The sequence below is a fragment of the Larus michahellis genome, chromosome 3, assembly GCF_964199755.1.
Source record: "Larus michahellis chromosome 3, bLarMic1.1, whole genome shotgun sequence".
NCBI classification, from domain to species: domain Eukaryota; kingdom Metazoa; phylum Chordata; class Aves; order Charadriiformes; family Laridae; genus Larus; species Larus michahellis.
Window position 1 is genome coordinate 34,501,266 of NC_133898.1, and position 1,012,310 is coordinate 35,513,575.

At 40.3% G+C, this 1,012,310-nt stretch overlaps 8 protein-coding genes and 1 long non-coding RNA gene across 28 annotated transcripts; 5 read left to right on the forward strand and 4 right to left on the reverse strand.

The window, feature by feature from the left end:
- Positions 1 to 86,921: 86,921 nt before the first annotated feature.
- On the reverse strand, positions 86,922 to 219,834 carry SRBD1 (S1 RNA binding domain 1). Of its 5 annotated transcripts, none has more exons than XM_074579636.1 (23): positions 219,660 to 219,834; positions 218,282 to 218,392; positions 213,456 to 213,647; positions 212,322 to 212,404; positions 211,724 to 211,889; positions 210,344 to 210,697; positions 208,697 to 208,863; positions 207,455 to 207,572; positions 207,174 to 207,312; positions 204,241 to 204,337; positions 202,679 to 202,814; positions 196,851 to 196,954; positions 192,218 to 192,325; positions 185,805 to 185,962; positions 184,518 to 184,608; positions 183,344 to 183,451; positions 154,934 to 155,025; positions 140,666 to 140,748; positions 107,694 to 107,800; positions 105,125 to 105,301; positions 102,229 to 102,378; positions 90,341 to 90,525; positions 86,922 to 87,921 (listed from the first exon to the last, which is right to left on the reverse strand). In XM_074579636.1, the coding sequence occupies exons 4-23, from the start codon at positions 212,402 to 212,404 to the stop codon at positions 87,632 to 87,634; spliced, it is 2,913 nt and encodes a 970-aa protein (XP_074435737.1). In that variant the 5' UTR covers positions 213,456 to 213,647; positions 218,282 to 218,392; positions 219,660 to 219,834; the 3' UTR covers positions 86,922 to 87,631. The 5 variants fall into 5 exon arrangements, with proteins under 5 accessions (XP_074435737.1, XP_074435733.1, XP_074435735.1 ...); XM_074579632.1 differs by having other exon boundaries at positions 102,229 to 102,381; XM_074579634.1 differs by having other exon boundaries at positions 102,229 to 102,381; positions 219,601 to 219,783.
- A 22,194-nt stretch (positions 219,835 to 242,028) lies between these two features.
- Positions 242,029 to 540,347, forward strand: PRKCE (protein kinase C epsilon). Of its 2 annotated transcripts, XM_074579639.1 has the most exons (16): positions 242,029 to 243,190; positions 344,627 to 344,690; positions 424,539 to 424,698; positions 425,719 to 425,753; positions 427,146 to 427,231; positions 429,418 to 429,550; positions 432,363 to 432,505; positions 433,695 to 433,791; positions 435,457 to 435,671; positions 437,557 to 437,730; positions 485,430 to 485,584; positions 509,424 to 509,562; positions 511,688 to 511,876; positions 516,947 to 517,093; positions 525,036 to 525,065; positions 537,121 to 537,248. In XM_074579639.1, the coding sequence occupies exons 1-15, from the start codon at positions 242,843 to 242,845 to the stop codon at positions 525,048 to 525,050; spliced, it is 2,100 nt and encodes a 699-aa protein (XP_074435740.1). In that variant the 5' UTR covers positions 242,029 to 242,842; the 3' UTR covers positions 525,051 to 525,065; positions 537,121 to 537,248. The 2 variants fall into 2 exon arrangements, with proteins under 2 accessions (XP_074435740.1, XP_074435738.1); XM_074579637.1 differs by lacking the exon at positions 525,036 to 525,065 and having other exon boundaries at positions 537,121 to 540,347.
- A 12,879-nt stretch (positions 540,348 to 553,226) lies between these two features.
- On the forward strand, positions 553,227 to 672,743 carry EPAS1 (endothelial PAS domain protein 1). Of its 4 annotated transcripts, none has more exons than XM_074579640.1 (17): positions 553,227 to 553,332; positions 635,507 to 635,697; positions 646,927 to 647,078; positions 647,674 to 647,758; positions 648,089 to 648,151; positions 648,263 to 648,381; positions 648,488 to 648,690; positions 657,532 to 657,638; positions 662,758 to 662,905; positions 663,637 to 663,845; positions 664,172 to 664,359; positions 665,256 to 665,366; positions 667,088 to 667,572; positions 668,699 to 668,822; positions 668,912 to 669,029; positions 669,502 to 669,678; positions 670,428 to 672,743. In XM_074579640.1, exons 1-17 carry the CDS (start codon positions 553,274 to 553,276, stop codon positions 670,577 to 670,579), a joined length of 2,691 nt encoding a protein of 896 aa, XP_074435741.1. In that variant the 5' UTR covers positions 553,227 to 553,273; the 3' UTR covers positions 670,580 to 672,743. The 4 variants fall into 4 exon arrangements, with proteins under 4 accessions (XP_074435741.1, XP_074435743.1, XP_074435742.1 ...); XM_074579641.1 differs by lacking the exon at positions 553,227 to 553,332 and adding an exon at positions 591,797 to 592,168; XM_074579642.1 differs by lacking the exon at positions 648,089 to 648,151 and having other exon boundaries at positions 553,228 to 553,332.
- TMEM247 (transmembrane protein 247) lies at positions 635,726 to 774,725 on the reverse strand. 5 transcript variants are annotated; one of them, XM_074579649.1, is made up of 9 exons: positions 721,949 to 722,076; positions 721,717 to 721,828; positions 721,377 to 721,526; positions 718,089 to 718,247; positions 717,268 to 717,582; positions 715,664 to 715,704; positions 711,925 to 712,399; positions 672,877 to 673,076; positions 662,087 to 664,369 (listed from the first exon to the last, which is right to left on the reverse strand). In XM_074579649.1, the coding sequence occupies exons 3-7, from the start codon at positions 721,392 to 721,394 to the stop codon at positions 712,339 to 712,341; spliced, it is 594 nt and encodes a 197-aa protein (XP_074435750.1). In that variant the 5' UTR covers positions 721,395 to 721,526; positions 721,717 to 721,828; positions 721,949 to 722,076; the 3' UTR covers positions 662,087 to 664,369; positions 672,877 to 673,076; positions 711,925 to 712,338. The 5 variants fall into 5 exon arrangements, with proteins under 5 accessions (XP_074435748.1, XP_074435747.1, XP_074435750.1 ...); XM_074579647.1 differs by lacking the exons at positions 662,087 to 664,369; positions 715,664 to 715,704 and adding an exon at positions 635,726 to 635,782; XM_074579646.1 differs by lacking the exons at positions 662,087 to 664,369; positions 715,664 to 715,704 and adding an exon at positions 659,992 to 660,758.
- A 233-nt stretch (positions 774,726 to 774,958) lies between these two features.
- On the forward strand, positions 774,959 to 800,013 carry RHOQ (ras homolog family member Q). Its single transcript, XM_074579659.1, has 5 exons — positions 774,959 to 775,237; positions 775,410 to 775,468; positions 791,136 to 791,300; positions 792,050 to 792,145; positions 792,855 to 800,013. Exons 1-5 carry the CDS (start codon positions 775,093 to 775,095, stop codon positions 793,008 to 793,010), a joined length of 621 nt encoding a protein of 206 aa, XP_074435760.1. The 5' UTR covers positions 774,959 to 775,092; the 3' UTR covers positions 793,011 to 800,013.
- Positions 793,192 to 817,542, reverse strand: PIGF (phosphatidylinositol glycan anchor biosynthesis class F). Of its 8 annotated transcripts, none has more exons than XM_074579654.1 (6): positions 816,883 to 817,542; positions 813,303 to 813,553; positions 811,552 to 811,643; positions 810,580 to 810,696; positions 805,321 to 805,429; positions 793,192 to 793,573 (listed from the first exon to the last, which is right to left on the reverse strand). In XM_074579654.1, the coding sequence occupies exons 2-6, from the start codon at positions 813,528 to 813,530 to the stop codon at positions 793,460 to 793,462; spliced, it is 660 nt and encodes a 219-aa protein (XP_074435755.1). In that variant the 5' UTR covers positions 813,531 to 813,553; positions 816,883 to 817,542; the 3' UTR covers positions 793,192 to 793,459. The 8 variants fall into 8 exon arrangements, with proteins under 8 accessions (XP_074435755.1, XP_074435757.1, XP_074435752.1 ...); XM_074579656.1 differs by lacking the exon at positions 816,883 to 817,542 and adding an exon at positions 813,990 to 814,042 and having other exon boundaries at positions 793,192 to 800,211; XM_074579651.1 differs by lacking the exon at positions 816,883 to 817,542 and adding an exon at positions 813,990 to 814,039.
- CRIPT (CXXC repeat containing interactor of PDZ3 domain) lies at positions 813,977 to 819,336 on the forward strand. Its single transcript, XM_074579660.1, has 5 exons — positions 813,977 to 814,119; positions 814,397 to 814,462; positions 814,866 to 814,920; positions 815,583 to 815,686; positions 818,583 to 819,336. The coding sequence occupies exons 1-5, from the start codon at positions 814,104 to 814,106 to the stop codon at positions 818,645 to 818,647; spliced, it is 306 nt and encodes a 101-aa protein (XP_074435761.1). The 5' UTR covers positions 813,977 to 814,103; the 3' UTR covers positions 818,648 to 819,336.
- A 56,197-nt stretch (positions 819,337 to 875,533) lies between these two features.
- On the forward strand, positions 875,534 to 906,423 carry SOCS5 (suppressor of cytokine signaling 5). The gene is made up of 3 exons (XM_074579661.1): positions 875,534 to 875,711; positions 900,919 to 901,010; positions 903,430 to 906,423. The coding sequence occupies exon 3, from the start codon at positions 903,442 to 903,444 to the stop codon at positions 905,050 to 905,052; it is 1,611 nt and encodes a 536-aa protein (XP_074435762.1). The 5' UTR covers positions 875,534 to 875,711; positions 900,919 to 901,010; positions 903,430 to 903,441; the 3' UTR covers positions 905,053 to 906,423.
- Positions 906,424 to 997,736: 91,313 nt separating this feature from the next.
- On the reverse strand, positions 997,737 to 1,005,597 carry LOC141740650 (uncharacterized). The gene is made up of 3 exons (XR_012586104.1): positions 1,005,332 to 1,005,597; positions 1,003,695 to 1,003,739; positions 997,737 to 998,085 (listed from the first exon to the last, which is right to left on the reverse strand). It is a non-coding gene; the product is annotated as an uncharacterized LOC141740650 (long non-coding RNA).
- Between the last annotated feature and the right edge of the window lie 6,713 nt (positions 1,005,598 to 1,012,310).

Genomic DNA, 1,012,310 nt, shown 5'->3' on the forward strand with positions numbered 1-1,012,310 from the left:
TCAGTTTCATCTGTTGGATCGGCAGAAGTTTCTTAAAAGTATTTATTTCCTTTGCTAGCCCAGAAAAGGGCTGTCACAGCACATTGGATTACAGCAGCAAACAGGCCGGCGGGAGCAGCAAGATGGCTTGGCTCCCCCCAGCCTCCCACACCCTGGTGGAGTCCTGTGGAGGGCTGCATGGCTGCCTCACCTAGAGGAGGTCTGGGAAGGTGTGGTACCACTTTCCATGGCACGTGTAGGCTTCATCTCTCCCCTCTGGCAAACCACTGCTGCCAGGGACAGTGCCCATTCTTCAGGGATGGCAAAGACACGGCCTGAGGGCAAATAATTTGCTGCTGCACTGTACCAGGCTGCGGCAGACAGCAGGTAGGTCAGCAATATTTTTCCCAGAGGAGGATGACTTCATTGCCTTGTAAAAAAAAAATTGAACTCTTCCTCCCTACACTTTGTGCTACAAAAAAATGGCAAGAGCAGACCAAAGGGACCCCGCAAACTCTGTATGAGGTTGGGGAAGCCGTTTCCCTCACTGCTGCAGTAGAGAATAGCAGACAACCCACTTGCAGAGTGCCAGCAGAGACAGCTGGACCTGGTTTGGGAAGAGCAGGCTGCAAAGTCTGGGTTACATCTGCTGAGACCTGGGGCAACCACTGCTATGGATGGGGCTGCCTGGGCCAGCGGGGCTGCTGGTGCTGGGGAGCATCTGCCCCACCAGCCTTGCCGGCGTGCTCGCCTCCTCCCCCTCAGAATCTGCACCCTTTGCTGCTGCCAGAAGGTGCTCTGCTGCCACCAACCTCTACGCTGCCCACGTCTGGGACGCAGGCTGGGTTAATAAGAGCATAGCTCCCTTCCCACCGAGGATCTTGCCTATAGGCACCAGGCAAGACTAATGATGATTTTGCACTCGCAGCAAATTGTTCCGCTAGACAAATTTCTAAGCGAAATCAAGGCCTTGGGAAGGGGCATTGCAAGTCATTACAAGGATCTCCCTAAAACTGAGAAAAAATCTTGGGGTCAAGAGGCCACCTCCCCTCTGCTTAAGCAGTGCTACACTTCAAGGGTGTCCCCCAAGGTCCCCATCCTTATCTCTCCCACCAGGCACAGAACAAATCGCCCTGACGTGGCTCCTGGCACAGAAGACCTCAGCAGGCAACGAGAAACTTTTTACGTTTCCAAGAGCTCCTGCACACAGCACTTCAAAGAAGGTCAGAAACTCTTTGTCTCACCGTTTCAGACTGATGGCTGTCACCACCGCATGCTCTCCATGTAGAATCAATTAGTAATAGCCAAAGTCTCTGGTGACTCTGCAGTAGATGGATTTTCTTCCTCTTCTGAAATACCGTCAAGGTTTTCTCATCAAAGGATTATGCCTACGACAAGAAAGCAATGTAATTTAATATAAGCTAGAGGGGAATGAGAAACTCCCCCACCTGAGGCTAAAGCTGGGGCTGTTGTATCTGGAAACAGAGTCGTATAATCTCCAAAATGATTTCTCACCTCTGCCTTAAAAAAAAAACAAAACCACAACCTTTCAAAACAGTCTTTTCCAGAGCGTACAATGTGTAAGAGGGAGAAAATTAGCTTAGGTGAATCCATGCCCTCTAGCATAGGTAATTCTCTATTTCAGATACAGTTTTTTGTCCTGTATAGAAAGACGAAAAACATTACAAACAGAAGTAAGGTTTTCAAACCCTGCTTGGACTCCTCCTAGACCCTGTTTTCAGTTGGTATAAATTAGAAGTCAATGGATCTGTGCAGTTTACAGCAGTGAATTTCTGACCCACTGAGTCTAAAACAGGAAACAGGTTTATAAGATAAATGGCCACAAATTCCCTATTACTTGGTATATTTTTTTAGAGTATGCATTCTTTTGGCAGCATACCACATTTTTTATGGGCGCCCACACATTTCTGTCACAAATATTTTAGTGAAGTGGCCTTTTTAAAATACAGTATCATTTGTGGATGGCCGTGGACGCGTTGGTGGGTGTCCATTCCTTAAATTAGTCTGCCTGATGGCTGTATCCCTTTTCCCTTTTTTTTTTTTCTTTCCCTTTTGCGGTCACATATTTTATTTACCAAACTAGTTTGTGAGAGTTGGAGGAAAGGTACTGTCTGTGCTTTCCTCACACAGAATGGATTCCAGAGACATTTTAGTACTATTTAGAAAGAGAGCTTGGCAGGCCTTCCCCGTCACGGTAATTCACATAAGCTTAAGGCTACCACTCAGACAGAAAGAGAAAAACAAATATAAGTGGAGGAACAATTTTCCTAATTGCTTACACTTTCTGTGTGAACTTATTCATGAAACTTGTGGCTCTATATTTTTTTTTTATATGCTCTCACAGAATAAAGCATGTCAGTAAAGAAAATAGGCATGGTGGTTGTTTCCACTTGGGTGCTGCTTTCTCACGATGCCCACGCTTTCGCAGACAAAGTGGCCGTCTTTGCTGTCCTTGCTGACCCTGCACGGCGGGCAAAGCGGCTCAGTGTTCAGCAATCTGGATTCGCATGAGTTTTGGGGTGGCAAAAGCAACAAATAAGCAAAAAGCAACTAGAAAATAATCAGCATTAAAAATCTAGCCGCCATCATCATAGCTCTGCCAGGGTAGTTAAGGAGAAATGAGCCAGAGCTAGCAAGAGGAGAGCAGGTAACTGGGTGCTTTGCCCCCATCAGGCAGAGAAGCAGAGGAGGAGGTGCCATCCCATGTTGCACCAGGGCAGCCTTGGACCTCCATGGATGCAATTTTAGCTGGTAAACTGCTGAATCAGGGTTTAAAAGCCTCGCTGTTCTGAGGTACTTTGTGTCAGCCATTTTTTTTTAATGAAGAAAAATGATTGCCAGTAATTTGGTTTTCAAAGAGAGACTTCAAATTCACCAAAGACTGAGGGTATTCAGATCTGGATTTCAAATTCATCCAAAACTTGCATAAATCCTGAACTGAGCCTAACTGAGCCTTTATAGAGTTGTGTTAATTTTTTCCTCTATTACAAGTGGCTCCAGATGAGAGCACCAAAATGTCACCAAGGAAATTCTCTTAGCATTATTTCCACCTTAACTGTAAGAATAAAATATCAGAAAAGCCTAAATAGGAAGACTGAGAAAAGGATTTTTATTTTTTTAATTCAATTTGTTCTGTCGCTGTTTCTCGTTTCCACACCAAAATAACACCTGAGAGTAGAGAGCTCTTTCCCAGTGTGTTCCCAGAGGAATGATAGGCTTGCCTATGGTAAGGGCAAACTTTCTTGGATAAGAGACACAATTTCCTTTGCAGCCTCTCCAGAACTACAAAAAGGCTCTGCTGGATGCAGGAGCCACCAGCCTTATTGGCTTTCCACTCCAGGAGTAAGATATATTCCTTCAATCATACGTTTATGTAAAAAATAATAAAACAGCAGAAAAATCACATAATGCGGCAGATATAAAACAGTCCTGGGGAGAAGGATAGAAACTTCAGTACAGCAGACTTGATTTAGTGCCTGTGGGATTTGTAGAAGTGACCAGTCCTTAGAAAATGTATGACTGAAGAGGGCATTAAGGCCTGGTCTAAGGGATGATCCTAATTCAGGAACAGCACAGAAAGGAGGAGGTGGAAGTGAGAAAAAAAGAAACAAAAGGGGTTACAAGACTAGCTCCATTTGAGGGCAATATGTTATTCCCATCAGACTGTTTCCACTCTGGGTTTTCATACTTGAGAGGTTGGATAAGCCTTGGACAAGCCTCTGAACTTTTAAATGCTTAGCTGAAGCTGGAATTCCAAACCTTTTGAAGCTGGCCCATCACAAACACTAACATACAAACAGCTTCCACATAAATATTAAATGCAAAAGACATAATTTTTAAAAAAGTCAGTGTGCCAAAGAATACTACTGACCCTATCCAAAGATGTTTTTTTACATGCGCCACACACTGCAAAGTAGCTAGACTAGCTCAAGGCTGCTTTTTGAAGTGTTTCACTACAGCTATCATTGCTTCATTGGAGCCACACAGTTACTTGAGAAGTAGTGTACAAAACTCAGCTGTTTCACCTTGCATCAGATTGTATTGGCATCTCCTTCAAACTTCAGATCCTGAGATGGTAGCAGAATTTCCCCGAGGTCCAGCTATTCATATCTATTATTTGTATTCAGAAGCTCAGCTATGCTGTCTTTGTGACAGACGCATTACAAGAAAACAATTTGCCTTGGATAATGTATATTTTTGCATTCCACTTGAGCTAAGACAGCTACAAGAGTTCAAGGTTACTTACTAGGTCCAAGTGTAATATTCATAAGGCTTCTCTTTTTTCATGATACCATCATACTTGTAAATTGCATCTCAGATGTTCTTTAAACCACCCAAAATCCACATTCCATGGAAGCACCAGCAAATACAAGTTTATAGGTACACCTTCATTTAAAAGCAACTACAACAACTATTGTTATCATTCAATAGAAAGATGCAAACCACACATTCTGCATTCTTATATTATAGCAATCTCGCTAGAAAAAGCCAACATAATGGTCTGCCTTTTTATGCATATGTCTTTAAGTTCAAACACTTCACATGGACTTTCTGACACCAAGGATTAGAATCACAAAATCTTAGAATGGTTAGAGTTGGAGGGGATCTTAAAGATCACTTAGTTCCAAACCCCCTGCCATGGGCAGAGACATCTTCCACTAGATCAGGCTGCTCAAAGCCCCATCCAGCCTGGCCTTGAACTCTTCAGGATTGGGGCATCCACAGCTTCTCTGAGCAACCTGTTCCACTGTATCACAACCATCACAGTAAAGAATTTCTTCCCAACATCTAATCTAAATCTGCCCTCTTTCAGCTTAAAACCATTACCCCCTGTCCTATCACTACACTCCCTGATAAAGAGTCACTCCCCATCTTTCTTGTAGCTCTCCTTTAGGTACTGGAAGGCTGCTATAAGGTCTCCCTGGAGCCTTCTTTTCTCCAGCCTGAACGACACCAACTCTCTCAGCTTGTCTTCACAGAAGAGATGCTCCAGACCGCTGGTTGTCTTCATGGCCTTCTGCTGGACTCAATCCTACAGGTCCATGTCCTACCACCACACGGTACTCCAGGTGGTGTCTCACCAGAACGGAGTAGAGGGGCAGAATCACTTCCCTCGACCTGCTGGACATGCTGCTTTTGATGCAGTCCAGGATACAGTTGGCTTTCTGGGCTGTGAGCACACGTTGCCGGCTCATGTTGAGCTTCTCATCCACCAACACCCCCAAGTCCTTCTCCTCAGGGCTGCTCTCAAGCCATTCTCCACCCAGCCTGTATTTGTACTTAGGATTGCCCTGACCCACCTGCAGGACCTTGCACTTGGGCTTGTTGAATTTCATGAGGTTTGCACAAGCCCAACTCTTAAGCTTGTACAAGTCCCTCTGGATGGTATCCCTTCCCTCCAGTGTGTTGACTGTGCCACACAGTGTGGTGTCATCGGCAAACTTGCTGAGGGTGCACTCAATCCCACTTTCCATGTTGCCAACAAAGTTGTTAAAATGCATCATTCCCATTACCAACCCCTGAGGAATGTCACTCATCACAGGTCGCCACTTGGACATCAAGCCGTGGACTGCAATTCACTGAGTACGGCCATCCAGCCAATTTCTTATCCACCAAGTGGTCCATCTGTCAAATCCATGTCTCTCCAATTTAAAGACAAGGATGTCATGCAGGACAGTGTCAAATGCTTTGCATGAGTCTGGGCATATGACATCTGTTGCTCTTCCCTTATCCACTAACACTGTAATGTCATCATAGAAGGCCACAATATTTTTCAGGCACTACTTTCTCCTAGTGACTAGTCACATTGTTGACAGTCATTTATCAGTTCAGTTACTCTAAAATTCAAGAGATTCTTCAACACACATCAGTCATCCACTTGGAAATGCAGTCCAGGAAACGACTGTGCTTTGGGCAGCAGAAGTAATGTGGTTACTGGGAAAAAGTTTGGGGAAATGTATTGGCAAGATTAGCAGAAGACTACTTCCTATAATTTACTGACCACCAAATTAAAGACTATTATAAAATATTGTTAAAGCTGACTTGTAGTCTGTTTGCAACGCTTTGTACATGTAGTTACGAAAACTGAGCTCGAAAAAACTGGGCACCCTCAGTGACAGTGTGTCTTTTTCCTAGAAAAGTATGGTTGAGTGAACAAGATTCATGAAATTCAGATATATGCTTTCCAGAACAACTATAACTATCCCATCTGTGCCTCTGCAGTACTCAAAAACTATTTTTATTTTTCTTAAATCTTTTGATGGTATTTCTGAGCAACAGTCATTTGTAGCACCATAACATAGGCATTATCAACCTTTAAAAGCTTCAGCCATGTAACATTCAAATACATTCAGATTATCATCTGTTTGTTTGAAGGCAAAGAACTATAGCTGATTTCACCTCAAAACAAGTTACTGGTTATTTTAGCTAAATAAATGTAAGATGTTTTCTAATCATGTCTTTCTCTTAATCTTCCAAAAAATAAGGCTCACATGCTGGAATAATGCATGACACAATGCAAGTTTGGCATCTATATCTCTGACCTTGTAACAATCAAATGTGGCTTCTCATGGGGAACCAATAAAGCCCGTATGACTTGTATTTCTTTCAAGGAAATGTCAATAAATTCATATGTCTGACCTGCTAGCCAGAATGCTACTCATATTTTTCTCCAACTTGACCCCTCCTTCAAGGGGACAAAGGGTAACTTGGATGTCACTCACGTTCCTTCCTCCCAAAACCAAGCTCTACATTTGAGTTCTTTCACCAAGTCCTTGTGGATGCTAAAAAACCAGAGGGAAGTCACAAGTGCACGGCAGTAGCAGGAATAAATCACAAATGGAGAGGGACCCAAAAGAATGTCTTTGTTAGGGCAACCATTAAGCAAGGCTCCTCTCAAGCACGTATTGCAAATGCATATGAGGCTCCAGACTTCAGTAAATGGTTGAACAAGTTTACTGACATGACTCATTCTATTGCTATGTCTAAACCAAATCAATTTTAGCTATTCAGCTTTGATGAATGTTAAGGTCATAACAAGCATAAAAAATAAGAAAGGCACCTGAAAACATTAACAACCTGGGAAAAATATGGGGTTTAGTTGAAAATAAACAGAAGAAATCTCAAAACAAAGAGCAAGTTTATTTGCTCTTTCCCAGAAAGATTACCTTCTCTCATAAAAGGAGCTTGTTATTAAAGTTCCTTCGCTTCCCCAGCAATGGTACCGTGGTTCTGTAACACTGTTAGTCTGGTCAAAGCCTATGTGGGCTACAGAAACCAAGGCAATGACAGTGTTTATGAGAGCTGGAAGCAGGAAGAGGGTGAGAAAGATGAGGAGAGACAATATTAGTCATCTACAAAATAAAGAGTTAGGCAAGAGGGCAAAATTGCTGAAGGGTAGATAGAGCTAGTAGTGCAGAAACACAGTCAATTTCTTTTTAATAAAAGTGAAAAGAAAATTGCACATGCTCAAAGAAAAGTCCTTGAAAGTACCTGACAGCCAACTCTGACTGAAGGGGAAATAGAGATTAATTTGGAGCAACTTGGATCCAGCAAAATCTTGCTCCATTAACCCTTTTTGTTTAGTAAATTCAGTTCAAAATGCTTTTGCTGATACGGAATTTTAGGGCCCAGTCACACAGGATCTTGTAGGACGATTTTATCTTGTGGGCTCTGCTGCCAAGTGTTTTAGCTGGCTGAAGCCATAGTAGTTGAAACCGCTGAAGCACATCTATGCGTACACTTTATATTTTCTCCTATTCTTAGTTTTAAGTCATTGCTGGAGTTCCACACAGGAGGTCATAATTTGGGCATCAAATGCGATATTTTCCATCCACCAGCTAGAACCTAACAAACATTGCCTTAAATAAATTTGTGTCCATGCCAAATTCAAAATTAACTTCCCAAGCCAAGCTAGGGTTGGCGGGATGGGGCCAAGGGGCCCACAACTCTGCTGTTGAGCTAATGGAGCAGCCTCAAGCTGCCAATCCAACAAGGGAGACTTTTTTATTTAACATATACATTACACAACGTGTGCAATATTTTCCACATTCAATGAGAAGACTTTATTTATAAGCTGCCTGTGTTGAAATGGTCTCTTATTACAAGGAAGCAGCAAGCCAGGTTGAGTTGAGCCTGGAAATGTATTCTCATTTTCTCCTTCACTGCAACGTTCAGTGACATGTTGCTCATTCCCTCCAAAAATATTTTGCAGACGGTTTTGGCCATTTACTGTACTTACAGGCTCTAGAATAATGACATTTATTCCCAAATCTCTTCATCTCATTCAGCCTTCATTATTTATTGGAAGAGTGAGTGAGATATTGAATTTAAGGAATCGCATCTACCTCCAGGAAGAATACCTATGATGAAGATACACAGTTTCGTTTTCACCCAGAAATGTGTCTTTCATCATCACCAACAGTTTCAAATGGCTTGACATTTAGCAGATAGGTTTCACGTATCATTTTGTATCTTTTCTGTGATGCAAAATTGAGTTAGATATTTCAGAGTTTGAAAGAACAGGCCAAATCTTCACATCTACGCTGACTGCAATATGAATTGATGCTTACACAAAGGAAAAAAAAATAAAAATTGTCCATAGTTCTACCATGGGCCCAGGATGCTTTCTCTGAAAATCTTCCAGGTTCACCTGTGATGTCAGTCAAATTTCTTAACACATAGGACGCTATTCAATATTTAAAAAAGTCAGAGCATATACAAAGTTCTTTTTATGCCATGTAATAATAATTTATTATGCAAGTCTTTGGGATATCCTACGAGTGCGTATATATAATGAAAAATATCATTCCATTTCTACGTCCTTGATCTCATGTCAAGTACTTTTCCTACATCTGAGACATCCAAAATATGGTCTTGGGTAGCAAACCCCAGAGGAATATTCTGAATTGCGAATCCTGATCCCACAGACCCCACAGGCACCATCTACCAGCTTTGAGTTAAACATATATGTCTCACTGAGAAACATATTTCCCAACTTCTCAGTGTCTTCTCAGTGTTTCCTATTGTTTAGCTTAAATTACTTGCTGCTTGGAGAGTACTCCTCGAACGACTGGTGGCTGTGAAACCCATTTTGGATATCTGCCTTTACTCATGTACTCTGTAAGGAATTCATGGTGTGATTATATAAAACAGTGCACTGTCCAATGGAGATAAGAGATATCTCTGAACGAGGCAGTTGTGCTGCAAGCAACATGACTAATTCAGGCTGATAGCCCTAACTCGAGCTCTGGTGCAACCCCTTCCACTCCAGGAGAGACCAGATTCCACCCTACTAGTTGCGACAGATGTTTGATTAATAGATGTGCATTAACCTAGGCAACCAGTACATAACTATTCAAATGCCCTATAAATTAGCACTTTGGTTAACTGCGCTCTTTCTCTCTCTCTCTCTGATCAGGGAAGAGGGACTAATTAGAAAAGAGGATTAATTAGGAAGCAAGGACACTTTTGAAATAGGCCTACAGAGGAAAGACAGTCTCTGTCTACACCAAAAAACCCCACAATGTAGGCACTTAAAGTTACAAAGGTGTCAGGGGAGTTTTAAAATGAAAGGCTGTGGAAAGAGCACAAAGATTGGAATGACTCATCCTCTCCTGGGAAAGTCATAAAACCTCTCCATCCTTTGAAAAAACACAAACTAGGTCAGAAATCAATAAAATTCTGATAGGAAACAATGACATCTCAATAGCAGTCTCAACAATAAAGTCCCGTTTACGTAGTGCACACCAAAATAGACAAGACCACAAGTAAATACTTATTTCCATACAAATGCTAGAAGCCTTAACAGCATGCAAAGGTTGACCTAGAATGTCTGGGTTTAAACATTGGCAGGAAGGGTTTTAGGCTCTCTTGGTGCTTGGTAAAAGACAGTATGACAACCATATCAACCTGTCAGTGATGACATGCTGAGTGAGACCAGAGCCACTGGAGAGACAGAAAACACAAAGAAGTGAGGCAATTTGATGGTATCAAATAGATGGACAATTGCCATTTCCTGCAGTAACTGTGTTCTTGAAGCAACTGGTCAGACAACTTCCAAAAAAAGAAACAGTTGATTGATTAATTTCTGAACGCAGCAGAGGTTCTGATTCAAAATGCTACTTTTGAAAATTTGGACCACAGTGTACACGTAATCTACCTCCTTGGAGAACTTAAAAAGCCAAATCCAAAAACCTCACCCAGGAATAATTAACTGTTAGGTTAGACAAAAAGAGGTAAAAAGAATCAACAAAAGTTACTTACAAGTGGTACAGAGTCGTTTACAGACTATATTGTAAAAATATATGGCTGGCTGGAGATTTTGAAGGAAGTGAAATAAAAGATGGTAGAGCTAAGCACCAGAGTAAAGAGGAATATTAGAAACAAGGCGGCATACTTCAAAATGTGGAGATCATATACAACAGAGAAAACCAGAAAACAGTATAAATTAAAGCGCATCAAAAGTAAAACCAGAGTAAGAAAGGACAAAAGTGACTTTGAAAAAGAACTTTCTAAGGGAGTAAAAACTAACAATAAAAATCTTTCTCAAAAACATCACAAGCAGAAAGCTGCCAGAGAGCCTTTAGGGCTGATAGATGATCACGGCCTAATAGGAGCACTTGCAGAAGATATAGTTATAGCAAAAGAGCTACTTCTCTCTGATTCATTACTGAGAAACTTATAGAGGATCCCTTCTTTTCAGGGGAATGACCTGGAGGAACTGTCTCAAATTGAAAAGTCAGGAGAAATGGTCTTAGAATAAATCCGTAAAACAGTAACAAAATGGCCGGAGGAGGTGACATTCGCTCAGGAGTCCTAAAGAAACTCAGCTATGAAATTCTTAAACTATTAGCTAGTACAATTTGCTGCTTGAATGTCTGCCAGTACCGCAGCGAGGGAAGATGGCAAACATGACACTGCTTTTCAGAGTAGGCAGATGAGCAGCTTGGGAAAGTACAGATCACGAAGTCTGACTTGTTTATCGGGCAACTTGGTAGGAACCAATTTGGAATGCTGGTAAACAGTTGCGCATATATATGTGTATATATATGTATATATATGTATATATTTATGTGTCATTTACTCTTTTTCTTATTCTATAAATTCTATAAATTTTTATATTTATTTATCTGTTTGTTTATTTATATTGTTTAACCAGGAGGTCAATCTAGGTCCCTTTGGCAGAGGGAAGCAACGCAGCACTGATCTGTCCAGATTGCTTGAAAGAGTAAATGAGCTGCAATCTGTGTTATCTGACTTATCTATAAAAATGATTTGGAAAAGGAAGTAAACAATGAAGTTATAAAGTTTGTTGATGGTAAAGACTGGTTGATTGCAAGATTGCAAAGAATTGCAAAAGAACTGGGTAATAAAATGACAGATAACAGTCAAAATTAGTATGTGCAAATAAATCCATGCAGAGGGAAAAACATCCACATTTATGGGCTGTTAAGTACTCACCACAACACAGGAAAGAGATTCTGGAGCTTTTGTGGATATGTCCATTGGATGGTGGTGCTCAGTAAAGGCAAAAGAAGTAAATGGAATTTTAGGAAGTACTAGGGAAGCAAAAGAGAACAAAGCAGCGACACAACACTATGCCATGGTTCAACCCCTTAACCCCCTTTACCTTCTGTGTAGTGCACACTGTTAGATCTCAAAAATCATGTGGCAGAGCAGAAAATGGACAGAGAAAAGCAAGAAGGATAAAATGACTTCCAGAAGAGAAGAGGCGCAATGGATTGTGATTCTTCAGCTTGGAAAAGAAACAACTGATGGAAGATATGACTGGAATAGAAAGGTTAATATGGGCCAATTATTTGTTATTTCTCCTGACACAAGACCTAGGGGATGCCAAAGCAAACTCTCAGGCAGCAGCTGTAAAGCAAATAAAAGGAAGCATTTTTTCCCCACAGGATTTATAGTAAATTAATTGCCATCCAAAGCTGTGGAAGGTAAAAGCCCCCAACTATAAATATGTTCAAAAACCAATTTGACAAATTAATAAGGTTCACCAAAGGTTATTACACCTATGGATACAGACTTTAGCTCAGGAAGTCCTTGGGAGTACACTAAAGACTGCTGGGGTGTAGAAATTTAGAGTAGAAATGCTAAGACTGGATGAATGGAAAATGAAAAGGTGTATCTGTGTGTGGAAGCACCAGAGAGAAGAGCAGGAAAAGGTACATAAGAATTGCAGGCACTGGTGGCACCCAGATAGCCGGTCCTCAAGTTCCCAGCACATCTACATGCAGCTTTCCAGGACATCCAGAATGAGAAATCAGGGAAGATTTGAGAACAAGGGACAGTCTCCACCCAGATTAGGCAAAGGTGCACATCACTGAGAGATAATGGCAGGGGACTAAAGGGCTGGAGCTTTAAGACATCAGGTAAGGCAGACAGTGGGTAAGTACTCAGAAAGGTGAGATAGGATGGAGAGACAGAAGATCACAATCACAGTCATCTCCTGAAGGGTACAACAGGACATCCAAAACCGGCTCATAGTTGCTAACCTAAGGATAACATGAAATGTGATAAGAACTCAATATCCAGATTTACTTGTCCTCTTTTACCTCAAGGCATCCTGGCCAGACACACATCTTAGTGCTTGCATGCTGGCAAGAATATCTGGACACGTGCTTCTGAGTATGTGAGTATGAGGTTGGGGTTATGAGTGAATGCAGTCAGTTTTGTTTTAAAATAAACTTGCACAATCACAGCACAGTTGGGGTGGGAAGGCACCTTGGGAAACCATCTAGTCCAGCCCCCTGCTCAAAACAGGGTCAGCTAGAGCAGGTTGCTCAGGGCTACGGCCAGTTGGGTTTTGCATGTCTCCAAAGATGAAGACTCCACAACCTCACTATGCGACCTGTTCCAGTGTTCGGTCACCATCACAGTAAAACAGTGTTTTCTTACATTTAAATCTAATCTCCTGTGTTTCAACTAGTGCCCGTTGCTTCTTGTCCTCACTGGGTACTACTGAGAAGAGTCTTGCTCCACCTTCTTTACTACACACCCCGCCACACACATTTATAAGACCCCCTGAGCCTTATTCAGGCTGAACTGTCCCAGCTCCCTCAGCTTATCCTATGTCAGGTGCTCCAATCATCTGTGTGGCACTAATCAACTCTCCTCTGACAAGGTTTTGGATTAAGCTTTGCTGTATCATTCCTGCAATGGTGCAACAGCATACATCAGAGGTGAGTTATCTCTGGATTTGCCTTATTCAGAACATTAGGCTTTGGCCAGATCCAGTACAGCTGGTTTTAGGTGCCTCCATCATCCTGTCTGGTTAGGCTCCTTCTCTGCTAGCGTGCAGACAGTCACTCTACCAGCCAAATGGGCATCTTAAATACAATGGCCTCAGTGTATCAGAGCTTCCCACTTGCCTGAGGGCAAATATAGTTGAATACAATACTAATACAATTAGAAAGAAAAGGCTTACAGACCTTTTGTTGAAATGGTTCTGAAATGTCGGTGCTGCCTCCCAAGACACAATGCTACATTCCAACAGTGGAAGCCAGGGGAGCTCAGCTAACAAAAGCAGAAAGGTCTAGTTGTGTTATATTTATTGCAGCCCACACAAGAGCAGCAAATAAAAGACCCAGCAAAGTAATGGGGAACTATAACTGAACTTCAAGTTCCAGTGACATAGCTGGGTAATTGGTTCCCTGCTTTTATATGTACCTCTCTTTATACATCCTTCATTTGGATACCAGAGGTTTCTCAAAATGGTTTACATTTTTATAAGGAGCCGTTAAGCTAAGAACACAGAATGAATTATTTGCAACATCATGAAATGAACTTTTTTACACTTGGACAATAGAGGGTTTTAACTGCGCTTCAAGCATGAGTTATTTACACTGGAGAAAATCTTTTCAAACTTCAGACAAAAAAGTGAGATTCATTATATATCGTGCAAAAGCTACCAACTCATATACATGACATCAAGTCATATATTACAGACGTGAAGCCTTTCACATTTTACCGAATGTCATAAGGTTTGCAGTTCCCACATTGTGTTTTAGTATTTCTGCCAAAATTGCCAACAAAGAACGTGTCTTTAACTTCTCTGACCCTATTGTGTCAAAAACATCTCTCATGCACCCCATACTGTATCTTTTAGACCTACTCAGTGTTCATTTCTGAAATTTCAGAAATGCTCAATAGGAAAACCTCAAAACATACAATACAGCTTCCTTACTCACATCTGGAACCATACATCAAAAATCATGCCTATGAACAAATGTTCTGCAATTTTTTTCTTACAAAACTAATGAAAGGACTACTAATATTTCCACCAAAGTAAGCTGGAGCTTGTAAATGGCTAAAAAAGAAGTAACTGAGCTGATAAAAATTAAATTACTTTTGCCATTTAACTCTTTGGCACGTCTTAAATCTGTACCAAGAAGAAAAGACAGAGCTCATTCGTTCCAGCAGTGAAATTGTAACTTCATATTGATTAGTGTATCATTCACTGCATAAAATTATTTTCTATTTAGATCCTGATTTGCAGCTTCCATTACACATTTTTCTCCTTATTTATTAGGCATAATTAAAAATAAATGATTATTCCAAAGTAAGCATGTAAAAGTTCACTAATTCTTAACCTGAATCTCAGCTCAACAAAATCAAATATTGAACAAGTGCCTCCTTCACCAGTTAATTAGTGCTGTGTATTCCTATTCCTATTTTCTTTTACCAACGTTGTGGCTGCTTGAGGAAGAAGCACGATTCCTAAAGCAGAATTGTGCTTGATTATGATCAGAGACATAATCAAGCACAATTCTGCTTGAGGAAGAATTGATTCTGATTCTTCTGATTCTTTGATTATGATCCAGAAAAGAGACACTGGATTTTCCTTTACGCAGAGTCTTCCACCGTGATGGATTCTCCAAAGGTGGCTTCTTCTCAATAAAAGTGTGTATTGACACAAAGTCTCCTCTGAGAAGATATATGCTTTCCTCTAACTCACAGGACAGCTATGAAAAAGGCACAGGAATGAGGGATATTAGTTGAAGTTTATACAGTGCATTGAAAGTGAATGCACCAATTGTTACTGTCACCACGTACTTAAGCAATGAATTTGTATACCCTAGAGATTTTTCAAATACAGTGTTAATCATGATACTACTTGGTTTTGTTTTTGTGAAAATACCTCTTGTGTAATTTTAAAAAATACAAATTTGTGTTCACATTGAGTCATCAGTGTCTTCTCTCCCATCAGAAAGGATGTGGGGAGTGGGTTATTTTTGTTTTGTTTTCCTGGAGCTTGAATTTCAAACACCTACTTCCTTCACTTACAGTTCTTATGTTCAGGTTCAGACAGGTTCCTCAGTTGTCCGTCTACTGGCAAACTATTTTTCTAGAGACCTCAGGTTGACCTGTCTTGAATTTTATTAACCTGGGCTATAGCCAGTCATAATATTCTATAAATAATGAAGTCCCATTCCCTTTTCACAAGCCTTTAGAGCATCTGAATGACCTGCCTTAAAGACTACTCAAGCTTCATCAAAGCTTTGGTCAGCTTAAGAGAAAAAGCTGGTGAACACCACGCCTTTGCATATCTGAAAAAGAAATAATGATAGATTCAGCAAAAATCTCTTCATAAACTAAGGATTAACCAGACTGGACAAGACAGGGAGGAACGAAAGAAAAAAACCCCTCAATCTTGTGCAAGTCTAAGACAGTATCTCAATAAACTCCTCAGGCAATGAGGTGGGCTGAAACATGCATATGAGCCAGCAGTGTGCCCAGGTGGCCAAGAAAGCCAATGGCATCCTGGCTTGTATTAGAAATAGTGTGACCAGCAGAAGTAGGGCGGTGATTGTCCCCCTGTACTCAGCACTGGTGAGGCCACACCTTGAGTGTTGTGTCCAGTTTTGGGCACCTCAATACGAGAGAGATATCGAGGTGCTGGAGCGAGTGCAGAGGAGGGCAACGAAGCTGGTGAAGGGCCTGGAGAATAAATCTTATGAGGAGCGATTGAGGGAGCTGGGACTGTTTAGTTTGAGGAAGAGGAGGCTGAGGGGAGACCTCATCACTCTCTACAACTACTTGAAAGGACATTGTAGAGAGGTCGGTGCTGGTCTCTTCTCACCGGTAATTAGTGATAGAACAAGAGGGCATGGCTTCAAGCTGCAACGAGGTAGGTTTAGACTGGACATTAGGAAAAAACTCTTCACAAAACAAGTGGTCAGACAGTGGAATAGGCTGCCCAGGGAGGTGGTGGAGTCACCCTCCCTGAATGTGTTTGAGAGTCGTTTAGATGTGGTGTTAGGGCATATGGTGTAGGGGGAGAACTTTGTAGAGTGGCGTTGATGGTTGGACTCGATGATCCCAAGGGTCTTTTCCAACCTAAATGATTCTATGATTCTATGCTGAAACAACTGAGGCCTCTTGGTGGAGACAGCATCAGTACTATGTCAGAACCGCGATAACTTGGCATAACCCAATATCCCCAAAGCGTTGTTAGTACTAACACTCAGGTTCTTCCAAAGTTAATTGAGCCACAGGGAGCATCAACAGGCAGAGGAATCCCACCATGGTTAAATAAATAAAAAAGAAAAAGGATGCTGAAGAAGCATTGCTTGCAAAATTAAACGTTAGAAACAGTTCTCTTTTTTTTTCTTGAGCACAACCTTTCACCAACAAAGGATGAGCAGAAGGGATGTAATACAGAAGTTGGCACTTCTGTTTGCATCTCCCTAGGCAGACATATTGAAATGCAAGCATGTTAACACTTAAGAAACTTTAATCAGTGACAGGTAGCAAATGGCATGGACACTGCTTTACACTAGCCAAAGATTGACAGTCCTGAGGGCAAAGCTCAGCAGTGCCACAAATTACTTGCCAGGGTGTGAAAAGGCTGTCAGCCAGACGAAACCCACATAATCTGTGGGCACAAAACTCTCTTGTCCAGAACATCAGCCCACCATGTCAGACTTATCGTATTGCCTCTGTGGTACCGTACCCTGTTGTGGACAAAGCTCCGGTTAGAGGCAGAGATGATGTGACATGGGGTCACATCCCATCAGCAGTACCCACTGTATTCTACCCTGTTGCAAAAAGAATATGTACACAAATATTGAATTTCTGCACTGCCAGAATAATATACACTTCAACTTGTTATAGCTCAGAAGCAAACCCTTGTCTGGTTCTGTGCACAGTTGGTGGATATCAAGCAGTGAGGCCATTTAATCACTGACAGCGAACCAAATTCACTCAATTCTTCAAATGCAACATATTTATACAACCTGTGTTTTAATTCCTGTTTACATAATAGCAGCAGCACTTAAGCCCATTAACAGAAAAAACTCAAACAAGGCACAAGGACAAATTTCCTAAAAAGTTTTCTATTTCCTTTACGGGGTCACAGGTGCACAGTGATACCAAGACTGAAATCTATTCTAGAGTCTGTTTCCATGATAAATATTTGGGCACCGAGGTTTCATAGTCTTGACTGGATCCTAGACACTCCAGGGAACACCTTTTTTGTAAGCGCTCATCAAAACAGTTGAAGACAACATTTTGATAACCTATGGAAGACAACGGCTAAATAAGCTTAAATCCTTTGAGAAAGATTTTGGCTTCTGCACAAAGAATTCCTTAACTGTTCATTAATGAATGAACCTCCTGTGCTGGATGGCTTAAACTAGTATACAAATTAGCTTACTCTCTTCACCAATGTCCTTCATACTACCAAAGCTGAACCAACCATTCCTTGGTATTTAAGCTGTCTGTGATTCTTCCATTATTTCCATGAGTTTGGTCCAAGACCTGTCATGAGCATGCAATTACAGTGAGTGTAACAATACTCAAGCTTTTATAAATTAGATTATAAAATAATTATTATCAATAAGCCTACAACGAACACTGCAGGAAGAAGACAATTCTGGATGTCCATCATACATACTACTGCATAACCTTGCAAATTTAACACAGAAGTCAAGACTGGTTTGCCTTCCATTAGAAGGCTCTCTGGCCACGTGCTGAGGTCTGGTATTACAACAGGTTAATTAAAAAGAAAAGAAGAACAAATTCTGTCCAGGATAAAAAAAATGATGTAACTACACAAAGTTGATTATCTCACAGGCAACTCATACGGAAAAGTGTGCTTCATTTGGCGCATCCTGACCAAAGGGATCTTCACTTAATCAGCTCCCGTGTATTCCCCATGCAAATGACTATGATTATCATCAGGCAAAGAAAAGCAAAGCAAACCCCACTGTATCAGTGAGAAAAATTCTTTACAGTTCTATAGTCAGGAAGTTTCCTTCTGTACTGGGAGCCTTACAGAAGATACTGCCTTCAGGGAGCCAGTGATCCTGGGCACACCATGCCAGACATATTAGACCTCGTAACACTTATGCTGGCAGGAGTGACTGCTGTGAGAACATGTGGCAATGCCAGAGGACATGCTGGACCCACCTGAACGCATACCATTCCTGGGTACTTTTCCTGGGTACATGCAGCTGGATATGCTCTGGTGGACAGAAAAAAACAGAAGACACTCCTACCTGTTGAGATGGGCAATGCGGTTTTGGTTGTTACATGCAATAAGAGGCACCACAGTATGGGAGGGAGACTGAGCTGCTCCACGCAGCGGAATTGTGCGCAGTGTGCCACGTCTGTCTACCCAGGGTCCTTCCGATGCAGCACAGAAGCAGGGCTCCCAGCATCTGAAGGGAAGTCAGATTTACTTGCTATTTCTATTTATCTTCCTATTTCTATCTTACTATTAAAGCAATTTCATTACGTTATTTCTAGCCATGTCTTTCTTACTGAGATCTGGAAAGAACCATGCGCCCCCTCTGGTGCAGAGCACCCTCCTAGATGACAGGTATGGCCAGGGACACCACTGATGCAGCTGCAACTGTGCTGTCAGAAATCAGTAGGCACCTACCAGCGCTGGAATGAGTTTGTCTTTGTATCCACTCTTTTGGTTAAAACATTATAGAACTCAATAACCTTCCCTCTCAGAGCAGGTATGATCTAGATATATAAGGAAAACAACATGTAAACCGAGAAATTCATCCTTTCTACCAATCATATTATAATGTCTCAACAACATTTCTCACAAGCTTTTAAAAAAAATTAATTATCAGTATGTCAACAGATTATGTATTGTGGATGCATGTTTACCTATGATAACTACAGACTTGAAAAAAGAAAAGTGCAAGCCAAGTTTTATTCCTAACTCTGCCTCCGGCAGCCACAGTAGGTAAGACCAAATGTCCATCCCAGTACCCACCCCCTCATACCCTTAAATATAGCTAGTAGAGATGCTTAATAGGAGAGTTTAAGAACCAGAGAAGCACACAGTGAAACTTTGTCCAGTGCCTTACCAAATTCTGGTGGAGTTCAGCGATTTCCCAGTCTGCTATTGTATCTTTTTGCCACGATACAACCTAGTTTCTTAGAGAGCCTTTGCTGAGACACACCTTGGAAAATCCTTTTTCTGAAATCTGAGTCCAAATTGCTTAACCTCTTTACCTCAGCCACCTAGATGGAGAGATAAGATAAAAATGTCTCTCTCTGTGAAGCATCTTTGAGATATTCCAGGCCAGGTCTCCGTATAAATGTACAGTATTAGATTATTAGTGTAATTTTTGATAGGGCTTCTGTCTTCCATTTTATTCTGAAGTCAGTAAGCACAGTACTTCTCATGTTCCCCCGTGTGGTTTGCTTTGTCGGCCGAAACCTGATATCTGCTTCCCTATTAATATCATCGCACTGTCTGAATGTATTTTAGGAGCTTATGATACTTGGCAATGAGTGAGTTTGGTTTTGTTATTGTTGGGTCAGAATGCAGTGCATTTAATTTAAACGTTAGCACAAGATGGGTTTTATCTGATCAAGAAACCACGCAAAAGTAGGAAGGGGAATATTTCCTTTAAAAAACAGGCACCCCTTGATATATTTTCAATGCCAAAGATTTTCATCTGTTTGAATGACAGCCACATACTCCCATTACACTAACTGGAAACCAATAACGAGATCAGGGAAGCTGGACAACGATGCAAAAGCAGATTTTTTTGGCAACTGTATGCAATGCATTTGAAGTTGTGAATGAAAGATTGTGACATGCCTTCAGCTCAACCCAAAAGTCCTTTCTCAGGCAAAAATCTCCTTGAAACGTATTTGCAGAACAGTGTCAAGAAAACAAAAAAAAATTACCGATGCGTTTTTACTGGAACATGCAGGTAGAAATTTAAGCCTTTCCTTGTCAATACTGGAATTACCAATTACTGGAGCAGGGCGGCTGGGAGTCAGTTGCTGCGCTCAGTAGCCTTCAGTGCCTCAGCCCAACAAAGCATTTCTGACCTGGTTCTCCACCACCCAAACACCATCACCGGCTGCCCCCGTCCATCACGTCCCACCAAGCCACAGCCAGAGCAGATGGCGCCGACTGGGGCTACGGGCCACTTTGCTCCTGTGTAAGCACTGCTTACATGCTCCTGAAACTGGGGCCCCACCTCTCTTCTTCGTCTGATTAAATTTGACATTTCTGTTCAGTAAAAGAAAGAACATACGCAGGAACTTCACCAAAAGTTTGAACCTCGTAACAATTTTATTAGTAGTGACAGCAGCATCTGGGGTTTCCAAAACATACACCCCAACATAGTCACATGTTTCTGTGAAACGCCATCATCCTGGAATTAAAGCTTTTATGTTTTATGCTTACCTTTATGTTTGCACCATGCCTGACACGGTTACCTGGGCATGGTTTGTTTATTTGAAAGAAAAATTTTAAGTATGCATTTCTTTCTTTCATTTCGTTCTTCCTTCCCCTTTGGGTAGTGGCATATGTTGACTCTTCTTAGCTTTAACAGCAATGTTATATATACTGAGATTCTATCTGGACAAGAAATGAACAGAAATATTATACACAGCTAAATAAGAAAACACAGATTATTGCCTGAGCCCCCGAAGGCCTACTTTGTCTGTGCAACAGTTTGTTTTACTTTTCATAAAATTTATTTTGGCTGTAGCCAGATTGATGGTGATTATATTTGAAATCCCTCCCACAAATCTGTCACACAACCACATCATTAATTTAAGATTTTTAAACTTATTTGGATAATTAACGTGTTTTCTTATTCATTAGTAGATACTGGTCACTGCTATACCATCAGCAAACAATAAAGCGCTCCCTCTGCTAGCAGCTTTTAGTTGCTGGGATTTGCTACTGGTCTAAATGTATTCACAGTAGTTAGAAACCTACACAGCTTTGGGGGAAAAAAAAAAAAAACAAACCAAAGAAACCACCTCAAGTAATATCAGATGTCTTATTAGCCTAGAAAGATCAATTTATGCGACCCGAGAGATGGCAAAATTTCCAGGTTCTCCTTTTGCCAAACAAAAAAAAAAAATACATAACAACAAAAAACCCCACCCTTAATCAGATGTTTGAAGTTTGATACAAAGTAAATCCTGAGCTTCATCTGCATTGCTGTTGATAATACCCATAGATTTGATATCTTCCAGAAAAAAAAATAAAAAAAAAATAAAAGAAAGGGGAAAAAAAAAAAAAAGAGGCAAAAAGAAAAAGCAATCTTGAACTGCTGCAGCGAAGGGGGCAGGAAGTGCCCACTGCAGGGTCTGTGGTCCGCACAGCTTTTATTTCATGGAGACGCACAGACAGCCTATTCCCTGGTGACAGCTCTCTGCGCTTTCCAATCCTGCACAGGATTTCCTTCTGTCTGAAAGTGTAAGAGTCGCTCCAGTAAACACTCTGCATATGCGTTCCAGCTGCTGCACTCGTTCTGCCAACGCAGGCCAGCGACAAGAAAAGTATTATTTCCTACTAAAACCTTCTAATCACTAGACCATGCCATTTTCATCTGGCTGTTTCAGGCCTCAAGAGCTTGCATTGCGTTCGGTAACTTTAGCGTTATTAAGAAATTAGCTTTTGTATGCCAGCATGTTAACCTCCATCTCTGCATTCTACAGGACGAACTTGTGGGCGGGCTGGGCTGGGCTGTGCTAAGAGCCCAGTTTCCAGGAAAGCTTGCATTGATTATATAGGCTCCAGAATGTATATTTGTGAAAATATTGATACGTATGCAAATTCACATTACATATACACTATATATGTATAGTCATGTTATATATAAAACATACACGCACGCTTAAAAGAAATGACCATCTGTACTATTTGCTGCAGTCCCTATTTGTTTTGGCAGGGTCTCGCCTTTACAGGAAGAGGGGTTATTTTTCGTTGCGAAGCCTTGCACAGCTTTGCCATTCCTTTCCAGAACAACTGCATGGAACGCGAAGGACAGAAAATTTCTCAACCTGCAGTAAAGAAAATAAGACTTCAGAACAAGCTTAAGACATATCCTATTACTAACATAACAATGACTTTTTTCAAAACTGGACTATCCTGTCCCTTGGGAAACTTCAGCCGATTTCTTTTTAACCCTTTCTTCAAAGGGAATTTTGTTGATTTTTTTTTTTAAAGTCTAATTCTTCAAATAGTGTTCAAAGAATACATTTTCTGTTTAGTGCTAAGATTTTCTGCCTTTGAAGGGAAGCAGGGACAACAGCCTTGCTACGCTACATTTCCGCACATTTTCTTGAAAGGCAAACCAAAACACAAGGCCCAATTCTCATCAGTTTTCATTTTCAGGTTTTCATTTTTTATCCCTCTTCTTTAATGAAACAAAATGCCCACAACCCCCCATTGCACCCACAACAGGGAGATTTTTGTTTTTCAGCCCATGTGTACTCAAACAGACTGACAGGAGAACCTTGATTGTCCAAATGGAAATCGGAGCATGGTAATTACACAGTCAAAGCAGGCTTCAAATAAAGGGCAAAGCTTTTTGTATACTGCACAAAGTCCACAAACATCACCTAAGTTCAAACAAGGGCCAATTCGTCAAAACGCTCTTTTCTATACAACATAGAGCAATTATAATTTGAGTCATAGCAAACATTTTCCTCTCTCATATTTATATTTTGATCATTATTTTAATGTATTAATATACATAAAAGAAGCCAAGGAAAAGATAACATTTTCAGACCTGTAAATATGAAGAACATGTTACAAACATTTGTGTTGGCACAGGACTTTCTCCACTTAGTGGCATATTAGCACAAACCTCCCTCCCCACTTAAAAAAATTCACACAATTATGTTTTTTTGAAAAATTATATCGTTCCATAAACGATTTCATATGAAAATAAACGTGTTTCATGCCCTTCCTTTAGAACCAATCAAAATATTTTACTAGGTCAATGAAGTAGGTCGGCAATTTGGCATTTCTCTCCGTATCGCTGCTGAGGACTACAGTTCAATTCCCAGCTCTGCCAGCTGGAACAGATGTGGAAACCACACCACCCAACTTCACACGCCGTGTGACGGAACTCTCCTTCGGAAGAACTGCCTCCCTTGCGAGCAGAGCGCCAGGGAGGGAAAGGTACCAAAGTGAGCTAGGATTGTGGATCACCAAATAACGGGTTTTACAATAGGATTGTCCTGCTACGGACATCCTGTATCGTCATCTACCATCTGCATTTTAATCCAGGCTGTACAGCGTAGATGGGCTGATCCACTCCGAAGGCCATATGATCTATGCTTAAAGTATATAAGACAAACATTTAAGGAGGAAAAAAGGCAAAAATACCAAAGAAGTCCTTGCAATAGTTTGCTTCTTATTAAAAGTAATTCCTTCAGGGTGTCTTTAACGATGAAAACTTGACACAAATAGACCTTTTTGAATGTCTGTCAGTGATGTTATAACCATGTTAATATTCACGCCTAATGCATTCACTAGTTTGTCTGTTCCTCTTAATATTGTTCCTAAATTCCTTTTTGATAAGTTTCTCCAGACAGTGCATATCAAAAGGATTATTGCACTTAATGGGTGATTAAAGCCACTCGCCCTTCAGCCTCATGCCTGTGATGCCACCTTAGGCATACAATAATAATGTTGAAACGACTAGCTGTCATGTCTCATTGCTTAATTATATTGTCACGAAGGAGTTCTCCTCAGAAACCTTTTCAGAAATTCCAAAAGAAATAGTCTCCAGCAGTCGTTTTCTTTTCTTCAAAGGTTTTAAAAATTATTATTGTTGTATTTCTTAAAAACTTAAAGCAAACACCAACAGTCTTAAACAAGCAAATACATAGAGCCACAAGTCCAAAAAGTCCCAGACCGCCTGTAATACCTGTTGTTTAGCAGTAATTTTCAAGGGCATGGATTTCAGTTCAAGTAAAACACCCGGACACGAAAGCCAAAGACTTTCCAAACACCTTGAGTCATTGGCTCCCAGCCTGCCCAGGGAAGGACAGCGGGGGCCTCTTGGAGACAGGCCGGAAGTTTCTCCGTGACCATAGTTTTAAGTAATTTAGTGGCCATCTTGTTTCACCTAGCTTGGTTCAAGGGCTCTATGGCTTTTCTAACACTGCATCGGCAGCCCCAGGTGTTCCTCGGGAAAGTGGATGACCCACGCTTTCTACCTTTGTGTGAAAACACTCAGAGAAAGACCTAGCAATAATTAAATTCTCTCTTTCATCCCCAAATTTGGCAATGTACAAACCAGCACTAAATCTTTTTTGTTCTACTTTTCCATGGGTATAGATGACACTGAAGCTATTTCTGGTGGCACTTTTCACAGATGTTACCATGGGGAGATGCAGCACGGGCACAGAATTACATTTAATCTACCTTAACACAGGTTTTTAATACTGTTCTCAGCCCTCCTTCTTTGCCATCCGAGGGACACGATGAAAGGCAGGACGTATGGGGCAGTCCCCTCCCATGCGTGGAGCTGGGCCGGAGAATTATTTACTCCTCTCTGTGCATTTTTACACATTTATATACATTTATACACATGCACACAAGGAGTCATAGCTCACTTCAAATAAATATGACCAATACCGCTTCCAGATAAAAAAAAATGCTACAGGCAACAGAAAAAGGGAGGAAATCACTCTGTAATGTATTAATCATGAAATTATAAGAGTTTGACAGCTGCTCACGATAAAACATTGAAGAGTTTAACAGAGCTGTGATTTGATAGCTTCTTATTATGACAAGCTAGTCCTGTCTGTTCGTGTTTCAGTGATTAACTCCCATCATTCTCTGTCTAGCTTTGCACAGTAAGAGCAGTTTTAGCTGCGGAAACTTTCTTTGCCCTTCTGCCACTTAGTCTGAGCGCCTATGATGTGTCTGAGTTTGTCATGACAGTATCAGCAAGAGACATCAACCTGGGGACACAGCTTAGGCTAGATAAGCTTTAAGAACACTGCGAAAAAACACACGCCTGCAGTTTTACTCCTCTAATCACTTTTTACTTGCACATGGAATTAATGTGAGCCCTTGACCAAGTATTCGTGTGTAGGGGGAGACGGAGACCCCCAAGTACTCCATACTGTCATGGTGCAACGTAAGTTGCCTTTACGTGGTGCTACATGCACCTCCCTGTGTGATGTCAAATCAACTACGTTGATAGCACCTAAAGTCGCTAATGCAAAGTACAGAACAGATACATAAGCAAGCAATATGATGCTGAAAAGACCCATTAGGATTTAAAATATTTTCTTGCAGTCCAGCATTTTGAAGTGTATAGCCGACTTCCAGAATGACTGAAATTTTAATCTGTAAAAAATGATCCTGCTCTTTGCAATTTCCATATGTGGAGTCAATCCAGTCCATTACAATTCAATTCACTGACTCCAGCAGTAAAGAAAACAGCCATTAGCTAGCAATCTATAAAGATTTCCTTTCTTCACATGGTTCAGAGCCTTTAATCTTTTAGCAAGCACAAGTGGCTGCTGAAGTGCATTTGGTCAGGGCTCAGTTTAAAATGTGAATTAATGGAGTTGTAATACTGCAGTAAATGAAGATCTTTAACATTACCCCTAAACGTTACAGCTAGTCTATATTAGATTAGGTCCTTTGAAAACACAGCTACAGAGATTTACGTGAGCTGGGTGTCCCGTTAGGTGTCCTTATTAGAAAAAGAATCAAAAGACAATTTAACTGGAACTGCAATTTCACTGTATGGCAACTACTGTAATTAGAAAACCTTCTATAATAGCACAGAGCAGCAACAGTTAATGGAGTTATTTAAAAAGAAAAAAAAAAAAAAAGCATTACCTCAAGAGGGAATATAGTTCTTCTTTTAGAAAAATGACTTTTAAATAACGTCCTAAAAGGGTAACAGGCCATTAGTCATTTTCAATAATGACAACAGGTAATTTATTGTCATGCACATGCCACACAGTTAACAAAGGGGTCAGCCCTAGGTGTGTTAGCAGCAGGAGTTCTCAAAATAGATGTGCAAGGAACAGTCACACTAGTCTAAAAATTAGGTCACATTTTCTATACTTTGTTTTACATTCTTCATTAGAACCGTAAAACCTGTCTGGTACATACACCTACAAAATTCAATGCTAGACATGCTATCAAATTGTTCCCTGATAGGAATACAGAAAGATACACAGGAAAACATCCAAAAAACAAGGTTACACTCTTAAAAGCTACTAACCATTCTGAGCATTCAATTGGCTCTGCGTGAACGTAGCCAGATTGTCAGAATCTGCAAACAAGGCTTTTTAAGGTGTCTCAGATAACTCCCACAAAGGCAGGACCCCATAGAAGAGACTGCTTCAGAAAACATACCTGTGAGTTTGTGGGCAAATATGTTTGAAGCCCATAAACAGGTGTGTAAGTGGTCAGATCCACGTAGTGGTCAACCCTCAGCGGGTTGCAGCACCACTACACATTCTGCATCTGAGCATTTGAGACAGGAAAGTATCTGCAGGTTTCCTGGTCACTCTGAAAGAAGTATCCCTTAACTACATTATTACACAGAAACCCTGTAACTTGGTCATACTTGCTTTTAAAGAACAGCTATTAAATGAGGGTCTGTCTCCACCAATGCTGAATCACCTTTAGAGTCAGACTAGTACATAAAGCATCTGAAAATCATCCATTTGAAGAAGAATGCCTCGAGTTTTCATTATTATCAGGAGTACCTTTGGTGGAACAAATCTGGGTGATACTTGGTGGAAGCTGGTTGCCAGGGTTCCCCCAAGCCCTCACTCACCCTGCGAACGCCACCTGGGATGTGTAAGAAGCTGAGACTTGCTGCCTTCATAACTTCACCCGCTTGGTGACATGTTATGAATAGGAGAAATATTAGGAATGATTTTAAGCATTCCTTCTCTGACGCTCCAAATCCCTTGTTTACTTTATTGCCTGAGAGCTGTCAGATTGCCCCCTGAGTTGACACGTCTCGAAGTTGAGTGAAGCTGTCAAACAATGATTTGCAGTAGGCAGCCATCTCCGAAGGGTTTCAGTACACAGGAATTCGAAGAGAAACTGCGATAACCTTTCAAACTCTCCTAGCTTTCTGCTGTTTGACATGCGTAGAGTTTAAAGCAATGCCATTTAACACAAAGACGTCAAACTTAAAGTAATTACTCAGCTGCATGGGAAGAGGTAGGAAAATACTTTGCTTTTTTTAAACAAGATTCCAGGTGGCGCTGATCTTGAGCCTCAGAAAGCTTTATCAAAATTTATCAGCCTGGAAAAATACGGCCCTAGGCAAGCTTCTATTACAAAACCAGTATGGCTATAGAAATCAGTCCAAATTATTAAATTCAAATCCAAGTATGAATTAATCCAAAAGTTTGAATTTGTTTGGGTCTGGAATCTTGATGAAGTTTAAACTCTCTCTCTTTCAGTGTATAAACTTAGAGAACAGCTACGTGTTTTTCACGGTTGTTATTTACCCAGAGAGAAAGTTTACAACTTGATTTGGAAGTTTTCCATAATTTGTCATCCAGGAAGGGTCCTTGGGGTTCCTCTCTGGAGAGTGCATGGACTATTTCAGTATTGAACTCTGTTCTTTAAACAGCAATTTTAAGAGGAGTCTGAAGTTCCACTAGTATTTCAGAAAAGTGCATACACTTTTCAATAATAAATCCATCATTAAACTTCTTGGCCTTGTGGCCTGCATCTCTTAACACCTTGCACCATTTGTACGTGTTCTGAAAGGCTACAGAAAGACACTGTTGGCTGCCGGGGCTGCGCTAGCAACTTCAGATTTAAGGAAGAATAGAAATCTTTTTTTTTTAGCGAGGTGATCAACTTTTTACACAGTGCCAAACGAATATGAAAAGGAACAGAAATACATTTAGCAGTGAAGGGCATAATTTTAGTTTAGAGCCTAAGAAAGCAAAATATTCTTGCTTGACTGTATTTAGGGTTACATAAAATTGTGCACGTATATATTCATATGGGTATGGCATAAGTAGACAGAACTTCCTCATACTTTAGAAAGATGGAAGTTTCTTCTATATTTTGGTACATTGCTGTATCTTTGCTTGTTAATAATGTTTAAGAAAATATATGCATGATTTACAGTATCTATAGAAATTTCACAAAACCAACTTGGTAGGTAATTCCTCTTTTATTAAATTAATTAAATCATCAGGCAAACTTTCTCCTGACTTCCTCCCTCAGGCCGTAAGGAAGAGAGCAGAATTCCCTGTTTCATTATTCTCTTTAAAATCAGTCCAATAGAAGGAAATGAAGTTTTCAAAGTGATCGCACAGAGGTTACGGAGTTGAGATTGGCAGGGTCTAGTCATTCTCCAGCACCACTATCCTCTGTGGCCTTTGGCAAGACACTGAGACAGTTTCCAGTTCAGTTTTCCCGTAGGCTAAAATGGGATTTATATAGCGTTAGACACGTCAGCTATGTAAGTCTTGTTGTTTCACTTCCTACAGTACTTACACAAGTCCCACTCGCTTTAAAAGAGAAAGTTTCTGGCATCTCCTGGTACTACACAAATGCCAATGCTGACCCCTAACCCTTTACACGAGGAAATCGGGCCTCTGGTTCAACCTCGTCCAAATGGCATGCCCCGTGTGAGAGCTGAGCACCGTCCTTAGTTGGAGGAAAAGATGCAAGAGAAAGCGACAAACACCAGCTATCAGTCAGGTCAGCTAGCCAGTGACTGTGAACCGCTCCAGGATTATACTGCTACAAAACAGCAGAGCGCACACTATTCTCCTGGCACCGTAAAAAAGCAAAAAAAAAAAAAAAAATAGCGAAAGGCAGCCAAACAAAGCAAAGCACCTGCAGTGTGAATCTCTGGGCTTTGGCATGAGAATTAGATCATATTGCTTATAGGACAATAATTAGGAAGGGAGTTTCTAGGCTCATAATTAAAGAGTTAAGGGCTTACCAAGCCCTGAGCTGCAGATGTATTACGTGCCATAAAGGGTGTCAAGAAAAGTTCAGGATAGTTGTGAAGAAATCCTGCCAAAACTCATGCCCGAACACATTTAATAACAAAATATGTGTACATGACAAGCATGTCTGACAGCTCAGTTTTCTAGACACTACATGGTGTTTTGAAGTAACATTAGATGCTGATAGATCTGCTTTTTAAATTTAATGGTGCAGACTGAAAGGAAAAAAGTGATAAACAGTGTATAACCAAAATAATGCATTAGTATAGTTTCTTCCTCATAAACCTTGGCAGCAACTACTTTTTTCTTTCTCTTTTTTTTTTTTTTTTTCAAAATAACCCACAAACAGCTATTTTGATCCTGCTGCAAGGAGTCCTTGCTTGGTGAAAACTAGCAATACTCATTTCATTTCTGGATACTTTCCTGCCCTCTCCTCTAGCTTCATATTTGCTACTTGTCGAAACAAGTGATGTACTTTCAGTCCATCCCAGCTATAGCTGGCATTTGCTAAAAATACCGCGTTGCTTATCTGCTTCGTCCCAAGTGGTTAGTGGCAATGATAAGCAGAGGGGACCCACTCCTGACAAAGCTTTGGACCCACTCAGGGACCCCCTGAGACGCGAGTATCTGGGTGTGAGCACTGGGATTGTCCGGTTTCGCGGTGGCTGGAGGGAGGATCAGGGTGTAGCAGAGAGGGGCAGGCAGACACCACGCTGGCAGGTAGGATGCCGCCCCCTGCTTTGCACCTCCCCAAGGGTGTCTTGCCATAACAGCTTCTTCCTCCTCCTTGCTGTAAAATTTAGGGTTGCAAGTCCCAGTTTCATGAGGCACATGCCGAACCTTTTCGTCCTGTCCGCAGTCGCAGGGACGTCAGCAGGAATGCTGGAGACAGATAGATAACATTCGTGCTCATCCTCGCAGGATCAGGGCCCAATACAAACGAGCCTGTGCCATTTAGTCTCGGTGCTGCTCCTCTATGCGAGCCCAGAGCTTAATACCATCGGGTGCATACCACATACAGAATACAACTTCGCATTCCCAACTGCAGTAACTGATTTGAAGTCAGGAAAACTATACGTGTGATTTAGGAATGCTGAGTGCGGCCTTGGGAAAAGGTTAACGTGGAGAGCACTCTAAGGAGGCTAACAGGATGGAGTTGCAAGCATATTTTCTCAAGAAAAGCAATTAAAAATGACACGATGTTAGAATAAGTCAGTCCAGAAAGAATAACAGAACATTCACCTGCAAGTAATCTCAGGAGACTGGTCAACCTTCGGAAAAAAAAAAGCTGTCTCACAAATTGCCCAGTGTTTAACTTGAAGTCCATTTGTTAATTTTGTAAACATCGCTGCTTCCGTTTTGCACTGACACACTATTGACAGCGGGACTTGAATCCCGCCGGGAAGGAAGTATCAGGTTTCGGGCAGCTTCAGGACGCTTCTCAAGTCTATCTTCACCTGAAGGGCTTTGGCAATAGTTACTGACAGAAGGAAACATGGTGCAATTCAGGCTCCATGCGAATGAAAACTGCCAAACATTTCAGGTAAGTGCTTGGGAACGTTGCGCAGTCAGTGCCTGCAGCCGGCTCAGGTGATGTGGCGTTCCCTTTTGCCAGCCTCCACCTCCAGGGATTTCATTTGCACCGCACCAGCCAAACTGCAGCCCCCGCTAACAGCAGATTTCTGCTTCCTGGTCAGCGTTTGCCCCGGCATGGATTCAGGCAGACGGGCTGGGAGACCTCCACACGGGACTGGGGCTGGGCCACCTCTGCATGGGACCGGGACTGGGCGACATCTGCGTGGGACCAGGGCTGGCATCCTCAGCCCAGCCATCCTGCAGGTTGCCCTATCCTGCTGCCAACCACCCCTATCGCTTTCTCAGCATGATTTCACCCGTTGCCTCTCACGTTTGACATAATTAACCGCTGGCTAAGCCAAAAGTGTCCTCAATAATGCAGATGCTCCTCCGGCTGGGAGGCAGCACTGTAGGTTACGACATCATGTATTCCTTCTTTTAAGCTAAATGGTTTCAAACAGAAGGCCCAGTGCCGTGACTTTTAAACAGCTTTCCCGCTGGAGGATCAGATGCGGATTGCTCGGGATCTGAGAAATGCAATTCCACATACATGATACTGGAAACCATAGGCCTATATCACATTAATAATGCAGACAGGAAGGCACCTTAGGCAACTGGTACCAAATACATACTAAATAAAGAAGAAACTGGCTTTTAGCCTAGGCACTGGGAATCCTGGTCAGGTCATTTCAGATTACACGTAGGAACAATTGCACACTGTTAGATTAAATACAGGCTCTTGCTAGCTTTGGGCTACTAGGTCCATATGTTAACTTTGAAGGATAAAGTAAGCATTTTTCTTTAAAAGAACGTACACAGTAATTTGACAAGTGATCTGAAACCCACCAGCATTTAGCAGGTCCTGGTGAGCATCGCAAACCGTGAGGTAGCTCCTGGAAGTGTCCCGTCACTGTGAATGGGGTCATCTTTAATGGAGGTGCCTCAGGTGGCGTGCAGCTTGCTGTGGGTGGAAAGGGGCACCTGGGCAGGTCTGGGACATGGCCGGAGCCGTACTGCAGCCAACGGGGCTCCTGCAGTCCCAGCTGACAGTCTCCAACCACTCGCCATCAAGTCAAGGCATTGCCATGCCGTCTGCTGAAGGCAAACCTGGTGTCGCAGCCACCCCCTGCATTTGTCACCTCTGCACACAGCGAGTAGGACACACTCTTTGAGGAATATCACTGTAGGCTTCTCTATGGATTCAGCTCAAGAAGGGGAGACGGGTCACTGTTAAGCACTGCATGAGAACATGTCTGTGCTGGGAAAACCTTTCAAACCATCCAGTGATTTGCAGTCAATTTCTGAGTGTAACTCAAAGGACCACATTTTCATTCCAATCTCCATTTTTAAGACACACACCTTTTTTCCTTCTCTCTCTCCTTTTTTTTTTTAAGCCTTCCTGCTTTCTTTATTTATACCTCAGGTATATGTGGTATGAAGGACTAATCTTAAACATTTACAGCCTGAGGTTGGTTTGCGGTATTTATTTCAACTTATTATATATTATAGTATGTTTTTGATTATATATGACAATCAATTTGCCGGAATTTATAGCTCTCTGACTAATATGCTTTCATGATGTACTTGCCTTTAATTTGTGGATTTTTATGGAGAGTTTATTGAGGTTGGATTTCCCGCTTCTCTTTCCACTTGCACTTTCTTTTTAAATGTCTATACGTGTAAATGCACAACAGAGAAAGAAATGGAGAATTTGAAATCTTAATGGTCATAAAAAGTGCTAGACCAGTTGTCTTACAGATTAAAATCCCCAGAGCAGTCGCACTGCAGCCTTTCCTGGGCTGTTGCCGTTCAGCGTTCATTTTGTGGAGATCCCCTTGACCTTTGTGTTTGGACCCCCGGGGCAGGTGCAGGACCCAGGACGGGAATTGCACCCCAGCATCGGCAGGGGAGAAGAGGCCAAGAGCGAGAGTGGCCCCAACCTGGCACAGACAGGGGTTTACAGCTGGATTTACCCCTTTCTGGCAGAGCACCCTCAGCAGCGGCATCCATCCTCCGTTCCGCAGCCTTTCTCACCTTTCCGCCCAGCTCCCCCCGTGTTTGCAAACCTCCCCTCTGCCTTTGGCATATACGCTGAGATCAATGAGGGGCATACAGGAACAAAAGAAAGAACTTCCAGCCTAGGCCCACATTTTTAAGCTCTTCCTACACTAAACACTTCCTAATTTAAACCCCTTGGTTACGGGGCTTAGGTAGCCCTCAAGCAGTGTTTGTTTGATTTTTCAGACCAGAGAAAAAATGTTTAATGTTCTCAGCAAACAGGATTTGACACAGCGCTGAAAGGTAAAAAGGCAGGGGGAGGAAGGGGGGGGGTTTCAGGTCGGCATCTTCGTTAAGATAACGAACATGCAAACCATAGTAAATAGGGCACAAGTAGAGGCAGATTGCTGCAAGGAGGAGGCAAGAAACCTACTGTGAATGGGGCACAGACAAAAAAGCAGGGGCTCCAACCAGTGCCCCCACAGGCAGTGATTACAGCAGCCGATGACTGAAAAGCGTGTAACAGCCGTGGCATCAGAGTCTGCCCGGAGTACCCTTCCGTGCAGACACCTTCGTGGGGGCTGTCTGGTACGGGACTAAGCTGGACACATCAAAGAAACATGAAGGCAGGTACTGCTGTGAGCTGTAGGGAGAGGGTGGCATAGGATGACACCTGATACAAGAGGGGATGAGACCTACTGGAGCCCGAGGCTGAGTCCTGATGCACTGCTGAAGGGTCAAGGAGATGGGGAGAAGCCAGAACAGACCCGGACGCGAGGTGTCTCCTACTCACCAGAGCAAGGGGTGTTGTGTCAGGCTAGATATGGAGAACAGGCCTTCACTTTTGTCTTTATTCTGATCTTTCTTGCAAGATTGCTGCTTCATGTGGCCTCAGAAAACTGGGGAGCCGTACCCAAACTGTGGCAAAAAGAGAAAAAAAAAAAAACGGATGGTGAGTAGGAGGAATGCTCAGAAAAGGGAAAATGCAGACACCTAGGAGCCCGTGTTTCATTAAAATTTAATGGGACTGAAGCTTCTTTGTGACTGAAATGCTTAAGAGCTCTATGACAAATACCTTCTGACCATAGTCAGCACCCAAAATTTAAAGCAACCTAAAATTTAGCAAAGAAAACCAGCCTTGCTATAGAACTTTCTAAGGGACGGAGTCTCTAAGATATAGAACTGCCTTAACAGAAAAAGATGTAACCTTTTCTAAAATTGTCCATGGGGTTTTAAAATAATTTCTACTCAAACTTATTATATTTCTGTAGTTCTTTGCAATGGCACCATGGCTGTTAAATATGACTGGGCTCTTCCCATAGCTTTGGCACTGCCCACCCTTCTCACCCAGACTCCCCGCACCTTCAGGGTAATGCTGGTTTGGGATGCTGGTCTTCTCGCTCAAACAACAGGAACCATCTGAGAAATTAAAATTTGGCATAAGCCTAATTCAAAATGCATCACCTACTGCCTTTTGAGAGGGAGCAGGGGGCGGCATCCCGATGGGGGAATTTCCAGGGGTGCTCACTTATTCCTAAATGCCTTTTGGGTGTGCAACGCGACGGGGAAAGAATGCAGTCATTGCCCGATCTCACGGACCTTGCTTTTCCTTTTTTGATATCCTCACTGAAAAGATTATACAAAATTACTAGACTCCACAAAGACTGTAAAATGCTTTACTTCACTCAGAAGAGGGATTAAGTGTATTTTACCTTACGACACTACAGATCTCATGACACCACAAACTGGGTGAATATTTTGGGACATCTGCACTTCTGAGCTCCTGCCTCAAGCTATTCCTCATTATTTACTGCTAACTAATGAGCAGTCAGGTGGCTGATTCTTTTAACAGAGGGCATCGTTTAGACTGCTGTATACCCTCGAGCGCCATTTACCATCTCACACTTTGGTCTGGGCTTTTCATTTAAGCAAATATCTCCCTTCCTTGAAACACTGCTGGATATAACAGATAGAGAGGCAGCCATGTACCAAAATAGACGTATTTCTAAACATTTCCAGCTGCCTTTAGGGCCCATATAGTATATGAGGTGAGATACTGTGAGGTTTCACCACACAGTAAAGAGCAGCCAAAGGGCATTTTCTAAACTTTTTTTTCCTACTGTCTTCCATTTGATGAAAGACTTGTGGTTAAACCTTTATCTTCTATAAACATTTAAAAGTAGGTTACCTTTTATTTTCACGTCTCACTTTTGTTTCATTAAAAGACAGGTTTTACTGCAGTAATTCAGGTGATTGATACTTTGGATCACCTTCAGAAAATAGATGTTAATGATCTGTATCTATGTCTGTACTCCGGCACAGATGTGCGCACAGATGTATTTGCATGCAAGATGCCCACAAAGCAGCGTTTCTTTCCGACGGCATTTTTTCTTTGCTTTTACAGAAGTCAGCTCCTATGCATGTGGTATGGAAACCTCTAGGAGCAGTATTTTCTTTAGATTGCTCTTAACTCTCATTTCTTCCTCCCAGACCCCGGCAGGTACCTCCATGCTAACCAGGCTAACTGATTTTTTTAAACACTGGACCATTGCTGATTCTGTGGCACACATATGGATAAGGTTCATAATCAACGGGGTCCTCAAATGAAAGGAAAAAAGCCTTTTCCTCTGCCTCCTTTGAGTGACGTGGCTGCCACAGTTGGTATTCTTAAATTCTATCCCTGAACTCCTGCCACAGCCTCACCACTGAGGGAAAGAGGGAGAACACAGAGCCTGCCGGTAGGCCGGCATTTTCTGTCATTTTAAATGGTTATTGCAACTAACTGTGCTTAGCACAAGTCCACACTTGTGTTTATTTATTAATAACACTCTCCTTCTCCCGGTGAAGACACTGCAGCAGCTGCTGTCGCTGTACTGCGAATACACAGGTTGAACAAGAAGGCATTACTAACATTTAAGCAATGCCTAAAATGTTTCAAAAAAATCAACGCTGAATAAAGCGGCACATCTACATGAATATTAATTCTTCAGTGGTGTCATAGATAATAATTTGATAGGTAAATGGTTAATAAAACTGAAGCTCACACAGGAAAGCTGGAATTAGTCAAAAAGGTCAGAAAGCTACAACAGATTTTAAACCTCCCTTGTCCTTAAGTTTCCTTTTTTTTTTCCCCTTAGCAACAAGACCCAAAAGTCTAGAGATGCCAGAAAACTATGAACTTATTTTAAATGAGCTGTGGAAATCTCCCGCTGTCCTGTGTCTCTCTCTCTGAAGCTATGACCTTCCTGTCCCAGTGTCATGTGTCTGATCATGTAAAGAAATAATTCATAGCGGACTTCTTGCATTTTACAGGTTAATGAAGAGATTAAAACTACGTTATATTCCATCTCAATTTTTATTTAATTCTAGTCCAAACATACAATGTTGACAAAGACTTTTTTTTTTTTTTTAAACTGAGAATTTTTGCACATTCACAAAACAGGGAGAAGCTGACCTGGAGAAAACAGTTATTGGTGCAGACAAGAGAGATTACATCATTTATCTGTTAAAGAAGGAGACCTATCTTCCGTATTCACACAGCATACAGAAATGTACGTATAACAAAACTGTCTGAAATATGCTTTAAATAAGAACAAGCCTGCTAGGAGAGCATCAAAGAAAAAGCCGGAAAAAACCAACCCTAATTGCCCAAATCTTCTTGAAACAGAAGATCTGTGAACTGAATAGGTGCTTCTGTTTACTAAAATCAAAGAGTTTTCTTCAAATAAAAAACTTTTACATAAAAGTCATTTCCTAAACCAGGCAACTAAGTCTGCCATAGCCTTAACTTAAAAGGACATTCTGTTTTGCATGTGTGTCCTTAAACTGTGAAAAACAGATTACCTCTTTCTTCTCAGTAAACTTCATCTCCCTTTCAAATATTTCCTTCAGTGATTACTAACGCCAGAATAACAACTCAAATGATGGGTGAATCATCATCAGAGAACACAGGAAAAAGAAGAAAAAAAAAAAAAGACCAAAAAAAAAGACCAAATTAAACCCCAAGACCCAGCAGACAGGTGCTTCTGCAGAAGACGTCTGGGATTTCAAATATCAGTCCCGAGAAGTGCAGTGCGCCTTGTGCTAGGAACTCAGGTTGCGATTAATTGATGGCACTTCAGTCTCCTGAGCTTTATTTTGAAGGTCTTTAAAAAGGCTTTTGAGTGGAATACAGATTCCTCTACCGAAAGAAAAGGAAACTGCAGATTCTCCTCCTTGCTACTGTTTTAACTTCACCAGTTCCCATTCGGTAGTTACTGGACGGTTCAATTCGTCGGCAGACTCAGCCAGGAGGGGCTGTCGCCCATTTGGTTACGAGAAACGTGGGCTGTGGGATCTATAGATTTGGTGAGGACTGGCCTCGTCCCGGGCCTTGGAATCTTAACTGCAGTTTATAAAAGGACTTGGCAGAAATAATATACTCCAGAACAACACCGTCAGGACCTCTTTCATAATGAAGGAGAAACCTCGCTAGTTCAGGAGGAAAAACACCCATGAAGAATAACACCAATTTTGCTAAGACGTATGAAATGAAATGAAATAAGCCTGGCTATTTTGGTTTCTTTATTCTGGCAGTTTCTTTTTATCAGAGATGAGAGAGTTTGCAAATAATACAACAAAAGGAAGAAAAAAAAAAAAGGAAAAAAGCTACCTAGTGATCCATGTCATTCAGCAACAACAGAAACAAAAGCCCTGCTAGTCAAATTTATGAGCCTTGAGAGATCTTGGCTGAAGGCGGTGGAGAAATGCCTCCATTAACACACCCCCCCACATCTAATCCCTAACTCCTTCCCTCCCACACTTAAGGAATGAGCTCAAAAGTATCCATGTTTTACTGTGAGCTCAAAGTTTCTCTCTTTTAGAGAGAATCAGCTCCATCTCTTGGAGCCAATAATTGATATCACCCTCGGTAGCGCAGCTGAATACAAAAATATAAGTATGAACAGCTTTCAGATTCGCTTTTTTTATCCAAAACTCGATGAGAAGAGGGAAGTAAGCTCTTGAGCTATTCCCAGTTTTCCCGGAGGAGCTTTTTCACCAGAGCCTGACTCTCTGGAGAACAGCTTACCGCAGCTCTAATCACGACAAGGCCTGGACAGCCATTACACGTTTTCAAAAACACATCCCTCATGCAGGTGCCGAGGTACGTGCAGGCTTGCGAGCGGATTAGAGCAAAATGTGGGGAAAGAGCAAAATGACTGCAAACAGTGATGCACTCACTCCGGCAGTGGATTCCCCGCCAGACCCATCTGGGAGAGAGAAAGTGCAGCACCCAGCACTCACAAAAGCCATACTCCTCTCTTCCTGTAATTCAAGCCTGAAATGTCTTTTTAGACATTTGGACATGCTTAGCTGTGTATGGGTTTATAACATTTCCTAAGTTCTTTCTTTCCTCTTTGGCATTCAGATCTAACCTTTCTGACTATCCATTCTTCAGGAAAATTAGCAAAGATCTAGTCTCTCTGCAAAGAATAGGATGAGGTAAGTGAACTTCTGCACTCAACTGGGCTCGTAACCTGCTGAGTAGTTTGCTTATAAAATGGGAGAAATGCTGTTAATCTCATTTGCTTTCTCTTGATGTCAAATATTTTCCTAAACATCTCCTACTGAGTGCAGAATACACTTCCCATTGAAATATTTGATCGCAAAAGGAAATGGTACATTTCTGCTTATGTCTAGATTTGATCTTATGCTGTTGTACTGTTCTGAGCACAAAAGCCTCTGGCCCAGAGGCTGTCAGATAAACAACAGCGCTGACTCTTTCCACACACACATAAAAAATACAAAAAGCTAAAATAGTTGGCTTGTCTGGTCATTACTCTAAACCTTTAGCTTTGCATCAGTGGTTCCCAGTGAGTTCATTTCCACAGTGGACTGAGTTAAATGTCCAATTTCTGGTGCCAAGTCATTAATCAAAACTGAAAAGCAGTTAGTTTCAAAAAAAATTGGCTTCTACTTGGGGTCATGCTAGATCTTCTTTAATGGGTAGTCTTTCTCTTTCAGCTCCCTTGTTGTCATCCATCTCCTTTGGAAACATCTCTTCAAGGAAACGTTTTACTAAAATGCTGCAGTCTTCATCTTTCATGGTTGCTGATCTTTGCTGGCTCCATAGTACGGCTGAGAATTAATTCTTTCATTTCCTTTTTTAAGGAAAGGAAAGATTCTACATTTTTTGCACATAGAGAAGGGAGGCTGTCACCCATGAGCTGGAAAAGCTGTTGGCAATGGCAAGGCCAAGTGAAGGCTCCACGTTGCCAGTGGGAAAAGAGAAGTGTTGACATTAGTTCTGTCATAAGATATTAAACTAATTCCTTGTTTCAGACCACCGCCATCCTGCTGAAAGGCGGAATCAGCTCAATTATTAGGCATGACAAAACAGCACAGCACTGAATGTGTTGCAGTGAAGAAAAACCTTGCCATACCTTCCTGGAACAAAACATTAACTTGCTGAGGGGAAAGGCAGATGTGGCTGCTGAGATGACCCAAGTCCGGAGAGGCAACTGTATCCCCATCTTGGGGCCAGGTCTGATGAAGAAAGTTTCCAAAACTATGCCACCGCTCCCCTTTAGCAATGACCCCGAGCTACACATTACTCTATTAGACACTTCAGATCATCTCCACTGCAAGCTGCAGCACTAAAACCCAGATGTTAAAACCATGTGGGTGGTATCAGTCCTTACCATTATTTCCTTGTCATCACAGGTAGATGGGATGACCCAAGACATTTTTCCTGTGGCTCTGAACTTTGTCATGAGCAGCGGTGGACAGCAGCGCTCCCTTGCTTTGGCCAGCAGAAGACGCAGGACAACAGAGAACCAGCCTGTGCCTGTGCCAAGACAAACCTCCTTTGTAAAGACTCAACTGGGCATCACCTTCTTGCTGCCAGAGCCTAAGGAATTGCCTGACAAGGCAAAATCAGTCTTGCAGGCGGTGGCTGCAAGGAAACATAGGTGACATTGCTCCATAGGCAAGACCCCGACCTCACCACAGTATGAATGTCCAGTCACTCCGGGCCCGGTCTACAGCCCACTGAAGTCGAGGGGTACTAAGGTCACTGAAGTCAAAGGGTACTAAAGTTGCAAGTTAAATGCAAACCATTTTCTGGTTTTCTAATCAAGACAGCTTAAAGTCATGAACAGTTTAGTAAAATTACTAGCATTAGTTTCCCAATTAATTATTGATTATTGCACATAAAATTTTATACAGTAATGCATGGTGGTCCCACAAAGTGATACTTATGTTTTAAGACAGACTTAAACATTTGGGCTAGGAAAATTTTGTCTCATTTTGAGTCACATTTTTGAAGACTTATACACCAGTTTGCTCCCTGGAAAAAAAACCACATGCAGAAGTGGAGTCATTAGTTACATTCTTTGCAACTGCCTGATTTCCACTTCTCTGTACCTGCAGAGACAAGCACGCACGTTTTCACGTTGTTGAATGAAACCACTTGACATAAGCCTTTCTGGCAAATCTCCATCCACATACAAATAAAAAGCTCCATCTCATTATACAGGGGGAAAAAGAAATTAATGCTGATTTTTAAGTGATTAGTAGCATACGCTCCATTAAAAAGCATGAGTTCAGATTACATTTGTAAGACGTTGCATCTGCAGGGTAATGAGGGACACCAGTGCTAGCCAATACTACAACTGTATTTTAAGGCCGAACGATACCGTTGAAAACTTCGAGGGCTCTTCTTGCCAGTCCCTCTTCCAGGGCAGCAGCAGCGACCAACGGGGCTCTGACACTTCCACATACACTACCTCAAGGAAAACAACACTTTCAGTCCTGCCTATCTGCTCTGTTCTGCGACAGCTTACCTTCAGAAAGGGCCTGTTTAACCAGCATTTGTCAAGCTCTGACCTCCTGCAACAGGGGCCCACAGCGCAGGTACAATAAAAATAATACATTTGTACATCTAGACAAATGAGTTCCTCCTTTTCCTTCAGCGGTGTCATCTTGGCTCGCGTGCTCCCTTCAGAGATGCTAACAACTGGCAGCTCTGCTCAGGGAGACCACTGATCTAATTTATTTTTCCTTCTCCCTTTAGGGAATGCTATCACAACGCTCTAAGATCATTGCCTTGTACATCTCACTCCCCTCCCCTGATGAAATGGCTCTGAAATGTCACCACCTGATCTGCGGGGGAAGCTGCACCCTCGCAAGCCCTTCCATTAACTATTCCTGTTGACAGCTCGTAGCTTCTTCAGCGAGCTGTCTCTCCTTACCCAAGGGGGTGCTTCTACAGGACCTTTGCGGCTGGCTTTTAACAGTCTCGTAATCACAGATCACAACATACTGGTTGACAAACTCCTGTTTTATTAATATTTTATCCTCAACACTAGCTTTTCCGTGATGTTGCTCAGCTTTAACTCAGAGACGCTATTTCCATGCCATCTCTCGATGTGTCTAGGGCTTAGCAGCAAGAGACATGTTTGGAAACCTAAATAACCCCACCTCTGAGGCCTCAGATCATGCTATTTCTTCTCGTTTTTGAGGCATTTGAAATGCTTTCACAAGATGGAGAGGAACTTTACAGGTTTGTGCTTGTTCTCAAAGCGTATTTGTTCAGCAACAGCTCCTTGTAAATGGATGATTTGGGGCTGTATTTAAACTGGAAAGCATTTCGGAACAGTTGGATGGGAAACGTGTTACAGGCAAACACAAACAGTCATCTGGAGGAGCTGCTCTCTGGGGGACGCCAGCCTGTCCTAGCGGGAGAACGTCAATGTTGGCTGGAAATCCATAATACATAATAAAACACAGGAAGCCCTTTTTCGTTATTGTTGCTACAAACTCTGGCAATTTTCTGTGGCATGCAATACTCCCCACCCTTGTGTTCAGGCGTTCCTCCACACTGCCCCCTCTCTTTGGGATGACTTCTCTATTCCAGCTCAGATAAGTAACATGTTGAAAAAAATAAATATTATATTTCTCTTCCTTCCCAAGGCGGCAGTTGCATGGTGACTTTCAGCCTTTTGACACGCTATGCGCATGATCTGGTAACTGGTAACCCCAGTTACCCATTGGCAGAGCTGTTGGGCATCAACTGCTTTGATGGACCAGAGAGTCGGTGCTTTTACAGGTCTCCCCCTGAAGGGGCAGAGCTTTTCTATTTCTCACACTAGGACTAGAAAACTGGTAGCTTGTACGCCAGTGGCAAAAGTACCCATTCCAAGATAATCTATTCTCCATCCAGGGTATTCCCTTTACAGATCAGTTCACAAAACCAGCTTTTCTTGGTCTATGAGAGGTTCACCAGAGCTTACCCCTGCCCAGGCTTTAACACGCACAATTTTGCATTTTCCCATCCTTATCTCCAATTTTGTCATGCCAAATACAAAATATACAAAATAGACCATTTACACATCAACACAGTAGCCCTGTGTGTTCTAAGACAAAAATAATTACCTTATTCATAAATACACATTCATTTGCCATTGTCTAACCTTGTCTCTTACCCCTATAAATATATAGCCAGATTCTGCATCACGGAAGCAAAAGCTCTGGCCCCTTAACTAAAGAAATAAATGAATAATTTAAAATTCTTCAAAATTATACCTAAAAATAGAACTGAACGCACATAGACTACAGAGGAATGTAGGCACTTGGTCATTAGTCTCTTGCTGCTCATTAAAATGCGTGATGATTTTTTATAAATTTATCATTGAAAACAATGAATGTATATAAACTCACAGTATGAAATTGCTGAGTAGGGACATTAAAGGTATTTGCTGATGCACTGTTGTTATTTCATGACAGCTGCCAGAATATCTTTATATGGAAATATTTATGTGTGTGTATATATGCATATATTTATTTATTTATGTATATATGCATCTACGTGTATATAAAAGATAAGCACAATGCAACGAAGACTACATCTAAAAAAAACTTGGCAACTGTTGAAGGCAGGTGTTTCCCATGGCTCTCTGTTAAAGAGCATACTGCAGTTAACGATGCTGTGAAAGACTGCCTGTAGACCAGAAACATATGCATCAACAGAAGATTACAGCCATGAAAGACCTGCAGGTATATGGGTAAAGAAACCAAGGCTAAATATCAGTGCACTCAATACACTCAATCCGACATCTAAAAGCATCTTTAAACAAAGAAGTTGTTGTCTCGAATGATACACACACCAGTAACGTGGGAGCTGCAAACATTGCTACTTCCGCTCTGGAATAAAATCAAAGGCAAAGGGCTGGATTCCTAAAAAGTAACGTTCAGTCTCCCACTTTTCCTCTTAGGTTACATCCAAGAGAAAGTAAAGCATAGGATCAGATTCTGGTCTTCCAGCAGTATGAAAGACCCCATTGAAGTCAACGTGTAAAACTCAGCGGTTCCCTACCACGCAATTTTTCTACATAGCATTTGTGCCACTTCCCACTGGAATTAATGGCGGCCCTGAAAAATCTCCTGAACTTGAGGCTTGCGCTGTGGAGCGGATGCACAGCTGCAGAGGGAGCAGGATGAGTGGGAAAGTCTTGCCATACCCCATGCTCCCCTGGCAAAGACCCCTGCCTTACGCCCGCTCTGTAGCGTTAGCTACGGCGCTTTCTGATCTGGGACCAGGGTTTGCCACCTATTGTTTCTTAATAAACATAAATAAATAGATAAAAGAAAATGTGAACGAGTCCACCTTGGTTAAGTGGCCTGATCAACTGTGTTATGTAGCACACCTGGCCTGCAACAGAGAACCAGGCAGTAACCTTAGCAGGGAAACACAAGCCTGGGGAATCAGTTCAGCCTCACAGCCTGGGCTGCCCTGTCTCCCTAGGCTCATCTCTGCCCTCCAAAGCCAGCCATTGCCCCTACCTGGGCTTAGCCCTGCCTTTTTATAGTCAAAGATAACATACTGCACATCAGAACTGATGTACAATATGTCTGGCTTTCCAAATCTGGAAGCCAGTAATAGCATGTTTCTAGCAGTAACTGCTGGTCTTCCTGAAAAATGATAATATTTTCTTTGAGTTATTTAAAAGAGAAATAACAATCTGGCTCCCTCCACCAACATTACAAGCACCTCCCTCAGGGAACTATTTTCAACCCAAGAAAACAGCAAATGCAAGGTATTTTCAGGCGGGTGGATTTTATCTGGAGTTCTAGCAATTTAACCGAAGGTTAGAAACTCCGGCCATATCCTAATGCACGTAGTTTCCTTCTGTTTACCTGTGTAGGCTCTAATCACCTGTGCAACATCTGTCGGTACTCTAGCGTCACTGGCAAGACACCAAAATAACCGTATTCTGTATAACAAACAGTTGCAGTTTCCATCTCTCTCCTGCTCTGCCTTCTTCAGCCTACAAAGCCAGAATAAACCCTTCCTGCCTGCCAGGGTGGGAGTGAGATCAGAAAACGTCCCTTCAAGGGTGTGATAGAAACCAGAATTACACGATTATGGTGTTTCTTCAAAAATGTGTCTTTGGGTAATTTTGAGTTCCTGTATGAAAGAGTAGGATTAGACGATAAAAAATAAACCACAATCAGAGCAGCAGAGTTAAATACTGAGCCTTTTTGGACAAACAAACTCAGGAGCACTCAGAGAGACCGCTGGCCACACCCTCCAGATTTCCAAGATACACCTTTTGAAGCACTTTTTTTTTAAGCACAGATTTGTTTCCAGGTTTGAGGGCAACAGTACACCAGCAGGAGAACAGAACCACCCTTGCAATGTGTTTTGAGTATGCGGGGGGCGACCGCCTCGCTCCTACGGGGTCTGCAATCAGAGCAGAGACAGCAGAAGAGGAGAGCAGTGGGGAGAGGCAGCCGAGATACGGAGGTAAAGTGACTTCCTCAAGATCGCACACCAGGCCAGAGCTGGAAGGGAGTCACCTCACCAGAGTGGGGTTTTTTACCTCCGGGTTTTCCAGCGGTCATGGCTGAACCAGCGTCAGGGTTGTCGAGACTCTCAAAGTCTCCTTTTTATCTTTCCCATCCCCTCGGCTTCTCCCTTTTCTCTACAGCAGACATTTCCCACGAGGTGAAGGAATTCACAGTGCAGCGAAGGTGCTCCCACCCCTCGGGGAGCACCTAACACCTCCACTGCCCCACCTGGACTTCACCGCTGCCATCCAGCCCCACCGGCATCTCCTCCTCCCCGGAGGTGGGATCAAAGAGAGACCTCCTATGGCTGCAACTCAAGCGTGAGACCCAGCCGCGATGACAGAGATGCCTGCGTTGCACAGCAAACCTGCAGTTGCCATATCCGCTGCAGCTAACCATCTTACAGGTCCTGAGGAAAAGGCAAAACAAAGCTATAGGATTACACTTATGCTGAGGGAATACAGGGATCCGTAACTCAGACGTTTGCTTTGCTGATTAAGATCAGTGAAGTTAACCGAAGAGCAAAGACAAAGACAGTCGTCTCATATGTGTATTTTCAATTTATAACTTACTCTCTCCTATTTTTTTTCCTTCTCAAATCTTTCAAATTAAAAAAAATAAAACACAAAAGCAAAATAAAAGCAAAACAGCTTTTTTTGAGCTTTGAGAGGCGAGAAGTTTGGTGTACATGGCTGAAGAAAATAACGTGCTTTCCTGTTGCTGAAAAATATCTCATGCACTTGGATTACTTCAGTTTTTCCTCCAAATTTACACAGATGCTGCTGACCATTTCCGTTTTATACTGATTAGCTTTTTCAAGGAAGCAGTTTTTTCCCGAAACACTCCTTTCCTTCCTGAAGAAGCCTGGTTCACGTTAGAGGATGTTTCTGTCAGAATGAAGTCAGAGAGTTATTTTTAAGCTTAAAGTCTTGTGTAGAAAGTGGTTCTCCAAGAGTTGTGAAGAAAGTAGTTTGGAAAAAAAACCCCAAACCTATAAAAATACCTTTTTTGCCTTAGCTTGTTTTTTTTTTTTTAATATATTTTTTATTTTTCGAAGGACAGGGGGTTTAATAGCTTTGAATAAATATAATTGCATCTGCTCATCTCACTCAGAAAATATTCCTACCAAATATTGTAAGCATATTTTGATATGACAACAGTAAATAGGAGCAGAAAGTAACTCCCAGTAGTGACAAGAATTTTGTCATATGCTACAGGTGTGTTGGTTTCTGCCCCTGACTGAGATTACCCACATATGGGTTTGCTAGGTCTGGGCTGAGCGGTATTATCCGATCTGTGCAGGACTGACAAAACTTGATTGGATTCTTTTTTCCTCTGCCTTTCATAATGCCATTACCAAAATTGCTGAAACAATATGGAAAGAAAAATCACATAAATAAAACATAAACGCGTCTTAAAAGAAATCATAAACTCCAAAGACTTGATATAGTGAGCAATACCAGGAACAGTATTCAATTAAGGAAACATAGTAAATAATCTGAAAATTGAGATCTGTATACCTTGTGGCGATGTAAGATCAAAGAATATGTCTTCTGGGATCTCTCTGGACTTAAACTCAGGCACCTGCCTTACACAGATGGATTAAAAGGGTAATACAAATCTTGGGAACAGATTTTGTCTCTCGAAACTATAATTAATAAAGGTGCATTGCAAATTAATTATACATACATAAATAACAATTTAATATATGCAAATATTTATAAGAACTACTGCTGCAAAACGCAGGGTTTTTGTCTGCATGTCAGTGCTAAGCTTCCCTTGACTTTACCAATGGAAGATCAGGTGACAAGTTTAAATTAAAACGTAATTGGTGAGATTATCCTAGGGGAAAAAGGGCTCTTGGGGACAAGGGAGAGCCACTCCGAGAGTTGGGACAACTCTGTCAAGCGATTTCCAAAACAAAATTACTGTTTTTCTAAAACTTGAAACGCAGCCAAAAATTCAGCCCCGAAGTTTAAGAAAATCACCACTGTACCCATCAAACTGCTGAAAGACTACAGCTCCCTGGAAAGGGTAGAAGTCCTTTTTCACCCTAATAATGCACATTTTTCTGTTCTCTCACTTCACCATTACGCTCAAAAACAAGAAGCCCCACCATAATCAAGGAAGGGGGGGGACCGGAGGGGAATCCCCTGCTTCCCAGTTAAAGTCACACGATCTGACTTGCTGGTCCAGATGCGACCGGAGTCTTTTGCAAATTAGCGGACACCCCCACACAGCAGGTTTTTAGGGGTGGCATTTACTCTGTTCCTCGCTGGTTATTTCCAGGCACTGCAAAACCTACCTCTTCGTAACATCTTCGTTGACAGACTGGCCACGAAAGCACACCTGACATAGCTTGGAACAGAAGAGATCCGTCAGGCTCTCATAAGTCCCTAAAGAAAGTTAAACCAAGTAGAGTCAGTGCGGAACAGCTATACTTTCTGCTCCTTATACTGTCTCTCTGCTGCACAGAAAATTTATAGCCTTCACGTTCCTGAACTGACACCTTCCCTGTTAATCGCCTTCACCGGTGATACGATATAGCTGTAAAAATAATGTTCAACTGACGCTGGCTTGGTTTTGTATTTCTTACCCAAGTAATGCACGCAATGCAAAAATCACGTTTCCTTGTATGCTTCCAAGGACCCCGAGTGTACACACATCCACACATGCGTGCACACAACTGTGCTTAGGAGCCATCTGTCACAATCAGTTTCTTAAATTTAAAAACATTATTAACTCGGAGACAGGAAGGAGCCTCGGGAGCAAGGGGAAAAAAATTGCTAAGATAATGACTTTACTCTAAATAACCTGGCAATCTCTCTTTCTTTGGCATTTTTAAATCACTTAGAAAGACAGAACATGACGAGGCAACTTGCATGACCAGTGTCACCGGTTTAGGGTTTCTTCAAGCAGCTGAATTTATACTGCTGTAGGGTAGAATAACTTTATTTTTTATGCTTAGCTTATAACTATGGAAAATCCTTTATAAGCATACTTCCTCCTAACACACAGTATCTATCCAATCTATCCCGAAGCATGAACACTGACCCATATTCTTCCTTTCAAAAATGGCAACGGTCCAAGGAGTTTTCCACTCCTACGGTTTTGGGGTTTGGTTTGGTCTTGTGTTTAGGAGCTAATTTCTCCTAACGTACTACCAAACTATTACAGGTTCTCAGAGAGAAGATGCTCATGAACAAGGTCCGCTCTCATGAACCAGTTGCCTGCCTGCTGAATTTCTTGCATATATGGGTGGGAAAAGGTAATATCGTCGGTGCAAGACGCTTGTCACGTGGCAACACCATAATCCAATACCAAGCTTAACAACAGTACTTATAGATCCATTACAGAGCTCTAGTAGAGTTTAAGGGACCATTCAAAGACAAGGAGAGCGCGGGAAATGAGAGCGAAGAAAGAAAATGAGAAAAAAAGTTTGTTTATCCAGCATGTGAGCAAGTCACAGCAGGACTGAACAAACACACCAGATGACACGGTCAGCAGGGAAGGAAATACCCAGCGTATAGTCGTAGGTGAGCCAAGATTATCCATTAATCTAAAACTGCAGAAAATGGAAAATATGATCACAACCTCTAGTTGAAAGGAGGGGGAAAGGGAGGAGAAAAATACTAGACTCTGATAATCTCACCTTGTTCAGTAAGCCTTTTTTTTTTCCCCACTTAAATCATTGAAATAAAGAAGAAAGTTTGCTGCTGGTGTCTGTTTGGCTGCTCTTAATCAAAGACATTGAGTGGATTTCTTAATGGCGTTCCAGTAAACACTGCAATGAAAATAACACTAAATTAGATCTTAACCAGCCAGCAATCTGATTAGCAGATACAGATCTTTATGCATGTATTTTACTTCCTTTTCCCTTAAAAAATATCCCAACATTTTCTTCCGCCATCCTGGAATTTTCGTCATTAATTTGCTACAATTCATATAAAAATTAATAAAATCCAAGGGCTAAAAATCTATCATCGTTGAAGTTTTACGAAGAGATACATAGTTTTAATTTACAAAGGAAGTTTTAAAGCATTGTTATGGTTAAAGACTATCTCAGTTTTTACAGAACAGGCTTTTGTTATTTAAATAGCCAGTTGCCGCATAAAGCCAAGTTTCTGAATCCAGAAGCTTGTGAGCAGCTCAGCCCAGCGAGGGCAGAGGGCGCCCTGAATATTTCCAGCAAACACTTCACACTTTTTTAGGGCTGGGCTTTTATATTTGAAACATCTTCAAAAAAGAAATGGTAAGTTAGGGAAACATCATTCATAGACAGAATTGAGCTGTGGGCTTCATCCCAGCATCTCATTACAGGAACCCCTCTAGCTGCCTTAATAAATTTGAAGAAGCTTTCATTACAGGACAGTCCTATTTGATGGAAGACATTTATCTTATGATCGATATGTAACTATGCTCAATGTTAAAGAGCCATTCTCTGCAACTGTGAAAGGTGAAATAGTGTATGAATGTTTCATGGAACATACTTCATTGACTTACACTGAAGAAAAAGATATATTTGTTTCAAGAAATGCATGTCTGATTCTATTGGGCTTTATATTGTAAAATTAAGAATATTTATTCATTTCATATCAGAGCAACCAAAGTTTTTTAAATATTTACTTTTCAAATACTTTAATAACTACATTATTAACAATAACATTTTTTTGTGGTTTAATGTTTCCAAACGTAATGATTTTTATTTGCTTCTAGTTCTCCAATGTTTAACCTCACAATAGTGTCCCAGTTAAGACTCCTTTGGATTGACATGAATGATGTCAACTGAGACTAAAAAAGACAGCAGATTAGAAATATTATAGGATTTTAAACAAAAACAGTTTGCGGATCTTTCTAGGCAAAATAATAACTATGAAGAACAAATTAATATAGATAGCAGGATTCACACACATGTCAGTGAAAACATTCTGAAAAAAATTCTTACAAAACAGCACATTCCTATCCATAGCCGGATGTATCAAGTCATTTTTGAAATTCTCACTCTCTTTTATACCCTGTTTGGAAGCTGCACGCAACTGAGCTAAATTAATTTCTCCGTGTTGGAGATTCAGTACGAGCTCTTCGCTTCTGGCACTGGAGCCAAACTCTGGTCTCAGCGACACAGTTATGCTGCTCATGTGAGCCTGTGGGAATGTAATCAGGGAAACTGGTAAAATTTCTGGTTTTACTAGGCAAGCTGAAAGCAGAATTTGGCCCTGCACAGGCTTAGTCTATAACAGTTAGAGATTACCTAGGTGCCTCCTTCCCTCTGTACGGCTTTGACTCTTTTCGGTGTCAGACCACAAGCCTCCCAGAGAGCTTCCAGTCATGGAAAACTTTTTCACTCAGGTTGATGCAAACAAACTCAGACTCTTAACCTCAAAGGGGGCAGAACGACGTTTTAATGCTGCAATTGCTCCCCTTCATGTCCCCCAGTTCATCTCCAAATGCATTTAATTTCACATCCACCTCTCTGGAATCACTATTGTCCCTTTCCTCAGAAGTCATGACTTCTCCCATTCAAAATCTACAGCTTTACGTTGTCTCGCTTTTTGGTTTCTAAGGTTTCCTATAGCTTTCCATTTCATATTTCCATTCTTTTTATCTTCCAAGAGGTCCCACAAAGCTTTCCCTATCTGGTCTCTTTTGGGTTCTTTCCATCCTCTTCAAAGACCAAATCTCATCCCACTACAGATAATTGTTACTGCGTTTTCGACAGACTCCCATCGCCTCCTTTTTGACTGTTGTGTCAAAGCTGTCGACACTCCCGAGCAAAATTTTCCTAGAATTATGATGTGCACAAATTTCCATCTGCCCCCAACTTAGACTGGGGCTTTTCCCTGTGTCATAGCTACCAGCTGAACCAGTGCAATCACTAACACAGACAGGCAATGCTGGCATTCACAGCCACAGAGCTGAGTGGTTTTGAGGTATAATGAAACTTCAGAGTTGCAGATATTCTTTTTTTCCCCTCCTCTATTGTTTAATTAATTTTATTTTGCTTATTTATTCAGGCTGATGGGCTGTCATCTTAAAGGTGTGCTGAATTGAAGGCCCCATTAACTATGGGAAGCTTAAATTTAGGGTCACTTTTTCAAAATAACAGAAGTCTCTTGGAACAAACTCCTTATACCATTATTATTACAAGAAATTCCAAAGAACACAAAGTCCAACACGGAAATCAAAGGCAAAAAAAAAAAAAGCAAATGGAAGATCATTTGTTAAAACTGACTGCTTCTAAGAGGAACATTTTTACAAGTAATACAAAAAGCAATGAAAAGGTTCTCACCAGACTTTATTGAAATATCTCTGGGGAAAATCCATTAGAAATACATTTGCAATCAGTCCAGTATCAAATTTCTACTGTAAATATGGCAATTAAGAAGGTCAAGTTACCCGAGGTTGTGTAAGAGAGAGATGAGCAGTTAAAAAGGAAATTATGTTGAGTGCATTTTGTATACGATTTATGTCTTTTACTCTCTGTTAAAGCACATTGTGCTTTTTCTTATATGTTACATGACATTATATTCACAATAACAGGCTACTGAAATAATGACCCATCGTTGGCTTCCTTATCTCCATGCAAATGCTTTGGAATTGTGCTTGAATCCGATGCGCTGATTAGCTGAGCGCTGAATCCATGCCAATAAGAGAATTGCTGTAAATTGTTGGATGAGTATAAATTACACCCACAGCACTGGTGTAGCAGAGAAAAATATGTAACTTGAGATTATGAAGTGTCCTGCTGTGACATAAATGGAGTGGAAAGGCACTTAGTCCAGGGAGGACCATAAATGGTTTAAAGCCAAAAACTGCCCAAGTAACGTGTATGGGTAGAAGAGTGATTAAGGGAGTGACAAAAGTGAAGGTAGTTATCTGACGTCTAGTGCTCCGTGGTTTCATAATAAAGGGTATCCAGGAGCAACCCCAGCTTCACCCACACACGGCCGTGCTGCACAGCCACAGCTGTATTGATATATATGTATGAGGAAATGCACGGGGAATGGGATCTGTGAATTCACCTCGATTTAAACCTCCTCCCCCACGCACCAGAAAGAAAGTTATTCTGAACCAGGATCAGTTCATCAAGGCCCCACGCTCTATACCATTGGGGTAGTCTGCTGGTAACATACAGCATCTCCGGCACAAAAGTGCAACCTCTAAGTGCAATTGCAAACTCGTGTAACATATCTGGCTCTGTAAACAGTGCCTGTCTGCAGAGACATGAGTGAGGAGAGCCAGCATCTCGCACTAAGGAGGGCTACACCGTGGTACAGCCCCGGCAGGGCAGCAGAGCTGTCACTCAAGGCAGCAAGTGGCGACCAGTGCATGGACAGCCATGGTCTGGCCCCTTCATTAGCAACATGCGGGAGAAGTTCAGTAGCTGGGTGAAAAAAGATAATGCTGGAGACACGAAAAAATAAAAAGCCTAAAAAGAGATGGCACCGAGAAAATGGAAATAGAACACAGAAAAATACGGGGTGGAGAAAAAGCAGACATCTTGCAGCCCTAAAGACAACACCGGTTGGAAGCTTTCAGGCAGCAAACGGTAACGAACACCAGAGGACAGCCTCCAAGGACAAGACAAGGTCCCTGGAGAGGCCACAGAACGAAGGAGGCACTGAAACTCCCACCCATTGCTTCCCACGCATGGCCACCAGAGTCAAAAGACTTTTGATTTTGTGTGCATGGAGACTGACCCTTAATGTCATTAAGTCAGGACTGGAGAGTAGCATAGAAATGGCTCCTTTGGATGTTTTGTTTACAAATTCCTCATCATAGCGTTTTCAAAGCTCTTCATAGTCATTAAAAGATTTCTTCTCACAATGCTCCTCTGGAGGCAACGTAGTAGTGTTATTTCCATCCTGCAGGAAGGAAGGCAGAGAGGGTCAATGTTACTTGCCCACACATCATAGGATGCCTGAAGCAGAGCGAGGAAGTGAGCTCAGGTTTCCTATGTTCCCCTTCATATCCTGCTTTATCCTTTTCTACTTCTCTCTCACCCCTTGTGAATGGGCAATGATGGGAAAGATGCTGCTTCTGTGCTCAGAAATAAAACAGTCACGACAGTAGAGAGCCACCGCTGAGTCTAGTCTGGCTTCCATTTAAATCAATATCTAAAGAAGTTTGGGACTGCTTTAGGTAGATCTTACCAAATATCCCAAAAGCCGTGATTCATCTTGGAGACAGAACAACTTCAGCCAAAAAGACACCAAACCTTACTGTCAATACAACAGTTAACCAAAAGGTAATTAATTAAAAATATAGAGATAATGAAAGATAACAAAACTTTCGGAGAAATATAGGACTGACAGATTTCAGAGGGAAAAAAGAGGAGGGCTTTCTGTGTTTGGGAACAAAAATTAGTCTCAGCATGTCCTTATCCTTTATGTGAAGGAAAAAGAACGTGTGTTGATACTGTTAAAAACCAGAAGTATTTGTTAGTTTTTCTGCTTTCATGTTTGAAAAGAAGGACGATATACACAAAAGGATGATAAAATTCTGCTCAGTTAAGTGGTTACCCAAGCATAGATTTAACATGTAGGTGAGGGATATGGCCCTATGACAGCAAATACCAAAGTTAAACATCAGCTAGGAAAAGACTTTTTAAAATGTGCTGTCCTGAACAAACTGCACCTTTTAAAAGTGGACTGGATTTTTGCAAGAACTAGGAAAGTTCAAGGTCAGAAAGACGAATATCGTGCTGATATTAAACAAGCAGGACAGCAGACCTAGATAAAATACATAAAGCCTGTAGAAGAAGCGTGTTTTCATTTTTCATTAGCATTATAAACGTGATTGATAAAAAATAAATTTCCAGCCAAAAAATAACACCTATAAACTTTTGCAAAGCATTTGAATCAGTACCACCAACATTCTAATTAGCAATATGCATGATCAGTGGGCTACATGGCAAATAGCTACACACAGCGTAACAGACAGATTTCCAAAAGGTGTCGACGGGGACCTGCCATTGACTGGTTCAACAGGAATCTGTACTACCGCAGATGATATTGAAATTTTCATTGATAAACCAGTAGCAAACATAAAATCTCTGCTGTTATAATGTGTGGGCAACAGAAAACATCAAAACTGACCTTACTTAAAAAATTCTTTTTCTGCTTCTTTCTTTCCCTTCCATTTTAGCCAAACTTTTTTTGCAGTATGATAAGTGGGGAAAAAAAGCATTTTCTTTTCTACTTCTAGGGTTTTTCCAACAGAAATACCAGTGCATAAACAGTCTCTGAGGATTAAAAGTACTTTACGTAAATTTATTTTGGATACTCTTTAACCACCTTTGTTCTCATTGTCCATGCACTTCTTAGTTTGGTTGCAGTGGGATTTTCCCCACGCGTTCAGACTTGAAGGAATGCCCCTCCACTCTTTTTTTTTGTGGTTGGACTCGATGATCTCAGAGGTCCCTTCCAACCACTAAGATTCTGTGATTCTGTGATTCAACCTGATCCACCCCGTTGCATTGCGTGCATGATCTAGGGCCTTTCTTATAACTTCCTCTGGATCTAGCCTTACGGTCTTGAGGGGAAATACAATCTTATGGTTGGCTCCTCACACCCCTGTGAGGAATTCTTTTCCAGTTGTCACACTCTCTTCCATTCTCCTGTTCACTCCCACAAATGCCCATCCCCACAAAACGATCATGTGCGACTTCAGAAAAATCATGAAACTTGGGGAAAATGAAGGATTCTCGTAAACCTGTGACAATGTGTTTCCACTTTGCTGAGAACCACAAAAATCACAACTCTCTTGCTTCCTCAGAAGTAGATCCTGCTGGCAGCTGGCAAGTCAGCCATCCCCACTGGCTTTAAACATCGTCCATATAATTTCGTATCGATACATGTAACCTCTTTGCTTCCCATCCTTATGCCCATATGTTTAGATGCTAAGGTTTCCTTCAGACTCATTATACAGGCGAACCGTGCATGAGATGAGAGTAACATCTTAATTAGCGGTGTCACTGACACATTTTCTGCAAGAAAACCTTCCACTGAACCAGAAATTTCCCATATGCTTCTTTATATTGATTTGCACCTGTTGTCACTTCTGTGCCAACAAAAATACCTGAATGGAGTATGAAGGAAAAATGTCAGGTTTGTGGTGCTACTAGAGCCTTTGGCTGCAGGTCAGAGCGAGTCCCTGCTGCCAGCCACCCAGGGACAGGTTTCAACAGCCTCTTGCAAACCCAAGGCAACTTCTTGCAGGATGAAAAGGTGAAGCCTGACCAACACTGTTTCCGCACCAGCGAGCGCCCCACGCGGGAAAACATTAGGCCGATCAGACAAGCGTCTCCAAAGAGAGCAAGACTATCCGGGCACTGCCATTAACCACAGGATCCTCTAGTCAAATAATGAATTTACCCAAAACCAAAACACCAAAAGCAATGGCCTGAGGGTCAGCAGAATAGCAATTGCTAATGGTGTACCCTCTGTGGAAAGAGCTGTTGGAGAAGGAGACATCAGAACAAGTGGCTGAAAGCCACAAGCTGCAAGAAGGAGCAGCAGGCTGTGCTAGGTTACATGCTAGCTTTCTGTTTTAGCTGCTTTCCCAAAGACATAAACATCGAGCTGTTCAGAAACCGGTGGGAGCCCAGGAGTCAGAAACGTCTTTCCTATCCCATGTCCGAATTCCTGCTATTGAGCACGGGGCAAACACACAACACACCCAACAAACATATCATACCCCATCTTCCTTGTAAAATGAGCATGCGTTAGCTTGGTCAGGGTCAGGCAGCTTGCCTGCTCAGCTGCCTGATCCTGCTACGCTCAGCCTTGCTTCCCTCCCTCTGGGTGCTGGGAGCAGTGTTTGCCTATTCCCTGCTTCTGGATACACCGACCTAAATCGACACCACTGCTTACTGTCATCATGGAGAATATGAAATATTAGACACAGTGGGTGTTTCTTTTCAACAAAAAGGTGTCGATTCAGGGGTCTCAAATCACAGGTCTTTGTTTCGTCACATTGACTCCCTATATACACTCTGCAAACCTCTGGTGATGCTAGCATTTGCTTCTGATGCTTCATGCAGTCTTATTTTATTTCAGTGGAGACAACCCCAGTGGAGACAACTGGCTCCACTCTGCCCTTCTGCCATGCTAAATATCTACCAGAATATGACCCTCCAGTCCATTTCAGTAGGTGCTTTATTGTTTTGGTACCTACTTGTACCTGCCTGGAGACTGGGTATAATGTGGCGTTGTGGCTGCACATCTCTCTCTACACACACTTAAGTGATGACCAACCCAGGGCTCGGTGTGCAGTCTTCTGCCCAGATGCATCTTCTAGTATGGCCGTCACGCAAAAAGCAGAATTATATTCTAGAATACCTATCTGGCTTCTCTTCGCCAAGGCAAACAAACCCACCTACTGTGCTTCAGGAGCCAGTTTTTCCTATGCCATCAACAGAGGCCACTTCACTTGGTTTATATTTCTGGCACAAGAGACAGGCCTGAACAACTTCCTCAATGTGACTGTTATTTGAGGCCAGTAAAAAGCATTTCTGGCCTTTCTCTGAGGTTTTCCAATCCCTAAATGACCTTCACGTGTTGTTTCCTATACTTTTTCCTGTAACGTCTTAGGAATTACAGTCCTCCTGCCTTTAAGCAAAATTCCATCAACAACTAAGATTTTTCCCTTCGGTCCCTAACAGGGTCCAGTATCATGCCATCTGGCCCACAGCCTGCTGAAAAGTTTGATTGCACTGAAAATTTGAAAGTCCCATCTTCTGCGGGTGGAATATCAGTCCTTATTTAATCTGAAGTTGAAAAAGAAGTGGCAGATATTTACTTGTATATGTGGGGTGTTTATCTCGCACAAATCTTCCGTAACACCAAAACCCCACGGGTGTGCAAATTATATCCGTGTAGCTGAAAAAAACAACTCCATGAAGGAAAGAGGTGAGAGAAAGTTGCATGAGTAAACATCACCATCTACATGAGCACTCGGATCATAACTTTTTCTAGTGATTCATAAACACCTACACTCCAATTTTAACCCCAATATTTAAAAGGTGCAACCCCCCTGGAGGCATTCACAGCTAATTTAGGTATATGTTTAATACAGATATTTCCCTTCTCTTAAATAAGGTCATAGTATCAGCGGGTAGACCTCAGCGTTCTCTCTTTTATAAAGAAAAGGAAAACTTCATATATCTCCGGTATCTCAGTGCCCAGCACAAGCCAGAGGGTGGGTGAGAAAATCATATTCCCTACCACTGCAGTGACAGCACCTTCTCCATGATAAAAAAAAAGCCTGAACACCGTTACAACAACCAAAATGTTCCCCTGCCTCTCTTTTAATAGATTACAATTTTCCAAGTTGTTATTTACCCCAAGATTTCATTTCCTGAACGAGACTGCCATGCAAAACTAGCTTTCCTCTTAACCAAAAGAACTGGTATTACACAAGTGCGATCTTGACTGATGTACTTTTCTGTATCCAGCAGAAAGTTTAAAATGTTTACTTGCTCTCAGACGAAAGTCCTTTTTTGCTGCAATACCCCAGTGAAGAGCTGCTTTTGCATTATAAGCATTTCATCATCAACTACTTGCTGTGCTACACTTATTCTGATATCCATTGGTTTCTGCTGCCTTTGAAACCCATGGGTCTTCATCTCAGGTATCCCTTTATGACCCTCAGATTTTCCATTACTCACGCAGTTATCTTGTGTTTTACCAAGGATACACACTACATCTATGGGAAGAAAATCAGGCATTATGGCTGGATGGACCCCTCATGCGAGAGCATCCATCACTCAGTTTAAATGTAGCCTTAGCTTCCCAAACGTAGCTCTTAACCTTAGATCAGTTACACTGATTTTTCATAATCTCCATTTAAAATACATCATTCACATACTAGGAGGAGGGGTACTGTGGAACACAGTGCTTCCCAAATGTATGTTACACAGAGTAATAGTACACCTTCGCTGCCCAAGTTTAGTTAAACCTATGAAAAACATGAGAAGGGATGTCAGCAATAAGACCATCTTCTAATTGTTTTCCCTTACCAGGGCACCTGCTCCTTAAGCTCCAGCAAAGTGCTGTTTAAGCTGCCTTCAGCTATCCTCCACATTTCTGGAGAGTTTCAACTTCTAATGGGTTTTAAAAGCCCCGTGCTTTCACTCAGGTATTTTGTTAGTTTGTTTTACATCTGGAGTGAGCGCGGGCAACCGCGCGGCGCCCTGCAGTGCGACGGAACCCTTTGGCCTCCACCTGAGGTCTGACAAATCACCCGTCTGCAGCTTCAGTTCCTTCACAGCATCTTACTGAGCACCCAAAACGGCAGAGCGCATCTTCTTCACCAAATGGGCTTCGGTCTGGCTTCCCCCATCGTCTTCCATGCAAATCAGATGGGGCTAAAAGCGCGGAGCATATCTTTGGTTCCATGGTAACTGGAAGTCGAACTATATAAAGCCTCAGAACTTGGTCAACAAAAAAGAAAACTAGGCCAGAACATTGTAGTTTTAAAAATCCCACCTGAGAAGGTTAACAGTGTGACCTCCCCACCCTGGCCTCGCCATACTGCCTTGCTGACTCTACCCATTCTTAGGGTTAATTTTGTGATCTGGGAGGCCAATGAGATAGCCTTTTCCTTAAAACTTGATTTTATTTTTAAAGGCTTATTTTAAATGCACCTTGTAAATGAATTTTAATTTGACCTCTAATTTGAACTAATGATCAGTACTCGTATTTACTAGTACTATGAACCAGACCCGGGACAGTTCATAAATCTGGGGTCGATTTTTTTTTTTTAATTATTTGCTCACTGGGACATATACATAAACTACAAAACACCATAGACTATTAACTCACATCTTTTTCCCTTATGGCTCCAAAGCCAAAGCGTTCCTCCCTCTCCGATTCGTTTTTTTAATCTTCTCTGAATCCATTCAAACTTTATCCAATAAGTGTCAGTAAGTGATAGTCATATTGAATAAATGCAGAATTAGTAAACCCTCTAATTCCAAAGTGTTTAGCTTTGGAGCGCAAGAAGTTAAACACTTTCTTGCAACACATTGTAAACATGTCAATGTGTTTAACATTTTAAATGTGTTCTGTTCCCTTGCGCATGTGTTTAGAAAAGAAACAGGTTATGATATTTAACTAGTGAATGGATATATGTGCTCATTCCTACCAACACTTTTTAAACACTTGTGGACGCTTAAAATTATGATGTGTTTAAGATTTGAACACGTTTGCTTTTCTACACTTCTAATCCAATGAATGTTTGATGCATTTATTTAGAACAGCAACTTCTGATCAGGCTAGCAAAGCACACAATTTGTAAATAGCAACGCTTGATCTTTTTCTGACCATTTCTTCATTCTACTCAAAACTAGCATCTAATCAGGTGAGATTTTAACACAGGGTAAAGAAACTTCTCCCAACAGAATGCAACGATTGTGCTAAGCTGAAGCTGATCTCATTTGTGAGGCGCAGAAGTAGCTAGAACGCCTAAAATGCGCTTTCTTTCTCAAAGACAAGACTTTGCACTACATGGGAAACACAGGAAGTTTGCAACTGGAACGAAAAAAAGCCCAAGGAGAACATCTGCAAACATTTTTAAGGAGGGCTTTTTATTACGTGCTCTATAGTTGGATAAAAGCATAAATTATCTGGAAATAAACTGGCTATACTACTCACCTACACGCGTATGGGGTTACTCAGTGAGGAACTGGCAAAGCCCCAAGCATCTTCGACTCCTGCTTTACCTGAGCTCTGCTCACTGGTCTAAGCTGTGCTTGGGCTATTTCTGAACCTCCAAACCACCAAGCAGCTGCTAACAGCTGTCATTTAAAAAAAAACAAATGCCAGCAATAAAATTTTATCTATCATTCCTCCAAATTAGCTTAACCTGAGGCCAAGCACAGGCAATGCTCAGTGCTTAGACCCATGACACGCTATTTCAGGACTTGTGAATGATAAAAATGGGTTCTTTTTTAGTGTGATAATTTGAATTTCCCTGTAAAATCCAATTGCAGTGGTTGTCAACCATTTTCATACCGTGATCCTGTTACAACAAAAGAACAGCTTTATGTCCCCACTCTTGCCTGCTCCCCCCATCTTCCACCCTTGAACCTGTCCACAGGAAGAAGGAGGCTACTCGAGATTCCCTGGGATATCTTTACGAGCCAGAAAAACAGCACTTAAAGTCCATCCAGGACTGGGAATAGACACATCCCATTCTATTAAGTGGAAAGGAAAAATTAACTAAGTTCTTAAGGGTATCTAATGTGTCTGCCTTAAATCTTGTTCAAGCACCAATAAAAATGGATAATTCAGAAAGCCGGGGGGTATTTTTAATTTTATTTGAGAGTCAGCCATCCCCAACTTCATTCATAAGCCTGTATTCCGGCTGTGCCAGTAAGCTCAGAAACCTCTGTATCTGTGCTGTGTACCGTTGTGCTGGGGGCTGGACTGTTGTGCTGGAAAGAGCTCGCGTCCACCAAGGGGTCAAAGCAGAGACAGAGCACACCAACTCTTCCGGTCCCCACCGCAGGCCAGGGGAAGTAGAACTCACCTCCCTCATGACTTTTCCTGGCACGTCACCTCCAGGCTGCAGAAAGGGAACGGTCAGACGACTTACAAATGCAAAAGAAAACAAAGTACTCACTTAGCCCTTGTATCAGCCTGTGAGATGCACGTCCCCACTTCCGAGACATCAGCAGGAGTCTCCCCTGGCCCTTCCCGAGTGACTGCCCAGCCTTGGCAGGGACAGACCTTCTGGAGCTCTTCGGTCCTGGCCTGCAGAGGGGGAAGCATGAACTGCTGCAGGATCTTGCCATTCTCACCCCAGGGCATGACAGCAGCCCAGAGCGTTCGTATTTCTCAGCATCATGAGTTATCTGGAGTGCTTCTCACAATTTGCTTTTAATGACAAGTAAACGAGGGTGATGGGGCTCAGTCACACGGTAGGCACACAAGCTTACTGTGGACCAGTATTCAAAGGTACTTTCTGAAAATTTTCAGCCTTTGCTTAAGTAAGAGCAATGTAAAAGCTCAATGCTGGAGCCATTTAAAGTTTGAATGCCAGCTGCATTTTTATTGGCCGTCTGTGACTTCAAAGGGCTTTTCCTCCGCTAATGCCCAGACAGGTAGGCTGCCCTGAAATCTCTCTGCCATGCTGACTTACGGATTTTGAACTGATTTTATCTGCAGGCTTATGCCTGAAAAATGAACATTAAACATATTGGGGCTGAAATGAATTTCAGCATCTTGCATTCCAGCTACGGTGCTGACACTTAATCAGGCAGGGGACGGTTCATCTGAAAACATATAGTAAAGATGTTCTTTGTAGTCATGTAAACCTTCATCGCTTATACTTTAATCCCAAGACTTTAAGACAAAAACTTCAGAAAAGCAGATACACTGCTGCTGTGCCAAGTTTTTATTTGTAAGAATAGGGAACAATGAGGAAATTCAGTTGGATGCTTAATGTATTTTTCAGTTTCAACAACCTGGTCTTTACTACACCATTTTATAAGAGTATCTAAAGCCCTCATCCCCGATCAGGACCCCATTTGACTAGCTGCTGCTTTCACATAATAAGGGACAGGCCTTACTACAGAGTGTTTGCAGTCTGAGGGGCAGAATTACACGTCAGTGTAATGTTTCAGGTACCATCTGCCCATATGGGTACATCCACAGTACTCTAAAAAAAAGTTTTGGTGCTAACACCATATAACATCAGTTGCCTGACTGTATGAAAATGGAGGGGTTATTTAATTGAGACACATGGGGCAATTTTCCATCTGGTTCCTGAATGCTGCTGCTTGGGGCATCTCTAAACCCTATTCCACTGCATGGTATGAACAAGATCGAAGGCTCCAAAATGCTGCAGACGCTTAGACATGACTGAATTGACAAAGTCTGATCTTGAGGTACTATTGACCATAAAGAGCTTCACTGAAATTAGTTTTATAATAAAATGTTGGTAGTGCAGGCAAAAACACTCTAAAGACAAAAGTGTCGTGTATTTCTAAACGACAACTTAAAAATGCAGTGAGTTCATCTCATATGGTAATCAACACAGGTTTATTTCACAACTAATACCAGCAGAATATTAGATTTTGATCTTAACTAAAACACTGGAATTCAGCGGAGTTGCTTGAAATAACTGAGTCATTCTACGGAATATCTGGCACCAGCACCACAACAGGGCAAATGTAAACATTGTTATGCTTCAGTATCTTTGCTTTTGATATACACAGACAACCCTGAAAATGAATTCTTCAAATGAATTTCAAGACATACCTGCTGTGCTTGACCTTCAGGAGTATAGCAGGTATCTCAGGGATTCCTTCCTCAAATGTTCAAGATGTCAAAGAGTTATACGTTCTAGATGACAGCCCAATCTCCTGTCTTCAACAAGACTCTTAAGACCCTAATATTTCTTCCTGACCACACGGAAGCATCTTGCCATGGAACGTCTGTTTAAAAAGAGGGAAGATCAGGATTCCCTGGTCCTGGGCAGGGAGGGATTTTTTTTCAGCAAGGCACGTGCCGAAGTAATAACACTAAAGCTAATTTTCAAGTGGGAGAGGGAAGATGAAAAGTGGGGCTCTAGCACATTTGGGGCAAATCTCTTTTTACTGTCTGCTTGTCATCACATGAGTTTTATGCTGGAAACAGAAACAAACACCCTGTCAAAATACTTCAGGCATCTGTTACTTAAACAGATCTCCCTGACACGTGAAATAACAGACAGAATCAAAGAAGGGGGAAAACAGCGATGCATATTTATTAACGACATAAAAATTTTAAAAATCTTAAGCAGGCCAATAAGAACCTACTTCCAAGGTAATTTCACGTTGAAAACAAATCCAGCGACTTGTGGGTAAAGCCACGTTGAGAATCAATAAGGCGGCAAAGGCCGGTTTGAGGGCAGCCTACGGTACCTGCCGGGGCTTTAGAGCAGGAAAGGCTTTGAAGTTGCAGACGGCCAATAAAAATGCAGCTGGCATGCAAGGCTTATCCATCTCCACCATAGTTTTTATATTAGTAATGTTTAAGCCAAAGCTGACCAACCTGAGAATATTCAGTTAGCTTTAACACCTATACAATTAGCAATCTGGCTGGAAGCCCCTTCTATACCTACAACCCAGGCAGAATGTTTATCGTGCAACTGATGCTTTCACGGGAAGTGCAACTGGCCATTCCTGCCACCTCCCTGCTTACCAGTGTGTTTCAAACTGTCCATTTTTTTTGTTTTGCGGTGTATACATTTATGAGTCCACTATGATTTGTGTTAAACTTGCAAAATATACTTTACAGCTCTCCGATTAAAATAACACGGGAAATTTTCTCACTTTTTTTTCCTGCTAAAACCACTTTTATATATTTGAAGCATATTTCTATTTTGGATCAGATTTTACCATATAATTTAGCAGGTATACAGTCCTTTAAAAGTGACTAACTACAATCCCTATTTTAATAGATTTCTTCAGACATTTACACTTTGAAAGGAAAGAAAGAGATACTTCTTCAGCATCCCATTGGTAGAGCGGCCTCCCTGTGAAAACGGAACTGGCCCAGTAAAATAACAGCGTCTGCTATTTCGACTTTTATCTTAACATGTACAGATTTCAGGGTTTCCAACTGATCTGACAGAACACTTCCTGTTCAGGAAATAAACGTGTCAAATGATTTCTTGATTTAAAGTGATGGATCACAGTAGCTCTCTGTACTGCAGGGGTGCTATTCTCATAAAACATATGCAACCTTTATTGCTAAAACGAAGGGGAATTACTCCAATATCACTTAGGGCAATTTCCTCAGCAGTCACCACATATCTCCAATGTTACAAATCCCCAAAAGAATAGGAGGAGGGGTGGGAGCTGGAGGTAGCTTGAATCCTCTGCTTATTCTGGTGAAAGGGGGGAAACTATGTCATGTTTGGGGTTTGTGTAGTTTAACGTAAAAGAATTTAGACCCTTTTTGAAAATAAAAGGAGCACACAAAAATAGTTAAAGTTCAAGTTCTTTATGAGCCGTGTGACATTTATTTTTAGAATCACTGTGATGCTTAACAAGTTCAACGCAAAGTTGATGCAGTGGTAAATCAGAGTAGTGATAGGGCAAAATCACATGATTTTTAGTAATATTCATCACAACTATATAACTCGGGATAAAGAACTGGATGTTTTATATATGACCGAGAAAAGGAGGATGGTGAGTTGGAAAAGGTCTAAAAGGTGAACAAAGAGCACTGAGTAACAACGTATGTAACAAAGCAAGCTAATAAGTCTTGGTCTATAGGCAGAAGGACATTCAGTAGCAACAAAGAGGGCTACCTTCCTGTTGTTTATAGAAAAAGCTGTACTGGGATATGCTTACCATTATGATGTTCTCATGACTTAAAAAGATGGCAAAGAATAGGAAACGGCTATGAAAAAAAACCACATTCCAAGAATGTCTTAATAAAAAAAATTTGCAAAGAAGATGAAGATGAGAAATTGCTCAGGAGAGAAGTACTGAGCATGCCACGTGCACCCCAGAATCAAAGCCTGACGGAGCTCTATTGAGCTACCCTCCATGCAGAGGTGAAGAGAAGTCAGTCACAGTCTATAAGTAATTGTAAAGGAGGTAGATCCATCAAAGTAGAGGGCTCTCTAATCCACCAGGCATAGGCATAATAAGATTTCAGGCTTGATATGGGAGTTTAAGTGAAGTTGTATGAAGACCTGTCATACACATTTCTGCAGATCAGGTGGATCACAGTGACTATCTCTTCTCCTATCGCCAGAAAACAGCCTTTTGCAACCTCTCCACAAAAAGAAGGAGCAGCACTTCTATCAGTAAGAAAATATGACTTAAGGATCATTTCTAAAGTCCTCACAGCAAAACGGCAGAGATGTTCAGGGAAGAGTTACCCCAGGGGTAAAACCGAGTCCAGGCCTCAGGAAGATAAGGTTGTTCTCTTGCAAAAACCTCCGTTTCCCTAAGTAACCAACTAATTCACAGGTTGAGCTGAAGAGGTCAAAGTATCTCCAACATATATGCTCATCTGCAGTTTACAATTCCTTTCACGTACCCACAAGACACGTAGCAACGAAAAGGGTCTCATTTTATTCTATATCCTTGCAACACCAATACTGAATGGAACCGTTAAAGTAATTTCCCTCCAGGTTCTCCTATAGTCCAGAAGAACTGGGCTGTTCTGTTTGCTCCATGAGAGCTGAAGCCACCCTCTGAGAGCTTGATGGCTACAGCTCGCCCACAGCTCTGAAATAAGCCAGAATGTAGTTGGTGAATCCTCCTGTCATATGCCTGACATGAGCATGCACAGACTTACGTGAAGACAACCGAGGCCTCGGTTCATCTTTTTTTCCCAGTATTTACCCAGATATATCATCACAAAACCACAAGTGGAAGTCATGTCTCTTCTAGTTTCTTGTGCAGTGAGCAAAGCCTGCAGCCTACCTGACTGTAACAGAAATGATAAAATGACAGAGCCGCTCCGTACCAGCTATACGGAAAGAGGGAGGTATTTAATTTAGAGGGAAGTTCATTCTTACTGAAGTAAAAACTAGTAACCCCAATGGGAATTTGGTTTGGGACTCCTCCTCCTGTAATTGCATCTTACATTTGCTAAATAGATCTTTGTTGAAAAGCTGAGCGATCTACCAAAAGAAAAGAAGCAGAGGCAACCCTTGCATCTCCCTTTCTCTTGAACGAGAATGTACAAAAAAAACCCCAAAAAACTTATAGAAAGCAAGCATGAATTTATTGTAAAATGTCTCTAGTAGACCAGCTTTGAAAGGTATCAATTACATCTGAAAAGGGGAGGGACTTTTTTTATTGATATTTTGCAAGAATATAAATTCTGAAGAAATGGATGGGCATGAGGATATTGCCTTAACACACAGGGCAAGTATAAATGACTGTTCCAAAAATTATTGCTTGGAATTCTACCAGGCTATTAAGTCATCTAGCATTTTATACCATCTAGAAATGCATTTAGCGAAAGGCAAGATTAGACAAAGGAGACATCAAGTTAATTTTAAAAGAGGAAACATCAAGGAAAATATCATGTTCTAGAAGCTGGATCGGGAATGAATTGCATTTTAATTTCCTACTCGTATTACTTCAGCCCTTCAGCCCACTGAAATCAGAGGCCTATGGGACTACACACTGAAAAACACTTCTCCTTCCTGAGGAGCTTCTAATTAAATGCAGGAGGTGGCAGGACACCCAAAGTGATTTGCCCACAGGCCAGTGGCAAAACCAGGTTTAGAAGCCAGTCCATGCCCTGCTTCCAGTTCTCTCTGCTCTGCACCCAGCCACGCTGTCCATGCCAGAAGTAGCTGGCTTTTTAAAAACAGAGTTCATACCAGGGAGAAAGCCGTGAGCAATGCTTTTTTGAGGAAGGCAGGGAAAAAGGGTGCAGTCTGCCAGCAAGTCTGTCTATTTTAGCAAGCAGACACATTACCCTGCTGTGAATAGGAGGCTAATGTACAAATGACAGGACACCTACCAACTGCAGCTCCTCTTTCTATGAAACATGAGACTTCGTTTAATTTCCGCTCTCATAATGAGCATTAAAAGCCTTAAACTTGCATTTGTACCTTGAGCGGAGTTGCACTTTTAATTTTAGCGAATCCAAATGATCCTCTCGTTGATATCCCCAATACCATAAGAGTATGAATTATTGATATTGCTTGACTTTAATATTTTATGCTGCTGTGAAAATGGATAGCAGAGCCAAATCACAGCCCGCAACTAAATTATGAAGGTCATCTAAAAGAACGCCAAGCAACCAAAGTCTGCTTCCCCAGATCAAAAGACGGTCTGCAAATTTTCTGTTGAGTTATACTTTCCTCTATTATTTATTAGTCATACACAGCTGAGCAAGGTTTGAAATAAAATACCGGAATCTGAAATGCATTCCAGGAAAAAGGCTTGCTGTCATCAGCACATGCTATTGGCTACAGCATTTTGTAATGAACTGTAATTTTCTGTGACAAGCATTTACTTATGTCACAGATTTCAAACCAGCTTCTGGCAAAATACACCAAAGTAACCTCCAAGTGGCACTGCTAATTGCAAGCTTACCAGGTAAAAACACAATGTGTAGCTGAAGATGGTGACCAAATGGTCATTAACTGCTGAAATGACTGATTTCTCAGAGATCTTTACAATTAAGGATCATATTCAATAGCTTACAACACCATCTATGATATCCGAGAAAAAATAGCATCTGTAGCACAGCTGGAGCAGCTGTGTTGGAAAATCAATCATTGCCTGGCAACTGAACAACTGATTTTCCATCAATCAGTACACAAGGCATTCTGTTAGGTTTATAAAACACATACATTTGTTGCAGTATCTGCAAATGCAATAAGTGGGTTAGAAATGTAAGAGCAATAGATAAAACACAGGTTTAAAGCAGCTATCAGGCTTAGTATGAAAAGCCTAGTATTTATGCATCTTGTAAATACAATATTATGGTAACGAACAGATGAACTGCTCAGCGTGATTAGCTCTGACAACAGATAGAGCCAAGAGTAATCCAGAAACAAGGACTTTTTCCAGCATAGCAAACATCTTGTGCTGCACAACTCTCTAATTTTTCTTTTTGATAAAATGGCGATTCATGGAAGCAGTTACTCCTGGTTGTGCCAAGAACTCATAAATCCCTGTAAATTCCTGCAGCTTAGGCTTTTTTCTAGAATTTTATTGGCCTAACTGAGCCCGTCAGCAATACTGCAAATCTTATCATTCTGTTGAGATTACACCACTCCTATAATAATTTCTCCAAGCTCGTTTTTAAAGGACAATAAAGATTGTAACTGTTCTTCTAACTCCAACATAAAAGAAGCAGCGAGTGTGGGGGAGTTACACTAGAAATTGTACAAGTTAGTACTACAGCTATGATATTTTAATACTCATAAAACATAAGCCTATTGCCTAACGTCAAGGCCCAGCAAGGGGCAGAGACGCATTTGCGTGTAAAGTAATAGCCATAACTAGTCACGTTACCCAACAGACCTGTGATAGTCAACAGCCCAAGCTGGCAATCCTTGAGAAGTTGATCTCCTTCCCTTTGGACACTGCTGCCTCTGTTTAGACATGGCCATCTGGACGGCAATAATCTTTCCATACAGCCTTCCCATATCGGGTCGGGAAGCCCCATCACTCCTGATTCTGTTTTACCCAGGAGCACCTCTTATCACCCCCGGTACCCCCAGCCTTTCCTCTCTGTGCCCTTCAACCATGCCCCGATAGTACAGAGCTGTTCCAGAACCATGGAATATGGCATGGTCTTATACAAATGCTGCTAACAGGAAGATCCACCCAACACACCTGAAAAATGATATATTGCCTTAAGCATGCCCAATCACAGAAAAATTACATTGGTTTTAGATAACCATAGGGAGAACAACCAACGCTTAGCATTGAACAAAGAACAAGGCAGTTGGTTACGGATGCAGTCAGGCAATTGCAGCCAAAATGACACGGCAGGTGTCGGAAATTCATTGCAGAGGAAAGTTACCGAATGTAAAACCGTGGCCAATCTTAACTATCATAAATCTGCTCTTACTCAGTTTAATTGATAAAGCCCTTCCCAAAGCGATCTTCCTCCATGTATCTGGGAGATACGCAAGGAATTGCAGAGAGGCAGCGTCCTGTAAAAGTGAGCCATTTTCTAATTTAGGCATTTTAATTTTGATACAGTTATTTCCAATCCTGGTAGGTCTACCGGTCATCATACCCTATAGTGGGTACTAAAACATTTTAAATGCCAGAAACTACAATGATATACCAGAAAAAAAAGTAAGGCTGGTAAAAGGCAGCTTAATCTTTATATGATCCCCAGCTGTGAAATCCTACCTCATGGTGCCATCACATACAATCCTATAAAAACACAAAGCCTGAAAGTTTCTGATTTAGCCAGACTGATCCAGGTAGCATGTCAGCAATAAAGAGAAATATTTCTCTAGCTTTTCTTTGACATTCACAGGTGCTGTCTTCTCTAGCTGCGAAAAATATATATAGCACTGAAACCACAGCACTGAATGGCCCTTTGTGGGAATGGTACTTAGAAAAGTATCAGATGCTTGAAACAAAAACAATTGACTACTAAGAAGTTCAAATAACTTCACATTTCTTTAAGCCTCAATAATATTCTCCCCCCCCCCCCCCCCCAATATTTTCTACATATTTGGCTTTCCCAAAAGTTTATTACCTTGAAAAATGTGTAAATAGGACTTGGGATCTTTGAAGCTGAGAGCAAATCTTTGTAGGAAAAAAGAAATATTAGGCTTAGAATGCCAAACAGGATTCAAACTTTCCAGTAACTTCCAGTTAGCAGCAGGTTTGCAGCCCAAAAGATAAAATTAAGTTGCAATATATTTGTGAATACTTGTAAACTCTAGAAATCTTTGATATTAGTTCCTACTGTAACAGACAAGAAAATGCAGAGGCACATTTTAATTACCTGTCAGGAACTAAATAAAAGATTTGTTTTATTGAATACTCCCTGTGTGTAATATAACTATGGAAACAAGTCTGAAATCCAATTGACTTTCTATTTACAGGCTCCTAAAGAGCTATTAAAACATAAAAGTGAACTACTTAAAACCTGTTTGAAGTTTTATTCTTCTTTAATGTATTTTTCACCTGTTTGATGATTGTTTATACTTTGTAGCGTGATGAACTGTGACATTTTTTGCCATTTCATCATGTTGAAGATTTTGCTATATTTAAGGCAAAACATAACAGTGTTTGCCACAAAAAAAAGCTGTTGTAAGAAACCCGACCATGGCAAAAACACATTTTAAGCCAACAGTGACAAAGCTCTTCACATTCATTTTCAAGCTCTTATTTCAGACGCAGAGAACAGGGCACTTGCTGCACTGAAGAGGTTATCATCTAAACAAAGTAGACTAGAAAAGCAGTAAGAAAGGAACTGCTCTTACTACTGCTGTAGTTAGGGCAAATGGAAGCCCAGGAAGACAAGTGACTTGCATGCTAGTTCTTCAGAAAGCATAGGGCAAAGGCGGGAATGGAAGTGCCTACTGACACCCTACTCAGCAAATAATCAACCATTATTGATCTCCCTATTAGTGAAGTGACATGTACCACGTGATCATCTAAACCGGAGCATTATTCTCCCTGAATAAACATTGTGAAATGCCATGTTGTGATATCTAAGAATTTGGATTGTATCCTTACAGGAGATCAAACGTAAAACATTGGTCTTCATAGAGTAGGTATCTTTGGTCTCACCTTGCGCACACTTCCACATCTATCCACAGCACAGTACTGGTCTACTGAAATAGATGGATGTCTTTGCTCTCTAGAGGATCAGAACATAATTTTTCAATTGTAAAATGCTTCACTAATTCATTTTGACCAATTCTTCCAGTTCCTAAACAGCTGAACTGATAACACAAACTCACATGCCTGTGAGATCAAGATTATCTACAGTGTGGTAGTTATTATTCAACAGTATTACCATTGACAAGTCACAATACCTAGGATAAGCTCATAGGTGAATACCTGGTGGCAGAAGTACAGCTTGGGGGCAGAGGAGATTATTTTTAAGTATTTTATTTTGGTTAGCTCCATGTCTTAGAAATGCTCTGGTGTTTCACATGGATATTAAGCTGAATGTAATAACAAACAAGTAATGCTTCTATCATTACCCTGTTACTCTGTCCTGGCAGATGATAACTCTTACTTACTTACACCATCCTTTCCTTAAGTATGGACTAGAGTCATGAGACATACCTACACAGGAAGTACTCAGACCTTTGGAAACTCCAGCTGATGCCAAGTACTAAAATACATGGCCCTGAACACGTCACTTCTCTGAGCAGGGAGATTGGACTCTGCAATCTCCAGCAGTGCCTTCCGACATCAATGACGCTGTGATAACACCTCCTCATGAACATGAGTTGCCATAAGCATGTCAACCCTGCCCTGTTTCCCTACCCTGGCTTTCCACAGAACTTCAACTATGTTCAGAATTCCCAGTTCATCTCCTCATACAACAGAGTGAACATTTCCAGTTCACCTCTCATTCAACAGAGCTCTCCATAACACAGGGTTTCCCTCTTCAGGAGATAGAAATCTTCTTACAGATGGGTTAAGCCCATGGAATGAATTCCCATGGGAAGGATAAACCTATTTTCTGAGACTTAGGTCTACCGTCTTCTGGCTTCAAGTGCAAGACATTTCTTTTGCCTAGTTTACTCCAGTAGAAATTAAAAGCAAGATGAACACATGCAAAACCAAATTCAAGCTGACAAATGAATATACCAAAACATAATATCCTATACAGTTTTTATTCCTTCTGACAGAAGATGAATGCAGACACATGATGTGTTTCAGTCATCAGACTGAACAGCTGGAGAACACCCAAACAGCTGAAGTACACCTTTCAGTGCATCAAGGGGTGCACTCTAAGAAACTATGTAGACTAGAACTTGCAACCTGCCTAGCACTTGTGGAAAACCATCAGTAAATAATAACAATGAATGTTTGATCATTGTACAATGTCTTCTCTCTGCTAGCCTGAGGAGTAGGGAACAATAAAGTTGATTGTACACTGGGTGGTCCTGAAGTTTTCCTTTAGTTACAGTAAATGTATCCAAAATAGAACAACATAAAACACTTTGGTTGGAAAAATCAAACCAGCAAATAATTTTATACGCATTTATCTGCTTGCATGGCTTCACTTCCATTTTTCATTTTTTTCCATGGAGAAGAACAGGCGGGTCAATGACATCTTTCTGACTGTGTAACCGTAGCTTTAACACTACTAGCCCCAGGTCTTACAGCCCGGGCTAAGACATGCAGGGACATTACTGTTAATTGTTCCTGTTTCAGTGGACCTCACTCTTTAAGTCCCAAAGCTCTCAATAGCCACATGTTGTTGGAATATCCTTTTCTCTTACTGGTGGAAACTACAGATATCATAACACTGAAGATGTAGAAGACTTTTGCCATTCATGCTCTGCATTCAATTTGTCTTCTGAGCTTTGCCTTGGGTGCTGAGAAAAATGGAGGTCTTGGCAGCGGGAGTCACAAGACCTCGTTGGACAGTAGGTGTGGGTTCCCAGCAGCTTTTGATATTTCAACTCATTCCTCCTTTGATGTGCTTTAGCCCAAATACAACATTATTCTGAACAAACAACGTGTACCCTGCCCATTTGTGTCCACACCTGAAGGCAGAGGTTGCATTTTCCAGTAAGTAGAGGGAATCTCAATGTTTTCTTGGATGTTCGCTCCCTTTAATTGTCTTTCTAAACCGTGTTACGTGCATACAGACCAAGAGGGGTGGTTAGCTGGAAACCATCCACCACAATTTTGGAAGCTCTGCATCGGTAGTCTAGAACTATTCAGGATTGTGTATCATATTAACCCCAAGGAAATTACCTTCAGCAATTATCTAATTAGGCAGAGCTTTCTCTCTCTCTTTTTCCACTTATATCCCATCTCTACCACCATCCTAGCTGTCATCTCATTTGTAACAATCACCCAAGAGGCATATACGATGAGAAGTTCTCTGGCCAAGTCTCCCACTGCTTACACACAAATGACAGATTTGAAACACATTACAAAATTCCTTCATTCCTGCATTCCTGAGACAGCCCAAAATACTCAGCCCTATTATGTGAAATCTGCCTTCTGCTCCGAAGATGGGAAAGCCATTCAGCTCACAAAAACTGCTAAACAGATTGTTTGGAAATCTTACATGCATATGCTAATACGCTCGCTCTGCTTAGGTGGAGGTGTTCCCTGTAGCATCCCTGATTATCGGATTATCTAGAAGACGCCACATTTTTAATTTAGCTCCGTTTTTTATAAGCTGTACTAATAAAATCTGCACCCCACAGAAACCTCCTGCTCATTAGCTATTACCAAGCCTCAGGCAGCACAAGTCTGTTTACATTACAAATAAAAGATAAAATATGCTCATTGCCAGCTTCCCCCTTCCCGAGGGACACTTGTCATGAATCTATCCTGCAGAACTATCTCTTCACTACTCTCCCCTGACTTCCCCTTGCCCCAGGACACTTTGCCTTCATTTATCTCTTTCGGACTTAACAAACCACTACAACTACCTTAGATCAATTTCTCAAATCACAGTTTAATTATTTAGAAGGAAGTGAGCTTTTGCTCTCCATTAAAACAACAATCCCTACCCCCAAGGAACAACATTAAATCATTGTTTAATCCTTATTACTGCCTTAGGCCTCCCTTGGTACTGCAGTGTTGTTGAAACTTCATTTCAATATTTACCACTTAGATCACTTAAGGGCTGTCAGCTTTAATAAAATTTTATCAATTGGATACTTATATTATTCACAGTTTCATAAAAGTAACAGGACCTGCCTTGGTATTTCACTCATATATGGGCTAATTCCTTTGACTGCTAAGGGATTTCATTTTATTAGCATTTATGTATAATGTGAGTGATTTTTTTAAACTGATATATATTGCATGAAGTTAGTAAACAGTATCATACTAAGTTACATGAATTTTAATATATGCATCACTAAGTTTACAACTACAATATGCACAAATAAACCAACAAGGCAGATTTCACTGTGCAGCCTCCTAAAAAGCCTGATCTTTGAAGAGATTTTTCTGTCTCAAACACCCTCCGCAGAGTATAGACTAACGACAGCTCTCTGTGGTAGGTACACAATAAAGATATCCCAGATTCTTGGTTTGCAGAGGGTTTTGCTGTCAAAGAACACGTTAAGACTTCCCACATTCAATAAAACGGAGCACAATTTGACAGGGAACGTACCAGCTCAATCAATAGGCCATCAGTAACACAGTATTACTTCATGTTGACTCTGAAGATCAGAGGAGTGAACTATCCCAAGCCTGAAAAAAGGAATTTCCAGAGAGTTTCAATATTTAGCTATACTCATTTAAGTAGGAATGGGCAATTCCTACGTACTCCTCCAAGTCCCTCTTGGACAAGAGAGATTCCCGGAATCATCCAGCTACCACTACAGCCCAATCACTTCCTACATTTCTCTGGCAAGTGTGTAGTTTGTGGCTGCATCACTAATGATACCACAACATGTTTAAAGCTAGAAGCTACAGTTAGTGTGGTCCCACCTCTGAAATATGTTCCTCTGAACATGCACAGTGCCGTTAAGACACGACCTCTTTGGACTGGAACTATTGGCAGATTCAGCGCTACACTTTTGAGATGATCAACTTTGCACAGGCTTCTCAGACAACTTCTTTGCCATACGGTAGAACTGTATGCTTTCTGTTAGAAGAACGGACAAGGTTTTCCCCAAGTGAATGTGAATTTACACTTTAGAGGCATGGATGATACTGCACTTTACATTAAGAATAATTTATGCATTGCAAGTCTGAGAAATTCGCACAAAAGGGATAACAAATACATCAACCAGTTCAGTGGAAGAGGAGAAAAATCTATGTACTTCTAAAAAAAGATGAATTTTTTCAAAATAAGGTATTACAGAGCAACTAACATTCCTGAGAGTATTCATGTCTATCCATTCTGCCTTTGCCTGAAAACATCTCCCATTCCACCCCCACGCTTCCTTTTAGACTTGCCACCTCTTATCATCCTTTCCATCATCTTTTTAGCCCTATTTTAAATAGGTTCTATCTCTTCTAGCAGCAGACTTTCTTGTATTTTCCTCTGCTTTTCAATTTTTGACCTTCATCAAATCTCTTCTGAAAATATCAAAGGACTTGCAGTTTCTTGCAGATAATTTTGGCTCTTTCACCAATTTTAAACCTCTCTGACTGCAGAGCCTATGTATTTAAGGAACCTAAGTAAAACTTAGGAAAAAAAAAAAAAGTAGAGGACTTAGAAGATCCTGGTTCATTTTAAATAATGAATCGTACACTGGGGATGCTGAGTGGGAAAATGTCAGTTATTTAGAGGTCTGGATGCTGTTAAGTGACTTTTGGTTGTAGGATTCATGAAAACTTTCCTATACATAGCCAGGAATAACTATGCAGAAATTGCATGAAACCGGACCAGATTGAATAGGAAAAATGTCCTCTTCCTGTAGAATAACAACAGCTACTGCCTTTTAAATTGAGACTTTTCTGCCTTGCTTTAGTCCGAATTCACTTTGGAACACAGACTAAGATGCCAAATTCAACTGGCTGCTTGCAAATCCTCTGCTGCTACTTAGCTTCTGTGAGCAAGGCTGGATTTTGCATTTAAAAAGCGACGAGAAAAGTCAATCAAAAAAGAAAACACGGAACTACTTGCATTACACTTCTTCAAATTCAGCATCGTTTTCAAAACAAACTTTGCCAATTATAAGCGATCAACTCTTCTACACACATACTCACTACACTCAAACATGCAGACTTTCAGCATCTTTCCGAAAACAGTGATTTTGATTTTTACAATGGTAAGGAAACAATGCTTGGAAAACATCACTGGTGTAGCTTTAGACAGTAGTATGAGTTAGCACCCACAGTTATCTACAAAATGAGAGCCACAGCTGCACCCCATCCCTGTTGATGTTGATGGAAATCCTGCCATCAACTTCAACTGCCCAGGTTGTGTATATGAATTGTTTGAATGTTTACTACCACTTATTTCTACCGCAGCATTAGGAAGAGGTTTGAGTTGCAGACTGGAACCCTCAACACGCTCAAACGGATTCAACAAAAAGTCAAAGAGCTTCCAGTCTACGAATAAGCCATACCAAGGCAACTGAGGGACACCACCAAGAACGGTGTAATATGCAGTGGTCATAGTAACCCAACTGCCTAGGGCTTTATTATAATTAAAAGACACCAAGAAAGGCTTAACTTTAAGTGGAGCCCAATAACTAACATTAAAGTTGAAAGAGTAGTAAAGCAGGGAGCACGACAATTAAACATGCCTGAGAATGTAAATGTATGGATATGAAGTGCAGAGTGAATGTTGCCAATTTTCAAGTCAATTTTCCTAGTGAAAGCGCTAGTGGGGCAGACAAAAAGCAGAGCTTATAAAAGAACCTGGTTGCAACCTTAGCCACAGAGTCTTGACCACAGCTCCATAATAAAATTACTAGTATATTAAGCATGTGAATGTGGGGTGATACAGAAAAGAAGATGGGGGCCCCATGGCTGGCTGGCCAAGCCAACTGTGATTTTAACTAAAAGCAGATGCTTTCCAAGAGAGAATAGGTGCAACTTGCTCTTTTATGCAAGTCACGCTCAATTCACAACCATTTTCTTAGATGTGCACCTTCAGCACAGGAGTTCATGTGGCCTAAATTGAATGTAATAATCCAGATGGGAGTATAGCGATTCTGCATCCTTTCAACTAGAGGGTCATATTACGCAGCTCTCCTATTTAAAAGCATATAAAAACGCGAGCCATTCAGCGTGCAGCTGAGAGTGCAAGAGCTTTAATCTTTACATTATCCATATGAACGCACTTTCTATTTTTGTTTATTGTGCCACGCAAACCTAATTGCTGTTGCTTTAGAACCAGCGACCACTACTAAAGGGCAACAAATAACTTCAGGCTTCGGTAACACCAACTTTTACTTTTTGGTCACCAGCTCTAACTTAACCCAGGTCAACCATAGCCAAAAGCTGTCGCCAGCTGGTGGCATATGTAAAGCCAGTGGTCTGAATCCACCTGCACATATAAAACGAAGACAAAGGAATGCCCAGGAATAGCAGCATGATCAGTTGGCTGAACTGAAGAGTGTGAGAAGGGAAACTGAACTGTAGCCTTGTCTAAGGAGGATTGCTCTAGGCAGATGTGGACTGAAGAGCTGCCCTCATTTACTAAAATATTATTTAGTTATAGGAAAGGAAACCTCGAAGCTCAGCCCTTTGCTAAAGGGCAAAGCTCCACCAACATCACCGAGCTGTGACTTTAATTCATCAAGTACTACTTTCTTAACATGCACTATGATTTTTAAAGCACTTTTAAGTCATTTCATGTGAAAACTGTTTGATGAGTTGATAGATTTTTAGAAGATGTCTTCGGGAGGATGGGCGGAAATCTGGATCACCTTTTTTGTTTGCTAGCCTCCCACTTACCATGCTCTCTCCTCCTGAGCTAGACTGAAATATGCCAAATTGCACGAGCTGTTGCCTTACAGAGCTTCCTACTCATAGAATGCACCTTTTGTTACATAGGTAGGTGTTAATCCCTAGGTAATCAACAGCTTAATTAGTTCATTACAAAGATGAAAGGCTCCCTGGCTTATGCAGTTGCTGATTCTTATAGCTTTTCTTGTTTAATTTCATTCAAAGAACTATGGGCTGTTAACAACTTCTGCAATAAATCAAATAAAAGTAATATAAAACAAGGCCTACCAGTAGCTCCATCCTGGGTTTTGCTTGCACTAGCTTGGCATCGTTGCAGGCACGTTGTTAGACATTGGAATATAAAGGAAGCAGAGAAACTTTTACCTTTTTGTTCCCTGAGCCTTGTCGTCTTGTGTAAATGTACAAGCATGCTACTTCGTCTCTTTTCCATGACAAGCGACTGGATAGCTTTTGAAAAAGAGTTAGAGAAATCATTCAAGTAATCAGAAAATAGTTTACTTAGGGCATAACTCTTGCCTCATTCGTCCTCCATGCCTGTGAAGCAATCCCAATTTGTGACTGATTACAAAAGCCCAAAATAGAGACTGTTCATTCAATCTTTTTGTTCAAAGCAGAAGACAAGGTTGTGTGTTTGTAACTACAATTTCATCAGCTCATTTACTAAATATTTGGTAAATGTTACTACGTACATTTACTAAAAAGATCAGAGTTAACCAGCTCTGCTGTCACTTACAGAAATATTTCTCCTTTTTACCAGAAAATTATGACAACTCTATACTTTTAATGAAGACCAATAAAACTTTTGCATCACTTTTTTTTTTTTTTTCCCCTTATAGCATCCCTTTAAGGTGGTGTACAGATGTAAATCTGAGATACAGAGAAATTGGCTGAACCCACCACAGTTACCTAGGAAGGGTTTGAGCCTAAGCCTCTCCAGTCAAATCTCTGCCCCACACCTGGAAATTTTTCTCAATTTCTCAAAAAAAAAATTTCTCAAAAAAAAATATTTCTCAACTTGGAAATACTTTCTCCACTTTTTACAGATAGCATTGCACCATCTACTCTCCAACCCATGTGCACAGTAAGTTTACCCACTGACTTCCAAGTGGATTGGCTCATTTCTTTCTCATTCGTCTGTACTTGAAAGCTAACTGACCAGTCGTAAACAAAAAATAATATAGTATGCTTCCTACTGCATGTGGGAAACAGTACAAGCGCACAGTGCTCTTACTATCAAAGCCAATAGCCATCTACAGTGCGAAGACGCATAACAACACCTTTAAAGGGATGTGTCTCTCTTGTTGCCCATTTTTGACAATAAAAAAGGAAAATCTACATTCAGGTTCATATCTGCAGAACCAACTCTTCAGCCACTGCAGGAACTCAATCCAGAATTCCAAATTTTGCAAGAATGAAACACACTGTACACAACCAAGGACTCTAGGCAGTGACTCATGTTTAAACAGTTACCCCATGAAGTTGGTTCTATATTTCATTTCCATGTGAAAGAAATGTTCTATTTGGATCAGTCTTCATTTACAAGGCAGGGTACAATCAGACGCAATGCAATTTTGTTTTATAAAGTGATCAAAATAAAACAAGGGAAAGATAAATCAAAATGCACAAACCAAAATCTATTTATGTTATTTGGAGACACTGTGGACTTGTCAGTTACTCTAGAAGAATTTTATGAAAATATAATTAAACTCCAAAATCAAATCACTTTTTTCTCTCATTATATATAGGCCTCTCTATAACAAGGCATATTAGGAATACTTGCCTTGCTTGCGTGATGAAAAAAATCCTGTTTACTTTTATTATCAAGCATCATATTAAGAACCCCAGCCTGTAAGTGCCATACCACCTTTTAAAGAAACTAATTGCAAGCCACTTTCAATATTTCTTCTGTTTTTAATTTAATACCCTCAGAGAGACATAATTGGGCTGGAAGGGAGAGTATTCACTGAAGTCATGAATTTGCTGTATAAATACAAACAAGGAGGAAAGCTAATACAGTAAGGGACTGTGGGATTAATTTTGAAATTGTCTGATTAGTGGATTGCTGCCCGTCAATAATTGCCTTAGATTTTCCCAAGGCCCCGTCTTTATTGGAGTCTGGCAAGTGCATCTGCCCACAGATTCCGTCAATCAGGTCTTGCAGCTGGGAGGGTCTTCAGAGGGAGCACAATTGTAAGCCTGCTGGGGCAAGTTGTTAGACAAAGCAATATATACCAGGCATGATGAGCAGTCAATCTCTGTTCCATTGATAACATTTTACTTAGGAAAATTTTCCTATTCCGCTTGGTATTAGTGCCTTCAAGAATTATTTTAGTGAAGTAATGTTTAGCTGAGTTTGAATGCAAAAATAAAAAAGGTGTTTCTGCAGGATACAGTAGGAACGCTGCACGCACCTAAATAATACAGTACGCGTGTGCCTCTTGCCTTCCTGCCCCGTTTTGTATTTTTGCTGGTGAGATGAGCTTTGCACCCTCAGGATGCTATTAGGAGCAGTATGCAACGTCAGAATTTCACAAGTGCTAAAGCCACTGGGAGGATAAAAGAAAAATTTAGAAAAGTCACCCAGAGAGTCTGGACTAGATGTTGCTAAGGTGCATCTTCATTTAATTAACTCTTTAAATACGTAATTCCTGTAAATAGTTCTAGGAAAATAAAACCCAAAAACTTGTCTCTGTTTTCTGCACCAGCAGAAAACGATGAACCTGCACCCTCGACCAAATGAAATGTGAACAAGCATTACTCGGCATGTTGATCTGCTGATCTGCAGAGTGAAGCTCTGCTGAACAAAACCATCCTATTTTTAAACCCATCAAAATACACTTTTTAAAAACTCTGGACAGTGTGCTTATTGCATGTCCATTCCTAGACATACTTATGTCTATCTTGCCAGCAATTAGCCAGAAATAAACAAAACAGATTTGTCTATGAACACAGTTTACAAACAGAAATGAAGTAAAAGGACAAAGACCTCATACCTATTTATATTTTTGTTCTGCCATAGCTATATTGGATGTTCATTTTTCAGCCAAAATTGTACGTTTTTTGATAGTCTTCAAGACACAGAAGAGCTCCTGGAATGCTGTAATTGCTTGCACGCAATGCAAAGTTACACAGTCTGCCTCCAAGGCCAGGGTCCCTCGTTTTATTATGACCAGCAAAACTTCAGTTTGAAATGCTAACAACATTAATGTTGTAATTAACACTACTTTTACAGCCCACATCGTTAGCTTCTGTGGATTTGACAAGGAAGCTGATACTACCGAAACCCAGCTTTGCCTCTACTGAAACACACCACTTTCGTGTATGTCTCACTCAAACAGTCACGCTCTTGTTTGGATACAATTGAAATCCCAGTTCACTGACAGTGGGTCTAAGTTTGGTTGGGATCTCTCCCATTTATTTCTTTTTTATACACAGAATACAATCATTAGCTTCTGTTGGGTAACACTGCCAAACAGGTTTTTAAAAGGGACTAGAGGAGCTTATGAAAGGCATCCTGTGGTGGAACAAGACTGAACCCAGTGCAAACCGGACTCAGGACTGATGTCAGTCCTACCTTCTGCTCCTAAGCAGTTTTCAGTCTCTTGTTTAAAGAACAAGCCAGGAAAGGACATTATAACTTCTCCGGAAAAAGACCTTCCTTTAGGCTGCAAAGTCAAGCACTCAGAGGCTAGAAAATACCATTTATAATTATCCTTGGCCTCTCGTAGTTACGCTGTGGACATGCACTACACCATAGCCTTGCCTCAGACCAGGCAATCACCTAACACTTCCCCTGTGGAACCCGTGCTTTGCTTAGTGCAGAGGACTAAGGCACTCCAAAGGACAGCCTTAAACACTTCCCAACTTTCAGGTGCCTGATTTATAAATTTAAGCACCGATCCTTTATTACCTTTTCCCACATTTAAAGATCATACAATATCAAGAAGTTCTCCTTGAATAGAGACAGTCTGTGGAGAGTTACGCCTTCCCCACATGGTTGCGATCTGATAACCACCAAATCAGTTAATACCGTAACTGTCACCCTGATTATAAGGAAAGGGTTCCAGTATTTCTCACAACTCACCCAGATACAAGTTACATTTAAAGGACATACAACACATGCTGAAATAATGAAATTGTAAATTGTATTTACATTTGAAAATAAAGCTCTGCAGTGCTCTGGTTTACTTAGGAGTAAATAACTCCCTGCAGAGCATTAGGGGGAAAAAGAAAAGAACAGAACATTGGTCCCCCAAGAAACACACTGCTGCAACTTGATCCAAGTGAGAAGCTTAATACTCTGAAATGTGGGAAACAGCCTGTGACAGAGACTGTCAAGGATTTCCTACTGCCAGGCAGACTTTTTCCTTTTATGTCATTTTGAATGTTTTTATTCATTTTATAAGTTTTACCATCTGCCCTTTCCTTCCATGAATAGTGCCCATATACTATCACATGCAATGAACTAATAGTCCATAAACAGCAAACATCGGAAGATGTTTATTTCAGCTCTTAGATTATCACGCATTGTGTGTCCCAGAAAACACAAGGCCTCATAAAACACACTGAAGATTAACATACCTGGGTTACTTTGGACCGATTCTAAACTGGACAGTCCGTAAGAGACAACACCCTGAGAACACGCTCAAATTTAAAACTGAATAACTATCTCAGCCATGGAGGACACCAGGAGATGGTCCTTCAGGTAAGCAAAGATTTAATTTCTTTAGAGGCTAGCAAACATGGGCTTACCTAAAAAAGTTAATCACCAGTACAGATCTTGAATCACTGATGCTGTATGCTCATTACAACCAGTATAAAAATAGCTGGATTTTCTGTGATTTTCGGCTTCTGATTGGCTCTGCATCTACCCTGTACACTAAAGACAGCATCTCATGAATTTCAAGGGATCAAAGAAAGCTATGACAAACTCCAGTCTTTCAAGGACTCTTCCCACTAGGTATAAATGAGTAAAAATTCTGGTGGCTGCAACCTCCTGTGGCACTGGAGCACTCCCACCGCCCGTGTCAATGGACGACACATATGCTACGCAGGACAGCTGCACTCTCAGCCAGAAACGCTGATGAGCAAAGATTGATCCACTCGTAATAAACTAGTTAGAAACAGCAACACTGGGCAATGAGAAGCAAATCAATTAACAGCACACACCTTATGTTTCTCCCAGTTGAAGCCAAACGGTTCCATGCTACTCTTTAGTAGCAATACACACTGATATGTGATACGCAATTTCCTTTAGCTATGATAAATACCTATATGTACTCTTTTTACCTTCACGTGAGGTACAGGGAGATAACTGGGCTCAGATTCTATTACCGCTACATTACCATTACATTACTACCATTTGCATTTCATCATCTTAACTTCATTCCCATAAGACCATTTACATCTCCAGGATGTTCTTCCCCAAATCCCTCTGTTTCCTTCCATTTCGCCTTTCCTGCCCCTCCCTCCCTCCCTTCATCACACAAAAAAGCAGTCATGGTGCCAATATACATCCTCTGGTATGCAGCAGTTTCTGCTCTCTGCCAAGCTATTCCACACATTAAATTCTGAGGTGAAAATACTTTCCTAAGATTTCACTTCTATTCAGCCTTTGTAAATGACCCTCAAGCATAATAGTTCTTCTCATGACATTATTTCCACATACCTCATCATGAGTCACATGCAAAAAAATTCACTACTTGACCACCAATAAAGGCACAGTCTCTACTAGAAAGATGACTGAGGATGAGATATGAGAGAACACAAAACTCCAGCTTAGCCGATTGCATACTGAAAACATTTTTCACTTAGTAACATACAAGTGTAGTAGGACAAATGGATCTGTAAGATAAGGAGAAAATAACACTTTAACTTTTCTGAGGTGGTGGTCTCTTGATTACTTGAAGACAAAAGTAAAAGCCTGAACTCAACCAGATTCAATAAAGCTAAAGAAACCAATGTGGCTCCTCAGCTTATTACATGTTCCCTTTGTTGCTCCTTGTGGAGGAGAACAAGAAGGAGAGAAAACAAATAAAAGTTTCTAATAACATTAATTGGACTGCTGTGTTGAACATGCCTTATTCTTCTTCAATTTTAGAAGAAGCTGAATAAGGTAAAAGCTCTAACCAGTGAAACAAGGAGTAAGCAGGCCAGTTCAAAGGCTTCTTAGCTCCTAGTCAGGGACAGAGATCAGATGAGATGAGATTTCAGTGTTCTACCCAGAACTTTTGTTTAGATTTAAAATTCTCAATGAGATGAGAGCCATCCCACTCTGTCACGGACACAAGACCTCTCACACTTCCAAAGAGTGGAGAATCTCTTAAGATTCTTGATGCTGCTAGAACGTGACCAGGGGAGACCCAACAGCTATAGGAACAACATGAAAACCAACAGATTGATTAACAGCAGCAAGTCCCATTGTACAAGCTCACACACAAGCAATATTTGAGCACTGGTCCATCCCAGACTGAAGAATTTTGACTGTTGATCTCCCAGTTGCAGAAGATGTAGTAAAGTCTGTGGTGCAATACACAGATTTCTTTCGATTTGCTATTCAACTCTAGCTCTCTAGAAATTGCCATCAGTTGCAGAAAAGCTTTGTGAGAACAGGTTGACCTGTCATGAGTGACTCATTTATGTCCCTCTGGAAAAATACCCAACGAGTCAAAGTGCCAATATAGATTAGATGGAAGCGACTGGTCAGCTCCTAGAGACACCTCTGAATCAGCCGCACTCTTCAACAGCCTCCTGGCAGGAGGTATCTGTAGCCAGCACACAGTTGCAACATCCACTGAAGGGGTTGTTTAGACGCCCAACTGGAAACAGGCAACCAAAGTTCTCTAAAAACTAGTCACTGAGCTTTGCTGTAAGAAACACAGACATATTAGTTACTTCTGAATCTTTATTAAGTCTGAATTCACAAGAATTTCTCAAGACTAAACACTTCTAAACACTTACAGCTTCTACACGGCTGTGAGGAGGGTGAAGAACAGCTGGGATCAGTAAACCGAGGTGCTCTCAAACCTCTAGAAGGTCCCTAATGGGGAGGAGTGGAATTACTGACTTGCCTAGATTTCACATACACCCAGAGACACCCCAACTCCCTCACAGCTCTTTAGGAAACCTTGAACAAAAGGGAGTGACAGGGACTGGCATTACCAATGGGTTCCCTCCACTTTCCTACAGGACTAACAATCTTAAAGTTGTATGTCCTTAAGCAAAGCCAAGTAGCTACATAAATTATCCTCAGCAAGCCTAGAAAAGCAAAGGTGCTATTCAGGCTGAACCAAGAACTCAGCACTCACTTCAGAGAGGGTGAGGCTCCTTATAAAAAAAGCTCTGAAATTAGGCAAATATGATTCATGTTTGGCTTGTAGCTTCCAGGCATAGAGTTTCTAAGTGTATTTGTTGTTAAATAAATACAGACACCAAGTTCAAGACGCACTACCACAGAGCTGTTAGATTATTTGTTCTCTTGAATTATGCATTACCTTCGCTCGGTATGCAATTTTTCTAACGCAAGTACCCCACAAAGCCCCAAATTCCAGCATGTCAATATGCCATATGGACAAGCTTCTCCAACTGTCTGCTCCTCATGGAAATTCTATTTGTTTTCCTATTGATTTTATTATGTTTAACAGCGTACTAAATCATTCCTGAGGTTGACAAGTTTCTGGAAAATTGATATATGCTGTCTAAAACTGCCTGAGGCAGGAATAAAACCAAAACAAATGGCTTCTTTTAAACTCTTGATTTGCATTACTACAGCCAGGCATACAAGTGCCATCTTGTTTGGTAGAATTCTTCTCCTTTGTGTAACATCTAAAGCACAGGAAATCTTTAGAAGCTCTTCTTATGGGTCTGCATATTGGGGGAAGGCGATTGCAAAATACCAGACTATTTGAGAGAGCGTGGGACTATAAAAGCAGATTGTCAGCTAAAATCAATGGGCTGGATTCTCTTGTGGAGGGGTGGAACGTTGAGTAGATGCCTTGGAATCTACAGCTTAAGGCAAAAGTAAAATTTTTTAGTGAGACTTTAAGACTCTTATTTAATTCTTCCCCTGAGAAACTGTACTTTGAAGCATTTTAGTAAGATCAGGATGAAGCAGGGTTAGTGGTTTTTTGTTTTGGGTTTGTTTTTCTTTTAAATTTTGGAGGCATCACCATTAAGCACTACAGAATTTGTTCCAAAGATTGGACAGCATCGTGAAGAGCATGTCAAATGGGAAAAAGCACCCAGCCAGTAATTTTTTCTTGTTTCAGAAACTAAAAGGGGAGGTGAATTAGAGAAAATGGTCTTGATGCTTTGATGTCAAAAATCTAAAATTTCAAGAGGAAATCTGATTAAGACGAAAGAAGTTTAAAATGTCCAGACAAGGATGTGCAAAAACTCACATGAGCCATATGAACACCTATTCATCCTTGTTAGACTCTCATTAGGCTGTTACAAGATAAAAAAGAACTTGCAAAGAAAAAATATTTTTGTGGGAAGTAGTTAAAACACCGAATTAGCTGACAAATAATGGGATTATGTTTGCAGAGCTGCAGACACTTAAGACATTAGAAGTCGTAAACTTCCCATTTTGGTGTGAGTAAAAAAATCCAGAGATAGAGATGACATTTTCCAGTAGTCCCTGTGATACCATAGAATAAGCTTCTGAGTTCTGCTAAAAGGAGAAACCAAACTAGCTCATGAGTACATCAGCTGATTTGTAGGTCACTCCTCTTGAGTAAGCAAGAAGGCTCCTGTGAATTAACAGTGAGAAAAACAGTCTCAAGGAGATGTCTTTCATTTAGAGAATTCTACCATCATCCAAGAGATACACACAAAAATGCAGAAGATGCTACAGTCCTCATGATATTAAAGATTAAAAAATGAATTTCAGTAACAAATTAAATAGTATAAGAAGAGAAAATACTCAGCCACTGAAATGAGCTTTAGGAGATCAAGTTTATCTCCTCCTTAGAGAAGGCCAAACAAACTCAGTTAATTTGCTAAGTGCGTAGATACTGTAGATAGCATATATAAAGCTCAGCAGAACTTAGATAATTCTACTGATGGAGATAGCAGAAAATACTGCAGCATTATCAGTGAACGCATCGCTTTCAGAATAAAAAAAAAATAATCTCAGCCTGTTTGCTTTGCATCTGTGTTTTCAAAGACATTAACATGGTATCACAGTTTCTAATTTCATACCAACAAAATCTACTTTGCAGAAGTATTACATGAAAATTTCAAAAGGCCCAAGAAACATGATTCTAAGCTGTGCTCACCATCACGTCATAGCAAATGCTCTGTTTTTCTTTGGTAGATAAATGCAGTGAAACTATTAAGATCTGTCTCCCTTTTTCCATCTGCTAAATGAATCCATAATCTCCAAAATACACTGTCTACAGCTGGCTGTTAATTTTGAAAATTACAGCACAGAGTTGGGAGATAAAATGATACCAACCTTTTCCTAATTATAGTCTCTGTGCCAAGAGCTATTTGGACATTTGTAATTACAAATCTTGTCATCAAAGATGTTTGACACTCACTACAGGTGTTGTCTGTGCTCATTGGTTAAAGACAGGAGTTTCTGCTGGTTAAAGACAGGAGTTTCTGCCAATTTACAGTCGAGTTTGATGACTTCAAAGGAATAAAATTGCAACACACCAGAAATTCCCTGGAAAGGCCACATACATCTGCTATTGCTGGAGGCTCTTCTGCCACTATACCATTACCTGCCCTTTGCAAACTTGGCCGAAATGGTAACCCCTTTGAAGCACCACTAAAATAAAAAGTCTCTAGGTGGAAGAAACAAATATCATGTGCTAGGCACTCCTAGGCAGGACACAATGAGCACTCTCAGTAAAACAGAAGTCTATCAAAGCTTTGCAAGCATCCAAAACAGCAAAAAGGTTGGTTTTTTTTTTAATGGAGAATCATGCCTTCACGAGAATAGTGTGTGAAGACAAGTGTTGAAAAATTGTTTTCCACTCAAAACAGGCATAAAAAATACATTATATCAAAGATGGAAAAATATTAATGTCAAATTAAAGGAGTCCAAGACAGACTACAACTATTTTATTAAATCAGGAACATCAGGTCATGGGCTGTAGTCCGGTATTAAATAGCTGAGGAAAGTGCATACCGTTCAGAAGGTCAGACAAGTGCATCCTCACAAGCCGTATCCTTAAGTTGATGTGTTACTGATAGAGCACATGTTGGAAAGAAAGAGAACTAGGACTGTTAGATCACTTGTAGAAGCAGTACACTGAGAAAAGATGGCCAGAAATGTTTTTATTTTGCACAAGTATAGAACAACATAAATGTCTTTTGATACCTTTGAGCAAAGTTCCTTAAACTTCAAGGTACATCCTAGCGTGTTAATCAATGATAACTGAACAAGCAATAAGACAGGTAAACAGACCTCCTAATAATGTTGCTCAAATAAATTAAAGCCGAATATTTCTGAACCATCAATATTATTAGCAGATGCTCTTTTTTCAGTCTACTTTTGAAGCAATGTCATCACCAACTAACTTAAAAAGATCACACTTTTCTACAACTAGGTACCCTCTTTCAGGCTCTCAACTGGAAATCAGGCAAACTGAATGGCTGTTTTTTGAAGGGGAGCAGATGATGTGTCTGCTCGTGCAGTACTGACTAAAGATTGAGACAGCAAATCTTGCACAGACAGAACAGATAAGAGATCTGTCTGACAGTTCACTGGAATTTCATTTGCTCTGCAGACAAAATAACAAGGTTGCTTGGAGGTAATCCAATAAACTGTTCCAACAATTATTAACAGAAAGGATTCAAGAAATGTGGAAAAATTGTTAGATTTAAAAAAAAAAAAAAAAGAAAAAGAAGCAAGGTTGAAGGTTTCAAAATTCGTTCAACACTCTCATTAAATGCCTGAATCTCCAGAACTTTGCTGACATTACTTAACCTTTAAAATGAAGGGTCAATCATAAAAAAACCCCACTCTCATAAAACACGAATAAGGTCCAACGTTATCCTCAATCGAGGAACGTCAACATTCAGCACTTTAACTTCCACTCTTTCTCCAGGACCTAACCCCAGGCTTCTTCTCTTCTTCACTTTAGAAAGTTTTGCTTCTGTTATGTTTCGCACTGGAATCAAACCTGCTTTTCCCACACCAATATCAACAAAAACTCCAAATGGCGTTGCATTTTCAACTTTTCCAGTCAGAACAGCACCAACACTTAAGTCTTCAAAGCAGACGATGCTTCTCTTGAAGTCAGGTTTATCAAAATCTATTATAAGAAACATGAAACAAAAATAAGACACTGGAGAAAATGCTTGCATTATTTTCTAAGGTGTTTTTCCAGATGATTGTTTCTAATTAAGAATTCATCCCAAGGTAGCTCTAAGGTCCCAAAACCGGCTTCATTACATTTTTTAGATAAAGACCTATCTATGATAAACAACTGATTTCTTGTATTTTATGAATCACTTTAAAAGACTATGATTAATGGAGTAACAAGCGTAGTGAAGTCTCTAGTATGAAACTAGCACAAGGGGATCAGAAGTGTGCAGTATATTAGCCAGCAACTGAAAGACTCTAAATTCTCTTGGAGCTAGGGACAAAAGACTTGAGGTGACTCTTACTTGAGCTACAGAAATTATACATGGAATTCTATTCCTATACAAATTTGTATACAGGAAAGTGAATACTCAGTCTCACCACATACTAAAGAGGAAAGTCAACAATGCACTGTTCTTAGGATTGCAGGTCAGCTGCACCATGACATCACACGACCAACTGTTTCCCATGACATCACATGATTATATATAAAGTTCGCATGCTGGACTTAAGGGCACAGACAGATCTTTTAAACTCTCTTGTTACTCGCTTACCACTTCCTGCTCCTGCAGTTGTCATCTCAACAACTTCCCTTTCAAGCTTTTCCTACTGCTGTTTTACCTTTCCCAAGATATAACAGAACTGAGATTTTCCACAGAAACCATCACCAAAACAGGATTGCAACCAGTTTCCTATACTTGCCTTTGAGAAATAAAATACAGCCTGAACAAGTTTATAGCTCAAACGCACTGGAAATCAATCACACTAACTTCACCAGGCTCTGGATCAAACCCAAATCGAGTACACAAGCTGGCAAATGCAGCAATAGGCTTTGAATGACATCAAATTTTCTACTGAAGGAATGTACCTAATTGCTCAAGTCCAAAATGGTTAATCTTTTTGTAATATTATACTATGCAGTATAATGAAAAAAGCAACTAAACAGCCATTCAGGGCAATGAGCATAAGAAAATTCAGAGGAATGATGGTAATCTTTTAACATGTTTGCAAACCTGTTTTTTTTTCTCCCCATCCTGGCAGATTCATTACAGTTACCTGATTACTTGTTCAACTTTAATGTTACAAAGACCATTTCTTGCCTGCAAGACCTTGGCTAGAAAAAGATCTTTAAAATCATACGGTTAAAATATTCTTTCCCTTTCCACATATAATTCTTTCCATTTTCCTTTGTACTAAAATCATTCAGGAAAAATAAACACCGCAGAATTCCAATACAATTTTAGAGGATACATAGAAAAGCGACTCTTTGTCTGTAATTCCCTAATGCCACATCTCTACTGTTGGGAACAACGGAATTTAATCTTTTGGAATCAAGCTTGAGTAAAAGCCATTCAATCGTCCTGAGCTCTGTTAGATGTGGTACATTTCCTAGTGACTCAGAGTCACTAGCAGGGTTACAAACACAATGAATTACAGATATACAAGGCTACTAGACTGCCTACTCTGGTCACAGTCTGTGTACAGTAATACTGAATGTACTGGATCAGCAGAATATGAGTATTTCCACTGAAGATTCTCTTTTGCTTTTATATCTTCATATGTTAATAGTCTATCCTACTGTAATTTAGATGCAAGACCACCAGAACAAATGGAGACACCGAAAATACACATTTTCAAGATCACCAGTGGGAAATATTTATAAATCTGCAAGGAAACTACTAATGAACACAAAAAATGGGAACAGAAATGTTTGGGTTTTTTTTTTAAGTGTAAGTTTATTATTTGTTATTACAAGCCTGCATCTTTGCTGCCTACCTTTATCTCTTGCTGTCATAAGAGAATCCAGCTGTAAGTTTCATTAAACAACAGCATCTCCAGATGTTTTACTTCATTGCTTACCACATCTTTCTTCCCCTCCACCTCAAACTCTTCAGCACTACTGCAAAGTTTTAGCCAAGGTAGGTCATGAGCCATGTGCTCCAATTACACTTCTCTCCAGGAACTAGTGCATTAAAGAGCAGAACTACACACTACTACACTGCTGCTCCACAGACCTTTATTACTACTCTTTCAGCTTGGTCTCAGCATTCCCCTCCGCGATGGAGAGCCAACACAGATTTAATCAGTATAGAGTCAACATATTGAAACTATTTCATTTGTTAACAGCCATACAACTCCCCTTCCTACGGCTGAAAATGCCATGATTTAAGACAGGATTCACACTCCTTACCTACTGAGCTGGAAAGAAACATCTGACTATGATATAGCCTTTACCTTGCTTGAGAAAAGAAATAGAGTTACACGTCTATGAAAATCTACTACTGAGTTCAGAAGAAGAAAACATGCCGTTTTAAAAGTGGTACGTACAACAATCAAACTGAGATTACAACCTTCAAACAAAGGTCTACCTGTTCGGATGTCAAAGCCTTCAGGCTGAGTCAGACCATCAATGATCAGCTGCAGCGTGTGCACCGTCGTATTTAGCCTCTTGGCTGTGCCTTCCAGTCCTTCCTTTTGAATTACGGCATTTACTTTTTGCTGCATATCTGATTTTCCTATGTCATTTGCGTTTCCTCCAATGAAAGATAAAAACCTGTGAAGTTCAAACAAAGATACAGAGAGAGATTTGTAACATCCTTTAGTGGGAGCTGGACCTTTGCTATATTTACGGGGTTAATTACTTTTGGATTGATGCGTGAACCAAATTTCTGATAAAAAATACGAACAGTAAACAGTTTCACAAGTGCATAGCCTCTCAACTCATCACTGATCAGACACATATGTGGAAACTTAGAATCTATCTGTATACACGTATCTCCTGAAATAGACTACAAAACTAGAAGGAAGATTTAAAAGTGTAAATCACTTCTCAGACTGATAATTTCACCTCACGCTAAAACAGAATCTGAACTGAAAGATGACTTTTAGCATGAAACTTCCCTAGAAATAAGTGAGAGTTCTATAATACTGTCATTTTTATTGTCACTCTCATTCAAATTAAAAGGAATGGCAATTTAGTAAAACAACAATGAACATTTACAATATTAAATTAATACGAAGAATCTTTAGCCAAATTTAAGAAAAACTTCACATAAAATACTTCTTAATCACGAAGTTCATGGACAAGAGAACAATTAGTTTTTCAGAAATTAAGAAATTATCAAGTCAAAGTAGTTACACAACACAAACACCCTTTTGTAACACGAATTGCAGATTGAGGCAAATTTGGACTGGCATCTAAAAACGCTGCAAAGAAATACTTTAAAATAAATGTGTCTTGATTTGTGATCTCTTTTTTTTTTTAAATTAAAAAAACCCCACAAATCACACTTACTGAGGTTTTTAGTTCAGCAATGTCGGCACAGATGCTGAGAATAGACAAGAAAAATTCACAGGCAAACCCTACTCCTTACTATCAGTAGTGATGCCTTAGACAATGTTTATTTATCACTGAATAAATGTCCTTATTTCACTGAAGGACTTAAAAATGCAAAACAAGTCTTTAATGGATATAAACCAATGAAAATGAAGATGCAGCTCATAAAAGCTGAGCCACGTTGTACTAAAAGCAATTTGTCCTTTCCTCAGTAGACACTTGAGTTATCTGTCCTGCTGCTGTGCTCTGCATCTCACTATGAGTAAGCCTCTTCTACCCTGCTTTATCATGTTCCTTATTGCTGGAGTGAGGCACGTGGGGTTTTGCGCCTTCTCTACCACAGCAGACAGGCCCCTGTCCTCTAGAGTCCGACTAAACTTTCCTTCCAAATTCCTAAGAGAGATCCCTCCTTCCTCTCCTTATCCTACTTCACAACAGCTGTAAAGTACACGCCACAAAAGAAGTGCTGACCAGCAGGTTCATGCCCTGTGCCGCCGAGTGGTGGGAGACATTCCAGCTCCGTAAGAAAGAAAAAGCCCCCAGTACTCAACCTTGCTTCTCCCCTCAAAAATACATGCTGTGCTTTTATCAAAACCTGGGGCTAGTATGTCTTTTGGCAGGAGACACAGTGTTTTGTTTGGTTTGGTTTGGGGTTTTTTTGGAGTTTTTTTTTGTTTGTTTTTTTTTGTTATTTTCCTTTTTATTTTTTAACCTGAGGAACCCAACTGACATTATTTCAGGTGGTGAGTGATAAAAAGTTATACACACTGAAATACAAAATTGAATTTCTTTTTGAAAAAATATAAATTGAAGGAACATAATTAAGTAATACCTAACTTTCAGTAAAGCACAAAATTAATCCTTGAGCACAAAGGCAAATCTTCACTCTAAAATTTCCATGAATTTCACCAAAAGAGGGCATCCATTAAAACTGGCTGTCAGGACTTCTACTTTTTTACTGAATTCAAATGCAAGCATGACAATTTAAGAGTACTGTTAGCTCAAGCACATATATTTGCACTTAATAGTGACAGATATAATTTTCACGTTAATTTTCTTAACGCATACAGATCTTTCATGTGGTAATGTATGAAAAAATTAATAAAGACTCAGCAGATGATACTGTTCTCGGGATTTACTGAATTCTGTTTTGATTGACTGCATTTCAATTTTGACATTACTTTTTAAAGTAGTTTGAGGTGGTTTGGAAACAAAATAAATATCAAAATAGATGTAAATTTTTTTATATTGAATACAAAGTTGTTTTTTTTCCATAAACTAACAACGAAACACTACTACAAGTATTTTGTCTAATAAGAACCTATATACGGAAAATATAAAACCTTCTATGAAACCATCTTCTGTTGGTCTCAAAAGAGCGCTAAAAGTGGTTGCAATGATAATACGGAAAATGCGCGTGGGTCCAGGCGAAATGTTCTTCACAAAACTGCTGGGGGCTGCTGGCTGCTAGCGCTGATGGATGGACAATGCCCCACCACAGCACTAGTGACAGGCGGCAGCTGCCCTGGCTTTGACTGACGTGCCAGATGTAACACGACAAACCCGACCAGCCTCATGACTCAACCTTCTAAATAATGTATGCTTTACCGCCCGCCCCTATAAACAAGTTTGCTGACATTAATGTGCTTGGCTTTATTTCACTCCAAATGGACATTCAGCTCGAGCACCTCTCCAAGTAACATTTTTTCACCATTAGGATTTCGCAGAAGCCTATTCACTTTGTAAATAGATAACGGGGCAGGTTTCGCTGCTAATAAGTGCAACCACATGGAACAGCCACCCATGTATTAAAAAAAAAAAAAAAAGCCCGTTACACACAAAACTGCCGACCGTGTGGATAATGCAATCAGAATGCCCGGTGCTACGTGCAGGCTGCTGGAAAGAAAACCAGCCCGAAACAGGACACAACCCAGGTGCCTGAGCCCTCACTTACTACTTATGAAAGTTATTTCGCCCCCTTTCCTCTGCCTCCCCCACCCTCCGGAAATACCAGCGAAAGTATTTATCTGATATTAAAAAGGATTCCTCATCTAGACAAGGATGGTAGGCTTGGGCCCTACCTTATCAATTACAGTAATTTAAATAACTTATTAACATGGTTATTGCTTAGAATAAAATTTTGGCTCCACCTGAAGATGATGCTTAAACACGTGCCCAAGTCTAAGTACATGAGAAGTCCCACCAACCTCAGCAGAATTACTGATGTTCCAAAAATCAGGCATTTGGCTAAGAATATTTCAGAATTACAACATATATTAGAGGCAGAAGAGAGCGCTGTAACAAGGCCCAGCATGCACATACACACAAAAGAAGTAATCTTGAACAGAAACAATGTGTTTCTATTTTGGAAATTCTCACCTTTTAAGTTAGATTTTGGTAAAAACTTCTGCATTAACATATTTCCAAATAAAAGCAATTTCTTAGTGGTTACAGATGTAGTTATAGTCTAGTTACAGATCTAGTTATATATTTAATGTATCTTTTTCACTCAAATGAACACAGCCTGAGGGCACTGAGAATAAAAAAAAAAAATCAATATAAAGCACAAATCTCTGACTGAACAGTGGCACATTTTATCGATCATTTCTATTTTTAAATGTCATTGCTAAGAACAAAGATGCATGTTTCCTTATTAAAAAAGCAACCCAACAACTTCCTTCAAGAGTTATTTCAAGGTCAGAAAAAAGGGATATAGTCAGTAAGAAGACTGGGATATGGCTACGGGGGGGGGGGGGGGGAAGGTTTCCCTTAATTTACATATTTTGATCTTCGTAATGGTAAACTACCTCACTACAATCTCTAAAATACATCACACAATTTGTAAATGACAGTTCCAGCTGCACAACGCAGGAACATGAATGATCCCTGCAAAAATGAAAGCCCTTCAAGTATTTTCCTGGCTACATAAGTGAACTAAATAACACGTCACAGTACTTCAAGTGCTATGTTTATCTATTAGAAAGATAAAACCTAAAAGAAAAGTTAACAGAAATGGAAATGGGAAAGGCGAGATGTTTTTTTGTGAAGTGAGGTCATTCTTCTAAGATACACTATCCTTATTTCCTCAAATGTCGAGTGCCTGAGTGAATGGCGAACTTTCTGTTCAAGGCACATCAACTGAGATAAAAGCTGCCAGAGTCTTAGGAGAGTCTTTCAGCCCGGAGTGAGATTTAGCTGGTTTAGAGACTTTGAATTTTATGATTTTCAGATTTAGAGGATACTCAGAAACCTCTGCGACCACCTTAGTTTTAAATGCAATCTTTACAGTCTTACAGGACCTGTAGAGAATGGTCATGGCTAAATCACTGATGTTTTTATTTAATACATAATTTCATCCATCTTACCCAGATAAAGAAAGAAAAGTAGCATAAATGTAACAAATAAGCACATCATGTTCACTTAACATACACATCTGCACAAAATTATAGCACAGCCCTTGCAATGCTTAAAAGATAATGCAAATTTCAGTGGAATGCAAAAAACAGTCAGAGAAGAATAAAAATATTACCAAGGGAAGCCTTCCGTAAATTTTACAAAGTTACTTTAAACCCCCCAAAATGCTTCTTATAACGTGCAGGAGTTCTAAAGCTTTGCAAGGGTTTTAGTCACAGTCATTTCTGTTTTATGTAATCATTTCCAGCAACACGACTTAAGAGCTGGGAGTACTGGATTCATTACATTAAAGCAACATGATACGCCATTACATCTTGTCACAGTGCACACATGAATTAATGGTAATGCAACATAATCACTCTGAAAACAAAACAACTTCGCATTAGCATGTGCTTTGTTAGGTAAAATGTACATTCATGACAGTAGCAAACTTCAATTATGCAGACATTTATTTGTGTTTTAGTAACGTATTTGAAATGCAAAAGCATTATTTGTATGCGTATGTATAATGCAGATGTTGACTGTTCCTGTTCTCACTAGTGATACGGATCCTCAATTTTCAACTACTGATGCAGATTACATATCAAACAATATTTGTACATCACTCTCTGTAATTAGTAGCTGGACACAGAAAGTTAACGTTTCAAATATATTTCAAGCTACTTAAGTGGTTTAGCCAGATAAGGATATTTAACCAATAAGTTTTTCCTCAAATGCATAAATTATTAACATCATAGATTATCTGACTGCATGCAGAAGGCCAGAAAGCACTCAGATAGTTTATGACATTTTGAACGCATACATCTAAGAAACAATGAGGTTTTTTTCTAAGAGAGACAAGCAATTCAGATACGGTTACGCTGCAGCACAGCCCCTTCGCTACCATACCGCTAGGCACGCTGTTGTTAGCTGTTTTCATGACTACCGATATATCACACAGCTGAAGCGTAACCCGAGATACAAAATAGTGAAACATGATTAGTTATCCACAAAGAATTAGTACTACGGTTACAGGAGATCATCACATCAAAAAGTTCATATTTTTTTCCTTCAGATTTTTTTTTTTTAAATGCAACCAGTAGGAAGTTATTTAAGTTTCAAAATTTTCAACAAATGAAAAGAAATACTACTTGATTTATGGGTCTAGTATTTATAACTTAACTAGAGGATAATTCTTTGCTATTTCCAAGTTCTTCTAATCATTGTTGCTAACTGCATATTTTACATCACATAAAAGTTTTTAAACGTCTTTACTGGATGGCAATTAGCAGTGAAAGCCTTTTCTGCTCTTCTATTTATTGCCAAGATAACTTTCAAAAATATGTCCTCTAAAAATCCAGCTAATAGTCAGACCTGTGAATGAACTGGCCTTCTAAAGTGATGAATATGAACTATTATTTACTTGGCTTAATGGTGCTAATTCTGCAAGTGTTCTCCGTAATTAGGGTTAGACATTTCCTATTAGAAATAGTCATAAGGATTCACTAATTTACCAAGCTTAACTTTTTTTTTTTAGGCTTTCAAAAAAGAAACTAAAGACTTTACTAAAAAGCATTATTTTGCACATTAAACAGCTTGAACACACACACACACATATGCATGTACACACAAGTACAATCTCACTGAAGTGGACAAAAGACGTTTCTGATCGACTTTGTAGTGAATTTAAGGAAAGGCATCCTACCACAGTAAAAACCCTAATCCTCTGTAAAATATTCTCATGTAAAGTGCATTATTAAATAGAATACACCCTTTTGTTTTCATTGCTCAAACACCATACCAAGTAACTGGTCTATTCCCTCCCTGATTTCTATTCCCCTTAAGCATTGCCTCAGCTGCTCAGTGACGAGGGGACCAGGATAGATCTAAGCCGGCCCCGCAGAGAACTGGAAATGCGGTCAAAGAACAAGTGGGCAGTTGCATAAAGGGCAGGAGAGGAAGAACCTCTTGCTTTTGGTGGTGTCTCCCTAACCAACAGTTTTCCTTCTCCATTTTCTTACGTGTCAGTACTTGCCTTTAAAGCTGGCAAGCGCAGCTACTTGTTGCAGCTTTTCGGCAAAGCAACTGAGATACTACTGGTCAGCGGCTACCTCCATCCACCCGTGTAAGAGAGTGGCAGAAACACCAGAAATATTTGAGTGATCAATCCATCCACAATGAAATATAAAGTGTTATCAACATGAAGCTCATTACAGGTAAAGATTTAACTCCAAATGTTTTACTTTGGTGAAGAATAGGCCCATGAATGAGTGCTTTGCTGAATCTTCTGGGGATATCAAGCAGCAGCATCAATACACAGTGAAGAGCAAGACATGAATCTTCACTGCAAGTCACTGCTCACTAGGTCAAAAACTTCTCTTATGGCATCACCAGCCACAATGAGCAGTCCTGTCCTCTACCAGGCAAGGTCCCAAACCCAGGGAACATCCCCACCTGCGTTACGCTAAATCATGACTTTATGTCTTTTACAAATATTGGTAAAATATTCCTAAGTCAGACTGAAATACAGCCTGTCTGCCAGATGCTGCAATTTGTGAGCAGCAAATACACATTCTGAGTGCCGACCTTTAGCAAAGAGCATTTTTATGAGATTTAAATAAAAATCACTAAATGTTAAGATTCAGTCATACGAAACCAACTGCACCCAACAGACTGATACAACAAAGAAAAAACATTGCGTTTTCTTTCCAGTATTTTGGTTTATAAGCATAACCTGGTTGTAACTTCTTGGGACTTCCTAAATGTTTCCTCGGTTTTCCTAGCAGTTCTTTTACAATATGTACCAAGAAATTGGATATGCTCTACATGTTGTATTAATTGTATGTAGAAGATTCTGCCACTATAAACTGGTTTTCACATATAGGCTCTTCAGAAACTTAAAACATAGCTCTGCTTTGCAGGAAAATACGCTGCCTACAAAGGTTTTTGGGGTTTTTTAACTTTTAGGAAATTTTGATTCATGATACTTAGAGGTGTTCATAAGCTCGATGGCTGCACGTGACAAAGCTAAGCTTTGACAGTGTGGAAACCATGAACAGAAATGTTTTGGTTATCTGCAGAGCGTGTTAAATCACCAGTAGGATGTTTTCCAATTATTTTACAGAAATTGTACAGATTTTCAGTTAAGATGTTTAAATGCCATAAATCAATCATACCAGCACCATTTGTGCCACTGTAGTAAAGATTACATCAGTGTTTCCATTATAAAAAACCCTGTTTTTCAGGGGTTTCTAATTCAGCCATAAAAAATGGCTCCAGCCTAAAGCTTGGCAACCAAAGTTACCACTTGGGAGCAATTCTTTTAACCATTTTTTTTTTTTTTAAATGGATTGGCCTTTCAAGCTACAAAATAGTTCAGAAAAAGAAAATTAGTGGTTTCAAATTTTGGTGAACTTCTATCCCTCAAAAACATTGTTTTAAAAACTGATAATTTTGTATGTCATAAATCTATAATGTGGACTGCTGCTTTGGGGTAATTTGGATGGAAGCAGTGGATAAAAATCACTGGCTTATTTTGTTTAAAAATAAATGTAACTTCCCATAAAAACTTTTAATCTAATGAAATCTTCACAAACTATTTTCTCATGGCAATATGTGGTAGACATTGCATGAGGAAGCTTTACGACTCATTTATGCAGCATCTATTCCATTCATTTTAATTTCTGTGGTAAGAGGTATGTAATACTGTATTTTATGATGTATTTTATGATTATGTATTTTATGCCTTGAATCAAATCTGCCCATCTTCAAGACAACAACTCCTCTTTGTTAGCACAGATCCACCTGTGAGCTTGACACAGTCTCTGACAAAGTTCTGTGCCAGCACAGAAAAAGAAGAAAGAAATCCTTTGAAAGCAGCAAAGAAAGAGGACTCCTTTAAAATGTAAATTGTTTAAAAATATATATGTATTAAATAATGATTCTAATCCACTTCTGACAGTCTCACTTTTTCTCATGCGCATTAACTTAAATTATAAGAATTACCAGTTAGGCTTGAAAACTTGTTTAGTTCTAACGTATTAAAGAGTCCTTAGGATGTTGGTTGGTTTCAGTGGACACCTCAAATCCACAACATGAACGTGACTTGATCTTCAGGCTCTCAGAAGCTTTCTCATGAACATAGGCTCAGCAAAAAGGAATTAGAAGCCTAGTCCCATCCACTACCTATCAAAGTTAGCAAAACTCATCAACAGCCCCGATAAGCTTTGGACTGAATCCCCTATGCAGTATGAATTCCTAGCTGGATTTTTTCTTAATTCACATTTAGGCAGCAAATTGGTTTGGAAAGCCATTTCCATAAGTTCTGAGAAGCTTAACAGCTCATACGCTTTTTTTGAAAAGTCATTTTAAGTATATAATCATTGCTAAATTATAGCATTGGTTCCCTGAGGGGAGGACGTCTGGTCTATATTTAGCCCTTATGTCATCTGTGTCAATTTTTAATACTACACTTCTTGGCTTTTGTCAATTTGCTGCAAAGCTGTATTTTTTTTTTTTCAAACAGCTATTTGCAATGAAAAAGCATTAGAGATATTTGTCTCCTTCCCCATCCCATTATGTGATATCAAGTGACTATGTCTTAATACAATATATACCATAAAAGTTCCCACCTTCATATTTAACAAGCTTTCAAAGAAACTATCTTCTGATTGCAAGAAAAATACTGTCGAACAAAGTAGATTCATAGAAAGCACTTTGAGACTTCTTTTTCCCCCCATATCAAACTATGTGTACAGATACTCATAAATGTCAGAAGTAAGGCAATCAAGAAAACGCCCAAAGAAAATAGAAAAGATAGATTTGGTTAGTTACAGAGACAGATGTTATGCTTAGTAGTTTTGCTGTTCCATTAGCAAATATTGTGATTATGTTTTTATATTTGTTTTGATATAAACTGATATTCTTTTGCATAAAAAACCTGTATGGTACAATACCTCGGATCTAGGTACTTCACATGAAAATTCAATCTGAGAAGGCAAAGCGCTTGGCGAGAAACAAAGAACAGACAATAGGACAGCTGGAAACTTACTTTGAAGTAATTACACCAGCCAATGACATGACAGGTAGCACTGGTCTGTAGCCACATCATACTTCTGCTATGACTTTGCAGCTTTCGGAGACCAATGAGTTTGACCCAAAGCACACTTTAAGAATCTCCAAGGTATATTCTAAACGGTGTTGGCTATGCAATAGGTGGTAGCCTACTCTAGGAATCATGCATAAGCCTGTGACCCAAACTACTATCTTTTGGTTGAGATGTAAAACTTGTGCTCATTAATTTATTTTTTTTTTATTTTTTAAATAGCAATAATCCTGGGTTCCCAGCCAAACTGCAGATCACAATTATACAATTTGTGATACCTGGTAAAATTGTCTCCAAAATTTCAACTGTATGTGAATATCTGAGCTATTATATCTGAGTAATATTATATCTGAGTAATAATCACACTCACCACTTCAGATATAGAAGTAGCCTCTGCTGCTCTGGAAACAAAGCCACAATTCTTTATTTTCTGACCAATCTTTGTAATAGTATTGTATGTAGATAAGTTCCTGTAGTATTCCATCATTAATCGGCCATATTTCTTTGCTCCCTGAAGCTATCTTTCTACATTAGTCTTTAAGTCAAGCTGGTAACACTGTGAACACTTTTACTGCTTATTTTATTAGTGTACTAGGGCTGGAAAGCTAAACAGACTATTAACCGAATCCTGACTATTTGATATTTAAATGGAATGAAATAATTTATTGAAAGCCAACATTAATTTTGAATAACCAATTTATTTTATTTTTTTTATGTATTAACTCATCCTGAACAATGTCCAGTAGAGGTGACCAACCTTCATCCCCCTATCCACCACCTACCAAATGTCAAAAACCAGTAAGATCAGGACCTTGCCTAATTTTTTTCTACAGCTACACACAGGGCAGAGAACTAGTAACAAATGCTGATGCATAAGAAAAAAGGGAAATGGTTGTGGAAAAGGAGAAACCAAGGTTACCTACACACTGCACAAAGAGCATGGACTCTAGGAGGCAACTGCATGGTGGTCCTAGAATCAGGCACAAAGAAGAACGAACTGTGGCAGGGAGAGGATGGGAACACGGAGCGCACTGCATGCCTCGCAGAAGGAAAGCATGCAGACCTATGCATAGGAATTTGTATATGCAATTATCTCCACCACAGAGAAAACAGAGCATGCACTGTAAGGAAGGTGTCCTAAAAATGCAAGGTCCTGTAAGACTTTTTTTTTAGATAAGAAACACAAGCTTCATAAATTCAGAAATTCAGCATACCTCTCTGAAGCTTAAAGAGGGTTTTGTTTATAAAACAGGAAGCACAACTGTTTCTCCAGGAGTAATATTCTCAATAGAGATGACAAGAATCCTAACGCGTGTAGCTACTGCTGAAATTAGCTCCAGCACATTTTAAGAAAAGAACCTCTTCACCACAAAGCACTTAAAAAATAAATACATGCTGGCTTCTCAAGAGGACAAGCAGAGTCCAGTTTCAACCAGGGCTGATGATAGAAAAGATCACATCTTATACCTACCATTTACCAGCGGCAGTATCCCCTAACCAGATGCACACATGGATTCCTAATTACTTTTTTCTGACCTACACAAAAAACCATTATCTTCTTTTAGCCAAAGGTCACTTAGTACAACCACCATGTGTTTGGGAACTTTATATATACACATCTTAATTAGAACTCGTAGTGTCAGAATTTAATTTTAAAGGCTCATAATAATGACACATACTCATATAAGTCTGTGTACACTCAAACACACAAATAAACAAATTCTGGTGGTCAAAATTCACTAAGCAGAAAGCTTTTTTGGAACACACTGAACATAAGCAACAAGCAACAACGTAAAAGCAGTTCTTAATGATGCAGAGGTATTAAACTACCACTGACTGAAAATTTGCATGGTATTTCGACTAGATTATTTTTAAGACAAATAGAATTATGTTTTAGTTATAGCCTTTTACATGATACATGGAGTCAAGGTAGAAGGAAAAAAAATAATCGGCTTTCAGACATGTCTAGAACAAAGGATTTGTCTTCACACTTTGTGAACTGAAAGTCCAAACTGAAAGTGATGTGCAGCATAAAGAGTTAGCAAAGAGACGGAAATTGAGAAAAGTGGCCTCGATGAGGGGCAAAGTGATGAGATGAAGAAGACAGGGTCATGGGAGGAAAGTCTGGCAAATTTTTGAAAATTCACCGATTTCCTCACTGAAAAACAATGTGAAAACTATAAAAACCACAGAATTAAACTGAAAACTTGCGTGCATATAAGAGGCAAACCACACCAATTGAAACCCTTCCCTTGTAAAGAACTTCAGAAGCACACCTTCTTCTTGAAGAAACAGGAGAAAGCATCAAATTAATATAAGTATTCCTGTCTCAAAAGGCTGATGAGGCTGTCGTCAGAAAAAACAGTACTTTCATTTTAAAAGTTGGTAACATCAGTGGTTCAAAAAGCTTTCCCCCTGCTTACCTCATTGCAATGTTGTAAGACTCTGGATGAATACAGGTTTGGTCCAAAGGATTGGGCTGTTGCAAGGCACATGGTGTTGGTTTGCTCTTCTTTTTACCCTGCGCACCTGCTTTAGTCAAAAGCGCATGACTTCCAAGTTCAGTTTTCTTACTACTGTCAGAAATCAAAAATAGACATGTCATTCTTAATGAACGAGATCTTAGCCCAGTGCCCACACACAAAAAATGCGATCAGACTTTTAGATGATGTTCATTCTTTAAAAACAAAAAAAACCAAACAAACCAACCAAAAAAAACATACATCCTCCAAAAGGTCATTTTGGATGAATCTTAACAATACAATTATAGCAGAAAAATATAATGTATCAATGTAGGCATAAATTATTTTAAAATAGAAACAAACATTGAGAAGGGATTCTCTGCTTCATCAAAATTTCTTCATGATGACAAGACTACAAAGAAAACACTACACAATCCATTGTATCATTTGCAATCTGGATAGCATCTTCTGTCTGTAAAATGGGGACAATTGCATTTACCTACTTGATAACAATCTTGTGAAGATACTCTCATACTTAACTATTGGTTAATAGTCTGCTTAATTTTAAATTTGAAAAATTTATAAACAAAATTTCCTATTGATACTATCTTTAAGTAAGCAAACTGCATCTCAAGCATATTACAGAACAAGGAAAGTATGTGAATACTTAAATATCAGAACTCCTTAAACTACATTCATTGACTTCCTATACTTAAATTTCTGAAGAATTCCACTCAACAGTGGGCCAGGTCAAAATATGAAAAATTTCAAATCTAAAGAACTCAGAACAAGATTTGCTTAGAACAGAAAAAAGCTAACGGTCAACCTACCACTATTTCAGAATTTATAAACCATTTTTTCAAAAATATCTTTATACAGCTTTCTTTAAAACTTAGTGAATACATTATTGACTCCTAGTCAGTTAGCGTCAGTTAGCATTTGGATCGAGGTTTTTTTTTTTATTTTTAATTGGCTGGACAATGAAAAGACTCCAGAGTCTCAGAGAGATCAGATCCATGGACAGATTTCTACATTGGTAGGAGGCCTTCACAGAAGAGAGGAAAGAAAGAGATCATCTTCTTGTGTGTAGCGTATTTACAGCTGGCACACTTCTTCCTTTAAAGTTTCCCTTAAGTAAAATGTTCAGGATTCGGTAAAGGCATTAAATGACTCCTACTTACAAAGGCTCCTTTCTTGCCTCTTTTGTTTGTTTGTTTTTGTTTCCTAAATCACAAGTTGTTCATGCTTCTGAGGACAAAAGAGAACGCACTGAAAGGACCCTGAACTAGCACTCGGACTTTGGTCTCTACCTATGCATGGACTGTTGACAGAAATGCAGACATAACTTTCTGTTTCCATATCGATTTTTTTTAAAATAATCAATATTTGTTAACTTCCAAGTACAAAACCTAATTTGCAGAGCACATTATAAGCCATCAACATGATCAGAGAGAACAAAACTGAAACCTTCTCAAAGTCCATTTCAAAAAGGTTTGGTCTTGCCACCTGGGCCCACAAGAAATATTGCGGAGGCGACAGCGTTAGAGCTTTATTTTGGCCTCAAACTCCAAAGTTATAGCAGATTTCTCAGGTTATACAGTGTTCTCAAGTTTTATGGAATCTGACTAACATCAGAAGCATGCTCCAGCAAGGAAAAAAATGAATACAATGTTCTTAAACATTTCACCAGTGAACATTTGTAGAAAGACAAAATGGTGTCAGCCTTTTCTTCCTCTGTTGTATTGCAGCTTTCACTAGAACAGATCTGTACAACGTAAGACCTATCAATCATCCACAGCCTTGAAAACAATTTCTTTGGTCTTCTGGTGCTTACAGTGTGCACCATTTGGCCTGCAGCATGTACCTCCCTGCCAGATGGGCAACCAATCTGTATACCTTCCACCCGGGCAGTAAGCCAGTCCTAATGTGCCTACCTCCTGCCTGGAAGTTACGCGTGTGCTGTTTGGCCAGCAGCAACTGGGAATACAGTATTGCTTCTGAGCACTGGGTTGGCTAAAAAATAGCATGCGCTTCCCAGGAAAATATTTTTTGAGAAAGAGTCAGCGGCAAAATGGGGATGGTGCTACCACTGTGCCCTTTCTTAGTTCTTTATGTTGGAAAGAGAAATGGGAAAGACAGGAGAAGAGACTTTGCCCTAGAAAGGGCACTTTCAGTTGTGGAGAGGAAAGATTTCAGGTGAAGAGGAGAAGCAAAATGAATGGCTGCAAGAGGGAAAGGCTGGGTACAGATACAGGGAATGAAATGGCAGGGAAAAGGATGACCTGGTGTTGACAAACTGGAGTTGGAAAAGGGCCTCTTACACATTTGAGATACAAGTCACATCATGCTTGCTAGGCACAGGAGTGTAACACAGACAGAGCTTGGTCCAGGCAGCTTATTCAACTTTCTCTCTCCAGGTATTGGAATTGAAACTCTCCAAAAAAACACTCTAGTTTATTACCATTATGTTCTGCACAATAATCTTTACCATTTTAAAATGAATTTATAAATCTCTAAAGTATGCCTGAAACACAAGACTGTAAGGTTTTAATATCTCAGATCACAATACTGAGGCATGCCAAATTCCTTCTACAGGTTCAGTGGCAGAATTTCTAATTAAACTTACATACTTACAGAAATCCTGACTTAGAGTACTAGGCTAATAAACCATGACTATTCAGCAGAAGACCTATGTTCAACTACGGACTTAAAGAAGTTTATTTGTTAAGATAGTGTCTTTCAGAAGGAAAAGGCCTAGGATTCCTCAAATCTCAAGCCTGAATACAAAACAGAAAGGGAAGAAGTCCTCTCGTAATATTTTGGATAACCTAGTCAAGACAGCCAACATCTCTATTACCTGCAGAAGGTCTTTATATATTCTTGATTGAATCTGATGAAGCCAGCACACTGTTGGAAGGATTTGGGACCCAGACCTTTAACTTCCTTGAGCTGTTCTCGGTTTATAAATGGTCCGTTCTTCTCTCGCCATTCAATTATATTTTTAGCCCTGTTAGCATTCAGTCCTGCAATGTGTCTAAGGGAAAAGTTTACAGAATACATTTATTACCATTGAACAGTCATTAAAACAAGTCCTATCCATTACCAGGATACACGTTACTGTAGAAAAGCTGGTTTACAAAACTCAAAAACGGCTAAGAAATTTGCAAATAGACTCCCAGACCAAAGGCAACTGAAAAAGGATCCCTTCTCTTACTTCTGTGGAAGGAATCCACTCAAGTCAACAAAACTTGGTACAGCAATATGGTTCTGCGCATACCTAACTAGTAAGCCAGGGACGTGTAATTTATGATCTGTTGGCTATTTCTGTAATGCCAACTCAATTTGTCATGTCTTATGGCCTGCCCCCAGCTGCCCTCTTCAGGAAACAACGTGGGAGGAGGGTTCAGGACAGATAAATTGTTCCTGTGAGAACAGCCCCCTCTCAGCTATACTCTTCCAATGGCACCGCAACACCTTGCCCCAACATGAAGGGCTGATGTCTGCTGTCCAGAAGGAGAGTGGCTGGGAGCAGCTTGCCTTTCTCACACAGTTTAACAGATCCACACGGCTTGTTCCTTTTCTCTCAGCTGCACTTGAGATAAAAGAGCAGCTGGGAACAGGCTGCACGAGTTGTTCTGAGGGCAGCTCGGCTCTGGCAAAGAACTCACCTGTGAAGCGCAACTGCAGTTAGCCAAGTTCCTTCAGGAAGCAGTGGGTTTGCCGCACATTTTCTGTACGAACATGTGAGTACAACTTTCTGTGTATGGAGTACGTTAATCATAGAAAGAGGGAAAAGAGCTGCAGTGGGCAGTTACTCCTGGCACTGCAGAAGGAAATGTCACCCATCTGGCTCCATATATCAGATGCCATTGCTTTAAGTCAATGGCAGCAGAGACCTGTTTGTGGAATGGCACGGGCTGACTCTAGAAAAACACCACCAGCAAATCTGGCAAGAATAGTAAAAAATCAGGGAAAAAAAAAATAATAAAAAAAAAAAAATCTTTCCTTTATTCTCATCCTCAAGCAAAAGTTAAAAAAATAATCCAAAGTTGGTGAAACCTCAGAATTAAATTGGAGAGACACACCTTTAACCATAGACAAAATATTAATCATCAGGAATGGAATTTTCTCAAAAAAGTTCTTAGAAACATTATGAAATCCAGCTTATTTACACTGAACACGACACTGAGTTCACAGAATTTTCCACCGATGATCTCAATTCTTTCAAGTGTGATACTCAGCAGTAACGCAAGCAGTACTGTCACCCCTTCCACGTGTAGTGTGCACCAACAAGTGTATTTGATTCATCATTGGGCAGGAACAGAAAGCCCTGCTCATGGTATATTCTAGCTACAGTGAAAATTTCATTTAGACCGCATCTACGCAGAACAGCAGAATTGAACTGCTGAAGTTCTGACAGTGAAAGCTGACAGTGTTCACCCACTGCACTTGCTCAGGTAGGGTTTTATTCATGAATGAAAGCTGGTCAGCCCCATTTACCCATAGGTACTGCTTTCTTTCTTACTAATAGCTGATCTAAGTCTGAAAGAAGGTAAGACAGAAGGTAAATCATGAGTCAGGCTAAGAATTAGATACACACACAGAAAAAGAATATGGAAGACAAAATGGAAAGACAATAAGAATAGAGAGAGAGCCTCTTCAAAGTATCGAAAGACGTTTTCAGGAATGCAAGTAAAGGGTTAAAAAAATTAAGAAGAACTAGCAAGAATAGATTTTTCCTAACTTTGATACCTAATATAATTCTTACTAGCTAGATTACAGGCATTCTTTTTCTTCCCCTCCTACTACAGAGGATGACAGCAACACTTTGCTCTTCTGAGAGGCTGCTCAGCTAAACGATTCTCAATTCTACACACTCAAAAGACAGAACAGAATGAGCTTTTAATTTCTAACCAAGAGAAATAAAATCCAGAACATTTTCCAAGTAAATATAGCATAATTACTTTAAAAAAAAAATCAGTAAAAAGGGATAAATTTTTCAACAGTTTCCCCTTAAATCTTTCCTTTTCTCCTTTCCTCACCCAATTTTACAACCTGTTCCGCTTAGCCGTACCTATAAAAATACTTTCTAAGAGACAGAAAGTACATTTGAAAATCCCTTTCTCAGTGTAAAAACACGAATTAATTATATCACGTTTTTCTAAAATTGCAGTGTTGGTTCAAAATTTTTTAAATATCTGTTTTTCTCCGAAGAATAGTTTTACCCCGGAGAATCACACATACCCTTCAAAACTGACTCTTAATGATCCAGTGAAATACTGTCTTAATGTGTCATTCTCATGTAATTGGAAGTTTAACACAAGAGCCATTTGCTCCAGCTGAGCTTGAGTCAGATGGCAGACTAAACAGAGGCCTCTGTGATCCAGAGCCATGCAATTACTGGAATAGGAAAACGTTTGACTCACCTTAATAGTATTTCTGAGCAGATGTTAATATCAACTCCTACAAAGCTGACACACTCTTCAACCACACTGTCCAGAGTCGCTTTGAGCAAAGTCTGTGATACATCATGCTGAGAAACAAAAATGGAGATATCGGGTTACTGAAATATCGAAGAGTACATAAATAAGAACTGCAAACAATACTAACATTAATGAAATAGTTGCTAGAACTTATCAATATCTCATGTGATGGTACAGGTTAACAACATAAATTACAGAACATATTTTTAAAAGGTCTCCAGTATCTCTTTGCAACATCTTTGTCATGATACAAATCCCTAGAATAAGGCAATCTTCACATTACTGTATTTTTTTTGTTTAATAACTATTTCCCTGCATCATGTAAACCTAAAAATATATTAAACACATAATGATTACTCAAAAGGAGTAATGCTTCTGTTTATCCAGTGTCTTGTCTTTAATCTGACATTTATTCACGTATAATATCAGTTTATTAAAAATAAGACAGTAGTTTAAAAATATGGTATTTAGAGAAAACATCAAAAATGCTGTACTTTTGCACCTGCACACATAAATATTTGCAAAATTGTCCTATTTATGAGCATCACATTACAGTACAGTTATTATTTATTAAAAGAACAAGCCAGGTATTGTGTGAGGATGGGCAATACATAAGGTACATATCAGCCCCGCAGCAACAAAATGTTTCAGATTTTGAACAGATATTTCTGTGAAGATTGGCAGGTCCTTGACCGAAGCCCCACTAATGGAAATTCTTCCAGTTTTTCCATTATTGTTCATAGTGTTTCCCCCCTTCCCCCCGCCCCCAAAAGAAAATCAGTCACACTTGTCAAAGATAAAAGTTCTGAAGCTCTAAGATTTCTTTTCCTCCACAACATAGGCATACTTCAATCTGTAACTGCTGGTTCCCCACACAAGCCCATCAGTGCTTAGAAGTCTGACCTGGAGGGAGAAGCCTCTCTAAATGCAGGAGCTAATTTGATCACTATGTTGGCTTAGCTTCGGGGCTCTCGTACGTCACTCATGTAAATCTGGGTTGATCTGTTGTGGTTTCGTGATGCATTCATTTAGGACATCAAGCTGGATCCAAGCCACGGCACCAAACACTTCATCCACTACTTTGTTTTACCTTCTAAGCCATTCAGATCTTTTAAAGATTTCACAGTTAAATTTAGCATGCCAACAGCATCAATCCCAATTTACTAATACTGGCAGTTGATCAAGTAGTGGTTAATAACTGAAACAATCGTAAAACTTAAGGCAACGTATTGCATAGCCACCTCATTTCAGGTAATGGTAACGTGATGTATTTTCATGATGCAATACATAATAAAGTTACTTATAAACAGGAAACGTAAATTTTGCCAATACTACTCCTATATAAAATTTGCATGCAAAAAGCCATGTACATGCAGAAGTACTGGCATTTGCACAGTTGTGGCCTCACAACCACAAAGTTTACTTGTACACTTTGGAGATCAAACGTGAGTTTCTACTTACTAATGTGTTGCTACTACAACACAATGGCTTCTTTTCTGAATAAAGAGAGATCTACAAAAACCCACACCCTAAAAAGAAGATTTATGTTTCTATTCTTCTGACTTACTGAAGATGCAGCTTCTCTTTGTGAGGTTATTCTAGATATTCCCTCCTCCTCCTGCCATCAGCTGGGTAACATACTAGAGCTAGACGCTTCAGGCTCACACGCGCGTTCATGCAAGGATGCATTTAGAAAATACAGTACAAGAACCAGAATAAAACTGTTCAGAAACACCATTCACATTTTTCCCTTAATTGCCAAGTACAGCTGCCAAATACTGGGCTAGTTTTTCCATCATGAACCACAAATTAAAAATTTAATAGGATAAAGATACTATTTTAACACTTTTTTCATTATGGTGGAAGAAGACAAAAGGAGAAAAAAACCACACATAATACTCAAAATTTCCTTCTGCTTTTAGGAAAGGCTCCAAGGTACATGGAAGGTGATTATCACATAGTTTCACAAGTTACATTAACAAGTTCCAATAATTGTAGCAATTCTTGGCCACCTCTAAAAAAGTCTTGATCTAAACAACTACTTGGAATATAAAGTAGACTCCGTGTCAGAGAGTAAGGTAGACTGCTGCTTCCCTAGGTTTCAGTCTCATTCCTTAAGACGATCATACTTCAGAAGGAATAACATGCAGTTACGTCATTCAAAACTGAGACATTCGTCATTGTCTCCACAATGCCTTATTGCACAGGGTGTAGCAAAGAAGGTAATCAGTGGATCTGGCCTAATCTTTCTAAGCAGTTCATCAGAAGAGACTTGATTCAGCCGAAGCTTTATTTCCACTCTGCTGAAAGTGAACCTAGACAGCAATTCAGCCAACTACACTCCCCGTAAAACAAGGAAAGGATGTATCACAATCAAAAGATTTGGCATCTTTTAGCTTTATTGCTGCTTGACAGTCACCGTTAAAAAAAAAAGAAAAAGACATGCACAAGTTGTTCTTCATTACTCCAACACGTAACAGGTGTACCACTTGGAACAGACATCACAGCACATATATGAAGGTATGCGTAAAGAAAAAGTGAATGGGTAGATCTGACAGAACAGAATAAGCATAAGACAGCACAGCTAAAATAATCCCTAAACTACCCATACCTCACAGAAGTAAGATACATTCAAGCTAGTGAATGATGTTAAGTTACAAACATGAGGAAAACTTTCCAGACAAATCTGCCTCCAAGATGTAGCTACTGACCATCACAGTTTCCTTTTGCTATGATGAAGAAATTTCTGCATCCTTCTTGAAATTGATACAAAGCACAGAAGTGTTACGAATTTAGTTTCTAAAAGTAGTAAATTAAAAACATTATTATCCCAATATCATTGTCAAGACTTCGTACTGCCAACAGGTCACACTTCAGAAAGGTTTAAAGTGCAGTGCATTTTCCAGTCTTCCAAAAAATTTCACTCATCTTCTCAAGTATCAGAGGTTAGATGATATTATATCCTTCCATGTACTATTTATATGCACTGGGGTGATATCAGATTATTCAGACACTACTAGAAGCGCACGTATTCCATGCTACTCATTCACTACAACAGATCTGTAAAGACAGGAATCCCTCTCAACTCTTGCAATTAAGCACATCAGAATAAAACCTGCACAAACAAAAGCCCAAGTCCAATATACACGGCTACTTTCAAGATGTGCTTATGCAGCATTTTATGCTGCACGGGCTCCAACAACCCCTCCACCCCCAAATCCTTCTAAATAAAACATTTTCATATTAACACTAACTCTGAATGCACCTCCTATGCATGAGGGTGTCCCTGCTAAAACTGTGAAGTATTGTCTTTTCTTTTAAGCACAATACTCTTATTTATTAACTGTCTTTATCTGTAGAACAAATACCACAACTGCCCCCACAACTCCCCTTACAAAAGAAACCAGCTCCCTCAGCCAGCTGCGCCATTCGTACCAGGAGCTTCCTCAGAGCCGAGCACACAAGATGCCCCAACAGCTACACCTAACAGGTAAGGAACATGTCCCTTGGAGTGATTTTCAAACATCATTTTGAATTTACCACCCAAATAAATCACTAAGGTTTCATTAAAAGGATACTCAGAAATGATTACCATTAAAATATCCACCGCGGGAACGGTAGATCTGGAGCAGAAGACTTCATTTTGTATGATGATCTCCAAGAAATAAGAAGGATTGATACCCTGAATTTATGGAAACTAAGGCCAGAAGAAATAAGGAACTTACCACAGACTGCAGGATGTCCAGTGCAAATCTGCGAATTTTCATTTATCGTCACTCTCCAGAAAACAAAGCCACCTTGCTTCACAGATAGCACTAAGAAGTACACAGTCTTGTGGGGAAGACTATGGAAATTAATCTGCCCTTAGAAATATCAGGCACTGTAACTGTATTTTACTGTTTGTTTTCTAACGAATTATCAAGTGAGCCAGGGAACAAGACATATAAAATTAAAAGTCCTTGATTAATTGAAACTGCTACAGTAAATAATTGTAGTTGACCAATAAATGAAACTAAAACATTATGTTTTCCTGGTATTTTTATAAAGAGTATCCCAAATATCCCAAGTGTAACTTACATTCATGGACCTGGAAGAAAATCAAGGGTTGCTATTTTGATTTCTGGTCATGATTACTGCTCAAATTAGTCTGTGGTAAATTTGTTAAAGTTACCAGAAAATGAATATTATATTGCATATTTTAAAACCACCATTCTGCAAACCCGTGCTAAAAAAAGCAATGTAACTTCATTTCATCCACTTCCTTAAACATAGCACAGAATGTTTAACACTAAAGAATAGCGTTCAAGAACACCTGTCTATTATGCACATAAATTTTGTCCTTTTATTATATCCCCCAATACTTCAGATGTCTTTTCTTTTTGTATGGTATGAAGCAGAGAACAAGGATTGTTTTGCTTGGTTTCCAGAGCTACAAACACTCACTCAAAATATTTAACATTAATAAAATCTATCTGTTCCTTGAGAGGGCACTACTAAAACTGCAATTGAAAGCCATTTCCCAGTTTCAACAACCTGTTGATGTACACAAATGGAAGGCAGTATTTTAAATAGCCTGTCAGCTTAGTTATTTTCTGCAGTACACCCATACAGACACTGTAAAAATACATTTGTCATTAGGATGACAAATATATCAAGTCACGGAACCGCTGTTCACATGAAGCCTGGAGACTGCACTTAGCCTGCATGAGCACAGATGGTGGACAAGCGCACTGACTGACTTTGCCTGACCAAACACACTAAACACTAAATTACTGGTACTAGACTAGAACAAACCCTAACCGGCAGCTTTTACATAGAAGTAAATTACAGCTGTAAGCTCTTTACCTTTGGCAACCTAAAAACCCCCCAGAAATACTAAAACAATATGCATAACTATAATGCATTTGGTAACCTTTTCCTGGTCCCCAATTAAAATTGTAATTTTAGACAACATGGTATGATTGTATGTGTCTCAAAGACAAATTCAAACAGCTTAAATTTCTACACCAACACACAGCAATTATTAAATACTTATTATTTTACAAACATTAGTAGACATCGACAGGACCAGCCTGTGCCGTCGTTATTACTTTACAATGCCCAAGAGCCAAGCAAGGCACCTTAGAACGCAGCAGAACAAGAATTATTCGTACCCTGCAGAGCCTACAAATGTAGTGCAGACATGACCTAATGATGCTGGTCACAAAGCAGTGGGGAGGGGAAGAGTTCTTAAGTCTGGGCAGCAACCTGCAGTTCTTGACCCAGGCTTGGCATTACAGTATATAACAAGATCAACATTCATCCTAAATAAGACCGAGCCGCGCGTCAGACAATCTATTTTGGTTTTTGATCAAGTTATACCTCACTCGTCCTTTGAAACCAAAAGTCAACCTTCAATGAAGTAAATGCAATTTAATTTTTTCTTTTTTTAAGTCAGTCCTGAAACACTTCTAACACCTCATAAAACACTATTTTGTTGGTACCTACCATTAACTTCTATATCCATGAATTTTAACATTGGCATGTGAGACTAGCCAATATGCCTCTTGAAAAAATACTTTTTCTTTAAAAAGTGGTATAACTGTGCAGCCCGAATGACATTTAGGAAATGAGGAATTAGGTGGAACAACACATCCTAAGCAAAGTTCAAAACTATATTATTTTGTAGAGATTCAATCCATGAAAACGTGTTTTAAAATTTAAAAAAGGGAAAAACATTCTCTACTAGAGCTGTGGCCTACAAACAACCATTTGCCTGTGAAACCACAAAAGCAAAATGCATTCAGGACAAGCCCTTAAGTACAACAGGACTAATGTAACACAAATAGTCTAACAATAAATACCTTTTCATGTGCAGAACTAGAAAAAGAAAATTAAAATGCACCTTACATGTCAGGTGGAAACATTGGAAAGTTCAGGCAGGGCCTTTTAATCTCTAGCACCCTCTGGAAAATCCCTTTCAGTTAAATTCTAAGAAAACAAGCTTATCCCTCTGATATTTGATAAAAGGACCTAACTTCAAGAATTTCTTTTGAAGATTGTTTGTGCTTTCTCCAAATGTTATATTGTTATAGGATATATTGTTATCCTATGTTCTTAACTCCGACTCATTTCTTGTTTTCAAAAATCCAAATTCTGTTTATTTTAACAGCATATTACTATTACTGAAATATCCCCAGAGAGAGAAATGGATTTATATTTTCAAAGAAAATGATAAAACAAAAAACAAAGTGTGTCAGTTCTGACATTAAAAAAAGAAAACAAAAATGCACACTTGATCATGTAAATGCTTCAAGTTATCTGCAAGTTGCTGGAATTTATCTTATATTTACTTGTGCTTATATCTTACCCAGAAGCAGTGATACTGCTAAGCTTGTTACACAAATTCAGACCCATTGCTAATATGTCCGATTTCTAAAGCTAACTTCTTTGACATGAGCAACAAATCAGCTCATTTGGATACCTATATCCAAAACCCATCTTCCTCTTTCCAGAGCCAGTACACCAGTTTTCTCCAACGCATATTGTTATGTGACTAAGCGGCAGCAATCTGAATTGCAATTATAACCAACCACATAACTCCTGGCGATGTCAGTGGGACATTGTCTCTTTCCAAAAAGTAACAAAGATGATCACCCAAACTGCTAGGTGGGAAGCCTGCATTTCAATTTCAGTCCAAAACCGTATTTTGCAGCTGTTAAAGCTCTACAAATATAGCAGATACCTTGCAATACTACAGAAAGACAAAGCAAGGACCATCAGAAGTGGAGTTTCATATATCTGAAAGGCAACAAATTCAGTTTGGGACTTTCCTGAAAAGTGACAAAGGGTAAGAGGGGGGGAAAAAAAAAATATTACACTGATAGAGGGAGAAGGAATAGTACATTTCTAGAGGGACAAGACAGAAGTCATAAAGCCCAGGTGAGTCTGGTCATATGTGGGAATTCTGTTTAGTCTGGAGTCAGTGACCATCCATCCTTCTGCAGCAAACAGGTGAGGAACAGCAGATCCTCGGTATAAAGTTCCCACCGGCCTCACTCAGGGCAAAGGGAGCCCCCAGCAGATGCGAGGAGCTTGGTAAAAGCCTGTGAAAATACACACACTTCTTCCAACTCCACTGACAACATGTTGGGTTCCTCTCACTCCTCCCTCATGAGGAATGCGCTACCTGGAATATTTTTTAAAAGCTACCCAAAAAAGTGCAAAACCATTTAAGGGTATTTTCTAGAAAGGAAAGATTTGTACAGTTCATACATATTCTATCATATCCTAGATTTTTAATGTAAATTGTCATGATCACTGGCTTTCTCAAAGTTAGTATACAAACACATTTAGCAACTGCTACACCAGGTGACTCATATCAGCAATGCAATGAGAATATATTTAATACAATGACATATCCATTCCCTCATTAGAAAAGAATGTATATGCCAAACAGTGACATTCAGCAGTTTTTTAATCCCACACTGACACAATTAGTCATGATACAATTAAGAAAAAAAAAAATCATTTAATACAACAACACCTCTTGAAACACTTGCTGGGAAAAGCTTTTAGGTAATTTGACTTTCCTCAAACCCTCTGCTCCCCCTCACTTTTTTTTTTTTTTTATAAAGCGGATCAGTTCAAATTGAATATGCTTAAATAACATTTTCAAATCTTGCTGTTCAGTTCTGTCCCTCTCTTCTATTTGGCTTCTTTGCCTTCATCAGGCACTTCCCTCCTCTGCATCCCCAACCACTTCCACTGCATAGCTAAAGGCAAAAATAAACTCAGAATGAAACAAAACGCAAGAAACTGTCCTGCAGAAAACACAGCCAAACTCAAATAAATCAAGCTTGCTTTCTCTGCTTACTAAAAAGCATGCACTTCATTTTGATTGACACATGGCAGCTCAAAAAAGTCACCCAGGGTAGTGCTTATTGAATGACCCATGGAAGACTGAAAGCTGACAGAAAACCAGGAAACATGTGGGAAAACAGAAATTTGTTCAGTACCAGCCTTTATGGATTTGACAGGCAGAGTACATAAGCATCTATTGTGTCATTCACATCTCCGATAACTGAAACCAATTTCAGCACTACTCATTACATACAACAGCAAGTTAAATCTAAAGCAAAACCATAAATAATTAATTCATAAAAAGAAAACCTCTGAGGTAGTAAGTTTGTGCCTTTTTAAAAATCTGCTCTATACTAAGCTTAAATAATTTGCATTTAAACATGTACTTCATACTTTTCCTATTTTTTTTATATATATATATAGCACAAGCAAAATGTTTGCACATTGGAGGTTGAAAAGCTGACAGGGCTGAATAATAAGTTAGCTGCACTAGCTTGTCAGCACTAAAAAATTAAGTTCTCAATGTCAATTCTTACAAGCAAATGAGAACACCAAAATTTCTCTCATTCTCAAAACAAAGCGACATTTCAGACCCACCATCACTATTGACAGTATATGATCATTACTGCTAAAGTGATTAGCATTAAAAAGTGAGAAATCAAAATGAACTAGTAGAATGGCATAAACAAGAATAACGCATGTACTACCCTGTACGTGGAAATAGCAATTGAATACTCTTGCAATATACATATTTTTTAAAATAAATATGATCTCAGCAGGTAGGAGGGAAAAGCACAAAATCAAAGAGCACTTATTTTCCCAGTATCCCTGACAGACGCTGTGATTTGTGGCCTCATAACATGACCCTTACTTTTATTCAAGGTCTGGAAATTCCTTCAAAAGGCTTCATTAAAACATTACATAAATATAGTCTTTAAGTTATTTGTAAACATATAAAATAATATAAAATTTTGTAGTGCAACAAATCAATAAAACTTGCTTGGAACAAAGTTTTCTTAGGTATTCTCCAGTGGAAGATTTGTAAATAATCATTGCTTTACTATTACTGACTTACAAAGTTTACAAGTTACTTACAAAGTTAGAGCTTTTAACTGTTGCATATATGAATATATTCATTGCAAATGTGTAATCTGATCACAGATTACAGCATCATACATTTTATAGACTGACCTCTATTTCCCTTGCAAACTTTTTTTTTTTATTTTATAAAGGATCTAAAGCTTAATAAAAACAAGTTTTTGGCAAGCTTAGGAAATCATAAAGAAATAAGAAATAAAGTATTGGAGAATTTAAGATTTAAGTGTTTAGAAACTCCTAAAAACTACCATTTTAAAACCAAATATCTTTATGTATTCTAATTATAAAAGCGTTTAGTCCAAAAAGCAACTGGACCGCTTCAGTTTGGTTTTGCTAAAGTTTGTAAGGTAGAGCGAATAGAATTCTCTATTTATACGTACATTGACAACTGCAAACTGGTATATCGTCGAGCAAAAAGGGAATTAAGACCGCCTCTGATTTTGCAGCACTTACATCTGCCTCCCGCCATTTGCAGGAGTCTACCCTCACTTTACAATGTGAAGAGCAATACAGAATCAAGGCCTGCTCCATTGAAATCACTGGCTGATGTCCCATGCCGTTAATTAAGGCTAGAAGTCCAACAGAAGTTTTATCTGTGCTTTGCAGGACTGGAAGTTAAGAGATAAGGTACCAGATGGATCAATCAAATGATTAGCTAGGCTTATTCAATGTGTGCCTGCTTTGGCAAATTATTACTTATACTACAAGAATCCAGAATTTTTAAATATTAAAAAAAATATCTTTATTATTGGATGTTCCTTTCTGTATGGAATTTGTATTTTAAGAACACCAGAAGACAGCTGTTGTTCTACATAACCTAGATTAAGGCATCGAGCTTTGGACTTTTCCTCACACAAGGCAGAAGTTGCTCTAATCAGAAATCAGACAACTGAGACACCTTAGATCAGCCGTGGCCAAGCTTCACCTTCTGGAACACAGAAAGCTTGGCAAGAAAGCTCAAATGCGAGTCTTGTAGTGAGGTCTACAGCACATGGCTGGCTAGCCTGATACAAGGAGCAGAATTAATCCAAATCATGGCAAGATGAGGAAGACAGTTATGCCTGGCAAGTCATCATCACTAACTCTGGCCCAAGCAACTTCTACCCTGTGATGTGAAAGAAGGATACACGGACAGCTAGAGCCACTCCCAAACTGCAAATTCATCTCAGAGTGAGATATAACTGAGGATGCAGGTCTCAGCCACACAAAGATTTGGTGTGTACCAGCTGAGGTTCGAAAGTAATTCTTGCATCCAAAGGCAATCCTGCAAATGCACGCTTCTAAGTTTACTCAATTGGCACAAAGACTTACCAAAGTTTACTGATAAACCACTTCAATATGGCGCATATGCTTAAGTGTTTGCAGGATTCAGTCATCTTAATTAAAAAGAGAATCTGGTAGGAGACTGGAGCGTTTCAGTAACTATGGTAGATAGTTCAGTAGACTTAGAACAATCAAAATAATTAGCTTTTCATGTGATTGTAAAGACTAAGAAAAGTTTGAGGAACTTTTACAAAATATGAAGCTCCATTAGAACATACAAAATATGAAGCTCCATTAGAGGAAAACTTTCAGAAAACCACTCTATTTTTTACCCTTTATAAACACAGACAGTCAAGAATGTGAAGAGGAAAATGCAGCCTAAAAAGTAATAGCATTGGTGATTCTGTGCTGCCTGGAATGCTCTTCTATCACAAAGCCAGAACAATTCCCTCTTAAAATTGTTAACTTAGCTTATTTAAAACAAAAAAGAGAAAACCCTAGTCAGCCCACACCCTAAGAATTCAATTTTATTATTTTTTCAACGTTTGATGTGCAGGTTAAAAAAAAAGTTATACAAGGGTGTTTTACTTGCAATATTCAGACTGCTCTGTCTTCAGGTACATTTCAGTGCCAGGCAGAAGACTCTTGCTTTCTGACTCACACAGCCAAGGATATAATGCTTTCAGCAGATGAGGGCTAGGTGCTGAAAAGGGGTTAGCATCATGTCACAACAGAAAGAGATCAGAGTTCAGAGACGACGTGGAAGCTCATCAAACCTCAGCTTGCTAGTTTTCTACCATAGCAAAGCTCCCAAGTTCACATGTCACAGTTGGAACACACACAGTTCTGATACGGGTTTAAAATCTACATTCAACAATATCATCTTCTGTTTTAAAATAGAGGCAAATATTGAGAGGTTTTAGCTGAATCTGGAAATGTAGTGTTTCTATATTCCTTTCTGAACATTTACACCTATGAATAATTCTACAAGTACATAAGGAATTCATCTGAGGTGAGGTGCTCAACAGGCTTCTGTCTTCATTTGAGTTCTATTTTAATTTCTGTTAGCCTTTTGAATACAGAAAGGAGAAATTTCTGAGTGTTTTATAGTATAAATATAATTAGGACTAGACATCATTAGAATATGCTACTAGTCTAAAATAACATGCATATGACTTTGTCCATCATAAAATACACAAGATCCAGTTATACAAAGTGATTTGTGCCTCACTGTCATTAGCAATGAAAAATGCTGAATTGACTATAGTTTCGTCTTCTTTATTAGGACTTGAGATTATTTCAGTCAGGGACTTATAAACAGGTTTTGAGAATGGAATGTAAAATCCAAAGTCATTCAACTAGTTTGTTTGTTGTTTTTTTTTTTAAAGTTACCCATAATTGAACACAACTTTTTAAACTGGTTTAGATTTGGGTTTTGGGATATTAGGCAACCTGAAAAGACATACCAAATAGCTGTCATATACAAGAATACACATGGTATTTTTCCGGTTACTCATACTGCAGCTAAGAGCAAACCAGTCACTGACCCTCAGTCTCTACCTACTGCTTTTCGATTCCCTAGATCCCGCTCCTAAGAGTCTACGAAATCCATGTTAGAGTAGTGCATTGTCAAAAACTCTGAAGTCCGTTCATAAAACATTAAAAGTACTCTTAACTTCTCCCAAAATTTCAGTGGAAGAAAATACATAGCTGGTTGTACAGAGATATAAAGTGGTGACTTTTGGTTTTGGTGTACTTATTCAGACTACTTTGACCTGTAGGTGACAGAACTTCTGGGAGATATTTTCTTACAGTAACCGTTCTGGTTTTGCTAGGATATTGTGAAATTAGAACAGCAATAACCTCCCCCACCACAGCCACACATGCACAGACATTGCAGAACCTTTAAACTTCACACTACTGAGATATAGGTACCTGAAAACAGTCCCAGTTTTACAGATGACAAATCAAAACCACAAGAATTTCTCTTCACCAAAGTAGTAGCGAAGGGAAAAAGAACGGACTACAATTCTTCATTTCCTGTCTGCAACCCGAGCATCGTTACCCAGAAGCAAACAGCACACATTTTAACTTTCCAATATTTTATTATGTTCATTCACCGATCTCTGTTTGCACAGTCCAGGGTCAGCTTACAAATTTTTTCATATCTTTGTTTTGAGTTTTCCCATGCATCAATGGGAAACAATTAAAACATAGCTTTAAATACCCTTCACTTTAGAAGCTAATAATCACTTCTCATCAAGCAATTGTCTTAGTTATCACAGCTGGAGTAAAAAAAAAAAAAAAAGCGCTGTAACTGAATCCATTATATCCTGTTCCAAAGGAAGTGCTCATAGGCCCAGTTCAGTGATAAAAATTTAGCTGCCCTCTTTCATAAGTTATTTTCAGGTAGGAAGCAAGATTTAGATGCAACTAGGCTATCCCCTCAGACTAAGAGATTTAAGGTCTGGATGAGATGTTGGAAAACACCACTATTTAATACCACAGATGTAGGCAAATCCTAGCAGTGGGAAAAAATGTCTCCAAAAGCTGACCCCAAGTTCTGGTGATGCTACTTAACCGCTAGCAACATCAACTAGACCACCTTACATGTACAACCAAATAGGATGAACAGGTCGGTCCAAAATTGTTTCAGTTAAGTATATTCCTAAGATACTAACTTTATAAAACAGCTATGTGGAAAAATTAAAGATGGCCTGTACTTCAGTTTGGTTTTGCTTTGGTTTTGGGTTTTTTTTGTTTGTTTGTTTTTTTTTTTTCTTTCAAGCTAGATGGGATTTCTGAGGAGCAAATTTTTATTATTGCATGTATCTTCTAAAAGTGAACTCGAAACCAACATCCAAACAGTTCAAGTTACAAGCATACTCATGACCTCTAGGTATGAGGTATGGACACTTGGTCCAAAGTATACTGAAATACAGATAGTTAAAAAAATGAGAAGAGAGCATTGCACGTAGACTCTACATTATGTCACATCACAAGAAGGAAATAATTAGTTCCTCTTGAAAATGTTCCTCAAAGGAAGACAAAAGGCTACTAGCCACGTCAGCCATTTTGAAATTTATACTTGGAACAACCAAGGAGCTACAACTGATAACGTTCTTCATGATGGCTTATGCTCAGACATCTTCTTCAAGTACTTCCAGTCTACTGCATCATTCAATTCTAATGCCTCAGAAAAGAAATGGATACCTCATGATTCAGATTCTTCAGGAGAGTTTAGTTTCTTCCTGTTTCTCCTCCCACCTGCACACACTGCACCTCATTGCACTAAAATACGCATTGTCTCAATCTGAAATTTTGTCTGCATGTCTTAGCCACTGAAAGAGTTCTCCTGGAGAGCTGCAGCACTAGAACATTCCCAATAGCTACTAACCCAGAAGAAGCACAAATTCTACAAACAGATTGTTATGCAAAAATTACATTGTTACAAAACAACCTGAAATTTTAGCAACAAAATTCCTTTGTCACATACAAAAGTGTTTTAATAGAGTCCAGTTCCAGCTTGCTGTCTCTTCGGATATCGGGAATGTAAATCCTCACTGGCATTTTCAGAAGACTGTCACACTTGCCCAGAATTCACTCTCATTTCCAACTGATTCAAAGGTTTCATAAAGCATTCATATCTTTAAATCATTTATACATTAATCTATTTTCTATTTTTCTTAATCTATGTACCTCGTGTTTTATAACTGTAAGAAAAAAAGGCAAAAAACCCACCCACAGAAAAAAAAGTCATTCTGAAAGGTATCTCTAAAATTCAGGATGCAGACACTCAAAGGAACAGAAGCCTTAGCACACTTCTTCCCAAAGCCCTGAAAAACTAAACCCCAACCCCACAACACATTAGGATATGCCATTTACTTGGGAAACTGGCTTTTCAGAAAAGATTATGGCAGGAGCATAGTGGCTTACTAAATAGAGCTGGGAAATTATATGGTACCTACTAATAGCAACGTAGGATCAGATCTCAGGATGTGATAAAACAGAAAGACAGTCTAATGATGTGTACACAGAGGGAAGGAATGCTACAATAATAAAGAGTATGGACATACTATTTTTCACACACTTGAGGCCCAGACCCTTCTTACCCACACTTACAGGCGTTTTCAGCAAAATTCCTGGGTTCTTTAACAGTGCTACTTAAGGTACTTCTAACAATGGCCCTTGGGTAAGTAAGGAAAAGTTATGGCAAAATCAGATTTACCTGAGATATCCCAAACATACTCATTCATCACAAGATACATAACATTCATCAACACGGCTTTAGTACACCACCGTAGAGAGAAGCAGTTGCCGAGACAGAAGAGAGCAGGCAACCCTGTCAACTTACGCTTTCTGAGAAGACTGAGAGCACGTTCAGGAATGCTGTTTTAGAACAGCCTGAAGTAAGACTAAAAGTAGTGTTTCACTATAATTTAGGTATAAATGGGACCTGTCACTGATAGAAACATCTTCCACCGAAGAGAGAAACTTAGGAGGACATAATGGAAACATTTCCTTAACTCCCCCCTCCAGTTCATTAACATATAGTTACATCCATCAGACAAATTGCAATGAAATGAAAGATGACTACAAGGCAGAAATAAAGGGTGGGGGTAAAAAAATACCCAAACAGATGGGAAGGGTTTTAATACTTACAAAGAATGTTCAGATTATCAACCTACCTACTTTGAAGTTTTGTGACGTGCAAATTTATGATAATCTTATGGTAGCAAACAGGCACAAGAATCTTGATTCACAGCACCATTTCTATACAAGTTGAGGAAGCTAAACTGAAATAAAGCATGATAACTGAAAACAGTGAATTAGAGAGATAAAGATGTTATAAGGATGCTTAATTCTTCAGCCCAGATAACTGTGGCAGAAGTCCAAGATCACCAAAGACTTTTCATTCTGCTTTGTAATAATAATGTACAGTACTTACACCATTGCAAATAAGTATTACACTTGAGTTTGCAGACCCTAAATGTATGCTTACCTGGTTGAAATGAATATTTTTCTTTAAAGGTTTATCTTGCAATCCAAGATTTCTGTGACAGCAAGTTATTCTAATGTTTTTGTCCTTAATTTATTGATAAACATTCTGACTTAACAGATCCTTCTTTTAAAAAAAAAAAAAAAAAAAAAAAAAAAGGACACCATAGGAAATGACCATACACATTATTGGAAGTTTACCACAGAATGCTAAAGAAGGAATACTAGAAAAAGTTATGATTAAATATGTAATAAAACCTGTTTTACTCTGCATGGGAACAGCGTGAAGCAGCAACACATTGGTTAGTCTCTCCTGCTCTCTGTATTTTCCTACCCATGTTTAAACGAAGAATGTTCATTTGCAATCAATAACATACGAAAAGATTGTTTTCCTATGGAAAATGACATGGAAGATGGCATTTCAAAATGGTAACCACCTTCCACTGCATCCAACAGGACAGTAGCCATCTACCTGTACCCCTGGTACTTCCAAGTGCAGTTCAAGGTCCCTGTGCTGCCCTCTGCATTTTGCACAGTTTGAGTCAAACTTCACAACAGCTCAACTTTCCTTTGAAACACTGCCATGTTTGGTCTGTTTAAGAATGAAATCTGCTTGCCCTTAGGGCTTGATAGAGTTAAAGGGCAAAATCCTGGCTCCATTTAAAGTCAGTGGGCAGTTTGCCATTTAATTCAATTGGTCTAGTATTTCACAGTGACCTTAAGGGTATACCAAAAAGCTTGTACCCACGTATCCTGTCTTTGCTTGGAGGAATAGCGGTGGCATGTTTCGGTTTGTAGCAGTAACGTCTGGGTGGCAACTAGGACGCTTTCGCTTTTACTTTGAAAGCTCACATAAAGCTCACAAACGTTCATTCAAAATTACGGGACAAAACTGTAAACATCAGTTCATCAACATAAACTTTATCTTCTGGTTTGTACTCAAAAATTTATTTTAAAATTTAGGAAGTTCAGAACAGACATCTGAGAAAACATTCGCTTTCGCCTAGTCCAGATCATTTTAAAGAAAAGGATCAAGCAAATAATATTTTATTTCCCAGCAAAAACACACATGGTTTTTAATATTATCCAAAATGTGACTGTACCAGTGCCGTATCGCAAATGACTTGGGAAACATTTGCAGAGAGAGCAAAAGCAGGACATATTTTATGCTACCATCTCAGCATCCTAAACAAACTACAGTGGCACAAGGTTGGATATCAATTTGTCTATCACCATGGGTAGATGCGCATCTATAGAGAAGGTTTTGTAACAGTAATTAGCCAGCTAAGATAATAGTTGTTTAGAAAGTCTAAGTACAGAATGCAGAAAATAAGGGTTTTTTTAATCAATCAGCAGCTCAACAATGTACAATCACTTGTAATCAAATGCCACTATTACTTACCTCCTTATAAAACAAGATTCAAATGGTCCCTCACACAAACCATACAAATTTACTCTTACAGGACTGTAGAGTTAACCTGTGCAAAACCCAAAATACTTCCCTTGTTTTACTTCTCACACTTGAGTAAACCAACAGTAAACATCAGCGATGAATACCGGGATGCTTGGATCTCTACTTTTTTTCCCGTTCCCTTACGTAAACAGTAATCTGTAGTTAAAAATACTCCTCTTCCTCTCAGCTAATGTATATGGGTACCTTTATATCCTTATTTAGAAGGTTGGCAAGAAAAGCAGAGGGTAACTGATTTTGCATAATGTCTCTCCCACTTTCAACATCCTGGCATGATATTAAAGACCAACTCAGTAAAGATGAGGGCAGAATAATTATGTTATACACTGCTTACTTGTTTTTGACTAGAAATTGAATCAGTAGTCATTGCTCAGATTTTTTAATAACATAAGCTTGTACTCACACCCAAAACTTCAAAAATAAGCAGTAATAAAGGCTGCAGATAGTAACTGTTATCTTAAGACAGACGCTGTAGTACTTGTACGGTCGTTAAAAAACATTTTCCACTTATTTTCCTCATGTAAAATGAAAATATATTCCATCACTCAAATTACAGAACTGCAACCTAGCAAAACCTGCCAGCCTAGGAGAAGGAGAAAGAAGGAGAATGCCAATTAACCCAATTACAGACAGAAAAGATAGCAGGATGAGTACCTATCAGGTCAGGTTCAAAACCACATCAGAAGCACCAGTGTTAAAAAAAAAAAAAAAGAGAAAAGAAAAAAGAAAAAAGCTTGCGCTCCCTGTGCTGAGTAGCACTATTAAATTCAGATGCAGGGTTGTGTTTAGGTTGGACAGGCCCCAACAGTAGAACAAAGTCAGTCTGTCTTAGTACCATAACCAAATTCTACAAGTTAACAGCTTTTCATGAAAAGCTGCCATTTCAAAATGTCAATCAAACCTGAATATAAGTGGGAACTCCTGCAGAAATAACCAGCTGCAGGTTTGAAAAACATTTTTCACTGAAAGTGGAAACACAAAAGATGTTTGAATGAGATCTCTTTTCATTCCTGTAACAGTAGACGGTCATTTTCACAACATCAAGGACAAAAACACAAGACAAAATTGCAAATAACATCTTGAAAGAACCATTTGCAGGGGTGATGAATGATTCAAGTTACAAATGACAGAATTATTGGCAAATGGAAACTCATTAATATGAAAAAGCTTCTCTTATAAGATTGCAGTTTGTCTCCACTTTTCCTTATTGCATCTGAACGATGAGGTTGTACGTATTAATTTCAACCCATGTTTAATATTCGCTTTCTCACCTTGAGGCAGCAGCTTGCACAAAGATCATCCAACGTACAATAAAAGTAGCGTATCTTTATGGGGGTTTAGGTGTTTATTAAACAAAAGAAACAGTCTCAGTTAATCAAAATGCAGATTCTAACAGAACAAAGTTAAAATTTATAATCTATCCACTGAAAGAACTCAAGTTTTCTAATTCAGTTCTCTACATCCAAATGTAAGTCACATTTACTCAATAAACCCAGAGGAAAATATTATTTATACACGTGTACACTATAATGGAAAAGAAGCTTACCAATATCGCTTTGGCCACATTCTCCTTTCTAAAGAATATAGCAGGAACAAAGCTATTTTTTCTGTTCTCTGAAAATGAATTTGCCGTCTGAATACCAGCTTCATCAATTTCTTATTCAACAACCGGACTGATGCAGCAGCGATTTATTTCGTAAATCTCTACATTCAATGCCGTGAGGGAGGCTTACTGAAGAGTTATACCACTTTTTAAAAGATTCATCCCTCCCACCCCCCAAAAGGTAACACCTTGATACTTGAGCATCAACATTCATTAGGCAGTTTTCTTATTATAAACAAGTAATAACAATATAAAAAGAAAGAATAAACTGCGCAGTAGGCAAACAACCCAGCATGTGTCAAAGTTTAAGAGTATTAACGCAGACGTGCTGCCTTATACGTATTTACCTCCTTCCCAGCGTGACTATCACTGACTACGATCATCACGCGAACAGGATAACATTAACTCTTTTGAGTGACACCACTTTCATAAGTTACACTTTTCAAAGTGAAAACACATTTATGAATTACATAAAATTCAGAAATTAGAATGAGATGAAGCAGCACAGTTATATTGAACATATTTAAGAGTTACAAGTTTGAAGAGTTATCGAAGTTGGAAAATAACAGATATGATTCTTCAGCGGCGTTTGCTGAAAATTAAGATGCTACACCACATAAAACAACTCACTCTTTAGCCTCCCTGTACTGAGATGTCAGTTACATCATCGTTTCACACTGTTGCACTGTTTTCTATAGCATACATTAATTTCTGATATCCACAATCTCAGTCTTCATACTATATCAAGCTGCATTTCTCCAGTTACAGGCTGCAGCACTCTAGCAAAGTTACCTGAGATTTTTTTTCCTTACACTCAAGCTTCACTTCAGCAGAATCACAGCAGAAGTTTATCAATAATGTTCCCAATAAGAATACAAAAATATAGTGAGATTTTTCATCACTAGTTCTGGTTCTTATCACTTTGTATCACTGGCATTTGTTTTTAAGTAAACTGGAGTATATACAGTCTACTCTGAGATTTTGGGGATGAATAATAAGCTGTGTGAAGAAATACTTGAAGTAAGATTAAGTTGACCATAAAAATGTTGCTACCAAGCTATTTAAAAACCGAGACAGAAAAAGAAAGTAAAGAAGGAAAGAAACAAACTGTGCCAAACCTAGTGCCTTAGCAAGCAGAGTGTTTTTTTGAACATTCTCAAAAGCATAAGGTTTCCTATTTACTTCAGGAAACAGCTTACAAGTCAAACGTGCTGGAGGTTTTTTCGTTTTGTTTTGTTTCGAGCTGCCAATTGTTAGTCAAGATTACTATTCATTTTACAGGAGTGTTAAGAATGCAAATGGTTAACAGTAGTATAAACTATATACTTGGTTTAAGTTTGAATGTCTAAAACTATTACACACTGCATTCATCTGCATTCCCTGTTTATGGGAATGAAATATGTAGTCATTTGAAGTCCACAATATGTATACTGTGTTTGTAATAACTGCAGATTTTACAAGCACATTATTCTTTCCATTAGGATTAAAACCTCACCGAATAGCAATTTGTGAAAGAATTCTAGCAGGGCCCTGAGCCCAGAACTCTGACCTCTGATGAGATGCTTGGCAGCAACAAACTCTAGGTCTAAGCAAAACATCTGGTTTGAGTTAGACTTCCTGAAAAAATAGCCCCTGTACTGGGGAAACTGGTATTCACTCAGCTTTGTCTATACACTTTGACTGACTTCAACACTGTTGCGGGGGGGGGTCAGGGGGGAGAGGAAAAAAAAAAAAAAAGCTCCTCCAGAATGCACGTCAATCACTGCAGACTTCTTGGTGGCCTCCGAAGAGCCAGGCACTTACATTAGGAGACACTGTACACATTTGTTCATGCTTCTCGGGCTTTTTGCTATTGTACTTCATAGCTCAATGGTTTTTTCAGAATTAGTGCCAACTCTGAATTATCTAATCCAAAACTACAGTCGAGCTCAAAATATAAATTTTGCCCGAAGAAATAGTTTCTGCAGGTTTTTTTTAAACAATAATTATTTTAACTTCATTTTTCTTGCAAATTTAGACAATCACTGTCATCATAAAATGAATGGGAATATTCCCAAAAGAAACACAAACTCCTACTGCCAAGAAATTTGTAAGAACGGCAACAGCTTTTGGTTGGCTCCCAAAATATTTTATACACAATACCATTTTTACATACGTTACATAGACAACAGTACCACAGAAGGGTAACTAACAAGGACACTGATACACTGGGGCAGAGTATCCCCAGCCTGCTGCTTGTATGCCCAATCAGCACAAGCTCCCACAAAAAAGGATAAGAAAAGGATAGACCCGGGGGCTTCCTTCTCATTTTCCTGAGACAGCAGGTACATCGTATCACAGAGTAGGTGAAAATTAAGAAACGAACAACTTTTGAAAGCTGATAGCCCAGGTAAGAAAGACATGAACAGGCTGGTGCGGTAGGTAGGATGCAGCTTCAGCAATATACGTGACTGTCAATGAGAAGTACGTGGCCCAACTCAGTTCACCAGACTGACATCATCTTTGCAGGAGATTTTGTTTTCTTAAATATCATAGCAAAGCCTTTTGAAAGTAATTAAAGCATAATAATGGAACAACTAGTAATACCAACTGAGACCTGTTACGTTAACAGATATGCACAGTAGCATTAAGTGTCTTACATAGAACCACAAAACTCAAAATAATAGATTTTGAAAGTAACAGATATAGAATTTAATGGAGATCTCTTTCAACACATTCATCGATGTTGCATATACATGAATGTATGTGTAAGAGATGTATGATAATATTTATCTATACGCAATTTTACTATGTACAGATGAATTTACCTTTGCTGGTGCTATTAATAGGACATAATGCTATTAGTAGAATATTCTTATATGCACTCTCTACTTGATAAAATGTGTTGTGGTGAAAAAAGCATCTGAAAATGTATTTTCTTCCATCTACTGTTCTATTTTACCCAAGTCTGCCATACCACTGTATATTGTGAATGCGCTCTTCGTTTATTTTATTCCTGTGATTGCTAATGCAATAATATTTTTATGCCTGATCTAGCAGTAACTTTACACTGGAATTAAATGTCAATTTCTGCTTTCCACCCCCAAAATTCTAAATTAAACGCCACTGATACCGACCCCCTGCATTCAGGCAAAATGCAGCCACCAACCCACAAAGGGACATTTATAAAATAAGCCTCGCTTGTTTGAACTGCAACACTGCCGTCACTGGAGTTTCACCCGGGAGACTTAAATAAATAAAAATAAACCAAAGTAATAAACACCATGTTTTATGGAGCTGCACAGAAAAAAAAAAAAAAAAAAAAAGAAAAAAAAAGGTCCTCCTGGCAAACTTGAAAGATTAGACTTAAAAGCTGCCTCTCTCATTCCGGAAGACTTCTGGCCCACACTACTCAATGTCATCTCTGAAGGACTGTCTGCTGTGGGCAGCGGGGTCACCCACATAAGAGTCCGCGCTGCCCTTCGGTGCTGCAATGAGCTGCCCTTCTATACACAACAATATAGGAAACAAAACAACCTTCCAAATTAAGTCAACTTAGAAATTTCTGAGCATGTAATGAATCACCTGTTGGGTGTCTCAAGAAACATGAAGCATGTTGAAGAAAAATTGCTTCTAGCCCAAGGCTTTGTAATATATAGTTATGTGCTCCGAGGAGCTAAATTTTTCTACTACTGATGGCATTCCAGTGGCCATATTATCCAAATGTCTGATGTGAAACAATTTTTTTTTTTTTTTTTTTTGAAAGAAATAACTCACATCTGTCCATCGACTTTAGGTTTTTGGAAGACTGAATATAATTTTAGAATCATCATCGTCAGCTGGTTGACAGCAATAAAGACAACATTCACTTTAAATAACCCTGAATTATATACAGTTGAGTAAATTTGAATTTGTTTTGCTTTAAGGTCTTCCAAAGTTGAGGCCAACATGCTGAACAAAAATATTAAACTATCTATAACCCTGTGTCAACATATGATGCTACTGGGAATGGTAAGTGAATTAATTTTCCAAGGAAAATTAATTACTTATGACTTACAGTTGTAAAAGCAAACAACGTAACTCTGGATTAGGGCACATTTAATTTCTGTTTGGAGTAGCGATTAAATTAATTTCATATAATTCATGGTATGTAATGGAAAGCAGAACAAAGATGAAATCTTAGACAATGACTGACACAGAAAAAAGTGTATATTTATGTTCCTGATCCAAAAATAAAGGTCACAGATATTAATCACTGTCTAGTGACACATGATTTTAGTTTCTAAAATGATTTTTTCAAAACTGTTTGTTAGAAAAAGTGTTATTAGCAAGATAAAAATCTAAAAAGCAACAAATTACAAAACATCAGAGAAGTCTTACATGTTTTATTGTCTCTTAGTGAAAAGGGACTACAATTTTCAGTGATACCTATTGAATGACATAACTGTCACAGGATTATTATGAGGAACAGCAACACTAATCTAAATTTATCCTACATTAATTTAAGTTCATCTTACTTTAAGGAAGAGAGGAAAAATTTGATCATGGATCCAATATTTAAACAAATATGTACACTAACACCACACTACAACTTAAACGTAAAATGTAGGATTTTTATCAGTTACTTACATTTTATAGTAAACAGCTACTGAGAAAAAGAAATCCATAGCTCAAGTGAACCTATGAAAGAGATCTTGCAGCTTTCCATAATTTTTTATGCGTTCAAACTAAGTAAGAATGATTATTTTTTGTATTTCATAGCAAAAAATATATCATGTTCTTATTTTACATAATATCTACATAACCATACATATTAACAAACCATTTATGGGTTTAAAATATCACCAGAATTTTAATTGCCACTTATGGTCTCCTACTGAAGGTGAATACAAAGTTATTGCTGATTCCAGATTTTTGGATATCAAGTCAACAGCTGCTGTGCTGTGAAGTCACATGGAATCACTCAAAAGTACGATAATATTAGTATTTTTCCTTATGAGTCAAATGAGTATACTGTTAATTCATGAAACCAAAACAACAGATGCAACAGATGACCGCTGCACAGCAAGCAGTGACTATGGAATTCCACTAACAAATAATATTTACATTCACGATGTTTAAATTGACCCCCCACACACATTCAAAGCAAGTGATTCACATCCCCACTGCCGCTTTTACCTGACTTTGGACACTAAAGAGATGCTTTCACTATGGTCATAGTTTAATCAATTTTATCATTATAATATTTACATTAAAATCTGACTAGAATTCATAACATAGCGTCTTAAAGATTAACTTACTTCACATAAAAGATGAATGTTTGAGCCTGAAATGCAAGTTCTATGAACACATATATCACACCATGGATGCAGGTAATGCCAAGAATAATCTGCAGCTCTCCGGCTGGTTTGTTACTGTAGTATTTTTAAGAATGTTTCAAAAATGTAAAGAACTTAAGTTATGAAAATTTAAATGAAACCTAGATGAAAGGAGCTCAACAATTTTTCATTGCTAAAATTGTGTATTTTCACTTAACTTTATTAAACACTTGAAATGTAAACAGGAAACCCAACAGCATCTCATATGTTTCGGAAGCTGTTCAATCAAAATACTTTTGGAAAGATAGACTTTATCATCCTCTTTTCTGTTTCACCTTTTAGTTAACTGAGTGTCTCCAAGCCGGTGCACAGAGAAGCCCTATCAAGCTGATTTGCAGGATCCCAGCCTCGCAACTCTCATTTTGCTCCTCTTGCCACTTGGCTCCCACGTCAGAGCAGTCTCTCAAAAGAGTTTAAATCTGCCTGGCTGGACTGTAACTCAGCTCGCCTGTGTTTGAACTAGCTCTGCCCAAGTACATTTACGGAAAGGCAAAAAAAAAATAAAATCAAATGGATTTATTAAACAGGTTTGCACAGAGGGTACCCTATACCTGGGCAATTCTGCTCAGGAGTTCCTATCTGCCACTTTTGTTGTCTGGAAGTAAACAACCCTTACACCTATTTTAAGTGAACAGTAACATGTAAAATTTTAATCCAATTAGAGCACAAATAATATAAGAGAGTTTGCACCAAGTCTGTTGTCATACGGGAACAGAAAACTTCCTAACAAACTTTCTGCCAAGAGAGCTGGTAATTAAGCAATCAAAAACATACTGACAAGAGAGGGCAAATCTGTCCAGCAGCTGGTTCCTATCGACACCCTTAGAGCATCCCACCTCAACATACCAACATTTCTCATGAAACTTCCCTACTCTTGCTAAAACCTCAGCAGCTCTATAAAACCCCACATATGCAGATACAAACTCCATAATAATCAATAGCAGTGACGCAAGGGTTGGGGGGGGAGATTATTAGCAGTAACATCTAAAATTTACCTGCAGTTCAGGTTGCTTACAAAGGCACTTCTCTGACAAGTGTTCAAATGCTGCCTAGAGTGCATTTTTGGTGACAGCAGCGGAAAGAGGTGCAGTCCATGGGCAGCCTGGTGAGTGACATGTGCAGATGCGGGGATACCCGCTGGGATCTTTGCAAATACACATGCACACATTTTCCCTTCATTTCCTTAAAGGGGCAGCATCACACCTCAGTGAGCTGGCACGTTTTCTTGGAGATGCCAGTAAACACAGGCAGTGTACTAGCTAATATCTATCAAAAATCATTAACAACAGAACTGTTATCTCCTTTGTTTCATTATAACCGGCCATAACAGACCACCAAAAGTGTATTTCTCTTTGCTGACGGACAGTTGATTTCTCTTTGCCAGCCAGCGAATAGGTAGACACAACCAGAGAGACGCTGCCAAGTTACAGGATATATAAACCATCCCTCGCAGCCAGCAAAACTGCTGCTGAAGAGTCGATTACACAGACTTGCCAGAGGTGTAACTTATTGGGAAAGGAATCTTTAGTTTTGCACACTTACTTCCCTGGGGTGGGGAACCACCCAGAAAACATTACGGGGCGATCAGCCCTTCCTGACAAAGCTGGATGTCAGACAGCTTGGTTCACAGAGCTTTACTTTTGAACACGAAAAGCACATCATTTACCCTAAAAATGGTGTTGGGTAAAAACACATATGATTTTTGCTTGGTTTCCTCACAGAGCTAATGCTTTACCACTACTACATGGTAGTCATGTCATCCTTACATGACAAATAAGGATTCCGTAAATTGCTAGGTGATAGAAATCCTGCAGTAAGCATAAATGTATTCACCAGCCTACCTATCCACTTTCTTTTTTTCAAATACACCTTTCCCCTACTGACAAGACCCTTTTTTTTTTTTTGCCTGCCTTTAAAAGTATTTTATAGGTAAAGCCATCACGCCCCATCCCTCAAAGTTTTTGTACACCTTAAAACTTTGAGGACTCCTCTTCCTTTTCCACACATTTCAAAGCAAGCAATTCCTTACAATATGCTGCAAAAAAAAAAATTATGCAACAATAGTCTCTTTGCAGGATCCTATACATTCACAGGAGAGGTTTAAGTTTCCTTTATTGAGGTGCAGAGCTAAGAGCTCTGTAAAATACTATCCCACATGTCCCTGTCTTTCAAGTCCCAGTGAGTTCATTCAGAGACAAATACAAATACAGCCCAGAATTGGTCCTATTACTATCATAATTTTTTTATTATTATTGTTTACAACAGTGGCAGCATATCCTTTAGTCTATGTTGTTTAGGAATTCCTTTAATATCAGAATAGCCAGGTTTCTCTCATGATACCCCACAATTTCAGCCAGACTCCAGTCCACCAGCATATTTCATATTATATTTTTTTCAACTTAAGTTACACCTGTAATTAAACCACTCTCATATACTGCCAAAAAGGAATGATATACCTTAATTAATAAGTGGTCAGATTACTGTGAGATACACCAACGTGAGCACTGGTATCCTTTGACAGTGTTTAAGCAGAGGTGTTTAACGTAGTGTTTACACAACCATTTCAACTAAAGTACAGAAAACCATAAGCAAGCTCACAAAACTGCAATTATATCATAGGAGATTCATTCTATGCCTAACTGTATGTGTAAATTCAGTGTAGTAATCCAGAAGGAATGCTGCTGCACTTTGTAGATAGGCTGTTCAACTGGGTGTTGAAACCTGCAACCTACAGTTCTGACCAGCAAACAACATTCCTGCTGAACCGAGTTTCCACAGGAGCTACAGGAATCACGCAATATAAAGCACTGCGCACCTAATAAGACATCCCATTTTCTTAATCAGAACAACGTAAGTTGCAAACCCACAGAAGTTTGTTTTAATAAGCTTAATAAAGCAAGCTCAAGTTTGAAGTTGTTCTGACAATTACACCTCAGAGATTTAAAAGAGACACTCTTGCACACTGTATGTCATCATATTCTCACATCATACATGAGTGATTCTCCTATGCTATCCAACTAACACACCTAACTACTCATATACCCTATGGGCCAATTAACCAAAAAATAAATCAAGAAGTGAAATACAGTTCTTAAGTACTCGGTGAAAAAATATAAGTTTCTGACTGAAAAAAATCAGCCAGCTCCAGTACTTTGCTCCATGTTATTAAATAAAAGCATACTACGTGAAGAATATATAACCAAAATCAGATACCACTAAAAACAAAGACAAAGATTTTCCCAAACCACACACTGATTCTTTCCCACGGCCAATGTTCAGGTTATGACAACTCTTCTTTGCAATCACAGCTTTCTTGTTGTCAGCAGCTTCCTATCTAAACACTAATTTTCAAGTTTCCAATGCAACATTTAGTTCACCCAAAATATTGGTTTAGATAGTAAGGAAATACACCTGAAGTTTGCTAAGTCTCAGAATGGCTTACCAAATAAAGCTACCAAGTTATCTTTGCTATGGTTTTGTAAGAACAGACTGACAAACACCTGCAGTGCAAGGGACAAGCCACCCTTCTTGGGGGAAAGACAATAAGCGGAAATAACGCACAGGCTTGTTCAGCCCACAGTTGTACTGGGCTGAGCCAACTGTATCTGATCTTATTCTTGCCCTTAGAGATATCCTTGAGGTCCTTTTAATCCCCATTTTTCTAAAATTTTACAATAGTTCACCTCCAAAACATCTCCACAATTAGTAGCTGTTAAGCATTAATACACAGTCGGTTTGCCTCAGGCAAGTAATTTTCATGATGGGGGTGCAGAAAAGTACCAAGATTTGAAATTACACTACTGTCAAAAATTAGGTTAACACCACACTTTCCCACTACCCATCCTGTCACTACAGGCACCTACTGGAGGTCTAGAAAGACATGACAGCGGTGATGCCACGCACATCTTTTGAGGGAGGAAGATTAAAGAATTCAACAAACTAAAAGGGCTACATGCAATTTCAGCAACGTGCAGGAGAGACCTGTAGCATCCTTCCACCACTGACAAGAGAGAAAAAAAGCCTCCCTCCTTTCCAACAGGAACTGGGATACAACTTCAGTGAGATGTCTTGCTGTTAACTAGCTGGCTGTAGACTGGTTTGTATCCACAATAGCATAATTATGATAGAACCACTCCTATTAAAGAGGAAGCGTATCTGATTAAAAGTGTTCTCTAAAGTTGCTTCGTCATTTAATAAAATATACCCATCTTTTGGGGGGAAAAACCCAAGCCCAAAAGGCCTATCAAACTGCAACTGAAATAATAAGATGTCCTACAGGTAATAATCAAATGCAAAAGTGAAAGCACTTCAATAACGAGAGGAGCACAGGGAGGAAAAAGGACAAGAGGGACAGAAAAGGCATTTCCAATTTTAATTATTATTAGGCATTCTGATTAGGCTTTAAGAAACTCTCCTTTGATCAGGACTTTCCAGCATTAAATAGAATATAAACCAATAATTAACTCAATCATTTTTCTTCCCTGAAAGAATTGCTACTTACAAGTACTGTTAACTAATTTTATTTATATGACACAAAATGTTCCAGCTACATCTGGAATCAAGTATCCTCCCACTTCAGAGGTTACAGAACTACATATATTACCTCTTACATACTTTTGGGATGTTAATTTTCCAAGTGTGTTAAACAGTGAAGATGTTACCACATACAAAAACGTATCACAAAGATTTTTGCGTTACAAAAATCATAAAGACCAAATAGGATGTTGTTTTTTCAAGATCAGACATGGTGCGCATTTTTTAATATTATACATGACTCGTCAAAAATTCTCATCCTTCAACACACACCACATATTTTGTTCTTAAGCTACAGGTGAGTTTGAGCTCCACCTAGCTCTTTCTCTAGAGGTTAGTATTTTGTTAGCATCCAGGAATTTTGCACATTAAACGAACAGGAAAAGACCAACCAAACTTAACATAGTCCATTCACATTATTTCTCCTTTCTCTGCCTTGTAATAGTGATTCAGGTTTTGACTTTTTAAAAGTCTATTATTAATCTAATTCCCCCTTCACTTGAGGCTATTTGTCTTTGATGGGGACTGGTGGGCAGAAAATTTATGGTAGTGCTGTTTTATTCTCTTATGAAAAGTTTGGTTTCTATTTGAGAGGAAGGAATTTTTTTCTCTTCCTTAGGCATCTCTCTTACTTTTTATTCAGTTTCTTTGTTCTGGAATTCAATTCCCTAACCACAGTCTTTGTGAAGCAACTTTGTTCTCAGCTCTTATCTACATCTTCCAAGATCATTACAACTGTAGTGGTAATTCATCAGCCAGAATTCAGTTTGCAACATAATAAAGTCTTGAGTCGCTAACTGCTTCTTCCCCGATAGGAATTTAGCTTTGAACTGGCATGGGGAGGTGGCAAGGGCAAACATATTCTGTATCAGGCAGAGTCTGGGCATCATCTTCATGTTCAACTACAGAAGAAATCATAGTAATATGGCCTGAAGGTGATAAATTAATTTTGGCTAGGTTCCTGTCTGGAAGGAAAGAACAATTTTCCTAATGAGATAAAGATGAAAGACGACAAGGACCTTTAGGCAACTGGAATTTTGGTCTGAGAGAGGCCCTAATAAATCAGGTTGTGCTTCTCTTTGTTTAAGGAAATATCTGTTAGATTTGGGGCCTGATTATTTTTCTCTGACAAACTTGATTTTCTTTGTAGCCCATAAACTCAGAATCATAACTTGAAATGAGAATAAAAAGAGGTAGTCAAGTACAAGTTCCAAATTTTTTTGTCATCTAAAATAAGTAAACACACAATCCCAACTGATGGGACTCAACCTCCAGAGATCTGCTACCTGAAAACTTTTAGTTCCATATCCAAAGTATCCATACCCAAATGAGTAGTTTTGCGTGGAAAACTTGCACTAGAAAAAAAACAGAAAGCCCCAGTATTCTCATAAACATGCACATGAAGTACCAAACGACCAGGTGGGAGGGATCCAAAATCCCATGGGAGCAGTGACTACAGCAGACCCAGCCCCTTCGCACAATGCTCTTGGAAGGGGGACACACACTCCACTGTCTTTGAGAAAGCTCATATTGTGAGCAGCGGACTTAACAGGCGACCACCTCACTTTCCTAAAGCAATATTGTCACTGCTGATAGCAACAGCAGCTTCTGCCCAAGGCAGGGGTCACTCAGCTGAACATACAGTGTTCCTGTGCCACAGGACCATTACAAAACCTACAGCCTGCGTCAGGCAGGTTCTGCTTCCCAGTCTCTCACTTCAAACTCTGAGAAAAAACACCCAGAAACGACAGAGAAATTAACGTCTCTGCCATTGCCTTTCAAGTAGAGTAGTTTGGGACCTCTGGCTGTCTTAAACTGATGGAGAGGCCATGTCCCAAGTCGATCAAAATTCAGGTTGCTGTGAAAGCAGTAGCCCCAGCTGGACTCCTTCTCCAAGCTATGCATTGCTGCCCCTCTCTTATGCCAACCCAGGACACCACGCAGCCATTACTAGCACTGAAAAAGGATTGGGGCATTTGGGCAGGAGGAACAGAAGAGGCAGAACCACTCCTTCAGGTACCTTTGATCACTAATACACAGTGAGCGCACAACCATCCCTCAAGAAACCACCACATACCTTGTGCTATATGGCTTCCACAGCCATGGGCAGCAGCACACAGCCTCAGCATGCCTCTGCCTAAGGAGACAGAAGCCAAGCACAGGACTAATCGCTGTCTGTCCTTCAGGATAAGAATGCCAAAACCTGGATTTTTCAGATTCCTAAATATCAATTTCAAGGTGTTTAAGAAAGGAGAGGTCATACCTAAATGCTAGGTTTACTGTTACAGTGGGCTAAGAAAGTAGCTTCCTCTGCGAAAAACTTGTTACGTTTTTGATCTCGACTGCATGTTGCATATTTCATCCCAGAAATTAATAAAAAGCTACAGCTAGCAATTAGGTTACAAATTAAAGTATAGCAAAACTTTTCAAATTGACTTGGATAATATAAAATTCTGTACCAGATACATGCTTTTTCCGAGGTATTATATCAGCTATTACTCTGGGATTCCTTGTATGACACACCAGCTTTTCCCGTGCCTGCCCTCTGAGATGCCAGCAACTGACACCTCTCTCTGAAGGACAAGCACTCATTAGAGCTTAGTTCCTCTCCCCCCTTCCCCTCCCCTGCCACGAGAGAGCTCTCATGCCCAAAGCGTGGCAAAGCTTCTGACTTTGCTTTCAAGAGTGCAAATTTGCTTTCTATACTGTCACGTAAAGCTCTAGTACCTCAGAAATTTCTATATCTTTGAATGTGCACCTTATAGCTTCTGTGGTGATCATTAAGAATTCCGACAGGAGGCCTATCTATCCCAGAGGACTTATCTAAATGATGATGAGACTTAAAAGTGCAGATAGCTGGTAAAGAACAATTTGTGAGGTCTACCTTTACCAGGCTTTTAGGAATTATTTCTCTGAAACTTTTAATCTAACCAGTTTGGACGGGAATAAATAATGCAGTTGGGTGTTTACTTGTAAAAGTGGGTCTAGTGGATCAAGAAGCTTCCCTGAAAGTGCCGAGAACGTGGTACTTGCCCTGCTCTGCTTCAGTGCAAAGTAACTGACACCAGCTTCAGGCACTGAGGCAGTAGTGAACTGCTGCAATATGGTCATTGCAACGTTCATTTGATAATATCATGCTCCAGAAACCATACAACCACCACCAACTCCATGCCTTTTTGCTTTAGATGGGTGCTTGTACAATGTGCACATGGGCCACAGCAGATAGTGTGCTTCTAAATGAAAACCTTCTGGCCACCAGCGATGCAAGTTCCAAATGCTTACAGATTCACAGTATACTTCAAATAGTAAAATATTCCATTTTGGAATTGATTTTTTTTAAATTTTGTTTTAAAAAAGCAACCAACTTTTCTTTAAGTGCTGACATAGATTATTTTTTTTTGTTAAATACTTCTTTCCATTATACCAAGGACCAACAAAAATCTGTACCACTTTTCATTATTCTTTTTATTGCTGCTAGTGTTATAAATACAAGCAGTGGGTCTCCATAAGTAAGGAAGCCAAATATGCTTCAGATCGAAGATCCTCTTTTTGTCAGATGACCACCCCCTGATTTATAGCTGTCATCATTAAAGCACATTTTTACTGATATCTGGATATATACATTAAAGAAATGGACAGTATTTCAGCCCTTCAATCTAATTTTCCTCAAAAACTATGATATAGTTCATACTGAAAGATTAATTATAAAAGTTAGTTTTACTGATAAGTTTTGCAGTTAGCAAGCAACACAAGTACATTTTACAGTCTGTGGCAATACAAGTAGGGCTTGCAAAAGCCGTACTGAGACCTTAACCAACCAAAGTGTTGACCCCAGTTCTCTAAAGCAAAACAGGATACACTTCGAAATTTTTCATGGCCTTGTTCTTTGTCACACCACCTTCAGCGGTGGCAGTAAAGGATCGTAGACTGCTAATTGCATTCTATCTGTTTAACTCTCATGTGCTAACCTGAAAGCACAGATCCAGACAGTTTTGTGCTTTCTGTTCCGACTTCTGTTCCAGCCTTTCAAAATCGTCTCACATTCTATAGTTTCAAAAAATATAAAGAAAAGCACATGCTGAATTTTCTATTTTTTTTTATTTTTTTTTCTTACTTCTCTATTTGGTGGGACTTAAGCACACGCATAAATGCTTTCCTGAATGGATGCCAATATGCTATAAAATGACAATAACTTATGTACCACTTCTCACTACCATTCACTTTGTAAAGACACTTAGAAGGTAAAAGTTACTTCTCAGAAATAACCTACAAAAATGTATAAAAATAAGAATTGTCAAACATTTTCCAATTCAGCTTTAGTAAATGAGAAAACTTTAAAACAAATGCTTTTATTACAAACTTCTAAGAAGGAATGCATGTAATAGTACAAATCAATGGCTTCTAAATGGAGGATCAATATCTCATTGTATTTTACACAAAGAGCTAAAATCCTATTGCTGTAACAATACAAAAGAAGAGAAAGCTTTACAGATCACGTTACCTGATTTTATGTTTTTAATAGACTATAAATGTAGCTACAGCCATTTCAGAGTCTCAATCACAATCGTTAAAAGTAGAGATTAAAAAAAAAAAGAGGTAGTCTATGACTTCTAAGTATTTACTACCATTCTATCAACTCGACAAAAGTCTTTTAAAGGAGACATAACTAGTTGACAATTATAAAGCAGCATTTTGGTGTTGCTCTATATCATGATAGATTACTTAGATTAAATGATACGTATTATCTTACCTGATACATTCCAACTCCTATGTGTTTGGGCTCAATTTTCACTAGCTCAGCTAATGGGTCTTGGACGCGTCTAGCTATGGAAACTGAAAAATAGAATTAGAGAACAACTGTGGATTTTATCTCAAAATCAGAATCGTGTAATTGTTTTTGCTATTATTTTTTTTAAAATCTTTTACATATTTAATCTCTTTTTTTAAACCTGAAAATAATCAATAATATAGCAGAATCCTTTTTCACTGTTAGACACAGGACACGAAATGTACATTAATCAAACTTTTTAATTGAGTAATTCAAGTAAAGACCTAAGGAGATTTCAAATCATGACATTAAAAAAGCATTTTCAGGCCACAGAGTTAACAAATAGAACTGTGTACACTAGATTTTTCCCCTGTATCCATACTAAAATGCACATGTAACATTTAAAATTGAACTCTGAAATATCCTTTAAGCTTAAATCACAAATATGAAGAAACATATTAACATTTAAAAAAGAATGGAGTAAACTGTTCACAGGCCTATTTATCTAATATAGAGTGTCCTAAGGTATATCTTATATACTTATGTATTATATATTTATATAATTAAACCATAAAATTCAATGTTCACTTTGAAAATGGTTCTTTGACTTTACTAGTCTAAACTGCATACCAAAACACATCCATTTGTGATCTGTCATTGTTATAACCACATTTCAAAAAAAACAAAGCAATTTCCAACATTACTGGTGCTATTAAGAGTACGATAGAAGAACCTTTGATCTTCTAAATCCAGATGTTGAACCAAGATTGCATTTTTGAAGCCTATATTTATTAATAAATCCTTTACTTACTCAAATCTCAGAATGAATACTTATTTGAAAAATGTCAATTTGTAAATTCTCAAGCTTGGTCTAATTGTGCAGACAGTGAGTTTCATTCAGTATTTGCAACTGTGCTCCCTCCCATATACACTGAACTAGAAGAGTTCCACTCTACCAGTATTACATTTATAAACTTTTTTTCTCCTGAGTAAAGGAAGGACAGGCTGGCTAGTTTAGCAGCTCTTAGAACATGCATTCTACGTAGTGAATTAAACACTGCTGAAGAACAGGAGTATTTGGGAAGTACTGCAAAGGTCTTTCTAGAAAAGCATCAAAGGTCCTTCCAAAAAAAAAAAAAAACCCAAAACAACAAAAAAAACCCAAAGCAACCAAAAAAACCCCCCAAATCACCAAAACAAACCTCAAAGCAACAAAAACCCAAGGTCAAACCTTGTTGCTAAGGCTGCTTTTCCTACCACGTGCATTTGTGCAAGAATGAGAGAAATGGGGTGGGACAAGAAAGAAGTGATCTTTTATAACCTATCTCTAGAAGCACCCCCACAGCCAGCATTAGTCATTCCAAGATACGCTTCCTAAAATTTAATTTAAATTTAAATTAATTTTTAAGAAAAACAAGAGAGGGTCAGAGGAGGAATAGACAAGAGTCAGGAGTAAACGTGTATATGCATGGTGGTTTGCTCAACAATACATATGTACATGATGTTTAAATAGGAAAATTGGAACTATCTACAATGGGCAACAGCTGATTTTATACACACACCCATGAATAAAATCAAGAGCATTATTATTATCATCATATACATATGATACATATATATATAAAAATATATATATATAAAAAAATAAAATATAAACACCTTTACAGAATCAGAGAATTGTTTAGGCTGGACAGACCATTTGAGGACAGACATCATCTTGTCCAACTCTCCTGCTGAAGCTGGGTGAGCTACAGCAGGTTGCCCAGGATCACATCCGGTTGGGTTTTGAATATGCCCATGGATGGAGACTCCACAACCTGTCTGGGCAATCCACTCCAGAGTTTGACCACCCTGACTGTAATTAAGTGTTTTCCTGTGTTCAGATGGAGCTTCTGGGGTTTCAATATGTGCCTATTTCCTCTTATCCTGATAGTAGGCACTATTGAGAAGAGTCTGGTGCTCTCTTCTTCATTCCCTCTCATCAGGCATTTATACACATCCATAAGACCCCTCCCAAGCCTCCTCTTCTCCACACTGAACAGTCCCAGTTCTCTTGGTTTCTCCATGTATGAAAGGTGCTCCAGTCCATTAATCATCTTTGCAGCCCCAATTTAAACAACAACCACTACTGCAGGGCATTAAAGACTTCATACCATTACAGAAAAGGACTTGACTGAACATTGATACTTGAAGCCAAACCAATACATAGAGATAACATTTATTAACAACGCAGGCTTCTCAAACCACACATGCAAAGTTTATCGATTAAATACAGCATTAGAGATTTCACTTTTGAAGTTCTGCACTGCTAAATGCACAGTTAACGTGAAGTTCACTGCTCGGTCATGCAAGACTTTTCATATCCTTTATTACCCATTTTAACACACGCTGACAATGGCAGTTTGCTAGCTAGACTCAGACAGCACTGTGCTGCTGACACCTGATACGCCTGCCTCTCTGATTGAGAAATTCTGAATTCAAAGGCCATCACATACACCTCCTTATCAAAACAAAAAAAAAAAAAGAAAAAAGAAAAAAAAAGAAGGTTAAGCAGTGTAAGTACACCGGTTATTGCTTACACAATATACACAAGTATAGCTTACTACAGAAATGCTTGCGTATAACAATCATTCATATTAATTACTTTGAAGCACTCATGGTACGTATCGCCAGTCACCTAACAAAAGTGGAAGAAAACACCAATGAAAGTATTGATCCAAACAAGGAAACATTTCAAACTATATGCATTCTTCTGAATGCGTTTGTGTCTTTTATGTCTATGTATAGGTATTATACTTGTCTTTCAGCAAGCTTTCTTAAACTCAATTTGTTTAGTAGCTGTACAATGTTTTAGAGAATTTTCTTTTAGTTCCACCTAATTGCAAAACACATGTTTTGTCAAATGTTTCAAGTTACATTTTAGATAAGCTGAGAGCAAATATCTCTCACTGTCCACATCTCCTTTCATTACATCTTTTAAAAATAGACAACTACATGGATAGGTTGATGCAGGAATTTTCCAAGCATAACCTTCTCACGGGATCCTCCAATTAAGTAAAATTTAGACTCTTCTGGTCATAATAGGTAGGTTGACAATGCTGTCATATCCCCAGGAGGCTTCCAGCAGAGGCGCAGGACCTGATCCAGCAAAGCACTTCAGCACAGATGCATGTCAGTATTCCCACCAGAACCAGCAAAATTATTCACGTGCATAAAGTTACATAGACATTTAAGTGCTTTCCTGGATCAGGCCTAATAGTTACAATATTGAAGTGCAAAGATGAAATAACAGTTATACGACTTAAGGGATGCAGCTCCTATGGCCAATACCAGCAGGACAGCTGACCTGCAGAATTCCACTAAAGCCACAGTTTTACTCCAGAACTTTTCAAATTCAAAATAAAAGAGAACACAATAGGGAAAAGGTAAGAGTTGTCCACATTCTCTCTAGACACAAATTCAGTCAAGATGAGCACCTACTGTCTCTTGTACAGGCAAAACCACTTTTTCTTTGTTACAGTACTAGCATGCTGCAATAGATAGACCTTTTCAGGGGGCAACGAGGCTTCGCTCTGGTGATTTGATCCATGTGGCTGGACTCCTACGATAAAGCAGAATCTTACTGAAATCACGAGGGCTCTGCAGAAGTGTAAGGTCTGCTATCATGGACCAGACAGAAACAGTAAAACCCGATGGTCTTACATTTCCCCCTTAAAAATTAGATCAATACATTTCAAAAGTTGCTTTTTTATATTAAACTATTTTACACTAGTACAGGTATTGCCTAAAACTATTCATTTATATGCTTGAAGTACATTTCAGGAATGGCTAAGAAACCATGCCTTTTTAGAAGGCTGACAATGAAACGGATACTGCAGTCTCACTTCTACAGTTATTAAGGTATGCTTCACTTCTACTTAAGCAAATAGAAAAGAAATTATATGATGGCATGCTGGGCAAAAGCAGAAAATCAGATTTCGCAAAAGTAATCAGCAGGGCCAAACATGAAATGTTTGAGGTGTAATTCTTAAAATATGCTAGTCTAAGTAAAATGTGAAAACCAACCTATTTAATATTAATCAGAGTATTAAGATCAGGATGGCATGGCCCTCTATTAGAAAAATCACCACAAGAATTGCACACCCTATAGATGCAAAACTTCAAGATGTCAATTAAGAAGAAAACATTAATGCAATACTTGGAATGACAGTAACATATTGTGCTGCCATGCAGTAAATCCACATAAAATTTTAAAGCCTGGGGGGAGAGGATGGCCTAGGTGGTCCTCTGACTTTAGCGTAGACGAACTTCACCTCCAAATGCAATGAGAAATAAACATGGTTACAGAAAGCGTATTTACTGAAACCCTGTCTTGTCATTAGGACGTGCTCTGCCATGTTGTAAGAAAGGTAATTTAACTGTTTGGTGGTTTCGATTCACTCCATACTTTGGTTGTTTGACATGACAAAGCCACCAGATAGTCAAGTATTTTTGCCTGTCAGCAATGAAGTGCAATGACGGAGCGGTGAGCGAAAAGCCTCCGCAAGAGCTGCTCGCACGACTCCTGTCGGCCTCAGTCTCTGATCGTCACAGAAAATAAGGAATGATATTAAAATGTTTTGTTTCCTAATGGCTAATGAGGAGATGTGCCCTCATGAACTGTCAAACATAATCATCTGGCTACTCCTGTCTTAAAAAGATCAAATCTCTCTTAATTCCAAACTGACAAAATTAAGACTATTTTCCTCACACATACACGTCATGTAACTTTGTTTTTACTAGTACTGACTACAGCAAGTGATATAATTTTTCACTGGAATTAAAAAGAAGAGAGTTTCCACTCTGGAATTCTGATAATAATTTTCAGGCTAAATCTTTTAAGACTAAAGATGGAAAAAAGTACCCACTCTCAACAATGAGGGGCAAAAACAATATAGCAAGCTTCCAACTATTTATCTAGATGGTATCTATACAGGGACTGTGTCAGCCGCCAGCCTGAAAAAAGCCCAGAATTAGTGCAAACTTCTTAATTGGGCTACCTGCCTCCCTTCAGTAATGGAATAGATCTAAAGCAGTCATTATGGCCCAAATCAGATGTGCACAATATTTAGGGTGTAAAAGCAGCTAGAAATCTTGTCAACTACATAACAGAATTTATTATAAATAGTTTCAAGTATTGTGTCTGCTTTGAGGCCAGCTTACATGTTCAGACAACTGAATATTAAAATGCTCTCTTTTTGCATTGCTCTACGTAAGAGCCACACCAGAAAGCAAAAGCGTAATGGCTGTAGGTAGGGGAAGAGTGAAAATGCACACACAAAGTTCTGCTAAATGCAGTGAGAGTGCCAGGCATGATTATGGGTGGAAGAAGAAAATAAATAAAAACAAAAATCAGTTTCTTTCGGTTACAGTGGCATTCAAACATTGCTTGCCACTCCAAGTAGAAAAACATTTTTGGCCCAGAGTCCAAGATTCCCAATTCCTTCCTTTAAACACATGGGTCTTTATATAAAGTTAGAAACACATCCCAGTCAATAACTGTGACAGTTTAGCTACCTCATATGAGTGGGAGCATTTGTTTTTGTTTTGAAACAATGTGAAGCTTCCAGATGTGAAGGCAGTGGGTAGTTTTACAAGTGTTTTGCAAATAAATATATGGCAACCACAAGCCATTAGGCTATGACTAGTTCAACCTCAATTTTGTCATAAATGAGAACATTCTGTATTTTTATTACAAAACCTCAGTGTTTTGTTCTTGCTGAGACATGCTACTATAACATCCAAGTAAGTCATCCCCCCTCCCAATTTAAACTAAGCTTTACACCTTAAAAGTCCGGGTTGAAACTTCAATGTCGATGAAATAAAAAAATAATATATTAAGGCAATCAGAGACTAATTCAAAAATGCATATGTAATTGCTGTCAATATATCATACCAGGATAGATATGGAAACATTACAACTTATTTAAATCCTTTTATAAAGCCTATTATTGTGTTCAAGACCAATTACTCTCCATAAGTACCTGCAATAATGTTTACTCAGTGATCGATTGTTCAGGTTTCCTGAGTCCTGGAAGCTTTCTATCCTGTTGACCTGAATTTCACCCTCCTTGCAAAGGATACAGTGAAACGTACAGTAGTCTTTTCATTAAGCATTCTTTCTCAGTAGGTCAGGATTTGTGACACAGTTTTGAATCCTCATATATCTTCTTGGTGGGTTTAAAGTATGCAATTTATTTTAAGCAACTGCTCAACAGCTGCATTTCATCCAAAATTCTTCTGTGGCAAGTGAGCAGGTTTTTGTTTTAAAAAGGTTACATTTTAGTTTACTTTTAACTCCATAAAACTGATAATCTGTTATTTGCCTAAGATTAATGAAATAATGAATGACAATGTTCTATTTACTTACTACAAAAATCTTTAAAAGAGATGGCTTGAATACAAAAGGGAATTAGGAAATACATATAAAGAGAAAACCTCAACAAGTGAATATTACGATGTCGCTTTTAAAGTCAATAGTTCTTCTTAGAAACACACTCTCAAAAACACTTTTCTCGGGTATTAGTTATTTCTGTATCACAGATAATAGCCCTTTTTTATTCAAGGTGAGATGGGACGCATATAATCATTTAATTGAAGCCCCATGTGACTTTTCTGCCACAGAAATGAGTCTTACAGGATGTCACAAATTCAGAGAAATCTCACCCCATCTGCTCAGTACACTTTTCAAATTCAGACCACTGATACTAATTTGAACAGCATCACCCTGGCATTGATTACTGTTACTAGTAAAAGTAAAAAAAGTTACTTGAAGTTCTGTACTTAGAAGAGTTACTCATTTATATCAACAACAAAAATTAACCTTTCGTAAGTGACCAGAATGTCCCTTCCTACGCCTGCAATAAGAAAAGCAGCTTTGGTGAGTATACTGCTATGTTAAAAGCAACCCAAAACTCCTCAGACTGAAGAGCATCCCTGTGCTCGTTGTTGCTGTCTCCACATTTCAAAGCAGTAACAAAGCCTTCTAAGGAAAACACACAGACGCACGCATGCACGGAGTTGCATCCAGAGGGAGGGAAATAATTTTTCTAACTCTTTTATGCTAAGGGAAATGGGCTTTACCAAAGCCTGGACTAATATTTTGCTTCTGGCGATTGCTGTTAGACAGAACTGGTGGGGTGTTTTCAGTTTGTTCAGAAGGCAGCAAGTGACGCTCTGTACATAAAAGGCCAAGTCCACCTGCTGTACTCACACCTGTCTGGGACATGCAAATAGGCAAATGAGAGGAAGGCAAGGCGAACACCACATCTTTCCACAAAGTACGCAAAGATGACACATCAGTTGCAAGCATTCAACACGTGCACAGAGAATGATGCTGAGTTAAAAGCTACAGACATATACAAATCTCTTAAAGTGGAAACACTTATGCAAAAACATACAGAAAAGTTTTCACCTAGCTCAAAAGAATCTGTTTTAATTTTGTGACAAGGCAGAAGCCCAGGGCAATCTAAGTGGGTCCTGATCTTGCAGATTATAGGTCAAACTCCTCTACTCTAGCCTACTGATAGGCTCTACAGCTGCATAGGAAATACAGTCCCGATGAGCAAGATGTTGATGATTATATACCATCTCCCACACATGCCATGAAGCTTGCACAGACTGGAAATCATCAGATTCTTGTCTAGAACAATAAGTAAAGAAAAGACTACAAGCACCTCCAACACCTGTGTAACAACCCTTTCAGCATTATGCCACTAGTTTTGGGCAATTCAAGCCCATTTTTCTCTCTCTCAATCCTATGCACGCACATATGGTTACGCACAACTGTAGGAGGCCAAATCATTTCCACACTACCTGCAATTATAGACTCTTTTTTAAGATTTTCCGCAGATTTGCTACAACTTCCATTCAAGCTGTAAACCTCGGTCTACACCTTCAGATGAGCTTCTGCTCATTGGTGAGAACCGAGTCCTATGGGGAAAGAAGGAACAAGTCATCTTTACCTCTTACTGCTGGTCACCATCCATTTTGTTTCTAACCACCTCATCTTTTCCCTTCCAACAACATAATTAAACTCATTCTTAAATCCTATAGAATACATCAGCTGAAGGACAGAATGCCATTTCATTTTGTATTGCTGTAATTGCACACAATCCAACTAAATGGGTAAGATTTTGTAGCCAAGGGAAAACATTTTACTGTATAAGAATTCGGTGCTTACTTTCCTTTCTTCTAACTCCTTCTGAAAACTTGTGGAACTTGCACCAATCCTTTACGATTAGCCGTAGAACGAAGCTTCCACTTAGAAAGCAGTGCGAACGGTTTAACCGCAAGACTTCTGTCCAATAAAGTTCTTGAAAAATGACCTTCTCTCCTGAGTAGCCAAGGGGGAGTAGTGCTCTTTTAAGAAGATAAAGAAATTAGCTCAAGTAGACATCAAGGCACTATGTCCCACACATCTAATCATCAAATTGTTTTACTTTCCTTAAGATAAAGTCAAAAGAAATTACGTTTTTTCCAATCTCTACCATCTACTGGCTGGCCAGTATGACAGCTCTGAACTGTATGTCTCTATCTTTAACAGCACCCCAGGGAATAAAACCCTGTAGAATGACAGTCTCAAAGTCCTAACAAGCCCCCAAAGCCTATAAGCCTTTCTTTTGCAAGGAAAAGTGCAAGTGGTGTGCTGAACTTTGAGTGTACAATAATCCAATGTATTCTGCCCTGTGGAGAGGAGACAAGCAGATGGGATTTGACAATGCTAAGGCAAGCTGTGCTGGGTGACCTTTTGCTCTCTCAGATTCTTCTTTATCCTGAGAAATCATCCTTTAAAAGCAGCACAGTTTCTATACTGGATCTTACCTGTGCATGCAGCGTGCCACACATGCTGGCCCTGTTAGTATTCCAAATCTTTGCAAAAAAAGTAACTTTAGGGAACATTTTATCTTCTTTTATTACTTTCCTAATTTGGTGACACAACTATGTGGTCTTGACAGAGGACCCCAGGCCCTTCATGTCTGAGAGAAAAATGAGTATTTCTTGGATTTACCGCATTAGACAAGCCCAAGTATGTTGTCCTTGTTTCGGCATCTGATCACAGAATAGCAAATTAAAAACCAAATGCATATGATTGCATTAAGGTATGGAAATAAATCAGAGAGGCTTAGTGTGAGATCTCCTCTAACAAGTGTTTACACAAACGTCATGTCTGAAAAGACATAACCCCCTTTCCCACCTCACCCTGTCTTTAGAGAATTCTACGTATTCAGGTTTGTCTGCATTTTTATAAATCAATGCAATGAAGTACATTAGGTTTTAATTTGCCTTTTAAATAGTGAAATAAAGAAGAGATTGCTTATTTGTTAGAGCAGTCATCTCAAAATGAAAGGTAATTTCTCAATTTAATGAAACGAAGGCATTTCTTATTTAATATAACTGAGCGTATATTGAAACCAGGGTAAAATCCCAGCATGATTACTGCCTCACAACGATTCTCTGCTATCAGGACACCATTTCACCAGAATTCAGCAGTTTCCTCTGGTTCTTAGAGTTATGAAGCAGCATTCATTTCATCACGGCATCCACTTCAAGAAGGGGAGAGGCAGCAGAAGAAAAAAAATTCTGATGTGAGCACATGCAAAATGATTGGTGCATCCTTTATCCTCCTTGTATTAAGGACAACAACAAAATCACCACTAGCTGACCACACCTTAAAAAGTTTCCAGGTATCCAGTAAGTACACAAATTCCATATTTCTATGTGTCACTCCTTCAACACGAGTCATACATGCTTACACTTTCTACATACTTCACACGTCGCTCCACAGTCTTCCCCTTTTGAACAGCCAAGCTTGTTCAAGCCAACAAGCATTTGCAACAACAGGGAACTGTAGAAGTGGAGAAGCGCTAGCTGAGAGAAAAAACAAAGCGTGGCAGTGTCTACGCACTGACACCTACACAGACTCATTTTATATCTCATCCCAGAAACCTCATTTTCATTAGGAATACAGATTCTGCACAACAAAATAAAACCATCCTATATAGGACAGGATGGAGGTAAAACAAAGAAGATACCAGCTTTTGGAAAACCATTTAAATCCAGAGTTCACAGGCCCAGTGACAGCAACCAAAAGCAGGTCGACATTGATTGTCACAGAGTCCATCCTTTTGAGGGAGGAACGCTTGTCACCACTGAGTTTAGCCTTTTTTTTTTTTTTTAACTTATGCAAATAATACCACATCAAGACAGTCTTCTCAACTGCTCTGATAATGAAAGACAACTAATGGCAAGGAGAATTACTGGTAAACTTGCAAGGCAAAATAACTGTTCACTGAGCACAGTACTTACAACTGCTTCAAAGGGAAACTTGCAATCAGGCCTTCCATTTAAAAAAGGCACAAGCAAATCTCAGCCAGAGAGACCTAGAGCAATCCAGAAGGTCTTACGGACAAGTTACAGTGAAAAAAATCCTACTTGCACTTGCCATGAATAAAAGCTAACCAAAGGTTAAATATGAAGTTTTACACTGATGGTATCTCAGGAAAAAAAAAAAAATATACCAAAAAAATACAAAAGGACAGTCAAGTAAATGTGAATTTGACAGCTTTATGAAACCTCTACCAAATTAAACATTTGATTCCTCTAACAGGGTGGCCAGGTGACGCACGCTGGGGCAGAAACAGAATTACAGTCACTCACCCAGCCTCGCAGATCCCTCATTGCCATTCCACTAACCCTAGAGCAGGCAGTCACAATGCCTCGAGAGGGCACGTATTAATAAACTTCACAAAGATGATCAACATTGACAGCTTGCTAAGCACCCTTTTTACAGCGCCCATTCTCCCCTACAACAATTCCCACCATGAATCTTCAGCCTGTTCTTAGGCACAGCTTTTGGGAAGGAGAATTCAAGGAAGCCTTGCGTTCCCTTCTCTGTCGGGCTACAACCCTACTGCAAGTTCATCCAAACACCCCTGTTACTGAACTCCAGTGGCTTGTTCTCTAGGCAGAACCATCCTTATCTGCTGCAGCTGAACTTCCTCAGCCTATCAAGTAGGAAATCCTTTTATTGCTCTGGCCTATAAGCCTCTTATCTCCTAATTCTGTGAGGCTGAGAAATAGCTGTTCTGCTCATTAATCCTACAATGACTGTCAGCAGGGGATGTATACCTTCTCACTCCACTCAAACACAAGTAACTAGGTTTCATCAAGTTCTTTACTATCTACTTAGTTGAGTCCCACTCCACAAGATTTTATAGGAATAGGAGTAGCAGTAAAGAAGCTTCTGTACTTCTGTGAAATATTCATATTTGGTGCTATAAAAGGTTTCGATAACCTAGTTCAATGTAAAAAAATTGATATTAGGAGCTGATATTGCCTAAGGCCAGAAGAGAAGGCACCCAGCTCTGGAGGACAATTCTAAAATTAGACAAACCCTATTCCATTCTCTGCACTGTAGATACCAGCAAATTGTTTAAAAAACTATCATTTATTGTTCAAGCAAGTGCAATATTGGGTAAAGTGCTGTACAGATGACTATGAAGACTTTCCGCTATAATTTACTCATACACAATTAGTTTATAATGAGACTTTTCTCAATTATTTATTACAAATCCATGTCATCCATGACCTTCTAAGACAGCTCAAAGGCTAAAAAAAAAAAATAACCATTTGAGTTCTTGGCTTAACTAATATATTTAATCAGCACCCCCAAGAAATGCTAAAGGTTGCCATTTTTCTACCTATATACAACACTTAGCCCAGGGGAAATTAAGAAGTTAATATTTTTATCAGGATTGATGTCTTCTGTTTATTTATATGAAGTGAAAACTTATTATAATCAATTGCCAAACAGCACTGCAAATATGAAAGAGATATCACAAGCTCTCATATAAAATGCATTATTTAATATTTTACATTTAGGTACCTGATGGACAGAGGCCTACCTGTGTAACTCAAAAAAACCCGCAAACCCCTCTATAAAGTTTGTGTTGAGAAAAATGTTAAAGTGGCAAACTGCGTTAAGATCACAGATATCTCATGTCAGTTGTACCTTTTATTTTAACTATAAATGTCACACTTCATCATGCATCTGTCAGGTTCTTTTAATGTACTAAATGCTATCATGTAAGCACAGAACCTGACAAGATGTAACACAACAATTAAAATAAAAAGCAAGTCAGCTTTGACACCATGTCACTTCTCTGTTTGCTGCAAATTAAAGGAAAATCAAAAGCACAAAAGCAAAAGCTAGTCAAGAAAAAAGTTTGCAAAAAATCCCAAACATCGGTTAATATTTCCCTCTAATGTTATGTCAGATTTTTATGTTCAGCATTAAAAAAAATGTCCACAGCTTTGGCGCAGCTAATTACAAATTGACACCGAGAGACATCAAGAAGAAAGTCTAAAAACTTTTAGAAAAATTTTGTTGTAATAAGTATACTTCTAGTTGTCAGTTCCATAACAGCTGACATCCATGGAACTAAGCAATTATTTTTTCACTTTCTAGCCTACCCCTTTTTCAGTTTCTATCCACTCTGCGGTACTGCTGCGGCACGTTAAAATTGCCGATGCTTTTCAAACCAAATGCAGCAACGCTTAAGTTATGCCTGAAGCAACTCCTAGTAATAATGGAGAAATAGGAACTCTAGATAATTAATACTGATATTGGTCATATATCACAAGTTTGATTTTCATTTACTGTATTTGATGCGCAACATTAAATAGAAGTGTCCGAAATTTTCAAAAATTAACTTCTGAAAAAAGGAAAGTCATGTACATCTGGAAAAGCATATTGTTAATAATTAGATTTCCTCCTCTTCAGTGTTTTTCTGTTCATTTACATCAACTCTAACTCTAAACCCACATTTAATATATCAGCAACATAAGAAAAAAAAAAAACTTTGTCCCAAGGGAAAGTTAGTGGCATCTGTCACAAATACAGAAAGGTCACAAGCCTAATATTTGCTCTGGCCATACCGTGACACGTTCAAAACCCGTGGCCCAGGGAAGAAATAATCACAATGGAGTCCGTTCGCAGGCAGAGAGAAAAAGAGTAAAACAAAAAGAAGCTAGTGGTCTGTCCTGCGAAGGGAAGGGCCGATACAGACATTTAAGGAATATTCCTGTAAAATGATTCACTTGGAACATCGAGTTAACACAAATCCTTTTTTCCCTTTGTGGAAATCAGAGGAAAGGGGAACATGGGGAATCCTAGAAAGTTTTACCCCCCAAATACCCTGTAGCTTCAGAACTATTTTCTGCTGACCTACTTCTACACCTTCCTCAGGATTTCCAAGCCAGTAACCTGCTAAACTAACAATCAAATTAAGAATAGTATCATTTTGACTGGAAAAGATTTCTATATGAGAATGTTACTGCATTTTCAAATGTGTTTTATTTGATTGAGTACGACAGTAAATTACAGGTAAACCAAGAAAATAAAAACCGGGTTAATTAAAATAAACACAAAAAGACACCCAATTAAATAAACACTAATGAAGTAATCCAAAATAACCCCAGGCCCGCCCTTACAGCTGTCTTCCAATAAACCAAATCCATGAATAGAATTTGGACACCAACGAAGCTGCTAGGAATTTGATCTTTAAAGACTACTCTTTAACCAAACACTGAAATTATAACAGTGGCAACCCTTGCACATTTCTAAGAACTTAGGCTGTATTATACCTCAGCGACATTTATGCTGAAGTAGGTAGGTTTTAAAAAACTAAAACTAAATAGTATTTCTTGAGGACTGTATTCAGCTACATGAAGACTTCAAACTGATCTCAATGAATGCATACCTTTAAACTGCCTGTTCTATTCTTACATTTTTTTCTACCACTTGAAACGTTTAATTATTGTTAGAGACATTTGTGTACATACAAGGAACAAGAGAAGAGAGGGAAGGTCTGGCTCTTGTGGGCACGGACACATTCAAACGTGAAAGTTTATGCAATTCATTGGTTATATTAATGTCCATAAATTCTCCTGTACCAGCCTATTGAAGGAATATATCCACAAGGACCTTTACATTACAGGCCTTAGTAAAAGATGATGTCATTGATTTGCATACCTAGCATTTCAAATGTGAAATGATAGAAGAATTAAAGTTTAGAAACAAAACATCCAAAAACCTTCACTTTTTATACTTTTAACTATTATTATACTGAATATTATAAACAGTACAGTCTGAGAACTGACACTTAAGCTCCATGTTGAAATGGTGACAAAACGGAATACTTTTCATACCTGCGCTTCTCAGGTTAGGGTCTAAGTCTGGCATTTCCTTGGATGCTTCTGGACTGACGCTGTAGATAGATGCTCCTGCTTCACTGACAATGCTGAAAAATAAAATGGCAAACAATCAAAAGACCACACAACTGAAAAACTCAGCAAGTGACTTAATTGAATATTTGGATTTTTTTTTAAAGCCTCATGTTTTAAAGATATTTTGAGTCAACTGAATACTTACAAAAGTAAGACAGTACAGACAAAGCAAAAGATCTCCGTGTAAGCCAAAACAGTCCTCCCTGACCTGCAACATCCATTCTTTTTCAGTTCTGGCCCTATTATAAATACGCACTGTATATCAGCCCTTGCAGTAATCTTACAACACAGAAAATGAACACGAGAAATAAGTGTTACCAGAAGTAACACTTTGTTTCCATAAACAAAACAAAAACCTACCGGACAGTTTCATTAAAAACACCTAGATTCTGAAGTTTAGCATCAACTAAACTATTACATGAACCCAAGTCATGACTGTGCACGCACGTTGTCTAAAGCTAGCTGCCTAAAAGACTCAGAAAAAACCCAACTTGACACAGACTGAGCCACAGAGCAGCAGCTCGCTTCTCAGCGGCATTTAATACCGTCTTCTCCCCGCTCTCACTGCCATCCCCAAAGAATAACACAGACTGCATGTCTTCAGTAACTTAAACTACAGTTCATGTATCTACCACACACCTCAAACTCATTCAGTAATGATGATAAACTCACCAATTCAAATCACAACACGTAATTGAAAAACCCTCGAGTGCTCTAGTTCTACTCAAGAGAAAACAGCAATCAACTATTCACAGTGTAAGTTTATTTTCAGCTGTGAAATTTTGACACCACTGAATCAACAAACAGTATATTTCTTCAAATAACTTCAACAGAACTTGAATTTCAGACTGATAATTAAGGCACCATACAGCTACTGCACTGGAGAGGAATACTATCCGTTTCAGAACTATTTTTACTTTTACTATTCTGCTCTTAGAATAACCTTATCTTCACCGTAAGGACAGAAACCACAGTCCAGACCTTTCAATAAAAATCATAACTTTGCTTTCTACTGTTTTAAAATTAGACTATAAATTTTCCTCTTAAGACTATTTAGTAGGTCACACTTTTAAATAAAGAAACTGATAACTAGAAGCCCCTCCCTTCAGAAAAAGCTGGAGAATAGCTCAGTGATAAAACACATTCCCGTTCGGTGTTCCAAGCATGTTAACAGTAAATAGAGTAAAATGCAGATATAAAAGATATGTTTTTCTTACTGTTGTTTTTACACGTTTGTTTTTTTTTAATATATAAATTACCATAATCTATTCAATCAAAATGGAATTTGGTGAGCGCTGTACATACAAATCAGATTTTATAGTTACTAGAAACTCAAAAGAACATTTCAATATTACAGACAAATTGGATCTTTTAATAAATACAGAGGATAAAATCCAGTCCTCTTCTGTATAGCATAACTCCAGCCCTATTCAAACAATCAGTTTACACGAGAGAAAAATTGCTCAGACCAGTTGGTCAACAGCCTGAACAAGGCAAATGAAAATGAAACTATTTACATGATCTTTTTATAAAAAAAAAAAAAAGTCATTATTATGGGCATTCCTTCACTCTAAATGGCATTCAGAAAACAGTCCCATGACAGTTAATAACTGAGGGTCACCAGCAAAACAAGTTTGGAAATATGACCATATCACAAAAACCTAACTGCCGAAAAATACAGATGTTGACAGAAGCCTCCTCAAACTGATTTTTCTGACAAAAGGGTAGTTTAAAGAACAATGCAGCAGAATGTATTTCTTAACCTGTTCACACCCTATAAAGGCAGAATCTGGCAAGCGCACCCTTTTTGGAAATCGCTTCCAAAAAACCACACACGTTAGCACATACTTCTAACAGCTTTTAACTAATTGCTCTTCAATCGTTTTGTATTCAAATGGATCCAAAAGTTAACCTCTCATGCAATTTCTAAATTCAATACATTGATGTTACAGCTTGATAAAAAAATGTTTTGTGTGCATTTTTACAGTGCTGAACTATATAAACTGTGTTACTGGACGCAGCTTATTGCTCGATCCCTCACAGTATTTTGTGCAGTGAAAAAAATAAAGTGGCACGGATGGGAATTTTAACATTTAACACTTAACCTAATGATTCTCATTAATGCTACCCTGACAGTTTTGAGATGCGAGAAGAATGCAGTAATACTATCATTCTATGGTAGTGACTTGTGCCAAATTTTAAGGTAGGTAGCACAAAAACTCCTTGCTAAAATGAGTAAATAAAATTAAACTCAGGATGGAAGGAAGAAACATTTGAAAAGAGCACATTTCCTTTCCTCAAGTACACGAACATTTATACACCGGGTGGAGAAAGAGGGGGGGAGAAGTCAAGTAAAAAATTTTTTCAAGCAGGAAAACAAGATATAAAAAGCACTTTCAGAAGCAGCATACACTGGATATTTGACATCCATTCTAAGATGGTTTTGTATACACATGCAGTTATTCTGTGAAGTATTTAGTGTAGCAGACTTGGAAAAGGAGGGGAAGAATTTCCGCTCACGCAGAACCCCATACCATTGCACCTAAAACAGTAAAACCCAGACGGTAAATAAATTTGTTACCCAGAGTAAATGCACAGGGCCACAAACTCCAAAGGAAACCATCCTCTGGTTCGTTCAACCATAGTCAACCCGACTTTTACAGACCTATTAGTGGCTGTCATGTGGTTTTATTTAGTTTGTTTTTAGCTACAGTGAGGTGGTTACTAATGTGACACTGGCACATATGATATAAAACACTTAGCTTGGTCACAACAAGATTACAAGCAGAATAGGTTTGGAGATTTTTGTTTGCAGTTGTTCTGGATTTTGCTTTTTGACTAGATAGGAGATAGTTACTTTGGTTTAGAGACACTAGAAGTTTTTCTGGCATGTTTTTTTTTTTTTTCTTCATTCTAATACTCCTCTTTAAAAAGGACTTATCCTATATAGGATAATTTATGCTAATTTAATACTGTAAAATGCTCTGCATCATGCTTTCAAAGAGTGTACGTATTTTATGTCAGGGCACATGAAGACAAAACCAAATCTGCTCAAATCAGCAGGCGATAGAAATTTACTCCAAACTACTGCAGTCCAACCTCCTCCCTCCCCCTTTTTTTAAAGGATACAAATTTCAAGAGTCAAAAGAAAGCCCTCATAAGTGTTGGTAAAACCTGTATCTAAAAATCTGTATACATTCAGAACTAGAATTTGTTTCTACTTTGACTTAAGCCACGTAATGCATTAAAACAGGAAACTAGACTCCCCTAACCCTCATAAAATGAGATCCTTATTTCTGTGCATTTCTTAAGAGGAAAGATTCTTGCACTGACCACAATCTTACCAGTTAAAACAACATTATTAAAAATTTACTTTGCCATTTAAAATCATATGTACTAGGTAAATAAGCAAGTGGTCATGATATGATATGCTTATCATACACGAATGGACAAGTTTCATAAACTGCCCTCTGAATTAACAAAAAAGCAGGTAAAGAATCTGGGAACATGCCCCCATACTTCCTGCTTGCCACATCAACCATCTTACAGATAAGTATTTTTCCTCAGCGTCTATATTCAACTTTTTAAAATTAAAAGTGCCCAAACCACAAAGCCTCTACATAATATTTCAATTTACTCTTTTTAATTGTACAAACAGGGTTGTTGCATAGAAAGTAAGTTTTCGTATAGTGCACCGGCCTCATCCACATTTGTCAAGACACATTTTAAGTACTCTTAAACCAACATTAAATATATTCCACCAGCACCACCTGGTGGGCCCTTAGCTTTATGCTAGAGACCACATCGGCTGTATTCTAAATGCTTTAAGGAGCCTTTCAACATTTACTAGAACAAGTTATTTTCTTATTCAACTTAGATAACCATCATATATTCAGTATGAAAAGATAAGTTGAAGACCTGTTCAAAACATTCAGATTTTCAGTCTCTTAATTTTTACACAAAAAAAGCCTTAAGCCTTTCTTGTAAAAGGTTAAAAAATAATCTCAGAATACTTTTTTTTTAATTTAAAGCTATTGCATACCTACAAAAATGCATAATACTTAAGATTATATTTAACAAGCTAGAGTTATCAACAGTTGTTTGAATATGTTACTACTTCATGTACGTGCATATAATGGCACATTTTTTAAAACTTACAAGGTTCTTCCATATTAAGTTTTCACTGAAAACCTTTTCAAAACTATTTGTAAAAGCCTAATGTACGTATAATGAAAAAGATATATCAGGCTGGAGGCTTCTAGGGTTAAAGATAGATGCAGCTTCCTGACATTTTCACGAACCTTACCAACATTTCAGACTATTTTATTACATTTAAGTCATTTCCCCACAATCAAATGCAACACTGGATTAATAACCTACAGAGAGAGAAAAAGTAACTTTATCCAACTTTACATAACTGTTCCTACAATCTCCAAACCCCTGATTTATAACTTGAAGCCTTTAAAATAACATTTTAAGAAACAATACAAGCACAAAGAAGAGAACAGTGTTAATACTTGGATGAAAATTGTGGTCATTCTAAAAGCAAAGGGTATGTCAACCTCAAAGTGGGCCCAGATTTTCGTATTTGTTCATAAAATTATGATCTGCCAAAGTATAACTCCCTTCCCAATCAAAATTTAGTAATTGTGGTGAACTCCTCTAACCCAACTTTTTACATATTAACTGATAAATATATTCTTCATAAGCTTGTGGCAAAAAAAGCTAGAGACACCCACAAAGGGCAGAAGTACAGAAGGGTCAGAGGATTATTCAGTGTTACTTAATAAAATAAGTGGCTTAAGAATTACCCAGGACAGAAAAATAAAATGAAATTAAATGACAAAAATATTTGCTAGAAAAGAATGTTACATTTAGAAGCTCTATTGGAATGCTACAAGCTTTAATTATGTTGATAGATTTAGTGATTAAAAACAAATTGAGGAGGGACCAGGGAGACTTAATTAAGTACAGGCTCAAAAGAAGACTGGGCTATTCCACGAAAGAGAAATCCATACTGAAAACACAGGAGTCCCAACTAGCTCCAGAAGAGCCTAAAACCAAAAGTGGTTGAGAGCTATGCAAGTACTAGAGAAATAGTATGTCTGCATCTGGTCTTATACATCTCCCTACATACCCATTTTTGGTGACTAATGAAAACTACCTAAGGGAGGTTGAAAGCTGTTTCATATGAAACAGCAATAATCCCTTTATTGCATTTTGACTTGTGTCTCATTCTTTCCTCTCCTGTCAAGCAGGACACCGCCCATGGCAGAAGCGACTTTGACGGCCACTCCAACTCCCCATCATGACCAACAGCAAGCTCCAGGTTTCTTGCTGTCATGGGCAAGTTACCTGCCATTCCCAGGGTCTCACATTCGTCTATGTGAGCGCTCCGGTCCTTATACACAGCACAGCTCCTTCTGCTGGGGAGGAGACCGCAGGCCAGCGCAGGCTGAGCGAGACGCTGTGATTTATTCAGCCACACGCGCTTCGCCACAGGAACAATAGGATACCAGCCTTGACAGACCCTGGCTCTGACACAGCTAAGCCATTACTTTTTTTTTTTTTTTCCTCCTCCTTATGGGGAACATATGTCATGGAAGTGCAAGATAAAAAGGTTCTGGTATATACTCAATAATGTATTCAAAGAATAAAAAGCTTGAGAAGATTTTTAAGAGCCTGTTCATTCTGACAGATGAGCTCAAATTCAAAATCTGCTCTTTCCCCCAGCTCCCGTGAGCTAGTAGTACAGCAAACGAAGATGTTAGGATCACGAAAAATATAATACTAGAAAGCAATCATAATTCAACAGAATCAAGCCAAAAACCATACAACTCATCTGTGCTTTTAAATAATCTAAGGATTTAGCTTTAAATTTTAACAACATATAGAACTCGGGAGATATATTTTACAATGACAAAATATATTGTTAGATAGGAATGGAATTTTCATCGAATTTCCATTTCTTCATTCAAAACTTTTAGTCGCTACATACCACACAAGTTTTGCTTATATGGAAATCCACCTTTCAAAACCAGTCACATTAGACAAGAGGTGTTACAGTCGCCTTTTGCAAAAATACTACAGAAAAGCTCACAGAGATGTCATTCAATTAGATGGGGGGGAGAGAACAAGTTTAAAGAACAGTTCCTCCTGCTCAGAAGGTCCCAAGCATGCGAGAAGTTAAGACCACAAAGTGTCTTCAGACACCCACATCAAGCGATAAGCACCGATATAGACCCTGTATTGTTGCTCAGCCACACTCTGTAAGTTTCCATAGAAAACGTTAAGTGAAATTCTGCTTACAATATGCAAAAGAAAAATGTAATGGTTTGAAATACCAAATAATAGTCTTTTAACATCCGACAAAATACAAGAACTCTCCAATGTCTGTTTTATAAGAAATTAAAAGGAATACAAGAAATCAAAGGCAGTTTAACTAAAAAGACCTGCATCCAAATCTCAGAAGAAATGTATGACAAAGACCAAAAAATTAGTAAGTATATTAAAAAATGCAATTATTGAAATAGTTACCTTCAAGTATCACCCACTTCCCTCCAAGCTGGGAAATATTAGGGCTAACAAAGCACAACATTTTTGACTTTCACTGCTTTGGATTATAAAAGAGGGCTGCATATTCATTTTACATTCTAAGAGTATTTTGCCTGTAATCTAACATATTAAGAAGATATTTCAAACATAAGGACAATTATGTTCTGAGCCACGAAACCTGATTGCCTATTTGTTAGCACAAAATGGGTTTCAAGTATATAGGGGAAGCAATTGTGGCATAGGATTTAAAAGCTTATCATTTAAAAAAAAAGTTACTACTTTGGAAAAATGCAGCTCACTTTTACTAACTTCCAGATTTGGATGAATGCAGAAAACATATCCCACATAAAACATTTCACTGATTACAGAATCAGAAGAGTTCAAAATTTTCTGGTTTCAATTCCTCAACTACCATCATTCCCCTCACCAAGGAAAAGTGATGTGAAATTTCCTGCCATTAAAACAGGAAGAGAATTGCTACTTGCAGCAGAATGAAATAGGTTTGCGAGTTATTGCAAGATATAACGATGAGTTACCATGCTTTAATTTCTTCTGCCTTAGATATAACTCTATGAATCCCTAAATCCAAAACTACTTACTATACTAAACTAATAAAACTAACTGTATAGCTACAGCCCGGAATCCTTTATTCATCTGCGTATGAACCATGCCCTCAGCACATCCCTGCAAAGGGAAGAATGATCAGATATCTGTCTTCATCTTGTCTGAAAACGATGACATTTTTCAGTAAGAAAAGGGTCCAAATGGCAGGTGTCAAAGAGCCTTAGCTTCACACGTGGTGCTAGGAGGCAGAAAAAACAACAGTAGCGTGTGGCCATGTCAGAGCTGCACAGAAGCTGCCGTACAAGTGCATATGTGAAAAGAGCAAACCTCATAGCCTGTTAAATCAATCTAGTGCCAGATGCTGTTATCAGAACAAAACTGGTGCCGCAGATTCATCCCCAGAAGAAATACATGTCCCCATTCAGTGAAAAGTGAAAGACCTAGGGTGGCATGTCTCAAGACTGAAGGTGACAGTCACCTGTGACTGCCCCCACCGCTTTCATTGACAGTTTTGGAAAACAGGTCCTGTCATTGCTCATAAAGCAGCTAGAGCTGAAGCTCCTTTCTGCTCTTGCAGAGAGCTTTAAAATATGAACTCCGGGTCCAAAATCTACTTGCAAGTTAACCATCCAACTAAAAAGCAGTTAAGTCGTTTATTTTTACTTTAAACACTGTAGTACAGTAGGAACTTAAGAGAGAGAATCCAGCTACCGCTCTTTCTCCCTGTTGCAGCACTGCCATGAAGAGAAATCGCAACAATATGGATAGCGTTATAGAATACAATATTACCTTAATGTAAGAGGACAAGTTTAAAAAGAAAAAATCCTACGTTTTATGTGATTACAGTAAAGCATGAAATAGCATTAAAGTAATTCTAAGCAGAATTAGTGATAATTAAATATATTCAAATACATTTAAAAGTTACTTATGTGTAGCCAATTCACATTAGAAGAAAGGAAAGACAGTAAAGAAGGCTTCAGGATTAACATAGGAAATGAAAACCATGGAGTCCACTTCTAAAAATATAATAGGCAAGAAAACAGGTATGCGCCTTAGGAATACACTTTATAATTTCAAGACAAATCCTGCCAGTACTCGCTCAGTTTTATACAACTAAATTATCCCAGTGATCTCAGGGGAACAAACTGTATATACAACACTAAAAAAAATATAGCCAAACACTGACAAGATTTTACCTAACCTCCATTCACCCACAGGGAGGGGGGCACAGGGAGACAAACACAACCAACGTTGACAGTCATGCTTCAAAAAGGAGAGAAACAATAGGTGATGTTAAACACTCATTTATTTATAGAGACTCTTGAAATGAAATTGCCTAGATGCATACATTAAAAACATGACACAGTCCAAAAAGATGCTACTGCTCCCCCAAAAGCCTAGCAAAACCATTCCACACCACAGAGCTCAACGCGCAGCCTTATTTATCCCCTACCCCTCCCAGTTCTCCAGAGCTTGCTGAAGCCAACAAGCCCGACCCAACACCATGAAACACAGCTGACCAAAGGAAGCTGTAAGTTCCAGAGCAGGAGGCTGTCACCAACCCTGTCCTGCTGCAGCTCCTTCTCAGCTCAGCCAAGCGGAAACCCCTGCAGCGGTAGCACATGGGGAAAGCTGGTGTTTCAACCAGCCCATCTCCAGCCACTCAGGATCTTGCAAGAGGTAAGACCCATCCCAGCTGCTTTTAGAAACAGCAGAGGCAAAGGGTAAAAGCCTGGAACTCAGCAGTTCATGTTCGTGCATAGTTATTCAAGTTGCAGCATTATAAAGTACCAAGAACTAAGGGAACCAATAAAGACTTTTTTAAAAAAAGATTCCTGCCTATAAAGCAATACCTAGACCTTGCTAATACCATCTATATTTGGTGTTATCACCAACAGTTTATAACTAGGGAAACTGATGTCTGCCTAAAATCTGTCTAATTTTCAAGCTAAAACATTTCGCTGTTGCACGCACTGTCCTACCCACACCACCCTTCTCCTGTAGGACGCAGGACATTTAAGACACAGATGATCCATTAAGGAGAGACCATCAGGTTCTCCAGTGAATACAGAACCCCTCAACCAGTTTACTTGTCAGTGAACTTCATAGAGCATGCAGATTTAGTAAAATAAAAATTGTATCAAGAAGTCTCACATGCAAACCGTCAGTTTGAACTTATCTAGAAAGGCAACAAGAACATGCTATTCCGTTGCTGTAATTGCTCTCAGGAATCATTCTTATCTGGTAGAATAGGCAACACAGATGCAGCAACTGCTGTGGCTAAAACACTGTTAATTAAGCCATACCAATGGCTGGAGCTTTGAGTCATGTTAACTCTCATGGAGACTTTGTTCCCAGAGTGGAGCATAACCGGACAAGACCACAACATATGGAGCAAAATGCCTCTTGGAGAATGGCACCTCCAGCAACTGTCATTTTCTTTAATGCTCACTCTGGGCAGTTGGGAGGCAGCCCGGCCAGGGCTGCCATGCAGCCTCCACAGCCCTGATCCATGCAAAATTCTGACCTGTAGCTTTGGCTTGACTCAGGCTTTATTCTGTTTCTCCCCCGTCCTGCAATATCACTGATCTTAGTACTCAGTCTCTCCTTCGTAAGCTACCCTCTCCTCAGCACAGATCCATAAGCAAAGGCTTCTCTTAGGGCTGAGCAAGGCGATAGAGACAGACTCACTATGTGCTGTGAAGGAATCCCAGATCCCCCGCTGCTGCACCTCTCTGTTCGTTCCCTCCCCATCCCTCTTCACATCTAGGCTGTATCTGAAGACATCATATTTAATATTTTTAACCTACAGACACTTCTTGGCACAGCTTACTGAACTCTGAAGTACCCAGGTTTTCCACATAGAGAAACTCAAAATAAATTAAGAATTCTGGAATCAGAATGAATGCTGGCAGGAAAACTTCTTTAAGGTACTAAATAGTAAGGAAAAGTGTGACCGCATCTTGCTATCCGTGTTGTTTCTTCTTACTTTACTTTGATTTGAAATTCACCTAAAAAAAAAAAAAAAGCTGTCTGCTTCAGTTCACAGAAGATACATTCGCCTCCTGTGTTTATTCTCCAGTTTAACAGAGATTTGAGATCCAGTTTACTCGCGACAGATGTTACATTAAGTAAACGGTGCTTCATGCAGACCTGATCAAAATTATATGCTGCTGTCACTCAAAAATAATTTCTGCAAACTTAATCATGACAGTGCTCTTAAAATTTCTAAAGTCCTCATTTGTTTTGTTTTTTTTTCTTTCATTTTATTAACACAGGGAAAAAAACAGTTTGCTTTGACATTTTCCTATACTCTAGTTTATGACTATTCAAAGCTGACGCTGATCAAGAAGTGTTCCATTCCGTCCATCAAGGAAAGTTTTTCTTCACTGGAAAAAAGGCTGTAAAACTGAGGTACTAGTTTAGTGCTTCCAGAAAATTCTATTAATCCCTTGTGAAGGAACTGTAACATTACAATATAAAAAGGATTATAGCGACAGACCAGAAAAAAAACCCAAGGAAGTTAAGAAAAAGAGTAGGTTACTCATTCTTCAGAAAAAGGTAACGTTTTTCATGCAAAACTAAAAAATAAATAAATAACTAAATACAATCAAGTGAAGCTTGCTTTACCTTAACAAGCAGTTACCTTTACATCTGCGTCTAACAAAAGAAGATGTACTCAAGTGTCTGTAGAGAAACATAAGTAGATTGAGTGCTTTGTTATTAAATTATTCACTGTTCTCTTCTTAGGCCTCTGGGGTTCTTTCATGTCTTCTCTGGTGCTCCTCATTGTCATAGTTTTAAATATTATTATTTTACTGATATGATAGGCAACCGTTGGGCATCTACAGTAAGAAATGCTAATCTGCATCAAATACGTCTCCAAATGAAAGTGAGCTAATCATTCTTGTTTATTCTTTAACCATTTAAAATAGTGGATACCATCTTATTTTATATTACAAAGAGAAGCATGTATCAACCTCATGTAAAAACAAAAACCACCACCAAATCCTCACAATTAATGTGGCGATTAATGAATTGCACGTTTTTGCAGAAAACAAATTCCTTTAGTAAGACTGTAACCAAAAGGGGGATAAAACTGACAAAAATAATTATCTAGAATTAGTGAAATAAAAGTTTGGTTAGGTAGTGCTATATTTGTTTTCCCTCTTCTCTTAAAAGGGAATAATTTGTTCCCTCAGGTTGTGACAGATCCACACTGGAGACTTTCCATGAGTAACATCACTAGAACTGGCATAAACATATGCTGAAAGACCACTTCATTTAAAACATGTTTTTCATCCAGTTACAAACACTTTAAAGAAAAAATTTCTTCTGGACTGAAACTTCTTATGCTTCATTTCTAACCAACCACTTTTAGACTCAAAAAACCTGTCAACTAAAAAAATAAGTTGTTGGTTTTTTTTTTTTAAGTTATCCAAATACTAAAGCCTAGGATAAGACGTCCTTCTGCTTTTTGAAGAGTTATCCTTACATCTAAGTCATCAAAATGCAGCTACATTTTTTTATGTCCTACTTTTTACACCACAATTTCAAAGTGATTCTCCAGGTATAGGTATGTTACACAGTACTTAGATACTTAATCACCTGCAATTCTAGCAATAAAATATCTTAAATCAGTGTAAAGGTTCATTAACACATTTATACATGTAATTACTCATGAGTCCAATGACAAATATTTTGCAGGAAAAAAAATCTTGGAACATGCATCTTTTTAACCACATTAACCCTCTTTTTGACACCACATTTTATAATGGAAAAGTCTCTTAAAAACATTTGAGGAGTTGTGGGTCACAGTTACACGATTTTAAACAAAGCCACTACCGAAAGTAAAATGGTTGACTCGCCCTTTTCAAATACAACTACGTTGTTTTCTCTAATAGGTGATAAAGTTTGCACCAGGAAGTTCATATGCATTTTTTCTTGGAAGGCAAAAAAAAAAAAAATTAAAAAAAAAAAATCCATCAACAGTCCAACTTCCACCCAAACCCAAAGTTTCTAGAATAAACTACTGTACTGATTTCCTCCTTCCTCCATTCAAAACTCTGTTTTCTCTCCTCATCACACGTTACTTCAAAATGAGAGCAAGTTATTCAAAGCTTTCCTGCCAATTCATATTTGGGCAGCAAGAAAGAAACGTATACTGGAACTCAATTGAAGAATCTTCTGGGGAGCATTACAGAGAAAGCACAGATGATTAGAACCTACACCTGCGAACGCCGGCAGAGTCTACAGTTACCCTATCATGTGGGCAATGGGCATCTACTCCACACCTACTTCTCTGGATCAGTCATTAGATTCTTATGTCTGGATCTCGCAAGACAAGCCAGCAATGAAGAACGAGGGTCTTGGAATGATTTTTTCAGCTTTTGGAAACTGCTGAATGCTGCCAGGGAATCACGATGGTTGAAAGGCATCTGTGGAGATCGGCTGGTCTAACACCCTCGCTCAAAGCAGGGTCAACCAAAGCAGGTTGCTCAGGGCTATGTCCAGTCAGGTTTCAAATATTTCCATGAATGGAGACTCCAAAACCTAATATATATTAACAGGAACACTTGGATCCTCTGTGGCTGAGAACAGAGGTTTTGATAAAATTGAACTGAGGTTCAGAATTTTTTAATAGCAGTTTAAAAATTTAGCACCATGTATACATTTCAGAAAAGTATCTATCTGCCCCAGAACAGCGAGAAACAAACAAAGATTTAAGAAGTCAACACTGTTTTCAAACAGTGCAGCACTGAAAACTCACTCAACAATCCTAGCTTCCTCAAATGCTATATACGAAAAGAAAACTGAAGTCGTTCAGGAATGAAATGAATGGAAATGTGTGCCCTGCTGATTCCTCAGTAACAGAGTAGGCCCACTTAATTTCAAGTGTCTGATGTTAAACTGTTAAGACTATTCTTGTAGTTGATAACTAACAGCTGTTACTTAGAAAAAATCCCCAAAACCCAACAATTTGGAGATCAGGGCTATAGAAGAAGAGGCAACACACAATATTAAAACAATAATTGTCCAGATGAGGACAAGAGTTTATCTGACTCCACAGCAGCGCAGCAGCTAAGAGCCCGGGGGCACTCTGGCTGATGCAGACGACTCCTACAGGGGGTTATGGAGAACATATGCCAGGGTGGGATATGCAGCACCCTTTAATACGGCAGAGCATTTCCTGCCCTCGGGTGCCTGCTCAGCTCTGCTGGCTAGTGCAGAAGGTGGCAGAGCCAAGCCTTGTCCCCAGCCTGCCCCTGGTAGACAGGCCAGTACTATCACTGCCCTCAGCCGTGGCCCCGAGCCAGCACGAAGCTCACATTCACACACTCACATCATCACCGTCACAGGCAACAACATGACCGAGATCTGCAGTGGACCATTCTAGGGCTTTTACTGGTCAGGCTGTTACGAGGCTGAGAGTATCTCTTACATGCACTGCAGAGATGGGGTTACAAGCTCCTCTTCCACCAAAAGAAGGCAGGACAAACATTAAATATTTCCCGCCAAAGAAAGGATAGCCTTCCAAGTCTAAGCATTAATAAAAGTTCAGCTAATTCAGACTCAAATTATGTTAGGAAGTATGAATGTAGAGTTTAATATTAAGGGTCTAATTGCCACTTAGCCCCCTCCCCCCCCGCACCTTTTCTAAAATTGCATGAAGGAGAATCTAATCCTAAAAAGCCATGTAAATACTTCTAAACTACATATATGAAAACTGTTTTCTAAAGTTAAGACAGGTATGTCCAGAATTCAATTCAAGAAGTTGAAACATTTTCTTCAAAATATAAATAAAAGTTTAAAATTACTAATACCAAACTGGCACGTCCAGGATTTGGTTTAATCAAATCCCGAGAACCAGAACAAACACATCTCACAAGCTCTAAGTCTGAACTTCCTCTGAAATTCATAAAGGCTCACATCACCACTATCATCACAAGCACCATGTGATTTATGCAATTTAATTATATCAACTGTGGCACAATAAAGAAGAAACCCCAAACTTATATGTTGTCATTAAATCCAATGGAAACTAATGTACAAATGCTTTATAAATAAGGAGTAGACATGAACTTAAACCATACCTACATATTACATTAAAATTTTACATGAGACCTGTTTTAATCATTAAAAGCTTCAGCTTGTATTGAGTGCGAAAACTGGTATTTCAGATGACCAAAAGACAGCATCTCCCCCAAAGTTCAGTGGACTAATTACAAATTTTAGTTTATCACAACCTAACATTAAACACAAATTAGCTTGGCTTCATAATGCTAGTATTTATGGTTGACCAAAAAATAATCAACTCTGCACTTTCTGCATTGCATATTAATTAAAATATATATACAAAAACCATTATAATCAACATTTAATCTGTATCTTCACTTTATAAAAAGCTGGAAGAAATTCCCGACAGACCATAAAACAGAAGAGAATCTGCTCTGAATTAGATGCCACCCAGTTTTTTTTTCTCACTTAGCACCAGAACAACCCCTTTATTCAAAATCCCGTCTCAACAAGAAAACATTACTCCAGCTCATGTCAGAAGTCCAGTAACCTGCAACCTACTCTAACCACTTTATCAAAAACGAGCCAGTGAAAACTTGATCCACTAACAACGATCAGCAGCATGGCCTTTCCAGTGAGTGGTCTTCTCCAGAAATGCCAAGAGGTCATTAGGCAGTTTCCCTAAGGAGAAAGCTATGACCAAGGAGGCACCAAGCGGCTGTGGACCTGCAGGTAAGAGACAGCAGGGTGCCAGCAGAGCCGGCCAGGACCGACAGGAGCATGAGGAAAACAAGAAGAACAGAGAAGAGGACAGCCTTAAGCATCTCTTTAAAAGGAATTAAGCATCCCTTTAAAAGTCTTTTTGTTGTTAGCTAAAGAAATGGGATATATTAAAAGGATACTATATCATGATTTCAAAATTATTTCCTTCTAAAACATTCAAATTGACAATGTCTCTTCCTATTTACTCTTATAGCAGAAGATTAGATTTAACGTTTCCTTCAGCAGAGAGATAATCACTGAGAAGTAATACAGGAAAATCCAGTTTGATTTACTTAAAAATGACAAACTAACTTCTAGAAAATAACTTTAACCAAAAAAAAAAAAAGACAAAGTAACTTTGAGCTGTGATTTTACAGTAGGAGGGAAAAATAGACCAGGAACAAGTAATAAATGCATCACTGATTTTACTGAAAGCCCACTTCCAAAGTATATTTACAGTACAACGTCATAAGGCTGACAAGAGAATCACCCATGGAAGATGCATGTCTAAACTGTTTCCCCGAAACATTTAAGCCAAATTCAAATGTCAAAATATATTTTATCCAAATGTTAGGTCTAGTTCAACCCAATAAAAGAACTGAACAGGCAGTAGGCATGTTGCCTTGGCTGCCAAAGATGTTTAACAAAATATAAAAATTAATTAGGTTTGAGAGATAAGTTTTATGTGAAAAGCGAATTTAATATTAGCAATAGCTCTAACTGCATATAGATGGACATCTTCCCCCCACCTCCAGGTTTTTTATTTAGAAAGCTCCACAGACAACCGAGATGTTTGAATAGTACTTGCTGTTACATAAAATAATCTGATACAATTAGAAACTGTGATATTGCTTACAGTTGCAAACAGGATTAAAGTGAAAATGTTATTTCTATGTCAGCAACAAATTTGCTTGCAGGAGCACTGGGTGTTTAAAGGAAAGGAAAATAACTAATGTGCAGAACTGCTAGATGGACGTCATTACATTTACAACCGTACGTAAAGCCACCAAAGCAACACAAGTCTCCCAAAATTGAAAAGGAACAGGAAAACCAGCACCAATCTCTCCTCTCTGTCCTCTCCCCCTCTGCTTGCCTGTTGTTCCCAGCTGTTGCTGCTAGAAGAGCCTGAAGAAGGTCCTTCATGTAGCTTGTGCTTTTTTAATGTCTCCTTTCATACATATTCTTTCTCGCCTCTGTATCACCTACCACAACAAATGGATCATTTCTCCTTCCTTCCACTTACTCATCATTGACAAAACTGCTGGGATCCAGCTATAGAAAGGAATTACCCTCAATAGGCACCTTCAGTCGCAACCGTTTGACACTGCAGCCATCTAAATCTAATCCCTTTTCAAGCTGAAATAACCTACTCAAAGGCCCTTTGAGACACACAGCACGTCTATATTCTCTGCCTCTCATGCCCTGAAAACATCAGAAGTATGCTGAAGCATCTCCTGTTGCTGTGGCTTCTTTCAATGGCATTCACGAAGGTTTTAAGACTGCCATACACTTTTGTGATAAGAAAAATTAAATGAGTCGAGGCAAGCATAGCCCCTAGTTTCAAAATCACACAAAATAACTCCAGTGGAAGGTGGAACATGGGTAGCACTCACTCCTACACTGCCAACAGCCTCTCAGAGCCGATAGCCTGAGAATCCTCTAGGACTGAAAAGCAAATATATCGTATCTGTCAGTAAAGCAAGGGCTCTTTCCCTCTGCGCTTACACAATATTGTCATTTCTATTCCTCACTTCAGGCTATCAGACACCTAGAAGTCATTAACATTTAATTTTCAAATCTCCCTAAAATCCAAGCCAATTTGTCTTTTAAAAAAAAAAAAAAAAAAATCAAGGTTCATAATAGTTGCTGTCCTGGTACCGGGGGAATTTGTTAGCAGCTGTACAAGAGGCAATTTCCTGAGGCTTACTACTCAAAACAAACCTGAACATATTTTCAGAGGGAGACTTCTATCCAAACTTTTGTATCTGCCCACAAACTTGCCTTTTCACCAGATCTCAACAGTATTGATACTTCAAAGAATAAAGAAACTTTTCGCCCACTAATGACAGCATTTGTGCATATGCTCAGTCCTTTATTTTCTTAAACATTTCTAATTATCATTTAGAAATACATGCAAGCCACACATGTATACTCTCTAATAGAGATCGATCTAGGATGAAGAATCTCATCTCAAAGGTAACTCCCTGACAGTTAAAAGCCAGTGAAATTAAGGTATCTAGTGTAGAGTGTTAGACAGTCTAATGTAATCTAACCACTATTGATGCTATCGGCATCAATGATAATCATAGAATCTTCATGGTTGGAAAGGACCTTTGAGGTCGAGTCCAACCAAACAACCTACAATCTCTGTCACTAGAGCATGCCCTGAAGTGCCACATCTAGACGTTTCTTAAACACCTCTAGGGATGGTGACTCAACCACCTCCCTGGGCAGGCTATTCCAGTGCCTGACCACTCTTTCAGTAAAGTAATTCTTCCTAATACCTAACCTAAACCTCCCCTGCTGCAACTTCAGACCATTTCCTCTGGTCCTGTCATTATTCACTTGGGAGAAGAGGCCAACACCCACCTCTCTCCAACCTCCTTTCAGGTAGTTGTAGAGGGCAATGAGGTCTCCCCTCAGCCTCCTCTTCTCCAAGCTAAACATGCCCAGCTCCCTCAGCCTCTCCTCATATGACCTGGTCTCCAGACCCCTCACCAGCCTGGTAGCTCTCCTATGGACACGCTCCAGCGCTTCAATGTCCCTCTTGTACAGAGGGGCCCAGAACTGGACACAGTACTCGAGGTGAGGCCTCACCAGTGCCGAGTACAGAGGCACGATCACTTCCCTACTCCTGCTGGCCACGCTATTCCTGATACAAGCCACAATGCACAGTTAAGTTCAAATAAATAAATAAATAAATCTGTATATTACATCTCACAACAATAAAGGAAGCCTAGTAAGAGCTGAAATGCAGAACACCAAATGTGGTTTCACAAATGAATAGGTATGAAGTTTGGCAGAATCTCAACGTAAGTAAAAACATATTACTGGCAATCTCATACAAATGGAAAAATGCTTACTACTCCATTAGGTTCCTAGAGAATGCCTACTTGAAGACAAAACACTATTCAAATACACAACCAGGTCAGACTGTGCAATAACACTCGGTACCTCACAAATCAGAGGATACATCTTGTATTTATATAATTTCAATCTGGATGCTCTCAGTATTAATCACACTCTATATTTGGATGCTTCCACTTAAATTAACTCCTGACAGGATTCCACAAGTAATTCCTTTTTTACGTAGTGAGGAACCTAAACGAATTTTCCCAATCTTTACTAGTGAAAATGTACCCATTGCCACAGCTATTCCATGACAAAGTCACTTAAAAGACGCAAACATATGTTTCTGGTATCTCTTAAGTATAAGGAGAATAATACAGTAATATCCTAAATACCACAAGCATCACTTACTTTAGAAAGGCATTAATGACACAAATCATAAATTCATGTTTTAATGGTTTAAGTTTACATTCCCTTCTCAGGATCAAAGATTTTGTTAGCGTGGCGATACCATACTAGCGTGGAGCCATGCTATTCCATCTCAAGCAATGGATAAAGGCTACCAGTGTAAAATGCACAGACATGGGTAACAAAAAGCTCACTGCCAGTTTCCTTAATCAACGTTCTGCCAATACAAATGAGAGGGAGGATTTCCTATGTGCAATTTCACCCTTTTTAAAAATGAAATTTCTGTGTCTTTCTACTGTTTATTATTTTCAGGTCCAAACCCAGTGGTCTTCAACCTGTGGTTCACAAGCTTCTTCCAAGGGGTTCACAGAGGACACCGAAGAAACCATCCCACTGTCAGTAGGGATTATGGTCTCTGGAGTGAGTTCTACACTGCCACCAGTGAATTTTCAGTGGTCCGCAGATAAAAAAATACTTTCAAAATCCACCATCATTCAGTTTAGTCATTATCTAACCTCTCTCAGCTTCTGTTTGAACAGGTTACATCCAAATCTGATTATGTTCCGTTTCCAATACAAGAGAAATGGAGGTGATTGCACATGTCATTGATTTAAAGAAAAAAAAAAGCCAACTGAAACTACAGAGACACTGAGCCACACATTTTAATTTTGAAAGCTCTTAAAACAGTGCTACAGCAGCTTACGTAAAAGCCTAAGCTTTCCTGGTTTGTTTGAGAGCACTATCAATATCAAATTTGGAACATTTAAGGCTCACATCATTAAATCTTCACAGTCCTAGCTGTATAAGGAGCATGACTCCTTTTCCTCATGTGGTGTCTCATAGTAACTGACCAAAACCTAACCTTCTAAGCCTTACGTTGAATAGACAGCACTTTAAAACATACTCTGGAGTTACATGGAACAAGTGTACTTCAGCTCACTTCATCTAAAAAAAAATAAAAAAAAATAAATGTAGTATTGGGAAAAGACTCAGATGCAGTTGTTGAGAGTCTGTCTCCAATGCTCGCTGTGAGAAGCAATAATATGTCATTAGGTCACATTTTTTAGCTGAAGTCCAAACCTCAGTTTTAAGCTTGGACTGCACACCAACCATGCACACTCACAGACGACTAGGGGAGGGAACAGAAGAGGAAAGGGAACTGTTCTCTTGACATAACTTGCTGCATTGAAAAGGCAAGGAACACACAGCTCAAATGAGCTTAAAGCTGTACAAAATTCCTGTAGACTTTATGTACCTCAGTGCCTCTGTCTAGAGGAAAGTACCTTCAAAGTGCCCTGCCCCTTATTTCCAGGCTATATACCCTTGTTCTTTATGCACCACTTCGTCAACCAGCTACCCAGCTCCTCATGCTTCTGCCATTCCTTGAGCCATCCCTAGACCTTGGCCACCACTCAGACACCTCTTCCCTTTCTCCTGCCAAGAAGTACAAGATGGCACAAACAGCACAGAGACCTGCACGCAACCTCTTAGACACAGACAACGACTTGAAAATTTCATCCTTCAATATCTCTACTGATACTCCAAACATCACGCAAGTAACCCAACAGCCATCACAAGGAAGGATGCTTTGGTGATCCTTCAGAGAAAGGAGGATGTCAGACCAAATAAGAATGCTCATTCTGGGAGAAGTGGGCATGTTATAATATTGCCTTATGTTATGTTCATTCTGCTAAATAAGATCTTCCTGGAAATCTTTCTTTGAAATTAAACCAATAAGAACCGTATAGTGTTGATGAAATAGCACAGAAAAACTTCAAAAGTTGTAACTACATTAAACAATAACCTCAATAATTTCAGTCTGAAATAAAAAGCTTATTTCTAGCCTGTTAGGTACCCCACTCCCTCACAAATATCAGACACTCGAACTAGTTTTGTTTCATTGTAGCAATGTAGTAAATTGAAGACCTAGTCATCCATTTTTCTTTAAATCTATTAAACCCTTCTTCGTATCTGAGCTCAAGAAGTAGCCTTGAACAAGAGACTTTAGGCCAGAGTGATTTTCACTGCCATCATAGAAAGTCTTAAGGAGGGAGACTGTATCGGAAACACTGACCAGCACACAATGTTAAATGATGAAAATAGTGTTTTAGAGACTTCTACTACTGAGTCAAACACACCCCAAAAATAAAATCCTCTGTTCACAGGCTAGTTTTAGTAGCTCTATGCTGAACATTAAAATCATTGCTACACGTATTTGGTAAAAATGGGATTTTGTTTTAAGTGACCTTTAGGAATGGAACACCCAGTCTTGGTCTATGAATGTACCTCATGCAATATATACATTCCAATACTGCTCCCAGGGGACCTGATGGGCACACTCTGTGCAGAAACGGTAGCACTTGTTCATTGCATATCCTGCATCTGGCATCTCTCAATAACCTTTTACCTTTCCAACTTGTTCATTTTGTGTTCGTAAATGTTTTTGGATGCTTCTCCCTCTTCACCTGACTTCTGTTGTACAACACCAGATGTCTTCTAGCTGATTATCTTAAAAAGATGTGTTTTATTTACCTGAAAATAACAAATATCTACAAGGAAACAGTCTGTGTACAAACTACTGCTCACTGGGGAACAAAATAAAATTGAAAATAGAGAAGTCATTTTGCAATCCTAAATATAACAAATTACTTCTCTGTTAAAAAACTAAGGGGGCGGAATTATTGTGATAAATGTCTCATATTTATTATCTGATTTGCAAGAGTGTATCTGAGATCAGTACATTTCTAGTTGAAGAGTATGCAAAGGTGCCCTTAAACACATTGTCATGTGCTTAATAGCTTTTCATCCTAAAATCTTGCCTAATATTACAGAAGTTGTTTTGTTTGTTTGTTTAGTATCCTTTAAAGGTCTAAAGAGATTTACACATTGAGAATACATAACTTCTAAAATCACTACTCCATATTACTGTTATTGTGATTTTCTCTTTGAAAGAAAAGATGTGAATAACCTTCCTCTCTCCCACAAGACTGTTTTCCCATAGATTGCCCTGGAACCAAGTCAAATGACATGTCCTAGTGTTCTGGAAAAATGGAGTTTTTCCTCAAGTTTTAGATTTCTTTCACTAGTTACATTTACTTCCTGACTCCCTCCCTTCACGTTGCTAAAGTCTAGACTCCACATATATCTTACTCTTTTTTTTTTTTTTTTTTAATTTAAAGGAATTCATAGTCTCTTTAAGTACACTGACATACTCCAATTAGTCCTTGTTCTCGTCTTAAGAACTGTGAATTTATTTCTCTGAAACAGAATTCAAAGACGGTATTCCATAATTATATGAAGTGTATCGCTTATAAAGTTGGTTTTAAAAACTTTCAAATTCATGCTACACAAGCCAGAAATTATCATCTCCTATTTCACCTGTCCCACTGCATCTTCACTGCTTACCCATTCCTTTTTCTCCCCTCAGAAAAACATGGCTAGAGATGGTACTGCTGTCTACAGTAAACTTTAAAAATAAACAACAGAGCTAAGGCAGAGGGGAATCTTCTGGAACTGCTTCAAAATCTAAGATGACATCTGAATTTCCCTTTTGAATACAGTATGGGTTCAGCTCAACATAGATACCAGTCTGTGGATGCACCAGGAACAAACATCAAATGCTATTTTAAACATGGACACTTATTACAGTCCATGTTATGCTGAACAACGGACTAATTGCTATGTAAAGTTACGAATAGTCAAGACTAGCAGTAGGAAGAAGCCTCTATGCAGAGTGAGGTTCCAATTTACAGAACTGTCTCCTGTAAATATAAATATACACAAAATTATTTTTCATATGAAGTACTCATGATCATGATGAGTTCTTACTCAGGTGTAATAAATAATCACAACAGAAGGTGACTTTTAAGTAAGGGACAGAAGACAGTTTAGCTGGAAATTACTACATAATGTAAAATGTTTTCATTGACTGTGTCCTCTTCAGACACATTTTAAACCTATTTGTTCCTCAAATTATATCTTCATTGTTTAGGACTTCTCATGACTCCACTAGAGCTTGAAAAAGATGAAAGCAGAACAAAGGTTCTTCAGTGCATATTTCAGATGCGTGCATTGTTTCCGCTGAATATGTATTCCTTTTGCCAAAACTTTCCAAATTACTTTCTACCTTCTGTATCAGACATCTAATTACCTGAGGTGTGTAGGTGCGCGTACATAAATGTGTCATCAATAGAGTTATATAGCTTAACAGACAAAAATAACAGCTTAAAGAAAATATAATCAAAAAGAAATAGGAATAAAGTTTCCCATATCCCTACCTCCCTTTGTACTCTCAACAGACTTGAAACAACTGCATTAATGCAGCAAGCAATAGCTTGTAAAAGGATGCAAACCAGCTGAAACATTTGACAGACAGTGTTAAATACCAGAGGATTCATATCAACCACTTTATTTGAAAAGGTGCTTTGATGTTGGCTATCTTTCATGTACCTCTTTCATGGCACATTAATAAGGAAAACTGAGATGGGGTAAATTAAGTCCCAAGGTCATATCTAGAGTTACAGCACTGTGGGTACCTGATGAAATACGGATTAATGCTGCATGAGCACTGAATAAATAAAACCACTTCTGTTAACCACTCAAACAAGTTTTACAAGTAGTTCTGAACTTTATTCGGCAACTAGACTTCAGACATCTTAATCCCCCCACACTGCTTTGAAACCTAATTATCATAATGTGAACCCGAATGTTAGGTCCCTTTCAAACTGCGAGTGCTATGAAGCAGAAAAGTAATGGGAATTAAGCTAGTGTAACATTAGAAATGTAGAGGCATGGAACTTGAAAGTGGCATTTGTTAAAGCTGAGAGAGTATAATGTAGATATTCAACAACATGAAACACACATTTAAATTGAAAAGGATATTTAAAGCATGTGCAGACACCTATAAAATACAAGCGGACCTAAAATCCTGTAGAACAAACATTTCCAAATCAGTTTCTTGCCACCAAGGTCCAACTTCAAAAGGTATTAAACAGTCCTATTCTACCTTAGCAGAACATTTCTAAGTATTCTAAAGCAGACAATTTAAACATTAAAGAAAACCCAATGAGAACTTTACAAGACATTACAGACTTTCCCCTATTTGTTGCAGTACCGAAGTGTTTGAACTTAAACAGCAGTAAATTATTAATTACATTGCTTATAAAGCCTCAAGAGCAAGAAAAGATTTTGCTGAAAGCGGCAGAAAAGGATTTTGTATCAAGTTTAAAACCAAGTATAACATAAATTAAACACCAAGCCACCTAAAAAACAATAACAAAAAAAAAAATACACTTGACTGGCTGCATTCTTTACTGCTTAATGAAAACAAGTAACAGTTCATGACACCTATCAAACTTTCCTTTAAATATGAGCTGAAATACTTTATTCTGAGCACGCATTAACGTAAGAAGCACATAAGAGAAGTCAGACTGGTACGAATGTTTGTATTGTGACAATGAAACTACTGAGGCTGAAAGAAAAAATGTGATTTTATTTCTCCAAATATGATAATTGAGCTGTTTCTGTTGTCCTGCTCTAGCAGAGCTCACCTGCCATTCAGATAGCTTTCATTTCCAAGATGCCTACAACCGACAGCAATCAAAGAAAAACAGTTGCAGTGATGGATATATGGAATGAGATTCCTGAAATATTTTTTCAAGATTTTCATTTAATCCAAAAAGGCCAATGAAATCCTAAAAGTTCATCATCTGCCATGTTAATGCCGAACACACTGTTGTTTAATTTACATTTCTGGTCCTGTTAAAACAAATACACTTGTCTAAAACAGAACATCTGTTTTGGTTATAATACAATGTATCTTTGGCAAGAACTCACAATAGAACTAACATAAATAATCAAGAATATTTATTGAACCTTGTAACAAAAACTGATTTGTAACAAAAAACCTGAAGACTAGATATGACTGTCTCTGGGCTCTAGTCCAGTCCTAATCTAAGTCAATAAACATAGCTCTAAAAGGGAAACTACAGTAAAAAAAAAAAAAAAAAGTCAGTCAGTCCTGCAGTTATTTAGGTTGGATGTAGGTATCTGAAAGCATGTTGGATACAAAAATAGTGAAAAATATTTGCTTTAAATCAAAAACTGTCAAACTGAGTCCAGACAGGTTTTAAAGCCACACAAAAAAAATCATGCCATATGCCTCATTTCCTACTACTGTGTTCACTGATTTCTCTTCTCTTTGGAAATCTTCAGTAAAACTATACAAAGTTTGTACTTGCCATTGCTGAGGATTTGTTATTTTAATTGCTTCTTTTTCATGTATTTATTAGCACTAAGAAAAACAAAACAGTCATCAAAAAAATATTGTAATGTTTTTGAGAGAAACTGAAATAAAGAAACTGAAACAAAGAAAGTTATTTTGGAATACTCTGATCTGATACCAATACAGCTTAAATACTTTAAAGTGAGATTCAGTTAATTTGATTCTTGCTACACAACTTTAAAAAAAAGTGAAACAGCATTCTCATTTAAGTCTATAGTTAAGTGCTCGCTAGAGGCAGATCATGAAGCCAAAAAATAACTTCATGCACCATTCTGAAATTATCGTACAGGACTTTAGTCATAGAGAGACTATTTCAGCATGTACTGCACATACGTGCAATCAATTAAGGGTTCAGCTGGTTATTACCTTAAACCCTCATTAGAGTGCATACCTGTCCAGATTATTTGTGCATGCATCAACTGCACACACCTTTCTTTCTAAAATTACAGACTCTATTATTATCTCATTTCCCTGGAAATGCATGATCCAAGTTCCATATGATGAGCTGGACATAAAAGTATGAACAGGTTTGGGGTTTTTTTTTTAATAATCATTTCTGATCCTATTCTCCACTTTTAACAAAAAAAACTTAAATAGTATCACATTACAAGTTTTATTTGCCAAGGAAGATGAAGTCTGTAGTTCCTCTCTATCAGCCACCTTTCTGAATGACAGCTTTAGAAGTTGATTGGGATTTTGGTTTTAAAGCACTATAAAACAATCCAGCCTCATCTGCCAAGCCACTTCACATTTGGACTCCTTTAAGGAAAAAGACTGTAAACGCAAATACAATTGGCAATTCTCTGAAACTTGCACACAGCAATGAACTGAGTTTTGTTTTGCTGGGCAAGGATTTCCAGCTCCATGCAGCTCAGCGTACCATTGCGAGAAGCTGAATGCTTGGGAAATGGTATCGTGTTAGATGCAACTGCCTCATTCTGTTACAGTTTAGCTACTGGAGGGGTGTTGTTTTGTTCTGTTTTTTTTTGTTTGTTTTGTTTTTTACAGTTCAAACAAATTTATTTGTAAAGCCATTTTTTGGGTACAACTGCAACCTGCTGAAGCAGATCCTTAAAAATTAATTGTTCAAAAATTACTTAAATCGTTTCTTATGAGATTTTAATTGAAAAACAATTTATAAAGATCACTCAATCCAAAAGCATACCATGGATTTCCACAGAACTGCTTAGAGATCTGTATTCAGCCTACGTATAAACAAAGCCCTCATTTTCCCCTATCATGAGAAAACAACATAATCAAGGGAAGACTTTGTACATGGAAACAGAAAAGGTTTTTTGTGATTTGAGAGCGCCTGTTCTGCAGGACTTTTTCTATTTAAAAAAAAAGAAAAAAAAAAGAGAATAAGCAGAGTGCATTCTTCCAAGTCATCTTTCATAGTTCCCCTCAAGAGGTGCTGCAGTTCTCACAATGTATGTCTACTGTCCCCTATTGCTCAAATGATAATTCTGTACTAATTGCTCCTCATTTAGCAAGTACCACATATGTACCTCAGACTGATATAAATTCCAGGCATTTCACATTATCAGAAGCGGGGGAGTGGACGTCTGGACTCATCATTCCCTTCTGTTACTAAGAAGTACCAAGGAGATTAAGGAAAAGGTTTTCTGGAGCTCGAAAGCAAAGACAGTAGCTATCTTGCAGGATTCAGTGGCATGGCTGGGAAACCCCAGCACTGGATAATGCAATGAGAAGCACATAAAACTAGTTTGGTTCAGCAGAACAGGCAACATGGGAACCCTGATCTTCAACAAAGAAACTCAGCCAAGGCTGTCAAAATGTGAAGAGAGACACAAGGACTGCAAGTCCAGCTTATTTGTAAACCCATGTATACAAATGCACGCACAAACAGCAGTCTACAAACGTCGACAACATCAAATATGTCACCTATAGCATGCAGAACAAAAAAATTTACACTCTTCCGATTTTTATTTTAATATGCAGCAACTCGGTGTTCTGCATACGAATTCTGAAGTAGGGACTAGCTCTTCACCATGCGTGAACACAGCACAAAAATCCATTAACAATATAAATATACACTGAAAGCAAAAATGGTTTTGATTATGCTAATTTTCACATACAGGAAATAATCCTGCGGGTTAAAAAACTGCATTTATATATTTTTCCTATAAATATCACAAATTTCAGAAAAAGTGAAAGGTTATAAGATTATCTGTCACTAGAAAAAGCAACCAACTTGATAACCTTACTTCTGCCTTAGAGCATTTATACTAATTCATACTTCACAAGACCTTTATCAGTTCCAAGAAAAAAAAATATAAAATCAATACTCATAATTATTTTGCAAATTCTGTAATCTTCAACTATAAACAAGGAAAAAATATTAAAGCAAAAGAGGAAAACACAGTGAGAAAATCATCTGCCACAGTATTATATAAATACATTTTTCTGTGTAAACTAAATAGTTATTTATATTTTGTAGCATATGATTAATCAATAAATAAATCATTATTACCCTTTCAGAAAAAGCGCTTATGTAATGGATTTTTAAACTATACGAAGTGAACAACAGTGAAATTAAACATTTGCCAAAAAACACACAGTATGAAGTGTTTTCCACTCTTTACAGTTATTAAAAATCCACTGTTTTCGAGGTGGATCAGGAAAGGGGATGTCTAATTTTCCAGAAGCTTCAACAGCCTCCTTCCTTTGAAACAATTATTAAAAAAATAAATAAAATAAAATCAGAAAAGCCCTACTATGCCTCCTGAAATAAAAACGAGATTTAAGTATCAGATCTTGCTGCAAATTTACTTTGGAATCTTAGGAACAGAGAACAAGTACAATTAAATGACAGCATAAATTAGTAGGAATAACACATTTGTTGAACATTTCTGTAGGATGACTTCCTAATTTATGGAGAAAAGGCTCCACTAAAAGCGTACAGTAGTTTGAACAGAGAAAGGTCATAGCTCTTCCAAAAATGTAGGTAACTTAGTTCAATATGTTAAGACAGTGAAAAGTAAATATTGCTGTTAAACTTCAGCACAAAAGATAATCCAAGGTAAATCACCAAAAATGTTTTAAAAAATAACGGTGTGAATTAAAAAAAACCAGAACAGCTCTACAGGGGAGAAAAGAAAGCAATATAGTATGATTTCCATCCAAATCGACAGCAGAATACTTTAGTTTGAATTCAACACACTAATGGATAACATTTGAAGTTTAAAGAGGATAAATACCTTCACTACTTTCTGCTAGGTATTAACGAAGTATTTATTTCCAGATCATTTAATACTCATAGGATTAGCAAGCATTCCACGACGTAGTCCAAAAACACAAGCTTTATCATTTGCATTTAAACCTCATTTATCAAGAAATAGACACACAATGCCAAACACGGGTCCTCGGCTGTTTGAGCTGCTATTCTCGCATACTTTGTTACAATGATAATAGCAACAGAGTGAGCCTCAGGAAGAGAAAATAAAATGCTTCAGTTGAGTCTGTCTTACTGACTCGGGAAAACTACTTTCATGCTCCGAAGAGCTACAGCTAAATGGATGGGTCAAGCTTGACTCAAAAGAAGACAGACAAGACAATAAAAAGAAACACTTCAAAAAAATTATATTTAAAACTACCTGGTAAGTTAAAATGCGCTGAACAGATAAGCATCACAGCAAGCAAAGCAATCTTACCAATAAACAACATCCAGTGGTGCAAAATATTTCTTCATAATTAAGTCAGCAAAGTAAGCTTCTGTTTCTCTGCAGGCCGTGCCATTGCCAATCACGACAGTGCTACAGCTTTGCAAGGGGTAAAAAGATGAACAATTACACTTAATTATTCTTTTAGACTTTTTCATACATAGCATTCAATAAACGACAATGACCAATACATCTTATTTTATATAACACAAGGCCCAGATTTAATGAGAACTTATTCCTAGTGATATCCTGTAGTGTTTAATAGATTTTCCATGTGACAGTTCAAGAGAGGAGGCAAAATTTTCACTCATTTGTAATGGAATTGAACAGTGGTAATATCTGCAGAAAAACCAAAAAATGATGCTTCATATTCATAAGAAAAATGTAATGTTACTTACAGTCCTCAAACGCTTTCATCTCATACTTCCCTCATCTGTTATATGTCATTAAAAAGGACAGAAGCCCAAGCAATCAGAATCTTAATTCCTTAATGGGAACATCATCGTCTGCGACAGCTTGGAAGGTCGTTGCCTCTGACTGCCCCAACCATAGCCATCAAATCACCTTGTTTAAAGCCAATCGAACACTTAGAGAAAAACTGGACTGTACGCTGTGGCAGTTCAGCAGCTGACTCAGTGGACCAGATGCCTGCCCACGGGGCATCCCAAAACAGTTGGGTACATGAACCTTGCAGTCATTCTGCCCCTATTTGCAAGTCCAGCTGTATATCTGAGCAGTATTTCCTTTACTTAATAAAACTCTTCCAAAATCTAAATGTGTCTTTTGCAACAGCGAAAGATCGATGACTGATATGGGGGCTGGGGGGGAGGGGGGGGGCAGGAAGAGTGAGGCTAAACTTATTCCTTAGCTGAATGTTAATTTCTATTCCTAAAAATAAATGGATTGACAGAGCTTTATGGAGATACATTCGTAACATGCAGCCTTAGTCATAGCCACGGCTTGATTTCACATGCTTCTAACATATACACAGTGTAAAAGCATGAACATAGACCAAAAGAAAAATAAGCTCTGAACTACATAAAAAAGAATAATTCAAGTTAAATTACTAGAGTTATTATTCCACCCAAAAGCAAGTATTTATATAGTGAAGATTTTCATTATGTTAGGTAAGAAAGAATAATAAATGGAAGTTTCTTTATCATACTTGTACTGTAGCAGAAGCCTCTTTATCTTCTCAGCTTCACGAAATCCTTGACCAGAATGCAAGTAAACAACATCAGTATGCAGTATCTGACCTAGAATTATGAAAAGCAAAGCCATTTGATAAAAAACACAAAGATCCAAAAGCTATATCCTGCAGAACTACTGAAGTTAATTTGATGATTCACCAGGAAAGCTTCTTAATAAGCCATCTTTCCCTTTTATTTTTGTATCCAATTAGAAGAAATGTATGGTGGGCAGAAGACAAAAATGCTTTGGCTGCCAAAGCAAAACGAGTTGATACATTTTCTAGTTCCCTGGGGACATATACATGTAACAAATAATAAACATCTAGTCATATTAGGCAAATAAAGTGTATTATATTATCAAAGAGAAAAACAGCAATTCACTGCAAAAAATTTATTGCTCTAGTCTAGTACATTTTACAGATCCAGTAGATGCAAGAGAATTAGGAATGCAGTCTCAGGACTTACAGTCCAGGAGCTCTAGAACTCCAACGCCAGCTCTTGCCATCATCCTATCTATCACATTTGGAAATAATTGTATTAACTGGCAGTAATAGCTTATGATGCAGTGCAAGCTAACAACTTTTATTGCCATTTTAACACGTGTCAATAACACATCTTTCCTTATACCCACCCTGGGTAGATGTATTCTCAGGCAAAAAGTAGCAATGAAATAAAAGGAAAACAAGCCATTTTCACATGGGCCTAAAGAGGTACATACCCCCAGATCATAGTAGGATGAAATGAAATGGAAAGGCTCTGTTCTATATCTGTCTAAAAACTGAACTAAGAAGTTCTGCAAAAACAATGTTTCTGACTTCTCACATTAACACACATACTACTAAACAAAAAGGCTGATAAAGTGTCCAGATGTCCAAGATATTACCCATGAAAGAAGCAAAGTTATAGAAAGTATTTAAATTCAAATTCTTTGTTAAACAATAAAAATGCCAGGTGTTCTCTCCTTGCTGACTACTGAGAGGCATAATTATTTGAACCTGTATTCAAGAAGGCAGAGGGGATTTTAAATTCTATTTTAGAGAGGAGTAATAACACCAAAGGAGACATTGGAATCCAGATGCCAGAAAATTAACCTTAAGCCTGAACAAAGGAATTCGCATGACAGGGTGCAGGGAAAACACTAAAAGCTTTAAAAAAAAAAAATAAATCAATTTGATAAAAAAGTAGGATTTGAACCTATCCTTTCCTCTAAATGAATATTTTTTTTATCAGTCCTTTCAAAAATATTTGGAATTGAAACTTACTGGTTGGTGAAATAATTGCCAACTTGCAGCCATGTTTGTAGCCAGGATCTACTCCCATCAATGTACGGCCCCTCACGGGGCTGGTCAGAAGCAACTGCCGGAGGTTTCTCCCAAACATCATGACAGATTCTTTCTCTGCATCAGATGTCAACTTTGATCTTAGAAGGATGAAAGCAAAAAACATTCTCCCCTCAATTAGCTTTCAAGTGCACTTTTCAATTGTTCCAAAGTTGTAAGGCTTTTTCCAATCATGTTTTCATTATCTTTAACTAAATATTACACTTACAATCAAGTTTTTGACACTTTAAAAAAAAAATTAACAGCTATATGTTCATCTCATTATGGTTCTAAGAAGGTAAATCAACATGAGAGTATAACAGAAACACCTATAGTCCTGTACGCACACTAACTAACATTCAAAGATCAACTTATAATTTTGAGCAAAGAACAGCTTCCCATCAAAGCTGATACTTAATTGCAAAGAAAAGTGGATTTGAAGAAGGCATGGATTGAATTCATCATAACTTCCCAGTTCTGGAGAAAAATCACTACCCAGCAAAAAAAGGATGACCATTCAAGCTGAGAGGTACTGGAGAGAAACTGGAAGAGCCTATCCAATTAATTGCCAACACACCGTGACTCATGAGGCATTTAATTTCATCTTCTAATTACGTTATTTAAGAGTCATCACAGAAGTGCGTAGGCTTGAGGTCTTTCTAGGAGGGTATTCTGCTTCCTCAGAATGAAACTAGAAAGCTGATGGGGTCATGATGTTCCCTACCTTTCTTTTCCATGTTCTCCAACAGAAAGAAGTGAGTTAGTACAGCAAGGATTGACTTTGATGACTTTAAGCAAGAACACTTACTGCAGAGTGTTATGAGAAATATATCAGTCTTGTTGAGTGAAAGTGTACAAGATGCATGATGCCTCATTTGTCAGATGTGGCCAGTAACACAATGACTGATAAGGACAAGTACTTTTGTCATGGTATGGCACCTTATATAAAAAAAAGCAAAAAGGAAAAAGTAATGGGGACACAAATATTCATCACCTAGCTGATTTTTTCTTTTTTTCGTTTGCAAGTATTCATTGCCATTTTCAGCTGCATTACATTGTCAATAACTGTAACAATTATGCAAGCAAAAGCAATGCAGTAACGCCTTCATATAACTTAAAGGGTAACTAGTGCCCTAATTCTCCTTTTCCTTTTACCCATCACTGAAAAAAGTTGTATCTGGGTTTATTTTTTACGGAAGAAAAAAACCTGCATTCCATTTAACCAACCCTGTAAGAATAGGGCAGGGGAAATTACTCAAGTTGTTTAGGTCAATCAATGCATGACAAGCAGGCTATAAACAGTTCAAAGACAACCCTCAGAAGGGCTATTTGACATGATGGGATATGAAGCTGTTCTGAGTCATTTTCAGATGTGGAAGAACTTAGGAGTCTGACTTGAATTTGGAAGGATCCAACCAAACAACCAGCTCAGCCCTGTCTCATCCCACAGTGGTACAGAAAGAGCTGGTAAGTCCTCACCATCTCTCATTTTTAAAATGGACTAGAGTTAGGTCTAGATTCTCTTTCACACATTATTGATTGAACATTTTCTAAGGAAGCGTGCAACAGCAAAAGTCTCCCTTATATCCCCGTGGTTTTTGGTTCTGTATCAAGTATACCAAATTAACACAGGCATGATTTAAAGCGAGATGGCGGAGGGTATATATGCATTCCAAGACTCCTTAGCAATTCAAACATGCCCTCAGCACCAAAGAGCAGACACTCTGTATATTGCCACCATTGAACACAAGAATATGGGAATAGCTGCAGTATTTCAGGTTAGTGGTCCCCCTATCTCCAAGCGTGGCTATAGGCAGCTGCCTAGGGAGCTGATACAGCACCACTAGTATACCTGACCTGTCCCATGATCTTATCCTAGCCTCCAACTATTTCCAGCTCATAGTATTCCTGAACTTGACATGATTTGTCTCTTTAGTAGCCCATAACAGATCTCTTGTCCAACTATCCAGTCTCCTACTGAACCCATGCACATTTCTTGCATCTACATAGTCCGTTGGCAGCGAGTTCTGCACATCCATCACAAACTCTGCAAATAGCTGCAACCTTTTCGTTGGAAGTCGATTCTTTTTAATTTTTATGGCTGCCTAGGTCTTATACTGGAAGAGAGTAAAAATTTATCCCTAGAAACCCTGTGCCACTCTTCACATGCGATTTGTCTTTAAGTCCTCTCTTTTCCAAGCTGAGGAGTCTTAGCCTAGTCAATCCTCCTTCACATAGAAATTATTTTATACCACATTCCCCTTCACTGGGCCTTTTCCAGTTCTAATGAATCTTCCAATTACTACTTTTTCCCCAAGGTGAAGAGATCAAAATGGCCAATAACAGTCTAAATATGGGCCAGCTATACCAATGGTTCTCTGTTTTGGCTTTATTCCTTAACTAAATAATCTTACCTTCTGAGCACTTAACATTTATGTGGAGCTACCTTCCACTGTGCCAAAGTATCTTTCCTGAGTGTCAGGGTAGCTCAGAGTTTATAATTTCCTTACAAAGAAAGAATTACTTCCCCTTGTAAGCATCATTTTACTCTCATCTCCATTGAATTTCAGTTGCCATTTCACTGGTCATTTAGTCTTGCAATACTTTCTCCCATTCTTAAAAAATTCAACAAAAATAACCCAAACCACAGAACAAGCTTCTTCCAGGGAGAGTCCACGGGCATGGGCTGGAGGTGTTGGTTAAATTCTAGCCATTGCAATCACCAGAACAATTTGATGCCACTTGTGAGAGACCAGAGACAACAAAGCAAGTAGCTACGCCTCACAACCACATGGATCTTCTACATACACGCACAACAGAGATTCAACCAGCCACGCGTGCATAGAAATGAAGTTTAAAAGTGGTTTGTAAACAAGGAAAGGTTGAATGCTCTTGGACTGGAGGCTTTGTACAGAGACAAGTCAAGTTCCAGCTTTCCATCTGTCCCAGAGATACAGGGTCGCTATTGCCCACAAGGCCAAATCCTCCCACACTGCAAATTCACATCAGTCCACCTGTGAGGGGAGACTTGCGCAGGAATTAAAATTGTGCCTAAACACATGCTATTAGTTATGTGCACCTTATGGAAATCATGCTTAAAATTGGCATGGATATGCAGAAACTTTTATAGTAACAGGAAATGTTACTGAAAGTGCCAGGTGCGTAGGGGGAGCATAACGTATGTCCTTTCTATTACATAATATCCTGTATTTTTTAATTTCAAATATAGACCTCTCTTTTCTCTCTAACCGTCTCTCACTCAACACTTGTATCAATGGCATGATCTACTGTCCCAAGTACCGGCCCTTAATTTCAAGTTTGGGGTAGTCATTTGATCCTTTAACAAATATCAGGCTACCTCAAACAATCTAATATTTTTCTCTTTTTCAGTGCACTACTGCCTCCATCCAAATGGCAAGATGCCCAGCTCCATGTTTTTCCAATTTGTGACAATTCTCATTAATATGGCAGAGATATAAGGCAGAGGCGGATAGCAGTCCTCCTCTCTAAACACAGGACGAATGGTTATTTTGTAAAAAACAAAACAAAACCCTTCTGTTGCTACTTTATGAAAAAGTATCAACCAAGTCAGAATTTCAAGCCCCTCCCTTGAACACTACGAAGCACTCAGACTGTATATCACCAACAGGTACATTGTAATAAAAGCAAATAACCTAATCATGACCTACTAGGCTTCTACATTCAATGTTATAAGAGTCAGTTTTTAAATTGAGATTTAAAACTCCCCACTTCCATATACAGTCTGAGAGGCAATCCTTTCCCTGGAAAAATATCTGCAAACTAGCTTCAGGTGCGAAACAAGATATACAGAGAAATGTTTGCGTCCCTAAAGACACAGGAGAGAAAGCACTCACTTCGAGAAAGTATGGAAAATTAGGAAAGGATTATCCATTAAAAAAAAAATATGTCTGTGCCACATCACTTGCATCAAATCCTGATGGAGTCATTCCATGCACTACTGCAACAAAATAAAGTGTATTTCAAAGAGCCAAAAGCAACACTGGACATTATTATACCAGATACAAGAAATGATGGTATCTGACAGAGTGGAAGAAAGGAAATTAAACAATAAATAAGGTAACTGTCTTGCTGGCAAGTTTCTTTCTTCTGATCACTAGAAGCACCAGAAATTTCAATACATTCTTGGAAACTTTCTGTTCCAACATTTAATGATAATAAAAAGGAAAGAAAAAAAGAACAGTGGGGGGTGGGTTGGAAATATTAAGGCTAAAAGGAGGTATTGAATACTTTAGCAGCCCTTTGCAACAATCCTAAAAATCAGCTTCTGGTGTGGGCGGAAAGAGTAAAAAAGAAGGATAAGGGTTAAGTGGTTATGGACCAGGAGTACTACTGGCAGGTGCTTTGCATTCCTCTCTACAGGAGATGTTTCACCTTTTCCTAACCAGACACCACCAATCATGCAAAATTATCACAAAGAATAAAACAAAAGCAGACATCCACTCAGGAACAGGCAGCAAGCTTTGTACTCTTTGCATTTATGACTTGTGGGCTACATCTAGGAAGTAGCAGGGAAGGAAGCTTTTTTTGTTTGTTTGTTTGTTTTTGGGGTTGTTTGGGGGTTTTTTTGTGGGTTTTTTTTTTTTTTTTTTTTTCAATTAAGAGAACAGAAAACCTCCAGCAACCTACTGCTGCAGCAGCTCTTCTAGTGTTATACACAACACGCAGGGCACAACAGTCCTGTTGTAAGAAACACAATGCAAAAATGTAATAAAAGGACCTTAAATAAACAAACTGACAGAAGGGTTCTTAATGATAGAACCAAGCCCCACTAAGAAATAAGTCTTTTTTCTTTATTTTGAAATAGTTTGATTGTAGAGAAGGCTAGGAATGACAACTGCTTTCACACTTATGTGACAGAAGCCAAGAGTTGGACTCAGCATCATGAGGTGTTCATCATTTTGGCCAAAGAGACACAGTGCCTCCCCTAAAGTAGCTACACGTACTGTGGTCACAATAAAAGAAAAGTGAACTCAGCACTTTCAAAAAAAAAAAAAAAAAAAAAATCTGTGAAATTCACAGTAGCAAAAAAAAAAAAAATCCAAACAAAACCAAACAGGCTCACTCATCAGAAAAGGTGAAGCAATCTTGCTTGCAAACTAACGAGCAAACACAACACACTGTAGTGAAGAAACCCAAAAGCCATTAGAAACATCTGCTGCTCAAAACTTGAGCTTACAGTTCTTTTCAGGGGCAAAGAACAAAGAACATCCAGCCAATAATGCTCATGAAAAGAAGCGTCAGGAAAACAAGTCCAGTTTGCACAGAAACATAACAGCACATCCTGGCAGGTACAGAAGAACTACATTTCAGAATGTGATTGCTGATTTTAGGTACTGAATAACCAACACATGTCATTTTGATACAAGCCATTTCAACATTTCTAGTCCAAGAAACAGGGTCTCTTTGATAAGCTCCATTTGAACTACTCTGAAACAGCTATTAAAATTTAGGTCACATATCAGAAAGCCTTTCCAGAATCAAATATGTTATGCTTTGGGGAGCTTCTCTTGTATTCAAAAGAAAAATCACACCATCAGTACTGTTAGCCATTAGAAGATAATGCTTTTAGAATGTAGAATTTTTGACATATTAAATAATTTCAATTATGTGGTAAACTCCTATACTGCATCATGAAAATACCCTATCTAATTAATGTTACTTTGATACTAAGTTTTAAATTTAGAACAATACTACAGATCTTACAAGTGACACTTTATCTGATGACATCATTACTACAGTATCACCAGAAATAAGTTTACTGACTTCTCTAGAGCTGTCACAATACCCACAAAATGGTATCAAGACTAACACCACGACTAATTCATTCACCACAAAGCGCAGATGACAAACATGAGGGACACTTCCAACCACAACAATTACTTTGATGGTTTCTTTCAGACAGGTAAAAGAGAAGGAGGAAGAACAATGTCACTGACAGTACTATTGCTGTGACATGAAGAGATGCTGGGAAAATTCAGTGACATAATGGTTTATGCTAATACAAGGATAAAGATTCAACTATTATGGTAATGTAGATCTAAACTGTACTTTATTAGATAAACGTACAGGCAACCAATACGTAAACATGTAAAATGTCTTCACAGAAAGATCACTTCTCTACTGTAGCCTAAGCTGGACAGGGTCACAAATTAAATCTACAGAACCAAGACTACGTAGTTCATTTCTTCGGTAAGCACAGAGGATTGAAAACATGCCGATATTTTCAAATGGATAAAATATATTCTAGTAAAAAGTTGGGGAGGGAATTTTTAAGAAATTGGTAGTATGAAAATACACATTCATTCCAGGCTTACCTGAATTCTCTACAGAGGAGAGGATATATGAGGCGTTTATATGCATCCTCTACTGAATTCCGCAGTATCCTCATTAATTCTGGTTTTAAGAATTGTTTTGGTCTCCATCTGCAAAAGAACAGAAAAAGAAAAATCAAAAAATATTTTAAGAACATATGCAAATACTCAGATAAAAAGGGAATTTTCAGAAAAAGACTTATACATTGAGTGTAATGTCCTATAAAATGCATAATTACTACAATAATTAGGCAATGAAATTACAGCTTCAGATGTAAATGGAATGAAAAATGTGCTCATGGTTCTGCTATCAAACATGGGACAAGGCCTATCTTTTTTTTTGTTAGGTATTAGAATGCAGTCATATTTTATCTTTTAAATAAAATATTTTAAAAATGTTACTCTTCACTTTCAGAAGTCAAAGCTACCACATCTGAATGAAGAAATTGGTTCCATATTACCATTAATGTTGCATTATTTGCTATTCCTTTATACATAAAAAAGTGACTAAATATCCTCTGTGTCACTGCAGAGCTATTGATGTAAGGAAACAGCTTCCAGACAAAAATTCAAGAGCTAAACTGATGCCAACTAATGAAACCCAATTCAAATGTCATTTGGAATGGTTTGAGTATCTCTATTAAAACTCAAAATGAAATCTATCAATTTCGCAGTAGTCCTTAAGCTACAAATAACAATCAATTTGGAAATGATTTTTTTCTCTTTTACTTGTTGCTGATATATTTAAAGTGTAAATGATATTTTAGAAAAAGGGAAAAAAAAACAACCAACAATACCAAACAAAGACAAGACTATTTACCAACTTTTTCTAAGCCAAAATCTTTGGAGCATTCCCTTTCCTAAGGAGACTATGCACAGTGGTCATAGCTGTAATGACGATTACTTCAAATTTTGTCTTAAAATACATCTCAGTTTCCGAGATGTATTTTAGAGAATCCCCCCAGAACAGAGATCCCAGACACTTATTCCATTGATTTTTTTGGGGAGGGGGCAATGTTACTGGTGGGGAAGGGAGGGAAGTCCTTGAACAAGAAGAACTGACTCACTGAGATTGTCCACCCAGTGAGAAGGGAGAAAGATTGAGGAGATGCAGCCAGATGTTATACTCAAACAGAAGTAAAGACTATGAACATTTTCTATTACAGTCCACCTGTTTTATATTTCTTTTTAAAATACTGGTAGCATTCAGAGTTTTCTTCATTTTGTGTATCTTTTTTTACATGCTTGGGTCCCTAACTGCAAAGTGAGATACGTATATGTCTGGGTAAGTTTTGTAAGTTTTTTTTACTTGTTTGGTTGGGTTTTTTAAAATGCAAATCATAGAAGTATGGCCATTTGATCATGTGTCCAGGTGCAGGCCAAGGCAAATACAGGATGAATTTTACTTTTGACTTCATTTACTTGCACTCACTCAGAAAATACTGAGAATCTTAAATTGCTCCTACCCAGACAGCTTTTCAGTTGTTTAATGGGATCTACAATTTCCTGAAACAGCTTTTCCAAGTGTCTGTGCATATAAGAGTTGAAAAATGTGTGATCGAGTCAACACTGCATTAACACAGACAGACACGGGAGCGGAATTGAGCTTAGCATTTAGTTTTACAACATCCAGAGTTGTGAGTGCTTAGCCACATGACCTCATCACTTTGCTAACAGTTTTTGCAAATAGTTCTATTATACTTATTTGTAACTAGAGACTCTTTTCCATACCTATATAAAACTAGCAAAAGCTTTAAACCCTCTTATTGCCATCCAATTCTATAAACATGAAGTTTTTACAGGTGGCAAGTATGATTGCACTCCCCCAGAAAGTATCCTCAGCACAAATAAGAATGAATTTGGAAACCTGGCAGCCGTTTCCCCCTCTCCTCCATCCATTAAAACTAGTTAGTAAACCTTTCCTCTGTAAATACATTATCACAGCAGATATTTTTATTACCTGCCTATATAAATAAACATTATTTAGGCAGCATTCTATTAGAAATTGCTACAAATGCAAAAATGTCTAAACAGTAAGTTCAATCAAATACAAATACTGCATTTTAATCATTCCAATACTTCATGAGAAAAGTGAAAAATCCACTTTGCTGCAAAAACCAAAGCAAAAGCATGTGTGTATATTTTTAAAGATCATCGCAGCCTAGTTAAGCTTCCCTCCAAGAACAGATTTTTCTTGATTATTTAATCAAGAGCTGACTTTCGAAGCCCTTTAAATGAAGCTGTATTTAGAAAAACTCCATATAAATAATATCATCTTACTCTGCTCATCAGCTCTCCACGTGCGTGTGCTCACAACAGGGACCACCATAAGCATGGCTTAGACTACTGATACACGTCAGATGGTGAAACCATACATCAACAGAGTTAACATAGAACCACTAGTATTAATTTACAACTGTTCCAGGAAGAGCACAGCTAGGCTTTTAGACCTGACGCACAAAAAACAGAGCTTTGTTTTCCTCCAAGACGTTATATGAAACTTCTACCAAGCTGGTAACCACAGACAGAGCATACCTTTAAGGCCTGTACTATGGACTTTACATAGGATTTGAGAATTTTGTCTGGAAACTGAAAAAAGATTATCATACATGGAACTTCATTTTCAAGGCTGCAATCCCACTTCAGAACAACAGCTCGCCCTCTCCCCAGGAACAACTCCTGCTGTCTTTACACTCAAAGCCAGCTAAGCAGCTCCTCGCTGCTGTTTTGCATTGATCCTTTTTCCGTCTCCCACTTCACAACTAAGTCTCTGGGACCACTTCAGTTCTAGCATTAATGGATCCACGTTCACTGTCAAACCAGAGATGCCATCTTCTAGGGAAAAGTACAGTCCATACGGCCAGGCATAAGGATATTCCTGAGTTTTCAGCACAAAACTGAATTTCAAGGAAATGTGGATGCTTCTACAGGCTAATAAGCATTCTTGCCTTGCAAAGAAAATACAGTCATCTTAGAGAGCATCTACATAGAGCTCAATGCAATAATGAAGAACTCTAGTCTCCCAAACCCCCCTTCTATTGCAGGGGCCTTTAATGATAAAAAATTTGCCTCAGAAGAACAGATGAAGGTCAGCATATTTGTTGCTAATTCGATAGGCAGCAGGTGATACTATTTTGTGGCTAGAATACTGACCAAACTCTGTAACAATATGTCATTTCTAGTTCTGCAACTGATTTTGTGTGTGACCTTCAGTAAATTAGTTAATACCTTTGCAAAGTTGTGAATCCTTGCCTCAAACAAAAGTTCTTAACCTTCTGCTCTCCCCTGTAAATCGATGCAATGAAAATAATGCAACTCCCACCCTTGGACAATCATTTCCAAGCTTGCAGGGCGGAATACACATTTACTATTTGTCAATTCGATAATACAGTTGTCAGTCTAATGAGGAAGATCAGAATCTGTCCTAGATGTTAATGCACCAAGATCTACTAAAATCATTCCTTCTGAAGTTTTCTGATGGTGGAGGAGTTGTCCTTAAATAGTAAAGAGCCATAAGCATATACAGCCTCATGAATGCTAAGTATTAATAAGTAGTTCCGTTTCCAAGGTCAATATTCTTTTTATCTCAGGATGATTCACAAAAGTGTAATCAACCAAAAATATCTCCATTTACATCCCACTTTTATTTGTGTAGCAGTGACGAGCTGTTCCATTATCCGTGGCTAACAGTGCTTCCAAATTCTGTCATAGACACAGTAAAAGCAAGACTGACAGATCAGTTCTGCCTACAGAATATACATCTTGGGGGGAGGACAGAAATTCCATTACAGGTATTAAAACTAGAATGAAACTTAGGAGCGTTTATTAGTCCTGATACTTTCCTGAAAAAAAAAAAGTTTCTTACTATTAGTGCTAGATCATATTATGTTATCTGGCCAAACAATGTTTTGACTCTTTCAGAGGCTTCAGTGTTGGAAGCGGAACTATTAAATTTCTACAGTGAAAAGGAACATTTTTACCGCATCCATTTCTTAGACTTGGTGTGGAAGAAAAATACATACTAAAGCAGTATCACAGTATAAGATTTTTTTGGTTAATCAAGTTTAGGATGCAAAGGTAGGATCTTCTAAGACATCCACAGAACAATGACAAATACCTCAAATGATTGAGAAAGAGAAATTTGTCTTTTATACATGCAAGGAAGATGCACAGTTTGAATCACAACATTCTTCAACAGAGGACATCAAAGTGCAGTTTCCAAGAAAAAGACTGACAGAGATATTGCACAAAGTGACATATATTTAACATAAACTTTTGCAAAAAACCCTCAAAATTATGCATCACTAAACATCTCACTACAGGCTTAAAAGAAGCTACTTGTAAGAGCAAATCAGTAAGAAATAAAAGAACCACTCAAAATTTTCAAAAATTCAATTGCTTAAAGAATGGTGCTACAGCTCCCTGAATACGGCCAAAGGCACGATATTTTCAGCATAATGCTACAGCAGTTGGAAATACAGAATAAGAATTCCACTTGCTAATTTAATCTAATCTAATAATTATTCGTTTAAATTGTTCTCTTAATGTAACGAGACACGTGAGGTACTTTCCAGTATGCAGCTGTCTATAGAAAAAAAAAAAAAAGATTTCTGTAAGAATATGTATCCATGCAGACCTTTCATTGACACACCACCAACAGAATTCATTCTTCACCCCGTCAGGAATGTTGACCTTCACTGTCAGGATCTTCAGATTTTCCCCTCGGTTAATGGCCAGAATCTGAGTGCAAACATAAATGGCAGAGACAGATGACACACAAAATATCCAAAAGATAAACTTATCAACATTTGTGTACGCGCTTGCTTGACATTCTGTAGCAAATCATGATGGTGGTATAGTAAATCAGTTCACAAAGTACTAGCATGTACAGATAATACCCACAATTTAAACACAGATTAAATCGTGCCATGGCATAACAAATCATACATTTTCCCTGTAGTCTGCAATCTCAAGATCCAGTTTATCTTAAACACACTTATAATACAAGTCAGCATGAATTTAGTTGGTGGAACAATCTTGTTTAATAACCCAAATTAAAACTCAAGAAATGAACTGAAAAGCAACTGTAATCAGAAATACAGATCAAAAAAGGAAAAAAGTTACTCCTAAGCTTCAGGCTTTATTCTGCTTCCCAAGATCAATCCAAATTTAAAATTAATTGTAAATCAGCATGTGTGACACAAAGGAAATCAGCCTAATTTAAAAGAGGATTGATTTTTAAGTTATTCACACCTAGTTCATAAATAGCTGAAAATATTGTAGATACACTCTTTACATTAATACTCATGCTCCAGCCTTAAAATGTATGCGCATTTTTCTGGCGGGGTCTGGCATACACAACTGCATATTCATGATCTAAAGCTAAAACTGTTTGCACACGTGCTAACTGCACACAGAGTTCTATTTTAAATGGAAGTTTGTGGCTCTGCATTTAAATCCAGGATCAGAATACGAGTGCTGGATCCTGGTGGATGCTGGTGGGTATCTACTAGCCTACCCTCTCTATGAAGATGATGAGCGTTCACCTGAAGTAATCCTTAAAGCATTTATTAAGAAAACTCACTGGTCAAGGGATTTTAGAAACAGCTAGAAGCAGCTACAAATAAAAACCACATGTTTTTAGATTTCATTTTCCCTTCCAAAATACTTTAAAGTGCAAAAATAAAAAAACCTGCTAGAAGTTGACATTCCTGTATGATTACACATGTTGCTGTATGTAGCAGGCCCTGAGCACTGTCACAACAGAGCATTCTGTGTCAATCATGAACTTTAATTCAATCACTAGTTAACTCAGACATGTCACATATGTTAAATACAATGGTTTAAAATGACTCCAGGACATAGTACCAATTTATATTCCTCAGCCTTACTGCTCCTGTGACATACCAGGCCTGACATATCATTGAACAACAAAGCTAATAATAAAGATTGCATGTGAAATATTATAGCATCTGGTACCTTGACTGCCAAAGCAAATGTTTTCATGTAGAGATTAGAAAGACACATTTTAACAAATTGAATGCTTTCATGTTTATTCTGATTTTATTTTTTTAAAAAAAGAGAGAAAGTTAAATGTCAAGCTAAAATGAAATCAAAATGATGCTCACGACAGAGAATGTATCTGATAGAATTATAATGTCATCATTCAGCACGCTGTTAGAGGGGTCAATATTTGCATCACATTTTGTTTCCTGGCACTCCGTCTGCAGAATGTGTCAGTCACCTGAACTTAAACCAGCTGTATTGCAGTCACTAATATTTTTTTTACATTTTTGTTCTTAAACAATCTGCCTATTCTATTCTGTGACACGCGTTCAGAGAAGAACCATCATACAAGAAATGTTCAATTAAGAAAGTAATTACTGAATTTCTCCCCCTAAGCTAATAAACGTGGGGAGTTTGGGGGCTTTTTTGGGTTTGTTTATTGTTTGGGGGGTTTTTTTGGTTGTTTTTTTAAGTAACAGGTTCAAATACAGCTATTCTAGAAACAAAGTAAGCTTTTAGTTCTGGAGAAAGATTGTTTTCATGCAAGGCTGGAACAGATCCAGGGGAAGGGTTAATAAAAACAACATACATTTCTAAGAGAAAGCAGGAACCATAATTGGATCGAGACACAAGACCTATCAAACCTTATTCTGTTTATCAGAGAAATACAACATCATTCATTTTGCACAGCTCTCCTCCATTTTCCAGATTTACTTAAACTCACTGAATAAGTTTTGTATATTTTGCCAAGGACTTTAATTTCCAATTCCTTTTTAAGTATGAGATTGAAAATAGAGCACTTGCCTCAAACATTACACTTTATTCATGAATTCTTTTCCTCCCACCAATTCAGTCATCTCCAAATACAGAAAAGCAACCCCTAGGCATACACAAGCACTGAACTGTTTACAATTGGTCAAAAAAAAAAAAAATTCTTGAAAGACTTCTTTTCCTTAGTTATTACAGTGTTGGTATAGCTACCCAACTACATCCTAAGAGTCCAGTCAGGTTCTCCTTGCTGCCAAAGGAAAGAACTGTGGCTGAACCTCCCAACAGCAAAATGCTCCAGCTGTAAACACACACAGGTATCCCACCATGTCAAAATCTGGAGTCAGGCTTTTTAAACAAGTGGGTTTTTTTCCTCATTTCAGGTTCAGTATTTTAACTTTTACAGTCAAACAACCCGACTCCATGCCAGTCCTGATTATTTCATGGCACGTCTCAACACACAAAATGACAATGGCACAGAAAGGAACCCAGAACTACAGCATGTGCAATGGCAGCTGCAGAACCATGCTGCAGCTTTCTGCGCACCGGTTTACCTTGCAGCAATACATGCTGCAAGGCATGCTCGTGGCTACAAATGCTTTGGTCATAAAGGCACAGCTTATTCTCTTACAGATAACATGCTAGTTTACTGCCCATCGCCTTTACTTACATGTAAGCTGGAGCAGAGTTGGGTTAGAGCAGGTACACAGACCTTTAAGATTACTAACACTTCCATACTCCAGCGATGACCAGTTTCAGTGTAGTATTTTATGGAAGCCTTTATTTGCAACTCTGCAAAGAGGTGATTTAAAGCTGACTTCTACTTTTGCCTCCAGGTAAAGGCATTGAGAACACTTGCCTGTGCATGGTCACCGAAGCAGTAACTTCAAAAAAGTGAATTTGCAAATGTTCTTCAAACTCAGCAATTTAACCTGCAGTCCTGGGGGATCAGTAAATTTTATAAATCCCTCTGAGTTTCAGGCTTCCCTATATCTTTTTTAGGTATAAGTTTCTTTTAAAAATGCTGAACCAAACCAGAGAATTTCTTCACTTTAAGAATCTACACCTCTCCCAAAGCACATTCAAGAACACCTTTTTAACCAGCTTTTTGAATACATAACAGTAGTATTTCTTCAAGCCTTAAATGAAGGAGAAACTAAGGACTTTTAGGTATTAAAAGGGATGGTTATAACCCAAGAAAATAAAAGAGGAAAAAAAATGGTCATTTGCATCAGCAGGGCAGTTAGGTCAAGTAATAAAGAAATTGAAAGTTATAAGAATACTTTTGAAAGTCCAATACCAGAGTTTACCTTAAGGAAGCACTGGCAGATAGAAGCAATGGCAGATAAAGAAAACACCTTTTCTTTCCTTATTTCATCACCAAAACACAAAAGGGAGACAAAGAAAGGAACTGGAAAATTAACAAAGAACCCAAAATCAACAGAAATGAGAAGTTACAGTATTTTTACAAAGCAGGGAATTCTGCAATCCGCACATGTCAGACGTGATCATAAAATACATTTTTTTCCTCGACTAGTACAAAAGAGCCTGACATATCTTGGGCCCTGAAATCTCAGTTGAAGCACAAACAACTCAGATTTTTTTAGATTCATAATAGAGAAATATTCAATGTGTTAGAATAGGGAATAGCAGTAACATACAGACGCAAGACAACACATAAGAGTGCAAAAACATCCCCTAATTACAGGACTACCAGCTGCAAGAACAGTGGTTTTTACTTCACTGCAGAGCCAGAATGCGAAAAGAAAGAGGCATTAAGGTTAGCAACAGACACAAGGAGCAATAAACCAAACCAGATCGAGTTAATCTTAATGTCAAATGGACAAACTAAGGACACATCCTAGATCAGAAACAGTTCAGCCACATGGTCAGAGTGCTGACCAGGTTTGAGAAGTCTGTTTTCTTGCCCTGGCTCTATCTGAGTAACAGTTTTCCTCGTGTAAAACAGAAAAGAAAAGAAAAGGATGCCTTGAACAAGTAGTAAATCATAGCATCATCCCAGAAAACACCTGTACACCCAATACTCAGTATATCTCAGTATTCACCAACCTCAGTGCAGGAAAAACTATACAGTGTTTGACAGCCAAAGTATTCATTCAACAGTAAAGCACCCAAACAAAAAATCCATACAGCAAAACAATCTTCAGATGAATCTACAAATCTTTGTGATATGTCACCACAGTAGTCTCAGATTGCTCTATTGACTTTTCCAGACTCTCTAGAAGCAAGATTTCACCAAATAATTGCTGATAAAAATACAGTAAATGTTCATACCAAGTACAAAGAGAACAATTACAGGTACCTCTTCAAACACCTACAGAAGGCCTGTCTATTAAAATCATCTGTAGTAATTTAGTCTTTCACCTAACACCATCCATATAGGGAGTTGGAGGCGAGAGTTTAAAATTAGCCCATAGATGTTGTGAAATATTTTTTGTAATAAATTCATTTCAACACATGCAACAAAAACCTTTATTAATTCAAAACATCACGTTGTTTTAAAATAGGGAGCAGAGAGAAAATGAGAGCATATCACAGATATAAAAGGAAAAGCATTCTGCTGTAAAATAAGGCAGCTTTCTAAAAGAAAAGGACATTTCTGGTTTGAAGTAGCAAGGAGGGTCTTTTTTCTGTGTTATTTTGTTCTGGTTTGGGGGGTTTTTTGGTTGTTTTTTTTGTTTTTGTTTTTTTTTTTTTTTTAAAGGTAGGTAATTGTGATCAAAATAAGAGACAATTCACTTGGTGATTAATAATGAAACAGGACAAAGGTCTTGACAGTTGCATTGAGTGCATCATATTTCAACCTTTGAAATTCAATAACAGGGCAGCCTAGCTATCAAGTCATCAGCTTCTCATCAGCTAGTAAGTTTGCTTTGGCCCTCATTTCTTTTTCTAGTCACATAGGTCTAAGCCTGGGGCTTTGGGAAACCAAAGATGCTTCACAGAAGGGAATACTGAGGACTTGCAAAACAAACCCATTTTTGGGGTAATGCATGGGATGTTCTCCTGAGCCTATTTTGATTGTTCATCTTTTACATGAAGTTGCTGCTGACAAGAGCTGCTCTTGTAGGACACCTTTGATTTCAATTTTCTGAATCCTTCCTTGATACTTCTCACCAGTTTCACCTCACAGATTTAGTGTCAAATGGCTCAGAGCACTGACTCAGGTCTGCAGCAAACATACAAAGGAAACAAAGTTTATCCAAGTTTGTTTCAAATACTTACATTCCAACCAAGCAGCTGCCATTACTACACCACCACTACCCCAGTCTCACCCCTGCAGACGATAAATTATCGTTTAGCCTTAATCTCACTCCTGATAACACTTGCAATGCACTTGTCACTGGGGGAACGGAGGGAGGGTGTGACATATACTGAAAATAAATCACACCAGTATTGAAATCTCCAATACATAAATCATTATAAATATCTGTTTAGTAAGAATTGATTAGACAGACACACTTAATAAGCAGTCCTCTGCTCAGTCCCTTAAAACAGAGATTAACAGCTTAGTCCTGCATTTCAAGAAGTTGAAAGTCTCTTTTCCCTTTGATAACTGAAAAGCAAAGTCAAGTATCTTTAGAAACAGTTTTAAGCAACAAAATCAAAAGCAAACCATCTTTGCTGTAGTTAAAATTCTAAGAAAAAAATACAAATTTGTAGGTATACCTGATGATGCTGAATGTTCTTTATATTACAAGAAAACTCATGGTACAGTTGGAATTTATCAATATCTTTTTCATTTCCACTTTTGGACGACACTTTTGCCAAGGTTGACTGGATACAAACGTACCTTTGCTGACATCTGAATAAAATAAACAAATCAATAAGGTATTTTAGCATGAAACTTGTAACAAGTCGTTAGTGTTTGTATTAAATAAAAATGAAGTTTGCAGTCTGCCCACTTACAAGTTATGTTGACTCTAGTTACCTGCAAAACTATATTACACATCTCAATGCTGAGACTGACATAATATATACTGACTGGAACATACCAAGAGAAGACATTCAAGCAGACCTCAGGAAAAGCTGAACACAGTCCTTCTCCCGAAGGGAATGGATATTCAAAAGGCACCATCTGCACTTCAGTTTGGTCAGTTATTGGTTCAACATCACACAACAAATTTTGGGAAGTTGCAAAAAAATTATAGTAGTTATCTATTTTATACAAATGCAACATCTCTTTGGAATCTAGCCAGCCTCAGAACTGATTTCTTGCTTTGAGTACTTACACCCATAAAAGTTTTCATTAGTTTTAGGAGTAACAGGGATCCCAAATAGACAGCTTCCTGAATGCTCCTCATGATTATTATACATACAACACAGCTTAGGATAAACAGGATACATCTGTAGAGCACTACATATCCAATTAAGGAGCTTCTAGTGGTCAAAAGAATTAAAGTGATAGTCTGGTAGTAACAGCACATCCTTTACAAAACAACCCTTTCATCGAAACGATCACATTGCTGTGCTCTTGATGAAATTGGCCGTTACAATAAATGGCAAACAGGGGTCAACTAAAGAGAACTGAGCCAATTCAAACCAACACTACATGCTCCTAGGCAGCTCCTGTTCTTTGATAACCCTGTTCTCTGTCCCAGATGGTACACATGGTGGCGGGGGGGGGACCAACAACAAACAAGCAACTATTACTCTGCCACACCGACCACCCAGACATGACAACCTTGAAGTCATCATGTAATGTAAGAAAACTTAGATTCAGCTAACACAATCAAAGGATCAATAGCTCCTCCTTTACGAACAGTCATATTAGTTTGCCTTATTCACTACCAATGCCAAAATCAACCATCACTGCACACTAATTACACTGACTGGTGTCAAGCAGTAAATATTGGAACAATAGCTTAAGCAGATGAACCTCTGAAAAGTTTTAGCTGGAAGGAAGTGCAAGGAGAGAAAGCTTTCCCTTATAGACCACTTACTGCAAGGGAGGTCGGCTCTATATGGAACAGAGCCACAGAGAATTTTTCAGTCTTTGGGAGTCACAGTATCCTGCCATGCTCACAGCAGATCTCTCTTCCACTGATAGCCAGACAGGCAGAAAGGCTAAATAATGTACCTCCAGCACAATTGAAAGAATGAACCTAAGTCAATCTCACAGTAACACTGTTTTCACATCGTTAAAAAAAAGTTAGTTATCTATCTGCACACTAGGAGACTGAATCTTACTGTGTAATCAGGAAAGTTTAGAAAGTAAAAGTCAAACTTACAATTTCCTGATAAAATCCAGTGTATCTTTATCTTTAGCAAAGATGTCAGCTAAAATATGCTGTACTCCAGCCTCTACTTCCTGGATAGTTGAAAGTCCTTAGAAGAAAAAACAACAATTATAGAAAAAACTAATATGAAAAATTACTTTACACAATTGCACAAGCACTAAGATATACAAGCTGAAAGAAAATTGATGACAGATATAAGACCAATTTGCAGAGGTTTCAATGAAGAATCCTAATTCATTAGATTATTTTTTTATTAACTAAGCCTCCTTTCCAAAATATTTGAAACCATGGTATTTTTTCTGAGCCTGAAGTGACCAATACAGTATCATAAATCAAAATGTCATTAAAATGAGAGAAAAATAATTTTTTTTTTTTACTTTGGTGCTAACTGATCTTGACATTTATGATGCAAATTAATTATTTACAATAGTAAAATTGGATATTTAACTATAATTTTTGTGACTATAATAAAATAAGCAATTGCAGCAAAAGTCTACACATTTTGCTACTGATGTGGAAACTGCCTAAAATCTCTGCAGGCAATCCTGTCTTTTCTCTGTGTAATAGTTTTATATTTCCACTGGTTTGTAGCAGGAGTTTGCACAGCGACACTTCTGAGGTCAAGGTACCCTCATCCTCTCCCACGAAACACTGTTCGAACAGTTAAGTTATAAAATGTCTCCATATGCAAAGTATTCTAGAGAGCTGATAACAGGATCATTCAGCTTTCCAGCGTGCAGAACCATCCCTCACTTCAAAAGACCAGAAGAGGTGGCACAGTATTCTCCTTAGCACAGCAGTTGAATTGGACCAGAACCAGAAGGTAATGAAATGAAACTGACATCTTGTATTTTAAATCAAAATATCTAACCCTGTTTCTAGCAACAGTCAGTAACAAATGCTTCAGAGCAAAAAGCAAGAATTCCAGAGTTGGCAGATGCAGCATTAACTGTCTCCTTTAATACACATTATTTATCACTCTTCTGTCTGATGGGCTAGCAATATCTTGAAAGAGCTTTAACAACACCATTTTTTTAAAACTGCATAGCCGTAATAACTAATATTTGTATTGAATCCAGAATCCTGCTTCTGATTGGGCTATAGAGTTACACACTATGAAAAATTAATCTTGCTGCTTTTTTAAGAAGGAGAAGCTAAACTTACCTGCAAGACAGAAAAATTAAAAAAACTAAGAATAAGGATCTGTTATTAAATGCCTGAACTGATCAGAAGTTGTGGAATTTGGATCCTTACATCTATGAGTTGTGTTTCTTATGGCAATAGTAAATGCCATGTCAGAATACAAAGCTAAAAGAATTAAGACATGCATTACACTGAAGTGACACTCAAGTCCCAGAAGTGCACGTGGCAACATTATTTTAATTCTAGCAGAGAATTTGAATGAGATAAAATATGAAAAAACTGTTGAGGATTAAAGAAATAATCAAAACATTCCCATTAAACAAGCACTGCTCACATGGGTATTTTACTCTGTCAATTGCAAAAAGAGCACATATTTGTGTAATTAGAGAAATATTTGACCATGCATACAACTAAAAGGAAGAGCCAAGTTTTCTGGTGAGCCTGCTTCCTTAACTTTCAAATATCTGGCTTTGAAACACGAACTGCTGTTTGTATTTCAGTTTATTTTTAGTGCAGGTTTAAAAACACCAAGAATTTAGAAGAACTGAATATTAAGATTTGCTGAAAAACTTCTCTGTATGGCAAATGGCTCACCCCTTTAAAAAAATTTACTCTGATCTCAAGCTGTATATAGGTTGTCAAACTGGCTCCCAAGTTAATAGAAGTAACCCAGTTCATAGATTTATGTAATTTCTGATGCGCCTTTCAAATGAAAACCGTTATATAAACATAAGCAACATTATTTTTAGCACAAAATTGAAAATAGGTGTACTGATTTTCAAAAACTGAAGTGTTTACGCTGCAACAAACAGCGCTTCCTTCTGAATGCACCCTAAATAATTTATTTGAACTTTCACCATGAAGATTTTCTTTTGGCTCTTTAGACTCTGCCAGAATAGTCAGATATGTGGTTGCAATATACTGCTGTATGAAGTATGCTAAAATGCAGTAATTAAACAATCAGAATATTTGGTAACTGATTTTCAGTGCAAAGTTAAGATCATTTTATGAACACTATTTAAATAAAGTAAAAGAACAACTGAAGTGGGAAGAGTAAGGGTCAGCCTCACTAAGGAGGTTCAGTACCTTTATGTTAAAATTCAAAATGTAAGTGTTGGGGCAGGGAAGAATAAAAGCATGTCTCTATTTTAACACCATAGAGCAGGTTGCAGCAATCTTTGTATTTTATTGTCAGAGATTGCCCCCTACAGATTCAGCCATAACTGCATTCACAAACACACAGAATTTTGCAGTCTATATGTGACAATCATATCATCAAAGATCGTGCTCAAATTTCAGAAATTACATCTTCTCCAACCCCTGCTGTCATTCAGTAACAAAAATTCTCCCTCTCACTCCCAATCACCAAGGCCAGTTTATATTAAGCTATGCTTTGATGGGTGGCAATAAAGAGTATAAGCATAAGCCCCCTTGTACAATCAGCGTTGAATCTTCAGTAAATAATTTGAATAGAACCATGGCAAGGTCTCAGGCGTGCAGCACAGTTCCCTCTCTCTTACCAGTAAATCAGACGTCAACTATAATGTCTCCAGACTTCTCTCTCCTATACCAGAATTATTACTATTTACAATACAAAAAGACAAGAAAGTTTGGAGAGCCACTGCATTAAATGTAAACTCTTACCACACTTTGCTAAAAGAACTGTTCAATTCACAATAATTGTGTAACTTCCAGCAACGTCAGAACAACTAAAGTGATTACCCTTTTAAAACATTTTCAGACACTTAAGGCATTACTGCTCATAGAAGCAGAGCACTTACCTTTGGTATTGGGTCTAATGTAAGAAAAGAGATTGAGTTCCATAGGACTCTGCAGGAGGGAGAGAGCAGCAGGTTCTAATCCCAGCTGCTTCGCCCTCTGGGCTTTGGTGCCTTTACTCCCAGTTTTATAAGGTGCAGACTTAAAACAAACAAACAAAACGCACAGTTATTAAAAGGCAAGGAAATACTTCTGTCATGCTATGAACTTTGCATTATGCACTATTTAGTTACAACAAGACAACATTTAAACTAAAGATGATCTGAAAGACAAGTGTACTGACCACATGGTCTAATTCTTCCAAAGTTCTGCAATTTAATAATGCTGTTAAAAGACATCCAGATAATTTCCCTTCTTTCTTCAACTTCTGTATCATTGTATGAGTCTTCTTTGCAACAGTACTAAAAAGCAAGAGATTGATATTAACAGTCACATTTCACAGTGGATTAAAAAGGCTATCGATTGTGACCTTGTTTATTACAATACTGAAGCTCTTTGAAACCCCTGAAGACTATCTCATGCTAATCCAGAAACAAAGTCTGATAATCCAAAAGAGTTTCTATTACTCTCTTTCTCCAATTAGTTCAAAACTGTACCAAAATATCTTGTGGTAGCTTTAAGAAATAACAATACTGATACTAATTACCGCTATATACATTTTTACAAGATTACTGGCCTGGAAGCCAAATAAAAAGGCTTTAAATTAAATCCATGTTGATAAGCACTTACAGCTGTAATTTGTATCAAGATAGGTCTGCAGCATCAAGTACAGGGTACCAGACTTTAAACTCTTAGATCTTCAATAAGATACCAGTGAGCAACTGCAAGCAGCAAAGGTACTTTGTTATGATTTAAATTATTTGTTCAGACAAGAAGTCTCCCAGACCACCTTCCCTCTTTGGAAAGAATCTCTTGCTAGGGGATAGCGGGGAGTACAAGGAGGAAGACACCATGTTGACTCAACAGCTGTCAAGTTTCCTCCCTTGCCATCTCAAGAACACATAGCCACCCAAAAGCAAGAAGGAATGAGAACAGGCTTATCCACTGCTGCAGCAGACTTTGCTGATCATGTATTTGTTGCAATGGTCTGGGATAGTATAGCCTGCCCTCCTGGTACACTACAACCTCAAGCACTGCTCTTCACTAGAAGCTTTTCTGCTCCAAGCAGGAAGTCAAGGGATTCTTAGTGATTCTTTTTCTAAGGGTGCAGCTTACACCTAACAGGCTACGTATCTCCAGAACCTCTAAACTACTCTTTTAGTAAGAGTTTTTTTTCCTCTGCAGTTTTAAAAATTAAGATCCTAATTTTTCTTTGGCAATTAAGAATGCTAGATTTCTTGTTACTTACAGTAAAAAAAAAAAAAAAAAAAGAGAAAGACAGGTATCAAGCATAATGACCTCAGTTTTAAACTTTCTTCTTTCCTTTATAATTGTAGCTTGTACAAAGTACCAAAGCAAGGGAGACAGAAGCAGCAGCCGGCTGTTACCTCCCTCCCAGATACCTCCCCTGCATTAATTTACTTACCGTAGCTCTTCCAATGTTTGCTGTACTTCTCGCAAGGCATCCGCCTCCAGATTATTGATGAGCTCTTTTCGATACCGAGCAATAAAAGGAATTGTATTTTCTTCTTGAAAGAGGCGAATTAAGTTTGCACATACCCATGGTTCAACATTTGTTATTTCTGATAATGCCTGTCATAAGAAAAAAAAAAAAACCACAACTCGAAAAACAGTTTTAAGGTGATAGATTGCTTTAAACAGCCTCTCGCTCAAAGTTCAAAACCATCCGCAGAATATTATGCCGGCCAGCAGGGACTACCATCTTCCCTAAGACAGGATGCCAGCCTTCCCATGCATCCAGCCACCACTCTCACTACTTCAGAAAGACAGGCAGCAACCCACGTTTCCAGAAACTTGTAACTACAGAAAAAAAAATGCAGGAGGAGTGTCTCTTGAGAAGAGTTAAAAAAACCAATCATCTAAAAAAGTAAAATCAGAAAGACAACAAAATGCAGATGGCAACTCAGAAAACTCAGAACTTTTTTTTTTTTTTTTTAAAAACCAACACTGACATACCTCATGGTTAAACAAAACAAACCCAGACCTGATCCAAATCCCACTCCACAATAATTGGAAACTATCATCATACTACAAAAGGTTTCAAGATGAGCCAAGCCTCACAAAGTTAAAACATGATTTTGTACAAATTGGGCTTTCTAAAGATATAGCGTATCCATATGGAATGGAGGACAAACTATAAGTACCTTAGCTTAGTAACATTTTAACTAATGCAATTTGTTTGTACTTTGATACAGTTATTCCCATAGAGAGGATGTAAAAGCCTTTCAAATGTTTTATTCTGAAGCCTAAAAACACAACAACTCCTGCACAATCATATTCACTGCTTTTAGAGCAATACTTAAAGATCAAGTTCTCCACCTGCATTTCCAGGAATATTTTGGAAGACTCAAGAACAAAATTTTACACTTTTCTTAAGAAGGCAGTACTAAGGATGATGAAAAGGATGTATGCAATCTATTCCCATTCTGTTCGTATTAAAATTTTCCATAACCATCACAGCCTCCCCAAACAGGAACTATCCTAAAACTCTCTTCATCTAAACAGCTTCAAAGTTAACATCCTACAAAAACAAAAGTGATATCTCCCTTGATGTCACTGTTGTTCCAAGAATGCAATCTTCTACTTGATGGTGCTGTAAATTGGTGTCAAATGAGTCTCTACAACAAAACGATCCACACTAACTATAATCTTAAATTCCAAAACTGTGCACACAGACATCTCAAATCTTTCAGTACCCCTTCCTGCAAGAGTTTCAGCTGCCTATATGCACAAAAAAAAGCCCACGTGCCGATAGAGAGGAAACGTGCAAACTGCTCCAGGCAAGATTTGTACTAAGGGCTGCCTAAGTCACAGATATCAAAGTAATGTTAAAGTTTGAAGTTTTAACAGTTACCAAAGAACATTTACTGTTATACATGTCTTATGACAATTTAACCTGAGTTTAAATGACTACTTAACAGCACAATGACTCTCTGACACTCCAATTGATGCCAAGAGGACTGAAATTGTATGGTAAAGTGCTAAGTGCTAATAATTAGCTAATTATGTAGGAAATGGTTTCATTGATATCTCAGAAAAGGAGATCTCATACCTGTACAATATCCCAGTTCATTTCAAATTCTTCTTTTACTTTGTTGCCTCCTAGGTTTTTAACTGGCTTTCCTTCAGGACATGTAGTCGACTTAATCTTTTTGAAAGGTGGTTCATCAGATGCAAAATCCTCCTCAGATTTCTCATGTTTCACTTGATTTCCTACTACAGGAATGCTTGTTGAGGGTTCTTCATCGCTCTCTAAACTCTTTGCATTCTTCCCGTGGAATGAATTTATTTCCATTTTTTTAGGCACTTCTAGCTTCTGATTTAAAGGTTTTGGTTTAGTGCCCACATCATCTTCCTTAGGTTTTAGAAGTTGCATTCTATTATCTTCAATAGGCAAGGATACATCCTGACAAAAAGGCATTGAAACCATATTAAGCATTGACTGTTACAAACTGATTCAACATTTCAATTAAAACCTAGGAAGACCTGATACCAGACATCATTTTCCCCAAGCAGCATGTCTGCAAGGGAAATCCCAACCCAGAAATCAAATAACCTGAAATATATCTTGCATGGAGGAAAAGATACAAACATACCCCAGCGGATATGTGATTTAAAAGATCAAATAAAATTATCCTGGAAAGATTTTAATTGGGCTCTTCTTCAGAAGACACCGACCTACAGCCCTTGCCTCCACTCATCTCAACAAAACAGGGAACTGTCAGGCAGGTAAGCGCTCTTCTACTGAGGTGTTAGGTGCAGCACGGGAACTGGAACTGAGATTTGATATTGTTTAACCTTGGACAAGCAACACCTTCTTTCCTGAATTTCCCCAGAGATATTCTTCAGAGTCCAAGAATGTATTTCTCAATATGCCACATATGTCAAAACATTCAGAAACATTAGTGTAAACCACAAGGACCGGCTTCTGTCATGACCTCACCTCTGATGTTAATCTTTGACAGAAGTAAGTAACTTCTCATAGAAATGCATCTTATATCCATCATAATAAAAGTGCAATCCTTACTGGGTTGAACAGCGTGCAAGCAAACATAAGTACAGGCCTTCTTTTTGTTGTTGTACCCAGCTGGTGAAAAGGTGGAAGACACCAAAGGTGCAACACAGAAACCAGAGACAGTAGCATTTAGTTTTCATTACAGAAAGAACCGAGGTATTTATTTGTTTTTGTTGTTGGAATAGATCTCCAGGAATGTCCCATTATCATTGGACAAAATTTTAAAGGAGGGCCCTTAGATCTGGGGCACTTATATACATAAGACACATTTATCAAACATACCGAATATTCACAGTAACAGTGGCATCAGATGAGCTGATCAAACTCAGGCAACCAAGCAAACCATAACTGGAAAAATTCTGCCCATGTTACTTGCCAACCACAGTAACTAAACGCCTCTTGCTTACAGATACTCACCATTTCCTCTTTTATTGCTACCTTCTTGACCTTTTTCCTGGCCACAGCTGACCGTGCAGCAGTAACCTTTTTAGTTTTTGCCTCATTTTTCTTTGGCAACTGACGTCTCTTGGCGATTTTGCCTTTTGGCTCCCACTCCTCCTCTTCCTCCTCTGATTCAGAGCTCCTGAAAAACAAGTGAATGAACAGTATTGCTTGTGAGAAGAATAAAAAAAAATAAATACACAAGCAAGCCAGTCTAAGCGTTTTCTGACATGAAGCGACAGGAAAAATGAACAGAAAGATAGGCAAGCTCAACAAATACAGGCCTTTCATGCAGTTGCACAGCTAATGGCTGTAATAATTTACCAAGCTTTCATAAAGCTGGTCACTGGGATGTGTACACATCTGATTCTGTGTGGACAACTGGCAATTCAGTTTCACGCTATCTTCTCTGTGAGCATGAAACAGCATAGGTAATTTGTGTTTTATAATTCAAGCTTTGTGCATTAAAACTTTTTAATCAGCCTCTCAGAAACTGAGTGTTGCTCTTACGCAATTGCTCGTGCTTAGCATAAACCTTTAAAAAAAAAAATCTTGAGGAAAAAAGTAATCTTACGAATTTAGAAATGAAGGTAGTTCATCATCTTCTGATGTATGGGCTTTGGCTTCAGATTTCACCCTCCTTGGTAGAGATGACATCTGAAACAGGCGAGAAGAGAGAAACAGAACATTTAGTTGAAGTTATATTCTGTTATTCATCCACTTAACTCACTGCCAAGTGTGCCCTCATAATGTCTTCAACAATCACAAAAGCTTCCTCTAGAGCGAGTTTGGATTTCTTCGTATCCAAGAATTTAGGCCACAGCAGTACACATTCAACAGTCTTTTCAACTGAGCAAACAGAAAAACCAGCACTATAGCCTCTCAAGTTATTTTTCTCTCCAAATGGAGGTAACTGTTTGGCTTGCATATAATGCTATCCTAGCAAAAAGCATCCTGGTTCTCAGACATATTATTGGGTGTCACTTATATAGTGTCTAAGAAGCACAGAAAATAAAATTAAGATCTAGTAAAGTGAGCATGTGGTTTTGATGTGAACAGGACTAGAAGAAGATCGTCCATTTTGATCTAGAATTTCACCTTCAAAAACTGTTGCTTGCACGCATACTAAAAACAATGATTTTGAAAGAGCTATTCCTTAGTATATAGAAAGTGCATAAAACAATTACCAAAGGTAAAAAGGAAAGGCACACTTTCTCCTGAGCCTGGTACAATTTCATCGTTCTTCACGTTCTGTTCTCCAATGTTTTGCACCTTGACCTCTCATCCAGCCTTACCACTGTGATGCGAGCCTTAAGGTCCCACGTTTGCACAGACACGTAAGTATTTCGCAAAGTGCCATTTAACTCAAGGGCAAAACACCCTTTAATCCCACTTCATTCTGGCCTCTGTTCAAGCACTGGAAGCATAACTATTGTTATAAATAGCTTCCAGCAAGTTTTTCTTGTAAAGCAGTACCAGAATTTAAGTGACAATCTTCAGCACTGCAGCAGAAGGAGGACAATCGAGGCCTACATCAAACAGCACTAGCTATTAGCTTGCTTGCAAAACACCTTCTTGTAGCAATCATCATGGTCAGTAACAGTTCAGCATTTTTGTGCTGTTCCACTGACTGAAATCCCGTTATGGTTAGAATATGTCTGCCACAGGAAAATAGAAATCAACACAGAATGTGAAAAGTATTACTCACCTTAGTAGCTTCCCAGGTGACTTTCCACTGTCAGTTCTGAGACACCTGCAACTTCACCCAGCCACTCTGCTTCTCTGTTTTCCTCTGCTCTTTATAGCTGAACAGTCGATATCATAATCCTGAATTAATTGTATATTTATTCGCATTACCTCAGACGCATGAAAATATTTCCATTTTATATTGTACTTTAATCTGTGAATGGGAAAAACAAAAAACATTATTGACGTTTGCAACACCAAGATTTACAGAATTAGGTATCTCTGATCGATTTTTTTTGCAGGCACTGGGATACTTTTCACATGTTTCAGTCTCACTGCTCTCTCTGTTCTCAAACTAGGTATTTAGCTTACAATATCATTATCAGCCATCCTTCTTCAGCTAATCCAACTAGGTGGGGTCATTTTAGTATTCCAGTCAATCTCAGAAGCGAGTGATCAGGTTTTAAACACTCCAACCATTCTTCTTCATACTTACCCACTGAACCATACATAGCAAGGAAGAAGGAAAAAGCCAACAGGCACGTTCTCTCACTTGAGGTCAGCCTTCCCCCTATGTAACACCACTCTCTAAACTTCCGTGCCAGTTTTGGACACCCAGCACATCACCATGATAGTTTTCGGGCTTACCCAAAAGACCAAGGAAAGCTTCATCTGGAAGGTCTTTTTTCTGCTAATATTTCACCTCAAGTGGCCAAGAGCAGGGTCTCAAAAGATCCCAACATTTGTATTAAGTAAGATTACAGCAGAAATTAAGCTTAATCTATAAAGTTAATTGTACTTCCTGACTTCCTGCCATGCAACACTGCTGACTGATTTAACTCTTCGTATCAGCATAAGAATAGGAGACAAGCTTCTTGGTTTGTGGAACCAGGCATTTTCCACATTCTTCATGAACAGATTCATATTTGCTCCTACATCCTTCACTCTGATTCTACTTGTCTTCATACAATGCACTGAATGAAGTAGAATTACCATACAGCAAATATAAAAATGGCATAGGAAAGCATGAAACAGAACAGGAAGTGATATGTAAGAAGGCTAAGTCTTTATGGGACACTTCAATGTTTGGGTGTTTTTTTTTTCTTTTGATTTCTTGGATTTTCACTTTAAAAAATAATTAGATCATCTTTTAAGTGTTTGTTGCATTTCTTCAGAAAGCGTGAGAAGTATCAAACATGTCTGACCCAGAAGATCAGAGAAGATAAGACCAGCACAGACTCTGTCCTCTGTCCCACTCATCAATACTGTGTCAGTTCTTACAAGCACGTAATGAGTTGGGACTGGCCTCAGACACATAAACTCCAACTTTAATTACATTATTAATCTACTAAATATTCTTGGGAAGAGTGGCAACTTTGTTCCTAAAGGCTTTTGTACCTGCACTTAAATTTGAACTAAGGTAAGCTGTGAATTTAAAGCACAAAACTTATTTCAGAGTAACTCTCCATGAACAGACAAGCCATGGTCAGAAGCCAAAATGGAGTTCTACAGCTCAAAATAAAAGCCCAATACCAAAAGAGCATCTGTGAGATGAATATCAAACACGGGATATCACAAACGAAAAAAGTGTCCCAGTATTTCACTGTGAGGTGGGGCCAAGTCATAACCACCTCCCCTTCTAATAAGGTACACACCAAGCTATCTATACTTCATAGTTGTAGAAAAAGAATTTTGCAGTTGCTACATATATTCTTTTTGTTTACAAAGAATCATGTTTTTGTTCGAATCCACAAAAGTACTTCTGATTTGATTCCAAATTGCCAGACAGCTGTCTGCTAAATTTTCCTCCTGAGCTGCCTGCGCTAGGGTGTGCTAACACCTACAGTTAATGACTAAGAAAACCAGTCCTTCTGTGATTCACTGCGGAGGGGGAGGCAGGGAAGAGGACGAAAAAGCAACAAGTCTAAATGCCACTGATGATGATGAATAACTATTACAGATTTTTATTTTTTTTAAAAAAAGGCTTAGAGACAGTCCCTGAAGTGAAGCTGGAAGACTCAATAAACAGGCAAACACAGTTACACTCCACATGAGGCACCTACGATGCTGACTGCACTTGTCTACATGACAAGACAATCCAACACACTATCACCTGCTCCATGCTCTGCTTCTACAAGGATATAGTCCCCCCTGTCTCCTGCCTCAAGTGTTGAGGGAGCTTGGAAGAACTTTATTTACACACATCCACAGCATGCTGGTGTCAAGGCAGTCTGAAGCTGGCCACTTAACTCCTATTATATTTCCCAGATAGATTGGCATCGGTGGGAAAAATGCATTTATCTCTTCCTTCTCTGTCACCTCCAGGTAACCATACTCAAAGTAGAGGGTTGGTTTCTGTCCTGAGGAAAGCAACTGTAGCTTGCATAGATCTGTGTCCCCTTCCCAAATCCAGAAAAGCCCCATAGCTGTAGAAGAGCCAGCTACAAAGCTGATAATTTAACCAATTTATACCAGAGTCAGGTCAGAGCAAACTCTTTTCCCTTCCTGTGTCTGCATTCAGTATTGCTGTACCTTATCACAGGTGTTCACAGTGCTTGGCATCTGCTGTACTTATCACATGAAGGAAGTAAACACGCAGTATCCAGTGACACGCACAGCCACCCTGTGCAGGATTTCACTGGCTTGCCAATTGGCATATTGAACTCCTATAAACTCTGTTCTAACAGCCCTCCTCACATCTGAGGCCAACAAACTTTTTCCAAGTAACATTTGCTAACTCATTTTTTATTATTTTATGTACATTGTCAGAAACTTTGCCATAATTAAAAAAACAAAAAAGGTATCTTTTTCTTTGAGAAAAAGAGTTCTTAACAACCATCTCACCAACAGTATCTTACTTCCATGTCAGGCAACACAAGCTAGGCCCCAGAAGCTTTGGCCTTGCCCACATACTTAAGGTCCCAACTCCTGTTTCATTTCAGATCCGTCTGCGTATGATCTTCCGTTTCTGTGCAATAGGCTGAAACCTTCACACTAGACCCTAGATCCCCTATTCAAGGGAATTAAAACTCTTCTGCTTGTCCATCTCCCAAATGACAGCATGCAGCATGAAACATCATTGCTTGAAATACCTGAATCCTCTTGACTTCACATTCTCAGTAATCACTAAAGCCTTGCTTTACCACAAACCCCAAACCAGTTACAGCACGTTCTTCAAAAGTACTTCCGCTTAAAAAAGAAAGAGGACTTTGTAAAGCCAGCTCTACACGCTGGCCAGTGTAGAACAGTTGAAGCTATTTAACTCATTGGTATTGTAGATAAATATGTCTCCCGGGTCTACTCTTCAAATAGTCTGGCATCAGTTTTGTTGCCAGTTCTTTTGCTCTCACCATTTCTATTCTCTGCATCCAATGCAGAGCTCCACAATGCACTCAAGCTATCCTGTTGGGTATGAATAGCACACCTCTCCTTCCCTGTCAGCTACTCATTAAAATAAGGCTAGTGTAGCTCAGTGTTGGGCCGCACCAGGAATAAAGAAGAGTGGTAGGGTAGCTCTTAGCATATACTTCACAGAAGTATATGCTTCACAGAATCTTAATATGGGTACACACAAAACATACAGCAAGGAGGTAATCATTCCTCTGGTCTCTCTCTCAAAATAAGAGTTCTAGGTGGCATGTAGAATATAAGTAGACAGAGGCTTTAAAGGCCTTATGTTAATAAAGCAATCCAAATCTCATTTACAGACTGATACTCTCTTCAACCTCCGTATTCATGCAAAGATACAACCCATTAAATGTAAATTTCATCATGTGTGAATCCAGGCAGCATAAGTAAATACTTACAGGAAGAAAAGTTTCATAATAGTTTTAAAGTAATGAGACCGAAAAACCCTCCCTGCTCCCCACCATACCCCCCAAACCCTCAAAAAATCCCACTAGCACAAGGCTATGTTTTGTAGCTCCACCAGTAGAGTGAGAAATTTCAGGGTCAGAAATTGCTCCAGTAATCCTAATAGACTATCACATGTTCTACAGGGCGCTTTAGGAAAAAAAAAATTGTATTTAACAGTTGAAACTTATAGAAAAGGTTATACTTCCACAGTATGTTCAAATTAATGCCCTTATGGCAAATTTAAATTTTACCTTACTACATAAAGTCACATAAATCCCTCATAACTAGAGAAATACACATCTGAATATCAACAAAGTCTACTGCACCTTACAACTCAATCGAATAAATTCTTCTACCTGAAAGTGCAGGATTTAAAAAAAAAAAAAACAAACAACACAGAACCAACCAACCACACTACCACACATTTACTTGGAAATTAACTTAATTTCAGTAACTGCAAAACCAACCCTGTCCAGCAGGAAACAGCACAGAAACTTCTAAAGCCCTTTTCCAGTTAATCTAAAGCACGGTGTTCCTTCCAGAAGGAACTCTGTCCATGCAGGAAACTCCTCAAACTTTGCTTTTCAGCTTCTGCTTCTCTAGCATGAAAAAAACCAGCAAGTACAACAGAATTTTGCATTTTAGCACACAGTACTAGCCAAATGACAGTTTATTATAACACCAAGCATGTGGGGCAGGACACAAAAAGCACTACAAATCCCACAAGTGAATTTCAGACCATTATTAGTAGCAGCAGAACGGCCCACTTCAATAATTATATGATTTTGCTTGTCATTTTAAGACACCTCCATTGCATACTAGAATAACATCCTAAAAAGAAATCAAAGTGTGAGCATACTGTCAGCAGCAAAGAAGAAAAAAATGCTACACGGACTGATGGTAGGGACTTGCATGGAAATTGTTCTATCACTCCAGAAGGTTTTTATCACCTGTAACAACTAAGTTTTACTTCAAAATATAAATCCAACTTACTCTAATCCTCTTGAGGTTAAAACCTTGAAGAACTCCCAGACACTTTTGCTCAGAGAAGCTGGTGCAGTAGATTTCCAAGGACTTTTCCTGCACAAAGGCCGTCAGGACTGCCTGAGAAAGGAGTCAGACACAGATCAGGAGACTCCAGTACTAACTGGAAAATTACAGACAGAAAGAAGAGGGAGAGACGTATTGGGTATGCACACATAGCAAAACAGTTCCCAATACTAATCAGAAAGGAAAAGGTATCAGACTAGTAGGAGTACCAGCAAAAAGGCAAACCACCCTTAGAAAGCACGCTCTCCTCCAAGCCTCTTCCTCTAACTAGTGGTCCCACTGAGGAAAAGGAACAACCCGCGATATGCAGCAGCTTCCCAATGAATCAGAAGAGGGGTGCACAAGGCGGCAGGGGAACAAACACTTTCCATGCGATTTTTTTAAACCACTCAAACCACCTATGAAAACAGACATTATTATCTGAAACCAGGAGGCTACAGCTTCTGATTCAGTAACAGACTACTACATCATGTGCAGTGATGCTTTTCCTCCAACCCAGAAAACTAGCTATAAGGTAACTCTCCCATCCAGCTTAATTTAGTGGGATGCTTTTGCTCCTGAGGGATACAGAAGATGTGCACGTTCTGCATGGCGACAGCCACAGCAGAGTTTATCGCACCAAAAACAGTCATTTCAGAGTCTTGCAGGCACAAGGGGAGTTGACAGCAAAGCACTGTTTATTGCTTGGTGACTCGCTACCATCCAAATCACTGCTTTTCAGCCCAGAAATGCGACTGACCTTAGAATATACTTCAAAGCCCTATCCTTCCCCAGACAACACCCCGCTATCCTCAGGTGTGTTGACAGCATTCGAGAGGAAGGGCTAATTGAGCTAAATTGAGCTAAATTTCACCCCCCACTCCTGGGAAAGGCATCAATTCCCATGGGAACAAGTCCCCCCACAAGCCCCTTCCTGCCCTCTAGGGAAGCAGGGACACGGGACACGTCCCAGTGGAGCCCGGGCGCCCCACACGCGCCCCCCCAGGGCGCTGCCGCCCGCACCACCGGTCCCGCTCGCCCGCCCCCACCCCCCCCGCGGCTCCCGCACAGCGGGACCCGGGCACCGCTTCAGGGCGAGGGGAGCCTTGAGCAGCCCTTTCCCCCCCGCGCCAGGGGAGAGGCAGGGAGCAGTAACGGAGGCCCAGGAAGAAAACGGCTCGCTTCCACCTCAACAACCGAGACAACAGGAAACCCCCCACTCGCCGGCGCGGAGGCCGCCGGGGCCAGCGCGGCCCCGCAGGCCGCTGCCCGCCGCGCCTCACCCGCGCCCTCGGCCTCGGCCCGGGCCCGGCGAGGGGCGGGAGGCTTCCCCCGATGTTACCCTCTGCCGCCGGCTGCCGCGTTTGAAAGGGCCGCCAGGGCGGCCATGGCGGAGCCGCCCGCCCGACACGCCGCGGGGAGGAGCAGGAAGCGGCCGCCGCGCCGCGCCGCAGGAAGCGGGCACCGGAGGGGAGGGAGGGGGCGGTGGGATCCGTGGTGGCACCGCCCACTCCCCCGCCGGACCGCGGCGACGGGGCTCCCGGGAGGGGCCGGGCAGCCCCCGGGGTGGCGGGGCCGACGCTGCTTCCGCCAGGTGGCGCTGGGCGCCGGGGAGGCCGTGGCGCGGGCCCGGGCCTGGGCCCTGAGGGGAAGAGAGCGGCCCGGCCCGGCGGCGGGAAGCCGGTGGTTGTGCGCGCGGGGCCGGGGCTTGTGCCGCTGTAGAAACCCGTGCGGGTGTCGCTCCCCGCGCCTCGGCGGACCTGGGCAAGGGGTCTGGTCGAGCCAGTTCTCCCCGTTTCCCGTCTCTTCGAGCGGGGGTCGGGTGCCGGCTGCCCCGGGGAGGGCCGTAGGCCGCGGCACCGCACGCCAGGGCCCAGCGCGGCCTGGAGGTGCCTCAGGTGCAACACAATGGCGGTGTTTGGTGGTGGTGATCAGCTGTCCCTTTCCCCCTGAGTCGGTGGTTCTTGGATGTCCCACTCGTACTAGTGGTTCTCAAGGTTGTCCCCTTCTCCTCATGTTGGAAGTTCTCAAGGTTGTCCCCTTCCCCTTCCGTCAGTGGTTCTCGGATGTTCTGCTCATGTTTGTGGTTCTCAAGGCTCTCCCTTTCCCCTCGCGTTAGTGGTTCTCAAGGCTCCCCCCTTCCCCTTGTGTTGGTGGTTCTCAAGGCTGTCCTTCCCCTTGTGTTGGTGGTTCTCAAGGCTGTCCTCTTCCTCTCATGTTGGTGGTTCCCATCTGTCCCCCTTGTATTGGAGGTTCTTGGCTCCCCCCTTCCTCTCGTGTTGGTGGTTCTCAGCTGTCCTACTCATGTTGCATGGGGTGAGAGCTTTGGGCCAGTGTTCCTGCATCTGCTGCAGTGCAGAAGGATCAGCCGCCTTTTGCTGAAGCTAAGGACCAAGAGCAGAGATGCAAAATGTCTAGGTTCAGTTCTTGTCTGACAGAGGTTTGAAAAGTGTTTCTGCTAGCAAAAAAAAAAATCCACTGTAAATTGGGGTTAGTTATTTTTCACAGGGGTGCTGGGAAGCAGCAGTCACCATTGTGTGAAGCTGAGGTACTGTATCAAAGGCAGAAGACACAAATAAATACATGCCTTTTCTCTCAGCCCACTGAGTAGATAAGAGCATATAGATCCAAATAGACATAGGGTGTTTGTGTTCCTTTACTTACCTTTACTTGCATTATTTTTCCTTACAACTATAAACGTTTGCACTCTAGTGCTGGAAAAAAGTGTCCAAGTGTCAGTTGCCAAGTTTCATATAAAGTTATGCTTTGCTGCAATCTTTGCAACTATTCCTTTTTCATCTACATCTCCTAAAGTAACTTTCAGCAAGGATCCTGTGAAGTCCATCTCATATGTAAAGTTTAATGGGTGCTGGTTTCTGGAGCTGTCACTAGAAGAGTGGAGCAAGTAGGCTCTTACATTAAAGCCGCCTTTCGAGCTTCCATTACCCTAAAAGGTCTTCTGCTTTGTATCATAAATATTTGTAACTTGTGGTCATAACTACCAGCCAGCTGTCCTCCAGCCTTGGAACGGCAACATCTTAAATGTAACTAAGGTGTAATAAACTTAAATAATTCATAATTTTTCATCTTGACTTTATAATAAATGTGTGTTTAACGGTCTGGAATGACTTTAAACACAATAATGTTCAATGCAGTCTCCCTTTCTGTGAAGTTTACCTGACCTCTATAGCTTTCAGGGGCCCAGAGAGAGACTTATGGACATACTTGTCTTTATGCATGGGGTTGTATCTCTGGTGCCAGATCTTCAGCTGATATAAACTGTCACAGCTCTGTTGATTTAAGTAGGGCCAGCGATTTACACAAGTTGAGGATCTGACTCACAGACCTCAATAGGACTGTTCACATATTTAAAGGTAATCAAGTGTGTAAGTGTTTGCAGGCTTGGAGATGATTCACTTGGAATTTTGTCCTAGTAAGAGCTGAGCAAAGGGTAGTTTAGTTTAATACTGGGGAAATATCCATTGCGAAGATGGAGCTGTTGTAATTTAACCAGCTAATGTAATACATATGAAATCATGTTAGAACCTCAGACAGTTTTTCAACTGAAACATCATCATTTGTAATAGGTAAGGTTCTGATTTTTTATGTTTCAGATTAGATGCTGCTCTTATGCCAATGTGAAAACAACCTTTAAATATAGGACCTCGGTGCACTGTATAACTAAGGACAAAAGATTGTGACTATAAATAGCTTTAAAATAAAAATTTAAATACTTGGTCTGATTATATTTTGTAATACTTCCAGTGAAACTTTGTGCAGAATATAAAAATACTGCCTGTGTCATCTGACTCCTTTGATGCACTGCATTATAATTCCTATGTCTAAGTACATATCATGGAGCCAACTTTATTTCTCTTCTATTAATAGTTTGAAATTAGGTCAGTGTTCTTGTAAGGATGGGCTAAGCCTGTACAACTGATTTTAAAGAAATTACCTATATACAAATTTTTGGATTTTTTTTCTCATGCTTACCTACAGTCACACCGTTTCTTATCTGTAATCAGTAATTTTACTGTCCTAGCATATGTATTCTATGCTGGCAGACTTTTTTAGATTTGTTTATAGTGACCCCTGCTGCAAAAGATTAAGACTGACGTTTCTCTAAACCTTTAAAAAGGCATTTACGCAATTATTCGGAGTTCAGTTCAAAAGAACAAACCAATTGTAAATTCAAGTTAAATATGTAAAATTTGAAACTCCCTAATTTATATAAATTTCAATAAAATTAGTCTAATCATATGAGGCTTTTTTTCCTCTCTTACATATGTAGGATTTACTTTCTAATGTAGTTACAAAGTGAAATAGCTTTTCATGCCCCACATGGAATGCTTGTTCTTTGTGTTACTGTTCTTTGATAAGGGCTAGACTTGACAGTGATAAATCATTGTCTGAACTGCTGCATGTTAATGTTTTCCAAGCTCCACTCAGGAAAGCACATGCTTACGTTTATCTCTATTCACCACAGCAAAATAGTAAAAAAGCAGATTAAAGCATAGGACTAAGTTTAAATACAGATTACCACCCTGGTTTCAGAAGGACTTAAGTGTCAGTCTATTCCAGTATTGCCCTGAATAGAATGCTTTCTCAAGCTCGGGCTTAAAAATTCTGCAGCGCAAGGTATGGGTATGTGCTATTTTGCAAGCAAAAGATCCACCTATGCTCTGTGCTGGCCCAAGGCTGCATAGCCACAGCTAGTGCAGCACTTAGCCTGAACTAATGGGCCTGGCTAATGGAGGGCGCTTTCTGCTCTTACGGCTTCCTAGCAGTCTCCAGGCTGGACAAAACAGGCGTATACTTACTTGCAAAAGACACTCCAGGTATACCCACAGTAAAATCTCTCATCTATGTATTAGTATAAAGGTTGTCATATAAATATGTATGCCTGATATGTTTTTTTAACAGCTGTTCTTAAAGAGGCTGCAAAGCCAAGCGAAAAGCCATGCTTTTTTTCTGTAATCTTTATACTGCCCTTTGTGTAAATACTTACTGATGAAAGGAGGCATCCCACAGAAAATTGTGAGATGATCATAGTGAAATAACCACAAGGAGGCAGAATTAAAATCCGAATCGTCCCTTTCCCCCCCCAGAGTCCTTCATGTTGCATTCTCAGTAGCATTCTCATATGGCTGAGTGCAATTTCCTAAGTCTGATAGAAAGGTAAAAGCTAAATTGAGTGCACTTGTCCAATATCCTATATTACCAGTGGAGATTGAATCCTGTATCTTTTCCACAGTAGCCATAGTTTGATATAAAACCAGTGAACTTGGTTGTTTTAGTGTAGGGTGATGGATTATGGGACATAACAGTGGTCAGTGGGAAGAAAGTCAGCATAACTGCATTTCTTGCTGTTTTTCTGGGAGCTGGAAAATTGATGTGACCTGAAGGGTCAGCGGGGCAATATGCTGGGTCTTCCTCTGTCCTCCTTGAGAACTGGAGGAAATCCAGTCCTTTGCAGCGTTCCCGAAAATTTGCCGTTGGAGGTGGATGCTGGATTATTTATGGTATGAGAGTGCAACCTGGTTCTTGGCCACGTTGCAGGGACATGCTGAAGGTCATATTGGTCTGTACTCAGGCGTCATAACTCCTGTTTCCTACTTCAGCGCTTTGGCAGCTCATGAGTTAGCTGCTTCTGCAGCCATTACTGCTGCTTTGGTGATGGTGTGAGCTGAACCATGAGATGTTCATGTGTTTTCTTATCATCTTGGCAGACTGACTAAAATTTCCTTAGGAGTGCAACAGGGAGAAGAGAATTGGTGATTTTTAACAGTCCATTTCTCAACAAAAGGTGATAACATGTAATGACATAAAGGTATGTGTACGTAGAGGAGGCCAGAAAGACGGGAGAACTCTGCCAGTGCCCTTAGCTTGTCAGACACCAGAAGATAACTGCATGAACCTCAGCTAATGAGCACTGCTGAGAGGCAGGGTATGTTAGTTTGGGCATGGTGCCACATTAACATGACTCTACATCTTCCAGACGGAAGCTAGCTTATGTCTGGGCAGCTCAGAGCATGAGCAGAGCTTGCTTGTATCTGTCTGCACCTGTCTGCATGGCCTTGCAGATGAAAAAAGCAGTAATTTCCCAATTAATTAGCAAAGGCCTTTTGCAAAGAATGCAGGCATAAGAGCATCTGCCAAAAAAAAAAAAAAAGGCATTGCTTCAAAACCTCCTAAATTTCTCTTTGTCTACAAGGCCTAGAAGAACATGGCCACTGTTGAGTCTACTCTCCATCTTACCAATATACTCTCAAAGAGCTTTTGTGATCCCCATCTGTTTTCCTTTTCTTCTGTTTCTTCCTGCCTTATGTTTATATTGAAAGGTCTCTGAGAGAGAGACTGACCATCTCACCGCCTGCGTTTGTACAAAAATACAGTGTGATGGCATCCTCATCTGTCCCTCTGACTCCTAAACACTGTTGTGTGCCCAGCAGTGATATGGCTGATCTGTATTAAGTAACCATTTGATTTGGGACTGATAGAAATGTCAATCACAAAAAGCAGAGATCTGTCAGGAAATAGTTTGCACTGTATTCAGGTATTCTACTTGCAAACTGGACAAAGCACCGATATTTTTATTTTGTGTGGTAGTGAGCACTTATAAATGGAAGCTCCATGTCACAGTTACTTTCACCACTATTGCAAGCTTGTTGCTTTGGTCAGAAAGTTAGACCCTACCTTTAGCCTATGCCCTGCCTAGCCAGAATGCTAATGTGTCCTGCACCGTTGCAGGCTTTGAATGCCCCACAGTCTTTAAAGTATTTATCATGCTGTCTTCTCAAATGGGGGTCCTCTACACTCAGATCCTAAGTTCCACTTTGAAGAAGACACTGCAACCAACTTTCTTAGTCCAACACCTACTGAATCTATGGGCCATTGCTGTGTAACTTCTCTGTACATGTTTACAGCAGCTCTTCGTTGTGTGTGGATGATGCAGGTTGCGTGGTCCATGTGATGTAGAATCCCTATGCACTTAATAGGCAGAAAGGCCTATTGCCAGTGTGTGTTTGAAGAGCTTCTGAATTGCTCCAGACAGCACTGGTATTTATCCTCACAGCCTTGTTGTTTTCCTGTTGTGAGGGACGAAAGCACAGAACAAATTATGTGCCTTGTGCAAAGGTAGAGAACCGTGTCCTGCACCTTCAAAATGCATTGGTATTCCATACATGACCTGTCAACTCTACAGCTGCAGAGGGGATGATAGTGTGGCTCTTCTCCCCATTGATCCAGCAACTATTTTGCAGAATTACTCCTGAAGCTCCGTTATGTGCTAATATGTCCAGGCTACATACATAATGGAATGGGAAAAGGGCTAAGTCTTGGAAAGAAGGTAATGGATAACGAAAGATGTTTAGACTGAAGTGTAGACTGTTGCTCCTGGGTTACTGCATGCATCTCTTTCAAAAGAGAAGTTCTCTTCAGAATCAGAATCAAACAGTGGCTTAGGGATTGCTAGAGGGCAATTCTACTTCTGTAGAGGTCAGTTATGATTTCTATAAATAAGCATGCTCAAGATTATAATAAACTTTTTTCTAGGCTGCAACAGTTTTTTAGGAAAAGGCATGTTTGGATGAATCAGAACTAAAGTACTTCACTGAAAGTTAGTCCATTGAACTAGCAAAACCCATTATTCCTGTACTGTTATCCATATATAAGTGTTCATCCTCTTTATTTTACCCCATATATATATGTGTGTGTGTGTATATATATTTGCTTATCTGTTCTCTGCATGTGCCACTAGGACGCTTCAGAGGCAAATCAGAGTCTCCAGTTTTCTCTGCTGACTTTGCAGAAGCACGCAGGTCAGGACCTTCAACAGCCACAGGGCCGCGTGTCTTGTTACAGAGGCTCCGAATCCATCACTTCTGAAAACAGGAGACGATGTTGCCAAGTGGTGGGGGGACTAAAGATGTGTCCATTATTCCCATCTGTTCGAATAGCAGCTTAAGTGCTTACAAATTGATCAGATGCTTTCAGCAAGCTATGAAAAGGGCTTCAGTCTAGGGAGCATTAATCTGAATCTCAGTTTCCTCCTCAGCTACAGATGTCCTGTGTCACCTTCGATGAGTGACTCTTTCAGTGCCTCAGTTCCTCATTGGTAAAATGGGCTACTAATAACATTTCCTAAAATGGTGTGTGAGGATAAATAATGACTATGATACACTTGGGTATTAGCACATAAAGGGGCTGCATAAGAATCTTAGGTTTTAGTAACTGGAGATTTTACAGGAAAATTCCTGCCAGAAAAATTTTGCCCAGTCCCAGTCAGTGCATGGACAGTAGCAGTACCTGATGTTTGCGATGTTCCCTACTTGTCTGTTACTTACTGACACAACAGTTTATGCAAGCATAGTTAAACAGTTCTAACCAAGCAATCTGTGGATAATTTTAAGAAAAGAAAGTTTGCGTGTAGTCAAAATGTAGTCATAGTACTAGATTTCATGATACAAATCATGATTTAGAGAACTTCTTTATTTCTTGGTCATCGCTTCCTCTCTTTTCCCATCTTCGAAAGCAAGCTGGTGCTTTAAAATTCACAAGACTTTAAGTGGGTTTCTAAGCACGTGGCAAGTCCACACAACTGCAGCGATGAAAATAAGAGTCACGTAAGGCCTTTATCACCTGCCTGAAATTCCACTGTCTTCAGCAGAGCTGCGGCTGGAGGTGGATTAGCCTGATCCCAGGTGAGGGCTGAGAAAGATGCAGCTCTTGGCTGCAGGCAGAGATGTGTCTTCCCTTGAGATCCAGCCCTTCTGGAACTGATGGCTGCCGTCAACAGGTAGACCATGGTGTGGTTTTCCCTGAGTGAAGTTGGAGCTTGCTTTCTGGTTGTGGTTGTAAACTGTGACAGCATTTTTACTAGCATGGCAGCCTGCAGTTTTGTTAAAAATACTTTGACAATGGCTCTTTTAGTAGTCCTAGTGACCGTTCTTTTAAATAATTACAGTCAGTCTTGCGGACTTGGTCGCAATGTCTGTTCAGTTGGAAGCGTGCACAGTATTTTGTAACCAGGCCAACCCTTTGGAAGGAACATAAATATATGTAATGCTTCATCTTTCCTAGATTTAAAGCAATGCCATTAGGTCCAAGAAACGGTGATCCAGCAGCCTCGGCTTTAATAGTACTAGCAGGCCTAGAAAATGGCCAGTTCGGTTGCTTGTATCTGTCCCTCTTGTCCTGCAGCGTCGCAGGTCATTCATTCTCTGACAAGAAGTTCCAAAAATTCCAGTGAATGGAGAATGTCGACACATAAATCTTGGTTGCTATTTCTGTAAAATAACTATTACAGTAACTAACTATATATAGCCAGAAGTAATTGCTTCTGTAAATAAAATACCAGTGAACACATTACAAGATTAAAGAGAAACTTTGAGCTTCCATCACAGCTATTTGCCGACTCCCACCCATATACACACGATGACTTTACAGTCATAGCTCTGCAATGCCACGAGATTTAATTTAGAATATGCGTGGCGTATTACACTTCCTCACATTCCTAAATGAAGTGTTCTTTCATTAGCTGCTTAGTTCTCATTTTAGCTGGCCACTTCACCTTTTCACTGGTGAAGAAAAGTACAGTCGTTTAACCTAAATATAGGTTAACCTAAATATACTGCAATGCAATTATTTGTTATTCTTACTTTATAGTTAGGATTTAAAATGCATAATAAAAGGTTTAGGTGACCATAGGGCTTTGGATGTATTATTTAGAAATATTATTTTGAAACTCCCGCTCTTTAAAAAAAGTCCCTTTAAGATGGCAGTTATAGGTAGTAAAAGTGAGATAAATTGCTAGAAGATCAGAAGTGGTGCATCTTAATAAATGTGTGATCAATCTTTGAGAGGGAAGGTGATATTAAATAGTTTGAATACCATGCTGCTATAGGAAGAGACACCGGTTAAATAGCTTTGAAGGTAAATTTATAGTGCTCTCTACCATTCAGTGAAGGAGAAGAGTTATTGCCCGTAAACTGTGGGGTTTTTGCTTACTACTGAAGGTAAAACTGGAAAGCCTGCTCATCCTTTATACCTTTTATTGGTAGGGGTTTTAACAAGTTCACATGTGAGAAGTATAGAGGGCACCTACATAAGGGTTTGAAAGTATCTGATTTTTCCTTCTCTATTTTGTCATCGTTTAGATAAAGCTGGTTTTGCATGTGGACCTTTTGGAAAGAATACAAGTCTATTCCTATGAAATACCTTTTGCTGATTTGGTCTTTATTGTTGTTTCCGTTAATATTATCATGAGATCTGGGAGCCACAGTGATTGAGCAGGATGCTACCAAGCTGTAGGTAGAAGAAAAGCAAGCCGGTGTTATGCGCATTTGTAGGTGTCACAGTGAAGGAGAGTTTTGGGTCTGAAGCCCAATGGGCAGATGGGCACAGGTCTCCAGGGAACTCCTAGGCATCAGGGCAGCATAGAAGAAAAAAAAAAACCTCTGTGCTTGAATTAAAATGTAAGAAATGAGTTTGGCCTGCTTCTAAGAGTCAGTGATCAGAGATGGGTGTTGACATCTTGTTAGAAAGGAGCTATTGTAGGCAGGGTGGGGATGGGCTGCATAGGAACCTGAAAGTGAAAATCAACAGAATGAGTTCACGCGAACAGAAGTAAATGCGAGCAACCAGTATGTTGTTTTAGGCAAAAACCTACACAAATCCTTACAACATTCTGAATGAACAGGAGTGGTGCAGGAATACAGCTGTCATAACCAGAAAAGCAGGCTGATGCTTCATTGTGTCTTGGACAGGCTGTGATTGAAGATTTCATTGCTGAAAAAATCAGCAAGACAAACTCTGAAGATAGCTCAGAGTAGAAGATGACGCCTATGTTATTAGACCTGACAGTACTGTGACAAGAAAGCAGATAACAAGAAAGATTCACTATGGGAAACAACATCATATAAATTTGTTTGTTTTGTCTCTTTGTATTTGAATACGTTTGCAGCAATTCAACATCTGCTCCCCAAAATCGCAGGCATTTGTGTTCTCAACTTGTTGTCAAACAAAATGACATCAGGTAACAACCTGTACTTCGGCAGTGCTGCTTCAGTAACAACAGTAATAAATGCTGTTGATGGTCAATAACTCAGTGTCACAACTGTATCCCAGCCGCAAATACACACGATACCAAAGAGCACCCCCTTTACTCCCCTTTGCCTCTTCCCTGTGTCCCAGCTCCACTGCTCTATAGCCTTCCTTTCTTCCACTCTTTCCTTTCTTCCCATCTCCCGGAGGCACAGTGAGATAACACACGTCGTGTCCAGTGGAGAACAGAGAAAAATTGGGATACGAGGTGCCCAAGTTTCCTGCCCCTATAGCTCTGGAGATCTGGAAGACAAGCTGTTATAGTTTGAGAAATCTGCAACAATTTAATGTTGTTTAGACAATTCTCACACCTGATGACCCCTCCCCACCTGGGAAGGGGAATCGGGGAAAAACAAGGAAACATGAGGGTTGAAATGTAAATCGTTTTAATAGGATAAGACTAAATAATTAACATTGATAATGCTAAAGAACCAGTATTGATCCTAATACCAATATAAAATATACAAGGATTATGGTCAGCCAATTCTATCAGTGGGAAGCTGTGCGCTCCCAGCAGTGGACAGCAAGTGTGGGACACTGCAAGTGCTACGGCTTCAGGAGGAAGGGAAGGGCTCAGGGGTCCAGCACCGGGGCAAGAAGTTCTCTGGACCACTGTTGTCAAGGGACAGAGAGAGCGAGCACTACACAGCAAACTGTCTAATTTGTATTGAATGTGACGTTCATGGTATGAAATAATCCTGTTGGCCAGCTTGGGTCAAGTGCCCAGGTCTTGCTCTTCCTCGTCCCTGCCCCTGGCTAGCTTGGAAACACCGAGACCTTGAATCCCACATACCCTAGCTGGCTATAAAGTAAATATTTTCATGAACTTAGACACTAGAGTCTTCTAAAAGCGCAGTGTTCCCAAGCACTACGAGAGAAATTAGTCCCGCGTCGCTCAAACCAGGACACAAGCGTGTCCCTGTATCGGGCTGGGCTGCAGGCCCATGCCCCAGCCTGGACTGCAGGCAGGCTTTGTCTAACAAGCCCATCAGATGGGCTCGGGTTAATAGTCGGAGAGAAAGAGCCTGAGGGCCCTAAAACTTCATAGCCTGTGTCCTGAAGATTTTGTAGCGTCCAGATATTTGGTAGCTTTGTGATATATTTTTGCATTAGTACAATAAATATCCAAATGTTCTCATCCACTGTGAGTAACGGTAGTAAATATAGACTGGGCTCTGCCTCTCATCCTTTCTATGCAGAACCATTATTTTAGCACCACTTTTCACCCGTCCAAGGAAAGTTGTAGGGTCAAGCTACTAGTTTACTACAAACTGCTTAAATTGATGCTTACTAGAGGGTAGGCTATTATCAGAAAGAGCTGTGTCAGGGAAATTGTATCTCGCAAAAATTGGTTTCATATGTATGATCACCAGGTTCACATAGAAAGGCTAGCACAGGGATGTGAGGTACTAATCTAAGTATATATAATCTTTCACTTCTTGATCAGCCACAAACTCTTCTGAGCTTGTTGTATTCCCTGTTTGTGTGATGGGAGTGCTGTGTGCAGATTTTGTCATTTGTGGTGAAGATTTGCCATAAATGACCAGTATGATCAATCTCCTGTGTGTACCAGACAGCTCTCTTCTGCCCAGATCGAGAAACGCTTCTCTAGAAAGTGCCTCTGTGAAAAAAGTTGACTGGAAGATCTCAACCTTCTCTCAAGAGAAACACAGAGATTGAAGTCCCAGTGCTTGGCCCATTAAAGAAGGTACTGAGTGAGTTTCCTATAGAGTTTGGAAAGGCCCTCCATAGAATTAAATCAATTTTAAGTTGCCTTCCTAAGAGAGCTTTTGGAAGCTGTATTATAAAGCAGAAGGATATAGGCAGGTATGTTGACCAGGCTGTTTGAAGGACAAATCTAGAAAACATTCCTATCCAGGACAGTTCCTAGGAACATGTTTAACTTTAACCATGCAGTGTACATCGATCCTGCATTTCCCATCTGGTGAGGATGGAGCATTTGTGCCTTTCCATTGCAGTAACTGCACCCTTCCAGTGCAGTAACTTGCTGCTGCTTCGTCTCCCCTAACTTCAGCTGAAGCTCCCTGAACTCACTTGTGTCAAATGGAGAACCAGTTCAGAAAACCGTATGTGCACAACATGTCTTTTTTCATTCCGAAGCACTTTGCTGAAGTTACAGAGGTCTTTTTAACCTGAACATATGCTTCAGTACATAGCTCCATGGCTTCAGAACAGCTGTGGTACAACTACAGGTTATCTCCTAAGGTAAATAAGCACTCACCTGCTAAACTAGAAAAAAAAAAATCCCTATTAAGTGTTTTTCAGACAGCTTACAATAAATAGATTATCCTCCACTTCATGCAATCCACTAATAGTCAAGAAAGAGAAGGAAAGCGTCCACATTTTCTATTCCACATGGTGATGCACTGTCCTTATGGAAAAAGGTGAGTAGCAACATGTTACAGCTTGTCATCATCAAATACCTTTCTGAACCTGTCTCTCATCAGTAGACTTGTATTCCCCAAGTAAGGAGTATTAAGTTTCAGTGAAAGACTTGAATTGTTCCATTAATGACCTACTGGATGAAGTAGGATTCAGTGTTTTTTACTTCAACAATCCCAGACTTGAAATATTTGAACTCCCTGTCACTTCAGCTTGTCTGTTTTCCTGATCAATATTCCCAGAGATCCAATCGTTGGATAAATTTCTGAATCAGCAGGAGACATCTGAACTCTTTCCAAAATTACAAAATAGAGGTTGTTAAAATTAGGTATTCGCAGCCATTATATCTCAGTACAGCGCCATAACTTTAAAAGGTGCTAAGTACAATGGGAGCTTTGCCTCATGGTCTTGTCAATGGCCCTGGAGACCAGAACTTCAAAATGTAAATATCCCAGGGCATTTGAAATTGTTGGTTTCTGTCCTTTCAGAGTGAGAAGAAAAAGAAACTTAGACAAAGTCTTCTTAAGGAAAATGTCTCATTTAAGACTCATAACTTTGAAACAATTATACTCATTTTTCCAGGCTTGGCATTTCTTAGGTCACAACAAAATTAAAAAAAAAACACCCCAAAACAAACTAGGTGTGATGTTACTGTCTTCTGCCATTATTGAAATATTCAGGCATAAAATATGCTACTGAAACATCTGAAAAAGGTTATGTTATTAATCCACACATAACTTAGAAATGTTTGGAATGATATTACTCAAACTTTTATACAAAAAAAAGATCAAGCAAAACCAGAACAGTTTCAGTCCAAAAGAAGTATTTGGTAAAGTTACGAATACATCAGCACCGACTTGGAAAAATGTGTTAGAATTATAGATTAAATTCGACTTTGATTATACCGGATAATAGCTGTTTCTCTGAAACTAAATACTTACTAATTATAAAACCATATTACAGTTTTTAACCTGATTGCTATCCCCCCTTTCCTTCCGCTCTCCCTTATGACTCCTTCGTGCAGATCACAGCTTTCTGCATTTTGGAGCAAGCGTCAGCTCCCTTCACATGTTGGAGGAAGAGGTACATAAAGGAGCAGTGCTCCTATAATTTATAAATATGCGTTTATCCCAATAAATAAAGTGCCAACATTTCTCTCCGGGCTAAATGCAGTGTAAAAAAATCAATTACAAACTGGAGCAGAAGAGCACAGAACAGAAATCTCATTACTTTGAAAGGGATACAAAGATATGTTAATGTCAGTATAAACAAATAGATTAAAACAAACAAATGGGGGAAAACAAAAGTGAGGCAAAGATGTACTACATGATCTAAATGAATATATACATTTAATTATTATTTTATTAAGAATGATGTTGTGTAGGGACTGTGGTACCTACAAGAATAGTAGAGTAACTCAAAAGCAGAAACGTTAGTGTTTTCTCTAGGCTACTTTTTAAAGCGTCACATCTAGACCTCTAGATGAAGTGAATTTCTTCCGCTTCCAGTAAGGATGGGTGAAGGACACTAGATTCCCTAGACTCGGACAGAATGTTGAAACCTTGGATATTGAGGATCTCCCAAGGGACTCCTTTAGTTATATTAATATTAGAGATGGGAAATATTTTTCATGAATAGCACGTCAGAAAAATGCCATGCCCTTATGATTATGCCATACATTTTCATCAAATTATTTTGACAGTTAAGGACAGAGCAAAAAATAAATGCACAATGGTTTTATTAATATTTAATATTTTTTTTCAAAGAAACACTGTAACTAATCTAATTTAAACATTTTAATTAACATTCAGGCCACCTGGAAAAAACCACTCATTTAACTTGTCCTATTTTGGATTTGCTAGGAGTCGGCAGCCCTACATTTGATTCCTTTGGATCAGTTACGTATTTGACTTTCGAAGAGCAGCATTAGGGCAAGTATCCCCCTATTAGTTTGTTTAAATTCAGATAACAAGTGACATAATTGTATGAGATTTGGATGAAGGCACTCAGCTCTCTCACATATATTTTGGAGTGTCTGATTTCCCTAAAAAAAAAACAAACCAAACCCCCATTTTCATAGGAAGACTTTAAATTCCATGATGGATTATTTTCATTCGAGAGCTAGATTGGTTTCAGATACTGAACATTTGTAGTCTATGCTATTGCTTTTTTCTTTTTGCCCCCAAATGTTTGATAAGTCCAAAAGCAGAAATATTTACGGTAGAGAGAGAGCAAAAAGATGTCTCTTAGAAGTTATCTGGTAAACATAAATGAATTTAGACTTATTTTTTAATGTATTTAGACAAAATAAAAACCAAAACTGTTGTTTTCTTTGATTCTCATAAGGAAGAAAACATGTTTTTATAATTAGATCAAATACAAATTTTCTTTGCCTTTATAGAATAGCTACCAAATCCTAAAATGAAAGTATGAAAGTCAAGAGGGTGCTTTGAGGATAGACGTGTGAAAGTTTTGTAGAAGGGTATGAGGTTACAGAGGTATAATTACTAATTCATTAGTACTAACTCAGACCTGTAGTGCTCAGCTCAGGCTCAGAAGTTGCCTATACCTGTATGTAATGGGAGCAGACCGTGCCCTGTCTTGCCGCAAGTGTTCTGCTTTGCAGAATCACATCCTTTGCTTTCTGCCCCTCTCGTGCTGTGTTAGAAGAAACTGGGATTGCACTGAAGGAAGAAATTCTTTGCGTTATTGAGTTACTGCTTCTACAATCCAGTAAAGAAAAGACTAAGAAAAAGAGATTAAGCTTTTAGCTGGACAGATAGTGAGGTGGGTATGTTTCAGGCATGAAATGCAGAAGAAAAATGGAGTATTACAAACTTACAACCACATCCACAAACATAAACAGGAGAAAGAAAAGTAAAATAAAACGTGGAGGAGTAATTGCGACCTGCTAATCCTTTCTGTCTTTATTCCATTTGTGAATTCTGAAGTCATGAGTCATGTTAGTCTGGTGGTCAACTGTTTTCTACTCTGTGTTTGCCAGTCAAGGCCCGTTAGGCATCACCACGTGGGAAAAGATGTGTCTGTCAGTCCACACCTCAAAGTTTTCTCCCAGCATTGACTCCCTTCCTTCCCTTATGAGAAGTATGTTAGAGCAAAAACCGTTGCTGGTCTGCTCACATCTTACAAGAGTTGAAACTGCCAACTATACTAGGAAATGAAGCTTGGCTTTAGCTACTTAAAAGACATAAATATTATGTACTTGTGTAGCTAGGTGCTACGTTCCAGTTCTCCAAAGACATGTGCAGGAATAAGTCTACTGAAGAGCCATGAATCCTGACATTTCAGATTGTATGGTGTTATGCACATACCTCAAGGCCTTTTTAGGCTTTGGCCATCATTGTAACTGGTTAATGAAGCCAGGTAGAAAACATAACTCAGCATGCCCTACATGTCTTGAGTGGCAATACTGCAAATACTGTAAATCATTACATCACTTCTTTATTCTGCCTTAGTTTCTCTATTTTAGAAAGATCTTGACTACTACAGTGGCAAAAGGCTGGAGGAGGGCTGTGGAAATAATGAGATACAAGTTTTATTAATGACTGTTAATGACTTTATCTGTGATTTTAAGCAGGTGATTAGGACTAAATTCTCAAAACTGCCCACTTAACTTGAGATACCTAAAATCTCTCCAGTCAGATAATTTACAATTAAAGCACTCAAAATTCAGAGACACTTCTGAAATGTAGCCCTTTAATCATTCTCTTTCTCAGCCCCCCTCTCTGTAAAGTGGAGATAATACCTACTTTGGAAAAGCACGTTCTGTTTATATTTAATTGATACCACTGAACTGATGCATAATTTAAAATCATGACAAAAATTAGCAGAAGCTGGTAATGATAGTTACACCTTGGGTACACTTATTACTCCACTGCAGCTTGTCAGCTGTGAAATGAGTTTACCTTCGCGTGTCACATGTAACAGTGACAGATGCTTCAAACACTCTACAGGGTTCTGGGTAAGGCAGTAAGATGAATCTTCAGCTAAGTGCATACACCCTGCCACTACTCTCAGGAGCCTTTCTACATACAGTGATAACTAGGCACACAAATATCAAGTTGCCCTGACTCAGAGCTTCCCTTATTTTTTAAATTTCTTCAGGTTTAACCACACTAAATAGTTCAGCAGAACGGTAGGCCTTTCTAGCCTGTTCTTGTGGTTTGCTGTATCCTGCCATACAGCGTATGGCTTGCACTCCTGTAGGGCACTTCTGGTACTTCTGTAGGATACTGTGGGGTACACTTCTTCCAAGACTCATTCCATGCACGTGAAGAGGCTGATCTAGGCTAGGGGACTCTTTCTTGCATCCTGATCCATTCCAGAATTCTCTCCTTGTCACTCTGTCCCAAAATTACTCCCAGCAAGGGCAATCTGATCATTGAGTCTGAATTATCAACAGAGTCCTATTATAGTCCTGAGCAACACCAGTAAACTGGAAGTTTCCCTGCCCAAGAAACCTGTTGTAAATTCTCTAGATGAGAGCTGATAAACCAAGAATGGATCGGATCTGCCTTTTACCCTCCACGAGTTTCTTCAGCAACTCCATGTCTAGAATAGCAACAATCCTGCAAATGGCAAACCCACAATGAATGCTGCCAGCAAAGAAAGCTACATATGTGAAGGCTGAGAAGATACATGTATTAGACCAAGGGGATACCTATTTATATATTTGGAATACATTTCCAGTATAGAAATACCACTGCATTTTTCCAGAGAGATGTACAGTGCTAAAGCTTTTTATATCAGTATAATAAAATCACCATCCACAAGCAAGGAAATAATAATAAAAAAACCCTACAATGATGAGACTCCCTGGCACAGCTGTGTTTGTCTGGGATCATTCTGCTCTACGGCCCTGTCCAACTGAGCCAGAAGGCTTTAGCCTAGATGTGACCTAAGCGTATGTCCTGCAACTGGTGGTATGTTTTTGTAGCACATGCAGATATGCTTGAACTGGCTCTAATCTATCTAGCTCAGATAAGAATTGCTAGGAAGGTATGATATCATGGGTTTCGGTCTTGGCTAGCAAACCAGGTGCATACCTGAAACCAGGCTGGCTGGTAGACGGGGCACTGAAGTCACCATGTCACTCTCTCTGCCAGAACCACGTACCATAGAGCTGCAAATCCCATAGTCCCACATCAATTGCAATGCAGATGTATTCTGAGAGATTTATTCCCAATGAAAGCTAAGAAATTGAGGTAGAGTTTAGTATATTCTTTTAAAAGAGGCTGGAAAGAGTACCGAAAGTGTAATTAAACTAGAGAGAGTTGGAGAGCTAATTAATCACACATTGACAAGATCTCTTTTGCTGAAACATTTCACAGAAAACATTAGGAGTGCCTTAAGTAACTTCCTCAGGTACATGCTTTGCGAGTGAAGAATAAATTAGTAGAAAATTGGCTGGACACAAGGGAAACCTTGGAATGGAGTTGGAGGTTGGATCAAGCTCAACAAGCTGGCCTTTTTCTTTAGAAAAGATGAATTAGCTATCGGTATACCCTAAAGATCATCTGCAGCATGACAGGAGTGAAAATGCTCTCGATGATGCTTTTTTCATAACCATGTGTCCAAAATTAGATATCTAAATAATAATTTGACTTTCAAAGATAGTCAGCATTCACCAGAAATCTTTGATTTCTTGCCAGGGAGGGACTGATCTCACTAACACTCCACTATTGCACTTGTATAAGCATATTCATTAAGTTCAAAGGAACTCAGTGGATGTACTCATGCTAGTGAACATCTTCACATACACGATGCTTGGAATATGTTCATGTCCAGTGTGGATTCAGAGCCAAAGTTCCTCAAATTTCACGAGGTTTATAACTTGGGTTCTGGCTTTTATTTCATTTTTGACGTAAAGACATTTCTGAAAATCTCTCCTTGCATGCAAGCCTGATTTTATTCCTTGGGCATCTGTTTAGTATAACTTCAAGAAATGACACTCCTTTTAAAAATAAAAAAAAAAAACCACAAAATCTCCTCTTGTTCTTTCATGTTGCTGTACTTGGAAAAGCCTGAAAATATGCTGACAGTTCTCAAAGCAATTCTTCAGGAAAGCGCTAGAAACTGATATAAGCGTTCGTTTTGTAAAGACTGAGCCAGATAGATTCCCCTGCCAGTTGGACTGTAAAAAAAAAAAAAAATCTTCTCGAAAATCCAGTCAAACTATCCATCATCCTTGGGCAAGCACACCTCTGAAGCAGTTGCAGTTGTGTCTCTGATAATGGCATAAAGCCCGTTGCAAGCCCTGGAAAGACTTTACACGCTCCCTCCACCAGATAGTGCTGTTTCTCCACAGAGCTATTGAGGACTCACAGGCCAGGGAAAGGTCAGGGGCTGACTCAAGGTAACAGACCGCCTGCAGCTTGCTCGTCCCTCCCTGCCACTGCCACTGCCACTGCCACTGCCACTCTGCGTGGAACAGGGGAGGCGCGGCCTGAGAGGGGTTTGCGGGAGTAAAACCGCGTGGTGGAAGGCTGCTGTCTGCAGACGGCTGCGTGCGGGTGTTGCCATCACTGCTATCCACGACCAGTTTGATGTGGTCGCTTTCCTAAAGTAAGAATGCAAATAGATGCTGATGGAAATAGGCCACGCTTTTATGGTCTCGCGGGGGTCTTTTTGTTACAGCTTTACAGGACACCCTAACCATGCAGTGGTCTGTCAAGTAATCAATCAGTCGGACAACACCGATTGCAATTGTTGAGAGGCAACACTGGTGAAAAATCAAAACACCAACGTGCAGACGCTCCCACAGGTGAGCAGCGTACACCGGGAGCAACCCTGACACAAGCTACCTGCAGTTTGGTCTCAGAGGGCTGAGCAGAGGGACTTCTCCCAGAAGAAGTTACTTCTGCGGAGTAGATGGGTCTCCTTAACCAGTCCTGAGTCTGCCTGCCCTGTAGACCTTCAGTATCCTCCTAAAAAAAATAATACCTAAAGCATAATAGCTACAGGGCATGGTTTAGTTTACTACTCTGATGTAGCCTTTGTAACAGAGTACAGAAATGCACCCAGAGTGCTTCTCACTGCCTTGCGGCAGGAGAAATATTGCATGTGCAGTACCTTCCTCTCCTAACCCTCCCCTGAGAAATAGAAGGAATAGCATTTGCTCTTCAACGCTTACAGAACCAAATCCTTCCCAACCCACAGCAAGAGAACAGAAAAAAAAATAAATCAAGCAAACAAATATTTTAAAACCTTTCAGGTGGAAAATGGTACTTAAAGTTGGAATGTTCCTTGCTGTCCGTTACTTAGAATTTTTGAGACCACTGAGCCATTTCTCGGATGAATTTTGCAGGAAGCATTGTAATGTCGCTCAATGTACCTGAGTTACTGGATTTTAAGAATATTGTTCTGGGGTCTTTTGGTAAGTTAATAACTGCTTAGTGTTAGAAGTTCAGTCTTGACATAAACATGCTTTCCCAAAGTATAAGAAAAAAAAATAAAAATGAAAACAGTGCAAGGTATGGGTGTTTTCCTAAGCCATGTAAGGCCTGAGCTGTCTGATCCTAAGTGAGCTTGTAAATCTTTACTCACGCAGGCAGTCTCTTTAGGAAAAATTATTTGTGAGACCCAACCTCAGCTTGTTTCAGCGCATGGAAAAGTGCAGATGGCTCAAATTAGATATCAGAGCCTAGCTATGCAGGCAGTAGATTGTATATGTGATTAGCCAAATATAAGGTTTATTTATATTATATTGTATGCTGCATTAATACTGTCTGTATTTATTCAGACTTTTGTAATACGTGTGTGTGATCTCACAGAGATGCTAGGTCATTAAACTCACCATGGAGACTGTGTTTACTTAAATCTTACCTTGGGCATTTGGAATACATGCAGTTGCAGGCCTCTTAAAAATAAACAGAAAAAATTAAACAATGTATCAGTTTGGCTTGTATGTTTTCCAATATCTAAGGAAATTGAGCATATTGTTTACATTACTGTTATCCAGAAACAGCACAAACACATCCAGAAGAAAGGTTTGATTATTGAGTTCCTTCTGACACACTAATGTAAGACCATATAGCTTAATATATAGTACTGTAAGTGCTAGGCTGTGAATGGGGGTGGGAGGAAAAGAGTAGGTGATTCTCGTATTTCTAGCAGGGCCTGCAAGTACAGTCCTTTACAGAAATAACGCGATAGATGTATCACGGCTGCCGTGAGCCCAGCAAAGGCTGAATTGCAAAGGAAGACATTTCCTGTAATTGGCTCCATATCACAGCTTTGTATCAAAGGATTCTGCTTGGGGACTATCAAGATGATAATGAACATGGAGATTTTACTATACTTCTACTTTGACTAGTAGATTGAGTGGCAAGAGGCAGCAAAAAGTCTTTCTTCCATTGACGCGAATGCTCTCTTGACCCTTAGGCTTCATTAGCTTCAGTATCTTCTATCTGGAAACTACTCTGGAAGCACAGACTGGAGCTATTTCATCAGCTCCAAATATAACACCTGCCTCCTGCGCCATTACCCGTAGAAATCCATAATCACCTGTTCTTTGCTCTCCAGTCAGGAAAATCAGGTCCAGATCAAGGACTGGGTGCTCATCTTTTATATCCTTACTCAACTGGATCCATGCAATTGAGTTTCTCTTTTTTTTACATGGCCTGAGCCTTCGAAGAACCGCGGCCGCCCTCCTGGGTGCCACAGCTGGCCCTCCGTTCCTCCTGTGGAGTTACAGTGAATTCAAATCCCATCGAAGGGCAAAGCCCAGCCCTTTTCCAGTGACTTTCTCACAAAAGACTGGCAAAATCAGTAACTAAAAATAAATACGGCAGTAGTGGTTTTCACCAAAGGAAACCATCTAGATCCTGAGTATGTTTGCTCCGAGGAGGAGGAAAGCCAGGCTACGCAGTTTCCCAGTTATTTAATACAGTATTGTGGTACCACGGTCATGAAAATGACTGAAATCTGACATGACATGTAGATAACGTTCAGTCACATAGTGAGAACACCCTTTTGCCCTTTCGGAAGAATTTTTTTTCCCCCATTTCAGTACCTTTGTCGGGCAGTGGCGGCCGGCGCCCCGCGGTGCCCTCCCTCAGCCGGGGCCAGCGGGGAGGCGCTGGGCAACGAGGGGCTGAGGTGGGGCGAGCTCTGACCGGCTCCTCCGGGCCAGGTGACCCGCAACAGACAAAGGGGCTGGCGGCCACCCACCGCCACGGGGTGACAGCCGTTCCAGAGGCGCTTTCTGCCACCCCCCCTCCCCGGGCCGGGCCAAGCCAGGCCGCCTCTCCCGGCCGGGGGAAGGGCGGCCGCGGGCCGGTCGGGGCGGGCCCGGCGAGGCCGCTTCCCCTGGCGGCGGACGGCACTTCCCGGCGCTCGCACACCGCGGGGAAACTCTTCCTCCGGTCCGGCCCGGCCCGGCCCCCGCTGACGTAGCGGTGTCTCTGCCGCCGCGGCGGCGGGCGGGCAGGCGGGGGCCGCGGGGCCGGGGGGGTGGCGGTTGGCGGCGCGGGCCGGGGCTCGGCTCTGTCAGGCGGCAGGGCCGGCGCTCGGCGGGCTGGTTGCCCGTCGGGCGCAGCGGAGGGGTCCCGGGGGCGGCGCTGTCAGGCAGAGGAGAGCGGGAAGGGCCCTGTGGGAAGGGGCCTTCCCACCCCCCACCTTCTGTCGCCGCCGCCGCCAGGCGCGCTGGAAGCGGCCGTGGCGGTTAACGGCAGCGCCGCGCGGCGGCCGGGGGCAGGACCTCGGTGATCGCGCACGTTAACACGGGGCGGGAGGGGGGGGGTTTCCACACTCGGTTCAACACTTTATCCTGCGAAGAAGAAGAGGAGGAGGAGGAGGAAGGGGAGGGAGGAGGAAGGCAGGCAGGCAGAGGCCCCCCGCGGAGGAGCGGCGGCCCGCGGGAGCAGCGGCCCCGGCGGTTTCCCAGCCGGTGGCGGCGGCCGCGTTGCTCCCCCGAGAGGCAAAACTTTCTACACACACTCTCACACACACACACTCACACCCCCGCAGGGCCGGGGCTGCCTCCGCACACTCGCACCACACACACACACTGACGTCTTTTGCGCATTTCCTGCGCTGGAGCGAGCGGCGGAGCGGCACCGGCAGGCGGGCTGGGGCTGCGGGGCGCGGCGGCGGCGCGGAGAGGAGAGGAGCGGAGGGAGGGAGGGAGGCGGCCGGCGAGCGGGAGGGAGGGAGGGAGGGAGGCGGGCGGGGGGCGGCCGGCGGGAGGAGGAGGAGGAGGAGGCGGCGGCGGCGGCTCTGCCCATCGCCAGGGCGGCGGCCGCCCAAGCCGGAGCCCGCCGAGACCCGCGGGGCCCTGCTCCGCTGCCGTCGCTCCCCCTCCCAGTCCCCCCTCCGACACCCCATGCGCGGGGGTCGCTCCGCTGGGTCTTCGGCCTTGGCGGCGGCGGAGGGGGAGGAGGAGGCGGCGCAGGACGGGCGGCTTCGGGCTCCGTCGCGGATGGAAGGTCCCCGGGTGGATGTTTGCTGAGCGGAGGCTGTGCAGTAGGCAGGGCTGGTGGGTCGGCCGGTGTTTCTGATTTGCGTGTGTGTGTGTGTGTGAGTGAGTGAGTGTGCGTGTGTGTGTATTGTTGTGCGGCGGCACGGGCAGGACTGGCGTGTGCGGGAGCCTGGGATCGCGGCTCTGCCTCCTCTTGCAAAGCCTGATCCAGGATTATGGTCTAGGTGAAGGGAGAAGGCTCTTGCTCGCCCCAGGGGTTGATTATGCTCGGGTTTTGATTGCATTCGGGGGTTTCTGCAGCCGCGGACGCCTCCCCTTCCCCGGCGGCCCCCCTCCCTTGTTTTCCGTTAGAAACACGGGCAAGAAAATAAATGTATTCACTGGGTGTCGCAAGAGCAAAGGCTAAATAATCAAAGGTAACAGCGGCAGCAGCAGCAAGGCGAAGAGACCCGCACTGTATCCTGCTCCCCCGCTCCCAGACCTGCCCTCCTATTTATTGGCGAGACCTTCCTCCCTCCCTCCCGGTGCGAGTGCGTTGTGCGAGTGTTTAATCCCGGGAAAAGTGCAGCCATCCAGCCATGGTGGTTTTTAATGGCTTGCTGAAAATCAAGATCTGCGAGGCGGTGAATCTGAAACCCACGGCGTGGTCTCTGAGGCATGCGGTGGGTCCCAGGCCACAGACCTTTTTGCTGGACCCGTACATAGCCCTCAATGTGGACGACTCCAGGATCGGGCAGACCTCAACCAAGCAAAAGACCAACAGTCCTGCTTGGAACGATGAATTTGTCACCGACGTTTGTAATGGCAGGAAGATAGAGATGGCTGTTTTCCATGATGCCCCCATCGGGTACGACGATTTTGTAGCTAACTGCACTATACAGTTTGAGGACTTGCTGCAGAACGGGAGCCGCCACTTCGAGGACTGGGTAAGTGTTTGCGCTGTAGATACATACATGTACATATGATTTTCAGTGGCATGGCTCTGGATGCAACATCTGTCTTGCAGAGCTAGGTTGCCAAGGGCATGTAATGGCTCTGGAGGCTTTTCATTATTTCCACGCTTTGTTATACTGAGATAGTCATGGTTACTGTATATCTAATGCATGTGGTCTACAGGCACGGGAGGAAAGAAAAATATGCTGAATCTAAGTAAGAGATGCATAATTACCACGTCAGTTTCTGAAATTACGTTACATAAATACAAGTCTGCTTATCTTATTGTGTTTGAAAAACCCTAACCAAATGCATCCAAACAGAACATTACCGCAAAACCCAGATCCAGCATTTAGACCGAGTTCATAATTTCAGTGTGAACGCTGTTGGTCAGCCTGGCAATGACAAGCCTTAAAAATGCAGACCTGACCTCTGATACGAGCCACTTCAGGGTCTTCGTATCACTTGAAAGCTCACTGCATCAACACTGATGCTCCTCCTTCCTTCCCCCAGATGATCTACACCTTTATGCATAGAGCTAATACAATTCTTCTTGAATACCTGAAACTGATAAAAGGGTCCTGGGATTTTGGCCCCAACTAGACAAATTCTATTGCCTATATGAACAATGTATCTAACAGCTACAACATCTTAAAAGACCCAGAGGCTAACATGCCTCAGTGGGAGTACAAAAAAAGCTGGAAAATCCTTGATCTGACATCCTCAGGTACTGTGATTTAACATGGAAATATCAAACAAACAAACAAAAAAAAAACCCCACAGGAAACATGAATGTGCACATTTCACATTTCTGCAGGTAAACAGTTAAAAGTTATATATTTTAAATACGATATATAATAAAACAAAAGTAGCTGTCTTCTCATTTTAAATGTGCCCTGCTTGACCAGCCATCTGAAATGTGTATGCTCATATTTTTATGTATTTATTTGTTATGGTCAAGGATAGTAGTCAGGGCAGTATTTCTTTGGCAAAGAGACAAAGAACCCAGGACCAAAGTAAAAATAGCGAGAGTTAATAGCTCTGAGTTTCATGTATTCTTTGGGTCTTCTTTACTTAATGCAGTGGTATAAAGAGATGTCAGAATGATGGAAAGGCGTGAAAGAATTAGGCTGTATTTATGCTGAATAACTTTACTGTTAAACTTCTATGTTTACAACTTTAAAATATTTTTTACCTCTGATACATATGTTACATTGTGATAATTAGGATCTAGATTATTCTGATGCTCTAAAAAGCTACGCATTAGTAAGCTCGGATGGTAAAACTGGGTGATAGGGAGAGGAAAAATAGCCAACTCATGAAAAGACAAATGCAGCACTATTGCAGATGTCTTTTACCTGGATTGAATGATAATCCAGTTGTGGTTCTCCTGAAATCAAGGGGGGTTTCATTTTTGAGACCAGTGGGATGAGAACATCGTCACAGGTTTTTAGTGAGAGAATAATAATTTCATATGTTCTTTTCGTGTATGGTACACGTTGCGAGTTTGTCGCCAAATCTGGAAGGACCTTGCAGGTTGCAGATGCCAAGTTTGAATTTTGGTGGGGCTGGTGTGCTGGGGTATGTCCTGGCTCTGATTTTTTAAGGTGAAGTCCAACATGCAAACACGTTCCCTAGATAAATAGTGGAATTTAACAGATTGAGGCCCATTGTAAGCACGATCTGGGAGGAACTACATAGCTGAATCAGATAAATGCTGTGTTTTATTGCACCAGGATTCATTGCTGTCCAGCGTTCACTGGGTGGGAGGAGACGGGGGAGTGACTATGCTTGTTGTCTGTTGATGTGACAGGATTGAGGACATGGCAGTGGATCATAACTGGTCAGCTCAATATAATGCAGCTTCTGAAGCATCACTTACCTCGGTTTTGTGCAGTAAATCCTCACAGTGTGGATTGTGTTTGTGTGGTACATATAATACACAGTGTACACCACCCTCCCTGTATCAGAGTTAGAATTGGTGAGGAGGCAAGTGTTTACAGGATTGTGCTTTACCCTTTCCAAAATTTTCCCATTTACTGAATGTGTCACTATAATTGTGATGTGTTTATTGGATTGTTAATAGATAGGGACCTTCAGAGAACAAGCTCTTACAAAGTCACGCTGGTTTTTTGTCTGATTTCACTGAGTTAAAATAAGGCCTGTGGCCATGACATCTCTATAGAGTCCATAGTGAAGTAAATAGATTTATTGGTATCTTAATCAGTGTCTGGAGTCTATATTAAAATCTGAAAAAGAGAAGTTGCCTATGAAATGAATGGGTTTCACAGTACACAGAAGGTGCACGTGGCCTAAACCAACATTAGGCTAAGATCTGCTGGTATGATACAGTCAATTTCTTCTGTTTAATGAGAGGACTAATTCCTTCAATTCACTCTTGGCATTAAAGACAGATACTTTTGTAGTGCTCTTTCCCAACTTAAAATAAGCAAATGAAAAGCAGCAGTCACAGGAACCCATTCCTCCTTACTGCCTGCAATATCAAATAAATGCAACCTAAGAAACACTCTGTGAGACCATAAATCTTCTTATGCCATTCTGAGGGTTTCCCTTTAAGCAATCCTGAAAGTGTGAACTCGGTACCACACAGTTGTTCAGTGTGTTTGGTGTAATTGCACTGCTGCCCCTCTTTACCTTCAGAATGATGCAACAGTTCTTGCAGGACTGGACTGTCACTATTTAAATAGGTTTGAGAAAATGCTCGTGTGCTGAGAACAGCTCTTGTCAATATATTAATAGCTTTAATGCTTTCCATCTCATATAATACAGTATGTATTTTTGTAAGGAAATTTCAATATTTGTTTTATAATATCTGCACTAGGGTCAAGGTTATGTTACTTATCCTGTAATATATTTCTAGGTTCTTGTCAGAAGTCCAAAATGCAAAAAAGACTTGCAAAGAAATAATGGTTTTGTTTCTTTTCCCCAAAAAAGAAACTGTTTCTCTTTTTAGCCAGCTCACCTACTTTGATTGGGTTTTGCCGTTGTGCAAATCCTTGTATTTTTTCTAAGAGATGAGTTTTTTAGGAAAATACTGGGTATTTTTCTCACTGTTAAGCCTGTATATACTGATGCCATGGTTACAGTGGAAACACTAATGATAAACAAGTACAAAGCTCGAAATCATGATAGTGTCTATTGTATTAGGACAAGTCAGATAAATATGCAAAATCCTGGTTCCTTTTATCTACAGAGTATCCAGCAGTTGCAAAAATTATTTTTAAGCTTATTATATGGATTGTCCCTGAATATATATATTTAAAAAAAAAAAAATCAAAGTTGTGGCCTAAAATAGTGGTTCAGATTTTATTGTATGGAAGCCGTTAACAAAATAGATACTTTTTTTTTTGTTTTAAAGATCAACATTAAAGTATTTGTTTGGGTTTCTAAAAAAGGTATAGTGACAATTTAAAAGATGTCTGCTTTTCCAGTGGTGCATCAATACTGACGTAGCACCGTAAAAGTGTCAGTTTTGCAGATTCTTTTAGTCGTGGCTACACTGCAGTTTTAAAGAGAGCTTTGGATTTATGACATTACAGGCTTTTCTCTAAGCACATAAAATGTTATACAGAATGGCACGGAGTATTCAAGAGGATGTTGGTGAACTTACACTTTGAAAAATACGAAATACAGAACAATAAACAACCTGCAAGTTCTGACTGAAAAACAAACTATTAACATGAAAGCCGTGGTTATATTTTTTTGAGTTAGATAATTCAGGTAATAATGAAGTATGTTGTTAGCTTTCTTACATGTGGCACATGTAAACGTTGCGCTTCAGTTGGTAATGGGCCTACGTTTTAATCAGTAGAATTGAGATTGGGAAGGAAAATTCTGTTGATATTTAGCCTTGTGGTAACACTCCTGTGAATTAGCAGGATCAATGTTTGTGTGTTTGGATGATTGGTAGTATGGGTTCTGAGTTCAAGTCCACTTTCCAGAGTTGATGATAGATGAAATCAGTGTGATTGGACCTGTGCCAAAGACTCCATCTGAGGGTCTTAGTCATTAGCCCGGCTCTACATGAGAAAACTTACTGGGTCGTCCTAAGAAATCCTTTTGTGGGCTAAGTAGCAGAACTCACTAAATCAGTCAGGACATCACAACGTTTAGCAAGAAAAGCCTGTACTTCCACTGAAAATATTTTACAGCTATATTTAGGTTAATGAAACAAGTTTAATATTCTGCTGTCTTAAAAAAATCCCTGACACTGTCAGGAAAAAAACCTCATGGATTTAAGTGAGCTTTTCTTTGCTAGTCCTAAATATCTTTCATATCTATTTTTTTTTTCTCTTCAGTGTTGCTTCTTAAGATCTAAATTTAAAACATCATACTTCTTTTAAAAGCATCCTTTCATATTTCTATTTTATCTATGTGAAGTTAGTCATGCAACTGGGCCACCATTGCATAAAGCAAGTTTGTTATGGATGAGTATAATATCTCAATAACAAGTTGATGATGAGTTATGGGAAATGGCGTGGAGAAGAGGTACACTGTTTTACATATTTGTTGAACTGTTGGTTTATGTATTTTTACATCATGCTTACAGTGTACTATTGAAGACGTTTTCCTATTGGAAAGGCTAGGTCTTTTAAGTTGCAGCTCATAAAGTTAGACACCTAGGTTAATGGCACTGTGAATGTCATGATGCCCACCTCTCATAAGAGAAATAACAGTAACAAGTATGTCATATGTTAGAAAATCAGAAAGCACTTTAGAGAAAGGTCGATATTCCTTCTTCTCTTTGAGGAATTGAGAAGTAGGTGCCTACGTTCACCCAGGAAGGCAATAGCAGGGGAGGGATTAAAAGTCTTCCGAGTCCTTGGACCAGTGAACTGTCCATGGATGTGAGAAGTAGAACTGTCTCCTTCCCATGCCTGTGATCGGAATTAACTGGAAAGACTGCATAGGTGCTTGTCAGAGTTTTTCTTTTTGTTTGGGTTTTGTTTTTTTTTTTTTTAAATGCCATTTCTGTTGCTGAAGTGGGAACTCCTTTCAGTCAGCAGGTGAACTGTTGTAGCTGGCAGTCAGAGTGGAACTGTGGTCATTTTAGTGCAGGTCACCCTGCAGGTTAACCTCTGCTTGTGCCATATGCTGCTGAAGAGTGGCATTGGGCTATCAGAGTGTGGTTGTAGCATGTTTTCATTTTTATTTTCATCTACTGGCTAAACTTAGATATCTGTGCTGATGGTGTTGAAAGGCCTAGGATTTTGCTTGTAAAAGCTTTACATCTCATCTAAACTGTGGTTCATGGGCTGCTGAAAACCATTGTTGTCAGAAGAGTATTTGTTGAAATAAAAGGGAAATTGCTGTCCTGTTTGATAGGCTTTTGCACGACAAGGCTGTCATTGAGCAAGGTCTGTCAGATTTGGGGGGCGAAGGTGAGTGAGCTGCAGGGGATCATCAGAGTTTCACAGGGACTGGGCGTAATCGTGAGGGTAGGTACTTGTCAGGAGGAGATGGAAGATTTTGGAGAGCACTTTGTACAGGTAGGGGTCTTCCTTGCCTTCTCCCCCAGCGTGTCTCCCTCCTGTGCCTCCTCTTTTCCCTCTCTGCTGGGGATGTGGTACAGTCACCACGCAGCTCACCCACTATCTCAGTATCAATCCCTTTCTACAGCTGCATAAATCTACTCCTACTCCCTGCTAGAAATGTTCTCTCCTAACAGCTCCTGCTTACCTGAAGTGCTTCCCAGCCTGCTGAGAAGCCACAGAGGGGGAAAAAGCTGCCTCTGCGGTTGCTACTGCAGGGAGAGGGAAAGAGCAAAGTGGGGAAAGAAGAGATGAGGCATGGAGAGAAACCTGGAGGAGGGTAATGAATAGTTGCTGCTGCCCCACATACTCCAGCTGCCTTTTTGGCAACAGCAGAAAGCTGCCCATGTAGGAGACAGGGATGATCTGGCATAGGCAAATTGACTAGCTGAAGGCCGTATGTTGCTCACTGACCTGATTTTTTGAGGGTTTTTTGGCCTGCTTTGCTCAGTGTATAGCTTTTGAAGTCTCACTTCAGATGTGAAAAAATTGCTCAGGGCATGAGAAGTGTGTAGTAAAGCATGCATTTCACTTAGCACTGAATTATGATACATGTAGGTCAGGAGTTGATCCCACGACTGATCAGAATCTCATCCTACTGTTGCTAATACCAATACCTATACTGCTATGAAGTTCCAAGTAGTGAAATCAATTCTACTGAACTCTGCAGAAAGGATTTTTTTATAACAAAGTTACCGGTAACAGAGTCCAGTTCATAGTTACTAGTTCAAACCTGGAGTTAAGAAACATCCAAGTGGGGTGAAAAGGATTCCTACATGTCCTTCTTGCGTCAGTTTTTAGGCAGTGAGTATCATTATTCCAGCTCAGGCGGTTCCATAGACACTGTGCAGAACTTCATGGTTGTGAGTAAACCACTGATCTCACTGGGTTCGCTGGGTTCACTGCATTTCATGCAGGCATGTGTTTAAATTCTTTCCTCAACTGGGGCCTGTGTTCCAAATGAAAACTGAGAATAAATAACATTTAACAACATCCTTTACTTTCATTTTATTCTTACTGATTTATTATTCTTCTCCAAATCTTGCACATGGAAGCCTGGTTTCTGCTTTCCTCGGACATCAAAACTAAATCTCTGCCCTCCCTATCCAGAATTCTTTAAATACTGCCGAAATGAGGATTTGATTTAAGTTGTAATTGTAGGACTTGGCATCTAAGTGCGATTAGTTTCCACTCCCTAACTAAACTTCCCTTAAAATGAACTTTTGAGGCATTTTCAGATTTTGAAGGGAGGCTGTGAATACAATTTATAAAAAAAAAATTAGAGGTGAGAGTCTTTCTGCCTGTAATTGGCTGGTTGGATTCAGTTTTGCTTTACCCAGTACGGGCTTAAGCCCCTTTCCCTCACCACAGTTATTAGACTATAAGAGGAAGACATCTACAGTTCATGGTAAGAGAGATTTTGGAAACGATGGGTTATGCAAGTAATGGGAAATCTGTGGTCAGAGAGGACTGAGAAGAGACTTTCCCTCCATCCATGTGGAAAGGTAGAGCTGGGACTATCTGGATGTGGAATAAAATCAGAAGTCCAAAGACAGCTTGGAAAGCTGCCAGTTGGGGGGGGACACACACTAAACAAACCCTTTTGTCTCTCGCAGAAGCTAGACAGAGCAAGATGTGAAGAATGGGGATATTTTGCATGCCCTTGTGAATCATGCAAATTGTGGCAGTTACAGGAGTTTCTACCATTTGTGAGTAAAGCGGTCATTGCTGAAGGCTGACAAGAAGTTTTAACCTTGCATCTGTAAGCGACTGCTTTCCTATTTGGCAGGCAGTCACTAGAAGATTTGAAACATATATTCGGCAATATTAATATGAAACTTCAACTGTAAAGCTAATAAATAATTCTGGAGATTGGGTAACTTTAAGGGCAGTTATGTACTTTGCACTATATTTTAGTAAAGCAAAATGCAAATTAATATGATGTAAGAACATCTGCAGAATTATTATCTACTCTGATCATTATTCATAGTCGGTAGCTTGAATTGCTAGTAAAGTTGATTTCTGAGTGTCCTCTAACTTACATTGCTCTAAGAGTGAAAAAATCTTAAATTATCATTTCTGTGATTTAACAGAAGTTACAGAAGCCAAGATTTCTCATATTTCTGAATATCACAGCTAAAAAACCTAGTGATATTGGCACATTCCCATTAAATCTAATAGGAATTTTAACGTTTATTTTATTGGAAGCAGTGTTAGAGAAATGCTACACAGTTCTAAGAGTTTTTCCACTACTGAACTCTGTAGCGCTTGAATTGTTGAAGAACAGAAGTGAAGAAAGACCATTGCTTTTAGAATTAAAAAAGGCAAAGCTTGATTCCATCGGAGGCTTGCAGGCAGCCATTTCTGCCTTATATTGGCTAACTTGAGCTGATTTAATTGTTCTAGACAATAGAATCAGTTTGGTTGTTTCTGGTGTCCTGCTGGGCAATTTCATCACAGGCCGGAACAAAAAAGTGTGAATAATGGCTAGATGTTACCAAATAAATTTCACGTCTGCATTGTTTGAACAGTTAGCCCCCATTTTATATCTGTATCTAAAATGAAGAGTAGGCAAACTCAGTGTTTCCAACTTACTATCTTTCAGTACTTTACCATATAAATACATATCAAGCCTCTTAGCATGGGGGACCAGGGTTTCTTAGGCATTTTAGAGCTCTTAATTCTTTGGTACCTTGGCCTTTTTTAATGTCATTAAAAAATATGTGGCTTTGTCAATGTTAATATTTGTAAGCATCTTTAGATAGTGACATGGTAGCCATGAAGCAGATGTAATGGTGATGAACACATGAAGGGAAGAGTGATACATAGTCTGCATAGGTGTTGAGGAAATGGTTGCAATTTGCTTTGTTTAACAGATTAGAAGTCAGCAAAATGGTAGTGTTTTCTCCTTCTTTGTTTTCTTTCAGTTTCCTCTTCATCATCTGTTCTGTCTTCATGCTGCCAATTCTCCATCTTTCTTTATCTGTTCTGGCTTCGAGATGGTCAAGGAATGATAGGGTGACCTTTACAGGATTACATAATATTTCGATGTTGGCAATGCTATCAGGCTACATGAATGAAATGTCCTGCTATAGATCTCTACAGAGGCCTATTGCAAGTACAGTTTTCTTGCTGGGACCATATCTACTCATTGCGTAAGTCTTTGCAGCATCTGTCAACTTCCCTTTATTTCAAGGTGAGATTGATCCATGGTCTTTGAAAACAAAGTCTAAGAATGTGTTGGAAAAGGAAAGGCTAAAGGTCACTCATGCTATGTCCACTTTGTTCTCATTCTTACATGGCTCTAGTTGGATTTGTTGAGGAATATTTTTTTTTTCTTTCCCTCTGAGTTTCCTTGCCTTTTCCTTCCTTATAACCGGATAGTGCCTTGACACCTCTTGAACATTTGACCTCGTGGCCCACTTCTTTTCTTCTTAATCCACTACTGTCACCTTGTCCTCAAGTCCTGGCTGTCTGTTTTAAGTTTTTGTTCATTTTTCTTGTTATTACTTCCCACGTATCCATATTGCTGTTATTCCCACCACTCCATCTCCTTCCCTCTTTTTGTTACTATTACTCTGGTGGACCAGTGAGCTGCTCATGTCAATAGGACTCAGAAGCATCTTCAGTACATGATGCTCTATGGGGTTTGCCCAGCTGCTCTCATCCAGAGCATGTCACTACTGTGCTTCTCAGCAAGTAGCAGGGAACTAAGTGATCAGACTAGTGGCCATCGGAGCAGTTATCGTTGATCAGAAGTGAAGCACTGAGTTTCCAGTTAGGTATACTACAGAAGTGGTTGAAGGAGGAAGCGTAATATGGTAGCTTTGAACTTCAAGCAAAATTGTCTGATTTTAACAGAGTCAGTGGGGTGTTGAAGGAACATGATCTGTCCCTGAAAACTAGATTCTTCCAAGCAATGGAAACACTATTGTAAAATTTTACGTGGTGCTGACTGTTGGGATTTTCAGGGACTCCTAATGACAGAAAATACCTAGTATTGTTTGGGGAGGGGTGTGTGTGTCTGTGGTTTGTTTGGTTGGGTTTTTTTAATATAAAGCAAAATTATGGTTTCTGTCTTCAAAAAATTACAGTTCAAGCACAAGTCAAAACAGGCAGATTGGGGAAGCCAAAAGAAATAATAGGAAAATGCTTACCAGTGTGAAAGGCTCTAGCAGTGGCTTAGTAGCTGCCTATCAGTTCAGCTTTGCTTGGTGTCTCTGACTCAAATCTCAAGGGGAGAGGCAACAGTGCAAATTTTGCTGGAGATATTTGGTGATCCTGATACTTTGCATGATGTGGTGTTTCTCCTCAAGGAGTTGACAGGTTTAGAGGTACAGCCCTTATGATCTAGTCCATGGTTATTTCTAAGTATCCCATATAGCTTTAAGAATATCTGAGATCCCCCAGTTTTAGGGAACTATAGGATTTTTCTGTGTAATTCCATGAAAGCTGGTATTAACTATATTATTACATTTGAGCTTTTTTCTTTATCAATAGCTGTGTTAGAGCACTACCAGTGCAATAATCAAATACAGACATGATATATAGGGTTAATCTTATCTACTAATGTCACTGTGCTGAGATAAGCTTTGTTAAGTTTTATTCCACACCTTTACTCTTTGTGCCAGCAAGTTCTCAGATCAGTGTCAAGGTTCTGAGAGGGGGAAAGAAGAGTTTTATTAACCTCTCGCAATGATTTTGCAGAAACGTAAGCCATTGATTGCATCAGAAGCAAGTGACAGTACTTTCCACCTAAAGAGCAAAACCTTGTAGCTCTTTCTGGTGACCTTTGTGCAACACTTCATTTATTTATATATATACACACATATAGTAAAGCCCATTACTTGAAAAAGAATATTGGTTTAGTGGTCATATTTAGCAGGTAGATTTGCATGTGCATTTTTTATAAGGCCATGTAAAAGGTTTTAAAATACAAATTCAGCTAAACTGATTTCTAACAATTCCATGGTGCATTAGCAGCCCAGACACCATGATATAGACAAGTTCCTATGATCTCTTTAGGTGCTCCATTCTTGCCAGTTCATGCTCATTCTTGGTGTTTGCTTTGCTGTTTGTTGCAGGATGCCTTGGGCAGGGGATATCATATTACCTTCTTGTATATATCATCTAGTATGGCTGTGGGGTCCTGTCCTGGTTTCAGCTGGGGTAGTTCACTTTCTTCCTATTAGCTGCTGTATTTTGGATTTAGTGTGAGAATAACGTTGATAATACATACTGTTTTAGTTGTCGCTAGGTAATGCTTATATTAGGTCAAGGACTTCTTCAGCTTCCCATAGAAGCTGGGAGGGAGCATAGACAGGACAAGATGGCCAAAGGAATATTCCATACCATAGACGTCATGCTCAGTATATAAAGGGGGGTTGGTCGGGGGGCAGGAATCCACGATCGCTGCTCAGGATGGGCTGGGCAGTCCATCATTGTGTGGTGAGAGCAATTGTATTGCATCACTCATTTTGTGTATTCTTTTACCATTTTTCCCCTTCTGTTACAGTTCTATTAAACTGTCTTTATCTCAACACACAAGGCTTTTTTTTCCTCCTTTTTCTCCCTCTTCTCCCTACCGTACTCGGGGGGAGAGTGAGTGAACGGCTGTGTGGTCCTAGTTACTGCCCGGGGTTAAACCACAACAGGTCCTGATCCCTTTTTGAAAGGTGTTCACTGTACAGCAGTAGTATGATATAGAAAAATAGATCGGGTATGGTTGACCTCCGTATGTCATAGCCCAGTGCAGTGCAAAAAGCAAAAAATTTTCTGTGTTGGTTTTGTTGATAAGTAAGTGTGTGAGTAAGCAAAACCCAATATACCTTAAAGAAATACAAAAGAAGTTTAAGTCTGTAGCATTTGCCATACACTAATGACGGAGGGCATAAGTTGTCTTGCACACCTACTCAAAGCTGATGTTCCTATATTGATTTTAATGGGAATTTCTTTGAGGGGTTGAAACTGTTGCTGAAACTGTTGATAGTACATGTATCAGTTAGTTGCATACATAGTGATTCCTCTGTGCTACTGGCTGAGTTAGGGAGGCAGGTAGTTACATACCATCAATTGAATTCCTTCTGTGTTTAATATTGCGCTTCATGTATTTTTCAGAATATGTGGAAGTCACATGAAAAATTTAGGCTCCTGATTCAGCAGTCTTTTGAAAGTGTTACCCAGCTGCCTTTTCATCAGTGGTTATTTCAGTGTCTTATCTGTTTCTGAATGAGTTTGTGAATGCATTGTGAGCTGCTTGTAAATGCGTTGGTCAGAACGGTTAGTTCTGACTACTGAGCCTTCTTTTTGGTTTGTTACATACGTGCTTTCTTACAAGTGGAATTGTTCAGAGCATTTTTAAAGTAAAAAAAAAAACACAAACCCAAAACCTTAACTTTTTTTTTTCTGACTGATACTTCATTAATAAACCAACAGTAAATCATTGGATATTTGAACAAATAAAATGCAACTGATCTTTAGCCTTGTTTGAATGTACTCTGGACATCAAACTGACAGCCTCTAACATGTTCCAACTGTTCTATTTTGTTTAAAATGTGTGTTCTCTCCAGCCAAGCACTGTTTTGCTATATCAGTGTTATTAATACCATACAGCTTTCAAAATCCTTAGCGTAATCCAAAGTTTACAGTTTTTTTAAATCAGATTTAAAATCAGATGTGAAGTGTGAGAATGTCATTTTGTCTTTTTTGCTGTTTCTGGAAGATCGAGGTCAAAATAACATCCGACTGAAATGCAAGGAAGGCAGAGTGAGAAATGGGGGCAGGTCTGGTGAAGCGTCTTCTCCTAAAGCAGTCTCCCACTGGACTGTATGGGCTTCTTCAGTTTGGGACCTGGGCGTAATTGTGGCAGTGATCAGTAAGACAAATTACAGGCTGAATGTTTTGCAGAGCAGCCAAAAGTTTGCAGCTCTTCCAGCAGCTGTGAATCAGCCCTGCACCCTGTTTGCAGGCTAGCAAGTGAAAGCTGCTTCCCAGCAGCCATGTGCCGGTCTGCAGAACCCCTGTATATAAGCTTTATGCACCGTTAATCAACTTTACAATGCAAATAATGTGAAGTCTTGGAGACGTTTTATGCACCTATGAAAATGTACTTGATGCTAGTGATATCCTCAGTAAGACAGGAGTGAAGTGCTGAAACCTTCTCAGAACGTGGATGCATACATTCTGGCAGGGTGACAGTTTTGACTGTAGGAATTATTACTTTCTCTTTGACAATGCTCACTATGTGTTAGGTAGTGCGGAAACAAAAAATTCATAGTTTCTTCCTGGAGGAGCTTGTGCTGTAAAATTGTAAAACTTATTGCCTCAGTTTTGGATAATAAGGTCATAAACTGCATCATAAGATCTATGAATGTTTTGTACCTGTGTATCAAGATAGAATTGATATGCAAAAGCCATAGAACATGCATAACAGTATACAAATCTATACTTTTCAGAACAGAATTATGCAAAAGCAATAAATGTTGTGTTACTGCAAATTTAAAAAATGTAGTTAGTGGCCCTTGGTGAAGCAGTGGTTGTCTAACTGAGTAGTTAAGGGAGAGTGTTTTTATTCACATGAGTAAGCAGAGACAGAGGCTGAAGCTTAGGTTGTGTGCCAAACCAAGAAACATGTAATAAGATGAATGGTCAACAAAGTGAAGCCACTTTGTCATAGACCAGATTATACAAATAAGGAAGATCATATTTGCAGCAGGCTTTATTTAAATAAAAGTTTCAAAATGTCATAACAGGTCACAACATAAAAATGGCTGTCATCAGTATTGCTTGGTTTTCCTTAGTGTTTGTGGTAACAGGTGAAGTTGGTGAATTAATTTTCACAGTGCACAAAGTGTTCCTGATTCTGATTGCTTTATGGTCTGAAGTTTTCATGAGCCATGAGATAATGTGTAATAACTTCATCATAATCTTGCATGCTGTGAACTGGTCAGACAAGTTTTTACATACTTAGTTGTCCTGCATCTACTTGTGATATAACACGTTATCTCCTCTTTCCTCTGTAATTTTTGCCTTTATTTCCATTCACATAATTCCTTCAAACAAATGAGGATGGCAGTAATGGGAAATGAGGGGGTTGGCATTCACTCATAATTCAGGTGTAAAGTCTTCTCATAAAATGAATAACCCAGCTTTTTATATCAGTGGTTCCAGAAGAGGCCTTTGTCTGCTTTAGACTTACATGTAGTGATACATAGATCTTATCTGTCTGGGGTAGTAATGAAATTCATTAGCAAAATATCTGAGTCTGGAGAATCTTGAGCATAGTCATCGTCACAACATTCCTAAAAGGAAGTGTCATGGATGGAGAAACTGTATCCCTCCATGTCACCCAGAAGTATGTCAGAAACATTACGGTTTTAATCTCAAAATTTCGCAACGGGGGTATCGGTATCCTCATATTTATAGAGGGGAGACTGGGGCTGAGACCTAGGCTTTGTTTCTGTCTTGCAGCTTCTTCCTCATCTGTCAATCACTCTTTTTACTCTCCTTTTCTAAAATAAGGATTCTGACAATAACCATTTCTATTTCCTTCTTGTAGCATAGCTTTTGCAGGCTATTGGATTTATGTTTGGTTTTTTTTTAAATTTATTTATTTATGCTGTTTTAATTCTGCAACATCTTTATTGTGGGGATGCAGCAAACAAACAGAAGTGCAGGGCCTCTGTCTTGCTGTGCTCTTGACATCGGAGCTTTCTCTGTAGAGCTATGGATCTATAAAACCAGGCTTCCAAACTGTCAAAGCAGAGTCAGGAGCGTGAAGGTGGGCTGCCTCTGTGGATGAGTAGTTGGGGGCAGCACCAGCTTTACTGTTACAGTGAAAAAGCTACCATCTAGAGGCATGTTGCATGCATGTACTTGGAGCGCCTCTGGTATTTAGCCTACCTGTATATGGATATACATAGGCTGTCAAAGGAGCCGAAGAGTTGGATGTGCAGATCCCTTTGAAATGTAGAACGATTAGTTTTGAGCACTTTTGAAAGCTGTCATCCTAACTCATAATTCTGTATATCATTTATAATCCCATACCTGTAGTTAATATGGTAGCAGGCAAGAGCAGGCAAAGTGTAAAAGTTGAAGTATTTGTTGTTAGATTGTTTATGCACTAAATTGAGAGGAAAGGGAACTTGTATGATCATGTGGTGATGATTTGGATCACTCATTTGAAGAAACAGAATGTTTGATTTTCCATTTTTAGGGCCCTGTCTTTATTACCAGCAGTAGATGGGATAGTTTTTTATAGAAAGGCTTAAGATCCTACAGCTGGAGTTGTGTGAAGAGGGAGTAGTGCAGCTGGTGTGTGCTGTGGAACAGCTGTGCAGTGCAGCAGAGCCTGATAGTCCAACACCTGAGCATGTTTATAAAACAGATACAGTGAGATTATATTGGTGTTGGCTGCTTGGCAAACTACTAGCCTGTGTTTTACACAAGGCTGTCCCTGGTTTTGCAAAAGCCACAGAATCACTATACCGGATACGCTAACATGGCTTGGGGTTAACATGTTATGCTTCAGGATTGATCCTGGGTGGGATAAATTTGATGCAGGCAAACAGCAGCAACTGAGGCTTTATGAATTTGGGGAAGAGAGGTTCTGGAGAAACTAAAAGGAGGTGTCAGTTTAGCTACTCAGAGTTGCTTTGCCGAAATTATTCATTATTTATTGTATTTGGAGCTCAAATGAAGTGGAGGAAGGACACAACGTACCCGCTGCCATCCGTTCACAGTGAAGAAGCTGCATTCTGTTGGGTCTTTTGATATTATTTACATTTTTGAGCTTCCTGATGAGTGTAAATTTAACAGCTGGACTTGTAAGTGTAGTAAAGCTGTTCACTTACAGTTCTTTCATCCAAAAGGTATTGTGCAGACATGACAGGAAAAATGTCAAAATGTGGATTGTTAAGGTCCGTCATACTAAAAGTAGTCAGTGACGGGAATATCAGTTTCATGATATTATGCCAAGCTGAAGGCATTGGAGTGGAAAAATGATGAACTTAGGCTTCAGTTACTTCGAGTTTTCATCTGTTCGTGAGAATTGACTTTAAACTCACAACTTACATATTTCTGTATGGCCATCTAAAATTTGATACTGACTTCGCAATACACTGATCAGTGATCTACAGCAAGTAACCAGCACCCTTAGAATATGGTCTTACGAATTTGCTTGATTTCAAATGCATGTGGCTCGTGAAATTCAATTAGAATAGCAGCTTAAGGGAGTATGTTAACAGCTTGATTTCTTACTGTAGGCTTATAATAGTGTGACAGTGACACCTTTGACTGCAGAGAAGCTAAAATTTTTTTTGCATTAGGCAAGTATCAGAAGACATGGTGCCCAGATGTCACCAATTCTCCTCTAATTCTCCTGGTGTCACAGGTTTACTTTCCTGGAAGAGTAACACTGAGTAAGGATGAGCTTTGTTAAGACAGAATGCTTTGAATGTATACTAGAATTGAATGAATACTAGATGAATACAGATTTGCTTATTAATATTGTTGGCAGGTCCACTGTACAATGTGAGACCATATCAGTCATCATCACTTCAGCGTGAAGTTAACATTTATGTCCTCACTTCTTAAAATATGAATGTAGTATGTTAGATGTTCATCTCAAGGCTGACATATTTCAACAGCAAAAAAGAGAGTGTTTGGGAGGGGTACCCAGCAGTCCTGAAAGTATGTCTGCTCACAAACCAGGTTCCTGGTAAAGAGCCATAACCAAAGATGTTGGGTAGGTAACTCCGTTGTGCCTCAAAATGCCATCTGCCACGAAGCTCGGATCCCACTTTCCAGGACTTAACATCTTCAAACCCATGGGCTCAATGCTACTTTCCTTCAACCCTGCTATCCTAAGGGATACAGCTTTTCCAGTACGATTTCCCTCTTGTACTTTACTCTCCCAGTGATACATGTAATCAGTGTTTTATTGGTTGCTGTTTGCATATGAGGATTTGAGAAGTACCTTTCTTCTGCTCATGGCAGAATTTAAAAATCGTGGTGACAGGCTTTATTTATCAAAACTCTTATGAGGGATCCGGGTTCAGAAACAGAGTATATAGCCACAGAAGACCCATGCATGTGCTAGCCTGATTTTAAAAAACAAAAAATTGGTTTTGGCTCAGAATAACTGGCATATTTGAGGGTGAGAAGGGTTGAAATAATTTATCTTTATTTATTTGAGTATGTATGTCCAACTCAGTCCCTATTTTCTTTCCTGTTAGGAATCTAGGAAAGGAGATGCCATTCTCCACCACCTCCGTGTTCTTTTCTTCCCTGGAGAAAGAGAGACTGGTAGCAGCTTTAGTTACAGTTAACATATTTAATCACTACAAAGCTTAATTTGAAGCCCTACTTTGTTATGTTTCCCAGTGGCTCCATCCAAATGTGAGATAGGTAGAATGGATAAAACACATTAAGGTTGTGAATATGTATCAAAGGAAGAAGTTATGTTGACTGGAAGGGGCGATGTAGGGCAGCCTCCCTTTTAGGGCTGTCTGAATGATAACTGCGTGAAAGCAGATACAGAAGGAAAATGTGTTACTGAGAGAGAACAAAAGCAAGTTCAGTCAGGTATTCCAAGGCCAAGGCGACTCAGTTGAGTTATTACTGGCTCTTATTAGCATGCCTGAAAAACGTAATGTTCTTTGCTTCAGCTGGGTGGCCCTCGGAAAGGGGAGAGATTCTTTCCTGCCTTTTGACATCATCAAAGAATATGAGAGTAATCATTTCCAAAGTTATCTCTATGTCGGAAAGCCTTGCTGTTCAGGATAAGCCGGGGTAAACAAAGGACAAATAGGAAGTGACTTTTAAAAAGTATGGATTTGAACCTGCGAGGTGCTGAGTGTCTCCAGTGAAATGCTGAGCTTGCTTGATTTCCAGTAAGTTTATGGCTCTTGGTTCCTGACAGGACCAGGTCCTAATATCAGACCTGCTCTCTGAAGTAAAATCAGGTTACGGCTGTCAGCTTTTTTAACTGCCAGTATTGCTTGCAGTGCACATCGTCAGTGCTCTGTATGTATGCAGACATGTACAGCACTTGAGTAAAGATAGAAGCTGATCTACAGGGACTGTATGACTTTCACATTTTCATTGTTTGTCTGTTGTACTGTTAAGAACTCTGATATGAAAATGAGACATCAAGCAAAAGGACTAGCTAAAGGAAAAATCCTTCTTTAGTTTTGCTCTCATGTTTAGGAGCATTTGTACGTGGTTTTCGTTTATCTAGAGTAAAATAATGCCAAATTTGTGTAGTACTTTTCATCATTAGATTGCTAAGTGGCTATCACTGTGATGAACGTACTGAATATGCAATCAAGGCCTTTGGGTAGAGGAGCATGTAGTGGTGTTGTGTTTCACTTTCAGATGAATTGCAAAGCGCTTCACACTTAGCTTTGTTGACTTCAGTGGTGCCATTCATGGTGTATGGGTATCTCAACTGGCCCGTATTGAGATTCAGAGCTTGCAAAGGATGTTTGAATTAGATTCCTCCTCTTCCACTAATATATACTTTACTGTTCTTGTGAGGTTAATTTGATTAATCTGAGTGCAGTCATTATTGGTGTTATTGGAACTAAGGGTGGGTATAATGAGAGTTCACTGTTATGCTGAAGGGGAAAACTACCTGTTTCTTCACAGTAGTTTTTAGAAGTTACACAAGGAAATCTAGAGGCTCTAAGCATGAACTGAAAAATGTACATACAATAGTCCGTCTGATTCAGTTCTCATAATTTATTGCTGTTATGATGATCAAGTGGTTAAAATTTTTGTACCTGGTTATTGCAGCATGTTGAAATAAAAGTATCTGAAACAGTACTGAAGTTCTTAGTGACATGACAGAAATGAAGCATGGTTCCTTTTTTTTTTTTGGCTGAAATATTATATCTATGCTAATGTTATATAGAAGGCTTAGACTATCTTGAGTCAAAGGGATTTTGATTATATTATACCTTTCCCAGGGTTTGTGTGTTGCTCTGTTCTCCGTGGCTTGTGCATTCATTGACCCTTCTAATATATGGATTGTAAACAAATTGGAGGCAAAGGGGAGGAAGAATTAGACAGACCTTGAAAAGAAACAGTGCTTAATTCTACCAAAGCTGCTGCCTCGGGCTTCAGTGCTCAGCGTTTCATCAAACAGGTTCTTCTACCTCTGTTTCCTCATTCCTCCTGAGGAGAGTCAAGCTGACCATGCTCAATTAATTATGAGGCTTCAGAGCCTTCCTTGTGCTCCAGAGAAGGAGACGTGTGCCTCCATGCCCATGGACCAGCAGCACCCAGGAAATATCTAAAGTACAGATCCTGATCTATAATAATTTGGAGCGAACGATTGTTTTCTAGGGCAGCTTTTTTTCCACTAGGTGCATGGTGGCACCTTCTGGGAGGCCACAGGGAGACTAAACCAAATTTGGCAAGGAAGAGAGGAAGTTGCTCCTTTGGGGGTGGGGGGGAGGCAGTCTCCTGTCAAACCTGAGGAACCTTGTTTCCCATCACACAATGATGCAAATCACTGAGAAAATAATGCAAAAGACAAGCCTGGGAAATATGGCATATTCCTTATTATACAGTAATCTTGAGCAGACAATATTGCATAATCATATGACATCATTGTGTGGGAGAAGTCAGTATTTCAAAGTCAATGTTTGTCACCTTACCTAAAGGATGATCTTAATAGTGAAAAGCATGATAGTAGAAAGGGAAGCTGTTCTGGTAGTTGCAATTCTAACCTCCTTTAGGGTACAGACTTCCCATTACACCTTCTTGATACAAGTGTTTGGTACAGGACTTCCCTGAAAAATACAGGTAAGGATAACTTCCTCAGAAGCTTTTGCAGACCATTCTTTGAATCTCTGTGTTCTCAGTGTGACAATGTATGGGCTTCAGACACTACCTACTCTGAGAAAGGAACGAGGCAAAACCCTACTTTTCACTGTACCAACAGGGTCAAAATTAGTTGAATATTAGTGATTAGTTTTGAAATGGAAGGTATGACTACCTCTCGTTGCAGCCAAGCCTGCAGTGATCAAGAGTTGGGAAAGAACTGTTCCCTGTTTGTTTACCAATACAACGAATAAGTAACTGTGTGATATTTTTGGCTTGCAGACTGTTGGCTTCAAAAAGGGGGTCCAGAAAGCTACAGAGCTTTATAAATACCTTGCGCTGGTTTTGAACGTTAGGGCTAAACATTCCTGTTGTTTCCCTGAGTGTCAAGGAACTAAAAGAGCCACGTTTGTACACTCCTTTTCCATAATATCTGGGGAATAAAGGATGGATGAAGAGGTACGCTCCCTGCAACTCTTACTTCTCTTTTGTGCCCATGAAGATGATCAGTAAATAGTGACACCTCAGTTTGGATTGGGTCACTCTATGGGCTGTGGAGCCCCTCTCTTTGAGACAGGGCGGTTGGGAGCCTTGAGGAAGTTCTCACATGGAACGGAATCTCTTACAAGGTAACATGGAGCACAGGGCTTAGCATGAATGAACTGTTGTTTAGAGAGTTTTTGAAATCGATGTGCTCATCCAGAGATCTGACTGGGAACTGAGTGCTTGCCCTTTTAAATGAAAAGGGTAAAGCTTGGTCCTCCCTCTTCCCTTATGCAGTTGTTTTCTACTGGAGAGCATGAATCAAAGCTGGCAGCGTTGTCAGTCCCGCTAGGTAGCATTGCCTGAGTGGGGAGAAGAGGGAAGAAGAAAACTGGGATCGTAATCACAACTTAAAAAAAAAAAAATAACGCCTGAAGTACTTCAGCTTTATCCCGGAGAAATGCATGTCCCTGATAAGTGAGCCTTGATACTGTTTTTAAAGTGCTTATGAGAAGCTTAGCATCACAGGCCATATACAGCCCTCTGTCGTCTTAACACATCCATCTGTACAGAGTGTGATCCTGTAACGTGGCTAAAACAATAGCCAAATGGTTATTGCATTGTACCCGAATTATTCCATACTGGATGATTTATACAACTTGTTTATATATGCGGAACTCTTTGCTCCTGTATATCTTTAACACCAATGCCTTAGTATGTTAACTACAAAATTGTGTGCGCTCTTCTGATAGCTACAGTCCCAATCAGTACCTCGTCCTCAGGTGATCATGTGTCCGAATATGGGCCGAACAGAGACTGATGGGGATTAGGCCACTGTCCTTGCTGATCTGGTTATTCAGTAATCGCCCACTAGGAGGTTTCTTGCACCTTTGCTAAGTGTGTTTTGTGGGGGTTACTGAAAGATTTCTTCGTTCTGCAGACCTCTGACAAAAGCCTAGTGGTTCCTGTTTTCCATCTGAGGCTGCCAGAGATAGCAGTTATAAGTACAGTATCAATAGAAGACTATTTTTTTCGTAGCTGGTGTGTTTGATCTTCGACTGCTTTGATTAACCAGTTCTGGAGCTTAAAGCGAGAGATTGTTTTTTCCATTCTTTGTAGTGTTTTTGGCAAGGGGTGGAGAAAATATAGTCATTGCTCCCTTTTCTCTCTGAGTTCATTTTGTTTTCTGCTCTTTGTGCTCAAGCACAAAATGAAATGGTTTGCAAATAAACTAAATATTAAAACTAAAAAGTACTTTATATTCCCTTCTCACAGAGCTTGCGTGAAGATAAATAGGAACAGATCACGTTGGGCAAGTATTTCTTTCCCCCCACTCCTGAAAATAAAGCAATCCCTCGGTTATTGAAATTTTCTGCAAGTAAACCACAAGCAGGCAGGCTGAGTGCAGCCAGCTACAGGATGATAGCCTTGTTTTTGTTGATGTTGGGCTTTGGGGGTTTTTAACTGCAGATTTAGCCATTACAAATGGAACCGCTAAAAACACATCAGTGTTATTTTGAAAATTCAGAGCAGATTCAGCTCAGACCAGGAAGTGAGGTGTTGTCCTTTTAAAGCCTGATATACAGAAAAGGGTATTTCTGACGCATGACCTTCAGTGAACAGGAATTCCTCTACTCAAAATCTCATCCTTACCGTGAACTTCACTGCCGCAATTCATCCTCTCACAGCTGTGTGAAAAGTGACATGTTGTGGAAGGAAAAAAAACAAATCACCAACTCTGAGAGATTTTGATTATATTTTCTTAAATAACAAGGGCTCGCAAACTATAGAGCGTGAGTTTTTGCTGAAATATTTTGTGTGTAAATAAATGCAATTTTAAGTTACAAGAGAGGTTTTTTTTTAGTGGAGTTCATTAGCTGTTAAGTAAATAATTTATCAGATTGTTAAAATCTGTTTAACTATCTAATTGTAAGTATCACAATAGAAACTGCTGGGGCTTAGGGTTTTTGAAAATCTGGTTTGAATTTTGAGTGGCGAGTATTTGAAACTCCATGCTGAAAAAATCTGGCTCTGCATGCGATTTTTCTGTATATGTTTGCTTTAACTTTTTTTTTTTTTTCTTTTGCTCTGTTTCTCTCTCTCTGCCTTCGGTTTGAAGGCAGTGAAAGAACACCTAATAACTGGCAGGTTTGAGAACTACGCAAAAACGTTTTTGTGACCATAGCAGGTAACATGCCGTGCTTAGTCTGTGGTGGAGTGAATTAGCAGTAATAATTTTGTGCAGATACTGAGTATGACTGCTGTTAAATGCATGCAAAAATACAGCCTTTTTGCCAGAGATAGAGACTCTGGAAGGCATTGAATTGAAGCCTCTTTGGAGTGGGAGAGGGAAATATCTGGCAGGCGTCTTTTTTAGGACTCTGCACTTCTAGAATGTGCCAGTTCCTGCTGTTTAACAGCCCAGATTTGCTAACCTCCGGGACTTACGGCAAGGCCTACTTTTTTTCTTCTGGTTCTGTGTGGAAATGGGTGTTGGCTAGAGCTAGATAACGATGAAGAGGGGATATGTTGCTGAGATTGCTCCGTTTTTGCTTTTGCTTTTGTTTTGTTTGCGGCATTATTTTATTTAACCTGGGGCAATTTATTGCTAGTGTTTAATTTTAAAAGCTTGCCAGTGACAGAGAGATCACTGAGCGGCATTCCATTGTTTGAGGAAGAAAATGAATAAATAATAGTTTTGTAATTCAAATTCCCATAAAAGTAGTGCAGCTGCTAATTATGTAGAGCCCGTATTGTTTTTATCTATGGGATGTGGTAAACATATAAGAATTTTTTCCTGGAATTCTCAAAACACAAGTGAATGCAGTGGATCCAAATAAATGTAAGAGAGAAGCCCTAATGAAGTGAAACTAAAGCTCCTGTAGGACTTCCAGGTGCATTAGGAGAAAGCAGTATGGCATATGCCCCATAGTAGATGCTGACACTTCCACGCAGTAGCAGTGCAGAGTGCAGATCAATCTATAGAAATCTTTGATCATAGGCCAGTTTTTACATGAATTCATAGACTGGGGATGAAGGAGGAATCAAAGGGCTTGTACGATCATATGCCTGGAGAGACAGTACTATGCCCTGTGTGAAAGAGATGTAAGCATAGTGTCAGATAGTACTCACTTTTAGATGCTCAAAGAAGTTGCTCATATTTAAGTTCAATGTTATGTCATTGTATTTAATGAACTTCTGACAGCTAGTTTTGTCAAAACTGTTTTTAAAAGGAATTAAAAATTAATTAGTCTTGTTAAGGAACAGGGCTGAATCATATTTTAAAATGTTGGAAAATAAAGTTTATGATGTCTCAAGACCAAAATTTATGAACAGATATAAGCCCCACTTTAAAAAGTCTACATAATATGACTTTGCAGAAAATGTTCTAGCTTAATTATAGTAATGTGCCTCGAATTTTCCAGTGGGGTCATTTATTTTGAGTATATGTCTCGTCTCTTATTACTGTAACTACGAATAAGCCTGTTGTTGGGTATGTGTTGTCTAAACGTTGCGCGTAACTTTCCTGGAATTTGTAAAGCTATTCTGTTTGACATTAGTTGGCATACCTTGTTTGCAACCCTTGTAATCCAAAAATAAAATATTTATGTGTCTCTAGTAGCAAAGTACAAAGTACCATATTAAGAACAACCATATACGGGCCTAGCTCTGCAAGATGCTGACTGTTGTCGATTCCCCCTAGCTCAGCAATTGGTTTCACATCGCTCTCTTAAAACCTGCTGGAACTACTTGGAAGTTACAACTTTGAAACCAGAATCATCATCTGGTTTAGCTGTATGAGGCAGACTAAACTCTCTCAGTTTAGGGTGCCATCCCAGTTGAGGCGCTGCTGTGGGAAGTGGACGTGGACAGGGATGTTGGCTGGTGTGGTTTGGCTACTGGGAAGGGTAGCTGTCCTTTATCTCCACTCCGCACACCACAAAGTAGCTCGCTTTATCACCAAAATAAGTGAAGCTATTGGAAGGAAGCAGAAGCTTTTAGAGAAATGTACGCAAGGGAAAAGTGTTCCTTTTCTCAGAAGGGGGACTGCCTCCTGGCCGTCCGCCGGGGCTCGGAGGAATTGCCTGGCAGGCTGGAGGAGGAGGCACTCACTGGTCTGGCACCCAGAGATTTACTCACAGCAGGAACTGTGTGATCCTCCAGGTTTTTGCCAGTGGGAGAGTTGTGTTGATTGATAGGCACCGATCTACAAATAGTGCACTTTTTCTGTGTTTTATTTGCTTTATTTGGATGTCCAATTAAATATTTGTTTTGTTTTTATCCCTGGCTGAGGATATTTTTCCTATGTGCTTTTTTTGTGTGAGAAGGAAGGGAAGGAGGCATAAGGAAGGCTGGGTTGGCTTTCAGCCTATCTAAGGCTTTAGAGGTATGCTGAGGATTTTCTTCAAGAATAATACTGTGCCAGTCATATGGCCTGCTAAATAGTATTTTACTCTTTACTGCAGTGAGATGTGTTTACATGTATCTTTCCCCATCCTGTCTCCTTCCTCTAAATAATTTCATTGTGGGGTAACAGTAATAACAAATTCTCTAAAAATTATGCCAATTTCATGCCTCAGGGTTAGAAAATCAGGTGTACAGAGGTAGCAGGGGAATCTAAAACACCTCTCAGTGTTGCTTATCCATAGCCAGAGGTTTAGGAAGAATAAAGCATAGCTGGATTTGAGTTACAAGTTACGCCCTTTGACTTTCATCTTGCATTATAATTTTAGCATGGAAAGGCTGAATGTAGATGCAAAAGGACTAAAATGCACGCTGCTTGTATTGTTTATGTGTCATGTTGAATTCACTACCTGATATTCTATCACAGCATAAAATATGTAAATTTCTTACTGAACATCGAGCTATACTGTGACGTGCTACTTTGCTTACAGACAGGGAACCATTTATCTTATGGGTTGTTTTTAGTATCTTTACATGGGAGTTAGTTGCCGGTTGGTGGAAAATAAGGAATCATATTAACCCTATATGAAAATGGGGTTAATAGTTACAGTAACTGAAAACAAAGTTTGTTTAGGCTGGGAAGGTGCAACCACAATGCTGCCAAACAGACTCTTCCTCTGACTGCACCAGGATTTCTGCCTTTATAAGGGTTTGCAGGAACTCCGAGTGGAAGTCTTGCTGTGGTAGGGGCTGCTGAGTCCGTCCCATAGGAAACCAGTGAGAGGAAGCACAGGGGTGGCTGCAGTCAGGAGTACGCTTGCTGCAAATCATAAGTGGGAACAAATGCAGTAGGGAAGCGGCCGGCATCTTTCATGGTCACTGGGAAGACATAATGAAATTTTCCGACACTGGGGCATGATAGTGAACCTGAATCATGAAAAGCCTTGATTCCTTTGTGATTGTGGGGAACAAAGCAGTGAGGGGCGATAGGAAAGGGGAGAGGCCATTTCAGAACATACAGCCTGCAGAATTGCCTGAACTTTTTATGGTAACGAACATTCTAGTATTACACTCCAACTCATTGCTAGTTGTTGAATAAGGCCTATACAGCCTCCCCTCCCTCCTTCTTGAATGATTGTCCCTATGAGAGCATCTATTTGTGGGGTTGTGTGATTTTTTTAAAGATTAACCTTTTCCCATTTAGCTTTCTGAATTTGCTTTTGGTGAAGACGTATGAGTTTTAAATATCATTTGCACTTTTGTTCAAAGCACTCCTGGAACAACTCTTTGCAATGGCCACTTGGATTATTTTATACCTTGTGAAGACATTTGAAAACTAAGCATTATAAAATTGTATCCATTGGTTCTTTGGCAAATAAGAGCATGTTTTTCATGTAAAACTACAGATAGAATTTGAGCAGCATATTAGCAAATATGCTTATTTATATTTTTCATTATAAAAATTACTTCGTCAGTGTTAGCTAGACTTTCAAAAAGTCTTAGGCACCTAGGAGAAGAGTACTGAACAGTATACTGACTTTCTAAAAATTAAATGTTTAATCTGTAAATGAGCAAAAATATGTATCTTCTGTATAGCAAATTTCAAAGCCAAATAGCACACTGTATAGAATTTTATGTATTTGGTGGCTTTGACTGATTCATATGAATACTGATGCTCTGCTTCTTTCCACTGTTTCATTTCTGCCAAGAACTGTTTTAGCATTTCAAACCTTCCAGCAGTATAAAACTGGAAGGAGATTCTTTGTTTTGCAAGGCCGAAATAGCAGAGTACTGATGTATTTTATGCTTTTCTTAAAACATGTATGCATATATTATTAATACAGGTTTGTTTGTGCTGAGAAATATTAGTAGTGTAGCATTAATACTGTCTGGAAGGGTAACAATTTTAGTTCATTCCTGTCTTTCTTCCTTTTAATGCAGCCATTCTGAAATTGTGCCTAGAAAACCTTATGCCACATTGCAGCATAGTATTATCAATGTAGCCACTGTCTGGTGAACCTGACCAATGTGATGTAGGGGTGTTTCAAGCTACATGATGAAACTATATGGGTCCAGTTGTCTAGAAAATATGAAATTATGTAGAGTGTTTGTTATTTTAATTAAAATATATAGGTGGTATCTAACCAAATTGAGTATTTCTTTGTGCGATTCTATAATTCTCTTACACTTTTTCTTTAGCTTAGAGAGTAGGTAGACACAAAGCTTTTCTGGGTTAGGTGCTTCAGCGGCTGCAGTTAGACACTAGTGTGTAGAAGACCTCTGTTGTCAGTAGCCTAGAGAGACACAGGAATCCTTGTCAGTTGTTACTGACACACTTTGAGTCACGTATAAAATGCCATACACGTCTCATCGTGTATAGCTGGTCAAACACTTGTGGGTGTTGCTGCGCGTGCCAAAGATGAATTTTGCCTGGATGATAGCTTGATAAATCATTAGTGTAGTTTCCATTGTCCATGGAACGAAGCTATAAATTCCTTGGCAGTCAGGGTTACCTGGAGACTAATATAAAGGTTGCTAGTATAAAGGTAGCTTGCTTTGTTATTTCAGATGCACGAGCGTGCCAAAAAGCAAGGCTAATGGTCTGCATTCCCAAGTTCAGGAGAAAGCCAGATCAGCAAACTGGAGACCTCTAGCCCATCCTATTTGTTCCAGCTGGTCAGGGCTCTCTTGTTAATCCAATCCTTATTTTGGAAATACTGATCTGTTGCAGTTTTTTCAGTAGAGCATAGCTGTTTTCACGTTAATTTACACAGGAGAAATATTTATGAGGTCCTGGGTGGATTTACCACTCCCAGCCAGCAGCTCGTGATGGGAGCGGTTTGATGGCATGCAGGAGAGCGCTTTCAAGGCCATGCTGCTTTGTCGACCGTGGGTTTCTGTGTCACGTCTGAGCAGCCTAACCATGTTACTGTTCGGGAGTAAATCTCTCTTCCTCTCCCCTCATTTCACATCAGGGCCTCCAAAGATAATTGGCTTCATTTTAATACACTGTAGAATAAGTTTGAAATTTTAATGGGATGGGGGAGGGAAGCCATTTTCTGACCAGCTCTGTGCAGTAGTTAGTACCCTGCGTATGCCCTAATGCTGCGTGCAAATACTTTGCCTGTCTTTAAATCTCACCAATAGTGATCTTTACACTAGGTAGGTGTGAGAATTAGAAATTCCCTGATGTGGGTTGTCCTTGACAACTTTATCTTTATCTAAGCAGAAAAGAAATCCTGTGCTGCAGCATATTGTCAGCCAGCGTTCGTTCACTGCTGGCTTTCTTTACATTGTGAATCTTGTTGTTAGCTAATTTAAACCTCTCCGAAACTGAGGGTGCAACCAGTCCCTTTATTTGTGATGGTAGTAAGGATTATGCTTCTTTATTCAACCAGGAAGCTAAAACAATGGCAGCCTCCACCCTGCTATGGATTCTGGGGATTGCCGAGTAGCTGGTTGAAAAGGTAATCTAAACTGGTAGGAAGCAGCCAGGTTGATTTCCAGCAGTAATGGGATTCATCAGGGCTAGTTCTCAGATGCTTGGGAAAATCTGTGTTAGCTCAATAACTGCTTAGTTTATAACACAAAGTTTGGTGGCAAATTCAAAAAAATGCAAGACCAGTTGGCTATGTAAATTTCTAAAGGGAGGCTGGATTACTTTCATTTATTTATGGGTAACAATAAGATGTTTTCTGAATAAAAATGAGCAAACAAGTGACAGTACAACCTTCAGTGTGACAGAAGCTGAGTCTCCCTTCGCCTTTGCAGCCTGCTGCCTAATATATTTTTTTTTGTTAAATTTTATTGGTAATACTAGCATTCTTAATAAATAAGAAATTATATACCTGATTTGATACACTTTTTCCCAGCAGCCTTTGGTTCACAAATCACATTTCAGCATACTAATTAAATGGGGAAGTTAGGAAGTTGTTGCTAGTTAGTATAGTTAGCATTAGTCACACAGCTCCACAAGAGCTTTTTGAGAGGGTATCGTTCTAAATAGAGATGTGAATCGCATATTATTTTTATTTTTAATTGTAGTTCCTGAGGCTCTAATTTTGGTTAGGCTGTAAGCAAAAACATAACTCTTGTTTTAATAGGCATTTCACAAAAAGAAAGTTGTTGCCTCAGAGTGAATGACGTGTTGCCTGTTTTTTTCTGGTAGGTGATTTAACTTGAAAGGGAGTAGAGAGAGGGATTAATTTATAATACTTGAGTAGTACCCAGATCTTGCATGTGCTTGATCACTCTTATCTGTTCCAAGCATATATTAGCAAAGAAAAAGATCTATTGCATCACATCAGATGATGTTCGTGCATTCTTGGCTTTCTCTATGATATAAGTTCAGCTTCTCTGGGGTATGCAGAAGACAAGAGGTGGAGAATGAAACCATGGAGGGAGATGAGTGACTATAAAGAAGAGGGAAGATGGGTTGTTTCCCTTCAGAACAAAGTCTCATCAAAGTATCAAAAATTCTCTTCAGGTTGTGGAAGTCACTGATGTGGTGCTTTTGGCCATATGAACTGGAACGTCTAGTTGGCTCCTATCTGCAGTTTACTTATCCCTAGAGATTTAAGGAAGGGAGACACTACTTGAATTTCAAGATGTCTAGTATTGCAATTTTTACTGTTATTTGTATGTGTTATGTTACTATCTGGGGGCCAAAGATCTATTATCTTAGTGTTATACAAACTAACAAATTATGATTCTTGTCTAAATGATTCCGCTGTCTGTCATAGACACAGCAGATGTCTAGGACAGCAGGTTCAGCTGAGTTTTGAGATGGTTTTAGGTTTTTGCACAGAAGTCAGATGTCTACATAACCTCCTTTCCCAGCCAGAGGTTAGCCATACAGCAGACATCCAAATATTACTGTCATTGGCAAGTTTCTCACCGGGTGCTGGAGGCAAAGCTGTGTTCTCCTGGAGTTTGTATTGATACAAGCATTTGTACTATTTGGTACTGCCTGTTCTTTACGGTAGCCAATAAGATGATACAAAGAACACTGATAATGTTCTGTGGCTGGTGAGTCTTCAGGCCCTACGTACACCCATACAATGCAAGTTTCGATTAATGTTTACACAGTTCCTTTAATTTGGTGTATTTGAATTTAACCATTGCAAGTGTGTGGCCATGATGACTGAGCATAATCTTACACAGTATAACATATGTAGTCTTTGATTTTAAGCACTTGAGACTCTGGGTGTGCTCTTGGAAGGACTCATTTCCAAGTCCTGCACAGCTTTTACGGATTGATTGTAAAATATGCATGGGAGAGGGAAGAGGATTCACTTCTTGGATGCATATAGCTGGAGCTGGGTTTCTTGTGCAGCAGTTCAGTGCTTCCTTGGGTAGATAGACTAAAACCAAACTGGGGAGAGTCTTAAGAAATTTCCAAGAGCACAGTCAGATATTAAGAGAACCTTTCTTTTTCTTATGAATATCATAACATTACATTTGTAACCTAATAAGGGCAGTTTCTTAGAGGTTCTAGTTGAGGCTTTGGCTTTTGGATATTCTTAAAATAAAAGAAGTTTCTATAGAAAAATAACAGTGGTCGTAGGCGTAATGCCTGCAGAAAAGGGATGCCTTATAAATAATCCTTTGTGTTTATGTTCCAGTAATCTAATCAAATCTTCCTTTAAAATAGTACAGACAGCAGAGATGAGTCCCTATAAAGAAATGCAGGAAAAAGCTATTTGTTCTCTGATTTAAGCTTCTATATGTAACTCTTTACCTAATCTTGAATTTAACCTAAAAGTAATTATTTTTACATTACAGGGTCTTTTAATTTTGATGGAGTCCTCTACTTGTATGTTAAAAGTAGATACTTTTAAAAAATAGTGACCTCTTTAGTAGTTCATTGAATGCTTAAATTATTTTAAGTTCTGGATAATTTTGAGGCTGCCAGTGTAGTACCCTTTATAATACTGACTCAACTTTTTGTTTCTCTTTTGGAAGTCAATTAGCGTCTTCTAAGATAGTGATGTTCATACTAGACCTTGGGTTAATTTCTTCTTCAATTTGCATCTTTTCGCAATTAAGGGAATCTCCTACACTGTCTCTGACACGTGAAAGGATAACACCATCTCTTGACCTTGAGAACCTGAATTGTATTTCCTGATGTCCAGCCTGTGATTGTGACTTTTTTCCTAGTTTCTTGTAAAATCCTAGGTGATGACTCTGATGTCCATGTGTAGTATGGATTTTGTTATTAAGCAGCAGTGCGTAATGATAATAACAAGCATAAATGCAGGATAATAACTTTCAGAAGGTATACTGATTCAATAAATTTTATTGATATTAATGAGTAATATGCCTAAGCTTCCTTGCTGTACGTGTATAGGAGATTATGAGCTCAATTGAATCTCATAATCTTGTCCATGGAAGTCAGCTGCTAAGAACACAGCAACCAGATACCATAGTATTCCTTTAAAGGGTATTTATTTATTTGTTAGGAACACTGCGTAAATCATGTGTTATTTCATGTGCTTCTGGTCCAGTGTTCATGTTTGTCTCCTGTCTTGCTCCCTTCTATGCTCAGGTTAAGAGTGCTGCTTGTAAGCTGTTCTGTTTCTTTTGGTTTCTATTCACCTCTTCATCCCTGTTTCACCATGTTCCAGCAAAACCTCTATCGCTGTGTTCACAAACCATCCCAAAATATTTTTTCTCTCTTCAAGGTCTTTTGTGAAGTTAGCCTGTGAGAAACAGAGCTTATGAAAATGTGTATGCTGCAAGAGATAGTCCATGGAACATGTGATGTGGGATGCATGCCTACAGAATTATGTTAAATCTTTAGGATGATAAAGCCATAAATGCAAGTCCTAAATTCCTGGTGAGGTAGGAATTGAAAAATGCTATTGTCATGTCCTAAACTATTTTGCTAGAAGCTTCCTATAAAAACACAGCTTCACAGGCACCCCATTAATTTGAATTTTACTTTTTAAAAAGAACAATATTGAGTGAAATTCTGTTTTCAATGAAGTGAGTGACAAAGTTTCAAGAGGTTCTTTTGATTAGTGGGAGCTTTGCCTGAACTCCAGTGGAACGAGAATTTCACTCTTGATTTTTACCGCTTTTCATATTGAAGGATTCCACAATGGTTTGTTGTTACTAGGTATGCTGAGATATTGGTGAGATACATTTTTATTTTTTGTGCTAGAAGGTAAAAGCTAGTAGCTCATATAAATATATGGAATAATTTTTAAAATACTCTTCATTTCCTGTCTTGAAACTTATGTGAGATTCTTTAAGCGGAGTTCTTCAGCTGTTTGCCCTTTATATCAAAGAACAGCATCCAAGTCCTGCCAACACAAACAAATGAGAACTTTAATTATGGTGAATATCAGACTTTTTATTCTTCTGAAGAGTAACATCTGCAGTAGCAGAGTACTCAATGCATTCGGTGTGTAATTTCCAAGGACTTGTTAGGAATTGCAGGTTTTCATAGAAGAAGGTACAAGAGGTATAAACATGAAATAATGGATCCTGAAGCTGGAAACAAAAATGCTCTTACTCTTGTTACAAGTTGCTTCAGCTGTCTGCATGCTTTTACTGTGCAGAACAGAAACAAAAAGATTTTGGGGGTTGTGCTTCTGTTGAGGTGTTCCCTGAGTTCCTATTATCAGTCTGAACTAGTGGTTCTTTGGGAAGCGAACACAGCAGCCGAAAGCTGCTATTACAGCAGTCCTTTGGGTTGCTCCTTCAGGGATGGTTCTGTTGACTTTTTCTACTCTATGCCCAAGTTCAGGTTTGGCTGGGGTGGCTTAGCACTCTCACTGTCATTTCACATACCAGTTTTTCTTATTAAAAATGTAGCCGTGTTTAGATGCTCTTGATTTAGTGTTAGGAAAGCTTCACAGCTGCGGTGTTGGTGTGCACATCTATGGCTGAAAATGGTCTAATTTGCAGAAATTGGTGGTGGTGGGAACTGTGCACTCAGCATCACTGAGCTAATAATTCAGATTCATAGGTTCTTTCTTTTGAGCAGATAGCTTGTTGTTTCCATCCCAGATCTCCTTCTCAAAGCAGAAGGGCCATGTCAATAACTCATTAAATAAATCCTTGTGAATAAGTTCAATTGATGTAATATTTTCCATGGTGAATTACATTGAGTGGCAATATTCCTACTGGCTTCAGTGGAGATACAGGACACACACTTCAAGAAAGTAAGCATGACAGTTAAAATTAATAATGAGGTTTGCTTAATTTCACTTATATGAAAAAAAAAAAAAACAAAGCTGTACTGCATGTCTTAAGAGAAGGGTGTCAACTGTAGTGAGGAGGAATCAGAGTAGGAGTGCACAGCTCACTGCCAAAGCATAGCAGAGTGTTTACACTGACTTGCTTGCAGTGGAGACCTTGGGTTTGTACCAACACAGCAGATTACAATCAGTTCCAGTTGTAACCTCACTAAAATAGTCCTCTAAATTGAAAGTTTTAATGAATTTGTTTCCCTGACATATTTTCTGCACGTACAGCCTTGCCTTTACTAACTGTGGGAGGTTAAAACCGCCAACTGTCTCATGGCGTGGTAAGAACAACGTGAGACCGAAGGTGTTCGGTTTTCTGCTGACAGTGAAAAGAGAGCAAGGCCAACTACAGTTTGTTCACTTGTAATCCTGTAGCAACTGCAGAGTTGTTTCAGAAGGTACGCAATTTGCACCTCCTTTACTATTACAAGTTTGAGTATTGCAGCTCCCTTGTCTAAAATTATGCTTACCCTAATAGCAACTGCACGTTTTTTGAACTGTTTTAAACAAGTATATCAAGCAAGGTAATGTGTATGAATTCCTTTTTGAATCTGCGAGATAGGTAGGTAGCAAATGAAGTATCTCAGTGTAATAATTTTTACATCTGTTTTCTGGCACTTTGGGGCACTTTTGGTGTTCTGTGGGAAACTTTAAGTAGATAAGAAAATAGATTCATAGAATGAAAAGTGTTAACATTTCTTTTGTTTCTTCTTTTTAATGCCTTTTTAGAATAAAATGATGCAAAACCCAGGGATTTGCATAAACAAAAATGTTAATAAATATTGGTTAGCTGTATAGAATTGCTGGATTCTTTTGGAGTCCAGATATGTAGTTCATGTAATTTGGCTTAATAAATTCTAAGTTACGTAACAGTCACTCTCCAAAAAGAAACTCTAGTGTGGAATTTACAATACGGTTCCTGGAAACAGGAAACTCTTTTCGGGGTTAATCTCAGTGTAACAGATACAGTCTTTAACTTGATTAAATTATTCATAATCTTTGAAAATTTTCAAGCCCTTCTATCCAAAGTATATACATGCAGCATGGTATGTCAAACACGCATTTGTTACCACTGGCTTGTAGTTTAAGAGAAAATATTGGTTGATATCTTTATTTTCTGAGGAATGCTTATATATAGCTTATAATACCGGTTCATTTGGAGCCTGTCTGTTTTTGCGTTGCTTGCTGACTTACGATGACTTGTTGAATTAAGGTATGAGAATAATATATGTAATACAGTGCAAATGTGTGGGATTCAATTGCTGTCCTATTGCAATAGCATCTAACTGTAATAGTACATTAACACAATGGGGGAGACGTACTTAGAGTAGAAATTACATGTTTGTTGGTGTGTTATATTGTCACATTTGTACCTTATTATGCAATTATTATATTGTACATGTTTGTGTGCAAAATTAAATGTTACTAAATCCAGTAACAAAATTCTCTTTGGCTTCGGTGGTACAGGTTCAGTGCAGTGGTGCAGAATTCAAAAGCTAATATGGACTAGAATGAAAGAAGAGGTAATATTATGCGAGTAGTGGTAATACAGTAACTCTCTCATGGCAAATTTTGCTAATGTGAAATTATTTCACTAGAAGGTTAGGTTTTAATAGAAGACTCATAAAAATAAGTGGGTTTGGAAGGTTTTACAACAATATGTGGGATGCTTCTTTGCCATCTAAAAGTAGTTAGTTGCAGCTTATGACATTCTCAATAACAGCTCAATGAATACTGTACATGCCATCTTTTAAAGGGTTTTTCATAATGACAGTGTCTCTCATAATGACAATTACGAGACAACTGTACTACTCAAAGAATGTTTCTGAGAGATCTTCAGTATGGGAAGCCAAGCTGAATATTATATTTTAAACAAATTGATGATGCCCACCTCCTTCTAGGAGGGCGACTCTGCACGCTTTAAAGAATTTGAGGTGGGCACAACATATCTTAACACATTAAAGAAAGGGCTTTCAACCTCTTGTCACATTTGGTACCAATTAGCTAGACAATGAGCTGTTTTTTGGATATTTTCCATCTCACACACATCTGTGTGCATGAAACTCCAAACCGTGTCTTCTAGCTGGAAGGAAAATATTCAAGCCTCTTGGTCTGAGCAGCAGAAGTGATTTATTGATTAAAGAGAGCATGGAGTAAAGACAATTTGAAGCTAGAATAATTATTATTCTGTCTTGATCAGAACATAAGACCCAAACCTTTTTGTATATTTATGTATTTTAATATACATAACCTTGACAATTAAAAAAAAGTATTTTTTTCTTGAAATAATAATTCAGCTTTTAATTTTAGATCAGAGCATTATTTTAACACAAGCTATTTAAATACTTAATGGAGAAAACTTTCATAAATGATTTTACACTTTGGAAAATAAAGCTTCAACCAAAACAATATGAATATGATCCATATTCATAAATAGAGTCTGATACTATGAGTCTGTACGTTTGATGATTAAACTGCCTGTTTGAAACTTTTTATAGGATTCTTCTATTGAAAAACTTAACAGTCCTGAAGGAGTTGCCTTTGGCTTCCACTTCGCAAGACGTTTGCTAATCAAGTTTCTTCAAATGAAGAAAACTAAATGACTCTCTTGAACTGTAGTTTTTGAATGTCAGGCATCTGTCAAATGAAATTCTTCCTCAAGTCTTGATGAATAGAGTACTTAACTAGCTGAAATTACTGTAAGCATTAAAATACAATAAGAAGTTCTTTATCTATAACTAATCATATAAGATGGTATTAAACTTCATTGGAAGAAATTCAAGGCCTTGAATAGAACTTCATCTCAGGTTATGCTGGAACAAACATAGAAATGTTTGCAAATTTTAGATCCTCGTCATTGTCATCTGAAGGGTTTCAGGGGAGAGGCAAAATTATATCACTTGAATAAATATGGGATTTTGAATACACAAGAAGTAGTTAAGTGGCAAATTCACAAGTAAAACCCTGGCCGAAGTTGGAAGTTTTCTGCAGTAAAAAGAGCAGAACTTCAGCCTTATCTGTCTTTATGGTTCCAAAAAGTATATTCTTGCAAATTCAGAGTAATGATTTCAAGCTCTTCATGAATCTGCACCAAAGCCCGCTGCCAGTCAAACCAGTTCTGTACTGGCTGCTGGAAACTAAAAGTGGTGCTGACATGGGGTTAATACAACACTGTCTTGGATTACTGTGTTCACAATGTATTAAATAATGCTAGTCCTTAAGCCACCTTGCTTATCAAGGAAAAAGTATAATTGTTAGCACATGCAAGTTTTATAGTAGTTTTATAGTAGTCATGTGTAAAATTAATACTGGAAGTTAAAAGCTTCCAGCCACTTAAGAAGTTCAAGACATGATAGTGGTGGTAGGATAGAAAGGTTGTTTTGGGGATGGAGCATGACAATTTTGTCCATTATTATAAGATAGGAAAATTCCTGGAGATTTAAAAGTGAATTTATGATAGAAATTCATATTAGAATTAATATGAATAGAATACAGAAAGAAAATATGGTAGAAATATAGGATGTGTTGGTATCTCTCAGTGGAATCAAAAGAGTGTATGCTGCTGTTTGCTTCTGCCTTGCCTAATTACGTGAATCTCAAATTATCGGGCTTCTGGTGGTCACCTCTGAAAGCTGGAAAAAAATCTTTTATCTTTGAAACGTATTTTTGCTTCTGATTTCTTTTTTCTTTTTCTCCTAAGATTTGACAAATGCCACAGTTGGAAACACAGTGTACCCAGACTGTGGTCGCACTGTTTAAGTCATTCATACCATTTAGGTGTACCATATGTGTATGCTAGCTGTTAAACTGATTGATGTTTCTGGGCTTGGGGAGTGGTTTTAGCCCTGATTGTACTGGCATGAATATGATCTGGGACAGGACCATCCAGGATGGAAGAGGTTGGGTTTTTTTAAAGCTGTCTAGCCTGTCACAGATGCTTAGGCCCCTCCATCTCTCTGATATCTGTCTTTGGTACTTTAGAGGTGTTGGTTTTACAAAATTTCAGTCTCTCTTTTTCTTTTTTTTTCACCTTTCTGAAAATACTTCATCCTAGAAATTTCTAATAAATGAAAGAGTGGTTGTTCAAACACGTAGGCAAAGGAGTACCATGTGTTTTATCTGAAGAAGATCAGAGTGATCCCAATTTGAGGTGTACTGTCTCATCTCTGCTGTTACCCAGGTGTCAGTACGTCTCTGCTTAGTTCTTGAATTCAGCTAGACTAGACTGGAGAGGGAACTGCGGCGATCATGCCCTTCACTGGAAGGCACTCCAAAGTCCTTTCTTTTGCATTTTCATCTAATTTTGGGAGAATTGTGACATGGTTTTCAAATTTGCTCCACGTGTGCAACTCTCATGGATGGGCATTAGTTTAAGTTATGCATATTGTGGTGTAGCCTGTTAGCAGAAGGACCCACTCCTTCTCCCAGACATGATTAACCAGCCAGCCAGCAACCCGTGCTGTGAGATGATGGTCCCAGAGGTGGTGGGTATGGAAGGGCTCCTCTTGAGAGGAGGCTTCAGTAGGCGGTGCTGAAGTGAGGGATGCAGCTGTAAGATATGGTAGTGGGGAGATAATGGTGAGGTACAGCCTGGTCTAGTAGGAAGGTGGTATGCAATAGGAAAAAAATTGTTGTCTGCTTACCAGGATGTCTCTAGACCAAGACCCCGGAGGGCACGGACTGTGGAGAGGGAGAACCAGACGTGCACTGGTGGGCAGAAGGGCTTTTCTGCCAGACTTGGCTGTGGTGGGTGACGAAGTATTTCCTTTTGACACATGAAAATGTATGATTATACAAACCTGATGGAAATAGAGTATATAATTTGTGTTAACGGTAATTTAAATGTTAAGTGCTCAAAGCATTAGTTGATGGAATAGCTGTTGATAAGTGGATTTTGAATTATGGATGCATAGATACAAAACAGAAGTTCTGTTGTAAAAGTAAGTAAAAAAATGAAAAATGTCTTTATATTGTTATGAACATTTAGTTACAGGTGGATTTTTCTGGTTTTTGTTTTTAATCTGAGGCACATATTGCATGAAATTCAGTTGGTGCTTTAGTCAGTCTTTTGTGTGTGTGGAGATATGAGTGGGTATGAAGTTTGGTTCAAAACTGCCTGAGACTGTAGCCAAAAAATTGTGTTTCATCCGCAGAATGCCATTTAAAAGGAGTGATTTCAGAGGATGCCACACAGATGCTGTTGTTGCGTGTATCTGACAAGACCTATGAATTTCATGCAAGAGACATGTTTTTCTTCTGTTCACTGTTAAAGTTCCTACATGAAGCAAGTCCTTAATATTTAACAGATTTTACTACTTTTTTTTTTTTTTTCAGTGTGCTACAGAATTCAGACATTGCTGTGCCATGATCCTTGTTTCCGATCAGAACTTCCCTTAGCTTCCTCAGCCAGGCTGTACTGTGAACCACCATGTGCATTTGCATTTAGTATGCCTCACCTCTGGAATTTCAGATTGCTGCTGCCTCTAGCTTGGATTGGTTAACATAATGCAGAGGCCGTGGTCGTCTTTGCATTTTACTTTGCTAAGAATTTCCCATATTCCTAAGTTGAAAATTTGTCTTGAAAAGCAGTCCCTCGTAAGTGTGTGTGCTTTTTCCACGTACCGTGTTTGTTAACAGATTACAAGAAGCAACGCCAGATGTCAAAGGTCTTATAAAATGCACTTTTGAATTTCTTGGAGCTAGGCTTTGGTGTACGTTCAGAGCTCTGTCAGCTATCTTTTCCTGTAATAGCTAGTGAGCTCTTTATCTCTGTCTTTACATCTTGTCTCTCCTTTATGCCCTCTTGCAGACCGAAAGGGACAGAGACTGGTCTTTTGTATTTTATAATCTTTTCATTATAGCTGCAGCAACACAGTCTAATTGGCAGCCAGGGACCCCACAAAGTTAGTCTGTTTGGCACCTTTCACTCATTTTTGAAAATTTTTCTCTCTTTTTAAAGAAGTGCAGTTGAGCTTCTCTAACAACAGTGCTTCCACGTAAATGAGAAGGAGAGAGGGCCTTTGTGCAACATGTATGGTCTCCACAGCGTTGTCATGTATAACTTCTTGGCATCAGTGTCCTGGAGACCAGATTCAGCTGACTTCAAAGTAGGCACCACGCCATCTGAACATGCCAGATGGGCGTTAATGTAAGCATTGGATATAGATGTTACAGACATGATTCCCAGACCCAAACGTTACAAAATGTTGTCTGTCCTGAACTTCTACCTCTGGGTGTAAAGGATTTGTTGTAAATCCAACTCAGTGAAGAGTTAGCTTTACAATATTAGAAATTTAAATCTTGGATCAACTGTGTCATTTGCAATAAGGGTGCATTGGGTAAGGGTGTGAAGTTGCTCAGAGGAACTTGCTTGTATTTTTGGAGGAGTTCCCATGAGCAACAGATGAAAAAAGCATATGTGGTGTTTACCATTTTCATATGAATAAGTTATATTGTGAAGCCACTGTGAAGCCAATGTGGAAGAAAAGAATGGTTTTATTTTTTTCTGCACCCGCAAGTAGGGATGGCAATTCATTGTGAATCTGATGAACTTCGTTCAGCTCGCCAGACTTGTCTGTTCCCTTGTGTAAAGTGATGGTTATTTAGGGTGAAAGGTTCTTTTCTCTGCTTGCCCTTTTTGTCCTGTATTTTTCTTGTATGCCTGTATGGTAGAGATGATGGATGCTTTCCTAGTCCTTGCTGACAACAAGGTGGGTTTTCCTTTTTGTGGTCTAAGCAGTTTCTTGATTCCTCCAAGGCTGCTTCTGTGTCCCACCAAACTGAATTTCATCTCTCCTGCCAGAGTTTTTATAAGCCCTACTGTGTTCTGAAAGGTTTTTCAGGAGCTACCTGCTTCTTCCACTCTGCATCCTAACTTGGGGTGTAACAAGATGTATCACTGAACGATTAGTTGCCCAGTGGTTAGCGTTGATCTGAGTTCTGAAATGAAAAAGCATCTGTGGGAGAACAAATGTTGGCATCACCAGTCTTACACTGACTCAGGGAAAAGTGTGGAGGGGTGAGGTTTCTGTGGACCCATTTACAGTCGTGGGGAGGGAGGCCGTGTTGGAAGTCAGGTGCGGGGCCTATCTCTCGGTGTTCTCTGCAGTGTGGAGGAAATGACCTAAATCCTCTTCGTTTTCTCTTTTTATAACACAAAGAGATTAGAATATGTATTTATACTGGAAGTCAGCTCCTTTTCCACATGATCAGATTATTTATCTTTTACATCCTGCCAAAAGTGAACAGAATGCCATTTGTTTGTTTATTTGGCATTTCTAAACTATCTTTTAAAATAATTTCTTTGGGGAAGAAACATCCCCCAAATTGTTAGTTTTCTTACAGCATGTCTAGTCCAGATAATTTCAACAAAAAGTTGATGTTAGCGGGATCATCCACTGAGGTCTTGGCTCTCATTCAGTCTGTACAGATGTTCTTTTAGACTCTTATCCTGTCTAGATATAATAGGAAGCATGCCTAGTAAGCAACTGTGGAGCATGTTAGCATAATTCACGTAATTCACAGTGCCTCAGCATTCAGCCTGGGGCTGTGGACTCTAAAAATAGAACAACAGATTCTGCACAGCTTAATCCTACCTGCTTGTTAGTCATTATCTTCTTAATAAGCAACTAGCAGCTACCTTTTGTTTGTAGAGAATCTTTCATTCAAATGGTTTTACTTTTCATTTGGGAGCGAGACTGGGGCTTTGTCCATCTTCTTTAGTAAAGTGTTGTCGATGTGTTAGCTGATACTAAAAAAACATAGTTAGGTGCAGTTTTTAGTATTTCTTTTTTAGTTTATGTAAACTCAGAACAAAGAGGAACAGATGTTGCTTAGTAAGAGAGGAATAAATTAAGTAGGTGCGATGCTGTGATTTTTTTTTTTTTTTAATTTTCAATTCAGTTTTTCCTTGGGCAAGTATATTCAATAAGTGTGGGATTATCTTCTCTCTTTAAGGATATGTGGGTTGTAGGGGAAGATGCTGAGTTTGCCCTCCTGGCAGACATCCTTTCACCCATACTGTGGCTCTTTGGAGGCAGTATACCATGTCATTATTATGCTGCAGGCTTTTGCCAAGACAAAAGAGATTTACGCCTGTTAAAGTGAAAATAGTACGTGAGAAAGGCAATCAAAAATATTTATGGTGATAGGTTGGGAAACCAGCAACTCGAGTTTAATTTCTGAGACTTCCAGAGATAACTTTTATAATTCTGGCGAGTATCTTAAGCCCATATTCTCAAATGCACCTTGCCTGTTTAATTTTATAATTTTTTGGTCCTAGTTTCTTTGTGCCTCAGTGTTTAACACAGAGAGGATATGGCTTCCTTTGTCTCTAAGCTCTGTACAAACATATAAATGGCCTAATAAAGCTGTCAAGCTTGGTTTGAGCCTCTAGGTTAAGCAGTAATACAAATAGCCCACTAATGAAAAAATAAGAAATGGGGGGACAGTGGAATTACTTAGCGTTTATGGAAGCAGCAACAAGGCTGAGAGGACAACAAAAACTTTTTGGAATAATTGTGGGTAAGATCTGCAAGAGCAGCTGATCATCTAGGGATGCATATGTCCTGTTCGCTCCAGTTGTTTCTTTTTGAAAATAGGATTTAGACATCTAAATCACTTAAACATTAAGTTTAGGGGGTTTCTGAAGTTTATGTGACTTAAATTCTAGATTTGGGAAATTTTATGGTTCAATCTGAGAGATAAACAAAAACTGCACTGAAAAGTATCAGTTGTTGGTGTTGTTTCCAGACTGTGATTCCCAGTGTGGCTGTCGTTAGTTCATTTGCTTTTAAAAATTCACACAGAAATCTTGCTAGGGACTTTTGAGCCCTCTGAAACCACCGAGGGGGTAAAAAAAGGAAAATATGTTGTCTGGAGTTGAACACCCTTCTGGATATGCATATGTAAAACACGTGATTTAAAAGGCTGAGATTACCTAACCACTCTGTTGCTGAGCTGCTGCAGTTTGTGACTGGAAGACTGAATTTTGACTGGAAAATTGGGACATCTTTCAGCACATTGTAAGTATTCATATTCTGAAAATCGAGCCCATTCCAGTTCTTCCTGTAGGCTCCCAATATATGAGCCATCCAAAACCATTAGGTGCTTTTGAAAAGCCTTCCCTACTTGCCGGAGGATAATTTGGTTTTAAATGGCACATAAAGCTCCGGACTTGCTGTTACTTGCTTCTAATACACTGAGTTACAAGTTAGAATTTGACCATTAGGTCCTTGTTCTGTTTTTCTCAGTTGGTACATACTGCTCTCCGTGCCAGAGCAGCATAGCTTTGACCTGCCTCCAGTTGAAGGTTAGGAAATATCTGGTTATTTATAACCAGCAAGCACAAATCTTGTCTTTTCATGTAGCAGTAGCTACACGCAAACATACTTTGATGTAATTTTGTTGGTTTTGAATGTAGCTATCTGGTCGTCGCATCAGTCAGCAAAATTGGAGATGACACGTCTAGTCTTAAGCAGTTCATCAGCAAAGACTTGATATTTTAAGGCAAAACTTCTGTGAGATTGATGGATTGCGTTTACTTTCATAGAACTGTTACATATAAGTGAAGTTGGGTTAAAATTTGTACAAGGACGTATGGTTCAATGATAACCACTCAAATGTCAAAAGGATTTAATGCACAGACAAGTTATATTTAGTACATATTTTATGATGCATTTAGTTCCTAAATATGTGAAAATGATCACCTGATAAACTTTATACACTGGCGTCTTCTTGTACTTGGCACATTTTTGTCTTGAAGCCTGGCTCACGTTCCCATGAAAATTGGAGTTTCTTTTATTCCACTGTTTTACTTCATGGGAGGTCACCAGCTCCTGGAATCCTTTATTCCTTAAAGTTCTTACTCAAATTATGTTCTAAAGCTTCTAAATCTTGAGCATACCCAAAGTTCCTAATGAGATATCCTGATGAGATTTCCTAGTGAGAAAGTATTGCTGCCGCTATTCAAAGTTGGGAAAAGAATAACACCCTTGGAAGGTTGGTTTTTAATATTGCACTGTTTTTTGTTGTCTGGATGCATGTGGTTCAAACTGTTTATAAATGAGAAGTTGTCACCGAGCAGCACAAGTCAAGAGAACTGCATTCTCTTACGTATTTGTTGAGTCCCCAGGTGAAAAAACCAAATAATTAAGTATCCAAATTGTACAGTATCCATGGCGCACAGACCAGCGTGGAAGAGCAGCCTCTGGAGCTGAGGCTGCCTCCGCTGCAGGTACTCACCAGGCACAGTGGAGCTGCTTGGCTGCCCTGAAGAACGCGAGCCTGATGACAGGCAGCAGGATGTTTCTGTCAGAAACAGCAGAGCATGTGGGAAAAGAGCTGTGAGAGTTCTGGATTCTGGGACATTTAAGGCTTATCTTCTTGTGGATTTGTCTCAAGGGGTGTCTGCCCTGCGCTAGCGAGCAGCGTGGCGAAACTGCATCTGAACGAGGTCGACTGCCGTCTCTGCACTGCTGCTCAGTGGCTTTAATGCCATGGGTGAAGTTACTGAAAAGGTAGTAGGCTATTTTAGTTTGACGGTCATTTTGCTCCCTTCTTGGCTGTGATGGGGTTGTTGGCTGGTCTGTGGGACTGTGCCTTGGAGCAGCCAGTTTCTGTGCTTCATTGAGGGAACTCGGGACTTGGCAGGCATGGACATGCTGTGCTATGCAAAATACAGCATTTGTGTTTTCTGGATGCTCTGAATGGTTTGAATACCTGAAGCTATAGCATTAATAACAATTATGAAGTAACCTGAAGGGTAAATTTTTTTTCTTTGGAAAGCTTATCATAGCACAGTTGTCTTGTAAATGCATTAACTTGGGCTCTGTGAAAATGTGGCAGGATCAGTTTTGCTATGCTCTGCTGGAAGGCAAGGGTTACAGCAGAGCAGGTAGAGGATAAGGCAGGCGGTCGCCTTGTTCAAGGGCTGCAGAAGGCCTATTTCTGTATTGGTAGAAGGGGACATCTTGGAAGTGCTCTGACCTTTGAGAACCTTCAAAAATCAGGTTGCGAATACCAGTTAGCAGTGTGCTCCAGGAAATGAAAACTATTTAAGGAATTCCGTTGTCTTCACTCAACCTGCATTCCCAGTAGAGTCATTAGTGAGTCTGAGCTGAAGAAAATCCTCTGGGATTTGATCCATCAAATACTTAGTCATTGTAGTGTTTTTAAAGTATTTATCATGCCACATACTAATTTGAAAGAATCCGAAAAGTTAAGTGATCCTGGAACAAAAACTTCTTTGTCCGCCTTTCTGGAATAATCTACTCCTTCATAAAAGTAGTGGTATTGTTATTACGGGGGACTGTGCTTTTTGGTTCTGTTGTCCAACACTGGAGCCTGGAACAGTCACCTCCACTCAATAACAGATTTCCCAAGAGATGGTGGGCAGCCGGCGCCAATCGGTAGTAACAGGACTCCAGTGACATGATAGTTCTCAAATCCTGATCTAGACTGTAGTGAGTGGTTCTGCCTGATGGCTGTCTCGTCTTAGGCATGAATTGAGCAAGTGGTCTGGTGTCAAAAAGAGAAAATTTCTTGCAATGGGTTATAACTGGTAATCTTTTAATTTTCTTGACAGCAAGTGGTTGAATTGTGCTGAGAGCGACAGCACGCTGTGACTGTATAAACTACAGGTTCTGTAGAAGTAGTGAAACTGGAGTTTTGAACTACTTTTCTTTGCCTGTAAGGGAACCTGGTTGGCCAGAGCGGAGGCGTATTGGTGAAGGAACACACACATCTCAGCTGTCCTTTGTGCGAGTTGAAAACATGAGCCTACTTTGCACGAGCACAAAACTCACATCGGTAGCGTTTTAAAGCAGCAACTGCAGTGGAGCTGCCGTGTCTGACTGGCAGCCCAGCCCTGCGCCCTGTTCTAACTGGATGCACAAATTCTAGTACTCGGCTCCTCTTTTATCCGCTTGCAACAAAATCTTTGTTGCTACTTGAGCTTTTCTCTCTGTGCTAATATTTTTGGTGCGTCTTCAGTCCTATAATTGTTCCGCTAAGAAAGTTGACATATAGGTCATTAAGTGAATTAATTTATTTTTTTTACATATCTGTAAGTTCTGCTGCCAAAAGCCAGCGAATCCCTTTTTTTATCTTAGTACGCAAATTGTTTCTAATATGCAACACATTTTAATTTAGCCCTCGCATCCGCATTATTACTATTTAAATGCCATAGCATATCTGTGGCACCATTTGATGTATCCTGGATAGGGAGGGAGTTCTGCTCGAGCAGTATCAGATGTAACTCCATATGGCATTGTTGTGTGAGGCTAAGATGCTTGCCAGTTCCAATTTGGAACATGACATTCAATGCAAATATATCATGATACAACTGCAATGCAAGGATTTGAGCTGATTGCTGTGCTCTGCTGGTTATACGCATCTATGGTTACAGTGTTGTGGTTATGGAGTATTCAATGCTTAATGAGATAAAGGTGTTCTATATACTCAACTGTAACTTTTTTATTTCTCTGTTTCATGAGTGTGCAATGCACCAACCGTTGTATGAGTAGGCGAAGGGGGGTTTTGTTTGCAGGGTACAATCACAAGAGAACATTTTGGTATGTGCTCTAATGACGTGATGTTGTACATACCTCCTCTGGGGCAAAGAAAAAGAAAAAATATGTATTGTTTCTGACTTACCTGAGTCCCCGCTACCAGAGTTAGGTCCTAAAGATCCAAACAAAGATAGAGGTAGTTCTGAAAGGGTGGGTGAGAGTAAGGGGACAATCTGTCTGTATGTTTAAGTGTTTGAAATTAAGGCTCTCTTACAAATATTGGCACCAGATGCTTCAGAGGGGACAGGTGGTTGGTGGGTTGTTGTCTTCCTCTTCCTCCCCTTCGATACTAGCTAGTGGGCCACAGTGACGCAGGGGAGATCATGCTGTACTTTTAAAAGGCTAGCCATGCCTATGGTGATGTGCAGTGCGGTACCTTTTCCTGCCCCTTCCATGATGCAGGCTCCGGTCTGCTGTCGTCTTCTGTACATTTGCAGTGATAGTTGCTTCCAGTGGACCCTTGTAAATACTGTGTAAGATTTGCCTTTTGTGCATCTGTTGGCATACCATCATCTATGTTCTCTCATAGTGTTTTTCTGAGTTTGTTCCTCCTACATCTTGCATGTCAGCAACTTCATGGCTTCTTGGAAACATTGTCTGTCTAGCTTCAGCTTGTGCAGTTCATCCCGGAAATAAAATCTATATCAAAGATTATCTTAAGCTTTATGGAAAGAAAAATAAATCCCACAAATTTCAAGTAATGTGCCGTTAATTTTGACCCAGTATACAGCTGAGATAGAGATGTGAATATGTCCATAATTGCTTGTAACAGGATGGGAAAACCACATTTAGTGGTATGCAGCAGCACTTCTCCTAAAACTGAATGGGTGAAAATAAAGTCTCAGAAGTAAAACAAGCGCGTTGTTGTTTGTAGTGGTAAGTGAAGTGTATCACTAATTTAGAAGTCCCTGAAGCAATTTTAGAATATCGTTTCTGAAAAAATGTTACATTTTTGCCTGTTACATTATAACTTCTTAACATTATTTTACATGTGAAAAAAAATCACAGTAAAAAGAAATAAATGTCATGGCAGCACATGGGCATAGCAAGAACAGATGCTGATTAGGTCATCTTGTTAGTGACTTAAAAACGTCACTGCAGATGGGTACAGAACTGACAGCCTATGCTGAGGCATGTATCACTGGTAAGTTACGCAAGCTGCTAGGGAACAAGAAGTGTGGAGATTGAGAGATAAATCTGGGATCCTGGAAACTCTTATAGCAGGCTGAAAACCTGTTCTGTTGTCAATAACAGTCCAGAATGCCTGAAATAAAATCCATTTTTCATAGCTTGTTGGCAAGAGATTTTGAAAGAAATGTCTGACATGTTTTCAAGCTGCATGCAAATCAAAAGGACTATTACTCTGAAATCCACATGATAAAATGTTCAATTTATGTGATAGAATATTTTAAATCCTTCTTAAGGGGACTAAACTTGTTAGCAGATGCTGCCTGACACAGTTACGATTGCAGAAACAGAGGTACAAACTTAGTGGTTTGTGTGCTGACAGCTGCATAGCTAAGTTGGGAGTAAACCAATATTGGACGTGGCTTGCAATATATTTAAGTTCCTAATCATTTGCCACCTACAGGCTATGAGATGGCTCGGTTCTTTTGTGTGTGGTGCTATTTACAGAGATCCTGAGCTGGTATGCAAAACATCGTGTGAGAGACGTTTTGTTAGAGGGTAGCAATGACGCTGGATCTGAATGATTCAAAAAAGTTTTCCATACAAAGGAGGGTAGAGGTACCAGAGGTTCATGCAGCTCAGAGCTTTCAGTAATTTGCAGTGACTATTCTTTTCCCTCATGGCTTCTTTGGCTAATTTTATTTACTCCAGCCGCCCATTTGCTCAGGTGATATGTAAAGAATGAGGTTTGGGTTTTGTATCTGTTGAAGGCCGTGTGTATGCTTGCTGGTTGAATGACACTCAATTTTGCTTGCGCTGTTTTGCATTGTGCTAATTACTGCTAATATTACTACTAGCGTTAATGTTATTTCTAGTCTCTGCTCTCAAATTTTATGTCAAGACCTCAAAGAACATGCGATGAGCCTTGAAGGTTGTGTTTTAAATAATTGTGAGGGTTTTTATCTGTCTTCTAGTTTTTAAGACTTCTGGTTTTTGTATTTTCAAGCTTTGGTCTTCCTGGCAGGGGCTTGAAGGGTAGAAACTTAAAAAAAGAATATACAAGCTGAAATTTCCATGTAACTGTCTAGAGCCCAAGCATTTTAAAAATCCCACAAATGATGCAATGCTGAATTGATCTTCAAACTTTCTCCTGAGTAACTACATTTGATTTGTCTGTATGGTGCTTTTTGTGCTTGCGTTATAGCTGTGTCACTTAAAAGGCAGCTGTTTGAGGAATTGCGTGGTGCTTGCTTTGTGAGTCCTATAACATGCGCGTGAAAGTTACCAGTAGGACTGACCTCCAACAGTTCTGGAGAAAGAAATGATTCATTGAATACAATCCATGATGGTTCTGCAACCATAATTTTCTGAACACTTTGTATTCGTTTGTGTAGATGAATACGACTTGATCCCAGTTTATTTTATTTACATAGAGTTCCCTTTTTTTCTACTGCCTCTTTCTTTCTTTGTTTCAACTTCACCTGTGTGTGGACAAAGCTCTGCTTCACATTCCATTAACTGCTCATTCACAAAACTCACCTTTGGGAAGATTTGCGTCTAGCAGTCATTCTGACTAAAATTTCCTGTGCGAAACAAGGAATTTGCATTTCAGTTAAAGAGAACAAAATCTGTCTGTTTCGGTGTTTTCTGTTTTTCCCATCACCATGGTATCTTAGCACTTGGTAATTTTGCAGGCTGAAAAACAGCAAGCCGGGTTTATTAAAGAAATAGAGACAGATCAAGCATTTATTTGATGATACAGTACAGTTTAAGAATCCCCACATGGTAGACCTCTTGGTAAAATGTGTGTAAATGCATTAACTCTGAGCATGGAGCTAATGTAGGTGTAAGAGAGACTCACCTACAACATTCTTCTCCGAATGATGTTTTCCTGGCAGAGGTGGTGTATGGCATCCTGAACACCCAGCGAGCAGTGGGAAATCAGTGTCGCTTGGAGTTGTGCTGTTACACGATATCATCTTGAAAATAACTACATGTATAAGCCACGTGCAGGTATTCCCTTTTGAAACTCTCCTACATTTTCATCAAAGAGCAGCCCTGGGTTTGGCAAGAAGTAGGTATGCCATTGAAGTTGCCGTTGTATGAGCTGAACCACTTGCATCAGGGTATCCTGACACCGGTACCCATCTCTCCCATCCCCATCTTTCCAGAAAGAGACAGTGGCTATGAAGAGCGGGTATTACCAAAAGATGACAAATGCTTTCTGATCTGTCAAGAGTATTTTGAGAATTATGCATGCTGAATGCAAGAGACAAGGAGTTGAGTTTCTTGGTTAAAAAGAAAATTGGCAGGTTGGAAAGGACATCCCTTAAACCCAAACCTCTGCATGACTGTTGGTCCACTCTTTCTTTTGCTCTTTTCTAAATAGGTGCAATTAGTCCTCTTATTGCACTGCCTCCATGGGTCATTCATAGAGACTTTTAGTATTTTTAAGCGTTACTTAGAAATAAAATCATGTAAGCAGCAAAATGCACAAAACTTAACAAAAATTTTCTGCTCTCCATTTGTCTATGACTAATTTTCTTCTTCCATTGCTTCCATTTCTTTTTTCCATCTTGCTTTGAATTGGGAAAGTCGTAGCATTGTGACAAGCAGATTAGCCAGTTGTATAACTTTACTGTAATGGTTTATGAAAAAGTGAGACAGGGTAGGAATGATAGAAAAGAAAAAAAAGAGATTGAAGAAGATGGATTGAAAAAGATGCATTTCTAGCAGTTAGTCTTATTTTTAAAGAATCAGGGAGGGGGAACAGGAATGAGTGATCATAAAATGAGGAAAAGTATCAGCTAACTTAAAGAGTTAAAGTTAAATTAAACTTTTAGCATCTAGATAAATTATTTGATGCCATGCTTGGAAACATACAGAAGTACAGATACATTGAATGGAAAAACCAAATCCTCATTGCTGCATTCACTAGCGGATCAATTTTGGGGCTTGTTGGCAGACTGCTTTCGTTAATTTATGCCTTTGTATTTCGGACTGATGAAAATCCTTGCTTCAGGACTTTCTGCAGTATTTGTAACCATCATCCTTCCACAGATTCCCAAATCTTTTAAGTAATGCAGATTGTTATGTAAACAGGGGCTGTCTTTGGAGGTGACTGTTTGATCTATTTTAGTGCTGATATGCTAGGACTATAGAAAATGTGTAGTTTTGACTGCCTTCATTATGGTAGGTAAATTTAGATGACACTCTGAAGAGTTCAGATGGAAAAAAAAATCTTTAAAACAAATTCTGGAAAGTGGGTCTTAGTTTCGTCTGGGGACATTTGTAAATTTGTGTGACATCTGTAATACCGTTTATGCAAGTCTCATCCCTAGAGCAAAGAGGATTTGTGTTGTAGTTATGACTTGTTACGAGATTTGTAATATCAACAGTCTCAGTGAAACTGGATCAGATTGGATGGCTTACAGAGGACGCTCACTTTCTGCATGATGATTTCCTTCTGTGGTGAGTCTTTGACTGTTCTGAGAAAAACTGGCGTTGGCAAGTGGAAAAATGGTGACTTTTCCTTCGGTATTATGTAGGCTTTGGCACTGCACTAGAAGGCAGAAGGGAAGGGAAGTTGGGATGCTGACGCTCTGTAGAGGGTGAAAGTAGAGAGGTAGGTGTGATCGCCCATCTAGCATGTACAGTGCTCCTAATGCCGGTCTTGTGCAGGAGTCCCACTTGATGAGAGATACCCAGACTGGCACGTGGGATGTCTGTAGCATCCTGCTACAAACTTCAGCATGAGAATGAGAACTTCATGAAGTGAGGTGAAACCTAAAAGTTGAGATGCAATGTGAGGTTGTATGACACTAAGCAAGTCTGCTTAGGGATTGCCGTAATACAGGTAGTAAAATAATTAACGTAGCTGAGCAAAATAGCTCATAGAAATAATCAGAATATGGCTTTAATTCAATGGCTTTCCTCGCTAACTCAAGGACGGGTTAGCTACGCCACAGGAAACTGCACTATTTATATCTCTGATTTAATACAATGTTCAGGTACCATGATGGTGAACACATATAAAATCATACATAGATTAACAAGGGACATTAAACTTCGTGAGAGGGAAACAGAAGAGGATTGTCTAAGCATTGAGCATTCTTTTAAAAATGTACAAGCTTTGTTCTGCATGACCTTTTTTTATTGCTAGCCTCAAATAAAAGAATGGAGCTTATACTTTATGCTTTGGGCTGATGGAGCTGAAGTGCAGATAACCAGAAAATATTCTATTATCCTATCAAAGGAACTTGGGCCTTGACTAAATGAAAAGATAAGGCCTCTCATGTGAGCCTTATCTGTAGATTCCTGTATCTTCTTCATCAGTTGCAATAGCTTTTGAATAAGATGAATGGAAAACATCTTTACTGACACTAGGCAAGTAATGCATCTCTTGGGTCTTACAGAAGTGGCAATATACTAGTTAAATGTGAATGACGAAAGGGGTTTTGTCAAGTGTGTTCACCATCTTCAGCCCAAGTCTCTCTTTGCTGCCAAGGAGAAAGATTTAAACTAAAATTTTAGGACTGCAGGAGGAGTTCTGTTCAGCAAGGTACTGTAATTCTAAGTATTATTTTCTTCCAGTTTCAGTTGTTAAAAAAAGGTTCAGTCCCTTATAAACTGCTCTGACTTCAAGAGGACCAGCTTCAGCATAAGAGGTGGGAATGCAGGTATTCCCTGGCCTTGTTAAGCTGCTGACTGAAGGGGATGGCAGCGGTAATTGGGATGAAGAAGCTTCTTTCTTGGTAACGGCTGCTCTCTGCTTCTCTTTGTCTTCATGGTGGCTGAAGGCAAGCTGGGGAAAGGTGAGAGAAGGGGCATCACCTGCACGCCAGGGGCACTTCTGTAATGCTAGACGTCAGAGCGTGCTGGGGATTGGTGATGGATGGAGGTGTTCCAAATCTCAGAAAAATTACTCTAGTGACCCTATTCCTTCTTAAAAGTCAGCTCGTAGTTATGCATTTGAGGCTTTTTGCACTAGGCTTCTGACAAAGAAGTTAGTCAAATAAAACAGGGTTACTAGCAAAGAGAAAAGGGGTAACCACAATTAGCAGTCTCTGCAGCAGCGGCGTGTCTACAGCACTTCTGCTTGCCACAGAACTGATTTCAGTGGGTGATTGGGGCACTCAACATGTTGGCTGGGCTGGAGAAATGAACTGATGTGCACAGTATCGTTAATTTAGATAAAAATGTTGAAATTACCAGAGTGGATCTTCCTAAAACTTGAAAGGCTTGTGTTTCTGCTATGTATGTCTCGATAGTCAATTACTGGCTGTAAAGTAAATACAGCAGTTCTTTCAAACTGGAATGCCAGGCAAAAATCAATGCAAGGCAAAAATCAGCCAGGAAGGAGTGTTCAGACTTTCTTCATTATGGAGCTGAATTTAGGAGCTAAACTGGGAGAATAAGTTCCTGTGGAGCCAGTAAGTTAAAGGGTGCTTTTGCAGAACTCAGAACAGAGGTCTGTTATCTCTAAATTAGTTTCATAGAGAAAGTATGTGCAGAACATGGGCACCCAAATTTAGATGCTTAAAGACTGTGTGAATACTATCCTAGAGCGTATGTTGCCATAGTCACAAGAAAGACAGTCTACATACCGTGAAGTGTTTCTGCCTCATAATGATTTCAATGAATAACTCTCGTGGTGTTTGGTGGTCTGTAAAAGCCAGATTATCAGTCCAGTCGGGGCATTATTTTTATACTTAAGAATATGGTTGGATTTTTCTGTAACAGAGCCAATGAGCCAATATACGTACTAAAACCTCTCTGTACTTCCAGTGAACTGCTGTCTAATTTTATCCACCTTGATACTCAAAACTGGGATTCAAAGAGTACCAAAAAGAACACGTGCGCTTCTACTGTGCCTTTCTCATGAAATGTCTTTTACCCTGCCTTTGTTTTTACTGCAGTCAGGTTGCATTTCTTTTCCTGCACTGTGCCAGATGTTTGATGTTCGGCCTCTCTCTGCATATTTTTTCTTTAATGGGAAAGGGAAAACTTCCCTCTACGCCATTCCTCTGTACAGAACAAATGTGAAATAGGAATGCTAACTGATATAAATTCATTGCAAAGAGCCTAGCGTTAAGAGAAAATTAGCTCTCTTCCAGTAAGGTTATATTGTGGTTGCTCCTTACAAAGATGTCTTCTTTAGAAAAGCAGTTGTTACTAGCAACAGCTTGGGTACATTAGGAAATAGACCACCGGTCTGCTTAATGTACGATGGTAAGTAACCGCTATGTGAATTTTACAGCCACATCTCTTGTATTACACTGAAGCAGTTTTTTATTGGAAATTTTGGGGCCGGTTCTTTATCAATACCTTTGTGTTGACTTCAATAGAATTAACTTTGGCACCTGGTTCACCCAGGGAGAGGCCAGTGTATCTTTGAACCTTCTGTCTGGTCAGATGGGGGTCACACCCCTTCTTTCAGAGCTCAGCATCGCTGCAGCCCTCGGCGTTTCCTGAACGCAGAGCGCCCTTCCTAACGACTTCTTCAAGGCTGTAAATCTTTCTGTGTAAAACTATTGCAAGTGGTGTTTGGAGAATTAAATCAATGTAAAGTTCAGCTGGTGCTTAGCGAGGTCACTGACCAACCAGCTTGCAGTCTGTGATTACGTGGTACTTTCTAAAGGCTCATTAAAAGATGCGGTTTGTATTTCATCTTCATTAAATGATTTTGAAACTCAGAATTAAAGCCAAGCTGGGAGGTCTCATCACAGCTCTATATATTGCATAACTCTCTAGAGTACAGGCTCCAGAGTTTATGCAGAAATCCTTGGGAAATAGGACATAAACGTCACTGACTGACAGTTGTGTTACAGTAACAATACAACATAGCAGATCTGGCTAAATTCCTTGTCAGCAGGTTTTTTAGTTTCCAGTTAAGTCAATTACCAGTGAGATGGTTTAGACAGAGATGATACTAAAGTTTTTTTATAATGTACTGAGTGGTCCCTTGTGGCCCTGTTCAAATATGCATTGTGCTTGCTTGTGGCTAGGTAACAGCTTTCACTCTCCAGAAAGGCTGCATACTTTGGTTTTCACAGTGTACAAATAGTGAGCAGGTGTGGGAGAAGAGGTGGCAGAGAAGCAGGTAACTGAGGATGCAGGTACAATTTATCTGTCCGACTTTTCTGAATTAGGGATTAGAAGACGACTTATTAAATTCTTTCTCTGGTCCTGCTCCATACTGCCGAGTATGGGCAAGAAAACTTGGTATGAGCCTTTTTCCTCATACCTCAGGCCAAGGGTACATTACAGCTGGGCTTGCTGGAGGCAGAATGCACAACACTCTGCTTTTGTAATTTAATTTTGTATGAACCTCACAGTATCAGCATTGTGTATAGAGCAGCCAGTTGCACAAGATAAATAAAGAAATGTTGCATTTTTGAAGTTTCACAAGCTTTAGAAGAAGATAATTTTAAAAATACAAGTAAGATGCAAGTCTTACAGCTTGACTGTTATTTCAGTTTAATGGCAGATTTTTTTAAAGAACCTAAACTGTCATGTGGCTGCTACCAAGCATCCGTAATTTCATGCACAGCCCCCATGTGAAAACTCTTGTCGTTGGTTGTATTTTGCTTTTGACCACTAGAAACCTCAGCCACTGTTGTGTTTGCTGTGGCTACACGTGCAGTAACCACAGAAAGTTGTTTCAAACCACTGATCAAAGTTCTGTCTCTGCTGGTCATAGCTTTAACGTTATTTTTGTCTGTTCTCTCATGTTCGCTTTGGCTTTCAGAATACAACAGGATAAAAGTTAAGTTATATTTTTAAGGAAAGATTTTTTTTCATTTTCAAACACTAATAAGAATGGCTTAGTGACTGTCTCCTTAGCTCTGAGTTTGGACATTGGGGCTAGAGCAACAGGTATTGTTAATAATTGTAGTGTTTGATATTCTGTACGACTCCAGTTACTGCAGTAGCCTGAAAATGTGAATAATTTGGCTCGTAGTTCATAGTGAAAACTGGGAAAGCCTCCAAACTGAAATTTGCAATGGAAGATATTAACACAATAAAAGTGACTAAAGAAAATTTCATTTGAAGGCCAAGGATTACCCTCTGTTAAGCCAGATACGTCTCAGCCTGTCTGTATGTACCTGGAAATCTTGCTTTGCTTTAACAGTAGGACTTTCTGTTGTACTAATGTTGGGAAGCGGCAGGGGTTTACCTAACGTGTGTCTTCTCTGCTACCATCTTGAGTCTCTCTCCTTTTCCCCTATCAAATTTTTAAACAACCTGTCAGATAATGAATTCTCTTGAAAACCAACTATTACCAAATAAAAGATTATACTGCAAGGTGGAGCAGACCAATAAACATGAAGGCGCTTCATAATGATCTCTCTCGTTGTGTTACGAGGCTGAGACTTGTGTCTCGCTCAGCATAATGAACAAACACCCTTGCAGCCTGAGTCATGACTACGGTAATCTCTGCCTGTTTTTGCCTGAACCATGACTACCCTGAGACGCTGCACTCGTAAATCTGCCCTCTCTCAAAAACGCTTCCTTGTGTACGGGTCTTCTTCATGGGGGATGTGAATCAGCACTGGAAAAGGTGGCATCCACTGCCGAGAGATAATGCAGAATTGGACTTCAGCAATTTTTGGGGCGTTTTCCTAACCTTTTGGGGTCCAGAGGAAATATCTCTTAAATTACTGTGGTCTTCTCTTCACTGTATTTTTGCTTTCTTAACCTTGAACTGTTTTATAGTCTCTCTGATGGGAAACATGCAGGGTTTATTTGCCATAGCAGGAATCCCAGGACAGAAACTTCAAGTATAATCTCCCTAGGTTTAAAAAGAGGTTTTTTGTTCACTGTTAGAAGATGATAACGGTAAAAAATCACCGCTGTTTTTTAATACCCGTGAGCTCTGGTTGTCTGAATCCTGAATATAAAGTTACCTGTCTTCAGTGACTAAATATTTGGTAGCTGTTAACACCTGCCAGCTAACGAGGTGGTTAATACTGTATTGTGTCAGACCAGCATTATACCCTGACTCCATACAACGGGAAGCTTGCTCCTCATCCACTCCAGGGACAGCCCTGCCAGGCCACTGACAGCTTCTTCTGGGATCTCTCAACCATGCTCGCTGTGCCTCACCCATGGAGCAGGTGCAAAGCAGTCACCTGTGGGTGTGGGATATTCCTGAAGCAAATCCTTGATTCGCCTTGGTCCCAGAGCATGGGCACAGTCCATCCCGGCTCTGGGACCAAGTTGAATCAAGCAACAAGCTTGGCCAAAAAGTCTGAGCAACATAGGTGCAATTTGACCACTGGATGGCAAGTTTAGGACATATCCTCATAAAGTTCTTAGGATTTTGAGAATATGGTGGGCCTCCAAGTCGGAAGAGGGCTGGGGAATTCGCAGGGAGGTTTTTTTTTTTCTTACGAGTGGGCACTTGGTTTGGAAACGAAAATGCTTGACTGTGGAGTTGTTTGGCAGGGGGAGCAGCAGAAACAAGGGCTCCGTTTTGCTTTAAGAGGAGGCGTGCAAGATGGAGGTGTTGACAGAGACATGCACTCTTAGTTTATTTATTATTAAATGGACACAATCATTCTCCTTTCCTTCTTTGTTTGTAGTAGAGAAGCAGTGAGCCAATGGGGACTGTTTCACATAGACCCAAAATGAGGCAAACTAGGCCCAAATGCTGGGCCAGCAAGCGAGGACAGCTGATAGCCACAATCCCATTTTCCTCCACAACTGAACGGCAGATGCCTTGGCCCCTTCTCTCCTAAAGGTGCTTTCTGATTTTTTTCCTGTTTCTCACTTCTGTGTACTTTCCTTTCCTTCCTAACTCCTTCTCCAGATTAAAGAAAAATAGCCTCCATTTATTTTAATGGTCCATATTTCTGTCTGTGAACGTTACATCTGTTTTTGTACAAACTGTTCCAGTTCAAAGGGGAACAGTTCTGAAAGTGGTTGGTCTCCACTTCTGGATGCTCGTGTTTTGTCTGCTGAAAAATTGACTTTTCTGGTCACTGGTAAAATGCATTTGGAAAGATACGGAGCATCTGTTCATAACTTGTCAAACAGATGGAGCCAACTAAGTGAAAAAGCGTTTTTGTGCCCGTAGCCCCTTTAAAGCATTGCCTTCCAGCTGCTTCTTTCTTTAAGAAGGGTATCTTGCAGAAGACATACTGTGTATCCGGAGTTTTTAACAGTAAGTCCAAATGCCTGCACTCAGATACTGAATTAATTACAATACTAAGTCAGTCTTGATGGAGTCATCTGAATAATTTTCTATAATGCCTAAGCAGACATAACTATAAGCCAAATCACAGTGTTTCATGCAGAGGAAAACTGAACTCTCCAGTTTAATGAAATTCTTTGGATATGCCCCTAAAATAGTGAGTGAACAGGATGATACAGTTTAGACATTTAGAAAATTTTTGTCAGTTCCTCACAAAAAGCTTTCAAGTTGTAGCATGAGTACTTACAGGGCAAAAGGCAGTGTTGCATCATTATTCGGAAATTGGCTGAAAGATGCAAGTAGGAATTTCTGTAGTAAATTTTCATAATACTTCAAGTGTTGCAGCATATCTGTCCCTGAAGATTTGTTTGAACTCTTTGCCTATGTTGCTGAAATGAAGGTTAACTCTAACCATAAAGGTAAAAGCCATGGATGTTATTGTCAGTGAATATGATTGTTTATGTAGAGGAGTGCTAAATTAGTTACTTAGAATATAGAAATATTTCTTCTGCTGAAGTTGGAGATAGCCGGCTAGACTGAACGGCAATACATTTTGAACAATAAATAACAAATAGCCCTCTACATAAAATTTAACTACCTGCAATTAGCAGAGCCCATAAAAGAAGACGAAGTTTCAGTATAAAGGCACACTCGCCTTTACTTACTTTGGTAAAGGGGCTCCTTTAAGTCTGTTAAGCTGTTGCCAGTGGTGATGCTGCAGCCTTCAGAGCAGACCTGCCTGCTGGCTCTGTGAGTGCCCTGCAGGGATGGAGTGGAAGCTGATGTGGTCTGACAGCTACTCTGCCTTCAGTGACAGGTTCTCCTCTCTGCAGATATCTTCCCAGGTGTTCCTCTTCTGCAGCTGGGCAGCGTATCTTACAGCACTGCTAGCCTGGAGGAGGATCAAAGATAAAGAGTTTTAAATGGAAGATTTGATAAAGATTTTTGTGGCTGGATCAATTCTATGTTAATACTCACTTGCCTGGTTTGGGGAGAGAATACACCCAAGTGCAGTCTGTTTAAAAGCAGAGGTGCTGCCCAAACGAAGCTGGAAGAAACATTTTTGTCACTTCATATTCTTGTAATAAACTGAACCTGTGTACTCTCCTTTTCTTTCTTATTTTTTCTACCACTGCTGCATACAGCAAACACTCTTTCAGCCTTGCTAAATTTGTGGTTGCACACTTCCTCCCTCTGCCCCCCCGCCCCCCACCAGCAACCTCAGCCTTACACCCAGTCTCCAGAGTCTGCATGTATGAAGGAGAATTTTGGTTTTCATCCTGTAAAGACCTAACTCTCTTCTCTATTTACCTACCTTTGAAAATAAAAGTAATGTATATAAAATGATTGTGGATGGGCAGCCAGCTAGTCTTCTGAACCAGGAAAACAAGGGAATTGAAAGCCTCTTATGTACGATTTGGGCTATGTCTCAAAAATTTCTTCCTCGACTGTTCTTCTTTTTCTTCCGAAGTTCTCAGCTTTGCCATCTGTACTCTCACTAGGGGCTGGGATTTGGCTATGTGTGAAGTAGGGTAAGACGGATGAAAAATTATTCGAGGAAAAATTGTGGCTAAAGGTGTTCTGCATTCGATTGGTAAATGCTGAAAAGGAAGCACTTCCCTGCTTCCATTAGTGACTTTATCATGGTTGCTGCTGCTATTTCCCTGTGCTTTAAGTTTACTTTCACATAGATTCTGTTAGTATTAGAGAAATATTTCCACTTCTGAGACTTACATTTATAAATCAAACATCTTTCCTTTTCACAAGTTCAGAAACTCCTTAATAAACACTGCTGAGTAAACTGGTTTCGTTTTAAACATTCTCTGTCCTGCCTTTTTAGCCTGGGTTTGAAGAACTTTTTCTTCCCCATGAGGACCGTGTGAGCCAAACCATTCTATAGCCCAATTCCTCTCTCTCTCCCTTTTGGCAACTGCACAGAATGGCTTACGGTATGTGGAGTTTGGTGCGATTCCATTGGAGTTCGCTGGAGTTGCACTGATTTATACCTGGTGTGAATCTCTTCTTTCCAAACTGTTATTTATGCAACAGAAATGTGGAGCTGAAAAGTCTTATCTAAGAAGCAATAGTGGTCTTTCTTTTGTTTTGCAGTAAGTTAATGGCTCATTGTTATCATTGAATCATTGTTATCACTAACTTCAGTATTGTTTATCAGCTGGAAAAAACTGAATGCTTTCAAGAGTATCAAAATAAAAACACCAATTAAAAAATGCCTTATTCGGTAGTTTCTGGTAGAGTGGTATCCCTGAAACCTTGCTATGACTACTTCAGAAGCCGCCAGAGCAGCTATCTCAAATTGATAGGCTGCAAACGTAAACTTTCCTGTTGTTGAAACAGATGTTAGTGTTCCTGGGGGCAGCACTTCCCTGTGTCACTTTTAAGTGGCAGTTTCTCAGCAGTGGCTTAGGAGGGATAGTAGCTGCAAAAACTCTCTTGCGATTGGAACATAAATGGGAAGGGCTTCAGTTATAATAGTGACACCTGTGTCTTTTTTGTAGGCATGGCATCCAGGCCTTGTTTTATGTGAGAGAAACATAAATTTTATGTTGTTTTTAGAGTATGAATCTCCCCATTTTGAGATGGTGCATCTCTTTTTTCGTGCAAACATCTAGGCAGTCCATAACGTTGAACTCGAAGGACGGTCATGCCGAAGAAGGAAGTTGGTCACCGAGTAACAAACTTTTCATTTCAGTTGTATGTGATGTGATTCACTTCCTGCTTCAAACCTTAGTTCTGTGTTCTTAGGCAGCTGAAGTTTCACGCCCAAAGTCTGTTTTTCTACAGCAGTTGAACTGGTTCCTCTACGTGTAAAGCCCTGCAGTCAAAGGACTGCAACAGAGAATGCACCGTGTGTGGGTAGGTAACGTTTGCAATTGCCTACAGAGTGAACGTCACGACATCATTATAAGGGTGCTGTTTGCCTTTATGAGTCCCCCTGCCTCATAAGCAGCCTGTATTTTTTCCTATGTGATGGGGAGAGGAAGCAAAGTGAGGGATTCTGAAGGTAGTGGGGGAATCTGTTAGAGAGAGACATCTAAAAGAGCAAATACCTTCTGTGGTTACATCTTCAGGTCCTGAAGGCTAATGGAATACCTTCCTTGGAGTTTTACAACTAGTCTATGTGCTAGGTAGTTTGCAAAGCAAGGATCTGCTTTAATACCATACGACTCTTTTATTATCAGCAGCTAAATAAATTAGATCTAACTGTGTGGCTTCTAGGATTCTGTGTGTTGTGAGTTAAATTTGTTGCTCCAGCCAGTGTAGTTCATTGTAAGTTCAATATGTTACTGAATATTTATGAATGAATATTTTTTGCGTTTTACAATGACATTTAGCAATACTTTACAGCTAGAGCCAAATAAAATAAAACCTTCTTACAGAAAGAGCAGACTTGGGGGAAAATATCTCATCAGATTCTTGCTTTTCCTTGACAGATAGTTTGGGGACCTGTTCTGGAATTTTATAAATGACTTGTTTGTGAATCTGGCATAAAACCCTGGCCTTGCTGAAGTTAATGAGGGTTTCACCGCTGAGTCCTGCAGCGGTAACACCGGAGTTCTTACTTCTAACCTTCTGTCCACTTCTCCATTCCTGAAGTGTGGTGAGGTGCATGGATGCAGACAGGTCTTCTCCTTTGAGCTCAAGAAGTGACTGCATGGAAGGATCTTTGGAGCTGGGCTGTCTGTAGAGAATAAACGTACTTCCCTACCCTCTGCTCTCCCCCCTGCTTCCCTAACTCTTCCTCCCACACACTCTGTCTCTCTGTCTCTGGGATTTTCTGTAGAGAGCAAGGAAGGAAAAACTTGGAGGAAAGATTGCTGGCTATTAGCTGAAGCAAGTTCTGCCTTAAATGTTTACTTTTGCTGAAGGAAGGAAGGAAGACTGTTTGGATTTGCCTGATCTTTTAAGGGTCTGGACAATATTTGCATTTACTTTTCTGTATCAATACAATAAAGCCCAGCACAGAGGTGTTTTAAACCTGACCCTCATGTGCAGCGTTCCATCCCAGCGCTGGCCGATCTGTCTTAGCTCTGTATGATAAGATTGTTTTCTTTTCAACCAAGTTGATCCAAGTGACTTACTCACCTACATTCCTTCTGATGTGCTTGGAAGCTCTTTTCTTGTTTTGGGCCTGAAATACTTTTGATAATTTTTTTTCTGATGAATTCTCTGAAGTGAAGCTTACTGACTGTCTTTGACCTCACAGGTTCTGTCCTGCCCCTCTCTGTTGGTGCAATAAATTGTTTTAATTTGCTGCAAAATGTTTTTACTGAGATTTTGATATTTATAATGGCTGTGTCCAGGCTAAGGTACAAATGAATAGCATATGGCTATTGTGAGAATAAAATGTTAATTTTGGCAAATTCAGTCAATTCACAGTGGGTGTTCTAGCCTTTAAAACAAAATTATCACATATTTGGCACAACTGTCAAGTGCCTGGGTTTTGACTCCAAGCCTTAATCACCAAACGAAGAGAGCAATGTATTATTAACATATTACGAAGACACGGTAGCTATGACTGTGTGAGCCGAGGGTGGGTGTTCTACATGGCTGCCACACGGTAGGAAAGAGGACAGGTTGCAAAGCTAGGCCAGTATGCAATAATTAATATACTCGAAATGGAGTGGTCTGAGTGATGTGTTTGGATCAGGCATGTCAGAACAATGAGTTTGGATTCAAAACCTAAAAATTCTGCAAGCGTCTGGCTGTGTCTGGTGTTCGATATCATCTAGAATATTCAAGCATATCTTGCTTTGTTGTTACCATCAAGTCTCAAGGAAGAAGAGAATAGATTTATGTATTTAAAAGCAGCAGAAGAGTATCGATTGGTTAATTGGAAATCCCCTGATTATAACTACCTGCATAGCGCAGCATCTGATGGGCAATGCTGTGTGAGCAACTGCAGCATAAGCAGTATCACTTACGACTTCATTGTACAGTGCTGACAGCTCCTGCAGAATCCTCTCCTTGGGAAATGAGGGAAGTCAGTATTACATAGGAGGGTATTTGAGCTTTTTTTATCTGCGTGGATACATTTAAGTCACCTTCATTCATTTCTGAATACCTCACCCCTTGTCCGCCTGCAGCCCAGAATGACATTCACGTTTCAGATTACATATTGTGGCCCAGTGGTGTTATTGATGATGATTCTCATTTTCAGGAGCATTAAAAAAGCATGGTTTCATAAAGTATGTCATTGCTTTTGTGCTTCACTGGAGCATGCTCTTGTGTACCACCACCAGCTGATGGAAAATACAGGGCTGGGCACAAGGCCATTTTCCTATTGTTGTTGCCTATAATATGGTCTTTAAGTGATGTCTGTTGCAGGATACTACACGTCCTTATAAAAGGACTGATGTTTCTATTGAAGGAGATCCCAAAACTGGGACAGATCTGTATGAGTCTGGCACTGTTAGGGAGCTGGCTGGTGCTGTCAGTTATGGATTCATGAACTGTCTTTGGCATTAGTATTTAAAAAACTGTGGAGCCAACCTTGTAGGATTTGGGGATCTTTTGAGGACAAGAGGGAATTTGGGAGGGAGCAGTAAATGAAGGCTTCCGAAGATACGAACATCTTTCATTCACGTAAAACCTAGTTTCAAGGAAAATTTTAATACTTTCTAAGAATACTTGGGAATATGCTGACAGACGGATAATATTCTTAAATTTTATTTTAAACACAGTAAAATACAGGTGTGTCCGTGCATCTAAGTTTGTGTGGACAGACATAGGATCGGAGGCAGATTGCCCAAAGGGAGAGTAAGTTTCAGTTACCCTGCATGTAATTTCTGCTCCCTGTCTGGATCGCTGCTTGGAAGTAATGTGACAGTATTACTGGCTCCTAGAGGAGAACATTTTTTCTGTGTATCTCATATGCCACGCAAATATAAACCAGAGGAGAGAAGAGGAGAGGAAAAAGGATAGGAAGGCAAGGGGAGAAGTCAACTTATTAAACAAGATTTTGATGATAGATTGCTTTTTCTGGAAGCCAGCTTACCACCACCACAACATATGGTAAGCTGTAACTCGAAGATATTTTGACAATATGCAAAATGCCTTCCAAAACCTTTAAGGAAGCAGTTATGAGATCGAACCAGTTAACCGCTACTAAACATCTCACATTGTTTTCCAGCATTGTTTAAAGGATCCATGAGGTTTTCACTTTTTTCAAGGCCTTGTTCAAGACTGGAAATACCGGGAAGTAGCTGGGAAGCACATGTATAATATTTGATATTGGAGGAATGGTTTTGTATTGTGCTTCATTCAATTGTGTCAGAGTTGTTTAATGAGATTACTAGCAAAGCAGAATAATAAATTGTAAACACAATTTAAAAGACTGTCTGTCTCGTGTTCTAAAATAGCTTGAGTTCAGGAGTCAGGACTGATCTGAGATTGCAAGCTGGTGTTTTTATTTGTAACAAGAGTGTAAGCTTTCTGCAAGTGATTAAACTGTATAGTGTGTCAGCATCAGAGCATACCAGAAATGAGTCTCTTGACCAAAATGCTGTATAACTGGGATTTTGGTATGTCCCCTGTTGTAGTGTCTGATCACCTTGCAGTGCATTTATCTTCCAAACTTAGTCCCCATTCTTCCTTGGCTTCCAGTTTTTAAGTAAGGGCCATTGATCAGTGCAGGAATTCACGTCAATGTAACCTTGAACTTGATTCTTCCAAGTCCTGAGTTCGTAATCCCTGGATGTCATCCTTCATCCGGTGGGCTGTGTGTGTCTGGATCACAGGGCCTGTCTGTCATCCTTTGCACACTTCTGTCTTGCTCTGGACGTGTCTGTACCCTGATCCTTCAGTGAATTTTAGAGGACAAAGTTAAACATAGGAATCAATACAATGACTGGCATCTGGCTATTTCTTTTTAACTATTCACGGGGGAAAATTAATTTTCTTTTTTAAGCTGTAAGATTTTTTGAATGAACTTGGGTGGTTTTTTTTGTTTGAGTGATGATTTCAATGGGTTTCTATGTTAACTCTATTCTTACTTGAATATTTTTAAGGCTACCATAAAAACTTGCTAAAATGTTGTTTGTAGAATGACGTGAAGAATTTAGAAACGTGTGTTAATGCATTTTGTTTCATACGTATGCATACAGATGTTTGGTTTCTGAAAAAATGGAAGGATTTACTTTTTTTTTTCTTTTTTTTTTTTTTAAGTAATCAGGATACTCTTTCTAGGCCTACTGTCATAGTGACCCTTCCTCTGGCCATGAGAGGTACAATTGGAGCCCTCTTTAATTTGGAGCTTCTTTAATACTGCTCTAAGCTCCTGCTTAATGTCACAGGAGGTTGGTTGAGAGTAAATTGAGATGTTCTCTCCCACAGGATTTAAATGTGCCATTTCCATTGCCACATCCTGCTGATACAGTGGTAAAGGATTAAGTTGAAGATCTAATTTGATGTCAGCCTAATTATAAGCCTAGCAGCCTTAGAAGCGTATGTTGCATTTATTATTCATTTAGTGTATTTTTGAAGTACTCTAGTCTCTATTTATGGTTTAATGCCTGTGTTGGCTAACTTATATGTATTATACGCTCTTTTTTCCCCCGCTCCCGTGATCAGTAAAGCCTGGCTTGGATTTATATTTTTTTTAAACACAAAATGCAACTTTTGGAAAACATGAAAAATACTGCAGTTTCCATTCGATGACAGCATATTCTGCACTTGCAAAAAAACCAATATTGCCATCTAGTGGGAGTGAAGATTTTGACCTGTCATGCTCCTCCCTCTAGATTATTGTTATCTAGCTGTTCTCTTGGAGTCTAACATATGTTTCTGTTGAATGTACAGTTCTTCACTTTCCCAAACTATGGGGAAAATCTCACCATTTTAATGCTGAAGTTATTCATGCATGCATTGCTGGATAATCAGAAATATTTTGCAGGTGTAGAGAGCTCAGTGTGGCTCTTTACAAGCCACTTTCTGAAGTACGCTGTCAAAGGACAGGGTAATGTTTCTGTGCTACAGTCTGTTTGGGTAATGTTAACTGTGTCGGTGCTTCTGCAATGTGCGGCCAAATTGAAAAAGCTTTTGAACATGCTGATTTCCGGATGCCTGCAAAGAATATTAGAAAAATAAATCTTCTTCAAGCCTTTGTGCAAAAATATATTGAAAGTGTTCTAGGATATATGTGCAAAAATATATTGAACATGTTTAATGAAACAGAGCAGGAGGTAGGATTTGGCTGAAGCTTTGGATTAAAGTGATTTCCAGAACATTTTCCCTGACATTTTTTCCCCTCTTTGTTTCAGATGAGGGTCCACTTGGGGGTTCATAGAAATGGAGACAGGATGACAACTGATTAAATGAAATTTTTTGTGGCCTCGTAACACTTTATTCAACTTTTGTTGCCTTGTTACACTTTTTACTTCTAAAAATGCAGCTGGCTAGAATCAGCTCAGTAGCAATTTTTTTCTTGGATTTAATCATAGCATTTAATTAATCTCCCCGCTTTAGTCATCAGTCTGCAGATTAGCAATGCAAGGTCCTAAGAACCTAAGCATTACTTCTAAATACATTAGTAATGGTTCTAGTTAATTCTCATGCCCAGTCATTGTGGTTTTGAATCGAAGTGCTAAAAGAGACATCGCTAACGCACGGTCTACCTCACTCTGCTTTTAAAGCACAGAAGAACAGCAGAGTGATATTTATGACAGTGTTGCTATTATCGCTCTTCCTTCTCTTTCCTTTTTTACCCAATCCTCCAGCAAGGAACTGAATTCGGTCTAGAGTGCTTTACATATCTCTTGGCGAACAAATTGCTACCTGTCTTTCTGAAAACCTAGATGATCCATAAAAGAGACAAATCTATGTGTTTTCATCACATTCAATACTCCGTTGACCCTTAATCATCTCTCTTTGCTTAAGGTTGTTTATCTGTTTTTCCTCAATTGCAGTTGGTACTGCTAAGCTTTTTTTTTTGCACTCATTGCTGCATCTCTGCTGATGTCTTGTCTTACTGTTCGTATTTGGGTGAGGTACGTACGGCGTATTTTGGGAGGGTCAGGGTTGTGGCTGGAGAAAGTTTTTAAGTTCAAAATAATGAGTTGGCTTGGGATGAATATTTGGGATCTGACGTCCTCATGAGAAGCACTGCGTGATATTTGCTTCCTTTATTTGGAACATGACTTCAAAGCAATCAGAAGATATTTATTATAGGTCTATATTTGTTGTAGTGGTGGTACTGCTCCCATTTAAGTTGTAGCAAGCAAAAGATAAAGGTAAGAGAAAAATTTGGACTAGGACCTGGTACCCATAATAGCTGCAAGAGAGGCAGAATAAGGGGAAGGCCGGCATACAAGTGCTGAAGCTGAAGCATACAGAGGATGTAAATGACTGTGTCAGTATTGGATACTGGTGGAGACTAACTGTGTACTTACCACCTTCAGCCTAATCTGTTTAGGTGGCATTCAGGGTTCAGGTGTCTGCCATTTTCCGTTTGTTTTCCTAGCCCCGCAGAATCAAAATTTAAATTTGCTGTCCTCTAGTTGGGAATGAAACTCCTGGTTCATCCAGGCTCTCCCCTACTCCACATAAAATCACTCTTGCACCTTCAAAATCTCTGGTGAAACTCTAACCTCAAGCCTTCTCATAGGCTGTGCGTCCCTTTTCATAATAAGCCTAGAACCTTCACATTATTTCTTTAGGGAACTTTCCCAGTGTTTCCTGTCATTTTATTTATTGCAGACAGTAACTTCTGCTGGACAAAAAGTGTGAAGGCTGTATCTTGTTTACAAGATTAGCAATCAGTTGTCGTCCCGGCTTGATTGATGAGGAAGTGCTCTAGTTTGGGTGCTCACAGCAGTTTATATTTCAGAAGTAATACCACTGCTCCTGTTTTAACTGATCAGGACTTTTGAAGGCGGTTATACAGCATGTTCAGTACTTCTCGATGGTATTTATCATTACCTTCTTGAGTTTCAGTTGCCAGGGGGTATTTTAGTTTTTTGAGAGAAAAGTATATCCCCTCTGTGGCCAAGTAGTGTTTGAAAAAAGATAACAATACACCTGTAAATGTGATGGATCAAAACGGCACTGAAGCACTAGAGCTTGTGCTGTTTGTCAAGTTAGAAAATATGTTTATGCATCTGGTCCATATTTGATCTGTTTTTTGTGGGTCTTCAGGTATTAGTCATTCAGATGTGACAAGGAGTTTTCTAAGCAAAAATTTACATTAAAATTCCTACTCTAGAAAGATTTGTCAAAATGGATTTTTCTTCTCAGAACAATATTTCTGAAATACCATCATGGATTATAACCCATCTTCACTTCATCTTTCTGTGTCTCTCCTTGTACATATTTTTTGCATGCTAAAATAGTGTATTTAATAGTAGTTTGCTGCCAGTATATGCAACCAAGACGAAAAGGACAAAGCTGATAAGGAGTGTGAAAATAAATTCCCCAGCAGCTGATGTTCTTTGTTAAAATAAATAATTTTTTTAAGGAGATAAAAGGTAATTAGAATTAATCAGTAAGTGCTGTTACATTATTATGATGGAGAACTGACAGAAATACTTGCAGTTTTCAAATTTTACATAATTTGGAAAAAAAGAATCAAAGTGTTTTGAATTTTTCAAAGTTTCTTTTATTAATATTATCTGATTTGTCTCTGCTATTATATGTGAAAAATATTTTGTGTGAAGAATAATATATGATTGCATTTCCCTAAGTGTTTTTATTTGCTTTGCCATATTTTTCTTTGTTAGCATCTTTTTAAAATTAAAATCTTCTTTAATATTAGAACTGTATGAAAGAGAAGAACTGGCTTGATAAAAAGAGGAGTGGTTCTTCAGTACCTATTTCAGATCACTCCAGATTTCTAAGGAGTAATTCCCCAAAAACGTGGCAAACATTTATATATATGTTGCAGCAAGAACAATTTCTATCTGCTTTCTTTGCTCTTCTTTCTCAAAGAGGACATGAGTATCCTGAAGTTACTGCCTTGCTTATTCTGTAGCCTGGAAAAAGCATTATTTAGAGAGAACAATGTTTAGCTGAGGCCAGCTGCCCAACTTTTCCTTCTAATTTTCCTGCAGGTTTTCCAGTCCATCCTACACCCTGTGCTTTTGGAGCTACATTGCCAACCTTACTTGAGCTTTATTTTTTTAGAGAGAGTTTGCGTATGCAAAGAAATATGGTTGAAGTTATTCTGAGGGATATATAATATCTCTTATTATTACTATTCTTAACAAGCCTGAGAATAGCAGGTAGCAGTGTAGCAGGGTACTTTTCCTATTCATATGAGATGCCTGTTGTGTCATCAAGAATGTGCTAACATCTACAACTCAAAGAGCTCTTTTCCTCTTATCTGCTACTAAACGAGGGACGTTTTTTTCTGTTTGTTAAGTTGTACCCCAAAGTACCGTTTTTTGATTCTGGGGGGAAATATGATTGTGTATGTAATCTTAATTACCTTATCTTATGGCCTGAGAAAACAAGACCTTGATTTCTTGAGCATGTATGTTCCAGGTGTACTAGCTATTCAAAGACCTTCCCTCCCTCCTTCTTTCTTTTTGAAATTTGCCTTCCCTATTCATTGCTCCATAGCTCATTACTATTCATACAGAGTTATTCTCTTGCTGCTTGTTGTATGTCTGCAAGGACACACATTAGGTAGTTAAGACAGCAACTGAATGATCTGAATAATAATGTGTAATACAAGATCTAGAAATAAACCATATAAACAGGAAAAACTACCGCAGCTTTGGAACGGCTAATTATGTTGCACTTCATGTATTTTATCATACATCCTATTTGATATCTAATTATCAGTACATTTCCTATGCAATCTTTTTAATTTCTCAAGACCTTATTCTGTCACCCATACTCTCACTCAGCGGTTCCTTTAAATTTCACCTATACACCATTGTCTGGTGCAGAAGACAGCACTAATCAATTGTGTTGGAGATTATCAACTATCTTAGATAATTTGGCCTTGATGATATGCACAGCCTTTAAAAAAATCTATGACCTTTCTTGATTTTGTGTACTAATGCTGGTACGTTCAATTTCAGAAGGAAATACAGAAAGCCCTGAATTAATTTTCACTGAACTCCTCTGTCTTTCACTGTAGCATCTATACAAGTTCAGTAAGACATTGGTACTCCTATTTCTGCATGTGTTACATTGACCATGTATTTTCTTTTTACAAGGTCCATCTTGAATGCTTAAAGCTATCACTGGGGCAGCCTTCCACTTGTCATGTAAGTGGATTTTCACTGGTAGACCTGAAAATGAGAGATAAAAATCTAAATTAAAACATGTCCTGGTCTGTTGTGATCACCTCTGTAATGGAGCTAGCGAGAGCTACAACAGAGAACGCTTCTCTTTGACTACAGAAGAGGAACTTTTCAGTAGGGCTGAATTTTATGCCTTGGAGATAATTAGACAACCACAGAGGAGGCTGTTCTTAGATTCCTGCCTGGAGATGCAGTTGCAATACGGCTACGAAGAAAATCTGCAATATTGGCTTTTGATCCAGCCAGTTTTGTAGGCTGGAGGTTTGGTGTTGATACGGGGAGACCAGAATGAAAAATTATCTCAGGTCAATGCTGAGTTGATTTGGAAAAACCAGGAAGCGCATTACTTGTTTTTATATCTGTTACCTTATTTACTGTGCATTTGTGGATTTCCATTTTTGTGCTGTTTAGTAGAATATGAGGTATTTGAAGCTTTATCCATATTTCTTCAAATGTATATTGCCAAGTTAGCCCACTGTCTACAAAATTTTTGTTCCACTGAAATACAGTGAACAGAAATTGGCTAACCAGAAACATTCGGTATATTAAGGATTTTGCTGTGAGCAGATTCCACTATGACATTAAATTCTGCAAATACACAGATCTGTATGCTACAGCTAAGCATACTATATATAAATACACTACTAAGAATTGTTATCAGACCGGATATATTTTATGTATCTTTTGTACATCATTGTCTTATGAAATAATAGTGGTAATCCCTTTCCTCTTCCATTTCCTTTTCGTGAAAATTCACAAGCTCCCACTCCTTTCATTTGCGAGCTGTACCAAGAGGCAAAAGGGCCTCTTCGCTCCCCCCCCGCCCCCCCAGTTTTCTCTGTTAAGCACTGTTCACTTTTACTTTGTAATTTCCAGAAACTTTCAGTCTTTGTCTTGTTGCTTAAATTTAATTCACTCCAAGCAAAAAAACTGTCTCCCTCACTTCATATGTGTTCCGTAATCAGTTAAAATTTCTACTCCAGTCTCAGCAGGTTCCCTCTGTGGGAAGTCAGGGAATGTATTTTCTAAGATATGAGAATAACAATTACCGAGATACGCTAATTGAAGACAGGGTGCGTGTCCATCAGAGGAGAGAACTTCCAAAAGCCAGAGCTAACAGGAACCTCAAGACCGAAGTGCTGGGATCAGGGGAGTTTGGGGAGAGTCGGCCTGAAGCTTTTCTCACTTCTGTTAAGTCTGAGCTCTCTGCCGATCCCAGGGTCTTAAGGAGTACGTGTCGTTCATGATATGTAGTATTGTGAATGGCATTCATTTTCATAGGTGCTTTGAAGTGTTGTTTGCGAGCCAGGACTATCTTTCTTAATATTGTTTGTGTGTGTGTGTTTATTGGTTTCCTTGTTATTTTGGACCAGGCTTCAGAAGTTTGTTGTATCGCCACATCTGTCAGTAAGTATTCTGAAACAATCTGCCTTTAGGTAGTTAAATTGAATTAATTTTAATTCAGCTGCAAAACAAGGGGAGCGGTGGTCTTTTTCCCCCTTGTTCTGGGTTTTATGTTGTGTTTTGAAAGTTACAAAGTTTTTCTAGAGCTTCAGAGGTGGTCCTGAAGTATAACAGCATCATCAAAGCCAACTTAAGTTTATCCATTTTCAAGGTTTCATGCTAGGTGAGTTAACAGGCTGTCCTTTTCATCTTGATCTCTTCTGTTATTTGCAGTTGAATTAAGACACTTGAACTACAATACTAGTGGTAAACAACATTTTCTAAAATTTGCTGATTTTGTATTTTGGAGGTGGAATTTAAGTCTTGCTTATGAATGTTTGATAAAAAGGACCAAAACTCCTGAAATGTGTTTGGTTGCTATTTCTCACCGTGTGGAATTGCTGTCAATATAAAGCTAAAAAATGAAAACTAGTAAAACTTTATTTTTAAAAAAATTATTTTCCAAGTACTTTCAAGATTACTTTCAAGTTCACACAATAATTCTGCATTGATAATTACGTGCAGGTTTTAATGAAGCTTGTTCTTATTCTTGTGCTGAAAGTGCCGGTTGATAGAATGCTGCGTACTGGGGCATTTCGTCTCAGATGGGATGCGGTTCAGGATCAGACCCACAGAATCCCCACAGATCCCCACCAGGCTTTATATAGCGCTGCCTATGGTTGTTTTGGATAAAATCCTCCAAATGCTCCCTATCTGAGTTGGTTCTTCTCTTCCTCATTGAAAAAGCTGAAAATGCCTGCCAGCTGTTTTCCACCCACTCTGACACATTGTGAAGGTTGTTTTTGCAACTATTTCAGGGATTTTGTACACATGACTTTCTATTAGATGGGATCAATAATTCCTACAGCAATAGCTGAATCCTTTTACCATCTCAGATGATTCTGGGAAATAGTTACATTATCAAAAAGTCTGATACTGCAGAATTTGCAAATGTAATTTTCCTTGGGATTATTGGTATGTTTATCATGGTGTCATGTATATAGCACATCCACAGAGTCTTACTGACAGAAAACATTTATAATGTTTTTGGTTGCAGGGAGCATAATATAGTTTGTAAATGTATCTAGATAAAATGAAAAATAGGTAGAAACTCAGGGAAGTCTCAACCCCGGTGAATTACTCGTTTCGGTGACGTTTTCAAATATTCCAAATTTAGAGCGAGACCTGAATTTAACAAAAAGAAAGTGTTAGGATCCCGTAGGTTATAAGCTTGCAAACTGCCTTTTCAAGAGTTTTTGCCGGGAAACTTCAGATGCGCGGTACAGGTAGACTTTGGCCACTGAGTGGACAAAATTGAGCCATTAGCTGTGTATTGTCTTCTCTGCTGCTGCCCGCCCCACTCACCGCCCCCCACGTCCCACCGCTGCCTCCTCTGCGTGTGGTGCCAACCTGCTCCAGCACCCATCTGCAAACCCACCCGGACGGTGCAGCTCCTGCGGCTCCGCTGCGGCAAATGTGATTACCTTGGTGTAGAACGCCTTTCAGGGAGCGGTGTTATTGATTTCGGAATAATGGCCCTTTTATCTTTCACTTATTTTTTCAGCTTTCAGCGATTGGCTTTTTCTTATTATGGCTCCCATGGACCTATTTCAAAACCAGCACAATATTTGTAGTTCAGCAGAAATAAATGGCAAGCAGCGTCCTCTGTCTCTTCTATGAATAATGAAGCAGCAAGGGAAGGATTTGGTCTTTAAAATCAGTAAATGTATTGATGGGAGAGACAGGAAGGCATTAAACACTTGTAACTCTATGTAAGCCATCTTAATTCTAGCAAAGAAACAGTTAGATTTTTAAAAATATTTGAAGGCAGATTTTTGAGTACCCATTGGAAAAAAAGTGTTGAGATTGTAAATTAAGCATTGCTTCACTTTTCGGGAATTAACTTACAAGAAAACTTACATACATCTACTTGTCTTTTCATGGCTTTCCTACACCTCCCAGAACTACTCTGGTAGAGCTGTCCCTGCTACTGGCCCCAGGAGTTCTTGTGGCCAGAAGCTCTGAGCACAACCCCAGAAGCTCTGTACTTTCGGGTGTATGGTCCCCTCCCACTGTGGACTAACTTAAGTACTTTGCCCTAACTAGATCACAGAATCACAGAATGGTTCAGGTTGGAAGGGACCTTAAAGATGACCTAGTTCCAACCCCCCTGCCCTGGGCAGGGACACCTCCCACTAGATGAACTTCTCCCTTCCCACAAGGAAGCAGCTTTATTCCTCATCTCACCAGCCCTAATTTGTATCCTTCCTCAGCTGGTTGTAGACTGAATGTCCTTGAACTTTTCTATCACAAAACAACCTTCTGACCTGAAGACCTTCTACTCTCTTCTTATTCTCGGTAGTCTGCCTTTCACTGGTATTGTTTAGAATAGTGCTGTTAGGTTTAGTGAAGCTACGCTGTACGGACCCAAATAACCTTAAAGTTTATCTTCACAATCCGTATTACCTTATCCTTTCTGTGAGATTTCCAGTAGGAGTGACAGGTAGTCTGTTGTAAGGATGACTTATGTGATACGGGCTTTTTCTGAGTAGGATCTGAACTAGGACTGCCAGTATTCCCCATGGGTACTCACCACCAGGGTAGTGAGAACCATGTTTTCTTAACAGTGGATATGTTTGATGGTTTTGAATGGAATTCTGTCCCCCCTGCCAAACATCTGTCAGCTGTAAACTTGAGTTGGGCATACTGTGAAAGAAACCTAGCAGAGTAAGGAACATAATGTAAGGTGCCACTCTTCTGTATAAAAGTACTAGTCTGAATAGTTTTTCCCTTCCAGCGACAGAAGAGCACAGCACTGGCAATTAGAGGGACAGTGCTGGGGGTGGCAGATGGAAAAGGAATATCTGTTCTATGCTAGTGCTAAAAGTAGAGATAAGAACCTCGTGAAAGCTGGTTATTAAGGTGGAGTTAACCCTGCCTGATAGCCCGCCTGGTGGTTTGCGAAATTCACATTCTGTTTCTGATAGACCTGGAGAACAGTCTGTGAACCACATTGGGGTAGGTGCTGCTGCAAAACTTCTCGTGAGCTTTTGTTTATATTCAACAGCAGCTGAAATCACATGGATATCACTGACATTTTGTGGGGTTAAAGTTAGGTCAGAATTTAACCTCATAAACTAAATACTATTAGTGCTTTCTCCACATTAGATCATTAATACATATGTATTTAATGGAGATACGAGATGGACTTGAACGGGGTGGATGGGATTAGGAATGATTTCTCTTCTGATCCCATTAAGCAGTCCTGTCACCCTGGGGCTGCCCAACTGGGACATATTTTCCTTTTGGTGAACTGCAAGAAATGGTGTCTCATCGTGTGATTTCTAGGAATGGCAATTATTGCTTGGGAAAGGTAATACGTTGGATTTGTTTTAATTTGGCCTTCCTGTGCTATGTGGCTGGATCACGGTGGAGTGCTGCAGCTCTGGAGATGGTAAGGACGTGTGGCAAGAATCTTCTGTTAAAGACTTAGGGGTGCTTACAGCACAAAAGTAGGAAGTATTCAGGGATTTTATTATCACAGGATACTTTGATCATTTATAACAATTGTCCAAAGAATAACATACTTCTATGGAATTCTGTGTGTCATAGCAATCCATCCTGGTTTTAAATAATGTAAATTTCATTAAATAATGTAATTTTCATGTCCTCGAAGAAGTATTTATTGACATGAAGTAGAAAAGCTTTCTAAACTTGGAGGTTTGAAGTTCTTCTGCAGAGTCAAAATTCTTAAGAAACTTCTATCTGATTCTTATATAATGGGAGCAGCAGTTTAAAAACGGCAGTAAAGATTTTTTTTTTATCAAAAATGAAATGACTGCAATTTCAAGTCCTGAACAAAATGCAAAGCAGTTGAAAAGCGCGTGATAATTCTGAGGCGGCTACTTCCCACTGCAGCAGGTTTTATTTATATTTTCGTATTGGTATTTCTGTGTTTTTTATTAAATTTAATTCAGCTAATCTGAGAGTTTTCCATTTAGTCTTAGTCCAATACTGAAAATTCAGTTTGGTATCACAAGCACAAAAGCATCCTGTCTTCTTTCCTGTCCTTTGGGAAGTTCCCTGAGCGAGTCAGTTATTCATATAAAAATAAAAGTGCATAGTAAAGAAGGGACTGAAGAATAACTTGGTTCTGTGGGTAAAAAAACCCCAGGGTATCTTCATTCCTGAGCTGAATTAGCACTACAGTAAATAAAGGTGAGATAACTCACCGATGCACACGCTTCTGTTAACAGACACATGGGTATGATGTCCGCTTCTTCGGTACTTTGGATTGGGTTCAGTGATACATTTTGAGGGGTTTATGTGAACTCAGACGAGTTTTAGCGGAATAGGAATCAGTGGGCATTGTTGAAATAGCCAGGCTTGTAGGAGTTAAGATGCAGTTTTAAGAGCTGTTTGTCCTTCTCGAGGCAGATCTTCAGTGAAATGAAAATCGGCTTGAAAAATGTTACTGCTACATAATAAGCCAGAGAATGTTTTATTGGAACAGCAAAACTTAGAAATATTGCAGTGGCTGTAAAGCATCAAATATATAGAAATACGTCAGTCGCTGCGGATAAAAGAAAGTACAGATATTTGTGTTTCTCATGATTGATTTACCTCAGGAAATTTTGAGATAATGCAGAAAAGAGTACAGAGCATCAGATAATATTATACAAGTGTTAGCCAGTTTTAATTAGGAAGCATTCTTTATCTGTTCCAGCCCTGCTTGTGTGGCTGCTCAGGCTTTCAAGAATATTTTCCAGGCTTTTTTATGGGGATTCTAATTTTGGGAGTTTTGTTCAAGTTTCCTGCGTTACCATTTGTTACTGGTGGTAGAGTGGGTTGGCCCCATAGAGTGCCTACGAGGCGAGGAGTTAAGTCCCATCCCCAACTGCCAGACACCCCACAGCTGCTGCCAGCCATCCAACAATAGGGCTTAATAGAGCAGCGGGAGCTTCTTGGAGGGGTGGGGGGGTGTTAACAAGGCTAATTGGCAACATGCACTTCATTCCCCGTGGCTGGAGGTCGTAAACCGTGAGCAGGCAGAGGCTTGGTGTGGAGCATAGGCAGAGAGGGTTACACAAACTACATTGAAGTAGAGTCCAGTTTGCGGCGCTATCTCTATGCAGTGCGGCAATGATCTTTGTTGGCCAAAGAAAAATTTCTGAAGGAAGAAGCATTAACTGTGCAGTGCAGGTCCCTGCCTGCCAACTGCCTCACCTGCCTGAAGGGTAGGCTGTCCCAAAATGAATGCTTGTGGGAGCTGACATGGGCTCCTGGGCACTTGATGGGATCCATCAGTGAAATACCGTGCTTTGGTCCTTCATGGTGTAAGAGCAGCTCCTTGGTTTCCCATGTAGCCATTGACCTAGCTCCTTGTAGCAGTCTTAGTTAGGACATGCAATGCTGCATTTGCCCCTTGTAGCCACAGTTCCCTGGACAGCAGTGGGCTTCCAGCCTCACACGAAGCACCAGCCGTGGTTGCACTGAGTTGCTGCTGGGACTACTGCTTGGTAGGTGAATGGATGGGATGATGGTTTTGGTGGTGGGGAAGGAGATGTGCCTGTGTTTCCCACTACCACATGGGGCTCACACCTCAATGGCAAGTGCTGAATGTCACAGCGCTCCCACGCCTTGGCCGGGTTTCTGTGGTAAGGCAGTGCAGCTACCCAAAGCCACCCACTGCCGCTGCTGCAAAAGCTGGAGGCCGTTACCATCAGCGCTTGCCTTGCAAAACTGCAAAGTAGCCCCGCAGATGCTGTGGGAAGTCAAAGCCTCAAGACCCAGGGCACAGCATGAGTCCCAAAGAGCTTCCTCTCCTGAGGCAGAAGGTGAGAAAGCAAAGCTGTTGGGCAACATAATGCAGAGGAAAAGTGTTCACAGATGACTTCAACAACTTCTCGTGTGCCTTCTGTGTCTGAAGTTTTCTGTCCTTCATCAGCCTACTAAAAACCACAGCACTGTGCATCATTTAGGTATGCTGGGCATTTCAAGGTCTAATTTGCTAGGATAAGAATAAATTGTTTGTTGTTTTTCCAGTGGCATGTGAAAGTAGTTGTGTGTTCAGACCAGTAGTTTTATAGCTTTCTATTCTGTGCATTTTGTTCTTAAATCTGATTTCTGCTGTAGATGTTCGTAATGGGAAGAATTAAACAAAATAATGGAAGAAAATTAAGGATTTTAAGATAAAACTCACTTTATTAAAGAATTTAAGCAGTCAGTAATCGATTTATAAATTGTATACTATTTTCTGCATGTAGAGTTGTTCATATAAGCCTGTAATTTTTGTTGTCATTTTTCTATTTGCTTTGTGCGGGACAAAGTGCATGACACTAAAACTAAGGCTCCTTTCAGTGGGTATTTTGTTTCTGAGAAGGGTAGGTCTTCTTGGACCTGTTAGTCTCATGTTCACCTTTGACAGGGCCAACGGGTTTTTGGATGGGAGATGTAGCTGAAAGTTGTTCTGTTTAGGCTAATAGCACGAACGTTTAATGAATTGTTTCCAAGCTGCTGTGGTAGCATACTTGAATTTCTTTTCAAACATACATCTACTGTAAATTCTGACTTTTAAATCAGATATTGAGTCATGTTGAGTTATTGAAAAGTTATCACTTTATAAGCTTTTAGAAAACAACAGGCATGCAACTATAAACTTGACCAGAAGTGTAGTAAATAATTAATTTTCATAGCGAGTGTTAGTAGATAGAAATTTGAACTCTCATACTTACCAAGGTGATTTAGGAGCACAAGTTACTGGTGTTCAGGTCCCAATGAGCTGCTTACATTTTTTAGAACTATCTGCTGATTTCTGTTCCATTTTGTCTTTCTGTAACTTTGCTTGTTTGTCAGGGAAGAAAGGAAATTAAATTGTAACTCTTTTACGTTGAAAACAAACAGCCGCAAAAAAATATGACTTCTGCTTGGAGAAAACAACCCTGTGTGTATAGAGGGACTATTCATTACAAATGAGATAATTTTTGACAACAAAATTACAAATATTCTTTAAAGTGGCTAAACTGCCTTCTTTTCCCTTAGCGTCGTTTGTATTTATTTATTGAAAATTTGGGGAGAGAATTTTCTTCTTAATCCTCAGAACTGGTTTGTTAAGGATATTTAAGGAAACAAGATACATACAGACATGTAAATCATAAAGAGTTTTCCTTCTCTTTCAAGAGTACTGGTGTTAATGGAATAGCAAGTGCTTGCATGAAAGGCAAGATAATTATCAGTGGCCATCAATAACCCTCCCAGAAAATGCACTACCCTAGAAAGAGGGCAGTTAGACTAGGGGTAACGCTCATGGCACCAGTCCAAAGAGCTATGGTTTTTGTTTCATGCTTGTACTCCTTTATCCAAAGAAATCATATTGTATTAATGACTGCTTTTTTACTGCCAGGGTGTTTTGGTAGGTTTTTGGTGGTTATTTTCTTTGGTTTTAGATCTTGTGTGATTTTGAAAACTAACTAAGTGATTGCGAGTCTGTCTGTATTCCCGACCTTAACAATGCAGAGAGCCTTCCCACTAAGTTTAACGGCAGGGAAGGTCCACGCCTTTCCACCTTGGACCTGAAAATCCTTTCCTTCTCTCTTAATTGCCTTACAAAATGGCCTACTCCTGCTAAACTGCTTCCTCGCTGCGTAGGATGAATGGCCATACAAATTCTGCCCAGAAGAGAAGTACAGACAGTCGTGTTTGGAAAAAACTTTGGATGGAAGCTTCAGAAACACCAAGTTGACTTAAAAATGTATGTTTCTCTGAGTAGCGCGAGGATGTGAGTGCCCGTGCGGCTTTGGGAGGGTGTTGGAGAGCACCAGCCTTCCAGATTGTGCTTGCTTTTGGAGGGGGTCGCGCTTCCAGATCCACTGGGTGTTTCTGAATGTCTCATTGTATAAATTAAGAAAATAGATGGGGAAAGCAGGTGGAAATCTCTCTGGGGGATTTTGTTTTTAACTTGCTATAATGGTTTAATAGTTAGCAGTTAGAGCTAAGCAGGTGTTTTAAGAGCTCTTATTTAACAATTATCACTCATTTCCGGGCTTCCTGTTTGTTCAGACTGCTGGAGAACATCATGAAATCAGCCAACTGCTCTCAAAACCTCTTTTAACCCTTTGTCATCCAGAGAAGCAGGGAAAACCCTCCATCAGAGATCCATGTGTCTGAAAGGATGAAGGACACAGTGCAAAGACGTTGTGCTGCGAAGATTGGCAAATGAAAACAAGGCTCTTGAAAATCACATTGGGCATAGGAGCATCGCATCATTGGGAAAAGATTGTATCATCGTTTCATCTCTTTGATTAGTATTTTGGATCAACTATAGGGAGGGAACTTAGGGAAGCTTATGGGGCTCGTACAAGTTGGAGGTGTTTTGTTTTGTTTTTCTCCTCCCTTAGTACTTTCTATTAATTATTGGCCTGGGATGTGACAGACACATGAGAATATATAATCATGATGAAGTTCTAATTCAATGTAATTTAACCATCCTTCAAAAGCTAATATATGCTCCAAATATTCTTTGTCTTAAATCATCATGATAGATGAGGATTTATATATTAGAGAACCGGGAAAGATTTCCTTTTGTCTTTAGAAATGACTGTCCTGTTGATAATATGCAAATGAGGTTTTGATCTACTCATAACTGTTGTTCCATAGATTAGTACTAAACTATAGTGAGAGTGTAATTTTAATCAAGTATTTAAAATTAAACAGGCGACAGTGCTCTGAGTTTGATATTTGGACAGAGCAGACTATAAGACCGTGAGGCTTTTTTTGGTTAGTAGGCTTATTGGTGGCTCACGTTAATGTTTAATCATAAAATTAAATAAATGTAGTCAGTTATTTTGTAGGGCGCATGTATAGTGTGTGTGTGTGTCTGTTTTTTCAAGCAGGGAGTCTTTAAGAAGCTGTCTTGGTAGGTTCAGAAATACTCCTGTACTTACTTGAGAGATAAAAATGGAAAAAAATGCATTCTATTTCTGCTACAAGTTGGAGTGTCTCTGGAGGTTGTAGAGATGGATAAGAAAGGACAGCCTGCTTACTAGTAATGGGCCTTGAGCGATGGTCCTGGTGAGAGTAAGAGACCTGGGATATATGGTTGTTCCTACATTCGCGTGCTGTTAAGTGTATTCATGCCAACTTCAGCTCCGTTCATACTGGTTTAAATGCGTACTTTTTCTAGTTTGCCTGAAATTGCAGCTCTGTCTTCCCAGTGTAACAGAGAGGCCAGATGTAGCTCTGCTCTTGGTGAAGAAACTGTTCCTGCCATCAGAAAAGCAATTGTTCTGAATGGGAGAGTGGTGGGGAGAGACCCTCGGCGTGCTGTGTGTGTGTGCGCATGTGTGTACGTGCGTGCACACGCGCAGCACAGTTGGTGTGCAGGGCCTGTGAAGTTAACAGGGAAATGCTTTCTGTACGTACTCTCTCATGCGCGTATGTCTATTCTCAGCGTTTCTGCTGTCGTCTGCAGGTATTGGGTATCATTCCGTTCAGGAACTTCTGATAGCGAGTTTAAAAGTGTTACAGAATATATAACACTATGAGCTTTCTTCAACTGAAATGACAGAGCATTTTAGTTTTACAGTTTTAACAGGCTTGGGCTAGTCTGCATGATGATGAAGCAGTACCGATGGATAAAACCAATTTACATTAAGCATGTAAGTAGTAAAATCGATTTGCAGTTTAATATGCTACAAATTTGGTTTTCACAAGAGAACAGGGGAAAAAAACCCTGTATTTTGTACGCTGGTTCAGGTACCTTTCAGTTTCCTGGTTAACAGTGTATCATAATTTCTCCTGTTTCCTTTTAAGATAAAGTACATATTCTACAGATTTTTTTCTCCCTCACAGATTTCCTGTTTGTTTTCTCATACTGTGTCTAAAATCAAATTCCACTAATCCATTAGTGAGAATTAATAAATCCTTATGCTGAAAACCTAAGGAGACAAAGAAACAGAAACCTGTGAATGGTGTCCAAGGAAAGGAACAAAAGTGTTTACTTGAAATGCCAAACTGGATTGTTATTCCTTGAAGTTCCCCAGAATAGGAGGTGGGTGTTTTATCCTGGAGCTGCTACATGAGCTAAAAGTTCTCACAGGCACCCTTCAACATTACCGCTGCAGAAATAATAATTCATTAGTCTTGTTGGGAGCCTACATTGTCTTGTAATGTTTTGCCAGAGCCATTCTGCTGAGCTGCAGTTACTGTTGGCAGAAGAGTTGGACTTGATACCGCAAGAATCTGATTCAGTTTAGGACGAGGTCAATATTCCTGGCCTCGGTGCTATTTTGGGTTGACTTCTTTTTTTTTAAGGTGTGTTGAGGATTTGGAGGCACAATGCAGGAGATTTTGAGCACCTGAATCCTCAAGGTACGTTTTGAAAACCTAGCCTCAGTTAATTTCAAGTGGAAGTTGTTCAAATGTAGATAAATCAGCTGGTAGGTAGATGCTTATGAACGACAACATTTTTATTTTTCTTTGTCCAAGCATGCTAGTAGTTGAAGGGTTGCATGAGTAGCGTGTAAGATGTTGTCTTCTGGTATTGTGGTCTTAGGTGAATTTTGGGTCTTTTCTGGTGGGTGACAGATCATGTGTGTCTTGCAGCTTTTGGCACTTGGAACAATCTTCCTCAAATTTTCTGCCTCACTGACTCTTTGGCTAGTGTCAAATCTCACATGAGGATCTGTGTTTTAGGGGGAGAGGTGGTAGGAGGAGAGAGGTTTTTGTTCCTTACTTGAATTGTATAACGTATGGGGTTTTTTTGTCCTACTTTGCTTTTGTTTTTACTGTAAACAACATAAATTTCTTTGAAGAATTTGAGATTTTTTAGGATGACTATATTGTATAGGTAGTAAAGACATAATTTACTATTGAGTACTCTGGGCAAAAAATCACGCTTCACTCGCATGTTTACTTTTTCAATAACATTGAGAGGGGTTAGTGAGTGAGTCTGTGATAAAGGAGCATGTCAAATGTTTAATTGCCTAGATAACTCAAGTTGATTTCTTTATAAAGAAATATTTTCTTTATAAAGTCTACCTCTTGTGCGTTCTGTTTTTTTCCTTTTTTAAATTATTGCTCAACCTCGGACCGTAACGCTGAAACACGGAATTAGTCTGTTGGTGTGGAAACAGCAGGAACTAAATCAGCAACTGAATTTGCACTCAAGTTCAGATTAATTAATATGTGATGTAAGACCATATGAGATCACTGTATTCCCAAATTAGCGTTTTTTCTTTCGTATGTATCACTTTCCGATTATTTTTATTCCCCATGATAGTTTCAGAAGTAATTTTGTTCTTTCTTTCTGTAGACAGCTTATAACAATATCAAAGACAAAGCATGATTATAAAATTTGGGAGATTTCCTTTTCTTTTTTCTTCTGAACACATGCTCTGAGCAGAGAAGAAGTTTCAAAACTTTTCATGTACATGGCAACTAGAAATAGATATGTGTGTGATTCTGAGAGATGGAACAATAACAGATGTTCTCCAAAGCAACAGGTAATTCCTTCGCAATTCATCAAGAAAGAACATGCAACCTAGGGGAAACCAGGCTTCTTGTAAAGGGAGCATTCTCAACTCCAGGTGTGTAAATCAAAGACTTCGTGTATACCAGGCTCTATTTTGGTGGGCCAGGAAATGTAACCGGTTTTGTCTAGAAAGGATCAAATCATGTAATTCCTATAAAAGTCTGCAGAGTGTTCTTTTCATGTAATAGGAGACTCCTCGACAGCTTTCTCCTGAGGGAAGGCAGACGTTTCCTCATATTATTTATTTCAGTTCTTTTTCAGGTTCCTTATTCTTATGTCTCTTCAATAATAATGTCAAAAAAAATCTTGAAATCTTCCTTGTATCTTCTGGCTTGTAAAGCAGCACTGCAAAATTCTTCACCTATCTGAACCTCGAGAAACAAAGGAATGCAGTAGGCACAAAGGCTGCAGTGCCAACTTATTAGTACAACTTCTGCCAAATGAGGATCAAGCAGATTTGCATCTTAATTCTTTTCTAATATATTTTTAGTAACTACATAAAGACTGAACTCTTTTAAGAGAGGCTTAATGGATGTAATGTTTGCACTTGCTTAGAGTCCAAAATTTAGAATGACTTTTACAATGGTACTTAGAGATTGCAACAGCTTGTAAATATCGGGTAGATTGCATAGAAATTATGTGACTGCAAAACAGCAAAAATGTGGCACAGCTGAAGTTGCAATGAAGAAAATAAGAAAATCTTCATAGGCCTCTCAGATTCAGCAATTTTGCGTGTTAGGAATGGGAACTTGGCTTGTGCATGGTGTTCCATATTCCTCTGTCCTTTGAACGTGTAGGGATTTGTATTGTTTTCCGTCTGTGTTACTTATTTTCATTTGCTCATCCTTCGTCCGGCATGAATTTGCACTTGTGTTACGAGAATAATACAACTTCATGAGAAGTCCTTTCTGTCCTGCATGTAGGCTGCAAAGACATCAGATAACAACACCGAATGCCCGTTTATTCAGCGGGAGCGGCAGCACTGGATGCTTCCAGGGGTCTCTGAATGTCTTGGGGCACGCTCAGGGTCCAATACTGATTTAGTAACACTCTGCTACGGTTCACGTGATTCAGCGTGCAAAGCTGTTTCTTGTGCATATAAAAGTTAAGGATTAATTTTTTTTGCCCTGTGCACAAGCATTCCCAAGAAGAATGAAGGGATCAAACCTGAAAATAACAGGGAAGGGGATTAATACTGCTCCCATTCTTTTGAATGGTTGCTTTCTCCTTTTTCAGTCCTTAGAATCCCGTAGAGTAGTAGTGTTTTCCACAGTGGATGTGATTTCTGAAGATTATTCCATGTGGGAGTTTTATTTGTATTTGTCTAACTCCTCAGAGTTAAGGGAAAAAAAAAAGATGTTTGTGTACACTGTTTTTAAAGTATGAAATATAAGCTAAATCTGGATTAATCTCCATAAGATAAAAATGGATTAATTTTTCACATAGAGATTTGTGGACCAGAGGAGTTTTGTTACACAGTGTGTTGAAACCACAGCTTATATCTCTGCTCAGTCTCTTGCTTTCTTTGAGTAGCAAGTATGAATCCCCACTTTTAGTCTGGTCTATAAAATTTGTCTTAGTATGTAATTTCTTTTTTAGTTTCAAGGTTATTGTTAGCATTTGTATGATGCATACAGCTATAGAATGAGTAAGAGAATTAATTAAACCTTAGGTTTGGAATGCCATGCTCAAATACAGGTCTGCTGAGACCTTCCTTTTTTGAGTTTGATAAAATCAATGAAATTTAAAAGGAAAAGGCTTCCTCCCCCCCCCCCCCCCCGACAGCTCTGAGCCTAGCAGCATTGGGATGGTACTAAAGATTCTGTGGTAGGGCTTAAAATAGGACTTCATTCAGCATTCTTGTTGAAGTTCACCTCTTTTGAAACCTACTCTGTGTTCTTCTGGCGCTGCTTTACAGAGATGGCTACATGTGGTTTGTAACACACTTGAGGGATAAAAGTATCTCTGACTATCATCGCATGGGTATTTTTTATTTTTGTGTCATCCATTTAGTGACATGTAGTAAAATCAATGCGCCACAAATAATGTAGTAAGACAGAATAAAAGCGTGGACACACTCATAACCATTACTGCAGTACCAGATATTTTCAAGGAGAGTAACTTTGAGATGGATAACTAAATGGTTTTGCTGTTATGTGTGTCTGATTTCTCAGATGCCAAATGTCCTTCTCTGGAGTAGGTCGGTCCCTTACTCTGTTTTCACTGGCTGCATCTGTTTTTGTGAAGCTGTTCTCTAGGAGTAGAGGTGGTCAGGAGAAGGAGGTGATTTAGGGGAGAGAAACAAAATATTGTGCCAGTAACTTCTTTCTGTCTCTCTCTCCCCAAATATGTTTCCAGTAAGCATGGAGCCTTGAGGTCTGGCGGTTTGTGTTTGTTTTTTTCTTGTTTAAAACCTTTGGATGACCAAGCCCAAACACTGTTGGGATGCCCTTTGAGCATTGGTTTGCTAGAGCCATCTGTGCAAAAGACCCAGAGTCACTAACACCAGTGTAATACAAAGGACAGTCAGTAGGAGGTTTGGCAGTTAGGTAGGTTTGGGGCAGCTCGTTATCTTTGGGATATCTTTGGAGTTCAGCCGTTTTTATTTCTAAAGATTGGTTCAGTCTTCAGTTCCAGGCTGCAGCCAACTAAGCCCACTGCTGATGCCACGTTCTCCAAAAGCTTCTTACAGTTCTGCCCTCAAATAGTGTCTCAAAGCTCTTGGAAGGACCTGCTGCCTGCAGAGGGAATGTTTCAGTAGCTTTCAGTTTGTCTTCATTGATGGTGGTTCACAGCCTTCTAAATTTGGTGTGGAGGGCAAAGCTGCCGTAAGTTAGCAGTGTTTCAATGCGTGTTCCTTCACTACAGCTCTTCCGCTGCCATTAAACTCGATTCTTTGTAGAAATTTTTGCAGTGTGAACCCAGTAATTATCCTGATTTATGTACGGAGTAAGGGGAGGTAAAAGGAAGATAAGTAGTTGAGAGTAAAACTTACAGTTTGCTTTGATGTGTGCTCTGCTTGCTTAGCCATATGAGAAGGAAGCCATTTTTTAATATACACTGTATTACCATTTTTAATGACTTTATAAACAAAATACTACTAAATATTGACATGGCGCAGAAATAACAGTTATTTACAGCCCTCAGACAGCTTGATATTCAGTAATTTTACAGAAAATGACAAATGCGTAATAATAATTAAATGCAAGTAATATATTTTATCCTTTAGCTACTGAAATCTATTCATGTAAAAATACCTTTTCAAAATACCACTTAAATTCATAGAAAAAACTACAATAAAATAGGAATTCGAGGTATTTGAAGTAGTTGTTGCTCTAATATGCTAATTGGACTGTGGCTCCCCAAATGAGCTGCTGTTTCTTGAACACTCAGAATTAACTACAATTTCCAGCACGTAACAGATATCTCTTTATGTTTTAAAAATGTGCCTTCGTGGTTATAAATGGTTCATGGTTATAAAATCAAAGCCACGTGTTACGAAAATAATTCTGAATGAAATATTGATTCATCAATTGTTAGTTAATTTTGTACCTGAAAGAAGTCCTTGAGAAGTATTGGTTGTGCAGATAAAATGTCAGGCCTCAAAATGATGCGAACGTGGCTTTTGTGTGTATGGTCTTTTATTCCAGTACTGCTTTCTCGTGCCAAAATGTCTGTTAGAGCTTGTGAGATCTGTGCAACGGGCCTATGCAGTAGGAGAGCTAATATCTCGCCATTGTTTTTAATGTTAGTGTGTTTGCTGCTGCTTGTATTTCTCACGTGTATTTTTTATAACTGAAGTTGAAGGGAGGGTGGAAACCTCATCTCATTTAAATGATAATAAAATAAATTCAAGTAAACTAGTCAGGTCTTAAGCTCGTACTTTGCTGAGTCAGAGAGATCCAGTTCCTTCCTTTGATATTGTTCAAGGGCTGAGAGCAGAGAAGTAAAAAGTTCCCTTACCTTGTGGTAAATCTATGGTAGCAATCAGAAAAGCTGTCATTATCTGCATTAAATAAAAGGCTTCAATTTGTAGAGGAGTGAAGGGTGCAGGGGGTGAGGAGGTTCAGGAGAGCCCAGTGTGGCTGCCAGGTTGTACCTTCTATTCGTCAGGGTGTACCTATTTTATAGATGTTACTTGGATGCCTGTAAGACCCCGTCTGTCCCGGGGTAACAGCCTTCCTCATTGCTGTATTATGTGGAGAGTGTTCAGCTTTGTCATGAAGTGGACAAAACTTACAGAATCACAGAATGGTTTGGGTTGGAAGGGACCTTAAAGATCACATAGTTCCAACCCCCCTGCCCTGGGCAGGGACACCTCCCACTAGACCAGGCTGCTCAAAGCCCCATCCAGCCTGGCCTTGGACACTGAGAGATGAACTTCATTGAAGTACTTCTAAAATAATTGGTAATGTTTCAGTTTAATGGTGTTAAAACCAGTTGTTTTTCTTTTAAAATGATCCAAGATGAAAACAGAACATATTGCAGGCCAGTGTTCAGACTTTGTTAGGTTGGGGGGTAGAAGGTAGGTTAACCAATGATATTAAAGAAATTTTAACAGTAAAACAGCAATTGCATGCTTTTTTCAGCATTTCCTCGGGTATATGGAAGATGCTGATAAATTTCATTACTTCAGCTCTGAACACACAATTCCAAAGTTGCATGATATCTTTTTTTTTTTTTTTTGTTTTGAGGACAATATAAGAAAAATGACTAAATTACCCAGAATTAGTCACATCTCCGTGGCTTCATACAACTACTATTTGAGACAGGTCCCGAGAATGCTAATGTTTTTATCCTTTTATCTTTACTGGATCTCACTGCATCTTTATCTTCAATAGTTAGCAACTTTAGTAGCATGCACACATGTATGTATATATGTTGAATTTTTAGAGCGGGAACCTTTTTCCTTGATGGGGGGTGTGCGTGTGTAGAGATTTTGTAATGGGATAAATTGAAAGCACTTTTAAAGGCAGCTGCTTTGTGGAGGATGAAATGTCAAACAATCCAAAAGAGAAACTGTGTAGACTCCTGGGAAAAGCTAAAAAGCAACATATTTGAGTGAGCCACAAGCAGCAGATTGGATACGGTCAGAGAATCAGAAATGGAAACAGTCCAAAACTCTCACTCTGCAATATTACACAGGCATCATGGAGATCTATAGGATTCCCCAGAGAGTCTTACTTAAAGGGGGGTTGCCTGGATGGTTAACAAGGTCATTCTTGTGCATGAATCATTTTCTTCTTTATTACTAATAAGGAAAAAACACTGCGTTTACCAAAAAAAAAAAAAAATCACAAACAAACAAAACCACCCCAAACCCACACGCTTAAAAACTTTCTTCCCCAATACAAAGGTAACTCTCCTTCCACTTCTGTCCTTGAAGCCTCTGGAGTAAAGGGGCTATTGCTGTTCCTCTGGTAAGGCACACCATTGGGAACTGTTTCTACAATTCTAGTGAAAAATTTAAATATATAGTTCCCATTTCAGATCACCTTTTAAGATAAGTTTTTTTCATGTAAGACTGGAGAGAGAGTTTTAAAACAAACTTTGATAGGACGAAGTTTTGATTATAGAGCTGTCTCCAAGTCAGAGATTTCTGCAAGCCGTGTGGGATAGCGCTTGTGGAAATTGTAGGCCAACCAGAGATGGAGGAATGAGGAAGAAGGGTATCCAAAACTTAGATCTAGCTATCCCGCCTGCCTCCACGCTCCTTACAGATGGCAGATTTTTCATGACGCTTCCCCCAGGTGTGAAATTATTCCTCCTTCTTCCGTAGGCTGCACATGGGAGGATTATGGCTGGTCAGCATTTTAAAAACTGTTCGGAAATTGAGACAAAAAGTTTACTGAAGGCCAGACAGACTTGCTGCAAGACACATCTCTGCCTTCTCTGGGTGGAATTAGAATCACAAGGCCTCATGCTGTAAATCCCAAATGTAGATTTTTTTTTTCTGTAAATCAAGTGGTGATGTTCCTTGCTTTTGGGAAGTGATAGGTGTACCAGAGCAGAAGTATGTGCAGGTTTATCAATAGGCTACCATAATGACTGACTACTAGTCAATTTAGTAGTTCAAATAAAACTATTAATGGAGCAGCATGCCTCGAACTCACAAACTCCAATGTAAATAGTGTGAAAGAGATCGAGGTCTAACTGCATGAATGTGTTGCGGAGTGCCTGAACTCTTTAGAATTTGAACTCTAAACTAGACTAGTTATAGGAGGTGAAATAAGCACATGGAGGGTGAATTAAGTTTATTGCCCAGGGTAACGCAGCAGGTCAATAGCAGAGCTCACAGTAGGATTTCTGAAAGCATTCAAATTTTGGAGAAAATTCTTTATAGGGAGAAACTCTGAGCTCACTGGTTTGCTTTAAATAAAAGGAACAATGGGAGGTTACTTAATTTGGGTATGTAAAGTACCATTTAAAAAATAGAGTACCATTTAAAATATAAAGGGCTTTTTAATCTGAGAAGGGTAAAACAAGAACTGAGGGCTAGCCAGATAGATTAAAATGAGCAACAAAGCACGTGGTTTTTTTCACATTAAAAGCCATGAACTAATGAAACTGGATAGCAAGGAATGTAGCAGATCCTTCATCCCTAGCCGTTTTCAGAAAAGACTGAAAGCATTTTGTGGAAGACAGACGTTAGCTTTGCTCTACTTACTTGGCTCGATAGAAGAGTAAGTAGGCAGCATGCTGTGCCCTCCATTACCAGAACTGGATGGTTCTTATACGTTCAGAACTGAATTTTAAGATCTAAATGAACAAAAACTCTTCATTTATCCTGAGTCCAATTCCAGGAGCCCTGACTATCTGGCTGTATAAAATCTAACCTAAGCTCTTACAAAGAAATTACCTAAACCTGAATACTCTTGTATTAAAAAAAATTTAAAAAAATAAATTTTCAATTATCATCAGGTTTTTCAAAGAACAAAATCCGAATGCACTAGTAAATGACTCTGCACTTTCTGTTTCATCGTGGGTAAAAGAGGACCAGTCAAGTCACTACAATACAAGGCAGGCTAAGTGCCAGGGGGAATTTTTGTTGAATTTTCTTTTTTTCCCCTTAAATCCAGGAAATACCGGAAAGCTTGCATGGATGTCTAAAAGAATAAGGTTTTAAAAAGGTTTACCTAACATCTTTCATGTCAAACTCATATCTAACGTGAGAACTCCACAGGGGATTCAGTTTAAAACACTGCAGTAAATGAAAATAAATGCGAAAGAAATATGTCAGTCAGTGCAGCGTGCACTAGAATGTGTTTGTTTGTAGGGAGTTTTGAGGATGTATCTATTCCTGGTGTGCCACTTCGGGCTGGTGGACTCTGCCGTCTAACTTTTCAGGAACAATAGTAATAATAGTGGCTATTTTTGCCATTTCCTTTTCTGTAATTGCTGTATTCAAGATGTTATGTTCTGGTCTATCCGTTTCATGGACTATAGGTTGCCTGGCAGCATGTGTCAAGCTACTAAATTTTATTTTGCTTGGTTTTCCTTTTCGCATTTAAACATACATAGCGTGGACTAAGCAGTTTTCTGTTTTGTTTTCCTTTTAGCAAAGTCTTTTGTAGGAGTCTTGGAGTTGCTCTGGGTTTGTTATGGCTAAAGCTGCAGAGGAAGTCCAAGTGAATCACAGATAATTGTAGTCCTCAGGATAGCCATTTTGTTAAAAGAATTAGCTTCATTAATCTTTCTAATCTGATAATTAAACAGAGGATAAAACATCATCAGAGCAAGACAAAAACTATGTTTAAAAAAAACCCCTACGCTATTAAATGGTATCTAAAGATCTTATTGTAGTACTTTCTAAGGGAAAAAAAAATAGAACCAAAGAGAGACTGTTCCAATGATGTTTTCTTCTGGAAATAAAAATGCTGGTTTCTCTGGCAATTTTTTAGAAAGGCACATAAGATAACATTGGGGGCTACATTTTCTGTCAAATTTTTGAGGTATTTTTTGCCAATTCTGGATATTTGTTCAAGAAACTAAGAAAAAAAAGTTAAATGTTTTGGTGCTATTTTTAAATTAATGTTTTTCAGGGATTGAACAATTGAACATATCTAATATGAATAATTTTATGTGATTGGAACTGCCACATTTAGTGGCAAAATGATTACCTAATATAAGAATTCCAAAATGACCTTTTTCCTTTAGGAGACAATGACGATATTGCTATTTAGATATCGGACCTGAGGCTTGGAAGGTGCTTCCAGTTCCCAGTCTGTTACAGACATCCTTACTTAAAACCCCAGTGTGGAAAGGGGGATGGACAGGGAAGTCAAGGGGCTCAGATGCGGATGCGGCATCGTTCTGCGTGTGTGCTCAGTATGGAAAAGGACTAACGTTTACGCATGGCAGTTACTTTCTGCAAATACTGCTTGCAGTTGTGGGTGTCACATAGTGTGAAGGCAGAATGAAGCCTTTCATTCTTAAATAAACAAATGTTTAAAAAGATTTATTTTTTTTTTAAAAAAGAGCAAAGACACTGTTGCAAGTAACTTGTATTTTATTTTCTTGATTCTGTTTTCTTCTTTCTTCCTTCAGATTTCTTTAAAACTTAACTTTTAGTATAACTTGAACAAAGTCGCTGAACTGATGCGATTCTTGGCAGGCTGCAAGTAGGAGTGCTATTTCCAGGAAGGATACTTTTGTTTAAATACTTGATGCCAATTCTGTTTTACAATACGAATGTGTGATTTGTATATCATGCAATGCTTGTTTATTGTAATGTCAGTGTTTTTTGTAAAGCCGCTCAGGTTACAGATATATATGTGAAAGGACATAGACAATATTTGTGTAGAACATATTTTTCCTTCCATCTTCATAACCCAGGAGAAGAATGTTTATTTGTAATTCTTGAAGCTTGTGTATTCATGCTTTCATCTTGGCGCTTGCTGAAGATTTATTTGTTCATTTGAACTAGGAAATAAAGATTTTTGTCTTATTTTTGCAATCTCCTCCCGTTTCTATAACCAACTTTAGATACTTCTATAAGGTGACTATTCCTTTTTTGCTTGTATTTCCACTTTCTTTCCTCAAAAATGGAGGAGTATCTGTGGTGAACCTGAACAGAAAAGAAGGAGGCACATTTTTAAAAATGGGATTAAAGTTATTAAAAGTGATCAATTACAAGGATATTTCAGCAGAGACATCTTATTTAAAAAAATTACAAGCTTGCAATTTCTGGCAATAATCAAGCCTCTTAAATTATCATGGTTTTGGCATCTTGATTTAAAAACTGCTTTGAACTCCATTACTTTTAAAAAGCTTAGCCCTTATGTTAGGGAAAGAACCCCCCTGTCTTTTGACATAGCAGGACAGCTGGAATAGTAATGAGAAGCATTCTAAGATTTAAGAATGAGGTTAAAAGAAGTAGAGTATGGCTCTGTTTCCAAAATAAAATCTAGCATTTTTAGAGTAATTTTAGCATAGCTTTGTTCTTGAAATATTATTTTACTTCCTTTTGTTTGCTTGTGACAACTTCATGCCTCTTCTGAGCTGTATATGTAATTTTTGTCTCTGTATGTTTCCATGATTGTCTTTCTTCCCTAGGTCCTTTTGTTCTTCTCATTCACTTGTGGTTTTTAGTTGAAGGTATTTCTGTCCCTGTGTTATATTATTTAATCAGCTTTCTTAAGTTCTGGCTACCTGAAGTAGTGTTGTTTCTTGCCTGCTGGTAGTCCGTAGAGCTTCTTCTCTTTGGCACTGCCTCAGAGCAGCTTGGCATCTGGGTAGTTCGAGTTCAGCCCTGGGATGTTCTTCTGTGGCCTTGGGTGCCAAGGTGAGACTTGAAACAAAAACTCAAGTCAGTCACTGTAGATGGTGACTTGGTGTTCAGCAGTGCTAGCAGGTTGATTATTAGCCAAAATTTCACAAAGGGTACCCTAAGGTAAACTGCCAAGTGAAACAGGGATTTTGCCATGTTAGAGGACCAGTTTTGCACAGAAAGAGGACCAACTTGGATGCTGAAGAATTTTCAGGTATGTCTCGATAGCTTCTAGACATGTCTCCTAAGATATTGTTCCTTTTCTAGAAATGTGGGAAAAAGAGGTTAGTAATTCATAGCCAGTTGCTTAGATCAAAGACACTTATTAGGCACACCTCCAGGGCTATCTTAATTCCATATTCTGTAGTTTCAGCCACTTTAGTTGGGGGGTGCAGGAGGAGGGAATCTCTAAATCAAATTGGCAAAATAGAAGAGTAAGAATTTACCAACTGGAGTTTTTCTTCCCTCTGCTGATGAGCTCTGGCTTGCAGCTGACGTTGGTGTCAAACATCAACAAGCTACTTATAAGTTCCAGCGAGTGTCATCGAAGTACAGTTTGTCCATTTGCAGCATATTGAACCAAGCTGTTTCCCTCCTAATGGAGGATTAATTTCTATCATGGATACAAATGGAGAAAACATTTAATGTGGCTGCCTTTCAGATAAGAAAAGCCTTTCGCCTTTCTTCCCAGGGAGCTGAACTGAACTCAAGCTCATAAACGGTAGTTGTTGTTTTAATTTTTTTTTTAATTGGAACAAAACCTAGGCTAGATTAGAGTTTTGTTGGTAACTGGAACAAAGCCAGCACAGCTTTACTTACAACTGAACCAAAGTGGATTCTCTTCCCTGCTGCTTTCTTCTAAGTGGCTTATTGATGATTGTAGTAGGCCCTCTTTTGAAAGATACTGAAAGGTGTTGCACAGTAGTGTTTGAAAGACTGAAAATGTGAACCTCTTGCAGGAGGGGCCTGAGGTCAATGCTGAAGTCTCTGCCCGTTCTGCGTGAGGTATATTTATTTTCTAATAGTTGCTCTGGGAAGATCTTCCCTCTGAGGAAGTTGAGAGCTTTACTCAAACGAGGGTGTCATCGATGTTTCTAACTTTTGTTTTAAAATACAGCTCATTAATAGACAAGTTCCAGAATCTTTCTTTTTTACAGAGGACTAGAATAGGATTAACAGATGAGAAACTGAAGGGCAACTTCACATCATCTAAATATCACCATTTGCTAGCACTTATTTACATCCTGCCTTTGGAGATTATTTTACCTCATTTAGGAAGGATTTGACTTTATGCCGCCTCAGTCTTAGATCTTCCAGCTGTTAATCTCCCTGATTTTTGAGGTCTAAAAATCAGCACAGCTATTTCCATTATTCTTGGTACAGTGATGCTATGTGGGTATTTCCTACTGTACGCTGTCTTGAGTTTCCCAGAGTATACCTGGCAGGAGAAGAATGCAAGAAAGGAGCATTTTGACCATAAAGAGAAGAAAAATACCATATGCTTTACAGAAAACAGTGTTGCTTTGATATCTTAATCTGTAAGACTTCACACAGTAAATCTTACTTAAGGGAATTAAGGAAATATGGAATTTATTTAAGGAAATAAGGAAAAATGTATGCAGAGCACCAAGACTCTTGTATATGGCCAGGAAAAGTACCAGTCAATGCTAAGGTCCTCTACTTATCCATGTACTTACTTTTATGCAGATACCTATTTCATGATGATTGTCCAAAGTGTTGCAAAGGTGTCTGCTCAGGAAATATTATTGCAATTTAGGAGAGACTCCAAACATCTCTGTGGTTAAATTGTAACATTTGGATGATTTCTGAGACTGAACAAACATGCCAACTATGAGTTTGGCTTATGCGTATCAGCAAGTGGTCATCTGAAATTGTACTGCAGTAAAATAATTTTACAGCATTGATCAGTTTTTAACACGTATGAACTGGCTGACCCTGATGTGGTTGCAGTCCTGATTCTCTGTTCAAGGTGTAGGTGTGTAAGTAACCCCCTCCCTTCTGGCTGCAGTTCTGTAGCATGACATCAAAAAATGTCCATAAGCCAAGACACTAAATGTGTTTTAAATATTTTGTTGCAGCTAATTTTTCCCTATGGTTTGGAGAGTGCCACTGGTCTAGTGCATTAAAGAATAGATTTTGAAAAGCTTTGTGATGAAATTACAGGTCCGATCTTACCACATGATGCAATTCCTTTATTCTTAAATCAAATAACCATCTGCTTGGGAAAGTGATTGTGCTCTGAAGAGTTTCTTTTCTTTCTTGAAATACATTTAGCAGATGTTTCAAGTGAATGGCCTTATGCAGACTTCTGTTTTGTAGGTGGTTTTACTGTCCTTTCACTCAAAAAGTCATTGAGTGTTGTGCAGCCAAACCCAGCTCTTATGCATTGTACTTCATGTTATCTCTGGGCTTGTATAGGTTCTTTGTACTTTATCTTCATTACTATTACTAAAATAATGCAACCTCCATTTCTAGTGTGGGTATACTTATAGTACAATGAAAATGTACTGTGTAACTTTGGCTTATTCCCCTGCCTTCAGAAGATTTAGTAGTAGAAGACATCTACGCCATCAGAATAATAGTACTGGGTTAAATAAACCAACAAAACAGCACAAATATGTGTCTGAGACACTCATAGTGATACAAGTCTCCGTTGACCTGCTCAAGTGCAGAATGCCCTGACTGGTTAGTCTAGGCAGCCTTCTCTCAAGGTTATTGATTTCTTTTTCCGCTAATGAAGAAATTTCCCTCTCACTGATTTATTTCCCTCTCTCATGAATTCTGATTGTAGGTATTTAGAAACCATAACCAGTTTGGGCATATAACTGTTAAACATCTTAGGGATAGTTAATACCATACATACTCTCACCACCTGAAGCTTTCAAGAAAGTGAAGATAATCTCTTCTTGCCTTCAGATCAGGGAGTCAGAAGCTCAGTTTCATGCTCTGACCCTTCTGTGGTCATGCTGCTTGATGCCTTGGCAGCCATTTGTACTGCTCTGCATGTGAATATAGCCATCTGTCCAAGTTCACATTTTGGACTCTACCAGAAAATGAACCATGAACACCCGAGTCCCAGTACAGTGGTCCATAAAAATTGTTCTTCCTTGTAAAGCACAAAACGAGTGCGTGACTTCTGAGTGTGCAGATGTGCATGCTTGTGCACAAACACACGTGCATTTGTGTGTCACCATGCATTCAAAAATGTTCCTCCATTGGTGCCTGGGATGCCTTAGCTACACCAGAGATCGTGGACTATCAAAGTCGTATCATGTGTCATTCAGGACACTGCAGTTGAATATCGGTATATACTGTATTAAGTAATGGAAGGATTCTTGTTTTAGAATTGACTTCTGAATACTGTGGTTAGTTCAGCTGAACCTTGTTTTTCCCTGCTGCTTCTGTTCTGTATTATGTCTGTGCATGTGTCTGGCACTGGAAAGTGTTTGATCTTTTCTGTAGGTCATGCAAGATGTTTGATGTCTTTTTGTTGACTTTTGAGTATGAGTAAATAAATGATAGAATCCCCCGTGGCCAAAATTTCTTAACTTTTATGTATATCATTGTGGTCAATTACAATGCGGCAAGCTGTGTTACGTTTCCCTGTAATTGTAGTAATCAAATATGTAACATTCATAATGAAAGGCAGATTTGTGAACTTTGTGGCAGTGCACTGGCTCTGAAAGGGACCTGCCTTCTTTGGCCAGAAGAGCAAGAGGCTGGGGGCTGGGGAGGAATCATGGAGGCAAACAGATTCTAGGGAAGTTTTTCTCAACATGTTTTCTGGGTAATTTCTTTAAAAGTCAAGTTTACCTTCTGTAATTAATGGTGTGACACGTGAAATCTGTTAATTTTCAGATAATGTTGTTAAATAAAACTTTCTCAGCTATTTTGCTGACTGTGTGGAGCCAATTGGAAAGTTATCCGTTTTAGGTGAGCTCACTACTTGCCTAGGGATTCAGGTGTAAATACTGGGGGAAGTTTGCAAATTTAATCTTACCTCTAGTTTTTGTTTTGGTCAAGTGTTTGCTTCTATTCCAATAATGATGGTGGTTTTGAAAGTTTTTAAAATACTTGGGCTGCAGTCAATTTGACTATATTGAAAAGTGTCACTATTAATGTTTTATTTTCTATTTAATAAGTTAAAATGGGTACTCTATTAGCTATTTGAATTGAAGCAGAAAAATCTTTTGGTTAAAGAACAAAAGACCAGCACAGACTCTGTCTCCAGTCATTCTCTATTAGATTACAAGTGTTCTGATTTTCTTATGCATTTTCATGGAAATAATATTTTATCAAAATTGGAGAAGTAAATGCCACTCAAAACAGCAGACGTAACTTTGCAGGTATCAGTTCTTCAAACACAAAATCCCTTCCCTCCTCCTCTCAGAAAGGTTGTGTGTTCAGAGAAACTCTGTTATGCTGTGCTCCATAAGGGTTAACACATACTGACTTCTGAAGTCCTACATGACTCAAATAACCATCTGCAGTGACAGATCATGTGCTTGGAGGTTTATGCTTTAAGCTATCCAAATATCAGATAATCCTAGAACATCACAACAAGAGGTGCAAAGCAGGTTTTATGTTTTATTTCTTTCTGTTTCTGCTGCTTATACAGTCCGTTTAGGTTTATACCGTTGCCAAAATCCTAAACAGCTTCGTGGTCGAAGGGGTTTTGCTGTATTTCACATACTGTCTCGCTAAGGAATATCAGAGAAAAACTTATTCAACCTTTTTGTGGTTAGGAAGTTCAGTTATGGAAAATGCATTTGTCTAGTCATTGCTTATTTCAAATCTGAGATTTATGTCAATGACTATCCTTAAATTTCTCTCAAGAGGCAAGCTGGCATTTAAATGAGTATGGTGCACCTAATCTTAGGTGACATTCTTGTGTTGCAACAGAGGTGGCTGATGGACTCTGCTATCATCAAATGAAAACCTATGGTAATGGGGCACTGAGCCACTGAAGATAGTGGTTTATCACTTGCTTACAACAGATCTCAGTTTGCTCCATAGGGCATGCAAAATCTCTGTGCTGGTGCTATCAGCTAGAATGAAAAAAGCACCCCCAAATGTTGATGGAGTGATTCAGGCTGTACAGTGGTCAACAATGTAAAATCTTCATATTCAAATATGAACCATCAATGCAACCCAAATAATTGCACGGCATATTCTAATCTTCCTCTATAAGATTAGACAGAGTGTGTAGTTTCCTTAGTTTCGTAGTCCAAGAGAATTCTGTCCACGTTTTATATTTCTGAGGTTGGGAATTACGTCTTGCACCTGAGAGGAAGAAAATGGTGAGCTTCTAGATAAGCTTAGGGCTCAGTATTTCAGAAGAACGCTTAGGAGTTAAAAGCTTGCAGAAAGCAAACCTTGAGGAAAAGCTGAGCTATTTTCACAGTCTTCTGCATAGTTTGATTAAATTTTGCATTACCCCAGAACTGCCGAAGAATCGTCATGCTTTGGAAATGCTGCAGAGAAATATTTAAGGAATTTTTTGTTTTATATTGTTTTTACTGACGACTCTTAACTGAATGGAAAGGAAAGGAAATTGCCTCCTAGATACGTACCCATTAAAGTTGTTTTTTGTTTTTTTGTTTTTTTTTTAAAAACAAAGTACTTGTATGTCTCTGATATTGCAGGAAGACAGGATGTGTATAGCTTGACAAAGTGAAGCTTAACTGAGGAACAGGAGAAATGGTCCAGTGGGCAGCCTGGGCCTCCAGAGACCAGAGTTCAGTTCTTGTTTAACCGTGCTTCTTATATGACTTTCTGGCAAGTCATTTAGTCTACCTTGGGCCTTTGGGAGTATCTCATTTTACAGGTGGGGAACTGTCTCAGAAGGGTGTTGAAAATAAAATCCATTAATGACTGTGAAACTATATAAATGCCGTCAATATGCTGAAACTTGGCCATGGTTTTAACACGGGTTTTTTCCTCTGAAAGTATGTCTGGTTGTATGGATGGTTGCCTTTTGTTCCCTGAAACGGGCGACTAATATGCCTTATTCATGCCTGGAGTTTTTCAAGATCTGTGCTGCTTTCCAGCAATCATCGTACTTGTCCCAATATGCTGCCACATAAGGATTATTTTAGCAATATAGAAGTTGTTTAAAGTGCCTTTACAATTAGTCTTACTTGCACCTACTAAAACTCTGTATTTTAACAAAAGTCACAGCAATAGCATGCGCCAGTAACAGGATAAAATGCATTTTGCTGAATGATCAGTGTTACATCTCTTGCTGCATGTGAAGAATGTGGCATGTATGTGTGCGAGGCATATATTTTGCAATGTGTCTTGCTTACAGCAAAGCTGCTCTTCTATCAGCTCTTCTGCACCATCCCTGGTTTGCATCTTGCCTTGTTCCTTGTTGCCCTTTTGAACAGTCGTGTCTTTTTAGATATCTTCTCATAGTGTCTTTCTGCATGTATAAATGCTTGGCTGCATTCGGAGAGAAGTATTTTTAGTCAAAGAGGAGGGTCAGAATCGGAACTGCTGTGATCAGACTATTTCCGTTGTATTCAAGGATGTCTGTTATATTCAGCAGAATTTGGCCAGTCATTCTGTTTCTGGTAACGCATGTCTGAGGGCGTTTCACATGTGATAACTTCCAGGGCATTTGGTGAAAAATTCATGGAAACTTTAGGTTGTGCTGTATGCTTCTTTTGTTGCTTATTTATAAAATGACATTGCCTAGTTTCCACCTTCTTCTAGGTGTAGTTTAATGTGCAGATTGAAAAAAAAGGCATGTAGTTTACATTCTATAATCTGACTGTTTTGGGGGTATTTATACCATTATATTTCTAGGCATTAAATTAGAAATATCTTATGCAAAATTAGAATTGAGTCAGTCCTTTTTGTTCCATACTTGCTTTGATACATGGAAGACCTGAGATCAAAAGAGGGATTCCTATCAGTTTAGAGGATTCTGCTTTTTGGGGGGGTGTTCTTTTTATATGTAAGGTCAGCTGAGGCAACTGACCTGCCGCCTTCTGGCAAAAGTACTCATTCATGTCACTGATGGGACTGTCAGCGTAGTACTTGCTGAAATGAAATGTGGGTATTCTATAAATCTAAAAATAAGACTATGTCCATTTCATTCTCATTGGTATTAGAACATTCTATGACTGAAACATACTTTCTTTGTAAAAGAGACTCCCTTTTATAAATACTTCATTCTGCTTAGAGCATCAGCAAATATTCTGAATCAAAATCAGTGAGCGTCATTTCTAATAAATTGTATTTGAAAACAGCCCACTTAATGGGTAATGGAAACTTAGGTTGAGTGCTCCAGTCTTTTTCCTGAGTTGCTTCCAATACTGTTTGTACTTAAATGGACAGAACAGAGATTTTGTGACAGTGGTCACCAACTCCTCCGGATGCCTGACTCTTCTGCAGGGATGGTGTTGGGGTTTTGTATCTCTGTGTCCACGGTGGGATTTGAACTGCATAAAGTATTTTACTGAAAGCTTAACCAAATGGAATACGGTGCTGATACAAGCAGAGCATTAGATATGCCTGTCTTTAATACAGCCATCTGTTGAGTGCTATAGCAGTTTTTCAAAAGCCTCCCTCAGCATAGACATCAAAGTCTATTCATGCACCTGTGCCTCTGATCTTCTAATATTTTTTTTATTTAAAAACTGCAAAGGGAGAGGAGCAATATTTCAAGACCGGTATCTTTATTTAAAAAAAAAAAAAAAAAAAAAAAAAAAAAACAACCAAAAAATCCCCCACAAAACTCATGCTGCCAGTTCAGAAATTGTTGAAAATGTCTTTACTTAATATTCAACACTTTATTTATGGAAAAACACTCAACCACGCTTTCATTTTCCTCTCCTCTGAGTAACCCCTGGCCTTGCTAACACCTATTTCCTGCCTCGTCTATTTACAATACAGCTGCTGAGATCATTTTCTTGATCTGTTGCTCCGATGACATCAGCTGGACCTGTGAACTCGTCTACTGGCTTGCTCTTGAATGGCACAGAAGCGTTTTTGTGAGAAGCCGGTTCGTGGAGGGAGGAGCTTGTGTCACCCTGATGCATTCAGCAGCTGTGGCCCAAAAGAGGGAAACAGCAGAGGTGCCCCTCTTGTAAAGGTCCTCTCAGGTGATGAGAGAAGCCTGGAGACAGAAGAGGTGGCCCCATGGAGCTGCCCGCTGAATGCAGACAGGCAAAGCCTGGCATAGCCCAGACCTTTTGGTGTCTCCTTCCTTTCCTCAATTAGTTGCTAATTTGCAAAGACCAACAGATTGGTCTCCCAAGTTATTAGTGTGAAATGGTGATCTCCTGATTTTCGTCTTCATGGCCTAGTACCATCCCCTGTTTGCTGACAACGGCAAAGCAAGGTCCACCTTCCCGTGTTGGGGCAGAGCAGCCTGGCACGGAGGAGGGCCATGGTGGGGTGGGAGGGGAGGTGGCCTGTTTCCAGCCACAAGCCCCGTGTGTGGTTGCCTCAGCTTAGCAGAGGTGTTGGGAAAGTTCTGGGGTTGCTGCCCTTGGAGAGCTGGGCTTGGCTGGACTCTGGGGATGAGGCAGGCTCCCTCCTCACCCCGTGTCTGGTCAGTCTGGCACCAGGAAGGGCCCATAGTCCTGCTGCTTTTTGGGGCACATCTCCTTTTTTCCATTTTCTCGCCTGCCCCCATGTAGCCTCATTTGGTACACAGTAGGCCTGATTGCATAAGTCTTCTGTGGGTGTCATGGCCCAGGGGGCACCAACAGGCCCCACTGTCCCTGACTGGCCCCCGGGGCTCCCTGACCTTGCCCACAGCCCAGGACCCCATGTCAGCCCCTGAGGCTGTCAGACCCTGCCCCACCAAGGTCGCAGCAGGGACAGTCTCCAGCTCCCCATGTCCCTGCCTGCTGAGCCAGGCCCACACGCAGGCCCACAGCCTGGCCCTGGCCTGCCCCCATCCCCAGGGAGGTGCCCAAGGCTGTGGCTGCCCCGGTGCCTCCCCGGCTGCCCGCTCCTGGCTGGGGTGGTGGGACACAGGACAGGCCTCGGCAGACAAGGCCGCTTGAGGCACCCTGGCAACGGGCATGCAATTTTATCTGTGTGCTTTACGTACTAAAATAGAATGAAAATATAGTATTAATGTACACCACATCACTCAGTCTCTGAAATGGTGTGACAAGTAAGAGCTATTGATTACATAGTGTTCTAGTTACAGTTTGATTTTTGAGAGCTATGTGGCTGCAAAAATTGTCTGTAATGTGTGGGGCGCCATTAAGATACTCAAATTCAGTAGCATTTACAGTTACTGATTAAATGTGTGGTAAAATACAGGACGATTTGTTCATTGCAGTGCCTAAACATACAGGAGCTTGATACTGAGCACCTGTATTTTATGCTGAGTAAATGTGATCTCCACAAGAGTAAAGACTCCTTAAAATCTACCAGAACGGTGCAGAAATAAACAAATTCTGTATTTCAGAAAAAGAGGATAAAGCATGTATTTCTTTCTCCCAGTGGGGATACAAAGGGCATATTATAAACACGTGTTAACCGTCCGTACAAGCTGTGTGTGTTCATTTCCCCCATTCTGTGACCAGAGCTGATCTGTCTCACTGGGATCTCAATAGGTCATAGTGTTGTTTTTCACATTTGCATAGCTGGACTCAGTATAAATTAAAGTAAGTTACTCGATACTACCACTTTTTAACTTTCTTTCTTGTCTCCTTGGAAATAGCGCTACAAATGTATGGCAAAACAGTGCTTTAAGTATTTGGTTTGTAAAATTCACTGGGTTCAAGCTTTCCAAGTGCTTAGGGCACATGGATCTTTTTTACTTCAGTGAAGGTGCAAGGTCCTCAACATCTCTTTGCAAAAGGAGGCTCGGTTGGTAGTGAACTGTAGACCTGCTAATGTGTCCTGCCTACACTTTGGCTTCATAAGTTTTGGAAACTTTTTGTTTCCTGTATGTGCAGTCGCTTGCTTTGGGAGCCATTTTAAGTTTTCTTCTAATTCTCTTCTTGATTGCAGATTGACTTGGAGCCAGAAGGCAGAGTGTATGTCATCATAGACCTTTCAGGATCGTCAGGTGAAGGTAGGGACTTTCAATATTTTATCTTATTCTTTCATTAATGGAATCTTCCAAGGGCCTCTGGAATGGAAGTATTAGAGGAGGTGCTGTACCAATATCCTCTTAAATCTGTACAAGCTCAAGTTAAACTGAACACATTTTGATGTATCTGCCTGTGAGTCAATGAGCAGTTGCAGTTCATCTTACCCTGTTAATCACTGATAGTAAAAATATTGGCTAAAAGGAGAGCAATGAAATTAGAATAGTTTAGTAGTATTCATTTCCAGAAGAAACTTCCAAATTCTTATTTTTGGAAGAAGGCGAACGATTAGGTAGAAATCATAATATGTCAAAGGTGGGGGGGGAAAGTTTATTTTCTTTTTAAATTATTCTAATATTAGGTATATTTTCCACTAAATGTTTTATTTGTCAAGTAAAGTAATGGCCAAAATATTATAATGGTAAGAGGTGTTTTCATTTTTATGACACAGCAGTTACATCTTGGGGGGGAAAAAAAAAAAACAAAGACAGAAGAGAAATATTTATTCAATTCTGAAGATATTTTTCTGCTATTAAGTGGGAACAGGATCGGGTGGTATATGGCAGGAATAAGAGAATTTATGAAGAAGCAAAGGCATGTAACTTAGTCATGCTGTCGATGACAGCCTTACCTGCTGAAATGGCCTAGATGGCTGGTTCGGGTTTGATTATTTTAAATGATGTACACTGATCAGCTTTCCCCAGTAGTTCATAGAGCTCAGCTAAACGAGGTTATCTTTGGTTCACAGTACATAAAAAAGATTCACATAAACCCTGACAGGAGCTGAAACAGAAAATGCTATGAAATGAAATTATTTTTCCTGGCACAGTTGAGAAACAGCAGAAGAATATGTTTATATTTCTGTTCCTCATAATGAATTGCTGTGCTCTGACCAATTACTAACAGTAACTTGAAAAAACACATATTGCTCTAAATCCTGAATTTTAAAAACAAAGCAAACTATTATTTAAACTTCATCTTATAGCCACATTTTGTACCCATGAAAGATATGCTCTGCCTTTTTTTTTTTTCTGCCTGCCTATTGAAGAAAATATCAGTTTAGTAGTAGTTTCCATATATCTGGCTAATTGGCATGCTAATGATGGAGGCATTAGAGGCGTTGGTGTCATTCTGTCATAGGGCAGGTAGATGTTCTTCCAACCTTTCACTGTTAGTTAATTGATACCCAGATGAGCGTAGTGTTATTGTTCCATCACAAGATGCATTCAGGTGTGTTGGACTGACAAAGAGCAGGAAGAATGGTGTTAGGTGGTTCTTCAAAAGTTCTTTAAAACCCTATAGCCTTTTATACAGGAAAAGAAAAAAAGGCTATGGTAATGTCTCATATATAAAATGGTGCATTACCCTGTGACACTTGAAAGGTGCTTGGGAAGAAATTTGCAGAGCTAGAATCTGTGTCACTACCTTAGCATTGAAGGGGAGCTCTCAAACGGAAACAGGCCACTGAGGGAAAACACTTTATGAAATACTGTCTTATGGGAAGCCCTTGGGAAGACCAAGAGGCTTTAGTTAGGGTGAATTTGGTAGAACCCTGGAGAAGCTGGTGTGCTTACAAAATGCAATTCAACTTGTATAGTTTTAGAGCTTTCCCATACAATTAAATAACTGTGGAAAAGTGCTGTGTAGAAGTATTCCAAAATTCTCTAGGAAAGTTACGGTTTTCCTCACAAGGGAGATTGGACCAGGTTTGTACAACAGTTCATAAACAGTTTTTGTAGTGTTTTGTTAGTGATGTTATGAAAACTTATTTTTAGACGGCTGTATTAGGGCTGAGGCCTAGCTAATTTTGGGTGAGTCTCCTCTCACTTCAGCTATCTTAAGTGAAGCCCCTAGTTTAACCTAACAACGGTATGTATCCTTCTGTAGTGAACAAACGCTTAACCCACATGGAAACTAACTTAGGCATTTTTGAAACACGTAGACTATTTCATTTGATCTATGTGTATATAAACATATATAAATATGTATGTAAATACAATACATCTGATTTGTATTTTATGCATTTCAGTGGGGCAGTTCACTGTAGCTGATCTGTATTCATTGACTATGAAAGGAACATATAAGGTTAGACTAAATGCATGGATTTTGAGTGGCTAGGGTTGGTTGAGGCGATTGCTACTCCTGACCTAATTTGTTAACGATGATCTTGTTTTTGAGCTCCAGTCGTTGTTGTGAATAGCAAGAGACTACATAGCATCCTTCTCATGCTGCACAAATGGGTATCAGTATGTCAGCTAGGGTTCTGGAGGGGAAAATATTGGCAATTTATGAAAATAAAAATAACAGGAGCAACAATTTTGAGTGGAGGAAGTATTCATGTTACGTGTTTCTCTGTTAGCAGTATTTAAAAAAAGATGGGCAATAAAAAATTTTTCAGCTATTGAGGTGTAGTATTGTCTGACAAGCAGTATTGTCTTATAATTCTGTGTACTGAAAATTGGTCTTGTTTATTCTATGTATTATATGCAGGTTTCTAATTATCAGCAATTATTTGGCACTTCTGAAAGATACGGTTTTTTTAAGATGGATATCCAAATTTTATTTTGGTATAATTGACCTAAGATTAGTTGAATTAATTAATATGGGCAGAGAGCTTTGTCCTCCATTAAATTACCTCTAAGATGCAAAAGTCTAAATTTGCAAATGAGCCCTTATGTGAATAAATTGCTCTATAAATTGAAAGTTTACATATAAAACCCTAAACGGTGGATAAAGAAGAAACATTCTCATTAGTAGTACATTCTCAATGCTTTTAGTAAGCTTTTATGTAATATTGACTTAAGATGTTGTTACCATATACGTCTTAAAATTCAATTGTCCCTTAGTCCCTGCTGTCAGATTGCTTATCCCTCTGCACTGTTTGCACTTGCATGGCAAAACAATGAAAACAGTTCTTTGTTATAAGCTGACTTCCTCAACAAAAGTACACAATTTCTCTTCCTCCTTCCGCCTACTCTAAACTGAATCATTCAGGGACTTTCATCGCTTGTGTGGCTTTGGTGTATAGAACAGATGGGGATATGGCAGATTACAAAGGGAGGTAAAGAGTACTTCAGCCTCTCCCTGTCCCATTGAGACAGACTTGTTGAGAGCCACCCTTAGATATCAATATCAGCATCTGGCATGCATTTTTATGTGGAACTGTAGAAAGAAGGTCTGAGTTGCTGGCTTTGCTATTTGCAATTTTTTTCCCATTCTAAAGACAAGCTACACATCCACAGGAGGTTACACAGCTGTGCCAGCTTCTCTGCCACTTCCTATATTGTGAAATTTCCTTCAGAAGCTGCCTGAAGGAGAAGCTCTACTTCTCCAGCAGAAACAGTGCACTTGTGAGGGGCCAGCCTGGAAAGCCCAAGACTTTTGACTGCTGTCCATTGGCTGTCTTCTGGCACTGCCAGCACGAACCTTGAGATTTGTACAATCCACTGTATTTGGATTTGTTTTGAAAACGTCATTTTCTGGAATTTGCTCCTATTCAATTCTAGTCTTTGAAACAGAAAAAGGTTGCAAAACACAAACGCTGAAGTCTGAGAAGTGGGAAGCAACTACATAAAAAGCCCTTACAAGTACAACAAACCTAACAGGAACGTTTTTATCATCACCTTTTTTACACTAATCCTGTTTTGGAGCCTGCTTATAGCTTCTGAATGTTTATTCTGCACTGAGAGGGAGGGTGAGTAACTATTTATTTTAGCAATCTTTTGTAAATTCTGTAGTAGGAACTGTCTGGCCCACATACTGAAAAGAAAACGTTAAATGAAGTGTTTATCACACAGAAGGCAATGTCCTCAAAAGTTAGGATTTAAATTTTTTTCTGCTAAAATTTGAACATTCCCATATTGTGCTTTCAAAACCCGTTCTGGAAGATACCTTAGCCTGCATAGCTGATGTGGACAAAGAAGAGGGAGAGAAAATACATTTTTAAAATTCTCCATTTTAAACTATGTAACCAGTATTTCCGTAACACCTGTGATTCAGGTCTTTATGCTGAAATTGATCTGCAGGGTTATTTACTTTCTGGAGATTTACTTTATTTAAAATGGGCCTGTGTGTTCAGTGTAAATATGTATTTGTGTTTCCCATGAATGGAAACAGCTGTGTCAGTGGAAAATTCCCAAATATAGATACACACTAAGGTATCCATTCATGGGTAAAATAACTGCAACAGTTAATCATAAAGTTCGATTTGTAAAAATATTTGTTTATAATGTTAATACTTTTATTGGATTTTTTTAAGGTTGACAAATAATAATTGCTCATTGAGAACTCTTAAGGGATATTTTAAAAACAAATCCCTTTGGTCAAACAAACAAATGGAGCTTCTGTGGACCTGACACAGAATCCAGTAGTAATAGTTGGAATTTTTTTGCTTAACTTCATTGAGCCATGTACTGTGCCGTATGTAAGCACATAGGATCTTTACGAATAAGCATTTCTGATAACTTGCTTTTGGGAGACCAGATCAAAATATCTGTGGTTGTTGTTGTTGTTACTCTGCCAGAATACTTTTGTCAGACTTGCAAAGCATGTAATCAGTCAATTCTGCTGTTAACCAAACATCTGGCGACTCCACTTTATGTATGCAGATATAAGAAAAACAAAGTTGATAGCAGACCAGTGTTTGTAAGAAGTAATTAGCTTGGGAAAGATCTATCATATTTATTCTCTGTTCCTTTGCAAACTGGATCTAATGATTGCACAGGATTTTAGTATTCAACTTCTGCCAGGGCTATGGAGAAGGATCTGTCTGTTTATCAGTCTTTCAATGAACAGGGGACTTGATAAGACGTGCTGTCTTATTCATTTCTTCAGTGCTGCTTGTTGTCTGAGGTCATATTGATTTTCTACATTAATTCAGTGTTGCTGTAGCATATGCATTATTTCTAGGCTGAAGTGCACTCATTGACTGCTTTATTGACATGCTTTGGCAGTGTTTTTTTCATCTATTTTAGTGCTTATAGTTTTGTGCATGAAGTTTTTCGAATTATTTCACAAACACTTAAGAGCTCTGGTGTAGCTGATCAAGATCCAAATGCAGGTGGAAAGTTTAAAACATAACTAATATGATGACACAGTGATTCAATTTATAAACTGGAATAACAGATGGCCATCAAGTGGGTAAGAGGTAAATTGCCTGAGGAATGATTAAAAACATTTTCAACAAAGTCAGTTTTATATAGACTGAAAGACAGATGCTGCTGTATTTAAAAGCTTGTGACCTCCCTACTGTATTTGTCATTGTAGATTTCTTCTTTCTATGGAATTATTGGTTTATGTGTGACACAAATGTATACAGTTACTTATGGTAGCCTTCTACCAATTTAGAAATTCAGTTACAATTTGCAATATGTCATTATTGAATCAACTCTAGAATGACTTCAGAAATGACCTTGACACATTAGGTTTTTTCCTTAACTGTATTTATTATAGGTAGCATGTAATAAAAATTTAAGAACTACTGAAAACTCTTTTTCTATGTACTATGTCTAATCAATTGTAATGATTATTTTTCATTGTTAGATGTCCCACTTTGCATTATGCAATTTCCTTTCTTTACAATTACAGATTCCTCCTTCTAGAGCAGGCAGTTGAATTGCAGTAAAACACCACAGCTCATGCTGCAGAAAACAGCCTGTTGGAAGTTCTTGATTATGTCTATAAGTTATATAATTACAAAAGATTACATCTTCTAATACAGTCATCTGCAGATTCATCTACTCATAAGATACTTAAGTTCTCCCAGGATGAAGAACTAAGGTGATATTTAACAATAGAGCCTGTCAGCTGAAGTCATGGCAGTATTTTGCGAATGTAAACCATTTTGTTTAGGTTGATTATCTGACCTTTTGCACTGAAATATCCAACAAAGAAGTCCTTAGACTTCTGACTACATCAGGTTTTGTACTTAACGTTTAAGTCAAAATATATGAGTTTAGAAGAGATTTCCCAGTTCTTCCTAGGTCATTTACTTGAAAGCTCTCAGTTTTGCAAATACCATTATTGCCGATTGGCATGTGTTATGGTAGAAGTTCTGCAGAAAAAAGGAAAACAGTATCAGTAGAAGCAGAGTATGCTTCTTAATGCCATTTTTGTGTCTCATACTTGATAAATCTATAACATAGATACAGTTTGTTATTCAGAATATCCACAGGATTTTTTCTAGGCATCCAACTTTGGTAGAATCAATACAGCAAGAAAAACTGTATTTCTGTTCCATGTTGTAGCATCCTTTTGTAAATATCTGTTAGTAGAAAATTCCCCATGGGTTGAAAACTGTCTCTATAATTCCTAATATATCCATTTGTCAGAGCTTTTGTTCCTTAGTCCATTTTGTAGTTGTCATTGCCATCATCATCATTAATTATACTTCTTATGCTGTAAGGGCTCAGAAAATGAGATCTGGCTGTGCTAGGCACTGTCTGAACAGCGAACAGCAGAAGATACTTACCCAGAAATCTCAAAGTCTAAAGGATGTGCATCCAGAAGCTAGTCTTCTTGCTTGGTTGTTTCAGGAATTTGTGTTAGTGAAGAGTGATGTTTTCTTTCACTGATGTCTTCTGTTGCAAATACAACTTTTAACAGGTTTGGGAGGGATGGCAGGAGGTTATCTCTTGATTGTTCCCATTTTGGGACATTCGTGGTGCTGTTGAAAGATTCATGAGGCAGGCCATGAAATAGTTTCTGGTAGCCATCAGCTGCTAATCTCGGGGTGTCGAACAGGCTGTGAGAGAATGCTTGTATTTGTTCAGGATTTCTAGTATAGGACTAGTTAGGTAAACCTCAGCTGCATATTCTTCCAGTAGGTAGAGAGCATCTCACCTCTTCCTAGAAACACTTCTCAGTTTTTTAGAAGGTACAAATTGTTCTCTATTCCCACTGATACATTTCTTCCATCAGGATGTGTCTCCAGTCCACCTTATGCTACGGCCAGGAGGAATAGCACTCTCTCTAAAAGAAAGTTTCAAGTTGATCACCAATTTTTCATTGCGAATAACTGCATTTTAAGATTCTAACACAGAAATCAACCTTCTTTATTGCATTAATTTTGTCTGTGCTGGTTTAACCACTTGTTTACAAAGGTTACCTCTTTTCTAGTATGTTTTGGGTTTTGTGGCTTTGGTTTTTTTCTTTTTTTTAAATGAAGATGGAGAACCTATTGCATGATAACCCATGTGCTTATGGTAAACGCATGGAAAAGAAGAATCACACAGTCCCTTAACAGCTTTACTGCAGAGACCTTCTCTTCTCTTATTTTGCAACCCAAAATTTGATTGATTTGATTCAACACGCATGCATCCTTACCTTCCTCTGTATTTTAATGTATGAAAGGAAGCTGATATTTTGGAAGTGGCTCTAGGAAGAGCTGTATATTGTCTGGGCAGAGGCAAAGCTGTTTACCAAGACTCAGCAAGCCACATGAACATTATCTTTTTAGACTCAAGGCTTGGGCTTTTTCTGAGAATTAAAATAATCTGAAACTACCTGAACAGGTCAGTGCTAACTGGATGATTTCTGTCTTCAGTCACTTGGCTCAGGTAGGTTTATGAGTTAGAGCTCTTTCACAAATGCAGCTCCCCCTGAAAGTTTCTCAAGAATATTGTGTGCTCAGGCAGACGGGGTTTGATGTGTCAGTATTGTGTAGCTCTTCTCCCTTCCCAGTGTAAAGCAAAATACCCAGTCAGAGAAACCAGGCACACATTTGTTGCTCTGCTCTGTTCACTCTCGGTAGGGAGGTCTCTGCTGCTTCTAAAGGCCTGTTCTCACCTTTTTGTTCAGAGCTTGGGTAAAGGTAGGATACTATGCTAGCTTTTCAGTTTTCCTTCTGTAGGTTTCCTTGCTTTAACGAACAACAGCAATCAGTAGTGTGTGAGACAACTTCAAATTTAAGCAGAATCTTTGTTTTCAAAACTCATCATGCAGGGTATCAACTGAAAACCTATTTCCTTTGAGGCTTTGGTTTTATGTAGGTAGGGTTTGGGGGATTATTTTTTCCCCATTCAGCTTTTCACTTCTTCAGTACCAAAAGATCAGCAGTCATTCAAACCACAAGTGAGGAAAAAGGGTAAAATCAAAGAAATAAAAGAAGCTTAAACTGATTTGCAAAGTTTTCTCCTTCTGCTATGCCTTCATTTTCTCGTCTTAGGAGGGATAATTCAAAACTATTACTAATATGGCTTTTCTCTTGGGTCTTATTTCATTTACTCTTAAAATATCTCTGTGCTGAAGTGTGGATGCTTATTACAAAAATGAAAATTTTTTTTTTAGTTTTCTTTCTTTCTCTTCTTGGAACTACTTATTTATTTTTTGACTGTGTTTATAACTGGAAGAAATCTTTGCTCATCCAGATCTTGAGTTTCTAGTTTGTTTATTTAAAAAAAACCAAAAAAACCCCCCAAAAAACCAAACACACACACACACACCCCAAAAAAAACAAAAAAAACAAAAAAAAACCCAAAAAACCAACAAGCATTGCATTTATACTAATATGGAAACTTGAAGGTTATGATGCTCAGCCAGACAACTTTAATATCTCAAAAGAACAACTTCAAATAAATCACTTGTTTTCCAAGATCTGTTAGAATAAGTTAACATCAGTAGATATCTGTAATTCAGCTGACTCTGGTGCGTATTTACTTGTTGGTGTGGTAGGTGACGTGTTTCTCCTGAGACAAAATTTCACCTGTTGGTAGCATGGCATCTGAAAACAGATTTGTGTGTTGTTACCTGAATGATAATAAGTGGAAAGCCTAAAAGGAGGAGTGTGAAATAATAGTGTGGCAGTCCACATTAAGTTCTTTGCTCCTGCAAGTAAATACTTGCTTCAGCAATGGCACATGCCTTTGGTTGGGAAAATGAACCTTGCAGGCTAACTGTTCAAACCCCAAATTCTTTTTAAAGTTGTCAGGACGAATGCAAGTCAGCACTTGGTGACAATTCTGTCTGTCGGTGCGTGATCCTTTTAAACTGCACTGCTCAGTGAAGAGGTTCTCCAAAGGGTGCTTATGTAATTTTGACTTTGTGTGGTAAATGCCTTCGTAACGAACATCTCTGTGTGGATTTATAGCCATCCCTTGGACTGTAGCCAGTAAGCTGATGGAACATCTGGTAAGCATTGTGTGTTTGTAATAAGCTCTTACTGTATAAAGCTGGCTCAAGCTTTTCAGACAAAGATCGATGACCTTTTCTTGGCAGTATTCTAGCTGTTTGCCAAAACAAGTGCTTTGCAGGGAGCAAGACGCTGGTAGAAGATTTGGTTTAAAGGCGCCTTTGTATTGTACTGTAAGAGTTTGTACTTGTCTAAAGAAAATTGCATTAGTCTGAAATAGAAAAGTAATGAAACTCATATACATACTATGTTCCAAACTGCTGTCCCTCTCTTCTCCGTTTATGTAGTAAAGGCTCTGATTTCCATATGTTGGGGTTTTTTTCATAACAAAATTGTGCAAGGCCTTTGGAATAGGCATTTTTAATTTTACCATTGCGTATGCCTAGTTTGTTTTTTGAAGAAAACTGGAGAAAAATATCAAATTAAGAGCCGTAGTGGTGTTTTCATACACAAGTGAAACTAGTAATAAGATTTGAAATAGACATGCATTTTTGGAATTCTGTGTATGGCTAGCTATTCCATAATACAAGACACAACATAGATTAATCCAGTGCTCATCATATAGCATGATATGATGTGAAAAATACACCTTATTGTTTATATATATATATTTGTTGTGTTGTGCTTCATAAAATACATAACCTATACTCTGTTATGATTTGTTAGTGTTTTGCTCTACGCTTTTGTTGTTGCAGTAGTGTCCTCTGACTTGATCTGTTCACTTTTCACCCTCATGCTCCCCAACAACAGTAAAGTCTGTTAGTATCACTGAGGAAGAAAGTGTTGGTATAGTCTATTTTAATTCTTTGATTAGGGGATGAATAGATGAGGTAATACATACGTTAAAGACAGGTCTAGCCGTGTTCTTGGCCATTCAGTGTATCGGTGCGGTTGTGAAAACTTTGGAAGCATTAATGTCTTTTCTAAACATCATTAGCCAAATGTTTTCTGCCTTCAACGTGGCCTAAAAATCTACTTCTGTTTTTAAAATATAAGTTCTACATTAGTGTCAACACCTGGAGTCTCAAAAACTATATATTTTTTGAGTATAATCTTGAAAGGTTAAAATAAATATTTGAGAACAGCTGGAAACAGAAGTCAATTTAACAGAGTTCGTTCTTAGTAGAGGCTCAAAATCTGCATACAGGTGCATATTTATTCCATGAATCCATTGAAAATAAGCATAAAAGTGTTGTAATACATTAAGTTAGAGGTAAATATTTTTTCATGTTTTAAAAGCTATTTTAAAAAAATCAATTATTTAACTGAAAAATACCATTGTTATTTCTTAGGTAAAAGCCTGAATTTCAAACTCTTAGACTTTTTAAAAATAATAAGCAGACATTCTGAAAAGACAGTCCCATTACCTGTGCTCATTTGCCTCAGGATCTTAAATCATTTCAGTGTTTTGCACTTCCCATTTAGGAAGAGTGAACAATATTAAAAACCTGTGGTGCATAATATGGAGTTTCAGTAAAGATAAAACAAAGCATTTGAGAAGAGTTAATAGATTATATGTTCTGTAAATCAGCAAAATTTATACTTGCTGTTACTTTCATTTTGAGGTAATGCTTATGCAGTACAGTGAGTGTCCTAAAAAGTAGAGTAATAAAGAACACTACTCATGGGAAGCCCTTGTCTGTAGTGAACGTGACCATCATTAAAAGGGACTCTTGAACTCTCTTTTACTATTGGACGTTTGTTACTATTAAATACATGTGTTTCTTTATGCCTCTCAGTAATAAGCCATTCTTTATACTGTTGGAGAATAAAGCAAGCTATAATCTGAGTATTTCATAAGTGAGTATTATTAGCTGAAGTAAATACATAGGTAAAAATATTTTACCACAGAAGTATGTTAAAAGGGCTGCATACAAAAGGGCAGTAGTTCTGTCGGTCAGAAGCTTTGTTGGCAGGTTTTACAGGTTACACTTGCATAGTCATAAACTTTTTTCTTATTTTTATAACAGCAGCTGCTGTGCTTATAATTTCGTAGACCTTCAGTCTGTGATAGATCTTTAAGGCATATTCTTCACTAAATCTGTGGATTTTGCAAAGTAGAATGAATGCATTGGAACATCATTTTCCCAGACTATGATAACGCGGGTTTGTGTTGTTTTGGCTTTTTTCTTTAAAGATTTTGCTAGTCATAACATGTTCTTGGAAATACCTCTGCGAAGTCATCTGCAGTGTCAATACTGTGTTAATTCTTGTGGTACTCTCAGAATGCAGTATGGTTTGTGAGAACGCTAACGTTGCTTCTCCTTCCACCAGCCCTCTCACCCCTGCCTCACCTTCACGTGGGTACAATTTGGCTGAAAGAAAAGAAGTATTCTGGTAAACTGTTGTTGTGTGTAGTAGGAGTTATCTCTAAAATAATGAGGTAGAGCAGTTCATTTTCCATAGGTACCTTTACCTGTTGTTCAGAACTTACTCTTTCCTTTTCTCCGCTAGAGCCTTTTTCATGGACACTTTGTACCTGTGGCAGGGGGGAAATTGTTTTGCCACTGAAAAGGCAGTCTATGGCCATAAAAATGACTGAGAAGAGCATGTGTGTATTACTTGCATGTTAGAGTTTTTAAAAGAAAACTTCAAAGAAAGGAAGATGCAAGTCCTAAAATGAAGATCAAGCCCTTTCATCATTTCTCTGGATTTTCAGAAGGTCTGTACTAAGGAAAGTATCACAAACTGAGATAGATACTCTGATTTAAACACTGCCTAGTCCTTTGTCTTTTTTTTTTTCATGCTATGACTTTTAGTTTGCTTACGTTATTTTTGCTGTATTTCTTTAATGTATTCTTCAAAAAAAGTGAATTATATGTGACATCAGGAATAATGTAAACTATAGTTTTTAATCTGCACTAGCAGCTTTAACAAACAAACTGCCTGATATGTTGGACTTTTCAGCTGTTGCACACGGCATAGATCCTTAATTTCTCTTACACTAAGGCTGGGGTATATTGCTCAGGAATTATATTTCTGTAACACACATTAAATTAGCCATTAAATAGTGAACCAATATCAGAATCTAGGGCAAAATACTCGCCCTGAATAAATCTGATGAGTTTTAATAACTCCAGTTTGCACCAGCGGGGCTCCTTCCTCCAAGACAGAACAGATAGAAAATCTTTTATATTACAGTATTGTAAAGTAACACTGAGAAATACGCTCTTTCTACTTACTTCTCTGTTTATAATTCCCAGATCAGTATCAGGAAACTGGATCTTTCCAGTTAATTCCTAAGCATGTGCTTTTCTTCTTTATTAGACTCTGCTTTCAAAAAATCTTTAATACAGCATTTTTTAACTTCATCCCATCGTCTTGGAAGTCTGCTCTGCTGTGAATGGTGCTATTTAAAGTAAATATCTTCCATTGCAATTCATGAATTTTCCATAGTAGATAAAAGTGACCCAGGGTATCAGTTCACCTCAGTCTAAAATACTGGAAGCAGCTGTACTTCTTTCTTTTCAGAGCAATGTAATTGTTTACATTTGCACAGCCATATCATAAGGCAAGAAGGAACTAGAAAGGAAGAAAGAACTTTTCACATTTAGACTTCAGAAAATTGAAACTGTATGAATATATAATCGCTTTCATACTTTGGTCAGGGTGCTTGAAAATCTAGTCCGACCTTTACTGAAAGTACGATGCAGTATTTAACTATTGTACAACAAAGAGCTGAAGCCATCCTGTTTTCTTTTTTGAAAGAGTGCCCATTTAACAGTACAGTTCTCCCAGTAATCCTGTGCAAGGACTTTATTTGGGGCTTGGTAAAAGTCGGACGACTACTGTAGGATTGTCTTTGCATCTGAAGAAAGTTTCAGATGCAGAGGTCAGAATATTAAGATCTGGTTTGAGGCTTTTCCTCAGTGGACGAGTTCTTAGTTTTACAAAAACAGTCCTGTGCATTTCAGTTGATTAAGTAAACAAGCAACGCTCCCCCTCGTATTCAAATAACGTTATATTTAATATTATGTTCAGAAGCAGAGTTCACAAATATTTCAGTGTTTTGTAAATGACAGTATAAGAATCATGTACAATACATACAGAACAGAGGAAAAAAGGAAGAAAAAGGTCTCTAGGTGCAAACACAGTAAGTAAAATTTAAATAGCAGGGGGGTTGTGTCATTTTTTAAACTACAGCATTTGAGTTTCAGTGTCTGATTTCCTTTGGTCCTAGAACAGCTTTAGACTAAATAAGTTTTTATTTACTTTCAAATGCTTTAAAGTGTTTCTGAAGAAAAATAGAGTCAAAATTTATAAAGAATTCCAAGGTTTTTTTATAATTCATTTGTATGCATTCCATAAGTTCAGCAGATTTTGCTAATATCCGTGATGGCAGATGTTTATTTTAGAGCACACTGTTTTCATGTGTTTGGAGTTAATAGAAATATATAGTTATTATACTGAATACACGTCAAGACTGGTGCAAATTTAGTACTTCAGGGAATATAACATATAGCTCTCGATGTGTGCAATGGAAACACTGATGAACCCATTTTATAATAATATTTTTGAGTATAAGATTTTCTGGTTAAACTCCATATCTGGAGCATCTGCCATCTTGACTCTGAGCAAGATTCTTCTGTGTGTCAACAGACTTCTCTGGAAAAAAAGGAGTATGTCTGCCTATTGTGCTGCAAAACTTATATTAAAAAGTGGAAGTTTTCCTAGAGAGAAAGAACCTGATAAATGCTGGAAAAGGACTTGCGATTTAGATTTATATCTTGTTTTCAGTTAACTATGTACTCTTCATTGAAAGAGTAGGAAATACCCTCAGTGTGATATAAGGAACTTGCAGTTATTAAAATACAATTTATCCCTGTTTAAGAATCTTAAATGAACTTTTAGTTTGGGGAATTTTTTGCTGTTTTTTTAAGGATTCATTATTATTGAACTATTTTAGCTGGCTACAGTTACTAAATTGTAGTCAGGGGTCCCTTTTCAAAATCCTTTCTCAGGACATTTTACTGAATATGGTACTTTTGTGTACAAATGCAGGAGTTACTAGTTCTTAGTTACACTTTTAAATTGGAGAGTGGCATATTGACCATAATGAATAGATTTTTCTCACAATGTGTGGTGATGTAGTGGATTTCAGAATTGCTCTTAAACCAGCAAAACCAAACCAAAAGCTGAAGACTCTACTAATTTAAGGATTTGAAAATTAAACGTGTTTAATTATAGTTTTGGTGGTTTGAGGTTTTTTTGTTTTTTTTTTTTTAGTTTTGGTGTTTTTTTTTTAAAAAAGAAGGCTGTCAACCCTGATCTTTATTATTAGAGAGCATAAATTATGCGTGCTCAGGGAAGGTCAGACATCTAACATGTATAGGATATATTTTACTTCTTCATTCAGTCTTTGTGGGATATAATCAGTATCAAAAATGACATTTCTTGTTTCATTAAGATACTGGTTTGGAGGGTTTGATTTCAGAAGAATGTACACATTGCTAAAAGTTATTTAACTTCTCTTAGGTAGATTAAGCATTTCTGTTATCTGTGCTTGAGTGTTTGATGGAGTTATGTAAGGAAATCATATCTTGTTTGTCAAGTATTTTTCCTAATTTTTTGAGTACAAGAAAGTGCGGGAGACTTCACATACTCAGTAGTATCTTGTTTGATGTCTTCTCTGAAGGACTGTGTGCTCACAGACTTTCCACCTAAGATGGCCAAGTCATTTGGCATATCAGGATTTGATCCAGCTTTTCATCTGTCTGTTTCTCTGCAACACCACAGTCCTCATTATTTACAGATTTCTAACTTTATATTGCTCCAGAAATGCTGACTTGGGATCTGAGCTATCAAATAGCATGGGCTCGTGTTTCTGTATTCTTTTCAGGCTTATCACCCATTTCTTGGGCCTCAGCAGGAATCAGTGGAACTCTTGCCACCAACTGGATGAATTGTTTGGGTTGTTGGGCACGCTATTTCCATACAAACTCAGAATGGCGACTCAGTAAAAGATCTGGAGTAGGAAATACAAACATCTTTCTTCTATGCCAGCTTAGCTACACATAACAAACTATGGAAAGTATTGGAAAGTATTTAATTTCATTGCTGCTGCCTTTGGAGAAGAAAGCCTTTAAGAATCCTGAAGTCATTTGCAAATAAACTTGTGAAAAGCTGATGCAACTAATGCTGTCCAATACATTCTACATTGGTTTCTCTGCCACGTTAATACGTTTTTCTAGGGAACAAGACTCCCAGTTCCTAATTTGATAGATAGTAAGAATCGTGGAAGCAGTTTCCCTTTACTGTGTGTATGGCAGACTTACAGGGCATAAAAAGTTGTATTTGAGAACTTGCATCTTTTTCATTTCTTTGCCCAAACTCTTAACCGTATAAAATATCAAAATGGAATTATTTTGTTACCAGATTCTTTTTTTCAGTTACAAATACCACATGCTGCTGAAGTTACAGCTATCATCTCTCTGACTTGTACTCACATAATAGTTTAAGAGTGATTCCTCCTAGCAATACTGCTCACATTACCAGCATTGAAGGACTGCATACAGGACTTTAGAAGTGGATTGGATTTGCGATAGCACAGGTGAAACTGAAACTGTTTTAGCATTTCTGGTCTGAGAAACTTCGGATAACATGAGGCATGCAATATTTCTTCTGTGATTGTAATGAGGCCAACCCAGTTCCACTGGAACAATTTTACATCAATAAGAGATTTGGAAGACAACATGGAAAGAATCCAACCTTCCAGTTTCATACCTACACTAGAAAGACTAAGAAAAGAATCAGTCTTTAAGCATCTGGAATCTATTTCTTCAGTTTGCTGGTATTGATCTTGAGTTTTCTTTTTATTCATTCTTTTCCTCTCTGTTGCTGGGAGACATATGGTTGGGGTTTTCAATTAGTTAGAAAATGGGAGTTTCTGTTAAGGATTACTCAGAACAAAGTTAAATACTGGCGTTGTTAAATTCAGTAGGATCTAAATTCTATTACTAGTTTCCTATTTTTATAGCACCCAATTAAATCTCTTCCCTTTGCCTTCTAGTCCTTCTTTCTCAAATAACAGTTGAGGATTGACTTTGGCATTAATCACAGATGAGCTGAACGTGAAGTGTGCTATTAAAGATTAGGTAATTCCAGTTTGCAGTGATTCTCTTAGTGTTCTTAATATTGATATCCTTTTTGGAAATTTACTGCTACTTTTGTGTAGCTATGTAATCAATAGCATTTCAGAAGGTTGTTTTCTAAGAAACAGGCACAAAAACTCAGTATCTTTGAAAAAAGATATTTTTAATTTTTTTTTTTTTAAAGACATCATCTTTCTTTTTTCACTTGGTTAGTGCCTATTCTTGGTGGCTCCTTCTAGAGACCCTGATGGAAAAGTTGCAGTAATTAGGCAAACAGTCTCTTGAGGCAAATATGTCTCCACAGGAGGCAATGTGGAACCAAGGCTTTTTCTCCTTTTGTTCCCTAATTTCCCTGGGATCTAGCCACCTATCCCATTTAGGTTCTTGTGAAAATTCCACTTGATGTCTGTCTCTATAGGCGCTAAAGCCTCAGTCTGTCCTGTGTTTCTTTGTATGGCGTTTGATTATATGCACAGCTCTCGGCACCAGTGCATGCGAGTAGTGTCTTCTCTTGCTCTGAATGCTAAACCAAACAAAGCTTGTTTTATGCCTTGTTACAATGGGAGGAAGAGAGCAGACGACCATTAATGGCATTGTTTGAATTTGGAGCTAAAAATCGAAGTCAAACTTCTTTTTCTCCTCATTACTGTGAGCTTGGATAGAATTCATTATCTTGCTGACTGGCCTGGAACTGCCTTCCCTCGCTTCCTGCTGAGCTGCTTATCCCGGCCTGGAGCATGTTGCTTCCCCTTCCACTTCCTGCCAGCTTCATCTCCAGAAGCGCAGGCAGGCCAAAGTCTGAAGTCCCTGCCCCGGCAAAACTGATTCTTACTTGGATATCTGTATTTGGAGCTGTAATTTCCTGTAAATCCTTCCTTGCCGAGAACTTTAAAGCTTGCTATAGTTAGGGTAAGTAAAAGCAGTCACAGAGATGACGGAATCAGCTGAACAGCAGAGTGGATTTTCCTCTTTGATTTGTCTTGGAAAGGCTACTGACATATGTAATTGCTGTGGGGAAAGTCGCTCTTTTGGTGTGGCAGAGAAACTGTGTCTGTCGTTTATTTAGAGTTCATTCTTAGGAAAAAACCATTGCAAATTGTAGTATTTGTATTTTATTAAAAGTTTTAGGGATAAATTAGCCTGTCTTTATATGGCAATAATGAGGCATGGAGCTGCCAATCTAAAGCACCACTTCTTGTACATTTTGCATTTGAGAAGGTAAACAGAATCCTTAGGAAAAACAGAATAAATAGGAGATACTCTCCTGTTGTTAAAAGACCATTCAGATTACCAAAACAAAATTAATTTTACCATAAAAAGATAGAAAAAAATGAAAAAAACTTAGACTAAACTGGTTTCGTCAGTCAAAACCACACATATATTTGTGTATGTATATACATAAATACATATATATATGTAGTTTAGAGAAATAATTTATAACTGAAAAACATTTTGTGAGTGCCTGTAAAATGTTACCATGTTTGGTATCAGAAAAACAGAAAGTTTTTCTTCATGAGAAAAACAAGTAGTTCTGTCATGGTTTTATCAAATACATTAATAATCAATAATGGTTGTAATAGTTTTGGTATATTTATTTATATTGATTTAGCATATATTCTTTTTATGTTCAAAAGACCAAGTTACTTAGTTTTAATTCTAGATTATCAGTGTGGCTGTCTGGAGTCTTCCTAGGGACAGTAAATTGTGTCACATAACCGGAAGATGCTAGAGTACACAAAATGGCCTTTTGCTTATTTGATTGACTTTAAGTTGTCTTGTCTCATCCGTGCTACCTGTTCCTGTCACACTCTGTTGTGGTCTCACATAAATAGCACTACCCATCTCATTCATTTTGGATCTATTTCCCCCCACCACATTCATATTCAATTAAATGAAGAAAATGTAAACAACTTATGTCTGTCATGTGTTTCCATCACAGTTGGTGACAAACCTCCAAAATGAGCGCTTCCTTTATCTGATATTGTTAAGTTTGAGGCTGCTACATCCCAATATTTAAATCCCTTGCCGAAGATAAGCACTGTTTTGTAAGACTGGGTTATTTGCTTTTACTTCCTGTTTCTGCTTATGGCCTAGAGGTAATTTTTATATTGCTTGTGGTAAAAGCACAGAAATAGCTATTTGAAAACTAAATAAAAAGCCAAAAAGGGAAACCAGAATCTGGCTAAGAGTTTCTGCAAGTGAGGAGTATGAAAAGCTTGCTAAAACTTAAGCAGCAACTGACTATGCAGCAGAACGTAATGTAAGGCATTTTCAGTGTTTTATCAACAACTGTTATCCGAAGTTGCAGGACATTAGGTAATGTAGTTTAGAATTAAAATATTTTATAAACCATAATCTTGACACCCTAGTCTTACTCCTTCAGCTGGTATCGTTGATATCCATTATATGGAAAACAGCTGAGATTTCCTGTGCGTGGTAATAATTGCATTTATATGGTATTTCTTATCATCATGAAAGACTTCACATGTTATGTAAGCTTTATAACATCTTTAGATGTGTTTTTATGTGGAGAAACTGAGGCAGAGATGCTGCCATTCCTCCATACTGGGAGGATTATGGGCTAGTGAGTTGGTCAGTGAATACAGGATTCAGGAAGCTGCCTCAGCAAAAAGGTATTCGTGACTTTGGACAAGTCGCCAATTTACCCCACAGCTCAATTCTCTTTGTGTGTGAACATTGTTTTTAAATAGGACTGCCCAGGATAAAATACACTGAAATTTGAATCAAGCAGATAGGGCTCCAAAGAGACCGGAGCATGTTGGAGCTGAGATCAGTTCTCATGATGCCTGTGCTACCTGAACTCAGACAGTCAGGCATTGTGAAGAAAAAGGCTATATAAAACTAATGGATACTTCTGCGTTGGATGCAATGTGGTGGCAGCCTTTTAAATCCTTTCTGTTATCAAGAAAGTGCTTTTCTGATTCTGCAGGAAAATATCATTAGAAATGTTGAGCTTTCTGTTTTTCTTTCTTTTTTTCAATGCAGTACTATAGAGCCCTCCAGCTAGTAGCAAGTGCTGTATTTTTTTGCCTTAGGCTGTCTAACTGTGACAGATTTATGAGGCAGAGTTGCTTTCTGGGAGCTGGGCACTGGAGTTTGGGTTCAGCTCTCTAAAGGAGGGCTATCAGCTATGTGCTCCCTGTTACATTCTCCAAGCAAAACTTCTCCATAATCTGTAACTAAAGTGCAATACCTTTTAAATATGAATTTCTGAATGCATACATAGATGAAGTAAATACATCAAATTGTTCTGTCAGTTTAGAGGAAAAGCAATTGGTGCAGCTTCTGGTTTGTTCTACTTCCTTTTCCTGTCAGCTGCTGACGAAGGCTGAGACAAAGATCTGGCACGCAGGTTTTTTCCCATAGGATCAGCGCTAGTCAGGCTTTTCGGTATTTGCATTAACACTTTGTCACTTCAGAGATGCATTAGAACCCACAGTATGCTTCACCTGTGACCTTCTTGAGAAGAAAATCAAGTTTGGGATATAAAGTCATGCAATAATATTACATGAAAGTAATTCATTTTCAAGCTATTGAATTATGACTGAATCTCTTTTCAGGATCCAGCACTGTGATCCTTATTCACGCAGGGCAGTAGGGATTGCAGATTTACAGGTTGCAAATCAGGTCCTTTATCCCATGTCTCACCTGTGTGAAACAAATAGGGGAAAAGCAGCAGCTTAATTAAAGGGTGCTAATTAGTTATTTTTAATAAAACGTTCCACAGTACAGATTTCATGTAGAGTATCAAACCAGCTAGCTCTTGCCGAGTCTTTTATCCTTATGCTAGTCACTGTAATGTAAGATATGGACAGTGCAATTTCCACACTGTGTTACTTGAAAACTCTTGGAAGAAGAGAGCAGTTGATTATGAAAACAGCTGAAAACATCCTTTCAAGCTGCAGAAGGTCAAGTTTGAAATAGGCAGCATGGATGCTTTTAAGGAGGCAGAAGGGTGATTCTGCAGGTCCTTACTTTACTACTGCTTAGCTCCTTTTGTGAGAGATCTTCAAATGATTAGGATTCATCCATGACGCTTTATTAGAATATGTTTATAAAAGAAAACAACAAGTTGCTTTAGATGGTGGAAGAATTACTTTTAAAAGGGAAAAACCCTTGGAGGAGTTTGTTTTGCTCTTGTTATTCAGAATTCATACACCATTAATGTTTAGTTCAAAGTATTTCAACACAATGCTTTTACCTAAACAAAGTTGCATTCATTAATAGTACAGAGAATGGATTTTGATTTGTAATTGATTAACTGTCTTAATGTGTTTGCATCAATTGAAAAATGCACTAGCACAAGCAAAAGTGCAATATCGCTCCAAGTAATTTTCCAGCCCTCTGTGTTTCAGTGGCTGGATGGCATTTAAGGTAACTATGCAATGTAATGGATGCTGGTTTCATCCTATATTGCTGTCATGATAATGACTAATAGTGCTGATAAAAGGCAGTTGAGTGTTTGCCTAGGGCATGGAAAACTGACTCTCCAGGGTGAACTGTACCATGATGTCAACGTTGTTTGCAGTGCATGGATTCCATCATGGCTCTGCCTTTGTCCCGTCTTTAAATAGTCCTTGCTTTTATGCAGAACTCCTCTGGTCTGATTTACAGTAAAACTCTTGTATCTGTGGTGGTGTTTTGCTGTGCTAAATTATAATCAGTGTTATAGAAAAAAGCAAAATCTTAAAATTTTGAAAAGGAACCTCTTTCTGCTTTTGATATTGAGGGAATACTTGGGTGGCCAATGTGGAATCAGTTGGTAGTCTAGCTCGTGGATACATCAAAAACAAACAAACAAAAAAACCCCTTCCTTATAAACAGCACCCTTGCTGATACATTCAGCATGGAACAAGAACTGAGCTGTGGAGGAGTGGAATCTTCTGTGACCTTTATATACAACTTCTCCTGGAACACTGTATTTGTAGAGAAATTTGCATACTGCTCACTGCATTATTTTGTTACTGGATTGCAGTTTCCTTAAATCAGCCTGCAGATATAGTTTAAGAAGGGAGCTCCATCCACTGTTTGCTCGTTTCTGAGCAAGTAGAGGAAGTTAGCTATAGAAAGTTGTATTTGGATACTTACTAATTAAGCTAACAATTGGTAAATCTTATAGGACTTGTGATTCTGAGGATGAGCTTGTATTTTTGCAGTTCAGAGTGCTCTTCACTGTCAGTCAAAAGAAGAAAAAGGAGCGAGTTTCGCACTGAACTCCGCTCAGTAACACTCTCCTGTTGAGTGCAGCTGAGGAAATCCACATACTGGTTGATGGGAGCCAAATAAATAAAGTAGCTTCTTGGTGAGATACTTGAAAAACTCTCATACACAGCACCATTAGATTTTAGCCAGCTACATATAAATGTAAATGGAGAAGGTATATTACTTGTGGTTGTTTATTACTGGTATCTGGAGTGACTGGCCTGTCACTTCCTTCCAGTATGAAACATGGTCTTTAAGGAAAAATGACAATGTCATACGCGACTGTGATCACTTTTATTTTGCTTATATTTGTCTATAATGATTTTTTTAATAAATTATGTAAGAAAAGTACATACTATATTTGCTTAAATTAACTTGGATGTGAATAAGAATAGGACAGCATAGGATTTATAAACCTTGAGCCCCTAGATGCTATATGAAAGTTATTAATTCGCAAAGTACTCAGAAGGGATGTGTTAGATTTGCATCAATGTTATAGCGGGTTATTTCATGATTTGTTAAATAAATTTAATTTCCATAGGAAGGTGTTAATAAAGTCTACAAATGGCTCTCTTACAACAGTGTTTCTTAGAAGGATTCCTGGGGGATGAGGGTCCTTAGAAGTTATAACTCATTTTTCTAATTCCAAATGGTAATATTAATAATTTTAATAGCCTGTGGAATTTTAAAGTAGTTTCTGTTATTTGGCTTACATGTGAATCTCTGTCTAGGTAAGTTTATATTGAGCTTTTTTCAGTATGATCCTGTTTAGTGGGAAATGGTATCGCATAAGTAAACACTATACTGAATAGTCTTGGTATGCTTTTCCAGAAAAAGCAGAAATGGTAGATAGTAGAATTGCTAGATTATATAAAATAGACTGAAGACAGAAAGGTAACAAAGTAAGTATGACTTTTGTGATATGAAATAGGCTGGTTCTTGTATGCATGAAGTTTCAGAAACTGCAGAATAACGCTAGTATTGTTTTGCACCTACATCCAGAGGCTCCGTTTATCTGTGGTCCCCATCTAAACCTGCTGTGGTGCCTAGGAATGCAGCAGATGGTCTGATTTCAGTGTGTACAACATTTCACATTACTGGTGTTGCTGCTTTCAGAGGCTTTAGAGCCTCTCTGGACAACTGTACACAAACACCTGTGCAGCGTTAGAGGAGAACAGAAAGTATTCACCCAAACCTTTGTATCGGTCATCATTATAAGAATGTTTCATAGTTCGTGTTTGTGGAAGATGAGCGTTCTCTGGACCGCAATACCCTCCCGGTGCTGTATGCCCCTCTCATTTGACTGAGCCTTTCTGTCTCATCCTTTCCTGTGCAATAGCACTGTAGTGCTCAGCTACTCGCTGAGCCTAATAACCCAATGGAGTTTCTTGTTGGAGGATGTTTTACTTTAAACAAACCATTCATGTTTCTGCTTCTGTTGTTTCCCAGTATTCTGCAAACCAGGAATCAGGAACGGGAGGTGCCCTAGCCGAGCAGTCATGCAGCCGAAAGGCTGCACGCTTCCTCTTCGCGCTCTCCAGCACCACTTTTATAAGCCCAGTGTGACAAGTTCTAATGTAGTTTGACTGACACCTTCCCCCATCCATCTTCAGCAAGGATCACTGAGGTGAAACTTAATAAAATTAATTATCAGCATGTTGCAGTGTTTCCTGTGTTAGCCAAAGACATTCTTGGTGTTGGCTGAAGAAATTCTCAATGATAGTGAAATTTAACCCTGTTATGTTTCCACTTTTATCACTGTATTTCTATTGCATGCTTAACAGCAAATGCAGATCCTTTAAATGTTTATTCTAAGATGGCGTTCTCATTTGTATCCCTGTTGTCATTTCAGTTTCAGAAATGTGTAATTTTGTTAGTCTTACCTTAGATTTCATACACAAGTTGTGGATAAAACAACAGTTTGTTGTCTTCAGTTATTTCCATGCAGAACATTATTCCTTGTGGAATAGCCTATAGAAAGGAATAGAAGTGCTGAGAAAATTGAATCCAGTTGATGGAGTTCCTTCAAAGACGAGATTCAGGAGAGTCAGTGCTCTTTCTTATACGAGGCAAAGGCATATCTGCAGGTGCATCTAGAGGAAACACTTGGATCCTGTGTATTGGACTCTGTTTTTACTGGGCTATTATTATTTGTCACTGAAAGGCAAGATGCCAGACCTAGACAGGAAATATTATTTTTTTCCTTTTCTGAGAGTTTTTTGACAAGACTGTATCTTGCATAGAAGCTTCTGAAAATAATGCAGTTTTGTCAAAAATCGTATTTCCCATCCTCTCCCAGCTATTTTTCAAAAAGGGTTTCTGTGGATCAAAATAAAATAAATCAAAATAAAATAAATAAATTAATCTGTGATCTTAACTAAACCTCCTTAAGTGTGGGGCTTTTTAAACTTAATTTCTTGTAAATAGTGTTTCCACTCAGCTTTGCATTTTGAAAAAATAACTTTAGGGCAGAAACTTATTGATTTTGTTTTAGGAGGTGCTGTTCTACATATAGGAACTCATAAAGGAGATCTGAAACACTCTGTGCTCAGGTGCACGCTGTTCAAAAACACTATGGTGACAATTTGTTACAACTGGAAGGATGGATTGAAAAATAAATATTGTATGGAAAGTCCATGTTGTTCAGGCCTGTTGCCTGTCGTGATTTTTAGTGTATTTTTCCTCCATGCCCCAGCATACACTCCACCTGGAAAGAGCTTCAAAGCTATTCCATCTTTCTGTGTCTGCATCCCATCCTTCCTAATGACGAAGATACTGTTCTTTCTGTGAACCTGTTGGCTTATTTCAAATGTGACAGAGCAGGAGAAGTGTCAAAGATAATTATGCTCCTACAAGCTTAGTGAAAAATAAATGGCATTGTGGAGAAGGGAGGACCTTCGTGAAGGGCTCAGAAGTGCTTAGAGAGACTTCATCTTAAACTGGTAGGAAAGTGGACTTTGGTAAATCCTGGGTTTATGGAAGCACTTTTCTGTCATGAGCATCTCCATTTATTTCACCTGTTGTTGTTCTAGCTTTTCTTTTTTTTCCTCTCTTTTTCTTTCAAGAGCTGTTCGAAAAATGCTCAGTTTGTCAAAGTTTGTCAAAACAAATGTAATTTAAATGCACGGGCTATTCATAACAGTCCCCTTCTGTGCGCCGGGTAGCTGTCGATTCATCACTTTGCTGTCGGAGGTGGATCTGGTGGTTAGACACTTTGCCCTCTTGTCTGTGGCCTGAAGCTAAGCTTGTGCCCCTGTTGAGCACTATTGTGATGTGAGGGGCTTAATAGTCTGAGAGTTTGCCATGCTTCACTGAACTGAGAACACATACTTCAGTGTAATAGTCCAGTCTTTGACACTGAATGATGCACCACCTCCATCTTGAAGACCTCACATAAACTCTGTAATTTATCCTATCTCATAAGATACAAATATCTGATCTGGGCTTGTGATTCCTAGCAGGTGGTGATTGAAAGCTTTAGGAAGCAGGTCTGTTGCTAGGGCCTTGGCCTAGCAACGTCTCATGTAAAAAAGTATCTGCAAGGAACAAAACCAATCTGTTCTTCTATATTCTTCTATGCAGCCATCCAGCAAGACCACCAAATCAGTTCTTTAAACCTTCAGCCTAGAGGGGTTTTTGGATTGTTCCCTACTGAAGTTTAGCTGATTTCTGATTCTTTTTTTGTAACAGTATTTGTGACTTTGGTACATGCGTATTGTGATAACAAGAAAAGTAATCTTTGAAATAGGATGACATTTCTATGGTACCCTTACAGATTAGGATTAATACGATTATCACAATATAAATTTAATCAATTGGTCGAATGTCTAGTGAAAAGCATCCATGCAAAATTTATTTCTTCCGATCAGAATCATTCTGACGTTGTCACAGTCTTGCTGATTGCACAATCCAACTTCATCTGAATTTACGTGACTCATGTTAATATATTTTGATTAGATTTTACTTCTTCTTATGAACAACTTCTTTATTGAAAGAACCAAATGATCCCAATATCTAGAAGCTGTTGTACTGAAGGTAGCAGGATAAATTTATATTATGTCACACAGATATAAGTTCTATTTTTTTACTGTTATATTCAGACTGTAGATGGTACTTTGCAATAACAGTATCTGGTTTTAGCTGGATAAAACATCTTGGACGTGTAGGTAACTTCTCAAAGTCCATTGTTGCTATTGGAAAACTTTCCTTAGATCGTGTTTGGTTTTACGCTGACTCTCGGAGTTTGGTTTTGACCTTGGTTGCTCATTGCTCTGGTGCGTTTGTAGGCAGAGTTTTAGAACTGAACTTGTGTAACTTGATCTTACAGGTGCTCTACAAGGGACTAAATGCAGAACTAATGTTGCAGGCTGTTCAGGTTTTGTGAAACAGGGCTTCAATTTGTCATCGGTTGCCTTTGTTACTTACCTCTGACAAATGGCTTCCCAGAGGGTGGGGAAAAAATAAGAGTTACAGGTTAATCAGTGATTGCCTACTTGCTAAACAGAACTACCACAACAGCGGTCGTCATAGATAGGAGCAAACTGAAGTAACAGTTTTGACTCTAACTTGAAGTGTACTGTAATTTCTCTTGATTCCTGTTAGTGCTATTCGTTGGGTGCGTATATGTCTTGGTTTTATTCTTCTGGTATTCATGGAGCACCTGAAAGAAGTGTGAGAGAGGCTGATAGCCTTCTATCAGGTGCAAAATCAAGTCAGGCAACTTCATTTGTATCGGTACCGTTTTTTGTAGCATGTAACATTGCAGCTTCCTAAACATTTGGAGCCTTTCTGCCCAAGGGTATGGTAGCGTCAGAAGCGGACACGCAGAGTAGGTTTATATTTAGAATTAAACATGGCAGCTATTTAGATTTTTAGCACACATTTATGACGTAAATCAAGTGCCTTGAATTCAAGTGTTAGAAATTATTGGTAGGAAGGATAATCAATAAATAGGCCTGCCTAACTACTCGCGGCGGGGGGGGAAATGAGTAATAATTAGGACTTAGAAAAAATAATGTAAGGAAATTAATTTTAAATAAATGAATAAACTGTACTTGCCTGTTAGTGTGTAGTGAAGTTTAATTTTTGAGGGTAAGGTCTGAGTCCTTTAAGAGTGAGTAGCACCTTACTCTCAGCTGAGCACAGCCTTCCAAGGCTGCCCTATTTAGGAGGCAGCACATAGCTATGCTAAGTAGTCATGGTCTGCTGTTTCCTCCCTTGGACTGGCTTCAAGACCAAGGTCCCACCCTCTCCCTGTCCATAGCTGCTAATTTGTTCAGTCCCCTGTGATCCCTGCTCCAGCACGTGCTGAAGACTTAACTACAAACCCACCACCTACTCTCAGCAGATTCTTTATAACTGTTTGTGATATCAGGGACTAAGCTGTGATAAGCCTATTGGAATTCAATCATTTATATACATTAGTGTTCTTGTACGTAAGTATGAATGGTGACTATAATGTGATAAATAGCAGACACATTATTAGTTACATTTGGGAAATGAATTTCTGCTGTTCTGTAAATCAAAGTTGCCGGTTCATACACGTAAATGCTCTCACTTTAAACATGCATCTAAATACTAACTGAAGGCTTAGAGTTTTGAATTGATATCATTTGGGTTCATTAGGCTTGCTTCCTAATTAGTTCTACCTTTGAAATTTTTGCAATGTTAATTTTTTGCTGACAGAGTTGCTAATTGGCAGATATTGAATTTTTAATTTTGGTTCCCTGTCTGGAGAAAAACGCTGTCCTTTTAGATCATATTGCTCCAAAAATAGAAGTTTCTGAATGAAGACAAAATTTGGGCTTTTACACCATGCCCAAATGTGAATAGCTTACCTATTAACTACTCTGATGAGGCAATCACTTTTTTGGAGCCATGTTTTAAGGTTATCCTGCAGCATAATGTAGATTTTCTTTTGATGTGAGGAATGAAAATAATACCGACTTTTATGGCAAACTGTACTTTGGTTTGTATCATTTTGAGGTGCATTTCAGATAATTCATAGGCAACTAGGTGTAGTGCTACATAAAATAGGCCAGGTATAGCTCTAATGCTCCATCTTTCCTTGGGAAGTCTCAGATGTAGTAAAAGTCAAGCCTGAATAAGAGATGTCTACTGTATTTTCTGCTGTATTTTCCGTGTAACAGGTATAGCTCTAATGCTCCATCTTTCCTTGGGAAGTCTCAGATGTAGTAAAAGTCAAGCCTGAATAAGAGATGTCTACTGTATTTTCTGCTGTATTTTCCGTGTAAAGATGAGAATGCTACACGAGTCATGTTTTAAAGCAAGGAGATTTAGGTGTACTGTAGATGTACTTGCTAAGTGTGCTCAGGTGGAATAACCTGTTGCTTCTACTTTCTGACTATGGCTTACAATTTTTTTTCAGTCTTACCATTTGAATTGATTTCAGATTGATAAAAATGTTTCACCTTTTCAGGATACTTAAATTTTCAGTTACACATGTGTAGGGGAAATGGATCTCTAAATTATTTGAAATACATGAAGCTTATATTTGGGTTAGATTAATTTTCAGTAAAGAAGATTAAAGCAATATAATCAAAATCTGTTCTGCTTTAACACGCTTGTAGTGGACAAGTCCAAAACCAGTATGCACTTATTTTCTAAAAGTCTTTAACCATATGTTCACATTAAAGAACAGAATAATGTGCTAATCTTCTGTGTAAGTATATATGTATGTATGTAAAATTCATAATATATTTATTTTGTGAGCCTTCAAATTATATTTCAACATCCAAATTTGAATGAAAACTTTACTTTTTGACAGAGAAACATTATTCCAGAGTGCAGAAGTGAACCAGCCTGACAATCATTGTAACTTTGACACATATAGTAACTGATACACAAAAAATTATTTGTGGGTGGGGGGCGAGTGGAGAGGGTGGACATGACCCTGAAAAAATATGTGTACTAATTTTTTTTCATGTTGACTTAATCAGATGTAGTCATCAGAAAACATCCCAATAATAATTTTGTAGTTAACTACAATGGAACAACTGCAGTTGTACCAATAATATTTTACTAAATTATTCTTGAATCCAGATGGTAGGTTTTGAGTTAGAGATTTTTTTTTTTTAAGAATCCAAGTGATGATATACTCACCTTCCTTCCAGGTCATTCATTCTTGTGCATTATTTCTTTAGTTTAACACTAATTTCTACTGTGGAATTTGTTGAACTTTTTGTTTTCACTCTTGCTATTTCTTAACGTGTGAAAAATAGATTTTTTTCTTTTGTGTTGTGTTTGTTTTTAAAGTGAGTTCTTACTGAATATCATTCTTTCAGAAAAAAGTCAGATTTTGAGAACAGAAGATGAATTCACACTGTAGTTGTACTGCTTTGTTCTTATCTTTCCAAGCAAGAATGCTTGTCACTAGTAGTGTTGGACATACGAAGCAGTAAAAGATTTGCCATTAGAAATAGTTTGCAATATGTGTTTATTTTCTACCTTGGTGCTGATAAATGAAATAGATTTTGTTTGCAGAATCACCATGACATTGAAAGATGTTATATAACTGCCATAATTTTGGTTAGCAGGAACTCAATATTATGTAAATATCAGAATAATCTATCTGGCTGCAGCGGGAGGTTATAGCGCAATCAGATTGATTTTCCGTAATGAATGTTAATAATGATCAGTTAATATTAACTACCTCTTTCTGCTGTGTGATAACAAGGGCTCCTGTTAAGTTGGGGGTAATGTGATAGAGCTTTTAGCATTGCGTGACATCTCATACAGGCGTGGAAAAAGTCCATCTTGTCAGAGTATCGTCAGTTGAAGACGCCGTGATGGGTTTTGTTCTGCTCTGCTTGCTTCTGCGTCGGTACCAATGTCTCAAAACATTTTGAGCAGGCATCTAGATAAGTCACAAAAGTACAATTGCTTCAGAGGTCACGATGACTTTGCATAATGAGTCCATTAGATGTGGTAATCAATATCAAGCTCTTGGATCTTATGAATATTGATGAAGCAATTGTAGCAGGGAGGTAGATGGGGAATTGAGATGCATTTTGATATAATCAGAGAAACAGTTAATGGCCTAGGTAGAATATGGGTCCAGTAACCACCTTACAACGCTTTGGAACATCATAATTTATCATTAATAATGGAAAAGACATTATGGCATTTGCAGGGGAAAAAAAATTGTACAAAGCTTGGGTTGCATTCTGCCCACATAAAGACACTGGTGTCACTGCGTTGTTTGAAATACTGTAAAATCAGTGGATCACAAGGTGAGGAATTATGTCACCTTTTCAATAGAAAGTAATATCAAATGTTGAACAAGAAAATGAGAATGTAGGTAAAAGGTCACTTCTCACCTACTGCAGCATCACTCCGGACATGAGTGGGATAGCTGGGGTAGCTGTCTGGCATCTTGCATACTCGGTGATTTTAACTGCTGAGCTCTGAATTGTTTTTCTGTTTTTGGTTGTTTTTTTTTGTCCTTACAATTCCCTCTTCTCTGTAGATGAAAAAGAGTTGGGAAGGTTTTGTGGGGAGTGCTGAGCTGATTTCGTGCTTGTGCCCATAGTTGCGTGCCTCTTCAGGCCTGTGTTCAGTGCCATGGCTGCGTCCCTCTGAGCTCTGTAAGCAGCATAGAAACTTCTGAATATCTCTGCTGAGAGCTGAAATGTTAAGAGCTGGCCGAAATACTGGTATTTCACTGGTACATACACTGGTATTAGGGAGTTTACAAGCACAAGCGCTTGTAGTCATATTATATAATCATCTAATCTCCGGCTCAGTTATCAGTCTGCAGAATGGGGTAAACAAAAATTTCATACCTTGCAGAGGTTGATCTGAACATATGTCAATAAATAACTGGCAAACATATGGAGACTGAGGTCAGTTCAGGCCTTGTCCTGAGCATGGGTCAAATCAGCCAGACAAACGGAGGGCAAGGGGAAAGGTGCAGAAAATGTGAAGAGAAAAAGTTGCTGCGTTATAAAGTAAGAGAAAGAATCCCTGACAGAAGCATGAAATTTTAAGTGTGAATTCAATAGAAAAGCTCTAGCCTGTGAAAAGAGAGTGCACAATTTTAATTTCATACTGTTTTGCCTGTGTAAGCAACAAACATGGTATTGAAGCCACAGCCTTTCTCATTCGGCAGTGGCAATGGAATGGCTCTGAATTGAAAGTCTAGGTCAAGGTTACTGTGCAGAGGGTTTGTAAGAAACTTAGTTCTACTTCAACAACCAGCTCATTCAAGTGATAGTCCAAAATCCCGAGGCTCGGTTCTTATTCCGGCATTTACTTAAGAAACCCAGTATGCAGAGCAATTATGTTTTCTTACATAAAACCTGAGGAAGGACGCCAGGATTGTATCTTTTACTTAGGAAAGTCTCACACAGCTTCCAGATGCAGAGGAGATGTATGTGATTAATACATACAGCGTGTGTACAAAGGGCAAAATACGGTTAGACAGAGTGACAGAAAATGTACATTGACAGAGGATATTTCAAAAAATAGATTTCCAGATAGTAATATGTACATTTAGCTGCAATTGTTCTCTAGTGACTAAAATAAATACCTAAAAATAAATGTTGCCTATAAATAAGTATTTGGCTTAGTGCCAAATTTCTCTGCTGTTTATGGAAAAGCAGAGAAAAAAAAAAAGCAGTAGTTGTGACTAGTTTTCCAGTATATGACCTATTGTGACCCTTACTCTGGCACTGCTGAAATAAGACCAGTGTGGCTGAAAATTGTTGTCTGCAAGTCCCATACCAGCAGAGAACTGCGCTAGGGACATTCAGAGGAAATCAGGCATATCAGTTTTGAGATACAAGTTTGAAATTACAAAGGAATAATGTTATGTAACTGTTTCTTGTTAAATATTATGGCTAGAAGGTGTGACCTTGACTAGATTTGGTCAAGTCTTTAGTAAATACTCTTTTTGTTCTGTGTTTATTTTAGAGATATTAGACGTTCTTCTACTTGTTATTATGGCCCTTTTCTATTCTGGAAGAATTTTGGAGGGCCCTTCTGCTTCTTCCAAATAGTGCTGAGATGCTACAGTTGTCACCAAATATGCAAGCATACAGCACTGATAACTTTCTCCATCTTGTAGTGTGTTCCGACTGAAGTTGGTGTCTGGCTGGACACTGACAGTGTCTCACACTTGCCATGGGGTTATGGTCTGATAGTGGTCCAGCATTATTACTCACTGTTTCACTACCTGACTTCCTTGGAATTTTTTTTGCTTCTGCTTCGTATCAAACAGAAATCCCAATACTAAGTTTCAATATCACTTATGACGGTTTTATTAATGATGCCAAAATTTGAAGACATGGGACATTTGCCATTGTATTTAATTTTAAGGAATAATATACAGCTTTTTCTGTCTGGAATTACTCTGCTTCTCTGTAACACCATTGGGATATTTTGCTGTCTGGCATTGCCTTTATAATTTTGATTTATAAACATATTTGTATAGTTCAAGGCTAGACTTTGTAAGTTCACTCATGACTCGAATTTTCCTGTTTTGATTGCCAGGATTATGAGGATATAAAAATACAGACACTGGAATATTTTTTCACCCCTTTTTGCACGGTGGATGGACTACTAAATTGAGATCACTGCACTGTCACACTTAGTATCCCTGAGTTCTTACACGGATGTATATTTTTCAGCTTCTGCTTAATAATCAGGTAGAAATAGCTTTTATAGCTCGCATGTATGTATTTTATTTTGCTATGAATTTTTCTATGAATTCCTGCAACTAAATTTTAGAAAATCACTTCTCCGTCTTACAAACTGCTTCCATTCTGCCTTTGTTTTCATAAAGTATTTTTTCACACAAAGCCGGGAATGCAAACTGAGTTAAAAATGCCTTTATGAGCAAGTCGTCATGCCTTCTCACAATCTTACTATGGTTTTATTAAAAATTGTTTTAAATTGTACAGGATCTATTTTAATGTTGAATTACAACCTTCGTTAGTCCCAAATGGTGAACCATCAACCTATGGCTCTAAAGATATTAATTCCGCAGCTATTTTTTTCTGCCATTAGTACTAACTTGCTCCAGAGCATTACACTTTTCTCTGTTCTCCAACAAGCTGTGTAGTCACTGTCGAGCAAATAATTTCCATGCTGCATCTCTGATGGCTGTGCCTACATGTTAAATAGAAGTTAGAGACAGGAAAGTACTAAATTTGCTACTGTAGGCTCAACCCTCTTGATCTCAGGTGTGATTTGAATTGTTTCAGCTGAAAGCGCTCCAGAGATTCTCTACCACTCCTCCCACAGCACCCTGCCTGGAGTTCAAGGAGTGCAACTTTGTCACACAAAGTCTTTGAAATATGCCATCTTTCCTATATCGTGTCATCTTTCCTATAACGTGTTGTCAACGGATTGCTTTATCTCAGTTTATGACATTTAGACCTTTCATGTGGATTTCCAGCTTTACAGTCACCAAACCAGCTCTCTTCAGTTCATAGACTGGAATACAATTAATTGTATCCACTTGAATGCCATTTCTGAGTGTGCATGTGTGATTTCACTGCTTTGCTCTGACTTGTACTGGTTTTGGCTTTTACTATTATTTTTTTTTTTTACCTTCTTCCATGGAAAGGCAGGGTTCCTTCTGCAGATGGGGGTCTGGGTTCTCAGAAGATAAATTCTAGACCCTTGTTGGGTCTAAAAAACAGCTATGAAGTTTTCCTTTGCACTGCTGGGGTGTCTTGGTTGTGTTGTGGTGGGTTTTTGTTGTTTGGGTTTTTTCCAGACTCCTTTTAAAAATAATTTTTAGGCATTCCCTAGAGAGACAGTGTGCCAGGTGACATAGTCAGTAATTAGGCTTTTCATTTCACTGAAATGCCTACGGGTTGCGCACACTTAGCCTCTGACCTCTTTTGTTTAGCACCACGTGTATGGACACAGGTATTAAAAGCAGTCTTCAAAATCTGGGGAATTTTTATCTTTTCTCAAATAATCTTTGCAGCTACCAACGATCTTGTTAAGATCACTGTAATGGTCTGTTATTGTCCATCTTTCAATTTTGCTTTTTAAAACTTTTCATGCAAAATTTATAATCTTACTTTTTTGTTAATCTCAACGTGTTTTTTTTTAACATGAATGGAAAAAATATGGGAGCCCTCTGGTGGCTGCTAAAACGTCTGTAGCACCCTGTAAATAACAGCATAAAAGATGAAGTTGGTTACCAATCTGCTGCCAAAGTGACAAAACCCTCAAATGCGTGCTTATTCTCGCATGCAGTCGGTTTAAATGCTGTTAGTTGCACTTCTGGTAATAATTTCCATTACTTCTAGAATTAGTACCAGTTTTCTAAAATAAATGCAAATTAAATAAAAATTCTGAAACCCTTCCACCCGTATGCGTCACTTGTTAGCAACGTTATTTGCATGAATCACTGGTTTGTATGTGCATATGGCAAGGTTTTGGGGAAGAGGTACCCACTTGTGTGGGTTATGAACCCCTTCCACCTGAGGTCATTCCAGTGTATTAGGGGGAACGTAACCACAGCCCAAGCCCTGGCCTTTGCTGGCAGAGAGCAGTACGTAATACAGCCCTCTGTAGTTTCATTTATTGTTTTGCTTTCCTATAAGGCCCCAGCCCATGCTCTGAGGGCAAGGAAAGAACACTTATATGTAACATAAAAATAAAGGGATTCAGCTTGATTTTTGTTTCAGATGCTTGGAAAGGCTAACAGTTTTGAGAAATTAGAAAATTATTTAAGATATAGACAGAAATATTATGCTCTCTTTCTCCCTTGGGTACTCTTGGACTCAAAATATACATACATGGTTTCACTAGCTGGAGAAAAAGAAATCAAATGCCTCTGGAACTGATTATATAAAAGCAAAAGAGCCCTTCCCATCTTTAAATGTAAGGGGTGGGTTTGGAGAAAAAAATGAGCTTAATTTTTTTTACAAAGGTTTAAAAGAAATTAAATTCTTTCGTCTTTATACTCTTTTATTCTGTCTACTTCAGTGGTAAATAGAGGTGGAGAAAAGGAAAGAGGTAAAATGGCCATATAATCATTTAACAAAATAAACTGAAGTGTCAGTGTGCTTTTTAGATTGCAGAACAAAAATCAATCTACTTTTATACCATTTTTGAAAAAAGCTATCTTTATTTTTTACCTATTTTGGCCTTGTTTAGTATGAGCACTTAAATTCTTTTTCAACAGAGTTTCTTTTTTATTGTCTTCAAAAAAATAAAATTTTGGTCATGTTTAAAATAGAAATCTTTTTGGCCTTCCTATGCAGTACCTTAAAACCTCATGATTTCCCGTCGTTAGATAGATTCCCTGTATAGATGGTGAACTACGTCACTACAGCCATGTTGTACAGCCTGTCTGAAATCAATGCTGGAAAAGTCTCCTGGATCAGAAGGCTGAATCCTCTTCTGGGCAAGTCCTGGTGCCCTCTCTTATCTACAACATTGTTCAACCTGATCAAATCCTGTAAATCGCTTAGGAGTTGTCTACTGTATGAAAGGAAGGGGAGCAGAGATTGAAACCCTATGAAATACTCTAGTGTACGTATTGAAAAACAGTAACTCTTTCACATTGACTCTTTATGAGGGTTGTATTACTCCACACAGCCGAAGCCTCAGGGTGCCTTGGCTTCTACTCTTTTTTAATGTGTAAAAAAAGTACTTTTTCTGAAATAAGAGCATCTGCTGTGGGAGCTGCTGTGGAACAGCCGTTCCAGCTTGCTTCTCCATGTAGACAAGCACTTACATTGTACTTGCCATCCTTTTTGGACCACTACAAAGCTCTCTTTCTTACAAACTTGGCAACTAAACATTTGGAAAAATTTAGACTAATTTTGCCAAGTCAAAATATTTCTGATGACTGTGCTATTCATAAAGTAAAGGGATGAGACTTTTTTTTTAGTGCTGTAGTAAGGTAGAGTGCCTCACAAAATATAGGAATTTGATTGTATACCAATACAATAGAAATAGCCTTTCCGTTCCTTCTTAGTGTTGTCCCAGCTCCGACTAAATATAACAATAGAGTATTTCGACAAAAAAGATATTTGCAGTTGAATAATATGACTGTTATTCAAATTGCAAATGCAATGAGCAGACAAATCCAATCATACTGCTTATGACTTATGCATGGTGGCTGGCGTGTTATTACATTAGTCTAATAGAGCTGACTGCTGAAAAATGTCATGAATTTCTGGGAATGTAAAATGTGGACTTCCTATGCATGATCTAAATTGGCATCGTAACGATATATGCTTCCATGCAAAAAATCTCAAATGATTCTTCAGATCATTTAAATGATATTTGATTGTACTGTGGTGGCGAATAATGTGTTAGGAAGGACCAAGAAGTGAGGAGCACAGGTCATAAGATGACTAGAAAGCCTCAGGGTAAAACTAGAAACATGAAGTGAAATTCAGTTCTGTGGTTAGCAATAATAGAAGTTAGAGCAAAATTCCAGAAACTGAAGGGGCGGGGGGGGAAGTAGGTGAAGGAAAATTATTGTAGTTGGAGTTGGTTTTTTTTTTTTTTGTCTTTTGATTTATACAGAGGAAACGTAGAAGACACTTTTCTTTAGAATGGTCAGGAATTTGAGGTTCTTGAGTGAAAAAGAGCATTATGCAAGAATTTTGCAGAAATATAGTCTTTATTTGTATAATAATTAAGTTCTCAGAAGTCAAATGTGCAGAATACCTGAATGAGTAGATAGAGCACAATTCATGTTGACATTTGTTGCATAGGTTTTTGAGGCCTTTCAAATAGTTGCAAAGAAAACATTCCAAACATGAAAAGAGCTTCAGAAGTGTTGAAATTATTTCCTGAGTTTACAAGAGAGCCTGAAACAATAGCTATGAGGTGTGAATTGCTTCCTTCATTTCAGTTAAATGTAATTTGAATTAACTTGCTTGTACGTGCCTACTTTACTAAATCATAGTTCGGGTCACTAGGATTTAGGAAAGATGAGTTAGGGACCGTATCAGCTTAGTCATGCTTACAAATCCACAGGACTTTCATTTCCACCTTTAAAGTTCTATCTGACCTTCAGTTACTAAAACTTCATCATCCAATTTACTGGTAAGTGAAAGTTTTTTCATGGGGGGTACGTGTGAGGTTTGGATTTTCTCTCATTTTAGGAAGACTTTACATATTTTAAGCAAGATTAATGTTTTTACTAATCTTTCTACAGGAGATTAAGTGATTGGGGAAAGATCTTTCCCCACTTTTTCCTTAGTCATCTGCCATGTATCTGGGTGGGGAAAGTAGCAAAACAGTCTGCTGGTACTTGATAGCCAGAGCGGGGCTGTTGGTGTGGATTAGCACACCAGGCTTTCACCCACGCAAGGTGGTTATCTGGTACTCCAAGACCATCTCCATTGCAGCACGTAATGAGTGTATACAAAGTGATAGTAAGAAAGGATGGAGCAACAATGCTAGAATTATTAAAAATACTGTTAAACAAGTAAGTTCATAGTATGTTTTCTTTCTGCTGATATTTTTATTACTCTACCTGGCTGTTGCACATGCAGAATAGTCCTGAAAAATGATACCGAAGTCTTTGATGGACTTCTATACATTAGGAGATTATTGTTAGTTATCATAGTAAAATAATGATTGAAGAACATAGCAAGGGCATATGTAAAGACAGTTAGGAGGGAACATACTTCTGTAAACATTTCCTGAGAAAAGTTTGAGAGTGCTCCAGTGAAACCAAAGCAACCGCCTTTAAAACTGGTCACAGGAAATCATAGCCAACGTGGCTGATACTTAGCAGAATATTTGGTCACAGGGAAAATGTTGTCACATTCATAAATTGCATACAAATCTGCAGATTTTAATGTATAAAACGCATTGGAAGTTATTTCCAAGTTAATTGTCCTGTGTCCATAACCAGACAGTAGTTTTTGCCTGGACTGCTTTGCAGACTGGATGAGCATGTCTGTTACAGGAGCAGGTGCGCCTGCAATTCCTTGTGTTTCCTGTAAAACATTATCCAAAGACAAATGAAAAAGTAAGACGGCTCTCATTGCTTCCATAAGGCATCAGATTAGGCTCTTGACATACAGTTTGGTTTTTCAAAAGATCATTTTCAGATGTGCTGACATGCCAAGTGCTCTGGCTTTCAGGAGCACTTAATGACCTCAACCATTTTGAAAGTCCAAGCCTGAGGGCTTGGAGGAGTAATATAAAATGCATATGGGGCTCACCCTTAATGTGTTTGCTAGTACTTAATGCACCAGGAAAACACAAAATAGATGCAGAAAGGATCAGGATCTTCTTCCATGCCTGTAGGAATTATTGTGTTCCTGCTGATTAGAATCCTCTAGGCACTGGATTTCCTCTCTTCAAAGTATCATTAAAGCTGTGATGGCTCTGAAGAGCTGGTAATTTCTGTTCAGTGGCAAATACATTTTGAGGAGACAGTCTAGGAAAGAGTGGATTACTTGTCTTAGTTAACAATACTACTTGTATTAAATTACGTATTCAGCATTTATATTCACAGCTAATAGATCTTTTCAAATCTGTTTTACTACAGGCAAATTTTGGACAAAATTTCTTCCATGCCCCATTATTTGATTATTTATAATTTTTAAATGAGTACTGGGAGGAATGAGAATTGATTTGAGCTTCACTTGAACCCGTGATCAAAATTTTTATTGAAGATGACTGAAGTTCTTTTTATGTTTGTTACCGTTCTCAAAATCAGTCTAACTGTTTTTTTTTAAATGGTTGCTCTGGAGCAAAAATTAAAAAGGTCTAATTTTTAACTTTGTGGGGTTTTAATTCCAGATTCGTTAAAATTATAGGAAACTGTATCTATGCGTACCAACTTGCACACGTATATTTTAGGTTAAATTCTCCAAAAGCATACTTTTTGCTTTTGTTGTAACCTCACCAAACCAGCATCAATTTGTGCACTGCTGTTAAGGAACACATAAGGGAGCAGGCTTGGCTTCAGAATCATCGAAGGGTATGATTTTATTTTTTTCTGCTCTCTCAGATATAGAGTCATAAATCTCTTCTGAGAATCAAACAACTCTGTGCTGGACAGAAAATCTGTTTGTTTAAACAAAGGTCTTATACTCTTTAAACTGGAGAAAACAGGTTAAAAAAAGTATATTAAAATTAAACAGTGCTTTTCAGACAGTGAGGTAGAGATATCCTTATTCTTGCGCTTCCTGCTGGTGAAATTTATGGAGTTGCAACTTACTTCATCAACATTCTCACTGGATTTGAATTAATTTTAACTATTGATATTTGGATTGCTGTTAAAAGTCTTATAAGTAATTCATTGCCTCTTAATGCTCTCCTGCATAGAGCTTTAATTTCATGCCATAAAATTTATTATCTAGCAGTACCTTTTCTATTGGCATTTAATATTTTCTAGCTTGCTGATGTGTAACTTTCAAGATGAATGCAGTATTAATATTACGTTTTCTACAGCTTCCTTGGTAGACTTAATCATCTTTAGTGTAGCAGCACAGGAAACTACTAGAAAGATGATTCTTAGCAAATGACATTAATATTGATGGCATATAATTAAGTCCAAAAATTGTGGAAAGGCAGTAGAAGCACTGAGTGTCTTTACTGCACTTATGAAAAGGCAGGTTAAGTTTAAGTATTAATACTTTCTATATTCAATAAAACTTTAAAATAGAACATCTGTCTTTCCCATCAGCAATTTCTGGGTCTTACCAAAGAAGAGAGGTAGAGAAAGTCAGTGCCACTCACAGTAAAACAGTTTATAAATAGTTAAAAGTAGTTTATTAATAAAGTTTATTTCTCTTTTCAGTGTTAATCATGGATGCTTCAGGCAAGTGGAAATTGTGGAATCTTCTGAGATGAAAGTTATTAGGAACGGAAAGTCAGGATATTATTCTCTAGAGATTTAGTTTTAGTTGCACAGTATAAGAGCACCAATGGTAATTTTATATGGAGAGAAAAAAAAAAAAGAAAAAACAAAACCTTAAAAACTTCATGTGCTTTGGCCTTTTTATCCTTTTATTTTTATTTTGTGGTGTGTTTTTTTTTTAATTAGTTTAGGTACTGCTTTTTCTGAAAGGTTCCAAAGAGCTAAAGTGACCTCAATTGAGTAGTGACACTGTTTCTTCTTATATTTGAAAACTCCATACAAAAATCAACACTTCATCTTAATTATCTGTAATTATTTTAAGATCTTGAAAATTTATCAAGCTATTTGTAACTTTTTTTTCAATAAGGAAGCTATCTATTTTCTGAAATTCTGCAGGGGGAATGGTTAACAGTGCTGATATGTAAAGATTTTGGCTTTACTCAAGTTGCCAGCATTTTATCCAAGAATATGCGTGCTGATTCTATCTGTTACAGTGATCTGTAGATTAGAAGGTACTTGAAATCATTATAAAGTTGTCACTACTGGCCTTGAAACTTAAAGCAGTAAGAGAAAAGGAGGGGGGAATATGGTGGGAGTCTTTGTTGGTTGGTTGTTTTTTTTTTTTTTTTTTTTTTTTTTTTTTTTTTTTTTTACACAAAGAGACGTGTTTTCTTTCTGTCTGAAGAGAGATGTGGGCCTCATCTAATCAACTGGAGGGTGTTATCTGTTTTACAAGGAGTAAAAGCTGGTTTTTTTGCGGTGGAAGTTTATGTTATTGAAGAATCAGTGAAGCCATCACATGCATATATGGTTCTCTACTGAGTAACAGCTACTCTTTCTCCTGTCTTCACTAGACTGAAGGAATAATTTGTTGTAAAATTAATAAGCTGATATCAAAAGTAGTATGATTTTACTTCATAGCAATTTGTTTGTGTCTACATCCTCTTAGTTGACTCTAATGAAACCATGCTGACCTGGCCTTGTCAATGGGATAGGAGTTCTCTGCCTCGCTCCTGTCTTACCCAGCTTGACTGGTCCAAGTAGCAATGACCTGCTCTGTTCTTATGCAGAAAGCTGTTATGACCACAGGCCACTCTTAGTTTTCTGATGTCTTGCTGATTAATATTTCTCCTTCTTATGTCTGTTGTCAGCCAGAGGATACCTTACTGTGTTTTCAGAAGGCTGAAATCTGCATTTGGGTTATTGAAGTTAGTAGCTAACCCTGCTCAGTATTTAGTACTTAAATGAAAGATTCATTTTTTGGAAAGTGCTCATAATCCACACTCACGTGATATGGGTGACTGGCAATATTTCCTAATAATATCAAATGTGATTTGAATTCAAGCGCAGGAAATCCACTGTCCTTCACGTGCTCTGACTAGGTGTCCTGGCCTCATCATGAAGTGAGTTATCCCCGAGGGATGGCTTTCAGTCTAAAAGAAAACCGCTTTTGTTACACTCTGTACCTACATGTAAGCTGTTCCACTGATACCTTTTCGGTATGGGTAAACTGGTAAAAGGCATTTTAGTGTGAATGTGTACTATATACTTCTACTTTATATTGTGATTGCCTTTGTGGTCATCACAACAGGCTCAGAGCGGGGATTGTTTCTACATATTGTCTCTTGCAAATTATCAGGCCTTCACTGAAGGAACTGTATTTCAATTTATATGCCTACAAGTATGTTTTGTAGACCAGGCCTCCATTTTTATGAATGTTACTAGGGCAGTAGGATTATTTTGAATTAGCGTAAATATTTGATTAATGAGTCCTTTTGAAGTACAGGAGCAACACACGATAAGATGATGGAAACTTTACAGTGGAATTTAGTTCCTGCAAGAAAACCGTAACATAGCAGATTTTTAAGAAGTAAAGTACATATTTGAAATCTAGCCTATGTTCCTAAACTGATGGATCACAATGCTTTGAAGAACCATTTTTCAGCACAGTGTAGATGAAGCCTTTATTGCTACGACAATTCAATCTCCCGCAAAGAAAGATGTCTGGCATATGTTGCAATACATTTGTGCAGCACTGCATCATCTGGTTTGAAGTGGGAATAACGTGGCAGAAGCATGAATAGTCTGCCCTTTTTGCCTTCTTGTTCATTCAAATCAGAGAAGAAAGCAGGTGCTGAAATTGGTTTGTCTCTGTATAGTAATGAGGAGGATTAATCTGCTTTGATATGTAACCTGGCCAGCAGAAGAGACTCTGCCTGGCACAGAAAAAGACTTGCATAATACAAACCAAAACATGGCTACTGCAGATAATTTTAGCCTTTTTGGCCTCGACAATGTCCTTTATCTCAGTTATTTTTATTTATATATTTATTTATTTATGCTTTTGTTAGGTCCTCAGGCCATGTGAGTTATGGCAGAATGCCTGGATTTCGGTCCTTGAATTTGGCTGGTTATGTGTCCCCTGCAGACAAATATTCTGAGTCCTGGTCTTTCCCCAGGATATCCATTTACTCCTCTACTGCATTCTGACTATTTATTATGGCTGCATAAAAGAGCATTGTGAATGACAGATAAAAATCTTTTGGAAAGGGTTTGCCCACAAAAGATCTTACTATCTAGCTTAAGCTTCGGAGAGTTTTTTGTCTAGGTAACCAGCTTACATCCTTCAGATGTTGACATTTTGGTGTCTAGGCACCTGAAATAAGCAGTCCATTGGGCTAAGACAGAGTCAAGTTTTGAATTTTTCCTTTTTTTGCCATCCTCATGTACTAGTGGCCTGTAGATAGGTACGTAATGCAGGATGTTGCTTGCTGTATGAAAAGTTACACATTATATGTACCAGAAACAAGTCAGTGGTTCTAAAGAATGGTGCTTTTTATTGAGATTTAGGCACTTCCATCATTCTTTCTCCATTCTTCTGAGTCAAAGGAATGCTGTACAGCTGCTTGCCATTGGAAGTTGAAGGATGGGGGAGAAGAGGGAGAGAAAGAAGTAGCATGATTTAGGGTCATTACTGTCTTAAGAATTTGTAGCAATATTATATTAAATTCCATTAAAATGGTTAGATGTGCTTTTGTCTGTCACCATTGAACAGATACAAAAACAGGCTCTAATGCAGAAAGAAGGCTCTTTCCCTAACTTCTAGTTTGGAACAGACTTTACATCTGGCTGTATTGTGTGTGTGTCACAGGTCACTGCAAGGTTAAAATTATTTGAATTGGAGCAGCAGCAGAGCTTAGCACTGGAGTTCAGTAGGTGCTGTGCTAAGACCAAGTTCCTTTGAGAGGAAGTCAGTTGTGGGCTCATTTCACTTCTTTTGTTTTACAAAATCAAATTGTCCAAAAGAAATTAATTATATATATTCTTCAGTTATAGACAATTGTAAAAGTTTAAAGACTTCAATTGTGTGTATTATCTGGAACAGAAAGGGAGGACTGCAGGAGTCCTTAAGAGTTGTCCAACTGACAAGCTATTGTATGACAGTCTACCCCATGGAGCGGTTACTCTTTTTTTTCTGAAGCGTCTACTATTTGAGCAACTCTCAGATAAAATGTTGAGTTAAATTTGTCCATTCCTATAGCAGTCCCTGTGCCTCTGTGTCAAACAGCGATTTTTCTAGTGGGTATAGGCTAAAGCAATTTTTCCTAGATTCCCTTCATGAGATATTAACCTCTTGTACCAACATTATTAGGTACCCACATTGCCAGCTTTGCAGATTTCGTTTCTCATTCACTGTATGAGTCTCTAAGAGACACATTAGCAGGCTGTAACTTAATTTTCTCAGAATCTTATTGGGATCTAATTTCATGTACTGCTATTTGTTGTTATGGAAACAGTATAATGAGTTCAGTTGTATAAGGGTGGAAATATCACATACAGTTTCTGTTCAGGGTAAAAATGACAAAATGGCATTTCTATAAATGGTGTTCCAGAATAAACTGCTTCAGTGGGACTCATGAAGTTTTCCTTCCAGCTAATTCTTCATCGTTCCACAGTTTTTAAAGTAAGTGGCAGAAGAAGCATTTTAAAAATAAAAATCATAGAAGACTTTTTATAAAAATAGCAAGAACCTTACTCTTCTCATTTAAAGTGTAAGAAATAATCATAAAAGTCAAGATATTGTGGCAAAAAGTGTCCTCTAGAGTACCTTTATTATATCAAAGAGTCTAATGTGTCTTTAACTGCCAATTATTTTAACTAAACAATGTTTAGTATTGAGAGAGATTAGCATTTAGCATACAGAACAATGCTTTTACAGTGTCACATAATTATTGGTCTCATAAAAATAAAATTATATCCCAGTAAATTTGATATAATGGACACTGTCATGCTTGATGTCTCGGTTGCATTTTGGGAGTCTATATAGAAATTTGGCAAACATGTCATAGGTGTCATTTATGTGGGTAAGAGCTCTATCGGTGTGGATAAGATAGATGCAGTACTTGCATTATTGATTATTTTATTATAATATCTAAAATATAGAATAAATCTTATTTATTTCTTTCTGGAAAGTTGACAGATAAACTCACTGGAAGTCCTATGTCCATGTGATCAAGGAGATTTCCCATCTACTTTTACTGCTCTGTTGGTATAGAGATGGAGAAATTTTTGAATGTTTTGAGATGACGTCACACTTGGTGTAGCACTAAATTTACACCAGTTGTTACTCTGGCTTATTCCATAAATTGGGGAGCATTTCTAAGAAGCATGGACTTCATTGCATCAGAGCAATGAAAAGAGAAAACCAGAAAGCCAAAAAGATAATATTTGCACTAAAGAGGTCATAAAGCAGAGAAATACTATCACTTCTTAAGCAGGAAAAATTTAATTTCAGCATTAACATCCTTAAATAACACTTATTAAGGTGTTAGATCAGAGAATTGCTTAGCTGCTTACTTAAGAGAAGCGAGATGCAGAACCGAACTTTACGTCCCTAGGCTTGGGGTTAAACAGTAGGTCTGCAGCTGTGGTTGGAGCTTAACTTTTGTAGAAGAGCTGGTAAAGTTGTTCTGTATTCCTCAGGTTATTTGCTTTGTCATCATCTACCATTTCCAATCTGTCCACATGGCAAAGCTCCCTATCTTTTCACTCATCTGAAACATTCAATGTTTTACTAACATCAGTTTAAAAATCAAGTGAAATATTTCCAGCCATAATATTAGTTAAAACAAGGCAAAACTATTTCTCTTCGTAGTTGTCTATCAACTTTTACTTAAAGCTTGCTTTTCAAGAGAGACATTAGTAAGTGTGCCAAAATACAAAATAAACTGAAACACCTGCTTAGTAAGAAGATGACACACTGCATCCACTGTGTCATCTCAGTGTGTTCTGGACAACAACGTTTGCAGGTGGTTTTGTCTGTATATTATCAAGGAGCACACAGGGAGCTGTGGTGGGGCCGTTACTGCCAGTAAGGTTCGTATGAAGATTACACTGCTGCGTGTGCTCAGTGGTTGGTTTCTTGTAGTTTGGATGATAGTCTGTGCAGGTTTTAAGATTTGCAATGCAATAAGTAAAAATACCAGGTTAAAATATCTTCAGCCACTGAAAGAAACATTTGGAATTATGTATTCTTTCTAGGAGTATTCTAGAAACTTAAATGTGGGTTTATGACAAATTAAAGTATGCTAGGTAAGTTGTTTTGGGGGAAAAAGGGGAAAAAGAGCTTTGTCCAGCTTTTTTTTCCTCACGTCAATAAAAGCTCTTTTCTCCACATTGCTGTCGTTAACCTTCTCTAGCTCTAATCTGCTTATTAATATACAAATAGAGAAAGCAATTTATCACATAGTCATAAACTAGGTTTTGCAAAAGACTGTTCAAGCTTAATGAAATCAGACCCTGGCAGTCTGGCCAAATCCCAGAGTCCAAGGCAAAAATACCATGATGGAAAAAAGCTGCAAGTTTGGCTCCGTTTCCGCGCCTACCTGAAAATGTTAAAAGAATACCATCATGCATTATAAAATACTTTTTTGTAGCATCTGAGGTCCTGGTGCTGATAAAAAGCTGAATGTTGTCCCAGAGGAGGTAGAGATAGCTGAAGGCTGGATGGACTAAGTTAATGACTTAGCAAAGGGACAGGATCACTTTCTGTATGATTCTGGATGGAATGGAGAGAAGGGGAAAACTTACGTAGTATGGGAAAACCCCAGGCGGATAGTTCTTTTTATTTGCTACTGCTGCTAGTAGTAAAACTTCCCTATCTGTAACTTGCAAAAGTGAGAAATACAGTTTACCTGTTTTAATTATGCATCTTTTCTCAGGGAGTGATCTTAAGCTGTTTTTTCCTTGATTTGGTCGAATAGACCAGATGGTCAGAGTACAAATAACTAGAATTAAGCCCAGATATACCTCGAGATACCCATCTCCAAAAGTCGCCTGCTCTTTTTTGGGGGGGAGGGGAGGAAGGGGGGGGGACTGTGTGTGAGAAATAAAGTTTTAAACTTGTAATACTGTTAACTTTGGCTTGTTTGTTTAATTTGCCTCCCCTCTTTCTCTCTCGAGAGATCTATTTAGTTGCACCAAGAACTGGTTGGGATTGTTCAACTGTTCAGGCCACAATTGTATCAATATGTTCGTTTAAAATTACTCTTAGGCACTGTTTGGAACATACTGACTGCCGAACCCTTCCAGATTATCTAGAGCTACCCATATCCAATCCAGTCTGCATTTCAAATTCTTCTCATACTTGTACAAACAATAGTCTGATTCTTTCTTTTTATTAATATGAACTATTACTTGCTAACGTTCTGCTGAAAAACAAGAAAAGGGTAGAATTAAAAAACTGTCAAATAGTATAACTGTTTCTCTGTGGGTGATCTTATTTTGTCTATTTTTCTTATGTTCTTGGCTCTTTAAATGGCATTAATTGGCAGCATAATTATGAAATAGAGAGGAATTAACGTGCTAGATGTGTGATCCTTATAGACAGTGGAGAACTGGTGTTCTACCCTGAAAAACAATCAGTATCAGGAATATCTTGTTATTTTGTGAGCATCTTGATGGTCATTACGTGAGGTAATTTTTGCATTGCATATGCTAAATATAATCATTATGCAATGAGTATGCAGTTACTGGTTTAGGCTTATGTAGTTTTGTTTGGTTTTTTGCATTTGCAGATTGTTCTAGCAGACTTGGAGTGGGGGAGGAAAGACAAAGATAGAGTAAAAAAGTAAGATGCATTTCTGGCCTGCTGGTGCTATGCATGTGAGCGCATATATATATATAGATAGATAGATACACACACACACCACCACCCTTATTGCCAATAATGCATCCAAATGTTAACCCTAGATCTATATCCAATTTTATCGCGTTTGTGCATTGAGTAGATAGCTTGAGTAAATATTTAACCTTGAAAATTCTCTTACATTTTTCTCCTGGAAGAGGCAAAACTTTTTGTTTTCCAGAAGGACTGAGTACTTTACCAGAGCTCATTGTTTAATATAATGGCAAAATTTTAATTTTTCTGGTTTTGCTAAAAGTGGTGTCTCCTGTTTTGTTTTATGAAAGGTATTTTGTTATACCTTTTGTAATACCTTCAGAGTAACTTTTTAAATACCTTTAAAATCTGGTGAAAATAAAGTTACTATTTATGTCAAATTGAGTGTCCAAGAGAATAGTTAACTAAAGGTTTTTTAATAAAGTACTGACGTGTATTTTTCACATAGAGGAAGCAACGTCTCTTTTGCTTCACTATGGTCCCAAAAGTGCAACATCTGGAGGCTCATAGTAGAGATTGTGGTACATGGTAAAGTATAAACGTACCAGTCTTGTTGGTAATAATAACTAATCTCACATCATCTTTAACCAAAATGTAGGTATTGCTGATATTCTCAAATGACAGAGTTGTCTGGTCCTCTGAGTTTGAAAGAAGGGGAAGGAACGGATGGATACCCGTGCTGTACAGGACAACCCAGGGCAGCGCAGAGCGCTGGCTTGCCTGGACCTTGCCTGGCTGTTCCCTGCAGGCACCACGCTTTTTTGAGGGGATGTTGGGAGAAGCAGCCTCAGCAGCTCACCCCACTAGCATCCTTTGATGTGGGGCACTGCAGGCAGGGGGGAAGAGAAGCCAGGTTTTTCAGTTTCCTGTCTCTGCTGGCTCCTATCTGCCAGAGAAATCACAAGCAAAGGACTTGGCAATTTCCTTTCCCACCCAAGGAAGCGGGAGAGAGCGGAGTATCTCCCCCCGCCCCTCCTCTGCGTTTGTAGTGAACTGTGGATCCATCTCCCTTTTCTCACTGGCAAGGTTGTGTACCACTGAGTGGTAAGAAAAAGCCGAGTGTCATCTGTTACGGGGATGAGTTGTTGGAGAGTGGGATGTGGGGAAATCTTAAAAAGGTGGCTCCCAAGGGGAAGTTCCCATTACGTTTTTGTGTTGGTACCTCATATTGTGTTTAAAAAACAGCCCTCCATGAAAGATTACAGCTGAGTGAGCAGTTAGTTACAAATTAATAACGAAAGCTAGACTGAGGATGGTTTGACGGTATTTTAAAATTAATGGCCTGCCATAGAGCATTTCACTTCTGTCTCTCTTTTTTCTTTTTTTTTTTCCTGGCAGCCTTGACAATATAAATGAGTTTAGTAAATCGAGTTTATGTGAACTAGTTTTTGGTGCTTTTAGTAGAACTGTTAATGACACTATAATGCTGTAGATGCTACTGATTAAACCCAAGATATTGGTAAACTATGAATTGGCAACCTTGAAAGTGGTATGTTGAATGACTGTCATAACAAAAAATACACTTCTGGCAGTTAAGCAAATAATACTTTTTTTTTTTAAATGGTTTTGCTTGCAGTCATACAAACTAATTTTGTAAAAGAAATGCACATCTATTTTTCTTGAGATAAGTGTCTGGTTTTAGGAGAAATGTGCAGTGGTTTATGTGGGAGGCTGTTCAGAGAGAGCAGCCCACACACGAAGAACTTGTCTCTTTGTACGCATAATACAATTTTAGGGATTTAGTTTTTTTTTAAGGAAAGGCTTAATTTCTGTACAAAACTCCAAACTGGTAGAAGCACCACATAAACGTGTGCCTCAGTGCAGACATTTTCACAGCTACGTTCTTTAGAAGCATTTGTCGAAAGCTGTGGTGATTGTGTCTCCAGCAACAAGGATTTGCTTGGTAGTATAATTACATGAGGGATCTGGCAAGAGATCTGATGGATAATTAAAACTTTTACATTAACTTGTTTTAAAGTGATCTTGCTTCCTTCTCATAGATCCTCTCTGACTTTGGATTTTAAGGAGAAAATAAATGCAAAGAGTTTTTATTCCAGTATTGGCTTAATCTGTGGCCATTGTGCTTGCTATTGAGAGTAGCAAATTAAATAGCCAGGGACAGCACAGCTTTAAAATAGATAAGCAGCAGTCATTTTAGGCAAGCTTAATAAGTATATGTTTATATAAGATCCTGAAGGCTAGCAAATATTCTTCTTTATGGAAAATCAAGAACAAAAAAACTAGATACCACTTAGTGGCAAGCTCTTTTGCCTGTTAGTAGTCTGAAGTCTACTTTAAAGACTAGTACCTGAGAATCTGATTCTCTTACTGTCTGGCCGTGTTTCCAGCTGAGGTTAGCCTTAGATTATCCACTAGCAAAAAGCGCCCAATACTTCCAGCTTTCATAGAGTGTAAATGCTACACAAGTGCAAATTATTATTACCAGTAATTTAATTGGAAGATAGTGATAGTGGTAAGTATATGTACTTACACATTGTTAAGAAAAATCTGTGTTTCTACTATGTCCTCCTTTTCCAGTTAGGTTGGTAACCATTGAGCCATCCTTGCTTTTTATTTTTCTTCTTTAATTCTGTCCCTGCACTGTAGAAACCATCTCAATACAATTCCTTTCATACCTAAAGGAAGACGTGGACTTTGTTTTATTTCAATAGAAGATACTAGTTTGCCCATCTGCTTTTGTGATACTGTTGCGGGAGGGCTGGGTGGCAGCAGTAGGTTGTGCGTGTCACCGTGGGACCACTTTGGTTTGTGGTGACTCTCTGGCACAAGCAGCGTGGCACAGCCCCTGCAATTGCCTGCAGTCACACACAGAGCAGCTGCTCACCTGAACCACTTTGATTTAGGCTTGGAGGGCATCCTGGAACCCAAAGACCATTGAAAACAGAAGAATTTAAGCATGTAAAAGCCTTGGTGGATCTTGGGTCTTCTTCAAATTGGGCGTCTGGTACATGGGTGTGCCAGGAGGTCCTCCTGGAGGTCTCACACCTGCATCTGAATCTGCCTGAAGTGAGCACAGTTTTCTTGCCAGGTGGGAGCAGGGGAAGTTGGTTTGGTAGCCCTTCTGGGAGTCCTCATGAAACCTAATCCACTAAGGTCTCTTAAAATAAAATACAGGTAAGTGAGGAATACTAATAGTGATTATAAAGAGTTTTTGACAGCAATACCTTTGTGCGTGAGCATAATGTGTCTCTTAACTGTAGGGCATAGAACAGACTGAGAAATACTAGAAGAGGAGGTTGGGCCTCTGTGGGTGCAAGCTATGGGAAAAGGAGGAGGAGCAGTACTTGTAAAGGATATTTGCTTCTTGGAAAAGATAATTCATCTCACCATAATAGTCCCAACCCTCCTCATATCTCTGAAAGATTTCTGAATGAGCTTTCGATGAACTCTTAAGAACCAAGATGGTCTAGTTATGGTAGTGCAAAGCTCTGTGCATGTTAATCAGTCTCTCAGAGACGGAAGACATAAAAGATCCAGTAATACCTCACAAAGTCAATACATCTTTTTTGAAATGAATTTCAATTCCTGTCTCTTACTGGTAAAAATAAAAGGGAGCATGTGTGCAGACCTGCAGCATGTTTAGCCTGTGTGTTGCTTTGTACAACTATTCCATTAGATCATCAGGCTCTGGATGAGTAATTAAAATTTATAATGTAGGCTGTTCTGTATGTGCATTTGTTGAATGGGGTTCACCTCTATCCATTGTCATGATACAAAGCGAGTTCATAAACTGTATTTAGTGTATTGATAGTGATTTGAAAGCTATTTCAAGGTATTATATGAGCATTTATAAATAACAGAGTGCCTCATCCAACTCATAGACAAGACAAGGAGTAGCTGCAATTGCTGCAACTGCTGCGGGAACCTAGGCAAATTCATTTTGGAAAAACTGTGTATTTTCCAGTATCTCTGTTCTTGGTTAGTCTGGACATAAACGAACAAAAGATCCCTGGCAGAGCACTCAGGCACAAGAAGATTTGGGGCCACCCATTTTGGTTAGTCTTTCTGTGCTTTTGTCACGTTTTGTCCATTACAGGCTTCCTTGGGCCAAAGAGACCGGTGTCATAGTGCACAACTGGTTAGCATTTTGATTATTCAGGAGATGCCCTCACCCCTCACAAAGCACCTGCAAAACCAATAGTCACTTCCTTAAAATAGATGAGAGGAAAAAAAAAAATGTATATTTCTGTTGAAGGCCCTGAGGCACTATTTTCACTAATCTTAACCTATTCTGAGAACTTTGCTCTTGTTAGCAGTAATTCTGATACAAGGAGAGATGCTTTCGCGTCATCAGGGTGATTTAAATTGAAGCTGCGTTAGAACAGTCATAAACTTCAGTTTAACTGCAATCACCAAAATATCAAGCAGAAAAGGACAATCTGAGATGAAGAGTGGGAGTGGAACTCCCAATTTCAAACAGCTGAACATAGACCAAGGAAAGGGAAAATGCTGAGAAATTTGTATAGTGCTTCTTTAAGGATTTAATTCAGAAATTAATGTATTCCTTTTGCTAAGTGTGTGATTTTTATTTTTTTTTCTCCTTACTGCATAGCCAGCAATTTATCGTCATCTTACTACTTGGTTTCAAAAGGATTTTCTGACAGCACCTCTCCTGTCTGCTTTGATCCAAACCCTGAATTTGGGAGCGTTGAGAAAGGAGAGGCACAATTCCTGCTCTGACAGTACAGTGGGCTTTAGATTCTCCATGAACTATTCAAATATAGAATATCAAAAATATAAGGTAACCATTTGCGACAGAGTGACAGTGTTCACAGCTTACTCTTCCTGTCTAGGTGATCCGTTGTATTCAGAAAGAAAGCTGTAAAGAATCATCAGAATGTGTTACTGGGTGGGGGAGGAGGGTTGAAAAGGCAACTATACTGTCAAGGTGATAATTTTTGGTTCCTGATAACTCTGCCCCTGTGCTTGTGAGCAGGGGAGGTGGAATAACCTGGTTCTAGCCATGCTGCTCCCTCTGGAGTCTCCTGTCGTACTTAGTATTTATGCCTTGGCATAAGGTATGTCATATGGCAGAAAGGGTGGAAATTGCTAAATGAAATGTCTCTTTGTTTTAAAACAAAGAAAATTACTGTCCTTCAGTAGCAGTCTGCAACAGCAAATGTGGCAAGTAAACAATGATAATGTTAGCTGAGATGTTCTGTGAGATGTCTGCGGGATATTGTAATAAACATTTCCATTATTGGTTTCCCCAAACAATTTGCAGTCTAACAGCACTAGGGGAGTGCAGTAAACAGAGGAGTTCAGTTCTGCATTGTAAAAGTTTCCTGGAATAAATAGGAAATACAGCATTTTTGGAACAAGAGAACGGGAGAATGTTCAAGTCAAGCAGCCTCATTTCATCCACATCCCTTTGCCTAGCGTTTCCCATCATCTGGCTTTCTATCTTCAGAGGTACCCCGTCTCTAGGAACCAAGTAGCCTAGGGATTTAAATAGCATTTAGGTCCTCAGAGTTTGAGTCATGTTTGGGATGCTGTTCTGTGCACCAGAAGCGATGGGGGAAAAAACAATATGAAGTTGGGAGTGAACGAAGGAAAAAAAAAAAAAAGAGCCGGGACTGCTCAGCGTATCAAAAGGGGAGGAATCCAGGCGCGAACGTATGGAGAAACAGAAGCCCCATTTGTAGAAGAAGCTAGTGGAGCGCAGCAGTTTTATCTAAGCTTTCAGAGTGTTGGCACTCCCTCCTCTGTTTTTGGCTGGTGTCTTGGGATAGACGTGTGGAATGTGATGCAGCAGGGGGGTGGGAACTTAAAAAGGGGATGGAAGATGGAAAACAGAAGGAGCTGGCCCAAACGAACAAGCTGTGCTAGTTCCCTAGTACAGGATGCAGAAGTTGTTTCTAACACTTGGATAGGGAGGCTTAAGCTGCTGAATAGCAATTACCAGTGCAGTCTATAGGTAGAAATCATTCTTCAGATGTAGAATTTTTCCTCCTCTCTGTCCCTTTAAGCAAGCATTGACTGTTTATAATGCATAACAAATCCAGCTTTCCTTTTATCTGGAGTTGTTTGAATCCACTGAAATAATAAAGGATTTCTGGGAACTGCTGCTTTGCATCATTTTTTTTCCAAATTGGTGCCAAGATTTGGATCTATCCCTAAGAGTCAGAATGCCATAAGGAAATAAATTAGAGCAAAATTTTTTCTGTGACTGTCGTTTCTTTGTCTGTTAAAATTAATTGATTACAAGTTTACAGGATAAATTGTCTCTTAATTTCATCAGTGAGTTTCAGAAATTACCTGCTGCGGGAAGGCTACAGTTGCAGCTTTCAGGACTGCTGAAATAACACTTTTAGAATCATCATCAAAAGCAGATCGAAGCAGTTCTCCCATACTGCTATTAAACAGCAGTTTAACAGCCTGGGCACTGGTGCCAGGAAAGGGTTGTTTCATAAGGCTGGCTATTATGTGAAGTTTCTAGTTTGGGACTGCTTTCCTTTTATTTGTATAAGTAAATTTAAAATGTGTACTCTGATACTAGTCCAAGCAGATCTCACCAGATATAAATAATGTGGTCCTGTGTAGCAATGGTCCTGGTTTTGTTTAGGATTTAGGTTGCAGTATTTCAGCTGTCACTGGATGCCTCGAGGGCAACATCAGGTTTCCTTGGCTTCAGAGCCGAGTGCTGGCAGGTAGGGCTTCATGAGATCTAGCTCTGACTTTTAGCTCGAATCTTTTCAGAAGCATGGGTGGAAAATACATTTTGCCATCCTGCGGGTGGCAAGCCAAGGGTTTTCCTGCTTTAGGAAGGGTGAATGAAAGCAAAAATACACGGAGCTGATCTGAAGAAGCAGCATTCTTGCTCTCTCTGCAGGGTAGGAAAAGCAAAGCTGGGAACTGCTGCTTTTTAGCAAGGGCCACCCCAACCATTAGCTCAAACATCACAACCTTTTAGTCTTCAATAGGAATCTTGCTTTTGCAGGGCTCTGTTGGAGGAAAAGGGAACAGTGGGGCATCAGAGTTACAGATGTTAAATCAGCTGGTGGTAGTCCAATATGAAAGAAGCTATGCAAATGTAAAAGCATTTCGTTGTGTAAAACTGATGTACCTGTAATTGCGTCTCTAATTAATAGACAGCTATTACCATCCTTGATGTTAGGCCTAGTAAGCCCAACGTCAGTATGCCTTTTTGTAAGGGCATATTTATTGGCAGTGTCTTTTGGAGAGTCTTGAGAATGTACAGCCTTATGCTTCCTGTTTGAAGGCATAAATTTAACAAAATAGCATGCAGTCTACTGTTGAATTGTTCTGGGAAATTAAAATGAGGCTGTGTTTAAACATGCACTCTAATCTGGCATAAGTTTGTGCTCTCTTTTGACATTCTTGTGCTGATTTTCAGCATGTCGGTACCCTGACCGAACCTGTCATACAGCAGCACGAGAGCTAGAGGTGACACTCTGGGAGAGTTGATAAGAGAGAGGATCACTTCTTCCACTGGCAGTATGGATTTATGACAGTCTAAAATGACTTTGTAACAAGAACCTCAGTGATTTATTTTTTTTCCCCTAATAATTTGAATAGGAAATAGCTCTCTGTGACCAGTATTAGCGTTGCTTGGATCACTGCTGTTCAGCAGCCAGCTTTCTAGCCATGTGATTTCATGGAATTTAGATCTAAGATAACTATTCTTTCTCCCTAACTTTTTCAGTTAGAGAATACACCTGAATATCTAAACGCTTCTTCAAGTGCCTTTTTCAAATTAAAGATGTTTTTTTTCCTCTGTTCATATGCTTTATGTTTTTATATTAGTTTCGTGGTTTCAAAGGGATGTATCAGCGTTAGTAAAATATTTCACAAGTTAAAAATGATGTACGATTGTTATTCTAGTACTGTGGCTAGAGAAATCTGAGACCTTGTGAATTATTCAAATATATGTCATAAGGCTGCAAGCAAGAAAGAGAGTCTACGTAGATGAGTGCTATCAGCTCTGACCGACTTTGAGGTTACTCCTGCTTTGAATGGGCTCCCAGCCAGATGACCTTGTAAGGTCTTTTCCAGGCTAAATTATGAATGGACATGCATGGTCCTGGATGCAATATTAGATGGATAAGCAAATAGCAATGTGAGAGTTAATAAAGCTAAAGAGCAACTGAAGTGTTGCGTTTCTTTGTATAATCTACTATGGGAAGAAATTTTCCATAAGGGTAATTCAAACTTCTGTTGCAAATGCAAAAAAAAAAAAATCAATTTAAAAAAAATAAACTTCTGTACATTCAAACTTTTGTCCTTCTTATAAATGACACCAATCAAACAGAAATTAATCATGTACAGTGGGAAGTTGGTGATGAATACATTCTACTATGGCTATGTCTGCTGAGCAGAGCTGAAAAGCTAAATGTAAATGTTTTCCTTTTATGTTATTTTAGTAATGTTTCATTTATGGTTTAGATGTTGCATATTTCTTTTTTCAATTTTTATTTCTCTTGAAAGAAAATAACAAGAAGAAAAACACTAACATTCTGTTTAACAGCATGTCTCAGAACCTAGCTTAAGTGCCATTTGCCAATATGAACATTTTGTCACTCAGACACTGATGATGCAGATATCCTCTCCAAAAGTATTTATTACAGATTCCCATTGTAGTTTCTTGGTCCCTGAGTATTGTGTAGTAATTGTGATTTGGGGAATAAAGGAAAATTATCTTGCCCAAATTATTTCCAGTGATTTTTCCTATGGTTTTATGCTTACGTTTTCATTAATCTTGCTGAAATCAGCAAGGTGGTATGGATATTCCAATAACTAAATCTGGTATTATTTTTAAAAGCATTTAGTAGTATTTTGCACAAGTTTTTTCTGTTTTAATACACTTGTACTTTAATGTACTACAAATAATGAGATGTACCATGATAGGCACATCGAAATATACAGAGGTGAGAAGGCCTTAAAATAATTTTAGATAGAAACAATGCGGTTTGTATTTCAGATTCCTGAAAGGTGTTCCAAAACCTGCTGTGTGTGCATTAGCACACTCTCCAGCGCCATGGGGTTGGACTTGTAAGGTGAAGCATCAGTACTGAGAATCCAGTGTCCACACTATGGACACTATGTTTTGAAGGTTTTACTTTGGGCAAGCTCTTGTCTGGCTTAGTTTTACCGAAAAAGAGTCCAGATTGTGCTGTCTGAGAGCATTCAGTGATGTGAAGCAAAGCATGGTAGATAGGGATGATCATGAGACTTGCTTCAGAAAGGCACATTTAATCTGGGATAAAATGCCATTTTAAATACACTTTTCATTCACTGAAAGAGGGGAGCCTCGTGCTGTCTTTTTCTCCTCTAGACATAAACACTAAAGCAAAATGAAAAACCTTTCAGTGATTATCATCTTGCTACAGACTTCACTAATATCTATGAATATGACAAGAAATCATCAGCGTCGTTCATTGTGGGATCTACATCTGTCGTCATTCATCCTTACGTTTTGCTGCAGTCTAGCTAAGGGCATTTTCAGTTTTGTCAGTAAACACTGAGGAGGAGAAAAGAGAAATCGCAGTTGAGGTAAAAGCATTATATGTAATTATTTGAAGTTATAAATAGTAGCAGCTACATTTAGTGAGCTGTATAAAAAGGTTGCAAGATCCCTCTTGTTGGCTCCTTGGTTTTGGTTGCAAAACAGAATAATTTGTTTCAATTCATGAAAAATACATATTTTAGAAATTTTGTAGTAGGTATTCTCTGGAGTTTTGTGTCAGTACATTTTCTGCCTGGTTTCACTTGAGCTCGGTGAGCTGCTAAAGCTTTCCGACTCATTCAGGAATCATCCTTTTGAGTTAGCAGGTTAATTGTTTTTCAGCTTTTGTGTCAGGATTGTGGACGAGTCGAGGAGAGGGAACAATTTCTTGGTCTGTTGCAGGTGCGAGTGTGGGTTAGCTGGTGTGATGCTGACCTCGGCTTGAGCTGCTCTGCAGGGACCGCTCCTGCAGGCTGGGGCTCGGCAGAGGCTGGCCATGGATCGCTTGGCCCCTGCTCGGCTCCGGCTGGTGACTGTGAGGAGCCCTAGCTCTTCCAGGCTTGTACACAGCCAAACACATTCAGTTGTGGGAGAGTCTTGCTTTGGTATGAAATAGAGGAGAGAAAAGTAAAGTAGACTGGTAGTAGGAGCCCCTGTTTATTAATCTAACCTTAGAAATTATGGATGGGTATATAAAATTTTCAGTAAAGGCTGTTACTTGTGCTGTGTTTTAAAATGGAAGTTCTTCCAAATTTTTAAGCTGAATGTGGCATTACAATGGTAGTTTTAGTTTTTTTTTTTCCCCTGAAACTTTATTAACAGTTAGATATAAAATAAACTGATCTTATTTTAAATTGAAGTTTCCAATTGTACAAACTTCCAATCTATAAAGTAACGATACAGTTTGCGGTAGCTAGAATGCTCTGGGAAAATATGTACCCTTATCATCCCTGAGGGTTGAGTTACACTGAAGCAATGCTTTTTTTCATCATAGTTACTAGCGGCAAATCATTTACTGTGCAGTACAAACCCATCAGGTTGCATGTTTTCCTGAGAGTAATACAGCTTCTGAACAAGACATTGATTCTTCCGCCACCATGTGGTTATCTTGTTTAGAATCAACGACCATTTTAAGCAAGATGCACTACTGTGGTTTATATAAAAATTGGCTATAAACTATCACAGTTGTTTTATTTCTGATGGTCAGACTTCGTTAACTTACGTTGTGCTGTTTGTAAAGATTAAACTTCAAAATAGGTATTTGGAAGAGAACGTTTTGTTGAGTAAAATTCTGTCTTCTCATCTGCTGGGTTTACTGTAAATTATGTATTTTTGCTTTAGCTTTTTTTTCTGTTGAAAAAAAAGTAATAAAACTCTCACTTTGCTATTTTAGAACAGGATTGCTCCCTGTATTTTGAAATCAAAAGTGAGATTATAGTTTCCAACACCACAGTTGAACTGTACTGATTAAACCTTTTTTTCCCTCATGTCCTCATTCGCTACAACGTATTCAAAAATAAAGGTTTTGTTTAAAAAATCAGAAAATGCTCTCTCCCTATTTAACAATTTCTATTTCAGTGGGAGGGGGACTTCTAGAAACATGTTTGCAGATGGATTCCTTCAGACTTTTTGCTGCAAATTCCTTTTTTCTTATCTATTCATGGGATTCAAAATTGGACCTTCGATATGAAAACCTAGAACAGTAACAAAGCACAGACTTGGCGTGCTTTGTAAAAGGGTATCTGACATGTCAGACCTATTGCTTTTCTTCCCTTCTTTCCGTGCTATTTTCATAGAGCTCCTTCAGATTTCTTGTCAAAATAACCAGCTGCCATAAACCCCATGATTATTACGTAAGCCGTGCTGCTACTGAAATACTCATTAACATGGGAAGGTACATGTCATTTCACACCATGCATTGTCTGAAATTATAATTTTTGCTCTGAATAAGCTTTTTGCTTTTACTCCTCTGTAATAAAAGATATTTTTAGTAGAAGGGATGAAGCTAAGTTTGAATGTTGAAGTATGGGGTATATGTGTGCAGGCAGATTTGAAAGGTGTAATTAAATCGCTTAGCTCTTTTTTATTAACTCTACTGAGCATTAACTCTGAGGCTCAGTCATCTGCCTTATACTGTTAATGTAGTTACAATATGTTCAATAATAAAACTTGATTCTTTTAATTGATTTTGCAGATTTTGAAACCTTCAGTAAGTCAACCTCTCTAGACAAACAGCCTTAGCGGTTGGTTCTTGGTGTTCATTCCTTTGTGCTTGAAGCATTAGGTCTTATATTCAGTATTAATCAACAGAGCTCTGCTGTGTGGTGTTTTCTAGGTCATGTTTTGGTAGACCCACGCACCTCTCTGGAGGTTTTCTCGGATACGTTTGAGTACATTTCTACTGTGCTGATGGACATTGTGTGGATGTAGTGAAAAGGCTTCAAAATTGTTTTGTAAAATACAATGAAAGATGTTTCTCTAAGGAAATAATGGTTTTTGCAAAGTGCTAGCACTTTCAGTGTGCACTAGAAGCAAATTCCATACTGCTGAGTATTGCTTGGGCAGATAAGGAAAGGCACCACAGCCAAAACGATTCAGCAAAGTTTGTAAATGCCAAAAAAACCTTGATTTAAGGAGCCAAAAATATAATCTTTATACATTTTCTTTAAACTAGGTCATAGAGCTGTTTAGGAGCAAGGCTTTAGAGAATCTTTAAGTGAGTTCTGCTAAAAAAAAAGGTAGTGCAGTCACCTGAAACGAATAATATGCTCATTAATGCTTTGTGGGTGTGAGCTTTTTCAGCAGGGTAATGTAATTTTTCATTCTGGAGTTCCTATTTGAGAAGAAAACTCCACATTCAATTCACTCTGCAAAGGAAACCCATTAAAGCAAGTGACAGCACAACACTGCAACTAATAACAGCTTATATTGTCATGTGTCTATGTCACAGTATCTTAAATATAAACTAAGCTTCTTCTATTAATTTTAAATTTATTTAATATATTTACATATAATTGTTCTCTGTTTAATTTTTGTCACATGATCTCTCCATGTAAATTATAGCATTCTTTGAAGGCAGTTTGGCAACTTCGTTTATGACTAGGTGAAAAAGGCAAGAATTGAAATCTCATTGTTGTGTTTATTAAATAATTAAGAAAAAACTGTGGTAATTGACACTTAGGTAATTGAAAGTTAGCTTGAATGTGGTTCTGGCAAAACATTCGTTAGCTTTCCAAGCCAAGCATGGCTGATTTTACATGAGTTTCTGAGGGTAAAATTTTTGAGGTACTTAAAACAAGTGGCATGAGTCAAAAAATAACACATTGTGCAACTTAATGGGTACAATAAAATAAGTCATGGTGGCTGCTTACTGTTATAAGGCAAAGTTAGGTCCTGAAGCTTCTAATTTTATGTTGGATCATAGCTTAAAGCCTTCAGGGATCTTCTGTAATTTATGGGGTATATACGGGGTTTGCACTTATAAATGAAAGGTTTGTTCAGCGTGGAGCCTGGAAGGGGTGTTTGAACTGCCATGTTCAAAGGTTTGTTTGCCTTGATTATGAATCCTCTTATTTTCAAATGCCCGGAATTTCATAGCTCCCCTAGTCTTCCTACTTTAATAATTGACTTGTTTCTTTATGTTTTATGATTTTAAATATTAACATATTGTTTTAGTTTTTAGAGAGGCTAAGTTTCCTAGGAACTCCCCTTTCTCAGCAGTTCCTTACTTAAAATTTCTAAATGTTACTTCGAATTCTTAGTAATTCAGCAACAGTTGGAAGCAGAGTGCTATTTTGTGGACCATCACTAAGCTGAAGTAGTCTTGAAAAACTTCAAGCATGAAGAGGAATAGGTTTTCCGCAGCAGGGAAAACAAAATGCTTCTACTTGTTGCGAACTCTTAAGATATTTAGTTGTGGTATTGTACAAGAGGCCTGAAAGTTATGCCTGTGTTTATTAAAATAGGTAAAACATGGTAATGAAAGGGATATTGCATTTGCGGAATAGAATTTACATTAGTAAAGTTTATGAGAGAGAGCCTCTCTGCTGGTAAACTTGTTCTCTTCTGCAATCCTCCATATTCCACAAATCAGATGTGACTATAAATTTCACAGGGAGAGGAGCGCACAGCAGAACTGTCTGTGCCTCTTGTGACATCAGATTTGACTGCGTGCATACCTATATGGAATCATAGAATGGTTTGGGTTGGAAGGGACCTTAAAGATGAGCTAGTTCCAACCCCCCTGCCATGGGCAGGGACACCTCCCACTAGACCAGGCTGCTCAAAGCCCCATCCAGCCTGGCCTTGAACACTTCCAGGGGTGGGGCATAAAAACATGCTACATGATATGTATGTTAAATAAAAATATTTAGCCTGTCTTTCTAAAATTTTACTTCATGAAACACCCACATCCTGTGCTGAAGACTCCATTTAGGAGCATAAATTCAGTTCAGTCTGGATAGGTCCCCATACTGTGTACTGCCTGCAACTTGGTTTCTGCAGAACTTGAGTCCAGTTTGAGCTGTAGGGCTCTCCACAGCTCCTTGTACATGTTACGTAGGCAGGAATGCTGAGACTTTATATTAGAGATCTATCTAATCTTACTGCAGCAAATGAGTGTTAAACTGTGCAGGCACTGTGCTTAAAAATATTCATGTGCACTGATCTTTCTTGAAGACTAATGAATGAATCATGATCTGTTAGAAAGCTGTGACAACCAAAAATAAACCAGAAAATCCTGAACTCCTGTCTCTCATGAAAAATACCCCTTTCACAGTAAACCATACACACTAAATTTAAAAAGTTGATTGATCTATCTGCCTGCCTGCCTACCTACTACATTGTAAATTACATATAAAAATCTTGCCAGCTTTTGTATACGCTATTTTCTTAGCCCTTGATAAGAAAAAAAAAAAAAAAGGGGGTGGGGGGGAGGGGGCAGTCATGGCCAAGTCAGTGTTATTGAAATCATAGCTTTTATAAATAGGTTTCTACTTTTGATTTAGTCTCCATAGTAATGTACTCCTTAAAAGACATTGTATAGTAGCTTAATTTTTTGGATGTTGCCGTGATAGGAAAACAAGTATTTAGAAGATCATAGTGGTCATCCTACAGTTAAGTGATAACAGAAGATTTTAGGTATCAGTCCTAGCTTTAAGCAGTAGTACGTTTTTTTCTGTTTCCTGTATTAACTCATTTTCTGTGTTAAGCACTTTAATTATTACGTAATATCCCCTGCTTCTTTTACTGATCTTGCTCTAGCTTCTGCTTTTTTATTTTTCTAAACGACCTTTCCATGGTACAAAAAGAAGATACTACTTAAGAAACTTCATCTTGTGACCAGCAGAAGTAGGGAGGTGATTGTCCCCCTGTACTCAGCACTGGTGAGGCCACACCTTGAGTATTGTGTCCAGTTCTGGGCACCTCAATAGAAGAGAGATATCGAGGTGCTGGAGCGAGTGCAGAGGAGGGCAACGAAGCTGGTGAAGGGCCTGGAGAATAAATCTTACAAGGAGCGATTGAGGGAGCTGGGACTATTTAGTTTGAGGAAGAGGAGGCTGAGGGGAGACCTCATCACTCTCTACAACTACTTGAAAGGACATTGTAGAGAGGTCGGTGACGGTCTCTTCTCACCGGTAATTAGTGATAGAACAAGAGGGAATGGCTTTAAGCTGCAATAGGGTAGGTTTAGGCTGGACATTAGGAAAAAATTCTTCACAGAACGAGTGGTCAGACACTGGAATAGGCTGCCCAGGGAGGTGGTGGAGTCACCCTCCCTGAATGTGTTTGACTCGTTTAGATGTGGCGTTAGGGGATATGGTGTAAGGGAGAACTTTGTAGAGTGGAGATGATGGTTGGACTCGATGATCCCAAGGGTCTTTTCCAACCTAAATGATTCTATGATCTTGGACATAGACATTTGTACTACAGATTACATGACGGTGAATGAATTCCTATAGTTTAAATTGGGGAGGAAATGTTGTAGTCTGATCATTGAATCGAGTGCTCTAAACTCAAATTTTTGGGGGTATAGTCCTGACTTTGTCATTGGTAGTCTGTGCAGCTAAAATTAAGTAAGTCAACAGAGGCTACTTGGAGGATAATTGTTGGAGAATGGATGTGAACCTTGGATATACTTGGATTTTGACTGGACAAGGCAAAGAGGATACAGGATAGGTAACCAGAGAGAGAGATGGTGATTACAAACTTGTTAAAATGCTTAATTTTATAGTATTTCTACTACAATTTTTGTACAAACAAAGCAGTGACATATGTGGATCCCATTGTCTTTTTAATTAGCTAAACACATCGTGATACTAGTTTCCCTTGGAAAAATACAGCTATGCTGTATATATAGTATAGCTAAAAGCACTTGGTAGGTATTGTTAGCTCTGTTTTAGGTGTGTCAGATGTTTCTAAGATTTCCATTGGCTTTTATCTGCAGGTGATTTTTGATTACCAGTTTCTGCCCAACTGGGAGGTGGTTGAAACTGTAAAAATAGTTGTAACATTGTACAGAGTTAAAATATAGTTCAGAAACAGAGATACAAACTTAAAGCTTCTGAGCATGGGATAACGCCCTTTGTATTTTTCATGCTATGGGGAAAAAAATCACGGGGAAACAGAATGTCCTTATTTAGTGATCAAGCAGGAGGGCTCAAGGAAGCAATTATTTGATATTAGTTGTAAGCACTGTATCAGTCTCTAAGTCCTTAGAAATGATGGGAAGAAAATCCTGGATGAAGACTCTGAAGGCACTGTGCACAGGTCATCTGCCACAGGTTTTCTGGGTGGCCTTGGGCCTGTCATTTCAATGTCTCAGTGCCTCTTGGGTGAAGCCCTTTGAAATGGAGCAGTAAAAAAAGGGGAAATGTCATTCTTCAGGAGTTAGAGTTAAATGAAAGAAATAACACTATTGCATGTAAATAAATAGATAAATAAATTTTTAAAATTAGCAAGTGAGTAGCTATTAACCTAGTCCAATATAACCAATTTTGCATAGGAGGAAAGTTTCTATTTTAATTTCTTAAAGAAGTTCTCACCCTTGCTGAGAGATTTTTGCTTTAATTTTGTTACGAGTAATCTATAAAGCACCTTAAAAACCTGTTCCAAAGAACTGTTATTCTGAGAATCATTATTTTGTATGTGCAGAGTCAGATTATTTTGGCGTGCGTTTACAGCAATATAATTCAGAACTCCTGGCAGTTTGTCAGAGTTGGTCCTGGATAAAGACCATTATATTTTAGCATATACTCACTTTCTGTCTGAGGGGGGAACAGTTGTTTTGGAGGTAGCATTCCTTGAAGACATGTACGGTAGACTGAAATAGTTCCTCTCTTGGGACCAGTGGTGTAACACCACGTTAAAAAGGATAACTTGCTAGTAGTATTTCAGCATCTATTAGTAGGAACTCACCCTCATGTTCTGAAATGTCAGCATGAAGTTAGACACTGTGGCAATGAAAGGAAGGAAAAAATGTGATATAAATAAAACTAGAGATTTTCACTGGGCTGAAGCCACGTGCTTCTTGCATCTCACGATTGCCCCATTAGTATAAAAATTTGCAGGTGTCTGGGTCAGTTTATTTTGATGGTTCTATGTTCTGGAAAGCGTGATCCAAAAAGTGCTTCTGGTGCAGTGGTAGAGCTGCACACCTCTTTCACTGCTGATGGCAGGCAGCAATGATTTGCTGATCTCTGTGTATTTAACGGGACAAACGTCAAGCTGAGTGAGGTCATACTACTTTTAATTTGTGATGCAGCTTTCTACATCTTTCTAAATCCCCTACAATCCATTTTCATCAAACCGACACCTCTGGCATCATAATCATGATGTTTAAAATGGCCTCTCTTAAACTAAGATTTATTTTTGCCTTAGTTTCCATGAATGCTTTCTATCCTGTTTTCCTTGCTTCTGGTAAAGATAAATGCAATGCAGAGGGAGAATCATTCATGATTTTGTGTCTGTCTTTCTATCTAAGGGACAAGTGTAATTTGTATTGCTTGCTGGAATAGATACTGGAATAATTATTTTAAATAAGTTTAGATGCTGCTAATAACAGTGCTAATGCTTGCTCAGAGGAGTGCTTTCTTACCCCTAATGTTCTGTGTGGTCTGACTGAGAATTGCTTAGCTACATCTCATTTTCTTGGCTCATTTCTGTGACTTTTTTCCCATTGTGAAAAGAGGACATGGTGGTCCATTATTCTGAATACCTCTGCTTTTGGATATTGGATTTAAAACGTATTTAATGTAGCCAAGTTCAGACAGTTTCATTGTATCTTACAAAATCTGTACTTTCTAACTTAAGTTTATTATGGTGGTCTCAAAAACAGAGGATCACAAAATCGCCACTCACAATTGACTGTTTTGGATTCACTGTATCCTATTAGATTTTCAAATTCAATGATTTTTCCAAGTACACCAAAAAGAGAGGTTTGGTTTCGTGTATAGGATGGGGTGCTACTGGGGGCTTTGTAACAACTCCAGGACAAGTAGTGAAGAGTCACTATTACTTTAAGAGATTTTTGGAGTACTTAAATCTTGAAATGCTGTGTTTCTGTTTCCTTGCCTTTCTTTCATACTTGTTAAAAACAATCTTCAATCTTTAAATGTTCTTTTTTTCCTTTGTTATTAAAATCTTTTGATTACTCTTTTTTGGTTGTGAAATAAAGAAAAAGGTAGACTATAAACATGGCTTTATTTAGTCTAAATTACCTTAAAAAAATGGTATTTTTTTCCCATCTTTATTTTTGTTTTTCAAAATGCATTACATATTTTTATTTAGCTACTGCTGTGCTGCTGGGAAAGGCAATGTTTTATTAAAGAAAAGTTCAGAGAAATCTTTTCAACATGTAAGAATGTATTTGATTTTTGATAGATATTTACTGAAGGAAGAAGGAGACATTAGCTCTTACCTATGCAATTTCTGGTGGTAAAATTTCTTCCTCGGCTGGGGCATGATCTCCTTCTTAGGGCGTTTTTTGTCTCCTTATTAATGAGGAAGCTTCATTTTTTTCCTGAATTGAAACGATTGTAAAAAACTTAATTCATGAGTGCTGTGATGTGTCATATGGGTAGTCAAGTCAGAGGTTCCAGCTATAGAGTTGTCAAAATCGTGGGGTTTTTTTTAAATAAAAAAACCCACAAATGAGTGGGAGCTTTTCTCTAGAAGTCCTTTTTCGAAAGACAACCAGTGTTAAAAGGATTTTTTGAGGAACTTCTGACACCTTCTTAGGTAATTCACACTTAGAGAAAGTAAGTGGGAAATCAAAATCTCTTTGAGACCAACTTGGAAACGCTGCCATATGTCTTAGCTTTCTTGAAATTATACAAGTTGGGTTTTTTTTTTTAAAAAAAGGAGGGGGAGGGGGGGAAGAAATCCAGCCTGCAGCTTTCAACTGCCACATCCTTCAACCAGACAGTTCTGGGATCTGTTAAATCAAATCTCCATACACCACACTTCCCAACTTGTGAATTGATAGGTGATACAGTTTCCTGTGGTGGTATTTAAGTTTACCATGGGAACAGCTAAATCAGTGACAGCAGCAATAAGGAGGCACTGAATATATTATTTTTTTTAACTTACAGCCAGCTGACTTTCACATCCTTATTCAGCAACCTGATAAGGCTAAGTTAAAATAAATTATGTACTGTTTGAATATGAGCAGAGGTGCTTGGGAAACCAGAGAGGACAGAAAGGGTTTGAGATCATGAGCTGTGACTTGAATTTTTTAAGGAAAGCTTTTTTAAAGTGTCTGCTATCTCTTGACGTGTTAAAAAACAAAGCAATAAATGGAATGAAATTTCAGAGGTTAGTAATTTACAATTGCTAGAACGTTCTGTATCCTTACAGTTTGGACATAGGCAATCAAGGTTTTCTTTTGTATCTCTGCCATAAATAAACTGAGCCAAATTCTGCTTGATTTTATATATGTGTCTCTGTTCTCTGCTGTAACTGTAGGGCTGTAACTAACGATAGATCTTACCCTCATGTTCCTATGTATATAGAGCATTAAAATGTACGAATAATCATCCTTTGTGCTGCAGGCAGTCGCCATGTCATTCCCTTGGCTCTCCACAGATTTTGCTTGAATCCCATCCTCCTTGCGCTGTGTACAGGTTTCCAGATGAGTTTTGTGCTGTCAGTGGCAGGAGAACTTACCTGACACCTTAGAATATCCAAAGGTGGTACCGCTGGTGTGAAAGCAGAGTCAGTGCTGAATAGAGAACAGTTAGAGCACTGGAATAATAAGAGAAAAATTAAATCAGCAATCATTCAAATAATTGTTTTGTCTCTGTTTTCGTGGTCTGATTTGGTTTCTGGACTAAATAGGAAGAAAGTTATTTGGACCTTGAAGTAACATTTGATTTGATCCTTGTGCTGAAGAAGAGAAGAAAAAAATTTAGTATTTTTTTCTGAAGTCCATTTTTCTCTTTCAGCTATAGTATACAGATGCACAGCCCAGAGTTCAACAAATATTTTTCTTGGAAGACTTACAGTTTTAAGAAACGTTAGAAGCAGGTTTTCTTCAACACACATTGATTAATTCTTCTACAGAGTCTTCATGTATATTTTGAAAGTCAACCTTCAGTGAGTGTGGGGAGTTGTTAGTACTGAACTGCTTTTAGTCTTAGAAAGTAACAAAAGGTGATTTGCTCGAGGAGAAAAAAAAAATCAGTTAGTTGAGAGTAATGTAAGAGAATACAATATGTAACTGTCTTAACTTGCTCAGTTGGCATTTTGCACCTGTTCTGCATAAACATAGCTTGAATTAGCTTTAACTATCACATACCTGAAGAAAACAATAGCATGTCTAAAGCAGCCTCAGTTAGCTGTTTCAGTGAACTTCCTTGGCTCAGTACCTTTGGGAAAACCTTAGTAAGTCTAACATGTTTTCTTTAGCATCAGAATATCAAGTCTCTTGGAGCAGTGTGAGACGGGTATCTAAATCCATGTGGAAAAAATACAGATCTTGAGTGCTTTTCTGTAGCTAAATATTTGTACATATGTAGCTGCTAGTTCTTATGTATGAGTTTTCCGTAACAGGTAGTTAACTTTTCTTTACAGCAAATGGGTAGAAAGGAAATTAATTTACTGATTGACTATAATCCTAAACTCAGATTGGCCTTGGAATTTGGGCCATTGATTGACGTGAGCCATGTTGTTCACAGGAGTGTTTCTCTGATGTGTTCTCTTTCATCAGCCCTAGCTTCACTTTTATTCCTCCCTTTTCTTTCACATCCTATTTTTCTCTGAGTTTCTTTCTCCAAAGTGAGAGGATTAAACCCTGTCTGATTCCATTTTGGTCTTTTTTCTTTTTTCTCCCCTCAATTCCTACAGTAAGGCACCTCATCATACAGCATCCCACCCTTCCCACTTGCCAGCTGCTTCCATCAGTAAGTTCTTAAGCATTCTTGAATATTACATCAATTTTAGAGAACTATGAGAAACAAAATACATCTCGATCATCACATCTGTTGCCTCTTCAAAGGCTGTTTGCCAATTCGTTTCCTTTGTGAGTATACTTTTTATTAGAGACTTAATCTGCCATAGGTCAGGAAAAATTGCTCAGATCCCATTAGATTACTTCAAGCAGTTGATGCTTAAAAACTTTCCTGAAATTCTGACTCAGTTGGAAATCAGGTGTCCAGTTAAGCATCTTTTCATAAGCCAGAAGCACTTTTCATTTTATGTGAAAGCTCAAGCCATACGCTCACCAAATCACTGAAAATATGACAGACACTGATACGCCTGTCTTACCAAAGGTTGGAGAATTGGAACTAACTAAATACGTGAACACTGGAGGTAGGAAGTTTGGAATATTAAGAAGGTAGCAAAAGCTGAGAACAGGTTAAGTTTTTGTAACTAGTTTCAAACACAGTGTCTTGTCTTCTACTCGTGTGTGTGTCTTATACAGCAAGACACAAAGTTTGACCAACTGTGGTGTGTTGACCCTGTCTGAGTGCCAGGTGCCCCCCAAGCTATTCTGTCACTCCCCCTCCTCAGCTGGACAGGGGGAGAAAAATGAGAGAAAAGCCTTATGGGTCTAGATAAGGACAGGGAGATCACTCAGCAATTACTGTCATGTGCAAAACAGACTTGATTTGGAGAAATTAATTTATTGCCAATCAAATCAGAGTAAGGAGGGGGAATGGGGATTGCGGTCAGTTCATCACACGTTTCTGCTGCTCCTTCCTCCTCAGGGACAAGACTCCTCACACTCTTCCCCTGCTTCAAAGTAGGGTTCCTCCCACGGGACACATTTCTCCACAAACTTGTCCAACATGAGTCCTTCCCATGGGCTGCAGTTTTTCACAAACTGCTCCAGCGTAGGTCCCTTCCACCGGGTGCAGTCCTTCAGGAACAGACTGTTCCGCTGTGGGTCCCACAATGGGGTCACAAGTCCTGCCAGCAAACCTGCACCAGCATGGGCTTCTCTCTCCATGGGTCCACAGGTCCTGCCAGTAGCCTGCTCCAGCATGGGCTTCCCATGGGGTCACAGCCTCCTTCAGGCATCTACCTGCTCCAGCATGAGGTCCTCCATGGGTTGCAGGTGGATATCTGCTCCACTGTTAACCTCCATGGGCTGCAGGGGGACAGCCTGCAGAAATTGGAGCACATGATGGAGCTGGTAGCAAATTCCCAAATTCCTTTTACAAAAGTAGGATAAGTTAAAACTGTGGTCTCACCTTATTACTCAGGGTTTTTTATTGTTGTGTAGAGTTTGGACAGTAAAATAACCTCTATATTGAAATCCAAAAGCAAATAATAAGCGTTAAAACTTCTCTTATTTAATCTCCTCCCTGAGAAATACTTTTTCTGCCAATGATAGTTCATGAGGGTGGTCATCCCCCCATCCCTGTCATGTCCCAGTCCCCCCCCAGTATAAACCTATATAACACATCCAGGCTCTACTGACAATATGCAGACTCACCATTTGCAATTACCTCATGATGCTGTGCCAATAATCCTGGCAGGGAGAAAGAACATACTGTTTAGCACATATTTCCATTTTTACTGTGCAATAGATGCGTAGAATTAACATCTAGCAGGGCAGGTAAGTAGTGCTTTAAATATTGGAAGATTTCCATTGAAATCCATGGCTTTCATATAGCCATATCCAGAAATGCTTTGCTAAATTGGGGTTTTAAAGTAGTATTCTGATAATAAATCATACAAGTACTTCAGGATTTACATAATATAATTTATTACTGTTCTCTGAATGGAAATTAGTAATAATATATTTAATGTTGAAAGACATAGATGGGAGAGTTTCTTTAACAGCGCTGCTTGTGAGTCAGAGACGTTCTTAATTAAGCTTTTGTTGAGTGTGTGTGGGGGGAGGTATCAGAATAAGAAAAATTCCTCCCACATTTGCAAGAAAGACAATGGAAAGAGGGAATGAGTTCTTTTGCTGCTGATTTTTGTCTCTTACAAATGATTGCAAGAATTGCCCACTTAGGAAATGGGCAAGATGGGGATGTTAGTAGAAGGTGACAGGATTGTCATAATATGGCCCTTAGTAAAAGATGCAAATCAGAAAGAGCAGTGACATGTTGGAACACTGGTTGAAGTGTGTTGTAGGTTACATATTGGGCTAAAAAGGGAAAAGTAGTGGCAGATGTTATTTATCAGTGGCAGCTGCCTTGGAGAACAGTCCCTTCTAAGGTGATGTAGTAACACTGTCTTTCACTTGTTTTATTTGGTTCAGCAGTAGAGCTGTGAGAAACGAAAAGTTCAAAGGTTGATTACCTGTAGACTCCTACACCCTCCATCCAAGAAAGGAAAAAGTTATCTGTGCACTTCAAATGAGGACAAATGAGGATTCACTGTTTAACCTGTTGGGTGCCCTGCAGGCTCTGCTGCAGAGCAGATGCGTATCATGTGGTTTTAGTGTGCGGAACCGATTTATAAAAGATACAAGTGGTGAAACAAATGGAGAAACGTGATTTAAAGTGCTTGCTATTATATTAGAAAGCTTCACCTTTCTGTCAGGCTTCCTGGATGCCATCCATGGGGTGGCACTCAGGGTTGCCTTGATGCGGACGCCGTGCCTCAGGTTGCTGTGGTGGGGCTGTCTCGGAGCACGTTTCAGGGACATCCCTATCCCCAGCCATTCCTGCAGACTGGTCCAAAGTTTTACCAGACCTGGCTTCCTTGCTAGATGAAGAGCTGGCATACAGGAGTTCAGATACTGGTGGCAACCAACTACTTGATTCTAACATGTATCGAGACACTGGGAAGCACTCTGAAACCCCAGTATGTGTAACGTATATCACAGGCTTGAGCTTCAGAGGAGGTATAACCATTATAAAACTTTGTTTTGAAAGCCATCCTCTCTGACCTGTGTAGGTTATACGCCATAGATCCTTAATGTGGGTATATGGAATTATAAGATTTAATATGGAGATTTAGCGTAAGTGAGCTTCTTTGCATGCATTTCTAAGCTTGGATGGAAACAAGTTGTTGCTATCAGGAGGGGGCTCTGGAAATGGAATCAACAAGATGACGGTGAGATTTAGTAGCTTAAAGGCAGGAAGTAGTTTTCATTCCCCTTTTTACCTTCATATCACAGCTCTTCTGCGGCTAGCATGTGACTGGGGTATCCATGGGGACCTGTTTAGTTCAAAGCAGCTTCTGTCTTGCTGTGGCCTGAGAAATATGCAAAATTTCTACAGTTGTCTTTTCTGTGACATCTTGCTGTGTCTCTGGCCATCCCCAGCCTCTGGTCTTTTGCATGGTGTACAACGGGATAATGGTTACCTCGCTACAGATACTTCAGTAGTTTCTGTTCTGGCAAAAACTTGCTTTTTTAGGCTGCCATTCGCTCATCCAGCATAATTTACTGCAAAGGGATTTAGGTTGTCTATTAGCAAGAGAGCCTGCCTGCCAGAGTAGTGAAACAAGATACATGAGTGTTGTGAAATTTTCCTGCTGGAAATTTTCAAGAACTATCAGAAAAATGGAAGCTGAGGATGCCTGATGTACAGGAGACCCTTCCCCACTGCAGGAGGCTGGGCTCAGAAATCTCCTAGGTCCCTGGCACTTGTGCTTCTGTTATTCTATGGCAAAGGAACAAAGCTGGGGTTGAAAAAACATTTAAGAAACAACTCTTTTCTGAAAGACCGGAGAGCCCGGTCATACAAGGTTCTGTTTCATCACACTCTATGCAGCTTTTGCAACTATTTGAAAAAGACTGATGAACTTCTCTGATCTATCACAAACACATGCTTAAAATACTGTCATTTGGGATCTGTCTGGTTTAGTAGTTACCTCTGGGAAAAGGGCTTTGTCCTGAAATTTTCACAATGCTGTTTTCCTTCTTAGCATCACAACACCGTTTCCTTTCCAGGAACTGACAAAAGCCAGCAGCTCAGGTGTTGACCCTGGAGAAAGTTCAGTTGACCTCGCAGTTACTTCCATAGCCTGGAGCTCTGTTAAAATGAACAATGTGTGTGTACACCCCTTTGAAAGTTTGTCTTCCACAGCAGCCTTGACCGTGATGTTTTGTCACATTTTCCTTCTTTTCTTGAAGACAGCCAAAGGGCAGCATGTGTCACCAGAGTATCAAACACCACCACAAGTGGCTAGGCATCCTCTGAGGAGCATGCTGCAATCACATCGCAGGACATGTCTGCAGACTTGCAGCAATAAGACTAGAGAACTCTAGCCCCAAGGCTAGTTTTTGGTCTGATCGTGGTTATAATAATCTTATAGAATCATTTTGGTTGGAAGAGACCTTTTAAGTCCAACTGTTAACCCTAACACTGACACGTTACCACTAAACTATGTCCCTAAGCACCACATCTGCCTGTCTTTTAAGTATCTCCATGGATGGCGACTCAACCACTTCCCTGGGCAGCCTGTTCCAATGCTTGACAGCCCTTTCAGTGCAGAAATTTTTCCTGATATCCAATTCAAACCTCGCTTGGCACAACTTGAGGCCGTTTCCTCTTGTCCTATCACCTGTTACTGGGGAGAAGAGACCGACCCCCACCTCTCTACAACCCCCTTCCAGGTAGTTGTAGAGAGTGATAAGATCTCTCCTCAGCCTCCTTTTGTCCAGGCTGAACAACGCCAGCTCCCTCAGCTGCTCCTCATAAGGCTTGTTCTCCAGACCCCTCACCAGCTTCCTTGCCCTTCTCTGGACATGCTCCAGCACCTCAGTGTCTTTCTTATGGTGAGGGGCCCAAAACTGAACACAGTACTCGAGGTGGGGCCTCACCAGTGCTGAGTATGAGTATCTTACAATAATAATATAAAACCACAAGAGTATTGTATTATATTATATGTGTAGTTTCTTCATTCAAAAGATCATGTATTTTTTTTTAGCCTTAGTAAGTAGTTAATTTAATAAGAGATATTGCACCTCGTTAGCCTGTCAGGACTTAACGCTATCAATACTAACACCAGGCTACTAATACTACTTATTACTAACACTGTATCAACATGAACTGAATGTCACCACCATAAACTAAATTTGTTTTCTTCCTGTAGGTTTATCATGTGAAGTTACGGCACAAAAACTCTTCTACATTTTACAAATTATTATTTTACATTACTAGTTATTGCATGAGTAGACCCATTACATTCTGTGGAGTAAGATTTTTCACCTGAATAATAGCTTCAGTATTTACCATATGTAGAATGCATTTCCATCCTCTGATTTCAATTGCAGATTTATTGACATAAGGGCATTGTATTTAGAGTGAGGCTGTTTGTTCCTCTTGAAAGATAACACTGGAAGACTGAAATAACCTTAGTTAGCATTGATTATTTTTTTTTTTTTTTGTCCTGTTGTCTCCTTTCCAACCAAAAAAGCCCTAAATTCTGTCTTGTGGGGAAAAAAAGTCTTGGAAGTTGAAATTTTATTTTAAAAACGTTGAGATGTGAAATTGACTTTTCAGAAAACCTGTCATATAGCAATAACTTCCCTGTGGTGTTTCTAGCAATATAACTTCTTTTGCCAAATAAAATGTAATGTGAAAATTGTAGTTACAAGTTCTTTATTTCAGGAATACTATATTTCTTAAAATCATTAATGTTAAATACCACCAGTGAAGAAATTGAGAGGAAGTAGGAGGAATCTGTCTCTGATTTGCTTACTTAGTGCATCTGACAGATGTTTAACTATAGGAATTGGTACATTCACCCTCCAAGATGAGGTCAGTACCCCTCTTGTGTGTGAGCCCCCAGGGGTCTATAAAATGGACGTAGCACCCTATGTTTATATCCATCCCTGACCAGTTGTCCAGTAAGCATTTCTATAAAACAGAAATCTGTTCATTAGATTTATTAAAACATGCTGCATGATCGCCTGCAGATAGGCATGTGTAATTCCATGTTGTTAATACCTGAAGTTTGTGTAGGTTCTCACTAATTCTGTGGGCACTGTGCAGGTGGAGAGCAGAAATATGTGAGGGCTCATCTTGAAAGCTTTCTTAAGAAAAGTCTCAAAGTCATTTGAAGGAGAATTTTCTGTGCGCGCGTAAGAGAACAAATCCTCCCTTACCCCCAGCCTCTGCTGCAGCAGAGTGGATCGGCTGCAGCTGGGGCAGCAGTGTCCCTTCAGGGACCAGGAGTACTTTCTGCTTCTGGTTTTTGAACGCTTGGTCCAAATAGTTGCCAGCCAGCAAGGGTGGGACATTCCTGAAGAGTAAATTGGACTTGTCCATGTGCTGAAATTGCAGTCAGACCTTCAGTATCTATGAGATCTATAGTACTTCTGGACTTTATGTTCTCCTTTATTAAGGGAATTGAATGTGAAAGTATTTCCATTTGAAAGGACATGGGGAATTACTGTTGTCCCTTCAGCTTTGAGTGAACTAGTGAATGTGTTCATGATAATAAATAAGTATGTAGAGATGGCTTGAACCATGTGTAAATAATCATTTGGATAGCTTTATAGCTTTGGTTTTTTGTTTTTTTTTTAAATAATAAAAAAGAAAAGGCAAGTGCCTGTTGCAAGCCAAATCACTTTTATCTGTTTGCATGTCAAGGGAAGTCTGTGAATACATACAGGCAGAATCTCTCTTTTAGAAAGGAATTTAAGCATTTAAAGATAAGCATGTTTTTGAAGGCAAATAAATTTGAGCCTGAGCCCATGCTACAAAGCCACCCACCATATTTGGGCTTGATATACTTTAAAATGCAATTTATTCTTCAGTGCATTCAGTAAATAGCTCATGTTAACAGGCATTACTTGTCAAGACACCTATCTCTTCTAAAACTAACCCATTCTATGAGCATTTTTTCATTTCTTTAGTAACACTATCATCTTTGTTTTCTTTAACAATATAGCATTATCTAAGGATCTCATTCTTCTCCTATAAAACAAGAAATTTCCTGTCAGCTTTCCTAAAGAAAGCGGATTCCGGATATAGTAAGCAAAACCTGTGTGTTTATTCCTTGTTAAACAAATGAAATGAACTGGAAATATTATTCTTTTAGAAAAAAAACTTAGAATAATTTCATGTTCTTTCTATGACTGTGATGAACTATCCAGCTAATTTCTGTATTCATCAGTAACAACTTTATGAAATTAAAATTTAGCATTTTACCTTGCTATTTTTTATCTCCAAGTTTTAAAATTAGTTTGTTGCATGGCTTTTTAAAGCAAGGCTTTTGAAGGCAAAGAAAAATAGAAATGTAAGCATATGGGGATTTTTGTAGCTTTTTTTTTTTTTTTTTTTTCTTTAAAAAAGACTAAAGCCTTAAAGGCAAAATCCTTTAACAGTTTCTGCCTGGAGAAATGTTGATGACAGTATGTATGCTTCTACTGTAGAGGCCCAAAATAGAGCTTGAAAATAATCCCTTGAGACCTAATTTTGATGCATAATGATCTGGTTACACTCCATCCTGAAACCTGAGGACATTGTTCCTACCCCTTCTCACATTCTGACATAACTTTAGGCAAATTACCTCTCCTGCCTCAATATCCTTCCTTTGTTTAGATGTTACATAGTGCTAAAACAAAAGCTCTATTTCAGTGTGTACATACTGGTTAAAGTGTTCAGGCTTAAATATTGTACAAAAGCTCTTAAAATTAATCTTCGGCACTCAGTATGATCATTGTTCCTTTGTATTCATTGTTCGGTTAGGCCCTGTTGTAATTACTAAGGATGATGTTAAACCAGCTTTTTTTTTCTGGAAGCTGGTTGTAGTTACGGATGACAGCAATGTGAAGGGATCCAAAGGGTGCCCAGCGTGAAAATCACTTTGTGCCAGAAGCGCTGTGGAGGTGTCAGTGTTCCGTTGCATGGTGGTTACCTGGCAGCTACACCCGTTCCTGCGAGTGCCCTACAGTTTGGCTTTGATGGGGCAGTAGCCATTTAATTAAAACATCTGATTTTAATATTTTTTTTCTTCTCCAAACACTGTCTCTGTCCAGATGCCCAGGACATTCCCTCTTAGACGTCAGCATTCTGAGCAGTAGCAAATGCTGAAAAGCCTCTCTGTGCATGTAATCTCGCTCCCTCTTTTTCTGCAATATTTTTTCGTTTTTTGTATTGTCAGAATTCTGTAAGTACTCACAACATGGAGGATTAGGAATGGAAATAGCACATTGTGCTGTGCAGGATAATTCTGTCTGTTGTGGTTGGTGCTCCACACTGAACCCTTCTCATTTATGCTGAAACCATTTTAGTACAAAATGAGACCTAGCACGTTCCAGCCTTTGTTATTTGTTGTGCAGGGTCTTTTTCTTCCAATCTTGCCCCCTTTGAGGGTTAGGGAGTATTCTGTATTATTTTTTTATCTTTTAAGTTATGACTTATATACTGAACAGATACTACAGAATTAACAGTGTTAAATGGGATTCTAGACGCTTCATTTAAACATTCTTTTTGTGTAAGTATTTATGAATTTTGTGCAATTTTGTATTCCAGATATTTCTGACTTTTATAACACTTCGCTAAGAGCTTGGAGTTAAGCCTGTAAGTCTTTTCAGTCTCTGAAATTGTAGGCAATAAGTTTGCCTGTATGTGTGAGTTTATAAAAGCAATTATATCCTATTGTTTTCCAAATAACTCAGAGTTACTCTTGGCTGCAATGAAAAGAAGTAGTGGCATTACTGGGTATAGTTTTGAGATGAAATTAGCTCTAAATTTGCCAGATCTCAAGTACCATCATATAAAGCTTAAACTTAGTGTGTGCTGCATTGACAGTATTCTCCACGAACATTTGGAAATTATCATGAGCCTTTTCTACTCCTCCTTTTGAAAAGGAAAGTTAAATAAATGCATTAAAAAAAGATAAACTGAATAATATAAAGGGCTGAAGGACTCAAAATCAAACAGGGAACAGAATGTACTTTACATAAAGAAACAGCTTTTACTGAGGAAATGATAACCCTCTGTGACTATTTAGTAGAAATACTATGAGAAGAAATTGTTTATATTGGAACTTGCTTATAGACTGACTACAGCAAATTCATTTAATTTTAATTTTAACTCCTCTACTAAGAATAGAAATAGCACGATTGAGCGGTATCCTAATGATACTTTCTAGAACCTGTCATAAACCACTGTAAGACTTTTTCTTTTTAAAATATATTTAAAGGCCAGTTTTGTTTGGGATGCTAATATTCTCTTAAAGTATGTCTTGAAAACACTAGTCGGCTGTATTACACAAATGTTGGAGGGTTTCCCAAGTATTCCCTGTTTTCTGGTAGCATTTAGTGATCCCTGCTTTCCTGCTTGTGAATGAGAGAGGTTTGAAGAGAGCAACGTAGCTCCCTTTCTAAGGAGATGTCTTCAGACTGTTAAATATATGTCTCTAGTGTGGCTGTTCAGTATGAGATAAATGGATTTGAATTTAAACTTAAGACTATCATTAGGGCAACTAGAAATAAGTGGTTCACAACCCTGGGTATGAGCCAGCACCGATGTGATCATCCAGTTCTGAGGCACCTGGGAAAGTTACTGCCTGGTTTGGTGCCTGTGGTCCACAACAGCCGTGTGCATCAGGCAAGACGTGGCAGTGACTTGCCTGAGGACTGTGGAAAAGCATTGCTTACGTCTTTGTGTTGGGTAATGGTGAACAAGCTGGCTGGACTTAATGTGAACTGAGTGTAAAGCTCTTGTGACTTGGTCTGCTTTGGTGAAGGCCTGATGTCCAGTCATCCAGTCTCCAGTCATGCACTGCTAATGCCAGATGCTACTCCAACCCCCCCAAATAAGTACTGCTGCCGACTGACAAGGGGGGACTCTACACGAGCTGTAATGAGAGGTGAGGTGGAGGCAGAGTCACCGCTGGGGAGTCACTGCTCTTGAACATGCAGTTCATCTGTGCATAAAGCAGGAGGTGGTACAGGAGTTTGGCCAAGTGCTCGTCTTTGGTATTCCCCTGAGCTGTTTGAGCATCCTTCTCACACACAGAGGTGCTGTTTGTGTGGAAATGATATCAATAATTAAGACCTGCTGTTGAATCTGATAATTTCAGGATTGGTGTATTGCTTGTATCTGTTTTCAAGTCAGTGAATTTCTGAAAAAGGACACTGTTTTATTGTGTAACTGTAAGTATTCAAAACCTGCCTGGATACATTCCTCTTTAACCTGCTCTAGGTGAATCTGCTTTGGTAGGGGGGTTGGACTAGATGATCTCTGAAGGTCCTTTCCAACCCCTACCATTCTGTGATTGTAAGTGAAAAATGGAATTTCATAAAAGTATTAAAAATAGAACTGTAAGTAATACAGTGTCGTTAGTTTTAAGACTTCCTTGGTTAAAAAGAAAAAAAAAGAAAAAAGTAATACTAATGTGTTTATCTAGCCAAAACAAGAAGAGGATTTTCATCTGCTCTGTAAAATTATAGGTGCTTTATCTGTGAGGAATGATACTTAAGATGAAAAAAGGAGAAAAGTGGTATTGTAGACTGATTATCATATCAAGTGTGAACTGTTCACTGTCAGAACATCTTGTTCATTTCATATAGGCAGATAACTTTTTGGGAATCCTTTCCAGGAGAGTTTAACTTTCTCACATCCAGACTGCATACTTTAGCAAATTCTACAATCTGGATAACCAAAAGAACAGTTCTGTGTTAATATAGAATTATTTCCTATAGTAGTAACTTCTAAAAGATTTCCTGCAGCTTTGTAAAGTCAATAAATCATTCAGAAGCTGGAAACAGGAGTCTTTGGTAGGATTTCCAACTACTTGTTATGTATTCTCTGTGGAAGACAGTCTTTCTCTTGAGGGGCTATTGTATTTATTAGACATTGGAATTTTGCTTAATGCATAAAAATAAACATAATTCATAACACAAAAATAAACATAATTACTAACTATTTGGTGGTACTTATCTCTTTCTTGAAGGGGGAGCTAGCGTCATTGCTTTTTGATTGATCTTGGGCATAAATAAAAGGAGTAGCTTTGCATATAAGTCAATGTTTATTTACTGAGAGCTCACTTAGAATAGAAAAGCAAAGCCATTCTGGCCATTCTACAAATGTTTCTTAGGGTGAAAGCCCACTCTGAATAGGAAGTTTTTGTCACATATTAATGTGTAAGGAGCTCAGGCCTTTTAGTACATAAATGAATTTTCTAGTTTCATGGGGTTTAGCCCTTGCTGTGCACTGAAAGAAATTGATCTCAATTCATGGGTTTGTGCTCTATATTTTCCCAGGATATCCATCTATTGACTTAGTTTAAGACGATTTTCTAAGAATTCCGAAGTCAATACCTTTTAATTTTACAACCCTCAAAAATCATGTTTCTTTCAGTGCTTGTAGAAGAATTTCAGACTATTATAGAGTTGAGTTGTTCTTGGACTTGTAATTTTCTTTGTGTTATTGTTAAATACTGTACTGTTGCTTGGAGAACTCATTTGTGTACAGAAAAGCTTGCAACAGACCAAAGTTGGCATCTTTAGGCCGCTGTAGTGATTCAGCGTAGCTGAAATTCAGAGAATGACAAGTGCTAAATACATTTCAAAGCGTTATGTGCAGTGAAGTAGTGAGTGCATAGATTCAGTTGGCAATGGATGACTGAATGCGGACCCCTCCAAAGCTGATATTCCATTTTGTGGAGACATGAGTGGCTCGAGGAATGCTTGTAAAATCTGTCTTTCATTACCAACTGTGTACTATTCTTCATTGCTAATTCATCCTCAGCTTTTGCCTAATGCATACAGAATACTATGGAGGTGTTAGTGATGCTTTTCAAATTAAAGCCTTGGGAAAAAATGCACTCTGGAGGATTTTTCCCAAAAGTTTTCATTCTGAGATATATCAGCTTCATTTTTTACTTCCTTTACCATTAAATCTCATATGCACTTGAACAGGAATTGCTTAAAAGGAACAACTTCCTTCCCTTGAACATTTTGCTGAAAATGTATTAGTACCAAAGTGAATTATTAGAGCCAGAAACTCAGATCTTAATCAGGAATTCTACATAGTAATCAGTTCTGGATGGAATTTTTGTTCAGCTTGATAATATGTATTTGTGCTCAGCTTTCTTGCACTTGTGTCGGCACTTTCGGAGTGTACAGGGACCAGGGGATGTTGGGATTTTTTGGTTGATTTTTTTTCCCCCCCTGAAGATCAAATGAGATGAGAGTCTGAGCTGTTCGGAGAATCTAACTGTGTTAATTACTGTTAAAGAGATTGTCAGTGGGCTTGATAGTGATCAAGCACAGAAGACTTATTCCCAGCTTAGCGTGAATTTACAGATAAAGGTTTAGAACAAATAGAAGATCCTGTACTAGGCAATGAAAAACCTTGCCCTTCAGTAATTGATGCTAAAAAAGAAAAAAATTACCCACAACTTAGGGAAGTTATCTTGCACTGCTATCTAGAGAGGATTATTTTTTGAGAATAGCTGCTTCTGTATTGCATTTGAGTTTTCCCATATTTGTGTCTGATACAGGCAGTGCTTACTGGTATTTTCCTCTGTTTCAGCACCCAAAGACAATGAAGAACGTGTGTTCCGGGAACGTATGCGCCCCAGAAAGCGGCAGGGTGCTGTGCGACGCAGAGTACATCAGGTTAATGGGCACAAGTTTATGGCCACCTATCTTAGACAACCAACATACTGTTCGCACTGCAGAGATTTTATATGGTGAGACTTTGCTTTCTTTGCAACTTTGAATTAAAGAGTTACCATACCCTCCTGTTTTGCTGAAGTATAAATGGCGTAGAGTAGTAGTCCTTTTCCTCTTCATTTTAGTATTACACCGTCATCAGTTTTGCAATCATAGAAAACTGTAAAACTTCCATCACAAATGTTAGAATTTGTTGTACTTGCATTTTCTGTTGTCTGAGCCACAAAGTTCGATCTTTTCCTGTCTGGTACACACTATAAATTCTAGGTAGACAGCCAGTCTCGTGTTCTGTAGGTGCCTAAGTATAGATTTAGACCTAATATTAGACTTTTATGTTTTGCCAAGGTAACTGAATCCTTCTTTAGGTGCTTAAGTATCACCCTCTTCCTCCTAGGAAATGCCAAGCTCCTGTAGATCCTACTGAAGTTAATGAAATACGGGAATATTAGCCTTCTGCGATCCAGGGTTTTGGGTACTCAGTGTACAGAGTCTTTCTTATTACAGTGTATGTCAAGTACTCCCTTTTAGAAATTGTTTACGTTAGTTTTAAGTACTCGAAATTTTCAGATAGTGAAAAGTGGTGGAGACATTCAGCTTTCAGTTATTTTTCAGCTACTCCATTGATGTTTTCCAAAGTTAATTAGAGATACTGATTTGCACCTTTATACACATAAGATCTGATGTAATCCATAATTAATATTTCTTAAGAGTGTGTACAGAATCAGTCTTTCTTAATGTGAAACGATGTGAATTGTTCATGAATTCAACTGCATTCTTCTAAGAAATGTCTGCAGGTTAGACTTTAGGTTGGCTAAGTTGATTTCAAGCAACAATGTTGGCAAATGCAATCTTCTGTCTATTTAGAGGCCTGCCTGATGACTATTTTGCCAGCTTGTGGCTTCCCTCTCTATGTACCTTTTGGCTTTGCCTATTTTATTATAGTAAATGTGTCTTTAATAGTAAATGTCATATATTAAATGTGTTTTTCATTTCAAAAAATATATTCTTCATTTTCTAAAACACTGTTTTATTTTCAGGGGTGTAATAGGAAAACAGGGATACCAATGTCAAGGTAAGAGAAAAATCTACAGGGGGACAGTTTGAATATATGTAGTATGTTACATAAATAACAAGATACTTTTATCAAGCATTGTATACATACAGTGTTAAGAATTTAGCACAAATTGAATAAGTTTGTCTCAGTGAAGATATGATCTTTACAGTAAGTCCCAGTAAAATTTTTCAAAACTGTTGGTCTTAGGCAGCATATATGGAGTGGGGGCACAGTTAACATCTCCAAACAGCAGATCCTCGGTGTCTCTTGATGCACACCCAACTAAGGGGGCATATCTGCAGTTGTTGGCTTCTTCATTTTTCACTTCTTGCATTTTAAAATTGTGAATTCTTTATTCTGCTTAAGATTCTTTGTTTAAAAATGCCAGGTAATTGCAAAGACTATAATTAAATAGATGAGATAATTATAGAGGTCATCATTAGAGAAAGTTATAGCAAAGACTGCAGAAGTGTTTCATTTTCAACTCCCGTTTTTCAACTCAGTTTCTTGTGCTCTTAATTTTTTATGCAGTCACCTCTTGGGATGATGTTTTTCTACTCGGTTCTCATGTGACAAGTAGAAATAATCAAGTTAGTAATGATTTTTCAGTTACAAAAGACTTAATGAAATCTCATTGTAAATAAATAAATGCAAATAATGGTTTTACAAGCTATAATAAGAATTACTGTATTAACATACAGCAGAGGTTCCTTGAGTTCTGTGTTGGTTTTTTTTCTTACAACAATGACCAAAGCTAGAAGAAAATTAAATTCATTATTTCACTCTGAAGGTTTCTTTCTTCACTTAATGACCTTGAATCCCACAGTAGGATAGACCTTGCAATTTTTAATCATAATGGTCATATCTACAAATGTTATTCCTTGATTAAGTAATCAGTATGAATATTGACAAAGCATTTTTGCCTCCTGAAACCTTTTACTGTTATCAGCTTAGGATAATGTGTTACAGAAAGAATGTTCGACTTTGTTTTTTCTGTTCTTTGACTTTTATAATGAGTTATCTTTATGTCTCTCTTTCTCTGGAAGCTTTTCAGACAGGAATTGTTTTTGCCGTTGTGTCTTATATAATGTGGAGATCATGGACTTTATCAGATAAAGAAATCAAATATGTAAAAATTGAGAAGAATTGCCATTAATATTTTAGACGGTAATTTGTGGTATTACGTGCTGAGATTTTGGCAGATAAGCTTTAGTTCTCTTAAAATTCATTGGCCTCTTGAAGTCCATTATCTTCTGCCTTTGTAAGCCAGACTTACTATGAAGAACTCACTAAGTTACCAGTCACTTGCAGCCTTTCAACTTGCAGCATTTCTAGTCTTCCAAGATCAGTCTTTTGCTTTAAAATCAATCTTAATGAAAACTCATTCTTTTATCTGTTTTTTGTTTATAGTTTGCACTTGTGTAGTCCACAAGAGATGCCATGAACTTATAATAACGAAGTGTGCTGGCTTAAAAAAACAGGAAACTCACGATGAGGTAAATGTTTATAAAATACATTTTCTAGATAAAACTCTGTCTTTCATCTCTTCAAAGAAGTGTCATCTGCTGTGTTTAATCAATATATGTTATAGACTTTTTTGTGCCCTTCTGGTTGTCTTGTGATGTAGCACATACTTTGGAATGACAGATTACCATAACCAGTTCATTTACGTGGGAATTATTATACTGCAATTTATTTCTAATTAGTAAGCTGAATGCTTTAAGTCTCAGTGAGTTTCTTCCACTCCTTTTCATTTTTAATATTTGCCATTTCTGAGTTAATACGAGTTTTGTCATTTTAATTCAAAAGAAGCAGGCTGGGACCCTTTATCCCTTAACTGCGTTTTGTGTGGCTGAGTCGTTAGCAGCTGATAGGTTAGGCAATGTGCTTGAGTGTCTTGCATAGACATAAGAGACTGCCCAGAGTTTGCTTGCAAAGTCTCACCTCAACGAAGACTGCATCCGAACTGTCAAAATGTACAAAAAGCCATCCTTGTGTTGAAGAAGGCCCATGCATGGTATATAAGATGGGAGTGATAATTCAAGGTATTGCGCAGCTAACAGGTTTTCTAACAGGTTTTCCAACATAATTACTCCCTGCCTCTAACAAGCTTTTGTATATTAATGGAATTAACACAATACGTGCTTTAAGTTGTCATGCATTTAAATAAATGAAGATATCACCTGAAAAAGAAATTAGCTGCCTTCAGAACCGTAGGTCAGGGAGGTAAATATATCTGCCAATGGTACATTCTGCTCTAGATCAGAAGAGAAAACAAAGCAATCCTTTCACTTGGGTTAAAGCGCTCTCTCAGCTAAAATGGCCTTTTAGACTTGCTTGGGAGATTAATGTTAATCCCTCTGGACTGTCATACACCAGGGAGCAATGTGACTGCTGTTGTGTTCAGCTCCCTTAGAATCCTCAGCTTTGGGGTTTGCCTTTATGGCTGGGTTCATCGGGGATAGTTGCGGAAGGGGGCAGGTTTTATGGGTTTTTTAAACAGTTGTAGCCCTCAGCTGTAACCAGTGAATGCTTTATCTTATACCGAATTTTTTTGTTTGCTTGTTTTTAACAGAAAAGCTAATGAATGCTCGCTGTCCTTTTCTGTTTTGTGCAACAGCAAGGGCCTACTATCTTTCACCACAGGAGTAGATGAGGTAGTCTGTGGGTGATCCCAATTTCTTGGCCATGCAGAAAAAGTACATTTCTTAGTTTTATTGGTTAAAAACGTACATGTGTATGCTTGAAAACACCTAGTTTTAAATTACAAATCAGAGTTGTGTGTAACAATGGGTTTAAACCACTCTTTCAACTTTGATGTATAATTTGACTGAGACACTAACTGATCTCATTCTTCCTGTGCAATTCTCTACCATTTTTCATACTGGAAGCATTCTTTAATATCTGGTTCACAACCAGTGTTTTACATCCGAAACTTGATCACTTGCATAGGATTGTGATAAAGGACTGTGTTTGGCTAGTGCTGTTTTCACATAGAGTACCCACAGGAAGATACAAAATCTTGCGTAGATTTATGTTCCCAGGCTCCAGACTGGTGGAGACTTGTATGCTTTGCTGATATAATGCTCTCATTGTTTAGAAGGGGTACTAGATCACTGGAGAGAAGCCAGTGGTAATAGGAAAAGAAAGGAAAAACATCAAAATAAATCTCCTGCTATGCAGTGGCCACTATAAAAACTTATCAATGACATCCTTTAATTAGTAAGTTATCGTACCTTGGAATCCCTGAACACAACAAATTATCATTGTCATTTCCATAATCTAAAGAAGAGTGGGATATGAAAAGGTAAAGGGGTTGTGATATATCTTAGTCCTGGATTAGTTAGGCCTCCTGCTCCTAAAACAATTGGGAGTGACTTCCTTGCCTTCCACATTAAGAGATCTTTCCTGATAGCTATGTATTTGTTGTTCCCAGAAGTACTAGGAAGTAGACTTTAGTCTTTATCTCTTGGACAACAGCAGCCCTTCCCCCTCTTTTCCCCAAATAAAGTAGTGAGAACTCTGGAGCTGAAGTATATCTAATGCAAAGATCATCATCTTAGCACAGGCCTAGTTCATCTTGTTTGAATTCTGTATGGTTTTAAAACATAGCAGGGACTCAGCATACGCTGATTATAAAGAAACTAATTAGAATGAAATATGCTGTGCTCTCCTTTTTCAGCAAGTGGGATCCCAGCGTTTCAGTGTCAACATGCCTCACAAGTTCAGCATTCACAATTACAAAGTGCCCACCTTCTGTGACCACTGTGGTTCATTGCTCTGGGGTCTTTTGAGACAAGGTTTACAATGCAAAGGTAAGGATTACCGCTTCAGAGCTTTTCTTTGTGAGTGCGGTAGACTTGGAAAGACTGGAAGTTATTCTGTCTTTTCCAGCATGTACAGAAATGCATAGCAAGTAAATAGCAGACTGCAGAAGGGATTGCCATCACTGTTAGAAAATGGTCCTTTACCCTGCCTGCCACACCAGTCAGTAACAGATGCAGAGAAGAGAGGTGCAGAAGCACATTTTGCACTTGGCTGATGTGTAGGTTTATTGCTACATAGGAAATTAGAAGTTGACAGAAAATTAGGAGGATGAGAATTTACATCCCTTCAGCTTATATGCCTTTTGTGTTTCAGGTTTGTGGTGATGGTTGTTAACCTTTTTAAACATCATTATTCCAGCTACTTTTCCCTTTAATACCATCTTCAAAAATTACTATTATGTATTGCCTAGGCTAGGCAGAACCGGTCCTGTGTGCCCATATCCAGAATAATAAGTATTCTGATACCTAACTAAATCATCCTTTGTGATGGTCTGTCTAGCCCCTCTATTCCAGAAAGCAAAGGATTCATTATGTTCTGCAGCTCAAGGTCTGTGTACTCTGTACAGTAACTGCATATGAAGTTACTGCTGGAAGGTATGTTCATGTCATTTTAGCTAACAGAAATGGTTGGTTCATATCCCCTTGTTTCAAGCAGATCTATATATTCTAAAAGGGGGAGAAAACAGTACAAACACTTGCAAAGGAAAGTAATATTTTAGAAATGGTGAATAAAATACGTAAATTAGTGGATTAAGGGGAATGATGTCTGAAGATTGTTAGATTCTTAGAAAGTAGTACCTAATGGAATTATAAGTATTTTCATTTTGTTACACGTTTACAACTGGATAGGTCCATCTTCATAAATAAAAAATCATGTTATGTACACTTCATGTATATATTTGTAAATCTGTAATCTATTAAATATATCCTTTGCAGTATTTAAGATGAGACATAACTATAGTGAAGGTCAGACCTAACGTTTGCTGAGCAGCAAGAGAAAGAAGGAATTTCTTTCGTGGTAAAGTGATAAACAGTGAGAGCATTCTGAAATTCAAGCCTTCCCTTGTGATTCCTAGCTAGTGAGTGCTGATAACATGTTAGACTCTAAATACTGTTATTTTACTACTATTAAAAAGATTTTGTTCAAATGTTATCTTAATTATGGTGAAGATACATTCAAAGAAGATTTTTCAATTCAACCTGCTTTTTTCTTTGATTGTTAGTCAGGGCTGTAGTATCTCTCCACTTAATCTATAAGTATATGAATTCACTTTCATATTCTCTCTCGAGTACTGCAGTGGTTCATTTCCTCTTAACTGTAGAAAATAATGTTATTTCTCATATGTATGCACTTACTGTGTAGCAGATGCATAGAAACATTAGTTCAGAGCACCTGTGTTGCTTTCTCTGTGTTCCTAAAATGAGTGCCTATAAAAATGCAGTATTGTCTGCATGAAATCTACAGCTCACCTGAGCTGGAAATGTAATTTTCTCTGGGCTTTGTTTTCTCTCTTAACAAGTGCCAAGCAATGGTCCCTTCTTCAGTGATGTACTTGCTTGCCCCGCATGGTTATTGACACCATGAAAAGCGTATTCCAAAGGTTTATTTTTCTGGGTTTTCATTGCTTATTCCTGACCTTCTCTTTACAAAATATGTTCATGAAGTCAGACTCTACAAAATTGTCCTGTTTGCTTTATTTCAAGCAGTTCAGTTCCTCAGTGTCCACAGTTACAGTCAAACATGTTACTTGCCACTGAGCTTTTGTCACTGGATATACGTGCACTGAAAGTACCATGTGTAGCAATTTCTTTTTGCTCTTCTCGTGAGCTAAAACATACTTGAAAAGGAAAGGAACCCGCTTTCTGAAGCGCGTGGTTACTGCTGTAGTTACAGTGCCTCTGTATAGTCTCAGAGGCGAATGTGACTTGTTTCTTTAGGGCTTATACGGAGAAAGCACTGATGAAGAACAATATAATGAAACGCGGCTTTATAAATACATACTTTTTTGATTTTTTTTTTTCTCTAAAAAGTAATGAAGTGAGGAATTTGAGCAATTGAATGTTAATCTAGTATTTTAATTATACTTGCGATTTTGCTTTCTTTATGCCTTTCTCCACAAGAGGGCAGCGAAGTCTAAGATAAAACATGTCATCTGTTCCTAACAAATCCACGCTATGCTATTTTTAATGGGGCTGTGTTCTCCCCCCTAACCCATAACCTGGAAGCAACGTAAGGGTTTTTTTCTCTTACTAGTTTGCCAAATTCAGGCGATGGTATTTAAGAGAAAGGGCTTGGTAAAAGGATTGCCATGTAAAGAAAGAGTGTCTAATAGTGCCAAAGGCTTTTATTAAAACTTAAAACACTCTTGGTTTCATGCCTGCCTACATTAGGAGTTAATCTACCCAAGTAAAATAGAGTAAGAAGCAATAATACACGAGGAGCTAATGTTGTGCTCTCAGAGCAGAAGTGGACGGCTAAAACCCAAGCTCTGAAGGACTTTTCTTCTAATTAAAGTTCTGTTTAAGATTTACAGGACCATTAGATATTTTTGTTTGTTCCTGCGTCTGTTCGGGGTACTTTGTGAAAACGCTGTTCTGCATTATCATAGCAGAAAAATGATAACCAGGTTAATAATTTTATATTAGCATTGAAGTGTCACTGCATATCCAACTAAGTATTTTTCTACTGAAATTATATTTATTTGAAAAAATCATTGGTAGGTCCAATAAGGTCTGATTTAAGACAAATGCATGCCAAGGCAGCATTTAATTTACGATATTACTTTACGTTTCACTGCAGTTTGCAAGATGAATGTACATCGACGCTGTGAAACAAATGTGGCACCAAACTGTGGAGTGGATGCTAGAGGCATAGCTAAAGTTCTTGCAGATCTTGGAGTCACTCCAGATAAGATCACTAATAGTGGGCAGAGGAGGAAAAAGGTAATATTACTATTTAGTGTCACATAAAAAAGGAGATAAGTATGGATGTATTGTAACTTTACTAGTTGGGGTTCAATCCTGTTTACTTGACTTGCACAAGAATTTGTTTTAAGTCAGTACAGAACTAAGACTTTGGCTTTGGATTTATAAGTGAAAATTACCTATTCTGAATTTTTATATGAAATTTATTTTGACCTGCTATAATTTTGCGAACTTAAAGTCTGTATAGAATCTGGAAGGATCTCCCCTTTTTACTTTTGAGGAAAGAGATTTGACAGAGAGACAGTGTCTGACACAACTGTTCATAAAAAACTTAAGTGTCTCTGGCTCAGAATTGGCATTGGATAATTGATTGATTGAGACACAGCACTACTCCGTAATGTTGTAAATGCTCATAAATGAGCAATATGGTGATTCTCATGAAAAGGAGCTGTTTGCTGGATGACAGTTCTGGAGTTGTTATCACTATTATAGGAAGAACTAGGCTGTTCTAGAAGTAGAACGCATAGGTCACCCCAAGTACGTCCAAACCTGATAGACTTATTCTGGATTGATGATATGTAGCCTGGATCAGAATTCGGCCTCGTTTTCTATCCCTATTTGCATGATTGTGACAGCAGACCCATTGCTCTCACTTACAGAAATACGCAATTTTTACCATAATTTCTTAAAACATTGACATTTGGTTCTGTTCCTTTTCCTGATTTTTGCACACTTGGATCCCAGGTACACTGTTTTAAAATTTTACAGAAACACAGAACAGTCAGGAATAAATTAATTGATCTGTGACTCCTGGGAAAAGATGTTGTCATGTTGTTACCGCATGAATTAGTTTACAATGCTTGCTGGTACTTGTTGTAGTTAAATATATTTACTGGATAGATTTCTACACAGGCACATGGTGACTATACAAAACTTTCCCACTGACTGGGTGTACTTATTACTTTTAGTTCATCTTGAGAACCTATTTTTCTTTAAATGGATGGGTCTTTCTCTGTTTATATTATGGTTTCCATTTGATGTGATGCCATCTACTGTATGCTTCAGGTCCTGACAGTGAGAATCTATAGGGGTGGAACATCTTGACTTTTTTTCATACTTCTACTTCTGAATTAATGTTGTTAAACTAAATTTCCTCTTGGCATGGGAGAATCTCATAGCTGAGTACCCCTTTGGGAATTGTTCTTAGCTAATTGCAGGTGCAGAGACTCAACAACCAGTTCCTGGAAGCGCATCATCAGAAGAAGATAGGTCAAAGTCAGCACCCACTTCTCCATGTGATCAAGGTCGAACATCTCTCTTTTTCCTAACGTATATTGTTACATATTTTCCTTCGTTATGAGGAGTAAAAAAAGCTATCAGCCCCACCCTCTGTAGCAAAAAATCAATGAAGTAGTTACCACCGGAAAATAAAGAACTTGAATTTATGAACTGCAAAAACTTTTTTAAAAGACCTGCTTCTCGTGTTATTTAAATCTTGAAAATAAATGGCTTTTAAAGGGAAAATTATTAAACAGTCATCTTAAAATATTGTTAAGTTTACTAGATGAGTCCATGCCTAGCCCAATTTCTTTATCTAAGGAGGTTATATATTTTGTTCTGAGAGTGAGAACATTTTAAATAGTGCCACAGAACTTGAGAGCCTTTATCTATCTGAAAAGCCTCTATCTGTTAATACGTTTCTGAGATTAAATTGCCTCCTTTCAATTCTACACTGAACATTTGATAATAAAAACTTACAGACAGTTAGGCTATGCTAGCATGTCTGTGTGGTCTCTAGAGCCATGTTTCCTTTCAGTGATTTTTTGCATGCTTAGATTTGGAGACAAATATTTTAGTCTTGACTGATATGACCTGATTTCATTAAGCTGAACAGCGTGAAGGACAGAAGCTGTATGTCAGCAGCACTTTTTGAATCTGATCTGATTGTTGTTTTTAAAAATCAGAAGGCTGACAGATATCTTATGTACCATCATGTGTGTAAACTGGTGAATGAAAAATCTTTACACCAAGGCATGGGAAGATAGGTATTTTTATGTCAAATTCTTTAAAACTTATTTACAGTTGAGAAGTTTCTCACCCTTATTTTTAGGGAAGAGACTTTCAAAACTCCATGATAATAAGTACTGTAAGACCCCAAGTACAGAACTGATTTAAATTTGTCAACTTTTTGGTTTCACAGACAGCATGTTGGTTAAATAATATTTTTTAAATATCTGATGTTTTGCTTAAAATAAGAACAAAGAATTTGCTGAAACTCTTGCTTAAATTTCGCTTTTGTAGCTGTCCAGTAAAGTTGTTGCTTCCAAGGCCTTCAAGCAGAAGTGCTACGCAAGAGGTTGAGGCAGACCCTGAGGTCCATTAGTCACCAGGACTCGCTGTGTTTAGCATTGAGAACCCTTCAGAACCATTTAGCAGATCTACACAATTGCTGGTTAAAGTGGCATTAGGAAGTGGTCAAATACTTTATTGGCAGGTGTCTGATAAATGCTGGAGCTGAGTAAGACGCTCCATTCATGTTGACTTCAAGGACTGGGACGCCCAACTATCCTTTGAACTTTGGAAGATACAACTCTAAAATACTTAAACAGGAAGATGAGTAAGTGCTGCAGGAAGATAGGGATATTCAAAACAAAGTACTTCTCTGTGGTACAGGAACACCCAAAATCACTAAAACAACTATTTGGCCACTATTCTGACTTATCTGTCAAGTTTTGGGTATGTCATTCTCTAAGGTTCATTTTAAAAGGCCACCCTTCCTGTTAGAGCAGGATTTTGGCAGATTACTGTAAGGTGGAGAAGCAGTTTGCTAAATATGTGTTCTTAACCACAGAATGCCCTACGCAGCATTTGGGGATGATGAATGGCCCTTCTCAAAACCGATACAGACTAACACGGGCTGTTTTTCTGGTGATTGGTTAAAACAAACACTTTTTCTCACATTTCCCCAGAAATCAAAGAGCTGGAAAACAACATTAGGAAAGCGTTATCATTTGACAATCGGGGAGAGGAACACAGAGCAACAGCTACAACGTCAACAGACAACCAGCTGAACAAACCTGGGGAGAACGGTGAAAATGGGGAGGTCAAACAGGCCCAGAACAAGCGAATAGGCCTTGAAGAGTTCAACTTCATCAAAGTATTAGGGAAAGGCAGCTTTGGCAAGGTGGGTAGCTTGTTTTTAACTGGTGTGCTGGCTTTTTTTGACTGTACTTCTTTGAAAGTATTCATAGTGACATTCAGAAAGTGCTTCCATGCCAGGGCTTTCCTCCCATTCTTTACCCATTGGGTAAAAGCAGCTGTTACCCCCACATATCAGGAATATCAGCCTCCTGATCAGCTGGTATTTTCTGTGCTTTAGCTAACTTTGTTAACTAGGGTCAAGCCTTTTGAAACAAAATGTCAATGTTTCTCTATTTCAGGATATTGATAATGAAGACATACATACAGTTACATACATACTGTTCAACAAGATAATCAGTTGTGGTCAAGCAGGAAAAACAGCCCAGGAATAATGCTGTGGAGTTCTGAGTTCATTCCCTTTCTAGATAATACCCAGTTCAAGTTTACTTATTTCACAGAACAGTTTGTGTGCTTGTTTTTCCTTAGTGGGTGTGTTCAGTGCTGGAGGAAGCAGACCTTAAGCATTTCCACTCAGATACGATAAGTGCAAGAGACTTAGACAGCTGCCCAAAAATACCACGTATGCGGCAAAGATGTAACTTGCCAGATTCCTTCCCACAGTAGGGAATTGATGAGGATGGAAGGGTGTCGTGGTTTAACTCCAGCTGGCATCCAGAACCACGCAGCCACTTGCTCACCACCCTCACCCTGAGTTGCAATGGAGGAGAGAATCACAAGAGCAAAAGTGAGGGATAACTCATGGGCTGAGACAACGACAGAGCAAACTGCCTATTGGAAGCCACGCATGCGAGCAGAGCAAAACAAGAAACCTGTCCACTCAGCCATCCCCAGGAAAGCAGGGCTCCATTTGTGTGATGGTCACCTGGGAAGACAAATGCCATAATTCTGAACATCCCCCCTTTTCTCCTTCTTCCCGCAGCTTTATATATATTACTGAGCATGATGCCACACAGTGTGGAATAGCCTTTTGGTCAGTTGGGGTCAGCTGTCCTGGCTGTGTCCCCTTCCAACTTTTTGTGGGCTCCCAGTCTATTCACTCGCAGGGCGGTGTGAGGAGCAAAAAAGGCCTTGAGTGCTTAGCAACAACTGAAAACATTAGTTGCACTATCAACAGTGTTTCTCATCACAAATCCAAAACATAGTGCTACACTAGCTGCTGTCAAGAAAGCTAACTCCATCCTTGCTGAACCCATGGCAAAAGGACATTGCTGTGTTTACAGGGCTCATGGATTTTCTTTTCACAGTGCTGTGCACCATGGAATCAAAGAGGAGGACTGAAGTATGAATCTGTTTCACAAGTACAATCATCCTTCCTTCATATACGGGAACTGCAGATGCAGAGGGGCAGGGCTGAAGCATTTCTTTTGTCTCCCTGTTTACTAATCCTTTCTCTGAAGATTACCCTGGCTCCAAGCCAGAACTGACCTTAAACAGAGTATAGGACTTGAACCTTAAACAATAGTAGTAGTTAAAATCAACAACTTTAAAGTGCCCAGAGTGGTATGTGGGATTGTATATTAAGTTCATTACACACAAATCTCACTACCAAAAGTGGGAGATAAAAGTGGGAAATAAATTTCTGTTTTATATCAACTTCCTTCTGTTTTTAGTTTTTGAGAGCTCATAATAGGAGCTCATTAGGATATTTGAATGAGGGGATAAAATTTTTTTATATTCTGCATTCTTTACTAACAAACAAAATAGATATCATCTGTTTCACATTTAAAGAATACCAGAGATGTCTTTTTCTAAAATTACATTACTTTGCTTTTAATTTTATAAACATACAACTTAATTCAGGCAGGTATGTAACTGTCTTTGTATTTCCAGTGCAGTCAAGCTCATATGCAACCCTGCATTTATGGTATCTGTCGTGCTTATGTAAACAGAATTTCTGTTTGGTTTAGGTAATGTTAGCTGAGCTAAAGGGAAAAGATGAAGTATATGCAGTGAAGGTCTTGAAGAAAGATGTCATACTTCAAGATGATGATGTAGACTGTACAATGACGGAAAAGAGAATTCTGGCATTAGCACGGAAACACCCATACCTAACACAACTGTACTGCTGCTTCCAGACAAAGGTAAGCTACATGAATCTTATACTGGTTTGTGCCCAAGGAACAGTATTCATTATTTCCAGAATAAGAGACAGCAACATAAAAAATACGGCAATATTTCGAAAATATCTCTGGGAAGTTTTTGGCATTTCAGCAGTATTGAGCAGGAGTACTGGCTGCTGTTAAATAGCATAAATACTGTTACCTTGTAAGTACCAGGAGATGGCAGTAAATGAGTTAAAAAATTAAAAACCACAACACATGCATAAGCCACAAAAAAACTACTGAGGTGCCATTTTCTGGATTTCTCCTGTACATTAATATGGTGTATCGTTTGTTGAATTAACTACAAACATTTTTAACATCTAGTATTCAGAGTGAAAATTATAAAATGATTTGTCAGAAATGAGATTATGGCAGAACACTCATCTTCTCAATTTTCTTGTGCTGGGTAGTATACATGTTCAAAAAGAAAGGAAAAAGATATACTGCTGATCAGATAAGTTCCTATAGTGTTAATGTCTCCCATGTGCTTGAGGAGCAGGGAGAAGGAAAGGCAGAGAGAGCCGATATCAAGAGCCTGTTCCCATGGCATGTTCCTTTTTGGTAATTTTTCATACAGAATTCCTCTTCATAGCACATGTTTTGGATATACTGCTTAAAAGTTTGGATGTTTTAGCCTACTCTAGGATTTCTGAATCCAGTCAGTCAAAGTGCTTGAAACCAGTTGTGTTCACAGAGTATTTCTGGTTTTCATGTTTTAGTCCCTTATTTCACTCATGTCATTCAGATGAGCTGACATTTTTTTACCTGTTTATCCAGAAACCTTTATGGACAAAAAAAAACCCCACAAGGTGAATCTGTATTGGAGATAGAATGCCAATCATATATAATTGAATTTACAGAAGCATCCATTATTTGTGAAATGCCTGATAAAATGTTTACTATTTCAAAGCACTAAGGTTTGAACTTTTGCCTGTTGAACTAAATACTGTTGAACTAAATACAACTTTTGCCTGTTGAACTCATTTCAACAGGATGAGTTTTTGACCTGTAGGGAATAAGTTTAAACGTTAGTATATATGTAGACATTAGTTTATATGTGTGTTTTAAATAAAACACTTGAAAATCAGTCGGCTTCCTTCAAACTTCTGGGTTGGTTTTTTTTTTTCTTTCAGTAAAACACTAGATTGGAGTGTCTGAGTCAATTTAATGGATAAGTTTTGCAGATTAAATGAATAATTAAATTAGCATATTGAGCGAAATTCAGAGTTGCTAATGGTGTGTATGAGTATATGGGTGTGCATGTATAAATACATACATATTTACGTATTGTAACAAAAACTATGTATGGCACAAATGAGCAATTGCAATAATTGTATGTGTAGAATAACAGAAAAGCTGTGACTAAAAGATCTTCCAGCAAAGTTGTCAGGAAAGATAAATATGGCAGTGGGAAAGCCATAGGAAAATGGCTAGTAGGATCAAGATTATAGTGTATTCAAATACTCAAATAGCAAATCTGTAGTATGTTTATACAGTTCTTAAAATAGCGAAAATGCATTAGCATTTTATACGCTTTGAAGCTGACATAAAAAAAAGCCCAGGAAGGTGTGTATACAATTTATGTCTACAGAGGATGTTTCGTGTGCTCAGACTTTCATTTCATTTGAATATATGTGTGAACATACACTTTAAATGTTTTAACATATTGTTTTAAAATCTATAACTAGAATTGAGCATATTGTTTCAGATGAAGAAAGTGATAAAAAGATTGTACTGGGGTGAGGAATAAACTCTGAACAGAGAGGCACCTTTAGGTCTAAGGCAGACCGCACTTGCTGAAGTGTAAATTACAGTATCACCAGCCTTATGTGAATCATGTGGCAGAGCATTGGTAAAGATCAGTTTTACATTAAGTGAATTATGGGAGAAGATTCTCCTGCCGCTTCTCTGGTTTTCTGGACATTTCTTTCATTTTTTTATTTCTCATCTGTTCTCCCCTCTTTTGTATCATGCTTTCTGCCCTCCTCCTGGCTCTTCAAAGCCTGTCATCAAAGTAAGATATTCAGAAGGGAATCTATAGTTTGTGGCTTGGATTGAACTCAGAGGAATTGGTAATTATGTGATTTATAGTTACAAGTCATAGGCTAGTGACTCTTATCAGACAACCAAAACTATACGTAGTGATACCCAATCAAATTAAAAGTCCACAGTTGAAAAATTGGAGGATTTTTTTGAGCATAGCAGATGAACAATTTGCAAAGAACTCTCAATAAAGAAACCAAAAAAACATAACACATGTAAAAGCAATACATCTGCTAAAGCTATAAATTATTTATGAATGACAACAAATGAAAATGTACCAAGTAAATTAGTCACTGAATGATTTGCTCAGGTTCAGTGGAAAAACAGGTAGAAAAACTTGCTTGAACAAACATGGTCTGTGGTTAAAATAGCTTTACTGAGACAAAGGCTATTGTACAATAGAGTTTAAAATGTGTTTAACAGTAGTGTCTAGTTACTTACAGTGCAATTGTATGCCGTGCCACGACTGCTGTACTTTGCAGAACTGGTCCTGGAATTAAATTTTACATTTCAAGTAGACCATATTTGTCGTATACACCCTGACTCAATGGCAAGATTGACTCAGTATTCATTGTCAAAGCACTTAGAGGTTGACTTTTGTAATGAGATTACTTGCTTTGTTCCTCTTCCACAAAAATGTGAATGTATGAGCTCTGCTTTATATATTGCAATGTTTTCCTTCAGTAATAAGGTGAAGACACTGCATAAAAGTTGCCTAATACGCTTTTTACAGTAAATATGCTTCGTTATTATTTGTTTTTTACATGGAACAGACTTTTCATTAGTATCATTTACTAAATTATAGTATTATTATCACAACAAGTAGGGGGTCATATTTAAAATTATCTTGGAATTCAGAAATCATGCCAAATACTGGCATACCTTATGCACTAATGTGTTTTTAGCCCTACATATGTGAATTTACTTATAGCAGTCCTATCTAGCTTCCATATTTTAAAGGAATATTCTTGGGACTGGTACTTCTCATGTTCCTTCTTAATCCAAAAGCTAACTTTGATCAAACCAGTTTGCTTTAAGCTCATCAAAAACTGAGGCCCCAAAAACCTCAACATTCTGTTGAGTTATGTATATATTCGAATATTGCACTTCAGGGATTGTCTTGCAGTCTTCTGCAGTGATCTGGAAGTCGAGAGCTGGGTTCTGCTCCAGAGCTTGGGATAAAGTATGTGGAGCTGATGTATGATGTTTTGTTTGCAATAGTTTGAGGTATGAACTCAGGAACCCAGTCCTACACGTTACAAAGAATGTAAAATCTACTGGCAGGACTAGCTGATGCATGTTTTTACGTGAAAGGAGCTCACGAGTTTTTAGTGTAGCATATCTTATAAAACTATGTCACAGTTAGATAGTATTTTTCAACACTCCTATACTCTGGCAGCATTTCCCTTCTTGTTCTGCCAGAATACGGTCAATACATCTATCGTATTCAGAAGTTTGAGTTCTGTTTTGCTTGTGATCTGTCATCTGGGATATAAATGAAGAATACTGGATTCTGTGTTCGGCACTCCCATAGTGAAACTTGCCCAAGGCCTAGCATACAGCGTACAGCGTTTTTGTAATAACTGACCTTTGCTTATCATCTTGGATTTGTTCGGGACTTCATTGTGTCCTTTATTGAGAAAATGTAGGGCTTTTTCAGGACTAGTACTGTTTACATTCTTTTTTCAGTCTTCCTCCTATCTTCTCTTATTCTTCTTCTATGTGCTGGTTCCTTGTGTTTCCAGTAGGGATTATCGTACCTGACAATAATGGTGATGCTGCCCAATTCCCCACTCCAGTGTGCTTTTCACTCCAACCTCATACCATGCTTCAGTGATCAACTATGGAACAGTATCAACATTAGGTTTTATTGATAATGCTTCAGGCAAGTGACTGACAAAGTGGGGTTAAGTATTTCTAGAGCTATTTTCAATGAAGAAATTCTTGTATTTGTGGTACTTAATTCACAGTTGGAAGTTTCAGAACTGTGAAAATTAAAGTCTTGTAATGGAAAGTTGAGATTCTACCAAATAAAGGTATAACTAGCTTTGCTTTATTTCTCCTACACCCTTGTCAACCTTCTTCATAGTACATAAAATTTTCTAGACCTTTACCCTGTGAGATACAACACATATACGTGCATGTCCTATAATTTATAATGAATTATCCTAATAAATACTTTAGAAATAAAATGTTTTATAATTAAGGCAGTGAAAGCCTTATGCAATAATTACTTATAAATTTAGAAGAGTAGAGAGCTACTGATTCAACGTCTACCATTTGCTTTTTTTATCCAACTTCAAGAAATTAGATAAATTGGGAACTAGTGCTCTCCTGCTCTTTTCAGAGTACTATCTTCAACAAATTGCTTTGTACACAGGCATAGTAGAGACTACTATTAGCACGGAGCAATGTTCCTGTTGATTGATAGTATTGCATAACTTGTAGAGGACCCTTAGTCAGCATTATAGCTATTTCTATTAGAGAAAACAAGTAATTAAATAAAGGATAGAGAGAGTCAGAAAGTCAGTTACTACAGGTAAATAGTTAGACTTATCATAGAATCTTCATGATTGGAATATCCCACCCATAATTTTTTTTTTTCCCTTACAATTGTCTGCATGTCAATGCAGCATACCTATTCATAGCATAGCTCCTGAGCTGACATTCAAGGCCATTCACTTTTCCTGTGTTCTGGTGTTGTAAGGTAGAGATTAGCCACACTGCGGTGGCAGAACTGAAGGACATCTAGGAACAAGCTGTAGTGACCCTATGATGCTGATCCCTTAACTGTTACGTTCTATGTAGTGGCTTACGACTGGTTTATCCTAGATTGTGAGTACTGTGCTTCAGGTGCTATTAATTTCTGCAGATCTGCATGGTATCTAGCACGCTCTGGGTAATCCTAGAAGGCTGGTGTTTATAAAGCTAAGACGTTGGAGATTTTGTTTCCGTTTCAGCTGTCACGTCACGATGTTCCTTAGTGATTTTTGGCAAATCTCTGAACCTGCTTCTGCATCAGACCCCTCTGTAAACACCAAGAGTAATCAGTCCTTCTCCTACTCTAGGCTTGCATTTAAATGTTTCCAAGGAGGTTTTGGAAGTCCAGTGGTACAGTATTATAACAATGTACGAAGATCGGTAGGGGAAAGTGCAACATTGCAAAAGGTGTAAAATGGAGTTCCATTTTTAAAGTGGCTTGTTTTATTTCTGTAATAAAATGTAAAACATCAAAAAGGAAGGAGAATCATATGCTTATGATGTCACAAGTCATGCTTTCTAAGTTAATTTAAGAAGAATCACTGCAGTATGTGAGCGCAACTGTATTTGGTAATGTAAAAGCAAGTCTTATTTTTCTTACGTGTATTTGTACAAAAAAGTAAATGTCTTCTGTAATAATAGCTCAGAGGAGTGTCATTTATGATATACAGTGCAAATTAACCTAACTGAATGGCCACTGTTACATTCATCTGGGACTAATCAAAGGTTATAATCCATTTTATCTGGTATTCTTCTACTTTTGTTGCTAAGCAGCTAAAGCCATTATGCAGATATTGCTATATGGGTGTAATCTGTTTAGCACAAGTTTGCATTGCCTTTTATTACTGATTAGTGTCAAATTAGAACTTTTTAGGGCCCGATTCTGTTCATTATTATTCTTGCTTCAGTGGATTTGTACATGTGTGGGACAAAAGACTGAATTAGCCCCTGTATTTTTAGCTACTTCAGTGCTAAAATATTTTAATAAAAATTTAAATATAAAATTATTGACAAAGATTTCTTAATAATAAGTGTTAACTGGTAAAAAGGTAGAATAAAATGGTAGGTAAGTATGGAACAATGTTATTTATACTGTTTATATTGTGGTATCTTTTTATATACATTTATGCATATTTATATTCAAACTCAATTTTAATATTTTATTTACCTATATTATTATATATGCATACACACAGAATATGTGCAATAATAGATGTTTTTTAATTCCTAGCTGGTTTCTACAGGCAGTTCATATCATAAGAAATGAAAATGAACTGATATCGACCCATTCTTCAGAATATTTTCTGAAGCACTACAAATGAGAGTGGTATCTGGTGATGCTTTATATATCATACAGTCAAGAAGTCACGTAAATACGTGAAATTTTGGTAGAATAAGGTTTTTCAGAGATCTGGGTGCTGTATGTGTTGAATTTAGATTTCCTGTTGACTGCTACACAGTATTAAATACATTGACCGTGATCATTGTATTGTCTAAAAGTAGACACTGTGGTCAAGAATAGTTGGAACGGTGAAGCTGATGATTAAATACTGTAATCATTGTCTCTCACACACACAAGCCCCTGTTTCCAGCATGATGACCCGGTTTGGGGAAACTTGCTATTATGCTGCTCAGTTATTGCTAGCTGCTCTTAAGGATTATTAAAGCCTGGTTAGCTCACTGAAGATTCATTGTTCACATTAGCCCTTTTAGTGTTAAACTTCAAGTCAGGCTATCAGTGCAGCCAGGCTCATCAAGGGCCCGTAGGAGAAATTACTCCTCCAGCATCAATCAGAAGAGTCTAAATGCTTTTCTTTCAGACAGGAAAGACTTATTTTGTGATGTAGCACCCAAACTGAAGAGGACCCTTTCACACCCTCTCAAAGCTCGGGCTTGTTTCTAGTTTGCATGTATAAAAGTGAGTGCTGCAGCTGCAGCTCCATGGATTGCTTTGCTGTAACCAACTGAGGCCTTGACAACCCCGGGAATAGTCCCCGAGTCCGCATCTGTGACCAGAATTCACTGCAACTGCTGTCATGAAATAGGTGAGGGCAAGCTGGAGTTTGTACTGATTTCATTTGCCTTGGTCCTCATGCCTGCATGTTAGGGTTTTAAAGTTAACTATGCCAGTAGTTCACTGTGTTAGAAACATCTTTGTAGCCAAGCGTAGAATTCAACTTCAGGATTTTAATCCTGATATGATCATGTGCAGCCAGGAGGTTTCTGGGATAACAGGTGGAGCTAAGGGCCTTTTAGGTACTGGTTTCATATCTCTTGAACAGAGTAGCTGGAACTACATATTGCACATTTTTTCTCTTGAGAAAATGCATTTCTACAGTTGAGGCACGTTTGAGGGGGGGAATTTTCAGAATATCTACCAGATGCTTTGCCAGTAACTTTCCTGGCAAGTCTGTCTGTCTTGCACATCATGCTTTAGCAGAGATCAAGGAGACAAGAGTATTGTCATCCAAACAGGGCGAAGAGGGTAGCAGACTTTGAACAGAACTGGAGTAGACCCAACATTTACTGGGTCCACAAAATCTCTGTATGAGCTTGCACTGTGGCTGTGTTAAGATCATGTTGGTTGGTTCCTCATCTGGCATTCTTAATCTTACACCATTTGTGGGAATGGAGTACTGTTCCTCAGCCAGCAGGATAACTGAACAATGCTGCTTTAAATGAAACCCTGCAGGTCAAGGCTGGATTGTGTCTTTAGTTTAGTTTCATCTTGGGAAAGAGGAGTGGGAAGGATATAGGTAAATCTGCCTTGTGGCAGCAGACTTTGAGAGAAATGTGCTGGATTGGTTTGTAGCAGGATCTGTCACGCTGCAGCCGTGTGCTGTGGCCCTCCTTTCTGTCCTTCCTCTGCACCTCGAGACCATCCTCACACTTGGTGTGGGATCCTCCTTTTGGACAGAAGAGACCTGAGTACATGACCTACATGAACCCGCTGATCCTTTGTCCTAGCACCCTTCGTGCTTTTACTTTTATTTCATAGTTGTAAAGCACTATTCACTATTTGCCTCTAATGGTTTCATTATAAAAATGAATTTTTAAAAATAAAACCTATCTCTAAAATAAGTGGAAATGTAATACTCACATGGGTAGCTATCAGGATGCCTTGTTTGTGCTAGTTAACTGTTTTAAATGCTATTTAAAGAAAGCCTGTTTTACCCAAATGGTTGTGGGAAAACATTTAATACTGTGTTTGTTAGGTGTTGCTCTTACAAGTAAACAACTAATGCACCCCAAAGGAAGAGTCAGGAAAACGGAAACTGCATATAAAATTTGATTCTTCTGCTGCTTCTTTTCTAAATGCAGGAAATGATTCTCTTTGGAATTCATTTGGGCACTTTAATACAACCTTTTTTTTTTTGTAACAACAGTAAGCTTAGTAAATGATAATTGTACACGAGAGAATTTCACCATGGGAAAGAAGTGGAATTTACAAAACATTTGGGTTTTCATCTTTACTAAAGTTTTCATTGCTTTTTTTGGCATGTACACATGGTAATTTTAGTTTTGGCATATCACGTCTTCTGCACCATGTGTGAGGTGGGACAAACCTGACTAGGGTATAACTGAAATTACACTTTATCTCTTCTTCTCAAAACCACACCATCGGATTATTTTTACACTGTTAATGGGTGTTTGAGAAGATTTAAGGGAATCCAGTTTATGCCATTTTCTCTCACTTGTGGGTGAGTACTTTTAGCAGAAACGCACACAGCTTTTTGATGGCAGCAGGGTTTACTCTTGCCTAATTACTGCAGACTGAGTAGTGATGCGCAGCCTGTAGTCTCATGCTTGTGTGTGGGGAAGTGTGTGGAGACCTTCTTTGTGTTCCCATGTAAGGTGAGCCCAAGGCCATTATGTAAGCTGAGAAGTATTCAATGCATTGTTTTATCTCCTTAAAAAAAGAAGACAAAGAGAGTGATGTGTAGTGTAAACTTAGCGGTTAAGAGAAGTGACTCTCTGGAGGAGAGCGAGTGGTGTGTCACTTGTGGGCCTGTGAGTCCACAGTGTCTCTCTCTGCGCCAGGGCTGAAAAGCTGTATGAAAAGTATATACAACATCCATTAATAGTAAGAAAGAGTAAATGTAGATCTATGAAACATGTACAGGTAAATTGTATCTCATCATTAATGCTTTCTGTTCTTTTCTAGTTAACTGATCGGTCATTAAAAAGTAATTGTTCAGAACCAAGGAAACATGAATAATAAAGACTCCATCCAAGTCCTGGCTGTGTTTATTGATATAGTAGTTCATAAGAATGTAAAAAGTGTTGTTTAGCAATTGGGAGATCAGGACAGTGAACGTTAGGTTTTGGACTCTGCTATTTCATCTTACAGCCAATGGCTATGAACTACTGTGAAACGCTTTCTTTTTCCATTCTCCACTTTCCATGTCTAAAAATGTGCATAGTCACCCTTAAATGAGACTGAAAAGAGGGAAAGGGCTGGGAATTTTAGCTAATGTTCCTTTTCATTGTAAGTAGAATCTGATGATTACTGAAGCATGAATTATTTATATTGTCATCTCAGAATTTATGCCACTAGCATGTCTGTTTTATCATAAAACTAGTATAAAACAGTGTTTTAAATTATTTGCCAAAGGGAGATCCCATGCTTAATTTGCTCACAGTCTTTCTCCTCCTACACAGTGTAGCATAAATATTTCGCTTTTCCCACATTGGGTGTACTAATGCATCTTTTCCTGCATTACACAGTGTATTTAATAACTGTAAGTCTCTTTCCCCGTGCATAGCGACTCTCTGTGTGTACGGTTAGCTTTGTTGTGATCAGACCACTATGTCCTCTAAGGACTAATGAGGTTTTGTTGGAATGGTATGACTCTCAAAAATAATTATCACCCAATGACACTACTTTAAAGAATTTAAATAATAGCAGTAACTATGCTAGAAAAAATCTTTCTTCTTTTAAAGGCAGTATGTTATAAGGGAACTGAATGTTTACGGAAAGCACTCTGAAGGTTAACTTACAAACTCAACTACTTTAATTGTGTATGGAATAATACCAGCTAGTAGTAAGTCTACGTATTTCCATAGACTAATTTTTAAGTTGTGACCTAGAGAGGCCACCCCATTTTATCCTTAATACATCCAAGAAAGACCCAGTTAATAATTCTTCCTTTCAGAGTATGTATACCTTGCCAAGTATCCAAGAAGGAAAATTGTCCTTTTATGTACTTAACTTTCTATTCAGCCGATAGAGGGATAAAAGGGATTGATTTCATAAGCTTCTATAAATATGTTTTTCCAAAAATCTTCACAGAATCACACAAGATAAATAAATTCAAATACTCTAACTGATAAGTGATTTCTTGAAAAGTCTGTGGTGGTACTTATTTTCTCTTTTCTGTCTTTAGAAACCCAATATTAAAATAATCACGCAAAATTCTGACACTTAAAAATGCTTCCTGATTTGTACAAAAAACTACACGCTGAAGATAAGACGCACTGTTTTCTTCTGTGCTGCTTTACTCATTTTAGAGGGTTTGGATGGCTTAGATAATGGCAGAATTTTGGATAGTGTTTCCTGTTGTCTGACTAATTTATACTTGTGAATTGCCAGGGTTTTCATGCTTTACATATGCTTGCCAAAAATTAATCATGTTCTGGAAACAGGAAAGTATGGAAAATAAAGTAGATACAATTAATGCTTTTAAAGGTCACTGTTGCATTTATAGAACTACAGAAATCCAGACAGTGAAGAGAGGTGTATGAATAATGACTTTCAATAGGTATTGAAAAAGCCTGGCTCAGGTAACTCATGTTTATAATATAGAACAAAAAAATCAGTGTGTGGTGCATACACAGATTAATGGAGATTTTTATAAAGGAAGGGTTATGAAAACATGTTGAACAGAGAATGTTATTTGTAGACTAAGGATTTTGCATATATTTATCAGTTTTCATTAATTCTCTGTGGTCATGTAATGTTTCTCTTGAAACGTGAATTTTAACCTCTTGCTAGATTCCTTTCATCCTCTTTCAGAAAGTTAATTTGTACAAAGGGCCAAAGAAAAGGCAATACCAGGCTCTGATCTCATGATGGACTGCATAAGACATACTAACGTAAAAACAGCCAACAGCTTCTTTGGCCCAGTATCCTGTCTCCAGCAGTGCCAAAGCAAATGCCCCGGAAGAACGTAGGTACAGGGTAAAGCGTATCATGATATTTTTCCAGAATGCTATCCCAATATCCGGAGATCAATGACTTGGACATTTCCTGAGCCAAAGATGGTGGTTTTGCATGTAATGAGGTGGCACCTTTGCACATCTTTGTGGGAAGCATTAAAAGTGAGAAACTATTTAGGAATGTAAATGTTGGAGAGCATTGTGTTTTGCTCTCCACCCTGGAGTGGAGAAATCCTTTTAATACCACATCCGCAAACGGACAACCCTGTAGTGCGCCATAAATATTTATACCGTTTCTATTTAACAATATTTCTGAAAGTAGTGCCTATGCCACTAAAAATCTCCAAACTGATGTAGCTGCACTGTGTTTCTCCATCATCTTCTACAGTAGTGAAATAATGTATCTGATCACCTGGAAATAGCAACTAAATATACTGAGGTTTTTCAGATAGAAAAAATCAGGATTCCCTACAGGTGTTTTGATATGTGTTTCCATAATTATTACGCATACACTAGATAAAAAAAAAATATTACATGCTGTAATACAGGTAAATACCATGTAATAAATTAGATAGAACAGTTCTCAAATTACATTTTCCATCACTCAGAGCTAAGGTACTGAAAGAAAGAGGTACGTGTTACGGGATCTTGTGCTTTCCCATCAGGAACATAAGCAGTGAACCACAGCTGGCAATGTTATGCCAGAGCCAAAAGGGCATCATGCATAATGCATTAGATTTAATTAAGAAGCATGCCAAAGAGTGATGCCATCCTCTTTCAGATTTTCGGTCTGCAGTGTTCCTTTGTTGAATTTCTGAAGTAGGATTGAAATAAAGGTTATTTTAAACTTATTTCAACCACTTTTTAACACGTTCATCTGAGCATTTCTTAAAGAAAAGACAGGGTATAGAAAACTCTTCCATAAATGAGGATAGCTGTGTTGGATATATTGATGAGCATAACCCATGGATTCGTTTATGGACCCATACAGTAGGAGAACAAGTTCTAAAAGAGAAGTTAATTAGCTTCTTTGGACATCGCTTGTTGTATTTTTAGACAATCAAAGAGTAAAAATAAAATAAGGCTCGGGCAGGAAAAGGGGCTGTCGTTAGGGGCTTAAAATTCAGTCTAGCCCTGTCATGTATTTAACTCCTGGAAAGTCCTCTTTGGTTGCATTCAGATGTGAAAACCTTGGTGGTCATGTTGCCGAGGTCTCATTCACACAGGCCTGTGCCACATGTTCACTTTGTGCATTGCATATATAAACATCCCCTTCATGCTTGCCCTATTCAAGAGCAAGTCCTTTAATGGCAACTTCTCTATTGCAGCAGTGTCAGAAAGGAAGCTTGGAGAGCTTTTCTAGTATAACGAGAAACGGGAAGATCGTATCTAATGAGATTTCTGGATCAGAAATGAGGGAGTTTTAGATAGCAATCTGAATTTAAAGAGGCTTAAGCTCACCAAACCTCTGAACTTTTGGAAATTTGCCATGAATCTGTGGGAAAAGTTAGGAAAAGAGTTGTTGCTGGGTGATATGCCCGAGGAGATTAACTGCTTTCCACAGTGCAGTTTAATGTGGTATTATTATATAAAACACTCGAAGTGGTTCAAATATCCCTTGGGCTAACATGTAATCTCAGCCACATGTGTAACCCAATATCCTGAGTATTGCTTCACTCTGCTTTTTAACCGGATTTAGACTGATGATTTGGGTCTAGGAAGCCACAGGCAGCTCCCTAGAACCTAAAATATCACCAAGTTCAGGCTTTGATACACAATGCAGACTTCATTAAAATTCGTTAACCATTATCTGATTGCACAGTGAATATCATTCAGTAAATAGCATTGGCAGAAAGGAGGTTTATTTACTGGCCTCGTCCAGGGAAAAGTAATGTTTTATCCATTAGTAGTATGTTGGTTTTAAAATTGTTTACATTCTTTGAGGAAATGTGGAAGCTACTGCTTGAAGAGGTTAGAGGACATATAAGTGTATGGGTCCTTTTTGAAAATATTCTTGAAGCAAATGCTAAATTACATTATCTTAAGTAACAGACAGCAGAGAGAACATTGTGTCTTGGCAAACTGAATTTACTGTGTTATATTTGAATAAAGAAATCTAAACTATGAAAAAAGTTCTGAGATCTTATCATGATACCGTGAAGAATTATACCTTTTTTTTTTTTTGGTCCTACCCACAAGTTTTGCTTGCAAGTTACAGTCTTTGTCAAATTACTGATGGTCTCAGAAAGATAAACAGACTACAAATAAAATTATTCGAGGGTTTAGGTAGAACGCTTAGAAGGTTAAAAACACGATAATCTGTTAATGAAAAATTCTGAGGTTTTTAATTATTTTTCCTTTTCCTTCTTTTTCCCTGTAAGGGTAGATGTCTGTTAATTTAACAAGCTTTCCTTAAAGCTCTCCTTTGAATTATGTAAATTGTTGTCCCATAGAAACCTTACGTTATAAACTTCAAAGGAGTCTCACGAAGCCTCGAGGTGAAAGTAGGGGAAAATTTCAAAAAGACCTTCTCTCCTATGGAACTAAAGACATGGGAAATTGTGTCAGTACAGCTGAAGTTTACTTTGAAATGCTGGGTTAGCACGACCACAAAGTACCGAATGGGAAGCTTCAAATCACTGCTGGTGTACTTACTGAATCACAAAGGCTAGGTTCGTGCAAATTGTTACCGCTGCTCTTTTGTTCCTAATTCCAGACAACATTTTTTAATGATTCATATACTTTTTCTTCAAATGAAATATTGCACTGGGCCATGGTTACAGCATGTTATATTCTCTGAACATGTTTTAGTCCAGTTGTAGAAATGCAGTGCGAAACCACTGGGGCAAATATAAACTACAAGTTCAACGTTTCGTAATCTTACAAAGATAGAATCTACTTACAAAGAATATCCCATTGGTATTCTTTCTCCTAAAATATGATCTTTCTTTCTAATTCTTGTTAGTTATCAGACACCGATTGCATCGTTCTGCTTTACCAGCTCGCTGTGTTGGTCTGCCCATTCAGTTCTTGTGGCCTGAGCGTACTTTTTGATCCTGAACTAACTTTGCCCCCTCCTTGCCTTTTTTCACATAACACAATTGCTATAAAGGAAAAGTAAAACAAATACATTGGAAGCTACTGCATTGTTTTTTAATTCATTTTGAAAATAATTGTGTGAACCTTTGACATCAGTTTTGAAATATACAATTCGCCAGTTGTTGTTTTCAAGATACTGATGACTATCAAGAAGTTGTTCATATATTATATTCTTCAATATGCTGAAAAGCTTTGCTGCTTCAGGGACAGAACGCTCCGCAGCTTGAAGTTTAAAGCCTAAAATAATTGAAATTAGAAAAATAAATACAGTCATGCTTCTCTTTGATATACAGAGTGAAATCAGTTTATTTATAATGAAAGATAGCACCTTTTGTTTGCGTTATTTTTTTAATGAGAGCTCAAACTTAAGGAGAGTGAGATAATATGTGTCTGCAATCACAGATACAACTACTCGTTTTTTAGAAATTCAGCAAATATCTTTTATGGGTGGTCTTTTAAAATTTGTAGTTGCAATCCTGTTTGCATTATCCAAAAACAATGCATTATTCATGCATTATTTAAGGAAAGGCATTTTCCCTTAACTTTGCATATGTAGTGAAAAAAAAATTCCTGAAATGAATTTTCCGTATCTTCTCAAGCTATTATGAAGTTCCCATCACTCCACTGTTCATAAATACCCTTGACATTTTCCTAGCTGATGCTCGTAATCTTACCAAGCCACTGGCTCTTTCTGCTTATTTTCTTAATATAAAAAGCTGTTGAGCCTACTTTAAAACTTGCCGGTATTATACACATGGGATGGCATTTCTGACAGATAAGCAACACAACTGAGTCTATAGACATTCTTCATTTTTACTTACTGCTTATCAAAACCTTTATTTATTTTTGCATGTTTTTAATCTTTGTATATTCTTTGTAGTCAGCCTTGATACTGAAAAAAGGGTACTGAAAGCTCTGTCTTGAAAGCCATGTCTTTAAAAATAAAGTTTGTGTTCCTACTTTATCACTGTTTGCATGGAACAATTAAGTGAAGCTACAAAAGTTGTAACTGGAATTGTGATTTGATCCAGAAGTCATAAAAGTTATTGTGCTTTTGATCAGGCTCATAATGATGAAAGCAAGATACTCTGTGATGGCACTGTGTAGATTTTAGGGATGTTTTATAACATTTTACTGCTGCAGTCTGTCATCTCATGAAAATGTTTATGGAAAGAATACAGAAAATCTACTCAGTCTGTATCTGGCAGCCAGGTATAAGTCATTGAAGACTTTTTTCAGGATATTGCCCAATTTGTGTGGGGAGGGGGGATTGAGGTTGGTTGATCTGTTTGAATAGTGACTACATTTAATTCAATGAAGCTGAAAAAGTGAAATTAACTATTCAGGGGTGAAAAATGGAAAATAAACGGTTTGGGTCTGTTTGTACAAAAAAAAAAAAAAATACCGATGTTTTATTCCAGGCCATTTAAACATTGACCAGTTAATAGTGTGGTTTCATGATATGTGCACACTGATCTGAGACCATGCTGCTGGTGGATGAGGGCGTCTTCCCCTTTGCTCTGTCTTGCTGGGCGTACCCAGTCTTTCCATTGCATCTGTTCCAGCGAGGCCTTGTGTGGATGAGTTGGATCAGTTTGCTGGTAAAGCTGAAAACTGAAGTTACAAAAAATAACGTGTGTGTCAATGAGCAGCTCTAACCTGCCTGACACACCCTGGTGCCTAAGAGGCAGCAAGCGGGAAGGACGATATTGCTGTCCGCAGTAGCAGTGCACTGCTGAGCCAGTGAGCCAGCTGTGAAATTCCATGTAGCTTTTGCCTATCCAGACAGCAATGGATTTTCTTCTTAAAAGAGTAATAAGAAAATTTGAACTGCAGTTTTTTTCACATTGGTGTTTTGGGGCTGTAATCACCTTAGATCCTAAACTGGGATCCTGAACTCTTTATTCACATGATTGCTATTAAGTTGCTGATGAGAATGGAAAACAAGATTTGTGGGTCAGTTTTGATCCTTTCGAAGATAATGGTTATATTCCCACTGATTTCAGAAGGGTCAGAAACATTAGCCTTCCTTTTTTTTTTTTTTGCCATGACCAGAAGTACGTAGCACAGATGAGATGTGTCATTTTGTCATCTATTACAAATTCAGCTTTTGTCACTGCAAATATGTGAGCAGCATGTGCGGTTGCTATTTTGTTTCTGGGTTTGGGATTTTTTTTATAATTTTTTTTAGTTTTATTTGTTGTTAATTCTAGTGTTTATAGTCAATGAAGCCTCACTAGCAGTTGTTATACATAAATTAATTACACTTTTAAGAGGACATGCTATAATTTTCCATGTCCATCTTTGGAAGTAATTATTTCATGGTATGTTACCTATGCAGTAGAGGACTTATAATGGTTGATCCCAAGTGGAATGTAAAATATCTGAATGTGGATTTTTAAAGGACAGGGAAAAAAATTGGCTGGTAGGTTCTGTATATCAAATGCAGCATTTAATTTGGAAACCAGCTAGAGATTGCAGAGCATTTGTATTATAATGTACAGTGGTGTTGGCACTCTCCAGACACGTTGATCTTTCAGGAACTTGCACGTCCTTTTGTATTCCCCTTTCTTCAGGCAACTTTGAACTTTCTCAAATACCCCTGTGACTGCCTGTCACTATCTTCTCACAGGGCTGCAAGCTCTCTAGGCAGGATCAGCCCCGCTCCCTGACCGCTGCTCTGCTTAGCATCACTGCCAAGCACATAGCTGCTGGTTTGAAGTCTGCAATCTTGACATACTGTGTTTCAACAAGGCCTGACTCAGATAGATACAAGTCTTAACCTGCTGGCTGCATTTACTTTGTGCCTTACCCACTGTCACGGGAGTTCTTGGGATGAAACAGATAAAATAGGAATGCCAAATAGACGAAATAACGTGAAACGCATGCACAAGTGAGTTTGCCATTGCTGTTTTGATTGTGTACATCACATTTCTGTATGACTCGATACTAGAGAAACAGTTCAAATACCATATACATTAGACTGGAAAAAAATACATTGAAACTCACTGGGAAGAAAAACGCTCGGTGTTGAAGGCTTATGACTGATGATGCGTGGAAATGATACCTGCTGGTCATCATCTAGCAAAAAGAGGGTCACAACAGATGTCCATGTGGTTACTTTTCTGTGTTACAACACAGTCACATTTTTAATGCAGAAAGAAATTATTTGTGTGAAGAGAAATACGGGGGAGTATATTATACTGGTAAGCTGTTGATATCTGTCTTTCAACAGAAAGGCTCTTTTTGCTGTAAACCAACACTATGCATGCTGGAGGCTAGGAGACTTTTTTTCCTGTTGATTTTTCTTCCAGTTTTCTAACCACAAAGTCTTTTAGCTTTCTGTTTCCCACAGTTCAATATGCTGAAGTCTGTCTTCAGATAACTTTCAAGATGTGTGAAACTTGATTTACCTGGATTCAGAGATGGATTAGGTCTTGTGTACATCCAGGTCATCTCTGTCAGGAGTTCTTAAAAAGTTTTTTCCTTAAGATTTCCTGTAAATTTCTTTCATCTACAACTAGGAATGTCCTATCATGTATTTGCTTTCACTCTAGATACAGCATAGACGTTTCGAGTCAGGCTTGCTACTAGCCGTTTTTTGTGTTGGGTTTTTCTGGGGGTTGGTTTGGGTTTTTTTAACATATGCACTGGTACTGTTGCTGACCTCCGTTAAAGGTGTTTGCTAAGTGCAAAATTTTAAGTCCTAGATGTTGAACTGTGTGGGGTTTAAAGAAAAAAAAAATCTAGGTTTGCACTTTTACTGACCCAAACTTTCATTCATCATAGAATTCTGTGCTTAATCTGTTCTAGGATCTCTGCCATAATCTTATCGCTTTAATTATAGTCCCCAAAAATGCAAAAAATGTTATATAACTCTTTCTGAACTTGTTTGGGCTTCTTATAGACATGCTTATGTGGCAGGAAAAACATTATGCAGTCCAACAGTGGCACAGGGGAAAAGTCATGCAAGCAGCAATTAGGTTCTGATTTTCTGAAAAGAAACTTCTATAGTGTTGGCAAGAAATAAATTTTGAAACATTAAATATTACATCCCAAAGAATAGTTTCATTCTAGTTCTCTGAAAAATGTAGACTTCATGATCTGAAGACTGCAGTTGAGTAAATTTTAATTTTTTAAATTGTAATTATTGCAAACTTTCCGGTTTTCCTTATGAAGTCAGGTTCTAACAGATTTTATGTGTGTCATAAAATTACTTGCATCATCTTCTGTCTGTAATTTTGAAAACTATAATTTCATTGTTTTCACATAGAGTTAAAAACCATTTGGGATTTATGTATATTGTAAAAATCTATGTCTGTAGAGGTTACCCAGCTAGAATCAGAGTGACTTTCTGCCTTTTCACATCGTGAAGGCTGCCTGCATTTCCTTTCATGGGGTCCCTGAAAAGAAGAACTTTTAAAACGGTGGAAAAATTAAGTTGTTCCTACATATTGTTGCCTGTGCTGAGGAAACCAGTTACAAGTTTGTCATTAATGTTGTCATAATTATAATACTAAAGGAAGCAAAAAAGGAGGAACTGGATTTTATTTTCAGTTAACAAATCCTGTTTGTGTGTGTGTGTAAATTAAAGGTTTTTAAGGACTTTTTTTTAAAGAGCTACTGACCTTCTGAATTGTTTGTTAACTCTATTTCTAAGTTACCTTCTTTATTTGTGCATGCTTTTTTTGGTGTCTTCAGACTCAATTTTGTTTTAAATCTGTCATGTTTTAGTACTTCTTTTTTTTTAATGTCAAATAACAGGACATAAAATCATAGTAAAATTTAGGCTTAGAAAGCAGAGTCAGCTTGATCGATCTGCCCAGAGCCAGAAGGTCTCTCATTTAGATATTGCAAGCGAATCTTAATGTGACAGTAGATCAGAGCATTTGCAGAGAACTCAACTCATTTGGTGGGAGCATAACAAAAGCAGTTTCTGCAGGATTAGCTTTCTGAATACTCTACTGCGTGTTAAAAGTGCTATGAGAAATTCCGTCATGCATAAGAAACACGTTGGCTGTTGAATAATTTCATGGAAATGGTATGTAGTTGTACATATTTGTGGATACAGACAAGATAGCGGCAAAAGCATTTTTACTAGTGTTCAGGCCATCAGAATTATTGGAAAATATGGCATATTGTTGGACCAGAACGATCATTCTTGGTGAATAACACATATGTTTTACAACCCAACAAATTGTCTGGACTCAAAGAATCTGAATGTCGAAGCTGCCATTAAGCTGCCACCATTATCTCACTATGTCATGTTAATTCATAACTCTTGTAAAATCTATTATATGAACTCCAAATATATAATGCACAGGGCACAAAAGTTGTTGATATTTAGGAACAGCCTGCTTGAACGGCTATATTGTTTTTTTTAGTAGATATCCAGACTTCCAGTTCTTGTGTGCTTTGTCTTTGAAGTTTCTGGATTACAGTCAAGAATAATCTGGGCATTTTGAGGGGTACGTCACATTTTCATTTTGATAATGGGGAATTGCTTGTGTAACTTCTTGGCTTTGGTGGTTGCCACGTGAGAGTTCTACTTGAAGATCACAGTAACACAGAAAGTCATTGTTTCATTTCCCCTTTGTTAGAGCTTTAAAAGTCACCCACATGTAATTGGTGACAGCGAACGTCTGTAGTACCAGTCACATCCCTGTATCACTAACAGAGTCTGCCAGAGGAGCCCGGGGGCTTCCACAGTTTCTCCCTGGAGCAGGGGACTTTTCTGGCCAGAAGTTCTTCAACTGGACTTCGGTTTGTAATGCTTTTTCCATTAGTGGTGGTTGTCTGTCCTAGAAGAGGCTTCATTCAAAATGTAAAACTCTGTGTGTATAGTTGGCAGTCTCCTTTAAAATGGATTTTTAAGAACTTTGCTTGGACAAGGACTGTCAGGAGTTTGGCTGCTGCTTTCAGACCGCAAAGATCATCTTCATTTATTTTTAGAATGTATGTACACTTTATCTTCTTATATCAGGAGTATTTCTTACCAGGCAATCTCTCAATTAGTATTTTTAATTTGATTTTGCTTGGAATATGTAAGAGTAACGTGTAGTAGCAGTATTTGTGGAGATCACTCAGGACTTTGAATTTCTAGCCAACACACGCATCTGAATTACTGCCTCTGAATGGAGAGTGACTTCCGAGCCCTCCAAAGCTGCCGGAGCATTCATTTTGGTCCCTTCCACCCCTGCTTTTTTTTCCTTCTATTTTTAATAGGCCTAAAATAATATTGCTGAGGTATCCAAGAATCCTGGGGGGCGGGGTGTGTGTGCACACGCAGTTTTCTCTGAGTGTATCTCCTTACATGGCACTTATCACAATAGTGCTTGTGCTAAACATTCCTCTTCTATGAGGCAGCGCAATGATATTTAGTTGCTTTTTTATTTCTTTGAAACAATTTTTACAACACTTTGAAATTGCTCAAACCCTCAGTTTTTCTGCAGCGACAAGTTTAGAAGAGAAGAGAGGATTCCAGCAATGAATAGCACCAAGAAAGTATGCTGGCATACAAAGAATCTTATATAAGAAATCGGATTTTTTTTTTTTTCTTCCTCCCTTTTCTGCCCAACCCCTTTTCTGTGCTAGTCAAGGCCTTTGTTACAGCAATAGCCCAGCTGGGTGCTACTTCCTCTGCTTAAGTGAAGTTCAAGAAACCAGCTGCTGCTTAAAAGAAAACTGCTTATTGTTAAGTTCCCCTTCTTCCCCCTGCCAAGGTTAAACATGTCCCTTCTCCGTCAGCACCTCCAATGTAATGTGTCCCTAGATATTGTGGGGCACGCCTTCAAGGATATAAAGCTAGTATTTACCACATTACCTGCTGACGAGACAAAAAGATAGACAACAGTTCTAAAGTTGACTTAATGTTAGCCAGCCACACCAAGATTGATTTCCCTTCCTTTAGAGGATTTTTCCTATCCACAAACGTAGTGCAAGGTGAAATTCTGGTTCTGTGGAAGTCATTGAGGACTTCTAGGAAGATGTTTCTATTAGTTTTCTTACTCTTGCTTTACTCTCTTAACTGCTTTTATAAGAAGAGGTATTTTTTTCACCCCATCCTTATAAATCTCTGAAGGTGCTATATAAAATCTTGTACTTCGGAATTTTTAATACAAGAATTCTTACGATACTGCCCCAAACTTCTTAGTCCAGTGATTTACCCACACTTACATCCAGTAGGAAGTGATTGGCAAACAATCTTAATCTGCCTCCTATATGCCTAAAAAAGCTTTCTAAAGAAATTTAGAAAAAATCACTGCTGTACTGAGATTTCCTGTGTAATTCAGCCTTCTGAGTATTCAGTATGATGCAGTGCTTAATTCCATGATTGTGTACGTTTTCATCTCAGACCATTGCTGTAGTAAAAGAGTAAGTGTCTTTTTCTGTATCTGTGATAATCAGTGCGATGCCTTGTTTAGGTACCGGTTGTAAACCTTATGCCAATTTCCTTCCCAGGCTGTGTATTTATAGTTCTTTTACCAGTCTGCCTGAATGCTTCACAAAACGATAAACAGGGTACCCCATGGGAGCCACTGAAACTGCTATGGCCATTTTACAACTGGAGACCTTGGGTGCAGAGGGATCGCAGCCATAATCTTCAACAGTTTTGTTTTTGTAAAACATCACCTGTGCATAGATTCATTCTGCCTAATTGTAGCACCAAAATTGAAGATAAACTCTGTCTTCGTGTAGGGAGCTGAGGCTGACAAAACTAGGCATCTTTTTTAGCTATCTTAAAGTTGGATGGAATAAAATTGTGCCCAGAGCATATTAGTATCTTTTCAGTGTTAGTGTTTTATACTCTATGAACAACACTTTTTCTTTTAGTTCAGATACCACTGTTAATGTCCTAACCTCTGCAGAGAAAGTGCAGAAGAGAAATAGGTAGCACCCAACACTTTTAAGAGGCCTGACCAGTAGGGTTGATAATGTAACCAAGGCAAGGACAGGCTCCCTCTGTTTAGAGTGACAATTAATTCTGAAACCATCCTTTCTGTAAAAATTAGCTTCATTTACATTTCTTTAAGCTTTCCTGTGGTAATAAAGTGGGGTTTCAAAAGAAAACACAGTCATTGCTTAAGTAAACAACATCAAACTGCAGGCTAAAGAGGCAAAGGGGTAATAGGTGAGGGTATACACGCATTCTTAATTCTGGCATTTCTGGGGTTTTGAGTCTTTGACTGCTTCCGTAATGCTCTTTGACATATTCTTGTGTGTGGTTTTTAATGTTTATTTACAAAACACATACACATTTTTGTATGCATACATATATTTACAGTGATGGGAAATCAAGCTTAGCCCCAAATCCAGCTTTTATTGCTATGAGCAATTTCACTTCCTTCAGGAGTGTACATAATTTGGCCCTAGTTTTAGCTGCTTCTTGAGAGTTTTTAAGTAGTTTCAGATATTGTTTATTTTCTACCAGGAGATCTATTCTTTGGTTTACCTTGACTGCATTTACTAAATTTGTTACAAGTCTCCAGGAAAGTGAAGTCTACAGCAATGTCTGAAGCCTATCATAAATTCCTTTATCAGGGTGATTTCAGTAAAACCACACCACTGTTGTGTGGTTAATGGAAAGTCTACTCTTTGATGACAGAAGAGTTTAAGTGTTATTGTCACCTCCTAGTTTGTACATCATCACATCTATTCAGATTCAAGGGAACTGAAAGGTAAAATTAACGGCTTTTCCTAGATCTTTCAGTAGGTCATTTCCTATATAGGAATGGATATGTCAGATGTGGTGTTTCACTATATCCACTGTTCTGTGTGTTTTCCAGAGTGCATAATTAATGGAATGTAACATGGGAAGCTTGTGTTGAGCAGGGATTGCTGTAATCTGTAGCACACGTCTTTCACAGTATTATTTGCAGCCCTGGCATCTATCTTGGCTTTGTATCTTCTCCTGAGGACATTGTTTCTGAATTCACATCTCTCCTAGAGAACCACAAGAGCTCTTTTGTCTCTCCGGTGGAATCCTGAGAATGCTATCTGAAGTGTTAGTGTAAGTTTATCTGTAGCAAACAAAAAAAAATACTTACTGGCTTGTTCTAAATTTCTGTCTGGTCTTTCTACCTGGCTAGTGGGAGATAGTGTGCTGGGCTACCGTTTAATATGCATCTGTGTTGCACACAGGGAACTTATCATGTACTTTCATTGGAGTGGGAGGGGATCGAAGCTATGTTTGTTGAGTCTTTGTGATAGTCTCAAAGACTAAAGAAAGGCCCTGTCCAACAAGAACTTAATTTTGACAGCACTGTGTTTGATTGTGGCTGCTCTGTTTTTCTTAAAGCATTTCTGGAACCACGTATGAACTGCGGTTGAAGATTTTTTAAAACCTGGTTACCTAAAGCCAAGTTCCTAAAAGATAGATAAACAAATGGGAAAGTTGTTGAAAAGTTGTTTATGAAAATTCCAGTGTCTGAATCCAGTGTGAGACAGAAATTTATGTATTATTTTAAAATAACTGACAGTCATTTTCTACAGAAGGTTTCAACAGATTAATATTGCATCATAACATTATTTCAAGTCAGTTGTCCAAACAAAGCAATGCTAGGTGTTGCAAATCCATCAATACTTAACACCTTCCTGCTGTGCTCAGTGATAAAATATATGGATGGTAAAAGAGTTGATGTTATTTTTTAGCCATTCCCCAGAACAGAATCATAGAATAGTTATGGTTGGAAAAGACCTTTAAGATAGTTGAGTCCAACCGTTAACCTAGCACTGCCAAGTCCACCACTAAACTATGTCCCTAAGTGCCACATCTACGGTCTTTAAATACCTCCAGGGAGGTATTTAAAACTGTCGACTCAACCACTTCCCTGGGCAGCCTGTTCCAATGTTTGATAACCCTTTCAGTGAAGAAATTTTTCCTAATAACAATCCAAACCCACCCTGGCACAATTTGAGGCCATTTCCTAGGCTAGTATCACCTATTGCTTGGGAAAAGACACCAACCCCCACCTCACTGGAGCCTCCTTTCAGGTCGCTGTAGAGAGCAATAAGGTCTCAGCCTCCCTTTCTCCAGGCTAAACAGTCCCAGTTCCTTCAACTTCTCCTCATAACTCTTGTGCTCTGGACCCCTCACCAGCTTCCTTGCCCTTCTCTGGACACACTCCAGCACCTCAATATCTGTCTTGTAGTGAGGGGCCCAAAACTGAATACAGTACTTCAGGTGGGGCCTCACCAGTGCCGAGTACAGGGAGACAGTCACTTTCCTAGTCCTGCTGGCTACGCTATTTCTGATACAGGCCAGGATGCTATGGGACTTCTTGGCCACCTGGGCACACTGTTGGCTCATATTCAGGCGGCTGTTGACCAACAACCCCAGGTCCTTTTCGGCCAGGCAGCTCTCCAGCCACTCTTCCCCCGGCCTATAGCGCTGCATGGGGTTGTTGTGACCCCGAGTGCAGGACCCGTCAATCAATCTGTCCCATCCAGATCCCTCTGTAGAGCCTTCCTACCCTCAAACAGATCAACACTCTCACCCAACTTGGTGTTGTCTACAAACTTACTGAGAGTGCACTTGTCCAGGTCATTAATAAGGATTTTAAACAGAACTGGCCCCAATACTGAGCTCTGGGGAACACGGCTTGTGACTGGCTAGTAGCTGGATTTAACTCCATTCACCACCACTCTTTGGGCCAAGCCATCCAGCCAGTTTTTCACCCAGCGAAGCGTATGCGTGTCCAAGCCCTGAGCAGCCAGTTTCTCCAGGAGAATGCTGTGTTACTAAAGTCTAGGTAGACAATATGCACAACCTTTCCCTCATCCACTAATATTCCATGAATGGGAAAAGAGGAATAAATCTAGGAAGACCAGAACTTTGAAACTCAGTAATAAAGGAATAGTTTAAAAAAAAAAGTTTGCTGTGATATATTATCTCAGAAATAAATAGTTCACAAAAATTATCTAAACTCTCCAGAAGAGAGCCAGCACAGCAAGTGATATAGTCCCGCAAAGAGTGTGTAATGAACACCTTCCAGGAATAGAAGAGGATGGCTTCACAAGCAAAATTTAAAGAAAAACATATCTCTGTTCTCCATTTTACGCCCAAAATCACACTTGATTTATAGTCAGTTCAGTTAAGCGATGGATGCCTGTTCATAAATAGAAGCTACTAATTTAATAGTTTCCAATTGCCAGAATGCTGTGTGTAGCATGAGCTAGAAATATTGAAATGTAGTCCAAAATATTTCTTATTCATGTGCTGACTGCAGGAGAACTAATCCCAGTGGAAATCAAATAGTAAGATCCTCTGTCTCTCATCTGTGAGATCATCTGCAGTAGGAATGAATGACATAATTTGTTAAGAAAACAACTTTCCTGATTTTCCTTATGGAAGAAATGTTGATCCACCTCACCAGAATGGTGCAGGGCAGCTGATGCCTTAATGAGAACTGCTCAGGAGTGTGTGTCACTTAGGGCTTGGATATGTGATTCATGGATCTTACTGAAAAAAGAAGAAACAAGCAGGATAACACTACACTTAGATTTATGTGCATTTCTTATTTCTGCGATTTAAGCCGTTGGTAATGGGACGCGTAGTCTTGTCAAATATCCATAGTATCTGTTTAACCTTATATATTAGTTTTCCCCTGCTACACAGAAGCAAGTTGCTTTCTGTTCACAGAGAAAGCAATAGTGCAGAGTCTGACTGTATAATTAGTGAAATTTTTTGGGTTTGGAAAATATTTTTCAGTAAATTTATTCCTTGGCTATTTCTCCATCCCTTCTTCCTCATTCCAGGGGATTCCAGGGGGTCTGCCTCAAAACATAACTCTGCTTAGAGAGTAAACTCTTTACTGTCTGCAACTCCCCCCAGATAAATAACATCACAAAGCTAGCAGTACTTTTATCATTCCTTCAGCGACTGAACTCTACTTTTATACCAGGGAAAAGAATTAGTACAACTATGAGTAAAACAATCATATAGCATTCTGCTAGCTAAGCAAATATTTATTCAGTATATAGAAAAAAAAAAAAGAGCAACCACTTTATAAATGAACATATAAATCACAATAAAGTGTCATAACATTAGATGAAATTGAATGATGTGCTACCAGGAAAAATTGCTGTGCTGACTGCAGGAGTTGTGTTGCCAGAATGCTTATTTCCGTGTTGTTGTTTATGTTCTTACTAGGTTTTACATAATTCACTTTTTTTTGTGTGATTTTATTTAATGTGTTTTGAGCAAAGGTTTTCTTTCTCTTTTGGATTCAGTGAGAGTGAAAGACTTTTAGAGCTTTGTAAAGTTTTAAACAGGTTACAAACAAGGAGTGACTGATTTAGTATAGACTAGAAATTTTCTTCTTCTGCATCCCAAATAGGAATCACGTCAGAGTATTTCCGCTATGTAGTTGGGGTAGAAAAAGTGATTTTTATCCTGTCTAACAGTTTTGCGTCCAGTTCTCATCAGGCTAATAAGATTGCAACCAGTAGTCAAAACAGAAAAAAAAAATGTCTTTAACTTCAAAAGAAGTTTCAATTTGGGTATTGTATAAAGTCTTGAGTCAGTATTTTGTCCTACTGAACTTAATGTTTGTACATAGACAATAGTATCTAGTACCAGTACTATAGCAGTTTACTTGGTTAGTGTCCAGTACTGTAAAACACAGTACATCAGCTTCATGGCTGGTCTAAGTAACCACAGATCCATCGATTCAAGTGAGTTTTGACTTGCATGTACCAGTGAATAGGTTATTTTTTTTCTACAAGATCATATTACCAAAAGCTTGCCAAGAATTTAATACCATGCTGGAGTTAGATTTGTAGAAGCTTACTACATCTTGTGACCTCAGTTTACTTAAACTTACATGTTTTCTACTCTGGTAAGACATAAATAAACCAGCACTGGAACACTACACAAGCTGCAGAGAGCACAGTGCAACTCAGGACACTCCCATGGCCACCCCTTTCTGAAGGATAAATGCCCTGTCTCTCCATAAGCCAAGATCGCTTTGGCAAAGGTCCAGCAACTTGTGTTGTGATGGAAAAAAACACTTGGAAGCAACCAGTTCAACTCTCCAGGATGTTACGTATTTTTTCAATAGAGCAACACTGCATTTAGGTAAGGTGAAAGCGCTAACTTTTAAGCCTCACTAGGGAAAAATGTGGTAAGGCTTGCTGTGCAGGCTAACACAGAATTTAGTGAATATGAAGGGCAGAATACTTAAACCAGGTCCAACCTGTCTCACTGTATTTTATCCATCATATTGTCTAGTTTCTGTATAATTAAAATTAAGGGAATTTTTTTTTCGTCATTTAATAACAGTAAGCCTGAATGGCATCTTCCTGGGTTTGGTTTTATTTCCATGATACAGTAAAATCTCATGTAACAGACCCAAGGAGGTCTGAGATCCCTGTTTTGCTCACTGTGAAGGGGCTGACTTGAGACCTTAGCAGGAGCAGGATGAAGTATAACACGCTCCTGCAATCAACAGGTGGTGAATGGACCCTTACTGATTGTTGCCAGACTGCCTTTAGGGCTCATGAGGAAACCTTTGATATTACACTGAGACTCTTTTTCTGGCGGCATGGATTTAACTAAAGTTTGGTGGCTGGAGGAGAAGGGCATCTGCTTTCAGTCGGCTGTGGAGCATTATATTGTTGACTTTGGGTCAAAATAAATTACTTTGCATTTTTCCTGGTTTATTGATGTGTAGCTTGCAGAATTTAAAATTTAAAACGTTTAGTAAAAGCAATTGTTTTGTCACTACTGTCTTGGTAGGAGTAAGACTGGAGTAAGGAGTAAGGTAGGAGTAAGTCTTATAAGTAAGGATAATATAAGAAGTGCAAAAGAAGCTGATTATTATGCTGGCTCTGATGCCTCAGTAACTTGCGCTAAAGTGGAAATTAACCCCAGTGCTGCACTGATTTCAAAAACAAAAAGGACTTGTAAGGTGAAAAGACTAAAAAGGTTCCATAGTAGTACTAAATTGCTCGTGGTGTTAAAATGCTAGCTAGGCAATACATAAAAATGGTGCTGTAAATGATACTCAAGTAAAGGAATTGTTTCTTGCCTTGGGCAGAGGGACCTTCCTCATTCTTATGGCAGTTTTGCTTCAAAAGATGTCTTAAGATTGAACTTGCCAGACTGAAGATCTTCGCTTCTGCTGTGCTGTTGAAGTACTTTTAAAATCTCTTCATGTTCTGTAGAATTTCAACACTAGTGCAACATGTAAAGCACTCCACATGCATACCTTCTGAAAATGCACATCACTAAGTGCTTTACGCTTATAAGAACTTGATCTGAATGATACGACCAGAAAGCACTTTGAAGCTAGCAAAGCAATATCATCCTAAAAAATAATCTGTTAAATACTGATGAAGGTCTGTTTCTAGCAACGTAATTACTTTAGCAGCAGGATAAGAAATATAGAAAGAGAAAAAGAAGACAGAAAGCTAGGAGTTTTCTTTCTTGCTCTGGCATCACATTTTTTGTTTTACTTCCTGAACTACAGCAGCTGAAATAATTTTATTGTTTCATTCCTGCTCACTGCAGACATTGAAGCCAAACAAAACATGTTTCTAGGTTAAAATGGAAAAAAAGCCCACCTAATGGGGGAATGGAAACATTTTTTTTCTAAGAGGCAGTTGAAGCTCTGTGAGTCAGTGTCAAGTTTATATTTTTTCCAATGTGCAATAATTGAAACTAAAAGTGATCCCATGTCACAAAAGCAAAATGCATATATTTTGAAAAATATTTCAAAAACAAAGGTGATTATGCTTTGTTGTGAAATTACTTTATAATATTATCATTTTCAGTTTCAAGTATTCTCTTAGGAGGATAATTTCGTATAACCATAACGTTCCAATATATCGTAGGAATCTATGTAAAAATCCTATTGGCATAAATACCTGTACTTTGAAAGACTTAAGGGGGTTTTTGGGGGTTTTCTTTTGTGGAGTTGTTGGGGTTTTTTTAATCTGCAGCTTGAAAACAATCTATTTGATGTAGGTGATGTAGGTGGCTTTGTTTGTAGTATTTCAGTGTATCAGAACGTATATACAGGTAAAAGACAAAGTAAAAAAAATTAGGTCTCATTTGTCAGTCAAATCTTCAAATTGTCCTTTCAGTTGCTGCAGAGTCTTTAGACCTATGTGACTGGAGGCTTGGAACCATAATGAGCTTTATTCAGAACATGATATTCTAAAGGAGATTGTTGTTATTTTTTTTAATACCCTACATTCTTGAAAGTACAGGCTTCTAATGAAAGCTTGTGATTTATCAATGGAATTTTTTGACTATGTTTTTACATTTGATCTGCATTGTTGCACATTAGCAGATGTCATAATTCATTGATAGATGTAGAGGAAAAGGCTTTGAAATTCTTTTCCAGAGTAGAAAGACTTGGTATACAAGAGTTATGTGACCCCTGTTCATTCTGGGTTTTTTACAAACATTTTTGTTTAAATATTTTTTCATACCTTGTTAGTTCATAAATTAAAAATTTTTAGAGCCAGTTATGAACTGGAAGCCTGAAACAAGATAATCTGAAGTCTCTTTTCCAAAATAAAGTGAAAACTTTATTGACCTTTATATTTTATGCTATCATTCTTCTCTCAAGCTGCTGCAATAATTTCAGTCTCTGTCCTGACGATGCCTATATCACCTCCTTCATTGTTCTTTTAAAATCATTGCTATAATAATGCAGTTATTCTTCAGATAAATTGCCACCTTCACTAGGATAATGATCATTAAAAAAAGTTCCATTTTGTGTATGTCTCTATATATATATAGATATTTTGTAAGTTTTTTTGTAACCTACGAAAACAAGAACTGTCCTACCAGGTAAGATCAGTGGTCTGTATAATCCATTTTGTTGCTACTGACACCGTGCAATAAAGAGGCTATTTAGAGAGGGCATGTAGGCCTATTCCCTTCATACTTCACCAGCATCCAGAGTTACAGATGGATGTTAAAAGGGACGCTTCTGCCTTATTCCTTTTATTATCTGCTTATGAACCTATTGTCCATGAATGTTTCTAATCCCTATTTGAAGTAGCTGATACAGTCTGCCTCCACAGCTACAGCACTGAATTCCTGAAGTTCACTAATCACTGTGTGACGAAACACGGGTGTTTTTACCCATTTTACTACCTTCACCAATGTCCCAGTTCTAGTATTGCAGGATTGGGTGTACAGCAGTTCCACATTAGAATCATAGAATGGTTCGGGTTGGAAGGGACCTTAAAGATCATCTAGTTCCAAGCCCCCTGCCATGGGCAGGGACACCTCCCACTAGACCAGGCTGCTCAAAGCCCCATCCAGCCTGGTCTTGGACACTTCCAGGGATGGGGCATCCACAACCTGTTCCAGTGCCTCACCACCCTCACAGTAAAGAATTGCTTCCTAATGTCCAATATAAATCTCCCCTCTTTCAGTTTGAAACTGTTACCCCTTGTCCTGTCATTACACTCCCAGATAAAGGGTTCTTCCCCATCTTTCCTGTAGGCCCCCTTTAGGTACTGGAAGGCTGCTATAAGGTCTCCTCGGAGCGTTCTCTTCTCCAGGTTGAACAACCCCAACTCTCTCAGCCTGTCCTCATAGCATAGGTGCTCCAGCCCTGTGATCTTCTTTGTGGCCCTCTGCTGGACCTGTTCCAACAGGTCCATGTCCTTTCAGCTTATCCACCATCTTCATGATGATGTTAATCTCACTTGCGTTCTTCCTCAGCCCCCAGATTTTAGTTAGTTCTTGTGAGAGCCTTTTCATCCCTGTCATCATTTCAGTTTCCCTGTCTGTACTCTCTTTGCCTCCACTGCATCCTTCTCAAGTTGCGTAGGCCAGAACTGCACATGATATTCAAGATATGGGAACACAAAGATTTTATGTAGCAGCAGAGTAGTACCCTCAAGTGACCTTCCTGATGTTACCCAACATTTTGTTGGCTTTCTTGAGTGCTTGCTGCACCTTGAGCCAACAATTCAGAGAAATGTCAACAAAAGCATCAAGATGTTTCTCCAAAGTTTTTACTCTGTTCCAAGTTCAGCATCATGTAGATGTGGTTTCAGATATTTTTCCCCTAGAAAGAAAGTATTTTCACTTTGTAGTTATCTATGAAGCTTGTCACCACCTTTTTGCCCTCCCAGTTTGAGTGATTCTTTTTGGAGTTCCTTAATCATTAGCACAGCATGTGACTATTTGAAAGAGCTTAGTATCATCTGCTGATTTGCACATTTCACTGTTCACTCCCTTCTTCAAGCCATTGATAAAGATGTTGAATAAAACTGAGCTCAGAAGTGATCCTTGGTGGGACTCCACCTATAAAGTGACATTTTTCTGCCAGTAGTAAAACGCTGATTTGTTAAGGATCTGTCAGATGAAATAGCTGTACTCCTGTATAAAGTTTTTCTTACACCAATTCCTCTAATCCTAAAGAAGTTCCCTCAAGGAAAATCCTCACCTCTCCATGTGTTATTCTTGTTTTATTTTCTCTAGATGTGATACCACACTGACTTGTGCACTCTTCTCTCTTCACCTGCATTTTCTCAGCTACTTCTTGCAGATATTAATAATATTTCTTTTGCTACCCATAGTCACCTTGTTCAAATAAAAAATGCCACATGAGGCATATTCTTAAAAATAGTCTTTTCTCCAATAGACTTTACTACCCTGTTGTTGTGCTTGTCAGTGTATGTTGGACTACCTCACAAGCGTTCCTGAATTTTCGTTTGGACGAGGAATGATGCTATCACTATTATTTTACAGATGTACAAATGGAGCATAAAGAAGTCAAAAAGTCATTTAAGTTATTTTTTCTGTTTCCACCGTGGGATCACACGCATACACTCACTTATTCTGGGAGTCAGGGGATAGTTGTCCTTGCAGGTGGTCTGAGTGAGGTATATCTTTACATTGGTGTTGGCAAATGGCGCAGCATAATGGGTAGTGGCAGTACAGGATTTAGGCTGAGCCATTTACACTGTGCCACTGTCTGGATGGTAATGCCCCATTTTGTATCGTTTGTCTTGAGGCCCTTATTCTGGATAAGAGAGAAGTTGCAGTCCTTTGTGCAGTGGACTTTCCACTCTAGGAGTCCAGCACACGTGTTCTTGCAAGTGGGAGTTGGTGTGAACTTGAGTTTACAGTAGCCCTTCATTTCTTTAAGATGAATAAATAAAAAGTGGTTTTGAGGGGATTTTAATTCAAAGATTTATTGACATTTTTGAGCAAGGTATGTTTGTATACTTCACAAACCATGGGCCAGGTCTTTGTTTCTGAGGTTAATTCATATCTTTTTGTTAGCATTATCTGCTTATAATGGCAACAGATGGCTGAAAATTTTGTGGCAGTAAAAATACCAAGAATCTAGTGTAAATTGAATGTTTCCACCTTGTAACATCACTCTCTTGTTCTTTGAAGTGTGTTACTTTTTCTATTTAACCTGGAATTAAACTTTCCCGACCTGGATCCATCCTGTCATATCTTTTTAAGTATTTTTCAGAAACATCTTTCCTTCTAGATTTACAAAAAAGTGGTACTACTTAAGCTATTTCAGTAACTGTCAAAATAGGAACTTTACTATATTCATGTACATTTGCATTCCTTTTTCAGTTTATCTTACAGTGTGCAACACATTCTGCAGATTCCTGATACACACATCTTTCTTTTTTATGGGCATTCTGCAGAGAAGTAAACTGCCAGGCTATTCTGTAATCATCTTTGATGTTGCAATAAATGCTGTTTTCTTTAAAGTTTTTTAACCTTTAGCCAGCTAAAGAACAAATCAAAGAAGCAGATTTCTAGATAATTTAAAAAGACTATAGACACAGTAGATAAGTTGAAGTCTGTGTTTGCTGTGTATGAAAGCACTTTGCCTCCATGGGAAGATAGACATTCATTGAGCAGCTAGCAGATAAACTTAATTTAGAGATCTCATCAAAGAAATAAATGTATATTCAAAACGTGCAATTATTTGCACATACAAGCATGTGTTTACAGGACTAGTGTTTTAAATTAGCCATGCTTCAGTATGTGCTGAAGATGCCCAGTGAATATATACAACCTGAAGCCTCCATACGTATGCTTCTCCAAGCAGCAGGTGCAAATCTGATCCCACAAAAGCTTCGCCCGAGTCAGAGGTCACTGACTGTTGGTAATGTCCTTGTGGCATCACTTGATGTGTGTGTCCCTGCTTGTTGCTTCAGGGGAAACTTGCTGATCCAGTTTTAAAACCTGCTGACATTTTACTGGGTCTTAGAGTGAGTTCAGCCTTACTCAATCCAGGGCAAAGTCTTAATCGGTAACCTGTAAGGGCCCTTGCCATCTCCATAATAAGCCAAGGCAACTCTCCCTCCACTTTCATTCCCCTAAGCAGCTTGGCTGGTGATTAAGTCATGCAGGGGACAACCTGTGCTTCAAACAGGAAATCCTCCTGTACCTGAAATTCCAGGGGATCACATTGGAGCAAATATTAATTGCCTTTCTTTGGGGATATAAATGTAATCACCATTTGTTCAAATTTGCTCATACCATTGGAAGTAGATATACACTGTCTCGTCAGTGAGAGTAAGGGCCAGCCTGAGCATCAGGCACTGAGTCACCCGCCGCAGGCCACCCTCACAATTGGCACAGACCCGTGGGGTCTGAATGCAGTGAGCAGAGCTGGGTGCTGGTAAGGGCGTCCATCAACAGCCCCCAGTATGGTGAGGGGATGAGCCAGGGCCAGAGGAGCACACCTACAGCCCTGGGTTGGACTGAAATGGGACTCCCACGGGTTGTCCCTCCCCATGGGAGGCAGAGCAGGGACATTGGGGCCTGTAGGCGCCCTCAGGGCCCTGACTTTCTCTAGCAATTTTGTATGTGCAAAGAGGGTTAAATGCTAAATTTGAGGCTACAGAGAGGGACAGTGATCAGCTCAGCAGAAAGTCCTTTGGTGAGATAGTCCGTCACGGTCCTCATTTCCCTGTATCAGTTCATGTGGTAGCCTTTTATATATGCTTACCTCTTACCATTTGCTGAATAGGAGAATCCGTGCATACATTGGTTTATTTTGAAGTCGACATATTTATTTGAATTTCTATTAATCATATTAAATGTTAACTTTTTTAGTCTTTATTTATAGTTATAATTCCATTCTCCCTTCTTGGTGTGGGTTTGTTGTGGTTTTTTTTCTGCACGAGAGCAAATTAAAGCACGAAGCACTGAGTTTGTGGGTAGAATAGCGGTGTGTACAAGAGACACAAGAGAGAGCATATGAAGGTTAAGTTTCTCTCTGGCAGCTGCTCTCTAGCAGAGCAAGTTATCTGGTTTCTCCTTAGCAACAGAGGCTGCCCAGGGATTTGCTCAGGACATTTACTCAGGGTGGAAGCTCTGCCCGTGAGCTGCTCTTCATACTGACCTCCATCTCCCCATGACAAGGGAATTCTGATGTTATGTTTCCAGAGAGAGATTTCAGGAAAAGCACTGACAGTTTTGAGAAACGTACATATTATCACTATCTAATGAAACCGTTATATTAACTGTTTACCTAGGGCAGCCTAGGAGTAAGAAAGGTAGTGTAAGAGGAGTTGAAGAGAGGACACCATTTTGTGTTTGGCCTTGCACCAGACACAAAGTTAGCAGCAGATCTTTTAGTCTCTCTCTTCCCAAATAGCCTGCTTCACTGATAATTCTGTGTTGTCCTCTCTGAACGAAGGATACACTTCCCAATGCATAGATGAGCATCTTCTTTCGTTGCTGCAGTCAGTGTGATGAAGTTTGCTCAAAGGGAAATAGGCTGGGCACCTTTAAAAAGTGTGGCATAATGTGTAATCCCTGAAGTTTAGCAAAGTGAGGTGATTCCTGAGGCTCTGGCAGCAGCTCCAGCACTCAGCAAAGGCCGCAACTCGCTCGGGTTACGCAGCAGATGCCCTCCAAGCACTTTTCCTGATGTGGCTTTGAGTAGTTGGCCCACTGTTTCTCCCTGTACATCCTAACTCTGCTCCTTCCTGGCAGGTCCCAGTGCAGAGGAGCTGTCAGTCTCTATTACTAAGCACAGTATCAGTGGCAAGTTGGTCTGTCATTGCGTCTCGTAATGGTATTTTATTACAACTAATAATAGTATACGTTTGAGCTCAACATATTTGTTGAGTTCCCCCCCATACTGAGGGACTGAGCTTAAATTTGAGGAAATGAGCATGTTAATGTGCCTGTCACTCTTAGACTACTATGAATTCATACCTGTAAGAGAAGAGGGGTCTTGAAGAAAAAGCTGGAATTAGGTATTTCTGAAGGGAAACATTTCATAACTTACTTTAGAGCAACAAGACATCTATTTTGTGCTGTCATAACTATTTTGTTCTGGCTCAGCCAAGTTCCCAAAAAGAAAGTCTCTTTGGTAAAGACTGCAGAATGATACTATGCTGTTTTTCTTTCATGTGAGTGGAGACACAGTTACTCAAGCTAATATCTCAGTTTAAGGAACTTGAAATCCTCGGCAAGGTTTTGTTAGTACAAATGCAACTATTTTTTACTATTCAGAACATCATGTTCAAGTAAACCGTAGACTTTAAGTTATTTCTGGCATCCAGGGCATAGTTTGTGAACTGATATGACAGTATCTCATATAAATTTTCCATCTGGATGGTCACAGTGCAGTAGAAGTTTCTTGCTGTGTTGTCAAGCTAGAACCAACTGTTGTCACTGGCTGACCTTTGTTTTTAAGTACGTGGGAACATTACTGAAACGCTTCACATAATAGAGAAGAGCTGTTTTTCTCTGGTAGTGAATATCTTTATGTTGCCAAAGACTTCATTCATCTCCTTCTTTTGAATGGAGCACAGGATTCCCTGTCCTCCCCCACCGCAAACTTTCTAAAAGTATAAATGAGCCAGTTCCTTACCACTTAATCTCACGAAATGTCCTGTAGGAGTCAGTGGCCTGGTCTAATGAACAAAAGTTAGAAAATCAAGTCCTAAAACGAGGCCAAAGACTGTTTTATTGTGCACTGACTTGTGTCAGATTGCTGAATACAAAATACTGTGTGTCAGTGAATAATCTTACACTTTTTTTTTCCTTAGTGCAAAATGATTGAGTCGGTTCTAAGAGTGAGGAAGCATTAACACATGCAAAGGAGTGCTCTGATGGGAACATAATTGTGAATGACTTATTGATGAATGTAAGGGAGATGACAGCCAGCTAGAGACTGGAAAATTATCAGCTTCAAAGAATAAGAATTTTGTCCTGAGGAATTGGTAAAAGCCTAATATTTAATGCTCATACTGCTCCTGAGTTTCATTTGGTGATTCCTCTTCAGAAAAAAAAATTAGCTGCGAGGAAAGTACTAGTCTTTTCACCCACCCTCCTTTTTTGCTTATGGAAAAATAACAATTTAAAAGCAGTAAAGAATACCTGGTAGCAAATGTTTCTGTAATACATAGAGCATCATAAATGGAATATCTAGACAGTACGTATAGAAGCTGGCCCTACTGCAGAGCAGTTTGCCAGAGTTCATTCCCATACTACAGGGAAAAAGGTTTGAAAACTTTTGGAGAATTCTGGTTTACTTCTTTCTTAATAAGTGCACTAATGTTCACGTCAAGCTGCTATTAGCCAATTTAACTTACAATACAACCTATCAAATGACTTTTTGTACCCTTCTGCATTGCCTTCTTTCCTTCTTCAGTGTGTACTACTCTGTTCATGGGCAAGTACAATTTTGAGCTGGAAGAAGGGGCAGGTTTTTCCAGTGCCAAATTCTGTAATGCAGGACAACTCTCCTTTCACAGGCTGGTGCAATGGCAAAAATTTGTTGTTGCGTGGGGAGAGAGGAAAGCTCTATACATCCGTGCTTTCTTTTCTTACAAAGATGTTAGCTTTTTGGTGTTTTTTCTAAGTGAAATTCTAATTATGAAAATGTAAGCAGTGAAATTTAAATATAAAATATGCTTATGTATTCCTGCTGTAGTGTCCATTTTGATTCAGTATGCCTCGTCCTGATATATGTGACTGGAAATCGTATCTCAACAGACTTCTTTGTCTGGGTAGATTTCATAGAAGTAACCCATTGGTAAAGACGTTGTAGTTTCCTCCTGGATCATGACTGATGGTTTGATAGATCTGAGAAGACAACTTCTGCCTTTTGGTCAGTTGTTTATACCCGTAGAAACAAAAAGCACTGTTGCCATATGTCATGACTGTGATATAAAGACTTGCCGACTCAGCTAATTACTCCTAGTTGTTTTTTTCAGCAATAATAGATAATTTCTCAGAAAATGGTTGCCGGATGAGTATTTTGTCCCATCATTTTTGTTATCTTCTTTAACTGTGTTCCTTTTCCTTCTGATACAACTGCTGCTGGGCCAATTGGCTGCATTCCTCAGAGTGTTCTCTATTAGTTGTGTAGCATCTGATGCATTTCCTTGTGTGCTCAAAGACGTAAACTAGATGCTGTCTGGAATTACAAAGACAAGAAAGGTTCCGGAATCAGCCTAGGGGCTGAGGAGACTCCTAGGACGTGTGCCATCTCTGTCTAAGCCCCTTGGTAGAGTATAAACAGGTTAAAAGTCGTTTTTAGAAGTTCTGAAGTGCCTTCAAAAACTATATAGTTAGTTCTAATTGGAAGACAGTGTTTATATTTTTCCTATAAGAACAAAGGAATATTAATAGCTGCCTGCACATTGTAACATTTTCTGCATAATGACATTTTGCAGGCTTGATATAATTTTCTGCCATGTGCATCAGGCCATTAAATGAGAGGTCTTTAAAATTATCTCACCAGAACAGTTCTTTTTTCCAAACACCACCGAAAGAAGATGAGATCAAAGAATTTCATAAAAGGCGCTTTTCACAGCTTATCTGTCATCAAATGAAGGTATTAGGGAAATGGCCTGAGAAGCTTTTCCTACTTGATACCCCTTTTGAAGTGACTAGAACTACAAAACACGCCATTTCTGCAGAGGATTCCAGTTGTGTTTCTCCCTTGTATAAGAGGAAGGGCACAAAGAGCGTATTACAGCAGTTGGCACATTTCTGGAGTCCTTGCTCTCGGGGCTTGCTTGGGCTTTCAGGGAGCAGGCAGGGATCAGGGTTCCTTCTCCCGGGGAAAGGCAGTCCTTCCCGAGACCACTGTGGAGCTCGTGACTACCAACACTGTAGCTTGGGGAAGACTGAAAGATTTGCACCAACTCCCAGAAAAATCCAGTGACAACAGAACACATATCTCTCCAGGATAATTTGGGGTTAAAGATTTTCCCAGAGTTAGAAGTCTTTTTGTTTCAGTTTATTTCTAAGGTTAGATGGTAGGGGATCGAGCTGGTGAAATGGCAATGCATATAATTAGTTCTGCATCTTCATTGCATGCCTTTGGCTAGCAAATTCCACATGTTACAGCATTAAAAAATTAATCCTGATCTAAACCCCATCTGAGCTAAAGAGTCTCACCACTAAGCCCTGTAGATGCTGTGTCAGAACATCAGATGCTATATTACGGGTGTCACAGAAAACATTCACTGAGGCAGAAGGCATAATTCCCATTAGTGACTGACAAGAACAAAAAACGAAAGTGTAATTATTTTTTAAAGTGGGAATAAACTAAAAAAAAATGAAAACGTTAGCACTCGCATGATAATATTTTAGGATCTTAATATGAAATGTTTGCCCATTCAAGAAACTCAAGTAAAGCTGGAATCAACGCTATGGAGAGCAGGCCGACAACTCTCCGCCTGCTGTTTCTGTGCTACATTGAATTAGTCTAAATTTTATCTTTTTTTTAAAAACAGGATTAATGACATTTTGAACCATAGTTTCTTTTTACTTGCCCTAGCGTGAGCCTGATACACCAACTAATCCAATGCATAGTTAATTTGGTCCAGATAGTAATCTGATAGAATTCATTATCTGAAAAAACAGTAGGAAGATTGTATTCAAACATCAGATATTCGTAAATGACACAGGAAAAAGCTCTGTGTATGGGACGTAACCTTCATGTGTTATTCTGATGTGATATGACTCTATGACTCTTAGTTTCAGATTCTAGGGTATAGATTTTATTCATAGACATACTTCATCATGTTCCAAAATTTATGGTATAGATGAAGACCTGTACATTTTAAAAGTGATGTTAAAGTCAGTGGATTTTGCTGGCCACAGTAATGTGAAATTAGATTCTTTGAATAATCGAAACAATCAATTAAACTTTTCTAAAAGTATTAGCATTAAGGGGATAACCAAATGGCACATCTTTTTACTCTCTACGAATTTGGGACAGGCTGGTTTCTCTTCGTTTTGGACAGCTTTAGAGCATTATTGAACCTTTCTTTGGAAAAATCATAAAACGAAACTTCCTTCTTGAATGCCAGTCTAGGTAAAAGCTAATCATCCCTTGACATTTTTTGAAACGAACAGGTGATGTCCACAAGGTCCTGGATAATATTTCCTGCTTTGAATCCTAAGTTGTAATTTCCATAGTTTTGTGACCTACTGCTGGCACATAGTAAGTCCCCCACCCCCAGCCAGCCAGTTTATCTCAGTGTACATACAGTGGCTGTATTTTCCTTGTTGAACAATACTATGGGATGCGTTAGGGGCATGAAAAACATGTTAAAACCCCCATTCTGTTACAGTATCAATTGATACTCCACAGGGAGGCCACATAAATCTCGCATGACAAAAGCGACATACCAGGTCTGCTTTATGAAGATTAGAGATCTCAGGCAAACATCTTGCTTAAAAACCCTTTTCCAGCGCCTCACATTAGGGATGAGTAAATGCTACAATGCAAGTCTTTACAGTAATACAGTGTAAAGGTTTTGAGGACCTCTGTACTGATTCTGAAAGCAGTGTTTGGAAACTAATTGTGTTTGACTTCTGGCTTTTTTCTGGCCCTTCACATGATATGGTATGATAGGGCAGAGAGGGTGTCTTCAGAATTATTCCAGAGTCTCAAGGAGGGCCAGCTATTCTTGAAACCCTTTTCAAGACATTAAAGGTGGTTTTTATGCCACAGGCTCTCAATTGACATAATGTCTAGAGTCTCTACAAATAGAATAGAAATATTTAGTGGTCGGTTTCGTAAAACCAAGAAAAATCAATAATCAGTTCTTTGTGTGAGAAACAAAGGTGGAAAGCACTGAAGTGTTTCTCTGAGGGTGGTATATAACTTCCAGCACAGCTAGGAATTGATAATTTGAGTAAGTTAAGCACAAGAAAGAATGCAAATTATTTGCAGCAGTGAAAAGAGTTTCCAGTGGTATTTTCTATAGGTACTGAAATAGACTGCCGGTGGAGGTCAAGGAATGCTTATCAGTAGTGATTTTTAAGAGCTGATTGGATTAATTTCAGGAACCAATGCAATCTTCTGGCCTGCGATGCAGAATATGTTCAAGGAATACTGTTCACTACTGACTTTTGCTGCTGATGAGTCGACTGAGAAGGCACTGGAGCGTTTCTGGCACATTTCTGCAGCTGGAGACCCCCCTGCAGTGGAGTGCAGACAAACTCACTTGCCCTCCGGCAGACCACAGTAGCAAAGACTTCTGCTTCCTAGGTCTTTGTGGGCCGAATGGAGTCCACTCAGCAGGACTGTTCAGGTTCGCAGTTAGATCGCTGGCTCACAGTGCCAGGAGACTGTCGTGCAGCATTGAAAAGGTTAGTTCCCCTTGGCTTAGGTACAGCTGATCCTGCCTGTCAGCGGTGGGATAAGCTAGATGACCTTGCAAGACTTTATCCAATTTTGTGTGGTTCTCTGACTCTCTCCGGTCTATGTTTTAACTTTGAGGTCATTCTTTCCTTCAAGGGCAAAAAAAATGATTCAAAATTGAATACCAGGCAAAGCTGAGTAAAACTGAGCAGTAAATCCCTAACCTATAATAGTACTCACCAGCTTGAGAGAAATTTGAAGTGTCTGGTTGATAAAAAAATCTTTTAATACAAAATCTGAATGTGTGCATTTTTTGTTAAGTGGAAGATGCAAATACCCTGTGTGAAATTTAAGATAGCAGTTCCTATGTACAGGGCATTTATTCCAAGAGATATGGGATTCATAGAAATTGTTCCCTTCTTACTTGGAACTCCATTAAAGCATCGGTACAAAACAGGAAAAAAACCCCACAATTAACCCTGAATATAAACACTGAAATCAGAGACAGATAACATGTCATGGTGTCCTGTTGAAGATTGCTACTGTAAACTTCAAAAAGGAATCAAATGAGCAAGAGGGAGCTTTTTGTTGTTTCTTTAGTGTTGTACCTGATTTTTCTCTTGTTTTTCAAATTTGTCCCTCCTAATGCTGGGATTGTGGAAGATGAATCTGCCACCCTGCATAGTCTTCTGCTCAGGGTTTTGAAGGTTTGCGTATAGTTTTGTGTACAGTGTGCCTGCGCATTTTCCATCAGAAGCAGGAAATGTTTATTCAAGTTCTGAGGGGTGGGACAGTTGCTGTAGTTTTAGGTAATTTTAAACAAACTGTTTGAGCATCCTGTTTAAATAGAGTTAAGTAATCACAGTTTTGTACAAGTTGGAAAAGAATTCCATACATGCGTGATATGAATAAAGTATCGTCTTACAGAGCATACCAATGTTGTGATATGCCTGACTTCTTGTGCAGTAAAAGATGTATCTTTGACTTCTGTTTTGCACTGAGTTTAGTGGCTAAACATATTCCATGATGTAGTAGTATTCTAGTAGAATGCAAATTCTTTTGTATTTAAATTTACCCGTATTTAATAAACATTAGTTTCCTTGATATTTTCAGTAACCTCTGGCGATCTAATTCAAATATGACTATCTGAAATTGGGAGGAAAAAAGTATATTCACAGGGAAAAAAGTATATCCACATATAGTTTAGGGAACTAGTGAGAATCAGGAAGCATTTGATTTATTCACAGCCAATTGTGTGAAAACATAAATGAAGGAAAAAAAGGTAGTTGGAGTAGGCTGGTATGATTTATCAGTTGTGAATTTTACTTGAGGAGTCCATGTTGATGCCTTTCCTGACTTCTCTGGTGTTAAGTGTTGTAAGAGTTGAAATGGGAGACAAAAAAACAGTAGTGAAAAGATTTGTTCTCAGGCTTGTAGCATGGATGCACATCTCAGATTTGAAAGTGGGAGACAGATTGCATGATTTATTTTTGTTTTGTAATATTTCAGTAATGAGGCTGTGCTGAACTGTATATTGGGTTCCCCAGCTGCTAGGACTCGACTGAAAGAAAAATAAGACGTCTGTACTCTTCAGATTGCAATGATAATTGTACTTGGCCTTATGTCTATCAATGGATTGTCTTTAAGCTGCAATCTAATGTTAATGAGATTTTAATTGGAAAACAAACAAAGGACAGGCAGGTTAATGACTGATAACGATTTTAAAAAAAAAATCTTTTAAGGGCTACACAATAATTAATGTAAACAATACATCAAAGTCTTTCCATACAGCTTTCATACAGGGTTTACGTAGAAGCTTGTTCCTCAACAATGGTATTATTCCACATCTAAACAACTAGTAGGCTGTGTAGTGTCATCTGTTAAATCAAAACTGATTGGCAAGATTATCTGGTCTTACTAGCAGGAAGGTCTTGGTCATTAATCACACCTCCGCAAAAAGGAGCTGGATTGAGTCTGTTATGTCCTGAGACTTTATTACTATTGATGTTTCTGGATATCACCCCCCTTTTCCCAATTAAAAACATACAATTATTCCAAAAGACACAACAAGTAGAAACTCTATCCAGTGGGACTCATAACATTTAAAAACAAGCAAATATAAACTGGTAGGGAGTGCACATCATATATAGGCTGATGTTAGCAAAACATATGTAAATAAAACTAGAAATCAGAGAATGGTTTTGCAGAGGGAAGGTTATGGTAATAATCAGAATAGTGAGTAAAGGATTAGTTAGAAGGATTTACCGTAGAGCTAAAGGGTGACTATTTTGGATGTCAAGGAGGATGAAAATGAAATGAGGGCACAATTAAAGGAGTGGAATGAGAGAAAAGAAGAAACAAGATTTCTAGTTTGAGTGGCAAGTGTACTTCTACAGATAGCGATCGGGACAGAGACTAGAAAAGAAGTTGCTTTTAGAGTCCAGTTTTGAAAACATAAAGCACGGAGGAGAGTATCTCAATTAAGAAAATCAAGAAATGAGACTGGATAATAGAGATGTTAAGACAGGCAGTTACACATTCCAGTATAGTAGTTAAAGCCATCGTCAGAAAATACTATGGAAATACAGAGTGAAGTTGAACTTTTTTTGTTCTGACTTCTAGCCTGTTTCACGTCCACTTTGCTTTTAAAATCTCTTACCCAAGCTCTCTGCTCTGTTTTTCTTTCTATTTATTCTCGTTCAACCATACCTTTTGAGTAATTCAAGGAAAAGCAGGTATGATTAAGGGCTAAAATAAATCCTGTAAAAGAATCTAATTACTTCAGAAAACATATTAGCTTACTTTGCAGTACTTTTTTTGCTTTATAGATGCCAAGAGAGGATTAATCTATAATGCCTTTGTTTGTGATTTTACCTTTTTTTTTTTTTTAGTTTATATAAAGAGTTCCCAGGACTGCTTTACATTTATGTTGTTCATCAAAACGTACTTCTCAAACGTTATGAAAATGGAGTCCAAAAATAATGCAGTCCAAACCAAACCCATTCAGCTTTCTCTTGGAACACAATCAATGATAAAGTCATACCTTATATCTCATTTTTAACTGAGTAAACACTGTGTTGTCCCTTAATGCATAATTCTTTAGGGCGTTCACTATATTCTCTCACTTCAATATTTGAATATATCCTGGTGATACATGTAGTGAGATGTATATAATCAGGTATAATGCAGTTATTTCACAATTACTGTTTGAGGATTAACTCCTCTCTGCATTGAAGTCACAGAGGGTCACTCTGCCTGTGTGCTTACATTATGATAGAAAGGAAATCGTCAGAGTGTTAGGAACCTATATTTTGATCATTAAGTTTTGATGAAAGGTAGGGAAAAAACTTTAAGTAGCAAAAATTAAAATAGTCTCTGTTGTTGTTGAGGTTATGAGAATCAGGAGAAAAATAGACTTATCACACTCAGCTCATATTCATAAAATAGTCTCTTGTCTCTTGCATCCTCTTTTCATGTAAATTTGAGTCCCAGCTGATCATGTCATTGTCCTGACCAAACAAAGACCAGAGAGTGGTTTTAAGAAAGTAGTTTTCATAGGGACTGAGTATATTTCATCAAAAAAGACGGTACCTTCTTATACTGGAACTCTGTCTTGCTGCGCATGTGCATGTTCTGCATCCTATTGTTTTATCCCACCCACTCATGTGAGTGGGTGAGAATTAGTATTTTTCTTCTCTCAAAATCGAGCCCTTTCCCAGACTCACTGTAAACAGAGAACAAAACTTTCAAACTAATTTTTTTTCTGTGAATTCTCAGTAGGAAGCTGAAATGTGCACCCAGGAAAACTGGAAAAGTAACTTGAAATATCAGTGTACAGCAGAAAAACGCAACAGCAGAGCAATTTTGATTACTGAGCTGTTAATTCTGGTTTTAGTAGGTACACTTTTGAAGAGGTGGTCAACTAAGCTGCAGAATCTGCCAGAAATACCCCTTCGCATTGAGAATGGGATGTGCGTAAGGAGGAAGGTATGAAAGAGGATGGGAGAGTTATCACTCTTCAGCTCTGTGAATCGAGCTGCTGCTAAAGCTTTTGTTCAGGCTGTCTAATGACAAGATATTCTGCTAAACAATCCAGGTTAAATTTTTGGTTGACTAAACTGGAAATGCCCTACAGAGGACTGAACCAAAATAAAAGAACTTGAAGTCTGAACTGAACACCATTTCTGATATTTAGAATGGGCAATTAGGCATTTGGTGAATGTCGCAAAAAACATGGATTCTGTTTGGATCAAATAAAGAGTATTTATTATAAAAAAGATACAATGTATATCATGATAAGTTAGGAAGCGGCCATAATCTAAACAGTTGTGTATGCCAGTCTTTTTTGTGTGTGTGTTTACAGTCACTCTCAGCTGGAAGAGTGGTGGTGTCCACCGTTGGGAGCAGCAGCCCCCAGCTTAGTGGCAAGTTGAGGATCACCATTTGGGAGTCGCAGTTGTAAGACACAGAGCAATCAGTTTGCAGCAGCGTCGTTTTATGCTTGTCATACGGGTGCAGAAAAAAAGGTAGCATTGTTGAGAATGAGTGTGGCTGCTCAGGGGAACGTGAATTGCAGCTTCCTTTTCCTGATTGTGCCCACTCACATCCAGACTGTTGACTTTGGAAAGGTTAAAATAGCACTGTAAGAAGTTTCAACTTAAGCAAGCATTAGAAGTTACTTTAGCTAAATGTTAGAGACATGCTCCCCAGCCAGCAGTCCAAATGGGTTTTGTGCTTGAAACACTGAACTATATCCACGTGAGATAATCTAAGGCAACGTGTTGCAAAGGGACACTCATACCTAAACTGCTCTTCAGAGGTACTCTGTCTCTAGTGCAGTGATGAGGAGCCTAATGAAGGACAACGCCTGCATCATCTTCTTAGGGATGTTGTATCCTCTGATGTTACATTACAGTGCCAGTATAGCTATGCTTTTTGACTGACATTATCACAAAGCTGACTGCATTTGGTGTTATCCTTAAGCTCTAGCTTCTGAAATCATAAGACCATCTGAGAGCTATCAGATTTTCTTTTAAAAGGAAGGCTGTAATTCTCATCGGTTCCAGAGAGAAATCAGACAGACAGCACAAGGACCCATATTTTTGCTTAAAACAAGCAAAGGAGGTGATATTTAAAGCCTACACTAATGTCAAGAGATCTGCACTATGATTTTGAATGCTTCTTATCAGCAGTACTGAGCATTGCAAAAAGAACAAAGGCATGGCTCTAAAGCTGTGCTCTTTTGAGTGTATGATACAGCTAGAAGCTTTGATGCTATTCTTTAGTAGGTTTTCCTTACTAGGGAATGGTAAGAAAAATGTTGGAAAATGTACCAAAGTTGTTAGCAGTGTTTCACCAAGAATGCCAGTCTACCTGGATCCTGAATTTGATCCAGTCTAGCAGTTTCTGTGTTCCCAAGATATGGGAGGAAAGGCGCAAGGTTTTTTTCTGCATCCTCTTTCTGTAATCAGCAAAAAGTCAGCCAAACATTTCTAGTCTCCTCCAGGAAACATCCCTGATAAGTATAACATTTAGGCACTTAATGAGAAGGATTAATGCAGACACTTAATTTTAAGGATATTTTTAAGTGCTATGCATTGAATCTGAGCCGCAGAGTAGATGATTAAAGGCAAACAGTAAACATTTATTAATTTCTGGACTCATATATATAAACTATGTAATCTGCAGGCTTGGATTCACTTGTGGGAGGTTAATTAACTTCCATCTTCTGTTGGATTTGTTCATCCAAAGCAATGCTGTATCTTGTCTCCTTTTCTTCCGCCCGGCACACCAGATGCCATGAGCTACAGCCAAACTGCAGTGTGACCAGAAAGTTGGAGAGGGGCTCTCTTTGGTGAAGTCCCACACTTACACACCTGTGTACTGTGGGTCCAGACAAGGACGCATATTTATGTCACTTGAGCTAATGCAGAGCGAGGAGTATGTGCTCAGATCCGTTCTCCGTGTCGCATGAGAATTACCTCCACCTCTGCCTAAACTCTTGTGCATAGATATTTTACAGTAAGAAAATTAAGAATGTGGAAGTCGGCTTACAAACCAAGGGTGAATGGGCAAAGAGTTGATGATTTAGGGCTGTTAATACTGATTAGGGGAAATTATGAAAATTTATAAGAATCATTAACAAAAAATAGGATCTAAGTTATATCAAGTGGATGTGTGTCATTTCTTTGCTTATGCCTTCATTTGCATTGTCAGTTTAGATCATAAATGTTTCAAGATGCTAAGCACACATGTAGTTTACTGGTGTTCTCAGTTATGACTGCTTCACTGAGCACTTAACTTTTGGATTATTTTTTTTTTAAATATGCCAAAATGGGGTGATTGCCTGAGAATCTCAGTTGCTGTTCTCAAGTAAAGTTCATTTCTAGTTCTTCATTGTGAAATAAGGCTTGAAAACTTGAACTTTGAAGTGATAAGCATCATAAGAAAATAAAAGAAACTTGATATGTATTTTAATAATGTAATTATATTTCATTGTCTTACGAGAGTCACATGTAAGTGTTTGAGATTGTCAGCACTGGTTTCTATAATTTAACAATCCTAATTCGTTTTCACATAATTTGGGAAAGATACTTTGCAGACAAAGTAGCTGGTAAGAGATAAGAGAAGAAGTAAGGAGCCTGAAATTTGCCCAGCAGCTCTTCAGTAGTTGACAAAATTGGCTTTATCTCTTCGTTGTTATGGCTAAATTTTAAAAGAAATGGCATCGTTTAAGTATGTCCGTTGTTTTTATAAAATTGGTCATAATTCCATATGTATTTGATGTGTGGAGATTTGTGTGTGTGTTGCTTATTACTACATTTTGATTCTATTCCCTTTTTCTCATTTCTCACTTTGAGACTCATGTCTTGTTTTCTTTAGGTTTGGGGGATTTTGGTTGTCAGCTTTTCCTTTTTCGGAATTGTAACGTTTGTTTCTTTCATTCCTTGACGCAAATGCTGCAGTTGCCTAAAGTGTAGCTTCAAGCAGTCCTTTGTGTGAGTAAAAGAAATTAGCTAAATAGCACTGTTTAATTAATTTCAGGACCGCCTCTTTTTCGTCATGGAATATGTAAATGGAGGAGACCTAATGTTTCAAATCCAGCGTTCGCGCAAATTTGACGAACCTCGATCCCGCTTTTATGCAGCAGAGGTCACATCAGCACTCATGTTTCTTCACCAACATGGCGTCATCTACAGGTACTTTTTTTTGATCAAAAATAAAGTATTCTTGAGGCTTGGGACTGGTTTTGGCTGAAATCCTCTGTCTCTTAGCAACCAGATTTAGATTAGTCGTTTGTTCCAATTTGCTTACATAGAACTTTTTTTGGCTGTTTATTATTGAGAATGTTAACATTTGAATAGCCTCTGCAGCAGTCGCCAGCTGTGTGTGCCAGTTTTGTATTATAGTCCAAATAAAGCCGTTTTGAAAAAGCTTGGCACAGTGCGACCCAGAGGTGACCTTTCCGCAGATCGGCGCAATCTCTTCACTTTCCTCTCTGTGCCATAGATTTCCTCTCGGTTTCTAACTCCCTGCCACTTCCTGAGTTTGTTTGTCCTAGTTGTCTCCACTCTGATACAATCGGGATGGTCGTTTGCAATGCTTTACTTATGCCCCTTCCTCTTCACTGTTTGGGTGAAGGCTTAGTCACCAGCAGGAAGTGGCTCTTTGCAGACAATTCTCATTTGCTTGCAAGTGCCCCGCATCTATTTGAACTTCTGCCCTGCTGCTCCCAAATCTCTAATCTTCAGCACCCATCCAGAAAAAAGTGCATATTGTTGCACTGTGGTGAAGAATGTGTTTAGGGATGGGCTTTTATTATCAAAAGTAAAGAATCACTTTGAAAATTTTCACCCTGATGTCCATGTGTTGATTTGTTTTCAGCAGCCTGTCATTGCTTGCAATAAATTTGGGCTTTCACAAGCAGAGGGCTTTATAGGTTTGTGATACAGGTCTGTCCTGTCTACTAGAAATTCTGAGTTCTGTGGATCTAACTGAGTTTTGATATTCTTTTGATATTCTCACCCTCTTTCAGGTTATCAGTTTTGATTCGGGATAGTCATCTCAGGGAGCGGCAGCCTCAGATTTCTAGAGCAGAAACAACAAGATGAGGATGTGGAATTTGTCACATCCCTGCATTCGTATTAAGGCTGCTTTCAAGAGTACTAGAAATTGAAAGAAGTGAATTTTAAATGTTTAGTAACCATAACTGAATGGTAACTTCCATCAGAGGCCATTGGCTTTCCCACCAACTGGGATTCAAAGGGAAACTTCTCAGAGAAGTAGTCTCCTTTCCAGAGACATCACAAACAGCAGGACATTGCATCTTCTGTGGAAAATAAATCTCTGTGAAAGGGGTCTTTCAGACAAAAATCCAGTTGCCTTTAGAAAACTTTTTTGCTAGCTGCAGCTCTTAATCTCCACCTTGTATTAACACTGGTATGATGTTTGCATACTGGGTTGGACTTTCGGCCGTACCACCTTGTGTAGGTTTGTTTTCAAGTGCTGAAGATCCAACACATTTCTTACCTTTGCTGCCTGTATCACGTTTCCTACTCGTTGCATTTATTTCCAAAGCTATGTATTTGTACGTTTAGATAGTAGAACGTGACAACTTCAGAATTTATAAGTATCTATCATAAAGGAAACAGACAAGATTGGTACTTTAAAAAGTAGAAGGATTTTGAGGATTTGTTTCCATAAAAAGACTTGAGCTAATTTCCTCTTCCTGAAAACTGGAGTTTAGACACTTTGTAGTTAGCAGTCAGTTTAGTGATTTCTGTGAACCAGCAAGAAAGAATTGGTAAAGTTACCTTCCCTCTTCTTTATGAGTGTGCATTCATTCTCCCTTTTCTCTCTCTGCTACCATCCTTCGTCTCACATCCTCTTCTCTCTCCTCTCTTTCTCTTTTCTCCCTCTTTTCCCTTGTCTTATGTGTAGCTTCTGCTGTGTGTTGGCTCCTAGCTGCATTGAATAGCTGCGTGTGCCTGCATTCTTTCTATGACTTTTTATCATCGAAATGCTTCAATCCAAGGAAAATGTCATTCTGATGAGACAATTCTTTGTAATTTAAACTTTGCAAGCTACTCTGAATTTCTGATTCAGAAACTATGCTGACATGTCTTTGGCATGCTATAGTAAAACGCTAAAATTGTAAACGGTGTGTTATATTGGGTGTATTATCAGAAAAGGCAAAAGAAGAGAAATAACATGAGCTGTAGGATGAAAGCATAAACTAAAAAAAGCAACAGGAAGAACATTAGGAACAGATTTAGATGTATTCTGCTTTGACACAGGCTTTTGGATCCGGGCATAGTTATGTCCGTAAGAATAACTCATTTTCCCAACCGGGGGATACTAGGAGCTTTAACAATTTGTAAAATGTGTATCCCAGTTACTCTATAAAATACAATTAGAATGAAGAAGTTAGAGATTATCTTTGAAGAATTAATCATAAGAAAATGTCACCATTCATTCATAGTGTGCCAGGCCCTGGCAGAATGCATGTGTTGATATCAAGCATATGTTAGAATAGGTGTCCTGCACAGGACAGTTTCAGCCCGATTGTTCTGTACCTCACTGCAGCATTTATTACAATGTTAAAAATGCATTGGGGTCAAGTCACTCCTTTACATCTCCTAAGCTCTTATTAGCTGGCAAACAAGGAAAGGAAAGGGGGGGAAGAAAAGAAAAAAACCCTATGCTCCTGAATAACTACCAGTCATAACTACCTAACATGCCTTCAGATATTTTAATAAAGAATACTTGTCTTCTGTGTAATTATATCTCTAGAAAAAACATTGCGGTGTGAAATTAATGGTTATTCACCAAAGTGGGAAATGCTGCTTGTGTGGGCAATACTTCAAGGAAAATGGGGAATATATAAATAAACCAAGATGTTTGATGGAAATGCAGGTTTCAAAATAGCTGCTATACCTTCTGATCTTTTTTCAGCCATGTATGTGGAAGTATTTGTTTGCAGCTAAACATAGTTATATTTTTGGAAGTAAATAACTAGCTTTAGCTCATGCTTTGGCTTGTTGGTTAGATTTTTAGAAAGTGCTATGATGATACTAAATGATCATCTTTTATAATAACTAGTTTATCCTCATTTCCCCTGAAGTTCAAAGAGAAAGCTGGTTCCCTGTTTGGCAGTAGAAATTATTCTGTCAGTTCACGTCTTTGCAACTGGCCCAACTGTTGTTCCCAGACTCGTCCAATTATCTGTTTGCTTACTGGAATTACGTACCTCCCTTTTGTTTATTGATCACATGCTGTAAATAAAGATGAGCCTCGCAATTTTTATATATAAAAATGCTGCTGTTACTAAATGTATCTTGTATGGTAGATACACTTTAGGATAATTTTTGGTGTGGCATTTGTAAAGGTATAATGTTACTGTTGTTGTGTCAAAAACACTTCAGCAACTTAATAAAAATATTTGCATTATCCCTGCCACCTTCCCTCTCATCTGGCATGCAGCTATTCGGGCATATGTCAAGCTGGGGCCTGATAATACAAGTAGAGTCAATCAGACACTAGAGACGTTTCAATCGCGGTTTCTGGCAGTCGATGTTGTTTGTGTTATGCAATTGCACCACTTTGAAAAAATGTATCTAAGCTTCAGGTATTAAGGGCTAGACTATGAATCTCATTTTGCTTGTGAGCTGAACTGGACTTTGAACTCGGTGATGAAAGCTTGTGGACTATGTTCACTGTCACCTGTCCCTGGAGTCTGGTATATTCAAAGTCAAGTCATTGTCAGCTTAATATATATTCTCATATAGGGAAGATGCAACAAACTGGGTGTTGAGAAATTGCCAGTTCCCTGCTCCCCTCTGGTACTGACTTTCAACATTCCTGTGCACTTTCCGCAGTTATATGTAAATGTTAGATCTTATTGTTTCACCTGCAGTTGTTGGGCTGAGGACAGGAGTACCTGGGTGGGTGTCTCTGGCTCTCATTGTAGGAGTTCAAGTGAGGTGACACAAGTGGCCCACTCTGACCTGAAATACATACAAAGAACTGTTGTCTCCCCGGGCAGGGACATCAGCACTAGAATGGGGTACCACTTCATTAACATAAATGCCAGTGCCCCCAGTTCGTATTTGATTTAGGAAATAACTGTGTGAACTACAAACCTTGTTTCAGGGAAGTCCTGACGGGCCAATAGTTGCATGATCTCTGGCGTGCTCCAAGACCATTCAAGTGATTAAATGGGGTGCTCCCTCTGAAAAGTAAAAGAAGGAAACTGAACATACACAATTTCAGTTCACCTGAGAGGATGAACAGTATCTTAACTGGGAAATTAGTGTCACCTGCTTTGGGTTAACTCATTCTTTTGTTTTCGAATGTAAGGTCTGTGAGATGTTGCCTTCAAATCATACAGCACCTGGTCATGGGGGAGTCCTCCTTCATAACTATGGGTGATCACGTTCCTCAGCAATATGAAGTAATAATCCAGCCTGTAACTTGCTGCAGCTTTCTGAGGCTCTGTGCACTCTGTAATTAGTGTGTTGGTTGTGATGAAGGATATATTAACACTGAATTGATGAGAATGTGAATATAAATATGCTGATGCCAATCCTTGAATACCTCCGGGCTTTTTCCATACACAAGTACCCCCAAGAACTTGTTTGAACACTAACTGAATTTTTCTTTGGGTGATCAGTTTTCCTGGCATTCCTGTTTATCAGGGTAACACACACCAGTGTTTCAGAAAGAAGAGCTACCTAAAATTAAAAGCACTTTCATTAGTGTGTTTTTATGTGAAATAAGAATATTTAGAAAGTCTGACTTCACTGGTGGTTGTATGATTCAGTGCAACCTTGGCAAAGTAACGAGGAGTTATATTTACACCCATGAAAATGTTGCATGGTCAGTGGTTAACATGTTAAAAGTCATCATTCTCCCAAGTTACCTTACTGTGTTATTTCTGCATGGCAGCAGCCAAATAAAATTCCCCTCCTCCCTTTTTTGGGGGGCTTTTTAAACTACAAAACTAGACATGGAGCATTTTGGTTTAAGTTTCTTTTTAAGTATGTAAAGATCATATTATTGCAACTCTAAACAGTTAAAGGTTAAATTGCTGCTTGAGCTATGGTCCGTGAAGGAGGGCAAGAAAGACCTTGTACCCTCAGGTAGCATATTCAGACCTAAGCACAGGAATATCCGGAACTCAAGCCCTTCCCCACATAAACTGCCTGTTGCTGGTGTCTGCTACAGAGAAGTTACAGTTTGCTTTTGGCACGAATGGGCAACAAACTATTTCCATCACCTTCAGTAAAAGCAGGAAGCAAGGAGTGAGCTGTGCTGCTGCATGTCTGAGTCCCAGTGTGCCCAAGGACTGCTGCCCAAGCCGTGCCACATGACCAGTGCTCCTGCCTGGGTTTGCACCCCAGGCTTACATCCGTGCTCTGCTCTGCCTGGTCTAGTTTCTGAAACTGAGAGTGAGCTCTGACGGGATTTTAGTCGGTGGCCTTCTGCCCTCTTTGCACTTTTTCTTGCTGGATCCAGGCAGGCTAGCAGTTATGAAAAGCGTAAATAAGCAGGATATCTTCCCCGCAGGAAAAGGCAGTGGGCTGGGGTGGAGAGGCGCGGGGCTGAGGGAGATGAGAAGCAGGAAGAAGGGTTGGTTCCCAGGCTTCTGGCATTCGGACTGAGGGAGTCCACCCTGCCATCTGCCCAGCTTATGTATTGTGCTAAAGGCTGCTGTCGTATAGGAGAGCCTTTGACAAGGTTTCCAGCTGTGGAAGGATGAGTAAAGGCTGTGGGAATAGGATATGAACCACGCGGTCTTGCCAACAGTAGAATGCTTTCTAAATTTCTCCTGGGTTTGGAACATAAGAAAGTCCTCGGTTGGCTCTTGCGTGGGAGTTGGGTATGTGGAGGAGCAGTGCCGGGCAGTTAATATTTAGAAGGATAGAGCTGCACCATTGACCTCATTTGGGGAATGACAAGGTGCTTCCAGGGGGAGTTCCCGGTAGCGAGGTCAGCATTGTTTTTTTGCTTCATGTTTATTTGGTGCAAGATTTTCTTGTTTAATGACCGTTTGTATAGTGCTGTATTGTGTAAATAAAGCTATGACCTTTACCTTCTGATAACAGTATAGGAGTGAGTTAATGTTAAATGGGAGAGGGCAGGGAGTGGGAATCTGCCAGGGTTAATGCCAAGTTTACATTCCTGTGAGGGCAGCCATGTTCCGGTGCACTCAGTAGAAAGGGCGACGGTGCTTCTCAACAGATAATAGCACCGAAATCTTACTGAGCTTATTTGTATTTATTTCTGGGTGAATGTCAGTGATTTTAGATGACTGATGTTTGTGCTTTCTATTTTATAACAGGAAGAAATGTGTGTTATCTTTCTGCATTTGATAAGATTTTAACTGACAGAAACATACACAAAATACAAATCCACCAGAGCTGCAGCACGTGTAAAACTGAAATGTACTGACACAAGACAATCCCTGTAGTTTTCCTAAAATGCTGAGGCACAGCTTTGTTTCTAAAGAAACATGTACACCAGTTCCAAACAAAATCATATTCTTCAAACAATTTTCTAACAGAAGAAAGAGAATGCTTTTTGTTTCACAGTGCATTAAAACTTTGACGGTGCTTCCTAACTGTAATTCTGCTACTAACAGGCAAAAGTTAGGGCTGAATTTCGCTGTGCCCTTCAGTCGTGTTTGTCTTCAAACAATGGAAAATATTTCTATAACCCAGTTGCAGTGGTGTTGAAACTATGTCACGATAAGGGTGAGGCTTTGCCTTTTTGCATGCTATTGAATGCATCTGCCAAAGTTTCATAGTAATACAGAGAAGTGCACAACAAACATGGCTCTGAGGCAAAAGGCGTTTCACAAAGATTTTCTTGTGCTCTTGAGATGCAGCAGAGAAGTTGGAGAGTACTGCAAAACATTAGGTGAAAACATGTAAGGAACTCTAGTGTTTTTTAAATAATTATGTTAAAAATACTAAACAACCTTAAAATGAAATTGGGATGATATGCTTTGGTAAAGACATTTGCATACAACTTTTTCCATCTTTTGGTCAGAACCTTGCTACTTTTGGCTCAAGTTTTGCATTTATTTTCTTTTCCCACTCCTCCCCCCCCCAGATTTTATCCACCTCCTTGTTATAGAAGAACTTATCACTTAGACACTGCTCCAGCAAACATTTCTGCATGCAGATCACTGTACTCATAGGCTGATTTTGATTCAGTGAGACAATCCACATGCGTGAAATGTGCAGCTTCCTGGATGATTTGGGACTTTGGTTTGACTTTTCAGATTGAAAATGTGATTATTTTAAAATAGAAATCCTCACATTTGAGAATTCCCTGATATTAAAAGCTATGTGTTATTTTGCTTAGCATTGCAAAAGGCTGTGGAAAAATAATTTAGCCAATCTGAAAGCTAACATAACTGAGTTATCACTGAAACTTTTGAAAACTTTAAAAATATCTGTTTAGCTGACAACTTGTACTGAAATGTAAGAAAACAGAAATAATACTGTTCACTGGGAAGTTAACTAAAATGGCCTAATGAACTAAAACGGAGAAAATACAGCCAGTAAGAACCCCAGCATTTTGGGGAGTGCATCTGAGTCTCTACTGCTACCAGAATAAACAATGGTAGGATTACATCAGAAGGACCTTGGACAGACTAGGTGCAGTCTAGCTGGGGGAATCAGAAAGTGGAACAAAATGGACCAGCACATGCCTGTGCTGAAAATGAGCGGAAAGGTGAGGGGTAGCAAGGCCAGAGCGGTAACAAGTCGCTTACCTTCTTGTGTCAGAAGTAATATCTGCTCCTCTTCACCTGCCCATGTTTCACAGGGTCCAAACAAGCAGCTTCCCAGAGCAGCAGACAGTGGCAGAAATACAATGTCTTCATCATCTCAGCAGCATTGGGCACGTGTGGAGGCAGCAGATGTGGAGCAGGGCTAAGCCGGAATGGCAGTGAAGCCAAGGCCAGATTTTACTGAGATGGGAGTTTGTGTGGTTCTGCACTGTGATACACCCAGGGATGGATGCCACCAGGAACAGACACTCTCCTCCCACCACCACATTGAATTTTGACCCCCCAAGATTATGTTGGGGGTATAATGTCTTGGATTAAGAAAAATTCCTTTGGTAACATCCAGTTTATGAGGAGAAGCCCAAGTGGCACTTCTCACAAAGTACACATCAGATGGGTCTTCACTTCTTGCCACCTGCTTCTCGAATTTGTTTCCAGTAGTCAGTCTTGTGAAACAGCAGAGAGAGAGAAAAAAATAAAGGGGAGAGGCCAAAAATAATGCCAATATTTACATAGGTGTACCTTTTCCTCCAGACTTTAATTTCCTTCTGCTGATGTATAGAAGGCACCGAAAATAGTGTTCTCCAAAGCATGTCAAATGCAAATAGTACATGCTGTTTTGTACATTTTTTAACGTAGATTTGACAGTGGCAGTTGTAAAAGTATTCTTCACAAGGTATTGCAGTCTTAGGGCATGTGATTGCCCCTTGAAGGGGAAGGAAGGATGGTGTGGCTTCAACAGTAGACAGCCAAGATGGCAGCTGGTATGGGTACACCTTGGTATGAAACTGAATAATACAGAAGCACTGCCCTAAAAAAACCAACCAAAGAAAGCTTGGTCATGAATAACCTGAAGTGAGGAACTTCATGTATTCAAAACGTGGAATATTAAGGATAAAATTAAGTAATAACAAATAAACATTATAGCACTTCACCAGGTATTTACTTACTTTATTATAGGGTTTCCAAGGGAGATCCTGTGGTCTATTAACACTCATTTAAAAAAAATGCCTAAATATATTCTAACAAACACAAATAATGAGTCAGATGGAATTGCTATGGTCAATTAAGCGGGTAATGGATATTTAAAAGCTTCCAAACATCAATAAATCTGAAGCAGCTCTAAAGGAGTACTTGTAGAACAAAAATAATATGCACTTAAGAAACTGCCTGAGTACATATTTGCCTAAACTTAACCACCAATGAGAGGACAGCAAGCGTTTATGGTACTGTATACTGAGGGCATAAAAAGGCATACCTAATGTGTGCCAGTTCATCTGGTGATAATCTGTAATAGGTCCAAAGGGGCCATAACAATTATAAAGAGCCCCTGATTCTCATTTATACGGAAGTCTTTAAATACCTGATAGCATAAAAGGATCCTCAGATTATGAACGGGGGAAGTAGACGGCAGCTCAGCAGCGTACCCCTTGGGACGAGGCTGAAGGCAGTCCTTTGCAAGCTGGTTGAAGCTGCCTCTGCCAAAACTCTCTGAGCTGGTTTTCACAGACACTGAGGGAGAAATGCCCAGGGTGGACATGAGAGAAACCCTTTGGACAACACTGGGGTTTGTGCAGGTTCTCTTTTCACCTTTTGAAAAATCACAAAAGGGAAGTGAGGGGATCTTGTGTCAGCCTCCACGAGATTGTAGTGAGTGGTACACTTGCACACACAGTAGGACAAACGTTCTGTTTTTCTGTGGATGACTCAAGAGGAAGAGGACTTGGCTACGATTTTTAAACATCTGCAAATTAGGTAGAAGTTGTTCTGTCCATGAGCAGAAGAGTCAGAAGAAATTTTGAAACAGCATCCTGGAAATTCTCTGTGTAGTAATAACAACAAAACATTAGCTGATGTTAGTGAGCTATAGAGATGACAAAATCTGATATAATCAGTGACAAATCTGATATAAAACATTATCTTTACAGCCTCTTCTACCCTGGCTCAGCTGTGGGTGCTCTTAGTTAGGCCACGATAATTGTCTGTATAAACCAAATCCAGAAGATGTATGCTGAAATCCCCAAATCCTGCCATAGAAAATGGGGTTTACTTTTTACACACCTTATTTAATAGAATACACTTTAAAAGCAATCAAACACAGTTATGTTTGCCTAATTACAGCGATGGTAGCATGGGGGTATGAAAGAAAGTGGAAGGGATGATGCCTGGGGCAGAGCGGGCAGTAAAGGGTTGAACTGTGTCATTGGTAATGGAGTACTTCATGTCATCATTTGAAGTCTGAGTCTGGGTTGAGGATCGTACTATAGTGCCCCTTAATATTTAATTTGCTATACTATCAAGTCTTAATGCAATGCTGCAAATTGGCTACAGAGACTTTAAACTAACACCCACATTTGTTTCAGGGTTGGGCAACATTGAGTTTATTACATCGTAGGCATGTCTTTGGGATATAGCACAACTTCTGCAACTTCTATCCCATTTTGTTTTAAAAGTGCTTTGATAATCTTTCTCAGATTCGTTCTTTCATGCATTTTTATTTGGAATTCAGAACGAGATAATACTTAATATGTTGTAAATGTGATTATCGCATGACATGAGTGTATAGAGGCTGCTACCTGGTGTGTAAGAGACTGGTTCTTTAAAAACCATGATTCTCATTTACAGTAAAAGCTCTTTCTGACACCAGAGGAGCAAAGCAATTTTACAATGGAATTAAATTGTACTCAGTGTGCTCAGTGTAAGGCTGTCAGAAGGATGCAAAGAGACTTTATTGAACATTATAATTTACTGAAACTTTATGTAAAATAGTTCTTCCGTAAGCTGTATAATTATATTTCTTGATAGTCTTTGCCCACGTAACTATCTGGGAGTTTTATAGGATAATTTCTGATCTTGTCAGACCATAGAGTCTGGTTAGCAGGTCTCTGAAAAGAGCCCTAATGGCTGGACGCATAGAAATTACAAAAATAATTCCTCAGGCTCAAAATAGATTTATTTTTTTATATTGACAAAATTGTTCAAGAACAGCCCGCTTTGGTCAATAGTTTACATTATAATCCTACTAAAGTCAGTATTTACGTGCAATGACTACCCAGTAAAAGTACCAAATGTTAGAGATTAAAATCACGTTTTAGTCTCGCAGATCTTGTATTCAGAATTGCCTCTCTTTTTTTTTCATTTGGGCTGGACTATTAGACTCTTCTCTGTAGCCTCTCTGTCTTTACAGCTGAAGGTAAATTGGTATAGCACTCTTTGCCAACCTTGATGTTGGCACTGTAACTTTCCTAAGTCATGCCATGCTTTATTTCATGTGAGTAACCCATGAGTCATCTTTCCGTATTAATTAAAAATAGTGGGGTGCTTTGTATAAGTAGATTTTAAGTGATGATATTACACGTTGGCACTACAGTCGAAGTAGCATTCTCGAGCATGTGTTTTCTGGAGGAGATGAGGGAAGGCTGCAGGAGCTACATTAAAACAGCGCTGGAGCCGAACTTCCTGGACAAGAAAAGTTTCTCTAGGAATATTTGTGCAGCTTTCTGGCTGAGGTTGGGGGTGAAAGTAGTTTAATTTTGCTACACAAATGTGATTTTAAAAGAGTATCTTGTAAAATATAGCTCTCTATTAACATACATAACCCTTTTTAATTATGTATCAAAGCAAGGTTTGGAGTTGGAACCATCAGTTTGAAGCACAAGCTTCTGTGACCTCTGATTGGAAGCAGCGTTAGGAGTTTATTTTGTGTATAGATCAACATAGAAGAGCAAGCAACTCCCATTTTTTCAGGCATCTTCTTCATACTTTACAAACAAATAATAAAGAGTCTTTTTAATTTTGCCAGAATCCCTCCACTGCAGTAATCTTCCATCAAACATAATAGAAAGTTGTTAACTCTACAGAATTTTGAAGCAGACAAATCTATATGTATAACAGAATGCTTTTAGAAGGTTAAAAAACAAAACTAGATTTAACTCACTGTTTTTACAAGAATTTCTGCAGAAATCTGTTAAACTGCTGTTGACTGCTGCTGTTTTGATCCATGATAAATACAGCAGGGTTAGAAAAGGTTTTTAATTAAAAGCCTACATGCCCTTCCCAAGTTCAGACCATGTGATTGTGTAAAAAGATGTTTGGGCATGTGAACTATGCTACTGAAATCAGAATAGAAGAAAAAATTATTACAATCTTTCTTCTAGTGATTCCATATAAGTAAACATTTTGTTGGAAGCAACATTCTTGCTGAGTTACATCATTTCATTCATGCTATATAATTTATTTAGTCCATTCTGCTTAATATTACACATAACACTCTGTGGAAAAGCTTTCCATAAAAAGACCCAAGAGGTTGAACTGAGACTAAAGTGAGGTTGGAAAAAATCAGTGTCTGTACAAAAGTTCACTGTAGAGGGTTTTTTTCTGGCTAAGAAAGCATTTTTCTCCATGGAAACATGATACGGAGCTTTACCAGGAGTCTGCTTACTGCTAGGAGCTGTGTTTGTTCCCTGCTAAGGACACCCTTGGGAGCATAAGGAAGAGAATTCTGATAAATTTGTTTCTTTCATAAAAAGAAATAGTGAATGTAGAAACCTTCAGCAACCCTTCTCCTTTACACTTTCTGGGTATCATAAAGCTGCAGAGTACAGAAAAGGCACTGGAATGTCGGCTCATGCTGGCACATTAATGGCTTGCTCAGGATATGCTCCCAATCAGCTGGGTTTGGCCATTTTATTGTATGCCCCATGTTGTGGTTGCCAGACTAAGCTATTGGGTTTTTTAAGCATCTTCTTTAGAGGTCTACAGATTGTATAGAGTTTACTCAAAGAAATGAAAGAAAAAGATGACCAAGTTATAAAGTAGGTTCCCAGCATTGCCACATTTTCATTTTTTGCCCTGAATCTAATGGTGGTTCTGCCTGTTCCCGATAGAAGCACAAAATCAGCATTATTGAGGATATAAAAATGTGCTGCCCTTTACAAACAGATTGTAATATTTTAAGAGCTCTTCATCTTCACTGTGTGTTTTCATCTTTGAGTATGTTGAGCTCAAAAAAGGGTGGGGGGCAAGGGAGAACAGGACTTAAGGTGAGCTTTGGAGGCCGCCTGCTAGCACTCAATAGCCTCTACTTTGTGCATCTGTGTTCAGTAAGTAGGTAACAAAGTTGCGTGACGAGTCGGCTTTCAGTCTTATTGCAGTGCCTTCTCCTTTATGAACCAGAAGTGGACCAAAGCACAGGGTTTTCTTAGTAGCTGCTGGGAAAACATGCCATGCTTTTCCCTTCTTTGCCCAGTCAACAATACGCTTGGAACTGGTCATTTCCAAAGGAGGTGTTGACATTTCTGTTACAAGTTAAAAAATTGTCATTTGGCATTCATGAAAGAAAAAAAGACTTTTTCTCTAGAAAAAGAATAGGGTCAGAGCACAGGATAGGAATGCTATATACCTTAAATGAGTCTGTATTTAATGTGACAGCAGGATGACAATGGACAGAATTGGATCAAATTAACCTACGCTATTGTAGCTTTGACTTTTGTGTAATAGTCATTTCAAAACTTACACTCGATCTTAATAGGCAGCATGATGGAAACGATAGGCTTCCAACTGAGGGAAGGTTTTGGCCCAGTATTGTAATTGTGAATGAAAACCCATCTCCCCTGTTGGGTTTATATCATACTAAAATCATACTGGTATTGTTACGCAGCATGAGGTTGATTGACCTTTAGGCTAGGGGAAGTGTAAGGCTAACAAGTTAAATGCCATTGAAAACAACTATCTAAATCATAAATTCAAAATGACCTGGTTTATGCATCTAAGATTTAAGGAAGAAAATGGGAGAAGTGGGATGAGATCCAGAACTAAACATCTGAAAGAGAGAGACTGAAGTAGTCAACTTCAGTTGATTAAACGTATTCTGATCCTGTTTTTCTCTGGTGTCTTGACCTTACTAAAGTTCACTTAGTATGTAATGGAAAAAACAACTGGTTTGATAGCAAAATACAGGAAATGCCTTCAATCATGGCTGATTACAGTAGCAGCTTTTCTTCTGTTGTTTTCATTTTTTTAGAACGCTCTTTCTATATGCCTGAAACAATGTAGAATAATAATGCTTTGGAGCCCTTTATTTGCTGTGTCCAAGTAGAGCAATTAATTGTCTGGCTTTTTGATGGATATGCATGTTGGGAGTTTTTGCAGTCAGGAGAGTGCCCTATGACATAAGTGAGAAAAATTAAGAGTTATTACAGGGCATAACTTCAAAGCCTAGCAAATTGGGAGGTGTGTGTGTGGCAATTCCACCATGAGTAACAAGATGAATGCAGGTCTTTTTTTAAAATCTGCCTTTGTTTGGCTTTCTCCTACAAAAATGGAAGGTTTACAACTAATTTGAATGAAATCTCTATCTGGAAGCCAGGAAGCAGCTTATACTGACTATACACAAAGGATCAGATTCATCTCACCTAGCTTTAGGAATGCAACTGAAGCTTCCAAGTCAGGATCCTGCTTGTCCTGGAGTGCATTTACAGTCAGTGGAGAAGGGTAGACTTCTTTAGGGACATGTTGAGCCCACATGTTCTGTGAACCATCCGCTCAGAGATATCTGTGGACATTGGCCATGGAGGGAGCCTGGGGCAAACCGTGGTACCTCAATTACACCATAATGTCTGGTGCGATAGATCTGGGTCAGGATCCTGGGAAACACAGGAAAGAAAATTACCATAAAACAGGAGCAAAATGTTTCATAGCTCTACTGACTTTCATATTTAAGGTAAATTTTAAAAAGGATGGAGTTGCGGTTGATTACATTATATCCTTTTATTCTGTCTTTCCTATTATCTGTATAAGGCAGTAATATATCCTTGTTGTGGGTTATTAAGAGTTACAAGGCTTCATCGCTGGAATAGCTGAATGAGAACTGCTACAGAAATGCAAGATGCTACCTGGATAGACATGCATTTGTTGGCTGTATGTTTTTCTGTTCTGTGTAAGAAAGGTTCACTCAAAAATAGTGAAGAAAGAATTTCAGTCTTTTCAGTTTGCCACAGAAACTGTATGCCTGAAACCCAAGTACTCTTTTCTTTGTGTTTGCATAATTAGTGTTCCATTGTTGCTCAAATGATAGTAACTTTGTCATCCTACCTACTAAGGTCACTGAGAAAAAAAAAACATTGCTTTTGGTTTCCAAAAATCCCTTTTGAACAGATACAAACTTAATTAATGTGACTGCCAATAAGTTTGCTTTCTAAGGTTCTGGTAACATTTTTTTGGAATTGAGTTTTTGAAACTTGATCTGACAAGCTTTTCTAGCTTCACGCCATCCTTTCACTGTCTTTCATCGAGTGGTTTTATGAAATAACTATTTAGTATTGTTTTGTTTAAAAGGATTATAGACATACATAGTAGGCACTTTTAGTTTGCGCTCCACCTAACCTATTGTTAAAATATGCAATCTTGGTTTTATGTTATTTGAGATATAAAAATAAGAGCACAAAGCCTTGAACCTCACAGAGCAGAATACCGCAGCTTGAGTCAGTCCTTGGCTAAGCCTGCGGACCTCTATTGTCTTAGTGGGATCACGGAGGTGTCAGTGAGGGACGGGGTTTATCACATTACATATTTAGCAATGACTTAACTCATGGGCTTTGTGGCAGAGGCTGAAACAGTAAATATCATTGGTGGTAGTACAGATTTCCCCCTGTCATTCCCAGCCTGAACGCATGGAGGCAGTTAGGAATTTTTCATCTAAAATCTTCAAGAAAAAAAGTTAGAAAGTGGTGGTTTTAACCAAAGTGAGAAAGAAATTAAAAAAAAAAATCCCTGAGGGAACTGCTAGTAGCCTTAGTGTCGGGGCTGTCTCGGGGGCGGGGGGGGACCAGGCCGCGCAGGCAGCTCCGCCTCAGTTGGGAGCCAGGCGCTGTCCTGAGCATCAGGCCGTCGGCTCGTCACACGCCACTCTCACAAAAAGCTTTCAACAGTCTGTGTTTTCACTCAGCGTGAAGTACAAATGGTTTGTAAAACCTCAAGAAGCCTTACAAAATGAGACAATTGTTTGCTGTCTAGTTTAGCTGCCGTTTTCTGAGGCGGATTGTTTGTCCTGTACAATAGGCCTAACATGAAGCCAGCTCCATTCATGACAGTTCTTACTTCATATAAAAATTGCAGGCCTGTGGGCCATGAGAAGGCAGAGTTGCTACTGGGATCCAACACAAAACCTGTCCAAATCAGGGCTTTGGCGGTAGGCTAAGTCAAGAGGAACAGTTGTACCGCTACATCCCATTCCTGCCTCGCGCTCATGAAAAAACTGTTGCATTCCCAGGTAGGGGTCATGGAAGGATGAGGTTTATAAAGCACTGTGATGTGAATGTAAAAGGCAACCCTCTCTTGGAAAGAAGTAGAGACCACTCCCTTCTGTGCTCAGCCAATTTTTGATAATGTTTTACATAATACATTTAAACTTGTACAAATTTCACTTACATTCACAAATAAAAATGTGGAAATAATAAGAAAGGAAAAACCACACAAAGGAAAGCTGTTAAGTACCATATATTTATTTGTCTGCACATTATTTTAAGGAAACTCAGCATAATAAGATAAGCAGATCAGGCACTGTAATGTCCTAGGCTGCTACCGACAATTGTAAGAAAGTTATGGTCAAAGCCATTAAAAAGCCATATATAGAAATTATTTTATAGAAAATGTTTTTATGCTACCAGAAAAAGTCATTGGTTTCCTTAAGCTCCTGGAAATTAATATTAAACCTTTGTTCAATACGTCATTAAGACATCAGTAAGTAGTTAGGGCCACATGATGAACACACGGCCTTCTTTGCCATTTCAGGACCTTGCTGACCTGCGAGTTTTCTCAATGGTAATGTTGCTGGAGGAAGTGATGTTATACATCGTGCAAGCCAAACTTTTGCCTTGTAACGACTAGGGTTTACAGAGCCGCAGATAGCAATTGTGTATTTGCCTCCCTCTGATGTCCTTGGTGGGTAGACAGCCAACTGCCTTTTGCTACATCCCTCCTCTTGTCACTGCCATCCCCTTAGTCCACAAGATACTTGTGCAAGTGGCAGGGTGATGGACATTGTGTTATATAAGGAAAGTAAACGTGTGTGTTTTTAAAAGCAAACGTGCCTGACAGAGAGTGTCATTATGGTCACATTAAAAGTTGGCATTTCCCATTAATGTTTACCCTGCTGGCTGAACTATCGCTGTTTTCTTCAATGAAAAGGAGCTATAATACCTGGAATCCAACTCTGGATTCCATTTACTGGAAAGCAAGTCTGTGCTCTTCATTCATCTGCCGCTAGCCATTATACATACTGATTCACATCAGTATAAGGTGGATTCACTTTATTCCAAACTTGGCAGTGCTGAATAGGAGCAGTTTTCAAATCTGCACAGCAGGTTTTTCTGTATATTGCTGAGTACGGCTCAGCTATAGTTTTATAGGGAGGTGACTCTGACCCTCTGCTCCGCACTGGTGAGACCCCACCTGGAGTTCTACGTCCAGCTCTGGAGCCCTCAGTGCAGGAAAGACATGGACCTGTTGGAGCAGGTCCAAAGGAGGGCCACAAAAATGATCAGAGGGCTGGAGCACCTATGCTATGAGGACAGGCTGAGAGAGTTGGGGTTGTTCAGCCTGGAGAAGAGAAGACTTCGGGGAGACCTTATTGTGGCCTTGCAATACTTAAAGGGGGCTTATAAGAAAGATGGAGACAAACTTTTAGCAGGGCCTGTTGCAATAGGACAAGGGGTAATTGTTTTAAACTATAAGACAGTGAATTTAGACTAGCTATAAGGAAGGAATCTTTTACAGTGAGTTTGGTGAAAAACTGGCACAGGTTGCCCGGAGAGGTGGTAGACGCCCCATCCCTGGGAACATTCAAGGCCAGGCTGGATGGGGCTCTGAGCAACCTGATCTAGTTGAAGATGTCTCTGCTCTTTGCAGAGGGGTTGGACTAGATGACCTTTAATGGTCCCGTCCAACCCTAACTATTCTGTGATTCTAAGCTGACATCCAATGATGCTGCTATTATTGCATGTTTATGCTCACTAACATCAGGAACTACAGGCTCCTTCTTTCCCATGCAGTTTTTCAAATGGGAAAAATTATGTTATTAGTTTGCTTTTTCTTAGAAGTTGCAGTTTGGATTTTCCTATTTATCTCTGATCTGTTGGGGGGGTTTGGGGGCGAAGCCATGCTGATGTGTTGTGACTGAAATACTTAAAGCAATAAAAGAATCCACTAGTAAAGTACAGTCCTGAATATATCTGTCCCATAGTTTATGTATGGAAACTGAGATTAAGTTGGTGAGAGCTAATCACTAAAGAAGCTAACATCAAAACATTAAAATTTTTGACATTGTTTTTGTTGTCTGACCAGTTCCATATATAACTCCATCTTGCTTAGATTATAACTGAGTACATTAATTATCAATATTTTGAGGACACCAATGTGTTTGAAGAACTGAGACAAAGATTTTGGTGAATTTATCAGTCTTCCAGAAAATACCATTTCAGGTGGTATGGTAAAAATGATCCAAGTTCTGTGATAATTACTGCTTGTGATCGAAATTTATTTTGAAAATGCAACATTAACCAAAATTATAGCAAAGAGCAAAGAGTACTGGGTGCAGGACAGACCTGTTGTTGCAGGTGAGCATCTTTGTCTCAAAAGCAATTTGGATACCACTGAGTAAGTTAAAAAGTAATTCTAGGAAAGTAAAAGTCTTACCGTAATTAAATAGAAAAAAAAAATTTCATCTTACTTGTTGAAATTGCTAATTGATATAATGAGCATGTTGCCTTCAGTTATGAATTTCAATAACTGTAGTAACTAGAGAATGGTTCCGATGGTTTTCCATGTTGTTGGGGGAAGTTTCCCTTTTACCTTCTGTGGTTTCTTTTGTGAACGGCTTGGCTTGTCTGTTTAAAGCCTGCAGAGAAGATGTGATTTCCCTCCGTAGGGGAACAGTGGCAATGGTAATGATTTCAAATACGCTATTGAAAGAGTTTATTGCCGTTGAAAACCACCAAAAAAAAATGGTTGTTCAGTAGCTACCTATTTTAGACTTGTGTTGCTTTCAGATCTTTCATGTTTGATGTTCTAAGGATGTTTAGTAAGGTACAGTCCTTCACTGACCTTTCACCCTATAAAGAAATATTCTTGCTCCCAGTGTCATTATTTGTAGGTAATAATTATTATGCTTCATTCGGACCTATGCTTTGAAATGTATACACTTTCTAGTTGTGTTGCTCATTCAACAGTTAGAGTAGAAGCAGATGCTGCGGAGATATTTAATTGTAAAGTGATTGCTCAAGCCAGCTTGTGATCATGTTTCTCAGCTACTTGATCTTGTATCTTCAGATATGGATTTATTTAGTCACTAATGTTTACTGTGTTCAAAGACTACTGTTAGTAATGTTTGGCAGGCTTTCCGATTTTGCTGGCAAAACCAATCTTGACTGTTTAATTGCCTTACTTTCAACAGGAAAATTGTCTGTTATCTAAATGACACATGTGACATAGGGCCACGCACACAAGGCAGTTATCTCGCTGGCTACTGCTGAGAGTCAGACTTTAAGAACCCAGTCCTATGAAGTCCTCGTCCATGGAGCGTTTGTGGGAAGCCAGGGCACTCAGTGTCTCATGGCACTGGCGTGCGGAGGAAGGAATGAGCGTTATGGAAGTTTTCTCGCAGGTTACCTGCAGTCAGCCCACTATTCTGTTCCGACTTGTACTAACCTCACTGTTATAATCCTGATTCTTTCTTGAGATCCTGCCAGTCATTCCAGCTTCTGAGGTGATTGTGATGCTGGACAGTATCCAGAAATAGAAACCGAGGCTTAAATTTCTGTTTAATGCTTTCTGAGAAAAAAAAATATTTAAAAAAAAAACCCAAAACCAAAAACAAAAACCGTTTATGCAATTGACTGCTCAAGTCAACTGAACTTACTGTACAAAGTATCTTGGCAAACAGACAAAGGAGAGAAATAGCTTAATGTAGCACTACCGCATTCAAGCAATCTTGGCATTTTCCTGGCTTAACTGGTATAGGTTGTTTGCAGTTGCATGTAATTACTCAGGTTGTAGGAACTCATTTTGTCAGACACAGATGACTTTCTTAGTTCCTACAGAGAGAATGCAAAATGAGAAAAAGAAGAATTTAATAGACTTTTGTCATTGAGCTATCTGACACTGTATTATTTGGTATGCTCTGGTTTAGAGGTAGACAACTGGCGCTAATACCAGGAACCAACTAAAAGACAGAATGGATCAGGATGGATCGTTCTGTACAGACAATTAATTTACATTCCAGAGCTTGATAGCTGTTTACTTTACTTTTTGAGATGTAGGAGAGCTGGCTGTTTCTTAGAAGAGTTCTGGGGAGATATAAATCTTAAACTAAAACTTAAGGGTTTTTTTCAATGACACTGCTGCTGTGGAAAGGGAAAGACAAGCTTCCTTGGCAGCTCTTTTTATATTATTTTTTCATTTGTTTCCTCATCTCTGTCTGTTTTGTCTTAGTTTTTTTCCTGTGAGGTGTTAAATACCACATTACCTATTCTCTTACATTTATTTAGTTAACTAAGATTTCTTTTTCCAAAGTTGCATAATTAGGGGGTTTTGATGGGGTTTTTTGTTTGGGGTTTTTTGTTTTATTTTTTTTAATCTGGAAACTGTAAATTGACAGAATGGTTTTAAATGGTTTTCAGTGCAAGCACTTAAATGGACTATGATAATCTTGTGGGCTAGCTATGAATTTGGCACTTTGGCAGACTCCCAGCTTACCTTTTAACCTCCCATCTGTACTTTAACAGGAGTCATGCTGCTGTTGTTTTAGCCTCTTCCAAAATTATTTTGAAACTGTGGTTCCTTTGTATTTGTGATAATAAAAATCTACTAGTATTAAATGACATTATTGCATGAGTAATTAAGCTGATGTCCTCAGTGCCTCCAGTAGGGTTTTGAAGAGGCTTATGGGCTTCACTCCTTTGTTTTGGCTTGATGAAGGGGTCCCAGATGTTTTTCTTCTGTCAAGTAGGATTATAGTTTTAGTAAATGGTAAGAAAGTATTGATTTGTGCTTTAACAGGTAGGCTTAAAATTTCACTGTCAGTCTTTACAGTTAGTCAGAATTTAGTATTTATACTCTTCGTGTTTCTCTTTTTGCTCAATTTGTTCATTCTCTTTTTCCACTGTCAAGTTAATTTTTTATTGCTAATTTCTGTGTCTTATACAAATCTTCAAGGTAATAAAGACAATGGTGAGTATCCTGTCCTTCTCCATTATTTGGTGGCTTGCTCTTAGTGCTTTATTACTGTTGAGGTTTCTTTTAGCTTAGGAGTTTCTTGGGTTACTGACTATATCTCCATTAATTCCATGGCTAGCATATGTGTGGCATTAAATGAACCTTAAACAATTTTAGGTCCTAACGGCTCCAGTGTGTCACCTGCCTGCACTGGGAAGTCCTGCCTCTGGGATCAGTGATAAGATAGCATATAAGAGTCTTCTGATGATCACGTACCACTCCAAATTAAGATGGATCCAGTTTTCTTAGCAGCCTCTTGAATTTCATCAGTTCCTATCATAACTATTTGTATTATGACCTTCTTCCTAACAGTCTGTTGTGATGGTGGCTGGAAGTGGTTCCCAGATTACATCAAATATATTCATACTTTGATTTCTTTATCTGAACATCTTGACTTTTTGAAATACAGCTTTCATTCTTACTTAGATGAGGAACATCCAAGATAACACTGCAGTTGGAGGGTTAAAACCTACAGCTACAAGCTTATTTCCTTCTCCCATCTGCAAGAGCTTTATCCTATTCTTGATCACATTCTACTTGATGACGTTACAGTTTTGTCTTAATGCAGGTCTTTTGATTGTAACACTTGTAATTCACTGAAAGAGCAGTTTTGGGAAGGTACATGATTTTTGGAGTGGGGAACTTTATTTTGTTTATTTGACTTCTTTGAGGGGCACAGAGATATCTGTCTGCTCTTGCATGATGTTGGACAATTCTTGCAAATCACTTTCCAGGGATAGGAAGAGGTAGTTATTTGAGGGGTTAAATGGTTGGATGTAGGGGGTTATGTTGTAGCCAGCTGGATCTCAGGTTTTTTAGGAACTCATAAAAAGGATGACCTTAAGGAATGGTAAAATTTGTCATGTGCTCCAAGGGGCCTTATGTGGGTGACCAGCTGAGGATCTACAAAAGCAACATAACTGATCTGGAGATAGCAAAGTCTGGTGTAGGGCGTATCGGTTGCAATGAACATTTCTACAGCCAGTTTATACTTCAGCAACTTAAACCATAGCTGATAAAGCTAATTTGTGTGGGAGACAGTGGATTTACGGTTAGTGAGGTAAATCTGACTCTGTTTTGCCATGTCAGACTTTTTGTACATGCACAAACCGTTTTATAACATGTACACAGCACAACTGATCTCTGCATGCACAGTACGTCATCCAGTGCTTCCAAGAAGTGTCTGATTTACTGTACAGATGTACAATGATTATGCAGATCTTGAGTAGAAAGTCCACTGTGTCCCAGAAATATCTGATTTTTATGCTGTCCTGTGTACATGCTTGAGAAATGTATGTTAGATACAGGTGGGCCAACACATTTGAAAATTTTGAACAAGTGTCAAAAGAAAGGGGAAAAAAAAAAAGAATAAAATCTACATACTGAAATTGGGGTGATAGGGAGAAGAGAACATTTCTGGGGAAGTCCCAGCATGCTGTAGCCTCGGACATGTCCGTACAAACTCTTAACGCAGCCTCGGAAGGGTTGTTCAATCATTTAGTGTGTGTGTGAATGCTTCCACCATGTTACGGTGCCTGGCGTTCTAAGGTCTGTGGGCTGACAGGGAGACGTTTCTCTGAAAAAAATCCTCAGGATAAGGTCAAGGCTTTTCATCCCTCACTCAGGTGGAATTTGTTGGCATAAAGGATTTTTGCAACAAAACCTGTATATTTTCATAGGTTTTTAAGGTGAAATTTGTTTACAGAGGCTGGCATGTGATTTTATTCCACTATCCAAAATTAGAACTTGCCTACACACACTTTTTTTCCTTATGAATTCCACCTCTGGAAATTTTCTCTAATTCTTCTAGGAAAAAAGTGCTGATCAGAAAGTGTCCACACAGAGTCACCTAAGGACACGTGTTCTGCTTTTGTTTCTCATCTCTGTATGCGTTCCTACATAAAATGCCTTCATTTATTGCTGTGTATTTTTAATACACAGCAGAGGTACCTAGAGCCTAGACAGAAGTATACAAATAAAATGGTCCATGCAACGTAAGTGGGGTTTTTTGCCTATATTTTATGTTTGGTTTATTATTTATACATGATAAAATGTTTTTAATTGTGAGGCTTTATTCATGCAAGTGAGGGTTCTTTTATGCATTGACTTTCCAGATCCTTTTATGGTTTAGTCTAAGGCAAGCAGCAGGTAAGTTAAATGGTACCTAGAATCCATTGTGTTGGAACATGCGATAACCATCAGTGGTATATTTAGAAAATGTGCAGAGGGCAAGACAGGAAAGGTGGATATCCCTTTCTCAACCTGTTTTTGACCTCACCCAATTTAATAACCAAAGGATTGTGTAGTTTTGACACAAAGACATTTGTACAACAAGGGATCAGAGACAGCTGCTGAGATGCGTTGTTTAACAAAGAATGCAAAATATCCCTGTGAGATTATTTTTGAGCAGGTTTGAAATGCAGAAAATAATGCTCCCAAAGATGAGAGCATTGGGTTTTATCCCTCTCATTGCGATTTTGAATTGCTAATATACATTCAGAATCCAATTCAAATAATCCAAGTTTGAAAGTACCTATTAATTCAAGCCATATGATAGAGTATGGGTAAATTGGTACTCCTTACTTTGTGCTAATGCAAAAATGGGGAGCGGTTTCATTAGTCATTGTTGGCCTATATTTCACATAAATAGAATGTTATATTTGTAGCAAACAAGACTGAGATCTTTTCCAAACATTTCTGATTCTGTCTTGAATACAGCTGCACTTTCATGCAGCTAAAGAGAGAGTAAAGGCCTGGTCTTGCAAAATGCTAGGCGTTGCCTGCTTCCTTATTGCCTTTAACCAGGTTTATTTAGTGACTGCTACCAGCTCTTCAGGTATATGTGTGAAGGACAGTTCCTCAGTGGTGTTTGTGAAACCATCTGTTTACCATATTCTGTAGTTTATGACGAAATTCCAGAGCATATGATCAAAATTTGAGAGCTGATTTGATTTTGGGCCTTTTTGTTTCAGGGACCTGAAACTGGACAATATTCTTCTGGATGCAGAAGGCCACTGTAAACTGGCTGACTTTGGCATGTGCAAAGAAGGGATTCTGAATGGAGTGACCACCACAACCTTTTGTGGCACACCTGACTATATAGCTCCGGAGGTATTTTTTTGAACTGCACTAAGAATACAGATACTTATCATTTATCAAACTGTTACATGTGTAATTTTAGACACTTTCTACACATAGATGAAAAAAATAGCAGATGCAGACTAGACTGTGACTCGGTTTTTCCTGGGTAATCTTGCAGAAGTTGCTTACTCTGCTGCTCACAAGCAGTATTTCATGTTGATAGGAGTGGCAAAGCATGGGTTTGTTCTCTGAACTCAACCTTATTTTTCTCCATATGCTCATTTCTGACTCAGCATCATTGTGAAGGTGCTTTCTAGCCTTTAAGGTGCTAGATGCAACTAAGTACTGCCAGCACTGGTTTTTAGTACTTATAAAAACTTGCTTAATTTTTCATGAGACTTAGAAGGGGATGTTCATACGGAAGAGACCATACGTTTGGTGTCATTTTGCCTATGGTATTTGTGGGAATATAATTTTTTTCCTTTCTTTAAAGTATCTGTGAGTGAAAGATACTATGTTTGTGTACTTTTCATCATATGGATGAACAGAAAGTATAGACTTGAACAGAAAAGTAGGAACTTTTCCCATGGATGTTGCATATCAGTTGGCAACATCCAAAGTCATTTCAAGGCATTCATTGAATAAAAGAAATGACTGAGAATCCTAAATTTTAATATCCTGAGATGCATTTCCAAGTGCCTAAAATGAACCAATATTGTACAGTTAATCTGCTAGGCAGACTTTGTCTGCTCTATTTAGTTAGTAGCCTGTGCATCTTTCTGCTGAAGTTTCAGTGTGCTCATTTAAGGTATTCTTTTCTGATTCGGTATACTAATTGACTCCTTTGGAAAATTCTTTGAGAATTAATACTGAAAACAAAGCAATAATAAAATCCCAGGAACTTATACATGAAATCTTGATCTCACTGAAGTCAGTAACTCAGGCTTCCTTTTTGTCATCGTAATTGCACAAGTTTATCTCCTGCTTCTATTTCTCTTGCATCATGGTGGTATGTTTCAATTTCCTTTTTTTTAGTAATATGTGAGTTCCAAAGAGTGCCCAGAACACTTGAAAAGTACACTTTTGAAGAGTATCATTTTCTGTAATTAATGGCTATAAAATGTAATATCCATTCAGCTAAGAATCCAGTTGGGATCCAGACCTCTGTATTCAAATGTTAAACTAATTTCTGGTTTTGCGTTAAGACTGAATTTGGTTTTATATTGGCTGTGATTCCCAAATACAGCACTAAGTTCACCTGGTTCACCACAAGGCTTCTGACTGTAACAGTGGTGGTGTTTAAGGAGGTGGTGGAGTTGTTGCCATTCCAACTCATTTTAGGGCAGTCAGCTTCACCTTAACCAGTCATCCACTTTATTTTCCCCAGTTCCTTGTCATGCTGAAACATTGCAGCCAAACTACAAGCTTCGGCGGAGAGGAGCCAAGAATTAAACTTGTTCTCTGTATAGCACTAGTTCCGTAACACCCAGTACAATACAATAAAACTCCATCATGCTAACCTACTACTCACCACTAAAGGTATTTGCTACAAGGTTGAACTTTTGCCACCTGAAAAGTTGTAGCCAGTTTTCCTGAAAGCAGAGGCAATTAAAGCGAGTCCTACAGCCACGTATTGTACAGTGTTTTAATGCTGTAAAGAGAACTTGAACAAAAATGCTTTTGGCTTCCTTCAGCCCTACCTAAAGGACGAGAATAAATCTCTCAGATGACTGCAGCATTACAGGCTGGTTCAGTTTGTTTTGTTCAAGATAGAGGCAAGGAAATGTTTCACATTTTCCACCAATCTGTTTTGTATATGTGATCTTTTTTCCCCTATAGCGTGACCTGCTTTAAACAGTTTGGAAGGATATACAGCTCTCTTGCTTACAAGCATACTCTTACTCAGGGGACTGATAAACTCAGCCAGTACTTGTGAGAATAACTACGCATTGACACTTAGCTGTGTTTAGCTGTGTTAGTGCAAATTGCATGGGTAAGAAACCAAACCATGACTGCTGTTACCGAAATCAGTGTGGGATTTAGTCCTGCTCAGGCACTGGGGGAAAGAAGGGGTGTATCATGTTGAAACAACAAATGTGCAGCCGAGAGTCTGGTCTAACTTGTCTATTCAATCCAATCTCTTTTTCTATACTAGATCCTCCAGGAGTTAGAATACGGCCCATCAGTAGACTGGTGGGCTCTGGGTGTTCTCATGTACGAAATGATGGCTGGGCAACCCCCTTTTGAAGCTGACAATGAAGATGATCTTTTTGAATCCATTCTTCACGATGATGTCTTGTATCCAGTCTGGCTCAGTAAAGAAGCTGTCAGCATTTTAAAAGCAGTGAGTCTTCCATTACTTGCTTTCCTCCTCCTCTTCGTGTTTTTTTGGGCCATTGGTTTGGGTTTGTTTTTTTCCTTGATTAAAATTGAATTTGCTGAAAGTTGTTGAGAGCAGTCACCGCTGGGAGTTCAAGCACAGTTCACAGTGCCACTGTTAGGATAATGGGGCCTGGGATAAATTACACTGCTTGTGGGAAAGGAACAGAATGTTTGTATTCCACGCAGTTGTACACTGTATAAATCTGTGTACTGCAGATTCATGTTTCAGGGAAAACCCAACCAACTAGAACTGCGCTATCACTTTGACACTTTATATGCTGCATGTTCACTGGAGTGGGGGAAGCACTACATAGTTAAAGGAACACTGTTTTTATTTAATGCACTTACAAAATTTCCTGTCCCTCTGCATTTCTTCTCCTATCGTCAAGATGGGTTAAAAGCCGCTTATTTACATGCTCTATGTTATAATTCACATAACACTTTGATAAGCAGCCTTGCTCTAATGTAATTGTTTCTGCCCTGGTGGGTGTGTTTCAATACGAGTAATGACTTGACAGAAATGTGTGTCACCAAATGCCACAAATTTTCTAATCGGTCAAAATGTGCCACTGAGCAACTTCAGTTTTTAGATTACCTTTCTAAAGTCAGGTTTACTTCATTAACCTGACATTGACATAAATTCTTTCTTCTGTACTAGTACCATCCTAAAATAAAAAGCAAAACAAAACAGAAGCTGTATGCCAACCCACACATTTTGAAAACCTGAGGAGGATTTCTGGCTTAAAAAAAAAACAACTTGTTTTTTATTCCAGTTTTCCACCTTTGAAAGTGGAAAATTTCTACTTTTCCACTTCTGTTTTTCTTTCAGCATCTGGAATAAGGGAGACTTTCAATTAAGAGGGCAGCGGGTAGTGTAAGGTCCTGCAGACATCTTCATACCCAGTTACATTTTGAAATTATACGTAAAACTTGAACAAATTCTGATTTTAACACCAGTGGACAGGTAACACATTCTGCAGAAATGCTCATCTTGATCTTTTAACAAAAATACCTTCAGGCTCATTCTAGCTGAGTGAGAGAGATGCTCTAGCAGATGATTCAAAGCAGAAGTCGAAGTTAACCTCTCTCAATTGTTTGCTGAAGTCTCTTTTGCTCCATTCACTGCAGTGAGAACATGGAGGGTTTATTAAAGCTGACCTTTATACATATGCTCCATTCTCCCCCTAGGTAGCTCTCTGACGACTTTTTATTAGCTGACATGATACTTTCACGCATCCGTTTTTGTTTCCAAACCCTTCAGTTATTTTCATTTCAGCAGTTAAAACATATGGACTTGAGCTGCAGAATTCAAGCTGATATCCAGGCATCAGGGGTTATTTTGGCGTGTTGTAGAGAAAGGGTTGTTGTCAATGTTCATATCTGCATCTGAATTTCACTAAAGTCCAGGAGATTTTCTGTAGTGTTTTGGTTTCACAGTCTGTAAGATCTGTTCCTTTGCCATGCACAGGGTCCTTCTGTGAATCTATATTAACTGACCTTTCTGTTACTCTGAATCACGGAAACATTTGTTGGAGGGGAAAAGTTAACTGATAACCCTTGGTGAAGTGTGTAGCACAAGAGCCGTTGTAACTATTAGGAGAAGGTGTTTGTTTTACAGAGGAAAGGGAGAAACAGATTTGACAGTCAGAGCCTTACGGTGTTATCTCATTGGTCATGCAAGTAGTGAGATATCTTTTAATGTTATACATGTCATTCATTAACTACACACAAATGCAGACACAGAATTAGGCTGCAGTTGTAAGCTATGTATTTTTGGGAATATAAGTGCAAGGGTGTTAAACCCTCTAATTTCTTTTAAAGCTGGTTTTGTGATAAATTTTCATGAGGCTGTTTTCCTGGATCTGCATTTTGATAGTAGGCATGGTGGTTTGTATTTTGCTGTAGTTGTAGCTTTTTTTTTTTTTTTTTACATTGTTCTGTCTTTCTGTCTAAACTTAATCCTTAATGTCATTATAGACCTTAAAAAGAGAGTTGCATCCATTAAATAGATTGCATTATAATAATAGGTTATTCCTCATTGGGCAAGATGTCTTCATTGGCATAAATTGATATAATTTAATAGAGCTGTACCAGTTTACACTGTAAAAAGAAAACATTTGCTTACATTTAGCAACCTGCTGCCTGTGCAGCTATGGTGTGAAACATGTTTGAATCTTGTTCATATTCTGTTAAATGAAGAACAGGAAAAACAGAGGAAAGAAAGAGGCGTCTATGTATTTTACTGCTGAATGGTAGCAAGGGATTAACTTTGGAACACTTTGTTTCCTCACATTGTGCTTTGAGACATGGGTTTTATTCTTTAGAAACTGTGTATTTTTACACTCCTCCAAACACCATGTAAGGAAAGTTTAATAAGGAGACGTTCTCTTGTGTTAACTAACAAAGTTTTTTTATTTTCTGAAGAAACAGTTTTTCCTGTTATTTCCAACAAAACACTAAGGAGGATAATTTTACAGCTCAGTATGACAAGGCAGCATGTTGCTTATCCCATGCTTATTAGTTCTGTTTCTATGAATTGACAGGAATTGCTATTTAAAATTCTTTCCTGTCTGGTAAGGAAAACAATTCTTCATTGAAATTAGCTCTGTGCTTCTTTGCAAGCAATGGAGAGGGGTTGTGTCTACAATGTGTGTTCCCTGTGTACCCAGATGACAGAAATCTCTGGGTACAGAAGAAGAACTGTTTTTAAGCTGTGCCATTTTTCTGAAGAAGCAAAATTTTGGGAGCCTGATGATCCTTGATTTGGACCCCATGTTGCATGGCTATCTCAGAAACCTTTTGCCCTGTTGTCTTTTAAGTCAGTAGGAACTCTGATCTTAAAAGCCTTCTGTTTTCATAAAAGGAGGCTCCTGCCTTAATATGGGAAAATAAAAAGGCAACACTTAACGGCTGTGGCTGTCAGCTCCATTGGCGACCATCTCATCAACGCAGTACAGTTAACAGCTGTCTCTGCCCTGACAGTTGTATCATTGTTGATGATGTTGATGAACAGGGAATAAATGTCAGCTTGTGCTTCAGAAATAGAAGGCGAAAAAATCAATATTTATTGCAGGGGATGAAATTTATAGAATTAAATGTCCACTTCAGAATTTTGAGATTATTTCATCATCTTTGTATATGATATTTTTCTTTGTTTAAGTATTCTTTCTTAAAATTTGTTCTCTCTCATCATCCGTTTCCAAGTTTCCTGAAGTTTGTGAAGTACAGTACTAAACTACTATCTAGGCATATTTTCATGTTCTGAGCTTCTTAAAAATGACATGTTCTGATGTTTTCCCTGCCTCTGGCTTAAAACAAAGATAGAGCATGGCAGATACTAGGATCAGATTTTACTTCTTTGATACCTGGATTATACAGTACAAAAAGCGTATCCTGTAGTTGCCATATTCTGTTTCTGCAAAATGTGTGGCTGCTGGTTCCTGGCCTGTTCGCTCCAGTCCTGGAGGTGAAATAAAGCAGAGGGATGCAGGAATGCGTTTTGTTGTTTTCCAAGAGACCTCACCAAAGCACAGTAATCCTTTGAAAACCTTTGTTTCTCCTGCCCATAGGAAAAATGGCCTGTAGTTTAGATATGACTTGTCCACTTGCAAAAGAACTTGAGGAACAGTTGAACACAAGACCAAAGAGAGGGATCGTCTTTGGAGTGGCGCATATATGTCAGAAACCACAGAGAGAATTGCCTCGCTGATCTATGTTAAATCTTTAAAATGATAGCAATGGTATTCTCCTGTGGATGGTTAGTCTAGCTATCTAAAACTATCTTAAGGGCTTCAGTAGTTACTTATCTAATAACTGGAGTCCTAAAGCAAGGGTATGCATTATAGTGATTTATTTTTTGTAAGGTTTTTTTCTCTGCAGATGTATAGTATAATGTGGTACCTAGGTTAAAAAGGCACTGAACAATTACCGCATTTTGTTTCATTTGTACACTTCTTTTTAAATATAAAAAATGTTATAATAATGGCTGAATATGAACTTACAGCAATGCTTGGGATAATTCTATAATATGAATGTGTGTGTGTGTGTATAAGAACAACACTCGTTGCTACTTGAATTGCAAGGATTTGGTGTCCACATGCATTAGGAAATAAGTAGAGCAATTGCTAATAAAAGAAGGAAGAAATAACAGAGCAAAATCAGGAAAAATATTATCAGCTGCCATCATTTGATATCATTGTCTTACACCAATTCTACAGCTTTTTGCTGAAAGGAATAGTAAGAGTTTAAAAGTGAGAACTTCAGAAATTACCACACCAGAGGAGACCAGTTAGTTCCAGTTGCTGCCACTAAGGGTATACTAAAAATGAAAGGGAAGGTGCAAGTTATGTCATGGAGTTTCTCAAGGGAAGCTTTTTTGATGGTACTGATCACTCCATATATTTCCTGAAACATATGGACAGAACATTTATAATTCACACAGCTGCAGGTGCTGTTCTTACTTGTATTAGAATAAAATCCTAGAAATGAGTAAGGGCTTTTCCTCTGTCTGTTTGAATGGAGTGTATGATTATGCAACCTTTGTACCTAAAGAAAATAAACAACAGTAAGCATAATATGTAGCCCCTATCCCACAAATTAATAAGATAAATAAGAGCTATAAGATAAAATAAGAGCTATCCTGACCATCTCTTTGGAAGTGTCTCTGGAGGGTTTAATATTTTCTTTCTTTCTTTTAGTATTTTTGGCCAAAGCAGGAACTAGAAATGCTGGAAGAGAATCTGTACCTGTAGCACTCCCAGCCCAATGAAATTAGGATGTCTCAGCAATCAGTTGAAAGAGCTTCCTGCAGGAAAACTTGTACTTCAAAGTCTGAATCTTCTAGTTTGGCTGGAACCTCTGAAAATTGGAAGGGCATCCTTGTTGCTCTTACAGAAAAACTAACCTTCTGAAAGGGGATTGTCTCTAAAAATTCAGCATTAGGAATTAGAATGTGTAATTGAACTGCAAATGATTTCCAGCCATTGCCATTCATGTTTTAACTTTTTCCTTCTCTTCCTCCCCCACCCTGTAGTTCATGACAAAAAACCCAAATAAGCGACTTGGCTGTGTGGCGTCACAAAACGGGGAGGACGCAATTAAGCAGCATCCGTTTTTCAAGGAAATTGACTGGGTTCTTCTAGAACAAAGGAAAATCAAGCCACCCTTCAAACCCCGGATTGTAAGTAGCAATTTGCGTAACATTCAGAGGAAACTTCGTTTGACAATTCTAGTTGTTGGCTTTTCTAAGACATGAGATTACTTGATGCAACATTTGAGGGTTGAAATAGTAACATAAAAACCACGTTGAGAAGACAGCGTTGTCATTGTTTCTGTGAAGGTAAGTGTCAGGAATAGATTTAATGCACAAGAAGACATTCATGTTCAGTCACATAAACCATGAGAAGGTTCAAGGCCCTGTTTTAATTATTTTCCTGTGTTCCTAAAGATACCTTGATCAGAAGAGATTATTTCAGTTGGTTATATACTGTCTGTACTTTCTGTGTGAACTCTGCTACAGTCCTGCATTGCTGATGGCCACTGGATTTTGTAGTGAAAGACAGAGGAAAAGATTTCTGATTAATAATATTTTAACTGAAGTTACTTGAAAAAACAGCTTCCTGGGGGGAAGAAATATTAAACTGATGTACTTACATTTTCCTAGGTAATAGTGTTCTATTTTGAAGTAACAAAAACATGTAGCTGCCCCACATGCAAAAACTACAAAAGCCAAGCAAAAATACTTTACTTATTCTTGTCTTCCTCTGGATGAAAATATTTACAGTTCACCAAATGTCAGCTTTTCAGCTGAGAATGTGTGCAGTAAATTTTGTACTTGAGCAGTACAAGAGAAGTGATAAGTCCTTTGAGATTGATTTGCATCTTTTGACTTAGCACATTCCTAATTGAAATGTTTTGATTTGCCTGTAAATACGATCAAGGTACTTGTCTGTTTCTTTCTTCGGGTAGTTTACAAAGGTATTTTTAAAATAAACAAAGAAAACGACCCCTAACTTTGGACTCAACACTGAATCTAACTTAAATTTAGAGGTTAAAAAGTCCCCTCTGACATTGCAGAATTGCTGTCATTCACATTTAATGCATTTATTTTTAGTCCAGTGAGATGCATTTCCCCAAGTTCCTTGTGTAGGTGGTGAAAGTGGGGCTGCCTGTCCAGAACAGGAGCCTGAGAGGTAGCTCCTCTGACTCCACGCTTGGAGAAGTCTCTCTCTCTCTCTCTCTCTCTCTGTAGCTATGCAGAAAGAGCCTAAAGGGACTGAGAACTGTAAGTGGAAGTTAGTCCTTGTGAATGTCTTTCTGGAGTAATAGTAAGATATAGCGTTATCACATGGGGAAGTTTTTCTTAATGTATTTCTACAGGCAGAGGGATGCCTGAGCCAGCCCCTCTCCTGCAAAGGGTCCAGCCAGCTGGGCATGCCGGCTCCCTTCCCCTGCTGCCCAGCTCTGCTCCGGGGGTGTGGCCAGGTTGCACCTAGTGCCTGAGCTGCCTTACAAATCTCTGCACTGATGTAGGAAGTGTAAACACAAATTTACCCTATTAGTATCTATCTGAAGCCTATTTAATACTGTAACTAGCAGCTTTCCAGTCAGGTTCCACAGCCCTCAGATAGTTGCAGACAGCCTTAGTTGGTGTTTTGCTGAGTTGCATGCATGTAGTTCTTTTCCTGTTTTAACTAGACTTTGGCCTTTCATCTCACAGTAATTTTTGTTGCTTTGCTCCGGTATTCATCAACGTTTTGGTAATACAGTTATCAAATCAGGATGCGCGATTCCAAAATAATTTTCACTTCATGCCTGCATCTAGTAAGTCCCAGATTCCTAACATCTAGTCTGTTTGTTGGCAGTTTTCCTTTCATGATCAAGATGCACAATCCCTTTGACAATAGGTATTTTTACAAGGCCTTTATTATTTTTGTAAGTAGTCCTGTTTTGGCGGTTCTTCTTAAAAGTCAGGAGAGATTTAGTATGTCAGACATTTTTATTCATTGCTGATATAAATATCTTCTACCTTCTCAGTGCAGCTTCTTTCTCTTCCTGGTAATTATTTCACTGCTGTTATATTGTAAAGCCATTCCTATTTTATTCATTCCTGTTGTTTTGTTCCTTTTCTCCTTTTCAGCTTCCTTTAATGGTATTTTAGTTGGGTATTTCAGTTTTAGTAGTGATTTCAGATTATGTCAGAGTAGTTCTTTGTATAATTTTCAAGACAGCTGCTTGCTCTTTAATAATTGTTAGGGTGATTTTATACATCTTTATTTATACTTTTTCTCATTTTTCTTCAGGCTGCCTCTATAATGTTGGATTTTCATACTACTTCTTTCCATATAGTATATGCCAACTTTATTCTCCCAAATTTGATTCCTGCTGTCTAGTAGTTCTGTATGCTTGTTTTTTTCTGAACTCTTTTTTTTTTTTTATGGTGGTGAATTCAGGTAATATGTAGTCTTTGTTACAGGCATCCCTATTATTTTCATGTTTTCAGTCTGCTCTCTCCAAGATATCTTCCCCAGTGACCTGGTCCTTTCAACTTTTACTGATAACTTTTCTACATTTAGAAAGGGTATGCCTTATATATTGTCGTGGTTTGGGCTGGACCGGCCACTTAATGAATGACAGATGCTCTCTTTAACCTCTTTCCCCTTCAGACCAGGACATATATTTGCACTATGTTTATGATCCATCAGCTGTTTTGTACTTGCTGTATAAATTTTGCGATTGTTTGGGTTTTGTTGTTGTGTAGAAATTTTTGAGCAAGATCATACTGAAATTTTTACTTGTCCTCTTAAAATTGAACACTTTATTAGTTGGAAAGTAAAGTGTGAGATGTATCTAGGCTGCAGAGAAAGATCACACAAATAAAATATAATTATTAGTTATGCAATTTCAGAAAAGGCAGTAGATTTTAAATGCTGAAAAGGTGATTTTTGATACTTGCCAAGCTAGGAGAGATTTCGCTCACTTTGAAAAATACATGAGAGAGGGAACACTAATGAAATTAATTCTACTTTAAAATCTAGATAGAGAGTTCCTCTCTAAATTCAGTTGTGGGTGTAGCACTGAGATTCATTGATGCAGATTAACAGGTGTAACTGTTCCATAGCTATGGAATAACTATGGAAAAAACATAATTAATGTCTGTGTTTGGAATGTCTTCTGGTTTTTAACATCTCTCAGTATCGATAAAGGGTCGTTGATTATTTAAAAGTGACTTGTAATGTTGAAAAGGGATTAAAGAAATATATTTTTAATCTTATGTTCAGGAGAGCCTAGATCTGTGAAAATAGCTTTGAAAAGAGAGGCCAGATTAGTAGTCAGAAAATAGACATTCTTGCATGTGATATGTGAGTGTACATATGTATAGGGAAAGAAGCTTACAATGCATATATATAGTCATTTGTGCATTCAAATTGAGTTTTGCATGCACATACAAAATTTGGCTCATGCAAGAATGCATATATTTACACAGGTATTCATCTATTTTCTGACCAACCGTTAAGATGACTAAGGGGGGAAATTTTATAATTACTATATCATACATACTTTCAAAAAAACCCAAAACACAGGGTCTATTCGAGTGAGCTCTGGGCAATACGACATTAAACAAGTAACGTCATTAGGGAAAATGGTGAAACACTGAGGTCCCATCAGACATTGGAATAATCTGCCAAGGGAGGTCACGGAGGTGCTAGCATGGAAACAAACCTTGTTTCAGTTCTGCCTCACTACTCCGCTGATCCCAAAACCATGAGTGCCTTGACTAGCACAGCTGTCTTACTTTTATGTTACCTTTTATCCTTTCTCTGCCATAATAGATTTTTCTGAGGAGCTTATTATATGGTACTGTAAGGCCTGTGCTTCTCCATAGTTCAGGTATGTCTCTTCAGCTCTGCCAGCCTTAAGTCTGAATTTTTCAACTGGACTTGGAAGAAATACTGCATGGTTATTTATTAGCCAGAAGTTGGGGTTTTTTTTAGATCTCATTCATGCTGTGAATGTCTGCAAACATATTCCTTATTATACCAGAAATATGCCATTAATATCTTTATCATTTGTACATGATTTGATTATTCCAATGATGTTTTGGAAGCTGAAATTTCTTTCCTAACTGTTTTCAACCTTGGAATGAAAATTACCAAAGTCCAAAAGGTCCTTGAAAAACTGGCTATGTTTTCTGAAAGCTTGCAAGAGCGCCCTGGGCAGAGCACTCCTACAAATGGCAGAGGTTTAGATTGCTAAGCAGTGACAGGAGTGCCACACCACGTTGTGCTAGGTAGAGACAATGGAAGCAGATCTGGTGGCCCTGAAACCTGTTGTGAAGGATTTTTATCTGCTCCTCCAGCTTAATGTCTTTGAAGAGAGAATGCAAAGGGGTGAAAATGCCCAGTCCTATGGGGCCCAGTCCTATGATGCATACTGTCTGCCAGCCCTTCCTTTCATAAATCCAGAATTATGAGGCTTTTCAGTGGCAAAATTAGTTTTTTATGTATATACTGTGGTTTACTATAAGGAGGGTTCTCCAATGTAGAGCTATTATAAATCTTAAGCTACTATAGAAAAAGTAATAGCTCTGGGGCATGTACATTAGAAATCAAGCAAACCTTTGAACTGCTATGAAGACGATATTTGTTACGTGTAAGCTCCAGTGACCTTGACAGCGTCTCTTGAAGATCATTTCCTCTATTCTTAAAACCTAATTCTTACAGTTTCAGAGACTCTCTTGAAATTTTCTGAATAATATTATTCTTCCCTGCTGCTTTTAATGCAGACATGAGTATGTAATTGCATATGTAAGAAATAAGTATAGTTTTAGTGCAGACAGATATCTTTTTTCCAGAGCAACTGTTGTGAGACAGAAATCCCTTTAAGGCACTTTATTCCCATGTTGAGATATTTTTTCTCATGTATTCTTCCTGGAATTTTATTCCATTTGGAGATTGAAATTTCCCTAATCTGTAGCCATAACACCACACTATGGTTTGCAATATAATTAATGCCCAAGAACCACAAAGGCCTTGATACAGTATTCAGCGATTCTCTACTCTCTATTTTTCCTTGTTTCTGTGGTTATGCTCCTGGCTTGGTTAAATTGGTTATTTTCGTTTTCAAAGTGTATTTGCCATAATACAAATGAAAACCAGGGTGCAGTTCGTTAATTTCTTACCAAAGTCATTGACAGGGTGGTAAGTGTGGTAGATCAGTGACATGATGGGATGATTCTATCTATCCCATAATAAGATACGCATTAAAAAGAGTGATTGAAACAGATTGCTGCTTCACCTTGAATGTGTGTGATGAACTTCATATTGTCCAAACTTGTTATTTACTGCCAAAGCTTATATTTGAAACAGTGAAGCAAAGGTATATTTTGTGGAATTTTGATTTTTCCTCAATCTTCTCCATATCTTAGATTCCCGGCAAGAAATTCTTTGTGTCATTTCTAAGAGTACAGCTGGCCAGCTGCAGGCTTTCCAAACTGAACTCGTGGCCTGGTGACGTGCTACTAGCATCAGCCAGTGAAGCTCAGAGAGGTGTCCACAAGTGGCATAAAGATACACGATATCCCAGTCCCACTTGCCAGGGATGGAGAAACATCACTGCCCAGAATTTCTTGCCTCATGTGGCTGAAGTCAGTAGTAGCTTCATATGAGCATCGATTTCATAGAATCATAGAATAGTTTGGGTTGGAAGGGACCATTAAAGGTCATCTAGTTCAACCCCTTGCAATGAGTGGGGACATCTTCAACTAGATCAGGTTGCTCAGAGCCCCATCCAGCCTGGCCTTTAATGTTTCCAGGGATGGGGCATCTACCACCTCTCTGAAACACTCCAGTGTTTCACCACCTGCATCGTAAAAAATTCCTTCCTTGTATCTAGTCTAAATCTTCTCTCTTTTAGTTTAAAGCCATTACCCCTTGTCCTATAGCAACTGCTAAAAAGTTTGTCTCCATCTTTCTTATAAGCCCCCTTTAAGTATTGAAAGGCCACAGTAAGGTCTCCCAGCAGCCTTCTCTTACTCCAGGCTGAAAAACTCAGCAGAGGTGCTCCAGCACTCTGAGGGATTTCTTCTTGTTTTTGTAGAATTAGACCAGCACAATGACAGTGGCTCGGTGTACTGCAAGGATCTGTGAGACCAGAGGAAGCTGTTAGGCACTTTGCAGTAAGGATGGTCTCACCACAGGCACACTCCTGTCCTTTCAGGCTGAGTTGAGTTTTCATTGTCAACCCTTGAAACATGTGCATGCAAACAAGCAGACTTGTTTTCATCCACCCTGTTGTAAATGTCAGGGTTGGGAAAATTTGAGACTTTGACTAAGATGTCTTCAACATGAAAAAGCTGAGGAACTCTGAGCCAGAGGGTAATATAAAGCCTGGTAAAATAGATGTTTGCCATATGTATTTCTTTTTAGCAATTAAGCCAAAGTTTCGTTGCTAATGGCTTTATCAGTGCCTGTGGCAATTCATTCATAGTGTGGCTTTATGGAGATGAAGTTGACAAAATAATCGCATTATGATGATTTACTATGAATGTGCAGCTTTCACAGAACAATACATTGTTTTAATTTTCTCTATGCATTCATAATTTCTTGCTTTTCCCTTTTAAAAGCTCACTTTCTTCAAGACCATTAGAAGCAAAATGAACAAGGTAGTCTATTGCAGAATTGTATGTTGCAGTATGGAGCAACAGCAGCTGCCACCGGCACATTTAGTTCATCTAATGTGACTCCTTTCATTTTGCAGCCTCTTCCGTTCCTACTGTTACATCACTGAGAATGTTTTCTGAATATTTATATGTTCCTTCTTCAGTTCTGACTTCTCAGGAGTAGAGAGCTGGTCTAGCGGCTAAAACTAGAGACCTGAGAATTGCAAGATACATAAGTTCTTCTACCAAATTTTCTAGAAACTCATGGTGTGGTCCAGGGTTCATCACCTAACCTTTCCATGCCTCAGTTTCCACTCTGTGGTAATCTCAGGATGCTTAATGCAAAGTTCTGTGACAGTGAAGAAATATGACTGAGAACTGATAAAAAACCAATGCTTAAGATCAGCCTAACTTTTAAATTGACTGAACACATAGCACTTCCCTTGGAAGAGTGTTCTGTGCTATACCAGACCTCAGTGTTAGCAGATTTCATCTTGATCATCAGTCTCAAACCTCCTACAGTAATTTGCACCTCTCAGCTCTGGTAACTCTTAAGATAATCATAAACCGTTATCAAAGTCCCTCCCCCCTTAGTTATCACTATCTGAGCCACATTGTCTGTATGAAGTTTCCTTGTGAACCTAAACTCCCTTGTTAAGTCTTGACTTAAGGATGCCAGCAATGTGTCCCCTTCCAGTTTTGCGCTGCAGCAAAGGTTTGAAATAAAATCATTCCCAAATATGAAATTCTAGTTCTAGACAATGATTGTTGGATACAACTGGAGTCAGTGAGCACTGGGAATTTTCCCCCTCCCCTAAATGAGTGAAAAACTGGCAAAATTTTGGCAGCCCTTTGTCGATGACTTATGACAAGCCGGATGCCCACAGTGTTTGGAAACTGGGTAATAAATAGCAAATACAAATCAGCACCTACGGAGCGTGCAGCTGGCCTGTTTGCACAGGCAAACAGGCAGAGGCCACACCTGCCTCATGGGTAGGTGCCTCACTGAACGGCTCCCGAAAAATGTGTTCAATTAGAGAGGTGTGTGTTTAAATTGCTGCAGCAACCATCTGCTTACTGTGAAATATGGCTGGAATCCTTAAAGAGGGACCGCGTTTCTGGAGAAAACTTTCAAATATATTAGCCAGAAACATAAGTTTTATAATCTCAGATTTGTGTTCATAGATGACGATAACAGGCAAAGATTTTTTTTACTTTCTAACGAGGGATTTCTAACCTTGTGTTGGGAAGTCATGATGCTGTTTTAGTGGGGGTTTTTTGGCACGCCTCTGTTTTTTTGTGACAGTGAATTGTAGCATCATACATGCAGAATTATGACTTTGCCTTTACACTGTGGGGAAGAAGCCCCGTAAAATGCAGTATCATTCAGTAACACCAAAAAGAACTTAGGAATTACAGGCCAAGTAAATTTCTTTTTGTATAAATGTTCTCTCTTTTCAAGTTTGCTTCAGTGTGAATGTCCCTCTTTAAGGTAAGGCCTTCAATATGGGGAAAATGTCAAGGTAGGTCCATTTTTAGGCCTAATAACCTTGAGGTGTCCCTTCAGTTTCATAATATATTTCCATTAAGTCATCAGTGCATGGCAATGAGCATTTAGCAGATGGGCACGCAAGGGGCTATACTGCATGCTTTTGCATGAAGTGTTACCGCTTAGATGAAACACTGGAGAGTGATTTTGAGACCTCAGACCCTCATGTACCATCGTTAAACATTGCACATTATGTATTCCCCACTTGCTGCAAGCATTTCAGGCATAGGAAGACAGTGGGCTTTCTTCTGAGAGTGATGCCATGGTGATTAATACTGGTGAAAAAAAAAATATTTAGAAACAGGGAAGAATCCATATTTGTCAGAACGCTTAACATATATGCTTTAGAAAAACTAAGGAAAAATGGATGTGAAGTTTTGGGACAGCCTTTTTATTACAAACAGCCATAACAGTTGAAGTCCAACACAATTTTTTTGCACATGGCCCCTGCCACAGGATATCACAAATTAGAATATTTAATGTCAGCTGGTTCCTAAAAGTTAAACTTTTCTGCTACTGGTTCAAGTGTTAGCCAGGTCGCTGCTGATTGAAAAGTATTGACTATTGGCAGGCGATGAAGTTTGAGATCTGAGTTTAGCTTGCAGTAGACAGTTGTGAACAACAGTGCCATAACTGCCTGCAACATAGCTGATACCAATTGGTCTAGCATGTGTCTGGGCACCCCAGAGAAGTTTGTAACATTTCTGCCTCTTCCCTCAACAAAGTGAAGGACCTTGGTTTCTAAAGCTTCAACTAGCGTGGCACTTTATACAAGCACTAAATTTGCTCGGAGAGTAAGTATATAGCTTTCCAGGAGCTTCTGTTCAGCTTGTATCACAACTTAGAGAAGTCAAGAGTAAGTGAACTGGTATTTTAAAGGATTTCAATGTTGTTTGTTTCAATGAAGAAGGTTCTGTTTTCCCAGAATTTGCTCATTCGGTTAGTCTTATTTTTTGCTTTTTATTCTCTTCAGCGTCAGTGCCTGCAGCAGCTGTTTTTAGCTGTGATTACTACAACACTAGAATTACAGAAGTTTGAAAGCTACTTCCCAGTACTGCAGGTTCCCAAATATTTACAAGTTAAACAACTCTTATTATGCTTCTTTTGATTCTGTACTGGGGATTCAGCAGTATTTGTTTGGTTTTGTTGAGTCCTGGTCTTATAGTACTAAAATCTTTTCATACTGAATAATTAGGTTCATTTAACCATCTGTTAAATGTACATGGTTAAGTGGTGCCCATTGAGATGGAGTGATAAGCAGCCTGAGTATTCCTGCTTTCCTTTTGGGCTTCCTCAGAATAAGACAAATTCTGTTTCACTTTCTGGCTGCTTTAATCTCCAGTGCTATTTTCAGAAAGTAATCTAAACCATTTAGTGAAATCGTCTTATCACGGTTACTTACAGTACATTCTTAAGTGTTCAAACAGAAATATTTTATTTTTGTATTAATGTAGCTAACAAATAGTATTCCTAGGTTGGGCCTGTTTGTGATGTTATTAAAAGCCAGTGGCAAAACACCAGGTGATTGAAGCAGCAGTAGCATCTGGCTCTTTATCAGGCAATGGAGAAGAATTTATCAGAAAAAAAGCAAAGACTTGTTGAACACTGGCAGTCCCTGACTAGTCCCATTCACAGCTGGAGTCCGATGAACACAGAGTATAAGAAGAGCCTTGGCTTTGAGTTTATTTTTCATGCAGAACCTTTTGTATTCGCAGTATACCATGCTAATGCTTGCATAAAGTTAACAACGTCTTACTAGGATGTTCGTCCAAAATAAGCAGCAAAAATTTGTCACTGTATGTGTTCGCCGCTCAGCATACTAGTGCAAAACTTAATTTTTTGGACATATGCACAAATATGCAGATGGTGGACTGAAGCAGCTGAGGTGTAGGCACTTACCTTCAGTAGCGGGACAGGGAAGGCGTTTTTAAATGGTAAGGAATCCTAGCACTTCATTAACTGCTGCTTTCTTGTTGTTATGCTGCTGTGCTGTTACAATGGCTTTTGTTACTCTGGAGGCACAGACCTTGTACTTGTCCTCTCAACAGCATGCTCCAGGACTCATATGCTTAAATTATGCAGGATGACAGGAACACTTAGTCTAAATATTTATGAAAAACCTTAAGCACAGATCTTCCTTGATTTGCATGCAATAATCATGTTTGCAGAGGACCTACAGAAGAAACATTCCCTTTGCTTAATTAGGGAGCATGGAAAAGAAGAAGTTGAAGATTGTAACTGCCCATGACTCCCTGAAGAATTCTGTTTATATTTGACAAAAACAAGAAGAAAGAGAAATTGAATTTGTGCCCTCAGGTCTGCACTAACAGCTCGAGTTCCCAGCAAGATCAGGTTCCTGCTGTGCAAAAAGCCATATAAGTGAGAGACAATCAACAGATCATAGATAATGGTAGATAGAGAGATCACAAGCCATGTATAGGAGAACAAAAATAGGAAGAAAATTAGATGCACAGGGAGGAGAAAATTACTCAAGCTCAAAGCAGATCAGTAGCAGAACCAAGAATGAAACCTGTGTCACTACAAACTCTCCTATGTCTTACTGTGCTCTTTCGGTAAAACCGTGTTCCAAAAAAGCAGTTCCATTGTCTGGAGGAAAGGTGGAAAGGAGATATATTGAGATGCAGAAGTAGTAGGCATTCATGCGTGGTTGTGCAATGCCTTTTTTTTTCAGTCTACAATTAGTATAAGAATGTGTATTAGTTTAAAAAAAAAAGCAGCTGAAGATGCTTTCTAAAAAGCTACGTGTATCTTTATTCTTAACTGTCTTTGCAAAGGCTTAAAAATAATCATTAGACTTCAAAATATGATCTCTTACCAATCAGTCATCTTACAATTAAACCATCACTGTGTAACTTTCTCCGTTTGTATAAGGTGAGAACTGCCTGTCATATGCATCGTCCATGTCACACTAAAAGCCTTATTCTTAACAAGCTAGAGATCATCATCAAAGACCATGAGTTTCCCCGAAATGTTTTGAAGAAGGCAGTTTTGCCAAAAACTCTGTAGCATTCCTGCTTTACAGCCTATAATGCAAGCCATTCTAGCATATAGCCGAGTCTTGCAATGATGCTCCCACTGTACGTGCTTGCCATTACCTTTCATGCTGTGGTGTTTCTTCGCATCCAGTGTCACAATGCACATGCCCATGCCCCCTTGACAGAGGAGGGGCTCAGAATCACAAGGTATTGCTATATATTTACAATTTCATAACATTCTCAGGAAGGTTTCCATAATGTGTTACTTTACTGTAATTAAGTTGAGTAGGTGACTGTAGGCAGAATAAAACGATGGAAGGTCAGTCAGTCAGTATTTATTCAGGATACGTGGCAGAGATGTGAGTCTTGAAATATTTAATTATATGATTCACCTACTCACTCGCATCAGGGTCTCCTTTTTATTCCTTGTCTTTGTGATTACTTCAAGAATGTAAGGCAAAGTAAATCTGTTGATCTTTTACAGAATAAATCTGGTCAAATATCTGTGCACTGCTAGACTGTCTGTATTTGGGTAGTTTTTCAGTGATTTATGGATGTCTCCTGGAAGCCACTGGAATTCTAGGGACACGTGCCCTAGACTTACCAACTCTCCTGCATCACTTTTTTCTCTTCTTTGCAAGTCAGATCCATTTTCTGGGTATAGCCCGTCCTGTGTGCTAAAGTGCTAGTGATCAGGAAGACAAAGAAGGCTTCTACGCATGTATTTGTGGACTCACCAGCAGGTGGTTTAGCGTGTCACAGATGCACCAGCCCTGACTGCTGCAACTCTGCTGTAGCAACAACAGTTAATATGCAATTTCAGGAGAACACAACCGAAAATGGACTAATTTTGGATGTGTGCCAGGATGTAAGAGCGGAGGTGACACTGGTCATCATGGCCTTAGAGCAATTGAGAATATCAATGGAGGCTTGCCAATAAAATGTGAATTAGAGAGGTACGCATAAAATCTACACTGCAGAGTGGATCATAAAATTTGCAATGGGAATAGCATTGTGCAGGTGAAGGGTATTTTCATGTGATTATTCCATTGCTTCCTCTTCCCGTATTTCCTCCCCACCTCAAGAAGAAATATAAAATAGTTTGCCATGTAGTTAAATCCTCAAAGAAACCTACCATAAGGGGAAAATATAGTGTAGAAATTCAGAAGTTGGCACTCTTTCCCTTTGTCATGGTATAACCCCAAGCGACAATCAGAACCACACAGCCGTTCGCTCACTCCCTGTACCCCAGTGGGGTAGGGGAGAAGAATCGGAAAAAAGGAAACTTCAAATGTTGAAATTAAGACAGTTTAATAGGATAGAATCATAGAATCATAGAATTGTTGAGGTTGGAAGGGACCTTTAAGATCATCGAGTCCAACCTTTAGCCTACCCTGACAAGAGCCACTTCTAAACCATGTCCCTAAGTGCCCCATCTACCCTTTTTTTAAACACCTCCAGGGATGGTGAATCCACCACCTCCCTGGGCAGCCTATTCCAATGTTTAATAACCCTTTCAGTGAAAAAATGTCTCCTAATATCTAATCTAAACCTTCCCTGACGTAACTTGAACCCGTTTCCCCTCGTCCTATCACTTGTCACCAGGGAGAAGAGGTCAGCCCCCATCTCTCTACAACCTCCTTTCAGGTAGTTGTAGAGGGTGATAAGGTCTCCCCTCAGCCTCCTCTTCTCCAGGCTAAACAACCCCAGCTCCCTCAGTCGTTCTTCATAAGGTTTGTCCTCCAGGCCCCTCACCAGCTTTGTAGCCCTTCTCTGGACACGCTCCAACACCTCAATGTCCCTCTTGTAGCGAGGGGCCCAAAATAATGAACAATAATGGAAGAGAAGATGATAATAATAACAGCAATGATAAAAGGAAATACAAAGACGATTGGTTGCCCAGCCTGTCCCAAGCAGTGATCATGGATTCCTGACACCCAGCCAACCTCCTTTATATACTGAGCATGACACCTATGGTATGGAATATTCTTTTGGCCAGCTTGTCCTCTTTATGCTCTCTCTCAGCTCTGTGGGAAGCTGAAAAAGTCCTTGACTTGATATAAGCATTACCTAGCAACAACTAAATTAATATGTTATTATTCTCATACTAAATCCAAAACACAGCAGCTACTAGGAAAATTAACTCTATCCCAGCTGAAACCAGACACCCTGGAATTTTTTTCATTCTAAAAAATGCATGTATTCTACCATAGTATACCTTATGTGCGGTGGTTATGTCATGATTAAGTCCTAATGGAAGCAAGCCCCAATAAGGTGGACACGATGGATTTTGAGGGTAAAGGACTAACCTCAGGTGGGAAGCTGTAGTGCTGACCTCCCCTGCAGCTCATGTGAAATCTGTTGCCATCGATGTTTTACACGGAGATAACTCTCGTGCTTTAGCAATCAGGCTCTGAACTAAGCAGGTTTGGTGTATATTTAGCTTTAGTACTGTGTACTCATTCATGCTAAAACCATACCCAAGTATGGCCATAGGGGACAACTTCTGGTGAGGTTCGTTGCCCAGACTGCGAACACGAGGTGATTGTCAGTAAGCCTGCAGAGCTTTGGTATTGTTTGCCTTGCTGTTTGTTTTGTTGTGGTGGTTTTGGGGTGTAGGATGGGAGAAAGGCTGCGCAAAAGTGAAATACTAAGGCTGGCATCCTGGCCATGTAGTCATTATGTGTTTGTATCCCCTAATTGTTTAGGTTGTTCCTCCTTCCTACCTGACCCATTTCACATTCCTAGTAAAGATACATACTATTTCAGTATAAAAGTGGTTTCACTTTACTGGATCACAAATGATCCCTTTTAAAATTCATAGTTCTGTAAATTACCTTGGTGTTTACTAAATGACTGTGTTCTTCCATAACAGATTAAATTGTGGACTGCATAGGTTGGCATACTTTCCAAATACTGTTTCACAATCTATTATCATCTTCATTGAGTGGAGTTTTTTTCCACTGCTTTCTCTTAATCTGGTGTTCTTTACATCTAGTGAAAGCATAATGTAGGAGCACAAAATCTCACCCCCTGCTTGGAAGTAATGAATATTGGTATACTTGTAAAAACTACTTGGATTCAAAACACTTTTTATCATCATAACCTCAGTTGAATATACTGCAGCTCATCGCTGATCTGTTGTAACCCTTCCATGTGTGAATAGAGCAATAAACATGCTGAAAAAATTAAATAACTTCTATAAAGTTATTCTGATACCATATATTTCATATATATTTCATATATTTCATTCTAGGACATACTTCTAATACTGATACACATTCTCAGGGCATGCAAATACTGTGAAGAGGCATCACCAGGATAAATGGAAAGACAGGCCTGAAGTGTTCTGCTTCTCAGACTGTTTCTTTCACAGTATTCATGCTGAATTTCTGTGTATATAGAATGAGTTATATGCGAAAGTGAGTGCTTGTTACAGTTGGTCTCAACTTTTTAGAAACTACTATACCTATGTGAAAAGAGATCTCATCATTGGTGCAAAGTGATCTCTGCCTATACTGCGGTTTTTGTTATCATAATAAAGAGAGGTGACTGAGAGGACAGTGATACATGAGGTAAGCCACATGACCTTGTGCTTCAAACCATTGTATGATGTCTTGAGTTTTCAAATTTCTTGAACAAAATAATCTGAAGATCTTACCGGTGATGAGGTAAATACAAGATATTTGAACTCTGCTCATCCTGATCTAAGAATTTCTGCTTGATGAAGAAATGCGGGAATCATTTATTTCTTAGTGAAGCAAAATTTTGGATAAAATTAAATGATACCGTGTAATACGTATGAGAAGGTGCAACTCTTACGGAGCGTCCTGTTCCAGCTGCACTGCTGTTCTGTGCCCCTGTAGCTGCACACCAAAAGCTGCAGCAGCTTCCTGCCCAGATTTCAGGTTACTGTCATGTGTTTGATGTGCTGCTGATACAGCCCGGCGCTGCACTGGAAGGGTTCTCTGGTGAAGCTCCTCAAACAAATTACAAACTCCAGGATTTCAGTGTGGGCTTGAAAATATATCAAGAGGCATCATTGACGGAAAATTGCAGTAAAGTTAAAGATGTTTCATTCAGTGATATAGAAATATAGAATAGAAATATATAGATAGATATATATAATATAGATATAGAAATATAGAAAGACCAATCTGCATCTGCTTTTCTGTGGTGACAGTATCTCGGACTGTGAAAATCATGGGTGAGCTTTGTATATATTTTGTGTCAAAAGGTCCACTTACTGAAAACTATCATAGCATGATCTTTTTTTCTTCCAACATGTTGGTTCATTGTTATAATAATCATTTCTGGCCTCACTTACTTGTATTGGCTGTCTGTTGTGGATTAGCTCCTCATTCTGTTAAACTAACAAATCTGTTAATTGATTTAAAGAGGATTCCTATAGTTACATCTAAACAGTATATTGTGAAATTGTAGGAAAATCAAACTAAAATACAAAACCTAGGCTTTTGTGACATTGTTGTTTTCTAGCCACCACCTCCCATCTTTCTTTCACCTCCTCTGAGTAGGTTTTGAACCCACTGGACAATTCCAGCCCAATTTAGTGGAGCTATTGAGTTTGCAAAGGACTTGAAAGTGTTTCGGCTATTTTCTGCAAATTAAATGAAAACAAATAACGGAGTAGAGAGATATAAGCCTTAGTGTCTCCAAACTGGAGAATTAATTTAATCCTTATTAGGCCGAAGAGACTGCACCAAGCCTCTTGGCCTCATGACACAGCTGATGAGGTGCCCAAGCTTTGCTGAGTTCCCTGGTTTGGAGCACCCTCTATCAGGTGCCTTCTTGCAAGGATTTGTGTGACTTTTCAATACCAAAGGTTCCTGTCATTCACGTTTGGTTTGTGTGATTAATGTAAGGAATGGCAAGTTCTAACTTTCTTAATGTATTTTCAGTAAGAAGAACATGAACTTAGATTTCTTTTTTCATTGTTGCAATTCATATAGCGTCATTTAGTAATCATTAACAGACAAGGTTGGTGATCCTTAACACTGGAAAGCTTATTAAAAGCACGTTTTGGAGGATTTTTTTAAGCTCTAGTCTGTGACTGCAGGTAGAAAATTAATTTTTTATTGAATGGTAGTGAAAGTAAAACCAGTTCAGAAAACCACTGTTTAATGTGTGCTTATTAATAGCACATGAAGTTCATTTTGATCTTTTAGAAATTATGTGAAGATATTCAAGAAAAAAAAGCGTTTTGACTCATAAAACAATATCTCTTCGTCCAGAGTTGCACAGGCCAACTAAGAAAGCTGTTTAAATGGTGTTTTATGAAGCGATAGTCTTTTAGAAATTTCCAGTGTCTTTAGCTTTTCAAACAGAAGCAGTAATCTTTGAATAAAATAAAACATGACTTTGACTTAAAAACTTTAATCCTTGATGGGTAGTAGGTCATGTTAATATTTATTAATTCAAGGGGTTCTATTTCTGTAGCATTAAGTGGTACATCTAATCAGATCGTATCGCCCACATGAAGCAAGCCCACCATGTCTCCAGGATAAGCAGGTTACACTATGTCAAGACGCTCAGACGAGAGACCTATGAAGCATTCACACTGCTAGAAAAAATAAAAGATCAACTAGCCAGCACATTTCCTGCACAAGATGTTGTGAGTCACTGTGCCTTCTCACTACCAGAGATAGCGTGCTGGTGGAGAAGCCATCTTTCAGATGTTATTTAGAATTGGAGTCACGTCGGTTTTAGTCATTAGAAGTGCCGTGGCAGTGCTGCTGCTCTTTGTCAGATGGAGTCGGGCTGCCTACATGCTGCCTGCAGTAGAGCAGTTTCAGTGCAGTGTGGAATTTGGCACCTATTGTTGGCAGCTCTTGGGTAGCTGCTGTGCCCCTGCTCTCATGTAGCATTGACGCGTGCTGAACACAAGGTGTCTGAGCAGTCTAGAGAGAGAAAAAGTAGCATCTGAAACCTAATGAAATTTGTGTGTGTTTGGGTGGACAGCTGTGGTTTTGGGGGTTCTTTTTTTCCTAACAATCCTCGTTTCTTCGGTCATCTGAAATTGAAAACTCTTACCTGGAAAAAAGTTTGAAAAGTTAAAAATAATATGTCCCAAAGTCTCAGGAACTTCAGGCTAAATAAACACAATCATACCCATTTAATTACTGCATTTTTAATGATGCATTTGCCAGCCAATCTAAGTATTTTTCCTTTTTTCATCACGATTTTTTTAATGTTCAGAGGTGGATAATAGTTGCACTCTGTTTCCTTTATATACTCTCCTTACCTTGTTAATCTTCTTGCTTTTCTCAGCTTCTCTGCTAGGAGACAGCCACAACCCTTCATACTTTCATCCTGAGCCCTCATGATGCAACTATATATTGGTTCATGCTGTTGGCCTATAGAGTATTCACAGTGGAATTACATTAAAATAGCAATAGTAGCAGAAATGTGGCCAGACCTGTTTCATCTTAGCAGGTAGGCCTTGCAAAATAGTCATTGCTTCAGGAAGAAAGTGCCTAAGTTGCTAAGGAGGGTTTCTCAAATAAATCTTTCTGTTGAAAAGAAGCACTTGTTATGAAGTCTACCTTTTGTCTTGTATGGCTTAATCCACTCACTTTTGTTCCCTGTGATTTATTTAATCTCCATTCGTCAGTTGGTTAGTTAGAGACTTACTTAGCATACCCTTGCAATCTTAGATTGCTCCATACTTGTCCTGTTAATAAATTGTGTGATTTACATCTATACTGCCAAAAAGACATGGAATTGTTTATAAATCTGAGAAAGTAAAAACTTGTATTTCCTTCTTTGGTCTTGCTAGGCTTTTAAATCTAAGCAAAAACCCTTGTGTGTTGTTTCAGAATGTTTGGGATTCGAAGTTCTACTGGAAGTACAGTTAGTTTTAATCAATACAATTTAGGTACAGCGGTGTGGGACAGTTTTTCAGATGTACTCATCTGCACTCTTTTTCACCTAAAACTTTCACAAATCTTTGTGATGGTTCTCTGGAAAAAGTAGCTATTGGGAATTAATTGCGCCTGATAGGATTTGAGGAATTTATCATCTTATTCTTATGCTGAAACTAATTTCAGCAAGGAAATAACACTTTTCACAAATACGTTCAGTATGAAAACCTGAAAATAATATATATTGTATTTGTTCTTAGCTAGTCCAGAGCTTATTTGCCCTGGAGAGCTAGTAGTGAAAGTGTGAGTGTAATCACATTTCTCTTGCAGAGTTCTGAATTTGAATTTTACTTTCTATAGGTATTCACTTACTTCTACTTTAGTGACTATTCTTCTAGCAAATTCATTGTGTGAGTGTATAAAAATACTACAGTAGGACATGGGGAACAAGAATAATGTAGATGTAATTGCAATGTAATGCATTTAAAAATACATATGGAATTTCATTCTTATTTTGCAGTATTTGCCCAGATGACTGGGAAAAAACGTAAAGCCCAAAGCCATGTCCCTCACACTTTAAGGAGTTCGGAGTATATGGGTCACATGCACTTTATGTCCAGTCTTTATGTACAAAGTAAATACTACAAATGTAAACATGTTTGTTAAGTCCATATTCCTTTCCTTTTAATGGAATTTTGTAGATAGAGGATGTGGATTTTTTGTTGCCTGTACTTAGAAAGGAGTTGGTTTACAAGTGACAGTCTCTTGCATTTATATAGACCTTTTTTTCCCTATATCTGTAAAGTTCTTACAAACAATGTAGGTGAAGGTTGCTCTGACCATTTTTCAGTTGTGAGAAAGAAATTTGTTTTAGTGCCTCAGTAGAGCTCATGAAGGAAATACACTTATGTATATATTTTATTGGAGAATCTACCTACATTGACTTGAAGGCATATATCCCATTTGCAATACATTACTGTACTTTATGATGTGTCACTTTATGATTTTATCATTTTATTTTGCAAGTCAAATAGCTAGTCTATATTTCTGGTATCATCTTAATTTCAGACATGCAGGATGGACACGAAGCTAGTTTTTAATGTGTCAGTGTTCTTCCATTAAGTATCACTCAGGTAACTATTAGATTTCATGAAACAAAGAAAAAAGAGACAATGTAAAGGAAAATATTTTTTCCACTTCCCTGAACCTGTACATGCTTGAAATACACTGCTAACATGGAAAACATGAACAGTGCAGGTCTCAAGGGAATGACCATGGGGAATGTTTTCCCCTGTAGCCTTAAGGTTTTTTACATGTAAGTGGTCACAGATAGTCACTGGTATGAGTGCCCTGAGGACAATGAGTCGGCCTCCCCAAGGCTGTCTCTAGTTAATATATCTTATCCCACCACAATGTGTACAGTTGCACTTTGTTGGCCCAACTTCGCTGAAAGAGCAAGGTGCTTTAGACTTCCATGGGAAAATCCTGATGCCGTTGAAATAAAGAAGAGTTCCGAGGTGGATTTCTTTGGAGACAGAATTTCACTTTGCCGTGGTGCTTTGAATGACATTCGGCTGCGTTAGGAAATCTGAGTTGCCAATGTGGAGCTCAAGGATTTTGGACTGAGAGGTGTTGTGAGGTCTACCTCTGATTTTAAAGCTGAGTGTAGCCAGATATAAAAAAACAGTTAACTTAGAGTTGAAACAGTAGGCTATATTGTGGGGAAATCAGTTCACTCTGTGCCTCTGAAATGAGATATCATTATGTTCAAATCTAAGAGGAAAGAGCCGTACCACCTACTATGCCAAAGCCTTTTCTAAACTAGTTGTAATCTCAGCTTCCTGCTTTATCATCATACTGCTATTCCTTCGCCTGTCAGAGACCAGTGAGTCTTTGGGAATTCATTTATAGTGCTGCTTCTGTGGCCTCTCCTGAACTCATTTATAGTACTTGCTCCTGTAGCTTCTCTCATACGTCTGTTATTCTTTGTGTGAAGTAGCTCCTCTTTTATTTCAATCATTCCAGAAAATTCAGCCTTTCGGGGGGATGGAGAGGAGGGAGAGCACCTTTTATTTTACTGTGCTGTTTCACCATTCACCTTATTTGTATTTTTCTTCTCAGAAAACCAAAAGGGATGTAAATAACTTTGATCAAGACTTTACACGAGAAGAACCAGTATTAACGCTAGTGGATGAGACAATTATAAAACAAATCAATCAAGAAGAATTTAAAGGGTTCTCTTATTTTGGAGAAGAGCTACTGCCATAGACAACGTTAGGCTGACAGATGAACGATGCTGCAAGAAGTGATTCTGAAGAGATCGTCAAATTCCTGAGACTCAGTAGATCAAAAACTGCTTCTCTTACCCTGAGCCCATATCCCCAGTTAAAGTATATATTTATTGTTGGTTTTTTTCTTTAATCTTCTGACCTGAAAGCACTCTTAATTTCTGTCTCACAAAGCAATGCAAAATAATTTTGTATCAGAAATTGTAGATGTAACACACTGCCGTATATTTGCAACTTTTCTTTTATTCCTAAGATCTCCCCAGAGGACAAAATTACATCTTCTCCATGGAAAATGAAGCCATGCTATTAAAAGCAATTTAGCAGATTACGTTCCGTAATTGTCATATGTATTTAAGCTAAGGACGTGAGAACTGTTTCTTCTGCGCTGTTGGTTAAGGTGAGATCTGTATTTAGGTATGGAACAAATAAGTAATATGTTGCCCTTTGGTAAGCAAAGAAGTCTACCTTCATGGATGTGTAATGAATTACAAATTTATTGTGGTGAGGTACAAACTTAAAATAAAGCTGTCCGGAAAAAGAAGCACATCAATTACAACTTTTGATGAAGTTCCTCATGCAATTTACAAAAAACTCTTAGGAATAAGAAGAGTCACAAAGATAACTGAAATTTTATTTAAAGCAAGAAATAGATACTATATGGATAGTTATTAAAGGGCTAAAGAATAAAAAGCCTATAGTACTTTAGCATAGCTATACATAGGCATTTTACAGTTTTTCAGGCAATTGGGTGTACTATCCATGTTACCAAATTTAGTATCCATTTAAATGAACCATTAATGTGATGGCAAGCTTGCAAATGTTTACAGTTAATTTTATGTTAAAAATTAATTATAAACATTATCAATTTGCCTTTTCCATTGTAGCTAAGTTGATAAATAATTTCTTATTTATATTTATTTTCTCAGCAGTGTGTTACTTTTGCACACTTTTACAAAACCATAATACTACTGTGTTTGTTGTTTTTTATGTTTAAAATCTAAAGAGAAATCTGCTTTTAGAAGACACAAAATAAGGCTACACATGCATTATGTGGAAGTGTGTTAAAAAACTGAAGATCAAACATTCACAAACTGACATTATTGAAAGCTGTAAATTGAATTTTTTTGTGTATGAATTGAAATGGTAACTCATGTGGACAATATTACTAATGTGAAGTTACCTCCTGTAGATACGCTAACAGTGTTATGTACTTATATTTCCAGGAGTACCCTGTGGTTTGGGTTTTGGTTTTTTTTTTTTGTGTACATGTATCGCTGAGGTCATTTTATTATATATTTTACTGGACTGAGTGAGCGGTCATTGGAATCCATTTTAATTGTTGCACATGGATTTCCAGCTGCACAAAAATATATATACTTGTGATTGGCAAAGTGGCACTAAAGAAGCTTTTTTGCCTTTTGTACAGGTGAGATTTTGTATATAGTGTTTGCTGCAAGGCCTGTGGAATTCATTGAATATAGAGGTATCAACTGCTGCATGTTCAGGCATACTATTAAAATGTTAGTCTATGAAAGAATAATTATAATAATGTCCATGTGCAATACTCTTGTATGTGTATTGGTTCAAGTTACTGTCAGAGAGATGAGGTTTTTGTTATAAAAGATGTAGACATATATTAAGCTATACTAAATCTCTTGTATAGTTCTCTTCAACTCTATTATGACATGATAGAGCTCAGAAAGAGAAAGGAATGTTACAAATCGTGGTGGACAAAGTGTGAATCATTGGCTTTAAGAGATAATCTCGGTCTCAAGCAGATGAGTTAGTTTGTGTCAGTTTTGCGTCTGGCTGCTCATAGCCTGTTACTGATGACAACATTCAGTTCCATTTTGTTTTGTTTTTAAAACTCAGGTGTAATTATTATATATATTCTTATGATGATTTCAAAATATTAAATATTATGATATTTCAATTAATGTGTTGTCTGGCCTACAGGTGTAATAATGGATCAAGCCTTTAGTTTAATTTAATTTATCTTCAGTAATCTTTTGTACTGGGAAAAGACTAGCTTCTGGAGCTGAGTACCAGCACAGAAACATCTTAATGATTGCATCATCTCAATGTTTAAATTTCTTTCTCTTTTAGAAATATATTGTAGAACTGCCCATCAATTTGTGTCTCGCCACTGGCTCTGTTTATTTCTCATCACAGTTAGCTTTTGACATCCAGGCAAGAACTGATCACAATGCTAAAGCGTTCTTTTCCATAGGTGAGTAGACTGGCTAGGAAGACAAGTTATCAGATAGTGCACTACTGTTTGTACAACAAGAGGCCTTTACAGAAAACTCTGAGCATTTATTTTGAAGGAATAAAAGCCTCCCATAAAGCTTTTGTAAGCAAGCTGTGTAGTCTGCATTCCCGTTTCTAACGTGAAGATAATTAGCAAATGTTTATATTTCAGGCCTCAGCACCTGCAATGTTTGCTAGGATGCTAAGAGAAAAGTGAAGGAGATAAAAACTTTTGCATGGGCAGATATTTCTTCAATATAAACAGTTAGATCCTCTGCATTGGGTTTACATCAGAAGGTTTGTCTGTTACCTTGAACATTTTTTAAAGATAATTCTTAAAAATGGACATTCTGTTACATTTCTGCCTGTCCTGTAAAATCTTTCTTGTTCCTTCTTTGTAAAATGAGTGCAAAATGCCAAAAAGATTATTAATAATAACAATAATGATAAAGAATCAATTGTTTCTTGTTTTTCCTCCCAAATAGACTTTATTAAGAAATGGAAACACGTTTTTCTCCATAGGGTGAAAAATAATTATCTCCAAAAAAGGCTTACAAATTACCTCTTTTTAAATTATGTGCAGAATAGTTCTGGCTAAATATAAAATGTATTCAGTTGGGGGGGTAGTTTTTTTTATTGTGAGGATTTATTTGTACAGAATTTTTTTCTTATGGATGTAATTTGAATCTCTTGCCATTCATTAGTGTTATTTCATCGTAAACATTATTACTGTGCCAAATGTACTGTATTCAAAAGGATGTGAATGTGTATTGTTTCGGAACCTAATAAATACAATGATGTTAAATCTTATTTTTTTCCCCAAAGTTTTCCTGAGTATTTCCTAATGAGGAAGAAAGAAAGATGAAGGATGAATATTTTTCCTGTTACATGCTGTACGAAATATCATGAGCTTACCTTTTAGGAGTGGATATTTTTCAAAGGAAGGATTTGCTAACAAGAGCCTCATCTGTGAAACGTTAAATACTCCAAGAGAAACACAGGTAAACAGTGTGTGAACACAATTTATCTTGGGCAATGTAACATTTACCTCGAAAACACCAAGCAAGTGAGTTTACAGACTTTTTCTGCTTCTGAACTAAGTAATGGTCACTAAGTCCTGACTGATCCCAGCGTTCTGCTTAGCTGCATCGTTAAAACTTGCTTCAGTTGGGCACTTTGTGTACAAACACATGAGACTGCTTTAGTCTTTAATTGGATTGATTAGAGGGATTAATAGTATGCACAAGTTTCATTAATTAGGGTCATAGAGCTTATTAAATGATTTATTTAACTTCAATCTGTCAATGTGACATTGTCTGAAATATTTCAGTATTTCATCATGTTTTCATTTGCACCTTAAATGCTTTCCATTTTCATGGTCTAAAATTCTTAACTTCTGTTTCAGTAGATTAGCTATCAGTATACTCTGGCAGTAATTCCAGTTAACAGTTTCCAGTTAGTATACCTAGCTAGTAGGTATAGTAACTCGCTTTAAAAAAAAAAAAAAAAAAAAGAAGAAAAAGAAAGAAAATGAATTAATTGAAGAGTTGAAGAGTGATTTCTGTTCAAATGCCAGCTTTTGCATAAACCTCCATTTTTTTCCTTCATGCTGAGTCTTCTCAAAGTCACTAAATGTGTTTGGTGCCTATGAGCATATTCCAAATCTTGTGTGTTGACAGCAATAGCATAAGCTTTGTCACACAGATTTTACCAGTTAAACAACTATGTAACATCTTGATTTTCTGGATATGTTTTGCAACCTTAAAAGCACACAAAGAACTTAACCATCATCTTACAAGCAATAAGCATCACTGGTCTCCAAATAGATCAATCTGTATCATCTTTTCTCATAATGCTGTAACCGATGTCTATTAAGAAGAGTATTTATCCTTGCTGATGAACTGCAAAATTTGGAAAGACAAGCAGTCTCTTGAAGGGGAATGAGTCACAGTCTGATTGACCATCCGTGCTGTAAGTATGGTATTAAAAGTTCAAGGAGAGAATGTATCTCAGCATGTATCTCTCTGCTTCTGTGGCCTTCCACACAGGGGATCACTTCACCATCAAAAATGGTTTTAGCCTGCTAGTACTCTGGTCAGATACGTGGGTAAATCAATATGATAGGCACCTAAACAAACTGATCAAAATCAGAATAATTTTCCAATAATGATTTGAAATGTTGAATAGGTTGACATATCGTAACTCGAAGCTACAGAAACTCAATTTGGGTCTTCATCTATCCATACAGTTTGAGCAAAACGGTTTTTTAATTAAAAACACGTGAGAACATGCCTCATCCCAGGCATAAGGAGAAAATGAGAATGGGTTAGATCTGAGTGGATCTCTCTTAGGAACAAGAAACGTTTAATCTGAGCAAGATAAATAAGGTTTTCGTATAAGCAAAAGAAGGTGTGAGCAGCTATACTGGATCAAACCAAACAGCTCAGGTCAGGTATCCTGCGCTTGGCTGTGGTCGGTAGCTTAAGCAGTAATGTGCACTGATTAGAAATCAAGAAGTCAGCTTTGATTGTAGCTGTAGCAGTATAAAAGTATAATAAATAGAAAATACCTGTGGAAAAGTCTGAAAAAAAGAAAGCACGAGATGGTATTCTGCCTGCAGCAGTTTGATTCCATGATGTTATGAAGTAGATGGTCGTGTCTTTATTATATTTAATATGTCTGAATTAACTTTCTTTTGATTAATCAGTTTTTGAACAATGTCAGCTTCTGGCACACAAAACATTCTGTGGGAAAGAACTACAGAGCTCAACTAATCATTACGTTAAAAATTATCCTCTTTTGTTTATTCTGACCCAGTCTTAATTCCATTTTGTGCTGCCTGAGTCTTTCCTTGAAAGAGGATAAATAATCATTTGCTATTCACCTTTTTCATGCCACTCAGATTTTTATAGGTCGCTGATGCGTCCGTCCTTAGCCAGTTCTTTTTCAGACTGAAAAGTCTTCCACCATCTGTAAAAAGGCTTCATAAAGACACATCCCGTATTTTTGGTCATCTGTGTCAACTTTCTCTGAATCTTTTCTGATTCTACTGTATCTCTTTTGAAGACAGGGAGTAGAATTATGTGTAATATTCAGTATGTGGATGTAACATGGATTATTACAATGACTAGTGTGTTCTGGTTTGTTTTCTGTTACATTTTTACATTTTTTATTCTTAATCCAAGTTTGTTCTCAATTATTTCACAGGCTTTCCCAGATTAGTGTCAGTTGTAAATCTAATATGCATGCTCTCTATTAGATTCTCCAGCCATAATGAAAATAGGTTCTGTCCAGGACATAATGAAAATAGGTTAAACAGGTATTTAACCAGTGCAAAATGATGCCTTGGTGCAGGCTTCCATTTTAGCAGTAAACCTTTAATGGTTACCTTCTCCGTATGGTTTTCCTACCGCTTTTGTACCCCCTATATATAGCTATGTTTAGACTGTCTTTCCCTAGCTTGCTTATTAGAACGTTATGTGCAACAAATATTTTTCCAAAATCAAGATACGGGACATGCTCTACTCCCCTGCTATCAATACAGGCTCTTACTGTGTTCTTGAATAGCCCTTCTTTTGACGTATTAGCTACAATGAAGGGGGGAAAGAGAAAGGTTTTCTTAGCACATTGGGAAAACGTATATATGTGCCAAAACAGTTTCCACTCCGTCTTTCCTTTGACCTCATCATCACTGTGGAAGCGGGACATAAGAGCAGCAGCCTGAGGTGGAACACAAGCTGCCACTATAAATATTGTGAAATGATTATGCAAGACTGTCCAAAATTTTGGACAAGCATTAAAGAACTTTCACGTTTGTACACAGATGTTTAATCCTTGGAAAAAAATCAGTTAGGAAGAAAGTCAGTGACCTGGAGTGTATTGCTGATTTGGGCACTGGATTGAGAACTGAATTGAGCATTGCATACGCTTGTCATCACCATCCAATACTACCATTTTGATCTGGTGTCTTATGTACTACAGGAGGTAGCACGAAGATAAGACTAAAGCTGCTAGTAACAGCAAGAGTCAGTGCCAGGCTGATGCTTGTCTGTGCCAAGGTACATTCTCATTTCTCTAAACCTACTAAGACAAAATGTTACCCAGAGGTGCCACACATCCAGGATTGGTGCCGCAAGGGGGAAAGTAAAGAACAGGAGTCCTGCTTTTGGCATACATGAGCTGTTAAGTTAGTTTGGTCACCTTATGTAGCTGTACCCTTAACAACCTTTTAGGAATAGGCCAGATATTCCTTGAGTGACAATGAATACATTCCTGCTCAAATACGTCTATCAGATGGTGACAGTTACAGAGAAGGAGAGGCTGGAATATCAACATGAAGTGTGTCTAAATACCAGAAACGCACTTGTTACTTGTGCTTTCACAAGTAGAATGATTACAGTTGCCTAAGCAACCTCCTGTTTCCATTGACACGAGTGGCATGGAGCTTGAGACTTCGAAATTGTGCAAAGGGAAAGATGCTATTATCGCCGTTTTACAAATCAGCAAACTGAAACTAGGTGCTGCGATGATCATTTGCTGCTTATTGTGTTAATATAAAGTCAGAAGAAGTTCTAGGAAAAGAGCATGAGTGAAGCTAGTCAGTGCTCTCGCTGTACTGACGTTTCTGAGCATAAGGTGTTTTCAAATCATACTTCACTAAATACCTGCTGGTGGTCTCCTGTGAAAGGGCTTCATGGCTGCTTGGAGTCCCCTTCATTTCTCTTTTCAGACAGTCAGAACTTGTATGCAATCAGATACAGTACCTGATGCATAAGGGTGGTGGGTTTTTTGGTTTTACAATGGGATAAGCTTTTTATTGAAACATGGTCACACCCACACAAAGTGTTCTAGGAAAGCTATTTACTCAGAGTCTTTGGTACATCAAAAAAGAACATTTTCTGTTGATTTTTGGTTAATGAGCAGTGAGAATTAGGCAAAGATATCAGGCACATGGAGGCACATTTTTCTAAATAATGATGTGGTTGATTAAGGTGAGCAGATTGAGGGTCAAAGAGATTATGCAAATCTTGCTTAGGTAAATGTTTATGTGTGGGTGGGGATCACTGTCCTGTTTAGAAGCAAACTTAAGACCTTTAAACTTTACTTGTTGGAATAATGTGGAGACAAATTTTCTTTGATTAGACTGTATGCTAACCCCTTACATGCTAGTGCATTGCAATTGCACTCTTATCCTTCTGTAAAGGACAGAAGCTGAACTTCCTAGATCCTGAATTCTGCTGTTATGAGGCCTGTTCACAGTTTATGATGCTGCTCTACTGAAGTACAGGGTTGTGTGAAATCCCTCAAACACCACCTCCTGCCTGATGAACGGAGGCCCTGGGTAACCCCAAGATCTGTCCTCCCAGAGTGCAGGAATCTCGCTGGAAAACTGGTGTTCTAGAGCAGATTGTTTTTCCATGCTTTTCCAATCCCATATATAGGGCCAACTTTTTAAGCAGCTGTCACCACGAAACTCTGTGTTTGGGCACTCTGAAATACAGTCTATGGCGTGTGTTCCCATTTAAAGCATCTCTGGTCATAGAGACAGCCTGCTAAAATCATTGGTGCATTCAGTCTACCAAATACGGGACATAAAGTGCTCACCCAAATTCCACATTAGAGTGTGTCCCTCATATTGTTAATTGCGTAGTCACCTTGCACTACAGATATGAGATTACTGTGAGCCTGCCTCCCATTACATATCACCAGTGCTGGCTTGGTCAGGCAGCAGTTTGACACATATTGACTTCAGTGGGAGAAAAAAAGGAAAACTCTGCAGAACACTGTTATTCTGACAAGTTGAAGGGCTAAAAAAAGCAGCATTAAAACATTGGTGTTTAATACCACCAGAGAAATCTCCTTCCTCCAGAAGGAGTCAACTTACATAAAACGTCCTCTCGATGCATCCCTGCTGAAAGCCTGTGTACTGTCAGCCATCGGCCTTCTGAGAGGCCCATACTGTGGTGAACTGTCAAGATGCTCATCTCAGTCACACTATCCTTTTTCTCATTTGCTTGCTCAGGGATAAAAGTAACACACCAAAGGAGCATCTTGCAGTGGATAATAATGCTGCCACCATGTATTTGGTTGGCACACTGAGAGAGGATCTCCAGCTGCAAGACTTCAAATATGAGAGCTTTACTGATGTTTTTGTTCTTGTTAATATTCCTGCCTGTGTTGGGAGAAGAGTCTGGGTGATGAAGAGGAGTCGAGAGTATTCATTTTCATTTACTGAGCTGCCTAGCAATAATTTGAACCACCCACACAGCTGAACAAGTTGATTTCAGAGCCAGGGACGTTATCAACACCAATAGAAAAGCAGTTGTGTCGTAGTTTAGACACTATGCATGGGCAAAATACCTCCCGGTATATCACTCATATGCAAATTGAAAGTATTTCTATAACCTTTGACCCTGCTTGTAAACAGCAGATTCCAGGAATTCTGCTGGAAACCATACATTACTGAGGCAAAATTGTACTTAGCAATAAACATGCTTTCCTCAGTGAAAGAATCTGGAAGTGTAAGAATGCAAGACCTTGAGATGCACTGCTGATTGTGGGGAAACCGCTGAGGCCATCTCCTGCCTAGCAGCTGGGAAAACACCCACCCTTGTGGAGCTCCGGGTGGAAATATGTAAACCAGACATGGCTGTCGTGCGTGAGCACCTCGTTAACACACTATCAGGCATTTGCAGGCAGTGGCTGTGCAGTGCCAGGAGCGAGCAGACACGCGATTTAAGCTTGCTCTGGCATGAAACAGGAAGTCATCGGAGGAACTCAAAGGACTGAGAGAGTGAACTGGTTGTTCAGTCTGGAGAAAAGAAGGCTCCGAGGAGACCTTATAGTGGCCTATCAGTATCTTAAGGGGGCCTACAAGAAAGCTGGTGAGAGACTTTTTAGGATGTTGGGTAATGGTAGGACTAGAGGGAATGAATTAAAACTAGACATGGGACGATTCAGACTGGATGTTAGGAAGAAGTTCTTCACCATGAGGGTGGTGAGACACTGGAACAGGTTGCCCAGAGGGGTGGTGGAAGCCCCATCCCTGGAAGTGTTCAAGGCCAGGCTGGATGGGGCTCTGAGCAACCTGATCTAGTGGGAGGTGTCCCTGCCCATGGCAGGGGGTTGGAACTAGATGATCTTTAAGGTCCCTTCCAACCCTCACGATTCTATGATTCTAACTGAGTGGAAGGACAGGATGGTTGTTTTAATGGCAGTGGGAGGACAGAGGAGCAAGTAGGTGAGAATGGGAAAGACAGAAAATGCAGTAGCAGTCCAAAATGAAAAATCCCCTTGGAACGGAAGAGGTTTCCAGTGATCAAAGAGAACGGTGAGAAGATTGTTGAAAGGTGATCGAGGGAGGAAACGTGAATCTTGGACAGAAGCTAAGTGTAGGAGGGAACAATAAGAATTCAAAGTGGATGTCTGTGCTAAGTCATTATGCCTGAGCTACTTTTAAAATAGCTAGCATGGGTACAGTTACCTCAACAGTGCCACCTCATATTCGAATATTTATCTGGCGCCTGAGGGAGGGGAGTTTACAATTGGCTGAGAATTCCACGTGGCTGCTGATTACATTGCTAGGAGTAAAGAGTGATCTGATTTAAAGCTAATCCAGGGTGTTTATCCAAAATTTGACCTATACTGGAGGCACATCTAAATAAAACCCCAAAGGTTGTCATGTCCATGGAAAATACACCACATGGTCTCTTCCATCAGAATTACCACTCGGCCACCATCTGCTTCCCAAAAGTATGTTCATAAGGCTCTTGCATTCGGCTCTTTCAAGGGAAGGGCATAATTTTTAAATCCGGTAGTACAATGTTTTTGAAACACTGCAGGAAATCCAAGCTTTACAGCCTATATGTTAAAAATATAGGGCAGTTAGTGTGCTAGGGTTTGCCCCCCAAAAAGCAGAGGTAGATCGTTCTAATATAAAATAGAATGAACCTCTGTTATTTGTGTTGTATATGCCCTCACACAAGGAAAATATGTGTGTTTCTTCATGATGGATACAGCAACAAAAGGTAGAGAGATCATTAGGTAAAGAATTACAGTGCTAGCCTATGCCTATGGCTATTAGCCCACTGCCGTCATGGTGCTGCACCAAATGGACACACTGGGTTTCTTCAGTGTTGCCTTTCCTGTTCATTTAGCAATGCAAGAAAAACTTTTCATACATCAAAGGCAATAAAGCAAAACAATGCAACAAAATAAATATGAGATCTGTTTAACTCATTAACTCCCATGTAGAAGATAGACAATTATGCTAAAGCAAATACTTTCTGTATTCAGAGCATATTTTAATTTATCAACATTCAGACTTCTTTCTACTCCGAGTGCTCAGTTTTTCAGAATAGAAAACTAGCACGTTACTGGTAGACCAAGCTGACAAAAGGGTGCTTTGCAAAATCTTTTTTTTTATTATCCCAGAAGGTCTTCGTAGTTGTAGTGTGCTGCAATAGTTAAGCCAGCCTGTCAGCCCGTGGTGGCTGAGAGGGGTGATCCTGGCCATCTGTCCTGCTCTTACGGGGAGTGGAGGGGGTGGGCAGTTCCTCTCAGGTCACCTTACCACTTCTTAACTAAACAGGCTCAGGAGACACTATTGCAAAGGTGAGAGAAACTAAAGGACAATCCTGTGTTGCAGGAAACCACGCTGGTGAATCAGTGGGGTGTTCCCCTGTCTTGGAACCAGTGCTGCCATGATGAATTACAGCATGTGTTTGCTAAAAAAGTAGCGGTTCAAATTTAGCGCATCAAATTAGGTATAAAATTAAGTTCTTGAAAGGTGGATTTTGAAAAAAAGCATTAGCAGTTTTCAGGGGAAATTCAATAGGGAATTAAGATAAAATACGGAAGTTAAAATGACCCACCCAACAAAAGTCAGGGAAGAATTGCTAGTGGTTCCAGTTAAGCATGTCTTGTCCTCAGGCAAGCAGCGTACATTACCTCCAGGGCTGAACAGACATGATCAGCATCACCCAACTGGGTATGCTCTACTAGCGTATTCCCTGTAACCTTCACGCTTGGACTGGAATCCAGAGTTATGCTAGGGACTGTGTGATCGCAGGCACACACACATTCCTGCTGCACTTACCAGTGACCCAAAGAGATCCCATCGGCTTGCAGAAATGGTGCAGATCAGCACCCACTCTCCTACTTGTTGGATGTGGAAAGTAATAAATTATAGGGCTGTCAGAACTGCAGAACTGTAGCATTTTAGTAAAGAGGTTTTTGTGGTTGTTTTGGGGTTTTGTTATTTATTTTTTTTTTACAAACAGACATTCTTGGATTTATTTTCCAAGATGTAGATGCCAGAGGGGAGACATCATAGGTCATCAATTTGTACCTCTGCAGTAATATTCAAAGAACTGAGCGTGCTTAGAATTTCATCAAAAGAGCTGATGAACTATCAGTTGCTTTGCTGAAAATTTTCCTTGTTTCTGTGATTTCCATGAACTGGGATGGGTGTTTACCAGCCCTTTCCAAGCCATCAGCTCACAGCTCACTACAGCCTTGGCTAGTACTATGATGGGAGGCTGGGTCCGATTGTTTAAAGAAAGAGAACTGAGAGCCTGGTCTGCTGGTGCACAGCATCCTCAGGTCTCAGGAAGAAACAGAGTACTTAAATTCACTGGAGTGGAGGCATGCAAGATGTGAAATTCAGTACTTCAAAGAGCCCCGGAAAAATACTAAGCTATTTGCAGCCAATTCTCCTCAATAATGTGAAAATTCAAAGTTACGTATTGAAGCACTCTCTCTGACTGTTTTGTGTGTGCCTTGCTTTGGTTTCAGTCCATTTCTGGCTATTTTCCCACTGATATTATTCATTTCTTTTCCCTTCAATGTAATTTTGTCTCTTCCCCCATCTTTCTATTTTTTTTTTCTCCTGTTCATGTCAACAGCTGGAGGCTGAGCTGTTGGGTGAGATTTCTTCCTATATTGGACAGTTTTACCCGTTGACCCAGTGCCTGCTGTGACTTTGGCTAAGATAATACAATTCATTCAGTGTCATTCACAGCAGGAGCAGAGAAGAAATTGTTTCATTACGGGAGCACAGAACAATGATGATAGTACCAACTACGTATAAACACAGAGCAGTAGTTACCCACCAGCCAACTTTTAATGTAGGTGGAAGGCTGGGTGAATTGCCTTGGCTACTGCCATCTGCCAAAATGCATCCTGAAAGAACAGACACCCCATGTTGTGCTTTGAAAGTTCCAAAACTTGCGATCCAGCTATTGAGTTCATATCCCCCAGACTGTAAATCGCAGCTCTCCTAGCCTGCAAAATGATACCGTCTGACTGCAGGCTCAGAGTGAGCGAAAAGAGTTGCATCAGACTCCAGAAACAGTGCGGTAATTCATCTCTGATTTGGCAAAATGCTTTAATAGGTACGAACACTGACTGAAAGAAAATGCTGGCATTCTGCCTTGGTTTACTACCTCACACCCCTTTTCTTCCCCACAACCCCTTTTCCTCCTCGCTGCAAAAAGTATGTTAAAGGAAACAGATTTACCAAAATTACAATCCTGCATGTGAGCCGGACAGTTTTCACAGTATTGCAGTCAATAGCATGTGCTCTTGGAACGCACCACTTTGGATATCAAAGAGAGATTTGATCAGAAGGCTAATGGGTGTTCTGAGCAGCAACATTTGTCCCTCAGTTTGCTTTGAAAGCTCTTTTCCATGTACAATAAAAGTAGCCATACACTTTTGTGCAACTGCTACCCAATACCCACAATGAGTGATTATAAGTGAAAGGAACTACTGATTCACTTAGTCATCTTCTGTCACAGATGCCCAATGACCAAATACTAATTGACTCTTTGAAATCTTTTTCAAAGTACATCTATGCAAACAGGGAAAAAAATTACTCCAAATACTTGTAGTTTTGTCGGTAGCTGCTGTGACTACTGATCAGTCCTCTGCAGTTCTTTGGAAATGAGAAATGCGTTTTGAGATTCACAGTGGAAAGAGATGAACAGACCTTGCAAACTTACCCCTAAATTAAGAAATCCGTATTGATACTGCAACTACTAATGAAAAACTACATTGTGGGGATTTTGTTCTCTGATGGTACTGTATATCGTGTAAATAAAGAACTGACCAGATTAAGTCTCCTGCTAGGGTGATTCTTCATAGTTATGGTTTTGAGAACAGAAAGTCTGAAATACAGTTGCCCCAGGTCCTAATATGCTTGGGCTGTAAATACTCCAGAACCCTGAAAGAAGCAACTGAGCCTATTAGAGGAGGGACCATTTCATCTCCTTTTCCCCACAACTTCTGGAATGAGGTCAAGGCTCTCCTTTCCTCCAGAGACTGAGAGATGAGGAAAATACTAATCTCTTACCCCAGCTTGGGAGAGGATGAGAAGAGCCCTGGCACTTGGTCTCCTATTGTTTTTAGATGACTGGTGGCTGTTTTCCTGATGGGTCATGCATGCTATTCCCTCTGCCAGTTTGCGCTGCTGGTGAGAGCCCAGCAGCTGCTTCCTCTGACCTCTGCACGGTTTGAGTGTCTTGTTTCTTGGCCTGCCGTGCCTTGCCCCCCTGGAGTGTATGAACCATTCTCTCCCACTGTGAGGCAGAGGGAGCCTGGGGCATGGTGAGATCAAGTACGTGCTTGCTTCACAGGTGCAGGTCACTAGCAGAGACGGGCCAGGCCAGTATTCCGAGTATTGGTGATATTCCTGCACTGGGAAGAGTAAAAGAGTGGTGTGCTTGCTAGAGACCAGTGAGCTCGGTTGTTTGAATAAGTGAGGCTCTTAACAATGTTATTTGGACTGCAGTACTTGGAGGCATCTAGCCAGGATTTAATTGTGTGTCTTCTCCAGTGTGCTGTTGGTCATGTCCCTTTTTGTTTTTTTTCCCTTCCTGTGCTTTTCTCTGGCCAATTGAAATTTGAAAGCTATAAAAAGAAGGAATTTTTTTACAAGGATCAGAAGTGCACAATTTTTCCTCTTATTGTAAGTTTTAATATTGCTGATATCCTTCGAATTTACTTGTTGCTTGACATGTCAGTGTGAATATATACAACTCTCTTTCCTGAGGATAGCTGAAGTGACAGATGACTTCATTGTTGGGTGTACAATAGGCATAAGTACAATGGAAAAGAAGGGCTGACATCTGCTATGGTGATATGTTTTCAAAAACATGTATTGTCATCTCTTGCTTTTGTGTGTTATGCAATGATAATTAGGAGTGGCAAAGTGAGCATCAGTTTGGCTGCTTTGCGGTGATTCAGAGTTTCTACTCAGCAATCTGTATTTGCACCTTCCAGTGCCTGACAGTGCGGTATGTTCAGATACCACATCTTTCTGAAGTAGTGTGCTAACTGTGCAAAGACAGCAAAGGAACTGCTGTTTATATGAACCAAAATCTAGCAGTCCTTACTTAGGTCAGCTCCAGATGTCTCCATTCTGTCTGTGAAATGTCCACATGGAAGTCCTGGAATGTCCACCCTGGAATATCTCAGGTTAATTTTCTATGCCCTGTGTTTTCTCTCTCCTGGTTTTCTCTCTACCCTGAGCATGAAGTTTACATGTTTCATGCCCACACCATACCACAGCAGTGCAAACTATAATACTGTAATCACCATCCAATGACTAACCTGTAACTGAAGAATAATCTTTATATCTCTACTGAATTGGGCTCATATTCCCCATTTGAAAAACTTCTGCAAGTTCAGATATGACTGATGGGTAATAAGGTAACACAGCCCATTTGAAATAGTAACCTGTATTCTCTGATGATATCCATATTCCCAAGCAGCTCGGGATCCCACCATGTGGGGGATCTACATTTTTAGGTAACATGGTAGTTCTTGCCCTCAAGTCCATTTCTAATCTAAAAGGAAGAGCAAGCAGGTAGGAGAGAAAGGCAGAGGAAGGCATAGAGGGGCTGTAATTGCAAATGCAGCTTCAAACCCATTGCAAATGCAGCTTCAAACCCAATAGCTGCAGTCATAGCTGTCAGCACACTGCAGCGCTCAATGTGCATTTCACAAAGCTGAGAGAGACGTTGAAGATGGTGCTTACAAAACAAGAGTTGATTCTTTGTGTAAAAGGTAGTCTAGGAAGAAGCGAAAGCAGTGGCAAGGGAATCAGATGTTGGCAGAGCAAAGAGTGCGGCTGATCTTTTAATGGGAGAAAGATCATAACAGGAGAGGGGAGCCGAACCGTGAAGAGCTTTCAGAGGAAAACCAGAAAAGAGGTTGCATTTCCTTTTCCCTCACCAAGGGTTTAATTTTCTCCCCAAATGCCCTGCATACTACATCACCTGAACATATTGTGTGCCCAGCCTATCTCACCACCACCACCCAACACACTAAGGAAAAGCTGTGTTCCTTGTTTTACATGCGGTGAATTAATGATTTACTCATTCAACATTTACATATATAAAACTATTTTCCCTGCCTAGGGATGGTTGCAGTACCCATAGTACTTTTTACTACTGGTAGCAATTCTCCATGAGGAGGTGATGCATCTCCTGCTGCACTTGGGCTTTGGAGTTTTTTGTCTCCAAACAGGTCTGAAGGGGGACGTTGGGAGGGGATGAAACTTTGCTCCTGTCACAGGTGTGGGCTGTTAAACAGCAGTGTGGAGCTGGCAGGGCCATAACAAGCCCCAGCTGTGCCAAAGCCAGCACCAGCTAATGAGAGCTGTGGTGGCCATGACAGGCTCTAAGCAAGTCCTGCAGTCAGGTCCTTGGTCTGAGGAGAGGTTTGGTCTGAAGATGTTCTCTTGTCCCTGTCCTGAGGTGGTTTTACAGGACTGCCTGCAGAAGAAATCCAGGTAGGCAGCAATCAGCACAGTTGATCTTTGTGGTGGTGTCAGGGATGAGTTTAAGTGGGGGGGGGGGAAGTATCAATTTGCATATGTGAATATTTTGTGCAGGGGCTGGTAATATTGGTCCTTTGTTGATAAAGATGGCTTAATTTTGGAACCTGTCAGGAGAATTCACTGTTCCCCTGTAAAAATTCTCATAGGTGAGGTGTACGTTTCCCTGCTACTGCATATAGTCTATATAAGCATTCAGAATTTCCAGTGCTTTTGTAATATAATAAATATGAGGGGTCAGGGTTGTTTGTAACTGAACTCTTTCTTGTAGTAGCAGATAGAATTTTCAGTTGGGCTTCTGTTGTGTTAAATCTTGTTCAAGCTCAAACTCTATGCCTGTTTCTGAAGAAGGAAAAAAAAAAAAGTATTTTAGTCATCACTGCTAAGTATGAGGTGCCTTGAGTTTTCTGAGCTCTGTGGCAGGATAAAATATGGTAAAAATAAGGCTTGTTACTTTATTGTTATGTTATAAAATGAATTTACTGATAGGCAATGAAAGAATCGTATATGATGCTAAAAAAACCCTAATGCGTGAAGGCTTTACTAAAGCATAAATTTGGTATAGCCTACAGTCTCTCATCTTAGTTGTGGCAAAAAGTGTTCTCCTGTTACACTTCACTATATGTTGATATGTAGGGCTATTTTTAACTACTATTTTCATCAGAAAAGTCAAATTAAGAGGAGCTAGTGAAGACAAAATTGCATCTCAAGACATGGACATTGTAGGAAAGTCTGAGGATTTGTTCCTTGAGCTCTGCTCCTGATTTGTTATATGACTTGAGGAAGTTCCTATGTGTGCTCTGGGTCAGAGGCTGAGCCCTGTAGTTAGCCTGTTTTATGAGTTTTCAGTAGTAAAAGGACAAAAGCTATGAGATGGGATCCTCTGGCATTAGGATCAGCCTGTTCTTGCCCCTTTCTCACCATGGGGACAAAGAGAGAGCAGAGGAAGGAGCTGTAGATGAATTTTTGGTGTGCTTTAGCAGTTCCACAGTGGCAGAGGGAAGAAGCAGAGACAACTGGAATGTGCAGGGCTGTGTTTCGTCTTAACTGTGTGCAAAAAAACCCCAATTACTAATACTTCTCTGTCTCTTTGAAGGATTGAAATATAATTAATGGACAAAGGTTTAGGCTAGCTTCATTTGTGTCCAATTTATCCTTAGCTTAACTGCGAACTTTTTCCTTCTGTAAGAGAAGGTAAATGCTTGATTTTTAACCACAGTGCCTCTGTGGTTATCCTTGCAGCAGGTGTAGCACCTGTGGTAGGTCTGCCCTAAAACACCTGGAGTGAAAAAAGACTAAATGACTAAAACTTGGTCTTGCTCTTGATAAAGGAGGGCACTTGTGGTGAGACACTAACTTGAATAATGGGGCCTTTGCTCCTTGTCCGAGAGCCTGTGGAAAGGATAGGAAATTAGTAGGATTATCTGTGATAGTTCTTGGGGTGGGACACACTGCAATTAAGACACATAAATGAAGCAGTTCTTATAATGAACTTGTCTTGGGTTGTTTGTTGTCTGCCAGCACAGCTGCTGCTAATGTGGTGTGGTGGACGGTGTCCTGAGCTGCCATCAGCTGGAGAATAGAAGAAAGCCAGTACATTGCCTTTTTTTTTTTTTTAAATCATCCCCTCAAACTCTTTATTAATATAAGATTTAAAACATTCCGGTCCCCTAAGGTAAGGCTTCTCAAATTTCTTAGGGGAGAAAAGTCTGCAGACAATATTATTTCAAATACAAACTAAATGCTAGATTACATTTTGAATGTTGCCTACCTTTGCACAACTTTGTGGTTTTCACTTGCATGAGTAAAAAGGCTTGTGAGGTTTTTTTTTCTCTTAGTTGTCTGGACAACCCACTGAAGTCTTTCAAGCCATAGATTGAGAAATACCTCCTTGATTCATCTTTTATTCAATCCTTTGCTTTCTATTCTCTTTCCATTTTCTTTCTCCTTTAGACGGCCTAGTTTGTCTCTGGCTTTTTTCCCCACTTTCCGAAAATCAAGAGTATTAAAACTAAGTGAAAAGTGCAAACCGCTCTTGTAGTTATTCTTGCGCCATGTGGTAGTGGACATTTTTCTTTATCTTAGTTTCAATTCACATGGTTGTATCTCTGTGACTAAGAGCAAGGGTGGTTTTGTTTATAGTCTGAAACACTCCTCAAAACAATGAAGCTCATACTTAATGATTGGAGCTATAAAGAGAATGTTCTTTAATTATGTATTTGAACCTTTAGTTTGTCACTTGTAGTCTTCATTTTGGTATGTATGTGTGTTTCTGAACCGGGGCCTCTGCGTACCTTTCTCCCCACCTCTGTCCATAATTTGACTAAAGAAAAATATATAATTGAGAGGTAAAGCGGAGAGCAAGCCTGAAGGTAGAGAGTTGTTAATAATGTTTGTCTTTATTGCCCCTTTGGGTGGTTCTACAGAATAGGACTGGAGTGGCATCAGAGGGCACAGGCATTTGTTGGGGCAGCAGTGCTCTGAGGCGTGGCAGAGAGGTTCTCTGTTCATGATTTTGACCTGTCTTTGCCCCTTCTGTATGGGAAGCATGATGTGTATAACTGGCAGCTTAAAAATGTAGAATTTACCATCTGTGTCTCTTCTTTGTCTTCCTGTTTGGCTATTGACAATGCCATTTTAGGACTGGGTGGCAGCAAGATAGACAGAGGGCAAGGTGCAAGCTGTGGGAGGAGGCTGGGCATACCTTTCCCAGAGAGAGCTTGCTCCTATGCTCCCATTTACTTTCCGTTCCCCTCTTACTGGTACAGAGTTGTGTTGTGCTGGTTGGACCAAACTACGAATACCCTCATGTTAAAGCTAAACCTTTTGATAGGCTGTTTTTAACCTGGGTCAGTTATTACTTGGCTGAATGCACAACTGCATGGACAAATGTACCGGCATAATGTGAATGAGAGCCACCAAAGAGCAAATGAAAAAGAGCAAGGAAAAGGGACAAGGGGCGGCTAAAGTTGGTATTGCTGCTGAGATATGCCTGTCAAATCATGACCCAGGAGTATGATTGCAGCAGCCGCAGAGCGGTACGTGTTGTGCTAGAGATTCACCAAATGTGTCTCTTGAATAGTCTGGAGAGGCATCTGTACTCTCTTGTCAAGGCTCATTAGCATGCATAGTCAGGAGCATAAGAGTTTGGTTATCTTTATCTGACTAGATGAAGGCAAAAGTGCTTTTTACAGTCACAAAATGTCATTGCCCTCTTAAAACATAGCCCTAGTGCATAAGAGTGATTTCTTTTAATAGCTGCTAGTTTTGGGACAAGTCAAGGTAAGAGGAAGACAAGGAAAACTGAAATTGTTCATACGCAGTGTACTCAGTAACACTTGGATACTGTGACGCTGCATGCTCTAAAGTCCACCTTCAGTAATTTTCATGTGCAGTCCAAATATTGTGCCAGGTGTTTTGGTGGCTGAAACTGAGCACAGAGGGAGTTTGGCTCAGAATGGCCAAACACTTGCTAAACATGATCTCTTTAGAGAACCAGTTGCGAAGAAATGCTAAGTGTTGGCATGTATCCATAACCCTACCAATAACAAGGTATGGTCAACTATAGCTAGAGCTGCAAAAAAATTTGGTCACCCATTGGGGATCCTTAAGATGAGATCCCTCTTTTATAATATAGTCTATGATGGAAGAAGTGGAAGCTATTCTGATCCATTTTGCAGCAGTCTGGAGGTAGGAATGCTTTCAGACAAAGTGGTGAGAACCAGTTTCTTTGTGTCCCTATGTTGCAGGGGCCAAACAGGTATCTCCTGCATCTGAGGAGGAAGCCCTGGGTGTCTCCTGACAGGTGTTGCCTGCTGAAATGCTGCCACTGCAGAGATAAGAGGGAATGTGACTCTCTAGTTAAATGAGTTGAACAGGAAGCTGTAGGGCCTATCCCGTTACTCAATGTCCCTGCATTTCTTTTGTTTGTTTGCACTAGTGTAGTGAGCAAGATGCAAAAGTAGGACTCTAGCTCGAGTGCCGTAAACACTATATGACAGCTCAGGCTGTATTTTGACCCTTGCATTCCTGACTGTATGATGCCACAATTTCTAAAGGAGGGATCAGCCCTGTGATTGTGCTCTCTGGGGAAGAAATCTAACTGCTAGGCTGTTATGCAGAAGCTGGATGGTGCTACTTAGTACCCTAACTTTCGTCTCAATATATTATAGCACACATGAATGTATTCCCCAAAATGAGGAAAGCCCTTTTCCTTTGATGGCAGAAGCACAAATACCCTGTACTTGAGAGATTCACAAGTGAGGAATAATTTGTCTCCTAATGATGGGTTGGTGCCTAACTTCCACTGATGCCAATTTGAGGCGCCTCCTAGAAACTGTGTTCTACTGATTTCTGTGAAATATTTGGAAAGAGAGAGGATTTTTTGACAAGAGGTCTGGGATCATAGGTGTCATCTGAAGTAGTTCCCAGAACTTTTTAATGGGACTCAATGTGCTGCACGGATGGTCACGTCCCTCACCAGAATCCCCTCCAACCTCTTCATTGAGCAGTGTTGCAATTGCAATATGTAAAAAGGTTGAATTAATTGCTTTTAGAGCTAAAGAGTAGATCCAGCATATAAATAGTTCAGATGCACAGTGCTTACTCAAAGCTGTTCTTATTTACTGTTGACTTAGCAACATGAAGTTATGTGACTTTACAAACTCGCAATTTTGTACAAATTAAAAAAAAAAAAATCCAAACCCCAGAACCTTTGCCAATTGAGTATGGATCTGTGTTGGTAAATGACAGAAAGTAAATAACAAATCACACAATGTTGTGTTTGTGGTTTTGTCTCTGTTGGTCTCTGCAGCCAACTACCTTTGAATCGGGAGATAAGAGTACATGTAGTTCATGCATGTTTACAGTAAATAATGTGATATTTTGGAATGTGATACTGCAGGCAGTGCATCATTTCAACATAATCTTCGCCAGTATTTGCTCCAGAGTACTTTTAGGATGCAGTAGCCTGTTAGGCCTCCAGAAGGTAGAAGACATGGGTTCATATTTAATATCTAAATCACATAGAAGAAGAGTTAAACACAAGTCCTCTGTATCCAGAGTGCTGCTTTAACCCTGGTTAAGCTGGAGCCTGAATATCTCAGTTTTTTCATCGAAAGGCAATCTGTTTAGACATCTAACTCTGAAGGGGAGAGTTTCCAGGGAATTGGGTGCTAATTGTTTTTGTTATTTCTATGAGGAAGGGGGCGTGCATCTAGAAGGTGGCTTTTAGCTGCGGCTCTAGGGTGTGTGAAGAAATAATAGGCTAGGTGAGAATATCCAAATTCATCCCTGTTTACAGTTGTAGTCTTAACTTTCCTTAGCCCTTTCAGAGTTGCTTGTGTTACTGAGTGATGTTGTCTGTAGATGCTGGAGTCTTCTTAATCATGATGGGGATGGATAAGAGCAGCCTAACAGTGCAGGGCTGTGATTTCTGAGGCTTGATAAACTTTGTTTGAAAGAACTGTGAGTCCAAAAAGACTGTCTTTGTCAATTACCATTTACCTCATGCATTTATTTCCAGCTGGATTAACTGTTAAAAAGACTGTGCTGTTCAAACTTGGTGAGTGCTGATTTTACCCACACAATGAGAGGACAAGGGGAAAACAAATAGGCACCCGCACAAAGATTTCAAATTGGAAAGAAGACTGGCTGCTCACAAATGAAAGAAGCAGAGTATTCCCAGTAGTGACATGGCTGATGTGAAACCTTTGCTCTCATTTCTGAGGCTTTTGACACATGATAACTTTCTTCTATCTGTCCCTCCTTCCCTCCCTCCCCCTACCAAGTGGAGCGCTGTGGGGCTGCTCTCAGCTGTCTGCCTTCCTCACCGCCCCTTTCTAGCAAAAATTGCCATTCCGTTCCCCACACACACAACCAAGAAAACCTTTTTTAAACCATACTGAGTCTGATGTCAAAGCTGTCACCTTCAGTGGTTGCTACAGAAACTTTAACAACGTTTTAGCCAATATTAGTGCTTTAGTCTTAGTTTTTCCTGAGTTACTACCAGCCCTTGGATAATGATGCCCTCTTAGAGCTTTAATTCAACTTGTGCTGTTTGAAAAATAATTTTCTAGATGGAGGCTGGAAGAATGCATTAAGATAGTCTAATCTGAGACCTTTGCAAAGAATGCATGTGTGATCTTCGCCAATGATGCCTGCAGGTAACCCAGTGACCTAGCGTATCTCTTAGAAATTTATGCTCTTCAGCCTTGATCTGAAGATTGTGACTGCTGGTCCGTTCGTGTTCATTGCAGCCTTGGGTAATTTGAATTTCTAGTAGTTGTTTTGCCTTTGTCTAGGAGATGGAGCCCTCTAGTTATAGCTACTCTCTTTGTATAAATACCTGTAGATTGTGATCAAGTTAACTTTTGACCTTCTCTTTGATAAGTTAAATCCCCAAATCATCCTCACTGTGGGGCCGTGTGTCAATTTTGTGTCATTCTTCTAGGCAATTTTTTTGTGAGGGGGGTGGGAATGGCAAAGGGTCAAATTCTTGGTAGAAGGAGCTTCCATGTACTAACTTGTATTTCTAATATGGAAGTACCATGGCCTTTTCAGTATTCACGTGTATATGTTGGTTTATTGTGGTAGTTAAACACTAATATTCCCATTCCACAAACTGAGAAACTGGAGCTGAGGAGTCAGGTAACTTATTTGGGGTCATGTTGTGATCCATCCACACCTGCTTTCATCTTCTTCTTGCTGGACATCCACTGCAGTACTACTGCTCACATCTGAACCCGAATGCTCCCTCTACGATGACTTTGAGATACTTGTTGTTACTGGAATGTGTACCCATGTGCACTCCCTTGTTGTGTTTAAAAAGGAAAAAAAAAAAAGGTTAGAACATTGTTAAAGTTAGGAAGTCTAACACTTCAAAGGAAAAAAAATCACTTTTAAGACTGTTAAAAATTGTCACCTTTTTCATACATTATGGAAGTGTCCCACTATGTCAGTGCAGATGCTTTTATTTTATCTTTCTACAAATACTTCTGGGCTCACTAAGGATACAGAACAGTAAAGGTATAAGTAGCCAAAAATAGAGATGTGGTCAAAAATGTTAAAGCAAATTCAGCTTGTAATTGAAAAGTGAGTCTTACGTTCTTCTTCCAAAGTTATTCTGAGAAGAGCCTTTGCTTTTGAAGTATTCTCTGTAACTAACATCTGGGTTGGCCTTCTGTCATTGCACTGAGGAAAAACAGATGATCTGATATGAGCAAATGTATGTTTTGAGTTGCTTTTAACAAACATGCCTAAATAACTCACATTAGTTACAGGTACTATTGATGCACGTATATTATTGAGACACCAAAACTTGAAGCAATATGTAACTTAGAACAGGCTTTAGGGAAGTTTGCAAATCCAGTTGGTAGTGTCTAGAAGGAATTACGAATATTCTTACCGGATTGTGACCTTGCAAATTCCTTTTATGTTCTTTGTTAATATCTCTGAGACTGTTGCATTTCAATACATTTAAATTCCTTTCCTTTGTCCCTGGAATGTGTGTTCTTAGTTACCTAGTTATTGAAGGCTTGGATGCCTTTTTGTCTCTTACTGGTCCTAGAACATTACTGTCTCCATGGCAGAAAAGGATGGGTACAGCTGATAACAGTATCTATTTAACACTTTCCTCAAATAATGTCTCCTGAATAGAAGGAACAGGCAGGCAAGAGCCTGTTCTCAGGTCGCTTTGTAAACTTCTGTGGTAGTATTTTAGACCCTTGTTACGAGGTTGCTATGAGGCAGGAGGGAAGACTAATATTTTCTTAGTTCAAAGGGCTACAAAATGGATAATCCAGTTTATCAGAAATTCAGTTTATTCCCTGACCAAGCAGGTTGGGTTTTGGCAGAAGCAAACAGTTTATAAAGGCCAGCTTGTCTAATCAAGAAGGACAAGGATAGCCAGGACAGACTTTAAAAGGACTCAGTTTATCCTACCAGTGGAAGTAATGTTACTTTTTTTTTTTTTTTAAATAGGGTTTTATCTTTGAATTTTAGAGACACGTAAACCAAAAGATAGCTGAGAGTCCTGGTTGGTATGTCTTTACATCTTTTGGGTCCTAGGAAAACATAATTCACAAATCTGTGCTGTAACACTTGCAGTTGGTCCATTAAATCAGATGTTTGATTCAAGCTACCAGAAAGATCGCAAGCAATGGGAGGAAGGGGGGACCCCAAATATGTCCTTTCCTTATTAACAATTTACAAAGTGCGGGAAGGATAATCTCATCAAATCACGGTAAATAGTTCAATATGTTCTCATAGTTATCTCCTATCTTGTCACTACTAGGACTAGAGTCACTAGGATTTGAGTAAAGTTGGGTTTATTATTAACCAAAGTTTATGTAAGATGTTATTGCATCTGATTCTATTTTTGCAGTTACTTGGACTCTGTTGATCTTTCAGACACAAAATGCTGCCTGTGTAAAAGTGCTCGTACAAAGCAACTGTAATTCCCACTGACTGGGTGACAAATTGGAACTCGCAAGGTGGGTGCTGTGGCCTGCCCATGTTTTCTGTAGACCAAAATGTGATGCCTTTGCTTTTCTGAGGGATCTTGAGGCAGGGCTGGAGGGGTTAGGTAAGGGGTAGGGAAGGACACCATCATGTACACAATGTCGCAGACTTGAACTGGAAGATGGTGTAAGCCCTGCCAGCAGGGTGCCACCACCAGGAGCAAGACCCTTTGGAGGCAGGTGCCACCAAGTGCTGCATCACCCAAGCTCAGGAGAACCGGAGGCTGTGCAGGTGGGGTTCTGGGACAGGGCTCCTCACAGATCAGTTGCAGAACGCCTCAAAATTGCTTGTGCAGAGGTAACAGGGCAGGGTATGCAGGCTTTCCAGACAGTTTGCTGGCCTGTGGCAGGAGGCTAGCTAGCTGCGTGGCGAAACAAGCACCTCCTGGTCGGGTTTCCCAGCTCTGTACTTTTTTGAGGGGTTACAGGAATTCTCTGGAACAGTACCAGCCTGTGGGAGCCCGGAGAATTTGGGCAGGCAGAACTACACCCTTGTGCAATGTGTGGTTGGTGTGGGATCGATCAACTACTATTCTGTGCGATGAGGTGTGAGTTTGGCCTTTTAGATTTTCTCAGTACCACTACTACTCTGCTGGTTTGGTTTTTTCCTCCTTTTTATTTTTTTTTCCTTGGAGGCATAAGTGGGAACAGGAGAGGACAGGCAGGACCAAGGGAGCCAAAATCCCAGGATGGACACAAATGGGATTTCTCTCAGGAACAGGCATAGCCCTGCCATCAATGATGAGATGTGGAGAATAACTCCTACCTCTTTCCCTTGCCCACCCCTAAAGTGGGTGATGGCACTGAACTCCACCGGCTCCAGGCAGGCGCAGGGTAGTCCTGCTCCCCCCAGCCTTCCCAAATGTGCCAGCATGGTGGGCAGGTTGGTCAGATCCAGCAAGGGAGACTGGGGAGTTGTGGAAAAAAGCTGTGATAGTGCCTTGTGAATGAGGGGGGCGAGCGAGAGGGTGGGAGACAGGATACAGTACCCCCATATACATGTCCACTGCAGCAAGGCATCAGGATATGGAGATTTAAGAAAATAGCCAAAGTCTCCTGGCTGCTGTGAGTCAAATACATGGCACATTTAAATGTGCCGTGCTCGTGTGCAGCCTGTCAGAGGGAAAACTTCTTCTTTAATGTTTTGGGTTTGCCTGCATCATAAATATAAGCATAAATAAATATGTGGGACTTCCTTAAACCTTTCAATCTCTGCTGTGTTTTATCCCACATCAGAGGAGGGAGGGGAACCAGAGAGGCACAAAGCGGGACCCTGTGGCTCCTGTGTGGAACTGCACGTCAGCTTATGGCGAAGGACCCTGCTATCTCTGACCCCCTTACCCGCAGGCAGCCGGCGTGCCTCGCCGATGCCGACAGCCTAACTACAGCCCTGGTGAGGCATCCTTGGCCATCGGGCAGCAGTTGGAGTTCCTCGCCTGTCGCCCCGAGGGTGACGTGTGGTGGGGTTCTCCAGCTGTCCATGTAAGGGTGAGATAGTGGCCTTAGAAACCTGGATGTTTTGCAGACCGAGGGCCCAATCTCGCTTTCAGATCTGCCTCATACCTCTCCTCAGGGTTGGAAACCTTCTGGGGCATGAGAGCACCTCTAAGTTTCTGTGAAGTCTTGAAGTACGTGTGGCTGTTTTGGAGAGGAAAATTGCCAGAGCATATAACAGCTGTGTTTGGCATGAAACTGCAGGGATAAATGCAACTTATCTGTGCCAGTGACACAAAAGTATGTGGTAGCTCCCCCAGGTTTTGTCTAAGCCACTTCTGGGGTTTTTTGTGGTTCCTTAGGAGTACAGGGGTGGATGTCAGGGTGTGCAGGAGAGCCCCAGAGCTTGGAGCTGCAGCTGTGAGCTGCCACTACTTTTGGTTGACACATGCTAATCAGGGCGTGAGCACCACTGGAGAAAGACTGGTGTCTTGAGGAGGGGGAAATGGGGCTGTTGCGTGAGAGTTGATGTCTTTGACTTATCTGAGTCACAGGCATAAATAGCTGAAGGAAATAGGCTGGTTGATGTATGTGCTCTTGCTAAATAGCATTCAAAATGTGAAATGTGCTTTTCCCAGGGAGGGGGGGAGAAGTCCGCTTTTCATCTTTCTTCTCTAGCCTGCCATAATTTAAAAAATAAACAACAGCAACAAAAAAAAACAAATTGAAAAAACTTCCAGGACCTCAATAATCTTTTAATAGCCCTTTGCCAAGCTGGATAGAAGTCAGTCAAGTCCAAAAGGTAGTTGGGGGGAGGGGGAGGGTGGATGGGGTGGACTGAGAACTTAATTGCATTTTAGGGTCATAGGATGACAATTCAGGTTGGAAGGGGCTTTGGTGGATCATCCACTCCAACCTACTAATGGAAGCAGGGTCAGCTATTTTAGCTTATGAAACTAGGCTATAAAAAACTTGAAGCAAAAAAACCCCTATTGACTCCAAGTCCTGCAGTAATGACTGAAGACCAGGGTGTAGCTCTGTGTGTATATATACATATATGTGTGTGTGTGTTTTACGCAAGCAGTGATTTCCGCAGAGCAACAGGCACGTTCCTTGGGTTTTTGTTACCAGTTGTGCTTACATCTCTTCGGAACGGAGAGGGATGGGTTGGATGTGAAGAGGGACGCGAATGGTCTCGAGGCCCTGGCCCGTCTCTTGCTCTTAGCTAGCCAGGGAAGCCACGGCGGGGTCACGCTGGCTGGCATTTTTAGGGCTGACAGAATGCACTTTCCTGAAAGGCCAGTTGCAATGGGCAAAATCCTTGAGAGCCTCTCCTGGAGGAGCAGCACCATCCATAGGGGAAGTGAGCTGCTGCAAAAAGCCAAGCCCTGGCCCTTTAGTACCACACACAAAATCCTCAGTAAAGATGAAAGGGATTTTCTGGAATAAACACAAAGAGGACAATAGAGAAAAGACTGAAAATTTTGATTTTTTTTTTTTTTAAATACATGGAAACCAAGGTGGCTTTCTATTTAAAATCTCGTTTTTTCTTTAGAAGAAAGCAAGCCTTTTAATATTTTCCTATGGCGCAGTGGATCCAAACACAACAGCAACAAGCCAGTTCATGGGAACCGGAAACTGAGACAGGCTGGAAAACAACATCCTCGGGTGGGGGGGAGGGAAAAAAAAAAATGCTGCTTTCAGGGCTGTTTCATTTTTATTTTTATTGCTGTCGGAAACAAGTGACCTACTGCAGCCAAGTAGGCCTGGGGCTAAAATAAAAGGACCTTCAGAAGGCAACCAAAATATGCAGACCAAATGCTGTACTCAACATAAGTGTAATTGCTACTGTGCAGTCCGTTTCCCCTACCAACGTCTATCATTTTAATTTCTGAGGGGAAAAACAAAAGTAACTGGAAAGTTTCTGTGCCTCAGTTACTGTTCCCAAAGGAGAGAAAACTTGAGCTCAAAGGGAAAATAGACAAGAAGATGAAGTTTGTGTGCAGATAAAGGGGGGGAGGAACTGGAGGAAGATTTGATGTGAAATGGTTCTCACCGACATGAATGGAAGGATATGATATGTAGAAAATAAATGTTGCTATATTTGTGTATCTTTGTGCCGTAAAGTTGGCAGATGCCAAGCTTTAGACTAGACCACAATTAGGGATTATTTTAGGCTGGAATAAGATGCAGGAAAGACTGCCGGTTTTCAGTAAGACATAGGTCTAAGAATTGGAAAATACTAGATTGCTGTAGTCTGTTGCCTCCGCCAATATGCGAATCCACTGTGAGACACCAGTCCAGTAATGTGCCCGTGTATGCTAATGTAATTAAATGCAAAAGCAATGAAAAGTAGATGTTTACATCAGTCAGTATGACTGATGGGGTAATGAAAAGCAGAATTACAGACTCTCTTCTCCCCTGCATTTCTCTCCTCTTTCTGTGAACCTAAAAAGCCTCAGATTCTGACGATGCGATCGATATGCTCTGATGACAGCTGTATTCCAGTGTACTTAAAACACTCTGTACAAAATAAATTTGCAACAGAACTAATGCTTGCAAAACTTGGTTTTCCCTTATCAGTTGCAACAAACTTTTTTTTTTTTTCCCCCCTATGAGGAAGAGCTTTCTGTATTAAATACTAGGTCAAGGTTTCAGTGAAGCATTTAAATGTTTGAAATAATCAGGGTGCTACTAATTCAAAAATTTAGGAAGGGAGATATTTTAGATTTTTAATTTGGAGAACACAAAGAAGTCTGTCTCCAAGTCCAAAGAATCTTATTTTCTGTTATCTCGGTTTAATTGTGCTACCCCTTCGGGCTTTCTATGATTCCAGTAAATAACCCTGTTAAAATTTGTTTGTTAGTACCTGCTAATCTGGATTGATATGCAGCTGCTTTCCTCAGCTACTCATTTCACAGAAGAATCACTTTTCTATGGGGTACACTTTTCTCTACCTGCTTATTTTCTGGTAGTGGGAATAATTATTTTTTTTAAATTAAATTTTTAAAAATATTTTTTTAATTTTGTAAATAAAGTATTTACAAAATTATTTTCTCCCACAAGACTCATTTGCTTTTTATCTCTGTAAGTACCTTCAGGTTTTGGACTTTAGATGAAGACTCTCTAAAGTTCCCAGGTCTGTCTCCTGCTGCTGCTGGAGACTGCTCAGCTGGACTAGATATGTTTAGCTCTTGTGAAGAAGTCTTAGTCAATTCGTCCAACCACAATTGTTTTGAAGTTCTTCTCCAAAATCCCTCACAGTTGTTTACATATCTCTGAAGTTCAGATTAAAATCCTGCTGGATTGTCACTGGCCTTGCAAAGAAACGTATTTTGCCCTTTCCTGATTCAAACCTTCTAAAGACTAAACTTGCTGGTTGCAGTGTTGGTGGCATCTCGTGTTGCCTACTCTCACTGCAAGGGCCAAACTACTTCTCGCTGGAATTTAGTTTAAATGATGCAGCTTTCCAGCGGGGATGAAACAGGCCCAGCTCTGAATTTCACACTTCCGTGCTACTGTGTTTTAACTAGCATTTGTCAAATTATTTTCCTTCCAAACTCTGTGTATAGTTGATGTTTTTTCAGATTCTGTTCCGTTTAACTTTGTCCTTATTCCTAACCCTTTTTTGGCTCTCTTCTGTTCATCATGTAATTAGTGTATGCTGATTAAGATACCATTCAAGCCTCCTTTCAATATAACTTAAAAAATACTGAGGGAAATTTGGTCTTTCTTAACTTCATCCTTTTATTGGAAGCACAACATGATGTTGCCATTGATCCCAAAGGGAGCATTTGACCCCCCCCCAAAAAAAATCAGAAAAAGCTGAAGCAGAATGGGCCCTGAAGCAGTACTTCTTGTTCATACACTCTATAGCTTGGCTGTGTTAAGGACAGATCCTTAGACAGTATCGCTTGGCCCAAATGGCTGTTAAAGAAGATCCCCATCTTTATTTATTTATGCTGACTCAAACTTTGTAATGTTTATATGTATTCTTGTAGGAGTCCTGTCATTTTGCTTCTTTCTTCTGCTCAAACTGAACTCGATTAAGTCTTATTGTTCCTGTTAAACTGGAATAATTATACAACTATTGACAAACTGCTCTCTAATCTCCACTTTCAGCAATCTGGTTGAATACCTCTCTAATCTCAGGTATGTGACACCAGTGTTTAAAGTGAAGTATGTGATCACTGCAAGTGTTAAAGGGGGACTAAAGTGAATTTAGCTGTTAAATTGCATACAGTAAAGGGCTAAAAGTGAACTTGTTTACTGTGGTTTCTGTAAACTTTTACACTTGACTTGCTGTGATGGAGTACCTTAAGTTTTTCACCTGCTCTGCTCTCAGTTCACTTATTCAGCCACTTTTCTTCTGTGTAGAAGCACATACAGGTATCTGCTTTTTATGAGAATCTGTTTTGTAAGGAGAGCGTCCAAGGTGGAAAATGCTTTAGGACCAGGAGAGAACGCAATACAAAGTAACGAAGACGCCCAACAAACTTGCAGGTGATGGTGAAAGGCACCATGTGCTGCATTACTGCTTGTCAGCTGGCATAGTGCACTGGGGTACCAGTAACTGCACAGCAAGATTTCTCAAGCCTTTTTATAGTCTTAGAGGCAGCCCATCTATACCAGCCATTAGCCAATGGTTGCACTAGGAAACTCCCAAAGTGCTTATTGCACTGCATAAAGATGCAGATTTCCTGTGGCAAGATCACTTCTTTTTCTTTTTTTTTTTTAATCTTACTTCAAATTTCAAAAGCCTCTTGTTAACCTTCTACCTTTTCAGTCCCAAGGTTTATGTACAAGAAAATACCTTTTCTACACCAGTATAGCTGACAGGATAGTGCTGTGCCTTTTGACGTAGCTGTTTCTCTTGCACTGTTCCAAGTGGCTTAAAGTGTGCCTGAACAGATGTTGCATCTCCGAAGCTGCCTGGCAAGGCAAAGGGCAGCTCTTGCTCCTCTGCCCCTTTTGGGAGAGGCACCAGGCAGAGCGTGGAGCTGGTGATCCAGTGTGCCAGCAATTCCAGGCAGCTAGTACGGGATGACCAGCTTGTAGTTGATGCGAGATAATGTAGATTGAGATCGGGGATGGTATAGTTTTCCGCTCAGAGTCAAGGGAATTCAATGCGGTGCCCGTGGCTACTCCCATGCCCTAACACTGATCGCATTGCTAGAGAGTCTCAGCAATTTATTTCTCCAGTGGTTTTATGAGCTAACCACACCCGCTGCTGGTTTCTACAGTACCAATTTACAAGATTGGCTGGTTTGGATGAGGAAACCCACACTTCCTGAGGTATCCCAGGGAGCTCAAAAGCCAAGATCTTAAGAAAATTAACAGAAGTGATGATTATTTTTTTTTTTTCAGCACTCCACTTTAGAGAAGGCTGTTTGTGTTTCTCCTCCTGTGGAGGAGGCAGCTGCGGATGCATACTTTCAAACATCAGGAGCTTCTGGTATTGCTCTTGTTGCACAGCTGGAATCACTAGCCAGTTGTTTGGGTTAAATCTCAATCCCAAAATAACTTTCTGCGCTAGGAGGAATCAAGCTAGAGTCCTTGAGTGCCCTTACTCAGGTAGGCAAAAGGATGAGTGGACTAAGCAGATGCATCAGTATTTCACCACAAAGGGGAAGAGTTCTGTCTTGCTCCTTTGCACCAGCTGCACGCTGCTTGGACTTGTTGAAATGATTCAGTCTTAATAGCAGCACAAAACTACGTATTACTTTATTTATTTATTTATTGGCTTAGTTTCCTCCAGACTTAATGAGCTAAAGTAGCTGATAAGAATAGTCTAATGAGCATCAGGCCCGGCACAATGTAAGACAGGAATGGGTGTGGGAAGCCAGATGGAGGAAATACTTTTCACCTGTGATGAACAGTTAGATCAGCTCATTTGGTCTCCTGGAGATGCAGTCTTTTTCCTGCAGCAAGGCCTTAATGCTTTGGGCAACTCTTGTAAGTGGGGTGAGAGGCCAGGAGGAGAGGCTTCTGGTCCACACCAGCTTGAGCCCCTCTGGGCCCCCAGTCACCTCCTGGAGCTTTTCTGGGCTGGCTGTTGAGCTCTCCTGAAGTGCTAGGAAGTGTTACAAAAACTCCTCTAGGGGAGATATAGGAGGGTGGAGGCTTTTTTAATGTTGTTTAACTCAAAGTTCTTAGGCATTCAGTTTCTTTTTCCAAAATTACCAATAACTGTTCTGAGAGAATCAGTTTTATAAAAGTGCATTAAAAGAAAAAAGGCAGCTTATAAGGAATTGCTGGCATAATTCTATAAAAGTCATTACTAATATTAGGGGGCAACTGTAAAAGAAAAAAAAGACTTTGTACTATCATAATCACTGTTAAATGCTGTGTACTCAAGGAACTAAAAATAAAACTTACAGTCCCAATTCTGTCCTTTGAAATATTAAAGTAATATTGTTGCAAATGGGTTATACACAAGACCCAGCTTAAGGTAGTGCAAGGCTAAGTCTATACATCTGGAAATTGTAGAGTCAACCCATGCAAAATAATACAGCTGGAAAACAGTGTTAATAAAGCTGCACATCCATTTGATTTTACGGCATGTATTTAACAAATGCTGAAGCATGTGAATTTGGTGCGTAATGACTGCATCCCACTTAGCTGAATATCCTGGGAGTTCCCTTCATGTCTCTAGGAAGGGCTTTGGGCATCTTACAGGAAAAAAAATATGGAAAGATATGATCCATCCTTGAAGAGGCCACAGCCTGGCACTGGTGATGCGCTAATAAACGGTGGAGAGGAGGGAAAGATAAAGGAAAGGATAAGGGTCACCGTTAAATGATGGTATGATTACACAGTCTGGGCATGTTCACAATTTGCTTAATTCTTGATCCTGCAACTTGCAGCGATCCACCCACTCACTGCAAATCCAAAGCCCCAGAGGCTTCAGGGGATTCCACAGTAGGCTGTCAGTATGATAAGTTTTTCAGGAAGAGATTTCTGAAAATAACAGCAGTGATGATAATTGCTGTTGGAACCTCAACTCACATTTCTTGCCTTTTAGCGAAGTGACTTTTTTTTGTAATTTGTTTTCCTTTGAAAATAATAACTTCCTAATCCTTCCCAGTGCTTCATCCTACCAACTTGCTTCCGTGTTCATCTTAAAAGTGCTCACAGTATACACTTAAAACTTGAAATGCTGTTGTTAAATGTAGATGTCTTTCTTTATGTCCCACCTCCTAGCAAATACACCCTCTCATACAGTTGTATGCAAGGAAAGCTTGGAATTAAGACTGTCATTCTAGATGGAGTGAAGAATCTCGCTCCAGATGAGTCTTCAGTGTGGTTTTTCTGGCAGAAAGGATAACTGTCTGTGAAAGGATTTTTCTTGTGGTCATGAAACATTCAGAGCACTGGTAGTTTCATCTGCACGTGTTACCTGACAAGGAATCCAAGATGTGAAAATCTACATGGTTAAATATTATAACTACCTGTCACACCCACAGCTCTAAATTAGGTCGCACAGAATCACACAGAATGGTTTGGGCTGGAAGGGACCTTAAAGACCATCTAGCTCCAACCCCCCTGCCGTGGGCAGGGACACCTCCCACTAGACCAGGCTGCTCAAAGCCCCATCCAGCCTGGCCTCGAACACTTCCAGGGCAACTTCTTCCAGTGCCTCACCACCCTCATAGTAAAGAATTTCTTCCTGATCTCCAATCTAAATCTCCCCTCTTTCAGTTTGAGGCCGTTACCCTGTATCCTATCATTACGCTCCCTGATAAAGAGTCCCTCCCCATCCTTCCTGTAGGCCCCCTTTAGGTACTGGAAGGCTGCTATAAGGTCTCCCTGGAGCCTTCTCTTCTCCAGGTTGAACAATCCCAACTCTCTCCGCCTGTCCTCATAGCATAGGTGCTCCAGCCCTCTCCTCATCTTCGTTGCCCTCTGCTGGACCCGTTCCAACAGGTCGATGTCCTTCTTGTGCTGAGGACTCCAGAACTGGATGCAGTACCCAAGGTGGGGTCTCACCAGAGCAGAGTAGGAGAGCTGAATATATACCATTTTGTCTTGCTTTCTCTTTAGAACAAATACTGTTTTCTCTTTGCCTGAAAGTGTTTCCTTTTAACGTCATGTATTAGTGTGAGACTTAACAAGAGGGTTAACAGAATGTGAAATAACACTTGCTTTTTCATTATTGTAAAGAGTAAGCAAGTAACTTCTTGCAACAAGTTCCCTTTGCTTAAGAAATGTCTGAAATCTTTACGCAACTAAACTGGAAATTAAGGATACAGCCAAGTGCGAGCACTGAAGTGCACACTTGTGTTCAAGCAGGAGTCATTATGGGATTTACTGAAGTACTTAAGAAGGAGCATGTGCTTTATGTTGCAGAGCTAAGTGAGTTGGCCTTTCTAAATTCAAGATGATATATATATATATCTATCTTTTTTTTTTTTTCTCCCCCTCCGGTGTTATAGCACAAAATAGTTGCCTTTGAACCTGACTTAACTAGCACGGCTATATATGCTGATGCAGACACATCCACTAGCTCCTGGTTGCAGGTGACCCTGAATCCTCCTGTGAAAATCAGGAATAGGTCTACCCAAAACGTAGTCTTCTTTACCCCAAATGCCCCTCATATTGCTCCTTACTCACCCTGCTCATAAAGGGATAAAGAAGGTGTTATCTCCTCATGTCTTTGGCTAATGATCTGGCCAAAAGTAAATACAGACCGTGTCACAGGAATGCAAAGGGTTTAGCTGCTGCTGGTATCCTGTTCAGGGACAACCCTCCTCTGCGCCTGCCCCACCACCGCCTTGCCGGCCTGATGCCGACTCCTGACAATGGGGCTCTGCTGGTGGAGCATGCGTGTGCTCCTCGGAGAGCAGGAAAACTGCCATGCTGGATTAAGATCTGGGGCATCCTGTAAAGCATGTTACCTGATGGCAGCTCTTCCATCTTCAAGAAAGTGTGCTGGTTTGCCTTGCTGCCAGTGTAGAGCCCTACAGAAGGACCTGTTTTGCTGAGAAATGTGGGTGGTGTTTGGATGAGCAGAGCTCTGGCCTTCATTATTCCTTGCGCTTTTATCCCAGAATATCCCCAATTCTTTTGTTTCTGCTGTGTGCGACGATAGGTACTTCCAAAGAGGAAAAGAGACTTCTTTTCTTGCTGGTTAGAGGGACCCCTATGTGAAAGAAATAACTCTGTGTAGTGGCGTACAGCAAATGATTAACAGCAGCCATATACTCTTATCTAGCCATAAGCATATCAGTTGTTCCACATCAGAACTATCGAACTTATTCTGCTGACAGGCTTACACCAGACTTCTCGCTTTGCTGCCTGATAGTCCGTGTCTCTAACTGTTGATGAATAACTAAATGCCATAAATGCATTAGCTAACATATAATATTCATAAAATATTTCTTGAGTTTTTTGTCTTGCTGTGGGCAAGTGCCCTTAAAGGACATTCATTTGACCAATATGGTTGTATTAAAGATTATTTTAAAAGTTTCATTGGTAATCTTGTCGGTGCGTTGAGGTCTGAGGATAAAGTGAACAGAACCTTGGTTTGTCCCTGGAGAAAGGATTCACGACACAGAAGACCAGGAGCTGGATTTTTGTTGGGGGATGTGTGCACACTTCCTAATTTTGGAAAAGTGCAGTCTTTTTGTTCTTCGCCATGTGTTCACATGATTTAAAAACAAAACAAACAAACTGAAAACAACAAAAAAAAACCCAACAGACAAACAAAACTTTACAGCATCAGTGCAGTTGTGAGAACTCTGATATTTTTGGTGCTCTTGGAGTTAGTCAGTGTTAATGACAATTGGTAGTAATAAGGCTTTAAATATTTCTCAAAGGAGAGGCCTCTGTTTATAAGGATCTGCATGCACAGATGTGGTATGCAAAATGCAAAGATGTGAGCAGCTGAGGGACTCCTATGTGTACATATATACAGGCCTCAATCCAGAAAAGTACTCAATTTTAAGCATCTCTTTTCCACAGCTTTCAGTTGAAATACCCCCAGCCGTGGAGTAAACTCTACATCTTACCAATCATGATACTTCGCTGCATGAAGCATCTTTGTCTAACTCTGTGCTAACAATGATTTAGACTTCTGCATTTTGGAGAGAAGAGAGATCAGGATTTCTGTGGCAGGCAGCCTCTCTGGTTCAACACACCTCTCTGGCACATTGTGGCATGCTTTTTTTTTTTTTTTTTTTGGGGTGTGTGTGTATATTCTATTGTATATTGTATATTTTTGGTGTGTGTGTGAGCCAGGGTTGGTATGTCTAATGAAAACACATGAAACCTGAAATAAAACACAGGGCAAAAATAAAATGATTGGTTTGGAGCATACTTGTGGGATTTCCATTGATTTCTTGGGTTTCAGATCATAGTACTATAAACAGGTGAAGAACATGGCATAAGGTCAGAAGGGTTTGGGGGAAGAGGATGCGTATTTGTACTGCAGTCTTACTGAGCTACAAGTATTTATATGGAATTTTTCCAGGGCAGAAAACCCTGAGCTAGTGTAAATTGATTAATTTATCAGGATGTTGCTGACTTTAAAGGAGGCTACCTGATCTACAGCAACGGAGTATCTGCATGCATTCAGTCTTCCTCTGCCAGGAACTGGCAAATGAGACCTATGCAAATAAATAAATGAGAAAATGTGTTCTTATACCATAACCATATACACTGGATGCCTAACTCAATTTCTGCCTTCATACACAAAAGTTTAATCGGTATTGCTATTGGAAGCCATTGCTTTTAGATGGTGTGTATGTATTTATAGTATTTAAAGTTAGGAATAAAACATTACAATAGAATTAATCCAGATCTCTGTCAGAATTTCTGGTGATAATAAAAATCTTGTGTAAAAGCTTATCTGGTGATGGAGCACACAGACTGGCAGTGCTGCCTGCCTGTGGAATTTGTGTTCCTGCAGTGTAGTGCTTAGGTTAGATGTAATTTCTACTGCGGTCAACAAGAATCTTCTGACCTATTATTTTCATTTGAGAAGTGGTTAAAGCCTGCAATCCCTTATTGTTCCCATGTTAACTGGGTGATTGTGTAAGGAAACAAGCTTGAAGATTATCCTAAATTAGAAAAGTAAAAATAGCTGAGGATTATTGTGATAGAGTATGAATTTAAATTATTTTTTTTCCCTGGGTTTTGTTGGGTTGGGTTTTTTAACTTCTAAATTAAGATTAAAAAAATAAAAAGTGATAGGGTAATGGAGAGAACTTGATTTAGAAGGTGAGGACTGTAAGACACGTTGCATAGACTGGGGGCCAGTTCCTCAGGTGGAGTAACTGGTGCAATTTCTCTGAAGATTTGACCTGTTTTAGCTTAATGTCAACTATATTGACAACATGTAAGCTTGAATAACTCTGTTTAAATATATTTTTTTCCCCTGTATTTTGGATGGGAGGGTGTGTGTGACAGATGTACAAGTTAAAGCAAATTAACATAATGTAAAAGATGACAGGAAATAGTTAATAATTCATCACTTCTGCAAACTGTGGTTACATGTACTTAGATGCCTGTTTGTTTCTGTTTCAGTGCTTAAGACAGTATCAAAATGTACTGTAAACAACAGATAACCTTCTGTGAGACAGCTGTGTTAAACTCCTCCCTAGAATTTTTTCTTACTACCAAAAGAACATGAAAAATAATAATACCTTAAGAGACAATCAGTCCTTCTAGGAAAATGCCAATTAATAGATAGAGAAGTCGCCCTGTTTCTATAATAACCTCACTCCCTCCCCCTTCTCTTTTTTTTTTTTTTGTGCACTGATTAAAAAATACTTCCTGATGCAGTGCAGTTGGGGAACTTGGCAGGCAGTCTGCATTTCAATGGAGCACAACTGCTGCCTTTTCTTCCCTTGGACTCTCTCAGCCCAGCTGTAGCAGCTTCCTCCCTCCGCTGGCTCTGCTCCGTCTGCATCTAGGACCAGGTGGAGTCTGGGTCTGCAGTTATTTACATCAAAGATTGAATGCTGTTCTTCCGGCAAAATGTTATGGAATTTTTTTCCTTCCTGGATTTCAAATCTTCTGTATTTGAGAATAGAAACGTATATTGCGTGGACAGTAATAATATGAAGCCCCCAAATATATTGAATTTAAAAGAAAAAAAATTATAGAAAGCCTGACTGGAAACCAGAATGTGGCACATGATAGTAATATAGAGAGATGTGTATCATCTTGGCTGCTACCTGCTGCAGTGGCTGGCAATGGGATTAGTCACAGCTAGAACTTCATAATCAGGAGGTTTGTGGCAAAGGCACTCTGAAACCAGTTGTGAAGTTCCAAAGGCTGATATTTCTCTCAGCAGGAGGCTGAGTTTCTCACTGTTGCATTCTAAGGAAGAATAAGCAATGAAGTAGGCAGGCACCTGACTGACAGCCCTGACAAAGCTAACCGGGCGGTTTCGACTCTTCGTTTTGTATCTACCATGTTGTACCATCTAAGAAAAATCAGAAGGTCTTGCCCATACACTTCTGCTGGCCTTCTTGTGAGTTACTGAATTACTTCAGAAAGTTTGAGTGTGCCTGTCTATCTGTCACTTTGAAATTTGGGGCTTTGAGCAACCTGGTCTAGTGGGAGGTGTCCCTGCCCATGGCAGGGGGTTTGGAACTAGGTGATCTTTAAGGTCCCTTCCAACCTAAACCATTCTATGAAATTTGCCTGCTTGCCCTCTCCAACACACACACAACCAGATTACTTGGTGTGGTCACGCAGAGCACTGACAGATCCACAGATCCTCCTGTCCATGCGTCAGCCTCTCCTCGACCACGCAGCTCGCTTCAACAGAAGCTAGAACTTGTTGAATACCTGTTTCAATATGCTTAGAAATGTGTGAAAGGGTATAGCTCTTCTCCTGCTGTTCCAGCACCAGTTGAGTGCTTCAGAAACCTGTTGTCTTAACAAACCATCTCCCTACAATTGTGCCTTTCACATAGTAAAAATAAACTGAATAATATTTATGTCATTTGTAGATACCATACGTGTATAGCCCAAGAAATTCTCCCAGTACATCACTGCTTGGATAGTATTAAAGGAAAAAGGCTTCCTTCAATATATATTTATATACTTTCAGAAAAAACAAGGTGGACTGTTTTTGCTAGTTGTATTGGAAAAGCGTGTGTCTGGATCTGTGGTAACTGATTCAATTGCATTGCAGTGTATTAGGACTCTCCTTGGTTTTGATTATATTTTTTTTTTCCGCTACTGCTTGGGCTTTTTTTTTTTTCTTCCCCTCCGCTGTTTACCTTCTGATTCCTGAGATTTTGCTTGTATCATCTTTCCAAGTTTTCATCTGAAACTGTGAGGTTTAGAAACATTTTTTAATGAAAGTTGAGATTTTCATATAACTTCTTGTTTTACCAAATGGAATCTAAGAAGATTTATCAACAGTAATAGATTAATGATAAAAGTAAGCCATTTTAATATTCTTGGCTTCGTAGGGGCATAGATGGAGACTTTCTAACTCACGTAAACCAATCTCTATTACTGCATGTGAATGTCATGTCACTGTACATTTTCAAAAAGACTTTATATCTAAACTATTTAGATGTTTTTCCCAAATCCTTTTGCCACACAGCTGTTTATGTTGTTGCTCCTCCAGTGACTGAGCACATTCTTTTCAGCATGAACATTTTTTGTTGTAGAATTACTATTGATTTACTGGAACTTATGTGTATTGCTCACTTTTACAAAAAAAGGAATGGGATGTGGTACCAGCTTGTGTCTGCTGTGTATCTCAGATCACTGGTGTTTAAGGGTCTAGAAAACCTGATATGTGGTCTACAGAGTAAAATCAAAACAATGCCAAGTTACTATGGAAGACTGGTGTATGACAGTTACGTGTTGCAAGCTGTGAAACAGGATAATAATTTGTAAATACTAAATGAAAAATTTTCAAACCCAAGAAATGGATACCCACCATCAGGGAGGAAGGAAGAGATGATGATCTTTAAAAATATTGTCTCTGCAATTCCTCTTTCATCATAAATTAACTGGGGGGGGGAGGGGAATACAGTTTGTTGCATTGATTATATTTGAACTCTATTCCATTTGCACAAGTTTGTGAGCAGTATCCTGCATGCTTTTTGCCAGTTTCAGACTGCTGAATCTGGGCCTTCTCATGCCGACTGTGAGGGGGGGAAAAAAGGACCAGAGGAACCTCAAGAGATAATCTTTCAGCTGTACGTCTGTCCTCATCAGCTCTTTGTACATCTTTTCTGAGAAGTGTTCATCTAAGTCTAAGTCCAGTTGTGGCTCGCCCTTCCTATTAGTGAAGTTAGTTTTCACTAAAATCAAAGTCTGCGTTGTTTAAGCCTCAGTTTTGTCCTCGCCACAATTGATTACCAGATGGTTACCTTCTTTTTCTGCAGAAACTCTTCTCTATTTAAAGTTTGTTACTGGACAGCATTTCTTTCCTAGTTGTGCCGAAGATCTCTGACCACTCTTGTTGACCCTCCTAGTTTTCCTCTGGCTTTATCCACTTCTGAGCACTGCATTTCAGCAAAGGTATGAATGCTGAGCCAGAGTGGCAGAACTTTTCCATGTGTCTTATGAGCTGTGCTCACACATGGATATCTGAGTACAAGGATTATCGTGCTGTCACGGAGTAGGAAGTGCTGAATTATGCTGACTTTGTGATCCACCCTGTAGCCTCCAAACTACTTCTTGCAGAATTTTTGCCTCCCCTCTTGTTTTCCACACTGTATCTGTGCAGTCAGCTATGCGAGTAACTTGCATTTTTCCTACTGAATTCGCTTTTTTACCCACTTCCTCAGGTTTACCAAAACTGTCTTTTCTTTCTAATGCTACCACTCATCATACACCCGGAAACTCCTGTATCTCTCATGGATTATAGCTAAAAATGAAAGGATGCATCAATGTGTTCTGTGGCTTGCCAGACAGCACTAATGAATTTGAGAGATATGACAGTCATTGCTTCATATCTGGAAGGTCTGCAATTGTGTTCCAGATGAAAATTAATTTGGTTGAGCAAGATTTGTTGTTGATAGATCCAAAGTAACTGTTGTTACTCTCTTTGTTTCCTTTTACAGCAGATTAATTATTTACCATATAATTTTTCTAGGGATTTAAGTCCAGTCTAGAAACCTATATGTTGTTTGACATCTCCTCTCCCACCCCAGCCCCTCCCTTTTTAGAGGTAGCCACCAAGTTTGCCTCTTCCAGTTCTCTGGTACAGCAACCGTTCCCTGTTAGATCTCAAAAAATAACCATTTGAGGTTCTGAGCTTAGTTTAGCCCAATCTTTGAGTATCCTATGACAAGGTGAGAGTCTTTAAGTATTCTCTTACTAATTCTGACTCTGTTCTACAGGATACATAGTCACTGTCACTGGTGTCACTGTATCAGCAGCCTACTCGCAGCCGGCTTTTGGCAAATGCTGATGCAAAGACGGTGTTAAATACTTCGGCCTCCTTGGCGTGGGATCAGTTGGCTGATTCATAATTTGAAGTCATCGCTCATGTTTTTCTTAATCCTAGCAAGTAGCAAGCATTTTAAGCAAGTGTTGCTAGGTGTTCAAAAATCTCCTGCAGGTAGCTGCAGTAAGGAAGCTGCCCATGTGGATAAAACTAATGACTGATGCAGATCAGGCTATTGATGACAGAGAACTTGCAAGAAAAGGAAATGAAAATGGTAGGGCCATTGGTAGAGCTGTGAATGGTAGAGCCTATGCTGAAAGGGATTTCAAAAATATGAATGAAGAAAATGCTATTAGTTCATTTAAATGTAAAAACAGAAGAATAAGCAGTGATGCTAAAAGGCTGAGCATTTATATTTGTATACTGTATTTGAGAGCAGTCCAGTGACATAGAAATCACAGGATGAAATCAAAAGTGTTTCAGTATCAGTCATAACAGGAGGATACTAAATAGGAGTTTCTTGACTTGCATATTGACAGCCTGAAATGACTTGCATCTGAGAGTTTTAAAAGACCTGGCTGAATGGGTCTCTGGGATACTGATTTCTTCCCCAAATAGCTATTTGAAACTGTGGAAAAGACGGAGATTTGACTCAAAACTTAGCATTGTAGCAGCATTTTTAGAAAGATTAATTTTACTCGTATTCAAGGGAAGATAATGGAACAATTAATGCGAAACCTAGTAAAGAATGAACAGATTAACTCAGAGCCACACAGCAGTGCTCTAGTGTAAAATACACCCCACTAAAGAAAATCTTTCTGTAAGGCTTGCTTCCAGAAATCGGGAGTGTTTAAGTACTGTGTTTTGCTTCCTGTAAAACATTACAATTGATGTCACAGTCTGTTTAAATTAGAAACTAGAACAATTCAGTTTAGAGGCAGATACTGAGTGTATTAAAACTATGTGACTGCCAGGTCTCAAAATGTAGTGGCAATAGGGACAGTGTTTCTAGAAAGGTTTGGAAAAGCTTAGTTCTTCACCCAACTCTGGTTACTTTTAAAAACACCCCTGGAGTAAACAAAAGCAAATGCTTGCAGCCTGTGCAAAGGCTGAGGAAGCACAAGGCAATGGAGACTCGCAGCACCTGAAGGAAAGCGGTGGAGATGCTGAGTAAGCTGGACACTGCCAACCTGAGGAAAAATGGAGGCTATGTTTGCAAGGTGCAAACCTGACTCTGACAGCAGTTTAATGGCTCAATATGTTACAGAACCTCAGTATCTACTATGTTTGTAACTCCGAAGGCTAATGTGATCCTTTAACTTATGAACTGATGGATTTCAAGCAGTATCAGCAGAACCTATGCTTGCTCTGTGTTTTACACAGGAGATGCTTTTATGGCACTTTCCCATTAGTCCAATATAGGAATTGCAGGAGGTCAATCTGGAAATAACTAAAAGAGCAGAAAACTGCGTGTAGTGGGACACGGGGAGAAAAAAACCTGCCTGAAGAGGCAAGCAGAAGGATGGGAGCTGACTAGACTGCAGATCCTGAGTATCTCCCAGGACAAGGGGAATGAAGCTGAAAAAACTTATTGATTTTGAAAAATATATAATACGTTATAGGTAGTACAAGGCAGGCCATTTCATGCTTAGTGTGGGTTTTCAACTGGGAGCATAAAACATGACAGCATTTACCAAGAGTTGTGATAGATTCTTGCCAAGAATTATCTAAAAGATACTAGAAAATTTCTCTGTGATATGCTGTTTTATTGTCTTGTATCTATGGATTTATGACAACTGTATTTAATGAGTCTTTTTAAATGGAGTCTTTTGAGTGAAAGTGAACTGTCAGTTTGAGAAAAGGATGAACAGTGACATGGGGAGAGAACTGCAAAGGGGGAGTCTGAGGTGGGTCTGTGGGAGAAGATGGAAGGAGGGAGGGGAGAGAGTGAGGAAGACAGTAAGGAGTTGGCATTTCATCAGCGGACCCCTGCTAGACAAAAACTAGTTAGGAAATGACATGGATAGCGTCAAATGGTTGCAGTGGGTTGACCTTGGCTGGATGCCAGTTGCCCACCAAGTCATTCTGTCATTCCCCTCTCCTGTTCTCTCAACTGGACCAGAGAGAGAAAATATAATGAAAGGCTTGTGGATTGAGATAAGGACAGGGAGATCACTCAGCAATTACTGTCATGGGCAAAACAGAATTGACTTGGGAAAATATTATTTAATTTATTACCAATCAAATCAGAGTAGGGTAATTAGAAATAAAATCAAAGCTCAAAGACATCTTCCCCCCACTCCTCCCTTCTTCCTGGGCTTAACTTTAATCCTGACTTTTGCTACCTCCTCCCCCCACCCCAAGCAGCACAGGGGGACAGGGAATATGGGGGCTGTGGTCAGTTCATCACACATTATTTCTGCTTCTCTTTCCTCCTTAGGGGGAGGACTCCTCACACTCTTCCCTTGCTCCAGCGTGGGGTCCCTCCCATGTGAGACAGTTTTCCATGAATTTCTCCAACATGGGTCCTTCCCACAGGCTGCAGTTATTCACAAACCGCTCCAGCATGGGTCCCTTCTGTGGGGTGCAGTCCTTCAGGAACAGACTGCTCCAGTGTAGGCCTTGCCATGGGGTCACAAGTCCTGCCAGCAAACCTGCTCCACTGTGGGCTTCCCACAGGGCCACAGCGTCCTTCGGGTGCATTCACCTATTCTGGTGTGGGGTCCTCCATGGGTTGCAGGTGGACATCTGCTCTACCATTAACATCCGTGGGCTGCAGGGGGACTGCCTGCCTCACTATGGTCTTCACGACAGGCTGTGGGGGAATCTCTGCTCTGGCACCTGGAGCACCTCCTCCCTCTCCTTCTTCACTGACCTTGGTGTCTGCAGAGTTGTTGTGCTCACATATTCTCACTTCTCTCCCCTTGCTGCTGTTGTTCCCTTCTTAAATATTATCCTAGAGGTGCTACCACCATCACTGATGGTCTCAGCCTTGGCCAATGGTGGGTCCATCTTGGAGCCAGCTGGCATTGGCTCTGACATAGGTGAAGCTTCTAGCAACTTCTTACAGAAGGCACCTTGGTAGCCCCGCCCCCCGGTACCAAAACCTTGCCACACAAACCTAGTATAATGGCAGATAAATACATGGGAGATTTTCCATTTCACTGAAAGGTGTGAGTCCTGTGGTGATGTCTAAAGAGTATTTTGCTTCCTTCCAGCTTGAGTGCAACCTCAAGCCACTAAAAATCCCACTTGCTTCTCTGTTGCTCCAGAAGAGACATGTTAGAGATTCCCCAAAATGGGAGAACTATCTCTTTTGAAGGATACTTTTGTGAATGTTTTCTAAAGTATGAAGATTAAAATTATCTCAGCTTTTATAGGGTAAAAAAGATGAATTCCAAGACAAAAAGAAACAAAAACTCATTTACAAGGCATGGGATAGTTTGGTTGGTCAGAACAGTACTTGGTGGTTCTCTTCCTCCCCTCACCCCTTTCCCCCATCATCTTCCTCTTTGTGGCTGAAGTTTCTGTATCATGAAAGGGGTATTTCACAGCCCGCTTTCTGTTTGAAGCTAATAGGAACTAACCATCCGTGTTGCTTATAGACCAAAAAATCTCAGCTAGAGTTATCCTGCATAAGTGCCGGGGGAGAACGCGTGCTAACCTCTGAGCTCAGTGCTTGCTGGTCCTGCTTTAATTCTGGTACTTGCCAGTAATACTACGTGTTTCATGCCAGGAGCTGAGCAGCACAACTTCCAACCTCAGTACTTTCATCTCAATGCTTCATAATCTGCCTCTCTTATTTATTGAAGAAATTCAGGAGTTTTGACATAAATTACTTATTCATCTCTCAGGAGATTGATTCTCTCATTTGTTTGCCAGGTTTTACTGGAAAAGAACTGAAAGTTGCCTTGCAGAATAGAAAGTTCAGGCTTGTCTTTCTATTTTCATTATTTCAGGTTGTGTGGCAGGGATATTGGGTGTTTTCTGGTAAAAATCACTTTAAAAAAAATATTCAGTGTTGTTAATGTGAACTAGCTTTTAATTTTAATATAAACTTCTGTTGAAGTTGCGTGGACTCAGACTGCAAAAATTACTATTTCCATCAAAAAGTACCTTCTCTTCTGAAACACTTTTAGTAGACAAAACTGCAGAACATAAAGAGAGAAATGGAAACTAAATAAAATACATAAACAAAATTATTTAGGTACAAAGTAAAAGCTGTGTTAATAATGTGAACACTGAGTTAATTCAGATTGTTGGAGAACTCTGCTGAAGTCATTTATGTGCCTGTAACTAGGGAAATACGCCAGCACCCTGTGTTAAGCCAAATCACGAGTATCCAGTCAATGAAGGACTTAAAAACTTAAGTTCTTTACTGTGTTCAGGACAAATCAAGGTTTATTTAAGCAGGACGCTGATTCATAGTTGTTATCTTGCCTTTGGACATTGAATTTTTTTTTTTGTATTTTTGGACATTGAAATTATGAACATCCTTTTATTTTTCTGACAATATAATATGTGCAGATTTTCCAATGCTTTTCTGAGGCTCAGATGCGTTACGTGACACAGCCCCAAAGACTTTTAATAAAGCATACATCTGGATAACCAGATGAAGCTCTGTGCAATCACTGTTTGGAAGTGTGTAGGTTTCAGGAAAAGCTTTTATGTATCTAAGCTGGTTTTGAGATGAATTGTTGTGATAACAATGGATGCTGTGATTTCAAAATCCTGTTGGTTTTATTGAAAACTGGTGTCATTGGGGACTTACAAAAATCCCACCAGTGATCATTTAGCGTAATGAAAACAACTGGTGCTGATGGTGGGAAATGTCTCAAGCTGACTGATGTAGATGTCTTAATGTTAATTGGGAGGAGGCAGGCAGTCCTGTTTTCAGTTCCCTAATTTGCATTCATGGATATTCTGTAGGATTCTTGCAGCAAAACTTCCACCCGCATCTTTGAAAACTTGAGCGCAGTGTTCATGTGTCAGTCGTTGCTCGCTTCTGATGCAAGGCATGTCTGAGGCTCTGCTATGTCTCTCGGGCTTGGTGACACAATTCAGGGAGAAAAACCTGCTGAGCCTGTCAGGCTGGCCAAGATTTTGGGCTGTACTGGCCTAACATGCTCCGCTATTTGAAAAATGTAATTGGAGGTTTTAGCTGCGTTCCCGAAGCCTCTCTGAAGAGAAAAACAGCTCTAAACATTGTTCTTTCCTTTGGCTGCTACACTTACTTTGTCTATAGAACATATCATGTAAAAATCAATAAGTCAACAACTCCCATAGCTTGAGCAAACACTTTTGTTGCAACTGCTCTGAAGCAGAGGGTAGATGTAGAATGCTAAAAAAAAACTTGCTGGGGATGGATGTTCAGAGGTTTTAGCATTTTTTTTTGAAGTTAAAGATTTTTTTTTTCTTTTTTTGAAAGACGGTGTGAATCTTTGGACCAGTTCCCTTGTCACTGGTAAAGAAAGAAGAAGAAACATGTATTATAGTGTCTCAGATTCCATGTTACTGAATGGGATTTTCAGATACTTGAAATCTGACTGTAGCTGTCTGTAGCAATGTAAACGAAGAGTAGCTTGGAATCAGTGACTATGTAAGGGCAATTTATGTAGTCCCCAGCTTTGGCTTTGTGGAAATACAAGTACCTACCCTTGTTAGTGTTGCTGCTGCTTAATATTAATTTTGAGTATGCAAAAATGGGACGATGAACTCATATTTGAATGCATGTGTTGTGACCAAACTCATTCCTAGATTAAATTGTCTTGGGTTCACCATTAATGCTAATTGCAGCAAACTGTAATGGTCCTTCTTGTTTTAATTCTTATAACTACTGAAAGCCAAGGGTTAAGGATTTGGAGAATGTTAAAACATTCCCTTACTACAGCAACTTACAATGAAATTAAATCTGTTTCTCCACAGAAATAAATGACTTGGGATATAATAGTTGCAGTTTTCTGCTACTCTTATTTTTTTCTTTCTCCATGAAATGTTACTATTAATTATAAACTTATTTATTATAAATTACATATTACAGTGTAATGAAGAGAAATGTCCCTTAGTATATGTGGCCAGGGTTGTTATTGATAACAGGTGCCCTCACACAAACTGTGCAGCACATAGATGTGGAAGAAAAACCACAAAGCACAGAGATGGATTTGGGGAAAAAGGGGGACGACTATCCAACTGCTTGTCTGTATGTGAATCACTTCTACTGTTACTGATATCTCATGTTATCTCTACTTAAGAGCCTATAAATATTTCCAGGAGCAGATCTACTTGAGAAATGAATGTTAGGCTCAGTGCCAAATGGATCTTGGAGTGGTTCCCCAAAATAGAACAAGTTTCAGGGTGAAGGGGGGAAAAAGGTGAACTTTACCAGCACTTTAAATAGTCAGGTTGCTGTGATGTTGCAGCTGTTGAGGAGGCAAATGGTGAGGGACTGGGTTGTCTGGGCAGTGGGGGTGTGTGAGGTGGGTGGAGGCTGTCCCAGATCTCTCTGAGACCTGGGTTAGGCTCTTGCTCCAGGTCACCCTCCCATGGAAGTTATGTTTTCATCAATTGACTTAGAGGGAGCTACAGGAGACTTAGTTATGATTATCCACTCTGAGTATCTATGACTGCCTCAGGTCGGTTAAGGCTTTAAAGTACCCAGGATACATTTGGGAGCTGTACAGCAGTACCTTTGGGCTGGGATTTCAATTACCAAGAACCTCGCCCACTAAAAACTAGCCTTTCTTTAGGACAAAAGAAAAAGATCTAGAAGTCTGAGAGCTCCAGCAATACTGTGTTATTCTTTTGAAGGATGTAGTGATAAGGAATTTATCTTTTTATGACAGTTTTCTGTTCCCAGAAAAGCCTTTTTTTTTTTTTTTTTTTTGGCAGGGATTTGGCAATTAATGTTGCAGCGCCTGAAGAATTTAGAATTTTTTTGCAGTTTTGCAATAACTTCTCACCTTCTTTAGATGGCAAGTGTCCACAGGGTTAAAGGGTTTAGTAGTTTTGTTAAACATCAGTAATTTAAGAATGACTGTTTTAAAGCAAACACTTTTCAAGATCTTCATTAAAGTAAATTAGTCTTTGGTGAATAAAAACAAAGCCCAAATCTATTTGCTTGGATTAGGGTTAAATCGGCATTTAGTGCTGAGATTAAAAGAGAGCTCATTGCTTCAGTTTCATTCTAAACTTGAGTTTTCATTGGGATTATGGTAGAGGGGAATTCACTGCTATACAGAATGTTAGTATAGGCTTAAGCATCACCCATGTGCCATGCAAACCCTCTAGGAGTAACCACCAGAGTAAAAGAGTTAAGAGCTGCATTGCCTTTGGTATTAAGGTTCATTAAAATAATATATATATATATAAAAAAAAATAAAAATCTCTTGGGTCTCTTTAAAACTCAAAGTTCTGCAGTGGATATGTTACACTGTCTCTAAATAAATATTTGTTGAGTGACTGAATGTTAACTACTAGACACTGGTATCAGCTTCAGTATTGCAAAAATCTTCAATCACAGCTTCCCATCTCTCTGGACATTCATCTGGCACACGGTGCTTTTGCTCATGTTTATGTTGCTCCTCTTCCTCCTCTGTGATGATAACGGTTTCTTGGGGACAGGAGATAATGAGTATTAAAAACATTGCTACAAAATTTGGCTCTTAGAATCCACCCAGAGGAATGGTTTCCCTTCCCATCTCCTAACTGTTACTGTTGTTTTTGCTGGCTTTGAGTAAAACACGCCTCTGGTGATCTTGTGTCCGTGCTTCCTTCTCAGAGCTACTGTCAGGGAGCAGGAAGAGGCTGCAGACCTCTTCTGCCTGATGCTAGCGCTGACAGACAGTCTAGTGCAGGTAATACAGAGAGTTAAAGTAATTAGGTTAAAATAGAATAGGAGGTAATAATTAACATTATATCTGTATGGTGCCTATCTTCCAATAACATTGCAAAAGGTTTTCTAAAAATTAAGTGAAGGCCATATCGGCTTCATACTTCATTTTCATTAAATTGGACTATTATTGCATTATATACCAGAAAGCACACAGTAACAGACTATATTCCTAGATTAAACTCAGTCCTCTTCAGTCATTTTTTTAAATATGCTGGAGTCTCACATGTGCCCTAAGTTTTCAAGCTGCTGAGTGGCTGCCCTGCAGTTGTTTGCATTCTAGATGATGAATCAGGGCCCTGCTTAGCATATGTGTCCAGCCTTTACTCTCCACAGGCCAATAAAAAAAAAAAAAAGTAACTGTGAAACATACTATTTCTGAATAATAAGCTATTGAAGGTCAAGGGAAAAACCCAAAACAAAAGCCTCTTCACTTAACAAGCTGGATTACATCTGCTTTCTCCTTGGTTTCATGGTTGAGCTTTCTGAAAATTTCAAAATGATAGTTCCTAGTATCATGACAGGAGTGTTCCTGTGTATTTATTCATCATCAGTTTTCATTCTAAACTGATTCTATTGCAACACATTGCTATGTTAATTAGACTTTCTTTGGTTTACCACCTTTCCTTGGGAAAGGCCTAAGACATCCTCAGTATGTCATTTTGAAAAAGGCTAAAAGATAAGCTGAGTAATTTTAAGCCTTTTAATATTTACAGGTGCATTCCCAGCATTTTGGCCATCACATCTTTTTTTCATGGGAGTGTGATGGCCGAAACATCTGGAATGTGTCTCTAAGTAGTCAATACCTCAAAACACTGGAGTTTATCTCTGAGCCTTCTTGCTTGAAGGTGTGCGCTCAGTATTTGGAAGCTCTCAAAGACATCTTAATGTATTCCCTCAAAATTACATTTTAAACTGGCTGGTCCAGTATTGCCTATAGAGTGTGTGTTGTTTTCTGCCTAGGAAAACGGAGGAAGTTCTGGTTTAAGTTGTTCTTAATATATATATTGCTCTTATGCAAGAACAGATGTCTTAATATATATTCTTGGATAAGAATTCTCTCCAGCATGAAGCAATAGGCAAAGGAGTCCTAAAGCCCCCGCAGATGTGCTAGCTGGGGTCCTGTTTCCTACCCTGGCAAGCAATTGGTGCCGCTGCAGAGAACGGGCACAGCTAGTGATTTCGCAGAAGGCACAGCTGTACTAAGACACAGGCGCACACCTCTAATTATGAAAGAAGGTGGGAGTGAGTGTAAGTGATCAGTTGCACGAAGAACAGTACTTTTTTTTTTTTTTTTTTTTTTTCACCACGGTTCAGGCATTGTTACATCTCCATCTGAGTAGTCCCTGCTTTCTCCTGTGGAGCTTGTGTGTTTTATCTAGCTTATAAATATCACTTTTTGTCTGCTAACAAATGAACCCAAAGTTTGTTATTTTTCTGTCTCATTTGCTATCATGTGTAATAAACCTTCTGTGGCTGTGATTTACTTATTCTGGTATGAGTAAGTGAAGAAACCTGTCTCTTTCCTTCAAAGGATCAGCTGTGTTGCAATAACAGGGCTCTCCTTTTTCCCCTTCCCTTTCCCATAATGTCATTATTTGTTATTACAAGCATCAACTTCTTGCTGTCGCACTTTCTTGCAGTATTGAGGAGCCAGAAAAAGAAAGAAACCAAACAGGGATTATTAATGAATCTGAAGCATTTCATCCTCTCAACAATCTGTTTTTAATAGCTGCTTTAAATCTTAATAATAATGCCCCCGCTGTAAGGGCTGGAGTATCCATATTCTTCAGACTACTCTGAAGTATTAATTGCCGAACAGCATCGAACTCCTGTATGTTTTACCAATACTGTTCAGTCAATATAGGCGCCAGCAGCATGCATACCTAAAACAGGGTACTAGAGCTGCTTTCACTTCACTCATGATAGCTATGCGCATTCAAACTGGTGCAAGCGCTGATTTGGATGGTTGATTACATACATATGCATACCCTGAGAAAGCACAATGTAGCATAACTGGTCCTAAATCAGTGGTGTGTTTCAGAATAAATGGCAGTAATCAGGAGCTTGCCTGCTGCTTGTTTGGGTGGCGGGTGTTCCTGCCCGGGAACCCCAGAAGGGTGGGCTGAGCACCAGGGGCCCGATCACCACCCTAAGCAGACTTTCTAATTTCTTAGTGTAGTTTGAACTTGAGGGTGGGTTGTGAAAATTGCTCACGCACCACCATTTTATTTTTGTAAGTCTTCTGTTTGTTTTTCCTTAGAGCCTAGTCCAAACACAGTTAACATAAACTGGTCCCCTGTAGACTTGAAGGACCCTTCAAGAACCCATCTGCTATCCCAGCAGATGTTAATGACTCTTTTCAAATACCTCATCTGAAGATTGCTTTTAGGAAATCAAAAATTTTATGTTCCCATAGCATCTCTAGAATAACTCACATAGGTGCAATGTGGGTCATCTCCTATAATTTCCAGAATGGAGTGGGTGTTGCAATGCGTGTATGTTCCCTGACCACCAAAAGTAAGGAAGCCCCATTTGCTATGTTGATTCTGCTGGAAACCTTGCAGGGACAGGGGGAACAGAAGGTAACCCCAGCTAAGGTTAGTCCATGAGGTTTCCTGAGTACCTTTTCCCTTCCACCAGCTTTTCTCTGAGTTACACCTACTGAGCTAAGTGTAAAATGTAGCAAATGCAAGATAAAATGTAAGGAGTAATATGGGAATAGGAAAGACAAAAGAGCCCTTGCACTGGTGATAGCAATTGAGGGCAAACTGCGCTTACTGTCCGTTTGAGGTTTTTCTTGGCTTTCCTGGCAGTTGTCATCTGCAGATTAAATAGTGGACGTTTGTAGAGTAAATGTATTGATGGTGTGGCTCCTATTGAAGCTTCTGAGTAGTCTAAGATTAGAGAAAGTCCACCTTGGGGTGGGTACTGCTGTTAATAAATATTGACTGACCATAAAGGAGGTCAAAGCAGTAATGAGGTGCATTTGAGAATGAAATTATATGATTCTCTCTACTGTTCTCCAGCAAGGAGAAAACTTTCTGTGTCCCTGTAGATGCCATGGGGTCTCCTACTGTAGCAGACTGTGTCAAGTAGAACAGCGCTATTACAGAAACATTTGATCTTTTCCTCCCTGAATAGTCATGGGAAAGAGAGGAAATTAACAACTAAAGTAAGCTCCAGAAGACAGACTATTTGTTTTCCTCATGGTCAAGATGGGGAGCTCAGCTGCCAGAAATAATAGTACGGACAACTTCAGGAACGAAGTTGCGAGGGAGCTCTAGGAATCACTCGGTCTCGCTTCACCTTCCTGATGCAGCAGCGAGATTCTGGTTTTGCTGGGTGTTGATCAGGTTTGGAGCCCACCAGTCTGTCTCCACAGAGGAGGACAGGTGGTGGTTCTGGAGTGGAGCTTAGATGTGAATTATCCTGTTGTCAAAGCACCTTCAGGCCTGGCTCCTCAAGAGAGTGAGAGATTTAGACTGTTAATCAACTATGCTATATCCGTGTAGGCAGAGCCAACAAGAGTTAGGCCAGTGGGCTAGACCTGAAATATTTGAAATCTACTGATGAGTGGTTTAGATTTAGTCGATTTGAATGCTTTTCTTGTCTGATTTTTGGAGGCAAGTTGTTTATCCAAGTGGAGTGCTGTAAGATACAGCAAGGAGCATTGACATCAGCAGAGATCAATGGGGGATGAAGAGGTCTATTTAATCTAGGAAATGAGTGACTTGGCTCTTTGATCCTATTGCATTCTCTTATTCCCAGAAGGTTACATTTAGTCCTGCATACACAAATTCTGTTTGACTAAGTTTACTTAGGTTTTAAATATTTGTGGGTTTCTTTTGTTTAGGTTCTCTTGTATAACAAGAAAAAAAACCCCGACGGTTACCACATAATTAGGCTGTTGCTGTGTAAGCATGTGTAGCTCTTTTCAGACTTGAGAGCAGAATATGCAAATTCAAACCCAAATGCATTTATTTAAACATTCATATTGTATAAAAGGAAAAAAAAAAAAACCCAAACAACAAACTCTGACCCATTGTACACAAACCAGCCTATGAAATGGCATAGGGAAATTGCTCAAATTTGAATAACCAAGAAATAAAATCTAGTTTGGTTCTTTTTTGCCTGCAGTACTTCCATTTTCCAGAAGTATGGGAAACCTGATGCGGTTTAATGCAAAGGTGTGCATTTGGGTTTGAGATGTGAAAATGTAAGGTAAGCCTTAGAAAACATGAGGATAAACCTACAGTATGTGATGAAAGACGTTCTCAGAAAAATTCTTGTAATCCCTTGTGTAGCAAGGCTAGTTGCTTTGGTGTAAAATAAATAAAAATCAAAGCGAGGGTTCTTTTTTTATTATTTACATTGACCTTAACTGCAGCACCCCAGAGCAGGTGCTAGCATGAGATGGGCTTTGGCTGGGAGAAGAAGTGCCATACTTGGCTGTGTGTCAACAACCAGGCGTTTTAAAAGAACGCATAAGTAGAAATACGTAGTGTGACATAGAAAATAAAGTTGAAAACCCGGGGGGAGGAAGGAATTCCCCGCAGGGAGTCAGAAGCGCGGTGTCGTCCGTCCGTCCTCCCCCCGCCCTGCTCCTTTGCACATCCCTGTAGCCCCGGCGGCCGCTGCCTGCCCTCCCCTCGCTGCGTGACTGGGACTGAAACCGGCGGAGTTTGGGGCAGGGGCATCCCGTACCTGGGGGCTACCTCCGGTGCGTCGTCCCGAAGCTACCGCTCTTAATTTTTAATATTATTTATGTTTCTTAAGCAAACCTCCGCTGTGTTGGGCGCTCCGAGGGACGAAGGTGGGGCCGGGTGCCGCAGGCGCTCCCCGGGGTCTCGCCGGGCCTCGAGCACTCCCCGGCCCCCCACCTTTCCCCCGTCCCCTCGGTGGGCAGGTGCCGCGGTGCCCCTCGGTACCATAAGAGATACCGGAGTAAAAATGCCTTGGGGCGGGAGGCGGGAAAGGAATAAAATAAGTTAACTTCAAAAAAAAAAAAAAAAAAAAAAGGTAGAAGCGCGGCGGGGCGTCCCGGTGCCTGCGGTAGGCTGCGCCCGGCGCGGTGCCGGTGTGCAGGGGGCGGCCCCGCTGATCCCCCGCGGCGCCGCCGGGCAGGCCGGGGCCGGGGCCGGTGCCGGGGGCGGGGAGGCCGGGGCGCGGCGGCGGCGGCCCCGCCAGCCCCCATTGGCGGGCGAGGCGGTGGCGGCGGCGGGGCCGGGCCGGGCCGGGTCCGGGGCGGAGGGGCCGGCCCTGCCCCCGCGGCCGGCGGCGGCCCAAGGTTTAAAGTGAGAACTTTCTGCCGGCGGCGCGAGCCGCACAGCCCGCCGCCGCCGCGCCGCTCCTGCCCCGCAGCAGCCGCCGCCGCCTCCCCCGGGCGGGCCGTACAATCCTCGGCAGTGTCCTGAGACTGTACGCCCGCCTCGGGGGCGACCCGGCCGAACCGGACCCCCGACCCTCCTTCACCCGGCCGCCCGCGGAGCCCCCGCGGGCAGGTGCTGAGCCCGCCCCGGCCCGAGAGGCGGCGCAGGAGCCGGCAGCCGCCGCGATGACAGCTGACAAGGAGAAGAAAAGGTGAGGGGGCTGCTCGGGCCGCTTCGTCCTTCTCCTCCTCCGGCTCCCCCCTTCCCGGCCCGCACGGGGCCGCGGCGGGACTCCCCGCGGGCTGGGGAACGCTCCCACCGCCCCGGCTCCTTGGCGGGGGGCTCCCGACCCGCAGCCTTAGTTCGCTCAGCACAGGCTGGGGCGGGCGGGGGAGCAGCGCCGGGGCAGCCCGCACTCCTCCGCCGGGGGTAGAGCCGCGTCTCGCCCGTCCCGGCCGCTGCCGAGCCCAGCCGGGGAGCGCCTGCCCGGGGAGCTGCCCCCGCCGGGCGGCATCGCGGCCGGCAGCGCCCGGGGAGCCGCCGCCGCGGGAAGCGGCCCCTGCCCCGGCCGACACGTCCCGAGCGGCCGCTCCACCCGGAGCGAATGCCCGGCACCGGCCGTGCCCGGCGGGGGCTGCGGGAGGGCAGGTGCGGGCGGGGGGGGAGGGGGAAACGGGCGGCGGGGGCGGGCGGCTGCGCCTACCGGCCAGCCCGGCGGTGCGGGTTAGCCGCTCTGGCGGGATCAGTTCAATACACGTCGTGTTAGGGTTTATTCGCTTGCTATCGATTAAAACCTAGTTATTAGGAAATTATTTTTCAGTTGAGGAGACCGGGGTTTTAAAAGTGGCACCCTTAGCAAAACACGTTCTGTAATTAAAATGGTCTGGAGGTAGTTGACAGGCTCGGTACAGTCTTATCAGTTGTATAAAACTAATAGAGCCCGAGAAGCTGGCCGTGTTCTACGGGGACTCGCATCTCCGGCCGTTCGTGGAGTTCCTCAAGTGTCAGCAAGTTTTTCCTCGAGGGCTGGGAGCTGGAGGAGCGCCTGGACTCGCCAGGCGCTGGGCTCAGCCCGGCACCCACGAGGATGGAAAGCCAGGCATTTCCATATTCCCGTAATGAACCTTCCAAAGGGAACAAAAGTAACGTGGTAGTTTTTTTTCATGGTCGCGTCAAAGAGCGTGTTTTCCGTTTGGTTCTCGAGATCGAACGTCAAAATAAAACTCATGATCCCCAGCACAGAAGTTACAGGTGGAGATTGAGAGAAGTATCTAGTCGCGTCTCCAAGCCTATAAACAATTTTGTGGATGAGAGAGGGCACTGACGCGGTGAAGGCTAAGCAAGCGAATAAAGGTCCACAAAGTCTCGCAACAGGGTATTCAGTCTGTTTTCTACAGCGGGCAGTTACAAGGCTGAGTCTATTATTGGCTCAGGTTGCTGTTCTGGTCTGACTATCGATTGTGTTCATAAACGATGTGATTTACAGACTAAGAATTTTATCTTGTTATTTGTCATGTGTACTTTCCAGTTGATGATGCACTAAACTTTAAACACTGTTTTTTGGTTTGTATAATAGCTCCTTTTTTATTGAGTCACCCTGTGACGATGTAACAGGGGGAAGTATTGTAGTATAAACCATGCCCGAAACTCTTCCAAGTTTCCTCAGTTTATCGAACGTTAGTGTATTAAGGTTAAGCCATTACCTCAAATGTATTTTGCTCTAGGTATTAATCTTCTGTGTAGGGTGTAAAACATCAGTTTACTTTGTGTCCTCTTGTATTGAACAAGAGAGTAAAAAATTATAGTACGGTACACTGTAGTTATAAAACTGTGTTATAGTAGTTCATAGGAATGAGAAGAGTGAAATAGTGTACATATTGATAATACACTGCATTCATTGTATCACCTCTTTTTAACGAGGCGCTCATAATCTCTTCAATTTTAACCTCTTATTTTCAAACAGAGTGAGGGATGAAGCACTGTCTAATCTTGCAGGACGGCACACTGAAGTGCTGTGTGGAAATACTCTTCAGATACAACGTAGAAACTTCACAGGACTAAAGTCTGAACACTAATCCCCGCTCTGTCACTGATTTTGCGTAAATCTCATGACATTCCAGTGACAATTTTCTGTCTCTCTCAGAACTAGGCTAATTGTTACCTGGCTCATAGGATTGTTGTGTAAATTAACGTTTGTGGAGGAACTGGGAAAGTATCGGATGAGGGATTAAAGATAGCTGCTTGTGCCTCCCTCTGTGTGCGGGTATGTACGTACGTATGTACTGGGATACGTACTGGGGACGTACCCTATGTAGCCTATTGAACCAAGACTTTTTTTTTTTTTTTAATTTTCCAGTACTATTATAGAATAGATTTATTGCCTTGAGTTCAACAGTTGTTGTATTATTTGCTTGATCTCTATCTAGATATACAGCTAGGAACTCTAACCCGACTCCCTAATAGCATTTACAAATCAATTTCAGGGAGAAAAGGTGGTGGGGGTAATCGGGTTTACCAGATTTGCAGGCAGCTCTGGAATATATGTTTAAAGGAGCAGTTCTCTCACTGTTGAACAGATGCTTTATGGAAGATAATCTTTGATTCTTTTAATGGTCCATTAAAGTTGAAGAGCATCCTCAGGTTCTCATGTGAAGCCCTGTCTGTCAAGAGAAAAGAGCAGTTGCTTTCTTTAAAACAAATGCTATTGCACTTTCAATAGGCTGATTTCTCACATTTAAAGTTAGTTCCAGATACTGAGCTGAGATTAATATGATTATTATTTTAACTTATTTTAAAAAATCATTATCTGTCTTAAATACAAAGTCTGATGTTTCTTAGAATGGCAGTGATTAGAAACTGGGAAAAGGAGGAGTAAAAGGGTAAAACACATTTTAGCGAAATTGTAAAAGCTAAGGAAAAAATATCTGTGATCATTGTGCAGTACAATGCCAATTAGTAGATAGGTCCCAGTTTAATGAGGTCAGTCTTGTAGAAAATCTTGTAGTTTTTATTAAGTCATCATGTGGTTTTGAATTATTTGAGGGACATAGTTATTTTGTTAGGAATGGATGGTGTGTTAAATGGATTGTTCTGGATGGGCAACAGCATATGTTTGAGAAAAGCTTTAATGCAGGCTCAGGACAAAGCAGGTGGCAGTGAGTAGGATGGATCATTTGGCTTCACCAGTTGTATTGTTTGGGGATTTTTGTGTTTGTTTTCCAGTAGTATGAAAAATAAGCCAATTTTGCAGTTCAGGGAGATTCTATACTAGTGGTCCCCATATAATTGTACGGTACTGTTTTGTGATCGCTCTTTCAGGAGAGCGATTCTGCCAAGCTGAGGTCACTCTTGGCCACTCCTCCTACAGATGAAAAGTGGTCTTGATGGCACTGCTCTCCAGAGCTCAGATAGTTGCTCGCTCTTATTGCATGAATTTGGGATGCCAGGAAATGTGAGCATTTGGATGTGCCAAGGTGTTTCAGCAAACATACGGTCTCAGTTTTGTTCTACCCAGTATTCTTTCTGGTTTAAGGTATGTCACTATTGTGAGGTATACTACCTCTTGCCTGTTTTTCTGTGATGGCGGTGAATTAGATGATCTCGTTCATCCGCTTGCCAACGTAGGTTGTTCCTTATATTTATGTAAACTTCATTTTATGTACTTCAGCTGATGGAGCTTTGAACGCTTTCCTTCGCAGACTAATAAAAAGATTGTTCAAGTTTTTTATTGCTCAACATCTCCCCACGCACAGCCCACGTATTTAATTTACTCCTGTTTGCTTCTACGTTAACATCTGCCCTTACAATTTTTCTTATTTGGAGTTATGAAAAGGAAATGTAATCTCCTGAATTAATGATGAACAATCTGTTGAAATTGCCTGTTTAGCACATGTTTATGGTATGTTAACATTAAGAAATTTGAACTTAGGTTTCAGCACCAGAAATGCAAGTGCTTCATAACTTGGAAGTCTTACTGAATGACTCTGCCCAGTCGTACTCATCATGCTTTGATTTTGCCCCTTGTGGTTTCTGCATTCACCACCCTTGCTGTATTTCTACAGAAGTGGAAAGGGCTTTTCTACCAGAGGGTGGCCCAAGGACACGTGAATGAGGAGCAACTGGCTGCATGCCTGCCTCCGTTGTCTCCCTTTGCCTGCAATGGCACGTAGCAGAGGTTGGGCTGAACTATGACTTGGTGTCCTGGCCTGCTTGCAAAAGCCTGATTTCTGCTGCCCAATTGCTGTGGCTTTACCTCTAGAGAGCCCCGAAGTGGTTGGGCTTAAGGAGGGCTGGATGGCTTTCACTGTGAGAGTGGTGTGCAATGCGAGGGCTTCCCGGTGTGTACCACCCTCCCAAAGATATCTGGGCTTCTGAGGATTTGTGCTGGGCAGGGATGCCACAGGGGCTGGCTCTGCTCACATTTAGCACTTAGCCCAAGAGCAAGTTAAAAAGTTAACACCCCTCAGCACACAGCACCTTTCTTTGTCATGTCCTTTTCACTTCATCTTCTGATCTCAGTTGTCTTCTGGCATGTTTATCCTGTGTGGGTCATTGGGAACATCTTGTGTATTGGAGGTAGTCCTCTAACAGGAGTTCTGGGATTACGCCGCTAATTTAGGAGACCCATCATGAGTACTAAAAATGGATCTCTCTGCCCTTCTATAATGTATTTGACTACGAGGGTTTCATAAACATTAAATTTTTTTGTTTTCAGGTTCCAAGTAGGAGGTGCTGTTAGGGGTAGTGGGGGCAGAACTCTGCAAGCATTGAACTTTTTGCTATTATTTTCAAATGGATAACCTTTTTAAAACTGGGAATTAGGATAAACATTAGAGTAAGGAAATGTGCAATACAAAGGCAGGTCATATTTAAAAATAATTTGGATACATGGAATGTTTTTATTCCTCTAAAGCTATTTGTGAAATACTATTCTGTTAATTACTCCAATATTCATGGTGTCCTGTATATCTTAGTAGTTATAAATAATTTCGCTCCTAGTAGCTGTCACAAAGTTGACAGAACTCTTCTCTTACATTAGGCAAAAGTCCTAGTATGGTTATTATGCAGCTGGCAATTTTTTTTCTTTCTTATTTATCAGTCTTGTGCTCTGTTTGCTTAAAAGGCAATATAATAAAGTACTTATCTGCTGAGGATAAAATCTTGATGGCGTATATAAGAAAAAATAGCAGCTTTCTTGAATTTACAATACTGCTTTTCATGGAGACTCTTTCTGAAGCCTGTAAAATGGGAAACTATTTTACTGTGCATTTGGCAAGTAGATTAATGAAGTACAGTAGGCGAACTGGCTGATAAATAACTAATGTTCCAAAGTAACTTTCATTTAATTATGCTTTCTACTTTTTGAGCTCAAATCTAATTATGATTGTGTTTCTTTCCTCTGTGACTTTATTTAGGTCTAGAAAATTTATCTGAAACAAAACCTACCATAATAAATTCTGGTTAATGTGCATGTTTAGGTCTCAAAACAGTTAGGCTTGTAATTTAATTTACTTGACTGTTATTACAAAGAATTTGGAGAAGGGTAACATATCCATTATGCTTCTCTGTCCATTGAATTACATGACACAGCAAATATTCAATGTTCCATTCTATAGAAACTCATCAAATGTTTTGCGAGACAAGAAACAAAGTTGCTTTAGTTGAATTTTTATGTCTGATCTTCAGTCAAAGAAGTGTCCTGGACTCGACCCTTCCTCTGTGCATGAATACGTAGAATCAGCAGTTTTCTTTGATTACGGGAATGTTTAGGGTGTTGCCTTCAAAAAGATTGTCTGAAAAATTCAGGAACTTTACAAATGCTTTATGTTAGCCTGTGGGTGTGTGATTAATACTGGCTTATTGCAGCTTTATGAACAAGTTCTGTGCATCTGGGCAGGAAGAAAAAACACTTTTCTGCTCTGAAGTGGGACAAAACCAGGATAATATAGCTCCTTAGCGTTTTTCATTCCTAATGCAAATATGTTGAACCATCTCCCAAGTTACAAATGCTTCTTCATTCTACTGCATTTGTATTTATATAGTGATCTGCTTTGAAGCAAAGAGACTTTTAGTAGCATGTTTTAATCTCAAATATTTGTGGGGTATCTGTAGAACCAAACTGTCTGTTTTCCAAAAAGATCTCAACAACTTATTGGTGTTTCTAAGAAGACACAGGAGAAGTAAACGCAGTTCTTAAAAGTTCGTCTTGCCCATGCCTTGCCCCTACTTCTTGAGGCCCCACTTCTTGAGGCCTGTCCCTAAATCCCAGCTGTGACCTACATGAATGAAAACCCGAGGCCAGAATGTGGACAGGCTGTAAAGCAGGATTGTGATGGAGAGAACAACCGGGCTGTGGCCATTTACGGGATTTGGCTGGGGTTTGTTTGTTTGTTTGTTTTACTGTATCATCAGTAAGCTTAAGAGTTATTGCCCTGCCATGATCTTAAGATAACTCACAGCAACTAATACGTCTCCTCAGCTATTTTTTCCCAACTAGGTGTAGTGGCGATTAGGTCACCGTCTGCTCTATAAATGCAGTGCTCATTTTACAGTGTACTAAGATAAAGGTGAGGTTAACAGAATGATGATTCCCCATGAGTATCTGCTTCAGTCCTTCAGATCTGTAAAATGAAGGATGCATTTATGAAATAGGTGGTGGGCAAACAGTGCTAGTTCTTACTGTTCTGGGCTGGTGTCAAACCTACCTTAAGTTTCTTTGAACTGAAAACAAGACTTTCTGCTGGGTGTGCTGACGTTGGCGTGGCCGTTAGGTTGTTCCTGCTGTGGGGAGGGTTGCACTGATGACCAATATATCCCATGAGACGCCGTTTCTCACCTTCCATGCTGCCGTGCCCATGACCAGTTTAACGTCTTGGCTGTCTTGTTGCTTTTGGCTTGAAGGTCGTCCCTGGAAACCAGAGCCATAGCGGTGGGGGGATGTGGGGTGATGGTGCACCACCCGGCCTTGGGTGCTGTGCTCTAGTGGGATCATTTCTACAGAAAAGCCATGAGTGCTGAGTCCTACACTGCGCTCCGTTGTCTACCTCAATTTTTTTCAAAAAAATAATTAATTCCCTGTTGTTTTCACCTTATTCTCTGCAGCCCTGGCAAAACAGAAAACTGGAGCACTGCAGCTTTATATTTGGATATGAATTACTGTATACGTTCAACTACTTTTACCAATAACATTTTGGTGCAAGAAGAGTGTGAGCAGTCTAACCCTCTCTTTTTGTTTCAGGAAATTGTGTTATCTAAGGAGAGGCTAAAATTAGTAGGGATATGGGGAGGGTTGTTTGTTTTGTTGTCTTTTTTCTTTTTTCTTTTTTTTTTTAAACTGAGCAACTCTCCTAATGGATGAATCATGTGGGTGTAACTTATGGCACTTGATAGCAAGCAGTCTGTCTGAAGGTATATGTGTAATAAGATTACCAGGATCATTTAGAAACTATTTGGAACTACTGAAACGTGAACTTAATCTCTTGCAAATATTTGTTGCTCATTAGCTAATGTATCAAAATACATTTGGTTAGAGTTAGGCAAATGAAGGTAAGATATAAGGTGCAAGTTTTTAACAATCAGTTGCTGAGCATTGGAAGAGCTGCAGATGCAGTTGGTGGAGCGAATATTTTCTGTAAAAATAAATATTTTCTTGGAAAATAATTTTCCAGTGCATAGGGGAAATGAGCTAGTGTTAGACTTAAAATAGAGGGATAGGACTGAGAAATTGTCAAAACATTTGGAGAATGCCGAAACATTTTAAATTGGGCTTAATTTTAATAAACTTTCTGAATTCCTGTGTTGTGCTACATTGTTCATCTAAAACTGGGTGTTTTAAGTCTTACTCACTGGAGTGAGACTTAAGTAATCTTTAGCCTCTTTTTAATTTAAAGATTTTTTTTCTTCCTTTTCTGGTATTTGACTCAATTGGGGTTTTTTTTTCTAGATCTTCTTTGTTTTCCTGAAAGCTGCAAGACACGTACATGAATCTGATTTGGTGGCTTGACCTGAATCAAGTTCATGTCTTCCTTTCAGGAAGACTCATTAAGTTTATCTGCTAAACCAAAATATTCAGTATTCCTTTTACACTACTCATGAAGCCCTCATCACTTGAGGCCTTGAACTCAAAACGGTCCCCGTCTTTCAAAAACTGCAATTGCTTAAACAATTTACCAGGTTTGATGAAAATATTTAGTCGTCTTTGGATTGGGTTAGGCAGGAAGTGTGACTCGTCAATGACAAAGGTCTTCCCTAGCTTTGGTTGTGTGAACAGCTTTTTAAAGACAGTAGTATAATTGAAAACATAGCAATAAAGGCTCTCCCCACCCTCTGACCCACATTACTGGTTCCTGATATGACAAACAAGTAAGTCAAAATGTGGGAGAGATGAAAATGGCATGTTGCAGAATTTCTGACTTGGTTGTTCTCGAAGGACTGATAATTTCAGACTCATGTTCTTGAAAACCTGCCTACGTATGGTGAGAGATAGAAATGTTTGTCTTTCCCAGGAAAGCTATTGCTTTAAGTAACAGATATAATAGTATCTTGGGTATAGTGATCCCAGGTAATATCCACCTTTGGCCTAGTACATTTGTTTTCTTTAGGTAGTCGGCTTCTGAGTCCCTTAGTATATATTACTTAATACATGGAATGTGATTTGCTGAATGACTTCAGTTTAAGAAGCCAATACAATGGCCTGAACAAGTTGCATGAAATCTAAAATTGTGCCCTATTGCTCTTCTTTTCTTGAAAGGAAAGCCGTTGCTAATTTACAGTGCCAGAGGTCTTACGAACTTTAAAATCTTAGCACTGGGAAAAATCCATTAAGAGCTGACAATTTGATGCAAGTCGTCTACTAGTGTTCAGAAGTTACTGTACAGTATTTTTCCTTGAAGATATATTCATGTGCTTGTAAGATAAATATTTGCTTAAGTAGTACGCTGAAGGAAGTATGAAGTGGGGTGGTTATTAGGCATTTTTTATAAAGGTAGTGGAATTACGCTCTCAAGAACATTCCTCGGATTTTGTTTCATCCATTAGCATATCTAAGGTCTTTACCACCATAAAAAGGTACTTAAACTCTTGGTATCGCAGTTGTCGTTCGCACTTGCATTTGTATGATAAACTACAAAGCAACCCTATTCAGTCATTGTGTTCGGGACATTCTTGGGGCTGGTGTTGGTCTTCCGAGCCCTGTCCGTTCATTCACAATTGTGTCACCCTCTCTGCCAGTAAATTCTTGGTGTTACTGGGTACTTGTTGTCACAGTACTTCAAAGATCTTTGTGACGTTAACAAACACTAAAAAAACTCCCACCCCTCTCTGTATTTCTACATTTGTAAATGGGGACTGTTGCTAGGAATGTGCCAAGCTTTTAGCTGTCATGCAATTTGTATCCAAAACTTGTTGCAAATACCGGAATATTTTCTGAGATTGTATGTTTTGTTGCGCCTGGTTAGATTTTTATACGCCATTATGACAAAATAACTTATCAGCTGATGGCAATGACAGTTATTACTCTTAGGTATAGATTTAAAGGTGATATGAAGCTTGCTAGAATAAAAATGCTTCTTGAGTGATCCATGGAGTGTCAGCATCATACATACACATGGGAGAAGAAATTCAACATTAAGTGGCTTTATCATGCCATGACTCTTCAGGCAGGATTTCTCTGGAATACAAACCCAGTGACCGACCAATTATAGCTGTAGTCCTCTCCAGGTTTTTTACTAAGGACTCCGTTGCCTCCAGTGTGTTTCATATCCTGTGAAAGAAGGTTGGAAATTGGTGGAAACACTTCTGGTATTTTTCCTGTAGAGCTTTTTCCAGATGATTCTTCTGGAAAGGCTGCATTTGCCCAGTTTTCTGAAGGGGAGAGCCCTTGGGAAAGGGTGAGCCTTTGGGAACAGCCTCTGCATGTTGCCCTCTCCAGGAGGGAAGAGAGCTGTCTTTGGAGGAGCAGCAGGGGTTTGCTTACAGCTGGTTCTAGCTCTGTTCCTGGGTTTTCACGTCCCTCCTTAAAGGGAACCTCTGTCGCAAAGGAAAGCCATGACGAGTGTAGCTCTTGGTTTACTTCTTCTGGTGTATCCCCATATTGACCCAAGCAACCCATTTCCCGTCATCCTTGAAGCTGACTCATGTACAGCAGGCAACGCAGGAAGTTGGAATTTGTAAACTTTTGCACACGAGATGGGTGACCTTCGCTTGCAGAGGAGGAAACCAGTACCCCATCTAGCCGAGATGATGATGCCTCGTCTTAACAAAATAGCATTATTGCATTTTTATGAAAAGGTAGACTTTGGGGGGTGGGGTTGACCCCTTTATTGCTTAACGCAGCACTTTTATGTGCATGATTTGGATGAAGATTTCTCATTTGACTGATGTAACGTAGCTTGGTTCAGCTGCGTGTGGGCTGTTTATGTGCTGCAGCTGTAGGATTATCAGTTACTGTTAATAATTCCAGTTCTTCGTTGTTCCCCTGAAAATAATTTGAAGGATGTGTTTACTGGCATTACTAATCAGAGGGACATTTTTATGAGAAGATCTTTTCTGTGCTCAAGTTGTCTTTACTGCTGCTACTGGCTTTTACGTAACAGCAAAGCCATATTTATGTTCCCAGTGATTCACAAAAGGGGACTATCGCGTTTGCTTAGGCATGTGCTGGCTTGAAAACGAAATAGAAGCAAGTGCAGATATCTTGAGGGAAACTTAATGCTGGTGTTTCGAAACACCCATTATTTCCCATTTAAGAAAAACAAACCCCCCAACCCTACTTTTGTTTGTTAACTGTGAGGCTGGCCCGAACAAAGCCTCCTTGGCATGGGGACCTGCGCCAAAGAGCAGCGAAGCTGAATAAAACCATTGCTTGGATTCCGTCTCCAGCTTGTTCACCACTCTCGGTAGAGCTGGCTGTGAAAGCCGCGTCTGGTTGCTGACCTGGCTGCTGAACAGCAACTTCAGCAAGGGGTTCTGGCCTCTGCAGCTGCTTCTCCCTTTGCCTTTCCCCTCCACACCCTCTCCGAAGGCCTTGTTCGCCTGGCCCTGGCTCTTTGTCCTGCTGGGGACTGGGGGCGTTGGTTTGGTAACGTAGCCTGGACAGGGGGTGTCTGATCTCCGTTATTATCCTCGCTCCCCAGTCTGGAAAACTGGGATGGTAGTATATCCTTCCTTCCACCCTTTGTGTGTCTTATTTATTTAGACTGTAAACTTTTTAAAGTAGGGACTTTCTATGCCTAACACAATGCTGTAGCGATGTTGGCAAGAATCTTGTGTGATAAAACTAACTTGAAAATGCTTAAACAGGGGGTGTTCAAATGGAAGGAGTTTGATTATCTCTCGCTCTTCTTACGTTGCCTGCTTAATTGCTTTCTTTACTGCACCACTCCATATTATCTCTCAATATGTAGGTTACACCCACATGCTGACAGGTGACCTACGCCTTCGTTTGCTTCACCTTTGAATTTGGCCCTCCTGTCATATAAGATCCATGTGCAATATAGACGGCCTGGGCAATTGAGGGGATGGGGTGGTGGTGGCAGGGGATTACAACACCCTGAAAGTGTCTGGGACATGGTGAACCCCCTTATTCTTTCCGATTTCATTGCAAGCAGGCAGGTAAGCAACCCTGTGGGGCAATAAGAACAAAAGAAAGAGGGTTTGACCATCACAGCAAAACCAGTCTTTTCTGCAGATGGGAAGTTCATTCAGCAGGGTTTCAGCTGGCAATCATTTGCTCACAGTTTCTTTGAACTGAGAGCTGTAAGAAAGGAAAGCAGTGCTGAATTACAGGATTACTCTGGTACGGGTTTAGAGAGTTCAGTGTATGCAAGCTCCTTTGCATAGACTGGAGCCTGTGGATCTTCATTCATGTTAAGGCTTCTCCTGCATACGGGTGGCAGGGCAGGACTGAAGAGGGAGCAGGCACGTTCCTTAGTGTAAAGAAAAGACATTGAGAAAAGCATAACATTTTATTCAGGCTTTTACTGGCAGCTTTGCATACTGTGTACGCAGGCCCTGAAGAAGATAATACAAGAAGCTGTTATCCATATAGCACTGCTCCTTTCCCTTTGCTTGACAAATCTTAGGACAACACGCCCCATCCCCCAAACCTAACCTCTACCTTAAACACGGTGTAACAAATTCCAGCTTCTCTAAAGGCAAGAATGAGGCAAACAAATGCAGTGACCAGTGTCCTTACTTTCGAATTATTATTTTATTATTATTATTTTAAAGGGGGAGGATGACAGCAAATGCTGCTTACTGTAAAGAAATGACTCTTGGGTGCCCTTCCAGCCTGGGAAATGAAATGAGCAGGGAGCAAAGTCTGCATTGCAAGTAACAGTACAGATGTCAGGTGTAGTGATGGCTAACATGGAGCAGAGGTCCACCTAAAGACAGAGCTGAAAGAGGAAGGGTGTCTGCAGCCTGACCTGTTCAAAGCTTTAAGAACAAACCACGTCAACATGAAGTCATTATAGAGCGTTCCTTTGGAGGGAGTCCATGTGATGAATACAGTGCAAGCATAAAATGATTTCATGTTGTATTGCATTTTGAGTAGTTTACAGCTGTGGAATGACCCTAATGGGTCATTTGTACATTGAGCTGTGTGCTCCTGTTGGTTGGGTTTCTTAGTGTCTAGTTGTCCCTTACTTAACAGACTTGAGTGCTCTGGCTTTTATACCAAAATAACTCCAGCTCCAAAATCTTTGAAGTCTGATAATATGTCTAGAACTTTTAATCAAAAATGGGGTTCAGTTCCTGCCTGTGACTTCTGGGTACTGCTTTGTGAAAATACCTTTGAGGAAAATATGGTATAAACCATGTTATTCCTCTTAAAAGGGAATTTCATGATTGTTCCACTTGGGTTCTACTTCTCTTACTGGTGGATTATGCAAATTAAATGATCAAACACTCGGTAAGGTATGACGAAAGCAGAGCAGCATCTGTTCTTATACTGTTATTTGTGGAGGAACTCAGTTCTGATTTCCAAAGTTGTAAGAAGGAAATATTTGGTTGACAAATCTATTTTGGTACACGTTGTTTTGAAAGTATTTAGTTTGCTCACATACCAGGCGTTCCTGTAGGACATACAGTAAAGCTGTTGAACGTGAAATTACTGTACTGCAAGAAAATAAAGAGAAAGCCTCAACCTAGGGATATACTAACTATTGAGAGTCAGAACATCTCCCCCTCCAGCTGGAGAAAGTGAATGCTGTATTGCTTGTGGTGGTAGGTGTATTATAGTTTGTTATAGCTGACTATGAATTGCATACGGGAAGTTCAGAGAAGGATTTTGACTGGGTGAGTGTTGGCCTTAAACTGCTGGGAAATACAGTCATCAAAAGAAATTTTAATAGAAGATGTACTTTTAATAGAAGATGAGGCAGTGATTAGAAGAACTATCCTCTTTTAGCTTGTTTCCTTAAAGAGTCACGGTTTACACTGTTACAGTGTGTCTCTGTCTCCGTTCCTGACAGAGCTGTAAAGATCTCAAGGATATTAAATTCCTGGGAGTAGGTGTTCAGAAACAGCACTGTAATTGCTTCAGGGAAAGGCTGCAGCAGCAGAGCCTTCCCCTGTAGAGAGCAGAGGCTTTGTAACCAGGAGATATCAGCCTTGATATTTGGTAGAAACGGATACAGATAAAATGTTTTTCCTTATTCTGGGCATTTCCCAGTGTTTTAGTGTGCTTAGACCTTACAGGTTTTTGATGAAGAAGCTGCTTTGCAACTATGATTAGTACTAACACTTCATACCGCAAGATGTTTTAGACTGGCCATATTAAAACCACCAGTCTGTGCTTGACTCAGGCCCCAAGAAGTGCATCTGGACTTCTTTCTGCTGGACAGGAATTGTTGTCTTCAACTAGAGAAACAACTGCACTTCTGAACAGCTGTAACTCTGGACCAGGCTGTAGAAAGGTCTGTTTTGGTTGGAGGGGTCCAACTGTGTGTGCGTTTGGTGTTGGTTGTTAGGTTCATGATTAATTTTGGGCATTGTTATACCAGCAGTAACGATGAAGGCATTGTCACCACTAACATTTTCACTTTCCTGTGGTGCTGCCATGCTTGTTTAATTATTTTTGCAAAAGTGGTAAGTTATGGGAACCTTTTCATGTGAGAACTGTGGGGAAGGTGGGAATCACTTTTTAAGAATTACGTATGCTTGTCGTTCCCGTAAGTGATGGTAATGATGAAAATTTCTACAATTGGTATTGGCATTGGCAATCGTTATCTACTGGAGATCTATTATACTTCTCAGAATCACATCCCCCAGTCAAGGCAGTTCCACTGTTTGGTTTTTGTTTGTATTATGTATTTGCTGGAAGGAGAGCGCTATTGTGTGTTTGTTGAGGGCGATTACAAACATAAAATAGATTCTCTTGAGAATGCTTTGTCTACACTCATCACAATTGGTAATTGTTTTATGTTGTGTAAGACTTTGCATGCTGTGCTTCTTGTTTGGCAGCGTGTGTGTGCGCCTGAACCTCAAAATGGATTCCCACCTCCAACCTTTTATCATTGATGTTTTAAAGGTGAATCCTAGAATAAAGCGTAAAACTTCTCTGAACTCATGTTTTGATAGATGATGAACATTTGCCAGATTAAGGCCAATTTTTTCAGCCATTTTGGAAACAAAGTTTGCTGCATTTTGATGAATGTCTTCTCCAAGGTAGGACCTGGATGAGGTAGTTCTCAAAAATGCGAAAAACCCCAATTACTTTCTGCATGGAAGCGGATTAAAATAGTATAGTTGTGTGCAAGGTGGGTGTCATCTTTTTGCGCCAAGTCCACTTGCCATGGTCATTCCAAAATGCCAAGGGAAAAGGAATCCATAACCCTCACATATCCCATTAGCAGAGTGCCTGGAGGTAGAGATGGGCAAGATGGGTGGAAAAAATGAGGCTTCTGCCAAACGTTTTCTTTGTAGGTTGCTTATTGTAGTTGAAATTACAGGGAACTCTAGAACAAGCGGTCTATTAGCAAAGCCATGAAAACAAACCGTTTGCCACTTCTAACAAATGTTGGACAAAAATATGCTCCAAATTTTAAAAATAAGTGAAGACTTGGCGAAAAATAAGACCCGGGTTTATCTGCATTTCATCAGGTACATGGCGTCCTGGAATGGAGCCCACTGGCAAAAACATGGGGAGTGTTATCCTTTGCAGCACTGGGAATGTTCTCTGCTGAATTTGGCGCCAATGACCGAGCTTTGCTTGTTAGCTGAAGTTCACACAGACTCCTTGCCAGGCCTGCCCAGAATGCTGTCTCCTCTGACTTCCTGTGGTCTTGCATAATATTTCCTTGCTTCTTGTATAACTGCGGCTCGATCTGGTCACTGCCCAGTTTATACGGTTGACTTTTTTAAAAGGCCAGTCCTGCAAACGTGCGGCTGAGCCATGTCAGTGGCAGGAGGCGTCCCGGCGGTGACGCCGATGGAAGCGCCCTTCCACGGGGAAACGGCCGGCGGCTGGGGCCATACGGCGATGCCGACATGTCTAAAGGCAATAAAGTTGACTGCCGCAGCCTCGTGACGAGATAAGCGCAAGGCACGACTTCAGATTGACTGTGCCTTTGAAATATGTGCCGCTGATGCTCTAATTTCTGTAACAAATACAGATGTTAATGAAGGGGGGGGGCAGCACCAAGGGCGGTGTATCAATGGATGAGCATGTTTTCAGAGCACTGCGAAGTTCTCAGTATTGCTAGCAGTCACTCAGTTACAAGACCTTACATTTGCCTTGAAAACGTGCTCCAGGTACCTCAAATATTAATTTTAACACAAGGATAGCGAGTCAAGGTATTTAAGAAAGTAGCCTTGTCATTCTGCTGATTTTTTTAATGCTTCCACACAAGTTGTTTCTTTAATTGTCTGCTGTTGAAATATGCCTTAATTTTGCATTATTATTGAAGCAAGTGTATTTATTAATGTTTACCATTTTATTAGCCTGGATTATTTGTATATATGTTATATATGTTTTGGAAGTGAATTTCATAGCAGTTTGCGCCATGTAGCTCTGCATTTATTTTTAAATATTTGTGTTTGCGCATGTATGTATAGATATAACACTGCGTGTAATTACAGAGCATTGTCATCTTCAGAAAGGTAGTTGTCTAGTGTGACACTTTCTAGGACCCCCTTTTTAAATGCAGGTTTCAAACTGTTATGTTCTTTGGCAACCCCGTTCTTGGCATGACGTTGAAAAGCCGAAGAGTAAAGATTACAAAATAGTCGCTTCAGTGTGTCTGAAAACTTACTCAATGGACTTCACTGATTTGTTTGTTATAGTTCTCACATCTTCTGTGGTCTTCCAGTTAAATGCTATCTGCCATGAAGAAACAGAAGAATCGTTTTAAGGGAAAACATTAAAATTGGCTCAGTCATCACAGTTGTGTGAAATTTTGTTTAAATCACATCTCATTCTGTCATCTCTTCCATGAATCCAGGTTATCCAGTTGTCATAGTAACTTTGACATCGAAAAGTTCATGCTGCCTACACATGACTTCTTGCAACACTCTCTATTCATCTGATTAATTTAATGGAAAATACACATTTACTGGTTAATGCATATTATTGGGGAAGCTTTGCTTGTCACTTAAAAGTGATTTATTGCCTTGTATTCTTAGGATCAACATTTTAATGATTACAATCTGGCTACTATAATGCGATACTACTGACATCTAGCAGACCTTTTTTTATAGTACTGTGAATACCAACACTTCTGAGAGGCTTGTGTAAACATACTGCATTTTTGGCAGATGGATGCAAAGCCAGAGTTCCTGGTATGGTTTGACCATACACCTCTAGTGGCATGGATGCCAAATAAACCTGGTTCACCTCGACATATTTTTGCCGGCGATGGAGAAGCCACTGCACATGCCAGTACCAAGCTAGTTTCTCACTGATGGCTTTGGAGTCCTGGATAAGCCATACAAATATGAATTGCATGATAGAAGAAGGCTGATGCTGGCTAGGCCCTGAGATTAAGGAAGAAGTGTAAGAATTACAAAAGGTGTTGGGTTGAGCATTGCTTAGCATGGTAGAGAACACAGTTCACAGGCAATAAAGAAAGATTTCACCTCTAAATAGAAGCAGAGAGAAATGTTAGGATCCGACAGTCTGTTTCTTTTAAAAAGTATTTGTCCCTCCTGTGTAAACCATCTGAGCAGTTTTAAAAGATTTCAGAAAAAAATGTTTTGGCTTATAAACTCACAGAGCTGGAAATTTACTCAGCATTACAGACTATCAAGTTTTAGAAATTCTTGTTCAAAATAAGATGGGCTGACCCTTAGTACGTGTATCAGCAAGGTTAGAGAGGTACACGCGCTCTCTGAATCCAAATGTAGCCGAGCGTTCGAGAGGCCCACAGTCACATGGGCATGTTCTTCCTGCTCTTCTTTTTTGCTTTTCTTTTTTCTTTGATTATTTAGAAATGTGCAAATGGGCGCTGCAGAAGATTTAAGGGTTTTAATCCTCAGCTGCACAGGCGGACACATATTCTCTGCATTCAGTGGGAGTTTTGTCTGAATAAACAGCTTGGGATTGTGGACTTGTATACATGTCTAAATATGGACCTCGGTCAAGTAAACAAGCGTGTAGCTGTACGCAGTAATCTACTTTTGAAGCTGGGGAACACCCTGCATCGCTTGTGTGGCTGAGTACACAGCCACGTCTCGAGCTTCATGCGAGCTCGTGTTAAGGACGCTGATCGCCTGTCCACATGTGTCTCACCGCAGGAGGGGAGCGATAGATATCTCCAAGGGGTACAGCAGCCTCCGTCACTCGGCTTTTGGTGCAGCGAGATACCACTCTCCTTTGAAGGACGTGTTAGGGCAGATACGCACTTTCAAAATGCCTGTGCTCGCAGATAAAGGCAGAAGGGAGCAGCTTGCCTAACGCTGGGTGTTTTCAGCCCTATGCGCCTGCCCTTCCTGAAGCTGAAGACCTTGCTTGGTGTTTCTCAGACTGAACTTGCACAGGAGCAAGAATAAACTTATTGAAGGAAGAGACTGTGTAAAGACTAACTGGAAACACCAGAAACGGGGTTATGCTTACGGTGCCGAAGAGCATTACAGCGTTTTTTCATCTACTCCATTCTGCAGCTGGCAAAGTGGGCAACATCTGTAAACCTCTTCATAGGTGTTGTGCAGTGGGGAATGGGACATACTCCTGGCTTTATTTAGATACTCTCATATGGGTATCACAGTTGAAAAAGAGTTGCTGATTATTTTCTTCTTATAATTTAATATTTTTTTTTAATGAAACTTGCCCAGAGGCTATCGTCTGTCAGCAGGGAAAGCCAAACTTGTGACGTCACTGCAAAATGCACCACGTCTCATGCAGTATTGCGATTTGTATGCTGTAATTAGGGATCTGGGCACATGAGGGAATGCTGTAGGTGTGTAATAACAATTTTATTGTATACCATATAAGCTGGTCTCGCTGAGGACCTCGGGAGTTTTGGAACAGCTTCTCCTACTGTCTGAAGTAGTAATACTTAGCCTCTTAGAGGATAGGTCTAATAACAACAATTAGTACGTTTGTACATTTAAGTATGCTTAAAAAGCTTAAATGGATGCGGTTTGAAAAAGTGAAATGAAAGAACTGTAAAATTAACATTAAAACCCAGCATATGCTATGCTGAGGAAGTGTAGTCTTAGCCATGCTACAAAAAATAGAGATCTGAAAAGCTCTCTGGTTGTCAGAGCTGCCAGATCAAGCAGAAGTGAATAGTAAATGTTACTGTCACTTATGGTGCATTGGTTTTCATTTGTGTTTTTCAAAGTGTTAGGGAATGATGGGGGGGGGCTGTGTGGAATAAGAATTATGAAAATGCACCTTTTGAAATGTCACCAAAAGTCCTGGAAAGAGCAATGATATCTTACACAGTTTTCACACTTCAGTTTCTCTGAACAACAACAAAAAAATAATTTCTGTTTCCTTTAATAAGTAAGGTCAGGAACATTTTTGAAACAAAGGCAAAGAAAAGGCCGATGCACTGGGAGCTGTAAGAGAGGACGAGAGGTACGCTTTGCTTTTTCTGGTGCTAGTGCTCCCGCAGGCTTGGTGAGATTGCCTTTTGGGTGGAGGTGGTGTATGCAGCACCAATGCTGCCTGCGGGGCTGGGAAGGGACAAGGGAGCTCTGCCCTTTCTGTGGAGACCTGTTCACCAGCATGAGTTTCTCCTGAGGAGACTGCTGTAGGTTGCCTGCTACATGGGAGGGCAGGCTGGACAGGACTGTGAGCTGTGGAGAAAGTTGATGAGCAGTTCCAGCTCTGAGTGTCATGCTGGCCTGTCACCTATAGCTTCAAAGGGTTTTGCTGAGGCTTGGGTATATGCTAGACTTTGGTCATCAAAAGCATCTGTAGCAACTAGAGGTTTGACCAAACCGACCTTCTTGGGGACGGTGGTCAGATGAAGGTCTACGGACAAACGCATGGAGGCTGGGAGAACGTTTTGGGGAAGCATCACCCTGCTTTCTGTGGTGTCTGCTGATCTAAATGGGATGATGGGAAGATGCTGGGCTACGTCAACCTCTCACCTGGCCCATCAGGGCTATTCCTGTTTATTGCTACGTCGACAAGGATATCCCAAGAGGGTAGAAAGTGTTGAAGAAGGGGCAAACCAGCTTTACTTTCACTCTATCCAAATCATCAGCAAAACCTCCTCCTGCTGATTTCAGTGGCTGTACATGATTTTTGAGCAGACATCCTCATCATTGTGTATCTATCGTTAATATGTGTATGAATCAACTTGCAGTCTGGTTAATAAGGGCTCTTATGAAATTAGTATTTTTGTTGTTTCTGCTTTGCTTGTTTTGCATGAAAAAAAACATTTGCTACTAGCAACCATAATTAATTATTCCAGGAGTTATTCTGCTTTTTCTCCAAATGGCATGTATATTTTTCCACAGCAAAGCACATTTTGCATACCCTTAGCACAACTCTAACCTTGGCCTAACACTGGGGGATTAGAGAGATAAGATACTATCCGTGACTAGCATCATCTCATGATAAACTGGAGCACTAGCAGGGTGCAGAGTTATAGCCTTGGAAGGCAGAGAAAACAGTATTTAAAGCTCCTTAAAATGATTGTTTTAGGGATTGAATAAGAATCACAAACAGATTTTTGCAAGGATTATGGGGACCCTGTTAACTTTTGCAATAATTATTCAACTCTTGTTTTAAAAATCGGTGCTCTCATTTTTTCTGTTACTGTACAATTAATGGAGTGAAATATTTGGTAAAAATGGCAGTGTGGGGAAATAGTAATGTAGTCTAGTTCAAGCAGTATTTGAATACTGGAAACATAGGTAAAATGAAAGGTGAACGATAATGATTTAATAATAAGGTCCCCGGGACAGTGCCTTATGTATAGAAGGCAGTAATTTGCATTTGCTTCCTGTAGGGTGACTTTGCTGAGGAACTGATGGCATTTAGCATATGCTGATGATGAGACTCTTCTATACATCTGTTGTTACTTGGAAGGTGTAAAGTCTGTGGTGGAGTCTTGTAAGACGTTGCAGGAGAAGGAGTGAGGCACTGACAGACAGGAGAGGGCTGGCGTGGGCAGGGAATGATGAGGAGAGGAGATGGTTATGTGTGTTCCAAAAAATCTTGGGGGACACCAGGGTGGCTACTGCAGGCAAATAGGCTCTGTTTAGGAGAGGGATGTTTATGTGCTAGATAGAATTGCATATACAGCAAATAGCCTTAAATATATTTTGTGGTTAGCACTACTTATATACAAAGCAAAACCATGATTACAATGCTGTTCTTGTTCTTGAAACATCATCGTGTGCCAAACAAGTTCTGGATATTTGTAGGGCACGGTAATGTCAAAGATCGCCAGAGTGTGAAAAGGATAGGTTTACAGGTACTGGCTATATTCACAAAACCAACTAAAGCTAAATTCTCATTCACATCGTATTGTGAAGACTTTAACCTTCAAGTGTTTGGCGGTGACTTCTGCAGCACCCACGTGCCCACAGCAAATGTTGCGAGGGGTGGGTGGCTGGAGACACAGAGACTTGTGTCCTCAGGTCCTTCAACTCTTCCCTGATCCTGGTCAGGCTGTGCGGTACGTGCAATGGCATCATTCGTGTCCCTCTGTTCTTCCCCAGTGCTGTATGAACAGCTTGGGGCAGAAAAATCTCCTTAAACTGAGTTTGCTGATGATGACAATGTCTCATGAAACTCAATAGTTTCTCTTTGCCTCTTTGCTCATGCTGGTAGCTCCTGCTGGAACAATCTCCAGCGTATTGGCTCTTTTATTTTTTTGAAGTGTTTCTAAAAGTTCAAGGAAAAGTTATTTGTTGTTTATTGTTTTTTATTTTATTGATTGATTGGAGACAGTTTTAGAAGAATGAGTCCTAACTGCAGTGGGAATGACAATTTCCTAGACAGTTCGGCACACTCGTTCTCCCTCTCCTACCAGTGTCCCTGCTGTTGTTTTAAGATAAATTATAGATGTGGAATAGCGCACAAGTCAGATGCCTAGAGTAAGAGCCAAAGGCTTCAGCTTTGGCAGAGTGGCCGAGCTCCCACCGACTGTATGTCCCCAGGATTCCCCCAGGTTAGCTGGAGGGTTCTGAACTTGCTCTTCCAGTCCAGCTCGCAGAGCTCACGATCTCAAATTACTCAAATTATTCATTGGACCTCTGCTCCAAAAAGAAAAAAAAAAAAAAAAAAAGACATGCGCACCCTTAAGTCCCTTTGTAATGCTTAATAATAGATCGCTAATCGTTTTAATACATTAGAAAACATACACTATCTATGACAAAATGTCTGTATGTTTGTACTAAAGGATTTGTTTTTTCATCCTTTCACAGCACATTTTAAAGAGTGTAAGAAACACTGACTTCTGCAGGCATGAGTAAAGAAACTAATAGAAAATTTGGAGATTTCGTGCTTTTGCCTGTCCTGCTTATGCCCAGTTCAATCCTAATGGGACAGTATTGGATGTAAATGGCCACAGCACTTCTGCTGTTATATATAAACTAAATTTGGGGAACTTTTAGTGTTTGTTATGCACAGTGAACCTCTGGGAAAGCTTCAGCCTTTGACCTCTGTAGTGGGTTATGACAGGGAAGAATCGTAAGAGCTTGATTTAGAGCCATCTGTGGAAAGCTGGTTAAAAATATTCAACTACCATGTTCTTCCTCCTCCCCCCTCTCAGTAAAGGTCCTCTTAAAATACATTCTCTGTGACTTCATTTTTATCATTACTTTGGGAGCCCTGTAGCCAAGCCTGCTTGTAAGGAAATGATTAAATTATATTCATGTTTGTGCTTTGAAATTGCCTTGGTGGTAGTCCAAGAAGTATTTTCTTGCTCTTCCAAATTTCCATGTGCTTGAATATTAATCTATTTTCATCAATGTGACCTGCCCCAGCAGTAAAATTTGTTTGTAATTGGTCATGTAATGATTGCTGAAGGGACATAAAAACTAAACTAAATTTATCTCAGGCTTTTAAAAAACTTATTCTAAGAAAAATAAAGTTTTTATTAGAAAATGAAATGGCATTTGACAGTATCAGAGGGTAATTTGTCAAAAACCTGAATGGTCATTAAAGAAATTATGGTAGCAGAACTCTTTAATTTTGCTTTTACAAAGTAGAATATTTTTTCTTTGAAATACTTTGTCACTAGCTTTTAATTTTGCATTATATGTTAATAAATGTTTATGTTTGGATTGTGGTGGCAATTTCAGACTGAGCAACCCGTAATGACATTATTTGTTGCCTTTGAGAAAGAACCCTTTTATGCGGTCTGTATATCACAAATTAAAACTATCCCAAATATCTAGAATAAAGAATGGGGGTTTTTCTGTGTTTTTTTTTTTTTTTTTTTTAATGGTAGCTCAGGCAGTCTTCAAAGCAAGCCAGAACATCTGGCTGTTAGTTCAGACTCTGAAATTCTGGTTTGCTAACATGGCTTTTTTTTTTTTTTTTTTTTTAAAGTAAAGGTGAAAGGATATTTCACGCAAGAACATAAGGGACTTTATTACTTAGGAAATGGCTATTACTAATGACTATTAGTTGCATTTTTAGAGCAGTCAATAACATTTTGTTGTTTTTCTGGCAAAATAGTTTGTAATGAAAGCCATTATACTATCGCTTAAATGGAAAGGCCACCGTTTGCCCAGAACAGCTGTGTAGTTACATTAGCTTCTATAAATAAGTTTATTATTTTAGATGAAAGTTATAAAGCAATCTGTTTACCTCTACCAAAGTAAGGAGAATAGCTGAAAACATGCCTAAAAAAAGGATGAGGAGGAGCATTGGAACAACATAACATCCTCCAAGGGTTCTTTATGCATATTTAATATTTTAATCAAACACAACTTCTCTGTGGTTTTGTGGTCTGAAGAAAACTGGAAGGAAGGAAAGTGCTTTTTCACTCTTCAGCTGACTGAAATGTAGTAGTTTCCTTGTTTAAAATATTGATTCTCCCCGATTGCCCTGAGATGTTTTTGGAGGCAGATGGGGGGGGGAAACACAAAATAGGAAAATACGAAAACTTTCATTAACTGTATGGAGGGAATAAAAACATTAGCATGCACTCTGTTCTCCTTCAGAAACACATATTGGTTAGATACGGAGGTTTCAGTACCACGTATGCTGAAAATGTGGTCTAAGAGCTTTAATTTACCTTCGTCTGTCAACGTTAATGGACAGAGCAAGTGCTGGAGCTGCTGTAAAACAAATCTGTTTTCCTTTTGTCTGCTGTGCCAGATAATGAAATAAAAGCTAAATTATCACTGATAAAAGTAATTTGCAGAAAAGCAATGATAAAAATATAACAGCAGAGCTTGCCATTAGCAGTTTAAATGGATAATGTTTGCTAGCGCTTGTAACCTACTTCTGTCCTCTGTTTTTTATTGTCTTCTCCCCCTTCCCATGCTAGCAAGGGCCTTTTCAGTAAAAGCTTAAGAGCAATAAAATTATGGGTATGCTGAATCCTGGCAGGGGTAACCTTCTGAGGCATAACTACTATTTTTTGCCCTTCATTTTCTGTACTAAAATATTGTCAAGTCAAAGCATGTAAACAGTTTGAAGTGCTGTTATCAGTGTAGTTTTATCCATCCTAACTTGAGGAATGTATCTGCTAATGACGAAAACTGAGAAAATGGTTTATCTCATTGCACCGCTGGTAACTCTTGTAAACTTATCATGAGTTATGCAATATTTACTGTGAAAGCCTTAGTTCTTGGAGTCATGTGTTCATGACTCTTGGAGTCATGGAGTTTAAGTGAGACTCAGACTTTCCTTTCCTTTCTGTCTGCCTTTTTGTAGGTCTGTATTTCTTTTTTTTTTTTTTAACTCTTAGAGAAGTTTGAAGTCGTGTCCCAGTTGCTCACAGAAGCTCAGAGATGGGAAGGAAAAGGTACATATTTCTGAGCCCCATGTGTTTGTGTGTGTGCACAATGATTCTGTTGTGTGCATATATAAATGTACACGCACACACACAAACGTTTAAGTCTTATAATTTCCCTGTAAGCCAGCCTTATCTCTCTTGAAATTGAGTCATCATTTTTAAATGCTTGGAATTCAGTTTACTTTTATGACGGGAAGCCAGCGTCCAGGGTAAAACATTAGCCATACGGTACTTGAAGGATGATTGGTTTCTTATAAGAGATGGACATGCTCATTGGTACCTTTGTAGTTTTTAAAAGTATTTATTTAAAGGCATTCAGTTGTGAATGACTAAATAGGGAACTGCTAAACTCTAGCTGCAGTACCTAGAAGCAATCTATGTTTGCAGCCTGGACGCTGCTGGGCAGCGCTTGCCAGTTTGCAAATGTCAAGGACAGTGTTACCCTCTCACGTTCCTACGTGGTTCGCCTCTGACCATCCTTCAGAAAACTTGCCCTTTCTCCAGCTCTTGCTGCCAATTGCTGTGCTGCTCTGCGGCTGCTGTGGCTGTCATCCTCGGGAAGCCCTGGCCCTGTTGGTCCAGGCGATCCAGGAAGGCAGGTTGTCCCCCCTTGTCCCCCAAAATAAGACAAGGGCATCTTGAAAGGTGGGGAAACTCTTCTCGCCAGTGCGGCTGTGCAGAATGTCAGCTACAGCACGCAGTCTTGCTGCTGCTCATCAGGCAATCCCTTATAGGCGGAGGCTTATATGATGTCAAAGCTACTATTGTTTTAATATTTTATTGTGCACTAATATCTTGATTTTTCTCATGTAATGTAGGAGAAAAATATCACATATATCAACTTTTATCTGGTGAAAACCTTTGTGTTAATCTTGTAAGTGATATGGGTCTGTATTGTTCTGCAGTGTTTTACTACTGGGGCTGAACGCTATTGTTATAAATTTATAATGTTATAATATTTTGAGCTTTGCTTCTGTATTATGTCCATTCTGTGTGCGGTGCTCTATTCCCTTTGCAGCTTCAAAGTGCTTAGGAAAAAAAGCGTGCTATTAAAAATGTGTTTATAGAGGAACAGATAATTATGTTCTTATTTCGCAATGCTGTCCAAATAGGTAAAAGTTGCCTTCAAAGATGCATGTAGTGCTATGATAATTAGCTATTAATATAATGGAATAATAATAATAATGCCATATTGGAAGAAAACCTAAATTTCAGTTTACTGATGTAAACCCAAATTTATGGCGATAACCTGAAAGCACGGTGGCAGAGGTCTGCTTGCCGGTGTAGAGTGGCAGCCGGTGCTCTGGCTTTTACCAGGCAGGCAGGATGTGATGCACAAGCTGATTCTTTTCATGGCGTGTTAAACACAACTTCAATGAAGGAAAACTTTGATGAGTAACATCAAAGCTGTATCACCGTAGCTGGACAGCAAAGCGCTCTGATGCGTTGGCACCATGTTTATGTACTGGTTAACAAAAGCACCAGAGAAAAAAATGGAGTAGCAGAACTGATGCTTGTTTAGAGACAAAGGCCAGAGCGTGAACTCCCAATGCCCAAGTAGAAATAGGGGTAGTTCTGCTGTACCTATTTGTCATCTTGTAGGTATGAATGGATGTTGGACAAAACAGTTTTGCTGCGGAAAATGGTCCCCTATTCACAGAATCACAGAATGGTAGGCGTTGGAAGGGACCTTTGGAGATCATCCAGTCCAACCCTCCCTGCCAGAGCAGGGTCACCTAGAGCAGGTTGGACAGGAATGCATCCAGCTGGGTTTGGAATATCTCCTGAGGAGGAGACTCCACCACCTCTCTGGGCAGCCTGTTCCAGTGCTCTGTTACCCTTAAAGTAAAGAAGTTTTTCCTGATGGCAGAGTGAAAAAAAGGGGTAGACCACAAAACTACTGAAAATAGAAGGATGAAACCTTGAGAGGTTTTGGAAAATGGTGTCTCTGCTGAAAACTCAGTGTAAAATACATTCGGAAGCGCGCACTACTGCAGAATTAAATCCTGAGGATGTCTGGTCTTAGGCTAGGCTCTTGTTTGAACTTTCCATCCGTCTTCAGGGAGGAGGTTGCAAGTGCCCAACACCTTCTGGCCATCCAAGTGTCAGAAGCACAGTAGAAAATTATCCATTTTATGTAGTTTAGGTGAGCAGTCAGACCAGAGATAAAGCACGTAAGACCTGAGATGTTTGGTCAGACAGCCGTGAAAAGAAGTTTATCCAGGCCAAAACTGGAAAAGACAGTCCAAAAAGCTTTTCAGTAAATGAAATTGTCTTCTTCAAGGGGGGAGTTGTCCTCATTAGGTAGGAGAGCATGTTCCTTTCTGAGATGGGCTGGGAGTGGTCTTGAACGTGCTAATACTAGCAGGGGGCTCACTGAGAAAACAGGCATGGGAGCTTCCCATGGGTGAAGACGGTGCAAGTTGGTGGGCAGCAGCATGGGGAAAAATATTTGAGTGAATGGAAAGTAGATCCTGATGTAAGGTTTATTCTAGATTTTTTTTTGTTTTTTGAGGACTGAGTTGTATCTGCACAGTTGTAGCCATGTATGTTTATAAGAAGGTACTAATTAATAGAAGGTGTATTTTTATCCTTTCTATAAAGTTTTTATGCAGTAACTTTTCTTCTTTTTTACAATATTTCTTGTGGGGGTGAGAAGTGTCTCCTTTAAGACCATTTCTGATCTACCAAGACTCGATACATCAGGCTGATGGGCGGGCTGGACTCTTTTGTTCTTAGAAGTGTTATTCATGGAGTTAAACAGAATTAGTCTTTGTCCTTCTGACTGTTCTCAAAGCTTGCTTAATTAAGGTGATCAGTGCTTGCATAACTGGGGCTTAACAGAGTCCAGATGTTCCTGTATTTCAGCCACACTTGCACCTCTTACCCCGTGTGAAGCAAGACACTTAGGGTGAAAAGTTCTCCACTTCTCTCTTTATCTAATTCTAGGTCTGCACTTGGAAATATTTTCCATGCTCTTGAAGTCTTTCTACACCCATGGGATTTTTTTTTGGTTGTCTGCTTTCCCTTTCCTCTCCCTAAATCTGCTGACGGCACTCCCAAATCTTTCTCCCATTTTCTGAATTGTGTTATCTACTTCCTCCAGAGATGGTTTGATTAAAATCTGGTTTCCAGTTCTCTCCATGCTTCGGGCCTCTGTTGTGGTAGAGAACATCATTTAATGAAGCTCTGTTAGTGGCCCTTCTTGCTTTCTTTAAAGTGATACCCATTTCAAATGCTCCTTGATATTTTTTTTTTCCTATAATGAAGTACAATTGTATTGAGACATTGGAAATTCTATATTATAAACTAGCTAAATATTAATTCTTTCTTGGCCTATGAAATTATGTGAAATTTTCATTGCTTTTTGTAGTAGACTTGTAGAAAAGAGTTACTTTTTCCATGCAGACCCCTTGTTTTCTTTAAACTTCCCCCCCAAACTGTCGTTTCTACCCACGTTCTTTTTTTAAACCTTTATCCTTCTCTCTTGGTAGACAAGTAACAGGGCTGATGCGGAAATCTGGATGTTCCTTTCCATGCCAAACAGTCACTGCCAACTAGTAGCTGGTCTGGCGTAAGGAGCGTGACATGTCCCAGGAGGATCTGAGAGCAAAGTATTTCCTGCTTATTGGCATTGCTACGAGACAAGAAAACATCAAATAAAACGTTTTTTGAAGCTCTGTGTTCTGAACTCCCATCCATGCAAGATGGGAATAACTCCATTTAAGTTAGTGTGGTGAGGCGAGAATTGTTCCCGGGGACAGGTGTGATGTGATCCCCCAGACTCGGGGAGGGGAGGCTTTGCCTTTGTAGTGTTGCAGGCTAGTCCTTCATCCTGGACTCCATTGTGTCCCTGCTGTGGCCTCTTCCTTTGTACTGCAAGCACCATTGTTTGGATGGAGTTTCAGATGATTTTTTTTTTTTTTTTTCTGTCCTTCATGTGCTTGGGCTCCCTGTTTGTGTGTGGGGATGAGTGTCAGCCCTGCATCCCTGCTCTGAGTTGGAGTCTGATTGATGGGTCAGACACGGGACAACCCACTCCCCGTGTCAAGGATGTTTTTCCCAGTCACTTTGTTGCTGTTTTGGTTTTAATGCTAAAACAAGGAAGTGAGGAGTTTAACATTTCAAGGTGATGATTTGAATAGCTTCAGCTCCCCAAAACATGGGAAAGACGTTTTGAGACTGGCTTTGCAAAGCTGTTTTGAGTTAGCCCTAAATCAGAGGGTATGGAGGGTATGCTCTGTGGCATTCAGTCCTTCCCACGTAAACCCTGGGGAGGGGTCACACGGCAACAGGCCCTGCAAGCACTGCCTGTAGCCACCCTTCGGTTCTTACTGTCCAGAGCAACTCGTCTGTAGACATGTTCATGCCAGGCAAAGTCGTGTGATGGTGAGTACTAATGAACAGCGTAATTCTAAAAAGCACCTAAGTAACGATTCGCTGTGGCTGGCACATGCATAATGCGGAAGGAGAAATAGCATTCACCAGAGTAGACGCAAACACCGTATTTTCTGGGAACTGGGCCGGGGGTGTGAGGGTGTCTGTGCGTGTGGGTTTTTCTCCCCAGACCCCATAGCTTATCTTGCTTGTTTTTCTGTCTTGCCTCTCCCCTCTGGCCAGCCTCCAGTTTGTAATTCTGGGTTCTTTCCTACTCAGCCTGAAGTTTTCTCATGTTAAATGTTTGTTTTGAATTTGCACCTTGTTTCTGGCCAGAACAGATTGGTGATGCAAGGCCTGCTGCTTAGGAGATTTTTCAACATGTAAAGCAGCGGCTGAAAGTCAAGTGGTGTTGGGTTGGCACGCCTATGTGCCCAAAATATCTTCAAACCTATAAAAATAGGCAGTAAGAAATTAATTCTCGCAGAGGGAAAATAAAATCTCTGCAAATATTTTGACAATGAAGGTGACTGACCAGTACAGCAACCTGCTAAATGTTACAGTGGGTTGGTTCTGCATCCCTGAAAGTTGCTTAAATTGACCTGATTGTTCTTTTAAAGAAATGCTCAGATTCAAACTGTATTACTTCAAGCAAATCCTGCAACCTCTGATCTACAGGTTAGACAAGTTGTTGGCATTTTTCTTCCTTTCTGGGCTGATGAGGTTTGACACTGTCATTCATGCTTCTCCCAGAGCTGTTAGTAAGCCAGAGCTTCAGGGAAACATGTCTTTGTTCAGGATTTTAATAAAACATGCTATAATCATAATGAATAAAATCCCTGCGTCGGCAGAGGCATGGGCCTACGCCCTATCTCCACTCTGATTTGAAGCTTAATTGAAAATTTAGCAGATCACTGGACTTGCCTATTGTCACACCGTGGGTCAATTTTACTGCCCTTTCAGAAGGGGTTTTTCCAGCTTTTGTTGGTTAAAGCTAAACAACCTCTTCTCAGCTGTGGTAAACATTTATTGGTAGATAATTAAGTTTTATTTAGTATTATTGATGAAAATCACCTATTTGATTCTTATGATCTGAGGTATTGGACCTCTCTAAGTGGAGAAACTGTGGTTGAAATGTTCACCCATGCGCGATTGTTCTGCTAATGACTATTGTTCTTTTGGAGTCCTTGGAGATTTTTTCCAATGTTTTCAAGTTTTCTTCAAAAGACTAGTGGGAGGGTCAACAGAAATTGGTGGAAGTCCATTACGTGTATGAGGAAATGATAATAAGAATGAGGGGGAAAAGTTGATATTGATTATTGTTACATACAAACATGAATAAGATTTTTTTTTTTTACGTTGGGAATAAAATGAATAGAATGTAAATAAGTGTATTCCTCTAAGGCTTGTTATTTTACAAATGTACCATTGACTAAAAACTATGTTAAATCAAGTTTAAATCATATTTGTACAATTTAGATTGACCCCATTGGGTGTGCTATGCCTTGCTCTAATTATTACTGTTGTTTTCCATATGCATTGCATTATAAAGGTTTCTTAGTCTTAAATGTATTTCACAGTAGCATACAGCTGTTCCCGTAAAAGAGTTAAATATTTATTCATGTTCTGTATTTTGTGTGAAAGGACTTTCTCTTTTTTTTTTTTCTTTCTGTCTATGAAGGAATAAAAATCTTTTTATAATTACTCTTGGCCATAGAAGCATGTTTTGTACAAATGTAGCTAACTATACTGGCATACAAATACAATTCAAAAGAATATGTTAATGCAAGAAGCAATTTTACCTTTAGGATTCAGCTTGTATCAGCCCGGGTACACGGTGCTCTTTCTGTGCCTGCCTCATCCCTCTTCTGCGCGAGTCTTTGGTGTAGGGCTGTGGTACAATTGTTTCTCAGTGTACCTCATCTTTGGCCTCTGTACCATCCCAGTTGTGTTTTGTAATAGCAAAATCATCAGTTTTGGCAGTGAGTGCAGCTTCTTTTTTTTTTTTTTCCCTTTTCTTTCTGCTTCTCCTGAGAAAGCAGTCATTTAGTCATTTTTGGAAAAGTTGTGCAGTTCAGTTGATTACTTTATTTAATTTAGCAAAGGACAAAAAGAATAAAAATTGCATTTTCCAAGGACCGCTGTAAGGAGGCACAAGGTATGTTTACAAAACAGTATTGGTGGTTATTGAGACTCTCAGCTCCAAGCGGATGAGAGCACCCTCACCCTTGCCTTGGGAAGTACCATCTGTTTTGTGTAACTCTTGTGACCCCTTATGCATGTACTGATACAGTTGCATGCATTTCAGCCTGCATATCTTGGTCTTTCTTGTCAGAAATTTGGCTGCTATACAGTTAGAATCAAAATAGTGAAATAGGGAGGTACCACACCCTAACAGATGCAAAGTTCTGATAGATGGCCAAGACCTGCCTGGTTGTAATGTGTTTCTTGTTAAGTAAGCTGACAATTGTGAGTTGTACCAAATTAAACAAAAAAGCCTGGCTTCTTTTCTGAAAGAACTGAGTTTCACCTACCTACCTTTGTCATAAACAGAATTTATTAGAGTTATTGGACTCCCACCTCCTGCTGTCTTGGGTTGATGGGACCATGATGGAGATGAGAATCGGGCCCAATATACGCGTATGTGCCTTGTTTGCTTACCTTTAAGGAGAATAAAAGCTCCAGCAGGAATAACGACAAAATACTGATATGGTAAATCACAGTTCTGAAGTATAAACCAGAAAATATGAAGAAATGTGGCCATGTGAATTTACCATTGTATACACGCTGAATGCCTCCTACCTTTGCTGCTCCCCATTTATCATCATCATTTATTTTTGTCTAGAGTAATCATCCTTTGATTGTGGATGCGTAGAAGTTTAAGGAGTCAGTAGGCAGTAGAAGGAGAGGAAACAATAAAGCAAGGAACACCAAAAGAGAAAGGCTGCATCCAGTTATTCACTTTGTATTACAACACAGACTGCCCTTATATCAGTTCCCTTTGAAAGTTTGTGTTTAGCGAGTAATTATTCAGGGACATGTGTCAGAAGAGCTAGCAGCCATTTCCTTACAGAACCAAGCCTTAATTTTTAAAATATTTGAAATACTGCAGTTGAGTGTGGAGAGACCACAATTGTTTCCTCCTCGAGCACCGGAGTTTCGATGCCCCCCTGGCTTCTGCCGCGGCAGTGGGTGCCGAGAGGCAGGTCAGCAGTTGAGAGGGCCCCTTGGGGCTCTGCCAGCGGCTGAAGGTGTGTGCCGTGAGGTGGGCAGGAAAGGCACTGCTTGACCCCAAGTTGTATCGCTCCAGCCCCTGAGTTTAGCTGGAAATGCAGAAAAACTTCCTAACTTTGCTGAAGTGCTGGTTTTCTGGCCTGACCCTTTGGTTCAATCCTTTTCCCTCATAGTAAGGGGAGAATATAATTTACCCCAGCTCAAAAAATCTTCGATTTTTACCAACTAGTGTCAGGCTTAAATACTAATGAGAGATTAAAATCACAGCACGGGAAGTTATCCCTATTTCAGTTTACCCAATGCGTTAATTAAGAGGAGATGGACAATTAAAGAGTTACTGTATAAAATAACAGCCCCCTGAAAAGAAAGCAGGAACTAAGAATGAGCTGTGTCCCGGGATGTTTGTACAGACAAAACTGACACCCCAGAGGGCAAAAAATGTAGCCTGGCTCTCAGGATCTGCACTTGATCGTTGTTGCAGGAAGTGGAGGAAACTGCATTACATGGAATGATCAAAATTTAGAGCGTCTGTATTGTTATTCTCAAGAATTATTATTCCCTGCTTGCCAAAGAAGTGGCTGTTTAATCTGTCTTTCTGGACATCCATCTTCTTGCTGTGAATGGATGGCTACAAGTGGCCAAGAGATGGAGGGGGAGAAACCATTAAATTCCATCATAACCAAGCGCACATTGAAATGATTAAGGTCCAAAAGGTAAAGAAGGATCAGCATTATTTCACAAAGATTTTATTGCAAGAGCTGTTTTCTTAACTTTATTAGCAAGAGTGTATAGAAGGTTTGCCATTTTGGAAGAACAAGGCATGGCTTATTAACAGGCAATGGCGCAAAATAATTTTGATGATCACTCTGAGCGTTCTCTAAAGGAGACAAAGCATTTTCATCTTGAGCTGCTGTGCACCACCACTGCTGTCTTTGGAGCATCCAACGCAGAGGCCTTGGGCTTGAAACAAAGTGACATGAAGTGGACAAATTTCCTTTGTAGATACTCGAGCCCTCTTTATATACTGAACTTGGGTGCTGCAGAGGGCATCATCAGAGAGCAGCCCAGAGCCTTAGAAGAAGAACCACCTCTTCTTGTGTTCTCAAGGTGGGGGAACTTCACCTGCTTGATCTTTGCTCTGTTGGTAACCAGGAGACAGGCCTGTGTGAGAGCACAGCCTCTGTACCTTCAAAGACTGGCCTCCACTATCTGCTGATTTCCGAGACCTGTTTCATTATGGGTTGATTTCATAGCTCCTTTTCTGTCTTGCGGTTGTTTTATCTTAAATATTTTATTAGTTCTAACCACTGTTTTATTTGGCAGAATTAGCAAAAGAAAATCACAGCTGAAATGCATTGTGGAGGGTCATTCACTTATAGAACAATTTTTAAAGTTGTGACAATATATTTACTTTATGATCTCTATAAATGCTCACTGTCCTTTATTTACCAGCAAATACTGTTTAAAATTTTGATGACTTTACTCTGGAAATAAAGGTGTTTAGTTGAGTCTGCTTACATAGACAGCCTTGAGATGCATGAGAGAAGAAAGGTGGTGGTGGAGATTTCGGTGGATGCTTGCAGACCTCTTACATGGCTCTGTTTGGTGAAGATCTCTGCGTCTTTATGGCTTGCTGATTTCTTTTCAGGGGCTGGAGAACCTACAACATATCGAAGGGTGGGCTGTTTGTTTTCTCTGTGTTGTTTTTATGTACTGAAATATTGTAGTGAAAATAGCTGGGTGGGGTGTAATGAATGTTTTCAAAGACCTTCCTTTGAAAGAGGCTTTTTTTCCAGCCCTTGGTGGTCACCACCCAATTTCCGGTGCTGTGTGTGCCTCTCTCATTGTTCCTACCCACAAGGGCCCCTTCTGTGAGCCTGTCAGCAATGTGCCACCGCCACGAGATAAAATGTCGTGGGACATTGGTCTGAGCCTGCTGAAGCGCCAGGGTTTCCACCCACAAATGTTGGTGGATATTGCCCAAGGCATAACACAGCGTGAGATCATAAAACTTGGGATTTGTCAACAATTTTTGGCATTACTCTTCCAGTTGTTTACGGTTGAACGGGTTGGAGGCTGAAGCGTAGGTACGCGAGCCACTGATAGTAAAGTCATGTGATGGCAGTGTTTGTCCCTTAGGCTTGAAATAAAGCTTAATTGAAAAATTGTCCTCTTTTACCTGTAGTTGCACCATCTTGATAAATAATGCTGGTTGTGGTTTGGTATGGGCTGGGATGTGGTCAGTGCCCCATGTGAAAAATGAGTCTGGTTTTGAGTTTAACTTCTGGGCCCCCCCTCCGGCCTGTGAATTGCACTTCGTTCACCTTTAGCTTTAACCCGCTGGTGAAGAGATAAAGCACATCCTTTGGTATGTGTTTTTTAGAGTAGGTAAATAGTTGGGTTATCTGAAAACAGATCTTAGCAATACCTGCTGAGCGTCTGAGCAACAATATGTATGGACCTCTAGATTAGCTGTCAAAATTGACTGATTGCTACAAGAAATACCACAAGATAAGGATCTGTAATCTCTCAAACACAAATCATTGATAGAGATCTCGGGGTTGTGCGTTGTCATAACCTTATCCCTGCTGCTGCAGTGCGATCCCAGCTCTAGTTGTGCTGCAGGGACTCTTGAATGTCTAAGTGGAAACTATAAAGAAAAGCAGAGTGGTACATTTATCACCCCCAAAAAATTTGCTGATTTGAAAGCAAGTTCAGTTTTGGCCAACGTTGAAACAGTCCTTTCTATAGCTTTGTTTAGTGGGTTTGGTGGTGGGCTTTTTTAGTCCACAAGTTATCTCTGAAACTTGCCATATCTTGGCTGGTATCAAAGAGTTGATTGCCACAGGGAAGGAATCCACAATCCCGTATCTTGATGGAGCAGAGCAGTGCAAAATGAGTCTTGGGCGGGGGGGGAAGACAGACTTTAGTTGACTTTGTGCTCCTCTGATTGCGATTTGACCGTGCGCTGGGCTGCTTGTTTCTCTCCAAAGTTCCTTATTATTTGGGAAGATGGAGGAAGTGTTTCGCTTATCTGTTTTAAGTGTGGGCTGTAGCAGCTTTACAGGAGTGATCCAGAGCTGTCCTGACCCTTTCTATGACCGGCACTGGGGCTTGCTGAGCGTGCAGTGACTTGGAGCAGGAAACTGCTCTGCCTGAAAACTAAGCCGTGAGAAAAGTCTCTCTGCCATCTAGCCCTAATGCAGGGAATGGGTTAAAAAGGCAAAAAGGCAATGTCTCTGTCTGCCCTAACTGCTGATCAAACAGCAGCCTGGCATCTCCTCTGCACGCTGTGGGCCTCCTCCCGTGGTTCCACGGGGCTGTGCCTTGCCCCGGGAGCAACGTGTTCGGCACGTCCTCTGAGGTACCAGGCTCATGCTGGCGTGGCGACTGCAGGACGGGCTGCACTCACGGCAGCATCATAAAATAATCCAGGACCAGATTAATGGCTCCTGAAATCCTAATACTTATCTTTCTGGTTCAAGGTACTCATAAAACTAGAGAGAAAATGGTAGAACATAAATCCTGTAGACGTTGTTTTGCTTACTGTGATTAAATTTATCAGACTCTGGTGACATATTGTGAACCTACATGCTTTTAAAAAATACGTGTTCCTGCAGCTTCAGTAAGGTTTTCAACATTGAATTCCCAAAGTACTATTTCGCTGCTGAAGTGACAACTTCAGTATTCACAATGATACTTTTAATTGCAGGTGCAAAGTGTTTGTTTTTTTTTTAGTAGCATCTTTAAATGCAACTAGTGGTATAAAAAAAAGATGCTAGTGGTATAAGCACTTTAAAACTGTATCGGTGTAATGCTTTTTGTCTCAGCAGCTTAGCCAGGAATGTTTATGAAAATAAATAAAATACAAATCGAGTACAGCTTAATTATTAAGACTAAAGGCACCATCAGAGCTTCAGGCATTGGAGAAGTTCCAGTCTTACATGTGGTTTTAAAGTTCATATGAAATTTATCCTGTCTAAAGAGCTGGTGTGTTCCCCATTGAAGAAAACATATTCCTGGCTGTGTTACTGTCAGCTGTGGTGGTCCTAGGATGACATGGACTTAGTGAATCATAAATATGCTCAGTGACAGCAAAAGTCTGGTATTCACTAAGGCCTCATCTCTTGATACTCTAGTTGTACTAGCCAAGCCCCTTGTCATTGTGCCAAGCATCCCTTGAAAAGGCCTAATGAGAATGGAAATGAGTTCCTCGCCCTTAACACAATCTCTTCCCTGGTCTGTCCCTGAGACGCTCATATTTCTCATTTTCCTGACTGTCATCTGCCTGTGGTTTTAAACTTTGAAGAAATTATTGCATCACATATTGATATGGCAGCTGGTGCCAAGCTTTACAGAACTAGCAGTGATTTGTTATTTAGTGGGTATGTACAGAAGCACTAGGAATCCCCCCATCAAACCAAGGAGTCAGTGGTGTTACTGTAAGTTAGGGCAGCTTTAAAGGAAGGGTGGAAGGTATTTCATTTCCTTATTTTTGTAATAGCCCTTTCTGTTCGTAGGTTTTCTTGTTACCTTCGAACTCTCATTTCCTCTATTAATGAATTCCTCATTTTGGCGTCGTTTGTCTGTGTACTGGGTACCATATCCCAATGTGCGGCAACGCTGTTTCAGCACTTAACAGTCATGAGCACTCCATGTATTTTCGAGCCGTTTTTTTCCTTCTTAATCCAAGAATAACTCTATGTCCTTCCCCTTCCTATCGTCCTTGCTGCTGTGCTGAACCTGAGCATCTGGGGTCTTCTCAGACTTTAGAAATAGTTATTTTCACTGGAAAGAGGTATAAGGAGGGATCTGTATGGCACTGTGTATGGGTTTCATTCACAACTTTCATAGTTTGGCCCAAGTTCCTGGTGAGCGAGTAAATTGCTGTTTGTAACAGTTTTTATTTACTCATGGTCACTTTTATTACTTTACCGGAGGGGGGCTTTCAAAAGCACAGCATGCCATCCAGAATAAACTGCTCGTCAGGTAGAATGGTTACAAATACTTTTAAAAGGAATTTTAAGGCTAAGTAAGCATGACCGCTGGCTGCTTGGTGTCTATGCAAGCAGTGTGGTTCCAAGATAGCTATGGAGTGAGTGCCTCACAGCCAGCGAAACTCCTGTTTAGATATTGTGCTGGTTTAAATCATCTAAGCATTTGCCAAGCAGAAGGCAAAGGAAAATATAAACACACAGCAAAATATGGATTTTCTAGATTGAAATAAATCTGTGTTGTTATCTAAGAGTGCTGCCTGTTAAAATATCTTTATTGAGTTTTTACTGGTTTGAATTAGAAAGTCTTTTTAATGCTAAATGTCTCATAATGTTTTTCATTTTTTGTACTGTATTTTCTTATCTTTGCATCCCTAGAACGTATTTTTCTTGTTCTGCAAGTTAGCATTTGAAGCTTTAACTCTAAACTGTTTGAAATGCACACTTACTACAGAAATTTCATGTGACAGCTTAATTAACTGTGGATTCTTGACCTTTAAAGTGCTGGAGCTAGATACATTTAATAACCAGCCATTGGATATAAAGTAATATGCTTGTTGGTTTACTGACTTGCATACATGGCAGTTTGAAGCAAAGTCCAAGGGTCACCAAAATCATGAAGTAAACTGAAGCGAGTCAGTCTGAACTGTGTATTTCAAAGCGTTGTACGAACGTGTCATGCAGTATGTATGTACTAGTGAAGGCTACCAGATTATATACAAGGTATTTTTATGCAAGGTGCGGATTACGATTTCTCTAAAAGCTTCTGTGATCTGGAGCCTACAAGGTGGGAGTGTAATTCGGTGCAATTACTGTGCTGCTTAGTCTTAAACAAGCAAGCGTGTGTGTACACAACCGAAGTATCGACCCATATAGACTTGTTGAGAGCAGCGAAACCTTGAGCAGAAGATTGCTATCTCAGCAAGTCCCCTCCATCAGTTTAAAGGAGGCCACCGATGTCCTTGACAGAAGGGAAGATCGCTGAAGCTGACCATCCGGCACCGTTATTGGCTGAGTGGGTACCAAGGGCTTTGAGGGGGTAACTGCATGCTGGAAGGACCAGGGAGATGTATGGGTGGAGCTGGTGGGCAGGGATTACTTGTGAGGAATTAATTACTGGTAGGATTGAGACTGCAGAGAGCGAGTATGGTCACAGCCAGTGGAAACAGTACCGAAATGTCAGGGCAGTCCCTCTCTGCTGAGACGAGGAGGGTTGTGTGGGTATCTAACCCTACTACAGACCAGCAAGTGACACCATATGCTTGCGCCTAAGATTCTGTGCGGGGGGTGGTCTGTTTGCCCCAGTGTTTGTGGGGCTGATCCCCGCTGTGTGTGGGTCACAGTTACCTTCTGTGGGTGCCCAGGCAGGGAGGGCAGTGGCGGCAGCACAGCCCCTGGCCAGGGCTGGTTGCCCCAGCATTTTTCCCAGCTGCCAGAGTCCAGAGCCATCACAGCAGTGAGTGACAATCCTTAAGATGACATGATATTTTCCAAGGGTATTTAAGCCAGGTGGGTTACATGGGGCCTCAGGTTTTGCCAATAAGTTGCTGTGCCTGGAGTTTCCAGTCCTGCAGTAAGAGAGGCTTTGGAAAGAGAGATTATGATCTTCACCCTGGGTGTGCAAGACCTTTGTCTGCAGTCATTCCTGCTGATTTCAGTGAAGCTGTGTCGCAAGGGGCTGTCGGAGATGAGCAAGGGGATAGGAATCCGGCTCCCGGGATCTGTGCAAGGCATTCTTACACTGCTTCAGATGCTTCCATCCAGCGGGTGGGATTGCATGCTCTGTTCCCGTGAGTGGGTGTACCCTTGGGGACTGGTTTGTTGTTTGGGTTCTTGGGAGAAAGCATGGAGAGCTTTTGCTCCTGAAAATTCAGGAGCTTCACCTGAGAGAGCAAATACTTGCCAGTTGCTTGTCATCTTTGCTCACATGCGTTGGCCCATAAATTCTATTTTTAGAGTGCAAACTAAACATGGCCAGGAGGGAGTGGGAAATCATGTAAGCAGCCGTCCCGGGGGTACAGTGCCATAGTTGTGTTCTGTGGCAGGGAGCTGCCTGTAATGCCTAAACTCTTCCACTCCCTTCGGCTTGCACATGTGTGAGTGCTGTGGCCCCACAGCATTGTCTGGCAGCCCTGGGAGAATCTTTGTTGGGAAGCGGCGCCTTCCTTTTCCTTCTCCTCCAGCCTCCCGACCAGCCTCTGCCCAGCCAAGTCCTGAGTGGAGTCCCCGGGCCTATCCCTCAGCTCAGTCACCCTGTTTCTGGCAGAGATTTGAATGTCTCCATTCCTTCCTAGTTGTTTTGTAGGGAATGGTCATGCTGCGATTGCAATGTGAGGGGTGCACGTGTGGCTGAGCGGGGCCTGATGCTGCCAGATCCCAGGATTCCTGAAGGAATGAGTGTCGGGGAGCTCCTGGGAAGCTTCCCCTGCCATACCTCTGGGCCTTACACTAGTATATGGGGGGGTTCATTTGTGGTCATTTCTCCCCTCTCTCCCCTCTGTGCTTTTAAAAATCTGACACAGGTTTGGGTGAGGGAGGTTTCTGCTCCTGCTTGCGTCACTTTCTCCCAGCAGTGACGCACACATGTGCTCTTTTTTTGCCACATAAGTGGGTGGTTTATGTGCTAGGAGGGAATGATTCATGCATTAGCTAGAGCCTGGGCCTTTTTTCTATTGCCCTAATGATGTGCGAAGGGGATTCGGTGTCAGCCTTTCCTCCTGGCCTTCAAAAGGGCAGGCTGTTGAGTGGTGACATTTTCACTCTCGAGTTGTGGGTAGTCCAGCTTTGCCTGGGTAAAATGCTAATCCTAGGCATAAAATGGGGCTAACTGCAGAGAGACTTCATGTCCTGCTGCCTGTAAATGAAAACTGTGAAAATACTGCTTTTTGTGCCAGAATTCTGTCACTCAACTGCAATTTTTGGGGGCTTTTGCAACCAGGGCGAGTAAGCAGAGAAGGACCGTCTGTGACAGGGGTGTCCCTGGGAGGGACAGCAAGCAGGTGTAGGGCTGGAGCACCTCTCCTATGAGGACAGGCTGAGAGAGTTGTGGGTTTTTGAGCCTGAAGAAGAGAAGGCTCCAGGGAGACCTTATTGCGGCCTTTCACTATCTGAAGGGGGCCTACAAGAAAGCTGAAGAGGGACTTTCTACAAGGGCATGTAGTGATAGGACGAGGGATAACGGCTTAAAACTGGAAGAGAGTAGATTTAGATTAGATATCAGGAATAAATGTTTCACTGTGAGGGTGGTGAGCACAGGAAGAGGTTGCCCAGGGAAGTTGTGGATGCCCCATCCCTGGAAGTGTTAAAGACCAGGCTGGATGGGGCTTTGAGCAGCCTGGTCTAGTGGGAGGTGTCCCTGCCCATGGCAGGGGGTTGGAACCAGATGATCTTTGAGGTCCCTTCCAACCCAAAACGTTCTATGATTCCATGATTCTATGTCTGCTGGGAGGGAGGGGAAGCTGTGTAGGGCAAGCAGCAGGGGGTGTTGGGGCTGTTTTGGACCCCCCTTGGTGTTGCTTGTGCTGGGCTGGCTACAGTCACAACGCGACTGGAGGCTGTGCTGGGGGAGAGAAGATGGGGAGGAACATTGAGGTGCAGGAAGCTACAGGGGGGAAATGCTTGACAAGCAAATTGTTTGTTTATTTAAAATGATAATGGGTGAGCAAGAAAGTCTTTTGAAATCAACCAGGCAGACCGATTCCTCCCCCTGTTTTCTGATGTGAGAAAGTTCTCATGCGGTGTGTCATAAACGACGATGTCTCTCTGCAGAGAAACAGGCATGACAGTCAGAAGCAGTGTTGAGGGAAAGCATTTGCAGCACAGAGGGAAAAAAAAAGTCATTCTCTGCTCATAGCATTAGTTATTAGAAACCTTGAGCAACCCATGGTTAATGAAACCAGCTTGTCTCATTAGCCACACTTCAAAATTATATTTACAGAGGTTAGCAAAACTAAATATTTTTCTTTGTGGCCAGAGTGGCGTCATGAGAGACCCTGTCTTATACAACCCGTTTTTACAGCAGGAATTGCGACACGGCTTTGGCCTTGGTTCCCAAAGTTCCATATTTAAACGAGGAGGGATTGGATCTTGTTTTGCCCAAGCTGGTTCTAATGTGAAAATTGTGGCCTCTAGATTTACGGCAGAGCTCAAACATTTATGGTGCAAGTTAAATTTTCTAAGCTGCAATTGGAAATTCTCACAAATGTTCCCATGTAGTCTTTGTTCTGTTTGGTTTTGTTTTGTTTCTACTCTTTTATTTCATTGGTAGAATTAGAAACGGCAAAGATTTGTTCCTAGTCTGGCATCTTTATAGGCACAATGTAGAGACATTTTTCTTTATAGAGAGCAAGACGTACTTCTGAAAGAATCATCGGTGTAAGTAGTTCACATAGCCCTCCCGTTCCCAACACCTGCCCTGGGAGGGCATGGGGCATTTTCTGTTGTATGTTCTCAGACAGCTGTATGAAGGGACTTTTTTTATGTGGATGTAGTACGACTTTTACTTGGCAATCATAAAAGTAAGGAGTTAGTGTCACCTTGAGAATATCTGATTCTTTATGTTCAAACTTGGGCGGGTCAATGTTCGCTTCAGCGATGCCCTGAAGTCATTACCAAAGTTGGATCCTGCCATTATGTACCAAAATGTGTGTAGGCCGCATCCCATGCGTACCTCCTGTAACAGATGCCATGTTAGAAAATATTCACCTCAGGCAAAATAATTGTGAAAGAGGTTTGCTGAGGGCTGATCATGGATCTTGAGAAGATACCGTAAGCATTTATGAGGCCCCTTGCCCTGTTAGCACACCCACTGGCGGGCACCTATCTGATCCCTAAACATATGACTAGCTCCACGTGTTTTGCAGCACGAGGGCCTTACTGATGTGTGGTGAGCACATTTCTGGTTTGGATAACCGTGTTGAATGCCCAGCCTTGCCTAGGGCCCAGCAAACACCTTTCTGTAACTTTACTCTTAGCATTTAATACACACCCTGACTCTTTTTCCTTTCTAATTTATGAAGCCACTTGCAATTTCCATGCTAGAAGCTTTTGCAGACAGCCTAGCTCTTCTAGAAATGATTGTCTTCTTTAGAATACATTACTATTTATTAATACTCTTTTTTCTATTTTATGCAGTTTTATATAAGACCAGCTGTGATTGGAACATTTCTAGGATTAAGTGATGCGTTTAATGTTTGTTTTCCTTATCTTCACACAAAGAATATATTTATTGAAATATCCCATTTTGATAGGACTATTATTTTTTTCCAGTTGCTCCATTTTTAGTTCTTATTATTTTATACTGACATTGGAAAAAAGTGGCTTATAAGCTGCTTCATTTTTAGGCGGCCTTGCAAACGGAGAGCTGCCACTGGTGATTCTAGAAATGAATGTGCAGCCCCAACAGCAAAAATGGCAGGGCTGATCTTCTCCGCACCCTGTTCTGTGCTCATCCAAGCTGTGCTGTTTTCACTGATACAGCATTACAGGACTCTGCTTGAAAATAAATATTTTGTGTTGGCGGGACTAAGGTGCAAAACCTCAACTTGTGCAAGTGAAGGAAATTTGTAGCATCAGCAGAGCTACATGGGGTTGAAATAGCTGATAGTTTTGAATAGGTTCAGGTTCTTCATGTTCTGAAATCAGAATTATATTTTATGAAAGAACCTTAGAGTCAGTGAAGTTCCCTATTAAACTGTCCTATCCCAGATCCATTATACGTATAGCCCTCATATTTCTCGTGTGTTAAATTTAGCTTTATGTCCCTCAGTGGCTTCATTTTGCATACTTGCTTCATAAAATGCCTTCCCCTTCGTTATTTCCTGCACTTCTGTTCTCTGTGGAGTTTGACGGAGGCTGACTCTATCAGTCATGTTATTTTACTCAAGAAGGAATCTATTTTCATAGACAATGGAGAGATGGTGATTTAATTAGAATAGTTTCTACGAAGCTATTCTTGCAAACAACAGTATTTTCTTTCCCATTTTGTATCCTTCATGGTCAAGAAAAGGTCGTTTTCCAGAACAGTGTTGGATTAAAAGCTGGGACAGTTCTATATACAAACATAGTTTGATACCCTATTATTACTTTTATTTTAATGTGAGGTACAGCTATTGAAATTCTACGACACTGAAATATCTACGACACAGTCATATGCACTGTAATTGTTTCAGCTTTAAAATGGATTGTCACGTCATCCCAGAGTATTTTTCAAGTCAATTAATTTAGATTGAACAAACAAAATTTTATTTTTAACGTTTCCTGAGTCCCAGGAATGATAGTTTGCTATTTCGTTTCGAATCTCTCTCCTAAGGCAGATCTTGATCCTGTTACACTCAATGGGGATCCAGGGTGTCCAAAGGCTGACTTGTGTAGAATCGGAGCCCTTTCCAGCTGTGGCAGTCCTTTCTTAATTTCCATTTTAAAAGGAGTAAATAGATACTAAAGTCTGGTCAGTTGATTTAAACCAGTTGATAGAACGGATTCATTGCTGAGAAGGTTTACTCTTGTAAATGCCTCTCTCAGGTTGTGAATTGATTTGAAGAAATGCTTTTTTCTTTCTCTACTTACCAGGAGCAGTTCTGAAAGGAGGAAGGAGAAATCGAGAGATGCAGCAAGATGCAGAAGAAGCAAAGAAACTGAAGTTTTCTATGAACTGGCACATGAACTGCCCCTGCCTCACAACATCAGTTCCCACCTGGACAAGGCCTCCATAATGCGCCTGGCAATCAGTTTCCTACGCACTCACAAGCTTCTGTCTTCAGGTAAGATCTGGCTGAAAGAAGTTGTCAATGCTAGTTGATGGCAGCTCGGTAAGAATTGTGCGTGTTCTTCTCTGAGTACTTGGTCCTAAAGTGAGAACAGAACACAGCTGCCTGTGTTGTAAGGATACAACTAGGTTTAAAGGTAGGTTGGTGGGGGTTTTTTTCATCAGGATTATGTATTTTATGTATTTTAATTGGGATAGAAAAATCTGAGTGATATAGTTTTATAGGGTCTTCATTAACAAAATAATAACAATGAGCTTTGCCTCTAAAAACTCTCACAACTCTTGAATGTGGTTTATTAAGCTCAGTTACAAGATTCAGAATTCAAACGTACAACTTAAACTTCCATGCTGGAACAAGTACGCTTATTTTTTGGCATAGCAAGCACGTTTGTGCCCAGTGCATTTGAAAGGCAGCTGGGAAGTTCTGAACATCCAATATTTTGTTTGAAAGGACTAATTGTGCTATGCACTGGTAATCAGTAGTAGGTAGATTTTTTTATGACAAGACAGACTAAGATAGCTAAAGTAAACAACTTTTAAATACTCAACATGAATGCATTCTATGTAATCAGAATCTTGCTCATGTTGGACTAGTAAGAAATGTGAACCAGCATCGTTTTCATAGCCTGTGAAAACTGATAAAATTAACAGTGTTCTCATTTTGCATGTATATTTGAATAATCACTTTGATGCAAGTCTGTGGTTTGAGTAGCCTGTGAGATCAATGAAAACAAATGATGTTTCTGGGGGAACTTTCACACAGTGACCTATAAGTGTTCAGAATATGTTAACAAAACAATGCCTGCATTGTTTGTGGAAGGTAAACCCAAAATTTCATCTTTTCCTTCATTAATGGCAAAACTCCCGATAAGGTCACGATTGCACTTCCTCTCTTTAGAAAAGTTGAGTCATGCCATAACAATTACTTTAATAAATGTTATTAGGAAGTATCTCATTTGTGGAAGAGCACGGTGTTGGTTTGTTGTTGGTTAGTCTGAGAAATATGACAAGTTCAATTCTGCTTCCGTGTGCTTTTTTTTTTTGTTGCTTTTTTGGGTTCTGATAAGACTATTGTATAAAATGCGGGAATTTTCATCTTAGCTTATAGAATGTGGCTTTAACATTTACTTCTGTGAAAAGTTTATTTGCTGAACGGTGTTTGCAGATCATCTCTGATTTTGTCATGTAATTTAATACCTGAAGAAGTTGAATAAATAGCCAAATGTTCTTAAACGTGCCATACACCAAGCCAATTTGTTAGTAACTTTCTCATAAAAACACAGCTTCAGCTTTTCAAATATTTATATGGCATGAACTAAAGACTGGCACAGCGTAGGAAAAGCAAACTTCTGAAGGGCTGTAACAGATAATACAAATAATGTGTGTGTCTGTGAAACTTGACATGAAATAGTTTGATGCTGTCATCATCAGAAAAATACATTTGCTTACCTATAAACTGCTAAGTTTAAAGTGAGATTTTCAAATACATATACATTTTCTGGCGAGGAAAAAATCTACAGATAAAACATTCATTTTAGTGCTTCTCTAGTGTTAAGGCTTAGGCTCATATAATTTGATAGTGATGACAACTCAATATAATATTCATACATACGCATACATATATGATTTTTCTGTGACAGTGTTTGAAAAACAATGTGATTTAGCTGGTTTACATTTTCCTGAAGTACCACCAGGACCCAGCAGTTAGAAAGGAATCTGGAAATGAAACGTTACAGTAGTGACAAGATGTGATTTAAAATTTCAGGCTTTCTCTATGTTAGTTATTTGCTTAACCTTAAATCTGACACACTTTCCCAGCCTAAACTTGGAGTAAGTCCTCTCATTAAAATATCTGTTGTTAGTCAAATGCAGATTTGTCCATCGCTGCATCTTTAGACGCTGGGGATGTAGATAAAGTTTTTAAAATCTCTAGTGCTTCTATTCTGAGGAAGTGAACTTAAGGTACTTGAAAGAGACTGATTTTCTGGAAGAGCTGGATGTTATTTTCTGACAATGAGAATACACTGAAATGAAAGAACTCAAGCCAGAAAACCACTGTTTGCTGGTAAAGACCTCATCTGCTACTTATATTCTTCTGAGTATAGCCATCATTTAAATTAGCCAATCTAAACAAGAAGGCTGAAAATTTAAGCCCTGAGTATTTGCAAGATAAAATTTATCAGGCATTGGAATAAAGTAGCACCAGAGAGAGAAGTTTCATTATCCTTATCGGAATAATGACTTCAGAGTATTATTTCTTCCTCATGCAATTGCCCGACCCCGACAGTTTACGCTTGCTGAAACTCCAGAGGTTCACAGGTGTAGAGTACTGCTCTGGCCAGAGTAAATCTCTATCAGGTTGAGAACTGTTTCTTGCCCTCGGGAGACAAGGCTGTAAAATTGAATATAGGCATTTCTGGCAGGTGAGCTTTGTTCAAAAAATACCACCTTTCAGGACTGATTAACACCATTGCTGTACAATAGCTGCTTAATACAGCTAGTATTTGATGGTTGCTGTATTTCTGATCTTTTCCTATAAAAGCAGAATTTAAGTCTTTGATGGTGGGCTTCTGAATAATGTCAGTGTTTATAAGGGCACTGGCTTTCACTGGGAGGCCGTCCGATTTAATTCAAAGTGATACGTTTTTGATACACCTTTTGGCTCTCAGATGAAGAAATTTGCTGCTCGTCATGTTTTGACAAGAGTGAGGAGCAAATGGACACTGGGCTTGTGTGACGCCCGTCCACGCTCCGTTCTTATTCTGGCTTTTGCTCTAAACCCTTTCTGAGCCTCAAGCAAAGCTGTCCCCGTTTCACACGCATGTTTAGCAGACTGGAATCTGGCCATTAATTCTGCATTGCATTTTAGGAGCCTGATTCGACTGACGGGGAGCACGGGGGGTTACTGTGTCATCTCTGACACGGAACTGGGAAAATGGGGAGGTGGAGAACTGCAGCGTGCATGAGAAGCAAATGCCTGCCCCAGCCTGCAGCCTCCCCCTTTGCTTTATGTTGTCTTCATGGAAATAGTTTTGATTATTTGGGCTAGACACTTAGTGTAAACAGGAGTTAAGTGGGAGTATTTGTTTTGTCATTAATTGGGGCATTAAAATAACATTTACTGCATATTTTTATATATATACACACAGAACATCACTAAAATAGGCTTGCAGTGCAGCTTGAAAAATGCTTCAAAAGGTAGTAAAGAAAAAAATACCGCTTGATTAGCATTTTTATTATTTATTCTATCAAAAACTACTGGTACAGCAGATTTTATTTTATATTAGTGTTTGTGGGCACAATCCTCAAATGCGAATGCATCTCTTCATTTCACAGCAGTTTTGCTGGGAGCAGAGGGAGCAAGGGCCTTCCCAGGACTGCATCCTCATCTTACTGCAAGCTGATGCTCCAGATGGGATTTCAGAGACGGCTGTAGGCAGCTCGCCAGTCTCAGTCCTCTGGCATCGAGTGTCTCATGCCCCTTCCTATTCTTCCCTGACTTGGAATAGGGCTTTTCACTTGTGTAACCCGGGCTGTTTTACTAGCTGTGTCTGCATAATGATTATTTATCTGTCAGGAAGCCAAGACCTAGGGAAATGTATGCCCACATTCTTCCAGCAGGTGAATGGCAGAGCCCACGAATCTGAGCCCTCATTGAGAGCTCTCCCGCTACGTGCCTCGGAAAATCCCGGCTTCTGGATTGCAGGGTGCACGTCTCCTGCAGGCGCTGCAGGGCCCGAGCTTGGCCCTTGTATCCTATCATAATAGGAAATAGCTGGTTGTATATCTCAGAGTTCAAAAGGGTAAAAAATACCAGGTTTTGCTTTATAAAAGTTGCTGCTTTACTTAGTAACACGTTTCCCTTTGATTTTCACAGTAGGCAATTCTGTGTGGGAATGTTGGAGAGGAAGCCTTTAACATTTAGAAATGCAGGCTGTTCGTCTGACGGCCTGATTGAGATTAGTATCACAGGAAGCAAACTGAAACAATAGCTTTATAATACTGTTTCCATGTTGTGCACAGAACAGTACACAGTATAATTGGAATGCTAAGTAGAAATATCACTTAATTATGATGGTCTTAAATATTTTTCAAGATGCCTCCAAATTCCGTTGGCATAATACGTTTTTGCCATCGTCACATTGAAATGTTTGGGATAAATTTAGAACTGATCTCTGTTCATTTCAAGGAAAGGTTTTGATCCCATAAAGTTGCTGCTGAAAATAGACTGTTTGATGCTTATCGGTAGTGGAGCTTTTGGGTTTGGGATCTTATATCCTTTAGTATAGTCAGAAAAATTTATAGCAGTACTTGTCCCCTATTATTCTCTAGTATAGCTAGTAAATTAGCTTAATGCTTCTGGGGGAGTTAATAGGTGGCAAAAGAGAAATAACTGTATTTTGCTAAAGAATGGCTATCTTGCTTAACAGCTAACATCGTGGTAGTTGCTGAGGCTGCCTCAGATGGTCTCTTTTTGTCTGAATATGGGGAAGAGAATCGACTTTAGGAAGCCTGTATAGGCATTAGCATGTGGTACTAAAAATTTTAAGTGTTTATTTGGACCACGCTGATGCTAAAGGCATTACAGGAACTTTTTGGTACTAGTGAGTTTCTGTGTGCCAGGACTACAGTCTTTTTCAGTCAGGCTAATCAGCCAAACACAATTTTATTGGCTTTCTTTAATCCCATCCCAATTGTGTGGTCCACCCGGGTGTCTTTTCTGTGCAGAGATCCAGGAAAGGAAACTGGATGGGAGTTGGTCCTACGCAGACAGACAGCAGCAGAAATGGGGAGGGAACGGGAAAGCAGACGGGAAGTTGTTTGGGAGAAGGGAGGCCACGAGGAAGCCAGTGTGAAGTTGTTTCAAGGGAGGGAGACAACAGAGCCGGAAAGCCAGCAGGGAGCAGAAGGGAAAAAATAGCTTTTCTCTGGGCTTTTAAGGGAGAGGACAAACTGTAGGGAGAAATGATGTGGGCATTGTTTTTTGAATGTCTGGACAAGCTGCATCTAATCTCAGACCATTGTGGCATAAAACAGTGCTTTAAAAATAGCATGTCTACTTGTTTGCTTTTATTAAATTGGAAAAAAAGGTTTGTGCCAACTGGGCTGCTAGGAGTGAGAGTGGAGCTGGGTGCTGAGTGCTTCAGCTGCTTGAAGTGATGTCCCTTTTCTGGGAAGGTGCACCAGAAGGTCCCATGGGGCTCAGGAAGCCTGGGCTGATGGGGTGCTGCGTCCCACCGTTCAACACTGATGGCCGCAGGACTCAAAGCAGCTTCCTGGGAGCAGCGTCTGAATGATTTGGCTAGATACAATCTCTGCAATCAAAACAATGCTAACATAAGTGTTTTCTTTATCAAAGTTGCTTGTGCACTTGGAGATAAGAGCCCTTCAGGAAGCTTCAAGTTTAAGAGTAGCTTTTTCTTGATGTATCTAAATTGAAAGCTTTTATTGAACACATTGAAAATATCCCCTTGAACAGGATGTACTGCCCTGTCAAAACAGAAAAAAAGAAAAAGGAAAAAAAAAATCAGTTGCTTTCCTTTGATGCAAAACAAGAAACCAGGAAGAGACAAGTCTGTCTCAAAGCTGCTCTCTGGTGCAGGATGGAGCTGCTCTTAGATCTTCCCTAACTTTTACCTACTGGCGTCAGGCAGTTTTCACAACCCTCCTCTGGAGTGGCAGCTGTAGCCTGATGTCTGTTATGCACAATATCCAAGCAACTTTCTGGTACTTGTAGGATCCAGGATTAGAGACAAAGCCATGAAAATTCTGTGGAGGTGACAGTGTGACCTGCAGTAAAAACCCTTTTGCTCACTATCTACCTCTTGAACTGACCAAAAAGGCCCCTTTGAGTCTGATCAAAGGTGTTGAGAGGAGTATAGGCTGTTTACTAGGAGGTTGTTTACACCTGAGCAGTTATTTCTTGTACAGAGAGCCTGGTTTTTGAGCCTTCAGACTCGTTCCAAGAGGTTGGACTGAAGGAAATGAGCAAGCATCTACGGAAAAAGTGTTCTTAAACTTGGGAACAGTGCACATCCTGACAGTGGGAATTAATCAAAGCTTGTTTATAAGAGCTATTTTTAGCATAAAAGGTTATCATAAACACTGCAATAAGCATTTGCCATTACAGTTCAAAGTTTCTTGTTGATGAGTAAATTCTACTTTGGTGGTTAGAATTTTTTTCAAAATAGAGCTGAATAAAAACTATTTACCACAATCTGGTGAACACTGAGACACGGACTGAAAAATACTGAATCAAAATTTGATGCCAAGAAATACTGCCCTGGGGTAGTACAAACAGTGGATGACCCATCAAACTGGGACATGGGACATGGTTGCTCTGCTCCCGGTTCTGCTGTAGCTCTGACAGTCGCCCCGGGGAGGGCACTGTGCTTTTCTGTGGCTCTCTGACGTGTTTCAAGATCTCTCGATCACAGCTAGACAGGGATTCTGCCTCCTTTGTAGGCTTCCCAGTGCTACATGAGCACAATCTTGGCTGGGATCCATAAATGTAACTATAATATGAACAATAATATTACAGTACTTTGTTCTGCTGAATGTGCTATTAATTTAAAGTTGAACTGGCATATTTGCACTCCAGTCTCCCTGCTATACTGTCATGGTGCCGGAACTGAGATACTCCCGTTAGTAAAGATGGAAAAAGTTGCAGGAAAAAAGAAGAAACGCATCCTTATTTCAAAATTTAGTTTGCAGCTTTTTTGAAAAGCATTGCTGATGACAAAATGTCTACCTAAAAATCAGGGTAAACTGAGCCCTTTAAGACCTGGAAAATTCTGTCAAGTCTACGTGTGGTGCCACTACCTGGATAAAGTGACCTCAGACCTACTGGAAACCAAGTTGTGCCCCCACCTCCTCATGCTAACCTGCTTTCATTTGGCCCCAGCTTTCTCAACTTTTTTCCACCTGAAGCTGAAATTTCTTATGCCAAAGTGAAAGACAATGGGGATTTCTGGGAGTAGCTTGCAGTAGCAATGGGTTTATTTGTTTTTCTTCTGCAAAATAGATTCTTTCTAAAGCAAACCAGATTTTTGCTAGTGGCAATAACTGAATTGCTTCTGATGTATGAGTCTCCTGATGGGTGTTATATCCTCTGTGTACTAGTAGCTAGTGATTTTCACAGGAGAAAAGGGAGCAAGCTACAATGCTGTAACTGTAGCCGTATGAGGGACTGTTTTTTATTATTTATATTACTATAGTTATACTAAGTTACCTGATACAGGGCATAGTAGGGCCACCACAATGATGCCCAGCACATAGGGCTGGAGCATCTATGCTATGAGGACAGGCTGAGAGCTGCAGTTGTTCAGCCTGGAGAAGAGAAGGCTCCAGGGAGACCTTATAGCAGCCTTCCAGGACCTAAAGGGGGCCTACAGGAGAGATGGGGAGGGACTCTTTATCAGGGAGTGTAGTGATACGACAAGGGGTAGCAGTTTCAAACTGAAGGAGGGTAGATTTAGATGAGATATTAGGAAGAAATTCTTTGCTGTGAGGGTGGTGAGGCACTGGAACAGGTTGCCCAGGGAGGTTGTGGATGCCCCATCCCTGGAAGTGTTCAAGCCCAGGCTGGATGAGGCTTTGAGCAACCTGGTCTAGTGGGAGGTGTCCCTGCCCATGGCAGAGGGGTTGGAACTAGGTGATTTCATTCTATGATTCTATGAATGGTGAACCATTCTATGATTTCTTTGCTGCAGACTAAGGATCTTCAGGTAGTTAACATGCTTCAGGGGTTTAGCTCAGATGACACCTTCTGGGACTGTGTGTTTGCAACCACCATAAAGAACCTGGACACAGCAGAAGACGTGAGCACCTTTGGTGCAGCCCCCCGTGCCTGGGCTTCCCTGGGCAGGCTGCCGGGGATGCCCACAGGGGACAGGCAAGGAAGAGATGGTGGCAGCAGCATAGTGGTCCCTGGAGGTACTTTTCACCTGCCTGATGGTGCCCATGTTTTCCGCACTCCATCTTTGAAATGTAAGCATTAATTATTACAAGAAACCTGTATCTGCCAGCTCCTCTTGCCTGCCGCGGCCAGGGCTGCTAAGGGGGAAGGCAGGCACGCAATGGGGTTTATTGAGTTATCAGGGAAGGTGGAGGGTGTCTGCAAAACACCTCAGTTGTGCTTTTGGGTTATGTGAGAGGGGGTGCACAGCAGCACAAACCCTCTTCCCTCCCTCCTCCCAGCCCGCATCACAGACTCCTCCAGCTGGATGAAGGTAATTTTAATTAAATAGTTGAACTCTGATCCAACAAACCCCTATAATCACGTGCTTTAATGCTGATTATATCTTTAAGCGCAGTGCTCAGCTAGGACGATAAGGGTTTGAACCTGCAGCCCTGATGTGAGCGATCCTCTGTCCTCTGCATGTGTTTGTATAAGTAATATAATTTATATACATGGAAAAGCAAACTTAATCATCTGATAATACAAGTAAAGTGTTTGTCTTTCACTGTTGGAGGCATTTAAGAATACAAATGCTTTGAATAGCCTTCCTGCCTTTGAATGGTCATGTTTTGTTAATGCAAACTTAATGAGCTGGGAAAAAAAATGGAAAGGAGGGTCTGGGGTTAGAGCTGAAAAGTCATTTTTTTCTCTGAACCCACACTTGGCTGATTGTCTTGGGCTATAGCCATGATCCCTGCTGAATAAACCATTTGTTTGCTTCCGGAAAAGTAAAAAAAGACCCTTGACATTCTTTACACAGCAGAAACAAGCTTGGGAGCAGATGGTCACTTACCTTTTTTTTTTTTTTTTTTTTCCTTCCCTAAATGTCATTATGGTCAAAGTGCATACTATTCAAATATATTATTGTGTATTTTTTGTATTTTAAATGCCAGCCCTGATGTAATTTCCTGAAGTCAGTTGCTTTGTACTGAGGAGGAGCTGGCCCCTGCGCGTGTAGTTATAATTGCAGTGCAGGGACACAAAATGATAAATCCCCAGCCTGTGCTGGCCATCCCCAGAGAGCATCTTCTCTTCCCTCCTACCAAATGATCGTGCTGAGAAGCAAAGGGTGATAAACGAAGTGCCTCCCAATGGCTCTGGGGCTGAGTCCGTTTGTTTCCTTGTTTGCACGATGGGTAACGGGCTGCTGCTGGGGAGGGATGTTGAGGAGCAGGAGGAGGATGCAGAAGCAGCAGCCAGCATCATGTTTGTCACCACTCCTCTGTTCCAAAGGGCAACTCAGTGGGCTCTGCATTGCAAATGCTCATCCTTCCACCTTTTGCTCACTGTCCATCCTTAGGCACTAGCAGATGCAGTTTCAGGAGGTGTATAGATAGAACTCATCCTTTAATCGTAACTCATTAATACTTCAAAGTGAAAACTGCACTATGGCTCGGCTTCTTCCCTATCCAAACACATACCAAACCCAAACCACTTCTAATAATGTTTTACAAAGTAATACCCCACTCCTGCTATAGACTTCTTCCAAAATTATTATTTCAACAAGAAACATGAAGGAAAATGATGAAAGTACTGTTTCAGGGAGGAAAAGAACAAAAATGAAATACTTTTCTCAAGTGCTAACAGTGTGTGTACTAGAGAAGAAAAACTGTGCACTGAAATTGCAACATTAAACCAACAAAGAAGAGCAACTTCTCCAAGAAACTCGTTTGAGTCCCACTGTTCTGACAAATAAGGCTGATGCAATTATGGCTGGAGCCTCTGGCCAGCAAAGTCAGTGGTGGCTCCAGCCTGGAGCACTCTTGTGCCACTAGGGAGGGGCACAGAGCAGCTCCTCTCAGATCATCCTCGCTGCCCTGGGGCTATGGAGCACCTTTGATCTAGATGGGACTTACCTATGGCTTCCTAGCTGCAGCAGTGTATGGTTGGAGCCTGTTATTCTGAGACAATTAGGGGTTTTTTTTGTTCTTGCATATGTGCAGGCTAACTGACGAAACTGTAAAGATAAGCTCACCACAGCATGTCTGAGGTACACAGATCAGATGCGATATCTGCAAAAAGTTCTGTAAAGAGAAAAATCCCAGAAGTTTCATGTAAAACATGTCAAGAAATGAATGGGCCTGCTCCTACACAGAAACTTTTTGATACTAGTCATCTACAAATCATCTCCTGCAGGCTTCTTATTCATGGAGCTGAAACATGCTTAAAAGCATAGGAGGGAAGGCAAGAGTGCTGAGTGGACACTTTTGGTGACTGGCATTAGGAGGAGCAGTGTCTCTCCCTGCCTGCTTGCAGCTTTGCCTGCTTCGCCCCCCCCATCGCAGGAGATGAGCAATGTGGAGCACACACGACGAGGGCATCGGGGTGCTGTCAAGTGTCTCTGCAGCCCAGACAAAAAGCAACAGGGAAAACGCGTAACCAAAAAAATGCTTCAATGAATATTCTAGCATAGCCTTAGATTTCAGCATAACAGTGGCATGTCTTTCCCAAAAACGGGTAGGATGCACTGGGTTCATGAATCTGCATAGGCAAACATACGGGATGTAAGTGGGGTTTGAGGGCCTCCTGCTTTTGAGGGACAGGAGGAGCGTAGGTGGGTGACGAAGCTTGTCAGGGTTTGGTGGAGTGGTGCATAGAGAGTTCTGATGTCTGCAGTTGAAAAAGCAGGTATCGGTGGGATGGATCTGTGTTTTCCCAGGAATACTGAGATTTATGGGATGAAAGAGAGGTTTACCCAAAAAGCACTTCAAAGGAGTGTTTTTCTACGTTTTCTACTAAGGGTAGTGTTAACAGACTTCTCCATACTGAGTGGAGAGCTCTATTTAGGCACACTTTGTAGGAACAGTATTTGAACTTCTTAGAAAACCTGACCTGATGAAGAAGTCTTCCGTTAGATGTTTGTTAGGAATGCACAAATTTACTTTCCTTCTGTAAGATTTGCCCTACGCCTCGTGCCTGTTAGGAGACAGAAAGGTTGCACGTGGCTAAAAGAATGTGCGTGAAGAAGATGTCTGGGTATATAGGCGTTATGTACTGAAAATACATCTTGCAGAAACACGCTAAAGGTGAATAGAGGGTCTATTGTATTTTCCAGAAAGTTTTGAAAAATATCTCCTGCCTTTCTAGTGATAAGGACATCCCTTTTATACGCTGTTCAGAAGGCCCCACCAGGAGGGGTTCGTGGAAAGGAAATTCTAACAGCAGAAAAACGTTTTGTTGCCTTGTTAACTGGATGTGCTTGTGTTGAAAAAGGCTGGGTAGGGTGCTGAAGGCTTTACATTATTTTTTTTCTTTTTTTCTCAGTATGTGCTGACAATGAGAATGAACTAGAGGCAGACCAGCAGATGGACAACTTGTACCTGAAAGCTTTGGAGGGATTTATTGCCGTGGTGACACAGGATGGAGACATGATCTTTTTGTCAGAGAATGTCAACAAATACATGGGTCTTACCCAGGTAACTTGTTCCCTAACACTTTCCTGTCTTTGTTAATACAATTCCTAGAATCGAGTCCTATGCCTAAATGCAGAAAAACAGCTGCGTGTCACTGCAAAAAAGTCTGGAAATAAAATGTCTTATTTCTCAGGCAGGTACCCTGCACACCAAACAACAGTGGGGGTTTTCCCTCTCCCTTTCTATCAAAGTTGTAGTCTCTTTGGTGACTGCAGACTTGCCTTCCTAGATATTACCGTGGAGAGAATGGGCATTTATTCAACTTGTGCTTTAGACTATGGGAAAGAGGGGACGGAGCTGCTCTTTTGGGTCCCTCCTTTTCTGCTTTGTGGATTGAGGGGTTTCTTCTTCTATGTTGAAAATAACCAGACTGTTAACTGCACCATGCAAATCCAAAGATAGGGAATTGATCTGGGAAGAAAATCAGAACTGAGGCATAGGATAAACAAAGGAAGGGTCACAGGATTTGTGTCTGTGAGCATCCTGTCGATGCAGTTACTTCTAGCGACCAATTTCATCTGGACAGGTAGTGTTTAGAAGCAGATAAATACCATTAGTTGCTTTTATTTGGCTAAATATAGTTCTTACTCCTGCGCAGGTGGAATTAACTGGACACAGCATTTTTGACTTCACTCATCCATGTGACCATGAAGAAATTCGAGAGAATCTGAGTCTGAAAAATGGTAATAATGAAAATAGAAAAGAGTCGCTGTTTGCTTTTTAAATAACCAAATTAAGTAATTGGCTGACAGTAGAGATCTGTTAGTCATGGAAAAGGGAATTTTCATTTCTAGAGTAATCATTAACAGTTATTCAATATTTTGCAGATTTGTTTTGTTTTGCCAAATATTGCTTATATATGATAGCACTAAGAATTGTTTGCTTAGTGTTTTCCTTTCATCAAGTTAAGACAGGCATAATGTTCTCACTTGTAACACTTTGCAAAGATTTATGTGCTGCAAGCTAAAACATACGATTAAATGCACAAAGTCCCATTTAAGTTCCACTTAAAGTTTTAGGTCTGAGCTCTACAAACTGCTCTTCAATGGTCCATGCATCTTTGGTGGTCTCTGCAGGTAAATTATCTGAGAATTAGTTTGTTATTTCTGTCAAATCCTTCATGCTTATAAATAGAAGAAATCAAGAAGCAAAACTGAGAAAATTCATTTACTATTTTCCTTATACAGGTCCAGGCTTTGGAAAGAAAAGCAAAGAGATGTCAACTGAGCGTGACTTCTTCATGAGGATGAAATGCACCGTTACCAACAGAGGCAGAACTGTTAACCTCAAGTCTGCCACATGGAAGGTATCGTATTTTAGCCGTAATACATGGGTTTTATGTAAAAAGACATTTTGCCATGTAGAGAAAGTACATTCTAAGTTTGTTTCTCGTTCAAAAATCCTTATTTCAGGTTTTGCACTGCACCGGACAAGTTAAAGTGTATAACACTTGCCCTCCTCACACTCTGTGTGGATATAAAGAGCCTCTTCTCACCTGCCTTATAATAATGTGTGAGCCTATTCAGCATCCTTCAAACATCGATATCCCCCTGGACAGCAAGACCTTCCTGAGTCGCCATAGCATGGACATGAAATTTACCTACTGTGATGACAGGTAAACTTCACTGATTTTTCCTTTCCATAGGTGTTTCTACCTTCTTGAACAAAACAAGCAGTCCTTCCAAATGTCCTCTTGTGTGGACCTGGTAAGCAAGGACTAGAAGAAGGTCCAGTCTGTTACCAAGACAGGTATTCAGTGTCTCATTTAATCCATTTCAAATCTCAATTTAGGCAAAAGAGTATTCCTGTTGTATTTCCTCCTCCTGCTCAGTTTGGAATTCAAGTTCACTGGCAGATGAGGCAACTCGGAGCCATAAGCGTTAGCTTCTTGGGTTTTAACAAACTGAAGAGTTCACAGGATTTCTGTTCTTGTTTTTTAGAGAATATCTGAAATGACATGCCTTACGGACCTTAGTCAAGGACCGTCTTATGGTTGATTTGGCCCAGGATGCTATTATCAATTAGCTGGAAAGTACTTTATGCTCTAGATTAGCTAAGAATTGCTAAGGCATCCAGAGCATCTGCAGCTATGAAATGGGGTTGCAGCCTCTTGCTCAATTAAAAGCAAACAACCTTTGCTGGTTATCTGTCTGCTCCTTTTAATGGCGAAATGAAGGGGAGGGGAAGATCTTGGGTCAAGCAAGGGGCTGTGTCCTCTGCTCCCCACGTTTCCCTCTTGAGTAGAAAAATGGAGATCCCCCGCGTCTCTGCCTGCGTGATTTTCCCTGGGATCTCTGTGGCATTTCATACTGTCTACCTCTTCTTCTTGTCTACATATTGTGGTAACCATCTTCCCTCGTGTGAGTGAGCCCCAGATCCCTTCCCATGAAGTGTCCTCCTGCTCCCCATTTCCCCAGAAAGTCCTGTCTGTATTGTTGTGGGTTTGGTGTTTGTTTGGGAGTTTTTTAAGTTTATGAGATCATTCCTGAATTTAATATGAAGTTTTCTGTCTAGTGAAACTAGTCTGCTGAAATTTAGAGATGCTAGCAACTGCCTGGGTCTGTAGGGTTATCAGTGGGATTATACGTATGCTTGCATTTTACACAAAAACTCGTGGGATTGAGATCTTGGTTATTTTTTTCATCCTTCAAGGTTTTTTTAAAACTTGTGCTAAGCAAGATCATTATTTTAAACAATATGATGAAGCAACCGTATAAACTAGCAGTGTTAGCAGTTGTGGATGAAAGCAAGATTACAAGTGTGAAACTTGTGACTGACCTTCTTCTGACCTCTCTGAGAATTTAGCAGCAAGTGTGCTGTAACTAGAAATGTCCTCTGATGTAACTGCAATAAAACAGACTTCTTTTTTTTTTCTTTTGTGTTAATACTTTCAGGATGAAAATACTGATATCTCAATAGGATTTTGCTGATGGGGGCAGGGCAGGCAACAGTATGGTAGCGACTATTAAAAGCGATGTACCTCTGAATTACTGAGGACATTCAGTAGCAGGCTAGAGGAGAGTAACAGGATTTTGCATCACTCACATATCTCTGCCAGACTTGATGCAGAAGCAATTATAAATGAGAACTAGAGGGACTGATACTATCCCATTAGATACACGTACTTATTTTAAAAAGAATGACATATTATGCCCTGTCTTAGACAGTAGGAATTGATTTATGGGGAAAACTTTTCACATGGCAGTGAAATACAACAGCTTCCTCTGGAGGATTTAACTTGTAGGGAATTTCAGAGATTTTTCTTTAAAACCGGGTAACAAAACAGCACGTCTTTTACTAGATAGTTTTGCTTGGATGTTTCATTCATGTTTTATTGAGATTATGATAAAGCTGTAAAAAGCCGGCCAGGCCAGAGAGGTAAGAGACCTCATGAACCTTTCAGGTTCTTCCCAGCAGATCCTCCTGGCTCTCACTTCCCTCCCAGAGGGATGTTGATTTCTCTCCAACAGGCAACACATCACTAGACACATAAAAATGCAAAACACTCATCTGTTCTTATCAAATTCGGTGCTGCTAGACAAATTGTATTGAAGGAGCAGCTTATGCCAGGAATGTAAATCCAGGCCGAGGAGCGGGGGAGGAAAAGCAGCATGTGCCAGTCAGATGCCTAAACCCTTTTCAACCTGCTCTGGCCTTTCTGCAGTGAAGCAGCAGGGCTGACACAGCTCGTTTCTCCTTAAGAGATTGCGTGTTTCCAGTTCAGGGCTGATACCATTGAGGGCTGCAGCGATCTGAGTGTCCCCTTTGCAGTTCATCTGGTGTGGGAAGGTCTGCTTCCAGGGGGCATTAAGTTTTTATTTTTAAAGCATTCAGTTAAGTAAACTCTAGGATTTCTGAGGAAGTAGCTTAATGAATGGCAGCTGTGCTGGACCTTACTAATGGAAGCATCCACCATCAGGGTGAAGCTTAAGTGGGTGCAGAAGAGAGCTGCCCTGGCACATGAAGCTGAAATTTATCCTTGCGGAAAATGAGGATCACATCTGTCAGCTCCTCAGGAAAGCTCGTAGTCTCTGTCTGTCACAAAGTGACACACAAAATATAGGCTGTCCACCTTTCAACACTTTGTAACAAAAACTAGTTGGCTGACATGACGTGCCTTGATTCTTTTGGTTTTTCCTCGGGAGGGTTCAGGACAGATGTGATATGAAGCGGGCAAGACTGGCCATCCCTCATTTAAAACGTGTGAGACACTAGCCCATATATTTTGCTTTCCAAAAAATAATTTGTGTATGTGGGCCTGTGACTCGCCAGTGGTTAGGTGGGATATGTTTGTATTCTTAAAACAGCTTTTGCAAGGTGATGAGCCTGTAAAGAAAGGTTTGCGAGATATAAATAATAAAAATAGGTTGTTCTGTTAAATGGCTACTTCGGCCATTCCTGGAGAGCGATTTAAAAATGTTCCCTTGCTCCACTTACCTTGGCTAAGTGGTTTACAGGAAGGATTATTTTAGCTGTAGTACGGAAATGCTGATCAGTGGTACAATTCAAAAATCCAAGTGAGGATTTAGTTCAGCCGCACAGTGCTTTTGTGTCAGGGAGGATTGCCACTGAGGGTGTTTTAGTCAGAAAAAAAGGCAATTCTTTGTACGAAGGCAATTTTGTTACCTTGGTGGCATAGCTGATGCTCAGCACATCTTCCCCTGCAGGGCCACAGGGGCGATGGGTAGGTACAAATGGCAGCTGTATGTTTCTGTGGTGGAAAAATACACAAAAGTGAAAACTGTGTCTGAATTTGATAGAAAACCCCGAAACTACTTCAGGTGCCCCAGCAACAGGCCGTCTCAGCCTTTATGGCTTATGCATAACAAAGGAAAACCATACGCTGTGGTTTGGGAGGGGACCTGGGTTTTGAAAAGGGAGGGTAACGTGGCATCGTGGGTGGTGTTGGCTTTTCACCTTCATCCCTGAGACCTCTCTGGGGTGCTGGGGAGGGGAGAGGGAAGCCGTGATTGCTGTGGGCAGCATGCGTGAGGGGAGAGAAGGATAAGGAAACAACTCTATTCTGCACGGGGCGCGATGCGCAGGCGGCGGCTCCGAAGGCTGCGTCACAAACCAGTTCCCTGGCACCGGCATGCTGAAAAGCGTATGTTCCCCATTACTTTGAAGGCATGGCTTGCTTTGGGGAATTGTATGTTCCTGGTTACAAGAAACCCAATTAGTTATAGTCTTTTTTGCCTTGTCTTGATTGGAACATTTTAATGGAAAAACTGAAGAAGAAAAAGGAGGAAAGGGGAGGGTGTATGGTGATTCGGAATAGGACGCTGCAGGAGGATGCAATGCCAATAGTGTTGGTCCCAGTTAGGTTTCTCCTAATACGAATGTACACGTGGGATCCAGGCTGTGCCTGACTGAGAGGAAGCTGAGTTGTATTGGGCTTCCAGATATGTCCCTGTAAAACAGAAATACGCAGGCGCGAGACCTTATATGAGGGTTTAAGTCAGTTTGCCACTTGACCTGTATTAGGGAAATATTTTTAAATTAGTTCAGAATGCAAATAGGCATTTGAAAGGACCTCCTGTCCCTTGATCCCTGTTCAGGGAGGAAGTCCAGTATGGAGACAATAGTGGTGATATCTGAAGCCAAAGATCCAAATTTGGCAAAACTGGCTTTTGGTATGTGCCATATTTAAGAAAAAACATAACCGACTTCTTTTGTTAATAATGAAACTTTGATTTAGATGGACCAAACAAGTAGGAGAGCCAGAGTCCTGGTGCAGTTTTTAATGTACCCATCTAGTTGTTTTGCTTAGCAGGGCAGGTACACCTGACCAGGCCAGCCGTCCCTCTGAGGAGTGGATGGGGGTCCCAGGGTTTTGCATTTTATTTTCTTCTTTGGCCTGGGTTAGAGTGGAAGAAGCCATGAACGTTTTAGAGAGGAAATGTGGGTACTTGTCAGGACTGCCGCGCTGCCCTGCCGCCCTCTCTATAGCAGGCTGGCAGAGTGCTTTAACCCCAGGCGCAGCGGCTGGGCTAGGATTTAATTTTTTTCTTTCTTTTTTTTTTTTAACTCATTCTGCTTTAAGTATAACTTTGTTTGTTTGCGTGTTCCCGTCAAGACCAATTTAACTTCAATAACTTGGGAATGGTTTGAATACAGAAAGATTTTGTTGAGATCCACACCCTCACACACACAGTCCACACACGGCCCGACGAATATACACCCAGCTCTTTTTTTACGAGCAGTAAACATTACAGCAGTCTTTCACAAAGAGCCTGACTTCTCAGTCCTCACGATACTATTTTAACTCAAGAAATGGTATACAATAAAAAGTTTTGTGCTCCTATAAAGAGACAGAAAAGCACAATTTTAAGAAAAACCAAAGCACTTGAAATAGCTCATCCCTTAGGAGATGCAGCCTTTGAAGCAGTGAGCTTTGTTTGCTTTGCCATCTCTCAAAGAGATAAAGTAGGGCAAAGTTGTACAGATCTAGAAATACAGGATTCAGATCGCTTGTTTCTCCATTGTGTACCCTAAGCACAAAACTTTGCCTTAACTCCACGTCCTAAGAAATGGGTATATTAAGAGAAACTAAAGTAGTGCTCAAAATAGTGTTTAAGTCGCGGTAGTTGGGACAGATTCGTTACTGTGGAGGGCTACTGCCCACCTCTTTAATGTGTTTTCTGAGATTTTGACCTCAATACATCATGGTGACAAGTTTAGCTCAGAAAACTGAAGGGCCAGTCTGGCAAAAGTAAGATTCTCCCAGAGCTATTTGTGCTTTCAGAAACAAGTGGTGAACAGGAGAACAAACAGCCTCTCAGCCCACCTGTCTTCTTCAACAAAAATTATTATTATTATCCTTCTAATTGGCACCAATTTAGCTTTTACAAATGCAAAGGAAACACAAAGCCTACCATGGCAGGAACGCCATCCAAAACCACCATACAGTTTGTTTTCCAATTTTGTCATTCCACAGCTTGCACAAAGAGCAATTTTCCTGTCTGGTGTCTAAGCAAAAGTAGGAGTCTTGTGTTCTGGACTCAGGTTTGTAAACGACCCTTTGGTCCCACGGGACGTATGCATTTCTGTGACTCTCTTAGTTAGGTACTCCTCCTCCTCATAGCTCCGTAGGATGCTTTTTCCTTTGCACTTAGTCCTCTTGTGTATTCACTTGGCATGTCGTATTGCTAAGAGGAGGCTCCTGTGGAAAGCACACGTGGAGTTTGGAGGGTGCACCTCACTTGGTGAGCCTCAAAATTGATGCTCAAGTGCGGTCAGTGCAGAGACCTTCGCCGAAGCACTCGCCGCCTCCTGGCCCAGGTGCTGTTCGGGCTCTCGGCTGTGGCCAGTCTTCCACGGATGTTTCAGGAGGGTCACGGGACAGGTGTGATGGAGACAGGGATGGAATTGGCTAATCTGATTTCCAGCCTGCCAGCCTTTTTTAAGCTTTTTCAGAGTCAGCAGCACCAGAGGAGGAAGAAAGGAAGTGGGTGCCAATTCATGCACCCAATCCCAATACTGCTAGCAATTCTTGGAGAGAGAGAGGGTGTTTGTTATAAAATAGTGGTATTTTAAAATCTATCTAGGAAACACTGTCAGCCAGCTCTAGAGTTTTTTTGGGGGGATGGGAGAAAGGAACATTCTATAATTTTTTTAACAAATCATTTCATTCCCAGGAGTGTTTAAAGAGGAACGTAATGAATCTGAATAGTAGTTACAGGTTAACAGTTTAGTTAAAAAGGGCATAGAGGCTGTTTGGCTGTTTACTTTTTTTTAAAGTAACTATTTTAAAACAATTACTCTTGATTAGTATTTCACTTTTCCCAGGCATGGGTTTAGAATTTGGCCAGTGTTGCGGGGTTTGTGGGTAATTCTTTGATATCTTCTTTTTATCTTTCTGTGCACTTTTTAGTTGGTTGTAGTAAAAAGATATCAACCCACCACTTGCTATCTTTCGTCCAAGATTACATTAGATCTAATTATATTTTACATTATCACAGGAGCATCCCACCACAAGTCATTCTGTGCCATGGAATGACCAGAAGAGTAATTTTATAGTGAGGGCGCTTGTTATGAACAGCGAGGAGCAATTTGAGAGGGGAATTACAGGATTGGAAGAAACAATTTGGCATAGAGATTGCCATTCCTGTATGATAAGAGTTAAGAGTCCCTCAGCCTGCTGTAGCACGTTGTGTTCTTCGGTTGCTATCTCAGTTCCACTGTTGACACCCATGAAGGCTGTAATGTGGTTTTGGACTTGCATTGGTGCTGCTGGGTACATGATGCTCCTTTTTTTTCCCATTATCTTTATTTCCTTTTCCTTCTCCCCACTCACCACCCCCCCCACACACACACACGCGTGCGCGCGCACACACACACACACTTGGCTCTTAGCTCTCAGTGACTGGATTAAGCGTAAATCCTCAACTTCCTGAATTTTAAAAGCCTTCCCCTTGTGATGAGCTCCAAACTAACCAGGATGGTTTTATGATACTATGCCATGATATAACCAAAGGCCATAGTTTCTGTTTTTAAAGGCTGTATATTTACACTGGTCCTGGCAAAAGCCTCTGGCCACTTTCACGCAGTCGGCTGGGGCACACTGGTAAAGGCAAGCAGCAACTGTATTTTGGGAGCCTTACTTTTATTAGGGTTCCTTCTGTATTTGTTGTTTCTCTGATGACCAACTCATTGTGAGAGCTTCTGTTTTTGTTAAAAACGAACAGGCAATTGTGGTTTCAGAGCAAAGTTACAGATTTGACTGGAGTGCAATTGAAAAGCTGAGAAGCTTGTTAGTGAAGAGAGTCAAGAAAGCAACTCTTTTTGAAACCTGATTCAAGAATTTCCCCTTTGTCAGTCTAATTGTAAGCATAAATAAAACTGCAAACATAAACAGAAGAGTAAGTCTTTGGGGGAACCCAAAAAAAATTACTAAATTCTTTGCTAAGCTAAACCATTATTAGCGAACCCAGGTTCGTTCCATGGAAATCGGGACAGAGAGTAGTTTTCAGAGTGACAAACCCAAGGTGTCCCGGGGGGTATTCGCTATAGAGTTCCGTGGAGGCGAGGGAAAAGCTGACTCAACGCCTTGGCGTTCAAACCATACACAAAATAGCTCCATCTCATGTGTCTTCCTTGCTGGAGGGGGATGTGGGAGATGAATGCCATGTTCCTGCTCTGTTTGTTTTACAGTATTTACATGTCTGTCTTGTAAAGACATGCTCGTGTCTGGAGGGCTGGGCCAAGGCAGTCCTTCCAGGGAGTACACAAGCCTGAGGATGCGTCTCCTAAAAGTAGCAATGCCACGAATCAAACATGGTGGTGGCAGATATAAAGCCTTTCCAAGGGAGTCAGTTGCGAGGCATAAAACTCGGGCACTGCCGTTGATGGCAGCAACGTGCTGCAAGATGTGACCATTCCTTTGCAAACCCTCCCGGCTTTTCAAGGTTCATGACAGCTTAGTGGTCTGTTTGTAGTCATTTTTGATACTGCTCTCCGCGACATTACAGGTTGTTATTGCAGTTTAAAAGCTAGGAAAAGGCATCTAAGAGTGTTGTGGCTGACTTGGAAAACAGTAATGTTTCCTTCTTTCCCCAGAAGATACGATATCTTTGATTTTGAATGTATATAGAGGATTTTTTTCTTTTTTTTTAACTAACCATGTTTCCTGTAAAGTTGTGTGTGATGGTATTTCAAATTGAGTTTGGGACAAAAGAACCCTTTTCTTCCACCCACTCAGAGAAAATAATCTGCACAGTTTGGTGACCTATTTTCATTTATTCAGGAACTTGTGAGAAATTCTGCCTTGCCTGAGTACTCAGAAAGGCTCTGAAAAAAGGTCTAGTTTTTGAGATCATAGCTTTCTTTGTGTAAAATCCTACTTATTTTGTGGATTAGTCACCCAAGTAACCTAATCCGTATGCTAAAGTTCTCATATAATTGAGAAACACTAAGTAGAAGAGCTGAACCTTTTATTTTAACTGCCCTTAATTTCTCACCTTGCGTTTTTATTTTATTAAATGCAATACCCAAAGTAGTGATTTAATCCTTTTGTGTATGTTTTTTGAATGTACACGTACTTTTAAACCTGACGGTGCCAACCACTACCCCTCTCCCATGCATCTGATTTTGAGTGATGGTAGTCGGGAGTTTGTGCATATAGTGGACAGATTGAGAACTTCATCAGCCACGGTCTTCCAGTTAAGAACTTCTATATGAGATACTGCGCAAGAGGCCTGAGAAAATTTGCAACACACATAGTGACATCCCTAGGAATTATTATTCCAGTAGTAGTAGAAGGCATTTTATTCTGAACATGGAAATATTTCAGAAGGTGATCAGAAGTCCTCTACAGCTCCTAATGTGTTTGGAAGTTCAGAATTTCTCATATTGTGGTTTTAATTTCGTTAGTCTAAGGACTAGAGCTGATAGCTGCCCTGCACGCATAAGGCTAAGGCGACCTGAATTTTAAACATTTGTTTTTTCCTTAACCCAGAATAACAGAGTTGATTGGATACCATCCAGAGGAGCTGCTGGGCCGTTCAGCGTACGAGTTCTACCATGCCTTGGATTCGGAGAGTATGACCAAAAGTCACCAGAACTGTAAGTCACATTCTTTATTTTTCTGCCTAGTTTGCACGTAAAGCACAGCTTGCGGGTACCTCAATAAGTAGTTGAAAATACAAACGCACCTTGTCTGTAGATATTCTCTGAGAACAGTATTTACGCTTTGCAAGAAAGCTTACAGGTTCCCCTGATTGTCCAGCTGAAACCTGCTGCTGATCTTTCCAGAGGGTCTGATTTTTGCCATAATTAAAACTAAAGTCGGATGGTAGAGAGCAGAATCGCTGTCTCTCTAAGGGATGATACAAGGATCAGCTGAAAATTTGAAAAGCTGAGTTAGGCAGTACTAGCCTGGTGAGAAGTGTGTTTACTGGTGGCATTATCCTTCTGGTGTGCCATTGGGCTCAGCAGGAAGAGCAGCTGTAAAAGGTAACAGGAATATTGCAGTGTATTTTTGAATGTCTTTCTTCTGCTACCAAATAACAACTATCTTCCCCACCCAAAACAGATGTGCGAGGAGATTTTCTAAAAGGGATATTCATTAAACAAATAATATATACTGCCAGGAACAGCTTCTTCTTGTTATTCTTATGCCTATGTGAACTGCCAGTTTTAGCTGTTTTAATGTAAAGTACCCTAATTCTTCCGGGAGCAGAGATCAGAGCCAAGATCTGCTCCCTCTCTTCAGCAGGCCACACAGTTACGCTTCCTCTCTTTCACACATAAGGTGCCTTCAAATTATTGAATTAAAATCTTCGGTCTCTGTCCTTAGAGTTGGCGTTATGGCTGGAGACAGCACGGTGCACTAATGCACAAATGACATTTCTCACCCTTGGCTGTTACAGCCACTGAACTAGTGTATGGGAGAGTTCTCAGCAGCACATCACTAAAATGTCTGCTGCTGCTCTTTTTATAAAAACAAAGGAAAGCTCCTAGACTGGAGTCCACAAACTGAAAAAAAACCCCACCTTGTAGTTAGTATGATCAAAGTCTCTGTCCTCAGGAAAAAGGACCGTGACTTAGGTCATGTCTGTGTGGAATTGCCCACCAAATAGACTTACAGAAAGTATTTCTGTACTTCCCAGAGAAAAGTAGCAGCAAAAAGTAACTGTCTGACCTTAAGGGGGAAAAGGGAACATGCGTTAGCTCTAATGGCAAGGATTCAGGACAGCTTTGAGTTGAAATGTTACTTGAAAGAATGTTTGGCAGTGATTAAATTTGTGTGCTGTAAAACAGTGTTGGTATGAATCATCCTGTTTCCAGAGCTGCTTTTAAAAAAAAAAAAAAAGAAATCACACTATACTTACTGAGAGTTGTCTGGGAATGTATTTGTTAAAATTTTTTCCTAGGTAGTGCGTTCATGCTTTTAACAGTGAAAAGGAATTAGTGATATTCATAGATAGGATGTCCAGGCCCTGTGCTGGGCTACCAAGAGTCATCCCGAGAAATCAGTGGGTATGGCGCACTGTTGCTTTTGAATCGTTGTGTTGCAGTTCTAAGAATGGGACAGCACCGGGGAGGGAATGAAATGAGAGCTGGCGGTCTCTTTGGTAACAGGAGTGAGAGAGCGAGCCCTTGTTGGTTACCCCTATCTAGTTACTTAAACGAGACCACTGAGTTGGGACTTGCCCATGTAAAGATTTCTGGAGAGTTTCTAGTACCCATCTTGACCGCGCATTGATGGATGTTGTTCCTCACTCTAGCAATTCAATTCACCTCGTGTAGTGCAGAGTTTATGTCTAGATGCCATTTGTGCCTACTGAAAAGGGCCATGTCCTACAAGCTTTTGCTGTTGGGCATGAGGACTGGCGGAGAAGCACAGTGAAGGTAAGGGAAAGTCTAGAGGGGTGAGTTGTAGCAGCAGGAGTGCTGAAGGCACTGTGCGCTGCATGGTTTCTAAAGATTTAGGATCAAACTGTTCCATAGTGTTTATGATAGCGCGGGATTGACATGGATCATCTTCACTGTTGGAAGGACAGGACCAAAGCCTGTGCTGTGATAAATGCTGTTGCCCACAACAGAGCCATGATTTTACAGTGCCAGCAAATTTGACCCCTTTAGTTTTTCTAAGATAAGTACTTCCCTTGTCTTCTGGGACAGTCGGGCTTCTTACCAACTCAGAGAACAACCACAAAGGCAAAGCAACAGCAAGCTGTGACTTGAGAAAACACACATAAGACCTCCAAATAGTAAACCCTTAGGTCTCATAATGCATGCCATTGAGACATTGTTCTAATGCGCAGAGTAACCAAGCAGGTATATAGCTTATATACAACTTAATAGTTCTTCCTAGCACGTAGCCATACAGAACTTACTAGTTCTTCCTGGCCGTGTTAATTTATACATGGAAACATCCCCCTCAAAATCAATGTTCCGCACACTTGTATTTATTAAACAATTTTTATTAGAAATATGCTATGTATAGAGTATATATTCATGCAATAATACAGCCATCGATTCTGACAGTGCCAGCCATTTAGTGTTGTACAGATGCATAGGAAATACTAGAGAAGGGTGACTTTAAGTTTGAAGAGAGAGGGAGAAAAAACTCAAATAAGTCTCTTGGATAGAAGCAGAAGTCCTTCCATTTCCTTCTTTCTAATTTAGTGATAAATCGTGCCTATTGCAGTTTTACTGTACTGCAGTTGGTTGTTGTTGTGTTGTTTTTTGTTTTTTTTTTCTTGAGGTGAAATAACAACCTCACATTTGAGCAAGCCACAATAGTGTTTGTGTTCTTGGCTGGCAGTATAGTTGCATATAGAGTACGAAAGTCTTAATTAGTCACCGTCAAATGGAAGATTAGAATGTGTTTGGCAGTATTTAGCGTACGCAGTTTTTCACGTGTTATGCAAGCAAGATGAAAATCTCTGTCTTGTCAAATCTACACAAAAGATTGACTGCAGCGCTATATTTTCCAATCCGGCAATTAATAATCTATAATCGCTTCCAGTTAGAGTCTGGTCTTGTTGCCATTAAAGCCAATGGGAATTTTGCTGTTGACTTCAGTGGGGAGCTGAATGTCACCATCTGGGAGCTGCCACTTGGCAGTTCGTAGCAGAAGTTTGCCAAGCCTTCCAAGTGAATCATATTTCTCAAGTGTCTCTCAGCAATTGAAAAACAAATTTTGTGTTCAATTAAATTCATCCCTGCTTTCCCCACCTAAAGATAAGGAATAAAATTGGAGCTTACTTCATTGAGATATTACTAGTTCTGTAACTAGTAACAGTAGTTACTAGTTCTGTAACTAGGTACAGGTAATGTATAGTTTAAAAAAAAAAAAAAAAAGAGAGAAGCGAGAAGTTCACTCTGAAGGCAGAACCTTAAATGTAGCGTTGATAACAAAGTCAGCAGTTACAAGTGTATTAGTAATTTATGAGATTACCCCACGGAGGATCCTGCTGTACTTTATTATATCAGAACATGACATGCTTTGAATAATAATAATAAAAAAGATTAAAGCAGTAAAAAGCTTCTTTGTAATGTAACAGGCGCCTGCGCTGTGACTCTTATTGATGAGCTGATGATTAGGAAGCAGCGTAATTATGTTTCACAAGCAGAGCAGAACAGTCCAGTCACCAAAACACTTTGAAATGAAAGCCTTTTGATTTTGTTCCACCAGAAGTATTTAATCAATAAAAGTAATGTTTTACTTTGTCTAAATAAATCAAATGAAGGATGATTAAATACTCCTAGGAGAAGAAAACAAACAAACTTCAGAGACAGAAGGATAAACACAGCAACAATTATCTGCAAAACAGTTGTTGCATTTCACTGGCCTGGATTTGTATGTTTGTATGGTGGCGATGTAGGAGAGACTGACAAGAAATAGCTTCTGTTAGTGGCCACATTCGCAAGGAATTTTTTTGTACAAAGACTGCAGAATCCAGTTTCCAGCCTTACTGAGTCAAACTGCATTATTTTTAGGGCATTAGTTTGGTGGCATACTGTCTTCAGGTGTAAAAGCTGTTTAAAAGGAAAGGTTGCCAGTGTGGTCAGAGCTTGAGCCGAGCCAGTTCCCACTTCTGCTACTCAGTGCAACTACACCTGCTTACAAACACAAACCCTTATTAATAGGAGTAATGCTTGCATACTCCAGCCCCAATTTTATTGATGTTGGTGGACAATATTTTTCCTCAACTGACAACTGTGAATTACATGACAATATTCACTGCTTTTAGGAAAGGATTTGCAACACACAGGACACCATAAAACTTTACATGTCAGCACTCCAGAGCTCCATACTGAAAAGTCGTTCTCTTCAAATATTCTGAAATATTGGAGGTGCGGGGATTTCACCCTTCAGGCATCTAGATGAAGCTTTAAACCCAAGTCGCACTATTGTCACTTTACTGCTTGAGAAACACAGGCCAGTTCAAAAAAACATTTCAAGTTCAATAAACATTATTGGATTTGTCACACGGGTCTTGGTTCCTTCTAGGCTGCTAATTTCAAGCTGTTGCAGAGGAACAACACATCTCGAGCAGACAGACAAATACAGTAGTTCAGCTTTATTTTATTTCTCAAACAGTCCCATTTACATTACATTCTTAATTTTGCTACTTTTCAAAGAGTGATATTACTTCTTCAGCCTCTTAAGAACAATGCTCTGCTAGTGCCACCTTCGCTTTATTTGTGATGTTGATATCTCCTGCTCCTAACTCTAGGGTATAAAAGGAGATAGGTATAGATTTAACCTGTGAGGGGTTTTTTGGGTTTGTTTTTTTTTTGTGAGTATAGCTTTTAAATCATCTGATTCTTGGGCTTATCTGTCACCTAAATAAATACACTTTTCTACAGATCAGTTTGGGAGCCTAAACTGAGGCACTTCCAGAACAGGGACTTTCAAGAAACATGCAGTCAACAGGCATTATTCTGAGGGGCAATTAGGATCTTAAATTAAATGCAAAAAAAATCCCACACCGAGTGCTTAGACCATTTAAAGAACTCAAATGCCAGGCATCTTGAGACCTCAAATTAACATCCCCTTTTGTATTTAAAATGGCCAAATTTTCCCAAAGTTACACATCCTTGCTTACAAATATCGTAGGGTAGTTTTGCATAATGAAAACTCAGAAGCGGGTTTATTTACAACAAGCGTTACATATTGTGCGTTCCTGTCCTGCTGCATTATTTATCTCTCTCTGCCCCCTTTTCTCAGTGTGTACAAAAGGCCAAGTAGTGACGGGCCAGTACCGTATGCTTGCCAAGCACGGCGGATACGTATGGCTGGAGACTCAAGGGACGGTGATTTACAATACACGCAACCTCCAGCCTCAGTGTATCGTCTGTGTCAACTATGTGCTGAGGTACGTCGTACAGGACAGAAAAACTATATACACATTCACATGCTGGAAGAAGTGCAAAAATCAGAGGGTCTACTTATTCAGTGTCGTTGTTCTGAAATCAGTTTAGTCGTGTTTGTTCAGTCTTGTTTACTGATGTTAGACATCAGTGAAAAATGCGGCATGCCCGTTCCCATACACGCTGATGAAATACACCGCAGCCGTTTTCTTCCGCAGAGTATAAAGCCTGCACTGAAGATTGTATCATGTAACACAACGGCTAATATGTTTTGTTTTTCTAATGCCATGACAGAGAGATAAAATTAAGTAGTAATTGTATCTTATGTTGCTAGGAGAAGCTGTTTTCCATCTCAGAAATCAGGACCAATCAGGAGTTTTGCCTCTGTTTGGCAAAACTCAAGTATTTTTGGTCCTAGATGGGGCCAAAACAGGAAATACTTATTTGAGTGATAGTCTCTAGGTCATTATAGCCTCAACTACGGCCCTTTAAAAAGCAGAGCAACAAAGCCCTGAGTATTCCCACAGAAGTCCTGACCACACTCTCTGCGTCATCCGAGATGGTGGTGCTCAGCAACGCTGGAACTGTGCCTCGCCTGTTGAGAGCCTGGCATGTGACTGAGAGAGGCCAAAACGCTTGTATGGTCCCCAGCTTTAGAGAGTTTGTACTGCCTACATTACCCACGTCTTTTTTTTTTTTTAGAGTGCAAAATACCTAAAACCTATTTTCTTGTTAGTGAAATTGAGAAGAACGATGTTGTGTTCTCCATGGACCAAACGGAATCGCTCTTCAAGCCTCACCTGCTGACGATGAGCACCACCTACGAGAGCGGCATCCCTGGCACGGAGAAGAGTGACTTCTTGTTTACTAAGTTAAAGGAGGAACCAGAGGAACTTGCTCAGCTGGCACCAACACCTGGCGATGCCATTATTTCCCTGGATTTTGGTTAGTATTTGTATGAATAATTTTTGTGCAACAGAGAACCACATATGAGCCTACATTTAGAAACTTAACAGACGCGGTCTGTTTGCTGTGTGTACAAAATGAGGAGTAATGGCTATAAGAGCCCACGTGCTCGCACCAGTGGAAAATTTCTATGAATGAGAGCAGAATCAGGCTTTCTTGCTGAACTAACCAACATGCATTAAGTCTATGCCAACTTATTGTCATGGCAACTAGGAGCAGCGTTTACTTTCAGTGAATAGCTGCAATTATATCATAACACAGCACAACCTAAAAGCATCCATTAATATTGTTAAAACTCCATGCAGGGACACAGAAGTTTGAGGAAGCCCCTGCCTTCACCAGTGCTGTTTTGACACCAAACAAAGCCTGGCCAGCAGAAGTGAAAAGCCACGCTGCTCAAGGTGAAACACTGACGATACCATCCTTTACAATGCCTCAGATTGCACCTGGCAGCAGTACTCCAAGTGCAAGCAGCAACAGTAGTTGTTCCACGGTAAGAAGAGCTTTAAAAAAAAATAAATCCATGTTATGTTTTGTATGTAAGTTCCATCAACATATGTCCCATTAATATAGGTTTTCATGTTAGAAGTCCTGTCTCATTGCTTATTAACAAGGCCCAGTGTATCTGTATCCCTCCTGTACTACGTAAATCTTAAGAATCAATAGCAAAAACATGTAATGGGAACTATATCCTGCTTTTACATTGCAGTCCTCATTTTCTCCCAGCTGTCCCTCAATAATTACTATAACCTATAAAACAACTAGTAGAAGAATGTTCTACCACCTTTCAAGGAGTTAGCCTTAAATAAAAAGCCAATGTAAAATGGTGTGGTCACTAGCAACATCACCCCAGACGCGTATGGCCTCTTTTTGTTTGTTCACTGGAAGTTATGGTCTCTAGTCCAGAAACTTGACACAACTCGGGCTTTTGAGAGGAGCTCCACAGAGTTCCTCACTGGAAGAATGAATGTGCTTTCAGGGCAATGTCCCCAAGAGCCGGAGCCACTCTTAGCCAGCCTTTACTAGAGGGTGTCCAATTTTAATAAAGACATGGAGGTAGTGCTAAGCATCTCTCTTCTTGACACAAGTATTTAAATAGCATACATCTCATGTTCCTCGTCTGCGTTGCCAAAAAAACATTTAAACAAAAACAACAACTAGGTTCCTTTATTGCGTGCGTTTGTTTATGAATATAGCTCTCCAATTTTGTCATGATGAGTAATCTTGTGTTGGAGAAAAGCATGTGATAGAAGCAGACAGTTTTGGGTTCTGAGGACACTGTATACCTAGAGCCTGGCATCGTAGGAAAGATCTGTTACTGAATAGCAGGATGCTAAGGCTATACTGTAGTTATCTTGCTGCTTATAGCAAATTCTTATTTGTGTGCAGCCAAGCAGCCCAGGAGATTATTACAGTTCTGTGGATGAAGATCTTAAGATTGAGGTGATTGAAAAACTCTTTGCAATGGACACAGAATCGAAAAGTCAGTGCAACTCCCAGGTAAGGAACTAATATCTCTTCCAAAAGCCATGAAAATCAGTCCTCTGCTAGCAAGTAGTACAGATGCATGCTGTATGTGCAGGTACAGTAACATACATGCAAACTGCCTTTGCACATGTACACCAAAACTCTGATGCACAACGCTAGCAATAAGGTACACTTTCAAAAGCTGGGGTGTAAATTTCTATCCCTAACTCTGAAGCAAGTGCCTTAGGATGTCACTGTGGTGGCACTGCTAAGAAGAAAGAAGCAGCAGAGAGCTTTCAGAATTTGGAAGCTTCTGTAGACGGGATAACGAATATAAGCAGCTGCACTTTTTTTTAATCTGGCCTAATGACTAGCAAGTAAACATCCTTTCTAGAACAAAATATAAATAAACTAATTCTTGCAAAACCTCAAAGGGAGAACGAAATGCCCCTCATAGCACATGTCTCCTTTAACTACAAAATGAAAACTGTCATTTTGGATATATTCCTCTTGTCTTACCTCCTGGAGGATTTCAAGGAGATGTGACAATTACTTGCACATGAAGTAACAAAGTATCGGTCTCCTGCATTCTAATCAGGATGTAAGTGTAGAAATTCCCTCTATAAATAACTTTCATCCTCCACTATTACAACATTACATCAAGTGAATAAAAGGTGTAAACCTGATTCAGCCCAACTAATTTTAGGCACTTAATTGAAATGCCTTTGTTAAGAGCTTGTGTTTCTTAATAGTTAAGAGAAAGGAACAGACATTGCTGGGTGGGTAGCTCAGACTTTAGGCTCACCTCCTTCTATTAATCCTATGGAAATTTTGGGTCCAAATGAGGTGCTGCAATTTGCCAGTGCAATTTGCAGACTTAGTAAGACACAGGTAGGCTGTAGTCCATATCCCAAAGAAATTTCATCTAGGTTCGGATGTAGAAACAGCAATGAGAGCAATAGAAAGAGTGGACAGACAGGAGGAAAACATGGGATCAGGATCAAACTTGGCGCAAGACTCGATATGTGCAAACTTCAGTTTTGTCAGACTCAGCATCTGCTTGCACAGGCGTGTCCCACCACAGCAGCAGGTTTGTCTGGTGGCAAAAATGCGTGTTAGAAAAGTGCCCCTGTCATGAACTGACTGGGGGGCCAACATTCATTTCCCTCTCTGTTCAGCTCTGGTCAAATGCCAAGAGAAATGAATTTACATACGACTAGTTCTCCAAGAGAAGGAAAAAAAAGGCGGGGGGGGATCAACAAACAAACCAGATTTAAGTGCAATAGTGTCCTTCCAACTACATTTCTTAAAACTTATGCATTTTTTTTCATGTAGCTGGGTTACGAGAAAGCTATGTATTCTATTTTAGCATGAAAAAGCCTGAGGTTGAACTACATGCCACATGTTGTAGAGTCTTGGCAAACAAGTTATTCAAAGCTTAACGAAACACAAGATCTAGTTCAGATCACTGTGATGTTGCAGGCTGCATGCAAGCTGCTTTAGCAAATACTGCTTATCTGGAAGCTTTTTTCTTCAATTTTTTTGTCCTACTTTGCTGATGATTATATGATGAAACGTGTATGCTAGTCATAGAAATAAGATCTTTAAATAGGACCTAGCCAGTTTCATGTAGGTAAATTTGGTGTACAGTGATTTTTTTTAGTTTCACATCTACCAGTATTTCATATCACACTAACTGCCACAATTATTATTAACGGTTAGTTTCTTTATCAACTTAATTTCTTTTTGTGCAGACTGACTTCAATGAACTGGACCTTGAAACCTTGGCTCCTTACATTCCTATGGATGGAGAAGATTTCCAGCTCAGCCCAATCTGCCAAGAAGAACGTCCGCTCTCTGAAAGTGCACAAAATACCCAGCAGAGTCTAAGTAGCATGAGTACCCTCTTCCAACCCCTTGCTTCTGCTTCACAGAATCAGTTCCTCCCAGAGAAATATTGCCCACAGCTATCAAATAAAAACATTAACCCTGGTCACGGGTCCCTGTCGTCGGTGTTCTTCAACAATGTGAGTAGGTCATCACTGCCACCGTACCATGACCAAGCCAGCACTCCCCTGTCTTCGATGGGGGGAAGACCAAACACCCAGTGGCCACCTGATCCCCCGTTAGAATATGTTCCTGCTAAATGGAGACTCATGAATAAATACTCAGGATCCCTATCAAGTTCCCCTTCAGGGCCACCAGTACATTCTCCCAGCATGCCCATATATAAAAAAAGGTAAGAGTTTTTGGGGTATAACTATGTATTTCACTCAGAAAATATTGGGGGCGAGGGCATAATATTGAAAAAGTCTTTTTTCTCAGTTAAACCGGAGTCGTCGTTTTGATAGGCATCAGACTGCACTTTTGGGGAAATGAGTGTGGCGCTCTCCCAGCGGCAGTCAGTCTTGGGGAATCAGAAGTGGGCTAATTTTTTGCTGCCTGTAAGGACGCATGAATGGATTTCCTGCTGGTTGGGTAAAGATTACCCGAGTAATTTTGCAAAGCCTGCCTAACTTTTATGCAGTTATAAAAAAATTCTGAAAAGGCCTACTGGTACAGCAGTAAGCTGGGACCTGTGCATGTTTTCTTATTTTCCACATATTTTTTGCACAACAAAAAATAGGGGAGAGGGAGGGATGATAGTACTTTTATTGTTGGCGTATGTAAGTGTTACAACTGAGATGATTTGAAATTACAGGGTGTTTTTTCTACAGCCCTTCTTTTGCTTGATCGTTTCCTTACACATGTGAACAGTAAGGGATGAGATGTAGATCAGAGTCTACAGTCCTGGAAGTTTCCTATCATAGCTAGAAGTTTCTCTGTAGGTCTCAGATAGCATGCAGCATGTGGATCATCCGTGTTGGTCATGCTCAAACACTCAGGGAATACATAAAATCGCAATGGTCATTTTAAAACATGAATCTGTGTGGTTTACCTGCAGTTTGCTTTCTGGGATTTCTTGTTGTTGGCAGAAATGCCAGCATCTGAATACACATCTGGAAAAAGAGGGTTTGTCCCCAAACAGCCACCTGTGTGTTCCTGTTTAGTATGCAAAGTAAGGGGACAGGCACAACCCTCAAAATGCTGTCCTTAAAAATCACATGACTTTCTTCACCACAGCATTTTTATGTCTGTCTGGAGATTCCTAGAGGCTGTTTATGCTAGACTTTCATTAGTCAAAAGTTTTCGAAGCTTGTGTGATGACTAACAAAAGGAAATAAAAACATTTGACTTTTGAGGTCTGTCCACTGTGATGTGTCAAAGACACCTGAAATGTCTTTAAATGAAGGAATCCATGTAAATGAACAAGACGGTTTAGATTTGCCTCCCTGCCCACTCACCCAGAGATCTTTTCTCCACAGGCCCCTGGATGCTTTTGGGCAACGAGGCATAGAAGTAAACCCAGCCAGAATTGCATTGTCTAACAGTTTGAAACTGAAACGACAACTGGATTATGAAGAACAAGCATTGCAACAGCTGAGTGGGGTAATCATAACAAATGCATCCCCTTCGCAACTTTGGACTCACCACGGTCATTGGTGTAATTGTTTGATTTGCTTTTCTTAACATTCTAGGGAGATCCGTCGGTCATTAACCCATCTCAACTCATGTGGAAAAGAATGAAATTTCTCAAAGGGGAAACCTGTTCCTTGGTTACAGAAAAAAAGTCTCTCAGCACAAGTGTTCTTACCGGTAAGACAAAAGAAAGTGATTTTGCAATGTTACACATTGAAACACAATTTTAAGACAGGTTGAATAAAAACAAAAACTCTTTGAAAAGGAAATGTAAGTCAGCTCTGTAAATATTACACTAAGCTAAAATTAAAGATCGGGTTCTATCACTAAGAGCTGAACAACTTAAGGTACGTTTGATAACTACTGGGTAGATGGTTTCATGTATGTTCACACCCTTGCTTTGAAGGTAACAGAGATCAGCTTAATGGAGATGGGTTTACCTCATGCTGATCCAGGGTGCGGGCATCTCAGAGCTAGAACTGATACCTTCCCTCTACAACGTTGTGTTTCCTTACACAAGCATATCTTGGGTGCAATACTACTTCTAGAGCTAGTGCTGTTTTTGGAATTCCTTTGTGACAAGACGTGGGTATGAGGATCACATGAGGATCACTTTAACTTTTTTTTCCCCCCCTACTATGTAAATCAGATGAATTTCTCTGTAACTCGAGAGGTCTGAGCCAACCAATGAATCAACTGCAACAGCAGCAGCAGCAACCCACCTGTGGCAGCCCTGGTGAGAATTTGAAAGCAGGAGCTTTTCCCCCTCCATTTTACAGTTCCCATTATCAGGACTATACTGTCCAGCCAGCTCATAAAGCGTCAGGTAAGAGCTGTCAAATGTAGACATTGGGAAATGCTGGTAATTTCATTCCAATACTGATTCCATGAAAGAAAAGACTTAAAAAAAAATATGGAGGAGGATGATAAACAAAGATCCAAATATGTATTCCTTCATAAAATGAAAAATTAGTTCTGTTGTTTAGTGTGAAAATTCAATGTTTACGTTTGTAATATATGAGGAAAAAAATATTTTAATACCTTTGTACCTTGGAGGTCCAGTCATCCTCCATCCATACTCTTGACTTGTGATGGAACTGATTAAATTGTACTAAACAACTTCACTGCAGTGCAGCATTGATATGGGAGGTTTGTAGGCTAGAGTTTTAACACATGCCTTCTAAAAGTTAAAAAAAGTAATTAGAGGGGCCGTGTATATGTCCCTTGTAATATAGGTGGAGCGCTCCTTTTAATATAAAAGGGGAGTGGGTGGCAATTTAGAAACTCTGGTGTTTGCTACAGCTTTCTTCATCTGCACCAATATAATTTTTCTCAGAACAATCTGAATTGGGGGTGGAGGTGAAAAACTGCACGCATCTGTGTGACACGCTTGCAAGAGTTTAAGGCAATGCATAGGTTTGCTCTGAAAGCTGTAATGGCTGGTGGTTTGAGGCATACGGACATAAACACAAAATTCAAATATAACTGGTATAAAGAGAAGAGGGAGGAGAGGAAAGAAGTCTTCTCTGTCCCTCTGGTCTCAGCACCACAATTTACTTCATTGATCTCTTCCAGGTATGACCAGTCGTCTGCTGGGGCCCTCCTTTGAACCCTACTTGTTGCCCGAGTTGACAAGATATGACTGTGAGGTGAACGTCCCCGTTTTGGGCAGCTCTACGCTTCTGCAGGGCAGTGAACTGCTCAGAGCACTGGACCAGGCAACCTGAGCGATCCTGCAACATTCTGTGGCCTATACTGTTCAAAACAGCTTCAGTTTTTAAATATATTTTTGCAAGTAGACAATTTCTAATACCAATACACTTTTACAGGATTTTACTTAGATATTGAACCTGTTCACGTTACCAAATAGTGGCCTTTTGAAGTTACTCACTTTATTATTCATATTAAAGAAATACATCTACTGTATTTTCTCTATTGCAATTAAAGTGTTGTTTAGAGAGTTTGATTACCCTCCCCTTATCTCATTACCTGTAATTTATACTCTGAAATTTTCTTCAAATTTCATGCTTATAAAAAGCCGTGGTATAAATGCCTCATCACGTGATACTTTGGCTGCAGTACTGCAAAGATTTATTTTTATTGCCAAAGATGAATGAAACAAATTTGATCTCCAACCACAGTTTTTTGTTGATCTGCCAAATTGAAATCCTTTGAGTCTTTCTGTTTTCCAGCATTTATTGTATTGTAACTTTAATAATTTTTGGAAAAGCATACTAGGGAAAAATCCCAGCCTTCTGCCTCCCCCTGTTCCCTTCATTTTTTTTTTATACACTTTGTTGAAAGAAATGTGAATGGTGAACTGCAATGTTTGTGGGTATCTGTGAAAGTTGCACATTGTAAGCTTTTTTCCTCAGAAGCAAATCAATCACATTCTCAGTTGCCTTAACCTGGCTTAGCTCTACAGCCACGGGAGTCCGACAGATTTACCCCAGTGGAGGAGTTAGACCTGGGTTTTCATTTGTGTTGGGGTTTCTTGTTTTGTTCTTTGTTGTTTCCTTAATGATTTTTTTAAAAAACCACAAAACAGATTTTAAAAAAATTATTTTTTTTTTTTAATTTGTCTCTGGGTCAGTTGTTAATCATCTTTTGGTACTTTTGCTGTATCTTGGACACAACAACTTTAAGAGCTGTTTCTGCTAGAACCTAGTAGTATTTGTTACGATATTGCTGGTATTTCAGGAACCTGACCAGCGGCCAGTACTAACACCTCTGATTAATGTTACCCTTTTTCATTTTATATGCTAGCTAGCAATATAATTGCGATATTGAATCATTAAAACTGAAAGTTAAAGTAGTATTTCCCAGCATATTAGGCTAATTCAGTTATAAATAGACAAAAAAAATTAAGGATTGTGTAGTGAGATGAATAGCTGGCAGGCAGGTCTCTATCATTTTTACTTGCCTTACATGAATCGGTAGCTGAAATGCCATTAAAAGTCAGTTGGAGATTTTTCAGAGCTCCTTTCCAACTATCATTAGTTGAGATGCACATATTTTTAAAAATAAGGCTTTGAATGCTTTCAAAGGCACAGGGATTTAAAAGTTTAAATTACACCGTATTTAAACAGCAAAAAAATTAAATTAATAAAAGGCAGGTGAGCAGTTCTGACTTTAAAATATATACAGACCTAGATATACCTTGGGATATATCATCTTGTTTCCTCCACTGGTATAAATCATCATAGCTTCATTGAAGAAAATGGAAGCGTGGCAATGTACAAAAGGTAAAAATCTGACCCAGAAACTTAAAACAAAGATACATTCTTTTGAGACTTCTGATTCTGCTGAAGCCTGGTTTATAAAATTGCTTTATATCATGCACTGACACTTGCAGAGAGGGAGCCCCGGGTTCGCTGAGCACTTCAGAGTTTGCTGTGAGTCTTAACCACACATACTTAGAAAAGCTGAAGATCTTTTGTTATTGGTACATAATGTAAAAAAATGATAGTCCCTATTGTAGGCAATCTTTCAAGAGTTTATTACCAAAAAATAAGCCACACCTAAAGTCAAGTTATTACCGTGTGGAAAAAATATATTGTAAGCAAAGTCAGATGAAAATTGGCAAGTCAGATTTGACAAATTTGCAGTGGCAAGGACTTAAAGGCTTCAAGGATTAAAGACACTTGAATACTGCTCTTCTGTTTCTTATTTGTGTAGTTTCAGCATTAAAAATGTTATACCCTAACAGTTTACTAAAACACTCTGAAAAAATATTCCATGTCTTAATATTAATCATACTTTTTATCATAATTATTTCGTAATCTATATTGCTGAATTCTTATTGACAATATTATAACTGTATGGGAACTTTAACTTGATAAGGAAATGTATTTTGACACTGATACCTTATTAAAGTATACTGATCCTAAATTCTTTGTGACTCGTTTGCTATGAATTTGTTATTTGTTGTATCATTGTAAAGCAAAAGTATTTATTAAATTATTTATAGAAAATAAAGGTTTGCATTGATCTTTGAAGAATGAAAGAACGAACAAAAAGTTACCCGTATTTGAGAGCTGGGAAGCAGCCTGCCAAAGGTCCGTACCACCAACGGTTCGTAGAGTTTACCCAGCTTTCCTCAGATGGAGAGCGAATGCCCTGCAGACGGCCCTTCTGAAACACGTCCTAGGATTCAGGCTGCTGCTTCCATTTCAACAGTGTATTCCTGTCTGAGGCACTGAGGGTACCTCCTGTAATACTAGCCTTTAAAAAAAAAGAAAGAAGAAAATTAAGTTGACAAAATGACATTTTAGAAGCTGAATTGCCACAGTTCCCCGCATTTTGTGGCAGTAACGTAGGCCATCATATTCTCACAGTACTGACAAGCCCATAAATAACGGGCTTTCCCCCATCCAAGCCTCTGCTTCACCCACCCAATGCTGCTGTTAAATGTGCCAATCCTTTTCTGTATAGAAATTGTCCGTTTTGCCCGTGTAATAACACTGATCACAACGTAGGAGGCCAGACACATCAAGACATTCAGTTCAAAACGTGCGCTTATATTCAGGCCAGACTGTATGGAAGGTGTTGGTGCTTGACCCTTCTCATGACTGGCCTTTGACACCTGCAGTGCCCACACAGGCACCGTTGAGCTTCTCAAACAGCAAATCTTCTGAATAATCTGCAAAATGGGCTATCAGTCATTGCCTCCTTTTCTAGATGGGATCCTCAGCAGGCCTAGAAAGTGACTCCTTGCTTCTAAAGCTGTTGCAATTAACAGTCATCACACAACACGCAGAAGTGACAAGCCAATGGTTGTGTGCCTGTTACGCTCCCTTTTAAATCATCCCATTGATCTTCAGGGCACTTGGACATCACGTCAGATCCTTGTCCAGCTGAGGGGTTAAAAAAAAAAGAAGCTATCTCTTAAATCGAGATTAACCTGTTCAGATCAATTTCTATCTTTTAAAGGTTTTAATCACTGACTGCTGCTGTAAAATAGTGGTGTGAGGCACTATGTTTTTGGGGGGGGGGATGTGTGGGGGGGTATCCCACACATTCTAAAAAGCTTCAAGCAGGGGGGTTGGACTAGATGATCTCCAGAGGTCCCTTCCAACCCTGTGATTCTATGATTCACCACTCCCATATTCAAGTAGCTGAAGTAACACAGTAGCAGTGCCTTCAGCTTCCCCTCCCTCCCCCCATGCCCTTTCTACGACAGCTAAACGCTTCTCACGTTAGTGAATTTTAGTGGCTTTTTCCTTCATGCGTATGAATGTCCTGGAAAGCTAAGCTCTGACATTGCAACTTATGTATGTACCCGAAAGAACCAAATCCTGGCCAGAAACATACTACCTAGCTTACACAACAGCTGAGCTTCGTGCTGCTGAGCAGGAGTTTAGTACAGCTTTTCTTAAAAAGTTGATTCCCGCCCTGCCCTGCCTCTCCCCCCAAAGTAGGCCAGCAAAAGTGCTTAAAAGTAAGCGTACATCCTCTTTCACTGCCTAAAAGCACCATTTCTTGGCGTCAGATCTCATATCTCCAACAGCATAGACAGAACTGCTCACAACTTGGCTGTTCAACACACAACTAAGTTCTCCTGAAAATTCGGCATTTCAGGTAAATGCTCATGGCTGGGGCTGGTCTCGGTCTCTGGCTGATTTTCAAGTCTATTCTCTTTTTTTAAAATGATCAAGCCCATGTTCTTCCTAGGCCATAGATTTCATGCAGGTAAGATTCACACTGTTTATCAACCAAACTGTTACAACAAAATACTACAGTAAATTCTCAACATCCAGATATATATGACTACTAGTAAAACTGAAAAAAAAGACGAGATAACTTGGAACAAAGTCCAACTATCTTTCCAGTCAAGGCACCAGCTCCTAAGCAGTACTGAGATCTGTAGGCAGCAGGTGATTGATGGCACTTGCTTGCAACAATAGGCAGAGCACAGGAAAACAGTCTAACATACAACTGGCTCCAGTTCTAGATGGTGTGGAATTTCATCTGCTACTTCTCCCTGAAGAGCTTTATGACTGACACTATTCACAGACATGTCAGATGTATTTTTTTTGGTTTTTTTTCTTTTTTTAAGAGCTACAGTGGAGAACTGGAATTGTTCTCCTAAATTTAAATAAACAGCATTTTCTTCTTTCTTTCTCCCCCTCCCAAACTCATTTATTATAGGCTTCCCAAGAGAGGGAGAAACAATTTCTAAGAAAAAACAGAGAATCCTCCACAATATTTTCTTAGGACAACACAAATCTGTGACATGTCCCGGTTCTCCTCCCTTAGCACAAGCCACCGCGCAGCTCAACAGCTGCCTTTCAGTTCCCTGGGGCTGTGTATGAGCCCTGGGAGCTCACCTTCACCCGCAGGGAAGGCAGGTGTGGAGTCCTGCTCCTCCGGGCTCCGGTTGTTGTTTTGCTTTCCTTAGTCAACTGAAGCCACAAAAGCACCACAGGAAGGCTCTAGTAATCAGTACGTACCCCATTTTTGGGTGTCCAGATCAAAAATTGCTTCAAGTTAATTAGTTAAATAAATACATAAAAAGTGAGGAAAAAACCACCTTAGCTACTCAGTTTGGAAGCATCACTGACATTTCTTTTGTCTGAAAGCCAGCCTGCAGTTTTGGCAGCTTGTGATGGGCCTCAGGTCTCACATGGAACATTTTTCTTGAAGAAGTCCTAAATTCCTGTAATCAAGGAGTTCCTGAATTCTCTTCAGTCACGCCTCTCGGTTAGCAATGTGGTTAAGATGCCTCATTAGGGAAGAGAAGCACATGCATGAACCTGGCTTGCAAAGAGTACCTGGAAGCCAGATGGCACCACCTACTTCTGCCTTCGACACCGGACAGTAACAGGCAGCTGGAGGCAACGGCAGCTGCGTCAGCCCCTCGTGCGCTACCTGCTGTGGAAACTGTGGCACCTTAACCGCAGCGGCTGGGAGGGCTGCTTAGACTTGGGTCGCATCTCAAAAACCACAACTCCCCTTAGCTTCATTAAAAAAAGAAAGCTTCATTGAAAAAAATAAAAACAAGCAACCCTCCCAAACTCCCCGCTTGAAAGGTCTGTGTTTAGGTCTTCAAATTACAGACAAAGCTGGCACCAGCACCAGGAAACCAGAGTGAACCACCCCAGGTATACTTTTTAAAATGACATGATTTGTAAGCTAGTGATTTGGGGTCTGACTGTTGGTCTTTGAAGGACTGGCACTGACTGGGTTTTGCAAGAAAAAGCGTTATACCAACAGCTCTAGTGACCGAAGCTCTGCGTCCCCACAGCACTGGCAAAGGCAAACCAACAGCGAAGTCTCTTGTGGCAGAAGAAACCTAGCCTCAAGCATTGCCTCCTCCAGGCATATTAGTGTCACCCTCCAGCATGGAGTTTCAGAAAGACCAAAGGTCCTGGCTAAACTATAGCAACACAGGACCAGCAGCTTGATGGCTTGTTTGTCCATCAAACATGGGAAGTCCCCCAGTCTCTCAACAGATGAACATGCTTCTTGGCTGCAGCAAGCAACCTTTATTGCTTAGCCTTGATTCCTGGCCTTTCCTCTAGCCTTGATCCCATTTCTCCCCCTAGCTCCCAGTCCTTACCCCAGGCCTGTGGTTTCATCGTTCTGGTTTTTGCCTCATGCTGCCTTCCCCCTTCCCCAGCTCACCTTCCCCTCCTGACAAGCCTGCTCCAACCTGCCCCATCTCTCCATGCCCCTCGTGGCAGGCAGCAGTTTTTAGCACGGATTCAGGGACTTCCAGTATAGGTTCCCTCTGGTCATGTTGTTGCCTTGGCCGTCTGTTTGATACGATTATCAGCCAGAACACCCAGCCCTTTTTGCCCAAACCCTCAGCTTCTGTGGTTTGTGATCCAAGCTCATGTTGAAAATGTACATATAGTTTTTCCTGCAGTTTTGGAGATGAGAGCAGAGTTGAGCAATTTACCCAGATGGCTGAACTCTGTGTGTTAGGCCAGAACAATTTCCCATCCGTAAGAGCAGCAAGTATGGTTTTGCTCTTTTAGTCCTATCAGCACCATAGAGCTAACACTAGTGGGAAGAGAATCCATATTTGTGGTTCCCCAAACCTTCTTCTCCCCATACCAATAACTTTGTGTCCAGGACAAAAATTAAGGCTGAGATAAAGAGAGGCACTTGTTAGAGCACTCCCAGATGCCGCTATATGCTTGATGGACACCAAAAAGCTCGCTTAGGGTGTGATTTCCGAGTCCAGCTGTACTCCCTGGTATTTTCAGCCCTGGGCAATCCTTATGCACTCACCCCAGAGTCTGGCTGTTCAGAACTTGGAGAACCCCAGGGTGCCCCAAAGGAGAGTCACCCATAGGGATCTCTCTATCCAGTTATAACCCTTAAGTCAGGAAAATCAAAGGTTAACATTCCCTCAGGCAAACTAAAACTCACTCCTAGGTCTACTGGAGCGAGTGACAGTAGAGTGATCACAACGCCACTTCAGCAGAGCTTTCCAGAATACGGCTTTTTCTAAAGACGTCGACAGGGACGCATTTTCCCAGTTACAACTGTTTATGCAACTGAATTTTATTTTAGATTCTCTAGTGAAAAAAACCCAGCAGCTTGAAAGTCTTGCTCTCTTTTTCTCAAAATGTTGGTAAATTCCGCCAAATTTGAGAAGGAAGGGGAAAGCACAAATCAAAAAAACAAACCAAAAAACAAAACAACATGATTGCCAAAAAAACAGACCGAAGCCTACAGCTCCCTGGCATTATTTTGTAGCATAAGTTGCACGAATTCCTAAGTGTCAAACCACAAAAGTTGCCCCATACAATGGGCCTTACAATCAATACAAATATATACCTTTTTAATTCAGCCCCTCCTCCACACAGCAGCACCACAACAGTCTTACACTGGATCAAACGGAGCATAAAATGGATGTCGTCATTGTCCATTTTTAGATGCGTCGCATGACATCTATTGGCTTTTTTCCTGGAAGAGGAGGCCATACTAATTGTGTCTATCACCTTACTGCTAACACAGATAGCGCTGCCCTTTGCCGCAGCCCCCAAAACAGAGGTAACAGAAAGCAAACCAGTGGAAGCTTACTGGGAAAGCCGGTTCCTCTCCATTATTTTAACTGCAGATGCAAACATCAAGATGAGCTTTTCTGTGCTTTGTTCAGCTACAGAGATGCTCGTATTTTTTAACTTTACCTTATTCACACCTTTTAGCACAGCTCGTGGCTCACAGCTTCAATTTCTTTAAGCTGCGGTCAGTTTTTGGAGCGCACAATATGATCTCTTTTAGGGCCAGCCTTATCACCACAGAAATCTCACAGATAAAGGAGACACCAACACTGAATACTTTAATTTTTGGTCAACCTTCCACTTCCTTTTCAAAACTCCTTTCTGCAGAAAAGATTCTGTTTAATGATAGGCAACACCTTGAATGCTATGTACTGGTTTTGCTCTTATCTAGCACCACATTCTGCCTTTCCCAGATCCACAGCAAGCAAAGTCCATGCAAAGCCACCCCAGCACTCTGAAAAGCGGAGACAAACCCCTGGCTTTTGCAACCATCAATTAAATCTTAATATACTGAATAAACACTTTAACTTGGGCTTTCATTTTTAGAGTGACTTCCCCAAACTCCTCCCTTACACGTCCTCCCTCCCTCCATGCAAAAGCAAGAAGAAAGCAACTTTAGAAAAAAAATGAAAGTCACTAAAATACTTGTCTGGGTTAACCAGGAACCAACGAAATATCTGGAACTCATTTAAGTTCATTGGAAAGACAGGGAACGTCCAAGTCAACAGTGCTCTCATTTTTCTTTCTGCAACACAGTCCCTGCTGGGCAGGGTTTGTTTGCCCTGAGGTTTTGTATTAGTAACACACACACACAGAGCTAAATAAGATTTTGTTCATCCGGGGTTTCTTCTGTCCTGTTCAATGCACAAATTCCACAAAACCGGTGCTGAAAATTACAAACAGGGTGAAAATTGCCTGCGCTCTGTGCCCAAGAACAGCAACGGGTCCCTCTGAACAGCAGACTGCCATGCTGGGCGTGCTCAAAAGACTCGTCCTGAAACCTGCTCAAAGCGGGTCCTCTTCAAAAGCCAGCGGGAGAACACTTTCCCTGGTGGGTACGTTTAGAGCGGAGCCCAAACAAACCACCTGGGAGAGCAGGAAATGCTCTCGCTGTCTCCTGCTGAGCCATTCCCCAGGATGTTTCCAAGAGAACAGAAAGAAGTGATCCTCCTTCCTCCTCTTCCCTTTTCCCCACACCGCGCCTCCTTTCCATGGAAATCTCTCACAGAGTATTTTGATTCTTACAGGCAAAATCATGCCCTGACTCATGCCAAGGAAAGAAATTCCACAGGTCTGCAAAGCCTGTGATACAAACAGGTTGCTGAGGGATGACCATTCCCAGGCCCCTGAAAATTGGGTCTTCTGTAGCCTATGGCAGGAACTCGTGCTCTCCACAGGGCACTCCTGGCCCTGACACGGGAACACCCAGTGTGCTGCAGGACATGCGGTGGCTGTGCCCAGCAGACATTGCTGTTCCTTGAGACCCGGGACAGAAGTGCAGGGGCCGAACAGGCTCTTCGCTTCATGTGCTGTCCCCAACACAGTTCACCTATACAAAACCCATTTACTGAGGTTTAACGCAGATAACGCACAATCCACTTATATATGGAGCACAAGGGTAAATAAGCCTGGCAATGCATTATTTCCATGGTTCATGGAAATACTTCATGGTTGTGCATTACAGAGCAACATCACCCACGGCAAAAGCTGCTTAATAGGAAATTGCCCCAGGAAGCTTTCCAAAAACCATGCTTTCCACTTCCACACTAGATCCTCAGGCTTCACCGCCTGAAGGGCAACAGCACAGTGCCCCCACTACGCTACTGTCCTGCTCTTCCCAGCGAGCCAAACCGTAATGGCAGCAGCTTGCCAGGACCAAAAGCAGCATGGCAGGGTCCCCCAGGCACGCTTGTGCTCCACAGCCCTCACTCACAACCGCTCACTTCACAGCAATCAGACACTTCCACAATTTGCTGCAAGCCCCTTCCTTTCCTAAGTACCGAGCTGCCGAGTTCTTCCCCTGAGTGAGTATCTCCACCTCGCTTTTTCACAACGTCCCACGGCATTTAGAAATCCTTTTCCAGATGCTCTTATTGGAAATGCAGACCACACAATTGCAAAAGGAGTTCTGGGATCTTATCTGTACCACTGTGAATCATCTTTGAAAGCAGCATTGCAGCGGCACGAAACGTACATTCAAATTATTTGGGTTTTTGTTTGTTTTGGTTTTGGTTTTTTGTTTTCTTTTGTTTTTTTAAGTGAGCTACAGAAGAAAAAGGATGTGGACAGCCGTGTGGCCATGTGCAGCACACACTGCAGTTGTACAGGCCTAGTCTGGCAGTATGAGGCATACATAGAAGTAAATCAGTCCATACCCAAGGACATATAGGCTTGTGGGACTAAGGTCTGTTAAGAAAACTAGGCATTCAAACCTGAATTTTAAAAATAATATGTTGTAGCTCCTCAGCTAATGCTAGATGTAAGAGACAGTGTTGCGCCTGCACTACACAGTGCCAGGAACTGAACTAATGCTGAAAGAGTAAACTTGCTCTTCCCTCAGGATCTCCAGACAAAGCCCAACCAAACAGGTATTTTTACAACAACGAAGGAAACAGGACAGAGTGCTTCTGAAGACAGAAGTCAGCAGGATACAAAGAGGCATTTTCAAAAATAACGCCAACTATTCTCTCCATTTTAAAACTGGAAACAAATAGGCTGTCATCCATTTCTACTCGGTCATAATGTATTCCTGCCCAATATTTCTTTCTACTGATAAATCGTTGCATCTTCAGATTTTTCTGCTCTATTTAAAAAAAAAAAAAAAAAAAAAAAAAAAAATCACCTGACTGACTTCTTTGGATTTTTTAGCTTCTTAGTGTCTCCCCTTAGCAGCTACAGCAATGTAATTTACAGGCTCTAAAAAATGAGCTACTTTGAAAACGTAACTTTTTAAACAGCTCAGAGAAGATGGCTGTCATCCTTTCATTTCCAAGCAGCAGTTCGTGTAGGTTTTAGTACAATCAATTCGTGTCTATGTCATGTTTCATTTTCATGCTTCATTTTACAAGCCCACTAATCAGACTAATGAGGTTGAATGTGAAGAAATCCCTTTGTTTCAAGCTGAACAGCCTCTGAAACCACAGTTATAATGGTCTTTCTTTGCTTATTCAATTCCTGTTTGCAAGTAATAGCAAAAAAAAAAAAATAGCACTCGAGAATTTTTTTGCTAAATCTTAAAGGCAGAAAGCCATGTTATTACAACCTCCCCTGTAATTCACAGGAGCTCGGGCTGTATATTGATGTAAGGGAGTCACAGTGCCTTCCAGTTTGTGAGCATGCTTAAATGATAATAAAAACTTTTTAACTGCTCTGGTAGGGACACAAATATGTTCCATACGTTCCAAAGCGGTGGCTTAAGACAGTCCAGTGGGCTAATGCCAGTCTGCAGGCAGTGGGGAGTTTGTGCGGTGCTGACCACACTCCCGCATCAAGGAGTTGATTCCCCCCGCGCCCACGTACAACGTTTCTAGCACCTGGCTGGGGACTGGGACCTTCCTGGTACGTTGACCCACCTAAACCCTGAGCCACATGTATATAGATAATCCACAGCAGGAGGCAGAAGCTGGGAGTGGAGATGGAAATTCCCACTCGGGGATTCATTACAGGCTGCAATACAAACCCGCCAGTGCTCCTCCGAGCTTTTTGTCACGAGTCAATAGGAGTACAGAGAGACGCACAAAGAGACTTACAAGGGAATACACGCAATTACAGGATGGTTCCACAAAAGGCGACACTGTCAACCCCCACACAATGCCGATAAACTTGAAATCATAATCGCAAAACGTCCCTGGTTTGAATTTGTTCATTCTTGAGATTTTCGTTTGTTGTTTTATTTTGGGTTTTTTTAATATCACACACAATTCCCCATCCCAGCCTTGCTTTGGAGAGCAAATAGAAGCAAAAAGTATATAACAGTAATTCGAGACAGGCTTGTTTCTGATCCTCTGAACACCTGAAGTAGCAGCCCAGACCATCTGTTGAACAAGTGACAAGTACATTGCAGAGTTAGGAGGCCACAGAGCACTCTACCACCAAGGTTACTTTGGGTGTCACTAGACGTGCTCAGTGTGAATACACAAGGTTCAACTGAGTTTCAGAGATGTCTAAAAGATGCTGGGTATATCTGTAAAAGGGCATGGAGATGGGGAGGGGGCAAGGTTATCTTTTTCAACTTTAGCAGCATGATACCACAACAAGCACAGTGCCACGGCTTAAATCCAGGAGAAGGACGGCTCCCATTCAAAGAAAAACACATCTGTAGACAAAACCCAGGCAACCTGTTTCCTCCTAAACCCATAAGTGAAACATGCGAAATATGATCCTGCTACAATACATCCCAGACTACGACAGAAGCTTCAGGTCCATCACACATCACCTATAGCATCCTGAGTTGAGAGTCAGTGGGACTTTAGAGGATTAGAACTACCAAGTCACTAAACGCATCATGCCACAGCAGGGGCCAACACTACCTCTGCAGGGGCTCTGCCTGGTTAACCTTCGACACTTTCCGAGGGGAAAGGAGGAGCATCACCAGTAAGATGACAAAGACCTGAGCAAAGACACCCACAGCGTAGTAGCACCCTCCACATCAGGTGCAGCCTGGCCTGGCTGAGGAGACAGTTGTGGGAGGACTGGGGCAGAGCACACAGAGGGTCACAGGACCGGCCTGATGGCTACCACCATGCCACACGTGCATGACTATTAGCCAGTGCCTACATCTACCCACAGAAACCAGACATTTGAAAGTGCATTTGTTTTTCTCCTTCACAGGAGACAAACCTGAGCCACTCCTCAGCAGCACCAAGGCAGGTAAATAACTGAGAGCTGATGGATCTGAAGACTTCTGTGCAGAATTTAGCCTTCAACTATCTCAAGTGATCCTCTGATGTTTAATTATGAATAATGAAAGAACAAACAAAAAGCCTGATTCCTTTCATGGATACTTCATAGGTATACGCTAATTATTTCAAATGGGAGCTTGGTTCCAGGGTGGCAGGAGTCGAGGAAAAGCAAACTAATCTGTTAAAGAAATAGAGCAAAAAGGTGTCAGATTTCTTCCAAAGCAGAGATTTTTGACAACAAACTGGTTAGTAAGCTAACTAATGACAGACAGCAATCCCCCACAATGAGCCTCAAGACACAGGTGTTATTAAAAATCGACATGTAGCTTTTCTGAAGTCCTTAAACACTGCACTGCCTCCCAGACGTGGGAAAAGAATAAAACTGCCTGAGCAGCTTGGTTTTGGCATAGAAAGAGAGAGTTAATTAAGGAATTGGGTTATTCCCAAACCGTGCTGTTTAAGAAACCCCATTATACCTGCTGCACAATAGATGGGATCCATTTTTTTTCAGGAACACTTATGTCAGATGTTAATTCAAGACTGTATCGCGTTTAACAAATACTCCCCTAAGACAACCTCCGTGCTGCCGAAAGAGAGGTAAGTCATGTCGCTGGGAGTACTGCAATCGGAAGCTCATGAGCTGGAGTGTGTGAGTGAAAAGCAGGTGACATGGCAATGCACATTGAAGCAAGTTTAAAGGTGGAAGACGGAACATCGTTCAGAGTCATCAGAGATACGGGAGGAGCAATGGAAAAGGATGATGGCGCTCCTTAAAGCGAGGGAGCGCAGCCTTTGCCATCCTAGAGCACCTCCCGAATTCTCTCTTGTTTTCGGCGCAATCTGTGTTTCGCCCCTCCGAGGCACGTGCCCCGACCTGAAGAATGTCCCCTCTGTGCTGCTGGCTGCAGCTCCCACGCTTGATGGAGCAGGGGGGTAGTCATCACTTCTTGAGCATTCCCTGGGCACGCTTATCCTCCCATGGGGGGCACGGGGGGGGGAGGACGGGACAGAGTCCCACCATTCTCGCACAGCTGTAAGGGCAACAAGCCATACGCAACTGGTAAATCGGCAGACACGTCGCCTCTCCAGCAGATGTGGAAACAGACTTTGGAGGCCCTCCTGTGTGAGGGTGCAGCTGGTACGGGGAGTGCCCTCGCCTCCTGCCCCCGCCACCCCAGCTGCATGGCGCAGCTGGGCACTCCTCCGGCCAGGGAGTACCGGCACGCACTGGCACGGGAGGGAGGGAGAGCATGGCAGAGAGGGCCAAAACGTAGCACGGAGAGAGCTGAGATGCGCAACAGCACCCTCGCCACAACACTGCACCTCTTCTTAGAAAGCCCATTCTCCAGGAAGCCGCAGGGACTCGCCTTCCCCCTCCGCAGCCACAAGAGCCTCCCGGGTGCACCAAAGGGCACCGGGGCAAGAAGCAGGAGCATCAGTTTCAGCAGGAGGACTGAGAAATGGAGGCCATGCCAGCCAACTCCCAACGTCAGCTTTTGCCTCATTTTAGCACCAGATGTTTGCAGACCCTCTGAGGGTGCTCAGGAAGGTCCTGAAGGTTAGACTTGATGCTACGTTTTGAAATTTAGAGGGTGTGTTGCACAGGGGACAGCAGGTTCCCAACTGCTGAACCATGGGAAGGAAAGAGTCTCTGTAGTCTCACAGAGAGGAACCAAAGGTGTGGAAGAAGGATGGGGGTAGCACCCCTTTCTTCGTTGCCTCACTGGTCTATTTAGATTTAAAGGTCTCTGATGCAGGGATTTTCTCTCCTTGCTGGTTTTCAAACTCTCAGAGGATGGAACCTTAAAGCCACTTGTGGGTCTACAGAAATTTCCATAGGTATAAACACTACGAAGCAAGGAAGAGGTACTTTAATCACAGAATGACAATGTATGGGAGGTATTTAAATGAGCCTCTACCTCTAAACACTTACCATTCACCACTACTGCTTTTGCACTATTGCTGTGCGCTTCTTTTTGCCTTAGCAATGCGTTACATCAGCATTACATATGAATCCTCTAGGCAATTTTTGGTCCCCTCTTCATGTCCAGCCCATATTTCCTTGCATCAATAAAAAAAGCATTTCACACAAGATAATCAATAGGCCTGCTGATTGGACTACTTCCTAACTAGACACAGAAGCATCACAGCTTCGTGACGACCCGTTTCCCCTGTGTTCCAAAGGGCAGGGTGTAGCGCTCTCCCTATTTGATGGAGAAACACTTTTTGTCTTTGGCATTTGTGTCACTAAAGCTAAGCTCACAAATTCTAATCATAAATAGGGGCAGGAGCAAGTCCACAAGCATCAGTTAATACATATTAATTTAAACCATGCAAACCACAGCATGACGTGCTGATTGCTCTGGTCACCAGGAGATCCAGGGCAGTTAGCGGACCCCTCTCATAGCAAGCTAACAGACCTGCCCTTGTGAAGTTAAAATGCTGAATTTCAGCTACAGGTCTAGCTCTTGCAGATGTCCCTTCACCATCTCCCAGCCCAGCTGCTATCCCTGCAGTTTTTAAATATTCTGGAGGAACCACCATATCATTCCGGAGAAAATTCAGCTGCACAAAGTGAGGAAAGACAAACAAAACTAAGTAATGTGCCTCAATTCCATTTCAAAACTAACAACCATACATTGCTTGGACAAGCAAAACCATTTGCAGAACAAATGATAGTCTACAGCCCACCAACAGGAAAGGTCACATTATTGTTATGGTTACTTTCCACGCTTAACCCTTCCCATCTCATTTGCCATTCTCTTCCATGCCCTCAGATAGTGCAGCCTGATCTCAGCATGGAGACTTTCTCAATTCAACAGAAACATGTGGAAGAATGGGAGCCTGTTTCACTGATCTAAACATAGGATGGGGACCTTAAAACTGTCCCAAATTGTAAGGGGCCCAGTTGTTAATAGCCTTAGGAAAGCAAGAAATAAGAGATACTTTATTACTCTAGGATTCTGAGCTACAGCTGTTGTTTAATAAAAGTTTAAAAGTTCATTCCACAAATTTTTCAAAATTTTATGCAGAGAAGTTGTCAAGAAACACTACAGTGTATCTTGAAGGTCATGCATGTAGAAATAAAAGAAAAGTAAACACTGAAACTGCCAAACTACCATCTTTCCCCTCAATTGCTTCGGTTCTAAAAGGATGGGTTTAAAGGCAGAATATTTATAAAGCAGGAAATACACAGAGTTTAATAAATATAACGGGGGGGACGGGAGAAGCATGTTGTCATCCTCCCCCTGCCCCCATTTCAAGCAAGATTTCCAACCTGAAGAAATGTGTACACATCCCAGAGTGAGTTAGTTTTGGGGGAGTAGACCTTAACACAAAAATATTATGAAACAGAGCAATATAGTTTACCAACAACAATAAAAGAGGAACATCACAATATTATCTAATTTATTCTTGGAGCTTTTTATTACATGTTCTCACCCATCCACCCTTCATACTTCTTCAAGGGAAACACACAGCAATAATTTGTGTATACTTTGCTCTACTCTACCATCTTTCCTCAATATAAAACCATTTTTTTTCCTTGAGGTGTTCTTATTAGTTCCTAAAGGAAACATTAACATCAGCAGATTTGATCACAGACAAAGTCTCCCAAATGGTTAGACAATGTTTATGCTTATAACAAAAAACCCATAACAGACTAAGCCCTCTGGGATGAGTAAGCAGAAAAGAACATCTAGACCAGCACAAGCAGTGTGCCATATTTTTCTTCATTGAAAAAACACCCCACAACTGTATAATACAGTCAAAAAGCTGAACTTTCTTTACCCTCCTCCAGTAACCAACGGGTAACACGTCTTTATTTTTTCTACGCAGCAGCCTTTTAGCAATAGTCTTTTGAAGGACAGCAAACCACGGGCAAACTAATGCTATCATCCCCCTAGGATCCCTGAAACAGTTTAGCCCTGATAAGGAGTTTTTAATGGGCTCTTCCTAGAAACACCCGTATTTTCTCATACACATTTACCTAAGAAAAGTGAAGCAAGGAAGCACGCAAATGCCTGTTTATGTAAGCTCATTCATGTGCAAACAGGTGCATGAATACCAAAGGCTGAGAACTGGGGATCTCATTTGAAGGTACTTTGAGTGAAAATGTCACGACTACAGGTTCTGGGTGCTGGAATTTAAAACGTCCCATGGGCTTGGTCATGACGACACACAGTCGGGTCAACATCGGGCTTCTGAAGGCAGATGCCTGATACCGAGTTTTTTGCATATATAAAAGCTGACAATTCAGTTACATAAATCTCAGACATACCTAAAGCTAAATTATATTGAATTTAGTTACAGATACACCACACCATATGTAAAGCTTGTGCACTTTCAGTTTTATATATGTAAAAAAACCCCATAAATACATGTTTTCTTCTCCATGCTACTCGGTTTTCCTATAGACCCCACAGAAAAGATGCATTTCATGGACGGAGTGAATTGTTTACCCTTCTCAGGGATGACAAAACACAAATGAACTCTGGTGTGGAGACTGAATTATCTGTATAAATGTACAATTAAGACAATATGGCCTGTTCAAGCATAATTACAGATGCAAATCCATCCCATTCAGAACATTTTCAAGCTTGGTACAAAACACAAAGAAAGCTAGAACTCATGACATTTTCTATCCATAAAGACAAGGTTTTAAAACTGGCTTCTGAATCCATTGGATAGAACAGAGGACTAAAGCTCCTTTAAAACATTTCCCAGCATGGACCACTTATCTACAGGAAACTCATAAAATCCTCATTGTGATAGCAAGTGATCGTCATTGCAAGTGATCAGCATTGCAACTGCTCCCACAATCGCCGAGATGCCTTCTGGGCTGTTTATGAAGGAGAGTCAGAGGAATTACACAAGTACACGAGAGTTCAAGAAATGTTAGACCCAAGATTATCGTGCATTTCCCCTCCACTGTGCCAGTGGTAACGTACCTGTGACCTTCCACTGTAACTCTGTAATTTCCTTTCCTCACAAAACCTGCTAGCAAAGAAATCCCGAGTGCCTGAATTTTGAGTACCTGCGATGGAAGAAAAGCCTCTAGGTCATATTCCCACAATCCAGAGCTAGACTATTTGAAATGGATCCAGATGCCACTCCTAATGGCCCTTTTTGATGAGCAGAAATCACTGACTAATGACGCCCAGGAGATATTTTTCTACTCTCTGCAGAGCTACCATCAAGATTCTCTATTCTCCACCACTGATGTACATTTCTATCATCATGGCATATTGTCGCACCTTTTATTTCCCCCCAATTTTATGCCCTCTTTCCCTAGGAAGATGCCAAGAATCACTCCATCGTACCATGAAAACAACTAACTTTCCCAACAGGTCGATAGCAGCTGCTCCTGAGCATCTGGCTTAACCTGTTGCCAGAAGCATAATTATCACTTACAATGTTCAACTGCTTGAGATGTTGGCAAGAGTCACAACTTCTAGTCTGCTCCTTTTTTTATCCATATAATGGACAGCAATTATCAGAGATAAACTAGAGACTAGAAAAGTCCCTCCCATCTAGACTTAAGTGGTAAGAGCTGCCTTCTGAAGATATGATTTTATATGCATTTGGACACAGTATTCATAAAAAAACCCCAAACTTTAGTCTTCAAATGCCAGACTTTCTCCTGGTTCACTCTATTGTCAATGACAAGAGGCAAATTATTGCATGGGGCTACTCAGAGCCACCACTGAATCACCTGAGGAAGGACCTGCCTTTGATTTTGGTGGTACTTACAAAGACATGATAAAACACACACGGTCATAATGAAAGAAGATGAAAGATCTTTGGACTAGCTAATTTATTGATAATTTTGCCTATTTGGTTTCACGTTCTCATCCTTTGCATACCAGATAAAACCCAGACTAGACTCCCCGATATCTTTAATTTTGTATGCTCCACACAGGGTTGACATTGATAGTCCCATGTGTTTTGAGAGCATACTAGGACTGATATTCCTCCTGAAACCAGAATCAGGGTTTCTTCTGTCTGGAGTATGAGAGTGTGAACTGTTCCCAGTGTAACATTTGATATGGTTTAGATCATCTCCTCAGCTGAAATTAAGTTTATAACAGAGAAAGAAGCTAAGAAGGGAAAGGGGTAAGTGAACTTCTAATATTGCTAAGAAACTGCTGGACAGGCAATAACCTTATGTTACAGAGTTTAATGTTTATTGGCAAATAAGCAAGCTGGAAATTATTCCCCTCTTTGACATGGCTTCCTGCCCAGTAAGCCGGTTTCCATCCAAGTTCTTCACATCTTTTCTGAACATGAGCTCTTCTTTGTCAAAAGTGATCCTATCACCCAGGCTCAAATGTCAATCACAGTTCATGGCTAGAGACATGCCTGTCTTGTACTGAATTCACTCACGGGTACCTTGCCTCCACAAAACTGTCTTTGTTTTTATTCATTAGGTCATCTACATAACCTTGTTAATAGGGGACAAAAGGATGTAAAAGCATTGCCAGAGCTACTCCTTTACCTCCTTCCCATCCCCCGAAATCAACGCTCTCCTATGTATCCTGTGAAAAATAAGCTCTAATGCAGAGTTGAGACCTACTAGCTCAACTTTAAAACTGTATTCTTTCTTGTCAAGTATGAACATTAACTTACTCTTTTAGACTTAGGGGGTGTTGCGATGTCGAAGCATTCACCTCCTGCATTTTTCATTCTGCTCAAGATTTTTCAGGCTTGAATTCACAGACTGTAACCATGGTTTGCTAGGAATGGAGAGAGATCATGACCAAGAGTGATCTCATTCACTCCTGTACCCACTGTGGATTCTCATATCTTACAAGATATTTCAACACTATAAACCACTTGAATTAGTTTACCTATTCTTCGTTTCTTTACTGACCCTAGAACATCACATATGCAATGTCTTTTTGTAAGTATAGATGTCACCAAACCATTGTTGAGACTTCATTAGTAATCATATCTGCTTTGCCATAAGCATGGAAAAATTGAGTAAAGAATTATTCTGTTTTGGTCAGAGAAGCATAAGAGCCTTTTTTAAAATTACATTTAATTTAGAGATAAAATATAAGCATAAGTATAAAATGTAGTAGTACACACTTCTGCTCGTGAGACTGAAATTTGCTCCTTACACTAGTATGAAGCTCCAATGTAGCTCAGAAAGGAAGTTACACAGGTTCTTTTTCCCTTAGTTTCTCTGAGAATAAAGTGAAAATAAGCAGCAGTCATTACTGAATATGACAAGGACTTTAGAGACTAAAATGCTGTATGCAATGTTCCTTATAATAAAGTGTACAAGTGTTCTTCCATCTTCAATATTCACAGCGAGCGTTTAAAGGCCACAAACTTGAAGAGCACATTATTAAATTTTTCTCCCAAATGCAGCTGTCAGGGTGGAATAACAAAAATACTTCTCAAGCTGTTTTTATTGTGCATGTCTACGGGACACAGGTGAATACCTATGCGATTTGCTCTTGCTTTAAACACAAAAGAAGTGCGGATGCGAGAACCACACCCAGATTCCAGTTTACAAGCAACTCCTGTAACCTGTTTCCAAGTCAGGTATATCAGAGTGCTCTCTCTCTTTACCTATCCAGTTTTTTTCTAATTATTTCCAAACATATAGCCCATCTCATGGAAGTTTGGTATTTTAGACAAGAAATGAAAACAATTTTTTTTCAAGAAGATAAATATTTTACTGGGCAATGCCAACAAAATAGCAGCTCAGCAGGACCAAGGACATCAGATACTGATCTTCTAAATCTATGGCTTTCAGTTATGCCTCCAATTGTGGAATAGCGTGGATTCAGTAGAGCAAAAAGGTATTTTCTTGTGTCAACAGAACCATAGCAGTGTTCAAATACTTTTTGTACTTTGGCTTTAGTATCTTATGATACATCTGTTGCTTTTAGTAGTCATGTCTCAATCCTGATTCACATTCAGTGAACCAGGTGAACTTGATTCATGCCTATGCAAATGGCCACATTCAGGCTCACTGAGTGTCTCATACACCTACGAGATCATCTGTCCCAGGCCTCTTGGCTTACGCGCATTGCTTAACCCAGCCATATTGTGCACCTTGTAACAAAATAGCTTCCCTCTTCCAGGAGGCCAAATACATTATGAGCCCTTTGCCGTTTATATTTACTTTTCTATATTAGCACAGTGCCTTTGTTAGCAAGGGTAACAGGCACCTCAGTTCAGGGCGATTCAGACTTCCTGCACTGCATTCAAGCAGACGAGCACGAAGGGCATGCTGGTTTTTAGCCTCCAAGATGCTGCAGTCATTGTGGACAGAGAGCTGCGTACAAATCTCCAAAATGCCTTTTGTTTGCATTGCAGAGGACAAAACCACAGCTGCATCTGTCCCTTCACCCTTCGAGGACTTCCTTTTTGCAAGAACAAAGACTAATACCACTAGTGGGGCGACCCAAGCTGGCAGGAAAAAGGTATAGAAGCCGTATTTTCAGAAAATGCTGTTCAGTGCTTAGTTACACGGTGAGAAGGGCAGGAATGACAGATTGAGCGATACGAGGGGTGGAGGAGTGGGAAAGAGAATGTGGCAAATGAAAAGGAGTGCTGGGGGCTGCTACATCACTGGGGCTTGCTCTGACCCCACGTGAAAAATACAATCTCTTTTCTTTCAGTCTTGGACGTCTATTACGTTAATTGGCAACTTGCATGCAAACTCCAGAAGCTTGTACTGGGTACCGCATTTGATAGAGATCTCTGTACTGGAGAGATGGGAATAGATGATCAAAGGCATTGACAGGCTATATACATGTTTCCATGAAAACACAGCAATAACAGCTCTGCGCAGGCTTCCTGGGAATCCTCCTAAGATGGACACGTTTAGAAACTAAAAGCTCTAGTTCAGTCTTCTGCGACTGAGATACCCATGCTCTTCAATTTCTGTATTTTACATCAACAGTTCTTTTGGTTACGCTGCCTTGAGATAGGTGCAGCCACAGATTAGTGTTTTCTGGTATGGCCAACCTCAAAGCCTCCCTCTAACTGTTGACAAGAACTTTATATCTAGGATATAAGTAAGGGTTCTGCTACCCATAAATCCAAAAGAGTTACAGAAGAGGTGCCCAACATTCAAACTCCATCCCGTACATATTTCTGTAGTGGACGATGTGGTATGCCTCTTTGGGCAAAGTTTAATACTACACCAATCCTCCCCCTCCTCATGCTAGTATTGACCTGGATGGGTCACTCACCTTGCTCCTCATTTGAGTCAGGGTGTGAGCAGTGGGGACAACCATGACATTTAGACTGAAGTACCAGGCTCAGGTAGCCAAATACTATTGATACAAGTTTTGAGAGGGCTATCTGTTTCCTCACTTACAAAAGGAACAGCGTGATGCTATGCAAGATGAGCAACAGTAATGTCTACCTCCTCTCCAAGTTGTCTCCTGAAGGAAGCTGTTTTAAAGCTGATATAAGAACAAAAGGCAATGTTAAAATGCAGACTAATGAAGTCTTTTCGCTCCCTCTAAGACTTGTCACTAATTAGAGAAGGGGGCTTCCTCCTCTCTGAAGGAACAGATTTGATGTCACTGCATCTGTTGTGGCTTTATTCAATACTGTGCTGAGCAGCAGAGAACCGTGTAGGCTTTTGCAATGCAAATACTTTTTTTCCACCTGTCATTTGCCTGGATTGGCCCTATTTCCAGCTCATGATACAATATTCTGATAACTCTGTTTCCGCTCTTACTTTCCACTAATGAAAACTACATCTGCCATAATTGACGTAAATATAGCACAAAATACTGTTTCTTTTTGCCTTTACTAAAATGTAGAGCCCATACCTTCCACAATATTTTCTCCATTCAAATATGGTAATGGACTTGTGACATGAGAGACTACAGCAGAACAAGCTGCCATAGTATTAAGTCACTCTTCTGCCCCCTTCTCTTCAGTTTCTCCTACAGCTATACAATTAAAAATAAAGGTAATCAGGAGTGGGCAGATCTCGGTGGGGGTTTTGCAACTTCAAGCAAAGACTGCAAGTAGGGTATGGAGACTCCAGAGAAACAAACATGTTATTCTAGTCTCCAGGAATGTTCAGAAGATACCTACCATAGACGTGGTATTTACTTAAGGTGGAAAACAAGTATCAGATTGGAAAAGTGCTTAAATATACTGAAATCTTAAAAATAATCTGGTAAACAGACCAAGTTTATATAAATCAGGCTGTTTAAAAAAAACATAAGAAAGGAATAGGAGAAGAAAAATTATTATTTACTAAAATAGTAGTAGAAAACTGGGACAGCAGTTGTATAATAAAAGTTTATCCTACAAACAGATGAGTTCCTGAGATGTCAGTGGGTGACAAGTCAAGTAGGAAGAACCACAGACTACTCAACTATGAGGCAGGAGTTTCTCATATCATCCTGATCTTTTAAGATAGCTTGCCAGCCAAGGATGATGTGCTCTAAAGCCAGAGAGTCTAAACAATGTGCCGAAGGCTAAGAAGAAATTTGTGGCAGAGCAAACTGAACTCAATGCCTTAATTGCTGCATCATCATTATTTACTTACATTAAGGTTAAGCACTTGCAATTTCAAAATCCTTATACAACAGTTTAAAGAAGAAAGTCAGTTAGTGTATAAACAGAGGTTAGGTGTCCACTGCAGCATTACCGTGCTTGGGTTTTTATACCAGGGAAAATGGCTGCTAGAGCTTTGTTGTGTGTCTATGAAACATTAATGAGCTGCTGTTCACATGCTCCCAGCTTGCACACAAGAAGCATCAGGAGAAACACCAAAATCTACAAATTTTGTACTGAAGTCTATCTTTCATATTTTCTAGCTAATTTTACCTCACCGTCAACTTACCACCATAATACTGAAAGGAGTAGGACAGTTACAGTCCTTATGGGAAAACCCAGTGACTTCTATCTGCTATACAGTTTCAAAGGTGTGGACAGTAGCACAAGCTGTCTAACTGATCAAGATGTTTGAACCGCAGATGGAGGTTTAAGCACCGGGATCTGAGGGTGCACTGCAGGCCAGTTTAGTCATTAGCAGACAGAGGCCGGACAGGGATGAAGTCGCCTCTACTTGTCAGAAGGCATCTTGGAAAATAAAAATCTTGTTCTTCATGTCACTTTGCCTGTCGGACATGAGGGAAGATGAACACAGTAAGAAGCCTTCTAACCAAATGATTCACTTATCTTTTTCCATTTGCAGGACAGAATCACCTATACCTTGTTTGCTGCTGAAAGACTGGCCCTGCTACACAGATATAGTGGGCCTAACCTCTGAGAAGCACTGCCTTTGCTTTAGACAGGCAGACGTGCTTCCTGACTGGAAAGGACAGATGCTGGAGAAAGCCATTTGGGATTTTTCCCTAAACATCCTTAGGAAGTAGATTTCAAACAGAAATGCCGCTGTGCTCAGTCCCAGATGTGGTTACATGCTCCATAAACATGTTTTGATGAGTCAAAGTTACGTACAGTGGCAAGATGGCACCAACCAACTTTCAGGAAATTTATATCATGTAGAAGTCATCACTGAAGGTGGGGGGGGGGGAGGGGGGGGAGAAAAAAGAAAAGAGTAAAATGGTACCTTGCACATCAAAGCTTCAACCAGCAAGCACATCAATATCAAGGGTGTGAAATGCTTGGGATCACAGCTAAGGCTGAATCACAAGGGTTCCCCTGCCTACAGAAATCTATGATGCAGAAAGCCAACAGATTTTTACTCAGCTGCTAGAGAGCTTTGAGATGGGCTGCATACACACATACATGCTCAGACTATAAGATGTGATATAGAATAGGTAGTATAGAAGAGGGGGACTCCTTATTAAATTTGAGATCTACTCCAAAGATTTTTTTTCTGTGCTCTCCCCTTACAATGAGGAAGAAGAGTCCTGGCCCTAAAACAAACAACCCAAAAGGTGCCTTACATAAGGCGTCTAGACCCAAAAGCAGTCTCTAAACAGTGGGACAATAGCTTCAGATTTTTCATAGTATGTTTCCAGGAGCTTTATTTTAGCGGTATGTAGAAAGTATTTGGAAGCTGTGACCTGAAACCTGAAAGAGCTCAGAAGTTCATAATGAACGCTGACATCTGCTTAACCTCACACCTCTATTTCTGTTCCTACTACAGCTATGACTGTTACTGATTTTAATCAGTGTCACAACCTTTCATACTAACTCTAGAACATAGAAAACTTCAACTTCCAGCTGTAAGCATGGGGAGTAGCAGGAAAAACTGAGGGGGGTGAAAAAAAGAAAAAGATATAGCAAAAATTTTGACTTTCTGTATTTAATTATCAGCATGACCTGCCTTTAACCCAAACTCTATGGTTAATAGGTTTCCTGTAGCCATCATGTGATTAGACAGCTCTTGCACCTGTTAGCATATTTAGGCATATATTTTTGTGTTAACGGCCAGTGTCTCTTTCTAAATAAGCCACGACTACATTTTAAATTGCTTAAGTCAACTTCCTCAAGCAACCACAAAGTGAGAGGTTCTCGTGGGAAAAAAGAGAAAAGAAAAAAGTGCTAGGCATCAGTTTTCAGTTCAGAAAACCTCAATTAAACCTACAAATTATTTTATCAGAAGAAGGGAAAAGAAATTAGAAACTACCTAATCAAAATACAGAATAATAAATATAAAGTGGAATAATAGGGTCACAGGTGGAAAAATATCTTTATCTATGTTTTATCTTTGCTTTGAAGTGCTGTTGCTTTACCCTGATTATCATAGATAACAAGTTCTCCAAGGGTAAACATTGTAGTATTAGTCTACAACTGCTTAGAACAATATAACTAATTCCCATTTGGGGAGAGGACAGAGGCTTCTTCCAGCCCAGGGCAACTCACAGAGTAGCTCTAACTGCTCTCTTATGTGTTTGCACCTGGAAAATAATCTCAGTAAAAAAATTAAAGGGTTTTGGCATTATTTTTTTTTTTTGCTTTACAGCAGAGCTGCTTAACCTATTCCTCCTTTCCCTTGCACCTCAAAGTGTTATCATTAATATGGTTTTCTCCTTCCAGATTACATTCCAAATTTTGTGACTCTACGCTACTCCCCACGTAATCCATTTTGACACAATCCTCATCTTCACTTGTCCCTTTTTCAGAGCTCCCTGAAGAGGCTGACTCCCTGTTCCACACAGCACCCCCGGCTCCTTTCCCACTGAAAGCGTAGGGGGATGACTGTGTCTGGGGTGGGTTTCACTTAAGGACTCCTTCTGTTATCAGTCACGTAAAAGTCTATTGACTGCAGTTAGGCTTTGTACGTACTAATGCACGCGTGTGTGCAAAGTGCCATCACGCAAGGTCCTCGCTGGTTATCAGGCAGTCACTGTGACAGTGAGAAAGCGCATGCGTTTGGGATCATTGGTACAGTGACATGGAAACAGCTTTATTTAAGTATCTTCTGCCAGCATCATTTATCGCTTCCTATATGGGAATGAATGGGAAAGATACTCTAATATAAAATACCACAACACTGGCAGTACCAGTTCAACTGTATTTGTGGGTTGCATAAAACATAGTTCTCTGGAGTAGTTAATGCTGTGCAATTTTATTTTATTTTTTTTAGCATGGACAAGACCCAAGATACAATCTGATTCTGGCTTGCAGTCAACTAATCCCTTTGTATTTCCACACCAAACTCTTGCACGAGCTCTGGCCAGCCGCAGCCCTGTGCTCAGCCTGCTCAGATTGCTGCAGGCGCTTCTTTGTAAAAGGCTGCTCTGTACTAAACACGCAACTACCACCCAGCATCACACGGAAGAGAAAGACTCAACGATTTGTACCTTTCTTCCAGCTTGCCTTTTTTTTTTTTTTTTTTTTGTAAAAGAAGCCATTTCTGCAAAAGTTGACAGCGGAATGCAGACTTGTTCTCAGGTCTGATGTTTGCCCAGGCAGACAAGAAGGCTGGTAGCTTGTAGAAGAATTTGATAACTACATGATACAGGAGTGGAAGAGGAACCTGCTAGCTTTCACCTAGCTACAAACAACAGCTGTGTAATAACTAGCAGGATAAGCAATCTAACCTGCCACAAGGGCAAAACCATGGGTTTGTTACCCACCACATCATCATCATCAGATAAAGCCCTTCAATTTTTGCACAGAAATTGTGTTAAGCTTCATAAAGGCCTCTATCTCATCTTCCCACGAAGCCATTCACTTCCGTATATCATTATTGCCTCTAAAACAAGCTAGTGACAACCAAGATGTGGTTATGTTGCCTTAGGGTTTATTGCTTGATTTCTGTTTTTGAAGTTGCCGTATCTGCTCTTCATACCAGTTAGGGTTTTGTACTTACATTTTGAAGAATGATGTTTAAAAAAAAAAAGAAACCAGCAAGCAAGAGATGAACGGCTAATATGGAAAAGTAGCTATGTCGTTTTGCCTTAGGTTTCACTCTATGTTTTTGACAAGTATGATGCATGCATTTCTCAGGCGTTGAGCATATTGTGTGGCTATGAATTAGCCAGCTACAGATTTGCTTTTTCCTGCTTACTCACATTTTCCTAGCCATTTATGAAGTTAAAGAGAAAACTTCAGGAGTGTTAGGTTACGTGATAAAAAGAGATTCATCTGCACATGCCCAAATGAGCACAGACAGATAGTGGCAGGAGGGGAAGCCAAAATAATACCCTGCCCTGGCTATTCCCAAGCCCATCACAGGATCCATCAGCCCACCACAGCCCAATCTCCACAAGCCCAGAGAAGCACAGAGGCACAAGGGCAGGCAGAAACCCAAATTAAGGTCTTGGAAGAAGGGACACCCTGTTTGGACCCCTGCCAGGGCTGTCCCAGCAGGGCCTCTGTCCCAGCGTCCAGGCATGAAATCCATCAAGATGGGTCAATACTGGAGCACCTTTTGAACGGAGAGGGGTTACTGCACAGGGGCATGGGACACATTATGGGATGTGGGGGAAGAGCATTTTGGGATTGCACAAGACTTGCTATGGGGTGTTTATGGAAAACACCAGAGGTGGGAAAAGGGATAGATTTAAATGATTTGGGGATGAACAAGTGTGGGAAAAATAAGAGAGGTAAGGGGATATAAAACATTGGTCACATGTAGCCAGTTTGTTGTTTGGTACACTTGTTTGGCCGCACCCTGCCATATCTTATTAAATTAATTTATAACACTCTTTCTCAGTGAGGGACTCTAGTTATTATGGGAGTGTGTGTATGGGGGTTTGAGTGCAGCTGCTGGAGTCTGACAACAGATGTGCAGGCCAACGTGTCCATGGAATAAATGTGGAAGTGCTAGCCCATACGGAGGTGAACTGGCCTGGAAGCCAGGGATGTCTTTAGGGGCAAGAACATGGGGGAGCTGGCTACTGGAGACCAGGGCCAAAAAAAAATATATATCTATTTTCCCACACCCCTCACTAGAGGACGTCTGTCCTGCTCAGCCAGAATGGAGCGGGATGCTGCCTTTCCTAGTGTCTGGGAATACATTATCTTCCTCACTGGTGGTGGCTGGGCCTGGGGATGCAGCAGCCTTGCATATCTCAGGCCACTGGTGATGTATTTTCCCCTAACAAAGTACTCTTTTTCTGAATTATTCTTATTTGCAGATATATTGTTGTCACTACTCCATACCACAAGTATGTTTCATGATGTACTCTAATCATCAAGAAGGACCTATATGCAACAAATCATTGTTTCAGCACATTATCTTCTCAAGCCCATTCTGACCTTTTAAAAAAAAAAAAAGAAAAAAAAGAAAAGCAGCAGTGGCTACTATATTAATTCTCTGGAACTTAGATCAAGGCAATTTAACTGGGGAAAAAGTAACTTAACAGTCACGACAGAAAGAGCAGATGTGTTTGCTGTTCACATGGACCTCCCCATCCCTTCATTGATACAGCAGCAGACCTTAAGGGCCACAGCCCTTCAGAGATGAGGAGTAGTAGACATTCAACACAGAACACAGTCAGAGAAAACTGTCTGAAGAGCGTGCAGGCTATATAAACAGGAAAGGAAACACGGGGAGGGAGAGGCAGAGTGCCTTTCCCCAGGTCATACACCAGGTCCTTGACAAAGCCAGAAATAGAGCTCTGGCTTCCTGAGCCCCCTTCGCCCCGCAGCACACCTGGTCTCCCACGTGGTTAGGCTGCAGACATCAGTCACATGTAGAGACACCCCTTCAGACACTGGTGTGTCTGGAGAACAGTGCAGCGGCAACCTCACAGGAGCGGCACCTTTACTCTTTTCAGGAACTGAAGTTTCAGCAGAAAGAACTGGGCCAGGACATATTACACAGCAGTGACGGTATTTTAACGTTCTTCACTCCAAAACAGCTGTCTATCCTTTTCTGGATCGCATTTGAGGGATTTGTTTTGCACTACAAATCCATAGTTTCTCCTCCCATGTAAGAGGCTATTTTTATCACCAGACATCACCACAGAGTCCAGTTATATGACTGCTAAGAAAAGCTCCTATTTTAAACACTAATAAAACAAAAAACATAGGGCAAGAAGAAAAGACTCTACTATCCAATCTTCAAAGCAAATATACAGCACTATTGTATCCCCTTGCCTCTGAACAGTGGAGGCATTTCACCTGGAAGTGATTCTTAGTTAAGCAACTGATTCAAAGTACAGAAATATTCATTCCTTACATATTCAGTGTGATGACAACTGCAGTGTCTGAGATGAATACTGGGGTCCCAAGCCTGCTGACTCACAAGCAAAACTCATCAGGTGAGAATCAAATCTGAATTTGCTCTTCTGGACCTTTTTCTAGCAGATGCAGGGCAGCACTTGGGTTTATTGAGTAACTCACAAAAATCAGAGAGTTGCAGGCGGTGGTGTCTCATTCAAAAGCAGCATCTGCGTCATTCCCACCCAGCAGCAAACGTACTCAGTGCTCTACTTCATCCCCCCAGGCCTGTTTGGCCATGTTAACGCAATAATAAGTAGGTGGTTTGGTTTCAGTTTTCTTATTTTCACTACAGCAGAAGGATCTGGAAGAGGTTTTGAATTGTAACCCAAGGAAATTTATATATACAGTTTGTTCTTAAGTCTCTGGGATTCTTCCTCTTCCAGAAGGAGCACACCTCAGCTAATTACACATATGTTGTTCAGCGGTCACATGTTGTTACCTCTCTTTGCAGTAAGAACAACTATTCAAGTACCAAAAAGCGTTAACTGTCGTGAGTGCACACTGCCTCGGTACACACAGACATACACCACCACATCAGCGTCACTAGGAGCCTGTCCTCCCTCATGCAATCCTGTGCTGCTCTGGTTCTGCCCCTGCCTCCACCCCTGCGCATTCCCACCCACAGCTGAAGTGAATCCACCTGTAAAGCCTGCAAGCCAGGCAGAAAGGTGGCCTGGGAGCAGACTGTGCTCCTGCCGGCTTCCTGCAGCCTTTCAGCCCCTTCATCCTCCAGGTTTAATTGTCACGGTTGAAGCTTTCGCAAGGCGTGCAGCAGAAGTGGCACAGCCCAGTCTACCATCTTCTGAGGAGAGCGGGGCTGGGGGAAAGGACAGCAAAGCACACCTGTGCCCAGCCACAGCCTTGCATCAGGTGAGGGAGTGTGGCACCAGGTGAGCTGCTGCCTGGGGAGGAGGAGGAGGAAGGCTCCTCTCACCCTGTCTCTGCTCCTGCCCCTCCTGCAGGGGGCAGCTCCCTGCACACCACAAGGTAATAAAGCATTAGAATGATTCTCTATTTTGAGATGCATTGCTTTTATTCGGCAAAATCTTGCCATTCTCCTCAAACACCAGGCTATGCTGGGGCTGAAGAACAAAGGGCCGAATGTTTCAATGATGCACATACAGCCTGGAGTAAACCAAAGTGAATTAATAACGCTACACCTGGGCAGTTAGTGCACACGCTGCCTATTACCAGAAGGCTGTGAGCCAAGTGCCATTAACCTCCAAGGCAGATCGTTATTAGACCAAAGCACCCAACCTGTCATGTCTCATTGTTTCATTAACACAGTTCTGGAAAACCTCTAATAAAGTCAGGGAAACTGTTGCCTCAAAATTAGCAGAGATTACAAGATTTTCCACGTAGATACTGAAGAGAAGAAAAGGAAGCTTATTACAATAATTTTAAGGGCATTAGAGATAACTGTGATAATTTTGCTTCTGATCTAAAGCCCACTGAAGGCAGTAAACAGGCTCCTACTCTTTTCTTCTGAAACAGTGATTTTATTATTATAAATATGATTCTCCCCCACTCATTTATTAAATTAAATTAGAAGTTGCCCAGCCCAAAAGAAACCTGTAACGCATGTACCAAAATATTTGCATGGCTGACAAGCTCTGTCTTTGAATCTTCATGAAAGGCATATAATTGTGCTTAACACAATTTATTTGTCATTAAAGAAATAAGCTTTGATCCAAACATCTTTGCAACAGAGATCCAAAGAAACTGAAACTCAAGGTCTATTTTAGAGCAACGTGCGTTTAACATTCATTCCTTTCCTTATCTGATTGGGAAATTTATTCCCAAATAGATTATAGAAATCTAACAAATAAAAAAGTTACATTTTTGTAACTTTATTAATGCCTCATAACTTATGGCTGGACTAGTTTGTTGTTGGTTTGGTTTTTTTTTTCCCCCCTCATTTTTTAAGAAGGGACATTCTCATCTAACTTAAACCAAAAATCTTTGGGACAGAGATTATTGACCGCTCCACCACCCTAGAAAGCTTAGATAGCACCTAACCAAGTAGGCTTCCAGTGTTTCAATGGGTCTCAAGTGCCAGCTGACGAAAATAAAGAGAAATTTAACCCGGAAAGAAAGGAGAGTTTGGAAAAACTTTAATGGAAACATTTTCATGAATTATTTTGATGACAGTGGCAGATTGTCTGCATTTAAGTAACTCTCTGCAATGTCTGCATGGCCAACAGGTACACTGTACTTCTATCCACAAGGGAGGAACCAGCTAGCTGGTGTTTTTGTTTGGTTGGATGTTTTGGTTTTTCTTTTTTTCTTCTTTCTTTCTTCTTTCCCTTTTCCCTTTTTCGGTTTAATCAAGACATGAGCAAAACCAATGCTCCAGAATGTAATCAGTTAAAAAAAAAAAAAAGAAGAAAGAGAAAACGTAAACAAAGGAAAAACCTCTCCAATAGAAAAAAAAAAAAATGTGTTTTTTCCTCTGCCAAGTGCCTCCAGGAAACTTTCTGTGGGAGTTGGGACATTCATCTCCCAGAATCTGGCCCCTAGTGAGGAACTGCGGTGTGCCAAGCCAAGAAGAGTCGGGGAGGGTAAAAAAAAGGAAGCAAATTCTACATCGATTGTGAAATAATCCGGATAATCTAATTTCCTATTACATATGTGAAATATTTCTTTAAAAGAAGGAGAGTTACTTAGAAGTCATGATTGCTTAAAAAGAAAGAAAACCTTTAAAGACCATACTGATTTGACTTTCAAACTAGTTCTTATCCACATAAAAATAATTTATTACAGCATTTAAAAATCACAACACCCATAGCGGATGGGACCGTCTTTCAGCCACATCAGTCTCTGCAGCCTGTTGGCTGTTTAGGTTAGGTCTAGGTTAGCCTGTTTCCAACACTGGCAAATACCAGATGCTTGGGGGAAAACGTAGGTCTAGCGCAAGCATGTGGTAACACCTCACCAGATTACTCTGTTGGAGTCAACACAATTCACATGTCTCCTGTCAGACTCCTTAAACACAGAACTCTTGAACCAATGTGAATTTCTAGCACCTCTAGCCTCTGCTCAACATCTCAGATGACATTACAAACCACCGCCCCTTGCTATAAACCCCAAACACACTAAAATTTTTCACATCCCCTGGATCTCATATTATAAGAAGCAGCAAACAACTAATTCCTTTTCATCTTCTCCTTCCCTGTGGCATCAGAAGACTTTTGGCCATCCCTTTCTCAGTGGCTTCTTTCCAAGGAAGTCCCAAGCCTGTTTGCTACTCTACACAAGGTATTCAGTGCATTTGACAATTACTGCTGCTCTGATCTGAATCTTTTCTAGCTCTAATCTACCTTCTCTGGTGTGGAGCTGCCCTTAGCCCTTTTCAGTGCTGTTGGCTTTTGACTACTTATCCCACTGTGCGAAGCCTCAATGTAGGCAACAGTGGAACCAAAGGGTCTTCTGAAAATCAGTAGTGAGGCGAGCATCTAGATTTTGGACTCATCGGTTCCTCAGGGACTGGCAAACAAATGCGTTCTCAAAAAAAACAACCAAACAAAACCACCACTACCACACCCCACCCCTCCCAACAAAATCCAGGTTTTCATTTTCAGTCATATAAGTTTTGAGTGAGGATAAGTCAAATTTGTTAACCAATGCACATTTTTTTAAAAGAGAAGACAGTCCTAGAACAGATTCCCTGATATAAACAGCTTAGTTAAATGAAATTTCTAATAGCACCAGGCTAGTTTGAATTATTATTCGTATGGAGATCCTTTTATTCCAACCAGACTGACATAAAAATTGTCATGCTGTAAAGACAAAGCTACTTTAGAGTGCCGGCACAGTAGAACAGCTCAGTCCCAGTGAATTTGTCTCTAGAATACCCTTGTTAATTTAGCCCTACCTCAAAAAGGGCCTGAAATACAATTGTCAGGGTCCCCAGTGCAAAACATCCATTCCAGAAAGTCTGTTTTTCCATTTGTTTTTAAGCCACCACCAGCACATGCCTTTGAGAGTGTCCCAAGAGGTAAACTTGGGTTTCTGTCCCCAAATGGAAGGACAGAATTAGCTGCTGCTTCAGACATTTTCCACTCCTTTCCTTAGATTAATTGAGCTCTCCCGGGAGAAGACTACAGAAGTAGATGAGGAAATCATGTGTGTAAGGATGTGATGGGGGTGGGGGGTGGAAACACCAGGGTATGAACTGCATTCCCTCTCATCCTGTGAAGACCACTGGCTGAATCTTGCAGGAGGATACACAGGCTTGTTCCTGGCATCAGACCCAGCAGTAGCCCAGGAATAACTGAGCCTGTGGAGCTGTAGAGTCCAGGCAGGGAAGTTAAATACAGCTCCACCAGAACAACATTGGTAAGCAGAGAGTGCCAGCTCCACAGGGTCTGAATTATGACACAGGTACAGCTTTGGGTCCTTCGGATCTGACCCCAAACCAAGCAAACACTGTCGGGAAGTTGGGAAGCTTTGCTTCTAACGGGAGAGTACAGGTCCAGGCCTTTGGCAGTCTTCAGGGAATAACATTTTAAAAAGCTGTGGAAGCCCAGCCACAGATGCAGAGATGAAGCATTCATAGCATGCATTCTAATAATTTCTGTTTATACAACTTGGGAAAAAAACTAACTAAAACTAATTCCTTTTTGTGTGGGAATCTGCTCTGGTTTAACTCAAAGGTCATTTTTAAGTCTGTGTGCATTTACAGTGCTAGACAAATATTTGTCAAATATACAGGCTGCTGGTCTCGTTTGAAAGATAAAGGTTATGAAGGAGGAGGGGAGGGAAAAACACCCCAACCAATGCAGAACACAAAACTGAATGAACCTTAAGGAAGAGCATTCATCTACCAGCGTGCAACACATTCCTGCTAGCAGAGACTGCCACCTTTTGGGGAATTGCTTTAGAGGCCGAGCAGAAAGAGGATGCTCCCGCTTTCCCATAAATTTCCAGTCTTGGTTCTGTATTTGCCTGTATGTCAAAGGAGCCAAATGGGTTGAATTTCTCAGTGAACTTCCAGTATAGGGGTAAAAGAAGAGAATATTTACAATAGGATCGCTGAACCCTGACAAGTTTTTTTTTTCTCTGTTTCTGAAAAAGCAAGGTGTATTTTTACAGTCTGTTCATCTCATCTGCTGCTACTATTTTTGAATCTGTTAGCCAATTTCAATCGAATTTTACACAGGGGAAGTCTCTGTGATGACAACATCCCAACTCACTTCATGAGAATTAGCAGCTGAGAAGATGAGCTACGTTCAAATTCATGCCTCATTTGCAGAGAGCAAAGGAGGAACTTGGCTATGACACTTCCTGGCTGCTAGCAGTCAACCAGCATGGATGTGGCTCTCCACTAGTCACTACAAATAGTCTTTCTTACCCCAGACCCCTGTGCTGACCCCAGACACATAAGGATAGGACAAAGGAGGCTTATTGTGGTAGGTAAGCCAGGAAGGAAATGTATCGTAGGTCAATTGGGTTCAAACATCATTGGCTACACTCTTATTTTGGTGGCTTGCATTGCCACTACACAGAGATAGAGCCTACAAGAAGAGAGAAAATGAAATACTTTTGGGTGAAATCCCTCTTTGGAAGTGTTTTGCCTATATCACGTGTGAAACACAGTTGTAAGAGATACTGGCTTAGGATTTTCCAATGTGTTTTGCCTGAAGTCTCACATCAAAATAGGTCATCGGATTTTTAAAAGAGCTCCATAATGAAAAAAAATGAGCTGTTGAAAAAAAATAAAGTCTTACCACATCTGTTGGGGTAGAAGCAGCAGATTTAGTCATTTCTGCTGTCCTCCTTGCCTTTCTTACCAGAGAGCGTTTTGGGTTTATTCTCCCTTTTTAAACCTAGCTGCCCAATTTCAATCCCATTTTGACACAGATAGGAATATTACGTTCTTGTAAGAGTCCTGACAATAGGTAGGGAAAGACAGCCTCAACACCTCACGGAGGGACAGGTTGCAGCCAGAGCTCAGCCACACCATTTTAGACATGAGGGGCTGTGCCCGAAGCCAGCCGTCAGTCAGTAGCCACAAGAACCTGCAGTTGCACACTGCTGCCCGCTCAGACTGGTGAGCATTTTATTCCACAGTGCAATCTGTAGCTGCACCCCACTGTGAAATCCCTCTCCTGACCTGCCTTTTTCTGTTTTTATAAAAACCAGTCTTTGGACTGACAAGAGATCTCCCTCACTTGCTCTCTTGGACAGGGAAACGTGCAGTTTCAAATCACAGCAAAAACCTTCTGTACAGCCCCTGGGGGCAGTGAAACCAAGGGGTACCAAGTGAAACCAAGGGGTACCAAGTGAAACCAAGGGGTACCAAGTGAAACCAAGGGGTCTCACAGCAGCCTGCCTGTTGCTGGCCAACTAAACTACCTTCCAGCTCTGTAAGATGTTCTCTCCTGTCACCATAAGGGAGACTGTGAGGACATTGCCCGTCAGAAGGTCAAAAGCACCTACATGTTGCCCTTGTACTGCAAAAGGAGATAAGGCGAAAGACTGCTCTGGGAGACGCATCAAATGACAATTTTTCCCAGCAATTCTTCCACTCCACCCAGCTGCCGTCCCTCTTTGTCCTTTCCCTCTTGTTCCTTGTACCCATGTGCATTTATGTGAAATTGGATCTTGATGTGGAGGAACAGTGAAGACTGAGATATTAACAACCCTGAAGAGAGTTACTGAGGCTGTGAATGAAAAATGACCCCGAGAGGGAGGAGCAATGAATGTCACACAAGGGGTTCAGTGCTGGAAGGGCAAGAGTAAAAGAGTTATTTGGACAGTATGAGAAGTTTTGCTTGCAGGGGCCATGCCCCCTTATTCCTTCCTTTGCAGCTTATTTGAAAGGCAGGAGCAGCAGCAGCATGTCAAGCTGCAGAGGGTATTGGAAAAAGGACTTTGACACAGTCATGTCAGACACAAAACCTCAGTGGGGCAGATGCTAAAAGACACCCGGGTCATCCTGTGCTGATAGTTTTCCTCTCCAGCAAGAAAAGGGAGACAAGAGCATAAGTTTAGCCTTGAATCTCACCTGAAACATGCTGAGACCTTACTGGTTAGAAAGCACAACCCTAGGATCTGAAAACATCAGGACAACAGATATCTCTATATAAATCACTACAGGCTGTCCTAGTCTTAAAAATGCAGTGAGATGTGTTTAACACTACAGATAACTGACTAGCTAGTTATTTCTATTTTTGATGCTGAAATACCATGGTAGCTACAAGCAACCAAAGCCCACATATAAATTCAAAACCCAAGCCATATCTTACAGCAGCAATTCTGGACTGGATCCAACTAGAACAGCACTTGTTACAATTCTGATCGTAGCCAGGTGTTAGAACAACTGATCTTAAAAGATCTATTCCATCTTAGCTTAAAGTCTAAAGCATCTTAGGGAAGAATGCTCTTAAAACTCCTGCTATTACAGTGGCAATAAATCTAGCACCTCTGAATTAAAGATTGAGGCCATAATAATTTTCCACCCCCTACAGGCTCTGGAAAGAACATGCTCCCACCACCATAGGAGAATGCTTTCAAAAATCAGCTTGTGCAAAGAGAACAAAAGCTGGGCATTTTCTAGTCTTGCTAGACAGAAGGATTGTTCACTGCACAGGAGGAACACAGAAGATAACTTATTTCACCCTTGAAAAGCTAGTCTTATTAGAGACAGAAATTCAAAATATCTTTTTTTTTTTTTTAGTTAGACATCTTCGAAGGACGCTACAACTTTGGTGAGCCACCAAGAGTTAATCAATTAATTCCCTTGTTCTCCTCGGAAAAGAAAAAGCATTTTCTCCATTGGAATTGCTGTAGTAGAACTGACAACAGATAGCAATTCAGCGAACTGAAGAATGGCGTTGGGAATACGTGACTGTCAAAGGCTTGTCTGAATCCTTGTCCAGCCTAGACACTGACAAAAGATCATGCTGGGGTGATCTCAAGTTTCCAGTATTCCATTAAGAGGTGACAAATAACATGACCCCAGACAAGCCAAAAAGTAATTTAGCCCATTTCAGTTCTCAACCCAAAGGTAGGTAGGCTAACTCTGAGAGGATATCCCTGAAAACAAGTTAAGTGGAAACAATTTAAGCCGTCGTAGTCTTACTGAGCTGCCTACAGCACAGCTCTGGATTGTCTGCCTTCTGCAAGCCTTACTATCTTCTGTTTGTTGGTTAACTCTCAGTGTCAAAGGCATATTTGCCTTGGCCAGGAACATGGATCAGGGCAAGAATCTCTCCTCTGGCCTCAATATATCCCATGAAATGGGGCAAAAAAAATAAATAATCAGGCTCCATGGGAGCATTCTGGTAAAATAACATGGCTCCTAGGTCAGCAGAAGTATTCAAATATGTTTTCTCCATAAAACAAACAATAAACTACTCACGAAAATCTATCAGGACAGGCTTTAACAGCAAGATAGGAGAGTTTTCTGCACACACCAAGTTTGTGTTGCCTTAAATCACCTGTGAGAACTTTATTTTTTAAAAAAAAAAAACCTTAACAGATGAATAAAATAAACATCTTCTGTTCTAGATACCAGAATGAGGCTGGATAAACAGGTCTACCTTCCTAACTTGCCAGTCTAATTAAACCTAAAAAAATGGAAATGTTTTTTATTTTAGCCAAAGACAACTTTTTGTCCATATACTTTCTTGTTGCCCTGGTCAGATTACTCAAAAGGTGTTACTTGAAACATTTAAGTAGAATAAAATTAAAAACCATGTATGATCAGCTAGGAGATGTAGGATACTACGTACTAGCACAGGGCAAGATTTCTTATGGCGTTGAGGTACTTAGATGTTGAAATCCCTCCAAAAATTCAGCGAGGTTTGGTCATCTAAGTCCCTTTGGCACCTTGGAACTCCACTCTTGCTACATTTAAGCAAATGTTTTGAAAAGTTGGTTTATCTCTTATCTTCCAACAACCTCCCTTGTTTCTAAAGCAAGGGGAAGACGGGGGAGAGAAGAAAAAAAAAATTCACCTGGACGACAGTTGCCTGCCCAGAGGTGAACATAGTAGCAAGTGTCTTGAATTATTTTGAAACTTTCTAGCGCTTCCTCCAAAATGACAACCCACATTTTAATAAACACATGTAAAAGCAAGTGTCAGTTCCAAAGCAAAGATGCAAGGGTGACTCTTAGTTGTAAGTCCCTTTGCGACCAGTGCAGCAACGGATAATCTCCAAGAGAGGGCAGTCTTAGACTAGGGATGATTCACGGAGGGCTTCATTGATACACCTGTTTTCTGCCCCATTTGACCGTATGTATCCAAGAAGCTTGGTGTTTAAACAGCCCCGTTCACCAAAAAAAGCCACCTGGATACATGTCAAATCTTACAAGTTAACCTCCTGCAAGCTTCAAAGGGGAGGGGAAATATTCTTTCCCTTTTACAGATGAAATAACAAAGGACAACATTCTGCACCTGGATCTAGTCCAACAAAAGAGTATACAGTTAAACACGTGCTCATCTTTAAATACACCATCAATTTTACAGCAGTCAACACCACTTCTCCTTACTAGAGTTCACCAGCAGTAAGATCAAGGTGAGTGATGATAACACAGATGCTGCAAGGCCAAGTACTATCACAGCAAAAATAATAATTAAAAAAAATATCACAATTTATATCGCCTTTCCCCCTCAAAGACAAAGGTTCTTCTGGGCTTTTTTTTTTAATTAAAAAAAAAACACAACAAAACCAAACAACAAAACAACCTATCAGCCAGCTAGACCATGCCAGTCCTGCTGTCTGCTTTTCATTCTAAGCAGAGGCTTTACTACCCTAAATAATTAGGGATAGAAAACTATAACAGACCAGAGTTTTCTCTACCTTTCTTCAAATCCTTAATGAAGGCCATTTGGAAAAGTCAGCCCTGAAATACAGTCCTGTACCTTCTTTCTTGCCAGTGAGCGGTCTATCTTCTAGAAAGACGCAAAGCTTTCCACTAATTCCCACTGCTTCCAACCCCTCCATGCTTTAGGCCCATCATTTTGATATTGGTACTTCCAGCCTAAGCACCAGCTGACTGATGATGGTTCCCAGGCCCTGGAGAGACACCACATTTTGAGTGGTTACCCTCAGCACTCAGAAGACAACCTGGCTGGAAATAACCCAAGTCCTACAAGCCATTTATCTCTACTTACACCAAAGCTGAAGGCAGAGCCACCAACTGATGTGCAGGAAGCATCACCCAGAGCTCTGAAGACCTGGGTAAGCGGTGCTTGTATTGGAGCACACAGAGCAGCAGCACACTGGGGACAGAGGTGGGCTGCCCTTCAGAAGCACTGGAGAAACACTTACCAAACTAGGGATGGAGGAACAGCTGTGAGCATGGTACTGCTTCAAATCATCTAAGCAGCAAGATCCCAATTCATGTACATGAATGTCCTGCTAGAGCCCTTAGTCCAGCTGCACACCATCACACTCAGCACCTGTGAGGTTCATCTGCTTTTGCCTTACAGGTGGCAAAGCCCACAGACACGTTCACCCCAGTCAGAGAAACTGCAGTCCAGCAAATCCTGTTCCTTCAACTAGAATCACCCTCAGCATCTTAGAGATGCACCTCATCCTTTTTCTCCATCTCTCTCTCCCAAGCATGAAGCCATTTTTGTTCATGCTGGTGACCAGTTTCATTAATTTCACTAAGCTGATGAAAGAGGTCACACACTCAATTTTTTTCTCCAGTAAGGTCAACGCACAAGGATATCAGGAGTTTCACAACAGCAATAAGAGTTTTGGGGGCAGAACACAAAAAGAACACAGGGAGAGAGATTTCTTAATGGAAATTAAAGTTCTTTAGTGTGATTTTAAGGCTGCAGAAGAAGAAAGCAAACAAGGACCTATTTTCTTACTTCCCTCACTGAAGTACTAAAAATCCCCCAAACAAACACTCCACCAGCTTCTGCTGCCAACAGAACACCACCATGGGAAACACCAGACAACTCAGATCAAAGTTGCTGCCCAGTGTGCATACCTGTAAAGGTTTGTGGCTATAATGAGACTTACAACTGTACTATCCCATCAGCCTCTACAGTGGAAATACTCTTGAGTACTCTTGCAAGCCAGAACAACTAACCCAGCTACCACTGAGGTTAACAGAATGATTTTCACTGGTTTCAGTGAAAGTTGGACTGGGCTGTAGCAGAGAGGCTACCTACATGGTAAGGTCCTTGGAAGAAAGCACCAAGGCAGACTTTTAAAATTCTCTTCACAACAATAAAGCAACAACAAACCTCAGAGACCATGGCTTTTAAGAAACCAACTGACCATTTCAGTAAAACTCATCCAAGGCTGGATATTTCAAGTAGTTTGAAAGAAGTTGAGTCCACAAAGAGTTAAGCAACTACAGTTTCCAAGCTCCAAATAAGAAGAAATCCCAGAAGTACACAGTTAATTAATCTAACCACAGCACTACAAAAACCTTGTTTGTTTTTTGTTGTTGTTTTTTTGGTTTTTTTTTTTTTTAAAAGAAAAGCCAAGAACACAACTGTTTGTGCAGACACAGTGCATCTCTGCAGAGGTAAAGTGTCTTGCTTTTAAGCATGCAACAGATGCAAAAGCAAGTCCTTTTACAACCAAAGCACAGTCAAAGGGGTAATTCAAGAACATTACTGTAATTTAGACCAAATAGTTTGGGTCTTGGGAAATAAAATGAAAGATGATAAAGAACACTGGGATTTAGGGTGTGATGCTCCTCTAAGGAGGCCCAGCCCACACCTGGCTGTGATCAGTGGCATCCCAGGTGCAGGCACTTAGCCAGTCAGGCCTCACCTCCGTGGGGGAAGGGCAAGCCACTTCCATGCACAAACACACACTTTTTACAGCCTAGTTTTGTACACTGGGGAGTCAGTCATTTTCCTAACAGTAATGCAGCTGGGAGCCCATCTCACTCCACAAAACAGTTTATAAAGCTGAAGGCAGCAGGCAGGACCTAAACCATTTTTCTCCAGCAGAGCTTATGTTAATCTAAAAAGGTGTATCAGAAGACCCGAAAGTTTCTTCTCCCCACATCCCCTAAACCCCCAGTACATACAGTATACCTAGAAGCTGGCTGCTCATGACTGCTAACAAGTGTAGTATCAGCTTTTAAACCAGTCCCAAAAAGACTTGGAGCAAAAGCATCCAACCTAGAGGAACAGCAACCCTTTACACAACTAGCAGAACTGCACCTAACTCTTTGCCACAGACAAATTGCGCTGTAAAACTAGGGGGGGGCAGGAGTCCCACCACCTGCCTTTACTGACACCCTCTCTCCCCAACCCATGCCTGCCAGGCTCGGGGTGGCAGGAGCACACAGGTACTGTTGAGCAGCAGTTCAACAAAGGCACTGTCTTTTCTCCTCCTGTCCTCCCTCGTCCCTCATAACTGCAATTTGTAAATCATTCTTCACAAATTATTACCGGTTTCTTGTCCGAGTAACGCTTCTTCTGGGATTACACAGCTGAAAATAAAGTAAAATTAACTTTGCGCTGTTCAGAGCATGAAAAAACACCCCCAGCGCCCCCTCCCCTCACACAGGAGGACTGATATCACTCACCCCTGAAGCTCTCCAAGGTTTCTTTGTCCCACGGACGTCCAGTGATTTCCCTTCGGCTGTCGCTCCCCGTGCTCTCAACCTGCCCCTAAGAGCAGCCTGCCCTGCCCTGCCCTGCCCTGCGGCGGCCGTGGGGTGGGGGGGCGGACCGGGGCGGGGCTGTCGCCGCTGCCGTGCCGCCGCCGAGCAGCTGCTCCCCGGGCGGCCGCCCGCCGCCCTCTCGGGTTGTCCGGAGGCAGCCGGGGCTTGCCGGCAAGCCGAGGGAGCTGCTGAAGTGGTCGGCGTGTTGCTAAACGGCGTGGTGTCCCGCGTCCCGGCAGCGCCAAGAGGCGCGGTGACAGCCCAGGGTCTCGCTGATGCGCTTGGCCGCGCTCCGCCGGGGCGCCTTTGAGCCGCTGAGCTTCGCAGCGCTGGGACTCATTTCCAGTGGACGATCTTCTGGCCAGATCTTCCTTTCTCCTCGTCGCCTCTTCTCAGCCTTCCATTGCAGGGAAAAACAAAAAAAAAAAAAGACGGAAGGTTTTGATTAGGTTTGTTAAGCCTTTATATAGGTAAGAAGAGCTCATCTTGGGCTAAAAACGTAAAAGTTTTGAAGTCACCAATTAACTGAAAAGCGCCCGTGAACCTCTTTGCAACAAAGCTGACCTTGCAGCCTTCTGAAAAACCCCAGCTTCGAGTTCAGAAACGTTTCTGACTAAGGGGCCCAAGAATGAAGTTGCTGAACACGAAACAAGTTTCGGTTATCTAGTGGGTTGGTGCCTTCCTTTCACCTCCAGGTTTGCCCTTTGATTTGGTGTAGCCAACCTCCTTACGGGAGAATGATAAATAAACGCTGTGAAATGGAGCCCTGCCTAGCAGGTGAATTAGCAAACTTTTTGTCAAGATCAGTAACACCCAACTCAGGTACTGATAAATCACAAGTTAGCTGTCAAAATCCATGGGAATTACGGCATTACTATTTTTATTTGTTAATTTGGAGCTCTTTGTAGTGGCTTCTGAAACTTTAGAATAGCTTTATGCTACTACCCTGAGCTCTTTTCACTTGCTGTGGTTCCGTTGAAATTAAACCAGCTGTAAAATACTGCCTACTTTTAGGCTTAAAATAGCTGAAACCACCAAATTTCCTGTGGTTTCACATGAAACCATATGCTTTGTGATGAGTGTGCCTACGGTTGTAAACTAAGGGTGCAGGGCACAGCCAGGCAACCCAAAGGGTGTATTTGTTACCCCAGTGAAAGGCAAGAGCTGATCAAAGCTCAGAAGGACCTGAAGCAGTTAGGGAGGAGCCTGGATTTTATTGTTCTTTTCTGTACTGCTACTTCTCATGACTTTTATCAATGGATTCATGGTATTTCAACATTTTTTTTGAGCTGTGGCTCCCAGAAGCTAGGCAGCTACACAGAAATTGCCACTTAAAAAATCTAGCTCTCATCTATGTGGGAATAAGTTTAAGAGTATAGCATGGGTACACACAATGGTTGAGAGAGCACCCATCAGGAAAGGCTTACCTATTTTTCTCCTTGATTTTATGGTTTGGGGATATGTGTGTGTTTGTATGGTGTCTTAGGACTATTTAGTATTATCTCCTGTGTGTGATAAATAAAATGCAAAAGACTACCAACTCCTTCTGCCTCTCCCCAAAAAGCACTAAATGAGTATTAAAAATAATGCTTCAGTGCAGACACTGTATTCTGGAACTTCCAGTGGCCCCACATCTCTGACTAATTCTAGTTGTCATTTGAATTAACAATATCAAATGCTGATTGATATAATCTCTCTCGTTGATAAAAACCAAAGAGTTACTAACAATGAAGAGAAGTAGTCGAAGTCGCTTGTGCTATTGCAAACTGTACTTATAGACCGGTTATCTACAGAAAGAGTTTTCAGATTCAGCAGAAAACAAAGGACAGGCTTCTCTCAGTTGTCTGGTTGACATTCTTATGATTTCAGTGAGAGAAAACCACAGATTTGAAAGCTTAGTTACAGATATTACTTTCAGATCATTTACAAAAATAAAGTCAAATCACTGCCTTCCACAGAAATCCTAATGTGGGTGAGGGGGGCTGGGATTTCAGTGAGAGCTAATGGTCGCTTTTGCTGGAAAAAGAGGAACTGCAGCTGGGATAAAGCTTTTATTCATTTACTGATTTTTGATTGGTCTAGTTCTCTAAATCTGTATATGTACGTCATACCTACAGCAAGCAACCACACTTTGCCTGGTTAAATTTCCTTTCAGGAAGATGGTGCCATTGTTCATTTCATTATTCTGCAGATTTTTCTGTATATGTACAGTGGACCCTCCTTGTAACCTTCCACAGATTCAGAAACGCAGAGCTGTGGAAATGTGAGAAGACCGTGCTCTCCGCACTCATTCTGCACTGTCAGGAAACTACCCAGTCATTACACCTGGATCTGAGATACTCTCTTTTCTACTACCTTCATTCAGACAGCCTTGTACTTTGTAAACACATTGCCCCTAGCGTGCCTGAAGAATTACCATCTTGACTGAGGTCAAACTTACAATGGATGCAGAATAACCTGAGTAGGGTTAGATTACACCCACTTCACCCTGACATAAATGGTTTTTTGCGTATCCAGCCTGATTATCAAATACCATTTAGGTTGTTTTCCTGTTAAGAACACAATGCTAAGAGAATGCAGATTGAGACAAGACTTAAATAAAACTGAGTAGGGCATGTGTATGGGGATATATGGGTGAATGACGCTCTGATTCTAACAGTAGAAGGTTGATAAGATTGTACATACTCTAATCTGACATATCATATGGTAGATGACTCTTCACCTTTTCTCTGCTGGAAATATCCTCTATTGCATGACTGAAGTAGTGTTAAAAGGGTCTAGTCACATTCTCACCAGACAAAATGCCTTTTTATTGGGGCTACATTTGATATCTGTCCTTAGCAGAGTGGACACTTCAGAAATCACGATACCTTAATTACAAATAATGTGTGTGCTCGCCAGTGCTTGCTGGTCTATTGCTGGTAGAAACTGTGTGTAACTGTGGAGGATCGCACAGCACAGAGGGGAATGCTTCTATCCCAGAGGTAGAGACAGCCCTAATCCAAAGTGAGGTGTCTGCCTGGCGCATGGCAGTGAACACATAACAGAATATGAAATTCTCCTGAGCACCTCCTTCCATGCTAGTGAATCCACCCCTGAAACCTCTCTGTGATAATTTATTATAAGTAGAATCATAGAATCATCTAGGTTGGAAGGGACCTTTAAGATCATCGAGTCCAAACAAGTAAGCCCAAGTCACCAAGGTGGTGAGATAAAATAGAAAGAACATGTTCCAAAATTATTTCTTAATTGCAGACAACTTTATTTGTAGAGATGAATGCCCCTGAATGATGCTAAACACGTTGATAGAGCATGAAATCAAATGATGTCATTTAGTCACAACTTTCTGGAGGAAATCAGTTAGTCTTCCATAATTAGGCTACTGTGCATATAACAAGAGCTGAAATCCTGCATGTATGATTGGTGTAGTGAGGAAAAGATAACAAAAAGCAGTGAAAACGGGGGCAAAAAGTGTACAGTATGCTGCCTTTTTTAAGAGCATTTTTTCTTATTTTTGTAATCCTCGAAAATCTTTTTGAGAATGAAAATGAGCACAATAGCAAAACAGAACAGGTAATGAGTTTGGAAAAAGTAGAAGGCCAGCTCCTTTAGTGTGTAAATAACATGAATAATGATGAAGCAATATAGGAACAAGGCATACTGGTTTGGGGGCCGGAGTAGGTCTTGGAGTCCTTGGCTAAACTGTGGAAAAAGGAAAAAGAACACATTATGTCACATTATATGTTCCACTTGGGTCCAGTCCATGTGCTTTGCTGAGCACACCTGGCCTTCTGGCACACTTAGTTCATAAAAAGTTGCTATGAGATAAGCCAGCATGTGAAACGAGAGCAAATCAGCTACTCTGTGTTAAGTAATAGGTGTCACATTCCCACCCACGTCCATAATGTGAGCTAGGTTTTCTCTCTCTCTGAAATTAAAGTAAGTGACATCATATTTACTGCAAGAATGACCGTTCAGGTACACAAAGCGGTTCATATGAAGTGCGTGCACACCCATGGCTTTTGCATATCTATCTCTACATCTGTGGCACAAAATGTTGCCTCTGTTTTTTCACTGCATGGTCATTTTCAGACATTTACACATGCTCATGGGCAAACTTTCAGGTCTTAATTTAATAAAAGAATTCAGTAGTTAATTTCCTTAATCCAGATGCATGTCAGTTATTCAGCCAAATATACATTGGACCTGATCCGCATCTGTTTTTCTCTGATATAACTTTATTGATTTCATTGGAACTGCATTTACTTCACATAATTGTGAGATCCTATCCAGACCTATGGATTAGCTATATGGAAAAAAAATAATATATGCAGATGGAAAACTTCGGGGCTTCTGCGGTGCTTAGCTGAGTGCCATTATTGTGCATGATCTGAGCTCCTATGTACAACCACAACACAAATGCTACAAATACTGTGTAAAACACATCCTTCTGTCCTCTCCTGATTTAGAGCACAGAACATGCAAGGGAAGACAAACATGCAAGTACCTCTAAAACATTGATGATTTAGATTCAGATACTCTGCTTACTCTCTAACCCAGTCCAATGACAAATTGCGTTAAATTGGAGGACAGTCAGGCCCACAGCCAGACAATGTGATCAGGAAGAGCCCAGACAACCAAGATTCACAGCTGTCCCATTTGCTAAACTCTGCCAAATAGAATGGTCTCTTCTGGGTTGTACTACTGTTAACAACAGACTTATATGCCTGAACATACAATAACTTCAGCTACTTAGGTAAAAAACAGGCTTGAAAAATCTGACTAATTGTCTAGAACATTTTAATTACTTTGGTAGATTCTGTCATCCACTTGTTTATTGATGTGTTTATTATCTGCATCATCTAACTGATCAATTTCCAAGCCAGGAAATTGATCTCACTGTAGAAGCAGGAAACTGATTAAAGTGGTGTTCAGAGCAATTCCTCTCATGTTCGGGGGGGGGGGGGGGCAGGGGCGAAAATAAGGAAAAAGTTCTTGGATCCTGACATCATAAACTTAATTTGTGAGTTAACTGTTCTTCAATATATTTTGTAGCAATGAATGTTACCATAGTTCATATTGTAGAGAGCAGAACAACTCCATTCTCCTTGAGTGTGTGTACAAGCTGTAAAGATCACCTAGTCGAGTCTAACTTTAAAAGAAATCACAGTACTACTCAACATGCAAAAGTACAAAACCTTACAAATTGCTTAACATAGAATGTGAATGTTTCAGTCTCTATTGCTTTTTCCTTCCTGTCCTTACCGGTCTTTTTACTGCCTGTTGATGAATCTGCTCCATTCTCTCTTCATGAAGCCTTTGCTTTTCATTATCCTCATGTTCATATTTCAGTTTAGCCAGCACAAAATCCCACCTCATCCTCTCAAGCTCAATATCAGCTGCTGTGACCTGCTTGCCACAGAGCTGTTCCAGCTCCTCTGCATTGGTGGATACTTCTGACGGCAAAGCACTAGTTCCTCCATTCATGTCCAAATATGCCATGTGACACTTGGCATCCATGCTCTCTGTTTTACTGTCTGAGATGAAAGATGATGTTGTCATGTCTCTGATGGCTCCCTGCTATAAATTGGAGAGAGGGAGGACAAATTGAAGCCGATGGATGAAAATAAAATACGTTCATCTAAAGCCAGAATATTTATTCAAGTGATTATTCCCATATTTGTATACGACTCACTAGTTTTCTAATATCCATTATTTCCCTTTAAAAAGATCGTTCCTAGAGTTGGAAAAGAAATCTTCCATTGAATGTTGCCTTACAAAATATGAAATATCCACCATATAAGAATTTTCTGATTTGAAAATGTAAAGAAATTTCTGAAAATGTTTAACTAGGGCATGGTTGATCTAAACCAAACACTATGGCTCTTTTGACCAAATGGAAGGATTTCACTTCTGGTGAATTTGATGTTAACCCATGAAAATGGAAGCCACTGAGGTTCTTTACCTCTGAGAAATAACTCAAATGTCTCACAACCCTCACTTTGCACACTCAATTTTCCGGCTGGTCCACATGCTCCACAATGCATTGTAGTTTTACCTCTGGAAGAATTGTATCTTCCACTTACCATCTTTTCATGCAGCTGCTTCTTGTTATTATTATTCTGGAGTTCCTGTAAAGTAAGTTGATTATCTTTCTGATTTTCCTCAAGCTCTTCCATAGTTGTTTGGAATGAATATTCGGATCCCTTTAGATTGCTGATTTCTTCCAAATCTTCTTGTATTTCCTGGTGTTTAGCAAACAGAGTTCCTGTTTCAACATGGGAGACCTCCACTAATGTTAAAGCATCTCCAGTGATGTTCTGGAATAGAATGTCGATGTGCTGGCAATGAATCAGGTGACCCGTATGTAAGAACAGGAGTGACACTGAGAATAATGTAGGCACATACACATAGGGCATACTGGAGCCTATATGAAAGTGGCTAGGGGATTAACTCTCATTTATGTTCCATCATGTTCCTTGCTTAGATGTGAATAAAAAAGAAAAAACACTGGATATAGGTTGGTAGGTAGACCTTCTGAAAATCTCACTTGTAGGCTTTTTAAGATGAGAATTTATCAGAAATTCCCTTTACAGTAACCCATGGAGCAGCTAGGGCCCCTCAGGAAGTAAGAATAGCATATCACAGTTCTTTAAATTGTAACATAATCAATACCCTTCTGCATCTCAAAGAAGGATGGTGTTTCTTTCATGGAAATAAAACTTGACTAAAAATCTAACTTAGACTGGTGAGTTTCCTACTGCCTCTGGCATAGTCAGATCACAACTTGTAGGGTGTATCTAGTCATTAGCTAGAAGTCAATACCATCCTTTTAACTGACTGGAGCTAGGTAGACATTTCAGCATGTGCACTAAGAGTTCAACCTCTTGTTTCCAGGCTCATAGTACTTGCTGCATTTTATAAAAGTGATATAAGGCATAGATTTCACATCTGAGAAAAGATTTAGGCAAGTAAGACAATTAATTTGTTTGTTATTGAGTCTGAGGAAGAGAAGCAGAAGAGGAAGAAGGTAAAGCAAGCTGATTACCATGGATAACTGATGTCCAAAGATAGGGCAGGTATCAGGCTAAACATAAGGCAACAGTCTCCTCTTCACAGGATTTCCATACAGAAAACGTGAAAGCAGCTGTCCCAGTTCAAAGGCCAGGACACATTAACTGCAGAGATTCTGCCCTTGGCTGACTTCATAACTGCCCTGTTGCCACAACAAACCGATACTTTTTGTTGGCAAGGTCACATTCTGCCACGTTCCTTGTTCGACCACTGGGGCAGTATTCAGGCTCTTCAAGGAGGACTGAGCTTTCCTCCTCCTCTGTCACAGACCATCCTACTTGGTCACTATTTTCTCCCTTGCAAGTACATCTACATGTTGCAGTGAAGCTTTCTGCCAGAATTTGTGGACTCCCAGAATGTCCAAGTGCCCAAGTCAATTAGCTCTTTCTGGGAGGCAGGTTTATTGGATCAGATAAAGCACCATGATAATAGCTATCCCATTTCAGTGTTCCTGGATAGTTTCACTGCAAAGTGTTGCACTGAATCTCATGGATGTAATTAGCCCAGAAATCTCTGCACTGTCCTCTATCCCCTACTGTAGATATGCCAGCATTTCAATTTCCCATCTATAAACTGGAATTCCTTGCAGGAACTGGTAACAAGCTCACAGTGACTTCATGATACAGTAAAGGATGTCCCTATAGTGAGGTAATGTGAGCCTTTTAAGAATCTTAAAGAACACTTTCTTCTTCTCTGTTATTCAGGAGTAGGGAAACAAAGTTCTTCTACTGTTACTAGTCTGCATAAAGCACTTTTCAGAAAAGGATCTATCAATTACAGTTTATATCATGTAAATAAACACAGGGTCCACAATTGCTTTTTCCCCTGTTCCATATATCATATACACTAGTGCTAAGTCAGTATATTTGCTCGGTAGGTGATGTGTGGAGAGCTGGATGACAGATCCAGTGAAAATAAGAAAGACTAATGAAGTTACTGAGACCACTTCCTCTTCCATCATTTATCAACTGTTTTGTCAGTTTACAGATGGATTTTCAAATCCCAAGGTGCACTGAAGACAGAATGATACACAGGGCCCTGGAATTCCATCATTAGTTTTGACTGAAAATATTAGAGTTTTTAATTGCTTTTGGTGCCAATGATCCAATTATGTAGTTAAACATAGGTCCCAGTTATTGAATAATCATAAAAAGAGCAAGAAGGGATGTAGGATATTTGTGCGTACATGCATATTTGCATATTTACCTTACGCTTTCCAAAGCTAACACGTATTTTCTAAGATGACACTGAAATGTAGCTGTGGCAATCTTTGTGCTTTTATTGCAGTTAAGTTTCATGGATTCCTGGTGGACAATGCAGATATCATAATGTCTAAAATGCTGACTAATGATGTATTTATTCAGACAGCCTCAAGACATCCTCATGAATGTATATCCCAATAAATCTTAAAGAACTATAAAAAGGATTTTGATCTCTGTCCAGGGATCAAACATTGTAGTGCAGTTAGGAAATCAATCTGGTTTTGCTGAATGACTTAATTGGCAAGTGGGAGGCATACAGTACTGTTTGGTAGGCACGAAATGTACAGTAAACCTCCTAGAGTAAATAGGTACTTGCAAAATCATTCATTTTCCTTGTACCAAACACCTTTCAATCTTTTGAGCCAGACTCACCACAAAGTACTTCAGGGAGCTGTGAAGTTCTCAGCATCTCACATGCTCTTGTCCTTGATTTATTGTATTAAAATATTTGCCTTCACATTCAAACTGAGAGGAGGCTAATGTAATTTCTCTTCACCACCCGAAGAAGTGGAGGCTGCTACTTCCATTTTCAAATGATGATATCTTTTGCTGTTTTGCATTCCTCTTATCTCTCTAAACTTGCTGTCACTTGCTGAAGTTAACGCATAGCAGGAAGGTATACTGTTGCTGTCATTTGTGCTACAGTTACTGCCAAATATTGCAAAATTTTACTTTCATTTCCTTCTTGATATAATTTTTTCATAGTTGCAAGGACACAGTAGGGTATATAAAAGCCGGGATAACTGTATACATATTTAGAGAGTGAGAAACGTTCATGCCTGAGTAGGAAGTACTTCTTCACAACTACTTAAATATCTGAAGATAATTTCTCTATAAAGCCTAGCGCATCTCATATGGGTGTCTATATTGGAGGCCAAATTTAGAGCAGGATGTTAGTAATAAGAGATTGTGAGAAGGTGCAAAGAATTCCAAAGGAATTCCAAAGGTTGGGCTTTTTGGTACTCAGGCACTGCAAGTTCCTACATAATATTTAATAAATGGGAAGGTCAGCAAATGGAGCTGTATGTGGACACTTACCAGCTGTTTCAGTCCCATTCGGTTAGATGACCTTCCAATACACTGGATCACAGTGCTGCTGTTTGGAAAAATGGGAGAGGACTGGCAAAATAGTTCCTTAGACTGCAGCTTTTATGTTGTCAAAGTAGTCAGGTAGTCTTCCTTACATGCCTGTTAGGAAATAAATGAGTACCTGTTTTGTGGTACACACACTATTGCTATAGATTTTTATGCACTCGGGTTAATTTGTAAATTAATGGTATTGTAAAAGGAGTTATCTCCTCTTAACACACAAGGAATTGAGGCACTGGCTAAAACAAATGACATCTGATGACACCTGATCTTTAGTCTTATGCCTTACCTGTGCAACCATCCTTCTTTGCTCATATTTTCTCCTTCCAAATAGTGCAGCAGTAGACAAATTAAAATTCTTAGAAAGGAAACAAGTATCATATTTCTCCTTCGTACATTGCCTTTTGAAAAGAGATGTAGTTATAAAGTTACTGATGTACAAAGGCATTCATACCAGAAAGAACAGCATGCATAGGAAAATCCTGAGTGGATACAACTAACACATGCACAATCATTCTCACATTGTCATCAGGCTGGAGGACTTGTGCATGCACTGGACAGACAATCTGTGGATAGTGGCAACATCACTAGGACTTCCAGGATGCCAAACATTTAGAAATTCCAGACAAATGGCCAACTCCTCTTTTTCTGGTCAGACAAAACGTACATGCAAGAAAAGAGCACATGTTTCAGTGAAATTAAAATACATGTAAGCCTTGTCAAATATAATGGACAAAAAAATTATGATCACCAACATTTTCAAGCTCTTTAAAGGCTAAGCTCCCTCCTCTATGTATTTTTTGATCAATTCCAATGAACCATTTTAAATTATCCTAGCTAATCGTCCTTTACTGTTCCTTTTAGTGAATTTTGATGAACACTCAGAATATATGTTTGAGTTTCCTGAAGATAAGCACAAAACATACGGGCTGTACGTACTGAATAATAAAGACAATATTATTTAAGCTGTTCTGAGAGAAAGTGGTCTAATTTTACCATAAAACTTATTCTTCTGCTTTTTCTACAGCTTGCCTAATAAACTCAGGATCTGTTCCTGTGTCAGCACTGGAATACTTAATTTTGATGGTTTCTTTTTTTTGTGCACCAAGAAAAGAGCTCTTCCATTTTGTTAAAACAATGCAGAACTATTCACCTGTAAGATTTAATTTCTACATACAAACATACATGAATACATACATATCTACATACATGATTTTTAAAATATATTTGTTTGTCAGGAAGGACAGAATAGGAAATACGAATATTTCTGTGACCGATTAGGGCAAATTAATTTTCTGAGTGATGGTTCATTTAAGGATATGGGTGTTACAGTAATTTATGATGATATGAAAACCCTCAGGGATCAGATTATCATCTAGAATAGGTTAGCAAACCTCATTTTCTTCCATGACATTCTCATATTTTTCATCATCTGACAATTTGGCCTAGAATATTTTACATCAGTTCTGAGGCACTACAGATAAAGTTGTGTTCTTTTACCTGACAAATAATACTGAGATTCCCAAATCCAGGTAACTTCCTACATCAGTATTTCACGGAACACCGACAGATCTGTTTCATTAGGCCTACATTTTGGAGCTTCCTTAATTTCAGACTTTACTCTGTACTCATTAAAATTCTGACCATACTCCACCAAAGATAATTTCTTGAGGCCTGGGTCCAGCCCCACTTGCACTGGTGAAAAGGCGCAGCCTGGCTTCTCCCAGGACAGGTATTAGAACAATGCTGCCGAGCTGTCTAAGTTTGAAAGGTAGCTGAAAGATGAGAGTAGAAGGCTGTGCATGTTGTGTCTGACTTCTCTGAGTAAGCAGAGAAAGCCAATGAGTACCAACAACCACTGCAAAAGCACCACCAATTTGATTTTCCTGAAATTTTATACTAATTTTGCACAGCTGTAATTGACATAACAAGATTTGAGACAGCACAGTATTGCTGTCATGGTATTTAAAGGCAGCTTTTAGTCAGAGTAATTATATGGGACTTCAACAATATCCAGAGTTTCAGTAAGGAGTTGACGGTTGGGTTTTAAGAACTGTGAATGCATTTAAAATGGGAAAAGGCTTTTTTGAACACCTGACAGGAACTTCTGCAGTTATTCCAGGTATTAGAAATAAGCCCTGAATAAACATAAAAGTATTTGCAAAACCTGAGCTACTTTTGCTGCTCGTTTCACTGCAGTCAGTATATCAATCACTGAAGAATTAATGAAATTTTTGCTTCCAAGTGAATTGCTCCAGTTGCCCCCTTGGTTAGGTTCTGAATCATTGACAGAATCCAAGCAAAGCAAGCCAAGCAAAGGCCAGTCCTGAAAGATGAATGCAGTCTTTCTTCTGTTGGCTTTGGGCCATCACTAGAGAAGATGGTTTCTCCCATTGCTTATGCCTGTGTGACTTTCACAACTGCCAGCAGATCTGTTGGAATACAGGATACCTTCAGAGAATGACAATCAACTGACAAAATGTCATTTCTTCCTATGTATATGCTGGTTGGGTGATGTCTCACGTTCGAGGTAGTCCTACTTTCATCTTTATATCCACGTTCAATATCTGGCAAATCTCATTTCTTTGAATATTCAGGATATCTGTGTTCAGATGAGAGGATTTGCTAAAATTATCTCTGCCTAGAAAACTTAACATATACGCTGAGAAAGGAAGGAGATGGTAACATAGTTATTTGAGAAGCCATCTCCAGTGTTCTGATAACAGAGGTACCACGCATGCTGTTAACAATCGGACCTGTGCTCAAGCCTGAGATGCCATCACAGAGCTGACACCATGATTTATCGGGATACCTGCTTTTATTCTCCTCCTACCCTAGGAACACAATGACAGCTGTACTTAGAAATACCCCCACACTAATACTACTCACATTAAATGTCAGCCTAGTTACTCAGCCTGCTCCATCTCATACTATGTGGTCAGAACTGTCTCAGTATGACATTAGCATTTGAAATATGTTTCTCAGCTATCAACAATCCTCCTCCAAAAAAAGATAGTTATTACTTCAAAGAGAAAAAATCAGTTCTCAAGCCGTCAAGACTACATTTCTTCTTCTTCTTTTTTTTTTTTTTAATACACATCTGACATTTCTATAAATGTTTTGGGATGATGCTTTCCTCTTTATGACTAACTTTACTGAACATTAATAATACGTCTGTCTTGATATAAATATGTAGATGAGTCCCTTCTCCCAGGACATTACCATATAAACCAAGGTCAGATGATTCAGTTAAAAGCCCAAGTTGTTCCTGGCACAGCTCTACTTCTGTAAACGGAGCACATTACTTACTTACACTAGCAGACTTTTTTTTTTCTTGAAAAGGAAGTAAGAGCAGTGGATGCACAACAGTGCTTCTTAGTCTGGTGGGTGGAAGTTGATAATTCAGGACACATATATAAAGAGCAATTTAGGAGATGACGCTTCGTGTTTTAGAGAAGCAAGGCAAAAAAGAAGGCAAGAAAATCCTTACAGGACAAAGACACAAAAGAAGAAACAAGTCAAATACATGGACTGAATAAAGAAAGGAAGCTAACAAATAGCTTTAAATGGCAACTGCTCCTGAAAAACAAAGCAAATTAATATCACCAAGACTGAACTCTCTCATGGAGAAGCTCTAGGAACAAAGAACAACAGATGACTCAGAGAGGAGCGAAAGAGCAAAGAAATATTAACTGAGCATAGACACTCTTGATGTGAATGGCAGTCTCTGTCTTCACTCTGTATTTGTGTGTACTGCATGGGAAGGAAGCCAACATCGCACCATCAGAGGGCACGCATCCCCTTGGCAGGGTGTAACCCTGCTAACACCATGTCTCTCAGCTCCCTTCACATTCTCCTAGCAAGTTAGACATGTTCTAGGGAACATTTCCCTTTTGGGGGATTTGCACGTACTGAAAAACTTAACAAGCACCCCAAGAATATCCATCCAGCCTTCCCGGCTGGCTCCAGGTCTTCATACTTAGTCCTTAATATAACTCCTGCTGAGGTTTTCTACCAGCATGACTCATCTTCATCACCCAGGCTATCTGCCTCCCGTTCCCTGAAGGAAAATACCTACAGATTCTCTGTCAGCTAAAACCTCTAGAGAAACTGCCTAAGCACACTTGTTTTCCAAGAAGCAACTCTCAGAGTTTCCCCTTCAACACTTCCCTGAGGTACTTAACAGCTGTTCTTCTAATGTTAACTGGGACATCTCTAGCTGGTAAGGACTTGGCACCATTCTCCAGCTCCTCTGCTGCTGCTCCAAGCAGCCACCTCTTCAAATGGCAACATCATGCAACAGCAGGAAGGGGAAGAGGGGAAGGTCATATTATAGCCTATACAGCACAACTAAGGAACGATGCTGACCATCGTCACATAGTCAAGCTTCCTTTACTCCCCAGTTTTAAAGACAATGCTATAAGGAACTACAGTCTTAAATAATGAGGAAGAAAAGTGCTATACCATCCTAAAGTGACCTGCTGTAGTTGTCATTCTTGCTGCCAGATAAACTACATAATAACAGCAAAGAAAATGTATCATTCTGACATAAGGCTTGGCAAACTATTCTGGAGTGAGTCCAGAACGGCCAATGGGTTTGAACAGCCAGATGTAACAGCATGAAGAGACTGGTCTATACACACAAAGACACAACAAATTTCAGGGAAGTGTCTATCACTAACACAGTTACAAATATCCATATTATTGGGAGATGGAGCACATACAACACTGAATAGTCTCATATTCTGTGTCTCCAGTTAAATAGCAATTAGACTGTTCTGGAATGGATATGTAACTGGACAGGAACAGCCTACAGGAGACTTTTCGCCATTATTGAGCTCTCTGTAAAAGCACACTCCATTCCAAAGGGTGTGTCTGGGGCTCTGTGTGTGTGTGAATACTATGCCTAATTATAGCCTATATTGTCTAGGTGGACACATAATATATCATCAGTATCCAGAACCAGGCAACAGCATCACTAGATGTGGAAAGTTCATAAACTTACTCTTAGACACAATTTACTTCCCCTTGCCCCACCCCCAATGGAGAAGCTAAAGGAGTAATATCTCATCTAGAACACGAAAAGGAAATGGAAACCCAGAAAACCCTGCCTCAGTGAGAGAGCAGAGAACATCTGCTGCAGCACTGCGCTGCATGGCCACCAACTCACCAGGTGAACAGGATATTTGGTGTTTGCAGACAAGCTGAACATGAGTCAGCAATGTGCCTTCATGGGGGATGAGGGTCAACAGCGTACTAGGCTGCATTAGCAAAAGTGTAGACAGCAGGTCAAAGGAAGTGCTTAGCCTCTCCGTTCAGCACTTTTGAGATGACATCTGGAGTACTGAACCCAGTCTGAGCTCCCCAATAGACAAAAGACTGTCAAACTGAAGGATGTCCAGCAGGCATATCCTAAGATGACTAGGGGATTCAACACATGAATGAGAGACCTGGGTTTGTTCAGCCTACAGAAGAAAAGTCTATGGGGTGATCTACCTGCTATATTAACTACCTAATGGGCAGCATTTAGCTGAGCTTTAACCATCACTCTATGAAGGGAGTTACCTTCAGCCCACCAATTAATAACAGCTTGTTTCTGTGTGTGCCAGTGGCTCCATGCTGACCAGCTGCCTCACTTGCAGTGCTTGTTGCAGGGGCTGAGTTTGTGCTGGGAGCTGCACTTCTGGCTCCAGACGTGGGAGGATGTGGGTTGCTGATGTGTGAATGAGAGGGAGAGCGAGGTGTGAGATTTGAGGGTGGTGCAGGTTCGCATACTGAGCTGAGATGCCAATCTGTAGGAGTGAAGAAATACAGTGGGAGGCTATAAAAGAAGGCTGTCTTTTTCTGTGTGTATGCATTTTCTCTGATAGGAGTCAAACATACCCAGAAACTCAGTGTCTCATAAGCCATATTTTAAAATCTCATGGTTTTCAATCACCTACCATGGAGAAAGGGGAAGAAGAAAGTACATTTATGTTATTGTGAATATCAGAGAATCCAGTGACGACTTTGTAAATATTAGAAAAATGTCTTTGTCACTAGTACTGTGGCCATCAATGGTATGCCCTTCCTTTTACGTAAAGCATGGTATTCCCCAGAAATCAACTAACTGGGAATGATAATAAATCTTTTCTACCCACGATGGCTCTTGATTTTAGTGCCAGTTTGGTAATAAATGCCAGTTCATATCATAGATACATGACGTGCTAGCATTATACTTGAGTTTTCAGAAAGCAGAGGTGAGGTTAAAAGTTTTAAATCAATACATACCAGAACAAGGAGATATAATAGCTACTAGTATATGACCAGCAGGTTCTATGCTGGCAGTCGTAACAGGAGATAAAAAAGAAAATAGAAGGGAAGAGATTTTGAAGCAGAGTCACAGCTGTTTCACACTCAATATCAGAAGGACGCTGAAATAGAAAAGAAGTGATGCTCAGAAGGAAATACCTATCAAAGAGAAAAGAACCTGTGCCAGCTCTTAAGAATGGATGATGGGTTCTCTATTAGCTCAGATAAGCTTGTTGCTATGAACAGTGTCAGAGGCCTTTCAGTCTTTATCTGTATGGTCTGATACTTTCCAAAAAGAGGAAAAAGCAATGTGACTAGGTCATTGGATTTACCTGTGAGTAACTCATTAGGATACTGTATGGAAAAACATCTTAAATGAACATTTGCCAAAGCTGATTAGAGAGCTTTTGCTGCCAAACAATACAGCTTTCGCTGGAAGACCTGGAACGGCTTTGAAGCATGAAGATCACAGAAGATGATATACAGCTGGCAAGGATGTGGTGGGATTCAGAAACAAACAAAAAAAGATAACCAAATGTAAAAGGTGTTTGAGGAGGAAATGGAAGAGGTATGTCAATAGTCAGCCCACAAATCAGTAAGCAAAGATGGGAAAAGGAAGCCTGGGCAGAACACAGAAGGAAGTATCATACCCAGCTCAGTAGTTAAATGCTTCTGCATTTTGCTAATGTCTCATTCCTTCAGAAAATACTCTTCAGAAATCCTCTTAGCCTGTTTTTAATTAGATCAGGGAATGTGCCAATAGTGCAAATGCATTCACAGACAATGCCAAAATGCTCCTTCTTGGGAAGCTCAGGTAGATGAGGTAGGTTATTAAAGTATGATGAGTTCTGCACTGAAGAAGGAAGGTTAAAAGTTCAGAAGAAAAAGAAATTAAAACTGAAAAAAATATATTCAGACTGCTGAGAATAATTTACTCCATGGATGACTTCAGTGTTTTTACCTACCCCCTAAGGAAAGTTAGCTCACTAAAGTGATCACCTGACACCTGACAAAGACTGTTCAAGACTTTATACCATCAGGTACTCATGTCCTCAGTCCCAGTTGCCTGTCAGAGCATCTAAACTCTAACTCCTGTCAACAGGGGCATAGTACATATTTTCCCTATTTTGTACAAAATAGAGCCATAAGAGCTGCCTCCCTCTTTGACAATCCTATTATCTACTAGTCCAGTGATAAGACTGCTCACCTGGTGAGATGTGGAGATCTAAATTCATATCTACACTCTAAATCAGGTGAAGGATTCAAACAAATTCAAATTCTACTTTGCGATTTTCTGAAAAATGTCACAGCTTGAAGCCCTCATCTCCAGCAAATGTGAATCCTAAGGGGAGAATGAAAACCTATCCCTGAAGAAACACAAGACAGTCTATTCCTCCCCTTAGCATTTCCAGATGGCTATCTTGAAGTATCAGGATAACAATCAGCAACTTTTAAATTCCATTGAGTTACTGCTGAATGCCATAGTTCCTAAGTCCCTCTCTGGGTTTTGTCCTTCATATATCTGCCTCAAAAATTTAGGGGACAGATTTCTAAAAGTATCAAGGCACCTAATGACATCTCTATGATCATGTGAAGGTTTAGTCAGTATCATTTTTCAAGAGTAAATAACCAGTTTAAGTGTTTGGCACTCATTAGCTAAAAAAATAGAGGTGCCAAAGTCACTAGCTGGGTATTTGCATCAGTACAGCTAAAGAAAAAAACATGGATCCTGTAGAGCTAATAGGCAAGCTTAAGAAGAAATACTATTAACTCGGTGTTTAACAGATGAAGATCTGACACAAAACTCTCAGAATTCAATTGATTTTTGTGGGTTGTTAGAGTTGACCTTAGGTTGTCCAAGCAGAAGAGAAACTCAGTGGAGGTCTGGACAATGAAACCAGAACAACTGAGTCTATTCTGTTTTTTAGCCACATGATCATCTAATGAGATTTACGACTGAGCTGATACAGTTCAATTTTTAAAAAGGTTGAAAAACCCCAAACAATATCACTGCTGTATTTAGCAGCCCTATGTAATTTACTGTCAGTCAAAAATGTAACACATGGTGGAGAGGCAAATAAGATTTATTTTTAAATCTTTGGAGAATGATTCAGTGACAGTAGGTCATTCCCCCTACAAAAGGCTACATTATTCTTTCTCCATAGCGAATTCTGTAGAAACTTCTTTGAAATGCTTTCATGCAATTTATCAGATTCTCTGCTGCCCTTTTTTTCAGGTAGTGAAGGTTATTGGGCACTTTCTTGCTCTTCCAATGCAGTATTGCATGACTTTCATATATATACACTTTGAGAAATTTTATCTAGGCTTTCTTTTATCATTGCTCATGACATTTTCACACAAATAGTTCTTAGCACCATTGTTAAACATGGGAGATGTCTGCATCCCTTGTTTTTCTTTGTATTTGTCACACAAAGTCAATTGAAACTACCTCTTTCCAATTGAAATTTTCCTTGACTGGACTCAATCCACTAGTGAAGCATTTGAACATTCTAAAGAGCATTGGCAATGTTTTTTGAATACTAAGGTATTTTTCCACAAAGACCGATACGCACTACTTTGAAGAGTCAGCACATCAAAGCCTGATCCAGTGACCACTGAAGTAAAGAGAAAGGTTTCCACCAAAAGCAGTGTATTTTGGCAGAGGTTCGTTTAAGTAATTGTCCTAATTTTGCCCATATTACATCAGTTTTGTTCTACTCGTTCAGCTGAAGTCTACAAGGATGTCATCAGTTCTGGTAAGATTTCACATTCTTGTTCTGGCATAGCTCTAATGTAGGTGATACACAAATGGGACATTCCCCGGAAACACTGTTTTCCATCTGAGTCCTGAAAACAGACTCTTTGTCCGGCTGGGACAGCAGTCATCTACACTGAACATCTAGCACCTGCTGTGTATGGTGTGCAAACCAGTGTCATCCAACCTGAGTCGGTAGCAGCAACCCCACATAGAATTATAGAATCGTTTTGGTTGGAAGAGACCTTTAAGATCATCAAGTCCAGCCATTAATCTAGCACTGCCAAGTTACCACTAGCCCATTTCCCTCAGCATTACATCTACACATTTTTTAAATACCTTCAGGGATGGTGACTCAACCACTTCCCTGGGCCGCCTGTTCCAATGCTTCTGTCTGCTGTTCTGGACACCTCCCACACACAAGCTTTTCTAGTACCTGCTTCTTATAATAAACTGACAGTATAAATGATCTCTTCTTTTTGATTTAATTTGATTCACTTAAGTCTGGCTTACAGCCTTCCCCTGTGGATAAAAGGGTTGGCCTATTTTGCCCTGCAATGGTTCCTTCACCTTTTCTTTCATTCTCATATATGCCAGATGCTGTAATTTATACTTCCTTAGGTTTCTTCCTCAACAGTGATTACTTCAGTGCATGCGTGGCAGGTGCTGCATTTAGAGATTTCAGTGATGCAATGTCACAGGAGATACACCTCCAGAAACATTAAGGGAATGTTCCAAAAATGTCTTCCACTGTGCAATCCTCCAAACAACTCCACTGTCTTTGGGACCTAACTAGATTTACAGACTCAAGACCTTCCAGTATCATGCTTCTTGCTAGCACACATTAATTACATAGAAAACTAAGTCTTGGTGGTTTTATCTTTGCATACCCCATCTATATGGAATAGGTATGTTCTGTATCCTGTGAGTCTTGCTGATACCAGTAATGTTAGTGTTTTAGAATGTGCCATGCTTCCTTACATGCTACTCAGTTTATTTGTGCCTTACTATGGTACTTCGTCTACATTCACGAAAAGAATTCCATGTACTTTGTCACTGTTTGATAAAAATATGACAGTGTCACTGTTGCTGAGATTCTATCCCTTGAACTGTTCTCCAGTTATAAACACCATGTATCTTGTGTTTTTCTGCATACTTGTAAGGTTTATTTGTGAAATTGTGAAAACCATTTTGCACTTCATATTTTCCATATTTTCTCATGTGCATGAAATTCTTGTTGCTGTGCATGAGGCAGCTCACATCTACTGTAAGCCTTCTGTCTCTATGGCCTTATATGATTTCTGTCTTGTAATGATGGATATGGCTGGCACCTACCAGCTGTTTCCTTATCCCTTTCTTCATGGTGAGTTTGACTGATGGTTATATTCATGTTTCTATTATATGTACATTGTGATGGTGCTACTAAGTACTTTCATCTGCTCTTCTGAAATGGCTTTGACACTATTTTTTTCCCTCTTTTAATAGTGTTTTCTGTATTTCTTTTGGACACCCATGAAATTATCCAGCAGCAACTACATCTGTCAAAGTCCAAGCTTTTATACCTTTCCCTGCAGAAAACAACAGGCTTTCAGTAATTTGAACACCCTCATCAGTTCTTTCTATCTGCTTTTGTGCGTTTACTGGTGTAGACTCATGCTCTTCCATGATGTCTTTTTGCCCAACATCTATTACAACAGAAAATTGCCTGTCTGTCAGGTATTTTCCTGCCTCGGTTCCTGTGAAGAACAGTTCTCATAATTACTTCTTCTTTGTTCAGTTCTCAATGTATATTTCGCTTCATATTCTGCAAAAGGGAGCACAGTTCATGTTTTCTTCTTTTGATGTTCTCTTGATTAAAACTGTTCATAAGAATTGGAGACTCTAGGATGGGGCAAAATAACCAGGTATTTCAAAAGTACATTTGTGCTAACTGTTCAGTTCACAGGGAGGAGAGAAACGGCATGAAGGAATCGATACCTTAGAAACACTTTGGAAACTCAAAAACATTCGCCATCTATCTAATCGTGACAACACTTTAGTGTTTGCTGCAGGTCTGTTATTTTAATCTGACTAAGACTCAAACTTCTTCCCATTTTCCCTTCTTTCTTCTTCTCGTCTTGTCAGGGATGACAGCATACTCTTCCTACTCACTAAGCATAAGCAGGGCACCATCTTTCCTCATCCCCCTTCCCAGACTGCCTTATATCTTGGCTCTGTTTAAATCTTATCACTCCTTCCTCCACAGCTTTGCAAAGCCCATCGTGTTTTGCCTGAGAGACTGCTGAAGTGTTTGTCGATGGACTGATAATCTTGTTGCTTGACTACTGTCACCTCCACTTTTCCAGCTCTGTTGCCTCCAGTCCTTTAGCCACTCACATTTATACCAAATGCTACTGCTATTTCCTACTTCACCTTTTGCTTTTGTATCCAGTTCCACTTTGCTTTCTTTTTACCATCTTACTACTTTAAACATAACCTTCTTTCTTAAGGCTTTAAAGACTGCTATGAGGTAACATCGCTATGATAATTAGGTCTCCTTTGATACAAAAATGACAACTCCAGCCCGTGTTATTCTGCTAACAAACACCTCTGTGAATAACTTTCCCAGTCTCTCGATTGACACATGACATGATATGAAAATCCCTATCAGAACCCAGGAAAACTTCACCAGTGCTTTCTTCAACTTCCTTCTTAAGTCTTTTCTTCTCCGGGTCTTCCAGTTCACCATGAGTATTTTGGTGGATGAACTAAGACCACTCACTAGCATGCAGAATCACATGAATGAAACTGCATCTCCTCCACCAAAGAAGCCAGGAAACAGGTGGCATGCATGAGAGAAAACAGGAAAGATTGCTTATCAATCATGGCTTTAAATCAGGTCTTGGGTAAACCGCATCCTGACCTGGCTCTACTTCAGACTGCTATTACCAGGGAAACTCAATATCATCCAATTTTCCAGACTGAAAAGGCAAAGGGCTCCACAAGGGGACAACCCTGGTGCAGCAGGCAGGTGGCAAGGATGGCACAATGGCCAGAAAAGTCAGCACAGCTGCTCCCTGCACCTGACATTGGGCTTGGATGCGGGGTGCCAAGCTGACCTCAGACAGGCTTCACGGGGTCCTCTGCAGGGAGAATGAGAAGCCTGAGAGACAGAGGATGCTATTTATGAGCCCAGCATTAGTTTGTCTGATCTTGTACCTAACTTCTCAATGCGAAAAGTAATACTGTCTAGTTTCATGTTTACTCGCTCTTTTTTATGCAAACTTTGAACTATGACAGAATTTAACACCTGTGACAGGGAGAATTTACCTTTTCTCTTTGATCTTTTTTTAATGAAAGCCTTTGTCCAGGTTTCCTGCACTTACTTGCTAAACAAACAGATCTTCAGACAACATCCATCAGCTTACCTCAACTGACATCACTTTGAAAGGGCACAGAACAATGCAAGTTTACACATAATGATGAAAATACCCAACAGTCCTTTCTTTGAAACTTTATATGCAGCTCTAACTAGATACCTCCAGTTATAGTCAGTATGAAATTTTCTCTTCTGTGAACAATGAAAAATACTTTAAAGGTTTAGTCATGAGGATACGGGGCCTAGAAAACAGAAGGTCCAAAGCAGAAGAGTCCATGTGATGTAACAGGACTCAGAAGTGAAATAAGCTTCAAAAAATTAGGCTGGCTTTTTTTCTGCTTATAAGCACAAGTGACCTTTGATTTGAGAAAAGGAAGGTAGGCATGACATAGTCATCCTGCCAGACGCTTGTACCATCACTTAGAGCTCAGTCCCACATTGCTGGTTTGGCATTCGGCACAGATGACAGGGGAAGACATTTCAAGCAAGGTAAGGGACAAGAGCCTTTTAAATTGATAATTGAGTTTGTAAAAGTCAAAAGTCAATGAATTCGTTAACATTGACAAGCTCTACTCTATGCAGCTTAGAGATGCTAAAATATTCAGAAAAATGCAAAAACCACAATGTAAGAATGTAAAATACATCATAACTCCAGTTAAAAAATGCTGTAACATTAATAAGGTAAAATTTTATTATATTGAGAGGGCAGACATACTAATGACTCTGTTTTCTGTATGGCTGGTTACTGATATACCAGAATTGTAAAGGGAAGGCCTTGGGTTAAATCTGCACCCTGCACAACACCATGAAATAGATTTGTACTGATGACAAATTTGACTTCTATCTCATTCTCAGTTTTATTCACTGTGAGCCCTCTACATTTTCCATCTTGATGTCAGGAATCTGGGTCTCCAGTTTAGTTATTCTTATCTTATCCTTATCAGTAACAGAACAGGATAAAAGACAAAGCAGCAGAGAAACAAGCAGAAGCTTCTCTTTCACTCCTCAGCATGGCTTCCTCCTGATAAGCAGTGACTCCCTTTTTCCTGTAGCCCAGCAGAGCTGGAGAAAGCTTCCTCTTATGCATTACAATCTTCAGCTCTGACATTGGACTAAAAGAAGCAAGTCCTTTTTCCCTTCCTTGCCTGAAACTGTCACTCTTCCCAGATGCCTGCTTGCTCATTGGTGTCCTCCAACAGGCAGCTTCACTACACAAAAATCTTCTGTATTTTCCTTTCCAGATAACTTGCTGTGCGATAACCTTGAAGGTACTGCCATACCCTCTGCAAGGAGGAACAGAGGCCCACAGCCCATTCTCTCCTACACTCCCTCTGGAGTGTTTACATGCAGCCACTCATCTTTCCAGAGTTTCTTGCTGTAAGTGCTTGCCTGGAGTGTATAGCTCCAAATTTCTTTGGTTGGAGAGGAATATAAGCAAGGCACAGCTAAGGTTGGAACCTATATTACAGAGGTCGCATTTTTTTCCGAGGCAAGGCAATACTCATTCAGTCAGCTCAAAAAATACCCTGCGACTGAATAAATTCTGAAGAAACTGAAGAGCAGATTAGAGGACCAAATACCAGGCAAGGGAAAACAAGCAGTTGTCATGGTTAATAGACACAAGGACAGCTCATAGGAAAAGAATAATGAGACATGGAGCATGATGTAAAAGAAACAGGCCAGATGGCAGTACAGCTGTGGGGAAACTCAGCTAGCTCTGAAATGAGTCTTCAGTTATTCAGACTGCTGACTGCAGTTCCAAGCCACTGACTGCAGAAAAAGCTCTGGTTGTCTCAAGAAAGTGGCAGTTTGTTAACAATTACACAATTGAGAGCAAAGCAGAGCAGGTGATGCTAAGAAATCTACTACGGCAGATCTGATGAAGAGTCGTACAAGAGTGTTCACAGCCTCTCTTTCTTCCAATAGCACAGATTCAGAGATATTTTAGAAAGCTGAGTTATAACTTAAACCTTAAGTAACAGAACAGCTAATAACTTTACTCTGTACAGGATTATCCAATTGACATCAGTTCCAGGAAGTCTTTTGAGGTCATGCAATTCCTCTCTGAATGACTCAATATGAAAATAGGAAAATGAATCCATGAAGTAGCGTTGTGAAATAGTTTTAATATGTAGCAGTATGGAATTTCTGTGACATCATTTATTTCATGAACACTTGTAGTCTACCAATGACAAAGACCACAAAGGAAAAACTTAATGCTAGTCTAATTCAAACTTCATGTGAATAATTCTCATCAGAATAATTCTTCATGGACACCAGAACTGTCATGTTAGATTCCTAGATCTCATGCTAGATTTTAAAGCAGCTACTAGATAACTAATATACAGCACGATGGTGTTCTCACAACAGTTAAATGGAGCAGCGTTTCAGTCTTGGAGCAGTGTGCTGAATGGAAGTTCCAGAAGTCTCTTTTGGGTGAGCGGGCTATGAACCAAGAACCAGTCTCCAAAGGAGTAAACAATAAGTAGCAGCGATGACCTCAAGTGACTTCCCATGCAGGTTCCTAGAAACTGTATTATTTGACTCGTCATCTGGGATTTAAAGAAAAATTCTGCAGCTGAACAGAATACTGCTGTTCTTGTCTATGCTATTAGAGCAGAACGATAGCTTCGGGCATAAGAAAGGTGGAGTTCTGTGCCAGAATATTCAGGTATTTGGAGAACTTTTAGTGTACAACGTGAAACGCTAGCTGAATGCTTTGCCTAACTAAGCAATGCCATCAGTCTGCAATTCATTGGCACACTCTCATGCAGTTCTAGTGGTTTTCAGTGGATCATGACAAGTGTCAGTGCCAAGTGCTTGTCCTTGAAATATTAATGACTGGATCAGGCTGTAATTCAGATGGGAGGTCAACTGTCCACCACTGTATGAGCAGTGCTGGGAAAGGCAGTAAGAATACATTAGATTTTCCCACCTGATTAAATTCACCGCTGTAGGAGGAAGCGAAATTAACAGAAAAGCAGGGGAGCAAACAATAGATCAGGGAAGAAAATACTAGGAAAGATCTGTTTAAAGGAAGACTGAAGCTCCCAGGTAAAGCCCCAATGCACTGCTGGGATCAACAGAGCATGGCAAGAGGTTATTCTGGGAGCTGAACCAGTTCACTGAGACACTCTTCATTATTTTTATACTGATTATAGCCAACTGAAGGGTATAAAAGGGATTACATGGCACGGCTGCCTAGAATAGCTGAGAACAAAACTAAGGAAGTCAGTTCTAGCCTCGTCTTTCTAATTCAGCCTGCACTAGACAAAAGCTCCACCATGAGCCTAGAATCCATTTAGAAAGAGAATATTCATATCTCTCTCCATTCATAAATCATACTACTCATTTTTAAAAGTTCTCTATGAGCCTCAGCTTGTGTCGCAGGCGGAGTGAATAACTTCACTTGTAAGAGAGAAGTAGTGAAATGTTTATTAACATAAAACATTGATTTATCAAAGTTAGTAGTGAATGCGACAGTGTTTTACGAGATTCGATGCCAGGGTACACTTGATTATTTACTGCATAGAGACCAGGGTCAGACAAGCTCTCAGGGAGACCCTCCCGTTGAGTCACATGGCTCATAAATGACCCCCTTGCTTTCTAAACTCCTTCTCAGAGAGGAGTCTAGGTGCAGCTGGATCCAATCCTAGTCCCAGACTTGGTCAACAGTTTATGTCTAAAGGATTATATATGCGCAATCAATCCTTATATCACTTAGCTAAGATTTCAAAGCTTAGCATGCTATTAGTCACTTACCAAGAATCTGTTGTGGCAAGGAATCTCTCAACCTCGAGAAGAACCTTAAGCGAGCGTCCCCACTCAAGGGGAGATCCTGTTGTGCAGCCCGCTGCCATGCAGGAGAGCTCAAAGAGCTCTTGGGCTGTCCGCTATTTATGGAGTAAGATAATTGACCTACAGTCATATTCTCATGGGAACAAGATACCTAGGTTCCCACTCCAGACAATGTTTTGGTTATGTTGCCAGCCATCTCCCACAGTTCAAGTGCAACTCATAACAACTCCCGCTGACGGCCATGGCTTGAGCAGGATCCGGGGCGGGGGGGAAAGGGGAAAAGGGGAGAGCACACTGCCACAGCTTGGCACCACTGTAAACCTATTTAGACTACACTAGTGTGGACTTTGGCTCAAAATAGGTAAGCAAAAAGAACAAATGTATATCAAAACCTCATTCTGCACTCCCAAACTCAAGTTGGTAAATAGAACCAGCCATAAATCCTGAAAATGTTCTTGGCTGTTTCTTTTTTATTAAACTTATCACCCATGCAAGTCTGGGTTATCAGCTAGACACACATGCTAATAAAAAGGAAGAACCCATACAGCAGCTAGAATGTGAATTAGGAATGTTATGCTTGATTTAGAGTTTGATGCAGAAAAAACAGATTTTACATCTGCATTACTGGCTGGATGCTTTTGCTTTGCAGCTAGGCTGGCATTCTTAACTTCAGGAAGAAGAAAGTTACTGCCATGCTGCAGTTCCAGTCCACTAGTTTGCTACTGCAAGGTGAAACCTAGATACCCACTGTTCAAGTGTATTATCCCTTTGCACCTTCAACTGTCTCTGTCACTCCCCTTGTGAAGTCTTTTTGGCTTCTAAGATCTCTACAATGTCTCTCTCTTTCCACCCCTTGCTGGACCATCCAGCTGTTCACTGTTTACTAAAATCTCTCTCTCATGGGTATAAGTGAGGATAAAAATAAATATTTAATAATCTGCAGATCTCTTAAAATCCTAGAAGAAAGACGAATGGTAGGCATGATTTCCTTGACAGACTCTGGTCTCCCCACATGGGTTGGTTTGTTTTTTTGAAAAAACTAAACCAAAAAAAGCCAAACCAAACCCAACCCAGATTATTTGCTTTATTGAGAGAATAACCCTGATTTCAACAGAAGGCCATCAAGAAGATTCCCAATGTATTGAAGATCTGTGTCTTGAAAGTATTTCTTACCAGGCATAAGATGAAATTCTAGCAGATCTAGAGGACCATGGATGGCAGTGAAAGAGCTCTGCCATTAGCTAAAGAGTGAAGAAGTAGGCTGCCAGTTGGTATGGCCTGTGGTCTCATTCCATCTTAGTCCTTTTTATGAACGTATCATCGCACAGACTTCTCATGAAACAATGCCACTGATGAGGGTTTGTCTTATCATCTCACTGAAAAAATTATGTTCTTACATGGAAACTGTGATCAGAGCTATCCTGTGGAAAGTTCTCAGTGTAGTCAATAACCACATTATTATCTACAATTATAAACTACCATTTTATAGCAATTTATAGCAATTATAAGCTACCTTTTTATTTGTGGTCCTATGAGTCCTATGACTTGTCACAAAGTTGCAGCTGAAACACAGCTCATGTTGAAATAAAGGATAGGCACCTTGCACTGAGCAGCATGCAGCAGCAAGGATTCTTAGCTATTTTCACGACTACAGACTTTTGGGGACACAGTAGAGTGAAGACACTGACAAAAGCCTAAACGTTTTGCCATAATAGAAAGCCAAATTTGTTTCTGGACAAACACCTGCCTGTTACCAAACAAATACCTTGGCTATTAGAAGAAATTCTTGTATGGTGAGATGTACAGAGGCTACTTCCTTTCTCTTTGCAGGGTAAAAGATTGAGAGGACCTGACCATACTTAAGCCAAGAGATTTCTATATGCACCTTGACAACTCAGAGGCAAGAACATTAACTGAAAGCTAAAGTCAGAACATGTGAAAAACATGCAGAAAAAACCCAACTCAGTTTCTCCAAACAGGTCTTCCTGGAGTCCCTTATCATCATGCCCTAGAGCACTGGTGAACTGTGACAGTTTTATAATTGTTTTCAAACACAGAACATTGTCCAGCCATTTAGACTGAGCTCTGAGATGACTATTTGTGCCGTATCAATCCATTAAAGGCTAAACTTAGATGCTGCAATAAACTGCAGTTGCAGGACCAGGGTTAGGCACAGGTCACTCTACACTTTCCTATATTCTTCAAATCTTGGGGGCAGAAAGGATCCAGTCTGGTCCCTGGCATTATTCAGAGCAGCCACATCTGCTTAAAATTAGACCCTGCTTTGCTGAGCCAGTGGCCTTCGTGGAACTGTCTTCTGTCCTACTTCCTACTCTAAGGGACATCACCTTTGTGGGTGAATAAGGGTTGATTATCTCTTCTCAATAGAGCACTTTTGTTTTTTTAGGGAACCCTGTTAATTATCCAAGTTTTATAGCTGCAGAGTCACGGCAGCTGAAGCAGATCCTGGAGTCAGGTCCTACACATTATTAAGGATTCCTTTCAGAACAGGAAACCAGCTTGCTACTCCTCCATTGTTAATTCACTTTCCTGGGTGATGAAATGAGCTAAATGGCAGGTGTTGACATGTGTAGTGGAAGTGTGCGTAGTAACAGGAAAACTGGATGAAAGCTGCTACAATAAAGGAGAGAAGAAATTAAAAGAAGGAGCAGTGCCATGTGGACAGGAAAGAATTAAGCAGCAGATTTAGGGTGACAGGCACGATGATGCTGTAAGAAAAGAGGAAACGACATGCTGTTCGGCATACATAAGTTATGCATAACCATAAAATGAGAATTGAAACAGCTTTCATTAGAGTGCCTATGAGGCCAAGCAATCCCTATGGGATATAAGGATAACAAAGCAGAAAAAATGACTGGCAATAATTTTTAAATATTTTTCACCTTTTCAAGTCAAATGATTTCGTATTTTCCAGACGCCACTTTTTTTGAGAGCTTACTTGGCCTCAGAGAGACAGGTGTATGTGTATAAAACCCATGTAATGGATAGTTACTAAATGCATGTGATACAAAACCATTTTGGTACCTATTTTTTATATTAGGACGCATTAGAAATAGGCTTTATTCTGCTCAAAATGCCTCCTTGCGCTCAGTGGAGTACACGACTTTCTGGGTGAAAATCACCTGTTCTGATGTGGAAACTGTGCATTTTCTAAAGATATTGGTAACAGTAAGCAGATTCTTTTCAGCCACATCTCCGCTTTTCCCGGTGAAATGTGAAGACCCGTTTTTCCTCATCCCGGGGGACTGGGGGGGTCGTCGGGGAGAGCAGCTGGTGGGCAGAGCCGAGGCATGGCACTACACCGAAAGCAGATGGGGAAGGCGGAAGGTTCCGGCAGCCGGAACGAAGGAGAGCAGCAGCCAGCGGCACACAGAGCCTGGTTTCACCGCCGTGCTGCCTGCCTCCGCGCCCCGCCGGCCGTCCCCGAGGCGCCATCGGGGGCGGGGGGTGCGGGCCCTGCGAGGCGGCCCGGCCTGGCGACGTGACCCGGGCGGCGGCGCGGCGCCGCGGGCGACCCCGCTACGTGCGGCTGCGGCCGCCGCTTCCTGCGGCCGCCGCACCGCCCCCCGGCCTACGTGAGCGCCGGCAGCCGCCCGCGCTGCGCCGCCGCCGGCGAGCTGTTAGCGGGCCCCAGGGGCCCCGGCCGCAAGGCGCTCCCCTCCCCGGCCGGTGCCTTCGCTTCCCGGGGCTGCCGGGTGGGAGCGAGGGGCGCAGGGAGGCAGCGGCACCGGCCTGGGGCCGGTCCGAGGTACTCGGTAGCGGCCCTGGCAGAAGCTGTGGGACTCCGCTGGCGAAATCTGTATTTGAGTGCGGGGGACCAGACTCACGTGGACCAGAACTGCGTGGTGCAGAGCCGGGCTGTGCTGTCCAGGCGCAAGGAGACGGGCATCCTGCAGGAAGAAATGGTGGCCTGTGGAGACCGAGATAATAGGAATGGGATGAATCCTAGTCCATACATTTAGGGATGAATAAGCACAGTTGATGTTACAAACTCGTCCATTTGGAAGTGAGTGAGAAGGAAGGATCCAGGCAGTGAGCTGCCACTCTGATGCAGCTGTGAAAAAAAATGTGATCCTAGGTATTTCCAGTATGAAACGCCACTGTAGAAGAGCATTCAGGAGAGCACAGCTGAGATGCTACAGGCAGTTCTGGTTCAGTCATGTGATTCTGGTCACTCACATTCACATACAGGTGAACTGGGACTAGCATACCTGCTGAGAAGACTTAAAAGAGAGATAAAGAGAATGGACAACCCGTAAACCTTTGCAAAACAAAGACTGAGAGCAGATATGATCACTTTGCATAAATACTTTGGGTGACTTAAGCCCCAGAAGGGCCAAGAACTATGTAAACTAAAGGTGAAGTGCTTGCACAAAAGAAATCAAGGTGTAAATGGGTCGCAAATACATTTTGATTGGAAATCAGGAGATTATTTTTTCCCCGTAGAGAGTGATAGCCTGCAACAGCCTTCCTATGGAAGTAGGAGGGGAAAAATACTGAATACTTAGCTAGCTAGAGCTCTGTCAGTTCGTGACAGAAATTATAAATATATTCGCAGTGGCACGGGAACTGGGCTTGAGCAGGGTGTCCTTTCCAATCTTCTTTTCTTAAATGGGCCAGGAGTGTCTAGATACCACAGTGATAAATCATGCAAATAAGTACATACATAAAAATAGTAGTGACATTTCTAATGTACTTATCCAGGGATCTCCAACGGCCATGCAAATGTGAATGCCAGATACGTATCTTTCACTGGGGAAAAGCTAGGCAGGTATTATTAGCTTCATGTTGAGCTGGGGAGACTGAAGTATAGAGAAGCTAAGTATCTGGCATGAGCCCATTCCACGGGTTTTATTTTCAGTGACTGCAAAGCTCCGTTGGGCAAACAGAAGCTCTGGAGTGCAAATGCCAATGAAGAAAGCTTTCCTAGAGCAACAAGCGAGAGCTACACCTGCCTGCTTTATGAACTGCTGCTTGCTTAATACTGGCTGAGGGCCCAGGCGAAGCTTACTGGGAGTGGCCTGTGTTGTACTGTAATACAGTGCCCTTTATATCCTGGGGATAACAGAAAATAATCAGAATCAGCTATGCCAGTACGAGCAGCCTGGAAGTGACTCTATATTTCACTTCAGGACATCACATTAACGGAAGAGTTCTCCCCCTGAGTGAAAAAGAAGAGTGTGACTGAAAAATAGGCCGTGTGAATAAGTGGCAGAACTGAAAGAAAGCCACAGTAACCCTAAGTTCTCTTCTAACCACAGTGAATGCAAGTCTTCATTTACATTCAACCAGCAGCAAAAAGGAAAAAGCCTGTTACTTTGCATCAGCCCTCCTTCACTGGCCCATACTTCCCAGCTATTTGTCCATGCCCTTAGCATATGCCTGTAAATACAGGCAGTTTGGCAAAAAAGCAGACACTTTCCTTTGCTAAACTTTGCCCAGAAAAAACAAACAACTGGCAAAACTCAGTGACAGGCTTTTAAGAATTTATCAAAGGAAAAGCGTGGGTCTACCTGTGTAGGCGCATACCTCATAACAAAGGTCAGCTTTCAGAATGCTCATCTGCAGTAAGGAAAAAGATGACCTCTGTCCCTGCTCTCACACAATCCGTTCTGTTCCACACTCCAACCCCATGGTCTCAGGCAAAGCTAAGACACTTACAAATCTTGTCACCTCGAAACCATCACTTTCCCATTATATCAGAGTTCTGGGTTGAAAACATTTGTATACAGCAAATAATACACCTGTCTATAATGGGTTCTCTGTTGTCTTCGTTTTTCCCCTGCAGGTTACTTTTCTGTTACTTAAATGCCCAGCTTCTTCCCTGACGCACTAGAAGAGCTGAGCAGAGCCCTAGCACCTTAACTTTCTAGCACTTCCAATACCTGCAGGACTCCACTTAGTGGGAAGCTGAACCAGACCTTTTCTACGATGCAGGGTAAACCTTGGGGTTTTTTATCCCAGTTCTTTAATTGATTTGCTACAGGGTTTGTACAAGTGAGTGCCTTTGTGTCAGTTTTCCCCACTGGAAAATGAATAGTTCAGTTTAGTCTCATGATACATGAGTGCCTCTTGAGTCCTGAAAGGCTGTCAATCTACTGGAGAGAAAAGAATTCCCATGGAATGGCATCTGTTTACATGCAGTTTTGTTACAGGTGAGTTATTGGACAGCTTCACCTCATAATTTCTGATACTGTCTATTTATCTTTCTCCTTTACTTGGGAAATAAAATGGAAGAAATGAAAAAAAAAAACGGCTTTAAGCAACCTGTTTTCTACAGCAGACATCAACGTGGCTTTTCTTTTTTATCATTTTTCCTTCCTGTGAAGCATTCATCATGTTGACACAGCACATATGGCAGAAAAAAAATTCTGGGCTGGACTCTGTACCACTGATGTTGAGTCATTTACACCATTGTTAGCAATCACCGAGTGAAATGGTTGTGTAAACCTCCTCCTTGGACCTTTATAAACGATGCCAAATGCAATGCACTGGAGCATCCTATATTGTGTACTTAAATATTTTAGGCTTCACATTTCCCCATATTTCTAGGCAGTGGTCATGTTTGTATTTAGGCCTGCATCAAACAATTCCATAAGCTCATGTGAGGCCAAAGCTTGTCTTTAAGAATGATGGGCAGAAAAATCCATTTATTCGGAATTTATGAATGCTGGATAAGGGTATAAAATTGCTCTATTATGGAAAGGTTAAGGTTATAGTGAATCAGTAATTTGCTACCACAGCTGTGTCATATAACTCACTGAAAAGGGAAAAAAATGTGAGTCACTGACATTGATAGTCTTCCATTTAAATAGGACTGTCTTAGAAGAAATGCACGGCTGCCCTTGCACCCAGTGGTCTGTAAGAGCTGGGGGGGGTGTCATGGAAAAATCCCAGCAAAAATGAAGGAACAAAGAGCAGGAAGTAGTTTTTGAAAACATGGATGTTAAGAGTTCAGGGGACTCAAAGGAGCACATGTTGACCGAGAGAAGTCTTTTGATTATTGTACTGGGAAAAGGAAAAGGTAACTTGTTCTGGGAGAAGGAGACGTGTTTTAAAGCATACACACAGAATCTGTAGCAGAATCCCTCTTGGGAGGGAAAGGGGCAGGAGAGAAAAACATGAAGCTCAGCAGATTCTCCATGTCACAAAGGAAGTAGGAGTGTGAAAAGATGGGGGGTACGAATACAGCTCTTATGGAGACATGCAAGAACTCTGAATGTCTGTAGTAAAATCTTTACACAGAAACTAAAAGACAAGTGTCTCCCTCGTCAGTAGAATTGGTTTTTTATCCAACAAATCTGAAAAGTTGTGGATCTTTGTTTTGTTGTTTTAATTTCAAGAGCTTGCTTTCCTCTATCTTCTAGTTTCCTGTATATTCAGTCTCACTCTATAAGGATGATCTAAATTACCCAGTCTTGGCGAACAGCCCCACTTTCAAAGTACTCTCCAAGCAGTGTAACATTAGGGATAAGCTACAATCATCACAACGTGGCTGTGAATAACCACCTACTCTGGCTGCATTTCCCTACAGAAAGCAGAATAAGTGCTGGGCTGTGATAGGAACCCAGACAGCAAAGTAAAATGGTAATAGGGAAAGTAGCATCTTCACATTAATCTCTTTCAGCTGGTGATTTCCTGGTTTGATGAGTGTGCACTGAAGCAAAACAGAGCATGGTTTAGGAGATTGTTTCTTCAGTGTTGCCATGGGGCTGGAATGACCATAGCTACACCCTTCAGCAGTGGAAATGTCAGTTTTATTTTCATCTTGTGAGGAAAACTGAGCCCCAGTGCAGCCAGTACCAGTGACTGGGGAATGCAGCTTTGCTTGCAGAGAGCAAGCAGAGGGCGCAGATGGCCCTGCCTCTGGCTCCCCTGAGCAACCCTCAGCCCCAGTGAAGACTTGCCGAGCATCATCTCATGTTTTCGGTGCCAACACATTGGGGACTGGCAGGCAGTTCTGTCTCCTGTTCTCTGACTAGTAGCAACTGGAAGGAAGGAGAGGCCCTGCCTTAAGGAGCGGTTACCTACTCAGTTTTTATGGACTGGCAGGACTGTACCCTCTGTCAGTGGTCAGAGGGATAAAAGCAGCTCAAAGCTTGAGGGGAAGGATGGTATCAGAGACTTGCACAAATATCCTGTGCAGGGGATCCCAAAACAAGGAAAAACAACCAAAAAAATGGTGTAGCTGTGCTTGGTTTCTCATTATCTCCCGACCTGGGCCTTAGATTTTAAGAGAACCCATGGGAACTGAGCCACCAAATTGAATTGCTCATAAATGTAAATTAAAGCACATTTAATCACAGGTGCAAAATGTGCTTTTTAACTGTTCAGAGAGTACAGTTTAGGTTGTATTGATGTCTAAGCATTTCTTATTTAAGATCAATAAGGTCCCTGGGTCTCTGAATAAAGAAGACGTATTTGCCAATGACAGGCACAAAAATTGAAGCCACAGGTTCTAAATGGTCACATAATGTTTTCAGACATGTGAAGGCTATGTTAAACCATGATTTAAAATAGGCAATAGCTAATTTTTATGACCTGGTCTCTTGGTGACATTAGTCAGTCCTGAGCCATTGACTCACTTGGACTCTCTGTCTAAACAGGGAGAAGCCTAGGTGCTTTCTCTTTTCAGCTATGAAATGTAAATATTTTTATGAAGGCAGAAATTGTGCTTAACATGCTACAGGCTTGAAAATACCTTAAAGGTCTCATAATTTAGCTGAAGGTAGCTGGCAGGAAGCACAGGAAAACAGGAACTCCTCAAAAGACATTAAGTATCTATCTCTACCAAAGATATGTTTCTCTATATATGTTATTCAGCCATGAGATCTCAGAAGACAAAGCCAAGTAATGCCTCTTCACAAACCAGTGAGAATCCCATAGTTATCTCATCTGAAAGGGATAGGGATCTCATCTGAAAGATGAAAAAACAGCCTGATTTAGAGAAGGGACAAGTGGTGTCTTCCATCTATCTCTTAGTGAGGCAACTGGTGATTTAGGATGGGAATTTCTCCTTCTGAAGCCACTTCTGCTTTGAATCAAAAAGTAAATATGGCATTGAGAAAGGTAGCAAGAGCCTGGCCTTACAGCTAGCTGATGAGGGGGGACTTCTAGGGTGTCTGGGACTCATGTTTGAACCTCTGGCCTTATGGACTGAGGATGTCATCTTGAACATCCGCGGTCTCGTAAGACAGATGACTACTTTAGCTACCATGCTTTGACTTACCAGATCCATCTGGAAGATGCTTGTTCTGTCCCATTAATATTGCAATGGGGAACCTGGTTCATCTGCACCTGCATCATCTTTAATAGTTTGTTTTCCCTCTGACCTAGACAAAAACTGATTATCTAGGTCAAACTCAGATGTCTGGAAAGTCTAAGCATGCTGATATGAAAAAACAAATATCTTTGCTTTCTGGAAAGTTCATGGTTTCGTCTGATATGGAATGGAGAGGTACCTTCAATCTTCAGAAACATTAATGGCATGGGAAAATTATTTCTTTACAGTTGTAGTGCTGTTGTAGAGAACTGTAACAGAAACGGTATGAATGGGAATTGCCTCGGTGTGGAAGTACTGGAAGGGACACAAGGTAGGAAAAGGACGATAGGAATGGCACGTGTTGATGGCACCTAGATTAGCAAGTCATCAGCATCCTGGCACACATACATGTGCAACTTCTCAGAACAAATTTTTATATATACGTTTTTATATATATAGACACACATATATATATTAAAAAATATATATATTTATTTAAATACATATATATATACATGTTTGTGTATATATACACAGATAGCAGTATGTATAGGCATCAACAAATACGGCTTTTACTCATTAGAGTTATGAAGATGCCAGTAAGCATAATCATGGCTCAGCTCATACCTCTCAGTCTGTGTTTGAAAGGATATTAGCAGGGAAATGAATAACTGATGAATTTGGACAATCTATGGTCTTTTTAATCCTTCATGAAAAATGGTTGGTTATTACCCTATAGTCTTTGTCTGACCTTAAAATGAGGTTTAAAAAGAGAACTGACATACATCATCTCAACCTTTCTGTCTACCTCCTGTCATAACTACTGGATGTCAGATTTGTTAAAGTGGGTAGTACACAGGCCTCAGAAATACAACACTTGAGCTTGAATTTTGCTTATTCCACTGGCTCCTTTACTTGTTCGCAGACAAGTCATCTAAGCCAAAGTTTCAAAATCCTCAGCCTAATGCTGGTATTACACTGTCATTAGTGCTCAGATACCCCTTTGTGACCTTTGATCAAAAATCACAAGCTCAAATTCAGCTTTGCCTATGCAGAGCTCTGACACTCGCAGAGTTCATTCTTGTGCTGCGGGAGAGCTTGGTGACATTATTCAATGGCATGCTCTCATATCAGAGAGTGTATGTATAAGGCAGAGAACATGTATGGGGATAAAGATCAGAAAATCTAAAATTAGCCATCACCATCAAAATAATTATTTTGATGAGATTCTTTTATCAGATGCCACTGTTAATGGCACCCCTACCTGGATGGCAAGACATAGCACTTTCCCAGGAGAAACACATTCTCTTTCAGGCAACTTCAAAAGTCTGGGGGCTAACCTGTGCCTCGGATGCTGCTGTCCTGCATCACTGCTCTTACACTAAGCCAAAATGACTCAGCATCTCCTGTTGCTTTAGAACAGCAAACCCAAACCTTGTGTGGAGTCCAGAGGTGGTATTTTTTTCTGCAGTTTCCTCAGAGCAGCAGCAGCAGCAGCCAATGGTGAAGACTCTCTGCGGTATAACAAAGCTAACAGGCAGGGCTCTGAGGCTTCACTCCTTAAAGTACCATGGGCTCCTTCTGTAAACCCTCATCAAGTCGTTGAAATGCAGTGTCCAAATCTGTCCATTTCTAAGACAGGTCCTGATTCAAAGCTCATTTATCTCAAACCACAGTAAATACGTTCTTGATTCACTACAATTTTTTTAAACAAAAGTCACTGTAGCTTATGGACTCTGTGTGTATCTGTATGCATGTGAATTGTCTATATGGGCTATAAAATTTGAGCTTTTGTATGCAAAATTTAAAATAAAATGTTCTTTCAGCAATGCCTTTTCACTTTTATCATAACTTTCTGGCTTTCAGGAAACTATTTTTTCCTATTTCCATTTAAAAAAGAAACTTGCATATATAAAAAAAAATAAAATGCAAAATAATTTTATTTTTCAATGAGCTTATCTAAGAACACTACAGATTTCACTTGGTTATTTCCTGCCTTGAAATCTGTTCTGGTATCATCACACAGAGAGAAGTAATCTGCTGAGAGTACCTCTGCTCCAAGGGCCCTTCTGGGCTATGAAGAACTGGTTTAGAAGCTCCACATTGGCTTTTCTCCCAGCTCCAGCACACAGGGAAGATCAGGAGCACAGCTGGTAGGCACTAAGCCCTGGGTAGTCTCTGCTTCACAGGACCTTAAGAGGCACAGCAAATTATGCTAGCCCTGGGGAGGCTCCGGCTCACAGTAAGAGTTGTTGCGGCCCCTGCAGGACTCCGGAGTATGAATCCAAAGGTAACTTCAGATAATTTTGCTTCCCTGCCTGCAATCATTCCCCTCCTGCCTGAAGTGTGGGAACTGAGTAACTGAGCATAAGATCCGTTACATCCCTCTTCAGCACTAGGCTATAAAAGCCCCATTTATATTTTTTTAAATTTTTTCCACTGTGAAAGCTGGATATACAAATCAAAACCAGTACTGCTGGGTCTTAAAGATTTTCTTGTAAATCACAGCCACTAGTCATGTGATTACATGATTACACAATAAATACCTTCTTTTCAAGTTTCCAGCTCTCATAATTATGAAAACTCCAGAACAAGACTTGACGTCCAGAATCCAGATGACAATTTAAAAAGCTCTAAGGCTCTTATTTGCTCACAAGAAAAATTCTTATAAGTTTTAAGCCAGTTGTGACTTTGAAATTGGAGTAATTCTGACTATTTTGGTTTAGCAAAGGTGTGGAAAGTACTGATTTTGTAGCACTAAAAATGTTGTGGTTACAGACCTGAATATAGTTTTGGTGCATACACTGTTCTTCTAGAAGCATTCTGCATACGGGAGAGGAAGAAGAAACAAACAGTAGTGCCGTGGTTTTTATGGCCGCTGCCCTTTTTTAAACTGATTTTTGTGGAACATGTTATAACAATAGCAGTTCTCACTGCAAAAGTTGCAACTGTCCCTGGGAGGCACTAAGTCTGAAATGCTATCTTTGTATAAGATTTGTCAAGAGTCTATTCTTTTCTTTCATTTTAATAGATATTCTTTACGGCTCAGTTTTTACTTGTCTCCCTTCTTTAGTCCTACTACTTCTGCAGCACTGCAGAGGCTCAGGATCATAACAGAGAGGAGATCACTTCTGTATGAAATAAGGTGGTTCAATAAATCTTGAATCATAGTTCACCAAAAGTATCCAGTTTCCCTTCTGTGGGTACATTCACAAACTGCACTCTCAGCATATAGCTTCTAAAACTTATGTTCTTTATCTCAACTTGCTTCAAACTTCAGGGTAAGGGACATCTCTTGACATCATCTCTTGACATCACAGAAATGCTCACTGCGTGGTGTTTTTTGACAAAGATGAAACTGGAGAAATTCCATAAATGTTGCCAAACAGACTGATGCTACCAAAGATCCGCATTGGGGTTAAAGCCATTGTTTTCTTTCTAGCTCTGTGTTATACTTCGAAACACAGGGTTGGTGCTTTTCTTAGTAATAACTGTTTGATCAGATGGGCTTAAAGAGTGTCAGTTCTGAATCAGAGGACTGGAAAGTTTGAGACAATTTCAGCAGATGCTAAAGAGCCAAATGGTCAAATACTGCAGTTAAGACATATATTTTTGGATTGAAATCTTAGAGAATAAAGCCCGAAAGAGTGAGTGCCCAATCTGCTTTCACAGTTCTCTGTGACCGTCATAAAAATGCTGTGCTGCAGAGAACATTCACACATGGAATATCTGGTGTTTATAATTTTCTTTTTTGCCAGGCAACTGGATCAAATAATCAGTTAATAATAAGCAGAAGTAAATCTCACATGAGTATCTAACTGTATCTAATCAGAAATTCCTGAGGACTAGAAGTACATTCTTAGAGATCAGTTGCTTCCCAGTTTATGGCTTTCCACCTTGTGTATAGATATTCACTGGATATATCATCAGCTAATATCTCCCAAGAAATAGAGACACTCTTGGAATTGACACAGTAACAGACTATCTTTGATTTTCCTGTATTTTCTTTTCTGGCATGTACCTTGCAAATGTAGAGTTACCTGCTACAGTTTCCAAGGACAAAAATTTGGCTACTTACTTTGCTGCTCTCAATTGCTGCCAGCCGCTAAGGTAAGAATTAGATGAGGACAAATGTCTTCGAGTAAAAAACCTCTCCTTTCTTACAAGAATGGCATTTTCTCCACACATGCTTTGTTTTAAATCCTTTTAAATGTTTCCAATATTCAAAAACCAAAAATCCTTCAACTGCAAACAGAACAAATGAAAGTTTCCAAAAGAACCTTTGGAAGAAATGTGCATTTTTCTTTTCAAGAAAGTATTTCCACCTCAGTCTAAGAATAATTGCAACAGCTTTTGAAATTCCAGGATCGCCTCCTTCCTCTCATGACAAAGCATGGAGCAGCGAATATGTGGGATATCATCTCCCACATACTTAATATTTCTTTTCCAGTCACTAAAGAATGGAGAGCTGAAGCCTCCTGTGATGCCTAAAAAAAGGAGCTGATAATTACTTCAAGTACCACCAGACTGAGGAGCGCCTGGTCCTTGACAAAGAGTACGTACATAATCCTCTTGGTACCACCTCAGTTCTTTGTGGACCCTAGTCCTTGACCTTTGGTCATCCCTTCAGTGACTTCAGCTCTGTTCTCTTCCTCACTGATTGACTCCAGTGAAGTTCATCTGTGAGGCCTATAAAGCATGGACTTAACGTTTTGGATGCTGAGACTTGGCAGCCACAAGCAACTTTAAGTCACAGCGTAGTGGCTCTGTTTGTGTTTAGCATTCACCCTGAAGGCAAAGCTTAGTTTGGTCATTTACACTCTATCAGAGCAGCATCATCTTATACAGTACCTCTGCACTCTCAGGGATACTAGGAGATTCAAGTTGGTGGTTTATTTATGTGATAAAATGTGCACAATACACACAGAAAGTGACATTGCTGAGGTTATTACTACAGGAGCATTGTTCTGATGCATAACCATCATATATATATTTATAAACCAGAAGATGCTTTATCATTTACTGATATTTAACTTTGGTCAAGCTTGACAACTGTATTAGGATCAGGGCCTAGGAATCTGTGTGTTCCCCTGTCAGGGAGAAAATCTCCTTACATACAAGTGAAGCCATCTGCCTTTTGTGAAATTCAAGCGCAAACTCCACTTTGTAGTTTGTGTAGTTGAAGTTACGCAAGTTGCTAACACAGCCTTGATGTGTCGCCCTGTGATATTTACCTTGCTTGTCATGTTCTTTCAAGTCAGAATGGGGAACAGTGCAAACGCTGCAGCGAAAGGAAATAATGTGAGGAAAATTGGGTTTTTGAAGGAACCCACTGCAATATTAGGGAAACACTGGGAGGATAATGTCTTTTCTGTCCTTTGGTGTGATTAAGTGCATAAACACTCTGGGTTTAAGGGCACATTGGTAACTCAGATGTTCTGGTATTTAAAGCTGTAGGATATATATCAGTTTAAATCCAGATAGCCAGGGATTAGTATCAAAGCTTATTTTAATACAGAAACCACACAGGATTAAAGGAAACACTTGCTTTTCTTCTCCTACAGAGGTGGTGAAAATAACTCCTGGAATGCACAAGATTTATGCATCACTTTAAGTCCTGTTCTGATGCTGCTAAGTAGAGCATTGTGGTGCCTCTCTGCATAAAGGTGACCTTAACCCAGCAGGAGTACCTCAAGGTATTTATCTGGCCCCTGTCAAGACATGTAAGAGAACTGAAAGTGTTTCTAAGGGCAGATTTTATAGCACCAGGAAGAACCTGATTAAATTCACCAAGAATTCTCTAAGTTTTTTTGGCAAAACCCTCAATACAAATATGTTATTTAGGTATTTCTTGAACTCTGGTACTGTGTTTCATGAAAGGCATTTGTATTATTTAAATGTCTTCCCCATGACTATTTCTAAACCTTCCTTCTAATCTAACCCTTTTGATCAAGTTCTCTCTATTTTAAAATAAGCCTCTACATTGGGATTATACACTTTATTGCTGATTTATATCCTAAATCACTGGCTTTCTACTGTGTTCCAGAATGTGACCCAGACTGCAGGAGACTGCCATGCTAGAGTTTTTGCTGGAGCCTGCACACCAGCAGATGTACGACAGTCTTCACTAGACAGACGCAGGTTAAACTCCCAGTAAGATCAATAGCACCATTCCCCGGTTGTTATTAGCGAAACCAAATCTCTGTCTCAAAGAGTTTAAATTCAGCTATATCAATTATGATGCCCTAGTCTGACTTCTGCCGAAAGACTGACCAAATAAAGTAACCTAGGACTTCCTGTTTAAAGCCCATAGCTCTCCTTTGAAAAGCAGTCAAACTTCTAGGAGGGCATCCTCTCTTGATGTAGAGACTATGAAGAACAGAGAATTCAGTACACCCAATTCCCAACTATCCCTACCTGTTAAAAACATGTAGCTACAGCCTGAACTGTAGCAAGACTTTCAGATACCCATAATAGGCTAGATCTCTCATTTGTAATTTTTTGGAGTCTTCCTTCCTACCTTACCGTGGGGTTTATTGCCAGTCTATTGCCTACAGAAAGGCAAACTCCTCTTTTTTTTTTTTCTTTTTTTTTTTTTTTTTCCCTTAGGGAAATTTTATTTTGACTAGGAATCGTGTGAATAAAAGCACAGAATCTAGGAGCTCTGGGTGGCTGTGACTCCTGGAACTCTCTGGGAGCAGAAAGAGTACATTCATGGCTATGAATGGCTATGCCTGGCATTCAAGCTACCTTTCCAGTAACCACTACCCTCTACTTCAGTGGGGCCAGAAAAAACAGGGTCTGTAGTGAAGCAAGCAGGAAGGAAGACACCGCCCCAACCTTTTGTATCAGCACAGACAACAGTCACAGACTAGTTCCTAATGGAGACAAGAAAGCACGATCAGTGCATTGCTATAGGTCTGAGGGACAGATAAATGTCACGCATAAATATTCATTGAGGCGTTTTAATGAATTAGCTAAAAATATGGCATCACACTATTTTAGTGCAACCAGTGCAGCTCTGTGTGTACATGCATACTCTGTACTAGTCTGGGGGAAACTTCAGGAGGATAAGCAAGGTTTAAAGGGACACGTAGTTAAACTGGTGCAACATCATCCCTCTAATTCAACTGATACATTTCCTCTGTGTAATGAACTGGTTTTGAGACCCCACTGCCTTGTCTGCATCATCATTTACACCTATGAGAAATGGGTACCTTACAAAATCAGCAGAGGGGGTACTTCTTATCAGATCAAAAGTTCACAAGGTGATTGCAAAATCAAAGCTAATCTAATAATGCCCTAATGCTTTACTGGTAGGTTTATTATTTTTAAAGCAATCCAGGAAACAGCAGGGAGTATAGGTCAGTATGATTGATCTCCATAAACCTCTGGGTATGGGGTAATTGGTTATTTGACATGTTTCTGTTTCCATGCAGGTTTCTTAGCTAAGCAAATTCCTCTCTGTAAATAATCTCATGAAATGACACAGGGCCAAATACTGTCCAGCCTGTACTTTGTATGCAAGGTGCCAGCAGTTCTACAACACTGTATCTGTGGATCCCAGTGAAATGAAATCCTGTCCAAGAGTCCACATGACTACTACCATCTGACTAAGCACAGTGAAGGTCCTTGTTGCTTCCTCCAGTATAACATCACTGGAGTGACTGGGAGGCTGAGGTGCACTGGTGTCCTGCCTACTGGAAGAGTTGACTCCTACCTAGCTCAGTAAGCTACAGCCCTCAAAGGCTGTCAGCCTGAAAGACAGAGAGAGAACTGAGTGGATGAAGTATTTCATGGATTTGCCCCTGAAACATGTTAGGGATTGAGCTCCAGCTGTGACACACGCATATGATGTGCGGGCTATGTAATTGCTCTGCGGTTCACTGTTACTGGGAAGTGTCAAGCTATGCAAAACAGAAGTCAGGAGGGAATGAAAGCAGGTCTATTTCATTCCTTCTGCCAGATCCTCTGCCAAACATACTATGCCAGAAAGATCTAATTCCTGTTCTTTACTCCTTCAAGATCTCCTATCTATGGCACAGGCTGCATAGAGTAGTATATGTTCCACAGATAGATTGATAGCTGTGAATAAGCAGAGATTATATTTACCTAAGAACTCCCCTTCCCGCGTAACCCCAATGGCCTGTCCACAATGGAGTGCAAATTCTCGCCTTGCTCTCTCTACCCTCAGGGATGGGGAGTCCAGCGTACCTGTATGTTTTGAGGTAAACAGAGGCCACAATGCCACTCACAAACATGAGAGGAGCTAGGATCTGTGAGAGTCCATTTTATTTGCCAACTATATTCTGATGCCTAAGAGAAACATTATCCCTTGCTTTGTAAGAATAAACTTATTTGCTCATGCTTTTTATATGAGGGATGACTCTAATGCTGTCTGCTTTAGTTATTCTGCAAGGCAGGAAATCTGCAGTCTCTCACTAAAATTATAGCAAGTCCCATATTTGCTGTGTATATGTTATGTAAGAGTTACTATTCTGGGCTGTGCTAAATTTAAAAGAGAAATCTATCAGGGACTCCTACCAGCAACTTGGGCATTGAAATGTTCAGGAGGATCTCCTGCTTTGATTAGGCAGATTGTGAGCAGAAAAGCAGAGTTCAGAAGCTTAATTTAATTCCCAGTTCAAGTTAAAAGAGAAAATTGTAAAGCCCTAGGCAAATTGTCAATGATACTGTCATTTAATCTACTCCCAGAATAAAATTTCAGTTACAGTGACACATAATATTTGTAAGGGGGCATATCCTGAGGCCTTTCACCAATAAATAAAGTTCCTCACCTAGACTGGCCAGGGGGGTGGTGGTGTGTGTGTGTCTGATGTGTAAGTGTTATGAAACTACGCATGGTCTATGCTCAAGACATGTTGGCTTACTGAAAACTTGTAAAAATAACCTTTCTCCACTCCTGAATGTTCATGGCTTAGGTGGGGCTCACACAGAGACACTGTACTGCTTTACCTCATGGAAGTTACTTTTAACTACTTTTAAGTGTCAAGTGAACATGTTAGATTGTTTGATGCTTTCACCCTAACAGCATTTTACTAAATAACAACAACTTGATAACTAGTTAATTTACCAACATTAAGAATTAAGGAAAACATCAGCTAAACACTAAGAGCTAAATTTTCAAATGTTTACAGGCACCTAACTGTACGGCATAAACCTGTAGAAACCTGGATGTTTTGATCAATGTTTGTAACAGTGTCAATACAGACTGTCTCTGAAAACTTTTAATTCAATGATATAGGACAAGGGATTGCATAAAGGCGTAAATAACACTTTTTGGAAAGCTTTAACAAGAAGGAGGCTAAGGTGAGACTCCCCAAGGGATGATGCTGTGACAAACAGGTCAATACCTGAAACCATGACTGATCCCACTTTGCTACCTACAGTACTCCAGGCCACTCTCATTCAGTTCAAATCCAGCTCCAAAGACTGTGTAAGCTGTCAGAAGGCGAGAGAACTTTCTCTCCAGTGTCACCTGAGCTGCTCTGTGCCTCCTCTCTGTCGGTGTAGACCCGCAGAGGGGGAGGCCCATTCAAAACAGGGGATAAAGCAGCTTCCTCCACCAGCCTCAGGGTCACACCACCCACCACCACCACTGTTTGAGGAATGATGGTGTTGGTTAACTGATTATTTTTCCCAAATACTCACTTGAAATTTAGTGTTTTACCAGAAAACACATTATCACAGGCGAGGCTTTAGGTGAAAAAAGGTGCCTGTGGATTTTAAATCTTGGTGAAATGCTGGGAGCTATATTTTCAACCACGTGCACTTTGAAGGAGTTAGGTGTAGGCTCACCCCAAAGAGGAATAATGTGTATTTATCACCATGGTATTTTACCTGTTCAACAACCGATGTGTTGTACTGTGAGAAGCAGTCCTTTGCTGCTGATGTCGTTTCCACTGTGAAGACGCCTTCCAATACACTGGGGAAGGAGCTAGGGCTCGTCGAGACACCCAAAAATCCCCACACTGGGGTAGCAGCTCTCCACACCGGTGCGGCTCTCCACCTGGGCCCACACCCCGCACAGGGGGGCTGCTGAACCTGTTGGCCCCTCGCTTGCTGCACCGAGAAGCAGGCGGCCCTACACCACTTTGAAATGCTTTTATTTCCCCCCATAACAAGAACGGCAGCGGCTTCATCACCCGGCCCCCTCTCCGGCTGCTGTCCCCTCCCGCCTGTCTCCTGGCACCAGCCCTCAGGGGCCACAAGATGGCGCCGTGGCGGGAACGCGGCTCCCAACATGGCCGCCACACGGGGGGCCATTCGTGGGCGGCGGGAGCTGGAGTAACCCCTGCCATATGGCTGGGCGTGCTCATTTTCCTACGGGCAGCTTCCCCTCTGCCTCGGAAAGGCCTCCTGACTGAAACTGCCGTGTGAATGCATCCCAGAGCTTTGGATGTGAAAGCCCGGGCCTTTGGCAAAGCTGGGCCAGGACAGGTGGTGCCGTGGCCATGGCGAAGTCTGCGTGGTCCCTGCTGCAGGTGCAGCTCCGTGGGCACCCAGGGCCGCACACGTTTAGTGACTGCGGCTGTTGTTCAGGTCCCTAGGAAGAACTCGAGGCCAAACGCGGCTTCCCACCCGCCCTTGTGCCTGGTGCTTCTCCAGCAGCACCTGTCAGTCATGTACCTGACACAGAAAATAGTAAGAAATGAGCTGGTTTTCTGCCCTACAACCTTGGAAGGGGAAAAGGGCCAAGGAAACAAACCCAGAATACTGTGGTGATCTCCTGCGGCTCTGCAGAGCCTGAACCCCTGGAGGTGGTCTCAGGTGCCATGGAGGAGAGGCACTGTACTTGCTGGGGATGCAGTTTCAGGCACCCAAGCACGAACCACAGGACTAGAAGACCCTTGCTTATTATGGTCAAGCAATAAAACCTAACAGACAGACACAGAGAGCTCTTCTTGTGCCCAGATTTTCAGTTTTCTTTGATCTGGGAAACTAAATAATCATATGAGGGTCTTCAGCAAAGTCATGTAACAGATCAGCAACAAAGCAGGGCACAAGCAGCAGGCCGTGGAGCTGCTGGCCTTTTCAGGAATGCTCATGCTTCAGCTGGGATAATCAAAATAACGGTTGTTGTATCTAGTCAGAGCTTTCCAAGAAACATCTTTCCTGGAGCTGCAACCCAAACGTGACTGAAACCCTGTGTATCAAATCCCATCCTGTTCTGACATGCTGTCAACATTAAGGAGGCTAACTGGGATCTTAGTGCTTCAAAAAATTACCACTGCAACTGGTAGATTAGAGTAACTGTGCCACATTTCAATCCAAAGAGAAGATAAGCAACATCAAGCAAAAGAAAAGAAGGTTTAGAGACAAGAAGTTGTACAGAAAGTTCTTAATTTTTATCTTTTGAACAACGCTGAAGCTGAATTGAAAAGTTTCAGGTCTGTAGTCTACAAATAGCTGCAAATTGCAGATGCATTAGTGAGAAAATTCTAAAAAGATGCATTAGTGAGAAAATTCTAAAAAAAACACAAAACTCTCAGCACTTTTAGAACACTTTTCCATTGGGATAACTCAGCAAGTAATTGCTATTGTCATTGCATGCATGGCATAACTTGCCTTGGGGGCCAGTGCCAAAGCTGGGATTTTAATTTAGGACTTTTAACTCTCAGCCAGCCTCAGCTTTGGTCCTTGCGTAATAGTGCTGTGGCAGAAAATTATCCCCATGGGGCAGATTGCACCTTTGGAAATTTTCAAGGTGGGGTTCCCCTACATGCTGAAGTGGTGTTCGGCTATCAAGAAAGCATCGTCCCGTGTCTTTCTCCCAGAACCCTCCTGGGACTTGCATGATCCAAAATTTACGCAAAAAGGAGTGGACAGGCTTAGAAGGACACTCAGTACCCCTGGAAAATCTCCAGAAAATTAAATGCTATTCCAAGCTGTTCCATACTCCTGCAAAATCACCCTTCCAGAGCATCTGGAGTGGCTTCTGGAGCAGTGGCAGGGCAGAGCCGACCTCCTCATTGCTGCAGCATCCTCCCCACAGATCCCTGGAGGACATCTGAGCTTGCAGCAGCCCCATTGTCTGCAGAGTAATCCCATGAATGGATCATGGAGGCATTTCTTCCCCCTACTGCCCCTCCTGCTGATTTTTCCTTGGGAAAGGATGATCTAAGCCCATGTGACTTGGGATTCAATATTTTTACTCTAATAGCAACTGTAGTGTGCTTCCCAAGTGGAAAAAAAGAATTTTGCTTCACTGCCACTGTTGAGCAGCTGCTTAATAGCCCGTACAAAGTCTATCTCTGTGTCCAAATTCAGGCTTCTCCTTTAAGTAACTTACAAACTTGCCTTCTGTAAATGCCTTCTGCTTATTTAAGTGCCAGTGCTGCCCTCATCACTGGGGGAGGAGGGGAGAAAGCCGAAATATGAGGTCATGTTCTAGTCACGTGACTGCTGCAGCATCTGTCAACTGTGATACAATTACTAAGCCACAACTGTGCGTTTATGACATTCAGACCCGCTCAGCAAAGCCTCTCCTCGCCTCTGGTGCCTTCACCCTTTCTGCGCTTAGGGATCATCTTAAAAGTTGTCTAGGCAAACCCGTACCATGAATCACAAAGCATGCATTTTGGCAGTCCGAATATTGCAATGTACCACGAAAATAACATTCTAATTAAATCCTTTCCCTGCAGAAAGCTTCAGGGCAGCCTCTTGGGTGGGACTGGTGGAGCGGCAAATTTAACCTCTGTGTTTCAGGAGAGCTCTGCGCCTGCTCAGCTGAGCAGGAGGGAACACGGTCTCCTGCCCGGAGGAGCTGAGGTTTGAGATTCTTTTCCAAACCGACTGCATGATTCTCACTTCAGCTGCAGTGTGGCTGCGTAGGATATGCAATCACTGGATAAAGTATTATTATTTTATTTTTTTCAGTGACTGTTTTATGACTACAAGAATAGCCAGATCTGTTGTAGGTTATGTCAGGAGGTGCAGCAGCACACCAGTATTTTCTGTCTCTCAGTAGCCTGCCATCTGTATTGCAAACTCAGAAGCATTGCAAGCACAGTGTGGACAAATTCCCATTGTTTACGAGTTTCCACTTTTAATTGGTGGGTCCATGTCAGAGAAGAATGGGTACTACTGCGTACTAGGTAACGCCCCAATTATTAGAACCATATATATATTTCATTGCATAGGGTCCAGCAATATCCTATTGGTTGCAAGTAGTAAATTCAGCAGAACTGTACAAATCCTTATAGATGAGCCCCTGTATGACACAGATTAATCACTATACAAAACATATTAGCCAAATGCAGATTTTTAAGGAAAAATATAAGAATATTTATGCCATACCAAAGTTCAGCTAGCTGAACACCTTATCATTAACGGGGTGGAGGGGGGGGCAAGGTCAATGCTCAGGGAATGTTTCCTTCTGAAGGGTGTTTCTTCTTCGAGAACATTGTGGCATCTTTTGGCAAAGTTGAACAGTTTCCTGAGTCAGAGGTTGCATTTGGATCATCGAGTCAGAGGTTGCATTTGGATCATCATATTTGATAGCCAAGGATGGAATCATCCTCCGCAAATCTTTCCAGTCCTTTTAAAGCCCATTTACCCATTTTTGCTGCCACAACAACTGATGGCTATGAGTTCCACAACAGTATTAAGCACCATGTTAAAGCAATTATTTTCTGTTTGTTTAAAACCTGGTGCCTGGTAATTTCCTTACATTTCAGTTCCCATCAGTTCACGTTTATCTCATATATTAAGCACCATAAAACTATTAGTCACATTTGATGAGTTATAAGCTGATGCATATACATGACTCAGAAAGTCAGAGAGAAAAGTAAGCAAGCTATTGAACTGGTGGGAAGAAGGACTAGGATCTTTGCTGGCAGCATTTGGGCTGCCTCTGACGCTAGCACTGGTGATGCGGAAGATGAACTGTACTCTGTAGCTACCCCACAATACCAACCACATACCCTCAAAGGACAAAAGGAATCTGTTAAAGGGGGAAAGACAAGAAATCCTGTAAAGGAGGAATGCAGAACCTCTAAGGCTCTTGTAGCTGTTGATTGGGAAGAGTGAGCAAAGGAGAAAAAAATATCACCACAATTCCCCTCAAAGCTCTGAGTCCCTTCTGCTTCTGTGGGCCCATTGGAGAGAAACTAAAGATACTCAGCTCTAAGCTCCTTCACGTATTCTCTGGCTTGAAGGAGAGCGCTTACCCAGGTGGCGGTGAGCTGGAGGAGGTTAGGGCAGGCTGAAGATCACAAGTAGATGAACGTACTAAAGTGTCCGAAGGATGTGTTCACCAATAATGCTTCAGAATGGAAATTGCAATTGCTGGGAAATTGGTGATCCCTGAATAATTTTTACAGACCCTACAAAAATTGGCAGAGGCTAATTGATCAAGCTAATATATAAGGGAGAGATTTCTGTGAATGCTGTCAAGGGAGAAGTTGAATTGGCCTTGAATGGAATCTGCTAGCAAAATCCTTAATGACTAACCCAGCTCTGATACAAACATCAATAACAGCAAGAATGAGACCACCCTTTACATAGCCAAATTTGAATCAGCCTCATACAATGCTTTTGTGTTTTAATTCTGACGCGTGGTATGAACGTGTTTGCGACCAACAGGGGACAGGAATTATATCACATCCCTTAGCAGAACATGGAATTTTATGTCTGTAGGCACTTGGTATATGAGAAAATTCAAGAAAAAAGAACAGCAGAAAACAAGGAAGGATTTCATATTCATTATTAGGTATAGCTGTCTCCTAAGTGGCATGTAAAATGTAGCATACCCACTGAAGTCATCCACTGAAGGAATCTGAAGTCATACCCACAGCATTTAATGAATTAAGAAGTGGCGTGAGGCCCATCTTGTCACTTTGGGCTATAAGTGCAATTCAGGCTGCAGGCTGCAAGTTCTGATTGCGTCGTCTCTGATAGTTCGATGTGCATTTTTCTGTCCTCTGCTTTTCTCCTTGTTCCTTTTGACTCTTCTCTTGTATTCTGTACCCCTGTAACACTGGGGTTTTTTCTCAGACTGAAATCTTGAGGGAGGCAACATCTTACTGTGGGCCATAATACGATAGAGCCTCCAACTGCAGCAAGGTCTCCAGGAGTTGTTGTATTACCATGCATGCCTTCATTTGTATATGTCTTCTTTTGCATTTGATAAATAAGCTGTGCAATGAGAGAGATTTCTAGTTGCAAGAAATTCTCTGAGAGCTTCCTTAACAGAAAAGGCATTTGATGCTTGAAGGAGCATAGTAACAAGTTGGCACTGCATCTAAGCCTTTTATAACAGTTTAATTCACACCCTCTCTCCAAATGTAAATTAATCTAGATTGGGAAATGTTGGAAATCTGAAGCAATGTATGTAATTTGGTACTAGTCAAGGGGTGAGGAAGAAAGAATAAAAGAAAATATCCTGCTCAAACCCTTATATGAGCATTAAGCCAATTTTTAAGCCTTCTAGCTTGAGGCTAATAGTGCTGCTAACACCAACAGACAGAAACTGAGAGTCAGATCCCAAACTTCCATCCCCAGACCTGCTGAAAATTCCTCTAGTGCTTGGAACTTTACAGTTCTCCTTTCCACCTTTTCTTCACAATTAGGAAGGCAAAAATTTTAATGAAACCAAACTAAGTTAGGACTTAGGAAATTATGACTCCAGAGCATGGATTGTGAGGAAAGATGAACCTCTCTAGGTTCTTAATAAAAACAATATGGTAGAAAAATATTATTCTTACAAAAAAGAGTTTGCTATACACGTATAGGAAAAACACACACATACAGACCGAGTCACATTTGGAAATGCTTTGTTCCATTTGCACAGACATTCTGTAACCCCATAGCTTTTTTTTTTTAAAACAAAATTTTCCCCTCTAATGATGGCTCTTTAAAACCCAGGCCGCTTCCCATTAAAATGTTCTTAGGCATTCCCTAGCAGAGCACAAAGGCTGGTATCCTGCCCTCAGTCAGACAGGTGGCAGGGCACTTGCATAAAAGCTGCCATTAGGATAAGCACTTCTCTTTTGGTTCTGCTAGTGCTTTTTGCACTTAACTCTTTTCCATCCTCTTTTGGAAGGATGGGTGGCTGTCTGGGGGCTGTGTCCATGTTTGCATAGGTGATGCAAATGAGATTGAAAGTGTTTTGGTTACTGCAGATTACCATTTGAGAAATGCACGACGTAGCATTGATTCACCATGGCTGCAAGAGAAGTAAATTAATGCAGGGAGCAATAATTTTGCAGTCCTTGTGTTAATGCAGCACCATTGCATGCAGACACACAAAACTGACTTCCACATAACTATGCTACATCCAGCTCTACTGCCAGGAAAGGACTTGAGGTTTTTAACTTGGTCGAAGTTGTCCATGATTTTGGAGTACTCTGTAAGGTTGTTCATAATTATGCATTGTTACTATCTTAGGAGGAAGGCGACCTATATGACTTTCCTCTGATGTCTTTACTGTATGCGCTGTTATTTCTGCAAATGCTTATATCCCTAAGTTCCTGTCTGCCTCTTTGGGTTTCTCATGGTCAGTAAAATACTAGAGATCCACACACAGGAAGCAGCAACTTCTTTATCTTTTCCAGCTAGAGGGCAACACAAAGAGTGCAGTTCCCTGTCTGAAAACATTAAGTAGAATTTTCTATTGGCTTTTTGGATAACCTGAAGCAGGATGACCAGTAAAGGAACTGGGGTTTGTCTAAAGCCAACAGACAAATCTAGAACAACTCATCAAGCTTGAAATTAAAAAGATTTACAACCATTACTCCCAGCATTTTGGCAGTCATTCTAGTGAATGAATGATCATATTACTTTTTTCTGGAAGAGGAAGGGGGCACAAATTGGAATGCATGGGAAGATGTCCAGTTTCTTTTCAAAATTTGTGAATTCAAGACCAAGCCCATTTTGACTTGGGAAGAAACAGCTCTCTGAAAATATTTTGCCTGGTTCCAATCACACTTAATCACTGGTTGCCACAGAAATCTTCCTCAGGGGGAATGTTGGAGTTGTCTATGCCTGAAATCCTTTTGTTCCTGTCTTGCACTGCTCAACAGCACAAAGGTCATGTAAAATTTATTTCTAAAGCAAGATCTGCTTTGTTTGGATTCATCCACTGACCAAATTCAGCCATCACAGAAGCTGATGCAACTGAGCTGACTCATGCCACCACTGAATTTTTTTCAAAGTCTATTACTATAAGGTAAAGTCTACATCAGTTTTATCTTCTTGAGCTCTTGTTATTGCCCAGCATCAACCATCACTTTCTGATGATGTTTTAATGGGTGGAAGGAGCAGTGAATTTGGTAGCAGTGCACTCATGCATATTCATGAATATGTGAACTGCTGAGGTGTTTTGTCGTTCCTAAGTTGGCATGATAATACCAGTTTTCCAATGGAAAACATTTCTTTGTGTTAGTCTTTAAGAATTTCATTTAAATGCTTGAATTGATCTTTAAAACATTTTTTCTTTGCCCTTGTCACCACAGCTTTTTGCAGCCATCCTAGGAGGGGGTTTTGCAGGTTATGGAAATGGAAGGTCAAGAAGGTTGCAGCCACCTTTAAGAAACAGCTGTGGTATATCATTTACGTCACAAGATGGAGGGGGCAAGAGTTGTACATCCCCTGTTTCCACTGACAACACTGATCCTTCACCCCTGTTATCCTGTCAACATTATGGACGTACCACAGGATTTCCATCCTATTTTAGAGGCATAGAACTGAAAAATTAAGTGATGAGTTCATGGCTGAGTTTTGACAGACCTTGGACTAAAGGGTTAGATTACCTAGGTCAAAACGTCAGCCTCACTCTATCTTTCATCCCTACACAGCTGAGATTAAAGTTTTACAAGGTCATCATGTACCACCCAAAGAGCCCACTCAGGTACATCCGAAAATCCAGCTGTAAAATGTGACAGTGAGATCCACTGAATATTTTGGGATAACTATCCTTTTTCTTTTCTTTTTTTTTTTTTCATTTTTTTTTCAGAGAGATAGGAGCTGAGCTCTGTTGAAACTAGTGCAGTGTTTGTGGCTTCAAACAGTTATACATACATTTTAAAAAGCTAGTTTCTCTATAGATACCTGCTAAAGAAGCCTGCTCCTCCTTAGCTCAGTGTTTTCTGACTGCTATTAAAAACAGAACCCATGAAAGCAATAAAGAAAATAGTGAAATGATAGTGAACACCACCACTGGTATAAAAGAGACCGTCAGCAAGAAAATGTTCAAAACCAAACCACCACCCCACACACAGCAAAAAAACCATCCCAGCCTACCATTCCCTCATGCTTCTGGTCCTTCCTAGAAACTTCAGGACTCCAGAAGCTTCATTTTTTTTTTCTCATCCTGAATTATGGACCAACACATTGCAAAGATGCTCTCTCTGAAGCCATATTTTGAGGATCAAGGAAAGAGTCCATAAAGCATCTTTCCTTCTTACTGACTGACAAAACCCCTTAATTAATGCAGAGTTAGGATTTCCTGGCAGTAGCTGGAGCCCTTATAAAATATCAGCTTCAGCAAAATTCAGACTTTTGGAAGCCAGGAAATACAGAGTTTAGGTCAACATTCAGGCAACCTTTGTTTTTCCCTCCTGGGAGCTGGCAATAGGAACAGGGAACTGGCAGTATTTGCTGAGTTGAATATTGCTGTGTCAAATGGTAGCAGACTCGGTAAACTATGGTAGTCGGAAAGATGGGAGGCCATACCTCTCAGATGGGGCCGCAGCCCCATCACTTCTGTGGGTGGGATCAAAAGACCAACATATATATGTACCCCGAGATAGCTGCATGCCTCTTTTCACGACTTGAGTTCTGTATGTTCAGTCAGCATCCCGGGAGGCAGAGATGTTTTAGGGAAAATATTCAGTGGGCTTAATAATATATATGTGACCAAATACTGTTATCTGGTGAGTAATGGGAAAGATCGATTTTAATTATAATGGAATTGTTTCTAGGAAATTCATTCAGCGTGCATGTAAAGGAAGCGTCATTGCAAATACAGCCCCCTTTTCCAAAGAGAAGGCGTGCCTGAGCTATAGTAGATACATACAGTGTTCTCTGAAAGACGCTCACTGCAAAGGTGAATTCTTTCTATTGCAGATACATTGAGGCATTGTTATGAAGGTTGGAGTTAATATTGCTTTATTATCCTCTGTATTTCCTGGTTTCTCAGAGGTTTGAATTATGCTGAGCTCAACTTTATGGAAGCAAGTGAGCAATCTTAACCATATGTTAACAAATCTTTTCAGCAAAGTAATGTCTTTAATAGGGACGTATTTTTTGTAGATTTTTAGAGGTTCTTTAGGTCCTTGTAGTTACTATTGCAACAATGGCACAACTGAAATGAAGTAAAGGGAGCTCTGGACTCTGAAGCCCTGTTCTCTTGAACGGGGTTGTCACCATTCACTGAAATATTTGGAGGCTGAAGATATTGACAGTGTGATGAGAGAATCCTCAGAAATTATGGTTCCACATTGATTACAATAAACACCTAAAATGAAAATGATGGGTCTCCCCTCTCCTCCCCCCCCTCCACTTCCTATCAGGATATACATAACCCTGCCTGAGAAAATTTCCAGCACGCTCTTCTCTTCCAGCCCTATTAAGTCATTAACATTTTAGAAGCTATTAGCACTTAAAGAGTTTCTCTTTGCTCTCCGATACTGTGCTGCTGCAGGCATGCTTCACAGCGGGCTGCTTACAGCCCCATGCTCCCTGCATATGCCAGGTTCCCGAAGTCTGGATTTCTGTCCTCAGGTCTGTTTTTGAATCCCCTCCAGCATTCTCCATGAGCCAAATTACATGACAAATTGTTGAAGAGGACAGCCAAGGAAGGACTTAACCTGTCCCTCCTAGCGCAGAGTGGGTTCAGGTCCTAGAGCAGGACTGAGTGGGGGGACTTCAGGGTTCCCCGCCTTCCCATTCACTTCTCCCGTTCTCTGCCATCCAACCCCATTTCCCAGTATCCCATCCATCACCATTCTTTGCCTTCACATGACACCAGACTTTACCAGGCATTTCACTGGGAAGGTGATAACTGGCAGGGGTTAACATACGGCTAGAATATGACATTTTTCTGTGTGAAACACCCTCAAATCAAGAAAGATGTTTGTTTCAGCATTTGGCTATAAAATTGAATCTTAGTGGTGCAGAGAAGATTAACTAATTTTGGGGCTTCCATCTATCACGTAGATCAAGAATCAGCTTCAAAGAAGCTGATGAAAGAAGTCCAGGCTTCATGAAAGGTTGGGGAAAATTCAGAGGTCAGCTTTAGGCGCAGATTGATTTGTAGTAAGTCAAATTAAAAAAGGTATTTTTTCACATATATATGGTTAGAGCCGGAGGATTTGTTGGTTGGTTAGTTGTTTTTGCTACAGAGGGAAATACTACCCAGAATTACCAGAATTAATCAATAATAGATACTGGTAAGAACCAAGGGAAATAATTTGCATTGGAATTAGTGTAGCTCAGTAAAAATGAAATTCGGTACACGTAGGCCTTGCAATGATGATATCCATCCTAGTAAATTACACAAAGCCAAGGTATATTCTTGAATGACAAGACTCAGTTGTCAGCACTGTGATATCCGCAGAACATTTTTGGGGGTACTTTTGGGTGGAGCAACATGGGGAGGCTCTCCCAGGGAACTCACCAAGGCCACAGAGAAGTCAGCTTTGACATGGCACCATTCCCAACAGAGCAGAAGACATCAGTGTCGTGGACATGGCCAGATTGTGCCTGCTGGTCCCAGAGCCATGGAATAGGCTCAGGCACAACTGAGTTTAGTTCAAGGGTTGTAGGTTGTGGCCTTTTTGGCTCCTCAAAGACAGTTTTCATTTAGCTAAAATGAAAGATTGCTAAAGGTTTAATTTTGCCCTCCAAGAGCCACATCTGGGATAATCACAGGCACGAGCCGCAAACTCAGACACAACACAGCAGTGATCCTGGTGCCTTCTGGAAGTCTAGTGTACAGCCAAGTACAAAACAGGAAACCTGTTATCTCATGGATTCATCATATGGTGACCTTAACTTCCAGTAAAGCCAGTAGAACTGGAGGATGATTTGTAACGTATAAAACGATGCTCAGTTTTAACTTTCCAGAGCTAGAAGTTTCAGGGGATTGGTTTCGTTCCAAAATACATGGTTGCCAGGAAAAAGTCAGTATTCCCTATGCAAATCCTGCCCTGTTCCTGTAAAAAGAATACGTCTTCTGGTCTCTGGTTCAAGATCTTCTTTCATTCTCCTTTTTGGTACGCCATGGTACATAATAGCCATGCCAGACTATACAGTCTTCAGCACTGGAATGAGTCAGAGGTGTATATTTCTTAGCAACCATGAAAGGGATGTTCTGATGCTATGGTGATGTATGGAGCCACATAGGTAGCATCAACAGAGGATGTTAAGTGCTGAGAGGAAGCGTTTGCTTGCTGAGTCCTCTCTTCTGTGTCTCTCTACAGCTCTACAAAAAGCCCCATCATGATACAGATTTTATTTCCAACAAAATGTCTGGTGAACTGCAAGTAATTGTCACCTTGGCCTGAGGAAGACACTTGCTTCTTTTTGACACTTTGACCAGCGCTAAATAGCTGCGTAGTGATTTATTCTGTTCAGGCTCTTTCACTGCTTAGGGAATAGCACCAAAAGAGCTCTAGCATCATTTATTTTATAGTTTAGTGCTATATCTCGAAATCCCAGATTTTTCAAGAAACCTGTGGGAGGTAGGTGCCCTAATCTCACCAAGTTTCCAAGGGATTTATTCTCTCTGGTGTGTAGAAAACTGCAATTTACATTGGCCTGAATAAAACACAAGCTTAATTTTAGGCTTGGGCCTGGGTCTGTGGACTTTTTGTATTTGAAATTAAGTACCTTCTCAGAGGTTAACTGAATCAGACACTTTTGTTCCTTTTTTGGTTGGCTGTTTTTTTTTTTTTTTTTTTAACATCTCTTCTACCCCTACATTTTCTCATTCTTCCATCTCCCTCCATTTCTTGCAGCATCCTTCACCCTGCTTTAGCTTTCCCTCTCTTTTTTCCTTCCTCTCTCCCTAAGGAATCTTCTTTTCCAAGTGTAGTAAAGTAGTGTTATATTTAATTTCTTCCTTAATTTCCTAAGAGGGGCTGGTAAATAGCATGCTAATGAATTTGGCAGCAAACACTAATTTGGGAGGTATTACAAGGGTCAGCATGGCATAAATAACTCTAGAGAAATCAAGATACAAACAGAAAAAAAAAAAAAAGAAAAAGAAACAAGATCTTTAGAAACAGATATGGAGAAAACCAATCCAATTCACAGTTATTTCTTAGGACAGAGAAAGCTGGAATGTTGGGCATGTAGCCACGGTTTGTATCAGCTTGATCCTGTCCGTTTTAACTGTGCCTTCATTCACTTGCTCTCCTTTTTATGTGTGGCGCGTTGGTTGAATTTCTTCAGGGATTGCACCATAAACTCTGCAGAAGAGAAGCTCTTTTCCAGTCTATATTTGAGCAGTTCCTATTCAAACCAAACACTTACCTTAATTAAGGACATGAGACTATCGCGAAACACTAGAGTAATTATTAATAACAGTGTGGCAACACAGCATTGCTGCAAAATTGGATATATTCTTGGAATGTGTATCTAAGAGAATCGCAGCTCAGAAGTGGACAGCGCTTGTTGGGGGTGCTTCTGCTTGGACAACAATGTGGAAATCTGTGCGCTTCATTACTGAAAACACTGACAAAGAGGTTTCAAGGGAAAAAAAGATACTATGAGTTAGAAGGGAACAATACTGTTTTATCATAGTTTATCATGCCATGAGCATGAGGGAGTGCATAAGCTGTGCAGAGGATGAAAATTCAGTTTTATGAACATTGTTGAGGTTTGTCTTTGTCCTAATCAGGAATGCCACCTGCAAATTTTGAAATCTCTTAAAAAAAACACTTTTAGAAGGAAAATGAGGATGATTGAAATGTTTAATGATGTCATCTTTTCATTTATGTTTCACTGTATTCTAAAACTATGCTAACTTAAATTGAAAACAGTGATTTAGAAATGAAAACATTTTGCTTTTAAAATATAAAACCTGAGTGCTTTGAAGCTGCTGTAACATTTTTCTACCTTTCTTAAAACATTTTCAAGAATTCACATGATTTCAAAAAGTATTCACCTCAAAGGAGCTGCCTTTTCAGAGCAAGGGGTTCCACTGATGTATTTTCTTTGACCGTCTTTAAAGCTCCTGCACTACAGTTATTAAGAAAAAGCACATAGGTTAGTGATTGTGACACTTTCCAGTGGCTAGTGCCGAATTTATTTTTAAAACATTGTATCTCATTCTCAGCAGTGAGTTCTAGTTTTGGTCCTGGTGCCACTGTTCTGCTACTGGCAAGCCGTGTATAAAGTCAACTAACCAAAGACTCCCATCTTGCAAAAAGGAAGGAATTTATTTAGGGTGGTTAATACAGTATCACAAGCTGTAATAGCACAACAGAGTAAGATCAGACAATTCAAGAGACTTGTGCGGGAGCTTTCCATAGCAGGGACCACACCAGGTTGCTCCCTGAAGAGACCCAAGTGTGTTCCCCCTGCTTGCGACGTTCAGCCCCATTGAAGAGGACCGCTATAGGTACGCTGAAGTGCCAGTGTGCTCCAGCAATCAGATGACTACAGCAGATGACCACAGCAGATGACCTAAAATGCGTCTTTTTTTATTCTGATTTTATATACTGCATGCCTTTGCTTGGAGACATCGCCACGTTCACGAAACATTATGAGGGAAGCAAGCACACAGTCGGGACTCTTTAAATTGAGAGGAAATTAGTACCAGTGCTCTTGTAAATTATTAAAAAAAATATTTGGTGTAGAGTACAGACTGACATTCAGAAGGAATTGGATCTGCAACTACTGAATTGCGTATCCATTTTTGGCACCTTAGAAATACGTGATTTGTTTCCTCCGTAGTACCTGAGATACATAAACATTCTCTGCATTGCATACTCTTGGGTAGAGAAGCAAAACTGTGATGACTGGATACATAAACGGCAAAGACGGCATTCTCACCATTTATGACAACAATAAGTCCTTCTGACTGAGAGCCAGGCTTGTGTTATGTCCGTTGAGGTGTTACCTTCTGCTGCTTAGGGACTGCTCGAAAATGGGAGATTGATTGGTCTGAAAGACGATATGCTGCAAACAGGGCATTCGGATGACATTGCCCTTTTCACTGACTTTCCTCAAGACTTAACATTCCTTGTAAGTCTAAAAGTTTTTTTAGAGGATCATAAACCATGTCTCCAATCTTGCACAGACCAGCATGCCTAAAAAATGAATCCTCTGATGGACTATTGTGGGAGTAATTTGAGAGTTTTTCACACATCGCTTCAGGCTTTGGCTGGGACTTGGCATTTTTAGGGGCATTTCCTCAAATGTTGGCTACTCCCATGAAGTCATTTCACCCAACATGGGAAGTCACACAGAATCACAGAATGGTTCAGGTTGGAAGGGACCTTAAAGATCACCTAGTTCCAACCCCACTGCCATGGGCAGGGACACCTCCCACTAGACCAGGCTGCTCAAAGCCCCATCCAGCCTGGCCTTGAACACTTCCAGGGATGGGGCATCCACAGCTTCCCTGGGCAACCTGTTCCAGTGCCTCACCACCCTCACAGTAAAGAATTTCTTCCTGATCTCCAATCTAAATCTCCCCTCTTTCAGTTTGAGGCCGTTACCCTGTGTCCTATCATTACACTCCCTGATAAAGAGTCCCTCCCCATCCTTCCTGTAGGCCCCAAGTCGTCCACCTTTGTAGTGAGATGAGTGCCACTCTCTAGCGGTGCACATCCATCTGGTGACAAAGTGAGGCACCAGGGCTTATCTGGCAGGGTGGACAAGAGGATTTGGACAGAGAAACGCCAGAGCGTACTCACAACACAGAGTGGCAGCACAATTGTTGAAAATAATCGTATTGGGTAAGTTTTGAGGTTAAATTTGGAGACATGTTAATAACTGAGATGGACAGATTTATCTTGTCAGAATACGTTGAGTTTAGACGATTAACAACACTTATTCCCTGGTTCCACACAGGTCTTTTGCTGCTTACTAAGGCCTGGCTTCATCACTTTCTCTCCTGCTGCTGGTAATGTCACATGAAGGACTTTGTGATTCTGCTTCACGGTCCCACTCCATCTTCTCACTTGCAGAAGCCTGTACACCCCAGGAATTGCTTCCAAGACATGCTTATCTTCTGATATCTAGCTGCATGCTCATCTACGAGGTTTCACTAGGCTTGTGTCCTCACAGGCTTCCCATCGTTTATTAGACCTTCTCCTCTACACTCTTTCCTCCACTACTGACCTGAATTATTTGGAACAAGCCTTATTTCTAAGGGAATCTAGCTGTGTATGCTATCTCACAGAAGTCCTACAAAGCAAAATTTTAATTCCTAAAATTAAAAAAATGGACTGTTTAGCACTCATCTGTGATGCTAAAGTAACTGCTCAGTGCACAAGCCAGAACTAGTCACAAACTGTCCTTAGAAATTAATTTTTTTGTGAAAAATTAGATTGAACTGTCTTCATAGTAAACAATGAGAAATAAAAAGCATTTTACATATCACTAAGATGATAAGAGTTCCTTTTAACATTTCATACTGGTTTATTTTACTACTTAGGAAAGAAGTTAGGGAAAAATGGTTAGATTTAGTGTCTTTAATAAAGATATTTAAAATCATATTTGTCATAGGGAGGTAATTATTTTAACACATTTTTTATATTCGTACTGCTGAGAAATGGAAATGTATTACACAGATCAGATTGTTAATCTATCTGAAAGAAGGATGTGATTCCTGGTAAGGTATTCGTTGTGCCAAGACAGAGCTGAGTTGAATTCCTCCACGGAGCCATGTCAGTTGACACTGGCAGAGGCTCTAACACATTCTTAGGGAGCTGCTGAAATTCAGAAAAGTTTACGAGAAGAAAGCAATTTCCAGGAACGCTTGGTGAGCCTATTCTCCTTATTACTGCACCCTCCTTATCGCACTGCTGTGGCTGCATGCCGGAAAACGACACCTGCAAAGGGTGAAAAACAAGCACAAGAAATATGCTGTGGATGAAACCACTTGAGCGCTTACAGTCCTACGCCCCTGTGGGTGATTCCATGGAGCCGTACTGGTCGTGGGGCTCGTGTCAGGTTTTATGAGGTCTCAGCTACCCATGGCTGTGCGACCAGCCAGGCTGGTGAGAAGAGCCGAGGCAAGCGTTTCAGTTTACCAGTTCCGTATTTTCATTTTCTCTAAATATTTAGTGCAGGCTAATTGGCCATCCATTGTCTGAGAGAGATGGGGGACTGGATGAGAATCATTTGGCTGAGATTGTGCAAGTTCAAAATGATGATTACAGGATTTGAGGAGCAATGCTAGCAATTAAGCAAGCAGCAGACTGGAGGGAGTATACTTCCCACTGACTGCGCAGGCGGTGGCCTGGGGTGCCGTTGCCCAGGGCTGCAGGTGTTGGGTGCTCCTAAACGTACACATTGGCAAGTACAGCAAAAAGGAAGTGAATGTCACCTGGGCCACTGAGTATTTGCATGCTTTCAAATCCCTCATGGGTACCTGGGAACCTCTAACCTCAGGTAGCACGAGTCAGATCACTGTAAAGCAGTTTTCCCGCACCTAGTCCCAAAACCCATCCTGAAATAGCTGCTTGTGCGGGACATACCTCATTTTGTGGAGTCCCCTTCTCTGGAGATATTCCAAACCCTCCCAGATGTGTTCCTGTCCAGCCTGCTCTGGGTGAACCTGCTTTGGCAGGGGGGTTGGACTAGGTGATCTCTGAAGGTCCCTTCCAACCCCTACCATTCTGTGATTCTGTGAGACCTGTGCACCGAGTCCGGTGCTGGCTGCCAGCTGCCTTCCTGGTAAATCCAGCTATTTTATGGCTGGCATTTTCCAAAGGGCTGAGGAAATACCTCCTGGGGCAGCCTCTGTCTGATCATGGGTTTGGGTTGATGCTCTCTGGATGAATCAGGAGATCGCAGCGGGGCAGTCTTGGATGTCCTGCTTTTCCCCTCTGTAGTCAAAAGGCATGGAAGTTTCATTGACTAAGCTGAAAAACTTGCAAAGTAGTAACTTTTCTATTTGGTCCTGATTTGAAAACATGCTTTAATGAATATTCAGATAAGCTTTGTGCAATGTGGGATTTGCATTTATTTTCTCCCTCAAGCATGTCAGATCAAATAGAAACACAAACTGTACGACACAGAGGTCTCCTCGTGGTTTGCACTGCTGCGTGCCGTCTTTTGTCATAATTGGATAGGGCTTATATAGCATAAATCTGCAAAAAACAAAAAAAAAAGGGCCAGAAAAGACAATTGTTTTCTGTCTGACTGTAAGTGTATTTCCATTTGAAAAAGTGAAGTTGGAAACGGCATTCTGGGGTGAAATCCCAGCGTCACTGAATGGTGGGATTTTTGCCATTGACCTGAGTCAGGAGCATGATTTCACTCATTTTTCGTGCAGTATCGACTCTCTCTAGATCTTGTCCTCCGGCCCTTTAGCCCTTCACATGGGTTCTCCAGAGTGTTTAAACCGCAGACGTTAGTGCTCTGAAATACACGACTGCTCCTGCATTTCAGACCCAAAGACAACAAACTCAGTGCAGAAAAAAATAAATAAAAACCCATCCTTTCTCGTCCCGTTATGTTCATACTTACCGGCCGAGTTAGGGGCTAACCACGCCACAGGATGCGACCGAAGTTTCCTTTGTGGAAACGCCACCGGGCGACCGCGTGGGGGTCGGGACAGGAGAATTAGCGACGCTCGGGGCTCTGGCGGGGCAGAGCTGCCCGCAGCGCCCGGGTCCCCCCGCGGAGCCCGCCCGCCGCCGGCGCAGCGCCGGCTGTGGCCGTGCACGCGTGGACGGGCGAGAGCGGCGCCGGGCCGAGCGGCCGCTCCCGCAGGCCGGCTCCGCAGCCCCCGCCGCCGAGCCCACGCGTGGGCCGCCCCTCCCCGCCTCCGCGCCCGGGCGGGCGCTTCCCCTGCGCGGCGCGGCCGCGGCCGGGGGAAGGCGGCTCCCGCCGGGCCCAGCGCGGCGGGCGGATGGCGGGGGGGCCGCGGCCGGCGGGGGCCGGCGGGGGCGCCCGCTGAGCGGCGGCGGCGATGCCGGGGGGCCCGGCGCGGCGGCGGGGCGCGCCCGGGGGGCCATGAGGGCGGGCTCCGGCCATGGCCCATGGTGGCAGCGCGGCGGTCATGCTGAAGTGCGTGGTGGTGGGGGACGGCGCCGTGGGCAAGACGTGCCTGCTGATGAGCTACGCCAACGACGCCTTCCCCGAGGAGTACGTGCCCACCGTCTTCGACCACTACGCAGGTGAGCGGGCGGGGGGACCGGCCCCCTCTCCCTCCCTCCATCCCTCCATCCTTCCATCCTCCGGCCTGACCCTGCCGGGGGCGGGGGTGGGGGGGTGGGGGGAAGCGGTGGGGTGTTTCGGCCGGGGTTTGCCCCCATCCGCTTCACCCGCTGTGTTTCTCCCCCCTCGCAGTCAGCGTTACCGTCGGGGGCAAGCAGTACCTGCTGGGGCTGTACGACACCGCCGGCCAGGTGAGTGCCGAGCCCTGCCCGCCACCCCCCCCCTTACGCCCCCCCCCCGGCCCCTTCCCTTCAGCTCCCGGCGCTGAACTTATTTGCGGGGCTGCGCTTCGGGATGGGCGATTCGGAGGCGGGTTGGCGGCGGATGGGGGGGTGGGCGCTGCGCGATTGATAAAATCCGGCTTTAAAACAAAACCATCGATCTTATTCCCGAGGGCGGGCAGGCGGAGACGGGCTTTATTTTTAGCGTGGAGCTGCGGCCCGGGGCGGCACGGCATCGGTCGGCCCGGGCTGTGCCGGTGCCGGTGCTGGCAGGGCAGCGCTCCGGGCCGGGCATCGCCCGCCCCCGGTCGGGCACCCCCCCGTCCCGGAGTGCAGACCCTCGGGTGGGGGAGATGTGCCTCCTTCTGCACGGAGGGGGCTCGGTGCCTCGAACGCCTCAGGTCGGATGGAGAGCCAGGCTGCCGCAGCTTGCCTTGTTTACGCTCCGCAGCTCTTCAATAGCTACAGAGTTGTTTCGCTTAAACGTGGAAAACAATAAAATGTAACTCTCAGCCACTGCCTTTGAGATAACCCGGGTTTCTTTTGCTATCCCAGACAACGCAAGTGATTCATTCGGTTAAGATTATTACAGCCGCTTGTGAAAGATGCTATGTCAGCATGTCTCTTGAGTAACTTTAATCATGGATAAAATGCTTGATGTTTTGGAGGGGTCACTGGTGTAGCGGTTTCTAAAGGGCTCCCTTATTCAAGTCACATCTTGGTTAGCTTAACTTGCTCGGCACCAGCCGCGGGCCAAGCACCATCTCCAGAGTTTAAAGTTCTCCGACCTCTCCGGAGATGCCTTATCGGAACCAAAAGAGCTGGTGAGGGGCCTGACCCCCGGGAGGTGCCGGCCTCTCCCAGGGTGGTGCGGAGCATTGTATGGAAGTGCTGCCTGGGTTTTTGTAAAGTTGTGTATTCCTTATATTAAAACTTCTCGCAATGAGAGCATGTGTTTTGGTCTCACATGACCTCAGACATGCTTCCTCGTTGTAAAGAGCAACTAGTAAGATAATCTCACTGGACTGGCACAGACCGAAGCCATATTTTTTAACTGTGTTATTTCCTATACTTAATTGAACAACCACTGTGTAAATAAATTAGTGTACCTTTTTAGATCTGCATACATCCTCAAGTAAGGGAAGCAGCATTTTACCGTTTTTTAATATCTTTGTGGCCTAACAAATCAGTAATTTCAGTAATTTTATTAGTGAGATCAGTAATAAAATGAATTCCGTGAGAATTGGAGGAAACAGCCCCATTTCCAGCAAGCTAATACCTGAAGGGTGAGACTGTCCCAGAAAGGCTGACCTCATGATTGTCATCTCACTGACGTAAACACAAGCTAGTCTAATTTATGCCAACTAAATGCATTTCTTACTACTGTCGTAGTCCCTTTTTTCTGTAGTAGTTGGTTCAAAACACAGCTTATAAAATACTGTTTAAGTATGCTTACAAAATGAGGATCTAGCGCTCAGGCAAATAAAGTATTTGGCTAATACGCATCTATTTTTATTTTTTATAATGAGCATTGGAAAATGTAAAAGCGGCCCTAGCGCTACTGTACATACGTGTAGCTTGTTTGTGGATGCCGTCTCAAACTGCTTGTGCTGGTGTGTTGCTATTAATGGGAGCGTGTGTTGCTAGCCCTGTGTAACCTTAACTAAGGTGGTTTTGTGGTGTCCCACTCTGCCTGAATGTGCTGAGTACAAAACCGAGTGACCTTTGGCCTCCTCAAAAGCTAGTGGGGTAAAGCGGCCAGTTCGCAGCTAAACAGCAAGCGAAGATACTCCTGTTATACTAAGAAAAACTTTTCAGTGTGAAATTTTATATCCAGGTGTGCAAAAAGTTGAGGTAAGCTTTTTTCCCCCGAATTCTGAGAAGCTGAAATATCCTAAGCTTGAATTACAAAGCAGTTTCTGATGTACTCAGGACCAGATCTTGCTGGCCTAATTCAGAGGAGCCTCAGCTCACGTAGGGTGTTTTAATGAGGCTACCTTTACAAATATAGCTGGTCTTGGCAAAATTCCCCTTTTAGTCAGACTTGCGGTGCTAATAAAATCTTTACCATTATCCCGGTGCCACTTCAGCATGTTCGGGGAACTGGTGGACGTCTGGGGCTGCCCACGGGAGCCCCATCCCAGCATCCAGCACAAGTGGGGAGATGCTCATGGGGAGTCTCTGTGAAGGTGCCAGTCCAGCAATTTTATTCCTTTAGCTGCTTTGTCAGAGAGCGTGCCGACAAGCCCATCTTCCCAGAGCTATGCCATAACACAAGGCTTACTTTAAAGCTTAAATATTTATAGTAAAGAACAGAAAAGACATGAGTTGATGGTGCCTTCTCTGTGTTGAGGAAACAGCGTGCTGCATCTGGTACATGCCTGCTGCTTGCACAGGCTTCTGTACCGCTGAGATTCTTTGCTGCTCAAAGTCGGGATTTCTGTGCCAGCATACATCAGGGCTTTTATTTCTAATTCTGTCACCCCCAAATAGTTTTTACTGTAAAACACTGGCCTGATAGTATCATTTTATCAGAACTTGGCAGTGCGTGATCGCTGTGGTATCCAAGCAGTTCACAACCTTCAGCGTGTTTATACTCCCCGCTCCGGACAGAGTACAAAGGTACAATCTACAGATCTCACTTCGGGGGGAAGAGGAGTGAGGGGGTATAAGGATGTTCAGACTGTGACCTGCTCCAAATCCATGCAGGAAGGCTGTAATGGAGCAAGAATTAAAGACCTTTTGATTTCTAGCTAGTGCCCAGCAGGCTCATCAGCCTGAAATACTGACTGCCAGCCTGTGGGTCTCTTGCATGGTTATGTATTTAGCAACTTGTGACAGACTTCTCTTTGGCAGGGGGGTTGCAAGTTTTTGAGTTCATGGCATCCAGCACTCATTTCTAGCTCGCTTCTTCACAACACGCAGAGGATCACGTGTAGTAACTATAGCGATGACATAATGCCTCGCATCTTTGTGAGTTTAAAGTAGGTTGAGAATAAATCTATTAAAATGCCGTTTTTTTCCAAGTTATATATAGTAGGGAAAAATGACGCTAGGGGTTCACAAACTTTGGTCTATAGGCTGAGACCATCCCCCGTTTGTGCGTGTGTGAATTCAGGCAGGCTTTTCTCTGGCTGAAAATACTGAGGCCCTGGTTTGGCAGAAAATAGCTAGTACAGCTGCTGGGCAGTGGAGGCTCTCACAGCCCGTTTGGGTTTGCAGCTGTGGGCACAGGCTTCCGCACCAGGGAAGCGGGTGGGAATTCGGTGCTGGTGGTGTCCGAGAGGACATTCTTCCAGCAATTCCTCCCAGAGGTGGAGCCAGCAGCTCCTTTTAGCCTTGCTGCTGCTCATAGCCAGGCACGGAGACTGGGTGGGCTTGGAGGGGGTCCTGGTTTCCCCAGGAAGAGGAGAACTGTGGAACCTACCTGCATCACGTGGAGCTGGGAGCACTGAAGTGCAATTGCACTGAAGTGTAAATGAGAGGTGCTTGTGATACTGGCCTTTGGCTTTGCAGGAGCCTCTCTTGCTCTGAGAAGCTAACTGCATGTCAGGTGTGCTCTTCATGGAGTAGGGGTACGTGGCAAAATCAGCCTGGGAAGAGAACCATGGCTTCATCAGGGTTCTGTTAACTTCACTTTTGATTTTCCATAATACCAAAAATAATACTGCCAACTCTCAGGATATTAAACCTTTTGGAGAAAAGTCTGTAAGTGCTAACAAAGAGGTGTGCTGTGTGTCCCCTTGCCATGTCCCAGATGATCGGGATGAGTGGGAGGACACACGGGAGACTGAAGGCTGCTGCTAGCCCATCCTCCTCTCCGTCCCTTTTGCTGTGGGGTTTTCATTCATGGTGTGGTCTTGTATGTGCTGTCCACATACAGGTGTGAGCCTTGCTCTGCTCGTGCGTCTTTGCTGTGAAGGACTGTCAGGACCTGCAGGGAGGAGGTGGGGGGATGCAGGAGCAGAGCCTGCGCTGCTCCTGCTGCCCTGGGAAGCGAAAAGCTGAGGCACAGCGTGGCTGGTTTGGCACCAAACCAGCATCCGGGCTGTGCAGAGCCCAGTACAGAAGGAGCAGAGTGAATCTTACTATGGTGCAGTGCCTAATAATAACATTTTTATCCCTCAGCACCACTTACTGTTGGGATACTAGCATGGCCTGGTTGGACAAAGCTGAGGTAAACTGTGTTCCTTGGCTTTCCACTTTCATTTCTCTGCCTTAAAGGCCCTAATACGTGTAGAGCAAGCTGTAGGTCTCATACAATAAAGCTCTCGGTGCCTTCTCAAGTGTCACCAAAACAGTAGCCACATAACACCTGAAGCGCAAGAGCAGAACAAACCACTTCTTGGTTCTTCTCAGTTCAGATACCGATGGCTACTCTGGTTACAGCTGCAGACATTTTAATTCAGACACACTGATTTTTTGGTTGTAACGGAGGCCCTGATGTTAAAAGCAATTTTATATTAAAGTTGGTCGGGCTGCTGAAGTGCATAAAGCTAACTCAAATATTAGCGAGATCAGTGCCTGCGTTAAGGCCAGGTGTAAAAAACAAATGGTTATAACTGTGAATGTGCCTGTGGGAGAGAGGGGTAGAGGTGCGGTTATTGAAATGGATGCTCACCAAACTTGCAGTGGTTGCTATAAATAAAACAAGAACTAGCAGTAACCCTTGTACTCCTTGCTGACTGTTTGTCTCGGCTTTGGTAGGTAGCCCTGGTCTAGCAGGTACCACCTCGGTACCCTACTGAAAGCAGAGGCGGCTGCTGATGATCGTGGCCGCTTGGTTGTGAAGTCGAAGTGTCCCTCCTCAGACCACGTTGCTGCTGCCGAGTTGCCCCCACCAGGCAGCCGTGTTGCCAGCGCAAGCCTGGCACATGCGGGCACCGTCTGGCACAAGGCGAAGCCTGACACACTTTACGGCAGAGTTGCAAAAAACGGAACCTATAGTGTCATTTTGGCGGATCTAAAACCAAAATGTTAGCAATTAACATCCCATCCCCTTTCCATTCCTCCTCCCGGCCCTGCACCTCCCTCCTCCCACGTGCGTTTTCCTCATTCTGCCAGCCGGGCTGGCTGCAGGCGCTGGGAAGCTGTGAGCTCCCTCGCTCCTGGTCGGCGTGCTGGGCTGTGAATAGCTGCTCTCTGCTTCAGGACGTTGCCAGCCACGTAGATGTAATAGCTCTGCAGCAACAGCTGGTTGTGTGCAGATAAAATTAAAACGTGCCTAGAGTCCCCCTCTGAAATCTCAGTTTTTTAAGGCAAAAGAAGGAGGTGAAGTGCCTTACGATCTCTGTGTCGACAGTTTTCTAGACAAGTGTTTAAGCAAAGGCAGGCTTTCCCTTTAAAAGGAAAGGGACTCTTACCTTCAGATCAGCTTTTAAAAATGGCCTTCCAACAGTAATATTCCCAGTGCAAAGCTTACATTCAAGTGCCTCTTTGTGAGCTGTGACTCACACTTGGAAAGCGTCGTATCTTTCCTAGAAAGGTAGGTAAGTATTGTTATCGGGGAGTCTCAGGATGGGAGATGCTGCTCCGAGTTCCCAAAAGCACTCACTAAATGTATGTGGCAAACTCAAGATAGTTCTGTTTCATTTTCAGAGTGTCAAAAGCCCCATGGCACTTCTACATAGCGGCATGGAGTTATGCTAAAATCAAATGTAAGGGATATGTTTGAAAATGTAGATCCAGAGTGTCTTCACCAAATTAACAGTAAGTTAATGGCAGACCAAAGCAAAGAACCCAAAGCAAACCAAGTTCAAGAGTTCTCTGAAACTTCAATTTTTGATGTGAAAAGCACATGTCTATGAAGATGACTGACCTAGAGAGACTCTTGCTACACATTGATTACGTGGTCAAGTAAAAATCCCGTTTTCCTGGGTTAAGAGTCGGTAGATATCCTTTAGTCTGTGACAGAGTTCTCTATGAATTTTACTCCCTTATAATTTCTTCGAGGTACAGTGACATCTTTCAATGCTATCCAAACATCACCAGCTAAAAAGGCACCACTGAATACAAGCAATAATTATTGCTTTTCCAACACAATGCTATTGCATATCCTCTTACTTCCCGACTTCATTTTAAGATGGGGCATGTACCCGCCCTCATTACAGCATGACGTACTCTACAGCTGTACTGCGGGAGGCAAGAGTGAGGGAACGGGACAACTGGGCAAGGTGGCATGAGCTGGCAGAGTTTTTCTGGTAGAGAACATTAGAGACCTCAGGATTTTTTGGCAGGTCCATAGTCAGACTTCTCGATTGAAATCTGTTGCCTTTGCAAAGAGCTCTTTATATTTTAGTGAAGTATAAAAAATGCACTATTTTTCCTTTATAGCCTAACTTCTGATTAATCCTCCATGCTACATCTTAAACTAAATATAATTTAGACTAGAGTACTGCCTCTATAGCGCAGGCCTACAATGCAGAAGGACAGATAGTGTGTGTTAGGGCCTGATCCACGCTCTTGTGTTAGGCACCCTATTGCTGATTTCAGTAGCTTTGCTCCAGTTCCTTTATTGAGAACACATGGACAAAGTGGATGTAAAACTTACTTCAGCAATACCGAGGTTTTGTCAGTCCCAGGCATTCAAAACGATGAGTCAGCCATTCCTATCCACAGACACCGCTACCTAAAAAACCTAGGAAATCAAAATGGTTTGAGACTTCTTCTTTTGCCCTTTGCTGGATGTGGGTTTTCTTTAAGCCTTTGGGCTTCACATATTCAAGTTTTCTCTATATCTGTGGGGGACTAGACATTTATCTTTCATTTAAAGGTAAAAAGGATGTGATTTTTCTTTATATGATCATGAGACTCCAGGAACCTGGGCTTTAAGAAATAATATAAAGCACACTGATTCCAAATCCTGCAGTTTTATTGTGAACTACGAAACCCAGCTTTACTAAAATGGATGCGTTGGGACAGAGCTTCAGGACTTTTCTTTTTAAACCTCCAAATTAGCAGTTGCGTTTCTAACAAAACTGCCCATCCTCTAATGAGAAAAAATGCAGAATGAGGGCAGAGAGAAGGGGAATTGTATCTTTTTACCACTGTGTTCTGTGGTTTTATAAGCAGTCTATTGGCTTGGACTGGTGACTGGATGATTTGTGTTAAGAAAAATGTGTCTGAACGCTACACGACACTTTCAGCAGTTTTGAAGAGGTTGTGTCATTTGACGCGTTGGCGGCTACTGTCTGCAGTCTGTTTTAATTCTGCCCCGTGCTGCACCCATGATGTGGCACGTGCAATAATTCTTTGCGATGGCCGGCACTCGCTGGTGTGTGTATAAAAATGCAGGTGGCAGCATTATTCTCCAGAGCAAAGGAACATCTATCAGCATCCTAGGTGAGCTTATTGCTCCAGATGAATAAAACACAGACCGAAAGCGCCGCAGGCAGCTTGCGCTCTAAATTAGATGTAGCCGTAAATGCTAAAACATTGTGTGTAGGGCTTAATGCTCCTTCCTGGTGGGTCTGATTTCCAGTTGGGATGGAGTGGCGGAGTCAATGAGGGATGGATGCCAGGCGTGACCCGGGCTGCATCTTTAGTTACGACCAACAGATAGCCCAGCCATGGGCAGTGAGATTGCTTACATATTCCTCACTTAAGAAAGAAAAAAAGTAGGCAGTTTTTCAACTGCCTTAACATCTGCTGCAGTGAAATCACTGAGTGTTTTACCGCGTTCTTCAGTGGAAGCTGTTAGCCCTGACAAATCGGTATTTGACTTAAAACGAAGTGCAGAAGACTCTTACGGACTCCTTCCATTCCAGAAACTCTTTCTCCATGATGTGTTTGTTCAATGTGCACATGATGGCACCAGTACTCAGCCACTTTGTCTTCTGAGAGGTTGTGTGATGGCAATTAATCTTGAGGAGCCAGCGTGAAGGCTTAGTCTTCTATCTTACAAAGCTGTTGCTCTACACTGGACTGAAGAATGTGCTTTTGGGGTTTATTTGTAAAAAGTAAAAGGGAATGGGACACCTAACGGATCAGTCTTTCTTGCCTGGGCAGGATTTATATAGTTAATAAATGAAAAGACATGTCTGACTATGTTAACCATCTCTATTACATAGTCTGTTTTCCATTTGAGAACAGATTTGCTGATGGTAATTTTCTTCTGTAAAAATAAAGTTTAAGAACCCGTCTTTCACAAGAACAGGTTCTGCAGAGGATCTGACCAGGTCCATTGTGCCAGGGTGAATTTTATTTTTTTCCTTTGATTGCCCATACCTGAAAGAAGGGAAAATACTGATTGTTCATGACTGCAGTCACCAAAACTGGGGTGAATTCCTTTCCTGGATAAAGTGGAAATCCTGTGTGGGAAGAGTGCTGTTCATAAGGTCACTGACGGTGGTAAAGGAACCGTCACGGGAACACACCACAGCCTCGTGATTTCTGGTGGGTAAGGAGAGAAAGGGCCTGCCCTCGGCAGTTACTCTGCTACTTAGCAGTTCCATAGTGGCTAAGCGACTGGTAGAAGGTGTTTAAGTGAAACAGTTAAATCCGTGTTCTGTTGTCACAAACGCTAAAATAATAAGTCTTATAGAGAAAGTTCAGGGACTTCTACTTTTAGAAAACCACGAAGAAGCCAGCAAGTTGAAGTTGCTGTGGTGATGGACAGGGGAGAGGGAGCATTCTGTTGAGACTGTCTAGGCAAATGGTTTAACACCACCACATGGCAAGGTGTATGATTTGGACAGTACTTAATCCCACATTAAGACTGGGATCAATTCTGATCACTTAAAGGCAATTTTTTTGTATAATTAAAGGAATATTCTGTCCTTCTTGTCTCTAATGCTCTAAAATCCATTTTACTAGGCTCAATTTTCTACCTAGTTATTTCTCTCTATGCAGAAAAGCTTTTCAGACATGTAAGCAGCTGCAGAGTCCTCAGATATGCCAGAAGGAAAGTTTTGTCAAAAAAAAAAAATCATAATTCACAAACCCTGGGATTCTTCAATGTATAATTCATACTGCCTTTGAACAGTCCTCCTCACAGGAATTTAGAGATGGATTCAGATCGGCTGACTTCATTTTTAGAATACAATGGAAGAGCACTTACCCTGCATTCTTGCAGCCTTTTCTATAAATTAAAAATAGATGCTGGGCCCAAATCGGCAGCTTTTTGTGCTCCCTGGGAAACCTGTGTGAACCAGCCACAACAGGACAATTCTGCTTTCTTTAGCAATGCGAGCTGTATCGCCCAGAAGCCTGTGAAGCGACAGAGGGTCTGTAGCGTGCTTTCCCCCTGCAGCCAGGGAATAATCACCACGTCTTGTTTTGCATGTTCAGGAGCCAGTGGCTACAGATGTAGGCAACTGAAAAAATTGAACATAGCCATCAGTGTTAGCGGGGCCTGGGTTGCAGAATTGGACAAGCGGTCGTTTTACGGCAATGCTGTGGCAGTCCAAATTGCCGCCTGCCAAACACAGTCCTGCATTAGAGCCGCCTCCTGAGTGGCAGTGCCAGGAAGGCAGCATCCTGGGGACTCTCCACCCTCCTTCCCTGCAACGGGTTACGGCCTTACACAGCCCGGGTTGAAAAAATTTGGAGAGCTTTTTGTTTTTTTTTTTTTTTTAGCCAGGGAAGCAATTTGTGCTTGGCATGGGGCAGCACAGGCCACTTCCCTCTCTCTCCTCCCCCACCCAAGCATCTCGTAGAATCAGAAACCACAGGGTGATTCAGCGGGGTGAAGCCCGTTTCCTGGCGCGCTTCTGCAGCAGGCAGTTGCTCTCGGAGGCTTTGCCTGGTGCTTACGGCAAAGCTGCACATCAGCCTTTTAATTCCAAATAATCTGGGGAAGACAGCAGGATGTGTCCACTGGGGTAACAATGAGCTGGTACTGAGTCCCTGGGGCGCGTGCTAGACCAACAGTTACGGTTCACTTGTTATTTTCTCTGAAAATTACCGCAGGCCTTCTGAAATGGAAATTTATTTTCAGGCAGGAAAACTATGAAAAATGCAGTCTTGAAGGATAGCTTTGAAATGTACTTCAAAAATTAAAGCCTGGTGATTCTTATTGAGAGAGGACTTTTGACTATCGTTACCCAGCCCTACTATGAAATGGGTTACAACTTGAACTTTTAGCTGAGATTTTGCTCTGCAGAAACCAGCTAGTTCCTTCCCTGTGCGTGCCTCACTGCGACCCTTTGAGCAGCAGCACTCATTACCCTTCACTGCATGAAGGTTGGATTCCTCCAGCAACTCTGCCCAATGTCTATTTTTGGCTTCCCCTCTAAAAACAGATGGTTGGGAGTGAGAACCTCCCCTTGCGATTGCTGGTGTAAGCTGTGAAAGCAACAGATGGTTGCTAACGCAGAGATCACAAACCTAGAGTTGTTGAGCTGTGGTTTTGATTCCAGTGGGCAAGACTTATTTTGTTCCCCCTCATCCACTTTATACTTTCTCAGAACAGAAAAGAAATAGGCTTATCCTTTTGTTTATAAGAGTATGTCAGTATGACGTAACTGGAGATGTATCGTTAGCATTTCTTTCCTAAGCTGCAAAACACATAAAATCACTGAGCTGGGATTAAAACACAAGCATGACATACCTTGCTCAGGGCCCCTGCCACTAATGTTAATGACATACCAGAATTCAGTTTCTCCTATTTGCTTAAAGATGCCAGCCCTCATATTTGCAAGGAAAAAAAAAAAAACAAGAAACAAACAGATCTAGGTTAACATCTTCTTTGCTGCCTGTAACAGCAGATCTGAGAGGTATAAATTTCCCCAAAGGTCTTGGTCGAGGTGTGGGGAAGGTATTGACTCCAAAGGTGACTCTTCTAATTGCCTTTCATCCCTCCAAATTGGATAGAGAGACTCTAACACCATTCCAGAGGAGAAAGTGGCCTGTGGTCTCACATTACTGAGAGGGGTAAGCATCTCTGTCCCCATCACTTCAACCTGGGCAGGGAGAAGCGTGATACCATAAAACGGGGGAGCTACAGGGACTCTAACACTATGGGATCTCAGGATGCCTGCACCTCTTACTTCGGTTTTCTAATAAATACAAGGAAATAATGCTTTTTGTGGGTCAAGAAGGTTGTCAGGAAATTATTGGTCTTCACTTTGTCTTAGTTTATTTTTAAAAAAATATCCCACTGCACATAAGCTATGTACATCAAAGGCTTTCGGAGTGCTTTGCAAAGACTAATGCATTATTAAGCTAGCAAAGCCCTACGGGGCACCCTAACAGATGGGGAAGATGCAAGCAGAGAGAAGATAATAATTTGCTCAGGGCTACGTATTGTGTCAGTGGCAGAGTCAGGAATACAGTTTGTGTGTTTTTAACTCTGTCTCTCAGCTGATATCCATGGAATTGGGCAAGGGTATTAGTTCAGAACCAATTGTACAACTTGAAATACGGCACTGCATTCTTCTTTTATCCTGAGCAAACCCTTGGAATGAAGAAGAATATAATGCGGCAGGATTGCAATACCATTCTTCAGTCTGGACACAGAATGTTCCTCAAGACCTCTGTTTTTGATCAGGTAAATGCCAGGAAAAGAAATAGCCACGTTTTGGACAGGTTAAAACAAATCCACCTGAACTTCCAAAATATGGTGAAAATCAATCATTCAGTATTTAAGTACAAGGCAGTAGAAAATCTCAGAGGCAGACTATTGGGGACTGTAACAGGGAAAAAGAGACCTCAGGGAGAGATTTTAAGGAGCTAAGATAAAGGCAATGCTAGACTTACCTACAGAATACCAAAACTAGGGTGAAATGAAAATGTGAAAGCATGAATTTCCATCCTCCCCTCTTAAAAACAAAACAAAACCCCTGAGCAGTCCTTCCCAGTTTGTAGCTGAGAAGCCAGGTCAAGTGATTAGTTCCTCCATCTCATCTCCTTTCCCGTGTCTCTTCTCTATTAGCAGCTGTCCTGGGTTTCCACAGAGATGCCAGGTAAATGATGGATGGTCCTGCTGCAATGGAGTATCTTTTATAGGGATCACAGCTCCATATAACATTAATTAAGCCAACATACTTGCATCCGATTTGTTTAAAGTTATTAGAGCTCCCATATTTTCAGCATGATTATCTATCCGTATTCATCTGCTTCCGCAAACAGCGAACAATTTTGTTTTGAAGTCCAGAGTATGTTGGAGAATGAGCCATTTCACTATTATAGCCTGGAGTTTTTGAGACTTGTACTGCATATTTTGATCCTCTGTGGCTTTCTTGCCCATCCTATTCACATTCTTAAAATATTCCAGTTAAATTGTTTAAATATTTTTAATGCCTAAATATATATGCAGTGCCTCCCCCAATTAGATTGGAAGTCTAATTGCTGTACAGTGTGGTGTGTACATGCACTCAAATTGGAATTTATGTTGACTGGCTAGTATAATTAGATTTTGCGATTGCATTTAATTTTAGAATAAACCACATTTATTTCCCTTACACTAGATTCAGGAAATAAATTATAGTTGAAGCAATCAGATTTTTCCAGGCTTTTCAAGTATTCAGTCTAAATTCATTTGGTATTTCAGATTCTTCTACCAAGTGCGGCAGTTATTTAGGCCAGGTACGTCAGAGAAAGTTTTCAGGTTTGATTGCTGTTTCTGAGGGGCTGTTGGGGAGCAGAAGGAGTCTTCAAGCACAGATGACCTGATGGTAACGTTTGTCTTCAAGCACAGATGACCTGATGGTAACGTTTAAGCCAGGGGGTCTCTTTGGAGGACCCAGGACCAGTCTAGTCATGAGGCTTTATTAGAATTATCTGCTATTATTAGTATCAATACAAACCTAATTTTCGTAGCACAGACAAGGTTCAAAGGAGAGCCTGACAGCACTGACTTCTTTCAAGCAGCAGGATTGGTGGGCATAGCCAAATTCTCTGTTAATTTAAGTACGCCTAAGTGCAGTGAAGTCACTGTAGTGAATACCACGTACATCTTTGGCCGCGGTACGTGATGTATCCAATCACACTCTACTTGCCTTCAGTTTAACTTCTTGATTACAGAGGATGGACCCACAGCGTGCCCAGTGCAGAGGGAAGAGGGTATAAATCAAAAGGCATATAAATAGATGCAGGGACAGGAAAAGAGTTCAGCAGTGCACATGCCTTAAAAAGTGCTAACGTTGCTGGCTCCCAGATGACTGCTGATGAATACTTGGGAAGTAAGGTGCAGTACCAAGGTGTGGCTAAACGTACAAGGATTTGCATCTAATGGGATGTTAAAAGATAAACGAAATACGGAAGTTTTGAAGTAAACCGTGCAAATGTAACTGGGCTTCGACATCAGAAAACGATTAGCATTTGCTACGAATAAAAGGTCCATCTGTAATTTGAAGTGGATTAACTAAGAGGTATTTTAAGGTCAATGGACTAACAGTAATTTCTGGTGACAATGAAATGTTTTCTCCATTCCAATATTTAATGCAGGCAGTACTCTAGTTATTGTAACCCAGGGGTGAGATTTTCAAAAAACGCTGAGCGTAGTGAAGGCAACTCTGTGATAGTAGGAATAAATTACAACTTTAAACTAATTTCTCTTTTTTTTTTTTTTTTTTTTTTTTTAAGAAAACCCTTTCGGTAATATCCAGCATATGATTTAGTAGAGCTGAACTTGAGAGCAACTGACGGATCTGCCTGCGTGTTCTTGCATACAGATTTTGTACTCCAGGGACCAGTGTAATTTGCAGTTGGGAAGCTTCTTTTAGGATTTTGATCTCCACCCTAGAAAACAGAGTGGCAACCCTGAGCAGGATATAACTGCATTCAGTAGTAGACGTGAAACATAAAATGCTTAAAAAAATGGATTGAATGCTAAATAGTTTCAAGTTGCTGTTGTGATTTTTTAAAAGTTATTTCTGCCTTCTATGATCCATGTCCACAGATGTGGAAAAGACATGGTTAACAGTGGGGGTTTTTTTTGAAACAGGATAGGAGCCTGACACTAGCAGGGAAACAACTGATCTTCAAGAAGGCCTGTCAAATGTTGTAGTTTCACAGTAGTTTCAGTTACTGCCGTTGTGAAATTGGGAGCCCATGTTTACAGCTAAGCATGCTCTAATTTACTGACAAAACTGTAGAGTATACAAGAATGGCAGCAGAGCGTGCAATCAAAATGGCACATGCGAATACTGATTACGAATGAGGATATTGTGTAAATAGACACTGAAGAGTATTGGCCAATTTGCCTCCTTCCTTGCTAGTGCAGAATCGACTCTGGTGCTTGTTCCCATGTGTCTTTTCTCCATTTCACGATGAGGGTAACGGCCCTATTCCCATAGCTGTTGACTTCCAAATGAAAAGGTGGGTCTAGCAGAAACTGTTCTGAGGAAGTCCTCACGTGTTTTCTGAAATTCTAGTGACAACCATCTTTAAAACTTAACAACTAATCAATGAAGGGGCTTTTTTGAGGGTGCAACTATAGGTTAGTAATCTGGTAATGTGACAGTTGCCAAGGAAACAAAAATTTAATTTTCTGGCTCGTTTCAAACATGGAGTTGAATTACATTTCTGTTTCTACACTTAATGAACAAATTGTTCCAGTATTTGTGAGATTTAATTAAGATGGGGAGCTTGCATGGGGAAGAGGGAGGCTGCTGCAGCAGCCACAATAAACTGGTGTTTATTGTGGAAGGGAAGGTCTAAAACTGGCATTCTTTGCTGTCTCTGCAGTGCCTGGGCTCAGTCTTTGTTATCTATGTTAAAAATAGAAACAAAAAAAGCCTAAGGTAGGAATGGTAGGGCATTGGTTCACTGCCATAGACCAAAGGAAGCCTTGCAGAGAGAAGCTGGAGCATGTTCCCTCCTGCTCTTAGCTAAAAAATATGGCAAAATCCACTTTCTCTCTTGCTAGAGGGACTCTGTCTTACAGTAGGAACCATGCTCCTAGGTACCTCTGTTGCCAGGGTATTGTATGCCCTGGCAGTAGGACTGGTGGCTTTAAATGCTATGATTGGAAATGACCCAAATAATAATCTTTTCACACTAACTCTTCCTCCCTACCCCCCGCCCCCCCAAAAAAAGAAAGGCATTAATGTTCCCCTGGTAGTGTTCTTGATCTTTAATTTCTGTTCCTTCCCACTCTTTGCTGGGCTTGCTTATAGAAAACAGAGTCTGGACAAAAGAGGTCCCTTCTGATCCTTACTTCGTGTGCCCTTATGATTAGCAACAGGACAGTAAGGTTTCTAAGAGACAGAAAATTCTAAGGATGGACTTAAATATCACCCCTACATGTGTTCCAAAACAGAACGTTTAAGTGTGTTAAATAGCCTAAATATAGCCTAGCTTTGTACAACCTGGATGGCTCTACAGCAGTCACATCTGCTTACTCTCTTTGGTCAAACAAATGCTAACCTTTGCTGTGCAAGTATGTTGGAACCATAAGCTTTTCTTTTTTTTCTTTAAGTGAAAACTTTTTAAAGGGTAGTCTTCTGTATATTCTTGTACAGAAGTATGTTTCTATCGGTACTAACGCACAGGGTTTTTTGTATTTATATTCACATATAATTACCCTCATACACAGATTTTGCTCTAACAGCCACACTAACTAACCTGGAAGAGTTGTAAACATTCAGAAAGTTTGCTTCAACAAAATGTGACGAGTTTCTGAATATAACTGTTGAAATTAACAAAATACAAGCAACGGTTTAATATTGCAGATAACAGAATTTTTCTTTCTCAGGAAGACTATGATCGTCTGAGACCTTTATCTTATCCTATGACCGATGTCTTCCTTATCTGCTTCTCAGTGGTAAATCCTGCTTCATTTCAAAATGTGAAGGAAGAGTGGGTACCGGAGTTGAAGGAATATGCACCTAATGTTCCCTTTTTACTAGTGGGAACACAGGTATATCTGGTTCTGTTCTACTTTATTTAAACAGTTCAGATCATTGTATGGTGCCTTTTCTTTGGGCTGGCAGTTCAGGCCTGACAGGACCTGAGCAGCATCTCCTTCTGGCTTTGGAGGAACAAACTTAGAAGCGGCAGAAGAACCTAGATCTGCGTTGTTCTCTAATGAGCAACCTCCATTTTGTTAAAATACATAGATTGTAAACTGGGTGGCAAGATTGGCTGCATCTCTCTATGCGACTTTCTATAAAGTCCTGGGACTTAAGGAATAAAATTGTTTGTTCATACCCATGTTACTGGAATTTACTTGGGTCTGTAACTATTGGTTACATACAGTATTTGCTGAAGCAAAGGAGCAAGGGGAGAAGTGAGACCATTTCCTCGTGCTCCTTGTGGGCAGTGGACTGGGCTTCAATTGCAAAGTGATCCACATGTTGGTATTATGTTTGGGTTAATCTTTCTGCCACTGTTGGATGTACTTGCTGGTATTCTGAGATGATCACGTCTAACTGAAGAACTGAATTACAGGATAAAAGTTTGTTCCTTCTGGATTAAAGGTAGTAGTTCATAGCCTAAGTTTCCAGGGCTTTTGGATCAGGAAGGGTCCACAATCTGTATCATGATGACTCCATTTTTATACATGCAATACTCCATAAAATAAGTCTGCTCTAAAAAGAGGGTATCGTGTAGTCTGCTGACTTTTGTTTAGAAAAAGTATTCCAACGTGACTGCAATCTTTCTTACTAGATTGATCTTCGTGATGACCCGAAAACTCTGGCAAGACTCAATGATATGAAAGAGAAGCCCACATCTGTGGAGCAAGGACAGAAGTTGGCAAAAGAGGTAAACTGGATACTCCTAAATGAAACCAAGAAGCAAAAAAGCCTATTTCCAAATGACTTTTTCTTCCCTTACCACTTTGCCCAATTCCTTTACCAGTCAACATATGAAACCTTATGACTGGTTACCAGTTAACAATACTTACTTACATTGTTGAATACAGCTAACAAGCAGACCTGTGCAATAACACTTCCGTGTTAGTAATAGTTCCAACTTTCTGTGTAGACACTCATAAAAAATACGTAAGCCTTAGTGAGAGAGAATTAAAATCACAGAGTGGTTGAGGCTGGAAGGGACCTCTCCTGCTCAAGCAAAATGTTGGAAGCATGCTATACTACCATTTTAACACACTGCGTGGGTAGTGCTTGTCGGGACACTTACTTATAGAGTCTTATTTTTGAAACATAAATTGGTCATGTAATTCTGTAATTCTTTTTCGCTGTTTAGTTACCAAAAATACCTTAGGACCCCACTGCCAATCCAAAGAGCTTATTTAATGTGCTTCCTTCAGAAACCAAACCAACTTAAATACATTCCAGATCTTTGGCCAAAAGAAAAATCTTCTGTTCTGCTGGAAGCACATTCAGATAACTTTTCTAGATCACAGCCAAACATTGGGGTGTCACTATAGGAAAAATAAAAAACAGAAGTGCACAGATAGAACTGAACAGCTGAAATATATTGCTATTGAATTTACTTATTTTCTTGACAGATAGGAGCCTACTGCTACGTGGAGTGTTCAGCTTTGACACAGAAAGGACTGAAGACGGTTTTTGATGAAGCTATTATAGCCATTCTAACTCCAAAGAAACACACAGTGAAGAAGAGGATAGGCTCAAGATGCATAAACTGCTGTTTGATCACGTGAGATACATTTGACAATGGCCAGGCTTACTGTGAAATTCTACTGAATTTAAACACAATGCATTAAGTACGCAGTGAACTTGTTACAGGTTTGAAAGCTAAAACTACGATTCTGCCTTCTACAACCAGTGAAATCCAGAGGAATAAAATCAATCTCAATGAACTTGTAATAAGAAGCCACCACATCTGTTACAAATATTTTATTCAGACTGGAAGGTACAATCTCTCAGGGTTACATAGTCTAGAGGAAGCAAAAACTGCACTGTGTTGAAACAGCATCTATGCGATTTTATTGAGTGGAGATGCTTGGCCTGAAATACTCTAAATGAATTTGGATAGTCTTCTGCTTTGACTATACGTATATATATATATATATCTCTTATAAAAACAACAACTTTTGCACAGTCTGTATGGAATCTGCACAAAGAAATACCTTGTCTCTCTTTGCTCCAGTTATCTGCTTTTGTATGTAAGCTGCTTCCGGTTCCAGTGTATCCACAGAGGTGCAATAATCAGACCAGCCATATAGCCAAAGGTAGCTCCGAGGGAACAGGAAATGGGCCACACCTGAGGGCAGAACACAAGGTAAAAGCAGACCATGAGGAAAACGTTTGTGGTTTTTTGTACTTCGCAGCACAAATGCTCAGTGTAATCTGGGTACTGAAAGACAGTATGGTCTTACTCTACTTTAAAGCTTGACGTGCTTTCCTAAAAATGCCAAAAGTGTAACAATCATCTTCATGAACACTAAATGCTGTTGTACAGTTTTTAACATGCATTAAAATGTAACCAGGCTTCTGGCTATTGCAGACTTTAGTTTGATATTCCCAAAACTATGTGAAAAAGTCACAAGTATTTATATCCCCTGAAGCGTTCAGCTAACCTAACTTCCTGTTCTGCTGCACACGTTTGGAAACCTACAGATTTCTTGGCAATTTCTCCTTCTAATTTCTGACGGCATTCTGAAACTTTTAGAGGTGTGTGTATAAGTGAACTAATATTCCAATAAGGCCAGAGACTGAGATGGACAGAGGGTTTTTCTTTCTTTCGGTCTTGAAAAGTAGGCAAAGGGATGAATTTCCCTCTGGCTAGCAGCAGGGAGGGAACATAAATTTGGAAACTGACTGAGCATCTTGCACCCAGTTCAGCAAACACACATTAAGCCAGTTATGTTAAAGAGAGCTTTAATTATAAGCTCTATTTCCTAGTACAGGAACAGGGAACTGACTCAATACAGCTGACTCACTGTCACAAACCGTCTAGTACCAAGGCAAAGAAGTAATGGGATTCTCCACCCGCCCCCCGCCTTTTTTTTTTTTCTTTAAATTGGTATTGATTTGCAGGGAGGAGGGGCCAAAGCAAAACTTCACCAGTCTGCCCTTATCCTTACATGTAGCTTGTATTACCAATCAACTACATACTGAAGTTGATGGAAGCTCTCAACTAAGTTGGTGATTAAGAATTACTATTTACTGTGGAATTAACTGAATTCCCATCCCTCTTCAAAATTCTCCTTTGCACATTTTTTTTGCAAGGACAATTTTGCACTTCCTGCTGTACAGTGCATGTTCCTCAAGCAAGTACAGACTGCACCCTCCTATTTTTTTAATTTTTAAATTAAGGGGGATATTCCCACCTTCTATAGTACTTGAGACTGAGAAATGCACTAGACATTAAAGAAACTATACACATCTCAGTGTCCAGCCTTCTGTTCTACTTCATTTTGACTTGCAATTCATGAATATCAAATTAACTTACTCTTAATGGTACTGGTTCCTCCTTTCATTCATTGTCCTCGCTATGATTCTTCTCTTTACTTCATTATCACTTGGAGAAATATATTTATTCACAACCTTTGATCATGGGAATTTTAACTAGAAATAAGAGTAACGTATTTTGTGCTCTGCTGTTTCATCTTCACAATCTCCTCAGCTGTTTCATCTTCACATTCCTTAGCATTTGCAGTTTTATATATTATTTGGAGGTCTTAAGGAGTGTAGCAAAGATGACTATAAACAAGGTGCCTTAGGTACTCTTTATTGACCTTGTTTCATTCTTCCATTTCTGGACATTCTGTCTCTGCTACTTGTTTTTGTGTTGTGGAATATTTTGGCTGTTGCCTCTCAAACCAAAGACTTGCTTGTTTTCATTCATTTAACAGTGGTATTGTAGATCTTCTATAAAAAGCCTTGAGATGCTTTGGCATGGTAAGATATTATGTATATTTAAAACTCAAATGAGTCTGTGGCCTTGGCTAAACTTATGCTTCAGGTGGATCTTTTCAACTTCTAAATGAAATGTAATCAAGTTATTTCTAGCATTTTGCAGGCTATTTCACATGCCTAAAGGACAAAACAATAAAAAAAAGTCCCCGCAACCCCTGCTGCTCACTCAGTAAAGTTCAGTTGGAACAGGAGCTGTACTTTCTTATCCACTGATGAAGTCAAATACCATTTCAATATCCACAAAACTATGGACAGAGGCTTCACAACTCAGTGGTCTTTTTGCATCAAATTCTCTCCGTGATCAATGATCCTTCACTAAATTTTACCTACATTAGGTGAATCTGTCGTTGCCTGTTTGCTTTTCAGAAGTATAAGTACATGTTGGACTCTTGAATTTTTCATGTTCCCTTAACTAGACAGTCAATATCCCTGATGACCCATTGACCCTGTATCTTTTGGTATTGTGTGTATAGTGGGCAATTTTTGGTATGATTAAACGGATCTCTGCTGATTGTTGTAGCTTCTTTTACCTGACTGAACTGCAACTTGGAACGTGTTTTTTAAATAGTTATGTAACTTTTAATTTTAATTATGCCTGCCTTCCAAAACATTCAATTTCTTTTTTAAAATCAGTGTTACCTCACAGAAGTTTCAGGCTGTCTCACTTAATACATGACTCTGACCTCTGAAATCTAACCCTCACCCGTGGCAGCTGGCTAAGATAGGGAGCAAAGGGAAGAAACCATATAATACTCCATCTCACTGACTGTGAGAGAGACACAGAAGCAGCACCACCTCATCCCTTCTAGTGGCATAGAACAGAAAGCTACTAGGCCAGGTACTAATTTTTATTATGCTGCTCAGATGGCTCAAAGTAGCCCTGAAGGCAATTTGATTGGCCTTTTGAAAACTCCCCAAGCACAGGAGTTAAAAGCCTGGCCTTAAGAGCATTGCTGTCCTTAGGCTATTTTCTCTAACCCTCATGGCAGGGCAAAAAACCCCTAAGAAACAGGTAACAATACGAGTTTTATTCTTGACTGCCAGCCTGTAGGCTACATGTAGCCAGATGTAACCATGGGTATATCTAAAGCAGCAAGTTATCAAAGACAGACTAAGACATAGCTCTTAAGCACATCAGCTGCACTAAAATAACAGCCCTTGCATGTGCTTTTATCCATCTGTGAAAGGGGGTTGCTTTATTTTGCAGTAGCTGCTGGCCTTGTTTTTCCAATCCGTTTCTGCTGGACCTTTTTAAGTTAATTACTTGATCAGTCTGCTTTTGCCCTGTCTTTCATATTATCTCTTAAACTTGGTTTAGCTTCCCTAGCTTGCTACAAACTGCCTGTAAGTGATAAAAATCTAAGCAGCTAATATCCATCTGCCTGTTCTAAGAGGTTCCATTCTGCTTGTCTAAAGTATGCAACTTTTAATACACCCCTCTCCTCCCCTGAGAACTATTCAGCTCAGTTTCTTCTACTTTATGCTCCCTTCTGCCGTGAGGAAGCTGACATATCCTACTCCAGTATTGATGTCATGTCTAGGCTGGGTTAGCGGCAGGGGAATAAGATGTTAGGCAACATTGCCTAACTGCACGTTTTTTGAGGGGGAAGAAGGCTGATCTGGAGACAATAGTGTGGGGAGCACAGGAGACAGGACAGAACATTCTTCAGGAAACTGTCATGAAATGCCTTGTCTGTCCCAGCAGCTGGGAAGCATCAGTTACCATCCTCACAGCCTAATACAAGAAGAGTCAGTTTACATATCAAATGCATGTGGAAAAGGGCAATTTTAACAACCTGTATATGATTACTAGGAAACAGAACAGCAGCTTGGCAAAAACAAATCCCCACCTATATGCTTAACAAGCATAAAAATTGCATTTTAAGGGGCAGAGCATGAGCCAGTGGTTAATGCAAAATGATCATGACTTATGCTATTTGTTAAAATTTTCTTTTAGCCTTTTCATCTGGCAGCAGTGATAGGACTTAACAGAGAATTCTTTAGGCTCGCTAAATAGACACTGCAGAACTGCAAGGCTTCTAGTATATACTCGAACTCATTTTAAGAATGAGAACTCAAAATAGGAATTGCCAACCTTTCAGGACACAAATGAGCTAGTTTCCTCAGTGCTCTTTAGAACACCTGTGAACTGACGTGAGACTGCTTAGCATACTGCATGGAAAGCAGAGCATGTTGCAGGATCCCAGCAAGGTATCTAGCTCAGCTGTACTATGCATGTAGTTAAATCAGAATTCTGACTGCATGACAGTTCTGTCATCTCTTACAAGTCTGTAACTCGCATCCCATGCAACGGGAATTACATAGACATTGATAAGGACATAAAGGCCAGATTCTTACAGGCCAGAGCAGCAACACCCTAGTAAGGTTTTTAAAGATACTATAAAGTAACCCATCTGACTGCTGGAACTTTAATTATACAAATGCAAATACAGAAGGGCAATCTACTGTAGTTTTTGGTTTTGTTTTTTTTTAATAAACTGGTCCCACTCTCTAGAGGAGTGCTTTTCTCATATTCCTAAACTCAACTTTTTTGTATTTCAAAAGATCCGTTTCTGGCTGTCAATTAGAAAGCTATGTAAAAATTTTTGTTTCATTTTAAAACTGAATAAATGAGCACAATTACTTTCCCTCCCTGTTTCTAACATGCCTTAAATTCCTGGTTGTTTAGTCTGTACTGTCTTAAAAATTTGAGTACATGCCTTGAATCTATTTTGGTTGCTTGCACATGTTAACTAAAAGTGTCTTATCACATTGTACAGAATGTGTGTGTTGACAAGCACATGCTGAGGAGAAGAAAGTGTGAGGTTTTTTTCTGGCTGGCATTTGTAACTAGAAGTTGGTTTTGTGGATTTGTGTTCTAAAGTTAGAGCAAGCATAACTGCCTTTGATCTCACCATTAAGGTTTACATTAAGAAAACCTATCATTAAATAAACAACGATAACCACACTGAAGTGGAACAAGCTTCTACCTCTGTTTAAAAAAAAAATAAAAAAATCAAACACTGGATATTATCCCTTCTACTCACATAAAGCAACTTATTTTACAACAAAACTTTCAGAGTACACAGTAGATCGAAAAGCAAAGACAAAAAGGGAACTCTCTGAGCTGTGTTAAGAATAACAAAGTAGTGTGAAAGTTTATAGTCCTATTTCAGTTTACTCGAGCATCCACTAAACCGTACCCAAGAATCTCCAGATTATTTTTCAGGTTACAAATGTCTGAGAGGTATCTAGGCCAATATTTACAGTCATATTGGCTAAACTACATGACAGTCAATCAACTCATTTGAGTTGTATCAGCACTACCTATTAGGTTTGCAGTATCCAGTATGAAGTGGGAATACATGAATTTCACTTTTACCTAATGATATGAAAACACTGTAGGCAGAATATTGTTTCAAAGTTACTTTTTATCATTAGTAACGGGTACTACAGATCAAGATAAAGCTACAAGAAGGATGGGTGGCTGTGCACACAGTCAACCCAGGAACACGTTTTAAAAGTCTGTTACTAAAACATGCAATAAACCCAGGAACTTCACAATTTCCAAAATTCAGTTGCTGTCAGTGATAAATGGGGTGTCTGGAATACTAGTTCCACTGCATATAAAGTGTGCTGATAAGGTTTTTTTGTTTAATTATACCATCTTGTTCTGCAGCTAAATTACTTCAGACTGAGCAGAGAAAGGATGTGTCACAATGTGTCTAGTAACACCTAAAAAACACCCTTCTGTTTCAGTGGTGTTGTGTTTTAAGGTGTCACTTCTCAGATGACACATGAAGCTAGGATCATAATCACATGCTGTTATTAAAAGTACACCATCAACTTGAAATAGGTAATGTGAAAAAAATCGAGCAACTGTAACAAAGGAAGTTATTTTCTAGTTCTTTGCTAGAACTGTCCTAACTAACTGTAACCCTTACATACCCACTGTGCATCAGAGGGCTAGAGGCAACTAGAGATGGACGTACAACTCTTTAAGCCTTTTGAACATCATCTAGAACTGCCTTATTTAAATGATCATACTTAAGCGTGGCAAAGTGTTTTTAAAATGGTTTAAGAATTAGATAGTAATCTCAGAACACGGGCAAAATTATTCTACCAGTCTGACACTTGTAATAAACTGAAACATGTTTTGCAGAGTAAGTCTTGAAAAGTTTGGGGGTTTTTTTGCTTTGTTTGCCCCCCCCTTTTTTTTTTTTTAAAAAAAAAAACAGAAATGTAGTTACTGTAGGGACTAACTTGCATTCCTGTAAGGCAACTATCTTTACCTTTGTCTGAGATAGGCTTAATTCTGCAGACCTATAACCAGGAACAACCTTAGAGTAGGCCTCCCTGACCAACTGTTTGGCATATTTACAAAATAAATTTTTCTGAAAACTAGCAGAGGGACAATAGGTATGGCCAAATTATGTTAAAAAATTACTTTAAGAACAACAACAGAATAATGAAAAACAATCAATCATCAGGATGCCAAATGACTTTCTGCAATAAGTTTTATATTTCTAACAGAAATGCTTTATATATTTTTCATTTCCAATCTGAAACATTATTCAGATAATTAATGTCATTTTATTTCCAGAACAATATTCTGTTCCTATTAAGTAATATTTACTTAGCATAAAAGTGGTTGTATGCTAAAAAAAATGCATTTTACATGATTATTTTTAAATGTAGACAGGCCCACTAATCTGAGTATCCCCTGTATGCAATATTTTTCAAACATGAACATGGAAAATAAAGTGAAGATTTTCTGAGACATCTGTATTTATCTTGGTTTTGTTGCATGTCACAAGAGGTATGTGTGAAGAAGCAATATGTTTTCTTTCGTTCTTGAGTAACTCAAGATGAAGTGGCATTTTGGTTTTAGCCATTAGCACATGAAGTCCTGATGATGAATTAATTTCACACCAAGTTTGCTCCACAGAAGTCTGCAGCACTTTGAAGTAAAAATAAATTCTAGTGAAAGATAAACAAGACATATTGACATCTGATTTTCTGATCAGAAAAGACATAGGCAAGGATACTACAAACTTCTCTGCTTCCACTAATATATCTCAACCATGATGTAAAGGGATAACTACCATATGTCTTTTCAGTTCTTCTATTAAGATTGCAGGAAATGATGCTAGTCCCAATACAGACAGCTAAGGACTGGGAAATAGATTAGCAAAATGTTACCCTATTGTTGCCCTCAATTGCTTTTTCTTTTAAGAGCACAAAGCAGCAACAAGTGACATCAGAAGAACTGCCATATGTATCAGTGTGGCAATTCAGACAACAGGTGCCTTACAGAAAAATGCAGGCAGCTTTATTCAATATTCTACTGGAATTCCTGCACCCTCAGTACTTTCTCTCTGTCTTTCCTTCAACGTCTTGTTTGCTTCAGGTGAATGACTACAGGCCTTTTGCATTTGAAGCCATTTCTATGAAGAAAACTAACTTCACAGAAGTGGCTTTACATACTCCACTCTCTGAAGTGGACTACAGTCAATTTAAAAGTAGACTGCAGACACTCTGAAATTGTCTACAGTTTGAAAGTGTAGACGCTAGATTTGTTAACTGCTAAATCCTGATTGAGTGAAAAAAATATATCAATTCAAGACACAGTGCTTAATTATTAAATTGTTCTAACAGCACTAAATGAATAGCAATAGCATTTTTTATTCCAAACTCATAGTGCATGTCTGCATCTGCTGGATGTCAGATGTTTTTGACAACTTTTGACATTTCAGAGCTACAAACGCAGCACAAGGGCAGCAGCAACCCTTTGGTTTGCTTTATCATGTGGTATTTCTCAACTATTGTTGACCCATCCAATTCTTGTAGTACCAATTTCGCCTTGCCTACAACACTCCATAAATAATGAATTGTTTGAAGCTAAAGGTACAAATGCAGCTGTGTTTCCATAACACGCCCTTACATCACAAACACTCACCATAACCAATAGAAACATCAGAACCAGATGTTGCAACAAGCAGTCTAAAAGGCCTTACCACTGTTGTCCGAAACGACACCACTTTTGTCTTGCTCATAAATAAAGTTTTAAACCACATTTTCTGTTCTAGAGCATAACCACTTCCACTACAGTTTAAAAAAAAATAAATAATTGTTTACAACAAAAAGTCTAAAATACAAGACAGAAAACAATCAATAATGAAACCTGTTCTTATCTCAAAAGCTGGTCTTGAGTCCAAAGACTAAGCTAATCTGTTTGAGACCCTTTTTGGATCTGAGAAGGATAAATCCAAAACCGTAATCCTGCTTTTAGGCTCATATGAGAAACAGCTGATGTCAAAAGCATGACAGCTTAATACTTTATGCATGCAGATGCCTAAAAGTAATTTGGTTTTGACTGGGCTCTGACTACTTTCAAGCCTACATTAAGATGTACATGAGTTTTTTTTTCAGACCTTGCTTGGACTTAATCCGTACGTGTTCCCAAAAGCATACCAGCTGGATTGGGTTCTACACAAGACACTGACAGTCCCTATCTTTTGGGGGGATTATTTTTGAATTATTATTTTTAAGATAAAGAACCTCTTTCTGCAACTGCATTATGTACAGGTATTTTTTATGTTCAGTGAGCCACTGGTTAGATCAGCCACTCAGGACACAGGCAATCTGCACTAAAGATTTTCTTCCCAAATGAAGCAGATCTGCAACCACAGCAAAATCCTTTGAGGGCCATTCTTCTTTCCCCTGCCTTAGGCTAACGACAACACAGAAAGCACCTCTCCTCTTTCACTGCTACAGTGAAAGAATCTACTGTGAGTTTCTGCAATCACCTGACAGCAGGTAGCAAGAGGGAATAGTCTTGCAAAAAGGGGTTTCGTTGCTAGTGCCCCATGAGCTTCCGAAGAACAACAGAAATCTCTCTTGGCTCTGAATATTTTTGAGAAAGCAATGCAGAGCTACTGCGTGCAACTTGATACGTGTGTTGTTGAATCCATACTACTCAGTGCGCACAGAAAGACAAGACTTAGGTCAACTGTTGCATGAAGTTCTGTTTCCAGAGAACCTGATTCATATATATCTCAGCTTGGCTGAACAGGGAAGCAGTGTTTCCTGGGCAACTATTGAAAATCCATGGCCAGGACACTTTTTTTTTTATTATTCTGTCTTGGTGAAAATATTTAAGAGATCACCTTCACAAAAATATTAAGTTATCAATAGGCAACTGAAAACTTCGGAGACTTGCGAACAGAATCTCTAACAAGCTACTTTAAAGAGGTTCATTTCTGCCTTGAAGATTTGGTGCCATTTTGGTGCTTTATTGTGTTTCTTTGCTGAGGTAATTTGACTTTAAAATCTACATTATATTTAAAAAATAGCTTCTTTCATTTCACCTTAAACAGCAGATCTTATAAAAAAAGAAAACACTTAAAACTGCAATTTTCAAAGACCGTTGCAGTGGCAGCCTGCAGAATTGATAAGAAAACTTCTCTATGGCTGCTCTTAAATTGCTCAGATGATGATTAAAATAATGATGAAGCAGTTCAGACCCAAAATGGAAAGCAAGATTTCTTTCCCCACCCCACTGTTTTAAACCCTGTAAGGTAGAAGGTAGAAAAGTAGGGACAGAGAAAAATGCTGGGAACTTAAGGGAAAGAACACAGCAGCAAATGCTCTGGATCTAGGCACAGGAAAATTGCTTTGATGCGGGAATTCATAGTCAGAAATTCTCCCCTGGCAACTCTACTATCAGCAGTATGTCAGAAATGAGGGTGGAGACAGAGAAGGAAAAGGGAAATGCAGGTTTATAGTTTCTGCTGCTGCCTGAATTCTCTGGGGAGAATTCATGCCCAGAAACAGCTAGTGACAAGTTACAGTATTTGAGGTTTCTGCAGATGCTTTGCTGTTCTGAGGAGTCAGATAATATCTTTTTAGATGTGTAAGTATAGATTCTAGAGCTTAACTTTTGTCAGTCATATTTGGCTTTTATTGACTTGGTAGAGTTTTCAAACAGAAAAAGCTGCCAGACCATTATCAAACTTCTGTCTCCTACTATGGGAAGATGGGAGAATGGACAAAAAAAGTAAAAAATTAACTGTACTTAAAAGTATCTGTCTTAATCTATTAGTGTCTGCTTTGTTAAACAGAACCTACTGACAATTATTAAGTTTTCCTTAAATCACTGCTGCATAAAAGGTTACATTTTTATACATGGCATATTAGCAAAGTCTGAGATTTTGTGCATGTGTGTGCACACATGCATGTATCTGCATCTGCCTAAAAGAGGTAGAGTAGTCATACATGTGGGTGGCATTAATTTGTCTAAACGTAGGTGTCCAGTGTGATTTTAGGTATTCCACTATTCTGTCTAGTCTCCAGCTACTGCTCTGAGAGGCACCGGGTCTCCTTTAGGTCCTGCACCACGTCCAGCAGTCCCACATGAGTTTCTTGGGTGTATCAGATGGCACTCAATATTACATTTAGGTTAATGAATATAATCCAAAATACATGTAATATGGACTTAACTCTAATCCTAAATGCTGACCAATGTTTTCTGCAGTTATTATTCATGCACACAAGAGTTTCCATCCCAGAGGGCCAAGTTCTATACTTGCAACCCTTAAGAGTAGCTCACTTACACAAAGCAAAGAGGAGACAGACAGCATTTTGGATTTTTTTGACAAATGCAAATAAAGCACGGAAATGGACAACATACCATTATATGCTACATAAATGCAAGTTTTCATTAACAATTCCAGATTGAGTCAAAGCCCAGATGACAGTGAAGACACTGTGACAAATCTCGACTGCAAGAATGGGAATAAAATACAACCTGCCAGATATGACATGCCATTTTAAAATCCCAGCTGAGCAAGAAAAAAAAAAAAAGTGCTTGCCTGTCATTGGAACAGGAAGGTGAATAGACTTCACAAGAAGACCAGAGATTGCATTTCAATGAATCCCTTGATTTTTGGGTGACATTCACGTCCATCAACAATTAACTAGTGCCAACACATACCTACATCAGACTGACGGTGAAACATCTTGCAAGTGTAAAACAAGTGTTTTTAGGGAAGAAAACTTAACTTTTTATTTCAAGTATTAACCTACTCCTCTACTATTATTTTTGAATTAGAAATTTAATATCTCATTACACTGGTGTAAAGAAGGGCTGGTGACATAAAGGCTGTTAGTTACTTACAGAAGACAAATTTCCATTGCAGCTCTAAGCCACAACGCCTCTACAATATCAGAGAGAAAAGTGTGTCGCCTGTTATACTGATTTCTGAAAGAAACCTTTGAAATCATCTGCTGAAGAACAGGCCTGGCAGATACTACTCAACTGAGAGTGTATGAGTTTGGTAACTTGAGGAAAGAAAATATCCACTGAGGATGTTAGGAAAAAGTGTTACTAGTGTCATAACTTCATGGCAATTGCAGACTTCAGATACATTTAATGGAGTAATTTCTCCATGCCAACAAAAGTATTAAGAAATTAGCAGACATGTTTGAATCTATAAAGACAGAATCCGCAATGCCAGCTTCACATTGTACAACTACAAAGCTAATGCTTGCCTTCCTTTGAAATCAGGAGGTAAGTTTTTAGTACAGTGCTTTGGCCACACCATTTCCACAAATCAATCCAAATCCATTTAAAACGCATTCTGTTAAGTGCTTTTATGGAAGATAGAGGGGAACTAAACCACTAGGAAAGCATCTTTCCTTCCCTACCCATAAACAATAAAAGATACCAGACTGAAGGCAGACAAACTTGGAGCCATCTTCATCATTTCACATTTCTCCTCCGGCTTGTCTAGCTTCTTCGTATCAAAATCCTTACTGCTGTATTTCATGATAAAATTTGCATGCAACAGACACTCATAAAACTATAACAAAGAACCGATTAAAAAGGGAGGTAATACTCCTGCATTTTACATCCTCATACTGTAAGCATAGATGCTTCCAATGACTTTTAAAATGTTTGGCATAACCCTGCAGGAACAGCTTATGTGCCAGTCCAATATACCTGTACAGTTTCAGAGCAATTTTGTATAGCAGGCATACACAGAAAATTAGTATTTTTGTATTTATGATAAAGGTGCAGATACTAACCTGCCAAGGCCGATCCCAATCAAGAGGAATAGGAAATGCTCCAAACCAAGCTCCTAGTATACTGCCCATGGTAGTAATCTGTAGACTGCTTTCCCAGATGGACATAGCTCTGTAAAAATAGTGTGTTCCAAGAGTTCAACAGCAGTAGAAGTTACCATGTCAGAATGTTAGATCTGATTTCTCCCAAGATTTTTGAGACTATAAAAGGATATACAAATCAATATATTTAATAAATAACATGCAGGTTTCTCCTCAGAGATACACACTATATGTAAAATGTAAGTTGTGTATTTCAGTTACAATCACAATCTTTCTATACCACACATTCAGGAGATTTTTTTTTCCCTTGAAATGTTTACTGCAAAAGCTAATTTATTTTACCTGGAAATACTCCTATTGAGCTTGAAACACTGTTTGACTGAGGAAGTTAGAATATCACAATAATATTGTGTGCATTGCAGGGAGAAACAGATATGAAAGGGTAGCGGGCGATTGTATAGAAAAGTGCAAGCACAGTCACAAAGTACTCTATGGCGGAGTCACGTTGTTATTATTTTATGACTGTGACAATTTAATATTTAAAATAGCAGTCCACTACATGAATATTCTAAAGTAAACTTCCATCAACTGAAAAGAAACATGGTGAATAAATGTAACCTGCACGTTGCAGCCTGTCAGCAACACTGCATCCAAGTTCAAGTACACTGGCTGGGGGATAAATTTATTGCACGCTAAAGAATTCTGGCATCACCAATCATGGCACATATATCATAACAGATGTTAAAGACTCCAGTTCTCAGTTCATAGCCTTCTACCACTACTGACTTCAAAAGTTTTGGCAAAGTTGGGTTTCCATTTAATAGATAAGCACTTAACTGTCAATCATTAGTTTTCCAAGCGATTGCTTTGGTTTTCTCAAGCCATGAACATTTGTGTATTTGGTACCAATTAAGAAACAAGAGCAGAAGTCCAGAACACAGTAGGGCACAGTTCGGAGACAGAAGAAGCGTGTTCAAACCCCTGCTCCAAATCAGTAAGGTAAGAGGAACCGAATCTTAAAGTTTACTATATCTCAGCCTATAAACACAACCCGAGCTTTAGCCAACAGAAGAAAAGAAATGGGCATTTTTATAGCTAGAAGACTATCTGGTAGTAAACTCCAAACTTCACGTGCCGTTTAGGCTGCAGGCATGAAAGCTTTAACCGTTGTTTCGAAGAACCTAACATTTATGACTTTACTTCTGAGTACACATAACTCACTGCTGCATTTGATATTGACCAAAGGGCTCACAAGTGTAAGGCAAACATTTTTTATTGTTTGCAAAATAAAGGTCATAGAGATTATAATAGTTACAGTGCAACGTTAACATTTTGAGCAAAACCAGAAACTGTTTCTTCTACAATAACCCCATCCCTCTAATTTACACACTTGATTTCAACTCACAATCCTACTGGCTTGAGAGTTCTTTTTAAGGATAAAGGTCACGATTTAACAAGAAAAATTTAGGAGTCTGCACATAGAAAATTACTGTAAATTATTTTCAGAAGCTGAATAACTGAGCAGAGGGCTGCCAGGCACCATGGGAAAGAGAACATTCACTACAGCCTTAAAGCAGTGAAAGAGCCAGCAGAATATACCAAGGACTGACTGAGGTACATTTATAGCCCAAAAGACATCTTATCTGGTAAATCTACACACATACTGCTGCACCATATGGAGATGTCAGACTGAGTCCAAAAGCAAAACAACAGAATTAGCAAGGCACAGTGCCCGAGTGAAAAACAGCGATTGGTAGTTTGGCAACCATTTGAGCTGCTAATTCAACCACTCTGCGGTACGGACACTGGCTACTCAAATACAACCTGGTTTGTCCTCCTACATTACCCTGCAGGAACAACGCTTTGATTATTCTCTTTTCTACATGGCATGTCACCTATAGGGATTTTTGCAGGTATTCTTTAACCCATTAACCCATCACATCATTTACATGAAGATAATGACTGCAGCAACATTTATAAACTTTGAGTTTTATAGGTTTCTTAATTTTTTTTAACTATGAATTAACTATAACTAAAACTATTCTGCAGGCAAAACTAGCGACATTCGAGATGATAAATGACCAGTAGCTGCACAAAGGCCTTTTAAAGCCTAAAGTAATTATTTAACCCCTTTAAATAACACAATACATTAAATGCTGTTTTAAATAATGTCTTAATTAAGAGGTTAGTTAACATAAAAGAATTTACGAAGACAGCTCTTGGACAGACAAGATCTTGAATTCTGTGCTGTGACAGGACTGAATTACAAAGCAGCACACCACTTTGATGATGTCCACCTTTACAAAGAATACTTCCAAGTCTGTAAGAGTATGCAGTTCACCAGCAAGTGACGGAACAGGCAAAATAAAAACCAGAAGGGGCTCTAAAGTTTAGTTTTATGCTATTTTTTGACAAACTCCAAATGAAATCTATTTCCTACCCAGGTGACATAACTACTATTATACCAGAAAATTCAACACAATTACTCAGACTAGCAATTTGAAATAAACAGTCTCCAAAAAGGTCAATAAAAATCAGCAACTGAAAGCTGATTTCTTAAAGGCTTTTATGCAGGATTGAAAAAAGCCCTATTTACAGCTTGCTTACTCAGAATTGAAGCTTTTCAGATGTAGCTTACTTCTATCACGCATTCCATGCACACATAGACTGTAAATACATGGGTAAGAACAAATTGTTCAAATTTCTTAAAATAAAGTAATTAAAAAAAATAAATCTATTTGTTCCATCAAATCAATGCTCCAATTCAAAAGCGTACTCAGTTTGAAAATGTGGAGCACGTGCAATTTTCTGTCTGAGCTACAGCTGTTTCATGCAATTGTTTTCTGTATTAAAAAAAATAATAAAAATCCCCAACCAAACACCACCTCCCCTCCACCCCACCAACCACCCAAATTTTATACTATAAACAATAAACCTGCAGTGTCACAGATTACAAGTTATCATGGGACAGCACATATAATCCACCTCCTAAACGCGTAGGCACTTAAAGACTGATCATGTAATAACCTTATTAAAAGTGATTTTACTAGCAGTGACTGCACTTCTAAGTGCTGCAAGTGGAAACAGAGAAAGCTAAGTATCTCCGCAATAAAAATGAACACTTCGCAAGATTATTCCCAAAATATTTAAGTCGGACTGACTCAGTTATACCACAGCTATTATGATGCAATAAATTACATACAGGTTACTTGAATGTAACTTTATGAATAGTACTATGACAAAACATTGCATGCATCAGTATTTTCACACTAGATCACCTAAAACATAGCAGAAAGTTATCCAGAGCAATAGCTAGGTAATTAATATCTGTTACTTATTTACATTTGCTATATCAAGATAAACATTCTTTTTCCAGATGTCCCTTTCTGTCTTTCTGCAAAGACAATAGCACAAGCAGATTTTCATCTTATAAATATTGCACGGGTAAACAGCAAAAATAAACTCCAGTGATTACTTAAGTCTAAATTGTATTCAGACATTTTTAAAACAAATTCCTTTTTCATACTAAGCTATACTCTAAATCAGACTTTCCAGCTTGCTGTCCCAGTGCAATTCAATTTGCTAAACTCTTCTTTCAAGGCAAACAGCTTTGTTGATCTTACCTAAGCATCCTTTTCCTCCATTCACAGTCCCGCCTCATTCCACATGTTAGAGACAACATCCACATTCCACAAGTTAGAGACAACCTTTTAATACATCGTGCCCACACTCAGCTCACACCTAAGTGCAAGACCTTCCAACTCATCGATGAGGTCAAATGAAAAAACACGGAATTATTTTTATAAGAGCAGCTTGCTACAATCCATTAAAAAAATCACTGCAATATTTCTTGGTAGTTCATTTTCATTCAAAGGCTAGTCTAAATAAACATCATTATTAGACTTTTTATTCAGATTAACATCACATGTCACTAGTAAGAAGTATGTATAAGTTGTCACAGTAAAAATGTCAAAACAAGACAACCCTGTTTCCTATGCAATAATTGTGCTGAAATAACATTAAGACCTAGACCTGGCGCAAAGACAGACTGTCTGACAAACGTCTGTATTCAAGTATTACTTCCAGTTTCAAAACCTCCAAAGATGACTAAGTGAATTGGCAATGATTTGTTTTGGCTAAACAACTCCATGCTTTTATTAACGTCTTGCAAGGTGTCATTTCCATTACTCTATTCAACCCTTCCACTGAAAATAAAAAAACAAGCATAACTAACTTGAATAAGGATTCAAGATAATTTTCATTAATCTGAGAACCATGAAACTACTATAAAAAGTCTACTTTTGTCCTCCTCTGGAGAAGTTTAAACCAAAAGTAACTCCACAGGTCAGCAGTGTTACACAATTTTCCACTTTCTTCAGAGATGAGACTTCACCCTTATGGACTATTAAAAAGGAATGAATGCTAACAACTTATTATTAAACATCAAGCATATGCAGGGCTTCTTTATGTTTCAGCACCCCCATCTTTCCAAAACCCTGTTATTTAGCGAGTGAAAAAGGCAGAAGAGAGAAAATACTTCTGGAAAATACATTATCCTTGATACAGGCTAATGTCATGTCTGTCATTAAGGCGAAAATGAGGTAAAAAGGCTCATTTTACTTTAAACGTACTCTGGAAAAAGATTAATGCTTGAAAACTCTTGACACTGAAAAAAGCTTTCTCTGAAATTTGAAAAACAGAATGGGTAAACATTACATACTTAAGACCACAGTAGATTATATATAATCTTCACCATTACATTGAAGTTAAAAATACTTTTAAAATAGTGTTTGTTTTTGCTTGTTATTCCTACTTTAAAAGTTGTGTTTACGATGGTACTATTGGATCAGGTGCAAGAGTTTCCCTTTACAGCTCAGTCTCAGGTCTCCTCTTTGTTTGACAACCATCACAGTGGATTGCATAATGGTTTTACATCAGTAAATTGCGTGTTTGAAACTTTACTTCCTTCAAACACATATAAAGTGAGATATAGTGTCTGGACACCAAAAATAAAAAGTTATTTTTCTGAATCAATGTGTTCAAAGTAAATAATTTTCTTTGTCAGAAAAGTTTTCATAAACTTGTAATTACAAATATGAAAAATGCCCATAATTCCAGAAGTTTTCCTTTCTTTACAAAAAAATTCCATTATATATTGTTTACATCAATTCTGTCCATTTCTTTCCTGGGTAAAATCAGAAACTTTAGAATAGAACTTACCCATTTTTACTAAATACCCGTATCCATGCTTGTATGTTTGGTCCCAGTATACACAAGCATTGTAAAGTAGTAAAGGTAGACAGGAGAACTGCAAACAAAAACGTCTCAGTCACTGACCTACAAAGAAGGAATATTACAAAATTAAGTGAGGTAGTTACTGAGTTTTCTAAGGGTTCCAAGATTTAGGAAAACACATCCCCCCTAAGTCAACTTGTGAAAGCATGCATGCTTTCTTAAACCTCATGTAGAAGAATAAACTATTTTCTTCTTACTCTGCAGAACAGTAAAGACAGACGGAAAGAATTCTGGTATCTGTCTGTTATCTCAACAAAGACCGAAATGCAGTAATTATTTTAAATGCCTGATACTGGTAACACTTTAAAAAACACAGGAGTACTTCATATAGCACATTAGTTATGAATTGAATTACACTTGGATATTCACTTCACTATTCCATTTATTTTTCTAGTTTGATGTTGTGGAAGCAACTACGAAACCAAACTACATAATGCCATTGTTAGCGTGTAACTTTGTATCTCTCTCAGAAATCAGGCTGCTTCATACCTCTCTTTTTTAATCGTTCCTAAAAATTAAAACACTAATATCAAAAGGATGAAAGGTATGCAAGATGTATGTTTTAGAGTCTTATGGGGAAAATGACTAAATGAAACATGGAAAAATGTCTGTACCCGTAACATAAATATTAAAATAAAAGGAGTTGTTTGTAACTGTCTTGAACAACGCATCTCCAAATACAGAGAAATTGTAACAGACAGCTTCTAAAAAACAAATAGAAACAAACTACAAACCCAAAACAGACCCCAAAAACCAAAATAGCCCCCCTTCTTCCCCCAGCCAGGAGCTTATCCTTTCATTTCCAATGTACCAGGAAACACACAAGTACTTATACCAATATCTGCAAGGAGGACTGCCCCTTAAAACATTTAAGGAAAGACAGGGTCTCTGACTTACTCTATGAGAGGCGCTCCATAAAGAACAATAATCGCATGAAATAGTATGCAAGACATGAAAAAGTATATACAGCATTTTAGAAATCTGGATATCTAAAAAAGAGCAATAAAATATCAGAATAACATTTCAAAAGAAAAGAGGACGTAAGTAACATACACAGTCTGTATCTCATCGCTAGCATTGTACTCTAGATAGTTAGTTTCAGCTACAACACAGTATGATAATAGCATGGCATATTTCAAAACAGTTTTCCCTATGTTTAATACTTTAAAAAATTAATTAAAAATGATCATACTCCATCTAAAAATTTTTCATGCACCCCATTATAATAAGGCAAACATACAAAAAATATAACTGGAAATGACAAGATAAACAGAGATAATTTTATTGGATATTTTTACATTTCTGTTATACATCTGAGTGTTATATCCTGTCCGTTCTATTAAAAGGCATCTTTCACAGAAAGTGAAAAAATATTTTAAAGCAAGAAAATATGTAATATGGAAATAAAAAAAGACATTCAGAATAAAATGTAATACTTAAAAGTACATGTAATAAAAACCACTACATTTTGACCTTGTCATCTTAAATTCTAAATCCATTTGAGCAATGTCTGTGACTTTCTATAGATCTGCAAAACACATACAATTTTCTATGAATTTAAACAACAGTTTCTGTGTACTCACTATATCATATAGAAGTATAGCCACTTGATAAACAGTTCTAGTAGGTCTGTTCTGATCAGGTCACCAATGGAAATCCACAATTTCACTTGAACACTTTTTTTGACATATATTCGTTATGCTAGGCTGGGATGAAATCTCACCTAGAACACGATGTCTACTTCATTTTTAAATCACAGATGGCTAAAATACTTGTTTTCCATAATGATTTCGTGTATTTCACATCCCCCTCAGTCAGCAAAACTAGACAGAAGCTTTGCATATGCATATACTGCTTTCAGGGATGTCTGCTTAAATGTTTGAGAATCACCATATCAGCGCACTAAATCTTGTCTGACTCTGCAGGTTTGGAGTGCAAGACTATCCAGCTGACTTCAAAATGCTAGTGTATTCCCCCACTCCTGAACAAGTTGTGTGTTGCTTCAAATTTGCTCTGTTCAAACCTATTTCATTGGGATTTAGTGCTCCTGTTCAAACTGTACTACAGAAATTTCTCCCAGATTTAGATTCTTCTGTGTGCAAACTCCATCATTCAAGGATAGGTAGCCATTTTAATACTTTTCCACATAGTTTTTTAAAATTTACCGATTTTGTTGAAATCGTAATAGGCTAGTCTCTCTTTTACATCTCAAATTCTAAAAATTATTTCTCTTCCTTTAAAGTTATTAGAAATTAGTAATAGAAATTATTAGTAATTAGAAATTAGCTTCTTCATAACACTGAAGGTCAGGTTTGGACTATGAAACAAGTTCTGCACTCAATCAATTTTGCCAATTTTTGCCACCACGCAAGTTGCTGGAAGACCAACAGCTGGGACTACAAACTGTAGAAAAAGGGAAAGGCACAGAATTGCTCACCTGAACAGGTTATTTACAGGTAGAGAAAGTTTAACATCATGAAAATATTGGAGAACTTATTTCAAAAGGTGCTACACTCAGCTCATTCATGGAAAACAAGAATTTACCACCCAAAATTGCCATCTTCTTTCTTTCTCATTTGATTATCTCAGGGAAAGAATTTGCTTCCCCTTGGTATCGTCTGGTAGGAATTTAAGAATGGAAATCTTACCTTATGAGCAAATGAACTTCTCTTAGGAGTCAGATTTGGTCTAAGGACTAAGTGCAAGATTACATTAAGGGTACTAACAGAAACAGAACAAATACACAGCCACGCGAGGTGTGTTCCCAAAACCGTGAATCCTTTCCAGAAGAAAGCCGGAAGAATTGCTGTCAGGATAATTGAAAAGACACAGAGGAGGTTGGCAGCCAGGAGCCTCCTTATTTCTGCTTCTTTCATTGTGTTCCCTATTCACTGGCCACCTGCAAGACACCAAATCGCACCCCATTACTGAAACGCAGCACAAGCATCACAGGGTAAGACTTTTTCCTAGTTGCAACATACCAGGCACAAGTCTGAGCTTAGTTTGGGACTGAAAGTTATTGTTTTGCGGCACAAGAACATCACCCGCCTAAAAATAATCAACCCCGGACGCACCAGCACGGCTCGCACCGAGCAGGCGGACAGCTTCCCCCCACCCCGGCACTGCTCACACCGCCCTTCCTGACAGGGGCAACCGCCTCGGCCCCCACCGCTCCCGGGCTTTCCCAGCCGCCTGGGCCGGGCACCTTCCTCACCGCTCCCTCTCCAGCCGGGAGGCAGCAGGGTGGCCTCCTGACAGGCCTCAGGCCGCGGCCTGGCCCAGCGGCACGCTGCCGCGGGCCGTGAGAGGGGTGAGGGGCCAGGCCCGCCTCTTACCGCCGCCGCCGCGGGGCCGCCCGGCAACGGAAACCAGCGGCAACCCGAGCGTCAGTTCCGGGGCGGGCCCGGAAGCAGCCGTTTGTTGTTGTGGTGGAGGCGGCGGGGGCCACTATGGTGTGCGAGAAGTGTGAGTGTGTGGGGGTCCCGGGACAGCGCAGGGGGGGTCCTGCACCAGCCGCCGAGGGCCCTGCCCTCCTCTCCGGGGTCCCGGGAGGCCCCTGAGCCGAGCCGAGCCGACCCTAGCCGAGCCGGAGCGGCGGGTGGCAGGCTGTGTTGGGCGAGCTGTAGGCGGTGGTTCCGGGAATGTCTCTGTGTGAGCTGTCATCTCCCCTTAGGCAAGCGCTTGTTAAGGGTATTAACGCAGTATATTTTTAATTTCCCCCCCCCAATGTTTCCTGATGTAGGTGAGAAGAAACTCGGCACGGTAATCACTCCCGATACGTGGAAAGATGGTGCAAGAAACACTACAGGTAATCTTGGCGAGGTTTAACGCTTGTTTTTTAGCTGTCTTAAAGCTAGTTGGGCAACTGAGCTGTCTTACAATCTTAAGGCTAAAATTTGAAAGAGCTAATCAGGTTAATTTTGAACTCCTGTAGTTTCCCTCCCAAGCTATTTTAATGCATTGGGAATTTACTTACCCTGAGCTCTTCAGTATTGAGCTTCTCTGTTGTTTTTTTTTTTCTCCTTCTGTGGAATGATGATATACAAACAGCACAGCATAAAGTATTCCGCTGTCCTGTGCCTTAGTGCTTTACTATATGTTTTATCTCTCATGGTGACTTTATTTGCATGTGTGTAAAAGCTGTAAACAGCTTTTTAAAGTATGCCTGGAACTGTGAAATTTATTGGTTTATGGTTTTATTCTTTTTGTAGAAAGCGGTGGCCGCAAGTTAAATGAAAACAAGGCATTGACCTCAAAGAAGGCAAGGTTAGTATTTAATACTAATTTTGGCTAAAAAAGTCAGTTTGCTGTAACCGAGGTCTGTTTTCTGCATATCTGGGCAACTGCTCAAAAATTCTCCAGCATTCTTTTTTTTTTTTAATAATTTGGGGGTTTATGGCATTTGATTACTTGGTAAAACTATGTCCATCCGTATTTTGTGGGTGCTTTCTGATGAATCGTAGAGTCTGGGCATCTATTTTATTGAAGTCCTCACCAAAATTGCTAGGGTTTGATGCTTTTTATAGGAGAGGAGCTAGGAAGGCTTATTTTCCATGCTAAAATTGCCATTATAATCTTTAAGCATTTCCTTAATGTCCGGGGGACATTCTGTTATGCAAGGGGGCAAGGCTCTGCTGGAAGGTGTTAAGTTCAAAATAGTCTAATATCTTAATAAAAAGACACATTTTTAGTTCTGCTTTTGTTAAGTTTGTGCCCGTGATGGAGAAAATCTCTCTTAATGGGGAAAGTGGGAGCTTTTCTGTAGACTTTATGCAGCCTATTAGACCTAATCTTTGTAGGTCCTTTTTCTAAATTATAGTTTTTGCTGGAGGTTCTGCCTGTGCTCTCTGGCTTAGATTTTTTAGGATGAGGCAGAGGAAATGTTTTATTTCAAGGCCTGTAAATAAAATACTTGTCCTTTTTCCCAGGTTTGATCCTTATGGAAAGAACAAATTTGCAATATGTCGGATTTGTAAGAGTTCTGTCCATCAGCCAGGATCTCACTATTGTCAAGGATGTGCCTATAAAAAAGGTGAGTTTCCCTGAGTACCAAATTACCCCAGTTCGGTTTGAAATTACAGAGCAAGTGGAACTCTCAAATTTGTTTTGCCTTACAAAGAGAAGGCTAAGGTGAGATTTAATTGCTGTCTTCAACTACTAGTAAAAGAGTCTGACTCCATCTTCTCTACGCCTCCCTGAGGTGCACAGTAGTAGAATGAGAGACAATGTACACAGGTTAGATTGTTTAATTCTAACTGAGGTCAAATTGCATACAAGGAAAGCAATTTTCACCATGAGAGTGGTCAAATATTGTAATAACAGGGACCCACAGAGGTTGTGGGGGTACCTCACCTCTGAATGCCTCCTCTGTGGGAGGTATTCAGAGCTTGACTTGAAAAGCCCTGATCCAGCCTTATCCAAGTTGGCCATGTTTTCAGTGGGGCAGGGGCAGGACTAGAGACTGCTGGAGATCCTTTCCAACCAAAGTCATTCTATGACTCTGCTTCTCTTAGAATATTTGTGGTATCTAAAGCAGTGGAACTGGAAGAATAGCTGTAAGCTTAATCTTGGCAATTGCATAGAAAACTGTCATCTATCAAGTTCGATTTTTCTTGGTTTTAACAAAAAATCTGGCCTTTTGTAAAACTCAGTTGCTTATTGCAGTCTCTTTTCTGCTCCCTTCTCCCCTCTCCCGTTTTTATAATAGTCAAATCTAAAACCTTAAACAGTGGTCTCAAAAAAAAAAACAACACAAAAAACAAACACCCCAATAAAACCCACAAAAAAAACCCCAAAAAACCAACCACCCCAAACCCATCCACCCCCCAAAAAACCCCACAAAACAACCAAAAATCCAACTTCTGATCTTGGTAAAATGATAGGCTGGCTTAACAAAAGTAGGATATCTTGGGAATAAGAGGCAAAGAGGAAAAAGTACATTGAGTTATAAAAGCGATTAAGAAAGTGTCTCTGAAGGCAAATTATGCTCATGGTTGTCTTTGTGCCTGCATGTATTCTTATGCATTCAGTGGCTTAAAATAAGCCATTGAAAGATTAATTTCTCTAAAAGGAGTCTCTAGTCCAGTTGCGAACGTACTTCATGCACTGTAGGTCAAGCTTGGTTTAATGTGAAACTGAAAAATAAAAAAGAAGAATATAGCCATCATCCCTAGAAACCAAGATATTTTACTGTGCTGTACATAATATGTAAAATATTTTTGTACTTACGTGTGAATGACTGCACTGAAATTCTGCTTATACCTGGAAGCTTTCTCTCTCCCGTATTCATAATTAGTCTTCAGTATTGTTAAAAACAGTTCAAAAATTCCTGAGGGGGGAAAAAAAATCAATTTCAAGGAAATTTGATGGAGAGCCCAAAGGATATAAAATCCTGTGATTTCTGAGTAGGTAAGCAAAAGGGCTCAAACTTGTAATTCCTGGAGGGCAAAAAAAGCAACATGAACTCAGTTACATGATTAATACCGAGGGAGTCCACGTAGCAGACAGACATGGGGTGAACCAGTTGTTAGATGTAGAGCTACAGCTAACCAGTAGTAAGTTTTGTTTGTGGAATTACTTTAATTATTCTATAAATGTGCACTGTCACTGAGTCAGTGATTTAGCAGCCTGCTGTAGGAGGCTTGCCTTTTCTACTTGCTATATGCTCACCAGATGGCTGCCTGTACCCCATATGGTAGAACCTTGCTCTCTTTCTTAAACTTATGGCTGATTTGGGTGGGCTTCAGGATTTTGTCTTTATCTGCTTGTGTATCCTTCCAGGTTGAATCTGGTTTCTGCATAAAATTCAGAACTCTTAAGTGCTTTAAGTTCTATTTCTGACCATCAAAGACGTGGTTGTGGCATGTTTCTTGAATCAAATTCAGTCATATGGCTTAGTTCTTCAACTCTTGCGTACCTCTGAAATTGAGAGGCAATCTAAAGTTAATTACTCCTCAATTTAGACCTGAAGTGAATGGCCTGTGGGATGGATTTTGCTCTCCAAAGTAAATCATGTGGCTTGTTCCATGCTGTTCTCTTTCCTAATGCACTCACAGATATCTATCCAGTCACATGATGTCAATATATGAAAGCACATGATTTGGACAGAGTTAACTGGAATAGTTGCCGCTTGACTTTTTTTTTTTTTTTTTTGTCTGCTGATGAATGATCTTGTAGAATGAGATGTGGCCGTACCAGACAAAAGATGTAGCACCTTTCTGCTTTAGAAGAAGAGGGAAACATTGAGAAAACCCACCCCTCTGCCCCTGCCAAACTTGTGTACTTTTGGCTGCTCTAGTTTTCTAACTTGCGACTCTCTGGGTTTAGGGCAAAGTCCTCTAGGACGTCAGTGGTCATCTTCACTTCAGCTGTCAAGTATTCTTGGTGTCCATTGTTTCTCACTTCTGCTGCTCTATAAATAGCTTAATTCTATGAAACCGTATTCTTCTCAACTTTCTCAATTGTCTGAAGCTCCCCACCTGTTAATCTTCCATTTAGCAGTCAGTTTGTTGGTGACTGTATTTTCTTAGCATAGTTACTTTCTGTCTGTCTTGGGCCCTGGTTTGGCTATAGGACTTACAAAGTTTAATAGTACACTGTTTTTACATGTTTGACAGATGGGAGCCATTCCCAGCTCTCTTCCAGTATTCCATCATATAGAGGCTTTGGACAGTGTTGTGAATCATAATGCTCTCAAAATAGAGTTGTGTTTTGGTTTTTTTAAGAGGTGGTATTACACATGTGCTGCAAATACTAATTTGTATTGTAAGTCATATTATTACTTCTGAATTTTCAATATCTGGTGAGAAAATGCACAGATAGATTGTCTATGAGAGCTCATTTAAACAATTTTTTGAAATACATAGCAATTATGTTTTTGAAGAAAAAATTATTTTAAAATAATTTACACACCTTTTGTGTGCTTGTAGGTATCTGCTCAATGTGTGGCAAGAAGGTGTTGGATACGAAGAACTACAAGCAAACTTCTGTCTAATTGTATTGACTAGTCTTTTTATGAACTTCAACGTTTGTGTCTTTGTACAGTTAACTTTTCTCTAAAATCATTTGTGAATGTTACTTTCTGAAAGATAATACATTTACTTGGAAAGGGATGAGAGGTAAAGATAGCCCGATTGTTTGCCTAGTAATGTACATAATATTTGATTTTTGTTGTTTTAGCACTAATGTTAACTGATATTTAAAGGTAATGGTTTGCTGCAACTGGTACAGTTCAAAGGGAATGAGAGGATCCTAGTGGATAGGTTGAAACTATGTTACCGTAGTAGCAGATCTTGAAGGTTTTATTCTTTTGCCACATCTTGAGTCTTCTGCTTGTCTGATAGTAATACTTTATATGAGCTTGTATCACCTTATTATAATAGTATCCACGTTTAGCTCAATGCTTATAGGTATTTATAATTACTCTCACCCCAAACTATTATGTCCTCCCCTCTAAGTATTGCTCTTCAGATTTTAATGCAATCATCCTGTTGAATTTTGTTTCTGCCTACAGTAGGGTTGGTTAAATAACAAAATGTTAAACTACTGAGCTCTGATGTGTTACTCTGCCAGTTCTTACTTTGGCATAAGACTGATTAGCTATTCCTCTGTTAGCCTCTAAGGAAGCTTGACACACGGCATCTGGTGGCCCAAGGCAATAAAATAACAAGCATTGGTTTCTAATGCCAGGTCTGAGTCCCATCCTTTCCTAAGTTGGTGTGGCTTTTAAATGGTAAGTTTGAAACTGGCTCTTGAATTCTTTGATGTAATTGCTTGTATACATGTCAAATATGAAAGATCAAAACAGGCTGCCCTCTCTTCAGTATTGCTTTGGTGTAAGACTTGAAGTGAGCCTCTCTGAAGAGGAGAGGCTGAGTGTGGCTCTGTGTTTCTTTTGTCCTTTGGTTAGTTTCTATGTAAGAAAGCAATTTCTGTTATGGAGAGTAATAAGTGTTCACTGTGCATGCATTTTAAGGGAAAAGAACAGTACTTTTAATTCATGGTGGGGTTTTAACTAGACCTATTTAAGTGTTTACTCCTTCCAGCAATCTCCTCTTGGCAATCTCTTACACTTTTGCAACTTTCTTTCAACTGTAACAGAAAAGCTATCAATGGGAATTTCCCTATCAATAGATACTCTGGTTTAGGTTTCCTTTTGTTCTCATATCTATTACTGAGACTAATGGAGATTGAAAAATCACTGTTCTTTCCATGTGTTAGTGGGAGAAAATAAAGAATACTAGGGATGTAGTTATCCTCTTTGCTCTTGGCTCCTGCCATGCTGTGGTTGCGCTGTAAGTAGACCTCTGAAGGGGATTGCCTGACATTTCCTGTCACCCTTAACTGTCCTTCATTGAGCATTTGTCACCAAAGTTTTATGTACCAAATGCGTTGACATCCTGCAGTTGCTAAAATAGTAATTCTTTTCAGCATTTTATCTACTAAGAAGCTTTGTGAGGATAGTGGAGTGAGCTGGGTCCCCCAAAAGAAGAGAGGAATGTTGCTGCTTTTCATTTGAAAAGCTTCACCCACCCTAACAATTGAATAGAAGTATGTAGATTATCTGGCTGCTGATAGGTGGCATCCTGCAAAGTTGTTTCCACATGGTGATGGCCACTTGTTTCCAAACACGTCGAGGAATTCCAGTATTAGTGTACATATCCATGGCACGTCCTTTGTATGAATGCAAAGAAAATGTCTATAATTAGCTTCAAGTTTTGCAGCAAGTGCTTGTCGCCAGAACGTGTGGTGATTTCACATGGCAGATTCTCCGATACTCTCTGAACTCTTCACCCTTTATGGGTGTGTTCTATAAGATTGATTGATTTTTGCTGTTCTCTGAGTAAAACTTCTATTCTTGGCTTCCTAAAACTTGTCAGTATCTCTGTTTCAAAAGCATTACTGTTTGTAATTCTTGCATGCGGTGTTATGAATTGAGTGTTTATTGCACTCTGTAATTATTGGCACTGAATGAACTCTTACCTTATTTTGTAACTGATATAAGAACAACAGGGATTTAAATAGTATGATCCTTTGTTCATAATTATTTTTGTGAATAGAGCTTTTATGCACCTGCATCCTATTATTGGGCAACTGCTTTTGCATGTTAAAATGTGCTTTACTTGGAAAAGGAGGACAAGTTTTATTTTGGGGTTTTGGTTTTTTTAATGGTTGATACAAACAGTGGTTTGTTGCTCTAGTGGCTTGTACATGCTTGGGATCTTCCATCTGTAGCTCTCAAACCTTCTTAGTGTCATGAGAGGCTCAGTTCCTGGGATCTGTAAAACTTGCTGGTGTAATAGTCAACTTTCAGAAAAGCCCATTTTCCAAGCATTATTTTGGAGACACATTGCTTTAAATTTAGATCACAAGCCCTCTCCTGCACCTCTGAGATGCACCACAGTTCAAGGCAATTTTGCCAAAGAAGCACTTAAAGTTAGCTTTTAAAATTACATACAGCTTCACTATAATTGAATTGTCATATAAAAGCAATTTTGTTGATACTAAAAATGTCTTGTTAGCATGGGACGCCTTTCCTGAGACATTATGCAGTGAAAAACAAGCAAGTCTGTAATGGAAAGTTGCCATTTTTGTTTAATGTACTGAGAAGAACACGGTAACGTTCCCAGATGATCATACTGTCCTCTAAATGACATGTTACGTAAGAGATTTGTGCTGCCAAATTTAGTAGGATTAGAATTTTCCTCGGTGCTGCTGAATTCCAATACTGTCCTTGCTCTTTCTGCATGTTCATTGGCCAGAGCTATTACTGAGTTAAGTACAAGCAACATTTTGATGCAGATTATTGAGATAAAAGAACAGATTAGCTGTAAAAACGTTACTGTGCCTGTAGCAGCTAGTCAGATGAAAATTGAACAGGAAAAGGGTTCTTGTGTCAGGGTGTTGTCAAAGTTCTTTTCCGTCCTTACCATTTGTTACGGTGATGTTTTTTTACATTTTTTTAATCCTGTTCTTTCTGCTGCAGGAGCTGGAGAAAGGACCATCCAGGATGGTCATTTGGCAATATTTTTCCAAGGCATTAGGACTATTTTAATTGTTTACCTGTAGAAATGGGGTGGGTTTTTTTCCCCCTCTTAGGTTTATTCTATTCCTTCATTATCAGAAGGACAGCAAGAAAGACTTTGTCTTATATACAGGGATGTTACTGACCACTTTGCATTCAGTTTTTCTTGAGAGCGGCCCAGACTTGCACCAAAATCTCTTATTTAGCAAAGTAAGAGATGTACAGGTTTCAGGTTGTAAGTCTGTTGCACCTGCATGCTTGATCTTGTATCACTCCTATCCTCTGCCCATCTCTCCACAGTGCCTCAGATTCCCCAAATAATCCAGTTCTGGACTAGGTGAGCATCGTTCTACCCTGAGACATTTAGGCCAGGACCCTCCGCCAATATCACCATCATAAATTCTGGGCAAGAATGCCTTTGTATTGTCAGTGGACATAAGGAGTATGTGCAAAAATTAAAAAAAACAATGGATTCAATTAAGTAGTTGCACGAAGTAATGCAATGAACCATTTTGCTGTATTTTCCTAATACAAAGCTGTTTAAGTTTCCCAGCTGCAGAAAGAATACCCAGCATGAGAGATTCATTATTCATTGAAAGACAGTAAGCCAAGAGCAGGAGCTGTGGCTCTTTACAATTGGTATGGCAAAACTTAGTTTGTGATAGGAACTCTACACTAAGAATAAGATTCTGGGGCTAATAAAGTCTTTAAAAATCCCCTCAGACAAGTCATTGTTTTCCCTGGAATGAAACTGGTCTTCCTGATCTCCTGTAAGTATATATAGCTTAAAGATGGGCTCTGTTCTGCCATTTACTTTGGATGTTGCTGCCCAGTCACTGACTTACAGGTTGCTTAATACAGCTATCTGGTTCAGCACGGGATCATGCAGGTATCTCTTTTGCTTACAGTATTTTACCAGATCACCGGCTTAGAAAAAAAAATGTTGCAGGGTGCAAAATGGAGTACTGGTGATGGGAAACCTCACCCTGAATATCTGAATATCATGAGAGAATGAACATGTTGCTGCATCACAGCTGAGGTTTGCTATTAAACAAAAATATTTTTGCTCTCCCAGTCAGCAGAACTGGTTGGGCAATCTGATAAGGCATGATGACAGCCCTTACAAATACTAGAGCCAAGTATTTATTTTAGTGAGGATTATAAACGTGCCTCATGTGAAGGCCAGTTGATTGTGAACTGCTTCCCTTCCTCCCAGACTGGTGCTTTTATCAAAGAAGTTATCATCTGAAATTCATCAGAAACTGATTTTTCATCAACTTTTATGGGTGGGGGCCATAGTTCACTCTGCAGAACTTGCATGAGGTATACACGTGTTCATCATGTCTGGCTAGCGCCTGCAGAAAACATGAGTTCTCTGTTGACAAGGGGCGCTTCCTTCTCCCGCTTTAGGGCAACAGGAACAGAAGTGTTGATGGGACCTGGAAGAATTTGTTTGAAACCTTGCCAAGAAACTGAAGGAAACGCTGAGTGTATTCTCCATGTGGGTATTGCTGGTAAAGATTACTTTCTTACATGATTCATGAAGACACTTTTGACGCTTATTTTTTTGCCTTGCTGATGTTCATTTGTGATAAATAGTGAGTGGATTTTTTAGGCACCACTGAATTGATGGCCAAATAACTACCTAATTAAGCAGAAATTTCCAGATTAGCTTTCTAGTAGAAAAGCTGTAGAAACTGCTTCTGCTTCCTTTCTGTCTCTCTCTTTGCACTGAAAGATGCAGACTGAACTGAGCAATGCTAGCGATTCATTAAGCATAAACGCTTCCAGCAAATGCACTTACTATGTGCTCGTCTGCCAAGTGGTACTGGGAAAACAAATGTTGAGATATTTTTTTTTTTCTGCCTCATCATGGTTGTGATGATTAGATATCAGTATTTTTAACTGTTTCAGGTCACATGCAAACACACAGAACTCACAGTTGCCATTTTCTACTGGCTAATGGGTCTCATCACAGGCATCTTAAATATATCGTTATCAGTCCAATCTTCAGGAAATCATTCCTTGCTTTAATTTTCTGTTACTCCTTTTGCTGCCACAGAAGGTAAAGACTAAGTTTATACAGCTCCCAGATTGTGTCATGGACATTTACTGTTCTGGTATGTTTACTACTGTTGGTAAGACATCAGTGCGACTGAGACTATGTGTGACAAAAGGCACAGCTCTCAGGGATTTGGCATCTAGCCCAGTCCAACTGTCATCTTTTATTGATTAAAATATTTAAATGCTAATTGGATTAAGCAAAGACACTACTCTGCTGTCTTAAATCTCTGTCTATGGAAGGCTTTGTAAAAATTGATGACATGACATTTCAGTGATGAATAGCTTCCTTCTACGACTTCCAAAATCATTGTTTCCTAAAGGATGGGAAGTAAGCGAAAGTGATATAAGGAAAGAGTTAGTCAACTGATTTTCAGATTTTTTGTTTGTTTTGTCTTGGTTTTTTCAGCTAGTCCCTACTTACTAAGGTTTCCCAGACATTTTTAAAAGGTCAGGCATGTTTTCTGTATGCAGCAGTATCAGCCTGAATTTGCAGAGAGCCTGAAGCAGTGACTGAGAGATCAGTTGCTCTAAGCTTAAAAGAAATCCTTGTTTGGATAACAAGTTATTGGTAACATTAATTGCTGCTGTTCTCATCAGAACACGTAAAATCTAAATTCAGAAACTCACCAAACCGTCACAGTTTCCAGCCTATGTTAGGAATAGTGGATGGGTAAGGAGACCAATATGGGTTTACCTAGATTTGGTAGAGCTGCAGTGAAGAGGAAGAAGGGGACATGGTGCACTCACTCCATGTAGCATCCTGCAGGGCTGTTGTGGAGGCTCTGGGCAGAGACACTCTGTGCCTGTCCTGCTGGTAGCTAAGAAAAAGTGTCTGCTATCAAGGGCAGCAGAATTCAGGCTTTAGGAGTCAAAATGTTCAAATTTAATGTCTGTCTAGATTCTAAAACATTACAAATAGTGAACTGTGTGAGTGAAGCTTTGAAGCTTCTAGGAAAACTATGTAGAGAACAGTGAAAGCAATTGATTCTTAAGGTTTTGCTGGTAATACTCACCTCAATTTCTTTGTTTTATCCAGATTTTCTACTGTGATTACCTCTCTGCACCTGGCTAACGTACAGGCTTATGTTATTGCTGAACTTCGAGTAAATGCAGCATTAATAGTTGCACTGAGTTAAAAATAGACAACCAGGTGTTATGGTATGTAAAGAAAAAAGCCTTAGTTTTTAAAGACTGTCACAGACATCCATTATAAAAGAGAAAACTTTTTAAATTTTTTATCTTAGCTAAAAACAAATGATCATGCAAATATTAAGGATATAAACTAGCTTGCGATCATCATGTCTCTTTATTCCAGAAAAGATTTCTGAAGATTGGGCTTTTTTTCAGAAACAGCCTTGTGCCAGGGATAATTTTTAGAAAGGTTGTTAAGTTTATTTAAGCAAATAATTAAAAGTTTCAAATCCTTCGCATATAAGACTATGTATATCAAGGTCATGAAGATTGTTTGGAGGTGAATATAGAGGTTAACCAGGTTTTGACAAGTGCGCCTGTCACATGCTAACTGTGAAATGCAATTTTAGAAGGACTGCTCTACCATAAAGTACCATATGCTCTGCCTTTATTCCTGCCTTTATGTTCGTAATGAAAAATCAGTGCTTAGATTGAGGGAGGAAATTGTAGTATTAGCAACAGTAAAAGTGTCTTCTGTCATTGAGCACTCAGTAAGCGTTAATTTTCCATCACAACTCCATGCAAGTTAGATAAATAAGAACCATTCAGCTCATTTGTCCAAGGCATCTGAGGAAGTTGGTGTCAGGTTGGGGTTAGAACTCATTTAAAAAAACTATGGCATATGTAGATTGCTAGGAGATAGCTTGTCTTTGTGTGTCTTTTGTATGTGTAAGACTTTTGTGACCAGGGCAGACTAAGACAAGAGTTGGATGCAAGAACCCCTTTAATGAAGGAATTGGTTAATTTGGAAAACAAATAGAGCATAGTTTTCATATGGGATTTTTTTTCCCCTTCCAGGTCAGTTCAAACAGTTTTCTATAACATTTTATGTGTCTGTATGTGCATATATGCAAGTTTCACCACCAGTACTTAAAACTTTGGGCTACACATCTGTTTTATTTGCATAAACACTTTCTCTGTATAATTATTCAACTTTCAGCATGGATTAAAGTTAGGCAGGAAATGTGATATTTATTGAACATTTCACACATAAAACTATCTATCAGCTTAACTTATTCTTCTTTGGGCACCTATGGGTTTTATTATTTCAGTTCTGCCAAAGATTAAGGCATATCCAGGTTGTTGTAGGGCAACGTTTTATCAAGAAGATGGGTCAACAGGATTATAGTGCATTGAGGAACACACAACTATATCTCAAAGTACACTTGCATGTGAAAAATGTTTTATTTATAAAATTGCCACAACTAAGAATGCTGAAGAAAGAGCAGGTATTAAAATAAATCGATACTATGATAGGAAAAACCACCCAAAACATCTATAGAAGATAAACTTCTGATTTAAATCCAGGTTAACGGTCAGATTTTGCCATTCTTCTTTATTAGAATAGTATCTTTTTCTCCAAGTGTTCCTCCTATTTTGGTTCAGATGTGCAGATATTTAAAGGTAATTAGGGACCTAATTGCCATCGAATTGGTTTCATTGACAATGGGTGATCACATCAAGCTGTGTAATAACTGTGTAATAAGGTACTGTACAGTATGAATAAGGTACAAAATGTGGCATATTAGTGATGGTATATTAAAAATGCCACTTGTTCTGTCTCATTTAGAATTTATATCTGATTTACATCTGCACTGTTATTGCAGATTTCCTATAAAGCTTTAATAAAAATTCGGCTTGCCACTAGAAGGTAAATAGCAATACAATAGCAACTGATCTTTTCCCTATGCATAAGGATCTGGAGAGACTGTTTCATGCCGGGGATCTTAAGAAACAGCATCATTTTACCTTGTTTGTTCTGTATTCCCTTCAGAAAGTGGCAAACAGGACTTCTGAACTGGAATTTCCAGCTAGTGATAAATAAATTACTTTCGCAGGAGGAATAAGTCCACTTAGCTGCATTTCTGCTAGTGAATTGTAGGAACTACAAGGAATAGTAGAATACAGGAATTGTAGGAATAGCAAGGAAAAATTGCCTTGCTATTTTCCAGTGGGCTATGAGTTCCAAAGGGCAGCTTACAAGACAGCAGTTTCTGAAGCACTGTGGCATGCTTGTTTTGCCACACCAGGTGGGAATTTTAGCTTGCACCCTAATTCTGCCAGCCAGAAAGGGTAGTGGACGGTGTAGAAGCAGATTATATCAATCCTATATATTCTGGCTATTCATAGGTGGAATGCTAGCTGGGGAGACCTGGCTGTTTTTTTGTTTGTTTTGATCAAAGCATCTTTTTGAAATTAACTTGTAGAATCCTTTGAAATGGGACAGAATCCTCAGGGGCAAGGATTAGGGGTCTGGATCCTCAAAGGTGTGTGGTCATTCAGCTCTTACTGAAATCTGGGTAATGCCTGAGTGTCTTTGGGGATAGGTAGTTAAATTTGTCTTCTGTCGGCTTTGTTAGTAGTTGGGATGAGTTCGTTTGGTTTTGGTTTCTTGTGAGGGGATGAGTAGGTCATTTTAGATTCTGGCTAGTAGAATGTTACAGTGGCATTATGCTGCGAACAGTAAGAAAACACCTTCTCTGTTTTTTGTTGGGTAGCTATGAATTAAATACGTTTATCGTTTAGTAAGAATTTTAGGAGACTGCAAGGTGCTAACAAGAGGTGAGAACAAAGCTGTGAAATAGCTGTTTCTCTTGTACAGATTCGCCAAACATAACACAAACATGCCACATATGGTAATCAGTGTCTGGCAATTGTTTTTACTGTTAGTGCCATCAAACTGTGATTCAGAATCTGTTTCCATTTAATTCTTGATCAGCATGAGAACATTCTTCCTTGGATTTTGGATCTTCTTGCAAGGCTGCAGGAATGGCACTGGTGACTGTCCTGCTGTTTGTCAACACTGAGCAATACCAGGCATTTTCGTCCACAAAGTGATTTTTTTAAATGTTCAACCTGAGTTTAATATTCTAAAATACTATAAGTCTGGATAAAAGTTCACAGAAGTATCATTCTTAACTTCTGAGAACAGCTCTGAAATGAACTGCTGTTTTTCAGTAGTCAATATTTAACATGCTTCAGTTAATCAGAAAACCCATATATCACCCACTGTGTATTCCTCTTTCTTATATGATCTGCCTTTTATCTCTAGAATGGAGTTCATGGTGAAAGTCTAACTGAAGACGTGTTCCTCATCTTGGGAATTTGGTACCTAGCCATCTTTACGCATGAAGACCTTAATGCAGCTTAGGTAGCTTCTCACTCAAATTTTTGCTTGTTGAGGATCTCATCCTTCAGTCCCCAACACCCCACAGGCTTTTGTGCAGGAAAGCTGCAGTGCCCATCTCAAGGCTGAAGATCCCATTGCTCATGAGTTGGCCTAACGATGAAGCACTGGAACACTGACATCTCTCTTGTGGAGCCAGCTGCAAATGACTTCACCAAGGTCATGGTATCTGGGTCATTAGCAAAATCAGCTTTGGGAGCTGGCTCAAAGTCTCCCCTAAAATCTCCCGAAAAGGAGATGACAGTGATACACTGGGACTGTGTAGCTGTTTCTGACTTTTTAATAGCAGGCACTATGATTGAATTCTAGGAATTATTTTACTTCTACAGCTGTGGGCACCCCAGCAGGTTTCAGACCTTCAGTGACTGTAAGAGCAATCTGTTTCATAAGCTGCTCTTAAACTAGAGGAAGAAAAGTAGGATCTTGCAAACCCTGCTGCTACTGCCAGTACTTGTGAAGCAACATTGAGATGGTCCTTCTCCGGGTACATGCCATCAAATTCTAACACCAAGTAACTAAGTGAGCTCTTGTGCTAGAAGCATTTCTTCAGTGCTTTGGAAAGCCAGTAAGGCTACTGCTAATGAAGAGTATTGGGCTGGCAGCTCTAAAATTGTTATCCTGACTATTAGACAATATAAATGATTGTACACCACCATATGTAATCTGATTAAAAATTAGTTAGTCATCCAGGCCTATTTATGATATCTTATATACTAGTTATCATTACTATATCCTTCTTTGTAGAATTTGGTCTCAAAATATTTTGGGGTTGGGGTTTTTTGTTTGGTGGGTTTTGTTTTTTTTTAATACTCAGCTGCTATTGAAGTTTAGATTATGTGACTGTTAGATGGTTCTGTGGTGCGTTCAAAGAAGGCGTTAGGGACTCCCAGTCCTGTTAGCATAAGCCAGTGAAGTACATGCCTCACATTCTGTGGTTCAGCTATGGTTGAACCCATTTGCTACTGCCCACCAGCCTAGCCTTCGTCGGCCTGGAGTTACACCAGCACCCACTTATTTTAATCCATTTCTTTTTTTAAATGTAGTTACAATGTTCTAAGGTCAGCATATGAAAACCTCTGCTTTTTCCGTGAGATGTCTGTCAGCCAAAACAAAGAGATCATATTTTGCCAGTGTGATCTATTTCCAGTAGATCAGCAGCCTTGCTATCACAATTATAAAACAACCTCCAATATCACAGTGTGTTTGTTGCAGTTCAGAGTACAGTAGGAATATAGTATGGTCACTGGCAAACATTTTTATTATTTTTGGCTCTGGTTTGTGGACTGTTTTTTCAAATGTAAGGAGTATGCTCATTATTTGATAGCCTCAGCCCCTTCAACAGAAAGTGGAGCTCCTCACTTGTGAGAAACCTTTTTTTCCATCCAGAAAGTGGCACCAGTCTGAAAGTTACGGGTACCCCTGATTTGCTTACAAAACTAATCTGGCAAACCTAGCAGATGACCAGCAGGGCCATCAGCAGCTGCCAGTAAAATATGTATGCTTGGTGGTTAGATCTTAACTAAACAGATCACAGAATCTACCCTTCATACAGACCTTAGCTTCCTGCCAAGTCCCTCCCCCACTGAGAAGTCTGGGCAATAGGAAAATATTTGCAGCATGCCCATGAGGCTATTTCAGTTCAGGGTGAGGTGCCAACTCCTCAATTAAGTACCTCTCACAGAGAACACCCTCCTGCCAATCTCTTTCTGCTTGTAAATGATGGCAGTTGTTTTGTGTGCAAGCTTTCAAGAAGTCTGATTGGGAAATGGTGTCAGAAAAGATAGCATTTCCCTGGCCTGAAAAATCCTGTCATGAAAAAGCTGCAAGTAACTATATAAACTATAATAAAATCATACTATATAAACCCTAATTTCCCCCTAAAAATATTATTTTGAGATCATCTTTGTTACTGGTATAAACAAACCACAGAAAATCTATCATCACTATTTCTGTTACTTGTAAAAGACCCTTGCCTCCCATGTGGAGGGGAAGGTGTTCCCAGAGCCTGAGATAGAGTTCCACCTGTGTACTTTGCAGCTGCTCTCTGGAGGTCTTTCCACTTCTTCAGGTTGGGAGACACTGTGGAGCTACCTGCCAGTTTTCTTCATGGCTCACAGGAGGCACAGTACTACCACGGTATCAAGACTTCTGTCCTGACTCTGAATCTGTCCTTTTGAGTGGTTCACCACTACTCAGTCTCAGTTCTGAAAACGAGATTTGCCTCTTGCACCTTAGCTATAGCATTCCACAGATTTGGTTGTCCGTATACATCTAGTTACGTTGCAAACTGACTTAGTGCAACCACTTTCTTCATAAGTATCTGACGCATAGCTGCAAAAAGAAAGGGTATAAGTGCTTAATGACTAGTAGGAGTGATCCTAGAAGGAAAGGTGAAGTATAAATGAAGTAAGGACTGAAGAGGATTTCTGTGCCAAGTCTACAGGGCTGCCCATGGTCACAGCAGCACAGGTGCAAATCAGAAACTGTAAACACCGAGCTCTTGAGCTGTGGTCTTCAAGCCTGCATTGTCTTCCTGTTCGTACTAATAGGAAATTCAATACTGCATCTGAAATCCTGAAAATGTTATCAGTAAGTCAGACATGCTCTTGGTAGCTGTAGAGGTAAACTGTCCACACATAGAGGTGCTTTACAGCTGAGATGCTAAGAAGCAGATAAACTCAGTTTCCTCCAGTTTCAGAATAAAATTACCTTTAACATTCTGAACGATGCAATTTTCTGATGGACGAGAAGCTCAACATGAGCCGGCAATGTGCACTTGCAGCCCAGAAAGCCAAGGGCATCCTGGGCTGCATGAAAAGAAGCGTAGCCAGCAGGTCGAGGGAGGTGATTCTGCCCCTCTGCTCTGCTCTGGTGAGACCCCACATGGAGGTCTGTGTCCAGTTCTGGAGCCCTCAGCACAAGAAGGATGTGGACGTGTTGGAATGGGTCCAGCGGAGGGCCACGAAGATGATCAGAGGGCTGGGGCACCTGTGCTACGAGGACAGGCTGAGAGAGTTGGGGTTGTTCAGCCTGGAGAAGAGAAGGCTCCAGGGAGACCTTATAATGGCCTTCCAGTACCTAAAGGGGGCCTACAGGAAGGATGGGGAAGGACTCTTTATCAGGGAGTGTAATGATAGGATACAGGGTAATGGCCTCAAACTGAAAGAGGGGAGATTTAGATTGGATACCAGGAAGAAATTCTTTGCTGTGAGGCATTGGAACAGGTTGCCCAGGGAAGCTGTGGATGCCCCATCCCTGGCGGTGGCAGGCTGGATGGGCCTTTGAGCAACCTGGTCTAGTGGGAGGTGTCCCTGCCCATGGCAGGGGTTTGGAACTAGATGGTCTTTAAGGTCCATTCCAACCCGAACCATTCTATGATTCTGTGAACGCCCAGAAACAATCATTCAGTTCATGAAGATAAGGTGACATTTTAAATGGAAATTTTGTTTTGACAAGCCTTTTTATTCCTATAGCTAGGAATTTAACCCAAATTTATCCAAGTAATAAAACACTACTTTAATATTCTGAATGTTGGTATTGTATTTGAATTCCAATTTGCACCTAAATGTAACTTAACACTAATCAGGAATCAAAAAGAAATAAACTCTAAGAAATATCAGTTACCTTTTTCTATCATCATAAAATATAAACATTAGAAATCTGAATAAATGTATGTCACGTTAAATAAGTTCTTGTGTATATAGAGAACGTATCTTGCTGATGCGCAAAAAGAAGACCCAATTTAATGTAGAGGCCACATTATGCTGCAAATGAACACTAGATTACTAGTCAATGAGAAGTCCAACTTTTTTCGTGAAGTAACAAAAACATGGGAATGCAAAATGATAAGCTATTCGAGGCAGGAATTTCCATTTGCCAAATTAAATCATAATTAAACCAGTTATTTAAATTATTAATCAGCGTATTTTGAGGCACAGTTTATGCATGTCTGGATCACAAGTAGGATTTTTTGTAAGGAGGAAAGCAGGCAGGTGTATTTTTGCACATTCCAAATGATTCAAGCTGCCAAGGATTTGCATGGAGTAAGTACTGGGGCCATAAACAGAGAAAGCTTTAGCTAAGCAGTGCTTGTATAGACATAAAGTGTAGGGTTGAAGGGAAAAAAAGGAAGTTCTACTGGAGAGAAGAAAATCATCTGGTTTGTTTAAACGTCTTTCAAGCAAATAAATGCACCATGAGTTTCAGTTGTGAACAGATCTCAAGGTTAAGTCTGTAAAATTTGGATTAAGTTTGTCTGACTTTGAGTACACATATTTCCTTGGTAGAGCTTACATAGCGTTTACGTGAACCGCTATAATAATTGACTTCAGTGGGAATTCGGAATGCTTCAAGGAGAACAGCTTTGCCCCTTACTAGGCCGTCAGCTTTCAGCTATCTAGCTACAGAAGTAAATGTTACTCTGTCACTTTTGATGGATATCTAGAGTGACCAGCTCCGGACTGTTTTATGCCACAGAGATAACTACTTTCACATTTCATGCTCCTGAAACTACCTTCCTAAGAAGCTACTGTTTTTACTTATGCCTTTAGGGATGAGTATTTGCTGTTCTGGTTTACCTCACTGGGCAGTAAGAACTCACAGCATTTTTTCTTTATTTATTCTTTTTATTATTATCTCCCATTTTATTTCCATTTATTCAACACAACATCCAAGACTGAGAAAAACAGATCTTTTCCATAAAACAGCTGGAGAATAACTTATTTACATTAGAAGGGTAGTAAGTGGTGCTTATAAAGGGAAAACCTGTCAATATCCTTGATGGTTATCATCTCATCATGACCTTCATCAAGACAGCACCACTGACTGTACTTAAAAGGACAGAGATGAGCTTTTACTGGAAAGGAAATATCTGACCTATAGAAAACTCTGCTCAAAAGGGATTTATGGTTGTAATGCGACAAATGAGCTGTACAGCCCAAAGAGCCAGTGGGAACTGCAGGTGTACATTCCAACCCTTGAAGAGGGCTTTAATGAAGAAACCTGCAGTTACACCATGGGGTTACTCTGAAGACTCAGTAGTTCTAAGGGGAAGTGGGAGTTTGAATCCAGATCTGCCCTTTTCTCTTTCCATTTATTCAAGAAAGTGAGGATTCTACTCGGGGTTCAAATTTGTGACTCAAGTACATTTCCAGCCTTGAACCATTCACCTGGATCTGAATATTGCTGAGACTTTACCAGGTTTGAGCTCTGACCAATTTCAGGTCCAGTCACAATGTGATAAATTTCTAGGGTTAAGCTTGATTTGTTTAATGGTTTGTTTTACTAATTGCAAATCAAGGTACAGTTGCGTGTCCTTCTAAGTGTGAAGTCCTACAATATTTGTAAGGTAATTTTTCAATATTTTGACAAATGTCATGGATTTATTACATAGAAAAAATCAAATAAACTCTGAAAAATCAAACTGGAATCCCAAGTTTACAAGTAGTGAGTGTGCTGAGGTGAAGGGATGAGAAAACAGGTCTCCCGTGCACACTGTGGCAGTAGAGGAACCTGTTCCCAAACATTTGAATTACCATGAGAGCAAAATCAAATTGACACACAGAAACCATGATCGCTGAATGAAATAAGAGTCATGGCAGAAGTGCTAGATAGATCATTATTTTCAGTTTCACAAATAAAAGGCTGCAGCCCAGAAAGCAGTGATAAAAAAGAACGAGCATTTATTTCAAAGGAAGAAAAATTCCCAGGATTAGAGAAACTGAGCAGAAGGAGATGCAATTTATTTAAGGAGGGTTTTTTTTTGAGTAAAGCAGTTTTCACATTTTCCATAAGGTACCTTCCTTTTGTACATCTTCCCAGCAGCTTATCTGCCACATTCTTCATTCAAATCCTTCCCTTAAGTCATCACTGCAGTAGCGCCTGCCTTTACCAACTATTAGCAATGTTACAGTAATGTCATAGCCTTAAACTTGCCAAGAACTGAAGAGCTTGCCAGGGCAAAAACAGAGGTAAATGCCAGATGAACTTAAGAAAAGAAAGGGAAAACACAGTCAGACTAAGTACAAAGGAGGAGTCTGCAAATCTCTCTTCTCATCACCCACTAAATGTTCATCTTTTAAAATTGCTCCTAGATTTTTTTTTTAGTCTCAAGATCACTGGCCGTGACTACTGTCTGACCTGATGTATGACCTGATTCAGTGAACACTTTGGCACCAGCATCACTTTAATCATGCTAGTCAAGGCAAGCTCCATTTGAACAGAGATAACACGTACATGTAAACACTTACAAGATCTTTAGTCTCAAGTTATCACACATAATTGAAGGGGAAGCATCTTAAAAGGGGGCTCTGGAATAGATTATCGGAATGGAAGATAAAAAAAATTGTGTATGTCAGTGTTTGTTCTTATTTTCATTTCATTAATGACAATATGTTTGTAACTACTTGCTGATTTTCTCTTCACATGGAGATAGCTTTTTTAGTTGATCTTTAAATACTGACTCATAGAGAACCCCTACTAAAAGGCCTATCCTTGACATACTTTCAACAAAAGAAATAATAGGACTTCCTACCCTACTGCTGTGTGAATATCCAGAATTTAAAAGATAACAATAGCAATGGTAGAACTATTGTGTGCAATGGATGTCCAAAGGAAGATGAAGATTTTAAAGCATACAAATGTAATCTGTGGGAGTAGAGTTCAGATTATTTATCATCCATGTTATTAAAAATGGAGGAAAAGAAATTAAAACTCTGGGCAGTTTTGGAAGCAGGACCTTTTCAAAAAGAAACAAAAATTTTCCATTAAAAAGATTCTTTATGGATCTGGCCTGGCAGACTCATGAGTTAAAATATGCCATTATAGCAACATGATATCTCATTAAGTAAAAATGATTTCTCAAGAAGTAGGAATATGGTGCTGTTCAGAAAAGAGGAAACCAGCCAGCCCCTGGATGCATCCTTTGTATCAGGAATAGCTGGTTTTCCTGGCCTTGGGAGGCAGGTGCTAAAATCTTACAGCTGAGAGCTGTAAGGCATATTTCATGTACTGCAGGAGACAATGGGTGGAGAAGCTTCTGAAGCGGTTCATAGCTAGGAAATGGCAACTACTGCCCAAGGGCCCTCCTGCCCCATCGCAGGATGGGGACATCACTGGTCTGAATGTCCTGCTGAGCCCTAGAGCGTCCCCAAGATGTTGGCACCAGCAGCCCCAGATGGCTGACTCCTTCTTGCATCTGACATTAAAACTGAGGCAAGAGGAGGCTGTGAGAGCCTTCCTCCGCAGCCCTGCTAGAACAGGACATCCTAGGTTTAGGACCTTCTGACAGGAAAAAGGACTCCTGTTTACAGCAACTTGACTAGCAAGGGAGCAGGTAGAAAAGAACCCTGTTATCACAACTTTCTCCTAGTTGAATGATATGGAAATTTATCTCCTTTGGGGAAAGGCTCTCTTTACACAACACTCACAAAAATTTCCATCAGAAGGTGCAGATCTGTGTGAAACCTGGCTCTGTTTATTTACAGCAGTTTGAGCCAGAAAAATCCAAACACCCTTGATCTCAACAACTTACTTCCCATTACAGAGAAGGCTTTCTGCCAATACTGTCTAGGATGGAGAAATGAGGAAGAGGCAAATCTGGGGGAGGCATATTCATACACCAGTGGGAGAGCAAAACAGTGGAGGTAAGAGCAGCGCGGTGCCAGCCAGACGGGCTTGCCTGGAGCTGAGAAAGGCACCCCATAGGTGCCTTTGCCTAAAGCACAGCTTGCCATGCCTGCGGTACCCCTGCCTCCCCCCCTCATCCCCCAGCCTGTTAGTGAGATTGCGTGGGGCTTGCAGCCCAGTATAGCCCAGCATGTGCCAGTATGGCATGACTTGTCACAGCTGGGTATGGCCAGTCCTGCTATGGGACATGCCAGCACAGCATGGCATGGCACAGTTTGGTATAGTGTGAGCCAGGCCATTATGGCCCAGCACAGCATGGCTCAGTGCGGCACGGCACAGCTGCCCGCCCCTCGGCTCAGCTGCACGCTGCCTGAAACCCACAGACCCCGTGCTTCTCGGGTCCAGCCCCAGCCCCACTCTCCCTCCCTGCATCCTGCACCCAACTGAAGCTACCTTTGAGCAATGCAAACCAGCCTGTTTTCCTGAGTCTTGATTCATGTATCTTGCCACTCCAACCATCCAGGCTTTCCCTAATGACACATTAACCCATGCTATTATGAAATCAATCTTGTACTGGGCTTGGAAAATGTTAATTACAAAGAAAATTATGAAGCTAGCAGGACTGGTGTGGTGCTCCCAGTACCAGCGTGAGCTGTGCACAGAGCAGTGAGCACAAGGCAGGCTTGCCCCGCTTGGTATGCAGAGGGAACCTGTGAGGCTCTGTACTGGCCAAATCAGAACAAGATAAAATATGTTCATATCTATTAATTTGAGACAACATCGTTATGTATAGTAGTGGCTGTTCTGGATCAAACAGTAGATAATCTGTAATTCCTCTCTGATTTTGCCATTCCCCTAAGGTATGACATTATTAATTTGCCTTTTACTCAAGCGATTAGCTGAAATTAATCTCTGAACCATTGGTAATCATCTCATAGATAACTACAAGGCCTGGAAAAGAGAAATGGTACACATTCAGCTCCAAAGAGATGTCAGAAATGATAAACTCATCAGCCTAACTTCATGCCCTGGGGAGTTTTGGCATAAAACACCAAAGAGTGAATATGTTAGTGCCAAGATAAGGCACTGATAACCATCCTCCCACAACACCCCCCCACTCCCCCAATCTGTTATTAGATGAACCAGTCCAATTTTCTTCTTTAAGAGGATAACGAGGCTAGCAAGGAAGGGAGAAATTGTAGATGTATGTATAGCAAATAACCACCTATGTAGTAGTACAGCAGAAAAGTATGTGGGAACAAAAGTATTTTACAACTACAGATGAGTCAACTAAATAGTATCATTCTGGGATGAATGAACAGGGCTATCATATTTTAATCAAGGGAAGTAATTATTCGGCTCTACTTGATCCTTTTAAAGACTCATTGGAAAACTTTGTCCTGATGGCAGATTTTAGAAAACACAACTTAAAGCAAAGCTTAAGGAATTAGTTTGTTCATTTAAAAAAGAGGTTATGGGTAGAGATTTTAACAATTTTTCAACGCATGAATGGATGTTATAAAAATGTAGTGCTCAGCTGTTCATCATCCTTACAACAGCAAAATGCTTCATATGTTAAACATATATCTTCTTTGCCGCAAATGAGGATGGTTTATTTTCATCATTCTGTTTTATAAAGTCCTAAAACAACTTGTGTAGGTAGGTAGTATAATAGCCTTCATTGCAGTTTTCCAAGAAAGTGGACAAATCTGAACACACTTTAGCAGCCTTAATGCATAGAGTTGGACTATACTATCTCCTGAAGTCCTTTCTGGCTCTGCAGTCTTACATTTCTACAATTCTGTTCTAGTTCATCTTTTAGACAGAAAACTCTTTGAGGCAGGGTGTGTCACCATTGTGTTTGTGCAGTGCCTGAAACAATGATGTCCTATATAGTACATCTGTCTGCGGAATTATCTAGAGAGTAGTCTAGACTTAATGCTGCAGATCACAAAAGCTTGTCATGACAAGCAACACACTGGAAGAGATAATGTAAATATGCCTAGGATGGTTATCTAAGATATGTATTTAAGTTTATTTGTTTATATTTTCCAGTATGGATGTATACAGATACAGATCTTCTGTATATTGTATCTTAATCTGTATACCATATTTTTCTGGCCTGTGATGCTTTATCGTCATTTAGCTAAGATAAGACTATTAACAACGGTTTTACAAAGCTCTAGTTTTAATTGATTGGCATGCTATGGAAAAGAAAATTGTTCTAATTCTTCCAAAGTTTCCCTACAACCTTTGATCCACCCACATACAATTAAAGCTGGGTACAGAAAATTTTCTGGTCTCATAAAATTTACAAAACAGAGGTAGTGTTATTCCACAGTGTGGAACTTCCACCAGTTTTCACAGCTTTCCATAAAAAGCAAATCCAAAACCCTAACCAACTAACCACAAGCACCCTTAACCCTACAGGACTAAGCCCAGCCCCAAAACAGCTTCCTGCTTATGGCACTCACATGGGGTGAAGGGTACTTGGGTAGGGATGCCCGGTTTACTGGAATCAGAGCAGCACATTGAAGCTCCCTGACTGTATTTTAAAAGAGCCTGTCAACGGAATCACTTCGTGTTCTCCTTACCATCAGTGGAGAGAAATACCTATTTCCAGACTGTGATTCATCCCATCTTAGGTGTGCGTCTCACACATCTTCCCCTGGTGTGGCTTCTGCAGGCTGGAAACACGCGGTGTAAGTGCCCCTCTGCAACTGGCTCAGGAGATGGTTTTGTGCGTGGCCAGTGGCTGAAACTCAGATACCCACTGCAGGCTGAAATGAGGATCTCGGGGTTTCAGTGGAACCTTCAAACTGAACTTTCACGCCCTCTGTGAATTTAGCTCATGTTCCCTTCTCATTCCTTGCCTGTCTTGAGAAATAAAACCAGATGCCTTTTAGACTGTAGATGGTGGTAGGGCAAGATGTACAGAAAATGAAAGTCCGTCAGTCATGGATGGATATTTAGGTAGTACCGCTGTACTTCATGCATGTATCAGTTGTCAGGCAGTGAAATCAGCTGGCAGTGGGCTGTAGGAGTGGATTTCTAATACATTGACTGTTACCTCTTCTGAACTTCAGAGCTGAAAATATTGATGAAAATTCCCTAATCACAAAACAGGGTAGGTGCCATAAAGGAAGTGCCTTTTCCTACTAGTGTTGTATCAAGATTTTCCAGCAAAGATGAACCTAAAATATTGTATTATGACTTGTAGACTTAGGTGTTATTCAGACAGATAAAGAATAAGTAACACACAAGACGTTCCTTGAAATTTGATCTGTGGTCCCCTGTACTTAGACATTTTATGAGTAGTATATTATGTAGTTACTCTTGCAATAGTTTCTCTGTTGAAGAAATTTGGGTACAGCAGATGAGCAGCAGATCATATACAGAATTAGATGGGTCTGTCAGTAATCGTTTTTGTACCAGTGACAGAGCCTTGGAATTTCAAATAGTTATTCATGTATGCATAAGCAATTGCATATATAAATGTTTGCCAAAGCTATATTATATTCTGTATATGACAGAGGTTTCCCTCTAGAAAAAAATAACCTGATGCATTCTTAGATATTTTTGCAGAAGGTCTTCTAACATCTCTTCCAGTTTGATTTTATACAAGGATTGATGCAGACTATAATGTTATAATTGAAACAGCATTTTTTAATCCATTTGCATATTAGCTCGTGGTAAAATTAATTTTGCTGACATGCTACATGACTTTTCCCCTTTTTAAATTTTGACTTTTTGGACAGCGTCTGGCATGATGGGAGTGCTGACTCTGTTGACAATCTTTGGGAAATGTCATGGCACAGAGAATAGTTATCTGGTACAGAGAATAGTTATCCAGCACAGTGAGACAGAGGACATAAAGAATACTAAGCATTTCGAAGTGAATCAGACCTCCAAACTATGAAACTGTTTTAAAAATCATAGCATTTTACCACAAATAATTTTGGGAGGAGAGACTTGGCCTTCTTATTTTTGAACTGTTATTATTGATGGTTTTCCACCTTTCTCTGTAGTTTTAAGAACAGTTAACTTACTTTTTTCCTTTTGTTCTTTTTCTTTTTTAAGATGAAAGCTGGGAGTTTCACAGAACTCTGGAAACTTAAATTAACGGATTGCATTTAATGAAATTCATGCAATTGTGAACAGCACTGGGATCCTACCTGGGATCCAACTCAATAAGACCTAGAAAGGGAAAAACCATCTGTTTTTCATATTAGATTTTTACTTTCTGGGAAAAAATCTTGCAATAAATGTAGTTCTGACGTTCAGCTCTAGATCAGGTACCACTGCAGTAAATGAAACAGCTTCTGCTGATTTCAGTGAGAGCTGAGGCAGACCCTCATAAGCAATGCTTTTTTTCCCCCATCTTTGTGTTCAGGAAACAGTTCAGTACTTTTGACAATTTGCTAACCCACTTTAAATATAGGGAACCTAATGGAAAAAAAGAACTTTAATGTCAGATCAAACCAGGCACATGAACGTACCTCAGTATAACTTCCTTTTAGGCCAATAGGAACTTTCCATTGACTTACCCAGGCATTGAATCAAGGCAGATAAATCAAAGCCTAGCCATAAATTTAAAATCTGAATGGAATCTAAATAAAACTGATATCCTTGAGAGAGGTTCTAGGTAATAAGCTTAATACATTCCTAAACCGAAATTCAGATGGCAAGTGCACAGCAGTACAAAAAATGGAGGCAGAGTGCATCAAAGTGTGTGTGGGAATTGCTTTGTTGTTGAAAGCATGAGTAGATTTAGCAGCAGATCAAACTTAAATTAAATTATCAAACATATTTTTAGACTATTTAATGTGTAAAAAATACTAGATGCATCTTTTGAACAGGTTCTTGCTGCAAGAAGTAATTTTGCGAAAGTCCTATGGAAGTAATATCTGCAGCTCTGGCTGCAGTCTGTATCAGCACATTTAATCAAAAATAACTCAAAGCAGGACTTGCGTAATGTCAGTGATAGATGTGTCAAATCAGGGCCTGCGAATACTCTACACAAATGACATTTATTAAGACTGGATTCTGTTAATGACACTGCATAGGACTGTGTTTGGCAAGCAGTACAGATAAGTGAAGTAATTGTACGCTGGCAGTTGGACTGCTTTGTCCTGCCATCACTCAGATATGCTCCCAGCTTTCCCCATTTCAGTCCTGACATGCTTTTGTCTTTCTGATGTCCTTACTTTTGAACAGAGTTACTAGTAATAATTACAGTAATGCCATTTGGTTCTAGTTGCAGATGAAGCCTGAGTGACCCTAGTCTAAAAAATAAAGAGCGAATGGAAACTGCCACCACAAGCTGAGATACTACTGTGTGTGAGGATAGGTGCCAGCATTGCTACCATCATTTTGCCAAAATGTCTAAGTACCAATAAGTTGTCTACATGCGACCAGAGAAGATTAAAATGGCATCACTAGTTCTGGGGCATTCTTTATAGAAGCAATGAATAACGTTTCAATTTTGAGTCTGGCTTTTCTCGCATTTCGCTTTCTTCAAAGCTTTGGTTTGGACCAGGCTGTTTCTGCTAATCCTTCATTGTTCTGTGGCAGAGCTGGGAGTTTTCAGTTAGTATTGTAAATGTTTGTTCGGGTCTACAGATGTTAATGAAGGTTTTGCAATGACTCATGAGACCTCAGACCGTGATTCATCTAACTTCTACTGAAAATTCTTTCCAGAGCCAGGTCTCCCAGACTGCGAAAGCTTTGTCCTATGCTCTCATGCGCTATATGCCAGGCTTTGAGATCTGATTCATGCCCTCATCAGAATCCTTGAGCCTTTAAACTCAAATAGCTTTCAAAGGGATCGGATAAAATTTAACTTTTAGTCTTAAGTAGTTCTTCATGCAGTATTGCTATCACTTCAGTGTATTCCTACTTATCTCTTTCTGCAATTTATCCTCCAGATTACTCTTTCTCTTTCCTTCTTGCCCAGCTGTGTCTTACACTCAGAATATAATGTTCTCCGTGACTCATATTCCAGGCAAAATGCCATTCATCTTAATAGAGTGAAACAGAGTATATTTTCCTTCTATTAATTTACCCAAATCTGGCTTTTGTTCAGATCATTTTCTGTACTTTCAAATAAATCTTACTTGTTCCTAACGTCTTCTAGCTGAGGATCTCATCACACTTTACAGTTTAATAGGTTAGACCTTATAACTTCACTATGAAGCATGTAAATAATAAGATTTGTTGGTTTTTTCAAATGAAAAATTCAGATAACCTACCAAATTTGTTAATGATTATAAACTGGTGAATGAGCTGTGATCTGATTCAGTATCTCATTATTCCTTAGCCTGAGCTTAACTGCTACTTACTTGGTACATAAGCAGAGTTTCCTAGGTGAACATGCATGTAAAACTCACATTTTTGGAGGTGAAAATTCGGGTGTGATCTGTATCACTTAACAAGTTTGGTTTTAAGTTGGGACAGAAAGTTAGGAAACACAGTTCTGGCACCCGTGGCCATTTTTATTCTCTAGAATAGTTCTGTCTTGTAAGTTGAAAATACTGATGTGGTCTGTATCACAAAATGGCTTTCTTTTTGTAAGCTGCTTGCCAAGTCTAGAGAATGAGCATCCTCATAGATGCTCATAGAGGCACCCACCAATTCATCCCTTCTGGGCCTGAACATCACGATGTGAGCAGTAGCTGTTTATCTCAGCATCCCTGATAGCTTTTGGAGGAAAATTATGGTGGATCTATTTCCAGCCTCATATTGGGAGTGATGTGGTTGACCTGTGCATTATGTGCTATTCAGGCATATACAGTGGATATGTTGTTATTTTTCCTTTTCTCTTGTCTCCAGTAAAAAAGGGTTAAATTCAAACTATTTATTTGATGTTTTGCTTGCTAGCAGGGAATTTTTGCTTTTGCAATATCATCTATTTTGCAGATTCCTGGCTTTGGGCTTGAGTTGATGCTGCGTAGGTGGTTTTGTAAGGACACCTAGAAATTGAAGCTAGCCTTTTGAAGCTAACCGGTCTTTGGCAGATGATCTACAATTACAATGTTAGGAAATGAGGCTTTGCCCGCGAAGGAGTGCTTAAGGCAGGACTGCTCAAGGTCTGGGAAACAAGGCTGCATTTGGCCCACAAATGCAGTACTACTCTCCGGCTCGTGCTCATCCCCAGATTGTGTGAATTGTAGCCATGTGTCAGCAACACTTGCCGATGTACTTGGGATTTCCCTGGGTTTCGGAGAGTGGCGTCGCAGCAATTGGCTGCCCAGACAGACATGAATTGAACCTTGAGGTGGCTGATTCTCAGAACAGGGTTTTTAACCAAAGCCCTTATTTCCATTAGATCCCTAATGAATGTGTAATAGATTCATCTCCTGTCACTGGCCTTCTCTTTCTTTAAGAATATTTAACCTAACTTTGCAAGATTTAACTGTGTCAAAATGAGATTGAAAATGACTCCATCCTAGGAACCTGATCTACCAACATACCGTGAGAGTGACACAGTGCACCCAGCGGGCGTGTGAAGTAATGCTAATCTGCAGAGGAACTGCGCGGGAGGTTATGGACTTATATTTGTTTCACAAGCAAAGCAAAGCAAATTCCTGAAATATTTCACTATAAATTGTTTTCCAATTTGTAATGGCAATTGTGAGTCTTCTGTAAACCTTCTCAGTGTCTCAACACTGAATTTAGTGGAGATCAATCACACACATGTCAAATAGGCCCCTTCACTTTTGATTTATAAGTACATTTATGGATTGCATTAGTGCTCTTGGCTACAGAATCAGATCAGAAGCTGAATGCTCAGCAGACAATCTGCCTTACTCATTGCCAAATCCTTTCCAATGTCACATCTTCACAGGACAGATCTTCCAGCTTTCACCTGTTGTCTGAATATGATCTGTATATTTTCATCCTAGATCTATAACTTCATGTTTGATTATATATTCTGCTTGTGTCCAGTTGACCACGCCACCCAGATTATTCTGTATTATTGACTTGTCTTTGTTCTTCACAACGCCTGTAATCTTTGCTGTATCTCTAAACATCATCACCAGTTAAGCATAGGTATGCTGTTGTTTTCCCTTCGGTATGTTTGTCTGTCCTTTGCACCCTCCCACCACAGCTTCTGTACCCAAGTTTGTTGAGGCAACATGGTTCTGGTAAATGCAAGATGCACAAACAACAGAGACACAGTGCCTTCTGTTTGTTCAGTCTGCTTTATGGTGGGCTCTATCACATCATTTCTGTTGCTTATGAATGGGGCCTCACTGTAAGCCTGTGAGCCTACTGGTAAGAGATACTTGCAGTCTTGCAGACCAAGCTTCTAAAAGTAACTTGATTCATTTACATACATGCTGCTGCCACAAAAGACACGAAGACACAGCCCAGTTCTCAGGGAACAATTTTATATCAAGAGCAGATCCGAGGAACCTTCTTAAAGACTTGTGTTAGAAGGATTTAAGAAATGCTACTTATTTATCCACTGAGAAAATAGACTCTCTGTCCAGCTACATTGACATGTATGAGATGTTCCTCATGATAATCCTTCTGATAGCAGGACCAGGATCTAGCGTCTGTACTGACAAATAACCACATGAACTGAGCCCGTTCCCCAAGACTCAGAAAAAGATAATTGCACCCTCTTGCATATCCTTGGCAGACAGAAATTCCTCTTCCCACAGAACTCCGACTGTATACAAACAGGAAAATCTGGACTGGGAAAAGAAAACCGTGTCAATAACTTGAAACAATAGAGTCTCAGAATTGAAATGCTAATGAGGTGTCAAATATTCCTTCTTTTTCTGCCCTTTCTTGCTAATAATTTAATAGCAGTCTTCCAGCAAACTATCAAGTTCATTATCTCACAGATAATAGTCTCATACAAACTGCCTCAGGAAAGTACGATACTGGCTTGCAGAATGGCTACAGATTTTTTTTTCCCAAATATTGCTATAAAGCAGTACTCAGTGGATATTATGCATTTCTCATTTAAAGTTATGGCAAGTTGTTTTTCATTCACTAGAGTTTGGTCATACAGTGAGACCAGTAAGACTATCAGATGGGAAAATATGTTTTTTATTCAAGAAAGTTCTAAATCTAGAAGTTAAAAATTTTTAGCATCTTTTTTATTATGTAGGCACAGATACAGTTTGCAGCCATTTGCATTTTTTAACCTTGCAATCAGTGTCTGTAGTTAAGTTATAAAATAGGTCAAGTAGTATTTTTATATCTATCAAGAATAACCTTTTTTTAATTAGAAACACATTTTTGGAAAGTTTGGCTTTGTATGTTAGAGCTTAAGCCAACCTGTAAGTGTTAGGCACCAGGCTAAAACCAAGGGTATGACCCTGATTACCTGCTTGCCACAGGGCTCTTACAGGTTTCTTTGAACCACTTTGTACCAGTCACTGTCAGAGGAAGGTTTTGGACTAGAGGAATCTTGACCTGCCCGTGCTGGTAACATCCCTGTATTGAAACTTCATTTCTGAATTGCTGTCCTCTCTGTAGACTCCAGCACCAAATTACCTGTGAGTTAACCTGTGGGTTGCTGTCATCTTGTACAGAATTTTTTTCCGTCACTTCCTAGGAAATGAGAGATTTTAACAGTAGATTTTGAACTAATTCACAGAACTGCACAGAGACCAAACTACGCCAGTATTGCCATTGTTTTAAAGTCAGCTATTCTTTATGTGTGGACCCTTGGCACCATCTAGTGTTTGAAAATGTAGACCAAGTCTAGACCACTGAGCACAGACCATCACTACAAATAGGTTTGAGCCGTAATAAAAGCTAGGGGTGCTGGAAGCCATCACCTAATTAATTTCACACAATTAAGTTTTTCCAGTTACAGGATACAAATGTACCAGAGTAGGATATGCAAAAGTCTTTCCATGCCTGTGATTTCCAATCCCTTGTCTTTCCCACAATGTTACACTGGCACTAGTAGATCAATTCAATGTCAGAAATGAACATCAGTGTGTCCACTAGTGGCAAAAGTACAGTACTTTTCATGGGAATAAGTGTGGTGTTAGGTAAATCTTCAAGTACAGCTTGAATGGAGAAAATGGTTTTCTGTTCCTGTTCTAGATAGGGGTGTCTTCTGACCCAAACCATAACAGCAGCCATCTGCATCCCAAATTTAGCTGCTGATTATCCCCCCTTTGAGGGAATGATGTTGACCTTCCAGTTCTTTCATGGGGTTCTTCAGAAACAGAATCATAATTATATATATATGTACTGTATAATTGCATATGCTACTCTGCAAAAATCTACCAGCAATGGTTTTCTGACAACAGTTTGTACTTCATGAGTTTGCTATCAAAACATTTGTTTTAATTAGATAAATAAAGTGTGTATAGTTTTAGCATAGATTTCTATGGCTTCTAACAAAGCTGAGACAGCGTAGCCTCTGATTTCTGATACCTCAGGACCATTATTTGCAGCAGCTGAGTGAAAAGATCATGTGCAATGTGCAGTGTGGTTAGCCAAGTGTGAAAGGGAAAATTGCAGTGATAGCAAATTGTACTTCCTTCTACGTGCTATGAGAAATGTGGTCAGGCAAAAAAAATGACATCCCTTTGTCAGTTTATGCCAGGCCGAATGAAAGCCAGAGAGAAGAGATCTCATTTTTAACTGATAGCTTTGTGTTGTTCTTGTGACTCCATGAATGTGACCCAGCTGCTGGTTATTGAGGTATTGCCAGGAATGGCTGGGAAAAGACAATCTGCTATAGATGACTAGAGCTAGAGGCAGAGGATGCGTGGAAGACAGAGAACAGAGAGAAGCATTTAAATTAAACTTAATGGATTTTCATACATATACTGAAATTGGCTACGCATGGAACAGATTATGAGTGCTTTCCTGGGGAAGTAATCAGCTGGACTAGAGAGCCTGGCCTGTCATTAAGGAAATAATTATGATTGCATTTCCATGGCTATCAAAGAATTGGACACCTGGCCTAAGGCTGTCCTGGTCACTCCCTCGCTCGTCAACAGAGAGAGGCAACATGTTTGGGAGGTGATTCATGCTGCATCTCCAAGGCATTTATTTTAGAATGGGGTGAATCTAGAGCTCCGGAGGTGGTTCTTCATTTCCCAGACTGTAGAGGAGACCGAAAGGGGCTTAGACGCGATGGCAGTTTTACATCAGTTAGGTGGGATGACTCCTCTGCTAAGTCGGAGGCAGAAGGAAGGCGAGGAGAAGACATCTGAAGAAAACTGTACTGTTAGTGGTGTGAACTCTCTTCTCTGTACTTTATTCAGCATACTGAGGGTAAAAGCAATAGGCATGACAGCCTTGAGACCCATGCCCTGCCTGTAAGTATATAAACTGACCTGCATGCACTTGACATCTCTGTTCCCCACTGCCCTCTGCCTGTGGACTCCATTTACATTTGCTCCAGTAATTGTTTTGTTGTACTAAAGGTCCGATGAATACAAGGGTCTACTCATAAAACCAGGATCAAGGCTTTCTCTTGGCAGGATCAAGGCTTTCTCTGGGGACTGATTGCACCCAGGTCTCTGTGCAAACTGATTGTGTCTGGGGGATGCAGGCCCTGAGGCTCTCTTTCCTCACAGCTGTCATAACACAACATGATCTACCCTCATCTCTCCCTCAGAGTCAGCTCAAGGGTCTTACGCAGGGCTCCTCACAATCCTTTCAGCAGAGGAGAACCCAGGGTTACATGAGTCACAAGCTGAGCGTGAGTCAGATATGTGGCAGGATTGCAAAACAGACAAATGATGTTCTGGGAAGTGTTAATAATAGGGCCATACGTGAGCCAAAGAAGGCCATTTTGGGGGGTCTGTTTGGCACTGGATTTTTCTTTCACAGCTGGAATTGACAGTCCCATTTTGGGCACTGTGTTTTAAGAAGAGTGAAAAACTAGAGAGAGCTCAGAGAAAAGCAATGGAGATGACAGGCAGTTCAGAAATCCTGAGCTCTGAGAAAGGACAGAAGGAAGCTAGGCTGAAAAAAAAAAAGGAAACTGAGAGAAAGGGAAATACAGCAATCTGCTGAATATGTCTTCAGTTGTCATGAACTTGATTCAACTGTTGTCTATGTCTAGTGCAGGTGAGAAGTTAAGAAGTAATTACCTTAATTTGTAACAAGAGAGATTTAGATTAACAATAAGAAAAAAAATCCTAGTTATAAGGGAAATGAAGAGTAGTGTGAGGGGATGCTGCCTGCTGTCATTGTGGAATCACCTTCATTGGAAGCTGTTAAGAAATAAGCATCTGTCAGGAATAGCTTGATACACGTCATTCTGTGCTGGTGCTGGAGAATGGACTAAATGATACCAGGAAATCGCTTCCAGCTATAGATCTCTACGTCTCATTAATGCTGTCAAAATTCAGGAAAAACTGTATTTACTTTGCTCAGATGCAGTGACAGATACATGTGAACTTTCCCATCAATTTAACAATATGCCTACCTTTTTTTCCCTAGAGCTTGTATTCCTTGGCTGCCTCTGGATGTGCAAATTGCAGCGGAGGCTGGAACCCCCTTGTGCCTGACCACCAACCTGTGAGTACCTGTCTTGGACAAGGACCGTGCTGCCTTCCTCCATGCATTTCTCCCTTCCATCCTGGATCACTGCACTCATAAGAACAAAAGTAACCCAAGCTAATTCAGAAGTGTCTACCTGTACTCTGTATTGTATCGTACACAGATAATGGCATGGCATGGGGGTTAATCAATGTAATGCCTTGTCTCAGTAAAGAGCCAGTAAAAACTAAATGCAGTGAACCTATTTAAATGTCTGTATCACATATATTTAAATTTAAAGTACAGACCAACATAGAATGTAAGGTCCTGTGAAAGATACATTCCCCACTGAATTGTGCCATGTAGAAGCCACAGGGGCAGGAGTTTACACTTTATTGTAAAGTGAGTAAGAAGTTCTCCAGCTGCCCAGATCTCTAAAGACAATAAATAGCTTTTTCTGTCTGATGCAGAAACAGAAGAGGGGGGAGGAAAGTTACTAATGGTGACTATCCTTTGGTAAGAGGAAGAGGCAATGGAGCCATACGAATTAAACATTTCATATACTCCCATTTATTTGCTTACATACCTCCTGCTAGAGATACCGTGCCTCCAACACAGAATACAGATATCAGAATCCAGTATTAAAAGGGATCTCGTAGCTCACTTCCTAAGGTGTTTATAATTGTAAGTCATCCTGGAGATTTTACAGCTGATACTAAAAAGAGAACAGTTTATTGCCATATTGTGTCTTGAAGGTTATATGTGCCTACACTCTTAAAATAACGACCTTGTAAGATAAGAGCTAACAAAGGAGGGTAACATAGTAGTTAGAGTGTAGTTCTTCCAGTCCTGCTGTATGGTATTTTAAATAGCAAGCTGTAATATTTAATAAACCAAATAAAGAGGCTTCCAAATTCGCAGGAGAGATAAGTAGTGGAATAGCTAGAAGTTCATCTAACAGGATACTTTCTTCTGTCTCCTTCATCTGCAAGGAATATTCCCAAGACAATTAACTCAGAATTCAGTTGGGAAAATAGTAATTGTTTTCCACTCCTGTAATCAGGAAACTGAAGTCAGAGCAAAGTACTTAACTTCTCTTATTACAACCACAGCCGTCTGTAGGGTTCCCCCCACCCCTCATACACCCAAATTGTTTGGTGTTTGCATTCAGTGAATTTAGCATTTTAGGATAGGTATGTGGACTGTACATGCAGCCTGAATGTTCAGGAGTGAAAAAAATTAATGCAGAAATATTACAAAGGGTTGATTATAGTTGCATGTTACCTTCTATGTACTTTATTTCAAGTTGTCCACTCAACAAGATTATAGCTGGCAAAAATTAGTTATGACTGAGAGGGATGTGTTCAAAGTTCAGGAGTAGCTTTCCAGCTTTAGTGGGTCAGATTCTGGCCATTTCCATGACTCTTTTCAAGGAAAAAGAGACTCCTTCCTGAGCACCCACTGCTGAACCACTGAGGTCCTGCAGTGTTTTCAAGTTCCTTGGGATAAGAGCTACTAAGGCTGGAAATGGAAAGCTACTCAGTTTCTCCAAGGGTGAAACTTTTGTTTTGCGAAGTCAAAAGGAGTTTTGCTACTGTTTTGAATAAAGACAAGAATTCTTCTCAGCAGGGAGTGACACAGGTAGCAGGCAGTGTTTCCTCCAGCAGTCTCGGAGGAGGGACAGAGCCTGCCTTGCTGGGGAGCAGGGACTACGAGGAGACTATGAGGACTCCTCCTCCATCCTGGATCTGGATGGAGGGTCTCGTAACTCTCAGCTTGGACTCAAAGGCAAGAAGTGGAGAGGCTGCAGGTCATCCTGCATGTAATCTTCTCAGTCCTTTCACCCTGAGTGTTAGGTTTAAGGAAGATCTTTAAGAAGTTCAAGCTGCTTCTACAGGAGTAAAATGTTCCTCTGTGGTGGATTCTTTAGCTGTTAACCTGTAACATCCTGCATGGTATCCATACTGGGAAAATAAGCCTTCTTTAGAGGCGTGCGGTAGCTTGCTAGAGGAGCCTGCCAAAGACTGGCTGAGCAGCTACTTCTCTTTCATCTTCATGACCATACTTAGCACCAGGCCCACTGGCATAGGGAAGAAATGAGAATCTCTTCTAAGGACTTACTACTCCTGCATCTCTGCTTGTGTCCCCGAAGTAATCCCGTTCAGTTACATACCAGTTCTGGTGTCTGCTGGGTGGTATGGTATGTGAGTTACCCCAGTCTCTGGCTCCTGTCTGTGCCTTCTATCATCTTTGCAAGATTTCATGAACTATTGATTGGAAAAATTTAAAGAATAGAGGGACAACTGATCAACACTGGCTCCTGAACAAGGCACAGTCCCTTAAATGTGCCTGTGCAAAATTGACAGCTCTTCTAAAAATGATTGCTTGCACATACAGATGCAGGAGCTGGTTGGCACCACAGTGTATGGATTTCATCAACTACCCTGTTTAGGTGCAGCCATGAGTATTAGACACTAGGTGATTCAGTTGCCTAATTAGAAGCATCTAGTGTATTCTTAGACACTGACCAGCCTCCAGCTGCTGCTGCAAAAGGGCTTGGATTTCCTGCAAGTCCTTATAATATCTGCCAGACCAATGCAGATGTCTTGGACAAGCTAGGTCATCCAAAACAGCATAGATTCCCACCTTAGATCTGTCCTGATCACTCCCAAGATGTCTGTGGAACTGGGAAAATGGGATACATTTGAAGTTAGAAGCTTGTATTTTCTGTATAGAATAAAAGGGTTTCCTTTGTCTTAGTTAAATGGGTCATTAGGAGAACTATAAGCCCTTCATGGGTTTGTGCATGAAAGGAAATCCAGAAGGTCATGAGCTGTCACATGCAATGAAAAACTGTAAGTACATAGTGTGTCTGTAATCTGTATGTAAACCACAGTGAAAAGTGCCAGTTTTGATGTCACCTGACTGTTTTCATGCAATCAAAGGCTGTGGAGTCCTTTGATTAAGAATTTATGAGATTTCAGTGGCAGCAAAGACTGTCACTATTTAAATGTGAGTAGACTCTTGTGAGAACTCAAGTCATTGTGTGATAAGAAGAATGTACTGGTTATGAGACTTGCATGCTTCATTGCAGTTTTCTACATTTATGGGTTTCTTTCCAGAGATGACTTAAATATGCTTCGTGCCATGTGACTCAAGCAATTTCATGAAAGAAGTAAAATGAAATAAAATGGAAATAACCTGAAATCTTAATCATTGCTCTAGAAGCACATAATTTTATAATGTATCTTACAGTAGTAAGGTGACATGGAATTCTTAAATCTAAGTTGTCACATGTAATGGCAAAGATAAATGATGAATTCTAAAACACTAAAAACATGAACAAAAAAAAATCCCAAACCCTTATGATTTTGGGGTGCTTCATCATGAATTTGGAATACTTGTCATTAGCAATACCAAAATAAGATGTTGGGCTTTAACTTTTCAGGGTATTGAGGTTGTTGTGGCTGTTCAAGCACATCACACCCTGTGTCTTGCACCACTGGTCTACACTGGAAACCTCAGTTTTTCCAGTAGCTCCAGGCTGAAGTTCAGCAGTTGTTAACCTGGTGTGCCAACAATCCCCCACACCTCTCTTACTTTGTACTCCGTAACTTCTGTGACTTCTGAATCCCCTACAGCCAAAGTGAATCTGTAAAAGCAAGTCATTGCAAGATTTGCTCACCCAGACATCCAGACTGAAGGAAAAGCAGTTGCAGGGAAAGGATTGTGGATTAGGAGAGGGTGAGTGCACTGCCACGCTCCTGTGGGCATGCCCCATGGGCAGCTTGTGGCATTTTGGCAAACACAACTAGACTTCAACAATCTTTCACAGTCCTGTTTGACCCTGTTAGAGAAGCAATCACCCTTCAGTCTTTCCTTAACAGTCTCTGCTTTCCCTTTGGAGTCGCTCCCCTACATACCCTAGTCATCTTCGTTGGTAACATCTGGGCATGTGATATCGTGGGCTAGCCCTGGAGAGATCATCTGCTGGCTGGTAATCAGACTTCTCCTCCATGAATCCAGTGCCCATCCAGGGTGTCTCTTTCCTTGTGGGATCTCCTTTGCAGGGAACTTCCCTTCTTGCTGCAAGAATCAGCCAGCACACATGCCCTACTGGAAGGCCCCTGGCATGGCTGATGCACATATATTTCAGGTTCTCCACAGACTACCAAGTGAGCAAATGACAGATGTGCCAAATGCCAACCTTTTGCCCTCAGCAACATCCTGGATGTTTCCTTTCTGCCTGGCTTAGAGCTAGAACGCAGCTGTTCTGGACATTTTGGCCATCACCACACTGGCTGCTGGGAAGGCAACCTTATTTGTTGGAGTCGCCGGCAGTAGCGCCACTACTGTGACTAGCCTGGAAGTGGATCTGTGACACACAGACACTCGGGCGCTGCATGTTCTCAGGCAAATCAGTTCGCTCAGTAACTCCAGCGTAGCCTCGACTGGCTAAAGGTACTGCACATGCAGCAGACAACTGCAAGAGAGTCTGGGGGTTGTGTCTTTTTGTGTTTTGGTTTGGTTTGGTTTTAACTGGCCAGCCAGCAAGCCTATCTTAGTTCTCTTCTGTATGCACTAGAGAAACTGGACACAGAGAGGCACCAATTAGCCAAAGCCCTTGTCAGTTCTTCTGTGCTTTCCATCAGGGCTTGTGTGTCCTGTGTGACGTAGGGCATTTGCTGTGCTTGGTGGGTTTTGTCACGCTTTACAAATCCTGTCTTGGGAACACCTAAATTTTGTACCCCCTTGTTGCTAGCACTTCCCCTCGGGGGCCCCAGTCTGTTCTGGTTATCTTCTTCCAGCCTTGGTGGACTGAGAACATTCCTCCTCAGCTGACCTTGGGGGAGTAAAAAGCAAAGGATTAGGTGAGACAGCATGCCTTGTAAGGTAGTAAAATGTTCTTTAAACTATGGTACACACTATGACAAGCCTTTTCCTGGAAGAAGATGTAACTCTTGAGAAAAAAATAATTATGGCTTATTATAGATAAGAGACGAAAAATGTTACCCAGACCTTACCCTCAGGATAGAACCTGAAAGAACAGATGTACTGCTGTGCAGTATATAGAAACACTCTGATGGACATTGTGATGGGCTGTTGACTCCCAGATGAAATGAGAGGAGAGAAACCAGGCTGTTCTCACTCTCTACCTTCCTGAACTCCTCATTAGACTTGCCCAGACATAGTGTCATCTAAGTCTGGTTGCACAGGGGTGGGCATGCCTGGAACAGTAGTACCAGGGGTGGATACACCTCCTGGAAAGCTGAGGGCATAGCTAGATTGATGCATACACACTTCTGGTATTCATTTTCTTGAGATCTGGATAAAACCCCACTTTTCAGTGCAAAGCAAGTGATTTGGGCTGTGCAAGACCTGAGTCTGAGTACATTGTGGCTTCTGGACAGCTTGTGGACAAACATCAGCTTTGACCTTGAAAGCGGAAAGCCATGGATATATTCAGGAAGAGCTAATTTTGCCACCTTCACTTCTCTGTGAGTCACTTGAATGACTTTCACATCCTTACCCCCTTATTCACACAGCAATGTACAGAGGAAAGATGACAGAAGTAGCAAGTCTGGGATTTGTTTACTTCTGTCTCAAGTCACCCATGTGAAATCAAGCTAGTAGACTTCTCCTCTAACTTGGATTTTGAATTTACAATGAAATTTTGTTCATAAATAAGTTATTGAATGGCTTTCTTATGACCAGGCCTGTCTTTTTTAAACATATATATGTATTTTTGCTCTCTCAAAAAGCTCCTTCTCTCCTGCAGGGAAAGAGGTAAACAGGCCTGGAGAGAGAAGGACCTGTGCAAAATTGCAGGATGCACTGAAGGAGCAGAGGGGGAGCAGGAGGAGTGAGGAGACAAGAGGTCATGCAGGGCAGGACAATAGGGAAGAGATGTGGAGACAGGCAGAACTGTTTACTTCAGAAGTATGCAGACTTCTGCAAACTCAGAGCTTTGTTTTGGTCCCTTTTGAGTCTGTATGAAAGACCGACTTTTCTGGAATCTATGGAATAAATGTCAAGGAGGTGAGAGCTAGGCCTCTAGTCTCCTTTTTTCCTGGAGCCTTCCTAATTTATCCATAGCTTTGCTCTAGCTCCTTAGCTTTCTGAGGTGGAACTTGCTCTATTTGACCATAAAGGCCAGATGCTCAAAGAGTGCAAACACACAAAAATTGCCTCAGTGGACACTGTTACTGCGTGACCAGGAGCCTTTAGTTTATTGTGTGGCCAGACAAGGAGAGGAGCGATGGAGCACACACTGAATCAGCACGTCGCACGAACAGATTGAACAATACATGGGAGGTGAGCTTCGGGCACGTGCAACAACGATGCTCTTGAAATGTTGATGCCAAGTCATTCTTCAGGATCTGTACATCTACAAAGCACTATTAAATGTGTATGTCAGCTAAGCAGATGTCATTAGTTCAAATAATGTGTCATTCTGTGATTGGTTCAAATAATGTTTGAGATTTTTTTTAAATGAAAGGGAAATGACTAAGAACAGAAAAGGTAAGCAATTATCTAAACAATGAGCTTTATTGCAAAAATATATAGTGGGCTTCGAGAGACAATTTCATATGATGCCATTCTAAATCCTAAAAATCATGTTAGAACACTGAAAAGCTGACTGGCATTTAACTGTAATGGAGCTGTAATACTAAGACAAATTTATTTGAAGAAATATTAAAAGTGCCAGGATAATTACGGTACTTATAATGCTCTCTACTCTCTTGCAAAGCCCTGTATTCTTCCCTGCTGACTTTTCCTCTAAAGCAAAATAAATGTTGGCAATAATAGTGGCTCATATCACCTTACAAAGCTGTAAAATCATATATCATAAGAAATGGGGATTCTTTGCCAATGAAAATAGAAAAAGATTTTTGCATTCTCAAATGTCTTAGCTTTTGGCATTTGGAGTAAAACCAACTCTTTTTGAAAAATAAAACATTATTTTATGTAAAACTTATGTTCCTTAGGAGTCTAGAAGCTATAAAAAGGGGCTTTCTTGAAATCACTGCATTTTTAAAAAACAATAATGCAACTCATATGTTTTCTAAAACAAATTTAATTAGTTTTTAGTAAATATCTCAGAAAAATGAGTAAATCTTTCTAGCAAGCCAACATATCATACCAGAATTTGCAGTTGTTTTTCAGTGTCTCGCTATTGTAGCATATTGATGAGATCAGTCAATAAAAGTTGAAGAAAATTTCAGAGGTGGAAAAATACGTTGTGATAGAATGAATGACACATGGGAATCCCGTAGCCACGGTGTCAGTGCTGTTACAGTGCTGTGTCAGTACTACTCTGTCAGAAGTGTTCAAATTACAGATTAATTCCATGGAAAACATTTACCTTAAAAAAAAGTATAAAGAAAAGTAAGCGAATCTTAGAAAATAATAATTTGAAGGTAATTTCAGCCTCTCTAACACTGCTTATTGTGCATCTGAATATATTTACTGTTCCTCGTGTGCGAGAGGACTCCCCAAGAACACGGGCTCTTTCTCTATGCCCCTTCATCTCTTCATTAATTCATAAGCCCTGCAGCCAGAAAGAATCATCGCAGATCATCTCGTCTCATTTCACAAATCAAGCCCACCGCTTCCAGCAGAAAGATACCCAGTCTGGTTTTTGAAATGGCAAATGCCACAGGGTCCACAAGCCAGCCTTCTCCAATTTCTCTGCAGCCCTTGAGGTGAGCCCTGGCCCCCCAAAAGAAGGGAACCTACCTCTGTGGAGTGAGTGACTTGCAAAAGCATAGGAAAGTAGGAAGGATTCCCTCGCAGTCCCTCTTGCTGAAGGAACGTATTGGGGCAGAATTTCCTTATGTGCAGAAGCCCAGAATGAAATCTACATAAGGATAAGGGCATTGAAAATTCGAGAGAGTGAAAGCTCCTCTTCAGACTTTTCAATTTTGACAATATTTACTGCAGATCACAGAAGTCACATCAGCAAACTGAGTATTTTTTTTTTCTGCCAGAGAATCTCAAATCACACAGCAGTGCTAAATGAATAGAAAAAAAATATTTCTAAGTCCTTTTCTTGGCCCATTTCATCGTAAAACGCATTTCAGTCATATTACAGAAAGCCCCCTGAACAGAGTATGAATCTGCCAAATTTTAGGCCCAAGGAAGGGGAAAAATGTTAGGAGAGATCTACAGATAATTCCTCAGATCCGGGAGAGACCTGTATTGCTGCACCAGTAGGTATCAATCTGCTGCAATAGCACCATAATTCTATACTGTGTGAAAAGATGTCCAAGAAAGTCAGAGATTTCAAATGCATTCAAATTTGAAGGGAAAGTGAAAAAAACAGTTGTCGTTATTCACAGTGTAATGAATTTCTGCAGTACTTTGTAAGACGCCCTTAATTATCAATGTAAGTTCAGAGCATGCTGAAAAAAGATATGACCATCTTTGTAACCATTCTGAAAACAGAGTTTAAATGTTAACAGGAATGAGCATTGTCCTGATAATGAGAGAACTGCACTACTGGCTACGCATTAAAGCAGAAATTTTGGTCTCGTTTGAACTGAGACACGTCAGCCACAAGTCCAGAGCAGTCAGCAGAGATCTCCGGATTTACTCCTATGAAAAAGACGACAGAGTCTGGTCCTGAATGAGTTTATTGCTTTCTGCTCTGCGCAGAAATCAGAAAGAGAAGAAAGATTTAGCTCATTTTAATCGAACACTTTGGTAAAGAGGCAAGTCTGCTCTAACACTCTTCTTATGTTTGTAGGGATAAAAGGGAAAAGAATAACAGAATGAAACCAGTCTTACAGAAAGACCACGTTATTGCCATTAAGTAAAAAAAAATTTTAGAATTAATGAAACGTGAAACTACATAATCGTGGGAGGGGGGGAAAATATCATCCTAATACCAAGGAGTTACAGAGATTTGGGAACACAACTGAACAGCTGGGAAAGTTCATGTCTAAACTTGGTATCTTGATAGTGTCGATCACAAGTATACTGCAAACATTAGGAGTGAAAAAAAGAAGTTCATTATACGCATTAGTCATGGTTGTTGAAAAAAACCTGTGAAATCTCTGCTGTGACACAATGTGTTAACTTTCAGCATTTGATACCTTTACATCAGAATGAGAAGCTAATGCAATCCACCCAGAAACTCTGCTAACAATCTTCCAGCAACTCACCACCAAAATTAAAAAAAAAATAAATTGAAGGCAGAGTTAAACTGAAACATTGACAAAACTAAATGACTTGCCAGTAATGGGGAAAAAGAGAGCTAAAGTAGTATTCCAGATGGAGATTATTTGGAGTTATAGCAGTGAACTGTGTAAAGCTAAAGGAATGGTAATAAAGAATAAAAATGAATCTGACTATTAAATGGATGGGATAGGAAATGGTGCCACCAAGAGATGGGCGCACGCAAAATGGGATACTCTTTGTAAGAGATTGGCTCCAGAGATGACAATCCTGCAACATGTCAGTTCTTTTCACAGCAAAACCAGCAAAACTCTTATTAAATATCAGATCATCCGTAGTGAGTTATGAAAGCCGACTTGCCTATGCACTATTACTTGACAACAGGGAGCAGAGAATGGCTAAACTAACTCCCTCCATCCTTCCCTTGCTCCATAGGCTGGCTGTCAGAGCTGCTTTGCAGCACTGACTCTGGGAGCCTCCCGCTGCGGTAGTGAAAGCTGACAGAGGACCCCATGGCCCAGGGAGATGGGTGCTGCAGCACCTTGGCACTGGAGCCCTGAGTCCCTGAAGCTTAGTGACAGTATTCAGCGAGCATTCACCAATTTCTTCTTCACTCTTAAAGGTGATGGGATAAGGGATAAAGAAGGTGTCTGAGGTGAGAGAGAGAGAGTTTGAAGAGGGCTCCCTGGTACCATCAAAACTGCTCATAGTCAAGGTCTCAGGTGCTTAGTAGGGTTTCTGAATTTCTGTGTCCCAGACAGACAGACAGTGCAGGTTGGAAGGCCTCCCTCCGACTGCAGGAGCAGCAGCTGGGAAGAGGATCCCACGCACTGATCTGTCATACTGTAGGGCATTAAGGCATCTGAATCTTTCTTAAGACTGGAAGAATTCATTATAAATGTGTTTTATTTCAATGTGATGTTAGGCCACAGATGATATTCACACTCACAGGCTTCTGCACAGCTCAGTTTCTAGTTTGTTCTCACCTCTCTTTACCAAAGACCACCTCAACCCCACTTTGCTCCAGCTGGATCCTCCACTGCACTTACAGACAGCCTGTAGCCATATTAGATATTTAAAGTGGGGAGTGGCAAAATCTTTACCCTGCTAAGGACTGAAAGCCTTCTGAACACCTTTAACAGGTCTCGACACACGTCTCAGTATTACTCAATAGTAACCAGAAAAATAAATAACGTTCATGTTGGCAAGCAGCCCAAATTAAAATCACAAGTCACATTGAGGCCCAACTCCGATCTCCCTCTCCCTTGTTGTTCCTTTCTCTCTCCCTCAGCAATTTAAAATCTTATTCTTCCACAAAGGAGACATTTAAGGCTGAGATCAGGGAGTAAAACATAGCCTTCAAACGCCTTCCATTCTCCCATCATCTAGAGATGCACAGCAGCAGCTGGGAAGGGCCTCATCCTCCTGGACACAACCATGCCCTGAATGTCAAAATCTGGGTGTTTCTGCACCCGCCTCCATTTGTTTGGCCCATTGCTGTTGTTTTCTGCGTCTCCTTCAGTTCATTCACCCACTCTTCACTTTCCCTGCCCATCCTGGTTTTCACTCTCACCCTCCCCTGTCCAGCCTCCTTCCTACACAGTTGCTCCTTCCTTTCTTCACCTCACCTTAAACCTCAGTGCCTCTCCATATCCCCCTCTAACATCCAACACCCATATCTTCAGGGTGCCCAGAGAAGTTGTGGATGCCCCACCCATGGAAGTGTCCAAGGCCAGGCTGGATGGGGCTTTGAGCAGCCTGATCTAGTGGGAGGTGTTCCTGCCCATGGCAGGGGGTTGGAACTGGATGATCTTTAAGGTCCCTTCCAACCTGAACCATTCTATGATTCTATGATCTTCTTTGAAAGTATGCTTTGACCTCTCACTTCATGCAAATGTGCACACACCCATTATGTGACTCTTACATATAAAAAGACATGCTTAATATAGAAGTCAATGGTTAGTTATCTTCATTCATCAGGTTGAGTGGAGTGAGATGATTTATTCACACAGGTACCTGCTCTTTGTAAAGGGCTCACATCGGAGCAGTGGCTTGTTCCCTACTCTGTTTCTTGATACCATGTTCAGGATCATCCGGGAAGGAAGGGACAGATTAGACCAGTTCTGTCCCAAGGGTAAAAGCAGCAAGGAGGGGAAAAAACCAAACCCAAACCCTACACAAAAGAAAGCAGAAGAGACCAAAGTCCTTCTGACAGAAATCAGGCCAGGTCAAAGGTTTAGAAGTAGGAACAGTATCACAGAGGAGAAGAACTTCATATGCCAAATATCACATCATATGTGGTAAAAAATGTGAAGCCAGATGTCACTGAATCTTCATAAGTCACATGTGTTGACATCCTCCGTATAACTCCTAGGGGAAGGAAATATTTATATTTAAAGCGTTCTGTTTCCATATTATTTCTTAGGTTATATTTATTGCTTGACAGTGAAAAATTGATCTACACCTGTTATATCTAAATCTCTTAACCAGTTTGAAGTATACCAGAGGGGAACATCTATTTGACATTTAAAAGAATGAGACAGTTGTGTACTGTCTTTAGCTGTGACACTGTCAATCAGCTCATTTTTATGTTTAATACATTGTACTCACAAAATGTGTGAAATGTTTTCTAAATACAATGGGAATGTAATCCTAGCCTTTAAAAAAGAGTAAAATCTAGATAGCTCACTTGCACATTTGGTATATTTTACTGCTAAGACATATTTAGCACAGTCCTAAAATTGAGACTCTTATTGGAGCTAACATAGAGTGTAAAGTAAAATTCAGTAAGAATGTCCCTAAATTAAACTGTATCAGTCTTTCCCACAGTTCCTGTGATATGTTCCAAATGGGTGGCAGTCAGATGGTAATTATAAATCATTGCTTTCAGTTCTCTAACTTGAGCACTATCCAAGATAGACAGTGAACACCTCTGAAATAGCTTATATAGTCACCTCGAAGACTTCAGGAAGATGTTAGGTTTGCTGTCATTCTGTAGGACTTACATGGCAAAATCTGAAAAGTGTCTTCTCACATCAGGTTTTTTCACTCCTTTGCAATTTGAGAAGGCATCGGGCAGCAGCAGAGACTCTGGAATTATCTTCTGCAGACTCAGGAAGATGGTACTGTACTGCATCGTTTTCAAATCGCATTTGAATTGTTTTTCAGGAGCAGCACTAGAAACTTTTTTTAAAAATGAAAGTTATTGGCATTCATGAGGGGACATCCTTACTCCTGCTGAGTAGATTTTAGACACTTTTTATTGGGTCAAATTCTTCTATCTGTCACTAACTCACAGAGATCTGTGAAAAGTATAGACTAGGTGGTTTTCTACTTGCAGTTTCCTTTTGCTCACTTTACAGGATCCTGTTAAAAGTTCCAGCAAGATCAGGCTGCAGTGATTCTAGAACAGCTACAGAAACTGTTGGATACACAAAAACTGAACAGTGGGCAGCAGGGCCCTTTCAAAATGAACATTAAGAACACATAAATGTATTTCAAACAAAAGTCCTAAACCTGGTGAAATTTGTGCAGATGCTTAACATTTTACTTTAGTTCCATTTAAACCAATGAGGCTCTTCACAGCATCTAAAACTTGACACATACACAAGCCTTTGCAGGATGAGGGCCAAAAATTTTTTTTGAAGAGTGTGACTTGCTTGGAGACATTCCAGAGGAAAAAAAACATGTGAGGCTTTCTATAAAGTTGTTGGCACCATTTTGCTTATTAAACAGACATGAATTCACTCAAATAAGATAAGGTCTAGACATTTAGATCAAGTATGTGGAAGTTTGTGCCTATTCCTAAGTTAAAAAAAAAAAGCAATAATGCTTCTAGATGTGTATGCTGGGTTAAATTCTTCATATATATTTATTTAGAGCTTTATAATATTACCTCTCTCACCTATTTTACTGTCGTATCTATAGTTCTGCTACCAGGCAAAATTTGCTCTGTTAGCTAATAAATTGCTATAACTTTCAAGCAGACTGCACAGAAAACAGTTTCTATTATTTACTTTATGACCTCAGAAGTGGCAAAAAGTTAATCTTCCTATCTTACGTCAAGATAATTCAACACTAAGTATATAAGACAAGAATTTATTGTTCAATTTGCAGCTTGCGTATTGAAGAGCAATATATTCATTTCAGGAACAGTCTAATTTTAGATTGGCATTGAAGGTGCGATGAAAATGTGAATGCTGGGAGTGTCAGTAGGACTTTTCAAGAGCAAGCCCAGTATAGTTCTTGAACTACAATGACTGTGAGATGAAAGAAATTATAGAATAGACTTTACTGGTCTAAGTGGAACCTGTTATATACCTGAAATTATTCACCCCCGAGTTGTTATCATGGGCATAGGCTCAAACTACTTCAGATAAATGCTTCAACATTATAGCTCTTCAAGGAAACAGAAATAGTCATTTGGCCCACTGGCTGCTGGACTGCTTGGTGGTAGATGCTGCCAGCACTTTAAATAAGCGGCCTAAGGAGACACGTGGAACATCTGGCGACAGCAGCTACTTTTAATCACACAGGCCACAGGTCACATTGTATCACAGCACACAAAATCAGTGTCACATTTAGCAAAGCACATTTACTTGACCACAAGATGTCTTGAGGTCAGATTTAAAAGCTTCTGCAGATGTAGACAGGAACCCGGCAGGATTTTCACAAGCCCCTAAGTCCTTGGTTTCTCACTAGGACTGTCTTTGTAGTAATACTTTAAAAATACTTCTTCAAAAGTACTTCAAAAATACGGTGTTGGGTGCCTCAAGGCACACCGCCTTGCTTCAGGCTGCAGAAAGCCAGAAGTTGCTGATTGGGTAACTGGTTCTCAACTACAGTTATTTTTCGGGCAGCTGTCCCATGTCCATACCAAAATCCCCTAGGGCTCCTAGGCTGGGAACACAGGGGACCTGGGTGAGTTAACGGAGGCAATTGCTACATGAACCAGGTACATTGTAGTTAACAGAATTGCATAGAAAGTCTTGGAAGTCTTTTTCATCTCCTGGGGTGCGGTAATCCCTGCGGATTTTTCAACAGAGATATATACCTATAGGCAGGGAAAAGTTTCTTCACCATTTGGCCCGGGCTTGGTGCTTCAAAATTGTCTTTGCAAGCAGGGATATCTCCCCTCTCCTCCCTGGTGCTCTCCAGCCCTGAACCCAGACTGGACATGCTGGAAGTCATCAGGCCCCTTCTCTAGATGTGCTTTCCTGAGCAACTTCTGCATTCCTATTTTTAAAAGTTGCACATTTTTAAGATATGGGAACACATGCTCTTTGCAAGATAATCTTTAGTTCCTTCCGCATTCCACACAGTCACTCTGGTTGGTGCCAATTTATTGCATTGCTGGAAGGTCTGTTATAGAAATGTATATGACCTATATTATGACTTGCCTGAGAAAAAATAGGGGGTGGGGAATGTTCCCGAGGAAGTTAATTGCATTTTTAAGATTTCAGTGTTTAGAGTTAGAAGTAATGAATCCAGAGCAATGTCCTTGGAAATGCTGTACAGCAAATGCAAGGATCAGCAGAGTAGCACTAGATGGCACCACAGCAATTTTCACTCAAAAAGCATAGGCCGAGCCCAGGGAAAGATGGACTCGGGTCCAGCTGTGAATGGGCAGCTCAGATTTACTATCTAAATTTTACCTGGGTGGCCCGGGTAGATGCTGAGCAATATGAGACACAGCAGTTTTTCTAAGGATTATAATATATAGCCTCGAGTAGGTTGATAAGTGATATAATATATATGATGATGACGACTGTGGAAAACTGCCTGAATGCCTTTATTTCACAAAGTAAGACCACAAGACACCTGAAAACCTCTTCTGTTCTGTTGAACCCAAGGTAAGGATATCCAGACTCAATATATCTGAAACCATCTCACTCAAAACACACCAAAAGTGTTATGTGTCATTGAGGCAACTGGATAGTTCAATGTCTGTGTGCAGATATAAACTGGCTGTTTATAACTATAGTGTTCTGTGCCTAAAAATGAAAATTTGACTTAGCAGGCCAAAAGTGGCTAGATTTTGGGCACTAGCTTCATAGATTGCACTTCCTATCGTACAGAGTTAAATGCTGACTATTGCCAATTTCTTTTAATGTTTCCCACAGGTGGTAGCTAACATCAAATCTTGATACGCATCTGGTTCCTAATAACATACAACATAGCTTGTTGTCCCTAACAGGTACTGCAATAAGCTTATTTGAGAGCTTGCTTTTAGAACTTTGCAGAAGTGTAGTCTTTGATAGAAACGACTGAGTCATTCTGTATATTATCAAATACTTATAGGAGAAAATAGAACTTGTTGAAAAAATCATACTCATTCTTGTAACTTGAACTGTTTTAAACTAAATTCAGGCGGTTGTTGCAATTTAAAGGACATGGTCTATCTCAGATTTGAATTCTAAAACATTTTAGAACCAGATTTATATATCTTGTAAATCCCTTTAAAGGAGGAAATGTCTTAAGTGCAGAATATTCACTACAACAGCACAAGTTGTTTTTAGAATATCATAATTATTTTTCCATTATGCATTTCTGTGAGTTACATTTTACCTTCTGTTATGCTCCAGGTTCAAATCCTCAAAGGGTAATTAGTATCTATTTCACTGGAATCAGTGGGAGTTAGTTATTTCAGAGATAGGGAACTCTGACATTTAAGTTTTAAGGAGAGATCTGCATGAATGTTTAAGTTTCTTCAAGTAAACCTTATTCTAGTTATATAGCAAATACACTTTAGGGATATTGCCAGATAAAAGGCCATCTACTTGTCAGTTACAAATAAAAAAAAATCTGATAATACATTCCTTTACTACGAGAGTGGTCTTTATCAATGGAAATAGCCCAACTGGTGACAATAGGATTGCTTAGAAAAATAAGCACTGGAACCAGTAGTACTAGTTGATCATAGGTTGTGCTCCCACCCAGCCAATATGTGCAGGTTGACCCAAATGGGCTTTCAACACAAGAAGGGTGGACAAGAGGGGTCATAAGAGTCAGAGCATAAAAATCTAGCATTGCACCATTGCTTCAAACTGCAAACATTTAAATAGCATTGTTTAATAAGAAATTAAGTGCCCCTTGTGCTGGAATTGGACTGTTTGTCCATGCAAGGCTAAACCTGTGGTAAAGATGAGAGACATATGATGTCCAAAAACACTTTAAACTGTCTCTTTTAGTCATAAGCCACTGGTCTTTGAAACGATTCCTGTGTGGTTCTGAGCACATCCTGAGAAAATGTTCTAGTTGTCCTACTTCTTCTAATGTGTACTCTAATAAGGGCTCCTTTAATCTGTGCTTTAAATCTCCTTTAATCTGGTCACTGTTTTACACTTTGAGATGTACCCCTGAGGCCTCCTCTTGCCTCAGAAGAGGCTTGAAAACAACCATAACTTGCTGCTTGCTTTCTCAGACATGTCTATGTCTACATTCCTGGAGTCGATGTTGGTCCTGATAGACATGTCCTAAAAGCAGACTCCATCCTCAATGCAAAAGTGGTCTGTGTAGTTGGCAGTGAAGCATGGCACTCACGGAAATACTGGTGAAGTGAAGGTCTGATGAGACATGCACTTTGGTGTTCAGCCCATTTTGCAACCTGAGTCACTTAACCAAGGTTGATCCCACCAACCCATTTGAAGTCCAGAAGAGCAACTGGAGAAGTTTCCTGAACAGTGTGGTCTGCGTGTGGGAAACAACAACAGTGCCCCAAAGCTGACTGTTTTCACTGTCACTCCAACAGGGTACAGGGTGACACAGAAGTTGATGAAGCAGTGCCTTACCTTGAGCAAGTACAGCCACAGCGGTGGTGCGTCGCTGCCCAGCTGTGCAGGCTTGGGAAGAGGTATGTGCTTGACAAATGTGCTCAGTTCAGTGCTAATTACATTGCCAAACCACTCTGTGTGTGCGTATGTGTATGTGGGTGTGTGAGGTGGGAGATGAGGGAGCTGTCTTACCTAGCTCTATTGCCTGAGCACCAGGTATCTTGCCTAAACCAGTCGCCTATGCTCCCTTTGTGTCAATGGCGAGGTAGGTAGGATAATGCATCCTGTTCTAGCCCAAGAGACAAAGCTTAGAAAACTAATTTAGAAAATGAGTAGCTGCTATTTAGTTAGCTGAACATGTGAAAAAATTCTCCTCTCATTTAAAAAGTCAAACTATCATGAAATATTTTCAAAATATAGCACATTTAAGACAACTTAATTCCCTTCTAGGTTTAAAATTCACATCTAAAACTGTTTCAACTTCTTTAATTTGTCTATTGCAATGAATTTTGACCCTCTTCATTTCCAACCCAGCCCGGTTCACTCCTCCATAGGCAGCCTGGTGACCCTGAGCTCCCTGGGGATCACCATACTGATGGTGGCCTTAGTACGGACACCTGCTTGGCATAGCACACTGCAGCCCCTGAGTCTGGCAGACTCAGCCTCCCAGGTAGCTGGGACTGCAGGCGTACACCACTGCGCCCAGAAAACAGCATGCCAAAAGCATCTTGGACTGCATTAGGAGGAGCATTGGTCAAGGGAGGTAATCCTTTCCCTCTGCTCAGCACTGGTGGGGCCATACCTCCAGTATGATGTCCAGTTCTGGGCTCCCCAGTACAAGAGAGATGTAGACTTACTGGAGGGAGTCCAGCCAGCACAAGGCCACAAAGGTCATTAAGGGACTGGAGCCTCTTTCGTAGGAGAAGAGGCTGGGAGAGGTGGGACTGTTCAGCCTGGAGAAAAGGAGGTGCTGGGGGATCTTATCCATGTGTGCAAATACCTGATGGGAGGCAATGAAGAGGGAGGCTGATTCTTCTCAGTAGTGTCCAGAGACAGGGCAAGAGGCAATGGGCACAAATGAAACATGTGAAATTCCATCTGAACACAAGAAAACACTTTTTTACTGTGTCACAGTTTGGCCAGAGAGCTTGTGGAGTCTCCGACTTTGGTGATATTCGAAACTCAACTGGACACAGTCCTGGGCGACATGATGACCTCCAGAGGTCCCTTCCTACCTCAACCGTTCTCTGACTTTGTGATTCTGTAAATTTGCTTCAAGAAAAGAAAGCTTCAAGTCTTTATTGTGTTGTTACTATAAGGACATCTTTTAGTGTCCAATCTGTAGTAAATCCAGACAGCCCTGATACAGGAAATAGGCACTAATTTTAACATAAACCTGGTTTACCCTTATGTAAATTACACTGGATTCACATGAATTGTATGTTTATTAGTATTCTAACCATTTCATTCTCATTTGCCTATAATTTTCATTTGTGCAGCTCTCTTCAATGATGGCTGTAGTTGTATTTCACAGTTTGTATTCTCCCCTTAACAACAACAACAACAACATCCCAAATCCAAAGAAATAAATAAACACACCGTGTATTTTCTGTGTTTCTTGACAGAGTTACGAAAATTTGACATGTTCTGTCTTTTTTTTACTACCTTGATTACTTTTATATTTATATTTATGCATACATACAGGCACATGCTCAGACAAGATAATTTAAGTTAAATCATTCAGATGTTTTGACATTGTATGGACTCCTTCAATACTTTTTTCCATTCTTTAAGTTTAGCTGCCAGCCTTCAGAAATCCCGTTGGTAGCCACTAACATCAAACATTACAGATTATAATCAGATTTTTATGAGGGTAAGAGATCTAAACCCTCAGTCCTACATCACTGATCTTCAGTGCTCTGAACACACAGAGCAAGTTCAAAACATCTTTGCTGGAAGTCTGGAAATCTCCAAGTGGAGTGAAGCCACCAAGCAGAATGTCTCCCAAAGCACCTCCTGGTAGGCACTGCCACAGAAGAATGTAGCCTGCACAGATATTCTTGGGGACTGTTCAGTTGCTTCAGTTTATACTCAAGTTATGCTGACAGTCAAGTGACCTGGGGAACAAAGAGGTATTTTAAAGCAACTTTGTAGGTCGCTCATACCTATATTGAAAAACCTTGGCCCATGTCTCTTGCCTTGATTCTTACCTGTTTGCACCCTAATTTCACTCTAAAACTCAGCAAGGTGAAATAACGCAATCCTGTTCGTGCTGGCACCTGAGTTACACATCATTTTGCTCAGCCTCTTTCTAACTAACTGACTTCTGCAGATGAGGAGTGCTACATCAATGCGGAAAACTGGTCTTCCATGTTGAATTGTGGAAGGCACGGTCTGCCAGTCTTGCAGCACAGTACGCAGTCACGGGGACTGAGCCCTGAAAATACAAACCTGGAATGTATTTGGGTGGCATTAAGTAGGTTTCAACCCAATCTTTTCCTGCTGTTGCTGTAGCCTGAAAAACTATGCAAATGCATTGCCGCTGAAGAAAGGAGGGAAAACGAAACAAGTCCAGACAACACAACCGCCAGCTCACATTAGTATTCTGCCAGGGTGAAATAAACCAGAACGTTGAGACAAAATAGGCACAAATGAAGGTCTCATCGGGAACATAGCTGCTTGAATAGGAACAGCTCTAATCTCAGCAGCGCCACAAATCCCCTTTGAGAAAATGAATTTTGGAACACTTCAAATTTTTAACTGTTTTTCAGTTTCCATGGAATAGCACCATGCCTCAGGCCACTCTAATAACATTCCTGGCTTGCCCTGCTGTAACAATCTGTAAAAACTCATCCAGTCAGATGATTTGGGTTTTAATATCAAGTTGCTTTGGAGAACATTCATGGTTGGAAGTGCATAATAATATGTTTTATTATTGCTGTAAAAAAAAAAAAAAAAGAAAAGCTAGGAGAGAAGTGGTTTGCTTTTGCCCATTGGGGAGCTCTGGTTTGTTATTACATTCTATGCAGTGATAATTAATGACTCCACAACCAGCACTAAAAAAGTGTTCCCTGGCTAAAATTTTCAGAAGTAACTAATGATTTGGGGTTTCTTTGCTTTTACACCTTCAGTTTCAAATACCTTAAAGAGAGACACAGTTTTCAAAAAATGCTAAGTCCTGACTTTTTGCAAATCACCTACCTTCCTCTTAAAAACATCAGACTCTGCTGTCATTTTAAGGTCATGGTAGATGCTGTTTACTGGTAACGAGAGAAAAGTACATCAATTAACAAATTAGTAATAGAGCACCAGAGATGATCACAAATAAATCCATTTCAAAGGAAAATATTTTAAAATGATACCTTCCTCGCACCCACAAGAGCAGACTTCTAGACTCTTGGGATGATTGGAAGCTACTTAATGAAGAAGCATGTAAGCAAAAGAGGGTAGGCTAGGGACCGGTTCTAGCAGTTGTTTTGTATTACTCAGTGAAAGAAAGATCAAGACCACATCCTACAGTCTTGGGTGGTGCTTGGACATGTCAGAGTTCTTTTGAATGTCACTGTATGCGTTGCGCCTGCCTGAAGCTGTCCTGGAGCCTGGCTGTCCTTTGCCCGGCAGGAGGAATCACTCTTAACACCTGTGCAAAGCGGAGAACCTGCTACTGCATCAGAAAGCTGATGTTTCGGCCTTGGTGTTAATTCTCATTCAACAATGGAGAAAGGAGCATCATAGGTGTTCTTATTTCATCCACCCCAATGACTCAGCTTCAGAAAAATCCAGAAAGGCTTTGAGGTCTTTCCCCCAGCTCAGCTGCACTGGAGCAGGCAGAAGAAAGCGAAGGACTGAAGGAGAAAGCAAGTAACTGCTTCTGAGCTCTTCCTCTGCCACAGTGATTGCACCAGGGTATCCTTATTTCACACCCTTCTACTTCTAGTCATGTTCACTTAGCCCAGATTAAAAACCTTTGGACCTCTGTCTCCCCAGCTTGGTTCCAGTCATTTAAGCAGCCTTGCCTTTTCTTCGAAGGGCAGTCCCTGGCCAGGGCAGGTGTGCTGGATGTTCAGGTCAACATTTCAAATATATAGTCCTCTTCTGATATCTGAGGTTCTCACTTTCTTAAGTGAAAATTTGCCTTCTATTCATTTGGGCAAGATGCAACTTTTGGTCCTGTATAATTAACAATGAGTACGCTTGCGAACAACCAGATCACCATGCTGCAGCTGATTTTACATGAAAGCAAAACTGTCAGAGGTCAGTGAAGGCAAAGCAGGGTAGCACTTGGTAGCTCAAGGTGTCCAGCTGCATGGAGCCGCCTGGCCTGCTGATGGGGGTTCCTCAGTTCTTAATCCTAAATCTGTCCCATGTTGAGGTTATTTTTGTTAGATTAGACACCAGGCAAGGCTTCGCACTTGTGTAAGCTTGCTTTACCTGCCCCAGGATTGTCCACTTTTGCTTTGCTGAGGTCTTTGTCCCTATTGCAAGTCCCTCTTCCCAAATCTTGTGGTTTATCTAGTACATGCTCATTAACCTCTTGCTTCAAGGTGTCCTTCGCTGACACTATTTAATCATAGACACCAAGATTTCCTCAGCAGTATAATGAAAGTGGTTATTATTGTTTTACTGCAGCTGTCTTTCCTCACTATTATCTTAGATTTTCCATCACTAATTCTCTGCCTGGCTGAAGGAGAGACGAGTGTGCATCTAGTTCCAGTCTGAAGGGAAAAAGCCTGGAAGTAAGGAGGCAGCATCAAATGACCACACTTCTGATGACTGCTCTGACTTTCATGGGCAATCCTCTGGCTGTGTGTCACTATGGCCTGGAAGAAGCACCCTGGCACAGTGAAGTCCTACCGCTACAGCTGCACCATGGCTCTCACAGACACACAGACTTCTGGGCACAGGGCAGAGATGCTGGGTCTGCAGAGAAGGCTGCTGGCTATGCCAGCCAAAATTGAAAGGGCACGGTTTTGTTTTGCTGTACTACAATTTGATTTTACAACTCCTGACGCACTAGCTGAGGTTTGGTATGTGTCTGATGCTGCCGCTAGGAGTGAGGGGAGAACATGTGCCTTTGACTAACTTCATCAAACTTTATGAAGCTCTGTTTGGGATTAAAAAGTTTTATTTAAGGTCTATGCCTGCATTTGCTTTCTCAGAATTGCTCTAGGCTGCAGAGAGGACAAGTCCTGGAGAAGGGAGTGAGAGAAGGTGCTCAGAGGCAGAGCCGCAGAGCTTGTCAGGCTCAAGCAACTTTTCACAGAGAACCAGGATCAGCCAGGGACACTGAGCAGCAACGATTCAGCAGAGCTGAGCTAGGGAAACACAGTCAGTGTGGTAGCTCAGGGCTGGTGAAGCAACCATGGTGGCTGATAGCACAGAAAGTGGGCGTTGTCACCCAGGAGTGGCAGGCGGAGGGCACTGTGCATGGCATGCCCAGCAGTGCTGCGCTGCATTGTTGGCAGCGCACACGGGAGCTGGCGGCACGCCCGGGAAATAAACATCGAAAGATGAAAGCAGGCCAATGTGGGAGGTAGCAGCCTGCTCGGTTTCCAGCCTCTGATCACCTTCTTCCAAGCCCTGTTTCTTCACAGTGTCCCCTTGTCCTCCCACAATGAATGGACCATTGCCCTCTGTTGGGAAAATGAGTTGCCTTATGAAAAAAGGGATTGCCCAGATGTCTCCCCAGAGAACTGTTTTGCATTCAAGGGTGTGTGCACATCCTGAGAAAGAAGGTGATCTGATTTCTTTTAATAGACTCGTTACAGCCTCATAGTCTGGGGCATCCATGATTGCCCATGGCTATCTCATATTCTTCCAAGTCTAACTGATACAGCTCTTTAAGATGTCCATACCAACACATTAGTACAGAAATACCACAACAAGTGGCATCATGCTTTGAGGTCTCAGTGTTGGTCCCTTGCACCAACGCTTCCTCCCCGAACCTAAGTAGATCCCACAGCTGCATGGGTCAGGCTGGTGAAGCCTGGGGACAATAACCACCAGTCACACAGTCTCCATCCCGCTGGGCTCTGGGAACAGCCTGCCTCTGCTGCTATTAGGAAATTTTCTCCTTGTTTATAGCAAGTAGCAGCCTATTTTCTTTCATTTCCTATCGTCAGATCCCCAAAACAAAACATATGGTAATTAGAACAAAGTAGTTGATTATTTCCCTCTATTCAGTTACTAGTTCTTTGCCAGAGTAGCAGACCAGAATGGCAGGTGTTTTCATTACTGAACCTTAATCCTGACAAAAATGGTAATATCAAGAGGATTTGCTCCATGAATAAGAAGAGATATAGCAAATCTTGGGGGTTTTGTTACTAAAACTTTATACCTCTGAGAAGTTTGTAAGTATCTAGCATAAAAATATTTACTACATACCAGAAGTGAAAATGAATGCTAGTTTGCTACAGAAGTAATTAAAAAGGGAAACAGCCTACAAGTTGAAGCTAAAACTGATTTATGGAACTTTTATACAAGTGGAGTCAGTACTGGGTAACTGCGGAAAAGATTGTTGTGGCTTAACCCCAGCCAGCAACTAATCACCACGCAGCCGCCCACTCACTCCCTGCCCGCCCTGCCCCCCCCACTCTGGGATGGGGGAGAGAATCAGAAAGGTAAAAGTGAGAAAACTCATGTGTTGAGGTAAAGACAGTTTAATAGGTAAACTGAAAGCCAATGCACACAAGCAAAGCAGAACAAGGAATTCATTCACCATTTCCCATTGGCAGGCAGGTGTTCAGCCATCTCCAGGAAAGAAGGGCTCCATCACATGTAATTGTTAGTTGGGAAGACAAATGCCATTATTCTGAACAGTCCCCTTCTTCTTCCCCAAGCTTTATATGCTGAGCATGATGTCATATGGCATGGAATATCCCTTTGGCCAGCTGGGGTCAGCTGTCCCAGCTGTGTCCCCTCCCAGCTTCTTGCGCACCCTCAGCCTACTCGCTGGCAGGGCAGTGTGAGGAGCAGAAAAGGCCTTGACTCTGTGCAAGCACTGCTCAGCAGTAACAACATCCCTGTATTCTCAACACTTTCCAGCACAAATCCAAAATATAGCCCCATGCTAGCTACTATGAAGAAAATTAACGCTATCCCAGCCAAAACCAACACAAAGATAAACAATGCTTTAGAAGCAAAATCTCTCAGGTGGTGTGGTGATATTAAATGTTACAGAATCACATAATGGTGGAGACTGGAAGGGATCTCTGGAGGTCATCTCATCCAACTTCCCCTCATCATGCAGGATCAACTAGAGCTGGTTGCCCAAGACCATGTCCCGATGGCTTTTGAATATCTCCAAGGATGGAGACTCCACAATCTCCCTGGGCAACCTGTTCCAGTGCTTGGTCACCCTCACTGTGAAAAAGTGTTTCCTGATGTTCAGGCAGAACACCTGGTGTTTTAGCTTGTGCCCATGGCCTCTGGTCCTGTCACTGGGCACCACTGTAAAGAGCCTGGCTCTGTCCTCTTTACATCCTCCCTTCAGATATTTATATACGTTGATGACATCCCCTGAGCCTTCTCTTCTCCAGGCTAAACAGTCCCAGCTCTTCCAGTCTCTCCTCATAGGAGGGATACTCCAATTCCCTAATCATCTTAGCAGCCCTCTGTTGGAATCTATCCTGTAGCTCCATATCTCTCTTGTACTGGGGAGCCCAAATACTCCAGGTGTGGCCTCACCAGTGCAGAGTGGAGGGTAAGGATCACCTCCCTCGACAAACATTCCTCGTAATGCAGCCAAGGATACCGTTATCCTTCTCTGTGGCAAGGGCACATCGCTGGCTCATGTTCAACTTTGTGTCCACCAGGGCCCTCAGGTCCTTCTCTGCAAAGCTGCTTTCTAGTCAGTCAGTCCCCAGCATGTACGGGCGCCTGGGGCTGTTGCTCCCCAGGTGCAGGACTTCGCACTTCCCCTTGGTGAGCTGTTAAGACTAACTAGATCCTGGCTATGCTGCCTGTATATTTATTTTGCCTGTTGTTACTACTTGTTAGCTCATTCTTTCTTGCACTGTTTATGTAGCACTGCCAAGTGGCAATTTAGCTGCATCTGTGCTGGGCACACATGAATCCTTCATGAGTGCTACCCTGTTCTAGAAATGTAAATTCACGCATTGGCCTCATCAGTATCATTTTGAATGCAACTAACATCAATTATGTATGTTTCATTATATTTTTCATCCTCTTCCAAGGTGCAGATTTGCTTATACAGTGTATTATTTCATCTTTGGGGTTTTTGCTGGTAACGTATATGCTAGGCTGTGTTGTGTATGCAGAAGTATTCTGAAGCTGCCTCTTCTCCAAGCTGAAAGAGGCCTGTTACCTCAGCCTCTCCTCACAGGGCAAGTGCCGCAGCTTCGCCTGAACAGCCTGGTGGCCTCCACTGCACTTGCTACAGTTTGCTGAGGTTTCCCTTGCATTCAGGGACCCAAAACTGGACACACTATTCTACATGTGGCTAAGTAGAAACAGATAATCACTTTTCCTGGCCTACTGGTTATGCTGCTGGTGGTACAACGCAAGATGCTCTTGGCCACCTTTGCTGCCAGGACACACTGCTGGCTCATGGCCAACTTGCTGTCCACCAAGACCCCATGTCCTTTCCTGCAAAGCTGCTCCCCAGCCCACCAGTCCCCAGCCTGTATTGTTGCAGAGGACTCTTCCTTCCCAGGTGCTTGACTTGGTGAATTTCCTTGCAGTTTGTCCTTGCTGAATTTTGTAGACTTCCTGTTCAGGCCATTCCTCCAACCAGTCTAGATGCCTTTGAATGGCAGGTCTGTCCTCCAGCATTGCCACCGTCCCACTTTGGCATCACCTGCAAACTTGATAAGCACGCACTCCATCTCCTCCTCAAAAGTCACTGAGAAAGATGTCAAACAGCACTGGCCCCTGCAGTGTTCTGCTTGCTAGTGGCTCCAGTAAAGTACAACCCCCTGACCCCCACCCTCTGAGCTGGATGATCTAACCATTTTTCCACATGTGACTGTCCACCCTCTGTCCTGTAGTGTCCCAGTTTGTCTGATAGATGCAGAAAGATGAGATGCGCTCTGTTACTTGGAATGCCAAGCTGTCATTTTGTACTGGTGCAGCAATAAGCAATTCCTTTCTCTGACGTGATCAAACGTACTTCACCTGTACTGTAGCCAAGCAACGAGTTTGGCCCCTGTTGTAGGGAGGGGAAACTGTTTTGAACACGGTATTAATCCCGTCCAACAATGTAAGGGAGACCTTACAGCAGCTTTCCAGTATCTGAAGAAGGAATTTTTTCAAGGACATGTAGTGATAGGACGAGGGATAACAGCTTCAAACTGGAAGAGGGGAGATTTAGACTGGGTATCAGGAAGAAATTCTTTACTGTGGGGGTGGTGAGGCACTGGAACAGGTTGCCCAGGGAAGCTGGGGATGCCCCATCCCTGGAAGTGTTCAAGGCCAGGCTGGATGGGGCTTTGAGCAGCCTGGTCCAGGGGGAGGTGTCCCTGCACATGGCAGGGGGCTTGGAACTAGATGATTTTTAAGGTCTCTTCCAACCCAAACCATTCTATGATTCTGTGAACATCCATATGTCTTCAAGACTCTCAATTAGCAGGCGTTTCGTAGTCCCTTCTGCTTACGAGGAGCCGTTTGACTCCTCCAGTCAGGATGCCGGGGCGGCGTTACCTGCACCAGCAGCTGCCACGGCAGGTCCGCCCGCCCGGCAGCCATCTCCTTAAAAAAAGAAAAAACGCGCACTCGGGCCGCGCTGGGAGCCGCTCTCAACGCTTCTCTCAGCCTTCCGAGGGCGAGCGCTGCCGTGGCGGCTGGGAAAAGCGGCGGGGCCCGCACCGCCGCCGGGCCCGGCCAGCCGGGCTCCCCCCCGGCCCGCCCCGGCCCGCCCCGGCCCGGCCCACGCCCGCGCTCCGTGGGGTCTTGGAGGCCGGGCGAGGCGCTGCCTCCCTGTCCTGACGCCGGGCGTCATGAGTGAATTTCGGCTCGGCTGCGCCTTCCGCGGGCGGGACGGTGCCCTGCCCGGTCCGGCCCGCTGGGGAGGGACCGACCAGGGCCCCCCCGTCCTCCTGCCCGCCGCTTCCTCCCGTCGGCCCCTACCACGTGACCCAGCCCTTCCCCGCACCCCTCAGCCCGAACCCAAAATGGCCACCGGCGAGCCCCTTCCCAGCTTGGGCATCGTGCCCGACTCCAAGATGGTTGCCAACGGGAGGCCAGCCGGAGACATCCTAGCGGGTCAGTCCCGACGCCGCGGCCCGGTAGGCTGGGGGAAGCCCCGCCTCAGCCAGCCTGCCTCTCCCATTGGCGCTGCCGAGGGGCAGGCCCGCTCTCATTGGCTAGCGAGGTGTCGCTCCCGCTCTCTCCGCTCCAGGGCCCGGGGAACTATTTTCCATTCGGCGGAGGGGGGCCGGGGAAGGGGGGGCTCCGCTGGATCGGTGTGTCCGCGGGCTCCGAGCGGCAGGCGGTGGGCCCGGGCGGGGCGGCGGAGGATGCTGCGGCCGTTGGGGCCGGCGGGACGGCGCTGAGGGGCTGCTGTCCCCGCCGTGGCGCAGCGGTAGGTGCCTCCCGGTCGGGGTCGGGACTGGGCGGACGGGACCTGCTCCGCTCGCCCCCCGGCGGACAGTGGCGGCCGCTCCCCGCCGCGGTCCCCGGCCCCGCTGTCGCCCGCCGAGGCCGCGGCTCCGTGAGGGAGGCGGGGAGTTGCCGCCGTCTCGCGGACGCGGGCAGCCAGCGCCCGAGGGAGCAGGGGAAAGGGCCGGGGCCGGGGCCGGGCGAACGGGAGGGACGAGGGCTAAGCTGCGGAGCTCGGCCGGGCCGGGGCGCGGCGGGATGTCCGCGGGGGAGGAGGCCGCCCCGGAGAGGGGACGGACGGGACGGTATGGGGGGCAGCTCCCCTCGGTGCCGGCCGCCCTCCCGAGAGAGGCGGGGGGAGCCGGGGCTGGTGTCCGCAGCCAAGCCCGGGGGGCTGGAAGTTAACCCCTTCCCCCCCCAGCCCTTCTGGGGAGCCGGCAGCCCGAGGCGGGCGGGCGGGGGTGCCCCGTGTCGGGCGGCTGTCGGGACGGCAGCCCCGGGCTGCAGCTGCTCCTCTGGGGCTTCCAGGTGAATTTTGGAGCTAGTGCAGGAGCGGGGGGTGGGTGGTGGGTTTGGCCGGCGGTCTGCTGTCGTTGGGTTTGCATTCGCGTTTGTCCATGTGGAAATGACCCCCGCAAACCTGCCATGAAAGAGTCTTCGGGGCACACAACCTGCTGCTAACCCCTTCTGCGGAGGGTGCTGCCTTGAACATCAGGCTGCTTCCTTCATGAGCACTCAAAAGTTTAGAAGTCGCCCTTATGTGCATCTAACTCAAAGTTATGAATGGTTTCTGGGAATTGCAGAAGCAGTAAATCGTGTTATTTCTGCTGTTGTTAACTTTGTAATTCAATACTTGAGCTGAATCACAATAGCTTAATTGTGTGGAATACATTTCTGTCTCTTGATAGGTTTGTTTCATCAGGTTTGTGTATCATCTGATCATATATTCTTATGAGCACAGCATGTTCAATAGTTAGGCTTCCATACCTTGAATACTTCCTTCTTTTCCCCCTCCTCCCCCCTTTCTCCTCTAAAACTTGTTGAAGTTTTCTGCAACGTTTCTATGACTGTAAGCTATAAATTTTAGGCTAATCGTCATATGGGGTACTATACCCCGTCCTGTGAGGTGTGATACCTGACCATGCCACAAGAACCTTCTTATGACAAATACAGCACTTTTCCACTGAAGCTAATTGCAGTATGGTTTGTGAGTTTGCCAGACATATGGCTTTTCTCACATAAATTGCAACAACTTCAGGAGTGCTTTTGTTGGTGAAGTATACTCCTGTAACAAGAAAATGTTTTGGGGATAGAGGTGGCCCAAGTGAACTATTTGCAGGGAGAAGATATGAATGGAAAGTAGTACTAAAGCTTGCATTTATATAACCTCATTTAAAAATTAATATGTTCTACAAATTTGCATGGAAGTTGACTGGATATCATTTCAATTTGATCTGATTCCTTCAGAAGACAGGTGAACTAAGTATGTGCATTGGATATCAAGATGAGAGTGAAAATCTTGAGAGGTTGTTTCCTCTTTAAAACGTTGTGCAGAAGACTAAACTGCATTTTCATGGCTATCTAAATACTTCAGGTCGTTCGAATACACTTGAGTATTCTCTTTTCGTGATTTTTTTTTTAATTGTATCTTAACATCATTTGTGTAATTTTTTTAAACTTAGTATTCTTTTAGAGGTGAGCTGTTGCCTTTCAGGGTATGGGGTTTTGTTTTTTTTCTTCCTAGGTGAATGGCAAAAAAGACCCTTCTGTGGTTGCAAGTACCATAGTAAATATTTCACTAGTTTTTAAGGGTACTGTCATTTAAAATGTAGCTTTAGAGTAGTTTCATTTTAATGATTTTGTTAATATAGTCTCAGTTAGGACCCAGTACTGTAAGGAGATTGTTCAGTTGCTGGACCTTTTAGTGTGAAGTTCTTTACAGAGTCAGTGTCTTTCTAGAAGTGCTTTTATTTTTATTATGGGATTATACAATGAGGGTGCAATTCCTAATTTCCTTTCATGTAAACCTGGTTAACTTCACTTTAGGGATGTTACTCCAAGATACAGTACTCTTACAAAGGAGACTTTTTAGTCCCATTCCTCCCCACAAAGTGTATTTGTGCAACATTGAGATTGTAATTTATGGGCGCCAGAAGTTTTGAGTCCAATGGATTATTGAGGAGGATGGAATGTACTTTCATAAATCCATTTCAGGAAGGGAAGCTGGGGTTGTGTCACTAGGTACTGACCGTTGGGTACATCATAGCCCCCAAATGCTGTTTGTCTTACTCACTTAGATCTCATAACTTTTCTTCTGAGTTCCAATCTCTCATGAGCCGCTGCGCACACAGATGACATTAGGGCAATTTTGTAGTTAAATTGTGTTACGTCCATAGAAATCTTAAGGTGTGGTTCACACACCTCAAGATCTCATGTCCTGCAGGTTTGTGCCTGTAAAGGCTTCCTGCTGAAGATGTCATGCAGCCCTCAGCCTGAACATAACCCCTGTTACCTTGAATATCCTCAGTTGATGAGGTTGCTACAGTGAGATACTGAAAGAAGACAAGTTTCCAAGTTAACAAACTCCTAATTCATTCACAGTTGTCAATCTGTAAACCAAACCAAGATATTCAAGTGGGCCTGGTATCAAAGCAATAGTCTTAGCAATAGGGTCTTTTTCAGAACAGATTCAGTTCTGTCTTTTTGTGGGCTTTGTACATTAATAACTATCACAGAGTGAATTAGTTGTACTTCAAGGGTGCATTCTTTGTCAGTCCAAAGCAAGCTACAAAAAAAGAGAAAACAAAACAATTGTGAGACCTGATGGACTGAGCTGCTGAAATCTGTTCTGATTTTCCAGTTGGTCTAGATGTCTTGCATCTACTCTGGTTTCAGAATTGCATTAGCAATACAACCAACTAGTGAATTTAGACAGCTGGGTAGCATGCAATAACTTGACATGACTTCATATGTATGAGAGCATTGGAAAAATGGCTGGGTTAGTCCTTGGAGGAATATCCAGAATTGCTCATTTATTGGTCTTTTAATGATGGCAGGTACATCTAAGAAAGAGAGAGCAGATGGAAGGGATTAGAAATCAACTGTGTTCTATTAGAAAGGTTTTTTTTAATCTTCTTTGAAACATGTGAAACCTGTCACTCTGCGGCAAGGTTCTAGAGAGAAGGCTGTTCATCGAATTTGATGTGGCAATTTGTGTGTTTCCCTGATGGGCTGATAACCCAAATGGTATAACGTGCATTTTCCTGGTCTCATTCATTATGATTAAAGTTAAGTAAGAGATGTATTTTAGTCTAATCAAAGGATAGTGATGATTGCTGTTAATAGTTGTAAAGCACCTTGTCCTTTGATTGCTTGTTGCTAAATAGCTCAATTTTTGTTAAATACTTCACGGGATTCAGATGATTCCATGTAACTTTTGTACCGCAGGCTTATCTATTCTTAAGATTTAGTTAAAGTGGTGATGTTTCATTTACTGCTACAAATAGTGAAAACAAACTAAACAGGATACCTTTTTCTTCACTAAAGTCTACATTCTTGACTTAGTAGAATGAAAGAGCGAGCCTTTTGTTGTAAAGGCTTCACCATAAACTCATAAAATATTAGTTCCTGTTCCAAACTATTGGAATAGGCTGTCTAGTTAAGTAGTTCTTGAGTAGCTGTCTATTTTAGGCAGATTTCCTTGCCTCTTGTTTCCCCAAGAGCTATGCTTGGTAGTTTCTTCAACCTTAAGGGGAAATTAGTGCTTAGTATTATGGTGTGGTATTTATGCCTAGAGGCTTCATTAAGGCCGCAAGGTTTGGTTGTGTTGAGCAATAGGCAGTGCTTCCCCTCCATCTGATCATGGCCTGCACTGTATTGAGATGCCTGTTGTCTTATAAAGATGTCAACCTAGTTTAAAAAAATGCATTTTGATTTATGGGGGTTGGGGTCAGAAGGATTATCAACTTTTCTGATACTGTTAACCTGTGCATTAATTTGGAATAAACATGCAATTGCTCCATTAAATAAGAAGTGTCCTGAAATGAAATGTATGTGTGTGGTTTGGTTGTTGGACAGCTTATTTTAATCTTTGAGCTATATCTAGTTAAAATATTGTATTTGAAGTTTAGTAAATGTATGCTATACCTTCTGGAGCCCTTATACTTTGTCAGCTCTATAAATTAACTCTGACACACTGAATATTTTTCACCAGCTAACGTAGCTGTTAGTTAAGTTAAATAAAGGAGAAAAGCCCACATGCTCTCTCCATGCATACAGCTGGACATCTCTGTTAAATTTTTCAACAAAAATGAAATTTTGATTGCTTTTTAAAGCTTCATGAATACACTAATTGGTGAATCATCTAATGTGCAGTTTAGTTTCAGGAAATACGAAATGGCTCACTAACTTCATGGTTATAAGATTATGCAGACCTTCTGAAAATCTCGGTAAGAAAATGTGTGCAGTGGTGGTGGTTGATATTTTTGGCTGTGAGAGAGGTTGGCTAAAACTCAATGTAGTTATGCATAGTCTGCACTAGTTTATATGGTAGAAACTCCTTTGAAGGATTATCTGGAAGGAAGAAAGAATAATTTTACAGGTCTGTCTGCTCTTGGGACCTTATCCAGATTTTGTTAAAGAGGTCTGCAATCAGGAACCTCTTCTGGATCTGTAACTGGTCCTGAATTCCTGGATAAAAGTGGTAGTTGCGTTTTATCCTGTGCTTTTACACAGACAGCCGTGGTTGTTGAATTCTTCAGCCTTAATGTTGGACAGCTGCAAAGCATTTAAAGCCTATCTTTGAAAGATTGGGATAAGAAGGAGGGGGAGATGGAGGCTGCCCAGATAAGTAATACTTCTTGAGGACTCTGAAGTATTTTCTTTATGTAGCCATATACGGTGTGTTCTTGGCTAGCTGGATACTACTTGATTATGTACTATGTTATCGGCTGGAGTATTTAAGCCGGTAGTCCTTTCTTGTGAAAGTTTGGGTCTCTACAGTAGTTGCACAATCAAAGAGGGCAGGAATTTGCTTTTCTTTTTGCTGCAGCAGAATAAGAAAAATTTCAGTGCAGTGCATAAGGTCTTTCTAAGCTCAAGGTTTTTATAATATCCTCATTGTTGTTGATGATGCATGGAGCATTCTTAGAATATGGTGGTATTGCAATACATATCACAATACTTAGGGTGAGCACCAGTTTCTTACAGGCAGAAAGAATCTTTTACAGTGTTTGCAAGTGCTCCAGTGATTTCTGATTGGAGTATATTTACAGAGGTGAAATTTGAAAGATTGCTTAAAAATGTAAGTGCAGTAAAAGCAATCAAAAATAGTTTTCTTTGCAGTGCTAAATCTTATAACATTTTTGTTCCTTCTCAGCAGAATGAATTCTGAAAGTAATTCAACAGTCAGCCTGGCTCCCAGATGAAATTATTTGTGCCTCATTGCTGAAGGCCCAAATGTCAATCATAGGATTAAGAATTGTAATTCTGGGATAAAAAGGTCTGGCACTTGGCACCTTTTACATATTTCCGTTAGGCTAGTAGAGACTCAAGGACTGCAGTTGAATCAATTAGGCTTGATCAAGATTGTGATAAAAGCTGATCAAGATAATATCTTAGAATATTTGGCTTTAAATAACAGGAATTTAGGCTGTAGTGCTTGCTTATGCCAGTTTGACTTAATTTTCTTCATGGAACTTGGCTAGCTAAGGATGAACATGTTTATAGGGCAGACCAGCAAGTGGCCTGTTTCTTGAAAAGAGCTTGAACAACAGACTTCCATCTCCAAGATGTCTCTAACTTCTGATGCCTTGAATTCTGTCTGCTTAGGTACATCGGCTTTTTTATCCAACTATACACTCTGCCTCTGTACCTTAGGTTTTTGGTTTTGCAGTAAGGCCTGTGCAGCAAAGTCTGATTTATTGACTGACTTGCTTATGGAAAAAGTACCCAATACTGAGCTTTGTTTTTTCGAGCGCTGTTACGTTTGGCCTCTGTGAAGAAGGAAGTATTTTAATCATTCCACTAGTGCAGTAAGAGGTCTCTTTATTCTTTTGAAGTAGCATATGGATAAAGTGAATTAATTTTAGACTGCAAATTATCTTTAATCTTCAGTTGACTGGAACCTTTGTGTGATAGAATTGGTTAAACACTTACACTGCTTAGTTGATGCTTTGTTTTCTTAGATCTTTAGTTTTCACATTTCTGTTGGGAATGGTGAATTATATACTTTTATTTTTTTAAAACATATGTTAAGCCTCACTTGGATAGAAAGTGGAATTCAATTAAATATATAAATAGTATTTTAAAATTGGTTTGTAGTTCATTACTTCAGATGTGCTGGATGAGTAGTTAAACCAACAATTTTATCAAAATGCATTTTTTTTTACTTAAAATTTGCTCAATAAATTAAAATTTTTATTCACTTGTGTCTTGCAGTATTTTAGACTTGTTAGATCTCATTTCTCATTCATTGGTCTCACTCATGGCTTAGAAGAGGAATATGTATTTATATGTATAATAACTATGTATTTTTAAGCTGCCAAACAGTTGTGGTGGTAAAATTATTAATCCTTAATCTCTTTGCCAGACCTCTTAATCTTATCTTCAGTAAAAGAACATTCCTTTCAACTAAAAGCTAACAGTCTGTGATTGTTTCCAACTCCCCACTTCTGAGCTAGGATAATACTGGGTGTGTCACGTCTATAGGCTCCACCAAGAGACATCTCTCCATATTGTCATGTTATTTACTGCTTGTGTCCTCCTTAGAATTGTGGTTGTTTAGCAAGGGATTTAAGGAGTCCATCCTTCTCAGGGATGGGTACCTGGCTTTGTTAACGTTGAAATGATTGTTTTTCCTTGCCTTTTTCTGAAATAGTGTACAGGTTGTTAGGTCTCTGCGATCACTTGGCAGAGGACCAGGAGAGATGCTGTCAATGTTCTCTCACTGTGATCGTAGTTAATAAAGCTGCTGTCTGACCTGTCCTAAATTGTACCTGCATTTTTATGCACTTGAAGTCCCCAGATTCTCTGACACGATTTCTCAATTTTTATTCAACCAGTTCATTTAATCCATGATGTTCTCCTTTCTTTTCTGGGTTAGTTGGTAATGGCTTGTTGAGGGATACCAACTTGCCAGGGAGACCAACTCTGAGTGCTGGCGTTGGCATAAGAGAGTGGTCTGGGGCGTGTGAGAGGGTGCAGAGGGGGGGTGATGGTGGTGTGCTGTCCCTTCAGACTGCAGTGGTTTGTTCTCTCAAGTCTGTCTTATCTAGCCACATCCTTAATGTAAGAAGGGTCCCTTGAATTCAAAGTGAGCGAAGTTTCTGCTGTCAAGATCTCACTGGGTATTTCTGCAAGCTCTCGCCAGTGGCTTAACTCGTTTGGACATTTGACGTTCTTTAAAGCTTTGGCAAGAGATATGATCTGCTTTGATTTTGCTTTATTTTTTTTAATTTATTTATTTGTTTACTAATAGTAAGTCAAGGCCTTAATGCAGATTGTCACAATGCTGGATAGATCTGTATATAAACTGGATTTAAAGTTTCAGCATAATTGTCCTTAAGATCTGGATGCCTTATTTATAGAAGCAAGAAATTTGACAACAGGACCTCTGGTTCTTACAGGCACAAGACAAATTATATGTGATAATTTAGTTCAAGATTGTGAGATTAAAGTTTCTATGAATGTAATCTTGGAGAATGCAAAGGTACTACCCCTGGGTTTAAGGCCCTGAACTACAAAGTACTGACTCTGGGAGAGGGTATCACGGATGTATTAATAAGTAGTTCACCTGTTCTTGTATTCTTTGCTGAGCCGCATGTATTGGCCAGGAAGGTTTTTTACGGGGTGTACCTTTCATAGGCTGGGCTATTCCTATGTTATATCTCATTACTGTATTTCAGGAGTGCTTTGTCTGCCTGTTAGTATTTGCTGACATTATTAGCTTATGGCCTGATTTGGCAATTGACAAATTTCTGTCCCATCTTGGATTATGACATTGTGATTGTTGGTTTGTTAGTTATCTTCAGAAGAGAATGCTTGAAATGGACTTTTTTGGAGAAAATCTACATTTGTTCTGGAAGCCTAATGTATTTCTACAGTTTTACCAGTGTACAATACTGAGTTTCTAATTTCTATTCACTTATTCACTTTGAGGATGAAAATTCTTTTTTGTTCTTTATAATAAAGATAACTTAGCAATTAGTTATCTAGTATGACAATTCCAAAATAACTTATGGTATTCTATGATGCTTTCATGTCTCAATTAAAATGTTTGCAAGTTCCGTAAATCCACGTAGTAGTCTATATTCTAGGGATATTTTTATTGCCCATTGAATTGTATTCTAGCAAGGTTTATTTGAATAAATACAAGCACTCCTTGACTGACCTGTTGATCTACTGTTACCCTTACTGGACCTAAAAAGAGAAAACCTGAGAATCTGTCAGAAGTTTGAATTTTTATAACACTGATACAGTTGTGCTATAGGAAGTGACAAAACTGCTCTGGGTTGACCAGTGTTAATTCTCATGTGCAGATGATACAGTTTTGTTCTCTCAAATTCCTTGGGGTCTGAAGCATCTGTTAGAGGATTTAGTATTTTATTGGTAGAACTGTTAGTCCTTATATGCATGTGACATGGTTTTGTTCTCTCAAACTCCTTTGGGAGTGAAGCATCTGTTAAAGGATTTTCAGTGTTTTTGTCAGAAGGAATGTGACTAAAATTCGAAACTATCAAGTAATTACACTCCTATATAACTCAAGAGTTGCTTATGTGGATGACTGATGATCGCTGCATTGAGCAAGTTTATTATTTTGATATTTGTTGAACAGTTGTGAACAGAATAATTGAGGTTAGGGGCTTTAAGGTTCAGACCAGTAGAGTAATTTGTGTCTAAAAAAAGTAGTAGTCATTTTCTTGTATTTTAGATTAAGGTTTGGACTTAGATTTAGTACAGCATGTGGTTTTGGAAAAAACACTTTGTTCTGCTGTAGACAATAGAAATGTATATAATTCAGGCAAAACTGACTTTTTATTGATTAAACTTATACTTGTTGCCAGGACTAGGTCTGGAAGCCAGCTTCTAGGGGCTAACTCTTAAGTTGTTTGAAATCTCCCTGCTTTTGTGTGTTGTTTGGTTTATCCCTTTGCCACATCTGTTGGTCACTGTTGTATTTTTTTGGTGGATGCTGTTTGGCTTTTTTTTGCGTCTAGTTTTGGTCAGGATTTTAAGAATGGAAAAAATTAGCATAGCAATGTATCATCAGTTGTCTTTTTGAAGCTATCTAAATTTAACTGGTATTTGGAAATCCTCATTGGCACTGAGCTCCAGAGGAACTTTACAGCCCTGTTTTCAGCAATACAGTTGGCTTATTTGGGTAGAAAATACTCTCCCTGAGCATCACTGATGACAATAGATAAGCTGAGGATTTGCAGTTACACCTATTTTGTAAATGGTTCTTAAAATATAAATGACTTTGTTCTAAGTCCTGTAAGTTCTTGCATATAGGCTCAAAAATTATGAAATTGCATTTTGTTTCAGTTATACAAATAATTCCCTTATTTTGGCTGTGTGGCAGTAAAAACAAAGACTGAAAAATATCTACATGGCCCATGAATTCTATAATATTTTTTAAACTTTAGTCAAATATGAGAGATGAATCAATTTTATACCGTGATAAGCCAATCATCTCAATGCTAGTAATGTTAACATGGCATACTAATAGTAGTATATCTATGCATGGTTGAGAAATATGTCATCCTTGTACTTGTTTTAAAGCTGTAATAAGTGAAAAGAACCTGGATTTGCCAGTTTCATTGAGAAGAGGCATGTATAACTTCACATAAGTTTCTTAATGGGACACCTGCAATGACGTTTTCTGTTTTCCTGAGAAACACAGAGGCACTAAGATTTCTTTTTTTTTTTTTTCTTTCCTCGTAATCCCAGAGAGCAGTGAGTAAAGCAAACCTGGAAATTGTGGAGAAAAGAGAATATTGTTATGTAAGGAGATAAAATGCCATACAGCTGTGGTTTACAATTTATTCATTGCTATGACACTTGATAGAATTGTTTTCTTCTTTTTTTTTTTCAATATTAATGCTTTGCTTGACAAAAGTTTGATACAGCAAAGATGTGCAAAGAAATAGTTTTGCGCTTTTTGTTATGCAGTAGGAATCTAGAAAGAGGCTAGTCTTGTTCAGGGTCTGTTTTCAACTTTTTCCCTGTAAACTCACCGCTGGTATCTCATTTTCTGAGTTCTCACAAATGTTGGCCTTGGTTTCTTCTGTTACTCACAGACTTGCTTTTCTTTGTACCATTAAGTTATATCTTTAATGCCAAAAAATCTACTTTGCAATTTAATTTTGGCTGACTTGAAGAGGGTCTGTAATTACAGTTACTGTTTCCAGCAAGTTGAGTTTTTCCAGCAGTCTTTCTATGAAGAATGTGACTGTGGATTAATTGAACATAAAAATGAGTCAAAAACTTTTCTCTGCCAAAGGCAAACTTAGGAGTAGGTGCTAGTAAGGTTTTCAAAACTGTTACCTAGGTAATTTGTAGATCTACTGTGAGCTGTTGCTCCAGGAAGTATAAAACTGATTTAATTGAGTGAGAAAGTTATTGGGGTACAGCCTACTTGTAAAACAGATAACAATTTTGTGGAAGTTTTCTAATTTTTACTCCTAGAAACAAGGCATTTCTAAAGCCTACTGCCTCCAAGATGAGGTTGTCATCTCTAAAGCCATGGTACCCTGCCCTTTTTCAAGTTATTCTGAATTCAGAGAGGACAGTAAGTTAACAGCTGTTGATTTAAGAATATGCTGACGCCCTGGATGACGGACTTACCTAGCGGAATTTCTTCTATTCTGCCTTGCTAGTTTATGTGCATTGGTTTAGTGTCCTGGAGGGGCTGAGGAGGCAACAGTGGTGCTCTGCGGCAGCAGGATGACGTACTTTAGTCATTGAATAGTGTGTGATAATATTCAGCTGATGCCTCTCTTCTGAAGGATATTTTAGTTCTGCAGTTTCATTAATCACTGTAAATTTTCCTAATGCTCCGTATGCACTTTTCTTTTATAAAAACACTATAGTACTGCTATAAGGAATGATCTACAGGGAAACACTTTGCAAACGTAATTGAGTTTATTAGCATGGAAAAGTAGTCTTTATCTTAGCTATCATTACTCTGCTGTCAGAAACCCTTGTGGTTTGCATATAGCAGGAGTTATGGTGGTGTTACAGGTATGTTGGCAAAAATTGTGGTCTCTGATTTGGGACAGTGATGGAAGCCAAATCAGGAAATGAATGTCAATGTACAAAGGTACCTCTCTGTTACAAAATTTTCTGAGGTAGGCCTACTGATACAGCACCATTTGCAAATCCCTTAAGCATAGATGAATCCGGTGCTTCTGATCCTTGTTTCCGACTCATTTAGTGTGTATGTTTATTTTATAATCTTTCTACTAATTTTGGAGTTGCACCATGTATTTAGTTCTAATGTGAAGTGATTGTGCTTCAGCACCTGAGGCAGCATAGGTAGTTAAATGCCTCTATGCAGGAGCTAAGCCTGGGGCTCAAATAAATGCGTGTAGAAAACTGCTACTCAAAAGGCTTTGCAAACATACCTATCCTGTATGTGCAGGAATTAAATAGATAGGAGTAAACTATCTATTTTGGTCATATGGGAGTGCACAGAAAGAAGATGAACTTTAGCCTCCTTGGTGAGCAGCAGCAGCAAACTAGTGTTTCGTATACAGAGGAAGGAGAAGGAGTTGAAACCAAGTTCCGTGTGTGTGGAGTCTGCAGAGCTGAAGCTTGCAGTGTGGCAGTAGTAGCACAACCGCTGGCAGCGGTGATACCAAACTTATGTGTGATCCCTGGGCTGTACTGTAATGCCAACAGGTGGTGCTGTGAGTTATTGCTGCTTTTGCATCTTTCTCCCCTCTCTTCAAGTAGAAATGACCACATAAATCTGTTATAGGGGAACATCTCCAAAACAAACTAACAAAAAACCCAACAACAAAGAACGACTGTTTAGACAAAGGTGCAACTTTGGACCAGGTGTAGCTATATTCAAAGCATTCCAATTTTAGGCTGTCTGCGTGTAGTGATCTTCTCGTGATACTTCAAATAGCTTAAAATTGCCCATAGTGGAAGTTGAGCAATGGTAACTGGAAGTAAAGAATTAGTGGCCTTGGCTGTTTCTGGTTTTATGTCCAGGACCGCTTGGAAGAGAGTCAGAAGAGTGAAGAAAAACCTCTCCTGGTCATTGTGTTTTCTTACTGTTGAGGTGGGGTTTTTCCCCTCTTCAGACTATAAGGGATCTTATCTGGTCCTTCTGGACTTCAGTTCCTGCTTACTGTGGGTCCAGTACTCCATTTTCTGTAATAACTTAAGAGAATATTGTCTTTTGTATGTGTCCATGGTTGCCTCACTTTATTGTTTGCTGCCTCTACTCAGTGCTCTTAGGATGGAGTATACCATTTACAAGATCAAGGCTGTTAAGTCCTCTAATTCAGTATAATATCTCTGAGGCTTGCAAAGGTTTCTCAGATTTGCCTTTCATACAATGTTTTCTGGAGAAAACAAGCTGGCATAGGGTCTTAATGTTACCGGATATCAATGAGTAAAGAAACAGTCGGAATTTTTAGAGAGGAAGATAGTTTTATGTTGTATTTGTGTTTTCTGGATCATCCTGTTCTGTCATTTCACTGAATCTGACATTGTCCACAAATAACTCAGGGGGTGTCTAGTTGTTCACCCATCATTTTGCAAACTCTTAATGGACATTTTGAATAGTTGTGATTCTGTATCATTGACAAAGTCTCCTATTTTGTTGTGCAGCTGTAAACTTCTGTAGTGAAGTGCATTGCTGCATAAGTGAGAATGAGAGTTCACATATGAGTCATTGTTCCTGCTCCTGTTCTTCCTTCATCTCTTATTTCCATAGGTAATAGGAAGTGTTAGAAAATTTTTAAGAGATGCTGTATTCAGTTGTTTATAACTTTGCTAAACTCTAATCTTTTGGACTGAAATACTTTATGCCTTTTCTTTGCCTTGAGTTTAATTTTATTTAAAGCTTTCAGCCAAAATTCTTCATCTGTTTTCAGAAACAAAACTAGAATAATTGTCTGTGCCTTTTTTTTTATGGCAGTCTCTTCTTTGAAATGTTGTAGTGCATCTCTGAACTGGAACATCTACTTGAAATTTTTCAGTGGATGACCTCTGGCTGAGCTCTACTGTTTTAATTTTATATGAAAATCTGCCAGAATTGAGCCAATTCTCTTTTGAAAATTTGTGATCTGGACATGGCAACATTTCTTTGTGGAATTCCCTGGAGACTGTCTGCACTCTGTGTGCTCAACAGGGTTTTTCTTTCAAATGCATCTCTGGACTGCAGTGAGCTGTGCAGAGCCCAAGAACCAGAATTGTTCCACGATAATTAGGGGGTTGAGGAGTGGTCTTATGGCACAAACACATTTGGTCAGTACTGAGCGCTGTGACAGTCATCCAAAAAAGCTTAATCTGATTCTTTAGAGACTCTAACAGGTAAAATCTGGAAAGGCTACTGAGACAGTGAACCTAAAGGTTTTTTTCTTCAGGAGTTCCAAACTGGACCAAGTTTGGCTGGACTCCTATAAGGATAGCAGAAGATATTCCACACAAAGTCCACGCTTCCTGAATTTATAAGAGGAGGTGGTGGGTTTTTGTGTGGTCTTTTTGGTGGTGTTTTTTTTTTTTTTTAAGATATCCGAAATGCAACTTCTTTGCACATTTTTCCTACAACTTCAAAGAATTATTTTAGGCAGCTACCTAGCCTATAAAATTCAGAACAAATCAGAAAGCTACAGAAAGCCATTCAATGGGGACTGACAATGGGAAGCATTACATAATGGTAATAAATACATTATTTAAATAAAAAAAAAAAAAGGAAAAAAATGTTTTCAAAGGCATGTCCCACTTGTTGGGCAGACTTTAAGCCCAGCAAGTAGCCTGAATTTCTCTGCTGCTTTTGAGATGGCTGGTTCAAACTTTAAGAAAGTTGGCTTTGCCTGTTGACACTGTACAGCTTAAAGTACCCTTTTTAAATGAGTTTCCTCTGTAGCAAAATCCATGTAAATTATGTAGCCACTTGAAGTTGTGTGAGAGAACCTTCACTGAGTTTTATTGCTGTTCTTCCTGTGAACCAGCAGCAGAGCCCACTGCAGCAGTGTGAACTTCACAGGGACTTAGTCCCCAGTTGAGCAGGAGTTTCTTTTCCATGTTTGTTCAGTATACAAGAGAACAGACAGATTTTGCTGAAAGATGTTCCGGTCTGGCTGGTTATCAGAACTCTTATGAAGGTAAATTTTCATTTTTCTTCAAATCATGGCAGATTTTAAGTTACCTGCAGGTTAGTCCTGTATGCCCGTGTGCAACTGATGCCAGTGCTATCAGAAATTTGCAATCTTATGTACTCTCAAACACTAGGCACTGTTCTCTGTTTTTCTCCTCCTTCCCCTCACCTGACTGTTAGACTCCTGCCAATCTATAGCAGAAGAGTTTGAGATCTGTGTGAACTTGCACAACTGGTTTTAGTTATTCAGACCTTTCAGCTTTATCTAAGGGCTTGGGGTGTGGTCAAGCTGTGGCTACTCGTGGGTATCTCAAGAAAATTTCTTAGTTTTCCTCTACGAATGAGAATTTGGAATTCACATTTTTTGTGATCACTGTGCATGTTTTCCATCAGGAAATCCCGGCCACTATGTGACAGTAGCTAGAAGTGGAAACTGTCACAAGTGTCCTAATGATAAATTGAGAAAACTTAATATTTCTACAAAAAGAATGAAATTCCTTCTCATCATGGAGGATACTTAAGGATCATAGCTTCCTGAAATAATTTATTGAACACGTAGACCCATCTTCATGAAAATGTTTATGTAGGTTATCTGGTATTTTAAGTAACAGTTGAACCATCTTTTTGAAAAGATGAAGAGGAACAGTTCTTGTATTTTTATGTTAATCACTTCTCCTGTTAACAGTATTATGGCTCTTGGATCTTCTGAAATGTATGGTATTTTTCTAGATGACTCTTAATCTCAAGGCTTCATTTTATCTTTTTGCTGAAAAATTACGGCTTTCGTTTAATAAAACATGTTTCCTGGTATAAGGAGAATCTGGTTTAACATTAAGGTGTGGGGTTTCACAGAAATGGCTAAACCAGTGTTAACAGCTCACTGCTGCTGGTAGAGATGGTTCTGCTCCCTTTCTCTCTTTGCGTAAGACCCTGGAGCTTCTCCTACCCTTATGCTGTCACTTGTCTCTTCTGGTTTCTTTTTCATAGCTGAAGTGCTGTTTATATGTCTGGTGTTTACATTAATTAGATTATAGTGAAAATAGAGGTCAGATGGATGTTGGGCCTGATGCAAAGGGGTGGGAGGTAAGCAGGAAAATCCCTTTTAATAGCAGCGAAGCAGTGGTAGGTTAGTTATCATGGACTATCACGCTTAAGGTCCCCTGGCTATGGCTAAATTTTGTTAATAAGAAACAACTTAAAAAGATCTGTTCTCTTCTGTTCCTTTCATGCAGGGGATGGTAAATTATCATCTCAAGCTGATACGGTGAAATAACATCGATCACTTAGTTTGTCTCCATTGTGTTTTGGGGTTCAGTTTTGTGTGGTGGACTGGGTTGGGGTTTTTTTTTTGTTGTTGTGTTGTGTTTTGGTTTGGTTGGTGTTTTTTTTTTTGATACCTGTTCTTGGACAAGTTCATCATCTACTAATCGTTGTGTAATTTAGGTTTGCTTAGTTTTATGTGATGCTGCAAACTTTCTGCATGAAATGCAGTCTCTTAAAACATCCATACAGCTGAATCTCTGCTTTCATAGACCTGATTAAGGGCAAAAAAGAATTATTAGAATCGTAGAATTGCCTGGCTTGGAAGGGACCTTTCAGATCATCTAGTTATCTGGTTTTATTAGTCTCGTGCAGCTGGTAGTGCTATTTTAAAGATTCTTTTTTTTCTAGTCTGTTCCTTTGCTGCATCTTCTTACGGTTCCTGCAGCCTATGACTTATATCTACCCATATCGGACAAGAGCCCATAGATACTTGGCAGCTTTCCAACATGAATGAACTGTTGTGCATTGGTGAGTGGTACCACAGGTTAGTGAGTTGCCTTTTTCAAATAAGCCATTAATAGGAACCCACGTTAGCTAACCTGTGGGTTATTGGTCTATGACTAGGTCTTGGTGCAACAATCTTAAGGGAAGACTGGAGGCAGCTTTAGAATTAGACAGATGACACCAAAAGGCAAAGCATTTATATATTTTATTTTCAGAAGAATTTAGGAGCTAACCAAACATGTACATTTTTCTTAGAAAATTCTCATTCTGTGGGGGCTCGCTTACTTATAGTGCACAGGTGCTTCTTCGCTAGGATAAGCATTTCATTTAAATAATTTTGATGTAACTGCATTATGTAAGGCCAAGAAGAAAGATGTAGCTACATCTTGACAAAAAGCATCGCTTCCTTTGCATCTTACTATGCAATAGGATCCAGCTCCCTGAAGTTAAGGTAGTAACATAATAATCTAGTTAACACCTCAGTTGTACTGGACTGAGGCAATAGGTGCTCTTAAGAGGGAAGACAGACCTGATTTTCTTATCAATGATTGTTCAGTCTTTCTAATGCGTATCCTGTGCATGTAGTCATAGTCTTACATTTTTGACAATGTGAAGAGTTAGATTTTTTTTTTTTGCTTGAAGCTTTTATGGTACATATTGATACTATGTTTCGAATCATGGGCATTCCTGTTTTGCATGGTACAAGAAAAGTGTTACTTTTTTTTTTTAATTTAAAAACATGGAAGTCTCCTTGCTCCTGAGTAGAGACCAACAAGGCCTCTAAATTTACTCATTAATCATCTTTGTGTAAAGGTGCAGAGTACAGAAGGAGAGCAGGTTTTGCAAAGAGCTTGATCCTTTACTGTGCTGTCACTCTAAGAAACATTTTTGTTATTGTTAGTAACTCTAAACTTAGTAATTTATAATCTCATTACCCTGAGCTTTTTCTTTTTAAAGATTGCTAATGGTTCTTTGTATTAGTACTGTTTAACATCACTGCCAGTTAAAGGAATGGTGCAATTGTTTATATAACATGTTCAATTAAAAGCCATAGAGTATGCTGCTCTGCTCTTAAGTTGTGTTTCTTTTGGTAATACCAGTGGTTTGACTATCAAGCAGTTCCATTACAATCTCTTGTTTTCACAAACACCATAATTCTGCATTAACGCTTATTGATTGAAATGTCTTTCATACAGAGACTGTGTACAAGTACTGCCTGTGCCTTTTAACACTTCTAAATCTCTAGTTATTTAAGTTATGGAAATATTCGTGCTACTGTACATGGTTGGAATTCTTGACTAGCAATCTGAAAGTAAAATGCCTAAAACGTGAGGCTTGGCAGAGGCATAGATAAAGTCTCTGCTGAGCGCTTTACTTTCAAGAAATTTCATTCTGGCTTTTCAATATTTATACTTAAACTGTCTTGTACAAAAATAAAAATCTGAAGTATATTGATGTCATGTATATATTTTTATGTATTTATTTTTGTGTATGTGTATATATAATTAGACACTAGTTGGTTCAATAATATAAAACTCTAAGCTAACAAACTGATACATTTTTTTCCCTTACTCCTAAGAAAAAATCTCCCTGCCTCAAGGGGCTGAACCTACAAGGCTAATGCAGCAAGGCTAATGATTTTATTTCTTTCTTATTTTTTTTAATTGAGTTTTAGCATTGTGAAAAACAAAGGGCAGAATTTCAGAAAGCTTCAAATTCAGTGAAATCATGATTCCTACTAGAGGTCAAAATATGTTCTGAATTTCTTTTCACACTTTAGGAAATCCCACTTGAAGTTCCTCATGCAGTCTACTTTTAGCTAGTTTCCAGAATGTTGGGTTTGGGTTTTTTACTTTTTTCTCCCCTTTCCTTAAAGATGCACTGTAATTTGCTATGTAAGGTATCATTGCAAATGTTTTATATGTCCAGTATACAGAAAATCCATGACAGTCTTAGTTTTGATTTTTTGGCGTATAAGTCCATAATTTTAAAGTTATAATAATGCCTTTAAGCTGATTTTTGGTGGTACTTGAAAACCAAAATTTCAATTCCACTGCAATTTAGTAATAGTGTTGCCCTTGGTTGTGCTGCAGCGTGACCCCACACAGCAAGGCTTGGTGGGTGCTCAGTGGCAGAGCCTGCAGGTACAGGACCATAGAGCATGGGTTCCTTTCAGCTGGGAAGATGCAGGAAAATGCTTCTGATAGCTCTAACTGGGTATAGTCTAGGATAAAGTTGTCTGTGGATCAAAGTGAAAACATGAAACAGGCTAGACCTACTGGCAGCCTTCCAGCTTCTTCTCCTTCTTTGCAGGGTTTATATTCTTTTACCTACCCTGGCCCAGCCTGGGGAACCAGGTGCTTGCTGCCAATTAGTCTTGTCAAGACAGCCCACAGCTTCTCTTGACAAGCCTGACTGCTGACAGCAGCTGTGGGGTAGTCTTAGGCAGGATTTTAACTCCTTGCTTGCCAAATACTTTGCAGGTTAAATCCCCATGTCTCATTCTGCAGTAATTCAAATATGCGTCTAGTTTATGAAAACATGTTTTATACAGAAACTGATCTAAGATTGCCAGTGGTGCTATAGCGATAGGGTTTACTTGTCAAACTTCTGGTATGAAAGAATGTAAGTGGGAGTTAAGTCATTACAAAGGTCACTTTATAAATTTGTGTATGTTATCAGAATTGTCCCTCCCAGGCCATCTCCTACTTGATGTGGAGCATGGCTGTAGCTGTGTAAGACACCAGGCTGGTCCAGCAGTTTTCTCCCCAGTAGCTTGAAGTTTAATCTCTCTTTGGCATTGGAGCGTCACAAGAAAGTTTGACCATTAATATAGTTGTACTATAGATTACAATTAAATGTTTCATATTTTTAAACATTTCGTGTCACTTATGTTGCTGCAAACAGAAGCTCATTTTTAGTTGTGGGATTTTCCTGAGTATTCTTGTCTTTTACCTATGCATATGACCTTGCTACTATCAAGTGCTTTGTTCCAGTAATGTTTAGCAGTGAACAAAAAATAAGGATGCTATCCATAAAACCTCAGTGGGTTTTTTATTTTCATCAGAAATGGCAAATTTATGATCTGAGCAACTCATAGTGCAAGAGATTATTTATTTTGTTTAAGTGCATGTAGCAATATTTATTCTGCAGGTTAACACTAAATTCTCTAATTGCAGTTCCTATGAAATCACAGCTTAAGCTGTCACTCTTCTCAATTGTTGTTGTTGTAGAAACTTTTCATTTCACTCAAATTTGAAAGAAAGGCAGTTTTTTTTAATGTGTCTTCGAAATTGCATGGATAGCAGTGCTGCTTTTTCCTATGTAGTCACCACTGTAGATACATCACTAGAGAAAGGCAAGTAGAACTTTCTTTTTATCAGTTTTAGTAGGTGGCAGTTAGATAGTTTGTATTGGAGAATATGATCTTTTGCTTGGTCAGATAGAAAAGAAACATGGGAAGTATCTGGGTGCATGAGAAGAGCTCTGTGTGTAAAGATGATGCTTGTAAGCTGATGGAGGGCAAGGGTACTATGGTGGGGTAGAGGCATTAAGCAGGCTTTTGATGTTTTGAAAAATGTGGAGTATCAAATGAGAAGAAATAAGACTGTTTAAACAGCATAAATTGATCCCAGAACAGAGGAACTAGCTGTTTGCAAAATAGCCATTTTGCAATTGAATGAAATGCTCTGTTTACAAAATATCTTAAATTGAATGTTTCTACTGAGCTAGTCAAGGATGTGGGATATGATTGACCCATCTTTTCAACTTTGCTTCCAATTTCCTTTGCTTCTAGTGATACATAGCTATTACAATATGCTTTTCCTTAACTCAGAAGTCCCAAAAATTACATACGAATAACCATTAGATCACTCTTTATATCAATTTGAGACCCGTTTATATTTTAGAACTTGATAGAAAAGAGTATGCTTCGTTAAGTGTTCATAAAAGTAGAAACAAATTCTGCCCTGCTAGGGAAGAGCTCCGTAACTTTTTCTCAGAGTACTTACAGCTTTTGCAGAGGTCATCAAGAGGGCTGCTGTACTTAACTTGAACACTGACTGGAACCGTTTATTCTGCCCACATGAACTTAAAAAAAGTCTATCGGCAGCTTCTTTTTGAGGAGAGTTAAACATAGCAGTACAGAAAACATTATTTCAGCAAGTCACCTAGAGTTCTCTTCTGTAGTGGGTACCTTACTTTGCTAACTTTATGCTTTTTCTTTTACTTTTTCAAATGATAAGGTGAAGTTATGAGTTGCCTACTTAGGGTGTGTGGAGGTAATTTAAAGAAAACTACTTCTGTTCAATGTTGCTGGTGTTGATTTACATGTTGTTATAAGTGGCCATCAGGATACTGCCTAAATGATTTGAGAGTGTCTTTATTTGGAATTAATATGCATCATTGTCTTGAATTTGCAGAGCTTCTACCATAGATACCTACCAGTATGTGGAGTTCTCAGTAGATCATATAGCATTACTTCTGTGTTAATATCTGAAACTTATGCTTGCTATGTGTGGTTCCGTGATCCTTATATAATTAGATATGCTAGCTTTGTTGATGATGGTTATGTCATTACCTGCTAGACTTGTGTAAGTAAAGGGAAAAGAGTACTTCAGAAAAACTGTCTCTTTATTTTTGTTTCAGTGTTGTTCATGTTCTGTTCTTCCATTGATGGCTTTTCTGTTTGAGGGATTTTAGATTTTCTGAACAGAAAAGATCACAACTGTACGGTATTTTCTAATCTAACATGTGAACACATGTAGTCCTGACATTGTCCTTTTTGAAACCCAAAGCCCAGTAAGGGGCTACAAGAATGTATCCCACTGTTCAAAACGTCTTGGAATGGTATTCTTGAACTGAAGCTACCAATGTGTAGCTGCTTGGAAAGAAACTGGCAGAACATCAGCTATCCAATCCAAGACTGCATTTTGCTCACTGTGAATCTGCACCAAGGAGGGGGAGGAGATTACTTCTCATTTTCAGGTTGGAACAATGGCAAAATATCATTATTTTTCTTTGACTTGACAGCCTGCCAGCTTAAGTCCTTGAAACTGGTAGCTTTCCCTGTGTTTTAGCAGGACGCGTCAAGCCAACTCAGCATTTTATTTTTGAAGTAAACATTTTCAGTGGCTGAACTTTCAACATGAATGTTCAAAGCAGCATCTTAAATAGAATCCTCATCTCTCTCTTCACAGCCCCACAGTTGATTAATTGAGATTTCTCTTCAAAGTAGCAGTCTAAGCCCTCAATATCGTGAACAGAACAAACCAGTGCTGCTGTGGAAGGAAGCAGTCTTGCCCTGGCTGCTGCTTCCTCCCTCCTCATCCGCTCCTCCCTTGCGTTAACACGAATGTTTATAAAGAAGTCGTAAACCAGATGGAGTAAACGATTGAGACTTTTTCTGGTAATTCATTTTAGTCTGGATCAGTTCCTTGAGTTGGTTGACTGAGCAGCTATACGGTGTGCAGACCATCTCCTGTAGCAGCACAAGTGGCCGGGAAGAGGCTGAGGCCTTTTCTTTCGGTTGCAATGCTGACTTACGCCAATTTTATGTGGTATTAGAATTACAGCTCAGTGTTCTTTACCTCTTCTTGGCAAGTTTGAGTTTTGATTTGGGGGTTCAGACGTTCATATTCTTCTTCCTGTGCAACTGCATTTCCAAATTATCAGAGCCTGCTAGGAAAAACGCAGTAGTACTTTGCCCTGCTAAGGCTTTCATGAACACTTGAGACACTTGGCCCCCTAACTTTGTCTAGTTAAAAAAAAAAACCAGCCACCTCTTCCTTCAAGCCCTCCAAATCAGTTTTTCAGGCTGTCTGCTGTGAGCCCATTTTTGTGTGTGTGTAGAAAAATGCATGGTTCCACTTAAGCCAACGTATTCCTTGCTTTTTTAAGAAATGATGTCTCTAGTATTACAGTAGTAATTTATTATTTCTGGAATGTGTAGTGGAAGGGAGGAAATTGCTTTGTAATCCTTAGTGTTGCCCTTTCTTCCTTCCACAAGTGGGTTACTTTAAAGAGTAGGTGTTTGCCAGCCTTATTCATTTTGACTGAATAAGGTTGAGGAGTGCTGATGTGAGCAGCTTTGTTAGTGCATCCCTAGGAGCAGTAGCCTATAGCAGGCGTTTGGCAATGTGCAAATAGGACATTAACCTCTTCAAGCAAGCATACCTTAATGGAAGCAAATGTCTTTAATAATGGAGTCTCTCGTCACTGCTAAGTGAATCATTTTAAAGTAAGGAGCAATCTAAACAGACGTGTAGTCTCTCTCCATTCCTTTTACTTCTACCTCTGTGGTCCAAGGTGATGTGCCCCAGTGTCACTGAATGTGTTAGCCTGCTTGCCTTCTTATGCTCGTGCTAGCATTGCACTAAACAATGTGCAAGGAGCAGAGAGACTGGGACTTCTTTTCCCTCCCCTTTCAGGTTATTGTGGTTTTTGACTTGTAAGAATTGTCTGGTTTTTGTTTTCCTTCAATGTTTTGTCCTTGTTATCTTTCAATGTTTTGAAGCTATCATCATATGAAAATACCAAAACGAAGAATCTTGTAGATTTTTGTTTTTGAAATAAGCATGCTTTACTTGTTTGGTAAGGTGTCATACATTATGCAGTGTTTCAGCTTTTGTGAAGATTTTTACGAGTTAATATTTTGAATGTAATTTACTGTATCAACTAATTTTTAAATTGGGTAACACTTTAAGGGTGAAATAACTGTGTTATCTTTAGGACAGAGCACAACCTTGGCTTTCAATGCTCCTCCTAGGAAGTCACAGGTGGAAAGCACTGGCTAGATCTTGTGACACTTCTGGAAAGAGTGGCCCGAGTTTTCACAGTAATCTATTAATATGTGGTATTTCAGGATTAGAAACAGGTTGTAACTGTTGCCTTTATTTAAGTCATATTATACCAATGGTTTTCTTCACTTTCTTTGTAGTTTCATTATTTGTTCACTTGGAGTACTTGAAGACTACACTCATGCAAACTTCATGGCTTTGAAGGTCTCTAAACTTGTTGCAAGTGGGAATATAGTGTTAAGATACTATGTCTTATCGCTTCTGTAATCCCTGTAGGGTGCTTATTACTGTTATTTTTTTAAGATAACTTATGCCAATTTATAGTATTAAAAAGAGATTGGTTTAGGAACATTAGTGTAATTTTCCTGAGAAAATCTACAAGTTCATGAATTCACTTTGTGGATTTTGATGGAATTAAATTTAGTTTTTGTTCAGGCTAAAGTAACTTCTGGCAGTGCTCCTTTGTAAAACCAGCATGATTTTAAGGCCAGTTCAGAAGTAATTTGTATTTTGTCAACCTTAGCGCTGCCACAAGAAATCTGTGGCACATTGATTTAAACTCATTTAAAATTAATAGATTGAATATTAAATATTTTAGCAATGACTCAAGTTTTATTCCAACACAAGGTTGAGAGGTTTAACTGAGACAGTCACCCAAATTCAAGAAACTGTTTTCTGTTAGCGAAGGATGGTTCCCAAAGCAACCGCTCCCTCCTGGAGCCACCGGGCAGTTTGTCCAACAGACCGTGTCAGCTGGCTGGCAGTGGTGATACGAGGGACTGTTCATCTTGCTGAGCAGAACTGAGGAATGGTAGTGGTGTCTAAAGTTAAGTACCATTAAGCATGAAATTTCAAGATAAGCTTCTGTGTCCTTTTCGTATTTTTAATAAGTTAAAATGGTTAGCTTGCAGCCCCTTTGCCACCTGTGCCCAGTAAAAGAACATTACTGGTTTTATTTGGAATGCAAGTATGTCTTCAGAGGCCTGAATGACCTAATGCTTTAAGTAAGGCTTTATTTAAAATTGTATAGTCCTTATTCTAGCAACTTTACCTTTCGCTTGCTCTGTTAAGGCCCTTGCTCTGAACCAATTATAGTATTTTTTACTGTCTCGTAGATGTGCTAGGAAGTTAATGGGGGGGGAAGAGAAATGGGGGTAAACTTCAGAGTTCCAAAGAACTTTACTTTTGCTTTAATCTTCACTTTGTACTAAGATTTTGTACTTGTAACTCTTGCTGTCTGGAAAGGTTACTTTTATGGAATCTTTCAATAATAGTATGGCCTAACTTTAAAAGTGTTTCAGCAATTTTAGTGCTTACAGAGGTGAATGAAAACTAATCGTATTTAGTACTTTTCTGATGTTACACTGGAGTTTCTGCCTAGGAATGCTAACTTATATTCTACTAGTGATTATTCAACGCCATAGTTTTTTGTTCCAGTAAATATGCATAATATTTGAATATTTTTCTCCCTGTTTTGCAGGTAAAGCTTTAATATAAGTTCCCAATATTTTCTATTAACTCTTACTGCTGTCCTGGATTTGGCTCTAGTGTGGAGAAGCAAATTATTTTCCTTTGTCCTGTTACTGTTAGATTTCTGACAGGGGCTTAAGCATACTAAATCCCTCAACTCCTCTTAGATTTCTGAAAAACAATGATGATTATTTTAGGGAAGTGCTGACCTGCTCTTTTATTGAAGAACTTGTCTTGTATTCCACTTACTTTCCCATTTTTAGAATCATGGTTCATATTCCTCTGGCTTCACAATCATATAACATCCTTGTGGCAAGTACAGCAGTTGCTTACCTGGAAAAGTAATATTAGAAAAGAGTGTATTTTTAGCTGCCTTTTGATGTGATGTAGCAGCTGGAAACAGGGAGGAGAGGCAGTATGAGGTGATCTGACAGCACTGCCAACCACAACTTGGGAACCACTGCTTTGGACTTGAGACCAAAATGTGGGGAAACCATTTTTACAGGCCTGAGTATGCCCATTGTGCCTGGCACTTCAGTGATCCAGGTGCTGTGGCTTTGCTCTTCATTCTCAAAAGCTTTATTTGAGGGTCCTCCCCTGGACTCTATTTGACAAATATTGTTAGTGGATGAAAAAAAAAGTTCTGTGAAACTTTTTGTTTATGTTAATGTGCATTAAAAATATATAATGAGCAGGCAGTTCCATGCACTCATTTAAGATATAATTAGTAAAACATCCCTTTGATACCAGTGAGTAATTGTAAATATCTAAATTAAAAGATATTCTAACAACTAACAAAAATACCGTTTTTCTCTTTGTAGTAATCATGTCTACTGCTCAGAGAAGGAATCTAGCAAGTTCATGTTGAGGTATATTCTCAAGACAAGATACAGCGACTCGTATGCTTTTCTGGGTAAGAAGAGTATCTATATTCTCTCAGTATGACAAAAAGGAGTTAACCTTTCAAATGTAACTTTTCAAAAGTACGGCCTGTCAGGACAGTGTGGTGGGGTTTTGTCGTTTGTTTTCTTTGTTTGTGAAGCAATCTGGACAACTGTCGAGAACTTTCCAGCCATCTAACAGTCTGAAGACATTCTAAATTTAATAGTGCAAAGGAAGAGCAATAATGAGCAATTTTAGAATAAAAGACGCTACTGAATAGCGTATGACTGTTTGGCTAGAAATGTAATTCCAGTTCATTGTCGCAAAGATGTCTACTGTTTCTAGCCTGATTTCCCAAGGGACTGAAGCTTATATACTCTCTTTTCCTTTTCCCTTCCAAAAAATTTCAAATGTTTCTGTGACTAGGAAAGGGAAAGAAATGTACAACTTGAGAGAAAAATGGGTTGAAGTCAACCTTATATGTACACTGTGTTGACAGACTGGCAGCCAGCAAACATATGCTGCCTCCTGGTCAGTGTGGGTATTCTGAGACACCACAAAGAGCTATGATGATTGCGATGGCATGATACATGGTTGTATGGTTCCTACAAATCTGTATGTGATCTGACTTTATTTTTTCTGCTGCTCTTAGAACTCTTCTAGTTCCCCCGCTTGGTCCAGACAACTCCAGAAAAAACAAATTTAGGAATATTTTTTTTAATCAGGAAGACATTCTTTGCTTATTTGCTTATACGCTTTCATGTATGTACAGAACGCTATAGCACCTTCTACGTATAATATTTCTCTGCAAATGTCTCCCTCCTTAATAACTACTTGGGTGTGGTTTGGATTGTCATTAGCACTGTGTTCTAGGTAACTTGTACCGGTAATCTCCAGAGACTCTTAAGGCTTGATTTCTTCCCCACTTCCCTGCATCCACACTAAATTCTTAAGGTTTTATTTTATGCAGTTGGATGCAGATACCTAGCTTGCTGGGTTTGCTGAAGTATCTGAGGAGGTGGTGCGGAAAAAAGCTTTTGCTTCTTTTGCTTTTTGTTCCTATAACAGTTAGGTGTTTCACGTTCATTATCCTTTCATGATTTTCATGTAAGCTGTACCTCTGACTATTCCTCAGTCTCGATGGATTCTGCTGTAAAGTCATGGGCATACAGCTGTGGTGCTATCTGAAGGGACTTCTAGACTGGATCGCTAGAGTATCGCCTACTTGCTTATCATCCACATTATTTTGTGAGACTCAGTGCATTCAATCATTCCTTCAGATTCCTTTCTAGCTGTGAACAGAAAAGAACTGCAGCAACAGAGAAATGTTGCTTCAAAATAATATATTTCCGAAGAACAGAACAGTTTCCATTAAGAGTTAAATTAGATAAGATGACATGTTTTAGTCCTTTAAGTTTAGCACTTCTCTCAGAACTTTAATTAGATCTAATTTAGCTTGGCATTGCCTGACTTTTTTTAGTACAGAATTAGCCTGTTTCTCTCTGTCCTAGGGCAGTCCTGTGTTTTTGGCAGTCTCGTTCCAATTATCAAACTCGGTTTCTAAAGAAGTCATTGCAGAATACACACTGCTAATGTTTTTATCTTTTTACTGTATCTTCGTGATTCCCTGTCATCGTGTTTCTGCTGCCGAGCTGCTTTCTTTTTAAGTGCTCTTACTAAAGATAGAAAAGCTCCTTGGGCTCTTTCGCTCTTTTATATCTAAAGTAATAAAACCAGACAGGTTTTTTTTTGATGTTTCATATGTATGGCTTTTATTAATATATCAGAGACTTTATAATTCTAAAATTCTTACTGCTTTTCCTTGTCTTTGGGTGATTGCCTCATCTTAGAATGCTGAATGCTTTTTTCCCCCCCCAAAGTTTCTATTTTTGGGCTAATTTTTTTATTCTTCTCAGTTATAGTTTGGAATTTATCTGACCTGTGGCTGGAGCTTTTGCTTTTAGATGGCATGTCTGGACATTTGCAGTGCACTTGTTGGATTTCACTTACTGTTCTTATAGTTTGGAGTGACTCAAATAGATATTTTTCAGGATTTATTTTTACTGCTACTTTATTGGAAGCTTATCAGGGAGTGATACCTTACAAATGACTTAAAAATTCTTCCTAAAATGAAGAATTTTAGACTGTATGTTTCCTGGTCATCAAATACAACTATGCAGACCTACCTATGTGCCTACAGAAAAATATGAGGGCATGTTAGTAAATAAAATCTTTGTAATTTCCAAAACACTTCCTTCATGGTGATTTTTCTGAATATCAAAATGGTGCGATGCATATCACTTCCACATAACCATTCAAACACTAGGGTACTTTTTCAAACGTAGTGTGTTCAATTAACAGTTGTCTTGTGTCTATAACTTAATCGATAATTAAAGATGTATCCTCATTTTTTTCAAACTGTATTTTAATATTTCTTCTCTTGAATTTAGATAACGTAATCCATGGATAAAGTGGGAAAGATGTGGAACAACTTCAAATACAGGTGCCAGAATCTTTTCAGTCACGAGGGTGGAAGCCAAAATGAAAGTGTAGTTGTGAACTCCAGTAGTTGTTCATCTGCTAAAGAGAAAGCTGTCCAGATAACCGATTTGGCTCAACAACAACCTAGCAGCCCTTTGAGAGAAAACATTGCTTTGCAATTAGGTTTAAGTCCTTCAAAGAATTCGGCAAGGCGGAACCAAAACTGTGTTACAGAAATTCCTCAGATTGTTGAAATAAGCATTGAGAAAGAAAATGACTCGTGTGTCACCACAGGAGCTAGACTTGCTCGAAGGGACTCTTACTCTCGGCATGCTCCTTGGGGTGGGAAGAAGAAGCATTCCTGCTCTACCAAAACCCAGAGCTCCTTGGATACTGAAAAAAGATTTGGTAGAACACGAAGTGGTTTGCAGAGGAGAGAGAGGAGGTATGGGGTGAGCTCTGTCCATGATATGGATGCAGTATCAAACAGGACAGTAGGCAGCCGTTCTCTGCGACAGCGTCTCCAAGAAACTGTTGGGCTGTGTTTTCCCATGAGAACTTACAGCAAACAGTCCAAACCTCTGTTTTCTAACAAAAGAAAGATCCATCTCTCCGAACTAATGCTTGAGAAATGCCCTTTTCCTGCAGGCTCAGATCTGGCTCAGAAGTGGCATCTCATTAAACAGCATACAGCGCCTGTGAGTCCTCATTCAACTTTTTTTGACACATTTGATCCTTCCTTGGTTTCCACAGAAGACGAGGAAGACAGGCTCAGAGAGAGACGCAGACTTAGTATTGAAGAAGGGGTTGATCCCCCTCCCAATGCCCAAATACATACTTTTGAAGCTACAGCACAGGTTAATCCATTGTATAAACTGGGACCAAAGTTAGCCCCTGGTATGACTGAGCTGACCGGGGACAAAAACATAACACCTCCAGGGAGCTGTGACTCTGAAGAGGACACAACAACACTTTGTCTGCAGTCACGCAGGCAGAAGCAGCGTCAGATGTCTGGAGAGAGCCACGGCCATATCAGCAGGCAGGGGGCTTGGAAAGTGCATACTCAAATTGATTACATCCATTGCCTTGTGCCAGACTTACTTCAGATCACAGGTAACCCATGTTACTGGGGCGTGATGGACCGCTATGAAGCAGAAGCACTTCTGGAGGGTAAACCCGAAGGCACTTTTTTGCTCAGGGATTCTGCGCAAGAGGACTACCTCTTCTCTGTGAGCTTCCGTCGTTATAACCGATCGCTACATGCACGCATTGAGCAGTGGAATCACAACTTTAGTTTCGATGCCCACGATCCCTGTGTGTTTCACTCCTCCACTGTTACAGGGCTTCTGGAACACTACAAAGACCCTAGCTCTTGCATGTTCTTTGAACCGTTACTTACTGTATCTCTGAACAGGACTTTCCCCTTTAGTCTGCAGTATATCTGCCGGGCAGTAATCTGCAGGTGCACTACGTATGATGGAATTGATGACCTTCCTCTACCCTCAATGTTGCAAGACTTTCTAAAGGAGTATCACTATAAACAAAAAGTCAGGGTGCGATGGCTGGAGCGGGAACCCATAAAAACAAAGTAAATGGAAATCGGAATAAGCTTCTAGAATATGCTTTTTTTTTGTGTGTTACAGTTTAACTGCAGCAAGCGCACCAACAATGTCTAGCTTTTCTGCAATATCCTATTTAAGCTGAGTGTTAGTATCCTGTCAGATGCTGCCTGCTGTTAATCAAACTAAGTTGTGATGCCTCTTGGAAACAATAAGCAGACACAATTCTGCACGTTTTTCATTAAGGCCTAATGAAAATATTTTTGCTAATTTCTGAATATTTTGTTTCCCTTTTATAGCTGTAGTAATTGGATGAAGAAACTATGAGGCATTTTCCATGGGGCATTCATGTAATGCTAATAAAGAAATGCTTTATTAGAGGAGCATTTTTGCTAATATTTGAAGTATTTTTTTAAAATTATCTTCTTGAAAACTTTCCACTACTCAAAGTGCTAATTTAGCTCACAAACAAGTTTCCAAATACTAGTGAATAAGAGTATTTTCTTTTAATGAAGAGCAGTTCATTAGAAGCAGTCCATTAAGAGTTAATGGTCTTCTGATGCTAACAGATAAATCATGCTTTTCTCAGTGTATAAGGTTTTCTAATCATTAAGACTTGAATATGCCTGCTCAGTACTGTAATTCTATTTTAAACACTTGGAGATTTAAGTGGCATTCTTAGCAGAAGTAATACTGTCTCAGACGGTTAAATACCTTCCAGTGTGAATTACTGATTCAGTGTCAGGACATGGGATTGGATTATTGCTATGAAAAAAAAGGTTGTGTTTTTTCTAAACCAGAATTTGGTGGCCTGACTGTTTGTAACTTAAAATGGAAGGTAATAGTGAAGAGTAAAAATGTTTAGTTATTTAAAGTGGTCTGATATTTTTATGGAGAAAATTACAAGTGGTTGAATTATAATCAGAATACAAAATCTGACATACCTGAAATGTCAGGTTTCACAGGTACTGTTACACTTTACTTGTAAATATCTTTCCATTTGCGCTTTTTAAAATACTTTAAAGTAATATGCACTGATTATAGTTTCAACAGATTACTTGGAAACAAGATTCTGAGTTCTGTTTGCTTATTTAATTGGAGATGGAACTTAAGATAGTTCTGTCTTAGGCATTTTTGCACTAAAATTTTGTTGGAATGCCCTGACCCCTCTTTAATGTTTTGTACCAATTATGAGTGCTCCCTAGTTTCTTTACCAGCTGCTACACTATGTTATTACTTACTTCTCTATGGCAGTGACCTGGGTGAGGTAAGGAACATTTTGGCTGCAAGTACAATAAACGTTATTCTTGTATGCTACACTAACCCTTCTATTGATGTATTTTTCTGCTTGCTGTGCCTTGTTCTGGCTTTTTGTGCTAATAAAGTACAGTATGTTCAGTGTTATACTTGTATATCTGCTCTGTTTTTATATATTCACATAACTTGTAGCAGTTAACTGAATTTTTAATAGGCTTTTCTTAGTATTTAGTATAGGTAATGCACAAATACTGTGCGGCTGAATATTGGTTGGTCAGCACACCATATTCCTGGGTTTTGTTACATGCTTGTCAGAAACCTAACAATGTACACCATTGAATAGTATTTCTGTAGCCACTGCGAAGTAATGGACTTGTCTGCAGGCATAGAGCATTTCAAAGTTTGGGGTTTTTTTTGTAATGTAAAGGATAAATGTTAAGCAAAAAGTATTCTAAAATGTTACAGATCCCCTGTAATGATTGCTGAAGGTGTTTCAGCTTGTTACATAGCTAACTGCTCAGCTTAATGTTTTGATACTCCCTGCTGAGTAAGGAATGATTATTCCTGTAAATTGACAGTACAGCAGTGGCATTTGTTCACTTTTAGACTATTTTAATAAATAGATGTACACGCAAACTGGCCAAATGTCCTGTTTTTACCAAAGAATACTGTCAATTTATGTTGGGGTATTTTTTTTTTTTAGTGAAAAACTTAGAGTGGAGAGGTGCAATTTCTGTTCTATCAAATATTTATCCCAAGTGATGATAAACCAAAGTATTTGACAACTTCATCTGAATTTAAGTAATGTATACATTTATGTTGGTAGAGCATAAAACTTTTACATCGTGTCGTCATTTTTCTTGAACTCACAATGCACCTGAAGGGGAATGATTTAAATAATTTTGTAATGACTGGAACAGCACTACATAGAAGCTCATACTGCAAGGGGTTAATCTGAAGCACGCAGAAAGCACTTTAAAATGTGTGTTTATATGCTTGTGGAAAATTTGTGATCCTGTTATGCATTCTTTGTAGTAGCTTACCTTCTTTCATGTGTTAAAAGACTTCAACTGTTAAAATGGAACTCTGTTTAGAATATGTAAATACTAAGTTTATGTAAGTATGTGTACAAATGTGCTAATGGTCACTTAAGTTTTGAATTGTGTGTGTGTCATTGGATATGCAACTCCTGGTTTAAAATCTGCTCTAAACATAAAATAGGAAAAAAAAAAGTCACCAGCATGAAATTGCACCCAAGTGTACTTTCACTGTGTCGTTCTCACCGTTCCCTCAGTTGGATCCAAATTCCATATGAGTTTACTTTAAATCTTGCTTTCATTATTAGTATCATACAGTCAGCTTACAACTGAGCTTTGTCCCAGTTCTAGGCACCTGGTTTTTGTTTACACCCATTGCCATTGCTTGTCATAAACTAGCCGATGAGATTCTAGCTGTGACATTATCAATGTGGTCAGGAATACACATCCATTTAAATTTTTACCATGTGGTGGAATCTTGGGGAAAAAAAAAAATAAAAACCCCAAACCCTGATCTCAGAAAGCTTGCTCTTGCATTTCTGTAAATAGTTTTTATGGAAAGGATTTATTGCTCCCTTAAAACACACAAAAAAGGAATGATCTATTTCTCTACAACTTTTTTAAGCTTTGCTTCACTGAAATATACAGAATAACTTGCTAGGGTGGTTATGCTAAAAATAATAACTTTTAAAATTATAGTAAACTTGAGCGTTGACTACTCAAGTTGCAGTGTATTTTGTAATTAATACATTTATTTTTCAGTTCTACAGGCACTAGAACGTTGGTATGTTGAGAATGGAAGTAGTTGATTCCTCATTTCTGTTTGAGGAGTATGCTTTAACATTCTGATTTTGTTTAGAAAATCTTAAGTGTCATCTTCAAAAGATGTGCACAAACCACTGATTTTATTATGTTTTTTAACAATAGGATTCAATGTAATAAGGTGCACTAGCATGATTCCAGTCATATGTGGTTACATGACAGTTAAGTGTTTGAGCCTCAATCTCGTAAAGTGTTTTTTCAAGGTGATTCTCATTTCTGCAGAAAAAGCTATAGAAAGGGCTTACTTGGTGGGATTGTTTTGAAAGAAACCCCAGAGATCTTTGACGATATTTGAAAAGAACAAAGTGGCGGTGCTATGTGGAAATTAAGATCTTTGAATACTTGCCACAACTTGGTGGTTTTGTTACATATAAATACACACCTCATTATACTTTAGAAAGTCAGCAACAGTTCTACTTTACGAAGATACAGAAATGAAAATAATTTTAATTTCCATATAACATGTTGTCTAACGTTGGAAAATTATTCTGTAAATACGTCAATGTCATTAATGCATTGACACATAGTGCATGGAGGTTTCTTTACAACTGGATCATTGTTTGTGGAGCAGAACTACATTTCAAAAAATCAGGGCATTAAATCCGAATCTTTTTAGAAATTTATGTCCCCATGGAATTGGAGAAAACTAACTATACTATGTTTTGGCTATATATGAAGGTCTAGGGGTTTTGTTTGGGTTGTGTTTTTTTTTTTTTAATCGGTTTTAAAGATATAACCCTTCAGAAAATACTGCCAAGGCCACGTAGACACTTGTGGTCTTGAATAATTTGCATGTCAAAATGAAACTTCTCTTAAGAAAATATGTTACAAAGCCATGTTTTGTATTTTACGTAGTTCAAATTTTGTGTGTATTTGAAGACTTCTTTCTTAAAAATCGATAGTCTTTAAATCAGAAGCATACAGTCTTTGAAAGATCCGTGTATCCCTAGTGTTTGATAAGATGAATTCAAGCCTTTGCTAGACATCATCCCTGACAGTCGCTGACATCCTTAAGCCCATGTTTAACTTTAAGGTTCTGCACTGTTTAGAAACAAGCAAAGATTCTGAGTTTCTGTGATACAAAACCAGTTTGCTTTAGCCTCCATGTGCAAGCCAAAATATTTGCAGAATGCTTTAAAGCTTGTCTATGCTGCAAAGTTGCGCATAAGACTGAAGCTGTCAAGTCAGAAGCTGCTGGGTACCAGAGAGATGAATCCGCAGGGAGCGTGGTTCTTTCTTTTTACAAAGCGGCCTTGAAGTACAGTATTTAATAGAAAAATATTTAATAGAATCTTCCGTGATTCTTTCTAAAATAACAGTATTTGTCTCATTTTAAAACAATTCACATTTAAAATGATGAAAATGCTTTTTGAGTCAAATTTTCCTTTTGTTGTGAAATGATCATGTATGTGCCAAACCTTAGTCTGCAAGCTTCTGCGTAGCCCATATGTATATATGTCAAAAAGATGCCTCCAAGCATGTGTGTATTCAGGATCTTTTTTGGAGCTACCTGAAGTACGCCAATATGCTGAGCATTAGTATATTGGCATTTTAGAAACTCTCCCACTTTCTGTCTGTGCATGGCATACATTGCAAATAAAAGGACTATTTTATTTGTATCTTCAGCTGTATTTATGTATTATAGACAATTGATTGTTGTGTGTTTTCCTTCTGTTGCCACACTTGCCCTAACAGTTGTCTCGTGACTGTGACCAAAGGAGAATTTTTGTTCATAATTGCGTTTTTAAAAATCTTACAGTACACAGAAATCAAATCAGTTGACACTTAGTGTTAACTCTGTTTACAAAACATGGTATAACACTCTTAATTCACAATACTGGTGTGCAAAGAATCATTTAGCTTGACCGTAGATTGCGTCTATCAAATGCAGTTGACTTAAGTATCTGAATTTAATGCGCTTTTTTTTCATTTTTAATTAAAATGCTACTCATGAGGACTATGCAAAGAAAAAGGCTTGATGTTTTCACAGCAAGATACATTACGCAAATGTTTTTCAATGAGGTAAGGATCTCTTGAAGATTCTTTTATCAAGTTTCCCCCTCTCAGAGAGTCTTGATTTAAGGCATAGTGAAGGAAAAAAAACCAACCAAAACCAAACCCACCTTTTGATGACTTTAACCTTGAAATCATTTAAAGAATGAAAATAAATCTGCTGCTTTCACTGAACTTGCTTGCATGTTGCCATACTGATGTCAGAATAGTTGCTTCAAGAAGCAAATTTTAAATCTGTTATTTCAATGAAGCATTGCCATTTTTTATTTTTATAAATTTTTCCATTTGCAGAAAATTGCGTGTCGATATGATGTTAACCCGATACTGTCTTTACATCTATTGTTATCAAGGTAACTATCGTGTATGTGCTTTTCAAGCTGAATAAATGTTCACTTTTGTAAATTTGTGTTAAAGCTACAGCTCGGTTTCTTAAGGCCAACACAATGTGTTTATGAGCTGAAGCTCCTGGTGCTTGACCTTTTTTTTTTTTTCTTTTTTTTTTTTCTGTCATTAGAAAAAAAAAAATACACAATTGTGTATGTGTGATATAGCTAATGTTGCAAATTTCCTTGTCAAGCACACAGCTACACTGACAAGCAGAAACATCTGAACTTGCTTGTTGGGAGCAAAGCAACCTCTCTGATTTCTCCGCAGGAGCTGTAACTTGGTGGCGCGTTGGCAAAGAGGAAGCAGAAATGGGGTTTGTTCTTCTCTGAGCAGCTGTTAAATTGAACATGGTGCGTGTTTCCTGTGCGATAAGGTATATTAACTTTTTAGAGCCCTGATGATTTTAATATCTTTTGGAAGATGCAAAAGTACTTGGCTGCTTTGTGACTTCTTGCTTTCATACTTGTAGTTTTGCAAAAGCATGAAGAGATATATTTATTAAAATTGAATTTATGTAGTCACTGACTGTATAAGCACTACTTTGTAATATCTTTACAGAGATAGCACATTCCTACACGATTATATTTAAACTGTTTGGGGAGAATGAATAATGACACTGTGGGCACAAATTAATTCAGATTGCACTATAAACTTTCTTACCAGAAGCCTTCATTCTTACAAAAAGGGGAAGAAAAAAAAAAAAACAAAAACCAAAAAAACACTATGCGATCCCTGCACGGAAAAACTGTAGCTTTGGTGATGCGCGCTTTGGTTGGTGTCCAAAAAAAGCAGCACCCAGACGGTCCCTGGACCTTTTCCTGACATTCCAGTCGAAGGGGCCCTGGCAGGCCTGCCGGGCACTCGAGGAGTTGGCTGGCAAGCGTGCCGTGCCCAGCGTCGCCCCATGCCAGCACCTTGTGTGACTGTGCTGGTTTAGGTCTCCTTCACTTAGATGTTGGGTTTTTTTTAACCCCCTGCAGCGTAAATGTTTCTCCAGCCTGCCTAATTTGTCTTTGTTATCTGGTTGCCAAACTGTCTTGCATCTTAATATCGTAAGAAAATGATGTGACTTATGGCTACCCAACCAGTGTATTAAGTAATAGATGGCTCTGTCTTAATAAATGGGGTATAAACTACCATATTGTTTTCTTTTTATATTTGTTTGGGAGCAAAAAGTTGTGGGTTTAATGAGTTTATTTTAAGTCTGTACTGTAAATATGTATTTTTACAAATACTTGGTTGTCATACGTGTCAAAGGGATAATTAGTTCGATGAAAATAATCAGTAACTCATGTTTATTCCAGTCTGTTTCTGTTGCTTCTAAAAGACTTGAGTGAAGAGATCCAGAGACTGGTAATCATCATCTTTAGAAGTTTTATCACACCCTGAAATTCCAGCGGGCTCTTAATTTAGCAAATTTTCACTTAAATCTCCAGGGATTTTCTCCCCATTTGTGGGCTGAGTACACATTTTTGCGACATGAACGTCTGTATTCTAGAGCACAGCCCCCCTGAGCACAAACCAAGGAGCAGCTGTAGGTGTTGTCCTGTAAACTGAGAGAGTTTCTCCTTTGTGCCTGGTGAGAGCTACTCCTAAAGCAAATTAGCGCAAACTCTATAGACTATGAAAACTGGGCAAAATGCTGCGGGTGAGGAGCTATAGCTGGGCACGACAACGGCCGTGTGACAAGCTGAAAAAATATCGTGGGCTGCTCTGTGGAACTATTTCAGGCTTCTTAATTTGTTTATTATATATTTTCTAGAGCATTGCTCCTAAAAATACGTTTAGTCTAGGCTCCTTTGGAGTCGTTATCTCTCATCGCTAGTGAACTAATAGGAAACCAAAACCCTGAAAACAGAGCTATGGGGTTTTGTCTGTTTCACGTAGAGATTGCCTTTTTAGCTTTAGCTTTATTGAAACATGCAGAAAGTTAATTGTCTTAAACTCGGCTAAAATAAATCCATAATTGATTGATTAACAAGTGAAAGTTGTGGGAATTAACTGACCTATTATAGTGGTGTGTTTGAAATGTGAAGCTCTAATTCTGTTAAACTTATGGCAGAGATCATCATTCATAATATTAGATGATTAAGTATTTTGAGCGCTTAGATAAGAAAGGTGCGGGCACAATAATATTTCAAAAAGGTTTCAAAACACCAGGTGATCTGAAGCTAAGATTTCTAGAATCAGTCCCTTCTGTGTCAGAATCAGTCCCTTCCCTACAGGAGGCAATTTTAGAAGTCTGTCTCAGAAAGCTGTTTGTGTTGCGAGTTTGCAGGATGTCAAAAGCGTAGTGGTGTTTCTTGGGCTTCTGGTTGTCCACACAAGCATTTATTTGGTCACCCAGATCAAATGCTGAGAAGCAACACCAGAGCTTTCCACGCAGTAGAGATTCCTGAAGCAACATTACTGCCCCCCAACCCAGAGCGACTGGACAAACGCATTTGTAAGAAGGGTTAGTGGTGTCACTTCAGCTTCTGAAGCAGATGGTGGTATGAGGAGCATTAGAATGGCTCCACAGATGAGTGTCCCAACAGTCCGTGGGGTAGCTCAGGTGTGGGTGAAGTACCACGGGCACAACCTGCTTGTGAGAGTGTTCTTACTTCACTCTCCCATCAGCTGTCATGTGGCATCTGGGAAGTCAAGGTTGTAAACCTTCAGTAGGGATTTCATAGTCTCTTCTTAAAACTTACTGAAAGTAATAAAATTTGCTATTTATAGTGTCTCTAATCTTCAGTGTTAGTTGCAGCTCTCATCTGTTATGTTAGGAGGAATATGTAAATTCATCTCAGTGTTAAGAGTGGGGGACAGACTTTGTAAGAAGGTCACGAAGAGCTGCTTGGAATCAGACTTGCTAGAGGTGGGGTAGGTTGGACACGTTGCTGTTCGCTAGCTGAGGTTTCCTGTTAGTGAAAGAAGAATGATGATACTTGATGCGTTTGTGAAATACTTTGCGCTCTAGTGATGAGGAGCATAAGAGAAGAACTGGTCTGTGTTATTTGGGAATGTTTGACACCCTTCACTGAGCGGTAGAGCTGAGGTGGGTCCACTCTCAGGATTTGTAATTCAGTGGTCTTGCTCAAGTGGTAACTGACTGCTGTGGACGTGATATATGTGATGCACAGGTATGTAGGATGCTGAGAGCCATATGCCCTTTATTTCCTAACCCAGCCCTTTGCCAAGCCATAGTTTGGGTTTTCACCATGAAAAGTGGTGTTTTCTTCTTGCAAGCTCTGCTGTGGAGACACGGGTTTTGCCTCCTCACTTCTGTCACTTTATTTTTTGTATCCAATCTGATAAGGCTGATAACCTGCGAGCAGTGTGTGAGGAGAATTTCCTGGCACGAGCTGATGAATTGCTGAGATTGTTACCATTCTGTACTGCAGAAGCACTCTGTTTTATTTATACACCGTTTGTCTTCAGTTTCATTATGCGCCAAGAAGAAAAACGCCAGACTTTCCCTTTAGGCGATTGCTTGCATAACCATTCATGCTATGGGCTTGTGGATGCCTGATATTTAAGCCAAATACTTTTCTGCCCTAGCAGTGTTGGTGAGGGTACTTTCCTTCCCTCCTCCCCAGCCTGGCACACATGTTGTGTACTCTTGGTTGGAGGATGCTTTCACCCTGCGTCTTGCACACCAGGTAAACGACCCAACTTTTGGGACACCTTGTTCTTCTAACTGTCCGGTTGAGCTGAAGCTATCAAACTTTTTAACTGAAAATTTGCTTTCTTGTCTTTGTGGGCATGGCTTTGCATAAAGGATGTGGCTTTAAGCTGTTCCAGATGTGTTGGAACCACAGCTGACCATCAGATGAGTACTGCCAGTGTTTATGCTGTTCAGGAAAAAGCCAGGGGGAAGCATTCTGTAAGGGTTGGAAGCCAAGAGTTTGCAAGAAGCATCAACATTTCAGCTGTGTTTTTTCTGGAAGATTTTAGCTTCATCTTGATTCCATACTTCAAGGAGTCTTAATCCTTATGCCGGGTTACCTCACCTAGATTTTTTTTTTTTTTTTTTTACATTGGAGAAGAAAGGAAAAGAAGGGAAAAGGTACTTGTAAATAATTCTAGCATGAACTTAAAAAGAACTGTTTCCAAGACTAGTATCTGTTATCGCTTTAAGACCACCTGAATTTCTCAGGTGTCTGGTATCTCTCACAGGAATTCAAGACTGGCACCAGCTCTAGAGATACAGTTGCCCAGAGAAGCTTAGTGCCCTGAAACACTACTTGGCTGCGGCTCTTGGTAGATGCCTTGGAAGTCACTTTCCAGCAGGTCATCACTTACTGCGCTACGTACTTCATAGCCATTGGTGCCCTCCAGAGCTTGGTCTCTAGGTCCTGGTTTCTCGTGGTTTAGACCTTTTAACAAAAGTCCCATTTCTAATCCTTGCGCTCCCATTGGGACCAATGCCATCTAATGAAAGAGCCTAAGGTGGTCTGAGGCTCTGAATGTGGCTCAACCTTGCTTCTTGGAGAGACCTCTTGTAGGTGGAAAGAGAGGGCCAGGGACAAGGGTTGAGCCCTATCTCAGGACAGAGAATGGATCTAGTGGCCAACCCTGCTTTCCATCGCCTGCAGTCAGAGAGCTTTTACTACCCTCCTGTAGCCAGTAGTCTCCGGTTCACAGGAGAAAATCTGGTTTGGCTCCTACCTGAGTGAGCCTGTGGACCAAATCCCTGTCCTAACAGGCGCTGGTCTGGCATCCCCCTTGTCATATGCAAGGTGAGGAATTCTGCCCAGCTGCCTTGGTTAAGGGTAATCAAACAGGGCTCTCTTCAGGCTGCCTTTTCTAGAGTACAGAGATAATGCCTCTGCACCCATATCATGAGCAATTTGCATTCAAAGTAGCAGAGCTGCCTTCAGTTTTGCATAAGGACAATTTCTGCAGCATTATTGTCCTCTTTAGGTCATTCCAAAGGGCTCCTCTTGGTTTTCTCAAGACAGCGTCTAGTCTCATGTCCATTGTAACTTGAGTCAGTAATAGCTTATAATTTCTGTGGTTTGCTACAGCAAGTTTTGTCAAACATAACTAAGCAATTTACTAATCAGTAACATTGATCAAATAGACTCTGATCAACATTGTGTTTCAGACCTGCTCAGAGGTTCTTAAATCAGTGTGTTCTTTGCCCTCAGTCCATGAGTCATATGGTCCTCGGTGTTAAACCATGGCTTTGCTTTTCTGTTGGGAGATACCCTAATTAGCAGTAGAATGAATGCCAAAGCCAAGTAATTAGATTCTCTGCTTGAAGTTCAGTCATCTCTTTTCCTTGGGGACGTGTTCCTCCCCTTTCATTCTGGCACGCTCTTTGGTGTCTGAGCTTCTTAAAAATTTGTCTACAGCCATCTTGGCAGCTCAAACATTACTTTTCCTCCCTCATCCTGCAACAATTAGAAACCTTAAGGATTTAGAAACACTTCCTTTCATTCTCTTTTAATTTTCCTCTCCCTATGTTATTTTAAAATCTCTTCCCCTGGGAGATACTTAAACTGGGTTCGGCATCTATGAAGACCAGACCTCTGAGCCTGTGGCAACCATTCAGATGGCGGTCAGATCGATGGACAGGGTGAGCAATACACACCCTTTCAGCTGGCCCTCCCTGTGCTGTCTCTGTCCTGACAAAACTACTTTTTGCGCTGTCTTTACTTTTCTATCTGAGGTGAATTTTATCTGTGCTAATTGCTGTGTTTTTTCCAAAACTGTGGATGCTCATATCTGAAGCATCCCATTTTATCTTGCATATTGTTTGGGTTTTTCTATTTGAACTCCATGAAACTGGTTGGGAGGGCCTTCCACAACAGAAATCCAGGGCTCAGCTATTTTATCTAAAGGCTGTGGTAACAAAGTGCTGGTTGTGACACCACCTGTAAAAAAAGTGAGAGGCTGGAAATATTAAACGTGGTTAAAGTACCACCCACCAAAGCGTGGACAACTTGGATGGCCTGGGTGAGGAAAGCAGCTACCTGGAACTGCATCTTTACCGAGGAGTGCGCAGATGTGGGGTCTTCCAGCTATGGCGTGGTTTCAGCAGAAGGGTGCCCTGCTCACCGCGCTCCAAAGGGCCACAAAATAGTTCACCACGTCATTTGCTCATCAGGTTCAGGGGGTAACAGGGTTGTCTACCAAGTGAGTAATGGTAGTGGAAATGGACATTGCTCCTGGAAAAATGGCACTTCTGTGACCTCTTCTGAAAATACATTTGATCAGAGTGACTTTTATGACGGGGCAAATATATATGCTACATCTGCTCCAGACACAAGGTAAGCAAAGCACATGCCACTGGGCATTGTGTAAATGGTCACAGGAGTACTCCATACATTTCAACTGGGATGTAGTGAATATGTGCCTTAAGAGATAGAGATATACTTTTTTTATTTATTAATTTTTCTGAAAAATTTCAAGCTTACCGAAGTCGTACTTGAGAGGATGCTTTTCTGTGCCGAACCAGCCCCTTTGCGTGGATGAGGAAAAGGCTGGAAAACTTTAAGCAAATGCCTTCACTTAAAGCTTTTTGAACTAATGGGTAAATACATGAAAGGAGTTTAAATCTTTCTTACAATGTTTTCATGCACGGAATGACCTTCCAAAGCTGTATCTTCATTCTACAGCTTCCTTAATCTAAGGTACTTCTGCATATATCTCTGTCTCTAACTTCCCCCTCCCACAACGTACTGTGGAGTAGTTGTTGGCCAGCGTACGCGTTAGGCGCAAGTCGGACGATGTGCTCAGCACGTGTGTGATGGGTCAACAGGTGTTGGAACCTGGGCGGTGGGGGGAAAAATGACAGGACTGGGATTCCTTCCAAGTTGTATGAGATTCTAGAAGTGCCAACCAGAGCTGGATCGGCATGTCGCCTGTGATTTTTCTGTAGGGTAGCTTTTAGCTCTAGAAACATGGAATTTGAATATGGAATTTGAAATGGAATATTTATGTGTATTGTCTTGATTTCGTTGGTTTATTCTACAGTGATTAAATGCTGTTTGAGATGAGAAATTACTGTGAGCTTACAATGGGGACTTAAGGGAAAGGTTTGAAGGGAGCGTTTGGATTTATTTTGGGAACTTGAGCAACTAGGCTCAGAAGCGTTGGACTGGGTTAGGCAGCACTGCCTGTCCATGTGGGGCTGGGAAGTGTTCCTGGGTTACCTTCTGGGGGGCACGCCACAGCCCTCTCTCCCCAGGCAGCCAGCCTGTCAGGTTATTGCAGCTTTTGAGCTGCGCGTCTGTGTGTTGTTTGCACGGAAGCCATGATGCGGGGAAGGTGCGTGCTCACCTCTTTCCTCAAACTGTCTCACAGCACGGGCGTGCTGTCCCAGACCCTCTCTGGGAGGCCGCAGCCCTTCAGGAACACAGTTGTGCTTTGTTCCCTGTTAGCATTAGGTCACTCGTCCAAGTAAGAGATTTCTTGTTGTGCCTTTGCTGGAGGAAAGCCTGAGCCTCCATTATTCCTTGCTCACCACATCTGGCTTGGGACCCAGTGCTGTTTGGTGGCCTCTTACACTGCCTGTGTTCTCATCCTCTGTGTCCTGTTGTCGCGTGACTCAGCTCCCTCTGTCCTCAGCAGATCGGCTGGGATTGTGCTCCAGCATTCCCTGTTGCTCCCAGATCTTCTGTATTTACAGTCAAACCAACTTTTTTGGGGACGACGCACATGATCATCCTGGAATGTGCCTGTGAAAGGCAGTCGTCCAAGGCCGCAGCAAAGGCCCCACACTCAACTCATACTCCTATGGACTTGAGGTGGCCAAAGGTTCAGCCTGCCAACAAATGGAATGGGCTTTGGGAGACGTTGTAGGTAATTGTATAAATTTCTCCCTCAGGATGCACCCCAAAGAGGTTTGATCATGATCCCAGCAATCACTCATGCATCAGAAGAGGTCTTCAACCTCCCAAAGATGATTAAAATAGGTCATGCAAGCGTGAAGCGTGGTAACTCACCTACACGTGTTATCACTTGAATGAGGTCCTATGTCTCTCTGTGCTTTGAGTGTATAATTATGACTTAAAATGTGGACATACTTAAAAATAACCTCAGATTATTTTTTTTTTAAGGTGGCATGGAGACAAACAGCGTAATTCATTGCTTTTTCTTTCATATAGTGATTGTTGAAATTTAAACAGACTAGACCTGCTAATCTGTTCATGATGCTTTCTTGGATTTTTTTTTTAACATCTATTTCGTTAAGAGTTATGTAAAATTTACTTATCCTAAAAATGTTAAATGGGTATATAGGAGAAAACCTTTGGAAAATGTTTTTCCATTTTATATCCATTTCCATTCCAAAATTATAGATTAGTAGCTGTGACATTAGAGCTTTGGACTGCAAACTGGGACATACCCGTATTTCCGTTCATAATGGGACTACTCATTTTGGGATGAACTCTCCTATTTGTAAATCCTATTTATCGTGTGAAACAGTAATGCCCCTTAATGGCAACACCTAAAAAGTTAAATCTGTAAAGAGACACATTAAAACTAGTGAGAGTACTGTAGTGCCTTATAAAAGGCAAAGAAAAAAAATCAATTAACCAAACAATCTTTCTGTTAACAGAGCTAGAGATAATCATCTAAATATGTGTCATCTTTACATTGAATTTTGTTTGTGATAATGAAGGAAGTTAGACTGATCTAACCTTGATTACTTCTGAGTGCAAAAAGCCCCAATAATGTGTGTTTCAAATTGAGGGTTAAAAAAAATTTTTTTAAAAGCAATTTGCATTATTTGCAGATTTTTTTTCTGTCTCTCCTGAAGCCAGGGAGGCCTGAAAGTACTAAATTCATCACATAAAAATTATATTCGGCTCTAGGCTTGACACATTAAAGAGCACAATCTGGCTGGTTAAACTAAAAGATGTTTGAGATGTGCCGAAGGATTTGAGGTAAAGGAGAAAATATTCTGCTAAGTGTAAGCGTGGAGATAAGCAGAGATGTAGTGCTGTTGTAGGAATGCTGTTGTCCTTGTCATGGTGGATGAATGCTGACAACAGCTTTTTTTTCTATATTCAGAGATAATTCAAATCCCCATGCACTCGAGCTTCTCTGAGAAACCTTAACAGAAGCTGGGGACCACCAAATGGGTGCAGAGTCCATTGCTGCAGCAAAGTCAGTCTGGTACTGCGATGCTCATTAGAGACTCTGAGAAAACCCCCCTGTGGGCACCTTGGAACAATTTAAAGTTTTCTTTGCCTGTCAGGTGTGTGATTCCAGCAAGGCAAAAGCACGTTCTGGACAAATTTGATGGGAGGTAAAAGGCCCAGGTCAGTAGCTGTTGTACCTAGCCAGGTTTTTAAGCTGGTAGAAGTAGTAATAAGCCCTCCCAAAGAGATCATTTTGCTATCAGAAGAAGCTGGAGACCATAGTATCTGCACAAACGTTATTTCAGGCTACTTCTCCCTGCCTCACCTCAGTTTGACTGTTTAAAACTGCTAAAACCCGAAGTGTTGGGACAGTTACAAAGTGGACAAAGAGCACTGCAGCTTAGCTGGCCCAAGGACGTTCGATGCGGTTGCTCCTCGCTATTAATCCTCTCCCTTGATGTCTCCTCTGGACTGATGGTTCCAACAAATCCCTGGGGTAGGTACAAGACAGCTTTCTTCTCTGCAGTGTGCTTGCTGGAAAGCCTCTCGGGGGTCATCCTGCCATGAAGATTCCATGCCGGCCCTGTGCAAGGAGTTCACCAGATGCGTGTTTGGAAATGAGCAAGGTACAAGACCGTTTGCTTCACTTTGCTTCTCTCTGTCCTGTGAGTCTGAAGCCACGGTTGCTGTCAAAGGTTCTCGTTTGGGAATTTACTTCAACAGTTATTTTCCTCAAATTCTTTGCTGTCCCTAACTTTTATGGATTTTTTTTTTTCTTTAGAAAGTTGTTATTCTATCAGTGATTTTTGTTCTCCCTGTAAATTAGAAAGGAGGGGACAGATGATGCCAGTGCTAGCTAATACCACAGGTATGACTGCGTTGCTGGTCCAAACTTTGCCCTGACAGAGAGGGACTGAAAGTTGCATATATGTATGCATATGTCATGCATGTGTTTGATGGATGATGGATCTTCTTGTATTGACCAGACTTTTAATACCTGAAACAATTTGTCAGAAAACATGATGTCGCTTTCAGTTAGAACATGTACAGCTGTTGCAAACACTGCTGCGTGCTGGTACCAAAAAAACCCAAGTTTTTCTTGTACAGTTTGAACGGGAAATAATTGTGGTTTCTCAGATCCCACTTTGAAGCGGCGGTTGTTTATAGCTGACTGACTTTAATAACTGTAATTGTACGTGCAGTCCTGCTCCAGCAGTGCACTGGGCACCGTGACTCACTGTCCAAAAACATCCCTTGGGTTCAAACCCCTCTTAAAAGAGACAGTTATAAAATTCGCCTGCATATCCCCTGCCTTGTTATCGGGAAGTCCTCTTCTGGTGGTGTGGCCGTGTTAGATGGATCTCCTGGAGTTTGTGTAGGCATATCCTATGTGGCGTGCTCCCAAGCTGGAGATGGTGACAGAGGAGCGGGCTGTCCCCAAGGAGCCGCGGCATGGCCAGTGATGGGCATGTGCAGTGATCTCAGCCTCCAGCATGGCGGACAAACAAGCACATCATACGGGGGCCATTGTTTGAGTCACCCGTGTCACCCAGGACCCTCTCCTGAGGGCAGGCGCGGGCCTGGGGAGCCTTCCCACCCACCTCTGCTGCTCACCCCCTTGTGCAGAGCTGCTTCTGCCTCTTTGCTTTGCTCCTCACTCCTGTCACACCAGCATCTTCCCTAGTAGGCCGATTTGCTATAAACATCAACCGAGAAATCCAGGAATTTGTCCACTTTGTCAGAAGAAGCCACAGTTTTAAATACCTGTGTATTATACTGTTATAAATCTCGCCAGGCTTTATAAACGCCTTTTCATCAGTAGAACGCAAATGGGTTGATTAAACAGCTAATTATTGCCTGGTGTGGCTATAAAAGTAAAAAAACTGAGGCGGAAAAGTGGAGTTCACTTCATGTTCCCAAGTGGCCAGTAAGAAAGATGGGGAAAATGAGGTTATCCACTTCCTGCTCTCTTCCCAGCAGCTAGTGCCGTGCTGTAAATAAAGTTTAAATACTTAATTTTTTTTTTAAGTTCCTTTAAAATAATTATAATAAATGCTGCCTTATTTCATACATTTCTTGCCTACATAGTGTATTTACATATTACATGTAGCTGGAAGGTATTATTAGAGATCCCTGTTCAGGTACCTGAGTCATAGCACCTTTAACTTGCCACCATAAACGGGCATGTTTGACTGAGACTGCTTGTGACGTGATGCCTCAGCCTGTGCGCCGAAGACTCTGTCTTCTACTGATAGCTGGGGCAGACCTCAAAATCAGACTTCTTTTTTACAGCAAAATCCCATTTGCGTGATTGCTGGCAGATGTTTGCGCAGGTCTGGGGCCTGAGCCTGACCTGTCAGGCTGTTGCTGGCCTCACCAGGTGGAATGAAACCTTCATGTTTGATGTTCAAACCTTCATGTTTGAAAACCTTCAAAACATCCACGAGACATCCTCAAAGTGAAGTGTGGTGGCACCCAGGGGGTCTGTCACTGCGGTGCCAGCACAACTGTCCACCCTGCCTACCCGTCCATGTCAGCAATGCTGGGAGGCCACCTGCTAGGGCTCTGGGAGATTGCAAAGCACTGGGTCTGTGCAAAGCAGGTGGCCAAAGGCAGAAGTTAGGCACTTGGGTCTGATTTTCTTATGTGCTGAGACACATAGGAGGTGGGGAAAGAGCTGTTTGAAGGTATCTCAAGCAGTCAGGTCTGAAAATGGACTGTATAGTGCTACTATATGTACTAATATCTATTTGAATTTGCAAATACAGGACTTCACCCAAGAAATGTCAAATCTCCCTTGCCTAATCTGGGAACGCGTCCCAAGTGCTACATGGGTTATTTGATGCTTTGGGATGTCCTTGACTGTATGTGTGTGAATTGTACCTACTCAGTAGGACCCGTTTCCCCCCAGGATCAGACTTGTGTGAATCCACCATGCAACCTTGAACAATGTGTGGGTAAGAATTTCCAAAAGTAGTATAGTATCCTCTGTGGAGGCAGAGTATATGCACTATAGTGCAGGTGTGCCTTGGATTCCCAGTTTTCTGGTAAGCCTGAGTGGATTTGCTGCATGGTAGATCCAGCCACTGTTGGACACACAGATGTCATGGGAAAACATGGACAATTGTTGTCCATCTGACTCATGAAGTTCAACCAGGCCAACTGCAAGGTCCTGCACCTGGGTCATGGCAATCCCAGGCACAAATACAGGTTGGGCGGAGAATGGCTTGAGAGCAGCCCTGAGGAGAGGGACTTGGGGGTGTTGGTGGACGAGAAGCTCAACATGAGCCGGCAATGTGCACTTGCAGCCCAGAAAGCCAAGCGCATCCTGGGCTGCATCAGAAGAAGCATGGCCAGCACGTCAAGGGAGGTGACTCTGCCCCTCTACTCTGCTCTGATGGGACCCCACATGGAGTACTGCATCCAGTTCTGGAGTCCTCAGCACAAGAAGGACATGGACCTGTTGGAACGGGTCCAGCGGAGGGCCACGAAGATGAGGAGAGGGCTGGAGCACCTATGCTATGAGGACAGGCTGAGAGAGTTGGGATTGTTCAACCTGGAGAAGAGAAGGCTCCGAGGAGACCTTATAATGGCCTTCCAGTACCTAAAGGGGGCCTACCGGAAGGATGGGGAGGGACTCTTTATCAGGGAGTGTAGTGATAGGATACAGGGTAACGGCCTCAAACTGAAAGAGGGGAGGTTTAGATTGGATACCAGGAAAAAATTCTTTGCTGTGAGGGTGGTGAGGCACTGGAACAGGTTGCCCAGGGAAGCTGTGGATGCCCCATCCCTGGAAGTGTCCAAGGCCAGGCTGGATGGGGCTTTGAGCAACCTGGTCTAGTGGGAGGTGTCCCTGCCCATGGCAGGGGATTGGAACTAGATGGTCTTTAAGGTCCCTTCCAACCTGAACCATTCTATTACTCTATGATCTGTACAGATGCTCTGAGTGGGAAAGTGGTATTTATTTTTTTCCTAGGGGATGCTGAGTGTATCTGGCCCATAAGTGCACCCCTGCAGCTGCTTCGGTTAAAAAGACATTTTCCTGGGTGATATGTAATTTTATAGCTCATCTGATATATCCCAGTTGTTGGGACAGCAAAGAAGTGTTTGCTGTGGACTCCAAGAGATCAGCAGCAGTCCTGGAAGGTTACTGAACTTGGGCTGTCCTTTGACAAAGAGCCATCCGACCCTGATACAGAGCAGGACGTGGTTTCTCAAGCAGAATAGCCACATTCTTGCAGGAGGTGATGGGCAGAGGGAATTTTAATTTTAGTTATTGAACGTGGAATCACTTATCTGCTTATGCAGCTCTTAAAAGGGAAGGAGAGCATGGTCATTCTGCGCAATCCTTTGTGGAAGCATTGGAATAGCTCAATTTGTCCTTCAAACAGGCAAGTGGCATGGTGTGTGAGACCTGGAAGAATTAAGTAGGCCTTACACTTGGAACTGGCCTGACCTCATGCCACTGTCTCCCAAACTGCACATGGAAATCATAGGACTTCTGTATCATTAGTGCATTCTTCACTGGGTCTCAATCTATTTATTTATTTATTTTTTAGATTAGCAATCTATACGATGAATGATATCATAAAATTCTGTCTAGCAAAAACTGCTGCCAACGTTTTAAAATATCTATCAAATCCTCTTGCCATTAAAACAGTCTTGTTAAAGTTGTCTGCTCCAAACAGAAAGATGTTTTACTGAATTCTTGGTTATGTGGTTTTCCTCCTCGGATTTCTGTGAAAGCATGTGTTTCACAAGGCATTTCAAAGTTGTCTCATGGGCAAAAACACGTAAACAAGCAGCATTTTCTTGAAATCCCATGTAAAATGGCTAGCCATGTTGCCTTAACCATGCAGATGGTTTTCAGAGGCATAAGAGGAAAGGAGTAGTTCGCAGACACTCCAAGCCTGGGACAGGGGGAGATCCAAGCTGTGCCCATTCCTCTTCAGTTGCCCATCAGGAAGTCACCCAAAGGTGCTTTCTATGCCTTGATTTCCCTGTTTTGGAGGCAGTGACTGTGTAATCCATCTGGGTTCTGCTAATGAAAAATACAACACAAGGTCCACATGTTGCTGGCTTGACTCCTTAGGTATGGCCATACCCACTGTTGTGATAGCCCAGTTCATGCTCCTGGGAAGAGTTCACTGCAGCACTTCAGGGTGTGAAGTTTCTCTCTTGCGCAGGCTCCACACTGAACTCTTTCTCCTTCATGCAGCCAACACATGGAAGGGAGAACAAGCTCTCTTATTCCTTGCCTTAATTCCCTGCCTGGTTGTTTAGGGTGAATCATTAACCAAGCACTTGAGTCTAGCAAAGCAAAAATGTTTGTTGAGTGCCTTGTGCAGACTGCATGGAGCCTTGGCCTTCTGCAGGAGGAATGGCTCCCCTCTCCCACAGCAGCAAAAGAACCGCGAGTCCCACTGCTCACCACCATGCTTCAACTAGACCTCGCTCTTCCAGTACGTTTATATGCTGAAGTAGAGTGTATATATATGCAAAAGTTCTGGTGTTGCTCCTGCTTTAGGGGTGAGGAAAGGGAATGGTGGACGTGTCCTGTGGAAAGGAGTTAAGAGGTATGTTAACTTTTCCTTCGATTCATCCTTCATAGGCCTACTCATCAGTTTTTTGGTAAAAGGAACAGTAGTCCTTTTCCTAGCGGCAGTTAATGAACTGAAACTGTTCTCTAGGGTGATGTTGACATGCCAGTTCTCTGTATATGGAAGATGACTCCTGAGGTCCCACAGGAAAGGACTGCATAGTCTGCTGAAGACCACGGACAAGATACCCTGCTGTGAAAGGTGGGATGGTTCTGTCCTGTGTGTTTCCTCTGCAAATCTTTCTGCTTGCCTTGAAACCATCATCTTGGTGTGCTGGGCTGTAAATCCCTGGGGACAGTGATGAAGGAACAGCATGGTCTAGATAAACTCTACTTAATACGCTTATTCAGATGGAGGTTGATTGGCTTTGTCCTTTCTCCAAGAGCCAAGACTGAAGAATTACTGAAATGCTGCAACATTATCAAGCGGGTAAGTGCTTTCATTGTAAATCTGTAAATCCTCTTAACCCCGATTTGTAAGAGATGAATAGGAACCCTGGGAGCCCACCTTCTCATAGACCATCAGTCCCATTCATGCCACAGATACAATGCAAATACTGATTTCTCCCTTTTAAATGGAAGAGCATTAATCTGCCCGTCCTCAAACCGTATTTCCATGATATAAGAAGAGTTGTCTGGATAATTAACTAGCAGAGTTACCATTGCATCAGTTTGAACAGTTGTTCTTGTCTGGGCTTTTAAAGTAAATGGTCTTGATTTTGCAGCAAAGTCAGTGAGATGCCGTCTGAATGCGAGGGTTTGGGTGCATGAAACGGTTTGCAGAACAAGGACCTATATTTATAGTTCTTCTAGAAAGTCTCACTATACTGCGCACAAACCCCATTTAGAAAGTTTTACCAAGACGGCACATTCAAGCCTTCATTTTTAGAAGATGTCAGCAATGAGATTGTCTGTTCGATGTTAATTCTTCCAGCTGTGCCTCTATGTATTGTAATTGCCCTGATTGATTTGGTCGCAGTTCATTTTCCGCAGCGTCCTCTTGCCTGCTCAGTACTCGTGGTGCTGAGGTTGAACATGCAGCAGATGGGGCTGTGGTGTACCAGACCCATGCTTGGGCTGTCACATGGACCAGCTGGCCAAGGAACGGCAGTGCCTGGCCAGTGGGGCAGAGGCACTGGGTGTCCTGGTGTCCTTCAGCCACCAGTGGAAACTGCTGCTCTTGTTGGGTCTCTTGGAGGGGGGGGAGGGCGGGCAAACACAGTCATTTCACGAGGAGCACGAGTCTGTCCTCAACTCTTATCAGCTAAAAAGTTGTCATGGAAGTTTGTGTTTGTTTCACATTGAAATTCAATCAAATTTGGAAAAATACGGAGATGTCATATGGAAATGTTGGTCTTCCTGGCCAACTGCCCATCCCTGGCCCCTTACCTCCACCACCCAGCCACAGAGGAGCTGTGCAGACATAACCAGCTGAGGTTATGGGTCAGCACAAGCTGCTGTTGGCTGGCAGAAAGCAAACCCCTTTCTCACCTGCATCACCTCCTCTTCTATCTCTCCAAGTCCAGGTCTCCATCCCTTGGCCATCCTATTCCCCATCCCTTTCCATCTTCCCTCCCCTTTCTTCCACCCCTGCTAGCTCCTAAGGGCGGGCCCACTTTGAAACAAATCTCTGTTTTTGGTCTCTGCCAGTCCTTCTCCTTGCCAGGGCTCCAGGCCCTGTCTCTTCCTTGCTCCTGAGCTCCTTACTTTTCAGTTGCACCTCTTCCCGCGATCAGTCTATGTCTGACCTCCTCCTCCACAGCTCAAAGCGAGCTGTCTTCCTGTGGCTCTGTGGGAAATAAGGGACTTCTTGCCCACAGCAGAAATAGCAGGTAACTGCTGGTCTCAAAAGCCTTGACTGAGCCCTTAACTGCAGTTTTTAAACTTGTTCTGTAATCTGGCCAAAGTTTGGTAGATTTTAATAGGGATAGACACATTTCTACCACAAAGGCTGCCTCCCTGCCAACTTTCAAAATTCCCCTTCTGAAGCTAGAGATCCTCATATAAAAGGTTGTCTGGATTTATTTAACATGTGCCAAGCAATATATTTTCCCTGTAATAATATTCCTGGAAATGGCTGCATTGTTTTGGCTAAAGCAGATGCCGAACTGCTTGGGATCAAATTCTCCAGGCTAAAATTTGGCAAAGTTGAGTAACGGGCCATTTTCTGTCATTGACACCGGGGGAAGGAGGAATAGGAGGTGGCACTCCTGGTTGGAAAACCAGCTCCAACCAAGTGTTGCTCTTAAGAAACTGTCAGCTTGAAGCCAGCGAGGAACATCCCTGTGCTTGCACACCCGATGTGCCATGCGGTTGTTACCTTCTTCTTAAATAATGAATTTGGCAACCCACAAGCATCAGTGCTGCTTCCAGCTTCCTTGAACTGCCAAAATCTGCCCTTTAAACCATCCTGGCTCCTCCTCTCCACCTTTATCGCTCCTGGACTTGAGGCTGGATCTATATGTGGAATAGGTGTGCATTGGAGTGTTGGCTGAAGTCATCTGTATTGCCACCTTGGTGCTCACTTCCCACGTGGGAAGTACATCTGCAGAACCCCTCTGTGCCAAACAAGAATGTCCCCCAACAAGAATGGATGTTTCACCATATAGTTATATCTTTCGGGACAATGCCTTTACAGGGCTGTGATGTGAATGAGGACAAGGCTGCTTCCCTCTCCTCTTCCTCTATGCCCTGTCTCCTTCCTCTGTTTCTAGGACCCGAGGCACAGTGACATACAGCTCCTGTTCTCCTTCCTGGGTATATATAATGCTTTGGTACCTAAATGGATTATGATATCCTCTGGCACCCTTGACCAAATTGGTTTCATCACAGAAAGTAGGGACTTCTTGATATTTCATATTACATTATAAAATTTCTTGGCATTTCATTTTAATATGAATAAATGACTGAACAAATAAAACCAGTTACACTCTTTAAAAAAAATAATGGTGTGCCTACTGACCTCAGCACCCCAAGCTGGATTATCACGCTCTTTCCAAGCTTGTGCTGTGCAAGTCCTTTCAATAACTTCTCTTGCTACTCAGCAGTTTTCTCAAACAATACTGGTACCATAGCACAGGCCCAGCATTTTTATCAGCTGCAGAGCTATGAATATCTCTTTTTATGCGTACGGTGTTTGCACGCTGTAGCTTTGGGCACAGGGTATTTCAGTATTAGCGCGGGGCTAATAATAGCCTCTAAAGACAATTTCAGAAGTTGCTTACCTTTCCCCAGGGAACAGGATGTGTCTTTGTGATTTCCTACCTTTAGATGCACAACCCGCTCGTGGGCTTGACTGCATGGCGAATACGGTGTGAGAGTCAGCCTGGTTTATATTCTTTCCCCCCCTGCCTCTCCTTTATGTTCTGCTTTGCCTGGTGGGCCGTTTTATGCCTGATTTCAGTGTAATAGTCTGTCTGTCCGTGGCAAGTTATTGATCATAACCGAAGTAAGGTAGCTGCTGTGTTGGGTAGCCCAAACTACCCCCGCCCCTGCTTTGGTAGGAGGAAGAAGCTGTTTCAGAAGAGCAGAGCCATCCTGAGCGCCTCTGGGCTTGGGGAGCACAAGGGCTGCTCAGAGGAGCCCCTTGACCCTGCTGCGACTCTGACTGATAACAGCCAGCGCAGTTTGTGTTGGGCCTTTGTTCTCCTCTCTACAGAGAGAAACATTAAACTGCAGAATGACTAAGTGCCTTTTCAAAGGCCACATAATGAATCAGTGAACGAACAACAACCCCCAGCAGCTCCAGGCCCCCTTCTCTCTGCAGAACAATGCCTCTTTCCCTCTGTCAAGATGTACACGTAGTGTACGTTGCATACAGAATTATGTATTTCAAAAGAAATTTGGGTATTAATATTTATATTGTAGTGATGCCACTGTCCTCGGGGCTCTGTAAATAGCAGCACCACAACAATGTGAATTACTCTCTTTATTTTTTTTTTTTTTAATGCAAAACCCTGGCCAGTGAAATAGCTTGTCAATGCAAAATAAAATTGCTGCACAAAAGTTTGACAGCTACATTCATTACATGTGTCAATCAAAGGATCCTAGAGGCTTTATTGTCACTGTACAATGTCTGAACAATCTGCTAGCCCAATATGCCGCAAAGTTATTTTCTCACTACTCCTTTTGTTTAAAAAATAACCACCAATAACTTTTGTCAAACAGTCTGAGAGAACTGCACGAACAGCAAAGAAGTCTTAGATTTTCTTGGGTGTCTGTGGGCTGGAGGCATTCCAGGCTTAACTCGTTGCGCTGTGCTAACATATCACAGCGCTTACAGTAGATGAGATCTGATCAGAAACACAGGACACGCAAATTAAATTACAGCACAAAGCCCAGAGCAGGCTGAGACTGTGAGGATGGCACGGTGAGTCAGAAATGAAAAGTTACTCTAAAGAGAAGTGAATTTAACCGCTTAACCTGCTTTTTGTCTGCTTTTGCCAGGTATCCTAATATTCAAGCTCTTCTGTCCCAAGCCTCCCCCAAGGTTAGGATCAGCCTTTTAAATTGTCCTGAGTTATTTTCTGAGAGGTTTTGTTAAGGTCTTGCTCTCAATAGACTAGCCTATAACTTGGGGGAGAGTTTTATGTTTAATTTTCTTTTTCCAGCGCGCTCTCCTCACTGAAACTGTCAAAACCCAGCCGTCGGTTATCACTAGATTTGGGGCAGGGGGATGGACAAGAAGCGAGCCTGTTTCCCCAGGAGGCAAAACCATCCCGCGGGCGCTCCGGCAGCAGCGACGCTGCACCCCCCGGGCTGCGGGGGGTGTGGGGGGGTGGGTCCCCGCAAGCCCCAGGGCCCGGAGCCTTGGGTTTGCCCAGGTTTGAGGGCACAGATGCCAGCCCTGGCCAGCCCCCTGCGCCTTCCCAGCGGAGCGCAGAACAGCCGCGAGAGGGAGCTTGCGCAGCTCCGCGACCCGCTCCCGCACCCCGTCCCCCTCTCCCCGGGCCCGGCAGCCGCTCCCGCATCTCCCTCCTGGGCACTCTCCCTGCTCGGGGACCGTCCCAGCATTGCCGGCAAAGTGGCTTTTCTTGACAGTGCTGTTGCAGCAGGCAGTAGGAAGGTTCATCCTCAGATGGGAGTTCATCTACCAGCCTCCTCCTTGCAGATGAAGTGCAGCGGCGTGGTCTTGTCCCATGGCAGGCCCTGTCAAATCTGATTTATGAGGGTGTCGCAACTTGACCAACTTTAATTTGCTCTGGGCTGGAGCCTAAATTAAGTTTCCCAATTCATAATATTTTGGAGGTTGGTTGTTTCCTCTAAGTGGTCAGTTTAGAATCATAGAATTGTTTTGGTTGGAAAAGACCTTTAAGATCATCAGCTTGGTTCCTAGGGCGTGCTGGTGCGTGGCTTTGCTTTCAGGCCCTGGTCACGGGTACTACAGCAGCAGCAAAACCTCAGGAGGGTGCTTCCTGCATGCACCTCTGGCCGCACCATTCTGGTGGCTGCTTTTGGGATGAGATGCTGCTTTTGGCCTGGGCTAAAGGGCACTTTTTAGCCATTGACCTAAAAGTGTTGAGAATAGTCCTCTTATGTTTGGGAGTGGACCTGGGGATGCTCTGTGAGGATGCACACAGAGATGTTGCAACAGGAATGCTGATCGTGACAGCTAGTGTTTCTACCGAAAAAACACGGTGAAGAAATGGAAAAAAGGAAACTTTTAAAGAATTGTGGTGTTAATTCATGTGCTGAGGGAGCTGTGCTGCCCACTCACCACCCCAGAAGCTGTGTGACATTTCCCTGAGGTGTGCTGCTTGCTGCTGCATCATGGACATGTGTTTGATCACAGGCAAAATTCAACATGTTTTTGTGATCAACAGACTCCACAAGTTACTTTGGGGTATATGGGAGTAAAATACCCAGACCAATGTTTTCTACAGTGTTGAAGTTTGTAGGTTTTGGTGTGTTCTCTCCCCACACAGCATTCCCTCTTTTATTAACATTTTAAGTATGCCAACTGCATGACAATGGCATGGAAGTCCTTCAGCGCAATTACTTTGTGGCAAGCACCAAATGTCATGCAACAGAGTTTCTACTACCTGTGACAGAATTGATAGCTAAAACTACTACTTTTCATTTAATCTTTGCAAGACAGAAATCAACTGAGCATAATCAGGTGATGCTGAGAGGACGCAAAAGGCTTTCTGTAAACGGAGAGGGCTGTGCTTTTCTTTCTGGTCCACCTCTGGCCAAGGACAGGCTTTGTAGTGTGTGGGTGCAATGATAAAGACATTGCAAATGCTTTTCCTACTGTGGTAGGGCTTGGAGCTCCGGTCACTACGCTTGGTGTTGTACATAGAAAAAAACCCAAACAAATAAAACCCTACCCAAGTCTGAAGCCTCAGCTGTGAGCATCAGTTTGTTCGTTCAGGAAACCCTCCTGAAGGACCTGGGGGATGCATCAAAAGGAGCAGTGAAGGAGAGGGATACCCAGCCCGTGCTCCTGTGAATGCAGAGGTAGTGAAGACTTCGCAGGGGAATAAACCCGCCTGCACACCGTGCTTGGCCATCTTGCTTCAGCGCCTCATGGGAAAACATTACGAGTCCCTCTGCTTGGGCGATCGCTCACACTTCCGCACCTGCGGACTTCCTCTGTAAACCCTTAGCAGAAAATACGTACTGATGCGGGGATGGCTTTTGCCAGCTACGAGCTCTTTTCCAGTGTCACTGACTTTTAGTTGGCATGTGGAACGCCTATGGTATTTTCTCAACGTTTAATGTGACCTAATTGTGCACTTCCACTGTCTGGGAGGATCAGCTCTTCTGGTGTGACAGTTGCCGTAAAATTGGTGGTGTTCAGAAGCCTCTCTGGCATTTATTTGCAGCTGGGTGCAAGGCACAAGTTCCTTGATTTTGCTGTATCAGCCCAGGGAAACATTGCGTGGCTGTGTGTGCAGCCAACTGCTTTACGTTATGCCTGGTAATGGCTTGTCGATGTAACCTCCAGCTGCCTAATTTGCTCTAGGGAGGTGGTGGTGGAGGTGAAATGTTTTCTAATAATCTTCATATTTGCTTGGCGAGTTTGCTTGGAAGCAGATGGAGGTGGGGGATTGATCTACAGGACAAATGACAAAGCAAGAGGAGAAAAAGCGTGTGAGTGGCTGCACCGTTAGAGGGGGGAGCAGGCATTTTTGGCACTGAGGTCTCACTACTGGCCCTTTCTAGGGATCTTTTGGTAAGTCAGCTTATTGAAACTGCAGCCCACCAGCTTGCTCCTTTGGGCATGGCCAGCTGTGCCCCCCAGGTGCCTGTAGTTAGCTCTTGCTGTCACCTACAGGGGAGGGGAAGGTGCAGAGCCCTAACTAACGAGAGGGGCAGAGATGGCCAAGGTGATCGGCAACTCCAGCTCAGTCCCACTGCGCCTTCCTTTTCTACCCCAAACTCGGGGTGCTGGAGCTTCCCCATTGCACCACCTGCTTCCTCCCAGTGGCCAGTCCGGTGAGTCCCTGCATACTTTTGGCTGAGCTTTTGGAAATGGTCCTTCCTGAGCCACTGCTGCTGACACTGGCACCAAGCAGACCTGGGTCCTCCAGGCAGGCTGGCGCTGAGGCTCTGCCCTCCTTGCTGTCCTTGCTGGGACCATGCATGCCACTGCCTTGGCAGGCAGCTGGCAAGTTACAAAATAGGGATCAGGATACATATATATATATATATTTTTTTTTTTTTTTAATATACTAACTTGTGCAGCTGTCCTGGAAAGGGCTAGAAATCAGTTCTGGAAAAGGCTGCAGTAGTTGTTGGTGAAGAGTTTTGCTGCGTCCTTAATTATTTATAAGCATCAGGGCACTGTTCACCCTCCTGTGGCAAGAGGGTGCAAATAATCGAACAAATTACGCATGCAAATTTACGCTTTGAGTAGGTTCGATTGCAAGTTCCGAGGCTTAAAAGTGAGGAAATATCAGGTATAAGGCTGCTGCGTAATATTTTGTATCTCATGCAGTTTGCTTGGTCAGGCAGTGGGACTGGATGGTCATTGTAGGTCCCTTACAACTGAAATATTCTACTCTGCTCTCTGTTCCTGGTGGTACAGCTTTCGCCTACAGGATCACAGATTCACTTCCTACCCCTGCCCTGGTTGCTCCCACCACCTTTTGCTGCAGCAGATGTTGCTCAGGGAAGGAATCAGCGGCAGGCTGCTGCCCATGGGGCCCCTGCCCGATGGCCTTGGGGCCAGGCAAGGCCGCAGGAGCACTGCGGAGGGGATACTGGTGTTGGCAGCTGGATGGTGTTGGGAAAAGCAGGTTTCTCTCCCTGCCAGGTTTCCAGGGGGCTGCCAAGTAAGTCAGGGAAACCAAACCAGGGCTCCTTCTTGGGCTCAGAAACCTCTGTCATATGAGACATGCTAGAAGAAGCGGTCCCTGCCCAGAGGGGAATCTGAAGAGACCTGCAGGAAACGTCATTTGCCAAGTCCTCAGGGAAATGAGCCTTGTGGCAACCTGCTGCACAGGTTGGGGTGTTGTCAGACCACTGATATGCATTACGCCACAGGCAGGTTTGCTCAGAGCACAGTGCACCAAGTCACCGACACATCCTTGGGACTGTTATGCTCCTCCATGAACAGCTTAGAGGCTTCAACAGATTTTTGAAGTCCTATTTGGTCCTGCATCGTATATAAAAGATCTAATCCCCACCGCAAACTAACTCAATATAAACAAGCTGCTACTGTACAGTATCAAAGGATACTTTAAGAAGTTCACCCATCTTGAGCTGGAATATGGAGTGCCAGCATACAGAACTCAGTATTGTTCATTTTAACAGGTCTCTGAATGTTGATGATGTCAATGGTTCGACCTGACCGTCTTGCGGTGATCAAACCACTGCTTCCGGTGGGGGACCTATGCTATAGGACAGGCTGAGAGAGTTGGGGTTGTTCAGCCTGGAGAAGAGAAGGCTCCAGGGAGACCTTCTAGTGGCCTTCCAGTACTTAAAGGGGGGGTCTACAGGAAAGACAGGGAGAGACTCTTTATCAGGGAGTGGAGTGATAGGGTGAGGGGTAATGGTTTTAAACTGAAAGAGGGCAGATTTAGATTAGATATTAGGAAGAAATTCTTTACTGTGAGGGTGGTGAGGCACTGGAACAGGTTGCCCAGAGAAGCTGTGGATGCCCCATCCCTGGAAGTGTCCAAGGCCAGGCTGGATGGGGCTTTGAGCAGCCTGGTCTAATGGGAGGTGTCCCGGCCCATGGCAGGGGGTTGGAACTAGATGGTCTTTAAGGTCCCTTCCAACTCAAACCATTCTATGATTCCACCTTAGCAAACACAGGTTTAGAGCATTTCTGAGATATTCTGATATGGTGAGAAGAGAGCTCTGGAGGTCGCAGCTGGAGAGAGGGAGATCCCTGAGGGACAGCGATCTCTGCTCTTCACCAGCTGCCAGCTGTGCTGATGCACACAGGCTGTGCAGGGCAATGCCTTCTTCTTCACCTAAGTCAGAAGAGCAGGGAAAGCTAATTGCCAGGTAAGGTCATCAAGTGTTTCATTCTCAACTGAACCAAGAAGTATCATCTGATAAAGTCGGAAGCTTCAAAGCCAAAACCCTGTGTTTTGTAATACCCAGCAAAAGAGAAGGGGGATTAAAATGGAGATTAGTCCATGTTGTATCTTTGAAGCTGGATGTGTGCCCATGGCTGTGGTTCTGAATTGCTTCTCAAGCTGGAAGGCGTGTGGATGGGAAATCTTGCGAAATATCAGATCTGATAGGATTTCTGCTGCTTGAAATCAATCATGTTGCAAGATTCAGGCACTGTCAGACTTAGTCCTGTTTTAAAGTGAAGACTAATTTTTAAAAGGAGCCTAACCGTTAATTTGTATTGGGTCTCTTACACAGCACCTCTTCCAGCTGCTGCAAATAGCACCTGGTAGTGCAGCTATAAATAAACAGTAGCAAGTATTATTTAAAATGTGCAGAGGCAGTGAATATCCCCAGTACTGAGCCATAGCATAGTCTCTCCTGGCACCGCTTGTGCTTACAGGACCTGTGGAAGCATCTCTGTAGCAGAGCAAGTGCCTGTTACACAAGCGTGATCCATGGTCAGCATGGGCTGAGCTGACCTGTAGCTCCTTTGGCTGTTAAGGAAAAGAAAAATCATTTTTCTGTTTGCCAACTATTTCTTACACTTATTTTATATTGCTTTTAGTTAAAATGAAAATATTTAGAGGGGTGTTTCAGTGGCACGTGACTCTTTTTTTTTTTTTTTTTTGTTTAAATACTTCTGTGGAAGGCTTTGTGGGTGGCTTGATGTCCTTCGTACCACATCCTAATATAATTTAAAGAACTTGAAGATCATGAAGTTAAGCACCAAAGCACTAAGGAATATCAAAATGAAAGGAATCCGTTTAAAATTATGAACTGTGTGAATTCAGTCCCTTGTATTGTGCATTACAATAAAGGCCGTGGCTATGCTATGTGCCGAGAAGAGCCGTGCAATGTGCCAGTGCAGCTGGATGTCAGAAGATTTAGCCCTGCACCTTGACATAAGGGCCTCTTGGACCTGTGTGAACTGTGATTGCTTTTCACTGGGCCTGTGGCCTGATCAGGTTTTGGGATAATGTTTGTGGGGAAGGCAAAAAGGGCATTCCTCACTGTGGTAGTCTGCCAAAACCCGGTCGCGGGCTTTAATATTTTGGAAGCAATAAGACTTTTCAACAAAATGGGTAAAATGGTAGACAACTTCAACCTGGGCAAAACAATATGTTTCAGAATCTCCTCTTGGTGCTGACTGAGAGGTCCTTGTTGGTTGCTAAGAAATACCTGATTGCATCAGACGTGGTATCAAAAGATTTGGCTATATCTTGACAAAGTTATAAACAGCTGAAAATAGGAGAATGTGATGGGACACCACCAGGAAGCTTGTGATAACGGGTGGCCCTACCGCCGTCTGCAATAATTCTTTGATACAATCAACTGGTTGAATGCTTAGTATGTTATCTTTCAAGCTCTATTAACATTTTAGTTGTTTAGTGCTCAGAGGGCCAAATACTAAGTGCATTTAGGGGTGCAGATTTGGTGGCTACAGCCAGCTCCCGTCAGTATTACAAGTTTTGCAGAGCTTCAGCTTTGCGTGCCTTTGACTAAAATTAATTGGCCTTATTCAAGGAACCTCTTAAACACAGACTTAAACTCTCCTGGGTGTCTTTGGGACTTACCCAGTTAAGCCTTTAAGTTAAACGTGTGTTTCCTTGTGTCCTTCAATATGTTTTAGCATGTCCTTACTAACTGTTCCCATGCTATAGTATTAGAATGAAATTTGGACCTTTGCTGAACATAAGTTTCGTTGTTTTCTTATTTTAGATATTACAGCTTCTTGGGCCATTTTGAAGTAGGTGTTGTACACAAAATGATGGTGTTCTCTATAATCTATTTCTGTAGGAAAAGGAACATATTTTCCTACCTATTATGGAGTGCCCTGATGCAGAGGACAGTTTATTTCTAGCTGTATGTTTTCCTAGCCCTTTTTTTAGTGCTGTCAGTCTTGTCCTGTGTTATTAGGACAGTAGTTTTCAACACCGCCCACTCTTAGTTGTAGAGCAATGAGATCATTTTTTTTGTGGGGAGGTTTGCAATTTCAATTTTTTTCTTGATACAGGATGGAAAAAAACTCAGAAAACTTCATAAATCTTGCTAATCAAATGATGCATAGTGGATTTTACTGTATTTCATAGAATTAAGAAAATGTTTTCAAAATAGAAAATGGATCGTTCCATTACAGAAAAGTTGAAACAGTGCATTTAAATCTTACTAAAGCTCTCTGTTATCAATTTATAACTGATTTTTCCCCCGAGCTGCCACATTTCACTTTCAGCTTCTCAGCATTTTCCAGCAATTTGCAACTACCCTAGCTGGGTACCATACAAAGTTTCCTTGCAAATAAGCAAACGTGCAGGACTTCACAGTCAACAAACTGCAACTACTCTGTCTTCATCAGTCATTTTTGTCTGAGTGTTTTAGCTGATCTGTCTGTGTCCAAAAGGCTCTTTCTCAACGTGTCGCGGAGCAGGTGATCTCTTCCTCTCCTTCTTTCCACTTAACAGGCCTCGCATGAAATCTTGCTCACGCTTATCTTGTGCCAGATGTCTAGAACACATCTGCCTTTCGACAAGCAGTTATGTTTATGGAAATAGTGCCTTCTGGAACTGGAAATTTAGGATAACAGATTCAGGAGCATTCACTAAGTAATACACAGTAAAACAGAGCGCAGCTCTTGTAAGCACAGCACCCAAACAGATGCAACTTTGAAACTGCTCAGGAATAATTTAGAGCATGCACTCAAAGCTTGGATAATATAGCTACTGATTCCCAGAAGGGATGGAATTGTGTTTCTTCTCTGCTCTGACCTTGTCTTTGAACCGTTTTATATAAATTCTTTACCTTACCCTGATATGTGTGCACATATTTTAAGAGTGAGAGAGAAAGCCCAGAAATCAGCTGACTAAAGAAGAAGTGCAATTAAAACCAGTCAAGACTGAGCATGTCCCTAGTGGCAGAGTTGGTTGGTTTTGGTTTTTTTCCCCATGCCTCTTTTTCAAGAACTTCTATCTTTTCCAGCCTTCACACATTGAAGTCAAAGAGGACTTGGCATCATCAGACGTGTGTTTGCATCTAGTCTGAGGATGTTCCCGTAAACTTTAAGATCTAGGTCTTCTAGGAATCTCTGGTTTTGACTTACTGCATCACCCCAACACAATGCTCTCACTACAAAGCAAACTTATAATTGTACCACGGATGCACACTCTACATTTGGGCTTTATGAAGCCCATACCAACCAAGCGTGTTTTTCAGAGACCTTGGCTCTAACTCTTACCTGCTTTTGTAGGATCCACATGGGACACATAGTGTTCCCAAATCCTCTCAAGTGAGCCACTCAGATTGGGGAAAACAGTCTTTCTAGCTCTGTAACCTTAACAAGGATTGCAGTATTCCTTCAGCGCAAAATATGCACGACATCTGGAAGCAATTATTGCTTTAAAAATCACTCTGTGAGTCAACACTGAAAATGCACTCAGCACTGAAAAAGAAAACTAATAAACACTGAAGTTTCCAGTTATCCCACAGCCTGAGTGACCCTCACTGGAACAAAGTCATTTCTAGACAGCCTAAGCAGGATGGGCACAAAGCTGGTCTGGGATCTCAAAGCTGACCAAGCTGTGCTGAGACAAAGAAGTAATATTTCCATGAAATTAGATGGCCAGGGAGATTTTCTTTCTGTTATATTATGGAAATAGGTGGGGAGTACGAGTAGCCAGGTCACACTAACAGACCTTGCCCATGGAGGAACTGAACACAGCATTTATGACTGTAGAGCCAAATTGTACTTTTTGGTGATATGATATGTAGTTGTCTGGCCATTTTAAAACAGCCTAAGGTAGGATTGTCACAGGGCTGGAAAACCTACAGTGCAAAAACTAGCGTGCCTGCGGCCTACTGGGCTAGTGAGGGAGCATGGACGCTCTGCTGAGCTTTGCTGGCAAAGTGGATCTCGGGACATTTCTGCAAAGAGCTGATGCTGAAGCAGATCCTAATTGTTTTAGATCTCATCAGATGTTGTGTTCAACCTTTCCAGGGTAATGTGGAAGATGGCTGGGAGCTGGTTTCTCCTCCCTCAGCAACGTTAAGGTGTGCTCTAGTACAGTAATTTCTAGATTAATTATTTTATTAAATTGCCAGGGAAGACTATGAGTCCTTACCAGGCTGTTCCTAGCCTGGTTTCCAAAGGAAACAGAAGTTTATCTGATTATGCTGTATCAGGCTCTCTTTTGACCATACTTAAAACAAGACGAAAATATCCAGTTCCTTGAATTTTGTGAAAACAGGTGGCTGAGTAGAGGGGAGGGACCCAAGAGCAGTGTGAGCTCGGCAGTGCTGGTGGGCAGCAGAGGAATCATCCCAGAAAGGGGGCTCTGGGGAGCCCTGTGAAGTGCCAGGAAGCCCCAGACAGAGCTGCAGGATGCGTGGAGCCAGCAGCTCCTGGTGGCGTTGCCTTGTTTGTAATCCAGCACTGCCCTCCAAATGCCTCTCAGAGGTGGGTCTCCCTCCTCCTCCTCTTCCTCCCGTGTGCAGAAGAGCAGTTCCAGTAGGGCACGCAGGCTGCCATGCCCACGCAAAACCTCCCTGTCCCGGGGCCTTTCTGTCCTCTCTGATGCCCTCTGGCCTTTTGCACCTGCATAGTGCCCACTCGGCATGGGCTGCCATTGCCATGCACCTACTGGTCTGGGGAGGTCCCTTTTGCAATGCAACTGCGGCTGCAATCCATCTCCAGTAACCTGCAGAGCTTGCTGAGGCAAAGCAGGGACGTCGGAGAGTGTGCACTGTGCCTTTATAACGATGCCCAGTTGCTCTTATTTTCCAATAATGTCACTTTTGCTGCAAGTTTTTCTGGCGAGTGCCGGGGCCTTGATGAAGTCCCAAGGTGTTGCGCTGTCTAACGAAATACCAGTCGAAGTCGAAGGCTTTAAGTGCCTCACTTCCCGTCTCAGGGTACGTCAGCTGTGTCAAGCGGTATGATAGATGGTTAAACACCCTCTCTTGTTTTCTGTAAGACAGGAGTAGTATCTGTTATCGGGGCTGCAGGAAACTCAACTACTTAGTGGTCATGAAGATCCCCGAGTACCTACTGTTCTCCAGAAGGACTAGGTGGTAGTGCTGATGAACATATTTGTGCTGATAAACATTGTGCCCAATTTGCATGCCAGCTGGATCAACTACTTACTTGCTATTCTTTTTGCAACCATAATTTTTATCATAAATATTTTCCAGACATACATCAGTAGCTCATATCGCTTGGCTGGCAAGTCTAAGACAAGTCTGTCTTAGTAAAACAGACAGTTTGTACAAAACAAGCTGACTCTGTACCCCAGAAAGTGGTCATTTCCTGATTCTTTTGAGTCTCTGAGCTCTTTCTCAGTACCTACGGTACATCTGGAGGCAGATTATGGCAAGAATGTTATAACTCCACAGGCATTAATGGAGGAAATGGTATTTTGCTAGCTTGCATTATACCTCTTTCCAGTGACATACTATTTTAAAAATAACTTCAGGTTTGGTGGGTGTTGGAGGAAGCAGTTAGGACCCCAGTTCTTAATCTTGAGACTGCAGTTTGCAGCTGCAGTAAAACACATCACTGAAATGTAAGTGTCACTCCATGTTGCGCGTTCATATGGAGAGGATCCGGGAGCGAAGGGTGACTCCTGTGACTACCGAACTGTGCCCTGTGTAGGCAAACAGGGCAAAAAGCAAGATGGAGTATGGGAAGGGAGGTAAAGGAAAGACAGAGCTGCAAAGTACGAAACACACAGTGGGAGAGAATGGAGCTGATATGCAGGAAAAGGAGAGGGAGCAGAGGAGTGGAAGGATGTTAAACCAGCAGAGAAAGTAGAGGTTTGCGCTGCAGCCCCCCAAGAGGCCAGAGCCAGGGCCCTGCTTTGCCGGGAACTGTTGAGCATATTCCAGGGACAACCCAAGACTGAAGCTCGTGCAACAGCTGGTGAGGTGAAGGGATGGCAAGGGGCAATGCTGCTCCTTCCCTTCAGGGGAAGGCTGAGGGATGCGCAGGGGAGGGTAGGGCAGGTGTTTTGCCAGCCTGTCAGATTGTTGTGCTCCCAGTGACATTAGTAATCGGATCAAGGATAGGATGGGATTTCCTCCTCACCCCAGGGTGGCAGGCAGGTTTTTTGTTGTTCTAGGCACTTGGGAGCAAGACTGGCTTCTAAGCATCACAAGAGCATTTTCCCCTGAGATTTATTAAGAGCTGTTAAAGAGTGTGTGGTGGCTTGTGATGAGAGCAGGAGGCCCAGGTAAGGTTTTTTTGGGTTTCTGTCTGGTGGTTACCTGCTACCGTCCCTCCACAGTGGTCCCTGTTCAGTGGGTAGTGTAGGGCACCCTGAAGGGCTGTGGTGGGTCAGTCTGGAGCAGTCCCTGGGCAGTGGTGTCTGTGTGGTGAGTGAAGAGCTAATTTCATTTCAGCCTTTCTACGCATTTTGCTCACTGGCATATCCGAGACCTAAACTCCTAACTAAGTTGTTTTTTTTTTTCTTCCTTTAAAACTTAAAAAAGTAAAAGAGTGGAGAAGTAGGTAGCATACTGAAGTCCTTGCAGACTCCTGACTGGTGGAGACTGGTCCAGTTTCATTGTGCTTTGGTGTTTTTTTTACTGCTCATATACTTGTAAAGGCATGCTGAGAAGTCCTCTAAGGGACAGAGAATCTGCTGACATGAGTGCAAAGGGTGGTCCTTCCTCTCACTGCCTTCTTGTCAATAGGATGCAAGTTCGAAAGGCTCATAGACTCTAGATTTTGCCTGTCATAAGTCCCAAATCCCTGTAGCTCCCTGGCTACTAGTGATGGGATGAAGAAGAGAACATAGAGCAAAAGTACCTGCGTTTTCCCTTGACATTTGGAGCCAGCTCTGTGACCCGAGTTGCAGCAGATAAACTGTAGTCCCTGCAGGCAGTGCAGGAGCTGCAGAGATCTTTGGTGATCATGGCACAGGCGTCCTTTCTTCCTGCTGTAGCCCACGGCATCCAACTGGTGATACAAGGCATATGGCAGACTGGGTGAGATTGCTGGTGTCTTTGATTCAGATGGTTGGAACATGCTGGACAATAATGCCTTCATCTTTGAATCCATTATACAAACGGCTGATTAAAAAGAAAGAAAACTGCTTGCAATCAAGTGTTGTATCAGATCTTTGTTTGTGGTGGCTAAATCCACTTTTTTAGTGTTTCTAGCCAAGCAGTGAGGCATGGGATGAGTTTTCTTACTGCCCTAACTAGAAATGGACAAACCCCAGTCATCTCTGCAGACACTGCAGACCCTTCACACTGCCAGCACTCACTAAGGATCCTATTTTCACATCTGTTCCGTTCCTATTTCAACAGCTAAACAAAAGTCTGATCTTAAGTGGACACCGGTCCCCACCCGTTGTTCTCACCTTTGCATTGAGGTAAGGACAGATAGTTTGGAGGCAAGCTCTTTCCAAAACCCTTCTGCTTGCTTTGATGCCCAAAGAGGGGGACATTGCTCTTCTGAAAATGCTGACGCCCGCTGCACTACTGCATGGTGGCGTGCATGGTGGGAAGTGGTACCTTAAAGAAGCTCTTCCTTCTTTCTGGCTCACTCTGTCTTGGTGCAGCAGGAGAGCTTTCCTCCTCTGTTTATTGTCATTCGCCCGGAGATCATCACTTACATCACTTTCACATATGCTTTACTCTGGGCAGATAAGAAGCGATAAAAAAGCTTGTTTTATTTTGGTGCCTTGACCCAAGTGATTCACTCAAATAATCTGATGGCGCCTGGAAGGCGTGATTAAATAGCTATGATTGATTAAACAGCAATGATGGCTCCAGCAATACATTGCATGGGCATTTCTTTGCACTTTTTAAATCCTGGCCCTGTTGATAGCTGGTGTGTTATCTAAACTCTCTTTCACGGGGCTTGCCAAAGTGCATAAGAGTCCATCTGAGAAATGCTGTGCTTGGGTCATTTTTTTTAGATCGGGGTGCAGTGAAGAAACAGCTTGTCCAGTTCTAAATATACTGTCCTTGACAGACGTGAAATAAGCCCACTGATTAAAATAGCTGCCTAGTTCCCAGTTCAAGATCTTACTGTATAACATCAGCGTTTGGCTGCCCTTCTGATAAACTTGGAGAAGGACTGATTTCCATTTTGCTCCTTTCGAAAGGGAAGAGATTGGAGGGTTGTCATGCAGCAGGAATGCACCGATTCTAAGAATTTCTAAACAAGACCCACTACATTGCGAATGGCAGTGGGAGCTGGGATTTATGGGGAGATTACTTGGTTAAACGTAGCCTGAAGGAATGAAAAATGAGCAGCCCAAATAAGAAATTTGTTGAATATCCTGGCAGTGAAATTGGGTGGCCTGATATATGAGCAATACCGAGTTATCTTTCTGCAAACAGATTTCTGAGAGTGGTTTTTCAACCTATGCCCTTTGGAGGGGCAGCTCTTGGTGAGATGCGCGGTTGTATCTATTGCCCATAAAACGTGGTGGGACAGGCTCTCTCTCTCTTTTTCTCTACATGACTAGAGGGAATGCTTGGGCATGGTCAGCTGCCATAGCAGGGGTGCTGGTGCTTTCTTACCCTTGGGTCTTCTTCGGCTGGTGGCTGTGGAGGATGGGAAGGAGGGCTGGCTGCAGGGGCACAGAGCCCCGGGGTCCCCGCTGCAGAGAGGGACAGTGAAACACGGGTGGGTGGGAACGAAGAAGCCAGAGGTCCCTGTTGAGGCTGAATGGGCGCCTTGTGAGTTCAAGACCAGACTGAGGAGATCAAAAGGTGTTTAGGTCCCTTTGCTATGGCAGGCACTGCCAGAGGCACAGTCCACCCCACTGTGACTGGTGGGTGGCTCCCCCTCGAGGTGCCACCCCCAGTCATACGCATGTGTGGCTGGTGTAGCCTGGGACAAGCGATGGTGAGACTGATCAAGGTGACAAGTCATAGCCAATGTAACCGTTGTGGATGAAACCATGGCTTTATTGGAGTCTCAAAGACTTCTGCTATTGCCTTCAGTGGAATCCCTAATTTTCCTGTGATGATTTTTTGCATGCGTGTATGCACCAGTATACGTGTATATGTGAATCCAGCAGCCACACAAAACTGCTTTTCATTGGCAAAGCATCCCGCAGGTCCTCTGAAATTTTCCATTCAGCTCTCCACACAAATTTAATACTGCCCATGTCTCCAGGAGTCTTGTTTTTGCCCATGTGAAGCTAACTGTCTATAATGAAGTCATGAGTTATTTGACTAAAATAAGAACTCAGACTTCAAAATAAGAAACCCAAAACCAAACCCACAGCTATTTTTTTCCAAGTTCTAAAAAAAAAAAGTAATCATACTTCCTTTTTAAATGAATCTCTCACCGCTTAGTATGAACTTGCAGTTCTGCAGGACACGGAGAGCTTTTTTCAGCAGATGCTAAACTTGAAGTCAGTGAAAGATCTAATCAAGTGGTTAAAGGTGAGCATGTGCTCAGGCGCTTACTGATTTGGGACAGAGCATTCAGTGTTTTCCCGAGTTGTATCTTGTGTTTCAAAGGAAGAACCTTTGTTTTGCCAAATGGTTCATTTCTGTTTTGCAATGTGCTGAGAGCTCTGGATAATCCCATTTGGAGAGAAGCAGAGAGGAGGGAAGGTTACCCTTGGGAAAAGCTATTTTCAGTAGCTCTGTTTTCTCTAACCCCATTTTCCTAATTATGATCAGCTAATGCTGACACACAGGTTCACAGAAATTAAACCCTATTATATGGTACAAAGAAGTCAATGAGGCCTGGAGTCGGACACGACTTTAACATAAGTAAAATAAAGATCCCCTGTGGCTTTTGATTCCTTTTTATTTAGTTACTTAATTGAACCTGCACTGTTCTTCCTTTGTAATTGATTACCACACAGAAAAGGTAATGAAACAGAAAACTTTATTTTCTCTCCAGTGATTTTTATGGTTATCATGGAAATGTTTTTACTGCTTCCTTTTGGGACATAAAAATTCTCAATATAGGGAAAGGGAAATCAATGTTAGTTAATTGAAGGCATTTACATGGTTGGAAGATTAAAAGTTGTGGGGGTTTTGTTGTTTTGGTTTTGTCCCCCTCAGCCCACCCCCCTGTGTTTTTTTTTCTCTGGTAAATCAGATCAGATTTTTCAGGATGAGAATCAATCTGGCATTTTATTGTCCCTTTCTTTTTTCAAAGCTGAATCTACAGAGTTTGGGGACCTGGTCCAAAACCCACCGAAGCCAAATGGGAATCATTCCATCTAATTCAGTGGCTTTGGATCATGCTTTAGAAGCACATATTCAAGACATATTTATATATGTATACACACACAGATGCCTATCTGCTCCACATGCCATTTGTCGTAACTGGGATTAATCTCTGAGGAAGATAGGACAGGAAAAATTGGTTTGGGTTTTTTTTTCCCCTGGATTTAAAGAAAAGATTATGTTAGTTTCCCCAATTCTATTATTTCCTTTAAATCTCATTCCTTTCATTCTTCTCTCTGTTTCTTTAATTTGTGAAGCTTGGTTTTCTTAATTTTGTACATGTTCTCCCTTCTCCTCTCCTGCCTTTTTATTTGGGTGCCTCGGCTACCTTTGGCAGGGCAAGGGTCTCGTGGACGCAGTTCACCCATTACCCAGCACTGCACCCACCTTCCCTACCCTTTGTGAAGCTGTGGGTGTTTCTCGATGGTGCTCAGAGCTGGCTGAGAGTTAAAGGACTCAAGTCTGAAGGTCTAAAGGAGCTGCCAACTTTCCCCACCCCGTGCCTTTGTGCATACAGCTTTTTGCCTTGAAGCAATTTTAATAAAGACTGTGTAACAACATGGTGTTGGCATAGCATGAGCAACATTATTCCATCTGTTTCTAGGGAAAATGTAAAAACATGTGTTAGCGTAACATTAAGGTTCCCATTTTCAACAGTTAAAAATCAGGCAACACTGAAGTTACAGACTGCTTTTCAAAGCGATTTAGTGATTTTCCTTGCCTTTGTTTTTTTGGATCTCGAGTTCCGACACCTTTAAAAAAAGTCTCATGATCAAAGAGCTTTGAGCATCCATCCTTTGGAAACGAAGGCGCTGCTGGCTATTTCAGTTTGGGCAGTCAAAATTATTGCTTTCTGTTGATAGTGTTGCAGAGCTGATATTTTAAAGAGTATTTAGCCTCCCACTGTAGAGATGAATTGTATTCACAAACATTCATCTTAACTTCTAGGAGAATTAACCTTACATTAGGTGGAGGGCTTGCGCATGCTAACTTTAGTATTTTGTCAAACTCAGATAAGTATAAAAAAAGAGCTTTAAAGGGAAAATTTAGCGCATTTCTGAACGAGGGCCTTAACCCCTATTTTTAATTTGATTTTTTGTGTGAATAATTATAAAGATATGTCAGGCAGAGTTTTTACTAAACATCACATTTTAACCAGTGATGATAGAATATCCTGTCAGTGCAATTGTGGCTATTTGTGCCAAAAGTCTCATTTTAAGAGTTATGCTGGTACAGACAGGAAACAAAGTGATGCAGCATGTGGCTTCCTGGCATTCGTACCTAGCGAGAGCAGCTTTCACTGTCATACAGAGCAGTATCGAGCAAAGGTGTGATCCTGTAGAAACAAGCGATCGAGGAGTGAACAAGAAAAGGTGCTTTTCTGGACTTGATACCTTGAACAAGGAAGAGATGTTTGGAGACAACATGCCAAGTCGGAGGCAGCCTTGGCTGCAGTGACTGTGTGATTGCGGAGTCAAAGACCCAAAGAGAAAGGAGCAGTGCAAAAGGCACGACCAGAGCTCTGGACTCCAGGGAAGCAAAATGCAGCCTCTTGGCAGAGATCTGCTCAGAAGAATCCTATGGAATTCGGCCCCAGAGAGAAGAGGGGTACAGGAGACATAGGTGCTCAGGAAAGGACCATCCCCAAGAGTAGGAAATCAAGTAAAAGTGGCAGGAAGCCTGTACCGGACGAGCAAGGAGTGCCAAACTGAATTCAGGCATACAAAGGGAGTGTATGGCATAGAAGCGGGAGCAGGTGACCCAGGAGGAGTGTAGAGATGCTGTCCAGTCTTACAAGGATGGGGTTTAGGAAGGCTAAGGCTGATCAAAATTTGAATCTGGTGAGGCATGTGAAGGGCAACAAGAAAGGATTCTGCAAGTTACACAAACAGCAAAAGGAAGACGAGGGAACAAGTGGGCCTGCTGAATGGTGCAGGGGAACTGGTGACAGATGATATGGAAAAGGATAAGGTACTTAATGCCTGCCTTAGTCTTTATTAGGAAAATCATCCTCCAGGAACCAGAGACCCCTGAGACCAGAGGGAAAACGCGGACCAAGGAAGACTTGCTTTCAGTGGGGGACCACTAGGTTAGGGAGCACTTGAACAAACTGGACATACATAAGTCCATGGGACCTGACATGATTTACCTATGAGGGCTGAGGGAGCTGTCTGATGTCATTGAGAGGCCACTCTCAGTGATCTTTGAATGGTCATGGTGACAGGGAGAGATTCCTGATGACTGGAGCAGAGCAAATATCCCTCCATCTTCAAGAACAGCAAAAAGGAAAATCTGAGGAACTACAGACTGATCGACCTCACCTTAGTCCCTAGGAAAGTGACGAAGACAATTGTCCTGGAAAGTGTTTCCAAATGCAGGAAGGATAAGAATGTTATTGCAAACAGTTGGCACGGATTTACGAAGGGGAAGTCTTGCTTGACGAACCTAATAGCCTTCTACAATGACAAGACTAGTGTGGTGGATGAGAGAAGAGCAGTGGATGTTGTTTACTTCAACTTTAGTAAAGCCTTTGACATTGTACCCTGTGACATCTTCATAGACAAGCTGACAAAGATGGGGTTAGATAAATGGACAGTGAGGTGGATTGAAAAGCTGGCCAGACGACAAGGCCCAGAGGTTTGTGGTCAGTGACACAACGTCCAGCTGGAGGCAAGTAACTAGTTGTGTATTCTGAAAGTCAACACAGGGAACAACACTGTGTAACATCTTTATGACTCAGATGATGGGACAGAGTGCACCCTCAGCAAGTTCACAGATGCTACTAAACTGGGAGGAGTGGTGATACACCAGAGGGTTGTGCTACTATTCAGAGGGACCTCAACAGGCTGGAGAAATGGGCAGAGAGGAGTTTCATGAAGTTCAACAAAGGCCAGGTTGGATGGGGCTTTAAGTAACCTGGTGTAGTAGTGATAGGTGTCCCTGACCAGGGCAGAGGAGTTGGTATGAGTTGATCTTTAATGTCCCTTCAAACTCTAACTATTCTATGAAATGCAAAGTTCTGCACCTGGGGAGCAACGACCCCAGGCACCAGTATGTGCTGGGGACCACTGGCTGGAAAGCAGTTTTACAAAGAACTGCCTGGAGAATCTTGGTGAACAACAAGCTGACTATGAACACTCTCATGACAAAAAAAAAAAAAAAAAAAAGGCTGACAGCATCCTGGGTTGCATTAGGAGGAGTGTAGCCAGCAGGTTGGGGGAGGTGATCCTTCCCCTCTGCTCAGCACCAGTGAGGCCTCACATGGAGTACTGTGTCCAGTTCTGGGTTCTCCCGTTTGAGAGAGACCTAGACATAATGGAGAGAGTCCAGTGAAGGGCCATAAGAGTGATTATGGGATTGGAAGAAAGACTGAGAGAGCTGTGTATGTTCAGCTTGAAGACAAGGCTCAGAGGGGATCCTGTGAATGTGTGTAAATACCTGATGGGAAGGAATGAAGAGGGAACAAGACTCTTCTCAGTAGTGCCCACTGGCAGGACAAGAGGCAATGGGCACAAATTAAAAAGAGGAAGTACCATCTGAACAGGAGGAAACACTTTTTTTACTGTGAAGGTTGTCAAAGACCAGCACTGGTTGACCAGAAAAGTTGTGGAGTCTCTGTCCATAGAGACATTCAAAAACAAACCGGACACAGTCTGGGGCAACGTGCATTAGCTGACTGTGCTTGAGCAGAAGGGCTAGACAAGGTGACCTCCAGAAGGTTCCTTTCAACCTCAATGGTTCTGTGATTTGCTAGTCTCCTATTTAAATAATCATTAGTTTATAGAGCAAAAAAGATACCATACAACAGGTGAGTCACCACACATCATGGTTATTACGTTTTTAATGGTAAATAGGGAGTTCAGAACAAGAGCAGTTTGAAGAGGTTTTTTTGGTGAATGATCTTTAATCAATATTTCTAAACAACAAACTCATATTGTGAATGATCTGTTAACAAAACTTAGATTAAATGTGTAATAACTATGATTAATGATTCAAGCAACTCTGCTACTGCTGATTTTGCATGACTGTGTACTAGCATCTATGGCCTTTGGTTTGATCCCTAGTCACCAGCAGAAATTGGTTGAATTCAAGTGGCTGACTCCTATAAAATTATTGAAAGCTTTCCTTAATGGTTAAATGGTTCAAGGCCTCTTTCATGTTCATCCTTGGAGTGCTATTGTATTAAGTTCCTCCTAAAAAAAAAAATAATCTTTTAAATAGATATTACACAAAAGCAGCAGAGAAAGAAATTTCTTTTAGAAAAGAAATTATATTTATGCTAGGTATGGATAACACTCTCAGCTTAGAGCAACCACAAGTAAATGTTACCACATTATTTGGTGTGTGCAATACATTCAATATAGATTGCACTTCTTATCCAAAACCTTTAGGTAGCATGAGGCTCTGAGATGGTTTTGATGGTGATGGGGATGGCAGCAGCAGGAGGGTTGTTGGTTTTTTACCTTTTTTGTTCTGGGTGTTAGGATAATTTACTGTGGATGCTATACTAAACCACTGTAGGAGAGAAAAGAACATCATTTTATGATGGCTGCTGTGCTGTCTGATATGGTTGCTTGCAAGTAAATCCAAGTACATGCTGAGAAGGAGCCTCTCTGTTCCTCCTCACCCTTTTTGTGAACATGGCTCCACATGCGCTTCCCGACACTGAGTGCACGTGAGCTGGTGGCATCTCCAGCAGCTCTGGGCTGGCCTTCTGAGACCAGGGTGGATTGCTCCCCAGCCCTTGGCAGGGCTCCTCCATGAGGGAGTCCCCGGAGGACCCTTCATATCCCCCCAACCGCTGAAACAGGCTGCTCTCAAACCTGCATGTTGGTTTTTTTTTTTTTTCATGAGGTGTGACTCATCAGAGTCATCAGGCTGCGACCTCATAAAAATGGCTTTTCTAGAGCCATAGAAACCACAAGATCCCATTACAAGCCGTTTCATTTTCAGTGACTAATGGAAGGTTAGCAGTAATCAGACAAGAGGAAATTCTTAACTCTTTCTCAAATTCCCTTTTTCCTCTTCAGTAAAAACAAAGCTCACCAATAAATGAAATTCAGCTCATATGGGTATTCTTCGTATATACTGTGCCAGTGCCTGGTTACTTGACAGAAGACCACCAAATGTCTGTTCAAGTTTCTTGGTTTTTCTTCCCACAAAAACTTGTGCCCCTTGTAAGATGTTTCAGCTACTTCAAAGGTCTCAAAACAGCTTTTTAATTTTTATTTTTTTTTTGTCATTCCCATTTGTGATTTTATAGATCATATAAGTGGAACGGGTAAGGAGCAAAGTATCAAGGTTGCAGACCGGATCCCTGAGCAGACAAGCAGAACTTCATGGCCAAACAATAGAGCGAGCTGGTGAAGTCAGTGTAGCCCAGCTCTGCAGTGAAAACTGTAGTGAAAACTGCAGAGCTGGGACTCAGGAGGTCTCGCTCATTAATTTAATTGTAGCAACTAAAGAAATGAAAAGGGTAAGAGGGCAGACACAGAAACACATTTTTGAGCTTACAAAAAAATTGAGCTGTATGTGCCGTTGGCCCTATTAATGTAAGAGATTCAACATAGACCAACTTTCAGACCTATGCAGAGCTCTTGTAAAATTAATGTGAGCAGTATGTTGAAAAATGTAGAGGCATGGGACATGTAAGCGAAGACTGGGACTAAACTGCTAGTTGGCAGGATGGGCAATGCATAACTGGGAGGTGGTGGGCTGTGGAGCATCATATGCGCTTTAATTATCAAGTGCTTTTTAATGTCTGTTGGGGGCCTATTCAACTTAGGACGATTATATACGTATGCAAAAGTCTGCAGTGTAACAGGTTCTGCGTTGTGCTTAATACTGAAGGGGGACTATTGCTGGGGTTAGAGGACTACCCAAGCAAAGCTTTGCTAGGGGACCCTGAAGTCAGCACGAGCATGTGTAATACAATGCAAAGGACTGTATGTCGTATTTTTCTGCCTCTTTTCCCATCCTGCTTTCTCCATCTTCTTATATCTATTTTCCGCTCAGTGCAGGCCTGAGGGATAATGGCAGATGACTCATGGACTGGACACCGGTGGCAACACATTTACCCTGTCTCTGTTGGCCAAGTGCTACTGACTGAAATCAATGTCTCTACCTCAGCTGTCTGGTCTTGCTTGGATCTACTTGAGAAATTACACTTCTTCTTTCTCCACGTTTTCACCTTATGAAATCTCCAAGGGTGTGCCGAACTCACTTATGGCTTATTTCCCCCTGCAGGGGTGAACAGGTTTAGGGAAACTCTAAAGCGCACACCTAAGTGGGGTGGTTTTATGTTTTGAATTCTTCATTTGCCTTTGTATATAAAACTTCTAAAAATGGCATATAATTGCAGGTGAGGAGATAACAGTGTTAGGGACGAACGTACGCCTGTGCAGTTCCTCCCAGCCACTGTCTGGGGGAATTTAGGAAGCTGTGTGTAACCACAGGGCTGTTTCTTTTCTACCTCAAGCAGTTGGTGCCATTATGAGATTAGTTTTCTGGAACTTGGCCAAAAAACTGTTCTAAAAAATTTCCCTATAGCAAGGACAAAGCGCAGCGAGGCTTTTAATGCTAACCCCTGAACCTTACAGGTACTGAAGTGGGACGACCCCGTATTTCAGAATGAGACATGGGCTCCCCATTGGCCACCTGATGTTGTGCCTGGCCTCTGGGTCACCCAGAGAAGTCCTCGCCAGGCAGCATTGTCCCAGGTCTGAGAACCAGCTTCTCCTTCCAAGTTGGATGCCACAGCCAGCTGGGGTCACCAAACTGGTGAGGTCTACTGGGTACTGTGGGAAACCTGTGAACTGCAAACATCGTTTCCTGTAGCATCACTTTGTATGGATTCCCACTTTGGACTGCATAAAAGCAAAGGCTGTGTCAGGTCTAAGATCACACATAATGAAAAGCAGGGGCTTCTTCTCAGGTGGCTGCATCTTCAAACAAGCCAACTAAATGAAAAGAGCACTATCAGAAAGCCTGAGTCCTTTGGAGGTCCAGCTCAGTCATGCTGCTTAGTATCTATGTATCTGTCACTTTGCTTTAGTTTTATCAAGTAGGGAAAGGTGATGAAAACCAAGGCAATGAGCTAACGTGACCCCATGCTGGATAAGTTGAACATAGTGACAGACTAGAGGCAAGGGCAGGCTCCTCCGACTAAAGCAATATACAGCTGATAGATGTGATGAAACACACAAATGCTTCTCTCCTATGGATTTTGTTGGAGTTAGAGTGTTTCTTGCCTGTAACAAGTGATGAGAAGACTTTTTTCAGGTTTCTTATTGTAAAATCTTTCATAATACAAAAGTCTTCTACATGGTCTTCAGTACCAGCAAAGTAGATGTCTCTTAGAAGCATAAGAACATTTCAACAAAGTGACATCTGACACCGTTCTCTTCCCTATAAGTTGTTATTGATCCTCTTAATGGCCCTCATTTATTGACTTCTTTTTGCAGTACCAGGGGATCATTAACTGGGCATTCCTTAATATTTTGGGTCTAGAGGTTATTTGGCTAAAGGTGAACACGTTACACTTTCATTGGCTTGCTTCTGTTGGTTTACTTTTCACTGGCTGGAAATTTCCTAAAAGAAAATCACCAAAGTAAATAATTCTGTCACACACTGTGGTGATGACTCCTGAGCAGAGAAGTTTTAAGTACAGAACTGAAAGATTTAATCTGGGGACACACAAGGACATGCCAGGCTGCACCAGAGGTAGAATTCATCCATTCAAACCCAAGAGTCAAAAGGGGCTTCAAGTTTCTGTGAAATAGAGCTTAGATAGTGCAGTCAGCTTTTTGCCTGGCTTTAGAAGTAACAGCTGACAAAGTCAATGCGACGTAATGTGCAGTGAACCGTAGATCACAGTATCCATTCAAAATCCTGGTGCAAATACTGAGTATTTGAAGACTTAAAGTAATTGACATCCTGTCAGGAGCAGAAATGGGGACAGCATCAACACAGAGGATGTGAATTAGATCTTTTCCTGGGACATTGATTTACAGGCTTTGCATTAGAACATCAATAAGAGTGACTTAAAAATGGCCTCACAATGATGGAATTATTTTTGTTGGAACAAAAGGTATGCGTAAGTGTATACATAATACACATAGCAGCTGATTGGAAGATAGTCAGATGAAAATATTGATAAATATTGATATGAAGATAAGGTAAAAATCCGATTTCTTGCCTAGCCATGTTACACAAATGAAACACAATAATCCAGAGACTATTTTAAACAATTATTTCCTAAAATCCTACCTTGCCTTGACCTTTTCAAACTTGCCATTAATGTAAAATTTGGAAAGGTAACTCATTAGGATTCTGAATAACAGATTTTACCTTGGCCTTTCAGGTAGGTTGTGCAGGGAAATTGTACTTGACTCTAGTAACTACTGCAATGAAATATAACACAAGTCCGAAGTGACTATGTAAATTTTTTGAGATATAATATCTCATGAGCTGCTGTACATTGGCACTCATCAGCTGCTACATCAAGAGATGATTTGATAGGCATTTGCTTAAGGTCCTGAGGTTATCCTACACCTAAGCACCAGACACAGGTGAACCAAAGCTGTCCTGAAATATTCAATAAGGAAGCCCATTAAAGACTGTAGGAGTGCTCTGTCCATCTGTGGCTTGGCACAATATATAACTCAAGACCACCCGAAGCTGAGACAGCTTCACTGGAAGGACTGGCACATATGAGGTCATTTTGGATTTCCCTGCAAACACCTGTCGTACAACATGCGCAAGGAACTGGACAGAGCTTTTTTTTAATCTTGTGAAGTGCGAAAGCATAACAGACATAGAGATGTGTATCAGAAAGGTATTTTTCACTCTAGGTGAGCAAGCGTTAGGCAGGAAAGAATCTTAAAGTTGTTATTCATTAAGAAGTTTGTGTGCTATGTATTTAAGTGGATGCTGGAAATGATAAAACCATCTCTTCCCCTTTCCAAAAATGAAGATGACGTATTTCAGCTGCAGAAATTTTAGCACTGATTGGGTAGTGGGTACTAGCAGCATACTTGTGCACTGGATCCCACTACCTCTCTTGCATTGGACAAACTGGGAGTGTACTTTCTCTTTTTGCAGAGAACAGGTGAATTCAGAGTGAACCGATCTTCTCAGGAATAAGCTGGACCTGAAGAGATAAAGGTAACTGTCAATGTTTGCAAAAGTTTTTTTTGTAAAAAGCAGCCTGTGAATATTCCCAGTGCTCCTGGTTACTGAAAGGCACATTTTGTAATCGAGCTGAAGTGAGCTTTGGGCTGTGCTCCTCCGGCCACCAACAGGTATCTCCTCTGGAGAGGACATAAACATACAGTTGCTCATGGGAACATTGCAGAAATTTTTTTCCCCTCTTAACTTTATCTACTGTGGAAAATTCGGCCCTAAGCATTACATTTAGAGTGCAATTGGTTTAGCAATACATGGGGATTTGAGTCCTGATGTAAAGTCATTTAAACAGGTGCCACGTCATATTAATTGCAAACAAAAGGCTTGCTGCACAACCTATCTGGTTGCATTAGTCAAAGTTAATGAATTATTTATTTATTAAGACATGTCCTCCAGCATCTGCACGTTCTGCTGAAAACAGCTCAGATGGCAGCTCGGGCCCTTCAACTCAGCAGAAGCATAAATCTGGCCATCACCGGGGGAGTGGGAAGCACAGGAGAAAGGTACTGGGACAAGTGCTGTTATTTTTCCAGCCCTTTTAGGAGTTTCCCCCTGTGTTGGACTGCAGCACTATCTGAGCAGCTTTCTGCACCCTCTCCCTGTTATCTGCCCGGCAGCACCTGGGGCTTCGCCTCCCTCCGGTCAACAGCTGGGGGCTCATTACCTTTGAGTCTTACCCACTGTCACCTGTACACAATACACAATTTTTTCTCTGGTTTACTGTGTGCTTCTTTTGCATTTCTGCAAAGTTAACTAGTTTGTAATGTTAATTTTAAGCAAGTCCTTAAATATTGGGCTTTAGGCCATGCTTAGAGAAATGGAAGAGGGATTGGTCACCAAATATTCTCTAACGCCTTTCTGAATTTGGCCTGCAACTGGTCTTCAAACCTACAGTCGTCTTTTCCAGGGTTTATTTATCACTAGTGTTAACAAAGCAGACAAGTCTGTCCAGTTACATTGCTCTTTATAAAGCCTCTGCCATTTGGTGTTTGATTCCTTTGGCATTTAGCAGACTCCTGGATACCTTTTGCTGTTTTCTGTCATGTTTCCTCTCACGTCCCCAGGACCCCAGGGCAGAGCTCTCCTGTCCTAAAGGTGGCCGCCACCCTCGCTGTGACAGGGGAGAGAGGGAAGCATCCGATGGGGATGAAAGCAGGACAATGACGCGCAGAGGAAGAAATGGCGTCGAACAGGTAGGCCGCAGGGCACTTGGTGCCCTTATTGCACCTGCACTTCCCCACTCTCTCCTCTGCTTTTCCTCATGAGGAATCTGCTGCATAAAGACCAAGGTAAGAGGAGATGAAGAAGCCTCTGATTGTGCTGGAACAAAGACGGGGTAGCACTGGGGTTTACTGAGAAGACAGGGAAAGCCCATGGTACAGAGGAGGAAGTGAAGTCAGTAGAGGAGGTCCAGGTGCTGCCCTGCAGAACAGGAGGCTCCTAAAGCTGCTCCTACAATAAGGAAAAGTTCAGTTGTTCCAGAACAGGGACAAAGACTTTTAAAAAGATACATGTTCAGACTAAAATGGCCCAACAGTGTGCCTCCAGTCCTCTGTGAAGTTAATGACAGCCAAGGGCGAGCAGTGCTAGGCAGGACCAAGCCAGTGCCACGTGCATCCTGGGTGAGGGATGCTGTCATCTCCTTGGCACCGGGCAAGGGGTAATCCCGCCTGGGGGTCTGCCTCTGTCACAAATAACACTGGTGGTGTCTGATCAGGGATGCTGTGTTTTCCATAACTTTCAGGAATGTGCTCTCTGCTCAGGGGAGGGAGCAAGGGCAAACATTTATCAGGCAATCTCGGAGAGGCTTTCGAGCAGGGTGTCCTGGGCCCTCCCTGATTTGTCTCTTGACGTGTTTTATGTCCTGTGTGAGAACAGAAAAGCTGTTGCGCTTTTAAATGGCTGTCTGTAATTTAATCTGGGCCTTGGGAGGAGGGACTTGGGTTCTGAGAGCTGAGCCTGGGCTCACAGGTCCTCTGCAGTGTTGCCCCACAGGCTTGACAGTATGAGGAGCATCAAAACCAGGTTTTGTTACCAAAGCGAAAATGCCTCTTGGTGCACGCGTACAACCATGACTATTCATACGTAGTCCCTTGTCCGACTGAAGCTGTCACTTTGCAGACTGCTGGGCAGGGTAGTGCCCCTGGACTGCTGTCCTTGTGCGGGTGCGAAGCTGTCACCCTGTCAGTATCGTACTTGTTTGCATGCTGTCATCAGGTTGCTCCTGTCTCACCATCGTTCATTTCCATGAAAGAGTGTGTGTGCTAAAAGACATAGGTACGAACAGGTGTATGTGCGTGCATGCCATCCACTGCTCATGTGGTGCAGAGCATCCTTTAAAAGGCAGGTCACACTTCAGAATTAATATTGGGAGTCTTTATTAGTAGGAAATGATTAGAAGCGTTGTTTGGTATAAGCTGGTATAAAGCTTTATTCACATTCCTGGACAACTGTTTGCAGTACAAGGGCAGGTGGACACAAGTGAATGAAGAAACAGGGATGGGAGGGAATATGCAGGATATTAGCAATCCCTTGTCCAGGGCTCAACCCGTGACAGGACTTAGGAGAGGCGAGCAAAACTCTGGTAAGAGTGGATCATTCAAAGTAACGGTAGGTGCTTTCATTTTCCAGCTCCAGACTGCACACTGTGTTGTTATCTCTTCCGTGGTCTTAGAAATGAATCGGGCCAAAATAATCCAAAATCACACTATGTGCTTATCTTTTGTTGGAGCCCTTGGAAGTAGTCTATGGGCCACAGAAGTTGAAAAAAAATTAATTTGAGAGCTTATCTGTCTTCTTTGACTTTCCTGACATCAGAAGTGAGGAGCGGGATTTCATGATGTCTTTAACATAGGAGTGCTCTGGGACTTCATTTGCAAATGTTTTTAATAAGGTTTTGATCTTCAAGTGAAAAGTCCAGTAGAAGGACAAGTGAGTGCAACTAGTAAAGCAAAACCATCTGTCATTTTAATATTCAGTTCTTTTATATATATGATTGTAACAGCCAAGTCATTCTCACTTGTCTCTTCCGATATTTGGCTTCAGAGAAGAAGGCTGCAGCCTGATGAGTGAAGCAATGACTGCCTACCATTTGATTTCTTCACAGAGATTGGATGTGGCAGCATCGTGTTGTCATGATTGTTGCCTGAACCTGCTAGGAAGTTAAAGATTTCATTACGATGATTTTGATACTTGCACTGATCTCCTGTGGATTCATAATTGAAGACATCACAGAACAAAACAAACCTCCCCCAAACAATTGTGTGTGTCTAAATCGCCTACATATGTTTCTTGTTCCCAGTTATGCACGGGTTTCTTTTTAATATAACTCTTGGCACAACAGAAACCATGCTGGTGACATTATTGGTATTGTTGGCCTAGAATGTTTTCAATAACACTGAGTTTGTTGGGACAGAGCGTGAATTAGTTGTCAGTTCTTGAGAAGTAAAACTTTAATTGCTGATCAAATGTTTAAAATATGACTTGTATTAGCGATGGGTTTCCATATAAATTCTTTCTTGTGTCCATTAGGCAAGAAGCCAAAAACTGGCAGCATGACAGCTCTGCTCAGCAGCCACAGTTTGGAAGTCAGCTCCAGGCTTCTATTCTGGACTGAAATTCTCATGTTTTTCAGATTTTTTCTTTTTTTTCATTTTGGCAGGAAAAATTAAAAATAAGTTTAGGCCAACCTGAAATAAATCTTTCCCTTATTCTATTTTTCCAGGACAGTTGTCAGGCTGACAAATCAGTTATTACGTAGCTCTATCTATTATGCTGTGTATAAATCTATAGTTCCTACTATATAGTTCCTACCAGTCGAACCATAGTTCAACTGTTCTCCATCACACCACCTTCCTTCATAGCCATCGTAAAACAGACATGGAATCAAAGTATATTTTTGCAGATGTCTCTGCAAAAATGTGGAATTTTACCTGTGGAACAAAAGTATAAATTTTTAGAGTTCAGCTCCAAACATATTGTATTTTTACAGATGAATCTGTCATTCCTTCCTGTTTGTGTTGAGTTTATCAGCCTGTCAGTACTGTTCTTCCCTTCTTCTGACTTGCACATGCCTCTCTTGACAATGTAGTGTGCAAACCAATTAGTCACACTCCACTGAAGTACTGTTAATCTAATAGATAGGTCACTGTTGGGTCAGGGAAAGGGGAGGAGAAAGAGAGATTTACTGTGGGAAGAAACACCAGCATTATACAGGAGTCCGCTGGTGATGGGGAGTCACGGACAGTGATGCTTTCCACTCCATGGGCACACCAAAGTCAGAACTTTCCTTCTGCAGCTGTGGGGGAAAAAAAAGTTAATCCAGGATTAATGATGTCAAATTCCCTTAATACACAAAGTTAGGAGTTCAGGGTAGATGTTCCCAGGATAGCAGACTGAATAGGTCATGTGTCTGTACCAGCATGGTAGTTCAAAGGTTCTTCAACCTCCTTGTCCAGGACCTTTTGCTTACTCTAAAAGCAAAATATGGAACTTGCTTGTTCCTGTGGCTGGCAAAAGAGCCTGACCTGTGGCTCCCACTTCTGTGCTCAGCTGATTCCCAGAAGTATCTGTCTGAAGGCGTGCACCAGAGCAGGTTGACCCTTCATGGCCAACAGAGTCCTTCTACAGACAAAATTCCTTTCTCCTTTGCTGGCTAAATGTTCCTCTGCACTCATTTCTTTACCTACACTGTCATCACCTGGAATCTGCCTTCAAGTTAACCTCATCAGATAATGTTCGTACCAAGTTTGAAAAGCATGAAGTACTACAATTCGTTATTATTTCTTTTGTTTTCTTCCTGATAGTCTCTCCAAGTCCAGATCACAGGCACTCACCTATAGTCTTAAGTATGAACAACTGATCCCTGTTTTCAGGTCAGCCTGTTTAACTCCTGCATTGCTGGATACAGATTGTGGAATCGGGGATTGTTAAACACTGCTGATTACTTCGTATTGTGGTCCTGGTTCTTGGTAAAGACCAGTGAATACGCGTCTAGTGCATTTCTGCAGTGTGTGCGTGTCGTTCAGTGTTACGGTCTGATAAACAAAATCTCTACCTTTCTATTTCCCTTGTTTCTACCTAGCTGTCTGTTGGCCACAGACACCCCCAGGGTCCTCTGTGGTTTTCCACCAGAGCATGAGAAAAAGCTGGAACACGCCAAACGCGGGTGAAGTTTGGGGATGTGAATGTGTGCTAGAAGCTTCTACGGAGCATGTGTGAACTATTAAAGGAGGGTTTTGGTTTTGCAATTTCTTTTTCTTCCCTCCCTGAAAGACTCATAGTTAGGGGAATTTTTTACATGAGTTTTTACTCTTTAGATGCAGAGGCTGTGTCAGTGACAAATATCAGGTCCTTGCCCCAGAGCATATGGTTCAGAGTTGCTTGTGCAAGGATCTTATAAGCATAAAATCACAAACAACAGCTTCTGCTTTGGAAACAGACCAACTATTTTGCTGAAAATATTTTTTAAAAAAATCAGGCTGGCCAGAGCCATTGGAGTCGATGCAAACCAAGTGGTTACAGCCTGGCAAAAGGATTAAGATGAGAGCAGGAAGCGCTGAGTATCAGGGTCCATGATAAGAAAGAAATTGGTTACAACAATGCTTATCCTGGAGTGCCTGAAAACATCCAACAGTAAGAATCCAGCTAGGGCAGAGAGGCAAACCCCTCCATTCTTTTGTGGTAGTTTTTTTTCCTGAGGGACGGATCTATTTCCAACTGTGATGAGTTCAAGTAAACTGCTCTTGTGGTATCAGGGGTAATATTTCTAGTGGGCACAAATGAGCCTGGTCGCAGTGGAAATAGCTGCTGCCCAAATTTTTTTTCTTGTATTCGTTGCAGCTGGCATTGATGACGCTCCATGTTAAGGTGGAAGACCCAGTGGAGCATAGCATGGCATTGCTTGTTTTCCTTGTCTTAATTTTCCAGGCTGATAAACATGCTAGAGGAGATGCACACAACAATTACAATTCAGGTTTGCGGCTGGAGCAGCTTAGCAACAGAATTTCCCTGCAACCACGAGGACTCAATTCAGCCAGAAAATCCCAAGGCAGCCTCTGCATTGGTCTTTGAGTCAGGACAGGCCCACTTGGGGGAATGCTCCTCTCTGGCACTGGGGTGTCCTGGGTTTATCCACCTCCAAATGCACGTTCACCAGCATGGCTCTCAGCTGTCAGGCTCCCAACCAGCACCTGGAAATCTCGCAAGGACATGTCTTGGGGTACCCTTGTTGTGTCCAACAGCCTGCCCTTCTTCTGCCTTCTTTTTTCTTCCGCATCAAAGCTTTCTTTTCTCTGACCATCACATATCTCGTTTCTCTCCAAGCTATCAAAAATCTGCATCTCACTTTCCCTTCTTTGTCTTTCTCCGTACCCAGGAGAATACATTTGCTTTGTTCCTGCACAGAGAAAGGCAACACAGGACAAAAGGCCCACGAAGCTGTGGGAATTGCTGTCGAAGTTGTTGTTCAGGCTGTGAACTCACCAGGTTTCAGAAGATAATGAAACACTTTAAATATGATGCTTAGATAGATTGGGGGTGAGGAGTCACATAATGGAGGCCTTTAACTTTATTTCAGGTAGTTTACTTGGCTTTCAGCTGTCACTTTTCCATTCCCCAGTAACTCCTACCTCTGACTTCATTCTCAAACTTTCCTATTTCGCCCATGCTGTTTGCTTGCTGGGTTGCTTTGGCTGGGGAGAGGACCTGTTTATACTAACACTCATTGGACAAGTTTGGTTTTTCCGGGACACTTGCCAGTTGCGGCTGAAATCGCTCAACCCCTGACTTGAAGACCCATCAAAAGCCCTTCAAAGTTGGTAAATACAATGGCCTTATCCCACCCCCAGACTCTTCTGCACGCTCTACACTTCAGCGAAACTGTCTCTTGTTAGACCAGCGATCCAGCCTGCCCGTGTTTCTGCTCTGCAAACCCAACCTGGGGCCGTTTTCCATGCGCAGGGTCACAGCCTGCACGTACTCCGGACACTCTCCAGCAGGACCTTCCTGCCCTGCTGAATCTGCTCGCACCCATGGGATGGCAGCTGCCCAGAAATCCAAACTTCTGCTTTAATGAAAATTGTGACTTGATTCCTGGTGGGGAAAAGCTCACCAAAGCTGTTCATTTTGTTTCAGTGACCATTTTTTTCCCCCTGTAAGTGCAGTCTTGAACCTGAAGCACCTCCAGCGTTTAGGAGAGTGCTAGAAGCAGCAAGAAAATGCAGCGTGCGCCCTGAAAGGAACAGAAAAATGGATCAGACTGTTCTTAAAATTAAAAGACTGACCAAAACATCCCAATGAGGCATGCAGGCACTAATGAGTCACACGCCAGGATAGGCTAAATAGTACTAGAAAAAAAGCTTCTTGTTTCAGTTCTCTGCTGGGGCCAAAAAGTTGATTCTTCACTACTGATGGTTTCTTTTCCCTCTTAAGTGAGTTACTAGCTGCAATTTATGATGAAATAATTCCTTTGGGAAAATATTCCTTTTGGGGAAAGAATTATGAAAAGGAAGAGAGATGCCCCCCGCTCCCCATTCATCAAACCAATGAGAAGAGCATTCAGAAAATTCTGATATCATGAGACAGGCTAGCCTTTGCTTCCAATTTTGTTTGGCTGATTATCCTAGAAATGGATTGAGCGATGCCCTTGAGCCTTTTTCTTCCTTTCCCACTGAACGTTAGCGAAAAAGAAATTGTTTCACTATGAGAAACAGCTTAGATTTCACAGGTCACCTTTTGTCTTTGGCAAAAAGGTTTTTGCCACATCTTTTTGAGAAGGCAGCCTTGCATTATTTATGATAAGCAGTTTACCAGGACAAATCTAGTTTAAATCAAATTCTAGCAAACATGTCCGGCTTCTGTGATCTGAATTCAGTGCTGTCATGGATGGATATGCCTTAGCCAAGGCAAAGGATTGAGATTTTGGAGCAAAGTGTGCTAAAAGATGAGGTCAGGATGGAGTTCTGGCATCCGCAGTCATGTTCTTCTACATTGCAAGAAGTGCTGGGAGGAACTTGTTTGTTCCTAACACTATTGTGACTGTGTTTGTGGTGTTGTACGTATGTCGAGGACAGAGTTAAAGCTGTATGGGTTGAGCGCTTTTACCAAGCAGCCTTTAGGAAAAACTTGCAAGAGCAACCATAACCCTGCTGGAATTAATGCTTCTTGACAGGTAGGAATGTATTTGTGACTTTCATTAATCTGTTCAGCAGTGAGCTTGAGTGTACCTGCAAGATAAATGAGACGTCTTCCTTCATCATCCAGTGTTACGGGAAGCTGTTTTGCTGATACAATGCAGAGAATGGAAACTTGGCTAACTTTGGGTCTGAGGGCCCAGACTAAAGGGTCCCATTAGCAGCCCTGCAACTGGCATGTTAATGTATGGTATTAGGGAAGATGAATGATGGCTGTGTTTGGGCAGATTGTTTCCATAATTTAAGAGAGAGAAAATCTGCTCGTTGTTGATCCAGGTTTTGTCATAAGTAATTTGAAAGTCCTCTGTGGGTTCAGCTGAAAGGCATTTGGAGTCAGGAGAAAATGCATGTTGATGTTGATTTTGGTGAGAAAGTAGTGTTTTATGATCATCCCGGTCCTGTGGGTTCACCTAATAAAGCAGTTCACAATTAATTTGCAAGTTTGGGGGGAGTTCAATCACTCTTTTCTAGCTCACTCTTTTTAAAAAAATTACTATATAATTACACACAGAGCAATATTTCAGTCCAAGAAACTCTTTGAATGCTATTAGGAGACGTATTGTATCCAAGTGCTGCCAATGTTAGCTAAAACTTCAGAAGCATGAGCCAAACTGAGAGACACAATTTTTCCTTCCTTCCTCCTTCTATTTTTCACTCTTTTCCTCATCAGTGCAACTAAAAATAATGTGCCCTGCTTGCCTCATTTGCTAACTAAAACATGTATACCTGCTTGTTAAGCTGTAATTTTAGCTTCACTTTGATTGATAGCTCAAGTAAGAAAGGTTTGAATTTTCATCGTGTACAGACACATTCAGATTGCTTGGCAAGGCTGTTAGATGCATTGCCTTTGTAGTCATCGTGCAGACTAGAGCTTCCCCAGTGACTGAAAAAAGTTTAAATGAATTTAATGAATTTTGGGTTCTTTCTCTTTTTTCCTTTTTTTTTTTTCAGTTAGTGCTTTAATAAAGCACTGGATGTTTTGGAATGGTGAACGCATACCTTCTGAGTGAAGTGCGGCCAGGGCTACAGCTGCAGCTCTCTTCCTATACACGTTGTTCAATAGGCTTGTGGGAACTGATGGAGCAGACTGCTGGGACTGCCAGGCGGGACGGCTCTGCTGTTGTTACTGGCTTGGGCCCAGTTTAATACCTCGTGTGTAGCTGAATGTAGGAGGGATGTCGAAGCGGTGTTACTAGAAAAATGCTGCTTTAAAGCAGGACCCCTAAAAAACCCATAATTATGGTAATGTTTGTTCTAATTGTACACTCTGGAGCATCGCATTAATACCCGAGGAGGCTAAGACTTTTTATTTTTAATGGTTTCATGCCTGTTTGCAGCCAGTGGGTCAAGTGCTTTGCCTGGCTGCTAGTCCATAAAGGGTCTGGACACACTGCCAACATGTGCACTACTGCCTGTTGTGGGGTAGTGTACCAGATATGGAAAATACTTGTGTGACTTCTAATGAAGTACTAATGGTGCTGTGACTGACGGTGTTTCTTCTTTGGTAGAAGTGGCAGGGACTGGGTTTCTGGAGCAGAGTTGTCTTGAGTCGAATTCAGCATGGATTGGTGTGGGGGACTGTTTGGGCATGAAGTCTTTCTTTGTAAGACAAGAAAAAAGCAGAGAGAAAGAAGACAAAAGCCAAGTGGTCCAGACTCAGACTGAAGCCAGTATTCACTTACTGGTGCTTCTGATTACTAATGCAGAGCAACTCTGTCAGGACAAAAATATCCCTGCTGGGCCAGGGTAATGCCCTATAGGTGTCTGTGGCTAGTAGCAAATGCTTAAAGAAGGCTCATCGATGTACATTCTTTCAGCAGTCAGAGGCTCTAACCTCAGCGTCTGGACCATCGTGGTCCAGCAAACAATGCTTCTACCCTCTATCAATGTATTTAATCTCTGGAACTCAAAATAACCTTCACAGAATCATAGGGGTCAGAACGGACCTCTGGAGATCATCTAGTCCAACCCCCCTGCCAGAGCAGGGTCACCTAGAGCAGGTTGCGCCGGAATGCATCCAGGTGGGTTTTGAATATCTCCAAGAGATGGAGACTCCACCACCCCTCTGGGCAGCCTGTTGCAGTGCTTTGCCACCCTCAAAGTAAAGAAGTTCCTCCTCATGTTTAGATGGAACTTCCTATGCTCAAGTTTGTGCCCATTACCTCTTGTCCTGTCCCCAGGCACCACTGAAAAAAGCCTGGCCCCATCCTCCTGACACCCACCCTCTAAGTATTTATAAGTGTTGATAAGATCCCCCTTCAGTCGTCTTTTTTTCCAGACCGAAAAGACCCAAGTCCCTCAGCCTTTCTTCATGAGAGAGGTGTTCCAGTCCCCTAATCATCTTTGTAGCCCTTTGCTGCACCCTCTCCAGCAGTTCCCCGTCCCTCTTGAACTGGAGAGCCCAGAACTGTACCCAGTACTCCAGGTGTGGCCTCACCAAGGCAGAGTAGAGGGGGAGGATGACCTCCCTCGACCTGGTGGCCACACTCTTCTTGATGCACCCCAGGATGCCATTGGCCTTCTTGGCCACGAGGGCACATTGTTGGCTCATGGTCATCCTGTTGTCCGCCAGGACTCCCAGGTCTCTTTGCACCGAGCTGCTCTCCAGCAGGTCAGCCCCCAACCTGTACTGGTGCATTGGGGATATTCCTCCCCAGGTGCAGCCCCCAACCTGTACTGGTGCATGGGGTTATTCCTCCCCAGGTGCAGCACCCTACACTTGCCCTTGTTGAATTTCATAAGGTTCCTCTTTCCCCAAATCTCCAATCTGTCTAGGTCTCTCTGTATGGCAGCACAGCCTTCCGGTGTGTCAGCCACACACACCCCCCAGCTTTGTGTCATCGGCAAACTTGCTGAGGGTGCGCTCTATCCCCTCATCCAGGTCATTGATGAATATATTGAAGAGGACTGGACCCAGTACTGACCCCTGGGGAACACCACTTGTCACTGACCTCCAACTAGACTCTGTGCCACAACATTTTGTGGCAACGAGCACTAGGACTAATCCCATTCCCTTAATCAGATACAGGAATGAGTTGCACATTTAATAGTTCATTGTATGAAAAAAATATTTTCTTTGGCTTTTTTTTTCAGACTTGCAGCCAGAAAGTGTTACCAGACACTCATTGTTTGTTTTACTAGCAGGATGATTTTTTAAAAATCAGTTTCTCCATTGGAGACAGACTTCCACCCAGCTCTGCTGATGAGAAATCTCAATTCACTTGAGATAAAATTAGCTGGGAGATTGTAACCTCTTGTTAGCAATGTGGGTAGTAATATTCTCAGATGGTAAAACCAGATTTGGAAGAGAACATCTGCCCAAGCCTCATACTGTGAAAACCAGCTTTCAAAATGAAATAAGCTTTGAATGACTTTCACTAGACTAGTTCCGTTAAACCTGAGGGAGCAACTCTGTGTTAGCAAGATTACTTTGTTGCATCTTCTTTTGGATTTGATTGGGTCTTGTCCTCTTTGAGTATGCTCCAGGTACACGTTTGTCCTCGCTGGGTACATAGCTGATGTCTCCTTGTGTGCGCCTTTAAATGCAACAGTCATGCAAGTAAATAAATCCTGGTAATAAGTGGGTGAAATCACAAGTCAGTTCATTTCCCTGCCCCCATTTCTTTGTAATCAGAAGATGAAGTCACTCCAGAAAATGCAGAGGAGGCTCTGCCATCCATGGCATGCCGTGCCTGCAGTTAGCGCACATTTTAAATCACAGTTCTAGAGCTTATTTATACAGCTAAATGTCATACGTTTAAAAATAATGAGTTTATTCAGAAAGAAAAATTCTCCCTAAAGTGATTAATTAATGGAAGGAGACTCATTCCCAGTGTAACAGCCAGCTAGAATTATTCCAGGCCTTCTCTTGAAGTCAATTACCTGTTGGAAAATCTGTTCGCTCCACCAGGTTGGTCCAAGTTCAACAGCTAGAAATAATGAAGCAATGGTATATAGCAAGAAACAGTAAATTTTTCATAATTGCTTCTGCATCTCATTGTAACATGTCAATCACATTCTAAGACAACAAACTGTTTTGGGAGTTTGAAGTTAAAAATAATAGGGTTTAGGCAAACAGTGGCTTCAAAGTTTTTCGTAGTGAAACAGTTTGCTTTTTGCTAATGTGTATAAGCCTTCCTGAAAAAGCAAGTGACAGTGACATTCTTAAAACCATATGTTGGACTTAACGCTCAGTGTCACAGTTACTGACTCTTCAGTGTCTTCCCTGAGACTGAATTTAACGTGAAAGGAAATGGCTGTGCCATAGAGCACTATCACAAAATTGCAATTGCTGCTCTTCAAAATCCTCACCTCAGCTTGTGGGCAGCTGCGAAGCACAGCCAGGCTCGCACGGATGCTCTGCTCTCCCAACAAAGCTTCCTTATTGCTTCTTGCCTGGTCTTTCAGCTAATACATTTGTACCGGCCCCAAACGAGCAGGATCAGATGAACTATAACCACAGTGAACTGCTTTGCTGGACTGTGACTGCAGCTCAATATCCCTCCCAATTTAGTTTTGCTCTTTGATCCCAACTTCCAGAGTTTCATAATGGAGTTATAAAAACACATTTCACAGTGAGACTTGGCAAAGTGACAGCCAAGAAATGATTTTCCCTAGTAATTTTAAATGCACAGTACAGTCACTGTTAAGATCGTCTAAGAAACGGAGGATGGGGGAAAAACATTTGAAAATTGTTATTATTGTATTTCAAAAGCCTGATGTCTCATGATGATGCTGATGGGGACATGTCATTTGTCTTTTGTTCACAAAAAGATCTGAGATCCAATAATTTCAAAATATTAATGGCACGCTACATAAGCATCAAGTGAATATATTGACTAGGGTTGGAACTGCTCTTTTCCAGTGGATTCATAACATGTCTTGTCTAGTAAAAAGAAAAAATCTAATTGCAGATATTTATGCATTTGACAGACCAGAAAGGCTCCAGTGGAGTTGTTCTTCTCTCTGAAGTAAATGAAATGCACTTGTAAAACTTTCTAATTACAAACTCGCACAAGGAACTGTTTTGATCTTCAGGGTAAGTACTACAAGATTTATAGGAAATGTGCCGAAAGTTGTTTTTTTTTCCTTTTTTCTCTTTTTGTTTACATAAATACTGAATTTCTGACACAAGCTACCAACGGTTCGGCCAGGAAATTCAAAACTATGTTTGACCGTGCATTATCAGGTCATTGTCATGGTTTGTCTTTTCGCTTAAGAAAGTAAAAGCCATGCCAGGCATACAGTAACTTAAAATTGCATGGGAGGGGTTTCTTTAGGTTGTACCAGCAGGTTATTTGAGAGGTGTTTTCAATATTAATTTGCGGGGCAGGGGCAAATACAGCAATTATGTTTTCTAGCTTTCCTTTGGAGGAGAAAGATCTTGTAGATATAGAGCATTAAGTAAAGATCTCCCTAATTGAGGGCTTGTGTCTGGCCAGGGAAAAGGAGGTGAAAAGATGCCAGAGAAGAAAGAGGTGGTTGCTGAGAGGCAGCTGTTGGTTTGGAAAAAAATCGACTGTGAGCCAGTGGGGCCTGGGCTGATGGTGGGGCAGTGCAGGGAAGAGATGGAAGCGGAGGGAAGTTCATATGTATTTAATCTCTTCGGAGGACCAAAATCCTCACTTTTGCCTGGGGACATACAGAATCATTTCCTTCGCTTCTGTGTAACTACTCCTCCTTCATGCTTCTCCTAAGATCAGAATCCAGCCCTGTTTGACAAAGAAGTTTGTGTTTTGAGATATTTTTAACTCATATTAAAAAAAATTGGTGTCATTTTTTTGTTTTCTGGCTGTGCCTGTAAGATTGGAAGAACCCTACTGATTCACACTGTGGTGATGCACAGCAGCGTTTCTTTGAATTCTGAGGAGGGGGAAGCGAAACAGTCACACATTGAAAGGAAAACATGCTTAATGAATCCACATACATTAATTTGCCACCAATAGAGAGCCTTAGTAACAAAATGGATCATTACTCACGCAAAGATGATGACTAAAAACCATAAAATGCATGTTCTCTGCAGCAAGCATCAAATGAGACAGAGCCATGCAGATTTGTGTGATTTATGGTGCTCCATTTTATTGTCTTCTAGGCTTGTACCTGATGAGAAAGAAAAGACCCAAGAGGAGGCAAAGACCTCGTTCTCTTTCATCTGCCCAATTTTTTGCTATTGTTTGAAAGAAGATTTATTGGGAAGATGTTATTTGTTTTGCAGCCATGTTGTTCTTGAAATATGAAAGAAATATACAATGAAGACCAGCACTGGAAGAAAAAGACTGCAGAATACACTTGAATATACAACTTATTATTTTTAACTGCTTTTCCAAAAGGACTGGGCTTTTAATAATAGTCTACTTTTGTAAAGCATCTCCCAGATGCGGACTTCCAAATGTGGTAGACAAATTGTCTCAACATGTCCGTGGGATAGGTAAGTACTATTAATCCCTTTTTAGAGGGAGAGAAAGCTGAACATCAGAGAGCCCAGAACACTGTTTCCCAGCTTTGGCATTACGTAAGGACCATCAGAGCAAAAAGTATTGTGTTAAATTCCACCCCCTAAATCTAATTTCATCTTTTGCCTTTCCAGCAGAAGGTTTGGTGTAACTTCATCTTTTCTGCTCACAGGTTATAAAATGGGCAAAGGCAGGGATGGGTGTGAGATGCGTCTGGTCATTCCCAAGATGTACAATGTGTATCTGAGGTTATTTGTAAGCTCCTAAGTTAAACATTTCTTAAATATGTCAGAACGGACGTAGCCTTTCGTAACGTTCTTCAGCCTGAAACTGTTTAAGCTACCACCATGTTGCTTGTCTAAGTTTACAGAACATGGGCAAACTCCCCAAGAACGTCCAGCCCTATTTATGTTAGTGGGGTTTTTAGAAGTCACAGGCATACTAGGTATTGATTGCTGGGCACAGGTAGTCAGCAACCTTACTTCATCCGAGTTCTCCATCTTCAGAAATACAAGGGACTAATAAGAAAGTTAAGTTCATGATGAAAAGAGAAACCATGGCAGTCTGTGAAGGCTAGAAGTCTAAAAGCATTTTTCAGTCCTACTAAATCTTACTGCTTCTTGTATAAAATAGCCTATATTAACAATTATTTTCTTTGCCCACCCTTCACTCTACAGAATAGATGAACAGAGAAGCTGGGCAACAGGACACAATAGTTTTGAGCGTTCATTCTCCAATTCTGGATGCCAAAAAAAGAAACTCAACATATTGCAAGTTAGTGGGAGGAGTTGCCTTGTCTTCAGGAGCTGTCAAGAAGCTCTTAAGGAGGCAAAGAAAGAATAAGTTGATTTTGAGTGTGTAGTCTCTTTCATGACTTGTTTACATCTCTCTAGCACTTTTTAGGAGCTGTGTAGTTCCTTCCAAAGTATACTAAAGCAAAGGCACCAGAAATACAAAGGTGAGCCATTGGCTCATTAATACCGCCAGGAGAAAATAAAAGAATTAGCAAACTCTGTGATGGGCAGCCACAGCCAAACCGAATACCACCTCTGTGGGATTAGATGTGCTGCAAACACCAACAGCCTGCGATAATAGGACCTTTAAAAAACATATGTTTCATAAATGGAAAAATGAACTAAAGAGGCTGCTGGTGAAGTTTTCAAGAAGGCTAACTGCTCAACTGTACATTAACATCACACAAACTGCCAGCTGAGCCAGGAGGCGATGTTGACAGGGGCTACACGTTTTCCTTTACATATAAACCTGCAGAAAAGCTGGTAGCCATGGGGATGCCCACTGCAGGACAGGATGAATAGATTTTTCTGGTGCTTGTCAAAATTGCTTTTTACAGTATTGCATTGCCTTTGGTGCCAGCCCCAGCTGTCGGCAGCCAGTCCAGTGGCAGCGCTGGTGTTTGCAGGGTGCGGGAACGGGTGGAAAAGCCCAACCAGGGAAACGGAGCTGCACTCGTGGAAAATGGGCAGCAGGAGGGGAGAGTAGCCAATGGCGTTTGCTGCAGAGAGGGTTATCTTATGCAGGCACATCTCACCAAAGCAGGTGGGTGAGTGAAAAGAGGCAAGGCACAAGTGTAATGGGGTTTGGGGAAGGGGGAGGTGAGCAATGTGGCAATGTTCAACGTGTGGCTTCGCCGTGCCCGCCTGCAAGGCTGGGGGCTTTGCACGCAGGAGCAGGGACCGCAAGCACAGCAGCTGCAACGTCGCTCCAACAAGCCATGATAAATGCCAGCTTTGTTAGTGTGCGTGGCAAGTTACCAGGAGCTCGGCGAATTCCTGCGCTTGGAGAGCCTCACGCTGGGAAGGAAAAATGAACTGTGAAGTAATAATGATAATAACAGGATTCAATGAGGCAGACGTAATCCACATTTCTTCAGCTGATCCTGGCTTGCAGCACCAACGCTGCTTGATGGAATTGTATTCACAGGGATCTTTTCAAAGGTTCGTTTCGACACTCAAGCTATGGTGTGGCTCAGACTGATCTACAGCTAAAATACAGCCCTTTTTTCTCAGAAGTCATATTTATGGAGTACTTCAGTGAGGCAAGTACCTCAAAACATTTGTCCGTGACAGTTAGTAGTTTGACGAGGGGTTTCCCACTCATTTATGAAACATTTAAGTACATTTTTGCTCTTCTGGCTTACTGACAAGAAACCTTGGTAGTGCCGAGCTTCATGCAAATATGTATTTGTGGCAAGCCCACTGGAGCCAGAGAATAGCAAATATTGACCCTCTTGTGTCAACAGAAAAGCAAGTGCAAGGCTGGCTGTGGGCAGATCAAATTTCATTTTCAAAATAAACATTTGGTGTATTCTTTGTGCTTTCAGCTCAACCCAAGGTGTTGATGCTAAGAGGCTGAAATCCCTACTGCTGCAGCTTGCCTCTGTGTTGACATGTCAAATTCTCTGGGATGCTCAGGGTTCAGACAGGCATGGCACTAACTTATTCTTCTTCTGACCCACAGTGCCATCTCTCAAACCATGTCATGCAACTCCTTTGGGACACATTCATGCACCCTCTGGATACTGTGGAAAACACCCTGCAGGGCTTGGGCACTTCCGAAGGTGATCTAGAGCTCGTAGATTCACTACACTTCACTACACCCTTTGGACAAGAAAAGTCTGCAAGCTGAGGTGAAATCACTGTTATTTCAGTAAAACACAAGCAGAAGCATTGTAAAAGTAAAACAAGTAAACAGGAAAAAGTAAAACAAGTAAAACACATCCAGAAGTATTTATTTACAGCATGCACAGTAGGAAAAACAGTCACAGATAGTCATGTGAGACTTAAATGGAAAAAACCATAGAAGTGCTTGGACCTTTGAAAAGTCATCTCGATGTGCCGCCTGGCTGGTGCTCTCCTGACTCTTCCCTTGCTGGGGGCTTTGCCCGTCTTCTCTGGCTGTGGCCACAGCTCTCCAACAATTTCCATTGGCATTAGCTGCCACCACAAGGAGCAATCCTACCACCTTCTTGCCCCTACCTACAGAGTCCTGCCCTGCCACCTCCTCCACGGTGGCCTTGGACGTGCTGGTGGGGTTGTGCAGTGGTGGGGGTTAGACCACCTGTCCATGCTAAGACTTACCTTTATTTTTTGTTGTTGTCAGGTTATCTTTTGCTGGATTGCTTCTTTTGCCCTGTGGACTGTGAGGCTGCAGGAATACTCGGCTCGACACCAGCAAAAGGGCAGGTGAGGGGCAGGAATGAGACCTGGCCACTGGGCTGGGGAGAGGACCACTAGTGCATCCTGGCTTAAAGTCTCTCTGAAATCGTGGCCTCACTGTGAGAGTTTCTGCCTGAAGCATCTTCTTGTTTGGAGACAAATATTTAGTGTCGGTCCATCAACAGAGATATTTGATACAATTGTCTAAATCAGTTAGAAGCGTGTAATCCCCGACTAGCTCTTGACTGAGAGCAGACATGACAGTGATTAGCCACTTTGGGACAGCTTCTCGTCTGGGGAAAGATGGATATGATATGATAGATGGAAATTTCAGAGGTGTGGGAGCCAGCTGCGGAGGGAGGTTCAGACTAAACGTGGGGCTTGAACTCTCTGCCCACCCCCAGAGATCTTCCCCTCCAAATAAATGTGAAGCTCGTTGGCAGCTGCCACATGCTGAAGCCTGCATAGAGTTATACTGCTGTCTGCTGAGCAGTGTATGTACAAACACAAGCATCAAATCCTTGCAAAATATAAATTACACTTCACCACACCACGTATAATTTAATTGCCAGTCACCTAACCAGCACGTCTTTTAAATACTGACTGTTTTCCCACTGGACAAAGGCACTGCATTGATTTTTACTATATAATCATAAAAGGCCAAGGCAGGTTATTTTTCTAGGTGATGTTTCCACGGGTAATTGAAGTCACGTGGGTTCCTAAATCCTGTTCTTGTGGAAACCTGATAAATCTGCTTTAGTTTTTACCATCTAGAGAGTTCCCACCAACATCATAGTCAAGATTTGCCAGTGAAGCCTGGGGAACTATGAAGTGGACCACAACTTACTTTCCTCCTGGGAAAACGTATGCTTTGAAGCTAAAAGATGAAAAAAGATAATATTAAGCGTAGCGTGAAGATGACAATTTCATCTGATTCCACATAAAGCAATTGACGACAATAAGGTTTGATCAGAAACAAAGGTGCCCTAGCATTTTGTTTCAAAAGCGTTGGAGTCACAGAGCCCGGCAGGAAAGATCTGGGGAGGAGTTTTGCAGGAATCGCAGCCCTCGGGAGGCTTGTTCAGGTTCACAGCAAATTAGCAGATACGCACGTCTGCTCCGTTTCCCCAAATCAGGCAGGCTGGGCAGCTAGTGGGGTAATGGCTCATATAAGGCAATACAAGCTAGAGGTCCAAACTAGCAATAACCTCTCAGACAACGGAATTTATACGCACAGGGAGACAAATGCATCCTGGTGACATATGTGTTGTTGGGGTTTGGAAAATAAATATGAAATGCCCAGAGCATGTGAAATGGAACGAGATATTCAGAGATTTCCAGGTACGTAACTTTTTCTATTTTAAATGAGTCAAAGTCAATAGGCAAATGCTGACCCAAAAAGATGCTGCTGGTTAAATGAAACACTAAAAAAAATACGGAGGTCACAGGGAATTAAATCAAAATCTATAACCTCTGTTGCTATAATAGAGAATACAGACCTGAACATTTGTTGAAAAAAACACCTCATTTTCTTCTTTCTCGGTGAAGATTCATCTAATGAGTGGCTCAGCTTTACAAAAGAAAGGACTGGATGGGGCATAATAAACATGAGTCACTCTAGCAAATTTTCAGTTCTTCCTTGGATTTTTGTATTGGGAAAAGGAAAGGGATGGGGAAAGACATGCACCAGAATTCATATAGCTATAAATACAGATGAGATTATGCAAACAACAAGGAAACGTCATTTGCTTCCCTTTGCATAAATGAGTGGAAAGAGCATATGCAAGGTAATCTTCACAGGAAAAGCAAAGCGTAAGACTATAGTAAAAAAAAAAAAAAGACCAGAAATACTACAGGCAAGAGATTTGTGAACAACTAGACAGTGAATTTCATTGCTTCAGCCATTTGGAAAACTATCAATTCTGCAGTTGTTCAGTGTCTGATGTGCACAGAGACCAGGCATGTTTGGGGATGATGCCATTCCCCAGGTGGGCAGACTTTTGCCAGGCAACCTTTGCATTCTATTGGAATAGCAACCCATATCTAAAAGCTGGGTGGTAAAACTAATGCTGCCAACCAAGGCATATTTTATGAAGCCAGGACAGACGCTGAATTTATATTGCTTTTGAAGTTTGTTTATTGATCTGAAAGCTTTGGAGGGTGACTACCCTCTTGTTTCTTTTGTTCTAGTGGTCTTCAAAAGCTCTCCCATTAATCCGTTTTCCTTTCCTTTCCAATCCCCATGTTTGGGACTAGGAATACCTCTTTATATTGGAAAATAATTATAAAATTACTTGGGCCGCAGCTGAGCCATTCTCTAAAGTTTGTTTTAAAGCAAAAAAAAAAAAAAGCCCAACAAACCAAATCCAAAAAAAGAAAGGGACCTTTAGGGTCCCTCCTGACTGTCCAGCTAACACAAATCTGCTCTCCTTGAATCAGGTGATTCCCATTGAGTTTAACGTGAAATGTATTTAGTAAAGGAATAAATGTTACTTTTATGTCTCAAAGCTGATGCCAAGTTTTACTTATTTTCTACTGAAAATCAGTCTCCTAGGGCCAAATGGATGGTGCTTTTGTCTTTGCTCACCTCACATATTAAAAATGATGGTCTTGTTCTTCCAGGAGAGCTGACTGCATCCTGCTGAGGACTTCTCAGGATCAGGCCTGCTGGGACTCTGGACAAGTCACATCAAATTAAAATTCATCATCAGAAAACAGCTCTGGAAAGGCAAGATCAGATCCAACCATTATGAAGATAAACACCTGACAACAAAATTAGAGAGGAGAGGGTAGCAGTCAAATGGGAAGTGCCATGTAGAGAATCCTAGAACAGACTTCACTCTTGGTTTTCATTTCCTTTCTGACTCTGAAGACCAATACAAAAATCTAACTGGTGAAAGTAAGTTCCTAGAAAGAAGCTCAAATTCCAGATGGCTGATACCACCCAGGCACCAGCTGTGAGGAGGTAATAAACTCTGCTTTTTAAAAGAAATAGGCAGTGCCAAGCTGCTATTGCTGCACTTGGGGGTTTTGTGTTTGCTGAATTCAGCTCGTTTTAAGGGCCACACACATCCAGGGTCTGTACAGCCCCTGCTACGAGTATCCTCCGATTGCTATCAGACTATGTAGCATGTACCAAAAGAAATGTTATTTTGGTAGGGGTGAAACCTTTGTCAAGCAATACCAAGGAGCAGCCATAAGTCATTTAGGCAGTGGATATACTTTCCCTGGAGGCAAGTCTCACAACGCTTCAAGAAAATCCACAGCAGTCTCCACAAGGTGGGAGATTGTTTTATCCAAATTTCACCTCATTTTAAACAACCGCAGTTGTTGCTTTTTTTTTTTTTTAAATATATATTGACGAACTGTATTGACCATGATGTATAGGGACATCCTATCCTTTGGATGTTGGTTGATGGAGGCAAGAGGCTGGGGAGCAGGCAGGAGCTGTTTTTACAGAAGCAAGCACCTCTGTGGCTTGAGGAGGTGCGTGGGGAGGGAGGGAGGATGCAGTGAACCACGTCGGATGTGGCACAGGGGAGACAGAGGAAGCTGAGAGCACGGCAGACCACGGGTAGGCTGGACTGGGAATGACTGCAATTTTTCAAAGGCCTCCTCACTCAGAAGCAACACCTTCTCTCTGGCTGTCAGCTGTCAGAAACAGTTGAAAGAGCCAGGCGTTCAGGTCCCTCTCAGCTAATAAAGTTTTTTGGATAGCCTTTAGCTCACAGTGGACATAACAATCTATTCCTGATGCTGCTAAACCATAAGGAATCTGTGTTTTGGTGCTAGTTGGACCCGTACCTCCAGGTGACTTAGTCTGGAGACTGAGCTTCATGCTCAGTGCCAGCCGCGCACCGCCGTGCCAAGGGTCCTGCATCTTGTGGTTGCATTCAGAGCGGTGTGTGCCAACTAGGTGGTGACACAACTGGTGACATAGGAGATGAATGCAACAGCTAAGCACGCACACTCCTGTGCAATTGCATGTGAACTGGTCTATCTCTTGTGTCTCTGTCAACCACAACTCACCTGTACGAAACCAGGTCTCTCCAAGTTCCTAGATTAGCTAATGTTGGGTTGCTGCAAGACTCTTTCATGCTACAAAGGTATGGGACAGACTCTGAAAGCAGAGCAGCTGAGATGAATGAGATTGTGAGATTCCCTTGTTGCTGCTGCTGCTGTCACAAGTAAGTACAAACTAGCTACTGCTTGAAAAGATCCATTTCTGCCCCCCTGGCCAGATCATATTGAGCCTGAAAAAAAGTGAGTTTTTGAAGAATTACACACCACATAGAGTAGAATTTGCCCTGTTGTTCCTTTAAAAAAAATTTCTTTGTTGTTCCCTAAATGAAATAATTGATTTCAGTGGTTTTTGAAACAAAACTTTGCCTTTCCATGAAGACACAGTACTGTTAAGAATAGAGATTCATGCTCCCCCCCTCCTCCCCCCCGTTCATTGGGGTTTTTTTGAAGAAAAGTTAAAAGCATTTGTAAGTCTAACCCTTTTCGTTTTAATTTGAGCTGAATGTTTCAAGGCTGAGCTGAAATAATGTCTCATTTTCCTTTTTGCATTGTTTGGAAAAGTATTTTTTGTTCAACTCCCCTCTGCCTTCAGTTGGAAACTTAAAGTTAACAGTATTTGCCAGCTTTAAGTGAAAATGAGTAAATATTCCTTAGTCATTGGGTGAGATCTTTAACTGGCTTTGAGCGTTATAATCCTACTGAAGTCAAATGAATCAGACTGATTTATACCAGATGGCTATCTGGACCTCCGAGGGGAATGAAATAAGAATCACGGATTAAATTTACCATCAATACAAGAAGATCTGTTTGCATTAGCAAGATTACATCTGTGCTTCCTCGCAGATAAATTTTGTCCAAGTCTCCACTACTAACGTTGTCATCTTCATGCTGCAGATTGTGGTTCAAACTAGCAATAGAAACCCAGGAGGTTTTTGCTGGAGCAATACTTCAGCCTTTGGGCACAAGATTTGCGCCAGTGTTCATGTGACCCTGGATTTTAAGGGGTTTCTTATCATCTGTTCATTTTGTGCTTGTGCCAGAAATGTGCACAAAGACCAGAGTGAACTAAATTAATGGGAAGATGGTTGGGTTTTGTTTTTGTTTTTTTTTTTTAAGGATGGATACAATAATAAAGAAAAATAATTAAATTTTGTTTATATAACAGGAGTACGTTGTATGGCCACCAGAATGACCACAGGTATGAACAAAGTGGTGGGGAAAGACTTCCTGAAGTATTGCATTCGCATAAGCAAGGAAACTGTTGCAGCTTGGAAAATGAAATCTGCGATTTATGAGCCCAAAGGATGTGAAGTCAATATTTTGTTCTCCTTAGTTATTCAATAATGACTTTGACAGTTTGTCTGGGTTTGAGGAGATACAGATTTTCGGGCTGGCAGGATGCAATGGACTAGCTGATTTCCAAAGCTGTCACTGATCTTTGATTTATGTTTTCTGTATTTTCCTTTTTGGACCAGTTAGTACCATCAAGCTCTTGCCTGTCTTGGCTCAATATGCAGCAGCCTGTCTCCAGGATAATTCCAGGATGGCTTGTCCTACGCCATCTAGAAGAGGCTGCAGCCCCGCTTCTGTCTTACCTTGTTGTGAGTGAGTTTTAAACCTAGAAAGACATTAGAGTTGTGCCTGGATCTTGTCCTGGGGCACATGTTGAGCCCCATGCTCTCTTCCTAAGCTTCTGTTGAATCTGTATTTATAGCAGATGAGGCACTGAATTTGCATCACTTTGAGTTGGTGGTACTGGTGAGGATGGTTCTTGCCTGTTTGAGCGGCATGAGCCTTTCTTTCACCGCACCATTCAGCCCTTTTCTGAATCTATATCAGTTATTTACATGCTTGAAATGATTTAAAATGACAAGCACCGTGGAAACTGTCTAGGATGTATAATTTGCTGTGAATGGTTTCAAATTAGAGAAGAAAGTGAAGAATGAGAACTCTTGGCTGTAGTACCAGCATGGTGTCCATATGTCTGTGTGAATTTCATGGACAAATCCCTTCATAAAGACAAAGTCCTGTGCTGCACTGAGGATCCCTTATCGCTTCCCCTCCAGGGAGCATGGTAGAAGTCCTTTTAGCAGGGTGACATGGAAGCATCCTGGTGGTTTCATTTCAGGCATCCATGAAACAAAATGCCACTTGCCTGTCTTCCAAGGAGATCTGCCTGCGAAAAGAACTAATTGTAGCATAGTTATAGCATATAGCTATATAGCTGATGTAGAAAAGTGGGTGAATAGTTTTGGGGCAGATTTTATTTGAACATTTTGGAGCTGTGTTTGTTACAGGCAATGACAACTTTTTGAAGCGCAGAGCAAAAGTAAGAAGGATTTGGGGTCTTGTTGTTGTTGCTGTTCCTGGAGTACTGCTGCTTCCTTATTCGTAGGGAAGGATAGAGCCAGCTGGCAAAAATATTCTTCTCATCCCATTTTTTTTCAGTTTACTTTCTCCATTTCCTCATTTCTCTATACCATCCATCTACATTGTGCAAACTAAGTAATGAGACTTTACCAAGGCAACTCAGAAATTGAAAGGCAGCTCTACAGGCTTTGGGATTATTTAGCGTTAAACTGTTATCAGGGTAGGTTTTTAAAAAAGAGTGTTTTCCTAACAGGCCTGGTACATAAAGAATTTCTGGCTGAATCTGTAAATTCCTGCAGGGAGATGTTGATCCTTTATCTAATGTTTGTTTTATCTGCTCCCTACCAGAGCATATTGCTGGTATGTAAGTAGATTGCTGTCATATGGCCCTAGACAATTGCTTCATCAAGGATTTCTACAGCTCCTTGATAGGGAGGTTCTATTTTTTTTGTTTCTAATAACATCTATGCTCCTTGTAATTTTTTTGAGGGAGGCTGTTTTACCTGAAAAGCCACTTACACAGGTACTATTTTTTCACCTGCCAAATTCTTCAACTATATTAACAGTACACAGGAGGCCAAATTTTCTCATACTCGCTCACTTCTCTTAGGTAAAGCACTTGCTGAGATAAAGGAAATACTGATGTGAATCTGGTGTAACCGGTGACTTTTTTCATAGTAACACAAATTTTGAGAAATGGATACTAGAAATACAACATTACTCTGCCTGCTTCATCACCTTGCTTAAAAATCAGCAAAAAGACTATAAGACGGGGGAACGCTGCTTCCAGTGGGATGGGAAGCAGAAGTTTTCCTGTGGGCACAGATACCTCTAAGTCTGTAGCACTAGCAGAGGTATTGGATGAAACGGAACTTTAGGCAGCCTTGTAAATACTCTTGTAATTCCTGCAGCTCATGTGGGATCGTGACCCTGAATTTGGGAATGGCTGGACCAGTGCTCAGCACCTGGGGAACAGAAGTGCCTCACACCATCCTGGGCCAGCCCTTCCAGTGACTTGAGGGTGACCTGGCAAAAGTCACTGGGGCTTTTTGTTGCGATACAGACAGGGCTAGAAAACTTTTCGCTGCTCTGCTGACAGAATTACAAACCTCAACTGGCCTGAGAAAGCAGACAGCGCGCGTGAAGGTGCTGTTCCTGATGCAGGTGGCCCTTCGATTTTAGAAACTGCTGCTCAACCCCTACTTGCGGTCAAGAGCATTCTCCTGAGCACGTAGGAGAAACAGTGTTTTTCTTCATTTCACTAGTTTACCAGCTGTGCTTGTGTTACAGTCTCCCCCCAGGAAGGGCAGAGTATGCCCAGAGGACTGGCATATCTGTACCTCCCAAAGCAGAATTTTCGGCAAGTGATGGTGGAATGCTCTCCAGCCTCATAGCCTCTCCTCCTTGAGAAGATCTTCAGGTGCTAATTTTCAGGTAAAAGGCTGCCTTGTGCAGTTTGTGCTGAACCAGGCTTCGAGTAGAAAACATCAGAATGATACTTAGACAACAAGAGAGACAAAAAGAAGACATTTATAAAATGCCTGTGAAATTGTCTGGTGGGGGCAAGGTGATTCAAGGTGATTCTGGCTACAAATGTAACATTTTGCTAATTTTGCTATGCTGCTTCTCTGCCTGCTGGCTCCCGGGGTCCCATGGGAAGCCACAGCTGTCATGGGAGGTCCCTAAACGCCTGGACCCCGGGCTGATCCTGCTCTGTGGAGCAAGGGGAGCAGAAGGGCTTTGCAAGGTGCACACCCTCTGGGCTCAGTCCTGCTGATGTCAGGGGAAATTATGTCCATGGCAGGAAGACTGGATCTTAATGTGTTTCAGAGAGGGTATCTTGTATGATTATTTCCTTACGGGAACTCTGGCCTTATTTTGCGCTCTGCTGCGTATGCCAATTAACCTAAGGCTTGCTTTTGACAGGGCATGCTTGCCTGTCCCACTACCTTTCTGTTCTACATGTCTAATTTCACAAAGGAGAGTTTTTTAAGCATTAATAGCATTTTTTAAGATCTTGACAAAGAAAGAGGAGTCCCCTAAATATCTGCCTTCCCCGTATCCTGCAGCAATGAGGACACAACCTTGGGAGTTACTTAAAAGTTATGTATTTTTAATTGCATCTTCTAGCTGAGAGGCACTGGGATCTTCAGTACAATTCCTTTCAAGGTGACCTTTGCACAGTTTGTTGTCTGAGCAAGCCATTGTGTCACTGTTAATAAGGGCACTCGCTGGAAAAATAGTATCACCCACCTTAGGTCTGCTGGCATCTTGTAAAACTGCAGTGGCTGGGAAGGTGTTAGTATAGCTGTGCAATGAAACTTTGCTCCCATGGAAGGCACTGGTAAAGTTCCTACTGTGCTTAAATTAGCCAGGACTTCCTCGTTTAGTTTTTTGGTGAGGAGCACAAGAGGAACATCACAAGTGGGGGCTACAGTTCTTCCCTTGCATCTTGCAATTTAAATACTGTTCTTGTTACTGTCCTGTTGTCTTCTACCAGAAAATCAACTACAAAGTTCCTGGGAGTAAAATTAATATGTTTGTTGCTCCAGAGTCTATCATAAAATCTTAAAGACTGATTTGGAGGTAGAACTAGTCTTCTCTATTAAATGATTTTACGTACCAAAACTACCTCAGAGCTGGTGTGTAACAGGGAGAGAGCCTGGTTTTCCTCAGCTGCTGTTTTTGGCCAGCCATTTACCTCTAGGTAAGGCCAGTGGCTATTGAGAGGTTACCAAATCAGAATGGTGCCTTCCCATGCTTTCTATTCCCATCATCAGAAAAAAGTCAGTATCGGGAAAAGTTTTTGCGCCGCAGGTTCCTGGCTGCTCTCCGAAATGGTTGCCAGCTGATGGCTGCTTCAGGAGCTGCTGTGAAATGAACCAGTGATTATAGTTCAGTTCCTGTTGACAGGCATCCACCTTACAACCTCCACAGCTGGCAGCCTCGGTGGCAGGCACAGCAGAGAGGTCCAGGGCTGAAGGAGCAGGAAAAATAAACAGCGCTCTCATAACAGGATGTGCCCGCCCTGCTTCCATGATTCATATCCTGAGCAGCATCCCCTGGACCAGTGCAGCCTAGCGACCAGCTCCTTGGCCCACTGGTTTCTCTTTGAGGTCCAGGACACTTTCTGATATTACTGCTGTTTATGGGGAAACTGCTTTTGGCCTGGTTCTTCAGGAACTCCTACTCCTGGCTCTCCTGTGAGACGAACATTTCTTCCTTGGCGAGGGCTCTCAAAGGGGCTTTGTAGTGCTGCCGGCATTACCTGGGAAGTTGATGTAAAAGTCATTTAAAGTTGGAGGCTGCCTCATCTTACAGTATTTCCTGTAGAGCTTGTCTGAGCATTCATCAAGGAGAAATGTGGTGAGCTTTCTGGTGAAACGTTCATCCAGTGTCCACGTGCCCACTGTGCAAATGTCTCCTTCCCTTTCTGCTTCCTTGTCCCTCAACTTTTCAATCAGCTGTGGCATTTTCTGGCTGCTGAATCGTTCGGGAGGTTTGTTGGGGTGCATTTAGGATGGCACACCTCTGGGAGCACTGGGCTCTCCTCTAGCCTACTGACACGTCTTGCGTTCCTTTCCGGCATCTGGGTGCCTTCCAGGTAGACTTAGGTTCCTTCTGAATAACCAGAAAATTTCCAGCTGCTACTACACAATGGTGTCTGCTGTCTCCCTGTTCTCCTTGAATAGTTGTTCTCGCTATTTACAACCCAGGGAATGTGCTGAGAAAGAGGATGGCGGAAGGTACTTGTAATTGATGTCTGTGGAAAATGAGTGTTTATGGTATACTCACAGTGTCAGAAAAAAGCAACTTTCTCTGATGCATAACTACCCAAAGTCAAGCTCTGAAAACATACAGCTGTCTTATTCCCAGGACTCTGCAACCTGAATAATTGAGAATTCGTCCATTTCCCTGAACATATATAATATTATGGCTATTTTTCTAATTCACTTCTCTTTTTAGAAAGAACTCCTTTTTCACTTCTCCTTTTAGATAGACCAAACCCTTGCAGCTCACAAGAGGTTCCTCTGCATTTGACAACAGTTTTTGTAGCCTGTTTCCTTTTCCATAGCTAAGTTTAGCTCTTGATTTTCCTCTGTCTCATCCCTCAGGCAGGTCTCACAAGCAGTTATGCTGTTTGTGTTTTCTTCTTGCCTGCATCAAGAAGTTTGTAGAAATAAAGTGCAAGTTTTTTATATTCGACTGGTGGGGAAAATATCAAAAGACAGAAGAAAAAAACAAAAGTCCTTTCTGAAGCTATTGTGCCATTGAAATACTCACAGCAGAAGGTGGCTTTTCTGCGTTGAGTTTATTCATCATCGCAGAAATCTCTTCAAGAACTCGAATTTCTCACATATCTCATGTGAGCTCTGTTCCCAATCAGTCCCATGTCACTGACTTGGCTCTGACCTGTATTCATGTCATTGTGGTGTCTGTCTGCACCAAAGATCTGCAAATAGCCAACGAGAAGGCAGGCCTGCCTTCAACAGTTCACAGTCTGAATATATGACAAGGTGTAAGCTGTCAATGGAACTAGCAGCTGTGGAAAGACTAAATTGACTGTAAGAGAGCAAGAGGCAGTGAAGGAGGAGAATCACAGAATGATGGGGGTTGGAAGGGACCTCTGGAGATCATCTAGTCCAACCCCCCTGCCAGAGCAGGGTCACCTAGAGCAGGTTGCACAGGAACGTGTCCAGGCGGGTTTTGAATGTCTCCAAGAGATGGAGACTGCACCACCTCTCTGGGCAGCCCGTTGCAGTGCTTTGCCACCCTCAAAGTAAAGTTCCTCCTCACGTTTAGATGGAACTTTGTATGTTCAAGTTTGTGCCTGTTACTTCTTGTCCTGTCACTGGGCACCACTGAAAAAAGACTGGCCCCAATTCAAGCTGTTGACTGTCAGTCATGGGCTGACCTTGACATCTATCCATTCCTTCCCTTTAGACAATGTTTTGCAAGAGAAGCAGCAGAGAGGAAGCTTTGAGGAACACTGCTTTGAGGGCTGTGAGCCAGTGCCCTGGTGTGTTGGGAATGGACGGAGGTGCTGGTGCAGGATACTGCAGATGACTGTTTGCTTCTGGACCATTTGGCAGGGCACTAGCCCAAACGAGTGAGTCTGCGTGGGTGAATCTCTGTAAGGCTGTGGGGTCTGCCCAGTCCCCTGGGGAAGGCTAAGGCCTTTGTAAGGTGATTGCATCTGCAAAACCAAATAACGGGATAAATTTCAGGGTCACAAAAATTTCAAGAACTCCTCAGTGTTATTGCACTGTGTGGGTTGAAAAAAACTTGACTGGAGCAGAGTGGCAGATCAAAAAATATTTGAGCTCTCCCAGCAATATCCTATCACAGATAATTTTTCTCTATGACATTATTTTCCTCGGGCAGAAGATTAAACACTTTTAAATGAATTATAGTGATTTTAGTTTCTGTTGTCCTTGCACATTGCTGCAATTGTCAGTGCAGTCTCTCAGTTGCCCTGCTGCCATCACAAAGCCAAAAAGGTTAATAACCATTCAACTAAAAATTCCTAGATCTGTGTATGTGATATGTCAGTATCCCATAGAATGAGCACCTCTGATATTTAGATGGAATTACTTTCATCCTTCTGCCCAAACAAGGTCTGCGCACCAGAGGATCATGGAACACATTCTCCTAGAAGTTATGCTAAGGCACATGGAAGACAGGGAGCTGATTTGAGACAGCCAGCATGGCTTCACCAAGGGCAAGTCCTGCCTGACCAGCCTAGTGGCCTTCTCTGATGGAGTGACTACATCAGTAGACAAAGGAAGAGTTATGGATATCATCTATCTGGACTTCTGTAAGGCCTTTAATGCAGTCCTCCACAACATCCTTCTCTCTAAATTGGAGAGACGTGGTTTTGATGGGTGGACTGTTCATTGGATGAGGAATTGTCGCATCCAGAGGGTAGTGGTCAATGTCCAGATGGAGATCAGTAACAAGTGGTGTCCCACAGGGTTCCATATTGGGACAAGTACTGTTTAATATCTTCATCAGTGATATAGATAGTGGGATTGAGCGCACCCTCAGCAAGTTTGCAGATAACACCTAGTTTGTTGTTGACACACCTGAGGGATGGGATGCCATCCAGAGAGACCTGGACAAGCCTGAGAAGTGGGCCTGTGTTAACCTCGTGAAATTCAACAAGGCCAAGTGCACCTGGGTCGGGGAAATATAGGCAGTGGGATGAAGTGCGAGAGAAGTCCTGCCAAGAAGGACTTGGGAGTACTGGTGGGTTAAACACTGGACACGAGCTGGCAGCGTGCGCTCGCAGCCCAGAAGGCCAACCATATCTTGGGCTGCATCAAAAGAAGCGTGGCCAGCAGGTCAAGGGAGGTGAATCTGCCCCTCTACTCCACTCTTGTGAAACCCCACATGCAGTTCTGTGTCCAGCTCTGGAGCCCTCGGCACAGGAAAGACATGGACCTGTTGGAACGGGTCCAGAGGAGGGCCACAAAAATGATCAGAGGGCTGGAGTACCTCTCCTGTGAAGAAAGACTGAGACAGCTGGGGTTGTTCAGTCTGGAGAAGGCGCCAGGGAGACCTTATTGCAGTCTTTCAGTACTTTAAGGGAGCGTATAAGAAAGATGGGGGCAGACTTTTTAGTAGGGCTTCTTGCAATAGGTCAAGGTGTAATGGTTTTAAACTAAAAAAGAAGGTAGATTCAGACTAGATATAAGGAAGAAATTTTTTACGCTGAGTGTGGTGAGACACTGGCACAGGCTGCCAAGAGAAGTGGTAGATGCCCCATCCCTGGAAACATTCAAAGTCAGGTTGGATGGGGCTCTAAGCAACCTGATCTAGTTGAAGATGTCCCTGCGCATTGCAGGGGGGCTTGGACTAGGTGACCTTTAAAGGTCTCTTCTAACTCAAACTAGTCTATGATTCTTATCAAGGATGTTTCAAGGTGAATTTTAGATGGGTCTTGTACTGGCTTTTTCCATTGGGTAAATTCCGCTTCAGTTGAAAAGGTTCCTCTAGTGGGTCATTTAATAGACAAGGGAGTGTCTTAAACGTTGTGATGAATTACTGAAGAAAAACGTATCTATCTGACCTGTGGTCAAGGTGTTAAAAATCCAAGGCAGCATTCAGACAGACATCCTAACTACTGCCTAGGCTAAATGGATAAACCTAGGAACTTCAATCCCAAAAGCAGAGATTAAGCAAAGAAGGATTTTTATTAATTTTTGTGGTATCAGGGCATATACCCTTTTTAGACTGTATCCCTTGAAAGTAGAGGTACCGCAGTATGCACTAATGCTAGAAACAGCCCTAACAGCTACATTACCGGAGGGCTTCCTCCAGGTTGGTATTCCTGCAATTCAGTGCCTTGTGCTGCGTGGATCTTACTCTGTTTGGCTCCAGCACACAAAGGGTGGTCCCAGCTGAGCTGCCTGGAAGACCTCAGTCACATGAGGTACCCTGAAACTTTCTCAGCAAGAGTTTTGAAGCTCTATTAATTGACGCTCCAAACTGATTGAATTTAATGAGAATCTTTCCACTGACATCATGGCTTTGATTTATACCCTTAATACATAACGCATTGTTTCAAATGTGAGCCTTAATGTCCTTATCCAGTCTGCCACTCTTCCAAGTTAAATACGAATAAACAAAGAGAGAATGAAAAAAACCCAGAAGACAAGTTTAAGAGATTTCTGTGTGCCTGTTAGAGGCAACTCCCAACTAATGCCAAGAAGCAGTGGGAAAGGGTGTCTTTTGCCTAGGAATTCAGAGTCTGCAGGACTCTTTGCAGCCAGAACATTGCACCGCTGAGTTATTTTCTATCAGAAAAGGCAACTGAACCTCCCGTGCGATAGTTAGACCAGTAAGAAGTTTAATGGATTAAAAACCTTGTATGTTTATGTTAATTAAATCTGTCATCCGCTGTATTTTTATTCTATTTTTAGTCTGGTTTCCTAAGGAAATGAGGCTTATATGGTTGCAGTGGCTGTTTGCCCATCTGTTGGTCCCCTACGCTCCTCCCTGTAACTTTCAAACTGTCAGCATATTTCAGCCAATCTGGAAAGAAAGGAAAGGATCTCGAAGACGTTACCATTTTTATGAATTTCATGAAGACTTGTGGAAATTTTCCAAAGGCTTGATTAATGTCCCCTCAAGGTAAAGCTGAGATCATTCAGCCCTTGCCCTTTCTGTTTGCCCCGACGTACGAAACCCATCTGCCCTATTGTTGTGTGAGTGGCTTTAAACCAGCTACAGCACGGGCTGTTTCTTGCTTCCCCCAGAGCAATGGGAAACTGAAGGTTTTGTGGGAGGCAGAGATGTCTTAGATTAGATATTAGGAAGAAATTCTTTACTGTGAGGGTGGTGAGGCACTGGAACAGGTTGCCCAGAGAAGCTGTGGATGCCCCATCCCTAGAAGTGTCCAAGGCCAGGCTGGATGGGGCTTTGAGCAGCCTGGTCTAGTGGGAGGTGTCCCTGCCCATGGCAGGGGGTTGGAACTAGGTGATCTTTAAGGTCCCTTCCAACCCAAACCATTCTATGATTCTATGTCAGTGGAGACTTGCAAGAGGTTGGAGGGGAACTGCAGGGCGTCAGATGGAAAACAAGTAAGTGAGACCATGGTGGTGAACAGGTGATGGAAACAAGGGAGGGATACCTAGAAGGCATCGTGCGCTGGCAATTTTTCAGGGATGTGACTATTTTTGAAGGACAAGCAAACATCAGAAAACCTGAGAATATCGTGGCAGGGAGGAGGGCTGAGGGGTGCAGAGTAAAGCCAAAGGTGTAACAGGGAGGGGACACTGAGCTGTAGTAGGCTAATTTCAGCAGCAGTGTGGGAGTACATGACAGAAATCCATGGGAAACTGAGTTTCATTAGTTTAGCTGCTCACAGAACTCATTTTATCAAGCTATTTGTTGGCAAGGTTAGCCTAGGGAATGACTGAAGTTATTCATAAAACGTGCTCGTGTGATTTCTTTGGGGCTGTGCAATTGCACTGATAGAGATAGCAAGTCTTTTTCATGATAAATTATGGCCAGAAAGCATACCTACCCTCTGCCGCCTGCGTTCCTCGCAGCACACACTGGGTTTCTTCAATTCCAGAACTTAATTTTTCTTAAAAGGATGATTGTTTTGCTGTGCCCACGCCACTAAGACGGAGCTGCGCCGATTAAATAGAGCCTTTGTGAGCAGTTCCTTGGACTATGTGAGGAGGATCCTTCTTTACGGCTATGTGAAAACTTATACTTACTTGGATGGCAATCAACATGCCTTGGTAGATGAAGCATTGGCCGTCTGTGTATCATTAAGGAGCTCGAAGAGCCAATTCAGTCCAGACAGTAAACAATGAATTGCTGACACTTTCAGCTCTGCTGGGGCTCAAAAACACCAGCGCGCACATCTGAGCCATATCAGTGGAAACACACAAGGATTAGATTCTTTTGGTGACGGCTGCATTTTTATTGTGAACAATCTGATGGGAGCCTGATGGTGTCCAACGCATCCATTCTCGCCTTGTGATTCTTTTGCCATCTGAAATATTGTTAGTTTTAATGACATAATTATCCTTTATGTATTCAGTTAGACATGTGGGTTGGGGTTTCCTTCCCACCCCCTTTTTTTTTTTTTGAGTTATAATTAGTTTCCCTGAGAGGCAGCAGCTTAAATCCTTGGGTAGTTTTCTGAGAAGCTGGGACTGAAAGAAGCTTTTGGGAAATGACAATTATATGTCCATGGTTTTTATTTGGTATGCTTTATTTTAGTCTTTGTCTAGGCTGAAAGCTCTTGTTGGCTGGCAGAAGATGGATTGAATCGGTGAAATCAGGAAATTTCAGTCTCAGCCTCCTCCCCCGCCCCAACAAAAACATGCGAAGAACTTGTATATTGACTGAAAGTAAAGTGCAGTTGTTTTGCTGAATTTATATGAAATACTGGTAGGAAAAATTAATACCCTTTCCCCCACTATCCTTCAGGGCATTGATTGAATTCATATGAAATTTTTTGCTGAACTTTTCTAGAAGTTTATCTCAACAGAAAATTTTGTAATAGGTGTTTGTATCAAGGTAATTCTAACAAGATGAGACTATTTAGCCAGTGTTATCTTGGAAAACAGAAAAAAAAAAAGGCTATTGGCTTGTAAATGACCTTGTAACCTTCTTCTGTATTACTCTTTCTGTGGTAAGCCCGAGGTGGCCCATGTCTGTCTTGGAGACCTTGTGGTACCCCACGAAACCCCCAGGGACTATTGAACCTACATGGATGCATAGGGCTCTGAAGTACATTAGTAAAAGAAAACATGTATGGAAACTTGTCAGGAGTCATACAAGTTGTTACATTTTGAAGCTTCATATGTGTGGTTAGTTACCGATTGCGTTATGCCCTGGCTTCATGTCATCAATAGGAAAAAACAACAGAGAACAATTTTTATGGGGTTTGTAAAGCTTCGGTGGGGGTGCACCAAGGTAAGAGCTCTCCCAGCACCAACGTAAAAACCCTCTGGGTTTTCCTGTTGTTTATGGTGCTACTCTGCAGCAACAAATCCGAGGAAGATGCTTAGTTTTGCGAGCATCTGAAAGGTCTCATATATTCCGCCTGAGTGGGAAGTTTCATTATTATACTGAAATGATTAAGAAAAGCATTTGCTTTTGGCAACAAGCTGGGGGCACAACTCCCCCGCCACATCCTCTCACAGTGCAGAGAGAAGCACAGACTCCGGCAACCCTGGAGTGCGGGATCTTCTCTCCCTCATGTGGGGCAGGCTGCTCGCCTGCCCGCTGTGCTCCGGCAAGAGAAACGAGAAGGATAATGTGCAGGTGTGTTCCTCCCCAGCAGCTGATGCAGCCACTGCAGGACCCCTGGGGGGAGTGAAGCACTGCCCCCCAAATCTGCTCCTGTGGCTGCTGGGGAGCAGCAGAGGAGGAGCCCCGTGAGGCAGCTGTGGGAGCATCTTACTTGAAACAAGGGCGAGAGGAATCAGTACTGCTCTAAGTTATTTTGCTCATCCGGTTTCTCCCAGCTTCAAGGAACAGCCAGGGTTTCTGTCACTTCTGGGAGATGGCAACTGGTTTCTCTCCCAGAAAGCCCATAGCAGCCAGAATTGGAAAAGCCTTTCTCAGTCCCTTAGTCTCCCTCTCCTCTCCTTGTCTTTCTTTCTCTCTCTTTTTTCTTTTTTTAAAATAGCGTATTTGAGAATGATGTGTCCATGTTAGTTTTTTGCCTGTCTCCTGCAAAGGGTTTTCAATCCCTTACTTTAAATGGAATATTATTCCCAGATGGAAAAGCTCATCTACTGGCAAAGTCAGTGATATAATTTGTTTATATAGATTCAGTGCAACTAAAAGGGGCGGGGGAGAGGGGAAAGTAGAGAGAAGAAAATTCCTTCACCATCTCGTACTTGTTACTTGTCAAGTTGTGTACGCTGTGAGTAAAGCTGTGTTCTTGAATGGTCAGGGATGGTGTGGCCCCAAAAGGCTGTTGGTAGGGAAGAGGAGACAGGGTGCCTGCCGCTCTGGCTTGGAGGGGGTGTGCTACATAGTTTTCATTTTCTGCATGCATGATTAAAATTAAAGGAAAAAAAAAAGTCTTGGCTCTAGCAGTGGGAACCACACAGATGTGAACTGAATGGAAAGCTGATTTTTTTTTGCTTGTATGTCACCACTTCCTGTGACCTGAAGGACAGATTTGTCTCAGAGTTTTCTGCAGCACAGGCAAAGGCATTAATTAAGCTTTTCAGAAATAAAGGAAGTACCATGTTCAGTGTTTCACGGTGTGCTTTCTGTGCTTTACTTTAGATGGGCCTCGCAGCTTTCCAGAATCTCAGATCTGTTGGAGTTTTTCTCCCTTCCTTCCTTTGAAGTTGAGCATCCCAAGCACTTTCCCAAACTGACCTATGCAGCCTCTCATAAGGCCAGGTAAGGCACATGCACCCCTTGAGCCCTGGGTATCATATGGAAGAACACACATACGAGCCACGTGTGCGTTTATATGCCCCGTTTGGTAATGACATTCACATACACCGTCTTCCTCCCTGGCCAGGGGACTCGATACACATACGTGTCCAGCAAGATATATTTCTGTTGCGTGATCAAACACACATCGTCTATATATTTCTGAAGAGGAAAGCAGGCAGGGATCCTCCTAGGGGCCCAAAGGCCCTGCCAGCAGTGTGACTGCTGCAGGGCAAGTATCCTCGCCGCAGGGCAAGCAGCCCCTCCTACGTGTGTGGGCTCCTATTCTGTTCACGTTATGCGTTTTTTCACCCTCACACATCATGCAGGTATCAGCAGGCATCAGCTTGCTGCTAATTGCCTCCTTCCAGCTCCTCCGCATGGGAGCCATCTGCGTTGCAGCTCTCCATCGGCAGGCGTGGAAAGTCCTAGCCTGAAAAGCCAGGCACCTCACGTGGTGCCTTAACACGAGGTTGCTGGGGTGCATAGGCTCGAGTTTCACTTCCAAAGAACTAAGTTCAAATTTTGGTTTCGGTCACAGAGGGAATTATGTTTAAAGATCTTTTAATCCCTTGGGAAGCTTTCCAGTCCCCGGGGATATCACTGCTTAATCACACCCTCAACCCAGTGCCGGGTCATTCTCTCTCAAGACAGGGCTTGTTCAGGGACTTTTATGGGTTTTTGTTTGCTTGCTCACTTTTCAAGTGGGGTTGTTTTCCAATTTAATTTGGGGTTGTTTGTGAAAGGTGTCTGCTTTCAGAAGATTGTTGAGAGTTTTTTGGTGTAGAAAAACTGAACATTCTTCCTTCTGATTAAAAGGCACACGGCACAGGAAAATGTAACTGGGAGAGGGAGCAAGGTACGCAAAGGGGAATGGGGAGTATGAGGGGTCTGAGTCAAAGTTGTCATAAGATAGTCAGAGGAATTTCCAAATTGAAGTATTTTGGATTTTGCTTTTTGCTTTTTACATGAAGTATCATATTTTTCCTAGAGGAAAGAGGAAGGAAAGTATCTGGTGGTGCGGGCCAGAGCTGATGTAGCTGTCTCTTTGCTTGTTTTTGCATATCTCCCATGCTCAGAAGTACGACTGTGCTTTGAAAGAGGAGATCACTCAGCAATGTAAGTGATGACAAATGCATCAGCCCCTGCCTGCACCTTTACATCTCAGTTCTGGACGCAGCTGTCCCCCACTTATGATACAACAGGAACATATTTTGTTCTGCTCCAGCAGCAGCACTCGATTGGCTCATTAGGAAATTAGATGATCTGTCTAAAGCTTTAGGCAAGGGACAGGTTTTTTAAGCAAGTATGGGGTGTTTGAGTGATGCCAGCAATAGCAATCTGTAAATTACAGATGAGGTGCACTGAGCAAGCAGTGTGTTATCTCTCTGAGTGTTTAAGTTTTTGCACATTTTGGCAACTTCTTTAAAGAAGGCAAAAGCTGGACTGTCAGCACCGATTTTAGTTTTTCAGTGCTATGCCTTTCTATTTATAATGGGCATGAAAGAAGTCCTTGAAGGCAGCGTGTCTTGTCAGTGAATTAAAAATTCCTAGCAAGTTTCCCGGGTCCCATCAGTTTACTTGCGTCTTCTTCCTATTTGTGGTCAAAAATAACAGCCCTGTAGGAATGGCTGTGATGCTCCTATGGATGGCAAAGTGGGTAGCAGTCCATTGCTAAGGGGATTTCACATCATGCGGTTATCCAGCAGCCCTGGATGTTACTGTGGAGAGTCTGGCCTGTCTTGTTTAAAGCAGCTGATAAAATGTAAAGTGCCTACCTCGAATGCTCTGAGTCTGTGCTGAGGCAGTTTCCTGATGTCATCCTTAAGCGGAGCAGGAGACGTGCCCAGCGTGCAGAAGGATGCAGGGCAGAGCTCTGGCCACGCTTCCAGCTGCAGAACTGCCCACGGTTCCCTGGTGCAGGAGCTGTGTTTTTGCAAATAGAAACCAGGCAAGCTCAAATCACGTAATAAGCGTTATAGGCTTCTCTTATTTAGTTTGCAATGTATACCTTTGGGCAACATTCAGACTCTCCAGTGCCTGCTAATTAATTTGTTTTCTTATACTTTACTGAGATTTGGATTGGCACCAAAGCCCAAAAGGGAAGAATCTAGCTGTCAAAAAGTGGATGTCTATAATGAGCGTAAGGTGTGGATGGAAACCACACAGTTGTCACACAGCAGCTATGACATATAAGATGCTATTGCTTCCATACTGTTTCTCATAAGGGAGAGAGATATTTTGGGAGGGCAGAAGATGTGATTATGGCAGACAGCTACACGGAAACTGTCATTGAATGCTCCATGCACTGAAATGGAGTAGTGTGCAGAAACAAGGCTGTTAGAAATAATTTAATAAATATTAAGTTCATGGAAGAATAACAAAAATATGTAAGCATTAATTGAACATGGTTGGCTAGCTTGTTCAGCATTGTCCAGTCGAGGAATAATACAAGATTCAGAGTGGGAAGCTGAGGTTTTCCTCCTGGCCCTGAACTAGTTTTCTCTAAAATCTGAGAAAGTCTTATTTTCCACTGATTTCATACTCTTTGGACCAGCAACATGTGCCTCAGTTTCCTCTTCTCTAAAACACTGTTCCTTGCTAACATAACCTCCAGACCACTGTCAGATATTGGTTATAAGTTATATTAAGACTGTGGAGTGAATAGCTATGGAAAGTCTGAGATACTAATCAATCATCGTTAGTTTTATGCTCCTGGCCCTTTGCTGCGCGATGGCAGACTTTGCAGCCCTGTAAGAGCCCTGTATAGAAACCGGGCTTCCCTTTCTGTGCCACCTGCGGTGCTACCTTGGCTACTACCCACCACTCCCAGGCAAGCGCTCCTGCCGGCACACTCATGCCTAGTGCCAGGCTCCCGCAGGCAGTGTCAGCTGTTGAAATAGCTTGGTAATGAACTCTAGGGTAAGCACTCTGTAATAAATTAATCTTCATGAAGCTTGACGACCACAAAGAGTAATCCTAACGTGAAGCATCTCTCTCCATAGCAGCACAGCACCACCGGAGCCTGTACGTCAGGAACCCTTTGTGCTCCCTGCTGTCAGTACATATGGCGAACTCTGCCCAGTTGCTCTTGCAGCGTCTTGTTTTCCCTGTGATGCTTCAGGGATTCTGTGACATCTTCAGAAGTGCCCTTGAAGAGAAGTAAGTAAATCTATGCTTCAAATAGGTTGCATTACTGAAAATGTCTTGAATGATGAAGCAAAAGAAGAGACTGTGCAGGTGATTAGTAGATGGCGAAGGACAAAAAGTAGGAGGCTGATGTACAGCTCATTCAGTGCCTGTGAGTCCTCTGGATGTGTTGAGTGAAGAGCTGTACAGCTTATTAAGCCCTGCGAACCCTAGCGAGACAAGTGCAGAAACCAGCACTTCAAACCTCCTAGCAGCCAGTGGAGTTGCAGGGAGGTGGTGACGGTCACTTGCGTGACTGTTTTTTCCAGTCCTCATTGTGTAACTGCAGAAATATCAAGCTGTAGTCTCCAGGCCTGCACTGGAAATAAAGAGACAGCCCTTCCCTGGGATGCAGTGGGAGGTGTGGGGGCTGCCTCCTGCTCCTTTTTAGCAAGAGAACATCTCTACAGCTCCCCATACCACCTTCTACAGAATGACAACCAACATATGACTTGGGTTTGAAATCCTTGCAGCTGATGGAAAAACAATTAAGATCTCATTAAAATTCTATGTAGAGAGCCAAGAAAAGGAAGATAATGTCAGAGGAAAGGTGATACGTAGGACAGTACGGAGAAATCTCTTAAGTTAAGCCTGTCATTAGGCAGGAGCACAGAAGGTGCTAATTGTACAGTGCATTTCATTCATCCCACAAAGAATAATTAACACTTTCCCTTCTGCCTTCCCCTTCACCAAAATGAATGGATTCAATACATGTGCTCTCTTGTTAAGGCAGGAGTTGTTATATCCTGGACCTGTATGTGCCGAAGAATTCTACTGACAGGTTTCTTCACCTGCTGACTGTTGAACAGGAATCATTATCAGTCATGTGAAGGTTGCTGATTTTATCAGTCTCTTTGTATGTCTTCCTCTGCTGCTGTTACAGAAATTACTGACCCAAGATGGGGAAGCATTGGAACAAGCATTGGAAATGGCTTTCAAGTAAGCACATGCTTAAATATTGCCTTAAATAGGTAAGGACTGACCAGAGATCATTCTTACCCTGAAAGCATGGATAGATGTGCTGGTGGGGAGGGAGCACAGTGCAAACAAACACTGCTTGGTCCCATGTGGGCTGCCAGCAGCCTGGCAGGGCGCTGAGGATTTTTCCTCAAGATTTATTTCCAGGCTGATCCAGCCCTTGACAGAGAAACCAAAGCTCTTGCAATTCATGGACTTTGACCTGCCTTGCTGCCCTGATCACTGTCAGTCCTGAGCAATATTATCGTGACAGAGCTACAGCTGCTTTGCGAAGTAAATCTTAGCCTCACCAGGTCCAGTTTGAGTGTTTGCACACACTTCCTGGCCTCCCACACTCCTCGTGAAATTGAACTAGAGGTGACAGCCTTCGCATCCTTTTAAACTGGAGAAGATATCACTGCATGTTACTACGCACCTGATGCTCTCTACTCCAGCAGTGACTACACTTCAAGGCTGGGGTGAAGTGATCTATGTCCACATGTCCTTTCTATTTCACAGAAATAATTCAGATTAATGAGTTAAAGATTACAAAGCACTCTGACATTACTGGCTGAAAATGCTATCACTAAGTATAACAATAATGGTACTTTAAACCCTCTGATACTTTTGCAGGAGTGTCTGTAAGAGGAGCTATGCATGTACAAGCTGGTGTGCTTGGTATTAACTGAAGTTCTTCATCCAAATTCGTGCCAGAGACAGCCCAAAGAACCACTCTTCCCCTCTCCCTTGGTCTAGGCATCTTCAAAGTTTGGGGAAGTTTGCCTTAGGACACTGTGCTCTTGATGCCTTCCGTTGGCATCAGTAGGCAGCTGGCTCTGAGGCTCGCTACAACTGCGGTGCCAATGAGGGAGCTGCACAGTTTCACAGCCGCTCCGCTGCCCTGCTCCCCCACTTTTTGCATTACACCAGCGTAGCTAAAGGGGGTCCTTTCATCCCCACAGTAGATTTGCTTCTCATTGGCGCTTTGGGCGTACAAGAGTAGGCAGTTGCAAAACGCCAGCTTATTTTCAGCGTCACAGACACCTGCTACCATTTCCATAGCATGTGGGCTCTGAAAGGGCTGAGCCAAATTCCTTCCAAATGTATGCATTGGCTCTTGAGACAAAGGTACAAGATCAAATCTCTTTGTCCTTTGACACAACCTGAGACAGCAGCATCCTGTCTTCAGTCCCACCATTTCCACCAAGCAGCCTTAGCCGCTGGCAACCAGGGAACATCTGTACACCCACACCTCACCTGGCCTGTCCAGTCCATCAAGTCCTTGGTTCACCTGTTAACCCCACAACTAACATTTGTGGGGCTTATGTTGTTTCCATGTGGCCGCTTCTGACGCACAATTGCATGCAGTCCAAGATGACACAAATTATCTCACATTTCCTAAAGCACCAAGACTATTCCCAGCCTAAGCACAACAAGCTATACATGAAGCCACTTAGGAAGGGTCTTCTTTGGGCCTAGCTACCTGTGGCTACATAGTAATTTCTTGGACTTCACCCAACCTATTTTCATTCATAGACTCCTCACCACCCATCTATGAAGCTTATGTTCCTCTAAATGAACCAGAAAGCTAAAAGGTAACCAAATCCAATAATGGGGCGGGGGAAATAGGAAAGGAGATTCCTTTGGTGCTTTGCTGAAAGCTAAAATGGATACGATTGCTGATGGTGAGAATAATTGGTGTACTGGTAGGCCCAAAGGGATGTGTGTGAGGTGTGAGCAGGTGGGGTGTTCAGGGGTAAGGATCAGGAAAGCTTGCAGGTATAGATCATCATCTTATAGGTCTCCAGACATTCATACAGTGTGGCAGAAACAGCTAGAGAAGTTCCTAGGCAGATGAGGAGCAATTACGCAGCTCAATCTCTCCAGCTGGCTGAGGTGCCTCTCGTGGTTTCATTCCTTTGTAAATTGAAACAGCCAATAAAATCAATGAAACCAGAACCTGCAGGTTAATGATACCAAAAATAGCCATTCCCCTCCTGCTGGAAAGGTAGTTCATAGCATTGCAAAAGGCTATTGTGATTTTTGACACACAATCCCTGCATGGCAACCAAGAGGCATTTCTGTAAGAGTTGTGAATGCAGCTTGGTCACCAGTGTAGGGGAGGGAGCATCTCTGTTGTTTTAGGGACAGGAGACCACCAGCTTCCAAAGTTTTGGAAGTGTCACTGACTTTTGTGTGCCTAGCAGAAAAAAATTCTCACGCTGGACACCCGAATCCTGAGGCCACTTTTAAACCTTGTTTTGTTTTTTCTGGTTGAAGTGGAAGAAGCATTTCTAACATGCAGTCCATTCTTACAGGCACATTGACTTGAAAGTTAATCATAGTTCTGGCCCCAGATGGTTACAGTGCATCTGCTTCTCCATCTGTGGGAGTCTTAAAGGATACTTGATAGCTGTCCAAGTAAGCGCTGAAAAATTGTATCATAAAAAGGCAAAATAACAGGATAGTGCAATCCAGAACAATCCCAAAGGAAACAGAGGTAGAATAAGTGTTTCAAGCCCTCAGCTGTGCCCTATAGATTTCACCTGAAATACAGATTATTGTATGGCACGCGTGAGGTGTTACTCATAGTAGATGTGCACTGAAGATGTACCTACCTGTTTACATCAGGCAAATGCTAAAAAAATATACTTCCTGCTTTCCCATGGACAGGAAACTTACAATTAGGTAACATGTAAACAAATGTATGGATAACATTTTTCAGTCATATCGTATCAATCAATCATATCATATCATATATCATATCATACCATATACTGTATTGAAACTTGGTGTGGCTGTCCATAAGTAAGCTTGTTTTGCAAATTGCTTTCAAACCAGCTAGCACTCTTTTCCATACCAGATGCCCTTGATAAGTCAAGAAGAATGGTGCAAACTATTTACAGTCTCCTTCTGTCCTCCCTGTAACCCCAGGCAAAGATAAATATCAAAATCTCTAGGGCTGAGATGTGAGATGCAGTGTTGATGAGCAAATGTGGAACAGGCCTCACTTAAAACATCACTAGATCAACTGGTGAATTAAGATGGAGACGGAGCTAATTGAAATCCTGTTTAGGGGGCAGATGTGCTGGGTCCCTTGTAGGTTTGTAGAGAGGCCAATAACAATAAGGTCTGAGAATGTTGGAAGTTTCAAATGATATGAAGCTTGATCCATAGCTCAGTGAAACTGAAGAAAATCACCCATGGTGCATGAATATTCCATGTGTTATGGGACTTGCTTTTCTTTTGAAGAACAATTATCTCAAATGCAGAGACACAATGATTCCGCTACACGTCACTTTTATTCTATGTGAGGGTTACGACAGATAAGAGGGAGGAAGGAGTTACTTTTCCTTTTGAGGTGAATAGAGGGTGATAAAGCTAATTTCTGGATTGTTCCTCAGAGTCATACCCAAGGCGACAGAGAAGTCAGTAAGGCTCTTTACATTGAGTTGTGCGAGATGAAGAAGGTAGGGAGCCAGTATGCCATACCTGCGATGAGGAAGCAGAGAAAGAACAGAGGGAAATGGGCACGACCCCTTGCATCGTCCTCACCGCATCTGCTCAGGAGAAGCAAGCCACCACAGACAGTCAGCAAACCGCCTGTCTGTCATTCCCTCTCTTCTGGAACAAGCTGTGAGCACAAAGTATTGCAGTGTAAGTAAACACGTTAATGATGGTTGAGCTTTACAACTACACATAGTAAGGCCCTATAATAATAGTTTACAAACAGGAATCATGTGTTTTGCTTTGTCATAATAATAATCAGTGGTACTCGGGAGCTGTTCCACTATCACAGAAACTCACTGTTGCAGCCCGGAAAACCCTCAATTTCTGGTAAGACTCAAAGAAGGGCTGCTAATCATGTATATGATCGTTAGGCAAATGATACGGCAGAGCAATAGGCCAAGTAGGTACATCGAAATCAGCAAGTTGTAATACGCTACCCGGGGAATAAATACCATGGTATGCGACACCACTGAGGACAAAGCGTTAGTGCAAAATATGTACATAATACTGTGAGCAACCCTAGGGGATAAGTATCGGTATTTACAACCCTGCTTACAATTACTGATGCCACACTCAGTAATTCTGTATTAAAATTGGTATTTGTTGTTTAACACATAGCTGAGGACTGATTTACGACTCGATTCCAACTCCTAAATGAATTGCAATTATTCTGGCAGTTATTAATTGTGTAAATTGATGTGCAGGAGTTTGTCTCACACTATGCAATCTGGTTTTTATGGCTGCTATTTTATTGCTCCGTGATTGCTCTAGGATTGGCTTTGCTTGCCAGTACTTACAAGTTAAAACTAAGTTTTAATATATTTGTTGGCTTAAATATAAGACTAGGGGCAGGGATTGTTTCATTTGTGATTTGGGGATTTTTCCTCTTCATCATCCCAAGTTTTTTCTATTAATTTCTAATGCAGTTGCTCCAAGTCTGTGGTCTATCAGTCTGTTTCATATAAAAGGAATAATAGCAATTTTCCCTGAATAAGCAACAACATTTGGTGATGTGTCTTCTACTTAGGCAAGAAGGAAGACTCCAAGCAGGAACAGCGTTCCCCAGGGAGAATTGTCACCAGTGCAACATCATGGCGCTGCTATGAGTGTCTCAGCCTAATGGGGTTGGGGGACAGGAAGACCTTGGCCTTTGCTAACACTGTGTATCCTCCTCCCTCAAATCTCTTTTTTCCTGGAGGGATGCCCCCACTGGGGAGGGCAACAGTCAAAGCCAGAGTTAATATCAGGGATCAAGAAAACCACGGGAAATGGGGTATTTCTAGTCTGCCTCCAGCAGAATGAGAAGATTGGGATTAGTTGCCCAAATCAAGGTCAGACGCTCTCTAAGAGAAAGTTGGAGGGAGGAAACAGCATACAAACAAATGGAATACATTCACATTGGCAATTAGAAAGTTTCTAATTGTCAAAGCAGTGACAATTTAGAGCCAGTAAGATAAATGGGCGGAAGAAAGCTACCTGATTTTAAAGAGGAGATGGAGCAGATAATCTTGAATCATTCTGGGCGCTGTGCCTCTGATAGAGCCTGGACTCCATAGCTTGCTCACAGTGCTATGTGAAAGGTCCCCTGCAGCACGATGAGGTCCTGTCACTTTGTGCAGTTTCCCACCATCTTGCTTGGTCTTGTAGTGACAATGTCTGTCAGAAAGCATTACCCAGATCCTACATTGCAAGGATCTTGGGCCTTTCCAAAGGACTCTGACATGTCCTGGTCAAGGCCAGACTGAATTTGTAGTCAGCCTAAGCTGAGGCTGAGAAAATCTGGCTGTCAGATGCTGGAGATCTTCAACTTCAAAGTACCTGTGGGAGCACCCTAATAGGTAGAGCATAGACAAAGCCTGTGACTCCCAATCCTTTGTGAGCTTTGCGGCAGTTGGTTATGGTGAGCTGATGTTTTGGGTCCGGCTGGTTTCTATGTACTTTCCAGTCTAAAGACTCTGAACTCAGCAAAGTACATAAATGGCCTTGGGCTTTGCTGAAGTGTGAAAAACTTCAGACAAGATTTCTGCAATGCTGTCTGAGCATTGCTTACCCCTGTGCCTCCATTCTGCCACCAGCCAAAAATTCTGTGGGAAATGGTATCTTGATGTCAGTGTAGAGTGGCAGGTGATTCCCTTATGGTTTGGGGTGAGCTGAGGCTTTGATCATGAAACCTCACAGACTGGAACTGTGAGGAGAAAGAAAGAGAATGTGCAATATTCTTTCAAAAGGTTGCAGAGTTTCCTTACTCTCTGGAGCCATGTGGGAATCTCACTAAGCCATCCAAATGCTTTCCAGAGCTTTTGCTGCACGGAAGCATCCTCAGGGCTGCAATGCAAGCTTTGGCTTATAGCCAGAATTGTTATTTCCAATAATAATGGGCTGATTGATTACTGCTATCAATTCCTGGCTGCTAGAAATGACAAAGAAAAACATTTCAATTATTCTTCTAATGACAGGATAGAAAATAAATAAGCCCTGCCATTCTGGGACCAAAATATGGGTTAGGCTAGTCCTGAAAACTAGGTAGTGGAAAATTCTACTTTCAGATACTGAAAAATTATTTAAAAAAATATGAAGTCACTGTGTAAAATTTCATAGAGCAAGTGAACATAATCTTAGTGGCTTGGAGATACAGAACAAGCCTGTGATATATAGTGACTAGCAGCAACCCTTTGGGTAGATGTTGCTTATCTCACAGTATATTGATTTCTCCACTGTGCCTGAACTTGTTAGACATGACACTTCAATCTCAGAGTAGTTTACGGCACTAGCTTTTTACCTCAGGACATACAAACTCCATCCTACTAACTTCACCATAGAATAAATTTTCATGATACATATGAATTCCCTATTGTGTACATCAAAACCTGATCATGACTGGAGTGTCAATAAGCAGAATGAGAGAATGTTTTGTAATTCTTTCATATTGCTGGGCATGCTTTTCTTTCCCCACATTTGTATACACTTTTTATAAGGGGAGGAAATATGTAAGAGTCTCATCACACTGAAAGACAAGAAAACATAAGACTATTTGTACTTTTTGGTCTAACGTGGTGCAGAATAGCCTTTTGGTCTTGAATAGGGCCATACTCTTTTGCCTTGAGCAGAGGCAGACTCAACAAAGGAAAACTGGCATTGCAGAAATGATTCCCACTGGCATGAGCTGCCTAGGAAACAGGCTGGAGACAAGTTTACAGAGAGAGCAAGAGAGAAAAGAGTGAATTTTAAATGCCTGGAGGAAAAAAAAAAACAAGAAAACAATATGCCCTCTTCTGCTGAAGGCTTAATCCAGTTTGGCCTGAGCCTTCTGGATTAAGGAACTTTGGATCCTGCTACCCAAATGACCAGGCATGTGCATTCACTTCAGAAAAGCTTGCCGAGTTGTAGAGAACTGCTGATTGCCTGGCTTCTTTAAAAAAACACAAAGGCTCTCTTTCAGCTTTGAACTCATTTTCTGGTCAAGGTAGTGAAGTGAGTTCGGCTCCAATGAAGGGTGAAGGAAGACTGCAGACCATGAATGAGGATGTTATCAAGGAGAAACCTGGTCATCTTCACTGAGTGTTTTAGAGAGAGAGTAGTTTGTCTGAGGATGGAGAACATGAGGAGACTTGGAGGCAGTAAGAGAAGCTAGCCTGTGTACAAGTTGAATCCGGATTCTTCTGAGAGGAACACAGTGACAGGACAAGAGGCACCAGGCACAGGTTGCAACATGGGAAATTCTCTTTTGTTATTAGGATTTTTTTTTCTCACTGGGAGGGTGGTGCAGCACTGGAATTGATGCCCAGAGAGTCCATGGGATCTCCATACACAAATCTTGACTGGATGAGGCCCTGAACAAACATGATCTCAGCAGACCCTACACTAGGCAAGTGGTTCTCCCAAATAACCTACAAAGGTCCCTTCCAGCCTGAATTATTCTGTAATTCTGAGTCAGATCCTACAGCTGGCAATGGAAGAACCTTGGCTATCATGCTTGAGGATGGGGCAATGTGGGTCTCTGACTCATGACGAAGCTGGAGTCACTGATTAATTCAGTGTATTTCATGACTGTATGTCAGATTTTATGGGGAGCCTGACAGCTACAAACTTTTTGACTCTGCAAGGCAACAAATTATTTGCTGATTCATATCACTAATAACTGCTGGTATTTATCCTCTCCAGCACTGGCAGATGATCCCTTTGAACTCTTCATGATGCTTTGGACCAGGGCAGGAAATTAGATCCCTTGAAAATGCCTTTTCCATGCATGCTCTGACCCAAACTTTCAAAGCCTCCATTTCCCCAGCTGAAACTTGGTCTTCAGGAAAAAAAGCTCCAAGCAAATGGCAGCTGGATGGATCAAAGCGAATGCTCTGGGCTACACCGTGCTCTGGAGGGATGCGCTGGGGACAAAGCTGTCTGTTCATTCTTCATTGCAATAGCAATGCTCTAGGTTGCAGTGGATGAGTTGATGGATTGCTGTTTACGTCAATATTCTCTGCTGGAAATGAAAATTCAAGGAACAGCTCTGGTATTTTATCTGCTTTATGTGGGAACATGGTCACTGATGCTCATAATTCATACTATGGTATGACTGGGACTCTGGTTATGTCACACAGCATTTCAAAATTGAGAGCAACAACTTCAAGTGTAAAGCTTAGCTGTGGATGTGTCCTGTTACAGTTTTATAACTGAAGAATAAAAAGTGGGCTTCTCATTACCTAGCCGGACAAGTGCTACTAACAAAGGCACCTTATTCAAGTTATATTCAAAATACAGAATTTCGTGGAGGTTTGTTTTCCTTTGCATTTCCACAGCATAGAAAGGAGGTTGGAGGCACAAACAGCAGTACCTCAGACTACTGCAGCAGCTGCTTGTATGTTTGCTCCCCAAAAGCATTTTCTTGTCTTGGCATGAACGAGTGCATGTGTGTACGCTGCCTGCAGACTGTTGGATCACTCCTGCCATGCGTAGCCTGGCAGAGACATGGTGTTTCCTACACGAACTGCCATCTCTTCCCAGCTCGCGAGTGAAAGGCTAAACATTAAGCAGAGACTAACAAGATTCCAGTTCTGTAGCACGTTTTAATTTTCAGCAGTTTATATTCTGCCATATACCCAAACACTCCTTCCTAAGGGAAAAAAGCAACATAATTAACATGGGATAGATTTCGTTCAATGTACCCTGTTTCCTTCCATTATTGTATTCATCAGAGGAACTATTTAGAGAGAAAGCTTTTCACAGTATTGTGTATGGTCCAAGTCTCTTTAGTTGGTCAGAGGATTTTTTTTTGTTTTTTATTTTTTTTAAGAAAGCGCTATTTTAGAGGTTACATTTTCAGAATCCATTGAATTTCAGCCATTTCAGATACATAGTGAGAAGGGAGGAGACAGTAAGCACTAAAAAAGGTGATTATTTTTCCCATTACCAGCAGGAACATCCTCATCTGTGTCCCATTAAAGAGATAACTGCCTACATTAATAAAATAAACCAATATATAATCACCACCAGTCTTAATGCTGGGGCTGAATGACCCTATTTAGTAACTCATTTATGCTGTGTTTTAGTAGTGTGGCCTCTCTCGTGTTATCTGAGTAAATAGAACAGAGGCAGATTCTTGCCAGAGGTTCGGAGTCTCATAAACCTGTCTCTACAGACTAGCTAGAATATGCCTTATAAATTCGCTCGTCTTCACTTACTGGACTTAAGCTTCAAAGCAAGCATGAAAGCTAGAAATGCAATATTGATACTTACAGATCCAGTTGCTGTAACTCAGGTTAGTCAAACAGCGAGAATGAGCTAGAGAGAGAAACAAGAATATCACATAAAACACCTCTTTATTTATAATTTTCCACTGGCTTTACTGAACCTGTCCTCCTTCAGTGTCTGAGACATGGTGAAGAGAGTTATGTCTCTATCTTTGCAGAGGCATTTTCAGTCTCTTAACAGATCTAATTACCTCATTGAGGGACAGCTAGCTTAGAGATGAACAGGACTTCTGCCCGGTGGTTTGTCTTTCTGTGGTTCCCTCTCAGATTTCTGTATTTTTCCTGTCTGGGGAAATCCATCTCCAGTGAAAGGCGCCTGTGTGCTTTGGAGTGCATTTGCTGAGGATGATGAGCAATAGCTGCTGTGTGTCAATACTTGTAAATAAAAGCAAATGTGTGAGAAAATCCAGTACCTAATCCGGTTCTCCAAAAACATATGATGCAAGTAAACAAGACAATGCTTGTTGCCCTTCAGCCCCTGCACCAGGAGGGTTCTCAGGTGAAGGCAGGTAACGTTTGTGCCTTAAGCAAATCCCTGAGCATGCCGATGGCTGGTCCAGTCTCACAGCAAAGCAACCGGGCACAGGCCACCAGCAGCTCGGAGGTCAGCACAGCACCTGCATGAAAGGTAGCCAGGATGCTGGGGGAGGCAGAGACACCGCAGCATCCTGCTGTGCCCGACAGCAATCACAGCTCTTGCCAGGGGAGTGGGACCCACCAAGGGCGACTGCTCTCATTACTGTGCAGCACCAGTGGAAGAAATGATAACATCTGTCTCAAGACTTGTGTTTTTAACACCGGCAATATAATTTCTTCCTCTTCCAAAATGGGTTGATCTGAAGCCCTAACTTTCAACTGCTTTTCCATGAGCAAATTAGTTTTTTGAGAACAAACTCAGTTTTTCCAGTTGCCTTCTTGATTAGTCTAATGAATTTTCCTCCTTCTCTTCCCATCATCTAATACAATTTCCCAGATCATGGGGAGGTTCTTCTCTAGAGGAAAAAGATTCTTTGATACAAAAAAGGATTTAAATTAAGATTTAAGAAGTGTCTAGTGATTTAGGTGTTCTCAACATTTCAAGTACTAAGTTTGAAACATTGTAAAGTGACAGTGAATGCTGGGTACCTGCCCTCTGATCCCTGATGCTATTTATTTGAGTTATGCTAAATAGCCATACAAGATCACCACTCATTTTTGGCCCAAAGCATATCTCAGACATTGAAAAATCTCATTCCCAAACTTCTACTTCTGCCCCAGATCAGAAGGTTGGCTGAAAGTTGCCAAGTATGAAGTTTAAAACAAACAGATAAATAAATACTCGGATCTTTTTAATTGCTTCCTGTTTTCTGAACTTTCCTGGTTTGTGTTTTCAATCTAATTCTTTCTGGCTTTTGGAGAGAGCAGATTTCCTTCCTGCCTCAGTTTCTAACTAACTAACTAGCTATACTAAGGAGTTAAAAATAATTGCACAGCTGAAGGAACTTTCCTTAATAGGATATATCTGCCTACAGCTCAGCCTTGAGCACTGACTCTAAATCTTATACACACCTGGACTCTCTGCTTCCAAGCTAACACCATAAATTTACTGTACAGGCACGTTGGCACATCTTCTTCTGTACTTACCTAATGCAGATCTTCTCCTCCCTGTCTTTCTGCAGAGCATCTCCTGTGATCACGCGTGAGACCCAGTTGTGCCCAGCTGCTGCTTTTTGCCCAGCTGTTCTGCAGAGCTCCATCATCTGTCTCGGCATCCCATGGTAAAAGGACTGGGGGAGGTAACTCCCATGCTTCACATATGAAGTATGAATCATGTTACTTTTTACCCGTCCTGCTTAATGTAATTCACGTATTTCCATTTTTTTAGATTTATTACTTACTCTCGCTAGAACCTGAGGATGTTAACGCAGAATTCCTTGCTCCCTAGACCTGAACACCCAAAGGCACGGTGAGTTTTTACCAAGCGTTCCTTAAAGAACAACTCAATATGACAAATCCTCCTACAAGCCCCACACGAATCTATGTAATCAGCCCTGTCAATCCACTGCTGATTGCACACAGCCATAGATAGGATTCCAAACAGTTAATTTCAAATAGCTCATTTTCTCTCATCTCCACACAAATTCCTGTCATGTTGCATTATATGTAAACAACTCAGAAACTTAATGACATGCCTTTCAGTCAAAAACTAGTATGGCTTTTCAGTCTGAGCAGATTAATTGCAGTTTGTAACAATATAAAGTGATGCAGTCTGATTAGAGTTTCTATTGTTCTGTGGGATAAAATATTTTATGTGAATGTAAAGCCAAGTTTTCTGCTGGCACGACTTTATCGAAAAATAAAATACTCATGTAAAATCCATAGTACATCATTGTTCGTGTGCTGTTATAGTAAATAAATTTTATAAGCTTCTGTAAATTAGATGTGACAGATCAGATTCCAAACCCTATGGAAATGGCATTGTCAATGAAGTGAGGCAATAGGAATATTTTGCTTTGGAGCAGATACTTCTGAATGAATCTTTTAGTACTTTATGGTTTTGAAGGGGTTTCCTACTTCCATTTTTTTCACTACCGATGTTGTCTTCCTGATATATTGCTTTTAAAACCTGCTTGTCATTCTCTTTAGTTTCATGTGTATGTACTCTAGTTGTTTCTCTATTCTTGCTACAGGCATTGCTCTCGTGTTTTCTGGCAATCCTGTAGACCCAAGCCGAGAAGCCCTGCAACACGTGAGGAACTTCCATGAAACCTCTCTGAGTACATCCCTCACTAAACAATATGTCCCTCAACTGTTTAGGATGGGATTTTCCTCTTCCCTTTTTTTTTTTTTATCTCTAACTCCTTTCCTCTGATTTTTTTAAAGCAAAATATTTTCAGAAAAGACATTCAAGTGGATAATTATTGCATGGTTTGCTTGGGTTTCTTTTTGAGGGGGGTGGAAAATCTCTCTGAGGCAGATATACTAATGTAGAGATGCTTGGCTCAATGTTTTCCTTTGAAACATTTTTGCTTGCTTTGTCTGTTGTTTTGTAAAAAAACAGTTTTCTTTAGTTTAGGTTTCTTTGTTTATTTTTCCAGTTTGCAGAATGCCATGATTGAGGGCAATCACTGCTCAGAGAGGTCAGAAGTTGTTTTTGGTGTTCTGAATCCCATGTAACTGCACCGGGGGGGTCTGAAATATTTTTGACAAATGTGTGGGCTTGCCAATGCAATTCCACCCTGTCCATGCTGCTGGACTAAAAATGAAGGTCACAAATATTCTACAGAAACTGCCAATGTCTGGTTGTTTTGCCTCCTGTTGAGTTATCAGGATTCCAAAAGGGTTTCACTTTTATAGGACTAGCACGTTTTATAAAACAGGAGACATTTTTAATGTGATATTTGCAATATTACATTTCACTATTACAATACTGCCTGACACTGAGGACCAAAGCAAAAGTACTAGATGGAAAAGTACAAGCTGCACTTTCAACTAAAGCTGCGTGTATTGGCACGGGGGAATGTGTAGTTCACATCACCAATGGGATGTGTTACATATAGATCACATTAAACCAGGCTGCAGCACTGGAGATGTTTATATCAGCATTGTAAAATCCTGAAAAAGTGTAAAAATGAGGAAAAAAACTCCACAGTATCAAAATATATCGAGTCATTACTTTGATGTGTGTTGAAAACCTTTCTATAGAAATAGATTCTTTATCCCTGTCCATTTCTGTAAGGCATCCTCTTTATTTTATATATCCGCTCTGAGCGGGTAGAGGCTTTTAGGTTTTGGTAGGAAGGGTTTTGAAAGAATCTGTTTTCACACTGCACGTAATAGCATGGTTGGAAGAACAATTACTGCAAATTCTTCCATTTCTGGGTGTGAAGATCCCCAAAGGCAGCGGGAACCGCTATTGCTACCCATGTGGTTTGTCACTTGAGGGTTAGGGGTTTTTTTATTTTATTTATCCAGCCTATCTGCTGTAAGCCATCACTCCTTAGGCAAGTACATGGAGTTTTGATCTCAGATTGCATGTTTGCACATAGATATTCCTTACTATGAACAAATTCAGCTGAAATATTATTTAATTGTTCAATAATTATACGCAATTTTAGGACCAAATAATTCCTCTTTGGGTGACTTTAATTACCTTGATGAATATTAAGGCATAGTACAATATGTTCCTCCCATGAGAATGTTTAGCTGTTCTTAAGTCAGAGGCCATTGGGAATAAAACAAAGCATCTGACAGAATCAGGTTTTGATAATAAAATAAAAAAGCACCCCTCCTAAAGACTTTTAAAAGGGCAACTTCAATGTTGGTTGAACATTACTGATCATTTATGCAGCTGGATAAACACCATTCTTTTACAACTGTTTAGGCAGAGCATGAGGGTACTGGAAAAAATGTGGCTTTATATTGAATTTTCCTCAACTGAGTTTTCTCAAAGCAATGCGGGTTAACAGGTCAGGAGGTGACTGCATGGGCAAAAAATATATATAGCAGAGAATGACAGAAACCAAAACTAAGAAGGAAGGGGTTTTGTAGAGCCACTGTGGTCATCTCCAAAACTTGCCAGTCAAGAACTCCTTGCTGTAGTATAGGCCAGATTTAACCAGAAAGTTTTCTTGCAATCCGTAGCTGTAAGTATCAGTAACTCTGAAAACAAGGGATTATGTTTTCTTCATTCTTCAGATTCTGTTTTGTCTACTGAATGGGGAGTGGATCGTTAGCAGCCCACTGGTACCTCCACCTCTCGCTTGCCTGTGGCCTCCGCCAGCGGTGACCAAAAGCTGTGGCCACCTAACCACCCTCTGAAGTCCCGCATGAAGTACCCGTGACTGCCCGTCTGCGATGTGAAAACCCTGATGGTGGGCAGCACTCAGAGCTGTCATCAGCAATTGGTCATTTCGGACTTCTTCCGGCAAGCGCTGCAAGCACAGTGAGGACAGGCACCCTTTCACTGCCTACGCTGTAAAAAAACAAGACGCCTATGTGCTTGCCTATGCAGGCACACGGGTGAGCTCAGTTACCCCACATTTCAGGCCAACGCCTTTCACGAACAATTCAGGATCAGTTACAAAGGTGTGCAACTCAGATTAATGTGAAGATGTGTACGGGAGGTCAGACTTACTGTCTAGTCTTGGAAAAATCAGAATATAATCTTTTGGGTTTTTTGTATTCATCAGGCTTTTTTTTTTTTTAAATAGATGAGAAATGTTTTTGGTAAGAAGTGTAGGAATCGTTGCTTAAAACCAGGCAATGATACTTAATATTTTTAAGTCTCAGTAGAAGCTATGTGTTGGCCATGTTAATATATTTATCTCATTCTAGCCCAGTAAAATGTGGAGTTGCAATTCCAGTGAGTATTCCAATGAGACGGGCCTATGTGGAGCAGTTGGGTTTATACCCTCAAGAGAGAAGTTGAAGAAAAGAAAGGGAAAAAACAGGAGCGCATGATTGTTTCTGTACTGATTCACAGATCTGTTTGCCATCAAATCTAGCATTGTGGTGGTGACATGGACTTGTTACAGCTAAAAGCAAAGAATGCAGAAAGTAAGGGGGTTTGACCCTAAAGCTTGAAATACTCAAAGGTTTAGTGTTTTGAGTAAGGCGATGATCCAAAGCCTAAAAAGGCAGAAGAAAAGCAGCCTTTGGCTTCAGTGAGCATTGCATCAGGCCTTCAGATGACTAGCAATCAGCAGACTTCATTCTGTGTAATTCTGTATGAAAGAAGCGTTAGTTCTCCAATGTACAGTCAGCTGAGGAGGAATAAGATGCTCTGTGTCTTTGCAACTTGCCCTTCTGGTCAGCAGACATCCTCGTCACTGAAGGCAATGGAGATGTTCTTGCACAACCAGTGGAAAGGCATCTAGTCATGCTTTGCAATCGCTGCTTCCCACTAAGCCATCACCAGAGGGAAAATTAGCAGAGACTCCATTGTCACATACCCCAAATCTGAACCCTGGGTTATATTTATTTAAAGGCTCCATGACCCCAGTGAATCGGGCGATCAGTTTTTCTGACCTGGAAGGTGAAGGTTGGAAGATCAGATTACAAGTGTCTACCCGCGTGTTTTCACTGGGTAGTGGGTCAGCTGGAGTTCAGGCTCTGCAAATACCAAGGAAGTGGTTCCAGAGCACTAAGCACTTCAGCAATTCCTAGCATCGGTGGTCTGAACTTGGGAAGTATTTCATAACATGTCTGAAAGCCAAAAGCTCCTTTGACTGCTAATTTAATAAAGAAGAGCGAACTACTGGGTAAGTCCCTGGAAGATAGACTAAATCAGGATAATTTGTTATATAATCCCTTTTTAATGTGGAGAATTAAGGTGACGGCAAGATGACTACGTATTTAATTCTCCAAATAATTACTGGCGGGTATTGACATTGAAGATGGGAGAGAGCAAGTTAAATTCTGCTTGTTGTTTTCAGCATGTGCCAAAATCTTACTTCACACCAGTGAGGAAGGGCTGGAAACTGTGTGTTTCATACGCATGAAGTAACAGTTGGCACAAATCACCAAGGGGAGAAAAATAAAACCCACTAAAGCCCAGCAACCCAAACTGTCACTTGCTGACAATTTTTGACTCTCTCTGCTGAAAAAAAAAAAAAAAGTAGTAGTAAATGGAGGCCTCATGCAGAGTATTCCACCTGAGTAAACGCAGGTGTCTGGTCCTCCTCAAGGCAAATAATGTGCTGAGAAGGCAGCGATAGCCTCAGTTTTTCCAACATGCTCCTCTCTCCGTCTTGGGAAGCGCCATCATGGGCAGTCCCAGAGTGGGATGAGAGCAGAGCAGGGGAGGATGACAGTGCTTGACTCAAATCGGTCCTTTCTTGGCCATGAAAAACATGTTCTTCCCCATTGCTAGGAATGGAGGTGCTGAGGCTCTTCATGGCTACCAGTGTCTGCCCTGCCTGGGACAACTCCACCATGTGGACCAGGATAATGGTGTTTACATCTTCCCTTTACCAGCACTGCTGGATTTGCCCCAAAACAGATAGACACAGCTATATCTGCACAACCTGCAGTTTGTGTCTTCACATTGGCCTGGGATATCTTTGACATTTGGGCCATGGCTGCCAGGGTCCTGGGGTCACTAAGGAGCACTGATGTCCCTGTCCAAGCCATGTCAGTCCCCCCGGGCCCATCAGCCTCTGCCCCAGCGATGCCGCAGCAGGGCTGGGCTCCAGCTCCCACAACCCTGCCTGGCCAAGGGCCCCACTGAGACAGGTGTACCCACAGGCCCACATCCCATCCCATACCCATGGACTACGCTGTGCCCTGGCAATGGCCATGGGTCACATGAGTTTTCTCACGTGTCTTCTGTTTGAGGTGATGTCCTGTCATCACAGGGCTAGATGACCATTGAAGTCTTCCTTGTCACTTATTTAAGTAAATATGTAAGTAAGCATATTTATTGAGAGTCAAAACATTCTACGTATATGATATATGGGATATAGCATACAGAAGTATTATGTACTGTTCCTCTATGGTTTCGTCCCACTGTCGTGACATCTCTCTTTCTCCTCCTTGTTCTCTCTAACTTGATGTCTACAGGGAAGAAGAGGAGCTGAGGATGAAGTCATGCAGCCTGGAAAGCAAGGGATGACACTGGGAAAATTCATACCAAGAGTTAATTTCAGCATGTTTCCATCTAATCACTCTGGAATCACACAAATAGATACTTTCCTCCTATTTTGTTGATGACTAGAATATTACTTGTAAGTCAAAGCCTGCTTGTTCAAATCAATCCCTTATTTTATTTTTAAAGAAGGAAACCGTTTTTGCAGTTTGACGTGTTTCTTGTTTTCAGACCATGTTGATTTTCTGTGTGGTTCACTCTAGGCTTCCTACGACTGACAGCTTATTATCTTGCCTTATGAAAATCATGCATGACTTCTAGGAGCCGTCTGTCAAAAGGAGAGAACACACTGAGAAGCTGGTACCTTCTCTCTAATTATCCGGGTTGATGGTTGTTCAATTAACCTATTAGCCGCATGAAGTGACTTGCATCTTTACAGGTACCCTTCTGCATGGTCTTTCTCTACAATGTTTAAATAGCAAGTGCTACTTCTGTGTAGCGTCCCAGTCTAACTTCTGGTCTGATGGCTCCCAAATACAGCTGGTTTCACTTACATAGCAAACCCTTTCTTGTGCTGTAGGTCAATGTTCCCTCCTCCCCTTATCTCCTGTCCTCTGACAACTGCCTCTCAAGGTTTATGCCTTTCAGTGAAGCACTTAAGCACATACTTAGCTTTAAGCACATCATTCCTGTCATTTCATTGAATAGGGATGAATTTAAGTGCCTACTCATAGTTCACGGCTTTCCAGCACTTCAACAGTTTCTTTTGCAGTGGCCAGATAAGATAAAAGTTAGGAGCCAGCTCCGACAGTCCTGCACCTGGGGGAATGGTTTGCTTTCTGGTAGTGATGGGCAACACCATCCAAACTTTTCATGATATTCCAAACTAGAGATTGACGGGGGCCCTGGGTCCAGCTACTCACTGAGGATGGAGGAAAGGTGCTCTCCAGAAACCTAGGTCTGACCTGCCGGAAAATGGGAAAGGGAAAGATTCCCCCACTTTCTCTGGTTGTGGCCCACTGGTAGCACCACGAT

Bases quoted from the DNA above. Each gene is read 5' to 3' on its own strand.
- PRKCE (XM_074579637.1), top strand. From the start codon at position 242,843: ATGGTGGTTTTTAATGGCTTGCTGAAAATCAAGATCTGCGAGGCGGTG. The intron at 432,506-433,694 runs GTAATATTACTA...AATTGTTCTTAG, and splicing joins GTGGGCAGAGGAGGAAAAAG to CTAATTGCAGGTGCAGAGAC. The intron at 509,563-511,687 runs GTATTTTTTTGA...TTTCTATACTAG, and splicing joins CTGACTATATAGCTCCGGAG to ATCCTCCAGGAGTTAGAATA.
- PIGF (XM_074579654.1), bottom strand. From the start codon at position 813,530: ATGAAAGAAGCAGAAATAAGGAGGCTCCTGGCTGCCAACCTCCTCTGT. The intron at 810,697-811,551 runs GTAAGTCAGAGA...CCTTCTTTGTAG, and splicing joins TATGGAGCGCCTCTCATAGA to GTCAGTGACTGAGACGTTTT. The intron at 805,430-810,579 runs GTAAGTTCTATT...CTATTTTTACAG, and splicing joins CGGGTATTTAGTAAAAATGG to AGCTATGTCCATCTGGGAAA.
- RHOQ (XM_074579659.1), top strand. From the start codon at position 775,093: ATGGCCCATGGTGGCAGCGCGGCGGTCATGCTGAAGTGCGTGGTGGTG. The intron at 775,469-791,135 runs GTGAGTGCCGAG...TTTCTTTCTCAG, and splicing joins TGTACGACACCGCCGGCCAG to GAAGACTATGATCGTCTGAG. The intron at 792,146-792,854 runs GTAAACTGGATA...TTTTCTTGACAG, and splicing joins GACAGAAGTTGGCAAAAGAG to ATAGGAGCCTACTGCTACGT.
- SOCS5 (XM_074579661.1), top strand. From the start codon at position 903,442: ATGGATAAAGTGGGAAAGATGTGGAACAACTTCAAATACAGGTGCCAG.
- TMEM247 (XM_074579645.1), bottom strand. The intron at 717,583-718,088 runs GTAAGTGGAAGA...TCCAATTTATAG, and splicing joins AGCAGCTGCATGAAAAGATG to CAGGGAGCCATCAGAGACAT. The intron at 715,705-717,267 runs GTAAGGACAGGA...CTTTTTCCACAG, and splicing joins AACAGGCAGTAAAAAGACCG to TTTAGCCAAGGACTCCAAGA.
- EPAS1 (XM_074579640.1), top strand. From the start codon at position 553,274: ATGTTCTCTTGTCCCTGTCCTGAGGTGGTTTTACAGGACTGCCTGCAG. The intron at 647,759-648,088 runs GTAATAATGAAA...TTCCACTTAAAG, and splicing joins GAATCTGAGTCTGAAAAATG to TTTTAGGTCTGAGCTCTACA. The intron at 665,367-667,087 runs GTAAGGAACTAA...CTTTTTGTGCAG, and splicing joins AAAGTCAGTGCAACTCCCAG to ACTGACTTCAATGAACTGGA.
- CRIPT (XM_074579660.1), top strand. The intron at 814,921-815,582 runs GTTAGTATTTAA...CCTTTTTCCCAG, and splicing joins TTGACCTCAAAGAAGGCAAG to GTTTGATCCTTATGGAAAGA. The intron at 815,687-818,582 runs GTGAGTTTCCCT...GTGTGCTTGTAG, and splicing joins AGGATGTGCCTATAAAAAAG to GTATCTGCTCAATGTGTGGC.
- SRBD1 (XM_074579632.1), bottom strand. From the start codon at position 212,404: ATGTCATCTCTACCAAGGAGGGTGAAATCTGAAGCCAAAGCCCATACA. The intron at 192,326-196,850 runs GTCTGCATGGAT...GTTCTTTTGCAG, and splicing joins TGGTGGTGTGTCAATGAAAG to ATGGAGACCAAAACAATTCT. The intron at 87,922-90,340 runs GTAGACCTTTGT...TTCTTATAATAG, and splicing joins AGGCTTTGACATCCGAACAG to ATTTTGATAAACCTGACTTC.